The sequence below is a fragment of the Canis lupus genome, chromosome 12 (genome assembly GCF_003254725.2).
Source record: "Canis lupus dingo isolate Sandy chromosome 12, ASM325472v2, whole genome shotgun sequence".
Lineage (NCBI taxonomy): Eukaryota > Metazoa > Chordata > Mammalia > Carnivora > Canidae > Canis > Canis lupus.
In genome coordinates this window covers 67900592-69054024 of record NC_064254.1, presented here as the reverse complement: position 1 = coordinate 69054024, position 1153433 = coordinate 67900592, and the positions used below count along the sequence as shown (strand labels likewise).

The 1153433-nt window shown below is 43.6% G+C and overlaps 11 protein-coding genes, 5 long non-coding RNA genes and 1 pseudogene across 81 annotated transcripts; 6 read left to right on the top strand and 11 right to left on the bottom strand.

Moving 5' to 3' along the window:
• Positions 1 to 4146: 4146 nt before the first annotated feature.
• On the bottom strand, positions 4147 to 7708 carry RFPL4B (ret finger protein like 4B). Of its 2 annotated transcripts, none has more exons than XM_025444768.3 (3): positions 7572 to 7708; positions 5625 to 5761; positions 4147 to 5429 (listed from the first exon to the last, which is right to left on the bottom strand). In XM_025444768.3, exon 3 carries the CDS (start codon positions 5312 to 5314, stop codon positions 4502 to 4504), a length of 813 nt encoding a protein of 270 aa, XP_025300553.1. In that variant the 5' UTR covers positions 5315 to 5429; positions 5625 to 5761; positions 7572 to 7708; the 3' UTR covers positions 4147 to 4501. The 2 variants fall into 2 exon arrangements, with proteins under 2 accessions (XP_025300553.1, XP_048948434.1); XM_049092477.1 differs by lacking the exon at positions 7572 to 7708 and adding an exon at positions 7412 to 7552.
• Positions 7709 to 83243: 75535 nt separating this feature from the next.
• LAMA4 (laminin subunit alpha 4) lies at positions 83244 to 226142 on the top strand. Of its 3 annotated transcripts, none has more exons than XM_049092473.1 (38): positions 83244 to 83447; positions 121835 to 121936; positions 131184 to 131308; positions 137388 to 137468; positions 146374 to 146588; positions 148754 to 148822; positions 150720 to 150877; positions 153090 to 153200; positions 159523 to 159634; positions 162799 to 162966; positions 165491 to 165684; positions 169497 to 169613; positions 175512 to 175660; positions 179433 to 179574; positions 180290 to 180386; positions 185230 to 185346; positions 187240 to 187419; positions 190919 to 191058; positions 193232 to 193408; positions 194200 to 194345; positions 194800 to 194962; positions 195812 to 195945; positions 196838 to 197009; positions 200482 to 200613; positions 201727 to 201869; positions 203454 to 203592; positions 204108 to 204245; positions 206132 to 206265; positions 207213 to 207377; positions 208207 to 208360; positions 213176 to 213363; positions 214578 to 214767; positions 215536 to 215691; positions 217290 to 217449; positions 219154 to 219284; positions 220725 to 220818; positions 221310 to 221429; positions 225652 to 226142. In XM_049092473.1, exons 1-38 carry the CDS (start codon positions 83259 to 83261, stop codon positions 225795 to 225797), a joined length of 5448 nt encoding a protein of 1815 aa, XP_048948430.1. In that variant the 5' UTR covers positions 83244 to 83258; the 3' UTR covers positions 225798 to 226142. The 3 variants fall into 3 exon arrangements, with proteins under 3 accessions (XP_048948430.1, XP_025300626.3, XP_048948431.1); XM_025444841.3 differs by having other exon boundaries at positions 148754 to 148849; positions 150726 to 150877; XM_049092474.1 differs by lacking the exon at positions 83244 to 83447 and adding an exon at positions 112024 to 112101 and having other exon boundaries at positions 148754 to 148849; positions 150726 to 150877.
• Positions 225944 to 228646, bottom strand: LOC125752279 (uncharacterized). Its single transcript, XR_007401395.1, has 2 exons — positions 227968 to 228646; positions 225944 to 227253 (listed from the first exon to the last, which is right to left on the bottom strand). It is a non-coding gene; the product is annotated as an uncharacterized LOC125752279 (long non-coding RNA).
• Positions 228647 to 234605: 5959 nt separating this feature from the next.
• On the bottom strand, positions 234606 to 247426 carry FAM229B (family with sequence similarity 229 member B). Of its 12 annotated transcripts, XM_049092476.1 has the most exons (5): positions 247270 to 247385; positions 242075 to 242129; positions 238200 to 238359; positions 236249 to 236387; positions 234606 to 234829 (listed from the first exon to the last, which is right to left on the bottom strand). In XM_049092476.1, exons 4-5 carry the CDS (start codon positions 236371 to 236373, stop codon positions 234712 to 234714), a joined length of 243 nt encoding a protein of 80 aa, XP_048948433.1. In that variant the 5' UTR covers positions 236374 to 236387; positions 238200 to 238359; positions 242075 to 242129; positions 247270 to 247385; the 3' UTR covers positions 234606 to 234711. The 12 variants fall into 12 exon arrangements, with proteins under 12 accessions (XP_048948433.1, XP_025300163.1, XP_025300165.1 ...); XM_025444378.2 differs by lacking the exon at positions 242075 to 242129 and having other exon boundaries at positions 247270 to 247426; XM_025444380.3 differs by lacking the exon at positions 242075 to 242129 and having other exon boundaries at positions 238200 to 238356; positions 247270 to 247423.
• Positions 247427 to 247480: 54 nt separating this feature from the next.
• Positions 247481 to 262765, top strand: TUBE1 (tubulin epsilon 1). Of its 4 annotated transcripts, none has more exons than XM_049092475.1 (12): positions 247481 to 247584; positions 247696 to 247769; positions 248008 to 248060; positions 249534 to 249591; positions 252820 to 252935; positions 254163 to 254284; positions 256584 to 256665; positions 257011 to 257166; positions 257982 to 258122; positions 260719 to 260859; positions 261433 to 261607; positions 261922 to 262765. In XM_049092475.1, the coding sequence occupies exons 1-12, from the start codon at positions 247560 to 247562 to the stop codon at positions 262078 to 262080; spliced, it is 1302 nt and encodes a 433-aa protein (XP_048948432.1). In that variant the 5' UTR covers positions 247481 to 247559; the 3' UTR covers positions 262081 to 262765. The 4 variants fall into 4 exon arrangements, with proteins under 4 accessions (XP_048948432.1, XP_025300159.2, XP_025300158.2 ...); XM_025444374.3 differs by having other exon boundaries at positions 247482 to 247584; positions 248011 to 248060; positions 256584 to 256771; positions 256991 to 257166; XM_025444373.3 differs by having other exon boundaries at positions 247483 to 247584; positions 256584 to 256771; positions 256991 to 257166.
• CCN6 (cellular communication network factor 6) lies at positions 262207 to 275045 on the bottom strand. Its single transcript, XM_049092290.1, has 5 exons — positions 275032 to 275045; positions 272721 to 272959; positions 268995 to 269243; positions 265225 to 265418; positions 262207 to 264161 (listed from the first exon to the last, which is right to left on the bottom strand). The coding sequence occupies exons 1-5, from the start codon at positions 275043 to 275045 to the stop codon at positions 263880 to 263882; spliced, it is 978 nt and encodes a 325-aa protein (XP_048948247.1). The 3' UTR covers positions 262207 to 263879.
• A 6797-nt stretch (positions 275046 to 281842) lies between these two features.
• On the bottom strand, positions 281843 to 286834 carry LOC112658690 (uncharacterized). Its single transcript, XR_003135897.3, has 3 exons — positions 286625 to 286834; positions 282320 to 282561; positions 281843 to 282026 (listed from the first exon to the last, which is right to left on the bottom strand). It is a non-coding gene; the product is annotated as an uncharacterized LOC112658690 (long non-coding RNA).
• A 33056-nt stretch (positions 286835 to 319890) lies between these two features.
• On the bottom strand, positions 319891 to 330790 carry LOC112658581 (uncharacterized). Of its 2 annotated transcripts, XR_004804363.2 has the most exons (4): positions 330661 to 330790; positions 322895 to 323088; positions 321547 to 321781; positions 319891 to 321018 (listed from the first exon to the last, which is right to left on the bottom strand). It is a non-coding gene; the product is annotated as an uncharacterized LOC112658581 (long non-coding RNA). The 2 variants fall into 2 exon arrangements; XR_003135808.3 differs by lacking the exons at positions 319891 to 321018; positions 321547 to 321781 and adding an exon at positions 321801 to 322266.
• Positions 330791 to 339453: 8663 nt separating this feature from the next.
• On the bottom strand, positions 339454 to 351125 carry LOC112658655 (uncharacterized). 2 transcript variants are annotated; one of them, XR_003135867.3, is made up of 3 exons: positions 350795 to 351125; positions 341206 to 341409; positions 339454 to 340815 (listed from the first exon to the last, which is right to left on the bottom strand). It is a non-coding gene; the product is annotated as an uncharacterized LOC112658655 (long non-coding RNA). The 2 variants fall into 2 exon arrangements; XR_003135866.3 differs by having other exon boundaries at positions 341234 to 341409.
• Positions 351126 to 362719: 11594 nt separating this feature from the next.
• On the bottom strand, positions 362720 to 807499 carry LOC112658473 (uncharacterized). 20 transcript variants are annotated; one of them, XR_003135727.3, is made up of 5 exons: positions 806598 to 807001; positions 806212 to 806395; positions 741608 to 741773; positions 717848 to 718026; positions 715145 to 716863 (listed from the first exon to the last, which is right to left on the bottom strand). XR_003135727.3 is itself a non-coding variant. In XM_025444700.3 (5 exons), exons 1-5 carry the CDS (start codon positions 807404 to 807406, stop codon positions 716561 to 716563), a joined length of 627 nt encoding a protein of 208 aa, XP_025300485.1. In that variant the 5' UTR covers positions 807407 to 807416; the 3' UTR covers positions 715145 to 716560. The 20 variants fall into 20 exon arrangements, 2 of the variants coding, with proteins under 2 accessions (XP_025300485.1, XP_048948429.1); XM_025444700.3 differs by lacking the exons at positions 741608 to 741773; positions 806598 to 807001 and adding an exon at positions 807264 to 807416 and having other exon boundaries at positions 715145 to 716575; positions 716758 to 716863; XR_007401384.1 differs by lacking the exons at positions 715145 to 716863; positions 717848 to 718026 and adding an exon at positions 720606 to 724128 and having other exon boundaries at positions 806598 to 806991.
• FYN (FYN proto-oncogene, Src family tyrosine kinase) lies at positions 445117 to 656478 on the top strand. Of its 4 annotated transcripts, none has more exons than XM_025444839.3 (14): positions 445117 to 445252; positions 473078 to 473117; positions 538418 to 538487; positions 598521 to 598778; positions 602325 to 602421; positions 610757 to 610855; positions 613882 to 613985; positions 614980 to 615129; positions 618398 to 618553; positions 621153 to 621332; positions 623267 to 623343; positions 623442 to 623595; positions 644651 to 644782; positions 654838 to 656478. In XM_025444839.3, exons 4-14 carry the CDS (start codon positions 598532 to 598534, stop codon positions 655044 to 655046), a joined length of 1605 nt encoding a protein of 534 aa, XP_025300624.1. In that variant the 5' UTR covers positions 445117 to 445252; positions 473078 to 473117; positions 538418 to 538487; positions 598521 to 598531; the 3' UTR covers positions 655047 to 656478. The 4 variants fall into 4 exon arrangements, with proteins under 4 accessions (XP_025300624.1, XP_025300623.1, XP_048948428.1 ...); XM_025444838.3 differs by lacking the exon at positions 618398 to 618553 and adding an exon at positions 617827 to 617991 and having other exon boundaries at positions 445128 to 445252; XM_049092471.1 differs by lacking the exons at positions 473078 to 473117; positions 618398 to 618553 and adding an exon at positions 617827 to 617991 and having other exon boundaries at positions 445234 to 445252.
• TRAF3IP2 (TRAF3 interacting protein 2) lies at positions 690261 to 731474 on the top strand. 8 transcript variants are annotated; one of them, XM_049092469.1, is made up of 10 exons: positions 690265 to 690559; positions 702838 to 703638; positions 713519 to 713705; positions 717449 to 717627; positions 719656 to 719744; positions 723908 to 723976; positions 725287 to 725403; positions 728660 to 728734; positions 730702 to 730776; positions 730992 to 731131. In XM_049092469.1, exons 2-9 carry the CDS (start codon positions 702846 to 702848, stop codon positions 730729 to 730731), a joined length of 1539 nt encoding a protein of 512 aa, XP_048948426.1. In that variant the 5' UTR covers positions 690265 to 690559; positions 702838 to 702845; the 3' UTR covers positions 730732 to 730776; positions 730992 to 731131. The 8 variants fall into 8 exon arrangements, with proteins under 8 accessions (XP_025300478.3, XP_048948426.1, XP_025300476.3 ...); XM_025444691.3 differs by lacking the exon at positions 730702 to 730776 and having other exon boundaries at positions 690294 to 690559; positions 730992 to 731474; XM_025444692.3 differs by lacking the exons at positions 690265 to 690559; positions 730702 to 730776 and adding an exon at positions 701077 to 701227 and having other exon boundaries at positions 730992 to 731474.
• A 260-nt stretch (positions 807500 to 807759) lies between the features above and the next one.
• Positions 807760 to 985056, top strand: REV3L (REV3 like, DNA directed polymerase zeta catalytic subunit). Of its 5 annotated transcripts, none has more exons than XM_025444798.3 (32): positions 807977 to 808240; positions 860768 to 860957; positions 866842 to 866916; positions 871713 to 871873; positions 879683 to 879779; positions 883718 to 883812; positions 884380 to 884484; positions 885530 to 885614; positions 885700 to 885848; positions 894460 to 894579; positions 898182 to 898419; positions 902523 to 902665; positions 903739 to 907906; positions 911088 to 912013; positions 914043 to 914122; positions 915423 to 915548; positions 920246 to 920438; positions 922182 to 922293; positions 928892 to 929007; positions 931887 to 932005; positions 938760 to 938878; positions 947877 to 948018; positions 950061 to 950305; positions 951316 to 951424; positions 953241 to 953447; positions 963553 to 963662; positions 969005 to 969119; positions 972949 to 973086; positions 974621 to 974811; positions 975462 to 975708; positions 977421 to 977630; positions 983915 to 985056. In XM_025444798.3, exons 1-32 carry the CDS (start codon positions 808102 to 808104, stop codon positions 984053 to 984055), a joined length of 9411 nt encoding a protein of 3136 aa, XP_025300583.1. In that variant the 5' UTR covers positions 807977 to 808101; the 3' UTR covers positions 984056 to 985056. The 5 variants fall into 5 exon arrangements, 3 of the variants coding, with proteins under 3 accessions (XP_025300583.1, XP_025300582.1, XP_025300584.1); XM_025444797.3 differs by having other exon boundaries at positions 885697 to 885848; XM_025444799.3 differs by lacking the exon at positions 807977 to 808240 and adding an exon at positions 817471 to 817598 and having other exon boundaries at positions 885697 to 885848.
• LOC112658782 (U6 spliceosomal RNA) lies at positions 842410 to 842502 on the bottom strand (annotated as a pseudogene).
• An 18817-nt stretch (positions 985057 to 1003873) lies between the features above and the next one.
• Positions 1003874 to 1018243, bottom strand: MFSD4B (major facilitator superfamily domain containing 4B; the record flags this gene model as incomplete). The annotated part of the gene is given in 5 exon segments (XM_035697348.2): positions 1003874 to 1011717; positions 1011719 to 1012932; positions 1014214 to 1014330; positions 1015863 to 1016031; positions 1017983 to 1018243. Coding segments are annotated over 5 exon segments (1818 nt in total), but the record flags the coding sequence as incomplete, so codon positions are not given.
• Positions 1018244 to 1018619: 376 nt separating this feature from the next.
• LOC112658732 (uncharacterized) lies at positions 1018620 to 1044218 on the top strand. 13 transcript variants are annotated; one of them, XR_004804139.2, is made up of 6 exons: positions 1018637 to 1018770; positions 1019250 to 1019462; positions 1032905 to 1033003; positions 1033860 to 1033905; positions 1042315 to 1042444; positions 1043877 to 1044218. It is a non-coding gene; the product is annotated as an uncharacterized LOC112658732 (long non-coding RNA). The 13 variants fall into 13 exon arrangements; XR_003135926.3 differs by having other exon boundaries at positions 1042299 to 1042444; XR_007401371.1 differs by having other exon boundaries at positions 1018635 to 1018770; positions 1032909 to 1033905; positions 1042299 to 1042444.
• On the bottom strand, positions 1037567 to 1153164 carry SLC16A10 (solute carrier family 16 member 10). 2 transcript variants are annotated; one of them, XM_025444973.3, is made up of 6 exons: positions 1152801 to 1153164; positions 1088344 to 1088488; positions 1085488 to 1085950; positions 1057958 to 1058101; positions 1047795 to 1048023; positions 1037567 to 1044011 (listed from the first exon to the last, which is right to left on the bottom strand). In XM_025444973.3, exons 1-6 carry the CDS (start codon positions 1153135 to 1153137, stop codon positions 1043779 to 1043781), a joined length of 1551 nt encoding a protein of 516 aa, XP_025300758.1. In that variant the 5' UTR covers positions 1153138 to 1153164; the 3' UTR covers positions 1037567 to 1043778. The 2 variants fall into 2 exon arrangements, with proteins under 2 accessions (XP_025300758.1, XP_035553480.1); XM_035697587.2 differs by lacking the exon at positions 1152801 to 1153164 and adding an exon at positions 1150350 to 1150580.
• Between the last annotated feature and the right edge of the window lie 269 nt (positions 1153165 to 1153433).

The window sequence follows — 1153433 nt, the reverse complement described above, 5'->3', positions numbered from 1 at the left end:
ACAGATCCAAATTCTCGGGCACCACTCAGACCCTCTGAATTCATCCAAGGGATTCTGATGCACAATAAAGTTTTTAAAAATTATGTATTTATTTCAAAAAGAGAGCACACACGAGAATGGGGGAGGGGAAAGGGGCAGAGGGACAAGACACTCCCCCCTGGGTGGGGAGCCTGACTTGAGGGGCTTGATCTCACTACCCCTAGATCATGACCTAAGCCGAAATCAAGAGTCAGACGCTTAACCGACTGAGCCACCCAGGTGCCCCATGACACACAAGTTTTGGAACTGAAGCTCTAGTCCAGTGATTGTCCACTCTGGCTGCACATTGCAATCACCAAGAAAACTTGAAGAAGTACCACTGAACGGGTCCCATCCCCAGAGACTCTGGTTTGATTGGTTTGGGATGTGGTTGGGGGCATGGGGATTTTTGAAAGTTCCTCGAATGATGATAAGAAGACGAAGCTGAGAACTGTTGCTCTAGCCTGCTTGGGTCCTCTGGGCCTTTATAGCCAAACTGAGCCCCTCGAAGCAACTACGCTCTAGGCGCTGTGGGGGGCTGATCTCTCTCCCAGATAAAGCTTCCAAGAGGAGTGAGCTTTTCTCTGTCCTCTCATATGGTCCCTTTGACCCGGGTCAGGGGGTCAGAGTCCATATCCCATCTTCCTTCCATCCTTAGGTCTCATGGCTTTTCCAGTCCTCCCTCACCCAGCCTGGAGTTCAGTTATATCAAATGAGTCCGTTGAAACAGGTACTTAGGGGGTTCGGCCTGAGAATCTGGTGGTGGAGAGAAGTCCATGTACAGATATTGGGGGGGGCGAGTGTGAACAGGAGCAGGGGTTGGGAGGCCAGTAGTTTCTGTGGGGACGCACCTTACTAAGGAAGCCCGGATGCGGGCAGCATGGGATGAGGCCTGGGAAGCTGAAATTTGTGGAGGGCCGTAGGAGGGGAGACAGGAAGGGTGATAATAACTAGTAGTATCAGTATCCCTATTACGCTAATTAGGATTTAGAATTCTAATGTGTACCCATAGTGCTATTGCTTTTTGAGGCAGCCAGAGTTCTGTTCCTCAAATTGACTCCACCTCTACCACCAGGACCATTAAGACCTTCTTGCATACATCCATATCCACACTACAGTCTTCAAGACTGGACTGGGGGGTGGTTAGCTGGAGAGTGGGAAGGGGGAGGGGAGTAACTTTCACAGACGGGTGAGGAGGTGGGCACACCATGGTGCTTTTCCTACCAACCTAAGTAATAGCAAACAATCATTTTATTGCTAAGATTAGTCAAGATGCTGTACCTCTTCCTAAATATGCCTATACCTATTCATCAATAATTTTATTTTTTAAAGACTTATTTATTTGAGAGAGAGAGAGAGCACACATGCAGGAGGAGCAGAGGGAGAGGGAGAAGGAGAGGAACAGACTCCCCACCGAGTGGGAAGCCCAAAGCCCATCCTAAGACTTTGAGATCAAGACCCCAGCTGAAACCAAGAATCGGCTGCTTAACCGACTGAGCCACCTAAGCACCCCAATTCATGATGTATTTTAAAAGCAAGGATCACAAAGATGTTTCAGACATGATAGGGAGAGAGTTAAATATATAGCCAAACTCACACTTAACCGACAATAATAGGTGATGCCACAGATGGGCAATTAATAGCACATTCTATCAGCAAGGCCCGGAGCTAAGCAATCAGTATGAATGGTTGCCTGTGCTCTTTGCAACAATCCTAAAGGTTGGGCTTCTGTGTTTTTACCTTATTTTTTCATCGTAGTTGACGAACGACATTATAGGACATTGGGATTCCGCAGTTCTGCATATCACACAATGGGCACCATGATAAGTGGAGTTGCCACCTGTCACCCTAAGGCTGGACTTCTTAGCAGTCTCTACTGAATAGGAAACTGAGGCACAGAGAAGTTGGAGAATGTGTCCAAGATCACATAACTGAGAGAGGCCCGGGTCAGATGTGAAAGCTGGGAAGCCGGCTGACGGAAGGTGAGCCAGTGAGCCTGGAGAGGAGGGAAGGGGGAGGGCAGCTCAGAGAATTTATTCTAATTGACCCATTTAGCCTTGGCAGGGTTTATAACAGGAATGACCTGATTGGTCTGACTCACGGTTTAGGAGAACCATCCTGGTGCCTGTGTGGAAAGTGCACTCTGGGAAGGCAACAGTGGAGCAAGGGAGTGAGGAAGCTGTCACACTGGTCCCCATGGCACGGATGGGACGTGGGAGAGACTTGCATGAGGAATGCTAAAGAAGTTGGAAGCGTGCAATATTTCGCCAAGGGTCCATACCGATTGGCAACAGAATGAGCTTGTGACCCAGTCCCCACCAAGGCTTCCCCCAGGGCCACAGAATTCAATCAGACAAGAGAGAGGAACCAGGCCGATCGTTGGCCACTGGTGTTTCCCCTTAATGATTGATGAACCAAAAAAATCATTCAGGTCCTCCAGCTGGGATGAAGGGAAGCTTGGAACCTACATCTCCATGAGGAAGAGACAGGAAGTCTCATGAAGCAAATAGTCCTTGAGAGAACCTGAAACATGCAAATAGAACACCAGCTGTCACGTCCAGTCCTAGGGAGAGTGGGGCTGTCCTTTAGCATTCCGAGACGCAAGAAGGGTGGGTCTGGGAGCTTAGCGCCCACCCCAGATTCTCAAACTGCAGTTCTCAACCCGTTTGCAAATTGTAAATCAAATGTGTGTGAGCCCAGCACTTTTTCTTTTTTTAAATTTTTTTTAGCATTTTTTTCTAATAAAATATAATAAAAAAGAAATTACAGTCTATTGCTTACCACAAGTGCTGTTTCAGGAAACTATTGTTTCCACATTAGCAAGACCTGTAAAGGTGGATCGACGTGGATGCGGGCCCCAAGTTAGAGTAGAGGAAGGAGGCCCCTGAAATAAAATCAGAGGGATCAAAAGGAAATATGGGGGGAAAAACACCCAAATCGGGCTGTTCCTCCACCCCAGTGGAGTTGGCAAGAAGTAGATGACATTTCTGAGTTTCTTTGGAAATGAAGTCCAAAGCAGATTCCTGAACATGTCCCAACCCAACCCTTCCAGTGCAGATGTCACCTCAGAAGCGGCTGACTCAGTAAATTAGGAAAAAACACAACCCTAAAGGACCTGAATGGTTTGAAAAGGAGTCACAATGAGCATAGGAGACACGGTTATGGGGGACTGCAGTCTGAGACTGTCCACACGCGGTGGTGGGGAGGGGGGCACAGACTTCAGACCCAACGTGAGGGGAGGACCAGACAGAAAAAAAGCAGGAAAAGATCAAACAGTTCAGATTTAACTGCAAAAAATCTAAAACTTTAACATTAAGTCAGGGGCCCCTGGGGGGCTCAGCGGTTGAGCGTCTGCCTTTGGCTCAGGGCATGCCCCGGGGTCCTGGGATCGAGTCCCACATCGGGCTCCCCACAGGGGGCCTGCTTCTCTCTCTACCTGGGTCTCTGCCTCTCTCTCTGCATCTCTCATGAATAAATAAAGTCTTTAAAAACAAGAAATAAAAACATACACACATACAAATAAAAAATAAATTCAAAAGGCACCTGGAGAACAGTTTTTGGTGAGTATCTATTTACGAGTTAATGTGGTTGATAAGAATTCCTACAGATCAAAACTCAGCAGCAGTGGCCTGAGGCTGGGAGATGTTCTTTCCTGTCAGAAGGAGAAAAGTTTCATATATGCCACTGCGCCTGGTGGGCAGGAGGAAGGGGGTCCAGTCTTCTCAGCGGCCATTTCCCTTATTACGTAACTGACTCCAGAAGGCTCGGAATCACAGCAGCTTGACATTCCCTGAGCCTGGTGGCACCTCTGTGCCGGCCACACACACCACACTCCTTTGACGACCACACAGAAGGCCCATGAGCGAATGGGCAAGGGACAGTTCCCATCAGAACAAACGTGAATCACCACTGACTGGAGCTACCTCCAAGTTCTGTCTTTCCACTGTGTTTGGGAGGAAATAAAAATGAGAGACGTTGTTCTTTCCCAGTATTTTTCTCTCTTACTGAGACTTCCTGTCAAAATATCTCGCACTGACTGTTTCTTCCTTTTCTCCCAGATAGCTATCATTATCAGGAATTATAGGAAAGGCACACAATAATGAAAAAAGACATTGTTTCTACCCACAAGACATTTTATTTGACTTTACAATCTAAAGTTCCCCGTTCAGTACAAAATAAATGCACCACGTTGTCTCTGATCGTCATGACTATTTGGCCGAGAAATGTAATTAACCCCACCTGAAGACTAGGAAAGCGGAGGCCGAGAGCACTTCTCGACCTGCCGCAAAGCCCCCTCGTTGTTTAGCTACAAAAACTACCAAACATACCCCACAAGGTGGTTAGTCGCCGAGTCTACAGAATCTTTCAAAATCCACCAAATCTTTCTACTACAGCACATTTTCTCTCCCTGGGTCATTCTGATCTTTCTCGGGTCAAAGGTCTCATTCAGCTCTGAAGAAGCTTCGAGAAAGTGCTGAGTTTCTCATGAGCAGATTTTCAGGGAGGCCCCAAAGTCACCTTCTCCGGGCAGCTCAGGACAGAAGAACGGACGCAAAGGCTCCAAGCACGAGACGTGATCGTGTGTGTAGATGAGGGCGTTGTCACCAACGTCAAAGAACTTGAGTTCTTCCATGTCGACGTCTAAAAATATCCCTACGTGGCTAAGCCGAGGGCTTGCAGGAACTCTGGCTTCTGGGACGGAGCTGGTGCAGATTGCTCCCACCTTCAGGCTGATGGACCAGAAGCCATGCTTCGGCGAGAAGCCGCGCTTCCTCTGTCTGTTGACCGACTCCCTGCAGATGCCCAGAGTCCACTCCTTCGCCTCTCCCACCTGGACCTCCCAGTAATGGCAGCCAGAGGAGAAGCGGGGGGCGCCCAGGACACAGGCCAGGTAGGTGAACCTCTGGGGATCTTCCACTGGGTTGCGGCACATCCTCCCACACTGAACTTTCCTCAGGTCGTCCGAGAGGACAAGAAAGGGGTTGGCGCTGCTTGCCTCCAGGGTCACGTCCTCCCGGAACCTCAGGAGCTCCTTGCTCAAGTGCAGCGCTCTCTCCAGTAGACTGCTGTGCTGCCTGACCAGGAGGGCCAGTGCCCCAATCTGCCATTCTTCCAAAGCGGGGTTCTCAGTCATCCCCCGACACATGGGGCAGGCCGATTTCAGGTCCCTGTGTTCTAGCACCCACCTTTGCATGCAATGGAAGCAGAAAATGTGGTCACAGGACAGTAAAATGGGACAGTAGAAAATTTCCAGACAAATAGGACAGGTCACTTCCTCTTGCAGACTGTGGGCCATGGTCCCGGGAGGTCAGTCCTTGCCAATGAGCTGAGCTGAAGCGGCCCTTGGAGAGCTTCTGAAAGCGATTGGGAGCCTTCCGTACACAGTCTGTTCCTCAATGGTCAGGATGTTTCTAAGCCCAATACAAAAATCAAATATCAATCTTCCTGTGGTTCGTATGGGAAAGTGGCACGAAGCCACCGGAGAGTCATAGTAAGAGCACACTATCTGTGAGGAGAATCACCCAAAACCACACCACAACACGTAGGTGATCACAAACGAGAGAAACAGGACAGTGGACGTTGTCCTTTCAGGTGGAATAGTTTACCTTGTGTGGGGACACCCAGGTGAAGTCTTGTCTGCCCTGACCACAGCCTCTCTCTCTCGGAGCTGAGTCCCACACGGCCTTTCACAGGGCCTAGAAGTGCAGTCTCCGCCTCTAATCCGTACTCCTCTGTAGGTCACCTGCAGTTCAAGGAAAAGAATCTGCACCTCTAAATACAACCATAAAAATAAAGCCAATCCGACTCTAGCTGTCACAGAAGAGGGACTCTGAGAAGCCCTCTGTATTTTTAAAGAAAGCTACTGTGTGTGAGTCCAACTAGCAGAAACCACTGCAAAATGAATGAGAGGCCCGTTGTCGCATCACTTCTAAGGACAGAGTATCATTCAGATGAAATGCTTTCAAGCACTCTTAGAAAACTAAGAAGTCTTGAGTGAATGTGAATAAAAATATAATAAATAAAATAAATAAAATAAATAAAATAAAATAATGTCTGAACACAAGCCCAAAAGGTGTTTTTCTGACGAGTTAGATGTTACAGCTGCTATAGCAACCGCTCGCTCCTCCAGAAGCTTCCTCCTAGAGACTGCTTCTGGGCCTTCCTACCGAGGTTGCACACTTTGGGTGAGTTAACTCACCCCTGACATGCTGGGCCCGGCAGATGGGAACAAGCTGAGCCCCTAACCCCAAGACAGTCACTCAAGGCTGGTCAGTGCCCAGGAGATGGTGTGACCTGAGGCCTCTTCACGAGTAGGAGGGAATGGGCACTCCTGAGGCTAGCCCAGGACAACTAGGGTCCTACAACGTCCTGGGACACGGTCCCTCACCTCCATCCAGCAGATACTTACGTGGAGCTTCCCAGGCTCCCGCCCTCCACTAGACCCCCAGGACACAGATGTGTGTAACGACACGCAGGGGGTCCACCCAGAAGGGACAGGGGAGTCTTTGGAAGCCTTCCAGTTCCTGAGCGGCATTCCAGTCTGACGGACGGGGCCTGGCCCAGGGACAACAGATAACCTTCTTCTTTAAATCTTCTATCGCCTTTTCCAAACACCGGACTTCTTAAGGCATATTGAATATGAGGCTTACAATCTAAAAGGTCTTTCCCAACCCATCTTGAATATACGTTAAGAAAAAAAAAAAATGCTACATTTCCAAAAAGTCCTTTTCAGTGTTACCTATGACTCTAAACGGGAGGCACAACCTAATCATATGGAGATAATGAAATCATTCCATTAACTATAATACAGCTATTAAAAATAGAAAAATAGTATCACTTAAAGTCCACATATGAATGAGATGAAACGCTACTTGTCTTCTCTGATTGACTTACTTCACTTAACACAACACCCTAGCTCCCCCCTCCATCCTTGCAAATGGGGCAAAACCAGTGAAATTGGTGGGAGGTGGGGGCTGGGGCACGGAGGGGGAGGCCAATCAAGAAAGAGACTCTCAACTGATGGTTACCAGAGGGGGCGCGGATGGGAGGATGGATGAAATAGGTGACGGGGGCTAAGGAGGGCCCTTGTTATGACCAGAACTGGGTGCTGTATTTAAGGGCTGAATCACTAACATCTGCACCCAAAACTGATAGTACACTGTATGGTAACTAACTGAAATGCAAATAAAAATCTAGAAAAAGAAAAAAAAAAAAAAAAAAAAGAAGTGGTAAGGATACTTAAGTAAAAACCCAGAAACATCTTCAAGAGACCGTGCTAAAATAATGAGAAACCAGTTTAAAACACACACATGGTCATTGAAAACCCATTAAAAAATAAATGTATGCAAAAAAAATATTTTTTTTAAATAAAAAAAACACCCATAGTTAATACCTAAAACATTGAACTGGCAGCGATGTCCGAGGGGAAGGTGGGGAAAGCTCCACGACCCAGGAGAAGACTGGCTGTGTCCTGGGATCCAGGGATAAAGGCATTTAAGAGACAGGTCATAGCGGAAGAGAGGAATGGGGCAGGCGAAAGGGCCCCGACTTACACGGATTCGGAAGGTTCCAGCAGCCCTGGAGCTCCAGACCCAGTGCCTCGACCTCCTCTCCCGGCCTGAGCCTCGGCGTTAATGAGGCCCCGTGCGCTGCCAGGCCTCTGCAGCCTGCCACCTGGCCCCGCCCACAGGCTGGCCACGCCCCCAGGCTGGCCACGCCCACCAGGCGGTCATGCCCACAGGCCGGCTCCTACACACAGGCCGGCCCCGCCCACAGGCTGGCCACGCCCACAGGCTGGCCACGCCCCCGGCATGCCACGCCCACAGGCCAGCTCCTATACACAGACCGGCCCCGCCCACGTGTTGACCACGCCCACCAGGAGGCCACGCCCATAGGCCGGCCCGCCCACCGGCTGGCCACGCCCACGTGCCGGGCCCCGCCCACTGGGAAGGTCGGACTCTGCAGCCAGTGGCTGGATGCGCTCCGTCTGCCCCGGGGCAGGAAAGCGCTGCTGAGCCCCGCCCACGCCCGGGCTATGCAATCTTGGGAATTACGGCCCAGACCAGCTGCAGCGAGCACCAGCTGGAGCGAACAGGTTCCAGAACAGCCTTCCCATCCCGGGACCCGAATCCCACCGTCGCGGGCAGTTCTGAGCAGGTTGCAAGCGAGCCCCCAAGCCCGTCCCGCCCGCCGGGGCGGCCCCTGCTGTCAGCCGGCCTGGTCCAAACAGCGAGGCGGGCAGCGGGCAGCAGCCGGGCCCGGAGCAGCGGCGCCCTGAGCCCGCACCCCGGACCGGGCCGGAGGTCGATGAATTCCTGTTGTGCAGGGAGAGTAGGAAGGGACCCTGCGCGGACAGGCACAGGCACCCCCGCCGGTAACCCGGTTGCTGCGGCCTCCCGCTCCTGCTGCAAAGCCCGTGGCACAGTTTTCTCGCCGTGTTTACCCCTTTCCATGACAGAAGGGTCTCCTGCAGGGCGGCTCAGTCTTCTTAAAAAAAAGAAAGATTAATCTCAAGCCCCTTTCCACTCTTGCACATAACACAACAGGCTACAATCAATCAATCAATCAATCACCCAAAAGCATTCTTATGAGACTTAACCCTTCTCCATCTTTGCAGGATCCCACATTAAGACTGACCACGTTTCTAAAGGCGGGACACATTTAAGACCCCCAAACTAGTATAAGTTAACGTCAATAACATCGTTTTGCAATCAATGACTATTTTCCCCAACAGCAACAATGAAAAATGCAGTCAGTGAGCAGAGCGTCGTGATGCTGCGTGTGTGAAAACCCCAGGGGTTCCCAATTAACAAATACAGCTGTGTTCCCGTTAAGTTTTTCTGCTCGAACCCCGAAAGGCAAATCTGGCTTCCCGCAAATATTTTACTGGGAAGTCCATTGCTCTGCAACAAATTTCATAACTCTAGAGGCCCCTGGAGGGCTCAACGGTTGAGCATCAGCCTTCGGCCCAGGTCGTGACCCCGGGGTCCCGGGATCGAGTCCCACATCGGGCTCCCTGCATGGAGCCTGCTTCTCCCTCTGCCTGGGTCTCTGCCTCTCTCTCTCTCTGTCTCTCATGAATAAATAAACAACATCTTTTAGAAAAAGTTGTTTTGACACTAATTGGCAGCTCAAAATCTTAGTTTCTTGGCAACCAAAGCCCCCAACGATGAACCCGACCATGTATTTTGTGTGGCTCCAGCCGTCTCAGAACTAATTCATACGATGTGGCTAAATATGAAACCTTTTCTTCTTTCCTGCCCAATCACAATGGGGTTCTTTTCGTTTTCTCTATTTAAATTATTTAACTGCACTAATGACACCAAGTCAGGTTGTTTTCTATCACCGACACCTACCAGGCCCTGGGTAGACGTTTATCACAAAAAGCATCGTGGCTCATTGATTTGACATTTTTATCCACCAGCTCTGACCGTGGCTTGAACGTTCAGGGACTCCTTGCATCGCTGAGCCTTTCTTTATCTGCAGGGAGAAATAATTCTTCCCCAGAAATACTTTAATTCCCAGGGTCCTCATTACTACCCTAATGCCAAATTTAGTGAGAATTTAGTCATTTTTCTTTTGCAGGTGCTGAGGATACTTGGAACCGCTTATCTGTACTATCTTGGTATCCTCGTGACAACCTATCAGAAACGTGCATGAACTTTTTTTAAGTTCTAGAGTCATTTTTAATTATCATTAGTGCTCCTGCGAGTTAAGATTAAATCACAAAATAAGCTTCTTTCCATAATTCCCTGAGTAAAAAAGAAATCGACTTTTACACATGCTGGTTGGAGGAGATGCAGCTCCTGGCAGGGGGAGCTGGGCCCCGTGAACCCCATCAGGAATCTCCGATCCCTGCAAGGAGAAGATGTGTTTGCTCACAACACAGCACGGTTTGTGTTTCTGGAAAGGCAGCAGCTACAGCGGGGCGGCCTGTGAGCCCCGGGCCGCTGGTGTGGAGCTTGCACTGGTTTGCAACCCCTCTTGGTGCCAAACCTCACTCTCCCCTGCAAAAGGACACTATCTTGCAGACCCGGCCAACTCCACAAAGAGAATATTCTGGGCACTTTCGAATACAGGTTCCCCCCACTCTCTAAAAGCTGAACATTCCTACAAAACTTCCCTAAGTCAAAACGGGGTAAAGTGAAGAAGCAATCCCCATTAACTCGGATGAAAAAAAAAGTTCTTTTTTCTAGTGTCCCCAAACTCAAAAAATCAAATAAAATAAAATAACCTCTGAGGCATTTCTGATACCTTAGGACACATGGTGCCAACGGAGGCACAAAACAAATCAAGATAAAGCCGAGATGCTCACAGACACCTGTCAAAGCTCTGGTGGCTGGACACGGAGTGTGGGTCCCAGGAAAGGAGCTTGGGGTGCGGGCGGCCTCAAAGCAAATGCTGAATGCTAGTTTCACTTCTCACCCTTTTTTTTTTTTCTTAATAAAAGTGAAAATCCTCTTCACAGGTGTTTCCATTGGTGAAGACAGGTACTCATGTAGGTCTTCTTAAAGGGTCGTAACTCGAACCTTCACAAAGCAGGGGAATGCCTGGATGTGGCATGTTCCGCTTCTGCACTGATTTTAAAGAACAGACTCCAAAAAAATAAATTAAAAAAAACAACCCAAGAACAGTTAGACTCCCCAGTCACATATTTGATGTGTAATCCCTACTCTAATCCTATTGATGGACCTCTTACTTTTTGTTCCTTCGAATTGTTTTTATTTTTCTGTGAAAGACAGTACGAGAAAAGGAAATATTTATGTGTGTTATTCACGAGGTGGGCTCCTATCTGTGTAAGAACCGGCAACGGAGGCCTTTATCTACAGCAAATTGTCTGTAAAAATAACAAGCGCTACCCTGAGTCTCTGTGTGTCCGTGGCCTTGGGCCACCCACCCTCAAATAAAGCAGTCATGCTTAGTCACCCTCCAGGGGCCCACCCTTCGTTCAGCTTTTGGTCCCAGATGTGGAGCAAAGGCTAGAGGGAGACGATCTGAGCTTGAGCGAGTGGTGAGGGTGCAGGGGCAGGGGCGCACGTGTGACCCGGCCCCTCGAGCTGTTTATCTGTTGTGGTTGCCAGAGCCAAACATAAGTGTTTTCGGATTATCCATATATTTTCTCCTCCAGATTCGGACTGTCAAAATATTTTTGTGTAGGTGAAGAAGTCTGAGTCAAAATAAATTCCTTTTCCACCTAATTAGCTGACATTCAATGTATTAATCAAATGCAGCCTGCAAGTCTCTCAAAACGAGTAGTGCTCCCCGCCCCGCCCCGACTTTGGGAATGGAGGCAGATGAAGGCGAGAGTCCTACTTGAGGCTCGTCAGCCTCAGAGGTCAGAGACTCCCAGGCGGGCTCAGACCAAGCAGACACCCAAGCGTGGTCACCGCCCCCTCCACCAATTCCTTCCCCTTGGTGGCTGCCCATCACTCTTCAGATGCACAGCCACGTCCCTATCCTGTCCTCTGCCCCCCTCTCCAGCCTCACCCTGTAAAATCTAGACATAAAATCTTCTTTTTCTTTCTTTTTAGATTGAGAGAGAATACACACACACACACCCCCAGACACACACGAGCTGGCAGGGGAGGGGCACAGGAAGAGAGAATCTTCAGCAGGCTGCAGGCCCAGTGCAGAGCCCAACGTGAGGCTTGATCTCAGGACCCCGAGATCATGGCCGGAGTTGATACCAAGCGTTGGATGCTTAACCAACTGAGCCCCCCAAGCACCTCAAATCTCCTTTCATTCCTTCCCTGTGCTCCATCACTATTTGGTTCTCTCTGAGTAGAACCAGCCCCCAGTAGCCACCCCGCCAATACCTACTCACCCACCATTCAGACACACCCGGGATGCTGGTTTTTGGGTCTTCTAGAACTTGAGTCTAGACTGTTCTCTAGACTAGGTCAGAAATCCCTATTATACCCTCTCATCGTGCCCCGCACCCTGCCTTCACATGTCGGCAAAGCTAGTTACACATTTATCAATGGGGTCGCTTGACTCATTTGTGGTTCCCTCACATTTAATAAATCACACCTACCAAGCCCTTACTATCTGCCAGGCATTTTCCCAAGTAGTTCACCTATTTTCTAGCATTAAATTCTGTGGCTCTATATGAAGTAGGTGCTGCTGTCATCTTGAGCTCTCAGATGATGAGCTGTGTGCCCTCTGGTTGCCTACCTTTAGTCCTCTTTCACTTGAGACAGAAATCAACTTCTGCCCTGGTCAAATCAAATGCCCTGGTTTTGTGATTTTTATCTTTTATGCATATAATCCAATACAACTGAAGTCTAATGAAAACCGAAGCTAACTCTGGGGCATCTGAGTGGCTCAGTCGGTTAAGCATCTGCCTTTGGCTCAGGTTGTGATCTCATGATCTGGGTCCTGGGATGGAGAGCCTGCTTCTCCCTCTCCCTCTGCCGCTCCCCCTGCTTGTACTCGCGCTCTCTCTCTTTCTGTCTGATAAATAAATAAATAATCTTAAAAAAAAAAAAAAAACAGAAGCTAACTTAAGACGTTTAACTTCTGAAACTACGAATCCATGCTATCCTGATAGTCATAGTAACTTCGTCTTGGATTGAAAGCCTTCGTTCCCATCTATATTTTCTTTTTTTTTTTTTCATCTATATTTTCTGCCATATTTTGCATTGTATTGCTAGTTTATGACCCAACTGAAGAGAAGGATGTGACTCATTGTCTTTCTATATTTCCAAATGTCCTTGTTAGTACTTTAGTGCCTGGTCATTAGCTTTGTAGTTAGTGAGTGTGTTTCTGAGTCAGCATAGCATCATTGCGAAACAGGAAATGGTAGTGACTGGTTAGCAAAATCGGCGCAGGCCTGTGAACGAAGCATAGGGTCCATCCATCATGCAGTCAAATCTTCCATTGAGCTACCATCTGACCACAGCACAGCGTCTTAGCAGCATGCTGCCCAGTGTCATGAGGTAAATCCATATAAACTAAGCAAGATAAGTGTCCTGCTCCAGAAGAGCTGACGATACCTCAAGCCTTGCACACAGATATTGATTGAGCATCTACTATTTGAGATACTCTGCTAAATACTAAGGGGATCCAAAAAACAGGACTGACACAGCTGACAATCCACATGTTACAGCATAATCTGGGGGAGGGAAGACAAATATATGACAAAGTACATGATGCTGAGAAGTAGACAAGGCCCTGTGTGATGCAGAACGGACTGCTGGCCGTGCATAGATCTTTTTAACCACGTCTACATGTAGATAGCAAAGGACAACATATCTTGGTATATTTCTGAACATCCTCTTTTCCAAACCCTCATACCATTTAATGCTCATTTCTTAAAATAGCGTCAAAGACCTTTGAAAGCAATGTCAGCTCATCTATCCTCTGTGGATGAAATGGAGGTAATTCCTATAGCTTTATTCTCCTAACCAAGCCTTCCGCCCACCCTAAAATAACTCCAATTATTGATGACTATCCACAGAAAGTGACTAGCATGTATTGTGGATTGATAGTTTGCAGTGGATTTATTAATTAATGCACATATTCCTACCACAGAGAAAATGTACTAACTACTATACCCGTGCCGCCCACTATAGGTGCCAGCAAGACATCTAAGTGTCTCTATTAGACGTGAGCTCTTGAGAGTTCCCGAGCCCTAGGCTCCAGACACAGGAGCAGAAGGGGTTGGTACGTACGTGTAAATGCCAACTGGGGGGCAGCGACATGGCTGGGATTGCCCAGGAAGGAGGGCCTGGGACAGAACTCTGGGAAACACCAGCATTCAGAGGAAGGGGATAAGGAATCGCCAAAAGAAGTTGTGTTGAAGCCACTGAGGAAAGAGACCCTTGCAATTAACCTGATTCTGGAATCCGAAGGCCTCCAGAGCACTGGAGGCAACGCTGAGAAGTCCTAGCAGTGCGGCCTGCCTGGGCCCTGTGTGCCGGCAGCGAGTCGAGCCAAAGAAAGCCGAAGCTGGGAGTTCCAGGAGACTGTGGAGGTCTGACATCTAAATGGACAAAGAAATCTGGAAAAATAAATATGATGTAGCATATTTGTCCAGGTGGGAAAGGCCAGGCAGGCCACACACACTGCAAGACAGAGGTCGGAGCAAAGCCAGACAGAAGGGAAGGTTGGGAAGGTACAGGCATGGGTGTGTGTCTACTCAAATTAGGAAATCCCAGTGTCTTTAAGTGCTGCACAGGATTTACATATAACTTTTCTCTTTTGTTCTATGAGCTTCTATTCTAGGGAGATGCTCTTTTGAAAAATATCTGTTACTGGTGTCAACTAAGGTCTCCTTTGTTTGCTAATGTTGAATAACGAGCAGCATATTAAAAATGATTTTTTTTTGCTTATTAATGAAGTAATCACAGTTTTTAAATCTTCAACCAAACTAAATGTCTATCTCTTCTATAATAATAATAAAAAATCACCTTGCCTTCAGTACCTTTTAGGACGATTGAAAAATGAGCATCAAATTGTGTAGGGGGTGGGGGGGATATGCAAATATATATAAATGCTTTAAAATAACCAAAGAAAACACAGTCACCTAATTAAATGTGACCTTTGAGAGTAGACACTGACTGCCCAAATGAGTCTACTCAGGAGGCTGAAAAGTGAAACCACAAAGTTCTGGCGTCCTCAGCACGGACTTACAAAATGTCCAGAGGGCTTATCTGTAGTTTGCCCAGAGTGATCTTGTTTTCAGGATTAATGAAATATGAAGCATGGGAAGGTCAGCACATCATATAACTGAAAGATTACGCCACGCATTGAAGAAGAGTTTTGAAGTGCAGACTTTTTTGCAGACTTAAATTAAAGAAGCTTAACATTCTTGAGGGTCAAAGTCGTTCACACAACTGCAGTTTCCTGATTCAGCAAAACCAAGTGTATGCAGAGAAATCCTCTCCTAGGAGGACAAGCTCTTCCTCTTACTGGGCTGGAAAAAAAACAACATTCATGTCCAGAGACTCAACCTCTTCCCCGTCCGTCCGTCATCGCCCCCGTGACGGGCGGCGGACGCTCAGGAATCGGTGTCACACACTGCCATCTACTGTGTCGCCGCGGGAACTGGAGGCCCGGCCCTCCCCGGGCCTCATCCTGACCTCCTAGATGGCCAGCAAGAAACCGGCCACCGAGCATCACTTTCCTTTCGCTTGTGGGAAGCCTTGTGAATATTGGAAACATGTGCAAGTGAGCTACGCCCGCCTTGGGCAGCTAGATTCGTTGGGATTTGTAGGATGATGATGTTAGAAACAGCGGGTTGAAAATAGCTAAGGCCCATCGTCTCACGGAGGGGAAGCAGTTTATAAAGTTGGTGATCACTTTTGTTGGCATCACAGAGCACATACCTGCAGGCCTTCTGGTGTGTGCGTTGTTTTTGTTTTTGTTTTTTGTTTTTTCCATAAATCCCAAAGCATCAACTCTGGTTAAAGTAACCAAATGATGCACACATGGGAGAAAAGAAAATATTCACGCAGTTCTGTGTCACTTGCTCTTCAAGTATTATCAGGCGTCAATTGCTTGAAGATCAAAAAGCCTCGTCTTGGTCCATCCTCTCCTATTTTTCATCTTGGTTTCTAATTTCTGGTCATTTCTCTGCAAGAGCGAGGCCAAAGAAAAGGGAATAATGCATCCCACTGAGCTGTCACATGGGGGCTCGTAAGCGGGGCTCGTTAGCCATTCTGATAGGCCCATGGGGGGAGAGATGGTGAATCAGAGAGGACTTCGTTATGGGCCTAGTTAGCCCAATCACCAGTACCACTAACTAGTGAATAAGGGTGGCCTTCAATTTACTAGGATTCACCGAGGAACTATACTCTGTACCCAGTACATGACAGGCCCCCAACTAGCCTGATCCCGTGACCCCTGGGAGGCCCACTTTGCAAGGATGTGGCGACCTGCTGAGAGCACCGTGCGTGGGCAGGGGGCTTGAAATGCCCCAGTGGCTGGGCACTTTCCCCTAATGTAACAGGCGTGGGCCTGCCACAGTCACTCTGGGGAGAACTTCGGCCTAGGATGAGTCCGTGAGGAGGTGAGAATTCGGCCCCTGGGAAAGGAGCACTTGCAAAGAAACGGGGAGTCAGAGCAGCAGAAGGGAGAGCGGACTCCTGCTGTGATGTTGCTCAGAGTTGGTTCTTAACCTCTTCTTCCTCAGCCCAAAGGACTCAGAGGGTTCCATTATGATTTTTTTTTTTAAACTAATTATATCAAAGAAACCAGTTGCTGTGCTCAGTTTGGGTTTTTGGCAGCCAGTTTTCCTTAAAGAACCTTTGCAAGGAAGACCTGCTTTTGAGCCTTCACATCTCTACACACCTTCCAGAAATAGTCAGACCCCCCTCTTCAAGGAGAGCCAACGGCGGCAAAGGCGCGTGCTGTCCCTCTGCGCATCCACTGCTCCAGCCTTTGCTTCCCCTCTGGACTCCTCCAACACCTCAGAGCAAACCCGCTTCTGGATGCTTAGCGGAGGCTTCAGACCTCTAACCTGGACCACCCACTGCGCTCTCTCCTCGAGGGACTAACCAAGATCACTGATTTTTCTCTCCCCCAAAGAGAGATGGATTCGTAAAAAAGGGAAGGCTTTTCATCCTTTCTCATGCTCCAAATATTTATTTATCCTATTTTTCTGGACAGTTTCCAGCAAGGACAAGGCCAAGCAAAATGTCATGTGGGCCTTGGGTTCTAAACATCTGCCAGGACCAAGCTCATGCAAGTTTAGCCAGAAACCCTCCAACCCTCTGCTCTTGCCTCCGCTCTACAGATGCTCGCCCACCCTGCTCACCTATCAAAGACGCCCACCGCGTCTCCCCATCCCCTCAGCCACTATCCCAGGCTCAGCCACCACTTGCTCTGGCCTTAGTTGCCACAACAGCCTCCTAAATGGTTGCACTCCATCGACTCTGTCCCCCTGCTAGACTTTCTGTTGCTCAGACCCCCCATGACCTGCCCTTGCTTACAACCCTTCAGTGGATCCCCATTGTCCCTAAGCCCCAGCCCAAAATTCTGACCCAGGCCTACAAGGCTACGTACTGCCCAGTGTCTGGGCGCTTACCTGCCTCTGTGGTCTTAACTCCTACCACCCTTCCCTTTGTCCTCCATATGCAGGCTCCTTCATCCGGTTCTAGGATGGGCTAAGCACCTCGCCCTAGTGCCTGAGCCTGTACTGATGAAATATTCCACCTGAGGGACTCTTCCTTCCCTTCATCCCTAGTTTATTTCTCCCCACCTTTTTTATTAAAGATTTTATTTATGTATTCATGGAGACGCAGAGAGAGAGACAGGGACACAGGCAGAGGGAGAAGTAGGCTCCATGCAGGGAGCCCGATGTGGGACTCAATCCCGGGACCCCAGGATCACTCCCTGAGCCAAAGGCAGGCCCTTAATCACTGAACCACTCAGGCATCCATTCTCATCTTTCAAACATTCCTTCTGTAAATCTTCCCCAGAGCCTAGGCCTAAGTCCCATTGCTTTAGTAAAACATCTCAGAAAATCTTTTTTTTTTCCTTTGGAGTACTTGGTATATAATTTTTATTACTATTGTGTTTCTATTATTACCAAATAATCAAAGTATTTGTTGTAATTATGTTTCTAATCTGTCTCTCTTAGCAGACCGTGAGTTCCATGAGGTAAGAGCAATTTCCACTCACCTCTCTGTCTTGAGCACCTAGCCAGGGTCAGCTTTAGAGATGCCTAATCTATGCAGTTGCACGGAAGGTGTAGAAGAGCTTTGCACCTGACTTAATGCTCTGCTGTTGCATCTTACAATTCTCAATTTTTGAACAAAGGACTCTGCTTTTTTATTTTGAACTGGAACCTGCAAATTATGTCGCCTATCCTGCAGCGCCCATTGACGAATGGAAGGTACTCAGGAGATAGCTCTTCAGTGAATAATTATACTACGCAGAATAATTAATACACAGGTCACTCTGTAGCCAATCTTACAGAAGAGTCGGACTCTGGAATTTCGTGTGCCATCAGAAGAACCCCCAAAATCATCTATGTCCCTTACATCCTAGATTCTTGTCACATGGTTAAAACATTTTATTAACAGAGGAAAGCTAAAATGTACAGTGTCACTGAGAGTGGAGAAATAAAGAGAAAGAAAGAAGAGAGAAAGAAAGAAAGAAAGAAAGAAAGAAAGAAAGAAAGAAAGAAAGAAAGAAGAAAGAAAGAAGAAGAAAGAAGAAGAAAGAAAGAAAGAAAGAAAGAAAGAAAGAAAGAAAGAAAGAAAGAAAGAAAGAGAGAAAGAAAGAGAAAGAAAGAAAACAAGCAAACAAAACTTAAGTTCATTCAGGGACATAGATCTGATCTTGTGATTTTCATTAAGACAAGACTTCGTTGAGCAAAGATAGAGAGAATGCTGACCTAATCTTGTGCTGAAGACCATCCAGAGGCTGGAAATGCTGAGGTCAGACCTGGCTTACTGTGGAAGCTACACCACCATCTGTCAAGCTTGTTGTATCACTAAATGCCTTAATTAGGTCACTGTCAGAGATTCGTTTTATTAATTTCATAAATTCATGTAGAGATTTTACTCATGGGGTGAGATAGATCTGGGTTTGGTTTCCACATGTGTCTCCTTAGGGTAGGTATTGTCCCTCTCTGAGACTCAGCCCATCTCTAACGTGGGAAAATAGAGCCTAATGCATAGTTGAGTGAGGGTTATAGACAACGTACTGTAAAGGACTACCCTTTAGTTGCCACTCAAACCATCTAAATGTTTCCATCACAAAGGAGGAGAAGTAGCCAGTGGCATTTGTGTACTTACTGCCATTTTCTTAACATCTTTTCAAATAAGAAAAAATGTATTTTTCTTATTTTCTTTGCCATCCACTCATTGTTCGGAGTACCAGGGTTTAAAAGCCATTTAATAGCTCTGCCCTCTTGATACTTAATTAAAGCCGCCCCCGTACTGCACATTACTCTCTATAACAACATTACTTTTAACCCAAGTAATTTGAAAGTAAGTTAATCCTTCTCTCCTCTATCCAAGTAATCAGATGGACCTACAGCTCTTTATACTTGAAAAACATTTCAAGGTTTCCTTTATAGCACTGGAAACAGTGTGTGCATTGAATGTAGACTTTATTTCTACTCCCTAACGGAAGCTCCAATCTCCTTAGAAACCCATAGAGATTGGTGAGAACTCTAAAGTCCCAGAATTGAATTGTTGACCTAGGATAGGGTTTATCCTATGGGAATTGATAAGGAAACTATCAAACTGGGCCAGAAATTGAGCAGGAACAGAGGGGAGGTATAGAAGTTAATTTCTAAAATCCTGGTGGTAGAGAGGCACCTGGGTGGCTCAGCCGTAGAGTGTCTGCCTTCGGCTCAGGTCATGACCCCGGGGTCCTTGGATGGAGTCCTGCGTCAGGCTCCCTGCGGGATGCCTGCTTCTCCCCCTGCCTGTGTCTCTGCCTCTGTGTATGTGTGTGGGTGTGTGTCTTATGAATAAATAAATAAAATCTTTAAAAATAAATACTATCATGGTAGTAGAGCTGAAGACTTGTTCTAATATTCAGTTCGTTGCAAATAAAGAAAAGCAGTAATAAAAAAACATAGGTGAGACCATTGAATTCCTTTTCCATTGTCCTTACCCCAGTGATTTTATTTGCAAAGCAGTATCAGTAACATATTGAAACCAAAACCCTCCAAAACCTGAAGCTGGTTATCAATCTGGTCATGGGAGAATTTATAGACATCCAGGCTTTCTCAATGATCATCATTTATCCATACATCCTTTTCATTTTAGGCAACAATAATTTTCAAGGCTCTACCCTATACCACAAAGTTTGACAGGTGCTAGAGTATTCAATGAAATGTCGTGGAATTAGCTCAAGAAAGTCACACTCTAGGCTGGCAACCCAACTAACCACAGTATAACATGCAGTGTGCTACTCTCGGTGAAGAGTGGAAAGCATTTGAGTCATGAGGAAGGAGCCTGTGATTATGCCAGAACTATGCGAGAGGAAGCCAAGGAGCCAAGGACAACTCTTTGTTTATAATTCCCACAGGCAACGCATCACACTACAGCTACGGTAGGGGTACCGTGTACATGTGTCCCCAATTCCGGGGGCGGGGGGTGCGCATTTGCATCTCTCCCTTACACTGCACAGCATTGGGCCCAGCACAGCAAGACTAATTCCACTTGAAATGAACTGAATCACAGAATGGTTTTTGAGCCAAGACTATTGGTCCCCCAAGTGCACATGACAAAAGACTGAGGAATAAGGAGGGGAGTCTTTCCAAAGTATCAATGAATTGGGGCAGAACGTTGAAGTTATCCGTCTTGCCAAGCAGTTGCTGAAAATCGATCTTCACAGACCCGTGGGCTGGCAGGTGCTCAAAAACAATGACCTCCCCCCGCCGCCCCTGCCTCCGGCAAAAGAACAGAATGGTCAAATTTGTGACTGAGGATCCTTTATTTAAACAAAGGTGAATTTATATCAAACTACTTTTGATATTTTTTAAATAAGAAGCCCCAAAGGCTTGCTTTAAAAACCGTGTTCAAAAACTCCCATATGCGAACATGCCCAGTACCCTGAGTTATTTGACCTATTAAAACAAAGATTCTCCACTAGCTCACATAATCATGGAATTTTTCTTTCAAATTCATGAATCAGGCCCTTAGTGTGAATAGACAGCGAGACAGCGAGGGAATATCTTTATGAATAGCCTCCCTATTATCATGGTTCATGACTTTTTACAATGCAATTATTGTGGCATGTCATATCATAACATAATTGAGATTCTAGAAATGGAAAGGAGAGGTAATTGAAGGGACAAAGTTACTCCAGAAAATGCAAATGCCATTTTATTTGCAAATTAAATTAAAAATATAATGAGATGGGTGTAGAAACTGATTGGAAAATTAATTGAGAGAAACGAATTTGGAAAATTTCTATAAGGGACATCTGTAAGAAATTCTTCTGCTCTGACACACCTTTTCAGAGAGTAAAGCTCTTCCTGCTAGCGCCAATGGAACTTGAACGGAAGCTGGACCAAATGCAGATCTTTGGAACATGTGGGAAGAGCTGGGGGCTCAACAGCCAAATGGTGAACTGGCCTGGCCTTGGACAACATGCAATAGGGCATTTTTCCAGCGTGAGCTCCAAATCAGTATTTCAACGAGAGTTTGCTTCTTTAGCATTTGCCTTCTTTCTCTCACTGTCTCTGTCTCTCTCTCTCCTTCTCTCTTTACTAATTAAATAATAATAAGTGGGAGACATCAAGACATTCTGCCTCTAAATACTTTAGCATGTGATTCATAAAGAGTGAAAGAATCCTTCATAACTACAATATCATTGTCACAATAAAAAATCGAGGTGCAAGGGCTCTAAAGCTCTTTATATTTGAAAGATGCCTTTATAGCACTGGAAACGGTGTGCCCGTTGAACCTAGACTTTATTTCTACTTCCTAATGAGTACTGAGCTACTATCTCCTTACGAACCAGTAGAGATGAGTGAGGAAGGAATTCTGTGGTCCGAGAATTGAATTGTTCTGCTTGTCGTATCTCTTAAATCTCCTTTTTTGTTGTTGTTGTCGTTGGTTGTTTTATTTTGCTTGTCATGTCTCTTAAATCTCTTTTATTCCAGAACAGCCCACCACCACTTTTTTTTTTTTTTTTAAGTTTTTCAGGACATTGACATTTCGTTAAGTCCACGCCAGTGGAGTCAGACGATGACCCCCATCTGGATTTGTCCAGTTGTGTCCTCACGATTGGGTTCAGGTCACATGGGGCGGCCGTTTTTACCAGTGGACCACCATAGCGCTTACTGCTCACTCTATCTTAGAACGATAGATACTTCTTAGAAAGAAATAAAGACTATGAGTTGACCTTTTAAAATACTTAAAGTACCAAAGGGAAGAAGTAAAGAATGGTTTGCTTGTTTTTCAGCCGGATTCTTTAGCTTAGGTTGGGGCCGGGTATCCATGAGGTGTGTGTGAATCTTGAAATTTCTGAGCGTGTTTATAAAAGATTCCTCCAGCCTCTGGAGATTTACTCAAAACCTCCCTGTTTTCCTCCACTGGGAGATTTTTGAACTTGAGAATTTCGAAAGGGATTGTTCATTATCCAAACTCTTTGAAAAAAGAAAAAGGGGTGGGCGGTGCTGTAAAGGAAGGATCTCAGTTGCTGGGATAAGGGACAAAATTGATGACTTTCCCACTGATTCCTCGGCCAGTTCTGCTCCTCCCCAATCCCCACTTCTCCAGAGATTAAAACATACTTGAATTGGAGAAGTCGTTTCCTTCCTTCTGTTTGGTGCCAGTTCTCAGAGGAAAACAGCCATTTTGCTCTTTGATTCCTGTAGCTCAGAGACGGCAATGAAAGAACCTGCTGCTTCCTTGGGTATAAGGCTCTCATCTGGGGGGCTGCGAGGCAGGAAAGAGAGTTGTGGGGTGGGTGGGTGGGTGTGTGTGTGCATCAAGCGTGGGTGTGAGAATGATTTTCCCCAGCGCTGGTTAGTTGGCCTGGAGCCCAGAGTGAACCATTCATCTACCTTAAATTGCACCACGAAGCAGAGATGGCTGGGGGAAGTCACTGAATGGCCCTGCCACTTGCTGCCAGCTTCCACTGTGTCTCCTGGATGTGGGACGTCCCAGAAACCGATGCAGTTTTTGGTCTCCTCCTGGGGGGGAGTAAAAGATGCCCCTCTCAGTGGGTCAGGAAGCTGGAAATGAATCCAACTAAAATGTGGGTGATCTTCCCACAAAAAGTCAAGAGCTGGACCTACTCTCCTGTTCCTGTGGTCTCATATCACCAGATGCGAGGACGCCTGCAGTGTTTAATCATAAGTCCGGTTTCTAAGTGCTGAGTGGAGGGTACAGATCAAAGTGCTCTTGATATAGACATGGAATCTGTGCAGACATCTGATGCTCAAAAAGGTAGACCCAACTGGAACCACTTTGATCTGAGATTGTTTACCTTTAACATTCAGCTTCAGGTTGTAAGAACACGAAACATGAAGTGGGCACGTCAATAAACCTGGCTGCAATATGCAATCGATATCTTCAGTTTCTGGTTACGGACGCACGAGTTGAAAGAACAGGGTTTTTTGTTTGTTTTGGTTGGGCTTGGTTTAGTTTGGTTTGGTTTGATTGTTGGATTTTTCTGAAACCAGGAGACAATTTTGGTCAGGCCACATGGAGGATTTGGCTGAGCCCAGGGTAGCCCACTCTTCTGGTTTGTCTGGGATTAGAAATTGCTCGGGGGACGAGGGACCTTCAGTGCTGACCCCGGGACTGTCCTGGGCAAATCAAAATACTTGGTCACCCTCGTAAGGCCAAAATGTGCAAAGCACCTAAAACATTGCCTAGTCCAATTGGTCTGATGTTTCAAGATCAAAGAATCTACAGAACCAAAATATTCACTATGTAGTGAATAAAAAAAAAATCACTAAATGATATCTTAACATGCTAAAAGGCTAATGCACCTTCAGGACAGTCTGTAAACGGCTGATCAAAAATAGTTAAGTTGAGATTTAAGGAAAAAAAATGTACATCAGAAATCTGAAATATTATATGGTTTTCAAATTTTCTAAAACAGCCAAATAAGAAATAGAAGAACTGTCAAGTCAAAACTGTAAGATTTTTCCATTATTCATGTATCTCAATTTCTATGAGCATTTTAGGGGTGATTTGTTCTGATTTATGATGGGCTCCACATATAAGTTCGAAATCAATCATATTTGTATTTAAGAGCTGATACATCTCTGTTAACTATATTAACTTATCAGAAAGAAAGGTTGAACTTACCTATTTTTTTAAAAATGTAATTATGGCTTGCTTTAATTATAAACACAAGTTAAAAAAATCATATGAGTGATTCCAAAAATCCAAATGCTTTGGAGATTTTTTGTGGGTTTTTTTTTCTTAAGATTTTTTTTTTATTTAATCATGAGAGACACAGAGAGAGAGGCAGAGACACAGGCAGAGGGAGAAGCAGCCCCCCCACCCCTCCGGGGAGCCCGATGCGGTACTCGATCCCAGGACCCTGGGGTCACGACTTGAGCTGAAGGCAGATGCTCAACCATTGAGCCACCCAGGCATCCCATATTTTTTTGTGGTTTTGAAACTTCTTTTTAGTTGTGTGTAACAGCTTTATATATATATATATATAAAAAAAAAAAAAAAAAGGCTGTGTGTAGTCACCAAACTAGATATCTAGGTATTTTAAAACAGTCTTAGATGCTCTGAAATCCTGCCAAATGTTCCCCCTATAACTAAAAATCTGAATTGGTTCCATCATGGCAAATTCAGAAAAGCATTGAAAAACATTGAAAAGCATTTTTCAAATAGTACTTAGGACATTTACAGTTAAACCAACCTAAAGCATGATGGAATTTTGATGAGCTGCTATTGCAAATTGGAAAGCTTAATACTTTATTTTGGAATGCTTCTTTATACAGTTAAGTCAGCTCATAACAATTAAATTTTCTCTTTGAAATGATAATTTCACGGTAAATACTTTACATGCATTATCTGATTTAATCCTCATAACAATGTGAAACATTATTAATTTCATTGTAAAAGATGAAGAAACTGGGTCACAGAGGGGTTTAGAATCTATGGAAGCACAAATAGTAAGAGACAATCTGATTCAGAAACTCTCACTCTTAATTACCACCCAACGCTACCTCCAACGAACTTTTAAGTGATGATACTGGGAGGGAAGCCCCTATGGGAGAGAAGCACAGCCAGGTTGGAATGGAGAAGACCAGAAGGACGTAGTGTCGGAGAAACCAAGGAAATACAGAGAGTGTTTCTAAAAAGAGAGAGTGGTCAACTTCGCCAAGTGCAACACCCAGGCCCAGAAGCTAAGGAGCAGAAAAGGATCTTGCATCTTGGCCCCCAGGGGCTTTTGGTGACGATAGTGGAGAAAAGTTAAGGGACGGTGGGGACAAAAGCCAGATATCTGTAGGAGGTAAGGAAGCAAAGTTAGGGGTCGAGTCCACCCCCTCGAACATTTGAAATCTCAAAGAAGAGAGAGCCTTGATGGTGGCTAAAGAGAAACATGGCCAGTTTGCTTCCCTGGGAACCTTGGGGAGGGAAAGACTGGGGAGGCAGGAGAGTGGGGCCATGACTTAGGAATGAGATGCCACCAAGTTCTGAGTGGCCTGGGGGCAGTGACATGGGTCGGGGACCTACCGGACCTGGACTTGAGAAAGGAGCAAGCCAGTCCTTGAGACCAGAAGACAGATTGTTGGAACCAGCGTGGGTATGAACAGATGGAGGCATGTAGGTACCTGGCTGGTGGCTGATGGAGGGCTTACCTGGGACCTAAACGTCCTCAGTGTAGGGACGGCAAGGTCGCCTGCTGGGGCAGAAGAGGGCACTGAAGGGGGTCAGAAGGACTTTGGTGAGTGTGGGGAATCTTTGAGGGACCTGGCCCACTCTGAGCAGTACAAGCATTGGCAGGAACTTCTAAGGACCCTGCTGGGACGGGAGACCAGTTGTCTGCAGTGTCTCTGATTTGCAAGCGATGCGCCTTTTCATCCGGTGTCTACACTCCTGAGCGTGGGAGCGGAGGAGGCAGAGACACTCCGCATTCAGTTTTGTGCAGAGGCACTGAAAGGATGCAACAAGCAAGAAGTAAGATGACTGGCAGTAAGCCATTAGGGTTCTTCACCATGTTCTTCAGGCCAGATATAGAATGAGCTCCCTGCACCAGTAGCTGGAGGTCCTTTCTCGCTGTTTCCTATTTTCCAACGCCCCCATTCAAGACCTAGGCAGCCAGAAATTAAATCATATGCCCAGGAAATCTCAGGATATTCCTGAGAGAGTTCAAATATTAGAGTAGAGTGTGGGAGGTTGACCTACAAACACTGCTCCTGGTGTGTAAGGAAATGAACTTTTCAATCAGAACCTTCCAGCAAAACATCAGAAACCAAGAAATGTACACTAACGTCTACACATCCTGCAGAGAAAATGGATGGCTGTGACTCTAAATTCAAAACAATATTTGTAGTGTGGTCTCCAGAAGAATTTCTCTCCCCCTGACAGTCACATTTAAGAATGTGTCCAGGTTTGACAATCACTCTACCATAAAAAGCCCTCCCTTGGTTCACATCAGTGACAGAAATGTCACATTTCCTCACCTGAAAAAAAAAAAAAAAAAGGAATCTTAGAGTTAAGAGAGAGGTATAAGATCCTTTCATTCACTGCTTTTCATTTCCAGGGAAAGAAACAGCAGCCCAAGGGGGTGTTTTGTAGCAAGAATCAGAATGAGACTCTAACCCCACTCTTAATATCCCGCTATCCCTCGAGTTAGAATTTGACTTATTTGTCTGTTTGCTTGTTTTCTTTAAAATTGTTTGGGGTCTCATTCTTTAAAACTTTAAAAATAAGCATTTTAAAGCATTTCAGAAGACATCTAGAGACATTTTTCGGGCCCTGGTAGGTTAGATGATGATTATACGGTGCAGGCTTAATATAATAAACAGTAGGGCTTTCTAGAGACTGTGTATCATGGACCAAAAACCTGCCCCAAGACTTACTATCTGAGCGACGAAATTATTAAGCTAACCTCTCTATATCTCTATTTTCTTTTCTGTCAAGTAGGTAAACTAATACTAGTTTACAAGGTTTTTATGAAAATCATCCACCAGGTACCTGACAGACAATGGGAAACGCAGGGAGTGTTTAAAAGAAAAGCTATTGTCACTGCTCTGAAAAGGCTTTGCTCAAATTCTCTGAGATTGCAGAGAAAACAAGCCGTGTTGGCTCCCACAGCAGAAGCCGTCCTCGGGCTCCAGTTGGCGCCCCTGGGACCACGGGGACGCTGCCCCTCCCAGGGGGACAGCCAGTTCTTCCTGCTGGAGCCTCAAGGACAGCACATCTGCGAGATCTCCAAGTGCTAACGTTTCCATTAAAGGTGTTTTCTTTGCATCCTAACCTCCTGATGGTGGCGGGGCTCCTTCAGTTTGCCTCAGGCCCCTCTTTCAGTCCCCGGGGTCCAGAGCGGGGTGGGGGGTGCTCCCAGCCTGTCCCGAGCACCCCCGCCCCCCTTTGCATAGCACCTGCCTTTCTCCCTCAATACGTCCTGAACCCCTCAGGGCCAAGAAAAAATTCATCTTGCTCTTACTCATCTTTTTTAGACAGCTATTGCCAGGCCTTGGGCCGATAACAAATATCTGTTGAGTGATGCGTCAATGACACACCGTCCACTTTACGGTTAAAACTCTACTCCTAACCGTTTCCTTCCTATGAATCTGAGCAAGAGACCAGGTCCTGCGCCAGCCCTGCCTGGTGCTTCAGCTCTCTGGAGCACTCGGCTCCAATTCTTGATTAGCTAGTGGACATATCCGCTAATGGAACCGGGGTGTCCTCCCTGCCATCGGGGAAGGGAGCAGACAGCAGGCCACACCGCCGCCCACCCCCCCACCCCCCCACCCCCGCCTCTTTTCCATGCAACACGTCCTGAGCACCAGCTCATTCTGTGAGTGTCCCCATCCAGGGAGAAGCAGCTTTGGATAAGAAAGGAATCATCAAAGAGTCCGGCTGCCTAGACACAGAGCCCAGGAAGCCTTAGCTGTTTATTCCATCAGGAGTGAGACCAAGTTGGCATGGAATTGGCTCAAATTCCTCATGGTGCCAAGAGCCCAGGTCAGGAGGTACAGTCTGACTAGGTAAGTGAGCCAAGAACAACCCACCTTCCCCGCATCGATGAGTCCTGCACTTAGGGAAGCCTGCTCGGCAAATTGGGAAAGGGGACACAGGCCTTGTGTAGGAATGGCTAGCCCCGCAACACAGGATGAAGGCTGAAGCTTCACTCTTTCTTGAGGAGGGAAGCCAGAGAGAAAGGAATCCTCGCACGTCATCCTACTGTCGAGGTGTGAAAGTGAGGAGAGGCGGGGGTCTCCACCGACTGCCCCCCATGCTCGTTTACAAGCTACCCGCTGCCCTGAGAATGGCCCAAAAGGGCAAAAGCTGCCAGACACCTGTGCCTGTAGGATTTAACCCTTTTCTGCTCTTATTTGGACCAAGTTTCACACTGGCCAGGTGGTGGTGGCTTGGAGATGGCACAGCGGACGGGGGCTCCCAGGGTGGGGGAGGTGACACACCTGGCTGAGCCCAAGTGAATGCACTGAACCAAAGGGCAGGTGGCCCCAGCACACACCGCAAGCTGCTGAGCTTGAGGTGCCAGTCCCCTGCCTAAGAGCCATTGGTCTGGGCAGGTTCCTCTCAATCTACTTAGTTCCATCACAATCCCAATTTTATATTTACCCCTCATGAGTTCCTTTCTTAATGTCATTTTTGGTAGAGCAGATCAGGGACATTTCTCAAGGGCTGCTTCTGGAGGACTTCTAGGATCTCTGAATTCTGGAATACGATTACAACAAGGAATTATCCCCCCCTCCCAATCCTCTTCCCCTCCCCACTTCTTTGATGAGAGGCTAAGTAGAGGCTTGCACACCGTCAATGCCCCAGATGGGGGCAAGTGAGGCTCAGGCGCTAAGACGTAGCTCCCACCATCCTGCTTCTGTCAAAGCCTGTGAAATTTGAATCAACTACAAATTTCTGCTTTCCATGGCCTGACAAGGTAACTTGTGAGTGACAAAAACCTCCACGTTCAGCCTGCTAAGGCCCTTACATTTACCCAAATCCGCGTGGCTGTCTTTGTGGCCCATGTGTCAGATAAATGTCAGTATTTCTGCTCAGCTTGCTTTCTGCATCCATTTATTCATTAATTCATCATTCAAGAAACCACTGGTTGAGCCCTATGTATCAAACCCACAAAATACGAAATTAAATGAAACAAAACTTCTTATCCTCGCAGACCATGCAATATACTAAGGAAAGATAAATAAAAACGTATTACAAATTGCTGTGGGCCAGAATTGTTTTGTTTTGTTTTGAGGGCGGATATTTTTTTGTTTAAGTCAGAAGCCTACAAACAAAGTAGATTCTAAGAACAAAATCCTGGATGCAAAGCATATTTATTACCCAGGAATCATGGTAAATTATCTTAGGGAAATTGAGAATAGGGAAGTGTTCACCTTGATGCCATTTTGTACTGATTTGCACCAACTCCCTGTGATGATGGCAAATGTGGAGAATGTAAATAACCAAGGTGAGAAGCTGACCTGAAACAGTCCACAGCCAGATGCTTCCCTATAATCAAATCACAGACAGTAATGTTCACACGTTTCCCCAGGACTCATTGCAATAAAACTCATCTGGTGAGATTCCTTTGTGAACTACTTTCCTAAGAAAATTTTCGTTATAAGAGTTCACAAAAAATTTACAGTGGACGTTTGTCTCTAGCTTAGAGCCAAAAGCTGAGAATACTACTATCTTGTGGTTGTGATAAAGGACAAATACAAAGATAGAAGTAGGACAAATTGTTATAATGACATACTGTACAGTACTTTAATAATAACAGCTTTATTGAGATATATATATAATTCACATACAGAGTATACATTTCACCCATTTGAAACGTGTCGTCGTTGCTAGTTTATTCACACAATTGTACAGCGATCACACAAATCAATTTTTAGAACATTTGCATCACTCTTAAAGAAACCCCATGCCCGTCAGCTGTCACTTCTTATTTGCCTCTAACCTTCTCAGTCATAGGCAACCACCAACCTACCTCCTATCTCTACGGATTTGCCTACTCTGAGCATTTTATATAAATTGATTCATACAGCAAGTGATCCTTTGTGACTGGCCTCTTCCACTCAGCATGTTTCAAGGTACATCCATGTAATAGTGTGTATCAATACTTCATTTCTTTTGATTGCCAAGTAATATTCTATTTGATGAATACACATTTCATTTATCTATTCAGCAGCTGGTGGACATCAGAGCCGTTTCCATCTTTTAGCTATTATGAATAATGCCTATGAACATTCATGCATAAGTTTTTTTTGTGTGTCGACATGCATTTTTATTTCTTTGAGGTATTTAACCAGAAGTAAAATTGTTGAATCATATGGTAACTATGTTAAGTTTTAACGAAATGGTGAGGCTGTTTTACCAAGAATCTGCACCATGTTACATTCCCACCAGCAATCTGGACCCTGTGAGCGTCCTTATTTCTCCATATCCTCAACAACACTCATTCTCACTGATTTTTTTCATAGTAGCTATCCTCATCGGTGTAAAGTGCTAGCTCATTGTGGTTTGGATGACTAATGATGTTGAGCATCTTTCCATGTGGCTATTGGCCATTTGTATGTATTCTTTAAAGAAATCTCTATTCAGATCTTTGCCCATTTTTAAATTGGGTTGTTTATTTTTGTGTACAGTACTTTTAAAGTCCACAAAATACTTGCATGTTTATTATTTTCAATATCTTGTACAAACTAGTGTTTTGAGTCTTATTATTATTATTACATAAGGTAGGAGAATGGAAACTCAGAGGTGTCAACTGGCTTGTCAAGGTCACTCACCTCTCAAGTAGCAAAGCCGAAACTTGAACCCAGCAGCGGTATATCCCCTGCCATAACTGTAAGGTCTGAAAAAGGAAGAAAGACAATTTTCCTTGTATCCTACCTGATACTGACTAGGCCACTCATGATGTTCTAATGTCATTAAAGCAAATGTTACTAGAATTTCTCTACTAAATATTGCTCCCAAGGAGACACTCAAGCCAGAGCATTCAATATGGATTGCATGGATGACCACCTAGGAATATTTCTTGATGAGAGTTTTTTTCCCAAGGCTGCCATTAAACGCTCTGAGAGCTCAGAACATAAAAATACGTTTCAGAACAGTCGTCTTGCCGTGACCATCACTAGCCTAAAAATCACACTGCTCTATGAGGTCTTACAGAAGTCCTGTTTTTTATTCTTTAGCTCAGAAAGGGAATTCTTCAACGTTTTCATGATTGATAAGAACTTCTAGATGCTTCCAGATGCAGTAGGTAAGTCATTTTATAGGATCAGTGGAAACCGTCATAAAAGGTTCCGACAGTCTAGAGAGTTCCAAAGTACCTCAGAACACAAATCAAGGACCACTGAGTTCACATGATAAGCTTTGTGTCAATTTTAACATGCACATAGTACAAAAGTTACAGAGTTGAAAAAAAAAAAACATCAAAAAATGAGGTAAGGTAGAGAAATATGGACCCTGGAGTCAGGCAAAGGAGTTCAAAGGAGGGCATCTCAGTAGCTTGAACTTTAAATAAGCTATTTATTTTATATGAGACATGTTTCTGGTTCTCTTCTGTATAAATAAATAAATAAATAAATAAATAAATAAATAAATAAATTCCTCTTCCACATTGTCACAATATTAAATGAATTGTGTATATAAAGTGCTGGGAACATTATACTCAATAATGGTGCCTGATTTATGAGAGTAGAAAAGAACATTTATAAGATCTTTGCAATGTCAGTTCCATTTGAAATTAGTAGCTCTAAAAAAAGGAATACTTTTCCAGACCCATGTCCCAAAGGGCATATTTTAATATAGGAGGGGGGAAAAAATGTTCAAGGCAATAAGAAAGCTCTTGGCAACGTGGTGTAAGACTATGCTCGGCGGCTCATGTATCACTGGGAAGATCTATAACTTTGAACCAAGAATACAGACCGACAGTATAGATGCAAAGCAGTGTTTAGATGGAGACGAAATTTCTTTCTTTGTTCTTCACCTTCTTAAACAACCCATCACTCATTCTTTCAACAGGACCTGACATGATTTTACCTGTAATTCTCAGATTTTATTTTTCATTGGATGGGAGATGGCAGATATACTTTATTAAAGGCGTAACTTGATATAAACATGCCTTTGCAAGCTAATGATATTTTTAAGATTGGTGTTAGGATGCACATGCCCCCATCAGATTCTGGGAAAAAGGAAAACGTACGCCCAGAGGATACTCTCAAGCAAGTACAGTGCAGACGAGGCCCACCATTTTGGGCTCAACATGAAGGACTCCAAGCAAGCTGATCAGAATTTTTAATGGAGCCTGTTCAAAAGAAGTTTAACATACTTCTGCAACATTTCAACAGGAAAAAAATGAGACCTAAAACTAGCCACTGACTTTATTAGCGAAGAAGAACATTATACATGTAATATTTACATGTTCTCTTCGGTGATTTGTATGTTTTTGAACATATATGTTTCTGTGACTTGTAAGTTTTGTATGTTTGTAATATTTTCCCATTTTCCTATTATAGTGTGTATCTTTTTCAATGTTATTTAGAGGTTTTAAGATGAGGATATTAATAGGATTGTCAAATACAAAGCAAATATTTTCCAAGTTTCTGCTTGCCTTTCCATTTCGCTTTTTAAATTATTGATGTAGGGGCACCTGGGTGGCTCAGTTAAGCGCCCAACTTGACTGCAGCTCAGGCTGTGATCTCAGGGTCTTGAGACCGAGACTTCAGGCTTCACGCTCAGTGGGAGAGTGTCTCTCTTTTCTTCCCCTTCTCCCTCTCCCTCTCTCAAATGCACTCCCTCTCTCTCAAATAAATAAATTAATCTTTTAATAATAAATTATTGATGTAGACATACATATCCTTCGTTATAATGTAGTCAAATCTGTCTCCTCCTTTGTGATCTCTTGCATTGAAATATCTCCCTGTTTCTTCAAACCGTATTTTACAACCCTAATGGCATCTAATGTGACAGAGAGGCCTGGGAGATAAGGGTAGTGAGTAGCTATTCAATCAAATAATTAGGATGCTTTGGGTCACTTTTAGAAAGCAATTTCTGTATACTTGGGAGTTTTGACCCCAGATCGCTAGAGTATAAAAGGTAAGTCCAGACGGATATCTCAAGAGCCTTGGTATGAACGCAAATAGGCACTATCAACGTCGACGGCTAGGGAAAATGAAGAGCTGAGTTGAAGACAGCGACCTCAATCTTTTACTCTGGCAGCTGTGATGTGCCTTCAGACACACAGTGTCCTTTCCTCATGATGGCTGTGATGCTCTTTCGTGATTAACTCTATCCTCAGAAAGAAATTCTATGACCCTATATTAGGTGATATTTCAGGAGGGAGAGAGGGAGGTTACGCATCATCATGATAGTGGTCACACGTGAGCTTGAAAGCTGTGAAGTGTTTCCCTACGTTATTTCATTTTAGCTTCAAGTATCAGAAAGGGATAAGTAGAGAAGTATCATCATCTCCAACTTACAGAAGAAAATGAATTCCACAGAGTTTAAGCAACTGACGAAGCCCAACATGGTCCCCCAATGTGAAATACCAGACCATAGTCTGCTCCCCATAAACACAGATACAGTGAGTGAGACAAGATAGAAAAGGGACAATTAAGGGCGCCCAAGAGAATACACCCTAGCATCAAACGAAATACCATAAAGTACTATAATGTGCGGAACTAGTAATAAATACCCAACGGGTAGCTGAGACAGGATCATATCCCCATTGCCTGATTATTAGAGAATAGTTGATGGAAATAGGAGTATTTCAAATGGGAGTTGGATTTTGACACATAGACTGAAAGAGAGCAGTGCAGACAGGGATGAAGAGACAAAGCGTTAGTGTAGGGATGGAAGGCCTGGGGTAGGGAAGAGAGGAGCAGGGAGGAGGCAGGCCAGTTGGAATAACCTTGTTAGGAGCAGATACTCGGCTGGAGAGGTAAAGTCCACGTTTAAAGGACCTAGAATATCAGGGTGAAACATTCAAAACTGAACCCGTCAGCAACGGAGAAGCATGGCAGGTATCTTCAGGGGGGAGGGAAATGACTAAAGAGGTGTTTCTTAGGAAGACTCGCGTGTTCAGTACACGCAGAACAGAGAGAAGGAAACAGTTCTGAGAGGCTAGGAAAAAAAAAGTTAAAAAGGCTAGAACCACCCTCCAGATGTGAAGCGACGTCTTTCTGATGGCATGAGGAGAGAAAAGCACGGGGGCAAACTCAGGGTCACAGACACTCAAGAAACATCGTCCCAAGAGCTCAGTCCCAGGGGGCAGAGATTTTCCGATGCCCTCAAAGGAAGATGGGCAAAGAGATATATTTTTATAACTTTCTGATCTCTACTGTTTGGACCCCCCTCCCCCACCGTGCCCAGGTAGCAGGTGCCCAGAAAACCCCAGTTGCCGGCTCCTCGTCCAGGGCCCTGGAGATGACACAGCCCAGGGGGTCATTTGTTGAGACACCGTAACTAGACTTGTGAAAACGGATGAGCCCTCGGATGCAACACAGATGGATGTTTTTAAAAATTAAAGGCCCAAGGAGGAAGATGGGCAGAGGGGTCACAGTTACCGGCTGGGAAAAGCTAACAAAGGGGGTCCAGGGAGCAGGGCGGAGAGGCAGGCCGCTGCGACAAGTGCACAAGGGCCTCCTGTGCACTGCAAACCTGTGGAGGGCGAAGCTCATGCAGAAAGCAGAGTTATTCTGCCGAAGAGACCCATTTGAAAGGGAAATAGAGGTCAGAACCCCACTCTAACGTGGAAATGGGAAACCGCCAGATGTTCCCAGGCTGTGGTATAGTTCATAAAGGGCGGAACTGGCGGATGATGAGCCGAGCCAGCTGGCATCGTGGAATTTATGTTCCCTGTGTTATGCGAAATGTACGATCATAACAGAAACATTAAAAACCTGAGTAGGTTCAGGGAAGGGCACGGAGCCGTGTAAATCAAAGTTTACTGTAATAAATCTAGCTAACAGCAGAGGGCCCCCTTCAACGCCTGGCAAGCTCTCAAGGCAGACAAACTCCAAGGGGAGGAGCTTTCTGTTTTCTGGCAACTTCTACTAGCAGTGAATATTTTCACAGGTTGGTGGTGGTGGTGGGGGGGGGGGGGGACCCAACTAAACACATATATTAAACTAAAGTAAAATAAATAAATAAATTGCAAACATTGTTTTTGGAACTTCAGGTCCTAAGATTCCTTTCTCTGATTTTTTTTTTTTTTTAACTGTGTCTTTTGTCAATGAGAAACTATCTGAAGTTATTAATGCAAGAATTCAGGGTGGTCTGGTTATAAAATGCCTGGAGATAGTAGAGTGACAGCAAGTTACAATCCAGAACAATAAAATACTTAGTGATTATGATACTGAATCCGCCAGTAGGATTTCTTTTAAATAAATATAAAGATCTCTAGAATGGTAATATGTGCTCAACATGGGAAAGAAGCAAAAATAGAAAGAAAATCAGTAAGCTTACCCCCCAGATCTATTAATTAACATTTTCTTTTTTTCAGTCTCTTTTGTGTATAACTTTGCATCCATGTCAATATGCAGTCAGATTGATTATCATATCATATACATACAGAATGTAGAATTTTCACCTTGCTTAAATAATTAACATTTTAATAAAACATTTCATATCCTGCTACAAAATTTAACTCTTAATAATTACATAATATGCAGCCTTATATGTCCTAAAAGGTACTTAACCAAATATAGTTGGGTATCTAAGCACCTTCTAAATGTTCTTTTTACATAAATATAGTAATATCCTTTTGCTTAAAATCGTTTTTCTGTAATTGTGACAACTCCTCAGGCTAGTTTTCAAGATAAAAATCCTTAAGAAGGGAATAGGAAATAAGTAGCCTGTTTAAACAGAGCTTCTGTTGAAGTGGAGCTGGCCACTGGGTGGGGCAAGGAAATGACCATTTTCAACCTCTCTGCTGCCCCTGAAAGACAACCGATAATGACTCCTGGGAAATAACCCGCGAGCAGCACAGAAAGCACGGAAGGAGGCACAACTAGGGTTTGATAATGAACGTGAGAAGCACATTGTGGCCACACCTATATTTGTGTGTTTTTATATGGCATTCAAATTTTTTATATGTTTTTACACTGAGCTGGGAAAATGGACATAGTACATTCTGCTGTGGATGCATAACTATTCTCTTAATTCATCATATTGTTGTTTTAAGATTCTGAATTAATGGAAATACTAGCTAATATTAAAAAGAGAGATCTGATCGGGACGCCTGGGTGGCTCAGTGGTTGAGTGCCTCCCTTCGGCCCAGGGTGTGATCCTGGGGTCCCAGGATCCAGTCCCACATCAGGCTCCCTGCATGGGGCCTGTTTCTCCCTCTGCCTGTGTCTCTGCCTCTCTCTGTGTGTCTCTCCTGAATAAACAAAAAATCTTTGTTAAAAAAAAAAAAAATCTGACCATAGAAATACATAAAAATAAAAGAATGGATGGGTTGGGTCATTAAGAGAGAGGGAGAGAGCGAGAGGGAGAGGCAGAGCTCTATTGGAGGAGTCAGGCCCCTGGACCTGTGAAAATTCTGAGGCCTGGACTGAACAGACCTCAGTCTCAGCACCTTTTCACACAGGGTATCTGCAGAGCTGGGCTTTTCCTTTTGCAGCATATTCTGAAGTGTGAGTGGTGTGATGACTGAGCACAGAAATCTGCAGTCAGAGTCAGATGATGTGGGTTCAAGTTTCTCCCTGATTATTACCAGATGTGTGATTTGGGAGGCATATAGGAATCCTTAACATTCGCTTAGGGGTATTAAAAAAAAAAAAAAAAAAAAAGACAGTAGAGTGATTTCTATCACCCTTCTAATGTATTTCAGACCATCTACCTGATGACACAGACAGCATTTCCGTAAAATAGCCATTTTTGGCCTATAATCCCCATATCCAAACGCACAAGCTAGAAACACAAGAGGGCTGCACTCTGCAACCAGGGCCCTTTAGCAAATTGGGGTCTGGAGAGAATGGACACCTGGTTGGTTAAAAACCAAGCTGTTTCAAATCAAATTAAAATCCCCTTTAAGTTTTTTATATTTTAAAAGTTAAGTATTTTGAATCGTTTACAAAGCACATTACTCCATGTAGTGGACTATAGTTTATCCATATTTTCACCCGGCTATTTTTAATTTTTTATCAAAAATATGGATAGACTGTCTCTAAATGTTGTCATTTGATTTGCATATTGCCCTTAGAAAGGATAATGATTTTTCAAGGCAGGTTTTACTGCTAGTCAGGGATGGCCCTCATTTGAATACTGATATTTTTATTTAAATACTTATGTCTGACAGCTTCCTTGGATTCACCAAGGTACATCACTAACTACACCATGAACCAGCAAATTCCAACCCTTCAACTCACCGGCCCAATCCAGCCAGCAGCCTGTTTCTGTAGAGCCCACAAGCTAAGAATATTTTTTAAATTTTTTAACAGTTGGAAAAAAAATCAAAAGAAATATAATATTTCATGACACATACATATTCTGTGACATTCCAAGTTTAGCATCCATAAAGTTTTGAATCTCTTTAATAGAAAATTTGTGGAAATTTGTTTTCTCTCTTGTTACATAAGTACTTGCATAATATCCTCAGTTTTGCCTCTTGGCCTACAAAGCCTAAAATATTTTATTTGCTATCTGGCTCTATACAGAAAAAGTTTGCCAAACCCTGAGCTATGCCAAAACCCAAAACCATTATTCAGTGCTCTTTGGGCTCTTTATAAATAATTAAAGGCTTTGCCTCTTGAGCATTAGAAGCAAACAGTCAAGAGCAGAGGTTCCCAAAATTATCTGCACTCCGGAACGACCTGAGTAGCTGCAGAGAACACTGATGTTTGTGTCCAACCCCAGAGACTATGACTTGACTGTCTGAGGTATGCCCTCTGTTTTGAAAGTTTTAAAACACGTACAGGTGATCCTAATATGGAGTTTAGGAACCACTGATTTGGTACTTGGGCAAATTCTAGCCACCCAACTTCACCTGAGCCTTCCCTCCTGCCGATTGCCCAACATATGGCCCATTGCAGCTGCCCTAAACCCTTCAGCTCTCCTGGAGCCTCTCCTTCTCAGGGCCCCATGCTCCACTTCTAGTAGCGTGGGCACAACCCAACTGAGAAGTTCAAGGCCAATTCATTACCAAGTTTGCCAAAAAGAATTGAAGTTGATTCTGTTCTGTCCAACTCTACTAGATAGAATGCACTATGGTGATTTAAAATAGGTCTTGAGGGGCACCTGGGCGGTTTGGCCAGTTAAGCGTCTGCCCAAAGGCTCAGGTCATGATCTCAGGGTCCTGGGATCGAGCCCTAGGTCATCGGGCTCCCTGCTCAGCGGCAGCCTGTTTCTCCCTCTCCCTCTGCTGTTTCTCCCGCCTGTGCTCTCTCTCTGTCTCTGATAAATAAATGATTAAATAAATAAATAAATAAATAAAGTCTTGAATCCACCTGAATTTCAGTTCCCGTTTCTTTATTTGTAAGATATGCGAGCCCAAACAAATTGTTTAATCAGTTTGACTATCAATTTCCTCACTCATAAAGCAGGATTAAGAATAAAACCTACCTCCTGGGGACCTTTAAGAGCACTCAATGAGATTTGCTGGCTAAAGTGTGGTCCTCGGGCTAGCATCGTTAGCATCTCTTAAGCACTTATTAGAAATGCAGAGTCTCACCTTCCACCCAGAACTTCCAAATCATAGTCTGCATTTTAATGAGATCTGATAGTGATTTGTGTATACATTTAAAGTTTGAGGATCAAAGAATGCTAGCAAGATTTTATTTCACCAGGTGGCCAGGCTGTTTCTTCTACAACAATACCCAATAAATATGTTGGTGATGCCCTTGAGGATGGCTTTCATGTACAAAAAATTTTAAAAATTCCTTAAAGTAAAAAAATAAAATAAATTGATTTGTCAGCCATGTACAAAAATAATTTGAAATTAAGAGAAACTGGGGTAGGGGCAAGGGATGATTAAAAAGTACAGGGCCACCTTTATACAACTTAGAAAAAGATACTCCCTCTGAGCCTTCATGACCTCACAGGTGCACACCTGGTGAGCTGACGGTGTCCTTGTGCAACTCCGAATAACATACTCCTCTGAGCTGCTGTCATCCTGTTTCAGACCACACGGCTTGCCAAAAGCAGCCAAGGTCTCAGCCAGTTGTCCTGGGGCAGTATGTGGCAACACTTCAGAGGTGAGATTAGATGAAGCCCTGAAGTAGGGTGTGGTTTGTTGGAATGGAAAGAATGAAAAGCAAAGGGTGGATCCCAGAAAAAATGCCAAAATTGTGGAGGGCCATGGGAAAGAGGTAGGGTGACAAATGGGCCCAAGTTTGTTAAGAAAGGGTTCTGGGAAGAGGCAGGATTGGACACAAATCTCAAGGGTTTATATAATCGAGGTATGAGGGAGAGGTGGAGGAGTCACATATTTAATATGTTACAAGCATGGACAGCCCCAGTGGCCCAGTGGTTTAGCGTCGCCTTCAGCCCAGGGTGTGATCCTGGAGACCTGGGATGGAGTCCCACGTCGGCTCCCTGCGTGGAGCCTGCTTCTCCCTCTGCCTCTCTCTCTCTCTCTCTCTTTGTGTGTGTCTGTCATGAATAAATAAATAAATAAAATCTTTAAAATAATAATAATAATAATAATCTGTTCCAAGCAGTATTGGATGGTGAGAGAGACCATGCTTGGAGAATGGCAGGATGAACGGCAGACAAGAAGGCAAATGGGGGTATTGAAAAGTCTCAGCTCATTAGACAATAAATAGAAAGCCATGTTAGTTGCTTCCAATAACTGTCCCCAACTATGCTGACCAAGCCCCCCCACCACCACGCCACACACACACGCACAACATCTCAGCCCTAGTCCATGGGTTTCACCACTCCATTTGGTTAAGTCTTAATGTTACATCTCATTCATCATATTCTTCTCCCTTTCCCCAGCCAGAGGCATGGTTATCAGGTTCCCCCTCTCCCCTCTTTCCTCAACTATCGCCTCTAGAGTTAGAGTGGGGCAGAGTGAGGTTGCATAGCTCCCTGCTTCCTTGTGGTTCCAACATGATTCTCGCTCCCCAGCCAGCATGACCCTCCGATCGGCAGCTCTGAGCAGGGGACATTCCTTGTTCACTCGGTCCACGTCTTTGGCTGACCCCAGCTAGCATTACTGTGTCACATGCTTTTGTTCTTCCCTGCGAGATTCCTCTAGAGACAGTTGCCGCCAAACTCATCTAACTTTCTTGGCCAGTTCCCAGGCTTGCAACAAGTACATGTGTATCTTGAAAAGGGGCGCATGTCGGCTGGGGGAAGTGATGAGAAGTCTTAGTGACCTCTTCACCTGATGGTCCCCTCCCCGACGTGCAAGTGCACGCCCATCACATCTGTAAGCCCCCCCACATACACATCTAGCAGCTCAGAGGCAGTTCATCAGCTCTGCTATCGAAGCAGACATTCAACCCGGGAATGAAGTGCCAGGCTGCCCTTCCTTGGCCACCCCCAAGTTTGTGAATAATTCTCTTGGACCTCTTTCTCTTTCAGCAGAGGAAAGGGAGAGAGAAAATGAACACGTGGCTCCCCCAAAAGGCTCCTCTTCTCAGTTTTGTTTTTTGTTTGTCTTAATATCAGCAAGGGTAAGAGATAATGGAGTAATAGCAGCAGGTCTGCTGGAATAATCCTCAGTAAGCAAGGAGACAGCAGGTCCCAGCAGCTGTGGTTCTCAGGGCTTAGAATTTGAGGTACATTCTCAGCTTTGAGTCTTTGATGATTCTGGGACGACATGGAAAATCCCACTCAGCCCCTGATGTTGCACTGTTGTGGATAAAGAAATTAATTCTCAGAGAAGGGACGATGTTTGCCCAATATTAAACAAAAGATGAGATTTAGATACCAACATCATACTTCTTCCACTAGATCTTGATAAATGCAACTTACCGATCCATAACCCAAAAGCTTTTGAGCTAGATGACTCCCGGAAAATAGGAAGGAACAGGCCCATTCTGTAAGCAGAGTCATCAGTCTACCGTGGTGACTACCTTTATGTGCTTTTTACAAATTGAGGTGATTAATCATAGTGCTGGATGCTGAGCTTAACTCACTCATCAGTTACAAGCATCTCAGTGTGGGATGTTGGTTTAAGAAGAAAATTATCCACTACAGATATCACCCCACAGATCTTGACTCGCTGAAGACCGGGGTAAATACCAAAGGCTATTAACACAAACAGCTAGGAAATGAGGAAGAACTTGCCTTGGGAACACTGCTTCTCTACATCAAGATATTCCAATGTACAGCCAAGGACAGCTCTGCTGAAGCCAGGTTCCTGTGCCATCAGAAAGGTTAAGCTGGAGATCATTTTAACCAAACATTTACTTTTAAGTTAGGCCAGGTCTATATAAGCAAAGAGAAAGAATGTTCCACCATTAGCCAAAGCATTTGGTTCTTCTCGAAGGAGCAAACCAATATCATCCTCAGACATGTTTAGAAGTAGGACACTGAACATTTACTTAAATCTTCAAGTTGCTAAATATTTTTGTAATCTTTTATTTTACGGGGGATTTGAAGGCTTGCCCATATGGAGACACTACTCTGAGCAAGCTGATGAAGACTGCGCTCAAGAGGCCTGTAAATACTGCTCAGTCAGATGAAGGCAACTCAGAGGCGATTAAATCAAACATTATTTCAGCAAACAAGTATTTACTGAGCACCTGCTCTGTGCTGGGCACTGTTGCGGGGCTTATACTTCAATACTCAGTAGAAGTCCTCTGGGAGCCAGATATTTTCTTTCGTTTTTGTTTCTAAAGGTACAAATGTAGAGATATTCTGTACAGAGATACTCAATGTAGAGAAATTCTTGACTCCTCGTCCATCCCTGTTACTGCCCTGGTCCTTGCTGCCTGGGTCCAAGATCTTCGGTGCGTTCTGGTTAGGATGACTGCTTTTCCCACATTGATGTAAAGCCTCTTGATTTGGCAACAGCTGGGAAATCTTTACTTGCTTCGCTTAACTGAGCTGTCAGCTGAGATCCCAGTCCAGATTGTTTTAAAGGAAAGGGAATGGGGGAAAAGGGAAGGAAGGAACTAGGGAGAGAAGGAGGGAGGAAAGAAGAAGGAAGGAAGGAAGGAAGGAAGGAAGGAAGGAAGGAAGGAAGGAAGGAAGGAAGGAAGGAAGGAAGGAAGGAAGGAAACAACCGCTACCTTAGGGGTAGTTTTCACTCGCGGCTTCTTGGGTTGGAATCAACATGCTGTTCTCCAGATGCTTCATTTCGTGGGGAAGAAGTTCTAGAGAAATGTCCAAGAATTGCTGTTAAACTGTCAGTAAATATCTCACTGGAGTTAGATGATGCAGCTCCCCCATTTGTATGTGTATCTTCTTCCCCGTGACAAGAGGTGATCAGTAAATATTTAATGGTTAAATAAAGAAATAAAATAAGTGTCCAAGGGCAACCTAAGTGCCTCCCCACAGGAGCTAACAAGCCATGACACCTGGTAAAGGGCACAAGTCTCAGCAGAGGGGTAGAACTACCCGGACACAACGTGATTGGCCAAGGGAAAACCTGCAGGTCTATAACCTGTAAAACATGAAGCAGAAACAGTAGAAGTTTCTATACCTAGAAGCCCTTTCTTATGACCTGTAAGAATAGAAATTTAACCAGCTTTCTTTGTAGAAGCATCTCAGTCTTGTTTGATACAAAGGACCAAGCAATCAACTATCGTATTAGGAAAGATCAAAAAAAATAAATAATGCAGGAAATAGAAGAGAGAAGACAGCAAGGGAGGAGAGAGAGAGGTGAGAGGAAGGGAGCGTGGAGGAAGGAAATGTGGGGAAGAGAGAGAGAAGAATGTCTTCCTTCAGAGCTACCTGGGAGTGTACGGCCACGAAATGACGAGCGTGCCTCTACTTGAAAGGTAGCACTGTGCTCCAATCAATGGCACACTGAAAACCTCAGCGTTCTGCTAACGGCTCCGAGGAAAGATGAAGAGCTTCCGATGGGTTGGGGCAGCCTACTGAGGGCTAGCAGGCTGCCATCTGCCCAGGTGACTTCAGAAATTTAAAAAAAAAAAAAATTATGCAAAACAACAAAATGTAAGTTCCTCTTGGTCCCCTCAAGCTCCAGGGGAGGTTAAGGTAGCGCTGTTCCCTCTAGTGCTTTGTTTTCCAACGTGGCCTTTGTGGATCCAAGGAGAACTGACACTCAGCTCAGAAAAATGTAACCATACATAATCCAACTAATGGGCAAAAGTCTAAAGACAATGGGCTCCAAAGTCACAGGGGTTCACACATTGTCCCTCTCATGGAACATGGTCGAAATATCTGTAACTCCTGCCTGGGAAATCCTGAAGGAAAGAGAAAGCCAGCAGCCCGCTCTGGTGGCAAGCACAGGAGGAAAAGCTGTTTTCAGGTCTGGGGTTGAGAGGAAACTCTGACCCCCCTCTCCCCCCCTTGACACTGGGTCAAAAGTCTGTGGAACTCAGGGCCCACATGTGGAAGCCTACGTACGGTCGCCTGCCATGGCTCATGATCCTCTGCAGCCACCTCCCTCCCGTTGAATGTGGGGCAGCACCTGTGATCTGCTTCTTGTTAACAGGACACGGTAAAGGGGTTGGATGTCATTCCTTTGATGCTGTCCCTTGTGTGGAAAGCCCTGGAATGCCTCTCCCTAGATTAGGCCAAGATGCTGAGATAGTCGCTCCCGTCATTATGTCCTATCACATAAGACTCCCTTTGCGAACTGGATGGAGAGCTCCAGCTTGGGTTTTTTTGAAAGAGTAAGCTGCCATCCTGTCCAAGGGCCTGTGAGAGGAACAGATGACCAAACACAACTGCAAGGAGCATTTAGGAGCCGTAAGAAGCTCCGGGCTGACCCCAGGGGACCGGGAACCTCAGTCTGACAACCACTAAGGACTGAATGCTACCAACAAACACATGAGTTTGGAGGAGGGCCCCAAGCTCCAAAAAGGCACACGGTCCATCTGACACCTTACCTGCAGCCTCATGAGACCTGAGCAGAGGACCCGGACTCCTGACCTTTGGAAACGGAGATGATAAAAGTGTGTTGCTTTAAGGCACCAAGTTTCCGGTAATTTGTAATGCAGCAATAGAACACTAACATGGTAGCCCTAGGGGCCTGCCTGGAGCGCAAAGGGACTCCCAACAACAGGAGTCTGGGGGGTGAACACCTAAAACCAGAAGCTGATTGAGGGTTGGGGGTGGCCTGCCAAGGACAGCGTGCACCGCCCGTCCCATCAGAGGCCTCGATGATGGGAGTCCCCGAGGAGCTCACAGATGGTAGGAGGAGAGGGCAGCCGTCCCACATGGTGAATTCTCCATTCCCTAATGCAGTAGGGTGTTAGTAAGACAGCTACCGGCGGGGGGCGGGGGGCGGGGGGTGGGTCAAGGCCTGGTGTATACATCTGCCATTTCCTGTGGTGTAGACACTCCCCCCATGACTGATTCCAAGCTACCAACCATTTAACAGCTCGCTCATAATTTTCGTCATACATCACAGTTGGCTGTTGGGAGCCAGGCCTCTGACACACCGGGCTCCTCTACCCCATGGAGGGAGGATCAGCCAACCTAGGGGGGCGGGCGGAGAGCAGAAGCCCAGCCTTCAACAACAGGTCCCCAGTCCAGAGGGCTGAAGGGAAGTGTTGATTCACACCCACCAGGCCGCTTAGAGCATGGAGACCCCGTGTTGGTGACTCAAAATAACGTGGAATTGCCTATTATCCGAGGGTAAATAAAGGTCACGGGACCTGCCCAGATTTTCAAACACACACGCACATGGGCACACGCACACACACAAGGTATAACCAGATAAATTAATACTCTCCGTGGGTGAACTATCCAAGACAGAAATAAACATTGCAGAGCTACCATTGTCTTTCTTCTTTTTTCTAAAACGAAGTCTCAATATATTCTCCTCGTTTCTCAAAATGCCTTCCTAAGTGACGGGGCTCGTAAGCTCCAAAGTTCTAAACAGACGAATGAACCATCAGATGACTGACCCGATTTCCCCAATTTCCCCGCTGTTTAGAAGTGCTGTGGCCGGCTCAGGAAGGCCCTGCCTTCAGGGGGCTCCTCCCCCAGGGCACCCCACTGGGACACGGCAGGAGACAGGAGCCAGGGAGAAACCACCAGGTCTTCCAAGGCCGTGAGAACTGGGTGGCTTTGCACACCCAGAAGGACCCGACAGCTACATGGGAAGAGCCACGGGGCTAAACATGGATATTTGCTTCAGGAAACTCATAGGGTGCAGAAGAGGAAAAACACTCTAAACCTTGGATGGGGATGCCTGGGGGGCTCAGTGGTTGAGTGTCTGCCTTCAGCCCAGGGCATGATCCTGGAGACCCGGGATCGAGTCCCACGTCGGGCTCCCCGCATGGAGCCTGCTTCTCCCTCCGCCTGTGTCTGCCTCTCTCTCTGTGTCTCTCACGAATAAATGAATAAAATATTTTTAAAAATACAAAATAAACCTTGGATGGAACTAGGCCTCCGGGGCCAAGACGAATCAGCCCGTGTTACCTCCACAGGATTCTACTAGGAAGTTCTCAGGTGAGTCATCTGAGAGCAGTTTGAGCAGGTGCCATGGGTAACCCTCCTGTAGAACATGGTCCGAGGGATCGAAGCCCTGCAGTTCTCACCCACGTATTTCGAGTTCTGGAAGAATATTGCTCTGGGTTATACATCCAACCGCTAGACACGAGTTGTCCGGGGCGGCTCTCCTTTGCACCCATTAGTGTGGCCCTTGTCCAGCCCAACCCTCACCTCTGTTGATTCCGTTCAAGTGAGGCTCTGGCAAACAAACGCGGCTTCATAGAAGGAGCTCAAAAGTAACACATGTCTTTGACATATTTATATCTTCCCAAAATTGGGGGGTTATCCTTGCTCTCAGCTCCGGACCTTAATTCTCACTCCACTGAGAAAATAGAAGCAATTAGAAGGAAATTTCCACAGGCTTCTCCCAAAAGATCTACCCACATTCTCCGCATTCCCACCCGCTCCAGAGATGACAAGTCCATTCTAGGTGTCAGCTCCTCTCAGTGTGTACCAGGCCCCGTCCCTCTTGCCTAACCAAAGCGCCAGTCCACCAATTCTATGTCCACACCATTAATTTTTTACTGTTGATTGAATCATTTCTATCAGGATTCAAGCATGCTATTACTTGTTCCGTCTTAAAAAGGAAAAAAGTACTTGTTCTGACCCCACTTTCCGTACCAACTCCCTTCTCTTGCTCCCCCTGCAGCAAAGGGCTTGGCAGGGTCTAGTTTCCTTCCTCCATCGTGTCTGGAATGGGCTCAGTTGGGCTTTTGCCCTCACCCTTCCCCTTGACAAAGTCATCAGTAATTGCCGTGTTAGTAAATCCGAAAGGCAGTTCTCATTGATCTTCCTACTTGTCCTTCCGTCCTGCTCGGCGTGTGACCAGGTAGGTCATTTACTCCTCCTTAGCAAAGCTTCTTTATCCTGGTTTCCAGGACAGGTGCACTCCCAGAGCCCCTTCTTCCTCCCAGTCACCCCTTCCTAGTCTCCTTGGTTGGTTCTGCTACTTCTCCCTGAAGACTTAGTGTTGGAGAGTCCCACGCTCAGTCCTTGGCCTCTTCTCTCCCCCGTCCACCCTCCCTCCCTTAGAGACCTCACCAAGTCCTAGGACTACCTCAGCATTTAGGTGCTGATGGTTCTCGAACGTAGACGGCCAGTGCAGGCCTCCCTCCCACATTCCAGACACGTGTAGCCAACTGCCTCTTCCGTACCCTCACGAGGATGCCTAACCTCTCAAATTTAACAGATCTCAAACTGAACTCCTGGCCATCTCCCCAAACCTTCTCCACCTGCAGTCTTCTCCATCTCTTTGAGGGCAACTCCATCTTTCTATCTGCTCTGGAGTCATCCCTCCAGCTTCCTTCCCTGATGTCCCCCACGTAACCAGTAGGAAGATGGTGCTGGCTGTGCCCTCACAATATATCAAGACTCTGACCGCTTCTCTCTACCTGCATTGCTTCCAGAACGGCCCAGTCCGTTGTCTCTCACCTGAATTACTATAATGGCCTCCCCAGTAGTCTCCTGGCATCTGCTGTTGACACTGAGAGTCTTTCATCACACAACAGCCAGAGTGATTAATCTGAAACCTAAGCTCCTCTCCTCCCCTGTAGTCCTCAAGACAACCACCCCATGGGAGGCCACCGGGCAGGTTGCTCAGGGAGGGAGACCAGCTTCCTCAATTAGGGAGGAAAAGCTCCTTCTACTGGCAGAGAAAGCAGAACGTAGAGCTTCCATTTCTTTAGTTGCGTTAAATCCACCCGTGCGCTCCCAGCCCACTTTTGGGGTCCCCAGCCCACCTCCCAACCAACACCAGAACTTCAGTAGAAGAGATCGTGAGGGGAGTTGAGCTCAGTTTACTACTTCTGGGTAGCATATCGACTGTGTCACCTAGGTCTTGATACGCTGTGTTTTTCTTGTCATTAATTTTTCCCTAGTGTGTAATTAGGGTTAATATCCTTGTCAAACCAAGAGTTGTTTGAAAGAGCGCTTTTAAATTTCTAGATGTATATATATATATATATATATATATATATATATATACATATATTTTTAAATAATCTATTCTTGTTAACATCTGCCTTTTTTTTTTTTTTTTTTTTTGCCCTGTGGTGAGACAATGCATTAGGTACAGTTTCTTCTTTCTCGAGCGTGTTAAGATTTTACTTGAGGTCTAATGCATGGATGTTGTATGTAACTGCTTCCTCTGTGTTTGAAAAGAAATGCCTTTGGTACTTTCAGGGCTGGTTAATAAATTGATTTAGCTCAGCAAATGCCCTCGAGCCTCCCATCTCTTGTGTTGACTCCATCCGTCAACCTCTGATGAAGGTACGTGCATTAAGGTTTATACTTATAAATCTATAAAAACGAAACAAAAGAGGGAAAAATACCTGGAGTGGCTCCCATCTCCTACAGAGAGAAAACCCAGGCCCCTCCTGGGGCTGCACAGCCCTCCCCGCCTCCACCTCTTTCCCTGCTGCTCCTCTCCTCTCTGGCTGCTCACATCATCCTTGCCAGAAGCATCCTTGCACCTCCTCAAACATGTCCTTGGTTCTAACTGTCCCCTCTGCCCAAAAAGCTCTTCTCCAGGATCCACTCGGCTGATTCCCTCACGTCCTTCGGATCTTTGCTCCAGTCTCAACTCTTTGATGAGAGCTTCTCTCTCATTTCATTTAATGGACAACCGCTCCCCACCCTTGATTAGCAGTTTCAATCCCCCTCATCCTGCTCCATGTTTTCTTTTTCCATAACATTGGTCTCACTCCCTAACATACTGGGCAACCTGCTTACGCTGTTTATTCTTTGTTGTCTACGTCGAACTGTGCCTGGCATGTAGTAAAGCTTTGGAGACACTTGACGAATGAACGACCTATTCCTTAGACCAAGGCTTCCATTTGGGGGAATGTTCATCACATTCTAAGACTGCTCTCAACTCTCTGTTGGGGAAAATCGGTATCTACATTAGCAAGGGCTCTTGTTATGAGATTGGATCACAGTGCACCTTTTCTTTCTTTCTTTCTTTCTTTCTTTTTTTTTTTTTTGCTATTTGAGTTAAAGAGTCATCTAATTAATATAAAAGTAGGCTATTGCTTCTCAAAAGACACCCCCATGGTCAGTGTTTCTTCATTATTCTTAGCTCACTGTCCTCTTTGAGAATTCCCAGGAAAATGCACACACACACACACACACACACACACATATATTATTTTTTTGCTTCAATTTCAAAGAGTCCGAGGAACCCCAATACTTCCTCATGAATCTCTGGGTGAATATTCGTGGACTTCAGTAAAAAGCTTCCTGCACATATATACTCACAGACATATATTCACTTGAGATTGAATTTACAAGGCCTCTCTGATTTTAATCTTTTAATCTTTTTTTAACTGTTTTTTTTTTTTTTTTCAACTTTCCCCTACGTCTTACCAAGTTGGTTTGGGGTTTTGGTTTCATTGCTGTTATTATTTCTGTTTATTGAAATCACTTTAGAGTGTGTCAGTGTCACAAAAAAAGCTTGCAAGTGCAGGACGGCCATATGAAAATCCTGCTAGAAATATATCTTGTGTAAATTTTCACTTCAAAGTAAATGGAATGCAAAATGAAGATGTGGAAAAAAATTCCTGGGTCCATAAATATTTAATAAGCTCTGGGGCTTAGGATTGATAAGTGGCCCATTTACAGTATACTGTATTTTGAAATAAAATACACAGATTCCATGCAAGTTTTTGAGTGGAAAGGTGTTCCGTTTACCATATGCCTTACACACAGGATCATGTCTGTCTTACTAATTAGTCTATTCTTAACAGTAATCATAAAAAGCAGTTCTGGCTCTAGTCTCTGAGCACGTGTTTACTACAAATGCTCAAGTCTGTGTAGGGACCATGTCACCGGCCGGCTCCGTGTGTCCTGCAGACAAGTGGCTTTGCAACCCCCACAGGGGATGAGAGTCTCCTGTGCCACTTTACAGTGTTGAGCTTCTTGAACTCAATGACCATCCCACTGAATCGGAATCTTCCAGGTAGAGCCCAGGCATGTCATTTTGAAAAACTTCCAAGATGAGTTTTTTAAGACAGGAATGGCAAAGCAATGGAGAGCCATGTTTTTTCTTTTCCTTTTTGTTGTTTTGCTTTGGTTTTATTTTGGATTAATATTGGATTCACACAAACGTTACTAAGTTAGTATAGAGAGTTCCCATATAGCTTTCACGTAGCTTCCCCTAATCTTAACAGTTCACATACCCATGGAACAGTTGATCAAACTAGGAAATTAACCTTGATATATCATCATTAGTTAAGCTGCAGACTTCATTCCAACTTGACCTTTTTTTCCACTAATGTCCTTTTTCTGTCCCAAGAGCCAATCCAGGGTCCCAGACTATGTTTAATCATCGCCTTCCCTTGTCTCCTCTAATCTGTGAAGATCAGATCTAATCTGTGAAGATCAGATTAATCTGTGAAGAATCAGAATGCCTGGGTGGCTTAGTCAGTTAAGCATCTGCCTTCGGCTCAGGTCGTGATCCCGGGGTCCTTGGATGGAGCCCCCCATCGGGCTCTCTGCAGGGAGCCTGCTTCTCCCTCTGCCTCTCTCGGTGTGTCTCTTATGAATAAATAAATAAAATCTTTTTTTTTAAGTATTAATCTGTGAAGGTTTCTTAGTCTTTCTTGTTTTGTTTTTTTTTATGACATTGACACTTTTAAGAAGTACTAGCCAGATATTTTGTGGAACAGCCTTTAGTTTCAATTGGTCTGATGTTTTCTCATGATTTGGGGAAAATCTTCAGGGGTGACATGCCCCATTCATTACATAGCATGGGGAGGGGCCCGATGTCAAAATCACCTGTCACTGCTCCCACAATTAGGGTGCTGTCTGCCAGGATTCTCCCGGATGCAGGGACACTCTTCCCCCTCTTTGAATGAATTGTCATGTTCTTGAAATAACTTTAGAGTGTTCAGTTTCCCAAGAAGCTTGCAGGTCATGACAATTCATTAGAAGAAAGTTGCTAAGAGGCACCTGGGTGGCTCAGTCAATTAAGCGTCTGCCTTTGGCTTGGGTCATGATCTCAAGGTCCTGGGTTGGAGTCCTGAGGCTCACATAGGGCTCCCTTCCCAGTGTGGAGCCTGCTTCTCCCTCTCCCTGTACTGATCCCCCTGCTGGTGCTCTCTGGCTCTGGCTCTCAAGTAAATAAATAACATCTTAAAAGAAGAAGAAAAAGAAGAGGAAGAAGAGTTGCTAAGTCTAGGCTGCATGGAAGGAATTAAGCTCCATCCCACCCCCAGAAAGATTTGCCTCTTCTCCCTTATTTATTTATGATTCAATCAGTTATTTATACTAGAATGAAATAAGGTTTTGTTTGGTTTTGTTTTTCTGGAATTGTTTCACCTCTGGCCATTTCAAGCGCTTTCAAGTTGGATCCTATGTCCTTCTGACATGCGTCATCTTTCTTTAAGAAATGCATTTCCTTTCATTCTGGCACCACAATGCCCCAGGCTCACCTTGGATTTTCCCTGACCCAGGACTGAAATCAGACATCTCTCCAAGGAGACTCGGTTCCTTTTTGTTGGAAAATGACATCTGGAAACCAGGATCTAGGTGCTGGGTATGGTTGTTGCTACTGGAGTTTTACTGCTTCTATGCCCTCTCTAAGAGCAGAGCAGGGAAATGTGTACACGTATACTAACCTTATATACACACATATCTATAATTATTTCTGTATCTCTCTGTCCAAATAAGCTAAATTTCCAATTCTAATCTGGCACCACAGGGCTTCTTCTAGCTCCCTTATTTGTAACTTCAATCCCTGACAGTGGGGAACCTGGTTCCCATTATCTACAATGTATTTACACATGCATTTAGCCCTCCTGCGCTTGTAGAGTTACAGAACAGCAGACCCCTAATCCTGTGAGAAATGAATTCACCAGAAATGAACCGAGCCAGAGCTCAGTGTTTATGTGTCGTTCTTTTTGGTTTTAGTCTTATAGTTTCTAGTAAAAAACATTATTTTCTAAAGCTACTGAAGTCAGTTCCTTTTTTTACCCTATCAGTTTGTTTTTAAGTAATATTTTTGCCTTGTGACTTAAGTCACACATGCTCAGTACAGAAAATAAGAGCTAGCAAAAAAGAAGAAAATAGAACTCATCCCGATACCATGACTCAGCAAAAACAAGATAAGCCCTACTTTCATTTTGATGTAGTGTGTGTGTGTGTGTGTGTGTGTGTGTGTGTGTGTCTTTGGGTTGTTTTTACTAACATTGGGATTATTCCTTACATTCTGTTGTATGACTCTCCCCCCGCACCCTCCCCGGCCCCATCTAATGCTACAGATCCTTAAAGAACTACAGATAGGTTTGTAAACCGAGCCATCTCCTGATAAGATGCGGATTTGGAAAGCCCAACCTAGTGGCATAGAGAGAATACAGTGGGGTGAAGGGAAGGAGGGAGATACTGAAATCAGAAACACCAGCTACGTAAGTAGAATTATCCAGACTGAGAGATTATATGTGACATATTGAAAAGAATAACAATGGGAAGAGGGGAGAGTCAATGAATCTGAGAGGCATTTCAGGAGAGACCTGCCAAGATTTTGGTGGATGATTGGCTACTGGAGTAAGGTAGGGGAGAGAGTGAAGAATTCTGACATTTTAAGGAGAATGAATCATCAACAGTGATGACATTTACTCACATGCGTATAGAACACAAAGCAAATGATGGGTTTTCCAGAGAAGAAGATAGTTTTATTTTTGTTTATGTTGAGTTTAAGGTGCTTGAGTTCCTCCAGCTGGAGCAGTTCAAGGTCAGCTGGATGGTTGTGTCCAGGTGGCCAGGTAAGAGGATCAAGCAGGAGGCCTGAACTTGCAGAACTTCTAGAAAAAAAAGGCTAGACTTCATGCCAAGAGATTGGGTGGAATCATTCAGGGTGATTTGTAAAGCTGAAGAAAGGAACAACAAATACAACTTAGATACCATTTAGGATTTGGGCAGGGGAAGAAGAGGGATTGACTCCAAGGGACAAAGAGGGAGGAAAGTAGTCCAGGTGCTGAGGAGCTGGACGGAGTTGAAAGAACCCAAAGTAGGTAGTGGCTAGGAAGTAAAACAAAAGAAAAAAAAGGAAGAGTTCAGAAAATGCAGTGGCCAACCGTCTTAGCGCCGCAGTCCCGAGGAGGAGGCTTCCAAGGAACCCAAGAGGCAAGGACGTCGAGGAAACGCACGTCAACGCTCTTTGAAGAATGCGAAAGTGAGAAAAGCCAGACCCGCCGTGTGGTCTCTTGAGGAGAAGTCAGAGTGGATGAGGGAGGCAGCGTTTCCTCTCCTTCCCTCCTTCCGCAGGACTCGGGGGCTGACAGGCCCGGGGACTGGGGGGCCCATGACTGCGCGGGTGGAGTCTCTTGGCATTTGCCTTTGTAGCCCTCAGGCTTAGTGAGGAATTACTGCAAAACGTGAGGAGTGGAAATTCTCGGTGTGGTTTAGGGGAGGGCCGAGAAGGTGGTGAGCGTGAGCCCTCGCGCGTCAGGCACGGAGGGCGCAGGGGACACGGCGGGGAAGGTCAGCCACTTGGAGCGGTGTTTGAGGGGCCGTTGTCTACCCGGTTAGAGCAACCGTTAAAAACTCTGCGATTACACGAAGAAACCCCATAATAACACAACTGGGGGCTTTGTATCCACGGTACGGGTTTTCAACCCCGTCTGTAATGCTCAGTGGCTCAAGAACAACCATACAATGTGTTTCCTGAGGGTTTCAGGCGTGCAAGGCCCTTGAGCGTAGACGAGACTCCAGCTGACCGCTCGGTGCTGTGAGAAACCTCCAAACTTCAAAAGAAAAATCTACATGGAGCCCTCACGTGGGAGTAAGGGCTGCGGCGTCCTCTAAACAGACACTTCACCTCCTGTGTCTGCCAGGCTCCGGGAGGGATGCCGCGAAGACGGCCCCAGCCCTGGACTGAAACAGGAGATGTTTATTGACCCAACGGCCCCTTTTGGTGTGAGTCCCAGAAGGTGACGGCTCCCTTTTGTAGCAGGGCCTGGAATTTCTTGTGATGTGAAAAAGAGGTACGATGATTTCCATGTAAAGTAAAAAGTTTTGTTTTTTTTTTTTAATTTTTTAAAATGAAGCCCACTGACCTCAGTGGCTGTGGGGGCGGCCGGAAACTGCATGGCCTGCTCGTGCTAGGCCGCTGCCCCGCGGCTGTGGGCCCAGGACGGGCGTGGGCCGAGCAGCGGGCAGCAGAGCCTGGAGGCCAGAGGGCAGGGCGTTCGCGCCCCGGCTGAAGTGCATCCGCAGATCTCCTTGGCTCCCACGTCCTCTCCCCAACACGCGGGAACCCGCTCGCGTCTCCGGAGAGGACGGAGATAAGATCTGACCAGGAAACTGAGGCCAAAGAGACGCACGGCCCGGCCAAGACCCAGGACGCCCAAAGAAGCGGAGGCGGGACAGGAACTCCGCGCCCAGGCCCAAGTCCCATCTCGGCTCCCGGCCGCCTGCCCCGGGGCGCCCTCCTCGGGCTCCTCATCCTCAGAATGGGCCACAACAGCCCTGACGGCTCAGGCTCCGCCAGGAGGCCAGGAGTGAATGAGCTGCCCTCAAGCTGCGGGGTCTCGAGCTGCGGGCCTGGAGCTGCGGGTCTGGAGCTGCGGGGTCTCGAGCTGCGGAGTCTCGAGTTGCGGGCCTGGAGCTGCGGGTCTGGAGCTGCGGGCCTGGAGCTGCAGGCCTGGAGCTGTGGAGTCTCGAGTTGCGGGCCTCAAGCTGTGGGGTCTCAAGCTGCGGGCCTGGAGCTGCGGGTCTCGAGCTGCGGGCCTGGAGCTGCGGAGTCTCGAGCTGCGGGTCTCGAGCTGCGGGCCTGGAGCTGTGGGTCTGGAGCTTTGGGCCTGGAGCGCGGTGCCCGGCCCGGGGGCAGCCACAGGGAGCGGCGGCGTCGTCGGGCTGCGCTCCTCGCAGGCGGCGGGCAGGGGCTGCAGCGGGTCAGTCACGCACGTGTGCGCGGGACCCCTGATAAAAAGGCCCCGCCCGGGGGAGGGGTGCGGATGGGGGTGCTGAAGGGGCTGAGAACCGCGCCGTCGGAGATGCCTCCTTTGCCCCGGAGCCCGCGTTAGCAGGCGCGCAGCAGAACCCCGGGGGGCTCGCGCCCCAGCCCGCGCTTCCCTCCCCTTCCCTCCGCCCCCTTCCCTCCGCCCCCTCCCCCTCCCCCCGCCCGAGGCAGCAGGGCCCTGGCTGCTGGGCCGCCCGCTGCAGGGAGAACAGATGAGAGGGCTCCCCACTAAGCGCTGCCGCGATCCTGCTCCACCGAGGCTTCGGGGACCCCCAAGACCCCAGGCCGAGAGACCCCAGCGCCTTGGGGGATGCAAGGGACCAGCCCGGGTCCTCGGGGCGAGCGCTTCACACGGCGGGGGGGCCAGTTGTGCAACCGTTGGCGGAGGCCGGCAGGGGCGCGGGAGAGCGGGCCTGCGGGCTGGGCTGCCGGGAGCAGGGCCCGGGGCGGGGAGGGGGGCGCGTGGGGGTGGGGGTGTGCGTGCGTGTGCGCATCTGTGCGCGTGCATGTGTGTGCATGTGTCTGTGCGTGTTCGCGTGGGTGCGCGTGTATCTGCGTGCGTGCCTGTGCGTGTGTGCATGTGGGGGGATGGGTGTGCGCGTACATGTGTCTGTGCGTGGGTGCGCGTGTGCGTGCATGTCTGCATGTGTGCATGCATCTGTGCGCATGTGTGTATGTGTGTGCGTGTTTGTGTGGGTGTGCGTGTGCATGTGTGTGCCTGTGTACGTGGGTGTGCGTGTATCTGCGTGCGTGTGCACATGTGAGTGAGTGCATGCATGTGTGCGCGTGCGTGTACCTGTGCACGCGTGTGTGTATGGGTGTGTTTGCGTGTGTGCACGTGTGCGTGTGCATGGGAGGGCATGGCTCTCAGAATGTGCTCCCGGAGGGCCCAGGGCCCCGACCTTGGGGAAGGTAGCCGGCACCTATTCTGGGAAGCAGGGCTCAGGCAGGGAAAGGGGACCCCGAGAGTCCGGGCAATCCCCCCCGTGTGGGCTGGGGACGCAGGGGGAGCTCCCCCAGCCGGGCTCCCTTGGGCCTGGGCCCCACGTGGACGTGGCCGGGGAGCGGCCCATCAGAGGGCCCAGCAGAAGGGGGCAAACAGCCCGGGGACAGGGGTGGCTCTCTCTTAAGTTTCTCTTGCAAATCATCCCAAACCCCTGCAGTTGTCATTATTTATTCACACGAAGTGATCATGCATACCCTGATAGAATGTTCTTTCCTCTTGGGGGGGGGGCTGGGCAGGGAGGGGGGTGTGGATGAAGAAAGAGGAATGCTGGAATTCTCTTACAGCTCATCTCTAAAACCCGCTCTCGTGGGAAGGAAGCCGCGTGCCCAGAGGTCAACGAGGCCTGGCTCCATCACTTTCTGGCTGCATTAGGGGCAGCGGGTTAACCTTTCTTTTTTTTTTTTTTTTTAAAAAAAAAAGAAAAAAAGATTTTATTTAGGGGACATCTGGGTGGCTCAGGGGGTTGAGCGTCTGCCTTTGGCTCAGGTCCTGACACCTGGGTCCCAGGATCGAGTCCCACATGGGGCTCCCTGCAAGGAGCCTGCTTCTCCCTCTGCTTGGGTCTCTGCCTCTCTCTCTGTCTCTCAATAATAAATAAATTAAATTTTGTAAAAAGATTTTATTTATTTGACAGAGAGAGCACAAGCAGGGGGAGCTGGAGAGGGAGAAGCAGGCTCCCTGTTCCTGAGGGGGACTCAACCTCAGGACCCCGAGACCATGACCTGTGCTCAAACCAGAAGCGTCACCAACTTAAGACACCCAGGTGCCCCTGAAGTTTTCCTGAAAGTAACAATTACCAAATTGCTAAACCCTTTCTTTAAAAAAAAAAAAAAAAAAAAAAAAAAGATTTATTTATTTATTTTAGAGAAGGAGAGCGAGCACAAGCAGGAGTCGGGGAGGGGCAGTGAGGGGCAGAAGGAGAGAGAGGATCCCAAGAAGACTCCCCACTGAGTGTGGAGCCCAGAGTGGGGCTCAGTCGCACCACCTGAGGATCATGACTTGAGCCGAAACCAAGAGTCGAATGCGTAACAGGCTGAGCCACCCTGGTGCCCTGGAACCCTTTCTTTTGTTAATGTTTATTTATTTCTCAAATTATAGACTTGTCCTTTTGATTTTTTAAATGTCAAAAGTCCCCAACCCAAAGCCCCCAGATTGAACATTTCCGTAGAACACTGAGCATTACTGACGTTTCTTTAAGAAATCATGCCCTAGATAGAAACACAGTGTTTGGACACTTGCCGTTAATATCTCATTAAGCAGAACTATATGTTTTAGTTCCGGCCTTCCCGAAATCTATTCTTGGAAGGACACCCAGACCTGTTGCAAAAAGTAGAAAATGTGGTCTTCTGCGGCCCAGGAGAGTTTATGATTTAATAAGGAAGTTGGCTGTACACAGCATCACATAAATAAACGTAACAGAAGCACGTAAGCCAACATTTATGTGTAGTTGAGCACAGCTGCATAGGTTTACACAGGTGCTAAATAATATATCAGAGAAGGAAAAATCAAGGAGGTGGTGGTTATTACAGTGCTTGGCAGCTAGAATACCGGACAACGTGAGTTTTGAAATGGCGCAGAACTACACGTGCATGGTCTTCGTGTTTCTAAATGATATGTTGAGCTCAAGGAAGCTCAGAGATGAGTGAAAAAAAAAAAAAAAGAATTCTAAATTTACAGGAAGAGCAGGTCTAATGGATTGGAAGTGAGTGGTGTTAATTGTTCTTGTTGTTGGCGATTACTTCTGACAAGCGTTTGAGCGCTTCCATTGTGCCAGGAATAGCGCTTTACATGAATCGCCTCGTGTACTTCCCACGACAACCCGAAAATAGCGTGTCCTACTCACGTTTCACAGATGAGAAAACTGAAGCTCAGAGAAATTAAGGGACTTGACCCAAATGGGTATCTAGGTATCAACAGGTGCCTGTGCTGGAATTTGAGCCTGGACCTGATTCCCAGCCTGCCCTCTGAAGCTGCTACTCCCTTGCTGTCATTAACTGAAAAGCCGAGAGAGATACAAGGAATCATTAAAAAAAAAAAAAAAAATAGGCCGTGAGATGGAAGACTGTGTACAAAGCCCTGAGGGCCTCACGTGAAGAGCGTGACAGGACCCAGGAAAGGTCATAGCGGAGCTAGAAGAGCCTTGGAAGAGGAGAAGCCAGCCAGCAAGAGAGGGCACCGACGGCACACGTCCATCTGCCCTCCGAAGCATTCCTGGCAAACTCTTTCTTGATTCCTAAGCAAGTTGCTTTTCCCTGAAAACTTCGACTCCCCGACGACCACCGCAGTGGCGCGATACCACACACTAGAAAGCAGGCCACCCCCACGTGCGTGCAGGGAACCGGAGAGTATTGGCCAGCCACCCAGCCATCTGATGGCTTGGCCAATGGGTAACTGAGCTGAAAAGATATCTGCTTCCCCCCACGACCTCTCTACCAGACAGTTCCCTGCACGGCATTATCGGTTAACCACCCCACCCCACCCCACCCCACCCCTACCCTCTGTGAGGAAAAGAGCAAGTCTCTAGGGAAGGATGGACCCAGAATTAAGTCCAGGCTCAGATAACTCATGGTTTTGTGGCCCTCGATGAGCTTGGTATGTCCCCTAGGCATCATCCCTAACATACACATCATGACTCTATCCTCCGGTCATAGAGCACTGGCTGAGGCCACACATGTGACACACTTAGGACGCTACTTGGCCCATAACCAGTCACTCAAACATATTAGCTGTTGTTATTAAAGGTGTCGTGAGACAGATAACGCACTCCAGAAGCTCTTCAAAGCAGCCAGAGCCACCCTTTCTCTCTGCTACTTTAATCAACACGGTCACTCTCACCCTGGGACTAGAAAAATCTGCCATTTACCGCCTCTGTATGATCGAACACATTTTTGCTGTGGGAAGCACCACTCAACTCCTGCAGGACACAGATCTAGTTGAGCTCAGCGCTTCGGAGCTCCAGCTGTGGGCTCCGATAGCTGCGGTGGTCTGGGGGCCCCCGTTGCTGAACGGAGCGTGTCCTCTCAGGCTCCTGGCCTCCTTCTGGCTCCCCATGATGCTCACTCAGATACCACCGTAACCAGGGTTGGCGGGGCCGTTTGATCATGTTCCCATTGCAGGAGGCTTTGTTTGGGTGCAATTTGGTCAAAATGAGGTGGGGGCAGGGGGAGTGCAATCTGTTGCAGCTGTTCATCATTACCCAGATAAGCTCCAGAAGCCTCCCAATTAACCTTCACGTGTAATAAAGCCAATCAGCACATGAAAACAAGAATTTCTCATTTACTAAAATGATATTTGGCTTGTAATTGCTGTCTGGGAATGTTGAACCAAGTAGAAAACATTAAGAAAATTTGCACTCCTCCCCACAAATTTAAGTTTAGTGATTATTAAGGAGGAAAAAAAAAAAAGGCCAAGGATGTTGTTTAGTAGCGTAAGCTGTTTTATCCTGATTTCAAGGTAAGAATAGAAATGTATATTATGCCTTTTGATGTAAGATAATATACTAAAATATATTTGCAATTTAAAATATATGTATGGATCAAATAAATAGTTTCATCAGTCCTCAGGGCTTAGAAATCTAAATAGCAGAAATTAATTTGAAAAATGTACTTTCCTGCGTAATGTTTCATCTTTTCAGAGAAAGAAAACAAAGAAAAAGCAGTGTTTATATAAATAAGGGGTCTATCACACATCACTGTAAAAATTAAGAAGGCTAGCAAATGATACCACGTTTTGAGATCTCACTGTGCTAGGCTGGATGGACAATATAATATTAACAGCGAAAAGACTATAAAACTTGTTAATTTTGCAATCTAGTAAGCCCTCAGATGTTTGGAGAAATGGAGTTTAACTGCATTGAGCTATTACGTGGACTTGAATGAAGATGATTATGAGACACTGTCACTACACTTAAACCTCCAATCTATCCAAAGACTTAAAATATAAATGCATGACATTCTAAATAATACAACTAATGAGTAACAATACATAGCTACATTTTTTTTGAATTTTAAAAGCAGTAGTAGCCAACAGGAAGTTGCAAAAATAGAACATAGAGTCCCATGAACCCTTTACCCAACTTCCATGGTGCCATCTTACATGACTGTAGACAAATATCAAGAAGAAGGAATTGACATTGGTACCATACGGACGCCTGGACTACAGACTTGATTCAGTTTTCATCACTTTTTACCTGTTACTCAACTGTGTGCTGGTGTGTGGATGTAGTTCTGTGCAATTTAATCCTCCCGAGGGATTTGCACAACCACCACTACAATTAGAACACAACGATTTCATCATCACAAAGGGACCCCTAACGTTTACCCCTTTGTAATCGCACCCATTTCCATCCCCGTCCTCTGGCGTGAGTCTTGTGTTCCCTATTTCTATTATTTTGTCATTTTAAGAGTGTTATAGAAGTAGAATCATAGAGTATGTAACCTTTGGCTTCTTCATTAAGTGTAAAGCCCTTGAGATCCGTCCAAGTTGTTGCGTGGGCCAACAGTTTGTTCTTTTTTATCACTGAGTAGTAATCTACGGTACAGACACACCAGAATCTATACAACCTTCACCCGTCGAGGGACATTTGGGTCATTTCCAATGTGGGGCCAATTAAAGCTGCCATGAACATTTGTGCACAAGGTTTTTTGTCATCCTACATTTCCACTTCTCTGGGATAAGTGCCCAGAAGTACAAATACTGGTGTATGGTAGTTGCATCGTTGGCTTTGTAAGAAACTATACTTTCCTGCCGACTGTGTATGAGAGATCTAATTGCTCTGCATGCTCCCCAGTATTTCGTTTTCCTACTTTTTTTTTTTTTTTATTTTAGCCATTCTGGTAAATGTATATTGATTGATATCTCATTGTGATCTCCAATTTGCTTTTCCTCAATACACAAGTATAATTTAGGAGATGTCACAAGAGAGTTGATTGCCAAATTGTACAGACCAATTTTCTCCTCTATTTTGGTTGTTCTCGGTTGTGACTTTATACAGAACCACCTGGGAAGCTTTAAAACCACCCAAAGTCCAGGCCATACCAATCAAATTCAATTAAATTCAAATCTCTCAGGATAGACCCAAGCTTTATGGCCTTTTTGTTAAAATTACCCAGATAATTCTCATACACAGCCAAGGTTGAGAACCGGTGTCGAATCTAATTTCTACAGATGACAGGAATCCGATCCTACTTCGAGCCCTTTGCTGACTCCTCATAACCTGGACTGCAGATAAAACCCACGCTCACTGGCGCTTCCTCCAAAGCTTGCTCCCTGCCTGTTCTCCGGCCCCGTCGACCTCCGCTTCTGTCTCACATGTTATGCTCCAGCAGTAACAAGTCATTGGTAGCCTACCACACGTATCATTATGTTTCGTGCAAAAGCCCTGCAGTCAGAACCTGAGAATTCGCATTTTTATCAAGTCCTCCCACGGATCCTGACGCAAAATAACATTTAAGAGACACTTCCACTAAGTGCTAGGCGCTTTACTTCTCTGCTCATTCCTCTCATCTTCAGTTATTCATTCATCCAACAAACATTGAGCACGTAGTATGTGCCCGGCACTGGAGCGCTTTTGGTGCAGAGGTGGAAGGGCCTAGCCGACGAGCTAAAGTGTGACATGTGGGTGGGACACACAAAGGGGTCGGGGGGCTCACAGGAGTGTCCCCCACCCAGCCAGACAGATAATAGTAGATACAGCTCAGGGTTTGAAGAATGAGGGGGAATTAGCCAGGCGGAGAGGCAAAGGAAAGGATAGAGGTTTTTCTTTTCCTTTCTCTTCTTTTCTTTTTTAAAGATTTTATTTCTTTATTCATGAGAGACCCAGAGACACACACACACACACACACACACACACACACAGGCAGAGGGAGAAGCAGGCCCCTTGCAGGGAGCCTCATGCAGAACTGGATCCCAGGACCCCGGACCACGACCTGAGCCAAAGGCAGACGCTCACCACTGAGCCACCCAGCTGCCCCAGGAAAGAGTTTTTCTAAAAGAGAAAACAGAATGTTTGAAGACCAACCACAACACGACATGGCCTGTTGGGAAAACTTCAAAATCATTGGTATGGCTGGGGCAGGAAGAGAAAGGAATAAAGATAAATGCCAAATATTCGACTGTTTTAAATATTTTAATGTCACTCATGAAGTCGTATCAAAAAATAAGAATCAAGGGCTGTGAATGGGTAGAGTCATTTCTCTTAAGCAAACAGTAAATTCTAATCGCAGCCTGAAGGGCTTTTGCAGATTCCGTGGGAAATGGCCCTCACCCCATTAAGCCCTATTAACAACCTTTCTTTTAAGCTTCTGACCCTGCCCAGGAGTGGTTGACCTCAACTCCAGAGTCAAGAGATTTGCTTCTGACCCTTATTTCGGATGCTAACTTTCATGAGAACTAAGCACTCTCTCTTAATCCAAGTGTTCATCTCTGATGGAGGAAATGGCTCTGCTCCCTAAATGACACTAACACTTCACTTTTCAAAGCCGTGTCAGCTGTGCTGCTGAGTGTCCACAGCAGATGTCATCGTGCCTCTGAAGCTGCTCTCCCAGCAACGTGCCTGTGTGTGTGTGTGTGTGTGTGTGTGTGTGTGTGTCTGGCAGGGGGCGGCGGGAGCAAAACCTAGGACCCACCTGGAAGGACTTGCTGAGGGTGCCACAGCGCTCCCCCAGAACCAAAGGGGGATGGTTCTTCACCTGAGAAAAGTCATTGAGAAAAACTGGAGGGGGGAAAAAATTAAAGCAAAATTTCATTTTCAAAGATTCCCTTTAAAAAAAAAGAAAAAAATAAAAAAATAAAGGCAAGTCTCATCTCACTGGAGAGCTTTTCTGTTCCAGAATGATTTTAAGTTCACTTAGGGATATTTTAGTTTTATTCATATTTTGGCAGAATTTATGAGCTGCAGATCATTTCCTGAAAATAGGACAGTCATACAGTCGCTGCCAACGCTGGAGTAAATTTTACTTTATCGGGCAAGGCGGTTCAGGCTCACGGTTTTATTTTTATTTTATTAAAAAAATATTTTATTTATTTATTTGGTAGAAAAAGAGAGAGCACAAGCAGGGGCAGAGGGAGAAGCAGGCTCCCCGCTGAGCAGGGAGCCTAATGCAGGACTCGATCCCAGGACTCTGGGTCATGACATGAGCCGAAGGCAGCTGCTTAACTAACTGAGCCGTCCAGGCGTCCCTAGGCTCACAATTTAAATAAAAATTACCCAATGTTATGGAGGGATTCTCCTTCCTCTGGTTCTCTGAGAACAATAAAACCCAGGTGTCCTCTCTTTTGGGTGCAGCTCTGCCACAGGACACCCTGGCCTGGCTGTCCCCATTCAACAGCCTGAATTAAGACTTGCCACTGCCTTCATCACAGAGCTTTAACTACTTCTCTGAACACGAGGCCATGTAGACAGAGCAGCTACGGGGCAGGCTTTCTGATCTGTCTGAAGACATTTCAGGGGACCACAGAGCAGAACGTCTAAAATCAGGGTTCTCTTAGAAAATCTAGGCCATATGTGTTCACTGCCCCTACCCTCAACTGACTCACAACCCAAACCATGTTGACATGGATGAAGAAGAAGAGGCCAAAGGAATAATAATCCTTGAACAGGTAAGAAACGGGATTAAGAATTTATATTCTCAACCAATTATTATGATTATTTTTTTTACCATCAGCAACTTGCAAATCCTTCGAAGGCTCAGAAGTCTGTAACAGAAGGGAGCATCAAGGAAGGTCCCATTGGCTAGCTTCTCAAGCTCCTCATCTTCGCCACTTTATACAGCAAAACTAAAAATAAGACTCTCTTAACCAGAACTGAGGCTAGGGAGGGTGTGTGTATGGGTGTGTGTGTGCACGTGCACACACACACACAAACACTGAGAAAGGTGGGAGCTTAACTATGACACTAAGGGGATTATATCGTGCCCGTATTAAATATCTTAAGCCAATAATCGTTCCATTCATGCCTGCCCTCTTGGGAGGGTAACTCTGGGAGCAGCCAGCCCTAGAATGACAGCAATCCTGGCAAGTCCCTGAGGACCACCAGAGAGTAGCAGCGTCTTTCTTTCCTCCTACCCATCCGTCCATGCTCACCCAATTTTAGCCCTTTGGTCAAAGGAGCATTCGGTACAAAAATAAGTAAAAATACCGTCCAGATACGTGTCGGCATGGAGGCAACTGGATTCCCCAAACTCCGAGTCTATGTGCCTCTTCCCCACCCGTCTCAAAACTGAAAAAGGACAGAGGAGCCACAAATTTCAAGCCATCATGCTCTTCCCTTCCTCATCCCCCTCCCCCAGCCCTTGAGTCTCTGTCCTATGCCCTAAAAATGTCTCGTTTTTTTTTTCTCCCCATGTCATCTGGCAGCCAAGAATATTGAATGTGGCTTGAAGAAATAACATCATATTATGGAAACATCCTTTTATTGAGACAGCTGACAACATATGTCACTGCATGTACTCATTCCTTAGATTGCTATGCCATTTTTAGGGCAGAGAGGGTTTGGATACAGACTTCATGCTAGTTTTCAAATTTCATGTGCTGTGGAAAAAAAAGAGAAAGCTTGCCATATTCCGTGTTTGTACGTTTATGAGGCTCAGGGAGTATTTTCTCCATCCCATGATTTAATAGGACTTTGAAAACTGCCTGTTGACTCCCAACGAGATTCCGGTGTTGTAAAGCTCTAATAATCTCTAAAAAAAGGAAGAACAAAATATAGCTAATTAACAAGGAGTCCTTTCAGGGACTGACATGGCACATTTCTAGGGTCTGGCTCAGCAAAGATGGGAAAGGTGATCGATCCTCACCAACGTGGCAGGTTCAGGCATGTAAGCGCCCTTGTCTCTCTGCAAGCGTGAGCGCTCTTTCGAGCCCACCTCTGAAAGCCTGGCATGCTCATAAAGCGTCTCTTCTTCCTTGCCATTCCCTCCCTCTTTTATAACCCAAACCCTTCTCTTCCATAAGAACTAAGCTGCCGGGTGGTGAAAGGAAATGATTTCATCTGGGTGGAGAAGAGAAAAGATAGAACTTTAGTCCCAGATCCTGTAAATCAAACGTGCCATACGAGAGAAACAGCTGCCAAGCCACAGGCTGAGTCTCCTTAATTGGCAGGGCCTGCTCCAGCAGCCCCCCCAAGGGATGGAGCGGCACAGGACCGAGGCAAGGAAGGACATAACCAAAAGTCACATCTTAATAATTCTCTTTATCCCACAGTCCTTTCTTTTTATTTTAGCAGGAACATTTCTCCCCAGAGGCCTGGAGGGCTGCCCTGGCTATCATGACTTCAAAATATAACTCTCAAAAACTGTGGGAAGAGCTAAGAAGGCAACTAATTTCTCTACCTTGGATTGTGCAAGATGTCTATTCCTTAGATCCCTGCATGATGTGCTGACTTTTAAAACGTATCTAGAAATATATTCAGAAAGTAAAATGCCTTTTAAAAAACTTGGATTTCAGAGTCTCTTCCAAACCAGAAAAAGCACAGTTAATCCCCAGGGGGAAAAATCTTGCGAGGCGTGTGCTAATTAAACTTGCTCTAGCTTATCAGGTCACTATCTCTGACATGCTTCAAAGAGGAGGATATGCAGCATGCATTGAAATGGCCTGGGTTTTAGGGTCACAGTCACACCCAGAATGGATGTTGGTGGGTTCCCAATGCACAGCACAGAAAAGGGAGTCCCCTTCCGAGTTCATCAAGCCAGTCTTCTGAGGAGCACAGCTGTGGGAATGGTTGTGACCTTACTACTTTAAATACCAGGCTTGTTTGCGTGTGTCAGTTAATCCTTTTGGGATGGAACTCTGAATATATCCATATATCTATGCCTTCAGGAAAAGAGAACATTTGAATTATTTTAATTTTTGATGACCTGGGTCTTTATTAAAAAGTTCACCATCTAACCCACTCTTCTCTCCCCATGTTAGCTCATTTCCTTTCTAACTCTTTCTCAAGAATGGAGGCCCTTGTTGGGAAACCTGGTGGCTCAGTCAATTAGGTGTCTGCCTTGGGCTCAGGTCATGATCCCGGGGTCCTGGGATGGAGCTCTGCTCAGCAAGGATCCTGCTTCCTCCTCTCCACCCACCCCCTGCCCCGCTTCCCTACTGCTCCCCCTGTCTGTGCGCTCTCTCTCTCTCTCTCTCTCTCTCCCTCCCTCTCTCTGCCAAATAAATAAGTGAAATCTTGAAGAAGAAGAAGGAGGAAGCGGAGGAAGAGGGGAATGATGAAGGTCCTTGTTAAACTGGCCCATCCGGTCATAGATGTTGCCATTACTAGGAGGCAGAGTTGTTGTGTGCTAACAGGCCCCAACTCACTCGCACCTCCTATGGCCTTTCTAAGGCCAGAAACAAATTCATTTGCTCTTTGATATCTTTGTCCATGTGCCTATTAAGAGGGTGCATGTAAAATCTACCGGCTGGGCACTACATATTCTACTTTATTAGATTTTATCATGAAACCTTCAAGGTAAACCATGGGGTATAGACTATTACTATTTTCATTTTACAGACGGGGAAACTGAGTCTCAAGGAATGTCAGCAGCATGCACAAGGTAAGTAGAGAGCCCACAAGCAAAAAAAAAATCACTCTGTCTCTAGCCTTTGCTCTTGATTTCTGAATGACACGGCATTTCATCTCTGCCCTATCGGACACCCCGTAAGAGCACTGATAATCCTGCCAAGGGTCTCAGTCCCAGTGCGATCAAAGTGAAGAGTCCCTCTGTAGGCCACGCACAGCTGTATTCTGAACAGAGGCAGGAAGAAGGCCACTATCTCCCTCTTGGTTTTATGTCTTGTCGTGGCTACCAAAGCAGTCATGCTTGGGTACTTGGTTTTTAAATTTCCTCATGAAAATAATCCTTCAATTCTTTAATAACCATCCTGTCTAAGGTCAAAGTGCACATCTGTAAAGCCAAGGAAGGGACCAGTGTCTGAGAAAGGCTCCACGCCCTTCCCTCCCCGCTGTCTCCATCGAGGCACCCTTGTAAACCCACCTCCATGGGAGCAAGGAGCATGCAGGGATGGTAGCTAAAGAACAGATTTCTTACAGATCGACTCCTGGAGACCTCACTTGCTCATTTACCAGTTTCTCCTCTAACCCTCCATTGGCCCTCCAGTACAAGGAATTAGATTCATTGTAGTCCTGTTTCACGACATACTCTCATCATTGGTCAGTGCATGTTCTGATTTTATGTACTGAATTAGCTACTTAATTGAGTATTTGAAATACTTTAATAAGCACCTATGAAACTACTCCCTCAAAAAAGCTAGACCTTTGGAAATACCTACATGTATCCATATGGTTCCTCATCATCCCCTTAGCCATCCCCCTCAAAGTAGCATCACCTAGAATCCAATGTTGATCATTCCTTTGCTTTCCTTTTTAAATAGTTTTATTATGTCTATACTCATTTTAAAATGTGTGTTTTAATTTTACTTGTTATTAACCGTAAAAAGAATATCATATTATAGGTAATCTTTTGGGACTTCATGTCTTTAACTTAATATCATATTGCTGAAATCAATCCATTCATTTACACCATAATCTCCCTTTGTATAGACCACAGTTCACCCTCCCATTCTCCCATTGGCAGGCATCTGGACTGTCTTCTGTTTTCCTTGTTGTGCACAGCACCACTACGAACATTCTTAAGCACATGTCCTGTTGCACATGTGTGGGAATTTCTCCTTCAAAGACATATAGGAGAGAAATAGTTGGGAAAAATATTCTGTAACTATGCATGGTGATGGATGTTAACTGGACTTAATTGTAGTGATCATTTCACAATATATATAAATATCAAATCATTATGTGGTACACATGACACTAATATAGGGTATGTCAATTATACCTCAATAAAAAAATTAAAACTTGCTACTGACACACATACACACCAAAGAAAAGACTAAATATTTTCCATAATTCCACATATTTTGGTCTTATTAGATTCTGGAAATATTCTTTAATGTGAAAAAAATAAAACAATGCTACAAAAGCAGTGAATATAGGTTCCGGGGCATAATTTCAGAGCTATCCACAGGCTAGGGTAGATATAACCAAAGTCAGTTTTAGGACCTAAAGGAAAGTATATTTGTTCATCTGAATCAATTAGCATTTTATAAAGGCTGAATTTATCAGTTTATTTGAAAAGTCTTGGAGCATAGTTTTTCCACTTGGTGATACCTAGAAATAATAGCTTTCAGTGGAAATTAATAGATGCCACTTAGAAGCGATATCTTTAATTAATAGTTACCACTTAAAAGACAATGCTTGGTAAACCCAAGAGGGACCAAATGAGAGACAGAGTAAGATGTCTGATGATCACTTAAAAGAACTTTGAGCCACGGTGCCTGGGTGGCTTAGTCAGTTACGTGACTGATTCTTGATTTCGGCTCAGACCATGATCTCAGTGTCATGAGATCAAGCCCCACTTAAGGCTCCGCTCTCAGTGTGAGTCTGCTTAGGACTCTCTCCTTTCCCTTCTGCTCCTCCCCCCTGTTCCTTCCCTGTTTGCTCGCGTGCTCTCTCTCTCTCTAAAATAAATAAATAAATACATACATACATAAACTCTTTAAAAAAAAAGAATTTTGAGCCAAAGTAATACTAAGTATGGAATTGATTTTACCCATTTATTTTTAATGCCTGTGCATCTGTGATTACTTTCACAGTGATTATGGAACTTGCCAGCAATAAACCACACAAATGTTTGGTTTCAGAAATCAGGGACAATGTCAGACAAGAAGCCCACCACCCATTCGGCATGGATGTCACCAAACTTGGCCTTCTCATGTTGCTCGCTTCTGAATGAATTCAGTGAAATGACACATCAAAACACTTTTATTAGATAATGACATTTTTTCCATGCATGCATTTAGCAGAATATATTCCTTAACTTTTAGAGAGATGTCAAGAGCCTTCTCCTGGAAACAAGTGTTCTTTGGGCTCACAAGTGGAGAAATGCATAGGACCTGGGATTCATAATGTAAGACTCTGAGAAGTAGTATTTCATTTCTTTAACCTTTATTTCTTTTTTTAAAGATTTTATTTATTTATTCATGAGAGACACACACAGAGAAAGAGGCAGAGAGACACAGGCAGAGGGAGAAGCAGGCTCCATGCGGGGAGCCTGACATGGAACTCGATCCTGTGTCTCCAGGATCACGCCCTGAGCCGAAGTCTGCGCTAAAACACTGAGCCGCCGGGACTGCCCTCTTTATTTATTTATTATTTATTTAAACTTTATTTATTTCATTTAACCTTTAACCTTTATTTCATCCTGGTTTGTGAAATACTGCTTTAGTAGATAATAAGGACATGGCAATGGATGGGAAATGAGGTTCAAAAGAGAAAAAAAACAGTAGTAAAAAGTATGCTGCCATTTGAGCCTGAATAAGCAGTAGAATGTCAGTTCTTACAACAAGAAATTGTAAGCATGCAGAAATTTGGGGGTTGGGAGAGATGATGAGTTCCATTCTGAGCGTACGGAGTTTGATAAAGATTGCTTTTGAGGTATCACTGCCCATCAGTTGGAAGTTCAGGACTAGAGCTTACTAGAATGGTCCTGACCAGAAAGGAAGATTTCATAGGCACATACAGAAGCAGTAATTAAAGCCAGGGCAAGAGATTAGTTTGGGAAGGAACTGAGAGGAAAGAAGAAAGAATGGGAAAGGCAGGACATCTCCCTGTATTTAAGGAGCCATTAGAAAGTTGAGACGAGAACCAGAGATGGATGTTCCTATTGAATCCAAGAGAGCAGGGAGTCTCAACAAGGATGAAATGCTACCCAAATGTTATAAAGATGAAGACTTCAAATAAAGTCATCAAATGTAGTGATTTGAAGTGACAGGGGACCTTGCGGAGAACATTGTTGGCCTTGTAGTAGGGATTTAAGTCTTAGGAAAAGTGTTAAGAATTGAGGGCATGCAGAGAGTGATGGCAAGGAGCACTGACTAAGTATGTCAGAGATGGAGGAGATGAGAAAGCTAGGTTAGTAAACTTAAGAAGTAGCAGAATAGAGGAAATCCTCAAGTTTCTAGGATGTAGGATTGTCTAAGCTTTCTTGCAGGCAAAGGAAGTAAAAAAGGGATAGTTGATAAAGCAAATTTTCAAAGAGCTTGTTGGACTAGCCAGGATGTGGGTTGCTATCGGTAGAAAATAAATCAATACAGCCTTTTTAGGGAGCAATGTGACAATATATTAAAATTTTAAGTGTGTATACCCATTGGCCCAGCAATTTCATAATAAAATTCTGTCCCACAGAAAAGTCAATGCAAGGATACAAGGATATTCACTATAATACTAGTTGTAATAGCAAAAACTTGGAGCGCTTAAACGTTTTCCAATGAAAGAATGTTTAAATAAATCATGATAGACCTCTTCTACAGAAAACAATACCAGAATTAGAAATAATGAACAAAATATGTATATAGTGAAATGAAATGAAGCTCAAAATATCTTTCCAATATACTATAAAAGTTCTACCGGGGCAAGAACCATGTCTTTTTTCTCACCCTTTTATACCCATGCCCTTAGCACAGAGCTTGACCCGTAGTAGGAGCTCAATAAATACTTGTTTGTTTGCTTGTTTAAGTAATCTGCATGCCCAGCATGGGCCTTGAACTCACAAGATCAAGACCTGAGCTGAGATCAAAGGTCAGATGCTTAACCCACTGAGCCACCCAGGAGCCCTTAAGTTTTACAAACACATTACAGAATAACATCTAAATTGATTATGAAAAGATTCACATTTATTTTATATATACATATATGTGTTTACATTTGTATATGCATAGAAGAAAATTCTGGAAGAATATTCAGCAAATTAAAGTAGTTATCTTTGGAGAGTAGGATTGGATAGGAAGTGGAGGAAGAGAAGCCAGTACATTTGTATTTTAAATAATTCCATCTTCTTAAATTGTTACCATCATGAATTTGTTTTACAATTTCAATATGTCAACAAAAGGTATAAAATCACTGGAGAAAAGGGAAGGAGAGTGCAGTAGGGTGGGTTAGTCTTGGTAAGGATCAATCCCCATCTTCCTGGAAGATAGTGGTGGATGATGGTGAAGTTACAGAAAGGAGGAAGAGCTAGGGAACCTAGTCATGTGTCTCAGTAAAGTAGTCACCGGTGTCATCCAGTGGTCATGCCAGTGGTGACAGACTGGCACCTGAGGGAGGCTGAGAAGGTTCAAACATGAACTCAGTGTTAGAGCAGGGGAGACCATTCAATACAACCACCCACTTTACACAAGGCCTGCCACAGAAAGCACAGTTTGGTGCCAGTTCGATACAACGGCCTCTAAAAATATGCAAAAGAACTCAAAACATATCAATAAATGGGTTGCAAGATATTTGGGAGGACCCTGATAGGATGAAGAGAAAGGACTTGTGGTGTAAAGCCTGCACTATGCCATGGCATTCTGTGTCAATGACAGGCAGCCTGGGAGCTGGGGCAGAGGCGAGGAGGGGCAGGCTGTGGCAGTACGGGAGGTGGTGACGAATCCCAGGAGACTGACTATTGCATCGATGACAGACAGGCCTTTAGAACTGACTGATTGACTCAAATGAGTAGCAGTCACCTGGATTGTTCCACTTTCATCCAGGGAATCCTAGCTATGCCGGTGTTATGATTAGGTAAGTGGGTAAAGGTGTTGCCCCAGTTGTAAAGTCAGCAGCCACTGACTTAATAAAACATGAAGTCTCATCAGTGAATCAAAATGTCTGGCAGTTCCCAGAATCCGGGGAGTGAATCCTGACCTACCACTTTGTGCAGGTTTAGCTAGCAGCTCAGCTTTTCATTAAGGCAGTGGCTGATTAAAGCTAAGTATCTGGGCCTCTATCCCAGGATATTTGGGCAGCCTGCTGGACGCCCTATCAATATTTACCTTCTTCCTAGATCCAACCGACTCCTGCTGGATCGATGTCCCACCACGATGTTCAACCATAGTACAGTAATGGAATTGCCAGGACAGAGAGTAGACCACAGGGTATGGTATTGTCCTCCATCCCAAGGAGGGGTCAGAGGCAACCATGAAAGTTATTGAAAGTGGGAGGAGTAGGAGGAGAAAGCAAGGCACAATGTTCTTTGCATCTCCCTGTGACTGCTTTGTATTTTAATGCTCTTGGCTTTTTGTTACTTTGTTTGTTTTAAAATTTCTTTTCTTTGTATGATTTATCTTTATATCTATGTCACACATAGACCAGAAGGATAGAGTTTGTCTGTGTCCTACTTTGGCCATATGTGCTACTAAAAGCTACATAATGGTCTTAAAATCACTGCTGTTATATTGGGTTAAATATAAATGTTTTCCTTGGAAGACTGGGTTCTATTTAGTCTAAGTAGTAGATTGCATAAAATCTGTGAGTAAATAAGGCCTCTACACACCAAATTACATAATACCAATTCCCCATGTTCCTCATCATCCTGCAATCAAGCAGATGCTCCTTGTTCTCCTATACGGTTCAGCCAAGCTGGTGTCTACACTTGGCCTTGGGCATATGAATTTCATACGCATTTTGTCCATCGTTCATCTTTTGCTTTCTACCGATTGAGATTATATATTTAACATATTCACCAAGGGCAAGGATGAAATGATTCACAGCTAAGGAAAAACATGGGCTAAAGGAAAGGAATGGAATTCTACTTCATTGAACATTACAACTCGAAAAATGCTTTTTGAATGGCCCTGCAGGTGACCTAATAGCTGACAGCAATCCCCCTTTTCTGCCAGTAGAGTCACGATTTCCTGTATCCTGTGTACTTTGCCTGGTCTTTTTCCATCTCCAGCCCTACCGATTTGATGGCCTATTGTTCTAGGAAGTACACACCATCGGGCCAGTGAAGGGCTGTATACTAGAGGGGTGAACTGAGGACAGAAGACATATTTCTAAATTCTTTTCCTTTTGTGGTCTCCAGTGGCATTATTTCCTAGCCTGTAGTTCTGAATCTGGAAGAATTTAAAATAATAACTCACATTTCTCTTCCCTTTGTTGCATTTGATTTGTTACGTTAACTGTCCACAGGATTTCCTGAGGCACCTAAAATATGAGTCCAGTCACAAATTACCAGGCTCCGGGCTTAATTGTTCCAGCAAGGAAGGCCATGGGATCACCCTGTTAGTGTTACTTTCTAAGCCATCCGTCTGCTCCTGGCCATGACCAGAACAGTCGATGTCTGGGAATAGGTCCCTTCCTAGAACTTAGGAGCCTTGAAGCTGAGTGGGACCCCAGGTGCATTTTGTCTCACTTTTCATTTTATAGAGGGAAGGGGTGAAGGCCAGGGAGCTTAGAAGACTAGCTCAAGGCTGCGACCAGTGAGAGGCAGCCCTGGGATGGAAATACCAGGTCTCCAGCTCACAGTGTAGAGCCTTTTCTCCTCCCTGTGCTTTTTCCTAGGCCCACCAGGGAGCTGCTGGTCATCACTCATCATAACACCCGGAAAAAAAACACCACTCTAGACCGTTCCCAAAGGCTGTGCAGCTGAAATAAGGACAGAAATGTTACAGGCCCGTCTTCAGCAGCTAGCTGGAAGAAATAGCTATTCCAAGGTCACTCATACTTAATCATATGCACCCAGAAGAAGAATACAAGTGTGAACTATGGAAGACCCAATCTGTAAATTTTCTGTGCTCAGATAATGCATTTAATAAATAAAGAGAATAAGCCTTCACTTTTATTCAATGATTTAATGAGGAAATGTGTCTCCTTCCAAATATGGGCTCTTTCTCTCCTCTTACCTCATAACCACTTTTTTTGGTCATTGGTATTTTCATTTTTAAATAAATATTTATTTAAGAATGATAACCAGTGAATTGTTCCTCAAAATTTGATTGACATCAATCTTGGAAAACTTCTCTTTTTATGTGCTTGCTGCTCAGCCATGACCTCATTTGAGTTATACAAGTCAAAAATGTCAAAGACTGATGACTTTGGGAGCCAAAGGGGATGGGAAGGAATCACGCTAGGCTGAGTAGCTTGAAGATCAGCCTTTGGGTCATGGTCTGCTCTCACTGATGTTTCTATCTCTCCCAGGTTCAAGTTACATGACGGTGCATGCCCTACTGAGTTGCTGGGGGAATTGCTTTGGACGGTGTGACAGCATTTTGCATGCTCGCGACGATGGAAAATGAAAACCAGTGTAAAAATGCCATAATTCTAAAAACCTTTAGTAATTACAGAGTCTGAATTTGAATGCCTGAGAATACTAGACAAGAAATTGTCCCCTAAATTATGGTCTAGTTCCCTAGAAAAGCCTGTTCTCTTCTAGTCACTTATTCCCAGGGAGTTTAAGCACGTCTGAGTCTACAAATGAAAATTCAAATAGAGAACTGAGTCAATTAAAGACATGATTCATACTGAAATCACTTTGGACTCAAAGAGTAAAGTAATTAAGGATAGTGTAGTCAGAGCCATGAATTATCTGAATGGGGCTAAGGATTAAGATGGGACCTGTAATGAGGGGCTAGAGGTTGTCTTAGATGGATAATGAGACCAGAACCGTGGATTAGCCTGGGTAGCAGCCTCCATGAGCAAGGCCAGCAAATATTAAGTACTATGTTGTTAATAAAGCATCTGCAATGAAGTTATAGCTTCCCGATATTAAAATTACTGAGAGAAAAGTGCAAAATGGTTCTTGAGTTATGCCATAGATAACAAAGAATTCTATTAACTTTGTCATTATCAGCCTGTTTTTCTCATTTTCTCCAGAATGCGTTAGTCATATGACAACAGTGATACTATTAGTGTTATTAGTAATGATAATAGCAGCTAAGGTTTATTGGGCTCTCACTATGTGCCCAGCTGGGAAGTTTATGTGCATTATCTTATTTTACCTTCACAAAAACTCTGTGACAGGTACACTTTCCTCTTTATCTCTTAAAAGTGGCTTCCCTTGGGATTGCCAATGACTCCAAAGGGAACAAAGTCTCTCTTCCATATACAAGAGAAAAAAGCTGCCCACCTCTAGAAGCTCTCTCCAAAACATCCCAGGAAAACTTTTTTTCCAGGAGGCCCTAGCAAACCTCTCCTTACATCTGGTGGCCTGTTGGTCATATGACCACTTCTGACCCTACACTTAGGTGTTCCACTGTGGGATCAGATTCTAGTGATTCATTTACATCTGATCCAAATGCCCCACACCCAGAAAAATGAGACATTGGCACAGGTAATTACTGTGTGGAGAAAGTCTGAGTTCTCCATAGAAAATAGAAGTTGTTACCAAGAGCTCTTCCAATGTCCACTAGAGTTCCCATCATCTCTATGGTCCCAGCAATGTCAGGGTAAGAATTCGTTTAGAAATCCCAACAGAGAGATTTGGCTGTATTTAAAGGTGAGTACCTGGGGCACCTGGAGTGCTCAGCGGTTGAGCGTCTGCCTTCCACCCAGGTCGTGGTCAGACAAGGTGCATGATGGACAGGATCTCATAGGATTACCATCAGGTAACACCCTCCACTGGCAGAAGAGCCAATGTACCGTGGCCCGGTCAACCGGTGAGCACGTGCGGGCTCGGGAACACTGTCAATCCCTGCTTTCTTGCCCGGCCTACCAGGCCGTCTGACCTTAAAGTTCATTAGTTGCTGGCCCTGGGTCTACTTTGACTATGTTGATTACTCCCAAATAACCCACCATTAGTTTCTTCCTTCCTTTCTCCCTTGGGCTTGCTTTCTTGTCTGTTTCTTCTTCTTTGTTGTCCTCCCTCATTTACTTTCTCAAGAATCCTACATTGACTTTAATTACATTTATCTCAAGCTAAACGCATCACTTGTCTTCTTTATTTGATTAAAAAAAAAAAAAATCTTTCCAGGATGCCTGGCTGGTTCAGTGCAAACAGCATACACTTTCCCTCCAGCTGGAGGGGCTGATTCCATTCAAGCTGAAATTCAGCTCAGCTTCAAGGAAATATTGGTCTTACAAATTGAGATGTCTGTGTGGCATCTGGGTTGCCCCAGGAATGAGGAGTTGTGTTCGGGGGACACAGCGACAGTGCGTAAGATGTTTTCTGTTTGTCGCCTGAGGCCTACAATGTTATTGCAACAATCTCCAGCTGGTCCCGGGGACTCCAGTCTCTCCACTGCAGTGCACCTTCCTCAAGGTTATCTGATTCATCCTTTTTAACTCCCCTGTGATCCTCTCTCTCCTTTCTGGTAGTAAACTAGCAATCAGATCCATACCTATTGTTTCCGTATTATCTCGTGTTCTCCACCCAAACAAACTTTGCACAATGCTTTGGCTCACCTGCCCTTGATCTTACCTGAACGTGCATGTGATTTCCCGTTCCTATGCCTGTGCCTCTGCTGTTCCATTTGTCTGAAATTCCCTTCTCCGTGCCCTTCCTCCACTCACCTTCCCATGCCTAATTCCTCTGCCCATGGGGAGATCCAGCTCCAAGCTTCTTTCTCTTCTCATTTAGCTCAAAGTAGCCTTTCCTGCTCTAACTCCCAAGAGCAATGGAGTTGTGCCCATCTTGAACACCTACTGACGAGTTATAGGTGTTGCTGTTACCTAGATGCTATAAATCCCTTATTAGACAATGAGATAAGGTTATTGCGCAGTATTATACCCAGTGCCTTGCACTTAGCAGATCCTGGTTAAAAACATGTGTGCTTCATGTGTCATGTATGATGAATATATAATGTTTTCAAAACCAGTCTTCAAGAAAAGAATTAGAGTGTAAGAATCTAAGAGGCATCTCAAAAAAAAAAAAAAAAAATGATCCCACACTAAACTTTTCATCATCTCCATTCCTCTAAATGGCTCTTCCTTTCCATTTAGTAATGACAAATCAATCATTCAACTCTTCTCAGGCCAAAAAAGATGGAGGCCTTTCTTACTCTCAATCCCTGTATCCAGAGGGTCTTATTGGTTCTACATTCAACTTAGATTGAGTGGGGATCCCTGGGTGGCTCAGCGGTTTAGCACATGCCTTTGGTCCAGGGTGTGATCCTGGAGTCCCAGGATAGAGCCTGCTTCTCTCTCTGCCTGTGTCTCTGCCCCGCCCCCTCTCTATGTCTATCATGAATAAATAAATAAAATCTTTAAAAAACAACAACAACAAATTAGAGTTTGATGACCTCTCACTTCTGTTAACATTGTGGACCAAGCCCTCATTGTCTCTACCTGAACTATTACCATAGCCTCTAAATGGTCTCCCTGGATCTTCCCTCATCTCTCTCCCTCTACCCCTGCTCTCACATGGCAGATAAAATAAGCCTGCTCACGTTACTTTCATGCACAGAACCCCTCAAATACTTCCCATTTCACTCGAGGCCAAAGTTTTTATAATTATCTTACATAATCCATTCCACACAGCCCCTGACCTTTCAGACTATTTCCAGCTACTTTGCTTTCACCACTTTATTCTCTTCCTCAACAAGGCAAGCACCTTCCACCCTCTGCAACCTGCATGCTCCACCCCCCTTACCCTGCTTATTTTTTCCCCGTAGCATTTTTCATTTGACATACAATATCCCATGCAGATGTATTTCTCTTGCTTGACGGTTTATTCTCTAGGTCTTTCCTATGCTTGCCTCAGTTAGAATATAAACCTCATGAAGGCAGAAATTTTTGCCTGATTTCTACCTTGCCCTATTCTCAGGGCTGAGAAAAGTTGAGTTGCCAAGTAGACATTGTAAAATATTTTTTTTAAATATTTGTTGAATGAATGGATGATGAATAAATCTTATTTAGACGTTAAACATTCAGGAGCTATAGGCCACCTAACAGATGTGGCAGGCAATGACCTGAGAATCTTTCTCCTAGAGGTTTGAATTTGTACATCTGAACTTTTGGAATCAGATGAGTTTCTCACTTGTTAGACAAGCAATAACTGTACCTCAATTCCAGACCGTAGAGCACAGCGGAAATTGGAGACATGATTATGGTTATGATCTAGTTCTGAGATTCTTTTTCCAAAACCAATTGATTTCTCAAGGTGAGCACATCCAGCATGCATTTTCTAGAGGACAATACAAGGGATACAGAGCTAGATGACAGAGAGCTCTTGAGTTAGACTCTTACAAACCAATTTCTGCTACTGCTCGCACAAAGCAGGTTAGAACACGCTTTAACCCCCTGCCCTGCTCATATACCCACCATGGTGACAACAGTCCTTCTCTTAAGGAATCTTCTCTTCCCTTTGTGGTGCTTTGGTTGGGATGGGTCCAGGGACACAAAAACCCAGTGTCTTGGGTCTCTTCTTTTGAATGTTGCCCAATCCTCCTTAATTGTATCATTTCATGATTAAATCCCAGGAGCTATTTTATGTTAATCTCATCACTAAGCCAATGGATGTTGACACTTCTGTTCTCCGTTGATTACATTACCTCTGAGCAGCGATCACGTCCCTTTAACCTGATGAAGTAATTATCCTGGTGGACCTGAGTGATGGCCACAGCCAAGGAGGTCGACAATCCTTGTCAGGACCATTCTCTCTCATCTGTTGATTTCACCTGTTTCTCCATCAGGCTGAACCAACAGGATCAGGATGTCCTAATTGCTGTTATCATTCCCCAGCCCAATCTGAGCCCTCCTCTTCGCTGTAGGGTCCCTGCCACTGAGGCTTGCAGAGCCAATGCAAGAAGAAAGGGCTTCCCAGCCTCCCGTTGGTCTCTCAGAGAGGCCCTCTAGTCAAGGTCCCATTCATACCTGAGAATCCTCCCCAGATGCAAATCTGAACACCATGAGTTCCTCACAGAAACATATTGAGGTTACACTGACATGGAGGAAAAGCTTTAAAATAGCATGTACATTGTGATTCATTTTTGGTTTTGTTTTGTTTCTTTTTTAAAGGTTTATTTATTTATTTTAGAGAGAGAGAGAAAGAGAGTGTGCATGAGTAGGGGTGGGGCGGGGGGATCTCCAGCCGACTCCCTGCTGAGCATGGAGCCCAGTGCAGGGCCAGATCTGAGATCCTGACCTGAGCCAAAATCAAGAGTCAGACCCTCAACTGACTGAGCCACCCAGGTCCCCATTTTGATTTGTTTTTGCATGAAAAAATAGGATATGTAAAATATATTTTACGCACATACAAAATATATATCAAATAGAATACATAAAATATTTAAAAACATGGTACAGATGCAAAAAAAAAAAAACAAAAAAAAAAAAAAACATTGAAACAGACACAACAGAAGTCTGTAGGCATTTAGTCCCAAAGATGGCAGGAAGGAAAAGTGGAGAGTGGTGTCTCTTTTCTGCTGACACCCCGTCCTCTCGGGGGCTGTTTCCCTGTGGACCCCTCGGGAAGGGGAAGTCCAGCCGCGGGAGCAACAGCAGGAGAGCTAGGGGACGGTGGGGCCTCCGAAATACCCTTCCCCAGGAGACCCTGCACCCATATAACAATACTGTTATTGGACATTTCTAAACCAGTTGAGAGGGTTCCTCTCCTGTTCAGTTCTCACCACAATGAAATGTAAACATTCTGTTAACTTAAAAGAAGTCGCTCTTCCTGCCGTTGGTTTCCTCGGGCTTTTTGTTCAAGACATCCCTGGGACTGGGACGAGCTCCTCAATGTTGAGATCCGCACCGGGGAAGGCCCCCGCGTAGCCTAGGGCCTGGGTGGAGGAAAGACCGAGAGACCCGGAGGAGGCTGGGAAGCCCTTTCTTCTCAGGCTGTTCCAGGCCTTGAAGGCCATGAGCACACGCCCTGACCGGGCACCCAAGGAGCCTTCGGAATCCCATGGCTCTCTCACCCCTCCTGGGGCAGCAAGTGTCCGACGTGATTGCTCCTCCACACGTGCCGCCTTTCCCCCTCGTCAGGGAGGACTCAGCGGGGTCGCCCCCTTCCTCGGGCCCGCGCAGTCCGGGTCAAGGGCTGGTTCTACACGGTTGATGAGCAGCTCATCTGGACTTGGCCTCCGGATTCCCGTTAACCGCTTGGCGCTCCTGCCCGGGTCCACGCGCGGTCGGCCTCAGCGGACTCTCAGTGCCTTGGGAGCCACGGTGTGGTCTTACCATCTCACCTTCAGCAGCTTACCTGCCGTTCTGGAGTGTTCGATAGACTCAGAGCACATCAATGAATAAATGAAGTAAGGAAGAGCTGGATAAGGGACGGGTGCGTGGAAAGAATGCAGAAGGCGCGTGCTAGAAGCCACATGGGGCTGCGACCAGTGTCTTAGCCCAGAGAGGAAGCTGGTCACACAGGCTGGCCACATCCTGAGCTAAAGTCTGAGAAAACAAATGGGGGGAAGAATGGCTTTTAGGAGCCCCCGCCCCCTCGCCCCGCTCTCTTGCTGCTGTTGCTCCTTCTCCCCGGAGGCGTCCACAGAGGGCAAGTGGAGCCTGAGAGGACCCCTGAGAGGAGGGGGGGCCAGCAGAAAAGAGACCCCACTCCCCACTCTTCCTTCCCGCCCCTTGGCCGGCCGAGGCCTCACGGCAGGTGATAGCTGGCCCTGCTTCTCTGACCGAGCTCGCCACCGCAGCCGGCACTAGTGCACAGCCCCACAACGATCCTAATTATGTCCCAGATTAGCGCCTAAAAAAATCCAAAATAGCATCTGACGTGACTTTCTATTTACAGAAGGGCGTGTGGGATGCATCACAACACCCTTGCTGGGCCCTCCGATGTGTGGACGGGCCCAACGAGCAAGTGCTGAAGGGAGTGGGCAGCCCTGATATTTATCTGCGGATAACTGCACCCACCCGGGGACTCGGAAGGGAATTCCAGAACCTTCTTTTGATAAGGCCTCCAAGCCAGCAGATCTGCTGCCGCCAGAACTAAAAATAGTTGGATGTGGTTGGGAGTCGGAAGGTGTGGGGGCCTCGTCCGACTTAACTGGCCTGACGTCCTTGCCATTTAACCTGTTGGCCTCCCTACGGTGTGCGGTGTGCGGTGTGCGTGGGGATCGGGGCGCAGCCCTCCGTGGATCACGAGGCAGGTGGGAGGCCAGGGGGGAGACACGGAAGGTGCAAGTATGTGGCGAGTGCCCGGCCTCAGTGTCAGGAGAGGAGCGTGGGCCGTGCTAAGAGGGCGGGCCCACTCAAGACGCTCGGGCTGGGGCTGGCTGTCGTGGGCCACTGTCCCCGAGGGGAGTCCTCCACGCTCTGGGCCTCGATAGCCTGGGGGTGGCCTGTTGGTGAGGGGATGATCCCCTTCGTGCTCTTGCCTCCTCCCGTGCTGTCCTCTCCTTGCCCGGGCGCTCTGTCCTCCGGGAGGACGGGCTAGGCCCGGGTGGCAGCCACAGATGTCAACAGCTATTCTCGGCAAACGGGAGGTTACCCAGGCCACAGGATAAATAAACGTGGTTACTTCTCCTCTTTAAAAATAGTTGTTCTGTTCCTCTTATTGAGACTCTGAAAGACAGTGCAGTTGAACCGTCTATCCTGAGCCCGACTGTATGGCGGGCTGCGTTAACGCTTGGCGTCCACTGCTTCGTTTACTCTCCATCGTCTCAGTGACAGAGGTCCCACTGACCCATTTTCCATGACAGGCGAGGAATCTGACATCCACAGAGACTGTCTGTGTGCTAAGCTCCCAGAACCGTAAACGGACCTATGATCTTTTTTTAAAGATTTTATTTTGTTTATTCATGAGAGACACAGAGGGAGAGAGCCACAGGCAGAGGGAGAAGCAGGCTCCACGCAGGGAGCCCGATGCGGGACTCGATCCCGGGACCCCGGGGTCACCCCCTTAAGCCAAAGGCAGACGTTCAACCCCTGCACCATCCAGGTGCCCCCGACCCACGGTCTTGTGTATTAATTATACTGTTTGGCCTCAAAAATCATAGTATCTGCAAAAAAGAAGATGAGGAGGAGGAATGGGAAGTACATATTTAATCAATAATCAGAAGTTCGTGGGTCTTGGACAAATAGACTCCCACCACCACCATTCAGGCCTTTCTTGGAACCTGACCGTGGCCTTGTGGGCAGAGAGAAGCAGCCCGAGGTCCCATACAAAGTGTGTGATTGATTGACAGTTAGTGAGGAGCAGGACACAATCTTTCAGAAAACAAGAGGGCTGAGTCAGAATATGATGCTTATGTTATTGCTATTATTACTATTTGATTAACATCACTTAAAGTTTTTAAAAGCAAGAATGGGACAGGATAATCGAACATCATCTGTTCCTCTTGGACTCTAGCCATCTTGCCTCCCAGTATCAGTCTCTGTGAGAACCAACCAACCAGATTTGTAAGTACTTTTCACTTAATTTAGTGGGTTATCCAGTTTACGGGGCAGATGCTCATATTAGCTTACTGGTGCGTTGCAATGTTATTTTTATGCCTTAAAATGAAAACGTTACAAATCCTTGGGGATATACTAGAACCGTTGGCTTCTACCAGCTTTGGCACTTTTGTCTCACGTCGTCTCATTGTTCAACAGCAATGGCCTTAAACATCAGATAGGAGCACTTTTGCTACCTCCCCATTCCGAAAGGTATGTGATGATACTTGTCTCCTGGGGTGACAGCAGGGACAAGATTAAATGAGATAACTTATGCAAACTTTTTGGCACATAGAAAGTACTCCAAAAATAAATAAATAAATAAAAGAGGGACACTTGGGTGGCTCAGCCCTTTGGAGCCTGTCTCCAGCCCAGGGTAGGATCCCGGAGTCCTGGAATAGAGTTCCACATCGGGCTCCCTGCATGGAGCCTGCTTCTCCCTCTGCCTGTGTCTCTGCCCCTTTCTCTGTATCTCTCATGAATAAATAAATAAAATCTTAAAAAAAAAAAAAAAGGGGAATGCCATCTCCCCTACTCCGAATCTGTGTCCTTAATTTCAGGGGTTTAAGCGTGGTGTAGATGTGAAAGACAGTTTGCGGATCAGCGATGACCCCATGCAAACGTGCACTTAGCTTTCTACCAGCTGTGGGAGGTCGGGCAAATGCCTTCGTCTCTTGGAACCTCATTTTTTTTTTTTTTTTTTTTTTGTAAAATGAAAATAATAGCCCTATTTTACAGGAATGCTGTGAGGCTTACAAATAACATATGCAAAGTAGGTGACATGCAGTAGGTGCGAAATAAATGAGCGTTTGTTGTTTCCTTAGCTACAATAACTTCTGTCCTACAAAACAGGGCTAAAGATTAGGGTTGATGCAAGTGCTTTATTGCATGGATCATTTCAAACATCTAGAGACTCACTTGGGTGTCATTTCATGGTGGCTCCATCTAATCCTAAGCCGTGTTGGGGTCTTGTGGGAATGTTTAAAGCCCCATTATGAAGCCAAGGGGAGCAAAGGTACCTCTCAGCCCCGGTGACCACTGACCCATCCGCAGGGGCGCCCAGGAGAGGCTACAGGACTCCCGCCGAGCAGTGGGCAGGCGCCAGGGCTGCGGGCTGTAGGCTGCCGGGCCCTTACACTGCGGGCCTTGTTCCGGACCCCTTACAAAGCACCTCTTTAGGGTGGAAACAAGATGTTCTTTGTAAATAAAAGTTCATGCATTTGCGTAATGAAGTCATTTTCCAGCGCTGCAGTGGAGGACACTCTTCCCCCAGCCCCCCGGGTGGGGACTGTCAGGAAGGAGACGCGCCGCCGGCCGGTGCCCCAAGGGTGGCCCCGAGCGAGGCTCCCGCGTGGGCGCTGGGAAGCCTCGCCGGTGGGTGCCGCCGCCCTGAGCCGTCCCAGGGGCGCTGCCCACCCCGGCTCCCGCCCCAGGAATCCCCTTCTCGCTCCCGGGGCTGCAGACGAGCTGCAAACGAGGGGCCCCGGCCCGGGCCCGCGTGCACATCCCAGGCCAGGGCCCCCCGGGCACCCCGACCCCACAAGTGAGCGACGCGAGGGAGCAAAGGCAGACGCTGAGTGTTCCCTGGGGTCCCTTGGAGAGGCCCAGGCGCCGGGGGGGAGGGCTGGAAGGTGAGCGCGAGCGGGGCGCAGGGGCGCGGGGAGCGGGCGGGGCCGCGCGGCCTGGGATGCGCCCCCCTGCGTCCGTCGGTCCGTCCGGCCCGCGGCGGAGAGAGCGCGGGACCGCAGCGAGAGGCGACCGGAGGGGGAGGGGAAAGGAGGGAGGGGGGAGGGGAGGGGAGGGAGGGGAGGGAGAAGGGGCAGGCCCTCCCGCGGCCTCGCTCACTCGCGCTCTGCGACCAGGGGGCTCGTCGGGGCGCGGCGGGGCAGGAGGGGAGCGAGCCGCGGGCGCCGACGGGGACGAGCGGCGCCGGGGTCCGCGGGGAGAGTCCGCGGGGAGATGGCCCCGAGCTCCGCGCGCCGCGCCCGCCTCCCGCTCTGGCTCCTCTGGGCCGCCGCCTGCGCCGCCGCCGGGGACCGCGATGCCCGCCCCCCGGACGCCGCTCCGAGCCCAGCGCGCGGCCCGCACCGCCCGCCCGCCGCCAGCCAGCCCCAAGGGGCTCCCGGGACGCCGCCGCCCGCCGCCCAGGTAGGGCGCCCCCCCCCCCGCGCCCCTGCGCCCTCGCCCCTGCGCCCCCGCCCCTTCTCCTGCGCCGTGCGCCCCTGCCACCCCACCCCTTCCCCTGCCCCCTGCGCCCCTGCGCCCCTGCGCCCCTACCCCTTCCCCTGCGCCCCTGTGCCCCTGCCCCCTGCGCCCCCACCCCTTCCCCTGCGCCCCTGCGCCCCCCACCCCTTCCCAATCCCCTGCGCCCCTACTCCTTCCTCTGCCCCCCCACCCCTTCCCCTGCGCCCCTGCGCCCCCACCCCTTCCCCTGCGCCCCTGCCACCCCACCCCTTCCCCTGCCCCCTGCGCCCCTGCGCCCCTGCGCCCCTACCCCTTCCCCTGCGCCCCTGTGCCCCTGCCCCCTGCGCCCCCACCCCTTCCCCTGCGCCCCTGCGCCCCCACCCCTTCCCAATCCCCTGCGCCCCTACTCCTTCCTCTGCCCCCCCACCCCTTCCCCTGCGCCCCTGCGCCCCCACCCCTTCCCCTGCGCCCCTGCCACCCCACCCCTTCCCCTGCCCCCTGCGCCCCTGCGCCCCCACCCCTTCCCCTGCGCCCCTGTGCCCCTGCCCCCTGCGCCCCCACCCCTTCCCCTGCGACCCTGCGCCCCCACCCCTACCCCTGCGCCCCTGCGCCCCTGCTCCTTCCCCTGCCCCCTGCGCCCCCACCCCTTCCCCTGCGCCCCTGCTCCTTCCCCTGCCCCCCCACCCCTTCCCCTGCGCCCCTGCGCCCCCACCCCTTCCCCTGCGCCCCTGCTCCCCCGCGCTGCCGCCCCCTCCACCTGCGCCCCCCGCCCCCGGGTCAGCCCAGAAACTCCGCGGGAAGAGCTCGCGTAGCCGCCGCGGGGCTCGACGGCGCGGGCGCGGCTGAGGCTGGGAGCGCGGCCCGAGGGGTGGCGGAGGCGCAGTCCCGCCGCGCACCGTCCTGGGGCCGCAGCCGCACCTCCCGCCCCCCGCCCCCCCCGCGGCCGCCCTGAGCGCGCGCCCCGTGCCTCGTCCCTGCTCCCCTGGGCCGTGCGGCGGCGGCGCGACACCGGGGACCAGCGCTTTAGGGAGAATCAGAGAGGAGGTTCCGGGCAACGGGGCCGGGGAGCGAGCGGACGCGGGGGACGGGGAGGGGGGACCTGCCGCGGGGGACGGGGTGGTGGGGGACCTGCCGCGGGGGATGGGGTCCCGGGGGACCTGCCGCGGGGGATGGGGTCCCGGGGGACCTGCCGCGGGGACGAGGTGATGGGGGACCTGCCGCAGGGGACGGGGTCCTGGGGGACCTGCCGGGAGGTCGCAGAGCAGACACCTTAGTAGCCTAGAGCCACTATAGTGCAGAAGCAGAAAGTGGGGAATGGAGCACATCCCCAAAGTTCAGGGTGTGCCCTGCTGACACGTGTCGGCAGAGAGCTGCTGTGTGAACACCTGACAAGAGCTTTTATGTTGAAAGCAGCCCGAGTGTAGAAACCGGGTGAAGGAGGATGAATCCACACTAAGTGATTTCAGTCTCCTGAGTCAAGAGGGACAAGAGCATGTCCAGTGCGTGGGAGATGCTAAGTAGGAGAAAAATGAAGTCACCTAAGTTCGTGGGAAAGGAAGGAGCAATTGACCTGACAACACACACACGCACACGCACACACGCACACAGGCTGTAGCTATGGTTATGTCAACCACAGAACCAAAACAGTGATGCGGATTGACACCATTTCTAACAGAACCCAAGTCTGCATTATTGCTATTGATCCTACTAATCGTTAGTGTAACTGTAGTTCGTGATTATTACTGCCAAATAAGGTGCATGAAGATGGTCCTTCTCCAGGAGTGAGCCCCATGCACACCCCTCCCCCCCCAAAAAGAGGGAGTGTGGGTAGCCCCAGAGCATCCCAGCCTCCCGTTGCGGCCCAAAGAGTAACTCTGTGTGGAAGAGAGGGGCATGGCTTCTGCTCAGCCATGTACTGCCCAGATATGGGGACAGGCCAGGCCAGGAGAGACACGCATCGCTTCTCCACAGGCTTGGAATTAAGCCCCTGGGAAGCATTATTTCCACCTGTTGCTTTGAGCATGGGATGTCTCAGAATGAAACGCTTGAGGGTGGGCTTGCCAGGTAAAATACAAGACATCTCACTGAATTTGAATTTCAGATAGCAACAAGTAGATTTTTTCATGTCTCACATATTGCATGGGATGTATTTATAGTAGAAAATTATTTATTTATTTGAAATTCAGATTTCCCTAGGCATTCTGCACTTTTACCTGCTGTGGCTTTTTTTTTTTTTTTTAAGATTTTATTTATTTATTCATGAGAGACATAGAGAGAGAGAGGCAGAGACACAAGCAGAGGGAGACGCAGGCTCCATGCAGGGAGCCCAACATGAGACTCGATCCCGGGTCTCCAGGATCCCAGCCCGGGCCGAAGGCAGCGCTAAACCACTGAGCCACCCGGGCTGCCCCTTACCTGCTGTTTTAAAGAGATGGGCACCTGTAACTTTTTATAACTCATCCCACAAAAAGTAAGAAAATAATTCTCTGATTTCCCAGGAAGCTTAGAGTTATTGCTGAGACCCTGATTTCTTAGATGCTCATATGCTCAATGAAAGACTAGGAAGGCAGCACAGCAGAGTGTTTTGGATGCCAGGCTTTGCATTCTGATGGTCCCAAGCTCAAATTTCAACTTACCTGCTCCCTTACCTTAGGCAAATTACTGATGCCCGAATTACAGAGGAAGAAACTGAGGCTTAGAGTAAGTTTTGGTGCCTACTTCATGCTTCTTACAGTTACTGTCATGAAATTTTTAAAAATTTACAGAAATTAGATAAAATATACAGGAAAAAAATGCTTAATACAGTACCTGATATAGCATAAAATTCTTTTTACGTTCTAAGCCTTAAATATAAAGTCTTAAGTCTAAAATATGCAGATGATTGGATTAAAAGAAATCCTAATTTGGGAATACTTCTCAGAACGTTATTTATATGGTGCTATCTTACTTAATATTGCTATATCTCTGTTTGTCTCTATCTTTCCAACCAGAAAGAATGTTCTACAGTGAGTTAAATTTGTAATACTGTCAGAGTCTAATAGGTTCAGAATGTCAGTTGAGACTTTGGGTTTAGGGAAACAGAAAGAAGCTATTAGTCATTCCAGAAGGGTCAAAGTATATGATGTAGAAAGGGTGGGATTGGAGTAATTACGTTCCCACTGCATAGTTTCACATAATACCTCCAGCTAGCCTCGGTCCCACGGCGATCCCAGTGCCCCGCCTTTCAGATTTCCCATGCTCTTTACAGCCAGTAAGGAGACCATAAACCAAGTACATTCTGGAAATGTAATAACTTAGTAGAACCACTCTACTGAATTGGCTCGGGAGATTGTATTTACATCTAGAGACAGAGACAAAGAGTCCACGGACACGTAGGACTCCGTATTCATGGGAGGTTCGAGATGTGGATGGAGGGACGTTCTAAATATACATTCGTTTTCTTTGACTTGGATTTATGTGAATGGTTATTCCTCGATTTTCCTTCAATGTGAAGGAAGAAAAACACTAAGGCCAGCATGGAGCAGTGGGAGGTGCTTGGCCGATGGCCCTCCAAAGGCTCTCCCAAGCTCCTTGGCAGCAAGGTCTGTGCCCTCCCCACCCCTGGGTCCTTAGCCCTGCGCACGGACCCCGGTCTCCGGCACACGGTGGTGCTCAGTGTGAGTTAGGAGATCAAAGACACTGAATGCACACTGAATAAAAGGGTGAGGAGCACTGGCTGACCCAGAAAGAAGGCCCCTCCTTTCCTTCTCCAACAAGGCCAAACTTCTCCCGGGATGCAAAGAGTTTGAAAAGAGGAGCACCCACGGGTTCCTCTGTGCTAATTGGTAGGGTTTTCCCATCTTCTGCTTTTTTACAATCTCCTGAGTCCATTATTGCTGAGTTTATAGGGAGAGCAACGGTTCTTAGTAGGGGTGGCGGGCAAAGGGGAGACTCGGTACTTGCAAAAAAGCGTATTCACTGTTCTAGTATTTTACATTCAAGAAAAGAAAGCCTTGGGACACCTGGTGGCTCAGTGGTTGAGCGTCTGCCTTCGGCTCAGGGTGTCGTCCTGGGGTCCTAGGATCAAGTCCCACATCGGGCTCCCTGCTGGGAGCCTGCTTCTCCCTCTGCCTCTCTCTCTCTCTCTGTCTCTGTCTCTCTGTGTGTGTCTCTCTCATGAATAAATACATAAAATCTTAAAAAAAAAAAAGAAAAGAAAAGAAAAGAAAAGAAAGCAAGCTGATTTTATCATCCACACTCTAGCAGGTCAAAAGTCCTCTTAAGTAATGTGGATATTTGAAAGAACTGGAAGGGGGTACAGGGATGGAGACAAGAACAGTCCCCAAGGAGAGGGTATCAGAATGTCCTTGGCAGAAATGACAGTCTTATCTGTCAGAGAGCAGCAGGCACGAATAAGGTCAAGAATACAAGGCTAGAGGTTGACACCGTGTGGCTGGGAAGAAGCCCCCACACAGAGACTCGGGAGGGTCGGGGGGCTCTGCAGGAGGGGTAGGTGGGAGGTGGGCCGTGTCACTGCCTTTGGGAGGTGATGGAGAAATTAAGGGAAATAAATGACAATATTGAGCAAATTTTTCTCAGAGAGTAAAACAGGAATTTACCTCCTGATAACCTGACTGGGCTTCGCGGCTGCTGCTGCTGTTGTTGTTAGCTTCCCTCTAAGAACATCAATGTCCCATGACCCGCATGTGCAGAGGTACCCCACACGGAGCAAACTTGCTTGCTTGCTCTAAAAAAAAAAAAGAAAGAAAAAAGGCAAAGCATGATGAACCAGACTAATTCTCAGTGACTTTCCCTCTAGACGTTTTTTAATTGTTGCTGCGTGGTCCCGTGCTCCCAAATACCTGGTGCCCTGCCTCTAAAGGATCGCAGGATCTATCAACAGGCAGCTTAGATCTCTTTTGCTGTCTGGGTGCCTTTTCCCTCTCTCGGGCCCTTACTTTGCAAACAGCCCCGTGGAGTCACGTTGAGTCACTGGCCCCGTGGGCCTGGGCCTTCCTTCTGGACTGCTGTTCAGTGGCACGGTCAGGTAAGGAGCCCCTCAGCGTGCAGCCGCTCTTTCCTTCCCTTAGTATCATGCAACAGGCAGGTCAGGAGCCTCACCGTGGACGGAGCAATAAGTAGGCGCCAGGAAGGACAGAAAGAGGCAGAGTCACATCCCTGCCCTCAGGGAGTGAGCAATCTCAGGAAGGAAAATATGTGCACAGCCAGTCTAGACAGCAGAATGAATTAGTATTCGGTGAGTGTGGCTGCAAGCTAAGGGCCGGGGGGTAAAATGGAAAAGAAGAACTTTTGAGCCAGGTCAGTGGGACACAATCACCTACTCACCAAATACCAAACAAGATTCCTGAGAAACATTATTTTAGAAGGACTAAACCCAGTAGTGGCAGCAGTAATAATAATAGCAGCACGGCCGTGGCAGGTGCACATGCTAGTCTAAGCCTTCTCCGTGCATTAGTTTTTTATCCCTCCCGACACCCCAGGGGGACTTGTATAGTTACGATCTTATTTTGCAAACATGAGGCACAGAACACTTGCCCAGGTACGCTGTCCGGTAAGGGGCACAGCGCGGAAGTAATTCAACTCTGCGGGAGTATCTGGGGAGAGTGGTTGGGTACAGGAACTGTCTGTAAGCATAATCGCCGTCAAAGTTTGGGCGGTTTCTTAAAATAAGGCATATAAAATGCCATTCAAAGACTGTTTGTGCAGTGCTTGCTCGATGAGCAGCATAAGTTGCATAAAACTTTAGGATTACCGAAGAATTGAGCTCACTTCCCTTTCCTGACCGGTCTAATAGCTACTTTTTAAACTACTCACATCAGAAAGACAAAAATCACCACTTACCGATTTCTACTATGTCCCATGAAACTCCATGTATTATCTTTTTTAATACTCAGTAGTGAAATTCATACCCATTTCATAGATGATGAAATTAAGGTCTGGAGATGATAAGTACCTTGCCCGAGGTTTCCAAATTCCATTCTCTTGCCAGCATATCACTGGGTGTCCCTGATAGATTTTTTTTTTTTTGAACTCTAGTGTTTTCTTGCATCACATTTTCCTTTTAAAGGCATATCCTACTATGTTTCCTCTCCATGACGCTGTGGTCCACAGTAGGAGCTCTTGATTTAGATTAATAGGTAAAGAATTCAGAACAGCACCACCTAGAGGAATATGTGGCCCATCTTACAGAATTTAATATAAAATTGCTGGAATATAAAGAATTCCATGTGCTACATAGTTCCATAGTTCTCTGATTTAACCCCAGGTTTTTTGGTTGTGGTAAGATACTCGTGACATAAAATTTTCTATTTTAACCATTTTTACGTGGCATTAGGTACATTCACCCTGTTATGCAGCCGCCGCCACCCTCCGTCTCCAAAACTTTTTCATCTTCCCAAACTGAAACTCGGTACCCATTAAACAATAACCCCCCCCTTACCTTCCCCAGAAGGAGGTAATCATTCCACTGGCAAACACCACTCCACTTGCTGTTTCTATGACTATTACTACGTGGAACCTACAGTATTTGTTCTTTTGTGCCTGACTTACTTCGTTCACCATAATGTCTTCAAAGTTCATCCATGTTGGAACATAACGTCTGAATCTCATTACTTTTTACAGCTGAATAGTATTCATGTATTACGATGACAGCTTGTCTCCCCATTCATCTGTTGATGGACGTTTGGGTCGTTTCTACCTTTTAACTGCTATGACTGGTGTCGCTGTGTACGTTGGCGTAGACATACCTGTCTTGAGTTTCTGCTTTCCATTCTTTGGAGTCCATCCCCAGAAGTGGAAATGTCGATTGTGCGGTGCAGAAAAAAATTTTAGAATTGGGATTCTTGTAGAGGCCAAGCAAAAAATACCTGGGCAGTGAAAGGAATACATTCTGCGAGTGGGAAGGCCAAGGAATAGGGGAAGAGTTGTCTCTTCCAGAGAGGCAGGTCTTCTGGTTTTTTTAAAAGAAAACAGAATCTGAGTTCTTAAGTAAAATTGCTGACTTTTTTTTTTTTTTTTTTTTAATACCCTGTGGGAGATACATCTGAAGGCCCGATTCAGCCCAAGGGCTGTTTATGTACAGTCTCTGCTTAACCACATTCAAAATTCACCTTTCGACGGAGGTACAGTGTGGGCTTCCAGCCAGACAGATGTGCTGTGAATTCAGCTCCCCTACTTTCTAGCTGTTTGACTTTAAACAAATCAGTTCATCCTTCAGAGGTTCAGTTTGTTTGTAGAATGAATAATAATGTATTTGCCTTGCAAGATCGTTGGGAAATACTATATATAAACTGCCTGACACAGTCCCTCTCTCTTCTGTACCTCCCTCCTCTCCCCTTTTCTTCCACTATCTGTTTTTATTTATCTGCAGTTTAAGATTTATCAGTCTATTTTTATCTGCATTTTTACTTATTCTGGAAATTTGATTACTCCCAACTTTTCCTTACAAATGTGCCGATTATCCAACATCTGGAGAAGAAGGAGATTATAGTTTATTATAATCATTGTATCCCTAATGATTCTTTATTTTTTAAATTTAATTTTTTAATTAATTTTTTAAATTTTTAAAAATTTTATTTATGTATTTATTTGAGAGAGAGAGAGCGCTTGCGCCTGTGCACATGGAACGTAGGGGCAGAGGGAGACGTGGACTTCCCGCTGAGCAGGGAGCCCATGCAGGGCTCCATCCCGGACCCCGAGATCATGACTTGAGCCTGAGCTGAAGGCAGACACTTAACCGACTGAGCCATCCAGGTGGCCCCCTAATGATTCTTTAACCATGGACTTTTCCTCAGTGATGACAGGATGACCTGAGCAGTAAGGGGAAATGAAGGAATTTTCCTAAATACCCAAAAAAGCTTAACAAAAACCCCAATATCTTCAATACAACAAAGACTATATAACCTTTTTTTTCTTTTGCAATTAAATTCTCAAATCTTACTTGTCATAGTTTTTTTGGAATATGTAATGCCCAAAACATGCCTCTCATTTTGGGGTTTTCCTTGCTTCAAGTGACCATATAAATATAATGATGGCCAGACGTTGGATTGATTAGAAACCATTAGAATCAGACATTAGCAGGACATTATTGAGTTCCAGAAGTGGGCATTTCCAAACAATTCCTTATTTGTTTTCTGAAACCAGTAAATCTGCTTGTTCATTGAGATGTAGTGACCACAGAGAAGGATATTTAAATATCTACTCCAGCATTTGCCAAAGAGAAGCATTCTTTTTTCAACTGTTTTCTTTTTTGCTCCTAATGTGGTAAAGTCAAATTCTGGGAAATGGCTTACTAAAGGGAAGCTTAGCCACAGATGTTTGTAATTCCAACTTAAGTTTCCCATCAAAGTCTTAATGAAATTCAGCTGCCAGCAGTTCGGCTCTGCATCTGAGTCTTTTTATCATGAGAAACTAGGGGAAACAGCATTCCGAGGCCGAACGGTAGTGGGAAAATGTCCATAGTCAAGCCCAAATCCGCTGCATAAAGAAAAAAAAAAAACACATAAAGAAATGAATTCTGTTTTTTAAAAAAAGAGGAGAGAGAGAGGGGTTGGTCAGACGTACTTTGAGTAATATGCAATATGACCCTCTACACTTCCAGGACTTTCTAAGCTTGTGTGTTCTGTCTTGGAAGGAGCTGGGGGTCCAGTGTTTACCCCCCTGGAGTGGAATACCTACATTTATGGCTCCGTGAGCAGGACGAGATGCACAGGCCTCACACCAGCAGCAGCTGCACCAGCACGCGGCCCCGCAGACACACCAGTATCCGTGCCGTGTGTACTGCTGCTCCGAGGACCCTCGGGTGCAGTGCGGGCTGCGCGCGTTCCCATTTATTTAGAAATCGTGCCCTCCGCGAGGTGAAGTGCCAGGACTGCTTTAGAGGAAGTTAGGGAGTCTAGAGAGCAGAGCGGTCTTCACCAAACCCCCTCGGAGCTGCCTGTGACGCGCAGTGATGTTGTCCGTGTACAAAGCCAGTTGCAACGTGGCCTACGGTCTGTAAACCAGGTGTCGGCCCCAAGGGATGTATAATACAGTCATCAGCAGAGGGTGGGGGCAGCGCCCAGGGAGCTTCATGCTGCGGGGTACCAGGGCGGTGGAACCACCTAGAATGACAGCCAGAACCAGAGCTCAGATTCAGAATCTCGGGCTTAACGCTGCGGCCAGACTCTTCCTCCGCAGTGGAGGTGTTCACGATGCCTTTCAAGCTTCAAGGCCACACAGTGTGCCCCCCATCCCCCGAGGATCAGTGGTACAATCTGACAGGCCAGGGGTGCCCTAAGTGTAACCTCTCTTCCTGCTGATCTGCGTGGAGCAGCAGGGTGATTCCTGTCATCTGTGATGCGGCCAGTGCCCGGGTCACAGGTGAGGTGCTAAGTGTATGCGACCTGGGGACTGAACAGAGTCTGAATGCCTGGAGATGAGCCAGCACGTGCGGTGCAGGAATATCTGCCTCGGTCTATTGTCCCCTTGGGACTGTGCGTTGCGATCAACGCCAGGAGACACCCTGGAATTCCGTGTACGGGGGGCAAGCCCTGAAGGCCCTATTGCAGCACGGAATTCAGCATAAAGGAGGCCTGTGTCGATGCAGAGCCGGACGGCGCTTACTGTTGCACGTATGACCCTATTGCACCTTGCGGGGTGAACCGTAAGATCAAAGGGATCGTAGGACTTTAGATCTAGAGAGAGACTTTAGAGATTCAATCCTCCCATTTTGTAGGGAAGGACACTGAGTCTCGGGGTGGGAGGCGGTTGAGGACGCAAAGCTCATTCGTTCGCGCCAGTGCCAGGAGCTGTGTCTTCTGACTTCCGGCCTCATACTCTTTCAGGCTGTCCCAACGGACTCCTCATACACACCGTAAGATGCACACACATCTTTAGGACAAAAGCTGCTTGCTCCCAGTGTACTATTCTTCACTTTCCCCTCTACCGTTTCCATCTACCGTGGAGTTGGATGATCTGTAGGAGAATCCCGTGGAATCCAGCAGAGTGGGCCAAGCACCGGAGCGCGAGAGTCTGGAACCAACTCTCCTGGTTCTTGGCGGTGCCACTGACAACCAGACCACCTCGCCTTGACCAGTTATAGGAACCTGGGCAAGTCCCTTCACCTCCTGGGTCCTCGGTTTCTAACCGTTTAGGAAGAATAAAGCAAAATAAGCAAAAAATAAATAAATAGATAAAAAACAAGGTTACTGCTAGCAATGCAGTTCTAGAATTGTCTAACAAACACATCAAACGTGATGCTACTTGAAAGGAAGCTGGTTTAAGGAACAGAATCGGTGCGAGGCCCCACCGCGGTCCTAGTTAGAACCCCACATCCCAGGGGCCTGGAGCCTGAGGGAAGGCGGGGTCCTGATGTGGGCGTGGGCCGGGGAGGCTCTGGTGGCCGATGTCCCTGCTCCCTAGCAACTGCAGGGCTGAGTCGGAGGGTGGCGGCAGGACAGGGCCTGCGTGTCCCGGGGGGGGGGGGACACACCAAGGGGGCTTCTCAGCAGTAGCTGCAGACACGTATGTATGCGTGTGCCCTGAATGTCAGGTTACAGCCTGGTTCCCGCGCGCTGCCACCTGCGCTCCCCAGACCCCTCGGGGTGACCCTAAGCTGCAGCTCTGGAGTCACCAGGGGGACGACATTGAGGCACACGGAGAGCCCCGAAGGGGCGGCCTGTGTCCTTGCCCCTCATCAAGGTTAAAGGACACGTGCCGGGGGCCAGCGAGAGGAATATACTTTCTACTCGGTGCAAAAGGAAGGGGAAGCCAGTGTCGGGTTATTGATTCGTTATAAACACCAACTGAGGGCAGCTTGGGGGGCTTGGAGGTTGAGCGCGGCCTGCAGCCCAGGGCATGACCCCGGGGTCCCAGGATTGAGTCCCGCGTTGGGCTCCCTGCATGGAGCCTGCTTCTCCTTCTAGGCCTGGGTCTCTGCCTCTCTCTCTGGGTCTCTCATGAATAAATAAATAAATCATCTTTAAATAAATAAAAAAAACCTATCAACTGAAACCGCTGCATTCCTGTGATCACCCTCACCCGAGACCTCGTGGTAAGGTGAAGAGGAAGCCCAGCTTGATAACCCGCTCCAGATTGAGCAAAACACAACCTTTGGAAGCAAAAAATTTTTTTTAAGATTTTATTTATTTATTCATGAGAGCGGCCGGGAGGCAGCAGGGCCCGGAGGCGGGCTCTGGAGGTGCAGGCCCGCAGGCCCGCCCCCCCCCCCACGGTCTCTCCAACCAGCGGTGCTTGAATTTTAATGGACTAACAGGACATTGAGAATCCAGAAAAGGAAGCTTTGTTCTCGAAAGTCGGGGGAGGCCTAAGCTAGAGAGCCGAGCTCCTGCTCAGGTACTGGCCTCTGGCCTGCCCGCCGCCCCGCACAGTAAAACTCAAGTTCAAGGCCAAGGGCTGCTGCAAGGCTCGTGGGGGAGCTGAACCCCGCGGCCCGCACACCCGAGGGGCTCAGGAAGGGGTTTTTAGGACGTGAACCCATAGGGAAGGCGGCCTAGTCCCCACTGCTTCCCTGCACCCCGCCCGGAGACAGGACCCCTGCAGATCCTGTGACCTTGAGGGAAGGGGGGAGCGGGCAAGAGTTTGCTGGTGGCCCCAGCCTCAGAAGAGGGTGTTGCTCAGACTCTTCAGGAAATCGAGGAACCGTCCTGTTTCCCTCGCTGCCCAGGGAGCCTTTCTAATTCCCGAGCATGTGTCTGGTGGGGGGGTTGAGGGGGAAGCGGGGTCTTGCCTGAGTCCGGAGGCCCGAGCGGTGATGTTCAGAGATTCGGGGGAGCTCGTTCTGCAGAAGGAAAACTGCCGAGGTGACCCCCCAGCTGGTGCTTTACCACGGGGCCAGGCCTGCAGGGACGAGCCCCGGGCTGCGGTCGCGCCTGCCCCACGAGGCCGGGGCCTCTGCATCCCCCCCCACCCCCGATGCCCCATCTCCGGGCTGTGCCCCGGCCCTGACGGGGGGGCTGTTTTGTAGCAGCCTGGAGCCCCTTCTAGGCAGCCAGCAGGCTGATTGCAGACATCCTTTTAGCTTTAACCCCTGGGCATTTGATGCGCACCTCGGCGTCCCGGGCCTGGTTCTGGGCGCGGCGTGTGTGCTCCTGGTTCACGGGTTCCTCATAGTGGCGAGGAAGGCACCCCCGTTAGTACCATTTCACAGACAAGGAAACTGAGTCACAAAGAAGTCGAGTAACTCATCCAAGATCACAGCTTAGAATCTTAGCTTCAGGCTCATAGTCTTTGTCCTTTAACGACCCTCTCACATCCGTGTTTCTAAATCCCAAAGTGGCTGACAGGAGCTCCACTAACAGGGGTCCCCAGGGTCACCCAGAAATGCCAGAGAGGTCTTAGTTGACGAGTCTGTAAAGAATATATGAATTACTGGTATGTTTATATTTTGGCTTTTTTTTTTTTTGGTACTTTTTTTTTCAATTTTTTGTTGTTGTTGTTTTTTGTTTTTTGTTTTTTAGTCAGAGAGTAAACCATCTTTGTCAGCTCAGTAGAATGAGAGGTTCTTCTTTGGACACAAGAGGAATAAAAATTGACATAATTTCTGAACGTGCGTTTTCGTGTTTCTCCAGCTACGCTAAGCATTAACCATTGCAGTGGGATCCTGAGTTTACTTTGCCAACCTATGACTAAAAAGAACTCGGTAGAAGGATAAGGCAAGAAAACCAAAATGTGGTAAAGCGAGACCTTAGAAGGAATGATTAGACCCAGTGTGTCAATCTTGGGAAGACCAAGCGAAGGTTTAGAAACAGTTTATCTTCTAAAATTTTTCTTTGTGAACGGCAATAGAAAAAGGGAGTTCAGCGACGGAAAGGATTGAAGTCAGACCCGAAAGAAACGTAGGCTATTAACTCCTTTTCTAGAAAACAGTATGTCTGAAAAAAGAGAGTTATTTATTCAGCACAAAAGAACTAAGAGCCACGTGCGGAGAAGCAGCACCAAGGCTCTGATGGGTCAGCCTGGACCAGACCAGGTGGGCTCTGTCTTCCCGGACCCGGGGAAGAGCTGCAGTGATGGTCACGGGAAGGTCACTGCTACCCTGGGAGAGGGGAATGTATTACACTAGCGGCCCCCCAAATCTTCATGCTCAAGAAGCTCTACTACGTCTCCTATTCCTCTAGCCTCATGTTTTCGAAATACATTGCCTATTGTATTAGTTTGCTGGGGCTCCCACAACAAAATGCCATGGACTGGGAGGAGACAGGACACGAATTCATTTCCTCCCAGTTCTGGAGGCTAGAAGTGCAAGATCAAGGGGCCGTCAGGGTTGGCATGGTGAAGCCTCTCTTCCTAAGTCACAAATGACCATCTTCCCTCTGGGTCCTCATGTGTCCTTCATTCTGTGAGTGGGCGGAGACGGAGAGAGCGCTCTAGTGTCCCTTCCTCTTGTGTAACGACACCAGCTAACCTTTATTACCTCCTAATGGGCCCTGTCTCCCCATACGGTTCCATTGAGCATTCGAGCTTGAACATAGGACTTTGCGGGAGACCTAATTGAGTCCGTAACTCCTACCGGGAGAGGGGTGTTAGGCAATACCTTATTTTTAAGGAGACAAATCGATTAATAACTGCCAAAGAGAGCTTCTGATGAAATCAGGCAATCGGTGTTATCACTTTGCATTACCTTCAGCCAAAAGCAAAACAAACACAAAAATTTCACACTTCATTTTCATCGTACATTTCTTATGAATGCGTCGCAATTAATTTTAGGTAGACATTTTGAGATATGGAAGTAGGATGCAAGGCCCTCTACTGCCATCCTGTATCCCTTAGGTGTCCAGGGACATTTGATTGATGAGCATCAATATCTTTTACTCTCTTATTAAAAAAAAAAAAAAAAATCCTACTGCTTCAGTGAGTGCCAACATAGGCTGCAAAGCTCAATAAAACACAAAGAGATGAAACAAGTACAGCAGTAGTATAATACAACTGAACTGATACGTTATAAAAACTCTTAGAAGATTTAGAAGAAACGTTCACTCCTGGTGGGAAGCTCACAGGTAACTTCTTGGGAGAGGTGGCGTTTGAGGTAAATCATTAAGATTGAGAGACACTCAAGGTGAGGGGACAGGATGAGTAAAGACAAAAGACCTGGGTTTCTTCTAGAAAGAGATATAGTCCCAGGCGGTGAGACTAGACAACAGGGAACCATTGAAGATTTCAGAGTAGAAAAGACTCCGTGAGAGTTGTGCTTCCAGACCAGCCTTAATCTGGGAACGGGCTATTGGATGCATTGGGCAGGAGGCAGCAAGAGAGCCTGGAATCCGAGCGGCCTACGTCATGCACTGGTAGGGACTCGGGAGGGAGGAAGAAAGGCCTGGACTTGAAAGGCGGCTGCAGCCTGGAGAGAACAGATGCTGGGATCTTTGCAGAGATTCTATCAAGACGACTTGCTGTGTGTTTGGAGAGCAGAGGTGAGGGAGAAGTCAGAGGTGCTGCTGATGTTTGTAAGAAACATGGTACATCATGGGGAAAAAATCTCTTTGGAGGGTTCTTAACATAAGACCTACTAAGTCAGTGACTTTCGAGCTGAGGCTTTACAGAAATGCCTTGGGCATATTTTGGGGTGAGGGTGGCTGAGCAACAGAAGTTGGGGCTTCGCTTCCTTCAACCAGAGCATCCTCTTTTTTTATCTGTTTCGTAGATGAATCCCACATGCTATTTCACGGCAGGGGGCGGGAGGAGGACCTCCACTCTAATATGTTTGAGAATCATTATGCTGGGGGTTCCCATGTTGATGATACTCTAAATCGTGACAGTTGTCCGAAACGTTACCCCAAATTCTGTTCCAACTGGTTTCTCCTATGCTGTTTGCCAGTGGCGCACACACCTGCCCCAGGACCAGGCCAGGCGGCCGCTTGCACAGAGCCCCCGATGCTCTGAGCACCTCTGTAGCAGTGCCAAACATGAGCTCGAAATCTCTAAACAATTGGTACTCCTCTGAGAGTTATTTTTATGCTTCCTGTTCCTTGTCTGAAGATATTTTTGGCCCTTTCCTAGGAAATAAGGAAATTCCACTTTTGTCTCGGTTATTACCTGGGGGGTACAGAGGACAACTAACAAAGGAGTTTTGGACTAAAGGATAGGGTGGTAGTGAGTGGACCAGATAACTGATGTCTTTTGATCCGTGCAGGAATGGTCAGATGTTTGCTTGGTTTAAAATTTTTTTAATCCACTTATTCCATCACCATAAACATCATCTTATCCCAAAGCTTATGCTAAACTACAGTTTTTCACCTGCACCTGGAGCTGAAAAGTTGGCTCCTAGTCTTCCTTTTCCCTCCCTCAACACAGTCTTATACCCGTATGTGGTCCTTTATCTCCAAAGCCCAGAATACTTTCCATGTAAGTGTGATGTCTATGGCAAGGGAGAAGGTAAATGTTAAAAATTGTGCTTTCTCTTTACTTTTTCCCTTGAATAAAAATAGTGACACCTTGGGGCACCTGGGTGATTCAGTCACTTAAGCTTCTGCCTTCTGCTCGGGTCATGATCTCGGGGTCCTGGGATCCAGTCCTGCGTCAAGGTCCCCGCTCAGTGGGGAGTCTGTTTCTCCAGCTCCCTCTGCCCCTCCCCACCTTGTTAGCACTCTCTCTCTCTCAAATACAGACATACATATAGTCTTAAAAAATAGTGATACTTTATTCATTTCACAGCGTCATAAAGGCAACCTTCAGCTTGTTTTATTTTGCTTTTGACATATATGCAGAACACCGAGGAAGAGCTGATCTTCCAGTGAGTTAGGAAAGCTCTATCTGTCAACCCTTGGCTTGAAGAGTCCTGCTTTTAAAAAGCTATTGTTATTGGGGACACCTGACTGGCTCAGTTGGAGGAACGTGTGACTCCTGATTTCCAGGTCATGAGTTTGAGCTTCTTTTACTAAGAAAAATAAACCTAAAAAAAGAAAAAAAAGAAACTATCGATATTGGACAAATGTTATTCACAGTTGCCAAATATTGGAATTTCCGATGACTACTAACTCCGTGTGTTAATATTTACAAAGCTCCCATGGTTTACCAGGTGTGCTCCTGCATATTTCCACCTTTGTTTCTTGCAACCACATTATAAACCAGGCAGGCCAGGCATTATGAATCCTATTTGTGGAAACATGGAGATGTCAAATGACTTTTCCAAAGTCTGACAGCGTGTCACCTTGATGAGACCACAGGAAATTTTATACAATTATGGACTGTTGAGATGGGAAGAGCCTAGGAATCACTGTGTCACTAATGCCATTAAAAGAGAAGGGAACTGGAGCCAAGGGTTTAGTCACTTCCTCAAGTCCCACAGCAGGCTTCTAGAACGGGGGCCAGAACCAAGTTTCCTGGCCCTCAGAGGAATCCTCTTGGCCTACATCACAGCATAGATGCCATCACCAGAACAAATAAGAGGGATGAGGAACACCTGATGACCAGTGTGTTGGGACATGAAACAAGCTGGAAGAGACAAAAGTGTATCCATGTTTATTTTCCTGTTATGTCTTATGCCACCATCTATGTTTAGTCCCAAGAAATTCTCTTAGTCTCTTGATCACTATATTTGCTCCAATTTTTAATTTAACTTAGAGCCACATCATTCATACCTTTTCTTTCATTTCAGAGATTTTTGGCGCTGGCCTCATGTGGCTATTGACTCCTTAAATCATACTTTTAGCACCTATACTTAGAAAGAAAGCTTTCAAGTACAATCAGATCTCAGAATTTCTGCCTAGGATTTCCTGATGGTCATAAAAAATAAACAACGCATCCTGGATCTTAAAAGGAAGAAGGAAAAACAAAAAGAGAGATCTGTTTCAAAGACGAACAATGACCCTTTTGTTTCAAAACCATTGAAGAGCTAATTATAAAAATTCCCAGACCACATCACGTCTGCCGTTCCCCCTGCACGAGATCATCATTCAGGTTTCCACATGACTTTAAGAAATCCCCCTGTCATGCAGCAGAACAATTGTAACACGAGACACCGATGAGGAACACGAAATGGGGGAGAGCACCAGAGTGGCCTCCCCGGGCGGTCATTCCCCGCTGGGACCGTCCAGTCGGCTCTGTAACCGTTCAGGGTTTCAGCAGCTTCACTTTCGCTAATACCTGTTTCTGGAATAAAATCTGCCAATGCCCCGCAGAGCTATAGTGAAATCCGGGGACTGCCCCATGACTAGCACCTGCTCAGGGGTGCCCTGAGTCTAATAATGAGCATTTCAGGGGGTTGGGGCCGCCCCCTGCAGTCAATCTTATGGCTACCGAGAGGGCCAGAAAGCCAAGTGTTTCTACCGCCATTCTGTTGTTCATCTCACTTTGGGCAAATTTGACCAGATAGCAGAATGAAAAGGCTGAAATAAATATATCCTCTTACTACAGTTGAATGACATTCTCTCATGCATATGATACTTTATGGCCTGTGGGAGGCGGGCCCGCCCACTGCTGCCCACCCAGTGCTCCGTTTCCAAATGGCGGCCACCGCCATCCCTTGTCCTCTCCCGTGGTCTCTGATGTGAGGGGATCCTCGTACGGTGAGAGCGATACTGCGCTTAGGGTGATGCAAATACCTTCGCAAGCTTAAAGGAATAATCTTTATGAGGGAAGTATAATGTTCTTTGTAGAGTATTTAGATTCCTTGGTTTTATTGAAAGGGCTGGATACTTCCTACTCTCAAAGAGTATCTGTGATTATTTTGGCAGATGCAGCACATTTTTCCCGTGACCTGTGTTTTTGGACTCGCAATCTTTCAGAATGTTCAGTGGAAATAAGCATTTTGGTGGTGGTTTTGTTTTTGTTTTTGTTTGTGCCTGTAGAACATCTTTTCGTCTGCTCTTCCATTTTAATTATTCTGAAAGCTAACTAGTGTGGGACTCTTTTTTTTAGGTCTAAGACATTATATCTTCATCTCAGATGCTCTAAACTGTGTTTTGATTTTCCTTTGATTACAATCTCTCTCCCCTTTTTTTTAATCTGCTAGCATAAGCTCATATTCAACGAGAAAATTTGTTCTCCTCAAAGTCATGAGTCAGCATGGATTTCCTTCAAGCACAGTTCAAATCATCTAAGAAATTTGCAGACTTCAAAAAGAAAAAAAAAACTCTGAAACAGTAGTCGAGGCCTTAAATGAAGATAGTTTTCTGCTCTATTTCAGCTGCTCAGAGACTGGGCTATTGACAATAGAGTACTGAAAACCAAATGGACCAGATTCTTGCTTTAATTCTTGACAATTATCGTAGGATCTCACTCATATGTGGAATTTAAGAAACAAAACAGAGGATCATAGGAGAAGGGAAGGAAACATAAAACAAGACAAAATCAGAGAAGAAGACAAACCATAAGAGACTCGTAATCATGCGGAATAAGCCGAGGGTTGCCGGAGGGCAGGGGATGTGGGTGGGGGACAGGGTAACTGGGTGATGGACATTAAGGAGGGCACGCGATGTAATGAGCACGGGGTGTTATATAAGACTGATGAATCACTGACCCCTACCTCTGGAACTAATAATACAATATATGTTAATTGAATTTAAGTAAAATTTTTTAAAAATAAAAAAAAAATTATTGATGGGTTCTAAGTAAATTAAATCAATCTTATAGCTACTGAGAGGGCCAGAAAGCCAAGTGTTTCTACCGCCATTCTTTTGTTCATCTCACTTTGGGCAAATTTGACCAGATAGCAGAATGAAAAGGCTGAAATAAATATATATCCTCTTTCTATAGTTGAATGACATTCTCTCTATGCATAAAGTATAACTTGAAAACTGTTGTCAATTCCAAACTTCCTAGGTTCAAAGCCACATAAGTGAGCGTCACTTATAGAGTTTTGATGACCACAGAGAATTATTGAGGCTTCTAGGCTTACTGACCACTTACTTTGGGGTTTAGGGGAGGCCTCTAATATTATCTATGATGTTTGGAGAGAGAGAGCAGTACCTCTGTGTGACTACGGCGTAAGCTAGAAGGTGGCTGAGGATGGCGCTTGAGTTTAATCGTGATATTAAACTAATCTTTCCAAAGAAGGTCCCAGAAAGCAGGAAAATAACAGGTCCATCTGGTGCCCTTACCGAGGGAGATTACCAGGAGTGAAGGATGTCTGCATTGTGCAATAAAACGACAGAAAGAACAAAAGTTTGACCCTCTGTACCTTAGTGGGGGATGACTAAGTGCCCTGTGCTTTCCAGGCTTTCAGCTTCAGCTTCCCTTCTAAAAAAAAAAAAAAATCCTCTACACAGCAGTCACCTCCTCTGAAGAACCCTTCTCCATGTATGTCCCTCCTACCCCCACCCCACTCCCATGTGAAAAGTCCTTTCTCCTTCTTCACGCTCTCAGCATCTCTGTACGTCTCCCGTTACATTATGATTCTATGGTAAGTCACTTAAGCCCCCCCTTAAACCCCTGGAGGTCCGCAGTGTCTGTGATTTATCTTCTAATTCCCCAGATCGCCTGGCCAAGTGCCTTCAGCATGAAGTGCTCAAAAAAAAAAAAAAAAAGAAAAAAGAAAAAGAAAAAAAAAAAAAAGCTAATGCCTCCCTCACTCCTTAAACGCCTGCTTTGCGCCATACCCTCATCTGGGCCCCAGGTAGACAGGGGTCCGTGAAACAAAAAGACAGAATGAATAAGTGACCGCACCAGATGCTGACAACAGTGCTGAGTCTTTTGTCTGCAGCATCTGTACACTCTGACATAATTCGGTCTCCGATCCTCATGGCCAAATGGGCCTTCAGCTTAACATCAATAGTGAACCGTGGCGGCCCTGGCCTATTCATTCCAGGAGCTCAGAGCTGCGGGTGAGAATGCCTTTTAAGCTAAAAGCTTTGTCTTTCCCACTGTATATGGAAAAATTGACTACGCGGTTTCATAGAGAAGGTCTAGCGAAGAAATGTTTATATTGGAACAAGCCCCATCTCTAAATCTGGGCTTGTTGCTGAATGGTATTTTGTTTCCTTGGATCAGGGAAGGGGTCTGGAAACATCTGTAACTGAAGTATTGTTTTAAAATCAGCACAATTTTTCCCCCTCAAATGACAGATAACAGAATGACTTTAAATCAAGCACGCTCAGCCTTCCCCATCTATTTCCGCTCATAAACGTGTATTATTTTATTGTCACTAGCGTGGCCGCGCACAGAGCAGATTGTAGCTTTCGAGGCATCGCCCGCTCCTTTGCAGTCATTTTCTTTTCATGTTAGTTTGTATGCTCTACCTTCACGTTTATAACTGTGCTCCAACGGAGTAGCGTTCAGGATTACAGGAGCTACCTGGGGCCAAATTTTGAACGCTACAGATAGTATCAGGTTGTAAAGTGATGCTGGAACCATCTCCAAGATTTGTACTAAAAAGAAACATGTGGATTACTTGTGCCATTTACAAATGTAAACTGGAATGAAGTGAAGTTTTACATCAGGCAGAGTTTTTTCACTAAAATTACAAAATAACATCTTCAGAGGAGGGAAGTTGGGGGCAGGAAAACCATACGATACAGTCCCAAATAACTAACACGACAAGGGTGGCCATTCTCTACCAATTTTGAATATCATTCATGTTCTAAAAAATTGAAGTGGCTTATGGAGAGTTCATGATATTATAGTTAAAATTTGGTTAGTAGAGTTTCACCATGTGTTGGAAAAGTCCTTTGTTTTTTTTCATTAGCTCCCTACGTCATAGAGCTTAATCTTCAGGATCTTCTAAAAGTTCCCTCCCCACGCTTTCTACGAGCACTTGGTGTTTAATGTATTTGCTTATTTGTGGACCATTTGAAAATGGCCCTGTCATCAGAGTCCCTGAACAGATTTCGATCTTGCCCTGAAGATTCATTCTTCTGAGCCTTTTAGGTGGGTGACACACGGCAGAGACGTACAATGTTAGTTTGATGACTTCTACTGCTCGCATCTTACAAATGCACAAATAAGAACACCTGAGGGTAGAGTCCCATTGCCCTTTGTCTCAGAAAATTTGTCTCATAAAACCTAGCGATGGCAGTGTGTGGGTTCAACCAACAATCTAAATTTCACGCCCGTCCCGAGCCCTCCGCGGGATGTAGCCTCCTTCATGCCGAAGGACAAAGGTGTTGGTTTCGTGACTCAGTCAGAATTATAGCCGTGGTATTTTATTAGCACAATTTATGAGCCATTGTCTTCCTGTTAGGGCCAGATGTGTCGAGCTGCCATACATTCTTCCTAACCAGACATCTGCTCCTGATCCGTTAAGGGGAAACACCTGCACACATGCTGCTGTACGTTACACAGAGGGGCATCCTTTCCCAAGGCCATTGTCAGATCCCCCGATGGAACAAGAGAGGTGTCAAGGACACAGCTGGATGTCATTCGACCAGCTGCTAACAAGGCCTGACTTCTCTAATGAGCTATCTACTCGATTTGCTGTCCCTTTCTAGCTGTGCTAGGGTAGAAACTGGTAGAAACTGAAACACCAGCTACAGAGGATTATATCTAAATGAATAATAGCTGCCCTCCGCCAAATCAAGTAATTACAGAGGGCTGTTGGGCAAGGTTTCCTATCTGGACCGAGCGCCACACGCAAAGCAAACCCGAAAGAGGCTTAAAAGCATCCCCTCCCATCACCCGCCCGGCCCAGCCCTGCCCCTTCACCTGCCCCGCCTGGGGAGTGGCAGGAAGACCTTTTGATGATGTTGGCCTTCACCTGTGAAACAAGAACGTGGTGCCCGTGCAATAGCTTTAATGAGACTCTTGACGAATCTGGATACCCTGAGCAGAGTTGATTTTTACTCCAGATATACCTGTGAAAGGCAGAGGAGGACGGCGTGGGCCGTCTGCAGCCCCAGAAGATGCGAGCTTCCACGGCCCCCCTGGGGTTCTCACCATGATTCTCTTCATCATCATCAAGAAGTGTGGCTTCGCGGAAGGTGCACTGAGGTCGCCTTGACACACTCTAGGCAAACGACTTCTGATAAGTCCCTTGCTTCTCTGGGTCTCAGTTTCCCCACATGTAAATGGGCTCGACAAGGTAATCAGGTAATCCTTGCAGCTCCCAGACCCTGTGATTCTGTGACACCAGCTTGCATGTAGTAGGTATTTAGGAAGCACCTACTGTGCAAGGCCCGGAGGCCACAGTGACAAATCAGACAAATCCAGTTTCTGTTCTTGGGCAGCTAAGGGTTCTGGGGAGGAAAGACAGTGACCCGGTAGCCCCGGCTGTCATTGCTGAGCCGTGTGCCATAACCGAAGAGTTCCAGCTCCCTGCGGGGCCACCCCCCATCGTGACACAGGCACGTGTGAAGGGAAGGGAGGAAACTACGAGCCATTGAACCCCTCGCCTGCCCTTCTGTTGCACTGTAAATGCACAATATTAGTTAATCCTCGCAGCTACTCTAGGGGGTAATATTATCCATTTTTCAGAAAGGGAAACTGAGACCTCGTGTTAAATAGCCTGGGTGGTCGAACTGGAAGCCAGATCATCTCGTGCTTTCCGCTACTCCAGGGTGTCTCCGAAGGACGTGACTGTAGGGAGTTATGGCTGGTGCGAGGCACGGAGGGCAGTGTATCACATCGGTGCCCGTGGGAGATAAATCAGCGAGGTCTGGAAGCTGGGGGGATCCCAAATGCAAGCGTATTTGGAGGAGAAATTGATGCACCCGCTCAACAAATACTAACCGAACGGCTGCCAGCCAGATCTAGAGTCAACCGGTGGAAACTTGATCATCCATACACATGTGTGCATTTCTTAAAATGCATCTATGCCAGAGAGTAGATGTGCATCACATTCTGACAAGTGGGGGTGCGAAATCTAGAGAAAGGTTACCGGGAGGTACGTATCTGCATGTAGGGAGAGAAGGAGAATTTGGAGACCGTTGGAAGAATAAGAAAGAAAAGAGAACACGTTGGAGGGACTTCCTTCCCCCTCCCTATGAACTGCTCTTAATGTCCTCGTTTAACAGTTGCTTCTCTGCAGTCATGGATTGCAAACCTATCAACATGGATTATTGAAAGGGATCCTACCTTTGAATACAAACTCTCACTTGGATTTCCTGGAAAATGTGCTCCAGCAACTGAAGGGGCGGCAAATGTCACTCTTTCCAGATTCTTATAAATTAGGACGCAAGGGGTCCAAACGCGACAAGTGCAGTCTATCCGGAGAGAGAACAGTTTCAGTCCCCAGATGGATAGAATTCAATTTGTTAGCTCATTTCAGGCTGTTACTAGCTATTCCAAAAATATATCTTGTAAGAGGGCGTTTGTATCCGTGCTTCTTCCTGCCTCTGGCCCCTGGTGGGACTACTTAAAAATCTGTTGTCACTGCCACGTTAATGTTTAGAATAAATATAGCTGAAAAAGACCTTTCCCCTTCAACAAAGAATAGTTCCCTCCTAAGAGCTGATTAAATTTTTATGAAATGTAAAGTTGAGCTCAGGATGTTGGAGGAGTTAATGGGTGTTACCATCGTTTGCCTGTTCTCAGAGGCGGTGGCTGAGGAAGGTGAGGAAGGCTGAGGAAGGCGAGGAAGGCTGAGGAAGGATGAGGGAGGTGAGGAAGGCTGAGGGAGGTGAGGAAGGCTGAGGAAGGTGAGGAAGGTGAGGAAGCAGAAGGCTGAGGGAGGCGAGGAAGGCGTGGAAGGCTGAGGAAGACTGAAGAAGACTGAGGGAGGCTGAAGAAGGTGAGGAAGGTGAAGGCTGAGGAAGGCATGGAAGGCTGAGGAAGGCGAGGAAGGTGGAGGAAGGCTGAGGAAGGTGAAGGCTGAGGAAGGCGAGGAAGGTGGAGGAAGGCTGAGGAAGGTGAAGGCTGAGGAAGGCGAGGAAGGTGGAGGAAGGCTGAGGAAGGTGAGGAAGGCTGAGGAAGGTGAGGAAGGTGAGGAAGCAGAAGGCTGAGGGAGGCGAGGAAGGCGTGGAAGGCTGAGGAAGACTGAAGAAGACTAAGGGAGGCTGAGGAAGGTGAGGAAGGTGAAGGCTGAGGAAGGCGAGGAAGGTGAAGGCTGAGGAAGGTGAGGAAGGCTGAGGAAGGCGAAGGCTAAGGAAGGCGAAGGCTGAGGAAGGCGAGGAAGGTTGAGGAAGGTGAGGAAGGCTGAGGAAGGCGAGGAAGACTGAGGAAGGTGAGGAAGGCTGAGGAAGGCGAAGGCTGAGGAAGCTGAGGAAGGCTGAGGGAGGCGAGGAAGGCAAGGAAGGCTGAGGAAGTCTGAGGGAGACGAGGAAGGCTGAGGAAGGCAAGGAAGGCTGAGGAAGGCTGAGGAACAGGGCCACCTAGGAAGGAGGCACACTGCTCCCCACCAACAGAGACGGCAAGGAGGGGGCCGCGAGGCAGGTGTGATTAAAAGGCAACTGGATATCAATAATCCTAATGTTCTGGCCTGATTTTACCCCAATTCACACAGCCACAGGAATTTCTGCTCTCACATTTAATACTTTTCTAACAAAAGCTGAGTTTCCTCCTGTTTCAGGGTCTTAAAACCATGCTAATTGGTCAATTAACATTTCCTTAATGAGCCTTCAAAGACTCGGTAAAAACAACTCGGTTTTTTGGAGGGAGGCCTTGGCCTGGGACCCGCTGTCACTGTCGTTTCCCGCCCCTGCTGGACCATCAACTGGCCCCGCGAGAGCTGGCAGGTCGGGGGGGTGGGGGGGGTCTCCTGCTGCTGCCCAGGCTGGGGACACTCTGCCCCTGCGCCCCCGCCCCCCAGATCCTAGCTTGGCCCTGCCCGCCTCGCTCTGCCCCAGGGGCCCAGCCTTGCAGACTGGGGAGCCCATGCTCCCTTGCCAGACCCCAAAACAGGAGAAGGAGGGGTGGGGGCAGTTCTGCTCCGTCCCTCTCTGCCTTAGGCCTTGCCTCCTGGGCTGAAGTCTCAAGACATGGGCTTTCATGGTGCCTCATCCACAGCTCCAGCCTGACCTGGGTTAGTGGAACAATCTTTTTTTCTTTGTTTTTTACTCCCCACGCCCTAGAGGTGCTAGAATTTTGTTCCCATTGCTTCTGTTCCCATTCCTTGTGCCTTAACTTCCCCATGCTTCCTTGGAACCCCTGAGGTGGATTCTGTTTCCTGCTGGGCCCCTGACTGACTGACTGACTGACTGACTGACTGACTACATCAGCGGACAGGCTCTCTTTGGAGATTCATGGCTCTTTCTCTCCCCTTTCTGCTGGGGACAACACTTTCCAAAAGCATCTGCTGCAATGAGCTGTTTCAATTCACAAACTATTGGACTTTCATGTAGGGGAATAATGAAGAAGAGACTATATCAAAAAAATTTTAGCAGACTCTAAGAACATCGTCCTAAATTTCACGATTCAGCTTCCTTTGGTTTGAGTCATTGCTCCATCTTTCCCTATTCCCCTTTCCAATGCCAAGCCAGCTGGAGAGGCCAACGCTTGGCCCCAGCCAGTGGGTCACTCCACCATGTTCTGCCCATCTAACACCCCAGGTGGGTGGGACTCCCACTTACTAGCTGTGGTGGCCCCTGAGGAGACTAGGGTCCTCTGAATTTGGATCCCAGCTCCCCTTTTAGAACAGAAAAGCAGGCTGCAAGTTCTCCTACTTGAATTTTAAACTTTAGTTTCTTGGGCATTGGGAAATGAGAGTATTTTGCACTATCCCGAGACTCCTTTACCTCTGCCTTAAATGAGAACGTCCCAACTAGAATAAATAAGCCCTCGAAAAGTACTACAGGCTGCCCAGGTAGCATAGGACATGTAGCTTTGCTGCTGGAATAATTTAGTTAGTGGAAACCAAATTAAGAAGTCTTTTAAACATTTTAGAAAAACCTAAAAGCCGATGCCTGCTTCAACTGAGACAGACGTATAGACACGTGAAAGGCTTTCCCAGGGGATGATGTAGCTGCCAGCTGTAAGATGAAAAACAAAGGAAGAACAAATTAGGAAAGGAATGTTCTTATGCTTATTTTTTAAACTTTGTATAATGATCATGGTACATAGTGAATAACAAGGAAGTTAGGGAAATTATACACAAGCATCTGAATCTATTGTCAAGGCCAGATTAGTCACTTCCCAGAGATGATGTTTTAGAGACCTCACCAGGCCTAGACATGGAAAGCCAATATCCAGCCAGGCTAAGCGGGATCTTTTGTTCTTCCTTTCATTTTTTTTTTCTTCCTTTTATTTTTTCATGAGCATTTATGTGCCCTCCATAGAGCGTAAGCAGTAAAATATTGCATAAATCTATATCTATGTATATCTCCTTCCTCGATCCCATTCCCGTCTTTCCCCCTTAAATGACCGATTTCTTAGATTCCCGTTCATATCTCATACTCTCCTTTGTATGTGTGTGTCCCTACACAACGTAGAGTATAATGTTATTTTTCATGTTTCTAAATGCAGTATAAATGTAGTGTTTCTGTTCTGCAGCTGGCTTTTCTTGTTCCTCAATATTTTATTTAAAAGATTCATTCATGATTAAAGATCTTCATTTGTGAGATTTGCCAAAATGCTCTCTACAGTTCCCACACTATCTGCCCTCATTTGGTTCATTCTTTACAGATTCAAATCTACTTTTTTCAACTAACACACTTTCAAAAGCTGCTTGCTATTTGCTAATGACTCTGATAGGTGATGAGGATCCAAAGATGAACAAGACACGATTCCTGTTCTCCAAGAGCTCACGGTCATTTCAGAGAGGCAGGAGTGCAAATTAAAAACTCTAATAGCTCCATGTGCACTAATGAGATATGTGCCGAGTGCCAGGGGGACACAGAGGAAAAGCGACTGAGTCTGGGACTAAGAAAAGGATTCGTAAGTGATGGAGGGGAGAAAGCCTGCCTAAGCCTCTTATGCAAATTCAAGGTGGTCAAAAGAATGGTAAATTTGGGAGAGGAAGGAAATACGTAGTTTAAGTAGAGCAGAGGGAGCAGAGTTTAAATTGACCCCAAGGGACAGGTTGGGGTTGGATTATGAAAAAGGAGCCTTGTACATCACGCTCAAGAATTTTATTACTCATGTAGGCAATGAACGAAGAGCCACCGGGAGTTTTGAAGCAGAAAAGTAGTATTATAAGGCTTCTTAAAAATTAATTCTGGTAATAAAGAATCAGCTGGAAGGGAGAAAGTCTGATGACCAAGAGAGTAGGGTGTAGATCATTAAAATAATCCAGGAGAGAAAGGCCAAGATCCTGAACTAAATAGTGGTACTGGGAACAAGAGGGAAGAGTCGTCTTGGTAAATATCCCAGAGGCAGAGTATAAACTCTCTGAAGGACAGCGCACAAAGGGTGGCAGGACGTGGGAACGGTCTAAGCCAGGTGGAGGCAATGAGAGGCACATCGTGTAGAGAGAATTTTAAAACAAAAATAAAACTTGCCGAACCACAGTCTGCTTTTTATTATCCTCAAGTGCCAGCATTTCTAAACAATGTCAATGAGAAAATTCTCCTCCCTTAAAAAATCTTTTGTTGTCTAAGTTCTACGCAGTTGCTGTGGTTACTGTTGAGTTTAAATAATATAACAAATATGTAAGCTGCAAATTAGCACATTCCAATTACTTAACCTTTAGTAAACACTGCATTCTACACAGAAATTAACTCGGAGAACTTCCCATCCTCCAGTCCGCCTAGTGCAGATGGAGATATTAGTTTAGAAAGTAAGTTTATAGCCGTTGAGAATTGTGTAAGGCCCTTTCTGACTTGAGACTCTAAGCTCTGTGGCACTCCATCTGTCTCCATTTAAGCCATGGAGTGGAGATAAACAATGATAGCACAGCGGTTGTGAAAAAGAAGAGACAGACCTTGGGTACTTAAATGTTATTCTGCGTGCAAACCATTTTCTGATCTTTGAAGAGTGCATTCTTTTGGAAGCATTTCCAAAAATCACATTACTGCCAGATGTATTGATAAAATTTAAAAGTATCACTCCAGTACTTTTTCCTTTCATGTTCCATCATCTTCCTCTGAGATATAAGAAGGAAAATAGATTAGGGAGAGACAGTAATAAGGTTACTGTGGGACACATTCAACTCCATGTGCCTACAGACCTGGAGATGGGCTCGTCTAACAGGCACTTGGAAACAAGAGTGTGGCGTAAGAGAGCGAGACGAGGGATAGGCAGAGGGGCTCGGGGGCATCAGAATACAGAAGGGGGTGAAACTGTGGGAGAGGTTGACATCACAAAGTGTGTAGATAGAAAATAGAGGTAAGGAGTGATCCTGGAGAACGTCAACAGTGTGGAGGCAGTAGGGCAAGAAGAACAGCGCGTCCTTCCACCCTCTCTCCCACCCCTTGAACTACTGAGAAGGATAAGCAGGAGAAAAACTGGAAGAGTCATCCTGGAAACCAAGAGAAAGGAGAATTTCAAGGAGAGAACTTCAACCATGTTCAGTACTAGAACGAGAACAAGTAAGACTGGAAACGCAAAGACACAGAGACATCACCCGACAGCTCTATCAGCTCTGCCCTGGGTCCTCTGACAGCTCTTCGGTGGCACAAGGGAGACAGAAGCCAGGCGACGGGTGGAGGCATGGGTTGGCATGAAGAAAGCAGAGCCGGTGTGATTGAATTCTCTCAGTCGTGAAGTTTGGCTGAGCAAAAGAGGAGGAGAATGAAAGGGAAGGTGTTCTTGGACTCTGAGCCCCAGGGAAGAAGTCACTGCCCATCCAACACAGGACCCAGGACCTAATTGCGCTCTGCCTCTCCTCACTCCTGTGGGTGCATTTGACGGACGGTGTGTGAGAGAAGGAGGCCAGGTGGGTCTGGGGCACAGGGTCAGGGGCACTGGTCCCAGAGCACAGAGAGAGGGCTAATCTCTTCTAATAGGAGGAGTGCTCTCTCTTCTGAGATGAGCAGAGGAAATTAGAATGAGGCAAGAACAAGATGAATTTTGAGGAGAAGAAAAAGAGATTTTCCAGCCAATGACTTCTGTTTTCTCATCGAAAGAGGAGGCAAGATTGTCCACTGAGAATAAATGGGTACAGTAGAGGCTTGGGAGGTATTTATCCTTTCCTACTAATTCACAATAGTATTTCTTCCATGATGCATAAAACCCATGAGGAAGAGCAGAAGAGAAACAGGACTGCGAGTCCCTTTGTGCTTTGCATCTTGAGTGATCCAGGGGAAGGGGAGCACTGAAGGATTAGGAGTACTTCATGACAGAAGGGCCGCATTTATTAGCAAAAGAAACTGATGGAGCACCTCAGCTCGTCACCCTGCCTGCCCTGGGCGCTCTGAAGGGAAGCCACTGTAAGTTCATAGACCATTAAGCACCATGGTCTCCTGGTGAAAAGAAAAGACAATTTAGTCAGACATTTGCAAGACTGTGGGCCATTAAGTGGTGATGACCAAATTGGAATGTCTATAAAAAGCACTTAACTCAGTGCCTGGTGTCAGCCAATAAATATTAGCTGTTATTATTCATAAAAACCCAGTTGAAGATGACAGAAATGTCTGTCATGTCACAACGTCGATTTCCTGCCAAGTGGTTAAGGAGTCACGTAAAAATCCCCCAAATGCCTGTAACTGAAGTCATTTCTCTCTACTTGTTCTTATAGCCCTCGTACACCACAGCTCTTCCTTTCTTGGAAATGTGTCCATGGCATTTGCACCAGTAAATTAAACTGAGCCAGTTTTGAGATATTAAAGAAAAAAAAAAAAAAAAAAACCTGGCAAAGGTTATGTTGTGTAACCGTAGCTTGGAAGGCGGGGAGCGAAAAGAACAAGCCAGTTACATGCGATGAAGTGACGAGGACCCAGAGCAGAAAGCCAGATGTTAGCAGACTTTTTTTTTCAAGAAAATCAAAGGGAAAAAGGCACCACTAACACCCCATTACGTTACATAAGTGCAATCGCTGCTACAAATGAGCAACTCACAAAGTTATTTAAGGCAACTTCTCAAGGAGACAATTAAAGAAATTTTCATCAGTATTAATGAACATAATCATCCCCAAAGCCAACACTTCAAAAAGAAAATCATTCTGGCTTTAGGGCTCTAAACTTTCTTGTTTGATCCTTTTAGTCATACAGCTAAAGAGAGCCAAGGGTGATGAGTACTTCCTCACAGCCTGAGTCTTGGTGTCTAGGGTCCGAATGACATTTGAGCCAGGACACGGCTTGGGAATAGTTATTTGAGATCTTAAGGGGAGCACAGTGTGACGGCAATGCCACGATGAACACCTCTCCACTTTACAGAATTAAGGGACCTGGCTTAACTCTGGTCAAGATGGCTCTGGGCTTCTCAGGATGCCTCAGAACCCAACTCCTTGTCTCTGTTTCACTGGCGACCACCCTGAGAGCTGGAGCGCTTGGCAGGCTGGCCAGGTAGGCACACAGGTAGCTCCAAGCGCCGACAAGGAGAAACTAGTACCACCACCCTACCCTGACTTTATTAGGCCAGCAAGAAGAAGAAATGCCTTTGGACTGGATAAACCTCAGAAGAATGTTGAAACCACTTTCCTAATCAAGCTATGGTGAAATCACTGTCAAAAATCTAAAAATTAACTTCACCTATTGAAATGTGGGGAATTTCAATTACGCAAACTAGAACTTTAAAGAGACCCAAGGGAGGAGACATGGATAATTCTGTCCACATTCGTAAAATCAATCAAAGAGTCAACTTCTTGCTAACTGTAATGCGTTGCCTAACGCCTTTAACTTATCTTGGCACTTGGAGATGGTTTTATATGTGAACCAACAGGGCATGGCAAGCCCTCCGTGAAGATATATAGAGCCAAAAATTATCAATAGCTTAATTCAGGACTGCTTTCCGTCCCAGATACTTTATCTTTTATTTTTATGGACACCGAAAAAAGGGCCTGTGAGATGCCTGCCTGCCCATGTAATCAATTCATATGTTCTCAGAAGTCACTCTTCCCTAGCCAAGGCTAAATTGATCTTTCCGAATACATTCAATTGAATTATTGGTCCCTATTAAAAGGCCTCTGAGTACTGACTCTTAAGTCTGCCCAAGTTTTAAGCAGACGGAAGTCAGCATTGCGCAAGGACCAGAGACTCCGAGGAAGGGCACAAGCTGTAGCTCCTAAGTGAGCACAATATTCAATCTTAACGTGACTTTTATTATTCACTAAAAAAAAAAAAAAAAAAAAAAAGAATTCACTGAAACTAGAGCTAAAATCCTTGTTGCCTGGAAACAAGAAGAAAAGTGGACTCATTATATACATACTAAAGCCTAAGCAGAAAGAGGATTGGATGTGGGCTGTTAAATTTAAAGAATATTAATTAATTTGGAAGGGAGCAATGACTCTGGACACAAGTGAATGAATTCAGAGAATTTTGGTTTGGGGTGAGTTTTTCTTTTTGTTTGTTTGTTTGTTTGTTTTTAAATGCCTTCCACATCAAGACTCAGTAAATTAAAGCAAAAACTGGTGGATCAAAATTCTAGAAGTCTAATTCCGAAAGCAAGATGTGCCTCTCATGAATAAATAAATAAAATCTTTAAAACAAACAAAAAAAAGTCAGTAGCAGCCTAAACACTAAGTCACAATGCCCATGTCATTCACCGCACTGCATCTCATCACACAGGCATTTTTTTCATCTCACATCATCACAAAAGAAGACACGTGAATATAGTACAATAAAATATTTTGAGGGGATCCCTGGGTGGCTCGGCAGTTTGGCGCCTGCTTTTGGCCCGGGGCACGGTCCTGGAGACCCAGGAAATTTCGAGAGAGATCACATTCACATAACTTTTATTATAATATGTTGTTATCATTGTTCTAATTGATTATTAGTTTTTGTGGTTAATCTCTTACTGTGCTTAATTTATAAATTAAATTTATCATGGGTATGTATGTATAGGAAAAAGCATAGTGTGCATAGGCTTCAGTACTATCTTCAATTTCAGGCATCCACTGGGGGTCCTGGAAGGTATCACCACAGATAAGGGGGGACCACTGTATGACAGGTCAAATATTTTTTTTTTCTTTCAAAGATTTTATTTTTATTCATGAAAGACACACACAGAGAAAGGCAGAGACACAGGCAGAGGGAGAAGCAGGCTCCATGCAGGGAGCCCGATGGGGCACTTGATCCCGGGACCCCAGGATCACTCCCTGAGAGGAAGGGAGATGCTCAACCGCTGAGTCACCCAGGTGCCCTATAGGTCAAATCATATTAGAATAGGCACAGGTCTGTAGAATCTGCTTTTTGCAATGGACTTTTATTATAATTAATTTGTAGTCATTTGTTGGAGCTGGAGATTAGGGTCTGATTCTCTCAGAGAGATCTCAAGATAGGTCTTACAAGCCTCATGTGACAACTTCAGACTCCCTAAGTTTGATCAATTTTTGCCGTGGTTTGTTTTAATGAGTGGTTGGGGACCTCAGATTCCTAGAGAATGCTATTCGAGCATTTAAATTGTTTAGTCAATCAGGCATTTCAACAGAAATTCTGAAAGAAAGGTTCCAGAGATTCAATATCTATGCAGAAATCGTGACTTCGGGTCAATTAATTAGCTCCTCTGTGACAGTATTTGGAGAGCCCAGTGAGACTTTTGTGAACATTTTTAACCTAAAATGGTATTACTTAGCTTGCGTTTACTATGCCCAAGGGATGCAGACTGGACTGTACCTCAAAAAAAGCATGATTTCAGAATCTTAAGAAAATTCAAAATATGTTCTGTATGATGACAATATTGTTAGTTAAAGTCACTATTCTCAAGGGACTTTTTCATATGAGGGAAAAAACTATCAAAAACTGTATAAATGTTACCTTCTTTGTTAAGAAACAATCTCACTAGGTGGGTGGCTCAGCAGTTTAGCGCCGCCTTTGGCCAGGGCATGATCCTGGGGTGCAGGTTCCCTGCATGGAGCCTGCTTCTCCGTCTGCTGTGTCTCTGCCTCTCTCTCTCTCTCTCTCTCTGTGTGTGTGTCTCTTGTGAATAAATAAAATTTTTAAAAAGAAAGAAAGGAAAGAGAAAGAAAGAAAGAAAGAAAGAAAGAAAGAAAGAAAGAAAGAAAGAAAGAAAAGAAAAGAAAAGAAAAGAAAAGAAAAGAAAAGAAAAGAAAAGAAAAGAAAAGAAAAGAAAGAAAAAGGAAGGAAGGAAGGAAGGAAGGAAGGAAGGAAGGAAGGAAGGAAGGAAATCTCACTTTGCTATAATATTATCTTATGAAATAATTAATATTGTGATAATATGATGGACCTCTAGAATTCATGCCTTCTGCAATGATATCAACATATACTGTCACTACTGTTCCTCTAAATATAAGTGGCATGTGGGTATACCATAGCAATTTCCTCCTAAAGTTCCATCTAATTCTAATTTCTATAAATGTAAAATTAGTCAAGTACACCCATATTGATGTTTACTCAATAAAGACATCATACTAATGATAACAAAGTAAGTAAATAAGTAAATGGCAATCTCCACTTTTATTCTTTGAAGGCAGAAGTAAATGTTATTAATCCAATCAGTGTTTAAGCAAGAGGCAAGCTGTAATAATATAGTAGCTAATAATGGAGAGCTGTAAAAAGTCTACAAATGGTTTAAGGAAAATAGATAATTGGGCTGTAATAGATTTTTAAAGAGTAGATATTCCCATTCAATGGTTTTCATATATTAATAGCTATTTATTTTAAGCATGCATAAATTTTTTAATAATTTTTTTCTGGAGTTTAAAGGAATGATTTTACATCTTTATTCATTTCAGCCAGCTTTGGACTGTTTGTAGCAGGAAAATTTTGGAAATAACCTAAATGTCCAACAAAAGGGGTTGAATTAATACATATTAGTGGTACACCAAATGGTTAAGAGCTCACACCCAGAAGTCAAAGGATCTAAATCCTAGGTCCACCATTTCTCATCTGTGTTAATGGTTTGCATACCAAATCCTGTAAGCTACAAAGACTGATCTATAAATTGTAGGTGACAGCTCTTCCCTTATAGGGCTACTGTGGGGTAAAATGAGAGAAGGATACAACAAGACCAACGCAGTTACTTAAACGGGGTCAATATTTATGTTCAATTAACTAAAGTTTCAATTAAATCAATTTCTTTCTTTCTTTTTTCTTTCTTTCTTTCTTTCTTTCTTTCTTTCTTTCTTTCTTCTTCTTTCTTTCTTTCTTTCTTTCTTTCTTTCTTTCTTTCTTTCTTTCTTTCTTTCTTTCTTTCTTTCTTCCTGTCTCTTTTTTTATGAGAAACAGCATGCTATAATAGAGAAAGAAAAGATCTAGATGAATCTGAACTCTTTATAAAGTTGTGTGACACTAGATACACTTTTTTTTTTATCTCCTCTGACCCTTGGTTTGTTCATTTCCAAAATACAGATACTGATACCTAATGCACAGAGTTATTACCAAGAGCAAATCCCATAATGTGAATGAAGCACTCATCATGCTGCTTGGTACATAGGCCCTCAATAATAATAGCTATGTTATAATTCTCTTCATTATTACCATCATTATCCTTGTTATTATTATTAATTTTTGAAGCCTGGCCACCATCCCAGGCAGTTTAAGTCTTCTGAATGCTCTCTGTTCAGCCACTCACATGTTTATACAGTTGTATGCTATAGGTCAGGTCTTCTCATACGGGTAAAAGTGGTCAGTGTGGCATCTAAAAATTGATTGTGAGACTTCTCTCGCTGACAGAGACACATATAAACATAAACACCATCTTCTTTTAATAAATTCTAGAGAATATTTCAAAAGAAGTCAGGCAGACCTTTATTTTCTCTGTGGAAGACCACTCAGCTTTCAAATTCTCTAAATAATACAAGTCTTGGAATCACCAAGCCAAGAGATTACTAACCAGGAACAAAACTAAAAATGAGTCTGCTTTCATTCTTAAAATTATCTACCTTTCAATATTATAACAAAGGTCAATTTTGCCAGTTCCTACAGAATTTCAAGAAGAGACTTAGTAAAAATTAACAGAACTTTCTGGCGCCGTGATAGACATTTCCACATGAAAGGAACAGCATTATATGGCTCTTCCTTGAAGATACTCAAACTTCTCTTGAACCACTTAAGAATTTACCATTCCAAGAAATCCTCTAAGTCTCTACAACATAAATGGTCCAAGGTAGCCAGTACGTGTAGTGGTGGCAACAGGAACTCCCCAGGCCCAGGGTTTCCATTAGCCTATATGGTGCCTTTACACAAACTTAAAAATGGTGCCCCCTCTCTGGATAGATGAATTAGAGAATATAATCTTTCAGGTGTACAAAGCCTAGCAGGAAAGAAGTTGGCTGGGTTTCCGCCTCACCTAACCCTCTCGAAGGGGGCCAAGTGACTGCTCCACATGACCCTTCCCCTGCCTCCCTTTTTCTCCCCATCTCCCACAGTTTAAGAGACCGGAGCCAAGTCAATTTCACACAAGGTCAGAGCCTTCGCCTGGGGAGTGGATAAGTGGATAATAACAGGCTCTCTGGGTGAAGTCACTTCCTGAACTTGGCATAGCATAAAGATTTCATTTAGCACAGTCCACCCTAGGCAGTGGCTGCCTGGACTGTGTTGAGAAAGATTGCAGACCAAATCCAGCCCTAGTAGGGTGCAGTGGGTATATTAGCAGCATAAACCATTGGTTTCCAACAGCACATATGCTTCAGATTTCCTATCCTGGTCCAAACCGTTTAAATCACAAGCATTCTCTGAGCAATTAACATGTACAAGGCACTGTGAGAGATGCTTTAGAGCAATCCTTCCAAACCTGATCACACATTGGAATCTTCAGGGGACTTTTAAAAAGAAAAATAAAAAACAAAAATAGATCCTTGCAACCTTTCCATAAATCTAAAGCTATTCTAAAATACAGAATTTACCAAATGTTTTTATATTGTTATTTGGGTTTTTTTCTATGTTGTGCAATTTTTTTTTTAATGAATCTCTTGATTTAGCTAGGTCCTCAAGACATAAGGGATTAACTACTGTCATATTCAAAATGATGCATGTTATTTGCTTTGCATCTTCATTTTTTGTCTTCTTCAGAAGAAAGAGCTGCAGAAATACCTGAAAGACTTGAACTGATACCAGTTTAGACTACCATTACCGAAATTTGATACCTTGGGCCAGAGGAAGGTCCTCTGGTTGATGATACGTGTAGATCTTCCTATGTTCTGTTTCCAGGCATCACTTCTAGACTCCTTGCCACCACCAGCATGCTTTTATCCTCCTAATACACCTCCAGTCTCTGCCCCACTCAGTGGGTCTCACAGAAACAGACACCAGAATGGTGGTCACAGAGGCTGAGGAGTAGGGGAAATGGAGACAGGTTGGTCAAAGAGTACAAGCTTCCAATTATGAGATTAACAAGTTCTGGACATCTAATGTACAGTCCAATGATTATAGTCAATAATACTGTATTATTTACCTGAGAGCTGCTGAGAGAGTAAACGTTAAATGTCCTCATCACAAAAAACAAATGGTAATTATGTGACATGATGGAGATGTTAGCTAAAGCTATGCTGGTAATCATTTTGCAATATATACATGCATCAAAATCAACATGTTGTACACCTTAAACTTACCCAATGCTAAATATCAATTATTATTTCAATAAAGCCGGGGGTGGTGGTGGGGGATTGATTAATTTAAATAAATACTTTTTAAAATGCAATATTTATTTTATAAAAAATACAGATTTTTTTGGCCTCACTGTCAGAATTCCTGAATAAGAGACTCCCCCACATGTCCATGCATTGGCCAATTAGAAAGCTCAGAAATCGCTGTTTTGGAGGCTACTGAGATCATTAATACCAGGCCTCTCGCTATTTGTATCCATTCCTCTGATAATTAAAACCCTCTTCATGTCAAACTGCAGGATGGGTCATCAAACTTATGTCTTATAACAAGAATACGTTTTTAAATAAAATAGAGAAGTTTAAGCTATACGGCACATAGGTTAATTATTGCTTTGTGTATCTTTTTCTGATATACCTGTATATCTTTAAGTATTTACATATATATATATATTACATCTGTGTACTGCATCACCATTAAAACATGTACTTTTTTTTAAGATTTTATTTTTAAGTAGTCTCTATACCCAATGTGGGCCTCAAACTGACAATCCCGAGATCAAGAGTTGCCTGCTCAACTGACTGAGGCAGCCAGGTGCCCCAAATAGGTATTTTTTATAGTTTGAAACAAAACTCAAAAACACATGAACTTAGATGGTCTGAATTAAATACTTCCTGCTGTAGTTTTAGCACTTTCCCTCTCCATTGTTCCCTAGTGGAAATTGAGAAAAAGGCTTCCTATCAACCACAAACTCTCCATGATAAACATAATCCGGTTCCCTCTCAGCCTTACTTTTTTCTCACTTAGAAAGATGGAAGTTCTTCACCTTTTCTTCATGGACAAATGTCATGATTCTCTATTAAACTTCCTCCCAGTTGAATATATTAGATTTTAGTTTTCGGGCCCAAACTGGTGGTGTTTTTATACCGTGAATAGTGTCTAGTGGTTCTTTCTTTACGGAGAAAAAAGCAAGAGGAAATGGGGTTTGTTAGCAGTCAGAGGGACTTCAGCCAGATATAATGAAAAATTTCCTGGTGGCTAAGATAATACAAAGTACAATGAGTCGATGAAATGGTGGTGGTGGGGGCGGGGGGGTGATGTGAAATCTCCTACTCTGTAAGTTTGTGGAAACAACCCAGATTCTTATCTGTCTGGAATTCCTTAGAAGTGAATCTGTCTGGTGGGCAGGGAGTGGACTTCCAGGTCTCTAACGCCATTGCTGCCTTGCATCCTTAAGACATTCTGAAGAGACATAAAATACGTATTCACAACTCCAAGCACATAAATCAGGAACAATCTCGCAAAGTTTCTCAACTGAAGCATGAGTGACATTGGCGGGGGTGGAGGGCAATTCATCATTGTGCAGGTTGACTGGTGCGTCGCAAGATGGTTTGACATCACCACAACCACTTAGTACCTCTGGGTCTGATGATTTCACGGCTAGCATGAAGGAAAATAGTGTGCTCCTCACAGAGCTATGAGGATAAATGAAATATTTGGACAGCACCCACTCAGGACCTGACAAGTATGAGAGCTCATTAACGTCTCTACTCCTCCCTTTAAAATTTTAGGATCTGAAGAGAAAGAATCTTTTAAGAGCCCAAGCATGAAAGACACATCTCTAAGTTGTTATGTTACAGCCAGTAATTTCTGAAACCATAGGTCTTTATTTCGTGATGTGGTTTGGTTTGGTTTGGTTTGGTTAGAAAACAACACTTCTTTCTCCTTTACTGTTACCGAAAATCTGTTTATCCTTCCTTACAATATTAAGACAGTGTTAAAATGTTCCCATTCCCCTGAAAAGTCAAAAAAATTAAAAAAGGGGGGGGGATATAACTAAAAAAAATTAAATATACCTCACTGAACAGCAGTATAAAGAATTCATTTGAGTACATTTTGTAAGGAAATATGTACGTAGCTTAATAGCCATCTCTTCTTATGCTCCTCAGAAAATATTGACCAAAAGAAGGCTTTTCATTAAAGGAAATGTTTCTGTTGTGTCTGTTTCAGAAATGTGGTGCTGGATTCTTTCTCGCCCAGTCAGGAGAATGTATGCCCTGTGTCTGCAACGGGAACTCTGACGAGTGCTTGGATGGCTCTGGATTCTGTGTGGTAGGTCGGGGCACCTGTCACTTTGTCTTTACTTCACTGGGCTTCTTCATCTTCAGCGGGGATCAGATAGTCTTCCCGCACGTTTGAGCGCCCCAGGAAAGAGTTAGTCAAGCTCTCTTCTTGCCCTTCACCTTGTCCTTTGAAACGCGTCATAGAAACTACTGGTGATTGTAAGTGGCCGTCAAGGCATAGGTATGACCCCGTGGGCTCCTGGAGGTGACTGACCTACTGCCCTTGGCAGCTGGTTTCCTCCCACTGGCCCATGGTGGAGGGATTGGAAACAGTACACGAAGGAGGAAATCATCCACCCAAATGCCTCTGTGATACTATAGTTTGCCATATGTTTGGCTTCACGCCACATAAACCAGGAGAATAAAACAGTTGTTTCATAGCCTATTTTACAACCTAAGATAGTCAGGTCGAGAGATCAAAATTTTTAAAAACGGGGGTGGGGGTTTGAACAGAGTAGCTAATAAAAATGAAAGCTCTGGCCTTGTGGTCTTTGTAATTCTGTAATTCTGTGCTTCAGCCCCCAGAAGACATTGTTTCCCCCTTAAGTGGGACGAATTCCCCAACAAACTGTTCTTCTGTGACGTATCACAGGGACTTGGGGAGGTGACTGAGAGGCCTCCTAGCAAAAGGTGCTTGCTACGCCTTTCCCGTGTTCACTGAAGGGACAGCTTCTTGAAAATGGCTATTGAGATATTTACCAGAAATGGCTTTCGTAGAAGTCCTAGGAGGCGTTTTTAACAGACGTTTGCCCTAAGATGGCATTTTCCTTCATGAGCTAGACCACATGGCAGGAAAATTAGATTCTTCAAGGTCCCGAGAGGCAGAAGAGGCTTTCCAAAACTGCAAGAGTATTTTTGCATAAACTACAAGAATTCTTAATTAAATACACCCTATTTACCTCAAAATTAGTATAATTATCCCTATTAAGCCGATCATTTTGATTAGAAGTTGGTCTCCGAGGTGTGCACATGGAGGCTGTTTGGCCCGTTGTGAAGGCACTACACTGAGATGCCAATTAGAACATTTCATCTACTCTGAACCCAGGGAGGGTGAGTGTGGTGGCAAACACTGGACGCTGCCATCTCTCTGTAGTATTTGTTTAGTCCTGGGGGGTCCGTCTCCCCCTTCCCCCATCTTCTTAAATAACCGTCACATCCAGGATGTCCTCTAGCCGCGTAGGCACCCGCAGCTGCCAAAGCCTGCCCCTTTCTAAAGCTTCCATCTCCGGTTTCCTGTTATTTTAATCCCACTGACATTTGAAAAGAAGATCCCATGGATGCACTTGGACTAATAATGTACATCTCCGATAACTTGACCAACTAAAGACTCTTTGTCATCTGGTTTATTAAAGTAGAAGACAATAGGGACTGGCAGGCCCATCAGCGGCCGTCAGGAGGCCAGTAAGATGGAAGGCTGAAATACAGGGGCAAAAAGTCCCTCCTGCTAAGTCCCTCCTGCGAAGAGCTGTGACAAAGCCTACTTGTCAGAAGAGGAACTGTCATGGTTTTATCTCTGAGCTAGACATGAGCTCTGAGCCAGACAGTCATCACATTCCTTCACAGCTCCCGGGCATACAAAGGTCTAATAAAAGTTTGGAAATGGACTGGGGTGTAAACTCTTATATATCCGTTCAAGGAAGCTGCCAATCTTCCTGCAATTACTTTGTTCCAAGACAGAACTATTTTAAAAAGAAATAGCCATCCTACTCATCCTGATGGTGAGCCCCCCCCCCACCAATTCTACCCAAAGGGAAATGGCTTGTTTCTCTGAGTGAAGTAATAGGTGCCCAATGTAAAAAACAACCAAACAAAACAATACAGCTATATGCTGTACATGAAATTCAGAGTGAAATCACCCATAATTATATGCCCCCAGAGCTAAATATATATATATATGTATATTGTTATAAATTTAATTTAGAAAGACAAAAAAGGGATGCTCGTATTTAATTAAATGTTAGTAGTGAACAGAGAGGCTTGCCAATATAGGAAGAATATTTTGTCACTTAGGATGGTAAAATATAGGGGCACCTGGGTGGCTCAGCGGTTGAGCATCTGCCTCAGGCGTGATCCTGCTCAGGGCGTGATCCTGGAGACCCGGGATCGAGTTCCACGTCGAGCTCCCTGCATGTACCCCACTTTTCCTCCCTCTGCCTGTGTCTCCACCTCTCTCTGTGTGTCTCTTATGAATAAATAAATAAAATCTTTTAAAAAAAAGTAAAAAAATTAAAAGGTGGTAAATATATTGCCAATGGAGTCCCACTGGACTCAAACTCAGATTTTCCTGTTTCCTTTGGCATCCGTATTCTGGCCTCTTAGTGGAGCAGGGCCAGTTATCAGCTCCTGCCCTATAGCTCCACCATCCAGCTCACCCACTTCTCAGGGGTTCCAAAGAAGAAGCAGTGGCTCTGAGAAACACTTCCTTGTGGCCAATTCTGGACCTGAGGTTTTTTTTTTTTTTTTTGGACCTGAGTTTGAATCAGTTCTTACTGTTTGCTTGCCTCACTCATTTCTCCCATCTAATATACACAGCCCCAAATAAAAGGCTTTCTTTTATTTCATTTTCATTTTATTTTTATTTTTGAAGGCTTACAATGGCTCCCTCCATCTTGCCTTCCCCCAGTTGTTTTTAATTCTTCGATTCCAATGTCCAATTTCAATTTGACCTGATATTTTAGACTGATTTTTAAGGAACTAAGCCATTTGATAATAAAATGTAGAGTAGACAAGCTTATGCTACCATTGTAGACATAACAAGGAAGCTTAGAGATGTCTTCATAAGAGGGATGCTTACTCTTCAAGTGCAGAAAACTGGCTAAGTGAAAAGTGGCTTCGTGAATGAAATTCAACATGTCCTGGATGTTTCCAAAATGCTACCTTGCATCTTACCAGAATTAGAATGCTCTGGGAAGGGTTCTCAGCTGACTGAGTCAGCCAGACAGGGCCCCAACAGGCAACTCCAGCGGACATGGCTGACTTTCTAGGCAAGCTCCAGAAGGAGGCATGAGAAAGAAATTAGGGGAGCAAACAGGTAGAAGCAGATAGAGGGCTGGTGGTAGGAATGCCTGGTTCCGTGGGGAGCCTGATGCTGGACTGGATCCCAGGACTCCGGGATCATGACCTGAGGCAAAGGCAGATGCTCAACCACTGAGCCACCAGGGCGCTGCTGGAACCTATATTTATCCCAAGTCTATAGGTTAGATACAGAGAATTAAGAAGAGGCCTTGACTTAGGCCAGTTCCCATCTAAAGAATCTTCTCATCATTAGAAGAAAGCCAGGAGCCCGCTGACCAGAACTAGAGTGGAGATAATCTAACTTGAAATTTACTACAGAAACAGGGCTCCTCAGGTTCCTTTAGATTAAGGATTGGTTGGTCTATTGATTTCATCTAACCATTTAACAAATAAGCTCTTTTTTGTTGTTGTTTTTTTTAACTCCACTTATGTGCCAGCACTATTCTAGCCTCCAGGTTAAGTGGCTTCCATTGTATTGGGTTCCAGGGCTGTAGAAACTGAAGCACCTACTTGAAAGTGCTTCTGGACTTGACCGATGTAGTAAAGCTCAAGGTGTGAGGACCATGGAGCTTTAGAAGCACATGCAGAAACCCCTATCTGCTCAATGACAATCAAATGAAAAATTAAAATTTCAGGGTCAGGGCACCTGGGTGCCTCAGTCAGCTAAGGGTCTGCCTTGGGCTTAGGTCATGATGCCGGTGTCCTGGGATCAGCCCCATGGTGGGCTCTCTGCTCAGCGGAGAGTCAGCTTTACCCTCTCCCTTTGCCCCTGCCCATTTGCTCTCTCTCTCTCAAATAAATAAATAAAATCTTTAAAAAAAAAAAAAAAGATATTAGGGTCTGTGCCAGCATTGGAGGAAAATTTTTTCTAAATCTGAATGAGAATATTCAGATTTAAAACCACTAAAAGAACGGCAAAAATAAAAAAAAAAAGAAATTAAAAAAAAAAAGAACGGCAAAAATATTACTGAAATCTAAAGAGATGCCCATCAAGCTGTTATCTGGCTGCTGGAAACATGGATTTTTATTTTTTTTCTTCTCACTTTACAGTATGCCTCCCCAAATCCTCTACAACTGCCAGTAATAGTTTTATAATTAAAAAGATATTGATATTCAAATGGACTTCTACCCCGCCCTGAGCATAATGGAGTAATCCTGTATATTGAAAGCTAATGAATTTTTTATTATTCTCAAAGCCTAATTAAAACTTCATTCAGGAAAGCAAAGATATTACATCTCTAATTTCTGCAGACACTAGTCTTTTTCTCATGCTTTTAAAATTCTCCTTTATTATGTGTGTGAGACAGAAATCAACTAATGCAAGTTCCTGTAAAACTAAATATGTGTGATTAATAAACCAGCACATTGATTAGATGTCCCATAACAAGGAAAAAAACGAGTTATAGAGACTTCTTTTTCCTGTTTTACTTGCAACCATAAAGTTGGTATCGAGATCAAGTGCATAAATCTTACATCAAAATTTTGATAATTTTCCAGTATATTGCAAACTTGGAAAACCCCAAAATTTCGCAAATGGTGATGGATTGGGTTCCATGCTAACTGGAGTTTTGAAACAAAGTCAGAAAATTGTTATGTCCAGAGAATTTAGAGTCCTCTGTTGCTTTGTGCCCAGGCACAGAAGAAGATTATAGGAACCAAATGTAAATAAGTTCCCTATTGGTCATTTATGTTTCTTCTTCCAACCCTAACCGTGTTCCTCTTCTTTATTCCCCATCTCAATTAATGGCAGCATCATTCTGCCAAACCGCCATGCTAAGATGTCCCAGATGCTTCATCAGTTTCCGTTTCCTCTTCCCCAACATTCAACCCCCCTGGGGTGGGGGGTGGGCAGGTTTGGGGGAGACAGCCTCTTCTCTTCTCTGCCACCCCACTGCCTAGTTCACATCCACAGCATCTCTCCCAGACCACAGCCATGACTCTCCAATGACTCATGCCCTGCTCCAGACTTTCCCCTAATCTGTCTTCCTTATCAGCAAAGGAGGCATCTTTCAACCTAATCAAGGCGTTCGCCTTTCTAAAATCTTCCAGGACTTTCTAGGCCCACCCCACTGAGCTTCTCACTGACACCAAACCTAACTCTGTACACATTCTGCATCTGAATTACTGCTCCCCTGCCCTCTACCTGGGATTCCTTGCTTATCCTTCAAGGCCTAGGTCAAATGCCATCGCCTCCATTACATCTTCTGCAACTTTCTTGGAAAAAGCCAGATGTTTCCTTCCTCTTTGTCCCATAGTAGGTGCATACTTTATGCATACCTCAGCCAGAGCCCAGCACACTATTTTATTGTTTGTTTGCCTCTCTGTCTCCTTCACAAGCTTGTGATTACTCAAAGGCAAGAACCAGATCTTTTTCATAAAATGACACATAATGACAAAATGACACATAAATGAATCTGATCTTCTTTATTTTATTTTATTTTTTGATCTTCTTTATTTTAATAGCAGTCATGGCTCATCGTCTGTCATGATATCAGCTGAATCCCGGTTTGTTACATGAATGAATGAATTAGTATAACAAACTGACAAATGCAAAAACCTTTAATTTTATAATTTATGTGACTTTGGGTCACTCTTTGTTGCAGTAAAATATGTCTTTTTATGCAAGGTATTCAGGCTCAGGCTCAGCGCTGAGCAACTAGCAAACAGTGTTTCTATTTAGGCCCTGGCTTCACAAAGTATAGTCTAGACCAGTAGCACTGGGGATACCTGGGAGCTCGTAAGAAAGGCCGATACTCAGGCCCCACCCCAGACATCCTGAATCAGAACCTGCATTTTCACAAGATCCCCGGGGCATTGGTATGTCCAATGAAGTTTAAGAAGCACTCATCTAGACAGAGCAGAAGTGCTCAAACGTCTCTTCTCATGACCCCCTCGCCCTCATAAGAATTATTTTATTCAAGTTGCCAGAGAGTTTTGTTTGTGGAGATTATATCCATCCACATGTACCACATTTGAAATTTAAAACCGTAAATAAATCTTTTTTTAAAAAGGAGGTGGGGCACCTGGGTAGTCAGTGAGTTGAGTGACCTACTCTTGGTTTTGGCTCCGGTCATGATCTCAGGGTCCTGAGGTCGAGCTCCAAGTTGGTCTCCACGCTCAGCACAGAGTCTGCTTGAGGTTCCCTCCTGTTCTCCCTCTGCGCCTCTTCTCTCCTCCACTCTCTTTCTCTCTCACTCACTCTCACTCTCTCTAAAATAAATAAATAAATAAATAAATAAATAAATAAATAAATAAATAAATAAAAAATAAATAAATAAATCTTTAAAAAATTTTAAAACTGGAAGTTTTTCTGGTTTCTTCATGTTAATTTATTTGAAAATAATAATATTAAACCCATTACACATTAATGTAAGTAACATGCTTTTATAAAATACAAACATATTTTACAAATTAAAAATATGGTTCATGTTTGGCTTAAGAGAAGGCAGCTGGATCTCATATTCCATTTCTAACACTTACTCACTTTCCTGCCATCAACTGTCTGCATGTAACTTTCTTAACAACTGCCCAAAGATTCAGAATGCTTTTTTTCATTTTTAAGTGGGGTCAGTTTTATTAAAAAATAAAGTCTCCCCAATTCAGCCTCAACAACATACTTATTTATTGTTGTCATTTTTCTTTTTTGATCTGTAAATGGCAGAGCATTGCAGGTCTAGGCATACTTGCAATCTCAGAGTAAAAGTTTCAGAGCTACAAGAAACTTCACAGACCATCTCATCTGAATTCTCATTTCATGGTTAGAGAATAGAGACCCAAAAAGGTCAAGTGACTTGTTCAAGTCTAGAAAAGCTGGAAGCAGTAGGGAGGGACCTGGTCTAACTATCTCGGCCAGTCTTTCAGAATGTACATCACTGCCTTTTAGGGAATTCCCTAACAAACCCTTTTGAAGGAAGGCAGATGAGGAAAGTCAGTGTTCACACTCTGAGCATTGAGAGGTCGGACAGATTTGGTGGCCGTGTCCTTGAGGATAATTGGGCTCTGTGGCTGCTATGGCAAACTTAGAGCCCTAACAAGGAGTCCAAAGCACCCATCAAGCCATAAGGGCACAGAAAGGAATCAGCTCATTTTTGCAGCTTAATAGGCATTAGGAAGTATGACCTAATGTCTTCCAACAAGCCTGTTTTCTTCTGCACAGATGGGCTTCATCTGTCCAACAGGGACTCAGGGAAAGTTGATTCTAGCCTATGAGCAACTGCCCCGATTGCTTATGCCTTAGATTCCTGGTCGTTGGGCAAGGCTCGTTCGTTTTCCCTGAGATGGGAGATTGCTACCAATTTTGAGCTGATTTGGGTACATCTGATTTGGGTTAATATCCCTTATGTACTCCAGACACTAATTCATTAATTCACCCTTTCCTACTTTTTCTTTTATTTTCCCCCCCCCCACAAACCTTTATTGAAGAATGACTTAGTTCTAGACACAGTATTAAGAACTGGGGGGTGAATATATTAACAACCTGTTGTCTGTGCATCATACTTTATTTTTCGCTTTCCCATTGATGTGTCAGCACTCTGAACTGGCCTCTAAATTTTATTCTGTTAACATAATTCTAATCAAGGACCAAAGATTGTCCATACCTAATGGCGGACCAAATGCCCAAAAGGTGTTCAACCGTGATAGCCTGTTGCCCACATTAGAACTTTGCCCTTTTGATTTGAAGTCCAAACTGTACATAAAATGGTATGACACCTAACGTAGTCATTTTATGACTCTTTGGGGCAAAGAGCCTTTTGTCTATCACACTGGAGAAGTGGTGTAATATGAAAATTAACAGCCTGACCTCTGGAGCCAGATGGCCTGAGTCCGAATCCACTTTTGTCTCCTTCCACTATATTGGGCAATTTATTGAACCTCTCTGTGCCTCCGTCTCTTCATATGTAAAATGGGGTAAAAAAAATAGTAACTTACTTTAGAATTATTCTAAGAATTAAATGTGTTAATCCATGTAACATGTTTGGAGCAGAACCTCACTGTTATTCTATTTTGAACTTCAACATAGAACACAAAGACAGAAAGAGCTCCGAGTTCACCTTGCTGTATTGCTTCATCTTGCCTTTCTTTAGGTTCTTCCACAGAGCTCTGTTTGAAAACAGTGTCTGCTGAAGCTCTTGGGCATAGATGTTACTAAGGGAATGGATCAAGCAGGAGGCTGCCTCTTGGATGGCATTCTAATTCTAATGGCATCATTTTTCACTGAGAACCCTATTCAACTTTTATACACTCTGGTGAATGTAAAGATGAAAATAATCACAGTGCTAATGGCATTGCCTTGTGCAATCCAGTTCAGTCCTGTTGGAGGAAACTATCAGACTAGCATCACTGCCTCTTAAGTGGGAATTAATCCATGAACTTGTCACTGCGGAGTTGACTCCATCCTGCTGAGTACCTATTCCAGTTTAGGCAGCAGCAGCACAGTACTGAGAGGCACAAGGTGGCCACGGGGCTGCTGAGGCTGGGAGCAGATGATAGCAGAACCATGCGGATAGTGGAAGTGGGGGTGAGGAGGAGGCATCAGAAGGAATTCCTGGAGTTTTGAGGCCTCGTACAGATCCTGAAAGATGAACAGGGAACTATCAGCAGAAAACTCAGCCTATTTGGTGCTTTTCTTTCAGTTGTCTCCACCACAAATGGAAAAGCATACAGAAAAACTAGCGTATTATTTGTCATATGTCACTCTCCAGGTTACCAACCCATTAGCTTTCATATATATTAGATAGATTAGATGTTTTTATCTACCTTTTATTCCATTTATGCTTCAGTAAAAGTTCTTCCAAGCCCATAAATCCTTAAATTGTTCCCACTGTCATGGGTAAGTATCAGGGGGATTTTTTTTTTTCATTTCATATTCATTCCAAGTCAGTAAGCAGATGTTTCTAGAACATTCAGAGTTTGATCCTTCTGGTTATTATGTTGAATTGAAATGAGAAACTGATGAATTATCCCCTCTGCATGAAAACTCTGAATTCCTCAGGCTGCTGGTTCATACACGGAAGTTCAGGATGAAGTCATCCCTCCTTGTCCACACTTTCTATCGTTGACTGGGGCCAACCTGGCTCTTTTGTGCTGACCAGTTCTGACCACACAATCAATTCCATCAGCCTGACATCCCCTTTACTTCAAGTACTATCTGGTTCCCAGATATGTTGTGTATGTAACGTTTCTTTTGTGTCTTTGTCCATCTCCCCATCGTTTCCTCACAGCACTGCCAGCGGAACACAACAGGAGAGCACTGTGAGAAATGTCTAGATGGTTATATTGGAGATTCCATCAGGGGGCCACCCCGGTTCTGCCAGCCGTGTCCCTGTCCCCTACCCTACGTGGCCAAGTAAGTTCTGAGAGAAGATGTTCTCTTCTGCTGCTTACCCTCTTAATTATGTATTTTTCATTTTGCTCTATCCAGAGTTCTCAGGTTTTCCCACCTCAGTGAAAAGACTGAACACCTCATATGGAGATGAGACTGGAAAAGCTATCGGAAAGTTCTTTAGCCTAAATACACTTTTGGGGAAACTCAAGCACTTGCAGATGAGTGATGACTCTGTTCCCCAAATATTGGGTAGCATCATAAGGCCAATGGAGTCTCTCAGGTTTTAGAAGCGAGGCTAGTTTCTTGGGCAGCCCCTGACCTAGGGAGATCGCAACTGGTAATGCCAAGAGATTCATAATCCAGTATTTTCAGTAGTGATGTTTCCTCTGCCTCTCACAGAGTAGACGTTGTCCTACATGTGGTGGCCAATTGTTCAAGCAGCATCAGAACATAGATAAACAGGATGCATGCTTTAGGCCAGTCAGCTCATAAAAGATTTCCAAGAAAACTAATTTTCGCTTCTGAAAATTCAGAAGCCATTCACTTCTGGCTATGTTTTGACCTGAGTGAGAAGTCCAAGAGAATACATGTTAATGGAAATAGTGGAATTCTTTTCAGGCGCACAAGATGTATAAGTCCAATAGTCAAGTCATGACTGGCCACTTTATTGTCTTAACAATGACAGAGTGTAGAATTAAAATGGTGGAGTGGTGTCTGGTTTTCCAAATATCAACCATTTCTCTGATTTTCTGAAGCCAAGTGGGTGTCTTACAATCAGTTCACTTCTGACAATAACTACCTGGAGTTAGTCAGTTGATGGAGAAATCAGCCATAAACGGGGTCCTTAGGCTACTCACATGTCTGCTCAGCTAACTAAATTCAACGTACCCCCCTCAGGTTCAGTCATTCTCTACAATGGCTCACAGAACTCAGGAAAGTGCTGTACTTACAATTACAGTTTTATCCTAAAGGATATAACTCAAGCCAGACTGAAGAGAGGCAGGGCAGGGAGGGAGATGGGAGGGAGATGAAGAGGGAGATGAGGGAGGGAGGGAGAAGAGGGAGATGGGAGGGAGCAGAGCTTCTATGCATTTCTGGGTTGTTCACCAACCCGAAGCTCCACAAACCTCATTTGTTAAGAGCTTTATGGATGTTTCATTACATAGTCATGATTGATTAAATTATTGGTGATTGAAACTCAATCTCTGTCCCCTCTCCCCTCCTTGAGGTTGGGGGAAGGATAGGTTTGAAAGTTCTAACCAGTTAGTTTTTTCCTCTGGCAGACCAGCCCCCATCCTAAAGCTCCTTAGAGGGCCCTGGAGAGTCACCTCAGTAACATAAACTTAAGTTTATGCTGAAAGGGGTTCATTCTGAATAATAAAAGACAATCTTATCACTCAGGAAATTCCAAGAGCTTTAGGAGCTCTGTGCCAGAAACTGGGACAAAAAAACAAATATATATATATATTTTTTCTTAAACCACAGGTAGAAAGAGTATTGAAATCTAGGCTCTTATCACTGCTTTGGCACAAAATAACTGTATGACCTCAGGCAAGGTACTTTCTCCCCATGTCTCACTTTCCATGGGATTTGGAGTCAAGGAGACTAGATTCAGATCTTGGCTCCATTTGTTGATTTTTTTTATCTGCTCTGGATCTCAGGGGTATTTTTTTCCCTGAGTCGTATAAGGATCTGCCTCATAGGGTTGGACTAGGATAATATGTGTGGAGCATATGAATTGGGGCCTTCTGTAGCGGAAGGTGTTTGCTAGTTACTGCCTTTATTGAACACATACTTTGTATTTTTTTCTAACACCAGTATATTGCTTACTCTGTGTCAGACAACATTTTAAATGTTTGGATGTAATATTTAGTTGGTATCTAGTATAAAGATTAAATTAAATAGTGCTTATAAAATAACTTTTAAAAGGCCTGAATATCACACACACACAACTTTTTTTAAGATTTTATTTATTTATTTGAGACAGAGAGAGAGAGCTTGTACATGAGTTGGGGGAAGCAGATGGAGAGGGAGAGGCAGGCTCCTCGCTGAGCAGGGAGCCCAACATGGGGCTCCATCCCAGGACCCTGGGATCATGACCTGAGCCAAAGGCAGATGCTTAACTGACTGAGCCACCGAGTCACCCTCACTTTCTTGTAAGACAACCAAGATGACAGCCAAATCTCTCCCTAATTTTTTTCCTGAATTGAACACCAATATCAACTAGTATTTCACCTAAAATTTTGTGATTTGTTCAAATCCTCTGATGAGTCTCACAGTGAAGAAGTCAAAGGTTTTACAGCCCCATTTTTCTTTAGAAGCCACTAAACTGCTTCAGTCCTTACTTTGTGATTTTTTTCATGTCCTATGGTATCAACAATGTGTGCAAAATGGATGGTATTGAGAGGGAGAATAGAAACCTCAAGCATTGAATGTTCTGTTATTTTCACCCAAGTGTATCCTGATTTATGAGCTCCCTTTGTCTCATGTAGGTATATTCGTTAATTGTTCATTAATATTCTGCTCTCAAACATTATTCTTAACCATATCTGATGAGATGTTCAGCTTGCTGCTTTCTTGCCATGCTATCGTTATTTTGTTAAAAATAACCTCCAACTTTCCAGTAACAGGTTCCCCTCATTCTCCCAAATAAAGGATGCTATGTAGCATCATCTGATCAAAATAGGTTAAGGAGCCCTGAGCTGCAGAAAGGCAATCCTCTAAGTTGTATCCTCTGACTTTTGCCCTTTTTGCTTCATTCGTGCTGATGTAAGAAACAAAGGCAAAAGAAAAAATTAAATTTCCTTACTACTTACAGCCCATTGACAGGTCCTTAAAACAGCAGAGGGAACTTCCTCTGGGAGCTCAGCTGTCTTGATGTTGACAAATGGCAGTCTTAGCTTAACTTTATCCCAACCCCCCAGGATCCTGTGAGTCTGCTTTAAACATACAGAAATTCCTTTGGATACTTCCTTTATCTCTACCCCCCAGATATATGTTAGCAATCATGCTCCAAACATATGGTCCACTGACATACATCTGAAGGGTCTCGTGAGTGAGGGCTTCCCAAACAGTAATAAATGACCTTTTCCTCACAATAGCTAGTCCCCTCAGGGTCCTGAAAACCTTGTTTCCAAAATTCCTTGGAGGCTTGTACTGTCCCTAACCCCCTCCCAACCTGAAAGTATATAATCAGTCACCCATCACAACCCCAGTGCAGTTCTTTCTGCACCATGTGTCTTGTCCCCATGTTTTAATAAAACCACCTATTTGCACCAAAGGCATCTCAAGAATTCTTTCTTGACTGTTCACTCTGGACCCCAACATTTCCACATGAGTATGACAAGATGTTATCTAAATTATGACATTAATGTTTTCAGATAAGAGATTTTTGGAACCTCATTCCTATGTACTGAAAAGTTTTCTCTACATGCAATCGACAAATATATATTGAGCACTTATTAGGTGCCAGCCATCTGCTCACTAATCGCTGGTCACAGTAGTGAACAAAACAGTCAGAATGCTTTCATGAAATTATGTCAAAATGCAGCCGCATTTTAAAGCGCCTAAAGCAAATGAGCTGGGTTATCCAGTATTTGAGTTGATCAAGAAGCTCTTCTGAAGGCCCTTTCAAATAAATAAATAAATAAAGGGGAGACTTGCCAACTAGGATGATGAGCTTCCTGCCTTGAAGGAGGCAACAGTTCCTATTGGGTCACCATTCCCACTCATGTTCTTTGGGTGTGTGAGCAGATCCTGGTTCAAAGAGCAATTGGAGGTCTCAAGGAACGAGCTCTGCAGTTAGGTACCTAGTCATAGATATGAAAACTGAGGCCTCTGAAGCACACATTTGAAGTTGAAAAACCTGCTGAAAATGAACACAGAAGCAAAAATACCCCCCACATATAAGAACATTATGTGAGAGTGTGGAGGGATTGTGAGGCACCTGCTTTCTCTGAGGTGGCAACAGTCCTATTTCCCTATTCCCTTGGGGGAAGAAACTGGCTACAAATAGGGAGGTAAGGATGGGGAGCGGAGTATAATCTGTGGCCACAGAACAAGACAAATTTGCCTGGATCCTATAAGGTTCTAGCCTTTGACATGACCTTATTATTGATTTAGTTAACTAATCTCAAACATCTTATCAAAAATCAAATACCCATTTCCTGTTTCAGCTCCTTTAGAATTCATATTGCTGCTATCTATAAAAATTAAAGTACCAAGATTTGTATTTGAGCTCAGAAAGTCATGTAATATGGAATCCAAATCACACTTTAAGAGATCCTTTAATTGAGCCTCCAGACCAGGATTTGGATTTCTAGTTACAATCGCCACATCAGAAAGCAACGAAATTATGCTTGAGGGAGGTCCACAAGCAAACAGTGCTGAGTCTATTTTTCTTTAGGTACTATAATGGTTTCCAAGAACAAAAGGCTCCCTTCCACTTGGAGAGGGTGCCATGGTTGTTAATGTGGGCTGAGAAAGGCTCAAGGTTTTCATTTCCCAGGCCAAAAAAACAGACTTTACCCTAAGAAAAATATAAACAATTAATGCTGATAAAAAAAACAAAAAAGGAATCTCAATGGTTGGCACTGCCTCTGAGTCTCCCTCCACTGAGACCAATGGTCACGCAGCTATTCCCAGGAACCATTTGCACAGAGTTCATTTATTTATTTTAGAGTTGGCCAGACATCCTCCCAAACTACTAGTAGCTACGGTAATCGCTCCAATTAAGGAAAATGTCATCTCTTTGAAGCAGCAGGACATTAGCTAAAGGCAGAGGACTCCAGACATCCAGGCAGATGCTTCAGTCCTCCAAGCCCTGGACAGGCTGCTGGGAGACACATCTTCAAAGAAACATACACGAGGGTTTGTCTACGTTCTGGACTCTTAACTGACAGTGTTTTTTGAAGTGGGGTGAAAAACAAGAACAAGCAAAATGAAGAATAAAAGCCAAAGAAGTGTAATTTTGTTGAAATGTTTTTAGCCAAACTGATAGAAAAACTAAATTGTGGATATTGCCTTTCACTGCAAAGAATGTATTGTTTTCTGGATATTCTATAAGAATATATTGATTTTAGAAATGTCTTCAAACAAAGCAAACACATCCATTTGCATTGCTCCAAAGACCATTAGGGTAAAATTGCTAATACATGCAGGAATGTGAGAGCAGCAGGTCACACTCCACTGATGGCACAATCCCTAAGCCAATTAATTTGAAAGTCTTTAAAATTTTTCACACCCCTCTCATGTGGATGGATTTATGTGTCAATGTAGAATTTTCCAAACACATGGAAATATATTCCATTTCCTCCGTCTTAATAGTTGAACAATATTTTTATTGCTTTTCTGTCCTGTGTCCAAATTTTCATTTTCTAAAAAAACAAACAAACAAACAAACAAAACAAACCACAGTAATCCAGAGAAGGGTTCCTACAGACAGGAATCCTTTTCCTGTGGGTCCTATTTACCGCTTGTGTACTAGTTTTGTGATTTTGATCAAAAGAACCAGTCCCTGCACACTTTATTCCCCACTTTTCAGGTACACAACAAAGAAATTAAGGTTCAGTGGAGATCATATAGTTTAGAAGCAGTTCATGAAAAAAAATAAAATAAAATAAAAAAAGAAGCAGTTCATGACCTTGAAGAGTGGAAGAGATCTAGTGCAGAAAAAAGAGGGAGAAACTTTCAAACTTTCTGGGTATACACAGAAAATATTCATCAAAAATTACAGGTAGCACATTTAAAAAGCTGATTATTTTATTTCTGGCTCTGGGATATGTGTTTTGGACTTGTATCAAATAGATATATATTCTAGAAATCCCACTGCTTCCAGTAAAAATAATTAAGTGCCTCTGTGGCAAAATAAGTAAGTGGATCTGGGAAATGGTCTCACCAATGGATGGGCATTTTTGGCATTTTCTGTCTGGGTCTGCCAGTCTAAACTTTCCTGAAAGGAGGAAGATTTGATATAAATAAAGCAAATGATCACACCCATTAGAACTTGACTGGGACCAAGGCAGAGATGACCAAACCGAAAGTAGGACAATCTTTTCAATGATGTATGGAGTTGACTTCTAATATTCTCTTTTAATTCTAGTTTTGCAGAATCCTGCTATAGAAAAAATGGAGCTGTTCGGTGTATTTGTAAAGAAAACTATGCTGGACCTAACTGTGAAAGGTAGGCTAATAAAATTCACTCTTTTCTGAGTGTGTTGAAGGAACTTTATGTTTCTTGCACTCATCAGCTCTATCATGCTCCCATTGAGTGGGTCTTAAGAGGAGGGAATGGAGGATCATATTTCAGACCACCTTGGGGGAGCTCTCCCAAATCTCATGCCACAAATGGAGCTATGACAATATGCTCCCCCACAACTCCAGGTCAGGGCCATATCTCAGGAGAAATGGTCAGGCGAAGAGGAAAATGATACGTATACTTTGAAAAGATTCTCGAGATGGTTTTGGTAACACCCTTCTCTCTCTCCATCATTGGGAACCTGTAGTGTAATTAATAGAGAAGCTTCCTCAGTAGGGAAAAAGGGCGGGGGGGATCCTTTACTGACTAGTAAAGCCGTACACTGACCAAGGCACGAGCCTATTATTTAGTCCATTCTTTATAACATCTCCTTCCCTGAAAAGCCAACAAATGTCAGGAGAGTTTGGATTTCCTGAATCCCCGTTGGTATTTACACCTAACACTTTTTTTTATTGGAGTTCAATTTGCCCACATATAGCATAACACCCAGTGCTCATCCCATCAAGTGCCCCCCTCAGTACCCGTCACCCAGTCACCCCAACCCCCTGCCCAGCTCTCCTTCTACCACCCCTTGTTCGTTTCCCAGAGTTAGGAGTCTCTCATGTTCTGTCTCCCTTTCTGATATTTCCCACTCATTTTTTTCTCCTTTCCCCTTTATTCCCTTTCACTATTTTTTATATTCCCCAAATGAATGAGACCATATGATATTTGTCTTTCTCCGATTGACTTATTTCACTCAGCATAATACCCTCCAGTTCCATCCACATCGAAGCAAATGGTGGGTATTTGTCGTTTCTAATGGCTGAGGAATATTCCATTGTATACATAGACCACAGCTTCTTTATCCATTCATCTGTTGATGGACACCGAGGCTCCTCCCACAGTTTGGCTATTGTGGACATTGTTGCTATAAACATCGGGGTGCAGGTGTCCCGGCGTTTCATGGCATCTGTATCTTTGGGGTAAATACCTAGCAGTGCAATTGCTGGGTCGTAGGGCAGGTCTATTTTTACCTCTTTGAGGAACCTCCACACAGTTTTCCAGAGTAACTGCACCAGTTCACATTCCCACCAACAGTGCAGGACGGTTCCCCTTTCTCCACATCCTCTCCAACATGTGTGGTTTCCTGCCTTGTTAATTTTCCTCATTCTCACTTGGGTGATGTGGGATCTCCTTGTGGTTTTGATTTTTATTTCCCTGATGGCAAGTGACGCGGAGCATTTTCTCATGTGCATGTTGGCCACGTCTATGTCTTCCTCTGTGAGATTTCTGTTCATGTCTTTTGCCCATTTCATGATTGGATTGTTTGTTTCTTTGGTGTTGAGTTTAATAAGTTCTTTATAGATCTTGGGTACTAGCCCTTTATCTGATAGGTCATTTGCAAATCTCTTCTCCCATTCTGTAGGTTGTCTTTGAGTTTTGTTGACTGTTTCTTTTGCTGTGCAGAAGCTTCTTATCTTGATGAAGGGTTGGAACAAATTATCTTAAGATTTGTGTGGAATCAGAAAAGACCCCGAATAGCCAGGGCAGTATTAAAAAAGAAAACCGTAGCTGGGGGCATCACAATGCCAGATCTCAGGTTGTACTACAAAGCTGTGGTCATCAAGACAGTGTGGTACTGGCACAAAAACAGACACATAGATCCATGGAACAGGATAGAGAATCCAGAAGTGGCCCCTCAACTCTCTGGTCAACTAATATTCGACAAAGCAGGAAAGACTATCCACTGGAAAAAAGACAGTCTCTTCCATAAATGGTGCTGGGAAAATTGGACATCCACATGCAGAAGAATGAAACTAGACCACTCTCTTACACCAGACACAAAGATAAACTCAAAATGGATGAAACATCTAAATGTGGGACAAGAATCCATCAGAATCCTAGAGGAGAACACAGGCAACACCCTTTTTGAACTTGGCCACAGCAACTTCTTGCAAGATCCATCCACCACGAAGGCAAGAGAAACAAAAGCAAAAATGAACTATTGGGACTTCGTCAACCTAACACGTTTTTTTACAAAAGCTGCTCTGGGCTTTGCTCAAATAAGAAAGACGTTGGCGACCAGAGATGTAGGCTTCCACCGCCGGACCTCCCGGCCAACCATTTCCCGTCCCCCCACCTGTAGTTACTCAATTCTCTCAAATCAAATGGCTTTTGCTGGAAGAGCCTCACAGAGCGGTCTTCTTATTCTGAACAGAAACACCATTACCGTCGGCCTCGCCCTCGTGTTTGGGCGGCGAGGTGATGTGGGTGCCCCAGAGACAGGCCGGGGGAGCCGGGGGACCTGGTGGCCTCTGCCCCCCCCCCCCCCGCCGCCTGCAGCTCAGAGGGGAGCCCTCAGGTGACAAGCCCTGGCCTCCCAGGGAGCTCCTGGGCCCCTCACACGGCAGCTGGGGCCCTGCCCGCTGGGGACCTGCCCACTGGGGACCTGCCCGCTGGGGACTTGCCCGCTCGGTCCCCGCCAAGCCCCAGCGCCCGTGGGCCCGAGAAACCCTCCAGGCAGGACGCACCGCGCCGGTGATGATTATCGACACAAATCGTAGATGACTCTTTCACTGGAGACTTCTTAAAGGGACTTTCCTCCTTCTGGCTACGAGGGAAGAGGGGAAGGGACAGCTGGTGGCGCACAGGAATCTCGGGGCCAACTGAGGTCGGTTCTCGGCGTCTGTGCCACGCGCGTTCTGAGCTTCCCCGGGGCCGAGCCGGCGACACCCGCTTCCCGGCTGCGAGAGTCCAGAGGCCGGCGGTGAGCCAGGCCCAGGGCCTTGGCTCCAGCAGGGTGACAGCTGAGGGGCGGTGGGCGCCCCCGGCCGGCCCCGCCAGCCCCGCTGCCCCCCGCCAGGCCCAGCAGCAGGTGACCTCTGGCCCGGGGCTCCGGCCTGCGAGGCTGCGCGGGGAGAGGCCTGGGTTCAGTGGGCCAGCGCGGGGTCAGGACGGCGGCCAGACCGACGGACAGACGGAGGGTTGGAGGGGCTGAGCCTCTGGGGATGTGAGCCTCCAGGGACGTGAGCCTCCTGGACGATGAGCCTCCAGGGACATGAGCCTCGGGGAGATGAGCCTTCGAGGACATGAGCCTCCTAGACCATGAGCCTCCTGGATGATGAGCCTCCTCGGCAATGAGCCTCCAGGGACGTGAGCCTTGGGGAGATGAGCCTCCTTCCAGATGAGCCTCCCGGCGATGAGCCTCCGGGGAGGCTGCAGGAAGGCTCGGGCAGCCCTGTGGCTCCGCAGGGTCGGGGCGAGCTCCGAGGGCCGCCCCGGGCAGGGTTGCACCTCAGCTCCAGTCCTTGCCCCGCCCCCAGCCAGGTGTTCGGGTGCCAGGGCCAAGCGCCCCAACCCTGGAATGGAGGGAATGAAGACGCTGGCTCTGAGGCGGCCCGAGGGGCACCACGAGGTGCCCAGTGTGGCCCGTGGCACCAAAGGGACGCTGGGCCAGAAACGGTAGCTTTGACCTGGGGAGCACCCCTGGGTCCTCCCTGTCTCACCGTCCTCATCGCTCAAGCCCAGAACCAGCTGAGAGGAGGTGGTATTTTGTCACACGGCAGGTAAGGAAACTGAGGCGAAGGGAGGTGACCTGCTAAGTGGGGGGCCCAGGATGTACACGGCTTGGCTCAAAAACCTGGATTCTTTCTCTGTGCCCGGACCGTCTCCCCCAGAGGTCTTCCCAAAGGTCTTCTATTTCAGACTTTGACAATTAATGAAGTAGATGATGTCGGATGTTGAGGAGACACACAGTCGATCTGCTGCCAGCCTTGGCGGGGAGGCTCTGGGGGGCTGGAGGCTGAGGGGGGAGGCTGCTTCCCCAGCCGCGCTGAAGAGAGCGTCCTTCAGAGGCCTGGATCACCCCGAGCGACCTTGTCTGCTTGTCCCCTCTCCCTTGTCCACCCGTCCTCACGCCCTGCTATTTTAAGGAGGGTGTACTGGGGCCTTTTACACCGCAGATTGGCCTTGCTCCCGGGGGACTCCTCCTCCAGCTGGGAACCACCACACAGGCACGGGATACGTCAAAGACATGGTCCCTTGTCCTCGATGAAAGCCAAGGCTGGAGCAGCAACAAAGCCACACACCATCCATCACAGGGGGAAAGAGCAAAGCTTCCCCAGGGGAGCAGTGGAAGGAGGAGCTCTTCCCCGCCCAGCGGCCTGGGTCGGGGGCGGGGGGGGGGGGGGGGGGGGGGGGGGGGGGGCGGGGGGGGGGAAGGAGGGAGCCCCCACCGCTTCTGCCTTGTGTTTGGCCCTGAGACTGGTGGGGGTGTTTCGCTTTGAGTTTAATCACCAAGTTGTTGGATCGTCCCAGTTAAGCTTCAGTCTAATCTATATTTTCAATATATTGGTGACCTGGGACTTCTCCACAAGATGTTTTCAAGATATGCTGCTGACTCATGTGGATGCCTATTTCTTTCTTTCTTTTTTTTTTATTTTGTTTATTCATGAGAGAGAGAGAGAGAGGCAGAGACACAGGCAGAGGAAGAAGCAGGCTCCATGCAGGGAGCCCGACAGTGGGACTCGATCCCGGGACCCCAGGGTCACGCCCTGGGCCGAGGGCAGGAGCTTAACTGCTAAGCCACCCAGGCGTCCCCGGGTGCCTATTTCAAACAAAAATGAAATCGGTCCAAACCGAGAACACACTAGGTGTTTCTGTCCTGAGAGATCTTTTAGCCAAGGGACGGTTTTCGAATCTGACTGTAGGGGAGTATTTCCTGGAAACCTTGGATTCCTGAACCTTCCCCACCTCCCCTCTGGGCCCCACTGAGAAAGAACCTCCAGGAGGGAGGCCCCGGGGACCTGTTTTAGGGCTCTCTGCTGGGCTCTTGTACCAATCCTCACTGCCTGCGACCCGCTGCTCAGCCCCCGATAGCGCACCTGCTTGATGTGGAACACGGTTTCTCAGGCGGTTCCTTAAGACCCGCTGGTGTCCTCGGAAATACTCGTGGAGGTTCATGAGTTCTCAGGGAATGTTCAACTTCAGTGATAATCTCGAGGAAAAAGTCACTTGAAACATGTTCTGGACTTTCTGTAGAACCACTTTATGATAAAGGGAGATCTGCCTCAAAGCAGAGGAGAAAGTACCAGCCGGGGGGGGGGGGGGTGTCAGTGACACATGCCAGACAGTTGGAGGCCAAATGGCACGACGTCAAAGCAGACAGAGTCCTCACACAGCACATGGCGGGACGTGGGTGCGGAACTCGCACCATCCCCTCCCACGTCCTGTCGCAAGTGGCCATTCAGTTGCAACAAGACAACCTCACCCATTGTCTTGAATTGATGCTATCAGTTCGAATTCAGTGGTTTCACAGTTTTGTTTGTGTTTTATCTGCAGAATTTACTTTGGTTTTCAAAATGTATAAAAGCCATAGGTGTAAGGAGTTTCTACCCAGTTTTCTGTTCGATCTACTTAAAGATTTAAAGATCATTTCGGTGCACACCAGGAGAGGTGTCCTATGAAAATGTTTTCCCTTTCACAGGGATCCGTGACGCACACGAGTTTGAGAAACATAGCTCTGCAGCACAGAACATGACCCTCTTACCAAACCCTCTTCCCTTCCCTTCCCTCTTTCCGTGCAAAACACCTCAAACGCCCTCGTCTTTATAATGAGGTCCGTGTTTGTAGCCTCCCCCGGCCCCTGGCGGGCTGGTTCCCAAAGTCCTTTCCTCACCTCACACTTCAACTTCTCCACGTGGGAGCTGCTGCTCCTCAGATCCTCCAGCCCAGCTGCGGATGATGGCCTGACCAGGAGGGGAAAAATAGCAACCTTAGGGAGGCTTACCCTGTGCCTGTGCCGGCGCCTTGACAGCACTTTACATACAATGATACATTTAAACCTTAAAAAAAAAAATCCTATGAGATACCATTTTCATCCTTATTTATAGAGTAGGAAAGTGAGAGACAGAGAAATTAAGCCACATGCTCAAAATCACACATTTCAGAGTTTTGGGTTTTTGGTTTTTTTTTTTTTTTTTTTTTTTTTTTTCAGTCTCTACTATTAAAGTAGAAGCTCCTCAGCAAAAGTTGCATCTCATTCATTTCTCTGCCGCTCTCCCCTCATCACAGTATCTGGAACAAGAAAGGCACTCAGTCATTTTTGCTTAAGTAACAGCCTTTTTTGATTTAATGAAAAATCAATGACGGTACTGTTAATGTTCTTTTAAAAAGGCACCTGTAGTGACGAGCGTCAGTCATCGCCTGCTCTGTTTGCTTCCCACTCCTCTTCACGCCCAGAAAATGGAAGAGGGTGACACCGAACTGAGTGACTCAAGACACTGCCTTCTGGCTGAATAGAGGTTGCAAATGCAAGCTAGCACCTGATGCAAATGATTGTAAAGCGTACAGGCCTCATAGACAGGAGTTTTGCGATTCTCATTCTCACCCCAGTGTGACTTTTGCTCTAAATAGTACATTTTTTAACCTCATTTTTTGTTAGAGGCAGAGAGAAAGAGAGAGAAAATGCACTTGAGCACATGCATGAAGTTCACTGCCTCTGAACCTACCACCAAAAGATGTTCTCGAAACTCAAAGTAGCTTGCCACTGGGACTGAGGTTCTGACTTGCAGAATGGAGAATGTGGTTTTTCTCTTGCGGGAGACCACGAGACAACCTAAGGACACCAGATACAGTGGGATTCAACGGAGAGAAGGAAGGAAGTGGCGCCTGACCTCTGGAAGCTTGGGCAAGGTCCTTTGCACCCAGACCCCGGGATTCCCTACTCCGAGGTGGCAGGTCTGAGGCCCCTCTCAGTGGGACCAAGAGTCTAATACTCTCTGGCTGGTGAACTGCGGCGAGGGATAGGAATTCAGTTCAGCCATGTGTTCCACAGAGGAATGGTTTGTGCTGGCTTGGGAACCAGAGAAGCCATAAATCAGAGGTGCAAAGACAGGAGTATGAATAACAAAACTCACTGAACATTTCCTCCTGGGGGTGTCTCTGTGGGTTGTGTGGCACTTAACATTCATCCTTATCTTGTTCATAGACCTCAATTCCTAGAGTTTATGATATTATGTATAATTGTGCTTGATTTGTTTCCTGCTCTTTCAGGGCATGAGCTGTGTGTTTTTCCTCTTCCCGTCTCTCCACACCCTACATAAAATAGACCTGAATTGTCCCTTTGTTGGAAGAATTCATTCATTCCTTTATAGCAGCAGCACTTGGTCCAGGGTGGAGTGAAGGAAAGAACATCAGGGTCAGAAGGTGTGGGTCTTGTGCTGGGAGTTCCTTGCTACATGAGCCTGGAAAACCAAAGTAGCCTCTCAGCCTCAGAATGCCAGGCCCGTGTGGCCTACCTCCCGGGTGTCTGTGGGAACTGAATAAACTCACCTCGGCGACACTATGAGACACGATGCAAATAAAGGGCACACAGATTGAACATACGTCACCATTACAACTACACCAAAAAATTGAGACATGGGAATAAAGCCTGGAGGAACTCAGGCAAAATATCGGACAGTGATTTTGTTAGGACCTTAGGATTACAGGTGATCTTCATTTCTCTATTTTTCAAATGTTCTGAATCATGCAAGCATTTAAAAAAAAAAAAAGAAGAAGAAGAAGAAGAAAGTAATGTCTTGTTATTATTGGCCAGGTCTTCCTGATTTCCTTGGAAAGTCCTCCCTTGCTTTCCTCCCCAAGGCCAACGCCCCAGCCCAGGCCCTCCACACCCCAGCCTTGCCTCCCCATTCCAGCCCGCAGCCCACCTGCATCTGAAGCCAACACCGGCTCCCCCCACCTCTGCTTTCATCATGAAAACCTCCCTTGGCTCCCTTTCTTATTCTCTCTCACATCAGAACCCACTCCTGCGCCTGACCTTCAGCTCCACGGAGGGGTGACTGCACATTCTTTCCAGCCACTCCCAAAGCGTCTTAGGCTCCAGTTAGCCAGTCTCGACACTGCGTTGGGGTCACAGCAAAGAGGAGGCTATAGCCAGCCAGAAACATGTGTAGTTTGGCTCAGACAGTTTCTTACAAAGCTTGAGCCAGCCCTTAAAAATCGTGTTTTCACATCAAAATCCAAACTTCAGTTTTTTTCTTTAAAAATAGAGAGATCTGGCAACACAGATCCTCCATTCTCTCAAGGCTACAATCTGGAAACAGCGGACAGGAGCTGAGTAGCTGCTCCCTTGGATGGAGGCCTGTGGTCCCACCACTCACAGTGGGGCCTCTACTGTCCCACAAGGCCCCTTTGGGAAAAGTAGGGAAAGGCATTTCTTCCCCTAAGCAGAAGCAGCCTCGCCCTGAAGGCACAGCTTAACAAGTCCAGCAAAGGCTGGATGGATTTTGGTCTCTATTCTCCAACGGAGCTGGGGTCTCTCATTAAGGGCCCAGCTGGCATGAGCATAGACACCAGCTCAGCCCTCACAACAAGGCAGTTAGGCGCTCGGCCTCTGTAGGCTCACATATTAAAATGTCCACAGTAATGGCCATCTGGGCTCCAATTCCACGTATCTGTGGTACTCTCAGCCCTGCCCTCCGCTTTGTGTCCACACCGCCTTCCCTCCACCACACGATGGCTGCCAGAGCTGAGTGCTACCTGCCTCTTCATTTAGCATGTCTGACAGCTCTCGATCATATACCAGCCATGCACCCTAGTCATTGGGGTGACCCACAACACCCACACACTAGTTATATCTAGACATTCGTGCACCTGAAGTTCTGACCAAACTAAATGGACTCCATCCCAATAGGGAAGAGTGGTTCTGTAATAGGAAGATGGAAAAGTGGGAATGAATTCTGGAAGGGCAATCCACGTATATTCACTATCCTTTCTCTTGGTAGGAAAGAAGATGAAAGAGAAGAAAAACCATGGCTGCTAAATTTTTAACCTGCGATTTCTGCCTTAGATGTGCCCCTGGTTACTATGGAAACCCCTTGCTGATTGGAAGCACCTGTAAGAAATGTGACTGCAGTGGAAATTCAGATCCCAACCTGATCTTTGAAGATTGTGATGAGGTCACCGGCCAGTGTAGGAACTGCCTCCGCAACACCACGGGATTCAAGTGTGAACGCTGTGCCCCTGGCTACTATGGGGATGCCCGGATAGCCAAGAACTGTGCAGGTACGCTACTGTAGATCCCAGCCAGTGCGCACACTGAATTCAGGTGGATCAACGCTGGGGAAACTGCAAGTGCCCCCTTGTCACTTTTCCAGGGCCATGTGCATTCTTAGGAATGTGCATCCCAAACTCACCAAGGGTAGATTACTATCAAGGCTACTGGTATAAGTCAGATCATGGGTACAATAAACCATGAGACAGTCACACAAATGAACCTTCACCTTATCTTATATTCTTCTGATTTTTTTTTAAGATTTTATTTATTTATTCATGAGAGACACAGAGAGGGAGAGAGAGAGGGGCCGAGACACAGGCAGAGGGAGAAGCAGGCTCCATGCAGGGAGCCGGACGTGGGACTCGATCCCAGGTCTCCGGGGTCACGCCCTGGGCTGAAGGCGGCACAAAAATGCTGAGCCACCCAGGGATCCCCATATTCTTCTGATTTTGATCAAAGAAGTAAAACAGACTTCCACAGATTATCTATCATTGACCAGAATTCTGAAGGGAAATTTGCAAGATTTATCTCAGTTCTCTTATTCTGGAAGCCATGTTCTTTTATCAGTTATGTTTGGTAAATTTCTTAGTGAAATAGATGAGCAAGCCAAGGGTGCAGTGTAGTCATCCCCCAATTTCCTCAAATTGTCAAAGTAAAATATTGCAGGGATAGTGTAAGAAATCTTCCTGGTTAAACTTCAGCTAGACTGAAATGCACACGTGTTACTCGTGATCTCTCTAATCCACTTGCTGCATAGAGTGAAGCGCTTCGGAAACAAAGGTAAATTGCCTTCTTCTAGAAGCAAAGGAAGGTTAAGATGGAATATTTCTTACTCTTTTGTGACTTTGAGAGGAAGAGGCCTTGTGCTCTCGCGGCACGCTTCTACTGGAATCCCCCTCACTGAAGCAGATTCCCACCTGAAAAGATTTTAAGGAGCAAAGAGTTTAAAGTTGGGAAGAAGGCACATAGGATCTGCAGAAGTCACAGTAAAAGTAAACACGTCTACAAGAAAACGAAGTGCACTAAGGCATAGCTCCCGGGGCAGGAGAGGACTTCCGTGTCCAGTCCCGTCAGACTGAAGAGAGAAAACCAGCATCTGAAAGAGTGTGGGCAAAATCAAAGTTTTAGACCCTGAAGTTCCGATTCTCAAAACATTTACTAAACTTAGGTTAAACTACATCGATGCAGATCACTCTTAGGAAAGATGCTAACATTAGAAGCCATGAAGCAGGATCTCGCTGAATTGCCTAATGAATCTCCACCTTGTGGAACATTACACGGCTAAAATGTAATAAATGCACGTCCCTCTTGAAGCTAATTTTTTATGATTATTCTGTAAAGACAGTTAAGAAGTGGGGGAGAATTCACAATACCATTCCAGCTCATGGCTAGCATCGATAGCTTGGGATATCTTTTTAAAATATTACAGATTAAAAATAAATGAATAAACAAATAAATAAATAAATAAATAAATATAAAATATTATAGATTAATTGCTACTGAGAAATTTAGCGGAAAATGAACAGCCTGATGAGATTGGGGTGTTGTTTTTGGTTTTCGGTTTTTCCAAAAACCTTCTTGAAAATCATTAGTAGATTAAGAATGAGCTCTCAGGTCTTCTAAATTCACATAAATATCTTCCCGAATCTTCCCACGACATTAATCCTAGCCATCCCACTGATAGCTATCATTTGGAGGTTTGAAGTCAGCCTTGCCAAGGGTCAAGCACCGTGGGAGCCAAAAATCGCTCTTGAGCCTCCTCCCTCCCTCCCACTGGGCTGCTCCTCCCTCACACCTGGCAATGATCAACCCTAGAGTTGGATTCAACTGGAGAATCCGTCTGCAACCAAAGGAGGGCTCTCAGATTCCCGTTGAATGATGGGTCCCGGGATCGTTCTGTACTTTGTGAAACTTCCCAGGATCTTTCTGGACTGGAGCAATTGCACAGTATTGTCAGAATTCTGAAAAGTTGAGAGAGGAGTCCTAGAAAAGTTAGAGTGACTTCTGTCCCAGGACCACCTTTGACAAGGCCGCTGAGCTCACAGACTCTATAATCAATTCCCATTGGAAGAACTATCTACTGATAGCCAGTATTTCTAGAAACCCGGGAAACATTGCCATATTTGAAGCATTAAGCAACGAATCCCTAATGTCTTGTTTTTGTTTCCCACAGTGTGCAATTGCGGGGGAGGCCCGTGTGACAGCGTAACCGGAGAATGCTTGGAAGAAGGTTTTGAACCCCCTACAGGCACGGACTGCCCAACCATAAGTAAAAATAACAGTACATGATTGACTAACCCCACTCTCTCTAATGTGCTGCAGGTGTAGGATTAAGATGAGCTATGCAATCCCCTCTCTAGAAACTGCCTGAGTCCCACCCCTGGCTTTAACCCTGCCTGTGCCTCCACCAAGTGGACCCTAAGCCAAAGCGATTCGGCGCTCTACTTGATTCCAATTGGCAAACGGGTGATTGACATATTTAAGAGACTCTATTTTAGAAAACTTAAGTCATGAAGCCTTAAAGTTCAGCATCTTACCTTGTGGGTGGACCGAGTTCATTTTAGCTCCTTTTTGTATATTATTCTCAAGTCCTCAGATAACGCAGTATATATCGCACCCCCCACCATTGTCTTCAGACAATGCTTTGCAACACCAGGGAAACCAAAACACTAAGAGACTTAGGTGGCTTTTCCCAAATCACTCCTAAACTGAAGGGGCACCAGAAAGAAAATACGCAGGCCCTGTGGAGTGGAGCTGTCCTCTTACTTTCCTGGGTGTCTCTGCCTTTCTTGTCAGTCATATGATGGGCAGTCCTGACGGTGCAGGAGCCTGCTGAACCACTTCAAACAAATGCCCAGAGCTGGTCTTAATGATTTCTCAGGCATCCTTCAAGCTGTTCATCTAGAAAAGTCTATGACTGATTTTTAGAAGTATTTAAGGGAAGGTTTGCCTTAGAAAGCCCTTTTACTGAGAACATAACTAATATTTGCCTCAAAGTAGAGTGGTTTAAAGACTATTTTAACATTCAGATCCTCTCCCCCAAACAAAAGCATCTTGATCTGAGCCCAAGAGATCAATATTACCGATGATTCACACCTTAGAAGATGGTGCAGGACGTGAGGCTCAAGCAAGGCAAAGTTCACATGCTGATCAGCGAGGTCACTTTAAGGCCACCAAGATGCTTGCTCAGCCCCGCACATCTCCTCCACCAGCCCTGATGTGCTGGCTGGGGCGTCATTCCTTCAAGATAGTGTAAAAATGAGACCATGTTAAACTTCAAATAACAAATAAACATATTAACAACTATTAACGCTTCAGTCTTCCTTCATTGGTTCATTAGAAAAGAGTAGAGTCTGAGGAAGAGAGACTGGGAACAGGAAAGTTTCCAAGAGGGGTCAAGACGGGTTTCAAAGCTCGGTCTGCTGTCCTCCTGAGGGTGCCTCGAGGGGCCACTGGGCCCCCCACCCCGATGACAGCAGTAAGAGGAACTCAAATGTGAAATGCAAGGAGTTGGAAGAAACTACAGCCTACTTGACCACATGCCCAGATTGAGCAGATACACGCAAGCAGTGGCATTCTGCAGACCTCCTTATGGCTGCAGTGTTGGTCCAGATGGGCGGTCCGGCCATGCGGAGGCGCTGAGCCACCCCTGGGATAAGAGTAGGAAAGAGGAGGGTACCTGGGTGCCTACCAAACAGGCCTCTTCACCAGTGGGCACCAAGCAAAATCCCAGCAGGAAGAGAGCCATCCCAGGGGGCTGTCCTACCGCTAAAGAGAGGTGGAGAGAGTGCTTCTCCTCGCCCACCCATCTTGCCAATGGCTTGCGCTTCTATGCCTCCTTTCTTTCTCAGTTCAGTGACTGGTGTGTCCACGACAGCCTACTTTCTCTGTTGCATGCATTTTGCATGAACAAAATGCGTTCATTTTGTTATGTTTTAAGTGGGGAGAGGGCCTGACGCACAGGTTGAGTCATCTTAGGCCCTAATGTGCTTTGAACGCAAGGTCTGGTTCTGACCCCGACCAGCTCCTTGGGAAACAAACATAAAAATGATATGAACCGAGGAAGTCCGCGTAATGATCTGCTAGAGCACAAGCTTCCTGGGTGACTCCATTTTAAAAAAACGACATGTCCATTTTACCTCCAGGCTGTGATAAGTGCATCTGGGATCTGATTGATGACCTTCGGTTAGCGGCGCTGTCGATTGAAGAAAGCAAATCTGGTCTGTTGAGTGTATCGTCCGGTGCGGCTGCTCATAGGCACGTGAATGAACTCAACTCCACCATCTACCTCCTCAAAGTATGTGGCCATGTTGTACCTGCAGGCGTATCCCATGCTCGTTTGTGGAATTGCTCCTATGACTCAGTCCCTTCTATCATCCGAGGCCCATAGCTGTTACGGAGGGAGTGTTGGACTAGGAAATCAGAAAAAGTTGATTGTAATCATGAGCTTCAGCCAAAAGCAAGAGCTTCCGTCTATAAGAGAAGTTAATATGGAAAATGCAGTAACTTCAACAAACAGTATCTATGTACCAAACTACTGAGGGAAGGCAAACGCTCTTACTTCCTTGGTAAAAATGTACATTGGTGATTTGGGTCCTTACCACACACTTACCACTACCTTAACCTCAATTTATGGTGCTTTGAGGAGTTTCTCTAGTAGTTTCTCTCTCTCTCTCTCTCTCTCTCTCTCCCACCCTTCCCTTTCTTTCTTATTGATGTACAGTATCTCTCATTCCCCTCTACACACACACACACACACATGCATGCACACGCACACACACTGAAGCACGTACATGGTCAGGGTCTCCTCATGGGTCTTGTGGTTCATATCTAATAAACAAGACAACAGCCAAAAACAGTAGACTGTAACAGTACTCACATATCTAAACTTTAAGAGGTGTTTTTCCCCTCTAAATTATGGGCTTCTGTGACAAGCAACAGATTTTTTTTTTTAACAATAGTAATTAACTGGAAGGATAATGGAATTAATACTGGCACACGTTTTTTTACTTTGTCAATTTTGCATCATGGGTAAGAGCATAAACTTTGAAACCACACTGATTGCATTCAGACTATGTGACCTTGAGTACGTTACTTAATCTGTTCTTTCTTCAGTTTTCTGCACTGGCACTGAGGATAAATAATTGTACCTACCTCATGGGTTGTTGAGAGAATTCAGCAAGCGAGATAGTAGAGCAGTTACAATAGTACCTGTCCTAGAAAGTGCTCATTATTCTACTTTTTAGAAGTGCAAATAGTTGATAATCACAGCAATTGGCCAAATATGCAAAATGTAAAGCAAATCAAGAAGCACAAAATCACAGAGCTGGTTGGACTCCTAGTGAGCATCCTGTTCCAAACTTAGGAATCATTTTTATCCAAACTCATCTGTTTGGATACATGAAGGTACTACTCCTCAGAGGAGTCATCCAGACTCAGGCCTCTTGATACGGCTTGAACTCTCTTTCCTCAGCAGCACAACTTCAAGATACATATAATTATAGCCGACAGGAAATCAGAGCCAGGATTGAAAGGCTTACTCCAAAGTAATCCAGGCAAAAAGCTACATTAGCTCTCTAACTCCTCAAAAATGGAAAAGAAAGGACAAATGATCAGAAATAAAGAAAACTGCTCTGCTTCTCAAAAAATAAATAAATAAATTTCCAAACTCCATTTTACATTACATTTTACATTACATTAATCCTAGTGGGTTCATCATTTCCTCCAGGGCCTGCCAAAATTGGAATTGTAAAGGTCAGATACCCTGGGCCTCCACCAGTCTATATATGGTGCTTTGTGAAATTAGAAAAATGTGCCCTTTCTCCATGACCGGCACAACCCGGGTCAGGGTCTCTGGCCCAGTGAGCAGAGCTTGCAGAATGGTGGCCCTGTAGGCTGCTGGAACCCTTTTGCAGACCCCAATCTTCACACCAGCTTGCAGCAGCCTTCAGACCCCACAGTTTTGTTAACAGATGCTCACATTCTACTCCGAGTCCTCTTACATTGAAAGTGTTGTATGTATATATATATTTTTAAAGTTTTATTTATTTGAGGACACCTGGATGGCTCAGCGGTTTAGCGCCTGACTTCAGCCCAGGGCGTGATCTTGGGGTCCTGGGATCGAGTCCCACATCGGGCTCCCCTCATGGAGCCTGCTTCTCTCTCTGCCTGTGTCTCTGCCTCTCTCTCTCTCTCTCTCTTTGTGTGTCTCTGATGAATAAATAAATAAAATCTTAAAAAAAGAAAAAGGATTTATTTGAGAGAGAGAGAGCATGCAGGAGGAGGGGCAGAAGGAGAGAGAGTCTTAAGCAGACTCTGCACGGAGCACAGAGCCCAACATGGGGCTCACTCTCAGGACCGTGAGTGAGATCACGACCTGGGCCAAATCCAAGAGTCAGACACCTGACTCGGTGTGGGCGACCGCACCGCCCAGGTGCCCCTTTGTGTAGATGTTTTTAAAACCTGGTGTGCACATCTGCTGAGTATTTTCAAAACTTTTTTCCCCACAGACAAAATTGTCAGAAAGAGAAAACCAGTACGTCCTAAGAAAGATACAAATCAACAATGCTGAGAACACGATGAAAAGCTTTCTGTCTGACGTGGAGGAGTTAGCTGAAAGGGTATGTATTCAGTTTCTGGGGCTGCCTTCAGAGAAAGGCTTTAGCTGGGGCCGGCCTGGCTAGTCACCAACGATTGAGGCTTAACACAGCACAGGAAAAATGCAGTGACCCATGTGCCTTAAAATAAATCAAGGCAAGATCTGTGGAGAAAGCTAATATACTTGATCTCTACAGTCTCTTCCCATTTTGATTGCTTTCCTTGGAAAAACTATGTGTATGGGGGAACTTTCATTGTATTTGCTTCTGGTTCATGTGGTTGATATATGTTTCAATTAGGGTAGTCGGTCAGTTGTTTGCCATAATATTTTATGGCTAAGAGCTGTGGAGACTCCAGAAATAAACTTTATTGTATAGAATATATAACTTAAATGTTTGCTGAAGGATGCATTAAAGAATAAAGGAAAGAAGAATCATGCTGAGAAAACAATCTTGCAGGTGGACAGGAAAAAAAAAATCACTTTCAAATTTCACTTGATACCACATGCCAAAATAAATTCCACACAGATCAAGACTTGAGTTTAAACCTCAAATCCATAAGAAAGCAGAACTAAATATTTGTTAAACCTTGAAAAGAAATAACAGTATGCTTCAATACAGCGTGAAGAATCATGATAAAAAGAGGTAATAGATTTGACAAGATAAAATTTCAAATGCCCAGTAAAACAACTAAATCAATGAAAATTTAACTAGACTAAGAAAAATATTGAGGGAAATATGGCTTGTAAAACCTCTCACAAATTAACAAGAAAAACATTAAAACAGGAGCGGAGTCAACATTGAAAGACTATTAAATACATTCCTCAGGAGCCGAATGGAAAAATATCCATCTGTACTAATAAAGAAAAAATATAACTAAGCCACAAGGTGCCGTATTTTACATATTAAAATGTCTGACACGTTTCCCCCCCCTGATTATTCTCTACCAGTGCTAACCAGAGTGCTCTGGAATTTCTACGTTCAAACATTGGTCTTTGGCATTATCAATTGTCAAAATTCCTCTCAAAAACAGCTCTTATTTTCTACAAAAATAAAAGTCAAAATAACTCTAATCGTCTCTTTTGACCCTGGGCCTCTTAAACGTTTAAGAGATTATGCTTTTAAAAAACGTGAATTTTCTAATCTTAGCTTTGGAAGATTCAACTACTTTGAAATGTGTATGAAGAAAAAAAATGAAAATTGTGTCCTTCATTCCCATGCAATGGTGCATATTAATCCAGCCGCAAGCGTATGTAGAAAGCGATGCAATGTCTTAAATTTCAAAGGAGGAAATACCAGGAAAGAAACCTCTGTGAAAAAACTCATTGTTTTTTCATGTCGGTACCATGGTTGGAATTTGCCCAAAGTGTCTCAATTCTTGAGAAAATATTTTCCCCAAGATTAGTTCCTCTCACAGCTCAGACACAGTTACTGATCCTTTTGTTGTACAATTTTTCCACTTCCAGTAGAAGGTAAATGCAGGCTTTCATAGGGAGGAAATAGCATGAGCTTAAAAGTGACATCACAGTAGAAAAGGCTCCTGGGCACCAAGAACAGAGGTTGGTGATAAAGCTCCTGAAACTTCCAGCTACTTCCACTGACTCTTATTGAAAATAAGGTCCTTCTAACTTTGACAACCGTCCAGATGGCATAAGAACCCGCTAAAACATTTTAAAACAAATGCCCAGAGCTTAATGACCTCTCAAGCATCCTTCAATCCTTTAGTCTAGAAAAGTCCGTGATTGATTCTTGGAAGGATTTAAGAAAAGGATTGCCTTAGAAAGTCTCCTACACATAAGTAACTAATATTTGCCTTTAAATAGAATGAAGGAGTTCACTGTAGGTTCCCACGGTGATTTTTTTTTTTTAATCACAGTAATGTTGCCTCTTGAATTTGAAAATACCTGCCTGCAAATTGGCGTTATAAACCTCGTGAGACCCGAAGCTCACAATTCACATTAACCTAAAGTTACTGGTTTTGTCCCAACCTTCACAACCAAGTCCCCTTTTGGAAAATTCTACAGCCCTTTCCTGCCCTCTGACTTCTGGGAACCCCCCGAAAGGGTGCCCGGGTGTTGGTCTTCACAGATAGGCCTGCTCTAAAGGACCTCACTCTTCCAGCCCTGCTGATCATGTCTGCAAGGAAGTGCCAAAGGCTATGTCGCGATTGCACCTTCCCATGTTCCCGAGCCACCATGCTCAGAGTGGCACTAGGCTACAAGTGAAAGTAGAGGTGGGGGCCCTCTCCCAAGCTCAGCGCTCCCCCTTACCAACCGGAACTTGACTTTGCAATGCAGAGCCCAAGGCATGGAGCCCAGTCTCCAAGGGCTGGCTCAAGGGGTGCTACACCATCCCCTCCACTTCTCCACCTCCTCCCTCTCCACCCTCCTCCTTCAGCCACAACAAAGCTCCCTGCTTATCAGTGCATCAGAGAGATGTTTAGGACCACAAGGAAAGTAGGTCAACTGTAGACATCAAAAGCGCCTGAGCCTCCTTTCTGATCCTGATAAAAATGTAGGGCAAAAAATATGTTTGAATTCCAAAAGCGTCACTTAACACCTGGTGTATAAGGGATTGTGCTGGGTGCTAGATGCTGAAACGAACATGATGATAGAGCATAAACCCTGCTCTCAAGCAGCTCACAGTCTAGCAGGGAAAACAGGCGTGTAAAATAAGATAATAATATATAGTATTCGGTAAGAGGCATGCTACAGGGCGAAAGAGAGAACTCTAAGGAAGAAATACTGAATTTGTGATACTTGAGGAAATGCTTCTCAGAGAAGGTGAGTATTGACCTATGTGTTTCCTTTTTTTTTTTTTTCTTTTTTAAGATTTTATTTATTTATTTGATGGAGAGAGAGCACAAGCAAGGGGAGTAGCAGGCAGGGGATAGAAGGAGAAGCAGCAGGCTTCCCACGGAGCAGGGAGCCTGATGCGGAGCTCGATCCCAGGACCCTGGGGTCATGATCTGAGCCAAAGGCAGGCACTTAACCGACTGAGCCACCTGTGTATTGTTTACACATGGGTATGTATTTCAAAATGACTGGGAGTTTATCGAATACTTCCAAACAAGAGAAAATACTGCAAGAGCAGAGAGATGTTCATAGTGTGTCCTTAGAACTAGAAGACCCTTGGCCATGACCTAGTGCAGGATTAGCTGTAAGGCAAAGAGCAGGAGATACTGCTGAAGAAGTTCTCAGAAGCCAGATCACAAGGAACGTCGACCACCACGCTCAAGAACAGGCGCACTTCAGCCCGTGGACTCTGGAGAACACTGATGTATTTACACAGGACAATGAACTGCTCAGATTGGAAATTTCAAAAACATTCCTCTGCAGTAGGGATGATGGATTGGCGAGGGAAGACTCTGAAGATCCTGACTCCAGTAGTCTGGAAAATTGCCTCAGTAGTCTAGGTAAGCCAGGTTGAGTACTACCTTGCCTTCACTTGAAAGAACCTGCAGTGACTAGGAGTCAATGAGGACCGTGGTGGCACGGAACAGGAAGAGAGGCCGGAATGGCAAGCAGAATAAGAACAATGTGGTGACCAGTTGGACATGAGTAACAAGGAAGGACGCTCTGGCGTAGAGACATGACTTTTCTAGGATTACAGAATGGGGGTGCCCGGCTGGCTTGGTCAGTAGAGCATGTGATTCTTGACCTCAGGATCATGAGTCCAAGCCCCGCGTTGGGGGTAGAGATTACATTTAAAATAAATAAGTACGGGGACGCCTGGTTGTCTTAGGGGTTGAGCGTCTGCCTTTGGCTCAGGAAGTGATCCTGGAGTCCCGGAATCGCGTCCCGCATCAGGCTCCCTGCATGGAGCCTGCTTCTCCCTCTGCCTGTGTCTCTCCCTCTCTCTGTGTGTCTCTCATGGATAAATAAATAAAATCGTTTAAAAATAAAATAAGTAAGAAAATAAATAAAAAATATCAAAAAATCAAATTACAGAATGAATTACTCTGGACATTTTTCTATGGACACCCAGAGGGCAGTTAGAGAAAGAGTTGAGCCTGTAGCTCAGAGGAAAAGATTTCAGAAGCCATCCACATTCAGGAGGCAGGGACACCCACGGTAGGTATCCCTGTACACATCCTGAAATGGCACACTGGTATTCCCACTACTGTTTTGTCCAGTAACAACCTTATTTACGCTAATCTCCCAGGGTGACCACTGAAAGTTTTTCCTTTCCCTTTCAAAAGTGTCACAGTGCAAACAATAATGTATATGATCAACCTAGATATTGATTATCAACCCTCACTTAGTCTGGTTGATTTTTTTTTTTTCTAAATCAGTAATCTAGATACACCACCCTTGATGCACTGTATTACCAAAGAGTTCTTGCCACTTTTTATATCAAAAAGGTACAAGGAATGTTTGAGGTCGAAGTGAGTAAATGATTCATCTATTTGTAATGTAAACCATCAACTGGTTTACAGTTGTGAGTTATTTTTTTTAATTTTAGCTCTTAAAGCAGGATGCCGCAGTTTTACCATGCGGTTTTACCATTATTTTTCTTCCATAAGCAAAGTTAGAGAAAAAAAATAAAACTTTCAAGTAAGGCATCACTATCTATTAGAGCCAATAAATTTCCAATTTAAAGTGATGGCCGTTCTTTACCACGAATGGAGACTTTTATTAAATATATAGCGTATATCCAGGCGCCCTCTGGTGTTCGTCGGAAAGGAGTTTTTTCAGAAGTATTGCATTTTTCTCCGGCCTTTCATTGCTTCAACTTCAAAGTTTCCTTATCAAGAAATAAGTTAAATGAATACAGTAATTAGGACAGGCCTTTTTCTCTGAAGGATGAAGCCAAAGTAAAAAAAAAAATTTTTTTTTAAGTGTTGCGCTTTGCAAATATAACTCAAACTGAATCAAAAATAACTTGTTAAAAATTTCTAGATGTTTTAAATGTCTGCATCCATAATTTTTAAAAGCGGGGAGAACTGACATCAGAGTAAGATTCATCTTATTTTCTGCATCGTATAATATTAAAATGGCCCCAGATTTTGTGTGACTGGAAAGCATTAGAACAAGGCAGGAGGAAGACGGGCCTTGGAGGAAGGACGTGATGACTCAGATGCAGGGTCCATTCGGAGGGCCCGCTGTTTGGGGGAGCATCACAGCTGCACAGGGAGCTTTATATGGGAGACATTGGGGCTCACTTGACAGAAAGCCTCTGGGGCACATGCTTGCTCTGATGCCATTTCTGCATTCTCTGTGGGTTATGCCTGGAAAGCATAAAGCATTCCATGTAAAATCATGTCATAATCCCCCGGCTGGGACACTGAGGCCTCAGAGGAGAGGATTTTGAAAAGACCCCTCCCCTGTCCTGGTGCAGCAGCAGTGGGCAGACCAGCCTGCAGTCCACTCAGATACCGCAGCCTTTTGTTAAGAGACCTGAGCCCAGAAAAGCACCAGATGAGGCCGATGGGCATCTACCAAGTGTCAGACAGGAGAATTTCCCCTCTTACACATAAGCCATGAGTCGATCTTTCCAGTGCTCCGCATCCCCAATGCCCTGCACGCAGGCCAGGGTCCCGGCCTTGAACCATTTCTTAGATGAGCTTCTGTCCTTGCACACACAGAAACACGCACGTGCACATACATACCCACTCGTCCTTCCAGAAGCTGCATTCGAGTGGGGATCTCATCTCGACAAATACTGCATGGGAGCTCTGACACGGAAGCTCCCAAGCGGAGAGGATGGAGTCTGCTTCTCAGAGAAGAGTCTCAATTCACTCTGGGCCAGATCTGCCAGGGGAGCCCTTTGTACCCAAGTGCCATCAGTGTCCCTGGGAATTTGGACTGCGGCACGGAAAACCACACTGAGCCCAGGCAGCATGATCCCTCCCACCTCTGGGGTAATTGGGTGTCAGCACTGGCTGGACCACCCAGGAGCAACCCCTGGACGCGCAAGCATTTCAAGGTCTGCCTACTTTCTCAACAGTCTCCCCCACCCCACCCCCGCCACTGGGAAACTTGACGCTCTTCCGTCCGCACAATGTCAGATTGGTCAGCAGACATGGGTAATTTCCTAGTCTGGAATCCGGAGCTACAGTAAAAATTCAAAGAGTAAATTACATATGCAAGGCGGTTGGTTTGGACTGAACCGTGACCAGCGCAGAGGACTCTGGCTGAGTTCAGAGCATCCTGCAGTTCCAAAGTGGGCCATCACGTCTGCCTGCAACGCATGAGTTCTGGGACCATTTTAGGTGTTCCAGAGCTTTCCGTGCCCAGGAACTTTGTGTGTAATGGAATACGGTATGCCCACCCGCCGCTACATGCACGTACACAACATCCCCTTCTCGTAAAGTTAAGCTGGTGTTTATATGGATTATTTGTAGGAAAGTCAAGCCTTGAGAAGGGGCAAGCTGGCTCAGAAGGAAAGCATGGATACCATTAACCACGCAACTCAACTCATGGAGCAAGCTCATGACATGAGGGATAAAATTCAAGGTAAATATATTCTCCTCTCCTACAGCTCAATGTCAAGGAATCATTCGTGTTTGTTAAAACAACAGAAATATGGTCACTCTTCATGTTTACTCTGTGCCAGGAACTGTTAGATATAAGGTAATATATATGCATTTATGGTATTTCATATATATGAAATATATGTGATCTATACACTACTCATATACAATACATACATTTTATATATACATGAAATATCATAAGTGCATATATATAATATTATATATATATTGTATATAATATGAGTAGTGTATAGATCATATATAGGTCCTCTAGTTTATATATAATATGAGTAGTGTATCTGTTATATTTGGTCTCCTAGTTTGTCCGTCTAGGAGCCCCAAGTACTCATCTCTACTTTCTATGTGTTGGTTGTCAAGAATAAATGTATAGAATCATTCCCTTTCCAGGCATTTCAAGGAGATGGAAGGCCAGATTACCTTTCCAGCAGAAGAAATGGAATTGCTATGGTGTCTCTAAAATGCAAGAGCTGAGTAGGAGTCATGTTTTCTGGACACTTTACAGCAAAAACACTGCCTTTAGAGTGGCAGGAGGGATCCCTGGGTGGCGCAGCGGTTTGGCGCCTGCCTTTGGCCCAGGGCGCGATCCAGGAGACCCTGGATCGAATCCCACGTCGGGCTCCCGGTGCATGGAGCCTGTTTCTCCCTCTGCCTGTGTCTCTGCCTCTCTCTGTCTCTGTGTCTCTCATGAATAAATAAATAAAACCTTTAAAAAAAAAAAAAAAAAGATAGAGTGGCAGGAAACTGTCCACTAATCCAAACTGTCTTAAGGTGTCTCTACGATGCCATTTCCCAAAGACCAGGCAGGCAATGTGCTCCGGTCCCCAGTCCAGAAGAAAAGCCTGGAGGAGGGGTCCCGGGGGGCATGTGAGATTTCTTTACCCTAAAGCCTTGTGGCTTTACCTTCCCTCTTAGGGGAGGACTTCTTTGTGCTCTAACTTCTGATAAGTGCTGGCTATATTTTGAGGACTGTCTTAATAGCCTACTGAAAACCAGCCTTCAATTAGCCAACAGAAAATAGGCACTTTCACTCATTATAAAAAGAATTTCCGTGGGTTACAGTCTGCTAAGGTACAGTATTTGTGTGTGTCCACAGCTTTTATCCTATGTATTAAGAGTTGGGTGACAACAACAAGTGCATCTCAGGGCACAATGGCAGTGAAGGAGCCCACAGTGGGAAGGTCATATCTTTATATTGAAGTATAAGGAGCATATTCCAGGCAAAAGGATGAATGGAGCCGAGATTAGACACTTGCTATATTTTCTTTGCTGCCTGTACTACACAATAAAAATAAATGGCATGCATTTCAGACACCCCTCAATCCCGTCCTCACTGTCTTGTGCTTTTGCATCTACCAGTAAAACATTTTTTTCCTGTGACATTTTAGAGTTACTATTGATTTTTTTTTCAAAAAGTAAGATTGAACTTAGATGAGCCGACCTCATCTAATTAAGAAATAAATGCCCCTCTAGGCAGCAAATAAAGCAAACATCCTCGTAAGCCATTCAGAGAAAATAATTCACCTTGGCTGCGGTAAATCTTTTATTCTAACATGTTTCATTTGGAAGGCATCTAAGCCCTCTATTTGACCCTTTAAGCACTGGAGAAGATGAAAGAAATACAAAAGAAATATAAATGGGAAACAATAATTTCCATCAGTTTACCTTTTAAAAATAATGTATGAATAGTCTCCAAAGACTAAGGCAAAAAAATGTTATTGCCTACATTTCCTTTTTCTAATCTACGCCAGACATGGCTAAAATAAAACAGGCCCCAATTGAACATGTAGTATTTGGAGCAAAATGCCAAAGAAGTCAGCACTGCAAGTGCTAGATCTAAGGGGGGTAGGGTGGGGAGGGGGACTGATGTTTAGCTTATTTCTGAGTTAATATTATAGATTTCACTTGAAAAGTGAATGTTTAATCCCTTCATAAGTTTTGTTTGTAGCGTATCTCGGTTTCCCTATGACTTTCTCGGTAATATTCACAACGTTAAAAGCCTCTTACCCGTTTATCTCTCTTCCTTCAGAATTTAGGAATGCTACACGGTACCAATAGTGTGTCCTGCTTTTGCCCAACCATCTGTAAAATAACTATTGGTGACCTTCAAGCTATTATCCATATAAAATACAAGGCCTTATCTGGTTTGATTTATGTGACGCCACTGTTTGTTTACCCATCTTGTCTGGCCAACCGCATAGATCATAGTAAACCACAGACACACAATCTCATTTGTGCCAGGAAGATAAAATGCTTCCTCCCAGAGCTGTCAGAGGACAAGGTGGCAATTACATAACTCTCATCTGATCATATTTAGAAGGAAGAGAAAGTCAAAGAACAATTCAGCTCTGTTGACATGTAGACAACTGGTCTCATCCCTCGGAACATCAGCAGTGCCTTTGGTTCTAAAATTCTCCACCCTACTTACGGAAGCGGGCCGAAAATGAGCCAGCATTAAAATGGCCCAGTCTTGACAGTCATACTACAGAAGGCAATTGCAGAATGTGGTGTGTATACACACAAAATTTATAAATCTATATGAACAAATAAACACTCAAACCTCTATGTCATATCTGGCCTATGGAATACTCTGAAACACCTACTTGAACTACTATCAATATGCTCTCATTTTGGTTTAGAGCTTTGGGCAGATAAATTGTGGCTAAAATAGAATTAATGCCTCTAACACATCCTATGACAGGTGCTACCTCAGACGATTTTCTCTAGTTATGTATTTTATTTAAAAAAAAAAAAAAAGGTTGATCAAAGACCCTGGATTTGTGTGTGTTAAATATTAATGTTCAGACATTACTATGGAAACCAGACACTGTGAAGTCAGGACAGACTTTACATTAATCTCATTCCCATTCTGAAGACAGCAAATGGGAAGCAGAGTTGTTTCCTCAGGTTTTAATTCTCCTTGGAATATATGGTGAACTCCAACCCTGGCGACCAGTGCTCGCAGCGTGAGCATCGGTACGCTGTCTCTGAATGAAGCCCTCTTTCCATTTTAGGATCCACCCAGCCCTTTGCCCTCACTCCCCGTGTTTTCAGTGTTTTCAGTGACTGGGAAACGCCCAGACCCCCCACTGTGCTTTCTTTCCCTCACTGTGTCCTGCCTTTCAGAGATCAACAACAAGATGCTTTACTACGGGGAGGAGCACGAACTGACCTCTGAGGAAATCTCTGAGAAGCTTGTGTTGGCCCAGAAAATGCTGGAGGAGATCAGACGCCGTCAGCCATTCTTCACACAAAGGGAGCTAGTTGATGAAGAAGTAGATGAAGCCCATGAACGTAAGTATATCCACTTGCAGAGCACGTGTCTGCTTCCGTTGTGGGTCCAAGTGAGGACACTGAGCCACGGGGGAGCATTTCTGGTCGAATCAAGCAATCCTCAATATTTGCAGCTATTTTTAAAAAAGATTTTATTCATTTATTTGAGACAGAGAGACAGAGAGAGAGAGAGCATGAGTGGGGAGAGGGGCAGAGGGACAGGGAGAAGCAGACTCCCCGTGAAGCAGGGAGCCCAACACAGGGCTGCATCCTAGGACCCGGGGATCATGACCTGAGCCAAAGACAGACACTTCACCGACTAAGCCACCCAGGTGCCCCTATTCACTGCTATTTAGAACCTTGGACATGGTCTCAGGTAATCCAAGATTTTTACATCCAGGCCCAACCTTGAGCTTTTGAAAACAGCTGACATGCCACACAGAATCTATAGACCTGAAACTCCTGAGGACAAGAAACAGGGACTTCACAGTTGATGAAAACATGTAAAATAGGGGAAGAAAACCTAAGAGGAACCAATTTTCAGAATTACAATAAAAGAAATTTTATCGAGAAGGCGGTAAAGCCACAGGCCCAGCAACATTCATGTTCTGAGGTCTGAGAAGGACTTTTAATGACTCTTAACCTCCAGTGCAAATTTAACACTTGCTTTCATGATGACTGTAGACAAGAAACCACGGTAGGATCAGGGAACCTATGACTTGGTCGCTCGATCGGTTATCAACGACTCACCCAAACATATTCATTTAAAATGATCACCATTTATTTGCTCGTGATTTCATTGGCAATTTGGGCTCAACTCAACCTGGACAGCTGATTTCTGCTCCACGTAGCACGAGCTGGCCTCCCTCCTCTGCCTGGGGCCTTAGCGGGGATGGCTGGGCCTCTTCCCCTAGTCGGGTGTTACCCTCAAGGAGCCTTGCCCAGGTTCATTCACAGGCAGCAGCCTTCCAGGAAGGCAAGAATGGAACTCAACCATGTTGTATCTATCTTACTGGCCCAGACCAGCCCAGATTAAAGGTGTGAGGAAATAGGTTCTACTCTTGATGGCAAGAGTTGTGAAGAATCCATGTCCCTTTTAATCTCTACAATCAACAAGAGAAGCCATGGACTTGGATATCAGATTTTAGCTAAACTCTTATTTCACAAGTTCTTATCTCATTAGGTTCATCAGTAATTCAAAATTATGTGGTTATGAGGCCTTGCCTCTAACTCTGGTTATTTTATGCATTAATAAGAAGCTCATGTGTTGCCATATTACCAATTTGGGGTTTTTTTTTTTAATATATTGGTCTTCTTTTTAGGTCTATATATTTTATTTTACACATTTTAAAATACATTATCAGAAGGGGTCTGAAGGCTTCACTAGAAGGTAAAGGGTCCCGTGGCATAAGAAGGGTTAAGAACAAAAAAAGGGGGGGAGGGTTAAGAACACCTGAACACCTGCACTAATTTATGTCCCTGCAATAGTTCCCATCAACTTCTGCTAAAAATTATTGCCCATATTGCAGAAGAGGAACATTCTTCCCATAAAGGCATATTGTCATAGCAAATGTATGAAGTCTCAGAAACAGTAAGAACCCAAGAGGCCGGTCAGGCCCCACTTCTGATGAAGCCAGCGCTCAGGAAGGCTGGAGCTCTGACGTCACAGGCAGATGCTTCCACACTCCTTGCCTATTTGAGAATGTAATGAGGCTGCCCTGGGGAAATGAAACCAATCACATCTCCCACTTAGCCACCTTCCACGTAGTCCATGCATTTTTAACCACCTTCTTTACTCAGCCGTGAGCTTGTATCTTCTGCTCACAGTGATGAAAGGAAGTACAAAACCTCAAAAAGTCAGACTGATAGTCCCTGGAGGAAAAAGAGAATTAAGGGTCAGACTCAATGCGTATTGCTTTGATCAGAGAATGAAGACATATACGGAATTTAAGAATGTATCATCGCTTGGTCATTAATATTCTTGTAGCTGAAATACAATCTTTTTAATCTTCCTACCACCCAAAATAATGGCTTATGTTGGGCCTAAAGAAGCTACCCAAAAACAATCACCTGGAGAAAATACAGAAAAATGAGTGGTTGTGAACACCACTTGTCAGTACCAGACAAGATGATTCTGGTTACTTTTAAGAGTTTTTACTATTTTTTTAAGAGTCTTTACTATTTTTTAAGAGTTTTTACTATTATATCCAAGGGTGTATATCTAAACACCCTTGTCTGGTAAAATTATTAATATCCCGGGTAACAATAAACACAGTATAATGACATGGTTTCCACAAAAAAACATAATCTCGATGGAAAAACTAATCGAACTCTCTTTCTGGCTGTCATGCAGGGGCTCCCAAACCCTACAGCACAGTCTGTCTTTCTTGGAGTATAAAACACGGGGCTATTTTTATGAACAACGGCCCCAGTCCCTGTTGCTGAGGAAGGCCCGGCCTGACGAGTTGGCACCTCCGCTAAGGGCCGGGTGGAATGAGAGGAGCCGCGCGGCCCACACTGAGTGTCTGTGCCTATCTCTTCCCAGTGCTGAACCAGGCCGAGAGCTGGCAGCGGCTGTCCAATGACACCCGCTCTCTGTTTCCTGTCGTCCTGGAGCAGCTGGATGACTACAATGCTAAGTTGTCAGACCTCCAGGAATCACTTGACCAGGCTCTTGACCACGTCAGGGATGCCGAAGACATGAACAGAGCCACGGCAGCCAGGCAGCGGGACCACGAGGTACGGTGCACGCTCCACCCATGAATGCGTGCCAGCCATACGCCACACGACGCTGCGACAGGAAGGGACACTGGGGGCCCAATTTCTTAAAATATCGGTACATTCAAATATTCCTGTTTTTTAGGCATCTGTACATTTTTGCCACCATAGGTGGCTAATAGACCTCTGTGCACCTAAAGTCGAGTTGAAACCATCATCATTGTTTGGCTTTTGCATTGATAAGGACACAACTGGTGCTTGTGTCTGCGTGTACGGATATGTGGGTTCTTGCAAGTGAGTGAGCAATGTGCTGCTCCTATGCCTACCTTTATTTTTTAAGACTTTTTTTTTTAAGATTTTATTTGTTTATTCATGAGAGACACAGTGAGAGAGAGGCAGAGAGACATTGACAGAGGGAGAAGCAGGCTCCCTGCAGGGAACCTGATGTGGGACTCGATCCCAGGACCCGGGGGTTAAGCCCTGAGCTGGAGGCAGACGCTCAACCACTGAGCCCCCCAGGCGTCCCCTATGCCTACCTTAAAAATAAAAAGAGAGAGAGAGAGCGCACTAGAACCCCAAAGCAACCCAGAACCACGTTTCTAGAGGGTATAGGTAATTTTGGGGAAGGCCTGATAAGCAAATCCCACAGCCTGGCTGGTCAGCAGCTGCAGAGCTAGGGAGTCCAACTCAAGCCAAAGGTCATGCAAATACAAAGAAATCCGCAGACGTAACCATAGCTTGCAGAGGCAGCCACCCCAGTGGGGCCAGGATTTGTGCAGGCCCACTTGGGGGGCTTACATCTGGTCGGTGGTCACGGCTGTTGCGAGCAATGCAGACACCCACAACCACCCCCACCTAGGGGAGCCATACTCTGGGAGGAAGACGCGTGCGTCACTGGACATATTTATAAAGATCAGAGTGAAATAGCAATGCCAAAAAATAGGAAGCTGCCATGAGCAAATTCGTTAATTCAGCTGTTTGTTTTTGTTGTCTGCAAAACCAACTTCAGTGAGACTCTCCGCCCAGTATTCAGTCGTCACCATCTCCCAGTAGGTCACTGGAAATTTTCCTGAATGAAAGGGAATCACCTTTTAATTACCACCATTTTCCAAACAGGAGCAATCCCTTAGCCAGTAGATTTCTAGAACGATGACGGTCAAGGTAGTGACCAAAATAACCCCTCCCCGTCCGTCTCTTCCCCAGTCCGGGCCCCTTCCCACCAGGCCGCAGCACCCCGCCTGAGCCGCTGCCCCCCTCACCCTTCCCTCCGTTCCCACACCAGGCCCTGCTCGGCCGCTAACGCCCTTCGTCGTCTCCTGCTGCCTTTGACTCTGCAGCCTATGAGCCACTGGAAGGTTCTAACCAGCCATTAAAAGAAATAAAAAGTGAAGTGTAGTTGAATAACCAGCATTGACTAGAAAGAAAATGTAGAATAGAGACTATCAAAGCGCATTATCTACAGGAAGGTGCGGTTTCATCGCATCCCTGCCTTAGTCCTGCAACTGAGATTGCATTTTTTTTTGCTGGGGGTCATGGTTCAGGACACTTGAGGCACCGTCCTGTGGCCTCTGCCCCTGCGCAGGCCGCGAGGGACCTCTGTGACCCACCCTTGCCAGGCTCCCTGGCCTCTCCTACCGCTGTGTCCCCGCCTCGCAGCTTAGCTCAGGCGATATCGCAGCCCCAGTCACCCAGTCACCCCATCGGCCTGGAACGGACACTTCTACTCCCCACTCAGTAGCCCCAGGCATCACCCCCCCCCCGGGAAGCCTACCCCCCACCCCAGGTTAGTGGGTGCCTCCTCAGCAATCCCATAACCCGCCTTGTGACCGTCCTCCCCCCCCCACCAGGGACCTGTCTTCCCTCTGGGTGCACGTGTGGTAGCTCCACAGCTCACCCCTAGACCCACAGCACAGCTTAGAAAAGAGCAACAGCGTGTTTCCGGCCCTTTTACGAAACCAAAAATAACCACGCAGTTTAATCATCCTGATGTGTGCAAACAGCAGCCACACAACTAGTAATTACACCATTTGCTTCACCATCCTACACACCCCGAAGGGTAACAGAATGATACAAATCTTCGTCCGATGATGGTAAGATGCTATAGTTTAAAAAGCACTGTTCCGAGAGTCTCTTAAACCAGACCTCTGCCTTCCCAGGACCGTTTCTATCTTTTTTTTTTTTAAGGATCAGGAACCTTTTATTATCCTTTGCATACGTGAAACGGATACCGAACATGCCTCATCGTGCTAATTGTGTGTCGTTTTCATAATTATTGGTTTTCAAAACTCTCTTTTGTTCAAATTGACCTCCTTCCTGTGAGGAGCATCTTCGGTTTGAAGCTAATCCTGCTCATTTCTGTCTAACGCTGTGTATGATGAGTTCTGTACACGACAAGGGGGAAGCCCCTTAACCTGGCGCCCATCACCCCCAACTACTGCAAAGAACTTCGCACTCAGTGCTGTTACCTCAAGGCTTTGAAATTTGGCTCTGGCTTCAGAATGTTAGCTCTGTTCCCCCAAGGCGCCCACATACAAGAGCTTCCAACAGGGGTCATATCTCAGAGTCTGGAAAGGAAAACTGCTCTGAAGGAGCTAAATGATACCCACCTTTTTTCACCTCCTTTCCTTACAGAGTTCAATGCCCGTACTTTAAAATATTGCTTTTGTGTAGAGCTGTGTAACTACCTCTCCTCGTGGAGACAAGAATAATTAACCCAAGATAGTCACACTGTGGTAAGCTTGATGGATTTTGAGGGCAAATTGATTTTGTAATGTTCTTGCATTAAGAAGATGTTCAAATGGGATTCTATTCTGTCCTTGGACCTATATCTTCCCCCGTAGCGATGCGTTTGCAGAGGATGGCTTCCATCTTCCTTCCCACTAAATTAGAAAAGACTGCAGGGAGCACGAAAGACATTAAGATGAACTTAGGAAGTTTTAAAGTATGTCCTTCAGTATCTGGGCTTCCATAATTATTTCCCATGATATCTTCGATTGCAGCGCAAGTCATATATTTCAGCTCCCATTCAAATTACTCTTTCTAAAGTAACCTCAACTCATTTTTTTACTCCGATTGTAAAACGAGTCGTAATTTTCCCTCTTGAAGCATCATTCTGGTTGCTTTCAAACTCCAAACTCATTTGACGTTTTCTAATATTTCCTCAGAATCACAGCATGCCTGCTTCTAGAACCCAACTGTGAGGGTAGAAATGGAAGCATTCATCAAAAAAACACTGGGGCCATTTCCCTCAAAAAATCTGAGCCTCTAACAACATAAAGAGCTCAGAGTGGCAGGAAGGAAAGTCACAATTTTATGCTTTCATAGTAGGGCCATTTAAACTTTTTTTTTTAAGGACTTGACGATTGTTTTGCATATGCTTATTCCTATCCAAATGAGCTACTTGTGCCTGGCCTAAAGTCAGCACATGATAAATGGATTTGAGACTTAATTCATTTTCCACTTACTGCAAATATAGAGCCTCTGTGCAATCCTGCGTCCAGGGTCTCACTTTACGTTTATGGAGAAAAAGTCAACGGCCCTCTCTGAAGCGGTGACTCTCTTTGAGGTGATGGTGCTGCAAGTAAGAGTCATAACTAAGTGCTTCAAAGCTCCCAAAGGGCTCACTTTTGCTACCTCCATATTATACATGAGAAAACTGAGTATGTCACGCATAGAATTACCCAAAGTCCCGCAGCCATTAGGTGGTGGGGCTGGGATAAGAACCCAGATTCGTCTGGGCACAAAGATAGGAGGAGGTGACATCGACTACCCTCCTGGATGCTTTCTCTAAAGTGACCTTCTCTTCCACTCTTGCTTGCTCCTCGTTCCCATAGAAACAATACGAGAGAGTGAGGGAACAGGTGGAAGGGGTGAATGTTTCTCTGAAGACATCCTTGGATTCTCTGACAACACCTCGGCTGACCCTTTCAGAACTTGATGACACAGTAAAGGTAAGGACGCATGTGACTTGGAGGTTTGTGTTTATAGCAGATTGGAGCAGCTGCTCAGGTCACAGAACACTAATGGAATCCACTACCGATCTGTGGAGTTAACTGGCGTTATAGAAGCAAGATTAGATGACCGAATTTTTCAGTTTCTTTCATCGTATGGTGGTGCTACTCACATACGGCTATTTAAATGTAAATTTAAGTGGCTTAAAATGAAAGAGATTAAAATTGAATTCCTCGGTTGAATTAACCGTATTTCAAGTGCTCGATAGCGCCACCCGTGGCCAGCGGCTACTGAATTGGACAGCATGGATCTCCTTGCAGAAAGTAAGTGCTGCTTAGATCCATCCTACTCACTCTTTAGTCATAAGTTGTGTACTTCATAAAGCTAGCGTTCAAAATCAATAAGAGACACATTTTTAAAGTGGAAAATTTCCACTAAAATGCAGTAAACCCAACCAATCCCCAAATTACTCTTAGCTCATTTTTATTACCTTTGAAAGGATACCATTTTAAAATCATCGGATCACCATCTCATCCTATGGCTAGTTCAGCACCAAGCTCCCTGTCTTCCTCTCCATCCCTACTCCCATCACTATCTTTGGTGACATCAAAATCTAGACAGTTGAGCCCACCAGCTCTCAGACGTCTGGCTCCTGTAACTTCTCCTGGCCAATAAGCTTTTCCTCCAGCCTGCCCTGGTTATCCCTCCTAGGGCCATACCCATGTCTTGTCATCAATAACAGTACCTCCTCCCAAATCCCAGTATCCAGCAGCCCCTCCCTCTCTCATCTCACTTACTCTGGAATGCCCACTCCAACAATCCTCTGGCCACATGGAGACCTCATCCAGCTCATTATCCCACTCCTCTCATATCCTCTCTCCCTCCTTAAGCACCTAAAATTATCGTTTCAGTGGTCCCTCCTTCTCCATGGTTTTGCTTTCTACGGTTTCAGTTACCCACAGTCAACCTCCGTCTAGAAGCAGATGATCCTGCTTCTGACCTATCCTCTCTAGGTGACTTGTAGCCTAACACTATGTCACAACCTGCCTGCATCAGGCACCTCACTTCATCTCATCATGTAGGCACATAATCACCTCACATAATCACAAGAAGAGCGAGTACAATAACATGTTTTGAGAGGGATCGCGTAACTTTTATTACAATACGTTGCTATAAGCCTTCAATTTTATTATTCGTTATTGTGGTTAATCTCTTACTGAGCCTAATTTACAAATTAAATTTTATTATAGGTTGGTATGCATGGGAAAACCATAGTACATCTAGGATTCGGTACCCTCTAAAGGTCTTAGAACGTGTCCCCCAAAGATAAGACGAGACTACCGTATAATCATTATTTGCAAACACCTTTAACTTGTACACCCACCACTTCCCCTACTGATTCATCCTCATATCCCAGTAAACCCAAGTAGCCCCAGCATCATGGCCATACCAGAGAAGCCAACATAATGAAAAACCCACCTCCTCTTCTGTTAGTCTGGCTGGTGAATTTACTTTGTGCTTCACTGAAAAATAGGAACAAAGAGAAGACGACTTCCCTAATCTTTCCTGCCCGGGTCCACTAGCCCACCAACATCTGTATTCCTACTTCACTCTTCCTTCCTATTATAATTAATGAAGTGTCTCGTCTCCTGGCGAAGTCCCATCTCTCCACCTGTGCTCTGAATCCCATTGTTCCTCAGCTCAAAAATGGTCACAGAGTTTCACTCCCAAAAGTTTTCCCTCTTTCTTCTGTTCATCCAGTTCTCACTCTGTACTGGACCATTCCTACCAAAATGTAAACATGCTCTAAGCATTTCCTATCCTTTAAAAGAGGAAAGACCTTGCCTACATCCCTTCTAATCTCTGCCCCATTACTCTACTCTGCTCAGCTTCACAGGAAAACACCTAGAGAGTCATTTACCATTGTCATCTCCACCTCCCAGACCCCACTGTCTGCTGTATACAACCCACTCCAAATGGGACTTCACGCCCCTCCACCAAGACTGTTACCCAGGTCATCGGAGAACTCAACATAGCCAAAACTGTGGTTGTTTCTCCCTCCTCAGCATTCTTACCCTTCCTGCCAGTTAACCTTTCCTCCTTTTTTAAACACTCTGAGCTTTCATCCTGGCTCCTCCAGGACCCCATTCATCTGGTCCTCCTCCCACTTCATTGGCCATTTTTTCCCAGACTCTTCTGCTAGCTTCACCTCAACACATCCTCTATGTAGTAAATATCTTAGACTCTGCAGGCCACGTATAACCACAATCCCTTAATCTTTTTTGTTTTTTGTTTGTTTGTTTGTTTTTATTTTTTTACAACTCTTTAAAAATATAAATAATATTCTTGGCTAGGAGCTATATAAAAACAGGCCTTGAGCCATTTTTGGCACAGAGCTCTGTCCATCCCTGCTCTTGATAATGAATGGCTCAGTTCTCAGTCCTGGGCCCTCTTTGGTACTTTTAATTTCTCCCTAGTTGATCCTGTTGAATCCCATGGTTTTAAAGAACGATTATATGCATGGTCTCATAATTCATACCTCCAACCTTCATACTTCCACTGAGTTCCAAACTCATATATCCAAATGCTTACTTGAAGTTTTCAAGAACTTAATGTGATATATAGCAGAATCATAATTTTATCTATCACTTTGATGTGTAATAGACACATCAAACTTAACATATTCTGAATAAAACCTGGTCCTTCCCTAGTCTTCCCCACCTCAGTAAGTGGCACAACCCCGTTTGCTCAAATCAAAACTCTGGAGTCATTGATTTCTCCTTTCCCCTCCTTCCCATTTCAGTAAGACCTCTTGAGCTTCTCTCCAAAATGAGTCCTGATTTCTGACCACTCCGTTCTCTGTTGCTGCTCTGCAGTCCAAACCACCTCTTCTCCAGCAGGAACTGCCAAAGGAGCCTCCTACTGGTTCATTTGCCTCCAATCTTGCCCCTCAAGACTCATTCTCTATGCAGTAGCAAAACAATCCCTTAAATACATAATCAGATCACATTATTTCTCTTTCATAAAACTTCCAGTGACAGAGTAAGAAACAAGCTCATTTTACCATGGCTTGTGAGACCCTAAGTGCCCCAGCTCTGGCCCAACTCTCTACCGCATTCCATGTATCTCTCCCCAACTCATTGCCCTCCAGCCCATTCCCCTGTTACCCGCCAACTCTGCTGTGTTTTTCAAACACACCCGTACTTTTCCTTAACTCTGGACCTTTGCACTTGCTGTCTCCAGATCGTCAAATGGCTGTTGTCCTTGTGAACATTCAATTCAAATGGGGTTCTTACCCTCAATCACTGTCCAATCCATCTCGCCTATTGTATTTTATTCAAAATACTCTTTACTCCCTGAAATTAACTTGTTTAATTATTTGGTCAGTTGTTTATCATCTACACATTCCCACTAGACTGTAAATTCCTGGAGAGCAGAGACTTCATTCATAGCTATGCATGCTATCCCCTAAAAGAGTGCCTGGCACATAGTGGGCATATGATGAATATTTGTTGAATGAATCAATGAGTAAAGGTGGAATGTCCAGTAGTATTTTTCTTGTTTTTATAACTAAATATATTTTTTTTTCAAAGTATTGTTCCCCAGATGACCTACCAAACAGCTAAACACTTAATACTGTCTCCATAGAAATAAACCCTCTGTTCTAGGGATTGTGCTACATTCTGGAAATACAAAAATAAATTAGACACAAATCTTGACTTCTACAACTATGTAGTCTGGTGGGTGGAATATTCAGGTAAAATGATTATAGTAGTGTGGTACAGGGACAATAGAAATATATGGCAACACTGAACCCATCCTGGAGAAATTAGGGATGGTTTCATAAAGAAAGTGATATTTGAGCTGAAATTGGGAGGATGAGTAGTACTTTTCCACGTGAGTCAGAGAAAAAAGGAAACAAAGTATCATGGACAGAGAAAATATTATTTGAGAAAACACAGAGGTCAGAAAAAATCATGGAGCATTAAAACATCAGTTAGCAAAGTTTGCACATGGTAGGTAATGGGGTGGAGGGGGTGAGAAATGATGAGATTGGTGAGAGAGGAGGGATCAGTTGATGAAGCCACTAGAGTAATCCAATTTGTTCCTGTACAGCAATTGGCTGATTTTGAGAGAGAAAATAACACGATCAGATTTGCTTAACAGAAAGATCACCATTCCTGTAGGATGGTGTACAGTGGGTTGGAAGATTGACAGTCTGGGCTGGGAGACAGGGGTTAGAGTATTCAGAAAGGAAAGGGCTGAGTCAAGACCGAGCAGCACCAACTTTTAAAGTCTCCTTCCTAGACAGTGAAACAGGAGAACCAGGAGACAGCAGTGTCACAGAAGCTAGGAAAGAGAGTTTTAAGGTAAAGGCAGCGACCAACACTGTCACAGACCAGAGATAAATCCAGCAAATACAGACAGGAAAGTGTCAAATGGGTCTGGCAATATGGTGTCTGACACTGGGGACCTTGGCAAGAACCATTTCTGTGGAATGCACTGCATCAACAAAGAAAGTAAGCTGGAGGGGCAGTTAGAGTCAAGGAGTAGGTTTTGCTTGTTTGTTTTTAGTGGGAGAGGTTAACTGGGGCATGTTTACATCTGAGAGGAGCCAGTAGCTAAGGAGCCAGAAGAACAGAGAACAGGACAGTGTACCTTATATGGAAAAGGAACACTTTTCCTTTGAAAGTATGAAGAAAATGTACATAAAGATGCAGCTATAAATAAGTGTATAGGGGTTTCTGGGTGAGGGAGGGACCGGAGGATGGTGGCAAAGAGATGTTTGCAATTCTTCTTTGTTGGTGTTGGAGTCTGTGAGGACAAGAGTACCCCCTTTCGGCTCCCAAGTTCTAAACAAGTTGAAAAATAAATAAAACAGTAAATGTAAAGTCTAAGAACATCACCTTCGTTTCCAATGCAGTCGAGGGTGTGGCTTTAGGTCTCTTAGCCAAGTGGGGTTGCTAATACTCAGACCTAGAATTAGACAGAGCTGCCCACTCAGACAGGCAGTACTGCAGGCTCATGTGGGGCTTCTGCACAGAACAGCTTTCACTGGGGACAAACACAGGAGAGCTCAGGCTTTCTGCTGGAGCTTGCTACCAAGAGGCAGAGGTAGAATTGAACAGAGCCTACAGTTATCCCCCCAAAACTTACCAATCAAATAAACCAGTCCCCCTCTCAGGAGCAGAGTGAGGAGAGGGGTGGAGAGGTCTGAGGTTTAACTATTTGAGCTCGCCTCATAGAGAAGAAACATCAGGAGGACAGAAAAAATGATCCCTGCTGCAGGAAGTTGATGTCTTCTAAATAAAAAAGAAAAAGTGATCTGTTGAGAATCAGATGGCGATGGAGGAAGGAAATATGATTGGCTTAAGAATGGCGACAATGATCAGAGTCACTCTTTGGGTGACTGGGAGCAACGAATGACGCTCGTTAGATTTAGTAACTTAGATATCATTCACTTGAATTTCTGTTTTGTTGGAGTAGTGAAGTAAAAACTAGACTGGGGTGGGTTCAAGAGCAAATTAAAAAGTGAGGGAATAGAGACAGCTAACATAAACACTTTTTTGTCTACATATTGCTGCGGAGGGAATAGAAAAGTAAGGTAACAACATTGGGGAGAGGTATGGGTAATGGAGGTTTTCTGTTTAGCTTCATTTTGTTTTCTTTTCACATGGGAGAAGGCAGAGAGTGTCTGAAAGCTAGGGAAGCAATCAGTAGCAATCTTTGTTGAAGATGCAAGAGAAATAGATAAAAGTCTACTTAAAGTATTTCAGACTCAAGGTAGACCTGGCCTGAAATTTACTGAACCTCATAAAAAGGAAGAAAAGAGCTCCCTGGGGGAAAGATTTTAAGACCTTCTATATTCAATTCACTTTTTAAAATATTCTCTTTAGAATGCTTCGGGGATTTATGCGGAAATAGACGGAGCCAAAAATGAACTACAAGGCAAACTAGCCAATCTCAGCAACCTTCGTCATGATTTAGTCCAAGAAGCTGTTGACCATGCACAGAACCTTCAACAAGAGGCTGATGAATTGAGCAGGTAATATCCTGGTTTTAGAAATGCAAATATCGGTATAGGCTGAATAACTCATTTTTCTTCAATTCCACATGCCAGAGTTACAGGGATACTGGTTAATGGGTTAGGTTTTGGGGTATGTTTGTGTGCTCATTTGGAGGGCGCTTGGTTGGAACCAAGCCACTCTGAGAACTGAGAACCAGCCAATCATTGTTTATTGCAATTACTTTGGGAAGAGTTTCTTGGTCTAAAAAAAAAAATCTGTCAAATTAGAGACCTGTGTTCTGAGGGGTGGTTCTGCTCCATAGTTATTAATAAAGTGAGACCTAAGACATTTGGTTAAGGGCATAACTGCTGCACAAAATACTATCAAGTAAGGGGCGTCAGGGTGGCTCACTTGGTTAAGCGGCTGACTCTTGATTTTGGCTCAGGGTCATGAGATTAAGTCCGCGTGGGGCTCCATGTACAGCATAGAATCTGCTTGAGATTCTCTCTCCCCCTCTCCCGTGGCCCCTCCTCTCTCTTTCTCTGTCTCTCTGTCTCTCTCTGTCTCAAATAATAAATAAATAAGACTTTTAAAAAAAATTACCAAGTAAATCAGATCCCTCTACAAGTCTAATTCTACCCCCATCACATATTTATTTCACAGACACCATTAGGTTTCCACACCCAAGGGTCTTAGGTAAAGCCTTGGAAGTTGGCAATACAACTGACTTCTGGTAAATACTCTAGACGCTCTACAGTTGCCCAGCAGGAAATGTTTGATTTCAACACCTGATTAAGAGAAAATCAATTGGCAATTTTCCTCACAGCATCCAGAAGAGAGTCGCACACCCTTTGGGCACTCAATTAATGTTAATTGAAATGTACTGAAAGATTGGAATTGAATTCATGACCTTGAAATGATAGGTAAATAATGAGATAATTACAGAGAATGACTACAAATCTGGCAATTAGAAATGAGATCAGTAAAGGTCATGAATAAAATAAAAACCAATAACAACTCTCTTTCAAACTTAAACTACTTTTTTATTCCTGATTGTCAAAATTTTCAAATATCCCTCCAAATCTTCTGAGAATTGAAAGAAAGAGGGGAGAGATGTAGGCAGACAGACACAGAGAAACAGATGTTATGTAAAATCTTGGTGTCCAGGATGGCGTTATAGTGTCATGCTTCCAAGAAATGTGCTTCTGATCAAGCCAATAAAATGGAGCTTAGATAGTATACTATTTGCACAATATGCTATATTAATATAATATTGTTTCTGAGATGCCTCCTATGGTTCTCTTGATTGTTCTTTTGTCATTTTAGTGACTATGTCCTGTTGACTGGGATCCCAACACATACCTTCACTAAATGACACCCTGCAACAGTGTTTATAGCGTGATTCCAAGAAAGTTGCCCATGCTTCACCTGGAAAAATGATCAGAAATATCAATCACCCTGAGCGCCTTTTGCATTTAGGATATTTTAGCCTGGATATATTCAGGGAAACCTCCAAATTTAATAGATGTCTTGCCCTCAAGATGTAAATATTCTTCATCATTTGTTGACCCAACGATTTGCTTCGCGTGCATAAAACAGAGATAAACATAATTCATCAAGAAACTTCCATTTCAAAAGCACATTTTCATTTTGTGTATTGATGCAATACCTGTTTTGTGTCTAGTAATGAAAGCAGAGTATTACAGACTGTTTCAAGCTCTTCCTAGTATCTTAACACTAGCCAGCAAAATTTTAAAATATTAATGAATACTTGTAACATTTTACTCCTTATATCCCTTTCTTTTAAAACTTCCTTAAATTTTTTAAGATTTTTTATTTATTTATTCATGATAGTCACAGAGAGAGAGAGAGAGGCAGAGACACAGGCCGAGGCAGAAGCAGGCTCCATGCACCGGGAGCCCGACGTGGGATTCGATCCCGGGTCTCTAGGATCGCGCCCTGGGCCAAAGGCAGGCGCCAAACCGCTGCGCCACCCAGGGATCCCAAAACTTCCTTAAATTTTATTATCTGTGCCATTTCTAAGGACAAGGGATTGTGGGTAGGAAAAAATAGCAATTATTTGGATTAGAATTACCTCTGCAAGGCAGAGTTGCATTATGGCTTTCCTGGGCCCTAGGTACCTTTGCGTCTGTGGGCCCTTTCCTCCATTAAAAAAAAAAAAAAAATTAAATTATACGTCATGACAGCATTGTTATAAAGATTAATGTAATCATTATTAGTATCCTCATTGTTCTTCTGATTTAAAAAAAATGAAAAAAAAATCTTATGGGGCCCTATTATGCCTAATGGATAAACCAGCCCTCTCGCAAAGGAGCCCGATGATGATGAGCTTGGACAAAAGAGAAGGAAGTAGCCAAGGGGATTCAGAGAAGTCGTTCTGAGCCTGAGAGAGCACGCAGGGGCTGAAGCTGGGTGCAGGAAGCTGAGACTCAATTGAGCTCCATAGGTCAGGACAGTTGGAAGAGATGAGCCAGCGTGGGATCTGCAATGTCACATCCTGGGTCACAGAGAATCTTCTAGAAGTTCCTGATGAATCAGGTGATAGTAGTCATCAATGTTTGGAATGGTGGATTCAAAACTGAGTAAAATTAAGACAAAGGATTCAGGATGAGCTGCAGAAATGAAGAGATGTTTATACTAGGAAGAAGCATTTGTCGATAAAGTGAATTATTCTATGAATACACTTAGAATTTGAAATTACGGTTCAGGAAATAGTTTAGGCACAATAATAAACCCTGATGTTTATTGGATGACAGGCACGGTACCAAGCATTTCAGATATTTTATCCCTGTTGAACCTCACATCAATCCCCTGAGGCATGTGAGATCCACCATGTGAGAGGGCCCACCGCAGGATGGGTACCATTACTATTAGATGAACCTTACCGAGGCCGCAGAGGGGTAAAGGCAGAGAACACGGTGGATAGAGCAAAGGCGGAAATGGGCATGAGTAGGGCTTCACCCTTTAAGGAAGCAGCTGGGCCGCAGGAGAGAGACAAACCATCACAAGAGCCCTGGTTCCCTCTATGAAAAGGGAATAACAATGTCTACTTCACGGGTGTGGTAAAAACTAAAGACATATCATGCAGGACAAGGCTAGGCTGGTGTCTGCACCTAGATGTTCAGTATATAGCATTCTCCTTCTTTTTTTTTATTTTTTAAAAATTTTATTTATTCATGAGAGAGAAAGAGGCAGAGACACAGACAGAGGGAGAAGCAGCCTCCCTGCAGGGAGCCCGTTGTGGGACTCGATCCCAGGACCCCGGGATCACACCCTGAGCCGAAGGCAGGTGCTCAACCGCTGAGCCACCCAGGTGTCCCATATCATTCCCCTTCTTAAGGGAAAATATGATGTTTCATAAAGTGAACCAAAGGTTGAATGAATAGAATAAAACCAACTAATACCTGACACCATGTTGAGGCTGTGCACCTGCTCTGGGAGCCTCAGTTTCTTTTATGGAAAGGAAATAACAATGCCGATTTGGGTGCTTGAAGAGGTGCAGAGGGCTGTTTTGAAATCATCCTTCCCTTTTCCTGTGGCCTCAGCGGGGCTAACAGCTTCCATGGAGCCAGTATGGGGTAAAGTCCTGGGGGCACCAAGGCAAAGAAGAGCAAAAGATGTGCTCCTAGGAAAGGCAGCCCAGGAAGACTTGCTGAGACAGGTGATTTTGAATAACAGGAAGGAGGTCCCTGTGGTCCCAGAAGTATTCAGATCAAACCATATAAATGGCCTCATTTCCCCTAAAAAAAAGTAAGAAAGAGAAATAACGGCAAATTTGTTCTTTAACAGGAATCTGCACAGTTCAGATATGAATGGGCTGGTACAGAAGGCTTTGGATGCTTCAAACGTCTACGAAAACATCGCCAATTACGTCAATGAAGCCAATGAAACGGCAGCATGGGCTCTGAACATCACTGACCGAATTTATGATGTGAGCATTCCCTTACTTGTTTTTATGATATTTTTTAAATAAATCTCTGCACCCAGTGTGAGTCTCGAACTCACACCCCTGAGATCCAGAGTCATATGCTCCAGTGACTGAGCCAGCCAGCCGCGCTCCCCCGCCCTGAGTGTTCTCGTGTTTTAAAGTTCACTTTACATGTTGCCTTTTCCCAGCTTATGACTTTTCTGTTTTCTCGTGTAACCACTTGAGCTTCCAATGTAATACAAATGGCAGAAAGGGCAAGAGAACTAAGAAAAGACCATTTTATTTGTGTTACTATGTGCCATCCTCCTGTCAGCAAATGCCAGTTCCTTTGACAGCTTTTTTAAACCACAGTCTCTGAATAAGACATATTTAAGAATAGCCTGTGCTGGGACAGAAGACGCTTTATGCATACATTCATTTTTTTCAACTCAAAAACCTATTTATTGAGTGGCGTCTATTTGACAAGCACTTTGCTGGGGCCTTGGCCAGACACCGTTCTAGATGCACTGAATTTTCCTTGAAAAACATTTATCTTGAAAATGTCCTGGACTTTATTTTCTTGTGTTCCCACTTGACCTTGATTTTGAGCTACGGAAATGAAATTGTGTGAATTTTGCGTGATGTTTAGCAGATAAACGGTGCCATTTAAATTTTCAATCCATGAAAAGTGGATTTCTTCTGCTGTCGTTCTTACTCTTTCCACACAATTCCTTTGCAGGCTGTGAGTGGGATTGATACTCAAATCATTTACCATAAGGATGAGAGCGAGAACCTCCTCAATCAAGCCAGAGAGCTGCAAGCAAAGACAGATCCTAGTAACTATCTTCCCTTTCCTACCTTCCTTCTGATTTATAGTTGCTTCTCTCTTTTCATACACCACTTCTGCATATGGACAGAGATTTCAAAATTCTAGGATTAAAGAGCAGATGATCTTTTAACTGAATAATACATTAAGAGTTCCTGCTGAGATTCGAGGTATTGGAAAAGTGAAGATTGGATATGTTATTATGATTTTTTTAAGATTTGAAATTTCTAGTCAAGAGAGAGTGAAAGAGAGAGCAGGGGGGAGAGTAGAGAGAGGGGGGCAAGCAGACTCCACACCGAACTGCAGAGCCCGACACGGGGCTGATCTCACAATTCCAAGATCAGGACTGAGAGAAACCAAGAGTTGGACACTCAACCAGCTGAGCCACCCAGGTGCCCTGAAGATTGGATATTATAAAATAAATTGTGGTTTAGGAAAAAACAAAAAAACCTTCCATGTACATGAACATGTAGTAGTGGATGCTCTGGCTAATCAAATAGGCTGGTTAATAGAAATTTACCATAAATACCAAATTTCAAGGAGATAATGCCATAAAATACACTTAGCATTAAAACTATATTGTGCATAATTTTGTCTTTCTTGGACAATTCAGAAGGCCCTTTAAATTTTTACATGAAGTAATGAGTCAGCACAGGGAGTGTCAGAAGGACAAGATACCACCGAGCCATGTGGATCTTGGCACTGCCCTGTAGTTTGTGTTCTACAATTTTACTGCATTTACGCCAAGCCGAACGACCACCCGGGAAGAACCATTTCCAAGGGCTAATGTTCATCTGTGAGAGCAAGCACACCCAAGTGAGAAAAAATAAAAGCAAAATCATTTTAGTCAACTTTGACTCTTGTGAGCTACTTCTGAAAACAACTGCATTGAGTGAGAATTTCACTAAACATTACTCATCTCTAAGCTGATGAACTCGTGCCGGAGGATGGGTGTGCATTGACTAATGAGGTTGGAAATCTATTATATAGGTAACTTCTGACATCACCTAAAAACAAAGACCAAATTTGAAACAGAAAATGTCATGTAATTTTATGAAAGCAATTGATCTCAATTCTAGCCATGCATTTTCTTTTTTTTTGTTTTTACAAAGAGCGCTCTATATATAAAGAGGGGGAAAATGCATTGGTTTTTCATATGCAGGATATTTATAAAGTAACTATTATTTTCTGTTTGCTGAGTAAATAAAGGCAATAAAAATGTTCTGGTTAATTCATTATATAAATCTACTCTTGAACATACTCCTTACAAAAGAATTAGAATATTAGCAGCAACGATTTAGAATATTAAGAGTAAAATATATATTTTTATTAAAGTACGACTGACATACAGTTTTATATTAGTTTCAGGTGTTACAATATAATGATTCAATAATTCTGTTGCTCAGTGCTCATAAGTGTACCCTTTTTTTTTTAGATTTTATTTATTTATTCTTGAGAATAAATAAATGTTGAAAGACATTTATCTGAGCCAACCAGCCGTGCTTGGCTGAGAGAGAGGCAGAGAGATAGACAGAGGGAGAAGCAGACTCCCTGCAGGGAGCCCGATGCAGGACTCGATCCCGAGACTCCAGGATAATGCCCTGAGCCAAAGGCAGATGCTCAACCGCTAAGCCACCCAGGCGTCCCATAAGTGTACTCTTAAAAGTAAAATATTTTTAAGTAAATGTTGCCATATCCATGTATTGCTTTGTTTGTGATGTAAAGACCAGAATATGTGGGTCTTCATGACACAGTGACTGAAACATTTTATTCTCCTTGATAATTTGCAATACAACTTTGTCATTATTGAGCTATTGAATCTCATGAAAACAGTTTTTCTTTTCTGGTCATAATCTCTCTTCAAAGTTCTATATTTTAAGCACAGATAAAATCTCTCTACATTAATCTCTGAATATTTTACAGATCTGGGCATCTATTTCATGATCTTGTTTGGTTAAATTTTTTTCACGTATTTATTTGCCAAAGGGACGCCGATGGGAAGTTAGAACTGTGTGGATCAGAACTTGGCTCCCTTTAGATAATATATGTGTGTGATATAAATTCAGATTTTCAGATTAAACTATATTTATCTCCTGAGTTACATTATAATTTCAAATTACTGTTAATTCGTTTCCAGATGACTTTCAATGATCAGTAATCTTGATATCCCAGATTTCCTTTTCTTCATTATCTATATCAAATAGTTAGCAATCTATAATAAACTCAGGAAGCTTCTATTTAAAGGAATCTCCTACTGAATTCATCTGTAAAATGAAAATGTTCATGTAAAACAATACGTTTTTTAAATAGGACAGAAGACTTTTTATGACACACTTTTTTTCTTATAAACACCCAGCCCCAAAAAGAATTTTTTTCACCTATTTTTATCAAGGGCTCCAAATATATTTAAATATATTCTTTCTCAGTATCAGTCAGCATTTTTTGAAACTACAAAACCCAAAAGGAAGAGTTGAAAAAGTTGTTTGTATTATGATATTCAAAAATTGAAAGTACAAGAGGAAGACAGGGTGTAATAAAGAACAAAGTATGTTTAAGTCCCTCCTTGAATTCTGGGAAATGTTTGGCACTACCCAGAGGCGACAAGAAAGAAATGCTTGTACTTTGTTTACATTGTACTTGGTGACAGAGTCAACTCAGCACCCCTCATTTTATAGCCACTAAACACAAGTTGGGAAAGACAACTGAACAAGAAATCAAGTGCACGAAGACTGTATAATAGAAATGAGAAAATACGCCACGGGAGAGTATATATCTACAAGCCTTTTGGAGAGAAAGAGAAGAATACAATAGGAAGTGAAGAAATTATTTCTCTGTTGTAAAAATGCGTAAGTTTCCTGATGCTTTGGAAATAAACCAAGCATGAACCAAGAATTCTTGGAAAGTTCATCTTTCAGTTCAAAAAACAAGATATTACATCACGACTTGTCTGGATTTGCTCCACAATGACCCATTTTGAGACTAATGTTACAAGCGCACTTTCAAGAACATTTTTGTAAGAAAAAAACTATCAAGCCTGATATAAGAACAAATAGAAAATCTGGTAGGCCTACATGTACCTATATAATAAGTTTAATCAGTAGTTAAACCCTTCCCACAAAGAAATTTCAAGGTTCAGATGGCTTCTCCAGTGAATCCTTCCAAATATCTAAACAAATAACACCACACGTAAATAAATTTTTCCAGAAAATAGAAAAAAAAAAGGGAACCATTGTTTAATTTGTTCTGTGACGCCAACAAAACTAAGATAAAAAACCTGGCAAGGACATTATTGAAAAAGGAAAACTATAAGCTCAATTCTCTCACAAACAGAGATGCAAAAACCCTAATCAAGATATTAGCAACTAAACAAATATATATATATATATATATATATATATATATATATTTTAGCAAGTAAAATCTAACACACATAGAAATGATAATACATGACCAAGTTAAGTTTATTCCAGGACTTCAGGGATAGTGTAACATTTAAAACATCAATAGTAATTCACCACATTGAAAGAATATATCAGAAAATTCATATGATCATTTCACCACATGCAGGAGGATTGTTTAACAAAACTCAATACCCATTCATGTTTTTAAAAAACTCTTAGCAAACTAAGAATCGAAGGCAACTTCTATAATCTAACAAAGAATAATAAAATAATAGCAAGCATATTAACACTAAAATATTTAAAGTTTGCCCACTAAGATTGGAAACAAGGCAAAGATACTCCACATTACCAATTCGATGCGTAAAAATGCAGTAAAACATAATTAAAAATTGACTTTTAAAAAATACACCACTTACAATAGGATAGAATAGGAAAAAGCCGATGAAAGATAAGATCTCTACACATAAAGCTATAGCATGCTACTGAAAGAAATTAAAAATTATCTAAATAAACAGATGAAAATGAGAATTTAGATCTAAAGAAGAATAAAAAGAAACTGTATTATTAACTGGAAGACTCAAATTTGTGAAAATGAGAATTCTGCCAAATTTATCTGTAGATTCAATATAATACCAACTGAAGTACCAGAACTATATGTAAATAGAGAAGATGATTCTAGAATTTCTATGCAAATGAGGTGGGAGGAGCTAAGAAGCCAGTACTGTCCTTGAAGAACAAAAACAAAGCTGGAGGACTTAAACCACCAGATATCAAGATTTACCATTACAGAAATTGAAACACATATAAAATATTTTTTAAAATTCGATACTGTATCATTTCTTTTGAATAAAGTTGAAGGACAGACATAACTAACAGATGGAGATAGAATTCAGAAAAGTGGTCATCCTCGGTTTATCATAGGGGTCCCAGGAAACCAAGTAACAATAATGTTCCACTTTCTTGACTTGGCACTGCTTACATTCTGTTTGTGAATATAAGCTCTAAGTTTGTGAAAACTCATTCATAGCGTGCACCCTTTTCTAGAGGTATCTTGTGTATCAATTAGGATTTTTTTAAATTAAGAAAAAAAGAATTATTCTAATGTAAGAGTCCTCACCATGGATATAGACAGACGTTTTTCTTTTCAGCTCTTTATCAACCGTGCTGCCAGGAGTTGTTAGTCACAGCTGTGCTGTATTTTTCAAAGACATTAGCCATTATCTCCGCACCTTTTATGAGTCGCTTTATGGCATCCTGTGACTAGTATTCTGTGGTCCCGTACCTCATTAATTGGGGCGCCACTTTCCAGAACTGGTGTTCTATGTTCACATCATAGTCAGAATAGTACAGATGACTCGATGGGACACATCAGAATTTTCCTTGTTGAAATGGAGGGTTTTTTTTCCCCCTAGCATCTTGGCTCTACTGGTACTTTCTTTGTCTTCTCCACAGGCAATGATGAGGCGGTAGCCGACACCAACAGGCGTGTGGATGGAGCTCTAGCAAGGAAGAGTGCTCTCAGAAACAGATTGAATGATGCCATTAAGCGACTGCAAGCCACAGAGAGAGGTAAGGATCACAGACAAGAGCTTACGCCTCATCTGTTTGTTCACTGGGATTAAAATAACTCGTTTGAGGAAGAAGTACATGATTCCTTTCATAAATAAATATTGTTTTCTGATGACAAAAGAAACTATGTTCATCACACACACACACACACACACACACACACAGAGGAAAATAATTGTAAAAGCTATAATCATACCATCTAAGCATGACCATTAAATTTGAGAGCATTTTCCTCCAATTTTGTGTGTGTGTGTGTGTGTGTGTGTTTTAATAAGAGCATGCTGCTTATACTAGTTGGTAACCCACTTTCTTGTGAACATTCTTTCTTTGTTAATAAATATGCACTAATTTGGTTATTGGGTTTCCTCTGGCCCCAACTATAAATAGCTGCCCTGTGTTTCATGCCGCGTCATTCTCATAGTACAAGTAGGGAGACCAACAAGCCACCTAGAGACACGAGAGCCCTCATTTTGCCTAATCTGGAACTCCAGGACCGTAGCACACCAAAACCCCACCAGGAGGGTGTGGTCCATTGAGAATCCCTGTCCTCAGCACCATCAGAGCTAACACATGCCGGGCACTGGGCTCTGTTTTATAAACACTATGTGATGTGGGAAAGTATCACCCTTGCCTTTAGATAGCTGTGAGCCCTCAGGCTTGTCAAGGTTCAGGAACTTGCTCCAAAAGGCACAGCTCCAACAAGAGGCAGACCCGGGATTCAAAGATACACGCATCAGAGTTCAGACCGTGTGAGGTTGAATTAAATGTTTCTCCAAAAGAAGTAAAGCTACAACCTCACCTCAGTGACGCTTACAACAAAATCAATACATGATTATTACAGAAAGAGTAGAAAATACAGATAAGAAAAGAGATAACAAAAGAAGAAAAATCTTTAATGATCTCATTACCTGGGGGGGGGGGGGAAACATTTGTTGTAAACCTACATCATTTCTATTTTAAATACATAACTTTTTTTTTTAAAGATTTTATTTATTTATTAGAGACACAGAGAGAGAGAGAGACAGAGACAGAGACAGAGATCAAGAGAGAGACAGGCAGAGGGAGAAGCAGGCTCCATGCAGGGAGCCCGATGTGGGACTCGATCCTGGATCTCCAGGATCACGCCCTGGGCCAAAGGTGGCGCTAAACCGCTGAGCCACCGGGGCTGCCCAATTTTAAATACATAACTTTTTAGTAAAAATAGAATGTCACTATACTTTGCCATTTGGAAACTTGCTTTTACTATTTAAAAATAGTTTTCCTTACTAATTTACTTCTGTAGGAGAACATCATTTTTATGGCAAAAGCTGTTGCACATAGAAGAAAGTAACATTTACAATGCATTCCAGACATAAACATTTTATGAGTTAAAATCTCGTATGTGTTTTCTGTGGCTTCCTCACCAGGTTTCTACCTGAAGAAATACTAATTACTTTTTAAAAATTTACCTCTAATTTGAACGTGTTTTAAGTGGGACTGCATGATTTTTAATGAGACTCTAGAGTCTCTCACTAGAGAGAGACTGAGGAAGAGGGAGAAGCAGACTCCCTGCTGACCCCGCAGCCCGGGGCTCAAGGCTCCGTCCCAGGACCTGGAGATCCTGACCTGAGCCCAAGGCAGATGCTTAACCATCAGGGCCATGCGGGTGCGCTGATGAAGAATCTAGAGTCTTTCAAGCTCACTTTTTAATTTTATTTTGCACCTTAGACCCTAATTAACCTACATTTAAAGATCTATGTTCAGCTTAAAAACCCAAAACTTAAAAAAAAAAAAAAAAAAAAAAAAAAACCTTGAGGTCTCTTTTATCCCAGTAATTAAATGGAGGTTAGTGTTCTCCACAAGCGTCCTGCTTCTCTGCCCAGTGAGCGTGATCCCTGTGCTCTGTGTGTGAAGGTGACGCTCACCAGCGCCTGGGTCAGTCGAAGCTGATCACGGAGGAGGCGAGCAAGACCACAGTGGAAGTCCAGCAGGCAGCCGCCCCGATGGCTGACAATCTAACCAACTGGTCGCAAAATCTTCAGAGTTTTGACTCTTCCGCCTACAACACCGCAGTGGACTCTGCCCAAGATGCAGGTATCACGGTTTGCAAACATCCAGTTGAGTTGCCCATTAAGCTCAACACGTCTTTCGTTAAGAAGCGAACTAGGGGTGGTAGAAGGGGAGGAGGGCGGGGGGTGGGAGTGATTGGGTGACGGGCACTGGGGGTTATTCTGTATGTTGGTAAATTGAACACTAAATAAATAAATAAATAAATAAATAAATAAATAAATAAATAAAAAGAAGCAGGGTTTTTTCATTGGGCTGTTAGATTGGAATATTGTAGAAGTTGTGCTTGCTTCAGCAGCACATATACTAAAATTGGAATATTGGAGAAGTTGGCTTAGCAAAAAAGAATAATTTTGCTCGGGTCGTCTATTGATAGATGTATGTGTGTGTGCACAGGAAATAGGTATATTTCACGTAAATAACCACTAGGGAGATTGGTGAAGAATCATTTTTTTCTAGATGAAACCACGGCAGCACTGATTTTTTTTTGGTCAGTGTAAATCTGTTCTCTTGGGGGAGAACGTCAATCACAAAATAATGGTTTACTTTTAGGAAAAAAATATTTACTAAACTGCACTGCTTTTTCCTTACCCGAGTAAAGCAGGTTCCCACCAACAAATACCGCCTGTGGCCAAACACAACTGAAGGTTCTCGTGAAGAAGAACAGTTTGTTGGCCAGCTTGGAGACAGACTTGTAGTAATGAAGATGAAATATTCATTTCAGTATCTGCTTCATTTGTTTAGTTACACATAGATATAAAAATCACGTATTACTGGGGCACCTGCGTGACTCAGGCAGTTAAGCATCTGACTCTTGATTTCAGCGCAGGTCATGATCTCGAGGTCGTGAGACGGAGCTCCCCACTCAGTGTGGAGCCTGCTTAGGATTTTTTCACTTTCCCTCCCCGTACACACCCACGCACGAGTGCTTTCTCTCTCTCTCAAAAAATAAGAAAATAAAATAAAATTACATATTACTATGCTTATTCAATTTCTTCCGCCTCTTAAATATCAGTGTCTTTGTCATGACCAGAACTTTCTGTTCTCCAGCATGGTTTTGCTGAACATGCTACCTTCACTCCATCTGAGTTAAGAAACAATTTTATTAATCCATATATGATCTGTGTGTCACTACAAATTTTATCCCAGGTCACAAATATTCATTCCCGTAACTGGAAGACAGCTCTTTTCTGTTCATCTCTCTTTTTTTTTTTTTCTGTTCATCTCTTAAGTATGTATTTGTGAGCTCCTCCGTGTAACTTTATAAAGACTCTAATGAAAGGTGGCTCCCTTTCTCTCGGAGAATTGACGACAGGGATTTCCAAAATCAAAATCTAATGTAAGGCGTTAAATATACTTTATTATCCGTAATTTTTAAAGACTGTTATACTATAAAATGGCTATTGTGGTCAGTCATCCAAACAACAAATATTTACCTCTGTATTTGTCAATCCAATAAAGTAATAATTGCTATTATTTTACTTAATTCTGTTCCCTATGATAGAGAAAAGACATGTCCTAAATACAGAAAAAACATTCATCCTTGGTCCTCACTGACTTATCCTCCAGAACCTGAGTTTGGTTTGGCTCCAGGAAGAGGCTTACCCGTCCTCCAGCTGCTGCTGCTGCTCAATGAGCGTGGCCCTGCCCTTAGCCAGCAAAATACCCCAAAGATACTCATTTTCTAGTCCAGTGGTTCTGAAACCTTCACGTGCTTCAGAATCACCTGGGCCTCACTCCCAGAGTTTCTAAGTCAGCAGGTTTGGGTCAGAGGCACAGATTTCGCATTTTTAACAAGTTCCCGGACGAGGCCGATGCTGCTGGTCTGGGGACCACACGTTTGAGAACCACTTTGAGCCTCTTCAGCAGAGGAAGTCCCGAGCGCCTGTCTGGGCCTTCAAGGGAGAGCTCTGCGTGTCAAATCACCTAAAGTGCAGTACGAGTTGTATAAGGAGGAGCCCGTGTGGGTGAGCCCATGCTGTGGCACCTGGCAGTGTAAAGTGGTAACATCTGCCTTTATTACAGATGTAAACAAAATTATTTTGGAGGGCTTTCCATTTTTTTCCCTGAGCGTTTTTTTTTCTTGAAGTCTTGTTTTTGAGTGAAGAGAAAAATCTTAACATAAATCTTGGATGGAATTGCAGCTCGAAATAGACAGTTCAGAGTGCTATAGTTTTATTTCACGGAAGAATAAATACCTCCCAGTGGCATAAAAAATAAAAAACAATAAAAAAAAAAAAACTCTGGTCCAGTTCAGGAAAACTTAGAGAGAGTTATGGCATCTCTCTGCTGTGGGTTTCCCTCATCAATCTGTGTATATATATATTTTAAATATATATTATATTATATATGTTTTATAAATATTATATATTATATATAATTATTTATATAAATATTATAGATAATTATAGATAATTATATATAAATATTTGTATGTATAAATATTATATTATATAATTATTATAAAATATATATAATATATAAAATATATATAAAATTCATTCTCTTTTCTGTTTTTCTTTTAAGATTGATTGATTGATTTTTAGAAAGAGGGCATGTGAGCGGGGGGAGGAGCAGAGGGAGAGGGACAAGCAGACTCCGTAGCTGAGCACACATGGGACGTGGGGCTCTGCCTCACGTCTCTGAGATCATGACCTGAGCTGAAGTCAAGGGTGGGATGCTTAACCACCTACACTACCCAGGCACCCCACCCTCTTTTCCATGTGCATGTCACACCTTAAAAAAAGGAAAAACCTAGGGATCCCTGGGTGGCGCAGCGGTTTAGCGCCTGCCTTTGGCCCAGGGCGCAATCCTGGAGACCCAGGATCGAATCCCATGTCGGGCTCCTGGTGCATGGAGCCTGCTTCTCCCTCTGCCTATGTCTCTGCCTCTCTCTCTCTGTGTGTGACTATCATAAATAAATAAAAAAATTAAAAAAAAAAAAAAAAAAGGAAAAACCTAACCTACAAAGTCAGGATGATGTGTTTGCACCATCACCCTTCTCTGGGGGCATAGAGCACGGCTGCCCCGCCCCACGTTGGCACAACTGCCACTCTTCTGGGTGCCACCTGTTTCCTCCAGATAGCCTGCCTCTGGGTGGACCACGGCAGCAGCAGGGAGATGCGGGAAGAGGCGTTCTAGAAATCGATCTGTCCACCTCCTTTTGCCCAGGCCTCCCTTCTGACTTGTTATATCAGTTCCATTAGAAATGCAAGCAGGCCCTGAGCTATATGGTGAAAGGAGCACCTGTACCTTTGCCGTGGATCCCGCCCTTCAGAAAAGTACATTAAAAGCCAGCTCAGTCTGCACACAACTTGTAGCCCAGTGTATATGATAAATGCCACAGAATAGGAAGCACTTACGTCTCGGGCTTACCTATTAATTTTGCAGGATTGCAGATAACTTCTTGTAGTTCTATCCAGTAACCGTATGTTCGTTGTCTCTTCACCTGGCTCCTTAACGAAGGTCAGCGTTACTTAATGTGGTTGCGATACTTACTGACGTGGTTAATTTTTGTTGCCTGCAGTACGAAATCTGACAGAAGTTGTCCCTCAGCTGCTGGATCAGCTTCGTACCGTGGAACAGAAGCGGCCCGCAAGCAACGTCTCCGCCAGCATCCAGAGGATCCGGGAGCTCATCGCCCAGACCAGGAGCGTCGCCAGCAAGGTAAGCGAGAAAGGAGGCCCCCCCAGGACTCGGGCATCTGGACGACGTGGAACCGAACTGCCACTCTTCGGGCGGCTTCCAGAGCCTGGAACCTTTCTCCCCGAGTAGCTCTGAGCACCATCTGGATCTGTCCATTAGAATCGCATGAGAAGCTTTGAAAACCAAACCAGCTCCTGGTCCCAACCCCAAAGCAATTTATCAGGCCCTCCAGAGGAGGGGCTCAGGGGCTTTGAAAAGCTTCCCAGTGATTCTTGAGTACAGGCAAGATTAAGAGCCACAGAGTTAACCTGGTCAGCAAAGCTCATAGAGCAAAAGAAATTGAGGAAAGTGAACACCAGTAGGCTTGACTTAGTATTGTCATTATTATTAATTATTTTAACAGGTGTTTTAGTGCAATGACCACTGCAGTGACTTGCCCATCTACCTCTTCAGGGACTTCTCTGGGGTAACGATGATGATTGGAAGCCTTTACTGACTCCCTCACTGGGGAATCACAGACCACATGAACTGAATAATCTCAACAAAGACCCTGTTCTGAGATGCTTGCACAGAGGCCACGTGGCGACACCAAAACTTGTGCCGGTGGTAGTGGCGGGAACACATCCTGACACAACAATTAATGATTCAATCCGGCAAACAGGGCTTGTTCTTGGCCCTCTTTTTCATTTATTTTTCATTGAAGTGTAGACCAGCATAATTTTTACAGCCAAATGAATTGGTTTCATCTTCTCAATTGCGAATTGGCCTAAACAGACCATTGGCCCTAAGTACTGACAGAGGGAGTTGGAAAGCCACTGTTTTGTAATGGAGGAGATTATTATTGGTAAATATATCCGACTTTTAAATGATATGTGATCATTGGTCCCACGCCACAAATTAACATTTTTAGATACTTTGGGGAGCATTTCAAGAAAAGCTTATCGTGGCGAAACGGCGTTTCCAAAGCTAAGTTTCTTTGGGTGCTTTCTAGTAATTTTCTATAAATGGAGAAGAATTTAGGGGACCTTAATCACCTAAAACCGTTTTCTAAAGAGAGTCTTGACAAATGCCTTTGGGAGCCCACTTGGCTCCCCAAAGTGAGAGGCTTTCTGTGCAGATATATTTCCTTTCTCAGACTCAATTTTTACAAAAAGGCTTTCATCCTGCAAACTGTTTGTTTATTAAGATGATTGATTTTTACTCAACCAGCAACATAGGATGACGTACTCTAGACATTTGGGAATATGATCTTGAGCTTACTGACCATCAGTATTAACCAAATCAATATGAAATAATGGATGTTTAATACATCTGATTTTTCAGAAATATTGCGTGAGCAGCATGGGTATAAAAAGCCTCTCCACTTCTGAACACTCAGAAAATCATCCTGAACCAGACCAGTTCAGCTAATCGTCTCGGGCCTCTCAATAAAGGCATCTGCTGACCTGTGCTTTGTTGTGATACCTTTCTAAGAATCATTATAAGAAACATCTTAATGAACTCCTCACTAGAGTTATAATGATTATGGAGCCAGGAACTGGAAAGTACTTTATAGTTATTACCTTATTTCATTTGGCAAATTTTTTTGCCCTCCCCTTACAGGGGAAGAAACTGCAGGCTAAGGGACTTGCTCAGTAGTTACACATCTAGTAAGTGGCAAAGCCAGGTTCAAGACCCCGTCTAAGACTTCAGAGCTGGGACCAGACCCCTCCCAACTGTCTGGATGTGCTCAAGGATGTTACAGCCTTATTTCATGTTCCTCTTTTGAAGACACTGAGGAGGAAGTCCTCGCCTCATTAGTACCCAAGATTAGTTATACTTCTTCTGATCAATTAGTTGTTGTTAATCGTATGGGCGTCGTGAGCTGTGTAGACCAATCCTATCAAGCTGTTTGGTTCCCCCCAACCAGGAGTGTAGTTCATTGTGGAATTCGTGTGTATCCTCATCTTGGATCTGCTTTTTCACCCCTCTTTTTGGCTTCCTTTCACCCCATTTTAAATTTAAATGATTGTATTATAATCCGGCTTAGCTCCCTTCTCCCACAAGGTGAGGATATTAGGAAACAAGGGCAAGGAGAGGAGTAGGGCTTACAGAGCCCATAAGGACAGAGGGAAGCCTGTTGGGCCCCACCGGGGAGAGCTATCTATGCCCACTTCTGCAGGGTGCTTTTAACAGAGACATTTTGTAACTCCAGATCCAAGTATCCATGATGTTTGATGGCCAGTCAGCAGTCGAGGTGCACCCCAAAACCAGTTTGGATGACTTAAAGACCTTCACATCCCTGAGCCTGTACATGAAACCTCCTCCCGTGAAGCAGCCGGAGCCAGCTGGGGCTGCGGACCGCTTTGTCCTGTACCTCGGAAGCAAACACGTAAGAGCATTATGTGTTTTTTTTTTTCTTTCCTCCCCCTAGTAAATTTATTTATTTGTTTATTTTTAACTTTTTCTTTTTTTAATTTAAACTCAATTAGCCAACATATAGTCCATCATTAGTTTCAGATGTAGAGTTCAATAATTCATCAGTTGCATATAACACGCAGTAGAGCGTGATGTTTTAAAAGAGAGAATAATATTAAAAGGAAAGATCGGGGCTTTTCTCTTGCCTTAACACAAAACTACCTATGCAAACAAACAAAATTCCCATCCTGGTAACTCAAAAAGTAGAGTTCACTTTAACACCAAGACTCAAGGAGTGATTTAAAGACAAGTAATTCCTTCTTATCTGCGTGGGGTATTTCTGGGGCCGCTTCAGTATCAGCCTCACGCTGCTAACTGAATGCAGCATTTCCCAGACTTTCCACACACAGAGGCCTGTTAGGTTTGAAGCCTCCTGTTTGAAGATGCACAGCAATCGGCACTGGCAGGCTGCATCATGTCCCCGGGTTAACCAGACAGGATTAGCACACTCTTGGAAGCTGTCATATGTCCACAAGCCTGCAGTTCCCTGCTTCCCCAACCAGGATGCACTTGGACCAACACAGGGGGCAGCGGACCCAGGTAGCCACGGGGAGCCTGGAAAGGAAGCAGCACTTTTTGTAATAATTCAGGCCTCGTATACAGCCACGCACTTGGATGGATGGTTGTCCTTTAAAGAAATGAAAACAAAATACAATGTTCATTCATAGGGAGATTATTTATTTAAGTGACTTCTTGACATTTCAGGCCAAAAAAGAATACATGGGTCTTGCAATCAAAAATGATAACCTGGTGTACGTTTATAATCTGGGAACTAAGGATGTAGAGATTCCCCTGGACTCCAAGCCCGTCAGTTCCTGGCCTGCTTACTTCAGCATTGTCAAGATTGAAAGGTAAAGTAAGCCACAGCACAAGACTTCTGTGCACATTTCATAAGAAATCTACTGACCAGCATGCATGCACATGCACGTGCACCACCCCCAACACACACACACACACAGAGCAATTTTTCCCCTTTATTGTTGCTCCACTTCCATTATTCCTCTAGTCCTTCCCAAATACCTAAGTGGAAAACAAAAGATTAGAAAAAAATACTCATCATTTCTAAGTAGCAATCTGATTATTAGATCTTTTTATCTGACCAATCCATGAGTTGATCCCAAGATGGAATGTCTTTTTTGCCTCTTTCCATTGATTGTTGACATTCTGTTAAAGCTTATAAGCCTGTGATAAAATCAAATCACCAATTCTGCGAAGAGGGAACATTAGCATTTTGACATTGGAAAAAAAAAAAAACTCTATTTTCTACAAATTGTCTGGCTAACAAAGACTGAAAATTCTTAACAGGGTAGGAAAACACGGAAAGGTGTTTTTAACGGTCCCGAGTCTAAGTAGCACTGCAGAAGAAAAGTTTATTAAAAAAGGCGAATTTGCGGGAGATGACTCCTTGTTGGATCTGGACCCTGAGGACACTGTGTTTTATGTTGGTGGTGTGCCTTCAAACTTTAAGGTAAGCTAGCCAGCCAGACTTGGACTTACTGAAAATTTACACTGATTGTTTTTAAAAATCCATAAAACCTGCAGTAATTTGGGGATGAGATAGAAATCTTGATATTTCAAGAAAGAAGTTAACTCGGTGTGTGATAAAATTCTGATCTATAAATCTGGTCTCTGCCACCCATATTTTCATAGCATCACATGCTTTCAAGCTGTCGCTAACACTTGACTCAATTCATTTCGTTCCGATCCGTGCATATGTAATCGATATTACCCCCCCCCCCCCACTACTACAGGAGTGTGTATACCTCATGGGTCTGTACCTTGTCTTCTGGATCACAATGAAAGTTTCAAAAACTCATATTTCAACTACCACAGAAATAAAATAAAATACTTGGGATGAAAGAAGGGGTGGGTCTAGGTGGGTGTATGAGACTCAGGAAAGGGCAAACAAATGAAAGGCTCAGAAAGGGAGTTGATGTAGGATTTCAATTCCAGAGCTATTACTAGTTACTAGCACATTATTGAACCTCTCTGAGAATGACTTGCCTTCTGTTAATCTGAGAACAGGAATACCTGCCTCAGCAGGGCTGCTGTAAGAATTGATTTTGGTCCTGAATTCACTGTTGAGGGTGTGACTGATACATAGCACCTACTCCACAAGTCCCATCCTCTGTGCTGCATATGCACAACTGACAAATCATTGCTTATCTAAATCATTTGGCACAGAGGAGACACAGGTCTAACAAGATGTTTATACCCATAGATCGTTCCCCTTGACCTGCTGTCTAATTTCATTGTCTGTTCTGTATCATCTGGGTGAAATGCGATCACAGGATCATTGACTTTGTCTGTCGTACAGCTCCCTGCAAGCCTCAACCTGCCTGGCTTCGTGGGCTGCCTGGAACTGGCCACTTTGAATAATGATGTGATCAGCTTGTACAACTTTAAGCACATCTATAACATGGATCCCTCCAAGTCAGTACCCTGTGCCAGGTAAGAAAGTGTTAAGAGTACTAAAGACTTCGGTAGCCAGGTGAGAGCAGCAGGTGAGACAAACGTGGATCATCAATATTCAGGTTCTCAGTTTTTTCTTTGGGGAAACCAGTTTTGAAACTGCATGATAGTCATGCCTGCAAAAAGCATTTCAGTTCTCCTCTACCACTGATGAACGTGTGCGATTATGAAAAGTGTTAAACAACATACTTGCCGCTTTAATTTAGTATTCCAGAGATTGGGGTTTCACTGGAAACTTCTGCTGTCTTACCACAAAAGGTAAAGAGGAAATCCATGTAAAATAATTCATTTAGGATAAAGAAGATGTGGTTTACGTATACATACAATGGAATTCAATGAAATCTTGCCATTTGCAACGACGTGGCTGGAGCTAGAGAGCATAATGCTGAGCGAAATGTCAGAGAAAAACAAATACCATATGATTTCACTCATCTGTGGAATTTAAGAAACATAACTTAGATGAACATGGGGGGGGAAAGAAAGGCAAACCAGAAAACAGACTCAACTATAGAGAACAAACTGAAGGTTGCTGAGGGGAGATTGGCAGGGGGATGGGCTAGATGGGTGATGGGCATTAAGGAGGGCATTTGGTGTGATGAGCACTAGGTGTTGTATGTAAGCAATGAATCACTAGATTCTAAACCTGAAACTAAAAATAATTTAAAAAAAATAAAACCATTTAACTTACCTATGAATACTTTTTCTATGTCTGCCATGAAGACATTGGGACTTCTTTTTTTTTTTTTTTCAAGTTTTTATTTAAATTCCAGTTAGTTAACATACAGTGTAATGCTGGTTGCAGGTGTAAGGGTTAAAAGGGCCTCACGCGAAAAGCATGATGCAAACTGTCATGTTCATGTTTTTATTTCAGAGATAAACTGGCGTTCACTCAGAGTCGGGCTGCCAGCTATTTCTTCGATGGCTCTAGTTATGCCGTGGTAAGGGATATCACAAGGAGAGGGAAATTCGGTCAGGTGACTCGCTTTGACATAGAAGTTCGAACACCAGCTGACAATGGCCTCATACTCCTGATGGTCAATGGAGTGAGTACACATAAAGTCCCTTATCTTCTCCTCTAGCTCCTTTACTTTCTGCCATGCATTTTCCTAGGAACCTTCCCAGGTTGAGTGTGTCATGCCACCAAACTGAAGTTTTAGTTTAGAAAGCAAAATTATATTTCTCTTTCTTTAGGGAAGTGATGGCAGCAAGAAGTAAAAGCAGCCCTGAAATGCATTTTGGGATGCATATTAAACATAATCCCCTTTAATAGACTAGGGAATTTTGCAGAAAATCAGCACCAAGATCTAAGTGGGTAATGTGTCTGCAGAAATTTAGCACTTTTCACATCGTATCATATGCCTTTATCAGTAAAAAAAAAAAAATTAGTATGCTTACTATAAATATATGCATTTCTTTATTAATAATATATATAAAAATGTAAAGTAATGATGCATTTTATTAATGGTTATTAATAATTATCTTATTAAGGCATCCCTGGTGGCCCAGCGGTTTAGCGCCACCTTCGGCCCAGGGTGTGATCCTGAGACCCAGGATCGAGTCCCACGTCAGGCTCCCTGCATGGAGCCTGCTTCTCCCCCTGCCTGTGTCTCTGCCTCTCTCTCTCTCTCTCTCTCTCTCTTTCTGTGTGTGTCTGTCATGAATAAATAAATAAATCTTTAAAAAAATAATAATAATGTTATTAGAGATATAGTATTCAAAACTAGGAATAAAAGGCAATTTGTATAAAGATAAAATATTGAATAAAATAAATACAACTTTAAAATAAAGATGAAATAAAGCTCTTTTCAATTTGTTGATGGTACAAATATAAATAGCAGTGTTAGCAAGAACAATATAATTAAATATGCTTATGTATTTTTGAAAGTCTCATTAACTCCTTGGGATACAGTGATACAATAGTCTTGTCCTAAAACAAACAAACAAACAAAAAAGTCTTGTCCTAAGTCCAGTTGATTTCAATACTAAGTTTTATTGGCTGTCAAAACTGAATAAGGTACCTTAAAAATAAAAATGTAAAATGTGTATTATTGGCTATGCTTACTGAATCTTGATACCATTTTTCAATGTCCTTCATTAATTGGTAAAAGTTGTGTTTGAATTTGGCTGGTACATTTCCATGTTTCCTGATGTCAGTTCTAGCTAGCTAATCAGATACATATCATTTTGTAAACCTCAACAAAAAAGCCCAAGACCATCAAAATCTTCATTTGAAAGATTTTTAAACAGGTTAGAAATTTTTTTCCAAAATTATTCTAGTAGCGCAGATATGAGAGTCTTCATAGGTATACACATGATTTTCATCAACAAATTCATTTAGCAATAGAAAATTTTACAAATGTGTTTTCTAAAAACCATCTCTCCAGAGAACAGCTTTCTTCAAAAAGGTTACTTTCCCTTCAGAAATCTGTTGCATTCCTATGCACTAATAATGAAGCAGCAGAAAGAGATATCAAGGAAAAGATCTTACCTACAATTGCACCAAGAATAATAAAATATCTAGAAATAAACTTAACCCAAAGGCAAAAGGTCTGTACTTTGAGAACTATAAAATATTGATGAAAGAAATTGAAGACGACATCAAGAAATAGGAAGACATTCCATGCTCATAGAAAACCAAATATTGTTAAAACGGCTGCACTACTCAAAGCAGTTCACAGATTTAATGTGATAGCTATCAAAATGCCAGCAACATTTTTCACAGAACTAGAACAAACAATCCTAATATTTGTATGGAACCATAAAAGACCCCGAATAGCCAAAGCAATCTTGAAAAAGAAAACCAAAACTGGAGGGATCACAATTCCAGTGCAAGTTCTATTACAAAGCTGTAGTCATCCAAACAGTATGGTGCTGGCAGAAAAATAGACACAAAGATCAATGGAACAGAATAGAAAACCCAGAAATAAACTCACAACTGTATAGTCCATTCGTCTTCAACAAGGGAGAAATGAATATACAATGGGGAAAAGACAGTCTCTCCAACAAACGGTAGGAAAACTGGACAGCAACATGTAAGAGAATGAAACTGGACCACATTCTCACACCATACACAAAAATAAACTCAAAATGAGTTAAAGACCTAAATGTGAGACCCGAAACCATAAAAATGCTAGAAGAGAGCACAGGCAGTGATGTCTCTGACGTTGGCCATAGCAACATATTTCTAGATGTGTCTCCTGAGACAAGGAGAAAAAAGCTAAAATAGACTATTGGGACTACATCAAAATAAAAAGCTTCTGCACAGTGGAAACAAACATCAAAACTAAAGGCAGCCAATATATTTTTTTAAATAACCGGTAAACTTCACAGTACTGAAAGACATTTGTCATCACAAATGAAGGTCAACAAATTTACAATAACCCATTTAAGAAAGAAAATGTGTAACCAACCCTCTTTAAACCTGACAGCATTTTTAGTCATTTGCAAGAAGTAATCTGCAAACATCAGTGTCTCAAAAATATTTTCACATCATTGCATCTCAATAGAAAATCATTGTAAATATTCTATTAAGTCTTCTCACGTCTAAATCCAGGTAACCTGACGCATGTAACCTGCAATAAACTACAACAGGGCTTAAAACAAAGAAGTGGGTGAGGGGCCACCACCAGCCTCCAAGCGTGAAACTCTGCCCTCAAGGCCTCACATATCATGAGAAGCCCATGAAAATCTGTCCAAAGGATAAAATGAAGGCTCAGCTCACTCCATGTATTAAATACTAAAAGTTAATTTTTTTCCTCTATTTTAGAGTTTTAAAATTAGTATAAATGGAAGTTAAAATATTTTCTTTCTTCCCCTAAGGGATTGTTTTCCATATCTCACGAGTATACAGACCCCGCTCAAGAGATCACTTTCTGATAAGTAGGAACTTTACCACAATCCTTATTTTTCAAATCCATTCAATTCTGTCTGTAAACTGTCTTCCAAAACAAGCAAGCCTGGCCAGTAAATTACTTGAGTGCTACAGAATTATTTTGATTCTCAAACATCATATGGCTCAAGTGCATAATCAATTCATGTTTATCTATGTAAATCCATTGTCTGTAAATAATACAGAAACGTCCTTTTTTCTTATACCCATATTTGCTGATAATTTTTTAAGATTCTTCCCAAAAAACTATGGAATTATTTTTCAGGATTGCCAATCTTCCTCTTAAAATGCAATCATATCTGTTAGCCTGTTAGGATATTCAGAAGTTTTCAAGATTTTTAAAAGGTCAATCAGGTAAACTTAAAATTTCATTAATTCATAAATTAAGAAACAGAAGATAGTTGTGTTAAGTTGTGTATAAGTCTTAACACTTTGGTATCTTAATGTAAGACGTAACTGCTGATATGCATGGAGTTGTGATTTTAATTTTATAATAAGAATTTCACGAGGCTTTCTTAGTCTTCAGTTTCAAGAATAAAGAATACAGCTAAGATCAAATTCAGCTAAATCTGCACTTTCATGATAGCAGATGTTTGTATCTTATAGCTTCTTCTTTCTCTCCACAGAGTATGTTTTTCAGCTTGGAAATGCGCAACGGTTACCTACATGTGTTCTATGACTTTGGATTTAGCAATGGCCCTGTGCATCTTGAGGACACATCGAAGAGAGCTCAAATTAATGATGCAAAATACCATGAGGTACAAATCATTGCAATTTGTGTGCTTTGTTTGGTTTTGTTTTACTTGTACTTTGATCTATTGATCTAATCAGATGGTCAAGTGACATATGGGAAAGTAATTAGACTGAACACCTTCACCTCTGAAAAGCAACTGCAGGGTCCCATCTACTCAACTCCAGGATAACATTTGCTTTAAAAGAATGAATGTTTTTGTCATATTGATATTTTCTAATAAAAGAGTCACTGAAAGATTCATTTTAATTGCTTCATTGACCAGAAGACGCCTGCTTGATTACAATGGCACTCCGTAGAACTCTCTTGCACATTTGTTAAAAATGCCAGAGTGTGGATACACAGCCATTTTTAAATGTATCCTTTGAACACTACTAAATGTACAAAGAGTAGATAGTAAGAAAATAGAGAATTTCCTTGTAAACCATTTATCTGGGCCTTAGAAGATACTAACGCAGATTTCCTTATACAGAGAGTCTGCAAGGAATCCTCTTTGACTTTGAAACAGCTGTACACGATACTGACAATATACTTCATCTATTTTCATTAACAACTACTGTGAATCTACAATTAGTAAAATGTATAAAAGGCCTATCTTTTAAGTTGAACCAAAATGCAGAGAGTAGGAGGCTTTACTTCTCTTTGCAGTTCAAAGTCCCTCGCCTCCATGAGGATGGTTTACAATGGAAGAATATCTTAACTATATCTCTGACTAGCATTTTTGCAGATTCATTAAAACTTTTCAATGTGTCACTAAAACAGTGACACCAGGTAACTTACAGTCTGGATCTCCAAAGTCCCTGTTTATCGTTTTTTCCTGAATCCCCCCAAAGGAGCAAATGAAAACAACTCGTCTCATGATAAAAAATATATATATATTGTTTGGTCTAGCTCCCTCTCCACATGAAAATCCTTCTCCAGAAAATGTGAGCTTCTGGCTACTTTAAGTGCGAGTCTCCATGTCTGTAAAAAAGGAAAATCTATTCCCCATTTTGTGAACAAACAAGCCCAAGAACACAGGGGCTCAGCTGTTATAACCTGAGTAATTACAACATATCGTCATCTTCAAAAAGTTGATTATTACACAATATCAAGACTCACTATATATTATGTCTCCTAGATCTCAATCATTTACCACAATGATAAGAAAATGATTTTGGTGGTTGACAGACGACATGTCAAGAGCATGGACAATGAAAAGATGAAAATACCTTTTACCGACATTTACATTGGAGGGGCTCCCCCAGAAATTTTACAATCCAGGTACGCTTTTCTTGTTGTTAGGTGGCTGTCGTTCCTGATGATGTACGGGGCTGAGTATTCAACAGCCAGGAGAGGTCTAGTAAAAGTTTGAAGGCATGAGGGCACTCCCACTTGCTACGTGCACCCTCATGCACCCTCATGGCCTCCTTAAATTAGCATCTCCTAGATGAGCTCTACAGGTTTCTTTAATTGTCGTATTAATCTTAGAACATAGTCCAATACGGCATTTCTTACCTGCAAGAGGAAAGATGGAGCATGTGTACTGTGTGAAAATGAAGCATTGTGTCCCTTTACTTTTCAGTCTTAATTTAAACTTCTTTGAACTTTCAGATAGCACCTGAGGGCACAAAAATTTTTAAGCCTATCCAAGGGGTTGTGAATTAGGTGTCATTACAATTTTATTCTCCTGTATTTAAAATTGTAACTCTCTTATTACGATCAAGTCGTAGCATCAGACACCCTTGAAACTGAGAGGCGATTTTTAGGATGTTCCAGTCTGGTCATTCTCAACCCTGGTTCTCCTTAGAAAAACCTGGAGAACTTTTATAAACACCATTGCCCATAACCACTCTCCAGAAATTCTAGTTGGTCTGGGATAAGGCCCCAACCTCAAGCTTCTTTTCCATTAGATACCCTCTTAGCTCCTTCAACAGTGCCACATGGGACCTTTAACCATTATGGTTGTCATTATATAACCCCAGTCTGTTAGTTAGCATGGTCCCCTAGCTGTGATTTTGATGGAACAGAATATAGTGAGACTGTTACTCCTTAGTCTGGCCACTAAGACTAATGGCCATTGAAGCCATTGTAATTTTATCAAAATTAATTTCATAGTCATTCCATATTTAATAATATGCTCCTAGGCACCTCCTAGATACTAGGCATAATGACAGGTACTAGAATTACAATATTAATCAAAATTCCACCCCTAATCTCAAAGATAAAGGGTTCTTACTTTCCTATTAATCCAAAAGCTCAACATTCACCTGGACATTTCTCGGGCCTTAGTCAATTATAGTGTCTCCCAAAAAAGCCAAGAAGATGAGTTCGTGACTTCAATCCAACCCACTTGGGAATGGACTAATGGAAGACTGAACACCTGGGTTCAACTCCTAGCCTACAACTTGTGACATTAAAAAAACAAAAATAAAAAACAAACAAAACTTGATGCTTCTTAGTTTCATTTTATAGATTAAACCGTGTGAAGTTGCCAAAAGTTGACCATTTGTTAAAATGCATCAGTTCCCTGTGGTTCAACCTATTAATCAATCATCTGTAAAAGGGAAATAATAGCTTTTCCTTCCATCTCACGGAATTTTTATAAACCTAAAATGAGCTAATGTAAGTTAAAGCATCTTGAAAACTATAAAGAAGTAAACAAATTGGCTTGATGCGGCATAAAGCTGTTCTACAGGCAAAGATTAGACACTACATGTGCTTATGAAAGGAAGCATGAGAATATGAATAATTACAAAGCTACTAAAAATGACAGTATATAAAATCAAACTTCATATCCCACAGATGCAGGGCAACATCCTCCTCCTCATCATGACGATATTACTGAAGACTAATTTTCTTTTCCAGGACCCTCAGAGCACATCTTCCCCTAGATATCAACTTCAGAGGATGCATGAAGGGTTTCCAGTTCCAAAAAAAAGATTTCAATTTATTGGAGCAGACGGAAACTCTGGGAGTTGGTTATGGATGCCCAGAAGACTCTCTTGTAAGTACTAGTCAATCAAAAGCTTTTTAATAAATAGACACACACACACACACACACACACACAATAAATAGCCATGAAACTTCTCATTCTTAAAAACTGGAAAAGCTGTTTTCAGCTTCTCTGTGATCCCAGGTATACCTTGGGCTCCTTTTTCCGCCACCAGCAAAAAGGAGAATGGTTGAGCTGGAAAGGCGTGTGGGGCTTCCTCTGTGACTTGTCCATGTGCTTCCGGTTTCAAGGGCAGGGGACAGGGGACGTCCAAAGCCCAGAGAAGCCGTGTGAGCTTTTTCCTCACTCAGGGTGGAGGAAGTGAAGAAGCTAAAACCCCATCAGGTAGAGGCACCCAGAAGGAAAAGTTAACATGCCTGAATTCCAGTATAAACCAGAAGTCAAAACATAAACTCTTTATTATAGAAACCAGTAGACAGGGTTTTGATGTGTGAGAAATTGGTATTTGAAGCATATGATAATTATCACAAACACTAAACACACTTTTTTTTTCTTTGCCACGCAGATATCTCGCAGAGCATATTTCAATGGACAGAGTTTCATTGCTTCAGTTCAGAAAATGTCTTTCTTCGATGGCTTTGAAGGAGGTTTTAATTTCCGAACGTTACAGCCAAATGGGTTGCTATTCTATTATGCTTCAGGGGTAAGTATTTGTTTTTCCCTATGGGAAATTTTTTGTGATGATCATTTTTGTCTATTGAAACTACTCTTTAAGCGTCTGAAAAGTGATTTTTGCTTCAGATTAATTTTGACTCACATGAACACATAGCAGAAGGCCTCATTGCATACACTTTATAATTGCGTACATTGCAGATCAGAAGTTCTGAACCTAGGATTCATAGACCCACCCCTCAGGACTTCATGAAGAAAATTTGGTGTGTCCATGGACCTAGGTCAAAAAAATTAAGATTTTTCTTTAAAGATTTTATTTATTTATTTATGAGAGACACACAGAGAGGCAGAGACACAGGCAGAGGGAGAAGCAGGCTCCATGCAGAGAGCCCGATGCGGGACTCGATCCCAGGACCCCGGGTCACACCCTGAGCGAAAGGCAGACGCTCAACTGCTGAGCCACCCAGGGGCCCTAAGATTTTTTTTTAATTTTATTTTCTCAAACTAAAATTTAGCATTTTCTTCAATTACAAATGTTGGCAACAAATCAGAAATATTTGCAGAACCTGTTACTATATCATTAACCACAAATATATTTCATTTCACATAATAGTTGTCACGGATATCTCAAAATACCATTTTTGCTCATTGCTCCTTTTAAATGACAGTAGTTAGTAGATCTGCTGAGAGATTTTACAATTTAACACTTTAATAAAGAAGTACATATATTAAGATCACAGATATATTATTGTAATATTTTGAAACTGTATCTCAATATAATTGGTTTCCTTTGTATCCCTAGATATTTTGTTTGATGAATTTTAAAATGTTATCTTTGAAGGGGCCTGTGTATATCACCTAACTGCCAAAGGGGTCCATAGCACAAACAATATTAAGGACTTCTGTGTATATATAGAAACACACATGTGATTTAATTTGTAAAATAGTAAAAGGAACATACTTCTCTGTTCTCGGACTGGCTATGAAATACGTGAACTCAACCTTCCAAAGATATATTATTTCAAAAATAAAACAAGATATCCGGAGATTTGGTGACCCCAAGACCCAATCCCTGAAAAGGTTATCACCAATATATACACTGATAGAGCAGGTCATAATATAATTTATAAAAGCAGCTTTTCACTTTCCATACTTATTTCCTTGTATTTGTCACATTTATACTGAATTTAAATCAGTAGCAACAGTGAGAATTTACCCAAAGCACATTGTAGGACATCCACCAGCAAACCTGCCTCAGATTCCCATGGTTAGGTAACACCTGCGGTCCCCAAGAAGTGGTCATGTTGGGGGCCATGCCCTCAACTGTCGAGGTCAGCGCCCGTAGAAGGGATGAGAAGCAAGGCTGTCAATCTGCCAGTATTTTTTATTTATTTTTTTTTTTTTTTAGGGAATCTGCCAGTATTTTAAGCAATCAATTAGCAAATTCAGAAAAAGAAATGTTGACTTCTGCTCTTCTTCTATTTCTCTCCCACTTCTACAGATAAAGTAAAACTCTTAAAAAGCCAGACTGGCAAATTAACCCTTGCCTGGTACTCTAGCTACATCCCCGACTCGAGATTCAAATCTTGCCTTTCCAGGAGGGGCTGGACACAGACTAGCAGGGCCCGGGGCAGGGAAAGCACTAACCCTGCGACAGACAACTCTCCGCCTGACAAAGTCACCAGAAACCCTCAGTTCAGCAGAGAGGGGCCTCCTTTCTCCGTTGAAAGGTGCCTAATGGTGTAGACGACACGAACATAAGCAATGCACTGTCGTTGTTTTCATGGATGTTCTTTTACAAGCAAACTGCCCGCACGTGGGGTGGTCCTTTACGCAATGCCATTCGGAGAAAGTGGAAAACGTGTCCTCCTTTGGGTCCCTGGCCTCCCTACATTAATGCCTGTGCTTGCACTGCAGGCTGACGTGTTCTCCATTTCTCTGGATAACGGCACGGTGGTCCTGGACGTAAAGGGCATCAAGGTGCAGTCGGCAGACAAGCAGTACAATGATGGGCTGTCCCACCTGGTCATTACCTCTGTCTCACCCGCAAGGTACAGCTCCTCGCCTCACCTCACTTCCTCCCACCAGCTGGCTCTGTTTGGAAGGCATGACCCTGCTACACGACCACGACAAGTAGTAGGCCACGCTATTGCTTTTCCAATGTTTAAAAAAAAAAAAAAAAAAAAAGACAGAGGAAACACCTTACATTCTTTTAAAAAGAAGTTGCTATTAATTAAAATTAAAATTAATAGCAACTTCTTTTTAAGATCAAGACATGCCAAATGAATCACTGTATAATTGCTTAACAGGAATAGAAAGGGTTTTTTTCCAATAAAACCACAAACCTTCTTGAGGGAAGTGCCTCCATGTAGTACTTACTGAGTGGAGGGCAGTGTTTGGCACCTAGGAGACCCGCACACATCGGTTTCATTTAGATTTTAATGAAGCAATTGAGAGCTCTACATTTCTGGCCCTATTTTAACAGCTCTAACTCTAATTTTTTTTTTTAAATAGGTGATACTGAATTTCTTTTTTATTGAGAAGAAAGCTTTCTGGAATAAGAATTAAATCTCTGTTGCAGGCAGCGTCTGTGGAGCCCTCCTGTTACAAAACAAACACGTTAATAGGCCTTTCTAGACTCCATTTCCAATTACACTCAAAACCAGTCAATGTGCTTTACAACAAAAACAGGCTCCCCAAATGTGATAAATAATCACCATGAATTATGTTGTTTTTTACACACACACACACACACACACACAAATGCCGGTAACTAAACATCTGAGCTTCTTGCTTTTAGGGGTTTGGGGAGTCTTTTCCGCATATCAAAATATTCTCCTATTTTATCCTGGACTTCATGAAGAGTCTGGCAAATTACTATCTTTTCAACACCAAATTGTTACCGTTTCAGTTCCATGAGAAAAACCTGCAGCCTAGAATGGAACTGCAGGTAAAATGGTAGCAGTGTGGTGTGTAAAGAAGCTCTTTTCCTTTGCAGATATGAACTGATAGTAGATAAAAGCAGACTTGGGAGTAAGAACCCGACCAAAGGGAAAGGAGAACAGACCCAAGCAGGTGAAAAGAAGTTTTACTTTGGCGGCTCCCCCATCAGCCCCCAGTATGCTAACTTCACTGGCTGCATAAGTAATGCCTACTTCACCAGGTATGATATTTTTATTATTCATAAGTCTGCATGATCGGCTAAAAAAATCAAGTCCATAATGAAAATATTTATTTTCATATAAATATTGAGAACTACGAAACGTATGAGAAGCAATAGAGGGAGGTCGTTAAAAGTTTGCACGTGCTGGAGCAACTAGACATACTTGGGTTTGCCTGTAGGTTTCTTGCCTTTGAATTTGTCTGGCCCTAAAAATAAATGCGTAAATAAATAAATTTGTCTGCCCATGGCTAAGTCAGCCTTTGTTTCTTCTCTGCCAAAATGCAGAGGATAATAGTGCCTGCCCTCTCGTTACGACGATTGGATGAGAAAATGTGCGCAAGGCACCTGGCATACAGCGGCTATGGGTATCGGGGGCCATTATCTCTGTCCATATCATTCATGGTGGAGCAGAGCAACGTACCCAAACCCTTGTGAGAGGGTGAAGGGAGTCTTCTTAATTTGATGCATCACTTCAAACAAAGCCATTACTCCGGGTCCTTCACGAAGACAGGAAGGGCTCCCTGGGTACAAGAACAAAGCAGGGGAGAAACTTAATGCACGACACAGAGGTGGCACCAATCATCCAGAGCGTGGGGAGGGCGAAGATGTTCATCTGTCAGGATGTGCTGGTGCCGGGCAAAATTATCCACGGACTGTTCAACGGTCGTGCCAAGGGCTCAGATGCAGGTAGTGGTTGATAGATAAAGACCCATCACCCACACACACGCACTCACATCTCAGTTGCCAAATTCTTTCACTTCCATGGTTCCCATCATGTAGTTCTGAACAACATCCTAAGGGGTCTTTCCCCCCGTCTGTTGTTGCATAGGTTGGATAGAGATGTGGAGGTCGAAGATTTCCAGCGGTATTCGGAGAAGGTCCACACCTCTCTTTATGAGTGTCCCATCGAGTCTTCGCCGTTGTTCCTTCTCTACAAAAAAGGGAAAAATTCCTCAAAGCCTAAAGCAAGCCAGAATAAGAAGGTAAACGATGACGCCGTGCCAGATTCCCCGCCGCCCTAGTAGCCACGCTCTCCACGCTAGACACCCGTGCTTTAGGCGACCGACTTCAGTTTGCGACTGTGTGTGCACACGGAGGGGGGATCCTGGTAGCCTCTGACCTGCTGCTTTGTCAGCTTTGATCTATGGAGCTTTGCTCCCAGAGAAACCGTTTGAATCAGCTTTTACTCTGCACGGCCCACTGCTTATCATTGCAGTCGCTAAAACTGCTCCATCCCTAACCATTTGTGCCCATAACACGTGTTATCTGGTGCTGTATTGTCATTCTCAGTATCATTTGCTTTTGTGTAGGATCTCAGGCTTCCGTCACCCTCCTGGAAGCTACTAGAGTTTCTTTTTTTTTCTTTATAAATTTATTTTTTATTTGTGTTCAATTTGCCAACATATAGAATAACACCCAGTGCTCATCCTCAAGTGCCCCCCTCAGTGCCCGTCACCCAGTCACCCCCACCCCCCGCCCACCTCCCTTTCCACCACCCCTAGTTCGTTTCCCAGAGTTAGGAGTCTTTATGTTCTGTCTCCCTTTCTGATATTTCCCACTCATTTTTCTCTCCTTTCCCCTTTATTCCCTTTCACTATTTTTTATATTCCCCAAATGAATGAGACCATATAATGTTTGTCCTTCTCCGATTGACTTACTTCACTCAGCATCATACCCTCCAGGTCCATCCACGTCGAAGCAAATGGTGGGTATTTGTCGTTTCTAATGGCTGAGGAATATTCCATTGTCCACATACACCACAGCTTCTTTATCCATTCATCTGTCATGGACACCGAGGCTCCCCCACAGTGTGGCTACTGTGGACATTGCTGCTAGAAACATCGGGGTGCAGGTGTCCTGGCATTTCACTGCATCTGTATCTTTGGGGTAAATCCCCGTCAGTGCAATTGCTGGGTCGTAGGGCAGCTCTATTTCTAACTCTTTGAGGACCCTCCACACTGTTTTCCAGAGTGGCTGCCCCAGGTCACATTCCCAGCAACAGTGCAGGACGGTTCCCCTTGCTCCGCATCCTCTCCAACATTTGTGGTTCCCTGCCTTGTTAATTTTCCCCATTCTCACTGGGGTGAGGTGGGATCAGATAAAGGGCTAGTTTCCAAGATCTATAAAGAACTTATTAAACTCAACACCAAAGAAACAAACAATCCAATCATGAAATGGGCAAAAGACATGAACAGAAATCTCACCGAGGAAGACATAGAAGAGGCCAACACGCACATGAGAAAATGATGCTCCGCATCCCTGGCCATCAGGGAAATACAGATCAAAAGCTACTAGAGTTTCTGATCTCGCCCCCCCCCCCCCCCCGCCGTTTTCCCCTCCTTCGTTGACCTTCACTCCAGGGGCTCACAGGCAGGGTTGATCTGGGGCATGGACTAGGGCTGCGATATTGAGGCCGCGCTGACTTGCGCTCCTGCGAACAGACTCGCGTTTCATCGCGGTTTTAATTGCATCTCCTGGGCCGTGAGGGCGGCTGGGCATCTTCAGAGGAAGGCCCGATCTGCCTCCAAGGCGGCTTGTGAACCACCAGCAAGAGGGAGCGATCCCCCCAGCTTCTGGCCTCCCCGGCCCTCCTATCTGGAGCGCTTCCCTGTGTATTTCAGCTTAGAGGGACCACGTTTGAGGACCTCCTTGCAACCCCTCTGTTCGCACTTATCAGTGTTAGTGGAATTAATTTTATCTCCGTGTAATCTAAATCTAGGGTTTTTCAGGATCCTTTTCTGAATGTCGCGTGATTCAGGCAGAAAGATTATAGTGATTCAGGCGGCGAGATCACTGCATATGACTTTTATGAAGGCTTTTCCTAGAGGATGTTATAAAGGATTTTTTCGGAGGAGACTGAAATTCTGGTAAAATCTTACTGTCAGCTTCTCATATTGATGCTAAAAGGTTTAACCTGAAATTTTTCAGCTGAGACTTGAGCGCAGGTCAGTGGATCACTCGCAGCTGGTTAATGTCAGAGGCTGAGGAGGAAGATGCACCCACGGCACACACGTTACCCCTTCATTTTTTTTTCACTTTACCCCTTTAAATGAAGACAGTTTTCTATTTGAAGCTGTCTATCAAACGTAGTTTCCTAACAAATATTCATACTGTCAAGGTTGCAGTCAACAGCCCTTGGAACTATTAACACAAACTTTTCGATATTATAGGAAACCTCTTAGCCCTTCTTGTTAAAAAAAAAGTCTTAGAAATTCAACTTCATAATAACAGATAGAATCACTATGGATTTCACTTATATTTATTGGCAATTAGAATGTCAAATGTTTGCTAATCTTCTCTTGTATTCACCCTTGTATCAAAAGCTTCTTAAAGAGCTACCCAGGAAAACATGTGGCCTCTGTTTTCAATTTTTATTGAGGCCGATTCAAAGCAACTTGGGTTTATAATCATTTCCTTTCACAGTGGTTTCCTAATACTCCATTTTATGGGTAGATTATATTTTATTTAACTATTAAGAGACTTTCAGTGCTTTCCAGTTTCCTCCCTTCCTGGGTGAAGATCATTGTACGTTAATCTTTGATTGCATTGCTGAATAAATCTTTACAAAATATTCCTGGAGGTACTTACCGGGTTCAAGGCAAACTACTTGCCAAAAAAGGAACACTGACTTATAGTCCCCGATGAGTACATCAGAATACCTGTCTTACCACCTATGTTCCAACCTGAAATTTCTTCATAATTTTTACGTTTTTAAATTTAAATGAGAACATAATTTCTCATGTGATGTTTAGTGTGATCATGAAAATGTTACGTGTTATAATAGACATCATTCTGGAGTACCCAGCCAAGCACTCCCTTTTCTGAGAGTTGATTCCCTACACACAGGGTAAGCCTCATATTTTAGGCAGGTGACCTCATCCACCTGGTTATAGATATTTGGACCAGGGTAGATCATGTGAACTAAGCTGGGCTATGAGATTCCCTGCCTTAGAAACTGAGAACCCAAAGACACGAGTCTAGTCTGGTCATCGTCATCAGACGGAAAACATGTAAACCTAAGAGCTCTGCGTTAATCGTGCACAGAGAAAGCAAGCTGCTTTGTAAGAAAGAGGAAAAGGCAGAAAGCTCTCCTGCAGAGAAAGAAAAATGAAAGCAAACGGTCTGAGAAAAACAGAGCTGAGATACCAAAAACATTTGGAAAAGGAGTGCCTTGATTCTTCCTAGCTTTCCAATTCCTGATTCTTGCCCCTAGTAGCGCCCCGCTATATTATCCTAACATCCCCTGGACCGCGTAAGATACTCCCATATCCTTATAACACACGCCCTCTTGTGCTTAAGTAGCTCAACTAGTTTGGCTGTTATGTGAAACAGAAGAAACGTACTGAATTGAAACAGATGCTCAGAGAAAAAAATTACAGTGGGAAATTCAGAGTCTGGTGAGGTTCAGAAACCCACGCACGCACACAGCTACTCTAGCAGAGTAAACGGAGTCTCTGTGTTATATGGGACTCATTACATGATAACTCATTTTTTATTATCATTATTATTATTATTATTATTATTATTATTATTATTATTATTCAGGGCATATATCCACAGAGGGTTTAGAGTGTTTGGTCACCATATGGAAATATACCAATACCAGAATCTCTCCCCTCCTGCAGCAGACAGGAGATCCCAGCCTACGGATTCCCACATGGAAGCAGAGAAAGGCAGGGCTGCTCCAGCAGCCCTGAGCTTCGCTGACCCCCGTGGTCGGTTCGCGTTGCTCTCGTCCCCTGGCAAAGCGGACACGCTGACTGAGAGACAGTGAGATCCTCTCCATGGCAAGGGGAAGGAGGAGGAGCCCCCCTCGAGTTGGGGATGGTCCTCAACCCCTCAGCCAATCTCTCATCCCCACCCTCCTGCAAAACAAAACCTCATCCTCCTAGCAAGTCATCTAAGGTCATTTCTATCCGGCGACAGCCTGTCTCCCAATTTGCTATTTAACTGCCTGTTTTTCCAAATCAATTTTCATTTCCTTAAGAAAAAAAAAAAATACCACAACGGTTTCTCCCTCACCTTTCTGTCCCCCACCACACATGGCCCGTGGGAGGCACACAGAAATACTCATTTCCTTCCACATCATTTCTGCCTATTAGGTATTCAGTAAGCATTTGCTTGGATAAATGAATGATTAGATGATCAGACTTATTTGCATTTACTTTAATATTGCTTCCAAAATTAAGACTAGATAACCACTAAATGTTAGCCTGTAGTCTCACAGCTCTAAATTTTAAAATCAGCAGTGCAATTTTAGGAGCGCAAAGTAATTTTTAAGTGTTGTTCTATGTCCCGTCACATAGAAGCTTACTAGCTATCTTATCATCAAAAATATTCTTAAATATTTTGAAGACATTACTCAATATGTTAACTTTTGTGTGTTGAAGAAATATTGTTGTCTAAGATAGGAGGGTTTTATCGACGGATTTCCTCAAGGTTATTTTATTTGTCAATATTTCCATTTTTCACCATTGGATGTGCATTTAATTGAAATGATAGAGCGGTTATGTCTGCGGCTTCAGGTTAGCTCTGCTTTACTATCACAGACTAGAATTTTGGATTTGTTAACATACTGCGTTGTTGTCATGTATTGTTCTTAGTGCTACAAAGCTCCTGCTGTCGTTTGCCTAAGGAAAGAGAGGGCCCTAATATTCTGTGAATGGAAAATGCGCAAATAATGTACACTTTCACTATTTTTTATTTTTATTGATTACTGATAAAGAAATCACAAATGAACTTCCGCTACTAGTATGTCAGGTTCATCCCTTACTATGATTTATTTCCTGTTCTTACAGGGAGAGAAAAGTAAAGATGCACCTTCCGGGGACCCTGCAGGCCTCAAGTTCCCGGAGGGGAATGCTCCAAGAGATGCTTACTGCCACCTTTCCAACAGTCCTAGGGCCATAGAGCACGCCTATCAGTACGGAGGGACCGCCAACAGCCGCCAAGAGTTTGAACACCTAAAAAGAGATTTTGGTGAAAAGTAAAGTAACACGCTATCCTTTCAGAAACTTTATGCCGTGGCTGGACTTCATCCTTATCCTCTATCTGCCATCGTTTTCCTGTGATCTTTCCTTTCTGTACCACTTAATCCTATTATTTTATTACCAGAATAAGTGCTACATGGTACAGGATCCTTCCTTTCCGATACATTACGTCCTCTGTGACTTTCTTCCCCAAAGTAAGAGGGATAAAACCGCATTCTTCTAGGAGTTTTCTGCATTCATCAAAAAGGAAAGCCAATCAAAGAAAGGCACATGGGACACATTTCATATGACTCATCATCGAACCTTGGCATTACCTTCCTTCTCCCATATAAATTGCTTTCATATCAAAAATGGGGGTGCCTCTGAACTGCTGGAAGGTTAATAAGGAAAGACACTGAAGATCCCAAACCCACTTCCATGTCTGCTAGTGCTCCAGCTGTCCGTAAAGCCCAGCCCCTCTTCCCAGTATTCCACAAATCTCCAGGTTACTTGGCACTTTTGAGGATTTCTTTTTATAGTGTGAGCACCCAAATATTCTTATATAGGTCTCATATCTTTCAAACATTCATAGAGGCGGTGCGATTCAATAAGTAACCTCTAATGCCTTTGAATTTGCTATTTGCCTAATGGGCAGTATCAGTATTTTGTATTCATTAGGAAGAATTTAGAATTAAATCAAACTGGAAATCAGCCTAATAAATGTATCTTATCTATAGGGCCTGGAGCTAAATGTCTAGAAGGTTTTGTTTAATTCCTACACATTCTGGTAGCTCTTTTTAACCTGTGATATCTACGGATTAATTTTTCCTGGGAAAGACAGGAATACTGAATCTGTAGTTTAGATAGCACACAAATCATACTTTCTCTATGCAGATTTCTGTATGCACATTAATTACTGACTAGTATTTTATCCACATGAACAAACTAAATGCAACCCTATTTTCAAGGCAAGACGCGTTAAGTGAAACAATGCTTCCTTAAATGTGGAATGTAGCCCTGCTGTATAAAGAAGTAGGGAAAGATTTAGATTTTTGAGTTAGTCACCCTTTCCCAATATTCATTAATCATAGTAAGGTATAATTAGAAGTGATGCTGCTTGGGATTCATGGAATGGCTACTCAGCTTTCCTTACACTGTGTTGCTGTGGGAAACTAGAGACCATCTTGAGTCTCATTTTACAGATAGTAAGCTTTTTCTTTTCATTTACCAGATCTCAGTTCTCCATTCGTCTGAAAACTCGCTCCTCCCATGGGATGATTTTCTATGTCTCCGATCAAGAAGAGAATGACTTCATGACTCTATTCTTAGCCCACGGCCGCTTGGTTTTCATGTTTAATGTTGGCCACAAGAAACTAAAGATTAGAAGCCAAGAGAAATACAATGATGGAGTGTGGCATGATGTGAGTTGAAGGCAGAGGAATATTATTACCGGCAAATATTCATCGTTGTCAAATGAACTGACATTAATGCCCACTGTTGGTCTCTCTCGAAATACCCATTTTAAAACTCGGAACTCAATTTTGAAATATTTTTTAATTCCTTATAAAAAAATCTTGAAGCATATTATTTAAAAAGAGATACAGGCTGAGTGTAATTTTTTTTAGCGTACTTAATTTTCACCAAAGGACCAATGGCAAACCTAACCTGAAGTTTGATTTCCAACAATTTTCTGCTTGTTTTCCCACTGCCTGGAAGTCTCTAAATTTCAGCAGCAATTGCTGAGTGTCTTTTACAGGCTAAGCTGTGGAAGATACAAAGTGAAGAGTAAATCTGTTAGGAAGATAGGATACCGTAGGGAGAATATCTAAATATCGAAGCAAATCAGTGTTATGCAATGAAAACAGTAAGAAGTGTAAGATGCATTACGATCAATTACCATAAATGTAGGAGACGGAGAAACCAAGTGGGTGGGCCAGCTGGGAAGAGCTTCATTGACAACTCTACTAAATACATACAAGCTGTAGTCAGAAATTAAGCCTGTAGCTTTAAGTCAAGCTTTAAAGGAAAAAACAAATCTTGACTTTCAGAGAAAAGGCCAGTTTTTTTTAAAGAATTTCTGCAGATTTCCCACAGTCCTGCAGTAGCAAAGTTAGAAGAGGAGGCAACTGAGCCTTCCCCCAAATCTTGGGATGCACTTGACAGGTGCTGTTGTCCTTCTCTCCATCCAGGTGATATTTATTCGGGAGAAGAGCAGCGGCCGACTGATAATTGATGGCCTTCGAGTCCTAGAAGAGAGTCTTCCTCCTACTGGAGCTGCCTGGAACATCAAGGGTCCTATTTATTTGGGAGGTGTAGCTCCTGGAAGGGCTGTGAAAAATGTCCAGGTAGGCCTGGCATGACCAGGGAGAGCCATTGACCCCTAGAGCCGGAGGATTATTTAATCCAGGGCCTTGCTTTACTATCAGCAGATTGGCAAGAATAGAACCATAGTTTCCCTGGATATAGGCTATCAAAGTGCATATTGTCCCAGAAGAAGTCTATCTGCCCTCTGGTATTGCAAAGTCAGGAGTGATCTTCTGATTCTAAGGTAGAGGTGAGACGAAACAGTTTCAGAAGTCTAAGCTGTCGTGAGAAGTTATATCTCAAGCAGATGCTTATTTGTTCAGCAAGGACCCACGCTTTCAGTGCAAAAAATACAAAAAAGAAAGAAGAAAAAGAAAGAAAGAAAGAAAGAAAGAAAGAAAGAGAGAAAGAGAGAAAGAGAGAAAGAGAGAAAGAGAGAAAGAGAGAAAGAGAGAAAGAGAGAAAGAGAGAAAGAAGGAAAGAAGGAAAGAAGGAAAGAAGGAAAGAAGGAAGGAAGGAAGGAAGGAAGGAAGGAAAGAAAGAAAGAAAGAAAGAAAGAAAGAAAGAAAGAAAGAAAGAAAGAAAGAAAGAAAGAAAGAAAGAAAGAAGAAAGAAAGAGAGAGAAAGAGAGAGGAAGCAAAGAAGGAAGGAAAGAAGGAAAAGAGGAAGGAAGGAAGGAAGTCACTCCATTATATATTATTGAGTCACAAAAAACTTTGGGGCCATTCTGTAGCCTATGATTTCATTTTTATTTCCTACACACACAAACACACACACAATTTGTAAATGTGCAAGGAAGTGTGGTTACCCCTGCGGGGGAAGAGGCAGGAGGATACAATAAAAAATACATATTATTTTTGTGCTTTAAAAGTTAATAATATCAAAAAAAAGTTAATAATATCGCACCTTTACAAAAATATTTAGCAATAATGGAAATGTGTCAAAGGACTAAATCTTTCTTAACCTATAGATTTGACCTCAGCACGAAAAAAATCGATGCATTTCTAAGATTTGCTAATCTAAGGCAAAAAAGCAGGGGGGCCATGTCATACTTAGATTTTAGGCAAGTGGTCCCAATTTCATGACAACCCCTTTAAAAGAAAGATTTGCAAAGCAGTGTGATCTCAGTCGTCCAAAGTGGCCCAAGTGTCACGTCCTGGGGTATGATAAATGCTCAACCACAAGATGAGGTAATGAAGCCAGAAATGCAAGCTTTCTGCTGTCCATCTAACCACGGGAGGTTGAACGGTTAAGAACTCCGCTAGCCCTCGTCAGCTTTGGATGATTTGGGGCCAGCTGTCATTCTTGAAGGAAACAAACTAACGGTAGTTCTCCTATTTAATTTCAAAACTATAGCTGCGACTTATTTGTCATCGTGTGTGTAGAAACCTTCATAGCTAGTGACTGCAGCCTGACATTATCGAATAGAAAAATCCCAGCTTCAAAGGACTAGTTAAAGAACCAACTACCTGGAAAATGACAGACCCCCACCCCCCACCCCCCACCCCAACAGCTAGATAAATAAGACCGGGGACTGCTTCGTCCCTCCCAGGACTCCAATCCCTTCGTTTTGTTTCCCTTCGGTGCGCACCTGGGGGGGTTGAGAAACTGGATTCTAAGACGTGTCTTCTTCCCTCAGATAAACTCGGTCTACAGCTTCAGTGGCTGCCTCGGCAATCTTCAGCTCAACGGGGCCTCCATCACCTCCGCTTCTCAGACGTTTAGCGTGACGCCTTGCTTTGAGGGTCCGATGGAAACAGGGACATACTTTTCAACAGAAGGAGGCTACGTGGTTCTAGGTAACAGTGCGCAGACCGCGGAATGCTTCCTTCCCGGGGGAGGGTGGCTGGCAGGGGGATCCGGCTCGGGAGCAGAACGGCAGACCCACTCAGCCCTAGGAATAGGCCTCTTCCCACGGGGATCGCCTTTGTCCCCTGCCTTTGTCCCCAAGCAGCCGGGCGTGCCCATCCCTGCGTGCCTTCCCTGACCAGAGCTGCTCCACAGCTGCCAAGCCCTCTGCCGTGGACCCTCGTGGCTCTCCTAGGATGTCCTGTGCTGCTCTGTGGTCTGATGTGTGTCCGCTCTTGGCCACCTTGCTCTTTCTCTGCTCCCTCTTAGCATGACCCCCTGACCCTGCCAAAGGAAGGCCCACTTCTTCCCTCCGCTCTGCAACCCCAGCCTTCAGAGATTATATTTCTGGATTTTTATTCCCCTTAACTCTGACTCTCTCATTCATTCAACCGAGTGTTTCTTGTGTGCCTCTGGCAGGCCCCTCCCTATGCCAAGTGATGGAACATCATGGTTCCAAAAATAAATACTTGTAGTCCTAGTAGCAGACGGCACCCAATCCCCACCCAAGCCACTGCAACATACACTCTACAGAGCAAGCGTCAGGTATGAGGAAGGCACCCCAACACCCCCTGAACGAAGGCATGACCGCCCCCGCGTCCAACAGAACACCAGAGGTCGTGTTTCCTCTCTCTGTCTGGCTCATGACCTAACTTTCCTTTCTCCTCCTTCGCCCACAATGAGGCACCTGCACTCACATTTCTCAGCCTGTCCCTGGATTTCAGTGGTGAGAGCTCGCAGGCTCGGGCAGCCTGAAATGCAGAGCAACCCGCACCGTGCATGCTCTCCGTAAACGTTAACTAAGAGCGGGAAAAAATTAAAAAGTGACTTATAAGGACACATGTCCAGTGAGTATTATGAAGATGCCCGGGTTTGCAGGGCGTGTCCTGGAGTGAGCCCGGCTCTTCTTAGTGAGCTTTCACCCTCGTCCCGCGGCCCGGCCGTCGCAGCTCCGCTTCCCTTTCCTCCGGGACACTCTGCGGCTCTGGCAACAGTTGCCTTTATTAAGACTTATTTTAGGGGCGCCCGGGAGGCTCAGTCGGGTAAGCATCTGCCTGCAGCTCGGGTCCCCATCCCGGGGTCCTGGGACGGAGCCCTGATGGCCTCCCTGCTCCGCCAGGCCTCTGCTCCTCCCTCTGCCCTCCCTCCTGTGCTCTCTCTCTCTCTCTCTCTCTCAAATAAATAAATAAATACCCTCGCTCAGTGGCTACAGACTAAATCCCACCTTCCCTACGTGAGCACAGCACGGCCCCTTCCCCCGTGGCTCCCAGCGAGCGTCCCCGCAGGCCTGGCCCCACTGGCCTCCGCAGCCCCTCCCGGTGTCCCGGCCTCTGCACCCCTGTTCACGCTGCTCCCCGCGCCCACGTGGCCCTTTCCCCCTCCTCACTTGGGCCATGTTAGGTGGTCCTGCGGGTTGGGACCAGTTTCTCCTCCGCCGAGCTCCCGGCCCCGGGGTGGGTGCTCGTGGTCTCACCCCCCCCCCCCCCCACTGAGCTTGGCACGGTGGCTTTGACGTGGGAAATGGCACTTTTGCTGCTTACCTAGTGAGAGACCCATCGAGGTTTCAAAACCAGAGGTAGCAACGCGTCTACGCGGTCACACGGCGGCTACAAACTCCAGGCTGCTGCCCTGAAGACCTGACTTCCTCTCCGCAGATGAGTCCTTCAATATCGGACTGAAGTTTGAGATTGCCTTCGAAGTGCGGCCCCGGAGCAGTTCGGGAACCCTCGTTCACGGCCACAGCGTCAACGGGGAGTACCTGAATGTTCACATGAAGAAGGGCCAGGTAGGGCCCTAAACACTGGTTAACTGTCTTCTTCTCTGACCCCGAATTCTAGATGGAAGCAGGACCGTTTCACAGAGCCCTTCCCCCTTTCGTAGCTGGGGGGGAAATGGTGGGGAAGCCGTACAGGAAATCTAAATGCAGGCGGTCCTTGGATTCGGATTCATATGTTGGAAATTGATTTGATTAGAGCAAAGAGCCGTGGAAACATGGCAAAGATAAAAAACAAAATCGTCAATTATAACAATGGAATTAAAAGGCTCTAATAAAAGCATGGGAAGGAGGGATCCCTGGGTGGTGCAACGGTTTGGCGCCTGCCTTTGGCCCAGGGCGTGATCCTGGAGACCCGGGATCGAATCCCACGTTGGGCTCCCGGTGCATGGAGCCTGCTTCTCCCTCTGCCTGTGTCTCTGTGCCTCTCTCTCTCTGTGACTATCATAAATAAATTAAAAAATTAAAAAAATTTAAAAAATAAAAGCATGGGAAGGAAACCTCCTTACAAGTGAGAGCAGCAGACATACCCGGCTGCACCAAAACGAACGAGCAGCCAAGCCCCTGTCTATGTCCGTGGGCCAGACGTGTATGTATTGATGTGCACGCGGACGCATATTGGTGTATATTTACATACATATTGTTTTCGATTGTGAGAAATCAGAAAGTTATTATGGTTATACGCTACTTTCATCCTTAAAAGGCATGACTAAGGAACATCCATGAGGGTGTCCAACCAAATATTAAGGAAGCGGCAGCAGATTTGCGTTACCATCCCCAACCTCATAGAACTGATTTTTTTTAAGATTTTATTTATTTATTCATGAGAGACACAGAGAGAGAGAGAGAGGCAGAGACACAGGCAGAGGGAGACACAGGCTCCATGCAGGAGCCCGATGCGGGACTCGATCTCAGGTCTCCAGGGTCACACCTCAGGCTGAAGGCGGTGCTAAACCACTGGGCCCCCCCGCGCCCCTACCCGGCTGCCCCATAGAACTGATTTTTATGGGAGCTCTGGTCCTCTTGAGCCATGTGATGGCCAAGCGCTTGCGAGGGCACAGCTCCAAACCAGCAGTGAGGCCCTCGGTGGCTCGGTGGGGAGGGCTTCGCAGGTGCGTAGACGGGGGCCACGGGCTGGGCGCCCAGTCTGGCTGCACGTCCCCGCTCCCCAGCAACACCTGCACCTGCTCGGAGGGCAGCGGTAAGGATCACAGGAGCTCATGCCCGGCCCCCCCCGCCGGCCCTGTCGCTGCTCCCCCGGCTGCTCCGTCCTCTTGGGCCTCTCCCACCGTCTGCCCCCCACCACCTACCGAAGACTGACCCCGTGTTCACCCGGCAAGGCTAACCGGCCCGCAGGGGTGGACGCAGTGGCTCTCCGTGGTCCATTCAAGAAGTCTGCCTTTTGTCACTGTGAGGACGAGGGCAAGTGTGTAACATACGTGTCTTTGGCAGGTCGTAGTGAAGGTCAACAACGGCATCAGGGACTTTTCCACCTCCGTGATGCCCAAGCAGAGTCTCTGCGATGGCAGGTGGCACAGAATTACAGGTGAGAGGCACGGAGTGTCCCGGGTTCGCTCTATAGTGGGGGCCCACGTCCCCGCCGCGTGGGATGACCGTCCTGGAAGAGCTCGGACTGTAACTTGCATGATAAGATAGAGGGTGGGCAACGGCCCAAGGTGGCCAAGGAAGGAGAATCAGATGTTACTGTATGTATCATCAAACCCACATGTGGTCTGAAAATTTGAATACTCTCAAAATAATCTTTTTTTTTTCCTGCCGAAATAGTCCTAGGGAGGTTTGTTTTTGTTTTTTAATGCATAATTCATGAAGAAAAAAATAGAATATCCTAAATATTGTCCCTTGCAAAGGAAAATGTTACAGTGATCGCTTAGACGTTGACGTTTTCAATGATACAGAAGAAAGTGTGAGGTTTGTTCTGGAATACATAGAAGCCACTACGGTTACAAGTTAGTCTCTTTCGCAGGAAAAGCCATCGCTCCGGTGCCATTTGTGACCAGACTTTTCCTTCTGTTTCAGTTATTAGAGATTCAAATGTGGTTCAGTTGGATGTAGACTCTGAAGTGAACCATGTGGTTGGACCCCTGAATCCAAAACCAGTTGATCACAGGGAGCCGGTGTTTGTTGGGGGTGTTCCAGGTAAGGGTCACTTGAAAAGGGACACGTTTCCAAATCCAAGAAATGGGTACGTTCTCATAACCGTTCTTGGGGTACGAAGGGCTGAGCTGCGGGTTCTCGTGATTCACCTGACAACTCAAGGGGCTCTTATATACAGGGTCCTCTCCTAGGCGATTAAGTCTCCTTATCCAAGCGTCAAAACCCAAGTAACCCGAAGCACCACGCTTCAGCCCCCAGCCTGGTGGACATTACTCACCCTCCCCTTTAGGCATCCTCGCGTCCGCCTAGGGACACACACTGCATTTCCTCTCTGACACAGAGCACCCTCATGTACTGACACTGCTCTAGGATCTGAGAATCCAGAAGGCTGAAGGTTCGCTGGGAATCATTCCCCTTCCTCACCGGGGAGGGAATATATTCTTCTCCCCCGTCCAAGGTTGGCCCCAGTGGTGCACGAAGCTGCAGACCTCGGGTTGTTCTGTTCCTACGTAGGGCCAGGCCCCAAGGGAGCATCCCAGCTGCCACCCTGCAAACCTCACCAGTCACATCGCTGCTGTCCTCTGCCGAGAAAGGTGTATAATCCAGGGTGGTGACAGGAGGAAACGGATGGACCCCCACGCCCTACCCCACCCCACCAATCATTTTTTTTTTTAAAGATTTTCTTTATTTATTCATGAGACACACAGAGAGAGGCAGAGACACAGGCAGAGGGAGAAGCAGGCTCCATGCAGGGAGCCCGACACGGGACTCGATCCCGGGTCTCCAGGATCACGCCCTGGGCCGAAGCCAGGTGCTAAACTGCTGAGCACCCCCAGGGACCCCCCACCAACAGTTTTAAATCTCCAGAGCAGGAACCGTGACCTATGTTGAAAATGTTTGTTATGTGCACATTTCACTAACTTGGAAAAACAGAATGTTGAAGCAAGAGAAAGAGAAAGAGAGAGGGAGGGAGACAGAAGGAGAAAACCAAACTTTTACATCTGGAATTTGGTGGTGATTTTAAGGAAAAACTTAACATGATGTTTCCTTGTGTCCTACCTGGATTATTTTAGACTGACCCATGTAAAGGCAAGTAATAATTTAAGAGTGTGTGAAAAAAAAGAGAGAAGAGAGAGAGAGAGAAAGCACGGATCAAATTAAGCACGTGACCTTGGGTGCTCAGAAGATAGTGGCAACTAAGCTTTCCTCTGTATTTTTCAAATGCTCGTATGGACAGTAACTCCCTGGTGAAGTGTCTGAGACCTTCATCATCTTCACGTCCACTGTCCACACGCACCTCCGTTCCCCGTCCTGTCCTCCTGGCTCCCGGCCTCAGTGCTGAGAGGGTTTCTGGCAAAGGCCCCCGCCGAACCTCCTGCAGCTGGGGTGTGCACGACATGTCCATCACTTCCCATATTTCTGTACGCTGCTTTCTTCCTGGACACCACGGCGCCGTCTAAGATCTTTCACAGGTTCCCAAGAGCTTGCGAGGCAGGGTTCGGCAAGGCCCTTGACCCTCCGGCCCCTCCGCACCCCTGCCTCTGGACCCCCACACTCTCTGCAGTTCCCCACGTGCTTCCACGCTGCCCCCCTGGCGCCGCCGGCCTTTACGCAGCACACAGGGCCACAGTTTCTGTAAAATTTCCTTGCTCCCCTCCCTTGGTACTTCTGTGAGCAAGAACTTCTCCAACTCCTCTCCCGGGTTGACTCCTTCCTGACCCCTCAGACTCAGCCCAGCCCTCTCCTGACACATGCAATGCCCTGTCTCCCCACTTGCTGGGTCTGTGCCGCCCTCCCGTGACACCTGCCACAGGATGTTGTTGAGGTTGAAATAGTACACTCATTGCTGCCAGGCGACGCGACTCCCCTTGACACGAAGCCAGCAACTCCGGTCTGTTAGGCGCTGAGACAGGGATGGGATGGGAGTGGCCCTCCTCCCAGGCGCTCACCGGAGGTGGCTCTTCTTTGCATCAAACACACGTTTGTCGCTTCAATTTTCGTGTCTTTGCAGAGTCTGGTCCCAGCACGACGTGCTGCCGTCGTGTCTCCCACCACAAGAGTTGCTAAGCTGCGCACGCTGGGTGGGCGAGGGGTCCCTGAAGCCACATTCGGCCTGCCCGAGACCCGCTTTCGGGAACAGCAGGTCATAGCTAATGAGCAGCACATGGGCCCCGGGGGCTGGGGCAGCTCACCGCCAACCCACCGCCCCCTTATGGCTTCGGGTGCCATCCAGGAACCTGCCAGCAAGCCTGGGACAAAAGCAATTATGGCTTAAGCTGAGTGTCATTAATCACACCATTCCGGGCTGTTCGACATTAATCCCACTGAAATCACATCAGAAACTGAGACATGAAAAGAAGAGTAACGAAAGGCAATTAGGCATAAATAAACCTCCGAGGGACACCCAACTCCCTCGGAAGCCCGACCAGTTCTCCTGTGTCACGCAGAACCCTGATGATATTATTTCTGTCAACGGCACGTTAATTTAATGAGCTATGTTCCCTGAAAGCCAATCTGACTGTAGAATGTAAAAATCAAAATCGGAAATTAAAAGAGGGTTCCAGATAACGTGGGTCCACAAACACACCGATCAGACCGTTCCTCTACTGAAAAGCCTGCATTAGTCTGCGGTGAAGCCGGGCTTCCAACCTGAGGAAGGTTCGCTCTTAAAATCATGGGTTGACTTTTTTTTTTTTTAAGATTTTATTTATTTATTCATGAGAGACACAGAGAGAGAGAGGCAGAGACACAGGCAGAGGGAGAAGCAGGCTCCATGCAGGGAGCCCGATGCAGGACTCAATCCCGGGACTCCAGGATCACACCCTGGGCCGAAGGCAGGCGCCAAACCGCTGAACCACCCAGGGATCCCCATCATGGATTGACTTTTATTAATTGGTTACTTAGGGTTCTGGGGCATCTACCGTCACTACCTAGAATAAGTCGTGTGGTGCGTTGAGAAGACCGTAATAATTCTAGATGAACTACTTCCCTTCAACGACGTTCCCTGCGAACCACGGGATGGTGCGCTTGAACAGAAGCAAAAGCCATGCTCTAAAACTAGTTTCCAAAATGAGCAGAAGAAATAGATGCTCCTGCCCCTGCCCTCTTTCCCGTTCACTCATTTTTATTCTGATGGTGAAGTGCGCGGAGCGGCCTTGCCGAATATATACTGTCTTGCTAACGTAGAGACAGAGAGAAGTCCCCCGCAGCCCCTTCCAAATCTTAAAACATCATAATTATCATTCCGAAGATGAAATGCTATTTCCCTGATTTATTTTCAGTACACAGTCTCCATCTCCGCTGCTTAGAAAACTTATTACAGCTGCGTGATGGTATTTAATTCGCTGTCCTGTTTTATGTTCCTTCCCGAGTTAGGGATCTCGGAGGGTTTTCTGTCTTTTATCGGCTACTGCTCACATAGCTGTTTGTAATAATAAGCTTTGACTAAATGGATTTTATTTCCGTGATGTTTCCAAGCCCTCTAAGTTGCTTTAAATTATATTGCTTCTATCGTCCGACACATTTAATTGTATCTGGACAATTAACAAGCGTAAGGCTTCTTCTAGATCTACTACAGGGCACCTGTGCCCACACAGACCAGGCCAGTGATCATTAGCCTATTTATGGTTCTTAAACCCAGAGCTCGGAAGAAATTAGAAGTCAGGTTACGTGAATTCATTATTTCCTCATTATATGGGGTGAGCTTGGCAAAAATGTGGAGGCTTAAGGGTGAAGGGTAATGATACAGATTAAACAGAAAGAGAAGCATTAACTGAGTCTAAAAATAGTAGAGAAGCTAAAATTTCTTCCTCTTTCCTGCGTCCATCACACACAACAAGTGAGACCAGGACGAAATTAACCCTAAGACGCAGAAGCATAGGGGGATCCCGAGGATGCACTCCCCAGGCTCCCCGCGTGAGGGGCGGTTCAGCCCTGGAAGCCGCTGCGCTGCGTTCAGAAAAATGATCACGGGAAATGTGGCCAAGCGGGAAAATCACCACTTGTTCCCATTACTTCAAAAGCAGACAAAGGAAAATAAATAAATAAATAAATAAATAAATAAATAAATAAATAAATAAATGCAAAAGCAGATAAAGTTCCTGAAAAAAATGAGTAAATTACTACTCTATTCCATCTTTTGACACGTAAATCATCTCGATGGCCTGAGCCCTTGCTCGTGTGTACTTTTTGCCACAGTAATGTGGGGGCCCGGGAGGGGCGCCTCTGCAATCCCTGTTTCCATTTCTTTCTTCTTTTTTTCCAGAGTCTCTGCTGACCCCACGCCTGGCCCCCGGCCGGCCCTTCACTGGCTGCATCCGTCACTTTGTGATTGACGGGCGCCCGGTGAGCTTCAGCAAGGCGGCCCTGGTCAGCGGCGCCGTGAGCATCAACTCCTGCCCGGCAGCCTGAGCCCGCAGAGTTGCTTGTGCAAAGGTCCTGGGAGCGCTGTCCGTGCAAAGGTCCTGGGAGCACTGCCCGGGAGGCGAAGCCAGCCGGGATGGGCAGCTTTTCCTCGCTGCCAGAGCTGTCATCTGGTTGAGCAGGACTTAGGTGCATCATCAGAGACTGGCAGTTTATTATTTCTCATGTGGATTCTTACCTCGGATCCCAAATCTCTGCAGTGAACAACACCCAAAGGAGCGTTACGCTTACTTGCATTGTATTATTTCCTGCTGGTGAGATTACCATTCCTGTTTCTAATAAACTAGAAGGGATTCTAAATAAATGGCACACTGGCACACATTTCTAAGTACAGCTAGATTCTCGGATTCACCTTTCTTTCAGGGACCGTGCTTTGCATTGAATACACCAAAATATCCAAGGTATACTTTTCTGTATCCCGAAAACGTTTTACTAATCTACATACAATCTAAAGTTAGATGGCAGGTTTGCTCTTAGCACTTTTGTTTTGAGTGATCAGTATAACACAACTATTTTAGGCTTATAGCAGTTATAAGGTTTAATAAAGCAGATTTCTAATGAATTATTAGAAAAATGGAAGCATCCATTTTTTTCTAGAGAAGGAAAAAAGGAGTTAAACCACTTTTTCCCCCTTCTTACTTCAAAAGAAAAATAAAACAGCATAAGGGGACGCTCCTTTAAGATATTATTCCTGTGTGTTCTATAGAAATCATGGAGGACATTATAGCAAAGAAAGTAGGACATAATCATAAAATTTTATTTAAAAGTATAAAAGTCCCCAAAAAGTACAACACAGCCAGCATAATTTTATGATTTTGTTAGGTGACTATGTTCATGAAGTCTAGAAAAAATAGGCTTGAGTAGCTGCTGTGTCGTTAAAATACAGAAACTGAAATAGGAGATTGTACGTGAAAAGATAATCAACATTATAGACAGACTGAGAGAAAATAGGCCCTCACATCAGTAGGCATTAGGGATATGTAAAAGGAATGACGTTGAGGGCAAGGAAGGGGGCGTAAAATATTTTAAGGAATTACTAAGGGAATAAAATAATGTCTGACCTGGGGGGGGAGATATATGTAAATTATTATATAAGACACATAAACATATATCTACGTCCATTCCCCCGCTACCCTCCTGTCTCAGGTGCATTAATAATAAAGTTGAAGATATCAATGATAATAGCTGGTATCGATTCCTAGAGGAGCTACCGCACTCCGGCCTCCGTGATAAGCTAAAGTTGGTTTGATCATCTCCCAGGAGGTGGCATTCGCAGGTGAGAAACCTGAGACTCAGACAAGTTAGGTGTACATTGTCAGCTGTCATTCGGCTGGACCGAAGAGCCAGGCCTCTGGCAGCCCAGTGATCCCCTGGCTTCCTGCCCCCGGAGAACTGTCTCCCGCCGTCAGCTGTTCCCTAAAGCTGGAGTCACGTACCCAAAGGCCTGCAGAGTTGGAGAGTTATCATAAAGGAGTAAAGCGGGGGAGGGGGGGGTGTCTGACTGACAAAACCAAGAGGGCACCTGCCAGACTGTATCTGGAAAGCCAGCAGGTGGCTCAACTCACCTGACTCTCCCCATGAAAGAACACAAGTCTTCAAGGACCCAGAATTGCCAACAGAGGCTGAAATCTGGGGGGTTTGCAACAGCCTGATTTTTCGGTTGGTAACTAATGAAGGCGACAGCAGCCACCGGACCAGGTTGACCAAACAGAACCTTCTGAGAGCCATGTGTGACATCTAGACTAAAAACTCTACACCCAACGTCTAGAGCCTTGACAAGTCCAGATTGAACCAGTGAGCAAAACACCCCTCACACCCGCATCGCATTCCATCCATCAGACCCAAGCGGGAAGAAGTGGTTCTGATACAACCTACCATTTTCTTTTCCAAAAGATTTTCCAGGAGCATCTCAGGGGGCCACCTACCTCCTCATTCTCACAGTAGCAGTAAGTAGACAAAACCAGCCCAGCCGTAGACCCTGCCTGGACCCGCTTAGTAGCTCTGGCAGGCACACACTTGGACCCTTATATATAGACTAAAACCACAAAAACTCTTCTACCTTTTCCACAATATACAAAGCCGCTTTGCAGAGTTAGTGTTTTACGTTCTTATACTTGACTGTTGAGAATCTACTGAATCTACTGACCCAGATACCTACCAACCACCACACGGTGACCTGAAACTTTGAATTTGCCATTCTTAAGAGTCTGATCCAGCTTTTAGATGGTACTCCATCTTCTCTCAGCTTCTATCTAGGGAGAAAAAAAAAGTCATAATCTTTTTATTTTAGTGAAATATAATATATCAGGATTTCATAGAGAGAAACATGGGTTGGGCACTCATACTAACTTTGGCCAATTGTGGTTTTGGTCCCTGCCCATTCAGAGCCCTTTCAAAACGGAGAGGTCTCCCGTGGTCCCAGGTCTTCCCGAGGTCCTATCACCTCCCCTCTTGACTACAGCTGATTGGAAAAGAGTCTTGTACTATAGCTTCCCAGGGAAGCAACATCCCATTATCTGGTGGTGTGAAAAGATGAATTCAAACAATCAGATATAAAAAAAAAAACAAAAAAAACAAAAACACACTGTGGTATGAAGCGCATTGCATATCCATAGCACTGAAGTAACACCAAATAAAAAATTCGAAAAAAAAAAAAAACAATCAGATATTTTCTCTTAAAACTCTGAATGGGGAACATGAAGAGAATCAAGTGCTTTAGCAGAAGTCAAGGCCAGAATAAAACTATCTGAAAGTATGGTTTTAAGTGTTTACCACACACATTTGTAAACACACACTAAGAAAGGAAGGAAGAAAGAAAGAAAGGAGAAGAAAGTAGAAAGAAAGAAAGAAAGAAAGAAAGAAAGAAAGAAAGAAAGAAAGAAAGAAAGAAAGAAAGAAAAAGAAAGAAAGAAAGAAAGAAAGAAAGAAAGAAAGAAAGAAAGAAAGAAAGAAAGGACAGACAAAGAGCCTAGCATTCCCATTCTGTAAATGTAGGATAATACATCTACCTTCCCTTTGTCTGTATGCACCACCTCGATTCTCAGCCTGGAGTTTGGGGGGGGGGGGGGCGGAATGTATTTCAGAAGGTAGTAGGATCTATTTGTTCTCTGGGCCCCCGTATCCTTGCATGTAACCCGGTAGTATAGGGTGTAGAGTCCTGTTTCCCTAGGTTTGTGACCGCAGCCCAGAGCGAGGACCATAGGACAGTACATATATCACATTTGAAGCGCGAAGCCAATCCCTTCTCCCTTAGGACTGACTCAGAGAAGCCATTTCTGCATAACCAGCAATGTAACACCACACACACCCCCAATATGCCACACGCACACACACACACAAGCACGGTCTATATAAAGAGGCAAGAAGGGCAACCAAATGAGGCACCGTCTAGCATATGAGCTCCGTGAAACTCCCTGATGTGTCGTCAGAGCAACGGAAGAGCACCTGACACCTAGTTTATGCTCGATAAATATTGACGTGAATTTCAGGAAAGCTGAATTTCCATAAAAGCTGCCCCTCACCTTACCTCCCAATGCAATCACTTGTAAAGTACCCGGGACTTGCAGGGGGGAAATTTCTGGTATTGACTCTCCACTTGGGGTCCTCTGACCCCCGGGGATCTCTGGTTGCCTGAGAATGTAGGGAGCACATAAAGGGGGGGTACAGCCCACCAGAGACAAGAAGCTCCCCCGCCCAGGTCTAGGGTAACCTCTCAAGTCCTGAAAAGTCGGGGACAAGGTTGGACACCTGGATAAGGCCAGCTTGGTTTTTAAGCTTCTGGGCACCAGGGGACATCGTTCCCAGAAGACACTGCTGGGGGCAAAGTGGGCAGGCCGAGGGGCTAGGGGGAGGTGAGCCTGCAGAAGGAAGGCCTGCGCCCCACTGCCGGAGCCGGGTGGGCCGCATGCTCTGGCCAGCAGGCAGCAGCCACGGCCCCCGGGAGCTCCTGAGGTGCGCCGGGCCCTGGGTGCATCTCAGGAGCTGAATCGGCCCCGTCAACACAGTGTGTTTTAAAATGATCACGTCTAAAGGTGACGCTTAATGAGCAGGTGTCCGCCTGGAGGAGGGTTGTGCAAGCACGGCACCCCCCAACCTGTTTGTATCCCCTTTACAGAAGGCCCATATCTAGCCATGACAGCAATGTGGGAAGGCATTTTACAAGACTAAAGAATTCACACTGGTTAAAAAAAAATTTTTTTTAAACTTAACTGGTTTGTCTTTTTAATAATAAATTATGTCTTCATGACCTTGTTATGTCTCTATTCTCATTCTTGATATCAGTAGGTTGTGGGGGGGGGGGCGGGGGTGTTCCTGATAATTCTGTTTAGAGGTTTATCAGTTTTATTGACTTTTTAAAAGTACCAGCTTTTGGTTGCATTGATTCTTCTCTCTTATTTGTTTTTATTTTATTGATATCTGGTCTTTGTTATTTCTTCCTCGCTGCCTCTTTTGGGTTTAGTTTGCCCATCTTTTCAGTTTTCTTAGGGTGAAAGCTTAGATCGTTTGCTTGAGATGCTTCTTCTTTTCCAGTGAAAGAATTAATGTTTTCTAAGCACTAGTCATCTGAACCCCATCTATTTTGATATATCGTGTTTCCATTTTCATTCAGCTCAGAATACTCTAATTTCTCCTGTCATTTCTTCTTTATTCATGGGCTATTTGAAAACCTGTCATGTAGTATCCCAATATTTGGAAATTCTCCAGATATTTCTCTGACTTAATTCTAGTGGAATATGTTTGCATATCTTGCCCATTTTTCAATTTATTGAGACTTGTTCTGTTGCCTATAACATGGTGTTATTCCTGGTGAGTTTCCCAAGTGTGCTCGAAGAGAATACCCAGTTTCTGCCATAGTATCGTTCTTTTACCAGTTGTTGAAAGGGGTTGAAATCTCCAGCTATAATATGTGGGGTTGTTTCTTCTCAATTCCATCAGTTTTTGAATCGTATACTTTGAAGCTCTGCATGAGCACTTGAAATTGTTAGGACCATTTTAACACTATGAAATGCCTCTCTTTATCCCTGTTAGTATTCTTTGTTCTAAAATTACTTTGCCTGTTATTAATATAGGCTACTCCAACTTTATTTTGATTAATGTTTAAATGGTATATCTACTTTCACCTTTTATATTTTTAATTTATGTGTCTCTTAGTATTTAAAGTAGGTTCAAGTACATAGCATCTTCTTTTCTAGCCAATCTGAGAACCTCTGCCTGTTCATTGAAGTATTTAGACCTTTTGTAATTAGTGTAAATATCAATATAATTTGACTTCCACTCATTATCTTTGTTCCTTTTTCCCCCTTTTCCTGCCTTCTTTAGGATTGAGTAATATTTACTCCATTTTACCTCCACTGTTGGGTATTAGCTCTCTGTTACTGTCTTTGGAGATAACGGTGAAGTTTACAATTTACATATTTACCTTATCACAGTCTATCTTCAAATACTATTATGCCATTCCATAAATAGTCTAAAACACAAGAGTAAACTTCCATCTTCCTCCCCATGTCTTTTGGTTATTTTTATTATACATTATCCGTTTTATATAAATTATCACTGTCATTATTTTGCTTTAAACAGTCACCTGTTAAATGTTTAAAAATGAGAAAGAGGCTTTTATATTTATCCACATATTCTCCATTTCTGGTGCTCTTGATTTATTTTGCAGATCTAAATTCCTATCTAGTGTCACTTTCTTTCTGCCTAAAAAACTCCCTTTAACATACCTTTAGTACAGGTCTGCTGGTAATGAATTCACTCAGCAATTTATTTTATTTTATTTTATTTTATTTATTTTATTTATTTATTTATTGCTGAAAAGTCTTTTCTTCATGGCTTTTGAAAGATACTTTAAAAAATTATTCCAGTGCTTTCTTGCCTAAATGGTTTCTGATGAAAATTCTGCTCTCATTATTATTTTTATTCCCCTGAATGAATTTTCTGTCACATCGTAAAATTGTCTCTTGGGGTGCCTGGGAGGCTCCGTTAAGCATCTGACTTAGGTTTAGGTCATTATCTCATGGTCTTAGAATTGAGCCCCACATCAGACTCCACCCTCAGGGAGTCTGCTTGTCCCTCTTCTCTCCCTGCTTGTTCTTGCTCTCTAATAAATAAATAGAATCTAAATTAAATAAATAAATAAGTAAGTAAGTAAGTAAATAAATAATAAATAAAGTATCTCTTTATCCCTGGATTCTCAGATAATTTAATTATAGGGCTCTTTTTCAATTGTTTTTGTTTTTTTTTTTTTTCATGTTTCTTCTTATAGTTAAGCTACTTGGGTCTGTGAGTTTACAGTTTTCATCGAATATGGAAAAAATCTGGCCGTTATTTCTTCAAATATTCTTCTATCCACCTCCCTCCTCCTTCTGGGAAGTGACTTAAATATATGTTAGACTGCCTGATATGAAACACAAAATTTATGTTTCTAGTCCTTTTTAATTCATATGTCTTCAAGTTTACTTATCTTTTGCAATGTCTAATCTGTTCCTAATACCATTTTGTGCATATTTTTATTAAGATATTATATTTTTAATGTCTAGAATTTCAATTTGGACCCTTTTATACCTTCCACCTCTTTTTATGATTACACTTTTTAATCTACTACTTGAATATTTAAAGTAGCTTGTCTGCTAATGCTATCACCTGTCATTCTGATTCTGTTTCCGTTGATTAATGATTCTGACTATGGATTGTATATTCTTTTTTGCATAACTGGTAATTTTTTACTAAACACTGTTCACTGTTAATTTTACATTTTTGGTGCTGGATTTTACTGTAGTTCTTTAAATCTTTTTTTAAAATATATTTATTTATTTATTTATTTATTTATTTATTTATTTATTTATTTATTTTAGAGAGAGAGAAACAGAGAGCACATGAACGAGCAGGGGGGAGGGCAGCAGGAGAGGGAGAGAAGCAGACTCCCTGTTGAGTGTGGAGCCTGATGTGGGGCTCGATCTCATGACCCTGAGATAATGACCTGAGCCCAAATCAAGAGTCAGATGCTTAACCCACTGAGCCACCCAGGCACCCCGTAAGATTTTATTTTTAAGTAATCTCTATAGCCCATATGGGTGGGGCTCAAATTCACAATCTCAAGATGAAGAGTCTCATGCTCCACCAACTCAGCCAGCCAGGCACCCCTGTAGTTCTTTAAATCTTAAAGGTTTTGGGGTTTTTTTCCCCCTCCTTGAATGTGGTGCAGTTACTTGGAATCAGTTTTATCCTTTTAAGTCTTGCTCTTAAGTTTTGTCAGGAAAGGTCCAGAATAGCCTTTAGTCTAAAGCTATTTCTACCCTCTCCACCCCAAAGCCAACCCCACCAAGGTAATATCTTGCTGATGAATCTGTTCAATGCTCCATATATTAAAAGATCTCTTCATTTTGACTGAAACACAAGTTATTTCCAGCCTTGTATAGATTCTGAAGAATTTTTCATCACTTCTTTCTCCTTTCCTGCTATACTTTTCCCCAGCCTTGGACAATTTCCTTTCTGGATTTTGTTCTCTTGCTTTAAGAAGTATTACATTTTATTTTGGCAGGTAATTAAGTTACTTAGGAATCACTTTGACTCTCTCAAATCTTACATTTAAGCTTTGTTAAAGTTGGTGTACATTAGCTTTTAACCCATTGCTAATGTAGACCTCCTACTAAGGTGTGACCTTCTGAGGTTTCACATTTAACAAGGTCTTTCCACTCTGGCTGGTTGAACTTCAAATACCTCTGGGCACTTTGTGAATTATTCCACTTATATTATATATTATGTATTAATGTACTTTATTATACATTATATTATACAACTCTGTTTTTCCAGTTTTTTTCACTTCATGTGGTACACATGTACCTATGTCCATGTAATTATAAGCTAATAAACCTTTCATTTAAAAAGGCATATCTGTATATCTTCAGGTACGCAAGGGAGACAAGAAACTGGGGGAACTGTACCTGACCCTAAACTCAGTCTTTTGGAGAAGGCAATTTCGTGGGTTGGATGGTGGCAACCTTCAAGAGGAAACAAAAGCCAGCTGAGTTTGTTGAGACTATTGCAAAAAGAAAGGAAAAAAAAAAAAAAAAAAACCATAGAGAGCTGGCCTAGACCTCAAAATGTATCCTTAGGTCTAATCAAAAAAAAAAAAAAAAAAAAAATTCCACCCGAGGTCTCTCAGTATCAATTGTAGACAATTTCAAGATGAGTGGCTCTGGGACCTATGGTATAATGATGGGACATCATTCTTCATGGAAAAATAGGGGCTAGAAACACAGCCTTGACCTCATTATAATAAATTTAACAAAAAACCTGAGATCCCATATGCAAACAGTTGATGCTTTTTTTTCTTTTTTCTTTTCAGTTTAATGCTTTTCAGATTAACCACAGACTAAGAACTTTCTTTGGCATTGGGTATTCTTCCCCAAATGCACAATCTACTGGGCTCCTTTTCTTAACCAATATAATTACCGCAGAGCGTTATCAAAAGATATCAAGCCAGGAACTGGCTTAGGGTATTCAAGTGAGAGGATTCAGCTAAGTGGCAACCCAAATACAAACAAAGGACACCAGCCTAGGATACACTAAGTATTTAGAACAGGGCCTTCATGACTGATAATCAAGGTAGATTAACCTTCATCTTCAGTTATTGATATTAATGATCCACTGTGAGCAAGATGATCACTAGAGTGCATTCTAATTGTGAAATATCATTCCGTCTTATCTATCAAACATAACTGATGGCTTATCACTACACGTGTTCCAGATGACACTGTGTCTTCTCCTACTAAAAATAAAATATTTCAACTGCTGTCATCATCCAAAGGTGCCACCACTTTTATTTGTTTTACCAGATCATAAGATGATACTGGCCCATTACCCTTGACCTAGTCAAACCTCTACAAAAGACTTAATGATGCTATTTAGGATGCATTTCCTTGCTGCTTTGTGCAGGTGGCTTTCGCATTGTTGCATAGACAGTAATAGGAACATCAGTTATTGTCAGGCAATGACTTCCAGGGCATCTTCGGAGTTGCCTGAATAAAAGAGCAAATGACATGTGGTTAGATACTAAAAAAAGAGATTTTTTCAGGGCAGCAAAGTTTGAGTACATATCAAGTGTTTTAAATCATTTTGAAATCTCTGAATGTCACAATAGAATTATAACACAGTGGCACTGATGAGCCAGACATTTTAGACTCAGGTTACAAAAAGATTGTGGTTGTTGCCATACATTTAGTCACAGGAAGTTCATAAAGATAAAATAACCCTCTAGATGATAATCTGAAAGGTATGCAGTGATTGCTAAAGGGCAAAAAAAAAGCGGAGATGGGTGGTGGGGAGTGCATAGTTGTTTTTTTTTTTTTTAAAGATTTATTTATTTATTTATGATAGACACACTGAGAGAGACAGAGAGAGAGGCAGAGACACAGGCAGAGGGAGAAGCAGGCTCCATGCCAGGAGCCCGATGCGGGTCTCGATCCTGAGACTCCAGGATCGCGCCCTGGGCCAAAGGCAGGCGCCAAACCGCTGAGCCACCCAGGGATCCCCTGCATAGTTGTAAACAGTGATAATACTATGGCAATTTATGCACACATGTACCTTAAAATCACTTCAATTGAGTGATTTAAAAACTAGAGTATTTGTGGAAAAATACAAAACTGAAAATACTATTTAATATACTATTCAAATGTTGACTGAACCTCAGGTTAAAAGAATCCTTAAATGACATCTAGTCTAAAAATACATCCCGTGCTTGAATTTCTGTTCCAACATTCCCACCAGATAATCACCTTAGACATTTTTAAAGACAAGGGCTTAGTACTTCCCAAAATAGCCTACTGCATCCTTGAATAACTCTGGTTTTTAAAGTAACTACCTTATTAGGTTCAAATCTGTGTTGTGTTCTAAAAATTTCCAAGCCGTGAAAAAATCTAACAACGTAGTATTTGATGTTTTGCAATGGTAAACAGCAGAAAAGTGGAAGAAATCCTATTCATTATAGTTTTCTTCAATTTGCAGAAATGATTTTGTTTTATAAAACATTCACACTTTGTATCACCATCTTTAGGCTAAAAGCCAAATCAAAGCCAAAGTGATACTAAATCTGAGGTTGGGGTCTTCTCATTTGTAGATGTCTGCGTAACATATAATAGCACTAAAGATTTGCTTGTTTAAATTAATGTTATCTTCTTGTAACTATCAACAACAATCTAGCTAAAAATTTACCAAAAAAAGTCTATTATTGGTCTATTATTGGACTTACAGAGGTGCCAAAAACAGACTGTGCTAAGAAACCTTGGAATCTGTTAATACTGACTTCATAATAGCAATGTTTGTTAATATAAATTTAATGGTCCTGGACTTTTTTCTTGTTAATATTGGACATCAACTAAAGCTTATGTTGGTAACAGTCATGACGCATTTCCTTAGGCATCAGGATGAGAAGACCTTACCTGGTTGGTGACATCTCTTTCCCATTACAGGCAGCACTGGAGCTCAGCCCAGATTCTAGCCCAATTGAAGAATCTCCTCCTTCCACTGGAAACCTCCTTGGCTGGGTCCCAAACCGAAAAGGCATAATTCACCGAAAACCTAGATAGAAAGTTAAAATAATGGCATAGGGCTAAGCTGTCTTTAAAAAGTTCATTGGAGTCTTTAGTGTTATTGTTTTCTCATAGGTATATAGAAATGACATTTTAAAATATCTATACCAGTATGTAAATGCTATATTACACACAACTCCCCCTTACACACAATTTGAAGTCTAGCGACAAATATAAAACAGCCATTAGATGGCAGAAGTAAACTGTGCCCTATAGTTAACATTACTGAAATCTATTTCTGCTGTGTGGGGGGGGAAAAAAACCAGTTTATTTGAAATGGGTGTTAAAATCAATAAGCTTGGGATCCCTGGGTGGTGCAGCGGTTTGGCGCCTGCCTTTGGCCCAGGGCGCGATCCTGGAGACCCGGGATCGAATCCCACATCAGGCTCCCGGTGCATGGAGCCTGCTTCTCCCTCTGCCTGTGTCTCTGCCTCTCTCTCTCTCTGTGTGACTATCATAAATAAATAAAAATTTTAAAAAAATCAATAAGCTTGAGCCCCTACTTCCACTCCCCATTGCCTCTCTGCCAAGCCCTTCTCTTCCTTTGAAGCAGAGCCAAGCCTCACATCCTCCATGAATGATCATTCATTTCCCCACCTCTCTCTATTCACAGTTTATTAGTTAAGAAAGTGCCTTGGGAAAGTTGGACCGACCAAATAATCCTAAACAAGGTACTTAACCGAGAATGTTTCTCAAGGATAAATCAGGAATAAGAGTATCTCCTTCCAGGGTAATAGTGAGGATTAAATAAGGTGATACACATAAAATGCAGTGCCTAACACATAGTTATGCTCAATCGATGTTAACTATTATTACCTAGCAGATGTTACTGGGCATTAGTAAATATATGTACACAAACACGCACATAATGTACATGTGAGATAGCCGGTAAGTATGATGCACGTACACAAACACACAATTTTTAAAATAAGCTCTTTATGGCCTACTATTGCCTCTACTTGGAGCTCTTCCCCACCCCACTGCTCCCCACCACTTACTTGCTGGGACTAACTCATTAAGTCTGAATTTACATTTCACTTTCTCAGGGAAGCCTGCCATAACCGCTCTGTTACATAAGGTTTCATGGAACTCTCTGTTTCTGATTGTAACAGTTATTACTCTAATTCAGGATTTCTCAGCTGTGACACCATGCACATTTGGAGCCAGATAGTTTTTTGTTGGGGAGAGAAGAAGTTGGCCTGTGCTTTGTCAGATATTTTGCATCATCAAGGCCTCCACCTACTATATGCTAATAGCACTCCACCCCAAAGTCGTGACAATCAAAAATGTCTCCAGACATTGCCAAATGTTCCCTGGTGGAAAAGGGGGAGAAATCACCCCCTGTTGAGAACCACTGCTGTAATTTTACGTAAATGTTTCTGCTTAATCATTGCCCCCACTTCCCCCATTTCATGCCTGTCTTTGTCACCACTAACTGAATCCTTAATACCTAGAACAGTGGCTGGCACACAGTAATTAATAAGTATTTTGTATAAATTTACATGTGTCCAACAAAAGAAAGGAAAAATGAAATAGGTCTTATGTTTTTTTATGCCTAGAACAGTATTCTATGCCTAATAATTGTTTATTGCAGTAATAAAACTGAATTATTAAAGTTTAGGAATCTGAATATCATATATAATGGTTTTTATAGACTATGTGTTTCCTTTATCAAGGAAAAAAGTGGCATGCTCGATGACAAGTTAGTTAAAACTACCGTAAAATCTATGGTTTAGTATAACTATCTAATTTATATAAGTATTAAGTTTTGGCTAATTTGACCAAGGATATGTAAACTTACCAAAATAGGCTGAGTCTGATTCCTGTAGAGGTGAATAAATCAACTGCTTCTACTGACCTTCCATAGAAGGCTGGAGTTGCCAACGGAATGATCATCAAATGTTCCAGTGACACCCAGAAATTATTACATCAGAAGATTCTTTCACATAGTTTCCTACCTGCTAAAGAATAAAATGTCACAATTCATAGCTCCAGCAGCAAGCTGAACCTCAGCGAAAAATTGTCTCTAAAGGTTGACATTGTCACTGCCTTATTCTCCAATGATATGATATTAATTATTCTCCAATGATATGAAATATTTTAATCTATGAATGAATTTATATTCTAAAGCTACAGTCTAATCTGTACAAAATCACAAGATTCTTTCCACTTTATATCCCATTTTCCTCATTATCTTTATCTTCCAGTTTTTCCTTTAACTATTAATACAAACTAATCCAATCTAACTATGTCCTCATCCCACACCAAAGGCCTCAAACTGCACCTTTACAGATTTCTCTATGGCTCTTCCTATGTGAGATTCTTTACATCTGATGCCTGGACTACCACTTCTATTTCCTCAAGAAACTTGAAATCCCCAAATGACAGAAATAAGGACAATTGAGAAAATAAGAATACATCTTGGACTGTTTCTGTTCTGTTTCCTGGACCCTGAGGCTCTCCTCTGTTTGTACCATCTTTGCCAAAGGAATGATGATGATCAAGTGTCCCAGAGACACCCTGAAATTATGACATCAGAACTCTAGCACACAGATTCCTATCTGCTCAAGAATAAAGTGTCTCAATTCACAGCCCCAGCAACAAAATGAAACTTCTCTTCTGAACTGCCCTCTCCCAACTTCTGTAGCAAGAGCTTACCTTACTGAATGTAACACTAAAGTATAACCCTTAAGCCAGAACATTGCTCTTCAGCTAATCTTTTCTCAATTTTCTTTTTTTTTTCCCTTGCCATCGTCAATTTCAATTTTCATAGTTGATGACAAAATATTACGTGACATTAAGCATTTTTTCATTTAATGGAAACCTTTTTTACTACCCACATTTTCTGCTTAAGTTTCCACTATTTCGTTTTCATATGATTTACAGCATAGAAAATTGACATTCTACGTAATTAAGTTGATGTTAGACAAAATCTTACCTCTACTTTTTCTTACTAGGGAGCTATGTGTGAATAGTTGATCACAATTTTAGCCTAGAGAAACCATTTAACTGACTGTGTCATAGACAAACTGAAATACTTGCTAGCCATTGTTAGCTAATGTATCATTAGGACCTAAACATTTGAGCCTTAGGATGGCAAAAACTTTTAATAGTTTACATTTTCTAGTGGAGGTCGCAGTGGGAAAATAATAGGTTTTGACATGAGAATTAGGTTTGAATTTTAACACCATGTTAACTCTGAGGCTTTGAGCAAATCGCTAAAAGTTTGCCTGAAAAAAATGGTATGAATTTCTACACCATAGAGTTGTTTTGAGGAATCAAAAAATCTAACATGTAATAAAGCTGATGTCTGAGATACAAAAATTCCATCAGTACACATTCTTTGTGTATAATTCTTGAAATCAGTGTGTTGAAGCATTGATTTCACTTTTTAATCATTGATATATTTTTTTAAGATTTTATTTATTTATTCATGAGAGACACACAGAGAGAGAGAGAGAGAGAGAGAGAGAGAGAGAGGCAGAGAAACCGCAGAGGGAGAAGCAGGCTCCCTGCAGGGAGCCTAATGTGGGACTCGATCCCGGGATCCAGGATCATGGCCTGGGCCAAAGGCAGACGCTCAACCGCTGAGCCACCCAGGCATCCCTAATCATTGATATATTTTTAAACTACAAAATGAAGTATCTGCATGTGAAATATTCATAAATTCCTCAAGCGTGCTATTATTTTTAACTAGTTATTTGGCACCAATACTCTCTCTTAATCCTCATAAACCTCAGAGTAATGATAATCTTTCAATCCTCAGACTATTGGTTCATGAGATGCGGAAAAGGAATAATGCTTGAACTTGTCATATCTTAAGAAAAATGACCTATTACTAGGAATAATTCATTCACACAACAAATACTTGCTGAGAATCCACCACCAGCCAGGCATATGTTAAGTGCTGAAGATAAAATATTGAGCAAAACACACACAGTGTCTATTCTAGTAGAGTTTACAGGTTAGGGTAGTGTATGTGCTAGACTAGGGTATCAAACCTAAGACTAACGAATTAGATCCTAAGTCTAGACATTAACTAGGTGAAAATAGGTGGGAAGTAAAAACACGGAGACCATTGAGGATGGGGCAAACAGAGGAAACAGCAGGTGCAAACATCATTTGCCAGTAGAGAAGACAACAGAAAATATGAAAGGCCAGCATAACTATAGCAGAGAAAATAAAAAAGAAATAAGATCAGAGAAATAAGTAGAGGCTAACCCAAGCAGGAACATGAATGCAAGTTAAAGATTTTAACCTATGAGCAAAGGAGCTCACAAAAGAATTTTAATCTTTCAGGAAACATGTTAGGTTCCATTGATTTTTCTCTGTTATTTTGCTTTGTTTGATTTCTTCTCCAACCTTTAGTATCTCCTTTTTCTGTTTACTTTGCGTTTAATTTGCTTTTCTCTTCCTAATATCTTTAAACGGAGGCCTAGATCATTGATTTGAGACTTCCCTTCTTGATATAAATATTTAATTCTATAAATTTCCATCAAAGCACAACTTTAGATTCATCCCACAAACTTTGAAATGCTGTATTTTCACTACCTTCAGGTAAAAATTTCCCTCTTGGTTACTTCTTTGACCTATGAGTTATTCAGGACTGTTATTTAGGACTATTTTGTTTTCAAATATCTGGAAATGTTCTAGCCAGTTCTCTTTTACTGATTTCTTAAGATTGAATTTTTGGCACAGACCATTCTTTGTACGAGTATAATCCTTTCATATTTATTGAGACGTGTCTTGATAAGTGCTCCTTCTACTCTTGAAAAGAGTATGGATTCAGCTGTTATTGAGTGAAGTCTTCTATCATTGGAATTACTTGGCTGAGAGAGTCGTTCAAGTCTTCTGCATTCTTCGTGATTTTCTGTATTCTTCTTCATCGATTATTGAAATAAGGATGTTGAAACCTCCAAGTATAATTATGAACGTATCTATCTCTCCTTTCTGTTCTACCAGTTTTTGCTTCATATATTTTGAAGCTCTGATATTAGGTACATTTTAAATACCCAGGAGGCTTATGTCCTTCTGATGAATTAACAGCTTTATTCTTAAAAACTCTCCTTTTTTATCTCTAGTAATATCCTATGCTCTGAAATCTACTTTGTCTGAAATTTATATAGTTACCTTCTATTCATTAATGTTAGTATAATGTGGCTTTCTTTCCCCATCTTTTTACTTTTAACCTATTTGGTCTTTATATTTAAGGTGGTTTTCTTATAAAGAGTATATAGTTGAATCTTGCTTTTTCTCATCTACTCTGATGATCTCTGAATTTAATTAGCATGTTTTAATCGTCTACATTTCATGCGATAGATGTAACTGAATTTGTGTGTCCTCTTGCTATTTGTATTCTATTTGTGCTATCTGTTCTTTGTTCCCTTTTTTTTTGGTCTGTTCTTTGGAAACAATTGAGTATATTTTATGAATATAAAATCTATTATCTTAGGGTTTATAAGTACACATTTTTAACGTGTTTGCCTTAAATAACATTATGCCGCTTCGCCTACATTAAAAGAAACTCGCGCTAAAAGAATCGTTCCCCCTCCCACCCTGTAGTATTTTGTCATACGTTTAACTTCTACATATAAATCCCACAACACTTGATAAGTTTCTCTTCAAGCAACTGTTTTTAAAGAACTTTTTTTAAAAAGTTAAATCTTTTATACTTACCCACATATTTGTCACTTTCAGTGTTCTTGATCCCCTTCAGTAGGTCCAGATTTCCCTAGAATAGCATTTTCCTTTTATCTGAATGAAGATTTTCATTTAACAGCTCTGTCTACAAGCAATAAATTCATCCCATTTCAGTATGTTTTTACTCCACCTCCATTTTTGAACAGTATTTTTGCTAAGTACAAAATCCTAAATCAACAGCTTTGTTTTGTGGGGCTTAAAGATTTTTGCTCCACTTTTCTGACTTGCATTGTTTTCTAAGTCTGCTTTTATTCTTTGTTCCTCTACATACAGTGTGTCTTTTTTTTTCTTCTGGGTGATTTTAATTTTTTTCCTAGGCACTGGTATTGATTATAATGTGCTTGGTGCAATTTTACTCCTGTTTCTTGTGTCTAAAGTTTCACTGAGCATCTTGGGTCTGTGGGCTTATAGTTTTTATCACATGTGAAAACCTTTCAGATATTATCTCTCCAAGTATGTTTTTGTTTCCTCCTTCTGGAACTCCAGTTATTGTATATAAAGCTATTTGAAGTCGTCCCACAGCTCACCAATCCTTTTTTTATTCTGTTTTGGTTCTATTTTAGATAGTTTCTACTGTTAAATCTTTAAGTTCATTACTCTTTTAATTTGTAAGGTCTAATCTGCTCTTAATTCCATCCAGTGTATTTTTCATCTTAGACACTGCATTTTTTTAAATCTCCAATGTTTGATTTGGGTCTTTTATATTTGTCTCTTCTTAATCTTTTCATGCTTCCTTCTGCCTTCTTGAATATATGGAGTATGTTTATGTTATTTTAATGTCCTCATCTTCTAATTCTTTCATTTGTGTCATTCCTTGCTTTGCTTTTACTGATTCTTTTTAACCTCATGTGGAGTGTTTTCTACATCTTCGCCAATCTTGCAATTTTTCACTGGACTTGGGACATTGTGGATTTTATGTTGTTGAATGCTAGATTTTATTTTTAGTCTTCTAAACCCTTTCAAGTTTTGATCTGGGGCACAGTTATTTGGAAATAGCTTGGCCCTTTGAAGACTAGATGAGGAGAGCCTTTTATCTATGGCTAATTTCTCTCCACCACTGAGGCAATACCCTTATTGTACTCAACACCCCCCGATATTACAGGGCTCTTCCACTAAAGATACTGGGAATATTGTTATGCGTGCTTCTTCCCAGTGGTCATTCCTCAGTCTCGGGTAGTTTCCCCATATGCATATATTGTTACTCAGTAAGGCTCAGAGAAATTCCCTGAAGATCTCCAGAGCTTTCTCTATACTCACTCCTCTCTCTGGCACTCTGCTCTGAAGATCCTAGCTGCCTTGGTCCCCCAGAACTTTCAAGTCCGTCTCTCCAACTCAGGATGGCAGTCGGGCTGTGTGTGAGCTGTGTTCACCAGAAAGAAGTTACCAGGTCTCGTCCATACTCAAGGAGAGAGAATGCTGTATTCTGATACCATGTCTGAGAATGCTTATAATGTACTTATAAATGCTGTTTATCAAATATTTCTGGCTTTCTGCCTTCTAGAAATTGCAATTCCTGCCCCCCTAAGATTACTCAGAGCCCATGTGACTAGTTTTAGCCAGTGAGTTAACAAAAGCCATCAACTACAGTGCAAGATCCTCTTGAGTTGTCTTTCCCTCTGTCACAAAAGCCAAGAATGTACCAAATAGTGGTAGTTCAGCAACCTGGGTGCCAGAGTGAGGTAAACGTAAAGCACAACTGCTGATACCTCCCAAAAGACATGGATCGTATGCAAAAATATAAACTTTTACTGCTTTACATCACTGAAATTCAGGGGTTAGTTGTTACACAACTTAGTAAAATTTATCATGACTTCTACAGACTTGGGTATAGACTTGAGCACTGCCATAACAAAAATCTAAAATATAAGTCACTAGCATAGTGATGAGGCAGCAGGTAACAAGGAAACTGTTACCGGAAGCTGGAAGGATAATTATTTATGTGGTTAGTGGCAAATATACTGGGAAAACTCTTTGCAAAACTCTTGGGATAACCTAGAAGACAGATGATTCGCTAATGAACTTGAATTCTAGGGGAAGAGGTTAGAAGACAATTTTGGCAACACATTGGTTGCTATGGTTGTGTTTGTCAAGTTACATGAAAGAGAGATGGGCTCAGAAATGCAGTGTGCCAACAGGAACAAAAATGGATAGAGCCCCCACAATTTCTAATTATATTCAAGTGACAACTTGGGAAGTCAAAGGAGTATCATTTTCTTGGAACACATTTTATTCTCCCTCAGAACTCTGTAATATATTTTCAATGTCTTCCAGTACTGGCTGTGCTATGGATGAGTCCTAACAAACCCTAATTGTTTTTTCTCCGCCATTTCCCCAGCCCGCTGCTGCCACCTTTGTTTCTTGCCTGGGTACCCACAGAATTCTTTTATTCTGAAAACTGAGTGACTTAACCAGGATATATCCTAGTGTTGACTGTCCTACAGAAATCTTTCCAGGGAACATGGTAGATCCCTTTCTTTTTTTAATTGAAGTATCATTAACATACAATGTTGTTATTAGTTTCAGATGTACAATATGATCCAACATTCTCTGCATTACTCAGTATTCATCATGATAAGCATTCTCTTCTTAATACTCTTCCTATAATTCTTAATCTTGTATCCTTTTCATCTAGAGATTTTTTTCTTTCCTTGGTATTTTTTAATACCAGTAGGGACATTTCTTCTTCCATTTGCTCTGTTCTCTATTTCAGGGGCACTTATTAATCTCCTGTTGAACCATCTTTGTCTCTTTCATCTATATTCTAAGAGCTTTAATACCTCTAGTCGTTGCCTCGGTATTCTCTATGATTACCTCGAGCCTCTCATCCACATCAGTAACTTGATTTTCGGCTCTCTAGTCTGTCTCTTCGTGCTTCTAACTCTTCATTTCTAAAACCAATTCTTCTACTTACAGCTATAGCGCAAAAGGTAAGTTCTATCTTTGTTCACTGTGTTTGTATCAGAGGAGGTATATCACAACCCCACTAGAGCTTTGTATAACCCTCCGGGATGGCCTGGGTTCCTCCTAGTTTTCTGAGTTTTCGAAAGGTCTTAACTGAGGTCTCAGCGCATCTAATTAGGTGTTTATTCAGCTCCAGCATATGCTCAAATATAGGACTGCAATGTGGACTCCTGGAAAATATAAACTCTAAAGCTTTTTTTCTGCTTCTACTGGGGTCTTAGAAATGGCTAGTATATAAGGCTCTGCCTGGGTCATGAAGCACAATTGCCTCTTGGTCTGCTTCTCTCCAATCTGAAGCTATTAATGAGACTTGATAGGACTTTTTCAATTTAACCTGTCCCCGTGTACGACCTGTGCGGAATAATGCCTTGCATGCACCTAAGCACTGAATGGGAGAGAGAGCTCTGCAGAGGCCAGAACACCAGATGAGCCGACACCCTGACTCGCTGGCGCAGACCTACTAACACCACTGCCTATGCACTGGATCAAACATGGCAAGTTTTGGAAGCCCCAGGCTTTGGGACTTCAGCATCAAAACCTGAAGTGAAGTGTTGGGGGTTTCAGACTACACACTTCCACCACTGACCCCATGCTCACTAATACGCACTTAAGAGTAAAATCTCGCAGCTGCAAAGCATTGCTGATTAAAAGTTGCCCATTGATCACAAGAGACAGAAGCACTAAAGTTAAAAACATCCAAATGGAGGACCCCCTGGGGGCTCAGTGGTTGTGCACCTGCCTTCGGCCCAGGGCGTGACCCCAGGGTCCCGGGATCGAGTCCCGCGTCGGGCTCCCTGCGTGGAGCCTGCTTCTCCCTCGGCCTGTGTCTCTGCCTCTCTGTGTGGCTCATGAATAAACAAAATCTTAAAAAAAAGAAAAATCCAAATGGAAATGTGGGGAAGCCTATAAGCACCATAAATCACCCATTGCAACTGCAAACTTTACCACTGAGCGAAGAAGCGCAGTGACAACTACTACGGGCGGAGGAATATGGTGCTTCTGAGCAATCTGATCAATCCGATCAATCCGATATCATAGTTACCGTCACTGCACACTAATTGCACACGTACTTTGACTTTTCCTGGTTTTAATGCAGGTGGCTTCCCGGGATCTTTGTTGGGGCCTCAGAATTTTGTGGAGATCATTAATTTCAGCAAAGAAGGGCTGGGGTTCTTAACTGAAATCTGCTCTACGCTGATCGATTAAGCAGTTCAGAGAATTTTTCGACCGCTTGACCATTACAGGTTGCTTGGTAACTTTCAGGAGCGTCTGAAATATATATATATATTTATATTTATATATATGTTTACATGTTTATATATTTATATATGTAAATATATGTATTATTTATATATGTAAATATATGTGTGTATATTATGTATGTATGTGTTTATATATTTTATATATGCATATACTTATATGTTTATATTTATATATGTAAATATATGTATATATTTATATTTTTTATATATTTTTACATATTTTATATATTTGTTATTTATATTTATTTATATTTATATATTATATATTATATATATTTATATTTTTATATACTTCTATTATTTATATTTATTTATATAATATATATTTATATATATTTATATATTTATGTATATATTATATATTTTTATATATTTTTATTTATATATTATATATTTGTATATTTATGTATTATATATTTTTTATATTTTTATATTTATATTTATATATTTATGTATTTATATATTATATTTTTTATATATTTATATATTTATATTTATATTTCTATATTTATGTATTTATATGGTATATATTTTTATATTTATGTATTTATATATTTATGTATTTATATATTATATATTTTTATAGATTTATATTTCTATATTTATGTATTTATATAGTATATATTTTTATATTTTTATATATTTATATTTATATATTTATGTATTTATATATTATAGATTTTTGTTTTTATATATTTATACTTTTATATTATATATTTATATTTATATATTTATATACATATATATGGCCCAACGCCACCCTTTGCTGCTCCAAGGCGCGGCCTGTCGGATGCTCGCCCCAAGCACAGCGTCCCGAGGACTCTCCTTAAACGGCACCAGCCCCAGCGCTCAGGATGCTCGGACTCTGAACACGAACCAAGCCTCCGACAGCCCGTACGCGCTTTTAAAGACACACGGCTGAAAGACCCCACTCCACAGCCTGGTTACCCGCCAGTTGCCCCGGCCTCCGGAGCTTGCCGAAGCTCGAAGATGTTGGCCGAAGCAGCAGGTCCCACGGGGCGGAGGACGCGTCGCTATGGGAACGGCGGGACGCGACTGCCCATGCGCCGCCTTCTCCACGGCAGGCGTTAAGGGCCGACGCCGGGGAAGGGCGTAGCGACGGTAGTGACTTGCGGCAGCAGCGTGACTTACGGCTGCCGCGCTCCCGCGGGCGCGCCGCTCGTGGGCGGGGCCGGGCCGGGAGGACGGAAGTGACGCGGACGGCGCTGCGCCGCAGCATGACCCAGTCGGTGGTGGTGCAGGGTAAGCGGCGCGGGTGAGGGCGGGGGCGGGGATGGGGGGCGCCGGGTCGCCGCGCAGCCCCTTGCGTGCCGCTTCATGGCCGCTGTGTCTCCCCCGCCTCCCTGATCGCAGTCGGCCAGTGCGGGAACCAGATCGGGTGCTGCTTCTGGGACCTGGCGCTGAGGGAGCACGCCGCGGTCAACCAGGTACCGCCCCGCCCCGCCCCGCCCCGCCTCGCCCCGCCTCGCCCCGCCCCGCCTCGCCTCCTCTGCACCGTCCGCCGGGCCTCGGCCGTAGCTGGTTCGGCGTCGGTGTTGCTGCGCTCGCAGCCAGGGACCAGCCATCGGGGTGTTGGGAGGTGGTTAAACCGTCCGCGCCAGGGGCAAAGCCTTAGCAGTGTTGTGATGTCTTTTTTTTTTCTTTTTTTTTTTTTTTTTTTTTTAGCAGGGAGTTTATGATGAGGCAATAAGCAGCTTCTTTCGAAATGTGGATACCAGGTAAGATGGGGTGAAAGTCTCGTCACACAGCATTAGGATTCTTCCCCTGGGGCGCCCGGGGGGCTCACTGAGCACCTGCCTGCGGCCCAGGCCGTGACCCCGGGGTCCCGGATCGAGTCCCGCGTCGGGCTCCCCGCGTGGAGCCTGCTCCTCCCTCTGCCTGGGTCTCTGCCTCTCTCTCTGGGTCTCTCATGATTGAATAAATAAAAACCTTTAAAAATTAATAAGTTGACTCCGTAACCACATTCTCCTCTACTCCGTTTTATAATTTAACCTGAGAGCATTCTTATTTCCCCATTCCCAAGTTTCTCCAAAAAGGGAGATGAGTCCTGGCATTTGACTCTTGCTATGTACTAGCAACACCTACTGGCATCTGTTCCAGGAAAAAAAAAAAAAAAACTTTCAAAAACAAGATCCCCTGTTTCCACTTCTTGTATACACTCCTGTATCTATTTGAGGAAACGACCATACCTTTTTAATAGCATACTAGGATTTTACCTATGCTAGGGGTTAACAGACCTTTACTGCAAAGGACCAGAGGTAAATATTCCAGGTTTTTGTCACATCTCGTGGACTCTGCTGTTGTAACAGGAATGCAGGTCTAGCTTACTAGTACGTAAGCAAGTGGGCATGGCTGTGTTTGAATAAAACTTAATTTAGGAAAATAAGCAGTTGGTCAGAGTCGGCCCAAGGATCATAGTTTACCAACCCAGCCCATAGCATCATCTGTGCTCAGTTCAGCTTCCTTTCATATTGTCTGTTTTCTTGTAAACTATATTGACCGCAATTCTGTGTTTGGTCACAGATGTAGTTACTTCAGTTCAACATGAAATTCTAGGAATAGCCTTAGATACTCAACAGTAATATAACTGATATATCAGTTGATGTATGTTCATCTACAGTAGAAAACCTCATTAATGGTGACTTAAGCAATAGAAGTATCCAGTTATCTCATACAAAGAAACCTGGGAACGGGATGACCTAGGCTTGGAGAAGTGTCTTCAAAGACCAAGATACTGTCGTTTCATTATTGCTATTGTGTTGGTTTCTTGTCTGCATGTTTATTTTTTCCAAACTATAAAGTGGCAGCCTCCACTCCATGCATCACATTTTTATTCATATTCAAAGTGGGGAAAAGGAAGAGTTGGCACCAAGTGCATCCGAATCTCTTTATTATCAGAAAAGCCTCCCAGAATACCTCCCTTTTTATCTCATTAGTAAGAACTGGATCACATGGCCAGCCCTGACTACAAAGACAGCCAGGGGAAAAGTACCCCACTTTTCAGCCTAATGGGAGGGTGGGCAGGAGAAGAATAGGAATGGCACCTTCTATGTTGCCCTCACCCCTATGTTGTCTGCCTCACCAGGCCTGTAAGTAGCTTTATTATATAAATGGGAGTTTGCTTTATTACCTAACAGCAGTATTAGCCTCGGAAGATCTTACAACCTTTTCCCATTTTTTTTATCTTTCAGAGTGGTTGGTGATGGTGGCAGTATTTCCAAGGGGAAAATTTGTTCTCTGAAAGCACGAGTAAGATCTATATACTTGCATTCTTAACGCTGCGTGTGTTTTTAAAATAATTACACTCCTGTAACTATCATGAGAATAAAACTTTAACTTCTCAAATTAAAAAAGAAAAAAGTATTTACTAAGCCACACTTTAGTATAAATGTAATTAAACAGACATTTATATCTATCAGAAACTTCAGGGGGGAAATATTGTGTTTAAAGTAAAAACACACTGTGTATTTAGCATTTTTTGGTAACCGTTTCGGAGGAGATCCACATCTAGATAAATGATAACAAAGGAACTTTCTTAACTCTAAGCCTGAAACACATACTAATGCAGGTTAATTTTTCATTTGAAGATAATGGAGCGTTTCTTTGCATCAGAGTTATACTATCCGCAGTACAAACCACAGATCCAGCCGTGTTACAGTGAATACCATGGTCGTGTAAGGCCTCACGAACAAAAATGCTTCGAGTCAGTAGCCCGTATTTTGTCTTAATCTCATTCCAGTAAGACTCCTGCTGTTGTTTCTCTACAGCAAACTGCTTTTTTCCAGTTTGTTGATCAATAATTATTGTAACAAAAAAGAAAGGCGGTTTAGGTAGAAGGAATTGAGACAGTAAGGATCAGACCTGGGGTCGCGGCTGGAAGAGTGAAGAGCAGTCGTGTTGTACCCAAGCACTGTCTTCCTGTATCTGTAATCTCCAATGTCCTTGGAAAACAAAATTTAGTCGCAGAGGCCATATGCTTGTAGGCTGTTCAGACGATTAACACGTGGTGCCCTGCACACTGGAGAGCACTAACATCCCAATCCAGATCTCAGAGAAAAAGTAACTGGGTTTCCTAGAGGACTCCCAATTCGAGCTCTTTCCTGCTTCCCCATCAGTGAGCGAGGTAGGAGGTGGAGGGCACACTATAGGCAAAGGATAAATCAGTGTGTTTCTGTAACCTTTGACTTGTCCTAGAAGGTACTCTTCTATTTCCCCTCTGGAGTCTTAGTAGTATGTGGCTGTGATCACTGAAGAGTCCAGGCTTCACGAGAAGATTTAGTGGTTAGGTCCCTCCTCTGTGTCCAGTATTGTAGGTCAATGTGCAAACACTCAGAGTTTTGTAAATCCTATATTAGACCTAAGGAAGAGCTCAGAGGCCAGAGAGCTATCACCAGGCTGCTCTGGCGGAAAACGATAAACCTCAGATCCTGAAAGCTGTGACTCCAGACTGTGCAGTCTTAAGTCTGTTTTGGAACAAGGCCATTATAAGCTAATATTTGTTTCTTTTGTGATCTTACTCAACATGTAGTATACCACATGCTACTACTACCATGCAGTGATGGCTCTCTTACGGCCGATTAGGTGTTTCAGTCAACACGTAAGAGAAAAATTACCATAAAATATCCTAGAAAATCCCTCAAGTGCCAGCAAGTAACCCTCTATAGTCCAGTGTATGTAAAGTATACGTCTATTGCGTGCTGCCTGTAAAAGAGCACGTTTATAATACATAATTATATAGTCTTCTAACATCCTACTGTGATGTACTGTTGTACAGTTAGAAACGCAGTATTTCTGATCCACTGTGTGTAAGACTGTTTTAATTGCTTGCTTGCAGTAGCATAGCTAATTAACTACACAAACCATTTTTTTAAAGATTTTATTTTATTTGTTCATGAGAGACACAGAGAAAGGCAGAGATACAGGCAGAGGGAGAAGCAGGCTCCATGCAGGGAGCCCGACGTGGGACTCAATCCTGGGTCTCCAGGATCACACCCTGGGCCGAAGGCAGTGCTAAACCGCTGGGCCACCCGGGCTGCCCTATATAAACCATTTAATTCACAGAGTTTAAATGGGCATACGTTGCAACCCCTCGGTAGTTAGTACCCCCATAAATTTCGAACTTGACTGTGTCTTTTCAGTAGGTAGGAGAGCGTAGACTGAAGATTCTGCAGCCAAGCTAACCAGTGTGACTCTCAGCTCCACCACTTACAAGCTGGGTGATCACAGCCGAGTGATTTAGCTCTCCTAGGCCTCAGTTGTCTTGTGTAAAGCAGGACAGGTAAGTATAGTAAGCATATATAGGGTTGTAAGGACCAAAGGGGGTAATACGTGTAAAGCACGTAGGACAGGGCACCCCCGGTGGCGCAGCGGTTTAGCGCCGCCTGCAGCCCGGGGTCTGATCCTGATTCTGGAGACCCAGGATCGAGTCCCACATCAGGCTCCCTGCATGGAGCCCACTTCTCCCTATGCCTGTGTCTCTGCCTCTCAGTCTCTCTCTGAATAAATAAATTAAAAAAAAAAAAAAAAAAAAAAAAAGCACGTAGGACAGCCACAGGTAGCATTTAATGTTACAGGGTGGCAAGAACTAGAAAAGCCTGTAAACCAAGCACTTTCTTTGGGACCCTGAATCGAATAGCTAATAGCTTTGTGGTGTACTCTAAGGTTATTTCATTAGTTTTTTTGGCTTTTTTACTTAACTATTTCACTCTTTTACTCCTCTTCCTCAGTATAGAATACACAAGAAGTACGAAACAGTGGGGGCAGGGAGTATTTAATCCTACTGCCAAGCTATCCCTGCCTGCTTTTTGCTGTGTTTCCCTCCAATCTTTTCTATTTTTCTTTCCATAGTTAATTTTACGTTTTATATCATCATTTTCTTCTTAGTAATAAAGGTCATCTCCTATATCAATAATGTTTGTGGTAACGAATTAGATTATCTTGGGCGTGGGGACCCTGTTGTAATCTTTGACACCTGATCCAGGGCCTCACTTGGCATGTGATAGTAAGTTTACTGATTTGAATTGGACAGTTTTGGGCTGTGATTCCTGACGAGCAGCATGGTTGCTCCTGGTGAGCAAGTGCATTAAAATACTGCACACCTTTTGAGAATTTTTTCTGGTCAGGGCACTTTTTAAATTTCCAAGCCCTTGTTCTCAAAACATTGACAATCACGTAGGCACATGAATAAAAGAATTGTTAGAAAATCAGTTGGGATTGTTCAGCTCCCGTTTTCATCCCACGTGGTATTTTGGAGTAGGATAAGAGTTTAGAATCCGTCTTTTAATTGTATCCTACCTCTTGAGCACATTGAAATTACTTTTTCATTCTTAATAACAGATTCTACATAAAGACTTGATACACATTTGATCAAGCTTAAACTATAAAAAGAGCAATGCAAGTTGCAGTTCATAAATTAATTTACAGAGTGACTAGCTCTAAGGAAAAACATGCTAATTCAATGTTCTTTTTCTTTCTCAGGCTGTCTTGATTGACATGGAGGAAGGGGTAGTAAACGAAATTCTTCAGGGACCATTGAGAGATGTGTTTGATAGCAAGCAGCTCATCACTGATATTTCCGGCTCAGGAAATAATTGGTGAGAATATGCTATATGTAAAAATTGAATGTCATCTAAAAAAAAAAAAATGAACTTCCTTTATTCTAATTGGTCCTGCTGACCTGAAAGCAAGATCTAACCTGCCAAACCTGCCTCTCAGCTTTTCGGTCCATCATCTTTTTTCTGTATAAATGATGGTGCTTTTTTAATGCTTAAAAGCCACCTGTATCATAGTTCTTTATCACTTTTTTAAAGAAAACTCATGAAAAATGGATTTACTAAATTTCTTATAAATTAATTCTTCCATAATACTAGTGACAAGAAATTTTAACTTTTTTTTTTTTTTAATTTTAACTTTTTATAAACTGTTCTCTTACCTGTATTATTTGACTCTATCAAGTTCTCCAATGGGTCAGACTTGATAGGACTGGTAAGAAGTGCAAGCCAGACCAGTGCCCCAGCATTTAAGCTCAGCCTAAGGCTGTGTTTAGCTCTTAAGTATTTAGCTGTCTGTTCTCCTTAACGGGGTAAAAAGCTTCAACAGTGATCATTTGAAAATTTACATTGAGACTGTTTTTGCTGCTTTTTAAAAATTAAGTAGCTCCTTTCCTTAGGTATAAGACTTTAGTTACATGTGATTTTTGAGTTACACAGCCAGACTGCGTGTTGTGGGGAAGTCATTCATTCATTTTTTAATCATTTAATCATTCTTTAATGCATCAAAGTGCTATTTACAAATTCGATTAATCAAAAAGATTTGCAGAGCCTTATGAATATCAGTTTTCTATTGTGTATCATTTCAGCTAATGGTAACATGATGTGACCAGTGTTTTCTCATATATTAAACCAATATGTTCCAAATTTTTTATTTTTAAGGTCCTTCTAGTTGATTATTTTCTGCTTTTTAATATGTAAAATTTACTGCAATTTGTATTTATTTTAAATGGAGATGAGAAAAAACTATGTAACTAAAGTCTTATACCAAAGGGAAAAAAAGAGATAAATTTAGAAAATCATAGTTTAATATCCATCAGTAATGAGCTATTTTATCAGGATATTTGAGGATTATAGATCTATATATTTTTTATATTTTCTATCTAGTATGTTTGAAATATCGTAATACGGTTTATTTGATGTGAAACAAAATTAATACAGTAAAAATGCTTTTTCAGGTTTCTCTGTAATCTTTTCATTTAGTTCAGAAATAATAAAATCTTGAAATAATAAATGCCAGAGTGTTTTTATAATTTATTTTCTTTTTTTCAGGGCTGTGGGTCACAAAGTTTTTGGCAGTCTTTATCAAGAACAGATTTTAGAGAAACTCAGAAAGTCGGCAGAGCACTGTGATTGTCTGCAGTGTTTTTTTATAATACATTCCATGGGAGGAGGTAAAGTTATTCACACATTTCCCTAAAACAATGTGAAAGTGTAAGTGGGAGTTCATTTTGCTAACAGTAGTCTGTTTTCAGACCTATGCTTTATAATAAAGTTACAACTTTTAACACTGTATGTGTTTATGAGTATATTCATAACTCTTTTATTTTAAATTTTTGTCAAATTTTGTTTCTGTTACCATTGTTTTTAAACCGAAGCCCTTTTAAGAGTCAGTACTACTGAATCTGGAGTAGTTTTTTCTTCTACTTTTAGCTTCTTTTATAAAATTTCCAACTACATTTCAATATTTGTGAGCTTTTGGGGAATGCTTTCTCTTAAGAGTTTGCTTATATAGTCTCATGTCCCACCTAGAGGCTAAGCATTTCTGGCTTGTTCATAGATATCTTTTTTTTTTTTTTTATTTTTTTTTAATTTTATTTTATTTTTTTTATTTATGATAGTCACAGAGAGAGAGAGAGAGAGAGAGAGAGAGGCAGAGACACAAGCAGAGGGAGAAGCAGGCTCCATGCACCGGGAGCCTGACGTGGGATTCGATCCCGGGTCTCCAGGATCGTGCCCTGAGCCAAAGACAGGCGCCAAACCGCTGCGCCACCCAGGGATCCCTGTTCATAGATACCTGTGCTAAGAAATATCAGTATTCTTTAAACTGCCTTCCAGCCTTTCTTGTGTCCAATAAGAGACATAGGTAAAAGAAATCTTATTAATTCCTTTAAATCACTCCTTACATGGTAATTACCTTGACCTAGAATAAATTATCTGCATTGCTTTCTGTCCCCAGGGAAGCCTATACCTTGCAAATGAAGTATTTTGCTCCTTTGTTCTATGAACTAGAAACATATCCTATTTTGCTCACTTCAAATAGAATTAGTGAGTTAAAAAAAAAATTGCCATGCTGTTTTTCTCCACGCTCAGATTAAGATTTTATATTCAGCAGGTTATATGAATTGATTTTTATACATATTATTCAATATGATAACATTTTAAAATTAAAGTTACAATGCTGTGTAGGCATGTCTTTAGAGGATCATCATCATAATCATTAAATTAAACAAATTTTCTTTGTACTAGTATAATTAACCTCCAGGTTTGGATAGGTTTTCAGAAAAAAACAATTTGATTTATAGTTCATTATGGTGCCTTTTTAAATCCCTTTGTTACTCAAAAATCTCAGAAGACTATATTCATAGTTTACTGGCAAAAATAAATAATAGTAGAGGTTAAAAACGGTCCCCTTTCCCACATCTAAATCCTAGCCTCTCTCCTCTCGGGTAATCAAGCTTGCCAATTTCTATCCTTCCAGATACTTTCTATGCCTTTAAAAATGTGTGTGTGTGTGTGTTTTAACATAAACAAGATCATGTAGTGCATATCATTCTGACATTTTTTAACTTTGTCTTTCCTGAATGTCTTTCAGTGTCTTCTCTGTCTCATAGAATTCAATTGTGTTAATATATAATAATTTTTAAAGTCTGTTTCCCATTAGTGGATGTTGTTTTAAACATTTTTTTAGCTTCTTTTATAAAATTCTAAATGGTATTTTTAGAATTTTAGGTATTTTATAAAATACTAAATGGTATTTAGTTATATAAATAATCCCCATTTGAACATCTGGTACATACAGTTCTGCTCAGTTATGCCCCTGTAGCTGTAGGTAATATTCCCAAAAGGAAAGTAGGACCAAAGAATATGTACATTTTAAATTTTGATTGATATTTATAAACACCTTCCTACATTAATTCACCAATCCATATTATTAGCACAATTTATGCAAGTTTATTTCCCCACACTGTCACTGAGTTTATGACATAAATCTAATATGTTCAAAATTAGATTGTTTTAATTTAGATATCTTTGATTAGAAAAAGGATTGAACATCCTCACATCTATTCACCATTTGATTCATTATGATTTACGTACTTTTACTCATTTTTCTGTTGTATTCCTTTTTTTTTTTTGGTGGTTGACTGTGAGACCTCTTTATTAAAGAAATTTAGTCCATGATATGTGTTGGAGATTTTTTCTTAGTCTACCTTTTTCATTCTGTTTGTAGGTTTTATATATATATATATATATATATATATATATATATATATGTATATGTATATGTATATGTATTTTATGTGTTTTTTAAGTTTTTAATGGAATCAAAGCTGTCTTCTATGTAATGCTCTGGTTATTAATGTATGTTTCTACCAAAAAAAAAAAAAAAAACAGAAAATTCCAAGTTCCTCACAATCTTATTTTGAATCACTTATGCTGGTTTGTTTTTGTTTTTGTAATTTTAATCCTCAGGAACAGGATCTGGACTTGGCACATTTCTTTTAAAGGTACTTGAGGATGAATTCCCAGAAGTATACAGATTCGTGACTTCAGTGTATCCTTCTGCTGAGGATGATGTCATAACCTCGCCTTATAATAGCATCTTGGCAATGAAGGAACTTAATGAGCATGCAGACTGTGTGTTGCCCATTGACAACCAAGTAAGAAATGACATTATAATTTATAGATGTATCATATATACATTGAGTCTCCTGTTATGTTTCTATGTGCATATGAAACATTCTCTTCCCTTTTCAGCCTTCTAATTGAAGGTAAAATAAGTTTAAATTGTTTTTCTTTCTCTTCTTTCCTTCCTGGTAGAATGTCCTCTATGTCTGCTCTTCTTAATAGCTTCTCTCCCAATATTTTTTCTTTAAAAGTCTTTATTTGACATCATTAGCAAAATTGACCTCATGGTGAATTCTGGAAAGTTGGGCACAACTATAAAGGCAAAGAGTCTGGTTACTTCAAGTGCTGGGGCTATTAAAAAGCGGCACCAGAAGCCCTTTGATGCAATGAACAACATTGTGGCCAATTTGCTGCTGAACCTAACAAGGTAAATCCTATTGATGGCATATTTTAGGACAGTTTAAAAGCTTCCCTTGGCCTCTGAGGGTGATTGCAGTAACATTTTCATAGTTGCATTTTTTTTTTTTTTTTTAGATTTTCTAAGTCATAGGAACTTCTTTTTATTTGATTTTATTTTGTCTAGTGTTTTCAAATCTTGGAGTCATGGACCAGAATTTTCATTTCTTACTCCAAACCAGCATTCTCCCAGGGACATTCCAGAAAATAATAATAAGTGTTACAAGAAAAAAGCTGTCACAGATAAACACTTGAGAACTTGGTTAGATAACAGTAAGCATATTGTTTTGCTGTAGAACATCCTCATTTTTTAAAGCAGCTAATATTTACCTCCTTATTGTTGGTCCAAAATATCTCCTTGACTTTGCTCCAGGAAGATTGCTTTAGCATTATTTTATTCCAAACTATAGAGTACATTAAGCAGATGCTTGAGGAACGTAGTAAAGTTTATAGAATAATTAAATTATTGATCTGTATGTGTTTAACTCAAAGTCTGTTTTAAGTAAGACATTTTTGTATATGTAACGTGCAACATAATAGTGTGTTGATTGCACATCACATAATCCACAAATAAGAATTGCTGTAGATGTTGTGCATTATAATTACCTTTGTACATGATATTCATGTTACTAAATTTCACTAATACAGAAAAAAAGGAATATTCTCTACTGAAGAATAGTGTACAAAAGGATTTAAGAATGCCTGCTGAATAAGTAAAGCTGCATTCAAAAGTATAAAATCTTAACATTAAATTTTTTTCTCTTGCTTTAATGTTGATTTTTTTAGCTCTGCAAGGTTTGAAGGGTCCCTTAATATGGACCTTAATGAAATCAGCATGAATTTGGTTCCTTTTCCTCAACTGCATTATCTTGTGTCAAGTCTAACACCACTGTATACGCTGGCAGATGTTAACATTCCTACCCGAAGGTAAGATGTAGTCACTTTACTCCAATTACTTGATAATTTGAGTTGTTTTTAAGAAATAACATTTTTTAAAGTTTGTAATAATGCTAGGTATTTTTTCATGTCATTTTCTTTGTGAGAGGAACATAAAATGCAACTGATGACAACCACTTTTTCATTATTTGAATGCTTATTTATAAATCATTATTTAAAAAGTATTTGAGGGATCCCTGGGTGGCACAGCGGTTTAGTGCCTGCCTTGGCCTAGGGCACGATCCTGGAGACCCAGGATCGAATCCCACGTCAGGCTCCCGGTACATGGAGCCTGCTTCTCCCTCTGCCTGTGTCTCTGCCTCTCTCTCTCTCTGTGTGTGACTATCATAAATAAATAAAAATTAAAAAAAAATAAAAATAAAAAAATAAAAAGTATTTGAAAAACTTTGAAATGTAGATTTTTAAACTAATGAAATTAATAAAGATTGGTTTTTATTGAAACAGATTTCAGGGCTTTTGAAGTCTGACATACTTAAGTCTGAATGCTAATTCTGTCACTGGGCAGGCGACAGACTTTTCTTTTAGTTTTCTCATCTGTGGAAATGAGAATCAGTGCACCTACCTTGTAGGCTTGTTGAGTATATTAAGTAAGAGTATCTTTAAAGTTCTTATCTTGGTCCAGCACCACAGAAGGCTTTTCCAGTGTGGTTTTTCGTGGTAGCTGCTATATATCATTTCCAGAGCACCTTGTTTTGTAACTGTGTACCACTTATATGCATAAAACTTAATCAGTCTAGTTAACAAAAAAATGTAGTTGAAAAATATTCTGAGCACAGACAGTGAGGACAAGCTTGAAAAGGTCTCACTGACATCCACAGTTGACAGAGGAAAAAGGTCCTGTCAAACTCTGTAAGAGGAAAGTATATAAATGATAAAGTAGAAACTAAATTAAAGATCTTCTTTATAGTTTAAGTTTGGGCAAAATAACAGTTCTGCACTGTAAATGTCACCGTGCTATTGATGAACTTTGATTTCAGCTGCTAACAAGTAACCAGTTATGCCAACTAATAGATGAGACTCTTCCTGCATGGGATGCCTGATGACCTTGAGTTAAGCAGCTTGCTTTGTGTATGGAACATGGTACCCACTCACTAAATGTTCACTCTTATTATCAGCCCTGCATATTAAAAATTAGTGTATTTAAATAAAATACGCGTCTTTAATACAGACACACATGTAAATTGGTGCTAAACTATTTATTGTACAAGAGTGATAATCCAGACATTTTTACATTTAAAGTTAATTCTTAAAAAATAAAGACATGGAATTTCTAGTTAAGTTCTACATAAAGGAAACAATGTGACTTGGTCATTCAACCTGAATGTTTTAAAGCCAATTAAACTTCTTTTAATCCTGCTTTTGGATATTTTGATAAAAATTATACTGTTGCAACATTTTTTATTCATATAATCATGATTGTTACAAAGGTTTCTTTCTAATCAAAACATGTGAAAACGTATAAGGGACTTTAAAGATTTTAGCACTTAGGGAACTTGTCACAGTGTTCTATCTTTGTGTTCTTTTTTGCCCTTTTTCTGCTGTACTATAGATATTTCAGAGGCTGCCGTATCAGCACATGAACACATTTATCCTTGAGTAAGATAATAAATTGTTTTAAAATTGTTCTATTAGAAGTCGTAGTTTTAAAACACTTTAATTTCTTAGTAGTGAGAATGTCTTGGGGGTACCTTTATTAATAAATGTCAGTCCTGTACCTCGTCCCATTTTTATCACATGAAAATAATCACATATGAAGTGTGTATATTTGTTTCTTGAAATTCCATATTTCTCTATAAATAAAGATAAGTATGCCAAAATGACGAATAGCTCCTAGTTCTTACGTTTTGCGGCAGAGGATGAACCAAGAATGAGTTTGCCCACTTCTTGTACAGTAATTCTTAAGCTTTTCTGGGTTTCCTCATCTCTGTAAAAATCCCCAAAAGTGCATACACAACAAAATCTTGAACACCGTAGCAGAGGATTTATGAATCCCCACAGCTCACTTTCCCTAAAGGAGTCTTCTATTCTTGCTGTCACATAATCAAAATAGAAGGTAAGTTCCATTAGAGTAGAATTATTTTTCCATTTGAGTAGAAATTGTTCACTGCTTGGTCTCTTGCGCTTAGAATAGTGCCTGGCACACAGTAGGCATTTAGTAAATATCTGTTGAATGAGTAAGTAACACAGTGTGATTTCTGCAGCTCTTCCCAATCATTCTGCAGATCCAGCACACAGAATCTAGAGTGATTCTGGGAACCGAATCATATTTGTATTGAGTTAAGTGAGATTTAAGAACCAGGCTGGAGCTATTTTAAAGACTAGGATGCTGTGTATTGTTAGATACAAACTTGTTGGCACCTTTTTCTTCCCCTCTTTAAATAAAGGATAAATGATGTCCTCCTCTCTTGTCGTATTTCTCAAGATTGTGTTCTGAGAAAATGATAGCTGAAACGTAGAATGTGTTTGTGTGTGAAATTTATTGACCAGAAGGTGACTGTCTTCACATTTTGTAGTTCTACAGAGAAGAAATGATATTTTGTATAAACAGTGATTTTCATTGTTCTAGGTTGGACCAGATGTTCTCAGATGCCTTTAGTAAAGATCACCAGCTAATTCGGGCTGACCCCAAACACAGTCTCTACCTCGCCTGTGCCCTTATGGTGAGAGGAAATGTACAGGTTTCAGATCTTCGCAGAAATATTGAAAGGTTTGATTTTATATTTCCATGATGATTTGTGTGTACTACTTGTGACAGTGTAGCATAGTAGTTCAGATGGCCTCTCTTCAGATTCTAGCATTGCCATTTAACTAAGGTGTGACCTTGAACAAACTACTTAGCCTCATTTAAGCCTTGTTTTTCTCACACGTAAAATACTAATGCACAAAATTGTCATTTATGAATAGTGAATGATATAGGATATGTTTTATCCTCTGAAGGTGTTCAGAAAACTTATTGGTTTCATTACTACCACACTACACTGCCTCTAAGTTTATGTTTTACTATTTTTTGACAGTCTATTTTTAGGAAAACTCTACTGACTCACAAAACAAGGAAAAATGTAGTATTTTCATTCTCTTTTTCATCCCCAGATTTAACGTCCTCCCAAGTAAATGTCCCTTAGCTCACTGGCGGGCTCTACCATGTTACTGCTAATAGTAAAACATAGATAGCTTACATTAAATACTGAGCAAAGAGAATGGTGCCTTCAGTAATACCCGCTGCCATATACGGCAGAATTTTCAGTACCTTCATTCTCACCTTTGAGCTTTTGCATCTCAGATTGAAACCTTCTCTCCGGTTCATCTCCTGGAATCAAGAAGGCTGGAAAACCAGCCTGTGCTCAGTACCGCCTGTGGGCCATTCCCATTCGTTATTAGCTCTAGCCAATAACACATGCGTGAAGCCCACCTTCATGGAACTGAGAGACAGATTCACGAGGCTCTACAAGAAAAAGGTAATTGTCAGGACACCTTCATAACTGTGTGTGATTGTTTTGGCTATTTAAGATGTCTTCTTGTGAATTACACTATTACAAGTCAGGGGCAATCCCGACTGCTGTGTTCATCGTACTGATTATAGCTGAAGAGGAGAGGTGCACTCAGACTATCTAAACGAGAGATCTCGTGAGTTCACAGGATTTGAGTTCTCATTTCTCTTGTAAAGCTGAGTGAACTATCATTTTAATGAAGAATTACTTATGTTTTAGGAGATATATTTTTTTTTCAATTTTCTGAAAATGGTCAACAGTATCCAGTTTACTATTTATAGGCTCATCTTCATCACTATCTACAAATTGAAGGGATGGAAGAAAGCTGTTTCATGGAAGCGGTGTCATCTTTATCAAGGCTCATAGAGGAATACAACCAACTGGATGCCACAAAATGCATGCCTGTGGAAGATTTACCTAGACTAAGCATAGCTATGTAAAAAATACCCCAAAAATGCAATTTTTACTTTTCTTAATTTTACATTGGTTTTCATCACCTTTCCTTTCTGTTTTGGAATGTTTGTGATTCAGAAAACCCACTTTGCACTTTTTCCTATTAGAAAGTATTTTTGTCTAAAAAAAAAAAAAAAAGGAAAAAAGAGTGGTGGTTTTCATTTCATCACAATTTGTGGGTAATACCAGCCTGTGAAATTAGTGAAGTCCTATTACCTTAACTTCAAACATTTGTCTTCAGAAAATTCGCCTTTTCTAAAATTGGAAAAACAGAGTTCCTCAACATTTTTATTTATAATCTCATATTTAGGCATTTATAAAGTGATAATTCATGTCTTTTAAAAAAATCATATACAGGTATATTTTTATATTTATTTATAATTTATTTTTTTATATCGTTTAAATTCTCCTGATTCTTTAAAAGCAAGTATGAGGAATAGCAGAACACAATATAAATACTTCTATGTAATACCCACTAACTTTACAAGGATAGGTTTTATTATAGTATGAAGGAGATTTTGTTTCTCCTTGGGGTAACCACTTGTTCGTACTCAAAAGAATCCAAATTTACATTTATTTTAACATGAATATGTATTAAATTATCTTTAAATATAATGTTTTTATTAAACCAGTTGATTTCTTAATAATAAATGTCTATATTTTTAAACAGTATCGCTTGATAATTGGTTTTGTCTGTCACCATTTATATAAGCAGACAGAACATTACTTAGCTTGACATCTTCTTCCAGACTTCGCAGGAAAATGACTGTAATAGTCCAGTGACAGTGTTGCAGTTATTGTAGTCTCCGGTTACAATTTTAATGTTAACTTATCCTTAAATACAATTTATATTTTAAATCCATAGGTGGAGTTATCATTTAAGGAAGTAATTTTTAGGGACAGTTTATTTTCAAGCCAAATCATCTATCTGTGCTTCCTTCAGTGTTAAGTTTTTAAGTTTTTTTACTTTTCAAAGTAAGGATACTGCTCTTGATCTTTATCTTGGAAATATAATTTTTTACAGTATTTGGTATAAAAACTTTTAGATTACCGTGGTCACCTAATGGCCAAAGAAGTTCTATTTTCTCCTTCCAAAATAAATCTTAATAAACCTGATACTCAGACTAGGGCAATGGAAGTTAAAAAGTACATTGACAGTTTAATCGTTGTCCTATTTAAGAATTAAACCTAGAATCTTACACACCATGTAATGATTATCATCTGATGGAATCCTAGGCTACATTGTCAAAGTACAGATAAAGTTGCAAAGAAGTTCCGAAAAAGTTCTAAACTTTTTACACATTTTCAACAAAGTGTTCTAGATTATAGAGTAAAATGCTTTCTTGTAAATTGAATAACTTTTCCATTATGTATGGAATATGTATGTATGTAGATGAAAGCAACTGTGTATTTCATAATTACACATTTTAAAGTAAGTTTACTTTTAAGATTTTTAACATTATATATAAATTTATATATATATATACACATATAGTTTTAGCATATATATATAAATAAATTTGGGGGGGATGCAAAAAAAGGTGGTTTTATTAAAGCACCGGGACAGGACCCATAAGCAGAAAGAGCCGCACCAAGTTTTACATATATTTTTAAGAGAACCTTTTTAATAGCTTCTAATGCCTTAAAGATAGTCATCTGAGAATAGGTAGGCATTCTTACTGTTTTAAACCAATAAGGTAGATTTGCCACCCTTTTGAAACCATTCCAATTTTCTTAGGTAATGACATAATCACCTGAACCTAACTTTTCCCATATATACTAGGTTTTATAGGATCTCGAGCTCAGAAAATATATCTCCTGGATCTCTGCAGTTTCTCTGACATACACAAGATGTAATCCACAGCATCTTCCATGTAAATGAGCCTTCATTTGGGCAATCAAATTGAATGGTGATCATTTTCGACTTATTAGGAACACAGCATCTCTTATCTACACATACTCCACAAAAAGTGGGTTTATAACTCTGAGTGCTTGAGCATCCAGAAAAGACGAATTTCTCAGCTTTGAAGAGTTGGAAAGTAGGTTGGCACGTTTTTCCTTTCGGGATCTGAAAAGGCACATAACATTAAGTCATTCTTTAATTTGAATACAACAGTTTAGAAAAAGTAGTACTATATATGGAAACACAAATGCGGAAACACAAACGCGGGCAGTGACTTTCCGCACTCTCCTACCTTTGAAATCCCCTCGCCAGGGGTCTGTGCCCCCCTGTTCCTATCCCATCATAATGTAGGAGCTGCTCCCCAATTTTTTTTTGCTGTCCACCCTTCACTTAGTTCCACAATTTCTACAGTGAGAACTTTTCTGTCTTCTTTAATATCAAAGGCCAGGTCTTATTAAATGTTTATTTACCTAAGACAGCAAATTCCCTAACATAGGCGGTTTTGAGTGGATGAATAAATGAATACCTATCTTAATTCCTTTAAAATTGAGTTGTCAGCTTCTTACTATGATCGGGAATAACCTGGAGATGAGTTTTAGCATTCCTTAGACTTACTCTTGAGACCGTCATCTTGCCTTGCCCTAGAAGGAGGACCAGCTCTAATTATACCAAACAATTCTAGTGTGAATATGTTATCATAGTCCTTTGGCAAGTTTACTATCTAAGCACAGAGCATTTTGGAAATGGTGGGTTCCCCCTCCAACTTGGTGATCCAAGGATCAAGAACCAAGATCAGAACTTCTCTGATGTTCGTAAGGTCTGTTTCAATAATTACGATGCAACAACCAAAATCTGTTATCCATTGCCTTGACTCCACCACATAAAGTTAATATATTCTAAAAAATTGGAATCCGAAAAGGATCTGCTTTTAAAAGACCTACATGGTGGGTGTACCACAGCAAACCAGGCTGGTCAAGACCCACACTGCTAAGCTGTTAGAGCAGAATCAACAGGGTTAACATTACCCCTTCGCTGGGTGGGATTTTCCCCATGAAGTGCAATTAGATTAATCTTTGTTCTCCTCAGAGATCATTTGACTTTAAGAGTTACCCGGAGGCGATTTTATTTTTACAAGAGTCACACCCAATCTCTCCCCTGAAACACACTTACACTTTTTAGGACTCTTTAATATTGAATTATAATGAAGTTACATCAAATTAAGTTTCACCTTTACTCTCTTTAATATATTACTGTCACAAGGTTGAATATAACACAGTCTTCTCTCTCTTCTCATTTCACAGTTGCTATTTTCATTGGTGACCCGATCAGATATTCCCATCCCACACGTTCTGGAGCAAGGAGTCCACTTTGTTGCTTGCACAAGACATTTTCCTTTCCAAATAAGCGGGAGGTTCCTATAAGCTAAAATAAAGGGGGGGGGGGGGGGGGAGAGTAGATGTGTATCTAAATACATAGACAATTTTTAATATTTTTCAGCTAATAGTTAATAGATCAGAACCTTTTATGTAATGTAATTCAGAATAAGCTTCTGGTCTAACTCGTTCTCTCCTCTTCCCACTTTCCAAATTACCTTTCAAGCAAATATTATAGTCCAATTTCTTAGGAAGAAGAAAAATCTTTATCTTTGAAAATCTGAGTAGATGCACCCACTTGCTTCGGCTTAGCTCACCAAGTATTAAACTACTGCGTTTTCTCTCATTCTCGCATCTTGCTGGATATTATTTTCAACAATGAAATAGACAGTAGTAGGATTAAGGAATTCAAGATATTAATCAGAACAATGTCTTAAATTTCGTAATATGTTAAAACCTAAAATACAAAAGTTCTATTCGAGAATAACCTATTGAGCCCAGTTATTTTTCCTCCACTTGTTTTAACCTAGTCTTTTTTTTTTTTTTTAAGATTTTATTTATTTATTCATGAGAAACACAAAGAGGCAGAGACAGGCAGAGGGAGGAACAGGCTCCTTGTAAGGAGCCCTGATGCAGGACTCGATCCCAGGACCTCGGGGTCACGCCCTGAGCCGAAGGTAGACTCTCAACCACTGAGCCACCCAGGTGCCCCTTAATCTAGTCTTTTAGAAAATTCTCTGCATTACACTGAAGTAATCAGAATAGCCATAGACTAAGTCATGGCAAATGTGTAATCTATTTTATTCATTCAACTTAATTGCTACATTCCCTATGGTATCAGGCCCATGGTATTCCTTCCATGAACTAGCCATTTCAAATCAGCTCTAGAAAAAGACATGCCAAAAGAAAAGATGGATAGATTTATGGGGGGTGGGGGGTGGGTAAGCTGGTGGTTAGATGGAGCCCCCTCCACTGATTCCTGCTTAGCAGAAGGGAGGGCAAGGGGATGAATAACGAAAATACAATGTGGTGCCGTGCAAAATAACTCTTCCATCTTCTTAGAAATCCATTGGGAGCTTCTTCTGCTCATGAATGAATTTAGCCATTTTAAGTTCATTTTAAACAAACTACACATGGGTTCATTGTCTCAAAGCATTGCCCAAATGGATGCTTGGAATAAGTCTGAGTCTGCAGTTGGACATTGCAGCATTCTGGCTACGTTACTTCAAAATGCCAGTTTAAAACTCTGAAAATGGGGCACCTGGGTGGCTCAATGCTTGAGCGTCTGCCTTCGGCTCAGGTCGTGATCCCTGGGTCCATGGATCGAGTCCCACATCGGGCTCCCCAGAGGGAGCCTGCTTCTCCCTCTGCCTGTGTCTCTGCCCCTCTCTGTCTCTCATGAATAAATAAGTAAAATCTTTTAAATAAATAAATAAATAAATAAATAAAACTCTGAAAAGACACCCTCCTCCTGCCCCCTCCCACCCACCCAGGCCCCCGCCAACTGCCTTCCTGATGGGAAACATCATCTGCTTTGAAGCATCTGCCAGCATCTGCCGTCTCTGAATAAAATGATACTTTGCAGCTCTCAGTGTTATTGCAGTTGGATCTTGCGATTGCACAAGCAGCTGAGGGAGAGGAAGCAGAAACGTGAAGATACCTGGAGAGGTAGACAACAGTTTAGAGACCTCAGTGCAGGAAGCAGATTAAAAGCCCGGCACGCATCTGCAATAAATAAAGGCAGGTTAGATGATCACCTCACCAATAACCCCCTTAAAGTTAAGCTAAGAGCTGCAGTTCAGGAAGTTAACATCCATTAAAAAGCAAGAAAACTAGAAGAGCTTCTAAAGTTAAGAGGTTATTTAGCATTTGGTGAGCAGGGAGGAAAAGCACGGGGGCATCACATCACTGCGTGCTTCATACTGAGCCGACAGAGGCTGGATCCCAACCCCAACCACGGGCTGTCTGGCGCTAAGGAAGCGTGTAAGTTACTGTCACAAATATTTCTTAAAGTGCGTGTGTGTCATTGTGCTTGATTCGAAAAACCACACCTCTGCTTGGGCCCATGAACAGTTTCAGTTAAGCAGGAGAGAGACGTACATGTCCTCTGAAACACACCCAGGCCTGTGACCTCTACGACCACAGAGCACAGTGGCAAATTTTTTCTTTTTTTTTTTTTTTGTAGCAAAGCACTCGCCACAAAGAATGGCCACCTAACACCCCCTGCGAACCAGGTTCCAAATGAATCCTCTGGAACTGCCCTTCCGCCACAAAGGAGACCAACTGAACCTGATCCAAGGGGCTTTCACTTGTGCAAACTGCTAGCCTAAGGCATTTTCTCACCAGCGAGGTTCACGGCGTGGGTCCCAAGACCTCACCCTGAGCCCCTCAGATCCAATGCAGAAAATCAAGTGTTCCTGCACCTTTCGAACAAAGAAAGTTTGGCTTATCATCTCGGAGGTTTTGGAGCACTGAGTAGTGTCATGCTATTAGCTGAACAATGAAGTGTGCTGGATGCAAATTCACCACAACCTGTTCAACTGTTCCCAAATTAACTGGCGTATTGGAAGTCTCCGAGAATGTTCCTTTCCTAGAGTTCGTTTTCAAACACCTAAAACTGATTTCTCGGACCATAGTTGCTTTTATTAAATATCCACATAATAGAAGTGAACTTGAGGGTTTTCAGCGTAGATGAGTATCCCTTTTGCATCTCCACGGCGCCTTTCATTTACTAAGCTCTAAATATCTTTGCAAAAAAAAAAAAAAAAAAAAAAGGCCTTCTTGATTCCTGAGTGAAAACACAGAGACGTGAACAATAACCAGGCATGAATATGGAACCGTCTGCGTCTTTCCTCATCTGTGCTTCATTTGTTGGGGTTTTTGAAACTCCCATCCCCAAAATGCCCTGGCACTTAAATAAGCTGTTAGCTTCAAAAAAAAAAAGTTAAATTGTTGCAAAAAAAAAAAAAAAAGATGTTAGCTTCGAGCTGACCAGAACACAGCCTTTATGAATACGGTGACACTCGCGGGGTCTCCGCACGGGTGTCGGCCTCCCTCCCGCGTACCGGGGCGCCGCACCGGTGTCTCTGTAGAGCGAGGCTGGTGACTGCGGACAGAGCTCAGAGCTCTACTATCTATTCGCTCTATCTCCGAGCAAATGAAATGATGATGTCATGTCAGCAGTTTTCTGTTTTTAGAAACGACGTTCACACATTCTAAGCATATCCTCAAGTATCTTTAACCAGCAGCCTTCCAGCTCTGCCTTCATCCTGTAGCAAAGCTGCCCTGGAAAATTTTGGAGAGTGGATGGTTCTCCCTTCTGGCTCGTAACACATCGACACGAGTGCAAGTTCTCCTCAGGGTGCCCGGGAACCACGTTGGGTCCGTTTTCCTGAGAAGGGGTTGCGTGGGAAGGAGCAGAGGCCTAGAAGAGTTTCCTCTGACCGAGCAGCGCTTTGAAGCACTGGAATGTTCTACTGGAAAACTCTAAACATTATGAGACTGAGAGATGGCACAGCCAGACCAAATCACATCAGTACCTCCTGGGAACCTCTGGTTCATCAAAGGAACATGAGACAAGACCCCGAGAAGCCACACATGAACCAACAGACACGCGTCTACGCACCCGGCCTTGTTCTGTAGCTTGTTGAAAGCTGCTGTCGGGACGGCCCCCGGCCACAGTCGAGTCCTCCAGGCTTCTTTCTGTCTGGAGCCCCGGAGCAGCCGCTGTCGCTGTCGGCCGGCGTCGGAAGGAGCAGAGGTGTGCACCCAATGGCCCCGCTCACGCACAGGCAGCTAACCAGGGGGCTGGGCTGAAAGACCTGGCCATTATGATAGTGTACCCTGTTGAACTCGCACCCCACAGCCACAAGGTCTGAAAAGACAGAAGCGCAAGGTCACCGAGGAAGCCACCCCTGTTAGCCCAGGCCTCCCCGGGGGGAGCCACGGGGGACAGCTCTCTGCCTCGCGGAGCAGCGTCCTCAGTCACTTAGGCTCCCGGCCGGAGCCTCCTTCTCAGAACATGAGCCACAAGGTGAAAATGAGACATTTTCATTGTAGGCCCTCAGCCCCGGTTGGTCCCTCAGAAGTGACCGGGCACGGCCCCGTTCCGGATCACGGCGAGGATGGCGGGGGGCACGGTGACTGCAAGTCACACGGCTGGTCAGAGGTGTTCCCAGGAATCCAACAATAGCAGGGACGTAAGAAATGAGCGGCGTGAGGGCGGAAGAAGCCAGCATCGGTTAAGCTGCGGGGCTGCACGGTACCTAATGCCACCGCCGCCGGGACAACTGGAAGGGGCGCTCACTCCTCCGACAGGCATTTGTGACCTGGAGCAGCAGTTCTCAGAGACTGTGACCCTCGGACCTCTTGGCAATAGCGAGGCCCTTCCAGAGGATCTGCAAGGTCAGAGCCTTTGCTCAAAATACTAAGCTGTGCCCGGCTTTTTACCCCGCGTTGGTGTTTGTAATGGGGGCGGGAGCTGCAGCTGGAAGCTTAGCATCCACCAGACTGGACAGGGTGGTCTCCGTAGTCTGGCCTTGCCACTGCTGCTTGTCCAGAAATGTACTTTTTGGAAAAAAAAAAAAAAGCTAACTTTACTCAATACTGTTCTGATAGCACAGCAAAAATCACTGTGTTAAATCCTAATCATCAAAAAAAAAAAATTTAAAAATTTAAAAAATAAAAATAAATCCTAATCATCAAATATATGCCTTTTTTAATCTCCTGCGGGACACAAGGAGGTAGGCGCAGAGCAGTTTGGCAGACACGATAGCATCTTGAGGAGAAGCGCCTCTCCCATTGTTGGAGTTTGGGGCTGAACCAACCACTTCTTTAGTAGGAATTCCACCTACAGAAATGACTCACGGGTAAACCATGATCACTCGGGTTTCAGCAGACGTTTCCTTGAAAATCAACAGTGAGCCTGTGTCACTTCAAGGAAAAGAGAAGTGGCCCGTGACAGGACGGAGGCAGGCTTGCGAGCGAAAACCAGCATCCCGGGAAACCTGCATCCGCCGCGGCGGTCTCCGTAGCTGCCGACGTGCAGAGCTTCCCACGAGGTCAGCATCCACTCGCGGGATTTGTTAAAAATATTACATGATTAAGTGTATGGGTATTTGGAACAGCTACATAACCACTGTTCCAAACCAGCACTTTCCAAATAACCACTGCATGGTATCAGAAAATCACGTCTGAGGGACGCCCGGGTGGCTCAACGGTTGAGGGTCTGCCTTCAGCTCCGGTCGTGATCCCAGATTCCCAGGATCGAGTCCCACATGGGGCTCCCTGCAGGGAGCCTGCTTCTCCCTCTGCCTGTGTCTCTGCCTCTCTCTCTCTGTATCTCTCATGAATAAATAAATAAAATCTTAAAAAAAAAAAAAAAAAAGAAAGAAAATCACTTCTGAGTAAAAGACACACTCTAAGTGGGTCTTGGAGAGACCAGTGCATTCCATGGTCATGGAGCTCGGCACGTTCACGGACATGGTTTCTGACTCCACGATGCAGCTAATTTCCAGGACACTACCACTTCTCAGGCTCTAATATAATATGAAAAGGAATATTCACAATTATCTGAAAACTCTGTTAAAATATTCCTGCCTTTTCCAAGGACCCCATCTGTGTGAGGCTGCGTTCCCTTCATATATTGCAACCAAAAGAACACACAGGAATAGACGGAAAGCAGAAATCTATCGATCTCCCGTTTAAGCCGGACATTGGAGAAAGGGGCATAAATGTAAAACAGTTCCATTCTTCTCACTAAATTTTTCTGCCTTTTAGAAAATAAAGTATTTTTCATAAATATATGTATTCCCGTCAAGTTGCAATGGGTTTGCTCTTTTTAAATGAATTAGTTAAGTATTTTTAAATTTCTAATCCATTTAGGGCAGCCCAGGTGGCTCAGCGATTTAGTGCCGCCTTTGGCTCAGGGCCTGATCCTGGAGACCCGGTATCGAGTCCCACGTCGGGCTCCCTGCATGGAGCCTGCTTCTCCCTCTGCCTCTCTCTCCATGTGTGTCTCTCATGAACGAATAAATAAAATCTTAAAAATAAATAAAATAAATTTCTAATCCATTTAAATGCATTAAATTCCAATAGAGGGCAGCCCCGGTGGCCCACTGGTTTAGCACCGCCTTCAGCCCAGGGTGTGATTGCTCGTCTGAGCCCAGTGCCCACATTGGGAACTGCACAGCCTAGCACTGTGGGCTGCCTGCCTGCCCCTGGGCCTTTCCCGCACGGGCCCTAATGGCCACTGACCTGGGGCTTGCTCTTCCCAGGAATCTTAATCTGGGGGGCGCCTGGGTGGCTCAGTGGGGTAAGCATCCTCCTGCGGCTCAGGTCATGATCCTGGGGTCCCGGGATGGGGCCCACGAGGGCTCCTGGCCCAGGGAGGAGGCTGCGACCCCCTCTCCCTCTGCCCTTGCCCCTGCTCTCGCTCGCTTGCTCTCTCTCTCGCTCAAATAAAGAAAATCTTAATTATTATTATTTTTTTAAGATTTTATTTATTTATTCATGAGAGATACACAGAGAGAGAGGCAGAGACACACAGGCAGAGGGAGAAGCAGGCTCCATGCAGGGAGCCTGACGTGGGACTCGATCCTGGGACCGCAGGGTCACGTCCTGGGCTGAAGGCAGACGCTCAACTGCTAAGCCACCCAGGTGTCCCAAGAAAATCTTTAAAAAAAGAAAAAAAAAGAAAGAAAAGAAAAAAATTTTAATTCTAGGTAAATTGGGATCCTGAATTTCTGTCAAGGGATAGATTGAGGTGGTCTTAAGCAGGTTCCAGAGCTAGAGCCCCTAAAGCTGGGGGTCGGGGTGTGAGTGGGGATCCCCTTGGCCTTCCTCTTCACTGCATCTGCCTCAGCTAGAAACTAGATGGGGGGAAATTTTTTAAATAAATTTTTTTAAAAACCCTAGGTGGGGATCCCTGGGTGGCTCAGCGATTTAGTGCCGCCTTCGGCCCAGGGCCTGATCCTGGAGACCCAGGATCGAGCCCCACGTCGGGCTCCCTGCATGGAGCCTGCTTCTCCCTCTGCCTGTGTCTCTGCCTCTCTCTCTCTCTCTCTCTGTGAATTTCATGAATAAATAAATACATAATCTTTAAAAGACAAACAGACCACGACGGCCTGCGGGTTATTTGGAAAGGCTGAGGTTAAAGCGGTGCGCGCGGCGACCCACCCACCCACCCACCCTGACGGCCGAAGCACGATTAGTTTCTAGGGGCGGGAAGGCCGGCTTCGGGTTGCATCCGACGGTGGGACCGAGTCTGCAGAATCTGCCGCTTCCGCCCAGGCCCCGGGAGCCGAGACCCCGGCCCGGCCAGGCCTCCCGCCCGCGGGCCCCGCGCACTCACACGCGCACACGCCCGTCTCGAACCGCGGCCGGTCCGCCGAGTAGTCGCAGTACAGCCCCCGGTGCGGGTCGCACACGTCGGCCTCGTTGCACGCGTCGCCGTGTTGCCTGGCGCAGACCTCGCAGCACCCGCAGCCGTCGGTCAGCAGGCTCACCCCCGGGCCGCAGCGGGGCCGCGCGCCGCACTCGCAGGGCCAGCGGCACAGGGGCCGCCCCCGCCGCTCCGCCGGCTCCGCGGGCCTGCAGCACACCTCCCCGCCACCCACGCGGCGTCACGCGCGGCCACGGGGCCTCCGCACCTGCCGCCCGGCGCTCCCTCCGCTCCCTCCGCCGCCCGCCTCCCCCTGCGCCCCCTGCGCCCTCCCCGCGGCTCTCGGGTGCCTCTCCCCTCCTGCCCCTGCGCCCTCTCACCCCCCCCCCCCGCTATCTGGGTGCCTCTCCTCTCCTCACCCTGCGCCCTCTCCCCCCCCCCCCCCCCCGCTATCTGGGTGCCTCTCCCCTCCTGCCCCTGCGCCCTCTCTCTCCGTTATCTGGGTGCCTCTCCCATCCTCCCCCTGCGCCCTCCCCGGCGGCTCTCGGGGTGCTCCCCCCCTCCCCTGCGCCCTCTCCCCCCCCCCCCGCTATCTGGGTGCCTCTCCCCCTCCTCCCCCTGCGCCCTCTCTCTCCGTTATCTGGGTGCCTCTCCCATCCTCTCCCTGCACCCCCTGCGCTCTCCCCTGCGGCTCTCGGGGTGCCTCTCCTCTCTCCCCCTGAACGCCCCCTAAGCGCCCCCCCCCCCCGCTATCTGGGTGCCTCTCCCCTCCTGCCCCTGGGCCCTCTCTCTCCGTTATCTCGGTGCCTCTCCCATCCTCCCCCTGCGCCCTCCCCGTCCGCTCTCGGGGTGCCTCTCTCCCCTCCTCCCCTGCGCCCTCTCCCCACCCCCCACCCCCCCGCTATCTGGGTGCCTCTCCCCTCCTCCCCCTGCACCCTCCCCGGCGGATCTCGGGGTGCCTCTCCTCTCTCCCCCTGAACGCCCCCTGAGCCCTCTCCATCCGCTTTCAGGGTGCCTCTCCCCTCCTGCCCCTGCGCCCTCTCCCCCGGCTATCTGGGTGCCTCTCCCCTCTCCCCCTGCACCCTCCCCGGCGGATCTCGGGGTGCCTCTCCTCTCTCCCCCTGAACGCCCCCTGAGCGCCCCCCCCCCCCCCCCCCCCGCTATCTGGGTGCCTCTCCCCTCCTGCCCCTGGGCCCTCTCTCTCCGTTATCTCGGTGCCTCTCCCATCCTCCCCCTGCGCCCTCCCCGTCCGCTCTCGGGGTGCCTCTCTCCCCTCCTCCCCCTGCGCCCTCTCCCCCACCCCCCACCCCCCTGCTATCTGGGTGCCTCTCCCCTCCTCCCCTGCACCCTCCCCGGCGGATCTCGGGGTGCCTCTCCTCTCTCCCCCTGAACGCCCCCTGAGCCCTCTCCATCCGCTTTCAGGGTGCCTCTCCCCTCCTGCCCCTGCGCCCTCTCCCCCGGCTATCTGGGTGCCTCTCCCCTCTCCCCCTGCACCCTCCCCGGCGGATCTCGGGGTGCCTCTCCTCTCTCCCCCTGAACGCCCCCTGAGCGCCCCCCCCCCCCCCCCCGCTATCTGGGTGCCTCTCCCCTCCTGCCCCTGGGCCCTCTCTCTCCGTTATCTCGGTGCCTCTCCCATCCTCCCCCTGCACCCTCTCCCTCCGCCTTTGGGGTGCCTCTCCCCTCTTGCCCCTGCACCCTCTCCCCCCACTATCTGGGTGCCTCTCCCCTCTCCCTGTGCCCTCTCCCCGCCTGTGCCCTCCCCGTCCACTTTCAGGGTGCCTCTCCCTTCTCCCCCCTGCGCCCTCCCTTCCGCTTTCTGGGTGCCTCTCCCCTCCTCCCCCTGCACCCTCCCCCACCACCCGTTGGCTTCTGGGTGCCCCCCTCCCTACTCAGAGCCCTCTCTGTACCTTCCCTCTCCTCTCGTCACCCCTAGTCAGGGCCCCCTACAGCGGATACCCCTTGAGGCTCCCCTCCCCTCCAGCGACCCTCAGGCTGTTTCCTCTGGTAAGAAGTCCCTCATGGTTTGTCTCTCTCTGACTTCACCTAGTTGTGTTTCTCCCTCCCTCCCCTATGATCCTCTCCTTTGTTTCTTAAATTCCACATGAGTGAAGTCACACAATCCTCGCTGACTATTTCGCTCAGCATAATACCCTCCAGCTCCATCCATGTCGTTGCAGATGGCACGATTCCATTCTTTTTGATTGCTGAGTAGTAGTACACTCACGCGTGAGCACGCGCACACACACACACACACACACCCGCCACGTCTTTACCCATTCACCTGTCGCTGGACATCCGGGCCCTTTCCATAGTTTGGCTATGGTGGACATTGCTGCTGTGAACATTGGGGTGCAGGTGCCCCTTCGGATCACTACATCTGTATCTGTGGGGTAAATACGGAGCCGTGCGATTGCTAGGCTGTAGGGCAGCTCTATTTTCAACTTGAGGAACCTCCACACTGTCTCCCAGAGTGGCTGCACCAGCCTGCATTCCCACCCGCCGCGTGAGAGGGCTCCCCTTTCTCCTCATCCTCGCCAACATCTGTTGTTTCCGTGTTGTTAATTTTAGCCATTCTGACCTGTGTGAGCTGGTGTCTCATTTTGATTTGTAATTCCCTGATGCTGAGCATTTTGCAAGCATCTGACTCTTGATTTCCACTTGGGTCACTCTGCCCCACTTGCACACATTCTCTCATTCTCTCAAAAAAGGAGGGGGGAGGAGAGGCAGGAATGTCAGAAAAGCTGAGATGATAGAAGCAGAGGCAGAAGTGCCAGGAGTGCAGGTGCCTTTAAAAGCTGCAAAAGGCAAGCAAAGGACTCTCTCCTAGGCCCTCCCTAGGCCCTCCGAAAGAACAGAGGCCTGCTAACACTTGATTTTAGCCCTAGGAGACCCATTTGCAGACTACAGATGTCCAGAACTGAAAGATAATACACTTGTGTTGTTTTAGCCACTGAGTTTGTGGCAATTGGAAACCACACACCCCATTTTATAAATGAGTCCCCTGAAACTCAGATTATATACAAAGTAGATCATATTCAGTAAGTGGTAGGACAAGGATTTGAACAAGACCAGCAGACTTCAGAGCCTGAGCTCTCAACCCTTGCTGCCTTCCTTCCCTAGCCCAAGTCCTGGCACACACCAGCTTTGATCCTGGACAAACCACCTAATCTCTGCATCTGTCTCTCCTCTCCAGCCTGCATCTCTCTCCCTAAGCTTGCAACTCACGAATTCCCACTGGGTCTACCCACTTGATGCCCTGTGAGCATCTCATTTCCTCCCTCCCCACAACAGACTGCTCCTCAGCTAGTGGTTCCCATTTTAGTGAATGGGGAATGGGGGCACCAACCACTGAGTTCCTGTTCCCCAGGAAGCAGAAAGCCAACCTCACCTGCTCCTCCCCTTCATCCCTCACACCTGAAAGTCACTGACTTAAAGGAATAAGCCCAAACTCCAAAGCACAGCATTCAGGGGCCCTCTTCATTTCTTGCATTCCTTACATTCTAGCAAGTTCAAGTGTCTGCAGTTCCCTGCATATCCAATGCTGTTCCTTGTGCCTCGAACATACTTCCCCGACTCCCACTCCTTCACCTGGCTGGTCACATATCAACTTTTCCAGAAAACGTCTTACAACTCCCCTGCCTCCCTTTTTTATGACCTTGTACTGAAATTTCCTATGTAAGTGCCTGCCTTCTCCACGTGCTTACCACTATCCAGCCGTAGGGGCTCCTGGTTCATTTGTGGGTGTACTCTTGGCTCCTAGCACAGCACCTAGCAAGTAACTTGGATAATCAACCCTCAATTTTTATTTAATAGACTGAAGCACTTGCACTGATATAGAGATCTAAGCCTCTTTCCAACTCAAAAATCCTGCCTTTAAAAGCATTAGTTTGAAATTCCACCATTCCACCCCGGCCTTTTGTCTCATCACTGGCAAAATGTATCCCCCAGAGAAACACTTTCAGCTACAATTCAGGTTGAAGATACAATGTGAGGATGGAGTTGGAGGAAACAGTGCTGGGTTTCTGGAGAAGGAGGAGGGCGACAGAAGGAAATAGTGGAGAAGGGAGTAGAAATAGTGTCTACTTCTCAGTTTTTCCCAAGGCCTCCCTGCCAGGTTCAGTGGCGCTCAATCGGGCTCCTATTCATGGCGCCTCTATGTCATCCCCTTGTCCACATCTCTGGGGTATTTGACTCTTTCTTAATCTTCTCCTCTCCCTTGGCTTTCATGACACAAGACCTTCCCAATTCCACCCTTAACCTCTCAACATACTTTCTCAATCTCTTGTGCAGACTCCCGTTACCCCCTGAGTATGACTTACATTTAGACTAATCGATGTTTCATAACCTTAAAGGATTGCATTTCACACTCTGCACACGGTCTCTTAGCAATCTCGTCTACCCTTTGCCTTTGATTTCCACCCTGCACAAGCTTCAAAACTAAATTTCCATCCAGGATCTCTCCACCGAGCTCTAGAGCCGTATAGCTGACTACCGACTAGACATCGCCGCTAGAATGTCCCATGGAAAAAGCTCATTCCCTAAACTTATCATTCCTCACCCACCTCTGCCCTTTTGGACAGCTTCTTCAAAGTTTGGAGTTAGGAAGCCAGGAGTCACCCAGGTCATCTTCCTCTCCCTCACCTCCCATAGCCGTTCAGTGACTAATACTGTCCTCCTATTTCTAGAACTAGTCACCATCTCGCCGTTTGCACTGCTGCTGAGTTGGATTGCAATATGTTCCCAACTGGTTTTCCTTCCTCAAGAATGACTTCCCAAATGAATCTACCACATTGCTGATGGAGGGATCCCTTTAAAAAACATATCTGATTCTACTACTCCTCTCTTTAAAGCCCATGAATAGTCCCCTACTGGGTATACTGTGCAGATCAAAATTATAAGCATGTTGTCGAAAGCCTGTGCTGGTTTTATGCCTTCTTCTCCAGCCTTCACTCTCAATGCACTCTCTTCCTGTGTCTTACTGCTTACTAGGCCCACCAGCTCAGTTTCCTTCTCCATGCTTTCCTCATATCGCTGCCTCTTAAGGAAATGCCTATTCTCAAAACTGCCCACCTGCGGACACTTGTTTCTCTTTCCAATCTTGAAGCATTTCTATATAATCTCTGAGGCCACAAGGCAACTTGTTGAAAACCAAAGATAAAGAAAAAAAATCTTGAAAGCAGAGTGAGAAAAGAGAAGCATTATATACAAGAGAATAACAAAAATAATGAGACCTGACTTCCAAAGAGATTAAGATGTTCTTCAGTGGGGGCCTTGGACATAGCCAGGCCATGAAATATTATGCAGTGCTAAAAAGAAATGAGTGAAAGAAGCCAATCTGAAAAGTCTAAATACTGTATGATTCCAACTACATGACATTCTGGAAAAGGGCAAAGCTGTGGAGACAGTAACAAGATCAGTAGCTGCCAGGGGTTGAGGGAAGAGGTAAATGGCTGGAGCACAGAGGATTTTTAGGGCATCAAAAATCCTCTATGATACTATAATGGTGGATACATGTCATTATACATTTGTCCAAACTCACAGGATGTACCTCACCAGAAGTGAACCCCAAGGTAAACTCTGGACTCTAGGTAATAATGTATCAACGTAGGTCCATCATTTCTGGTGGAGGATGTTAATAATGGGGGAAGCTATGCATGTGTACCAGTAGGTAGCGCACAGGAAATCTCTGTACCTTCCTCTCAAATTTGCTGTGATCTCTTTTTTAAGATGTATGTATTTATTTGAGAGACAGAGAGAGCACAAGTGGGAGGGATAGAGGGAGAGGGGGCAAGAATCTCAAGCAGTTTCCATGCTGAGCACCGAGCCTGATGCAGGGCTCCATCTCATGACCCTGAGATCATGACCTAAGCAGAAACCATGAAGTGGATGCTTAATCAACTGCACCACCCAGGCACCCCCTCAAATTTGCTGTTATCTTAAAGCTACTCTAAAAAAAATTAAGTCTTGGGGCACCTGGGTGGCTCAGTGGTTGAGTGTCTGTCATTGGCTCAGGTCGTGATGCTGGAATCCCGGCATCAAGTCCACATCGGGCTTCTGGCAGGGAGCCTGCTTCTCCCTCTGCCTATGTCTCTGCCTCTCTCTCTGGGTCTCTTGTGATAAATAAAATTCAAAAAACAATGAAGTCTTTAAAAAAAAAAGGGGGGGGAGGAGGAAGAAAACAAGACCCAGTACTGAAAGGGGAAAAAAAACCTGTCAACCTAGAATTCTATCTCCAGTGAAACTATCTTTCAAAAGTGAAAGTGAAATTTAATTTCCAATTAAACAAAAACTGAGAAAAACTGTTGCTAGCACATCTGTGTCACAAGAAATATTAAAGGAAGATCTTCCATCTAAAGAAAAATTACAATAGATAGTAATCCAGAAATACAAAGTAATGAAGAGTCCCCAAAATGGCCAATAGTGGGAAAATATAAAGATAGATAGGTCGATAGATTTCTTTTTTCTTCAGACATTTTGATCGTTTTCAAAAATCAAAATCTCAGGGCAACAAAAGAGTTAGCAGATTCTTTTGGTACGACAGAAAAGAAATGAGACAGACCTCTGTACACCAAAAGAGGCTCTTTTGGTGTAAACAGAAAGTTGACACCAGAGCTGAGCTTTGGTGGATTTTTTTTAATGATTTTATTTATTTATTCTAGCTCTGAGATCTTAAATGACTTTCTATCATTTATTTAACCTTTGAGCCTCAATCTTCCTCTGCAAAATGGAATTATTAATATCCACCTTGTAAGGTTATTTTGAGGATTAAGATAATTACTGAAGTACCTAGCTCGGTACATAGCAGATGCTCAATGAATGGTAGGTATTATTCCTCAAAAATTCATTCTGGCAAAAGTAAGCAAAATAATACTTTCTTGTCGCTGTATTTTAATGCCTTTTTATGTTTTTTTCTTTTAATTTTGGACACATCTGTCTATACTGGAATATTTGCTGCTTAGGAATACATTGTAGGCTCTCCATTCACAATAATGGCAGGACTTTTCTCAAGATGGGCAGAGTGGGAGAGAGGCATCCCCATCTCACTTCTACTGGGGAAATGTGCCCCTCCAGCCCTCAGTGAAAGTAAACTGTACCACCCACATTCTTATTAGGATTATTTTGTCATCTCAGCTCTCACCCTATAAACTATAACAACTTTCCATCTCTTTTCTCCTAAAATACAATTTACTGCCCTAATCGACTGACTATTCACTCAAAGACACTTCCGTGTTTTCCCGATCACCAGAAGCTTTCAAAAGCTCCATCCTCCGGGCAGGCAGTAACCTCCACTGTGTAAATAAACCCATAAATAAGTCATCCTGTTTTCATCTTCTTATTTAAAAAAATACGAAGGCAATGAATTGCTCCAGTTAAATTAAACTTCCCTTTGGTCTGTGGCTTGAACTATTTATTTCAAAGTCTTCATGGACGGATTCCCTTTCAGGAAAAGTGAGAGACACCTAAGCTGGGAAAAGACACAGTAATAGAATGTTTTAAAAGCGTAAATGTTGGGGCGCCTGGGTGACTCAGCAGTTGAGCGTCTGCCTCCGACGCAGGGCCTGACCCCGGGGTCCTGGGATCGAGTCCCCCATGGGATTCCCTGCGTGGGGCCTGCTTCTCCCCCTGCCTTGTCTCTGCCTCCTCCGTGTCTCTCATGAATAAATAAATAAAATCTTTAAAAAAATAAATAGAAATGTTTATCCGAAGTGCTCCTCTCCAGCAAGGAGAGGCTTAAGTGGAGAAAATTGCCAGGATCGTTTTTTTCCGGGTCGCTCTTTGCACATTCGGCCCAGGGCCCGGGAAAGCGGGAGCCCAGGCTGGGGCCTAAGGCAGAGGCCCGGCTGACCCGGCCGCCGGGCGGGGGTGGGGGTGGGGGTGTGGGGATGGGAGTCGCCCCCCCAGGACGGGGTGCTCAAGTCCGCGAGCCGCGCCAACACACTGGGGGCAGGACGTAGCGCCTTGACCTGGAAGGGGGAGGTGGTTGCCGCCTCCTCCCCGAGGCTACTGCGCTACAAACCCGTTACCTGGAGAACAACGTGGCTCGGTTCGGCCGGCAGCGCTTCCACAGGAACGCGTGCTCCGAGCCCTCTGCCCGCCCCCGTCCCCCCTGGCCCCGCCGCCCCCCGCCTCCGACCGAGCCCGCGGGGCCCCCTGCGCGCAGGGGAGCTCACCTGTGCCAGCGCGGCGCCCAGCAGAGCGCAGAGGAGGCGCCCGCGCATGCTGCCCGCGCCCCGGCCCCCAGGGACCCGCCTTCCCCCTGCGCTCTCCCGCCGAGACGCCGCACGCCGCCTGGGCAGGGGCAGGGGCAGGGGCGGGGCAGGGGCGGGACCGGGGCAAGGGCAGGGGCGGGGGCGGGGGCAGGGCAGGAGCGGGGCCGGAGCCGGGGCCGGGGCAGGGGTAGAGGCAGGGCAGGGGCGGGGCAGGAGCAGGAGCGGGGCAGGGGCGGGACGGGGCAAGGGCAGGGGCGGGGGCAGGGGCTGGCGCCGGGGCAGGGGTAGAGGCAGGAGCAGGGGCGGGGCAGGGGCAAGGCAGGGGCGGGGCCGGGGCAGGGGTAGAGGCAGGGCAGGGGCGGGGCAGGGGCGGGGCCGGGGTAGAGGCAGGGCAGGGGCGGGGCCGGGGCAGGGGTAGAGGCAGGGCAGGGGCGGGGCAGGGGCGGGGCCGGGGTAGAGGCAGGAGCAGGGGCGGGGCAGGGCAGGGGTAGAGGCAGGAGCAGGGGCGGGGCCGGGGCAGGGCAGGGGTAGAGGCAGGGCAGGGTAGGGGGTGGGGCAGGGGTAGAGGCAGGGCAGGGGCGGGGCAGGGGCGGGGCCGGGGTAGAGGCAGGAGCAGGGGCGGGGCAGGGCAGGGGTAGAGGCAGGAGCAGGGGCGGGGCCGGGGCAGGGCAGGGGTAGAGGCAGGGCAGGGTAGGGGTGGGCAGGGGCAGGGGCGGGGCGGGCCCGGGGGGGGCGGGGGCGAGGCAGTGGCGGGGGCAGGGGCGAGGCAGGGCGGGGCAGGGGCGTGCCCGCGTCCCAGGAGAGCGGGCGGGCGGGGCGGGAAGGCCGAGGGCGCTCCCGCCCGCCGCCCCGATCCGCCCTCAGCCCCCGGGTGCCCTAACTGACCCCAGGTCGGCTCCCAGGGCAGGTGGCCCCTGACGGGAACGGACGGAGGTGGCCGGGGCGGGGGCCTGGGCCTGGGGCCTGAGAGCAGACGCTGCAGCCCCGCGACCCAGGAAGCCGCGTTAAGTCCAGTCTTTGGGGCGTGGAGAAGTCCTGCTCGTGGCAGCCGCCGAAGGAGTCGAGACTGGGGGAGACCATCGATGTGTTTCAGGGCGGTGCCGCCCCGCCCCCCTGCAGCGCCCCCCGCGTTCCCCGTGTGCGGGACCGCCCTGCCCGCCTTCTCAGCCTCGGCCTCGCTGACGTCTCCACCGGCACCTGCCGCGGGTCGGGGTTCCGCGGGCCCCGCCTCTGCTGCGCCCCTGCGCCCGCTGCGCCCCTGCGCCCCTGCGCCCCTGCGCCCCGGCCGCCTTCTCTTCCCTTCCAGCCTGCACCCTCCTATCCTTCCCTTACCTGGCGGCTCCCGGGCGCTCTGCTCACCTTTGCTCCTGGGAGCGCTCACAGCTCTATAAAGACGCAGGTGGTGAAGCCCGGTGCCCGGGGTCTGGGGAAAATCCGGGCTCTGCCAACGACAAGGAGCCCGGGGTCCTGCGAGGGCCAGGGGTTCCTCGAGGTGCCACCGCACAGAGTACTGAGTCGTCCACGAAGCCGTAATTGCGATCCCACCACATAGCAAGGAATACCCGGCGCGGCTGGGACCGTCGATTCCTTCTCCTTCCTTCCTAAGAAACAGGACAAAACCTCAGAACCACCCGGGGAGGGAAAAGTGTATGTTTGGATCCAATCCAGTCTATTTCTTTAATCGTCCTGGTTTAGCACTCTTCGATCTTTGGTGATCCCGGGCCCACTGGCCGCTGGAATGGAGTGTTTCTCACCTCCTGGCCGGTCCCGCCGAAGCAGAGGAACCCCAGCCAGGCTAGCTACGGTCCACTCCAGGCCTCCTGCTCCAGCGCCCCTGGTCCAAGTGTGATGCCCCAGGGATCTCCAAGGAGGCCCAGCCTCTTCCCATTGGCTCCCTGTGAAATGCTGGGAGCAGCCACCGTTTTTCTGGAAATGTCTTCCCTCCCTCTGTGATCTCTCTGCACAGGACAATGTCATACTCCCTGTCCTTGCCTCTCAGGAGGAAAGGAACATCTTGGTTGAGAACCAACCAGCGAGCCCCCTCCCCACCCAAGTGTACAGAACTGCGGGGCCTGGGTTACCCACTGTCACCCGTGTTTACACATCTCCAGCCATGGGCACGCTCCTAGTGAACTATGTCAAGCCTACCACAGATGGACTAAGGGAATAAGACACTTTTAGAAGTCGGGGCTGCCCTCTTCGACTTCCGGCCATGAGCGGCAACACGGGGTGCATCCTGTCCCAAGCACTTTCCTTTATTATCTCATTTAACAAAACGCTCATCTGCCTGGGAACCCCCTGCACAAGTGTTCGGCTTGTGATGTGCATCCAAACACACATGGCGCTGCGCATAGTTAATATGTGCATCGTGTCTTATGATTTACTAGGAAGTTTCACGTTATTATCTTTGGCAATTTCACAGCTCAGTGAGGTATGCAAAAGCAGTCTTAACTATCCTCATTTAACGTATTAAAAACTTGAAATTACGTGATTGTAGTTGGTCAATAAAACACGCTTCATTCCTGCCCTCTAGAGCCACCTATAACCTACTGGGAGAGAGGTCAGGAAACAAACACACCAAGTGTCCGTAACTAAAAACTGAAGAAAGGCTAATAATAAGGAGCAAGAAAATCTAAGAAAGAATGGCGGGGAGGAGGAGCTCACGGAGATGGGGAGGCAGAGAGGACGTCTCTGAGGACATGGCGCTTAATGAGTTGAAGGTGGAGCCCCCGGAGGGTTGGGGAAGGCTCCTGCTCCAGCGCCCTTTGCACGGGTGAAATGCACACCTCTGATGGTGACGAGCTCCATCTGCCAAGAGCACAGCCCCGGGCCCTTCCTGTGAGATTCCTGAAATCCTGCTATGGGGCACGTCATCACAGCTAGAATATTCCCCTTTCCTGGGAGGCTCAGCCACCTGGACAGGCAAAGGTTCAAGCCCACACCTTCTTCCTTTGTTCCTGACTCACTGGCTGTGGGAGGGAGACACTGTTGGTGTAGTAAAGCGGACTCTGCGGGAGGGTCCGCATCTGCATCGGTGAAGCTAGACACTAGCATGCAGCTCACTAATGTGTGCTCCGGGATCTCTCCATTGTGCCCAGTGCTGTCTAAGTATCGATCGGCCGGTCTGATTCAAGGCCACACAGCCGGGTGGGTGCATCTTCCTTTTATTTACCAGGCAACCGCGAGAGTATCCGCTATTCCATGCGGATAGCAGGAAACAGAGCAGACATTCCAAGCATTTACTCCCTGTGTCCTGCTACCTCTCCGCCTGGCCTCGCCATCCCATAATAATCGATAGCAGGACGATTCACGGAGATACTAATTTGCATGGAGTTCTCAACATTTTCCCGCTCCTCTCTCTAATCTCAAGAAGTTAGCGAGGCCTTTGATCCTTCTCTCTGATCCATCCTTCAAGCAGAAAATGGAAGCCACTGGAATGCTTGATCTCACTGAAGAGGGGAGGCTGAGAGAGGAGAGGGGAGGGGAGTAAATGGGAGGCAGCTGAGAAGAAGAGGAAGCAGGTGAAGCCCGTGGGCTGAGTGAGGGCTGGAGGCTCAGTCCATCTGGTGACAGCATCAAAGCCCAGAGAATCTTGGTGTCCCATGGTACTTTCTGGAGACTGACCCAGTGTCAGGGCTCCCCATCGGCAAGCTCCCTGCACACCTCCGTGCGCACGCAAAGCCTCTAGAGCCCGGGCAGCCCCGGAGGGTGCGGGCAGAAAGCTCAGAAAGCTCAGATCAAAAGCTTGGCCTCTTGTCTGGGCACCAGCTCGGCCTCCCACCGTGCCGGCATCGGGAGTGGGAGGAACCCACCAGCGAGAGCTTAGAACAGATGGAGACGGCGGAGGGGTTCTGGGCCAGCTTCAATCGTCATTTTAATTAAAGTTTAATCAATTAATTACATTTCATAAATGTTTAATTTGAAGAAAATGAAGAAATGGACTTCCTACACTCCGCTACATGATTTGAGGAGTCATTCGTACTTGCTACAAATACTCCAAGCGTCACAAAACCGCTATTCTCCTTGGATGTGTTCTCTTCCCTGACATCTTGCAGGCCCCGGAACCAAAACCAAAGCGGGGCACCTCTGGACCACACCTCTGGCTCTCTGCACCCCCAGCAGGGCCTGCGACCAGATCTCTAGTAATTCAGCGATTTTCTTCCAGCCAGGCTGGCAACGCGGGCATAACTGGCGCTGGGGGCACTTACATGGCAGGTGTGCGATAAGAACTTACCAGTTATTTACACGGACTCCTGGTAACCTCCTACTCTAACCACCGCAGCTAAGCAGGACTATCCCTTTGCACACATTTATCCACCGCATCTTTTTATGCTCGTTTTTTCTATCGCTAATTGTTTCCACTTCTTGCCTTGTCCCTACAGGTCTTCATCTTAAATGCAACCAAATCTTTTTACAGAACTCCCACCTCAAGACACCCACCCCCTCATGATTTTTGTGCTTCGACCTGAGAGAGCAGGTGTCTTCTCTCCGCAGCACCCACAACCGGTGTGTGCCCTGAGGGCGGCCCTGTGGTAAGGCGCTGCCAGCGGCCCCTCCCACCCAGCTGTCAGTGAACCGGATCCAAGAACCAGCGGCCCCCCACCCCCCGACAGCCACTGCACCCCGGCCCTGCCGGCTGTCTGCTTGGGCCTCGCGCCAGCATCTCTCCAAAAACAAGCAGGTGCCCTCACCTTGTTCCCAAGGCGTCAAAAGGTCAGGCGGTGGCCCCAGGGAAACAAGGCCAAATACCTTCCTGACCTTCCTGTTCACTTTGTCGCCTGGCCTGTTGGTCTGGTTTGCAGGAGGAGCCCCGGTTGGGAAAGAGAAGGCCCCAGTTTGCATCCAGGCTCTGCTGCTTAAGAGTTCGCTGAGCTCGGAAGGTCCTCTCCCAACCCCTCCTTGGGGCTTCTTCACCCCTCCCATCCCTCCTCCACACACCTTTGACCCTGTTACCCTCCCACCTAACACCTCTCTTTCGGGGTGCCTGGCTGGCTCAGGCAGTGCGGCTCGGGACTCTTGATCTCGGGGTTGTGGGTTTGGGCCCTGCAATGAGTGTGATTACTTAAAAACAAAATTAAAAAAAAAAAAAAACAACGACAACTACACCCCCTTTTCTCACTCCCTTTTGCACACAGGTTGCAGTCCAGCTGCTGGGTAACCAGATGCAGCAGGCTCCCATGAGGCCCCTTCCCTCCTCACCCCGTGCTCTAGCCGCACAGACCTGCTGTGTTGTGGGTCCCCCCAGCCTCGTGCCTTCCCTTCTGCTGTCCCACCGGGAGATCCCTGCCCACCCATCACTCACCGGTCTGGTGAATCATTTGCATAAGTGGCTCCCCCCTCCCAAGAAGCCTTCCCCACCAGCACCCCAAAGTCCCTCAAGCCCTTTGTGCACCAGCACCGGGCCACGTAAAATCCGTATTGCAATCATCCGTTGCCACGTAGGGGTCCCAGATGCAGCTAGCAGCATTGCTAGGATGCCCGCTTAAATTTTTTAAGTACACACAGGACGCATTTACACGAAAGCACTATTCGCGGTTGACCCGACGCTCCTTTAGCTGCCCATAGTTCGGAGGCACTTGGCCCTCCCAGGCTGAGGCCCTGAGGCTGGGGAGCCCTGCACAGCCCTGCTGCCCACCACGCGGCGGGCAGGGGCTTGACACTCACGGTTTACTTTTCTCGCCTTCAAATGATCCACCTGACAGGCAAGTGAAGAAGCACCACGCTTTTTCTTTCTTTCTTTCTTTTTTTTTTTTTTCCTTTTTTTCTTTGCCTCTGAAAATTAGAGCCTACAGGCTGCTGGGTCCGACGGTCCAGGGCCGGCCTGCAAGGAGCGCGCACGGCCTGCAGGGGGCGCCGCGGGATCGGGGAGCGGCCGCGGGGCGCGCGGGATGGGGGGGAGGGGGAGTCGGGGGGCCGAGCAGGGATGGGGAGGGCCGAGCATGGGTGGGAGGGGCCGAGCAGAGGGTGGCCGAGTAGGGGTGGGGGGACCGAGCAGGGGTGGGCGGGCGAGTAGGGGTGGGAGGGGCCGAGCAGGGGTTGGGGGGCCGAGCAGGGGGTGGTCGAGTAGGGGTGGGAGGGGCCGAGCAGGGGTGGGAGGGGCCGAGGAGGGGTGGGGGCCGAGCAGGGGTGGGAGGGGCCGAGCAGGGATGGGGGGGCCGCGCAGGGGTTGGGGGGCCGAGCAGGGGGTGGTCGAGTAGGGGTGGGAGGGGCCGAGCAGGGGTGGGGGGGCCGAGCAGGGGTGGGAGGGGCCGAGGAGGGGTGGGAGGAGCCGAGCAGGGATGGGGAGGGCCGAGCAGGGGTTGGGGGGCCGAGCAGGGGGTGGTCGAGTAGGGGTGGGAGGGGCCGAGCAGGGGTGGGAGGGGCCGAGGAGGGGTGGGGGGCCGAGCAGGGGTGGGAGGGGCCGAGCAGGGATGGGGGGGCCGAGCAGGGGGTGGTCGAGCAGGGGTGGGAGGGGCCGAGGAGGGGTGGGGGGCCGAGCAGGGGTGGGAGGGGCCGAGCAGGGATGGGGGGGCCGAGCAGGGGGTGGTCGAGCAGGGGTGGGAGGGGCCGAGCAGGGATGGGGAGGGCCGAGCAGGGGTTGGGGGGCCGAGCAGGGGGTGGTCGAGTAGGGGTGGGAGGGGCCGAGCAGGGGTGGGAGGGGCCGAGGAGGGGTGGGGGGCCGAGCAGGGGTGGGAGGGGCCGAGCAGGGATGGGGGGCCGAGCAGGGGGTGGTCGAGCAGGGGTGGGAGGGGCCGAGGAGGGGTGGGGGGCCGAGCAGGGGTGGGAGGGGCCGAGCAGGGGTGGGAGGGGCCGAGCAGGGATGGGGGGGCCGAGCAGGGGGTGGTCGAGCAGGGGTGGGAGGGGCCGCCGGCATCCCCGCAGCTCCTGCCGCAGCGCCGGGCCTTGGAGAAGCTCTTCCCAGGGGCGCCCGGGGCTCGGCGGTGGAGCCCTGCTTTGGGCTCCGGGCGTGACCCCGGGGTCGCAGGATCGAGCCCCGCATCGGACTCCCTGCAGGGAGCCTGCTTCTCCCTCCACCTGTGTGTGTGTCTCTCTCTGTGTGTCTTTCATGAATAAATAAATAAAATCTTAAAAAAAAAAAAAAAAAAAAACAGCAGCAGCAGCAGCAGCAGGAAGCGCTGCGCGGTGCGAGGCGGCGCTGCCCGGGGCGCGCGTCACGGTCTGGGTCCCCGGGAGGTCGCGCCCTCCCCCCGGACCCCGGCTTCCTCCTCGCGGCCTGCGAACGCGGCCCCAAGGCTGCAGCTGCGTGGGGAGGCCACCGCCTCGAACGCCATCGCGATCCTAGAATCTCACCGAGCCTAAGGAGAAGGCAGGAAACACCGCGTGGGGGCGGGGTGGGGTGGGGGCGGGGGCGGGGTGGGGGCGCTCATCCCGCAGGCCTGGGAGGCGCTCAGGTGCGCAGGTGAGAGCACTTCCGATGGGAAGCAATGTCCTCGCCCTCCAGGTCGCCGCCGCTGCACGTCCAGCCGGCATTTTTGCAGGAAACCCGCAGGTTCTCTCTGAAAATCGGCGCCGCGCGGCCTGGCGGGTGGGGCTCCCCGCGGCCCCGGGGCGGCACTGCCCGCTTCCGACCGCGAGGGGGCGCTGAGACATCCGAACAAAGCGGAGGGCGGCGGGGGGCGGCGGGGGGCGGCGCGGGAGGGCGGGGGATCCCACGCCCAGAGGATGCGCGTGTCCGTGCAGGCCGCGAGCCTGCCTGCTCTTTGAACGTGGATCTGCTGCCCCGAGCGCGGCCTGTCCCCCTCCCGGCCGACGTGCACACAGTGCATCAGCCCCCGGGTCCTAGCATTCGGGCCACCTTAGTGAAATGAGACTCCAGAGAGTGCAAGGCCTCGTGACTCCAGAATCCTTCTAGATGCTGTGCGCAGGGCCAGCAGCTATCACCCAGCAGCACCTGTGAGACACCGTCCCCTGGTGGAGTCTTTCCAGAGCGGGAAAGCTTCGTTTTCATCGGCAGCACATCCCTCTTTTCTGGGGTGCTCCTGCAGCCCCCGCTCCAAGGCCAGGTGCTTATTGGAGCACAATCAGATGGAAGGGGCAGGCTCCCAAAGAAGCAAGCCCACACCGGGGGGCCTACTGAACCAACAGCCTCCCCCTGCCAGGGCAGCCTCCAGCCCTGGGGGCTGTGGGCGCTGGTGTCACCGAAGGCTGGGTGGCTGACAAGCCACAGAAATTTATTTCTCACCATTGTGGAGGCTGGGTGCCCCCGGGTGAGGGTGGCAGCGTGGTTGTGCCCCTGTAGGACGCCTTCCTGCTCCATAGACTAAGGCCCCTTGCTCCCCCGGTGGCGGACACTGGGTCTCTTTTATAAAGGAAGTAATCGGATTCCCAAGGGCTCGTGACCTAACCTCTTCCCAAAGGCCCACTTCCTACATCCTCACGAAGGAGCTTAGGATTTCAGCGTATGGATTTTGAAGGGATACAAACATTGGTTCCATTCCCATCTGTCTGTTCTCAAAGGAAATGGAGGGGGGAGGCGGTTCACTAATGGGGCCAACCAGTTACGTGGAGGCCAGTTATGAGGGCTGCTCCTTGAACTCAGAGAAGTAATAATCATCTTGCCAAACACCGATCCATATACAGCCTAACCTGTCCCTCAGCCAAGTCCACACGGAAGGTCACTGGATCAATCGCTAAATCACATGTGGTCCTAACCTAAGGACAGGACAAAACTGAGCTCACTCTAGGCCAGGCAGGGCTGGCAGCAGGTGAGGCTCAGCCACCAAACTGTCCCAAGGATGGGTGAGTCGCATGTCAACCTCAGAACATGGGAGGCAACCCTTGAGTCCTGGCTGCGGGCTGCGGGCTGCTGGAACGCCATCCGGGCCCTCAGATTGTGTGTCCAAGAATTTCAGTTCTGAAACTCATGTGCCCGACAAATAGCACGCTGTTTTAGGATCCTGTAAGTCAGGTTAAATGTGACTCCAAGTCCCCCTTCCACACAGGTGATGGGCGGTGGAGTCAGAATCCTTATCAGGCACCTGCTCCATCCTGATTTTTGTCAAGGTGCCAGGGTTCCTGTAGCCCACAGGCCGCATCATTCCAGTCCCTGTGTCCATTTGGATCTGGAGTCTGCTGTTTCTGTCCCACTCCCGGGGTATGAGAATCCTCAGTGACCTGGAAGGTCCCGCCTCTGGGGTCCACCCCTCCCGGCTCGGGTCACCCCGCGGCCTGTCCGACCATCCCCACAGCGCACAGCCGAGGACTGGAGAGCAGCCCCCACTCTCACGAGTCGCCTGCCTAGTCTTGGGGGGTATCTCTCCCTCGCTGCCCAGCTGCCTCCAGAGACATGCCTCTTTCCCTTCCCACTCCGGGGTAGAATTTTCTGTAAACGGTAACAGCTGTAAAGCCTCTTAGATGGGATCTAAAGGAACCAACGGGAAGTAGAAACAGAGTTTGTGGACTGGCGCCTCATGGAAATGAATTTTGTTCTAATAGGGACAAAGTCATGTTAAAGATTCAGAATGGTTTCAATCAAGAATTTTTGTCTTTTTGGGACAGTCATAAAAACGGGAGGATGGAAACTGCCTCAGCATGCAGAACACGGGGACTCTGTTGTTGGGTTCTGGAAGCTTCTCCACATCGAAACATGTCATTTTGTTAACCAGCATTTCCAGCTCATACATTCCTTCTGTCCCAACTGTAATTAAGCAAGTGCATTAAATTTTCAGTATCGGCCACAAATGTGCCTCCGGCCCAGGAACTTTCTATTAGTTTGTACACCTTTTCTACTATAGGAAAGAAGTAACTCAAGTTTATATGATGCAAATATTGGCTTTGAGAAAATGAATATGGAAACAAATCAGGAATTGATCGACAGGAAGCATAGCATGGGAATGAGAACTGGAACCCGCAGCGCCCGGGAACTGGAGGGTCCCTCGAGGTTAGCAGGCCAAGTTCGTTAGGGAGCTCGTTATTTCGGAAGACAGGCCATGCGGTCCGTGGAACCCCCCTGCAGCGACAGCGTTCAGCAGAACGTTCTGCAAGGATGGAAATATTGCCTACTATCGAGCTATACTGTGCTTGCTGTTAGGCATTTAAAATATGGCTAGTGCAACAGAAACACGGAATTTTATTTAATTTTATTAAATTTATTAAAATTATTAAAATGTATTAAATAAATAAATTTCACTTAAATTTAAGTAGTCAGATGTGGGGGACGCCCAGGTGGCTCAGCGGTTGAGCGTCTGCCTTCGGCCCAGAGCGTGACCCCGGGGTCCTGGGATCCAGTCCCACATCGGGCTCCCACTAGGGAACCTGCTTCTCTCTCGGCCTACGTCTCTGCCTCTCTCTGTGTGCATCTCTCATGAATACATAAATAAAATCTTTTCATAAATAAATAAATAAATAAATAAATAAATAAATAGTCCGACGTGGCTGGAGGCTATCGTGTTGGACGGCACCCCTAGGTAGTCTTTCCCTCTCTCCGTGTGTGATTTGTTCCTCACCCGCTTCCATACAGGTTCTAAGACAACTTACCAAAACGATCAAAGCGCGGCATGAAATAAGACAATTGAGATTTTCCTAATGGAAACGACAAAAGAAGAAAGGCGTTCTGGAGAAGCGAGCGGAGGCAGAGCTGTTCCCGGGCACATGGCAGGAGTTAGTCATCGCCTTGGAAAATGAAGTGGATTCCCAAATTGCTGGAGACTAAGGCAAAATGAAAAGTCACGCAAGAGGCCACACTGGGATTTGTAGTTTGGTGGTTCGGCTGCCCGCCACCCTTATTTCCTGGAGGCGGTTGGCTTCCCCCTGAAGCCTCTGGCCGTCACGCATCCCACCTACTTGGTGGTGGTGGGGCCACTCAGGGTGACACTACCCCTGGCACCTAAGCCACGCTGGCCGATCGCGGTGGTTGTCTCGAGAGGCTGGGCGTGGAGCGTAGGCGGGTGTGACCTCTCCCCGGGCTGAGGGACGGCAGGTGTGAAACTTGGGGGTCTGCAGACGTGAGGGGCAGACGACCGTGGTCTGCACCGGGGCAGGAGGACGCAGCGTGGTGAGGGTCACAGACACGGGGTTCGGGTCCACACCGATTCTCATACTTACGACTATGCGACATTGGCCACGTGCCCTAACGTCTCCAGGCTTCCTTCTTGTAAATGCAAGTGATTTCCGTTCAGATCTCCTAGAGTTGTTATAAAAAAAAAAAAAAATAGCGCAAACCCGTGATACGTGCTTCCGAAACATTACTATTAATTCCAGTAATATTAGTGTCAGAATCCCGCCAGCGCTCAAGTTGCTAGGTTTGTGGCATTTGCCAAGATCTCTAACAGTCATCAGCCCCTGGGCTCCAGGAGATACACTCCTCCTCCATATGCTGAAAATCATGTTTCTCTTTGGCTTAAGCTAATTTGGGTTGGGTTTCTGGTAACTGCATCCAACGGAGATGTAACTCTGCCATTTGTTTGGCTTCCAACTTATTCTCTTCCCTCTGCAGAAAGCCGGGGGGACCTAACCTACAGCAGACTCTGACCAGGGGTGAGGGGCACCGAGTAGGGCAACTCAGGTGGACACAACCTCTAGTGGACATACGCTGTATTTTTGGTTGTCCAGTAGCCATAGCTTCTTCTTATTTGGGAATCAACCTTCCAGAACATGCATCTTGGAGGGACACAGGACACCACCTCTTACCACAGGAGCCAGAAGTTGACGAACAGTGCTCTTCTCCCTCCACTGGCAGCTCCCATGTGGATGTCTGACCTGGGCCGGGCTGATGGGATCTTCTCCCTCCACTGGCGGCCCCCAAGTGGTTGTGTGACCTGGGCCGGGCTGATGGGATCTTCTCCATCCACTGGCAGCTCCCATGTGGATGTGTGACCTGGGCCAGGCTGACGGGATGTTCTCCCTCCACTGGCAGCTCCCATGTGGATGTCTGACCTGGGCCGGGCTGATGGGATCTTCTCCATCCACTGGCAGCTCCCATGTGGATGTGTGACCTGGGCCAGGGTGATGGGATCTTCTCCATCCACTGGCGGCCCCCATGTGGCTGTGTGACCTGGGCCAGGCTGATGGGATGTTCTCCATCCACTGGCAGCTCCCATGTGGTTGTGTGACCTGGGCCAGGGTGATGGGATCTTCTCCATTCACTGGCAGCTCTCATGTGGTTGTGTGACCTGGGCCGGGCTGATTGAATGCTCCCGATTGGGACTCTGGAAAGAACATAGACATGACCTGTGGTTGCCGTGGGGATGGTGGTACTGACGTCCAGAGCCATGCTGTGGGGGCAGCACCAATGGTGATATGCTGACCAGATTGCTCCTGCGGTATGACCTTCACTGCCAGGCTCGCCCTGCACAGACCCCCATGGTCCATGCCTAGTTGTGCAGCTTTCCCGTGGATCCCATGAGCTACCCAATATGTTGCCAATGAATTCCTTCTCTGAACAGCCAGGAGGGGGGTCTTTGATTTGCAACTGGGAACCCATCCTTTCCCTTTTACCCTTTTGAGTAATGAAATGACCAAAAATGAACACAGCCGGCTCCTTGGGCCTTTGCTGCATCACCACTGACAGTCCCATTCCCATCCCTGAAGTGGTCACATTTCTATTGATTCTTGTGAAGTCCTCTGTGCTTGGGCGGCCACATGGCCACATTTGGCCTGATTATCATACCATGGCACAGACTGTGACAGAAGAGGCCAGAAGGACCGTGCAGGTACCAGACATGCCGTGCTGCTGTCATCAGTCTCCGATTTGGGGCTGGTGCGCTATTCTGGAGAGAAGAAAATAAGTTGTCTTCAGGATGACTGAATTTCTACAATTATCTACTCTTCATCTTCTGTTTAGAAGGGATGTGCTGGAACATCTCCAACAGCAATCTTATCCTTTATATTAATCAATTAGTATTCTCCATTGATGACATAATTAATATATTAAGTTTCACCTTCTAATATAACATTCTCCTCCCCCTGAAAAAAAATTGACAGTTTATCCATGATGTGTCCTTCTCCGACCTCTAGGTAGACAGGAGCACGTGTCCCCCCACCTAGCACTGTTTCTAGAGAAAAGCAGACAATAAATGTTTGTTGAACAAATGAATAAGGGAGCTAATGAGCCCACGCACAAGCAGCACAGCAGAGGAAAATGAGGAGTCGGCTCCTTGTGTTTGCCCTGGAAGGACGGACCTTCCATGAGCTTGGTGTTGGAGAAAGAACAGGGCTCACGGTCCAGAACATCTACTCGTTGCAAAGATAGGAGGCTGGTCTGGGTCCGTTTGTTTTTCATTGTGAGGGAAGTCCTAAGTCCTTCTGTCCAGGTTACAAGGACACGGGATGGGAGACACTGACTCGAGCTGCAGGGCACTCATCGGCGGGGCGGGCCGTGATGGCACACGACGGCGGAGGTAGACCTGCTAACACCCCACTGTACAGTGAAGAGCTCGTCTCTGGCGTTGGAGGGTTCTCTCTCACTCTCTCTTCATTCATCCAGCTGAGCCCTCCAGGAACACCTGGAGAGTGGGCTGTTCGGTCGCTGGCTCACATCCATTTGGATGATTCGGCCCATCTCTTAGGGCCTACACCTCCATCCCCACCCCCATTCTTTATTTCATCCAAAACAAAGCAGAAAAAAAAAAAAAGCAGGAAAAGAACTGTTTCTGATGCCATTTGTTATCTATATAAATAAAATTAGGTTTCTGGTTCCCTCTGCTTTGACCACCTCGGGGGAACACAGCTAGACAAGATTTTCACGAATTCCAGATTGTCTAACTTAAAATGTTGGCTAACTGGGGGCGCCTGGGTGGCTGCAGCAGGTTAAGCGTCAGCCTTCGGCTCGGGGCATGATCCCGGGGTCCTGGGATGGAGTCTGCATCAGGCTCCCTGACTCTCCTTCTGCACCTCCTCCCTGCTTGTGTGCTCTCTCTCTCTCGCTCTCTCTCTCAAATAGGTAGATAGAATCTTTAAAAAGAAATTGACCGGGCAGCCCGGGTGGCTCAGCGGTTTAACACAGCCTTCAGCCCAAGGTGTGACCCTCGGGTCTCGGGATCGAGTCCCACATCGGGCTCCCTGCATGGAGCCTGCTTCTCCCTCTGCCTGTGTCTCTGCCTCTCTCTGTGTGTGTCTCTCAGGATTAAATACATAAAATCTTAAAAAAAAAAAAAAAAAGACATTGACCAACTGGTCCTTGAAAGATTCATTCTGGGGGCCCAAGGCTTGCCTCCCAGAGCTAGCCGTCATCCAGCAGGGTAGCAAACCTGAGGTTTAGGAGGCCAGGCGCCTGCTGACCGGGAGAGATGTGCCTTGGCCTGAACCTAAGTCTAGACACAGCCACACAGGCTGACGGTCTGGGTCGCAGACTTGGTTCGCTTGTCGGTTTGTTGTTTGCTTTGGGTCACAGCTTTTGAGCTGAGTGGAGCTGCTTTTCGTGGGGCGACTCTGTGTAGCCGAGTGCTTCTCCAACAAATACAAGCAGTGGGGGGCTCATGACTCAGGATCCGGGTGGGGCCGGAAATGCTGCTTTTCTTAGCGGCTCCAGGGTGGTGTCCGCGCTGGGGGTCCTCAGACCCCACCGGGAGTGGCAGGCTCAGGCTCCAAGAGGAGCAACTCAGACAGTTGTTTACGGAGCCGTGGTTGACAGCTTCCAGGGCAATTTCTGGGACAGCAGACAACTCAGTAGAGGAAACCGGGAGCACAGAAGAAAGAATTATTTTGAATATTCTCATTCCCGTCTGCCTAAAGCCGTGGCGTGGAGAAATCTCAACTTTGGCTGCAATGAGAATCACGTGGGGAGCTTCTAAGTATCCTCGGACCTGCCTCAGACCAATGCCATCAGCACCTACAGGAGTGAGATCCAGGATCCAGGACTTTAAGGCCTCCCCAGGTGATTCCAACGTGCAGCCAGAGTTGAGACCGGCTGCCCAAGGCAAACCTTTACCCGTGAGCCCCTGGGGCTAAGGGCCTGCTCTCCCTCACCCTGCTTCTCTGCGGGCCTCCTGTGCTTGCAGGGATGCTCCACCCCACCTGCCTGGGGGGCCGTGTTCCCCACCTTGGATTTGAGACTAGCCGTCATCAGCTCGACTCCCAGGAGAGCCCGTCACTCGGGCATCAAGGCGTAACTGTGGTCTTCGTGGAGGATGCAGTACCTTCCTTTAAGACCTTAAAGAATGAGTAGGATTTGGATGTGCAAGAGAGCGGAAGGAAGAGCATTTGCAGCGGAGGGAGCAGCATGAGGAAGAGCCTCAGAGCATGACCGAGTTGGGGGGGGACGGGATACAGGAGGCAGGGCACAGATGTGAGGACAGGGAGTGGACTGGCCCCAATAGAGCAGTGACGGGAACACTGAGTACATGCCAATAAAAGAGCCTGCTCGTAAGTCATGAGATGATGCCCAATCTTCCCAATGAGATGATTTTTTTAAAAAAATTAATAGCCAAAAAAAAAATTAATAGCCAACCTGAATGTACAAACTTCAGTTGAGCTGATCAACGTGTTAGTGCAAGATGTATTAACGTCATTCCATCACTGTCGCAGGGTGAGTCGTCCGGAAGCAGATGCCAAGAGGGAGCTTGGGGTGCAAAATGTTTATCAGAGATTAAACCCCATGGAAGGAAGGAAGGAGGAGGAAAAGGAAGGAAGGAAGGAAGGAGAAGCAGGATTGAGAAGGAAGGCATTAATTTGTGCGATAGGCCTGACAAAGACGTCACCAACCTGCAGGGGACGGGGATGGGGGCTACTGCCTATAACGGTTACCCCAGGTAAAGCCAAGTGGCCGGGTCTTTGTCTTTCCACCTTGCTCTGTCCTGAGCTGGGAGCTGCCCGGAGAGTGAGCGCGGGGGCGGGGAGCCGTCTTCACAGAGAGGCCCGATGGCCCTGACAACTGGGAGGCAAGTGGCTCCCTAAAGGCACCTGGGCAACACATCTCTGGGTCTAATGTGTGTACCCTTCTGGAATCTTCTCTCACACAGCGTACACATGCTTGTCTCCATTCTCACTTTTTTGTAACCCAGGTTCTGAGACACCTCTTTATGTATCCCCATGTGCGTCGTTGCCATCACTTACAGTTTCGGGTCGTGCATCACAATTCACAGAGCACACCACCTTTACCGTCATCAAAGGCGCTGGACATACAGTTTGGCATAAACCTACGTGCAAAGTTGTTACTGAATGTCTTATCCAAGCTGTGATTTGCCAGTTCCATCTCTTTAGGTCTGTTTTCTTTTTTCTTTTTTTCCTTTAGGTCTGTTGTTGTTGCTGCTGTCAACCTCTCTATCGTTACACACTCGTGATCTCCACACAGTGACTTCTTACTGCATACTGTATTTTTTTTAAATGACCTTTAAAAAATAATCACTTGAAAAATCTTAAAAGTGAGGTCATACCCTCAGAAGTAATTACTAAGCCATACTAAATTTCTTTTTGCTTGCCTTTTTCTTTTTTTATGACTAACTAGAAACCTTAATAAGCATCCCAAACTAGCGCTCATGTTAGCCTAATATGTGTCCTCCAGCTAGCGATTTTAGTTGAGAAAACACCCACATTACAGGTTCTCTTTACAAACTTTGTAAAGACTTCAATATAAAGTAGCTTTTCTTTTTTCTGACCGAAGGGTACTGGGAAGGAAATTTTAATTCCTGTTTTGAGCATAAATGGTAAGTTTATCCAGGTGATATGAGGCCAAGTTGCAGAAGCTTTGAAGACCACGGAGGGTTTAGGTGGAACATCCGTGTGGTTATAGAGCCGGGAAGTGACCTGATAAACACCATTTGAGGACACTCTGTGCAGCTAAAGAAATTTTCACGATGTACTCGGGGAAATATTTTGGAAGCAAGACCGTCATCTTGTTATAAACAAAAGCTAGAGTAGCTTGGGCTACAGCGATGGCACAGAAAGGGGGAGGGTGTGATGGGGGAAGAAGCGGATGGAAAAACATGTCTAAAGAATTTTTGTTTTAATTTTTTAAAAATAAAGAAGAATTAGTAACCTGGACGGCAAGTGGGATATTGCAGGAAACGAAGAGTCAAACATGGCTTCAAGAGCTTGAAAGGAAGACTTCAAATGTGTCATTGGTATATCCTGAGAAATGACTTTATAACCATTTTATTTTTAATTTTTTTTTTAAAGAAAAGCAGGCTACCGCGGGCAGCACCCAACACTGGGATCGGTCTGGAGTCTCCTACAAATGGACCTTGTGAGCTTGTCTGAGGGCTCTAGCAGGGAGCACGGCTACTGGTTATACCCTTGACTGAAGAACTCTGTGAGGGCAGGCCATCCTCTTGAATCAAGAGAACATGAAGCTGTAGGAGCAGTGAGAGAGGAAAGAGACACCTAACCAGCCAGATGAGCTGAACCAACTCTGGCTACCAGTGGGGTGACATATATGGCAGCCACATCACCCCTACATCCAACCATTTTAGAACTACAAACTTCTAGTTGACAGATTCCTTGAAGGGGCTTTAAGCTGCCACAGGACACGGTGCCACCTTCATGCCTGCTCAGCCGCCCCGACAATGGCTTCTTTGTCAAACACCAAATCCAGATTTATTCTCTACTGCCAGCACTGACCACCCAGAATGAAGTCATCACGATAGTAACTGCAGTAGCCCAAGCTGTGTTCACAGAATTGTTGGATTCCTCCCACGCTACCAACTTTCCAGGGCTAAGTTATTGTCCTTAACCCTATGACCCTGATGAGGAAAATTTCCTTGGGAAACCCAAGGACAGCACTTTTTTATGACTCTGATTTCTGCATTGGTAATCGTGTACATAGGTCATCATGGTAAACATGGTGGGTGTTCCACAGAAATGTAGGTGCTGACTAGTTGGTGAGTTGGTTGGTGGGTTGGGTCTCAATAGGGAAATCTGGGCTGCCTTCTGAGTTGCTCTCAAGAGTCTATTGTGGTGCTTCTCTTTGGTTAATGTGCCCATGAATCATCCGGGGGGGTGGGGGGGGTCTCATTAAAATGCAGACTCTGATCCAGTGGGGCGTGGGAGGGGCCTGAGAGTGTGCATTGCTAGCAAGCCTCTGTGATGACCACGTTTGTGTAGAGAGCTTTTCCCTGTGAAGATAGCCACGACCCACTGGGGACTGACCTCGCCTGGGAGGGGGGGTGTGCACCTACCGTGCATCAGTGAGGTACACACAGTGAATTTGGAACACCCAGAAAGCTAAAGGCAACAGGACTTCAGAGCAGGCGAACGTGTCCTTAAAGCTCACCTGAGAAAGCCTAATAACCAGGGTGTGGATACAACACTGACAGGGAAAGTCTAGGCCTTGGAGAAACCTGAAGAGCAACCGTCAGTCACTTGCTTCTCAAAGGAGGCCATGGAGGAGGGGTATCAATTTTGGCAAGAATGAGGACTATTTTATTATGGAGAACTCCCTAATTATGCAGTTAGAGAGCCGTGTGTGGCACATTCCAGAGCCTACACTGCTCTCATAAGGATTCCACTGTTAATTTTAAGAAGAGAAATAGCAATGCAACTTTCTCAACTCCCACACCATTCACACATTGAGTTTGTGTGCCAACTCAAAGCATACCCACTGGAAATGAAAACAGAGTTAAAGCCAACCCTCAAACTGAAGCTTGTCAAGCTACAGAGACAAACAAGGGAAGGACTTTCTCTCTCCCATTTCAAAACAAAATTCCCTCTCTGCCATTTAAAAATTTACATCAGACATACCTTTGTTGAACCCCAAATGCCAGAGCCCAAGAACCCTAACACAGGGGACTTCACACAGTAGGTGCTTGCTCCACGTTCGTTTATTGCCCGAGTGGTCTTCTGCACACCTCACCATGGACCTAAGGAGACAGCCGGAGACAACCGGCCGGGGGAGCCCCTGTTGAGCCTCAGCACGCCGGTCCGATATGGTCCCTTTGGAAATAGGAACAGGTGATGAGGATGGAGCTATGAGGTTGCAGGGTCTACAGGGCAAGGAGACAACAAATCTGGCCGCTCCAGCCTAACTCTACAGGTCAAGGGCTTTCAAAGATTCTTGACTGTGACTCTCAGCAAAACCCAAACAAAAACAAAATTATTTTACATCACATCCCAACACACACGTGAAACTAGAGCTTTATGAAATCATAGTCTTCCCTGCTATATGTGCTGTGCCTTATTTTTGAATGATGGTCTCTCCTGGTTCATCATTCAGACAATTCCCCAAACCACAATTTCTTGCATGGATTTTTTTCACAGCGGCTCTTTTGCAATCTCACGATTGTTCAAGCACCATTTCAATAATTCTTTTTTCTTTCATTATTCCCACTCAGTGCATTGCTTCCATTGTTCTCCCTTATCAAGGAGTCTCATTCTCCTCCTTCCAAACATGGGGAAGCAATTAGCACAATGATGAGTGGCACCGTCTGGAGCCAGACTCACCTCCGCCGCTGCATGACCTTGGGCAGGTTAACGTCTCGGGGTCTCGGTTCCATCATCTGTTAAAGGGTGACAATGGCGAGGCTGCCTCAGAGAGTCGTTGTAAGAATTTAATGTGTTAACACAGGCAAAGTCAGAATATCGCGGAGCACGGGGTAAGTCACCTGCTAAAACAACTGTTATTGTTCAATCCTCTCCTCTGAGAAGAGGCGGCTGCTCGGAATAGCCTCTGCTTGAAGCCTCTGCCTCTCGGGACTTACGCACCGAACCCAGTGTCCCTCCTCATCCGCTGGCTCCGGCACATTACGCTGCATTTTTCCCACCACTGGAGTCAACATCTTAAATATGGAGATTTTTAATCTTTTTTTAAACATCTCCAGAATGTGTTATTTAAGTCAAATGATTGCAGAAGACACTACATCTACTGTAGATTTTACTTGATCGCAAATGGTCATCATTAAAAACATCAATGATAACACCGGGCTGTATCACAGTGATACCTCTGGGACCCATGATAAAGTCCCTTTAGCAAGAGGTTTCCACGTTCCATTTGCTCCAAAGTGTGCTGTGAGTTTAGGAGCCCAGAGAAACGTTTGTTAGAAGAATGGACAAAATCATAAAAATATGTAGATTATGATTCAAGGCCTCCTCGATTAATAAAGTGCGTGCGCTTTGGTGTATCTGTTTAAGGGCATTTATTCTAGCTGACCTGGAGACACTGGTTTTCAACTATGTTCCAGATCATTGCTGCCACCCCAAAAACAGGCGTCTCACTCGGTGAGGTGTCGTTACATACTGTTCTCATGGTACTTCATGCGTGTGTGCCACCTCTCCCCAACCTGATTCTAACCAGATGGCAGAGACTATGTTTTTTATTTTGCTCCTTCGTTCACTGATTCTTTCAACAACAACAAAATGACCAAGTACTCAAGGGGCCAGACATTATGTAGGGTGCTGGAAATAATGACAAACACGCACATGGGACTTCATAGTTGTCAAAGCTCTTCCAGGTAAATCACTTCATTTATTTCTCTAAATAGCTCTAGTAGACAAGTGATCCTATTGCTATTTAACAGACAAAAACAAAAACAAAAAAAAGGAAATAATGCACAAGAAAGAGCAAAGGGAAAAGAAAGTATTTATTAACTGACCAAAAGTCTTTTTTTTTTTTTTTTAAGATTTCATTTTTAAGTAATCTCTATACCCGTTGGGCTTGAACTCACAACCCTGAGAGCAAGAGTCACACACTCCACTGACTGAGCCAGCCAGGTGCCCCCTAACCAAACATCTTGAACATCCTTTCCACGTTGGTGTTTACAGAAGGGCAACACCCTGAGGAGCACAGGCCTTGCTCCCTGAACTCGGTGCTTTGCCCAGCCCAGCACTGCATGTGAAAAGTCATTTGATAAGCACTTAGGAAGAAGATTATTTTGATTCTGGTGAGCTCTCAGATCATCTCTGGGGAAGGGGGAAAGGGTGGTAATGAATTCCAGGAGCCAGAAAGAAGGAGAGGATTAACAAAGCTGGTCCAAACATTGGGGCCTGGGGTGGCGGGATAACAGGCAGGACCCGAAGGAAGGTAACGAGGTTGAGGTTCATTTCAGCCCAGGGGAGAGGACAGCCCAACATAAAGGATGCGGCCCCAATGAAGACATCACAGCCCAGAGAGCGGAGACTTGGGATCCAAGGGCCGTTTCCAGGATGTTCCAAACTGGCCTCAAGAAAAAGGAAACACTCTATTCTGTGCTTTCACCAACAACTTCCAGCCAGCAAAGTGGTTCCAGATTTCTGGCAGCCTTTTAAATTAACTTCAGGCTCAAATTCAAAGCAGAAACTGCCCCAGATTCCTGTTTCTCAACATTTCCCTTTTCTGTGACACCAGGCAGCTCCAGATACTCCTGTCCGATGAACTCGTGGGCGCTCACAGACTGACTGCTCTGTGGAGCCACGTTCTCACTGGCGATGCACTGCACGTTTGCCAAGGTGGGCTGCCGGGTAGCGAGGACCAGCATCATCGCGGGCAGCAGGCCCGGCCAACAGCAAGCACCGCACGCTGGTCTCCAGCAGCATGTTTGCAATATACTCTTGTATACCCGAGAGGGAAGTAGGATCGGATAAGCAGAGTGGGGCTACACAACAGAAGGCCTGACGAGGGGGGAGTTTAAGTTGGAAGATTTCGTTCAAGCCTGGTGGTACAGAAGGGGTCCACATCCGTGGGATGCATGCGTGCATACGTGATTTTAAACGAGCGTACTGTCCCGGACCCAGGACACAGTCATCTCCCCTGTCATCGGTGTCAGATTGTGTCAAAACACAAGTATGATAGTCACATCCTTGTAGAATTATTCTGAGAATAGGAAAGGGTAGAGGTCTGCTGTTTTCCTGAAGATAGTGGCTTTGGGTCCCCTGAACCAATTTGATGACTTGGAAACAGAGGAGGAGAAGCCAAAAGACAACGGTGCCTTGGTACGGAATGGGTGCACCCTACTAGCTGCAGGATGGCAGAGAAATGATGGGTGAGAGAGAAGGAAGACGCCGCCATGGCCTGATTCTCCTTCTGCCCACGCGGGGCCAGAGGGGGAGCAACTACAGAGAATGGAGAAACTGAGGAGGCAGGTTCACTCACATACACCTCATCCCTGAACAGACACTCTGCACGGACAGTCTGCGCTGACCTCTGAGTCCTAAATGCCAGGCTTCCTGTGCCTTCCTAACCCCCAAATCCTTTCTTGTGTATCTTGACAGTGTCAAAGACGTAGAGTGTGTAGAAATCCACACAGTGAGGAGTAAACTGGGTGGTTTCTAAATCTTAAGCAGGGAAGTCTTCCAGATGAAGAGTGTTCCAGTTCACAGAGGATGCTTCCAAGCAGCCTTCAGCAGAGATCCTGTCGGAGTGCTTCTGCGACGGCACAACTGTGGGTGTCACATGGTTCTCTCCTCTCCCTCCGCCTGCCCTCTCTCTGTACACAAACCATGGCCCTACGAGTAGCCGACCCTCAGGCCAGTCCTTGTGTATTGGCCCAACCTTTAATAATTTGAACATAATAACAAGAGAAAACCTACTAGGCCAAGGTCATCATCTTCATGAATAAGATGGCGGCTGCGAGTAGCAGCAGGGGGTCGTCCTTGAGGGATGTGGGGAGTCAGAGCAGTGGAACGGCAAGGCATTTCTTCCGTGGTCCCTTCTTGTCTCACACTGAGACTCAAGCCGGGCCTTTCCACGAAGGCTCTACGCTTCTGTGTTTTCTTCGTGCCACCTGACCGAACCATTGCTATCACTGGATAAGCCTGTGGCTTCACTGGATTGCACACTTTGCTGTATCGGTTGGGTTGCACTTTCTTTGGCCAATATAAAGTGGAGACTTTCAGATATATTTCCTGAGTTCAAAGTCCAAACCCATCACTCTGTCCAAGTTTCCTTGCCTTGAGGACCTAGGTAGGTATCCCGGGGCTCACTGACCTCCCAAGCCCATGCTTCCTTAAAGTGAGTTCTGAGGGCTGCGTGGAACGGAGGAGGGGAGGAGCGGCAAAGGCAGACTCAAGCCGGGCTCTTCTGGCTTTGCCTTTTGGAGGACAGCGATCACCCTACCCCCTGCCATTCACAACCCAGACTCACCATGACGCTAAAAGCCCCCCCCCCAGGAGGGTGGCAGTCCTCTGACCCTTTCAGGAAGAATTAAAATCCACACCTTGACCAATGGCTGTGTCCTTTAACTGCAGTTATTTACTCTCTAAATCAAATATCTTGCCTCTCAAGGTGAGAGAACCTGTTTATTTATTGTTAAGATTTTATTTATTTATTCACAAGAGACAGAGAGGGACAGAGAGGCAGAGACACAGGCACAGGGAGAAGCAGCGTCCACGTAGGGAGCCCAATACAGGGCTCGATCGCAGGGGCCCTGAGCCGAGGGCAGACACTCAAACCCTGAGTCCCCCAGGCGTCCCGAGAGAATCTACTTAAAGACAGGTTGGAGATTTTTCTATGAGAGGAGCATTTGGAATCACCCTCTCCCACATTGGGTAAGGACCACGTCAGTTCAGTCCTGATGAACCAACAGTAGTAGCCGTGCTCCCGCTCCTCCAGAGGCAATCACCCAACACCGTCGTGGGCAATCTTTTATAACTTGAGGCTTTGGTAGAGTCGACTGCTGTACAAGCACTCTAGTTGCAAGCACGTATGCACAGCAGGATGTGGTTAGCAGGTCGGAGGGGGATCCACAGGTCTTGGTGGTCCTATGAAAGCTGGACAGCATCCCAAAATGTGCAGGATTTACTGATGATGTCAGAACCCGTAGTTTAATTCAATGCATATCTCCTATATATTCATATTTATTGGATGCCTACCACGCACAATACTTGGCACTGTGGGAAGTACAAATCAAGCCAGTCCCTCCTGTGGAATAAGGGTGTAAGTTTTAAGAGACCCAGACTGAAACAAGCCTTGTCTGAGCTCCGTTCTGGAGGGCACGTGGCTTGCTGACATTTCCTGCTCTGGCCACTGCATAGATTTGAGCTAGTAAGTAGGATCCACTCCACCCAGACAACCCTCAGAAGTGATCCCTGAGAGGTTTCCGAAATCACGGGCTTTAGGAACGGACCAAACGCGTTTGCTGGGAAAAGACGGACCGACCGATCAGAATGGGAGCTAGATGGCCGTGGCCGGACAGCTCACTTAGCAATCTCTAAGCTCAGAACGTCAGGTGACCGTACGCCTTGGGGTCTGAGACCCAGGCCCACCTCTGTCATTCAAGAACTAGTGAAAACCACTTTGTTGGTTTGTGTTCTGACGTGTTCAGATATCTCTTCTCCTGTGTCGCCCTGTCTGGACTGTGTCTCCTCTGAAGCTTGGTGCCTGTTTTGGCCTCTTGCCAGGCCACTTGGCTGCTTCTTAGGTCCCACACACCTGCTCCAGGCTGGCTGCCAGCCGGGTCTTCCCCTGCCCCTTGAGGACTGGCTTCACACACACACACACACACACACACACACACACACACACTCTCTCTCTCTCTCTCTCTCTCTCTCTCTCTCTCTCTCTGCGTAGAGCTGTCCTGGGTGCACCTCTGGGCCCACCAGGGCTCTGGGCCACTGTGCCCTTTAGGATAATGGAGGAAGGGAAGAGTGTGTTGGAAAGAGCCATTTCCAGTATTTGGGACCAAGATAAAAATGGAGCCTTCCTTGAGCAGAAACGAGACTCCCAACACTACCTGTGCAACTGTTAACTGTCCAGTGACCAGTTTTCGGGCTCGATCTGGACCCCAGCTCTCATGCCGGTTGGGTGGGGGGAAGGGAACGAAAGGCATCACATTAAAAAATCACAATGAAGGGGCACAGAAAAGGAGCCTTTTGGCTTGTCCTCACTCTACCCCCTCTCGGTTCTCCTCGTCGCCGGGTAATAGGAAAGCAATCTAAATCCCGTACACGTGTATCCTCAGTCCTGTTTTTTGTTTTATGTATGAAAATATATTCAGACCTTTTCATACTTATACTTGGTGTTCCTCAGTGTAAAAGCTGCCTCTTCACCACTGCCTTCCTTGCATGGGTTTAGATCTCAGCCCTCCACGGCCTGCCCAGCCCCACTCCACAGCACCCATCGTAATTGCCCATGGGCGGGCCTCATGTCTGCCACGGTCACAGGTCATTCCCGTGCCCAGCACACGGCCCCAGCAGAATCGGAGAGCTCAGTAATTATTTGCTGATTAACTAGTGCAAAAATAAGTCATTAGGTTTCAGGCCAGTCCCAGGGTAGGGGGAACCATGCCTACCCACCACCATCCTTTACTCAGTGACGTCCCATTGTCACATTCTAAAATCTCTGAGGAGAACCAGCAAAACTGTCAAAACTACAACAGTCCATCGCACATAGAATCCACTAAAATTATGAAACATCTGGCCCAGTTCTATTTTTTCCCCCATGAAGGCAGTGAGACCAAGTACCCTGAGCATCGTATGATGGCAATAAATGCAAGTACCATAGTCAAGCATTTAGTGCCGCTCCCTGCACCACCACCTCCACGTTTCCTTTACTCCCTCCATGTAGAGGGCATAGCACATTGCACTGTCAACAGCACAGAACTGGGTTCAAGTCCTGGCTCTGCACTTACTCACCGACAGACGCTGACTATGTGCCCTTCTCAGATCCCCGTGTGGAAGTCCTAACTCCTTAGTACCTCAGGATGTGACCTTCTTTGGAAACAGGGCTGTTGGCAGATGCAATTAGTTAAGTTCAATTCAGGTCACACTAGAGTAGGGTGGGCTCATTATCCAGAATGATGGGTGTCCTTATAAAAAGGGGAAATTTGGACACAGACACACACACACGCACACACATAGGGAGACTCCCTTGTGAAGAATGGCGTTCCACTGCCACAAGCCAAGGCGCTACCAGACGCTGGAAGAGAGGCCTGGAACAGATCCTTCCCTAGTGTCTTGATAGCGAGCATGACCCTGATGCCACCTGATCTCAGACATCTGGCCTCCCGGACTGTGAGACAATAAATTTCTGTTACGTGAGCCACCCAGTTTGTAGTATATTCTGTTACAGCAGCCCTGGGAATCCTAACACAGTGGCCTTTGCAAATCAATCTTTATGTCTCGGTTCCATCTTAAAAAATGAGGTTAGTAATGGTCCCTAGCTCATGGAGTTGTTATGAAGATTAAATTAGTTGATATTTGTAGGGTGCTTAGAAATGGTACCTGGCACAGAAGGCCAATGAAGTCGTCTAATGCTCAAACGCTCCTCTTTTTCCATGCAGCGGTGATGGGAGTAGATGTCCTAAGTTCTGGCGTAGTAAGTCCCAATCTACAACTCATTGCTGGGCTGTGACATTTCATAATTTAGCTTCTGTGTAGAGCGTGGATACAAAAGAGGACTCAAGAGTTCATTGAGAGAATGATGGGTGCCGGGGTGCTTTTTGCAATTACTTTTATTCACTAGACGCTGGCTTGAGCACCTTCCCCATGCAGGGTGCAGAGCTAAGGGTCTCACATGGCCAGAGGTGACCTTGCAGGGAAGAATGTTTTAGTATTTTATTGTTTCTAATACTGAACCATTAAAAAGCAAAATGAGGGATCCCTGGGTGGCGCAGTGGTTTGGCGCCTGCCTTTGGCCCAGGGCGCAATCCTGGAGACCCAGGATCGAATCCCACATCAGGCTCCCGGTGCATGGAGTCTGCTTCTCCCTTGCCTATGTCTTTGCCTCTCTCTCTCTCTCTCTCTCTCTCTCTCTCTCTCTCTCTGACTATCAAAAAAAAACAAAACAAAAACAAAAAAACAAAATGATCGGGACGCGGTTGAGCGCCTGCCTTCAGCTTAGGTCGTAATCTTGGGGTCCTGGGATCGGGTCCCGGATCAGATCCTGCATGGAGCCTGCTTCTCCCTCTGCCTGTGTCTCTGCCTCTCTGTGTCTCTCATGAATAACTACATTAAAAAAAAAAAAAAAGCAAAATGATCTTGGATTTTTATCAGTTTCTGTTGAATATTTCTTGGCTTTCCTGTAATTTATGCAGCCCTGGAAACTCAGAAGAGCAGGAGAACTTTAAGAGAAATGAAATACGTGAGAATGAAGAATGGAAACAGCAAATGGGGGAGTGGCTGAGGCCAAAGAAAATTCAGGAATTATCATTCTCTTTTTGTGTTAAACAATGGATCCTTCACTTAATGAAAGTCCTCTGAGCTGTAGGTCGTTGAAGAACCCCAGGGAAAGCATGTGCGGGTGACACAGTCTCTTCAGGAAAGGATCGTGGGTCTCTCTCGATTCCTCTGCCCTAAGGACCACTAGGCGATTCCTTCAATCAGTCATTTGACAACTGTTTATTGAGCACGTACTAGGAGTTAGGTGCTGTTTTTGGCCTGGGGATAGGTCACGGTGTTTGGGGCGCTGGATAAAACGGAAAAAAAATAATAATAGATCTGTTTCCTCCTGGAATTTATGTTCTGGTGAGGGAAAAAGATGACAGACACAGTCAACAAGTAAAATGGATGGTCCGTGCGGTAGTTACAGCTGCTAGTGCGAATGAGAGCAGGGAGGTGCGGGTCGGGGGTCCCCGGGAGAGCCGCCTCACCCGGATGAGCGGGGGGCCTCCCTGGGACGGTGACCAGCTGGGGAGCCATGACCACGGCCCGGTCCCCCCGCAGGAGGCCATGAGGGGAGTCTGCAGTGGTCCCGACGGGGACGGTGACCCAGGACAGTAGGGCCGGTGACCGGGATCCCCAGTAGCTGGAGCAAGCAGGATGCACCAGGCGGGAGGCGAAACGTGAGGTCAAGAGAGGCCTTGCGGACGATTCCAGGGTTCGGGGCCCAGCACCGGGAAGTGCAGACTTGTCACTTTTCTGGGACAAGGAGAGCTGCGAGGAGAGCGGGTGTGCCCGGAATCCCAGGCGTGTGGTCCGGGCGGGTAGGTTTGCAGGCGCCCAGGGGATATGGTGTCAGTGTTTCCTGCGGCTGCCGTGACAACCTGCCACTAACTAGGTGGCTTCAAACAACCGAGACGTCCTTCCCGAGGTTCTAGAGGCCAGAAGCCCCAAATCGGTTTTCATGGGCCAAGATCAAGGTGTCAGAAGGGCCGTGTCCTTTCCGGGGGGCTTCGGGGAGAATCGGTCCCCTGCCTCTCCCGGCTCCCCGAGGCTGGGGCACCCCCTAGCCTGTGGCTGCCTCACCTTCAGCTCTGCCTCCACCGTCACGCTGTCTTCTCCGCTTCTGCGTGGCCGATCTCCCTGTGTGACCCTCCTGTGAAGCTGCAGGCCATTGCGTTTAGGGCCCGCCCAGGTAACCGGGGTCATCCCCCCGTCTCGACACACTCTCCCCATCCTGGACACAATCACAGCTTCCAAGTCCCCTTCCCCATTTAAGGTCACGTAACAGGTGGCAGGGACTAGGTGTGCTCTGGAGGGCCGTTCCCCAAACCGCTGGCGGAGGTGGTCCCCAGGCAATTCCTGATGCACTTGGGGGCCCCGGGAAGAGACAGGCACTGGATGTAGGAGTGTTCGGGTCCTCAGCACCGTCAGCAAATGGGTCGTATTTACTGTCGTGAGCCTGGACCACCCAGGGAGGGCGTGGACATAAGAAAGATGTCCAAACACCTGGGCCTGTGTTCAGAGGTCCGGATATTGGGAGAAATCAGCTAAGGGCACTGAGGAGCAGCTGGAGGAGCCAGAGGAAGACCGAGAGGCTTCTGAGAGGCAAGCAAAGAGCGTTTCTGAATGGTGGGCTGCGTCAAGTGCACCGATGGGTCCAGGAGAACAAGCTCTTCGAACGCTGGGCTTGGCCACCTGCAGGTCCCCGTCGCTCTCAGCAAGAGTGGTCGGATATAGAGGTGGGGACAGAAGGTGATGCGAGAGGTCCTGGAAAAGAATAGGAAGGAGGAAGTGGAGAGAGCCCACACTGACAACTTCTCAAGGTTTTGTCCGCCCGGAAGGCAGTGCCCACAAGAATCCCTTGGCCTGCCCTCACTTGGAGAACGGCGGAGAGGAATGGACCCTGGAACTGTCCTAGCTGGGATCCGAGGAGCCAAGGATGATGGATGCAAAGACTCAACCTGACTTTTGTCCAAAACAGTCCTTGTACTTGTTATCGCTAAGGCTGTCTACACTCTGAAACCCCCCCCACTGACGGCGGGTCCCCGAATTTGAAACCCTTGACGGATGGCTGCGGACAGAGGGACCACATGGGAGCCCGAGCCCCGGCACAAGCAGAGATACCCAAACCCTTAGAGACGCGCTGGGCAGTGCCCCGCACGCCCCTAAGCGCTGCAAGAGCTGCTCATACAAGGTTTCTAAGTTGGTGGGAGCAAGGCAGCCCCGTGCACACACCCTGCAGATGCAGAGCTAATTAACCTCGAACGAGGCAAGTCTCCAAGTCTCTCGGAGAAGCTTATCTACGCCTCCTGAAACTGGGGGCAATAGCTGGGGCCCGATTTTAACTCTAGGTTTGAGGAAGTGTGAGGCATTGCTGTAAGGCTAATGAAAAGAGGCCTGAGTACGAGCTGTTCAAGAAAATCATCGGGGGGTCCCGTGAGCTTCTAGAAGATGCTGTAAGGGACGTACCTTTCCTAACTGGGACACGTAAGAGGACACAAGGCCAGGGGGTGATGGCGGCTGAAGCTCCTCGGGGCCTCCGGCCAGCAGTGCACGGGGCCCTGCGTGTATCACTCCATCCCCGCGGAAGCCCCGAGCGGAGCTGCTTCTGTTAGACTCACTTTACAGTCGGGAAAAAGGGGGCTCAGCTCACACCGTTCTCACACGAATAGCGGACATATGCAGAAGTGGGGGGCGGGGAGAAGGGACAAGAAGTCGGGGGTCCAGAAGCGCACCTGCTCCGTTGCTGGGCATCTGAAAAATGCTTTGGCCACGGCCAATGTCCTCGGCGAGGGCCCGTTAGGAAAAGCAAAGGAAAGGCTGCCTTTGTGGACGGAGGAGGAGCCGCAGACGCGGAGAAGGTGTGGGGTGGGGATGGCTCCCTGTACGTGCACCGGTACTCACTTCTGGCCGGGGCGGCCCTCGGAGTTTATCCGAGGAGCCGGGGGTCGGCTAGCTGCCAGGATACGGTGCCAAGGAGGGAAAGAACAGGGCGGCCTCCACTTCCTTCCACACAGCTCATGTGCCCAGCAGGATTTTTTTTTTTTAATTAGCCCAGCCGTTCTTTTAACGGGTGACCTTTAACACAAGGATAGTACTGAACACCCCCAAAGACGGGATGGTGCGTGTGTAGCAGAGATTTGGTGCACGAGGACAGTAGCTGTCGGCTCCCAGAACCTTCCCGGGCTACCCAGGCCCAGGACTAAGCAAAGCTGAAAAACAACGGTTATCCTCAGCAGAGCTTCGGACCGCAGTCTTCGTCGCTGAGATGCTCCCGGGCAGCCTCAGGGGTCTGCTGCCCTCAAGTAACCCCAGCTGCCCGGCCTCTCCCCCTGGAGAGCCGCACGCTGCTCCCGCTCCTGCTGGCTCTCAGCAGAATTTGTATTCTGGGGGCGCCTGGGGGGGCTCAGTTGGTTAAGCTTCTGCCCTCGGCTCAGGTCATGACCCAGGGTCTTGGGATGGAGCCCTGGCGTTGGCATCATCGGGCTCCCTGCTTCTCCCTCTCCCTGTGTCCCTCCCCACTGCTTGTGCTCTCTCTCTCAAATAAATAAAATCCTTTTTTTTTTTTTTCTTTAAGCAATTTGTATTCTGGGATCAATTATTTTCAGTTTCCTCCAAGGTGACAGTCAAACTGATTTTATTAGCACGGACGGCTGGGGTTTTCAGGGAGGAGAAGCACCCGTTCAAGGCACCCATACCAACTCCTCTTCCTTCATGTGGCTTCGGATCCGTCTCTGCAATGGGCCAAGCTTTCACCGGGCTGTGTGGCATCTCCTGGGAATCCGAGAGGTGTGTGTGCACACCAAGACGTTCACGGGGAGGATCCCCTCAGATCTTTATTAGTTGAAGTGATCTGCATAGATCTAATAATTATGGAATGGGAATGCGGGTTTTTTGTTTGTTTGTTTGTTTGTTTTCAAATCCAAATGAGGTCTTACTACTAAGATAAAAATCACTCTCTGGAAAGGTTGCTTTTTCCCACCCAACCTTTCCCAGTATCAAAAAACCCCCAAAACCCCAAATGCTAGAACTCATACACCTACCTGGCCTAGTGATGAAGTGCATGTGCTCCAGCAGGGCAGAAGCAGGTTAGTACTTTGTCTCTGCTATTGGGTAACCGAGGGTCGCTGCGGAACAAGTTTCTTCATCTACAAAGTCCACAGTAGCCAGAGGACGCACCCACAGGGCTTTGCGTGGATTCGATGCCAGAGCCCTTATGAAACCCGCAGCGCAGTACTTGGCTCCCAGAGAACACGTCAAGGATCTTAGGCACGGTCTTAGCACCTGTAATAACAGCTGTGCTTAATGCGCAGTTTACCCAGGCCCAGCACCGCCCTGAGTGCTCTCCAGAAGTTAACCCTTAACCCCTCATTTTCACAACGACCCTATTGTCCCCACTCGAGAGAGGAGCAAATGGAGGCACAGAGAGAAGGGATTTGCCCAGGAAGACCGGGCGCCGCTGGCCAGGCCCCCGCCCCAAGGCCGACATCTGGCCCAGGGCCTGCACCCTTCCCTGCCAGCCCCGGCTCCGTGACACCTGCTGGGGGTCCAGGTGGCTCACCGCCTCGTATCCAAGAAAAGTGTGTCTGGGAGGCCAAGAGAAGGCCGTGAGCTGTGTCCCCAGAAGGAGAGATGATCACAAACAATTTAAATGCGGGGGGGGGGGGTCCCCTGAAGAAAATACTCAGCTGGCCCAGCAGGAAGTGAGTCATGGGGAAACCGGTGATGCTTCTAGGGTGGGAGATTTGCAGGGTGGACGCTCCCCATCAAGAAGGGACGCAAGTCACTGTGAAGTGAGGGGCCAGAGGGATGCTCCGTGAGGGGAGCGAGGGGAAGGCAGAGGGGTGCAGGGAGGGGAGGAAGGGACCCAGCGGCAGTAAGGGAAGGCCCGCCGCCCCCGCGTCAGGGCACAGCCCGGCCCTCCTGGGACTGCCCGCTGCGGGACGCGCTCTTGAGACTCACAAAGGGAATTGTCGGTGCCCAACGTCCTTCCAGGTTGTCCGGCCACAGAGGCCGGGATGACATGGCGCGTGTGCCCCAGGGTGGCTGGTGGCGGCCTTCATTCCATTCACCCGGTCACTAGTAGGGGACGTAGGGGAAGGGCGATGGGTGGGGGAGGTGGCAGGCAAGAAACTGAGACCCCTTTGTGGAGTTTTGCCCCAAATTTTCTCTTCGACGACGCTAAAGGAAAATTTCCAACTCACGATGCTTTCGGAAAGCATCTGGTCTTTTAATAAAAAGGTGCATCAGAGGAGGAGGGCTGCACGCAGGACCTCCCGGGAGAGGCCTGGGCCGTCCGCACCGAGCCTGCAGCCCAAGGGCCTGGGCCGCCCGCTGCTGCCCCAGGACGGCTCCGGCCAGGACTCAGCGGCACAAAGCCACGCCTCGCGGAGTGAGCACAGGTCCCCGCGGTGTTTGTCACTCGAGCCTGTCTCCACGGGGATAGAAGCCCTCGGATGGGGGCTGAACTATTATTTTCAGAAGCTGACCACTCTCCAGGAAGCTTTTTTTTTTTTTTTTTTGGTGCAAATAGTGCCTCTGGTTCCTACCAACAACTCTGAAAACTCCTAACCCCTGAAGCGTGGAAGGGAATTAGTGAGTGATATTTTTCAGCTCCTTTTCCTTGCAGTTCTCCCTTTTGGGGGAAATTTTCACCCGTAAAGCAAGAGAATGGGCGGTGAGTTCTCCTCGGTGGTAAGATGCAAGCTAACCGTACGCCCCGCATGCCTGCCGTCGGGTAATCCAGAAACTCCTCACTGGGCTGCACTGAGGCCGCGTGTGACCCCGGAGATGCCATCAGTGCTCCGGGACTCACACCTGCCTGGTGATCTTGGAGCTGGAGGGGGGCTCCCTGCCCCCCGGGGACCTGGCTATTCCATGCAGCTTCCTGCTCCCAGCCCAGCGCAAGGCCAAGCCGCTGCTGCCTTCGCCGCCTCTTCTGGGGGACGATGTCCCAAACGATTTCTTTGACCACACAGATAAATTCTCATTTAAATTCAGGCACAGACACCCACAGGCTGATCGACAAAGACACACCACGAATTGAATGATAAATAATACATTCAGACAAAGACAACATCAGCTCTTATTTGCAGATGAAAGAACACTAGAAATTATTTCTGATGGAAATATAAAAGATTAAATTCAAGCGGGGAGTGGGGGAGGGAGTTTTTTGTTTTTTTTTTTTAAAGCTCCATAAGAAACAACCTCATTGTTTCACTTTCAAAAAGGCACTTTCTGTCTCGAGTTGGGAATGCAGTGGGCACTTGGTAACCCAGGCCCCGGAGGGAGATGCTTGTCCACTACCGACAGAGCCCAAGGGAGCAGGAACGGAGGCGAAATCTGAGCGAGGACACCTGGTGATGGGCAGCCGGGCTTCCATCTCCCTTCTTCTGGTAATTTCCTATCAGAAAACTATCCCCTTTCCACTCCCATTCTGTAGAGCCAAGAGGTCTTGGAGCCGGGAGCAGGGTCAGGAAGATGAACCCAGTCATCCCCGTGAGACCCTATCGCTGGACTTGGCTCTCTTTTCACCCGTTTCCAGCCAGTGGGATGTAAGCTGGGGACTGCTGGGGCTTGTGAGGTCAGGAGAGCCTGCCTGAGAGGTACAGATCCCCGGTTATGTGGTTGAGTGCCCGAATGCAGCCCTTCCTGGAGCGAGGCTGCCCTGGATGCTTCGGCTACAGAAGCCAATGAATTCCTGTTAGTGCCTACATCAGTTTCAGGGGGGTTCCCCTCACTGTGTCAAGCACCCAGTAAGGTGGACTGGTGGGTCCTGCTCAAATACGTGCGGCATACACGACCTTACACATATGTATCTGCACACCTTCATATATATGTATATCTACGTGTCTGTCCAGCTAGCTAACTAGTTACGAACGTGAAGGCAATCCTCTTGTATTAGTATGAAGTTTACCCACCGACTGGCTAACCTTCCATAGGAAAATCCAGGTTTCTCGATTGATAAATTAGGGGGTAGAGGGGTGTGTGGGTGGCTTAGTCAGTTAAGAGTCAGACTTGGGCTCAGTTCCTAGTCTCAGGGTCCTGGGATCAAGCCTCTCCTTGGACTCCTCCTCCATCAGCTGGGAGTCTGCTTGTCCCTCTGCTCGTGCACACACACACACACTGTCTCTCTCTGTCAAATATAATCTTTAAAAAAAAAAAAATGAGTAGTTACTTTTTTGTTAAGGATTATGCAGGATGTCTATAAAGAATTACATGACACAGAAGACCCTCAGCCGAGATTGGGGGAAACGATTTTCAGAAGAAGGGGCCCATGGCCTGGAAAGATACCTCAAAAGATGTTTAATACAATATGGAAAATATAACTTATAAAGGGGAAATTAAAAATAAGAATCAAATCAAAAGCGTGACCATTATGAGACTATACAATGCCGGAGACAGGTGAAAGAGAAAGTCAAGAAGGAAGAACCATGACCAGCTTGAATCATTATAACCTTGCAATTCTCTACCTCAGGGTTTAGGAAAATTCCAATAGGATAGGGGGAAGGTTTGCAAAAGAAGATTTTCACCTTCTCCTCTGTGGAGAGGAGCTGGTATTGACGGATCTTATCCTCATGTGGATGGTCCAGAACTCATGCTCAGAAGATGCACCATCTCTCCCTTCCTGTCCCCAGAGAGAGCGTCTAATCGAGCTATCTTTGGCTCCTTATCCCATAGCCAACTCATTTCATCCTTTTCATTTTATCTTCAAAAATATATATAGATTCTAGTTTATTCTTACACTTTGGTCCCAGATACCATCAGCCCTCAGTCCTCGGAGTGTCTTCCAAGTGTCCTCCCTCCTTCCACCCTTGTCCTTCTATCATCTCCTCTAGAGACCACAAAGTGAGCTTTTGCAGATACAGCTCCAATCATATCACTCCTCAGTTCAAAACCTCTCCATCTCCCCCCTCAAAAAAAAAAGCCAAAATTTGAATTTGATCAGAATAAAGATGGAGTGATTATGACAGCGTTCAACTACAAATGAAGGCAGAGGGGCTACATTTTGCCTCTTTTCTAACTGAAGAGCCAGTGCAAAACCCAACAGAGAATATAAGTAGATCAATATTCAAAGCTCTATGAAGGTAAAAGTAATCAAACCTTCAAAAATAAAAGCAGGTAGACTTCAAGCATTCGGGGAAGAAGAAAGACTCAGGCTGTCTGGATTCACAACCTAGCTCTACCATATGACAAGCCGTGAGTTGCTGGGCAAATTGTTTCACTTTCCAGGGTCCCGATTTTCTCATCTGTGAAATGGAGATGCCAACAGTACCTACTTTATCTGGTTGTTATGAAAACAAAATAACTAATGTCCTTAGAACCTTGCCTAACATGTTGTAGGAATTGAATAAATATTAATTCTTAATATTTATTATTATTTGTGCTAAAGAAAAAATTTCAGATAAATTAGTTATGAGCAAGTATCAAAATAAGGCTTACATCATGTTTGGAAGGGAAAAAGCCTAAGGTAGGCCAAGTCAGAGATATTTTACAGGAAAAAAACATGGTGAAAATATCATTGTTAGATACAAAATAAGAAGAATGCCTGGGTTAAAGGTCCCTGAGCTCCTTTCTGACAATCAGCTGAGAGTCAGCGGGATGGGTAGATAACTGATTTCCTAGACCAGATCTTCATTCCATTAAAATTCAGCAGAAAACTGCATAAGCACTTTTTTCCAGAAGGAGGTTATAGATTTTTATCATGTAGAAAAGTTTTGCCCCAGGCCTGATTTGGGACACTTTTTCTATTATGGGAGAGAAGTGTACTAAAACACTGTGTACTCTCTCTGTTTCCTTGGAAGTGTTCTATAAGGGGAGAGTGATGATGAGTCATATTATCATTTCTATAATTATGAGAGTGAGGCCTCCCCCCGCCAAAGTAGACCAAGTTTACATGGTTAGGCCATATGACAGGACCACAGAAGAGTATACAAGGGAATCCCAGTCATGTTATCATGGAAAAGGTATAGTCTTTGAGCCAAGAAAACTTATACAATCAAATCCTGGTTTGGTCAAGTTACTCAACCTCTTTTAGTCTCCCTTTTCTCCTCTGAAAAGAAGGAGGATGATATCTATTGTGTGGTTGAGGTAAGACAGCATATATCAAGAACCCAATATGCTGATATGGAATGTAAACTTAAGATACTAATTTCCCCCTTTTCCTGCTCCCTGTTCCTCTTTGTCTTGCCCACTGTGGCTAGGAATCTTCAACTTTTATCTCAAATACAACCTGTTAAGTCCCTATTCCTCTTTGTCTTGCCCACTGTGGCTAGGAATCTTCAACTTTTATCTCAAATACAACCTGTTAAGTCCCTAAGCCAGTTGTCACACCCTCATTGCCTACATTTATTAGGGATTCTCAGGAGGGGAACAAAGAGAGCAATAATTAGCCTCTCCCATACACTCCAAATGGCCATACTTACCCTGAGAACCTAAAGCCCCATGTCACAGGCATTATGTCCTAATGGCTCCAATGTGTCCAGTCTTCAGAACTCCAGAACAGCATGAGATTCCTGATGTGGCTGAGAGAGTAGCCTTCCCCTCCACCACGCTGGGTCATGCGTTTGCAACCTGAGCTTCTGTCCACCATCTGAATGATTCCACCAGCTTCTGACATATGTCCCCCCACCCCAACCACAGCACTCACCAGCTCCCTGGGTCAGGTGGGGACAGATGTTACAGTGTCTCCTCCATCTATTTTATCTTCTTTTCTGCTCCCAATTACAAACTAGAGTTCCCATGCATTAGACTAGAGTCAAACATGGTGGTAATAAAAACAAACAAACAAATAAAAAAACATGGTGGTAACGTGTTTGGGGAAGAGGATGGAAGGAGGGTAGTTTATTGGAAGTAGTTACCCACTGCACTCAGTTATAGTATAAGCCTTTATCGAACACCATGAATTTGAATTATGTCTAAGGAGGGAAGAGAATATAGACTCAGTTCCTGTTATGATTCACGGCCAATTGGAAAGGGGAGCCTGTTCCTAAAGGCTGGGGTAGTCATGTCTCATCTCCCTTATGTCCTCCACATCCTTGCTCACAATGGAATCTCAATAACTACCAAAAGTATGAATAAATTAGTGAAAATTTCTCTTTAGCCAGCCGAATACATACTCCAAAGGCGTGATGAGGAGGATTTTAAAACACAAGCCAATATTTGTTTAATGAAGCAAATGCCTCCTTTCATAACATAGATACGGCGAGGGGATTATAACACAATTGGTACATTTATTTTGCAGTTTGGAACTCTATTATGCTGAATTTTCAAAAGATGTGATTCTTTTCAGGCCAAAACATTTATGATAAAGTATCGGGGCACTGAAAATAATGGCCCATTGTGTGAGGGAGGATAATAAAACATGTACATTGTCAAAATTAGAGATTGGGCTCAGATCAATAAAATGAGACTCAATTTCTAAAACAGCAAAGTGATTCCCAGAAGTAAAAATATGGAGCAAGTTGAGAATTGGGACTGTTGGTCTGGCTGAGCATGAGTAATAAATACTTCGGAGGTCCACAGAGGGCCCCACTACAATAGACCGTGGTGCGTCGGGCTGGGATCAGGGATTCACTCCAAGGTCAAATAGGCGCGTGTTTATTACTCTTGATTTGGCCTTCATAAGTACAAACCCGGTGGGAATACTAACTATATTCTTCCTCAAGTTGCAAATTTCAAAATCAACATAGACCCAAGGAGTTTCAAAGGAAAATGAGAACAAGAAATGGTTTTTTAAAAAGTAAGTCTTACAAGAAAACACAAATAAGAACAACTGTGTTTGCTTTATGAGGAAAGAGATTAAGGGGAGCCATGAATCTTTAAGTATATAAAGTTATGGTGCAGAGAGGACAAAAATGATTTATTCTCCCCATACACAGTGGATAGTTGAAATAATAAAGGCATGGTGCCAGCATTGCTTCATGAGCACTGATAAATCTAGAAAACAGGCGATGAGGACAATTATTGGCATGGTCTGTTCCACCTTGGGCAAAGGCTGGCCTTACTTCAACCTATTACTCAAAAACTCTGCTTTTCTTCCACTAGCATAAACAAAACTATCCTCACAGAAACCTCAGAAGGAGGGAAAATTCTCTACCTTCTCACACAGAAGGTATCAAAATAAGAATAGTATATTCCAGGACAAAAACAATACGATAGAGTGGTGGAGGGAGAGGATAGACACTATTACCACCAGACGCCAGTTCCCTGTTAATCCTGCGTGTGTGAACTGGTGAGGTCTTAGGGTGCTGGGGTAGGTGGGGACGTCTGTCCTCCGTGAACTTTCTACACTTTAATTTGGTTTGTGATTCCCAAATATAGGCCTACAACCTATGTGAGTCTTACCAAGAAGCAAAGAGGAGGGTCTTTGCTCCTCCTTCCTGAATGCAGGGCAATAGGACTGTCTTCTGACCCTTCAACAGCTCCCATCCATCCCAGGGACAAAGCCACAAGCACTCTACAGGTGACCTGATGGCTTTTTCCCCCACCCTCCTCCATCACCCGGAGCAGATCAGTCTGACCTATATCTCCATTCTGTGTCGTGTTGTCTCATACCTCGTTTCCCAAGACTCTTCCCAGCCTCTTCAGATGAATGTTCCATGTGTAGCCTCTGTGTGGCCCTCATTTCAGACATGGCCTCGGAACTTTCCTTTGGATCTCTCTTGATTCCATGCTCTGCTGTCTGAGAGCCACCTTCCCCTCCCTCCACACCTGCTCAAGCTCCTAAACCCCAGACCTGGGATCATCAGAAACACCAGTCCCAGAAGCATAAACTTGACCATGCTACCCAAGGCCGCTCTGAGTATAAATGAATCATAAGTATATAAAAGGGTTATTTGGGATGAAATGTATGAATACCTGGCCAAGATTCAGGATCTCTCAACCTGCCACTCTGTAAGATCGTGAGGGAAGTAGATGGAGGTCTCTTCCCCTTGATCAAGAAGAAACACCCCCCTCTGTTCCTGTGAGGCCTCCAGGGGTCAGAGAAGTGATGGGAATGGCTAAACTGGGACAGGCAGGGCAGTGGTGGGAAGCCCACTGGAGTGGCCCACTGGAGAACATCCCCATGTGTCTTAGGTTACTAGAGCTGCCATAACAAAGTACCACAGGCTGGGGACATGAAACAATGGAAACGTATTTTCTCCCAGTTAGGGTAGGCTGGACACTAGAAGTACAAGATCAAGGAGTTGACGTGGCCGGTTCCTTCTGATGCTTCCCTTTCCCATGTGAATGGCCACCTTTTCACCATCCTCACATCGTCTCTCCTCTGTGTCCGCCTGCATGCTCATCGCCTCTTTTTCTAAGGATCTCGGTCATGCTGGATCAGTGAGCACCCTATGACCTCGTTTAACGTGGTTACCTCTTGTAGACCCTATCTACACGATTAATTCCCGGGAAGACACTTTGAATCAATTTGACCTGGGCTCTGTCCCAAAGATAATCCCATAAACAGACACAGAAAAGAAAATGGTACATTTCAGAAAAGATCTGTGACTTCTCCGGGCTTCCTTCAAACCTCAGGCAGGGAAGCTGCTTCTAGGCACAGTTCAGGAACGGCGGTGGTAGAGGGACTGTAGGCCAAGAGTCCTCTTTGACCCTTAACAGGCACAACTGCGGCCGATCCTGTAGAGACCTGGAAGCCGATGTCCAACAGACACCAGAGCTGTGCGGCTGGGGCCAGGAGCTCCGAATGACGGGCAGGCTTCATCTGTCAAATGGGCAGGAGGTGGGTCAGGTGCAGAGAAGCACAGGGGAAATAGTAAAGAGAAGTCACACGGACGAAGGCCGCAATCTCATGCAGGGTTGGCAAGTAGGATGTCGCTCCTGCGCCAACTCTGATCGGTAGTGGCTGCGGGGAGTATTGGTTATGGGTTTGTACACGCTCTGCAACCTCATCGGGACACAGAAGGGAAGAGTGCGGTGATGGATTAATCCTGAGCACAGAGCGGGGAGTGGTGGTGACTGTGCCTTCCCTGCTCCAGGAGGGATGATGGGGCAATACCAATCAAACACCCAGGCTTATGGGATCTCTGGGTGGCTCAGCAGTTTGGCGCCTGCCTTCGGCCCAGGGCGTTCATCCTGAAATCCTGGGATCGAGTCCCACGTCGGGCTCCTTGCATGGAGCCTGCTTCTCCCTCTGCCTGTGTCTCTGCCTCTCTCTCTCTCTTTCTGTGTCTCTAACGAATAAATAAATAAAATCTTTTTTAAAATAAAATAAAATAAAATAAAATAAAAATTAAAAAAAAAAAACAAAAAACACCCAGGCTCGGAGATGGGAACCTGTCAAGGGTGCTTCAGCTCCCAGAGGCCAGAAGCTAGGTGAGGGTCTCAGCACAAGAAGCCAAAATAGAAACAAGGCATCTGCTTTGTACCTCCTGGAGAGCGAACCAAAAGCGTAAGCTCCGTGGAGGTCAGCGCAGAAGTGGGCAGACCTGAGGCGCTGAGTTTTAGGAGCTAACCAATAAGCTGAAAGCCCGAGAAGAGCTAAGAATGAGTAGTGCACAAAAGCCCAACGGAGCAAGAAGCCAGAGCACAGGTGCGGACGTGAGGTGGACGACGCCAGCGGTGATGGTGACCCAGGAGCACCTGGAGGACGACTGGCTCGCCAGAGGAGTCAGGCAGCAGGCAGTCCCCGGAGGATCCAGTTGTGCACACCCCGGGGGAGGACCCAGCTGCTGCTGCAGAATAAAAGGCTGGGCACTCACCGCACGGCCGGACCCAGCCTAGGGCAGGCGTTCATGCACCGGCAGCTCGCTCAGCCGCGAGAACAGCTGCCCAACAGCTGCACCGTGTCAGGAGTGAGAGGCCACAGAGCACACTTGCGTCCTTGAGGGGCTCGGGGGGAGGCCTGAACACCAGACAGGCCAAACCACAGCAGCACGTAAATGCAGCAGGCCGCAGACCCGCCGAGGCAGCCACGATTCACGGCCGCATCCGAGCCTGTTGAGCAAAGGAACCAGGACAACAAATACTTCGAGAAAGGCAACCTCATTATTATAAATGCTTCACACGTATTTACTCATGTCATCCTCCCGGGGAGGTATTTCGTTGTTACCATTCCACAGATAAAGAAACTGAGGCTCGGACATCAAGTAAGTTGCTCAAGGTCCACAGGGGGTAAGTGGCAGAGCCACAGGTCAGACCTTCATGGTCTATCCTATAGCCCATGACTGGCTGCCCCTCAAGGAAAGGGTAGACCTGGATGAAAAGGTCACTCTTGAAAGATATTTCAGGATGAAAATGGACCTTGGAGTCCATCTCGTCCAAGTGAGACATGGGATGGGGATATCTGGGCAACTGCCCTCAACCATCTTCACTTCCCAGACTGTTCTGAATCCTCTGAGACGACGGAGGCAGCCAGTGTGCTCTAGGGTTAGCATCCCTCGCACAAAATTAATGGGCGCCCAGCAAGGATGCTGCTCAATCTGAAATTAAAAGTAATCAAGGATGAATGATCAGGGTGCTGAGGGTGTCATCCCAGTATAAAGCTATGATCCCTTGCCCAGTTTATAGATCCCAGCAAGTTTTATGGACCTGCTGGAACCCAATAAAAGAGAGTCTGGGTCCAGGGAGGAAGGACCCTACAACATCATGGCAGGTGCATCCACTAACAATTCCTCTAGTCCTTCCCCAGAGAGGCTGTGTGGCCCTATGCCTCAGGCTCACAAGGACAGGGAGACCCTGCACATGGCGAGGTCTACCAAATACAAGAGCTGACTTGACGCGGACCTTTGGAGCCTCAAAGCATCAATCTGGCCCTCCTTTTCCAATGAGGACACAGGGTTCCAGGTAATAAACGAGTGTAGCCAGGCCCCAGATTCGCTTACACTGGGCCCACTGAATCCAAGGACCCATCGGTTATCATTTCCATGGTCCCCAGATGAAAAATTGGACGCACACACACCCACACTGGTCTGTGGGAAAGCCAAGTGGAAGCCACACTCCTCCCAAACCCAGTTCAAAATAGTAAATCACAAAACAAGATAGCTTTCTGCGGGGAATGGCAGGAAGAAAACCCATAAGGGGCCATAGGGTTGGTGAACCCCATCGTACCTCCATTCCGGTCACCAGCCTGGCTCCTGCAAAAATCAGACAGATCCTGAAGGATGACGGTTTAGGTGGCTGCCATTCAGTCGAGGCCAACGCAGCTGCTCTACCAGATGTGGCATTTTTGCTAGAGCAGATGCACAGGGCCTGGGGTATGTGGAACGCAGCCACGGGTCTGGCAAATGTATTCTTCTCCGTCTCTATCAAAAAAGAGGATCAGAAGCACATAACAGCATATTTATAGTCGGGTTTGAGGGCAATATGAACTCTCCCACCTTCTGTCCTAACAGAGTCCAAAATAAAAACCTAGACTGGTTACACATCCCACAGAATCTCACACTGGTCCTTTTATACACTAATGACATTATGCTCATGGGGTTGGATGAGCAAGAAGTGGCTAGAAAGTACGTTGCAAGCCTAACTAAGGCACGTGCCCTCAGGAGGCTAGGAAATAAGCCGTATGCAGGCTGAGGAACCCACCACATCCTTGAAAAAAGTAATAATAATAATAAAATAATAATAATAATAATAGCAACAACTTAGGTTCCCGGTGATCTAAGGAATGCCGGGGCATCCATTCCAAAATAAAGGATGAATTATTGCATGTCGCACATCTCTCCCTGAAGAAGGAGGGCCCACAATGCCAGGTTCCAGTGATGGGTCCTAGGGACGTATGACTACCTCTGACCAGGCAGGAGGGGCAGCGCAGGCAAGGCAAGAAGAGGCTTCCGGAAGCCCCTGCCCTCAGCCACGGCTAGCAAGAATTCAACTAGCAACCGACGTGACTGCTAACCACCGAGTCCCAAGGCATTCCTAACCCCCCCCCCCCCACGACCACCCCCTCGGCAGAATCCCAGAGGCCAGTCCAACAGCTCCCGACACAGGAGGAAGGTAGAGTGTGGATGTTTTCAGAAGTCCGTCCAGGTGAACATTGCTGGGGTGCCTCCAGAGCCCCGGACGGGGTCTCTATGTGGGAGGGGCCACCCCAGGCCCTTAGCTTCAACAATGGCCAGGAACCAAGATGCTGAGCGTCTAGAGAGGATGGAGGAGGGCGGGTCAGGCCAGGGTGGAGCTGGAGGAGAGCGCTGGAACGTCCTCCCTAGTCCTATGGATGTAAATACTTTGACCACTGCGACAACCACCAAGGCCTTTTGTTTCTCAGACTGGGTTCCGCCAGATACTCTCACAACTAGGGACAGTGGGTGAAGCCCAGGGGCTGGGAGGGGAGCCGACACCCCGTCCCCTCCGAGGACAGCGATGGAGACCAAGAGTTTGGCTCCTTAGCTGCTCCTCGGGGTGGGCGTCACAAGTATCCGGACATTCTTGCCACGGTCTAAAATCCCAGGGCTGGAGACGAGGCACAAGGGCCTGCCGCTGCCGTTGTCCCCATGTGCGAATCGATGACATTCACTAGTTGGTGACTGCCGGATGGCGGGTACTATCGAACTGCACAATCACAGCGTTATTGCTTTTCCTCTCTCCTCTCACGGAGCAAGGAGGAATTTATGATATCGTAATTGTTTCCATGGCAGCAAATCATATTGTCCCAAACAGGGGATTTTATGACTTCATGGCTGGATTAAGAAAGAGGAGAAATCAGATTGGGAGTGAGAAATCTGCTCAGGCATAAATATCTTCGATGATAGCAAGGGGAATAGAGCAAATTACAGAGGCGAAATTGCCTTCGGTTTAAACGTTTTTACAAGTTCATCCCGGTGCAGAAGCCCCTTCTCCAGGCGTATAATTTGTATAATGATGCCTCTTTGCTCGAATTCACAGAAGGCTAATGGGGAAGCTCGTCTATTTCGGGAATGCTCCAGCAATGCTATTACTAATTGTTTTTGCAGCAAATATCTGGATTTCTGCTATAAGCAGTTTTGTTTGGCTTTTGTATTTGTTTGGGTTGTTTGGGGGAGTTTTCTTTTTTTTTTTACTCCCTCAAGATTTTATCTCCCCAAATTCATCTGATATAAACCTTTCCAGATAAAAATTGGCTTTATGTCATCTGAAAATCTGTCAAGAACTCTCTCCTCACTAGAGGCATCTGCTTTGCCTTCCGTGGGTTCCTATCGACTTTGTTCTCGTATTCCCAGTCTCTCATCAGTTTCTGTCTAGTGCCTGAGGAAAAAGCAAAATCTCTGCCTAATTTTGAAGCCACTTCCGTTCACCTCGGTTTCACTTAGCCATATACAACGAAGACTTGGGATGTTAAAGTTCTGGGTCTCTCTCTCTCTCACTCGCTGGCTTTTTCCTTCTCTCTCTCTCCCTAATCTCTCTTCCTTTCACTCTCTTCTCCTACTCCCCCTCCCCATCTTGCCCCAACCCCACCCACCCCTTTTTCTGCATAGACATATTTCCAGTACCTTCTAAGAGTAATGCCCCCCTCTCTTCCTCTTAACCGCCAAGTACCCAGAATCTGCAGATTCCTGCTAATTCATAAACTTCTCCGCAACCAGCTCACCCAGGAACACCGTAGTGCTTCCACCCCCTGAACACCCTGGAGACACCCTGCTCCTTACTAATGTCTCTCATGGATCCTTCCACTCTAGTTCCGAAGATTCACCCTTGCTGAATCCTGTACAACGAATTACCCCCCAATATGATTCCACGAGCAAGTGTGCCGTGATGGTCGGTTTCATGTCAGTTTGGGCAGACTATACCACCCAGTCACTGAATCAAGCAGTAATCTGGATTTTTCTCTGAAGGCATTTGGTAGAGGTGGTTAACATCCACAATAGGTGACTTTAGGGAGATGACCCTCAAGGTTGTGGTGGGCCTCGTCCAATCAGTTGAAGGCCTTCAGCACAAAAACAGGTTGCTCAAAGAGATATCGCCTCAAGATGTAACATGAAATGCTGCCTGTGTTTCTAGGCTGCTGCCTGCCCTATGGATTTAGGACTTTCCAGGCCCCCACAGTCACATTCACCGATCCTTAAAATAAGTCTCTCCGTGGGTGTTTGTGTGTTACACTTCTCAGAGGGACGCTGACCGACGCATGTACATAAAGAACACACCAGGCGTTCGGTGACATATGCTGAGCAATATGCTGTAAGAAATACAAAGGACACAAAAGATGTGGTTCGTTTCCCCCCCAAAGAGCTTACAACTCACGGGAGAACCGAGACTAACGGTGCCCAAAACAATGGCAAGTTTTTTTAAAAAATAATTAAAAACAGGATTTAGATGTTCTGTGTAGATGCCCGGGAATTCAACAGAAAGACATACCAGTGAGAACTGGGGGGCCAGGGAACATTTCCTGGAAGGAAGCGGGGGCTGAGCTGGCCCGGGGAGGAGTTGAGGAGTGACACAGGCAGAGGGGAGGCACGAAAAGCCAAGAGGAAGAAGGCACAGAGGCGGGCATCCATGCAGGCTGGTGACAGAACCAGGAGGAGACCAGTGTGACCATGCGGAGCACATTGAGAACCTGGAGAGTGAGGCTGGAGAGGCAGACTGGAGGGTGTGGGGGAGACCCCAATAAACCCTGGGAGAGTTGTTTGGGTCTTGCTGTTATAGAAGGAGATCCCAGGGCTTAGAGAGCAAGGGAACTTAGAGGCCGACGGGTTCGAGGACCCTGCCCGAGCGCCCACGGCTAATTCGCTGGCAGAGCCAGGGGAGCGGGTTTCTCCACCCTTTGCCTAATTTTGTTCCCACGACACCTCTCTGGCTCCACGCAGAATAGAGAACTGGCATCAGAGAGGAATCGTGGAGTTGGTGGCCTGCGGGAGCAGGGAGAAGGGAGGCTCCCAGGTGTGGGAGGGGACGGTCGCCACAGGGGAGCATGGGGGGAGGCATAGGATGACGGAAGGACACAGGGTCACGTAAACCCCACCGCGCTTTCTCCGTCGTCACCCTGCCCGGGTCCTCCACCCTGCCTGATGTCTGCGACTCCTTCCTGAAACTGCCACCCTCGTCTTCCTGACACGTCCTCCCCTCCCTCCTCTCCTCACGCCCCTTCCCTGGAGTCCTCCTCCCCCAGCACATCAATATAGGGGTTTCACAAGGAACCGTCCTGGGCCACCTCGTCTTCTCTCAACCACACCTTGGCGACCGTCGTCGGCCTCTTGACCTCCACCCTTCCCTTGGGAGGGCCTCCAGGTTGCCATTTCTGGGTCTGGCCACCGTCATGAGTTTCAGGCTCACGGGCTGAATCACCTATTAGAAAGCCCCATGCTGGATGTCCCCCGGGCCACTCTCCTCCGCACACTTGATCCTCCGGTCTTCCCCGTTTCTGGCTTGAGGCTCGGACACTTTGGGGCCCAACATCTCAGCATCACTTTTTGTGCCACGGTTCCCTCTTGTTTGTGCTCCGTGTTCACAAACTTTGGATGCCAAGTTCTGCTCATTCCACCTCGCCAGTGGCCCCGGGATCCCCCGTGCCTGGCTTCCACGTCGGCCTCTACCTCTCCCACCCACATGCGGGCGGCTGCGACTTCCAGCCTGGATGCTTGCGCCCTGTCTTGCATTTCTCATCCCCAACCCATTTCCAAGGCTGAGTTAGAACTAGATTCACTCTCCGGAAACGCAGGTCCAGTGCACTGTTCACCTGCACAGCATTTTTGAAAATCTTTCCAAGGCCTTCGAACAGAAGTAAGTGCCCTGCCTGTCTTCTTCACCTTCCTGCACACCCTTAGAGGCTCCACTCTAGGCTCCCCCCAGCTCGGTGGTCATCTTCCCTCCTCGCTGACGGCTGTCTTGCCTCTGGAGGTCTGTCCATGCTATTCCCTCTGGCCGGACGGCCAACCCCAGGGTCGACATGTCCGAGCACGACCTAACTTTCACACCCATCTCAAATGTCCCTCTTTCTCAAAGCCTCCCTGAACTCACGTGGAAGTCATTTTCTCCCCTTCTGCATCCTCGTAACTCAAATCTGTAACTCATTATTTTCCTCCTTAAATTACTATTCCTGAACATGTTTTACCTCTAAGCTTTGGTTACAAACTCCCCGAGGGTAGAAAATGAATCTTGACAGCACCAACTCCAAAGCATCCACACGGTGTTTTGCATGCACTAGGCAGTAAATAAATATTTCCTTAAATGAATTCTGAAAGAAGAAACTATGGGACTTGGTGTGGATTGGGGGAAAAAATTGTTAAGATGGGAAAAAAAAGAAATGGAAAAGTTTTTACCTTTCTTTCTAAGAAAGAAAAGTAAGAGAAAAGTTACTCCTTTCTTTCTACCTTAAGAAGTGACACTGGCAGGGGACAGTGGCTCCAACAGTGGAAGAGGATTTGGGGGCTTTAGGGGACAAGAAGACTCCTAAATGGGAAATGGCCACCAGGCAGCTGGAAATATGGGCCTGGAATTCAGATGAGATGCCAAGACAGGGGCACAGCTGTGGGAGAGAAAGCTCTGAGGGCACTCCTGGTCCCCAGCGAATAAAGCGGAGCAAGAGAAGCGCACCGGGGAAGAACCCGAGCCTTGAAAAACAGGAAAAGAGAAAACAAAGAAATCGCAATCAAAAAGTAGGAGACAAGAACTGACATCATAAAGACGACAGCATCTCCAGGAGGAAAGACATGCCAGCAGTGTGACATCTAGAGACATCTGAAAGAGACCTGGTGAATGAACGTTTATTGAACATCTTCCATGTGTCGGGCGCTGTTGGATGTGCGGAAGGTTCAGTGTTCGATGTAACAGAGCGGCCCGAAGAGTTACAAGAAAGCACAGGTAAGTATCTAGCAGGTGGCCGTGAAGTGCCATAAAGAAAAGACAGTGGGGCAAGGGGACAGAGAAAGTCAGGGGTGTCCCCTTAGCTAGGAAAGGTCTCTCACCACGGAGGTGACGTCTGAGCAGAAAGCTGAATCAAGTGAAGGAACGAGCCATGTAAACATCTGGGAAAGTGGGGCACCCGGGTGGCTCAGGTCACGATCCTGGGGTCCTGGGGTCGAGTCCCGCCTCGGGCATAGAAGGGGGACAGCCAGAACTGGGACTCTGCTCCCAGGGCACAATCCTCGCCCGGCTCACCGTCCGTCTACCTCCAGGAAAGCTGGCCCTGCCTGAGTGCCCGGCTGGCCCAGCCACCACTGGGCGGGGTCCCTGACTGAGCTTCGGAGAAATCCTTGTGGCCTCGGAGTCCTAACCCTTCCTGACCAACCCCTAGTCCAGGTCGCCGGCAAATCCCGCGGTCTTTTCCTCTCTGGCTCTGGGCGTCCCTGTCCTGTTGGCCCGTCACAGCCCCAGAACAGACCCCATCCTTTCCCAGGAGGGAGTCTTCCCCCCGTAGGCCTCGTAGGCCTCATCCGGCTGAATCTGCCTCCCCTCGAGCCTCCCCTCCGAGCCTCCCCGCCCCAGCCACAGGCACCCTCTTCTCTTGGTGTCGCTTGTACACACCATCGTCCTTATGTTGCTTTTCTTCCTTCTCGGGCTGGGATTGGGACAGCTTCCCACCTCACCGGAGCCCCGGGCGCTGAACCCTTGCACCCAGAGCCCCGAGCTCTTAGCCTCCTCCCTGGGGCCCTCTCCCTTGGCCTGAACTTGTCCCCGCCCCTGTCCCAACCCTGTTCCCAAGCCGGGCCACAGGCTCCACAGGCCCAGCCATGCCCTCTGGTCAACCTGCTGGGCGACCCCACACCTGCCGCAGGCCTCCTGGCTCCTCACCGCTCCGAGTCGCTGGGCCGCGGCCCCCGTGCGCCCCAGTCACCCCCCACCCCGCGCACGATGCTGGGCTTCAGCAGGTCACCGCTGAGGATGACCCCGCTCCCAGCCGCGCTCCCAGCCCCATCCACCGCCTGGGCGGAGGGGCCTCAAGACCCGGGAGGGCCCCGCACCCCGGCACCCGGCACCCGGCACCCCGGCACCCCGGCACCCCTGCCGCGCGCAGCTCAAGAGCACAGCAAAACACGTGAATTAAAAAACAAATAAAACGCAGCATCTCTGCTCTGAAGAAGTGGGTGCAAGTGGGTGGGGGGCGGGGTGGGGGGCGAGCAGGGGGGCGGGGGAGCGGGGGCTTCCTGGGCCATGCCCTGCACCCAGGGCCCCTCTCCCCCGCATCCGGAGCCGCCTCCCTCCCCCGCACCCCTGCAGCCCCGGGGCCCGCCCCTCTCCCCGGCACCCCTGCACCCCCGGGCCCTCCCCTCTCCCCCCTGCACCCCCCGGGGCCCACCCCTCTCCCCCGCACACCCCACCCCCCGCCCGCCTCCCTCCCCCGCACCCCTGCACCCCTCCCCCCTCCCCACCCCGCACCCCGGGGCCCGCGGCGAGCTCTCCGGGTTAAGCCCCAAAGGCAACCGAGAAGCCTTTGGAAACCAGATTCCTCTTGGAGGAAACCGGCCGAGGGAAGGGCAAAACCGCGGAGCCCAGCAGCGGGCAGCGGCGGGGGGCGGGGCGGGGAGGGGGCGGGGGAGGGGGGAGGGCCCAGCCGCCCGCCCGGACCGCGGGACCCGGAGCGCGGCTCTCGCCTTTGTTCCCCGAATTCCCGAGGACTCCCCGCCGCGTGCAGTCCCCGGGCCGCGCGCTAGAGGTCGCTGCCGTCACGCTCCGGCCGCGGGGGGTCCTCAGGGCTCCGCGCGGGGCTGCAGCCGCGCCTGCAGGGCCCGCCCCGCCCCCGCCCCCGCCCCCGCCCCCGCCCCGGGTCAGGCGTGTCTCGACGCGTCCACCTGCAGCCCCTGTGCCCTCCGTCACCGGGGGTGGGGGGGGGGGGGCACCGAGGGTGCCTCCAATGAATTAGCATGTTTCAAAAGCGCTGCCTAGTGTGTGACGCTGCGAAGGCTTCCTCTTCCCGCGCCTCCCCTCCTGGGCTCCCCGCTGCATCACTTCTTCCCAGGGCGACCTACCTGCGAGCGACTCGGGGGAGGTGCAATGAGGGGGACTTGAGTGCAGGCCAGGGTTTGCACACGGGCCACACCTGCGGCCAGCCACGGCCCTGTCGCCCTGGGTCCGGGTCCCTCCCCGCTGGGTCTGTGCCCAGAGCTAAATGGGCGAGGAAATCCGACGGGGAGGAGACGGCAGAGCTGGTATCACAGGAGGTCCCTGAAGCTGCTCCTCCAAGAGCAGTGTCCGAGGGGCCACCTGCCTTCCGAAGCCCACCTCGGCCTGGCCGGCTCCTGCTAGTCCCCTCCTGCGGCCCCCAACCACGTTCAGCTGTCCCCCCTTCGGTCCCAAGGTGGGAGATTGCAAGTCCCTCAACACAGGCCCCGCAGAGGCGAGCGACAGGCCAGAGTGGACGGAAAAGTCAGCGGCAGGTTGGCTTCAAGGCAAGGCCCGAAGCCTGCGCTCGGCCTGGGCTGCATTTCCACCCCTGGCCTTTCCTGGGGGCCCCAGGAGAAGCTGGATGGTGGCCCAGAGTCACCGCACATGCAGACGCTGCTACAAGACAACATAATTCAGTGTTGGGATCATCAGCATCGTGGCGCAGACCCCCAAGTCTTAGGGAGATTCCTAACAGAGCCCGGGACACCGGTGTAGACCGGGGAAGACTTCTTGCTGAACAGCACGGCTTCACCCTCCTCCTGGGGGTGGTGAAAAGGGGCCCAGAGCAGCGGGGGAGCCTGGCCCAGGTGGAGGAGCTACGGCCCAGCTGGAGGGGATGGCAGGAGCCGGGGCCGCGGCGCCCGAGCCACAGGGAGGACTCTGCACCCCTCCGTTGTGGTGGTGAAATACGCATAGTGCAATAGTTACCATTTCAACCCTTGTTAAGTGTGTGGTTCAGCGGCCCAGAGTAGATCCACGTTGTGGTGCCCCCGTCACTACTCTAGAACCTCTTCCTCATCTCAAGCAGACGCTCTGCGCCCCTTCAACAGCGGCCCGTGCCCCTGTCTCCGTGACCTCTAGTCTCTGTATCTGTGAATTTGCCTATTCCGGACGGGCCCCGTGGAAGTGAAACCGTGCGGTGTTTGTGCTCTTGGGACCGGTTTAAGTAGCATAATGTCCCCAAGGATCATCCATGTCGCAGCCTGGGTCCGAACTTCATTCCCTTCTGAGGCTGAAGAATATTCCATTGTATGGATATATGACATTGCGCTTGTTCATTCATCTGTAGATGGATTTTGGGGTTGTTTCCACTTTTTGGCCACTGTGAATAAGGCTGCTGTGAACACCGGTGGACAAGGATCTATCTGGGTTCCTACTTCCGGTTCTCTAGGGTAAATATATCTAGGAGTGGGATTGCTGGATCAATGCAGTAATCCCATATTTAGGTTCTCGAAGAACACGCTGTTTCCCCACAGCAGCTACGCCATCTTACATTCCCACAAGCAAGCACAGGATACCAATTTTTCCACATCCTCACCCAACACTTGTAATTTTCTGGGTTGGTTTCTTTGTTGTTGTTGTTGCTGCTTTTTCTTTTCTTTTTTTTTTTTTTTTTAATAATAGCCATCCTAATAGGCAAAGCGGTATCTCATTATGGTTTTTTTTTTTAATTTTTATTTATTTATGATAGTCACACAGAGAGAGAGAGAGAGAGAGGCAGAGACATAGGCAGAGGGAGAAGCAGGCTCCATGCACCGGGAGCCTGATGTGGGATTCGATCCCGGGTCTCCAGGATCGCGCCCTGGGCCAAAGGCAGGCGCCAAACCGCTGCGCCACCCAGGGATCCCTCATTATGGTTTTGATTGCATTTCCCTAATGATTAGTTATTATTGGACATCTTTTCTGTGCTTACTGGCCGTTTGTGTTTTCTTCAGAGAAGTGTCAAGTCCTCTGCCCACTTTTGTATCTGTGCTGCCGAAGCAAGCACACATCTGCCCACTTTTGAACTGTCCATACACTTTTGGGGTAGTATATGGCGTTTCTGTCTTGGCTTGGGCGCTTCCTAGCTGTGTGACCCAAAGCTAGTCACATAATTTCTCTCAGTTCCTTCATCCATAAGACAAAAGTAATAGTATTTACCCATAAAGGGTTGTATGGTTGAGTGGGTTTGTATGTATAACGTGCTTTGAACGATGTCATTGCAGATACTCAGTGAGCATTAGAGTCCCCGCTACACGAGGTGGCTTGGAGAGGGGAGCTGCGGAGTGCGGGGTGGTGGGGGGCAGCGGGTGCTGGTGGGGACGGCCTCAGAGCGCCTCGAGGCTAGCCTCTATATACAACAGGAAAGGAAAGAGAAGAAAGTTAGGCCCAAGAGTCCAGGGGCAAGAGGGGCCCTGGGAGCCACTGCTCAGAGTCCCAGTCCAGTCCTCGGACCACACTTCCTACCGACTTCCATTCCGCCCTGCGGTGCTCTGTGAGTGTCCCCACGGGATAGGACTCCAAGGTCTTCAAACCACCTCGATATCCTCTCGTGGGCAGCCTGTTGACGGGCCTGCACACGTGGTCGCCTCTGAGGCTCGGGGTGGGAGGCGGTGGGAGCAGGAGGCAGTGTTACCTCCAGGATTGCCTTGAGGAGGAAAGGGAGCCCCCCGTTCTCTCGGTGCTCGGAGCTGGCCACCCTTCTGTCAGCATCGCGGCTCCCACCTTTCCCTCCTATTTCCTGTGGGGGGGGGGGTGACCAACGGGAGTAGAAGACTGGGGAGTAGGAGAGCCTCTCCCAGAGAGCAGCTCCTGGGGCCTCCCCCACTTCAGACAGAGGCTGTACTGAATGGAGCCCGGCTTGCCTGTGGGTGACCCCAATTATTCTGTGCCTGCTAGCAAGTGTGACACTGCCAACTGCCTCCTGGCCCCCGTGGTGGTGGCAGGTGACACAGACTTCGGTGGGCAAATGGGCACAAGATGAGCCGCGGCCACGCCGTCTGCCAGAGGCTCCCACGGTGCCTCAGAGACAGCAGGATCCGCTCACAGCAGCTTGCCAGGACCCAGGCGCTCTGTGTCTCTAACCCGGCCTGGGCCAGGAACCCGGGCGCTCTGCGTCTCTAACCCGGCCTGGGCCAGGAACCCGGGCGCTCTGTGTCTCTAACCCGGACTGGGCCAGGACCCAGGCGCTCTGTGTCTCTAACCCGGCCTGGGCCAGGACCCGGGCGCTCTGTGTCTCTAACCCGGCCTGGGCCAGGACCCGGGCACTCTGCGTCTCTAACCCGGCCTGGGCTGCCAGGCCCTCTCCCACTCGTCGCCCCTCAGCCCCGCTTCACCTCCGGCGAGCTGCACGGCCGCACTCACACAGTCGCCTTGCTGATGATTCACATCAAATTTCCTGTTTGGCTTCCTTTAGAGACGCATGGCTCCTGGTGCTTTTACCCATCTCCTCGTGGTGCATCCGGCCCGGCCCGAGAAGGCTTATCGCGCTTGTCAGCCGCACAGCCACGCTTCTCCACCAACGCTACCCCGGGCAGCAGGAGAAAGCTTCGCACTTTAAAAAAGCCTTGATTATTTCTCCTTCCTTCGACTCTTCCCCTGTTGCTTCTAGGATTAATCATTGCAGGCCTTACAACCCCGGGGTCCCAGCACACCTTCCGTCATCGCGTGCCCGATGAGCAAGAAGCCCCAGCGGCCCCAGCACCAGGGCCTCCCCCGGGAGGATGGGGGCCAGGGGGCCCAGAGCATGCAGGGTGGCCCCCGAGGCCTGCGCTGCCATGTGGAGGAAGACGCCAGAGCTTTGGGTCGCCCAGTACACCCAGGATGATGAATGCCACCAATGTGGCTTCCACACCAGTGGTTTTCAAATTGCTCCCCGGTGGTGCCAGGAGAGAAAGAAGGGGTGGAGGACGAGGGGCAGCCAGGCTCTGGGCCCCCTCCCTTGATTCAGGGAGAGTAGCACTGAGAAAATACAAGATTTTCTCTGGAAAAAGGGCTTCGGTGGCCCCTAACATGCGAACCCACCACCGTGCTTAAGAGGACACTGTCCTGGGTGGAAAGACCTCGGTCCCAACCTAGCTCCACAGTCTTTGGCAAAGAGTTCGAGGTCTCCCTGCCATCTCCGAAATTAAAAGACTCGGGCTAGGAGATGGCTAAGGCCCTTCCCGTTGCCCGATCTCATCTTAAATGGGCCTGATAACCCTTAGACGACCGCGCCACTCTCCAGTCACAAAGACGGAGAGCTCGGGTCCAGCGCTGCCACTCATAGCTCTGCCACCTGGGCAGGAGGAGGCTCATCCCCTGGAATCACTGATGGCATTGACGGCCTTGCTACGTTGCTATAGGGGTTAAAAATAATATAGAGAAGCCTCGGGGCACCTGGAGGGAGCTCAGCTGGTAAAGCGTCCAACTCTTAATTTCAGCTCAGGTCGTGATCTCAGGGTCATGAGTTTGAGTGGGAGTCAGGCTGGGCGTAGAGCCTGCTTACCAGTCTTTCCCTCGGCACCTGCCCCTCACCCTCTTCCCCTCCGTACCCCCTTACCCTCCCTCTCATGCATGTGTGCTTGCTTTCTCCCCTCCCCCCCAAAAAACCCAAAAACATATATAGAGAACTTTTCTCAGACCATAGTAGTTGCTCAGTGAAGGGTGGCTGTGACCTAACATGATTTTATGTGTATTCCTAGTGCTGGACATTTGACATACGGGCATCTGAGTGAATGTTCACCAAGATGTTCATACAAAGATCTTCATGGCAGCAAAATCTGTGATAAAAAAAAATTTTTTTTAAATAAAAATAAAAAAAGAGGAGGAGGAGAACAAACAGAATGTGTCCATCAATCAGGAGCTGAATAAATAAATCATGGATTTTGTGTCTCTGTATATTTGTGTTTTGTGACCATGGATAGGTTTGTTTATTGATCTGCTTTATCAAAAGCAAGATTAAAACCAATCGTTTTGTTTGTTTACCTCTTTAAACTTCTCCGTGTTAATGGTAAGCTCAATATATGTTATTTTTAATGCAACATTCTGTGTTCCATGTATATATTTGCTAGCTAAGTAAATATTACTATGATGAGGCTGATGATGCAGGTGATGATGGGTCACTTTCAGAGGTTGTAGGACTCTCAGGATGTCTTTGGGGTCAACTACCAACAAGGACCAGGCTCTTCAGATGGATGTCCTGTCCCAGTCTTTTTCTCTGACCCCATCTGTTCCACTTGACGAATTATTTGGGTCTTCCTGGGACCTTCTCCATGTGAAATAACTCTTTGGCCCTTGTTTTTATTTATTTATTTTTTTTCTGTTTTGCAGCCGGAAAACTAGGAGAAAGGACAGTTTACAATTCTTACGAGGCCTCAAAACATATAACAGAAAGCTCAGCTGAAGGCCACCAGGGTTCTCTAAGGACACAGACCCAGTTCTCAGATCCTCAGTGCTGGTTTCTCAGCACGTGGGTTTGAGTGAAGAGGCTCTCTCCATCCTCCAGCGGTTGATCTGCACCACTTGCAGAGAAATGGGCCACTGTCTTCACAAATAAAGCTCAGATCTTTGAGGTTTCTGTTTTAGTCTTAAAGTCTTTTCCACACTACCTTTAAAGTAAAATATTCGTTTTTTCAGGCACATCGGCCAGTGCTAACCAAGTATTTCCATCACACAGATAGAAACCTCCAGCCAGTGCTCGACTAAGGATGCAGAATTTCTGGCCTGGGAAAGAAATTCATAAGTGAGATTGTTTGGTGCCCTTTCCCCCCCTGTGAACATCCCACACACACGCACTGAATGTCATACTACTTCCTCTGGCTTCAGGGCCCCATTATACATCCTGTCATATCTGATTTCTTCTGAAGCGTGCCAAGCTCTTCATGACTTTCCCCTCGCCTGCCCCCAGGACCCCTACGCCCCTCCAGCTCCCCCTACCCTCCTACAAACTCAACTTTTCTCCCTCCTCCTGTAACTATCAGGAGGAAAGTGAGCTGATTCACTAATCTAATTTATGGTATGAATGACCAATGATGACCTGATAATTTTCTCCAGGGGAAAGTGAAGGTTTTATCAGAGGCATTTAATGCAAATATTTACCCTGCAGTGATGATAAATTTTTCTTCCCCCCCTCCCTCACCCAGCCCTGAATTAGATGCTGGTCCACAGTCCTATTGTCCTCGGGGCTGATAATATCTCAGTTCGTGGGGACCAAGGCAGCTATCTTCTCTTGTGGTAGATTGTCCTCCTGTGGTCCCGACTCTTTCCTACCATGGATATCACATGTTTTTCATTTCCTTTCCTCTTTTTCTTCCTCCAGACCCCAGAGCCCATGAGCCTTCTCTCTCTCTCTCTTCCATTTTTTGGGCAGCTCACAGGCATTCTTCGGCTCTTCCAGTATTTCCTCTTTCTAGCAGCTGCTCTGGTCTCTGGCAGCAGATCACAGAGGGACTCCACTTTTACGACGGGGGTCTCCCAAATGCCAATCTTTTTGCATAGCCATGCATCCCTGGCTTGGGGTGCACAGTGCCGGGAAAAGTAGCCCAGATCTGGGCGAAGGGGCTCACCTGGTGGAATCGACTGCTGCCAGTTCAGGGGCCCCTCGGGCGTCTTGAGCATGGTCTTGGGCAGCATTTATTTTCCCCGTCCTTCTGCCACAGTCCGCTCCCAGCATCTTCCTACAGGGACGCTGCATCCTGCCATCTCACAGGGACTCTGGCTACTGTTGTATTTCTCCCAGTCACAGTCTAGAGGTGGGTCCTCGTCTTACATGGTAAGCTGAAGTCCGAGACAGTTGGGCCCGCTCAGTGGCTTGGACCTGCCACGGGGACAATCTTTTCCCCTAAGTACAATGCTCATGCCCTCACGGTTTCCCTCCCCTTCGGAAGCTGGCACGAATCCCCTGGACCAGAAGACACCATGGAGCGCTGGCTGTGCAGAGCATCACCCAAACAATGCACTGATCGGGCAAAGCTGAGCCTGTTGCTACCGCGGTGAAGGAGAGCACTTGTCCGTGGAGTCTCATAGCCTCTCAGAGCGCGGGCGGCTAAGGAGGTCCTGAGATCTCAAAGTCTGACTTAAGACAGGGTTTTGGTGTGCGGTGTGCTCGGGGCCGAGGAAGGCTCATGATACCATCATCTAGTATGGATGTACAAAACAAAGCAAGGATTTTGGAAGCCAAAGGTTTAGGTTATAAGCTGTCATTGAATGCTTTTTAAAATTCAAATTAAATTAACAACTTGAGAGGCACCTGGGTGGCTCAGTCAGTTGAGCGTCAGACTCTTTGGCTCAGGTCAAAATCTCATGATCTCAGGGTCGTAGGACGGAGCCTGCAATGGGCTCCGTGCTCAGCAGGGAGTCTGCTTATCCCTTTCCCTTCCCTTCTGCTCACATGAGTATTCTCACTCTCTCTCTCTCTCTCCCCCTCTCTCTCAAATAAATAAGTTAAATCTTGTTAAAATTTTTTAAAAATAAAGAATTGATACGCCTATCGGGAAGTTCTCGCAATGGTCAATAAAATTGTCTGCAACTTCTGTCTCCCCGGATAAGCATTTTCTGTAATAATTAAGTTATGCATGTGATGAAGACACTAGAGTAGGAGAGTCATGTGTACACAGTAAGCTGTGTAGCAGGTTTGATTCTCTATAGCAGTAAATCCCAGAAGTACCAAGGGCGCCGTCTTTACCTACGTCCCTGTACAGCCAGCCCCATGCACCGTGCGCAGAATCCATAGGCCTAGGGGTTCCAGACCATTGTCTTTTCTTGTAGGGTTTCCTTCCTCATCCAGCTCGCTGCCTGCAAGGTAAAGGATTCCTGCTCTCATGCCCAGCTTGGTCTCATGCTCAGCCAGCCACACGCTGCCTCTCCTTGAAGCTCCTCCGGACCTCATGCAAACAGAATTCCTTTCAGCCTTCGGGACAGGTCCTGACAGGCCTGAATTCACACACACACACACACACACACACACACACACACACTAGGGATGCAGCGTTAGCCCTTTTGCTCCACGACTTTCACAGGCAGTTGAAGGTTTTGTATAAGGGGCGAAACGTAAATGTTGGGCCTGTTCTAAAGTGGCACCGCGGTGTAAAGGACCTCAGAAAATAAGGCCCATCCATTACTCTCATTACTAAAGGAAATGAGGCAGAGACGGCTAGATGTGCATCAGCCTCTCTGCTCCCTCTCCCATGGGACTGGGTCATCACTGATCTCAGGCGAGATACGGGCAGGGCAGAAGCAGCCTGCGTCTCAGGGTCATCAAGTGGAGGAAAGCCTGCCAGGCAGGAGATGACGATGGAGAAATATACCCCTATTACGTTAACCATGAAAAAAAAAATGTCTGGTCTATTTGTTACAGCAGCGAGTACAGGAAGCAAAGCGATAATACTCCGGCAGGGAGTCAGAAGAAAATGGTCTCTGTCGTTGTTTTGTTTTTTGTTTTTTGTTTTATTTTAAGATTTTATTTATTTATTCATGATAGACATAGAGAGAGAGAGAGGCAGAGACACAGGCAGAGGGAGAAGCAGGCTCCATGCAGGGAGCCCGTCGAAGGACTCGATCCCGGGACTCCAGGATTGCACCCGGGGCCGAAGGCAGGTGCCAAACCGCTGAGCCACCCAGGGATCCCCTTTGTCGTTGTTTTGAGCTCAAAACCACACCACAGTGAAGAACCCCGGGTTCAAGCCTCGGGTGACCCTGGTGGAGAACCAGGACACATTAACTTGGCTTTGGCTATTAACCAAGTGGCAGGTATTTGTAGAATGTGTTATTAGCTGCTCATCCTTTGGAAAACCAGTTTGCTTCTTGGGGAAGGTTTGGGCAGCCGCGCATATCTGATAGTTCTCATTGTTGCCCTGCTCAGAGAAATAAACTGAGATTCCTCTTTTTTTTTTTTTTAAGATTTATTTATTTACCTGAAAGAAAGAGAGAGAGAGAGAACACACAGGTGGGGGATGGAGGAGGGAGAAGGAGAGAAGCTGACTCCAAGCTGTGCACAGAGCCCGACGCGGGGCTGGATCCCACAACCCTGACATCATGACCTGAGCCCAAATCAAGAGTCAGATGCTTAACCAACGGAGCTACCCAGGTGCCCCCAAACTGAGATTATTCTAATTTCTGTATTTCAAATGGGAAGAAAAGTAGGGTCCAAGTCATATTCGAGCCAGAATCTTCTCAATAGTTAGGTCATTCTCCCTGGAGTTCAGTTTGCTCAGAATCCAGAGAAAACCTTCTCCCAGCACCCTTCCAGATAACCTCATGGACTGGAAGTACTCACACCCTCGTGACAAAGGAGTCCTCGCTTTCAGGGACTGTCCTGCAATTTTGCCTCCCTAAATGTAGGTGTTCAGGCTGAGTCACTCCCCCACCCAAAAAAATAAAATAAAATAAAATAAAATAAAATAAAACCCTACAAGGATAGGCAAGAGTCCTCTTTTCCCCATGTTTCTATCATGTTATAGAGAAAGACATAATGTTGACCAGGGTTCGAATCCACACTAGTTTGCCTGGGATGACAACTGTAAGAGGGCTTAGCCAAGTCGGGTTGAGGTGGGGCCCGGTTCAAAATCACTGTTGTGTGCACCAACCCCGAGCGGCAGTGCATTCTGACTCCGTCACTGCAAGCATATAATCCCAGAAAGGATTCACCCACCTTCTCCACCTACCCCACCATTTTCTGTAACATAAAATTGATAAAATCGGGCAATTTCATGCAAGAGAGGTAGTTAATAGGTAGTGGAGGATTACAGACTATCATAGGAAACACAGAACAAGATATGTAAACATTACGCACATGCTCATTAGCCTCAACACCGGGACAGTTCCTCCTACGTCAAGGTATAAAGAGTCCAGTGGATTCGAAAAAAAAAAAAAGATCTTTTTTTTTTTAATTTTCCTTTCTTAGTAAAACTTTTACAGTGGGAAACAAACATGGCACTTGGCTCATCCATTTGGAGTACAAAAGGATTCCGCGGGCTAGCAACGTTATTAGAAGCAGCCATCCAGCTCATACTTGTCCATTCACTCGTGAGAGCGTGAGAGCTGTTGAGCAAACTGGTTTTGTGACATTCTCGTGTAAGGAGGTCACACAGCCACCTTCAGCCCATTTCCACGTGTGAGTCCTGGCTTTGCTCGAGTTCTTTGTGGCCAAGGCTTATGTGAGAGCATTGGAAGGGTTAGCCCTCGGAGGTTTGGCGTGGAGTGAGAAGTTGACTTCAGGGCGAGGAGGCCTTGGAGACCTGGCCGACTCAGCAGTAGGCGCTGTTTTTGGTGGTTCTTCAACCCTGTGGACATGAAAAATGCCACGTAAAACAAGACCCTAAGGAACGGCACCCAATGGAACCAGTCAAAGCAACGGAAATCATCATTAAAAGCTCTTGTCTTCAATGGTCATCTTTAGTTGGTTGGTTCTACCTCTTAACTTCTCGGTAGCACCTGAGGAGCATAGGGAATGCTTTTGGATTTTATTATTTCTGATAACATGAGATTTAAAAATGAGCAATTGTATCAGTATTTGGTTTACATGTACTTTTTGTTTTAAAGTTTCTAAGTAAAAATATCACAGAAATTTAGACTGCCCGAGGGCTTATGAAGTCAGTGGGGCGAGTGTCACCTCGAACAGAATTTATGGTATTGGCTTCTCACCCTCCTGGGCTATGGTGTTGTCTCCTCACCTCCCGAGCTGTGATACTGTCTCCTCACCTCCTGGGCTGTGGTGGTGTTCTCTCACTTCCCGAGCTATGGTACGGACCTCTCATCTCCTGAGTGGTGGTGGTGTCCCCTCACCTCCTCAGCTGTGCGGTTGGCCTCTCACCTCCTAGGCTGGGGTGTGAGGAACAGCTCTTGCAGCATGGTTGCCTGCCCTCCAAGAGTGCCAGCTGTACAACGAGAAAAAGTAGCTGTCCCTGAGATTTGTTTCAGTTTGAGAAATAGAGACCCACTGAAGCCAAGTCAGATAAACAAGACCGAGTAGAGGAACACACAGGAATTGAAGAAGACATTCGACTTCCAAGGACATCCACGCACAGAAAGTATAGCTGAGCTAGGTCTTGAAAACACTACGGGGTGGTCCTGGCTTCGAGGACGCTCAGTCTAAACCCAGAGGTAGAAATTCAGAGATCTTCACTCCAAAAGCTCCAAGATCTGCCAAAACTTGTGTCTACTCATGTCACTGCTCTGCCCAAAATTCTCCATTGACTCCCCATCTCGCTCCTAGTAAAAGACTGGATTCTTACACGACCCAGAGATCCTATGTGATGTGCACCCCCACTCCCCCAGTCCCAGCAGTGTGGCTGTGCTGGCCATGCTCTCTACCCTGTGCTCCCTTAACACTGCAGGAGAAACACAGAGAAAAGGAGAAACACGGCCTGTCTCACGGGTATTGCACTTGCTGTTCCCTCTGCCTGGAGTGCTCATCCCCAGCGATCTGCTTATCACTCCTGTTAGGTCTTTGCTCAGATGCCTTCTCAGTGAAGCCATCCCTCTGTCTCAAACTGTAAGTCCCACCTCACCCCAACACTTCCAAGTCAACTTCCCTGGATTCTTTTTAAAATTTTAAAATCTTTTTAAAATTCTTTTTTTTTAAGATTTATTTATTCATGCTGTCATGACACAGAGAGAGAGAGAGGCAGTGATGCAGGCAGAGAGAGAAACAGGCTCCATGCAGGGAGCCCGATGTGGGACTCGACCCCAGAGCCCTCAGGATCACGACCCAAGCCAAAGATAGATGCTCAACCACTGAGCCACCCAGGTGGCCCTTAAAATTCTTTAAAGAATTTTTAACATACCCAAAATGGTACAATGAACCTCCTTCTAGTCATCATTGATCAGATGTCTACATTTCACTGATCTTGTGTCCTCTGCTCCCTTTCCTTTTTTTTTTTTTTCCTGCGTTATTGCTAAACCTCCCAGCGTTAATCACTATCTGATACACAATTCTTATTTTTCTTGGTGATTTCATGTCTCCCCACCAGGATGCCAGCTCCATGAGGGCTGGGATTTTTCCTGCTTTGTCCACCAGCACCCACAAGAGTGCCTGATGTAGGGTACGTACTCATTAACAATGGCCCAATGAAGCAATGAAGCACTTAACCACAATGCTGCCTGCTTTCTTCCCCGACGGCCTCCCCCACCATCTGACCTGCACAGCCCAGAAGGCCCCAAGCACCCCTACTCTGACTCCACCCAGTGACTGTCAGCCACGGCACCTACTTATTCCCATCCCAGACTCTTAACAAGTCCCTGGTTCACATTCACAAGAGGCAAAACCAGATTGGCCCAGGTTCTCTGTCGGCGTGCCACGTCACAGTATTGTGGCAAGTCCATGAATTAACTTCCCTGGTGTCCTCTTGCCACCATCTGGTACAGAAGTGGGTTCCCAACAGGAGCCATCGACGGGACACTGCCCTGGAAAGGGGTATGAGTAACTGACATCCTTCTTTCACCACACAAACAGTTTTCAGCAAATTTGAGGAGATTGGGCTACGTTCCTTTTTGGGTGGGTGGGTAACTCTCTCGGGCAGCCTCTACTCACTCTAGCCGTCTTGGGGTTATTGTGCATTCCACAGAGGAGATATTTTTTCCAGGCTCCACCTGTGAGGTAGAAAAAAATGCACAAGGAATGGCTCACCTCAATTCAATATCTCTCCTCTGCCACTGGTTGTCAACGAGAAAAGCCCTTTGGGCACCAGATGCTCTCCAATTAGGCCTTCAATAAAAGCCAGGAGGTGTTGCCAGCCATGATGACAAGCTAGGAACCTGAAGGACCAGTAATATGCTGGCACCCCAGCAACCACAACTAGGATCACTTGGCAGATGCTTCTTGCCAACAGTGTTTCCAGTCTACCTGCCAAGGGTGTGGCTTCCTCCTTGGCCAGCTCTGACTGTAAACCAAGCACTGACCAGGCAAGGGTAGATCCAGAAGCAACCATCACCACGTCAGAGCATGTCCCAGGGCTGTTGCATTCTTTTCAGTAAAAACTGTTCATTTTCACTGGGGCTGGGTGTCCGGGGCAGCTCTGCATCACCTGGCTGCCACTCATGACGATGTTCAAGGCCACCTTGTTTTCAGTCATCTTACAAGATTGTGGAGAGTCAGTCCCAACCGAGATTCAAATTTTTAAAATTAACTGTGTTTCCTCCTTTGGCTGTTGGATATTGACTGAGACCTCACCTGAGCATATCCTTTTTCTAGATTCTTTCAAGAGCAGGATTGATCCTCACCTGGCACAGTCTGATACAGTCATCCTGGGGCTGAAGTACTGGGATCCTTCCACACAACTTGGTGAATAGACAAAGCCCCAGACATCCCCACTCTGAAGTCTCCCACCATCTCCGCTGGCTCCTGCTCTGAGTCCTCTGGATCTTGGCCCAGAAAATAAAGGCTGGATGCCGGCCCAGCAGGGACCACGGTATCCACCGGGGTGGGTCTGCACCTGTGCTCTACTCGTTGTTCAATTGTTTGAATATCACCCCTGCTTCTACGTTAAAGGCAAGAACAACCACCACCCCTCATTTCAGACTTTTTCATTCTTGCTAATTTATAGAGAAGGCTGCAGTGGGGTTGGGATTGGATCAAGGTCCTAATCCTGCAGAGACAGGGCAGCCCGAAACAGGAATAATCATTCAAGCGGGGATGCCGTAAGCACGTCCCTCCACTGTGGGCCTCTCTCCGCCAGATCGATACCCATGTAGGATACAGATTTTTGATTTTTGTGTGGTTTGTGCTCCGCTGGATATCCCGGCACCCAGGACAGCGCTTGGCACACAGAAGGAGCTCAATAAATCGACGCAGCTCTTGAATGAAGACACGAACTCCCTGCTCTGATGGCCTCGTTGTGGCCTAACGTGATGAACTTAGGTGCATCTAAAGCTTCTCGGGATATCCCCGTCTTGACCTTTTTCCTTACTGATTTAGCCTCTTCCTACATGGAGGCCCACAGGGGACGCACCTATCTGTCGTGCGTGTCACCGTGCAATGTGACATCTGCGGCGTGTTCCTCTGTGGTCGTAAGCGGTTCTGGTTTGTCCAAGACCCTTGGATTTTCGCGTCGGGAACACGAGCCTCGCACACGACGCCGGCGGGGGCAGTTCAGCAGAAGGCGCTCAGGGCTCTGGGGCGGCCCAGGCGCGACAGGGGAGCAGGGGGCGCTGGCTGCGTGGCCCGGGGCCCCAGGGCAGTACAGGGCCGGAGGCAGGGGGGGTGGGCCGCAGGCCTGGGGGGGCGCCCGGGAAGCGGCCAGCAGCCTCCGAGGGGTGCGGGGGAAGCAGCAGTCTCTAGGGAAAACTTGAAAGAGGTGACAGTCGAGAATCAGCCCTCTTCCCTGTCCACCGCCGCCGGGGGAAGTGCCAGCCTCTGAACACACGTCCCACTTGCAAATCCACATTTCCCCCATGACTGTGGCTGGAGACCGACGTGGCTCCCCACACGCAGCACAGATGGCGAGTTTGCCCTGCAGGTGACACGAGTCATGCGTCACGATGACCCCGGGCTGACAAGCCCTTTCATCCCGGCATTGCCACGCGGTGCCCACACTTTAATTAACACCCCAGACAGAGAAGCGAGGATCGTTATCCCTGCGTCAAGGTGGGGGAAACCAAGGCACACCGGAGGCTGCGACCCGCAGGCCAAGGCTGAGTCCGTGGGAGAGCAAGAGATCAGTCCCCGGCTCCAGCTGCCCGGGCCCTGGCCTGGCCTCCCCGGCCGCGGCCTCGCTCCCCAGAGGCCTCCCCCTCATCCACGGCTGCCAGGGCTGTCGGCCCAGGAGGGCGGAGGACACGAAGGAATGGCCCGGCGCCCATCTGACGGCATCTAGGACCTGAGACACGGTCAAGAATCCGGGCCTGACCTGAAGTTTTCTCCCAGGAATGTTGGACCACAAGCTTTCCAGAAGCTTCTCTCTGTTCTCAGAGCACTCTCAGTCCACACCTCCCTTTTCACATTTAATTGTTCTTGGTGACCGTGTGAATGATTTTAACCTCCACCCTTTGTGCCCCGTCACTCTGCTTGCAACCAACCCCCTTTCTTTCCTCTCTTGCTTCCACAATACCTGCCTTGCCTCCTCTGCAAACCACCCCCGACCCACACCCCTTGGCCTAGAAGGCCTGGCCCTTGGCTCACCTTCTCTTAGGGAATCTTTCTGGCGTGTTCTAGAGAAGGAAGCCGGGAACCCATTCCACTAGAAACTAGGTTTCAGGGCAGAGGACGTTACACCGTGTAAAGGAGACACCTACATGTCTAGGCAAGTATCCAGATTGGGAGTAGGGTTCCCAGATACGGCACAAAGGACTGTTTGGGGTTTTTTTGTTTTGTTTTGTTTTAATATTTTACTTATTTATTCATGAGACACACACAGAGAGGCAGAGACACAGCAGAGGGAGAGGCAGGCTCCCTGCAAGGAGCCAGATGTGGGAATCGATCCCAGGACCCCGGGGTCACGCCCTGAGCCAGAGGCAGATGCTCAACTGCGGAGCCACCCAGGCGTCCTTGTTTTTGTATTTTTCCTGAAGGAGAAACACAAGGAAGTAGAGGACTGACAAGTTTTCAGTTAAGAGGTGGTGTGGTACAGTGGCTAAGAGGATGGGCTACACGGAGCCCAAAGGCAGCCAGCCCTGGCTGAAGCGCACATACCAGCCATGTGACGGAAGCACCTCTCTTCATTGCTTGGTGCTTCAGTTTTCGCTCTTGTGTAAATGGGTAAAGTTGTCCCTCTCCTCACGATTATTGTGAGAAGTCAGTGACTTGAGGCCTCGAAAGTTCCTAGAACAGTGTCTAGTCCTTAATAACTGTTAGAATCCAACAAACATTTCACTCAACAGTTACTCAACGCCAAACGCTGTGCTAAGTACAGGAGCAGGCCCTCCAGGGGCTCCAGTGGAGGAAGGAAATAGATGGATAGATACCCATAGTACCCTGTGGTCGATCATGCCAGGGATGGGGATACACACAGGGCACTCTGAGTCTGCCTTTGTGTGAATTAGGAAATAATTCCAGCTCTAAAGGCACATGCAAGGCAGTGAACTTGGGTTGGAAATCGGAACTTGTTTCCTCAGCCGGGCAACATTATGCCGTGAAAATCCGGCACTAGTGTAGAGGATGCTATTGCAGAACAGCATCCAACCCACCCTGGTAAAGAAGACGGATGGGTCAGAGATGGGTGAGGATTGGAGAGGTGATGGCTGAATTTATCTTGATTGGGGATTCTTTCATCAAAATGGATGGGGGGTCTGAAGTGGCGTTCTAGCAAAGACAACACCATGAGCAAAAGCAAAGAGGGTGTTAGGAGCACATTATATGTAGATAAATACAAATAATTTGGTGCTGCCTCGAGCAGGGGGCAGGGAATGGCAGTCAGTGTGCTGGGCAAGGGCCGGGCAATGGGCAGGTCCACCGTGTGAATAGCAGCCCACCATATCCGAGAGAAGATGGCCAGAGATCTAATTCTTTACACTGACTGTGAGTTCTGACTTGGGCATGGTCTCCTCTTTCCTCCTCTTTCCTGTTCCACTCTGGGATTTCAGTGGGCAGTGCTGAGAGCTGGCACCTGAGGATCAGTGATCTAACAACTTTGGGCTCCCATCCCTTCTGATCATCAAGATTAGACAGGGACCCCTGTGTCAAAAGGGAGTCTTTCTAATTTGTCAAGGAACACTAACTGGAAGGTTGAATTATTTGTACCCTCTCTCCTCTACAACTTCCTCTGAAACCCCACGGGAGCCTCCCTCAAAGCACTTAAACAAAAGAAGAAATGGACATACTCTGAATACAGAAATGAGAGAAACATGACCTGAGTTTTTAATCTATTAGAGACGACCAATGTTAAATGGATAAATCAAACTACCAGATGACCTGAAAAGTGCTAGAATAGAAAAATGGGCAAAGCGAATGGAAATCACAGGACCACCTTGGTGGGAAGAGTTGGGGGAGGCTTGACATAAGAGAAGGTTTTTAAGCAGACTCTCGGAGGCTGATTCAGAATTTCTTAGAGAACGAGAAGAACAATGCAGACAGAAGAAAGCACAGGGTTGTGAAAGAGTCTGGTGTTTCAGGAAACAACTCATTCCATCAGAGTGACTGTGGTGAAGGGTTGGAGGCACAGAATCACGGGAGCTGAGTACAGGAACTAGACGGTGATGCATCTTGGAGTTACACGATCAGCTTTGTTTTTTAGACAAATATTTTTGGTGGTATGATAAAGGACGAAGTGGAATGCAGGGTAAAGAGAAGCTGGAATTGCACAGATGAAACCATTGCAATCCCCAAGGTGAACGATGGTAATGCTCTGATCTAAGATAATGAAGTGGGGACCTTTATGAGATGAGATTCGCTGGCTTTGTGACTGACTGGCTATGGAAATACAAAAAAGAGAAAGATTTCAAGAATTACTGAAATTTCTGGAGCTTCTGGGTGGCTCGTTGAGTATCCAACCCTTGATCTCAGCTCAGATCTTGATCTCAGGGTTGTGAGTTCAAGGCCTGCACTGGGCTCCACGCTGGGTGTAGATCCTACTTAAAAAAAAAAAAAAAAGGATTAAGAATACTTAGGCAGAGAAAGGGTTCCATTGAGATGTATTCATTTTGAGGTGACTTAGGACAATCCAGTTGGAAGTGTCCAGGTGGTCATTGGAAATGTTTATCTAAGCTTAGGAGAAAGATCAGGGCTAGGAATGGGGATATGGAAATTGTTATGGGTTGAACCATATGAAATCGTTAACATTTGATCACATTTTACCTACAAGAATGGCAATTTTATGTGGGAGAACATTTCATATGGAAAATATGCTGAAAAAAAAAAAAGGAAAATATGCTGAGAGAGATGAGTACCAAGGGTAGGATCTTATCTGGAAACGCTGATTTCTAACCTTGGACAGAGAAGGAGAAATGGTGAAGATACTGCACAGAATCGGTGGAAGATAGAGACGCAGGGGAAATTCAAGAGGGAGTAATGGTACAGAAGCCGGAGGAGTGCTTATCAAAAACGAGTGGGTGTTTGAGAGCTTCCAGGGCTGCAGAGGACGCAAGTGGGAGGACAGAAACAGGACTCTGCACCTGGCAGGTGGGAGGTGACTGCAACCCCAGCAAGAATTTCAGCAGAGGTGGGACAAGAGCTCGACTGTAAGAGGCCGAAAAAAAGAGAAGGCTGACCACGAGGTTTCATTTGCTTGAGTGTTTTGTCTTGAAAGGTTTGGGGAGTTTTGCATCTATTTATGCATCAAAGGGAGAAGCCAAAGAACAGAAAGCAATTGAAGATATAAGACAGAAGGAGTGAATAATCACCAGAACCAAGTCCGGAAGGAGGCAAAGGGGTAGACTTGCATGCACAGGAGAAGAGGTGTGCCCCGGTGGGAGGGCCGAGGCTCACCCTGAAAGCAGGGTTAAGTCCCTAACCATCGTATGCACTTCCAGCCACGCACTCTGACAGATCACACTTATTAGGGCTATTCTGTTGTCCGGGGACAGAAATCCTTCTCCAAGAGAAAGATGGCAAACTTTCTAATTACCAGTGCTTCTTCCCAGAGATGGACCCGAATGCCTGTGAGGTGTTCTTGGGCACGCCCACCTCGCAGCCTGCGGCCTCCCAGCTAAGCCTGTGAGCCCGCCTTCCCAAGGGGAGCCCTCCCTCAGAAAGGCCTCCAGAACAGTCCAAACAGGTGTTTGGCGGGCACAGAAAGAGGGCGTCAGTATTTACTGACTGTCAGTCTCCAAGGAGATATTTCCAGAAGGAAGACATTTCTTCGGGCTCTGGAATTAATAGTCCTGAGGCCTATCACTGAGGAGAGTTGGGGCAAAGGCCTTCCCTTTGGTTCTAGTTTCTGACATAACCAAGAGGAGAAATTCATTGCCTCGGACAGCTAGTATTTGCTTAATGATGCGTCCCAAACATAGATGTTGCCTTAAAATTCCCAGCTGATCTTGTCCTAGATCTCGTCACTCAGAGGCCAAAGTGCTGGGATTACATGGGATTCGTCCCATCAGAATGGTAGGAAAAACAGGATCAAGAACACAAGTCTCCTCATCCAGAGAAGTTAATAAGTGAAAGACCCACAAGTCCACTCCTCTAACAATTAGGTGAGGAGCCTAAGCTGCCACCTGAGCTGCCGGTAGACCTGGGTGCGTGGGGAATGTGAGCTACTGGCCACAGAGGAGACCGGGTGAGAGACCAGGGAGGTTCCCACCCAACCTCTCATACCCACATTGCACTTACAGGTATCCAACGTGTAGCTCCGTGTCTGGTTCAAGGGCTCTGTCATAAGAGATGCTCAGTAAATACGTCTCTAACAAATGAGCGAGTGAACGAACGGTGCTGTCAAGTCACCACACTATTCATCCAAACACAAGAGAGCTTGGAGTGTCTTGGTGCTTCTGCGTGCCCAGAGAGAAAATGAGGCAGGTCCTTTGGAAAGATATCTTATTACTGGTCCCTAATCTAAAATGGTGAAATCAGTTTCTTGAGAAGAGACCACAGATCTTCCGTGTGTGCGCGTGCGCGTGTGCGCACATAGACATACATAGATACACAGGAGCACACACAATGGGGAATGTAGGCATCGGTAAGACCGTAGCCTGGAGTAAGATGACCTTGTCACCCTGGAAGATGACAAGAACATGGACACCATTTGCACGTAGTAGCATCAAGAGGATTTGTACTAGTCTTTTGAAATAAATAAAACAACAATAAAACCAGTATCCCAAGAAATTCTGAATTTAGCTCCTGCCTTTTGTTCCATTCGATTCCCTCTTTTTTGTCCCCCTATAATCTTCCACGTGTTTCTTATACTGTGAAGTGATTTTGTTACTATGGAAACCACAGGGCTTGCATAAAGCTCAGATATGATGTCAACTGATAAAATGATTTAAAAATTTGTCCCATGGCTTGATAAAAAGCATTTGGAGGAATCGCCACACCCCATGTAGTGATGCGCCTATCTAAAACACAACTCTGGGAATATGCCTTTTTTTAAAAACAGGGATGGGCAATGAGGTGGGCAAGATATGATGAATGAAGAAATATCCCAGGATGCTGCTCTGAATGAAAATAAAGAGCTTGGTTAGGAAATTCCAGGTTTATAAAATCATGGTAATTATGAGTTATAGCACACAGAGTTTATTCCTCACACGCGAAGCCTTGCCTTGTTTGTAAAGCACTTAAGCCCTAGCTTTTTAAAAGAGCTCTCCCAGAAATATTCGAGAACAGCACATCAACCATTTAAGGGGGATCTTTTTTAAGTGACTTCTTGCCTGGGGGCAAAAGATAAAGCAACTCACCTCCTGGGGTCCTCTTTAGGCCAGTGAAAGTCTAATTCTCCCACTGGAGATCTTGCTCTGTTTCTCAGGCCAAGTATTGCCTCCAGACGAACACATATGTTTCTGATGTCATCATCTGGCCTTGAATCTGTACATGATTCAGTGATCGTGGAATCTGCCCTAATACTCTGAAATCACTTATTACACTGATAACCAAATGGAGCCTGGGAACCCACACCAAAAATCCACCTAGCTGACTTGAGGAAAAGCCTACAGAGCCGTGAGAGCTGTTAGACAGGAAAGACGGAACAAGCCGAATGGAAGGCAAGCCGCTCGGCTCCCTGGCCTCCCACCCTCCTCCTCGGCTCTCCTTCTCTCTGCCAAGTACTTGCAAGTATATCATCACAACAACACTCCGGAGAACATTCTTGTTGGGTAATAAGAAAGCATAATTATATGCTTCAGAGCTGCTGAGGTTTTCTCCTATTTTCAAAACAATGAATATCCTGTGGAAAGATAGCGCCGCTCATGAATAAGCCCAGATTCCTTCCCTTGAACACACACACGCACACACACACACACACACACACACACGGTGGTTTGGAGGGGAGACCAGAGGGCAGCTCTAGGAACGTCTTCATTCCTTGGACAACCCCTCCATGCTGTTCTGCGGGGCTCCCAGGAGCAAAGCCTCTCTGTAAACATGATCCAAAGTGGGCCGCCCTCAAAACTGAAGTCACATAGTCTCCCTCTCTCCTACCTATTCTCTGTCCCCCTCTCCCCTCATACCCGCAGGCTGTCCAGTGCTGAGAGAGACGGAATGGTTCCTAAGGCCACACTGTACCAAGCTCAAGACTGACTTCCACAAAGCATCACACGTTCCTTCAGGTATGCGTGTCTCTCACCCCAAGTGTGATCAAGGAAGAGGTGGGAACAGTCCCCCTGAGTTACACAATTCTTTCTGGGTGTGGAGCCCGAGTTGAAGCTCCGTGAGTGTGCAGTGACATATGGTTTCCAGAGGCAGAGGTTCTTCCCTGCAATTATCACACCAACATTCTTCAAAGTCCAGCAGAAAGTGCTGGAGAGTAGTGGTGGCTGGGCGGAGGAAAACAACGTGAGCATTTAGGAAGCGCCAATCCTTCTGTCTACTGAGTAGTGACATCTGATTCCACAGGTAAGAAAACCTACACCCAAAGACAGTCATAGAAATGCATAGCTCGGAGTCCTTGCTCGCACTGGGCTTCCCAGAGCCTAGACTATTGTGTTGCTACTTAACCGGGCTGTCATTCAGAGAAGTCTGTGTTGCTTCTAAAATATCATGCGAGTGTGATTATTTGTAACACGGCCCACTCACTTCCATTAAAACATGCTTTCAAGGAGAAAACATCATGCTGTTGCTTTTACAAGGCTTGGGTCACATTCTTTTGACCATAACTCTGTCCCGTGGAAATGAGAATGGTCCTTAGCTGTCAAAAAATGTTGTCCCACAAGAGGAGGCAAAGCATTCTGGGGCTCACACCACCTCTCGTCACTGCCCCTAACTCCACCAGAGCCTCAGGGAGAGTCTGGGGCCAACACTGAGGATCAGATTCCTTTCACTTTGGTGGTGGTTTGGGAAATATGACTTTTCTCCTGAGAAATCCGTTATTTGGCAGTAAATACTAAATGGAGGGGGCTGAGTCACGTTTCCTCATCCAGCTTTGTATTTTGCTTCCTAGGCAAGTGGGAAATTTTGGAAAATCCAATTTATATATATGTAGAGAGAGAGAGAGCCAATTTCCAGCAGATAATTCATATTCGTAATCTGCGGCCTTGAAGAAGACTGTCATTTTATTGGCACGAATGACTTACTGTGCAGTTTGCTGGGCGAGTGTTTAAAAAAAAATTAGGAAAAAACAAAAAAAAAGCCCAGCCCTTAAAAAAAATTAAAAAAAAAAAAAAGCCCAGCCGTGTGCAGAAAATGCCTCGGCAGATGGAGCACATCTCTTCCAGACCCCAGGTCCTTCACTACTTAATGTCTTTCTTTTCTCGGTGTTGGACCCATTCACCGGTGGGGAAGCGAAAGCCAAGAATTTCCCAATAGCACCGTTGAGGATTTCTGAAATGAAAAGAATTCTGGACTCTTGCAGGAAACTCTTCAACCAAGACAACTAGCCTGTGTTGCCTAAAGGTTAAGGGGGGGAGGGGTCTTTAACTAAGGCTGAGTCCTATACAAAAATGACTCTGAGTCTCCTTTTAATCTGTGCTTGCTCCGAGCCTCCAGATTCGGACGTCAGAAAAGTTGTTTGTAATTAAATTTCTCATTTGATTAGCTTCACTTTCTCAATCTGAAGACAGACTACAAGAGCAGGACCACACTTAACACATAATGAATAGTCTCATTTTGTTCCAAGACCAGAACATGAGTTTTGGGGGGAAATTTTTTGATGGGGTATTTAGAAGGGGACACAATGACATACCTGCTGGTTCTCTTTCACATTCGAGTCTTAATTTCCACCAAAACTCAGTTAACACTACACATATAGGCAACTTCTGTGTTTTGAATCATGTAGACACTTTGGGGAGACAAAAGCTGATCCTGATAAGCTAGCAGAGATCAGAGTGGATACACAGGCGAATGGATCATTGAAAATGCAAAGGTAACCAGAGTGAGGTGTCATAACTCATCAGAGTATAAGCACGTAACATTTTCATTAATCATTCATTCATTCAACATGTATTAACTTGGCACCTGTTATGTGTCAGGCACCTGCTCAAGGTGCAGGGAATCAAGCAGAGAACGCAAGAGACAAAAATTCTTGTCTTCACAGAGCAAGTCAGATAGGAAAATGTAGGTTAGGTATAGACAGATAAATGGTGTCGGGTGGAAATAAGTGATAAGGAGCAACATGAAGAAGAACACAAGTATGTCTGTGGTGGAGGAAGGGTTTGCAATGGAAATAGGTGTGGTTGGAGAAGCCTCATTGAGAAGGTGACAGTGGAGCAAAACCCTAAAAGCAGTAAAGAGAGGAAGAGGGGGGCCTGGGTGGCTCCGGTGGTTAAGCATCTGCCTTTGGCTCAGGCCATGATCTCAGGGTCCTGGAATCAAGCCCCACCTCAAGGAGCAGGGAGTCTGCTTCTCCCTCTCCACTGTTTGTGCTCTCTCATTCTCTCTCTCTCTCTCTCTCATAAATAAATAAAATCTTAGGAAAAAAAGGAGGGAGGAAGAGCACTGTGGGCAGAGATAATAGCAAGTGTATGTGTCCTATGACAGGAGCGTCCCTGACATATGTGAATTGGAGCAAAGCAAACCACAGGGAACGTATAAAAGAAGGCATCCGAGAGGTCACGACGTGGGCCAGACTATGGAGGGTCATTTAGATGACATGCTAAGGATGTCTGGCCTTTATTCTGAAATGGGGCATCACTGTAGGGTTTGTTCTGTTTTGTTTTGTTTTGTTTGTGACTCACGAGCTAGGCAACCTTGGGCAAATCATATACCCACTCTGAGCCTCAGGTGTGTCACCTGTCCAATGGGGACAGTAACAGAATAATATTACTAATTCCAAGTGTGGTTGTAAAGATGAGTTTTTATTGCGGTAAAATACATACAACATAAAATTTATCATTTTAGCCATTGTTAAGTGTACAGTTCAATGGCATTAGGTACCTTCACGTTGTCATGCAACCATCCAGCTCTAGAACTTTTTTATTGTCACAAACGGAAATGCCGTGCTCGTTAACCAACTCCCCATTCCCTCTTACTGTTCATCTCCTCAACCCCTTGCAAGTATTATTCTACTTTCTGATTTCTTTATGATTTTGACTCTCTTAGGCACCTTATGTAAGTGGACTCATATCTGTCCTTTTGTGACCAGCTTATTTCATTTAGCATAATGTTCTGAAGGTTCACCTGTGTTGTGTCAAACTTTCCTTCCTTCCTAAGACTCAATAATATTCCATTGTATGGATACACGTTTTTTTTTTTTTTTTATCCATTCTACTATCAAGGGACACTTGAGCTGCTTTCACCTGTTGGCCATTGTGAATAAAGCTGCTATGAACGGAGCTGTGCAAATTTCTCTTTGAGTCTCTTTGTTTTCAATTTTTCTGGCTGTATACCCAGAAATGGAAATTTGGGATCATATGGTAATTTTATGTTTGATTTTTTTTTTTTGAGGGATCACCATACTGTTTTCCTGCATGCACCATTTTACATTTCCACCAAAAGTGCACAAGGGTTTCAATATCTCCACATCCTCACCAACACCTGTTATTTTCGGATTTTCTGATAACAGCTATCCTAATGGGTGTGAGGTGGTATCTTGTGGTTTTGATTTGCATTTCCCTAATGATTAGTGATGTTGAACATCTTCCCATATGCTTATTGGTCATTGTGTATCTTCATTACAGAAATGTCTATTCAAGTCCTTTGCCTATTTTTTTAAGATTTTATTTATTTATTCATGAGAGGCACAGAGAGAGAGAGAGGCAGAGACACAGGCAGAGGAAGAAACAGGCTCCATGCAGGGAGCCCGATGTGGGACTTGATCCCAGGACTCCAGGATCATGCCCTGGGCCAAAGGCAGGTGCTAAACCGCTGAGCCACCCAGGGATCCCCTCCTTTGCCTATTTTTAAATTGGGTTGTTAGGTTTTTTACTGTTGAGTTATAAAGTCCTTTATATATTCTAGATATTAATACCTTATCAAATATATGATTTTAAAATATTTTCTCTCATCCTGTAAGTTGCCTTTTTTTCACTGTCTTTCTAGTGTCCTTTGAAGCCTTGAATTTTGATGCTGTCCGGTTTTTCTATTTTTTTCTTCTGCTCCCTGTGCTTTTGGTGTTATATCCAAAATACCATTGCCAAACCAATGTTGTGAAGCTTTTCCCCTATGTTGTCTTCTAAAAGTCTTATTGTTTTAGCTCTTATGTTTAGGTCTTTGATCTATTGTAAATTAATTTTTGTATATGGTGTGAGGTAAGATCACTGGAGAGTTTTGAATAGAGGAGAAGCATGATCTGACTTTCATTTTTAAAAGACCACTCTGGTGGCAGTGTAGGGACCAAACTGCTACCAACTGTGCCCCATTTAATCCTATCACATGCCAAAAGGTAGATTCCAAAACCATATTTCAGTATGAGCTTTTAACTTTTCAGTCAGTTCTTTGTTCAACAATTGTCTAAATGATTTGACACTACTTTTGCGTTAGTGTAGGCACACCTTCTCCCAACCCCTACAAACATCCTAACATATGGGAGGAATAGAAAGACGCGTACTTGCCCCTACATGAATATTATGCCTTTATCATCTCTACCTTAATGCTACGCTTTCATTATTGTTTACTTCTGCAATATTCATTCAACAACTGTTTATTGGATGCCTACTATGAGCCAGGCATTTTCCTACGTCAAAGAGATACAGCAGTGAGAAAGGAAGATCCTATCCTCAGGGAACACACATTCTTGTTATGCATTAAAAAATTGACCTAACAAATAAATGGTCCTCATATCCAACGATTACAAAAGAATAATTAAGATCAACTATTGGAAAACCAAAATTATCACCCTTTCTATTCTCAATCTATTCTCAAAGAGTCTACTGAGATATCAAAACCAATCAATACAAAAAAAAAAACCCAATCAATACAATTTGTAAATAATTCATAGAAAACTATGTTTGTTAAGCAGGGATGATTTTTTTTCCTGTGGTACAGTCAGAAAACCATATCCATGGATTCATTCGGTCCCACTTTGTTTAAGTTCAGAATCTACTATGTGCCAGCCGCTGTTCTGGGGGCTGAATGAAGAAGACTGGAATAAGCTGAGATTGGAGAGAAAAGCAGGGCCCAGGTCACGGACGGTCCTCATAGGCCAGTGAAAAGAGTTTGCCTGCTTGGAACATTGTCCCAGGTTCAGTTATTCCAGTTGTGTTCTGTAGTGTAGACAGGTGACTCTCAACCCAGCTGCACAGTATAACTACCTAGGGAATTTTTTTAAATGACAATACTTGGGTACTATCCTCAGAGATCCTAATTTAATTGATCCGGGTTGGGTCCAAGGTATCAGTATCTTTTATAAGGTCCCCAAGGGATTCTAAAATGCAGTGAGTGCCGTGGAACTTTGCGACTGCATTTATCTAGTCATGTATGTATTGAAGAAGTCCAGGTAGCTCTTTTTTCTCTGTAAATAACTTTCACTGCCTTATTTCTTTTCCCTTATAACCAAAGTAACATCTGATGCTCAGAATAATACATAGAAAAAAGAAACATCACCCCAAATCCTACTTCTCAGAGATTTCTTTTGTCAACATTTTGGTGTATTTTCTTCTTTGTGCATATATTTTTGCTTTTTGGCCCCAAAATGGTACCTAGTGTTTCTCATCATTAATTATGTATCACCAAGAAGTATCCAGTGTCAGAATTGAGAACTATTTTGACCCGCCTTACATTATCCCTCAGCCCTCCACACACAGAAATGAGATAGGTCTGTTCAGGCAAGTATGTTTGCTTGGCTCTAACTTTTCATAGAAGAAGCGCCTTGGTCTTATTCTCTACCTGACTTGTTATCCAATCACACCTCTCTCTGTCCTTCATCAACAACAAAGGGTATCCATACTCAGGGACTTGCCTTGAACTCTACTTTCATATATTTTTCAAAAGCTTGGTTGCCAGAGATAATATCTGCGGAGGATTGCCTGAAGGACATGAGTCTATTTATTCTTCTATGTATTCTAAAATTTATCCTTGCAGCATGCCAAAGTTGGAGGCTTGCATACATAAAGCACACTATTTTAGTTCCTTATAAAAATGCTTTTACTGGATTGAACTTCAGCTCTATATCACCAGCCTCTATTGAAGGGCACCATAAGAAACAGGTCTCTGGAGTTTATTATCACATCTATTATGAAAGTAGACTCATAAAAAAACAAAAAAAAACAAAAAAAAAAAAAAAAGAAAGTAGACTCATGATTATGCTTGGCATCATTTACTTATATCACCTAACATTCCTTTTATGAGAATCCACAAAAGTGCTCAGGAAAAGAACCACAACTTTTGTATGTTCTCTTAATCTCGTAGACCTCACTACTCTTAATTATTTGTCTCCATCTTTCCTTTGGCTGCTAGGGAGCTCCGTAAAATGATGGCCCTAACCAGCAATTACACCTAACTATAGATTACATTCATGCCTTTCCTTGTAACTCCGGCGTTATGATATGTCTGTCCTCATTTTCCCTGCAACTATTTTCTCCTCAACTGTTTTGACTTCTTGCGTTGGATATATTTTTGAAGTCTTTGTGGGCAAGTGGAAGGGGGGAAAGAAAACAAGAAAGGTGACAAAGGGAAGATGAAGAATATGTAAAAGGATGAAGAGACCAGAAAGAGAATGGTGGGAAGGAAAGAAGAAAGCAGGCAGAAAGGCAATAAAGGGCAGCCTAGTGACCATCGTGAGAGCTGCTCTACGGAGGAAGAGATGAGCTTGTGTCTGATTGGGTGGTGCAGCGAAGTCCTGAGGAGTTTCATGGTAATGGCAAGCTAGCTCCCACAGGGAGCCTACCCTCTTCCAGGTCTGATAGATGTATCATCCCAGTTCATCTCCATAGCAACCTTTTGCGGAAGGCACTAGCATCACACCCCTTTCTCATATTTAAAAGAGTAAAACAGGGGCGCCTGGGTGGCTCAGTTGGTTAAGCAACCAACTCTTGGTTTTTGGCTCCGGTTGTGATATCGAGCCCTACATGGGGCTCCATACTGAGAATGGATCCTGCTAGAGATTCCCTCCCCCTCTCCTTCTGCACCACTCAAAAAAGGAAAACAAAACACCAGAGGTAAAAAGAGGTGCACAGTTCACACTGAGTGGTGAAACTGGTTTTCAATCCAGATCTGTATGCTAGCCACTCTACGCAGTAGTTTTAGGTTAATACGATCCCTTAAAAATGGACCCTTAAAATCTTTTAAAGAAATCAAAACTTTGGCTGAAAGACATTTCCTTCTATGAACAATCTCTTACTTTGCCACCTTGGAGTGTGTGTGTGTGTGTGTGTGTGTGAGAGAGAGAGAGAGAGAGAGAGAGAGAGGATAACTTTCCCCTTCATCCGTCTATTTCTATCTCCCAAAGAAGTGCAATTATATTGAAAATGAGATCAGGACTGGGGAGGGAGGGGGAACAGTACAGACGTGCTGGCAGGAAGAGCAAGCAGGAAAGCCAAAAGGACAAAGGGAAAGCTGACAAGACAGAAGGAAAAGAGTGAAGGATAGGAGAGCAGACGGGAAGGAGCTCTTGCAAAGAACCCAAACCCTGACTGAAGGCCAGGGAGAAAACAAAGACCATCTTGGCGGGAAGCCTGGCATGAGTAGTGGCGAACTAGAGCTAACATAACAATGAGGTGTTCAGGGAAAGGGTGAAGCCCTTAGGAGGGAAAGAGGGGCGGCCCTTCCGACCCCTCCTAGCGCAGGGGGTGGCCGAGCCCAGCAGAGCACACAAGGGCCTGCCTTACACCTTCATCACTCCAGTCAAGCCCTAACTGGGATGTTTTTAAAAATGGGAGATCCAACCATTTGTTTCTGTTTTTAGTAAAGAGAATTTTCCTTATCTCCAGCTATGCAGTTGCTCTATAGAATCTTCATTTCTCCCAAAAGCTCTTTAAAATTCAATATTCTTTAAAAATCTCTGAATCCCTGAGGGAGCTTTACGCTAATGCACAGATGAAGATGGATCTGTGCCCTCGGGTGCTGATGGACAGCTGCGCTGTGCCAGGCGTAGCCGCTGTTCACAAACGCACCAAGTTGCTTAGTGGTTCCATTAGCAGTAGAGTGGAAACTCATTGCTTTTCCCCATCGTTTTCCTTTCCTTTCCTATTTCAAATGGATCTTTTGAAAAAATAAAAATAAAAAAAAAAAAAAAAACTATCCCCATCACTTTACTCTACGTTGGTTGTAGAGTCGAAAGATTTCCAGCCAGGAAAGTACCCAGAAGCCCAGCATTCTGATATGCTGAATGGAAATGCTGAATGAAAATAACAACCATTCTTTTTTCTCCCCTCCCATGTTTTATCTGAAAAATGTCAAGCCTACAGGAAGGTCACAGGACAGGTACAATGAATATCCAAATACCATTCACTTGGACTGACCAGTTTTTAATATTTTGCCACATTTATGCCCTGTGTGTGTGTTTGTGATGCAAGTACATATGCACATGTACACACTCCTTTTTTGGCCAAGCCTTAGAACCTTTAGGGAGTTATTTACAGACATTATAACCCTTCACTCCGATTACTTCAACATGTACCTGCTATTAACAAAGATACCCTCTTTCATGACCACAGTACAATGATCACACTCATAAAATTTCACAATTGATATGACTATTATCTAATATACATTCGACATTCAAATGTCTCCATCTGTCCAAACATTATCTTGATAGCTGAGCTGTCAAGGATCTCAACAAGGAGCAATCATGGTATTTGGTTTCATGTGTCTTTAGCCTCCTTTAGTCTAGAAGAATATCTCAGCCTTTTTTTCTGGTTTTTTCTTTGATGATATGGACATTGTTTGAAAAGTCCAGATGAGTCATTTTGCAGAATACCCTCTGCTTAGATTTCTCTTGTTGTTTATTCCTCATTAACTTCATATTATACGACAGAAATACTGTTAGGTTGAGTCATGAAATGGTCATTTTATGTATCAAAATCAGTCAAATATCAGAAATTTCATACAATTTGTACAACTTATAATTTCAACTTAATTCATAAGGAATGTTTTGTCCCTCCTCTTATGTCACATCAAGGATACATGATGCCTGTTTATCCTGTTATTGGTGGTGTTAAGTTTGATCGTGGAGGTAAGGTGGTATCACTAGATCTGTCCATGGTAGAGGTGTTTTGTTCTTTTTATAATTAATATGAAATCTGGGAGGGGGGGTAGGTCCTCTGAGACTGTTTAAGTGTTCTGATCCCCAACAGTCTTTCACCAAATCTTTTTAACATACATTTATGATTCTTGCCTGAATCCATTAAATACTATGGTGGCCATGAAGTGGTGGTGCTTTTCTGCTCTTCTGTCGTTTCCACATTTCCTAGCTAGCATTCCTCTGGAAAGCTCTTTACTCCCCTGCCATTTATAAACTTTTCGGTCAGTAAGGACTCATGGATTCTTTTTATTTGTTAGAATGTATTCCTGTGAAAAGGGAACCCTCTTACACTGTTGGTGGGAATGTGAAATGGTGCAGCCACTCTGGAAAACTGTGTGGAGGTTCCTCAGAGTTAAAAATAGATCTGCCCTACGACCCAGCGATTGCACTGCTGGGGATTTACCCCAAAGATGCAGATGCAATGAAACGCCGGGACATGGGGATCCCTGGGTAGCTCAGCGGTTTGGCGCCTGCCTTTGGCCCAGGGCGTGATCCTGGAGTCCCGGATCGAGTCCCATGTCAGGCTCTCGGCATGGAGCCTGCTTCTCCCTCCTGTGTCTCTGTCTCTCTGTCTCTCTCTGTCTCTCTCTCTCTCTCTCTCTGTCTATCATAAATAAATAAATAAATCTTTAAAAAAAAAAAAAAGAAACTGCCGGGACACCTGCACCCCGATGTTTCTAGCAGCAATGTCCACAATAGCCAAACTGTGGAAGGAGCCTCGGTGTCCATTGACAGATGAATGGATAAAGAAGCTGTGGTCTATGTATACAATGGAATATTCCTCAGCCATTAGAAATGACAAATACCCACCATTTGCTTCAACGTGGATGGAACTGGAGGGTATTATGGGGAGTGAAATAAGTCAATCGGAGAAGGACACACATTATATGTTCTCATTCATTTGGGGAATATAAAAAATAGTGAAAGGGAATAGAAGGGAGGGGAGAAGAAATGGGTAGGAAATATCAGAAAGGGAGACAGACCATGAGAGACCCTTAACTCTGGGAAATGAACTAGGGGTGGTGGAAGGGGAGGAGGGCAGGGGGTGGGGTGAATGGGTGACAGGCACTGAGGGGGGCACTTGATGCGATGAGCACTGGGTGTTATTCTGTATGTTAGCAAATTGAACACCAATAAAAAATCAATTTATTATTAAAAAAAGAATGTATTCCTGTCATTATTCATTATAATTCTTTCCACATTAGAGGCTTCTTTTAACTTACCAAGTCAGTCTTGCCTTTTAATGCCAGCACGCTTACCTCCACAACGCATATTATCTGCTTTGTCAAATTTGAATCTACGTCTCCTGAGAGGTAGTGCCAGAATCAGTCAGAAAAGTGGGATTTTTAGTTTCTGTATTTGACTTGAACTTTATCTTTTTTAAATGTCTGAAGTCATTTCCCTGAATTGGATTAACACTAGCTAGGAAACTATTTTTTATTGTCATCATTTTGTAACTATCTATAGTTACATGGGATGGAAGTATGGGATGAAGGGGAAAAAAGCAGACTTGTTAGCCACACAGGTTTGGCCTGAACCCTGGCTTTGCCCCTAACGAGCTATACAAGCTTGGGCAAGTTATCTTATCTCTGTGAGCCTCAGTTTTCCCAATTTAAAAAGAAAAAGAGTGAGAGATTCTAATCCAATACATAGAGTGGTTGAGTCTTCAGGGACGAATATATGCGAAGTGACTAGCTCAGTACCTGGCATGTAGGATGTGCTCAACTAACTGGTGGTTGTTTGTGTTCTGTTTTTTTAAAAAATCATTTTTTGAGGTGGGGAGGGGCAGTGGGAGAGAAAGAATCTTAACCAGACATGAGGCTTGATGTCACTACCCTGAAGTCATGACCTGAGCTGAAATCAAGTCAGGTACTCAATCAACTGAGCCACCAGGCACCCCTAAAAGTTGTTTAAAAAAACTTTTTTAGGGATCCCTGGGTGGCGCAGCGGTTTGGCGCCTGTCTTTGGCCCAGGGCGCGATCCTGGAGACCCGGGATCGAGTCCCGCGTCAGGCTCCCGGTGCATGGAGCCTGCTTCTCCCTCTGCCTGTGTCTCTGCCTCTCTCTCTCTGTGACTATCATAAATAAATAAAAAATTAAAAAAAAAAAACTTTTTTAAAGTAATCTCCATACCCAGTGTGAGGCTCAAACTCATGACCTCAAGATCAAGAGTCAGATGCTCTACTTACTGAGCCAGCAATGTGCCTCTAAGTGGTAGTTCTTAATAGCATTATTAATGTTCTTTTTTTTCCAGGCTTACATCTCTTTGCAGGTTACTTATCATGAGATAACTTTGCATTTCTAAAGTATTTTCTACAGATGCAGAATTTTGTGCTTCTCTAAAGTGAAAAGTTATTTTATTCTTTCCACTCATCTTATAAATTTACATCCTTCTGCATCCAATTGACTCGCCTTCTCGGTGTTTGCACCCCCTCCCAAACTGCAGCATCTGTAAACTTCATTTAAACCATGTTTCTTCCACTCCTTTGTAAAACGTATAACCCTAAATCTATTTTATACTCTCTTTATCCTCTCACAGAAACATCCTCTTTAAAGAAATTCATCTACAGTCACTCTGTATTTAGTTAGGAAGCTCCCTTCCTCCCTCCGTCTCTCCCTCTCTTCTCTACTCTCTCTCTCTCTCTCTCTCTCTTTTTCTCTCTTTTCCTTTCTTTCAAGTGACAGATATGTTTTGGAGCACCTGCTAGATCAAATAGTGTACAAGCAGAGTCCCAGACTTCAATCTAGTAAGAAACAGACACATAACATATGCAGCTATAATTGAAAGTAGGCCAAATGTAAGAAAGTCATAAAGTGCTGGAAAACGTAGAGGAAGACTTGTAGAATGAGTAAAATCTGAATGTGTGGTGTCTTGGAAGACAATCAGTAAAAGTTCAAAACTGAACTGAATTCTAATTTAATCTCAGATAAACTTAAAATGGCCATCTAACCCTGCAAGCTCCCCAGAATTACACATATTCGGAGAGACTATACACAGAAGTACCACATCCCATTTGTAATGCCTATTGCTCTCATTCATTTCCCATATGAGACCTAGAACAGTGTGTCTGATGCTAGAAATACTAAAAAACATCATCCAGGGTCATTTTTTCCGACCTATCTTCTAATTTACTAATTCTCTCTTTATCTTCATCCATTATTTTTCACCCATGTGATGAACCTTAAGTTTCAAGTATGTTTTTTCTAAAAGTTCTACTTGGTTCTTCTCCAAAATTGTTTGGCTATTCTTCAAATTTCTTATTCTATGTGAACATGTTCAAGCTCGCCTTTTACTTCTCTAAACATAGTAAGTATGGCACTTTTATCTTTTTGAATATAATAATAATAATAATCCACTACTTGAAGCTTTTGTAGATCTATTTCTCCTGTCTGTTGTCCTATTAGTTTCTTTCAGGATGCCAATCTCCTTTTGTGCTTAGTTACTTTTTTGCTGTCAGCTGCTCATTTTCCATGGAAACTTATTTGTGGGACTTCTTTGTGGCCTATTATGAAGATGCTTTCATTCAGAGAGAATTTGCTGTTGCTTCTACCCAGTTGCCTGGGGCCACTGCCTATCCTAGACCACTTTCATCTAAATTTAGTCTTGAAGTTTTTTAACTACTCAAATGATACCAATTCATGCTAAAAAAAAAAAAGTGCAGGAGGGCAGATTTTTGTGGCTAAGATGTGTCAGGGCCAGTCCCACCCAGACTGACTGTAGTCGGAACCAAAGCTACTTTTCTTATAGTCGATCCACTGGGGGTGGGAATTGGAATGCTATGTTTATTTCTGGTACACCCTTCCCCTGAGGGTCTAGCATTTTGAGGTCCCAGTTTTCTGAGCACGGTCTCCCATTAAGACTCCTATTCTGTTCAGGCCCTGGCTTTGTTTTCTGTCTCCTCAGGCCCTTGGACCTTCAAAACAAATCCAAGTTTGCTGAGTTCAGCAGTTCAGCAAATCACTTTAGGGCAAAAATACTTTTCCTCTCAGATTTTTTTGCCTTCACTAAGATTGGCCTGACAATTTTTTTTTTACAAGATTTTAACCTTTCCATGCTTTAAAGACACTTTTGTATGCATATTATCGAGATTTTCTAATTGCTTTTAATAAGAATTATGCAAATACGTAGTAGCCCACTATAAGGACTAGAACTATGTTAGCTTCAGACAGCGTATGATCATTCTATTTCTTAAAAATGACAAAATATCACTTGCTTACAATTTCTCAATTCATAAGCATACCAACTTTTTTTTTACTAACAATGATGAAACTTCTCATTTAAAATATACTCAATGATCACAAAAATAAGTGTGTGTTCCGACAAATCCCAGAAAATAAGACCTTAGACATTGGTGGTTCGTATCATTTATTTTTTACCATAAAAATCAAAACTTCCTGGAGTAAGCAGAGGACAAAGTACACAGGATCTTACATGCATAAGAATTTATTAGTTAAATATGCAAAATGCTGTTTAATGATTCAGATTCTTGCAATATTTCTGTTACTAAAAACTATCAAAGATTTTTACAAATGTTTATTTACTTCAGGGTATCCTCTGGAAGTTGTTTAAAATAACTTATAAAAACATACATCTAATACAACAACACATCTAATGTTTATTTGCCATTTGTCTGTTTGTCATCCAAATCCAAAAGTGCGTGAGAGCAAATAGTGTTTGGTTAATTCAGAATAATAAATTAGGTGTGCTTCAGTTAATGTCAGCTTTTATTTCCAAACAATTCCTATTTTTTACACAGCATTGTGAAAATGGCCAGTATTATCCCTCTTCCACAGTCCAGCGAACAGAATGTTACTGATTGATTCAAGTAGTAAATGATCAGTTCAGTGTTTAGGTGGTTGCGCTGTGCTTTTATTTCCCCTGACACAGCTTTTGAGCAGAATTCAATCATTTTAAAAACCCTGAAAAAAGGGTGGAGTAGTAGTTCAACTGGCAAGAAAATCCAACATATAAACAGTGCAGTAGGACTTGGGAAATCTGAATCAGTGGATTCACTCAGTAATTACTTACTGTGTACCCACTTTGGAGATAGGCAGGCACCGGATGTCGTAGACACACAGTGAACAAGACAAAGTCTCTGCCTTCGAAGAACTTCATCTCCCAAGGCTGTCTAGGACCTTTGAGGTGGCCGATGAGGACAATAGCTCTCCTTCTCCACCGCTTTCCATCCTTTCTGTCTTCTGGTTGCTCTCTGCAATCGCCACTGCCCCACCCTAACCCAGGGTACAGTCTGGGGGGAATGTGATGGGAACTGAGAGGCCCTATCACCCCAGCATCTGCCTTGTCGACCCAGCCTGGTGCTATTTCCTCATCTCCTTCTCTACAAGTCCTTCCATGCCTTATCCCAGAACTGACTCATTGGCATCTGTGATGAAATGCCCAGCAGAGCCTAAGTCAGGCTTTGTTCTGAAATATGGATGCTTAGATGGATGGTCTTACGTAGCATCCAAGGCAACAGAGGTCCTCCCGACAGACACTGTTCCATCCACAAATGAGTTTGTAGGAATTGGTATCAGTGATAAGGCTAACGTAGAAAAATACGGGTGGTCTCGCTGCAAAGAGCATAGAAGACACATCCTGGCATTTCTAAAAATACCTGGAAGAAGCTTCAGCTGGGACTCTAGGTCCTTCTCATAGTCAGTGGGAGCAACAAACCAGCAAGAGGCAGGCTCTAAGGTTAATGCAATCTCATTGTTATCCAAAGGTAGGGAGAACTGCGGTTATTTGGGATACCAATGTGATCTTGCTGTGTCTAAAATGTAAATCTAAGGAGAAAAGGGGATTGGAGAGGCCTATGGGAAAGGCTCAGAGAGATTTTACTTTTTAATTCTCTTTTAAAAGCCACATGACTGCTTCACAGTTGGGTGCAGAGGGATGAAGTGACAAGATTGGGTAGGCCTAGTTAAGACCCCCCACGAAGGGTCTTAAACGAAAGGGCCTAGTTAGAAGGGATGGTGCTAGGAAATAGAAGCAAGCAGCCTGGACCTGGATGACAGCAGGGAAAAAAAGCAGGCATTGGCTAGGACCAAGAGCTCTGCCAGCAGGAAGCCTGGGCCCTCACCCCAGCTCCCACCCTCAACAGTAACTTGTCCTACCACCACCCCTAGAGGCCCATTCTCACCACTTACTCCACCCGCCACCACCATCCCCACCTCTATCTCCCACTTCATCTTAACCCAACAACCAACTTACAATTTTAGCATTGTGGCTCTCAACCTTGGCTGCATATTAGAATTAACTGGGGAGCTTTTAAAAACCCCAATGCCCAGGCCAATTAAATCAGAAGTGAAACCCAGGCATCAGAAGGTTTTAAAGCTCTCCTGGTGATTCCAGTGTGCAGCCAAAGTTGAGAACCTCTGCGTTAGGAACACAACTTATTAATAATAAATTGAATACTGCCTAGCTTTTCATCAAAAGCAGAGTGTCAAAAAGGAAAAGAAAACGGAACGGTGGGGATAGGGCAGGGGTGGAGGGCTGAAGGCAGAGTTTTGTATCAGTAATGACAGACAATGGAAGTGTGTGTGTGTGGTGTGTGTGTGTGTGCGCTCGCGCACGCGTGCGGGTTCTCTGAAGAGCTCATTCAGATTTAGAACAAAAACAGTGAGACCTCCAAAGGGAAATGCACAAAGGTCACGAACAATTCCCACAGAGGAATACAAAGAGTAAATGAACGTGGAAAAATCCTTCTCGCCGAGAAAACCAAAATTAAAAGCAAGCTTGAGATCGCATTTCCTGACCACTGGTGTAAAAGGAGAAAAGCTTAAACGACCCTTAATCTTGGTGAGGCTGCTGTGAAACCAATACACTCACAAATTCTGATGGCACTGTAAATTGGCTTTTAAAAAAGTCTCCTTCTGGATAGCAAATGGCAACGCAGGAGAAAAATTATAAAGGTGTCTGGACCCACGGACCACTAGAGGCTTCTCTTCAGGAGGTATTTAAATGGAGGCAAAAAAGACATACACGCTAGAAAACAATCTCTGCAACGACTTGCAAAAAAAAAAAAAAAAAAAACTGGAATCCAGCTGAATTTCCAACATAGGGTAATGGTTTAATAATTCATGGTATACCAGCACCGCAGAACATTATGCAGTCATTAAGCTGACAACTATGAAGACGGTGAGGAAATGTGGAAAAAATGCTCCCCGGAGGGGCCCTGCCCCCGGCTCCGCACAGGCCGCCTCTGCCCGCCAACTGCAGGCCGCCCGCGAGGAAGCAGGCCCTGGCCCTGAGCCCCGCCGCCCCGGGGCACCTCTGGGAGCAGCTCCCGCCAGGTCTCGCCCTGTGGGGCTTCGCCACCCGGGTCCTCAGCTCGGGAGCTCTGAACGGCCCCTGGCCTCCTGGGCCTCCTGCCTCCCGGAGCCTTCCAGAGCCCTCCAGAGCCTTCCCCGGCCCTCCAGAACCACGCCACCACCCCCCTAGGGTATCTCCAGCTTTCATCTCTGAGCCCCACCTTGTCACCCTACCTCGTCACCCAGCAGTCAGGAACATTCTGGAAACCTGGACTGTTGGTCGTGGCAGATCGGGCGCTGCCTTCGGCCGGGGAGCTAGGGTTCGCCGCCGAGAGCATGACCGTCCCTCACGATGAAGAATTGCTCCGGTGGGGCCAGCCATGCGATTTAGGAAAATTCCGTTTGTACCTACCAGAAGCTGGCACTGAGCGCCCTTCTCCACACAAACCCAAAGTATTTTTCTCACCATTTTTAATTTTTTAAAAGATGTATTTATTTATTTGTTTGTTTGTTTATTTATTTATTTATTCATGAGAGACACAGAGAGAGGCAGAGACCCAGGCAGGGGGAGAAGCAGGCTCCACGCAGGGAGCCCGAGGTAGGGCCCGATCCCGGGTCTCTAGGGTCAGGCCCTGGGCCGAAGGCAGGCGCTAAACTGCTGGGCCACCCGGGCTGCCCTCTCACCATTTAAAAAAACAAAACAAACCAAAAAAACCACTGAACTTTCCAGAAATAAAGCTCGCGTGTAAAGCGAGGGAAGCTTGCCCTTGCCCGGGCGCGGCCTGAGGGTGGCGCGGCCTGTCGAGACTCGCCTGGGCAGCCCCGCGCCCCGACCGCCGTGCCCCGGGCTCCCCACGGGGGCGGCCTCCTCGGGCCTCCTGGCCGCGTCCTGGCCGAGCATCTCCTGGGGTCCGGAGGGGATCCTCACCGCGAGGCGCTTCCCTCTGTGCGGGCCTTCCCTCCGTTAGGGCTCGGGAGGCGCCCGCGTCTGTCAGGGCGGGCCTCGGGCCTCGGGCCTCCCAGCCGGGCTCCTGCAGGCCGGGACCGACTGCCCCCTCGTCCCGTCACCCGGGGTCCCGGGGGTCCTGCGGGTTGCCTCCAGGGTTGCCTCCAGTGTTGCCTCCAGTGTTGCCTCCAGTGTTGCCTCCAGTGTTGCCTCCAGACCCCCCTCGGCTCTTCCCTCTGGTAAAACCGCAGTTCTTCCTGAAGGGCACGCCTGAGAGCGGCACCCAGGGCCCCGGCTGAGGTCGACTCCCAGGTCGGGCCCCTCGGTTGCGATGTCTAGCGCCTGCCCCAGTCATCCTCCCCCTAGCAAAACCTCTGTCGTCATTCCTGGAAACGGCAACCTTTCTGAGGCACCATCTACCAGCCCCTGGCTCTGTAGCTTCCTGAGCCCTCTGTCTCCACCCACCCCGGCCACCACTACGGCGGCTGTCCCCCCCCCCCCCAGCACCACCAGTAATGGCACCACCTCCAGTACCACAGCTGGAAGCCTCTGCTCTGACAGCTGCCTCAGGGCCGCCCGGCTCACGCGCTCGAGCACCCTCCCTCTAGAGACCCTTAGACCTCAGTGAGACTTCCAGTTCATCGGTCCCATCATTTGTCCTCTCCCTCTCTCTCCCCCTGCCTTCTGCCCCATTCCATGTCTTTGCCTTTGCCCTTACTCTTGACCAAGTTCTGATCCCGTGACACACAATTTTACACACACACACCCCTGACTCCTTTGCCCCTTGCTCCCTGCACTGTACTGTCCAACAGAGCTCCCATCCTAGTTGCACATCCCCCTTCCTCACGAACACACCACCTTGCAAACTGGTCGGCCATTAATATGACGGAACTTTCAAGTAGGCATTCAGCGGTCCAAACCGACCGTACAGTCCTAAAACACGCCCCTAGGAAATTGACGTTCTCCCTTTCGGAGTCAACCCCCTCGTGTCTTCTCCTTGCCTCCAACCGTGGACACCGCCCTCCCCAACTCACTGATGATGGTCTGAACTCATTTCTTTGACAAAACAGATGACGTCTGATTCATTGTCCTATTAAATCTAACGACACATATAAACCTATGTGCATCATATATGACATTTTTACAAATATAAAATGGATGAACCCGACTGTTCCACTGAAGAACAACCCGCACAACTCCTGAACTGAACCCATCGGCTCTTGCCCACTTAAAGCCTTTTCCCCAGAATTATTCCCCTCCCTCCCAAAACATTATTTTTCTTCTCCTGTCCAAGTCTCGAACTTGCTAGAATACATCCCCTGCTCTAGGCTACATCCTTGACAGCGGCACTCGATTTTTCCTTTGCTCCTGCTCGCAGCAAAACCCCTCCACATGTGTCCCTCGTGACGTCTCCACGTCTTCACCTCCTGTTTAGTCTCCAGCACATCTCCTTAGGATTTCATCCTCACCACACTGCCAAAGCGGCTCCTATTTAAGGTCACCAACCTCCAACTGGCTAAACCCAGTGGGTTTCTCCATCTTCTATCTTATTCCACCCCTCAGGAGCATTTGACCCCATCTGTAGCTTCCTTCTTTTTAAAAATTTTTATTTATTTATGATAGTCACACAGTGAGAGAGAGAGAGGCAGAGACACAGGCAGAGGGAAAAGCAGGCTCCATGCCGGGAGCCCGACGTGGGATTCGATCCCAGGTCTCCAGGATCGCGCCCTGGGCCAAAGGCAGGCGCTAAACCTCTGCACCACCCAGGGATCCCTAATGCTTCCTTCTTAAAGCACGTTTTCACTGCTTTCAGGATGCGACACTCTCCTATTTCTTGTCCTACCTTACTTGGCCACTCATTCTTAGTTCCCTTTACTAGGTGCTTCTCTTCTGCTCAACGTCTAAGTTAAAGTCTCCTACGTTTAGCCTAATCCCCCTCTTCTCTATCTAACCAGATCTACGGTTCTTTAAATATCACCTACAAGCTTATGACTCCTGGTTTTCTGTTTAGCACCAGCTCCTCTCCCGGGTTCAGATGCCTGTCTACCACTTGGGGGCTGCCTAATAGGCATCTTGAATTTAGCATGAGCAGCACGAAATGCTTGGTGTCCCCCCCCCACCCCATGGTCCACTCCTCCATGGCTCTTCCCGGTCACCTCTGTGGCACCATCATTTTGAGAGGTAGGGGCCCTCCCTATCAAAACTGCTATTTACAACGGAAAACACAAACATGTAGCACCTCTGTTGTCCAGAGAGTCTTGCAGATGCGTGCCACTGAGGCACAGGCCACAGGTGAATCCAGCCAGTCGGAACTCACGTGCAGGGACTCGTAAAGTTGTTGGTTACCTAGCTGCCTTAGTCATCTGATGCTGCATATAACAAACCACCCCAGAATTTGGTGACTTAAAGCACAATACTCATTTATTGGCTCACTGCTTGGCGGTTTGGGCAGCTCCTGGTACAAATGGCTCATCTGTGATCAATAGGCAACTCCTGGGGAGCCTGCCTGGGGCCGGAGGCCTCAGCCTCCGAGAAGGATTCACTCAAGGCTTAGCAAGTTGATGCAGGTTATTCAAAGGAGAATCATCGGTGGTGACTTCCATTCTTGTTGTGTTGGCTTCTCCCAGAAGCTTTTTGGACTTCCTCATAGCGGGGTGCATTCTAAGAAGGACATGGAAGCCGCTGGTCCTCTCAAAGGATAGGTGTGAGATTGGCAGCAGGTCCCTTCCATTGCATTCCATTGGTCAGATTGACACAGGCCCAACCAAAATTCTAGGGCAGTGGATAAGCAGTGACAAAGAACTGGGGGCCGTCGTAAGTCACTACACCAGCCCTTTGGAGTGTGTTACTGGCCTGCAGTTGGCTCAGCCCTTTAGAAACAGCTACATGTTGGGACGCCTGGGTGGCTCAATGGTTGAGCGTCTGCCTTTGGTTCGGGTTGTGATCCTGGGGTTCTGGGGTTGAGTCCCACATTGGGTTCCCCGCGGGGGGCATGCTTCTCCCTCTGCCTGTGTCTTTGCCTCTCTCTCTGTATCTCTCATGAATAAATAAAATCTTCAAAAAAAAAAAAAAAAAAAGAAAGAAAGAAAGAAAGAAACAGCTACGTGCTGATAGATGCTTTCACAACTGGCTGGACTGCCCTGGGAACGTGGGGCTGTGGTGCCACACTCTCGCTGGCTCCGCAGCACGTGTGCCACACAGTGCACCCCACTAGTGTAGCCTTCAGGCCCAGGAGGGAGGCAGGGAGGCGTGAGACCCCTGCCCCGTGAGGAGTGAATACAGACTCTCCCCTGCCCCGCCTCAGCCCCCCTCCTTCAGCAAGGAAGAGCAGAGATAACGGATCTCTGACTTTTCTACTGCCCCGTCTGTAAAGCAATCTCAAAACTAGTGGCCTTGAGAACTGAAAACGCTTTCTGAAATGCTATATGCCAAAATACAGGTTTGGGGGATCTCCCTTTTTAAAAAAAAAAAAAATCCTAAAAGCTCTCCTCTCCCTCTAAATATGCACTGTCATTGTTCTCAACTAAATGAACAGGAGCTGGAGCAGGAGAGAGGACGGCTGGCTCCCCGGCCCAGGCCTGGGGTGGATGAAAGCGTTGACTCAGGGGGTCAGAGGACCAGTCCCCCGAGACCCCCCCGCCAAGAGTGCACTGAGAAACCCGAGTTGAATCAGAAGGCAGAGGGCCCAGTGAGCGTTGTGAACGGGTGAGGGAAGGCTGTGATCGCAGGGTGGGCGGTGGGCGGTGGAGGCTGCTGGAGGGTCCAAGGCACCGCGGAGCAAGAGACAACCCAAGTCAGCCGTGAGTAATAGCTTGTCTTCTTCCTTGAGGGGGGGGAAGACCTGCTAGGGCTCAGGCCAGACAGAGCCCTTCTCGGCTCCATCCCATACTGTGGAGATGGGGCCGGGGAGGGGGTGTAGTGAAAAAACAACAAACCGGTCTATATGGTCCATAAACCTTCATCAAATCTCCTCTGGAGCTAGGAGGAGAATGGTGAGAATTAGGCTCTCCATTTTCCAGCCAAAAGAACTGATGTGAGATGAGGGAATTGTTGAAACATTATTAAGTAGATGAACAGAAGCAAAAAAACAAACAAAAAAACCCAACAAAACAAAAAACAAGTCCCTCCCCCCAAAAAACCCAAATATTTTATTCCCCTGGTCTCTCTGATGGAGAGACATCAGAGAGGATGTAGCCTGTATCTTACACGATGGTTATCTAGTTACTTTCCGTCTGGAAAAGATTTGAAAAATGAAAAAATGCCTCATCTCTAGGCTCTCCTGGGGAAAAAAAAAAAAAAAAGCAGGCGAGATAAGAGGTTTCCTATCAATGGATTACCAAGACTGACTTGCGCTAGGAACCCGGCCAATTTATCACTTCTTTCCCATTGTGAAGAAATACTATAAATGGACATGCTAAGCCCTAAAGAAACTGGTTAGAGGGGAAAGAAAAATCAAAACCCAAGTGTCGAAAGACAGGCAAGGGGGATCGGTTTGCTGGGTTTCCATCCAAATCCACCTAATTATGCGTGAGGCTTGCCTGGCAGCTTGACATCCGCTGGGCTGCGCCTGCACTCAGTAGCTAGCTGGGCACCAAATGAGCCTTCTAGAAGCAACTGGGTTTTCTGTCCTTGTGCCCAAAGGAGGCCTTTCCAAAACTCTAAATGTATTCTTCTCCTTAGAATCACTCTTTCAGAAGAATGCCCAAGACCCAGTTACTTTTTGTTCCTGCTTACGCACAGCCTAGGACGGTCCTCCCTCCCTGCCCTTGGCCCTGTCCTCTTCCTTTCCCCGCTGACCCCACCCAGAGAGGACTGTATTTCATTGTCCGTAGCTAACCCGTGCTTTCTGCACCAAGGATGGTTAAGGGGGAAGAAATGTTACCGTTCGGTGGCATGTACAGAAACATCCGAAAGAAATCCAGCGCACCTCCGTTTTGCGGTCCTCCCCCCGCAAGCACGAGCCAAGAGAAACTTTCTCCACTTTGGGTCACTTTGGAAGGCCCGCGGCCACCCTCTGCTGGTGCCCTCCCACTCTTCCCTCCCCTCCCCCTCCTCGCGCCCCTCCCTTGGGCAGCAGAGTGCAAAGGGAGCCCCCTGTCCACGCTCTCCTCCCCTCTGACCGACCTCCAGGAGGGAGGGCGGTGCTCCCCTGCAGACTGGGAGTCCACGCATGGGCAGATTCCCAGGCCCTGCCCCCCTCTTCCTCTGTGTCAGCCCCTTCTGCTTTGCCAAGCCAGCTGGCTGCACCTGGACATCTCGGTCACTCTGCTCGCTCACTCTGCCTGGCGGCGAGCCAGCTTGGCATGATCCCTGCTGGGGTCTGTGCTCCACTGTGGGCAGCCAGCTGGACCTGGGTGGGGGTGGGGAGGCCTCGCGTGGTGCCGCCGGCCACACCGGTGCCGGAAGCAGCAGGCTACAGTCTGCCTTCACCCAGCTTTTTTACCCAGTGTAAACCAATCTTCAGGCTTTCAGGAGAGCTTCAGAGCGTGCGCCCTCACCAAACAGCAGGCCTGCGGCAAGGTGTTTCTCTCAATGAACAGTGTGGTCAGGGTTATATCGGCGGCCGTTATCTATAGACCAAGGTGCATATTGTCATCTAAACAATGTCTTTGAAATGCCATTATGGGTGGCAGATTTTTTTCAATAGGCTTCAATCCATTTCAGGTTCTGAGATTTCCCAAAGTTCACGTCATCTCTCATTAAGTCTCCACAGAGCCACATTTCCAGGGACCAGATTGACACTGGGGTACCCATTGCAGCAGGACCCCCAAGTCCCCACCTCCTTATGTTGAGTCTTACCTGGTTATAAGCAACAGCAAACCAAATCTACTGACTTCAGCCGCAAGAGGGAATTTTCCTGCAAGAGACTTGCATAGCTCGAAGGGCCAAGTGAAGAATGTGAAGGAAGGAAAAAACGAGGTGGTGCTGAGGCCCTGGGTTGTAGGGGGTCGCCACCCCCTCCAAATGGGTTGCCCTGGTCCCGGGCATGCGTTTTCTATGGCTGCTGTAATAGGTTACCACAGACGTGGTGACTGAAAGCCACCTGAATTTCTTAGCTCACAGCTCTGTAGGTCGGATGTCTGGCTTGGCTCAACTGGGTGCTCTGCTCAGCATCTCCCAAGGCCAACACCAAGGCGTCGCCACGCTGGGCTCTTATCTGAAAGCTCTGGGGAGATTCTAAGCTCATTTAGGTTGTTGACTGAAACCACTTCATTAGCATTATAAGACCCGAGTTCCCCACTTCCTCACCTGCTGTCAGCTGGGGCCTCCTCAGCTCCTGGCGGCCACTGCAGTTTCTCCAGCCTCAAGCCATGAGTGAGGTGTCAAATCCCTCCTCGTGCTTCAGATTGCCCCAGCTTCTGCTGCTTTTAAGAGAAGAAATGGTTAGCTCGGGCTCACCCGGACCATCTCCCTATCTCCAAACCCTGCCACACAAAATAACAACCATGGGAGCCATGTCATGTCGTATCATCTCAGCGTATTACGGTTTGGGGGGAGGGCATGAGAAACTCAACCAACCAAACTTTGACTCAGCTCCACTGACTTTTAGTCCTTGTCCGTCTAGGTCATGTTTCAAGCTCTCTAGAGAGAAATGCAGATTGACCAATTGGGTCAGGCGTCCATACCCATCACCCATCGGCTATGACTAAGGTGCAGGCTCGTATAGAGGAAGGGTCAGCACCTGGGTAGCAACAGCTGCTCTGGAACCCGGGAAGATGGTTGGGGAGATGGGCAGGGATCACGAGAGGAATCCTTCTTGCAGAGGGAAGTAAGGGAGGTGACAATAGGGAAGAGAAGGGAACCCCACGTGGCCCAGCTGGAGGACGAGCTAGCCAAACCGGGTGGAGGGCCTAAGAGGAACGCGAGCGTGGTCTGAGGGCTCAGGTGTTGTCCTCGTGTTTTCCACCTGGGTTAAAGAAGCTGTGGTTTATGTATACAATGGAATATTCCTCATCCATTAGAAACGACAAATACCCACCATTTGCTTCGACATGGATGGAACCGGATGGTATGACGCTGAGTGAAATAAGTCAATAGGAGAAGGACAGACATTATATGGTCTCATTCATTTGGGGAATATAAAAAATAGTTAAAGGGAATGAAGGGGAAAGGAGAGAAAGTGAGTGGGAAATATCAAAGAGGGAGACAGAACATCAGAGACTCCTAACTCTGGGAAATGAACAGGGGGTGGTAGAAGGGGTGGGTGGGGTGTGGGGGTGACTGGGTGACTGACAGGCACTGAGGGGGGCACTTGATGCGACGAGCTCTGGGTGTTATGCTATATGTTGGCAAATTGAACTCCAATAAAAAATAAAGTAAAAAAAAAAATCTTGGCGTTGACACGGTTGCAAAATTGAACTGTGACTTGTTAGAGTTAACAGGTCCATTCCCACAGGTCCCGGAGCTCTGATTCCATATGAGGGAGAAGATTTAAAACAGCAACCCCCACAAAGGAGGTCAACAGACAGCAATCCAGAACCAAGGAGATAGCCTTTGGATTTTTTAGGTATCGTCGTATCTTTTTGTGCCGCTCCCAAGAAAACTTGGATTTGGGGGCATCCTCTTGATGTTAAAGACTTGAAAACAAGCCCCTCGCCAAAAGCAGTGGCTCTCTTTAAAAAGGTGATTCAAAATAAGAAATAAAAAATAAAAAGGTCACTCAGCAAGGCTCGTGGAGAAAAGACCTCAGGAATGAATATTTGATAGATACTCCTCCTTACAGCGATGGTGACAAACGACCGCCCCGCTGGTGGAAGGCAGCACTTGGTACTTTTCTAAGGGAGAAGACGTCGTTGCATTACATGCCTTGTTAGGCTCATTTGGGGAGAAAGCAAATGCGCGGTGGCTGCATCTGGCAGGTGCACTTCGGGCAGAGCTCACTGGGAGAATCGGAGAGAATCGGAGAATCAAAGAGGCTTTGGGAGACCGCGGAGGAAACGGCACCACAACAAATGAAGCCTGGAACTTTGTTCCTCTTAAAATGCAACCGAGCCCCTGCAGAAGAAGCGATGCAAAGCCTCTAATATTACGAAGCCACAGTGAGATTGATTTGCACTCACCTTCAGCGTGTACAGGGCATGTCACACTCTACTACAGAGGTGAGCGCGCCCGACCCGAGCTCCAAGACCTGTGGGCATGACTTCCTGCGCTTCGCTTACCTCTGACGACGAATCTGTTCCTTGCATGAGCCTTCCCTCCTGCCCAGGAAGTTTTCCCTCCTTCTTTTAAACTCTTTTCCTTCCTGTCTTCAAAATGCATCTGAAACGATTTGTTCTATCCCCACCATCCGCCTTCCGACTTGTTATTCTCCTTCCTTCCCCAGGTACTATCTTGGTTACCAGCCACAGCTCATGACTCACCTTCTTATCTTAGGTAAGACAGACACAAGCAGCTCCACCGGCCCGGGGCTTGGTCTCATCCTGAGAGGAGTGAGGGGGGTATAGAAAATGCCTTCCCTGACGCTGGGTGGGTATATCTGTTTTGTCTTGTTTCAGCCAGTGTGAGAGACCAAACTTAATCATCTTATGGACCCCTAGTCAGTCCCTAAGGATTTTACATGGTGCTCCAGGAATGCCGCCTGAATAACTCCCACTTAGGGCAATCTATTGAAGAGTGTGGCCTACCGTACGATCAAAATTATTAAGCACATCACGGATATTGGGAAAGTACGGGCATATCATTTTCCATACCAAGTTGTCCATATGGCTGGTTAACAGGCTTATTGATGATTTCATTCAAATCCTCTGAATTCTTTCTTTTAAACTAACTCGATCTGTCAAAGATCTTCTCTTTATTTTTTAAAAATTTTAATTGTGATAAAAGACACATACCATGAACTTTACCATCCTAACCATATTTAAACGCACCATTCAGTGGCATTGACTGCATTCACCTCGTTGGACAATCATCACCACCATCCATCCACAGAACTCTTCATCTTGAAAAACTGAAACTCCGTAACCATTAAACAGTAATTCCCCACTCTCCCCTCCTCTCAGCCCCTGGAGACCACCATTCCATTTCCTGAGTTGGACCACCGTAGGTACTTCACATAAGTGGAATCATACAATATTTGTCCTTTTGTGACTGGTTTATTTCATTTACTGTGACATCCTCAAAGGTCATTTAGGTTGTAACGTGTGTCAGAATTTCCTTCCTTGAAAGGCTGAATAATATTCCATTCTCCACATATACTACATTTTGTTTTTCCATTCAACCATCGATGGGCACGTGGGTTACTTCCACTTTTTGGCTCTTGGGAATAATGCTGTTATGAACATTGGTGTACAAGTACTATTTCGGTCCCCATTTTCAGTTCTTTTGGGATTAGAAGCAGAAACAGAATTGCTGGATCATATGGTTACCCTATGTTTGATTTTTTGCGGAACCACCATCCTGTGAGAAATGTTTACATCCCCAACAAGAGCGTGCAAGGGTTTCGATTTCTCCGCATCCTCACCAACACTTGTTATTTTGTTCTTCGGATAGTCGCCATCCTAACGAGAGTGAGGTGGTATCTTGTTACAGTCAGAACTCAAAGACCTTTTTAGAGATTTGTTAAATTTTTCCTCTACTAACTGTGGTTTCATTCACATACATTAGTTAAAAAATGTGTTTTCTGTATTTGATATATCAGACGGGTTTGTGAATAAAAGTCAATAACGGTTGGAGCACCTGGATGGCTCAGTCAGTTGAGTGTCTGACTCTTGCTTTCAGCTCAGGTCATGATCTCAGGGCCTGGATTGAGCCCACATGGGGTTCCACACTGGACCTGGAACCAGCTGAAGATTCTCCTCCTCCTTTTTTTTTTCTTTTAAGATTTTATTTATTTATTCATGAGAGATACACAGAGAGAGAGAGAGAGGCAGAGGGAGAAGCAGGCTCCATGTGGGGAGCACAGTATGGGACTCGATCCCAGGGCTCCGGGATCACGACCTGAGCCGAAGGCAGACCCTCAACCGCTGAGCCACCCAGGCGTCCCTCTCCCCCTCCTTCTATCTTTGTCCCTCCCGGCCTCACTTGTATGCATGCGTGTTCAATCTCTCTCTCTCAAAAGAAGTTAATAACTATTGCATATTGGTTGTTTTTTGCATTTTTTTGCCCAGAAAATAACCCTATTACTCAGAAAATTGCTTCTTAAATTCCAACAGAGACTGAAGACCAAGTTTCACCTTGCTGATCAACCCCTGAGGCTGTGGCCCATGCCGGTGTCTTGCATTCATTCTCTACCTGGTGGAAATAGCAGGACCCCTCCGATCTTGAAAGGCTGTTGCACCCGCCCTGAGCCCTGCGAGAGCAGACACATAGGCTGCCTGCAGTTGAACTGTTGCTGCCTCCCACTCCACACCAGCCTGCTACTGGGATTCTGAGAGGTAGAAACCAGAAGGAACCCGCATCCCCTCACTGGTCCTCATCTTCACTTGCTCGGTTGTCAAATAGTCAATAAACACATGAGCATAGCCAGACCTGTGCCAGGACTAGCAATGCAGCTATGGACAAGCTATTCACACAGCTCCTGTTTTCACGGATCATACAGCAGAGAAGGGAAACATTAAATAAATGGTTGCAAATAAGATACGTCCTATAAAGACAAGTACAGAGTGTTAAGCAGCATAGAAGAGCGAGCTCTAGCCTGGTTGAGGAACCAGGCAAGTCATCCCTGAGGAAGGGGCATCTCAACGGCCATATAAAGGAGCAGGCCTTCGGCAGCCACTGAAGAGCCACTGAAGATTTCTGCGGTGAGCAGCATGGCCCCTGAGCTGGGTTGCAGATCTTCAGACCCTGCCCTGGGGCTTTACCAGCCGGAGAGCTTTGGGGGAGTCATTTCACTTCTCTGCAGATAATAGTTGGCATAATTAGTTACTACGCATACCAGTTTCCGGCACATAGCAAGTACTCCACAGATGGCTATTGCTCCCTAAGCGATGTGTGTGCCTCACGTCCTGGGCGCTGTGGTGCTGCTGAGAGCATCATGGTAGGAAAACACACGTTGTCTTCACAGTCCCCGACTCGTGATGGTTCTACCTACAATTTTTTGGTTTTACGATAGTGCAAAACTAACACATATTCAGTAGAAACCATACTTGAAATTTTGAATTTTGATCTTTTCTCAGGCTAGCGGTACGTGGTGCCATCCCCGCTCGTGATGCTGGGCAGTCAGTGAGCTGCAGCTCCCAGACAACACGTGGGCAGGGGGTGAACAAGCAGTATTCTCACAACCGTCTGTACCCGTACTGCTATTCTGTATTTCACTTCCAGTATTCAAAAAATTACATGATAGTCAACACTCTTATGAAATAAGCTTTGTGTTTGATGGTTTTGCCCAACTGTAGGCCAATTAAAGTGTTATGAACACATTTTGTTGTTTTTTTTAAAAGATGTTATTTATTTATTCATGAGACACACAGAGAGAAAGGCAGAGACACAGGCAGAGGGAGAAGCAGGCACCCTGCGGGGAGCCCGATGTGGGACTCAATCCCAGGACCCCAGAGTCACGCCCTGAGCTAAAGGCAGACACTCAACCCCTGAGCCCCCTAGGTGTCCCTCTGAACACGTTTAAGGTAGGCTACACTAAGCTATGTTTGGTGGCTTACATGTATTAAATGCACTTTTGACTTATAATATTTTCCATTTACAATGGGTTCATTGGGATGTAACCCTGTCATAAGTCAAGAAAGATCTGAATTAGAGTCATCCGAATATACCTTGGCAGGCAACATACCTCCAGAAAGGTCTAATCAGACAGTATGTTTGTTTGTTTGTTTGTTTGTTTTAGAGAGAGAGGGACAGAGGGAAAATCTTAAATAGGCTCCACTCCCAGTACAGAGCCCAATGCGGGGCTCAAGCTCATGATCCTGAGATCATGACCCCAGCTGAAATCAAGAGTCAGATGCTTAACCGACTGAGCCACCCAGGTGCTCCTAATTAGACAGTTTTTATCTAAAGATTCTAAAATGCCCCTATCTTTTGGCTGAACAATTACACATCTGGGGATCTATCCTAAAGAAATAAACATGCATGTGTGCACAATTTTAGCTATTTCTTATACTGAAATGTTGAGAGCACCTTAGTGTCTCACAGGAAGTCAGTTAGTTACGATACAGCATATACGATGGGGTGTGATGTATTCATCAAGAAGCTGTAGAGAAATTCTATTTGCTGACATGAGATGCGATTCAGTATCATGCATGTGAATCCCTTTTGCTAATAAGATACCCTAATTTATTTATGTTTTTAAAAAAGATTTTATTTATTTATTCATGAGAGACACAGGGAGAGAGAGGCAGAGACACAGGCAGAGGGAGAAGCAGGCTCCACTCAGGGAGCCCAATTTGGGACTCGAACCCAGGACCCCGGGGTCATGCCCTGGGCGGAAGGCGGCACTAAACCGCTGAGCCACCCAGGCTGCCCGATACCCTAATTTATAGAAAGCAAGGGTGCAAGTGTTTAAACCAAGATATTAAGGTAATTGTCTTTAGGCAGATAGACCAGTTTGGAATCAAATAGAAATCAACTCTGGTAGACTTGGTGGAAGGGGAAGACTTTACTGGGAAGAGCTGCAGTAACTCAGGGAAAGGAAGGAAAAGCTGAACAACCAGGCTTTGGGTAGGACAGGCACCAGGTCATAGAAATGAGAGGACAGTCCCTGCTAAGCTATGCCATTGGTAAAAAGGCAACTTGATCCTTGTGTGTGTGTGTGTGTGTGTGTGTCCCTCTGTTTTCAACCCACTCAGATGGAGATCTCCAGAGAGTCTGCTTGATGTGGACTAGATCACGAGGCATCACACTTTGCAGTTTCAGTGATCCTGCACGCCCTGGGAAAGCCGCCGTGCCCCACAGGAAGAAGCAGGGGGAAAGGTAAAACCAACAGATGTTCCCTAGAAGGGGGGTTTAGGAATGTTACCTCTCTTTATTTTTCTATATTCATCTAGATATTTTAATTCTGCTATAATAGATACTGCTTTTATTTTTATTTTTTTAAATTTTTATTTATTTATGATAGACACACACACAGAGAGAGAGAGAGAGAGAGAGGCAAAGACACAGGCAGAGGGAGAAGCAGGCTCCATGCACTGGGAGCCCGACGTGGGACTCGATCCCGGGTCTCCAGGATCGCGCCCCGGGCCAAAGGCAAGCGCCAAACTGCTGCGCCACCCAGGGATCCCTAGATACTGCTTTTATAACAAGGATTTTCTTTGTAATTTCAAAAACCTCAGAAGACATACAAGTTGCCACGTTCCCTGAATGGCTACTTGACAACCTATTTTCCCCTTTTGTACCCACTACATCACCTACCATAAATCTCATTCTCATCACCCCACAGCCACCCACACACCTACTTATCCACATGAATTACTTTTATGGGATTATTATTAATATAACGATACTACGATGAGCATGTAACACTACAGATAGGTACAGTTCAATAATATAAAGACAAAGAATTGTTAATGCATTACTGATGTTAGGGTCGAATTTTACAAAACATTCACTAAAAATTACAGCAAGTGTTTATTAAGTGTTTGCTCTGTGCCACGGGACGAGTCCTTTACTTACATTATGTCACCTTAATATAAAATACACAATTTGACAAACATTTCCTTCTCCAACACAGCATTCTTAGTAGATACTATCTCTTCTGAAAAATAGATTCTTTCTCTTCCAAGAACCTCAAGGCATTCCATTCGCATCAAGTAATTCATTGAAATTCTCTCATCATCCCTAAGAGGAAAGCACAGGATTGGATATGACTTATCTTTCTGTAGAGCTGCAAAAGCCACAGAGATGTAATTTCCTCAAAGTCATTCAACTACTGGTGGCATCTGAATGCTGAAGGCATTCAGAGAACAATTCTTTCATTTAATAGACATATTTTGTGGTTCTACTCTGTGTCCAGCTTCCCTGCAAGGAGACAAACACTGATTCGCTCACGTCCATCCGTGCTGTGCGCCCAGGCTGTGTCAGCAACCAGGACCAAGACGGATGCAGTCCCAGCCTCCACGATGGAGAAGTCCTACCTGTTCTCAAGTTGACAGTCAGAGGATAAATTGGGGAGCGTTTGCAAGTGAGGCGTGAGGCCTACGAAATAGAAGTAGAAGTTATGTCGGAGGAACGGGAAATACGCGTGAAAATACCGAAGTGGCAACAAAAAATATGGTAGGTACGCACAACGCAAAAAAAAAAAAAAAAAAAAAAAAAAAAAAAAAAACCTCTGAGGAGATAGAGGAAAGCTACATGTGGAGGGTGAGGACATGCAGAAGCAGCGTCCAAGGACAGAGATAATAACCTGCGGAGAGTGCAGGCCACCTTGGGAGGAACTGCGTCTTCAGAGGAGGCATACAGTCTGTTGGAGGCAAACTTACAGGGCGAGGGGAAGGAAATAAAAATCTAACCTCATCCTGCATCCTCTCCTGATCTCCTGCCAGGTCTCCAGTGGCCAGGCCAAGGAGTGAGGGTGTCTGCTAATATAGTGTCACGGGTCTTCCTGGGCTGGGAGCAGGGTGGACGAGGGTGGATGATGCATCTGGAAGGGTGAACAGAAGATACCCAACACTTCCAGGTATGCTGCTAACTTTGTGTTCCTTGGCTGAGTCCTCTGCCCTCTTTGGACATCAGCTTCTTTGCTGTTCACAGCAAGGCCTCATTCTGGTCATCTCTAAGGTATCTCCCAGGGTTGGCACTATATGGAGAGAAAAAAAGTCTTTGGTCTGAATAGGCTTGCATTAAGGATTAGGGAAGGGGGAACCTGGGTGACTGAGTCAGTTAAGCGTCTGCCTTTGGATTAGCTCACGATCTCAAGGTCCTGGGATCGTGCCTGGCATCAGGCTCCCTGCTCAGCTTCTGAGAGAAGCTCAGAGGAAGTCTGCTTCTCCCTCTGCCCCTGCCCTCTGCTTGTGCTTTCTCTCTTTCTCTCTCTGATAAATAAGATCTTTTTTAAAAATTAGGGAAGATTTCCTTCTACCATCTACCAAGAGGCACTCTTTCCCACCACCTGGGCATACATGGTGTTAAATCAACTTAATAGGAACCCTCTTGACTGATAAATGGAAGAATCTACACTAAATGATGAAAGATCTGTGGACTGTAGCCCTGGAATCTTTGTGGCCATCTCAGAGGAGTCTGTCTCCCTCCTGCTACAGTAGTCAAGAAGCAGGTAAAGACACAGAAGGTCGTATCTCAGCTGGACATGTAAATACCATTTTTAAGACCAAATAATGGAGGAACAAAGAGATGGAAGGAGAAGAGAAGATTATCACCATCACTGTTGAAAGCGACATCAACCAGCTCCTGGAGGATGCTTCGTGGTAACATTGCTGAGAGGTGTAAGGTGCAGGCTGGTGGGCCAGCAGACAGGGGCTGAGTAAAGGGATTGTTGAGATCGGGGAGGCTGCATCCATGTGAAGCCAACTGCCTCTAATGGGCCTTCTGCTGTCTGGTGCAGAGCACGGTTCACTCGTTAATGTGAACTAGGGACTGACACACACATTAAATGAAGAGGACAAGAACTTACCAGTGTAAAAAGAGAGAAGGGTTTCTTCCCCCATCAAAACCAGTGAGATGTCAGGGCTCATTTCCCTATGAATTCCAATAAACTTGCAGAGTTGCCTGCTCTGACTTCTTGACCTGAACAGATGGGAGAGGTGACATGACGAGGAGATGAAGGCGTGGGGATTGGAGCCAGGCTTCCTAGGTTCTGTCCTTCTCATCAAGTGACCTTAGGAAGCTGCTTAACTTTTCTGCAGCTTAGTTCCTCATCAATAAAATGAGGAGTTGTGCCTTCTCACAGGACTGTTATGAGGATTAAAGTATTTCCTAAGAGCTAATAAAGAAAGGTAGAAGAGCACCTAATATGTAGACAGTACTGTAGGTGCTTAATAAAATAAATATTCCAATGGGAGGGCAAAGAATCAAACCCAGAAACCTTCAAACTTAAATCACAGGTGGATGACACAGTTGCCTTAAAAAAAAATAAAATGGAAGAGACAAAGATAATTCCTATTCGGTTCAAATAGGTTCCCGAGTGAATTTGAGGGGTGTTTGCTATTATGTGGTTTTTTTTTAATTTTTATAGCTGTTAATGAATATTTGGCCTATGGTTCTCATCTACTACAGTTGTCATGCATTAATAGCTATGTGTATATAAATAGACACACACATATATGCGCCAAAGTTCTCCAAGTCCATAACTTCCTCCCTAAGGAGTGTCATTTACTTGCAGTGGGAAGAGTAATATATATGAAAGCGGGCTATGGTTTTGATTCTCAGCCTCTTTTGGAAGACCCTAGATAAACCTAGCTTTTTCCTATCACCACCTAGATAGGAAACCATATCTCTGAGTTAATGCAAGCAAAGCACTTAGAACAGTGCTTGAGACATGATAAACACTCAAAAATATATATCCCAATGTCCCTGTCAATGACATCAGGGCACTTGTTTGCTCACAAAGGAAAGGACTGATGGACAAATCAGCCCAATGAGCAGTTCTTTCCAGGCTGAGAAAACAAAATTGCTGTAACCGTGAGAAATACACACACAAGAAAGGTTAATGAAGAGCTTGCTAACGTATCCTTGGATCCCACCTGGGATCATACCTGGGCTCTCACAGGGGTGCTACAGCTCAAGGCCGGGTTGGACACCCCTGCCTCTGCTAAATGCAGACTTCCTGAATGGTCTCCCCCGGGGTCAACATGATGACCTCTGTACTCTATGACGTTCAGCTCCACTCAAATCACATGCGGTGCTCAGGTTTGCAAATCTAAAAAAAGAATGAATCAAAACAGGAATAGACTCTGCCCTAGAGACAGCCACGTTATAAAAAGCCTGAGGTGTCAGAATCATTTACTTTATGATTTCTCATTTGTTGAGCCCCTTATCTAAAACAAGCCTTGTCATGTCATTCTTACTCATTTAAGAGAAATTCCATCACTGCGATGGCTGCTGGCAGCTTTCTTTTGAAAACAAAAAAATTTTTTAATCTTCCTGATTATCATTATTGGCCATATACAATTGCTGCATTGCGTCTACATGTGTGTGTAGACACGTGTATGCAAAACTTTATTTCATTTCAGTAAATGCCTTGTTATTATTGTAACCTGGCTGGTGTATTGTTCTTGTTTTTTGAATGTTTTGCAAGTTAATCTCTTTTTTTCTTTTTCTTTTCTTCTTCTTCTTTTTTTTTTTTTTTTTTTTTCTGTTAAATCAGTCAACCTGAGCATTAATTCCAATGGCCTGGAAGTCTTTGGAGAAATCAGAAACATGCTCATGCCTGATACAGGACACTGAGAGGGAAATCACTTCTGAGTAATTGAGCTCTGAGTAAAATGGAGGAAATAGTCCCTGCAAATCCATACTGCACTCTGATTTTCACCTCAAATTTTTAACCCCAGTTCGTACTACCAAGTTAGTCTGAAAATCCTTAGGCTGAAGCTGAAGCAAGAGGCTTTTAAAATAACCAAGCAGATTTTTGAACAAAAAAATAGAATTTCTAGGAGTGAAAAAGATAATAACTAAAATTATTAACTCGATGAAGAGGTGTAACAACAAAAAAGACACAGTTGAAGAGAAAATTAGAGAAGTGGAAACTGAAGAAATTATCTAGAATGAAGCACAAAGATACAGAGAGAAGGAAAATGAAGAAAAGAGGTTGAGTATGGAAAATATAGTGAGAATGCCTATATACATCTAATCAGAATGCTAATGCAAGAGAAAGAGAGAATGTTGGGACAAAGGCCATATTTGAGGAGTGCTAGCTGAGTTTCAGAATTAATAAAAGTGAAATCAGAAAAAGTAATCAATCCAAAAGAAGGCAAGAAAGGAGGGGTGGGGATGGGGGAACATGGAGAAAGTGAGATACCATAAAGTATAAAATAAGGTTAATACTAAGTCCAAATATATCAAAAATTATACTATTGGACTAAAATTTCCAATAAAAAGATAAAGGTAGGAAACCAATTTTTTAAATCCACTTACATACTTCTAACCAGAAATACCTCTAAATTATAAGAATATAAAAAAGCTCAAAGAAATGAAAAATGTGGAGCTCCTGGGTGTCTCAGTCAGTTACTGCCTTCGGCTCAGATCATGATCTCAGGGTCCTGGGATCAAGTCCCATATCTGGCTCCCTGCTCAGTGGGGAGTCTACTTCTCCCTCTGCCCATCCCCTCTCTCTTTCTCTCTCTCTCTTTCTCATAAATAAATAAAATCTTTTTAAAAAAGGAAATGAAAAATGTATATCAGGTAAATACTAATCAAAAGAAAGCTATGCTATGAATCTCACCAAAATACACTTTAAGGCAAAAAGATGTTTTCCTATATGCAGGAAGAAGGTTAAATTCACCCGGAAAATGTAATAATTCTAAATGTTTTTGTGCCTAATAGCATCTCAAAGTTTAGAAAGAAAAATGGATAAAATGACATAGGAAAATAGATACATTTTACAGTCATGATAAAAGAGTCAGTAATCGGGATCCCTGGGTGGCGCAGCGGTTTGGTGCCTGCCTTTGGCCCAGGGCGCGATCCTGGAGACCCGGGATCGAATCCCACGTCGTGCTCCCGGTGCATGGAGCCTGCTTCTCCCTCTGCCTGTGTCTCTGCCTCTCTCTCTCTCTCTGTGTGACTATCATAAATAAATAAATAAAAAATATTTAAAAAAAGAGTCAGTAATCATAGATCAAGCAAACAAACAAGCATCAGTAAAGCTGCAGAAGATTTGAACAAGCAACTGGGGGACTCATGTGTAGAACACTGGACCCAACAGCTGTCCTTCAAGCCCGCAGGAGGAGTTACCAAACAGATGACACAATGGGCCATTAAAGAAGTCTCAAGAACTTTCAAAAAGCACTGAAACCATAAGGACCATATTCTCACATCACAATTCCCTTCCTCTTCAGTCTGGGCCGGATTTGGTGACTCATTTCTAACAAAACAAGAAACAAAAGCAAAAGTGATGGTGTAAGCCGTTGGAGACTCGGTCACACAGGCACTGGAACTTCCTGTGTTCTCTCCCTCTGGATCAGTCTCCCTGGGGGAAGCCAGCTGGCATGGTGTGAGGACACTGAGGAGCCCTGTGGAGAGGTCCACATGGTAAGGAGCTGAGGTCCCCAGTCCCCAGCTGGGAGAGTGGCCAGCTTGGGAGCCCCCGTCGAGCCTTCCTAGATGACAGTTCTGGGCAACACCTTGACTGCCTGCAGCCTCGTGAGAGATCTGAACCAGAACCACCTGACCCAGAACCACTTAGCTACGGAGCTCCTGGATCCCTAACCCCCGACACCGTATGAGACAATGTTTGTTGTTTCAAGAGGCTGAGTTTGGGGGTAATTCGTTACCTAGCTTTACAGAACTGGTCCAATAGGGGTGGAGTCCCTGGTCTACTTACTCTGAGACCCAGAATAATGACAAGAAACACACATTAGAGAACAAGACCACACGCAATGAGGTGCTGAAGTACCTACAAGAGGAAACGAGACGAGACGGTGCACAGAGATGATCTGTCTAAAGTATGAGAAATAAGTTGGAGGAGGAAGATACCAATTCCCCCAAGAGAGAAAGTTGAGGCGGCATTCAGTACTTCATTCATCCATGCAACAAGTAAATTGAACCCAACTACATGCGATATGCTGAGCCAGGAAATTGAACTACAGAGACAGATGCCTCAGCAATGATTCCCACCCTCAAAAACTCACAAGTTTAGTGGAAAAACGATAAGCTAACAAAAAATTACATGGTGGGTGTCGAGGGCTCTTTGATAGCACCCTACAGTTTTTGGAGAGTAGGGAACACTTCCCAGATGAAGCAATATCCACAGGGAAACATGAGCGTTGGGGTTGCATTAGCCAAGCCAGGCGGAGGAGGCGAAGCACAATGTCCTAGGCCAAGGACACAGCACGTGCAAAGGCAGGAGGTCAGAAAGCAGAGCTCGCTGAGCGTCCAAATGAACGTTGAGGATGTGTGCAGGCCTGCACTGAGAGAGTCCAGGGTAGGGAGAGCGGAGGGGGTGCTGCAGTAGCTCCGGAGCACTTTCAAGAGTCTGTGCTACGCCAGGAGCAAGGGGGAGCCTCCAAAAAGTTTTAAACTCCAAAGTCTGGGCAAAGTAAAAAGGCGAGAGCAGCGCCCTTGCAAGGTGCCCGCGGTTTAGGGGCCTTCAAAGACTCCTCGGCCCCCATCCTAAGGACTCATCCGTAGGTAGGGATGGTTCACAGGTCTGTAAGGAAGACAGCGGGCTCAGAGTCAGGCAGCAGGTGTGAGGCGCCGAGCTGCAGCTTACAAGCGAACAGGCAAAGAGGGAGGAGGAAGGGGGGAAAGAAAGGGCCCACAGGTAGGCAACCAGATGGGCAGGACCGCACGAAGGACACTATTATATTTTAAAAGCCAACTTTATCTATTATCGTAACAGACTTTCTTTAAAAAGTCGCCTTGCGGGAGGGGTGCGACCGTGTGGGATGCACGGGGGACCCCTTGTAATTACAGAGGGCTAGAAACCACGCTGACAGGCTCCCACTGCTTTCTCTCTAAGGGCACGTGCCCAGCGACCTGTCTCGGCGTCCCCGATCTCACGACAATGCCCAAGTGACAGATGCCACTCAGATGCCATTTAGTAGGTGTGTGATGCCAAGGGCCGGGGGGGGGGGGGGGGCGGGGGGAGACCAGCAGGGTTCCCCGGTGCTCCCCCCACACCCCCCACCCCGCCTGCCTCCAGACTGCTGCACCCTGAGGAGCCCTCCTGCCTTGTGTGGAAAAGAAACAAAAGCAGAAGCGTGCCTGCTGAGCAAAAAGGCCTTTTTAAAAACCCTAACTGGAAAAGAAAAAAGAAAAAAAAAACCTTAGATGCATTCCTAAGAGTGCTATTTATCATTTTCTCCAGGCCTTTCATTTACATAATTTACCTAAGTATAAATTCTCAATTACTCTCCAGAATTTCCACCGAGAGGCTTACAAAACAGCAACGTGAAATTCATTTGTAACCAAAACTGTTGTAATGAGTAGCAGATTGTCCTTACACCAAATCAAATGTCTGGGTGCATGTTTGAGATTTTCCTTTCTTTCTTTCTTTCTTTCTTTCTTTCTTTCTTTCTTTCTTTCTTTCTTTCTTTTTTTAAAGTATCCTGCTTTTCATTTGTCTTTAATATTTTAGTGGTAGGAGAGGAAGAAAATTAATATCTACCATGGGAAATAGGAAAAGGCTGAGAAAGATGAAAGAGAGTAGGATTAAGGCAAGATACATTTTTCTACATTTGACGGATCTGTTAATATGCAGGCTAAAGGAAAATGCAAATAAAAAATGAGTTCGTTTGTAATGGAGAGATCTCCTTGATAATACCTGAACCCTGTAATCAATCTCAGTCTCAGAATCACCAAAAAACAATGGCCAATCAGACTTTATCCGCCTCAAAATGTCATGCAACAGAAAGTACGTGGCACCACTTGGAAGCTAAAAAATTGAATGTGGACCTAATGAAGGCTCCAGACCTGCTTACCCATTTACAGGAAATAGAGGACCGAGGTATGCATTAAATGACACCAAAGAGAAAAAAAAATGACACCACAGAGAAGCAATTAGCTAAATCCAAAATATGGGATGTTCTTCAGGACAAATGACTTGTTTTCTGTCACAAATCAATAGCACCAGAAAAAAAAAAAAAAAAAAGGACAGGGGCAAATGATAGAGACTTGAAGAAACAGAACAACCAGACACAACATGTGGACTTGGATTCATCCCGATTTAGATGAACCAATTATAAAGACACTGAGGTAGGAAAAGATGTTAGAGCTCGAAGCCAATGGCCAAGAAAGAATTCTTGGGACGTCTTTGGTGCAAAAGGTGATTAAATTAGAGCACGGGGCGGGGGGTGGGGGAGGGACAGGACCCGTGGGCAGAAAGACCTGCACCGGGTGTGGGGGGGGGCCGGTGAGAAGTGGCCCGTTATATACCTGGTTAGGGAGAGCGTAAGTCTCTAAGGAATTTTGGAAGAGAGGTTTCCAGGACCTCAAGGGGAGTAGCTATTGGGAAAAGGTCACTTATTACCGTCTAATAAAACCATAGTCATGAGGCCCTTCAGATGTGTATCAGTGGGACATGTGCTTGGGGGATGATTGTCCAACATGTATCTGGGGGGTTTAGAGATAAAGGAAGTTTCCAAAGGAATTTTTATATGTTAAAGGAGACTTACAGGGTCTTTGAGGTCGGGCTAAGGTTGCCTTTTGCCCTCAGCAAAGTATCAATATGGAGGCAGTTGCGTCCCAAAAGGATGTCACTCTGCCTGTTTCCAAGGACTTGTCAATGGGCTGTAGATAGTAAGGAAATTCAATAATTTCTCTTCTGCCTTTGTTTCCCCACATCAGACACCTTTGAGGAAATCAGTGCATTTGAATAGGGTAGGGGTAATACATGCTATTGAGAAGTGTTGGTGAATTTTGTTAGGTGTCATAAAGGCATGGTGCCGATGTCTTTGTGATTTTAATCTCTACCGGTTAGAGACACTAAAATGTGTACTGGTGAAATAACATACCTGGGATTTAGTTTTAAAATACTGCAGGTCATTTTTATTTTATTTATTTTTATTTTTGCAGATCATTTTTAAAAGAAGGTCTAGAGGAGGGCCGCCTGGGTGGCTCAGTGATTGAGTGGCTGCCTTCAGCTCAGGGTGTGATCCCAGGGACCTGGGATTGAGTCCCCCATGAGATTCCCTGCAGGGAGCCCGCTTCTCCCTCTGCCTGTCTCTGCCTCTGTGTGTCTGTCATGAATAAATAAATAAAGAAGAAGAAGGAGAAGGAGAAGGAGAAGGAGAAGGAGAAGGAGAAGGAGAAGGAGAAGGAGAAGGAGAAGGAGAAGAAGGAGGCTGGAGGAGACAAGATGGACAAAATGTTGGTCTGGTTGGGGCTGGTTTATGGCATATGAGGGTTCATTATATTATTCTCTCTATTTTGGTGTGTGTTTAAAATTTTTCATCATTAAAATTAAAGGGAAAAATGAACTCACTTAAAGATCGATTTCTGTGACAAGGCATGGCCATATGGTGGTTTAATCTCATTTAGGTCACTTATAAACTAAATGACCTTGGAAGTAAAGACTCTCGGAGCCCGACAAGACCTCAGGGGTTTTTTGTCCCTTGAATTGCAGATGAGAAAGTTGATGTCAAAGTTTTAAGTGAGCGATCTTGGACCTCCAGCCCGTCCTTAGCCAGCCCGTGGACGACCAGGAGTAAAATCCAGAGTCTCAGTCCAGTTTTCTTTCTTCTCGAATGAACATGTGGCGGACCAACTACTTATTCTTCCCGGAGCTCAGTGTCTTCCTCCCTAAAATGAAAGCGTCACTACTTACTTTACCTAATTCGTTCACAACTACCCCGGGGAGGTGAGAGGGCTTTGCAAAAACTCTTCACAGCTGTCAGACGTCCTTCTTGTATTTTCACATTTACTCAGGGTAGCATGGCAACACTCTGAGTGCACTGAGGAAGGGGCTGCGGAGGAGGGGCGGTGGTGGAGAGGAAGAAAGAACAACAGAACAACAGATTGGCTTCAATGATGCCAAGACAAATTCAGGGCCACCTCCCCATGAATGAACATGATTGGAAGACGAGCAAACAATGGCTCCAAACTAAACCTGCCACGGAAGACGGCTCATCTTGCATGTTTACCTGAGAGAAGCACTCAGAGGGGCCTCCACCTGATGGGAGTTGCCCTGGGGGGTACTCCCTTGTTCCTCTCCGGCAAACCCTTTGCGCCCCGAAAGCCATATGGCTCCCTGCTGGGGGCCCAGGCACAATAGTGAGCCTGCCAACCAGGAGGTGTGACTTCTCTAATTGGCAAAGTCTGTTCAAGTGTCTGGCCACCAGCTGACAGACGCCAATGTTGACAGTGGGGAGGGGGAATCCGAGGCTGTGCCAGGGGGAGGGGGAGCGTATGATGTCTGAGGCAGCACTCTCCCATTACATTGACTCATCTTTTTCCCTTCCCCCATCTTTGGAGTTGAGGGACACCAGCAACCTAATTGGCTGTTCGGGTGAAAGAGATGACAGTAAGAAAAGTCGGATGCCCTCTGAGGAACATCTGCTCTGCAGAGTGTCTACAAAAATAGCTCCAGGCCCATGAGAGACAGGCTGAGGTTGTTGAGTCCCAGAGGAAGGCAGGAGGAGGAAACACAAGTGGAGAATTTTGCTGCTTGACCAAATCTACTATTCCATGCTGGCAAGCGACGGGTGGTAGTGATGAACAGACGGAGCCATGTTTCCAAGGGCAGCAGAGGAAGCCTTTCTTTCTGTAAAACTTGTGCCATGATTCCAAACACTTGGAAAAGAGAAGGCCTGCATGGAGTGCAAAGAGCCCTAGTGTGGGAGTCTGACAGCTTAGCTGCTTTCATTCATTTTGTCACTCAACAAACATTTGTTAGGCACTTCCTCTGTGCCCGGTGCAGATTAGGTGCTGAGATCCAAAGCTAACGTGAGGGCTAGGGAATGAACAGAGTTTATGGCTCTTGGGAGACACAGAAAGGAACAGAGTCCTCACAGTAGAACTGAACCCTGGTTTCTGTGGAGGCATCTAAGTCAGACACGAGTGCTTGAATCTAGGCTCCTCGTTGACTCTCCGGGTGGCCTTGTTTCAGCCCCCTAATCTTCCTGAGCTTTGTGTCCTTAGCTGTAAAACAGCAGGAAACCTACTTTTCCCTGTAATAGGAGGCTCCAGGGAGATCCTATGCATGAGAGACTTGTAGGTGTAAGTTTGCTTTACTAGTTGTGCTGTGTCTTCTCTATGTAAGGAAGGCCACAGATTTCCAGAAAATTATGTTACCAGTTTGGTCTCTAGCTCCTGAGGTGCGTAAGACCTCCACAAAGAGAAAAGAATCACTTGACAATGATTCCCCACATAAAGAGAGATACCTGTGAAGAAACAGTTGGTTCACTTGATGTGTGTCCCTAACTACGGCAATGGCTGCCATATATTTAGCATTCACTTCATTTACCAGGCACTACGCTATGTGTCTTACACACATGCGCACGTCTCCTTTCACGTCTAAAACAGACCAGTGAGTCAGCTTCATTATCATTTTATGAGTGAGGCAACTGAGATCCAGAGGAATTAAGCAGCTTGCCCAAGATCACACAGCTAGTAAGCAGAGGCACCTGGGTTCCAACCCAAACCTACCCGCCTCTGGGGTCCTTGTGGTCAAGCCCCAGACTGCATCATCTCCACTGCTGGTGGTAAAAGACGAAACCATGACTCCAGCAAGCCAGCAGAGCAATACGTGGAGCCATGAAGAGATAGCACTGGAAGCAATCGTCAAGATCACGTGCTCTTTTTCTGCAACCCAACCCATTTTATATAAGAGGAAAACAGGTCACAAAAAGATGAAGTGTGCTCTTGGGGAAGGTCATCCATAATCCCATGATCTTCCCACCATATGGCGTGGCCCTGGATGCAGGTCACTGATCAGGAAGAGGGATTTACGAGGGGTGACTTCTTAAGGACCAGAGCAGTCAAGGATCAGAAGCTGGCCATTTCCAGGCCTCTCCTCCCTGATTTATCTCCTCTAATTCCCAGCCTCCCCTCTGGCTTTTTGGAAAGCACACTGTGGGCCAGTGGTTCTCAAACTATAGCAGGCCTCAGAATCACCTGGAAGGCTTGTTACAATCCAGATTGCTGGGCTCCACCCCAAGCTTCTGATTCGGGAACTTTGGGAAGGGGGACAGACGGTGGGAAGTCGAATTTTTATTAAGTTCCAGGTGATGCTGATACTGTTGGGCTGGAGACCAGGCTTTAGGAACCACTGGCACAGAGCACTGGTCTTGAGGATGCAGAGGCATTTGATGTGACATTTAGTCAAAAACCACTGGTTGCTCACTATTACCTAGTCTCCCCTACGTCGCAAGTAATAGGACCTGATGACTTAGCTGAGCACATAGCTGACCGAAATAGAGGCAACATTTTCTAGGTCCCTTGCAGCCGAGTGGACACTTGTAGACCATGTGATCCAGTAAGAGCTGCTGGTGTACGAGCCGTAGTGATGCGTGCCCGCGTCCAGATGCACTTAGCGGGGCGCAGCAGGCCCTTTGCCCATGCTGGCTGGAATGCAGGCATGGAGAAGAGTCACCCTTAGACTACCCAGGAGGAGGGGACACTGATGACTTAGCGGAACAGCATCATTAGCCATCTTGGGGAAATAAACTATCTTTATTTATCCCACTGTTACTTTGGATCTCTGTCGCTTGGAGCCCAGTCTATATTCTAACAGTCTATATTCTAGATATACTAATATTTCTAGACATTAGAATGCCAGAAAATGAGGTAGATGGGTAGATCGCTAGAGTAGCTAAACAGATCATTGAAGGAGATGATCGGTCCACAGTCAGAACCCCATATGCAACAAGACACACGATCTGGAGAGCGGGCTATGCAGATAGATCACCAATCCGCTTCACTTGGCGTAGCCAAGGTTTAACTCTGCCAGAAGTCATTTAGCTGTTTTTAAAGATTTCATTTCCATTTACAATTATAGACAGTGTTCCCCATTCATTTTATTGCCCTGCCCTACATTATGCCTATAATCTTCCTGACTTGGATTGTTATCGGATGCACAATTATGTTTCTAAAAGACTAGGATCTCTGCAGATGATTTAAAATAAAAGTCAAATGGATATAATTTGTGTTTATTTTTGTCTTATTGAAACCAAATACTATAGAAGTGTCAATTTCACAGGGATGATTTGAGCCAAGTAGATGTAGTTTCCCTTTAAATAGCATCTTTGAGGAAAGCATACGCGGATGAAACTATAATTGTCCAAGGAAGGAAGGAAAGGGAAAAGGTCAGGTTGCACCACGGCCAGGTTCTGTTCCCGCAGCTCCACTTGTGTCCGGATGTTACTTTCCAAAACTGTGGCCCCTGTACTGGTCTTTAAAAAAAAAAAATATATTTTATTTATTTATTCACGAGAGGCACAGAGAGGGAGAGAGGCAGAGACACAGGCAGAGGGAGAAGCAGGCTCCATGCAGGGAGCCGGACGTGGGACTCCATCCCGGGACTCCAGGATCACGCCCTGGGCTGAAGGCATCACTAAACCACTGAGCCCACCGGGGCTGCCCTTGTACTGGTCTTTGAAAAGAATCCAGAGTCAGAAGAAATAGCCAAAACCAAAGCACCTCAATGTTGATGAATAGCAACAGAAAACTTTATACGTTTCTCCAGTATCTCAGACTTCGCACAGCCTTGCACATCACATTATCACATCCCCAGACGCCAGATGCCAGAGGTTGTTTTTTCTTTCCTTTTTAAATCAATTGCCAATAGCGATCACCCACAATTACATGAAGTAGCTGGCTGATGGTGCCACGTCGAAGTTGTAGAGGAACAAACTTAATTCACCAGATTGGCCGCTAACTCCCCGCCTCAGTAACATATAGCTCATCTTGAGTTGTGCCCAATTGGATCAGTTGAGTGGATTTGGACTGAAAACTTTGGATAAGCTGTTTTCTGACCCTTCTGCCTACTTTTAGAACCTAGAATAGTGTCTGACATAGAGATATGAGGAAAAGAAAGGAAGAAAGAGGAAGAAAGAAGTGAAGGAAGGAAGGAAGGAAGGAAGGAAGGAAGGAAGGAAGGAAGGAAGGAAGGAAGGAAGGAAGGAAGGGAGGGAGGGAGAAGGCAGCACACAGAGAGGCAAGCCTAAATTGAGATGAACAGCGTGGAAATCTCAGCATCCCACAAAGCAATGTACCTTATGAGGGACCACGGAGGTGGTTAAGAAAAATCCCATCTTTTCCTTTGCAATTAAGTCTTCAGCAGAGCCCAAGGTGATTAAAGGTGACCACGTTCGTGGCTGGCATGCAGTTCCATGGAGTAATTATGAAGTGGATGAGCATTTACAAAAGCCATAGACGATACTTAGGGTCTGACCACGTATCCATGCTAATTATAATTCGTCAGCAGTACCTAGGAATATATATTTAAAAGAAGATACTAACCAAGCAGTTTTGAAATAATCTTCAAATTTCAGCCAGGATGTCTCTTGCAACACCCGCTGTGATTTCATCAGATTCTAACTGTAACTTTCAAATTAGACTGCTACCAGAGACCTCCCCAAAGTCTGATGTCATCAATGGCAGATAGTTTCACTGCTCTGTGTTTACCTAACCATCTAAAAATAAAGTCTTTTTTACAACCTTGAAAATTACAGTGACTACATACCCTCCCGGAATATTAATCATTCCAGTTGAATATCTAAATCTGATTTTATTAAGGTCTAGAGAAAATGAATTAATGGAAGAGACGTACTGGGCAATTAAGGGAAAGAAGGGTGGCTTAGGCTCACCCCCACTGGGAAGCTGACCCTCCCACGGTGCATTGCTAATTGTGACTGTCAGAGATGAACCGTGGAGGGCTCTAGAGGCATCTTTAGGTGTCGTTGTGATTATATCACCATTAAGAAACTTAGTTCCATAAGAAAACACTGCTGAAAGCTCAAGAAGGTAGCAATCCATCATGAAGATTTTTTAAATAAAGAAATGAAAGGGGGGGGGAATGCCTGGGTGGCTCAGCGGTTGGGCATCTGCCTTCGGCTCAGATTGTGACCCCAGGGTCCTGGGATCGAATCCTACGTCGGGCTCCCTGGGAGGACCCTGCTTCTCCCTCTGCCTGTGTCTCTGCCTCTCTCTTTCTCTCTCATGAATAAATATATAAAATCTTCAAAAAAATAAAAAACCAAAGAAATGAAAGGGTATTTGGCTACAAGATACCACTCTTCTCACATGTTCCTGGATACTTAAGCAACATGCACAGCAGAGCTCATCTTGTTCCAAGAAGATGGAAAACAAGAGGGCTAATTACAGGATGTTTTAAAAAAATAATACTCGAGCAATTTTTTTGTATTTGTCAACCTGATGGCAAGCCATAAGAAGTGATTAAAATCCTCATTGTGCTGTAATTTCTTTATAATTTCGTATTTTTAGAGTCATGTTTCCAAATGATAGCATCTCAGGGACTCTCAGAATTTAGATGCAAAATTTAAAAGCTCTTGTACAGCAAAACAAGTATTTACCAGTAGCTAGTTTTTACCAATGCAAGATAAAGCAGGCTTCGCGGCTCGTCAGGCCATAGGCAGTTCATCAGAAGAGGAAAGCTTTGGAGATGTAGCGCTTTGACCCAGGCCTGAATCGGTGACCAGCAGCCGCAGGAACCCAGCATCTGGCTGGGCTCACGAATATTTAGGAGCTGAGCCCAAAGATCCAATCCTGGAGGGACCTGGTGCTCTTAGGCGCTTGTCACTGGCCCAGGGGATGAAAGGACCTTAGAGGCTTCCCAGGTGGCTGGTGGTGGATGGTTCTAAACTTGTGACTTTGGGCAGCCCGGGTGGCCCAGCCCTTGAGAGCCACCTTCGGCCCAGGGCTTGATCCTGGAGACCCGGGATCGAGTCCCACATCGGGCTCCCTGCATGGAGCCTGCTTCTCCCTCTGCCTGTGTCTCTGCCTCTCTCTCTCTCTTTCTGTCTCTCATGAATAAATAAATAAAATCTTAAAATAAAATAAACTTATGACTTTAATGACTGAATTTTGCAGTGCCTTTTTCCAAAGCTGATCCTCAAACGCCCCCTAACCAGCTCCCCTTCCTTCGAGGATACCAAGCCCTCCCACTGCCTGGCACCTGTGAACCCAAGGTCTGTGCCACCGGACGGGCTCTCCTCCTTTTTCGCTTGGGGCAGGCAGTTGTTGTGACACAAAAGCCTAAGGGAGAAACTTACAGGCTTGTACATCCGAGCTGGTGAAGACGGTTCCTTGCAGGTTCAGCTCCCTGAGAAGACCTCAGAGAGGTCAGGACTTCTCTGCCTTTTCCCGGCATCTGACACTCCCCGGGGCCATCAGGCAGGGAGGACTCAGGGGGCAGGAGTCACTGTGGGCAAAAGGGCAGATGGATGTGGGTGGGGTTAGGGGTCAGGGATAAGACTCAGAACTTGGAAAGGAGGAGACGGCTCCCCCCGCAGTTTTTGAGACCACGCAGCATGTTCATAATAAGTTGGGATGTGTGGCCTAAACCAGAGGGAGTAGCCGTTTTATACAGGTGCAGATTCCCTGGGGGCCACCTGTTCCCTCCTTTCCATGATACAGGTTTAAGGGGGCTACGTTCAGGTGTCAAAAAATGTAAACACATATCACCCATTTTTTAGTCAATTTTGTTCTATTAATCAAAATTCAATGTTTTCTTTCTTTCTTTCTTTCTTTTTTTCTTTCTTTTTTTTTTTTAGATCTTATTTATTTACTCATGAGAGACACAGAGAGAGGCAGAGACATAGAGATAGAAGCAGGCTCCATGCAGGGAACCTGATGTGGAACTCGATCCCGGGACTCCAGGATCATGCCCTGGGCCGGAGGCAGGCGCTCCAATGCTGAGCCCCTCATGTGCTCCCCAAATTCAGTATTTTCCGAAATAAATGTTGGAGGTGCTACAGTGGGGAGACCCAAATGGATTGCCAGTAACGTTTACACCCGGAGAGAGCTCTACCGTTTACAAACGAATCCTGTGATTTAGTCCTACGACCAGGCTGTGGTGGGATCAGACACCTCCACCCTGCACCCCTCCCTTCCACGCACCACGTACCGCCGAGCAGATGGGGTCCGGAGGCTCAAGGACCGGCGAGATGGCCCAGCCAGCAGGCGTGAACCCCGACCCTGGCCAGGCGCCGGGCCGTACACACCCACCCACTTGTCGGCTCATGCGGCCGGTGCTTACGCGTTTGATAGTGGGCCCACAGATATCAAATTTGTACAGTTTTCCCACTTTTTCAGGAAGCAAAGTGCCAGAAAAATCACCTTGGACCCCTGAGCAGCGGCCCCTCGGGGAGTGGGGTCCAGGAGTCACCCAGTGAGGCCTGAAGGCGGCCTCCCCGAAAGTCAGGGGCAGAGCCAGTGGCTCCTTGTCCAGGGAAAGGCCTCGGTGTGTGTGTGGGGGGGGAGGGGGCAGCCCGTGGGCCCCGGACAGAAGCGAGGCTGGGAGCTCTGGGTGCTGGGATGGGGGCAGAACCTGACCGAGCGGCCGGGCCTGAGGAGCAGGGGGCATGTGACCCCAAGAGGAGACCCTGGAATGAAGGAGGTGGCCTCCCTCTACGGTGGAGGCCAGATGTCCCGGCACCTGGGCACCTGGGCACCTGGGCACCTGCGCCCTCCGCAGGGCGGCCGTGGGCCCCTTGGTGGTTGGCACCTGAGGAAGGCCTGGGCCAGCCCGGGGGCGCAGAGCCCAGCGGGGGGTGCGGCCCCGTGGGTGTCCCTTCCAGCTCCGCCCCGAGGGGCAGGCGGTAGGCCCCGGCTGAGCAAGGCCGCGCAGGAGCCACGGGCCGCCCGCACCATCGGCGCCTGCGGGATCGCCCTGCCTGTCCCCCAGGCCTGTCCCTCCAGCCGGTTCAGGGGAGACGCCGGCCCTGGGACAGCAGCCAGCAGAACGGGCTCGCCACCGCCTGCCGACGGCGAAGGTCCTCCGAGGCCCTTAGAGGTTTTAACAATCATGCTTTGCTTTCATTACAGTGAAAACGATCTCCCGTGTGCCAGGGACACTCCTAAACTCTCCCTTCTGTTCTTCCTTTGCCGCATTTTTAAAAATTTATTCATGAGACAGGCCGAGACACAGGCCGAGGGAGAAGCAGAGGGGGAGGCGGGCTCCCCGCAGGGAGGCCCATGCGGGCCTTGATCCCAGGCCCGGGGGCACAGCCTGGGCCGAGGGCAGGTGCCAGCCGCTGAGCCCCCGGGCGCCCCCCTTTCCCGCGGGGCCAGCACGGAGCTGGGTTCTGGGGCCTCCAGCCTTGCGTCCTGGGCTTCACAGAGAGCGGGGCGGCCTGGGCCAGGACTGCCTTCCCCGGAGCCCGCGCCCACGACAGACCCACACGAGGTGCCCGCAGCCTGCGCCCCTAGGTGTCCAGAGGCAGGCAGGGCCGCGATCACCCGGCCGGTGGCGAGGCTCGGGCCTGCTCTGGCCCAGCCCAGGTGGGCACACCCGCGGGGACGCGTGCAGCTGGCCTCCCTGCCAGCCTGGCGGCAGCAGCGGCAAGCCTCAGCGCGGGAATTTCATCTGATTAACAAAATTACACGTCTCTACACCTAAATTTGAAGTTGGCGATTCACCTGCATCATGCGCGCCACCCATGGAGACACCGGCCCCTCCAGCGGAGGTCACACGGTGACTCATTAGGAGGAACAGCCGCTGGACAGTCGCACGAGGCACAAGGGGTACCTGTGACTGGAGGAGCGCGCGGGATTGCTCGGATCCAGCAGGTGCTGCGCACCGATGACGGGAACCCTTATCCCCTACCTTCCTAGCCACGTCCCTGCCTCCATCAGCAACCTGTCAGGCTGACAGCTTCGAAAGTTGGCAATGGCTCAGCGTAGAAAGTCTGGATCAATGAACGTAATTATAGGTAGAGAAGGGAGATCACTTACCCTTGGCCTTTCCAACTAAATACACCCCTGACCTGGATTCCTTGGTGCTGGCTAAGCGCAGCAGGTGCCAGACCCTGGAGATGCCCAAGCCTGGGTTCAAAGCCTCGTTCTGCCACTGACGGGCTCTGTGACCTCTCACGAATGGCTTGATCTCTTACAGCCTCAGTTTCTTCATTGTAAAACATGAAGGATGCTGCTGAACACGCCGTGAGGTCCTCGTGAAGATCAGATATGCGTCCAAGCTCTTGGACCTACGCCTGGTACTTGGTAAGCCCCGCATACTTGTTAGCTTTTACGTGTTTTCATTGATGTAGAACCTTATGTAGTCTCATACTTAGCAGGTCAAGTTCCCAGGCAGCCATCAACGGCCTCATTCCTTTCTCTGAGGAACCTATTGAAATATATATATTTTTTTATTTTAATTTTAAGGAGACACCACCCAACGTGGGGCTTGAACTCACAATCCTAAGATCAAGAGTCCCATGCTGTGCTGACTGAACCAGCCAGGCACCCCCTAAATATATATTTTTATAGACAGATTCATTATGATTTGTGATGCATTGCCAACTTTTATTTTGAATAACATTTCTTTGGTTTTTATTGACTCATTTTTCCGGTAATGCTCTGTTTTGGCAAGTAATACGGGTTTTCGTTTGTGAAAGTTAATAAACTTTCATTTAAATAAAATTATTTTAGTTCAAAAAAAGATAAGTCCATATAAGGTTATTAGATAAATAACCGTACAAAGATTATACCACTAAGTCCAAAATCATGATGCCGCTAGGACAGGGTTCTGGAAACTCAACCAAATGCTTCCTAAGCCTACTTTCCTTTCTAACACCCTATTATTTCAGTCGACTTTTGTTCTTTCCTCCCCCCAGCTTTATTGAAGTACAACTGATAAATAAAAACTCTTTATTTAGGTTGTACAACATAATTTTTTGGTGTATAACATGATGCTTTAATTATGTATACATTTTGAAGCGATTACCACAATGGAGTTAATTAATTTACCCATCATCTCACATGGTTCTCATTTTTTTTGGTGTGTATAGTGAGAACAATGAAGATCAACTTTCTTAGCAAATTTCAAGGGTGCAATACACTATTTTTAACGATAACCACCGGGCGGGCTGTACATTAGGCTCCCAGAATGCATTCATCTCGTACCCTTGGACTAACATTTCCCCCCATTCCGTAGCCCCTGGCAACCACCGTGCTACACTCTGGTTTGTGAGATCCACTTTTTTAGATTCCACATTTAGTGAGATGATACAATATTTGTCTTTCTCCACCTGACTTATTTTACTCGGCATGATATCCTCAAGTTTCATCCATGTTGTCACAAACGGCAGGATTTCCTTCTTAGCTATAGCTGAATAAAATTTCTAGGTAGACAGGTAGGGAGAGATAGATTGCACTTTTTTTTTTTTTAGGATTTTATTTATTTCTTTGAGAGAGAGTGTGTGTGGGCCAGAGGAGGGGCAGAGGGAAAGGGAGAAGCAGGCTCGCTCCCCTGAGTGGGGAGCCTCACGTGGGGCTCGATCCCAGGACTCTGGGATCACAACCTGAGCAGAAGGCAGACACTTAACCAACTGAGCCACCCCCGTGTATCAATAGCCTATTTTCTTGATCCATACATCCGTTAATGGCACTGACATCATTTCTGTGTCTTGGCTACTGTGAATAATGCTGCAGTGACTATAAGGGTAGAGGTATCTCTTCAAGATCCTGATTTAATTTCCTTCGGATATGTACCCAGAAGTGGAATTGCTAGATCATATGATAGCTCTATTTTTAATTATTTGGAGACCCTCCACTGTTTTCCATAGTGGCTGCACCGGTTTTCCTTCCCACCAACAGTGCATGAGGGTTCCCTTTTCTTCACCTCCTCCCCAACACAAGTTATCTCTTGCCTTTTTTGATAATAGCCATCCTACCAGGTGTGAGGCAATATCTCATTATGGTTTTGAATTGCATTTCCCTGGTAATTAGTGTTGTTGAGCACCTTTTCATATACTTGTTGGTCATTTGTATGCCTTCTTTGGAAAAATGCCTAGTCAGGTCTTTTTCAGCCAGGCTACTTGTTCTTTTCACTATTATATGAGTTATATGAGTTCCTTATGTATTTTGGATATTTACCCCTCATCATATATATGGTTTGCAAATATCTTCTCCCATTCCATAGGTTGCCTTCTCCGTTTGTTAATGGTATCCTTTGCTGTACAGTAGCTTGCTCTTTTGGTATAGTCCCACTGGTTTATTTTTTTCTTTTGATGTGTGTGCTTCTGGTGTCATACCCAAAAATCATTGCCAGGACCAATGTCAAGGAAATTGTCCTATATGCTTTCTTCCAGGTATTTTAAGGCATTAGGTCTTACATTTAGATCTTTAATCCATTTCAGGTTAATTTTTATATTATAAGAGAGGGGTCCAAGTTTCATTCTTTTGCATATGAAAATATAATTTTCCTGACCATTTATTGAAAAGACCATTCTTTCCACATTGTGTATTCTTGGCACCCTTGTCCCAAGATTAGTTGACTTATTGCCCTTTAAATTTTTTTTCTAGCATTTTATAGTATCTAATGACTTGTGGTTGGAAAATGGAAGAAAAGCTTAAAAGGAAAAGATGCTATTTCATTAACCTCTAAAGCTGTACTTCCCAAACTTTAGCATGTATACAAAATTACCTGCAGATTTTAAAATGCATATTCTGATTCAATAGGTCTGGGGTGAAAGCCCGTGGATTTGAACTTATTTCTTTATTTTATTAAGCTTTTCATTTTAAATCCAGCATAAAGATTTGAATTTCTAACAAGGTCTCAGGTGATGCTAATGCTATTGATCTGAGGATCACACTTTGCGTAAAACAGGTGCTAGATGTACATAGAGAGAGAGGAGCTGTTTGATGTGCCAAGATAACTGTTAATATAATTTAAAGAGATGTGTCTTTGACTTTAAGATTAATCATGGTTCTTTTATATTAAAAGTTGAAAAGTTCATTTTCTCAGTAGGATATGGACAAAGAAATATATTTTCCAAATTTCATGAGAATATTTCTGTCTAGAAATTCTAGAACATTCAACTGAAAAATTCAAAATTAGCAAGAGAACTCAATCATACAGCCATTTGTAGAAAAAAATCAATAGATTCCCTCTAAGCCAGTAAGAAGCAGTTAGAAAATTTAACAGTATATGGGTATGGGACAAGGAAGAGGAATTTCATTCACAAAAGTAACCAAAATACAAAGTGCTTGGTACACCTGACTGGCTTAGAGTAAACCATGTTACTCTTGATCTCAGGGTTGTGAGTTCAAGTCCCAGTTGGATATAGAGATGATTTAAAAATAAAATCTTTTTAAAAAAATACAAAGTGCCTAAGGCTTAGATTAGCCAAAAATATGCAGAATCCATAAGAATAAAATAAAATTAGAATTTAACTGAGACATATCCACATGCAAAAGTAAAGTTAGACCCTTGCCTTACACCATATACAAAAATTAACTCAAAGTAGATCATCTTGGGGTGCCTGGCTGGCTTAGTTGGAAGAACATGCAACTCTTGATCTTGGGATTGTGAGTTTGAATCCCATGCTGGGTGTAGAGATTGCTTAAAAATAAAATATTTTTTAAAAAGATCAACTAAATTTAAGAGCTAAAACTTTAAAACTCCTTTTTTTTTTTTTTTTGAAGATTTATTTACTTGGGGAGGAGGGCAGAGAATCTCCAAGCAGACTCCTTGCTGAGCATGAAATCCAGTGGGGCTCTCGATCCCATGACAGATGAGATGACAACCTGAGCCAAAACCAAGAGTCAGATGCTCAACCGACTGAGCCATCTAGGCACCTCAGACTTTAAAACTCTTTAGAAAAATAAAGGGAAAGCTTTATGACCTTGAAGTTGGTGATGATGTCTTAAATATGACACCAAAAGTAAAAGCAACAAAAAAGACAAGACAATGTGACTTCATCAAAATTTTAAAACTTTTGTGCATCAAAGACACTATCAAGAGTGAATAGTCAACCCATGGAATGAGGAAATAGTTTCGAATCATAGGTTTGATAAGAGGCTAATATCTGAATGTGTAAAGAACTCCAATAACTCAACAACAAAAGAAACAAAACAACTTGATTTTAAAATGGGCAAAGGACTTGAACATAGATATCTCAAGAGAAGATATGCAAGTTACCTACAAGCACACACGCAAAAAAAGATTAGTGACGTTCATTAGGGAAATGCGAATCAAGATTACAATGAAATGTCATCTCACACTTATTATGATTGGAACTATAAAAATAAAACATTACAAGAGTTCACAAGGATTTAGAAAAATTAGGGCCCTTGGGGCACCTGGGCTCAGGTGCTCAGTCGCTTGAGTATCTGACTCTTGGTTTCAGCTCAGGTCACGATCTCATGGGTTGTAAGACCGAGCTCTACACGGAGCTCCCACATTCACCAGGGAATCTCTTGAAGAGTCTATCCCTCTGCCCCTCCCCCTGATGTCTCTGTCTCTCTCTCAAATAAATAAATCTATTTAGAAAACTAGAAAAATCGGAGCCCTTATGCACTGTAGGTGGGAATGTAAAATGGTGTGGCTGCTAATGAAAAACAGTAGGACAATTCCTCAAAATAAATAAATAAGTAAATAAAAAATAGACTTGCCATGTGATCCAGTGATTCTACTTCTGGGTATATATCCAAAAGAATTGAAAGCAGAGACTCAGAAAGCAAGACTCATTAGAAAAGACGCTGGAGATACACATGTGTTCACAGCATTATCTGCAATAGCCAAAATGTGGAATCAACCCAAGTTTCTATGAGGTGCTGAATGGATAAACAAAACAGAGTATTATTCAGGCTTAAAAAGAAAGGAAATTCTGACACATGCTACAATGTGGATTAGTTTTGAGGGCATTATTCCAAGTGCAATAAACTAATAACCTAGGAATAACCCTTCCACTCATGTGAGGTCCCTAGAGTGGTCAAATTCATAGAAACAGAAAATAGAATGGTGGGTGCCCAGGACTGGGCGGAGGGAGAATGGAAGGGAATGAGGGGGGTCATTGTTTAATGGGTAGAGTTTCAGTTGTGCAAGATGAAAAGAGTTCTGGGGGTGGATGATGGTGATGGTTGCCCCAAAATGCGAATGTACTAAATGCCACTGAACTGTACAAGTGATGAAAAGTGATTAAGATGACAAATTTTACGTTAAGTGTGTTTTACCACAATTAAAAAATATTTAAGGAACATGGACAAAGAATTGAATAACTGGACAGATATTCCAGCTTCTTGGATAAGAGGACTGATCATGAGAAGAGGCAAATTTTGCCTCAGATTGATCTATAAATTTAAACCAGTTGAAATATCAATAAGATTGTGTGTGTGTGTGTGTGTGTGTGTGTGTGTGTATGCATGTGCAGGCAGAAATAAACTTGACAAATAACGATTCTGAATAAAGAACAACTGAAAAAGAAGAACAACTAATAATATTTCAAAAAGGGAGACTAAGGAAGGATATGTTTAACTAGAAATAAAAATATGCTATAAAATAAAAGATTGGTAAGCTGGACTACAAAAGTTTTAGAACTTTAGTTGTTTTGTTTTTTTTTAAGATTTTATTTATTTACTCCTGAGAGACACAGAGAGAGGCAGAGACACAGGCAGAGGGAAAAGCAGGCTCCCTGAGGGGAGCCCCATGTGGAACTTGATCCTAGGACCCCGGGGTCACACCCTGAGCCAAAGGCAGACGCTCAACTGCTGAGCCACCCAGGTGTCCCTAGAACTTTAGTTGTTAAAATAAATAAATAAATAAATAAATAAATAAATAAATAAATGAATAAATACAGAGATAAGCAAATATAAACTGGGGGGAATGTTTATATAAGTATGGCGAAGAGCTAACAAGCTTAACATATAAAAACTCTTGTAAATCAACATGAGAGACTCAATCATACTCACAGAAAACGAACAAAGAGGGGAAAAAAGATCATTCATAAGAGGAAAAGTGCAATGGCCAAAAAGTCGTGAAAAAGTTCCTATTTCACTAGTAAAGTAATGCAAGTTAACACATCTATCCAATTGCACTGATTTTTTTTAAAAAATTATAATATTCATTGTAAAGTTACAGAGAATGTAGCACTTTTGTACATTAGTGAGGGAGAATTAGAAGAGAGAGAAACTGGTACAAATTTCTTGGGCCAGTATAGCAATACAATTTTTCCTACCCTTTAACCTAGAAAGTTTATTATTAGATATGTGTAGCATGCAAAGATTAAGCTAAAAATCATCCTTCACAGTGCTACTTTTGTAATAACAAAAAACATGAAAACTTCTTAAGTGTCCCAAACTCTGACTTCGGTTCAATATGGTACGTCGTCCATGAAATAGAATACAATGCGTTTTAGAAATGACATTTAGAAAAACATTAAATGAACTGGAAATGGGTGCGAATGCATCGAACGGGAAAAGCAGATTATAAAGAGTAGAAGCAGCATACACACATTGAAAAATTACTGGTGGTTTGTACCAAAATTTAACAGCGATCATGTAAGAAAGTGAACTATAAATTGTTTTTCCTCTCTTTTCTCTAGCTGTGTCTTCTATCTTTATTTTTTGTAAGATACTTGACTTATTTTCGTATCAAAAATAAGCAGCTTAAAAGATAATAAAACCACCCCTAGATAAATCTTGAAGACTCTAATGATTCACTGACACGTATCAGGAGATGTCCACTTTAGATTTTTTTATAGAGTTCAATAATTCATCAGTTGTATAAAACATCTGGTGATTTTTTCATTGCTTCTTAAAAAATCGTATTTATTCATGAGAGACACACAGAGAGAGGCAGAGACACAGGCAGATGGAGAAGCAGGTGCCTCACAGGGACCCTGATGGGGGACTCAATCCCGGGACCCCAGGATCACACCCTGAGCAGACACTCAACCGCTGAGCCCCCCAGATGTCCCCACATCCAGTGCTTTTTAAATGCTAACGCAGTAAGGAAAGAGTGGGTCTAACTCATCCTTTTGAAAATAAAGACACAAGTGTACAGACATCAAGTAAATTGATAGAAGCCTCTGTTACTTGAGATTCAGTTTGGTTGAGAATAAAAGAGCCCCAAATAACAGCACTTTGGGTACAAGATCTTATTCAGTCAAGTTAAATGCCTGGAGCTGAATAGCAACTAGGGCTAAAGTCATAGTCTGTGGAATTTCAGGGAACAGGTTTTGAGCCTGTAGCTCCACTAATCTCTGTGGTCAGCAGCCACCTAACAACAATGTCGCTGTCACAGCTCCGGCCATCATGTCTGCCTTCCAGAGAGCTGGAAATACAAAGAGAGGAAAACCTACCCTATCTTTTCAAGGACATGGTAATTGCACATAAATGCAATTTTTATTCACAGAATTTTTATGCACAGGGCTAGAATACACCGTCTTTACTGCACAGGCCTCTCTGCTCAGCTCAACATTTGGAGATCCGTTAGTAAGGAAGAAGAGGAAAGATAGGAGGGTTCAGCTCTCTGTCTCTGCCAGTGCCTCACTGCCTGCAGGAGTCAGGCGACAGATGGACTGGAGTGCTCGCTCTCTCTCCTGCATATTTCCCTGCAAAGAGGAGCGCACTGAAACACTCACTCTGAGCACGCAGAGTGGGAAAATCGCCACATTCCTGGATATGGAATTTATTTTCAAGTTCTAGTTGCTAGAATTTTAAATTCGAATATATTTAGCCAACATTACAGTAAAATATAAGCAAACATCAAGACAATTACATATATATATATAGATAGATACAAAAACGAAGGCATCCCTTCTCCACAAATACCTGGTTACCAGCTTCTATGACCTCTTCCGTGACCTGCTTTTACACGATTATATCCTCTACGATGTGTGTACGGGATGCTGATCACCATGTAACGCTGCATTATGTCTTTCACTTAATGGTATTTAACTTCTTCACGCGTCCATAGAGTCCACACGGCTACCCTGTTGATGCCAAGGTGTAGAATCAAGATCCTATTTAGACCTATAATACCAGTTAGAGGATGTTTCCATTATTTCCAGTTTGTCTTGTGTTATTTCTTTGTCACTACCACTAGACCAGCTATAAACATCTTAGTGCAGACAGACATTTCTTTCTCACGAGTATTTCTCTAGGATATGCTTTCACACACGGTATCAGGGCAAGGACTATGACCGATTTGATGGCTCCTCTACGAGCCATATTCTCCCCAGGAAGTTCTCTAATTTTCAAGATTTCTCTACCATTTAGTGAAACTATATTGTCGCGGTCCTGGCTCACCTAGAATCCCTACCACGCTTGATAGTTTCTAGTTTGCTGGAGACACAACAGTATCAATAAATCGTTTGGATTTCAATATCTTTAAATTTGTTTTTTAGCTGAACATTGTCCGTGTGTATTTACTTATGTTTTGAATCCCTTTGAGTCTTGTGCCCATTCGTGCTTTTTGCAATCAAACTATCATAAGAAACTGGTGTTGTCAGTTCTTCTTACCTTCCGAGTCCTAAATTTGTTCCTATCATTTTTATGATAGATGATTTTTTTCCCTTCCGTTCTTTTTTTTTTCCCCCTTAGGGCAGCTCACGTGATGGTGAAAGGGTTAAAAGCAATATTTATTAGAAGGCACGACAATGCACGTGTCTCGGCTCAACTGGGAATCTGCTCTGTGCTGGGCCCCAGGCAGGGAGGTACGTTCAGAAGTTGCCTCTGCTGCCTGCAGAAACGGCAGGACTTGGGATGCAGGAGAGTGGGAACCCAAAATGAAACACCAGTAAAGGAAGCAAGAGAGCCTTTCCAGATGTGCTACGCACATGATGGCAAGTACCTTCCAGGGAGCCTCTTGCAGTGCATGTGACATATTCCCGAAAAGCCTTGTCAATCTGGATGTCTGAAAATCACACGTGAGCGCCTGTCTTACGGATTGGGGGAAAGCTGGTTTATACCCAAGGAGGATAAAACCTAGTGAATCCCGGGATCCCTGGGTGGCGCAGCGGTTTGGCGCCTGCCTTTGGCCCAGGGCACGATCCTGGAGACCCAGGATCGAATCCCACGTCAGGCTCCCGGTGCATGGAGCCTGCTTCTCCCTCTGCCTGTGTCTCTGCCTCTCTCTCTCTGTGTCTATCATGAATAAATAAATAAAATCTTTAAAAAAAAAAAAAAAAAAACCTAGTGAATCCCAAAATGTTGATACCTGAGGCGCTGCCTCTCTCGGGCCTGGCCTACTCAGGGGACTGAAGAGAGAACACGGAGTCAAGTGTCTCCCCCTTGTTTGCACCCCTTTCCCTGATCCCTTGAGAGTCTCTAGCAAAGGGTCATGAAGCCCTCAGTCTTTAAACTTGACCCCTGAGACCCAATGGTGAACAGGGGTGGGGGTGGTACCTCTTTTCTAGCACAGAGATGGGCAAAGCACAGATAAACCTATAAAAACAAAAATCTTTAAAGCCAGCAAGTAAAGAGGCATGATGATTACCAACTGTGATCCGTGCGATAAGGGAGGTAGGAGGATGTAAGAAAGTGTAACTGGGGGTGGTGCTATTTGAGATAAGACAGTCCGAGAGGGGGCCCTGGGAGGGGGGCATTTGAGCTAAGGCGTGAGGATGCTAGACCACACGAAGAGCAGGAAAGAGCATGCGGGTGAGAGACGGCGAGGCCTGGGCTCCTGAGATGGGCAAGGGAGGGGAGGAGGTGGTCCAGGAACAGAAAGGCCAGAGTGCAGGAGGGAAGAGGAGGGAGCTCGAGGGAAGGGAGCAGGAGCCACATCTTGGATAGTTTTAGAGACAGCGGCAAAGACCTAAAATTTTATTCCATAAGAAACAGGAAGTCAAACGCTAAAGAAATATATGATTGGGCAAAGCAGGATTTCCAGTGCTACCTAAACAGGCTGTTTCCTCTTTGGATACACCATATACTCGACTGGATTCATTGCATCTAATTATACAGATAACTTAAACACGTATATATTATACGAGAATATGTAATTTTTTAAAATATCTATTTTTAAATACTTTTTTTTTTAGAAGAGATGTTTTAGGTTCACCACAGAATTGGCAGGGAGGTAGAGAGATTTCCCATGTGTCCCTGCCCCCCCTACACACACACAGCTTCCCCCACTATCAACATCCCCACCAGAGTGGTACATTGGTTATAGCTAATGGACCTACATTGACTCTCTTTTTTTTTTTTAAGATTTTATTTATTTATTTATTTATTTATTTATTTATTTATTTATTTATTTATAAAAGACATGGAGAGAGAGAGGCAGAGACACAGGCAAAGGGAGACGCAGGCTCCCTGGGGAGCCCAATGAGGGACTCCATCGCAGGACCCCGGGGTCACACCCTGAGCCCAAGGCAGATGCTCAACCACTGAGCCCCCCAGGCGTCCCCTTACATGGACTCTTGATAATCTCCCATAGTTTACGTCAGACGTCTCTCTCGGTGATGTACAGTCTATGGGTTTGGACCATTGTCTAACGCCATGTCCGCATCATTATAGGGGACTCTTTTACCACCTAAAATCCTCTGTATCCTCCCTATTCGTGCCTCCCCGAAGCTCCAAGGCCTGGCAACCCCTGATCTTTCTACTGTCCCCCTAGTTTTGTCTCTTCCAGAATGTCACATAGATGGAATCATACAGTTGTCAGATTGTTTTCTCTCAGGCATCTACATTTCCTCCGTATGCTCTCATGGCTCAATAGGTCGTTTCTTTTTCGTGCTGAGTAACGTTCTGCTGTCTGGATGTACCACAGTGTATCTATCATCCAGTTGCTGACTGAAGAGCATCTCAGTTGCTTTCACATTCGGCAATTATAAATTATTTATCCAAATAATGGCAACTATCCATTATTACGGATAAAGCTGCTATCCGCATCCAGGTTACGTGTATTTTTAGATCACTAAGTCTACTTCGTCACAAGTGATTTATCCATTTTCTTAATGGACAAAAGATTAAATTTTTCTTCGCCATTGTAGAAAGGGCATTCTCTTGTTTGCTTGTAGGGGTTTTACGAACATTTTATCGTTAGCCCATATTAAACCCATACACACTTTACTGGGACGCCAGCTTCTTTTCCCTCTGTGTGTGCGCAGCAGGGATCGTCTTGATCTGATCCCATATTCAGACTAAGACTTGATAACATTTGTGGTTATCCGGAATACTAAGTACTATTTTCTATCTTAGGCATTAGGTTGACAGTAAACCAGTGGCTCTCCAGAGGATTGCTCCTCCCATTACTTTATTTGTTGATTCACTTTTCCCCCAGCCATTAACTCAATCTCTTTTTCTTTAGTATCTATTATGAGCCGGGTACTATATTATCACTGGGGACATAAAGATGAGTAAGATCATTTCTGCCCTGAAGGAGCTCACATCCAGGTAGGAGAGACAAATACTACACCAATAATAATGGTGTAGTGCGATATTTCTATGATTCCAATAGCAAGTATGCGCAGAGTGCAAGGGTAACCCCAAGTGTGTGGGGGGGTTATGCTTGGGGAGCCTGGCACAAACTTTGGCATATGACCTCGTCTTAGAGACTCGAGAAAGATTCCATGGGCAGAGCTGAGAAGAAGGCTTCCCGTAAGGAGGAAACAGGACAAAGAGGAGAAGCAAATATGTATTTTTGAGACATTTTAATATTTTTATCAGAATAGTACACGCACATAGCTTTAAAGTGTCGTTTTTAAGAAGGGATGCTCATGGGAAGCCCCTCCCCCCACACCTTCATGCCTTCTCTGCCCCCAGGAACAAACTTCTCCTTTTTTTTTTCCTGATAACCTTTCTGTTTTGAACGGTTCAACATGTGAGATGATTGGACTCTGCAGGAGTCCCGTTCAAAAGACCAGTGTCCTCCTCCCTCCGACTTTTCCTGCACTTGCAAGTTTAAGCCTCTTTTATTCTTGCAAAGATTTTTAGCAGACTTTCTGAAGATTCACTGTCAACTTGCATGCTTATCTTTCACCTGAACAAGGCGGAAGCATCTGAATGGTTAAGAGCTCAATAGGCCTGCCTTTACATCCCACCCTCATCGCTGCCTCTAATTTACTCAACCTTTTGTGACCTTGACCTCCTCTGTGTAAAACGGGGCTCAGGCTACCCACCTCGTTGGGTTGCCGGAAGGAGCAAATGAAATCTTTACGTTTGGCACAGTGCCTGAGGTCAGTGACTCTAATAAATGTTAGTGCCTGCGTCCCATGGGTGAGAAAGGATTTTCGTATGGTGGAAAGAAGGTGGGGGTATGAGGCCCAAAAAGTCAGATTGGTTAAAAGGAGAGAAATTATCTCAGCTACAAATGACTCAGAGGAGAGAGGAGGTGAGGAAATCAGCCCAAAAACTATTGCGAGCCTGAGAGAGACCTGGCAAGGCCATGAACCACAAAAGTGGGCACTGTTGGTAAAAAAAAAAAAAAAAAAAAAAAAAAAAAAAAAAAAAGGATGACATTGATTACAGCTACGTTGAAGTGGTTCTCAACCCTGGGTGCACATCATCATCATCCCCGGGAAGGGGTTTTTTGTTGTTGTTGTTGTTGTTGTTGTTCTTTCTTTTTTGGTCTTAGTTTTAATATCGGTGCTCGGATCCTACAGCCAGACCACTGGATCAGAATGTCTGGAAGCGGATCGTGCACCCATGTTTGTAAAGTCTTCCAAGTGATCCGAATAGGCATCCAGGCTTGGCAAACGCTCGTGTAGGTGATGGAAGGCATAGGACGGCTCCAGTGATTGTCAGAGGGCGCTAAAGAAGTCCAGAACCACTGCCAGGTTTCTGGTTTGGCTCATTTGGGTGGAGCTGGGTCTTTGGAATATGTTTAGGGGGTAGTTCATCCTGCTGCAACTTTTTATCCAACCTCCGTTGCCTAGAGACAGAAGTTGGGATGTCTGATTAAGCTCAAAATAAGTACATTCCTAATTATCCCTCACCTGTTCCACCTTTAAGGAGAGTGAAATGTTGGCACACTTCTCCCCATTGCGATTGCAGCTGCCCAGGGCACGCAGCCAGAGCTGCAGGGGGCCCCCCACCCTGAGTCACTGTAAGCTCACGGGATGGGTGGTAGAGAACGGTTACAGATCACAGTTCTTGACAGGAGAATCCGGGCTTGGTTGCGGTAGTCTTATTCCCTTAGGATTTACAACCTGCTTACTTTCACGAGGATCTAAGGGGGCTTATCAGATTACGCTGAAGCTTATGATCAGGAAATCAAAACAGAGACCACCAAAGGACCTGGAAGAAATAGATGCTTCCATTCACTGACATCAGCTGGTCTCTGTAGGCCGTGATGTGGGCTACAGTGTCCTTCTCCAGAGGACACTGTGGGTTGTTGAGTTCTCAGGTTTTAGACTCTCAAAAATGCACACCCTCTTCCAGAAGATGGAGCTTTTTTTTCATGAGACACGACTTGAAGAGGGCTCCCTGCAAGTATCTATCCTTCCCTGAATACGAGTTTCTGGAAGGAGGAAGGGAAAGAGGGGGGTAAGTAGAGGGCCCAGGTACTTAGAGACTCAGCAGGTGTAAAACTCATAGCCCGTGACTGGGAGTCAGGTCAGGGCTCTCTATCAATAGGTCACTTGAGCTTCTTTATCTGCAAAAAGAACAATATTCAATAGATACATTTTCATCTCTGCCTCTTGAAATCATTCATTCGTGACTAAATCAGGAAGGCAGGCTAGCTCTAGACATTCACTACGTTTTATCGTCAATAAATCCTCAAAATTCTCTCTTTCAAATATTAAGCTCATCAGTTGAGTCCTGAATATGTGCTGGAAGAGTTCATTTACGGCCAAATCTCCAACAAGGATCTGTAGTGTAACATTTATCTTCTTGGTAAAGTAAGAACCAAATAATTTAGACGTCGGGTGTGAAAAGGACACACTGTATTATAGTCTCCGTCAAAATGCAAAGTCAGCCCACATCAACTTGAGAGTGGGCAGGAAGGACTCCGGCAGGCAGAGCCAGTGCTTTATTCAAGAAAGTGTTGACTCTCCATAAGAATCTGCAAAATGGGGGTGCCTGGGTGGCTCAATGGGGTAAGCATCTGACTCTTGATTTTGGCTCAGGTCGTGATCTGGGGGTAATGAGATTGTGCCCTATGTCAGGCTCCATGCTGAACCTGGAGCCTGCTTAAGATTCTCTCTCTTTAAAAAAAAAGAAAAAAACAATCTGGAAAATGGAAAAGAAATTAATGTTTACTGGATTCCAAGTCCTATTCTACAAGGTGATAGGTACACACGTATCTCCAGAGCCAGTGCCTGCCCCTCACCCCAGGGGCTCCTGTTGACTTGGCTGGTGCTATTATATACCCTATTTCACTTAAACTTCACAAATGTGAGGCAGGCATAGATCTCCCCATTTTACACTTGAGGAAACCGTTTCAGCAATCTGCCCAATGTTCTTTTTTTTAAGTTTTGTTTTTTTTTTTAAGATTTTATTTATTCACGACAGACACAGAGAAAGAGGCAGAGACACAGACAGAGGGAGAAGCAGGCTCCATGCAGGGAGCCCAATGCAGGACTCGATCCCAGGACCTGGGGTCACGACCTGAGCCAAAGGCAGATGCTCCACTGCTGAGCTACCCAGGTGCCCCCTTTTTTAAACTTTTATTTAACTAGTTCCAGTTAGTTAACATACACTGTTATATTAGTTTAAGGTGTACAATGTCGTGATTCCACAATTCTCCACATTACTCAGTGCTCACAACAGCAAGTGCACTCCTTAATCTCCTTCACCTAATTGACCCACCCCCTTCCTCCCCTCTGGCAACCATCAGCTTGTTCTCTATAATTAAGACTCTCTTTCTTGTTTTGTCTCTCTTTTTTACCCCCTTTATTTTGTTTCTCAAATTCCACATACCAGTGAGATCATATGGTGTTTGTCTTTCTGTGACTGACTTATTTCACTTAGCACTGTATTCTCTAGCTCCATCCATTGTTGTAAATGGCAAGATTTCATTCTTTTATACGGCCAAATAATATTCCATTGTATATATACACCTCTGCTTCTTTATCTATTCATCAATCTATGGACACATGGGCTGCTTCCATAATTTGACTATTGTAAATAATATTACAATGAACACAGGGGTGCATATATTCTTTTGAATTAGTGTTTTTATTTTTTTATTTTTTAAAAGATTTTATTTATTTATTCATGAGAGACACAGAGAGAGGCAGAGACACAGGCAGTGGGAGAAGCAGGCCCCCTGTGGGGAGCCCAATGTGGGACTCGATCCCAGGACCCTGGGATCACGCCCTGAGCCGAAGGCAGATGCTCAGCCCCTGAGCCCCCCAGGTGCCCTGAGTTAGTGGTTTTTTTTTTTTTTTAAGAGAATATCTTTTTTTTTTAATTTTTATTTATTTATGATAGTCACAGAGAGAGAGAGAGAGGCAGAGACACAGGCAGAGGGAGAAGCAGGCTCCATGCACCGGGAGCCTGACGTGGGATTCAATCCCGGGTCTCCAGGATCGCGCCCTGGGCCAAAGGCAGGCGCCAAACCGCTGTGCCACCCAGGGATCCCCTGAGTTAGTGTTTTTATATTCTTTGAGCAAATACCGAGTAGCGTGATTGATGGATCGTAGGTTAGTTCTATTTTTAACTTCTTGAGGAGCCTCCATACTGTTTTCCTAACCCAGTGCTCCTCAGACTGGACCCAAACTCAAGTCTGTTATTTCCAAGCCCCTGACATTTCCCATACCCTCTTGATTGTCAGTGTAACTCGGTTGAGTATCTAAAGTTCTGGCTCATACAGCAGGGAAACTGCTATTTTCTGCAGATTTCTTCATTAAAATTGTAAGAGCACGTTCAAAAGACTTGGACATGAACCTATACTACCTGCTACATTTGGATAATTCTCGTCAATGTTTTTAAAGGTCTTCAAATCTATGAGTTTTTTTTTTTTTTTTCCCAACAATTTCATGAGTTGGCTCAGGGCCGGTGGAATTAATCGTGCTTGACCTTATGGAAAAACCGAGGCCCTAGAAGTTAAGTGAGTAGCACAAGGGAGTCAGTTGATGAACAGGCCAAAAACTAACCTGCTCCATTACAAAACCAGCCATGCCTCCACCTCTGCAAAGCTCCCCATTCCTCGGTCCGGCCTTAACGATGCTGCTGTCTCTGATGAGGGACTGTATCGTGTGTCAGAAGTGGTTTTACCTATATCTATTTTACCAGGTGTCAGAATAATACAGTCATCTGGTAATAGGAAGCGTAAGAGGATGGGAACTGGCCCCACAAGGCCAAGAAAATGTGCAGGGCTAGCAGTACAGGAGGTGAGAGTTTCCAGAGCCAAACAACCAGGGCCATATCCAGCTAATTCTCCTGGTGAGGACCAACTCCTTTCTCCCTGTGGCTGAGGGGGCCAGAGCACGAGATGGAGAGAGTGATGATTCTCTACTCCACCAAAGTCCTTCACCCCTGATTTACAATCTCCTCAGCCCCTGGACTGGCAGGTTCCTGCAAACAAATAATAGAAACATTGCTTTTTGCACTCGATTCCTCTTTCCCACAAAGGAACTTGCATTTTTGGGTATTTCCTTCTATTGGGCAAGCATTTGTATTGAACACGGAAGTTAGCACCATGCTGGTGTTGGGGGGAATTGCTATTGCTATTATTATGTACATGGAATATTATGAAAGTGCAGTGCGTTTGTCTCAAATTAAATATCAGGGCAATACATGGTGTTTGCACGGCAGCACAGAGAAGACAAACCAGGGGCTTACACTGTAACCCAGCAAGAGAGGTTCAGAGGGCAGATTTGGGAGCCCAGGCGAGGACCCAGAAGAACTGTCCGGCACCTTCGCAACTTCTAGCGAAAATGAGCAACAGGACTTCGAGAATGCTTTACGAGGTCAACTGACTTGAAATCCTCCATATGTAGGGAAACTAAAATTATATCTCAAATGGCAAAGGGGATCAAGATAAATCTTTCTGAGAGAAAAAAAGGGGGGGGGTGTTTCGGAGCTTATACCGAGTTTCCAGCATGATAGCATCCTACTGAAAAATGTGAAACTAAGTAATTTTTTAGAGTACGAGCCTTATGAATAATCAATAATAAATAATTCAAGCAGAACTCTTACCCTTCGGGGTCTGGTTTGTTCCGAATACAGGTTCCTATGATGTACATCTGGTGTTCTCTCCGGGGCTGGAGGTCGCCGGGCACTAGGGAGAAGGTCGAATGCATGACCCCGTCGAACCACAGAGGAAGGGCCACGGCTCATCTTTGTACGGCTTGTTCGGTGCACACTGCACGTAGACACACATGTTGCACCCAGTGTTACCCCGCATTGTGCGTGTCAGAAGAAATGCAGCATGTAAGCTCCAGGGTCCGGGGCTTGGCCAGTTGCCACAGCCGGTGCCTGGGTCCCCTCGGCCAGCGTCTTTGTCCTCTGGGACCCGGGTTTCATCTGCCCAGTGGCGGGTGCCCGCAGCTCCGGCATTGCACATGGTCAATCACTAATAGCTCGGGGGCCTGCCGGGCCGCAGACCCCGTGCTGGGTACCAGAGACAGCCCAGAGGTGATGCTGTGCGAGCCACGTGGTCACAAAACCTTGGTTCCTGCCATGGCCTGTCACTAGGGGCTGTGGAGCTCTCCTGAGACAGTGCTGTCAGGGCGACCTACTATTTTTACCCCCAAAAATGCCATATTTTAAGAGGAAATCTTAACCTGTTTTCCCCAACCCAAAATAGCAAGGGGGACCATACTGTTAGGCCTATTATTATCCTCTGCATGTCACATGCAGCGATGCTGGAGCAGATGAACCAAAGGGAGAATCCGGCATGAGCTCCAAGCATTCTGCTCCCTGAAGGGCTCTCCTTGCTCAACATTTGGGGCAGCATTTTCCAAAATGTGTTCCGTAGTACCCTAGTTTTTCAGAATGTTAATGTGTGTTGTGAAAGAAGTCTCCAGCACTACAGGCATTGGAAGAAGACTAGGCAAAAAAAAATGTTAAACAGTTTTTCTTGGAGCAGGTTTTCCTGATGCCTGGTGTCATGTAATGTGACTAAAAGAGCAGAGAGAAGAGGCACTAACCACATTTATTTGACCGCAGTACTTGCCTGTTTTGCAGAGCATCCCATGGGGCTAGTCCTCTAGGGAACTTGGGATTTTTGTGAAAGTAGTTATTTCTACTGAAATAGATGATGTCTTGGGTGCCTCAGTGGCTCAGTCACTTAAGCATCTGCCTTCAGCTGAGGTCATGATCCCGGGGTCCTGGGACGGAGCCCTATGTTGGACTCTGTGCTCCGTGGGGAGTCTGCTTCTCCCTCTCCCTCTCCCTCTGCCCCTCCCCCTGCTCATGCTTTCTCTCTCTCAAATGAATAAATAAAAAATCTTAAAAAAATAAAGATAAAAATGCATGTCTTTCATGCAAAAACTTGTACATGAACTTTCATCACATTGTATTCATAATAGTCCACAAGCACATATAACCCAAACGTCCCTCACCTGATTAATGGATAAATAGGACGTGGTCTTGCCATGCAGTGGATTATTATTTAGCCACAAAAAGGAATGAAGTACTGAAATGATATGAATGAACTTCAAAAACACAACAAATGGAAAGATGCCAAACATGAAAGAGCGCATGGTCTATGATTCCGTTCATATGAAATACAAATCCATATAGACAGAAAGTAGAGGAGTGTTTGCTAGGGATCGGAGGTAGGAAAGACTATGAAGCAACAGCTAATGGGTATGGGGCTTCTTGGGTGATGGTAGGTAGGGGGAAGGGTTGCTGAAAATGTTTCTTTTTTTTTTTTTTTGCTGAAAATGTTTCAAAGCTATATTGTGGTGATGGTTATACAACTCTACATATACGGAAAAAAATTTTTTTATATTTGACATTTTTATTTTAGGCTGCAAAAACAAAAACAAGCAAACAAGCAATAACAACAAAAAACTCGAAATAGGCTTGTCAAGTGATGTAAATTCATCCTTTCCAGGGAAGCAGAAGGTAGACCGGTGCAGGTTATCCTCAAGGCCACATACATCCTGCTTCACTGCTGCTTGCACTCTGCTGGGTTTTGATCCTTCTTTGAGTCATAGTCTGGATCATTTTCCTCATCTCCTTCTTCTTCCCCTTCCTCATCCGCATCTTCACCTTCTTCATCATAATCATCATCATCATCTTCAATAGCTTCTCCAGTAAAGTATAACACTGATCTTGGGATTATACGCTCACGTACAAAGTGACCAATTTCAAAGTCTGCAGCAAGGATAGCTTCAGCAGCATCATCCAAATCTCCACTCTCAGGAACCTCAAGTAGGGCAAAAAAATTAAAGAAAGAGTCATTGGAAACTGTTTTGGTCACAGTATGAACGGTCCCACGTCCCTTGTGTTTCTGCTTCTTCTGAATGGTTTTCAAAGTGACATTCTTTCCTTTTTTCCAATCTATCTGGCACCCTGTTCAACCCATAATTTCTGGTCCATCAAGTGTATACTTTAAGTATAAAAGTGTTACAGCACGTGACTTATAGCTCAATAAAGCCATTAATAAGCACATGTCTTTGTAAAAAGAAAAGGAAGGAAGGGAAGAAGGAAGGAAGGAAGCAAGCAAGCAAGCCAAAAAAATTATCCAGAGGGGGTCGGGCCTATTTTTTTGAGCGCTCTCCATCTACAGTTACAATTCATTGTCTTAGAGGTTTGCAAGCTGAAGCAAAAGGAGCCAACCTGGCTTAAAACCCACTGTACCAATTGGTGATCAAGCAACTATGGAGAAATCCTAACCTCTCTAAGTCTTCCCTTATCTCTAGGAATAATAACAGGACCAGCGTGAAGATTGATGAAATCACGTTTGGAAGTTCTTGGAAAAGTGTAAACCTCTTAATGCATGCCAGCTATTCTTTTACCATAAATGATGAAAGGACCATTGGGTGAGAAGCCTGGGTGCTGTTTCTAGGGTTCGGTTTCCTTCTATGCAATAATCAAACACCTTCTTTGCTGGGTTGTCATGAGAATTCAATGAGTTAATACGTGTAACACTCTTCAAGTAGTGTCTAACATTTGGTAAGCATTCTGTATTTATAGTTTAACTTCTTATTTCTCTTTCCAGGCTTACTTACCAACATGGTTTTCACACACATTGTACTTTCTTATTTCATTCTTCTCTTGCCTCGATGGCTTTGACCACATCTAATATATTACTCCTCCTTTCCTTTTTAGTGGCTCTCAGTTATTTATAAATCACCGTATCCTTGTTTTCCTGCCATTCTTCTAGGGTGTGCATGCCAAATTATTTTCGTTGCTTCTTAAACATATGCCCTTTAACCCATATTGTAGTTTGTTTGGCAGGTCTCCAATGTGTCAGCAACCTCTTTGCTCATCGGTTTAGTTTTCTGCATGGTGATCTCGATGATAATTAGAAGAAAACGTCTATAAAGAAAAGGGAAAAAGTGAATGAAAATTCTATCTGAGAAATACGTATTATCTTCTCCCTTTTAAGGAAGAATAGTTTTGAAACGGCCAACAAAAAGTGGCATGCTAAGTACTGGCAAGACACATTGTGCATTCATAAGTCAGTACCAGTGAGCTGAGCCCAGAGGAGTAGTAAGCATACTACACCTCTCCTCTAACAGTCAATATGTCAACTTTTTTTAAAAAAAGTAATCTCTGTCCCAATGTGGGGATTGAACTCACAAACCCTGATATCGAGAGTCATCTACTCTACCGACTGAACCAGCCAGGTGCCCCCTTAATAATCAATATGTTAATGCCTTTGTATAATTTGGTCACTTTCTGGTGAGAACTTCATAACAATGACACCTCCCTTTAACCAGATGAGAAATATGGAAAAAAAAGTTTTCAGAAAGCACAAAAAGGGAAAAGAAATAGGACTCAAGAGAGCTGTATACAAGTTTTAATTTCTCCTCTATAGCCTGGACATTCAGTCAGATCCCAGTTAGCATTACAACTCTGTGATCCTAACATAAATTAGGAGATTAGATTCACCACTCATTAATAATTCATTCAATAAACACATATTTATAGAGGACTAGAATATACCAGAATAGAACATTTGTGATAAGTCCTACGTGAGAGGAAACCTCACAGGAAGGCACCTTAACCAGACCAAGGATAGAGCATCTTCCTGGTTGATGTGACATTGAACTAGGTCCTAAAGAAAACAGGTAAGGTAGATAGTTGAGGGGAAGAAGAGCATTCCAGGAAGAAGGGGAGTTTATGCAAACAACAAAAGCCTGAGAATAGCCAACACATTCCAGGAAGACACCGGTACTTATTTATAAATGCATAGTACAATGTGGCTGGTATGAAAGTTTGTAAAGATACTCTATTGTGTGCCTAGTGTGTTGCTTCGCATGTCAGAGTTTGGATTTTTTTTTCCAGCAGGCAACAGGGAACAGAGGTTTTTAAATGGGTAAGTGACAGGATTACATTTGCATTTTAGAAATACTTGAAAAACATATGACAAAGAAGTAAGAGACCAGGTGTAGAGGCTGGAAGACCAGCTAGGATGAAAGAAACGATAGTGGTAGGAAGTAAGGTGGACACACTGGGACTAGGAGGCATTGAGGACAGATCTGAGCCATGTTCAAGAAGATATAACTAACCTGGGTGACAAATTTGATGCACAGGCTAAAGGAGAAGGAGGAGCCAAGAAATTGTCCCAGGTTCCTCTTGGGTGATGGACTAGAGTTACTGATCTCCCATATGGAGGGTATTTGAGTAGGAATGGAGAGAAGAACAATTCTGTTTTAAACATGTTTGATTCGAAGCGACGACAAAAAAATATTCCAGTAGAAATGTCTGAGTCTAGAACCCGAAAGATCTGGGATGGACTTCTGGTTGCTGTGGTCATTAGCACATATGTAAAAGTCATTATCACTAGACTGCAAGCTCAGTGGGCAAGAACTCTGCCTTATTTACAGCAGGAACTCAAAAAATATTTGAATGAGTACAAATGCAATCCCAAAGGGAGCGGGAACACTGAAGTACAAGCGTGAGGTGGCTAACATTTGAAGTTGAAGATCGTAGAAGAGCACACAAGAGAGAATGAGAAGACACAAGAGGAGAAATAGGAGGACACCCAGGAGAGAACCAAGTCATGATGTCCAAGGAGGAAAATGTTTTAAGGAGAGCATTCCAGCAGGGTCAAAGAATACCGGAGGGTCTGATAAAAGGAATCCAAAGCATGTGTAGTGGATTTCATATCAAGGAGTTGGTGACTCAAGGGAAATAGTGCTGCTTCCATAAAGGAGGGACCATCCTTTTGAAGAATCTTAGTGGGGTACCTGGGTGGCACAGTTGGTTGAATGACCCACTCTTGGTTTCAGCTGGGGTTGTAATCTCAGGGTGGTGGGGTCAAGCTTCGGGCTCTGTGCTTAGCCCAGAGTCGGCTTGAGACTCCCTGGCCCACCCCCCTGTGCTCACAGAGGGGTGGGGAAGAGGGCGAGGGAAAGACAGAAGTCTCCAGCAGACTCCCTGCAGAGTTCAGACCCCAACATGGGGCTTGCGGCTCCATCTCACGACCCTGAGATTATAACCTGAGCCGAAATCAAGAGTCAGGTGCTTAACCAACTGAGCCAGGTGCCCCCCAAAAATAAATCTTAAAAAAAAAAGAATCTTAGTGGTGAAGGGGCGGGGGGAAGAGTAGGAGCTAGTGGAGACATTTTAGTGAGGAGGGTTCTTCCTTTGTTTTAAGATGAAACTGCACAATTAAGTCTATTTGATGAGAAGGAAAAACTAGCATAATAAAAAGGCTGAGTCCTTTCTAAAAGAGAATTAATAAAATGAGTTAAATGAAAATATTCCTAATTAGAGTCCTCTAAATGGGAGCCTCTTCACGGGCCTGTAAATTGTCGTATGATTTGCAAAAGGAATAGATTTACATCTCTTAGAGGAAGCACCTCAGTTGTAGACATCAAGAAATACTTGTGGGGCTGCTGTATCACCTATAAGAAATGCCCATGTATCTAAGTTTCATATTTTTAATTATACAGTGAGATTATGCCCATTAATTCTATCTCCTCTCCCTTCAGCCCTGTTTTCCTCTCTCCCTTCATGCCTAAACAATGATGTGTATGTATTCCGAGCTCCAAATGGAAGGAGATGCATCTATTCTCGGCCTCCATCCGTTCCAACCCAAGGGCTTTTAGGTTTTCAATTTACAGGCTGAATCTGAAACAGGAAAAAGAAATCCCACTGAAGCCATGCATACAATCCTGTGGCAAGAGTGTTCCAGGAGCTCAGATGAGACAATAGGATTCTTGAAAGCCAGGCCCAAAGCTCCTGTTGGTGGTAGGAAGACCATAGCCCCAATCAAAAGCAAATGAGGAAATCTCAGAACAGAAAAAGAAGAAATGCAACACGGTGCGTCCATGTTTGCAGCACTGAAGTCCAACTTCCCCTGGCACTACGTGGCCACCATCATCTTGTCCACCTTTCTCTCTGAATGGACAGGCCTGGTATTGCAGTCTTGGGGCTGGGGGAGGGACACTCTAGAGAAAAGGATTTCTTTAATTCCTTCTTTCTACCTCTCTTCATCTTTATGTGAAGTAGTAAAGTAGCTCATTTAAAGCATCGTATCTACTCAACAGCTTACAAGTTGAATCACTTATTTGTTTTTTTAAATAAAATTGCTATAAAAAGTTCCAATAGAACAGATGATATTAAGCAAACAATAAAAGCCCCTCCAGCCTGTCATGGTCCTAGGACTGCTCCTAAGAGGAAACCGTTATCAGTAGTTACTGGGTATCCTGCCAGGAATTCCCTAAGGAGTTGTGAGCCAAAAAAAAAAAAATTATATATATTTACATTTCATTTGAAATGATCATGGTGGTAATAATCATCTGGGCCCTACACTGTCACACTTCCAGGCTTTTGTTTCCAGATCTGCAAGTGAGCAGGCCTGTGTTTTTCTTTCCAACTGCATTAGCTGAAATGAGCCCACCAACCGTACATTGCTCCCTTGGTTCAGGAGTGATAAGTCCTAAGTAGGTTTTAGAAGTGCGGTGAGGGAACCTTAACCCTCTGATCCTCCTCTTTCTCTTCCAAAAGGGAAGAGTAGCTTTGAAAAGTTGAACCCCTGCTGAGGTCCATCTCTGACTCCCCCCCAGGGCTTCTCTCTGGAAGGTCCATCCTCTTCCTGGCTGGAGCCCCTCCTCCTCCAATGGGGAAAGCATCCTGCTGCTGCCTTGGCTTTACTGAGTATCCAATTAAACAGAAAGCCGGAACCCTCCTTTCTGAAGACAAGAGAGACCTGGGATTGAAAATACCATGAACTAGGAAGAAAATGAGGAAGACTCAGAATTTCAGTAAAAGTAGCAGCAGTAATAGTAATAATCAATGATAAAAAAATATTTTTTTATATTCTCAGAATGAGTTGTTTCCGCACATGTTATTTTTCATGGGTCTGCCTGAGAGCTCTCCTTTCTTCACACCGAATAGTTATAACACCGCTTTACAAGGTGCAAACCTGTGCATTTGCTTGCTTCTACTGACACAAGATAAGCTTCGTATCTTTTCTGGCCTCAGACTTTCCAGTCTTCAGTGAACTGAGCAAGTAGATGAGCAAAGGGGGAAAACAGGCTGGCTCATACTTTTTGGCATCGACCCAATTTTCCAATCTTCAAAATTCTCAGCCAGTTTCCCTCTCTTCATCATTGCATTGTGCTATTTGAAAGACACAGTGGAAATAGCTATGGGAACACAAAGAAAGAAAGAACACACACCATGGGGTTAGCAGAGAGGAAACCCTCTTAATAGATTTCAAAAGAATAAATCCTGGAGCAATCCTGGGTCTTAAAAGATTTACCAGAAATGTAGGCAGAACTCCAAGACCATGTTGCTGGAAAAAATTACAATATATTGTAAGATAGAAGATAAGGAGAAGAGAAATTCCAAATGACTTAATGATTAAATTCATGTATGGCTTCTTGTTCACAAGGTCCTACCAAGAACCGTAAGATCCAACCTTGTTACCCACTTAGCTGGAATAAATATGGTGTAGTACTTGCTAAAGCAATCTGTATCATCTTATTTCTAAAATAACCTTGGGACTCTGGGCCTTTAAGGTAGTCCAGTTCTGTGCAAAGTAAGTTTTCCAGTGATTTTTTTTTTTCAGAGAGAGAGAAGGGGCGGGAGGAGAGGGGGAAGGAGACAGAGAATCTTAAGCAGGCTCCACGCCTAGCACGGAGCCCGACACGAGGCTCCATCCCACAACCCCGAGATCATGACCTGAACCAAAATCCAGTCGGTTGCTTAACCGACTGAGTCACCCAGACATTCCTCCAGGGTTTTTTTTTTTTTTTTTTTTTGATCAGTGATTTCCCATCAATATATCATCTGGCCTGTCAAGTTCTCTCTTTTTTTTTTTTTTTTAATTTTTAAAGTAAACTCTACCCCCAGCATAGGGCTCGAACCACAACCCTGAGATCAAGAGTTACATGCTTTACTGACTGAGCCATCCGGATGCCCCTGTCTCGTTCTGACTATGCTTTCCCTGGAATATTGAAATCTATAACCTGAATGGACCACAGCTGTGTCCTCAGTAATTATTCTCTGTCTTATGAGCTCGTGAGGAATACATTCATAGCAAAGAAAGCACTAGAAACTGAACTATAATAAGAATCTACCTAAAGATGTCTCAAGAGAAATAAGCTGCATTCAGAAGTCTATGTTTCCTTTATTCCAGTGTGGGCTCTGGCAACATATAAGGGCTTTTAATATATAATCCGGATTTATTGGCTTTTTCTTTAAAGGTTGCAAAGATAGATGCATTTTATGAATGTATGTGACCAATATGCAAGTTTCAATAAACTTCAAGTTATATTACAAGTTTAATAGCTTGGCTGCAAACCAAAAATACTCATCAGTCATTCAGGGTTTATTGGCTTTTTGGTGTGTAAGACTCTGGGGGTGATAAAGCAGACAAAAGAGTAATATTTTTAACTAATTAGTGAATAGATTTACCTAAAATAGAGACTCAGCAATCCTGTGCTGGGAGATTCTGGGTAGAAAGCAAGAGGTGGACAAGGAGGTCTTTCCGCCTGGCTATTCGTAGGCCGGCCCAATCTGCCCACCCTCTGCCATTTCTGGTCTTTGAATAATGTGAAGCTTTCGGCCCTGGCAGCCATACAGCAACCAGGAAAGGATGAGTCCTCGGGAAAAGCCAACATGGTAAAAACAGAAGGAATAGAAAGAGTCTGGGGTTTTAATGGCCCCATTGAGAAGATGAACCAAGGCCAGCAGCTGGCGATCTCTAGACTTCCAGATATGAGAACGATAAATCCATTTGTTTTAACCACTGTTCCTCAATTTTTTTCTGTTATTTGCAGCTGAAAGCATTCCTAGTTACTAAGGAAATTATAATCTTGGTTCTAAAACCAAACCTTGGGATCCCTGGGTGGCGCAGCGGTTTGGCGCCTGCTTTTGGCCCAGGGCGCGATCCTGGAGACCCGGGATCGAATTCCACATCGGGCTCCCGGTGCATGGAGCCTGCTTCTCCCTCTGCCTGTGTCTCTGTGCCTCTCTTTCTCTGTGACTATCATAAATAAATAAAAATTTAAAAAAAATAAATAAATAAAATAAAACCAAACCTTGGCATGACATGGAGGAAAAAAAAAAAAGACCTTGTTTAAAAAAAATACAATGAATGACCTCTCAAATCCTGTTTCCTTATTTATAAAATGAGGAATTAAGAGCCCAAATAATCACTGTGATCTTTTCAAGATAAACAAAATAGTTTACATCTCGGAGATAATTAAGAACAGATATTTTGGGCTCCCACCTAACACATTTTGAAGTCTTCCCTGGCCCCATGTCAAGGGTTTAGTCCACATTATCTCATTTAATATTCCAACAATCCTTTAAAGTGAATGAGAAAACCTCGATGGAGAGGGGCTGAGTAATATGCCCAAGGCCACACAACTACTAAGTAGCAGAGCCAAGACGCATGGGAGGTCTCTTTCCTGCATCTGAAAGCACTAACCACCTAGAGCAATACAGTGAAAAGGTGTCCTAACCTTCATGCTTTGAGGGAGGCCTCACACCTTATGGACACTCAGGTGATATTTATTGTTTTACATGTCAAGAGATAGGACTTGACTATGGTATAAACCAAACTGTGTAATAGCTACCTCCTCCCACCTCTACAACCTTCATACAGACAAGGGCTGAGACTGCCCCAAGGGGTCAAGATTCTCCTAAGGAAATAATTTTGAATTTATTCTGATATATCCACAAACATGTCCTTGGGGCACTGAAGTTCTATGTCATCAAGTGTGTAACAATTTTTGTGTTTTTGTTTTTTTGGTTTTTTTGTTTTGTTTTGTTTTGTAACAATTTTGGTTTAGAGGAACTTAGAATGTGAGAATAATCAGGGCTTGGAGATCCCTGGGTGGCTCAGCGGTTTAGCACCTGCCTTTGGCACAGGGCGTGATCTTGGAGTCCCAGGATCGAGTCCCGCGTCGGGCTGCCTGCATGGAGCCTGCTTCTCCCTCTGCCTGTGTCTCCGCCTCTCTCTCTCTCTCTCTCTCTCTGTGTCTCTCATGAATAAATAAATAAAGTCTTAAAAAAAAAAGAATAATCAGGGCCTACCTGCATCATGCAGAGAACTCTCAGGAAAGCTCCCAAACATAGAATGTCTGTCATTAAGGGTCTTCCTGGTACCAGCTGAAATAAACTGCATAATCCATTCTACGTAGTAACTGCACTGAACGGACTGTCCGTTACAGGGGTAGCAACTACATCAGTGAGAATTGAGGGGACCCCTTCCATTTAACTTCCAGAAAAAGATGACTTTGTTTTTGAAATTATGATCAATTACCCACTTTTTAAAGGCAGAAATTAGGCCACAGGTCCATTTGTCTATTAAGGCATATGATAATTCATGATATTAAAACCTTGTCCTCTGCATATGAAAAAAACACATTTATTCTTTGAAGTTATTATATTACTAAAACAATACGTTTCTTTTGTAGCATATCTTTAAAATTATGGATAAGAAAGGGATGCCTGGGTGGCTCAGTGGTTGAGTGTCTGCCTTTGACTCAGGGCATGATCCCAAGGTCTGGGATCAAATCCCACGTCGGGCTCCCTGTATGGAGCCTGCTTCTCCCTCTGCCTGTGTCTCTGCCTCTTTCTCTCTCTGTTTCTCATGAATAAATAAATAAAATCTTTTAAAAAATATGGATAAGAAAACAAAACAGAAAGAAGATCACCTACAGCTCCACCACAAGATGTAACATTTTGAATTCATTCTGGGTTCATTCACTGAATGAATATATATACCATTGCTTGTTAGTAAAAATGAAATATCGGTAAGACGTGATGTTTTTGTCACGTATTAGCTGCAAAGCCCGGGGCAAGTTTCTCTAACCAATCTTGGCTTTGGTTTCCTTACCTATAAAATGGGAATTAATTAATTAATTCAGTTGTTTCCAACATGTCACTATGTTATACGCCTTACGCCGTGACAAAAATACTTAACAGCCAAAGTTTGGCGCACACCCCTGATGCTTTCCTGCAGGTGTACTCCTAGGAATAAGATTGCTGAGTCAGAATCACGAATACAAAGCTACGTTTCCAGACATGTTGCATGAATTTGCAATTCCTTTAGAATGTGTGCCACCCGCCCCCTCCTTACAAAATATTCAGTATTTTGTCAATTTGATAGTTTACAAGTGATTTGCCCTTTCTGTTTTAGTTTTTCATGGGTTACCCCTGAAGTGAAATGCTTGGACACGCTTGTGCTGTGTCCACGAGACTTGCCTGTTCTAGCACTGCCGCAGGGCCAATGGCTTAGAGAGGGGTGTGCACACAGGCCTCCACCTCCCCGTTGTTCATGGACCTCCCAGCCCACCCCCCACCCACCACCAATTACCTCCACGTCGCCTAAATCTGGGATCGTTGTCCTGATCTCGTTTCCCTACTTCTGGAAACATTGGACTCTCCTGTCTTGCCCTCTGAGATACCATTTCTTTCCGTCTCCCTGACCATTCCCCCCCACTCTCCTCTCTCTGACCCCTTGTGACCTAATCCTGGGCCCTGTCTAGGTCATCTCGCTCACCTTCCATTTAGTGACCACATCCGCTAATTATATCTCCAACCAAAAGCTTCCCTCCTGAGCTCCAGACTCATTCACTTGACTGTAACATCTCTACTTGCATGTACCACAGGAACTTCAAATTCAACATGTTCTAAAAAGAAACAGGGATTCCCTCTTCTCTTTCCTCGGTCTTCCTTGACTTACAAATGTCACTACTACTTTCAGAGCTACTCTGGTTAGAAACCAGGGTCTTTCCCGGTTGCTTTCCCCTTTCCCATTGGGCCCTCCCTCCTCATTTATAAGCCAGCTCTATCGTTTCTATTTCCAAAATAGATCTTAACCCTTCTCCTCCTCTCCCTCCTCCATAGACCTCAATCCCAGTCAACGCCAGCTAGCCTCGCCTCCACCACTACCATAACTTGTTTATTCTCTTGTATGCCTCCAACCTGTTGTCCGTAAAGTAGATTATGTTTTTTTCAAGTGGAAATGTGATCATGTTATTCCTGCTTAAAGCCCTTTGTTGGATTCCCGTCAATTTCCAAATAAATTCCAAGCTAGTTACTGCAATAGAGAAGGCTCTGCATGACTTGATGCTCGTCTTCCTCTTCCATTTCACTTCTTTTTTTTTAAGATTTTATTGTTTATTCATGAGAGACACAGAGAGAGAGAGAGAGAGAGACGGAGACACAGGCAGAGGGAGAAGCAGGCTTCATGCAGGGAGCCCTGATGTGGGACTTGATCCTGGGACTCCAGGATCACCCCCTAGGCCGAAAGGCAGGCGCCAAACTGCTGAGCCACCCAGGGGTCCCCCTTCCTTCCTTCCTTCCTTCCTTCCTTCCTTCCTTCCTTCCTTCCTTCCTTCCTTTATTTATTGGTGTTCAATTTGCCAACATATAGCATAACTCCCAGTGCTCATCCCACCAAGTGCCCCCCTCAGTGCCATCACCCAGTCACCCCAACCCCCTGACCACCTCCCCTTCCACTACCCCTTGTTCGTTTCCCAGAGTTAGGTGTCTCTCATGTTTTGTCACCCTCACTGACATTTTCTCTCCTTTCCCTTTACTCCCTTTCACTAATTTTTATATTCCCCAAATGAATGAGACCATTTGATGTCTGTCCTTCTCCAATTGACTTACCTCACTCAGCATAATACCCTCCAGGTCCATCCACGTCGAAGCAAATGGGGGATTTGTTGTTTCTAATGGCTGAGGAATATTCCATTGTCCACACAGACCACAGCTCCTTTATCTATCATCTTTCAATGGACACCGAGGCTCCTTCCACAGTGTGGCTACTGTGGACATTGCTGCTAGAAACATCAGGGTGCAGGGGTCTCGGCATTTCACTGCATCTGTATCTTTGGGGTAAATCCCCAGCAGTGCAGTTGCTGGGTCGTAGGGCAGGTCTATTTTTAACTCTTTGAGGACCCTCCACACAGTCTTCCAGAGCGGCTGCACCAGTGCACATTCCCACCCACAGTGCAGGAGGGTTCCCCTTGCTCCACATCCTCTCCAACATTTGTGGTTTCCTGCCTTGTTAATGTTCCCCATTCTCGCTGGGGTGACATGGGATCTCATTGTGGTTTTGATCTGTATTTCCCTGATGGCCAGTAACGCAGAGCATTTTCTCATGTGCTTGTTGGCCATGTCTGTGTCTTCCTCTGTGAGATTTCTGTTCATGTCTTTTGCCCATTTCATGATTGGATTGTTTATTTCTTTGCTGTTGAGTTTAATAAGTTCTTTATAGATCTTGGATCCCTTATCTGATAGGTCATTTGCAAATATCTTCTCCCATTCTGTAGGTTGTCTTGTAGTTTTGTTGACTGTTTCTTTTGCTGTGCAGAAGCTTCTTATCTTGATGAAGTCCCAATAATTCATTTTTGCTTTTGTTTCTCTTGCCTTCATGGATGTATCTTGCAAGAAGTTGCTGTGGCCAAGTTCAGAAAGGGTGTTGCCTGTGTTCTCCTCTAGGATTTTGATGGATTCTTGTCTCACATTTAGATCTTTCATCCATTTTGAGTTTATCTTTGTGTATGGTGCAAGAGAATGGTCTAGTTTCATTCTTCTGCACGTGGCCATATCAGTTGGCCATAAAGTTGAGGGTCCACTTCTGGACTCTCTATTCTGTTCCATTGATCTATGTGTCTGTTTTTGTGCCAGTACCACACTGTCTTGATGACCACAGCTTTGTAGTACAACCTGAAATCTGGCATTGTGATGCCTCCTGCTCTGGTTTTCTTTTTTAAAATTCCCCTGGCTATTCAGGGTCTTTTCTGATTCCACACAAATCTTAAGATGATTTGTTCCAACTCTCTGAAGAAAGTCCATGGTATTTTGATGGGGATTGCATTAAATGTGTAAATTGCCCTGGGTAGCATTGACATTTTCACAATATTAATTCTTCCAATCCATGAGAATGGAATATTTTTCCATCTCTTTGTGTCTTCCTCAATTTCTTTCAGAAGTGTTCTGTAATTTTTAGGGTATAGATCCTTTACCTCTTTGGTTAGGTTTATTCCTAGGTATCTTATGCTTTTGGGTGCAATTGTAAATTGGATTGACTCCTTAATTTCTCTTTCTTCAGTCTCATTGTTAGTGTATAGAAATGTCACTGATTTCTGGGCATTGATTTTGTATCCTGCCACACTGCTGAATTGCTGTATGAGTTCTAGCAATCTTGGGGTGGAGTCTTTTGGGTTTCCTATGTACAGTATCATGTCATCTGCGAAGAGGGAGAGTTTGACTCCTTCTTTGCCAATTTGAACGCCTTTTATTTCTTTTTGTTGCCTGATTGCTGAGGCTAGGCCTTCCAGTACTATGTTGAATAGCAGTGGTGAGAGTGGACATTCCTGTTGTGTTCCTGATCTTAGGGGAAAGGCTCCCAGTGTTTCCCCATTGAGAATGATATTTGCTGTGGGCTTTTCGTAGATGGCTTTTAAGATGCTGAGGAATGTTCCCTCTATCCCTATACTCTGAAGAGTTTTGATCAGGAATGGATGCTGTATTTTGTCAAATGCTTTCTCTGCATCTATTGAGAGGATCATATGGTTCTTGTGTTTTCTCTTGTTGATATGATCTATCACATTGATTGCTTTACAAATGTTGAACCAGCCTTAAATTCCACTTGGTCATGGTGAATAATCTTCTTAATGTATTGTTGGATCCTATTGGCTAGTATCTTGTTGAGAACTTTTGCATCCATGTTCATCAGGGATATTGGTCTATAATTCTCCTTTTTGGTGGGGTCTTTGTCTGGTTTTGGAATTAAGGTGATGCTGGCCTCACAGAACGAGTTTGGAAGTATTCCATCTCTTTCTATCTTTCTGAACAGCTTTAGTAGAATAGGTATGGTTTCTTCTTTAAACGTTTGATAGAATTCCCCTGGGAAGCCATCTGGCCCTGGACTTTTGTGTCTTGGGAGGTTTTTGATGACTGCTTCAATTTCCTCCATGGTTATCGGCCTGTTCAGGTTTTCTATTTCTTCCTGTTCCAGTTTTGGTAGTTTGTGGTTTTCCAGAAATGTGTCCATTTCTTCTAGATTGCCTAATTTATTGGCATATAGCTGCTCATAATAAGTATTTTAAATCGTTTGTATTTCCTTGGTATTGGTGGTAATCTCTCCTTTCTCATTCATGATTTTATTAATTTGAGAGGGATCCCCCTTCCATTTCATTTCTTACCACACTCTCCCTGCTCTCTCCCTCATACCTATCACATTGGCCTCCTTTCCATTCCTGCAGGGCCTTTGCACATGCCGTTGTGTGCCTACCAGAATGCTCCCTCCACTTCCTCTCCTCTCCACTCAGAAGTCTCCTTCTCATCCCAAAGCTCTTGGTTTGTGTACAGCTCCTCAGAGAAGCCTCACTTGATCAAAGTCCTTCCATTCCATTCTCCCTGTTCTCTTCGTAGCACACCTTCTCCCATAGAACAGGCTTTCAAGCAATACTTGTTGAACAATGGATGGACAGGTACTTTGCCCACTTTAATTTTTTTTTTTAGTGTTTTAATATCTTTGTATTGATTTTCTAGAACTTCAAGCACTTTTTATATATTAAGTATAGTAATGCTTTCTCTTTTATCTTCTGCTCTGTTCTGTCATGTTTTAGGTCAATAGATGTTTTTCACTTTTATGTACTCAATTCTATCATTTCTGTCCTCTAAGAGTCTATCTCAGGTGTCAAGCTCAGGCTGGACTTACCCATTCTATTCACCCTCATTTGTTCTATCTGGTACTTTACTACTTCACTTATTTATATTTTAATCTTAAATCCATGAGGAATTTGTTTTGCCGTAAGACACGATGTAAGGTTTAACTTATATCAATAACGTTTATCCAGTATTCCTTTCATTTATGGATGATTTGAAATGCTATGGGTAATGTATATTATATGCTAATAAATATTTGAGTGTGTGCCTGCAATCTTTACAATATTCCCTTTGTTTGCCTTTCTATCCCTGCACCAGTACCATTCTTTTATTATCTGGTAAAGCCAATACGTTCTACTTATTCAAAGGGTTTTCAAAGGTAATATTGACTACATGAAAGTTTTCAAACAATTTAAACAATTCTGACTCATTCTTTTCCTGCTGGATAAACTTAAAATAAAAGAAGACCCAGTAGAATTTTAATTGGAATTATATTTGATTCATAGTTTAATTTGGGGAAAACTAAAATCTTAACATCATTAAGTCTTTCCTCCCAGGAACACGGTCCATCTCTCCGTTTAAATTCGTAAATTTATAATTCTCAGTAAAAATGTATGGTTTTATTTATATAGGTGCCACTCTTTTCCAGGTTAACATGTGGTAGGCACTGCTGGTGCCCTGCCTACCAAATGACTCTGGCATTCCTGTCTACGTGCCAAGCAAGGGCTGCTTACGGGACATCCCTGGGATGAGAGACCTTTTGTACAAGAAGCCTTTTCTGGCCATAAGAGCACATTAGGACTGCCGGCAGGGCCAGCTGGAAATCTGGAGCTCATGTCCCTAGACATATGTTCATGCCGTCCCACCTCAGAGGGACTCAGTGGGGTGAGGCTCTATCTTCCCCCAGAAATATTAGCTGGATGATGCCCCTCTATTGACTTTCCTCTCCTGCCCATCTCTCTTTCTCATTCCCAGACTAGATTCCCCAGGATCAGTCTTCAGTAAACAACTCTAACACTCATCCTTGTCTCAGAGTCAGCTTCTAAAGAAACCCCAATCAACGCATAACCTCTAACCATTTTTAGTTGCTATCAGTAAATGGAACTTTTTAAAAAAATGATAATTCCAAACTAGCAACATAAGTCACTGATTTTTTTTCTGTCTATGGTAGAAATATATTCACTTGTAATAATATATTCAAACATTAGTTTTGCCATGAAAAAATGAGTCCCATTAAATTGCTTTACATATGTACTCTGCAAATACTGTATGTATTACACACCTACACAGATATAGTACACAGAGTTGCATATACAACCTCCATGTATAGAGTATCTCAGGGGCAATTTGGAGAATTTTAAAGGGTGATTTTGCCTATGCTCAACTTTTACCTTGCTCACTCTCATTAGAACCTCATGATCTCTGACTACTGGCTTCCTTACTGAATTCATGTATTAGTTTTAATAGCATTTCAATTGATTCTCTTAGTCTTTCCAGGTAGACAATCACATCAACAGGAAATAAAAAGAATTTTGTCTCCTTTTCATTATTTATACATGTGGTTTCCTCATCTCGTTTTATTGCAGTTGCTAGAATTTTCAGGACAATATTAAGTATTAGTGGTGAAAGGAATGTCCTTGTCTAATTTCAGATCTGAATAGAAATAGAATGTTTCACTTCCTATTGAGATGGTGTGTGTGTGGGAAAGTGTTTGGGGAATGCATACAGTTTATCCAAAGGCAATTAAATAAAATAAATGACAAATTAAACGGAATTAAAGTAAATGATACATTGGATGCAGGACAGACTTTCAGTTTTATACCGGCATGAAATATTTTCCTATTTTCCAGTAGACCATTTCTAATAAACTTGATTTTCTTCATTTAATATCAGTATAACTTCTGTAAGCTCCTTTAACTCTATCTGAGATTTTTCCTGGATGCTTTGTTTTCACTGAACTTTGGATTTCATGGATCATATGAAGAAGTTGCTTCTTCAGATTGGTCTGGGACTTCCAAAGTTCAGGGCAGCTGACCTTGATTTATAAGCTAGAAAAATCAAGCCTCTAAAATGTGACAGGGATCTGGGATTCCACACCCACACTTGCCAAATACACACTCCATGTAACTGTTTCTGCTCTTATGATTGGTTCTGAGAGACCCACGTGTTTTCACATAAACACAAATTACAAAAAAGTAAGATGACTTTAAGACTTGGAAGTAGTACCAGCTATCATCCCCCCAATTTCACTTTGGGTGTTTCTTTACTAACTGGGGCAGCATTTTGTTTTGTTTGTTTTAAACCTAGCACTCTTCATTAAAGCCAGACAGCAGGAGAGCAAGACATGGTTTTGCCAGGCATAGGTGAGATGGCACCAATTTTAAGTTAGCATCCCTATCTGTTCTTGGTATGTTCAGGGCAAAAGTTCTTCCTCCAGGAATCCGAGGTGCAATGTTCTATTCCTCAAAACTTTTCAAGTTCTATTTCTCATGCACGTATTTTCAAAATTCCACGGTTTACCTTACTCTTTTCCCAACCCCTTATTTTCCCCAGATTAGTGAAGGCAGGTTCTGGGTCAGCCATGCTAACTAAAGTGGAAGGTGAAGGGGAAATAAATACTTCCCACCAGGTCTAAAAAAATAATAATAATAATTTAGTCTGTTTTAAGGCACAAAGAATTTCAAGTACATTAATTTGTTTATTTCAGACCACTCTGAAAGTAAATTATTTATTATTTATCTGGGAATTTATCCTGTGGACATTTAAGATGTCCAAACTTTTGAGATTCAAACATGCTGAATTAACTGTCCTTATACATACACTGTTCTGCACACACATAAACATACCTGGCTAGCCGGACCATGAGGAGTTATGTATCAGACAATACTGAGATATTTTGGTGGATCTAAGAAGGAGTTGACTAATCAAATTAGGGGAAGAGAAGCCAAAATGCTAAAGGAACCTCAGCAGTAGGACTTTGTAGATCGTCTCCCCAGAGCACTGCTCAGTTTTACCATTTCACAGTGTGGCAGGCACACTGGCTGGATACTCACCAAAGCCATTTCTTCTTTTTCCTGCCAACGCCAACAAGACTACACTTCCCAGCTCATTTTGCCTATGGGAGTAGCTTTGTAACTATTTCTAGACAATGGAATGTGAGCCGAAATGCTGTATGTCACTCTTACGTGGAGTCCTAAAACCTGGAGTGCAATTTTCCTCTCTTTTCCCTTGTTTCCCAGTGGTATGAAGAGAATCCAGTGAAATCCGGGTTGAAGGGTCCCTGAATCACTTTGCAGAAAGTTGTCCAAGAAAAACCCAAGCAAATGTTTGCTATGTAAAGCCACAGAGGTTTGGGGATGGTTTGATATGGCCGTTGGCTTTTCCCGTGACTACATCCAAGTCAGTACATCTCTGCCCTAATTTTCAAATTCTTGGTAAACAATACTTGGCTCTTTATGGGATAAGTGCCTACCTCTGATGGCCACGGCTGGGCTGTGCTCTTGCGTGGTCACTTCATAAAGACATGGTCTCTAGAAGCCCACTTCTGGGTTTTGGGAGCTAATCCCCAAAAGTGGGAATGACTGTGATCTGGGAAGCCACTGTAAGAATGTCTCCTACATGAAGGATGAGAATAAACAGGAAGAGGCTAGAGCCAACAGAGCCTCTTATGAGCCGCTTATGCTGCCTCTCAGGGTAGGAGCCAGGATAAAAATTCTACCCATGTTCCCATTCCTCAGAGGCTTCACATCCCTATAAGATCTGTCAGAAATCCTTCACTCTCGGAGACAATAAACTCTCCCACGTGAATGTGGAATAAGTGAAAATTAAAGATCATTCATGTGAGACTCTATCTTCAAGAAGATATTGTGTACCTTGCTGGAGAAATATAAGTGTGGAACGTAGCCTGTCACACCTCTTGCCAGAAAACAGAATCATAACTGGAAAGGAAGAGATGTTTGTTAAATGAGCAGTGACACTTGATCATGAAAAGTTGAGGTTCATAGAGATGGGGGGAATAACTAGAGGGGGGCACAGCCATTTTTAAAATTTGGGTGCAATATCCTGCTTCCCCTCCTGTTTTGGGAAGAGTCCTATCATCTGAGTTGGTTGGGGGCAAGTTCTGATCATCTTCCATGGACGCTAAAGGAAGCTGGATACCTGTTCCCCTCCTCTGCCCCCTGCTTTCCAACCCCCATGACAGCTCTAGTACCACCAGCCTGCAGGATGCTACCCCCAAGAATTTGAGTCTTCAGCAAGTGAGATGCGAATAGAGACAGCATAGACTCCACCTCCAGCAGTAGCAGAAGTCCTTGGCGGTGGAAGGGCCCTGACGGAGCATCCTAACTAGCCCTCCGATGTGCTTCTGGGTGGTGATTCCTGACTCCTGCTTATTTGCTGAGTCTATATTTCGAGTCCTCTCCCTGATTCTATGAATTACCCAACATCCTTCTAATAAACTCCTTTTCTGCTTACACTAGACATGGTTTCTAACATTTGCAACCAAGACCCTTGACTGATAAAATAATTTACTTCTCTCTGTTCATTTTTTTCCCTTTGACAACCTGACACATAGAATATTTGAACTCTTGAAAGTAGCAAGATAAATGTTATAAAATCCACATTTCATACAGATGTAGATCACTAAAGTAATTAGAAAGCTTTTTTTTTCTTTAGGACTACAGCAGGCTACAACCAAAAAATATCTGAATCATCAAGGGCCCATTCTAGGGGCTCCACCAGATGAAACACACACACACACACACACACACACACACACACACACACACACAGAGCTTCTGTTGGGCCTCACTGTGTAGGTCTTGAATGTCTCCCCAGGGATGGTAAATCAGGTTCGGGTCACCCAGCAATGAGGCCTAGCCAACCTATGCCTGCAAACAGAGAAGTCTGAGGGCTTCTGATCCAGTTAGCTACACCAGTGGCTCAGTCATACTGGAGGAGCCTCAAGCACCATCACTGCATAGAATGGAATCAGAACATAAATAAAAGTGAGCAGTCAAGCCTGCTCAAGTCAGAGTGGGAGAGACAGCCAGTTAAGATGCAAGAGAAAGGGACAGGCTAGCTTATGACAAGAGAGCCTCTCTTGTTAGACTCCTGCAAGGGCTTCTGTAGGATATCTGTTGCAAAACAGATATGTTCCCATTGGGACCTTCCAAGTTGACTTAGTCCTATCCCCAGACACTTAAACCACACCAGACAATAATCCAGGCCTCTCTTGGCGAGTCAAGCAAAGAATCAAAGAAGACCATCCATATCCATCACCAACCACCCTTCCTTCCACTCCCTATGGTTTGGATGGGATATGGCCTCTCTTCCTTTATAAGCCAAATCGCTTCTTTCTAACAAGCCTTGTTTGCCCAGTAATAACCCTGACACATTAAGAGCATGCAACAGAGGTCATTGGACCCAGTCTCTAAAACTTCATTCATAACAACTCCTGTTGATTTAGCCCAGTTTCCATCTTTTTAAGAGGGAAGGGAGCTGAAAAGCCATACGCCAGGAAAGCTCTGACATAAACTGCCAGGAGGAGCAACTATCCAGTTTGGATAAAATGGAACATGAGAGAGCTGGAATAAAGTACTACCAGAAACCCAGCCTCCAGAGCTTGGCTGGGCCTCTTCCAAAGGCAGGTCTAACACCACCTACTCCTACCCCTTCCTGAGCTCAGGCTGGGCTGTAGTATGGAAGGTCTTTCCCATTCCACATGAGATTTTCCCAGGACCATCTCCTACTATTTGTTATATTCTGAACATGATGGATTTTAAAATATGTCGCTCTTTCGATAAGAATTTGATGATATGAGATGTCAGAAGCAAGAATTTCACAGTGAGCCAAGTGTGCCAGATACAGAGAGGTTAGCCCTGAGACCAGTTTCCCAGCACTCTCCCGCTCTCAGAGTAAGTTAAACTTTTTGAGAATCATTCTTACAAGTCCCAAGGAGGTCCATCAGAAGTTAGAAGGGTGGGCTGTGGGCAATGTGGGAGCAGGGAGCCTGTCCTGGATACCAGCCCTGTGGCAAGGCTCCTTCAAAAGGGAAAAATCAGCAAGGAAAATGAAGGAAGATAAAGGGGAAAATTAAAGTAGCAAAGACAGGAAAAAGTTTAAGTTTTATGGTTTCTTCTGTTAAATAATAGGTGGCTGATACAAAAAAGTTCAGAAAATTAAGAAGCAGATAAAATAGATAAAAAAATAATTTGATAACTTGGAGAAAAACACTTAAAATTTCTGCATATGTACTTGCATACTTTCTATGAAAATCTACATGGACAGATAAATTTTAGAACAATGGAATATGTCTGCATAAAAATATATAGAGAGACACATACACACATATTAATTTATTGTGAAAATCCTTCTTCATAAAAAAAATACATGACCTCATCATCATTTTCTTGGCTATGTAGTTTTCTATTATAGCATAGTTTACACACCCAATCTCTTACCAATGGACTTTTCTCCAATTGTTCACTATTATAAACAATGTTCTGATTACTCACGTCATTGGTATATCTTTGCAAACTTGTTGCATTCTTTCCCAGAACACAACTGCTGGGTCAGAGGCATACACTTTTCGAAATACTTTTCAGAAATGTTATTAAATTGTCTCCCAGAAGTGCTATGTCGATTAATATTAGGGTGTGGGTATCCAGTTCCCCTCATCCTTTTATGTCTTTGGCCAACTGTGCAGGAGAAAAAATTATCTTTGTATTGCTTTTGTGTTACAAGTGAAGCTGAATCTCTTTTCATGTTTACTGGCCATTTTGAGATGCCTTTCCTTTGCCCATGTTTTTCAATTGGAGTGTTCATCTTTATTCTCTTGTTGATTTGTAAGGACTCTATAGTCTGGATTCCCCTTGCCATATGTGTTGCTACTCTGTTAACATTTAAGAGAAAATTAAAACTAAAATGTGACAATAAGACAAGAAAATATTTTAACTGATAAAATAAAAAATACAGAAAATGTTACTTTAAACGGGAAAGGATAAGAAATTCAGGTGAGACAAAATAAAGTCCAGAGAGAAATAGGAAACTTTAAGGTAAAGAAATAGAAAAGTAAAAATAACCAGTACCAATGAAATCAAAGCAAAATTCTAGAACAATCCCTACATTCTAATTTGTGTAATATAAACTGTCCATAAGAAAATGCAAAAAAAAAAAAATTCAGGGGTGCAGAGGATGATATGACTTATCCCAAGTAGGGCAGGGACAGTGCCACAGACCTTTAATCGAGGTGTCTGCAGAGACCTGCACAGTGGATCAAAATGGGGAATAGTATCCAAATCCTTCAGAGTACTCTATATACTTGTTCAGGCCATTAGCAAATCCTCCTGAGGAGGCCAAATCCATTTAAAGTGACTTTTAAGAAGGGCAACAGATAAAAAGGTAGTCAAGGAAAGAATTACAAAAACAGGATGGAGTCGTGATGGAAGCAGGTTAATCTGTCATTTTAATTGCATTGTCTCTTCTTTTTTGTTCACTAATTAGATCAAGAAGCTATTAGAGTTACAGACGCTAAAAAGTGACTCTTCTTGAAGAAACCTTAAACAAGGAGATCACCCACTCCAGGTTTCACATAAGATAAATTAATCCAACATGGGATACCAAGGAGATCCATATCTTAAGAGTGGTATTTCTGAGAGTACATGACAGTTTATCTTTAAAAAGGCAGAAAGTATGCATAAACTGCTTCTTTCTATGCTTCTATGTCCATTTAGTCTTCACAGAGCAGTATGAGATCAGTTTTACTATTTCCCCATTTTATACATGAGAATGCAAAGATCCACAAAGGCTAAGTGATTTGCCTCATCGAGGTGCTAAAAGCGTGTGCTATGGAGCTGGAATCGGAAACTCTAGGCCATTGCTATTCGATAGAAATGTAATGTAAGCCATATATGCTATTTAAAATTCTGGAAAAAAAATAAATAAAATTCTCTGGTAGTGGGGCTCCTGGGTTGGTTTGGTCAGTTCAGTGTCCTCTTCTTGTTTCAGCTCAGGTCACGAGCTCAGGGTCCGGTGATCGAGCCCCACCTTGGGCTCGACTCCTCCTCAGGCCTAGGCCCCATGCTACGCAGGGAGTCTACTTGAGACTTTTTCTCCTTTTCCCTCTGCCCTCCCCCCTGTGCTCTTTCTCTCAAGTAAATAAATAAATCTTTAGAAAGAATTCTTTAGTAGCTACATTTAAAAGTAAAAACAAAAATGTGAAATAAAATTTAATAATATACTTTATTGAGCACAACGCTCAATAAATAAATAAATCAATAAGACTATTATCTTAACGTGTAATCAATATAAAAATTAATCAGATGTTTTACATTTCTATTTTCATGCTGGATATTTAAATCCAATATGTCTTTTACATTTACAGCATACCTTACTCTGCACCAGCCACATTTCGAATACACAAGTACATTTCAAGTACTTAACAGCCACCTAGGCTAGTGGTTGCCTCATTGGACAGCCCGGTTCTAGACCAGTGGTTCTCAAGATGTGGTATCCAGACCAGTTGCATCAGCATCACCAGGAAACTGTGAGAAGTACAGATCCTCAGGCCCCATTCCAAACCTACTGAATCAGACCCTCTGGGAGTGGGAAACACCAGTCTGTATTTTAACAAGTCCCTTCTGGTAATTCTGAAAGATGCTAAGGTTTGAGAATCATTGTTCTAGACAATTGCCTCTCCTGTCGCAATTCAAATCTAGGACAGAGGCTAGTACTAAGGAAGAGGAGCCCCTTCTCTCGAGATCAACAATTTTTGGCTAGATGACGTTGGCATTCTCTTGTAATGGAAACCTTTTATGCGTTGTTGTGGTTCCATTTCTTGGGACCGTGGAACGAATTCCCAGACACATAATTTGAATATGGCATCATTTATCACTTTAAGGAGGAAACAACACCCCGCAGTAATCACCCTATACTATCCCCTGGAGTTTAGTTACTAAGTTCTCTTGCCCTCAGTTTCTTCATCCATAAGATGGAGATCCATTAATAATGTTGGTAATTTTTTTTGAAAGTTTTCATTTATTTTTTTTAGTAATCTCTACACCCAACATTGCGCTCGGACTCAGGACCCCCAGATCAAGAGTCACATACTCTTCTGACTGAGCCACCCAGGCACGGGGGCAATGTTTTTCAAAGTACTGTGTACAAAAAAAAGTCAGCAAAAGTGACTGATATTTTTAAATTCTGGTTAAAAAAACTAGTGGGCAGGAAAGGTAATATAGATTTTGAGCATAGAATCAGAAGCTAATTCACTTCTATTTCTCAGAACATTAGATTTGCTGAGGGGGAAGGGTAGGGTTCTTGCCAAAAGCACTAAGGAGAATGACTCTGAGCATGCCTTAAAGGAGAATTTTCAGTAAACAGGAATTACCTATAAAGAAAATCAGGAAGCCAACGTGTTTCTTTTTATGAAGTTACATCCTGCCATAGAAAAGCTGGATAGGAAATAAAGACTGATGCACTCCGAACTGTATACTTAACCGGCTATTAGTTCATCAAGGAAAATCTGAGCAAAAGCTGTGATTTGGTGAAGGGGAGGGGGGGGAACCATGAGTAGCGAAATGTCACGAGAAACCAAAGACAACCAACAGCTACAATTATACATGGTTTTGGGGGGAAAAAACTATACAAACAAATCTCTACTCTGTGATTTCAGATTCCTAAGTCGCCACCTGCCCTCTCCACCCCTCCCCCTATTTCAATACTACTTCTTCCAGGCTTTTGCTTGAAAATAAATGTGTGCGTCCACGGAAATGCAAGAGTAATAGATTAATCTTAATCTCCTCCTTCTCTTTATTATTATTGATATTAACTGTGCGTTTCCAGGGTTCTCCGGGTCTTTCGGAGTTCCTGGGATTGGATCTTACCTTGCTCCACACTCCCCAGTGTGATGAGCGGCAACATCCTCACCACCTAACCCTTTCCCAGTTTACCCTCCCACCTTCAAATGAAAAGGCAGCAGAAGGGCAAGAGAGCCCTTTCTCCAGGCAGGTTCCCCTGGTTTTGGGTGCGGGGGGTGGGGGGGGTGGGATGGCAGATGCCTTTCTGCAGTGGCAGCTGCAACCTCCCGCAAAGCAGGAGCTGCAGCTCGCACTGTCCCCTCCTTCCCCCGCCCGAGCCCACGACCTCGCGAGTCCACGCGATCCCCCGGAGCACACACAACTCCTCCAGCCTCGCATCCCCTCTCGCAGCCCACTCGGCACGCGCGCCAGGACGCCTGCTGCCACAGTAACGCCCCGCCCACTCGGCGGCCCCGCCCCCGCCGCGGCCCCGCCCCCGCCGCGGCGGCCCCGCCCCCCGCGCCGCGGGCACCAATGGCCGCCGGCCGCAGCTCCGCACGCGTGCTGCGATAGGCCGGCGCGGCCTGCCAGTCTCCGCGCGCGTCCCGCCCCGTCCTCACTCCGGGGCTGGGGCTGGAGGGGCCGGAGCATCCGCGCGAGTAGCTGCGAGCAGCCGCGGCGGCGGCGGCGCGTCCCTGCAGTTGCGCCATCTGTCAGGAGCCGAGCGGCGGGGAGGGGGCTGCCGCGCGGGAGGAGGAGGGGGCGCCGTGAGCGGAGGCCGCCCGCGAAGGCAGAGGCGGGCTGCCCCGGGACGGAGGAGCACGCGCGGCGCTGCAGCCCCCGCGCCCCGGCAGCGCCCGCCGCGCACAAAGCCGGCGAGAGGGATCCGGCCGCCGGCCCGGGCACACGCGGCGCCGCCCCCTCGGCGCCCTCGGGAGGCCCCCGGCTCCCGGGCCCGCCGAGCCGCCTCGGCCGCGCCGGAGGAGGGCGGGGAGGACCATGTGCATGGGCTCCGGAGCCTGAGCGCCGCGCAGGTAAGCGGCCGCGGGGGGCGGGGGATGCTGCGGAGACGCCCGCCCCCGCCCGGCGCTGCAGTCTCCCCGCCGCCGCCGCCGCCGCCTCCGGGGCGCCCCGCGGGGCTGCCGGGCTCCGGGCCGGCGCGGAGCGGAGCGGAGCGGGGACGCCTCTGCGGGGCGCGGCCCGGGGGGCGCGGGGATGCGCGGGGGGCGAGGCCGGCCCGGGCTCCACCCTCGCCCTCCTTTCGGGGGCCCCCGCGGGGACCCGGCTGTGCGTGTGCGCGCGCGCGCGCGTGTGTGTGTGTGTGTGTGTTGTCCTAATGTCAGGGATGATGTAATCACTTAATAATTGATGCCCCGTGCTGCTCCCCTCCCCAGCGCACCCCACCCCTGCCCCACTCCCCCTCGGCCTCCTCCCGCGGCCGTCGCCGTCCTCAGCGCATCCTCCTGCCTATTTCTGGCACCTCCCTAGCACTTCCCCCATCCTCCCCTTCACTCTTCCTGTGCCACCACCCACCCAGCCTCCCCCGGCCCCCGTGCTGGAGCCCTCGGCCTCCTTCCTCTGCCTCCCCACCCCTTCTGCTCCCCCAGGCTCCCTTCTCCTCCCATCCCTGCCCGCTGGGCTTCCTCTCCACTTCCCCACATCGAGGACTGTTTTTTGTCTGGTCGCCTCCGCCGCTCTTATCTCTGCGGCCACAGGCGGAGGGGACCCGGCCAGAAAGAGGCCACCGAGGCTGGGCCCAGGCGGAGATTTGCTGGGACTCCGTGAGAAGAGGGATAATAAAAATCACCCTTCTTGCCCCTCCTCCCCTTAATAAATCACACAGACTCGCCGGGTGTGTGTGTGTGTGTGTGTGTGTGTGACACAAAGAGCCCTTTCAGTGCACAGAGAGGAGACGCACAAAGTACCCAAGGATGGGCACGATGATTCTTATTTCTCTTCACTAGGGCTTCCCTTTCTCTCAGATAAAGCAGTTGATTTTCTCTCCGAGAGTCTTTCCTGCCACATTGACCAGAATAAATAAATAAATAAAAGGCCCCAGATGCTGCAGGGTGGCAGGTGCTGTCATTTTGCCACATTCATGGACCCAGTGCTGTTGACTGGCAGCTGCAGTGTTCCTTAGATTTAAGGGGGAAATGATGCCAGCCGTCTCCAGAGTTGCTTCACTGTCAAGGTAGCCCTCCTCTGCCTTGTTTTAACCTCCTCTCTTCGGGGGATAGGTACTCAAGAGCTGGGGTGCAAAACATGGGTGTGGGGGCAGAAGAATTTTGCTTCTGCATCAGATAATTGGCGTTTAGTAAGAGCGAGGCAGCCAGACTTCTTCTCTGAAGTCTTAAGAAATGCTGAAGTCTTGAAATGAAATTTCGTCTGCCCAGTGGTGTTGTGTTGGCCTTATATTTAAACAAGTTTCTGGGGACATCAAAAAAACATGGCCTAAGTTGGTATTTGGAAGACCACTGGAGACCGTGCCTCTTCCCTGCTTCAGAGTAGCCTTCAGACACCCACATCCTTCCTCTCACCACCCAAGCGATGGCAATACTTTCCACCCTTTGTGCTCTTTCTCCTGAGTCCTGATCCCATGGGTACTGTGCTTGCAGATGTAGGGACTCAAAGGCTTTTGGAGGAAGTGGTTTGTTAACTATCTCATGTTTGGGCACACTTAAATGAGAGCAAAGGATGTAGAGAATCTTGTGAAGGAACTTTGAACCATCTGTTTGGTGTTCCTCTCAAAGAGGAAATGTTAATGTAAATCTAGAGGCTTAATGTTCCATTTTGTAAGCCGGTGACCATTACATGCTTAATCGATAATGTGAAAACTTAGTTTGAACCCCATTGATTCCTAAGAACATGGCTCCTTGACTATTGTAAGGAATCCGTTTCAAGTTTGTGCTTCAAGAATTTTATCAGAAAAGAGTTATGATTCACTAAACATTTACTTCTCCACTTTCTAAGGACATTCATCGTGGACCTTTTTATATTAAAAAAAAAAAGCAATAGGGTTAATGAGTGTACTGTAAAAACAAAGGGTTGTTTGTTTGATGCCAGACCCAGGAAGGAAAGTCAGTGCACAATAAGCTCACACTGTGTTGACCAAGCTAAAGAGACTTAATGATAAGGTTGAATGTGAACAAATGCACACTCTGCTTTCTGTATTTACTCTATGCTTTGTACTGGGTCTGGACTCTCCAATCCCATCTGATTTTCTTGGGTTCTATTTAACCTTTCGGGCTCAGCTCAAAAGTCTGATGCTTTTTCCATCCTCCCCTCCAAACAAATCACCACGCCTCCAATTTTGTTTTCAGACTTCAGCAGTAGGCATTACGTTTGGCATGTCTCTGTTCCCATCATTAGTCGGTCAGCACATTGAGAGAAGGAAGCTGGACTTACTTATCCTATATCAATAAATGTAAATTAGGTCTTTGGTATGTGCCAGGCACCTGGACTCATTAAGCTAATTTTAGCAGCTATAACAAATAGGCCTGCAAAAATGTAATGGCTCAAAAGCAATAGATGTTTATTATTCCTCATGTAGTAGTCTACTTTTTAAATGCCTTGGCCTGGAAATGACACCCATCACCTCCACTCACATCCTGTAACATGAGGGTGAGTTATTTGGCCACATTTAATTGCTGGGGAGCCGAGGAATCACAGGTTAGCCCCTTGACAAAGAAAAGAGATCAAGAAGAAGTGTATTTTGGGCCAGCAGCTTTGCCATGTGTTGGCACTCAACGAGGCACAGTCATTGCCCTCAAGGAGCTTGCAGGCTGATGAGAATTAAAATATATGGAAACCTGGAGCCTGTACCCATCAGTGTTTTATTCTTTTGATTTCCTGAGTTCAGACCTTTTTATTTTACACGTGTTTTAAAAAACTTTGCTTTTTGTCGGTTCAAGCAGCTAGTTCCCACTCAGTGACTACTTTTAATACAGGGATCTCATGCCTCTGCTGTTGACTTTGATATGGTTCTTTCACTCCAGGAGCACCTATTTTTGGCCCAGGGTTGTTGTTGTGTTTTTTTGTTTCTGTTTTCTTGCTGATTTTTAGACTCCCCACGTGGCTAGGAGGATCCTTAGAAATCACAGTTCCACCTTGGCAAGCAGACTGCAGAGGAGGAACTTCTTGCCTGGGGCCATGCTAGTGGGAAGGGAGCCCCAGCAGGCCCAGATCTCCCTCCACCTGGGCCCCCTTCGCCACACAGCTGCCCTGACTTGGTGACTGTGACTGCTGTGTATTCCCTGGAGACTGAGTGAGCTTCCAGACCTCCAGGAGCAGGGCAAACTGCTAGTGTTCTGGATAGTGTCTGTTCTCCACAGGCCTCCAAAGTGTTGGAGCAATGCAGTCCATACTATTCATCATACTTAATAATGCACATATTTTTGCTACAAGCAGTTCATTATATTCATCTGTTCTGCAAACATTAGCCAAGTGTGTTATTGTGTGCAAGGCACTGGGAGATAGGGTCATGAAAATGAATGCTTCTGCTGTCTTTGCTCTTCCAGGGCTCACAATCTGCTAGAGGAGATGAAAACAGATAAATAGTAGCTAACTTTTATTGAGCATTTACTATGTGCCAAGCAGTGTTGAAGTTCTAGACCTTTTTTTTTTTTTTTAAAGATATTATTTATTTATTCATGAGAGATATGAGGGGTGGGGGCCGAGACACGGGCAGAGGGAGAAGCAGGCTCCATGCAGGGAGCCCGACATGGGACTCCATCCTGGGACTCCAGGATCACGCCTTGGGCCGAAGGCAGGCGCTTAACCGCTGAGCCACCCAGGGATCCCCTGAAGTTCTAGTCTTAACAATAATGACATGATGTGGTTTCACTTGTCCCCATCTTACAGATGGGAAATTGAAGCAGGGCAGATTAAGTAACTCAAGATCACACAGTTATTGGGTGGTAGAGTCACGATTCGGGCCCAATTAGTTTGGTTTCAGAGCCCTTGCTTTTTAGCCACTAGGCAATATGCAAAATATTATATGTGGATATAATGATATTAAAATAAATTATAGGCCTTAAGGGGGGAGAGCTAAATGCTATGGAAATTGATACTTCTAGTTGCTGTGAAACGACTTTATATTTAAATTTTTTAAAAAGTAAAAAAAAAAAATGAGAAAGCAAAGAATGTTGATAGTGGTAATACTTTTACTCTGTGTGATTCCTATTTTAAGCTGGGTCCTTCTGTGGGACACAGAGAGGTCTGTGTGTGTGTGAATTGTCCTACGTATATGCTTTGCAGCATTCATTCGTTGTATTGACCATGCCAGACATTGAACTAGATGCCTCAGGGGCAGAGTACGTGTAATCCTGCTCCAAAGAACTTACCTGGTTGAAGGAAGTGATTCTAGGGGTTGTCTCAAGAGAACACATAGAAAGGGGCATCAACTCTGCAAAGAGGTGGGAAAGTGGGCCAGCCAGGCTGAAAAGGTTTGGAGGAGGATCTTTGAGATGAAGAGTAGGTGTCTGCTAGTAGAGTGTTGTAGGAAGGCCATTGCCCCAGAAGGCAAAGGCAAGGACCTTTTGGGAAACTGCAAGTAGTTCAGAGTAGGCGGGGGTTGTAGAGAGATGGACAGAGGAAGAAGATGGGGCTAGAGGAAAATTGAGAATGTTCCTGTAAGTACAGTTGACCTTTGAACAACGTGGGTTTGAACTGCGCTGTCCACTTAGGTGTAGATTTTTCTTTGATAGATACATTACAATATTGCAAATGTATTTTCCTCACAACTTTCTTAACATTTTTTTTCTCCAGCTTACTTTATTGTCAGAATATAGTATATAATACATGTATCATACAAAATATGTGTTAATCAGCTCTTTATGTTATCAGCACCTTCAACAGTAGGCTGTAAGTGGTTAAGTTTTGGGGGAGTCAAAAATTACACACAGATTTTTAGACTGCCTGGGGATTGGCTCCCCTAACTCCTATGTTGTTCAAAGGGCCAGAATGTCAGAATGCTGTTTAAGAGTTGTAAGTGGAGATGACACTTTGATCTAATTCGTATTTTATGAAAGATCATCTGGCCACCATGTGGGCTGTTGACCAGAGGCAATCAAGACCAATGTAGGGAAGGTAGTTATGGAAACTCACATGAGCCATAAGATGAAGCTCTAAATGGAAGGAATAGAAGGTGGAAATGGAACAAAAAGGAATAAGAGAGGGGTGAGACAGCATATGAGGGGTGTGCAGAAGAAGGGTCCTGGAAATTAGGTGGAAAGAGACACGTAGCAGGTAATAAAGAAAAAGAGAGGGCACATGTGTAAAATGATGAGTTTATCATGGCCACTTGGGGCTTTTGGGTCAGGGTGTGTCGTAGGCAGTTGAATATTTGGGTCTGGAGGGATGACTAGGACTTAAATATAAGTCTGTTAGCAGCAAATCAGAAACTCCTTGAAACAATGGATGTGGGCAATATCGTGGAGGGAGTTTGTAGGAGACTCGCCGAGGAATGGAGGAGGAAGAGGAGCCCAGGTCCCCAATGGGAGGGGAACAGCCAGAGAGTTGAAAAGGCCCAGGGGAGAAAATATAGACCATTCTCAAAATACAATGGTGGTACACAGTTAAGACCAGGGGAAGTGCAGCATGTTTCAACACCAGGGGAGAGAGCTGTCCCTGATCCCCAGGAGGGGAGGGTTATGCCCCACAGATTAAGCACAGTTAAGAATGAAAACTGTAGTTTGGTTTTTTTTAAGATTTTATATATTTATTTGACAGAGCAAGTGAGAGCACACAAGCATGGGGAGCTGCAGGCAGAGGGAGAAGGAGAAGCAGGGGGCCTGATGCAGGGCTCGATCCCAGGATCCTGAGCTGAGCCCAAGGCAGATGCCTAACTGACTGAGCCACCCAGGCGCCCCTGGAAAGTGTGGTTTGATTTAGCACCAGAGATCTCTGAATCCGGCCACAGCAGCACCAGGGGAATAAGGAACGGAAGTCGAGCACTCTGCTGCTCCCCAGACCAAGGCAAAGACATCAGAACCACAGAACGTGTAACCATAAGGGACTAGAGATCACAGAGTCCAGCATGTCTGTTTACTTACAAGGAAACATGAGGCCCAGAGAGGCCAAGTGACTTGTCTAAGGTGGAGAGTCACCACTTAAAAGCCGGACGTCAGGTGAGGGGCTTGGTCCTGGCTCCCCTCCAGCTGCGTGAACCGGGCCAAGTTACCTAAACTCTCCGTGCCTCCCTTTTTTCCACCCTTACATTGGAGATAATAGTTCCTTCCTCAGAGCTTTGCTGTGAGGAGTCAGTGAGATAATAAACGTAGAGCAGTCGGGATAGTGCCCCACACGTGGAGACGCTGGGAGTGTGCTGCTGCTGTTCCGTGTGTGTGTGTGTGTGTGTGTGTGTGTGTACACACATCCGTGTAGCATATTTACATACGTATCCCTTAGGGAAGGGAGGATGAAGAGGTACTGTCTGCACGAAAAGAAATTGTGAATATTTTAGAAAGAGATTTGGGCGACTGGTCAGGTCTTGGGTCAAGAATTATTGGAAAGGTAGGAAAGTTTATATAGTATGACTGAAAAACAGCATGTTGAGTAAGTTTTCCTGAGAAACGCAGAGCCTTTTTTATTCTTGAGAATAGAAAACATAAAAGCACTTTGAAGTTAGCCCTATCAAAGAGTGTCTTGGTTTTAGTCAGACAACCAGAATTTTAACCTAGTTATGATGCAAATCCTTTGAATTTGACTTAGGAATTTCATCAGACTTCCTGAAGGCAGAGACTACAGAGAAAACGTGAGTTATGGCTTTTAGGCACTTGGTTCTTACGAGAATAGGGTGATTTGGATTATTTCGAGAAATATCCTTTTTTTTCCCCTCAATGTAGCAAATCTAATTTTTAGCTGCCAAAACACCCGAGTAGCCCAAACACTATTACCCCAATGGACTTGGGTGACAGGCAGTATAGACAGCCTAGGAATAAGTGGCACTCTGGACTTGATTAGAACACAGTAATCCTAGAAGGATATAAATTGAACTGGATTTATGGTCTAATAAAAACGTGGGAAGAAAAGATAATGCTTACTGACTCATGAAACTTTAACAACGTTTGTGAGGCTCTGAGTTGTCGTAATGTTTGGATGAGAGCATTTTCCCATTCGTCTCAGCGCTTCCAGGATGACCTACAGGATGTAAAGCTGACTTGGGTCCATCCTGGGTATTTTTAGGAAGCAGAGATCACCACGTTATTTCTGCCCTTGTAGACCTGTGGCCTCAGGCAGCCCCTTGTTGGTTTGGACAAATATGTGTCGAACATCAATTAACTATAAATTTGGGGGAGAAAAATGTACAGTGTGGGAAAGTCTTAGCCCATTGCTTATTTCAATTCGTAAGGCTTCTTCTGACGGCTGCTTATTTCTGGCCTTCTGATAATGTCAAAAAAAAAAAAAAAAAAGGCATGTAGCACGCCACATGTGCTACTTACCCCTCCTTAAATATACCATAAAAATAATAATACCTACCACTTTTATTGCACCCTGGAGGCCTCGTTAAGTGCTTTACATACAGTAATTTACTTAATTATAACAACTCTGTAAGGCAGGTGTTATTATCCCCATTGATCAAATGGGAAGACCGAGGCTCAGAAAGGTTAAGGAACTTGAGTGTGGTCACCCAGCTAATTACTAGAGAAGCCAGTCTGTGTGGTTCCTAAGCTCATGCCTGCTTTTGCTCCGAAGCTGTGGTGGTTCCTCGCTCCCTGCCTGCTTTCTAATGTCCTTACCTTTGCTTTGCAGTTGCTTCTGGGTTAAGTGTTGGAGGATATAAAGACACCTTCCCCCCCTAGTGGAAACCTCACTCCTTCATTGCTCCACTCAAGGCCTACCTTCTGGGAAGTCCCCTCTTGGTCCTCTTTCTGGGCCCCCATAGCACTTGGTTAACACCTCGTCATCACCCTCATCATGGTCTGACTTTAAAAAAAAAAAGAGCAAAATGGAGTCAGCTGGGTGAGAGAATGGGCGGATACTGTTTTTTTTTTTTTATGGACCTGTGAGCTCTTTGGAAGTCAGGGACTATATATATCCATGGTCGATTGGCCGGCACGACACCCAGCATTATTCCATGATGTACTATCATTATTATTCCCATTTAATAGAGGGGGAAGCTGAGGTATAGGACGTTAAGTGGTTTAGTCAGACTCACACAGCTCGTAAGCAGCAGAGCTGGAATCTGAACCCAGGCAGTCAGTCTGACTCCAGAATCTCTGCTCCCAAGACTGAATTTGTTCTGTTTCTCAAGTGAGCTTGTAAACTGTAAGGACAGAGACTGTGCATATCACCTCCTAGCCCAGTGCATTCACAGTCCACACCCCGTAAACATCAGCCCTCGTCGTCTTCCATCCACACCGGCAGCACAACCAACAGAATATATTGACTAGGCCTTAGCTCATAAGAATAATAAGGAGAAAGCTTTAGGGCCATGGTTACATGAATATTCTCTGAGGATCTTAGAGAATGCATATTCCCAGGCCCTCTTCTGACTCCGTAGGTCTGGGGCGGGCAGGCCTGACACTGAAATCTCTTCTAGGTATGAGCATGGCAGCGGGGATGGACCCACCAGGGAGGCAGCTTCTGAAAGACAAGGAATGAGGCAAGCATAGTGACTCTGAGCCTCACTGATGAGAGCAGGCCGTGAAGTGGTGGAGAATCATCAATCAGCGGAGCCAGAGCCAGCAGCCACCCAGGGGAGGCTGGGGATCAGAAATCAATCACAGGAAGACCACTTACTTTGTATTTTTAAGATTTCTAAGTACCTGCTTCTTTTGAATGTGCTGGTGGGATTTTATCTGATGAATTTAAACACTTTTTTTTTTTTTCAGAGCTTCCATCTTTGAGGCTCCCAAAAATAGTAGGCTTTTCATGGAGTTGTGTAAGGATTCCATCTGCTTTATACCGAAAAGTAGGGCTTTAATGGAAAATTAAAAATGAGCCAGATCGCCTTTCCCACAACAAAGCCCAGGGCACTTTTCCCAATCCTTTCTTCTTTTAATCCCCAGAAAAAGTTACTGAATCTGTATTTCTTCTGTGAGATTTACCCCCCACCCCCCAATTTAAATTCTACTGAAAAGGCAAATAAACCCTAAACAAGTTTCTTCATTTCCACACATTGTCCTATCTATTTAAAAGCCAATAATGGTTTCAAATACTGTCATTTGTAAAATTTGATTTTCAATTTTCTTTTTATTCCAGAACTGTGTGATATGTTGCCTATAACTAGGCACAAGCATGCAAGGGTACTCGAAAAGTGCTGATTTCTGTTAAAGGTTTCTCTTATTTGCTCTCAGAGTTTGGATGCTTTCACCTTTCGTTGTGGAGTTTACTGTCCAACCTACAGATACAAACAGAGCGCGTCACTGTTTTCAGATGTAACAGCTGAGTTATCAGTGAACAGCAACATCCCGTCATTCCTTTATCATCTTCTCTTACTCGAAAATGCCAATCCTGCGGCTGTCCTTGATGTATACCTTTGCCCCATCTATAGTCTCTTAATAGGTTTCGTCCTTCGGGCTCTCCCGTGGTTTGCAAATCACGACTGCATTGCTTCATCCCTATACCTTCTAAATTGAGTGAGGAGGTGTTAATCCGTGTAAACTGGATGTGCTGACTGATGTGGATACTGGTTCTCTTGCCTTGTCCCTTTACGAACAACCCAATGAATAGGAGAAAGGCCACATTCCTTAGGCTGGCATTCAACACCTCCCAGCGTCTCCACATCCTTGGTCATACCTGGCTCACTTCATTCACCACTGCACTAACACTCGATGAGCCGGATGTCAGTCTATTAATGAGTCTATCTCATTAATAGGAAGTATGTGTTCCGGCCTTCGTTTTCCCTCCTGGAGTCCCCTAATGCTTCTTTTCCCTCAGAATTCTACTCGTTTTTCAAGGCCCCGCTGAAATCTCAACTCTGGGAAGATTCCCTTGATCTCTCCGTCCTCTTGCATTGAACCTTTGCAAGCAATCGTCTCCTCATGAATGATGCTTTATGTTGTTAAATTCTCATACGCAGAATCCAAGGTGCAGAGAAATTTTGTGACTTGCCCAAGGTCATACATCCAGTAATTTAGTTTAGACCAGAATCCAGGTCTCTGAGGAATCTATGTATACAGGCCCTGTTTTCTCAAGAGACTCTTGGCCTCCTGTGTGCCAAAATGTTGCTGGCCGCCCATCCTCCCTTTTTGTCCCCCCTGTACCGTGTAGCACAATGTCATTCATACTGCAGATATTCAGTGGATGTTCATTCAGACGGGAGCAGGGCACTGGAATATGTAGCTGGTTTCCCAGCCATCCGTGGGGCTAGGCTAGCATCTTCTTGGACGTTGAGCTTCTGTAGTTTCTAATGGCACCAGATTCACTTTGGACCAACCCATGTGGTTTAGGGTAATGATTGTCACAGACTGTTTCCAGGAACCACCATTGTATTTTGAGAATGGTCTATATTTGAAGATCTTTTCCTCATAACTTTGAGCTTTTTGTTAGAAATTTAGAGTGGTCAGAGAAGTGGGGGAGAGGGGGTCGCCTGGGTGACTCAGTTGGTTAAGCATCCAACTCTTGATTTTGGCTCAGGTCGTGATCTCAGGGTTGTGGGATCCAGCCCTGCATCGGGCTCTGTACTCAGCAGGGAGTCGGCTGGAGATTCTCTCTCCCTCTGCCCTTCCCTCTGCTTGCTCTCTCTGTTATACACACACACAAATATTTAAAAAAAAGAATTTAGAGAGGTCAAAGAAATAGTTACTTCTTTGTCCTCTGCCATTAGATTTTCACCAATAAGATTTTCACAGAAACCATAGAGTTACCAGTGATGCAATGACATCCAAGACCAGGGGAAGTGCAGCATGTTTCAACACCAGGAGTGCAGAGGGGCCATCAGTGTTGTGCCCGGAAGCCTGTGAGGACTAGTGAAGGTGGGTGCCCACCCATGTCTGCACCTCTCAGATCAGCATCTACCTGAGTCCCTCAGCTCTGGGATACCCAGCTGTGGCTGTGAGAGTGCCTCCCCCATCTGTGTTAATGTCGTTCACTTGGTGGTGTCATCATCTGAAGAGTCTCCCTAGTAGGGGAGGAAGTTTCCATGGACTTAAGGTCCTACAAAGTAATGACTAACACTGTATCCCAACCAGAGCTTCTATATATCCTTCAAAAGAATGGCTAAAAATAAACCTTATAAAATGGTTTCCACGGTTAGGATCATTACTCGAGTCATTTCTGTAACCAAACGCACAACAGTCAGTGTTTGCCAGCCGCTTATTAAGAGTCTTCTCAGCTACCTATGAAAAGTTGTCCATGATTCCTCATTAATGTGCCCCCAGCCTAGCCCTCACCTGGATGTCAAGTTTAAGGTATCTGAGGGATAGAGAATAACAACACTTTCTATGGATGTAGACCAACTGCTGCAGCCAAGAGGGGGAAGGCGAGGCACCTGGTGCCTCACTGTTTGAAAGGCCATTATGGTCCTTGGAAAGTGGTGGTGAACTTTTTTCCCCTTTCTTAACCAAACATATTCTATGGTTTGAGCACACCCCCTCCCCTACTACCACAACCACCTCCTTAAATGTGGGGGATCACGTACCGCTGTCAAAATATACTTTGTCCTTGGCTAGCATGTAATGCCACCACTTTGTGTATTTATCCAGTTTGTTCATGTTCAGTCACTTCTGTGCATGTCACCATCAATATTGTCCATTTTCAGGAGCATGCTTCCAGAAGGCTGAAAGCCCACCATATTTATTTCGCTTTGCGCTATGTGCTACTACACTGAACTGTGCGTGTATTAAATGCTTGTTGTTTATGGTTCTCAGCTTCCAAGTTGGGCGGCCTTACACATGTTTTCAGTACTTCTGGAATGAGATGCATCTCAAATAAATCTTCCTGTAAGTAGCACATTAGGTCTTTCTGCATCGGTAGATCCTCAGAGTCATGTTTAGAATCCAGATTTTGGTCGCACAGTGTTTTAGGTTCCACTTAGATTCTACTTCCTTGGGTGAAAACGCAGTGATGCCAACTTCTAATCCAGTCTGCAACTTAGGGCCAGAGCATAGTTAGATAATGGGTCAATACCACACCCTTCTTTTCATATAGGTGTAGTTGCCCATATAATTCCCACTGTATTATAGTCATTATTCCACAGATTCTTGATTTCAGACTGCGAAGAATCGGAGGTGATTCTGAAAATCACTTAGCCGAGAATTGCTCAGGGAAGTCCAGTGACGTGTGGCTGGGAAGGACCTATAAGGACTACAGTAGAATGAGCAGAGGCAGATGTTTCTGTGGGTGCCAGCAGTTCCAGGGAAGTTCGGGTTCGTTTATACCTAAGTGTGATACAAGGAGGATTTGCGCCTGGAAAACTGCAGCCCCAAACATTCTTTGATTGCACCTTGGCCCAAGTATGCCATATGAGGAAGAGTCCAGTGTGGGAAGGTAAGCATCCCTGACCAGGGTGCCTGAGGCAAACTCCACTGCCTTCCCTGATCTCCTGCCCCTCACTGTGACAAAGGTTTTGTTTGTAGAGGGTAAAGTACCCCAACCTCCACTTGCACCCTAATGCTCAATAATGCTCCCAGGCACTTGAGAGTCAGAACTGCCACTGGGAAGAGCCCTGCTCTGTGCTCCCTACCAGGACACTCAGCTGGGCTTTCAGAACCATGAGCTGGAGCACGCAGAAATGATCCATCAATGAGGGTGACGTTGGTGAGACTAGAGAAGAAGGGATACTGGTTAGGAGAGGATCAGCAACAGGTTTGCAGGGGCAAGATCTTGATGGACATAGAAGGAACACTTGTCTTAGTTTCCTGTGGCTGCAACAGATTAGCCCAAGCTAGGTGCCTTAAAAAAGCAGGAAAATTTATCTTACACTTCTGGAGTCCAAAAGTCTTGAAATCAAGGTGTCACTGCAGTTGGCTCTTCCTGGAGGCTCTGAGGGAGAGTCAGTTCCATGCTGCTTTCCTAGCTCCTGGGCTGCTGGCAGTCCTTGGTATCCTTTGGCTTTAGACCCATCACTACGATTTCTGCCTCCAACACGTGAGATTCTCCTCTGAGCATCTTTGCATGGCCTTCTCCTCATATAAGGACACTTGCCACTGGATTTAGGGGCCAGCCTAATCCAAGATGATCTCATCTCAAGATCCTTGATTATATCTTCAGAGACCTTTTCTCCCTCTGAGGCCACATTCACAGATTCCAGATTGGCATATTTTATTATGGGAAGGGGGCCACTTTTCAACGCACTGTAGCTTTTACAGGGATAAAAATTACCAGTCTCTTGGAGTAAGAAAGAACACACAGAAAAGTATTTGCAAGTTTGAATGCCTACCAAGGGGAAGGCCCAGTATTTTTCATATGTGGTTTCTAACTGTCACTGCAAGGCAGATGAAGATACTGACACATGGGGGTCCTGAAGCTTTTCAGTAACATTGGAGGCTGAGCCATCATCCAAGGTTGGAAGGTTTGGGTATAGGAGAGGGGCTTGGAGAATCTAGAAAAAGTCCAAACAGCCATGAAAATATAGGATAACATGTTAGCAGGTGGATAAAAAGTATTACAGAGAGGAGTGCCTGGCTGACTCTGTTGGTGGAACGTGTGACTTTTGGTGTTGGTGTTTGTGGGTTTGAGCCCCACACTGGGTTTAGAGCTTACTTAAAAATGAAGTCTTTAAAAAAAGTGTTACAGAGAAATAGTGAGGCCCCATTGGAATTTGTAGGTATTTTTTATGGTTCGCTTTAGGCCAGTTTTGTGATTTTTTGCCTGGTAGTACTTGTTACTTTGGAATGGAAAATCTGACCTTGTAGTGACCTAGAGTTGAGAATTGATTTGAACAGTCAAGTGAGGAGGATATTCTAAGAGACTAAAGAAAACATCAGTTGAATCAGCTGCAAGTAGGATTCAGGCTGGGTAGGGGAGCAAGCTGGAATTGGGGTGGTGGGTACAGTAAGGAAGGAACTGAAGTTTTAGGGATGTGATGAGTGAAAACAGCAGGTATGGATTAGGGGAAACAAAGTCAGGAAGGCCTTGGCAAGAGGAAATCCAGGGGAGTGGAGAGTTCTAAAATGATGCTGCACAAGGGTGGCTTCTTGTTGAATGGATCTCCACTCAAATGTCGAATAGCGATTAAGGACATTAGATATAAATACTTCAAGAAACCACAGGCCATAGTCCTCTTTTGCCCTTGGTTCAAATATGTATGCAGTTGACCTCTGAGCAACAGAGATTAGGGGTGCTGACCCCTTGGCAGTCAAAAATCTACGTATAACTTCTGACCTACCGAAAAGTTAACTATTAATAGCTGTTGACTAGAAGCCTACTGATCAACAGTGGGTTCATGTATTTCATATGTTTTATATACAGTGTACCGTACACTTGCAATAAACTAGAGAAAATATTAAGAAAATTAACCGTAAGAGAATACGTTTACAGTACCATACAGTATTTATTGAAAAAGATCCAGGTTATGAGTGGACCTATACAGTTCAAACCCATGTTGTCCAAGGGTTGACTGTCTTCTAGTAGAAGGATGACATGTCAACATGTTGCACTTTCAAAAAAAATCCTAGATGATGGGGCACCTGTTGGGCTCAGTCAGCAGAGCCTGCAAGTCTTGATCTTGGGGTCATGAGTTCTAGCCCCTTGTTGAGTGTAGAATTTACTTTAAAAAAATAAAAATAAATCCTGGAGGAGTGTTCCGGGATCTCTGAAACCTTGCATTATGATGAGCTGCTTTAGTGGTGATAATATCTTAAACTAGTATTCAATTTACTTTCCCTTCCTTCTAATTCTTGTTGCCCTGGGAGTCTCCCCCATTGAGGCTAAGGATTCCATTACTTCAGGGGGAGGACCGAATATGGTCTAGGACAAAGAAGACGTTGTTCAGCTTTTGACTTTCAAAACAGGCCCTCGAAGCATGTTTCAGAGACCAGAGTTAGCCCAGGCCTTCACTCAAAAGAGGCAGGCTTTGTTAGAGGACAAATGATCGTGGATTCCAAGGAGGCAGATCTCAGAAGGCCCGGGAAGGCCCGGCATATATTGTACAGTGAGCCAGGCAGGAAGGAGGCTGCGGGAAGGAAGAAATGCCTCCCTGGGATGGAGCATGGAGCCCGTAGAGATTAGAGGAGACTAGAGATAAATGAATGGGTGGCTGACATTCCCCCGCTCCAGGAGGGTGCAGGGGAATCTGCCTCCGTCTGGAACCCTGGGAGGAAGCCACCCGTGGTGTGTGCCCTGCAGTGGGGCACGTTTAGGCGGGAACAAGCCCTGACATGCTGTCTGCAGCAGTTCCCCAAAGCCTACATGTGGCACAGGAGGGATGCCAAGGGCCTGCAGGCCCCCGCGGGCACCTGTGGAGGTGCAGAGGGAGCTGGGTGGGAGAGGCTTGGAGGCAGAGCGAAGGCGGCACCGAGTGAAGCATGGACGCTAGTTGGGTTCCATCTACCAGTCACAGCAGCAGAACCAGACCAACACCCAAAGACAAAGGGAAGAAACATCCAACGGAGGCCAGGGAGGGCACGGAGGGCAGTGCCCGGACTAGGTCGGCCCCTATCCTGTGGTGGTCTGTCGTCTGACTCTGGAGCAGGGGTTGGGGGGGAGAAGGGCAAGGAAGGGAAAGGAGCACAGCCCGGAGACACAGGTTGAGGTAGATTTAATTTGACTAATTGCCTTGAAGCAACTAGAATTTTTAAATCTTTCTGAAAGTGGCAAGATTGTCTTTTCTGCCACAATCAGAAATGCAGTGGTCCTGATCAAATTGAATTTTAACTGTGAGGAAATGGAGTCACATTCTTTAAAAATTTATTTATGTACGTAAGTCAGCTCTATGTCCATGGGGTGGGACTCCGGACCCTGAGATCCAGAGTCCCACGCTCCACCGACCGAGCCCACCAGGTGCCCCAGAAATAACATTTTTTTTTGCCTGTAGCTGAGCAATAGGTGTAAATCCCAATCCTGCCGCACCACACGTTGATGCTGATGATGACGATGATGGCAGCACTTTTGCTTGCTTGTATTCCTACAACACACTTGTCCCTTTGAGTCCGCCATGCCTTAGTGTAACGGTATCAGGTTCCTTTCGGGCAAGAAGTGGGAAGATGTGCCCTCTCAAGGAGCAGAGTTGTGTACCAGATATCCCAAAGCAAAGCGGGGTTTTCGGCTTCCCCTTGTTGAGCTTGTGGCAGTTCTTCCGAGTGCCCTGCAAGGAAGGACTTCAGTTGCCATGGAGCCTCAGGTCAGTGGAAGGTACTAGAATTTCAGGCCTTTCTTTAATGAGTTTACTGTCATGCTGGAGACTAGACAAAGAATTTTTACTGGGTACGATCCTTCAGTTCCATAGTTTAAAGGTTACAGTCTGACTGTGAGGGGAGAAGCTCTTCATTTTTATTCAAGTCCTCATGTGCTAAATAAAGAATGAGTTTATGAAGGGATTCATTTTCAAGTATAATTCATAAGTAGTTACCAGAACACTAAATGAGAGAGGGGGAAACAAACCAGTTAGCTCTTTTTAATTATGTTTCATCTCTCTTTGACGTTCATACAAGGATGATGCTGCATTTAAGATGTTTTAAAACCTGCTGTTTCTTGAAATGCCTAGTAATTTGGGAAGGGAAATCTTTAGTCTTTTTTTTTTTTTTTTGGGTCTTGCTTTAAAAAGTGTGGGTTTGGCGGTATGGTAAGGATACTGCTTATGTATTTTTCTACTAGAGAATTACTGTGACACTTTGAGCAAATCTTCTCAAAACATAAACGCATCTCATATTTCCCTTCATCTGTCAGTGGGAGCCAAGAGAGCTAGAGATGTGAGATCATAACATTATGGAGAGGAGTCACTGAAGTAATGTTATAGAATTTTTAAAAAGTTGATTTATTAAGTGACATCATTTCAATAATATTTTGGACCTTGGAAACAGTTCTATTCAAAATCTCAAAAATAAAATGTCAAAAAAATTAAAAACATGTCCATATACATTAGAGCAAAAAAAAAATCTTAAAAAAAAAAAGATTTTATTTATTTGAGAGAAAATGAGAGAGTGAGTGTGAGAGCATGAATTTGTCCCAGCGGGAGGGACAGAGGGAGAAGCAGGGAGCCTGACCCGGGGCTCCATCCCAGGACCCTGAGATCATGACTTGAACTAAAGGCTGACACTTAACCCACCCAGGCACCCCCAGAAAACTTTTTTATACTGATTGATTAAGCATTTAAAAGAACATAAGACCATAATTATTTGAGGTATATATTCACTCTAATCCATTTTTAGCCATCTATCTCCAATACCCACGTCATATATATTTTTTTTTTTTATATTTTTTTTTTATGAAGAATGAACTGCTTTAGATTTTCTCGTAGACTTGCCTGCATTCTCCTTCAAAGTTGTGTTTTGTAGTCAATATTTGAAATTGTCACTATCTTCAGTTGGCATTTATGTATACATCACAATATTTTTCACTGAGAAAATAGCTCTTTCTACAGACGCACATAAGCTCAGAGCAAATTCTGCTAAACGGAGGCTTTTCAACGACTAATTTTTTTCACATTGAAATGTGTTAGTATTCTAGCATGGATATTTTCACCCCCATGGCACCCCCATTCAGGATTTTTATCACTAATAAATATCTTTACAGGGGTACCTGAGTGGCTCAGTCTGCAATCAGCAAGGAGTCTGCTTGAGATCCTTTCCCTCTCCCTCTGCACTCCCCCAACCCTGCTGCTTCACTCACACGCTCTCTCTCTCACACACACAAATCTTTTTTTCTTTTTTTTAAACATTTTTTTGCAAAGTTCCTGAAAATAAATTCCTCTGTGGTCCTTTTGAATGTCTTCTCACGTTTAGATGACACAAATCCTAGAGCTTCATGATTTCACCCCATTCTGATTCCTAATATCAGTGTATCCACTTAAAACGAGGGGCCCCATCAAAAGATCACCTCAAGTCGAGATCCATCAAAACACCATGATTTCAGTATTAAAGCTTGGACACTGTGTTTAGTCCCTCCTTTGCTTTGTTGGGATAAATTTCAACATCTTCCTTTTTGCAAGCCTTGTTTTCGAGAACTGCAATTGGCTAAAGGCTTTAAAAGCTGAAGTGTTGTGGCGCTCCATTCACTGCTTTGATGAAAGATTTCCAACTGTTTTGGAACAGAACGCACCCAAACTTTACAGGATTCATCTATCATACGGTTATGGAACAACTAGGTTGATTTAGAGAGTCGTTTCTCAAACATTTCTAGAACTTGGTTGCTGATGACAGGTGGCAAAATAGAAGGCACATACTATGGTGCTGAAGTGTTTATAGTATTTCTGTAGTTCAGTTTTCCTATTTGCCAATTCTAAAGTTTTGTTTGCATTTGGTAGGATATGGCCACTTACTTGAATTGGCAGTTATGAATTACACATATGCCATACGCAATTCCAAGTGACTTTCTCTGCTCCGTAGGTTTCTTGATTTAGTGAGGACGTTTGTTTCTAGCCTCATAAAATTTGTATTTCACTGCAAAAACAACTTCATCTCTCATGTTAAACTTTTGGCAATTTACAGTAGTATTCACAGTAACAGATGTTTCACCAGTGACAGAATGAACTTCCACAAGCTTTATTTGATCCCAGGAAATAGATGGGGAAAAAAAAAATCAAACCACTATTGGAATTAATTGATTTCTCTGCTTAAAATTCCTGTTAATTCTAACATAACACTGGAATCCTTTAACTGTTAAATGTTTTTCTTCTGCTAAAGAAGCCAACGCATTAAAAGCTATTTCTTTACTTTTCGTATGTGCACAAAAAAACTTGAACTCAGAAATAAGCAGAAGCAAGTTAGAAGAGCAGTTACTTGACCTAAAGGAAAAGTCCTGCTTCCTAGAGCTCTATGTTAGTGAACCTGCGTGTGTTACATTGTCATCCTCGGGCATAGCCTTGTCACAATTGAGGTAGTTGCTGATTTGTGCTTCTGCAGGTCTGTGGCTGTGGCTCATATCCCACTGTGGCTCCCATGGTAGTTAACAAATATCAGCAAACGTTTTGTGTGGGTTAACATTTCATCATCAGCTTTCTTCAAAAATGGTAATTTAGTGCTTATTTTTTCACTCAAAGTAAAATAGATAACCATCAATAAATGACAAAAACACTGTAATGAAAGCATTGAGAAGGGTCATTTCCCAAAAATATCTCATGTACCCTAACCTGTCATTTTCTGTTTCCCATCGGCCCTTCTGATGGGTGTCTTGTGCAACTCTGGCCACAGCATGGGTCCCAACACCACTGGTCGTCGCATCCAGGGTCTGGGAGGGGCACCACCCATTGAAAGTGGGAGGCGTTAACTGCCCTTAGCTGCTCATGCCTAAGTGCTCTTCACTTTATTGGTGAGCATCCTGCATGTTCCCCTTGAAAGGGAGGTGTTTACTTAGGCCAAGATCAGAAAAGGACAGGAAAAAGAGATGTCACTGGTCACCTTTCAGGCTTAATCACATTAGGGTACAATTCTCTTTACCATGGAGTCATCCATCGACAGGCAAGCCTATGGCAGAAGCTGGAAATGCAAAGCGGAGTTTACCAAATTCAATCTTGGTGCATTTTGTGACATAACAGTTAATAATACTTGGTTTAAAAATGAAACATCCGGACAGATGTTTAATCTGACGGGCTCCCAGGACACTAGGCGTAATCCAGCACTTTCACAGGGGAGCCAAGGTGTAAAGTCATCCTGGTGAGTGATGATATTTCTCCATCCGCTTTGTACTGTCCTCTCTTGTTGGGACAGTTCTGATAACATCACTGCTCTGCGCACCTCTGCTGTTGACTCCCAGTCCCACTTCCCACCACAGCTGAGTGAGCTTTTAAAAATTCCTGGGAGATCACCTTGCTGGGTAACACCACTCCATTGTCTTCCTGTTGCAGTTGGATTGAAAATCCAGCTCTTCACCCAAGCCCAGGAGGCCTTTCATGCTCCCACCCTCACCCAGATGGCCCCACCAGATTTTAAGCTTTCAGGAGACCCGTAGCTTGCCTCTTTTCTTTGCCAGCATGGCACATGAGAGCTACTTATTGTCTTACCTCAGAGGAATAAAGGTGATTTATTTATTTTTTTATTTTTATTTATTTATTTTTTTATAAAGGTGATTTACTTGGGGTTAATGAAAGGAAAAAAGTGGGAACATCTTGCTAATCGGTGGCAATAAGAAAAGCAAGTCTAAATCTCTGTGCCCTCAGTGTGACTTTTCTCTCTCATAACCAAGTTGGATGGCAGAAGGTGTCACAGGACTAAGTCCTTCCCATTAGCAGAGGTGTTGTGATGCCTACAGACCATTCTGCTCCTGTGGTCTCCCAGCCCCACCCCTCCCGGGCCAAGTACGTGTGCATTATAGGGAGTCTGTCATTTTCACCAACATCAGATCAGAGATCTTGTGTCAGGTACTCTTGGCGTACAAGAGGAGGAAAGATGCCTCTCCAGTTGACTTGGGGGGTGGGGTGGGTGGGAGAACTGGGACATATGGTGGTGGTGGTGTAGATAGAACACTTTGAAGTCACGATTTTGAGATCCTGTGGTGTTCTTACACAACTGCTCTCTATTGGATTTCTTTTTAAAACATGCCACTGTTCAGTTTTTATCATGAATGCCTTTCCAAGGACAGTAAATGGTTTTACACACTATGACATCGTTTCCATGGCAACTAATGTATTTTAGCAAAGAGACACTGCTCAAAGTAGGCTAAAAAGGACAAATACAGAAATGGCACAGTGCAGAATGTGGGGCAATGTGTGTTGTAGTAAAGATTGTTTTTTTTTTTTTTTTTTGACTTCTTGTTTAGGCAAACCTGTATAACTAGATCTTGGCTTCTTAACTCTTACTAATAAAATTTTTACTGCACCCAATACTGTCTAGTATTTTGCTGACATAATTCCTTTACTTGGTACTTGGGTGTTTGGTTGGTTGGTTTGTTTACAGTAGCATGATGCTCCTTCCATCACCACACAGACATTTGTGATTTCATCCATTTTTAAGATACACTGTGGGCAGCCCCCGTGGCTTAGCGGTTTAGCGCCGCCTTCAGCCCAGGGCGTGATCCTGGAGATCTAGGATTGAGTCCCACATCGGGCTCCCCGCATGGAGCCTACTTCTCCCTCTACCTGTGTCTCTGTCCCTCTTTCTCTCTGTGTCTCTAATAAATAAATAAAATGTTTTAAAAAAAAAAAAAGGATACACTGTGTTCACCTCCTGTTCTCATGTAGCAGCCACCTCACTGCTCTGCTGCCCTTTCTTGCAGTGCTTCTTGAGGGGGTTGTCTACACCACCTGTCTCTACACAGTGTGTGTTAAAAAAAAGTCCAAGCCTTTCCACTCAGGCTTCCACCCCACCACTGGATTCAGTTGGTCACACCTTCATCCTCTAAGGCTATTACAATTACCACTTTTGTTTATTTAGAGGCTAACGTGTAATTATACATTTCAAATAATTCCACAAAACATGAAGCCCCATGGTATTAACGTTTACGTAAACCCAAGGGATCACATTACCCCGCCTTGTGCATCTGAATATGCTTGGACTATTTTGTTACATGATAATAAAAACCCCTTCTATGCTCTTAAATAACCCCAAGGGGCAGATAGCAGCCAATTCCATGTTTAATATTAAAAGAATCCAAGGGCTAGATCTTATGACTTAAAAAGATAGCAAACCAGTCTACGGGCTGGGTTTTACCCTCGTTTATGATGTTTTGTTAGGCCACATGATGCATTTAAAAAATTAAACTAACACTTTAAAATCGGGCAGTTTTGTATAAACACTGAGATTTCCGTTTCTTTTGAAGAAAATTGGAAGGTCCAGCAAAACCAAGCCCGCATTCTCCCATGAGAGCAGCTTGCCTCAGCAGGGCTACAGCTGTCCTCTTGGGATGGGGCAGGGCTCTTCAGCTCACCCCAGCCTCCCCTCACTGGCTTCATTCATTTGATTTACCTGCCTGCGCCTGTGGGTTATTTGGTATGTGACCCCTCCCACGCCCCTTCCCTCACCCAGTCACAGGACAAATAAATAGATCTAGGGAGAGAACGTGCTCCAAGTGCTTCCTCCCTGGCTGTGGACCAAAATTCTCTGTTTTTGAGAGTAATTCATAGGTCATATGTGGTGAGAGGCATCATTAGGGGAGATGCAGCCTCTGTTTTGCACCTTACTCCTCACCTTGCAGAGACCCTGCAATTAATTGTACAAGGTACATTGTTCATTGGGGGTACCTCCCCCATATGCCTCTATCAGAAGTAACTGGTATGTGCCGTCAGCTGTGACATGCGAGGTGGAGGTGCTGTAGAAGAGGTGAACATTTACATAAGCGTAGAAAAACAGGCCAGAAGGGGAAAGTGCCAACATCCTAACAGGGGTTCCAGATTTTCAGTGAGCATCGATTGCCTTTCCAATGAGGTAAATAGATGTTTATATAGAAGAAATAAGAAGGAGGTAGTAGGACAAAAGTCCTAGGACTTTGGTGGAACTCCATCCTGGCTTCCCGGCACAGGATACCCAAAGGCCATCCCCAGCCACCTTTGCTGTCCTCTCTGAGACGAGACCCTTTCCTTCAGACTTCTTCAGGAGTCTCAACTTGTTAACCAACCTCGTCATGGCCTTGTGCCCTTTACCGTTGTGGACATGGGCCCATCACTGCACCTTTGCCCAGGGGGGTGGGGTGGGGTGGGGTGGGCTGGGGTTGGGGGACGGGTCAGATGAGAGAAAGAGTTGTGGTTGTGCCATCTTGAACCTTGTTAGAAGGTGGATGAAGGGAGGACACAGGAGAATGAGCTAGTCTGGAGCCAGAGTGAGTGGCTAGAGGAAAATGCATTTTTCCTGGGGAAACCACGCCATGAGGAATACCCCACACCAAAAGGGCCTTGTCTGAGCTGGCTCCTGTCTCCGGGGCCTGCCCCCGTAGTTGGGCACACAGGAGATTGTGGTGACCTTGAGTGTGGATGGCCCCAAACACTGCACTGCGTGTCTGTGTGCAGCTGTGGAGGCCTCAGGGAGCCCACTGAGAGAGTGGGCCTGTTCCGAGGCTTCAGGCAGGGAGCCAGGGGCTGCCCCTTCACCAGGGAACATTGAGGGGCTTCTGTGTATGCTCTGTATGTGTCTCAGCTTTCTTTGGAATTATGGCAGAGTCTGGCCCTGCCTGGTCTTTTTGTGCCTTGGATCCCAAGTTAATACCCGAAGGAACAGTGCCCCTGTTGACATACTTGATATGGAAGTTGCTGTCCAAGGGCCGTTTTATCCTCGTTGCCACTGACATCACACCACGTACAGTTCTGAGGTTCTCACTTTAGTTTTGATTGAATAGAGCTGTGATCGTTGGAGCAGAAAGAAGCCATTCAGATGTGAATAGACGTGTCTAGCAACATGCAGATGTTTTTTGGCAGGTTGATGAATATTTTAAGTCTTTTTCAAGAAGTAGAAAAGGGTCAAACTGGAAATAGAGAAGATTCTGTGGCAAGGGAAAAGTAGATTTCATTTCTCTCCCTATCTTCCTTTTCTTAAAATAATCAAACAAAAAGCAGAACCAGGATTTAAATCTTGGATTTGTCATATCCCTTAAGTCTCCCTCACATGGGAGTTGTGATTAGGACTCTCACATACTGAACCTCAGCTTCTTAGCCCCCAATTTTTTTTTTTTAAGTAAAAAGGAAACACTGGCTAATATTAAAAATAACAGCAGAATCTCCAGATTGGATCTCTGTCACTTATTTATAGGTCGTAACCCAGGACAGAGTGGAAAGCAGGGCCATGCCCTGGTTGTCCGTATGCTATGTGTGGTATGTGGGCACACCCTGGGCCTCCGTCGCCCACCCCTCCCCAACACACGCACACCCACCCCCGCCGAACTTGCAGCTTGAGTCAGCGTGCGGCTTCGCTTCCTTCACCCCCGTTGGGTGGGTTCTTCCCCGGCCACGGTCACCGGCCCTCCCCCCGCCCCCCTCGGTCAGCAGAGCTGGCCCAGGCCCCTGTGGCGCGCAGCACGGCCCTGACCCCGCACACGCCGGCCTGCGAGCAGGGGACACCGTGGAACAGGTACTGCGTAGCGTGCTGGAGCAACACGGACGCGAGGAAGTCTCGCTCTGCACAGAAGTGGGACCAAAGGGAAGCAGGAGCGGAAAGGCGATCTCTGCCCCGGGCCCCCGACAGCCCCAGCTGCCTGGGAGGAAGCTAGACTCACCGGGCAGGGTTGGTGAGTTTGGAGTGACAGCTGGTGCCAGGAGTCTGCTGGGGGCTGCGCCTAGTTTTCTGGCCCTTCCCAGGACAGAGGCGAGTAGAAAAGACGGGGTCACTGCAGGAGGGTGCTTCCCACTGGCTGGCTCCTTAGCCAGCCTCTGCCTCAATTTCCCACCTTCCACCAGCCTCTTAACCCCCAGTCTGCCCTGTGGCCCTGCTGAGCCTCTTGCCCCTTCTCTGAACGTGCGGCTGACGCCCCTTTGTGCCTGTGCGTTCCTCTGCCCTGTGGTAAGGTGCCCGTGGGGGGCGCCACGGGAGATGTCCCCTGGGAGGCTGGAAACAGGAGAGCGGCGGGGCCGCAGGGTGGGCTGCATCAAGGGAGAACTCCGAGCTGAAGGCCTCTCAGTTCTATTTTTAGAGTTTTCTCTAAAAACAAAGCTCTCTCTGCATCCTCCCAAAGATAGAGGATTTGATCGGATCTAAATAGTTGGGAGCAGCTCGTTTTTTTGGCCAGGGCCTTGTCCTCTGGCTTCCCTCCCTGCAGGCAGTCACACGTTTGCAACATCCATGGATCAGCCTTTTCCACTGGGGAATCTGGGTCACTTCAGTCATGTTTCTCAAACAAAACATTAGCACGACTTCAGCAGGAAGAATTAAAGCATGGAAAGTGCCCTGATGCCCACAAGCCCGCGGCGGAATGCAGAGTCAACTATTGAAAATGTCTGTAGACCTACATGCGCCTGTGTCCGCACAGACACGTACACACACGGGGAAGGAGAGGTCCGTCTTGCCTTAAAGCCTTGGAAACTCAAAACTTGAATATCTCAAAAGTTTAGTTTTAGAATAGAAATCAAGTAGAAAAATTGATCATTTTTTGAAGAATAATTTTTTTGAATGTAAGACAAAAGGTACTTCTGTCTTTTTTTTTTTTTTAAAGATTTACTTACCTATTTTAGAGAGTGCACTTGGCGGGGAGGGAAAGGGAGTCCGAGGATTGTGAGATCGCAACCTGAGCCAAAACCGAGAGTTGGACGCTCAACCAACTGTGCCACCCAGGCGCCCCAAATAAAAGGTGCTTCTAGTTCACTTCAACGTCTGATGACAAAATTTATTTATTCTCAACTTTTCAGAAACACACCCTTTATTTCCGACAGATATACCTGGTTTTAAAAACAAATGACACCCTTCATACCAGACAGTGTTTGCCCTGTGAATTTTACTTTCTGGCAATTTTATCTCACCAAAGCATATCCTCTTTGAAACAATGGAGCTAATGCCTAAAAATATCTCAGGCTGTGCTTGCTGGGAGTCTTTGAAGTTAAAGCTGTGACATCCTTCTAGGTTATGGCTGCAGGATGATGCATACATGTATTGTCTTTGTTAATTAACTCCATCTGTTTTATAAGCCTGAAAAAGAAATTGGATGAAGCTGCCTATATGGAGGGATAGATGATATTCCCTGTGCCATAGTGAGCCAGCAGCCCCGGACAGGTTTTCAGTTTTCCTTTTTGCCACCAGTTGCTCAAGTGCCATGGAGCCAAGGCTCATTCTTTGAGAGCCTGTTGTTGAACCGGGCATCCCGCGCAGTTGCACTTGTGCTGTCTGTAGGAGAGAGGTTAAGTTTCCTCACTACTTTGGAAAGGGCTAATGATTCTCCCAGGTGCTCTTTCTGTGGCAGATGAGGGCATCTCTCACCTTGCAAATAGAAAATTCCGTTCTGTGAATCAGAACGACAACCTTCCTAAACCTCTTTTGGGAAACGTTCAAGTGGAAGCCAGAGTTCCACTGTATGTATGTTCCCTTTGGTGAAAAGGTTTGTTTGATTGATTGATTGATTGTTTGATTGATTGATTACGGGGGAGGGGAGCAGGGGCAGAGGGAAAAGAAGAGAGACCTCCAATGCAGGGCTTGACCTCATGACCCTGAGATCCTAACCGTAGCCAAAAACCAAGAGTCAGCTGCTTAACCGACTGTGCCACGGGGGCACCCCTGGTGAAGAGCTTTCATGGTACCGAATTACTCTTTGCTGGTTATAGGGAGGCTAGTTAAAAATTTTGGACAATATGGATTCCCTTTTTTTTTTTTTTTTTTTTTTTACAACTCAGCAGGATCTGCATCCTCAGTGGGTTAGCCAGGAGAAAGGCATGTATTGCCAGGTGGCATTTCCCTGGTTAGGCCAGGACAGCAGGTCAGAAGCAAGCAGGAGATGGGGCCATGTGGGTTGCTAAGGTACGGCCGCAGTGGCATGCTCATTAGCACATTCTCTCCCTCCAGCCCCATGCTAGTTCTCCTTCATGTCTGCAGTGAGTTCATGATTTGAATACCCATCTGCAGAAGACAATATATGAGTTTCTAATTCTCTTCCCCATGGTCATTTTTTTTTTCTTCCCTTCATTCTGAGTCATCTTTGATTAAACAAAACAAAGATGTTACTGTTAATTATGCACCCTTTCAAACAGTTCAAAAATTCTTTTGTGCGTGTGTGGGGATGGATGGTTTTGATGGGGATAGTGATCTATGATGACAGTATTTTAAACTGTGGACCGGGATGCTAGGGATCCTAATGGAAAAAAATGTGTAAGTCTCTACTAAGATAGGAAAAATCGTCTCTGCTTTTTTATTCTCATTCCTCAAACCTTTTCCTTTCTGCCCTCACATGGTCAACATAATTCCATTCCAGCATCTTTATTCTCTTTAGACGTCTTATTAAAACTTAGTTCATGGGGATCCCTCGGTGGCTCAGCGGTTTAGCGCCTGCCTTCAGCCCAGGGCGTGATCCTGGAGTCCCAGGATCGAGTCCTGCATTGGGCTCCCTGCATGGAGCCTGCTTCTATCTCTATGTCTCTGCCTCTCTCTGTGTCTCTCATGAATAAATAAATAAAATCTTAAAAAAAATAAAACAGTTCAAACAGCTAAAATTGCAAATAATAAATGAGGTACCATCATACTGGCAGGTTGTAGGCAGAGTGCATGAGCAAACTGGAAATCCGCCGTCGTCCTCGTGGCACTTTAAAGATTAATGTGACATGGGCAGGGGTGCTACAAAATCAGTACCCAGCTCTGCCGGGCAGTGTTGGCACAGGTTCTAAGGTAATCCTGGGGCTGGAGTCCCGTGGACACGTTGGTGCAGGCTGGGGGGTTGGCACACCTCCCCTAGAGGGGAACTCCAGCTGATGGGAAAGAGGGACCATACCAAGAAGGTGGTTTTGACAGCGAGGCCCACCCACAGTCTAGGAAGTGGGGCACAGATGGGTTGAGGTCTAAGGGAAGATTTAAGCCAAGAGATGAGTTGAATAAGAACTTGGAAGGCTCTTTTTTTTTTTTTTTTTAATATATCCCAACTATGGATGACTTGTAGGAACCCAGAAGGGGTGTGTGTGTGTGTGTGTGTCTGTGTCTGTGTCAGGCCTCCATCTTTATTTTTCCTGACTCCAGAAACTCAAAATCTTGTGTTGGCCTCCTCTGTTGGTACAAGGCCAGGTCTTTGCAGTTGCAGGCAGGTGTTCATGGCAGCTGTGACTTAGCAACAATTGTGTGAATGAGGGAAAAAAAAAAAAAAAAGAGTTGTGGGCAAGTTGATTGTCTGCAGCAAATGGAAATTCTATGGTGGTACTTTGTGGGAGGTTTATAGGCAAAGAGTGTTCAGTTCTCTTTTGATGTCTGTTTTTTTTTTTTCTTCTTCTACAGTTTTTTGAAGAAGCAGGATGCTGATCTAGACGTGGAAAAAGTAAGTTGACAAGTTCTGCCCTGAGAGCACATGCCTTGTAAATCAGAAAGTGTGTCCCATTGGGACCCAGGACTCGGTCCACTTTTGAACTCTGAGCCTGTAGGTTTCTAAGAGAGACGTTGAGTTGGGAGATGGAGCTGGCACATGAATAGAAAGTCTCACCCCACTTAGGTGCATCTACGATTTCCCCCTCCTCTTAGTTGTAATGCTCGATTTTGGTAATTATGGGAACGTGTAGATGTTTAGCCGTAAGATGTGTCTCTTTACCCCAGAAATAGAAGGGAACAGCTGTCCTGGGGCTGATGCCTTCAGGGGCTGCTGAGGGGTGGGCAGCGCTCTGCCTTCAGACTGGTTAAGGAAGATCCCCTTCCGTCCATCCGTTTTTGTTTTTTTTTTTCTACTGGAGATAACTCCTGCTTACCTCTGCCCTAGTTGTGCCTTCGGTTTGTAGTCACCGTGTCGCGGGTCATCCTTTCATTCACTTAACATTTTTCTGATGCCCACTGGGTGTTAGGCACCATGCTGGAATCTGTGGAGACAAGAATGGATGTGACTGACAAGTACACAGGCGATTATTATACATCGCAATAGGAATGTGCAGAAGGGGCTCTGGAGGCTCAGCCTGAGGCTGCGCTGTCCGGAAAAGCTCCTGGACGGAGGGCCTGTGTGAAGGAGCCCCGTAGCCACTGCGTCGGCAAATGTTTGCTGAGTCTTCTCTGCTTGTACTTCTCATCTCCCAGCTGCCTTGGGTTCCCAGGAGCGATTCCCGTGAACGGCTGGACGGACAGGGTCTCCCTGGCCACCCACGGGATCCTGTTCTGCCCCAGTCTCAGCAGCTCAGAGTGACGGTCCTCCGTCCCCTGGCCACTCAGGGGCCCCACTTCATCATCAAAGAATGACTTGGGGTTATTTCTCCTTTAGACTTTGTGTGTAAGAGAAGTTCTTCTCCCAGAACTAGAGGCACACTCCGCATGCAGCCAGTGTCCTTCACGCTGCGGAAGTGTGCCATCCGGAATCGCATTCCGGAATGATTATGGGCAACCCCTGGCTTCTGCAGAATGGCCTGCCGTCTTTCGGTCACAGCCTTTCCTGCTCGTGCAAACCCAGGCGACTCAGGCTCTCACCAGGCCTGGGTTGGACGGGAGGCGTTGTGAAATCCTGGCTGCTAAAGTTTTGGCTGTGGAAGCCAGGGGCTAGCGAAGGCACTGCTGGGTACTGTGGCCCTCGTGGGCCCCACAGCCAGCGAGAGCCTTGGGGTGCCGGGAGCCACCTCAGGACGGGGTGGCGCAGAAGAGCGGGGCGGGACGGCTCCGGGAATCCTGGAGCTGTTCCAGGGTGCAGGGCTTGCCCTGCCTTGTGCCGCCCAGGCCGTGGCCCGAGGTGAATCCTCCCACCGTGAGAGGGGGAGGGAGGTCCAGTTTATGGGGGAGGCGGGTCTGTTCATTGTGTTCTCAGTACAACCCGATGCCAGGCAGACAAGAGGGCTCAGCAAACGGGGTGGGAAAGCCCTGAGCCGAATGAATTAGCGTCTTGCTTCAGCTCTGCTGTTCACTTGCCCTACGACCTTGGGCAGATCTTTTCTCTCATCCGTAACACAGTCCCATTCCCCGTTTCAAGTTAAAATCCTTCATTTTTTCACTTAAAAAATACAGAAGCCACACGTATTTCTTTGTTTTCTGACTTGGGCTTTATCCCAAGAAGGTTGTAAAGGGCTGTTGGCCACGAGTCTGAAGGATGCTTAATAAGGCCCAGCAGAGGTTGGGAGTTCCTTGAAGGTGCGGCCTTGTCCGTTGTTGGCGCGCCCGGGACCACACTGTCGGCAGCGAGTGCCTAGTGAAGGAAGGAGCTTGACCAACCCGTCCTGTGGGCTGGGGGTTTGTAAGTACTGAGGGAATTCAGAATAAGAGAAGCTGAAAGTGTGGTAGGAGGTGCTTCTTGGACTGCGTGAACCTGAGCTGCCTGCAAGGGACTCTTCCTGCTGCACCCTCTTGGGCACGTAATTAATGACCTGGAAGACGTTCAACCGCCCTAGAGGAGTTCAGCATTTTAAAAGTTCTAATTCAAAAGCCCCAATTCCAGAATTTTTTTCTGATGCTGATAGAAGGCTGTGGAGCACAGAGGTATAAACTGTCTTCGCCTATGTTTGTATATCTGCCGAGAAGAATCTAGAGTGTGCCTCCGTTGTGTAACTAAGGGATACCTGCTGGCCAACCCAAGTGAAGAAAAATCACAGAAGTCATGGTGTGTTTTTTCCTAAACGGATTTGTGAGCTTTCTCTGTCATTTGGACATTTTTGTAAAGATAGAACTATGAATGGAAAATTAGCCTTATCGTGACACGTCAAAGAATAAACTCTAATTATTAATTATTCCTTGTAGGTTATTGAGATTATGCTACATACTGAGTGCTTTCTGTGTGCCACACCAGACAACAATCTTGTGAAGGAACCATGGCCCTTACCATGAGTCGCTTGAGGCACCACAGCAAGAACAAAGATTCTAGTTATATCTGTCTGGGTCTAGAGCCTTCTCTTTCTCATAACCCTAGCTTACCTTGCAATTGATACAATATTCAAGACAATATATTTCTGTGACCTCTTTTTAAAAGGTTTTAGGAGTAATAAAAAAGCAATGTTACTTTCTAGAAGACGTCTGAATGGGGTTGCCCTGCCACCACACACTTCTTCAAAGCCGTCATTGTTGTATAGTTATTTGTGCAGTAACCATCTCGTATCGGTGTTCCCTATTGAACCGTAAGCTTTGTCAGATCTGAATCTTTACGTGTGCTAAGCCTAGTGCCTGGCTTCTAGATTGCCCTCTTAAAATGTTGACCACTGGCACATGACCAAATTAGAGTCCATGAGAGCCACTTTGGTAGGTGGCAAAGTAAAAAAATCTTACTGTGTACTCCAGAAATCATGTTTGTCTTCTCCATCTATAGGTTTTATCTGTGGAAACCATGCCAGTTAATAGCATTATATGGAGATAAGACAATCACTCCTTGGCGTCCTCTTCAAAAGTACCAAGTTTCAAGCAGACAGATGAATAGATACTTCTTGAGAATGAAGTAATCCGTGCAAAAGCAAAGTAACTCTAAGGATAGAAGAGGGAGGAGCAGTAAGAGCACAAGGGAGACATTAATACTGCTTTTTTTTTTTTTTTTGTCTCAAAAGAATCTTCTTGCATTATTAAGGGATACACTTCTGAGTATGGTTTATACAAATCACTGATTTAAATATATACAGTGTATCTTCCAAAAGTAAAACCCATACTCAACTGAATTTTAAAGAATATGTAATCAGGTTAGGTCAGAAGGACAAAAAAAATGTACTTTTTGAAAAATAAAACTGATTAAATTGATTTATCCTATTTGGTAATTTAAATCATGATTTAAATGGACTTGATTAAAATAATAACTACTTTGGTCATAATGACTTTCAGAGGGCTAAGGAGTGAGGTTTGATTTCCATGTATCCTACATGATTTTCATGTATCCTGCATGGCCTCTATTTAGCATGATTGCAAGTATTTGACAGTTGTCTTGAGAGAGACCCATCATTGTTGTAGTTTCAGTGAGAACAACAATCTCTGTATTGCTGTTCTGTTTGCAGGGTTTAGATAAGCTGTCTTCAAGCCACGAATATGGCCATAGATAGACATACTGTCTATTTGATAGACACAGAGGCCACCCCAAATAAAAATTGTCATTCAAAAGAAAAGTAAATAGAATTCTTTAGAATGTTTCCTTTATCCCAGCAAATTCCTTAAAATGTGTTCATCCATAAATGTAGAATATATATAGAAGTTGCTCCATTTTTCAATGTTTCTTTTGTTTTAATAAGTCCCAAGAGAAATGATAATAATATCCTAGTTTCTTATTGTGGGGTTAATAGTTCTTATTAAAAAAAGAAAATGAAAAAAATAATAATAAAAAAAATTTTTAAAAAAGAAAACGTGGTTCTATACAATTGGCTCACAATTTGAGACTGCATCTGGAATCAAGCTTTAAAGCCATATGTATGTGATTCCTACATAGCTGCTTGAGAGATGGAAAAATTAATTCATGTAAGATTTTTCTTTAGTAGAGGAATAGGATTTTCAGGGGTTACAAGGTCAGCAGTGCCTATATGGGGAGTCCAAAGGCATGAGGATGTGTCTCTAGTGAGACTGTGTGTGTGTACTGGGGGGGAGGCGATGTAGCGTTTCACTGTGTATGCTGGTTGCCATAAGGAGGTAGAAAGCATGAAGAAGAAGAGGGAAGAACACCCATAAGCAGAACTCCTTGCCCTCTGTAGAAGCCATTGCTTCTAAATGGAGTGCAAGTCTCACTAGGTGGTGTGGGGACCAGCCCTGGTCCGTCCCCAGATGGAACTAGCTACTCCTTAGGCCTTCTCTGATCCACACACTTAGAGCTGTCATCCCTGGGGCCTATGGGATGCCCAGTTGTGTCTCATTCTCCAGCCTCTTACTGAGTAAAGGCTGGGCTTCCCACAGCCTGCTTTCCTAGTCACTAGGGATCAGGAAAAAGGGATGATTTTGGTGGGTGGTGGTGGGGGACGGGGACAGGGGAGGGGGGTTGGTGTTTGGGAGGGAGGAACTTGCGTAGAGCTCTGTTTTAGGTTGAAGAGCAAACAGTTTTAGTCCTGTACCAAAAACAGTTGTTCTATATCACCCATAATGCCTGACCAACTTTCTTTTATATAATTCTCTGGATTATAAACCTGCTGCTGTGGAAGAGAAACAGCAGTGCTGCTGTGAAAGAGAAAACACGCCCTCTGCCAATTCGAATTTCTGAGATAATAAAAGACCCCTCTTCCTAGACATGATAAACTCTGGCAGATGTTGATGACCATTGGAAGAAATACAAATAACAAAATTTATGTTGTGATCAAGGAAAAAGTTGAAAAAAAAAATCAGGGTGAATTGTCTAGTCTTGGATGAAGAACATATAATTCATTTGTTCCTCAAACATTACCTAACACCTATGGGCTAACCACGGTCCCACGCCACATGTTATCTTACTCAGTTGCCCTATTTTATATGTGAGGGAAATGAAGCTGAACAGAAGTGAAATGATTTGCCCAAGGACTTACATGTAGGAAGTGGTAAGAACCAAAAGTAGCTCTTAAACTTGGGATACCCTTCTGTTTCCACTCAACAGTGGATATTCTCTTGTACTGAAGCTCAAAAGAGCAGAAGACAAATGAACAACCATCATCAGCTTCATGCAGTTTAACTGGTAGTTTTATACGCATCTTTCCTTTTTCTCTTCCCTGAATTTAAAGGGACTTTCACCGTTATTTGTTTAAAAATAGTAATTAATGATGTTTTTTATCAAAGAGAAATTAGAAACTTAGAAGAACCATCTCTTTGAATCTGACATGGTCCCACCAGGTGGTCCCATGGGGGTGACAGAGGCGGCAAGAGAGTGACTTCCCACGATGGCATTCTACAGGAATGGGAGTCCAGGGAGGCCTGTTCCTGGGCTCAGGATGATCTCATTGTCCTCATCTCTGTAGCATTTATCATCCTGCAAGGAGAGAGCTGGATGCTGCCAGGAGAGAACGGGGAGAAATGCAGCCCACTTGACAATGAAGAGTCAAGACAAGCTCCCACCTACTCGGTAGTCTTTCTTCTGTAGCCCAATTGCCGCATAATTTCTTCTATTGCAGCCAGGCCTGCTGGGGAGAGGTTGGAATCACTCGGTTGTCTGCCTTGCATAGATTTATTGTCTGCTGAAATCCCCTGTGAAGGAGAGATTATTAGTAAAATAAGTGTAAAGAATGGCTTCGAAGATACTTTTGACACTGCCCCGAAACACTTTCCAAAGCAGAGCTGCGCTGCTTCTGGGCTGGCGTGTGTGTATGGGGATGCGACCATCAAAATACTCCAAAATTCAGGCTTTTCCCCTAACACGGGTTACCACGGCCCACTTTGGGGCAACACCAAAAGTGTAAGCAGAAAACCTTCGTGTTTGTTTGCTGCAGCCGCCATAGGAAGTGACCACACACTTGAAGGCTGCAAACAACAGATTTCTTCTCTCACAGTTTTGGGGGTCAGAGTTCACAGCAAGAGGTCCGGAGTGTGTCCCCTCAAGAGGCTTTGGGGGAAACCTGTTGCTTACCTCTTTCAGCTCCTGGTGGCAACAGGCGTTACTTTGATTTATGACCGTGTCACTCCAGCCTCTGCCTTTCTCTTCAAGTTCTCTTCTCCTCTGTGTGTCTCCCCACCATCCCTCTCCTAAGGATGCCTGCGATGGCTTTCAGAACCCACCAGATAATCCAGGATGAGCTCCTCCTCCCAAGATCCTTAACTTCGTCATACCCTACCATTGCATTCCGTACGAGGTGGCAGCCACAGATTGCAAGGATTAGGAAGTGAACATCTTGGGGAGGGGGTGGACATTTTTCTGCCTCCCACACCTTCTCTTTTCAGAATTTCTACATTTCTCATTTCCTGAAACATACAGCTTATGACCACTGGTTTCACACATTACTTCAGCGAGCTTAATTTTTTCCTAGAAGGGGGCCCTTGGGAGTCTTAAGAACCAACCTGGTCTCCCAGGCCACAGAACAGGCAAGGCCAGGCCTATCATCTTCCTTAGATTGAAGTGATTGTAAGGATGAGGAATCATGGGCGCTGAGAGCAGGGAGGGGCCTTCGAAACCATAGCCTCCCAGACTTCGGGGGGAGACTCAGGCCAGAGATGCAGGGTCACTCGAGTCTAGAGTGGAGATGGGATCAGCACCTACTGCCTCAGCCCACCTCTTCTGCTGTGTCCCTTTGTGAGTCCAAGCTGTCCTCCATCGTATATGTCTCCTCCTCATCCTTCATGTGACAGTTCTTTAGTACCTGAGAACCCCAACCCTGCAAATCCCCCTTTCCTTGGCCAACAGCCCTGTTCTTACAAATATTCTTACATTACCCGATATCAGGCATTCTGCTGTTCTGGTTACATCCCCCTAGAGGTGTTCCCTTTATGTCATTGTCTCTTTAAGAACATAGCGCTGAGATATGAACAATACTTCTGAGATGGCGTGCCCAGCATAGGGCAAGGACTCTACTCCTAGAACTGTTAGGTCTTGTGAGATGCACATGTTTTCTGCATCATTACGTGCTACACTTAGAGGAACCAAGGTCACACTTCCATTTAGCCACCCTGTCACACTTTTCAGCTCGCATTGAACTCAGGTTCAGTAAACATCCTTAAGACTTTAAAATATGAATTGCTTTAGACCTCTCCCCTTTGCCCCTGCCAGGAAGAAGAGCTGGGTTTCTGTCTGTAGCAGTATGGGATCAGTTTGGGACCCAGAGTAGAGTCCAGATAGAGATCCAGAGAACAGATATATCCATGGGCTGGGGCATGCTCACATGGATGGTACCAGCAGCAGACAGCAAACAGAAGGCAGTTAGGACAATTTGGTGAGGCATAGAACTGGAGAAAGTCTTGTGTAGGTGGCAGTCTAGCTGGACAGATATTGGGAGCAGAATTGTCCCGCTGAAAGGGCAGATAGGAGGCACACTGGTATGGAGGGACGAGGCTCCAACCAGGGTGCTGATGAAAAGAGTTGAGTCCTGAAGAATGAGTTAGAGTCAACTCCCAAAGCAGGGGAGGGCCCAAGATGGGAGCTTGAGTCCAGAGACCCGAAGGAAGCCCCTAGTCTGAAGTCAGAGTCCCAACACGGATGTGCGTCTGTGAATCTGTGGCCTGGAGCCTCCCCTGCTCAGAGCCTGGGGTCAAGGTCACGTGACAGAACTTGTGAACAGGGCTCTGTTGTCCCAGTTGAGCAGATTGGAGGGTGCAGGGCAGGTGATGACACCCTCCTATCTATACGCAGTTGATTTCTTACTATGAAAAGTAGGGTTTTATTCCCGTGAATTCTTTGGATTCTTTTTTGCCGGTGGTTTGGTCAGTTGTGGCAGTCACTGCAGCCCGTTGAAATGTTTTAAGATCTCTGTTCTTTCCTCTAGTTGATTGACTGTCCCCTCAGTTGTGAATTATTTGTGATATCTCTAAGCACATCTTGCTGAAAACCTCACCAGGGATGACCTACAAAGTCCTGCTGTGCAAGGACCTCCCTCAGGTCAGTGTTGCTCCTCTGTGATGTTGGCACCCCTGGGTATGGTTGCTCAGTCACCTCTGAGGCCTTCAAACTGAATTGTCCCTTAGCCCAGGCTTTCCCACCTCAGGCAGCTACGCTTGGCGCACCTGTCAGATGCTCTGCTGACATCTAGGTGCTCAGTGTCTATAACTCTGATAGTCTTGCAGAAAGGGCATGAGATAAGGGCAGGGCCCCAGGAAGGGAGAGTGGGTAGCATGTTTGGTCACTCGCTGCTTTGCGGGCAGAGGTCCCCAGTTGTTCGCACTGACACCCATGGGTTTCAATCCTAAGTCCCACTTCCTGTAACATACTTGTGGGTGTTAGCCCGTGGGTGATTTTTAAAGCAGAACTAGAAGCCAGTATTCAGATGCAGAGTCCTAATCTCCATTTCTAGTGTTCACCTCTTCTAAAGACATCCTTCTTTGCAGATTACGTGTAGTGTATAAAAAGCAGACCCTACAGTTGGGTGCGTAAGGCCATTTCTTAGAAGATGTAGGAGTGTTCATTAAGTTGTGAAATGTGCCACTACTAAATGTAGTCAGCGTGTAAAGTGAAGGAAAGGAAGTGAGATGCTGTGTGGATCATTTATGTTAACAGAAGAAGGGGGGTAAAACAATTCACTCATTTGCATAGTCCTTCCAAATAAGCCTGCCAAGACCAAGTGAGATGGTTTCAGGGTCAGTCACGAGGCGGCATGATGTAGTGGAAAGAGTGTGTGGGCCTCAGGGGCTTAAGTAAGTCCTGCTGTGCCACCAAAAAGCTATATGATGTTGGCTGTGGGGGAACAGATAGTCAGATGACGAATTGTAACGGTGGTGAGTGTCTGAGGGAAGGTACAGGGAAAATGATGCAGGAGGATCCCAAATAGCAGTTCACAACTTCTGTTGGTTGTTCCCCCTGCTTTGGGCAATACTGGCCAAGGATTGGATAACTTCCAAGTGTGACAGGAAACAGATCCATACTTGGGCTGGAAGAATGGGAAGGGGAGAGAAGGTTCCTTTCCACGACATTATTTTTTCTGTTGCTCTTCATCAAGATTTAATGCCACAGTAATTTAAAACAAACAGAACCTGTGCTTGTGGGTGGGAGGCAGATTTTGCTCATCTTTGGAAGAATATTCTGAAACGTAGTCCTAAACTGGTAGTATTGGAAGCAGTAGTTATAAAAAGCAAAGTAACCACCACTTTGCCCGTCATACAGTTATCAAATAAGGGGAAAAACTTTTTTTTTTCCTTTACCAGAGAGCTTGACCTATGTGTCAAGGTGATACTTATTGCAAAAAAAAAAAAAAAGTAAATTTGATAATGGGGTTAAAAGTTTGAACAGCCCATAGGTATTAAAAATGAAATAATTTATAAAACTCACAAAGTTTGGAAGTCCTCACAGTGATCCACAGGGAAGTTTTAGGTGTGGGAGAGGCCTCGTTGGCAAAATGTCAGTGCTTTTTTTTATGTATTACCTATGACTGGAAGAACAAAAAAAATTTGACAGTTACTATAATATTTACTGTATTTTCTCATATTTGGTTATACTTATTAATACAAATACTGGCTACTAGCCAATCTTGTAACTTTTTTATTATTCTATTTATACAGTGGCTTAGAGGAAAATATAAGTAGGCTTCCATGTTTTCTAGGTAGTAAATACAACAACAAGATGTCATGTAATGTTTTTGAAGGCAAAAGTAGAAAGCTTCAGAAACAATTTCAGAGCCAACGGAGCAAGATGTATGAGGGCAGGAAAAAGCACTTGTTTGGTTTGGTGTTTTTTTAAAAGGTTTGTTTTTTTTTTAATAGACTTTATTTTTTAGAGCAGTTCATATCAAAATTGAGGGGAGAGTACAGAGATTTCCCATATACCCATGCCCCCACACATGCACAGTGTCCCTCATTATCAGCATTCCCATCAGAGTTGTACAGTTGTTACAACTGATGAGCCTATGTTGACACAGTGTCCTCACCCCAAATCCTTAGTTTACATTAGTGTTCACTCTTAGTGTTGTACGCGTTACATGTTTGGGTAAACATACAGCCATGCGTGTCCACCATTATGCTATTATATAGGGTATTTTCATTGCCCTAACGATCCTCTGTGCTCTGCGTGGCTCTGCACCCCTAACTTCTGGCAACCACTGAATTTTTTTTTTATTTATTTTTATTTTTTTTTACTGTCTCTATGGTTTGTTCTTTTACAAGATGTCATGTATTTGGAATCATACGCTAGGTGGCCTTTTCAGATTGGCTTCTTTCACTTAGCTATATGCATTTAAGTTTTCTTCATGTCTTTCCATGGCCTATTAGCCCATTTCTTTTTAGCGCTAAATAATATTCCGTTGTCTAGATGTACCACAGTTTATTTATCCACTCACCTCCTGGAGAATATTTTGGTTGCTTCCAAATTTTGGCAATTGTAAATAAAGCCACTATAAATATCTGTGTAGAGGGTTTTATGTAGACACAAGTTTTCAGATCCCTCAGGTAAATACCATAGAGCATGATGAAAAGCACTTGCTCTTTGTTGGAATTTAGAAATTGTTTTGTATTTCCTTAGGGGAAGAGCCCAAATCACTTCTTGCCATAGGCTTGTTTGCATGTAAATTTAGTCAGCCACCATTTCACCTGATGCTTTAACCCATAAACATCCATTGTTGTGTATCTGCTCAAATTTGAATGGTGAATGACAGAGTTTTGTGTTTTCTTTTGTATCACATATCTTCCAGCTCCATGATCATTGAGAGCTCTCTTCACCCAAACTGAAGGATGCTTTTCTCCAAAGGTCTTCCTTTTTTCTGTTTCTTTTCCCCACAGTTGGGTCTGAGTCAAGTTATTACCTCTCACTTTGGAATCACCTTTGCTGGCTTGGTAGTTCAGACCCGTCTTCAGTTCCTCTTTTTATTGCTGAATTCGGCATTCTCTGTTGAGTTGTGCACTTAGCTCAGCCCCTTGACTATAACAACATCGTGCCCCTCAGAGGCTGAGTGTAGGGTTTACTTTGCAGTATCTTACCACCTCTTTGCATAAACCTTTCCTTACTTTTTTTCATAATTTTTTTCATATTCATTCTTCACTTAGTGTGTCTTCTATGGTCAAATGACAATTGGCCCATTAAAGCAAAAATGGAGACGTGCTATTCTTTTATGTCACAATGAAGATGGTATGAAACATTTTTCAATATTTTTTATATTCCCCAAATGAATGAGACCAATAGTGAAAGGGAATAAAGGGGAAAGGAGAAAAATGAGTGGGAAATATCAGAAAGGGAGACAGAACATGAAAGATTCCTAAGTCTGGGAAACGCACTAGGGGTGGTGGTCACTGGGTGACGGGCACTGAGGTGGGCACTTGATGGGATGAACACTGGGTGTTATTCTCTATGTTGTCAAATTGAACACCAATAAAAAATAAATTTATAGGAAAAAAAATAGAACCTTCTGATAAGAGAAAAAAAAAGAAACATTTTTCAAGAAAATCAAATTCTCTAAACTCAGATCTTTAGGACGGTGGTATAGTTTATGCATTTTTTTTCTACAAGTAGTCTGCTAAATAGGAGGAAAAACCAGTGTAAAACAACTTTGCCAAATTCATTTGCTTTTGAAATAACCTATCAATTTTAATTTTTAAGTAGAAAATAGGAAAAGCTTTTAGAATAAACATTACTGAACTAGAACAAATTCAATAAGAATTCTTATTTTGTCTAAATTATGGCTTTGGTACCAAGATCAGGGACTTTTGAGGGTGTCTAAGGTTAGAGTAGAAAAATAATCTCAGAGCTTACCCTTAAAAGAAGTAGAAATGATGAAGCATCATATTAAGGTTGGAAGCCTGGGTGTCTGAGAGAGGGATGGAATTAAGATTATTTTGTAGGAAGAAAGGAAGAGTGGTTTGGGGCAGTCAGATGGGTAGGAGTAACGCAGTGGAGCAAGCTTGGCAAGCTTGTGTTGGGTGGTTGGGTCAGGTTGGGAGATGGAGGCCAGCACTGCTACTTGCAGCAATTTGGTATAATGTAGCAAACAGCCATTGCATTCTGGGTGGCATTTCAGGTCCCCTTGCAGTACAGTTACCTCTGAATGAGACATCACCACAGAGTTTACCTCCCCATCAATGGTGGCCTGAATGAATGCTCCACATGAGTCTGTGGAGAGAATAAAGGATGCCACGTTGGGTCTGCAGTGGTCGTTGTATTTGATTGGGGGAGGGAGTTGGACAGAGTAAGCACTCAAGTCTAAGGACAGAGTTCTGAGCTGTAGGGCTCCACAAGGGTCAGAATGCCTGGAAGGAGGCGCTAGGGAGTCAGATCCAGAGCTTGCAGTGACATGGAAAATCATGATAATAATGATGATGTCTACAAAGGAATACACACACACACACACACACACACACACACAAGGAAGTGTTTGTCTGGGTCAGTTATATACATACATGCATATGCAGAAAGGAGAGTGGAGGGAAAAGGGAGTAAGACCCTTGTACCCATCCTGCAACATAAGAACTGGAATACCAATATTACCTTGGGAGTGCTTATGTGTTCCTGGCCATACTCCTCTCTCCCGGCACCTCTACTGAATTTTGTCTTTGTCATTTCCTGGCTTGCCTGTGTGTTTCCCTATGGCTTTTCTGTGTAATCTATTAAGTTTGTTTGCCTTGGGCAGACAAAAATACTAATATCCATATAGTATTCTTGTATCATTTGCTTTTTTCCAGTCTTTTTTTTTAAGATTCATCCTTGTTGATGCATGAAATGACATATATGAAATTCACTTATCTCCACTGCTCTACGGTTTTGAATTGTGGGAACATACTACAGTTTATTTATCCAGTCTTTTCTCAACAGACATTTGGGTCATTTCCAATTTTGGGCTATTTTAAACAGTGCTGCGAACTTTCTTATATGTGCATCCCGCTGTAAACAATTTCTCTAGGACAGGTGCCTAAGAATGTTGGGGTCTTAGAGTATGTGCATCTTCAACTTTACTGGATAATACCAAATTGTTTTCCAAAGTGGTTATGTTTGGACATTCCATTTGATCTTCCCATGAGTAAACCTATTACCTTTTAAGAGAAAGGGAAGTCTGAAGTGCAGGATTGTCTAAACATTGAAGAAGAAAAAGGATATCATTAGAGTCTGATGAAGTATAACCCTGCCATCAAAGTGTAGGGTATAGAGAGCTGGGGATATGAAGAAAAACATAAGGGTTTTAAATAGGCACTACGGGTAGGGTGAAAGGTTATCTTGCAAGGACTGTGGTCAAGGTGTCATTAAGAGGCATATTCCATCTCAGTAGGACTGAATTTCCCAGTTCCCCCTTTTTTACTCTGCTCTTCCTGAGGAGGAGGAATCACTAGTGCTCCCTCTGGGGAGCAGAAAGATGCTTCCAGGCATAGAAGTGTGCTCCTCCCACATCACACTGATGGTGGCATGGATTCTACCAAAGTTTTCAAAACACACATGGAGGCCTACAAATATTTTGGATATTACTCTCCTCCCAATGTAGGAGATTTTTGTGACAGCCATGTTTTATACTTTATAAATTCAGTGAACTCACACAGGGTCGGACATTGCTGTCTCTTTTACATCATAGGGTTATTTGCTTAAAAACTCAGAGCTACTCCCTTGTTGCTCAGTCACTAGACCTGAGAAAAATGGTAAATTAATTATGAAATAGGACACGGTCCTGGGTGAGCATGTTGACCTCATTTGTAAGTTTCAACCACTCTGACACATAAAGCTGATAAGATTTTTTTTTTCCAAAGGATTTTCCATTCCTCCACATCTAGATTTTAGGAAGGATGACTTCTTTGGTTGGCATTCCTAGGAAACTGAAAGTAGAGCACTAACCCATTCACAGCACATGTTGTCTGGAGTCTCAGAAGTACAGCCTTTTTTAACTTGTTATTTTTGGGTCACCCTTCATTAATAGCATTCATCAGATTTATTTGACTCTAGGCCTAAGAGCTCAGGGATGGTGGCATTTTCAAAATACTTTAATCATAGTTTTTTTATATATATATATATATAAATCACCTGTCGATTGGTATTGTCTATTTGAAACTTCCGGCGGTGACTTTGGGAAGGCAGCATGGTATACTCAAAATAACACCATGCTTTGCCCCCAAAAGTGAAAAGAACATCAGCATTCCACAGTTTGAGGTCTCATTATGTAAACTATGACATGGCTACTCATGGAATATAATATATTAATTAAAATGATTAGAAAGGGACGCCTGGGTGGCTCAGTGGTTGAGCATCTGCCTTTGGCCCAGGGCATGATCCTGGAGTCCTGGAATCGAGTCCCACATCGGGCTCCCTGCAGGGAGCCTGCTTCTCCTCTCTCTGCCTGTGTCTCTGCCTTTCTCTCTGTGTTTCTCATGAATAAATAAATAAAATCTTAAAAAAAATAAAATGATTAGAAAAATTGTTAAACGAGTTAGACAAATATTTAGTTTTGCTAAGTGGAAAAAAGCAGGATACCAAATTGTGGACTATGAGCATAATTTTGCAAAGCATAATGCATGCATAGTGAAAGCCTACAAAAACTATACCAAATGCTAACAGTTGTATTTGGGTTATGAGATTATAGGGATTTTTGCCTCCATGTTTGTTAATGTGGTTATATTACTTTTATAATAGAATTAATTAAAAGGCTGGACTTAAGAGAGATCAATCTGGATTCAAATTGCCACTCTACCATCAACCAGCTGTTTGACGTTAGGTAAGCTACTTAACTGGCTTCCTCAGGAGCTGAAGATGTTATATCTACCCCCAGAGAGTTGTTGCTAGTCAAACGAAGTCATATTCCCAAGCATCCCGCCCCCAGTCCAAGTAGCTGGTATGGTGGTTCCTACCCTCTGCAGTTTCCCCTTCTCTTGTGAAACAAGCCTTGCCCGGTACACACCCAACAACCATGAGTGGTGCTCTCTTATTATCTGGTTTCTATTTTGTCCAGTTGGGGCCCACTCTGATGTTAGCAAACACTTTTGGCCTCTTGGGACTTCTGTTTTAGCAGTGACAACTGATGGTTATTTTAGAGAAGTGATTGGTGAGTAAGAATGTTTGGCATTATGTGGAAGGAGGGGAAATTTGAAGAACTAGACTTCCTAAATGTTGGAGAATTTCAGCTGTTCAAATATATATCTATATTGGATTGACACAAATATGCTTGCTTATTTGAGGACATCTTTATTAACATCCCTTGGCTAGTAAGGAGAGAATATGTTATATGCTTGCTAAACAGGCTGGTGATTTTATGGCCCTGCCAAGTTCTTCTAAGAGACAAATACAAATAATATATAAGAGAAGATTTAGCAGGATCCCCAGGGGCTGTGTGTGAGCCCTACAATGTTAAACAAGCTTTATGATGATAGAAGATGATCATGTTCAGCAGTTGGTGTAAGCAGGGTCAGAGATGCTCAATGAAATCCTGGTTTTTAACTTATTTCAGGATAAGTTTATTCAGGCAGGGAGAGGAAAACTCATTTCTTTTTACTTTTTTAAAGATTTTATTTTTAAGTAAAAATTTATTTAAGTAATCCCTATACCCCAGTGTGGGGTTTGAACTCAGGACCATGAGATCAAGAGTCACATGCTCTATCAACTGAGCCAACCAGACACCCTGAAAACTCATTTCTTAAGAGTAATAGCCAGCTACAGCTTGGCTAGGTACTGGAAAATGTTATCTTGCTCTAGTTTAGCAAAGGTCCAAAAAAAGATGCCCATGTTCACAGCGCCCAAGTCATCCCATCTACTTGGACCAGCACTCAGAGTATCTGAGATCTCCCCTAGACTCTTAGCCTTACAGTCTGAAGATAGGAGTACATTCCTGACCTACTCAAGTCTAGAATCCAGGTCTGTGCACTCCCCGGTCATGTCCTGTTTAGAATAGCAGACTCTCCCTTCTGCCTCCAGCTGCCTTTGTACAAGTCATTGGACATGCTGAGCCTCACTTTTGTTATAAGAGGCGAAGTTTAATAGCTAAGGACCCTTCTGGCTCAAAAGTCCAAAAATTCTGTAATTCCTTTGGGTCTTCCTTTCTTTCTTTCTTCTTTTAACATGTCAGCATCTTGAGAGGTACACATAATTAAACTACAGGAAATCAACTATAAATTCTTGTTCCTTCAAGTTTGAGGCTCTGAATCAGGCCCCCTGTCTTTTGTGGATAGCTTGAAGGGATCAGAATATTTCTCCAAAGACCACAGTTGCCCATGGCATAGTCTTCTTGGCCCTACAAAGGTCAAAAAAAAAAAAAAAAAAAAAAAAAACACCAGGCCAACTGGAATGCAGTGGTAGGAGGTTCCTTGCTGATGAAACAAGCTGTTGTAGCCCTTTAAGAAGGTGACTAGAACAAGAACAAGAAATGAAGGGCATACGAGCTGGATGGGAAGAAGTACAGTTCTCTTTACTTGCAGGTGACATGGCTGTTTATATAGACAAATCCTAAGGAATGTATAAAACTACTTCTAGAAAGAGCTAATAAATGAATTCAGTGAAGTCATAGGATACAAGGCCAATATACGGAAATCAATTGTATTTCTATATGTTAGCAGCTAATAGGTAGAAAATGAAGCTGAAGAAACAATTCTTTATATAATAGTAACAGAAGAACATAAAACACTTAGAAATAAATGTAACAAAACTATCAATTGGCACTATCTCTGAGGGCACTTAAGGGTAATGGGTGCTAACAGTCCCAGACAGTTCCCTGGGGAGTGGACTTTGTTTTTGTAGCTCTTATCATTTCTCAAGGGAAAAAGCTATATCAACCTGCATGGTTGTTGTTTAGCATCATCAAGATGTGGACTGTAATGTCAGATTGTACTCAAGAAGCCATGCAGCACTCCTGGGGCCATTTCATAATCTATCTGATACCAAGCATATCTCCATTGCACTTTGGGTATAGAGTGAAGTCCTGAGTGATTTACGGGGCCTGATTAAATCTCAGGCATAAGATACTCAGAAAGTTGATTTTTTCTTTATCCTTTGTTCTTACTTCTCTCTAGGGTGTGATGAGTCATTTAATCCATCAGACAGCAGGACGGACCTATGTAATGAATTTTTACATGCCCTGGTCATTTTAATGTAATCGTCCTTGTTCTAAAAGGCTTCGTTAAGTCTATTGTTAGGATGGTAAAACTACCTAAGAGAGACAGGAGGGCTTTTCCCATTTTCAGAATTCAACAGACAGTTTCTTAATTGCACTGCTTTGGGTGAATGGTAATTAAATGGGTTGGGAGAATGTGCAGTATTTATTTATAGTAACAGGCATGTCATGTATTTATAGTCACTACTGCGCAGTGTACTTGATAACATCCTTTTGGGGGAAAAAGGGTCATGACTATTAAAGTAGTTTCAACAACTGTTTTTGGCAGGCCTTTGAATCTAGCTGTGAATATTAACAGATCCAGGTACTTTTATATTAAAATACCATACATAGCAAACCTTTTGCAAGGAACCTGCACTTGCACAATTCTAAATATACTTTTAACATTTTTAATTTAAAATATTTCGGGACGCCTGGGCGGCTCAGTGGTTGAGAATCTGTCTTCAGTTCAGGGCGTGACCCCGGGGTCCTAGGATCCAGTCCCGCATCCCTGCAGGGAGCCTGCTTCTCCCGCTGCCTATCTCTGACTCTCTCTGTCTCTCTCTCTGTCTCTGATGAATAAATAAATAAAATATTTTTTAAAAATTAAAATCCTTAAATATGTTTGCCAGTGTCAGTAGTCTTTGGAGTTTTATAAAGTACCTTAATTGTGATAAGATGATAGGTGAGTGACTCTTCCTTGGTTCTTAAATTTGGTGATAAATGCAATTTTAACACCTTCCTCTTAATGTGCTCTGACATGGTAGATTCATCAAGCAGATAGAGAAATTTTCCATCCACTGTCAAGGATCTTAGTACCAAGGAAACCACTGTTGGGGGGCCTTTTATTTTATTATTATTTTATTATTGGAGTTGAATTTGCCAGCATATAGCAGAACACCCAGTGCTCATCCCGCCAAGTGCCCCCCTCAGTGCCTGTCACCCAGTCACCCCAACCCCCCCCTTCCACTACCCCTTGTTCGTTTCCCAGAGTTAGGTGTCTCTCATGGTCTGTCACTCTCACTGACACTTCACTCATTTTCTCTCCTTTTATTGGGGGCCTTTTAGAGGACCGGGTGAAAGCTAGGGAAATCCTCCATCAAGAAAAACGTGGGCACACATACACCGAAACGCAAATACACTTCTCTACCTCAGGCGGTCTGTGGACTCCCCGAGTGCCTCTCCCCGGACCCACGATGTGAGTCCCTGACCCAAGTGCAGCTTGTGCAAATAGCCCCTTCCGTTTTGCACATCCCTCGTGTCTGCTCTCTCCCCTGCCCACGCCTGCAAATTCACTTCCGTTTCTACCTCTTCTCCGTAGGCCATTTGTCCTCAGTGTCTCCAGTACCTGTTCAGTCTAAGTGTGGCAGAAACAGAGATCCTTTCCCACCACTACCGATTCCCAGCCCGTCTCCTCATTTCTTCAGTCCTTGTAGGTGGTCACCAGCGTCTCCCCCGAAGCCGGAGCCGCGTGCCGTCTTGCTCCGTCCAGCCCCGTCCAGCCCCGTCCAGCCAACACACTGATGACCTTTGGTCACGCGTCCTCCTCACGGCTTCCACCCCGTCTGCGGTTTACCACCGCGGCCCTGGGGCAGGCCTCAGACCTCTGTCCTTTAAGCCGCCCCGGCCTCCCCCCGCTCCCCCGGGACCCGCGCTCCCCAGGCACACCTGGCCCCTGCCGCACCCCCGGGACACCCTGGGGCCTCTCTGGCCTGGCGCGCGGAGGTTACAAAGCACCAGCTCCTCCCTGTGGGGCCGACTCCTGCCGCGTCCCCCCAGTCTGCTGCCGTCCCCCGGGGCCTTGCTCTCCCGTCTCCCCGGGCGGCCCGCATTCTGTCCTCCGCCCGGAGCTGGCACAGGCGGTCAGCGGGCCGGTCGGTAGGCGGCGGCCCGGCCTCTCGTTTTCTGGGAGTCACCGACCCCGGCGGGAGTCGGCACCTCCGGTCACTTGGCAGCTTGGTCCCCAGCATGTCGCTCAGTCGAGTGGGGACTGCAGCAAGGCAGCTTTGCAAACACCTTGTTTAGGAGAGCGTGGGGCAGGGGCCCAGGGAGCAAAGCCGCGGCAGCCCGCACGGGAGCCTGGGGCCTGCTCGTCTCCACGCGGAGCCGAGCACAGCGAGGCAGGGGCGGCCCGGGTCGGGGAGGAGGCCTGCGGGTGCGTGGCGCGGCCCGCTCCGCGTTTGACAGACCCAGAGCTGCAAGTGGCCTCACCCCTCACCTGGCAGGTGGGCAGGCAGAGACGGGGAGGTTAAGCGACCTGTCCCAGGTCAGGCAGCAATAAAACCAGCTCTTGAACTGATGTTTTTGGACTCTCCTCTCTTTGCTCACGGCCAGTGCTCCGCGCCCCAGTCTTCTTTCTCCCTCCTCCTTCCTCCCTGTGCTTATTCGTGCCTGGTTGGTGCCCACAGATATTCTGAGCTCTTCATGCTGCCTTCATTGTCCTCTGCACTTAAATAAGCATAAGTACTTAGTAATTATCTTACATTTTGAGCAGCACTTGGTACTTTTCAGGTTCTTTGACATCCGTTTTTCCATTAGATTTCACCACAGACCAGTTAGATAGGTTGAGCTAGTATTAGTCTCATATATCAGACGAGATAAAAGTGGTGACTCGTTTGAGACCAAGACCATGTGGCTAACAAGTGACACAGTTGAGGATACAGTCTGGTTCTCCTCATCCAGAGGAGGATAGCAAGTTAAAACTGTTTTGAAAATCTGGCTTTGGGCTCTGGAATCCTGCCTTCCTTGATGTAAATATTAAAAATATGTATATATATATTGGATTTCCTATTTTCTAACAGTTTCCAGTTTAGTGGCTCATTTCCTAAAGTATGTTGTGAAGCACACTGGTCCCACGAGATATGCAGTGAAAAGTGGGTTTCGTGGCCAGATAAGCTGGGCAAAGCTGCCTGCTATATGTCCCTCTTGGCAAGTCCCAATGCATATTAGCATTTAAAGGTTCTGACAAGGGCAGCCCGGGTGGCTCAGCGGTTGAGCATCTGCCTTCAGCCCAGGGCGTGATCCTGGAGACCCGGGATCGAATTCTGCGCCGGGCTCCCTGCATGGAGCCTGCTTCTCCCTCTGCCTGTGTCTCTGCCTCTCTCTCTCTCTCTCTCTCTGTGTCTCTCATGAATAAATAAATAAAATATTTTTAAAAATAAAGGTTCTGACAAGTCCTACTGTAAAGATGACCATTGAATGTACTTTTTTAAATTTCAGTAAAGTACACGTGATGTAAAAATTTACCATCTTAGCCATTTTTCATGGTACAGTTTGTTTTTTTATTTTATTTTTTTAAAGATTTTATTTATTTATTCATGAGACAGAGATAGGCAGAAACACAGGCAGAGGGAAAAGCAGGCTCCCTTCAAGGAGCCTGATGCAGGACTCAATCCCAGGACCCTGGGATCACAACCTGGGACGGAGGCAGACGCTCAACCTCTGAGCCACCCTTATTGTACAGTTTAGTATAGTCGCTTATTTTGTTCAGCTGTTCTCCAGAACTGTCTTCGTCTTTGAAAGCTGGAACTCAGCACCATTTAAATAACACTCCATCCTCCCCTCCCCTAGTCTCTGGCAACCACCATTCTACTTTCTATCACTATGAACTTGAATACGTCACATCAGTGGAATCATACAGTATTGCTTTTTATCACTGGCTTATTTCACTTAGCATCATGCTGTCAAGACTCATCCCTGTTGTAGCATGTGTCAGACCTTCCTTCTTCTTAAGGCTGAGTAATATTCCATTATATGGATATTCCACATCTGTTTATCCATCCAACACAACACTTGAGTCGCTGCCAGCTTCTGGCTATAGAGAATAATACTGTTACCAACATGGGTGTACAAATATCTCTTCAAGAATTTGCTTTCAAGGGCGCTGAGTGGCTCAGTTGGTTAAGCATTCAACTCTTGATTTTGGCTCAGGTCATGATCTGAGAGTCATGAGATTGAGCCCCACATGGGGCTCCGCACTAGGCATGGAGCCTGCCTAAGATTGTCTCTCTCCCTCTCCCTTTCCCTCCACCCCAACCCCCTCTCTCTCACAAAAAATTTACTTTCATTCCTTTTGGAGATATATATATATATATATATATATATCCAGAATTAGAATACTGGATCCTATGGTAATTCTGCTTTAAGACTTTTATGCAACACTATTGTTTAACATATTTTTCCACCCAAGTCTCACAGATTCCATTTGATCACAGAATTCTTTTTCCGCATTATACCTTCAAGCATCCCCCAGAGCATTGGGCCTCCCGGAAAACACTGGGAAGTCCTGAGCCTATGGGGTTCCTTCTGCTTGTTCTAAGGATTTCCACCTGTTCCAAGGAGCCAGCAAACCTCAGGAGGCTGGTGGGACGTTGTAGCCACAAAGCTCCCAGCCCACGGGCAAGGTCAGCAGCGTGGTCCCAGGAACTGCAAGAGCAGAGGAAGCTCACAGGATACACGACAGACTGTAGCAAGTGTTCCTCTGCCTGGAACTGACGCTGTAAACTTGGCACAGGTGAAGAGGCTGCTGTGGCACTGACGTCAGTTAGGCAGCTCCGGTTAGGTTGGGACCTTTGCTCAACAGGAGAATAAAGAAGAGCAAACCCCCTGCCTATGTGCAGTAAGGGGCCTGAGAGGCCTTTCTGGTGAAGAGTGTTGGGATCCACCGTTTCCCTCCTTCCTCAAGGAGCAAGGAATGACACCTGGTCAAAGCCATGGATCAAAGGGCTCCGCCACAGGGCTTGCTGTGTTGACTCACACTAATGGGCCCTTAATGTGGTTCCTAAATAACTGAGGGGCAGTTGTAAATACTATAACTGTGTGGGGTAGGTAAGAATGCCAACAGAGCGGATCTGCTTTCCGTAGACGGAAAAGGAAGGGGGTATGTGGGGCAAAGGCAGCAAAGCAATGAAAGAAGAAGAATCCCAACCCCAAAAGCTGCTGTGTACCTCAGATGGCCTTGCGGTCAGCCTGTCTCCACGACAAGCTCAGGAAGGCCCAGCCCTTGGCGACCTGAGGTGACACTACATGATCCAACACCCCACATGCCCAGTGTTGTCTCTCCATACATTGGTTTGAAAGTTGGCGTGTGCCTGAATGGTTTTGGGGTTAGGGGGAGGAGGGTGGCGCTTGAAAGAGAACAAACTGGGAGGTTATTATAGCTGCTGAAGCTTTGTCAGGCTATTTGTGATGCTGATAAGGATGAGGATGCAGAATCTAAAACCACAGAGCGGATATGTAGCCCCAGAGCGCCTGACCCAGCCTGCAGTGAGGCCGCAGAGCACCCAGAGCACCCAGCCTCAGTGCCCTTGCACCAGAGCACGTAATGATACCTGGCACCGTGGGTGGAGAATTTCATCAGATTCTTAGATGAAAGCAGCTACTGATGCACAAATTATTATCATTATAGGAGATTTTATGTTCTGCAAATAAATACTATAGCTTATTCTCTCAAACCCTTTTGCTTGAAATGAGTTCAGATTTGACCTCGCTCACTGGCCAGCTTCCAGCCAAACTGCTTCCTCCTTCCCCCCGCCAATCGCAGTTCCATGCGGAGGTGCCGAGGTGAAGTGAAAGGAGCACTGGTGAAACCGTATGACCTGAGGCAATCCACTTCCCCTCACGGGGCCTCTGTTTTCTCATCACTGACCGTCCTTTCCTGACATTCCTTCCAGCTCTGTAGCTTGATGATTTTGTGAAAGAGTAAGCAAAAAAAAAAAAATAGAATTCAGCTTCAAATTACAAATGTTTATCAAGTGCCTTTTATGAGCCAGGCACTGTGGTAGGTGCTTGGGATAAATCCCTGAACGAGACAGCTTATTCCAGTTGGGGGGAAAAGAAAGACAATCAGCAGTAAATGCTAATGCATAAATACATCCTATAGTTGTTAGAAGGTGGTATGTTCTGTCCAAGAACAAAATAGGGCGGTAAGAGCAATCGAGAAACGGAGGCAGGAGTGCAATTTAAAAAATGTAGCAAAGAGGAGCTTTTCCATTATGAGAGTTGTTAGAAAATCAAGTACATCATTAATCGGAAGCTGTAAACCTCTCCCTTGGAGATTTTAGGAAAAGAAAATTCTACTCATATGTTTAGATGCAGGGATATGCCTGTTCAGATGTAGCAGGATTAACCACACGATTCTTTTGAAGGCTTTCTTTTTCAGTGATTTGGTCGTTTGTGCAAGGACAGCTCCAGAATGCATGTGTGTGCACGCACGCGTAGGCACACATGTACAGATAGGTGTTTACACACGTGCACACATGCGCGCACGTACTTCTGTTTAAGGAGCACTACAAGCCAGAGTTGGGTAAACTCAGCTGCTGTGTACCCCCCAGCAAACTTTTAAAAGGTCAGCTGCTGGGCCATAATAACAGCCCTCCCATCCTGCCATTTTACAAGGGAAGAACCGAAACACAGAAATGCTAATGACTCACCAGAATCCGAATGAATCAGGGATGGGTAATAGGGCCTGGCTCCGGCCCCTGGACCATCCGTCACCCGCCTCCAGGTCCTCCCTACATTCCTTTTACAATGAGGCAGGCAGCGTGGTTGTTTTGACTTCCCCTTCCCTTTGGCTTATGAGCCACCTCCACTCCCAAGTCTGGATAATTAAATACTAACACTGGCATAATAACTCACTCTAACCCTTGTGCATCCGGAGCTGCACGATCCAGCCTCGGGATGATGATAGAATCAAACAAATACGGTCCAGTGGTGACAATTTCAAACGCAGACTCTTGTATCTGGCAGTGCCCTCGTGGGGATATGCAGTCCATAGCGATACTTCAAGTCCCTCACCCTCCGACCAGATTTCCTCACGCTCTGCGGCGCTTACCAAGGTACAGACTTTTCCCAACCAGGGCCCACTTGCTTTGCTACCTTCCCGCCTCATTCCGCATCATACAACAGCTCCCAGAGAGGCCAGGATCAAGATGTTCGCAGAGTGTAGGCCAGGGGAAGAACCAGGAAGGCAAAGTCAGCATCGCTGAGGGAAGAGAGCCTGAAAGCAGGCCCTCCTGATTTCCGTGCCCCTCACTCCGCTCACTGTCGTTCTTCTGTGGTCTCTCATATGATGTCGGCCTCACAGAAATCCTGTGTGGTAGGTATTGATATCCTCATTTTGCTGATGGGAAAAAAACTGAAGCCCGAGAAGTCAAGTAACTTGCCTCGTATGCCATGTGGAGAACGCTAGGATTTGAGCCCAGTTCTGTGTGGTCATAAAAACCATGTTCTTTGTCCTGTGTGGTGCTGCCCCTAAGGAATACAAATCCCAGAGGCTCCGTGTTGTTTCAGTTGCAGATTTGTTTGGGTGGGAAGCACAGTCACAAAACTAAGTCTTTGATGTTGGTTTGAGGCACTGGAAATCTGTGTTCAGCAATGATCTTGAAAGCATAGCAGGAGTGTTTATATATTTAAATGGAGAAGAGGATGTTCCCCCAAAGGGGAGTGGAATCTTTGTCTTGTTTGGAAACAGAGAGAACGGTCTGGGGCTCTTTGCCCACAGCCCAGAGGGATGCCAGTAAGCTCTGAGGACCACTGGCCCCACACATCCGAGGCCATGACTTCCTGACTCGGTCTTGTAGCGCATTTTGCAGCCCGCAAGCGCTGGGCCTGGCAGTCTAAGGAAATGTCTGCAGTGCACAGAGATGGGGATTGGAAGGAGCTTTCAAAAATACAGGAAACTTTAAGCAGTTCCTTTGTCACAAGCATAAAATACGTTTTCTGACAAACACGCTGCTTCAGCGTATGAAATTGGTCAACTTAATAAAGATAAGAACCTTAGGGGTAAGGATATACAAAGCATGCATTTTGTAGCCACCTCATTTGGGCGGGGAGGAGAAAGGATCCTAAACGGAAGGAGGGACAAGGGACCAGAGGGGCAAAATAGGTAGACCTCAACCAATGCAAATACAAAATAATGAACAGGAGCAAGTAAGCAAGTAAGGGAAACAGAGGAGACGGAGCGAACAGGGAAAGACAAGCTAGAGCAGAGCTACGTGTGAGCTGAAGACAAGGGACATGAGACAGAGATGTACTGAAAAAGCCACAGAGCCACAGGCAAGCAGGTCACACAGCTTTAAAGATGCTGAAGTAAGGGGTGGGGGTGGGGGTGGGGGTCAGATTTTCCCCTGAGTTTCAGTGGAAAGTTAAGCCTCGTATACAGAGGACTTTCACATGAGCTCCTCCACATGCCCGAGAATTACATGCCTGTATTTGTTGGGTCAGGAGAAGAATCATTTGAAAGGAGAGGCACTTATATTTATCATCATCCCAACTGCCCCTTAATAAACTAGGAGAACTAGAGCAAAGTGAAATGAGCTTAAAATAGATTCTATGGCAATGACCCAGCCAATGATGTTATCACACATGAGTCACGACCAAATAGACTCCTCACATCTTGCAATAGATGTTTTTCAGTTTTCAAAAGTTTGCAATGAAGATTTTTTTTTAAACGCTGTGCACTCACGTAAGAGTATCAGTTGTTGATACCCTTCTTTTGTGGGGATGCCGTGCTTTTCTGTTTTCCCAGTTAAAAATACTATTTGAATTCTGAATGTTCTGTATCCATAGTCGGTGACTTTATGTACTCGTTGCTTCCAGTTCCTGAGGCAAAGCGATATGATGAACTGATTAAAAATAACATTCTAATGAAATTGTTGGGTGTGTTGTTATAATATAAGTCAGCTGCAAATGGGAAGTTCTTTCCTGAGGAAATTTGATAAACTGAAAGTCCACTTGAGTGTTTATATATTTTCCGTGAGAATTTTGGGTCCTTCCTCATGTTTTCTTTTCAAAAAATGACCCGTTAATTTGTGCTTCCCACCCAAACACATATTTTAACACTTGTAATAGTTAGCTGAGGTCCGTTATGTCAGCATGATACAAGAGTGTGGACTAAACATTTGCCAGTAGAGTTTGTGAGTGTGTAGAGTTTTTTAAAGATTTTATTATTTTATTTGAGAGACAGAGCACAAGCAAGGGAAGGGGCAGAGGGAGAAGGAGAAGCAGATTCCCCATTGAGCTCAGAACCAGATGTGGGGCTCTGAGATCGTGACCTGAGCCAAAGGCAGACTGGGCCACCCAGGTGCCCCATGAGTGTGTAGACTCCTTTCTCTTTTTTAAGATTTTATATATTTATTCATGAGAGATACAGATAGAGGCAGAGACCCAGGCAGAGGGAGAAGCAGGCTCCATGCAGGGAGCCCGATGCAGGACTCCATCCCAGGACCCCGGGATCACGACCTGAGCTAAAAGGTGGACGCTCAACCACTGAGCCATCCAGGCACCTGTGTAGACTCTTAAAGGCAAGCAAAGTGAGCCTTTTTTTTTGTTCAAGTATTGAATATTTAAAAAAAATAAGAGAATGGTTTTTACCCATCAGGTCAGTAAAGAGTAAACTTAGCCTAGCAACATGTGAAAAACTCTCATTCTAGAAGGAAGAAAAAAAGGAAAAGAAGAGCAAAGAAAAAAAAGAAAAGAGTAAAAATTTTTACTTGACATTTTCTCTTCAATGCCAAACTTGAAAGGGTCAAAATGCTAGAGGTGGCCCACAGGCATATTTTGGCTAATCCAGTGTTTTGTTGTTGTTGTTTTTTAATTTGAGCCAGCATTTAAAAGTCAAGCTATTTCACACTTAAAAAAAAAAAAATCCAGATTTATGGCTTCTCTTTAAAAATAAGATGACCTGGCAACATTGGGCAAATGTCACCACTTGGTGGCCTTTAACTGGAGATGGAGCTGCATAGCAGCCACCCCATCAGTTGTTCCTAGGCAGTCTGTCAGGTTCTTGGTGGGTCCCCACTCCTGAAGTCTGTGGCTACAAGTGTTAGTTGCCATTCATGGTCACATTTGTGCTGTTGAGTCTCACAAAACAGACAAGTTTTTTTGGGGGGGAGGGGAGGGAGTACCCATTTGTCCACATGGAAGAAACGGAGGGGGCAGCTTGCTCCCAGTTCACTTCATTCATGCATGTTACCTGTCCTGTGGCATTTGCTCCCCTGTGGCTGCTCATCCCATCTTCACACCCCACCTTCACTCTGCTGCACCCTTACTTCCATGGCTGCATGTATCCCTAAGTAGAGAGTTCTCCTCCTTCAGAGCATGTCCTTTCTTGTCTCCTTGTTCCCCTCCACCTTGGTAGGCAGTCTGATGATTTGGTTGACCAGCACTCTCTCCCAACACTGACCTCCACTGGCTTCTATGACTCCACCCTCCTCTGGATTTCCTTTGACTTGGATCTCCTCTCAGTTGGCCTTGCTGGATCCTCCTGTGCTCTCTGCCTCAGTTGCTCATTTCCTCAGTAGTCAAGTGTTACATGAACATACAGCTTACTTTAAAAATTCAGACAATAACAGAAGTACATAAAGCAGAAAGAGAAAACCTTTTTTTAAAACCATGTTCGTTTCTACCCACCCTGCCCCCATCCCAGAGGCAAATGGGTCTCTCTTCCTGACCCATTCCATGTCATCTGGTTTGTCTGTTGTTGTTCCACATGAATAGGATCATTTTATACATACTGCTTTTTGATTTGGAGATGACCCTGGTCAGGGTAAATAGATCTCCATCATACCCATTTTATGATTCATCAGCTTCTTAAGTGTGGGTGTTTCCAAGCAAAGCCAACTGAGTAATTATAGTAGTTAACATAATGTTGTTTTTATGGTCGTGTATCTGTTTTCTCTAAGGCTCCAAGATGGTAGGGACAGCGTGTCTTCGTATTCCCCTATCAAAGCACCTGTCAATAAACGTTCAGTGAGTGAATGAACATTGGTATTTTTGCCCATTCGATTAGATCATTCTAATTTATATGTAATATTAAATTATAGCTTAAATTCAAATTCAAATGTCCTAAGCTCTATAGTCAGTATCTTAGTGCAGTTATCGTAAGATGCAGTTAATATATTTCTCGGGTCATTTTCTAACAGTAACATTAATTTTGCTTTCCTCATTAAGATCACCCTACTATGCAGAAGAGAATTCTGTACATCCCTTGTTTTGTTTGGAAGAAGTGTTGGTAGCTGGTTGTTTTTGTTTTGTGTATTTTAACTGTGTATGTTGGCATCTTTCCAAGGTAGATAGTATTTTGTGTGCAATTCATTCTTCATACAAGTATCGTTTATCTTTAAAGAGAACATAAATACATAATGGTTGTATAAACAGAAGTGACTTAATACAACATCTCTTCAGTAGGAAGATAGTTGAGGCTTATAAAGTGAGCCTTGTCAGATACAATTTGAGCTCTTTTGCTGAGGGTTTTCATTCAGTATCCTGCTGCTGTTAATAGCCCTGATTTAAGGAGAAACCAATGAAAACATCTATCATCTGATCGCCATGGGATGTCATCCAAGCTTGTGTCATGGTCGCATAATGTTCGTGGGTTTGTGGGGTGAAGAAAATAACACTTGGGTGTATGGAATTTATTCTTAAGCAGTTTTTGTCAGGGGTGGATGAATTTCTTGCTCCTGAGTTGAAATGGGGCTTTTAAATACTCTTAGTAACTCTTTCATCACTGGACCCTCTGGAGGAGACACCAGGGGTGAGTGTGTAGGAAGAATATTCTAATATTTTTGTGTTTCAAAAAGTGAAGGGGGGCGGTAGGACTAACCTGTCATCAGTAGTGAGCTGAAGTCTGTCGGTCACTAATAGTCCATGACATGATCCCTACGTATACTAATTTGGGAAATAAGTAAACACAAATTAGAAAATAAAGAAGCAGGAAAATGGAAACTACATAAAGACTTCTCCAATGCACATATGTGTTAAACTAATTAAAATTCTGCCCAAGGGTTTACTGGAGTGGCTAAAACTCCATTTAATCTGGGTCAAGGTCTTGGGGAAGGTGGTTCAAGTGCTGTGTTTTTAAAGAAAGGCTTTTAGAGGAAAGGACTATCATGAAACAACAGTCATGATCTAGTTGGAGATTACAGAAGGATTTAAATACTGGAAGAAGAGTTTGAATGACTTCAACAGGGAACAGAAATGAAGTAAAATGATTATGCCCATACTGACATGTTGTATTTGTATGTCATACTGTGGTTTATAGACTCCTTTTAGGAATGTTATTTTATTAAATCTGTATTAAATCTTGATGAATTGCAAGCATTTTTGAGGACTGAATCTCGAGGGTTGATGGAGGCAGGCTGCCCGGATGTAGGGGAATGAGATAAGGGAAAGAGACGACAGGACTGGGTTTCTCAGCCCAGGAAGGTATCTGCCTCTGACTAAAGCGAACGCGTAGAGAAGATGATCGAGCCTTGCCACACTGGCAGCAAAAGCCACAGACAGTGTTCAACTCTTAAGAACAAGGAAGGTTAACTTGCTGGTGAACTTTATAAGAACCTTTTCTGTAGCCTGGTGACCTTGAGAGCCAGGGTCCCGGGACGGGGTTGGGGAAGGGTAGAGGCCACAGAGGTTGCTGATAAACTAAAGGTAAAAGCAGGAAAGAAGTGACTGGAAGGGAAAAGTGAGTGTCAAATGATACTTGTAAATCAGGGAGCTGCCACAATGCCTCAATCTAGAGGAACAGCAGCATGACAGCACGAAATCATGTTTTGTATTGTTTATTTGCCATGTGTTGAGTTTTATATCCCTCAGGAAATAGCTGTGGCTCAGAAGCTGACAGGTCTAAGCAGACAAGGCACATGACAGCAGCATCAGAGAAAACTAGTCAGTGGCAACCACCAGGTGAAAGATCAAGCACCTGTCACCCTGATGGAGCCCCGCTCCCGAGGCGGGCCGTGGTCTGGGCTCCTTTCTCAGGAGGCCCCCAGGCTGTCCGAGCATCTTGTAAATGAGTGGTATCGCCATCCAACAGGTGTGATTACAAACTACCACCACCACTGAACGTGTACTCAGAGCTCATGCCGGTTGGCTTGTCTTCATATACAGTAGTACCTTTAAAAAAAAAAAAAAAGGATTTGCAACATTAAATCCATAACCTACTTGATCAGATCAAGCCAGTCACCCTCATGCCTGGTGTTTAGAATGCTTTTCATACTGGGTGTCTGCTGTCAGTGTCCCCAACACCCACCTGGACCGATGGATAGCACACCCAGGAACCGCAAGGAGGGAGCCGTAGATGTGCGCGGTCTTCCGGCATTCCGGCTCTCTTCTCTCAGCCCTCTATCGTACTCTTATGCTGGACGTGATCACTCGGGAGAAGGTACGACAAGACCAGACTATGTAGCCTATATCTTGACTTGATGAAACCATGCCTTGGCGTGGCATGTGTCATCAGCAAATTTCCGTACTTTCAGATAAGTGGCATCGAGAAGAGGCAGCTTATCAGTCATCAGCTCATGTGGTCTCTCTCACAGTTGGCTGATTCTTCAGGGCACATGTGCACACATGCGGTGTCCGTTGGCCGTGCCTCCTGCCTTCACAGGCTGCCCAGAATCGCAGCCGGGCACCGTTGTAAGCAGACAGTGCCCCCAACAGAGGAATCACGTTGCTCTTGTTGGACTCCAAAGAGAGACACTTTGTCATTTGTTTATCAGGAATGCTTGTATTTTCTCCTGGACTGAAAGAAAAATAAAATTACCAGAAGCCATTAGTTATTAATACAAACTGTCTGCTTTTAAACTCAATCCAGCGTTGAAGAAAAGCAGTGTTTCTCTGCCAAATAACTTGCAGGCCTTTGTGTACAGAGCTGACAGATGGAGTCTGTTGATGGTGCGTACACTTGAACGCACGCAGCGCCCAAGACAGCGCCCCCAGGCTACGGGGTCGGCCAGAGAGTTAACAAGGGTGAGTTCAGAAGGGTTGTGGACAGAGAGAGTCAAAATAGTGAAACATCGCGCATTGAGATGTTCTCTCCAGTGTAACAGTCACCAGGACGTCGACTCAGTGTTTTAAAAACAGATGTGCCTCGCGTTCATCCTGCTTCGGGCCTGCCACAGGAGCAAGTTGCAGGAAAGAGAACGTCTAGCACCGCAGTGTCGGAGAAATCAAGGGAAAAGGAGTTGTCTTGAATTAACGGCCTCTGAACGTCATCTGTTAGTAGCGGTATCCTTCTCCATAGTTTGGGTGGTTGGGATAAAAGTTCAAAGAATTGGATTCTCCTCAGCCAAGTAGAAAATATGTAGCTATTTATTTTAAAATAAATCCAAATAATAGAGAAAGGCATTAAAAAATGAACATTTCATAAATCCCATCTCTCCTGTCATTCTGCACATACGTATGTCATTCTGCATACACACACACACACACACACACACACACACAGGTGGACGTACGAATGACTCCCTCTGAATGGAATCATACAACGTAGGCTAGTCTGTAATCTGTTTCAATCACTTAACAAAATGCGGTGGACTCCATTCTGTGTTGAATAAAGCTCTACATCAGGGGTGTTAATGGCAGCATAAAATTCAGTCATCTAGCTGTGCCCTGTTAATTTATTCATCACAGATATTTATTTTTACCTCCACATGTAGATGCTGCTGAATTCTGGGGATGAGCAGCAAACTGCCCATCAAAGGAAATTTAGGTTATCACTGGTTTTCCCGTGTTTATAAGCAACATTGCACCGAACGGCAACTACTGCAACATTTACCTTTGCATACATAACCTAATGTTCCCCTTAGAATAAGTCCCTAGCAAGAGAATTGGCTGGTCGGTGGTTTACACATTTTGAAGCTTGATCCATGTTTATTGTCTAACCACTCTCCACTAAAAGCTTACAATGATGCCAGTTTTTCAATACTCTTATGATACTACTTTTCATTGGTTATCATCTTTGTCAATGTGACGGGGGAAAAATGATGCTCCACTGTTTTAACTTCTGTATCTTTGATTTCTGTTGTTCTTGGATGGGAGTTAGAGCCACCAGGAAATCGACCTCCATATATGGTCTATGGAGTACCATTTTCTGGGAGTCCTAACTTTACACCTCTTAAAAAGGAAAACTTTTTTTTTTTTACTTTATTCTTCAGAGTCAGAATCAGTGAGGAGGTTGTCTCCTTTAGATAATAAAATCTTCACTGAAATAATTGATCTAAGTCCAGTTCATTGGTTTCAGCATCATGTAATATTTTATTTCCTTTTATTTTCAAATAGATGCTATACCTTTGAAAATAGCAACACACACAAAAAAACCATAGTTGCTAAACTTAAGGAATATCTAATAAAAAAAACCTTAAACATAAATGCCTAGAAGTATATCGTCTCCATTCACTCTTCACCTGGCTGTGTAGCATTTAAATTTACTTTTGTTTATCTTCTGGCCACAAAAGAAGTTCTGTTGCAGCAGAATAGTAATGACACAGGCAGGCCTAGGTTCCAGTTCCCACCCCTCCAGTGTTACTGGCCTGGGTTTCTGCTTCCACATCTGCAGAGATAATAGTAATACCCGGCTCGTGCAGATGTAAGAGCTCTAGGAGATGCAGAAGCGACTTGGATACAGCCTGGCCTCTAATACATGCTCAGTGAATATTACATTTTTTACTGTAGGAAATTTTAGCAAAATCAGAAACACTCTGATTTTTACTGTAGGAAATTTTAGCAAAATCAGAAACACTCAGAAAAAGGATATAATCCCTTTACTGAAATTCCACCAGAGATGACCAGTCTTTCCGATTAGGGAGGTATTTTATTCCAGTCTTTTTTCCTTCTAGATACCTATTTTACCAAAGTGAGACCATACTAAAATTGTGCAAGATGTTGAATTTCAGCAAATGTGTATGCTTAATTTTTCAAGAAGGGGGGAGGGAGTGGTTACCCAGATTGATTTTTTCCCCCTATTGTTGTTTAATTGAGAATTTTGTTTGTGTTGCTATTTATTTGTAATACATGTTTTCTTAGAGTGAGAATTAAGTGTAATTGAAAGACATTTTGGACAATTAAAACTATAAACATTGCAGTTCCTCTGAATTCATCATTCAGAGCTTGTTATGCAATTAAATAATGTGGCCATTTTTTTCATTATTTCTGAAGATGTTTAAACAGTTTACAGACTCCAGGAGGCTGAAGCTGTAGCCTGTCTACACTGCTTCCTCTCTGGGAGAACAGCAAGGCGATCTTGCATTGACCAAACGTGGACTGAAGCTTTCTCAGCTCTCTATGTCTCATCCCATGTGGCTGAGCTGGATTTCATGAGATAATTATGTTACTGTTGTGTTGAAATTAAGGTTTTGTTACCACATTTCTTTTAAGATCTTTAAATTCATTTGAAGCCAATCTTCAAAGAAGCCTCCTTGTGAATCTTTTTTAAAGTGTGTGCACACAGTCACATACACACACACACACACACACACAACTGTGAACTCACCAGTTTATCTGCCTTGCATGTTGAGATTATCCAGGAATTACATTTCATAAATTTTCTGAAAGGCGGGAACTCAAATATTCTCTGTACTCATACTTCTGTGTTCTGCAGTCAAATCCTGGCTTATATTTCTGCCGTCCTAGGATTTCCATGTGAATTTATTTTAGTTGAAAAATCATCTTAATTTTACTGCCATTTTCCTTTTTATCTTTTTTTTTTTTTTTCCCTAGAACAAGTATGGCGTTGTTTAAAGGCTTAAACCAAATAAATGTTTTAAAAATATTTAGTTTAGGGATCCCTGGGTGGCTCAGCAGTTTAGCGCCTGCCTTGGGCCCAGGGCGTGATCCTGGAGTTCCGGGATCGAGTCCCGCATCGGGCTCCCTGCATGGAGCCTGCTTCTCCCTCTGCCTGGGTCTCTGCCTCTCTCTCTCTCTGTGTGTCTCTCATGAATAAATAAATAAATAAAATCTTTAAAAAATATATTTTGTTTAGGAATACTCCTTGAAAATATTATGTCACTATGAGAAATTCATAATTTAGGTATGTACCTCCTTAATTCTACACATAGTATACATTTTATGTACCATGTATATACAAATTTTTGCATAAACTTTCTCCATCTCAGGTTCTGAATTATTTCCAACCTTTTGGCAAAAGAGAAGATCAAAATTAACTCGCGTAAAATTTATAGCTCTGGACGTATCTTTCTCCTTCTAGGAAATTCCAAAATCTTGCAGAAAAAGATCTTTACATGCTTTAGGCTTTTATTTCATTCTGTTTTTGATGAGAATCTGGGACCTCGTCAGTAGGACGTGGCTTTCTCATCTCCTCCACACTTTTGTCTTTAGGATCAAAACTTAGTTTATAAAACCAAAGTCACTTCTGAAACTAACCCAGTGTTTAGGGTTTGTTTTCTCTCCACCATTTTGACCTATTTTTAAAGTACTTTAATAAGAACAGTGTTAAAATTCATCCAAAGTGTGGGATTTGCCCCTTTAGTTTTGAAACTCATCTGGAGCAAACACTGTGCTTTCCCTTTACAGAATCAACATAAATCAGATGGTATTGAGGCACTCCCACGTTGGGATGTGGTGAGAAATTAAGGTTCACTTGTGCTGCTTCCAAAGTGACCTGCACTCTCCCCTTCAGCTCACGTCTTGCTGGGACAGACTTAGAAGGATGATCCATCTCCCTCAAGTTCTTTGGCACCTCTGCTTTCTGCCTAGCAAGGGCAACAGAGCCCCAGTGGGAACACAGAAGTAGCAGGGTCTCCTCATTCTCAACCCACTTTCGAGCTTCAGTAACACCTCTTTGATGACCCTCTGACTTCCAGGCCATTTCCTTTTCCACACAATAAAGATACCTGTATTAGCTAATATTCATGGAGTCCTTACCCTTACCATATGCTAAGACCTTTACTGTTTCACTTGGAAATCCTCTGAGATAAATGGTATTATCATCTCTGTTTGGTAGATGACAAAACCAGGGCCCAGAAAGGTAAAGTCGCTGATCCAAGACCAAGGCTGACACAGCATGGTGGGGGACTTTGAGTCCAAAGTGCTAGCTCCAACTGCCTCTTCCTTCCTTCAAGCAAATTCTGATGGAGTCCAAGTTCAGCTCCATAGAAAGTATTTGAGCATCCTTGGAATTCGTTTTATCAGGATTTGACCTGTATCATCCCTGGGGGTTCCATTAAGAGAGAAAGTTTGTAAATCAGTCTAACACAGTATGATTATTCTTTCAGGGTTGCATTTCATAAACCAGGGTGTTTGTCTTTGCCGTATTATCGAGTTTTCCATAAAGTCATTGGATTGGGAGTGTGTATGTTATCTACCTAAAATTGCCACTGTATTAGTCCTGGGGGAAAAGCTCATCCAGGTTAGATGAGGGAGTTCTTTGAACTCTTTGAAATCACTAAACTTTAGATCATCACAAATACAGAAGTGGGAAAATACCCCACTGGTAAATTTTGTGAACTGTTTAATTTTTAAACACAAATCCAGCTGTGTATCTTGGAGATTACTTGCAACATACTAGGTCTATGATTTTAGAACATAATTGTAGGTGTCTTCTGATTTAAATTATTCCGTGGAAACAAAGGGTTGCAGAAGGGGAGGTGGGTGAGGGGATACGGTAACTGGGTGCTGGGCACTAAGGAGGGCACACGATGAGATGAGCACCGCGTGTTATACTGTGTGTTGGCAAATTGAATTTAAATAAATTATTCCATGGTCTGGAACATACCAAATGCTCAGTAAATAATTGTTTCACCAGTAGATTAGTTGCATTGTTTATATAATTTCGAGGAACTAAAAATAATGAACAATAAGCAATCTCCATGTGTATCTGAGGGCAATGATCACATATGATGTGTACTCAGTATTTTATAGAGGGCATGACTGTCTCCGTAAAAACATGTTGTGTGTTCATAATATCTTTTATCTCAAGAACTAATTAACTCTCAAAATACCACTCTGAGGAAGATGAGTGACACACTCTTCTTTTATAGACGAAGAGTTTGTGGTTAATATTGGTTAAGTATGACTAACTCAAGATTGATTAACTCTAGTTGTAGGATACTTGTCTCCAGCCCCATTCTGTGCCTGCGACCTACTATTTGACCTTTCAAAGCTGTGTGGCCTCCTACTGTCCAGCATTGCCCCCCCTTATTAAAAAAGGGGGGGCATTTTAAACTAATTACCCACATTAAAGGAAACGTAATAATTTAGCTGTGTAAGCATTTTTGGTTTCTAAGTATACAACTAAAGTATTTCTAGACATTTGGCCCCAAACACTTTTTTCTCTTCACACAGTTCCACAAAGTGCACAGTAAAGCAGATGGTGCAGACAAGCACATGGTTTATTTACAGCCAGTACAGTAGACGGAGGCATATGTGCTAAGGCCTCTTACACCCGCTCCATGGGAGCCATTAACACATCCATTTAGATGGAAGAGTCTTGGGGTTTTGCCCTGGGCATTTCTGAAGCATCACAATCTGCCGGGCCTCCTTTCCGAGGCCCCGGCACCCTCCCTTCTTGCCCAGCCAGTCCCTGGCCTCTTCTTCAGAACGCCCTTCGTTCACTTAGACAGTGCTGACAGCTGCCCCTCCGTTCTTCACTCAAACCGGTTTTGCTCAAAGCCTGTCCGACTTCCACCCAAGGCTGCTCTGGGGCCAGGCTCCGTCCCACAGTTTATGTAGACTCGTCTGAGCACCTTCCACAGGCCACCTTGGGGCCTGGGGTGCAGAGGGTCCTCTGACATGTTCCCTGGGAGCTGGCACATATGCTGCTGCTTTGTAGTCTAATTTCAAGGCTGCAGCTTTCCTTGTCGCCTGCGAGGCCTGGAGAGCCAGCAGCTGTTGGCCTGCAGGACTTCACGCATCCGATGAACCAAGCAGTAGCCCCTGCTTTCTGCACCTCTCATCAAGGAATTAGGTACAGGCTTTTCTTCCTCTTCAAATGTTCTCCCTAGGTGAATGATTATTAATTGTATTTAAAGAGCAGTGATTCGGAACAGTTCTCTACCCAAAATGTTTTTGGGGAAAACGAAGAATTTTGTGGATGAGATCATCTAGCCATTTCTATTTATTACCCCCTTCCCGAAATTAAAAGAAATGTTTAAAAAGCCTTTCAGCTGGAATGATCTGTCAACTTAGCAGCCCATAGCTAACCAGTAACAGCTTCTCCACTTTCTAGTTCCAAATTCCTGGCAGAGCAATCTGATTGGCTTAACTTATCTTTTTAAGCCAAGCCGTGCTGCTTGTAGGTTCCTAGCCAGCACTTGTGGGTGGGCCTCCTTCAGTTGAATGGCAAGAGCTGGATTTTGCCAGTTTCTTTTCATTGTTGCAAATTTATGTTATTGCTGAATGGAGTATTTATAAGCTGGCCTTGAGCGTGCATAGAGCATGAGTATCAGACTTTTTTTTTTTTACCTCCTAGAAATTTGAAATAAATGTGTTTGTGCTGTCTGATTAGACAGTCATTGGTGTCTTGCCACAGTGTTTGAAAATCACTGCAGAGGAGAGTCAAAGCAGCAGTTAGGACTTTGCGTAGAACTCACATGTGCCACATGTGTGTCTGGCATTTGGGTTACAACCTTTTTCTTCTTGTCCGAAAACTTCACGTGTAACCATTGGTGTGCACGATTAGGTGAGGACTTGGGATCTGCGGGGACATTTATGAGTCTTCCTTAAGACCAGCCTGTACAAGCACCATCAGAAAGATCTCTTCCTCCAAGAGCATCTAATCCTCAGTGGATGATTCTTAACTTCCATCCCTCTAGCATTTGCTCTGGGAGCTCCTCGTATTCTTTGATATTCAGTAATTTCATTTGTACACTTTGTCCAATCATACGTTGCTGGATTAGCTATGCTCACATGGTTTGCTGCTGAGCCATTAGCAGGACAGATTCCCAGAGAACAGGACAAGGTTGGGGCAGACACCCCAAAACATGTACAGGTATGATTTGGGGAGGCCTAAAACATAAAACTATAGTTACTCTTTGTCCTCAAACAAGTCTCTTTATGACACTGGGTTCTGTTAGAATAAGGAGCATAGCAGTATCTTGATCTGTATTGTATTGCCCAGTATTCACTATAAGTCTAAATGCTGTTATAGGAACCTCCTCCCCCCCCCCGCCAACAAAAAAGTAAGCCACTACCTATTATGACATGTTTTAAGCCATTTTGTTTGAATCTAAATTTTAGAATTTAAGAAAAATTAGAGTCGGCTTATTTCCTATAATTCTAGCAACCGAGTGATTTAAAGAATTCTGCAAACGAAATCATACAGCACAAAGTAGCATTCCTTTATCTTATGTGGCTACAACTGGGGTCCCAGAATTAAAGTTCTGACGGCTAGCACATCCAGCAAGGGCAGAAGGCCGAGGACTCCATGTCTGCAACATACATCAGCTGGTGCTGGGCAAGGTCTGGTCCCTGTGCCAAGTAACTCCAATTATTCTTTGGTAAACACACTTTTATTCATTGAGGAGCACTTGTTTGCCAATGTATCATACAATTATAGAGTGAATGGAGAACAATAGATGCATTGTAGAAATATTTTTAAAACAAGTAAACAGCAGACAGTGCATAGGGAAAGGGCCCCAGCCCCTGAGTGTCTGCTGACGTGTGATATTTAGCAAAGTGTGATTGTAAATAAGCACTCGGAAGGACACAGCACACTTTGTTGCAAACGCTTCTTTCTGGAATGAGCCTGGCAGCATTCGTTTCTGGCTCTACCCCCAAGGTGGGTTTGCAGGTGGGGACAAGTGTTCATGCAGGTGTATGCACAAGCAGGTGTGAGTGTACCCTCGCGCATGCATGGCTTTCTCATGCTCGTGATCATAAGAGGAAAAAAGGCACCTTGCATTGGGTGATTTCATGTTTCCTGAGATCTTGACTTGAACATAAATGTAAACTTTTCAGCAGGTTAGAATTTGGGGGTGAATTTGACAAGCTTGAAACAAAACAGGGCTTGGGTAAAATGCCCTAAGAGCGGCACAGTTCGCGTAGGAAGGGCCCGTTGACCACGTCTTCCCTGATCAGCACCACGGAATATTTTTGCAGTATCTTTACCAAACATCAAAAGGGTTGACTGACCATGACAGCTTGCTTTTGTAATTTACTCTGCCTGAGTGGCCCTGGAATACTGTCAGTGAGTCTTCCGTGAACGAGGGAAGGCTTTTCTCCTTACATTACAGAGAATGCCAAAGGCCCTCTTGTCAGACCCGATGAGAACAGCATTCACCTATCTTCCTCTCCCTTCATAATTTATTATGCCATATTTCCATCCTACGGTAGGATGCCGTATAAATGTTTAATAGTCCTCACAGGCATCTCCATTAAGAACAAGATAGAATTCGGGTTACAAAGCAATTTTACTAAATGTTTATTGTACTCTCTTTGAGCTGCAGCCCTCTGACCAGAACTACTACCCTTCAATGGAAGAATTGTTTGTTTACAAGACAATAAAATTACTCATTATTGCTACTTGACGGCAGTTGAACTAAACACCTAGGTCTCTCTCTGTGACTCATGAGGTCTGCTTGGCATTAGATCAGTGTTTCTCAGACTCTCGCCATTTGTATACCACCTGCATTGCCTTCTCCATTATCTATGTGCCAGCTGTGTGATTTATATGATAGCCCTTAATTTTTTATACTAAACCAAACTTATTTTAAAAGGGAACTTTGCAGGGCACCTGGGTGGCTCAGTCGGTCAAGCATCTGCCTTCTCTCAGGTCATGATCTCAGGGTTCTGGGATCAAGTCCCACATTGGGCTCCCTGCTCGGCAGAGTCTGCATCTCTTTCTCTCCCTCTCCCTGCCTCCCACTCCTGTGCGTGCTCTCTCTCTCTCAAATAAATAAAATCTTTTAAAATAAAAAATAAAAGGGAATTTTGTGACCTCTCAAGTAGAAACCCAGTATCATTTGATGCAAATAGATGATTATCATTAAAATAAATATGTGAATTAAGACAAGAACCCAAGGCCATCCCCCCCCCCCAAGGTAAGAGGGGCCTTGGCAGGTGTTATAGAGAGAGCTATCCTAGACACACAGCATCCAGCTGAGACTTGGGTGTTTGAGAAGACTCAAAGCACTGAAAAAGGAACAAGGTTTTTGTTTTGTAATTCTGTGAGGCGCCTCTGAAGTCACCTGGGGTGTCCCTGGTGGCAGACACTGCTGTACCCCATGGCCAACCCAGAGAACTCACGAGACTGGTTCCTTCACTGATGCCAGTGAACCAGGTGAATGTGGAGACTGTGAGACCCAACAGTCGTTTATTGAACACCCAGGGAAGATGACCTTAGTGGACGCGGTGATCAAACGTGATGCCTCGTGAGAACTTGTTACGTTTCGTGGAACCAAGGTTAGTTGGGTGGAAGCCGAAGGATGGAATAAATCAGCCCTCAGCCTGTTTGTTTTAGGCCACCTCACCTCACATTCTGTGTGTAAATCGTCTGCTTATACACAGGTAAACCCTAGCTGGAAAATCACATATATTAAAAGTGGGGGAAAGTCACTTTTTGCTATAGGCTGTGAGTACATGCAAAAGTTCAATTTATCCACTTTAAAAATCTGAGATATTTTCCTTTTCCATAGTATATTTATTTTGACTTTTTTTTTTAAAGAAAAAATAGCAACGGGCGCTTCACTCAACCCTACAAATACGTCTCTCAGCAGTAGCCCTATGGAGTCCAGCATGAAAGACACCAAGGCCTTTACTTCTAAAGTGTGAAATATCACATCTTTCATGGAATTGGTGCTCAGTAGATCCTTGAGAGGTACATCTGTGGACTCATTTTTTAAATACTTCCCAGGACAAAGTTGTGTCCTTCCTGTGGTTATCTATCCCACAAGGTACTCTCGAGAGTGGGCATGGCAGGGCATAGATGCTCAGCGTTTGCAGGCGGAATGTGGCCCTCTGTGGTGGTGGCAAGTGCTTCACACTCTGTTGTATGGTTTCTGTAAGATTTCTGTAGCGGGGTTGTCGTACCACACATCTTCCCTTTGCTCCTCTAGGTCCAGACACTGTCCTCCCTCCTCCGCTCAGTTCTGTGCCCCTCAAAAATTGACTTCTGTGCATGGCTTTGGTGGGCTCCATTGCCTCTCGTTCCTAGTTGGGTTCAGCAAGGGGAGCACTTGAGCCTGGAAGGCGGAAGTGAGGTCAGGTCAGGATCCTTATGTTCTGTGGGATTTCTCAGGCACTGGCTCTTAAAGGATGGTCATAGCTCCTGTCAGCACCGTCCACCAGCATTTCTATCCCAGGTTCAGGTATCTACCCTCTCATCTTGCCCCTTCAGCCTTGGGGTGTGAAAGAGCCCATCCTACCAAGTCCCCCCCGTTATTAGCCCAGGGGACTGCACTATGTCTTGTGGCTTTCCTGCACCCCATCCATTTCTTTGTAAATAGCCCCTTTATTAAATTGCCTGCAAATTATCAGAATTCAAGAATGTTGCCTGCTTCCAGCTGGAACCTTGACTTATAAGGTGGGCATATGCAGATTTCTTTGCAACACAGCCAAGCGGACTGGTTCCAAACGGACTGACCTCTGACCTCAGCTTTAAAGGCAATGTGTCATATACCAGAATGGTCCCTAAACTTAAGGGTGCTTCAGGATAACCTAGGGATGTTTGAAAATGCAGGTTCCTGGGCCTCAGCCTCCAACTCCAAGGCCCTTGTGATTTTTGACCTTTTGCTCACTAGACACAGAATGTGATCATTTATAGTACCCCAAACCAGGTGGCCTTCTGAAGAGATAACTGGTTCAAGGGCACTGGACCCCTACCTTTTGTGCCATGTTTTACTGTTCCCTGGCAGTAAGTGAGAGAAACATCTGATGGTGGTAAATACAGATTCTCCTGAAAAATACAGTTCAACAAGAAAGAAAATAGAACTAAATCTGAAAAAGGAGAATAACTTCTCTCTTAACTCCTTGTTAACAAGAGTAAACTGATGCATCAGCGGGAATGGCCAGACTTCATGCAAGATTTGGAAAGGACGAGACCACTGCCTGTTTCCCAGGAAGAAAGCCTCATGTCTCTTTTGTCATGGAGTTCCTCACCATCATCTGTTAAGGAAAGAAAATCTTGACTCCCAAAGTGTAACTCAAGATACAAAATATGATTCTCTAAATACTGGACACTTTCTGCAAAAAAAAAAAGTTATAAATCCTGTGTTAAAGTAAATTCCTCAGTAGAGCCCCTGTTATTTATAAGCCTATAAAATGCCTCGTCAGTCAGTGACCACACTCTGAAAAAGCATCAGCATTCACACTCCCGAGGGAAAGTGAGATCGGGGCTCAAGACCCTGAATAAAATGGCCTCGCGGGCAATAGGGAGTGTCCAGAAGCCACAAGTTCAAATCCTGCTTGGACCAAGTGTGAGATTCTCATTGTCATTCCCTGCCCCCCAACCCCCACCTGAACTGCTGTCCCCACCAGAACTCTGTTATCATCTTTAAAAAAAAAAAAAAAATTCACATCCCTAATCTCAGGGCAGTTACAAAGATGTAAAGATAATTGCAAAGTGTAATCAGCTGAGTCATTGGGGTGGACCCCAGGTGCCACCATCTGCCCTGCAATGGGGCTTGCAAAATCATAAGAGCCTTTCTCAGTCCCAAGTTAAGTAGTAATTCCTCTCACCTGAGTAGTGAGCCGGGCCACGTGGCAGTTCTGTCTTCCCCAAGGGTTGAGTGAGGGGTACTCCGCCGAGAGCTAATTGCCAGGGAAGAATAATAAATCATCCGTTATATAATATTGTGCCATTTTGTTCATTTTAAGCCTTTTCCTCTTAATGGTTTGGCAAAGTGCTTTTAGCTGACTGGTCGTCGAGATTAAGATGAAAGGTCGTCTTGAGTAGAACAGCCTAGGAGCAGAGAGATCCTTTCCAGGAGGGCAGAGCCGGGCCAGGAGGAGTTCAGTTGACCCGCTTGGAAGTGCTTGAGCAATTCTGACCGAAGTGTGTCCCACGGCCTCGAGCCACCCCTTGCCTCTCCAGGTTGGCTCTCAGAACCATCTAGACTACCGTGCCCTGGAAAGGCAGAGGTGGTTCTTAAGGCCCCCGGAATTACTTTGGCCAGCGCTCAGGAGCCAGGAGTTACAAGTGTGTACAAGTGTGTGCCGTGTTTCATCCCTCAACACACGGTGCTCAGAAAGGAGAAAGGCCGGTCAGGCTTTGTGCTTCCCACAGTCTGACTCAATGAGATACGCTAGGGAACCCCCCGAGGACCGGCTCTTGGTGACCGGGAGGGTGGCTGCAGGCAGGGGCAGTGTGGGGACCACTCTCCTGGTAGTCAGCACACCCACACCCCCATTTCCTACTCCACCCCGTGCCACTCCACCCTTCCCCTTATCCCTTCTCCACAGGGAGAAGCTACCACGAGAGCTGCTGTGCACCCAGAAGACAAAAGGAACAGGCTAGAAAAAGCAGGAACAGTTTAGAGAAACTGCAGTGAGACCCAGCAGGAGGGGGGCCCGCTAGCCCTCCCCCAACACGCACCCCCCCTCCCCGCCCACCATGCTATTTTCTTCCACACAGGCTATTGTTTTTTCACTTCAATTTTTGATGGCCTACAATTCGATCATTTTGACTTAAGGTCGTAAGTGACCTTTAAAAAGAAAAAAAAGTTTCTTCAGAAGAGGTTGATGACTCATGAAATGATCAGTTGACACGTGTCCATGAATTAATTTGATCAGATTTCCCAGCCAGGGGGAAGGGGAGTGTGATTGGAAAGTGGTCAGTAGACAATTTGGGTGCCTCGGGGACACCCAGGGAGGGTACGTGGTGTAGAAGGCCAACAGCAGGACTAGAAGGGGGTGGCTTGGGAGCGCTGAGAGGATTAGGGAGGAATAAAACCCTTAACCACATGGAGTCTTGTCCCTAAGACCCAGAAGTCAGGCCAGCAGTGGCTTTGGGTTGTGTAAGGCTGGTTTGGTGTCTAAGGCCGCCAACAGCACCGCCTATCACGTGTGGGGTTGCCAAATTTAGCAAATAAATAAAATCGTAAAATAAACGATGCCTAACTGAATTTGAATTTCAGATAAACAAAAGTCATTTTTTTAGAGCGTAGGTCTGTCCCAGATTGCCCAGAATCCAGATTCAACTGGGTGCCCTGAGATTTCTCCGGCAGCCTTGGGAGGGCTGAGTGCGGTTCTGAGACGTCGTGGGCCCCGCGGCCGGGAGGGACGGGGCCCGACGCCTCTGGGCTGGTGGGAGAACCTGCAGAAGCTGGCGCCCCGGCCCGGGGAGCACGCGGGAGCCCCCCGGCAGGTGCTCACGGCCCGTGGCAGGAGGGCCCTGGAGGAGGTGAGGGGCCCGGGCCGGAGGCCTGGAAGGGCTTCCTCCCGCGAGGGGGACCGACGGCTGCGTGACCGCCTGGCGCAGGGAGGGCGAAGCTGGGGGCAGCCGCGTTCTCCCCCGGGGCTCTCCCCGGCCCTCGGGCCACCTGGCGGGGGACTGCGCCCTGCTTAGGAGTCACTGCCCTGTCGTCTTCTCCTCGGGCGGAGAGCCTCCTGGGCGGCCCCTGGTCGCTGGCGGCAGGGTCATGTGTCCCATCGGTTAACAGCAGACCGGGGAGCACAAACATCCAGGTTTTGCCGTGCGTCGCATCAGGTGCTACTTGGGGCAGTTACGGATGTTTCCAGAATGAGGCTCGTCGGGAGCCAGGGAGGGAAACCTGAGGTCTTGCTTCTTTCTGGCTTCCGTGCTTGCCAGGGACTTGGCGGGAGCGTCCATTCCTGCCCGGGGCCGGAGTGGGGGGACTCGGCGGGCGGGGGGCCCTCCACGACGCCCAGCTGGGGACAGGCCTGCCCGGCGGGGAGCACGTCACCCGGCTCACAGCAAACCGTCCGGGTCCCTCCAGGGCCTGGGGGCTCCGCCCTGCTTCTTGAGGCGCAGCCTTAAGCCCGGCCTTCCCGTGTTTCGGGACCAGCGCCTTCTCCGGACTTCTACCCACGCGGGAACCAATGGCCTTTTTAAGCCCACTTTGTTTATGTCAGCAGCTCCTGACGTCAGCTGGATTTGAGGAGAATACCTCGGGGAACCGTCGCTGGGGCTCATCCTCTCGCTAAACTAGCACGTGGGAAACTATTTAGAGGGGAGAAGGTCATTTATGGGAAAGAAGCCGCTCTTCTGTTTGCCCCGTTCCCGACACGCTGGATGTCTGCGATGTTTCCTTGGAAAGCCGCGTGTCCCCCACGAGCGGAGCTGAAATCCCGCACGCTGCTCCCCCCCCCTCCTCCTCCCCAGGGAGGCTGTTTCTCCAGGTAGCCCCGCAGTTCGCGCCCTTTGCTGCAGGAACGAAATGAGCCTCCGCAGACTGTCCCCTCCTCAGCCCGGGCGCCGCGGCGTTCAACGTGAACCAGAGCCGTAGGCAGAGCCCCCGTCACGCAGGTTTCTCCCTTGCCCTTTACCTCCGTGGCCTCCACCACCCCCAGCCACGCCGGCCGAAGAGCGGGTCACTTCCTTCCCCCGGGTCGGAAGAACCGGGCTCGACCATTTGCAGCTTGGAGGAGGTGAACCCAAGAGGCCGAGGCCCCGCGATGCGCAACTGGCGCTCGGGGCAGCTCGGGAGTGAGCGAGCCTCCTGGACGCTCATTAATGCTGCCTGCTGCCTCCAGGGGTGCTCCGCGGGGTGAGGGAGCCCCACTTCCAGAGGCAAGCCGCGACAGCAGCTCGGGTTGGAAAGGAAATGGTGTGTTTGTTGTTTTTTTTTTAAATGAAGCCCAAATACTTAAACTTGATTGAACTCGTACTTTTAAAAGACCCAAATAAATATGTACCCCCTGAAAGGTACCTGACTTGGAAAATCCAAAAGACTACGCCCCAGCCCAGATCGGCGGGCGCTCAGAGGATGCAGCAGCAGCGCACGCCCTTGGGACGCCCAGGGACCTCCGAAGGTCAGTGGAAACTTGCTGTTTTGAGGCAGATGGTGGATCCGGGAAACAGTTCCCAAAGCGGATGGGGCCTTTTTTTCTGGAGAAAAGTGGGTAAACAGCGAGGCCACTTAGTTGTCACTTTTCTCACTTAGAGGAACTTCTGCTGGATTCTGGTCATCTTCTGGTCCAAAACGTTATAGGTTCCCAGCCAAGAAAAACACGTACGGTTGGGAAATCTAGGAGTCTTTACCCAGTTTCTTCAAAACCCACGTCTGCATCGATCTCGGCAAACGGTCCGTGGTTAAGTCTTGGCGTTGGTGGGTTAACCTGGCGGGCGGATACGGCTCAGATACCTTGAAGGCTAACACGGCTTCGGATACTTTACTCTCTTCACTCGCTATTTGTGTAATTAGTTCGTGTGTTTCTAGTGTGATCTGGACCACGGGAGGAGACCCCTCAGTTTTCTGGTAATTCATGGAATGACTTATTCCGTTCCCCGTTACGTCCAAGTGGCCAGTATAGAAGTTCTCTTGAATCGGTCCCCGTTTGCCCAGCCCGCAGCCTTCTCCGCCTGTAAAGATTTGTTCAGTTAAACTACGGATCATCGACAACTTCTGGATTCCTCCTTCGGGTATTCCGTGTCGGCAGCGATCACAGGAGGAGCTCCTTTGAGCGCTCTCTGACCCTGCATAAAATGCACACCGCGCACAGACCCCCGCCTTGGTTATCTTGGAAATGGCTTAAATGCAAGAATGTCTAAATGCAAGACCTTTAAAATTCCACAGAGCTCTGAAAGCTGCCGAGTGGGAGGTCACAGGTGAGCCACACCGTCAGGGCGCGACCCCGCCCCCGTTGCTGCCGGAGGCTGGAGGGTTGCTTGACCACAGCGGCATCACAGGTGACGCAGAGGGCGCTCCCGCATCCCTTCGACGTAATGCCAGGCTCTCCGGGGCTACGAGCAGATTCCCCTTACATCTGCCACTGGGTCTGGCCTTACTTGCTGGCAGCGGCCTCCTTGGGATCTGCGAAGCCTTTGGATGAAATCGCAAGGAGGTGTGAGGTGATGAAGTATGGAGCAGCAGACTCCGAGGAGATCCTGGGAATTGTAATCTGTCTTCTTCCCAAATGATAGAATTTCGACACTTGCGATTTACGCTTACTTGTCTCTGCTGCAGCCCCCATGGCATCCCACCCCATCCTCACAGGGTATCCAGCCCTGGCACCTCGTTTCCCGTGAGGACAGACCTGCAGGCCTGGGGCAAGAGAGGGTTAAATCTGAAGCTAAGTTTCCAGAAATTGAAGGCAGGGCTTTTTGTGTCACTGCGAACTAACCTATTCATTAGGAATCCTGCTGCATCATCCCTGGAACTTAAATCCCCATTTTCATCTTGGTGGGTATTTTTGGAAGTCAATGAACAGTATTAGCTTATGCTCTGGAAAAAAAAAAAAAAAGAAATGGAATGATCCCGTGACAGATTTAAGGAGCATGCTGCAGTCACTCCCGTTTTAGATTATAGTAAACTCCTCCTGCGTCAGGCTCGCCCCTTGTGAGTTCCGCTTCCTCCCTTCATCACGTTTGAGCCGGGAGGACCTCTCCCCTCCCGCAGGGCCTCGGGCAGGCCTCCGACCAGCTGAGCGCCCCCTCTGCCGCCGCCACACCCCCCGGCCCCCCACCCCGCGGGGAGACCTGGGCCTAAATTTCAGCTCTTCTGCGGTTCATGTGTCCTTACTTAGGGGAAAAAAATTAGCAAGTATTTTACGTTGCTTGTTATAAATCATTCATCGAAGCGCCACTAAACCCAAGGAATTTATTCTCTCATTGATGTGTGCGTAACTCCCATTAACATTCGTAAAATTGTTTAGAATCAAAGAACCTGCAGGAGCCGGTGACAGAGGATCCGCTTTGATCCTGCTTTTTACAAAGTGACTCATACCCACGGGGCATCGGCAAGCATTTTAAATATGATTTTTACAACTCCTTTTTAAAAAGTAGAGCAATTACTGGCTCTATCATCGCAGCGTGCCTACGTCCTTGGGGATAGCTGGTGGCTTCCAGTCGTACAGGCCTCCCCACCCGGGCTGCAGGCTGGCGACACGGGCGCTGTCCCCGCTGGAGATTGAACCCTGGCTGCCGCTCCTGCACGCGGCCCTCCACCGCGGGGCTGCTGAGCCTGTGCCACCCAGAGTCACAGCCCCGCACAAGGTGCCCGAGCAGTGAGAAGGGGGCCACTGTCACCCACAGGACAGCCAGGAGGAAATGGAGGCTCTGGCTTCACCTGAGCTATCTGTGCGGTTGCGACAGATAACATCGCCGAAATGAGCAGCCGAGGGTGGAAGGGGCTCAGTCCGGATTCGCGTAAAGCCGTTGAAACCCTCCGTTTGCCAGTCCTTCCTGGGGTGGAAGGTCCACGACGCGGCGGAAGGCATTACAGAAACAAAGCTGAGAATACTCAAGGCCGAGGCCTTGGCGCTGCGCTTCCTCGCTACGTGGGTCTGTGCGGCGCTTGCGTGGGCCCCTGATAACCCACAAAGGGACCCACAGAGGGTCTCCCCTGACGCGCCCCGTGTCTAGGCCTCCGCGTGTCTCCTTCTGTCTTCCCTGCTCCTTCCCCACCTCCGCTTCTGCCTGTCACAGGGCCTTGCTGCACAAGTCTTCCCAAAGCTTGGAAAGGGGGTTCCGTTTGGGTGAGACATGGTCACCTTTGGGTCCGACTTGGGCGACACACCCGGCCGGTATCCTTGCAGCGCCCCTCAGCCTGTCTTAGAGATGTTAAAATTTTATGACGCTTAGATTAACCCTGGTTCATTTCTAAATGTTGCTCCTCAGAAAATCATCCTACCAAACAGGCGGACATGGGAAACTGTAAGTTAATTTTATTAGATTTTGCAGCGCCGGTTATAATTGAATTATTTCCCTAAAGACTGGCAGCTCCTCACCTAGTTCTGTCCTTGGAATGTCGGCAGACCTTGCAAGAACTTCCAGTCTCCTCTGCCTTTGTCGGAGGTTGAGAAACAAGTTTTCATCTCTGTAATTGTTCATCTGGATATTCTGAGGAAGAAGAATACGGAATATCCCTTTAACCACTGAACCTCATTTCCAACCTTTTTTTTTTTTTGGTAAAGAATAAATACACAGTTTCCAAAGGAAGGAAGCAATGCTGGCTATTAACAGGTAGACTCCATCTGGCACTGAACAGATAGAAACAAGCCCAGAATGCTTTTTACTTATTCTTCACCACGGCGCTGGGAACTGGGTCAGGATCATTCTTGTTTTACAAATGAGGCTGCTGGCGCTGGGGAGGTGAAGCCAGCCTGTCTCAGGGCCACAGATCCCCGCCCAGAAGAGGTGGGAGGATTGAGGGCAGGCCTGCACGATTATACTGCCCACCCCTGCGTGCTGCTGGATCGTAGCTAGAGTCAGGATGCGCAGGCCCAGGGTCAGCCCGAGGGTCCCTTGTTCCCAGAGACCCGACTGGACCCTTTAGCACCTAACAGAGCACTTGGAGCATGACAGGCACTCAATAAATGCTTGTTGAATGAAAGTATTGTCAAAGCCAAGTAATTCATTATAATTCATCATCACATCCTCGTGACTGCCCCGGCCACGGCCAAATCTATTTTGAAACTTCTTTGCAGATATGTTTAAAAAATACATGTTTTTAAAAAAAAATTTTTTTAATAACATTACCAGAATGTGCCATATGGGTCAATGTGGCCAAAGGGCCCTGGCAGCCAGGACCATCAACAAGTCAAGAGAGGTGCAATGAGGATACCATATGCAAACTTTCTCTTTGATATAAGATTATTTCTAATAAGGGGGGCACCCGGGTGGCTCAGTTGGTCGGGCATCTGCCTTCGGCTTAGGTCGTGATCTCAGGGTCCTGGATTCGAGCCCCATGTCGGGCTCCCTGCTCGGTGGGGAGCCTGCTTCTCCCTCTGCCTCTACCCCTCCCCACTTGTATTCTCTTTCTCAGTCTCTTTCTCTCTCTCTCTCAAATAAATAATCTTTAAAAAAATTTATTTCTAATGGTTATTTTTTCCTGACTTTAAAAATACACTCATTGTAGAAAATTTAGTGAGATGTAAAGAAAATTAGGGATGCCTGGGTGGCTCAGCGGTTTAGCGCCTACCTTTGGCCCAGGTGTGATCCTGGGGTTCCGGGAAAGAGTCCCACATCGGGCTCCCTGCATGGAGCCTGCTTCTCCCTCTGCCTGTGTCTCTGCCTCTCTCTCTGTCTTTCATGAATAAACAAATAAAATCTTTAAAAAAAAAAAGGGGAAATTAAAACATCTCGTAATCACACTCCGTTGAGATAACAATGTTAAGCTCATACTTATTTCCCCTCCTTTGTGTTGGGGATGTGCTTCATAAATACACATATGAGGTTTGGATCCTGATTTAATTTAATATTAAATTGTGATCATTTTTTAATCTAATTAAATAATGACTATGGAGTTTTCTGTTGTACGAATAGACGTAATTAAACATTCACCATCCTATTACTGTGCGGTTACATTTTCTCATATTTGGTATTATAAATAACATATAGTAATCATTTTGGTATCTAAATATTTGCTTATCTCCTTATTTCTTAATGAAAGCATAGACTTGACTTAAAAATATGAAGTTTCTATACATGTAAGATCCTTTTTTAAAAAAAAAAAAGATTTTGTTTACTCATGAGAGACACAAAGAGGGAGAAGCAGGCTCCATGTAGGGAGCCCAATATGGGACTTGATCCCGGGACTCCAGGATCACGCCCTGGGCCGTAGGCAGGCACTAAACTGCTGAGCCACCAAGGCTGCCCTATACATGCAAAATCCTAAATAAAGACAAAGGAACCATAGGAAAAAATACTTGCCACAAATCTATTAAAATTCTTAACACTCCATGCACTGGTTTCCTTTCACTCAGAATAGTTTTTCTCACATTCTCATGACCAGGCATTCGTTATAATTTCCTCACCATTGTACTGGTATCTCATCTGATTTAGCTAAAATTCTTCCCACTAAGTGCTTAGTTCTTTGCTCACGTGCTTGGTACCATGCGACAGTATCTATCCTCTTGAGACTTCCCAAGGACTGTCTGAATCTTGTCATTACATCTGACTTGCAAGTCCCTGAGTAACCTCCATACGTCTCTCTTGAAAACAACTTAAAAATAAAAAAATAAATTCAAACTGCTGTGCCAAGCACTAAGGGTGATATTTAAAGTACGACACAGCCCCAGCCATGGAAGGATTTCCAGTCAGTTTGGGGACAACATGCCCACGTGATAAGTAAACCTGCATATCAGAGATATTAAGTAAAATTTCTATATAGTAAACCTTACCCACCTTGCTCCGTTGTCTACAATTTCTTCGGTTTCATTGAACACACCTGAATCTTACTCATGACACACACAAGGTGGTTTCGATCACCATGGTAATGGTAATATCCTTAAAGTCTTATCCAAATGGTCACCATAATGGCAAGAATTCTGTTTTGTTCATTATTGTATCCCTACTGCCCCACCACCACCACCACCGCCGGCCCCAGAGCAGGGCCTGGCATGTGGTATGTGTTCAGTTGATTATTTACTGTATATATGAACAAAAAGTGTGCATCTTTTTTTCTTCACATGGAAACTACCGGCAAACAGTTATATGCTTAGGTTGACAATAAGTATAGTCAGGTCAAAGGAGAGATTGTGGTAGGCAAGAGTTCTAGCTCAAATATCAGAGCATTTAGGGTTCAAATCCTGGGCCTGCAATTTACCAGCTTTGTAACCTGGGGCAACTTAATTAATTTTTTCCAGACTTCCTGAGAATCATGGAAAACAACCTCCTCAGTGGGTTGTTAATAAGGATGAAGTGAGGTCGTTTATGTAAAGCATAGCACAGTACCTGGCACATAGGAAGTGTTTAGTAAGTGCTAGTTGTTATGTGTATTTTCCCCTTTCTTTTGATCCCTTGGTATTGTCAAACTACAGCCTATTCTCAGGGACTTAGAAGTACGAACTGGTTCATGATGAGGGATAGTACACCATCGGCCTTGGAGTCAGGCCTGGCCCTGCTACCTGAGCCCCGCTCCGTGATTTTGTACCTGGCATGTGTGCCTCTCTCCGGTGTGGTGTTCGTAAACTTATTTTTGATCTAACACACAGAATTTAATGCATTTTTATATCACAACCATATCACATGCATATGTGACTGAAAAAGAAAATTTCATCAAATAATATTATGTATGATGCCTATATTAGTTTCCTAGGGGCGCCAAACAGAGTACCACAAACTGAGTGGTGGTAAACAACAGAAATGTATTTTCTCATAGTTCTGGAGCCTGGAGATCCAAGACCAAGGTGTCAGCAAGGTCGATTTCTTCTGAGGCCTCTCTCCTTGGCTTGCAGATGGCCATCTTTGGCCTTTGTCCCTCACGTGGCCTCTCTTCTGTGCATGTCTTAATCTCCCCTATTAAGTACACCAGTCATAGGACCCCTGGGTGGTTCAGCGGTTGAGCGTCTGCCTTCGGCTCAGGGTGTGATCCTGGGATCATGCGATCGAGTCCTGTATCGGGCTCCTTACAGGGAGCCTGCTTCTCCCTCTGCCTGTGTCTCTCAAATAAATAAGTAAAATCTTAAAAAAAAAAAAAAAAAAGACACCAGTCCTGTTGGATCAGAGCCCACCTTGAGACCTCATTTGGCCTTAATTGCCTCTTTAGGGCAGCCCCAGTGGCCCAGCAGTTTAGTGCCACCCTCGGCCCGGGGCGTGATCCTGGAGATCCAGGATCGAGTCCCATGTCAGTCTCCCTGCATGCAGCCTGTTTCTCCCTCTGCCTGTGTCTCTGCCTCTCTCTCTCTCTGTGAGTCTGTCGTGAATAAATAAATTTTAAAAATCTTTTTTTAAAAAATGCCTCTTTAAAGGCCCTACCTCCAAACACAGTTGAATTCTGAGGTGCTGGGAGTTAGGACTTCAACATATGAATTGGCAAAGGGGACATAATTCAATCCCTAACAGTGCCCTTGATATTTTTTTTCTCTTTTATTTTGTCAAAGAAAATGCTGAGTACAACCAACTCAGTAGATCTTTGCAGCCCACTGTATTGATTGCCAGACCACAGGTCGAAAGGTATTGCTCTGGTGGGTGGTATTGGTTAGTGTGATATTGGCACCGGCATTAGGAGGACTTGCCTTGGACGGATTGTAGAAATAGCTCAGAGGCTCAAAACGGGTAAAAGAGAGTAAGAAGATCAGAGGGGACAACCTTCTGCAAGTGCATAACAGCTAGCTAGGCTTAGGGGTAGCAAACTTCTGTGAATAGCCAGATAGTAAGTATTTTTGACTTTGTGGGCCATACGACCTTTGCCAGGGCAGCTCTGTTGTATCGTGTGACAGCAGCCAGAGACAACAGGTAAACTAACTAATGGGTATGGCTTGTTCCAATACAAATTCATTTATACGCCCTAAAATTTGAACTTCTAATATTTTTCACATGCCATAAAATATTCTTTTGACTTCCTCCCCCCAACAACTTAAAAATGTAAAAACCATTCTTAGTTCATGGGCTGTGCCCAAAGCAGGGAGGGGGCCATATCTGGCCCACAGGCTTTAGTGTGCACCCCTTCCCTGGCTGGTAGAGACCAATCACCTAGCTAAAAGGCTCTCAAGGAATTTGGCCTGGACAATTTTCCTCAGTCCATGTAAATGCTGAAAAATCTCCATGGTTACTCATGATTAAAATAATAATAATAATCTAAAAAGCAAGGTTTTTTGGGTTTTTTGTGTGTGGGTTTTTTTTTTTTTTCAATTTTTTTTTTTTTTTTACCAACGGGAACTCTAATGGGGATGTGGAAACATTCTTAAAGCGCCCAGAAAGTCATTATGTGTAAAGCAGTAAAGTTAGGAATAGAATTAGCATGGAAAGTCTGCACAAAAACCGACAGAGCTCGAATCTAAAAAGGAGTCCCTTCAGTAAGTTGATATTTAGGGAAATGTAGTGGCCAGAGAAAGACCCAGATTTTCTCAAGGTGGATGGAGGATGGCAGCTCAGCTCCAGAACCCCGGTCCCCATGCTTTTCTCTGAGGGGGAGGGGGAGTGAGGGCTCCCCCAGCCCCCCATCCTCCATGGTCCCCTCACCCTCTAGGCCATGGGGGGGGGTGGCCATCTCCCATTTCCTGTGGGGACCGCCTGCAGCCGCAGGATGCCCTGTAAGCTGCGGGCCAGGGGGTCTGAGAACAGACTGGCCACCTGGTTTCTACGCCCCGAGGGAGTGTTTCGGTGGCAGCTGGAGCAGCTGTACAGAGCACGCACTCAGGACGATGAACGCGCCCCCCACAGACGCCAGGAGGGGGAGAAGGCCTAGCGGGAGACGCTGAGCTGCCCCAGGACAAGGGGCCCGAGTGCTCCAGTCCAATGCTAACCCGCTGAGGGACATCGGTCGGGACTCCGCCTGGTGACCCTGGGCATTGCGTGGCGGGAATCCTAAGAGCCGTAGACCTCGTCAAAGTCTGGAGTGGTGTCCTGGGAGTTATATTCAGTATTTTAGACTGTCCGGTGGCAACATTTACCCACAACCAGGCTGCACAGGCAAGAATTGCTGTTGCTTCCTTTGGCAGGAAGGAGCTGATCTCACGTGGTGACTCTGGAAGGGCGACGTTGAGGGCCTGCGTGTGCCACAGAGAGAAAGCACCTTTATCCCCAGAGTTTCCCCTGCAGGGACTCTTCAGACTCTGAACCAAGGACCCAGAAAACTGCTCGTGTAATTGACATGAAAAAATTTTTAAATTGGGCTTAATATCTAAATGTTCACTTGAAGAAATCAGATAAAACTAAAATGTGTTATTTCATTTTGAAACTGTTTGTTTCATTCCATGTAATAATAACTATAATTCCATATAATAATAAATAATAACGTGTAATAATAAAGTAGCATTGGCATGAGAGTCCTCTTAAGTGAATAAAAAACACAATTTAATGAAATGGCACTTTTTAAGCTTTTAGCAAAGCAAATTTTTAAATTATCTTGCTTAAATTAAATTGCTGTGCTCTCTTCTCTCAGTACTTATAACAGCCCCGTTTTGTTTCTGGTTTCACGGCATTAACCATCAAGATTTTTTTTTTTAATTGAAGTATAACATTCATACAGAAAAGCAAAGAAATTAAGTGCACTGATACTGAATTTTCATGAAGTGAGCATTGCTGTGTCAACAGCAGCCAGATGGAGAAAGAATGTCACCCAAATACCCGAAGCCCGTTAGACCCCTTTTTAGTCCGTAACCACCCCCACTCCAACCAAAGGTAACTAATAGCATTATTTCTAGTGACATTGATTTTGTCTATTTTTGAACTTCATTTAAATAAAATTGTACTATGTAATCTTGTATCCCCCTTAACATTATATTTGGAAGATCCCTCCATGTTGTTATAAGTTGTACTTTGTTCATTCTCATTGCTGTGTAATGTTGTATAACCACACCACAATTTATTTAATGCTTCTAGTATCCTGCATGGACTTTTATGTTGTTTCCAGTTTGGGACTATCACAAAGAGAGCTGCTAGGAACATTCTCGTACATGTCGGTGGGTGAGCATATGTAACATGTCCGTAGGGTAGATCCCTTGATGACGAGACCTTGGGTCATAGGTATGGGCGTGGTCAGCTTTCAGATACTTCGAGTTTTCTAGCATCTTTATCAATTTACTCTCATCAGCGTGGATATGAGGGTTCCACTTACCCCATATCCTCAGCAACACTTTGTCGTTTTAGACAGTTTGGTTGGTGTGTAGTGGTAATGCATTGTGACTTTACTTTTCTTCAACTACTAAAGCATCTTTTAATCTGTTTTTAATGGACATTTGGATTTCCTTTTTTGTGAAATTTCTTCTGAAGTATTTGCCTGTTTCTTTATTGGGTGTCTACCTTTTCCTTATGGATTTGCAGGAGTTCTTTGCTGGATATAGTATTGTAATCATCTTCCCCTGTGTGCATGCCTTTTGATTCTGTTGATGTCATTTGACAGAGATACTTAATTTTAATATACTACAAACTACTGTATTTCCCCTTTATGATTAGAATTTACTTAGGTTCTGTTCCTTAAAAATCTTCACCTCTTGCAAAGTGTATTTTACCTTTCACATGTAGCTCTACCATCCATGCAGAATTAATCTTTACATGGTGTAGAGATTAAGAATAATTTTTTCATATGGATACTCAGTATGTTCATCAACTAGGACTTCCATAACAAAGCACCACAAACTGCATGGCTTAAAACCTCAGAAATTTATTCTTTCCTAGCTCTGGAGGCTAGAAGTCCAAAATCAAAGTGTGAGTGGGGCCAAGTTCCCTTTGAAGGCTCTAAGGAAGAATCCTTCTTAGCTTCTGGTGGTAGCCAGTAAATCCTCGGCACTTCTTGCCTTGCAGCTGCATTGATCCGATCTCTGTGTCTATAACCATAACCCGATTCCCCTTATGTCTCTCTCTGCCTAAATGGCCTTCTTCTTATAAGAACACCAGTCATATTGGACTAAGGCCCCATCCTAATCTACTGTGACCTCATTTTAATGAATTACGCCTCCTAGACCCTTTTTCCAAATAAGGTCACCTGCTCAGGTACAAGAGAGAAGAGGGGATTAGTACTTTAGTGTATCCTCCTGGGGCACACAGTTCAACCCACAACACCCGGTGAACCCAGCACCATTTATTGAACTTCAGTGTCATCTTTGTCATAATTTAGATGACTATCTGCATAGGTCTATTTGAGGCCTTCTTTTTTGTTCTATTGGCCTATTTATCCTTTAACAAATACCATGTTATCTTACTTACTATTATTTTATAATGAATTTTGAATCTGATAGAATAAGTCTTCCAGCTGTGTTGTTCTTCAGGATTATCTTGGCTCCTAGCACTTTGCATTCCCATATAAGTTTTTGACTTTGCTTGTCAGTTTCCACCAGAAAAACAACAATAAAACAAAGCAAAAATAACTTTTTTTAATTGAAATTGCATTGAAAAAAATTTTGAGATTTTTTTTTCAAGTTTTATTTTTATTTAATCTCTACACCCAAAATGGGGCTTGAATTCACAACCCCGAGATCAAGAGTTGTGCACTCCTCTGACTGAGCCAGTCACATGCCTGGGGAGAACCAACATCTTAAAAACAGTGAGATTTCCAGTCCATATACATGCATAACCCTCCATTATTTAGGTCTTTAATTTCTCTCAATGTTTTGTGTCGGACTTATCCTTTGTTGGACTTACTCTTAGGTATTTGATGGTTTTTTTTGTTTTTTTTTTTTTTGTTGTTGTTGTTGTTGTTGGAATTGGTTTGAAGAAATAGGAAGGTGAGGAAAAGAAAGAAGCTTCTACTGGGTTTCTACTTCTACTTTACATTATTAGGAAATGTTCCTAAGTTAATCAAGCACAGCAGGACTAAGGTTTAAATTGAGGTCTCACTGACTGATTCCAAATAAGACCTAGGCAAATAAATTAGTTATCACTTCAGGAATGGAAGCTTGATGAGAGGTAAAATCGTTCATAATGTGGAGTCCTTGGGGGTGGATAAAATAGGTCCTTGGTAGAGAAAAGGTGGAGGTGTTTGGTCACCCACCCTGCCACATGGCGAACCTGTGTTCAGGCTGGAAGAGATGAAGACAACATGCAGAACCTGGGTGGGGGTAGGGAACTAGATCTGAGATTTTCAGAGTTCTTAGAACATTAGGGCTCCCCCAGAAGAGCCAGATGGGCCAGCAGGATGGCCCAGGTGGTGGCGTTTTGAGTCCTTCTTCCCCTTGAGCCAGGACTGTTCTGTTCTACTTTCATCTAATACACTGTTGGCATTTAGTATAAACCTTGAAAATGTACACCACATGTGTATGGATTCACAAGGTTCTTGTACTAAAGAGATTGTATTAAATCTACCAGGCTGGATATTCTTTAACATTTCATTCATCCTTAGGATTCTGGGATTCTCATACTGTATGTAGCCAACCTCCACTCCAGGGGCTCTGTACACATCATTATGAACCTTGATCTTGGCAGCATTGTGATACCATGTGCATTTCGCAGGCCTTCCCAGGAGCCACTGCAGAATGTTTGCTTGGAGGGCCTTGGGAGGAGTATTCAAGTTGGAAGGGAGCTCAGGGACGTGTCCAGCAGCTGCACCTGCAAAGCCGTGTTTCCATTGAGGCTCTGGACGGCAGATCCCTAGAAATAGCTTCATCTACAAGGACATGTCAGAAATAATTCAAGTGTACTACAAAAACAGTTTCGATTTTCTTTTTACCTGATACGTAAATGATGTGATTCCCTGACAGAAACTCATTGTTCATCCTTTAACTCGTTTAGCAAAAGACATGATTATTATAAATATATACTTCATTCTCATGAGTCTTATAGAAGCAGAATCTTTATTTTTCCTTCTGAGAGCCAACTAATTAGACATTCCAGTGGCATTTATTTCTCCCCCGAATAAACTAGAGGTCTTTAGCCCAAAGATTTAAACTTAATAATTTATTACTATAATTATTAGAAATTATATCATTACTACTCCTACTTGGGGCAGATGGGGATGACAGGGAGCGAGGGGGAGCCCTAAAGCCCCACCCAACCCCTCCAGCCATCCCCTTTGCATGACTCAGTCCAACCATTTGTGCCAGTGAGCTCAAAATATATACCTCCCTAGTCTGACTTCAGAGCTGGCCTGTTGGGCAGCTGAGTATAAGCTCATTCGCTGGTTTGGTGGTGCCTCCAATTCTCTGAGCTGGCGTTTTGTAGTTCTTCCTTCCTACTCTCTTATTCTGTGGTCAGTGATTTCTTTCTGCTGGCCGAGTGCCTTCTCTGTTCATCTCTTTTTCTGTCCATCTCTCTTCCTCCTCATTTCTTCTGCCGTTTACTCCCCCTCCAGCAAATAATAAAACGGGCAACAACCAAGCCTCACTTGAGCCTCCCCAGCTTGTTGGAGTGAGGCCAGAAGAAATAGGGCCTTGCAGGCGAGGGAAGCAGATGGGTCAGCGGTGCCTTCTCAGAGCACCCGTCCTCCTCCCCCAAGAGGACCGAAGGCCACAGTCAGTCATGAAGCAGGCTCGGTTTTCTAGGCAACCCTGTGTTCTCTGGTTCCCATCCTCCCCTCTTGTGATTGGGCTCTGTGTGCTGGCTTGTTTAATGCATTATCCCACCATTTGGAACGCTTTAATTTTTCAGACAATTGACTTTAGACTTGCAGAGAATATGGTAGCATGGAAAGAGGATTGTATTTCAAATCTATTGTTACTTTTGTGCACAAGCTGCCCAGCTTGGACCTCACGCCATGCAGGACAGCAGTGGCCCCCTGGGGGGGGCGGGAATGTCATTCTCCCCACCCACACATTCCTTGATTTTGAAAATAAGACTCAGCAAAGACTCCCACAGCTGTTTCTTAGCAAGTGGGCTCCAGGAGTGTGTCCTGGCTTTATCATCAGCCTGTACTGTCTAGAGGAAGACTTGGAATCTCCAGATTTTATATACTTTATATACAGAATTTATATACCTTGGTTACAGAGGTGAACTAAAAAGGTTAATGCCCTTTGAATGCAACAAAATAAGTGGAAGTGCCTCTTCTGTGCAAGGCCCTGGGCCAGGCACAGTGCCAGTGACTCAAAGATTGATTTAGAGTAGGTTCCTGCCCTCAAGGAGCTGTTGGCTCTTTCCCTCGAAGCAGATGGCATGGGGAGTTCTATAGTAGAGGTACAAATAGAATGAGATTAATTCCAGTGGAGGAAACTGGACGAGAACTTCAGGAAGGGATTTATATTAGAGTCAGGCTAGAGGGATGGGTTGGTTCTCCATTCTTGCAGGTGGAGGGAAGAGCACCTAATGGGGAAGAAACAAGGCATATGAAGGCCTAGGAGAGGAGCAAGTGCAGGGAACAGTAAGTGCTTTGGTAAGACTGGGCATGAAGGAGGAAGAAGAAATGGAAGATAAGGTTGAGGTGGGTTTGGAATAATAGTGGAAATTGGAAAATTACTTTATGAAAGTCATTGGGTGTTTTGTTTTGTTTCGTTTTGCAATGCCACCAAACCCTGAAGTCCTAAGAGGTGGCTCAGAAGCACTGCAGGGGCAGAGGTCCAGATCAGCTCCTCTCTTTTGCATTTTATGTACTGGGGAATTGTCTGTCTTTAAAGAGTATTCCATTTTAAGAGAAATGGAAACCCAGTGGTATATGCAAAAGAGACCCATTCATTTATCCAGTCAGTTAACAAATATTAAGTGACTCCTACATACTTAGTCCTGTACTAGGTTTGGCTGAAAGACCATTGAAGATCTCAAACTAATCAGTGGCGTGGTAGCAAGAGCCCACTGGGTTAGCATCCTAACTTAGAATCCTGTCTCTGCTGCCCACTATTTATACAAACTTAGGCAAGTCTCTCGGTCTCACTGGGATCAGAGTCTCACCTGGAAAATACAGGGCTGGACTGATAAGTCATTTCCAGCTGAGGCATTCTAGGGCTGATGTGATCAGAGCTATGATCCAGAGCTTGTTGACAGAGTGGGAAAAGGAGAGACCAAAGTCAGAGAGGCCAGTTAGGAGGTGATGGCAGGAACTTCTGAGAGCCATCCTAAGACTCTGAGCGGGGGGCAGATTTCATTTACTCAGGCAACAAACGTGTAACACTCAGTGCCAGCCACTGTGTGCTAAGCTAAGCATTGATAATATAGCAGCGACCGAAACCAAGTCCCTGCCTTCCAAGTACTTTGTGTCTAGGAAGCAGCAGGAGGGACTGGGAACATGGGTGATAGATGTAAGGATGTGATTTGAAACTCATGACAAGGGATGCTGGTTGGAGCTATGGAAGTATAGGAGGCACCAGAGAAGAGAAAACAAAATTATTTGGAGAGAAAAAGAGACCTGCAGTGATAGAACCTAAGGAACATTCTGTGGAGAACCAACTGATTTCACTCCGTGATAGCGCATTCTTCATCAAGCCAACACAACAAACCTGTCCCTCAAAATATCCGGTTGTGGCTAAGAAGCTGTAGCACACAGAAGAGATAATGTCCGTTTAGACAGCAGCCCTCCTTGACTACGTACATCACTCCTGTATATGAAGTAAAATTACCCCAAAGTCGTATATGGTTTTATGCAAGAGCAGGTCTATTTGGTTTCCTCAGAATGGTCTTTAAGAAATACCAGTGTATGTAAAAATGCTATAGGTGACGGCCCAAGTTGCTGGCCTCTCCAGTCTTTTCCTAGACCAGCTGGCTTTTTTTTACTTTTCCCCAAGTTATTGGAGTGGATCCAGGAGCAGATTCTGAGATCCTCAAGCTTTTCCTTATTTACCCTGCCAGTAATTACATGTCACAGGTTGTCTTCACTACTGGAGTCTGAGAGCTGAGCAATTAGTCTCCCATTGTCTTTACAGGAAATGACATCCATGTGGCTTCTGGGGAAAACAACTGTTGACCGCTCTGGTTAAAATAATTTGGAAAGCGTTCAGCACTTCCTCTGGTTGATCATTTAAACCGGCTGATTTAGAAAGCCTTTGGAAATGAGCAAAGCTAACAAAGGTTGTTAGAACCAGAAATACTCCTGAATCAGTTCCCCCAAAGAAAACAAGTCTCTAAACTGTTGCTCTGGTCTCTCAATGCACCATCTTGTCCAGACTCTTCAGCATGCAGCTGAGCCCAATGCCTCGGTGTTCTGTTCCTTTTATAATGCTTTATTGGGCAGTGATTAATCAAGATGCTTTCCAGCTACAGATAATTGAAAACCCAACTCAAGGAGTCCTGAAAAATAAGAAATTTACTGGAGCTCCATTGATTCCACAGACTTCAGAGTTGGACCTAATGCAGTCACGCCAACTCTGCTTCCCTGGGACATTTTGTCTTTGCTTTCCTCTCTGGGCCCGGTTTATCATCAGACTAGAGCGACGTAGCTACAGAAGTCCTGGGCATCGTATCCCACACAACATGCAGAAGGGGGCAGTTTATCTCAAAATGAGGAGAAGCTCCCAGCAAAACATTCTTCACATCCTGACGGCCTGATTTGGGTCACATGCCCAATCTTGAACCAGTCCCTGACAAGAGGAATGTGTTCCCCTTACATCAGTGCATTTGAAACCCTGTGGACGCGCAGATCACCTGGGGACCTTGTAGAACAGATTCTGATTCAGTAGATTTGGGCCGGGGCCTCAGAGCTGACATGTCTCAGAAGCTCCCTGGTGATGCTGATGTTGCTGGGTGGCACACCGCAAGGCCTTAGGCCCTTCAGGTCCCCACCCTCCAGCTGGGAGACACTGTGGCTGAGGAATCTAGGGGATCTGTTAGGAAAAAGGGATAAGGAATGACCCATGCAGATGGGGACTGTTTCCAGGGGTAATGAGAATGTTAACCTTTAAACCAGGAGTTGCTTAGGGTCTATGGTATGTATTAGAAGCAAAAAGTACATGCAGGGCAACGTATTATATGGGAATGCCTATAATTATTTACTATTTATGAAGACGTATATGTCATAATTTTTTGAAGATTATTTATTAGAGAGAGTATTAGTGGGGGAGTTGGGAGAGAGGGAGAGAAGCAGACTCCTTGCTGAGTGCGGAGCCTGAGCGGGGCTCCATCTCAGGACCCCAAGATCATGACCTGAGCCGAAGGCAGATGCTTAATTGACTGAGCCACCCAGGCACCCCATATGTCATAATTCTTGAAACGAAAGCTTAAACACTCACTATCACACAGTTCTTTTTTTTTAATACCATATATCTAGTGTGTCTCAAAAAGTGCAAATTCAAATGAAATAGATGTAAATGTCCTTAAGTTTAAAAAGAGTGTGCCAGGCCCAGCCTTTGAGCTGCGTGAATATGTCATCTTAGTCCTCAGGGAGAGACTATACCTTCACTGTCCTAAGAGTCCCTTGATATGATGTTGAGCATGAAAAATACTGTCAGTGGTTGAATTCATGCGAAAGCAAATAATCACAATGCCTTTATGAGTGATTTTCAGTGGAGAAAATTATACTCTCATCATTTGAAAAGAAAAAACTGTTTTGGTATTTTTTTTAAGTTCACTTTTTTAAGAGATCTCTACACCAGAGTGGGGCTCAAACCCATGACCCTGAGATCAAGAGTCGCATCTATTATTTTTAAATTTTTCTTAACAAAGATACACAGGAATCCTGAGCTGCAGCTGTTTAGGGAGAAAGCTGATAAGACCAAAGGACTGGTGTCTATCCTGAAGCAGATCTATCATAGACCCAATGGGGCTCAGAGTGAACTACACAGCCAGGTGTTGAGTAGGCCCTCCTGAGACAGTCTCTTTTTGGTGGTGGTGTTATCTCTGACCTCATATGCAAGGACAAGCATCACTGGGGAAGGAAGATGACATTTTATCACTCCATCTCCCGGAACCCCCGGCTCACATATGTGAGACCTATGGGAGAAGCCGGAGCAACTCTTAACTGGCCTTGCCTGCATAGGTCACCAAGGTGCACATACTTAGGAAATCACCGGAGATTTCTCGTCTTTGCAAAAGCCCTGCAGGTTGAGAAATTCCCAGGTACTCTGCACTCGGTACTCTGTAAAGGCAGGACTGTGCTTGTGTGACGGGATAGTGGAACCGCTGGTCCCTTCCCAGATCTGTCAGCAGCACTGACTGAGCATCCACTCTCTAAAGAGAAGTAAAAGAAGAGAACATTTTGTTACCTAACTTCAGTAATTGATACTCTAAATATGAAGTGTTTAGGTGTAGGACCTCACAGCCTGCCAAAGAGACATGAAATAAAAGTCATAGTAGCTGTCCTGTATGGGGCAGGCGAGAAAGCCCTTGGACTTGCTGATTGATTCAAACAGTGCCGGCCGCATGCTTTCCCACCTGGATGTGCAGTGAAGCAAGCATTATTAGCCAAGGGAGGGGGAAAAAAAGTATGTTCCCTTATAGCTTAAAAGGTAGGATACAGTAAGTGTATTTCAAGTATCTGTATCGAATAAAACATAGTTTTTGAAAGGACAAAAAAAGGGGTAAGATCATAGCCATTGGGAAAATCAAGGTAGAAAGGGCTCAAGAAGAAGAAAGTTGAGCCAGGCCTAAAAGCGGGGGCTCATGACCTGGGGTCCGGGAACGGAATTCGGGGCTCTGTGAACTTAGATGGGGGGGAATTGTTTTCACTAACCCTTAACCAAAATCTAACATTTCCTTCTATTACAAAAGCAGCATTGCATTAGTTCTTTGTCACCAATAGAAATTACAGGTATTTTCATATTACATTATGGTTATAGAGACTTCCTAAAATATCATTTATGTCCAACAGGACTTCAAATTACAGTAATTATTAGACTTCTGCTGGAACTTATTTAAATATGGAAAGAAACATAGTTTTGTCATATATTTTGATAACTGTATATCAACATACTTCTTTGGAATCCTGTTCACGTATTAATTTCAAGCATTTAAAAACATTATTCTGAGAAACGTGTCTCTAGACAGCCTACGGCACAGAAAGGGTAAAAAAAAATGGCCCAGACGGTGGCTTGGCCTCCTACCAGCAGTTATGAGAGACTTTCGGGAGGACCTGGCAGGCCCATGGACGCGGGCCAGGATAGGTGACTGGATGCTACGGCTTCCGGTGGAAAGATGTGGAGATAGAGCAGAGGGGAGCTGGAGTCCCAGGCTAATGTAATTTCACAGATAAATTTGTAGGTCATGGGAAGCCATGGAAGGTGTTTCTGCAAGGCCTCTTAAGTTGTGTTTGGGAAGGATGCCTTGCAGAGCCACGAGAGTAGGATTGGAAGGGAAGAAACCGGGGGCCAGGGAACCGGTTCCTGCCAGGAGCAATGCCAGGCGGTGTAATGATAAGATAGAGAGAAGGCGATGAGTTCCAGCACGACCGCAGGACTAGAAGGGCAGGCTGGGACCTGGCTTTACCCAGGAGGTGAGGAAGGCCGTGTTTGTTTCCAGGCCCGGGTGATTAGGAGACAGATAATAGCTCCTTGCATGCCCTAAGTGTTTACTGCATGTCAGGTGCTGTTTTAAGCCTTGCTGTGACATTTATATGTCATTATATTTATCACATTTAATCTCCATAACCACCCTGGGAGGTCAGTTCAATAATCCCTATTTTACAGATAAGAAAACGAAGTCTAGAAATGAACGGTGAGTGTCTCACGGCCAGCAGTTGCAAAGAGAGTGTGTTATTGAAGGAAATAGGGAAGAGAATTGGCCTGGGGGGAAGACTTTCCATGAGTTCAATTTTAGATCTTCTTGCATTGTTTTGTCTTCCATTATTTTAAAGGGCTGAAAATTCAGGTATAGTGTGAGCAATAGTTTCTGGCTTATTTCATTGTCCAGATTTTTATTCGTTTGTTATTATGAGTGCCGAGTTAATTTGTAAATTGGTTTCACCTTCCTTTGAAAAACAAGATGCATCCAGCAGTAAGTGTTTGGTACGTTGACGAGTGCCCCCAAAGAAGGACAACTGTGTGCTTTCCAGAAGAGTAATTAATTCTGTGTAGAGATGCATTTTTCCTTTTGTTGTGGTTTGTCTTTCAGGACTGGTCCAGCAGCTGTATTAGAAGACATGTGGTGTGTATAAAGTTTGTGATACTTGGGGGAAATTTTGGTAAGTGTTGCTGCTTTTACTTCTGATACCTTTTGTGGTAAAATGGTGTCCCAAAGAGAAGCCATTGCCTCGTTTTGTGCATCTTTTAAATCTGCACTCAACTTGGACAGAATGGGACTTTATAATTAGATGTGACATTCAATCACTACTTGTTGACAGTATGACATTTTTTTTCCTGTTATTGCTGATGTTATTAAGAAATATGGAGTTTTCTAAGATTTAGTAAGAAGTCTAGATTTAGGGAAGCTTCTGGATGCGGGGTGAAGAATACCCTTGACAGTTTAGCTTATGGTCCAGGTAACCCATGGAATATAAGAGTAATAAAGTGCAGAACAGTAGAAAAACAACAATAAAAATTCTCCACAGCAGAGAAATCCTTATGGCTTCTCTGTTGAAATGAAAAATGGGCAGTTCGCTGTTTGGGGAATGGAAAATTGAAGGAAATCAAGAATCCCATCGTGTGGGAGCCAGTCCCAGCATGATGACAGTGGCCCAAGAGACCAAGCACATTAAGTTCAGTAACCACCCAGAATACTTTGCTAGCAGTAATAAAAGTCTTCAGGGTCAGGTGACCTGGCTTAAAATTTAGTTCTCCACTAACTGATTGTTACATACACTCTCTGAGCCTCAGTTTCCTCATCTGTAAAATGAGGCTTATAATGTTACCTACCTCATATGGTTGTTATGAGAATAAAATGAGCTAAGTGGTACTGGGGCATGGTAGGTGCTCAATAAAGCAGTTATTTTTGATAACAGGACAATCTTATTTGGAAATTGGACATTTACCACTGAAGTCAAACTACCAAAAGGTGTACATATCTCCCAGCAGGAGGGCCACCAAGGGTGGGTTGGTCACACCACATGTGCTGTCACAAGGGATGTCCCAGCTGGTCACCACAGCCCATCCTCCAGAATCCACTCTGCGGCAACCCCAAGACATTTGTCATCTTCTCCACTGCTGTCCACCCATTCTTAGACAAGCGTGGCTAATTTAAGTTCCCTTCCCTGCCACCTTTACAGCTAAGTGCAGTCATCTTTGTTAGAGTTTTGTCTGGTTTTGAAGTTAATGTTACTTTGAACCAAAATAATGAAAAGGGGAAAAAGAGTCGAGGAGTAGCTGGCACCCCTGGTTTGGGCTCAGTTGCCATATTTAGGCTTTCATTTCCAAACCTTTCTTTGGATTTTTAAAAAAATCTATGCTTATTATGTACCCTTCCCAGAGATCCAGTTATTGAACTGAAATTTTTAAGCTTTGACTAAAAGAATTTGACTTTGTGGTAGGGCTTATATCTGTGGTTGGAGGGAATCAACCGTGTCACTGCAGGTGGGCTGGTGTTTAAGATCGGTGGCCCCAGGTGGCCCCTTCCAGTTTCATGGACTCAAAGAGACGGACACAACCTCAGGGATTGTCTGGCCCCACTAGCCCCAACAAAGTCTCTTCTACAGAACCCATGACCGAGGGGAGTCCAAATTCTCTCAGAGGTGAGGAGCTTGCTACTGTGCAGAGCAGCTTGCTCCAATTAAATAATTAAGGGGCACAGGGAAAGTTTAGGGGGTGATGAAATTATTTGTGGCAGTGTTTATATGGGTGTATGTTTCATGCAAATTCATGGAACTCTACAATGAAAGGGTGAATTTTCCATAATTAAACCTTAGCTTTAAAATGGAACAAACAAACAAACCCCCAAGCAGACAAATACATAGACATGTAGCTCAAATTGTTAAAAAGAAGAGGGAAGGGAGGAGGGAAGGAGAGAGGGAAGGAAAGCAATCTAGTCCTTCCACTGAAGGGTAGGTGCTTCATGAGGCGTGAACTTGGTCTTCTTCCTTCCTCTGGTCTCAGTGACTGGGCGGTGCCTGGCATGCAGAAGGCCTCTGATAAATATCTCTTGAGCCATCTATGCTTGTAGTCACTTTATAAGCAAACAGAAACACATCTCCGCAGTCTCTCACACAGCAGCCCTTTGGGTATTTGAAGACCCTCTCCCTCATCGTTATTCGGCTTTTCTCCTCTGGGTGGAATTTAACCATGTTCCATCCATGTACTGTTTCCCTCCTGATGTTACATCCCTCGCCCTCCCCCAGCCTGCCTCTCCAGCATTAGAAACTCTGCCCCTGAGGTGATCCAGCCCTCGAGCAGTACCCGGGGCTGTTGCTTCTGTAGACCATGTCAATAGATTCCAACCCTAATCTTCTTCCTTTGCAATCAGTACCAAGTGCCTGGTAATGGATCGTGAAAGATTTCTAAAACAAAAACAAAACACACACACACACACACACACAGTAGTCGTCTATGAATGGGGCGGGAGGGAAAGGTAGGGAGGATAGCCACCCAAGAGATAGGGTGATGACAGATCCATCCTCTTAAGCGTCTTGACCGAAATGAGGCCAGGTCTCGCCCCCCTTTGTTTAAAACAGCAGTAGTGCTGTGTATAAATCTTTCAAGGTAGCACCGTATCACATCCTGACTCTTCATTATGAGTCATACGAAGTTTGAAATTCTTAAAAAAAACTTGAGTGCCTTGAAAAATCTAGTTTTGTTTTTTTTTTTTTACCCCCTAGCCATGCCATGGGGAGATGTATGAATACATAAATATAAAGAGAGTGGTGGTTCTCAACCTGAGTTAATTTTGTTTCTCCCAAAGGAGGAGGCATGGTATTTTGGTTGTCACACCTGGGTGGTGGGAGAATGTGTGCTCCTGGCCTAGTGGGTGGAGGCCTCGGATGCTGCTATAACTATCTTACGGTGCACAGGACAGCATCCGCCACACCCAGTGATCAGGCCCGAGGTGTTGAAAATGCTGAGACCGAGAAACCTGATATGGAAGTAATAAAAAAAAAATTAATGTTCAAAGTGCTATTACTTTGAAGGTTTAAAATTTTAAATACTTTGACATTTAAATATCTGTAAATATAGAACTAGAAAACATCAAGAAGTTTGGTCACAGACCTCGTAAGGGACTGTCTCTTACACTACCCGTAACTCCGAGCAAGAACCGACTTCCATGGATTCAGGCAGACAGATGGGCATCTGAAGGCTTAGGCTGATGACTGTTGACTTAGAAGCGAGACTCACACAACACGATCCCCGCATTCACACAAAGGAGGTTGTCTCCTGTTTTGATTTCAGCCCCAGTTTCTTCAGAAGAGGCTGCCTTTAGATGGTCTCTGAGATGAAATGGTATTTCAATCTGGGGCCAGTCCTTCCTTTTGAAGCAAGGGCAGCGATTCTGCTGTGATGAAAATGTGCTTAGGGAGGAGAGAGATCTCATTACCGACGACTGAGATTGGGTATTTTGGTCCACGGGGCTGTTTATCTGCATCAGTTTCCTAGTGACACCACAGTCTGGTTTAAATGTAAGTTGTTGAGAGCTTTTGTAGCCCAAGATGGCTACACTTGCTGAAGCTGGGAGAGTAAAGCAACATATGTCAAGTTGTGATATAGCACAAGCCACTTGAAAAAGACTTTAATTATAGGGCTTGTTTTAGGAGGGTAACTGTGCTTTTTTGTGAGGTATATTTTGGGATCCACTAACCCAGCTTCAGGGCTAGTAATATCTTCCCAGAAAGGGTGTGGCTTGTGCTCGTGAACATAAATATTCTCTTACCAAAGCCTTTGGTGTAATATTCCTTCGACTTTGCTACCCTCCATGTTTCTGGTTCTGATAATCTGTCCCTTCGCAAGGCTGCTGTGAAAATGTGTTCTGGAAAGTTGGAGAAGAAAAGGGTAAAAGATCTCATTTCAGATGGCCAAGTCCAGAGATTTAGAGACTTTACATTATCAGCCTGCTGTTTTTAAGATGAATAGAATGTGGAGGAGTGCACCAAAGCTGAATAGTAAGCAGCGTCGGGTGAGACAGCAAGAATGCTGAATATCCTGATGTAAGGAACTATAGGAAGCTACACATGTATAGCTCCTTCCCTGCCGGCACTGCCTCTCCAACGCCCGGGTAACTCTCGTGGGCCGCCTCAGTGCCCTTTTACCGCAGCGAAGGCCCTCGAGCATGGGTATCCACCTGCACGTAGCTCTTCAAGACTCTCGCCTCTGGCGGCCTCCTTCACTTCCCTCTTAGTACCTGAGGCCTTTGGGCTCCTTCAGAGGAAGGGTTGGAACTTTCTGTCCAGTCAGCGTTTCCTCGTCCTCCTTTGAAAGCGAAGGATAAAAGGAGAAATCAGATCAACACAATAAAACCAGCTTTTCATCTACGCAGTGTGTGTGGCAGGTGGGCAGGGAGGAGGAACAGAGGTAGAGTAAGAATGATTTTTTTTTTTAATCAAAAAGAACCAACCATACCTGAGGGCACAGAAGCACTTTTGCCTAAATTCTAAGTCTCGAAGGGAGTAAAATGAGAGCGAGAAGGCCCCAGGAGGGAGATTGAAGGCAAAGCCTGCTAACTGTAGAAGTCTCTGGAGAGGTGGCCCCTGTTCTCCCAGGGCTGTCTGCGGCCTGCATCTGAATCACCCAGAGAGATTGCTTAAGGGTGCAGGTCCCTGGGCCCAGTCGAGGTGGATGGAATCTGAACCCTTGTAGCAGGTGTGTTCTTCACGTCACGCTCCAGGTGGCTGCTGTGCACACTCACAGGCCGCCCTGCCCAGCCTCTAAGACTCCCTTCCCTGAGCAAGGCTGAAGAATGCAAAGAACAGATCTGCTATTTTGAAGGTCGAGGCTGCGCATGTTGCTCCTTGCTCCGCTGTGCGTGGGCCGATAGAGCACCATGTTCTGCTACCCTGTTCTCTTGATCCTTGAAGTTGCTCCTTGCTCACCAAGAGGAGTGTCCTTCTCATTCCAGATTAGACTGAGTGCCATCCTAAGCCAGATTCTTTGAAGCTGCTTTGAGACCGGCGTCCATCTCGTATGCTCCCGTGTCTCTGCCGTCAGCCCTCACGCAAAAATCTACACTGCAGCTTGGGTTTTGTCTGCAGTAGTGCTTATTTCCCATTTACGGAGGGGAAGCGTTTTCAGACTGAGTTGGCTGTTGCATACTCTAGTACGTGGCTGGACAGCTAACACCGGGTAATAGATCCCACCTGGGATTCCAGGTATTTGGACCAAGTCTATAGCCCTGCCTCTAACTGGAAAGGCTGCCCGTGCAAACGGGTATTATGATATCATTTGTATAGCTGATGCAAGGGTAGAAGGAGCTGCAGCATTTTTGCTCCTCCCAAATCGCCGCTTAGGTGGTGGAACAGGTATTAACCCCTGATAAAATCAGTGACTCCAGGAATGTAGCCTATGTCTTAGGCAGGAGGCCCTTGGGAGTTGTGGGGGTGTTCGTTGTCCTCTTCTCAAAGTCGGGAGGCAGTGTTGGCATGTGGGGGTGTGGAGAGTCGGGTAGGGTTGGTAAATGTCCTATGGTGTCTGAGACAGCCCTGCCCAGTGAAGAGTTGCACCCCAACTAAGAAACCCTGCTCTGCAGCTGTACAGCCGACGCGAGCAGTAGAGCCAGGTGTGTATCTATGCTCTCTGAATCCAGGCCCCCCCTTTTTTATTTATTCATAGAGACACACACACACACACACACACAGAGAAGCGGGTTCCATGCAGGGAGCCCGATGGGAGCCCGACGGTAGGTGGGACTCACTCGATCCCGGGTCTCCAGGATCACACCCTGGGCTGCAGGCAGCGCTAAACCGCTTTGCCACTGGGGCTGCCCTGAATCCAGGCCCTTTACGGCCCTGTCCGTGTTAAAGGCATCACAGAATTAATTCCTGCTTCACTGGGAGTTCTCACTGCATTAAAAATTGAATTCTGAGTGATTGTCCTTTGGGTTGAGCCTTTGCTACTCTGCACCAGAACGCGGGCACAGCATGCTCTATGTGCAAGCAGCCTTTCTGAAACCTCAGTAGCCCTGCTTGACCAGCACCCTGTACCTGTCTTTATTTTTTTTTTTTCTTTTAATGCCCGGCCCAGCCAGAAAGATTAAAGCCCAAGAGGATGCTCTCCACCTAGAGCCTTTGATCCAGTCTTATTGGCTTAAAAACCATCCAGATAGGGAATTAGGTGTCAATTTCAGGAGTTTTTTGATATGGTATCTCTGGCTTCCTACCTACCTGGTACACTTCTAGGGCCTACTATGGGAGCTTTATTTAAAGTTTGGTTTTGATGTCTGCCAACAAAGCAGCCAAAACAGTGGCTACATCAGCTTGAATGAGCACACATGAAATTTATTAAAGTGGTAAAAATATCACCATACTGAATGAAAAGGCACACAGTGAAGCTGACCTGAATATAAATATATCAGGATTATAAAAAGAGGAGAGAGTGATATTATGTGATTTTTTTCCCCTCTCATTTTTTTTTCTTTCTCTCTCCCAGTTTCCTTCTCAACTTTTTATTCTGAACAAAGCCACTAGTTTGAGAGGATGGCAAAACCAACACCTATGTGCCCTTTACCTGTAAGATTCGTCAATTGTTCTGAATTTGCCATATTTGCTTTCTTTATTCCTTTTTCCAATTATTTATACACATATATATCTATATGTATTATATATAACACATATGGCATACCTTACATAAATTTTTGCTATACCATTTGAAAGTTAAAAACATCTTGGCACTTGACCTCTACACATTTCATTGTGTATCTCCTATGGGTTCCTCTGCACAACCACGATATTATACCTAAGACCTTTACAGTAATTTCATGACATCATCTAACATGCATTCCACATTCAGACAGCTCCCTGTTGGCCAGGCTGCAGGTGGTACAGAGCATCCTGCACTCTGGCCGTGCCTGTTTCTGCATAGTGTCGTTCAGCTTGCTCCTTCTTCCTTGCTGAAAATTGTTAGCTCTCGAGGCTTGGTATTCGATGCAGGGTAAACATCTTCTGCGGCAAGAATACTCCACAGGTGATAATGCATGCTTGATGCTACATCACGGCAGGAGGCCATTGATGTCACATTGTCCCACCATCCACAGAGCCTAGTTTGACCTCTTAAGCAGGGTGTGCTAACCAGACCTCACCCTTGTCCAGATACACTTTGAGTCAGTAAAGGCATCTGTGGGCTGGTTCATGGATCCTTTATGGACATCCTGTCACCCACCTGCCTTGCGTCCTTGAGTATCAATGGATAATCCTCACCTGGATCCGCTACTATGTTGGGATGGTGTCTGACATTTTTTCCCCTTTGCTTTCTCTGCCTCGGTTCTTGATAGTGAATGACCTAGGCCTTCATATTTTTTACAGTGACAAATTAGACACTTCCCAGGTGGTCAGCTAGATTTTGCTGTGATAATAGATTATGCTAACCACATTTCTTTCTAGTCTCTAGGATAAGAAGGAATAACTCTAACAAAGTTATTCACTACCTGCCAGCGTACCACCTGGGCTCCTTAACTGTAGAGCTTCTTTCCCTTCTTTCCCCACAGCAGCTCAGACTAGCAAGGAAAGGGACTTGCTCAGGGTCACCCAGCTCCTCTGTTGGCGCCGAGATCAAGCCAGAGTGATCAGGCTCAGAGCCAGGGGTTTTCCACTTTGCTCTGTTCCCTCTGATCCCCTACCCTGTCCGTGTCTCACACCTGCAGTTCTTGCCTTAGACAAATGCCTTCCTGACTGGGTCGGTCTGTAAAACAAGGCATAAGCCGGGGAGGGTGTTGCTGTGCCGCTGCAGAAGCAAGCCACACACGCCTAAAAGATGCATGTGCTACTGGGCCCAGAACTCTCCGAAATCTCCATCCATATTGTAACCATCCCAAGTTTTTCATGCTGGTAGCTGATTTATATATTCTGACACTCGACAGCAGAATCGCTAGTTTTCAGCACCTGCACTGCAGCCGGCTGAGGCCCCTCAGGTCAGCCAAGGCTTTGTTTAGAAGTGGAATTCTGTGCCTGTTTTTAACATACTCTTTCAAACAGAAATTCATGGTCTTGAAATTTGATTTGAGGGGCGTTTGGTTTTTGAAGAGGGGGAACGTGGGGTTTTATAGACGTATTCTATAACTGAAGTATTCTTGTTTTTTTTTTTGTTTTTTTTGTTTGTTTGTTTGTTTTTTTGTTTTTTTTTTAAAGATTTTATTTATTTATTCATGATAGTCACAGAGAGAGAGAGAGGCAGAGACACAGGCAGAGGGAGAAGCAGGCTCCATGCACCGGGAGCCCGACGTGGGATTCGATCCCGGGTCTCCAGGATCGCGCCCTGGGCCAAAGGCAGGCGCCAAACCGCTGCGCCACCCAGGGATCCCCACTGAAGTATTCTTAGAAAACCTTGGATTTCTTACTTAGTAGGTTAATAGCACAGTAGCAGACTTTTCATCTGTGGCTTTGAATGAAAGCAAATACATTTCCCTCTGAATCTCATCTGCATGATTTTTCTGTTTGAAATTGTTCTCTGAGGTGCGGCTGGGCAGCTCAGTTAGTTAAACATCTGCCTTCGGCTCAGGTCATGATCTTGGGGAGCTGGGATCGAGTCTCACCTCGGGCTCCCTGCTCAGTGGGGAGTCTGCTTCTCCCTCTGCCTCTGCCCTTTCCTGCCTCAGTCTGCTTTTTCTCGCTCTCTCTCGCTCTTTCTCAGATAAATAAATAAAATCTTTTACAAGAAAACATTAAAATTGTTCTCTCAGTCCTTACCAGGGAGGCGAAGTGTGTATGTTTTACCAAACGCCTCGCACTCCTGTTCTTTGTGTGTCTTTAACTACAGTAACGAGTCACAGAAGAAACTGTGCACTTGTTCCCATGAGGGGAACGGAAGCAGAGCTGACACAGATGAATAGCTGTGCTCCTCAGCCTGGGCCTCAGTAGTCACAGTGTAAGGGCTGATTACATTAACGCTAATCTTCCTTTTTTTTTTTTTTAAGATTGTATTTCTTATTTGAGAGAGAGCACGAGCACATGAACAGGGGAGAGGGGCAAAGGTAGAGGGAAAAGCAGACTCTGTGCTGAGCAAGGGGCCCAGTGTAGAACTCGATCCCAGGACCTTGGGATCATGATGTGAGCCAAAGGCAGACGCTTAACCGACTGAGCCACCCAGGTGCCCCAACTCTAATCATTTGTAGCAGAAATCATCCTCAAGCTTGGAGTGATGGGGAACCAATTTTGGAGTGATGGGGAACTGATCGCAGGTAGAGGCCTCCTCTGGTTTCACTTCATGCCACAGGAATTTAGTCTTGCCCTCCCATTTTCCAGATTAACAACCTGAGGCAGAGGCAGATTGAGTCGGGCCCGGGTCAGACCTAATTAAGCTTGAGAGTCTCTTGTGCCCCCTCCTCACGTCTCCTGAAGCTAAAGTTTTCAGTCAGCGAGTACCAGCCACGATGCTTCACCCCCGGCATGACGCTCATCCCACAGAAACACAAGACGTTTCTTCCGTTGCTAACCCTCCACAGCCCAGCCTCCCTTCGCCAGAAACAGCTACCAAGTGAAGAAGCGAAGGTCTCAATCCCTGCTGTCCAATAGAGAGAGAAGGCAAAGAGCATGTATGCCTTAAAATTTTCTAGTAGCCAAAAAAAAAAAAAAAAAAATTTCTAGTAGCCATGTGAAATGAAAGTAAAAAGAAATAGGTGGAATCAATCTTAATAATATACTTTGACCTGAGATGTATCTAAACTATCCTATCATCATGCAACCAGTATTAAAAATCATGGAAATAGTTGTGTGCTAAGTCCTAGAAATCTCCGTGTGTGTTCGACTCGTAAGAGCACATCTCTGTTTGGACAAGCCACCTTTCAGGTGCTCCACGGGGCTCGCAGCTATTAGTGGGGGCCACTCCCAGGGAGATCCTTTCACTGAATCTCTTGAGAGAAACTTAATCAGCTGTCTTGTCCTCCCCCACCCCGTCTGAGGCCACATATTTCTATCCTCTGTGTGCCACTTTTTCCCCCAGCTAACTCTAATTACAGGGAGCCGCTTGGTTTGGCCATAACGGCTGGCTCAGCAGTTTCCCACCCGTCCTGGCAGCTGGCGAGACCAACGTACCCTGCCTTGTAAATGATAGTGGGAAGCATGCTTCCAAACGTGTCCACGGCAGTTTCCATGATTTCCTTTTCTCTGAGGGGGTAACTTGATGGCATTTTGCAAAACCAGGGTGATTTGTTGTCGTTGTCGTTAAATTCACCCTTTCTGAAAGACCCATTTTAATTAATGGACTATTAAAATACACGCAGGCTTGTAGTCTCCCAGGACCTCAGCAGAACAAGTAGGCGTTGTACATTTTTGTGCATTTTTTTGGCTGTTTTTACACCAAGTTTATATACCTCCGTTTTGATTCATGATGGTTTCTTCTTCTTCCTCTTCCTCTTCTTCTTTTTTTTTTTTTTTTTTTTTTGGCTAGTCAAACACTAGTCAATACATCAGCCCCATTTTGAGCATTATTCACAATGAAACCAAGATTATTCACAATGAAACATTAGTAAAGGTCAGATTCCATTTCCACTAAATGTCAAGTCTCCTGGCCATTGACCCTATCACTGGAAGTATTTGGATCATAATACAATCGTGGGGCGGGGGGCCGATGACAGAAGAAGGGTGATAGGCCTCTGGACTTGGGTATGATGGATTTCACCCAAACAGAAATGTTGATTTGTAAAAATAGAAATCTGAATAGGGTAAAGATTGCCCCATATTATTAATTAGAGGCCAGACTCCACATAGTCCAACAGTCTCAACTAAGTAAAGGATAGAGAAGATAATATCTTTTGTCCCCCTTATCCCATGTCTCTTCCAGTCATTGAAGGATGACACCATAAAACCAGAGAAATGAATTTCCCCTATTTTCCTTCAATAGTGTATTCCTTAGGTTTTGACCTTGTGTCGATCTCTCTTAATCACAGAGCCCCTGAATCTTTAGGTGTCACGTTGCATTTGGAATCAAACTAATGTGTTTTGTAAGAGCAATTTTCTTCTCTCACCCCACCCCTTCCCTACATTAATCCTCAGTCTCCATTTAAATCACAGCACCTCCCCCCCCCCTTTTTTTTAAGGATTTTTATTCATTTATTTGACACAGAGAGAGTGTGCACTAGTAGGTCGAGCAGCAGGCAGAGGCAGAGGGAGAAGCAGGCTCCCCAATGAGCAGTGAGCCTGATGCAGGGTGGATCCCTGGACCTGGGATCATGACCCAGGCCAAAGGCAGACGCTTAACCGACTGAGCCACCCAGGTACCCCAATCACAGCCCTTTTATTCACTCTGATTCAAAGCCATTTTCATGTCTTTGAGTGGCTATCTCATGTTCATTTCAAAAATATCATTTACTAGCTCTGTTTCTTCTAAACAACCAGAAATCATACTTGACTCCAGCCAAGTGTTTTATTTCTAGTGGGGTACCGAGTAGAAATGTTTTGGTTTCATCTTCAGTATTAATAGTTGACTGAGAGTGATGGATGGGGGACTGAGGAAAGGAGAGGAAATCCAGAATACAGTGGCAGAGGACCATCCACTCCAAGGATTCTTCTCTGAATCACCAGAGGAGTTATTAAAAACCCTGGCCTCACAGGCAGAGGCCCTGGAGGGACAGGACCCAAGCAAGTATTTAAGAACCACCTCCCCTCACTCAGTTGTGTCCATTTGTCAAAATTCAGGGACAGTTTCACTCTCTGTAAACTATACCTTAACAAACTTAATATCCTGAGGTATATTTATATATGCACACATTGTAAGTTTTGAAATTTTTGACACTTACTATGGGGAATATTTTAACTACCAAACTGGACTCTGAGATAAAGCTCGCAGTCCAAAGAAGCTCGCAGTCGTTCATTCAGTAAACATTTAGGAGCAGTGCTGGGCATTGTTCCTGCCTTGGGAAAACAGAGGTACATTGAGACACAGTACATGACAAGGGTTTTGTTTTATGGGTGAGACCAAACTCCACCAATTAGGACACAAAACGGAAAGTATAATATGAGTGTTTCTATGGAGCACAAAAGGAAAAGCAGATCCCCAGTACACACACGTGCACACACACACATTCCCACACACACATTCCCAGTTCTACCCCCACTGCCTTCTTGAAGATGGAATAGGGTAGGCAGTGTTAGGAAAATTTCACAGGGAAGCCACAGAACATGAGTCCTGGGGCGTGATTAAGCAAGGAAGTGGAAAATATTATGCCTGTTTTTCAAAGGAATGACTCTCAAAATTTGGTTTGAAAGTTAAAAAAAAAAAAAAGTTATTATGGCATCACTTTTTTTTTTTTAAGGATTTTATTTACTTATTTGACAGAGAGAGACAGAGATAGTAAGGGAAGGGAGGAGAGGGAGAAGCAAGCTCCCCCCTGAGCAGGGAGCCCGATGCAGGACTCAATCCCAGGACTCTGGGATCATGACGTGAGCCCAAGGCAGACGCTCAATCGACTGAGCCACCCAGGTGTTCTGCATCAATTGTTTTTTTTTTTTGTTTTTTTTTTTTAAATTTATTTATGATAGTCACACACACAGAGAGAGAGAGAGAGGCAGAGACACAGGCAGAGGGAGAAGCAGGCTCCATGCACCGGGAGCCTGACGTGGGATTCAATCCTGGGTCTCCAGGATCGCGCCCTGGGCCAAAGGCAGGCGCCAAACCGCTGCGCCACCCAGGGATCCCGCATCAATTGTTTTTAAAGTGATTTCAAGGGACGCCTGGGTGGCTCAGTGGTTCAGTGTCTGCCCTCACCCCAGGGCATGATCCTGGGGTCCCGGGATCGAGTCCCACATCGGGCTCCCTGCAGGGAACCTGCTTCTCCCTCTGCCTGTGTCTCTGCCTCTCATGAATAAATAAATAAAATCTTTAAACATAAATAAAGTGATTTCAGTAACCTTTCATACTGTTCAGTTTTTTTATCCTGATCTATCTGGTCACAGTGCCTGACACACAGTAGGTGTGCTGAATTGAATTGATGCTTTCAGTCTGCCTTTCCCTGACAAACTATCATACACAGTTGTCTCTTAGGATAATAAAGTCATGTATAATTTTCAAAACAGAACCCACATTACCCCTGTGAGCACTGCTTCCTAAATACTAAAAATGTTTGCCCTTGAAGGAAAGAGCATACAAGACCATTTAAGTGGTTCCTGACGGTACATGTCACAGTATGATTTGATTTTTATATTTAAGGAACATTAACTCTTCTTTCTAACCCAGTTTTTTTTTATTCTTTTTCATTTTTAAATATATCCAAGGTTTTGGATAAGCAGCTGAGCCAAAAGAAATGATCATGGCCTCTCCTACCCAGTTTGACCTTCCACCAGATCCAGGACATAGCACCGTGTTTTCCTGGGTCTCGGATGCTCTTTCAGGAGTTGGGGAGCAAAGAGTAGTTGAGAGCAGCTGTTGATACTGAATTGAAAAAAATACAGTCAGTGCAGGGCGTCCGCTCGCCCAGGACAAGTGCTCTCCCTACACATTTTTTTTTTTTAAAGCTCAATCTACTCTGACAATCGAGTTGTTTCCATAGATTTTTATTTTATTTATTTATTCCTGAGACACAGAGAGAGAAAGAGGCAGAGACACGGCAGAGGGAGAAGCAGGCTCCATGCAGGGAGCCCGATGCGGGACTCCATCCTGGGACCCCGGGGTCACGCCCTGGGCTGAAGGGGGCGCTACCCCGCTGAGCCCCCCAGGCGCCCCTCTGCCTACACATTTTGCAGCTGATCTGCGAGTTACCATTATGGGATACTCTGATACCGCCAAACATAGCAGGAACGGTCGTCACGCTGTGTGGTGACGAGGCGGGCCGGGGACCAGCTGGCGTATTGCTTCTTTTGGAAGGCCGAGTAGCATTTCTAGAGGTGCTCGGTGCGTTGGAAGCTCTCACGGCCGTTCTACCTACGTCCCGAGCCTAAACGAAACGTGCATTCCGGTCTCCGTTCCAATTACTAGCCCTTCTGGCTGCAGGGAAAGTAGATGAAGCCACAAGAAGCGGGTTTAGGGTTTTAAATGGCAGAATGGACAGGCCGCTCTCCGTGGCGCTGGGCGTGTGATAGGGATCCGAGCTCCCCTCTGCAAGCCAGCTGCGGGGTCTTGGTCCCTGACTCTCCCCTTCCTACTTTCCAGGGTGGGGTGGGGGGAGTCCGGAATCGCAGGAGCTGAGATGTGGTGCTCGGGTGATGCCCGGCACCATTATATGCTTATTCCGTGTCAGGCCTCGTGCCTTTGGCCTTGTGAGCACACAGATCGATTCTTGCCATCTTCTTGTTTAAAAGCTGTCCAGGGGTGACAAAACATGAGAGATACCTGACTCTGGGAAACGAACAAGGGGTAGTGGAAGGGGAAGTGGGCAGGGGGTTGGGGTGATGGGGTGATGGGCACCGAGGGGAGCACTTGGCGGGATGAGCAATGGGTGTTCTGCTGTATGTTGGCAAATTGAACTCCAATAAAAAAAATTTTTTTAATAAATAAATAAAAGCTGTCCAGGGTTCCCAGCAGCCTCTGAGAAAGGCCTGAACGTTGTCCCCCGACGTCCAAGGCCCTTCAGCATGCATCTGTCTGAACTGGCTTTCTGCTGACCTTAGGCTTCGTACCCGCCCGACCGCAAGAGCAGACCGCCCCTCGGGGGGCCTCGGGCCCTCGCTGTCCTCCTCCAGGATGCCTTCCTTCCATCTCTTACAGTCTGCTGCAAGGGTCGTCTCAAATGCCACTCCTTCCAGTCCTTCAGGCTGCAAAAGTCACCTCTTTGTCCGACGCTGTGTCCCTCTCTCGGGGGGCTCCAAGAGGCCTCTTCTGGTGGAGCCTCTGTTCTCTGCAAGGAGGCCTGCAGAAGGCCACCTCACTGTCCTCACGTGGTCTCTCTGTACAGATGCATCCCTTGTGAGCACAGCAGACCGATGGGACTAGAGCCCTATCCTATGGCTTCACTGAACCTTAATTATCTCTTTAAAAGGCCTGTCTTCCAACATAGTGACACTGGGGGTTAGGACTTCAGGATATGAATTTTGGGGAGACCCTGTCCTGTCAGTAATGCATGGATACAAAAATACTGCCAGCCCCTCTGAGGGAGCATGTGCACATTTGGGCTCCCGTGCATGCTCTGTGACCAGCTTTCTTCTTCCCTGCCCTCGTGCAGAAGGCCCACAGGGCCCCGGATGGCTTTGTGGCTCACCTGCAGCAGCCCTGCCGGGCTGGTTGGGTCCAGCTGCTTCCACCCCTCCAGGACCCTGCCTCTGCTGCCACTGCGAGGGCTCCCAGACACACGCACCATGTCACCGCACACAGAGGTCCTCCCGCAGACCCTCAAGGCCCCTGGCCGCCAGGGAAGGGGAACAAGAGAAAAGGAACCACGGCACAGAGGGGAAGGAATCAGGGTACAAGAACAGGAGGGTGACATTTTGGGGGTAAAAGAAAGAAACGAAGCCTTTTCCTTTTACTTCTCTGTTAAACATGTCCACGGGTGTTTTTTCTTCTCTCCAGGATTCTCCAGGTCCTCGATTCTGAAAGCGGCTAAGGAACCCCTTGCCCTTAGCTCTAGTAGTTTAGACCGTTGAGAAGGGATGTAGGAGAAGGCAGTCTAATCGGGGCCTTTGGTAACCCACCTCTGGCTTACAGAGAAAGGCTGTTCAGTTACAAATAATTTTTATTCTGCTAAATCAGAGGCTCCTCAAGCTGTCATCTGCCTGCAAATTGGCTGGAGGCACGACTTCTGCATTATGCAAAGTATTTATTCTCACAATTAAGATGCTGGAAAGTGTGGTTTCACACTTTTCTGCCAGTATAAAGGTTCTCACCCAGTAGTGAACCAAAGTCACCTGGGGGGGGGGGGGGATTTACAACATACCTAAGCCCTTTGCTTCTGCTTCCCTTCCCGCCTATGCGGGTGAGATGACCCAGGGCCTCTCTCAACCTGTACTATTAACCACCGTGTCATCATCTATCTTATTACTTCCTTAGAGGTTTCTGATTACATTTTTCAAATGTAGGATTCCTTTTTTTTTTTCCTTAACAAAATCCAGTGATGAATTCATTTTTTAATATTTTGTTCCATTATGGAAATTTTCAAATTTATAGAAAATACACAGTGTAGCCTCATGTACACTCCCCCCCCACGAATCCCTCACCCAGCTCCAACAGTTATCCACATCCTCCCATTCTTATTTCGTCTGTACCTAGATTACTATTGCTATTTATTTTATTTTATTTATTTGTTCATGAGAGACAGAGAGAGAGAGAGAGAGAGGGAGGCAGAGACACAGGCAGAGGGAGAAGTAGGCTCCATGCAGGGAGCCTGACGCGGACTCGATCCCAGGACCCTGGGGTCACACCCTGAGCCACCCAAGTGCCCCTGTTGTTACTATTTTTTGACTCTGCAGTTTTGTTTCATAGGAGAGAGAGCACGCCTTGCTTATGCCTTGTTTTTGAACTAAAAACTGGTTCCACGTCCTTACAGGCGCTTCCCCCATCATTTTGCATTTAATCCTCACGGCCCCCCAAGGCATTGTTACCCACATTCTATGACTGTGGAAACTGAAGCGCTAGGAAATCAGACGCACGTGCAGCCCCCCAGCTAGTAGGTGCTCAAGCAGGGATTCACTGCCGCAGGTGTCCTAAAGCCATGCTTTTACCCCCAAGCTACACCTTGGAAGAATAAAGACCATTAAAATAAATTTTTTTAAAAATGTGTAGATAAGCTTTACGGTTTGGCTAGATGGATCCACTATATGATAAAGCAAATATGGTATAATGTTAATGTGAGAACTAGGTAGTCAATGTAAAACTACTAAAGCTGCGTATTTGAAGTTTTTCACAGTAAAATATTGGTGGAGGGTAATTTCAACAGAAGCCGACTTTGCCTTACCCATCAAGCAGTGGACAAAACACATAAGCTATTTTGTTACCCATCCTCTTCAGGTCTGCTCCAAAGAGCCAAAGAGACGGATTTGAAACTTGGTTGAATTTTGATTTTAGAAACGTCAAGCCAGGGCAGCCCGGGTGGCTCAGTGGTTTAGCGCCACCTTCAGCCCAGGGCATGATCCTGGGGTCCCGGGATCGAGTCCCACGTCGGGCTCCCTGCATGGAGCCTGCTTCTCCCTCTGCCTGTGTCTCTGCCTCTCTCTCTCTCTCTCTCTCTGTGTGTGTGTGTTTCTCATGATTAAATAAATAATATCTTTAAAAAGAAAGAAAGAAACGTCAAGCCAGGGAGAGAAATCACTCGGAGGTGTACCGGGCGAGGTCCGAGAGAACTCAGAAAACTGATTCGGGCACAGGGTCACCCCAGCGGGGGCAGGGGGGGCGGATACATGTCAGCTGACAGCTCGGGAAGCCTCCTCGCTCTTGCTGCTCTTGCAAGGCTAGAGCTGGTTATAACGACGGACAGTTCTCCTTTCCCAGTTCTGGCCACTTCGGTGGGATCCCATCCTCTACCCAAAGGAACATTCCGCGTCCATACAAACAGCGGAATGAAAGGACGTAATCGATTGCTTTCACCAAACGACATCAAACAGGAGCTGCCCACACCGCTCTACTGTGTGACACGGGCCCCGCGTCGATGGTGACCTGGCCTGGCCGCCAACTGCTGAGCGCTCTCTACTCTCTCAGGGGTAAAGGGATCCCTGGGGGCGTTTCATTGCTGAAGGTACAGCCCACGGGCTCCCTCCCACTCCGCCGAGAGCCCCGTGAGTCCTGGCGGCCCCAGTGTGGCTGCCATTGGCATTACTCAACCTGCCTTTCCAGCTTTCCCCTGCTCTGGAGGAGGAAGCTGCTTAGAGATAGGACAGCCATCTCTCCAGGATCCCCCAGAGTCCCCACAAATTGTGAAACTGTGGTCCCATGAGGAAACCAAGAAGTTTCTAGTAACCCACCTTTCCCACTGACTGCCAAAGTTCTGATGGAGCCTTGGGGCCCATGTGACTCACTGACGTCCATAGCATCACGCTGCCCTCCTTTTGCCGTTACCCTAAACACATAAGCTATTTTGAATTTATGAGGGCTATAAGAATTTAAAGCCCTCAAAAAGTACCCGTCTCTTGAGTTAAGTAATCCATCAGCTTCCTTCATCTGGAAACGTTCAGGCAGTCCTGGTTAAAAGGAAGAACGGGCTTTGCGATCATGCTGGATGCGGACCCCCAACTTCCACCATTCCTGGATGGGAGACATGGGGAAAAGTGCCCTACCTCGTTGAGCCTAGCTCATGGGATTGTCGGAAGATGCAAGCTCAGATAGAAAGTATGTGAAGCCGCCTAACAGTGTCCCTAAGCTAATGTCACTAAGCAGTGGTTTCCCTTCCTCTCCTGTGTGATACGTTGCAAGGTATGAGAGGAGGGCTCGCATCCCTGCCACCAGCTGGTGGTATGAGCACACCTGGTCTCTCCGCATCTGTCCACCTAAGTCTCCTCATCTAAAAATGGACTGTCTGCTCCAAGATGCTGTGACTTTAAAAAAAATAAATAAATCACACTAATTGCTCCTTAGGAGGCTCCTTCCGACTGTGGGGGGCATGGGGGAAACTCCTACACATGTGGCAGCCCAGAGAGAGTGAAGACTCGGGACTGGTGAGCTCGAGGTAGGGATCGCAGGGGAGAGATGATCAAAATGACCCCAGAATCAAAAGCTAAGGTCGCCCACTTGGGTATCAAGGCCGAGTTACAGCGCACTGAGGGGTGTGGGTGTCTGCGCTTCTGGTCATTTGCCCAGAGGAAGGCGACTGCGGCCTCCCCCCCTCCGGGCCCCTGCCCGGGGGAGGCTCCTAGGCTGCTTCAGACGAGCCCACCGCTGCAGCACCCCTGCCCACGCGCGTGACCTCTGCCCTCCTCCCGACACTGATTTCCGTCACCATTTCGCGTGCTCTCAAACCACAACAGGTTGTCTGCTCAGTTTTGCGTACCAGGCGTCGAATCCGTAGTTCACGTGGCCCGGCAGCCTGGCCTGTGGACCTTCTGTCCTCGTGGCTGGCCCCGCACGTCCTTCCTCCCCGGCCTGCAGCCGCGCGGAGCCTGGAGCTGGGCTGAGCTGGGAGCGAGGGAAGGAACGGGGTGTGGGCTTGCTCCCTCCGTGGGCGCGTGGCTGTTCTTGCTCGTTTGTCTCTTATATCTGGGTTTTGTCGGGCTCTCGGCTTTCTTTTCGGGCTGTATTTTGCTGCTGGTCGCAGGAACTTGCAAAATGGGGTGACTTCGTTGCTTATCGTTTGGGATCAAACTTTCCCCAGCGAGATACAGAGAACGCGCGTGGGGAGGATGACGGTGCCTCGCAGGGGTGACGTGTTCTACCGTCTGAAGAGCGCTCTCCCATACACCACGGTCCCGTTTTGTCTGCGTTAAACTCGGAAAGAGACGAAGGCCCCACTCGCCCCGCTAGAGCGGGAGCTCTTCGTTGTCTTTACACCATCTCTGTAGTCAGACCACAAAGGGGAGAGTTACGGCAGCCTTCTGCTCCGTTCCTTTTCTCCTTCTAGCTTCAGCTTCATGTCCTCCAGACGTTTTCCCAGCGCACTGCTGGATTGTCTGGACACTTAAACAGTTGTTGACCGATGACATGTGCCATCAGGGAGCTTCCGATCCAGTGGGGGAAAGAGCCCTCCATCCGTGAGTGTAAGCAACAGAGCCCCCCACGCAGAAGGCACTCGGTAGCCAGATGCTGAACGAGCGGGGAAGAGATGAATGGCTAGCGTAACCCACCAGAGTCCTGAAAAGCAAGGAGAAGAGCCGGGGAGGAACTGGAAAAGACATGATCCTCCATGGGAACAGGCACAGGGGTGCAGCACCCCGGGGTGGGGGTGCCTGGGAGCAAGAAGGCAGGAGGACCAGGCACCCCCAGGGATTGTCTGCGCTAGTGATTCACCATCCGTTAGCGCGGCTAAATGCGAGTTGAAGATGTTGGAGGAAGCCACATGGGTAGGGGCTGAGAAGAACGAGCAGGAAAACTGTCGTCCTCTGCCCTGTTGGGTGGGACAAGCAGAAAGAGGGAAGCAGCAGGCAGACAGACTGGAGGGTCGAGCCCGCCGTGTCGGAGCCCGTGCTAGGAGCTGGGCGAAGGCCATGGGGACAATCAAAGCAGCAGCACAAGCCTCGGCCCCAGCCGTTCAGAGACCCTGCCATGCACAGGAAACAGTGAACCGGTGTGACTGTCCCACCCCCACATGATCAAGCGTGGGGGATAAGCCAAGGAACCGAGACACTATGAGATCAATGTGAGCCCGAGGAGCTAAAAGGAAGGCTTCCGGAGGGTAAGATCAGCTTGAGGCCGGGCACATGAGTGGCCGGCTGTGGGGAGATGTGTGCCCTCCTGGGTGGAGATGGTGCCGGGGCACTGGGAGATGGTGCACAGGCGTGGGGGCCCTCCCGTGGGAGGCCCGGAAGCCAGGCTGGAGAGCTGAGGAAGGGAGCGGGCCAGGAAAGCGAGGTTACGTGGAATCCTTGTCCCGAGGCCCCGGAGGCTGGGCTCTGCACCTCCCCTGGCCCACGGTGCGAGAGAGAGCCGGGGGAAGCAGGCTTCTCCTTGGCACAGGCACGGAGCCCTCTCGGTGGCTCCTGGGGGTCCTGACCTACTCCAGCCCAGCTGCTACCCCCCTGGCAGTAGAACAGGAAGAAGTTAAGGTCCTCTGCTGTGGCTGTCAGGAGGCACTGTTTCTGTCGGTCGTTTTTGCTGCCATGAAGCTCACTGCGTTCGAGTGTTTTTGGAGAGCCCCAGAGGCTTGTGCTGTGTGAGCTCTAGGCACTTTGATCATACTGAGGTTTATTTAATTGTCAGTCTGTCTGGCTGTTTATTAATTATCAAAGTGTAGCTGACATACAGTGTCGCATATTTTCAGGTGTGCAACGTAGTGATTCCGCTTCTCTGTGCACCACAAGTCTCTCTCACCACACGGTGCTATCACCATACCATTGACTATATTCCCTGTGCTGAACCTTTTATCCCCGTGACTTATTCTTTCCATACCTGGGAGCCTGTATCTCCCACTGCCCCTCACCCATTCTGCCCGTCCACCCCCCACCCCTCGTCTCTGGCAACCACCAGTTCTCTGTACTTATGGCTCGGTCTCTTTTTCTTTGTTGATTCATTCATTTTTGTTTTGTTTTGTTCTGTTTTTGGATTCCACGTACAAGTGAAATCACATGGTATTTGTCTTTCTGTATCTAGCATATTTCATTTAGCGTAATGTCCATCCGCGTTGTCACGAATGTCATTATGGTGAGTTTCTTACGATAACATCCGCATTGATACGCGCCCTCGGTGTACAGTACTTAGAAAATACAGAAAAGCACAAAGGACAAAAAGAGTCACTATTATTCCATCACTCAGAAATTATCACACATGTTGTTAGTATCTTTGTCCAGTGTCCAAACTTGGAAGTTTTTTTAAGTGATTTCAAATTGCACTTAATGTTTTACATCTTATTTTTATAACTTGGCACTGTACCATGAATATTATCATGTCAGTAGTGTCAATAAGTTTATTTTACAGTGTGATTCCAGGGCTATCTCCTATCCCACTCTAGGAATGTGCCGTAGTTTATTTAATCACATAGGAAACCAACCTCTATTTTTGCTTATTTTGGTTGTTTCGAAAGACTTGGGTTTTAACCATTTTTAAAAACAACGTCATACTATACCATTTTCAGATAACCTTGTTTTCATTGAGTGAATTGCCCAGTCAGGTTCAAGCAAACAAAAAAAGTTCTTCATAAAGTTTTATCTCATTTTTTGTTGTCATTTTATCAAAATGATAATCAACCCCTGAGTGGAAAAGAATTGTATGTGCCATAGCTTGCCGCTCTAAGAAAACGCAAGCAGACCAAGCCCCGTGCTGATGGATACACCCAAGTATAGAATAAGTTTAGGGATCTCAGGTGTAGCAGGTAGTTCTTAGAAGTTAAATATCATCCTGTGCTTGATATAGTGAAATTTCAATTAAAAAAATTTTTTTTGAGTAACCCTCAGTATTCACGTAGATGAAGAGCTTTCTTAACCCTCTCTACCTACCTACCTCTCACTCAGCGCCTCTCTCTTCAAGACATCTGTCTCCTTCCCGATGTGGGATGCCATTTGAAAGGCTGGCTCCTGCTCACTTTATTGTAAGCTGTGGGGAAGAGAAGGTGTCAAGCCTATTTTCCCTTTGAGGCAGAGTTTGATTTGCAGAGGCCTGGAGCTTCCTGTTTGTGTTTCTTTTCCAGTAATACGTGTGATTCACCACAGTTCAAGGTAACCCCCATCTACAACGCCTCATTTTTTTTTTCAAATGGAATTTTTCTGTGGGAACCATAGAATAGAGAGGAATCCTGAAAGTCTTCCATGAAATTGTGCTCGCGGCATCTCATAATTTTGCAACGTAATTAGTTACCTGTTTTTCTTTATTATTTTTTAATCAGTCTATGCTCATACAAACAAGGTATGCATCATAGAGCAGGAAATGAAGGTCAAGAAAAATAAGTATTGTATTTTTTTGAAAAAAATTACTTTGTTGCTGGTACATGGGAGCAGAATTTTTCATATTGAACTAATAGCAGTTTGCTAAGGCCTTTTGTCAATTCTAATAATTTATCTGTAATTTTTCTTAGGTCTGTGTAACCAGTGTCATCCATAAATAACCATCAGATTTAGTTCTCCCTTTGCAACATTTATTTATTTGTTTATCTTTCTTATTTTAACCCCTCTGCCTAGGACCCACAGTACAGTGTTAAGCAAAATAGAGAGAGCACACCTCCTTGACTTGTTCTTAATTTTAAAGGGAAGGCTGAAAAAAAAAGGGGGGAGCGGGGGGAGGCTGCTAGCATTTTGCCATTGAACATGATGCTTACTGTTGGGATTTGGTTAATACTCTTTTTTTAAGTTAAGAGAGTTACCTTCTGATCCTAGTTTGCTAATAAGAGTTTCTGTTTTTTTTTAAATCACAAATAAGTGTTGAATTTTACTCAGTGCTGTTTCTGCATCCATTGATAAGATCGAGGGTTTTTCTCTGTTAATCTGATAATGGGGAAATTGCTGTCAGCAACTTTCTTAAGTTCAGTCGTCCTAGCATTATTGGTACAAATCCAAGTTAGCCATGATATGTTTAATGCACTGTTGGGTTCATTTGCTAACGTATTTTTAGGATTTTTATTTGTATTTATATCTGAAATTGGTCTATAGTTTTCCTTTCCCCTACTACCCTTGTCTGGTTTTGATAGTAAGATTCTCTATCTCTGAAAGCGTGCATCTTTTTTTCTCTAAAACTATCTGAACCTACTGCTTATTAGTTTTGTTTTCTTTGATGGAGAGATGAGTAGATTTTTAACCGATACATCAATTCATTTAACGGTTATAAGACTGTGTTTTTCTGAAATTCTTCATTTCAGTGAAATTTTCAAACTTAATGATACACAGCTGTTCCATAGTACATTCTTATTTTTTGTTCTCTGCTGGATCTGTAGTTATATTCTCTCTTTTACCCCTAATTTTTTTTAATATTCCCTGTGTTTTTCTTGATCAGTTTTGCTGACTTACCTATCAGCCTTTTCAAATAAACAGATTTTGCTTTGTTAATCTTCTGTAGTATGTCTTGGTTTACTGATTTTCTTAGTTTCTACCCTTTATTATTCCTTTCTTCCACTTACTTTGGATTTATTCTCATTCACTTTCTTACATCCTGAATTGGATACTCATTAGTTTTCCATCTCTTTTCCTTTCTAGGATAAAAATTTAAGTATTTTCCTTAAGTATACCATTAGTGGAATCTGCCCAGTTTTATTTTGGAATGTTATCATTACCATAATTGTTTCATCTTTGATTTCATGAGGTACTAGCAGTGTCATTTTAAATTCCCAAACGAGTGAGAGTTCTTTAGTAACCATTGTGTTTAGGAGTCTAACTTTTTAAAAATCTGTTATTAGAGAATGTTGTTTTTATGAAACCAGTTCCACAAAATTTATTGAGACTTGGTTCATGGCCTGGTGTGTGATCGATTTCTTAAAAACATTCCGTGAATATTTTTTTTAATGGATATTCTCTGATGGGTGCTGGGGAGATAGAGCTTCACACATTAGATGAAACCTCTTAACCATGTTGTTCAAATCTTTTATGTACTTTTTAACTCATCAGTCATTAAGAGAGGTATTGTTAAAATCTCTCACTGTGTTTGTCATTCTATCCTTACCGTTCTGACAATTTGCTTTAATCCTGGAGGAGTATCAAAGAGCCTTTTGCTGACACCATCCTCTTTCTCTCAGAACATGGATTCCCTTCTTTGGCTTCTAAGTAACTATGAATCTAGTTTCCCAGAAGCCCTGAGTTCAAGGCAGTCACCTTCAGATTACCTTGTTAGATTTAACACTGTGGGCTATTTCAGAGGAAAAGAAAAGAACTGCTATGCTCGAAAGAGCCTTAAAGTTCATCTAGCTCCACCAGTATCTGTTTATCTAAACTCTGCTAGAACAGCTCCATTGTCACACAGTCTCTACCCTCTTTGGGAAGCTCTCATTATTAAAACAAGTCATAAGAAAATAATTCTTCTATGTAACAACCCATCAGTTTTTTTAGATTGCTTAAATGTCTTCTTTTACTTAAAGCAAAATAATCTTAACATAATTCCAGGTCTTTTTGATATCTATTATTTTCTGAACAAGTTCTAGATTCTTTCCTTTTTTAAAAAAAGAATTTAGGGATCCCTGGGTGGCGCAGCGGTTTGGCGCCTGCCTTTGGCTGGGGCGTGATCCTGGAGACCCGGGATCGAATCCCACGTCGGGCTCCCAGTGCATGGAGCCTGCTTCTCCCTCTGCCTGTGTCTCTGCCTCTCTCTCTCTCTCTCTCTCTGTGTGACTATCATAAATAAATTAATTAATTAAACATTTTTAAAAAGTCAAAAAAATAAAAAAAGAATTTCTTTATTCATGAGCAATACACAGAAAGAGGCAGAGACATAGGCAGAGAGAGAAGTAGGCTCCCTGAGGGGAGCCCAATAAGGGACTCAATCCCAGGACCCCGGGATCATGCCCTGCGCCAAAGGAAGACACTCAATCACTGAGCCACCCAGGCTCCCTCGAGTTCTAGATTCTATATAGTCATGGCTTGAGAGACTAAAATATCTCATTGGATAACTACCAAGGAACCCCTCCAAAAAATTACATTATATGGAGGCTAAAACTCACTGACTCCGTCATATAAGAACTCTCTCTTAAGAGAAACAGTTGAGATGAGACTGTGCCTCTAGTCTGTTATTCTTATGGTATACACCAAGATCCACGCAGTCCTTGTCCTGAAGATCAGCAGCAGCTACCGGAGGAAGGAAAACAATACACGGCAACAAATTTCCTGTTATTAAAAAAAAAATCCAACTTTCTTTAGAAATTTTGCTGGCTTGCTTTCTATGTTTCTAATAGATAATAGGGAAAATCTTGCCTTTCATTTGCTGACATAAAGGTAAATGTTATGTTTGGAAGTTGCAGAATTCACAATTTATACACTGAGGGAATGGTAAGAGGTGTCAGAAGGTCTCATCCTCCCATGGGAATAGTACCCTATTGTGTTTGCAGGGAGTCAGCTGTAAATCACGGGCACTCCACCCCCTTTCCCTCAGGATCCTCTCCTACCATCAAGAAGGGAAACCTCAGCTTAAGGCCCAGAACTATTCAGACAGTTAAGGAGTCCCATCTTCAAGCAGATAAAATGCAAGTAATATCTTAATTACTTAGGAAAATGCTTAGGATTTACTTAATGCGGAACAGAGAGACAACATTGCCCTTTTAAATTGTCTCTATCTAAAAAAAAAAATTAAAAAATTAAAAAATAAATTGTCTCTATCTCTTGGTGCCTCAAATTTCATTATCGTTGCAATTTAAAGACTCAAAATTCAGATTTGCTAAGAATAGGTAAATAGAACCTCTAGTGTGACTACTCCTTCATTGTGATTAACCTCCTTCGCTCAGCCTAACTAAAGGGAAGACCTCCATGATAATCAGCAAAACCTCTTCTCTTGGTTAAGACCAGCTAGGTTTGGTAAGTAATTTTTACCCAACATATTTATGTCAAAAGGTCCCAGGTTTCTAAGTGTTTCTGAGACTTACCTAAAGTGAGGCCAGACCTAATGCTATTTTCAGCAAACTGCGTTAGATCACACCGGCTTTCCTGCAGCCATGTCAAACAATTGACTCAAATTGAAATTACTCAACTAACACCCACCCCCCCAATCTTTTTCACACGTGCTGCTGCTCAAACCCACACATCCACCTTCCTGTACTTACATAACATTTTTTTTTCAGGCAGGCCCTCAAATTTTCCTCACTAATTTTACCATCTCCATTCTGGCCTTAGTACCCTAGGCTAGCAAGATATTTTTGTGTCCTGAGGTTGTCACTTGTTACATTTCTGATTCCTCCAAAAGTTTGTCTCATCTGAATATTTTACCAAGCAAATTTTCCATGTCTTCATGTAAGATGTTGGCAAAGTTGTTGGCGAGCTCAGAGCCCTGTTTTATGCCCACTAGAGGCCACCTTCTAAGTGAACATGAACTCACTGATCAGCCCCATTTAGATATTATCATTCATTGCATTGCCCTGGTATCCAGGCCATAGTTTCCTGTCTCCCAAGGGAATATGAGAAGCCTTTTTGGATGATGCATTGCTGAAGCGCACGTAGAACCACATTTCTCTGATCTCTTTCAAAACTGAAAGTCGGTTAACCATCCCTATCCTATATGAAACCAAATGCTGAAACACTTTAACGGGATTACCCAAATTAGGCTTTTCTCTCTAGCACTCCTTGATACTTTTTCCATAAGACCAATCTATTTTAATAAGACCAATTAATGTTGAGATTTCAGATATGGAAATGGGACTGAATTTTATCCAAAGCTATTTTCACCCCTGTTTTTGTGGGCATTTGGTTTAACAATTTTCTTCATGTGTGCTGAACTATTAAGTACTAGAACGTGTCAGCTAGAACGTTAGAGATAAACTAAGACCCCCCCAGCGCCATTCTGCCCGTTGCAACCCTGTATGCCCCTCTACCCCACCCTCCCCACCACCTTCCTAAATCAATATTAATTAATCAATCCTGGCTTGGTTCACCAAAACTGCTTCTTAGCTGTGTACCCTTCTTCTGGGTTCTCCCTTTGCTGAGCCATTCTGCCTAGAGCTAGCAGACCAAGTCACTCGCTCAGAGCCCTTCAGGGTCCTCCTTCCACACTCCAAAATAGGTCCTGTCCTGCTCCCTTGGCTGGCAGTCTGCTCAGAGCCACCTCCTGATTCCTCAGACTTAACACCACCTAGTGGAGTCATGACTCTTCCTTGAATGTCTCCTCTGCCTCCCTGATTCCCTGATGCCATGCTTGCTGCCCGTGTTCTGAGGTGGGGAATGTTCCAATCCATTTCTAAATTTAGAAATCTTGCTCCTCTCTCAAGCAATAACCTAAATGCTTCTCCTTAATGAAGTCTTGACTGATCCCTCCATTGAAAGTGATTTGTTCCTCTACTGAGCTCCTGGTAGCACTTGTAACTTCCAAGTGAGAGTCATATAGGACTGTCTGTATACTTGTTTTATCAAAAGCCGCTCCAGTGCTGGGACGATAGCTTATTCATCTTTTTAGTTCACAAAGGGCCAGGTGCCTAGTAGATGGGACAGGTTGGTTGGCTGGTTGGTTGAATGCGTGGATGGATGGTGTTGAAATTCAAGAGATAACTTGTCAAGATCACAAGGTTTTGAGTAATAGATTTGATAATAGAATCGGTTTCCAAATTCAGTGATAAGATGTTTGCCCAACACTGTACCACATTCTATCCCCTGGTTTTGCTTTGATCTTTTTGTGGAAGTATTAGTCATTAAACATCCAGTTTTAAGAATTAGACAGAAGTCCCATATTTAATTGTAATACCTCTTGATTTTGCACATTTAGAAATAAATACTTGGGGAAAAGGCACGGTGGGCTTTTCTTACCACATTCTTTGAACTTCCTAAATAATTTATGCCACTTTGGAATCTTTGTGCCACACAGCTTAAAACATCTGCAAAAACATTGGAAACATTGGTCTTACCAACTCTAAAAAATCAGAATTCTCTTAACAGAAGAATGCACTTGGATCATACTGTGTCAGCAGTTTTTTGTTTGTTTTTTGGTTTTATTTTGAGTGAGGAGTGGGCTAGGAATCTGATGTTAAAAATAAGAATTTAAGCCCAGGGATGAAATGGTTACCCACGAGAGAGGTGGCTGAGAGAGGTGGTGGTTCTGGCTTTCTCAGGCTGCAGTGTAACAAAGGCATGATGTTGTCAACCTGAGGTAGGGCTGATTAGCCTCATTTGAATCTGAAAGGGAGCCCACATCCTTCCTGTTGCCACGCAAAGATGCTGAAAAGAACTCACAGAGAAAACAGATGGACTAATATGTGTTATGTTTCCCAGACGTCCTGTCCCCAGTGCCCCCCAAAACAGTGCAATAATTGGGAATGAGGTTGAACGAGAAAAGAACAAAGGAATGAAAGTATAAAATGCCGAGGAAAAGCCAGCCAGAAGCTATTCTTTTTAATCTGCTTCTCTTAGTGCTTTTTCAAATGTGGTTCTGTAGATAGTGGCAAAGGAAAAGAAATGCAGGGTCATTTTTTCCGTTTTCACGTCAAATTGTTATCTTGCACAATAGACCCACCGGGACTTGCTCTCATTCATGGGTTGACCAACTCCCACTCCACCAGTTTCAAAAGTGAAGGTGGCCAAGCTGTCCTTTTGTTGTTCTGTGATGTTGGAGCCTCTTTCTTGCTTTTTAAAATAAGCCCCCCCCCCCCGCAAGTCCAGAATGGCTGAAGCCTAGGCCATTTATTTTAACAATTCAGTCAAAATTTCCAATTTTCCTTCAATGTTAATTTAAAAGAAAAAAAAAAGGCATGACTTATAGCAACATGGTTATGGATAGACAAAAAAAGAAAGGAGGGGAAGAGCCTGCATGTCTAACATTCTTTTTCTTACCAAGTATTTATTGGGTTACCTCTAGTACAGGCAAGATTCATCAGTATTAGTGACATTAGGGTCATGTTAGAGAAAGTCATAATGGAAGGAATCTAGAGTCCTCTAAATAAAGGCAAGAACTGCTTCAAAATGGGCAAGTATCGCTTGTCACTACATGTTCAGAAGTTAAAGGTCTCAGATTTAAATTAGATATAACAGGGAATCATACAGAAAAGGGGATGTAAATTCTAGGATTCTTTCCAGGGAAAATCATGCAGTATTTCTGGAGGTCTTCACAATAAGCAAGATTTCCATCCCAACGCACAGACATTTATTCCTACAGTCTCTTAATTCCAAATTTGTTTCCACACATAGATTTTTGAACATTTGCTTAAAATATTCACAGGGTCACGAATGTTGTCTTGCATTGTGCTGAAACTTTACCTTGTTATAATTGAGTTATTTAAACTGAATTTTTTTTTACCTTTTAAGGAAAAACTCTAGAAACATCTAAAAAAGTGTATAATTTTCCTGAGAGATACAGAATAGCTTCCGACAGATGATTAGATGCTTTGAAAATAAAAAGAAACAGGGCAGAACCTGAACTAAAAGGAATAACTGGTTCTCTTTGCCCTCTCCTGGGATATTTTATAACATTTTGGGTTTGCCTTTTGGTGTCTGTTGAGTTAAGGAGCTCTTAAATTCTTCCATATTAGGAATATAGTCTTGTCATATAAAACCCACTTATTTGGGTACACAGGCAAATGGCATCATCCTTCCTTTCGGGTAGCCCAGTCTGTCTGTTATAAACATGATTATTATCACCATTACATTTTAGCTGTTGCTCCAGAAAAAGACAAAGATGTGTCACATGTGAAAGATCAGCAGTCAACATTAGAGCTGCAAATATTTGGGGTTTTTTTATTATTACTATTATTTACCTTCACCCATGAGTTAACAACCCTTAGGAATTTGCCACAGATATAAAATATGAGCACTAGAAGAAATATTCAAGATTATCTGGATCAGGGGCACTGAATGGCTCAGTAGGTTAAGCATCCGACTCTTGATTTCCACTCAGGTCACAACCTCGGGATCGTGAGATCGAACCCTGCATCGGGCTCCGCACCAGGCTCTACACTGGGCATGGAGCCTGCTCAAGATTCTCTCTCCCTCTCCCTCTAACTCTGGAACCCCCACCTTAAAAAAAAAAAAAAAAAAAAAAAGCTTATCTAGATCAACCATTGTAGAGGCGAGGCCCAGGGAGAATGAGTGGCTTATCTGAGGTCACCAGTGGGTCAGCAGAACAGCAGTGCACATGTTTGCTTTTTAAATTATCCTACTCACCTATTAGGGAACATATTTCAATGCAGATGGTTTACCACTTTTAATCAAATGCGTCATATTTTTAACTTGGGTTAATCCTTTCAATTACTGAATACATTAACCAGTGCTGTCAATAGGTCTATAATGCAAATCGCAAAAGCAGGTAACACAGGTAATTTTAAAGTTTCTAGTAGCCATGATGAAAAAGCAAAAAGAAACACAATAAAATTGTAATAATACATTTTATTTAGGATGACATAGCCAAAATATTATCATTTCATTATGCAGTCAATAATTTAAAATTTATTAATGACATACTTTACATCCTTGTCTTCATACTGAGTCTTGGAAATCTGGCTATGTACTTTGTACTTACATCACATCTCAGTATGGACCAATCACATGCAGTTAGAGATCACGTACCACGTTGGGCAGCTCAGGTCCCTACAGCTGACCAGACCTAAGCTTTGCACCAAACCCCAGGCTCCTAGCCTTTGAAATTCTAAATATCCCTGAGTCGATTTCACATTTCTTTTGAATTTTTGCTCTTAACATGCCAAGCTTGTCTCCTGAAAACCCAAGAGAAGTAAGCAAGCACAAACTGCTGTAAAATGAGTGTATCTACTGAAAACATAGTCCGGCTCTTGCTAAGATAGTGTTACTGTGTGATATATGATTCCTGCCTTCCTCTAATTCCATGAAGTTCTGCATTTCCTTAATGTCAGAAGTTCCCTTACCAGCTGCAGCTGTTTCCTGTGGATAATGCTCTAAGTGGCTTTTATTTATGAGATGTCTTGTGCTGTAACTGCCATCAGAATGAATATGTATTCCGAAGCCTGTACCCCGAGTCAGCCTAATTAACGATCTTCTAAGAAATAATTGTTAAACTTTAGCTGTAGCTCTCCACAGTGATATCTCTCACTTTGACCTAATTACAAAATTTAATGTTAAAATATGTAAGGGGGGTTGGTTGGAGATCAAAGAAGAGGATCATTTTGCTTTCTGTTTGTTCAGCATCATCTTTCACATCTCCCAACCCCCACTGCCAAGCAGACAGGCAAAGGCAACACATGGAATAGTAATGAATGACTGTAGAAGCTGTGGCTATGTCTTATTTCCCTCACCATCCAAGCAGGAGGAAGAAGAGCTCCTACCTACCTCAAGGGCTCGTGAGAATGAAGTACAAAGCACAGTATCTGGCGCATAGTGCTCAGCAAAAATGATAACTGTTATTATTTACTTTGCAGTTGCTTCAAAAAAAATGGTTAGGCAAAATAGAAAGCAAGTAGGTGTGTCTAGTCTGAAAAATGGAAAGGGAGCCTGCCAGCTCTTTGTAGCACATTATGCACATGATTCTTGGAACCAAACCAGGCTCCACCCAGAGCTGAGAGCTTTGTGTTTCCAGTGTGTCTTCAGCATGACTGTGAACCAGCATCCCTTTCAGTGAGGATGGGAATGTTGGAGCCAAAATGACTAGTTCATTTCAAAGGACAGGCATTGTATAGCGACGGCGGGGAGGAGCCGACCCAAATGGTGTGTTTGGAGTCATCAGAACAGTATTCATATCTGATTTTCATAGGGACTTGTGACAGATGTACAGAGGAGGACTGAATAAGTGTTTTGGATGCCATTTGGATTCTTTTGTGATGCTTCTTTACACAGTTCCACAGAGTAAGGACGTTTGCCTGTGCTGCCCAATAAACCCCTTAGCTGGAGCTCGTTGACGCTCCTTGAAGCCTCCGGATATCGTCTCCCAGTTGAACACAACCGCAGTCTCGCTGCTTAGTTGCTTGGCACACATGGGTGTGTGCCAACTCCTGTTGGAAACGGGGAGCCCTAAGAGGATTTCTGAATCACTCCCTCTCTCCGCTGACCTCCCTCAGACCCTTACTGAAGTGCCCCTTGTGGCGGGAACAACATAGACTCCTAGGCTATGTCCAAGACTCCATGGACATACTGTTCTGAAGGAATGCTTTGGTTACCTAAATCATTCGTCTAACCATTCATCCCGAGTACCTGAATTCTCAGCAAGTTGGCTTCTCCCTTTTGGGGACCATTTCTCATCTGTTTCTATGACCCAGACATCCAGCAGTAAGAGAATACAAAGGGTGGTCTCTCTCTTGGTTTTCTTGATTTTCTTGAAGTCTTAGCCCATAGTTCAAGGTCCCAAAGACCAAACTGGCTCAGGAGGTCAGCGCCACTTCACCTGACCTTACACACTGTGCCTTTCTTTTTTGCTTTGCCTTGGTTAAGCACTTGCACACCCCAGCAAAAGGGAGGGCTGTTCAGAACATGCCAAGTAATGTTATATTCACACCATGGAGTATGGCTCAGTAATGAAAACTACTGTAGCGAATTAAGCAATAAAAACTACTGTACTGCTCAGCAATGATAAACTAGTGAAAGGCATTTTATTGTGGATAAATGGCAAAAATAAGTAAATAGAGAAAGTACTCACTGTAGGACTGCATTTATATGGAGTTCCACGCCAGACAAAACTCATCTATGTGGTAGAAATCACAATGGAGATTGTTTTTGCATGGGTCTGATGGCAAGGGGCACTGATGGATCTTTCTAGGGTGATGAAAATGTTCTCTACGTTGAGAGGGGTTTAGGTTACACAGGCACATTTGTCAGAATTCATTGAACTGTGCACTTGAAATCCATACATTGCGCCATGTGTGAGTTATACCTAGACTAGAAAGAAACTGGGGTGCCTGTGGGGCACAGCCTGTGAAGCCTCGGATTCTTGGTTTTGGCTCAGGTTGTCATCTCAGGGTCACGGGATCAAGCCCTGCACTGGGCTCAGCATGGAGCATGGCATCTGCTTGGGAATCTCTTTTCTCTCTCCCTCTGCTCCTCCCCTTCCATTCCCCCCACCCAACCATGCACACACGTTCTCTCTCTCTTAAAAAAAAAAAAAAGGAAAGAAAGGTAACTAAAAAGTCCATAATCCTTGCTAGCCCTCCCCCAATTATGAGAAATTCTCTTTTCATTTCTGAGATCTATATTTTCTCCAAAGCGAGCTCCCAGGTAGCTGTTCATCACCCTCTTTATATCCCAGGTACATAGTAGGGCAGCAGTTTCCTATTTCTTTTGGACCCTTCCTGGTGCCACAGTTTACAAATGGTCAGCCACATTTCAGAAGCATAGAATGACTCCCTTTTCACAATGATTGTTCCAGATTATATGCGAAATCAGTGTTTTCTAAGTTGTGCAAGGGAAATTTATTACTTGAAGAATAGTTTCTGGAAGGCGTTGACTATTCATTTCCCAAATTTGAGATTGGCTCTATTAATTTAGAATTTGGAGGATTGCTCTTACACCAATAAAGTGTCCAGTGTTGTGAAACGCAGATGTTTACATTAGATTTTAAATCTGTTTCCTACCCCCCACCCTGTCCCTCCAGTCTGTCCTCCCTGCTGTTAAGTAATCTTTCTGAAATACCGATCTGTTGTGTAATCCTTGCTCAGAAGCTTTGATGGCCTGCTCCTGCTTTCACATTTAGGCCCCTGCCCAGCTTTCTAGTTGCCCATCTCCACTCTTTGGCTTTCATCACACCAAACAAGGCTGCTCTCTGAGATGTTCCTTCTAGACTCTGCGTTTGTAAGAGCTGGAGAACATCTAGTTCAGCCCGTCCCTCACCGGTCCTTCCTGCGGGCCCAGCTCACATGCCTGTGCTCTGAGAACCTGTCCCAGCCTCCTCAAGGTAGGGATGACCCACATGCTCAAGCTCCCAGAGCACATGTGTATTTCTCTGGAGAACACACTTAACCACGTTAGAGCGGACAAATACTTTGCACGTCTGCCTTAGCTTGGCTGGTCTCTCCTCAGCAAGGGGACTAGCGTTTTGCATCTTTCTATTCTGTGCATGTTGCTAGATACACGCTATTGGCCAATAAAAGGAGGGTGGTTGGGTGTTTGGATTCATTCCTTCCTTCATTCAGCCCTGCAGCAGTAGCCTTCTTAGTATGGACCCCTGACGAGGAGGCCAGTAGGACGAGAACGTTGCGTGTCCCTAGCAAAAGCAGACTTTCTGGGGCATTGGCACAGTGTTCTGGTCCTGCATTTTTTACTTTCCTTTTCTAAGTATTAACAAGACTCTGATGGTGATCTCTGCCTGAGTTGTACTTACTACCCCGTCCTCTACGTGAAGGAATTCCTACCTAGTTTGGAGGAAGAAAACCAGAACGTACCAATGTCATGTAAACCAGGGTAGGAAAAAAATGCGAAGCCCAATACAAATACCACCTAACGATAAATTAGCTTTTTTATATTTTCCAAATACCTTCACATACACCACCTTGTTTTATCTTCACAAAAACCCCATGAATTAAGCAAAGAAGGGACCGTTATGCCAGCAGGCAAATGAGAAAAACTGAGGTGAAGTAAAGGCCAGATGATTTACCCAAAGTCACACGTCTGGTTAGTGATAATGCTGAGACCAGAATAGAAGTCCATGTGCTCCCACCAGGCTGGGAGATTTTCAAAAGTACGAGTTCCCAGGAAAGATCAAATAATTGCTGGAAAAGCACTTCCGATCTCCAACGAAAACAGATCTTTCCAGCTGAGTGCCCTCCCTAAGGCCTGAAGAGTATTATCTGCCAAGTAGCTATTCTTTTGTCTTCTGCATGAACTACCCCAGGCTGAAGGCCACTGTGAAATCTGTGAGAATCAACAGCGGCCACACACTGCCAAAATATATTTGCAGCTTATGGAATAAATGTCCATTTGGGTAGAAATTAGGGAATGCCTTTTCTTAAATCCCTGCTGGGACACAGGTATGGTGCTAATGCTAAATGCAGACACGGAGCTTTGTCACTTGCTGCATGTGTGTGAGTGTGTGTGTGTCTGTGACAGAGAGAGAGCAAGAGGGAGACAGGGAGAGAGAGAGGGAGACACGAGACCTCTCTTTCTGCTAGGCCAGTAATATTTAAAAGCAAATATTTAACCGCGGGATAATGGCTGCAGAAACTGCACTTGCAGCTGCAGCAGCATCATTCCTCTGGGGAAGGCAAGATGGCCATTTTCCAAACTGCTCATAAAGGGCGAGAGTCGGGAATGAAAAGACAGCTTGCTCACACTTAATACTGCACAGTCCGGCCTTGTGTCTTGCATTAGAGACCTAGCTCGGAAGCTGACTGCAGAGACAGCTCATTGGCTCTGAGACCCAGGGTTCATTCTACAAGATCTTTCAGACCTCCTTTTTTCTATTATAAACAAACTTCCACGCATTTTATCGAGAGTGAAAGAGCCATATCTTTACAGACATTAAGCAATGAGGGGCTGTGAATTTGGTCCACGTAACCGATTGGTGCACAGTCACCCCAAACCTTCAACATGTTCATAACTGTTTAGAGCCAAGTTGCCTCTGATAGCAAATTTTAACCACTCTCGGGGCCCATCTTTGGGATCCTCTTGTCCTTTCTTCACATCCACTGTCCCATTCCCTCTTTCCCACTTAACCTTTCTTTCAAGGTCTCCACTGGCCGGCTTTGCTAGCCAAAATGTACAGACGTTTCACTCACCACAGGTAGAAAATGAGCTCCTGAAGGAAGAGGCGCCAAAGGATCCTTGGGAACAGCACAGGAAGGAACTCATCTTGGGCACCATCTTGGTCAAAGCCCTTATTCTTCTGATTCTATAGCCAGAATTACACAAGTATTTCCTTTTATTTTCATACCTATTTCAAACCTATTTACACAGCTGTTTCAAGGATCTGGAATAAAACATAAGGGGGAAAATCATGAAGTGAAATAAGAAATACAGAGAGAAAGATGAAGAAAACCACCTTTTTTGTTGCTGCTGCTGCTGCTCCTGAAATAACTCACTAATATTTAACCTTGTACTTCACTTGGAATTTGGGCCAAAACTATAAGTTAAAGAATGTCATCAAGGCCCTTTACCATTATAATATTAACAGAGCTTTATTTTTTTTTTAAGATTTATTTATTCATGAGAGACAGAGAGAGAGAGAGAAAGAGAGAGGCACAGACACAGGCAGAGGGAGAAGCAGGCTCCATGCAGCAAGGAGCCCAATGTGGGACTCGATCCCAGGTCTCCCAGACCACACCCTGGGCTGAAGGCAGCTCTAAACTGCTGAGCCACCCAGGCTGCCCAACAGAGCTTTCTCAAACGTGGATTGAGTGTGACCACAATAATAGGACAAATTGTGACTCATTGACTATGTGGGTGTTTGTAGGTACATGTGACCTTGTCACGTAGATTTTGTTCTCATTAATTTCCTCATCAATAAATAAAAAGGGAGCGATAATTAATGTCTACGTTACTTTTTACCTAAAATGGTAAATGACACATTCTCATACTTGGCTTTTGGCCTTCGGATTGAAATTGAGTTCTTCAACTAGTGGGACAGTTCGGTTCAGCTGCAAAGCCTGTTTGGTTCTATTCCCACAGAGCATGTGTGAATTCTTCCTTTTGTCAGAAGCTGAGATTGATGAGTTCTCCCTTCCCAGTTATTTCACAGATGATTTGCAGTGAGCTAGGCATGGACTCAAATCATCTCGACTGTGAGGGTCTGAGTTGGAAGTTGCTGAATATCATGTAAATGAATAAACCTTGGCTTCAAGCCCAGAGAAAAGGTTGGATGTTAATATTGTTGTACACACCTTCAGTATCTTTGGGAGCATGACATTATATTAATACTTCTTGGGGGTGTTTGTTTCTGCATTGGGAGACATTGATTTGCCACATTGAATGCCACCAGTGACAGCTTTTCCTTCTTTTCTGAAGGTTGGGGAAGGAGCATGGACTTTATATAGTCAGATAGACATGAATTTGAAATCTGTCTCCATCATTCCCTAGCTGTTTGCTCTCAGACAAGTTTCTTCATCCCTCTGAGTAGCTTAGGTTTCTGGCGGGAAAACAGATTAAACAAACAAAATGGAGATCCATCTAGGACAATGCCTGGTATAGAGTAGGCTCTCAGAATTGTTAATCCTTGTCTCCATTCCTTCTTTGCATTAGGAACTCTGGGGAGTGAGCCTAAAAGATGGGGTTTTAAAAATTAATTTTTTGATTGAAGGTATTGTTTTAATCACTACTATTCCTACAAAAAGAGTAAGACCTTTCTGAGGGAGTCATGAAGGCAACATGGCATAGCCTAGTGGTTCTCAAAGTATGGACCCAGACCAGCAGCTTTGAAATCATTCAGGATCTTGTCAGAAATGCAGGTTCTCAGGCCCTTCCCCAGACCCCGCAGTCTGTATTTGCAAGCCTTTCCAGATAATTCTCATGTGTGTTAAGTTTGAGAACCACTGGTGCAGTGAGAAGAACACCAGACTAATTGTTACGTGTTCTACACTATGAGCCATTTCCTGGCTCGGCCTCGACCTCCTCACCTCTGAAATGAGAGGTGAGAGGGACCAAATGGTCTCTACATTCTTTTCCAGTTCTGGCCTTGTGGTTCTAATTTCCGGCTAGCTGTACCCAGGCAACATTCTCACAGTGATCGTACTCTAAAACAGAGGGAAAAGTTTGTTTTCATTATTTCAAAAGTAGTATATTAGTGTTGTAGAAAATAAAAATGAGCAAAATGAAGAAACTTAAAACCATCCAGAAACTCAGTATCCCCATCCAAGGCACAGGGATTTCGTCCTGGGCTCTTCTAGTCCTTCCTTTTTTTTTTTTTTGTTTTTTTTTTGTTTTTGTTTTTTTAATGTGAATGCACCTCTGCACATTAACCTATCTGTATGTATAGAAGCATCTACCTATAGTCATTCAGTATCCATGGTTGTACAGTCAAGAACAGGCTTTGCTCCTGTGGAACTTTCATTCTCATGGAGGGAGGTAGACAGTAAACAAATAAGTAACTAAATAAATAAGACCATTTCTTAGAGTATTAGGTATATGAAGGAAATAAAACAGAGTGCTACGAGGGGCATCTGGGTGGCCTGGTCAGTTGAGCATCTGACTCTTGACTTCAGCTCAGGTCATGATCTCAGGGTCATGAGATTGAACCCCATGTTGGGCTCTGTGCTCAGTGTGCAGTCTGCTTGTCCCTCTCCTTCTGCTTGTTCCTCTGTTCATTCTCTCTCTTTCTCTCTCTCTCTCTCTCAAATAAATAAATAAATAAATAAATAAATAAATAAATAAATAAAATCTAAAAAATAAAAAACAAGACTGATATGATACAGTGACCGGGCTGTAGTCAGTTAAGAGCAGGTGACATTTGAGCTGTGACTTGAATCTTAGGAACAACCCAGCTATGTGGGTATTGGAGGGGGGAAGCCTTTCAAGCAAAGGGAGAAGCTTGTGTGGAGGCCCATCTGGCTAAGGGGAAAGAGATGTGGAAGGGAGAGCCGTAGAAGAGGAGGCCAGAGAGATAGGCAGGAGCCAGAACAGGGACAGCTGTAGAGTTTAAATTTATTCTGCATATAATAGTAAACTACACTAAGACTAGGAGAAACTTGGAGGGAAAAAAGATCACAAAAGATTGCTACATAGAGGATGGATTGTAGAAGGCAACAATGGAAGCAGGAGAAGCAGATTCGTATTTCCACCTAGTGTTTTTGCAACTTGCATGTTTCCCTTGACTTTAACATGAACATCTTTTAGGATTATTAAGTTCTGCTGCACTATTATTTTTAATGGCTATAATTTGAAGACTTTTTTGAGTCTGTTAGTTGGTTTCCTGTAATTATATAACTGGCATCCCCTGGTCATTTAACATCTTTAGTTGATATATTTTTACTTGGCTGGGGGGCCAGAGGGAAGCAAGTGAGGCATTCTCCTGGGGTGCATCATTTAAAGGCACCCAAAAAATCCTCAGTAATCAAAAGAAATAATATATTAATGCTATTTTTTTAATCCCAATTACCAAGCCTTCTGGCATCTCTTTATTTTGCTCCCAGGGCAGGTACCTTGCTCACTTTATCCTAGGCCTGGCCCTTGCACTTTTATACAAGAAAAACATAAGAAAGTAATTATTTGTCTCTAGGCTTGATTCTTCTTTTACTTACCCTCTTACAGAATTATATCATTAACTTAATTGTTAGCTACATGTTAACCGTGCATCTTCCCATCACCATCTTCATTCTTAAGCAATTAGAAAACACAAATACACAACAGGTTATGGGTTTAGACCCATATTCTTCATTTTCCCCTGACTCATGAATGGCTATATGATCAAGTATCTGCTCCCCTGTCCTGCTCAGTTGCCCTGGAGGTTATACTGAGGAGGTCTACGTGGCTCCTGTGTGGAAGTCATCTAGGAACCCACAGGGTGTCTAACTAGCCTCACCGTATAGTTCCAGTAGTGGCCAGTCGTTCCCTCCTTTCTGCTCAGACTTTTTAATTCTCTCCACCTCAGGAAAACTGGAGAGCAAAAAAAAAAAAGTTAAAGTTGGAGGCTTTTTCTATTTAAACAGAAAAGAGAAATTCGCCAGAATCCAAAAGAAAAAGCCCTTCGAGTAACCAAATAAGTCTTCCATTTACATGTTGGTGTCTTTCTCTGCATCACCCCAACACTTGGTCTTCATGTGGTAGTTGGGCTCTTTTCAGCAAATAATTAAAGGCAAAGGTGGGATCTTTGTATCTATAGAAGCAGTCACCCTCCCACTCCCCAACCACAGGGCCTGTGTGCTTGTGGCACTGTCGACCTTGGATACTCAGACCTCTATCCCACGGCTGGTGTCAGCCACACACGTTCCAGGCAGCCCATCACACCACGGAGCGAGGGCCCCCATTGACACTCTGGAGCTTCTCCAGGCTCCACCAAGCAAACTGTCTTTCTCTGCTGTCATTTACTCCTTTTCGTTACTGAATCCAGTGAGACTATTTTCAGCAAACAAATAAGTGTTGGGTATATGGGTCAGTGGGTAGATGGTTAGCAGGAATGATTATCATCAGAAAAGCCAAAGGTCCAAAAACTGTTAACCCAAAATGTTGCAAAGTCGTATCCCTCTAGACTCTAGACCACCCAGTTCAAAGGCTCAGTGTCTGATGTGTCTAATGTGGTTGGAAGAGTCCCCTGCTCTTACCCCAGCACAGGTAAAGGAGAAGACCCAGGTGACCTTGCTCTAATGCCTTTGAGATGGGGGGGGCCATTCCCAGCATCTGGTGCCTGATTGAATCCAGCCCCCCCACGGGCCTGTGGAAGTCCCAGAGCACGAGGGAAGGTCCTGTGTTCCGGTGACAGGAGCCCTATGGGCATGGACAGCGTAATGGGAAGTGCTGATGACACTTCACGGAGCCACCGAAGCCATCTGTGAGGAATCAGAATGTGGCTGCCCCAAGCCCACCTGTTCCTTAGTCCCTTTGAGCTTTCCGATCATATCAGGCCAACGGGACTATGCCAGAAGGGCCAGGGCTTTCTGAACTGTCTCCTTGTGGCTTTGAGGAAGTAGTGGAGCTAAATATAACTCCTTCTGCCTGAGACCCATTTGCTTTTCTCTGGGTCATCAGTCATCAGAGTACAGCTTCTGAGAAATCTGTGCTTTGAACATTAGTATTTATGTGAAAATTAGCTTAGTAGATGCAAAAATGCTGTCTGACAGGAGTGCTGGCGTTTTAGTGACCCCTGAAATGAGCCCTTTGGTGGTGTGATTCATACTGAGATTTTTAGCCCCAGAGTTACACTAGAAGCTCCTTTTCTTTCTCTCTAAAACCAAACAACCCTCCATCCCCACCTTCCAACTGACACATGAGCAATGTGGCTGTCGTGCAAATGTCGTGGTTCCTTTTGAAAACTCTAAGGCAGTGGATTCTTTCCTGAGTTGAAACCAAATGAAGACTTAGACGGAAATGCAGCTCTCCCCCTTCTTTATTTTCTTTTCTTATTGTCTTTTAATTTTTATCAGGATAATTCATTTTGTTTGTCTCCTCAGCTAAACTCACAAAATGCTTTGATCCATAGCGATGAGTTTGGCAGTGTAGCCGGACACCAGTAATGGCAGATGGGCGCTGCTCCTGGGCAGCTGGGACGTCACTGGATGTCATTTGTGCCTGGGGTAGAAAGGCCAGCCATAACCCCAGGAGCACCCCCAGCTCCAGCAGTGCCTGCGCCCTTTACACACCTTACGTGCCCGTGCCTATTAAACCTGCAGTGTACTGAGCACCTGCTCTGTGGCCAGTTAATGGTCTAGACGTTACCTACTAATTTGATCCATATGAAGCTGATGTTTCCTTTTTTTCAGGTCAAAGATGCTCCGGGAACAAACTTCCTATTAGTAATTAATAGTAGAATGTCTATTCTTCTAAACACCGGCATAATACCCATTTTAGGGGGGGAAAAGCCAGAGTACTTTTAGCCATCTACTCAAGGTATAAATTCTAACCCTCCATCATGGCTTTAGAATTCTACCCTCTGACACCCGAAGGCAATGAGAAAGGAAGGAAGGAGGAAAAAAAAAAAAAAAGAGGGGAGAATTAGAAGGCAACTCATTTTAGAACTAAAGGAGTGCATTTGAAGCCATTAAAAGAAAAATCACTCCTTTCTCTCTCCTACATGCCCAAATAATGAGCTGCCTGGCAGGGGCCTCTCTTGAGACGTTTGGCTGGGCAGGCACAGGCTGCTGCAGCGGGGACCACAGCAGCCTCGAGTGAGAGACGAACCCTGGCAGGGCCGTGGGAACAAGGCCGAGTCGCACAGAGATGGGCTCTGCGTGGCCTCCCTGAAATCCAACCCAGACTCCATTTGTGTTTACATCACATCAGCATCTTGATTTCCTCCCAACATAACATCATCATCTCCCACACATATTGCATCTCGCCGGAACACCCACATTATTAGGAGTTAATAATGATTTAAAACTAAACAAATTGCCGGGGCGCCTGGGAGGCTCAGCGGTTGAGCGCCTGCCATCGGCCCAGGGCGTGACCCCGGGGTCCCGGGATCGAGTCCCGCGTCGGGCTCCCTGGGTGAAACCTGCTTCTCCCTCTGCCTGTGTCTCTGCCTCTGTCTCTGTGTGTGTGTGTCTCATGAAAAAATAAAATCTTAAAGATAAAATAATAAAACATCTTTAAAAAAATAAAGAAATTGCCTCCACCCTCGGTACGCCCCTGAGGCTGAATAACAACAGGGCAGGTTTCAGGTGCCTCGTGGAATCTGTAAAACGTTCGACGACACCTTGCAGATATTTTTAAGCCTAAAAGAGCGATAGCCACGTGGCCATCAGTGCTTTGCCCCAGGGATCTATCAGTCTCAACGTAGGAAGCTTACGGGCTTGGACAAACGGAGGGAGGTCATCTGGCCAAGCCACGCACTTTCCCCATTTGTTTGCCAGAGATGGGGGGGGGGGGGGGCAGTGGAAGCCACGCTGGGCATCAGGAGGAGAAATGAGCATAAGGGAGGGTGACAGGGACCACCGTGCACCGCCTCCCCGAGTGAGACCAGACAGGGCAGTGGGAAGGTGGAGGGCGGCCGCACACCGGAAGGCATGAGGCTGCTTTCACTTCTTTAGAAGAGGTTCCTGATCTCCCTTTCTAGTCACTGTCACTTGGAAGTACGTACTCAAAGCCAGGTTGCACCGGCGCTGTGCGTAGGTCGGCCTCAGTAGGCCAAGAATCGCAAACATGGGCCCCCAGCCCCCCAAGAGGCTTGCACCGGGAAGAAGACCCACGGCTCTTCCCCAGGGCTCAGCCTTCAGCCTTGTGTCCTGCAGCCTCACCTAGAGGTTTCTTCTCACCCCTGGCACGGAACGGCACCTGCAGAGCAGCACCCTGTCTGGGGAGGGGGTTGCATTGAAGACGAGGATGCCGGCCCTCCTGACTCCAAGCTCCTCCCCAGACGAGGTGGAGTTTGCATCGGGGCACACAAGCCCAACCTCGCCTGGGCAGCCGGGGCTGAGAGAGGAAGGGGAAATGACGGCGAACCTTGCCAGCTCCTCGGGCCGGCTGTCTCTGACCAGGGAGCAGCACCCCCGGCATAGTTACCTCGCAGGCTGGTGCCTTTCCCATCACTCTTCTCCAGTGAGCTTCCCTGTGGCCGAAACCACAGGCCTTGGAGGGGACCCAGCTCCAAAGATAGATCTGAGCTGGTGGTGTAAGCCCTCACCCCGGGCCCTTGCCGGGAAGTAAGGCCCACATTGCCTCTGGAACTGGGAAAAATACGGACTCCCGGCTCTCCCTCAGACCGCGGGGACACGCGTCCTCTGGCCCACAGAGGCATGTGTCTTCAGGATTTCCGCCTAGGAGTGGAACTGTGACTCAGAGGCCAGATGCATCTTCATCTTCACTAAATAATATAACATTGTTTTTGCAAAGTAATCCTAGCAGTTTACATCCCACCGGCAGTGTTTTAGGGAGTCCATTATTCCACATTTTTACCAGTACTTTGTATCATCAGACTGAAAAATCCGTCGATGGCATCACTTCTCTGTGCTAGAATTACAATGGAGAAACGAAGGGGCACGGTTTGGGGTAGGTTTGGTTTGGTTTGGTTTGGTTTAAAAGTAAGTGATATTTTGTTACCTGACCTAAATGAGAATACAGAAATGCTCTGATCCCCAAAAAAAGTGATGAATTTTGTTTGTTGTTTGGCCACGGGAAACAGAGCCAAAAGTGAAAAAGAGAAATTTAGTTGAGGCATTATTTTAGGCTGAAGGAGAGTCCGATGTTTGAGGCACAAAAGAAATAATGGGGGAAAAATGGAAAGGGAGATTAACCAGCCAGCGTATTAGGACAGACACAGATTTAAAACAGTTGAGATATGGTTAAGAAAAAAACAAACTTAGGGGGACCTGGGTGGCTCAGTGGGTTAAGCATCTGCCGTTGGCTCAGGTCATGATCTCAGGGTCCTGGGATTGAGCCCTGTGTCAGGTTCCCAGCTCAGCGAGGAGCCTGCTTCTCCCTCTCCCTCTGCATGCTGCTCCCCTTGCTCATGCATGCTCTCTCTTGCTCTCTCGCTCGCTCGCTCTCTCAAACACATAAATTCAAAAAAAAAAAAAAACAATTTAGTAAACAGCTTAGTGGGTTTGGGAAGGGAGGAATTGGTACCAATGATCAATTTTCTATAAGAGATACGGAGATCCAGTAACTTTTAGCAACATTTTTAAATCTTAGCGATGAAACCTGTGTAGAAAGTGCAAATCTTGAGAAGCAAGTTGCGTAGGGAATTAAGAGGGGTCTTGGTGGAGCGGGCATTCGGAGAATGTGTGTCCAGATTAAAGATGAACCCTCTCTCTGCATGGAGCCTGCTTCTCCCTCTGCCTGTGTCTCTCTCTCTCTGTGTCTCTATGAATAAATAAATAAAATCTTTAAAAAAATAAAAAAAATAATTAGTATTAAAAAAAAAAAAAGATGAACCCTGGCAGAAACCAAGAGTGTGCAGGCTGGTTTAACCGCGGGACCTTTTGTCCTCCCTCCCCGCTGCCTGGGCTGATGATTAGCATGTCAGGTCGGCCTTTGTCAAAAGAGAATTATGGCAGAGCTGGTGCCCAGGCTCAGTGCAAGTACGTACCATTTTCATTCGCCCAGTCAGCTGGGGTCGCATGGAACCAGGACTGGGGCACAGCAGGAGGCCATACTTGGGTCACTGTCACCTGGAGTCTGTAGGGCTATTGCACAGGAGCGCGGCCTGGGCGCTGGGGACAGGCTAGCTCTGCCTGGTGCTGCTGCTCAGAGCTGCTGACTGGTGACCCTTGCTGGTGGATGGGCAGTCTCCGTCCCCTGACTGTGGTGAGCTTGTAGATGTGAGCAGAGCTGTCATAGCCAAAATATAAGCCATCGTCTTCTGACATCAGCCTAAAAATAAAAAAAAAAAGTGTCCATATTACATATTCCATGCAAAACTGAGACGTAACCGCCGCTTCTGCCAAAAGCCGTTGCTATTTGGCTTGGTGCAACAAACCGTCTGTGGTTGGAGGGGGACCTCACACGGACCTGCACCTCTACCCCTAGCCCCTTCCGCAGGCTCCCCTTGCGGACATCGGAGGTCATCAGTCCGTTGTTGCGCAGTAGCTGTTACGTGCCCTTCTGAGTGGACAGGTGTCATCTTTTTCCAGATGCCGTGCATCGCAGGTGTCCATCTGTCTCTATTGTTGTCTGTCCTTGTCACACTTAGGCAACCGTCTACCCAGCTGCACATTTCCCCCTCCTGCCAGCCCTAAAAGATCTCGGGCTTCTCTTAGCGACAGGCGCCTCTGAACATGTCACTTAACGTGGTCCCATAGTAAACCGGCTCGGCTGCAGGACAGTTTTAGATCTGCATTCTCGCTTGCAGCAAAAGCTACAGTGTCGCCGTGGTCGCGGGTGATTCATGAGGTAGGAAGCAGGCAGAGATGGGAGCTAGAAATGGGTCGTTTGCCCAGCTGAAAAAGTCACATCTTACTCAGATGCACCGTCCACCCGCGTGCAGGCTTCTCCCACTCTCGGCTTCCGTGTCTGGCTCCCCCGTGCTTCTCCTCTCCCGGCCCCATTCCAGTACGTGTCTGTCACGACCCAGTCCCTCTCCCGCTTAATCCTGAGCATCAGCTAGTTAGTGTGTAAGTCCTTCAGCCCTATTAGCACACGTTTAAGATTATGTCTTAGGCTCAACTGTGGGTTGCAATCCAGTGCGGCCTAGCTGGGGGGCTTTAGGCACGTAACTTGCGCCCCTACCCTTGTCCCCTCATCTGTAAGAAGCTGCCAGTGAGAATAATGCCCAGTTCACAAGGCTGTTGATGGATCAGAGGAGATCGTTTGCTTATCACGCACAGCACAGCTTCGGGGACTCTAGTGAGCGCTCAGTAAAGTGGACGCGTCGTTGTTTGTGATCTGGCCTCATTTCCAGCCACCTTCCCAGCTGCTTCTAGCCATTGCGTTGAACTACCAGCTCCTTCTTGAGCGGGAGCCTGGTGCCTTCATTCGTAGAGCCTTGCAAGAGGCCGGGCACACGTTTCAGTGCTCTGGAAACGCAGAAACAAATCCCGTAAGCCACATGGAACTGTGTCCTACCCCACGTCTGTGCTCTCGTGCACTGTGCCGCCCTCTCCTCACCTGGACCAGGTACCTCACGGTTGCCGGCCTGGATCAATTCAGGTCCCTCGGTGCTCCCTCCCCAACCCAAGTCCAGATTTGACGGTCTCCCTCCTAAGGAGCTATAAGCACCTCGCGGGCAGGGTCTTGTTTACTTGAGTCCGTGCCCACAGCCCTCTGTGCAGTGCCTGTCACACACGATCAATATTGTTTGCTGCATAAAGGCTGGCGGTAGGGCTGGATGTAAATAAGAAGAGAGATGAAAATGCACGGAAAGTGAAACCATCAAAAACTAGTGATTTGTCACTATGGTGATTCCTGAGTAACTCTTGTTTTGGGGGAGGGTGGGGGAAGTTTCTTTGTTCCGTGTAACCCCCTCACCTCCAGCAACTCAGGAGAACAGCTATACCTGGCAATCCCAGGAAGGACTCAGAGAGAATCGGGGCCTCCCTGTGAGGAGGGGGCCGTAGGTCAGGACCAGAGCCTATCTCGAATACCTGAGCTGGTGGTGCCGTGTCGTGAGCCGTCCTTCACTTGAGCAGCAGAGGGAAGTGGAGGGGATGGTTGGGTCTTCTGAAAACCACATGAGAAAGAGCATTTTAAACCATCGTGCAAAAAAAAAAATAAAAGCTGTAGGGCATAGCCATGCCTGGTTCTTATCATGTCGTAAAAACTCTCACGATATGCCACGGTCCAGGCCCTGGCCATGGCCGAGGGACAGCTGAGCATTCACAGCCACACCTGACCACTTAGGTCACTCCCTAGGTCCTCAGGATCAATAACGTTCATCTAGGGCTGCGGAGAGTGGAGACCCCTGGGCCTGTTCACAGACTCAGTTCTGCTCAAATGTGTACAGGAGGGCTGGGCTCCTTCAGGAATGTTGGGCCTGGTATAAGAGCTCCTTCTTGAGGCCTGTTGCTGGACCGACAAGGAAACAGGCCTCCACGGTGTCAGGGGATATGCTCCGGACCACGGGGCACCTCACAGCCTTGCCCCAGGCTCTGCCACTGCTCCCACGCCTTCTCTAATCCGGGACCCGGTTCTCCAGGACTGAGGTGTCCTGGGGACTTCGGAGCCAGCCCTAAGCTGGACCGCTGTAAAGAGAAGAACACTGAAAGAGCACGTTCAGCCCTAGTGCAAAACATAAAATATCGGTGGGACACAGCAATGCCCAGCGCCTGTCACACCATTAAATTTCTCATCCTGGGTTCCTTTCAAAAAGAATGATGAAAATGGCGAGGAGCGAAGCATGCTCCTCAAAAGGAAACACGGGGCCGTAGGAAGAGGATGTGATCGCATTAGACATGGATCCGGGTCCCACTGACTGGGTAACCCCAGGCAAGTCAACTTGAACCCTGTGAGCCCGAGATTCCTTAACTGTGAAATACCCTTCCGAGGTGGTTCGGAAAATTGACTGAGATACCGTACGTGAAGTGCCAAGCACAAGATAAGTTTTCAATAAATGGTAGCCATTGTCACGGCTTGTTGTCACTATCCGACTAACCTGCTTTCACGTGAGTTTAACTGTTGGTATCGAAGGAGGTTAGAAGCTATGGCGGAGAAAGAAACCAAGTAAGTGAGCAGTAGAGCCACCTTCGACCTCTATGCTAGATTTCCTTCCTTCTTGTGTTAGGGCACAGGCTGCCTGTTAGAACAAAAAGACCCGGCCCACTCCTCCCTGCAAACATCCAGTGGCTCCCACGAGATGGGCACTCATGCCTCTCGTGCTGGGTCCGAGACCACAGCTCTGAGGCCGATGAGCAGCCGTGCTCCACAAGACCATCTGGGGCTCAGGTTCCCCTGTGCTGCCGTTCAGCCATCCGCTGTTGAGTTGCCATCCTCTGCCTGCCTGAGGCCAACTCACCAGCAGCACGTCCACTTTCCAGCCCACAGGCAGTGGGAAGGAGGATGGAGAGCACCCCACTCCCTTTTAGAAGACCCAGGGGTTGAACATACCAGCTCCATTCCCAACCCGTTGACCAGAATTTGCCTTGGCCGAGCCCAGCTGCAGGGGAGTGCGAAGTGGAGTTTGCAGGTGCCTGGCCATGGGGTCGCTGCCGAGGGAGGGGGTGGGGCTGTGGCACAGCGAGCCCTGGGCCGCACCCTTCTCACCACCCCCCACCTAGGCCCCTTCTCAGTGTGCGGAGTTGGGCCTCAAGGCTGCGTGTCCCTTGCCCCTCGGGCCACGGGCAGCCGTATCCGGTACCAGAAGCTGCCAGGGGACCATGTGGGCCGTCTTCTCTAAGGACATAAACCCCAGGCTCACCTACTGCTCAAGACAAGGCTCTGGAAAGCACGCTCTGCCGCTTTCACGCGCCCAGTGGGGCCGCCGTTGGATGGCTTTATGGTAAACGTAAGCCATGGTGTCTACGCAACTATGCTGGTATGGAAACCGCAGCTTTCCTTTTCAGATTTGTTAACAGCAACCTGGCAGGATTTCTCTCTGGTGCCAAGTAGGTCATCAGCCGGTGGTCTCGGCACACGTGTTCCTCCCACAGAGCGGCCACAGCCCGGGGCCGGGGCAAGCATCGCTGCCTGCCCTCGGCGGTGCACGTTCCCTTCCTCTCACTTGTTACCTCCCGCTGCTAATCTCCTCATGCCTCTGTGGGCACCCGGCCTGCAGGCTCGCTTTCATGGGCGCAGACCTCCTGTGAAAGCCTCTCTGACGCAACCACCGCATCGTCAGGTGAGAAGAGTCATCTGAGGGGAAGGCAGAGACAGTCGCGCTCCCTTTAGGCGCGGGGGCCGTAGGAGGAGGCTGGCTAGAGCCCCGCCGGCCTCTGGTTCCTTTGTTCCCATCCTCACTGTCCCTGTTGTTCCTCGTCCCAGGAAAGGCCTAGAGTTAGGGGCACTTCTGCAGGCCGACTTTATCAGCATTCACACCAAAGCAGCTGCCAAGGAGCTTTGAAATTCTAGACCCCTGCAAGGGATGCAAAAGTTACGGCTTGGAGTGTTGCACATTCCTTGCAACTTTAGAAAGCGCCAACATAAAGATCCAGGGGAGGGGGGACAGGGCTTCATGTCGGTCTTCAAAGAAAAGACATCTGCCTCAGTGCCAAAAACACAACGCAAGTGGCTTCACAACCAAATTCTCAGGACGGTGGATTTTGATGCGCTCCGACTCCATAACCAGACAAGTCATCAGTGGAAAGGGGGTCTCCCGGGGACATGAACACAAACATGAGCTCGAGGGCAAAAAAAAAAAAAAAAAGAAAAAAAGAAAAGGAAAAGGAAAAGGAAAATTTCCTTATTCAAAGTCCATTCTGTTTCTTCAAAGGAGTAGAGCTTCTTGACTGGAACTGATGAATTAAAGGGAAAAAGAATTCACTGTTTTCTGAAAGGATGAGGCCACTTTTGCAGAATCATCTGGCGAGAAACCTCCACAGAGACTAGAAAGATTGGCAGAGAGGGTCTTTGTTTGGCCTTGGAGAGTGAACCTCCTTCGCGTTCACTCTCCACATTGGCGGGCAGGGGGCATTGATGACGCCTGTTCACACAGCTGCATTGTGCTAATGTGCTTTCTTGTGGCTCCGCCAGGTGACACCCTGACCCTTGGGCCCTTGGCCAGTTCAGCCCAGAAAGCCAGGCTCTGCCACTGTGGCCCAGATGTGACACTGACTCTCCTGTTTCCTTTGGCCGGTTCGTGAAAGGAAGCCTACATTTTTATTTTTGTTTTCCTCTGGTTGTTTTTATAAAACGGGACCAAGGAGAGTAGAAAGATACTTGACCAAGTACCAACATTAATTAGGAAGAAGCATCTTTGTTGAATCCTAGATGTTTTTGAAAAACTTTAGGCCACATGAACCAGCGTTGGTTACTATTCTGTGCCCTGCTTGGAAAACACCAAATTCTAAGGACTGGAGAATTCTAGTCAAAGTCCAAAGCCAAACCATCAAAATGCCAGGCTGAATGTCCCAACAGGAAAGAGTGAGGGTAACAAGAGGAAAATGCAGAATTTTTCTGCCTGCCTCCCTGAGCAAGTCGTCTTGTGTCCACCAACAGCAAGCATCCAGAGAAAAATGTGTTTCGCTTCATTCTCCCCACCTAGAGCCATGCCCGCGTGTGGTCTTCAGGCCCTCACTCACAGAGAGGTCTTGCAGGCACCTTAATAACCAGAACTCCTTGGTGGTATTCCAACGTTGACTTGTTCAGAGCACGATCATACTGACTTCATTGGGTTTCCCCAGGTACCTAGGAGCTTGGGACCTGAAGGCTCTCAAGAACCCACTAATCTAGCCACCCCACTTCTGGTTCTGGTATCCCAGATTCTACTCCTTGCCACCTGCGTGGTCCTCTGAGTAGATTGTACGCTGTGGCTTTGCTTACTCTGTGCCCTTAATTAGATGTTCATGGCCGCGCATCTGTGTACATTCACCACCCCACCCCCAGCACTGCTCCCTCACTGCCCCCTTCCCAGCGCAGATGTTATGAAGACTCACTCAGAAACTTCTCTGCCCTAGGGGCGCCTGGGTGGCTCAGTTGGCTAAGCAGACGACTGTTGACTTAGGTTCAGGTCATGACCTCAGGGTCCTGGGATCGGGCCCTGCATCGGGCTCTACACTCAACGGGGAGTCTGCTTGAGGATTCTGTACCCGCACCCCCCCCATAAATAAATTAATTTAAAAGTAAAATAGAAGAGGAAATCTGTTCTTCGGTACCTTTCACCTTTCAAACCTTCCAGGAGGAGAGGTTGCTTCTTTTTTTTTTTTTTTTTTTTTTTTTTTGAGAGGTTGCTTCTTAATAGACGTTAGAATCAGTCCATCTCACTCTCAACCTCTCGTTAATGTTTCAGTTCACAAAGCATACTTCATCCATGTGTGGTTATATACTTCTATACAAATTATATCAGCAACTGATGAAATTAAAGAGATCTTTCCTGTTTAAAAAAATGCTTTATTATAAAAATTGTGCTTTCTTAGTATAGAAAAGCTGAGGGGAAAAAAAAAAAAAACAGAAGAAAGAATAGTCACACGTGGTGTTATCCTGCCACACACCACCAACAAGCATCTTGGTATCTTTCCCTCCAAACAGTTTTTAAGGCATTGGTCATATAGTCACAATCATGTGATCCTTCTTACTATGATATGAGCATTTTTCCATATTACTAATAATTTTCCATAAGCATACGTGTTCATTTCTGTCTTACTTTTCTTGATGGGCACACCTCACCATTTACTTAGCCATCATCTTCTTGTTAAATAAGCAAGTTTTCTAACTTTCAAATTATAAGAAATGTATCATAGGATGTCTTCATGTGTCATTTTTCAGAAAGCATTTTTTCAGCACAGATTCACAAAGAGCAGGCCCATTTTTAAGGGTTTTTTTTATGATATTGTCAGATTGGTTCTTGAAAAGGTTATACACTAATTCCTTGTCTTCTGTCAGCGATATATGAGAATAGGCATTTCAGGTCACTATTGTCAGACTTCCTTTTGAAATTTGGTTAATCTGAGAGGTGAAAGTCTCTCATTAGTCTACATTGTGCTTCTTTGATTACTACTGAAGGTAACATTTTCCCAGAAGCTTCACAAGTCCTGTTTTCCTTTCTTTGAATTACCAACTAACATGCCTTCCCATTTACCTAATCATAGTGGGGTTTTTTAATCTATATACATTCCTTACATATTAAAATATTAACCCAAGAAAATTGAAAGCATATGTTCACATAAAAGCTTATGCATGAATGTTCATAGCAGCATTATTTCATACAGCCAAGAAGTGGCAACAATCCAAAAGTCGATCAACTGATGATCGGTAAAAAACTAGAGGTATATCCATACAACGGAATGTTTTCAGCCATGAAAAGGAATGAAGTACTGATTCATGCTACAGTATGAATGAACCTTGAAAACTGTGTGCCGGCTGAAAGAAGCCGGTCACCGAAGGCCCCACATTATATGATTGCATTCGTATGAAATGTGTCCAAAAAGGCAAATCTGTGAAGACATAAAACCATTGATTGTCAGGGGTGAAGCTGCGAGGGGAATGAGAAGTAACTGCTTAATGAGTTCAGGTTCCTTTTGGGGGTAATGAAAATGTCCTAGAGATTAGATATGGCAGTGGTTTCCTTTGTATATTAAGCATACAGGTTAATACATCATGCATATGTAATATGTAGATATATTAAAATATATTTAAAAACCACCGAACTGTATACTTTAAGAGGGTGGATTTTATGGTATGTGAATTAAATATCAATAAAAATAAGATAAAAATTCAAACTAGTAACCACAAAAGCACTTTTTTTCTTCCCAAACGGGTGGGAGAAGACCTGAAAAACTTCACAATCTGTGCTCTCCTTCTGAACCCTTTGACATAGAGACGCTTAAAACATTTCTTTCTTTCTTTCTTTTTTTTAATTAACATTTTGCTCTTGTCTTAACTCTGGGATCTGAAGCGAAGTGAATGTAAGAAGAAAATGTTCTTCCCTCCTTTTGGAGCCTTTCCACGGTTTGATGTTAAAACCTCATTTGGCCATTTGTGTTTGGGACTTGTTCCAGCTTCTCGTTGACTGCAGTGTTAAACCTCACCATTGGGGTCTAATGCTTCCATTTCTTTTTTTTATTAAGTGCTTTTGAATCTCCGGGCATTGGGGAATGGAAGGTTTTACAGAAGGGAAAGGAGAATACGCTACAGGGTGTGAGCCACTGCTTCTTGGCCTGGCCGTCATTTGAACAAGATAAGCCAGGGAGGTAGCCAAAAAATATTCTAGGTGCCAGGAATATGGGTTTTTTTTTCCTTAAAGTAATGTGACATTTGTGAGCATGATTTATAGTAGTTCAGCTCCTTTGCTGTGCAGTACGGAACAAGATCCATCCTTCTCACCCTCCAGAGGACCTTGCAGCGTCATGCACAAATGATCATCCAACAGCACCTCTTATTATTTCCAAAGCAAAGCTTTCATTTGATTTTTAAATAGGATCCGTTCTCCTACTATTGCATGTGGCCAGCATCTGCACTGTATATGTACCTGCGTTGGCATCACCTCAAAGATGTGACGTGGTATTGCTTGTGGGGTGGGAGGGGGGCTCTCCCTTATGGGACTCCACCAAGAGTAGAGATCTGTTATTTTGTGCCTGGAGGAGGCATTGCTTGTGCTCTGTTTATACAGTAAATATGTTCCAGCAAGTTTTGCCTGTACAGCAAATCATGTCAGTGCTCACTCCTTTGTGGTGTGTATAAACACTCACTGCATTAGGACCTGTCAGGAGCTTCGGTGCCATCGGTTCAAATGCTCATGGAGACCCTACACCACATGAAGGAAGCCCGTGACTCACCACACGCGGCATGGTCCCCGAACCCTTACAGAGCCCACGGTCTTGAGGCAGGATGTAATGCAGGGGAGTGAGGCCCAGTGCCTAATGTCAGGGTCCCCAGTAGTCATGCCCATGAAGCTGAGCTCTGTAGAACCAGGAGGCCATCCCCACAGGCCTCTCCCTCCCCTCCTTTCACCACACACCCACACCCCTACGTGGACTAGCCAGGAGTCCACAGGGCAAAAGGCAACTCTGATCTACAGGCTCCGTGCACCAGCCATGGAATCAGTCTGTCTGCCTTCAGATCTCATCTCCACCCCTGACTGAGCTGTGGGCAAAGTCTCAAACCTCTCTGTTCCTCTGTTGTAAAACAAGGGGACATCATGATATCTCTGTCTTAGCATTGTCCTGAGAACCTAGTGAGACAGTATGTTCCAGTACATAGGATAGTGCCTGGCTTGCAGTGAGCCCTCATTGGACATTGGTCATCACCACCAAGATTGGAGCCTTTATCTCACTGCTGCCCATTCCACCAAAATAGGGATTAGTTTTCTCTTGCTGTGTCACAAATTACTACAGACGTAGCAGCTTAAACAGCCCCCATCTATTAGCTCACAGTTCTGAGCATCTGGGCATGGTGTGGCTGACCTCTCTGCTCCCAAGGCTGTGTTGGCCAACAGCATTCTCATCTCAAGCCTCAAGGGAAGAATCCACCTCCAGGTTCCTGGCCCAGTTCAAGTCCTTACAGTTGTAGGGCTGAGGTCCCCGTTTCTTGGCTTCTTGCAGCCGGGAACTGTTCTCAGGCCCCAAAGGCCACCCGCATTTCTGGCCACATGGTCCCCTCTATCTGCAAAGCCAGCAGCGGAGAACATCCCTCCCCTTGAATGCCTCTTACATTTTATCTACTTCTCCAGAGAGAGCCCAGTCCCTTTCAAAGGCTCACTTGATGAGGTCAGGTCCACCTGGGATAATTTCTCTCTGTTGAAGTCAACCATGCCAAATAAAATAGCCTAATCGAGGGAGTGATTATCCCATCAGTCATGAGTCCTAGGACTCATACAGGGTTTGTAGCACCAAGGGCAGGAATCTGGGGCACACCTTGGAGTTCTGCTGACCACACCACGTTTTTAGCAAGGCACATGTTTTCACCCCTTCCTTCCATTTGGCAGCAAAGAAGCAGAGTCCTGTGTTTTTTATAGCCAGTCTGGGATTACTGGCTGGACCCCATACCAATGCTGTCTGTGCTTCAGGCCTCGGGTATTTACATGCCCAACATACCATCCCATCTGTGACCTTTTCCCTGTCTTGGGACCGTGGGGAGTGTCTGTGCTCCCTCTAATAATGTTCTGCTTTTTCTCCAGCCTCCCCGGTCGGCACTGGCCCTTCTGCCCTGGGTGTCCTCAAAAGACAACACCACCTGTACTCTCTTGTGGGGTGTTAGGACCCAATGTCCTCCAAAGAGGAAAAGTCCCATCGTAAAGAATTGAAAGTACTGGGAAATTTGGTTGACAGGTTCTGTGTCCCAGTGGCCATTGCCATCAACATGGCCCTCTCTGTCTCTAAATGTCCTGCTTCCAGCAGTTATGTGGTGAAAACCAAAGCAAGCCTTCCCTAGACTTTCAAGGGATTCATTTTCTCGATGGAGAACATAGCAAGATACCGCAGGTTGATTCTTGTGGATGTTTCCAATTTGACAAGGATTAAGAACCCCCTGCCATGGCTCTTCTACCCAGAAGTCAAGGCCTTTGTGATGTGTTTCTGAGACCTCTCACCCTTTTGCCTCATGTAATTACTATTGACCAGAAAAGGGTGGTGGTTGCTCATTAAACTACCAGTTTTTTGCTGTGTTTCCCAAGAAGTGTATGAGACTGTGCAGTTGATCTACAATTCAGCTTTCAATTCTTTTTTCAACTGCCCCTATCTCAGTTGCTTTGTTTGGTTTCTAGGTTCTCTTGTTCTTTCACTTGTACTATGATTTGCACCCAGGTAAAGTGGAGACCAGCTAAAGGGAAGGTGAATGATACCACCAAGAAACATGTCACATCAGGGTACAGTAAGAGTGTGGCTTTCTACCTGTCACTCTTCAAAGTCTGCACTGTCAGCAGCAAGGATGGCAACCTATGCCTCAGGGCTCTCACTTCCCCACACCCACCTAGGTTGGTTTCCAAGACAAAAGTGCTCTCGCTGCTGAAATTAAAATTATTTGTTGTCACTTTCACCTTTCTTCCTCCTGCCATCCCTCCTCTGCCTGCAAGTTTATATGTCTCAAGAGAAGGTAATTTGCTTTTGCAGAAGACTGCCAGTGGCCTTTTCCCCCTCTTTGGTATTTAGTTCTCTGAAATCTTTTCGGAAGTCCTGTGGCGTTAGGACCTGAGTATATACAGGTGTTGCTTTAATGATTGGCATATGGGGAAATGGGAGCTTACCTTTTGTTTTATCTGTGTTTAATGTGCACCTAGGAGACTGGACTGTGGTCTGTGGCATGGGTGGAGGGAGTGTATGTTCAACCAGACTCATTCTGCATCAAAGCAGCCCATGCCCAGAGTCGTGGATAGATTCCATCTTTGATGGCAGCTTCAGTCAATCACTCGAGGGCTTATGTGAAGAAGAACTCTGAGGCCACACGTGGCATAGCACCAGAAAGTGCTGTGATGGGTTGATTGCCATGCTCACAGGAACAGGGTGTGGCAATTCTCGGATTCTCTCTGACAACTCTTCCCTGAGTTGCTTAATGCTGTTGGCACATATAAGATCCACAGGACTAAGGAAATTTCACGTGTCAGGTTTTCCTTGCGTAACAGAAAGAACCCTTCAGTCTTGCCAAAGGATTGAAGACAGGGAAGGCTTTGTGGCTGTAATCCAGACACCTCAACCACGGTTACAGGATCTTATTGGTCAAAGTGCTTGTCCACCAGCTTCTCTAGGCATAGCAGCATGCAGAGAAGGATGGTCATGAGTTCATGGTGTGTGATTTACTAGTCAGAGTAATTCCAAAGTCCCACTTCCGGAATAGCATTATGCAGTGTTTCCCGGTGCCCCACGGATCTTGTGCCAGTATATTAGTACATTATACATTCATAATGGACCTACGGCATTGGCCATAAATGCCACACCACAGAACTATATGTAATAAAGGATTTTTTTTTTTAATTTTAACTCAAATGCTCAGAAGTTTGTCTCATGGCATGGCAAGGAATCTGAAGTCATGTTGAGTACAGCTCATAGAGTGTCTTCCGACTTTTCCATCAGGAAATGGTTAGTCTAACTGCCCCAAGTGGGAGGAAGAAGACCACAAGTTCTTACACAAATATTTTCATTGTGATCAACTTTTAATGTCTTGAGCCTGCATTTACTGATTTATTTCAGTGTCTTCATATTTGCAAACAAGGGGAAGAGAGGAAGCAAGACCTGTGCAGAAACCTCTTACTCGAAACTGCCAATGTGTAAGGTAGTAACAGAGCTATCCCTTCTACAAAAGAGGATTGTTTCCTCCAAAATTGTTTTGACCAACTTTTGTTTTTTTGCATTTTAATCATTTAATAAATACGTATTGAGCTCTACAATATAGCATGCAACAATATTCTAGATAATAAAACAAAACCAAAAAATAATCCCTGCCATCAGGGAGCTTACCATTTGTTTCCTTTCATTTTTTCATAGTTATATATGTGGTGTTAGTTGTTTATTTCCAGTGGTGATACTTTTTCTTAGTGGATTGTGAAAGATTAGTTTTTTTTCTTAGAGTGGTTTAGATATAAGGCCCTATTTTCAGTGGGGTTCTGATGTGTCATTTTTGTTTTGTTTTGTTTTGTTTTGTTTTGTTTTGTTGGACTTGAAAGAGTAGTTTGTATTGGGAGTTCTCTTTGGTTCAGATTCTTTTCTCTGTGGAAAGGAACAAGCTTCTAGGGAAGAATCAGCATTTCTTATCAATTTTTAAATTGATACCTAGCCTACCTAGCCTGCCTGTTCTCCTAGGAAAGGCATCGTGAATTGCACATTGATCACACATATAAGGGAAACCGCTGTTACATACAATTTCAGAAATCTAGATATAAATTCTTTCTCCTCCATAAATCAGGATTTCACAACCTTGATGCTATTAACATTTGGAGCCGATTAGTTCTTTGTCATTGGAGGCTGTCCTGTTCATTGCAGAATGTTTAGCAGCATCCCTGGTCTCTACTAAATACAGTAGTACCTCTTATCCCTAAGTTTCAGCAACCAAAAGTGTCTCCAGACATTGCCTGTTATGTCCCTTTGTGGGGATGAGAAGAGTAAAGTTGACCCCCGCTGAGAATCGCCGATGTAAATGGTGTGATTCCGTGATTCGGGTCTCACACCTTCTAATTAGAGTAAGCCAGTGAAATCCCTGAAAAAAGTGCCTGGGACAAGAACTATCTCTGTCTGGCCTTTGTGGAAGCTCAAAGCAACTCTCTTCCATGAAAACGTTAATATAAAGTGAGCAAGTTATTTATCAGTCTTGTGAAGCAATACCAACCACAAATGATGAAATTCCTTCAATAAATCATGCCTTGGAGATAGTTTGCATTTCCTATTGGAAATTTGTTAAAATGGCATTCATCTACCATAAGTTAGAGAGCATGTTGGACCCAGTGTACTGTAAGTTAGTCTCAAGTGATTTATGCGTAAATGTGTTCCAGATTGGGTGATCTCAGCTCAAGCAGTAGGCGGCTCAATTTCCAGACATTTCCATTCTCAGGAACTGCCATTGAATTCAATAAGTATTTATTGAAATGTGTAATGTAAGAGGACTTTAGAGCACTCTTATGCTGCTTTCATGTCCTTTTTCCCCAGAAAAGCAGAGCTCAGAACAGTGCCTGCCGCCAAGAAGAGTCTCTCTATCTGATGTGGCACTCCACACTTTGGATCACAAAATACTCAGAAAAACTAAGATACTCAGAAAAACTGGCTCCCTCGTTCTTCTCCACTACTGCAAGCCCCTTCTCTTCCTGTACCAGCTTTGCCCTCCCCAGTGAACACATGTAATTACACATGATGTCATGCATTTCTTATTTGATCCTTGGGTTTCATATAGGCCACTTTTCAGAGTTTTGGAAGCCCTTTCCCATCCATTGCATGTTCAGCCTACCTCCATCAACCCGACAGGGTATTACAGTCCAAAGTACGATCATTTAACCAACTTAACCTTGTATTTCTGAATTCTCCTTATTTGTCACAAATAGCAATAGATTAAAAAAATTCAGGATCAGCCACTACTGTAAGTCACTGAGAGCAGAGTTGGTCTTGATGCAGAAAGAAAGAGTAAAAGACAAACATACTAGGCTAGAGAATCTTCACTCATTTGACTGCTGTTTGTTGAGCACTTGTGCATGCCAAGCACTAGCATTAGAACTATGATAAAAGTGGACAGGGCACTGCTTTCCCGGAACCCACAGTCCACTGGGCAATGAGAGAAGTGGACAGACCATGTTTTAATATGGCACAATAGGTGGAAAATCAAGATGCCATGGGAGCACTTAGAAAGAGCATCACCCCAGCCTTGGAAGGAGGGTATGGGACCAGAGAAGGCTTCGTGGAGGAAGCAGTGTCTTACCTGGAACATGAAGGATATGTTGCACATCAGGAAAGAATGTTCGAGTCCAGGGAACATTGAACCTTTAAGGAACTGAGAAGTTTGCATGTTTGTATAGTAGAGTGTGAGACAGGGAAAGTGAGAAGTAAAAAGGAAACAGCTAAGGTTGCTTCTCAGAATTGTGGCTCGAGCAAGTCAGTCATTGATGGTGGTGGCATTTCAAAGATGAGCATAGAAGTAGGTTTGGAGGAGGGTGGTGTGACAATGACCTGAGTTTTTAATCTACCACTCACTCTAGAACGTGGGATTGATTTTTTTAAATATTTTTGAAAGATGTCAAAAGCTAATGGAAATTTGGAAAGTTAATTAGCAGCTTTAAATTATTTTGTTACTGTAGGCTATCATGACATCTGGCAAATATGGTCGGACCTCTTAGTTTCTTCTGCCTATTTTATTTTATTTTATTTTATTTATATTTTTTTTTTAGAGGAGGGAAGAGGCAAAGGGAGAGGGAAAGAGAGAGAATCTTGAACAGAGTCCACGCCCAGCCCAGAACCCTATGTGGAACTGGATCTCACGACCCTGAGATCATGACCTGAGCCAAAGTCAAGAGTCAGACACTTAACCGACTGAGTCACCCAGGCCCTCCTAATTTTATTTTTTCATCCAGCAGCTGTTTCTTAATATTGATACTTATCACCATCTTACTGCTTAAAATCTACCAGGAATGTGCCTGAAGAATGGGTAGCCATGAAAAAAAAGAAGTATGGCGAGCTGTTTAGAGGCTGTATTCCGGCTTTTCCAACATTCTTCCACCTTCTTCCTTAGATTTTTTGTTGTTGCCATAATGGAGATTTTTATTCTAATATTGCATAGACTTTCTAGAGCATACATTATTCTTTTAGATGACTAAATAAAAGCATAATATGTAGTATTGGACTCTCTTTAAGCAGGGTGTGATGTTAGAGGATTTTAAGGGGTGCAGGCCTCATCCGAGGCAATTGCTGCCTGGTAACCATACCCTGTGTGGTTCCCGACACCTAGAGCAGATGGGGAACAAATGTGATTGTCAAGTTAAAGGCCATGAGATTGCTTCTAACCATCAACCTAAGCCACTGCTTTCCCTCATGTCCCTTTCAGGCCTGAATAGCCAGGCGTGAGCCTGACAAATGATTCCTCTTTAATCCAGCAACCCAGCAACTGAGGAGCATCCAAGTTCACATGCTTCCTTTTTGTGTTCAACAGGAATTTAGATAATGGGCTGTGTGCAATGTAAGGATAAAGAAGCAACAAAACTGACAGAGGAGAGGGATGGCAGCCTGAACCAGAGCTCCGGGTACCGCTATGGCACAGACCCCACTCCTCAGCACTACCCCAGCTTCGGCGTGACCTCCATCCCAAACTACAACAACTTCCACGCGGCCGGAGGCCAAGGACTCACTGTCTTTGGGGGTGTGAACTCTTCATCTCATACCGGGACCTTGCGTACCAGGGGAGGAACGGGTAAGCATTAAGCCATTCTTAATTCTTTTGTCAATTGAACATTTGTGTTCCAGGCAGCTCCCTTTGACAAAGGATTTAACATTCGGTTTTTCATCAGTCCCCATCTATCCAAGGCAGATGAAGGGCTATTAAAAAAAAAAAAAAAAAACAAAAAACAAAACCAGAGCTTGATGGACAAATGAAAATGCTATCTATAGTGGTACAGGGGGACCTCAGGTTGCTGCTCTGTGAGGATGCTGCATGGGTTGAGAGGTACAGCTTCTGCTAAGGTAGTCTAGGCCAGTCAGTGGTCTCAACCGTGACTGGCAGACTCAACCGTGGCTGGCTGAGTAACAGCTTTTTTGGAATACTGATTCCCATCCCAGATCTTTTGCATCAGAAGCTTTCAGGACTGGATCTGAGAATGTATGTTTTGAGTTCTCCAGATATCAGTGCACTTCCTCCCACCCCTCAGTTAAGAGCCACTTTGTGGGCGGGGGGGGTGGGGGCAGCACCTCCTCCCTCATCTTCCACCTGGCACCTCTCTCATCTTCCACTGGCACCTCCCAGCCAGTGCAGACATTGGGTAGCATTAGTTTTTGGCCATTCATCTTCGTTAATTCTGTTTCTGATCTTCCCATCATCTTCCATATGACTGAGTTTATCAGCCCTCAAGTATATCATGTATTCTTGTATTTTAAAATCGAATCTCATGTATCCTTAAGGGATCCTTCTCAGCTTTGGTTTTGTTTTGCTTTTTAAGTTTCCTTCTCTTTCCCACCACAAGGCTCTGTTTTACTGCCATGTACATTTGCTGACTTAGCTAATACTTCATAAAATATCTGGCATACATTCTCAGACATATGTTTTGCAAAATATTTGTAAGTTATCTCATGCATCCTTAGCCTTCCAAATCTTCTTCCCAGCATGTGAATCATGGTAACTAGATATTTGACATTATTTGTTCCATACTGTTTTGTTTATTAGAAAAGTTTAAAGAAATGTACATCAGCCAATTATGCTCTTGGCTCATCATGTCTTATATAAGAACCCACTGTGCCTTTTTACCTGGGGAGTTGGCCCTATTGAGGCATTAACAGGTTTGGTTGATTGTTGCCCTTACCCCCACCTCTGCCTACGATAAAGCAGCATAGTTATATCCAAGGCGCCTGATCCAGAGTTTTGGGCATTTTATCATTATATTGTAGTGGTTCCAACTTTCTCTTTAAAGTCAGCCTCACATGAGCAAGTGGATGTTAGTACACTCACCTATCCTTCCTACCTTCCTGGAATGGAGGGAGGAAGGGAGGAGGCATTTTATGGAAGTCTGTCTCTGAGGATACAAGAGGGGGATAAAAAAGAGCCAAAAATGCACCAGCACACACTTCTGTGCCTGCTGAGTTCTTTGCCAACCAGACTGAATTCTGCTGACGCAGACATCGACCTTGTTTGTTCATTCATTCATGAATGCTGGATATGAATCCCTGTGTCTGCAGGTGTCATTCATAAGGTCACTAGAAAGGGCTACTCACCTTGAACATGGGAGTCTATACTGTAGTTAGGGACAATCTTAGTATGAGGCTGCCTGGTCCCTTTTAAGATTTGGAAGTTAAAACATAGTACTCCCAAATGTTGGCACACTCTTCGGCCTTGTATTATTTGGCTTTGCTGTGTGTGCATGTGTGTCTCTCCGCCACTGCTTTTAGTGCTTTAAGGCCAAGAACAGTGCCTGTGTGCCCCTGTGACCTCCTTTGACTCTCCCCTCCATCCTTAGAAGATTAAAAACCCCAGTAAGAACTTGCCAGCTGATGCAGGGGAGATAGTGGGAGATTGGAAGTATCCGCCCTCATGTGCCTTGTCTTCCTCACGGTGGAGCTAGGGCTTGTTTTTAAATTATGTAACAAAAGGAATCTGTTAATAGAGTGTTCAGTGAGAACAGACATGATCTTATAGGCTTCCACTTCTTTGTTTTAAGCCAGTCTCTTTTTCAGGCTTTCAAAGAAATTTAAAGTTGCCAAATGAGCCCTGCTGCTTTGCATGGTCAGACCTTCTGGGTGCCAGGTCTCCTATAGGAAGCCCCATTTGGGATGGGGTAGAAAAACAAGCCCCAGCTCCTTCTCTGGTTTTTGAATAGTCCCAAAGGCACATGTGCTCCCTCGGAACTACCAACATGGCAAAATGGCAGCCTGGTAAAGAGTGAAATCCATGTTGTGCGTTCTTTAGGCCACATCAGGCACTGTGAAATGTGTGGAGATCCAAATGAGGAGCCAGAGAGCCGAGAAATGGAATGTACTCATTAACAATTGCTGCATAACATACCGCAAACTCAGCAGCTTTAAAACAATACATATTTATGATCTCACAGTTCTTGTGGGTCAGAAATCCAGGAATAACTTAACTAGATCCCCCTTTTCAGAACTTCTCACCGGCTGCAATCAAGGTGTATTGGCTGGGCCATAGTCACCTCACAGTCCAACTGAGAAAGATCTGTTGCCAAGCTCATGTGGTGCTGGCAGGACTCAGTTCCTCGTTGGCTCTCAGCCAGAGGCCACCCTCAGCTCTTTGTCATGTGTGCCTTTCCAACATGGCAGTTTACTTAATCAAAGTGTTTAAGCCAAAAGTGGCAATACAGAGAGTCTGCTGGGAAGATAGAAATCACAATCTTTTGGAGCCTAATCACTCATGGGACGTCCCATCACCTTTGCCATGTCCTATTGGTTAGAAGCAAGTCACTAGGTTTGCCCACACTCCAGGGAAGGGAATAACACAAGAGCATGAATACCAGGAGGTTGGAGTCCTTGAGGACTATCTTAGAAGTCTGCCTACTGTATGAAGGAGGTCCTAGGCCACATGGGATGCTGGAGATTTGTCATTGTTGACACCAGACCTGCGCAAAGCAGGAGGGGCCTCTGTGGGGAGCCCCTCAGATAAGAACACATAGAGTGGGTATGAGGAGGAATAAGTGCAAATCAATGCAAGGATAGGCAAATTTATGATAGGAGAGAGGGAGTCCCAGAGCAACTGCAGATGCCAAGAGCAAGACATCATCTAATTGGGGTGAACTTAATGGAGTAGGTCTTCTCAGTCCCAGGCTGCAGAAGGAGTTTCCTGTTACATTCTACATTACTGTCAGGTCATGGGAAGAAGTGCTCTGTTTTACCCTGGACTAACGTGGGCTCCTGAGAGGAGGAGAATTTGTGTCAGATAAAAGATGTCTTTAATTGCTGCAGACCTCCGCAGATCTGAGCGGTAACACTGCTGCTGCCCCCTTGGCTGTGGACATGATGTTAATGCCCATCTCTTCCCGAGGACTCATTCAGAGGTGCACAGAGAAGTGCACCTCCAGCTCTAGGTTTTGGTCGGGTCAAATAATGCTTCCCCTACAAAGACCGAGGCAGAAATTCCGCCCTGCAACTCTGCTATCACACATTAATCACATCACCGCACTGTGTTATCAGTGCTGATTAGATGTAGTTTTTGAGAATGAGATTTGAGTGAAAATTTAATTTCTTGGAATGAATTTCCCCTTGAGTAATAATCTCTCCCCTTTTGATTTTGTTTTCTCAGGAGTGACCCTGTTTGTAGCCCTTTATGATTATGAAGCACGGACAGAAGATGACCTGAGTTTTCACAAAGGAGAGAAATTCCAAATACTGAACAGCTCGTAAGTTTGGAGAGGGAAATGGGGGGGGGGGGGGGGGAGTATGTTCAGATTGGGAAAGAATACTTGTGTTACCAGTCTGTGTCTTTTTAGTATCTGAAATGCTAAAGGAACACCTGCTAACCTCATTAATGAGTAGATACTGAACTTATGAAGAATTGATGAATCAGTGCAGTATTATGGTGTCCAAGGAGCTTTTTGGAGGACACCATAAAGTAGCAGAGTTGATAGTTTTGATTCAAAGGTTGGAAAAATTCCCATACCGCCCCCTGCAGATCTGCATTTTCAGATAATTGGCACAAAGCTTGGCTACCCACATTACCCTCTCTCTCTCTGCCTAGAGATTTTTTTTGTTTTTGTTTTTGTTTTTTGCCTTTCACAAGTTGCACTAGCTGAGCCCTCACTTAGAGCTGGTAACAAGTACCTTCTGTTTTCAAAACTGTTAAATATTCCAATTGGTGAAGCCTGTGGAGGCGTTTCCCCATAGTGAAAATTTGCGAGTGACTGAAATCTTTGTGAGATGGAAGGAGAAGTGACTTCGCCCACTTGTGTATGACTACAATGTGTGCATTTTAGACGTGACCAGTAGGAACAACAGTTACACAGGCATTGGGGAAATTTCAAGGGTAAGAATCACTCAGTTTTCACTCACTACATTTAATATCTCCATTAAGATGAGTATATATAGGGATCCCTGGGTAGCTCAGTGGTTTAGCACCTGCCTTCAGCCCACGGCGTGATCCTGGAGACCCAGGATCGAGTCCCACATTGGGCTCCCTGCATGGAGCCTGCTTCTCCCTCTGCCTATGTCTCTCTCTCTCTCTCTCTCTCTCTCTGTCTCTCATGAAAAAATAAATAAATTTTTTTTTAAGAAGAGTAAATATAGGTATATATGGCATCACATATAGGGAAACAGATTTCCCTTAGTTTTTAAATATTGCCCCTATTAGGTTAAGGCAGTGTGGCTGCCTGAAAACTTCAGGCTTCAAAGAAAATAGTGGTGGGGGCACCTGGCTGGCTCAGTCAGTAGAGCATGCAACTCTTGATCTTGAAGTCGTGAGTCCAAGCCCAACATTGAGGATAGGGTTTACTTAAAACACACACGCACACGCACACACGCCCACACGCACGCACACAAAGGGCTCCTGGTGGTTCAGTCATTTACGCTTTGGACTCTTGATTTCAGCTCAGGTCACGATCTCATGGTTGTGAGATCGAGCCCCAACATGGAGCCCTTAAGAGTCTCTCTCTACTTCTCCCTCTACCCTCCCCCCAGTAGAAAAAAAAAAAGGAAAATGATGATGTCCATCAGCAACTCAGGCCTCCTCCCCATTCCTCAAGTTTTCCTTGTGAGCACTTCCCAGTGACCTGGGAGGAATGCCACTCCAAGGCTGAAGGCCCGCCAGGAAGTGTTTCTGTGCCGCCAGATCCAATTGCTCCCTACTCCATTCCCTGAGCAAACTGTAATGGCAGAAGGACCAGTCAAAGCCCGGCTCTTCAGCTTTGCTGAGAGCTCCAGGGAGAAGAGAGGGGAGCAAGAGGAGGGAGAGGCGCCCCAGGGCATCCCTGTCCTAGGAAAGAGACATAGGGAACTCCTTTGTCATAGGGAGCTCCATCAGGCCTGAAAACTGCCTCCTTGGGAAGCCCCATCCTTCCTTCCCTGGGATGCCCCCAACACTCAGAATACACTGCCTTTCAAGGACAAGAGCTAGATTCCCCCCAGAAGAGACTAGTGACTCCACTGGACCTCAGAAAGCAGTGTCTACATAGGAGCCACCAGGTTGTTGGGACTATTTTTAATTAGTATTATTGTCATCATTAATGGGTGTGGTTGGGTTTTTTTTTAACTAATTAAATACAGAAAACGACATTTCAGAAGTGTGCGTGGTGGTCATGCAACAATGTGAATGTGCTTAGTGCTATCCAACTTCACACTTAAGAATGGTTGAGATGGTAAATTTTGCTGTGCATATTTTACCACAATGTTTTAAAAGTGTGCACTTTGCTGTATTTGCACAAACTGAACATGCCTGTGCAACCAGCACTGAGAGCCAGAAGAACATTACCTGCTCCCTACAAGCCCCCTTATAGCCACAGAGATTTAAAAAAAAAAAAAAAATAGCAAACAGCTGCCATTAATTGAAGGCTCCTATCACCAGCCATGTACAAGTTGCAAATGTTCCCATTTATTCTTCATGGCAGTTGTCTGAGATGCGCCTCGGTGTCATCGTTTGACATATGAGGGGCCAGAGGCTCAAGTTAAGGGGCTTCCCAGGTGCACAGAGGAGCCGAGGGTGAGGTGTGGGGATGGCATCCTAAGGACCATGTCAGGTTTAGTCTTAGAAGGGCCCAGAGGACCACCCCCCACCCCAGAAGGGACTGAACCTTTCAAGATACATGAAAGTTTGGAAGGTTGGCGGGGAAGAGGGGAATTTGGCTTTGATCTCTTCTGATCTGTGATTCCTTATTGTTAGTTTGATTCTCAGATGAATGCTTCTCCTTAGAGTCTACTTACTTTGAAATTCCAAAATACCCTCCACTTCCCCTCCCCATCCTGTGTAATATTCTCTCAGTCCCGAAGTTGGTTGGAACTTTTAACCAACTTCCGAAAGGTAAGAACTGAGAAGCGGTAGGAAGTACCACACAGCTGTTGTTCTGCGGGTTTTGTCCACACTGCCAGGGTATCTACACATTGGATCACAGGCTACTTGGAAAGCCAGTCCTCGCCAAGGTCAAACTGGTGACTTCTTCCTTCGTTCATCTGGATAGGATATACGGTGGCATTCAATTGAAATTTTGGAGAAACAGTCCAGGAGGATCCAGTCTATCTCAGACTGTATTTGAGGATTTGCATGCATGGCCTTCAGTGTTTACAGACTTCCAGCCTCGGGCCCGCTTCTCTTAGAAGAAAATATTGCAAAGGTTTTGTTTTTTTTCACCCTTAATGTTCTTCCTTCTTGCCAGTGGAATTCCTCATCCTACATGCCATTTAAATGCCCTTTTTCAAGGTTGTCGGGGGAAAAAAATAAGATTTTTACAACAAATACAGTATCTTGAAGTAAAGGGTAATGACGGGGAAGAGGAAATTGTGAAGGACAAACCAAGCAGTAATTGGGAACCAGATGGCAGAAGGAGCCCCCTCCCCCAGCCTCTCCCAGCCCCCGGCTCCCCGCTGGCGGGGAGGGGGATGGTGCTCTGTTCTCTCCTCCAAGGGAGTGTGCCCTCCCACCCCATACCCTGCCAGGAGGCAGAAATGGGAGGTGGCAGGGCTGGCCTTTGTGTTCTCAAGGGCAGCAGGAAGCATGTGGTACCCCTGTGTGCCATGGGCCCAGAGCCAGTGACACCACCGCCCCACATGGGGTAAGGGTTCTTCCCCGACCTACTACAAGTGCTCAGTGCAGTATATTTGGACATTAGTAAACTTGAACCCATTTAGCAAACTATTTAAATTCATCTTATTTTATTCCCTATTTTCACATTTCATGACTAGTGATTTACCACCTAAAACTAGTGACTCTTTAAAATATAATACAGGGACGCCTGGTTGGGTCAGAGGTTGAGCATCTGCCTTCGGCTCAGGGCATGATCCTGGAGTTCTGGGATCGAGTCCCCATTGGGTTCCCTGCAGGGAGCCTGCTTCTCCCTCTGCCTGTGTCTCTGCCTCTCTCTCTGGGTCTCTGGGTCTCTCATGAATGAATGAGTGAATGAATGAATGAATGAATGAATAAATAAATAAATAAATAAATAAATAAATAAATAAATAAATATAAAAAATCAATAAAATACAATATACATGTTGCACAGAGTGGAATAGTGCCTAGGGTACTGACTCCTTGCAAAGTTCTTTTCATCTTGATAAGGAGAAATTCTGGTTTACAGTCCCCTCCAAGCACACAATAGAATTGTTACGGATACTCTGACAGTAAGATGACAGTAACCAAATTTGAAAATAATATAGCATTTATAATAAAAATGCTCCACAGCTCAACAGACCAGACCAACTTCTTTTTGCAAACACCACTTCCGGCTGCATCAGGGCCCTAGGCTCCTGGGGCCAACAAACTTTATGAGCAAATTGGGGGACTGAAAACAGGCTCTCTTAATAAGTCTTTAAATCAGAGGACGAAAAATAAATAAATAAATCAGAGGACGAGGGGAAGCTGCTATAAAAACTTAAAAGTCATTCTAAACCAGAGCCTTAAATCACATATTTTAATCAAAACAAGATAACAGTTAAAGAAAAACCTCACCAACTCTAAATTCATGAAATAATCTGAACTGTAAGAACAGGTGGTTTTTTTTTTAAGTGCAGTTTTGAAAACGTTCATTACAATAATTCAAGAAGTAGAAAGTACCATAGTCCAGATTCTGTTTTCCTGAATCAAGGTGAATGATTTATAAAAAGTATCATTTATCTGTGGGTGAATTGGCCTCTAATGTATTAAAAAGAGGATTTATTCATTTGCTCAAAGGTTTTGGGGGTTTTTTTGTTTTGTTTTGCTTTTGTTTATTTATTTTATTTATTTATTTATTTATTTATTTATTTATTTATTTATTTTTAATATTTCGAGTCTACCAGCCTTTCTGGGCACAACCTGTGAGGCTTACTATATAATACATTGTTGCCTTGTCACCTTATATCTCCTTTGATGGAAAAAGTGACCCTAGATGGCCTCAAAAAATAAAAAGAATTTTATCTTTCTCATGAGTAACTGAAAACCCTTGTGAGATTAATGGAGTCACTTAAAAGAAAAATCATGAATTCCTGATACATGACTTTAAGATGAGCTGATAGTTGGATTCTAATCTGTGCTAAACTATCTAGGTGCCAACACCAAAATGAGACATCAATGCTGGGTTTGAAATGGGAAATTATAGTTGACCCTCGAACAATGGGGGAGGGCTAGGGACACCAGCTCCCGCCACTCACCACATGCTGTCAAAAAACTGCATCTAACCTTGACGCCCCCAAAAACTTAACTTCTAATCTTCTAGTACTGACTGGAAGCCTTACCAATAACAGGTAAGGACTAGTAACAGTCCGTTAACATACATTTTCTATGTTATCTGTATTATATGCAATGTTCTTAAGAATAAAATGAGAGTAAAGGAAATGTTATTAAGAAAATCCTAAGAAGAGAGTACGTTTACTGGTTTTATTGGAAAAGATCTGCATGCAGGAGGACCTGTGTAGTTCAACCTATGTGGTTCAAGGGTCGACCTTACTTTTTTCTTTTTTTTTAAGATTTATTTATTTATTCATGAGAGACACAGAGAGAGAGGCAGAGACACAGGCAGAGGGAGAAGCAGGCTCTCTGCGGGGAGCCCGACGTGGGACTCGATCCCGGATCCTGGGATCATGACCTGAGCCAATGGCAGGCACCCAACTGCTGAGCCACCCAGGCGTCCCAAGAGTCGACCTTACTTGATTAATCCCAGATCATCTGAATCAGACTTGGGCTTGTCCCTGCCCCAAAAAATGTATTGGCTTCCTGCCTCAGATGACATTTCCATGTTCCCCAACCCTGATATTAGACTTTCTTCCTCTTCATTTAAGTCGATTAGAACTCACTTGATGAAGGTTGCACTAAAAGATAAGCTTCTGCTGAAAGCTCTTGATTTTTTGCTATTCTGGAGCATTTCCTGGGTGTGGGGTTTGGGAAGTAGAGTAAGGGAGAGAGAAAGAAGAGGGTGGAGAGGTGGTGGGTATTGTTATTCTTTTTAATAATGAAATGTCTCCATCTAGTGGAATTTCGGAGCAGTAAACATGTCACCATTTTAAAGCCTCCAAAACCATTTCTTAGCATGTGTCCCAAAGGAAAAAAAAAAAAAAAAACAACTTCCACATGTGTTCCTAGGTGATGTACTGAACAAGGGCGCGTATTTCTTTTGGAGGACGCAGAGATAAACCAATACAAACTGTTCAAACATGAACCAGTTTGAAGTTCGTGATGTGAGCCCCAAAAGGCAGAGGAATGCAATAGGGGAACAGCATGGAGTAGATTTCATATGATCAGTAAAGACGCAGCTCTTCGGTCGGGTGTGGGTCCACAGGTGTTCATATGCACACATATCCTTTGGTACATACCAGTCATTTCATAAGACAGATCTGGACGTAAACTAAATTTAAGATTGATTAACAAAGGGCTTCCTAGGTGTGAGAAGTTATCTCCCCGTTTTGGTGGATGTATCTGTTTAAATTTGTTAAACAGGCTCAAAAAGGGAAAGACCGAAAAGTGAATTAAAACGTAAGCTTTTAGGGGCACCTGGGTAGCACAGTAGGTTAAGCGTCTGACTCTTGGTTTCAGCTCAGGTCATGTGACCTCAGGGTCGTGGGATGGAGCCTTGTATCTCAGAGCCTGCTTCAGATTTGCTCTCTCCTTCCCCCTCTGCCTCTCCCCTCTTAAAATAAATAAGTTAATTAAAAAACTAACAACCAGGGGATCCCTGGGTGGCTCAGCGGTTTGGCGCCTGCCTTTGGCCCAGGGCGCAATCCTGGAGTCCCGGGATCGAGTCCCGCGTCGGGCTCCCAGCATGGAGCCTGCTTCTCCCTCTGCCTGTGTCTCTGCCTCTCTCTCCCTATGTCCGTCATGAATAAATAAATAAAATCTTAAAAAACATACAAACAACCAGACATGAGAGTCTTTAAAAGCCTTTGCCAGCACCCCATTTTCTCATGAGCTGTTCTGTGCCACCAGTGCCACCAAGCACTGCCCCCAAAACCACACCCAGAATACGTGTGGGCTTGTCATCATTGTCTGTTGCTTTATTAAATTCTATCTAGAGTTACTGCTCATCAGTCACCTCATGCAGAATCAGTCTGCAGAACGGGGCTCTGGAGTAAGGCTTCTGGTCATACAGAGGCTGGTCATTCTCTGCCTAATGCTGTCGGTCTGAGGGAGATCTTGACCAGGGCCAGAAGCCAACACACAACATCATTTTATGGCTGAGGGTTTTGACACAGAGTCCAGCCATAAAATGATTTAAAAAAAAAAAAAAAAAGGCTAGGGATTTCTCTTGCTGCCTCCATGGACCAAAAAAGGAAGGCGAGACGGCGCCGGGCCCCTGCTGGAGAGCAATCGGGCAGGCCCGGGGTGCTGAAGGGTGCTGGCCCGGGCAGGTGCAGGTTCTGGGGGTGTCGCACTGGCGGGGCCGCAGCCCCGCGCCGCTGTGTGGAGGGGGCACACGCTCCGTCCGCGCTCTCCGCCACACATCCGTGGCCCTGAGCCTAAACACATGACCTCTCACCGCCAACCTGAGCCGTCTTGTCCTAAGCTGACGGGGCGCTACAGGCCTGCAGCACGGCCCTCTGCCCCCCACCCGCAGGCTGAGACAGGCCAGGCCGCCTCCTGGAACGCTGGGTGTCCCGCGGCGCTGAGACTCAACCTCAGGCCCGGCCACTGTCTGTTCCCCCCGTGCACCCGCACGCACGCGGCTCCCCACGCTTCCCTCCGGCCCAGCAGACTCAGGTCAGCGCTGTGGGCGGCCGAGGAACGAACCGCAGGCTGCACACTCTGAGCAAGCTCAGCCTGTCCTGTGCTGTAAGGATTCGACCCATTGTCTTGACGGCAAGCACGGCAGGCCCGGGGTGAGCTTTCATCCGGGCCTGGGCCTCCTGACAGGCTTCCCCTCTCAGACCGTCGGCAGCTGCCCTGTTCTGTTCTTTTCTGATACATCCGTTCCGTGGCGAGCAAAACAACACTAGAGCCGGCGACCGGTGTGCATCTCCCCAGCAGTACCAGAGGATGCCGGTTGCCTCGGGATGTGCGACCGCGGCGGGACTGTGAGCTAAATTAGCAGAGGCCGTGCATGCTCTGCCTTTCCTCGAGCTCTGCTGAGATGTCACTGACACACCACACTGTGTACCTTGCGATGGGTCGTGTACGGTGTGACGGGTGTGCGGTGTGGACAGTGTGGCCGGTTGACCCGTGCACGTGTCGTGAACGTCTACCACGATCACACGTCCCGCACCTCCCATAACTACCAGTTGGTTCCTCGTTACAGGGTTTTTCTAACGTAGCCTGAGGCCGAGTACCCTTCCCCTCTGTCCAAGCTGGGGACCCTTACCAAGCACAATGCCCGTCCACCCCCCAGGAGAACCCCCTCGTGGCCAGGGTCCTACATTCCTAATTTGCAAGTTAAATAAGAGATGAGAGACAAGCCCTGGATTCGAGTCACAGCTGACGTCGATGGTAGCCGCATGACCCTCGCAGAGGCCTATGTTGGAATTTGCAGAAATCAGCCAATGAGATGACTGGGAGATAGTCTTTGATACCCTAACGGCGTTGGCATTAAAATGGTCTGCGCACTCACTTCCTTTTCTCCTTGTTCTCTGCAGGGAAGGAGATTGGTGGGAAGCCCGCTCCTTGACAACCGGAGAGACTGGTTACATTCCCAGCAATTACGTGGCTCCAGTCGACTCAATCCAGGCAGAAGAGTATGTTTTGTTTCTGTTGTTTTCACTCAACTATTTGCTTTTAAAAGTTAGCTGTCACAGTGAAATGCCATTAACTTTGTGCAGGTTGCGGGGAGAAGAAGTTCTCTAGAGCGACTTCAGGGTTGAGAGAGTATGGTGATGCCATGTTCTCCCAGGCGTTGTGCTGCGGCCTGTGCCCTGTCTGTGGGATACTTGTACTATTATTGACGTAATAATATGTCAATACAGTTTGAAAGGGAGCATTACATCCCAAGTCTATTGAAAACCCAATAGTATTTGCCACAGATACAAAGTAATCGGGAAAATGTGATGCAATTCTGGCCAGAGCATATATTATTACTGTGAACCCAAGGCTCTAAGCCTATAATATAGTCCACTGGAAAAAAAAAAAAAAAGAGAGAGGAAGGGAGAAAGAATGGGAGTGGGGAGGGAAAAAGAAAGGCAAGGGGGACAGGGAGGGGGGTGATCAAGGAGGCAAACAATTATCAAAGATCAGATTGAGTTCTTTCTCAGAGTAATGGGAAATATTAAGGGGGTACTGAAGACATACCTTCCATGCCCAGGTAGAAATATCTCACCTATGGCATGTTCCACAGCTCAGGGAATCCTCTGATGATGCATTTCTTTTATTTTTTTTTAAGATTTATTTATTTATTTATTTATTTATTTATTTATTTATTTATTTATTTATGATAGAGAGAGAGAGAGAGAGAGAGAGGCAGAGACAAAGGAGGAGGGAGAAGCAGGCTCCATGCCAGGAGCCTGACGTGGGACTCGATCCTGGGATTCCAGGATCACGCCCTGGGCCAAAGGCAGGCGCCAAACCGCTGAGCCCCCCAGGGATCCCCTGATGATGCATTTCAAATGCTCCTCTCCTTTGAGTTGCCATCTTGGTTGGTTTCTGTGATGGTAAATCGTGACTCGCAGTTAACTGTCAGACCAAGGACTTCACTGGTACCGGTCTGGGAAGATGGTTGGCAGGCTGAGGGCATTCTAGAGGGGACAACCATCGTTCCTTCTCCTGGCCTGCGCAGAGTCATGGTCGCTTCCAAAAGGGAGAACTAATGAGAGTGGCCCGTGTGGCAACCCTCATTTCTGAACTGAGGGAAAGAAAACTGGCCCATGACTCCCAGATCCGGGGAACCTGTCCTCCTCCCTGACACCCTGGGCATCTGCCTCTTCTGGTGGCCTTGCCTGACCAGTAAGGGGGGCAAGGAGAGTCAGCCACGAAGCCCGCCATCCTTTGGCTCTGATATGGCATTTTGCCCTGGATTTGTTTAAGCACGACGGGGAGGATTAGACGGTGCACCCCAACCAAATTCCCAACAGGATCACTGTCTTGCCTTTAATTCCTTTATATTTGCTCTAAGGAGACCGGTTTTGTTTCCCACTCTCAAATACTCAGTGGTTCTGCACTCATTTTTTTCTCCTAGGGAGTGTGTTTTATCATCAGAGAATAAAGGAATTTGTATTGAATTTTTATTTTGGGGGGCAGATTTGCCAACATCTGTGCGTTCTTTCAGAATAAAAGGTACCACTAAAAGGTGGCAATACTTTGATTTAACTGAGAACCTACCGACTATATATTTAAGCTATATTTGTAATGGTCAGTTTTTAAAATACGTCGTTCTTAAAGAATAAATTAGCATCTTAAGAAGATAACGCCTATGGCTTTACATAGGCAATTAATTACCATTATCTTAAAATGCTATTGTCTTGGTTCAGCCCATTGTTCCAACTGTTCTCTTTTCACCACCATTTGCATTTATACTGCGTTTTCATCCGGCAACCGATGCAAACCCAGAAAGTCATTTCTCGTAAATAATTGTTGTGATTCTCTTTATACCGTCTAGCGCTAAGTTAGGATTGTTGCACAGTCTGGTGCCTTTAAAAGTCACCGAGGAGCTCGCTTGGAGTGTGTCTTTTCTTATCTTCAGCGAGGCTCCTTCATTCACAAAAGAATTTGACAGTGAACACATAATAGCTATGTTCAAGTATAGTGAATTAAAATTTCATTTTAGAAACTGGATCCTCTCACAGTTGAATATTCTAAAATTGTGTCTGTGCACAGATTCCGACGGGGTTCTCCTGAATTCTGTCGTGGATTCCCACGGCACCTGCTGCTGCTCCCTCAGCAGCTAGTTGCAGAAACGTTAGCTAATTGCCAAGCCATGGTTAGGGCTAGAGAGCGGAAGGGAAGATAAAAGATGAACAGCAGAGATTGTGAGGTGACTTGACGCGACGCCTTCTCACACGGCACCAGGGTGTTGTCACGGGGAGGATAGGAAACAGCTGCAACAGCCAGTCGTTTGTGAGGCCGTGCTCGTTGACTGTGTAGTGACCTGTCCCTGCAGCTGTGCCAGAGCACACATGCGCAGATCCCCACCCATCTGCTGGGCAGATCTTCCATTTACACAAGTCCTCACACCTGCTGGCCAGGAAGAGCATGAAAGCAAGCATCCAAAGGCAGCAGTCATCTCAAATTAGGGGTAGTCTTGACAGCTTTTTTTTTTTTTTTTTTCCAAAATCACTGTAGGTACGAAGTTACTGAAAATATCACGTTTCTGTTCTTTATCCATCCTGACTTTTTTTTTTCAATGCTTGATTAATGATCTTTACTTAGACTAAGGCTGCATTTCGTTATTTCCCAGGTGTTGTAATTATGCTCAGAAATCCAGGGTCTTATAGACATGCACGGAAAGGGTCTCCTGCACTTGCCATTTCAAAACAAGGTCTTAGATTTCTCTTCTTGTGAATGCAGGTGGCAGTGTTAACACAAACCAGTTCTTGTCACCTCTGGAAGAGAAGGAAAATCGCCCACGATTCCAATCTGATTTATTTTCTTCAAAGACTGAAAAAGATGGATTAGGGATGGAATCGGGAGCAGACTGAAAGGGAACTAGATGAGGCTAGGAAAACGTGGAAGGGGAAAGGCTAGGGATGCGATCGGAGGTGAGGAGGATCACTACTGCAGTTTTGTAAATGATCCCTTACAAAATGTTTCCTTCCCTTGATCTCATTTAAAGGTGGTACTTTGGAAAACTTGGCCGAAAAGATGCTGAGCGACAGCTTTTGTCCTTTGGAAACCCGAGAGGTACCTTTCTTATCCGTGAAAGTGAAACCACCAAAGGTAAGATAAGGAGTTGAAGAACTTGGTTGTCATTCAAATCTGTGGATTAGTCAGAGCAGATGAAAAGGCTTCTCTCTAACGTACAAGGATTTTTAAATGGCACATATCCTCCCCACCTTGTGAGCAGAGTCCTATTTTCAGTTTCCCCCCCAGGCTCTAGAACCACAGACAGCTCCAAAAGAACTGTAGAGGCTCAGAATCAAGCCCTTTCTCCCAAAACAGGGGCCAGGCAGCTTCACTCCTGCAGACATGCAAGATGATAGAATTCACGGCAGTTCTTTAGAGTTACTGATTTCTACAGCTTGTGGTTCCTCAGGCACCAATCCTACAGGTTATTTTTGCATTCCTTTTGTTTTTTCAAATCTGAGGACTGCTCTTCCTCCAACCACTGGCCTTCCATTATTTAACCACCCACACATCAGAGCCCACAAAAGGGAGCTGGGCCAAGGGAAAGGAGGAGCAGTGGCCTTCTAGCTTGATCTACTAGCCATGGTTATGTGCTCCTGAGACAGTGAAGTGGAATCTGAAGGCTCCCTTCTAGAGAAACGGTCCTTACCCTTCTTCAACACACGTGGCCACTGACTCTGCAGCACTCCAGGGGTAAGGAAGATGAGGACAGAGACCCCAGCCTGCCTGTGTGTCTGTGTTTCTCTTCATCCGCCCCCAGGGGAGTTGGGTCTAATACCATATTAGGCAACACTAGGGTACTGAAGAGGGTCAGGACGCTTTCATTCTCAAGGATAAAATGACTTAATTGCTAATAACTTCTGGCATTTGCAAGAAAGATGTGTTTTCTTCTTCTGTTACTGAGTAGAAGAGTGTGTGTGCATGCACATTTGCATGTGTGCAGATGCGCATGTGCAAACGTGCATGCACACATGCGTGTGTGTGTTCTCTTCATATTGATTAATCAGAATAGTCAGGTAAGTGAGACCCAAAAAACAAATGAGCTTTCAAAATTATTGGAGCTGCTAATGCTTTGCATATTTACCAGGTGCCTATTCACTGTCGATCCGAGATTGGGATGATATGAAAGGAGACCATGTCAAACATTATAAAATTCGCAAACTTGACAATGGTGGATACTATATTACCACCCGGGCCCAGTTTGAAACACTTCAGCAGCTTGTACAACATTACTCAGGTAACCCTGACTCTAGCTACTCACCACCGGGACACTGGAGGGAACGGGAGGCTCCTAGGGAGGTCGGGCGGGGAGGAGGTACAAGCATGAGCAAGGTCAGCAGTGGCATAGTTTTCTTTGCAGCCAGGCAAGGTGGGGCTTAGCTGAATAGGTTCTGTTGATGTCTTTTTACCATGGTTGTTATTAGTTCCACGCATTTGTCAAAAGATTCTAAAACATTCTAGTTCTCAAGTACGAAGCAATAGGTTAAATTGTAAATGTTGTCATCTTTTCCTGTTCCCCTGGGTCTGTAATCAGAAACCGTGACAGGAGAGGGAGCAGTGTCTGGGAGGGAACTCACGGTTGGGGGCGGGGGGGCTCCTGTCGAGGGTCCCCAGTTCACACTCAGCACTCACGGGACTGGCTGCACATGCTTTTCATTCCCATGACCAGATGCATTTTGCAGTCCATTTATCACGTTCCACTCCTCCACCACTTCGGCTATTTCCTAACTAGATGTAGACTGTGTGGCCCACAGCTCCTAGATCTGTTATAGCTATTGTATTAAATCCAGCTTACAAACAGTAACTAGATCAGCCGCTGTCCTAACACCCAGAGGTCACTGTTAGTGTGTTGTTCCTAGAAATATATGCTTATGAGGTATTTAGGTGTACAGTCCGCACATTTTAGTAAAGAATATGGTCTTATATACAAGTGTCAAAACGATTACTTTCTAAGATTAGCAAGGCTATCGCACCACATAACATATACACACAGGTGGATTTTTACATAGATGCACATGCATATACAGATCTATGTCCCATTGATCCCTGTAGTTTTTTCTGTGATCTGTATATGTGTGTGTGTGTATTATGTGTACACACATAATATATGCATACATATATATATATATATATATATATACACATTATATACTGTTCTTCAGGACAGTAACAAAACCCCAAAATAGTACATGGCTTGACCTCAACTATTGCTCTGTGCACACTCATTTTTTTTTTTTAAATTGTGTATAATTTTTTAGCACCGAGAAAAAGCAATCTTTTGAAAGTGGCAATAAGAAATACCTATCGATTCATCCTGGGCACTAATGAAAAAGTGAAAAATTAACAGGACTTGGAGTACTCGTTGATTAGGGCATTGGATAGGTTTAGTTTATATGGATTCTAATGAAATATTTGGGAGAAATGAAGCAGAATATCTCCCTGAGCTTAAGCGACATACTCAAAGTGCCTGCACATGTAAGGATTTTTCAAATGCCGAAATATATTTCATTACAGCCAAACATCAGCAGGATCCCCAGGGTTTGGATCATTTGAAAATATTGTGTTGGAAAGGGCACGTTAATAACATCGTAAAGCTGGAGGAGAGAAAGGATATGAAGAGCAATAGACGTTTTTTAATCTCAAAAAAAAAAAATTCCATCTCAAGTTAGATTTGTTTTTATATTGGCTTTGCCTCTTCCCTCTTTCTCTCTCTCATGCAATAAAGTGCCTCTGAAATATTGACACATAAATAATTTCCTGCCTAAACATCTCAGAACCTGGTTCTACCATAAAGGAATAAAAAATAACTTAAGGCTGGTTCCTGGAGAAAAGACAACCACCCTCCACAGGATTTCCCTGGATCCAAGGGGCCTCCGGTGGGACGTGGCGGGTGGGGCGCTGTCCATTGCACACGCCAGGCGCTCTACAGCTTTTGTCACTGCTCCGATCCCTTATTCTTTGTTACTTTTTCTTACCTGGCAGACACTTAACCTGACATTTAGGCAATTTCCCCTCACCACTGTTATATTCTAAAAGGTATATTCCTTAAAAAAAAAAAAAAAAAAAAGGAAAGAAAGAAAGGAAAAGAAAAAAAACGAAGAGAAAAAGAAAGAAAAGAGAGAAGGGGAAAAATTCCAAATAGCCCATAAGTGATAACTTGTTTCCTTTGTCTTTTTTTCATAGGAAATAGGATTCTTTCTCAGCCTTGAGTTTCTGCAGATTTCAGTTTCCTTTCTTTCTGCTTTGAAACCAGATTTCTAAATTATGCATTGGAGACGGTTATAAAGATTTTTTTTTAATGGGAAATATCAAAGAAGCAAGAGTATCTGACGGCTAGAATAGAGTCAGTTAAAATGCCAAAGAAATCCCTAGAGAAATGTGACCTCTTTTTTCCCCGGCCAGGTATAATCTTCAGTCTTCCTGGCTTGTAACAGTCTAACATTCTATGGAAAAATCCTGAATTAAAGTCACAATTTTAAATATGTTCAAACCAAAGAAAGTCCCTGAACCCTTGATATTAGAAAGGGAGAGGATAGTCATGCTGATGTTCTGTCTTCCAAAGGTAACTTCTGAAGTCACTGGAGAGATCTCCAGGGCTCCAGAGACATGTCATTAGCATCTCGGACAGAAAACATTTTTCTTCGTTAGCGAGTATAGAAACCAAAACAGCCGTACCTGTACCTGTGTATGTGTGTAGCCTATATACTACCTGGAGGCATGGAGCAGTCCATGTTTAAAATGTCTTTCCTGTTCTACCTCCAATGAACATGTTTCAACGTGTGGTGTCTAATCTTCCAAGATACGTGCAGTTCTCTGCCGACGTAGCCCTGTTTTGAGCAATGCTGTGCGCTCGCTGGGTTTGTGCAACTGTTAAGTGTCGTTTCACATGTTCTGCTTTTCTCTCCCTCTCCTGCTGCTGTCTCCACTCCATCAGAGAGAGCCGCAGGTCTCTGCTGCCGCCTAGTTGTTCCCTGTCATAAAGGGATGCCAAGGCTTACCGATCTGTCTGTCAAAACCAAAGATGTCTGGGAAATCCCTCGAGAATCCCTGCAGTTGATCAAGAGACTGGGAAATGGGCAGTTTGGGGAAGTATGGATGGGTATGCTGAGACTCAATTATTCTATTAGTAGCTCTCTCGTTTGGGAAGTCCCAAACATCAAAGATGGAAGGTGAAAATAAAGACTTGTGACCCGGAAGGAAGAAGGTTTAAATTACTGATAGTGGGGAATTATACATTTGATTTTGATTTCAGAATTCCAGAATTTCCAAAAGAGAAGTAGTGGTCATGATTGGCAGATGGCTCAAATTATGCTATCATATGAGTCTCAATTCATAAGCCAGAAGATAGTACGAGGAACATTCCAGCACTTCATTTTCAAGTGCAAACATTTGCCCAGTGAACTCAGTGTCGCCCTAAGGGGCAAGTCACCTTCCATCTTCCCTAGTGCATGCATGATTATGGATTATAAGGACTGTGTTTTCTTTATTAATTCCCTTTCCTGTAGACAAAGCTGATGGTTTGTGCTTTAACTTAACTGTGATTGCATCAAGTTGTACCCCACAAACTTCTGGATTGGCTAAAGATGCTTGGGAAGTTGCACGTGATTCGTTGTTTCTGGAGAAGAAGCTGGGTCAGGGGTGTTTCGCTGAAGTGTGGCTTGGTAAGGCAGAGGGCGCATTGCATTTTGGCTGCACCTCAGAGCCAATTAAAAAGACAGTTTGGGACAAACACACACACACACACACAGTTTTTGGGACCAAGACATTTAACCTGGGTAGCCGGTCAGGCACAGGACATCCAGATTTTGAGAGTACAGCAATACTTCGCTGTACTCCTCTATCCTCCATCACGTGGTTAACGAAGGCAGGCGTGCACAGAACGAGAAACCAATACAGTAAGAATCCATTGTTTCCTCTTCCTAAGACCTGAGAAGGTAAGATACAATGGACGGGTGACTATAGGGAAAGACCATGGGCTTTTTTTTTCCTTTTTTTTTTTTTTTTTTTTTCTCAGTGGGCCTGCATTTGAACCTTTCCTAGCTGATTAACCATGGGCAAGGGGCTAAGTTAATGTCTTTGAGCCTTAGTTCCCTCATCTGTAAAATTGGAATGATATCTACTTCACAGGATTGAGGATGACATGGACAATATACCCAGAACCCCTGCACGTAGTGGATGCTCAGTAGACCACTCAGACCTCTCTTAATTTGGTTGTCGTGTCATTGATAAGGCTGAATGCCCTGGGCCCGTCCCACTTCTTTTATAACAGCCTTTGGTCCATGGCAGCTTGGCTTAGAGAAAATCCTTGAATTTGGCCCCACCCAAACACATCTCTCCGTCAGTGAGACAGATGTTGGTGCTTATGGAATCCGCCTTCTTCCTTTCTTAGATTCAATTAAAAACAATAAAGATAGGTACCTGTTGCTATGTGTAGCTCTAAGTGTTTAGGGGTGGTCAACATTAAAAGATTTAGCACAGGGAAAGCACTTGGAACAGAACCTGGCAAGGAATAAGTATTACGTAGCTGTAGATAGAGCAGTAAGGTTAGAGACAGACACGCAGACATGCACATATATGTGTGTATAAGCTACTATATAATAAGTATATATGAATATCTGTATATGGCCTTCCTCTCCTTCATCCGCTCAATTTATAACTGAAGTTGCGGGTGCCAAGATTTTAATTCATTTATGCAGTCAGGAAGAATTGGACATTCCACGAAGATTTATTTTCAAAATGCATAATTATCAACTTGAAGTCATTATGCCGTACTATTAAGAATTTGTTTCCTACTGAACATAAAACACCATGTTATGGTGGAATGCCAGTGAGACTAACTGGGTTGTTACCAGAGAAGAAAATCTCTATTTAAAATTTTGGGATGCTGACAGCGCTCAAATAGCAAAGACCACTTACAGATTGTCACCTTCTCCACTTATATGTAGCAGTCAGATATTTTATAATTTGAATGAACTCTTCTATAAGCCACTGCTCTTTCCTAACTCAGATTTTTCTAGGCTGCATGTCGTCATTATATGAACCATGCCTTGAACAGAGTACCCAAGGGTTACAGAATTTTTTAATTCTAAAATCAGTTATATTAAATATAAAAATTAATCTTCATTTAAACCAGTTTTCTTTACAAATAGTAAAGGCATAATCTAACTCAGCAGATTTTTTTAAAGATTTTATTTATTTATTCATGAGACACAGAGAGAAAGGCACAGGGAGAAACAGGCTCCCTGTGGGGAGCCTGATCTGAGACTCGATCCCAGGACTGGAGCCAAAGGCAGATGCTTAACCACTGAACCACCCAGGTGCCCCTCCCTTAGAGTTTTAATTCATAGTTATAAGACTAATAATGGAATACACATTGAACCTAGATTTTTTTTTTTAATTCTGGAGCTGAAAGAGATTCAAAAGATAATCCAGTTCCGTTCCTATATTTTATAGATGAGGCAACCTGTGATCATAAACCAGGCCTGTCTCTGTATCTACTTGATTTTAACATGTTATGCCTAAATACTTCTGTTCCCTCTTTGCTGCTGTTTAATTTTTTCACTCTAACTGATAGAAGCTATTGTTCTTGTGGCTGACCATCAGTTAACATGAGGAACTTTCCTTACCTGGTTGAAGTATGGGACAAGTAGGCTGTGAGCTTCTTGCCAAAGCTCAATAGTATACTTGTAATCTTACCTATGTATCAGCTGTTCAAGGACTCGGTCAAGTAGCCCATCCACTGCAGACAGTTGAAAGTCTAGAGGAAATTTCCAGACATCCTCAGTGTGTTGCCATGTGTTTTTTTTTAATGGCACTCTTCATAAAATGGCTTCTTCCATGCTCACTCTACTGCCGAAGGGATAGCTATGGGATGGCCAGGCCTGTTCTAATGACCTTTGGGCTTTCATCCTTGTAAAGAAGTGTCCAGAGCTTTTGGTAACAATTTGTAATCACATGAGTGAGCCCCAGAAAAGGAAAGTCGCATAATATCGAAATCAGAAAAAAGTAATACGGCCATAGGTAAACGCATTTTTCTTGTTGAAAATATTTGACAGAGTCCTTACATTTGATTGTCCTCATTCAACAAAAAAAAAAAAAAAGAGAGATTAAGTTTTTAAGTTATAAAAAAAAAAGGAAAAAAAAAGTTTTTAAGTTAAACTCTAACTTTATGTAAGGAGCTATTGATTGAAAAGCTTTTTTGTTGTTGTTTCCTTCAAAAGAGGAGCTTTGATTTGACTCAGTATTGTGGGATGTGTGCAGGTACCTGGAATGGAAACACAAAAGTAGCCATAAAGACTCTTAAACCAGGCACAATGTCCCCTGAGTCCTTCCTGGAGGAGGCACAGATCATGAAGAAGTTGAAACACGACAAGTTGGTCCAGCTCTACGCGGTGGTGTCCGAGGAGCCAATCTACATTGTCACCGAGTACATGAATAAAGGTTGGGATCCCTCTCACAGTTGTTGTTGTTTTGGGGAGGGAAATGGTGGTGCCTGCTTGCTTTTTCCCTGCTTTCTGCATGAGTCAAGCATTCCCGTCAGGAAGCACAAATTGCTCATTAATAAAAACAGTTTTAAAACAGACCATGACCTTGAGTGTGCTCCCACCCCTAGGTCCTTATGAAACACAGCACCTTTTACACGCTGCACATGTCAGGAGTCTCAGCTCCTCTCCGTAACGAAAGCATTCATTTTTAATGTCAAGGGTGGTGGCGAGGGCTGTGATCATTTGCTGTCATTTCGGATGGCATGCCTTGTGCTAAATTTCCTTTTTCAGGGCTGAACGGTTCATATCAGACACAGGTCTCTGGGTTCATTTTGTCTCCATCTTCTCAGCACCTTTGTTTTTCCAACTCTCTTAAATATCAGATGAAGAAAGACATGCTTTTAAAGAGCACATTTTTTTAAGATTTATTTATTTATCTATTAGAGAGAAAGAGAATACAACCGGGAGGGGCAGAAGGAGAAGGAGAGAGAGTCTCAAGCAGACTCCCTGCTGAGTGCAGAGCCTGATGCAGGGCTCGATCTCACGACCCGGAGATCATGACCTGAGCCGAAACCAAGAGCCGGGCGTTCAATCAACTGCAGCACCCAAGCGGCCTAGAGAGCTCATTTTATTCTCATTCTCTCTCTTTCTAATCAAAAGCAGTATTGCCAGGGATAAGGCCAAAGATCACTTTGTTTCGGAAAAATAGACGAACCAAACAAGAAACAACCTTAAAAGGCAATGAATGCATCGTACAACAGAGGACCCCAGTGTAATTTTTTCCTTTCCATGTACTTTGTTTTTAAATATATTCGGAAAAAATGTTTTTTCCTGGCAGATTGCTTGTCTTTTGTCTCCAGGGTTATTTGGTCAATAACTTTGTGATTAAAGCATGCAAGCAATCACCAGTGACCATCACAAGCCTCCGGCCTCTGCGCAGGATTGTTCGAGCCCTGGTGTTGGTCCTAAGCAACTTAGGCCGTGCTGTCACGGTGGCTCTGAGGCGTCAAATATCCGGAAGGCCTGGCTGGCCATGATCCAACGAGGGGAGCTACCTGCCCCACTCTATATTCCTCAGATATTCTTTCCTTGATTTAAAAATCTGTAAATAAGCTAGGCCAGTGCTTCTCAAACTTTGCTATGTATCAAGATCACCCAGCAGGCTTCTCACACTGCACGTTTCCAGGCCCCGCCTCCTGAGTTTCTGATTCTGATTCTGGCACACAACCTGAGAGTTTCTAACAGATTCCCCGAGGGATGCAATCCCTGCTGGTCCCAGAACCACACTTTGGGAACCACTTGGCGGGCAGCGTCTTCCCCATGTCGGTGGGGGCTGCTGGGGATGAAGCAAAGTAGTGCAGCTCCCCACGTATCCCCACATGTCCCCATGTGCCCTTCTTTGTGACATAAAGGGAATCATATCCCACGCATTATGCTTTTTTCAAACTTTTGTTCTTTTTTTTTTTAAGATTTTATTTATTTATTCACGAGAGACACAGAGAGAGAGGCAGAGACACAGGCAGAGGGAGAAGCAGGCTCCCTGCAGGGACCTGATGTGTGACTCGATCCCAGGATCCCGGGATCACACACTGAGCCAAAGGCAGATGCTCCACCACTGAACAACCCAGGCATCCCCAAACTTTTGTTCTTAGAAATGAAGTCACCATTGTCTGTGCTGAAATCTGAAATCTGAAAGATAAAACCGCTGCCTCTCAAACAAGAGTTTTTTCTACCCTCCTTTTTTTTTTTGTATGAATCTCTTTTTTCTTCATCAGCGGCATCATCTATTCAATCACCTCATTATTTCTAATAAGAAAACCAAATGCAGCCCTTTGTCAGGCATTTTTATCTTCCAGAGTAAATTGAAATGGTTTTATGTTTTGTCCACAGGAAGTTTACTCGATTTCTTAAAAGACGGGGAAGGAAGAGCTCTGAAATTACCAAACCTCGTGGATATGGCAGCACAGGTAGGCTGCGTGGTCCTCTGACGCCCGCCTCAGGCGTAAGGCCGTGTGAGCCCGTGGAGTCGTGGTGTGACGTGCGTCCTGTTCCTCCGTTCCTACAGGTTGCCGCGGGAATGGCTTACATCGAGCGCATGAATTACATCCACAGGGACCTGCGGTCAGCAAACATCCTAGTGGGGAACGGACTAATATGCAAGATTGCTGACTTTGGATTGGCGAGGTTGATCGAAGACAATGAGTACACAGCAAGACAAGGTGGGCATTTATATGGGATGGCTCGTGATCACATCCGAGACAACAGTCGCTTGCGGCACCATCCTTCCTCTCTCCTTCCCTTCCCCACCTCCAGAAAAATATTTGGAATGGCGTCCTCCAGCTGAGGTGTTTCTTCTTGCTCTGGCAGGGATCCGATAGCTCTACAGGTGGGAGACTATAGTGGGTTCAATGGATGGACAGCATGTTGCCTTCTGGTGACTGAGCGTCCACTGATGTGGTCTTCCTGGCTCAGGCTGGCCCCCGCACAGCGTCCAAGCCTCGGACGCTTTGCCTTTGGGGAAAGAGGGCTGTGGAAAGCCAAGAGATACATCAAATCATAGCTTGTCGTTCCATCCAAGTCTCAGCAGAGGACAGAAACATGCTCATTGGAGAATTTAATAAAGGAGTTCTTTATAAAGGCATGGGCAGGGTTAGGGAAACCAACAAGGCATGCTGTGATGTCCCGGAGCTCAAGGGTGACGGCCGTCACCGACTGAGGCCAGAAGGGCAGTGGGCACGGAGCAGGCACCAGGGCTAAGAACGAGAGGCCACGTTGCAGAGAAAGGCCAGGCTTGGATCGGGCGATTTCGTACCTGAGCCTGCCCTTGGGGCTCCTCCAGATTTGCCGCCAAACCCGGGGGGGAATCCAGGGGTCAGAGGAGCCCACTGAGGAGCCCAGCTGGGTTGAGAACCAGGAGACAAGCAGAAGAGGGATCTAGAGGAAGGATGGGAAATAACCGTGTCAGCTGAGCACCCCACCCCTCTAAATCATCTCCCTCCGCTCTCCCTCCCCCAAAGATTTGTAGAAATCAGACTCTAGATTAAACACACCCCAGGCCCGCAGCCACTCCGGTGGGGAGCTTTTCGGCTACTTTTAGAGCACCCGATGCCAGGGAGGGAATTCCCAGGGCTGTTTTCCTCCTTCCCGGATGTGCACACCGCGGTGAGCAAGGTACGTGTGTGGAATTAGGAGTGCCGTTAGCAGCGGAGCGTAGGCCTGTCGCGTAGAAGGTAACGCTGGCATCTGAAGGGAGCGGGGAGGCTGCGTGGCTGTTGTTTTTCACCAAGCCTAGGCCTTCGGAGCAAGGCGAAGCGGGACTGGAATGTATGGCAGGGCAGTGCTTCCTACTGGATTTCAGAACGGCCACCCTGGGACTCCCGTCCTTTCTTTCTTTTTAAATTCTTTCATTCCGTGTCAGTTCTCCCCTCCTCATTCTCGGCAGCCTCAAGCGAGGAGGAAAGCGCTTAAACGAAGACCCTGGTTGGTGCAGATACCGTCCAAATGCTCACTCTCACGTCGGTCAGACAGCTTGGCTGTTTGAATTTCCCCAACACGTGGCAGCTCTTGTGCTGGAGCCAAATGCCCACACCGCGAGCGTGCCCATGCGCGTGCGCACGCACATACACATGCACACACACGCTACTGCGCGGCCAGATGGCAGGCCCTGTCCCTAATCAAAAGCACACGAGCAGCTGTGATTGGCACTGGTCATCCGGACAGAAATGTGGCCGTGATTTTGAGTCAAGGGTCTGCAGCGTCCCTGGGTCTGAGACCTGGCCCTAAATGAGACAGTTTGCCCTGCAGCAAACCCATCAGGTCCCAACTCACAGACCCAGAAGCTGGGGGGCCGCGTGGGGAGCAGGTGAAGGTTTGGAGACATGAATATTTAATTCAGGAAGGGGCGAGATGGGAGTCGGTCTCGGCAGTCGGTCGTGTAAGTGTGCTCGCGGGAGTGAGTAGAGTCCGGGTGCCGGGTGGGGCGGTCCAGGGTGTGCCTCTCCCCTCTCCCACACTTTGGACTCCACAGAGTGTGTGGCTACAAATTCTTGCCTTGAACCACCCATAAGTTAGAAGTTGCAGGGCAGAAACCAAGGACGTTGGGAAGGGTGCCATGGACAGGGCTTCGAAGGTTAGTCCACGGAGTGGGGTCGTCGGGCTGTGGCCCTGGGTGACTGGCGCCCGAGGGACAGTGTGCACGCGGCCACCCTCGGCCCTGGCCATGCAATCCCACCCTCCTCCACGGTCGGCTGTCCTGATCACCCTTCTGCTGGCTTCCGCACCCCCACCATCACGTTCCCGGATGCTGCCCCCGACGCCTTCTGAAGAATCCACTCATACCCTTCGTACCGTATTTCCTTTGCTTAACTTCCAAATAGAGCGTCCCGCCCACTCCCTCTCTCTTCCCTTTCACAAATGTCCTCCCGTCCATGCCAAACACCGGAAAGAGACAAATAAGGAGAAGGAAATGAGGTGGAGAACTGCACTCGGGGATAAGCAAAGGCTGTGGGGCTCCAGGATCTGCGAGGAGAATAGAAGCAATGGTCGCCTGCAGCAGAGGGAGAGGAAGGAGCCGGGGCATCTACAGGGGACCCTATGGAGGGCCGGGCCCGGGAGCCTAAATGTGAAGAGTCGGGAGGGAAGCGAGAGAAAGAGACTCGGGTTGAGCACCTTGCACAAAGGCAGGCAGCTAGTCAAAGGGCAGAGGCAAGATCGGAGTCTCCAGGTGTGGCGGCAGCATTGCTTCCCCTCTCTTCAGCTGTGCCCACTGCCGCTCAGCCAGACAGTGATTTAAAAAACAAAAACAAAAACTAACAGTCATAAGTCCCTTTTCCCCTTTATTGTGTGGGAAAGTGTTTTTAAGGGGGAGCCTCTCATGTGCAAGTGTGAGGGAGCTTGAAAGAGCTGCATCTTGGAGCTCTGGGCCTGCTCCCCCAGGGCCTGGCCCGCCCCGGCCTCTGCAGGAGGAAGGGGCCGGCGTGTAGCTGTCAGGGTGCTCTGCAGATGGCACGCGCTGCACGCTGAGGTTTCTGCTGGGGACTCATCGGCTCCTCCAGACAGCTGGCCCGCGAGCCTGGTAGTATTTACAAGCCGGGTTTTATGTTACCCCCAGGCCACGGCCAGGGGAGATCCTGATTATGGAAGTGAGGGCAGAGTTCAGAAGCAAGCGCTGAACACAGGTATTTGGGGACTCTGAGCGGCAGTGGTTTCTCCGCACGGTTGAGGGTTTCCCAGCTAGGGGCGCACCGAAGCGTCTGTCACCATCCCCCGGCCCTGGGTAGATGCAGTGACATTCCCCAGGGCACAGAATTGGATTTGGACACGCGTCCAGCAGCCCTCCCTGCGTTGCTCTCCCCCTACCGCCCCCCGCCCCCCTGGACTGTGAGCAGAAGCCCCCGTCAGGGAGGAGGTCAGCGCCAGGGTCAGAGCCGGTGAGGGTGGTCCTCTACCAACAGCCTTCTAGAGGCGACCAGAGATCACTTGGCGCTGCTCTGTTACCCGCACGGCTCCCTCCATCACAGCAGGTCGTCTTTGGTCATAAACTCGTTGCTAAATTCTGTGCAATCAGAGTCTCTAAGTAACGCCACCATTAACTCCGTGAATGCCTCGTCTGGGAGAGGGATTTTGCTGGGAGCTACTGCTCTAAGGAAGCAGGACGCACCCCGGGGGCAGGGGTGGGGGTGGGGGTGCATCCTGCAGGAGAGCAGAGGGACACACAGGTCCGGCGCTGAAGCCACATAAAACCATCGCCTCGGCCAAGTTATTTCACTTCTCTGCATCTCAGTTTGCTTCCCTGTAAAGTGGAAATATATTTTACCTGCTTCGTGCTTTAATTTTTGCCAAGACAGCTAAAAGCAATGTAAAGTCTCAGCACAGGGCCCGGAACATGGCAGGCGGTGAATACATACCCTTGTCATTGTGCCTCGTACGTGGTGACAGCCCTTGGGGAGCCCACCCGGGCAAGAGTGGGCTGTAGACGCCCTGGAGAGGCTCCAACGCTGTGGAGGACAGGGAGAGGCGAGGGCAGTTCCCGCGTAGCCAGATGCAGGTTATAGGAGACTGGAATCGCCAGCGACAGAAATAAGGGAGTCGGAGTCGGAGAGAGGGGCTCATTTTTCAGAGAAAGAGGAGGAGTTTGGTTCTGGGTTTGCGGAGCTGGAGGTGGTTGTGGTGGTGGATCCCCAGGCAGTGTCCAATCCCTCACTGCTGCCCCATCCCCCTGCCCTGGGTCCTCACCTCCCAGCGCCTCTCCCCCCACCCCCCATCCCCCCCAGACTCCCGCTGGCCTCTCTCCCCACTCCCCACCCCCCATGCCCCCAGGCTCCCACTGGCCTCTCCCCCTCCTCCATCCCCTCCCCCAGGCTCCCACTGGCCTCTCTCCCCACCCCCATCCCCCCAGGCTCCCACTGGCCTCTCCCCCTCCTCCATCCCCTCCCCCAGGCTCCCACTGGCCTCTCTCCCCACCCCCCATCCCCCCAGGCTCCCACTGGCCTCTCCCCCTCCTCCATCCCCTCCCCCAAGCTCCCACTGGCCTCTCCCCCACCCCCCATCCCCCCCAGGCTCCCACTGGCCTCTTCCCCCACCTCCATCCCCTCCCCCAGGCTCCTGCTGGCCTCTCCCCCCACCTCCATCCCCCCCCAGGCTCCCGCTGGCCTCTCCCCCTACCCCCTATGCCCCCAGGCTCCCACTGGCCTCTCCCCGTTCTCCATCCCCTCCCCCAGGCTCCCGCTGGCCTCTACCCCCCACCCCCCATCCCCCCAGGCTCCCACTGGCCTCTACCCCCTCCTCCATCCCCTCCCCCAGGCTCCCGCTGGCCTCTCCCCCTACCTGCAGGGTCACCTGAGGTCCAATCTCAGCCGTGTCCCTACTGCAGCATCACCTCCTCCCATAACCACCAGCGTGGGCGGCTGTCACCGAGCCTTGCTTTCTAACCGGTGCAGTTCCCCTCCACCCAGCAGCTCCTTCAGAGCTCACGCAGACAGGCAGGAAGAGTTCTTGATCGACCCCATTCTCTTCTTGAGCTTTCAGGAAGCTCAGTGCTGACTAGGCCCGATCTAAACCTAACACGTTCGGGTCGACTTGGATTGTGTAGAAGAACGGCCTGCTTTTGTCGACACTTATTTATTTTTATTGAGCCATAACATACAGACGACAAAATGAGTAACGGCAAAGTGTACAACCCAGTAAGTTGTTACACACGTGTCCGCCCCTGAAACCACCCATGGATGAAGACACAGGCCACACCGCCAGCACCCCAGGACCCCGCTCGGCCCCCTTCCAACCACAGCCGCCTGCCTGGGTAGCCACTGTTCCTACCTGCGCCCAGAGATTCCTTCTGCTGGTGGTGGCACCTTGTCTAAATGAGCCATGTAGCATTGCTCCCCTGTGTCCAGCTTCTTTCCCACCTTCTTACGTCTGCAGGGCTCATCCCTGCTGCTGCGTGCATCAGCTCTTTCCCTTCTCTTGCTGAGCCGTATTCCACCCTACAAATTGTATCAGTTTATCTGTTCTACTGGTATTTCTGATTTGGGGTCATTATGGACTAGGCTGCCGTGGCGGAGGACAAAGGTCCCTCTGTCTCGTGGTTAGGTCCCAGGAATAGAACTGTCGGGGCGCCTGGGTAACACAGTCGGTTTGGCATCCACTTCTTGATTTTGGCTCAGGTCATGGTCTCCGGGTCATGACATCGAGCCCCACATCAGGCTCTGTGCTCAGCACGGAGTCTACTTGAGATTCTTTCTCTCTCCCTCCGCCCCTTCTGCTCATGCACTCTCTCTATATATATATCTCAAATAAATAAATAAATCTTCAGGGGGATCCCTGGGTGGCTCAGCGGTTTAGCGCTTGCCTTTGGCCCAGGGCGCGATCCTGGAGTCCCGGGATCAAGTCCCACATCGGGCTCCCTGCAGGGAGCCTGCTTCTCCCTCCTCCTGTGTCTCTGCCTCTCTCTCTCTGTGTCTATCTCTATAATAAATAGATAAATAAATCCTTAAAAATCAATCAATCAATCTTTAAAACATAAAAAGAGGGATCCCTGGGTGGCGCAGCGGTTTGGCGCCTGCCTTTGGCCCAGGGCGTGATCCTGGAGACCCGGGATCGAATCCCACATCAGGCTCCTGGTGCATGGAGCCTGCTTCTCCCTCTGCCTGTGTCTCTGCCTCTCTCTCTCTCTCTGTGACTATCATGAATAAATAAATAAAATCTTAAAAAAAAAAAAAGATTAAAAAAAATAATAATAAAAAAAATAAAACATAAAAAGAACCATTAGTCCTCGGGCAAGCCTAGTTTGCATTTATAGATACTGCCCTGCAGACTTTGTGGACATGCCTTTAGAGGTGTAATACAAGGTCGCTGTGTTACCTGCTGGTGGGACACTTCGAAGAAGCCAGGACTAGAGGTTACAAGGCCTGGGTTTGAACAAACTCACTTACAAATCACTTGACCTTTGTGAAATGGAAAAGTGAAAATAGCTACCTCATGTAATTAGCGCAGGACTCCTTGGGCTGTCTATGAAAGCTCTTCAGGGGCAGTGGAATGTAAAAACCATCCTTATGACCCAAACTTCTTGTGTCTGATGTACATTATCCTTGAAAAGTCTCTTTCTTTCTTACCTTAAAAAAGAAGTTAAGAAAAAGACTACTAGTAATCAGGAAAGAAGAATCAATCTTTTAAGACAAAAAAAAAAAAATTAGTTCTTTAATTTTACAGCCAGCTGTGCCTGGGCCGTCACCACGTATTACCTACATGCCCCGAGGTCCCCCCCATCCCCCGCCAGCCCGAGCATAACTGCAAACCAGAGGCTCCAGCAGCGGCTCTGATGGTTGTGCCTGCGTGTGCGTGAGCACACACATAAATGCACGAGCGCTGTCGGAGCAATCCTCCCACGTGTCTGCGGGCCCAGTCTCACCGCTCCTCCATAGAGGTAATTCGGCCTGAAGATCAGCACTGAGCATACAGTAGGTACTTAATAGATACCTGCTTACAGCAGCAAAAATAGCCAAACTCACTGTCCCCTCTGTCCTCCCAGACCTGCTCCCCTGCCCTCTGGGCAGCGGGCACAGCTCTCCCTGTGGGCATCGGACACCCTGGTGACCGCAAGACCCTCCAGAGAGGACGGTGTGCTAGGCCAGCGCTCCCTGCACGCAACAGCAAGGTTGTCTTGGGGTAATGGGAAGTGCAGGAGCCTTGGAGTTGGGTGGTCTGGGTGCAGATCCCGACTCTGCATTTCCTGCTCGTTTGTTCGTGGAGCTTCAGCTTTTTTCTCCTCCCTGGAGAACCAGGGCCGGTGTTGGCCACCTTGCAGGCAGTTGTGAGGATCAGGGAAGAAGCTCTCGGGGTTTTCACTCCTTCCTGTGCTCCTGGCAGCTCCTTGCTTTATGTCTTTCTGGATAGCCTGACCCTGCTTTCCTTCTCACACACACACACGCACACGCACACGCACACGCACACACACATGCTCCCAAAGATGGGAGGGACTGAATGGGTTTAGAGCACGACATATGAAATCAAATGATCTTAGTGTAAATCCTAGCATCATTTCGAAGTAGCTGTAAATTTTGGACAAGTTACCCAACCTCCCTGGGTCTCCATCCCCACCTGGTCTCCATCACAGGACTGGGAATATCCGTAAAGCGCTCAGCACAGAGCAGACGCTGAGCTGATAGTTGTACAGTTGTTAGTAGTAATAGTGACGTCACTACTACTGATCCAGTGGGGTGATAGTAGCTGTTTGTGTGTATCTCACTCCGGCCCTCCCCTCCATCCCCCCCCCCACACACACACACACAGGCACACCCTACACACGCCTGCCTTCCTGCAGAGCACACACCCTCTCGTCTTTCCAGCCGGGTCACCTGCCTACTTAACTCTCTCCACTGCTGATTTGAATCATCACAAAGACAGGAACATAGAATTGCTCTGTGTGTTGGTTTTTTTTGTTTTGTTTTTTGTTTTTTGTTTTTTTTTTTAAGGATCACTGTGGGGAGGCGAATATCAAAGCAATTTAATCTCTGGATCTTTGGAATGTAGATAGAAACCGGGGCTCCTGTGACTTTGTATAAGACCTGCTGGGGGGGGGGCGGGGAGACCTGCCCTGAGTTTAGGTTTGTGTGTTAAATAGAGGAAGAAAAATGCGTCTGTTCAAATGCTCCCAGTATCGCAGATTTAAGTTGAATAGATTATTATCTGGAGGAAAATTCACATATAAATTAGACTGCGAAGAATTCATAATCGTTGCAGTTTTCATGTTAATTATTTCATGTTAAAAAATTGTTACTGCATAAATTAACACATTCTTTCATGGTGAACATATTTTAGAAAGATTTGTTACTTTAATAACTCTTTGTGTATTAGAAATCCCAGATGCCTGTACTAATTAAATATAATCAGATTTTGGATTCAAAAAGCACAGTAGCCATTTAACACAAACAAGGAGGCAGCTAGGTTGACAAACACAGCCAGGAAGAAGCGGATCCCGGTTTTCTTTCGAATTTTGAATCTCACGATTCAGAACTGTGAATTCAATTTCTGTCCTCCCTTTGTGTTACAATGACTGGGGATTATCAGCCTCCGAACACCAGCCTCCCAGCTCAAGGGCTCCTGCAGAATTATTAATCAGCCTCGTCCGAGGCCTCTGTAATCCGGTGGCACATCAAGGCTGATCTCGCCAGGAGATGCCCGCCCCCCCCCGCCCCCGCCCCCGTGGGCGGCACATGGGTTCTTGTTCTCTGTCAACAGCAGCACTGCCATTGCCATTCCCACACAGCGCGCCGTGACCCGAACGGCAAATGTCAGCCACGGGGAGGCGGCCGGGGACCCGTTTTTTCATCATTGGATTTAATCTAATTCTCCCCCTACTGGAGAAGCAAACCACCCTTTGACGAAAAGCAAACCCTTCCCAAAGCACCCATTGTTTTAAGGACTGAGCAGGAAGCGTGTTTGTTTGCACTGACCCCCTCCCAGAGCCCCAGGGGGTGCCGTGGCTGAGAGCCACGGGAGCTGCTCCCCTGCTGAGAGCCCGGGAGCCTCCTGCCTGCTGCTGAGCCACCCGGAGCCGCGGGGGCCACCCCGATTGTGCCCCCGGGAAGGAGCACGAATTGTGCACACCATCCATCCCGCTCCCAGAGAGGACGCGCGGAAAGCCAAAGATCACAATGAAAAGAAAGGGACTTTAACCCACCCTCGGCCACCCCAGACTCTCTTTTAAGATGAAACCCGCAGGCGGGCGACGGCCTGGGTCCTTCCACCGCCCGCCGGCCCCGGGGAGACAGATGGGACCGCGGCGAGCCCCGGTCGCTGACAGCCCGCTCCGCTCCTCTGAATCTCTTTCCTCTTTATCTGCACCGGCCAGTCACGTGTTACACGCCGGGTGGGTGTCTTTCTCCTTTGTGCTGTCTCGGGCAGAGCAATTTGGCGGTGGTTTCTGAATGGTCAAGAGCATGTCCTTGGTCTGTGCATCCCGCGTTTCTTAGCAATCAGCAAGGAGGAAGCAGATGGTCACCCTCTGTGATTTTAAAGTGTGTAAATAGGAACTGCAGACTGCCATCAAACATCAAAAATGTCACTTGGCTTCCTCGTCTTGCCTTGCTGGCAGGAGGAACTCCTTCATTTGCATCATCTGGATAATCAGGGACAGGCAGTGCAGATGAAAACTGCCCCACGCTTCGAGGCCTCCATGTCTTCCAGCTGGAGGGAGGCGCACAGCCGCATGGTGCTGGGCTCCCCAGAGGCCCCGGCGCTGTGTGGGGGCAGTCCGGAAAAGCAACCCCAAAGTGCCTATTGTCTTCCGCACATCCTCTCTTGCTTTGATTTCTTCCTCACTGCAGCCAAACCCTCAATATGACCACCAGCTGTTCCCCAAGCCCCGGCGCTTGTCCCCGCTGCCTCGCATGCTTCGTGGCCTGATGTCAGACTGCCCCTCCTGGGGGTGGCCGGATTCCTGGAATAATTTCTGTGTTGAGCTGCCTCCCAGACACGCGTTTATTACTGAGGTCTGAGTTCTCACCACCCTGAGCAGCAGCGTGCCCGTGGCTGCAAAACCCTACACCAGCGTTCTTGTCTTTTACTCTGGACAAAAGCCCACGGAGGTAGGTGTCCCTCCGACCCGGGACCGTGAATCAGGATCGTTATTCTGATTTCACTTCTCTGTCTGGCTCTTGGAAAGCTGGGAGGATCGCTGCAATTGTTCAGAGCTTTGGTGTTCTGGAATAGCCTGCAGGGTTCCTCCCTCCTTTCCTCACCTCTGCCTGAGAGAATCACTTCAATCCACCCCACCCCACCCCCGTCCTAATGCAGTCTGTGCTTCAAGCAGAGTCCTCTCGAGGAGGAGTCTTAGATTTCCTTCCGAAAAGTACGGGGACCAAATACCCATGGTTTCAGGAGCTGCCAATGCATCCCGTTCTTTTGAGCTGCCAGGGACCGTTATCGCGCGTTGCCACTGGTCACCACCGGGAAGAGAGTGGTGGGGAAACGGGCAGCCAGAGCACCCTCCCCTCACCTGCTGGCGATCCCCCAGGTCGCAGAAGAAATGTCCCTGCCTGCCCCTCCTCAACTCCAGGGTGCCAGGAGCAGAGCCCTGGCTGCAGCCGCATCCCCCTCTCCCCGCGGGCTGGGTCTCCCTCCTTCAGTTGTCCTGTGTAGGTTTTTGATACCCACTGATGGACCTGGACCTTGCACCCCCCCTTCCCTGTCTGGGCCTCCATTCTGGGCTTCCCTTGAGACTCTCCTCACCCTCTCAGCCTGAACATCCCTTCCGTGCATTTAGCCGCACCAGACCTCGGATCCGTGGCCCAGCTAATCAGCCCTTGTCTGTAGGACGTGTCCTGGCCCTGCCTCTGGCCCCTGGCTCTTGTCTTCTCTGGCTGGGCTTGGTCTTCCTCCACCCACATCCCTGATGGGACCGCGCTCCTCCCTCCTCTACTGCTTACCTCCTTCCTTCCTTCCTTCTCAGATTCCCTGCTCACCATTGTGCATTTCAGATGGGACATCATGTGAATTCACTGTACCGTTCACCTCTCCCCTACTTTTACTTTTAAAACACGGTGCTGAAATCTTATGAACCTCAAGTAGAAATTTCAACACAATGCGTCACCAGAGATAACTGGAAAACACACAGTTGTATTGCTCCAGACACATTCGGGGAACTTGAAAGTCATTCCTTTGGCCTCGTGTGAAAAATCGGAATTTTGCTCTGCCTGTTTTTATTGGGTTTGAAATCATTGTTTTGTTTGAACAACCGCAGAGCTCCAGGTCAGGTCAGCTTTGATTTCACCTCTCCTGCAGGATATCCCGTCCTCGTCCTGACGTGTCACCCCTCCCCGCCAACATAATCAGCTTCCTGTTGCTGGCACAGTTTGTGATTTCTTCTCCTTTATTCCGCAGGGTGACTTTAAAGTTGACGTCCTACACATTATTTAATTCTGGATGTAATAATTTGCAGAGTCTGTGGCTTCCTAATTAAAGGGGACCCTGGATGGATCTTTGGTTCAGAAAAACAGTGTCTGTTGTTGACGCTAATGCCTTTCCCCCTTGAAAATGCTCTTGGGGCACCACTGGAGTCTCTGTCGGAAGGACTTGGCTGCTTTTATTCCATACTGGCTTTGCCTTCTCCACCTTGGCCCAGTTTCTGTAGCCGGAGGGGATGTTTTCTGAGACAGGGCTGTGGAATTGGCCTGGTCACCAGCAGAGGAAGTAAGGTTTGACAGCCCAACTGGCCACCAAGAGCCAATAATGTGAATGGCCCCCCCACCCTCGGCCTGTCCTGGCTCCCGAGCTGAGCCTCTCCCAGGGAGAACCACGGGTCACATTGCAGCATTTCAGTGCGGCCACCTCTATCCAGAGCCCCCGTTCCCTGTGCATTTCCTCTTTCCCTCTCTCCTGAGCCCTCTTTTTTCCTAAAACCAGTGTCCCAACCTATTCAGCTGTCTGTTGGGTCTGCCTGTGAACTCTGTCTCCCCAGCTGCCTACAACGGCACATGGCAGGAGGCAAGACCATGTTTGGTCTTCTCAGGAGGCCCTCCGCCTGTGCCGGGCTCTCCCTGGATGCTCAGTAAGTTCTCAGTGATTGATGAGTGCATTGGGTTTTCTTTATCCTCTTTCCCTCTCTTAAAGTTTGAAGAGCTTCAGCTAACCAGATGCAACTCAGTGCCTTTGCATTACCGTCCAAATAGAATAATAGGGACGCCTGGGTGGCTCAGTGGTTGAGCATCTGCCTTTGGCTCAGGGCATGATCCCACAGTCCCGGGATCAAGTCCCCCATCAGGCTCCATTCATGGAGTCTGCATCTCCCTCTGCCTATGTCTCTCCGTACCCCTCTCTCTGTGTCTCTCATGAATAAACATATAAAATCTTAAAAAAAACAAAAAACAAATAGAATAATAATTGGCATTTATTCAGCTGTTACAGTGCGCCAGAGGCTGTGCTGAGCCCCTTACATTATTTATAATTCTCACCACAACCTCATCAGGTTATCATCATCCCGATTTACAGACACAGAGACTGAGACTGGGGGCAGTTTTAAGTGGTCACCCAGCAAATGGGACGTGCAAGCCCAGATCTACTGACTCCAAAGCTCCCTTCATAAATAGCCATCCTGGGCCTTCCACAAATGGCCCCTCGATCCCAGCACAGCCCATGGGGTGCACCCCTTTGCACTCTCACTTAAGAGCACTTTCTCCCTGATTCCTGGCCAACTTACATGCACTAAGTGCAGGAGGTAGACTTGGGAGTGGAAGTCTCTGCCATTTTCATTTGAATATTCCAGGGCCACTGCCATCATCTTAATGCATGAAGATGCATGAAATATAGGAAGTAACCAAATCAAGTAAGAACCGCTTCTGTTTGAGGCGAAGAAAACAGCTTGCCTGGCCACTAGGGATAGAGAACCTTCATTAACCGGACTGGATCCTGGGGGTTGGGATGAGCCATCCTGACTTAATGAATTTAACTGGCCTTCCTGCTTTCACTTAAAAATCAAGAGCATTTGGTCAGACCATCCTACAGTAGGGTAAGGATGCCTTTATTCCTGTAACACTAGGGGTGAAAACAATCACTAGTTGTTACACTGCCGTGTATTTGCTCTTTTCTTTTTTTTGGTTTGATTAAACATGCATGAAAGAAGGGAATTTCTTTGGATAAATTGCTGGAATAAATTGCCTTTAGTCCGTTAAAGATTAGTTGAGCAGTTGCTCTTTTAGCAGCTGTAGGCGAGGTACTGTCAAGGAATGGAAGTATTAAACATGGTCTCCAACCTCAAAGGATTTGCATTCTACTTAAGGAGACAAAAAAATAACACATGCAGAACTAGCAGAAGGACATGTTGGGGACATGGGCATTGCAGCATGGGGTATCGTGTTCAAGGACTTGGACTCTGGAACCAGACTCCCTTGGTTCAAATCCAGCTCCGCCGTTTCCACACGGTCTTTGGCATATCACTTTACCTCCCCGTGTTCAGTTTTCTCATCTGGAGAACAGGACTATTACTGGCATCTACCTCCTGCGTGTAAAGCACTTAGCCTGATGCCTGACACTTAGCAAGCACTCAGTGCATGTTTAGCTGTTGTTGTGGCTACTACTGTCAAGCATTCGACGGTTATTTATAACGTTGGCTCCAAGTGCGTTGGAGAGATCGATGAAAGCTGGAGTAATCACAGATGACTTCATGAGGAAGGTGGGAAGGGAGAGGAGTATGTTTCAGCTTAGCAAGTGGAAGAGAAGAAGACATTTAGAACAAGCTAACAAGCAGCAGGCACGATTATGCCAAGTGCAGGGTACAGATTCTGGGAAAGCAAACCAGAAGAGAAGTTGTGTTTGGGGTTGCAAGAGCTCAAGTTGGATAGGTACGTGGGTGTGAAAACCAGGTGGGGGATTTTGCCTTAATGCCGTGGGGGACCCGCTCTGTGGTGGGTAAGGGGAGTATCATGAGGCTGAGGTTTAAGTGACTCATTGGAAGGACAATGAGCCAAAGGCAGGGCACGATCCATGAACTGTGACGGGAAGGCTGACCAGAGGGACAAGGCCCCAAGACAAGTTTCAGCAAAGAGCTTAAACCAGAAATGGCAAATGTGGGGTGCCTGGGTGGCTCAGTGGTCGAGCATCTGCCTTTGGCTCGAGTCGTGAATCTGTGGTCGCAGAATTGAGTCCTGCATTGGGCTCCCTGCATGGAGCCTGCTTCTCCCTCTGCCTGTGTCTCTGCCTCTCTCTCTCTCTCTCATGAATAAATAAATAAATAAATAAATAAATAAATAAATAAATAAATAAATAAATAAATAAAAATCTTAAAAAAAAAAGAAAGGGCAGATGTGGGAGGCCTGTTACAGAGGGAAAGAGGGAGCCTTGGTGATACTGGGGGCCTGGCTGGCTCAGTCAGTAAAGCATATGACTCTTGATCTCAAGGTCATGAGCTCGAACCCCACTTTGGGCATAGAGATTATTTAAAAAAAAAAAAAGGAAAAGAAAGAAACCTTGGTGATAGATCAGCTCTGAGGTTGCAAGAAAAGGAGAAGTTCCAGCTGGCTTTCAGGCTTTTCACTTTGAACCCCGGCAGAATGATGATCTGACCCCCGGGAAAGGGATAGCATAAAAAAATTTTTTTTTTAATTAAAAAGGCACTCCACTCGCATCCTAAAATATTAAAATGAGAAGAAACTTAAGTCAGATCAGTCGTTTAGTAAAATTTTCTGCCTTATACAGGAATCTCTTTTATGATAAAATGTCGTCTTCATAGTAAGATGATTTGGTAAAATAATGCATTTAGACGCCTAGTTGCCACAATCGAGAGACAGGTGGGGATCCCCAGAGGCTGTGTCCCTTTGACGTTTGCAAATCAAGAACTGGGACATCTGATGACAAACAGGGTCTGTGTGGTGTTTCCAGCCCAGAGGTGGTGGGCCGGGGTGGGGGGGGGGGGGCGGGGGGAGCCAGAGACAGGGTGTGGCCCCCCCACCCCAGGGAATGAACGGAGAGGGAGGAGCCTCACTCAGAGACACGAGGAGGCTTGGACTCAGAGATGATTAATTCATTCCTCCCGAAGATGTCTGAGCTTTGCAAAGCGCCTGAGTACGCTAAGTTTCACTCTTTTGTGGCTGAGATCATTAGTATCATTCAACCATGAGAAGTGTGCTAAAATAGTGCAGATGTGTCTAGAGCCACTCTTTAAACGAACATGACGTCGGAAGTGACGATAGAAGGCCGGCCCACCCGACGCTAATGCTCCTTCACCCATGGGCCTTGAAGGTGTCGTGATGCTTCCCGAGAGTGTTGAAAAGTCAAAATGCTTTGCACTCTTTCTCATCCCAAACTGTTCTCAAGGTAGTGACATATTATCCTCCACTTTTGAAAGACAAGGAGAAGGAATGAGGTGGGATGTCATCATATTCTGCTCCCAAGCCCCAGTGGCTTCCCATCACAGGACGGGAGCCAAAGGCTTTAGCGGGGCTGGCGAAAGCCCCATAAAACCTGTCCTTGTGGCCCATTTTATTATTCTTCATGGCATTTGTCACCGTCTGACCCGTATCACGGCCACTCAGTTAGTATATCTCCTTCCCAGACTAAGCGGCACGCCCCGTGGGAGCCAGGGATTGAGTTCACTGCTGTGCTCCTAGCACCAGGTACAGTGCCAGGCACGCGGGGAAAGCTCAGAAAGACTTATGGCGGGAAACGAGAGTGAGCAAAAGCAGCCAGCAGCAGTGGGGGTTGATGTCGTTCTGTGACCAAACTGATGCCTGCATAAACCCACAGCCCTCTCCTTTCTCTTACCGAAAGCCTGGGTGACTGTTCACCTCATTCCACCTGAGAAGGACCAGGGCCCGTGAGTGTGCATGATTGGCATCCAGTTACCTGCTTGGTCTCATTCTATTTCCACTTTCTTTTGCTGTGAACCCCCCCACCAAGGCCTCTGGCCCACCCACCCCTGTCCCCAGCTGCAACTCCAGCGATCTAGGCGTCCCGCTCCTCACAGAGCAAAGTGGGGGGGGGGGGTGTGCTCCTTCCACCTCGGACAGATTCACTGCACACTTTGGCCCGAAAAGCACAGGAGTTTCCAGGGGTTTCTAAGTGTCATTAGTGTGTGACAGATGCTTTTCCACTGCAGTCGGTGGTTGTTAGATCCTGATAAGGGCTTCCAGATGGTGACGGACGATGACACCGGTCACCGAGGACAAAGAGGGGCCCTGCCGAAGAGCAGGGAACTAATAATAAGCCTCATAAGGAGCCATGGTGATTCGGCCCAGAAAGGAAGCTTGGAGGGCTAATCAGCTGCCCAGTCACTCAGTCATTCAACACACCTTTATCTCATTTCTTCCGTACCAGGCACTGGTCTCAGCACCGGAGACACAGTGGCCGTCCAGAACGAGGCTCTCTAAGGGGAGGGGGCACGGTGCTCGGGCACCCCCCCTCCCCTGCCTCTGTGTGTCAAGCAAAGGCTCCCTGTGCAAATAACACTTGGGCTGAGAACGGAGGAGCAGGAGTTAGCCGTGGGTGGGCGCCTCAGCAAAGGGAGCAGCCTGCCCGGTGGCCCTGCCGCAGGTAGCAACCTTCAGAGGAGGGCAGTGGAGAGGCTGGGGGGGGGGGGGCAGGCCCAGGACGACGAGAAGAGGCAGGACCAGCCTGTGCGCGTGGGCCCAGCCCCAGGGCCCTTGCCAGGAGCGCAGGCAGACTACAGAGAGTGAGGAAGGGCTAGCGCGAGGGTGGCGAGGACGCCCGGACACCCAGACACCTTCCCAGGAGTGAGGTGGCCGCAGCGCCGAGAGTGACAAAGCAGCAGGACCTGCAGAGGACACGGGGCGGATGTCCTGAGCTCCTTCCCCACGCAGGCCCTGCGCTGCCCTGGGAGGCCGGGTGATGGGCAGGTAGACGCAGCTCCAGGGAAGGAGGGAAGGAGGGCTCTTGGCATTCTGGTCTCATCAGCCGGGCGGTTTGCTAGGCAGCAAACCGTGAAAGAGAAGCAGAATTCTGGAGAAGGTAAATTTTGGCTGTTATATTTGAGAGGCCCTCTGAGGCCTCCCCGTGGAGACACGGAGGAGAGAATCCATTTTACAGGTCAGGGATCCAGGAGGGAGGGCCCATCGGATGATCCGGGGCAGGTGCCGCGGGAGTCAGGAGAGGGGTCGAAGCCAAGAGACGGAGCACAATCCCCGTCAGTGCACAGCGTTTATGATCACTCAGTTCATACCCCCACAGGATCTGGAGAAACAGGATTGAGGTGTCGGTGACAGACTATTATTTAAAACACTGGCGTGTTTACGCACCACGGAAAGTGGCTTGGCCTAAGGCTCACTGGCCCTCGCTATGATTACAGGAAGGTCAACGGCAGAAGCCTGGATGCTGTGGCTCCATGACGCGGGCCTCGGTGACAGCACCAAGTCAGGCTTTCAGCAAGGGCTTCACCCTGGGAGGCACAACGCCCTAGGCCCCGCCTGGAAAACACTCCGTGGAAAAGACGTTTCAAGTCCACGCGTTAAATACATACATATTATGGACAGCCTTTGTCTAGCGGCCTCGAAGAATCGTAAATGTGTTAAAGTAATTCAGTCAGAAATAAAAGCTATAGGGTGACGATAACTCCTTTACCTTTCGGGTTCATCTAAACAGTGAACAAGTTGGCTGAGCGTCACCGTGTCCTCCAGGGCCCGTGACACCCGTGACACAGATTATCCTACCTGCGGAGTCTGCTACCTTTCCTGCGACAAAATGCAAAGGGGAGGACATTGCGTGGGCATCTGAATCCTCCTCCCAAAGGGGAGAATTTCAAGGAGAGCGAGTCAGCTGGTGACATACCAGAGCCCAAGTCCATTGTAGCGCAGGCCTCTGGACACCGCCTCCTTTTTTCTACAAAACCATCCTGCTTAGAAGACAGCTTTGATCCTGACTTGACTGCCTGTCATGATGTCTTCAAAAATATATCTATTTTTATATATATACGGAGGGACAGAACTTTATTTTCAAGGGAAAGAGAGTATTTACACCCAGGAGATCCTCCTTCCAGGTTTCTGAGCTTTCTTGACTCCACCTGAGGCGAGAGCCCACCACGGCCCCCAGCAGGGCCACCCACGGATTGTGTAGGTAGTTCTCCAGCCAGCGCTGGGGACCCTGTTCTCAGAGCCTGGGGTTTGCAGTGTGCAACCTGCCTGGCCCTGGACAGACAGACAGACACACATACACACACCCACCACCTGCCACAAACCGTCTGGAGCTGCATCTGTGCAGCTGTCCACCCCCCACCCCCACCCCGCCGCCCCGGGAGGTGGGAAACCAAGGCAAGGGGAAGTAGAGGTAATGAGATGAGTAAAAGAGCGGACACCCATCAGTTCTCTTGTTGAAACTATAGTTAACGATCAACAGACTATCGCTGCCCTCGTTTATTAACCTTCTCCTGCCTTCAGGAGGAAAATATGAGGTATCTTTAGGGAAGCTGCTTCTGTCAACAGTGGCTGCTATTTTAAGACTGAGAAGAAGTAGGAGAAATTGGGCAAAGACAGTCTTTATTTTCTTTTTTCTTCCAAAATGTGTACTGGGTGTAAATATATTGCTTATCTTAGAAAGAAAACTAACACAAAATAAATTTATCTACGGGAGCTCCCGCTAATAAGTCTCAGAGCACATATCCACCAACGGTTTCCTATCAGAGATCCCTTGCAGCCTTTGTTTGAATTGATCTGTTGAAGGTTTACATATTCTTCTAATTCTTGTTGTAGATGACGTAATGAAAAAAAAAAAAAAAAACAGTAAAGCCCGACTAACACAACGGGTTGATATATTGATGTTTGTTTCAGCTTTTATTAACCCTCACATTGTGAGATCTCCTCTCAGAAAATCCAAAATGACTTTATCCAAATCTTGAACGGTTTACTTTCAGCAACACACTGCACGCACACACACCTTCACAAACGTTGAATGATTCTGAGGAGGGAAGAAAAGCTCCTTTTGCTTGTCATTTTACTTACAGGCTTTGTGTCGGCACGGGGGAGGGAAAAAAAAAAAAGTTCTTTTTGCTTTCGAGATGGACATGGATTTCCAAGCCATTTGGCTCAAGAGATAGTTTAAATAGGAATGAATTTAATATACCTTTAATTCTCTGAAATAAGAGAACTCCAGCTGAGGTCTGGTCCAGGGCAGAGTCTGTTCTCGACACTGAAGAAAATCTATCACATTAATCCCCGCGGCTCAGAGTCCAAAGCTGCGTGAACAGAATGCTCGAGGGTAGGTTCTCACACAGCAGAACGCTTTGAAAGAAAACTTTAAAAACAAAACGACTGTTCGGAGAATACCAGGCCTTGTGTGGAATCATGCAGCACGTAAGAAAAGATAGAAATAATTATGCTTGAGAAACACAGCTAATTAAAAATAACTCAGTGCATAAAAGGAAAACTATAGAATAACTTCTCCGCTCCAGCGTAAATGTGAGATGCCACATAATGAAATAGTAGGATTTTTTAAATTTCATTTCACACTGGCATAAAAGAGATGGAGAGGAAAATTACATCGCCACAAAATGCCAGGGTAGATTTGCTAAAGACGTTATCATGTACTGTGTTTAAAACAAAAATCTAATTGCTGTAATTTATCATAGCTCTTGTTATTAAAACCATGCTAATTTAAGGATTTTAATTATTTGCCACTTTTGCGTATTGTGACTTTTCGTAGAAGATACCATGAAAATTTCTGATTCTATCAGCCTTTGTATGATTTTTTTCCTTTTTTTTTAAGGAGCTCCTAAGGAAAATTAACATGCTTTCAACATACAATCGTGTTTCCATCGGTAATAAAAACTCCCTGTGTTTTTCTTCTGGTTTGTTCAGTGAAATATCTGGAACTGCTTTATAATTGCTGAGCTTGATATGTGAGAGCACAGGCTGCCGAATCAATTTTATTTTATTTATTTTATTTTTTTCCGAATCAATTTTAATTCCCCGTACACACATCTAGCCTTAGAGCAGGGTGGACGCCGCCCTTCCTTTTGGATTGGAGAGAGGATTCTCCAAATGATCCGAGAAATTTCTTTTTTTTTTTTTTTTTTTTTTTTTTTTTTTTTTTGATCCGAGAAATTTTCAAAGAAAAGGTTCTACTGACTGGGGCATGAATTTGTCGCTTGGTCTTGAGAAATCAGACTCGTAAGACAGTCATTGAGGCAAGATTGCTCTTTAAGAACAAACATTAAACAGCACCCTCCCGGCCGGCCAGTAGGAGAAAGGTAGGGAGGGAAGCGAGGAATCCTAGAGTATAAAAGAAAAAAACTACCCCGGGAGTAAAGAGGGCCACTATCAGCGATGGGGGGAGAGGTGGAGGGAAGGAGCCAGAGGCAAAATCATTTCTCTGCCGTGCGTATGGAAGGCCTTGTGGAAATAGAGCCCATTGCAACAAAATACATGGGCTGCAGCAAATTGTCTTTGCCTTGGGAGAAGCATGGTGGTCTGATTTGGTTTTTATGCACCTCGTAAGAGCACACCATGGTCTCCTGTGCCAAGGAATCCGTGAGAGTAGTGTTATGATTTGATACTTTATGCATTAATTAAAATACAACATCATGGGACACCTGGGTGGCTCAGCGGTGGAGCGCCTGCCTTCGGCCCAGGTTGTGATCCCAGGATTGAGTCTCACGTCGGGCTCCCTGTGGAGAATCTGCTTCTCTCTCCTCCTATGTCTCTGCCTCTCTCTCTGTGTCTCTCTTGAATAAATAAATAAAACCTTTTTTTTTTAAGATTTTATTTATTTACTCATAGAGACACAGAGAGAGAATGTGAGGCCAAGACACAGGCAGAGGGAGAAGCGGGCTTCATGCGGGGAGCCCAACGTGGAACTCGATCCAGGGTCTCCAGGATCACACCCTGGGCTGCAGGTGGCCCTAAACCGCTGCGCCACCGGGGATGCCCGATACATAAAATCTTTAAAAAAAAATAAAATGCGACATCGTTTCAAAGCAAAGGAAAAAACGTGTATAAAATTAGTTTCCTAAGTCACAAGTCAGCCCTACATCCAGACCAAACCCATGACATTCGGTGTGGTCAGAGATTCAAGTTCTAGAAGCCAGAGCTTTTTAAGGAGCTTTTCAGTCCAATCTTTTAATGGGAAAATTAAAATTAGACTAGCTTGCTGGAGGTCCCAGAGCCAGGACCAGCTGCTCTGTTGTAGGTCGCTCTTGCTCACTGCCTTCCCATCCCCCTCTACGGGCTTGCTCCTGTGGAAGTGGCTTCCTAGCACTTCCCACCATCACCCCCAACCCCATACCGGGCGCCGTCCTCCCCGCCAGTCGCCAGTCGAGTAACCCATGTGTTCTTTCTGCAGGTGCAAAGTTCCCCATTAAGTGGACGGCCCCCGAGGCAGCCCTGTACGGGAGGTTCACGATCAAGTCTGACGTGTGGTCTTTCGGAATCTTACTCACAGAGCTGGTCACCAAAGGAAGAGTGCCATACCCAGGTAAGAGTGGGACCTGGCAGAGATGGGCCCCTGCCTGGATGCTCTCTTAACGCTTTTGCCTTTTGAAGCCCCATCCTCGACTTTCTGCCAAGCGTGAGTTTGAGGAACACGGGCAGGTATTTAGCCAGGGAGGAGCAGAACCGGGAGCCACCGTGGGCATCGTGGAGACAAGCAGCTACCGTGCACTGTGTGCACTGTGTGCAGGCTCCACGTAAACGGCAGCTCGGATGAGCGCTTCCGTCCACCCCAGTTCACGGAGCCTGCTCTCTCAGTGTCAGCATGCAGCCTCGGCTCCTGGAATAGATATGGTCCTGGCACAGCCTCACCCCAAATAGGGTTTACAGACACTTCCAGGAAGAGGAGGAGAAGAGCCCCCATTGCCTTTCTGATTACACTGTAGCACTGACCCATGGCGTGAGCCTGGCAAGAAAATGCCAGGACCTGCTCTCTCCGCAGACCCCGCTCCAGATGGCCAGAGGTACATGGGAAACGCAGCTTAGAAGCTACCCATTGCCCGTTTCCAAACAGTCAAAATGTGCTCCACAATAGCAAGTGTAATGTCAAGAAACTGGAGATTCTTCTTAGGCCCTGGAAATTTCCTAGACTATCAGACTCCTGCCTTTCAAAGAAACCTCAGGTTTAGGTTATCCACGCTTAAATTCATTAATTTCAACAGATGGTGACGTAAAGGACACTCGTGCCATTTCACCTCCACGCTTTAGTGGTTATACTATAGCACATGGACGATCTGCTTTCTGAAATGTTAAGGACATATTTTTCAGTTACTGTTGAGGGAAGAAAGAACATAGCTCCCCCTCGTTCCCTGCCTAAGAAAGGAGCTTAAAAAAAAAAAAAAAAGCCACGATAGAAACGATAGTGGAGATTAATGAGGAATCGAGGTCTCTTGCAAATCCTGGGTTTTGTAATTCTATCTTCACAGTCAGAGGAGACAGCGAGGGCAGATTAATTTGTAATCCCTTTGTTCGTTTTTTTATGATTATTTCTGGTCATCTTCGGAGAATGCAGAGAAGCAAAGAGGATCTCTTTTCAGGTCGGCGTGGCCTTGAGACTCCTAGGGGAGCCGGGTTGGCACAGAGACAAAATGGACAAAATTCCGTGTCTCTCAAGTGCCAGCCCTGGGCGTTTGGAGATGCGGGTGGAAGTCGGCTGCTCCCAGCACCCCCAGCCGCCCGGAGCGCCCGGAGAGCGGCCAACCAGCAGGGACGAAGGGGCGTCCGGCGCGGCCTGCAGCGCAGCCTGGGCATTTTTGAGTTGCTTCTTGGGGGAGGCAATGCGCAGGTCCTTGGGATTTTGAAGATATGAAAGCACCTTTTTTTTTTTTTTTTTTGGCCTGAATTTCAAACTAATTTCTCCCTGAGTCCCCCAGGGTCACAGTCAGCCAGTGTGTTGAACGCAACGGAGGGGAAAAGGTTAATGTTGTTTAGCCTTTCTCAGAAGGCTTTCCCCTCAGTGACACAAAGCCAGTTTTTGTTCCTGCGGGTGCAGGCGGATCCAAGACAAAGGGGCGGGGGGGGGGGGGGGGGGGGGTGCCCGGACGAGGCCGGCAGGTGTGCGCTTCTGACCCAGAGTCTTTTACCAAGTTTGGTCCTACGTACCCAAGGAGAATGGCCTCGTTTTATAACTGAGGCTAAGATCGGGTCATTGAGCAGAGCCTCCCGTGAGGACGCCTTGCTGTACCTAGGAAGGAAGCACAAAGAAGACATTCACGCTCTGCGGAGCTGGTCAGAAGCTTCCTAGGAGCTAGGCCTGTGTCGCCGGCTGGGGCTAGAGCAACGGCAAGATACACGGATTCGGTCCCGGCGCTCACGGACCTTACGGTCAGGTAGATGGGATAGGCATCGAATTTAGGAAGAAATCAGTCTTTTCTGTTCCTTACTTATTATTTGAGGAAATCGTCCTCATGGGATGAATTAACTGGAATCTACCCACGGTGGGCCTCGAATTTTGATCGGATAATGGGGGCGGGGGCGCGTGATTCGGGTCTACAGAGCGGGCCCTCCCTCAGAATCCCGTGAGGGCGGCGGGGGGGAAACGAGACCTACGTCCACCTGCTTCTGCATCGCTCTGTCCTACGAGCGGCCGCTGACAGGCCCGGGGGGACGCCAGGGCCCAGGAGGACGGAGCTCACTCGAGGAGTTGGAGGGCCCAAGTCTGGAAGCGCACCTGGAACGGCCGCCGGAGCCGTGGCCTCCCGAGCTCGGTGTCGCCCAGCTTCCCGCGGACGTCACGGTGACGGGAAGGACCTTCCTGTCCACGTAGTCACGGCCGGTGTGGCCACGTCAGCCAGCGTGGGCCCGGGCCCTGCCTCCCTGCTGCGCTGCGGCCTGCTCGTGGTGTACGTGGGCGCCCCCCGGCCCCCGCCAGCGTGGACGTCTCCACCCACGCGGACATTTCTCAGGGGGCTCCGGCGTACTTTTAAGTGATTCCTTTTTCGAGAACAGCAGGTGACGGTATCTTTCCGGATTCTTTCATACCTGAGCGTGACCCGCCGTCACCCTGACCCAGAGGAAAGGCAACTGGTAGACGAGGATGGAGGTCGAGGGAGGGGAGGGGCCTCCTCCCCGGGTTCATCGAGCCTTCACGAGAGAAGTTCCAGAAGTAGGAATCAGAGAAGGGGCCCAGGGTGGAGGGAGGCGGGACCACATGAGGAGCAGAGGGTCAAGGAGACTGCGAGACGCAGGGGTCGGCAGGTCAGTCCCTGAAAGGAGCGGACCCAACGGAAGGCAGGAAGGACGACCTCACTGGGAGTGACAGCTTTGGAGCCAGGGGAAAAAAAAGAAAAAAAAATACACTGGGATGTGACACGGAGACGGGCGTGGGGGAGCAGAGGGGAGTCGCACGCGCCCCTCCCGGGCAGAGGCCGCTGCCCGTGCGCGTCCCGGAGGCGCCGCGGGTCCAAAGGGCAGCTGTGCCCCCCACAGTCCCCGGCTGCTGCGGGCGCCAAGGCCAGAGCCCCTGTCTGCAGCAGCGGCGGCACGTGTACCCGAGGGGACCGACGGCGCTCGCGGGCAGGGGCTCTCCCTCTCCGGGGCTGCTGCAGAGGACGGGAGTCCGGCTCCCTGCCCGTCACTGGCCTCCAGCGCCTCCCGCCACGTCCTTCCTTCGCTCTTTGCCTCCGCTGCCCCGTGTCAGGCCGCCACCCGCTGTGCCGTGACCCCTTCGTGGGACTTCCTGCTTCGGTTTCTCCTCCCCGCTCACCCCTTCTGTCACTGTCACCGCCGGGTTGTTATCCTAGAAAACAGAGACACGGTTATCTCACTCTCCTAGTTAGAAGCATCTGGAAGGTGTGGTTTCCCTTCCCCTTCCAGAGAAACTCCAGAAGCCTTAGCTTCGCGTCCTCCTTAGTAACCCTTTCTTTGAGGGGAGTGTGGTCGGGGAGTGGAGGGGGGTGGAGGAGACTCCTTGAGTCGCTCCACAAATATTTATTGAGCACCTACTGTATGCCAGGCCTGGTTCAAGCACTGACCCGTGCCCTCATGAGCATTTATTCTTCTTGGACAAGACAGACAATAAACAAAGATAGGCAAACTCTGTTGTGTGGGGGCGGGTGGGGTGGGGGGGTGAGAGGAAAACAAAACGAGGAAGGGGATGGAGAGAGGCAAGGGAAGGGCCCACAGGGAGGGCGGCACCTGAGGAAGGACCTGCAGGACGCAGGCTCCAGGGAGCTGTGTGGCAGGGCGTCCTCCCTCCCGGCAGCAGCGTGGCTGGAGCAGAGGGAACGGGAGGCCCAAGGGGCCCGGGGAGACCACAGAGGGCCTCCCAGGTCACTGTGAGGACTGGGGCTGTTGTCCTTAGTGAGGTGGGGGGTCACTGACGGGCCTGAGTGGGAGAGTGACATGACCTGGCGGCGAGTTCCTTCTTGCCACCCCCGGCCCTCACCCTGGGCCATCCCGCTGACCCAAGTCGCTCCTCTCGGCTCCACTGTCGGCCTCACCGTCCTTCAGAGCCCAGCCCAGACATCGCCTTCTCCACGTCCACCCCAAATGACCCGCCCCGTCTGCTTGCCTCCGTGCCACCCGGGGCCCAGCGGCGTCTGCCCATGCAGACTCTCAGTGAGCGTAAGCCCACACAGGGTGGGTGGGTGGGTGGGATAGCAAAAAGAGACGGGCGGAGGGCAGGGGAGATTATTCCGATGAGTTTTTTGAGACAAGCTCTCCTTCAGGTTGGCTGATGGCCTGCAAAGCCTTTTAACTCTGTTGCCCCACCTGCACCATAAAGAAACGCAGCGCGTGTTGGCCCATCGCGAGCTGGCCTCTGCCCTCAGAGTTGCCCCGGGAAGCCCGCGTCCCAGCTCCGGTCCAGGCAGGCAGTCCCGCCGTCCTGTGCCCCGGCTCTAGCCTGCACAGCTGCTCCGTGAATTCGGCAGGATCCGGAGAGGCAGGAGCGGGCCCTGAAGCCCGGCACATTGACCCCTGCACTTGAAGCACTTTTGAATCTTTCCCTGAGTGGCAGCTCCTGGCTTTCGCGAATGTATGAATGTATCCAGCCGCCCGACGGGGACTTAAAGCGACAGGGGAAACTAGGGAAACCAGCAGGTCTCCTCCTTAGAGAATTGCAAGCCCCACCCGTCCCCCGCCGCCCACCCCACCGCCCCACTGGGACACCCGCGGCCCTGGACCCCACGCACATTGCTCTGTGCTCAGCAGCCACCTTCACCACCTGCCTTCTCACCTCCTGCTAGGCTCAGCGTGCCCACCGAGCAGATTTTTCTGGGGGTAGGAAAAGAGGAGACTCTCGGGCCAGGAACCTGGGAAGCAGGAGGGAAGCGCGACTCTCAGCCAAGGGTGCTCTGCCCTCCGCCCCCATCCACCTCCCGGGCTCCTCTGCTCAGCTCCCGAGTGCCCCCCAGAGAGGGAAGCCAGCCTGGAGTTGCCGCCCTTCCCTACGGGGTTTCTCGGGGCCAGCTGGCTGCGGAGAGGGGGGAGTGGGGAGGAGAAGGCACCCGGAGAGGGCAGCCAGAGAGAAGCTTTCTGCTCCTGAGCCCCAGTCCCGCTGCCCTTCGTGGTCAGCTCAGTGTTTCCAGGGCCTTCCCCGTGGACACCCTGGCGCTCTTCCTCCCGTCTCCTCCTCTGGGACAGTTCTTCATGGTGCTGCGTGATCCACGTCAAACAGCCCTGCTGTACCATGGCACCTGAGTAGCTGTCCTTTCCACATCCGTTAGTACGGTGGGCTTAATAAAACCGGCTGCCCTGAGGTTATCAGGGAAGATGAGGCAAGAGAAACAAAACTAGTCGTTCTTGTGCCTTCCCAAAGTCACTCCTTCATTTTCGCCTCTGCTCTTTGATGAGCATCTGTCTGCCCTAAAGTGGCACTTTGATCCTTCACCAGACCTAACAGGACACCTCCCGACTGCTGCCCAGAGCCCGGGACGGTCTGGGGTACCACAGGCTCCTCGCCGTTAACTTTGCCCTCGGTCCCCTGGCAGACACAGGCGAGTAAACAGAAGGAGCTTCCCACAGGGTTTATGCAGAGAAGCCAGGGGGAGCCTCCGGAGAAAGCCTTCTGCACAAGAGAGCATAAGTTCTCTGAATGCAAAGCTCAGCTTGCAAAAAGCAACCCCAACGTCTGATAACCTCACATCGTTCCCGTTGCGAGAGGCTCCCTTTCCCCGTGGCACAAAATCCAGGTTCTTGAGACCCGTCGTCTAATCCAGATGTGGCCTTGATCCGCCAACGGATCGTGCAGAGCTGGCCCCTCAGAGATCCGCATTAGGAAGCTGCACAAATGGGAAGCCATAAAACCCAACACTCCCCTTTCATAGGAGACCCGTTTTTTGGGTTTTTTGGGGTTTGTTTTGTTTTGTTTTGTTTCAAACAGCTGCAAGCACAGTGAATGTTGACAAACGAAGAAACTGAGGCCAGGGGTGGTCAGGTCATCAGTTAGAGGTGCAGAGTTGGAAGTAGTGAAGTGGCTCCGCTGGGGGAAATGAGGTTTCTTCCCCTTCTCTAAAGAATCTGAAAGAAAAGGGGGATGAGGCTCTGTGGAGTTAGTGGGTAGCTCGAAGGAGAGGAACGGGAAAAATCTAAAAGAAGAAGAGGTGGAAAGACAAGGGGAGAAGGGAAGGGAACGCACGCACGTGTAAGCGGGAGGGTCGGACGCGTGGCCCCGGTTGGGAAGCCGGAGCAAGGCAGCCCAATGACTCAGGAAGGGTTCTGTGGTGGTGACGGCAGGAAGGGAGTAGGCGCGGGGGGCGCAGAGGCTCGGCCGCCCGCTGGAAATGGGGCTCTCTCCGTGACCGCCCCCGAAGGCCCGAAATCCATGGTGACGGGAGGCCCCGGGGAGGATCTAGGGAAGACGGATTGGAAGGCAAACCCCGGCACGGTCCACGTCCGTGGAGCTGTGACCCGTGGGAATGGCCCATTCTGCAGACGCAGCGAGAGGGCAGAGGCCGCCCGCAGAGGCCAGGTGGGGCCAAGCTGGCCGCCCAGCCCCGCGTCCTTCCTGACTGTGACACCTCCCAGGCCGGCCACCGCCCACCACAGGGACCACCCTCGGCTGAGAAACGGTCTCCCAGCAGCTCCCACTGGAAACCTGGAGGCCCGAGCGGTCCAAGGCAGTGTCACCCGGAAACGCGCCCACAGGCCGTGTTTTAAAGCCTCTGGCTCTTCTGTTTCTCTGCCAGCATCTCCCCCATGAAAAGGGAGGGAAAAGAAAAAAAACACTCCAGCACCCTCCTGCCTCCCTGCCTCCTCCACAGGAGGTATGGTGACCACTTCCCCTGGCCTGGTGTCCCCGCCGCCCTCCAGGCCCCGCCGCCGGCCTGCGTGGCCCCTGCCGGGCCCTTCCCGCACCGCCCAGGTGCTAGGTGCAGCCAGTGTCTTGGGAAAAGTGGCTCAAGGAGGGCAGCTCCCAAGTCCTTTTGGTAACAAAAATATGAAACCGTCGAAAAAGAAAAAAGGAAAATAGTCTCATTTCTATCGTAGTGTGGAGAGTAAAACCCACTTTTGCTAAAAAAAGAAATTCTTGAAACAATTGATCAAAATTCTTAGAGCTGGGAATACTTTTTTTTTTTTTTTTTTTAATATGAACACAATCCGCTTCATCTGGCTGTCGTTTGTAGAGTCAAAACTAGCCCAGGGTGCCTGGGGGGCTCAGTCAGTTAAGCCTGAGACCCGGGGGTGTCACAGATCGAGCCCCATGTCAGGCCCCCTGCTCAGCAGGGAGCCTGCTCCTCCCTCTCCTGCTCCCCCGGCTTGTGCTCACTCTCCCTCCCTCTCTCTGTCAAATAAATAAGTAAAATCTAAAAAAAAAAAACAAAACTCTCCCCAGCCTTGCCCAGCGGCATCTCCAGATCGCGGGGTGCTGTGGAGGAGCATCTGCGGCTCCGCCCAGCCAGCCACGGCTCATGCGCGGCGGGAAGAGCTGATCCCGCTCGCGCCGTCCATTGTCCCCCGAATGTGCATTGTCTGTCTTCCCCACTTTTCTGGCCACACCGTCATTGGTATGTCTCGGCTTGGCCCAGGGAGCAGACTTGGTTACATATGGTCCCCATGCTTTGAGGAAGGCACGAGAAGAGACGAAGAGGAGGCGCGGGAGGAAGGGACCTGGAGCGAGGAAAGCGGCGGGCGTGTGACCGTGGGCCCGCGTGGGGGACCCTGGCCACCGCCGCCCAGGAAGCGGCCGTCTCGGGGATGCTGCGGGCACAGGGTCAAGGGGCTCTATCTGCCGTGGCTGGGACTTGGGCAGCGCCCTGGAAAAATAGGCCTGACCCAAGTGGCCAATTAAACTTTCCATTGGCAGAGATTGCACTAGGAGTCTTAAAAAAAAAAAAAAGAAAAATACGTGAAATCTTTCCATTTGAGTAGTTTGTTTTTTAACGAAAGGAAACATTTCCTGACATAAGCTCCACAGAGCAACAGGAGAATGATTAATTAAACTGCGCGGTGCCACTTCGGACAGTCTCCGCGCCAGAATAAAGCATTAGAAGGGGCTGGGGTGGGGGGTGAAACGCCTTCCAGGAGGGCCTGGCGGGCCTCCTGAGGTGCAGGCCTTGTGCCTCGTCTTTCCTCTTTGTCCCTACAGGCTCCTGGGGTGGGGGGGGGTGCAGGACCGGGGAGGTTCCCGCCTCTGAGATGGGAGCCAAGGACTGTGTAGGGCCCAAAGCAAAGGCTCTAGGGAACGCGGGTCCTCATGCACCTCCCGGTCCCTCCGGGCTGGTGGCCACGGGCCACGCTCAGGCCACAGCCCAAACTCGGGCCGGATGTGCTTCAGGACCAGGCTTCTGTAGACAGCACCGTAGGGCGCATGGACCGGTTAGCACGACGTCCTAGGAGGGCCCGAGGCCACGCTCCATACTCCGATACCTTCTCACTGCCCTAGCAGTTTGTACGAACAAATAAAAACAGTAAACAGCCTCAGGTTTTATGGCCAAGTGACGCCCGTTCGGGTCAGTTGTGCGGCCAGGTGAGTCACCAGAACTTCCCAGAGCTTGTTGGATTTAGGGATCGTGGATAAGGATGCGCTGGGCCCTGTCCCTCACCCGGTGTGTCCAGGGCACCGCAGGACGTTCTGCTGGCAGCACCACTCTCTGCCCCTTGCTTCCAGCTCCCCGCCCCATCCTGGGTTTTCGAAATGAGTTTTCAGCGGTTGGTGGAGGATTTAAGGTAACCAGCCACAGAGCTGACCCAGCACCCGACTGAGGAGGGTCCCTCCCAAATGTGAGCAAAGCTGATGTTAGAATAATTCCATCGAAGGCCTCCTTCAGCAGCAGGGATGATACATGGATTTTATCCCAAGAAGTTTCACTGGCTGAGAACAAGCAAGCATCCTGAAAGCGCTCGAGCAAGCATGTGACCGACGGGGCCGTGGCCGGTCCGGACAGGAGCCAGGACAAGCCCGGTTCCAAAAGCAACAACAGAGAGAAGGGCCACAGACCCCAGAAGTCAGGTCAGGGTTGCGCCGCGGGCCTCACGGGAGCTGCTGCGTGCATACGCTGGGTCCCCTGCTTTTATCTCTGAGACCCAGGGGAGGAAATCTAGGTTTCTGTGTGGCTTGAAATCAGGCCCTTGATTTTGTAAATGAAGCAGGTCAGCAGTTGGGGAGGATTCCAGATTACAAGCCTGGGGCCAAGCAGCAGCCAAAACACACAAGGGCTTGGCGGCAGTGGCAGGATGTGACACAGTGGGGAAAGGGAGGGGGAGGAGGACAGGAGCATGTCCGGCAGTGACCGGAGGAGGGGCCAGGCTTGGCCTCAGCCCACCTAGCTGGTCCCTGCGCTTCCTGCTCCGTCCGTCTCCCCCAGCGTCTCCTGTTGGGGCTGCGCAGCCTGGGGTTTCACCAGCAGGTCTCAGACGACAGATGGCCTGTCCAAGGCGGGCGGTGAGCACAGCCGCGGAGGCGCCCCGGCTCCCGTCAGAGTCCCCAAACCGCAGGGCACCGCGGGGTCACTGGGCCAGACGGTCCCGCCGTGATGACACGATGGCAGGTCTCGGCCGGTGGGACACCCAAAGCTGGCCCAGGCGTAAGCAGAACCATTTTACGAAGTCCATAGATGGAGGCTATAGACTCTATAAACAAGGGACAGTATCGCTTTCATTCCACCGATTTCTTTTCTTTCTTTCTGTCCGCCTCATTCACCGTTTTTGATCAGTTTAATTAAATCAAAATTTACAGGGGCCCCTGGGTGGCTCAGCGGTTAAGTGTCTGCCTTGGGCTCAGGGCGTGACCCCAGAGTCCCAGGATCGAGTCCCGCGTCGGGCTTCCTGCAGGAGCCTGCTTCTCCCTCTGCTGTGTCTCTGCCTCTCTCTCTGGGTCTCATGAATAAATAAATAAGATCTTTAAGAATACATAATGTACACGGCAGAGATCCTGTGCAGCCCCTCGCAGGCGCCCCCGCCGCTCACCCTGGCGGCCAGTCCTCCGCTCCCCACCCCCGTCGCTTGGCCCTTCCCAGAACTCGACACAAGCGCGTCACCCGCGTGGCCCATCGGCCTGGCCCCCTGCTTAGAGCGGCCCCGCCGTCCTGGGCGCCCCCGAGGGGCAGGCCGAGGCAGGGGAGCACGCCCGGCTCACGCACGCCCTGCCGTGTCTTGCAGGCATGAACAACCGCGAGGTGCTGGAGCAGGTGGAGCGCGGCTACAGGATGCCCTGCCCGCAGGACTGCCCCATCTCCCTCCACGAGCTCATGATCCACTGCTGGAAGAAGGACCCCGAGGAACGGCCCACCTTCGAGTACTTGCAGGGCTTCCTGGAAGACTACTTCACGGCCACGGAGCCCCAGTACCAGCCCGGCGAGAACCTGTGAGCCCGGGTCTGCAGGCTTCCCCCCCCCCATTAGCTTTCAGTTCCGTAGCCGCAGCTGCTCGAGCAGTGAGAGCCGTCCTGGACCAGATTGCATGTGACTCCGAAGCTGACGAACTTCCGCGGCCCTCACTCATGACACTTGTCCCCAAATCCGAACCTCCTCTGTGAAGCATACGAGACAGAACCTTGTTATTTCTCAGACTTTGGAAAATTGCATTGTATCGATGTTTATGTAAAAGGCCAAACCTCTGTTCAGTGTAAATAGTTAACTCCAGTGCCAACGATCCTAGTGCTTTCCTTTTTTTAAAATGCGAATCCTATGTGATTTTAACTGTCTTCACCTGATTCAACTAAAAAAAAAAAAAAAAAAGGTATTATTTTCCAAAAGTGGCCTCTTTGTCTAAAACAATAAAATTTTTTTTCATGTTTTAACAAAAACCAATCAGGACAGGTGTTTGGGTTTTTTTTTTCTTTTTTACAAAAAAATATATATATACTATCTATGTCCCTGTACATACACCATGTGGGTGCTAACGTGGAGACCATGGCCAACCTGGGCCATAAAGCCTCGGGGACCCAGAGTGAGGATTTTACTGCCAAATCAGCATAAAAGCACTGGTGTTATTCTGCAAACCAGTGGCCTCCTTTTTGGCTTTTGCAAAGCATGATCCCTTTTTTTTTTCCTCTCTTCTTAATTTGGATTGCACTTTTTTGGTTCATGACTGTACCTATAGATGGCTGTTACTTTGACTCTTTTCCGCAGCCGCAGAGCTGAATTCACAAGTTCTGTTTCCAGTATTTGCTTTGACTTCCTGCGATTCGTTCTTGAAACCTAAAAGTATACTTAAGCAAGCAAATGGCCAATACTACCAGGGGAACTGGAAGATGGATACCACACATGCTTCTTGTATAAAGATATGAATGCTGAAATGTTTCAACCTTTTTTTTATTTAATAAACCTTGTAACCACATTTAAATGGTCTAAAACCCATAGCATTAGAGTCATGGCAACCTGCTAAACTTTCTCATGCAACTAAAACTTTATGAGGGTGGGGGTTGTACATTTCCCATTGTAAAATAAGTGTTTTAAACGTCCTGTACTGCTAATGAAATGACTTTCTATATGTCCAAGAAGTCTCCAGTGGAATAACTATGCACTACTTTACATTTCATGGGGATGCACCAAAAAAGGAAAAAAAAAAAAAAAGAAAAAAAAAAGTATTACATTTTTAGTTGCTGTTTGTACCAACCTTGAATTACATGTTTAACAACAACAAATCAAAAAAAAGCCTATTTCTATTAAGTTTTTAATACTGGGTAGCAACTCTGAAATCTTAATTCCTTTTTTGTTATGATTTATTTGTGAGTTTACATTTTTAAATTGTTTAACTTTCTTAATTTAGTAATTAAAAAGAGAGCATTTTACATTTGAATTTTTTTTGTTCATTTGTTTAAATCATGGAAGTTACTCCAGTAGTGACATATCTGTCCCACACCAGGTGATAAGGAATCCTCTGGTGAATTTAACCATCGTGCAGTGATTTCCAAATGACAGAAACACTCAGAACACCAGGACTGGGGTTCCCTCCCCACCGCCCCCGCCCCTAGAAAGGCCAGGCTGTTGTTGAGCTATTTCAGAGGATCATTAAAGCAAGATTAAGCATCCTTTAACATTTTAATTTATCAGACATTGTCTCTAACTGGAACATCCTGTATCCTACCTATAGAAGGGCAATTACAAAAAGACTTTGTTGCCCTAGAATCAGTATATGTACTTCCCGTGGTCCTCTACCTCTGTAACCAGGGAAACAACCTGGTGGTAGTAGGGGCCGGGGGTGGACTGCTCCAGCTGTCCGGGCCTGGCTGCACACTCATGCAGCTGCGGGACCTTGGAGCCATCTGGCGCCTCTGTTTTAGGTACTGTCTATGGAAATGAGGGGGTTGGATGAGATTTGCTGTAGGTTCCCACAGATCTAAGATCCTGTGATTCGGAGATCGCTGCCGTCAGGTGGAGTTCCACAGCAGGAGAGTTTTCTTGCTGAAACAACCTTTATACTTAGAAAGGGTTCCCAACATTAAAAAAAAAAAAAAATCATGAAACAAAGGGATTTTCTGGTTAGCCAAGTCTTTCTGGTATGGTTTTTGGTATTAATGAGATTGCTAAATTGATTTAAAAAAATTTCAAAGATCTTCTACAATTACTAGGCAATTTATTAATGTGTTTGAGATATTTTTAAAGATAACTTTTTCATCTTCACATCCCACTCGGATAATTTGCAAACATTCTCTGGAGGGTTGTTGTTTGTGTTTTTGACTGGGTCATTCAAAAAAATCTGAAAACGTTATAACTTGCTTTAGACAGAGACTCCTTAAGAGAAAACTTTGGTTTCTTCAAGCCAAAGCGTAGCCTTTGATTCATCAGCTGCGTTTGTTGTGGAGTCTGTCCTGTGAAGCAGAGCTAAGGGCTTGGGGAACCCGAGGGCGCCCGGAAAAGGCGGCGCGGGCACCGCTCTGAGAGCCGGCGGGGAGGCGCGGGGAAGGCAGAGCCCGTGCTGCCCGGAGATGGTCCCGAGGTCGGCCAGGCCAGGCCAACGAAGACCGCTCCCGGGGTTCCCAACACCGCCCAAGAAGCTCTCTCCCTCCCAAGCTGCAGGAGTTTGGAGCCAGGAAACTGAATTCACCAGAAAGATGTCTTGTTAGGAACGAGGAACACGGGCACCCCCAGGGACAGAGCAGGTCCCAGCGCAGACCACCCCGGCAGAGCAACTGTCTCAACAGAGCAAGTTCATGAATGTTTCGGTTTCCCGGTACACATGAAGCCTCTGCTTACACTGTCCCGTAGTTTCGCAAGTGTGCAAGAGCGTGTCCGAAAAGTACATACACTTACCTTAAAAATCTTACTTAAAAAGTGCTAATTCTCATCTGAACTTCCAGGGAGCTGCAAGAACCGATCCCAGCTCATCATAACCAATAGGATAATGAAACGTTGCGAGAATTCGCAATGTGACAGGGACACGCGAAGTGAGCGACGCGTGTTGGAGAGGGGGCGCCGACAGACTCCGCTCTGCGCGGGGTGCCGCAGCCCTCAGTGTGCAAAAACGACGTGCAGCGAAGCACGCCAGGAGGCGGCACGCCTGGGTCTTGCAAGGTGCCTTAGCAGCAGGTGTCGCTGAATGGCTTGGGGTCTCCAGGCGCCAGGGAGTGAGTGAGTACACCCCCTGCTGCCCCGGGGGAGCGGGCGCCTTGCCGGGGCGCTGGGGGCTACACGATTCTTTCTATTATTAACTATTAATCTTGATCAACTGTTAATTGAATCACGGAGCTACCGGACGACCATCTGACGAAGCTGACACTTGGCCAATGTGCCGACGTGATTCCCATGCAACGGTGCTCACCCCCTCCGGGGCCCTGGTTCTGGGCCCTGGGGGGCCGGAAGGACCAGCGAGTTGGGTGGGGGGAGCCTTGTGTGGGGGCGTCAGGGTGTAGATGAAAGCTAATGATGCATTTGGCTCTGACTTGGTTCGTGGCAAAGAAGGGGCTGTGGGGAAGCCAGACGTTCCCCCCGGAAAGCTCAGGGTGCTCCTAGGCCCTCAAGTACAGCCACGCGACCGCCGGTTTTCTGACAAGCGCCAGAGGGTGTTTACCTGCCCTGAGAAGGACAGGAGTCCTCCGTGGCTAAATCTTGGCCCCAGAGGGTCTCTAGCTGCGAAACTTCAGCCGAGGTCTCCTGTGGGACCTGCACTGACTGGTTCTTCCACGGCCTGGACAGGAGGTGAGGTTCTCAGCAGCACGCAGAGGGGCGCCGCCTGTGCCGGCTCCAAGGGACAAGGGACCTCCCTTGACAGAACTGGCGTTGCCCAACCAGTTACACTTGCATAAAATGGTCTTTGGGCAGTTTGTTCCTGAAATGTATTTTAATCGGTTTAGGTGGCTTTGGTTGGCTTCTCTACCACTAGGTGCTGTACCATGGGGCTTCGGTTAGGCTGCCCCAAATATCTACTGGGAGGAAGTGGAGGGGGGGAGGAAAGAAGACAATAACCTGGGGGTACAGGGAAAGGAGCTCAAAAATGTCTTATTCTACAAATGACACTGTGGGGCACAGATTTACCAAGCAAGGCCCAGTAACATACGTTTATTCATTTCTCCAAAATGATGACAACTACAGAGCAGAAAATAAGGAAACATTAGCATCTTTGATACCTTTGAAATACCAAACAGACCTTTCCAATTTGTAACATACCTCCATTCCCAGAAACTTTTCAGAGTACATTCCTAAATCATGCCTCATTTTTTTTTTCAAACACGCAGAATATCCATGATCCCCTGGGGGGCAGGGGGAGCCAGGCCTCTATTTTTAAAATTCTAGGGACTGAAATTAAGTGTTTTCCCAGCTTGGCAGGGACTATTCTAAGGAGAAGGTGATCCCACCAGGGGCAGAGTACCCTGCTCCTCTCTGGAATACTTGCTACTCTTCTAATACCGGGTTTGCCAATATGACTCTTTTTTGACTGCATCTCCCCTGCCGGACCGCGAGCGCCTCGGGAACGTAAGTGCCTAACTGGCTCGCCATCGTTCTCCCAGCACCGAGAGCAATGGTGAGCTGCTGCACGAGGTTGGACGGAACAATGGTGGCTCCATGGGTGATGGCTTCAGGTGTAGCAAACAGTTGACCTGCAAATGACACAGTGACCTAGGCCCCAGGCCGAGCGTCCTGGGAGGCATAACCCTGCCCCCTTGCAAATGTGTGGTCACCAGTCAGCAATATATGACTCAAAGGCCCAGTAACCCCATGAGTGCTTCCCAAAATTTTGCCCAGAGCTCACCCCAACATTAATGGGAATAAGCTTGTACGCCCTGGGACCTGGGGCCTTCAAGGTCACATTCTAACTTTGTCCTTTTATGAAAATTTGATATTGTCCCTACAATATCCATTCCTTATCTTCACATAAAATTATCTTTCCAGGCCTTCAGGTGGTGTGTTGTTCAGCAGGCTATGACTTATAGGATTCCTGGCACCCTTCTGCATGACCCAGGGGTACCTGGGCCCTGCTTGAGAATCACAGCATGAAGATGTGGTCCATAAAATATTACCATTAACATAAAAATAATGTATTTGGGAGAGGTGACATTAACCCCCATTAATGTGGATTCTCTTAACTGATTCCCTTTTTTCACCCAGCGAAGAACAGCCCCCTGACGGAGAATGGGACAGAAGACAGGAGGGTTTGATAGTGGGAAGAAGAAAACCAGCCAAAGCCACCAGAAGTGAACGTCTGGTCTGGCCAACCTGCTGGTCCAAGATGGCAGCAAATGGGAATAAACAGGATGGAGACACTGGACGAGGCAGAAGAAACCAGAGCTGGGTAGAGAGGAGTCCTTTGCCAAGGCTGTTCAAGGTGGTGGGATAATGGTAGAAATGACTATGGATATATACATATATAAGGACTCAGCATCCATTCCTTCTCCAAACACTTGCTGAGTGCTTATTATTGTTATTATTAATAGATTATATTATTAAAAGTCAGAGAGACGATGAATATTCCCAGTTCAGTGAGGATGGTGACCCATAAAAGATCATTGCAATAAGCTCTCTGTGGGGCGCCTCTGTGGCTCAGTCCACAGAGCATGTGACTCTTTTTTTTTAAGATTTTTTTTTTTTTTAAGTAATCTCAATGCCCAATGTGGGGCTCGAACTTACAACCCTGAGGTCCAGAGTCACACACTCTACCAACTGAGGCAGCCAGGCACTCCTAGAGCATTGGACTATTGATCTCAGGGTTGTGAGTTTAAGCCCCACACTGGGGATAGAGTTTACTTTAAAAAAAAAAAAAATGTAAAAAAAAAAAAAAAAGGTAGTAGCAAAGGAGTGCTGTCCAGCCAGGAATGGAGAGTGTAGGGAAGGCTTCCTGGAGGAGGTGAGGTGATGCCTGAACTGAATCTTAAAGGACAAGTAGAAATGGATTATGTACTGCTTAATGGGAGAACCAGTGTTCTTTGCCTTTGGATGTGTTTCCTTCTGATTCCCAACCCCCATTAGGGGCTAGTGCATGTTTTAAATCTAGAAGGTGCTCAGCAAATGCATCTAAATGAAGAAAAACAAAACAAATCTAAGTCAATCTCTCTCTCTCACACACACACACACAAAAAAAAAAAAAAAAGAAAAGAAAAGAAAACCTACAGGTGCATCAGTTATTCTGATTACTGAGCTGCTAAGACGATGGTGGACAACAGCATGGAAGGACAGAGAGCCTCGGGCAGGGCATCGGCTCCAGCGTCCCAGCTGGACTGGTCCAGGCGCCGGAAATATATTCACAGAGTATGAGAATCAAGAAGTGGCAGGGGAAGGGGCTCATGATAGCTCCCCTTTAACAGCAGTGGGGGGGCGGCCTTCGTCCCTGTGTGAACCCACCGGCTTCCTTGCTGTCCTTCCGGTGACGTGGCTGTCGTGCCTGAACCCCCGCGCAACACGTCAACTCCTGAAAGAAGATATATAGGGCCGGTCGCGGGATGTTCTCTGGTGGTTTTGTTTTGGAATTTTTTTCCCCTTTGGTTCATTATCAAGCGTTTGGAACGTAGTCATCAATGAGTGGCTAATTAGAAGCAGGAGAGAATGAAATGGTTATTAGTCAGATAGTGTTTTTAACGAAAACCGCACATGGAATTCCGTGGGGAAATACTACCAAATAGCAAGAGGCTGCTGCTTCTCCCTTTTCTTCTCTTTCTCCTTCTTCTCCTTCTTTCTTCTTCTTCTTCTTCTTCTTCTTCTTCTTCTTCTTCTTCTTCTTCTTTCTTTTCTTCTTCTTCTCCTTCTCCTCCTCCTCCTTCTTTCTTCTTCTTCTTTCTTTGTCTTCGTCGTCGTCTTTGTCTTCATCTTTACAAAAGGATTCACTTAAAGCCACTCATAAACTAAACCCGGGTATGTGAATCCTTTCATTTTTAGACTCTTCCCGAGGGGCGAGTGCTGGAAGACCCCAGGGAGGCAGGGCCTCTGGAGAAGGCTCTGGAACCCAACCCACCCAAACGGAGCCGGAAGGTCGGTCAGGTCCCGGAGAGCAGTGGCCTCGAGAATTAGGGAATGGATAACACTGCTTTCTGGTAAATTAACCGTATTATGCTGTGCACAGTAAAGTGATGGAAAAACCCTGTTAAAAATTGAATAATAATTTGCCCACATCACTTATGGAAAATGCATAATTTTTCTCCTTCAGTGGACTTTAGTTTGATTTAAAATATGAGCAGCTCCCGCACTGCTCACCGGAGCAGAGTTTGTGCGGTAACTGGGAAGGGCGAGGAGTCCCCCCCCCTCCTCACGGATCATTCCCAACACGCTTCTCCTTCTAAGGCTCCGTTTAAGTCCTACTTGCCTTAGCTCTGGCTGGACAGCCTGGGCCACCGCATCAGGCTCCGCACCCACCAGCTGGGGGGACACCGCAGCTGGTGGCCAGGGAGGACACTGCGGCTGGTGGCCAGGGGGACACCTCACCTGCTGACCTGGGGGGGACACTGCACCTGCCGGCCGGAGGGGGGTGACACCGCAGCTGGTGGCCGGGTACCCAGGGCACGGCCAGGCCATCCTCCTCTCGGCCCAGCAGCCGGGCGGCTGAGCGTGGCCCCGGAGAGCACATCCTGGCCCGACGAGGCCGAGGGACCTGGGCTCAGTCCCCAAGCGCAGGGGAGCCAGATCCAGAGTCGATGGGCGCAGCTCCGCCGCAAGCCCATGACCAACGTACAGGACACACAGGCCTGTCCTTCATGCGAAAGCCCTGGGTTTCTAAATGAAACCGGTAAAAAACAAAAAACAAAAACCAGAACGCATTGAAAACTCCTGTCAGGGGATCCCTGGGTGGCTCAGTGGTTTAGCGCCTGCCTTTGGCCCAGGCATGATCCTGGAGACCTGGGATCGAGTCCCGGGTTGGGCTCCCTGCATGGAGCCTGCTTCTCCCTCTGCCTGTGTCTCTGCCTCTTTCTCTCTCTCTCTCTCTCTCTCTCTCTCTCTCTGTGTCTCTCATGAATAAATAAATAAAATCTTTAAAAAAAAAATTCATGTCCCCGACCACGTCCTCTGCACGAGAAGGAGGTCGCCGTATGGAGTGGCCTGGGCCCGCCCTGTGGAGGGATGCCCTGCCTCACTCCTTATGCCCACTTTTTTCTTTTTTTTTTTTTTAAGATTTTTTATTTATTCATGAGAGAGACACAGGCAGAGGGAGAAGAGGCAGAGGAGGCTCTCCTGCAGGGAGCCCAACACAGGACTCGAACCCAGGACCCCAGGGTCACCAACTGAGCCCAAGGCTGATGCTCAACCGCTGAGCCCCCCGGGCTCCTCTGATACCCACTTTTGATACTGTAACTATCTCAAGGGCCCCCCCACCCTCCAGAGATTCAGAGGTGCCCCCCACCCCACCCGCGGCAGATGGAAGCGGGTGGGAGAAGCGCAGGAAGCCCAGGGGACTTTCTCCAGAAGCCCAATGACGCCAGGGCTTCTGCGCCCATCGGGCTCCCTGAAGACTGAATAGCCCTTGGGCAAAGTCGTCAGCTCCCTCCCACGCCTTCCCCACCCCCTCCCACGCCCTCCCACGCCCTCCCACACCTGGGGCAATCCTGTAGCTTGTCTGGGGCCCTGGCTCCTAAGGCCACCCGGCTGGCTGCGTCCTTGCGCTCCCCACTGACTCAGGCAGCCGAGGGAACAGGGTCTGAAATTTTAGTCAAATGCAGACTGCTGTGGCCTCCTGACCCTGGGGCAAGACCCAGAAATCAACATTTTTCAATATATACAATTTTTTCTTTCTAAGGCATAAATCCGTGCCGTTGTTGAGCCCTAACCCCCAATACCTCAGTGTGACGATCGCATGTCAGACGTAAGATGTGTTAGAACCCGTCTAAACCCGTAACAGTAGACGGACAGAATGACTTTTAAAAATTTCCAACTGCTTTACTGAGACAGAATTCATATACCATACAATTCACTCACTTCAAGTGTGCAATTTAATGGCCTTTTGTGTATTCACACAGTTTTAGGACCATTATCACAATCAATTCTAGAACATTTTCATTACCCAAAAAGAAACCACACTCCCTAGCCAGCACTCCCCCAATCCCTTCTCGTTCCCGTACTCCTAGGCAGCCACTGATCTTTTTCTTCATTGTTTTTATTTTATTTTACTTTATTTTTTTTTTTTTTATCTGACAGAGAGAGAGAAAGAGCACACAAGCAGGGGGAGCAGGAGAGGGAGGAGCAGCTTCCCCCCTGAGCAGGGAGCCCGACTCGGGCTCCATCCCAGGACCCTGGGACCATGACCTGAGCCAAAGGCAGACGCCTAACCAACTCAGCCACCCAAGTGCCCCTAGGTAGCCACTAATCTGTTTTCTGTCTCTATAGATTAGCCTATTCTGGACATTGTATTTAAGTGGAATCATACAATATATGGTCGTTTGTGACCGACTTCTTTCACTTGGCGTAATGTTTTCTAGGTTCATCCATGTTGTAGCATTCACTAGTACTTTTTAAACAAGTTCATTTAGTTAAAATAAAAATAAAAGTTTATCTCCATGCCCAACTTAGGGCTCAAACTCATGACCCTGAAATCAAGAGTCACATGCTCTTTTAACTGAGCCACTAACGGTACTTATTTTTTAAATTGCCAAATAATATCCCATTGTATGAATAGACCACATTTCCCTATCCATTCATCAGCTGATAGACATTTGAATTGTTTCTACTTTTTGCCTATTGTGACTAATACTGCTTTGAACATTCAGGTACAAATTTCTCTGTACCCATTTTTTTAAGATTTTATTTACTTATTTATTTGAGAGAGAGACAGAAAGGGCATGAGTGGGAGTAGAGGCAACCAGGGAGGGACAAGCAGACTCCCAGCTGAGCACAGAGCTGACTTGGGGCTCCAGGCAGGACTCAAGTTGGGGCTTGACCCCAAGACCCCTAGATCATGACCCAAGCCACAGTCAGATGCCTAACCAACTGAGCCACCCAGGTGCCCCGACACATATGTTTTCAGTTCTCTTGGGTATATATCTAGGAGTGGAATTACTAGGTCATATTGGTACTTTATCCTTAGCCACTTGGAAACACTGTTTTACTCAAATTATTCTTACTCAAACTAAATCATTGAGAAGAGATATTCTATCTTCATAGATTAAAAATTTTAATAATATTATCAGTTTTCTCTACATTGATCCATCAAGTCAAGGCCACTCAATCAAAATCTCAGCAAAACAACTATGGAAATTGACAAAATTTGAGAATTTATAAGAAATGCAAAGGACTTAGAACGACTGTAACCATTCTGACAAGCATAACAAAGTTGGAGAACTTACACTACCAATGTGAAGACTTACTATAAAACTAACTATAAGACAGAGTATTGGTATTGGTATTGGGCCACGGATAAAAAAATAGACCAATGGAACAGAATAGAGACTCCAGAAATAAACCCCTACATGTATACTGGCATTTGATTTGCAACAAAGGCACCAGTGCAATCTAATAGGAAAGGAATGGTCTTTCCAGAATAATGGTGCCAAATCATTTGCATATCTGTATGGGAAAAAATGAACAATTCACACTTACACCATACATAAAAATTAACTTGAAGCTGGATCATATGGAAGATATGATACATATGAAAGGTAAAATAATAGTCCTTTATTCTTACGATTTTATTTATTTATTCATGAGAGACACAGAGATGGAGGCAGAGACACAGGCAGAAGGAGAAGCAGGCTCCCTGTGGGGAGCCTGATGTGGGAACTCGATCTTGGGACCCCAGGGGTCACGCCCTGAGCCGAAGGCAGACGCTCACCTGCTGAGCCACCCAGGCATCCCAAAATTGTAGTCCTTTAGAGGAAAACAGAATAGAATATCTTCATGACCCTGGAGTAAGGAGAGACTTCCTTAAAACATTTCAACTATTAAATAATAATAATAATTAATAAAAGATTTCAATTATTAAAATAATAATAATTAAAGATGTCAACTATTAAAGTAAAACATGATAAACGTGGATCTTATTAAACATAAGAACTTATGTTCATCAGAAACAACATTAAGTAAATGAATATGCTTGGAGTCCAGTCCAAGTCCCAGGCTTGGAGCAGATATTTACCACATCTATTTTTTAAAGATTTATTTATTTTATTTTAGAAAGAGAGCACTGCTCGCATAGGCATGGCTCCCGTAGGGGAGGGGGATGGGTAGAGGGAGAGACTCTCAGACTCTTCAGTGAGCCGGGAGCCCTGACTCGACTCAAGGCTCGATCTCACCGCCCCGAGATCACGACCTGAGCCACTCAGGGGTCCCCAACATCTATTTTTTACAAAGTACTCATACCCAGAATATATTAAGAACTACCAATCTATAAGAAAAGACCATTCATTTTAAAATGGGTCACGAAACTTGAACAGGCCCTTCATAAAAGAGGACATCTAGATGGCCAATAAGCATAGGAAAAGGTATTCAACAGCATTACTCATCAAGGAAATGCAGATTAAAATCACAGTGGAAGGGGATCCCTGGGTGGCTCAGTGATTTAGTGCCTCCCTTTGGCCCAGGGCGTGATCATGAAGACCTGGGATCGAGTCCCACATCGGGCTCCCCGCATGGAGCCTGCTTCTCCCTCTGCCTGTGTCTCTGCCTCTTGCTCTCTGTCTCTCATGAATAAATAAATAAGATCTTTTTAAAATATATATAAATAAATAATAAAATCACAGTGGAATAGCACCGAAGAGCCAACAACAGAAGGACTGACAGTACCAATGCTGGGTGAGGAACAACTAGAAGGTCATTCACTGCCCATAAGGGTCTAAATTGGTTCCCCCACTTTGGAAAACCAGCAGTAAGGTTAAACATGTGCCCACTACCCTACATCCAAGCAATCTCACTCTTGGGTATCTATCCAAGAGACCTCAGTACATCCACATACAAAAAGACCTGTACATGAATATTCAAGCAACTTTACTCATCATAGCCCCAAACTGGAAACAATCCAAAGGGTCATCAACACAAGGAGGGATCAGTGAGTTGTGGATAAATTTATACAGCAGAATTCAGGAGGGCACATGATGAGATGAGCACTGGGTGTTATACCATATGTTGTCAAATTGAAGTTAAATAAAAAAATTTTTAAATTCATACAGTGGAACATACTACACAGCAATGAAAAAGACAGTATTGAGATAAGCTGTAATGTGGATAAGATCTCAAAATTATAATATTGAGTGAAAGAAGCCAGACATAAAGAGTATGTTGCCTAGGATTCCATTTATACGAGGTTCAAAAATACACAGAACTCATCCACGGTAATAGAAGTCCGCCATGTGGTTTTCTTGGGGTGGAGGGATATTAACTGGGAGAGGGCATGGGAACCTTCTGGAATGAAGGAAATGCTCTGAATCAGGTTCAGGTTGGTGCTCATATTAGTCTATACGTAAGTCAAAGTCCACTGAGCTGTGCGCTTTATACTAGTGCTCGTTACTGAATGGAAATTGTTCCTCAATGGAAAATAAAATAATTGAGAGAGACTGCTCGTATTAAAAGAGATGTTAGAAGGACCTAATTTTAAGTCTTCTCTCTCTTTGGAGGGGGCAGGTTGACCTTCTAAGCGTCAGCTTGTCATCTATAACAGAGATAACACCTACTCCATATATATCAATTTGAGGAGGTAATGTACACAAAATACATCATCTACCCATTCTGCCTTAGTTTCCCCATCTGCATACTAGCTGTAAAAGTAGTAACCGCTTCCTATCAGAAGGTAGTTCTGAGCCATTTCACATAAAACTCTAAGAACGGTGACACAGGGGGCACCTGGCTGGCTCAGTCAGTAGAGCATGTGACTCTTGATCTCAGGGTTGTGAGTTCGAGTCCCACATTGGCTGCACAGATTACTTATAAGGAAATCTTAAAAAAAAAAAAAAAGAACAGGGATATAGGAAGCTTTCAATATTGAGGGTAACAGTTGTTACCACTATTGTCGATATTATAAATATGGACCAGATTAACCTCAAGGCCCCAGTCAGCTGCTGGAGGCATCTAGAGATAAATGAGAGGCAGGAAGCTTTGGTATATATATATGGCCCATGCCTCTTGCAACAGGGCTGAGATGGAAAACAGGTCCCTTGACTCCCCACCAGGGTCTTTCCAGCACCTGCCTGGGAAAAAAAGAGAGAGACAGAGAGAGAGAGAGAGAAAGAGAGAGAGGACAATCAAAGAAGTATTAATTCTGCATTGATTTGCATGTGTCTGCCAAAAAAAAAGTTTGTGTGTTCATGAAGTACAATGTGGCCTCAAGCAGGCAGGTGGGGCGGGCCGGCATTTCCCTTTCTCTCCCTGCACCCGCTCAGACTGACTCCTCCGACTCCAAATTAACCCCTGAGATACCAGGTTCCCTTTTAATTACGTGTAATAAGGCTACCATCCCGATGTCATCGTTGAGAGAACTGGAACCGGGGTGGCTGAGTGACTCGGCCAAGGTCAGGCGGCTGCTAAGAGGGGGAAGCCTGAATGGAGGGCTCCCTGCCTGCTGCTGGACTCCCCTGCCGTCGTCTCTGCGTGGCTGCCTCCTCTCTGGGTCCCAGGGTGCTGCCTTCGGTGTCACAGATCTCCTGTGCCCCCAGACCTCCTCCCCTTGGAGGCTGCTGTAGCGGGATGGCGATGGATGCTGCGAGAGCGGCTGCCTGCGGCCTGCACACGTGGGTTTGTGTTCCGTTGGCTCCTGAGGCCTCCCGCGGACACAACCTGCGATCTGCTAATGGGGTGAGCGCTGCTGAAGGGCCCGGCCTTGCTGCCTGTCGCCACAGGAACCCCGCTCTCCCCAGGCCCATATTTCCGTCCATCGGGCGTGCACCTTACACGGCAGTACCTTGCTGCTGCTGACACTGATTTGCTCCCGAGGTGCGGGACCGCGGGAGGCGGCCCTTCAGGAGATCTGTGCTAACAGAACCTCACAGAAAGACGCCCCCGCCCAGTCTAAGCGACTCCCTCTGAGTGAGGCACAGAGGTCTGGGGGGAGCCTCTCCGAGACCCAAGTGGCAGAGGGGTCTCCCGTTTGGCTGTAAAGCCTGACAGCTGGAAAACAGGGGAGGCCTCAGAAGTAGATCCCGCTTGTTTTTGTGGATGGCAGAGAACCCACGTGCGAGATCTTTCCTTTCGGACCGACACACACCCCAAAAGAGGCTAGACATACTGAAAGGGGAAAAAATGAAGAGGAAAAATGTATACTCACATACCATCTACGTAATCATACACGTATATTTAACTACGGAAGACAATACATTTTCTCAGCATTTGTGGGAGCACCAATCTGCCTCTGCCCTTCGGTGAATAACAGGGACAATGGAGCTCAGACCCCGGGCCTCTTCCGGGGCCGCACGGCGTGGACAGGAGTGCCGTTCCCTGATGCAGCGGAGGCTGAGCCGTGGCAGGAGAGTGGTCCCCTCTTGCACCAGGACAAGTTCTCCGTTCACCGAGGCCAGCCGTGGGCCTCCTTGTCACACCTGTTTGTATCCACAGCTGACTCCCAGAAGTGGGAAGAGAATGTGCCCTGCTGTCCATCCTCAGCGAGTCTTTGTCCTGTTCGTTAGGGAAATCTACTTGCCACGCTTGCCTTCGAGAGTGGGTCATGGAAAAGTGTCTGGGGAGAAATGGAACCAAAGAGAATATCGATCCTGTATTCTCTAGCTTCTTCACTGTGACAAGCTCAAAAAAAAAAAAAAAAAAAAAAAGGAATAATGGGTATTATGTCTCTGCTATTTCAGTTTAAGACAGGCTGTCCTGGGGGTAGGGGTCTTAATTTACCTGGTGGTCCAGCCAGGGAAATTAATACGACCTGCACTGACAAAAATCCCCAAAGTCTCAGAGACTTAACGCGATATAGTCACATTCTAGTTTAATGTGAGTTGAACCGCTCTCCTGAGGATCTCACCTGGGAGCCATGACCAGGCTCTCTCTCTGTTAGGAGACCACCATACATACCTTCGAGCTTCTCTGGAGCCTGCTACTTAATCTCCTGCCTTCAGCTGGTCACCAGTGAAGGGACAGTGAACGGATATTCTAATGGGACATTTTAGGGGCCGGATCTAGAAGTAGCATTTATTACTTCTTCTCACATTCTATTTATTCATCAGGACTCGTTGCAGGCTTCACCTAGAAGCCGGGAGTCTGAGGAATGTTGTCTCTGCATGTGCTTGCCAGAAGAAGTGAAATTAGTGGGAATGTAGCCAGTTCCAGCAACATCTAAGAACGGAGGCAAACTAAGAGCTTGAGCTTGAGCCAGCATCCCCTGTCCACCCAGAAGCAACGTTTAATGATCCCCCTTAATGTGGATTCTGTCAACTACCCAGAGTAATTTCCGGACTGTCAGAAGGCTCTCCTACTCCAACATACCTTCCCTGGCCTACCTTATGTAACACTAGAGAAGCCCAATGGGCTCAACTGACCCTGATCTTTTCTTTCTCTTCTAAAATGTGTGCCAGTTATCATTTATTGCTTCTGAACTCCAAATTCATCCTTCATCGTCTGCTATTCAAAAACAGACGTGCACCCTTTAAGTATTTTTCCTTTGCAGGTGGCACCTGCAGGTTAGGCTTTGTCAGCAAGGATACTGGAGAGATACTGCAGGAGGAAGGGGTTCTCTGTCCTAGTTTCCTTGGGCTTGCTTGGCAGACTCCTGCACTTGACCAGGCCCCAGGACCCCTGGTAGCGTCTCCAGTGCTTGGCTTCTCTAAGGCCCAGTGGCCCTCTCAGCCCCCAGTAGCCAGCAGCTTCCCTGACACTTCCCCACCCTCATGTGGTTTTGCAGCAGAGCACCTCCAGTGAGAGAGCTCCCTATGATCATCTTTCCTAACACCCTAGAAAGCAGACTTCCAGCAAGTTCTACCAGTACAGCCTCCCAGAGTCTCCTCTGCCATCCTGTGAGCCACAGCCGTGACCTCATCAATAAGGTGTGAATCTTGACTCAAGAGGCCTCTTGCTGGAGCACTCCATCTCAGCCCTGAGGGCAGTTGTTTCTCATCCTCCATTCTTACGTTTTTTTAAAGAGTTCTCTTTACTTCTTACTCTTTGTTACTTTAACCCCCTGTTACAGTTAGTAATTCTTTGTATTACACTTTCCCTGTCCCAATTACTGCGTAGATTCTCTCTCCTTATTGGATCCGGATTGATGTAAAATGCAAATGTCCTCAGGGTAGGATTCACAAAAGGTCAATGACACTTTAGTGTAAAATAGTTTGCTTGGGTTTCCTGGCACCTAGAGAGCAGTGGTGCCCTGGAGCTAAGAGAGGGGACAGAAGAAAGACCCAGCAAAGGGATGATGGAAAAATCTTAATGACAAACTTTGCCTATTTGACAGTTTTGCCGTGGGCTGACACTAGAGCTGTTAAGTGTTCATCTTAGTTTCAGTGCAAAACATCTTTGGTTTCCCAAGGTCAGCCTAACAGCACCAGAAATAGAATGAAAACTAGTTTTTCTGGTGAAGCAGCACCTATTGTAGTTTGATAAGCTTAGTACGTTCTTCCCTTTGTTGTTTTGTTGCTTAATCACATACAAAAATGTGTTGCTGGGGATCCCTGGGTGGCGCAGCGGTTTGGCTCCTGCCTTTGGCCCAGGGCGCGATCCTGGAGACCCAGGATCGAGTCCCACGTCGGGCTCCCGGTGCATGGAGCCTGCTTCTCCCTCTGCCTGTGTCTCTGCCTCTCTCTCTCTCTCTCTCTGTGTGACTATCATAAATAAATAAAGAAAGAAAAAAAAATATGTTGCTATATAAAACATAAAGAGAACAGCTCTGGATATTTAACTTCATTGAACAGAGCCCGTCTACTCCCTGAGTGTACATCAGCTCTTTCAGACAGGACATTAGCACCTTCAGGCTGCAAGGAAAATATGAATCAAAACCATGAAGATTGTCAGACAATGAAGTGGCTCCATTAAGGAGAGGTTAGTGTTGCCTTTCTCTAAGGATTATTTAAAATAGGGTGGCACCTTGTGTCTCTCAGATGGTGTAAGTGTGGTCTTGATTAAAATCTGAAGGAACAGAGAACTACAAAACAACCAGAAAACAATTAGCAAAATGGCAATCAGTACCTATCTATCAATAATTATTTTGAATGTAAATGGATTAAATGCCCCATTCAAAAGACACAGGGTGGCTGAATGGATTAAAAACAAACAAACAAACAGTAAGACCCCTTCTCTGTGTGGACGCCTGGGTGGCTCAGCCATTGAGGACCTGCCTTTGGCCCACAGTGTGATCCCCTCAGGGAGACTGCTTTTCTTTCTGCCTGTGTCTCTGCCTCTGTCTGTGTCTCTCATGAATAAATAAATAAAATCTTAAAAAAAAAAAAAAAAAAGACCCATCTGTATGATGCCTACAAGAGACTCACTTCAAATCTGAAGACACACGGGGCACCTAGATGGCTCAGTTAAGTGTTGGCCTTCGGCTCAGTTCATGATCCCAGGGATCCTGGGATGGATGGAGCTGCATGTCCTGCTTCCTAGTCAGCAGGGAGCCTGCTTCTCCCTCTCCCTCTACCCCTCCTCCTGCTTATGCACGTGCTCTCCTTCTCTCTCTCTCTCTCTCTCTTTCTCAAATAAATAAATAAAATCTCAAAAAAAAAAAATCTGAAGACACACATAAACTAAAAGTGAAGGGCTGGAAAAAGATGTTCCATCCAAATGGAAATGAAAAGAAGGGCAGGGTTAGACAAACAGACTTTAAAACAAAGATTGTAACAAAAGACTTCATAACTAAAGAAACTTAAAAAAAAGAAGAACAAACAAAGCCCAAAGTTAGAAGGAAGGAAACAATAAAGATCAAAACAGAAATAAATAAACAGAGCTTTAAAAAAAGACAAAAGATGACTAAAACTAAATGCTGGTTCTTTGAAAAGATAAACAAAATTGAATTGATAAACCTCTAGCTAAACTCATCAATAACAAAAGTGCCCAAATAAATAAAATCAGAAATGAAGAAGTTACAGCTGATACCACAGAACTACAAAGGATCATAAGCGACTGCTATGAATAGCTACATACCAATAAATTTAAAAATCTAGAAAAAAAGGATAAATCCCTAGAAAGACACAACTTTCCAAGACTGATTAAAAAAGCAACAGAAAATCAGAATTGACCAATTAGAAGTGATGAAATTGAATCAGTAATTTAAAAATTCCCCCAAAAAATCAAAATTCCAAAACTAGACATCTTCATAGATTAAGTCTACCAAACATTTAAAGAAGAGTTAGAATCTGTCCTTCTCAAATTATTCCCAAAATATTAAAGAGAAAAAATGCTTCCAAACTCATTTTACACGGGCAGCATTACCTTGTTATCAAAATCGGAAAAGACATCACACAAAAAAGAAAATTATAGGCCATTGTCCCTGATGAACATAAATGCAAAATTTCTCCATAATATATTAGCAAACCAAATTCAACAATACATTAATTAAAAGGATCATGCACCACAATCAAGTGGGATTTATTCTAGGGATACAAGAATGATTCAACATTAACAAATCAATCAACGTGGGGCGCCTGGATGGCTCAGCGGTTTGGTGCCTACCTTTGGCCCAGAGCATGATCCTGGAGTCCCAGGATCAAGTCCCACATCAAGCTCCCTGCATGGAGCCTGCTTCTCCCTCTGCCTATGTCTCTGCCTCTCTCTCTGTGTTTTTCATGAATAAATAAATAAAGTCTTTAAAAAAAAAACAACAATCAATGTGATACACCACACAAAATGAAAGATAAAAAGTCATATAACTATCTCAATAGATGCAGAAACAGCATTTGACAAAATTCAATATCTGCATTTGACAAAATTTAATATCTATTTATGATAAAAGCTCTCAACAAAGTGGGTATAGAAGGAAACTACCTCAACATAATAAAGGCCATATGTGACAAATCCACCGCTAATATCCAACTCAGTACTGAAAAGCTAAAAGCTTTTTCTCTAAGATCAAGAACAAGACAAGGATGCCCATGCTGGCTATTTTTATTCAACATAATTTTGCAAGTCCTAGCCACAGCAATTAGGCAAGAAAAAGAAATAAAAGGCATCCAAATTGGAAAGGAAGAAGAAAACTGTCACTATTTGCAGATGACATGATACTAAATATAGAAAAGCCTAAAAATTCCACCAAAAAACTACTAGTACTACTACTAAATGAATTCAGTAAAGTCACAGGACACAACATTAACACACAGAAATTGGTTGCATTTCTATATACTAATAACAAGCTATCAGAAATTTTTTAAAATCCCATTTACAATTGCATCAAAAAAGAATAAAATACCTATTTTATTTAACCAAGGAGAATCTATTTAACCAAGGAGATGAAAGACCTGTACAATGAAAACTATAAGATTAATGAAAGAAATTGAAGACAACATGAATAAATGGAAAGAAATGCTGTCTCACAGATTGGAAAAACTAACATTCTATGCCCTATATTGGGCATAGAGCTTATTTAAAATTAATTAATTAATCAAAATAAGATACATTCTTTTAAAAAAAAATACTAACGGCATTTACCACAAAACTAGAACAAAAAAAATCCTAAAGTTTGTATGGAACCACAAAAAACCCCAAATAGCCAAGGAAATCTTAAGAATAATGAAGCTAAGGTATTACACTCCCCGATTTCAAACTATACTACAAATCTGTAGTAATCAAAACATATCAAACTGGCATGAAAACAGACACATAAATCAACAGAAGAAAATAGAAAGTCCAGAAAATAATCCATGCATATACCATCAATTAATCTATGACAAAGGGGACAAGAATACATAATGGGGAAAGACAGTCTTCAATAAAGAGTGTTGGGAAATCTGGACAAGGACATGCAATAGAATAAAACTGGAGCACCCTCTTATACCATATACAAAAATAAATGCAAAATGGATTAAAGACTTGAACGTAAGACTTGAAACCATACAACACCTAGAAGAAACCCAGGCAGAAAGCCCTTTAACACCATTTTTAGCAATATATTTTGTTTTTTGGACCAATATCCTCAGGAAAGGGCAACGAAAGCTAAAATAAACAAATGAAATTACATCAAACAGAAAAGCTTTTGCACAGCAAAGGAAACCACCAACAAAATGAAAAGGCAACCTACAGAATGGAAGAATAGATCTGCAAACCATACAGACAACAAGGGGTTAATATCCAAACTATATAAAGAACTTACACAATTTAATATCAATAAAACAAACAACCCAATTTAAAAATAGAGGACTTAAATAAAAAGACATACAGGTGGCCAGCAGGAACGTGAAAAAGATGCTCCACACCACTACTCATCAGGGAAATGCAAATCCATCAGAAGGAGATGCCACCTCACAGCTTTCAGACTGGCTGTTATCAAAAAGGCAAAAAGTAACAAGTGTTGGTGAGGATGGAGAAATTGGAGCCCTTGCACATGGTGGTGGGAACATAAACTGGTGCAGGCACTATGGAAAACAGGATGGAGGGTTCTCAAAGACTTAAAAAATATAACTACCATGTGATCCAGCGATTGCACTTCTGGGTATTTACCTGAAGAAAACAAGAACACACCTTGAAAAGATCCATGCACCCATGTTCATTGCATTATTTACAACAGCCAAGACATGGAAGTGACATAAGTGTCCACTGACAGATGACTGGATAAAGAAGATTTGGTATGTATGTATACGTGTGTATACCCACACGCACGATGGAATATTACTTGGTCATAAAAAAGAATTAAAATTTTGCCATTTGTAACAACCTAAATGGAACTAGCAGGTATTAGGGTCAGTGAGATAAGGTCAGAAAGAGAAAGACAAAAGCCACACGATTTCACTTCTATGTAAAATCTAAAACAAACAAACAAACAAAATATAAACAGACTCATAGATACAAGAAATGAATTATTGGTTACCAGAAGGGGACGGGTTGGGGAGGACAAAATAGGTGAAGGGGATTACGAGGCACAAACTTCCAGTCATAAAACAAATAAGTCATGGGGGTGTAATGTACAGCTTAGGGAAGCTAGTCGATAATATTGTAATGACTTTGTGTGCTGGCAGAGGGTGACTAGACTTACCATGGGGATCGTTTCATGTATAAAAATATCAAATCACTAAGATCTATACCTGAAACTAACAAGATATTGTATATCAATTATACTTCAATTAAAAAAAAAACCGGGTAGGAACAAGACAACAAAGATCCCTTCTAACCATATATATTTTTTTTATTTTATTTTATTTTTTTTTACCAGAGTAATAGATCTACACAATTTAAAATAATAGACAGGACTTCTTGGGATCCCTGGGTGGCGCAGCGGTTTGGCGCCTGCCTTTGGCCCAGGGCGTGATCCTGGAGACCCGGGATCGAATCCCACATCAGGCTCCTGGTGCATGGAGCCTGCTTCTCCTTCTGCCTGTGTCTCTGCCTCTCTCTCTCTCTCTCTGTGACTATCATAAATAAATAAAAAAAATTTAAAATAAAATAAAATAAAATAAAATAAAATAATAGACAGGACTTCTTTAGCAAACCAACTGTCCTTTCTTCTTACCTTCTTTCTCCCACTGTCCACAGATTCCTGCTTCTCAGTTTTCCTTCTTTTTTTCTTTTTTCAGTTCTCTTCATGTTGTGGGGTTACTTACACCTTTTTCACATTCCTTCATTATCATTTTAATGGGCCCTTGAAAGGGAGCATATTAGAAAACCCACGTGCGCATCTTGAAAAATAAGCCTTTCTCTCAACATTGACTATTTTTTTTCCTTAGGCAAGACTATAAAAAGCAGGATCCATTGTTTTGAAAATTCTCTGCTTACGAAGTCAAAATGCATACACATGTGTGCCATTTAAGCCTGCGAGGCAGACATACTCCCTCCCTCTAGTCTAGTCCTTATGACCTTCTGGATATTTCTCTATCCTGTTGCCCACATGGGTTCAGAACCCAGGCCTTTTGTCCTCATCCGTCTGGCGCTCTTTGGACCAACATTAGCCTGAAGATCTACATTTTAATGAAAGCTTTTGGTACAGACCCACCGTTACACTCACGGGCTGTACTACTACCCGAAGAAAAACAGCAACGTCACGGACAATGTATTGGCTACAGGTCCAGAGTGCTGGGCCCCGGGGAGGGCGACACGGTGGCAAAGCAGCTGGAGCCAGGGTGGCTGAAGCACGGGGTCCTCACTCCCCCGGGGATGCTAACCCGTGGGCGCGCCCCTCTGCCGGCTCCACCTGCGGTACCTGCCGTGTCTGCCCCTCCCGACGGACAACTGGAGACCTGGGCAGAGCATAGAGGAGAAAAATTAAACTAAACTGATCTCTCTCCTCCGTCACTGCCAGTTAACCCGTCTCTACTTTGCTTCGTCCCAACCTCACCCCGCCCTGGCTGCTGCACACCCGGGGAGGCCCTGCCTCTAAGGACCAAATAAACCGAAGCCCGTCTCCGCTGGGCAGCAACTGCGCACCTAGGCTCCTGCAGGCTCGCGGCCGCGGCTCTAGCATCTTTGTTTATCAACAAACTGCTTTGCAGAGAGCGGAGTAGATGACACTCAGGGGATGCACCTTCAGGGGATGCACCTTTACCTGGGTGAGCCTTGGTGAATGTGGGAAAAGCTAAGACATCTTCTTGGCAAAAAAAAAAAAAAAAAAAGAAAAAAAAAAAGCATCGAAGCTCCTTAGCACATAATGCATTTCAGCAATCAGAGCCAGAACCCAAACGCATACTAAAGAAAAGCGAGTGAAAATGCCTGTAATCGTCATTTTTGAAAGGCCTTACTTCCTGCCAATCTTATATTCGTTCCCAGAGACGCAAAAGTTGCCCACTCCGCCAGCGCCTTTGTCAGCCGCCAGCTGTTACTTCCCCGGAAAGGGGGTCAGAAGGCTGCTGGCAGCTAATCGCCAGCCAGGCGCCGGGAGCAACGACCGTCCCTCGTGGGCTCGAGCTGCTGGCTGATTGTCAGCCGAGAGCTACAAGTTCTGGTTTGATAAAAGCCAGCTATAGATTCCAAACGCTTTTTTTTTCCCCCTTTTTCCATTTGTGCTCTGAAATTGTCGTGCACTCCAAATGGAACTCTGCGAGCGCGAGCACGCGGGCCTTTGTTCTGCCTTGTTAGGCACCAGCAGTTAGAGTCCTCCGCAGTCCCTTTGCGGGGAAGGCCAGCGGCTGAGGCAAAGCGGGGGAGGCGGGCGGAGAGGGCCGCGGGATGCCCAAGGCACAGGTGCAGCCCTGAGTGGGGACGGGCCCCGCAGGGAGGGTTCCCGCTCTGAGACACAAGCTCGGACTCCGGCTGGGGGTGCGCTGGGATGTGCTTGTAAGTCAGACTCACAATTTATTGACTGAAGCCCCCCGAAACGAAGCGAGTCACCCGCTCGATGCAGCAGGCACGAACTCCAAACCTTCAACGGCCCCAAGGCTCCCAACTCCCCCCTAGGCCGGCGGTGAGAATTAGCTTCTCTGGGACCCGGCGTGGAAGTCAGAGCTCTGTAGGTTTCCGGGGGTCGGGCAAGAAGAAGGGGGGCGGCAGGGATGCCGTACAGTGGTGTGCCTTAAAAACAGATGCTTAGGGGCTGTCATGTGCCCTGCCTCACTGGTGAAAAATAAACACCCAGCAGAAGCTGCCTTTGAGTTAAGGCGAGTGCACAATAAATTTCAACTGGTTACATTAATCGCTCGCTGCTTGTTGTGAATATTAATCCCAGGGAGGGAGCTGGCTTCAGCCCAATCAAAAGACAGGTGAAAGCTGAAAACAGCACAACATTTGGGATCTTGAGAGGGAAGGCCTACCTGTGCGCCAGGCGTGGATGCGGAGTCCCGGTGAGAAGCAGAGCCGGACGCGCCGCCCCCTCCGGCTTCACGGGCTGCGCGTGGAAGCCACGATCCCGCCCCGGCCGCGGACCTCACCTGTCCCCTCCAGGGCTCTCCAGGGATGTGTATGGAGAAGAGTCTTGCCTGAGGGTGTGGAAGATCAAAGAGCAGAGACTCCTAATTTGATTTTTTTTGTTACTGTGGCAAAATATACATAAACATAAAATGTACCATTTCAACCACGTCCAAGCCTGCAAACGGCATTGGGCAGCCACCGCCGCTGTCGACTTCCAGAATCTGCTCATCATCCCAAACAGAAACTCTGCACCCCGGTGAACAACAGCTCCTCTTTCTTCCCTTTTGTGGTAACTTTTCTTCTAGCTTCTGTCTCTAGGAATATGACTACTTTTCAGGTAGCTCATATAAATGAAATCAAATGATATCTGTTCTCGTATGTCTGCCTCGTTTCACGTTTCACGTAGGTTAATGTCTTCAAGGTTCATCCATGTTGTAACATGTATCAGTACCTCATTCCTTTTTAGGGCTGAACAACATTCCATGTTATGGATACACTACATTTTGTTCATCCATTTGTCTGTTTTGCTTTTTGGGTTTTTTTTGTTTTGTTTTGTTTTTTTGCTTTTTTTTTTTTTTTTTAAGTAGGCCCCATGTCCAATGTGGAGCCCGATGTGGGGCTTGAATTCACAACCCTGAGATCAAGAGCTAAGCTGAGATCAAGAGTCCGATGCTTCACCAACTGAGCCACCCAGGCGCCCCTATCGTTCATCTCTTGATGGACGATTGGATTGTTTCCACTCTTTGACTACTATGAGTGGTGTTGCTGTGGACATGTGTATACAGGCAACTGTTCAAGTCCCTGATTTCAATTCTTTCAGGTAGCATGTTTCTTTCTGAGGAATCACCAAACTGTTTCCTAAGTTGTGTATAATATTCCTGGAATTTCTGAAATAACAGAAAGAAAAAAAACCCATCATTACAAAGAAGATAAAATGATGGTTACTTTCAGCATTTAGGGGATAGTATCGATCCCAGTGGGAGATGGCTGTTTATGGAATGACCCTAATGGGATGTGTTTGGCTCAAAAGGGGAGACCCTTTACAATGGTCCAGAAGGAGAAAGTCACTGCCAAGAAAAAGAGGCAGATGGTACAGCCTTGATAAAGTCGCAAAACTGTTGTCTTCCCCGGGTGGTGCTGAGACAAGCGTGTAGGGCCGGGAAAGGAGGGAGAGAAGAGGTCTCTGGAGAGAGGGAGCCACGCCAAGACCGGGGATCCTGAGGTGAAAGATGGCCAATGAAGCTAGCACGCCTCAGAGTCGGTTTTAGATTGCTGACTTGGTGCGCCCCGGGCTGTCATCCCCCTGCATGGTCCCCCAACCTTCAGCTAAAGTCTGGGATAGTGGCCCTTTGAGCAAATAAGGAGAATGGGAGGGACGGGGGAGTGAGCCGGGGGCTCCAGATTGGGGACGTCGAACTGTCCCCCCACTCAGTGCGAGCAGGAAATCAGAGTGCCAGGTGGCTGCGGGGCTCCAGAAACCCCACCGGGGATGAGGCGGGGGTGTAACGACCCGGAGTGGATATTGAAGGGATAGGCAGTTGCAGACCGTGGAAGACTTGGGGCTTTCCAGGCTAAACTGAGGCTGTGCCTCTGAGCAGGAAAACCAGAGCCACCCTAGGTAAAGCCCCGGTGTCAGAGCAAGAGAAGTCCTGCTCAGGGAATGTTCCATGCAGGCCGGAAACCGAGGCTCACCCTCTCTGTGGCAAGTTTAATCAAAATGCGCAGCCCGTTAAACAGAACTCTGTGGGTTTCAGGGAGCCGGGGAGCCTGGGCAGCCTAGATGAGGTCTCACTTCCCATCTCTACGAGGAACAGCCCCAAACAAGTGGGTGCCGGTGTCGGGACTGGCCTTGAAATGCGAGCTCGCTCAGATAGAGCCCTCCCTGCCCCGTGACAGGACGGCGTAAAGGACCGTCGGCGTGGGTATCAGAACGTTGGCTCGGAGGCACATAGGGCCCCCCTGTCCAGAGAGCCAGCGCAGGGGAGGTTTCTTGAATAAAAACTTGAGGCAACAAAAGATTTGTTGGCAGTGATTGAACCCACACTCTGTAGGAAGAATCAGGTGTGGTTTTATTAATCTTGAGTTAAATTTTTTTTAAGATTTTATTTATTTATTTGACAGAGAGAGCGCCCAAGCAGGGAGAGCGGCAGGCAGAGGGGGAGGGAGAAGCAGGGAGCCCGATGCGGGACTCGATCCCAGGACCCTGGGATCATGACCTGAGCCGAAGGCAGCCGCTTAACCGGCTGAGCACCCCCAGGCGCCGCTTGGGTTCAACTTTCACAGAACAAACTATGAGAGACTTTCACTATTGTTTCAGTTCTGAGACAAGTCCTGCATCGCCAAGGGCCCGGGGCTAACAGCCTGTGTGCCCCAGGGATTAACCTCTGGGCTTCCTCGCCTGGCCCCCCTGCACGTCCTCACCCCGCATCCTCCGCTCAGTGTGGGTCACGCACACCCACATCAGGACCTGCGCTGGGTCTCGGTCTTTGCCCACGTAACGGAAAAGGAAGACAACTGAGACAGACAATACATCACTGCGTGTGTGTCTAAATATCTAGAGGCATGGGGGGGGGGGGGCAGGGGGAGCAGAAAGAAAGTGGCTTGGTTCATTCAGGAAAACTCTTGTTGGTTCTAAAAGGTGAGCCACCCTCCCCCCCCCCCCCCCACCCCAAGCAGAGTCTGGAAGGAGAGCTGAAGTGACCCACATAAGGAAATGGCAGGAATTTGGGGATTTCCCCCAGGCACCAAGGGAGACTGTGACCCCATTACCCACAATATGTTGAAAGGGGTCAGAATAGGCTCCAAAAAATGGCTAAGGTCACGGCTTATGGAGAAAGGTCACTGCAGAGAGAAGTTCTCCATGGCAGGCCAAGCCGGTGTCCTCAGCATCGCAGTCCCGCCCTGGGACCCGGTGCTTCCGATCCTGCTGCTCAAACTGTGGTCCACACGGGAGCAGCATCAGTAGCTCCCGGGAGCTTGTCAGGAGTCAGGGGCCCCGGCCTCAGCGCGGACTGAACCAGATTCTGTCGCTTAAAACAGCGCCAGGCAACTTACACGCCCACTCGATTTTGACCAGAGGTGCCTTGGAGTCCCGGTCTGCAACTTCGGCCGTAACGTAGCAATTACCTAGGAAACTGGCTTTTTTAATGCATTTTTTTCTTTTTTAAAATTTTATTTATTTATTCATGAGAGACACAGAGAGAGAAGCAGAGACACAGGCAGAGGGAGAGCAGGCTCCATGTAGGGAGCCCGATGTGGGGCCCGATCCCAGGACCCCAGGATCACACCCTGAGCCGAAGGCAGGTGCTGAGCCCCCCAGGGATCCCCCTAGGAAACTTTTTAAAGTTTTGGCAGCCCAGTACCAGAGCTCTCTGGTGATTCTCATTTGTAGCAAAACCTGAGAACCACTGCTGTAGAGGCTTCGGCGCCGGCTGCGTCCCCTGTGCTGGGGTGACGTGTCCAAAGGCCAGTGGTGTACTGATACACAGGCTTTCCAGAGAAAAACAAAAAACAAAAAAACAAAAAACAAAACAAAAACCACAAACAAAACCTGACTTACAAAGTTTGAAAGTTGGAGGTGCCAGTCCTTGTGCGTGTGCTCCCACCACGCCGCGGCTGATGTCAGGCTGTGAGGACGAGCGCGCAGGGCGCAGTCCGGGAGGCACGACTTGGCTCTCGGGCACCTGCGCAGCCAGCACGGGCTTGGGGCCACCGGGGTGGGGCCGCCCCCAGCCTCTCCCCTCCTCCGAGGCCGTAGACTCGCCTGATCCCGGGCAGGCCTCTTCTCCAAGGGGGTGGTACGGAGTTTAAACCCGGCCAGGGTGTCCACTCGTGAGGCCCCCCGGGAGCAGCTGGCGTTAGGAGGAGCATGGGAAGGGGTGAGAGCGGGATGGGCCTGCAGCCGTCGGGCCCCGTTGGACTCTGCAGCTGTTTGCCGAGCTCCGCGACGGTGTGGCAACCCTCCGCCCGCCACCAGACCTCCCCGGTCCCTAGGCGCAGCTTTCACCCACTAGTTTGGGGCTTAGGTGCTGTCTTAAAAAAAAAGGGGGGGGTGGATTGAAGACAAACATCACCTCCTTCCCAGGTGTTATTCTCACCAGCCTTCCGCCCACTCACCCAAATGTCAGGTAATAGTTCTTTTACTTATTTTTTTTTAAAGATTTTCTTTTCTTTTCTTTTTTAAAGATTTTATTTATTTATTCCGAGAGAGAGAGAGAGGCAGAGGCACAGGCAGAGAGAGAAGCAGGCTCCATGCAGGGAGCCTGATGTGGGACTCGATCCCAGGACCCCGGGGTCACGCCCTGGGCCAAACGCAGGCGCTAAACGGCTGAGCCACCCAGGGATCCTCTTGAGACTATTAATCATGGAAATGCCCACAACACTCAAGAAAAGTCGTTCTCCTACCTGAGGCTGTTGGAGGGGATGAGGGGTTGAGAAAAGGCAAATCAAAGTCAGATATGAGTCCTACACTATTTCATACCTGGAATATAAGGTTCTGGCGCCACCAGGGACCCAGACTACTTCCATCTTGCTGCTCTACCATTCGTGGGATGTTACTGTCAACCACATGGTCCCCCAAAGCTTACACCCACAGCTAAATCCATGGCCTAGCCAATGATAAGGAGAAAAAAGAGGAAAGCATGCCTCTTCCCTTGAAGGGCATGACGCCTTCATACCTTACGGGTCAGAACTTAGTCCCCACGGCCACACGGATCTGCCAGGAAGGCTGGGCAGCATAGTCTTCATGCTGAGCAGCCATTTGCCCAAATGAAGGTTCTCTTACTGCGGCAGAAGAAGAGATTGAGGTTCACTCTCCGGCGCTGCTGCAAACATCAACAGCCCAAATTGGGTTGAGCTGAAATCAGGTCTATTTCCTTGAGAAATCGTCCTCCAGAAGGGGAGGAACAGGTCAGCCTACCCTTCCAGGAAAGCCAAAGGGAGCATTCAGGGGGGACTTGCTTGTCATGCATCTTCATCATCTTCAGATGAAAGCAAGGGGCTCAGCGAGACAGACTATTTGCACAGAGAACAGGAAAGCCCAACGGGGGGCCTGAGGCCCTGCTCCACTACCAGGAAGACACGCGGGCTCTCCTCGACCTCCAGACCCTATCTTGAAGGGAAAGAGGAAGAAATGCCAAGAGACTGAATAATTGCCAAGAAGAGAGTGAACTGAGTCTGAATTACTCGGACTGGAAGCATGAGGCTTTCCCGACTCTGGAGTGGGACGGGAGCTCGTGAGGACCGACTAGATCATAGGAATAAAGGGCTTGCAGGGTTTTGGTTTCTTTTGTGTTTTGGCTTAATCTACTAATGAAATCTGTCTCTCTGTCACACACACACACACACACACACACACACACAATTTCCTGACCTTATGGTTCTTAAGATGTAAATCTAAGAACATCTTTCTTGTGGATAGCATCACTGCCGCTGTTCACTCTTACTTCTCTAATGCGTCCTGCCAAGTAGGCAAGGCTGAAAGGGATGAGCTTTTAAATGAAAAGAATCCATATTCTCTCTCTCTCTCTCTCTCTCTCTCTCTCTCTCTCTGCCAGGAAGGTGTGTCACCAAGGCAGCAAGCTCTAAGCTCTCTCAGAGACAAGACAACTCGGCTTTCAGGGGCCTAGAGGTCAAGTGGTTAGTCTGTGCCCGGAACAGGGTGCAGAGCAGGGCAGACAAAAGCCCTCACCAGGTACGCGGTGAGACCTTCGGTTTTTCTCCACCTCGGTCCTCACGTGTGGTTGGAGGCTGTGATCCGTAGTACGTTCTCTGACACTCATGCTCCCTTGTTTAATGGTTACTGTCAAGGTAGTCGGCCTGCTGCACGTGACTTTTGTTTTCTCTCCTATGTTGTAGTCTTGCCCCTTAGGGGGTTGACCCGTAACTGACTGAGTCACGCGTTTATTCGGTGGTTCACGTTTATGATGATGACAGCAGCGACTATCTCCTGAGCGCGATGCCAGACACCGCCGCACAGATGATTCCACCTCGTCCTCGTGAGAACCCCCCGGGCTGCAGGGTCCGCTTGTGTCATGTGTGCCCAGCTGGGCAGGCACGTCGGGCTAGAAATCCACCCTTGGTCCGCCCTTACCGAGGCGCCTTCCACGCCCTGGAGCAAAAACAACCCCAGTGTGTTCTTCATGCAAAGACAGCAGCCAGAACTTCTCTATTTGGAGCCCTGATTCCTGCGAAAGAGATGCCCCACTAGTCCCATCCCAGAGATGAAGAAACCAAGGTACAAAGAAGTTAAGAAACTTCCCGAAGGTCGCACAACTGGCCGGCAGCGGAGCAGGGACCCGAATCCGAGGAGGCCGGACTCGGAGCCGAGGCTCCTAACCCGTTTGCTGGAGGTGGACACTGGGAATTCCCAGGGTCGGGGTGTGAGCGCCCGGAAGACAGTCTCTTGCATCCACAGGATTTGCCGTCGAGTCTACAGGACGTGCGCGAGTGCATTCCTGACCCCAAAGGAATGATGGCTCAGACCCCGGGCCGGGCCCTCCAGGTGCTGCGGCGGCTGCTTTAGACTGCGGGCGGCGGCGAGGAGCGGCCAGGCCTGGAGAGCTGTCCCGGAGATGCTGCCCTGAGCAGGGCCTGGCCGCCGAGTCGCTGGAAGGCGGGGACTGTCACCAAGCAGCGTCCGCACCCTTGGGGGCCTGGGAGATCCGTGTGGCCCTGAAGCAGGACTGCCCGCCCCCCCGGGTGCCTAACGTTTGCACCCCGTATTGCGTTCCTCTGGGTCAGGGTGGCCCGGCCGCCGCCGCCCCGCACGTCCTCCCCGCTCGCCCCCAGGCCCCCGAGACACCCCCCTTTAACACGGAGCAAAGGCTTTCATTGGGAGAGGGGGACGAGGCTTAGAATGCGAGCCCCCGTCGGCGAGGCGGACGCTGGTCTGAATTCCCACCCGCGACTCAGGTGTGAAGGCGGCTCGGGGGCTTTCTTCCTGCGGGCACCTTTTGATGTGGGGAAGGCAGCGGAGAGAATAAGATACTAGGAGAAGCAGCGTTGGAAGAAGGGTGGTCTAGAGAAAGCAAAGGGCAGGAGAGCAGCTGAGCCCCTGGGCTCCAGCACATTCCGCGGCCTGGGCCTGCGGGTCACGGGCGGCTCATGGGGCAGCAGCGCGGCCTCCTTCAAGGGGCCCTGGGCCGTGGCAGCCGCTTACCTGCTCTGCACCTTCATTTCCGGGCCCGTTAAACGAGGTTAATAAAACCCGTTGTGTGCACAACTGCTTTGGGGACTTTTATTTATTTCATTTTGTATTTTACTGAGGTGAAATACACGGAAGACACCACTTCCCATCTTAACCATTCTCCAGGGAGCAGTCGGGTGGCATTCAGTGCACCCAGGCCTCTGTGCGACCGTCCCCACCATCCATCTCTAAGACTCTTTCCATCTTGCAACACCGCGAGTCTGTGCGTGAAACGGTGACTCCCCGCTCCCCGCCTGCTCAGCCCCTGGCGACCACCATCCTAATTCCCGTCCCCTTGGTAGCTTGTGCAAATGGAATTACAGAGCATTTGTCCTCTTAGGACTGGTGTACGTCACTCACCATACAATCTTCCAGGGTTAGCCATGTCGCAGCACGTGTCAGAGTTTCCTTCCTTTTTTAAGGCTGAATAGTATTCCATTATATGGATTTATCACACTTTGCTTATCGACTCATCCACTGATGGACGGTTATGTTGTTTCTACCTCCTGGTCATTGTGAATGATCCTGCTAGGGACATGGATATACAAACATCTCTTTGAGATCCTGTTTTCAATTCTTTTGGGGTGTACACCCAGAAGTGGACTGGCTAGATCATGTGGCGACTGTGTTTTTACTTTTCTGAGGAGCCATCATATTGTTTTCCACCGTGGCTGCCCCACTTAACATTCCCACAGACCGTGCACGAGGGTTCCCTCTTCTCCACATCCTTGCCAACACTCAATCTCTCTCCTTCTCCTCCTCCTCCTCCTCCTCCTTGCGGTAACCATCCTAATTATTAAATGCAACTTACACAGTTTTTGCTTCTGAAAGGCACACAGGAACATGTTGAGGGGACCCCTGGGTGGTTCAGTGGTTGAGCATCTACCTTCAGCTCAGGGTGTGATCCTGGGGTCCCAGGATCGAGTCCCACGTCGGGCTCCCCGCATAGAGCCTGCTTCTCCCTCTGCCTGTGTCTCTGCCTCTCTTTCTCTCTCTCTCTGTGTCTCTCATGAATAAATAAATAAAATCTTAAAAAAAAATAGAAGAACAAGTTGAGAATCTTTCAGTTTGCACGCCCTAGTGTATGTCTGGAATAAGGCAAGCTGCCGCTAAAGGTTTGGGCACTGGAATACCCAGAGTAGCAGGACTAGGCCCTGGGAGCCTGGGTGTTTCCCATCATCCTGCCATCGTCCAAAGAGCCATGCTGCACAGTTGTTAGCCAGCAGCGCGTGAGCACCAGACACCCTCTGAACAAGGGCCATCCTCCGGGAGCGTCCTCGCAGTGTGCCACACTTTCACTCTACCCTTTCAGCATTTGAAATGGTACCATCTAAAAATGGAAAATCAAGGCTCGTCCAAGGAATGAGTCTTTTCCGTTTTCCTTTCTTTTCAGGGATTAATACAGAGAGTTTCTGAACACCAGGTCCAAATGGCTGTATTTTGTCTTGTTTATGGAGGTGGGGAGAGCTGACTTGCATCTAATTATGCCTTTTGCAAGAATCCTGAGCAACTCTAGAAGCTGGCAAACACAAATCCTCCCCTCCTAGACATTTAACTGGGGGAAGAGGACCGCCCCACACCTTGGCCACCCTACCTACTAAGTACCCAGCAGCCAGCACCGTGTACACACACACACACACACACACACACGCGGTGCCATCAACTGGCAGTCTCAGCGCCACCCTCTTATCTACACCTTTTTCCTTTTTTTTTTTTTTTTTTTTTTTTTACATTTTTCCCTTCTTGAGCGTTGTCAAGAGTTGTGCAAAGGAAGCAAGTCACCTGTGCTCACCCGAGCCTGTAGGAAGGATGCTCACAACACGGGCAAGAAGGGACAAGAAGGAACATCCACCCTGAAGTAAGACGGTTCTGGAATCCTCTTCCATAGACTAGCAGTGGAAACACGGAGAAGTTACTCCACGTCTCTGAGCCTTGGAGTCCTCAAAGGCAAAGTGGGAATGACAGTAAATGCCTTTCTCAGGACCGCCGGAGGATTAAATGTGCTGACAGGGAGTGCAGGTAGGTCCTCAGTGAAGCGTCCCTCTCCTGTGACGGCAGCTAAAGGGTGTGGGTGTTAGTCTGAAAACACCAGTGGGGACTCCTGGGGGACACAGGTGCCCCTTTCCCAGACTCCCTGACACTTCTCCGGCACCCACATTTCACTATAACTGGCTCCGGCACATGCAGGCAGGACTTTCTTTTTCCTTTTCATTTTTTAAGATTTTATTCATCTATTCATGAGTCAGAGGGAGAAGCAGAGACACAGGCAGAGGGAGAAGCAGAATCCCTGGGGGTGGGGGCGGGCAAGCCCCATGTAGGACTCGAATCCAGAACCCTGGGATCATCCCCTGAACCAAAGCCAGACGCTCCACCACGGAGCCACCCAGATGCCCCCAGATGGGACTTTCTCCTGTTCAAACACTCTCTCTGAACAGTTTACAGCGTTAGGCTGCTTTTCAGTGAGGGCCGCAGCAGAGGCCCGAGGGAGGAAGCATTAACCCATTCTTCCAAGTGCAGGCCTTTCTGTTCAGGATAAACGAGGAAGGCCCGGAAGGCCCAGCTAACAGCAATTAAGAGCACCCAGGTCAGCTCTTGGTTATCTTCCCACAGGGCCCCTCAGGCCTCTCATCTGGGGAAACGGTAGGAGAAATAGGGAAAAAAAAAATTCTCCCTATCCTTCCTGACGGGTCGTATTCCAAAGGTTAACACTTGACAAAAGCATCTTCCGGGCTTTTCCCAGTGCATTGAAGGGATCTAAGAGAAACGAAAATGATTTTCACCCCGCCTCTTTCCTTGGCTCTCCTTGTTTCCTCCCCTTGACATTCTTTTCTTCTCTGTTCTCCAAGTATCCTGGTGCCAGCTGCTGCAACAGAGTATACTATTTTTCCCTAAGCTAAAAAAGATTATCATCATAATAATTTTGAGGCATGAAGTTCAAGGCCAAAGTAATAAATATTATTTTTTAAGAAATATGCTTGCAGAAAAAAAGAATCAAATAGCCCATAGGTGTAAATAGTATAAAAGTCCTCCATTCTCACGCATTCCCCTCAATCTCAGTCCCTAGAGGTGACAACCGCTTAACAGTTTGCATGCATATTTCCAGACATTTATGATTTATTCATTCGACAGATACAGAATGATTGCCTACTATCTTCTGGGCACTGTGTCAGGTCCTCAGCAGCAGAAAACAAACACCAATCTACGTATGTAAGTACATGGACATGTGTATGTGGCATATATATTGGCAAAAATGAGATCACGTTTCTCAATAAATAATATCCCAGAGCCACTTTTCCGAGTTAGAATGTAGAAACACATGCATACGTACTTATGATTTTTCACAGCTGCATAATATGCCGTTGTAAGAATATATATGTATATATGTAACATTAATATTTATATATATATATACACACACACAGCCTGTTATGTTATTTTAAAAACCAGCCGTGTTTCCTCTGCTCACAGAATGAAGAGCAGCCCATTGCACGGGACCTACCCGAGCAGAAGCCGGCAGTCTGGAAGGGGGTGCTGTAGGGTCTGTCCCCTGCAGGAGGGTGGAGAGCCGGCCAGCTGCCCGGGCTGACCCTTGGGCCTCTCCCACGGGCAGGCAGGGCCAGCCCCAGAAGCACGCAGTCCCTGCCCAGGCACCTGGCTGGAGGGCCCGGCCACATCCTTGTGACTCCGGAGCCCTGGCGGCCACAGCTCCCATCACACTTGGCTGCCCCGGTCATCCCGTCTCCAGCATCCCCTTTGACCTTCACTTCTGCAAGTTGAACAAGGAGCAGGAAAGAGAAGAAATAAAGGTGAGTGAGGTCGTGAACAACACAGCCAGAGGAGGACAGTGCGCATATACGTGCAGGTGTGTTTTCTTAAAAGGTGTCACCTTTTCAGGCCTGTCGACGGCAGGGCGCGTGTGCCCGCGTGTGTGCAGGCTGGGAGAGGGGGGGCGAGCCCAGCCAGAGGTCGGTGGTGAGCAGCCCTGGCCTCGCAGGGCACCGGGTTACCTGCCCCCAGCCTCCACCTCCGTAACCTCCAAGTTCACCCCACCCCATCCTCCCAGGCCCCCTCCTGGCTGGGGCGAGGGCCCCGACGTGCGGGCCGTGTAGACATTCCTCCACGGTTACTTAGCTGGGTGGTGGGAGCACAAATGCACCCTAATTGGCCAGTCCGGGGCCTTTTCTAGGGAATGAAGGAGGTTTCTGTTTCAAGAAATAAGTGACTTCTCGGCTGTTGATTCACTGCCCGCAGGGAGATTTTTCAGCGGAGGCTTCCGAGCCTCTCTAGAAATTTGCATACAACTTCCCCTTCCTGCCGCGGAGCCTGCTCGGCCGCGTACCTGGCCGGGAGGGAGCGGGAGGCGGGAGCCGCCCAGGTGGAGCCCGGGAAGGAGGGAGCCGACCACCGCGGCCCTCGTCGTCCGTCTGTCCCCGGGGGCGCCAAGGTAAGCCGTCAGAGCTGTCGCCGGCCTCGCCTTGCTTCCTGGCCGCTGACCCTCTCCCCACACCCTGTGTCCTCCTTTGCTCCCCCCACCTGCCCCTCCCCACCTTGAACTTGCCCGCCCTGGGCCGACGGTCCAGGCCGGAGGAGACCGTGCTGGTGGCTGAGGTTTCGGGCCGGCAGGGGCCGAGAGGGACTCTCGGAGGAGGGGTCGGTGCCCCCCGCTGTGCTGGCTGGGAGCCACCTGGGAGCTACCTGGGAGCCACCCGGGAGCCGGCCGGGGCAGGCCTCAGTGTCCCCGCGAGCCCCGGGGAGGATCCAGCCCCACGTCCCCAGGAGGGAGCCCGGCCCGGCAAAACTTAAGTCGTTGGCCTCCAGCCCCGGGACACGTCAGTGGCAAAGATGGAAGGAAAACGCACAGTTTTCTGGAACCTCGTTTCCTGCAGGGAAGAGTTGGACCCCGCTTCCCGGGCGGGGAGGCTCAGGCCAGCTCCCTGCCGGCTGCCCGCCCCCACCCCCCCCAAGCAGCCCCGACGTTTACTGGCAAGGAAAACCCGGGGGAGAAATGCTTGTTCTTGATCTCAGCAGCTAATCAAGCTTTGGGTGACTTCCAAGTCCAAAACGATCTCTTAGAATAGGGGGATTTTTAAAAAAGATTTTATTTATTTATTCATCAGAGACACAGAGACGCAGAGACACAGGCAGAGGGAGAAGCAGGCTCCCTGTGGGGACCCCAAGGGGGGGGACTTGATCCGGAGCCCCCCAAGGCAGACGCTCAACCACTGAGCCACCCAGGCATCCCTAGAATAGGGGAAATCTTTTTAAGGGATGAGGGGAAAAATACTAATTTTCCTATTAAACAAATATCTCAAAAAGAGGACAGGGAACTTGGTTTCAAGTCCTCACTCCACTCCTTGCTGGCTCTGTGACTTAGTTCACTTTGGTTTCCCTAGGCCTGGATTTCGTCAACAATAAAATGTGTGTGAGGGTGGACCAACATGATTTTGTCTGAATTCCCTCTAACAAAAATAAAGCAGGAGTCGTGGGAGTCACAGAGGGGGAGCCGTAATGGGTGGTCTTGGAAGACTTGTTTTGTTTACTGACTATTCAAATATATTAATTTTACCGCCTGCTACTACTACATGGTTAGTTCCTTGAGGAACAGGATTGTTGCTTCTTAATCCTCTTCCACCCTCCTCCACCCAGTATAGGATCAAACGCTTCATAGGTGCCCAAGCTCTTTTCTCGCAGCAACGTAAGCTGCTTTGATTTCTATTTCACTCACCTGCTCCCAAGGCACAAGGTAAAAAGCACGGTCAGGGCCAAAGACCGGGGGTGGCTGGGCGGCCACGTGGCTCTGCGTGACGGCTGCCCGGAATCCAGGCGTGTTTATTGGCTCTTGCTACAATAAAACAGGGGGTTTCTTGGATTAGTTCATGTCCCAATTGAGTTCCCCAGGAAAAACCATCCTGTGCTCTTGCCCACAGAGTCCAGGCAGGCGGGAGGACTGGCAGGCCGGCCTGTCTCCAGGAGGCTGCAATCCTCACTTAGCTGGAGCTGAAAACCACTTGTGGGCGTGGGCGAGACCAATCACTGGGGGAGGCTGGGGGAACTTTAATGGGAGGTGAAAGGAAGCCGCAAAGCCCACCCTGATACCATGTAAGGGTGATGACCGTGATCCGACACGTCAGATGACAGACACAGGCGCCTCAACCTTTTCCAAACCACTACTTTATTATTATTTCTTTGGGGCAGTTCTGTATTTGTCTATACAGACAGGCTCTGGCGACTGGGACGGGCTGACTCAGGGCATTAAGCATTGCTTAACCGGTTTGTTGGAAAGGCCCTGGTACAGTCACTGTCATGTTCTCACTGGCTTTCTCTCCCTCCCTCGCCCCCGCCCCCGGAATGAGAGGACAGAAATGTCAAGATGCTTCAACTGCGACGAGTTGCCGATTGTATTTTCAAATAAGTATTTTCAAATAACGCAGCCCCATTATCGGAACCGAGGCTCGCTGCTGCGGGGCCAGCCTCGCTTTCACCCAGAAAGACCACCCACCGTCATTCCTAATCTGGTGTTGCAGCTCCAAGGGGTGCCGGGACTGCTCCCTGCTCCTCCGGTGCGGGGTGGGCTGTGGGGTGGGCCGCGGGGTGGGCTGACTAGGAGTGAAGTCAGGGCAAGGAACCCACGTGTAGGGGGGAGGGTTGGGAAGAAGATCCCTAACTGGAGGATACTCACGCTTGGAGGCTTTGAGCCTGCTTCTCCCAGGATTAAGGAGCCAGTGACTTTCAAATGCTCTGAAAACAGGAGGAGAAGGCAGTCCTCTTTGCAGCTGCTCTCTAACAGGCATTCAGAAAAGATGGATTATGTGGGTAATTTGTCTAAATGAAATCTGTTTTACACGGCGCAGAATCGAAAGCTCAGAAACACCCTGAATTCAACCATTTTTCTAGGGCAGGCAATTTCAGATTAGCCCGTAAAAAACGTGTAAGGATCGCAGGCGGTTGCTGGGTGGGGGAGGGGGTGGTGATGGGGGGGATGCAGATGAGCCAGATGAGGCACATTAAACTTTAAATTCCTTTCAGATCCAATGAAATGACCCCTCGTGTTTGATCACATTTCCTTATCAAAACAACCCTGCCATCCGCCCCTCCGTCCCTCGTCCCTCCGTGAGAAAGCATCTGAGGCCTGGAATCCAGCAGCTCTCCCCCTGGGCCTCTCCGGTTTCTTCTCAGTGCTGTCACCGAGATATTTTTAGTTCATGAAACCCCAGCTGTCCCTTCTCACCACCCCCCCCGCCCCAAAATCTTCACGTCTTGTCACGAGCAGGCCTCTACGGGCCTCAGGGATGGAGGCCTTCTTGGGGGGCTGTGAGCTGTAAGCTGGATGACGTGGGGGGGCCTTTCGTCGCCCGAGTGACCCCCCTAGAGTTGTGCCAGTTTGGCTGGGCTCCCCTGATGAGGCAGGGGAGCCGTTCGGGGGTGAGGGAACGGCAGGGTGCCCCCAGCCTGCGTGCCCCCCATCCTTCCCCCCCGAGGATCGAGGCTGGCCGGGGTCTTGCCAGCACCCCCTTCTGCCCCCCCCAAGATGGGGGAAACTTGGCTCTTCTCTGCCTCATTGTTTCCCTGCCCTCTGGGGTTCCAGCGTTTTTCCATCTTCCCCTCCGAGGGTCGCCGGGCCTCCCTGCCCTGCCTCATGTGTCTCCCTCCCCTGGGCGGCTGTCTAGACCCTTCGAGGCCCACCGGCTGACCTCCAACCTCTTGCCGCTCACCTGTGCTCATTCTTTCCCGCCCCCTGCAGCTGCCCCTTCTCACAGCCAATGATCCTTCACAATCACAACGGAAATAAATCTCCCTCCTGCACCAACACAGGGCCCAGTTTTTACAGTGGCCTTCAAGGCGTCCCCACTTTCTCGTGTCTCTCCTTTTCCATGCTCCTGTCTTGCCTACTGTCCCTTCTTCTTGCCCTTTCTGCCCCCTTGTCCTTCACGCTGGGGCTTGGACTGACGTTCGGGATCACAGATACGCGCTTAGAGAAACCTTATCTGAAACCAAAGGAACAAAACCCTGGGCTGGTTTGAGGTGGTTCTCCAAACGTTTACCACCAGCCAGCAGCAGAGCGGAATCCGTCCGTTCCCATCAGTCCGCGGTCTCCTGGTTGGGCAGCTCAGAGGAGCTCCAGGGCGACCTGGAAGCAGGTCAGGTCACGCCGTGCTGCCTGGAGCCTGGTGGGAGCCGTACCGTGCGGGGGGCGAACAAGGGCCAGTAAATGCCCCCTTGTCTCCTGGGCTCACCGCTGCTTCCAGTCCTCTGGCAAACCACATGGAAGAGCTTCTCTGGGAAATTCTGCAAGTAAACTTGGAAGTATTTACTCACTGGAATTTGAACGGGAGCCAAACAGTTCACTCCAAACCAGCTTCCACTGAGCAAACTGACATTGTGAAAGTTTGCATGCATTTGGCAGTAAACAAAGGACATTAATGAGTTTAAAGATTTTTTTTTTAATACATGACTTTCAGACTTTTTTTTTTTTAATACTCCCCGAGGAATGAAGTAAGACCTTGAGAATTGGTAACTGAAAGTATCTGATCCAAATTGGATCTGAGGATCTCTCTAGCTGTAAATTTATATATTTATTTATTGTGTCCACCTGAAATATTCATGTTGTGTGACTCTTTAACCCTATTGTTGACCCAAAGAATCCTTTAAAAAAAAAAAAAATCAAGCAGTTGGTGAACAGCAAGCCTTGATTGTTTAGGAGCTGGTAATGTGGTTTATTAATTACTCAGGCTGCTCACTCCTGCCCTTCCTCTGTTTCTTGCTATGCTATTTGTCTTCTTCCAGGGACATAACACCTTCATTAAATCCCATCCGTCCTTGCCTCAGAGGCGTCCCCTGGAAGATATCCCCTCTCTAGATGCATCACCATTTATCATCACCCTTTGTTTGTGCTCTGTCAACCAGTTTTCAATTTATTTTGAATTCGGTTTATGATTAAAATTTAATGAGATCCAATCAACTGCTTTTCTCAAATCAAGATGCCTCTGCAGTCTCACCCGTGTCCTCTATTGTAACGGCATGAAGGAAAGCCACCGCAGGTTTCCCGCCTGGTAATCCTTTATAAAACACGGGTGGCCTGTCTCCATGCCTCCTTAGCTTCAAGGTGAATGGTTCCGAAACATATTCATTCTGGAAGCTTCCAGGGGTTACTCAGCTCCCCTAATCCCCATCCTTCCTCTTCCCTTCATATAGCTGCATCAGTCAGGATTCCCAACCAACCAACGAATTGTTAAGTGCACAGGTTCTGGTGCTCTGCTTGGATCTGAATCCTGTCTATGCTACTTACTGACCATGTGATCTTGGGAAAGTTGCTTAACCTCCGTGGGTCTCAGTTTCCCCGTCTGTAAAAGGAGATTGCCAACAGTACCTACCAAATAAGGTAGCTGCGAGGATGAAATCATACGTGAAAAGTACTTGGAGCAATATTTGACACATTATAAACACTCAGTAAATATTAACAATTACTACTAATGAAGGGGAAGGTTTCTTTTTGAGAGAGAAAACGTGCAAGTGGGCGGCAGGCGGGCGAGGGAGAGAACCGTGAGCAGGCTCCACGCCCAGTGCTGAGCCCCATGCAGGGCTCGATCCTGTGACCCTGCGATCATGACCTAAGCCAAGGGTCAGACACTTAACTGACTGAGCCACTGGGACACCCTCGGGGGAAGTTTCTTTTCTTTTCTTTTCTTTCTTTCTTTTATTTTTTTGAAGGTTTCTTTCTATTTTGATCAGTGTAGTCTATATCAGCAGTTTGTAAATTATAACCCTTGGGCCATATGTGGCCGGTGGATTTTTTTTTTTTTTTTTTTTTTTTACTACAGCATATCGCTAAGAATGGTTTTTATATTTTTAAAATGTTTGAAAACAAATTTTAAAAAGCAGAGTATGAGACAGAGACCATATGTGGTCCATAAAGCATGAACTATTTACTATCTGGACCTTTACAGAAAATGTTTGCCAAGCCTCTGATCTCTGTGGTTTAATGGAAAGAGCTAGGATTCCGCTGTGACTTTGGAAAGCTACGAAATGTATCTAAACCTCTGTGAAATAGGGATGGGAGAGTGATAGCACACACCCAGCTTGTTTAAAGACGAGAGACAAGAGGCCATGTGCATCGAATGTGCCAGAAACACACGTTAGTTAAAAAGATTTAATCTCCACTCACTAGGTTCATATGATAGCATTAACATTCTATCATAGTCTAGAACATAGTGTAGAAGAAAGTTCTAAAGCCGAGTCACTTGTAAAAATAATAATAAAGCAATGGGCCGCCCGGGTGGCTCAGTCAGTTAAGCATCTTCTTTTGACTCAGGTCATGATCCCGGGGTCCTGGGGTCGAGCCCTGTGTTGGGCTCAGTGCTCAGTGGGGAGTCTGCTTCTCCCTCTCCCTCTATCCCTCCCCTCTGCTCATGTTCTCTCTCTCAAACAAATAAATAAGATCTTCAGGAAAATAATAATAACAAGATGGGTTTGGGTTTTTGAGAGCCTGATGTGGTCAGTATTTTTTAAAAGATTTATCTATTCATTTTTGAGAGATAGCGAGAGCAAGCATGGGTGGGAGGAGGGGATGAGGGAGAGACTCTCAAGCAGGCTCCCCTCTAAGTGCGGAGCCCGTGTGGGGCTTGATCTCATGACCCTGAGATGACTGGAGCGTCCCGAGACCAAGAGTGGGACGCTCAAGTGACTGAGCCCTCCAGGCGCCCGTGCACTCAGCATTTTATGTACATCTTCTTTTATCCCCACGAGATGCCTGTAAAGCAAATGTTATTTCTCCCATTTCACGCGTTAGCAAAAGGAGGCCCAGAGAAGTAATTTTCTCAGGGTCCCACATCTAGTCACGGAGCCGGCAGAGAAAGAACTAAAACGTAGGGAGTTTGAATCCAGAGCCTGTGCATTTGAACACTGCACGTTGTCCTACATCCTCGACCTCCGTGCGGCTCCAGGGTAAGGCCGCCTGGGAAGCCGAGGCCGCCGGTCACCTTGGATCTCTCTGCGTGTGCCCGACAGACGGGCCAGGGCGGGGTGTCACGGACGTGCAGAAAGGGAGGCGGGGAGGATGGAAGGAGAAGAAGCTTTCTGGCAGGCCTGTGAGATCAGAAAGTTAGTGCGTGAAGACTTCACAGGCTCTGTTTTGAGAAACGAAGAATTTAAGGCGGGATGCGCTGGGGGAGAAAAAGATTGCTGGGAACAGAAACGAGCACTCAGGGGGATTGAGTGGAAGCTGCGAGCTGGAAAGGGGGGAGGAGAGGGGAAGTTCTGTGAAGGGGACCCCAGGGAGCACGGTCACATCGGAAGTGGGAGCTGCTGCCATCTGGATGAGGTCCTATCTGCAAGATCAGGCCACTGCTGGTAGAGTGGGTTTGCTAAGAGGAGGGTTTCAGGCTGGGGGAGACAGAAAGGAAGCCCCCAAACCGGAGGCGTGGACAGACAAAACCCGGCAGATTCGGGGACGAGTGTGGTCAGAATCCAAGGGCTGGAACCACAGCTCCCGGCCGAGGGGCAACGAGGTTCAAGAGGAGGCAAGTCGTGTGTCTTGGGTCAACTCCGAGCGAGTGAGAAGCAGGCTCCCGTGCACAAGGGCCCCAGCCCAGCCGTGCGCCCCGGACCAGCCCTCCGCCCTCGACCTGTGCCAACCCCCCACCCCCACCCCGGGCACGCGCTGGTCTTTTGTGTTTTAGGGGACACGTTCTTTCCCTTGAGCGGTTTCAGGAATGCCTACTTCCTTCTCTTTGGTTCTTCATCTTCGTGAACCTCAGACGTACTCTGGAGCTATGATTATTTCTTCTTCTTTCTCTTCCTCTTCTTCTTCTGGAGCTATTCCTTTTCTTTTCTCTTCTTTCTCTTCTTCTTTTTCTTCTTCTTTTTCTTCTTCTATTTCTTCCTCTTTTTCTTCTTCTTTTTCTTCTTCTTTTCTTCTTCTTCTTCTCCTTCTCCTTCTTCTCCTCCTCCTTCTCCCTTTTCATTGTTCAAGTAGGTCTACAAGGTGTAAAATGCCCCCAGAAAGCAAGCCTCCCCCCATCCCCATTCTCAGCCATGTGGTTCCCTTTGCAGAGCGACACTATTCCAGGTCTCAGACGAGGCGCCATGTAGCGCACACGACCTCAGGCCATACAAGGGGCAGCAAACGCTGCACGTTGTCTGCTCTTTATTTTTCCTACCTCCACGGATAAATCCTGGAGATGCATCCACATTGGCTCACGCAGCATTCCCTCAGTCCTTTTTTTTTTTTTTAAGCTTTTATATATTTATTCATGAGATACACAAAGAGAGAGAGAGGCAGAGACAGACAGAGGAAGAAGCGGGCTCCATGCAGGGAGCCTGATGTGGGACTCGATCCAGGGACCCCAGGATCACACCCTGGGCCAAAGGCAGATGCTCAACCACTGAGCCACCCAGACGTCCCTTTTTTTTTTTTTTTTTTTTTTTTTTAAGACACAGAGAAGTCATCGTTTGGCTGGACCACCGTCTTACAAAAGCAGAACCTTTCTGGGCGGGTGGGTTGTTTCTGGCCTTTGCCATTGCACACGAGGCTGCATCGCCCCTCTTCTGAGCCTCTCCATCTTGCACAGAGTGAAGTAGCCCCTGGAGGAGATCCTTGGGCGTGAACGGAGCAGGTCAGAGGGCGTCAGCTTGAGCGAGCCTGACCGTTCCTGCCGCAGGGCACAGGCTACACTCCCCTTGGTAAGAGCTGACACCCTGTGCTCACCTGCAGGGTTAAGATCCACAGGAGCCCTGAGCTCACCTCAGAATCTCCGGGCGGGGGGCCTGAGCACCTGTCCTGTGAGCCCCAGAAGAGCTTCTGAGCCAGGACTCCCTTGAGCTGAGTCTCCTCGGCCTCCAGCCTCTGCCTTCCCCAGGCTTCCTGAGCCGGGCTGGACGCTGCTGAGCCCCCTGCAGCCCCCGGGCCCCCGTGGCACAGCCTTCTCCTCTCGGGCCCTGGGAGGAAACCGCGATTTCCGCTTCCTCCAAGTGTCGCCCCCCGTTAGGGGCCAGAGCGCAGCCCAGGCCAGCGCTGTAACGTGTGCTCACCATGTGGGAAAGCCCTGGGGTAAAACAGGGGGAGATGGAAACACCAGGAGTGATGAGATATGGAGTGATTTTCTTTTTTAATGTATTTCTCACAATATTGACATTAAAGACCAAAAACAAAGCTGCCGTTTCCAACACCACCCGTTAACCTGCCCCTGGCCCTCTGATGTGGCATCTGTGTGTAGTTGTCCTCTGTGACACCGTCGCGGCGGGGCAGGGAGGGGGGGGGGGCAGCGGGCTTTGTCGCGCCAGTTCTGGTAGGGCGGCTGGGGCCGGGAGGAGCCCATGGGGTGGCTCTAGGCCTGCCCACCCTCTGTTGTTGTGGGCGAAGCCCTCAGGATGCAGAACAGACCAGCTCCCCGTCTGGAACAAAATAGCAAATGTTCCTATTACACTGGGTGGTAGAATCAGCTTTATTCTGCAAAATGAGGGTCATGGTCAGCTCTGCCCGCGGGTGGGACCTTTTCAGCATGGCCCAGACTCACCTTGGAGCCTGACAAGTAGTGAACACAAGTGAAGCAAGGAAGGGGGAAGGGTTCCCATGTAGTATATACATATTTTTAAAGATTTTTTTAAGATTTATTTGAGAGAAAGAGAAAGAGCACAAGCAGGGGGAGGGGCAGAGGGAGAGGGAGAAGCAGGCTCCCCGCTGAGCAGGGAGCCCGACTCGGGGCTCGATCCTGGGGTCATGACCTGAGTGGAAGGCAGACACCAAACCAACTGAGCCAGCCAGGTACCCCTATTTTTTTTTGAGAGAGAGAAAGAGAAGTGGGTGAGGGAGGAGGAGCAGAAGGAAAGGGAGAGAGAGAGAGAGAGAATCCTAAGCATGGAGCTCGAGCTCATGACCTGAGCAGAAATCAAGAGCTGGACACTCAATGACTGAACCACCCAGGGCTCCTCCATGTGTTGCGACTTCAAGAACTCTGAGCACGTGGCCGACCAAATGTTCCTTGCTACCTGCCAAGGAATGTGTTAGATATCTGTATTTATGATGTGCATTTTGTAATATGTGGAATGGTGGTGATTGCTGGAGAGGATGGTGAAGCAGGGAGGACGGGGAGTGAGAAGGGCATGTAAACATTTTAGGGAGGGTGGCCAGGGCGACCTCAGTCAGAGAAGATCACAGCTGAGTAAAGAAAGGTCTGAAGGAGAAAGGCAGCAGGCCATGCAGATGTGTTGGGGGGAGGAGTGTTCAGGGAAGAAGGAACAGCAAGTGCAAAGGCCCTGAGGTAGGGTCTCTGATTTCCTGTATTAGTTTTTGCTCTTGATCTGGATCACAAGCAACATGGAGGTAGGAATAATGCTTTTTAAGTCTTTAGAAATACTTTGGATTACCATTCACCGTATACCCTTTTGTACTCTTGAATTTCACGTCACTTGTAGGTGTCACCTATTGTTTAAAAAAGGTTTCATTCGGCTCACGCCTCAGGAGGAGGATGCACAGGCCAGAGCTGGACAGACAGTAGGGTTCAGTAATCATGTGCCGTTTGAATATTTGATAGTGACACGTATGCACCACGAGGGTCAGATTTATCTTTATGGACTGCCAATCCCGGAGCTTTCCTGAGGGGCCGTTCATTGCCGCGTGGCCCTTCCCACCTTCGGAGGGGCCGTTTGTTCCCCCTCAGCCCGGTTTTAACTGTAGAATTCCCACCGTAAGGTAGACCTTAGCCGTTCAGCTCTGTGAGATGACCCCACCTGTCACCTTTTCCATTAGCTCCCTCTGAGCCCCTGCAGGCTCCCTGGCCAGAAGAGACTTTGCAACTTTTGCCACTTTTTAGGGAAATACTCGTAAGGCCTTTAAAAGCCCAGGGACAACGCAAACAGTGACACCCGAAGTGTGGGGCCGAGGGGAGTGGATCACAGGACAAGAGAGGGCGGACGCGCTGCAGCCGTTTTGCTGGCTGACTGGCGCCGTTCAGCCCCTGCCTCCCCCGCAGCGGGGCCGCCCGGGTGCTCGCAGGAGCTCACACCACCCCCGGCCAGGCCTTCAGCAAAGACTCGCCGTCCCTGGCCAGCTGAAGAGCGTGTTGGGTGGCGTACCCACTGCCATAGCTACAGAAGAGGAAAGAGAGGAAAACCAACAGTAAGCGTTCAAAAATATTCATGGATGGTTTCAACTATTTGCTGAAAACACTTGTGTTTGCGGTAGATTCCTGTTCAATTTTGCAAGGTCTAATCCACGGAGGTGATGAAATCTTTCCTCTCTCTCTCTCTCTTTTTTTTTTTTTGCAGAGGCCACGGGCTAACAGCTGCCTAGAAGGGAGGTTGGTGGCAGGGGGGAGGCAGGTAGCCTGAGGCAGGGAGGGAGGGCCAGCCAGGAATGAGAAGCTAAAGGGGTTTCCTCTTGTGCCAGAGTGCAGCACGAAGGTGGCTGGCAGCAGGTGGGTAGGTTTGGTGCCGGGCGAGGGTCAGAGAAGGGCTAGCGTTCGCTCCTGGGCCGGGAGCCGAGGGGCAGTGGGGGGTGCCGGTCTCTGGGCACTGAGGATGATTTGGCAGCGCGCTCGGGATGCCATGGGGTTGGGTGCGGGGCTCCAGGGAAGGGGAGTTCTTAGAGCCGTAAGGGCAGGATGAGAGGCCCAGCAGGCCCTCGGCGAGCGTGTGGTTGGAGCTCCACGTGCAGCGGTTGTGCATTTACACCCCTGCATGCAGCACCCCCCGTGTGTGCTCTGGGTTTCGAGGCAAACCCCCAGCAAGGCCCACGTGGAATGAGCCCATGTGTCCTGGGGCATCGTCCAGCCGATGGGGAGGCCAATGCTCTCTCTCGGTTTGTCGTGTTGATTAAAAGTTCTATTTTTATAGGTAAGATCAGTATCCCCGGCCTGCGGGCTAGGGGCTGGGCTGGAGCCCCGCAGACCAGCTGGTCCCGGCTACCCTGACTGCGGGCGCGGCGCCGCAGGGAACGACGTCGCGCAAACCATCTACAGTTGTTAAGTGGAAAATGTCACTATGACCTTTTCTCAATGCTTTTTAACTCACGCTTTCTTTTTTCTATTTTTTTTTAGATCGTGTGTGTGTGTGTGTGTGTGTGTGTGATGAGGCAATAGCCATACAGCAAAACTGTTGATGTTTAAAAGGTGAAAACTCTCTCCCTCCTTCACTCCATCCTCAAGGGCAACCCACATGCCGATGTCTTGTGTATCCTCCTCCACACGCGACTTCTCCATCTACACCCACCCACGAGGCAGCCCACGTGATAATGTCTCTTTCCTCCATACTTGGTTGTTTTTTAAAGATTTTATTTATTTATTCACAAGAGACACAGAGAGAGAGGCAGAGACCCAGGTAGAGGGAGAAGCAGGCTCCCTACGGGGAGCCTGATGGGGGACTCAATCCCAGGACCCTGGGGTCCCGCCCTGGGTGGAGGGCAGCCACTCAGCCGTGCGCCCCCAGATGCCCCCTGCATACTAACGGTTGATTCCGTCTGTCCTCCCGCCGTGCCGTCTACCACGTGACCGTCGCTCACATCCTTTGAGTCTCCTTCCGTAGAAAAATATCTTAATAAGCATTTGAGCCTTTGCCTGGAGAGTGAGTGAACAACCCTGTGTGACCTTGACCGGGGCTTTGAAGCACGTTGGTGTCACAGTGCCATTAAATTGAAACCACATCTTGAATGAGGTCCCTTAAGGTCATAAAGTAGAGACTCCAAGAAATGATCTGTCTTCTAAGGCTGTGGCATGTTTGCTCTTGTTCCAGAAACTAGAATGAACCGAAGCGTCCCCGTGGAGGTCGATGAATCCGAACCATACCCCAGCCAGTCACTGAAGCCGATCCCCGGCGATTCCCTGGAGGAGGAGTCGGAGCCACCTGCTCCAGACCGAGGGGACATGGCCCCCCACGGCTCGTCTGCGCCCCCGGCCCCTCACTGCTCTGCAGGAGACTTTTCTCAGGCCCACCCACCCCTGAAACTTTCGAAGCACCTCCGGCCTGTGTCCCAGCAGGTCACCTGCCTGCGCACTAAAATCCTGGAGGAGACGGAAGACAGCTTCTGGAGGAGACACCCGGCCCCGGGCAAAGACCAGCCCTTTGGGGTCGGAGCGTCCCCTCCCGGGCAGCAGTTTTCATTTATGGAAGAACGGAATCGATGGCCAGGATCTCAGCTTTCAGCGGCCTCCCCTGACACTGGCCATGACTCCGACCACTCAGACCACAGTTGCCCCAGCGCCTCGGCCGGCGCCTGGCCCAGCAGCCACGACACGGTGCAGCGGCCCCGGCCCCGCAGGAGCCCAGCGGCCCGGGACCCGCCCACGGTAGACACGGGCTACGACTCCCAGCCCCAGGACGTGCTGGGCATCCGGCAGCTGGAGAGGCCCCTGCCCCTCACCTCCGTGTGTTACCCCCAGGACCTCCCCGGGCCGCTCAGGTCCCGGGAGTTCCCTCAGTTCGAACCTCAGAGGTACCCGGCGTGTGCGCAGCTGCTGCCTCCCAACCCTCCCCCGCATGCTCCGTGGAACTGTCACCACCACTGTCCCGGAGGTCCCTATCACCAGGTGCCATGTAAGTGAACGCCACCCTTCTGGACATTCCGGGCTGGGTCACTAAGGAAACCGGGGCTTCGTGTCGGTGCCAGGGCCCCAGACGGCCCAGACCGGTCGGGGCAGCGAGGCCGGCTCTGCTTCCCGGGGGCGACTGTCCCCGAGCGCCTGGACCTGCCGGGAGCCTTAGGAGGATGCTTCATCCTAGCCCAGCGCCTGCCCCACTGGGAACCTACTCTCCATGAAACTTCCAGGGGAAACAGACCCCTCTGTCTCGGTTAGTTTAGCTGACACCTGCCTACAGGCGGGGAGACGGCCCAAGAGGCTTCTAGGGTATATTTTTGTCATCTTAATGCTTGGGCATCCGGGTTCTTCCTTCACTGCGTGCTTCTAACCTATCTGAGATTTGGCAAAGAGGCCTTCAGTCAAAATTCCCAGAATGTTCTTGATGCTCTGGATTCATGCCTTTACCTGGAGATTGAGTTGCTCCTGAGATGCTATTGCTTAAATACCTCTGGATGCTCCAGCCACCAGCCTTTACCTGACACCCTGGCCACCCCCACCCCCGAGGACCACAGTCCCCAGACCCCGGCTACCTGCTTCACACCTGCAAGTGCTCGCCCTTGCTCTTCCTTATCCAGGATGTTCTTCCCCTCCTTGCACATTTAACCCAGCTCTACGCCCCCCTTTTTTTAACAGCTTTATTGCGATCTAATTTACAAACTGTGAAGTTCGCCTTTGACCCAGTTAGGTGTACAATTCAGTGTATGCTTGCAGACCTAATCCAACCATCATCATATACACCTTGTAAGACTTCGTTCAAGGGTCCCTCTGGAAAGCTCCTCAGATCAATCCCTCCTTCAGGCTCTCAGTTTCCTGGCGCTCTACCTGCTTGGAACACCTAGTATCAGTATGGCATCTAGTCATGGACTTGTCCACCTCTCCATCCAGCACATCAAGCATATCAGCAAAGGTATATTATTATTATTATTATTATTATTATTATTATTATTATTATTTTAGAGAGAGAGAGTGAGCACACGTGCACACGAAGTGAGGAAGGGGAGGGTGCAGAAGCAGAGGCAGAGGGAGAGAGAATCCTAAGCCAGATCCACACCCAGTCTGGAACCCAGAGCAGGTCTCAGTCTCATGACCAAGAACCAGGAGCTTAACCATTGAGCCACCCAGGTGCCCCAGCAAAGGTATATTTTTAATCCATAATTCTCCAGCATTTAGCACAGTGACCAGCATATACTAGACTCTTAGTAAATTATTTCTGGGTAAATACATTGTGTCATTGCAGTAAGCATTTCTGAAAGTGATCAAGTCTCAGATTGAGACAAAAGGTCCATTACAATTCCTTTTTTTTTTTTTAAAGGTTTTATTTATTTGACAGAGAGTGAGAGAGAGAGCGAGCACAAGCAGGCGGAGCGGCAGGCAGAGGGAGAGAGAAGCAGGTGTCCCGCTGAGCAGGGGGCCCGATGCAGGGTTTGATCCCAGGACCCTGGGACCATGACCTGAGCTGATGGAGAACACTTACCGGACTGAGCCACCCAGGTGCTCTGGTCCGTTTTTGATTTTTTTTTTTTTTTTAATTTATGATAGACAGAGAGAGAGAGAGAGAGGCAGAGACACAGGCAGAGGGAGAAGCAGACCCCATGCAGGGAGCCCAACGTGGGACTCGATCCCGGGACTCTAGGATCGCGCCCTGGGCCAAAGGCAGGCACCAAACCGCTGAGCCACCCAGGGATCCCCATATTTTATGTTAAGTCTCCGCCGAGGCCACTGGGAAATAACAGGGCTATGAGATATGATAGTTTTCTTAACAAATAAATGTTGTACAAAAAGCAGTTCAAATGGTCAGACCAGAATCTGACCAAAGGCCTGATGCCTGGCTTTAAAATAAATTATAGAAATAACCCAAAATGCTGTAACCATCACAATTATTTACATATTGGTCCATGTACAATGCATATAGAGCTTCCTAAAGTGAATGGACCAGCAGCGTAATTCATAATTTTTTTTTAAAAAAGAGGGAGAGATTTTTGTCTTGATGTACGAAAGCTTCCGTTCTGGAGGGAGAGGTAGGCCTGGGCGGTCTGTGAGCAGATGCCATACTGACGTCAGGCGTTGTGACAGGCAGCGCACGAGGAAATGGAGCCTGAAGGAGGCATGGGTCTGGGAGCTTTCCAGAGGGACCCTGGAGCTGAGTCGTAAAGGAACTTAGAAGATAAGGTTGCAAGAAAAAAGGAGGAATGAATGTGAGGTTAAGGGTGAGGCCAGGAGCTGTGGAAGCAGCAGGGCTCAGGGAGAAGGAGCCTCTGAGGCCTAAAACCGGGACCCTGAGTCTTGGAGGTTGGGAAGTCACCAGTTGGGGGTTGTGGACACCACTGCTTGCTCTAAGTGCCCAGTAATAGGACGGGTGTGGTTGCAGAGTTCCTTAGGGATGAATCACTGAGGAGTGAACCTTGGTAGCGTCAGGGCGGATTTATTTCTCCATGATTTCCAGGTTCAAAGGGGATAATTCTGTGAGGATAATGCCATAAACTACTTTCTAACATTCTACAATCTGCATTTAAAGATCATTTTCCTGATCCGCAACAATATATGTTTGCTGGCAAAATTGAAATGTGCCTAAACGTCCCATCCCTATTTCCATCTCCTAACTATAATTCCTTATTGGGATTTGACTTAAAAAAAAAAATATATATATATATATATATATATATATAAATAGATTATATGTATTTGATGTAAAGTTAAAATAATTCCCAGTGACTTTCCGTCACTTCTTCCAGCATCATTTAAAAATTCTGCGCCGTATTTTATCGGATGGATTCCATCAACTTGTTTTTGAAGCTACTCTCTGTTACTGGACAATGTAAATAGTTTCCAGTTTCTGATCCAGTAAGCAAAGCTAGGACGAACATCAGGTACATACTTTTTTATCTGCATTTCCGATTAATTCCTTAGATTAACGTGTAGAAGTCTGAATACTTAGGGCTTTGTGCTATTAAGTCCCAGGCAGTTCCCTTTATCCGCTAACAGGAGAAAGCCTCATTGTGACAGACAAAGAAAGCATTAACTCAGTATGATTTGAGGATCCCAGATAGATCTTCCCACTTGCAAATATTTTGTGTGTGTGTTGATGCCTGAAATGACACCATGAGCAGTCCAGTCTTGGGAGGTGAGCACAAATTGCCCCCTCTGGGCAGACTCTTTGAAAATGCAAACATCCCTGACTGGAGACTCTTTCAGGCTCTAATATCTGCTATGAGATTTCTCTCTTGTCAGCTGTGTTGTCCTCCCCGGGTACCCTATTCCCTTCCACTGAAGTGGGGAGGAGAGGGCTGCTGGGGGCCCTGGGAGGGAGGAGAGTTGATGAAAGGCAGAGGAGAGAATTCGGGCAGGAGAAGGGAATAATGCACAGAAGACATACGAACATTAAGCATGTGAAACCAAGCTAAATTTAATTTAATTACTAAATTTAAGAAAAATGTACGGATGCAAAATTTTTTTAAGATATCCTTTTCCTAATGAGGTGTGCAAAACAGAGAGAAAAAAAAAAAAAAGAACCCTCGGATGACCTCCACAGTTACTGGGGTTATGGGGAAACGAACACCCCCACCTATTCTTCGTAGGAGGGTTGATTGGTACAATCTTCTGGAAGGCAGTCTCACTGTTTATCAGAATTCTAACTCTGCTTCCCTGGCCTAGCAGTCGCACTTCTGGGATCTCTCCCTCAGAAACCCTAAATGGGCCTATAAAAACCCATGGGCAGCCCCAGTGGCTCAGCGGTTTAGCGCCGCCTGCAGCCCAGGGCGTGATCCTGGAGACCCTGGATCGGGTCCCACGTCAGATTCTTTGTATGATGCCTGCTTCTCCCTCTGCCCGTGTCTCTGCTTCTCTCTCTCTGTGTCTATCATGAATAAATAAATAAAATCTTAAAAAAAAAAAAAAAAAACCATGAACAAGGAGGTTTGGTAAAGCATCGGTGTAGTAGAGTGAAAAGGGAAACAACTCAGATGCCACTCAGTCGGGGACAGACGAGTAGGTTGTGGTTTATTGATACAGCGGACTGCTAGGCCGGTGTTACTTAGAATAAAATACGTAATTCTGACATAAAAAAGATGAAGTGGGAAAGCAAGATGCAGTGCTGATTCCATATGTGTTATTTTTAAAAGCTATAGAGGCTTAAACACCGTGAAAAGTCTGGAAGGATGGCCTCAACTGCTGCCAGTGATCCTGGCGTGGGGTGAGGGGCAGGGGATTCAGGCTTTTCCTTCTAACTTTATATACTTTTCTTAAATTGGTTACAGCAAAAAGGTATTATTTTTTTATAATTAAAAATAAGTAGACGTTGAAGAAAGAAAAATATGGGGAAATGAGAGTGTGCAGCAGCCTCATTCCCCTGAGCCTGTCTTTGGCCTGGCCTGGCTGCCAGAAGCATCTAATCCCAGGGGAGGGGGGTCAGGGTTGGGCCAGCTTTGTCCGGGAAGCCCCGGGCTTCAGTTTTTCCTCAGGGCACTGCAAGCCAGGAAGCTTTATGAGGCCTCGGGCACCAATGGCCCCCGGGAAGGTCACTCTGAAGATTAAATGAGATAATATGCTGGCAGGCTCCGGATGGGAAGGGTCGGGTCATCGGTCCTCTTATTACTGTTATCACTTACGTGGATCCTGCAGCCCCCTCCCAGGTCCCTCCCGCCGACACAGATTTTAAGCATTCGAGGCAGGTGTACAAATGCTTAGTTTCCTGTCAGGACTATAACTGCACTTAATTGCCAACAAAACCACTTCAAAAGAGCTGTTCACCTAAGGGATGCTCGTGCCCTTGGAAACCATGGCTACGTGGTTCTACTTGGCTTTACAAGAGCATTACTTCCTCATCCGTTAATGAAAATATAAATAAATAATGATCGCCATGCAAATGGCATACTTTCGTCTTTGCAAGCTAAAGCAGAGATGGTTCCTGGTCACCCCTTTTATGTAAAAAAAAAAAAAAAAAAGTTCAAAGCCGGTGAAAATGAGCAGAGAATAAGCAGAAATAGAATGAGCTCGTGTTTTCCCTCCTGCCCCCCGACCGCCCCCCGAGAAGGGTCTCAGAATCCTGGGATTGTCTCGGAATCCTTCCACTGAAGGTCACCAGAATGGAGATCATGGCTCTGCAATCAAATGAAACCCATGATGCAAATAATTGGGGGCGGGGGGCGGGGGAGGATGTATTAAATCTAAAGAGCCCTTATTTTACTATAAAAATGTTTGCTTTCTCTACCAAGAAGACTGGATAAAATAAAACTGTGGGCATACGCCCACTATTGCTCATAGGAACCCGAAAAAGTGATTATTTGTCTGCCAGAGTGCATGTACAATTACAAGTAAGGGGAAAAAAATTTACCCAGATGGAAGAAATGATAAAGAAAGGAGCTGCCTTTCAGGAACCACAGCTGTAACCAGCTGTGGCTGTTCCGGTCACAGTGTGTGTTGGTCATTTTGTTTCCTGGCCAAACTGATTGCGTCCTATCATCGTGCTTTTTGACAACTTGAACATCGGCTTTTATTTCCCCTCTCGCACTCCCCTAATACCATTCTTAATAAGGAAGAAAAATGTGGGATGTTTTGACTGGTAAGTGGAAAACCTCGTTTGGGATTTGGTTTACAAATTCCAAGTGGTGAGGAGGCTAGTAGCGTGAGGACCGGGTGTGCCCAGGCCAGGAGGATCACGGGATTGGTGAACGACACACAGTTCTGGGCACCCATGTACGAGTGTGCAAGATTTGGGTTTTTGTCCTGTGATTAACCCTGCCCGGGTGGAGGAGCCCCCGCGCTCGCCAATCACTGTCCCACCGTCCGTCCCACCTTCTATCCTCCAGCTCCTGCAGGATAAAGTCTCTGGATGGGATCGTAGGGACCGAGGACAGAGTCAGTGGGGGAGATATTTCGGGGCCGTGTTTCTTCAGTCTACCAAGTAGGCGGCTGCCGACTTGCACGCCTCCCCTTCTCACATACTAACAAGTGTGGGTTTGTGTTTCAAAACAGACACCCACAGACACACAGATTTTCTCTTTCTCCCTATTTTAGCTACTCAGAGAAACTGTATCCTGTTTATCTATGTTCACTGCATGGCTAGCAAGAGAAGTTCAACAAATATTTGTTGAATGAACACAAAGAAGCCTGTCCCCTGCCTCCCGGGGAGAGGAGTCCTCCCTAATGGGGAGCACGGCCCTCGTGATGTCAAGGCCCGGAAAGGCCGTCTTTAATGATCTCAGGGAGGAGGAGAGAGGTGAATGGACTTGGCCACAGCACCCGTCCATTCATTTATCAATTTATTCAACAAATATTTATGTCCTCAGGCCGCCGCTAGGCCCCGGGGGTGCGGCAATTAAGGCACAGGTGGCCCTTCCCAGAGGCCGCAGTCGCCTGGGGAGCCAGGAAGCAGGGAGCAACGAAGAAAACCGGTTGGAAGCACTGGGAAGGAAAAAACCGGCTGTTGGGCACGAATAGGACAGTGAGAGGAGACCCCTTTGGGAGGACGCATGTGAGCTGAAATCGGAAGGGTAGGAAGGGGCGGGAAACCGGGAGGCTGGCCTGGTGCAGGCCCGAGGAGCAGGCCGCGGCCCGGAGCAAGGCGAGCTGCGCAGCGGTGAAGGACCGAGCAGCGCTCGGGCACGGGCTGGGGTCTAAGTCAGGCTTCCGGAAAACAGAAAAGTGAACTCCATCATCCCAAACGAGGAACTTAGCCCAGTACCCGGCATGTGGCGAGTGTTCAGGAAGTGCCAGCCACGATGGCCTATTGGCGGTTTTGACCAAACGGGCGAGGTTTGGTCAAAATCGTGGAACAGAATGACTAAAACACGAGCAACGAAAAGATACTCCTTCATCTGATAAACGTTTCCCTTGAGCCAATTCCCCACGCAACCAGATTTCACTTACAAAAGGGAAGGCTGGTTTTTGATGGACCCTCTGGGGTTCAATATTTCTTTGTTTTAAACAATCAAAGCCACGGCATCGGGGGCCCTACTGTCAATTTTTTTAAAGACTGGTAAGGTGCAGCATTTCATCTGCTCGCCTAAGTAAGCCGGTGCAGTCGCTACCGCAGGTGGCCATTTCAGAAATGAAAGTCACAGCTAATCAAACCTTAGCCCACATGCCTTAGTGATTTTAATGACACGATTTGTTGCTATGAGACAAAAACATGTTGTGCGGGAAATAATCTGTTAGAAATCATATGACCTTGATTCAAAGGCTTTTGATTAAGAGCATGAACATCCGCTCTCTAGAAAAGAAACAAACCCTATGATTAGAGCCTGGTAGTCCTTTTTAAAGCAAATAAAACATTATTAGCCACTTATTAATGGATACGGGGATTTTAAAAAATGGCTGCAAACATTAAAAACTTCCAAGGCCACTGGCAGAGTTTCTCCTCTTTTACCTTGTCTTTCTCCTTCCTACATCGGAGGGAGAAAAATACCAAAAAAAACCAAAAAAAAAAAAAAAAGTGGGGACTGCAGATAAGTAGCCAATCTCGTGTCTTCTCTGTGTGTGGGGAGTTGGCTTTGAAACCATTCAGTGTCCGTTGGTTTGTTGGTGGAGCATCCCTGTGGGCCAGCGCGGTGCTCGGAGACGTGCAGCCAGCGGACACAGCCTGTGCTTCCACGGAGCTTACAGGCTAGTAGGGAAGGCGGACAAAAAGGTGACAAGAGTCCTGCTTATTCAAACATATGAGAAATGCTATAAAGGAAATAAAGTGGGGATGGTGGGGTGGGTAGGATAAGGCAACTGGGTGAGGGGGTGAGCCTCTCTGCACAGGTGGTATCTGAGCTGAGCCCAGAACCACAAGAAGCTGGTCTGTAAAGATAGAGTGCAAACTCATTCCAGGCGGAGAGGATGGCCATCTCCTGGTGCCAGAGGTAGGGACAGGCTTGGGGTGCTCAAGAAGAAGGATGACCAGGGAGGATAGCTGGGGCTTGGTAAGCATATGAGGGGCTAAGGGCAAGGGCAGGGGCAGGGATCCAATCGTGCAGGGAGGATTTTAAATGCACGAGGAGATCTCCTTGTAGCTGCAGCTGGTTTTGTAAGTGGTCCACTCGTCCAAGATTCATCTAAAAGCAGGGCTGGGCCTCCACCAGGTGACCTGATGGCAGGGGCACTCTTCCCCTTTTCTAGCAACCTGTCCTGCTGCCCTGAAATCCCACCTGACCATCCGGACCTCTTGGAATGTATGTGACCTGCCCCCCCCCACTCCCCCACCCCCCGGGAAGGCCAGGAAACAAATTCTTGTGGGCTATCTCATCTTGTGGTCCTGTGTTCCCCACTCTTGGAGGTGCTCTCCACGTCCTCTATAAGCCAGGGAGCTGGCACGGATCCCAGAGCATCCCTTCATCCTCCTGCCCTTCCTTCAGCCCCTACCATTGAGGCCAGGCCTAAGCAATTGCAGGGCAGGCATCGGGGGCAGCACCAGGACACAGCCCAGGTTGGAGAGACGGACAGGAAGGACCTGGCTGGTGTCCCGTGTCAAAGCAGACAATAGATTGAACCCAGGGAACGTGACCACGTTTGGGAGACTGGCTTGGACACATTTCCAGGCCCACCCAGCCCAGTTCCCTGAGTCAGATGGTGGAGACCCGGAGGCAGTGACTTGAGGTTATGTCCCCAGGCACGTCAATGGCTGCTGGCTGCCACTCGAAGAATAGAATCCTCAGCCACATTCCCACCCCCACTACCTTCTGGTTCCCACCTACCTTGTCTGTGATTTGCTTGGTTGCTAGTTTTATTTCGATTTACCTTCCTGCATGTGTCCTACCCTCACAGCAAGAAAACTATATTATCATCATCATCATCATCATCATCATTATCAGAAAAAGGATACAGGCCAGTAAATGTTGTCTTGAAATGCAAGGTTCCTTCTTGTTGTAACTTGCTAAGCCTCCTGGGTCATCCAACTTCTTGGGCAAAGGTGGCAGTGCTTGGATCACTAGGAGGTACTCAGGGTTTACACTGCAGGACTATCCATTCACTTGCTTCTCTCCAACCCTTGTGTAGGCTAGACCCACCCCTAAGGCGCATCTCCATGCGTAGCCTTCCCACTCCTGAGCCCCTGGGGACCTGGGCAGTTCCCTCAAGGGAAGCCCTCTCACCCTTCCTGGTTGTCTTGCATTCCTCCTCTGGCCTTCGGTTCTCTTCTTTCATGAGCTCAGGCAGGCGCCCTTCTTCCCTTGGGACCCTGCTGCTCCAGGGCCTGGCCGGGACCCATTTTCTCTTAGGTTACATGTTCCCGTAAGTCCCCACCAGCCCTGGCTGTGCCCCAAGGCCTGCCCTGTTCCCTCTGCTATGGCCTGGAGTGCGTGTCAATTTTAACAAGAGAAGACCAAGTAAGTTGGGAGGTGTTGCCAACTGGTTAGTGACTTCCCAGAGGTACGAGCCAAGTTTTCATCACTCATTTACTTTTTCCTAAGGCAATGGTTTACGTGTGTGTGTGAGATGTCCCGTTGGGGGGAAGGAAAGAAGAAGAGTAGCTGAAGCATCTACTCTGGAGATAATTTCTCCTAGTCTCAGATTCCAGAAACTTGGAAAATTATGGTAGGGATGGTGGTGTGAGAGAGGATTTCCATGGTTGGATTATCTTAAGTATCTTATTAAAATAGAGGCCTGCGTGGAGCTCTGTGCTTTCCAATTAGAACAGCAAACTCGTGATTTCGCAGATGTTTTTATTTAGGGAAAAAATGACTCAACTTAACAAAAACTATCAAGTAAATAATAGTACAGAAATATGGCAAACATTACAGAGGTGGTAAGTGATATCTGGAACCCGCCGTACGGAGACAAACACTGGCAGTGAGCTTAGTCCTTCCCACGAAGGAGCTGGAGTTATTCCGCCCTGATCACTTTGCTGTCTTCGCCTACAGGTGGCCCCGACCACCCTCGAGCGGCCTACCAGCAAGTGGTCCAGCCGGCTGTGCGTGGGCAGCCCCTCCCCGGAGCCAGCGTCAGGGGCCCGCACCCCGTGCAGAAGGTCCTCCTCAACTACCCCAGCCCCTGGGACCAGGACCAGAGGCCCACGCAGAGAGACCACTCCTCCCCGGGGCTCCCGAGGTACTGCTATGACAGGGCCAACGTTCAGAACTTTTTTCCTTTTTTTAAAAGATTTTATTTATTTATCCATGAGAAACACAGAGAAGCAGAGACACAGGCAGAGAGAGAAGCAGGCTCCCTGCAGGGAGCCTAACGTGGGACTCGATCCCAAGACCCCGGGGTCACGCCCTGAGCCAAAGGCAGACGCTCAACCACTGAGCCACCCAGGGGCCCCTCAGACTTTTTTTAATGGGAAAAAGAATGACGCCAATGGGATCAAGATGTGTCAAAACTCTCCGTTGGTTTGCCACCCAGGGTAGAGATCAAGCCCCACAGGGGCATAGACTCTTTGAGTCAGGTCGAAATGGAAGCTGATGGATGAGAATCTGTTCACCAGACACACAAAACCACTGGTTACTTGGCAAAATTCTCTCCAAGAAAAGGCCCCTAAGATGCCACGTGACACCCCCTCCTTTTGCTGCCAGGTCACCTGGCCTCTGAGCCCAGAAAGAGATTTTTATTTTTACTGTGATTAACTTCCACCAGTAGGAAATTCTTGCTTCTATCCCTCGTTGCTACACTCATTTAAACCCAGGTTTTACTTTGGAATTGTACCCTCTGTTAGCTCTCAGTAGCATTTTTTAAAAGCCCATTGTTATCTCTTATAATCTAAGCATCCACTTGCATGGGATGCCATTGTCAGGTCTTCCCTATACCTTCTTCCAGAAAACCATTTCTGGTTTTGCTTGACCAGACCAGTTGTCTAATCTGACCTTCAGGCATCTCTCCCCTCCTTGTTCTCCTTTGATCCCTTCTTCACATTTTCCCTTTCTCTTGATTTACAGATCTAAAATACAGAGGAGGGACTCCTAGAAATGGAACTTCTTAATTTAAGACAAAATCGAAGAGTAGATGAAATGTTTGCTCTTGCTGAAGCACAATTTTTATATACGCTCAGTGCAAAATTATATTCTGTTTTAAGAACAGAATGAGATACAAAGGTCCTATTTAAGCAGATTTTTCAGAAATGCAAAAGTTGGTAATTAGCTCAGACAGTCCATTAAAAGAAAAAAGCTCATTCTATTTACAATGGCTGATAAGGCACACGCCCTCTTCCCCTGTTCCTCAAAAGCCCACACATTCCAGATTTTCTTTCCAGAAAGGTCCTTTATTTTTTGAGAACAGAATCGCATGGAATTGGGGAGCCTGGCTGGCTCAAGCACAGAATCATGTAACTGTTGATCTCAGGGTTGTGAATTCAAGCCCTACATTGGGTGTAGAGATTTAAATAAACTTCGAAAAAATCACATGGAGTTTAAATAATGAAATTAAGAAAATGTGATTTTTACGACCAGGTAAGGCAAGAACTCTTGCATAAGAAATATCTAAATGTCCAAGAAAACAAAATTTAAGCATCTTTATGAAACACGCCCACTGGCACTGAACAGGGGAAGCAATAGTAATTTCTTTTAGGACATTTATTTTGAAATATTTTTAGGTTTACAGAAGAATTGCAAAGTTAGTACAGAGTAATTGTTCTTGTAAGATCAATTTAAGCCTGCTATGGTCTCCTTGGGTTTATTTTATCATTTTAGGAATAATGAAAAATAAGTTCAGGTAATGAAGCCAATCCTCCTCTTACTGATAAATTTGAAAGGGAACCTGGACACGGAAACTTTACTGTCATTAACATCCATGATATTGTTTTTACACAGAAGATTTTTAAATTAATGAAGCTTTAACATTTTTTTATCAAATGAGTAATTGTCCTTTATAACAACCAAGCAACTCTCAGTACAATGGAATTTAATGCAAAAAGGATATGGAACTGGATCCCCATTAGATGAAGGCATATTTTATAGGGCTTTTTTCCCCTATATATTAATAAAAATCTAAAATAAAAATAATGTCCTCAAACAGTCACACTTTCGAAATATAGCACACTTGGGATTATGTGCAATTTTATTTTAAGTCCTGTTGCATAAGACTTTCAAAAATTGTATTTATTGCTCTTTTGGGTAAAAATATAAGCATATGCAACAATCTATAAAAACTGGGTCATATGCACATCGATTTTGTAATCAAAACAGTTTTTAAAATTTAGAACATAAAACAACCTTGGGGCACCTGGGTGGCTCAGTCGGTTAGGCGTCCACCTTCATCGGCTCAGGTCATGATCCTGGGGTCCTGGGATCGAGCCCCATGTCAGGCTCCCGGCTAAGTGGGGAGCCTGCTTCTCCCTCTGCCCCTCACCCCACTTGCTCATGCTCTCTTGCTCTCTCTGAAATAAATAAATAAAGTCTTTTTTAAAAATTATAAAATAGGGACACCTGGGTGGCTCAGTGGTTGAGCGTCTGCCTTCTGCTCAGGGTGTGACCCCGGGGTCCTGGGATCAAGTCCCACATCGGGCTCCCCACAGGGAGCCTGCTTCTCCCTCTATCTCTGCCTCTCTCTATCTGTGTCTCTCATGAATAAATAAATAATATCTTAAAAAAAAACATTATAACACAATCTCAAACATACAACAAATAACAAACATCCATGTTCCTGCTCCCTGGAGTTTTAAACGTTAACATTTTGCCACATGTCCTTCAGAGTTTTTTTTTTAAGGAAATAAAACATTATAAATTGAGTGGTGGTCCCCCTATCAGTCAGGGTTCAGTTACAGAAAACAACCAACTCGAGTTATTTTCAGCAGAAGGGATTTCACACAGGGAAGAGGGCACTTACAGGATTGCTGGAGGTCGGAGGAGCAAGCTTTAGGCCAGGCTTCCAGGAATGACCCCAGAGCAGCACCACACGACAGGACACCCAAGAAGCTGCTTCCTCCGTCACCGTGAGAGACGCACAAGATCAGAAGGCCCCTAGAGAGCTCTTCATGTGAGGCCATGCTGCCAGGGAACAGTCTAGAATCAGGAAGCCACCGCCGCTGGAGGTGTTGGATCCATCCTATGCCTGCTAGCTCTGCACTGGCCAAGGATGGATGCCTGTGTCCTCCCCTTGACATGGGAAGCTGGTTAATAGGACACTGGGATGCTTCCTGAGGAGCTCAGCACCTTACGGCAGCACTTACCAACAGAAGCCCCGGAGGTGGCAGGAGCGAGGCTTCCACTTCTCCTGGTTTTCCAAATCTCACACGAGGGCTTCTGGTCATTCTCAGCACAGTGTTCATGGGAACACTGGCAACCAAAAAAATAATAAAGATGCCACTTAACAAGTTGGTAGAAACTTCTCTAAAGGGTCTTCCAAATCAGATTTTGATCCATATATTAGCAACAACATAAAGACCTGAAACCCGCAAGTCCTTTTCTACCTTTTGATACATAATTAAATGTTATCTATCATGAGCTAAAAGTCCTGTCTTTCCATCTGAATGCCTAGAACATCAACCTGTATGTCACCCATTATACTACTTGGTTTTATTGGTGACCATGTCTGCCTTTGTACACACCACTTATCTTCCCAATTAGACAGTCCTTGAATGGAGAAATCGAATCCCGCTCCCTCTTTCGACCCCTAGCACGGGTCCTTACATATGGCAGCCAGCCCGGATTACTTATTGACTAAAATTCAATGAAGCAACACTCATCCCTCTGGCTCAGAAAAGAAGCGGAGGCAGAGGAGAGATAGCTGGCTCACCGGTATCTTAAAGGCTTTCTTTCCCTCTGGGTCTGCCTTTGTAAAACAAAAAATAATTAATTCAGTAATTAATTAATTTTTTAAAAACCCTACGAAAATTCTACTATAAGTGTATTCTTTTCCAGGGACCAACTGTATAACCAGCCACCAAATCGAGCCGGAGTTCCTGAGGAGTCCTTGGAGTGTCCTGCCGAGTTGAGACCACAAGGTCCCCAGGCTCCACCCCCAGCTGCTGTCCCTAGACCCCCTAGTAACCTTCCAGCCAGAGGAACTCTGAAAACCAGCAACTTGCCAGAAGAATTACGTAAGTTGTTTGCAATGTTGTTTTTCCTTCTTTTTGTCAGGTCTTATACTTTGAGAGTACTTGATGTTTATTCATCTATGATCTCGGGGATTTCTCATACACACAGTGGAATAAACTTTACTTTTTTACTTTTTGCTAAAAAAAAAAACAAAGTAATTGGCATTTTGTGTGGATGTTTTTAGGATCCTGACAGTACCAGCCATACTCACAAAATGCTTACCACGAGATTTTCTTAAACATAAACTCCAACGACAAGTAACCCCAGTGCTTCTCTCTTCTAAATGATGCTCTTGAGTGGACCTGTCCCTGGGTAAATTGATTGGATGTCCATGTGGTATTGGCCAGGGACCTAGCGTTTCGCCATAAATTAGCAGCAGCCATCAAGAACGAGGTCATTTCCTGTAGGAATGAGCAATCTTGTTTGGAAAAAGTGGTCTCACATTCTCCATACTGCTTTACAACCAAATGCAAAGTAAGGCTTTTATTTAAAGAAACATTCGACTAAGTGTCAGGTGATGATTCTTTTTCCATATTTTGCAGCCAGAACCAGAAATGTTGAAATATCACCAAGATGTTCTCATATTAAGGTCAGGCAGGACAGTAAGTTCCAGAAATCTTATGAAAAGAGCCACTGCTTGTGAAATTGTAATATTCTGTTGTGCTTGCTAGAGAAGTTCAGGTGATTCCAAGAAGCCCTTTGCACACCCGGGTGCCTCTTTGAACTAGACGTGAAAATTAAGCCTTTTGCATTTGCTGACGCCTATCCAGGGAGTCTGTGCTCGCTAGTCATTTAGGATTCTGGAAGATTTGTATGGCAAGGATCATTCAAAATATATATATATTTTTTAATCTTCTTGAAATCTTACACATTTTAATCTTGAGCATTTCTGGAGAATGGATGTTGCCTGGCATGGACTCTAAGCCGGATGTCCGTCTGTAGATCATATTGATCTTACTATAATCTGTAAAGGAGTCCCCAAATTCTTACATGGGGACTGGATGAGTGTTAGGTGTTAAGAATACAGTGAGTGCTGTCAGTGTGCCTGGCTGCTTTAATGAGTCAATGTGACCGGGTGCTCACGGCTATTTGAGATATTTGCTTCAAAAAAAACCCAGAGCCCAAGCATAGATGAATGCATACGCACTTGTATTTTCTCTCTAGCCTTCCTTTCTCCCCCAGCCTCTGCCCCAGGGACTTCCTGAGGTTGAGCCTGTCCAAACCGACAAAAAGCCAACAACACCGAGATTACCCATCTATCACATTAACACGCTAGCCAGATAACGTCCCAGAAGATTTCAGCCCGAGAAAACACGGGTTTGCATCCTGCCCGGGTCACACTGTGGGCACCACGCCATCTGTTTGCTCCAGGCTGACCCAGGGAGGAGGCAGGGAGCCGGTGCCGCTGGGTGCCCAGAGGTGGCATCTGTTTTTCAAGCCCCCGGGGTTCTGGGCTGTGCTTTAGTGCGCCCCAGCTTCCTGGCCTCTCTCCCACCAGCAAGTGGATAAGGGGAGGGAGGGGGCAAGGAGCCACTTTCTCCCTCTCCCCTAATTGGCCTTGTCGAGCAAGGGTTCGGGGCAGCAGAGAGCATCGAGCAGAAGAGGACACTGCTGGGTGGCCCCTTAGCAAGGTTCAGCTTCTTGGCCCGCTGTGAGTCCTCCTTAGGCCCTGTGCCAAGTGTGTCTAAGCCATCAGGAGGTGGCCTGATCCTAAGGACCGGTGGGTTCTGGGTGACGGATTTTGTTCACGCATCATGTGGTTTCTCAGCAGACCTCCTTGGCTTGTCTCGGGCTGCCAGCATTCTTCTTTCCCTGCGTTCCCTTCCAGGGACCCCGGCCCGCCGGGACCTGAACATCTCTGTCCTGAGAACAGCAATTCCCACAGCTGCAGGCATAAGCCCTGGGACCACCCCCATCCCAGAGTTTCACTCTATTATTCTAGAGAGACAAAAGCCACTGCATGTGATTTACAAGTGTTTGGAATAGAATCATTTGACGAGTCTCTATTAAATGTGAAAAATCTCTCTTAGGGAAAGTCTTTATCACTTATTCTATGGACACAGCCATGGAGGTGGTGAAGTTTGTGAACTTTTTGCTGGTCAATGGCTTCCAAACTGCAGTAAGTATCTTACCCAGGGAGAAGACGGAACAATGAAAGTGAGTATAGTGAGAAGAAAAACAGAGGGAGGGGAAAAAAAAAAATATATATATATATATATATGTATGTAACTGTTGAGGTTTTAAACGGTATTGCCCGAATTCTGTGATGATGGACTAAAAGCCTAAGGATGTGGGTAACTGCGTCTAGACCTCTAACCCTCCGGAGTCTCCGGCGCTCCTTCTTGCACACTTCTTGGGCTGCCCACCCGGGTACCCGCGAACAGGCCAGCACGGGGTTACTCCCTGCTGACCAGCAGCGCAGCTCGGCCCCCGCCGGAGGAGGACGCCGGGCTCTCCTTCGCCCTTTCCCGCCGAGCCGACAGTGCTCTGGCCCGGACTCCTGTGACACGGAGGCCGCAGGCTCCTCGGCCACCTGCTGCTGCACCAGGCCCGTCTGTGGGGCGGTGGCCTGGGAGGCCTGGGGTTCGAGGCCCCGGGCCTGGCCTCCTTCCAGGCCTTGGGGTGGCTGCGGCGCTTCGGGGCCAGGAACACAGGGGCCAGGTTCTCAGCTGGTGGCGTCCAGCCCCGGGGAGTTGGGCGACCCCGCCCTGCATCCACCGTGACCCCGGCCCCAGAGATCTCAGCCAGCACGCGCCCAAGTCGCCTGCAGCGCCTTCCAGCAGCACAGCTTAGTCATGTGCGTTCTTCTGTAGGATAAATAAAATACCTTGGGAGGCCGCTCAGGGGGCTGGCTTTCCTAAAACACTGAGATCACTTCTTTCCCTTCCCAGAGACCCGCTCTGGGTATTCGGTGACAGTGAATTCTAGAAGGTGATGAAAAACTAAGGAAAATATCCAGGAATCGGAATGTTGAAGGATTAAAAAAAAAAAAAAAAAAAAAAAGGAATACTTAGTAGCTACGTGTCCATTTTAATGATTGCGTAGCATCATTTAACAGTTTTCATTGAATTCTTTTCTTTATTCTGTGATTTTTTTTTTAAACAGGAGTGTCTGCGAGTTTAAAATGCTTACGCTGTATACATTCCAACTTATATGACTGTGTAGAAACCAACATTTCAGTTTCTCATTTCTAGATTAAGAAAGCACCGTGGCAACCATGACATAAAATCAAATTACAGGTTATAAGACCCACATTTCAGAAATATCTTACTTATTGGTCATTTCCAAATAAGCATACTGATTGGAGGAGAGGACAGGTTTTTATGACCTTAACAATCAGGTGGCTACTTAGAATTTAAATCTGTCCCTGATCCTGATGACTGTGAAGCCTTGGAGTAGAATCGCAGAGCCCGCCCTGGACAGCTACATTACTATGTTGATACATTGAGAGCCCCTTAGTTGGGGGAGGTGTGGGGAAGATAGAAAGCACTTAATGGATAATTTAAGGAAAGTTCAATGAAAGGACTATTTTTCAAAGCTCTGGGTAAATTTCAAGAAATCCACAGGGAACAGAGCAATATCCTGGGACCGGCAACCGCAGGGATCGCTACCACCCCAGGTCTAAAGAGGCAAGAAGAGTGGTTACGGTGACAATAGAAATTTATTTCCTCATAGTTCTGGAGGCTGGACATCTAAGACTGAGGTGTCGGCAACACTGGTTTCTTTCTGGGCCTCCTCTTTGGCTTGTGTATGTGAGCACAGCTTCCTCGGCTCGGAGACGGCCGTCTTCTTCCCGTGTCTTCACCTGGTCTTTGCTCTGTGTGTGTCCTAATCTCCTCTTCTAAGGACACCAAGTCGTATCAGATCAGGGCCCACCCAGATGACCCCATTTTATCTCACCTCTTTAAAGTCTCTGTCTCCAAATACAGTCACGCTGAGGCACTGGGGGTTAAGACTTCAAGTAACGAGTTTGGGGTTGGGGGTGGGGGTGGGGGGGACACAGCTTGGCCTGTAACAGTCGCTGTGTGGAGAAGTTGGCCTTATAGAAGCTGTAGACTTTGGCGGAGATCTGGAGAGACCAATGAGAGATGTCCAGCACATGTGCCTCCCAGGAAGTCCATCCACCTCAGTAACGAGGAATGGTTTAGGTGCTAGGGTAACAATAAATATAACCATGTATTGAGTACTTTCTTCAAACGTGGCTTTATGGTACACCTTTTCCATGTCCAATTGTTTTAATCCTCACAACCATCCTGGGAAGTAGGTTTAGTAACCACATATTACAAATAAGGGTAATAAGACTTAGAGAGTTTCGGTGATGTTTTTAAAGTTATGCAAGTGGCAAGTGCAGAAGCCAACAGTAGAACCAAGGGTAGAGCCAAGCTGTCTGTGTCTTCTCAACCCTGACCCCGTACTGCTTCTGTCTCATGTAATAGAAGTGGATTACGGACCCAGTCGCAGAAATCCGCACGAGCTTTCGCAAGATTACCTCATGTGGTCTTTGGCCATAGATGTTTTATTTTTTGTTTTTTTAACATTTTCTTTATTTATTCATGAGAGACACAGAGAGATAGAGAGAGAGGCAGAGACACAGGCAGAGGGAGAAGCAGGCTCCATGCAGGGGGAGCCCGATGTGGGGCTTAATCCTGGGTCTCCAGGATCACGACCTGAGCCAAAGGCAGAAGCTCAACAACTGAGCCACCCAGGCACCCGCCATAGATGTTTTAAAGCAGGGATCCTCCAAACCAAAAGGATCATCCAGGAATCCCTGGGTGGCGCAGCGGTTTAGCGCCTGCCTTTGGCCCAGGGTGTGATCCTGGAGACCCGGGATCGAATCCCAAGTAGGGCTCCCAGTGCATGGAGCCTGCTTCTCCCTCTCCCTGTGTCTCTGCCTCTCTCTCTCTCTCTCTCTCTCTCTCTCTCTCTCTGTGTGACTATCACAAATAAATAAAAATTAAAAAAAAAAAGATCATCCAAACCAAAAGGAGAGCCATTTGTTTCATTTGCGATGTGCCATCAGTAAAGAGACATCTTCTGACCTAGCGATGTGTTGCGTACCGTAGGTACTGGACAGTTTGGTGCACTCGAGGCACTTTCTCCTTCTGCAGGAAGAGTGGAGCCAGGCTGAAGAGTTAAGGCAGACATAAATGAGATATCCAGCAAATGAAAGGATGTTGTAATAATGTGTGGACTGTCCAGTACCACTGGCCACAATGGGGCGGAGGCGGGTGAGGTGAGGACGAGGGGGTCAGCGTGTGAGGAGGATTCACAGGGGGCAGGGAGGCGCGTGCTGTGCTTTCAGGGTGCCAGGGAGTCAAGTAGACAGGGCACGTGAGGGAAAGGGGGAAGGAAGCCTGGGCCATGGACGGCGTGCCGAGCTTGCCCAATGGCTAGGACTCGATCCGTCTCAAATGGTGGAGTGACGTTTAGGACAATTGATCTCAGAGCAGTGTGGCTGCGTCAAATAAGCCGTCCTCAAGGTCGCTCTCCCCGAGTTACCCATTCTAGTATATGGTCCACCTTGTAAACCAGAACACCTCGTACGCAGGTACATTCCCCTCTGGCTGCAGGACAGGCCTGAGCCCCAGCAAGGCCTTCCGATTTGGCCTTCTGAAAAATAGGAAAGAGCTGGTTTTTCTCCCCTTCGGATATTCCTCCGAAGACTTGACATTTAATATGTCTTCTCGAGGCCTGAGAGTTCTGCTTCTTGACTTTCATCATAAACCCGTTCCCACCAACTCCGTAGTTGTTTCCATGACAGTTTCCTTGGATTTGCCCCAAGTTTCATACAATGCTTTTTAAACGTATAGACCGAAACGGGACATGATACCATAATAATGACCTGGCTAAGGCAAGGAAAGCACCAGAATTGTATCTCAGTACTTGCACACCACACACTCATTAAAATGTTCCAGCATCATATCGTGTTTGCCTTTCAAATTACAGATACATGTATATTTCCGGCTTCTATCCAACGCGGTTCACTATGTGTCTCAGATTTTTTTTTTAGACGTAATTATTGCGTAAGCATAGGTACATTTTGGTGGGTACCACTGTATCCTAATTATGGATATGAAATGTTTAAATGCCTACTAATGTTGAAACAGGGAACACTTTAAGAAAAATTGCATTTTTGTTTTTCAGACTTGTATGTTCCTCCCTGCAGAAAGAATTCGTGATTTCTCCAATCTTAAATACATAGAGTCTCTTGTGTTTTCTCTTGCTCTGCAACTAGAGAAAGCTTCTCGTTAAGAGCCACCTCCCACCTCTTTTTTCTCGTAGATTGACATATTTGAGGATAGAATCCGAGGCATTGATATCATTAAGTGGATGGAACGCTACCTTAGAGATGTAAGTACATTCCCAAATTCTGAGCTTGTTTTCTGGTGAAAAAGACCATCAGCTTGCAGAGTTATTTTATGAGAGAAGCACTGGCAGGCGCACCAAGTCCAAAGCTGAGAAAGTCCCAACAAAGCCTCCCTTGTTGGCAGCCGTGCAAAGACCTGGAAAGGAAGGATGGGGTCACCCTCGTGGACATGCACCGGCAGGAAATAACGGTCAAACCAGACACAGGTGGTTGATAACAATCAGAGCAAACAATTTTTTTGAGCAGAAAAGGAAAAGAGGAAATGAAGGCAGGGAGTAGGGAGGCAGAGACAGAATTCAATTTAATCTGAAGCCACCCCAAGCGTTTTGCGGGATTGGGCTCAAGAGCTGTCCCGGGAGGCTGCCCGGGTAGTGCACCCCCCACCCCGGCCGCCACCCCGGCCCCCGCCCGGGCGCCCTCTCGCAGCCCTGTGATTTGTTTTCCACTGACAGAATCTATACTGACCACTGGGACACTTTGTGCTTTAACAAGATAGAAATTGATTGCTGCCAGTGTGTCCGTGTCGGCAGCTTCAGCCGCTTCTTTTGGAGGGAGAGGTGGGGGACAGTCTCGGCAGCCTGGGGGTTTGTGGCTTTTCCTTGTGTCTGCAGCCTGGTGTTTGCTTTGTGCTAAAGAGGCTGCCGCTCCTGGCTGTGCAGACACGTCCACACGTCCACGGCCAGGGGGGCGGCCGGGAGCACAGTCACTGAGGTCTCCCGCAGCCGCCCCAGGGAGGGGGCTTGCAGACCAGCAGGGCAGTGGGGAGCACAGTCACCGAGGCCTCCTGCAGCCGCCCCAGGGAGGGGGCTTGCAGGCCAGCAGGGCAGTGGGGAGCACAGTCCCTGAGGCCTCCCCCAGCCGCCCCAGGGAGGGGGCTTGCAGACCAGCAGGGCAGCGGGGAGCACAGTCTCTGAGGCCTCCTTCCAGCACCCCAGGGAGGGGGCCTGAGCGGTGCTGTTGCACAGCCTTTTTGCCACGATGCAGAAGCGCTTCGTGATTCAGGCTTATGAGACGTTTGTCAGGGATGCTTGTGGGGAAAGAGGGGCCAAAGTGCCTCCATGTAGCAGAGCCGTTTGCTCTGTGTTTGAAGGGAGCGGGAGGGAGACAGGGGGCAGCGGGAGAGACGGGAGTCCGCCGACGGGGGCCCCCGGTGCCCGAGACTGTCCGTGCGTCTGTCCGCAGCCAGCCCGGGGGTCTGTCAGCGCGCCCGGCCCCGCTGGCCCCTTGCCAGCCCGCCTGCACCAAATGGACCGCACTTTACACTCCCATAAACATGCTTCTCTCTCATTAACAGAAGACAGTGATGATAATTGTAGCAATCAGCCCCAAATACAAACAGGATGTGGAAGGTGCCGAGTCGCAGCTGGACGAGGACGAGCACGGCCTACATACTAAGTACATCCATCGGCTGGTGAGCGGGCAGAGCGCGGGAGGCCGCGCGGGCGGGGCTGGCGGGTGGGCAGGTGACCAAGCCCCGGGCCTCGCCTCCTGCCTGTGGCCGGGCGGGGGTTCACGTGAGATCTCTCACTCCCGGGCCCCGGAAAACGGGGCTCTGCTGGCTCTGCGGTCCACCCGCGGGCTGGGAGGCCGCCCCGGGCGCCGCACGCTGTTGTGTCACGTGGACGCGGCTCAAGTCCTGCTTCCTCGCGCGTCGTGGTGGGACCGGGCCAACCGCCCGAAGCTCGCCGTGCCTCTGTGTCCCTGATCACACGACGGGTCGCTGACACTTACGGGCTGTTGCGAAGAGTCCGTGAAATGGTGCCTGTGAAGCACAGGGTACATCTCGGTGCTCAGGTCCCGGGAAGGGATCCTCCCTCGTCCGTGCAGCCCGGCCGCGGCCACAGCTGACCTCGGGGCTCGGCCAAGCCAAAGCCCGTGGGACAAATGTATCAGGGAGCCAGGCTTGCTCGGAGCCTGATAGAACATTCGGACCGGAAAGATCACCCAGCTTTGGAACTGGCTCCTCTGCGGGTCTGCGATCCCCACGCCTGTCGGGATGACAGAGACGCTGCGGGGAGACGCTACTTGCTTGGCTGGAACGCCGGACAAGACGTGTGACTTGCAAAATGTCCCGCGGAGCCCCCAGCGGGTGCTCACAGGTGCTGGGGCCAGGGCGGCTCGGGGCCTCCCAGCCCATCTCAGCCAGAGCTGGCTCGCCCTTTTGGGCTTGTGTGCTTCCCAAGGATTCTGAGGTTTGTTTTTTTTTTTTAAGATTTTATTTATTTATTCGTGAGACACACAGAGAGAGAGGCAGACACACAGGCGGAGGGAGAAGCAGGCTCCCTGCGGGGAGCCCAATGCGGGACTCGATCCCAGGACCCTGTGGTCACACCCTGGGTCAAGGGTAGGTGTCCAACCACTGAGCCCCCCGGGGGCCCAGATTCTGAGATTTAAGAAGGCTTGACATCCATGGGACCAGAACTTGCAGGCTCCGTTTCAACAGCAACGGTCCACAGGCATCGGCAATGGGCAGAAAGCATCAGGGACTAAGACAGGAGAGTGGGGCAGGACGCCTAAGAGGGCCGGACGGACCCCGTAAGCGGCACAGGGCAGGACGCCAGCCAGTGCGGGACAGGCCGCTTCACCTCGGGGGGGCCAGCCTAGGTCCGGGTCCATCCGGCGGACCAGGAGCTCGGGAAAAGGGGCCTGATGGGTGGGTGGACGGGGTTCCCCACCCGCCGACCACTGATCTGAGCTTAGAACCAACCCAAAGTCAAAGCCGAGGCCAGGGGGTGCAGGCGGAGCGTCGGGCCAGGAGGCAGCCCGCTCCGTCCTCTCCCGGGGCCCAGGGGAGGGTCCGGCTTCTGCTCGCCTCTGCAAGGCCCCAAAGCCCTCGGTGTCCCCCGGGGTGTCTCTAGGAAGCTGCCAGGCCTGGGAGGCGACCTGGTGTGTGGGAAGGGCTCCGGGTCCCGCCAGCCCCCGAGGAAAGCCGTCGAGCGCTGTCGGCGTGCGTGGCCGTGGAGCAGCTCGGCCTCGGCGCTCACCCGACGCCACCCAGCCGCGAACCAGACTGTCTCCGAACTCCTGGGGACAACGGTGCTTGGGCCCTTCCTTATCCCTGGAGGGGCGACGAGGCCAGCTAAGACCACGTCCGGGCGCCCTCCAGGCAGCAGAGGCCTCGAGGCCCGAGGCGGCGAGGAGGTAGCCGCGAGTAACCGCACCCGAGGGCCACCGACTTGGCCAGAAGCCCGTGTCGGACCAGGAGAGGAAGTGACAACACACGGCCGCCGTGGGGCCTGCCGGCAGGTCGGGCGCCCTGCTGCACGAGCAAGACTTTACGGATTCAGGGTCCTGGACGCCAGAGGCGACGTCCACTTCTTCACTTACAACTTGCAAACCCCGGGCCCTTCCTCCCACGTGTTTGTCCTGGTGATTGGTGCTTCCCCGGTGCACGGGGCACGGATCCTTCTGAAAATACGCGTTTGGGCCTCTGAATTTTAAAAGACAGTGGTTCTGAGAAAAAGAAAAAACAAACCTCGTGAAGCGTTTGTGTGTGAGTGTGCGTGTGTGTGTGTGTGTTTATGAGGGGGTTTCTATGGTGACTTCAATAACCAGCTGTCACCGCTGTCACTTTCTTCTCTGTCCTGTTTTTATTCCCCTGCACGGCGAAGACTTCTCAGTCATAAAAATCAATTGGAAGATGAGGTACTTGGGAACACATGATTCCTCGTCTCCTTGTCATCCGATGACTGAAAGCCTGGTGCTGGTCACAGCATTGGGAAGACTCCAGCCCCCCTCACCTTGGAGATTCTGGGGGTGATAGAGTGCTCGGCGGCTGAGGCCTGAGCGACGTGTCAGAGCGAGCTGGAACTGTGTGGGGAACCTACAGGGTGGCGCGCAGAGCTCCTCGCAGTTGACCCCCAGCCTCATCTCCCGCTGCCTCCCTAGCCCAGCTGCTCCACCTGCAAGCGATGCTTGCTGGTCCCAACCCCGGCCAACATTCGCGGGCACCTCCAGACATTGCTTGTGCTGTTGGCTCTGCTGAGAATGCCCTTCGCCTCACCCCTACTTCCTCGGCCTGACCAGATCCTTCTTGTCGTTCAGTATCTAAGTGACCCCTCCCTCGTAACCGTCCTTCAGATCACCGATGAGGATGGATGGCCCTCATTTTGGGCTTCCGCGGCAATTTGTTCTTACTTCTCACACTGCCCTGTGGTGGGCGGTCTATCCTTCTCCCTGCTTACCAGTCTGCTGGCTTCGAGAGGATAGTGATGGTGTCGGTAGTGTTCTGGTGAGCTGGTTCTCAAAAATACTGATTTGTAGGATTTTCCCATTTCCATGGTATAGATGCTCTCCTTACAGCCAATTCCAAGCTACCAGTGTAAAGTCACTGAACGCAGAACTGGGAAGGGATGCACACAACTGGCTCTCGTGAGCCGATGTGAGCCAGCCCAGCTCACCCCGAAAGGTTGTCCGAATCCTTGAAACCCGAGGTCCCGCACAGAGCGTGACTTTTCATAGCCTTCAATAAACAACGAGTGAGTGAGTGGCGTGCGTGTGTAACGGGGAGCGCTTAAAAACACGGGTGTGTGTGGCCCTCAAAGGAGATCGGATTAAAAAAAAAACAAAGGAGATCGGAATAAAAACGCCGGGTGGGCCTGCGTGGTGGGGGGTGCCATGAACTCCTCCTCGTTCCCCAAGTCAAACCTTCCGACTCTGTGTTCCAGATGCAGATTGAGTTCATAAAACAAGGAAGCATGAACTTCAGATTCATCCCTGTGCTCTTCCCGAATGCGAAGAAGGTAAACCAACAAACAAAACCACCTTACGATTCAAGCTTTGGTTGGCTTGCTATCTGGGATGTTAAGTGCAGAGCTGGTGAACCCTTTCTCAGTCCTTAGAGATAACCGTGTTACCGGAAAGATCCACAGGTTGCAGCGCTCAACTCAGCAGCATGCATCAGGAAGGTTTTAAGGTGTTATCTGATGGACCATCGCTGTCCTAATTGTGCAAACAGCCATTACACACAAAGCAGTCGTTTGTGTTTTAACTCATGAGAGAGAAAAAAAAAAAAAGACTGTTCATCTGATACTTCTTATCTCTCATACATAAAAGTCAAGACGTGTAGGGTTTTTTTGCTGACTGTCCGCAGAAGTATTTTGCTGCAGAGTTCAGCTCCCAAATCTGTAGATGACAGCAATTAGATCTACAGAGTTGCCAAAGTGAGGGTTTGCTGTGGTTCATATGAAGGTTTTTTTACACCAGAAGAACATTCTGGCAGGGGAGGGAGGGGGACAAAGAATCACCCCGAGGCCATGCTCCAGGCTCGGCAGAGGGAAGACAGAGGTGTGATAAAGGTCTTGAGCGTCCCACAGCACCCTGCCTCGTCCCACCGCACCCTGCCTCGGGCCCAGCTGCACCCGGGGCGGGGGTCCCCGGGGCGTCAGGGCTGCAGGTCTTCTGCGAGGAAGGGGGCAGAGGCCCACTGACATGAGAGGGATGCGGGTATCCCGAGGGTCGCACCCTGTGCGACAGCATGCATTTCTGGGCTCTTGCTGCTCCCGCTGCAGGGCCCCCTTACTGGTCTCCCTGTGTCCTTTGACCCTGCACTAGCCGTCCTCTCCCTGCCCTCAAAGAGGAACGTCTGAACCAGAGACCTGGTCTGTCTCTCTCCAGCTGAGAGGCCTTGGGGTGGGAAAGATCGAGCACGCCTCTCCCCGCCTCACAGACGGGGCCCCGGCTGTGCAGCGGGCTGTGCCCACGGCTCGGCCTCCCGGCCTCCCCGCCCCGGGCAGGCGCGGCGCCTCTGTGCTCTGGTCCTCCTGGACTGGGCCCGCGCCCTCGCCCTCGCCCTCGCCCGCGCCCCCGCCGCGTTCTTTCTCGTTCCCGTGCCTTCGCACTGTCTGTTCCCCGTTCGTGATGCCCTTCCCTGTCTGTGTGCCCCCACCCCCGCTCAGCCTTCTACCGCCCCATCCGCCTAGACTCCCTTGACCTCCCGTCCCCTTTGCCAATAGACCGGATTGAGCGCTTTGGCTACAGGGCCTTGGCTCCCCCAGGACGTGCTTCAGGGTGGAGACTGGCGGGAACGTGGTGATGGAAAAGGAGACCGGCTCCTGGTTGGCTTTTATTCATGTTTTTAAGACTTTTTCCGACAATCCCCTTGTCGCCTGTGCTCGGGGCCGACTGATCCCACCTCCCGCCCCTTCGGCCCACTGCTGCCTAGCACACGGTTTCTTTACATTTTCGTTTACACCCCATCTTAGATGCTGGACTCCTCCAGGCAGGAACTGTGTCTTTTCATTTGGGTGTCGTCGACACCCAGTGTGACGTGATGCCTGGCGTGTAGCAGAGGCTGCTTCTGAGCTTCTTCTGCAATCCCCAAAGGGATCCGATCCGCTCAGAGAAAAAACCTGCAAGGCCCCATCTGGCACGGGCCCCTCTGCTTCCAGGCCTGCTCGCCTGCGCTGTCTCACGGCCTCCTCTCTGGCCACACAGGCCGGCCGCTCCTCGAACAGGCCCGGCACGGCCCCGCCACAGGGCCTTTGCACTGCCCGGACCCAGACATCCACAGAGCTGGCCCCCTCTGCTCCCGTAGGTGTCGGCTCATTTGCTCAGCGAGGCCTTTCCTAAACACGCGAGTGAGAGCCGCCGACCTTTCAGCCCCGCCCGGCGCCGCCTCCCTTTCCCCTTTCTCCGTCTTATTTTTCTCCCTGGCGTGTACGGGCATCAGACACCCCTGTACGTCGCTTATTTGTTATGTGTCCCCCAGCAGAACGTCCACTCCGGGAGGGCGGTGTGAGGCGCGCCCTCGGGGTCCCCGGCTCACGGCTTCGGCTTTCCCCGGGTAAGGGGCATAGGATAAAGGATGCGGAGTTCGGGTCAGCATGCTGCTCCTCAAGCCGCGAGGACCCCCAGGCCTCCCTGAGGGGAGGCACGGCTCGCACCCGAGCGCCTCGGCCTAAGCCCTTCCAGGAGCCCAGCGGGCTGGGGACCGAGCCTGGGGTCCGGGGTCCAGGCTCCTGCCTAAAGGCCGCCCCTCGGGCCCCCTCTCGCCCCCAGGAGCACGTGCCCACCTGGCTGCAGAACACTCACGTCTACAGCTGGCCCAAGAACAAGAAGAACATCCTGCTGCGGCTGCTCCGAGAGGAGGAGTACATAGCCCCTCCCCGGGGGCCCCTGCCCACCCTCCAGGTGGTGCCCCTGTGACGCCCGCGGCCCTCACCCCAGGCCCGGGGCCATGCCGCTCCCACGAGACCCTTCAGGCCCAGGCTGTGCGGCCCCAGGGGACTGTCCTCCTCTGCGATTTCTGACCCCCCTACCCGCCCCCCCCCCCCCAGTCCGTTGCTCCTGACCGGCTGCGGCGTCCGCTCTGGGCCGCGCCCTGCTTGGCTCGTAGGCGACATGACTGACGCCGCAGTAGATGGAAGGAGCACAAACACCCTCCGTTGCTTAGAGCTACTTCTGTGACTCAGCCAGATGCCCGGGTGCCCTCAGACCAAGCCTGATTCCTGTGCCAATAATAAAATATTGAGTCTTTTGTAAGGTGGCTTTTTACTTCTCTCAAAGGAGATAGATGGGCGCTAATTCCTCATGGCGCGGGCAGTTGCTTCAGGTAAGCTGCTTAGATGTAGCGTCAGATGCATGTAACCGACTGGTCTCTATGAAGATTAGAGCCAGAGTTACGCAGCCCCTTTGAGCGTGATCTTCAAAGCTTTACTCTCTTCCACAGAAACCGCTCTGTACAACGCACAACCGTGATTCTACATAAGAGGGCCTGGCTCTGCAGGTCCGTGCCTGCGATGGGAGCAGAGGAGGCGGCAGGTGGGGGGGCTGCGGTGGTGGTGGTGCTCTGCGCTCTGGTCCTGCTCCTACCGCCAGCTAGCCGTGTGACCTTAAGCAGGTCCTTTCACTTGCCTGAAAGCCTGAGGACTCGCTTCTGAAACGACATGGACAAAAATATCTCTAGGGTCCTAAATGGCTTAAGGTCTGGGACCGAAGTCCTAGACACTTTTTATAAAAATTCATATTTTATTTATTTATTCATGAGAGACACAGAGAGAGAGGCAGAGACACAGGCAGAGGCAGAAGCAGGCTCCCTGCAGGGAACCCCATGTGGGACTGGATCCCAGGACCCCAGGATCACACCCTGGGCTGATGGCAGGTGCTAAACCACTGAGCCACCCAGGTGCCCCTAGATACTCTTTAGAAGGATGACTGACTTTTCATAATTCTATCTCCCAGAGGATAAAATTACATTTCCTTAACAGAGACATTTTCTTCTTTTTTAAGTCTCTTCAACAGCACCCTCACATTTGTAATTTTAGAAACATAGATACCTTGTTCATCTGATCTTGAGAAAGCATAAACATATCTGTATATGAAATATATATACATATGTGTGTGTGTGTGTATAAAATCTACATAAGCTATAGCACAAAGTGGGCTGACGTTAGTTATGGCCTAAGTAGTAAGCTAATATGAAGATTTGGAGGGGGGGTGGTTACTGCTTCCTGCTACCCATCCACCTAATCTCTGAAACTAGGCTCAGTTGTGCTGTGAGCTAGTTCAGGCCTCGGATGTGACTGTAGGGAAAGGACAAACACCAACTATAAACAGGAAAGTTTGCTGATGAATTGCAAAGAACACAACTTCATTTACATTGCTACCTAGAGAGTCTACTGGGTGGTAAAGGTGAATGTCTTCATTTAAAAAAAAACAGCACAAAATAAATAAATAAAAAATAAAATAAAAAAAAACAACAACAACATGGATCCCTGGGTGGCTCAGCGGTTTAGCGCCTGCCTTCGGCCCAGGTCATGATCCTGGGGTCCAGGGATCGAGTCCCGTGTTGGGTCTCTTGCATGGAGCCTGCTTCTCCCTCTGCTTGTGTCTCTGCCTCTCTCTCTCTCTCTCTCCCCCTCTCTTTCTCTCTCTCTCTCTGTGTCTCTCATGAATAAATAAATAAAAATCCTTTAAAAATTTAATTAAAAAAATAAACAACAACAACAGGAAAGGGGGGAAAGCTAGCATACCTGAAGTCATCATTACCCAGAGTAAGACTATCACAAGCATCTTTCGCACTGTAGCATTTGGGACCTGGTGGGACTATCTTGTGTGATTAACTCAAAATGCCTAAGAAATGCCCCAAACACAAACTTCTTTCTCTCTCTTTATTATCCTTTTTGGAGGTGACACCATCTTTTTTTATTATTATCTTTTTTTGGAGGTGACACCGAATTAAGGATTCACCCGATTGTAAGTAAAATGACATCAGCGATTACTTCTCTGAAATGTTTCTAGTTTGCAAGGGTTTAATAATGTGATGGTGTTACCCCTCCTCCCTTCAGAGACCTGTCCTGAGGTCTCAGCCACCGTTCTCACCCCCCAGGCATGCCAAAGGAAGGTCCCTGGTGTTCCGCAAGTAGTCATTAAAGTGTTACAGCTGGTGGCACTTGTAGCAAAAAAAAAAAAAAAAAAAAGGAAAACAAGAAGTACACACACACACACTCAACACCTGGCCAGATGATGAAAAGTCTGACCCTTGAAGTTTCTATGAAATCTGATGACCATGGACATCAAAGGAATTTTAACAACTATTTGAGAGCACTGACACCAAGATTAACACTTGGTTAATTTAGATGTTATCCCTGCCCTGGTGCATTCATCTGCAGATATTTTGGGGGTGGAAGTTGGGTAGGGCTGACTCAGTAAAAATAACCTCTTAGCCTCAAGGCTTTATTTAGACCGAAACTGATCTCCAGGGAGAGGTGTGCAGAATGCAAGGTTAGATTCTTGTCTACTATTTGGTGACGGACTTAACATTTGAGATGTAATTTTTAATGAATATACCTACATATGCCTGGTTAGTTTGACTTAACCTCTATATCACCCAAAGCCATCTTGGCACCTGGCTACGATCTAAGTAGGTATTAGACTGACTATTTCTCAGTTGGGTGCTCAGAAAAAATTATTGTTGTTGATACTCTTTCCTTTTTTTTCCCCAATGAAATGAATTACCTATTTAAAGATATGGAGTTTTTCTCAGTCATCTCAGCAAGGGAGGCCAGCCCTCCGCTTTGGGCATTCCAGACCTTGTTTCGAGATGTTTTGCCAAGAGCATTTTTTTCTTAACCTCAGCCACTTCATTATCCACCTCCACCACTTTGCCAAACACCCCATTGTCACCATCACCTTTGCCAAAGGGATTGCAAAGTCCTGTGATCATTGGGAAATGATCCAGAAAGAGTTTCTCAAAACACAGGATCTTTCTGTTTCTTCCTAATGAACCAAAAAGAATCAGTGAGCCCCACCTCCTCGTGGCGAGTGAAAAGAGAAGGAAGGTTAGTTAGACTGTGGGAAAATACGACAAGGAAGAGATGCCTCTCATCCTGAAGAATGATGCGTTACTCTTCGAGATAAATAGCTCTATGTGAGCCCACCCGCCAAGTAAAAACAAAAACCAGGAAGGAAGAGAGAAGGCACTAAAATAAATTTAATTCTTAAATCATTTGTTTCTGGGACCATTTGGAATTTCCAACCTGAAAAGGCCCCTAGAAATCATGCACCTCTGCAGCATCGTTCCTCCCGTGGGAATGCTGAGGCCCACAGAAACCAGGGCTTGTTTAAATTCACCCCAGGACTAGAACCCAGATATCCTGGCTTCTGGTCTGCAGACATGTATTTGGCAAACTTAGAAAACGTTCTGGCTTTTGACGGTACATTTGCTCAACAAATGACCTAGGATCTCCCAGAGGGTAAAATGAGCCTTAGGAACCTAGGAGGCCTGAGGGAAGATGCCCCTCTGTCCTCTGGCAGCGGGAGGATTAAATGATCATGTTGCAACTTGTTCTAGGGGAAATTCTTTGGGGAATTAATTATTGCTGTGATTAGACGGAGTGTGACTTTTCTTGAGGTAGTCTGGCCTATTTATTTTATACTAGTATTATAGAAAACCAAAGCACAACCTAAAGGACTTTGGCACCTCCCCGAAGCTTACAGATAAAATCTGCTCTTTGGTCAATTTTGTTTCAGTTTTATCTGGCTAATCTCCAGATCAAAAACAATGGAAAATGCTTTTATTTTTAAATACTGTAATATTCATCTTTCCCCCCGTGCTTCTGATTCTTACAAGAGTAGCATTCGTTGGAATAATACAAAGGTGTTTGGGAAATCGGCAGTACCTTTCAGATGAAGAAATGAGAAAGGTACGGGTCATGATAACTCTCCTTTGAGTTGGGGGGGGGATCTGCGGGAAAGGTCCCCTTTACCAGGAGGTACATCAATAATGCCAAGAGCCTCGCCCAGTTCATAGAGCTGGTATTTGGGGAGGCCTTGCACCCAGGCAGGAGAGCATCTTCCTAACTTTGTTCTGATTTGTTCCATTTTCTATTGGAAAAAGCTTTCAGATAGAGTCACAGGATACTTGGTGGGAGCAGGGAAGCTTCGGGGGGCCCTGGGCACTCACGAGCTGCCCACTCACCCCCCTGTCAGGCACCACAACCCCTCCCTCTGTGCCTGTGCATTTGCTCCCAAGTCCTTGTCCTTAGCCTCAAGCCAAACAGGTGGGACCCATGAGAGGGACACTCAGTGTCGCTGAGATCCCTATCTCACTTCTCAAGGAGCATAGGAGCGTGGGTCCCGTCCTGTTCACCAGGGTGTTTAAGGAAGTGATATTCGAGCCTCTGCTAAACAAGGAGAGAGTCGTGGACCACGGTGGACCTGGGCCAAGGTGACCGTGCGCTGGGCCGGCCTGCTCTTTTCCAGAAACACTCGAATGGAAGGAAGAATCGCAGCCCCCCCAGATCTCCCAGCACTTGTAACTGAAACCACGAGGGCACCCATGTCTTGTCCCTGGCCTGACCTCCCTCTGCCCCCTTCGCCAGGAAGGCGCTGATGGAGGGGGGGACGAGCGAGAGAACTCAGGCCTGATGGATCCCATTAGGCTTAGTGTGCAAAGCAAGTTGAGATGAAGTAGCTGCTCTGGTATGCGTCCAAACTGCTGTTCTATTTTTAGCCTCCCCCGCGTGCTTCTTAGCCTCGCACTGAGCGCCTGGGCACCTGGATCGGCAGCAAAACGTGGAACTGAGCCACTCATTTGTAAAACTGGAAGGAAGGAGGCCATTGATGCAGGGCTTGTTTATCGCTGACAGCGAACGGGGACCTGGAATGTTAATGAGGACGGCTCTCTGAAGCGTGCCTCGTGGTTAGCCAGGAGTTCAAAGGAGAAGGGAGCCTCAGTCGTCCGCCCAACAAATGTAAACCGTTGATAGAGGGAAGGAGAAATCAATTATGCTGTCGCAGGCTTCCATGTCATTGTGTCGGAGTTGTTAGGAAAGGTAGGACAAGGACCAGATCTCAAAAGGAAACAAAGCCACATGGCCTTGAAGTATAACGAGTTTGCCATGGCAACTGATGGAAATGAGCCTCCCGGGCACTGAGCAGGTGTGTTATCTTACAGAATAAACATACTTCTCTCACTCCCCGGTTTTTATAATAAAACCTGTGTTTGGATTACTTTCCCCTCCTCTTTGTTACCCGGAGAAGTTGGCGGTCGCTCAATCAGCCCAAGGCCCTGGTGGGGGAAACGTAATCAGTGTTATCAAAAGGGCTGCTCTGGAAACGCTGGCGTGGGGCCTGGCCGGGGCGTGGGCCGCTCGGCAGCAGCTGGGCCGCAGGTACCCGCCCGGCCTTTGCCACCTGGCAGGCGATGCCCCCCAGAAGGTTCGCGCACCCATCGGGCCGGGCGGGGAGGCCGGGGCGGCTGGGCTCTCGTGCTGGCGGGGGCCAAAGGAGGAGGAAAGGAGAAAAGCGTTGAGGTGGGGCTGCGGCCTGACCCATTTGCAGCATCCTGGGGCCGCCGGGACGCGGGCCAAGGCCTTGAGTTCGGGGATTAACTGATTCTATCTTCCAATCTGTTGTTCTCTACGGGGCTCAGTTGCTCAGAAACTCGCAGATTGGCCGCCTCCCTGGGCTTTGGACCCCCCTGGGATGGGCTGGGCCGTGGAAGGTGCTCAAGCCCAACACGGGCCCCAAACGTGGAGGGTCTCTAAAATCCTCCCCGGCTCCAACGAGCGGCTGACCCTCTGTTACTGTTACAACGCCCGCAAGGAGCGGCAGGAGCACAGGCCCACTTTCATTGTTCCCACCTTGTCACCACGAGAAAACCTCTCCTGTTCTAGCTTCGTCGGCGTCCCAGCCAGGCCGCTCATCCACCGCAGACTCCGGGAACACGGGACTTTCTAAACCACGCGTGCAAAATGACCCAGCTGGGGAGAACTCGGGCAAAGCCCCCGAGCTGACAATTGAGCGGCTTGTGACCCCCTCCCTGCCCCTGCCCGTGCTCCCGCTCGTCCTCCCCCAGGGTGCTCCCGCCCCATTCGTCAGGCCCCAGGCCCCCAGACGATGCCCTGGTGGCCCCTTCACACGTCACCTTCCCTTTGACCCTAATAAATAAATAAAATAAATTTTAAAAATGAATGTCTGGAGAAATAATTTAAGCTCTGGTGTCAGTGGTGGGGAAAGTCTCATGCACTACCCCCCTCCCCCCCCCCCCCCCCAGCAAAAGAGCCTCACAAAGTTCAGGCGCTAACCCGTGCTGGGCGGTGACTGAAGGCGGGGGGGTCCCAAACCGGGTGGACAGGGGCCTTTCCACATCCACCTTTTTTAAAATTCAAGATTCTAAACTAGGTCTTTGGCTACCAGCATGCAGTTATTCATTGAAGAGGCACACGAAGCAGAAGGCGGCCCAGGGTGAGCATGAAGGTTCTGGTTCCACACCTACCATTTCTGATGAGATGGTTATTCGAAAGCTGGTCCCAGACAGTTTACACGCAGTGGGAGCTAAGCAGCAGCCAGAGCTCAGCAACCGGTCTACAATTAGTTATTAAATGCCTACTGTGTGCAAGGTACTATGCTTGGCACAAAGATGGGTGATATACGCTCTTGCCCTCAAATTTTTTAATATCTCGGATGTGGTGGGGGGGCGTCTGCCTGGGTAGCTCCGTCGGTGGAGCATCCGACTCTTGGGGGGTGAGATGAGATGGAGGCCTTCATGGGGCTCTGTGCTCAGCAGGGAGTCTGCTTCCCTCCCTCTCCCTCTGCTTCTCCCACTGCTTGAGCGGGAGCCTATAGGAGCGCGCACTCTTCTCTTTAATGAATAAATAGATCTTTACAAACTAAATGAAGAAATCAAAGTAAAATCTGGGATATAGACAAAATTATTGAAAACCCAGGATAGGATGTGACACGTGAAAAGACCAAATCAAGACAGCACACGGTAAATGCTTAGCGAGGGGGCAGCTGCCCCCATTCCCTGACCCTCACTATGACCCAGGACTGAGCCCACATTCATGCAGTTTCAAGGTCAGATCCTCCAACAAGCCGATGACTGGATGTTTTTCCGAATAAGCAGAAGACTTGCTCATTCCTCCTCCCCCCACCGATTATAATTTTCAAAAGTCCCCCTAAAATCCATCACATGGATGAGATCGAAGATGAGGGGACACGATGTAAGAAACAGGAAAGTGGAGAAGCAGTGCGGGACGAATGTCTCCAGCGGCGAGGATGCAGTCTGCAGGGCCACCCGCGCTCTAGAGCAGCCCGAGCCGGGAGGGGAAAGGCAAGGACACGCTCCTCACCCTGCACCCTCCCCTGGCCTGGGAGGGCGGCCCCCGTAGGCGCTGGGACCCACTGGGAGGCAGGAACTGGGCTTCCACCCTCCGCCGGTGGGAGTGGGAACGAGTGAGGCCGAGGCTGGAGGCTAACTCTACAGACAACCAAGTGGGAAAGCAGAAAATGGTAAATCGCTGAAATGGGCAAGGACGCCCTCTCCATGAATGAACATTGGCGCTGTCCAATTTCCCGAGCGAAGGATGTGGCGGGAGCGCTGAGCGCGCTGGATCTGTCTTAACAAGCTTATTAGCAAGCGTCTTAACGAGGGTGTCCCTTGCACCGAGTAGCTCTGCCGTCCAACCTGAGCGTGGGCCCCGGTCACTTGAGGACAATCGTGTGACCTTAGGCATGTTACTTAATCTCAGCTCTAAAGTCAAGACGACAGAAAGGGTTCCCAGGAAGACTGTCAGGATAAGGTAAGACGGATGATAGAAATCTAGAACAGCGCCTGGCAGGTGGTAAGGACTCAGTGAATGTTCCTTCCTTGCCCTTTCCTTCTTGCTTTCTCCCTCACAACCGGTGATTACTTATGGGGACTTGGAATATTTTCCTATTTCTGAAAAGTAAAAGAGCAAATCCTAACCCCCCCCCCAAAATAGAGAGAGAGAAAGAAAGGAAGAAAGAAAGAAAAGAAAGAAAGAAAGAAAGAAAGAAAGAAAGAAAGAAAGAAAGAAAGAAAGAAAGAAAGAAAATTTAGTCTCTCGTTTTAAAAATGAAGTCTTAGGAGAGTCAATAGATGAGCTTTTAAGCTAAAAAACCCTTCCATCTAGTTTTTCAGAGGAGATAATTAGTTTGTTTTCTTACTAAGGCCTGGACCACAGCAGACTCCCAGACCAATCACGGCTTCTGGAAACGGCCTTCCTCCCTCTGTCAGGTTGCTAAGGAGCAAGACTCTCGGCAGCACTGGCTGGGATGATGAAAGGTGTAACATCTCAGATTTGGCAGTGATGTTTGACTTTAAAGGAAACTGACTTTAGAGATTCACAATGGGCCCTCAAAAATAGGATAATGGATTTGAAAAACTTTTGAAAAGTAATTTGAAAGGCAGTATTGTGTTCATATTACACCTATTATTAAGAAGGAGATTTTGAATTCAGGTCGGGAAAACTGCTACCCTCTCCCTTGGCTCTCCTTTCTCAAGAAATGAGGTATCACTGTCACCTCCAAAACAGCCCACTCCTCGCTATCTAGCCTGGAAGGAAAAGTGGGGAGAGTTGGGTAATCAAACATTTAAATTGAAACATAGTTGCCGTATTGATTAGTGTTTCTCAAACCTTTTCTTTTTCCCCCACAAAGGAATAAGTTCTCTTTGAAACTTCTCCCATGTTGGCTTAAGCAATTTTCATTATATGGTTCCTTAAATATGTACCAATATGCAATCAGGTATAAATGTTTTTTGTACTCGTAGCTCACTAAAAGCTATGAGAATACAGAATGAAAAAGTTCTAGAGATCTGCACGACAATGTGAATATACTTAACGCTACCAAACGGTACACTTAAAATTGGTTAAGATGGTGAATTTTACGTTATGTGTTTTTTACGACTTAAAAAAAACTATAAGAGCAAGTCAAACTTACAAATTAGATAAAATTGACATCACGGGATAAATTCAAATAACAGTAATGTAGTGTAAAAGTGGTAACATTCTGCTGAAACCAATTAGCCAAAATTGGGTTTAATTTATACATGTCATCATAAAACCATATGAAGATGCTTTTTTCCGCATTTTACCTTTCTTTTTTTTTTTTTTCGCATTTTACCTTTCAATTGTTCACTTAAATATTTGATGGCGAGAGTGACGGACAGTCTGACTCACAATCATTCTCGTTATTATAATTTTTCCTCCCATTGGGTTACTCGTTTGAAAACTATCAGTTGATTATTTTCGTTGGTCCAACCGATTTAAAAATGGTTTGCTCCAAAATATAATCCTGATAAATCATTTTTTAAAAAAGCTCCTAACAAAAAGTCCTTCAAGGAGAACATTTGCAAGCTGGTGGTATGTCATACAAACACGGAATCAAACCAACACATCTGCTTATAATCTGAATTAAGTGACTGCTTTTCCTGACTTCTTTTGAATTCAGCCTATGTTACCATGAGACCTGTAATGACTCAATTTTCTCTCCATTTTTCTCTCTTTGAACTACTGTAAAACTTCATTTATGCTGGTGCCACGATTCCTTTGGCCTTCACTTTGCATGAACGCATCATTTGTGGGTTAAGCCAGCCCAGCTCCTTTCTCATTAGCCTGTGACAATTAAAGTAGCATGGCTATGTTTGTGATGGAAAATCAAAATTAATTTATTAAATACATTAAGAGACTCAACTTAATTGCATCTTACCATTGAAAAAGAGCAACTTTGCCTTCCTAATTAGTCAGATAATTCACTATGATTTTCATCAAACAGAAAGCAAGATTTTTTTTTTTTATTTTGATGTCAGGAATGCCAATCTAAAGATCACCAACTCATCAGAAGTTGAATACGGCCACATAAGCAATCACGTGGTGCCAATCCAATTTTAAACACAAAGCACCGACGCTAAGAGTGTGTGGCTATAAAATAAACATCTCAGTTGAACCAAATAAGCTTATATTTTATTATCTAAGTGTTTCTAGATTGTTGCTGAAATGAAAACAGTATTTGATGGACCGTCAAAAATATATACAGAGACTTCTATAGTTTGAGGAAAAACTGATATGTAGAGAGATAATACAAATCTTTTCAGAATTAGAACACCAGAAATTTGGGGTGAGGAGGGCATCTTCATGAGAGGGAGGCCTGGTGCTGGGTGTTGGGCCCAAGCCACTCAGGCAGGGGGAGGAAGGGGTGCATTCCTGCAGAAGGTTGGCTTGGCTCAGTGTCAGAACTAAAGCAGGCTGAGTGGATGGCCCAGTGCAGGTTGCTGGATCCCAGGTGGGTTGAGGATTGGGAATTGGGGGTTGGGGGGCAGCTCAGCATGGGGCTTCAGAGCCTGCACAGGGTAAGGGGATTGTTCTTACCAAGGGAAGCCTCATGTAATGGGGTGTTTGAGTCCAGGCAGGGTGAAGAGGACATCCCTGCAGAGAGATAACTCAGCATAGAATTTCAGAGCCCAGGACGGGTGAGAAGAGTCATCTGTAGGAAGGTGGTCCAGCATGGCTTGTTACAGCAACACAGGTGTGCTAGCTAATAACACACAACAAGAAGGATACAGCATCACTTCCATGGTGTTCTTGACAAAGACATAGAACTTAATCATGAGAAAACATCAAAAACAAATGGAAGGACATTCTACAAAATGACTGGTCTGTAGTCTTTAAAAGTGTCAAGAATAGGGCACCTGGGTGGCTCAGTGGTTGAGCATCTGCCTTTGGCTCGGGTCGTGATCCAGGGGTCCTGGGATGGAGTCCTACATTGGGCTCCCCCCAGGAAGCCTGCTTCTCCTTATGCCTGTATCTCTGCTTCTCTCTGTGTGTCTCTCAGGAATAAATAAATAAAATCTTTTTTAAAAAAGTGTCAAGAATATAGAAGTCAAAGAAAGAAGGAGGAAATATTCTAAACTGAAGGAGACTAAAGAGTTATGAGGAATAATTGCATCATGTGGTTCTGAACTAGAATTCCTTTGCTGTAAAGAACATTATTGGGCCATGGAGAAACTTGACTAGAGTCTGTCTGTTAGACCCCAATGTGTCAGTGTTAATTTTCCAATTTTGCTGTTTGGACTGGAGTTCTAGAAGGAAATGTTTCTGTTTGAGGAAATGTGTGCTATGATATTCAGCAGTGATGGGGGGAATCAGATTGGCAAGGTCCTTTCAAAGAGGGTTTGGGGAAGAAGGGTCTTTGTACCTTACAACCTTTCCGAAAATCTGACATCGTCTCAAAATTTAAAATTTAATGATACGATGTTAAGTTAAAAGGATAAAAATCTACTATGAAGTATGACCAGCTATGGAGAAATATCTTGCAAAATAGTAAGAATTCTCATATGGAGCATTTATTATGTGTCAGATACTGGGCGAAGTAGTTTGTATGTTTTATCTCCTTTAAATTTCACACCAATCTTACAAAGTGGGTGTTACTAGTTTGTTTTATAGATGAGGAATCTGAGGCTTGGAGAGGTTAAGTAACTTGCCCAGGTTCTTAACTAAACTATTGTACTGCTCAGAGAAAAGATTGGGAAAAAATTTCTAAAAAGGTTATATAGGGAATGAGATCCCTGAATGGCTCAGCAGGTTAGAGCCAGCCTTTGGCCCAGGGCATGATCCTGGAATCCAGGGATTGAGTCCCACATCGGGCTCCCTGCATGGAGCCTGCTTCTGCTCTCTCTCTCTCTCTCTCTCTCTCTCTCATGAATAAATAAAGTCTTTAAAATAAAATAAAATTCTTTTAAAAAAATAAATAAAAAATAAATTAAAAGATTATATAATCTAAGGCATGGTCTTAAGCATGGTCTAAGGACTAAGGCATGGTCCTCCTCATATGGGTCACTTGGGCATGAAGATTATTCTCAGTTGAAGGCAGTCAAGGCCCTATAGGCTCAAGAGAAGCCTTTGTCCCTTCCCTAACTACATAGAAGAATCTAAACTGGGGGTCCTTCCCAGAGTAAGGGTTATTAGCAGAGATAAATTTTACCTGGGTGACCCATCTGTACGACAGGGCCAACATCTAATTACCAATCGTCTGCTCTTCTTATCACCCTGTGAAGTACACTCCTTTCCTCTGAAGTCCCAGACCTCTACCCACTTCTTAGATCAGAATGACAAAAATGGAGACCTCATTTTGCCCGCCTTTGGAATTTCCATGTCTGTGTGGATTCCTTGTACGTATGCTATTAAATTTGATTTTCTCCTGTTTATTTGTCTTGTGTTAGTTTGATTCTTAGTTTGGCTAGAAGGATCATGGAAGGTGACAGGAATTCTTGCTTCCTGACAATTGGAAAAGTTCGAAACAGAACTGCTACTGGGCAGTGGGACTATGAGTGACTTTTAGTGTTTCCTTTGGTCATTTTCAGGATTTTCCAAAATATCTACAATGGCATGTTGCTTTTGCAATTAAAAAAAAGAGAGAGAGAGAAAGTTTTCATTTTAAAAGTAAATTTTAAAAAATAAAATAAAAAAATCCTTTGTTATGGAGCAATGTTGTAAAAATGCTGATTATTCACTACCATATTGAATAACCCAAACTATAAATGTTGATATTATCTTTTAGTAGTGGTATTATCGGTGACTTTCAGTTTTAATTTTTCGCTTCTCTGTAATTTATTGTTTCCATAATTAATTCATTCTGCAAATACAGAACATTTGCTATGATTTATTTTTATAAGAAAAAAAATTTTTAATGTATTATAGAAGTCCAAAGTCATAAATTTTATTCAAAAAAGCAGAAAGGAAGGATATGTATGCTTAGAGAAAGACTGGGCACCAAAATATTAATGGCAGTTATGTTTTAGTGGAAATTCTATCTTTTAAAAATACTTTTCTATGCTTTCCCAGTTTTCAAAGATATGAATTACTTATATATTCTATTCATGGCTGTGTCTTCAGTGCCTAGAACCTTAGAAGCACTGGCATACGCATGGGAGTTCAAGAAGATTTGTTGAATGAATGAATGCTTTTGAGTGCAAATACTCCAACTATACGGTTTTTAAAAATATCATTGACCTTTACTTATTCCTTCCCTTATGGTATTTGAAAACTTTGCATTCAACCTGTGGTCTCTTCTGCTGGGAGTTCTAGGGCCATTCACTGGGTGGTAGCGATGGAGAGAGCCATGTTACAGGAAGACAGTGTGAGCAGAAAGAGGGGTCACACCATTCAGAAGAACGTCACAATGTTGTTTTGTTAAGATTTCTACTCAAATGATTTCTCAGAGGATTGGGGGTGACATATCACCATACTAGTGTCCACTGAGGATAGACCTCATGTTGCAATAAGTGGGTTTCTTGGAGTGATATCTAAGGTTCACAGCAGAATGAGGGGGTGGGATGAGGTGAGGATGACTCAATCATAAGCTCCTTTTCTGCTTGTAATTATGAAGTTCGTTTCTCTGGTTTTACAAATGAGCTTGGATCACAAACCTCAAGGGACAGCACGTATCTGGCCTCTGTGGGGAAATAAGTCCCTTAGCTGATGCCTAACTCAAGCTGACTGCCCAGGATTCACATCTCCACTTGGCTGTCCAACTCTCAATTCATTTATGGAGGAGATTACACACTATGGTGATATTGCCAAACGTGAAGGTTCTAAAAAAACCACACAAGGTAATCCTCATGTATATCCAGGGATTTCTAGAGGAGACAAAGCTTTGAAGTCATTCCAGAATCTTCTCTTTTAGCAATACGCTGGCAAATTCTGTTGGTTCTACCTTCAAACTCTACCCAGAATCTGACCATCACCCAACCATCCCTTACCTCACTTGGATTATTGAAAAAAGCCTCTTAACTGCTCCCTGCTTGGACCCACATAGCAACCATAAGTATCATTTTAAAACCCAGTTCAGGCCATGTCTTTACACAAAAAATTGCAATGGCCACAGCCCATGTCATAGGGCGCTACCTGGTGTCCTACGACCCTGTGACCTCTCTGACCTAATTTCCTACAGCTTTCCCCTTGCTCACTTCATACTAGCCACCTCAATTTGCAATCCCTCACACATGCCAGGCGCACTTAGCCTGTGCTGCATCTTCTGCAGGAAGCAGTCTCCACCCCCACCCAAATGGCTCTCTCTTTCTCTCTCTTTTTTTTTTTTAATTTTTATTTATTTATGATAGTCACAGAGAGAGAGAGAGAGGCAGAGACACAGGCAGAGGGAGAAGCAGGCTCCATGCACCGGGAGCCTGATGTGGGATTTGATCCCGGGTCTCCAGGATCACGCCCTGGGCCAAAGGCAGGCGCCAAACCGCTGTGCCACCCAGGGATCCCTCTCTTTCTCTCTCTTAAACTCATATGTCACCTTATCAGACAGACCTTTCCTGACCCTCTGGCCAAGCAGAAACCACCTATCCATACACCATCTCCTCCACTTTGCTTTTTAGCTTCGCAGCAATTGTTACCACCTGGGCCAGTTCTGTGCACAGAGCGTGTCTGAGTTTCCCAGACATTTGGCATGACTGCACTTCCTGGCCCTTTGAGGCTGGATGCGGCCGCGTGACTTGCGTTGCCCGGTGACATGTGAGGAGAAGTGCCATGTGTCACCTTCAGGCATAAGCGTGAAGGCCCAGTGTGTTACTCACTGCTCCGGGAGTGGTTCTCGGGCGACCCAGGCTCGGGGCCAGGGCGCACACAGCCCCAGCCCACCTGCAATGAACACGCAGTGCCTGTGAGAAAGAAACTATGCTTTTGAGCCACTGAGATGGGTTGATTATTGCCACAAATAACCAGCCTATCCTGACCGACACACTCTGACATCTCACGTATTGGCTTACTGCCTCCCCCCTCCCCTTCTAGAATGTACTTTTTTTTTTTTAAGTGATGCCAGGACTGTCTGTCCACTGTTTCACCTCCAGTGCCTGGATCAGGGCCTGGCACAAGGGAGGGGCTCTGGGAATATTTGTCGTCTGACCGAATGAGTGATGACCGGGTTGCACCGCCTGGAATAGGAAGCTTTAGCGAAGACAGGCGAGTTAATCCTGGCCTCACCTAAAGAGCCTGCATGGTGCCTGCCCTGAACGTGAACCAAGCTGCCCGGCCTCGAGAGCAGAAGTGCAGCTGCTGCTCTCACCGGGAGCAGTTTGCACGCACAAACCGCAACACAGCGAGGCACAAGAGCCCGGAGAGCAGCTAAAGTCACAAGGCCAATGGAGCTCTGGCCCATGGCCGAGGGGACTCGGCGACAACCATAAGTAACAAGCATCAGCAGAGTCAGTGTCGGTGCTGAATCCCAGTGCTGCTCCCTTGCCCGCGTGGACACTAGCGCTTGCGATGCACCGGGCTTTGGAGCACCGGGGTTTGATCTGCCATCATCACAAACCGGCATGTGAGCCCCTCTCAGGACTTTTGCAAAAAGCTGTGTGTGCTTTTGTGAGCTGCTTTCTTTTTCCGTGCTTCCTCCTGGTATGTCTGAATTTGGACGGGGATAATGCGTTTCCTGTATCATGCAGCACCGCACAAGGAAACTCATTGTGTCCCTGCAGAGGAAGAGTACATCTGTAAGTAGTTTTTAAGAGTCTACTGAAGGATCTTGTTAGGGTGACTTATTCTCCCAGTTGCATTTGGTTGATGGAGTGGGTCACGTGACTGCCGTGCATAATGAACCGCTTCAGCTGCTGCCAGTGGGAAGCGCAGCCTATAAAACACGAAATCTCCTGGCCTCATTGAGGGCATGGCAAGCTGATCACATGAGAGAAGCCTGCCTCATTCTGAGCTGTCATTTCTTGCTGCCGCACACAATGCAGCAGTGTTGCTAGGCTTTTGCTTTTACGCTCCCCCAAAGTAACTGCCTCTCCAGCTTACTCCCAATTCACCCCAGAAAGGTGCTTCTTTCCGCACGCAATACCCTAAAAAGCCGACATTATTAGGATGTGCAAGTCATCATCTATTAAACCACACATGCAAAGGAGTCTTTATGTTGTGTCGTTAAAAAGGGAAATGTATTTACATCAGAGAGTAGGATTGGTGGGTTGTTTTTTCTTTTTTCTTTTTTTTTTTTTGTCTGTCTCTTCCCCATCTCTTTTCCTCTCATCCTTTTCTATATTTGTTTTCTTTCTCTGTTCCATTACTTATTTCTTCCTCTTTATTCTCATTGGTAATTCCCTAATGACTGCAATCATAAGGGATGTAATTTGTCTCCCATTCTCCATGGTTGGTAGAGAATGGTGATGTCCAAGCCAAAAAACACAAATGATGAGCCTATTCCAGGAGTGATCCAGCTTGCAGCTCACTCTGGATGCTTGTGAGTCACTGAGGGACATATAGTGAATGGAGAAATAAAACCCCAGCTTTCGATAGGATAATAGAAGAAATCATGAAAAAGGCTGTGTCAGTTCCACTGGCTTCTACCATAAAGTGTTCACACGCATTCACCACTATGCGAGGCACTGTGCAGGGAGCTGAAGAGAACATGTGACCCTTGACTTGGAAAAAAGTTAGTGACTCAATGATGGTGTACATGATATATCCAAATGCCGTGGCAGCTGCACACTTGAGAGGGCTTTGGGTGGTCCCAGAAGGAAGACCTCAGTGAGGACTTAGGTTGTCAGGCAGGGCTTTGGGCTGGAAGCAGGAACTGAGCTAGACCTTGAAGGACAGGTAAGGTTTAGGATGCCATCAAAAGAGCAATATACTGGGATCCCTGGGTGGCGCAGCGGTTTAGCGCCTGCCTTTGGCCCAGGGCGCGATCCTGGAGACCCGGGATCGAATCCCACATCAGGCTCCCGGTGCATGGAGCCTGCCTCTCCCTCTCCCTCTGCCTGTGTCTCTGCCTCTCTCTCTCTCTCTGACTATAATAAATAAATTAATTTAAAAAAAAAAGAGCAATATACTGTATGATAAAGAAGTCAAGAGTGCATGACATCTTGATCGAATTCAGCTGTCTGGGGCACCTCACTTCATATCCCTGGTTCCCCCAGTAACCATACATGGCAGCTGTGCAGGTTATCTCACGAATGTTAGCAACAAATAGTCATCAGGTGTTAGCGTAGGCAATTAATCACAACATAAAGTACCAAGATGTCACAGCTGTAAGCTTTAAATTGATGATGAAGACAGCAAAATTGTTTTATATACCAATGAGTGTCATGGATTAAAAGCGCTGCTGAACTTAAAGAAAATAGAAAACATAATCTGGGAAATGAAAGCTTACTCTTCTTCTAGTAGAAAAACAGCTTACAAAACTTCTTTTGGAGACCTTTAAATATGTCAGATTTGGCTTCAGCAAGTTGAGTGAATTTTCCTTTGTTGGCAGAAAGCTGGCACTGGGGCACTACAGAAACCCCCCTGGCACCTCAGCTACTTCCTTCTGACTTTGATGCTGGCTGGCAGCCCCGGGTGAAAATCCCTGGCGCTCTTCCGCAGAGGAGTGGCAAGACTTGGCAGCAACTGTTGTGTTCACAGAGAGTCGGGAGTGATGTGTTCTCAGGGTCAGCGAGGGTGGGGGTGAGAGGCGGCTCAAGGCCAACAGTTTGACTTCCTGACCCTTCCAGAAAAGTATAGCACTCTTTAATTTATTCCTAATTGGAATATTTTGCTGTGGTTTTCCTGGCCACAAAACATGCCCCTTTAACCATTTCTTCTCAATAGACCTTTGTTAGATTTGATGTCATTGTTTCCGTATCAAAATAACTTCCATGTAAAAGTCAGTACCAAAAATGCCCCGTATTCCTGTTCCCCATAACTCAGTAATATGGTTTCTGAGGTTCTTGAGGCCAGGATGTTTAGGTCTTTTGGTTCTGAGGGTTTGGAAGGAAAAATTAAGTAGACTTTATGAAAAATAGAAAACCCTTTGGGACCATCTCCCTCGTTCTGAATGTGCGTGTACATGCACATGGTTGGCGTATGCTTGTCTGCATGCATACACACACATCCTCACACATCCCCTATTTTATTGAAAAATACTATGACAGAAAACTTTAGTCTTTAGGTCCTGGTTGCAGCCCTTCACTGATGGGCACCTGAGAAGCATATGTTTGCAGGCAGCTGGGGGTAAGGCTAAATGGTCTGGCTACAACAGAAAGTGAGGTTGAGTTGATGATTCTACTGGGAGAGATTTTTTTCCCTGTGTTTTCATTCCCAAACTTTGTCACCCCCGCTGCCTAAGGGACTGAAGTCATGGTAGACAGTACTCAAAAGTAATGACTCCCCAGAGTCTCTCCCTGGAAAATCAGCATGCAAAAGGCAGTTGGCCCCAGAAGCCAAGGACTCCTGGCTACAGGAGTAGAATGTTAAAGCCACACAGCAGTAAAAGAAATCTGGGTTTCCTATATTTAAAATGGTCTATTGTTTCAGTCTTAGCTTTAGTGAAATCCACAGAATAAATCCAAACTCTTGGTTTCAGAGTCTTTTTAACAGTAAGATGTTTTTGTTGTTATTCCTTACAAGATGATGAAAACGAGGTGCTGAAATTTAGATGCCTTCTGAAAATGACTTGGAATAATTATGTTTGTTAAACTGGGCAGCCCTGATATTGTCTGCTATATAAATCAACTTTCATTATTCTTTAATGACTCTTTGCAATTCTTTTTTCTCAAACTTTGCAAGCTTGACTTGTGTTCACCTTGCTGTGGAATGCTTTAAAGGGCATTTCATCTAATAGCACAGGGAAATGATAAATTATAGATGCCAAATCATATAGTAGTGATTTAAGTAGCACTGGGGTAAGGTTGTAAGCAATAAAACAAAAATTTTCCCAATCAACCTCTATATTAGGAGCAAGAAAGAAATAGCTATCTGCATAATTAAAGAGCAACATGTCAACATGCTTGTTAATATGCTAATCTTGACGGCTTTTTTAAAAAAAATTGAAATCACAAAGCAGAATACTGGGAATATTTATCAGTTTAAGTGAAGAAGTTCTGTATTTATGAATGAGTATGAGGTAATTTTGTTGTACGCGTGCTCTGGAAATGCAGATACCAAGGAAGGAAGAAAAAGGAACTCGGTCTCAATCTCTTAAGCATTTGTGGAGTCAGGACCATGAGGTGGTTAAAAGTGACCTGGGTCTAAATTTTGGCCAAGTCCCTACTAGCTGTGTGATCTCCGGCAAGGTACTTAACCTCTTTGGGCCTGTAAAATGGGGAAGATAGCGTTCCGTCCCAGGACCTCTGCAGATACTGCTCCCCTGCCTTGAAAGTTGTCCCTTGGACATTCTCATTGCTGGCGAGGCACTTCCATCCAGTCTTTACTTCAAAAACACCTTCTATGAAATTTTCTTCAGACTGCTATCTAGGATTTCAACAGCTTGACCCCACTGATATTTTATGGTCCTCTTTCCTGCCTTGTTTTTCCCCATAGCACTACTTCCTAATAATACTAGATAACTAATTTATATTGTTTGTTTTCTACATCTCCCACCAGAACCTAAACTCCAAGAATGCAGGGATTTCTGTTTTAGTCACTGCTGCATCGGTAGTGCCTAGAACTGTTCTTGTCACAGTAGCAACTCTCAATAAATATTTGAAGGCTGAATGATGTCCCTTAGTTTCCAAAAGGTAACAATTTGGGCAGCCCCAGTGGCTCAGCAGTTTAGCACCGCCTTTGGCCCAGGGCGTGATCCTGGAGACCCAGGATTGAGTCCCGCGTCGGCCTCCCTGCATGGAGCCTGCTTCTCCCTCTGCCTTTCTCTCTCTCTCTCTCTCTCTCTCTCTCTGTGTGTGTCTCTAATAAATAAATAAAATCTTAAAAAAATAAAAATGAAAAGTAATAATTCTACGGGCACCTGGCTGGCTCAGTTGGAAGGATGTGCAACTCTTGGTCTCAGGATTATGAGTTTGGGCCCCACATTGGAAGCAGAAATTACTAAAAAACTAAACTTAAAAAAATAATAATTCTATCCCACACATATATTTCCTCATTCCGAAGTTTAATGAAGTGTAATTTTTTTGCCACATAATTTTTTCTTGGTTGTGATGATGACTTTTAACCCTGAGTACAGTGACAACCACCCCTTAGAGGCCTGATAACTACATATGGAAAGTGAAAGGTGCCAGGTTAGACCACCCTGGCCATGGCGCAGCTGTTTTTCTAAGTCTCCAGCAGTTCACCTGGAGGAAGCGATGATGCTGCTTGCTGGACCTCCCTATTTCCTAGTCCTTTATCCACAGATAAACCAGGGACAAGGTCTGATTTACCCTTTCTACCTTGTCCTTTTACTAGCTAAGTGAGGATGCTTATGTAAATATGGCACATTATTTCCAAAATCTGAAGGTGTGCAAGGGCAGAGTATATAAAATACTATGAGTTCTCTCTCTCCCCCCCCCTCATCCTCCTTCCCTCCCTCCCTTGATCTTCCCCTCACCCCACAAGGGTTTTGTTTTTTTTTTTAAAGTATTGCTAAACATTGGCCTGCTAAGGGAATCAGGCAGGGAGATGGAGTGTAAGATTTCCTGAATGCCTCCTGTGCTCCAGACATTACACCAGGGGCTTCACATACTACATCTAACGCATTCCCTCCACATGGTCCTACAAGGGAGATACTATTAGCCCCAATCTCTAGACAAGGAACTAAGGTGAGACCAAGGTACAGAGTGGGTGAGGGACCTGCTCGGGGCCACCTGACTAATAAGTGGCAGAGCAAGACGGAGCGTTTATCAGAAACATGACAACCACTTACATTTTCTCTTTGCCCCTGTAAGCCGTTTCCTAAGCATTAGACCAATTTGTGGGTCTTGAGCCAACAACTTCTGAATTAGAAAGTTAGTGTTCATGATGGACTTTCACAGCAGCTGAAAGCTATTGGGATCTCAGCAGCTTCTCCTCTCATCAGAGAGGCAAGGACCTACCCTGCACGCCAGGGACAGGCTGACGTCAGAGGAAGAGCGGCTGTGCCTCCCATTAGTAACCAGATGTGATCTCTCCCTCCCTCCTCATTTTACTTCTTTGATGGCACTTATGCTGCTCTGCTTTGTTTGATAAAAATGTATGTATTCATCTTATTTTAAACCCCTGGTGGGCACAAGTGCTCCCCTCTACCTGATGCCAGGTAAGATTCCACTGCCGGAAGGGGGAATAGCCCCTGCATCCAACACCAGACAATGTTAGAGTGGGAAGAGATCACCCCTTCTAATTACCTGATGCTACTAATGGCAAGAGTGAAGCCTAGCAAGGATATGTAACTTGGTCAAAGTCACAGAGTGGAGACCAGAGCCCTGGTTTTCTTAGTTCCTTAGTTTTCCATTATACTGCACTATCTCCCTTGTCTTTAAGCAGAAATACAATATGAATGGAATGTGCTTCAAGAAAAAAGCTTTAGGGGTGCCTCAGTGGCTCAGTTGGTTAAGCGTCTGACTCTTGATTTTGGCTCAGGTCATGATCTCAGGGTTGTGAGATCAAGCTCCATGTTGGGCTCCACTCTGGGCACAGAGCCTGCTTGGGATTCTCTCTTTCCTCTGCCCCTCCCACCCCCTGTAGTGTGTGTGTGTGTGTGTGTGTGTGTGTGTGTGTGTGTGTGTGTCAAAAAAAAAAGCTATGTGGTAAAAGCTGTGTAGGCAGCACAGGGTTCTGCAAAGACAGCAGTGGGGACAGAATAGCAATAGTTCAGGAAATAAAATAGCAATCACTTAACTAGGTTGGTGGCTGCAGAAATGGAAAAAGAAATGCAAATGCAAGAAACATCATGATATGGATCTGCTAGGACTCATAACTGATTTGGGCGATAATAAGTTCATGGGGTGATGAAAGGAAAGTCAAAGTTGAAGCAAGAGCAAGTATGGTGTAGTGGTTAAGCCGGATCTGTTTTCAAATACCAGATCCTATGTGTTTGTTTTATGACCCTCTGTTCATTCGGTAAATACTGAACACCAGTATGGGCCAGACATTGTTCTAGTCATTTGGGCTACATCAGAGAATAAAATTGGCAAAGATCCTGGAGCTTATATTCTAGCTATGTCTTAACCTTGCTAATAACCCTTTGTTTCCTCAGACATAAAGTAGAAGGACTAGTAGCCATTCATATGGTTGTTGTGAGGATTAAGTACTCAACAAATATTAGAGATCTGTATGCCCAAGTTTTGAGTCTGGGTAACTATGGTAAAAGTAATATTAAACAAATCATGAAACTGGAAGCATAAGATGGTCTTGAAGCAAGATTCAGTATGGGCATATCAAGTTACAGTCCTTTATCATCTCAAGTTTCTGATAACATATGTGACCCAGGATGGCTACAGAGTTTGGTCTGTATGATTAGTACCTTGGGGATTGGAATTTGCCTCTATGCCCCGATTCTTCTTTAAATAAAAGAAGTTGATATTATTCCCCAAATCCCGGATTCTCGAGTCTGGCCTGTGCTAGGTAGGAATAAGAAGCCTCAATGGAAGAACACTCACTGGGTGCTGCTGGGCCTGGGCTCTGTCTTGATATGCAAGAGCCCCGGGGGCGCTGGGAACCAGGTGGTGTGTGGCTGGCCCACGGGCAAAGATGAACACCCAACCGCTCCCTGAGAAGAACGATGGAGCTCTGCTATCAGTACTTGAGACTGCGCAACAAGCCATCTTCAAGAGGGCAGAGGAAACTGAAGACTCGAGGCTGAAAAAGGACTCCTGGGCAGCAAACCAACACTGATGGCAGTCGTGTGTCGTCAGGAGAGAGAGATTTTGGGGGGTGTCTACCAATTCTGCCTGGGTTCAGATGGGAAAGGAACCAAAACAGCCAACACGGTCCAAGAACACCCAGATTACCAAGCGCTACACATCTTAGCCACCAGCGATTCTAGGAGTGTGGTCCCCAGACCAGGACTATCGGTGTCACCCGGGAACTTGTTAGAAATTCAGATTCTTAGGTCCTGTCCCAGGACCTTGCTCCCAGAATCTCTGGGGATGCAGCCCAGCAATCTTTGTTTTCACAAGCATCCAGATGATTCTCTGATAGTAAAGTCTGACAGCTACTGAGACATACTGTTTAACTCTGAGTTCCCTTCCTAGCTGGTGTCTCCAGCCGCCATTGCCTGCCTCCCAAAATGTATCTTCCTTGATCGCCTCTGTGTTTCCGTATTTTCAGGGTGTTTTGTTTTTTTTTTCTATACAAGATTCTGTGAGGAGGAGAAATGATAAATAGTAGGTCCCACTGGGGCTCGAGTCAGTGAAGACCCTGAACTTTATCCTCTCACTCAAAATCTGACAAGACGGTTGCATGCAGATATTTATCCCTGTTGAATTTTCCACTTATTTTCATGCTCATTAGTAAGCTACTTCTGATTTTTTAGTCTTCTCTGTAGGACTATGAACAGAATCAAATTGGGCCTTAAACCCAAGGTGAATTAAAGGAATCATGGATAATAAAAATAAAAATAGCAGCTATAATTGAACACTCATTCCATCATAGGCACTGTGCTGTATTTTACATGACTTACTCAATCCTCTAACCACCCTATATTAAACTTTTTTTAATTAGTTTTTATTTATTTTATTTTATTTTTATTTATTTATTTATTTTTTTAGCAATCTTTACATCCAACATGGGGCTTGAACTCACTAAGAGTCTCATGCTCTTCCCACTAAGCCAGTCAGGTGCCCCTACATTAAACTCTTATTAACATATCTTACAGTTGAGATCATTGAGGCTCAAACAGCTTAAATATATTGTCTAAGGTCAAATGCCATGATGTGCATATCTGTAGGGTGAGCCCAGGCAATTTGACTCCAGAACCAAAGTTTTAGTCACTATATCATTGGTCTATTACATTAGAATCATCAGGGAGCATTCCAAAAATATTCATGCTGGGTCCCACCAGACAGTCTAATAATTTAATTGGTCTGGGTTGGGGCCCAGACAGGATACCTTTCAAAAGCATCTAGGTGACTCTACCACAGGCAGGTTGAAAACCTCAACATAACATAGTCTCCATGTCTCCATGCTTACACTAGGGTACACCACCCAAGACCAGCTGCTAGTAAGTAGTGGAGCTGGGTTCTGAATTCAAATCTGTATGGACTCAGAGTTTAGTTCAATCATCATCATCACCTTGACCAGTACTTCTACCATTTCCACTCCAACACCACTTTATATTTGAAGATTTACAATTTACACAGCATAATCAAAGACAGAAAAATATTTCTCCAGTCAGCATATCTAATAAAAGATGTTGCTTTCAAATATTTTTATGACTTCTTAAATAATCTGAAGTTGTCATCATCATCATCTTTTTCTTCTTCTTTTAAAGGTTTGGCTTGTAGAAAGTATTCCAACTATAATGGCAAAGCACTCAGTTTTCCTATGAGCTTATAAATTGAAGTGGTTCTCTGGGATAAACAAAAAATCTTTTCATCTAAAAATTTAATTGAGACCAATTCAGTGCCCTGGGAGTTAGTTCCAATGTTTGGCAAAGGTTTCTGGCACTGAGCACTGGGCCTTGGCCTCAAGCCTGCACTGGGTCACCTTACAGCTGCACCTCAGGGCTATTTGCCAAGAAGCTGGTCTCATGGCAGCACTACCCTATGGCTTACCAGAACACTGAGCCTCGATACCCAATCCGGCTGAAAGCAATTCACATGACTACAACTCTGTTTAGCAAACAACCTACAGGAGTCATCTCGTGGAACATTGTAGCTCCCTCTGACATTTCTGGAAGAAAAGAGGACTAGTTTTCAGTAGTTTGTCTAGGATCAGGGAAGGGCGATCTCAAAGTTTAATATATAACCAGAAAGTTACAGATTGATGTCACCATCGCATAAAAGGGAAAACATCTGTCACTTCCATTTGTAGCCAGGTTTCTAGCAGCTTTTTCAAAAAGGAAGAAGATGAGGAACCAGTTATCCTGGTTCAGAGGCAAGAGAGATCGGGATTTGAAATCTGGTCTTCCCACTAACCAAGTGAATTTAGGCAGAGAGCATAATCTCATTAGGCCTCAGTTTCTTCATCTATATATTAAGGTTTGGGCTCATTAAATAAATTCTAAGTATCAGTCCTAAAATTATATTTTATGTATGAATATATACTTATAGTTTTTCTAATTTGCTACAACCACTTGAAACATCCCCTTACTAGAGAAAATGTGAATTTCTAAAAACCTGAGGTTGACATTAAGGATGGAACTTAAGAACCAGAAATTGTATCTTTTTAGCTGTACGAGGCTATTTAGATAATGTACTCCAACTTGCTCATTTTATCTTCTCCCTCTCTGTCTTCTCTTTCCTTTTTTCTTTTTAAAATTCAAGAAATCTTTTTTCTCTTTTTTAAAGATTTTATTTATTTGTTCATGAGAGACACACAGAGAAAGGCAGAGACATAGGCAGAGGGAGAAGCAAGATATCTGCAGAGAGCCCAATGTGGGACTCAATCCCAGGACCGGGGATCATGACCTGAGCCAAAGGCAGATGCTCAACCACTGAGCCACCCAGGCATCCCCTCAAGAAATCTTTTCTAAGTTCTGCTGTGTACCAGGCACTGAACCAAGTGCTGGAAACCAAGACTGAGTCCTTGGTCTTAAAGAATTTCCAGTACAGTAGGCACAAGTAAGCATGTTATTAACACACAATGAAGAAAGTGCTACAGCAGAGGTGAGGAGAGGGTACAATGACAGAGGCTTAGTCTCAGGGTGGGGAAGGGGTGGGAGTCAGGCCAGGGTTCCTGGAGAAGTGACATCTAAGCTAAGACCAGGAGAAGGGCCACTTTTCTAGGCAGAAAAGCAGCATAGGTATTTAAATATTACAGGGGGAACTCTGAAATAGTGGGGAGGATTGCCCAAGGGCATGCATCTGGCCAGTGGCAGTGCTGGAGCTCAAGGCCCCAATCTCCAAATTATAGCCTTGGTTGATTGTCAATGACATGAATTAATAGCTTTTGTGGGGTTTTTTGGCTAGGTGAAACATTAGAGTGCATGCCTTTGCTGCCACCAACTGAGTTAAGATTCAGGGCTCTTTCTGGGCTCTCTAGGCTTAGGATCTCCCCTGTCTGGCTCCAGTGTCTTCATCAGTAACTCATCAACACAACCACATCACAGGCCCATCAACTGAGAAACACCACCACCAATCTGCTCTAGGGATGAGGCTCCTCCAGCTGCGGAATAGTGTAGATGGATACAGCTCCTGCTGTGACTGGTTCAGGAGACAAGTCTTGGTTAGTAACAGCTCAGTCCTATGAGGACTGTCTTCCAATATTTAAAGGGTTGTAGGAGGGATTAGATCTATGCCATGTGGGGTGAAAGGGAAGAATAAGAATCAAATGAATGTATAGGTACAGGTAAGTATATTTCCCTAAATGAAAAGAACTTGAGGCTGGATGCACTTTTAAGTAATGGATGTCCCTCCACCTAAAGTATTTAAAACAAGGCAGAATGACCATTTCACTGGGATGTTACAAAGGGGACATAGGATTTGATCTATAGAGGTCTAGTCAAATCCTTCCAGCTCGGGGCTTCTGCATTTTCACAGTTGGCGCAGGCCAACTGAGGTCTAATTGTTCTAGTTTCTTATCTATTCCTCACAAAGTATTTACTCTTAGTTCTAGTTAATTAACATTTGCGAGCACATTATTTTTTACATTTCCGAGCAAAGAAAAACTTATCGTGTAGTATGATATTTAAGAAGGCAGTTTAGTGGGGTTCCCCTCCCCCTCATAAAGCATTAATATATATATACTGCTAGGTAGTGAAACTGCTATATTTATGTGAGGAAATGGGCAGTTTGGCCCGCGTGTGTACCACACGCACCTATCCAGTCTGGTGCACGGGTACTGTTTTATTTTAGGTGTACTCTATCGCTGTCCATACATGCTGTTCACGCTATGGTCCATCGTGTGTTCCATACCCAAAGGAAACTTTATCAAGTCTTCCTTTCCTTTCTCCCACCTTTGTTTTTCTTTGTGGAAACTGTGCCACTGCTTCATTAGTCTAAAGATATGGAGAGAGAAGGGAGAGTGTAGTCAGTGAAAACTGAAGATATTACTGGCAGTTCTGACAGGTGCAATTTAGATTTTGTTAACCCCGAATTACTTTCAGAGAGCAGTGGTAAAAGATGATTTATATTGTTTTGTGAGGCAGACTCCTCTGTTAGTAACATAGTAAAATAAAACATATAATTTGTTTTTACCTGCTTTCTATGCTTGGTGCATGTAATGTGTTATAAATCAACTATATTAAAAATATTTTGTTTTAAATTAGTATTTGGATAATATATTACCTGAGGTCTAAAATATGTATGTTCTAAAACAACATAATAGCTTTTTCAAAAAAAAGAGAAAAAGAATTGCAAGCCCATTTTCTGAGCGTTCAAAATCAGACAACATTAAAAGGACCAGCCAAAATGAGCTGGCTCTTCCCTATGAGCCATGGAACATAAATTACTTTAACATGTTATGCAAAGGAACTTGTCCTGCCCTAGCTCCTATAGTCTACCTTAGAGAGAAGCTTAGGCTCAACTACACATTGAAAAAATAGAAGTTCCATAGCTGCTGCAGGTGATCCTGCACCTGGAGCAATGCGGGCCATGCCTCAGACGGTCCCTAAGCTGCTACAGGTGATCATGCACCTGGAGCAATGCGGGCCATGCCTCAGACGGTCCCTAAGCACTCTGTAGAGTTACAGGGACTGGCCTCTGCTATAGCTGTTTACTGTGCATGGGATGAATAAATCATTTTCCTCAAGGTAATCCTGCGGAGGGCTTCCCCTCAAAGAGTCACAATCATCCGGGCTCTGCATGCAACATAAAATTATGGCTTTATAGTACACTGCTATGGTAGCGTGTTGAGAAGAGCTCCACCAGGTACGCCTGGGGGGCTCAGGGGTTGGGCGTCTGCCTTTGGCCCAGGGTGTGATCCCAGAGACCTGGGATCGAGTCCCACATTGGGCTCCCTGCAGGGAGCCTGCTTCTCCCTCTGCCTGTGTCTCCGCCTCTCTCTCTCTCTCTGTGTCTCTCATGAATAAATAAATACAATCTTAAAAAAAAAAAAAAAAAAAAAAAACTCCACCAAAAATGACAAGCCGAACTTGAAGGGCAGCAGCAAGCAGCTGATAGACTTTGCTTTTTTTCCTTCCAGTTGTTCTTCATATGGCAAAAATGTTTTTATTGGTGATTTCTTTTACCGTATAGGATGGTAAAAGCAAGGGGACACCAGGCAAAGTCCCTTGCAATCAGTGCAAGGACAGAGCCTGAACTCAGGTGGGGGCACTGGTCAGAAGAGGGCAGTGGGCCATTTTGGGAGGAAGAAAAGACAACTGGGAGCAGACGAGGGGACTGTCTGCTAAGCAAGGGAGCAGATGACACAGAAGATTCTACAGCTGCTTGCTGCAGCTGTTCTAATAGCCTCTTCGGCTTCAGAATAGAGGCAAATGTGTTTAGAAATGAAAGCAAGAGGGGATAGGAAAAATGTACCTTCCATTTCTAACCAACTGGAGTATATTCTTCACAAAGCTCACTCTGTTCTCATGAGGAGGCTATTTTTAGGATTCAAATATAGGCAAAACACTAACCAGCACACTCTATGTGCTTCTTAGCTGCAAACACAATTGGGTACGCCCAAATTACGCTGCAATTTCTAAGGGCAAACTTGTAGTTGGAGCCCTGAACATTAGAAATGGTAGCAATTTAGTAATATGATAGTTTATGGCCCTGCCCGGCTATTTCTGAACTCATAAAATGCTCTGTCACATGTAGCCTTAATTTTTAGATGCTTTAGGGCACACGCTGGCTTTAAGCCATTATTTCTTGTTTTAAAACGCGAATAAAGGTAGTTGATCCCCCTACTCTGAGATGATTTCCAAGAACTCCGGGCCCTCCGGACTATCTGAAGGACTGGCTGTGGCTGACTTGAAATCCTATCCTCAGGAAATAAATACACGGTTGGGGACAAAGGAGGTCAGGGCCCGGCCAACTCCATCTACCCGCATGTTTTCTTCAGGATCCACAGGCGTCCTAAACGACAGGGTGTGCACCTTCTTGATAACAGAGAGCATTTACAATCAGAAAAAGATGTTCCTCAAAAATGTCAGGGACCGAGAGAAGTCACAAAAGAGGAGAGAGTTAATAGTAACTGCTTGATTCCTGGGCTGTTTTATGGATTAAAAAAAATAAAAGTCTCGTAAAGTTTAGTAATTAAAGTCACATGTGAGGGTCAGAAGTCAATAAAGATCTGTGAACACCAAACTTCTACGATTGCAAGAAGGCCTGAGGGGTGGCAGGGGTAGTGAAGGTGGCTATGGGGGTTGGGGGGGAGGATCTCAAAATTCTGCAGAGCTCTTCCCTCATAGGGTTTATGAGAGAGAGAGAGAGAGAGAGAGCATGTCACCGATTCCAAAGGGTGCAGCTATTTCTCAGGCTCTCCGCCTTGGTGGGCAGGGGGCTCTCCCTGAGTCCATGGAGGCCGAGGGCCAACAGCTGCCTGATTTCCCAGCTCAACTAGGCATGACCCGTCCCCAGAAGGGAGAGCAGCCCTCCGAGGATGTTGTGGTCTGAGCAGCCTCAAGGAAAACAACCATGCTACTAAATGCAAAGCACTTAGTTCTGTGGAGATGTGTCCTGTAAACATGGTTAGGGAAAGGGAAATGAGACGACTTCGACGAGCAGTTCAGCTAACAGACCAGTAACGCTGGCCTCCAGCACGGAGCCAGAGTCCTAATCTGAGCCCCTGTCTGATCCCCAAGTCTGTCCCGTGACTCCCCCACCGCTGTCTGTGCCAGAGAGGATGTCTCTTCATTGTTCCCACATGCTTCCCTCATTCCTGCCTTCATGCCCCAGCTGCTGAGGAGTCCTCAGGCCAAAATGCCTTCCCCACGCCCCACCCAGCCGATCCTGCCGTCTCTCAAGGCCCGTGTCACACCCACCTCTCCTCCACTGAGTCTGCCTTGGTGGCTCCAGTCCGCAGCGGCCTCCCAACGCCGAGCAGTTATCACAGGATCTCCACTCCCATGTTCATATCTGATTATGTCCAACTTCGAATGTGGCCGTGAGGGGCTCTCTAAACTTTCATTAACTCATCTTTGGAAATCCTGCCAGTTGCCAAACTGTAAGCATCTGTTGACCTACTAAAATGACTGGCAAAGCAAGCACCAGGGCAGCGTTTCCTAACCTCAAATCTATTCTTTGAGTTTAAACCAGATGTGAGCTGAGGAATGCTGTCCTTTGAGACTCAACTAAATTGGCTCAAATCCTGTTCCTTTGTGTGGTGGGAGCCCCAAATTCCTTCCTTTTGGGGATTCTGGAAGGGGGTGGGGGTAGTTTACAATTTCTTTGCGTGGTCACCTCTGGCTCTGAGTTCTTGCCTTCTGTGGACTTAGTTCAGTGGCTGGAACGAGTGTTTTGCTCTCTCTGAATCCAATATCTCCAGAGAGGGAACTCAGCTCCTTTTTTTGCTTCAGTAAAATGGGCTAAAGCAGGAGTGATGTCCCCTTGGGAGAAAAACCCGAAGTGAGGCACATGTGTCCTAGGTCTCTAAATATTGATACTTCACATTATACATACTATTTGCTTTTGAAGATTTAGAAGAAAAAAACTTTGTATTGATTAACTCTTCATTGCATAGCGTAGAATGCTAGAATTTTCTTTGCCATTTTCTAAGTGACTGATTTATTTCTTGTGCCATGGCAAAAAAATAAATGAAAGCTGCTTCATTATTTTTCATATAGGACATCCTAGTAATTGCTAATTAAACATATACAGACTTTTGAAGTTAATTATAATTTTTCCTCAAGTAGATATGTGTGTTTCCGTTTCTGTGTTCCAAATGGGATGCTTCTTGTTGAGAGGAGCTCTGACATCAGACTGTGTGGATTCATATCCTGTCCTACCACTTAGTACATATGTGAATCTGGACCAACTGCTTAACTCTCAGTAACAAATATGGGTAAGAATAGTACCTAGCTCATATGGATTAAATGAACATGTGTAAAGGGTTTTACAAAGTGTTTGACCCATACTAAACACTACACAGGGGTTCTTTTCTTTTTTATTTGGTATCGCAGGGTTTATGCTACAAGTGCACCGTTATGGGCTGACTTGTGTCTCCTCAAATTCATGTGTTGAAACCCAAGCCCTTAGGATCTCAAAATGTGACTGTATTTGGAGATAGGGCCTTTAAAGAGGTAATTAAGTTCAAATGGGCTCATTAATCCAAAATGACTAGAGTCCTCAATAAGAAGTGGAGATTATGACACAAACAACAGAGAGAGAGGGATGACGAAGTGAGGACACAGAAAGAGGACAGCTATCTGCGAGCCAGGGAGGGAGGCCTCAGAAGAAACCAAACCTGCCGCTACCTAGATCTCGGACTTCCAGTCTCCGAAGCTGTGAGAAAATAATCTTCTGTTGTTTAAACCACTCAATCTGTGGTATTTTGTTATAGGAGCCCTAACAAACTCACATTTGCATCAAAAGTAAATTTACTAAAAAAAAATTTTTTAATCAAATATGATGAGAAACTAATGGACTGTCATTATAATTGAAGTTGGTAGGATATCTCTAAAAGGTTTTGATTTTTGTGAGGCTGAAACCTAGTGATTAAGAGCACTGGGCTTGGGACACCTGGGTGGCTCAGCAGTTGAGCGTCTGCCTTCAGCCCAGGGCGTGATCCTGGAGTCCCGGGATCGAGTCCCATGTCGGGCTCCCTGCAGGGAGCCTGCTTCTCCCTCTGCCTGTGTCTCTGCCTCTCTCTGTGTCTCTCATGAATAAATAAATAAAATCTTAAAAAAAAAAAAAAAAAAAAAAAACAAGAGCACTGGGCTCTAGTCCTGGTTCTGCCACTTTCTGGCCATATACCTGTAGGCACACAACCTAGACACATATGTAAGGACTGTATGAGCTCCAGGACTTCGTGGGTGTGTAAGAGTAAATGAGAGAATATATAGCACAATGCCTGGCACATAAGAAATGCTAAATTAATAAAATTCTGTCTATCTAACTATCTATTTAAATTCTCTTAATAGCAGTGGTAGTAGAACAGGGAAAACATTTTCTCAGGACTGACATTTTCTTTCTTTTTTAGATTTTATTTTTTTATTTGAGACAGAGAAAGTGGATGAGTGGGGGTGGGGGCAGAGGCAGAAGGAGAGGGAGAAGCAGACTCCCCACTGTGCAGGGAGCCCAACGTGAGGCTCAATCCTACGACCCCGGGATCAAGCCCTCAACCGAAGGCAAACATTCAACTGACTGAACCACCAGATGCCCCAGGACCTGACATTTTCTGCTTTGGGTGTGTGTGTGTGCGTGCGTGTGTGTGTGTGTGTGTGTGTGTGTGTGTTTAAATCCAGATAGAAATTAGAAATTAAGTAATTTCTCCAAGGTTATAAAGAGTATGACGGAGATAGGATTTGTAGGAAGGGGTACCTGACTCCAAGACCCATTCTCTTTCCATGCTATAGATTACCTTTCCCATTAATTTTTCTACAACTTGTAGGTTCTAGTATGCTGTCCACGGTATTCACCTAATTTGTGCTTTCCAGTGTGTGTGTGTGTGTGTGTGTGTTTTATTTGTTAGGAATCATGGGCCCAGAGCAATAGAAAATTAAATATTCTCAAAGGGTCTTCCCATATATAAAAGAAAAACAAAAAAGAAAAAAATAAGGGGATCCCTGGGTGGCGCAGCGGTTTGGCGCCTACCTTTGGCCCAGGGCACGATCCTGGAGATCCGGGGTCGAGTCCCACGTCAGGCTCCCGGTGCATGGAGCCTGCTTCTCCCTCTGCCTGTGTCTCTGCCTCTCTCTCTCTGTGACTATCATAAATAAATAAAAAATTAAAAAAAAAATAAGTAGAACCCAACCTTCAGATAGAAGCAATCCTAGTTTTGGTAACTCTCCTGTGCTGTAATAGATACAGCCAGGGTATAATGGCCTCATAAGAACATGGCATAAGTGATTATATTCTCACATTGCAGTGTCCTGATTTGAACCAACAGACTATGATTTCTAAAGGATTATAACTTGTGCTGCTATTGGACGAACCCCAATGTCTAATTTTAGCACTGAACTTGTTCCAGTGGTACTTAGTCCTAGTTAAATAAGCAAACTGTGTTCTTAGTTGCTAGATGATAGCTCTTCGTTTCATTTTGTAACTTGTCCATACCACCAGTTAGGAATCATACACCAGCTACCTATGGAAATATTTTTAAATACCCAAACAATGTGTTTTTCCAACTAGGTTCTTTAACAAAGAAACAAATAAAACAATAAGGTAATAATTTCTTGAATCATTTAGTTTTCACTAAATTATCTCCCAGAAAATATTCCATTCCATCACGTAGGCAGTTATTTACTGAATTAATGTGTGAGCACGTATTTACTTTATTTTTGTCAAAAATAGACTGCTTCTCAAAGAAGATGATACCATATAATCCTAGTTTTTAAATGTCACAATGAGAATGGCCACATAAACATCACTCCCTCTTTAATTAAAAACAGAAGACCAGGGGCACCTGGATGGCTCAATTAGAAGAATAAGAGACTCTTGATCTCAGAGTTATGAGTTTGAGCCCCACGCTAGGTGTAGAGACTACTAAAAATAAACAAATAAATGTAAGAAAATAATAAAAATAAAAACAAAAGACCAAAGCTGAATTTTTCTATATAGAGCTAAAATGGTTAGTGTGAGCTACTTCTCTCTAGGTAATATTTTTGCTACTTCATTAGTTTTATACTATGGCAGAGGCTCGTTTTGCATAACATTTTTTTAAGTTTATTTATTTAAGTAGTCTCTACATCCAATGTCGGGCATGAATTCACAACTCTGAGATCAAGAGTGCCATGCCCTTCAGACTGACCCAGCCAAGAACCCCAGTTTGCATAAAAATTTAGATACTTGGGTTTAAAATGCAAAAATCCTTATTTTCAAAAACTTATTAACCCAGTAAAAATATTTTAAATATTCACTATAAATCACAATACAAATCTGCAAGACAATTAATTGAATTACTATTTTTAACAGAATGGAAGAACAAAAAACTGAAAATTGTTTTTAAAAAATCTTCATATCTAAAAGAATACAGATAAAGCATAGTTTGAGGCAAACAAGTTTATTTTCCAAAAACATTGTATAGCTTGTAGTTTTCTCTCTATATAAAACTTCGAATTCTATAAAGAAAAAAACTAGTTTAAATAACCAAAATGCTTTTCTCTTCTGGCTGTTTACCATTTTTTAAAATTAATTAATTAATTTTAGAGCAAATGTGTGTGTATGTGAGGGAGGGAAGGGGCAGAGGAGAGGGAGAGGGAGAGAGAGAATCTCAAACAGACCCCCTGCTGAGCACAGCCCAATATGGGGCTTGATCTCCTGACCCTGAGATCACGACCTGAGCCCAAATCAAGAGTCAGACACTTAACTGACTGAGCCACTCAGGTGCCCTGTGGCTCTTTACTATTTTAATGTCAATGTAAAAGCCATTTTGTATCAATTGAAATATTTATACTGAAAAAAATTGTTCCTTTTGCCTAATTTCAGGGGTAGTAACTCTTTGGGAGGGCTCCAAATTTATTACAGAGAATCTGAAAATCCTGATGTTCTCCAAAACCAGACTGAGGTTTTCATTAAAAAGAACCTAACATATCACCTTACACCTGTCAGAGTAGCTAAGAATCAAGAAGAAAAGAAATAACAAGTGTTGTCAAGGACATGGAGAAAATGAAACTCTTGTGCACTGTTGGTAGGAATGTAAATTGGTGCAGCCATTGTGGAAAACAGTATGGAGGTTGCTCACAAAACTAAAAATAGAACTACCTTATGATCCAGTAATTCCACTGGTTATTTACCCAAAGAAAACGAAAATACTAACTGGAAAAGCTACATGCACCCCTATGTTTACTGCAGCATTATTTACAATAACCAAGATATGGAAGCAACCCAAGTTGAAAGGATAGATATATATAGATAGATGAAAGGACAGATATATATATAGATAGATGAAAGGTTAATATATATATTATATATATAATGGAATATTACTCAGAGATAAAAAGGATGGGATCTTGCCATTTGCAACAACATGAATGGACCTAGAGGGTATTATGCTAAGTGAAATAAGTCAGACAGAAAAACAAATACTGTATGATTTCACTTATATGTGGAATCTAAAAAACAAAAATAAGCAAACAAAAAGCAGAACCAGACCCATAAATACAGAGAACAAAACTGATGGTTGCCAGAGGGGAAGGGAGGTAAGGGAATGGGTAAAATGGGTGAAGGGGAGTGGGAGATACAGGCTTCCAGTTATGGAAAAGGATGAGTATTAGGGATAAAAGGTACAGCACAGGGAATATAGTCAATGGTACTGCAAGTGTTGTACAGTGACTGGTGGTAAATGACTTGTGGTGAGCATTGCTTACCGTATAAACTTATTCAATCACAATCTTGTACACCAGAAACTAATGTAGCATTGTGTGTCAACTGTACTTCAATTAAAAAAAAAGAGAGAGAGAACTTATTAGACCGGGAAGGAAAAGACCTCTCGTTTTCAAAGAGGTTGGCAATCATTGCTCCTTCACCTCCCTTTGACTTTCCTCGTCTGCTCTTCAGGAGTGGAGGAATAAGCAAAAGAAAGTATCTAGAAGCAGAGGTAAAGGTGATGGTAAGGCACGGACTTATACTATTTCATTAAGCAGATGATGTAGGTTAGAGCACTTAGAATATGATCTCTTTTTTTGTTCTATTCTAACTCAAATGCTGAGTTACAATGCCTTCAGAAAAAGAATTGAACCACTGTATGGACAATGACTGCATTTCGCTTGAATTTCCATGATTTGGGAATCCCTCAAAATGACTGAAAGGGCTATGAGAGCTTCTAAATAAAGCAGGCTGTTATATTACATTATTTTGTAAACTAAATATCAAATTGAAAAAGAATCAGCAGAATTTCCAGTCAAGGTGGCATGGTAAATTCATGCTTCAATTCATCCTGTATGCTCTACACACACAGTAATGACAGATACAATAGAAAAAGAGAAAACAAAAAGGTCATTTTTGGGCTCAAAAAATGAGATAAACATCTTTGTGGACCAGAAATGCAACAGAAATGCAAAGCAGTGAGCTGGGCTCATGCTGAGACTATCAGGCTCTGAGTGTTAAAGCAGCTGGTGGCAAGTGGAATACTAGGGTGGAATATTGGGGTTAAAACGCTCTGCTTAAGATGGAGACCCAAACCAGCAAGGTTACTGAAAGCCAGGAACTGGGGCACACCAAGCATCCTGGTTTTCCCAAGACTCTCCCTGTTTTAGCCCTAAAAATCCCAAATCCCAGGAAACCCCTTAGCTCTGGGCAAACAGCAATGATTGGTCACCCGACTTTCTCTAGCCCCATGAAAGGAACCTAAATAAAACAACTGCCAATATACTGCCTGGAACGGTGGATTTATGTGGAGCAGTGGACCCAGGAAAGCGAAAGGATGAAAGACTAACAACACAACAGCAAATGAATTGAGATACCAGCTGGCTTAGATACTAGATTAGCCATATTCCTAAAATGGTTAAGAAGCATTAGTGGCCTCTAAAGCCATTCTAAGATCTTGTTCTAGACTGGGGCATGGAATGGAGATAAGGGCAGGTGGAAATATTCATGAAATTGGAGATGGGATAAGAAAGGATGACAGAAATATCCCCCACTCAAAGTGATTATGCAAATCAAAATTCCAAAAAATACAAGGTTAATGCTAAAAAAGACAGTTGGGCAATGATGGAATAAGTGGCTCCAGACCAGTGTTTCTGCTATAAAAAGTTATAAAAATATATAATATATGTAAACAACCATTTTCAGAAATTGAACAACAAGCAGTAAGAGACTGTGATTCCTGGGAGAAACAAAAACAAATGAGTTCCCCAAATGCCCTAGTTTTCTGCCTGGAGGCTCTCTGTGGATTGACATACAGAAAGCCAGAACTCAGGGGCACCTAGGTGGCTCAGCTGGTTGAGCACCTGCCTTTAGTTTGGGTCATGGTCCCAGGGTCCTAAGATTGAGCCCCACATCAGTCTCCCTGCTTGGCAGGGAGCCTGCTTCTCCCTCTGCCTGCTGTTCTCCCTGCCTTTGCTGTCTCTCCTGCTCTGTCAAATGAATAAATAAAATCTTTAAAAGAAAGAAAGGGGCAGCCTGGTTGGCTCAGTGGTTTGGTGCCTGCCTTTGGCCCAGGGCATGATCCTGAAGACTTGGCATCGAGTCCCACGTCGGGCTCCCAGCATGGAGCCTGATTCTTCCTCTGCCTGTGTCTCTGACTCTCTCTCTCTCTCTCTCAAGAATAAATAAATAAAATCTAGAAAGAAAGAAAGAAAGAAAGAAAAAGAAAGAAAGAAAGAAGGAAGGAAGGAAGGAAGAAAAAGAAAGAAAGAAAGAAAGAAAGAAAGAAAGAAAGAAAGAAAGAAAGAAAGAAAGAAAGAAAGAGAACTCAAGCACAGCACAGTGGTTTAAAAGCTAGTGGCTCAGGTCATGATCCCCTGGGAGTCATGGGGTTTTAAGCCTTGCATCAGGCTCCCTGCTCTGTGGGGAGTCTGCTTGGAATTCTCTCTCTCTCTCCCTCCGCCCCTTCCCTCCCCTGTGCACTCTCTCTTCTCTCTCAAATAAATAAATAAATTTTTTTTTTTAAAGAAAAAAAGAGCCAGTGGAACTCAGGAAGGTGACCACAATTTGAGTAACAATGTATCAGAGAGGAGAAAGATGTGCAGAAACAGAGTTCCAGAAATCTGTATAAGGATCATCTTGAGTATTTGTTTGAATATTAAAATGCATAAGCATAAGGGAAGACCCCATAAACCCAGGCAAAAAAACTCCTGGAAGATGAAAAACTCTTGGGGAAAGAATTTCTGGGGATCTGAGACTTGTGCAACACTTTCACAGGTTGGGAAGCATTTGAGTTCCAACCAGGGACGAGTCTTCTTAAACACAGGGTGGGGGTTGTGTGCTAAGAGGCAATCTTCCTGGGATCCCTGGGGGGCTCGGCAGTTTAGTGCCTGCCTTCGGCCCAGGGCATAATCCTGGGGTCCCAGGATTGAGTCCCACATCAGCCTCCCTGCATGAAGCCTGTTTCTCCCTCTGCCTGTGTCTCTGCCCCTCTCTCTCTCTCTTTCTCTGTCTCTCATGAGTAAATAAAATCTTTTAAAAAAAGAGAGAGACAATCTTCTGTGACATGTCGTCATGTCTTGTGACAACTTTTGCCCCAACTCTCTTTCCAAGGATATTTGTATGGTCAATAACCTTTGGAAGGTATAGGATAGTGTTGCCTTCCAGGAGAAAGGGCAAATTTGTTTCCTGACCAGGATAATAGAAAATGCCTCCTTCCAGGGCAAAGTCTGGGCAGATTTGCTAGCAGCTATCTTATAAAATGAGAGGTTTTCTAAGTTCAAGATTCCTCAGCTATGATTCAGACCCTCTGTGAGTGTAACGTCCACTTGGATCCACCCTGCATTTGCCTCCATGAGGTCTGGGGGACAAGGGAAACCAATGAGAATGGAGCCCATGCTGCCTGCTATGCTTTGAGTAATAAAGTCCTTTGTCTCTGACCCAGGAGTCTCATGTCTTCTGCCAGCATCTAGGCAACACTACAGGCTTGCAAGTAGGGTAAAATCTCGGACACTGAATATAACCCCTGACCTGACAGCAGGCATTTAATAGACACCCTCAAAAAGGCCATCTACCTCACAAACTAAATCCAATCCATAGCTTGGTTTTGTCTATAGCTTTTGAGCAAAGAAAAAAATTTTTTTTTACATTTTTAAAGGGATGTAAAAAAAAAAAAAACCCAAGAATTTGCAGGAGACTGTATATAGCCTGTAATGCCTAAAATACTTACTACTTGGCCCTTTAAAGAAAATGTTGTCTACTTCTACTTTAGAACCATCTTAACAAAGCTTTAAAACATGACTTGAAAGGATCAAACTGATGTGCAAGTAAATTAACTGCCGGCTGAAAAAACGTATTTTTGAAAAGACCAAAAAAAAAAAAAAATCTAGAAATTCAGCAGCATGCTAAACAGTGTCCAGCACAAATAAAAAAATTATTAGACATGTAAAGAAACAGGAAATGTGACTCATAATCAGGGTAAAATCAGTCAATAGAAACAGACTCAGAATCGATAGAAACAGTAAAATTAATAGAAAAGGACTGTAAAGCAGTTCTTATAAATGTGTTTAAGGATGTAATGGAAAGCATGAAATAATTTGGAAACAAATAAGGTTATCTCAACAGAGACAGGAAAGGAATTTTTAAAAAGTACTATTTATAACTTTTGGAGCTGAAAATACATGATCTAAAATAAAAATTTTAAATTTCACTGGATGGGCTTAAAAGCAGCAGATTATACACTACAGCAGGGCAGTTAACCTGAAAAATGAGCAATGGGAATTTTACAACCTGGAGCGCAGAGGAGAAATGTAAAAAAGAACAGAGCCTCGGTGAGGGACAATACCAAGGAGTATGATTCAGAAGAAGAGAGAAAGAGCAGAAAAAAATATCTGAAGAAATAAAGGTTGAAATGTTCCCAAATTAGGTGAGAACTTTAAACTCACAGATCCAAGAAATTTCATTTCTATGGAAACAAGAAAAAAAGAAAAGTTAATGATTGGAACAGATTATAATCCCAGTTTCTGAGTTCTGAAGGTAGCTAGTTGAGATTTCGAGACGTCAGGCTCGAAGTATCTTCAAATGGAGTGAGGGCAGGCAGCGGCAATCTGATAGATTCCCTGGTTTGCAGTTTGCATGCCTCTGGCGACCTGTCTGAGTGGCCTACACAGCAACAGGCACGAGGACTGTCCATACATCAGCTGTTGTGATTTCTCCTAAATTTATATAAAGCCCCACTTTAATTTTCATGGCTTCAGGGAAAGGGCAGTTTTAGTTTTCAATGCTCCCAAGCCAGAAGGGTGGGCGAGAAAATGAAAATGTTAGTTTGAAGAGTTGTAGCCCAGTATTGGAGGAAATAAGAAGAATTTGGGGTCTAATATAAAACGAAACCTCAGACACAATGAACAGAACTGGAATAGAATCTAATATCCATGAGTATGTATTATTCTACTGAAACATAATTTTTCTCTCTACAACCACTCCCATTTCTGTCAAATATAATCATAATTAGACCAATTTGTTTCCGATTAAGTCTGGTTTCAATAAACTTGGCCTGATTATTTACATTAAGTACAACAAAAATAGTGATTGACCATAGAGGTCTTAAGTCGGCTTCTTTAGAACTTTTCACAAGGAATCTCAAATTGAATTTTCAAAGGCCTCTCAAGACTAGGAAGCCAAGCCGAGGACTCATCATCAGATTTTGTCTGCAATACCTATTGATTTGGGTGAATTCTTCCCTTTTTGAGGTCCCCCCAAATATCTTGAGGTTCCTGTGCCTACCAGGAAGTAGCCTTCCTTACCTTGCAAGGCTGCTGGGAGCAGTAGAAGCAAGGTGGCAGGCCAATGCTTCCAAGGGGCTTTGGTGGCTCCATAAAATCAACATTAGTTCCTGAAAGTGGTCTGGTCACATCTAAGTCTATACATATCTCTCTCAAATATGACAATTCATTCAAAGCCTTGGTGATATAAGAATGTTTCTAAGTATGTCCTGTTACAAGGAGAATTATTGAGCTTATGCAAATAACTATATTGCCATGAAAATAAGAATACTCGCTGAGGGTTTCTGAATCCCAGAGGGATCAGGCAGGGGGAAAAAAAGTAATTGTTTCATCTGTGTTCACAAAGATACTTTACCAAATTGCTGTAAGTAATAGCTAGCTAGCTAGCTCACTAAAAGAAATGAAAAAGTTTCCTTAAATCTAGGAAGCAAAAGATTAAAGAACCAGCGATGTTTCAAACAAGAATCCTATAAAATTAGAACCATTCTCATTCAGTCTTATGTAATTAATTCTTGATCTTGATCTTTTGTAAGCAGTTTTATAAATCCAGTGTTTCCTTAGTGTTCTGTAAATTCTTACCCTGTTTGGTGTATGATCTGAAAATTATCGGAAACCTATACTTGTCAGAGTCCTTTCCATGAATCACCTTGAAGATGAACCACTTTTGCAAAAGCATCAGAGTAGAACAATAGAAGTCTGTAAATGACAAAAGACTTAAAAATGCCCGTTTAAGATCTGATGAGAGTTCATTATGTTACTGACAGAGAAATTTGGTTATTTCTATGACATACATTTTAAGATAGTAACTAGAATTACGAATGTTTTGAGAGAGAGCATGAGAGAACAAATCTTTTGAGATGTTCCAGGGACTCTCTAAAACTCCCAAGTTAGGGGGCCCCTGGGTGGCTCAGCGGTGTGGCTCCTGCCTTTGGCCCAGGGCGCGATCCTGGAGACCTGGGATTGAGTCCCACGTCGGGCTCCCTGCATGGAGCCTACTTCTCCCTCTGCCTGTGTCTCTGCCTCTCTCTCTCTCTGTGTCTGTCATGAATAAATAAATAAATAAAATCTTAAAAAAAAAAAACTCCCAAGTTAGTATGAAATTAAAAATACTCCATTAGAATTTGAATTTTGTGAGATTTGTCAAAATATCAAAAAGGATGTTTTTTGATATTTTGTATTGGATGCAATACTTAAATATCCATTTCAGGAGACAAAAACTATTTCAAAAGCAAATATAGGAGGTTACATAGTTCTGGGCAAAACTTAGGTCTTTTATTTATTTATTTATTTAAAAGATTTTATTTATTTATTTGAGAGACTGAGTGAGAGAGAGAGAGCACATATGAGCAGGGGCAGAGGGAGAGGGAGAAGTAGACTCCCTTGCTGAGCAGGGAGCCCAATGTGCGGCACAATCCTAGGACCCTGGGATCATGACCTAGGCTGAAGGCAGACGCTTAACTGACTGAGCCACCCAGGCGCCCCCAAACTTAGCTCTTTTAATAGAGGCGACATGGCTTAGGTAATCAAAGATCTGACTGAGACAGAGTGAAGACACAAAATCTTTGCTTTCCACACTGATTACTTATAAGGTAAAGAAAAGCTTTTGTTTAAATTTCTTGTTAAGAGCAGACCAATAATCTAAGAAAACTGTCTTTTTTGGCAGATGAAATAAAAATTCGTTTTACATAAGAACATGATTGGTATTAAAGCTGAATTTTAAAATCCTTATAATAAGAATTCAATTTTTAGCCAACTTGACCACACAAGATTCCTTCTCTCTGTCCCCACCACCCCCTTCCCTTCCTCCCTTCTTTGTATGTCTATCGTTTGTCCTTCATTTTCTTCTTTCTCATTCTGAAATAACCAGCTTTATTTTAGAACAAACACTTTCATTTCCCTCAACAAAACTGCATCTCCATATCTCATACCTTTTCTAACCAAAAAAAGGGGGAAAAAACCAACATAAAACCCCACACATCTTACTTTTATTTTTTAAGATTAATTTATTTATCCATGAGAGACATACAGAGAGAAGCAGAGACATAGACAGAGGGAGAAGCAGGCTCCTCGTAGGGAGCCTGATGTGGGATCTGATCCTGGATTCCAGGATCATGCCCTGAGCCAAACGCAGGCACTCAGACACTTGAGCCACCCAGCAGTCCCCCTATTTTTCTTACATACAGAGTTGTTTCCTGTATAATTTCTAGTAGTTTTAATTACATATATTAGAATTCTTAACCTTTAGAAAACTTAATTTCTAGTGAAAACCAAGTAGAAATTGTGAACTTGTTACACCAGCATTGTTTAGATTGGCAAATTTATTAATACATTTCATGATTTCTAGAAGCACACATTTCCTCATAGTATTTTTTTAATGTGGCACAACACATGTTTAGTAACAGACCCAAATATCTTTATTTCCTCTGCAATAAGAGGTCAAATGTAGGTAAACTTAGACTTGTTTAGCAATTAGTGTTTTGGTATTTTATCTTATTTGGAAATGATGAAGACATTCAATGAATTCCCATCATTTAATTTAACTTAGCAAAATTTTAAGGATAGACGTTACCAAAGGTTTGCGAAACTCTTTGGGGTGGGGGTGGGGGACTAGTTTTAAGTAGACATAACAATTATGTTAAGACCACCCATGAAAACTTCATCAGACTCTAGACAAAGTCAGTCATCATACCAAGCTACTTTTCTTGCTGACAAATTTTGTAATAGAGCTAACATGAATTTATTTGACTAGTAAACCCAGGCAGGATAAAAGCTGTTATCTCCATAATATTTAATGCTGACATCCTTGGAGACAAACCTATTTCAATTAAACCAAAATTAAACTAGCTTTTATTTACCAAGGAATATGCCAGATTGCATGAATTTGAACAACATTTGGGTTAGCTTCCATATTTCTGAGTTTTAGAAATACCTAATACATAAGTGCTTATTTTTAAGCCAATTAAATAGGGTTCCTTTACTAATTCATTTTAGCAATTCCATCCAGAGTAAGAAAGAAAAAGAAAGTCACGTACATAACTTACATCCACAGACATACATAAACACACAGATATAAACAGAAACCCTATAAAGCTTCCATTTCAAAATTTTAGCCATGAGTCAGGTACAATATTCAGTAGTTTATAAACTACTTCTATCAGAGGAACAAGCTAAGGTGACTTACCCCTCAAATGGCTGAAGTTTTGTTTTTTTTTTTTACTATTTATGGAGGAGACTTTTAAGAATCTTGCTGATCTTAGGGAGGCTGCAGACTAGAGTTTGGACAAGAGAGCTTTCACAGCAATTTTTATTTTCTTATTTTTTAAAGATTTTACTTATTTATTCATGAGAGACACACAGAGAGAGGCAGAGATACAGGCAGAGGGAGAGGCAGGCTCCATGCAGAGAGCCCAATGCGGAACTCGATCCCAAGACCCAGGATCACACCCTTGGCTGAAGGGGGCGCTAACCTGCTGAGCCACCCGGGCTGCCCCAGCGATTTTTATTTTAAAAGGCCTTTTATGGGATCCCTGGGTGGCGCAGCGGTTTGGCGCCTGCCTTTGGCCCAGGGCGCGATCCTGGAGACCCGGGATCGAATCCCACGTTGGGCTCCCGGTGCATGGAGCCTGCTTCTCCCTCTGCCTGTGTCTCTGCCTCTCTCTCTCTCTCTCTGTGTGACTATCATAAATAAAAAAATTAAAAAAAAAAAAAAAGAAAATTATTAAAAGGCCTTTTACCTCTGCCCCTCTTTTTTCCTTTGGTCTCTGGCAAAGTTTTAGCTACTTCCTGGGGTGTTTATCTTACAAAGACACAGTGAGATTTACATCTTCAAGGGACAGAGAAAGAATGTAAGTTTTCTCCAAGGAGTTCCAGTGCTTTTTGGATGGTTTTGGCAATATCCACAAAATGTAGTAATCACTCCGTAATTAGGGGGAGCACCCTGTAAAAACAATTCTTGGGGTGACATGGGGCCTCTTCAGGTTAGAAATGAAGAAGGGGTCACGGTGGTCATGGAAATGATGAACCAATTGGACCACAACAATTTTGTGCAGCTGGAGATGGGCTTCCTCTGTGAGCCTTAGCAAAGATCACTGTGCTGGAAGGATGGGTACAGTGCCAGGCAGCATATGTCCAAGTGAGGAGAGGGAGGGCTCGGGTGGGAGTTTCAGTGGCTCTGGGGGCCTTTGTCTTCCCTTTTTCTCCCTCTTCCTCCTCCTCCTCCTCCTCCTCCTCCTCCTCCTCCTCCTCCTCAGGAAAGGCCTCCATAACCTGTCAGCTCTTTCCTTGGTGGCAAGGGCACCTCATGAGGCGTGCTGGTAGAGGAAAACTCTTCTGTGGAAAGCAAGGGTGCTCAGAATCTGTGGTATCTCAAAAAGAATGAGCATGTAGCTTGGATGGATCTCTGAGAAAGTTATGGATTTTCATGTCTTTAGATACTGGCCAGTTAATGCATTTTGGCCACTGCGAGGGACTTAGAGCTGGTTCCAAACAAGAAAACGATAGCCAATTAGCTATAATTAGCCATAAAATCTTTAAGAAATGTTTGAATTTCATTAAGGTATAGTTTGGTTTTTTTGTTTTTTGTTTTTTGTTTTTTTTAATCTGTTTCTACTTGTTTTTCTCCTGTTTCCTTAATCTTATGTGCAGTTACCAGAAAATTTGGGATGACATTACTGTAAGTCCTCTTTATAGGTGGCTGCTTTCTTTTCCAGGGTGTCCCAAGAGACCTCTCTAGGATCAGAGTCTGCCTTCAGTAGTGTGATGTGCACAAGGTCTTTGGGACAAGTCCCTAGGCCTCTGGAGCATAAGCCAGAGTCTTGGCAGGTTGGCATGCATGACACTGAATCATACCTAGTTAGAACCCTTGGGGTTTTGCATTTATCAAAGAGCTGGTGTGCCTCCCCAAGGTTCTTAGGAGGTGCTGGCACCAGATGTTCAGGACCTTTATATGTGTCCATTAATCTTTTAGCAACATCACACCAAGGAATTAAACCCCCAATATCTCATTGGGTCAGGGGACAAAGGGCAATAATAGTGAGTGAAGCAGTGGCACAGAGACGGTAGGCCTCTGTTATATGCTCCCTTGTTGTGGCATTGGCTTCCAATTGAAAGGCTATTTCACTTTTCTGGGTTAGGACATGGAGTCCAGGCACAACCCACTGACTCAGTGGTTGCAGGCAGAGGTCTCCCATCCTCCTCACCTCACCTGTAGGAATCTTTTCGTTGTGCCTTTAGCCCAGAGCCCTCCTTGGGCAGTGACAACAGCCTTCCAATCTAATCCATCCTCCTTAACTCTCCTTAGTGTGGAGGACCCTTCTGCACATTAATAGTCAATTAAGGTCTTTAGAACTAGTGGTCTAATCATCTTGTTAGACCATATGGCCTTGATCACACTGCTCTGGGAGGATTATTGGATTGTTATGGCAGTCCTGACCTTTTGCACCGGATACTGTAGGCAACACACGACAGAGGCAGTATGTGAAAACATATAGCAGCATGACTGACCCCCGCTAGCTGTGCTTCTTCCTCAGATGCTGTCACCCACCTGAGTTTGGCGGTTAGTAAGTAAGTTGCAGGTAAGGGCATTTCCCTCAGTTAACTGCAAGGGCAGCCATGCAATCCTGCCAACTAGGCCAATTGTGTGTTGTTCTCAGCCTGTCAGCCAGTGTTGTGCCTAGAGTGGTTGTTGTGGTTCTGACCATCGCAAGATGCCCTTCAGCAATAATTATCAGGAAACTTTGAAAAAAAAAAAAAAGGTTTATTATTTAGAGGACTTAGAAATTACACAGCACACTTGGGGGCCACACAGGGAGGTCTTGGCTAGAAAAAGAGAGCACAGTGAGTGCAGGGACCTGGGGTTCTGCTTTTATTGAGGGTGAAGGTGGGAGTCTAAGGTTTCACCTCACTCTTTATTGGTGATTTTAAAATGTAAAAGCAGGAATTTAAAGCCTGGGAAGAGAAAAGAAAACAAGTGGCCCAAATGGTCAGTTATCAAGATCAACCAAGATCTCTAAAACAAAGGAGCCTCACTCAATGTGAGGGAGGCGGCCATCTAGATGTGTGGCTGGCCCTGTGTTTGCTGCAAATAGCCATCTTTGAAATGGATGCAATCAAAGCTTAAATCAGGTATTTGCATTATAAAAACAAACCCCAAACAACCAAAAAAGAAAAACAAAAAACAGCTATCAGAGCTTATACTACACCCACATTATTTTCCAGTTACACTTTCATAAAGACAGGTTCATTTTTAAACAGATATTTATTGAGCATTTACTATGTATAGGGAATATATCTATAACATGGTAAGTAGGTAAAAAGGGGAAAAATCCCACCCACTCATGGATCTTACCTGGGGTGGCAGTTAGGGGCAAACAGACTGTATAAACAACAATTCAGTGAAAACATACAGTATATCACCACCTGAAGATAAGTGAAAAATAGAGCAGAGGAGGTGGGGGGAGGTATAATTTTCAAGAGTGGGCAGGAAAGACCTTATTGAGAAGGTGATGTTAGAGGAAAGATCAGGAAAGGAAGGGCACAATCTCTGTGAGGAGCTGGTGCGCGTGGTATGTAGCATCAGCGCGGCTGGTGCTGGAAGAGCCAGGAGGAGAAGCAGGAGGTGAAGTGCAAGTGATCAAGGGAGGGAGTGGGCAGGGAGGACCAAGCAGGGCCACACACACCTCCGCGGGGACTCCAGCTTTCATGCTCAGTGAGAGGTGAAGCCTCCGGAGGGTTTTGAGCAAAGGAGTGACAAGATCTTAGATTTCCACAGAAGCATGCCGGCTGTTGAGATAAATACAGGCTAAAGGGGCGCAGAAGGTGAAAGAGGGTGGCCAGTTAGGAGGCGCCTAGAGGATCCAGGAGAGAGTGATGATTGGTTCCCCCAACGGGGTAGTCGTTTACACCAAAGGGAACAACCAGGTAGAGAAGGTGGAAATGATGTCGCAGGGGAGAGGAAAGAGCTGCTGATTCACATCTTTGAGCAGGGGAAGGGATGGGACAGGCTGCAGAGAAGTGGAGCTAGGAAAGATCTCGTTCACAGTAACGGGCAGGTGGCTGATATGGGCACAGATGCCGGTAGGTGACGGTGACACCAGTGGTGGGGTCTGTGAAAGTTCTTTCGGGTTATTCCTATTTCTCAGGGAAATAGGAAATCAGGGCTAATAAGGAAGGGTGGGTGGTGTTGGTGACTTGACAAAGAGAAGGTATAAAACAGTGGATTAGGAGAGTAAGAAAATGAAGTTTGGATTTGCCACAGTTGGTCTTTTTAACCCAACGTACATGGGAAACAGCTCTCTCAACGTCTTGCTCCTAAATCTACGGACATAAAGAAAGCATCATTTTGAGGCCAAGTAATCAGCAATGTCTATCCACCCTTATGAGGCCTAGTCTCCGGAGAGAGAGGGGGACAATTCTGTCCTCTAGGAAGGGTAGACGTGCCTCAGAAATGTATGGCTCAGTGTGAACAGAACGCTGGCAGATTTGTAGCTTTCTTGTGCTTTCGCAGAAACTAGATTGCATTTGTTTTGAATTCCTTCTTTAATACAAGACTCCTTTCAAAAGAGAATTAGCATTATAAACATAAATGTACTTATCAGTGTATTTCCCTATTCCCCTAAAATTACAACTGAAGTAAACACTTTAAGGAGAAGTCAATGTCATAGAGGGGAAAATGCTTATTTAAAGGGCTGGATTATTAGAAGTTTTTTCAAAAAGGCCATGAGACTTTCTTTTTTCCCTTTTAGATTTTTATTTATTTATTCACAAGAGACACAGGGAGAGATGCAGAGACACAGGCAGAGGGAGAAGCAGGTTCCTTGAGGGGAGGTGGATGTGGGACTGCATCCCAGGACCAGGGATCACGCCCTGAGCCGAAGGCAGATAGATGCTCAGCCACTGAGCCACCCAGGTGTCCCAGGCCATGAAACTGTCTAATGACCACCTGATATCAAAAGCTTAGAAAAAAAAATGAGTGGCCATTTTTTGACAGTCTGCAGATAGCATCTAATAGTTCATCTCAAATAAATAAGGGTGCAAGTTGTGTCATAAATATGCTTTACATCGGGACGCCTGGGTGGCTCAGTGGTTGAGCACCTCCCTTCGGCCCAGGGTGTGATCCTGGAGACTCAGGATCGAGTCCCACGTTGGGCTCCCTGCATGGAACCTGCTCCTCCCTCTGCCTGTGTCTTTGCCTCTCTCTCTCTCTGTGTCTCTCATGAATAGATAAATAAAATCTTTAAAAAATATATGCTTTACATCAAAATTATTAATCTAGAAAACCTAATGATGAGGTGACAAGAAGACTAATTATCATTTTGTATTTTTTCTATTGATGCACCTCAGGAAAAGAGAAAAGCAATCTTAGTGTTTTAGGAGACATGAGCAGTGTGTTGATTCTCCTAAAACGTCTTTTTCCCCTAAAACTCTGTATTTGAAGGGGGACAAAAATCATACTTAAATTACATTACTGGACTACATTTACATGTACATATTTTTCCTGAATCTAAACCTTTTGTAACTGTCTCATCATCCCCAATCCCTCCATTAGGGGATCTTTATAATTGGTATTCCAAGATAGGAATTGCCTGCATTCTGCAACATGGGGATCTGAAGGACATGTATCTTTACAACAGCTATATATATTTTTTAAAGATTTATTTACTTGAGAAAAAGAGAGTGTACGCTAACACACACAAGAGGAGGAGCAGAGGGAGAGACAAGCAGACTCCATGCTGAGCACAGAGCCTAACAGGGGGCTCCATCCCAGGACCCTGCGATCACAACCCAAGCCAAAATCAAGAGTTGGTCGCTTAACCCAACTGAGCCATGCAGGAGCCCCATCACAGACATATTTTTAACAGGGAAATAACAAATTTTCCTTTTGTGTAGGGGGGATGGCAAATTATTATTTTAAAAAATTAGGCCACTTCCTATAAATAATTACTGTTCATGTTTGGGAATGAGATCTTTTAAAAAAGTCATTGGGAATAGTGGCACCTGGGTGGCTCAGTCAGTTAAGGGTCTGACTCTTGGTTTTGGCACAGGTCATGCTCTCAGGGTCCGAGTCCTGAGATTGAGTCCTGAGTAGAGTCCCCTGTTGAGCCCTATGTCAATCCCCCGGGGGAGCCCATGATGAGCCCCATGTTCAGCCAGAAGTCTGCTTGAGATTCTCTCCCTCTGCCCCTCCTCCCACACCACGACCTCAAATAAATAAATCCTAAAAAAAAAAAAAATCATTAGGAATATTCAAAGCCAACCGGAAGACTCAATATGTTCTACTTTTTGGTATGAATGAAGCAAAATCAGTGAAATAAACTCACTGCTTGCTAGCAAACATTTAAGGTTCTAGAAATGCTGTTCCACTCACTTTTTTTTTGTTGTTGTTGTTCCACTCACTCTTAAAGACAGAGGAAAGCAGTTATAATTTTTAGGCAGAACTATTTCTTTTGCTTAGTTCAAGTTTTAGTTTTGAATGGCTAAAAGCAGTTTTTACTCCTGGGCAGGCCCATTCAGCCATTCTCAGGTAGCTTTGACTTTCTCCAGATGGGCAATTTAAAAAATACTGGCTGAAAATGAACAGTACAAATGTTCAGATTAGATCCAACCCATGATCACATGGGCCACTGGGTCTGTGCATGTAGTGAGGGACAGGTTAAGAATGCACACCAAAGCAACCTAGATTCCTTTAATACTATATTGTAAGTGGTTGAAACATTACAGCAGGAGAGCAGGGGGAGACCCAGATTTTAACTAAAAAAAAAAAAAATTGTAATGGATTGTTTATATTTTCAGCCTATACTGCCTCTTGAAGTCAAAGAATTTTCATAATTCCCTGAAAAGCTTTATTATTTATTCCAAATTTGTCTTTTCATTCCCTCACAGAAGGAAATGTAATGCCGATAAGAACAAATTTTAGTCGTGATGCCTCTGGTGTAAGATATTCTTGATAAATAAGTTTAAAAAATAATCACCAAAATGAGCTTTTTGTTTTATTCATAGCTTTTAATCACCTCAGCACCTCTTGCCCCTCATTTGCACACATAATTGAAGGTTGATGGTGCTGCTGCCACACTCTGAATTTCATTCTGCTGCCATCAACCATGTTCAAAGTTCCAAAGTTTCTCAGCTCTAGACGTCTTTGCTTTCTGATAATAGTGTCTTTTGTGTGAGAGAGGATAACATTCCTTACATTGGTTATTTAAATAAATTAATCCTAAAGCTTTATTTGTATCATTAGAATGCCAAACAGGAGCTATAAGACCTGGGGAAACTCAGAGCCAGCCCAACAACCCTTCAGGTGAGGAGCTCCTCTGATTCTTCCTCAGGAAAATGGAGCCTCTGTTGGCCTCTGCGTTAGTGAATCTTCTGTCAACAGGACTCCGGGGGTTCTGTTGCTGACCCGCTGCTGTGATCCTCAGCCTCTTCAGGGGATGTGCCCCATTGCAGTCACTTACCTATCACGGAAGCACCTATTCAACATTTACAGAGCTGAAGTGCTGAATCCATCTTTGTCAAATTGATGAATAATTCCGTAAGACAAGGAGTTTTGACTTGATGATCTCAGTTTCCTATCTAAAAGTTTATGATTTTCATTTGCCTCAACCTCTACCTAGATTTTCAGGACTCCTATGAATGTTGATGTGAATACACAAAAGTTGCCAGTTTGGTCATTAAGGGAGTGTTAATCCTTTTCCTGTATTATGTTGGTGATTTAAGACCCAGAGTGAAGTAAAATCCTGTTCATAGTTCTTCTAGATCAGTGCTATCCAATAAAAATGTAATACAAGCCAAAAATGCAAACCACAAATGTAATTCAAATTTTTCTAGTAGCCACATTAAAATGGGAAATGAAACGTGTGAAATTAATTTTAATGATATATTTTAACACCATATGTCCAAAAGACTATATTTCAACATATACTTAATATAAAATAATTGTTAAGATGTTTTACATTCTTTGTGTGTGTGTGTGTTAAGTCTTCAAAAGCCAGTGTGTATTTTATCTTTGTACATCTCAATTCTGACTAGCCACATTTCAACTACTTAAGACCACATGTGACTAATTAGTGGCTGCTTTCTTGACAGTAGTACTTTTAGAGTCCTGATACTCAAAGTCCTCCGTGGACCAGGAGCGCTGGGATCATGTGGGAGCTTGTTAGAAATGCAAATTTTTGTAATGAGAATCTGCATCTCAACAAGCACTCCAGGTGATTTGTATGGACTTTAAGAAGCACTATTCTGGAGGGTATATTCAAATTCTTTTCTCAGTGAATCTTAGTTTTGAATATTCTTATAAGGTACACATTTCTAATTTGTATACATTTTTAATACATTTTTTAATGAGTCGATATGCTTCCAGGTCTCTGTCACCCCTTTTTAAAAAGTAACTCGTTTTTTCTAGTTATAAAGCATGACTTGTTTATACTGAAAAACTAGAAACTACAAAAATAAGAAAAAAGCCACTTGTCATCCCGTCAACTAGAGATAATTACTATTAACATTTGTGGGTGTTTATCCTTTTGGTATCTAAAATATTGTTCATTTCTTAATAATACATAAATTTTTACAAAAAAAATCATATAGTACCATATAAAATAAGGTCTCTTAAACTACTTCCCGAAATGCAGTCTCTGCCTGAGCCACTCATCAGGTGAAGAACATTTGGGTTGTTTCCAGTTTTGGCATTTATGAATACAGTTGCTATAAACTGGCCTCTAGGTTTTGGAGTAAATACACAGGAGTGGGATCGCTATTAAAAAACATCTTTTTTTTTTTAATACTGCATTGTACCTCAGGACTTGAATATACATGAAGATATATTTATTCATTCAATCAGCAAATACTAGATATTTACACTGTATTAGGCCATAAGAATATAGTGAACCTAGTGTTGGTCAGTATTGGACCCAGTCCTCATAGAGTTTGTTTTTAATCGAATCCCTATTAATAGACATTGAAGTTATTTCTGATTTATCATAAACGTGTTTTAAAATTTCAGTTCGGTCATGACGGATCATCTGCTATTTGCCCAAAATTTTCCTAGGAGTTTTCAAAGAAAATAATGAGTAATGAGGCAGTAGTCTTGGTTGGACGAGTCACTGAACTCTGACTACTGAGCTCTAGTCCCAGGCAGGTGTTGCAGGTTAACTCTAGGTTAATGTGGAGAACCTGAGATTATCCTTCATCCTCCTAGGCCAGTGGTCTTCAAACTTCAGCTTACATCAGGACCATGTGAATGGTTTGTTAAACCACAGATTTCTGGGTCCCACTTTCGATTTAGTAGGTCTGGGATGGGGCCCAATAATTTGCATCTTTAACAAGTTCCCAGGTGAGGCTAATGCTGCTGGTCCCAGGAACATAGCTTGCGAACAGCCCCCTGCTATTTCTGGGAGTTTCTGACTCTGATATAGTTTGGACTCTCCTTCATCAGCAGTTAGAATTCAGAGATCTAGAAGTAGCTATCTTTACAGTTACTAGAGAAGTTACTGATGCAGAAAAAACTTTCATGCACCTAGAAGCTCCTGGTAGGATCCCCTGATGATTCCAGTTCCTCGCATTTTATTTCTATTCCTCTTGAGTTACTACCTTCATGCAGGCTCTTCACTGGGTTGCACTGGTTGGTGGGAGAACTTATCCTTTGGCACTCTCAACACCACTGGTCAGCAGGGAGGGGCTTCACACTTGAAGAGTTCTTCTGAAACAGTGTGTCTTGATATCAAGCTCCAGAGTTTACTCATCCGGGTTAGAGAAGATTGGGTTTCTAGCTGCAGGAGCCTTCTGAGAGAAGCAGGCCATCCTCATGAGATTTCAGAAGAGCTGGGAAGGGACAGGCTTACCCTGGATTTGGGCGGGGCCGGGGGGGCTGGCGGGCGGTGGTGTTGGAGGAGATCTTGAGAAAATGAGCTACCTCTGGGAGTTTCAAGGGTCCAGGTCCCACGGGCAGAGGAGCCAGAGTTCTTAGGGTTGCTGGTGAGTATAAAGCTAACTGCAGAGAAGCCCTCTTGGTTTTTTTCTCCTTAGTTTTGTGGACAGGTTTAAATAAGGGATCTGTATGTAGTCCAACTCTCTCATAGCAGAGTTGAACGTAGTTTTACCGTTCACTAGCTCCATCACTAAGGTTCTTAGGAAATTTTCTCATCTGTAAAATGTAGACAATACCTCTGTCCTCAGGGTTACTGTGGGGATTCCTACAGTAACATGTAAAGGACCTCATTACTGTGCTACTTAACCCACAGTAGGCCCCTCCTTATCTGATGGGAGCATGGATCAGTAGTGAGGCTATGGTTACCATGCTGCAGGACCTTTGGACACATCACAAAGTATGCCTGGTTCTTTCTGTACTTAGGAAAGAACAATGCCTGGCATTGCTCCCTCTGGAAAATGAAGCTAGCTAACTTTGGGGGCCTGCTATCAAGCACTCACAAGCATAACATGGAACCTAACAGCTGAGAGGGTAACAGTCCTACTGCACTTTTAGAGACTTCGCAGGATCTAGGGTGACTATTCACAGATGGGACTTTTAGAACTAGAACTAGGGCTAATTCATTTCACTACCTTAGTAGGTTAAGTGGCTGTCTCTGGCTCACAGACAATTGTAATGTTTGGAGTTCCTAACTCTGAGCTGGCCTTGTTTTCAGCTATTCCACACTTTCTGGATCTTGACCCTGTTGCTCTACCCATAAAGCACTTGCTTTATTTCCCTTTTTCAATCAGTTTGCAAACAAAATGGAAAGAAGTTGATGAACACAGTTTTGTGGCTCCAAGTTCTTGCTTAGAGAAGGGTTTTGGAAGAGTAAGAATTTAAGGTCAATTTGAAACAGTGTGAGTATAGGATGGCATGACTAAAGCATCAGAGCACATCTTTCTTCATCATTCCCAGATACTCTAAAAGGTTAATAATATTTATAGGTTCACTACAAACATTATTGCAACAGTCTGATTTATAGGCAAGTTAATACTTCTGTTTATATTCTAATTTTCTGTTTTAGTAGTCAGGAATCTTTTCTTATTGTCTTAGGTATATCTCAGCAGTGAAAATAATTTTCTCCTATGTCAGAAACTTAAAGAAGAAAATCAGAAGCCTACTTTTAAAAGTCTGTAACATGTACACTTTAGATACAACATGGAGTATTGTATCCATACAAATAAAGGAAGATAAACCTTCCTTATAAAGGAAGGTTTCTTTCTTTTTTTTTTTAAGCAAGCATTTTTAATTTTTGTAGCAAGAGTGTGCTCCAGGAGGGGAAGCAAGAAGGAGAATATTTTTAAAAAGATTTTATTTGTTTTGAGAGAGAGTGCCAGTGGGGGGAGGGGCAGGAGGCGAGGGAGAGAGAGAATCCCAAGCAGACTCCCAACTGAGCACAGAGCCCAACACAGGGCTTGTTCTCATGACCGTGAGGTCATGACCTGAGCCGAAATCAAGAGTTGTATGCTTAACTAACTGAGCTTTTAATTTTTCTTTAAAAGCAAAAACGCCTTTAAAAAACACAAAAACATGGGGCTCCTGAGTGGCTCAGTTGGTTAAGTGTCTGCCTTCAGTGCAGGTCATGATCCCAGGGACCTAGGACCACAGGGAGCCTCTGCTTCTTCCTCTGCCTACTACTCCCTCTGCTTGTGCTTGCTCTGTCAAATAAATAAAATCTTTTTTAAAAAGGCACACCAAAAACTCAACTAGCTGAAGAAAAGGTAAATAATTTCAGAATGGTATGTACAGAATGCACTCCTATCCCTACACCCTTTTACTGTCAGAGTTCCCATGGTTTTGCTGGGAGAATCAAAACACATTATGGATGTGAATCTCCATCACAGGACCTTGACTCTCCACTTTTCTGTCCCCCATACTTAGTAAAAGGGAAGATGGGTAGCAGTTGTTCTGTAGTATTCCAATTGCAAGACAGGCATTATCTCATTGAAACAATGTTAAAAGAGGTGCATGGGCTTCACTTAACGCGAATTAGATAAATTACTGAGTGTTGGCCTGAATAGCAAAGTCATTTTAAGATTATTTCTATGAGGATCATATTTGTAGGTCCAAAAATTGGTTGACCATCAACAAACATTTGAAATAACAATCTGTCATAGGTTGGGAAATGGTTGGATACTTTTAAAAATTTGATTTATATGAATTCTTTCAAGTGCGCATTAAGCTACAACTATTCGGAGTTCTTGAACATCTGTTGTATTAATAAGTGAAACACCTATATTAATATATCACTTAAAGCTCAAACATAACTTGGGGGTTCATTATACTGTTTGTTCTACTTAAGTATGTTTGAAATTTTTTATACTAAAAAGACTAAAAAAAAAAAAACAAAAAACCACCAAACCCTTCAGATGTAAATTTCAAAATTCCCAAAGGATTAACCAAGGGGAAAATTGGGAGGCAATATAAAAACTCCTAAGAAGAAGTATATACTTGGGACACCTGGTGGCTCAGTGGTTGAGTGTCTGCCTTCGGCTGAGAGTGTGATCCTGGGGTCCTGGGATCCAGTCCCACATTGGGCTCCTTGTGGGGAGCCTATGTCTCTGCATCTCTCTCTCTCTCTCTCTCTCTCTCTGTCTCTCATGAATAAATACAGAAAATCTTTATTTTTTTAAAATAAAAGTATTTAAATAAAAAAGTAAATACTTGAATTTTTTAATTTCTAAAATTTTATTTTTTAAAAAACTTAAATTTTTAATTGCAACCATTGTGTAGACAGCAAACCAGCTATCAAAACACTGAAAACATTTCAAATAATGGACCTATTTTAAAGCCTCCAAATCTCACGTTACTGTTGTTTATAATTAAGAATATCTTTCAATATCTTTTCATTGTAAAAAATCATTGCAATTAATATAAAAAGAGGAAAATTAGATTCAGAGTTTAAGCATCTGTTTTAACCACATTTATCTCTTTAAAACGTAGCTTAATACAAGTTGATTAGACTTCCTAAGATATAATATTAAATTCAGAGTTAAAACATTTACTCTTTAGCTATCTCTAGTCACCTAATTTTCTGTAATATCCTTTCATATCTTTTATAAACAAAATATTTTAAAGACCTACAATGGCATGATATAAAAGAGTAATAATTACAGTAGACAAAATAATAAATGAAATATGATATGCCGTCTGCTATATACCTATGAGTTTTACAGAATAATCATTACAACAGATGTCCTTAGAGAACAAAAGAGAATGAGAAAATATACAGGTAGAGGAAGGCATGGAAGATATTTTCTGTTATCTTCTACTGTGTGGTCTCTAGCTGCACCGTTCTTTAAACAAAAAAAGGTCTCCGCAAGGGCAGGTCCTGTTTCAAATGTCCCCTTACCCTTCTGACTAGAGAATAATGTGTTTGTGTAGGATATGATTACACCAGACAAGGCTGTGAACACATGTGACTTACTCAATGATCCTATTCTGCTTCCTTTTAAAGATAAAGAATGCATTTAAGTCGATTGTGTATGAGACTCTAGTAATTCCTTAGAAGGCTCCATTCGAAAAGAGAATATTACCTTATTTTCAAACGTTAAGAGCATAACCATTTCCTGCATTTTCATTTTCTTTCCAGAAGATACGAATTAATACTTCCATTTATTTTGAAAGAGAAAAATATGACACATGTAATTACTTCAAAATAGTTTTAATTTTTCTTTGTATAAGCAAAATAGTGGCATAGAACATTTACTTTTCAAAAATATTTATATACAAATAACTGTGTAAGATAGAAAAAAACGACTAAAGACAACATGACCACCAACACAACAGCTCTTAACAGTAGGCCAGGTCAGGGTGCAGATCTCATGAAAACAAGCTGCTCACATTCCCAGAACCACAGTCCCCTGGGAAGAATCTTGTCCTGTGTAACTCACTGGGTGGTGGAGCCCAGAGGAATTAACTCAAACTATGAAAATCCCAATGCATGGTCACCTATGGGGAAATGAGACAGATAGGACTTGAGCATGGTAATTATTTTCTTGTAACAGTAAAGAAAACAGCCTTAAATGGTAAAGATTTTGTGGGCTTCATATTTAACAGGTAGCTAGCTGATTGTCTATATATTTACCAAAGATAGCATTTGTTAGCTATGGTGGAAAACATACTATGTATGCTTGCCATTTGTCTTTAATATTCTCCAGAGCACTCACATTTACTGATTAAATAAATACTACTTTCCACGCATCTATAAAGATTTTATTTATTTGAGAGAGAGCGGGAGGGAGAAAGAGCGTGTGTGCACAAACAGGGGTTGGGGAGAGAGGTAGAAGCTGACTCCCCACTGAGCAGGGAGCCAGCACCACATGGGACTCGATCCCAGGACCTTACTCCACTGAGCCACCCGGGCACTGGGAAGGTGGTATTTAAAATACTAAAACATAGCCAACATTTGACGGTTTACTGTGTATTAGACATACTGTTCTAGGTACTTCAGCTGGTTTGTCTCACCTAATTTCCACAATAACCCTATGAAGTAAGAACTATTATTATTTCTATTTTACAAAGAGCTAAGGCACAGGGAAATTAAAGATCACACAAATAGATTCAAGACCAGGTGCCTTGTTTGCAGAGCTCTTGCTTTTAATTTAGCTCCAGTGCTGTAATGTGAAATTGGATTTTTAAACCTCCATTATCACACAAAACTATTCTTCCAAGATTGTAAATTCCATTTCTTTGTGAACTTCCACCTCTTAATACCTCTCTGACTCACTGTTCACCTTCTGTCTCCCAATTCACCTTCTGGTTTCACCTGCTTCCCTATACAATCTGGATCCCCCATCATTTCAATTATACCCCAAACTCCTGCCCCAATCTCTTCTACTGAAGTCAGACCAAGGTGGTCGCCTGCACCAGCAATCTCTGTTACTACTACTGCTTCCTAGCAGTGAAACATTACAGTTGATTTAATCCAAGAAAAAGTGATGCTTCCTGTTGCTAAGTGGGCCTTCAATGCTGCTCAGCAATCCTTTGACATCTCGCAGTATCCATAGCAGCTGTTCCCAACTTCTTCCATGATTAAATCCCCAAATGCACCCATCTATCCCTTTGTAGATTATCTTACTATATATTTACTTAAAATTTAACCAAAGGAGGGTTGCCAGATAAGATACAGGATGCCCAGTTAAACTTGAGTTTCATATAAACAAGGAATCATATTTTAGTATAAGTATGTCTCAAATATTGCATTACAGAAATATCTAAGTAGCATTTAAAATAATAAACTCCAGCAAACTATGTACTGAGAGTCTACCAAATACTGTACAGAACATACTTAACGCTAAAAATGTATTGTTTACCTGAAGTTCAAATTTTACTAGACATCTTGCATTTTAATTTGCTAAATCTAATCCAATCAAATTCCCTTTTTTCCATTCCCAGAAGTATCCTTCCTTTTTTCAAAGGTTAATTCTCTGAGCTATGGTACAGATCTTTCTTCTTGGCTCACTTTCTTCTTTGTTCTACATGTTTCTTCCCTTCTACTTTCAAGCATGCTCAGGTCATCCCTACTATGGTATGCATGATCCCAATTCTATACCCCTCCATGAGCCCACCCACACCCTTTGCCATGTCACTTTGCCATTTCTCTGCAAAGGTAAATTCTATTTCCCCACCCCTTAAAACTGCCACATAACCTGATCTGGCCAACAGAATGAGGCAGAAGTGTCAGTTTGTCAGTTTGGAGTCAAGGATTCAAGGGACCTTGTATGTTTTTGCTTGTTCTCTTAAAATTCTTCTTTCATCTCCATGGGAAGGGATGCCTAGCTAAGCCAGACAGGAGGAGGATGACCTGTGGAATAGAGTCCAGTGTGGAACAAAGCTCTCCAGTGGCCTTATAGATGCACAGGCAAGCCCTGCTGAGATCAGCCAACCCTCAGACACAAGCCGTAATAATAACTACAGTCTTAAACCTCTGAGTTTTCAACTGTTTGCTATGCAGCAAAAGCTAACTGAAATATCTACCCTGAGAAAGCTCTTCTTGACCTTATTATCCTTTCTTTCTTGCACTCCCAAACTGCTGCAAAAAGTATCTTTTATTTTGCCTGTGTTCTCTCATCACTTATTCTTGTTATCTGTATCACTCCTCTTGACACCAAAAACCTAACAGGGACTCCTATAGCTGTAACTCTACGCTTATCCATCCTGATCTGTATAGCACTTGAAACTGTAGATCACCTGCAACCTGTTACATTTCCCCCTCCCTGATTGTACAGCACTAGTCTCAATTTCTTTGATTGTTTGTTTCATCTATTTCAGGGCCTTATTCTCTCTTCTATTCTTGAAGTTTATTCATTCCTTCAATAGCAATTGAAGGAATTTAATTATATTGACTCACACATCTTTATCTCCACCCCAAATCTCCCTTCTAGTTAAGTTGGTTCTCAAACTTCACTGGCATTAGAATCACCTGGAGGGCATACTAATGTTCAGATTGTTAGGGTCCCACTGCTGGAGTTTCATATTCAGTAAATCTGGAGTGAAGCCTAAGAATTTACATTATTAGTTCTCAGGTGATGCTGATGCATGACTTTGAGAACCACTCTTCTAGTTTCATATTTCCTACTGCCTAACAATTGCCTCCTGATTATCCACAGGTGACTCAGACATTGCATACAGTGTCAATTAGGGTGGGTTTTTGTTGTAGTGTTGTTTGTTTTTAATTGTAAGCCCTAGGAACCAATTTGGGCTAGCTAAATAAAGCAAAACCAAAAATTTATCAGGGAGCTCAGGGAATCCATGTGAAGGCTGGTGAACCATGTTCCAAATAAGGAAACTAGAAAACAGACTACTTGACAATAGGAGCATTACCTCTAATCTGAAAAAGTGAACAGAGTTTCTTGTGTTTTTGAGTGCCTCCATTCAAGATTCAATTCCAGGAACACATGGTAGCTCTGTCATTTGAGCGTCCCACTCTTGATTTTGGCCGGAGTCGTGATCTCAGGGTCCTGGGATCAAGCCCAGTGTCCTCTTGGGCACTCAGCTGGGAGTCTGCTTGAGGAGTCTCTCTCCCTCTGCTCCCACCACCACCCTCAAATCACTCTCTCAAAAAAAAAAAAAAAAAAAAAAAATCAGTTCTAAATGAGAGTCCCTTACCCATCCCTTAGTTGAACCAGGGCAGGGATAGAAAGGGTTATAGTGGAAGTAGCCACCAATGATTGCTCTTGTTTCATACTCTCTTTGTTCAGGCCCTCACAATGAAGCACGTGGATAACTACAACAACCTCTTAACTGGTTTTCTTGCTCCTAACCTAACCTCCAATTCATTTTCCACATCATCTTCAGTTATCTCTTTAAAACACATGTCATTTTCTTCTTTGCCTTGTCTGGTAGTGTTCCTGTCTTATCTTGTTTTAAGTAATAAATTGCTTTTCTTTATGTGCAAGTGGATGGGATACTTTCGCCTTAGCAGACTCATGAAATGGGAAAGTAGTTTTAGAAGGTAGGTAATATATCTCATTGTTAAATGAGGACCTATCCCTTGGTAACCAGGCAAGGGTCAGAAGTGGTCCCAAAATAGAGACTCCTCTAGGAGCCTTTAACAGATCAATGTCTCACTAGATTGAACACCCCTGCATGACGAGGAGTTCATCTTTATTGCATCACCAGCACCTCACTCACAGCAGGCAGTTAATGAAATGAATATAGTCGTCATCTCCAGGCCCTCCCTACTTTAGATTACTGTATTAGTCTCCTAACTGATTGCCTGGTCTGCAGTCTCTGCCTATCTCCTCACTACCAACATTTTCTTGTATATCACTGTTTAAATCAAGCCAATTATTATTTCTTGCTCAAAACTTTCTGATTTCCCAGTATGTTTGCCAACTCTAAATTCTCTATACTCAAAGCCTTCCATAATCTGGTTCCAACCAGTTTTTTTAGGCTTTCTTCCATTTTTACTTATACCGTCAAGCAATCTAGATAAATAAGATTCTTAAAACATAACTTACTTTTTCTGTTCCTGTTCTACTTTTCGGAATGCCTTTCTCCCATGGTGTTTATCCCACCCTACCTTCAAGTCTATTAACTTAACCTATCAGTATTCTCAATCTTTTTAAATCCATGACCCACTACCCTAGGTTCTTTTGGTCATGTCCCTTTATACTCTATATCCCTAACTCCCTGGTTAGAAATCTTTCTATTTGGAGCTTTTTTTTTTTTTTTTTTAAGATTTTATTTATTCATTCATGACAGACACACACAGACACAGAGAGGCAGAGACACAGGCAGAGGGAGAAGCAGGCTCCATGCAGGGAGCCCGACGCAGGACTCGATCCCGGGTCTCCAGGATCAGGCTCCGGGCCGAAGGCATTGCCAAACCATTGAGCCACTGGGGCTGCCCTATTTGTAGCTTTTGGACGCCTGGGTGGCTCAGTCAGTTAACGGTCCAACTCTTGCTCTTAGCTCAGGCCTTGAGCTCAAGGTTGTGAGTTCAAGCCCTACATTGGGTTCCACGCTAGGCATGGAGCCTACAGAAAGGCTTGCTGAAGGAAATCTTTCTATTTGAAGCTTTTGTTAATTGATGTCTTGCATGTATACATACTTCATAAGAGTTGAACACATACTATCTTAAATTATCACAATATACTTTTTATTTGTTCAACCAGATTTTTAGGGGGGTTTCTATCACTAATTAATCTTCTCTATTCCTCCAGAAACTACTCTGGTGGTTTACACATAGTACTGATGAATGAAATCTGTTAAATAGATGAATAATCAGATGTTTATAATATGAGACTAGTATTTGGGACTGGTCTCCTTGAGCCAGCAGCCAATGGCTGTGCTAGCAATTCCAGAACTGCTAGAATCAAGTGGTATAAATCTTGGTAGCTTGGAAGTAGGAGAGTCTAAACCAAAGATGATCAGATTGAGCAGAGTCAAGTGCCAAGAAACCAAAAATAAGCATTAAGTAAAAAGATCCAAAGGCCAAACCTGAGATGAAGTGTAGAACAAAGGGTTTAGAATCAGGCAAAGACACAGTATAAGCAAAAGTAGTTTACTGAGAGGTTGATGGGGATCTGGAATGGTAGACTTCCTTTAGGGCCTTGTGCACAGCATTTATAGAATCAAAATGAGTGGTTTATTGGTAATATGGAGTTGCCTAAGACTCAGAAGTTGGGTGGGCAGCCATTTATCATTTTTTTTTCCATTTATCATTTCTAGCAAAGAAATAAATGTCTAATAGCAAACATAGTGAAATATAAATAGGCCTACTTTGAGAGGTAGATTTCATTTGAGCTCCATTTTCTTTCTCTGCTCTGTCATCTTAATGTTTCACATTTGTATAAGTTCACAGCCAAGTTCTAATGCATTTTTTTAATTCCTCTATATTATGGATAAAGAAAAACATTTTAGGAGATATAATATCATAGTACCTAATACTGAAGACAAAAACTCAGAATTTGTTTTTGCTATATTTTTTAGACTTTCAATTTACCAATCAATAAAGCTATACAATAAGAACACTATACCTAATAACCACTGAACTTTTTTTTTTTTACATTAACTGTTTATAGACTGGAAAATTCAAAGAACCATTTACAAAGGTTTTTTGTTTTGTTTTTAAAAAACTTAAAAGAGGGCACCTGGGTGGCTTAGTTGGTTAAGCGTCCAACCCTTGATTTCGGCTCAGGTCATTATCTCAGGGTAATGAGGTTGGCCCCAGGTCAGGCCCCGTTACCAGCTCCCTGCTCAAGAGTAGAGTCTGTTTGTCCCTTTCCCTCTGCTCCTCCCCGGGTTCACACAAGCACATGTGCATGCTCTCTTACTTGCTCATGCTCTCTCTCAAATAAATAAAATCTTTTTTAAAAATTTAAAAACTTAAGATGTAAAACAAAAAATCCTACTTATATAAAATGCATATTTTATTATTGAGAGCTGTACGAAGTTTAATTCCCACAGCTACCTTTCCCAATAAAGCATTTGTTTGTTTTCAATCTGTGAGGTTGGGTTAAGCAGCTCTCTGCCACACACACAGTGTTTTCCTTGTACTAATTGGCAGCAAGTATTGTGCCAAAGTGCAAGTATTGTGGACAAAGACTAATGTCCACATGACAAGCACAGCAAAATTCACTTTAAATCTTATTGTAAATGTGCAATAGTCCTTTGCATGAATTGTACAATAGATTTTGCTATTTTGAATTAAAAAATGAGTAAAGTACACTTTTCAAGTCTATATTATTCTTCCTGATAGTACTGAGAGGAGGATAAACTCCCATATTCCACGAAAAGTTAATATATTTGGCAGGTCACATAGAAGAATAGGAAGATCACTTACCAAGCAGCTAGGTGACCTTGATCCTACCTATTCTGTGGGGTCTTAGTCAAGTCATTCATTTATTCTAAGTCTCACTCTCCTTATCATAAAATATAAAGACTTGAATTATTTCAGTGTTTCTTGCAAGGAAGACTGCATTGGGATTGCCTGTGGACATTTTATTTTGACTTGGTAGATGTAAGAAGGGAGAGCCTGGGTAACTTGCAGCTTTACAACACTTCGTAAGTGACTCTGATGCATAGTACTGGTTAAAAACCAATGGTCTAAATAATTTCTTGAGTCTTTTGCAATTCTAAAAGTCTACTTTTTATATCCAATCAATGGAATTTTAATAGCTTCTAGCTTTCATCATTAGTCTCTTCTTGTAACGAATAAATGTATTTTAGGAAATAGAGAAGCTGCCTCTAAATTATGAATAATAGCTTAACAGTTTCTGAGTGCTTACCAGTTCTAAAGTATTAACTCATTTAATATATGTAATTCAATCCTCCAACACTGAGTGGTGGGTACTAGTATTATCATCTATATAACACAGACGGGAAAAATGAGGCACAGAGAGTAATTTGCCCAAAGTTACAGAGCAGGGAAGTAGGGAAACTGGGTGTAGAGCCTACACCCTTAACCAGTATGCTACTGCCATTTAATTTTTTTTTTTTTAATTTATTTATGATAGTCACAGAGAGAGAGAGAGAGAGAGGCAGAGACACAGGCAGAGGGAGAAGCAGGCCCCATGCACCGGGAGCCCGACGTGGGATTCGATCCAGGGTCTCCAGGATCGCGCCCTGGGCCAAAGGCAGGCGCCAAACCGCTGCGCCACCCAGGGATCCCGCTACTGCCATTTAATACATGTGACTTACACCTGCAAACAGCACTCTGCACTGCTTCACACTTGAGGGGCACTGCTTTCTCTGTTACTTTAGGAAAAAAGCAGCATCTGTAGCTGAAATGAGGGAAGCGGGAAGCTGGACATGCAAGAATGAAATGACCCAAGGGAGCTGAGCCTAAGGCCCAGGCCCTGAGTTACAACAACTGAAGACTACTTAGATTCACAAAAGCCCCCTATAAAAAGGGTAATCATCCCTAGGAGTGATTTTCCTTTGGTTGTCACTACATTCAGTAATGTTTGAGACATGTTCTTTTTGACTGATCAAATAGTAATTTAAAAAACTTTAGAAATTTACCTTGTTGGGTGAACTAGGCCCAAACTATAAAGTTAAAACAGGAAAGTAAAGTACAAAAGCTTATGTTAGAGACTCAGAGGGTAACGACATTTGAAATTATCCAGCCTATTACTAATTTTGGGTATACAAAGGAGAATTTGTAACAACTATACCTTGGCATATGGAGTAGAGTCTAGTGCATTATAAGGATAACCTTCCCTTCTCTTCCCAATAATACGAACAGAGTGACCTAACTGGTCTGTGTTCCTGAATGTACAATGTTAAATGCCCACCTACATAGCAGTGCTATTTTTTCTAACTGGGTGCACTTAGCAATCTGGGTTTGGGCACCCAGTTAGAGCTGGTGTTTTGCCAGATTACTGACGGCAGGGCAAGCAGGGCAAAGGTGATGTGGTTTCTGGCAAGAGAGTGGTAATTTAAAATAGAATGCAGCAAAAAAAAAAAAAAAAAAATCAAAGGAAGTGAAGGCAGGAGAAGGCTGATAAGGAGAAAAAAAGAGAAGTATGGATTGGAAGTCCCACATCAGAGAAATCTGAGAGGGACGAAAGACTGACATCAAGAAAGGAAGAGCACTGGAGACATCAGGGAAGTGAGAATGATGTATTGGGAGGTACTGAGTGGAGAGCCAGGATGCATGTTGTGGCTGGAGAAGGTGAAGTCTGCATTTATGGAGTTAGAGGTGAAACAGATTGGGTATATGACAAGATCTAGGGTGTGGCAAGAGAAATGAGTGGCTAAGATCTCTGGAGATGAGATGGTCAAGGAACTCTGGTGGATGGTATTGTGTCTACTTTGGTAATGAATTCACTCAGAATGAGGGTAGCAGTTAAGGAAAACAGGAAGACTGTAAGCCATGTGTCAGTCTTTAATAATTTGAGTCTTTGGATATGCTTAGTATAGGGAGCTGGGTATTCTAGAAAGGGGATCCTTCCCTCATCTATGAGTTTTCAGTCTAAAAACAGTTCATACTAATGCAGAAGCAAGCAGGCTTAAGAAAAATGAGTAATGTTTCCCTTCATTCTTAAGACTAATCTTTGCTCCACTTTTCTGACTTGGTAAGAACCTGTATTTCACATTTTCATCTTAGGGCTAGCTTAGTATTTTTGCTAAAGTTGAATAGAGAATGAAATTATTGCTAATGTAGGCAAGAAAAATCTCAGCTCCCTGCTCTCATAAATTTGTAAAAGTAAATGTTTAAAAAATAAATTACAACTCAGTTGCCCCAGTCCTGAGACCCTGGGTACAGCTTCCTATTACTTTTTTTTTGTTAAGTGTAAAAAATACATGTACAAAGGTTTCTTATAATCTTGAAAGAACAGGCTGGCATGCTATTTACTGACAGGCTGACCTTTACACAAAGAACCTCCACCTTCAACAAGCTGAAATTACTGTTACTGATGCCTTCAGAATATGATTGTCTCAGAAAGCGGCATGTTTTGTCCAAGTCATACAGAAGTAGTTAGACAGACACCATTTGGTCACCAAATGGTGCAATGCAGAGGGCAGGGGAAAATTATTTCTATAGTACCAACCATATGTCTGATACTGTGCAAGGAAAAAAAGGAAATGTCAAGTATGATTCCTAATTTCAAGAAGCTTACAATTTATTGGTCAATTACATAATACTTGAGCCCAGAGCTGTGTCTTACATTATTTAAAGTTGCTCACACCATCTAAGATAGGACTTTAGAGATACCAACAAGTTAATAACAAAACAATACAAAAAGTTTAGAATTAAGTAATAAAATGCGCTTAACATAGGTGAGAGAAAACAGTTGAGCCAGTGTCAATGTAATCTATGAAAAAATCTTGTTCCTATTGTATTTTGAGCAGGTCCTGACATTAGAAGGTCCCTATTCCTACTCACTGAAACCTCTAGGAAGAAAAAAAAAAATAGGTCAGCTTTTCCTACAAGTAGAAATTGGAAGGTCAGGCTTATTCTGTGCCAGGGCATCAAGAGTGGATGAGTCCTTACCTGTATCTTTTCCCAGATGGCCAAGGAAACTAATGCTGAGCAATAGCTCTTTTAAGTATGCAAAACTATTGACCAACCTGTTATTGAAACTCTCTCCCTCTTGGATTCTTTGATTTTATATTGTTATCCTTTCTTTCACCAAAAAAATTATTGAGCACCTACTACATAGCAGCAATTGTTTCTATCTCTTTTACTTCTTTACTACGTCTGCATTCTCTACCCTATCATTCCCAACAATTCTTACTCAGCCCTCAGCTCTAGTCTTCTTTCCCTCTCTCTCCCTCTCTCTCTACATGTTTTATCCTTCAAAAAGTACATCATTTCACTGAGGTTCATGTAGCCCTTAGGCTAAGATCTCCCAACCAACATATCCTACACATACTGATGGAAGAGGTTAGAGTGTCTGCAAGGTCTTAAACTTCCTGCTACTCCTATGCCTCCTTGATTGTCCCTTCTCAGTCTTTCCTACTGTCACCTCTTCCTCCCGGGAGTACTAGGTTTCACAAATTTGTCTTTTCTAAATCTGTCTTTTCACTCTATATTCTTACAATTTCCTCCCTGTCAATCTCCAAGCTTAAGAATGAATCTCTATTCTTGTTCTTTCTATACTTTAAGTCTTCACAGTTTGTTGCCCCTCCTTTATCTGGATAATTCTTCTTCTTCCTTAAATTTTAAAGTCCTATTCCTTAAGAAGTCTTTGTTCCTTTCCCTAAACTAGGTTAGACAGCTCTGCCATGTGACTTTATTGCATCCTGTCCTTTTCTTTTGAAGGACATCTCATATGATCTGTTTAATGGCTGTCTTGTCCCACATTCAGCCCCACTGCATGTTTTATTGGAATCTAGACACACTCTATGATTGACGAATGCTTTTGCATTTCAATGGCAAAGTTGAGTAGTTGTAAGAAGCTACACAGCCTGAAAACCCCAAATATTTATTATCTGTCCTGTTACAGGAATAGTTTGCCAACTGTTGCATTAGACTATAAGCACCATGAAGACTGAAATCATGCCTGTTCTCATTTCTAAATTCCTAGCACTTCAAGTAATGCCTGACACGTAAGTATTTCTGGACTAATTGTATTTCAATCTCAAGCTATAACCCATCTTGTCAGTAATACAAATGAGATCACATTAATTGGCTTGTGTTTATAACATTTTAATCACTGCTTATCCAGATAATGATTGTAGTATTCTACTTCAGGCTGGGGGGGGGGGGGCAGAAATTAACCAAATAAAATACAAATGAATAGTTTATTACAACTAGAGCTAAGGGCTAAGGAAAAAAGGAACACTGTACAATTAGAATATGTCATAGAAAACCATAATCAAATATAAAGTTTGGGAAGACTTCCTAGAGAAAGTGACCTTTGACCTGAAATCTAAAGAATGAACTAAGTGGGCAAACAGGTGGAGAGAAGGAACATGGCACATTCTAGGGGTTAATGTTCTTGTCAAGTAATAATGAACTATAAAGTAAGTTCCTTGAAAAGTTAAGGGTAGGATCCAAAATGGAACAATTGCTTAGTGGGATATTTCTTACAATGTAAAATTTGAAACACCGTGTTATTGGCCTACTGTGGGAAAGTGGTAAACTATCATATGTCCATAGCGCAGTATATTCTGTACCCATTAAAAATAATGGATATGAAGAATTTTATTTTATTTTATTTTTAAGAATTTTAATTTGTATGGAAAATGCTTCTCCTATAACGTATAGTAAAAAAAAAAGTGGGACATTGTTTCCACTAATATATTTATAGAAAAATTTTCTAAAAGAAAAATAGACTAAAATGTTAATTATAACTGCCTCTGGGTGGGATTGCAATCCTGTATTTTATGGTTTTCTGTATTTCCTATGCTGTATTTCTTAAAAACTTTTAAGATTGGAAAAATACATTTTATTGAGAAAATAAAAATAAGTGTTAATCTCTATCTACACATTTGAGAATACTCTTTCCTAAACCCTGGAATGAGGAGCAAAGCCCAGGGGAGTTCACTATTAATACACAGATTATTAGTGGAAGCTTTCCTGGAATGTGATTTAAACTGTAGATATAAAAGTACAGTGAGGACATTGGGGCCAAGGAAAACTACCGTGAGATATGCTGTTCTATATAGACACCTTGCTTCTGAGATTCTGCATCTTATGTTACTTAAATTGGGAACTTAATCTAACCTTACTCCACATGTGTTTGGTGTCTTCCTGCCTAGCCATAATTCATCAGAAATGCTCTGGTTTCAATTCTGGATACATAATTTAAATGAGGGTCCTGGAGAGCTCATGCATCAGCTCTAATATTACTCTATTCTGAAAGCTTCTTTTATTTTTTGTTCCTCAAACATCATCTTTAATTTACAGGCTCATTGGTCTCTCCCTTAAAACTATTACTGATAATTTATGGAAGTGGGTGACTTGAGAGTTGTTTTTAGGAAGTTTTGCTTCTTCCTGTAACTGAAATAAAAAGATAAGAACAGAAATTCTCACCATGATGATTAATTGGACTTCCCTTTAGCTTTGAAAAAAAAAAAGAAAAAAAAGAAAAGAAACAAAGCCCCATTCTTTAAGTTAAAATATATTTTATTAATCACTCAAGCAATACATATTTGTGTGCCTATCTTACACCCAGGCAGGCCCTATGAATCCATTGGGGAAACCTGCATGAAGTCTTTTGAGAGTGTGTAGTTGATAGCAATTGCCTCTAGAGTTTACCAAACAGGGGTTCCAAATCCCTTCTTGGGGGGCAATGAGTTTCTTTTCTATCCTGGTACCATAGAGACAACACAGTGGATGAAAGGCTGAGTAAAAATTTCCCTTAGACTAGATTAGGGCTTTTCAACTCTGGCACTACTGACATTTTGGGTCAGATAATTCTCTCTGCTATGGGAGCTACCCTATTCATTGTAAGATATTTAGCTGCATCCCAGGACTCCTACCTATTTGATACAGGTAGCAGTCCTTCAGCTGTGATCATCAAAAATGTCTCCAGACATTTTACCAAATGTCCTCCAGGGGTGGGGAGGAACAAATAATTTACCTTGACTTTCACTGAATTACCTAGAAAACCAACAAAAGCAACCAAATAATTGAGTAAGAAAGAACATACAAATTTTCCTGGATCACTATGCCCTTCTGCTTATTCTCTAGATTTTAAGTGAATAGAAAGACACTGATAAGACCGTTTCCTACAACAGAAATGACTAGCATATAGACACTACTCAGAAGATTCTCTATAGTAAAGGAGTGAAAGTAATAGATGTGGAGTTAGAAGGCTTGGGATCTCACTAAATAGCTTCATTTCTTTGGGCCTCAGTGTCCTGACCTGTAAATTGGAGGTGTCATGGGAAAGCATAGAGAAGAGTTGTAAATAAATCTTTAAAATTTTTAATTCAATAAATGTTGAAGACATAGGCTATGTCTTCATATACTAGCCATTATACATGGAACTAATATATAAAAACTAAAAAGGCAAGGTCCCTACCTTCAAGGAGATTATAGTCTATCAGAATGATAACCTAATAAACAACTGCAGTAATCTAAGAGTTATAACAGAAGCATATACCAAAAAAAAAGTGGAAGCCTAGAAAGAACACCTACATTTTTTTGAGGACATCAGGGAGATCTTTAGAAGGGAAGCAGCATTTTAACTAAAACTTGAAAGATGAACAAAAATTTTGGCAGGAGACAAGAAAAGGGAAGATATTCCAGTTAGAAAGGCAAGGCAAAGAAATTTGATGCTTTCTCAAAAAAAAAAAAAAAAGTATATTTGCAGAACTAAAAGTACTCCAATGGTGCTGAAAGGATATGTGAAAAAGATGAAACAGTCATCTACAATATATAACTATTATATTGTAGATGATAATTTAAAATTTATGTGATAGACCACTCTTGCCATAGTGTAGGAATTAAGTTTGGAGGGAATGAGGCAAAAGGCCAATCAAGTGACTATTGTAATAATAGTCCAACTAAAGGTAGTGAAAGGCTACCGAAGGCCAGTTATGTGGACAGCAATGGGAACTATTTAAATATTCAGAGAGGGAATGGGTAAAACTTGAGGTCAGAATGTTGGAGGGATTATAGCTAAGACTGATTGAGGACTTTTTGAAAGTATCCAACAGCTCATTTAATCCTTATTATAAGCCTAACAGGGATGGGAAAACAGTTCAATTTGCTAAAAGTTAATTTGCCAAAGAATCAAGTAGTTAAATTTACCAAATACTTATTTTACAGAAAATTCACCTTGAATTTAACAAACATATTCTTTGGTAAAACTACTTTTTAGTGAATTGGCTTTTGGTAAAATGACTTCCAACCTAAGATAATATACTATTATCCTCATTGTATTGAGGAGAAAACTGAGATTCAGCATTAGCAAAGGCAAGGCCAGGTCTATATAGCTAGAGCTTTTAATCTATAGGGATAAAGGAAATAAATGATCTAGAATATCTTATTTCAACTCTAGTATGTTATGATGTTAATATATATATATTTTTAAGATTTTATTTATTTATTTATTCATGAGAGATTGGGGGGGGGGGCAGAGACACAGGCAGAGGTAAAAGCAGGCTCCGTGCAGGGAGCCCGATGTGGGACTAGATCCCGAGTCTCCAGGATCAGGCCCTGGGCTGAAGGTGGTGCTAAACTGCTGAGCCACCCGGGCTGCTCCCCACTGATCACTTTTAAACTTTCATCCCAAATACCTGTTTCATCACCAATGCAGACAGTATTATTTTTCTGACCATGGGAAAAAGGTCACCATAATTCTCTCAGGTATGAGACTTCTGAAATCTTTTAAACTCAACTCTGTATTTTTTCCTGCCTGAGAATCACTAGCAGAAACTGTACATGACCTTTTTTGGATCTGTAATGACCATGGTTCCCAGCTACAGACAGTGGAGTGCACTCCAGGAGTTCAGTAACTCCTCTTGGAGGGCATTTTTGTCAGAGTAGCATGTAGTGCCCAGGGGCCAGGGATGTTAAATATCCTGCACAATGTAGAACTGCTTCACCTAACACATCAGGAGAAGCCCCTTGAGAAACAATGAGCTCGGGGTCAACTTCATGGGCATGCAAACTGTGCAGTTCTAAGGGGCACCGTGCTTGGTTTAGTGTTCTGCAATCGCCATTTTGAAAATCTTCATACTTTTATGTTTGAAAGTTTAATAAATGAAGTCCAGTGGCACAATGGATCATACAAGCAAGCACAGGAAGCACTGTGTGCATCTTTTCTTCCTTGCCACCCTACTTGCATATAGTCTTTGTGGTGTGTCATAAACACAGCATTGATAGACCTATGAGGTGTAGGAACTCAGGGAGTCACAGTGACGACAGGCAAGCATATTACAAAAAGAAGGCAGTGGCATCCTAAAAAATACAAGCGACAGATGAACCCTATCATATTCTCATATTAGCATTTACTTCCCCATATTAGCATTTACGCTGAGAATGATGACATAGAAGGAAGGGGAAAGGTAGGGCAACTCATGGTTTCCTTTCTTTTCACTCCTTCCCTACTCAAATTGTGAGGATGTGTGCCTATCAAGAAGGGAAACAAAAACAGCTGAGTTGGTTCTGTGCAGCGTTTACACTGTTCTGATAAGCACAAAATGCATATGCATGTATAAACTAGGAAATATGAATTGTGTAATTTTGGTGAGTCTATGTAGGAGTTAAATGCTTTTATATTTGCATTTATAAATGGCATTGCACAAAATAAAGATGAATGGTAAAATTCATTCTAATTTAAAATTCTAATTTTCCTTAGAATGACATTAAAAACCAAATAAAAAACATCATTACAAGTCAAGAGAGAGATGACAGAAGAAAGAAAAAGCTTTATATTTTAGTAAGTATAATGGCACCTTTTTCCTGCTTTTTGAACAAGGGGGCCCCACATTTTTCCTTTTGCTCTGGGCTCAGCAAATTATGTAGCTGGCCGTGACTGAGCTAGTTTAAGCAGAAAGGGATTAAAGGACAGATCTCTGAGCGAACCAGGCTTGGATAATAACACTGCTAGAAACAACATCTAGGAAAAAACAAACCAGAAAGTACCTCATCCCACATCACAGGGCAATTCTAGTGGAAACCCCTTCCAATACCACCTGCCAGTCAGCGCCCATGACTCTAAAAATGGATGTGAGAACTCTTCCCCCAGCTACCCAGAACCAAGTATCTCCACCATATAGTGTTTGCCAGAAAAATCCCATCTCCCTGAGTGCAGCTGAGGCATCATGTTGCTTACTTTCATACCTATGTCTTGAATGGGTGCATCTGATTGCTGGAAACTAGGTCATATGCACTGGTATGCTGAAGGAAGCCAGCTACTGATTGTTAGCATCTTTTCCAAGTAACTCCACATTCAGTGAAGTCATTTTTGGTAGCCTGGGAATATTCATACCATGAAGACTGGCTACAACAAATCAGTTGTTCCTCTCCCCCAGCCATTAGTTTTTGTTTTTTTTTTTTTTAATATTTATTTATTTATTATGATAGTCACAGAGAGAGAGAGAGGCAGAGACACAGGCAGAAGGAGAAGCAGGCCCCATGCATCGGGAGCCTGATGTGGGATTCGATCCCGGGTCTCCAGGATCACGCCCTGGGCCAAAGGCAGGCACCAAACCGCTGCGCCACCCAGGGATCCCTCTCCCCCAGCCATTAGTAAACATTTACCAGCACACCATCATTTAGCTGCAAGAGAGTCTAGAAACTGTAGTTTTTAATTTTCTAGCTTCTAAAGTGCAGAAAAGCAAGCTAGGAGGGGATTGGATGAGTGCTGGGTAAGCCATTTTACAATACCTGGTGAAAGATAATGGTGGCCATTGCCTTCTGTTCTATTATAAATTGCTAATAGGCAAATACTGATAGACACTCAACAGTATTGATACAGAAGGTTTGGTGGGCTTTTACCAAAAGCATGACATGATGAGTGTAGGTCAGTGGACTAGAAGAGATGAAATGTCAATTGATGCTTATGATGGTAGACTAGAAACTATCAAGTCTGTCTGAAAGTATAAAGTCACCTGTTTTGTCTATCTCTCAAACCACCAGGCAAACAGAAGCCACTGGACAGTAACAACAAAAAAAGAGATACTTAAGGATACAGAGTTCAATTTTGACATTTCTCTCCTACTGCGTAGAAAAGACAATTTCAAATGATTTACTCCTTTTGAATGAGTTAAACTTCTGGATGTCAACTGTATATGATGATACTTTCACATGCCTTACCGCATATGAGCCTGTACCATCCCTGAGATATTAAAGAAGGAATTACTGTCCATTCCATTGATGAGGAAACCGACTCCAGAAAATGAAATGATCTATCCGAAATCATTTAGCTAATAAATGATGGCTTAAAATTTTCATTTTCTGACTCAAAGTTCCAGAACTCTTTCTTACTTACACATTTGATAGTGATTAATTAGGGAAGTATTGTCAGGTGTTCAATTTCAGCAACAAGTTAAACTCAATTACATGCAATGGACAAAATATCCTAATTTCATGCTGCAGATGCTTTTCCCAAGACTGAACATTCTTTCCTTGGTGGGTTGGAAAGATGTGAGTTGTGGTTGCAACTGCCTTTTCTTAGTCAATGATGCTGTTTCAAGAAGTAGGGGGAAGGAAACCCTTTTCTAGAGACAAGTAATCCATGAATTTGATGCTTTTACCTTTTCCTAGTTAGGACTAGTATAATTTAAGTATTATGGGTGTACTTGGATTATAATATAGTACAGGGACTCTCAATTTTATAGGACTTTAGAATCATGAGTGGTGAGGGAGGTTGCTAAGACAGATTTCGAGGCCTCATCCCTACAGAGGTGACTTAGTAAGGGCCAAAATATTAAATCAACAACAACAACAACAACAACTCTAGTGCCATGGAATATTATGAGAATCACTGGCGTTGTGCATCTGGCATTCAGCTTGCCCAAAAACATCTGTTTTATGAGAAAATGCATTTTAACACAGTAATGCTATTTTTAAATCCCTTCCATCGCCTTCTAAAACTTAAATCAATTTGAGATTTGCCTCTTAAAAATATTAGGTAATTTCCTTTATATTAGAAATCTTGCTACCTATGTTTATTATAATCATGCTCTGAGGTTGAAAACTGCAAGCTAATTTACTGTGGTAATCAGCCTCAAATCCCTTGGAGCATAAATTCTTATTAGCAGTATATGTTATGGAATTCATAGACGCTGCCTACCAGGGACCTGTCCCCCCACCCCACCTTGGAGCCTCCTGATTTTCCTATTTGAGGAACCACAACGGTTCCAGAGGAGGACCCCTCACACCACTTAAAATACACGGCAACCTACTAAGCCATTAAAACACACCTGTATCCTACGTGAGCGTGACCGATCTCTAATTAGGCTGAAAATGTCCAAAGTCTCCATTCGGTGCCGTACTTCGAACTGGAAACCACGGTTTACGCCTCCCACTGCGTCAATCTTTTTGTTGGGAAGAAACCTTCGGGTTTTGTTCTGTGCCACTCTCGTTCCACGGAGGCGGAAACGGGTCCTGAGAAACCAAATTATTTGTCCAAGGTCACACCCAGTATTTAGTGACCGAGTCAGACAAAAACCCGTCGGTTCCAACAGGAGGGCCAACCCAGCGGCTCGTTACTACCTTTTTTTTTTTCCCCGATTTCACAACTGCACCCCTCCCCACCTTTTTTTTTGGGGGGGGGGGGAAGTTGTTTTGTTGAACACTTCTTCCCTACCTCCTTTTGCCTTTAGGTAATGGGTAACGGGTGTCCGCGTCTGACGCGGTGACTTTCACGGGGGCTCTACACCTCCGGCCGAACGCTTCTCTGAAAGGCTCTTAATCCTGAATTCCGCGGGGGGAGGTCGGTCACCCAGCGCGGACAAGTGCTTCCTCGGACGCGCACGCGCACAGACGCGCACACGGACGCGCACACGGACGCGCACACAACTGCGCACGCGCGCGCCCGGGCCGCAGCCTGAGGCGCTGAGGAGGAACCCGAGGAAGGATCTGTTCGCGCGGGAGGACGACGCCGCGGTGGGAAACCCCGGATCTGCCCGGCCCTGCCCGGCCCTGCCCGGCCCAGCTAAGCGGAGCCGAGCGGGAACACGTCCCTCCGGGGGGCCGCGCGCAGACACCGCAGCGCCGCGGGAAGGAGGGGGCGCCGGGGCCGCCCTCCTATAGGCCGAGGCCCGCGCCCGCGCGCCCCCGCCCCTCGCGCCGCCCCCGGGCCACGCGCGGAGCCGCCGCGATACCTGAGAAGGGCCGGCTGCGTCCGCCTCCGCCTCCGCCTCCGCGCCCGGCCCCGCCCGCCCTCCCGCGAGGCCGCGGCGGCACGAGATCTGCGCCCCGCCGCCCGCCGCCCGCCTCCCGCCTCCCGCCTCCCGCGGGCGGGCTTTCTTACCTCGTAAAACGCCGTCTCGGCGGCCGCCCCCGCCTCCTCCGCAGGATGTGAAATGGCGGTCGCCTAGGCGAGCGCGAGCGATCCCCGGCCAATCCCGCCGAGCCGCCCGAGCGGCCCCGACCCCCCTCCCGCATCCATGACATCGGCGCTCCGCCCCCCACCCACGCAGGTGGCCGTGCCCACCGGCCGAGTCATCGATCCCCGCGCCCGGCGCGGGCCCAGCCTCCCCGCCCCCCCCCCCCCCCGCGGCCTCCTCCCTCGCTGCGAGCCCGGGGGGGCGGGGGAGAAAACACCTCCTCGGCCCCCGCCGGGGTGTCCCGCTCGGGTGCCCGCCCCGCTCCCTCCCTTTCCCGCCGCGTCCCCTCCCCCCGCCCCCCCACGCGCACACACACACACGCACGCACGCGCGCGCGCACTCGCGCACCCCCCCCGCCCCCCCGCCTCCCCTCCCCCAGTGGTTGCGTCCGTGACATCATCATCATGGCAACAAGAGCTGCAGCCTGGGACCGAGGAGCCCGTGTGATTCCCGGCGGCGGCGGCAGCGGCGGCAGCAGCAGCACGGACGGAAGCGCCAGGGCGTCTCTGCTGTCGCCCGTCGCCGGGTGCTCGTGAGGAGGCGGCGGCAGCAGTGCCAGCAGCGAGCGCCCCGCCCGCCGCCCGCCGCCCGCTCGCCGCGTCTGTGTGTGAGGGGAGGGGGCCGAGCCGAAGCGGGGAGGGGGCGCCGCCGCCGTGGGGCCGTCGCTGCGGAGGAAGCCGCCGCCGCCGCCGCCGCTGCTGCCGCCGCCAGATCGCCCGTGAGGAGGAGGAGGAGGAGGAGGCGGTGGCGGCGGCGGCGAACATGTTTTCAGTGAGGATAGTGACCGCCGACTACTACATGGCCAGCCCGCTGCGGGGCCTGGACACCTGCCTGTGCCCCCTCACCCAGGCCCCTGTCAAGAAGGTGCCGGTGGTGCGAGTCTTCGGAGCGACCCCGGCAGGTAAGCGGGCGCGGGGCGCGGGCGGGAGCCGGCGGGGCGCCCGGGCTGCCCTCCCCTCGCCGCCGCGCACTCGCGCGCTCGCCGCCGCCTCCCCTCCCTCCCTCCCTCCCTCCGCGCCTCTCCCCGGGTGCGTGACAAGAGGCGCCGCGACGTGGGTCCGCGCGGCCGCCGCGCCCCCTCCTCCCGGGCGCCGGGTGTTGGCAGCGCGCGCGGCGGCCGGGAGCCGGAGCCGCAGCGCGGGCCGCGGGGGCGGGCGGGGGGGCAGGTGGCCGCGCCGTGTCCTCCGGGACGCGCTGAGGTCGCCCGCCGGGGGGACTGCGGTGGCCGCCCCGCTGCCGCCCCGCCGCCTCCCCCGTCTGGAGGGGGCCCTGAGGGGCCGAGGAAGGGTCAGCGCTCCCCGCGCGGCCTCACGCCGCCGCCCGCCGCCGCCCGCCTCTGCCCCTTCCGGAGCGCGGCGCCTGAGGAATCCCGCCCCCTGAGGGGACCGTGGGGCTCCGCGGCGAGCGCGGGTCGGGGACGACTCCTCGGAGACCCGAGCCTCCGGGGCCCCGGGCGGCGGCCGCTCGAGGGAAGGGGCGCGTCGTCGCTCGCCCGGCGGCCGCACCTCGCGCCCGGTGGCGCGAACGCCTGAGGAGCCGCGGCCCCCGTCGGAGACGTGCCCCCCACGCCGAGCCGCGGGGCCGCGTGTAAAGACACGTCATCCTGACCGCAAGAACCGCTCGGATGCCCGAGTGGGGTCGGGCCGGCGGGGGGGGGCAGTGACGGGAGCTCTTGGGGACGTGGGGTCACGCCGCTAAGGGCGGGGGCCAGATGGGCAGGGCCTCGCGTGGCCGTGGAGGGGTGCGCGCTGTGAGCCGCCTGCAGCTCCCGGAGGCCGCGCTCCCCTCCGCTGCGGGCTGCGGGCTGCGGGCTGCCCTGCGCCTGCGGGGTCTGGGGCAGCGTTTCCCACTTGATGCTCCGCGCCCCGGTCGCGCTGGGTCTTCCTCCTCCCGTTTCTGCGGGGCCACGCGAGATAACGGCTCTACCCAACACAGGCGCTCGTTGTTGTTGTTTTTTTTTTCCCAAGCAGTTCCCTTTTTAACGTCAATTCTCTTTGTTGCAAATTTCAGTGTTGTGAGATTTTGATGCAGTATCCCCCCTCCCAGAGTGATGAAATGATGGTTTTGGTGATAGGGACCTGGGAAGATGAGAAATGTGAGTGCTGTTGATTTGGGGAAAGGAGAAACACCTGAAACTTTGGAGGCTGGAAAATAGAGGCAATAAAGTTCTGAGAGATTTTTCCCCCTCCCCTTTCCAGATATATTGGTGACTCTTTGTTTCCAGTTGCAATTTCAGTGTCGCACACCGTTTGTTCTCACTTCCAGTACAGAGAAAGAATTAGAAGGTTGATAGAGCTCTGTTCAGCCAGATTTCGGAATTCTAAAGTGACGTGCTAATAGGATATACTGTGGCATCTCTGTGTATTAACGTTTGTATGGTTTGGATTACTTTTCTACGCACAGATGTGTTCCCCCCTCCCCCCCCCCCACGCAAGTCATTAAATATGTATCCCTGAATGATTTTCAGGCTTATAGAAAAGTTTTGTTTGTGGAATAGGTGAATTTCACTGTGAGCTAGCAGTAAGCCTATAACGTAAGAAAACATTCTTTAAAAAAGATGATGGAGGTACTTTTGTGTTTTTCAGTATAAAAGAACACACGGGTATTCTATGATAAATCTATTCTTCCCTCCTGGATATGTTACAGTAGATCACCAGCTTCCCCCTTCTGCCTTAAAAAACAAAAACAAAAAACAAAAGCTTAAAGGATATATTTTGAAACGTATAATGTAAATGAATGTGGAAGTAAGACATTTTTGTACATTAAAGGATATACAACGATACAAAGAAACTGAAACTTGAAGTTGTTAAGAAGTATCAAGTTGAGTTTACCGTAAATAGAGTTCACAGTTTCACATATAAAGACTTTTGTGTTTTTTCAACAGGTGAAAAAATTTGAAGTCACTGGCATACATTTGGGAGTATATAGCTTTCAGAAAGCCAGCATTTTAACATGTTAGAAACTCCCAGGAAAGTTAGCATTAATTAAATGTAAACAAAATTGTACAATTATCTGCTTCTGAATTCTCTCCCCAAAGAAAACTAGTCCAGCTCACCCATTAAAATACATTTGAAAATAATTAATATAAAATATAGGCCAATCTGACTTAGTAAAAATCTGAGTGATAGAATTTTTAATGAACAGTTTTATTGTTTGAAAGCACAGCTATGTTTATATATTTACCAATTAGTAAAGTAAATTAGTGAAAAATAGTAACATGATAAATCTATGTTACATAAAGTACCATAACTTTAAGCCTTTCATATATAATAATTTTGGAAGTCCTTAATTCTTAATCTTGGTTTAAAGAAAAGGTATTTTTAAACTGAGTTTGCTTTGTAAATGAGTCCTGAAAAATAGCAGCAGAAGAAATTGTTTCTCAAAGAGGGTGTTTCATATTGGTATTATAAATTCTGAACTGATTAGGTTTCTTACATTTTTACTAGTTCAGTTTTTCTATTCATAAAAGGTATTTTTCTGCTTTAGAAAACAGTCCAGTTGACTTCTGATTGTCCTGTGTTTTGAGGGCATATCTTGAATAACATATAAGAAATTGTCTTAGATTTAAAAGCTCTCATATCTTGAGTTGGTGAAATTTGAAAAGGTATTTTAAAAAGTGGCATATTCAGATTTGAACGGTAAATCCTGACTGATTTAATCCCTTGCTGATTGAGGATAATGTTATTCCTGAGAGAATCACTTAAATTTTCTTCATGTGAGTAATGGAATTACTTTTTAAAAAACCTCTTTTGCGTTTTCTTCACTCATTTAAAAATGTCTTGAATGCTGTTTTGCTATAACAACGTATTGAGTGGTGTAACAACGTTTCAGTAACCTGTTTTAATGGAGAGAAACAAGGTTATAGATGACTAAAGCACAGGGCGGTGTTTTTTCACTTAGATTTGAATACAGGTGTTAACTGCTCTGGGAATTCACTTCAAATAAAATCCTAAGGCTTCATCGTGAAGATCCGACTCAGGTGGATCTGGGAAGCTGTCGGGTTTCCACATCCCAACCCTTGCTTATTGGTTGCTTGATGTAACTCACTTCACGTGGAGTTTAGAAAGCTCTCAGTTTTCTCAGCACCAGGTTAAACAGAATTATCCTCTCAGAAAGCCTCCCTGCTGAGATGCAGAGTGGGAGTAAATAGAAGAGTGTGAGTGAGATGTTCACACAGCAAGTAATTAAAGTAGGCCAAACAGACTATAGAGGGAGCTGCTTGTCTTTAAGATTACTGTAAGGAACTCTTGCCACTACCCCCTCTAGTCTTCCTCCAGGTAGTGAAAATTTTAGTAGATTGTTCTAGATGCTAATTGTTAAACATAAAATTGAATTTTTCAACATAAGAAATTGGTCATTCTCCAGTGCTGTATAAATTTATGTAGTTGGTTAATAACTTCATTTTTTTGTAAATTGGATTAAGTTTGAAATGAATACAGTTTTGAAAACTATAGCATTTACCAGCAACTCAGATTACAAGTAATTTCTTGTTTGTTCATAGCCTTTTTTTTTTTTTTTTTTGCTAAGCCATTTAAAAATATTTTAAGATCTCATAAAACCTATTTGATACAATTACCAGAAAGGTTTTTCAGGAGCACTACAGAAATTTAGTGATTTACCACAAACAAAATTAGTCACTTTTTTTAGTAGGCATTTGAAGCCCCGAGTAGCAAATTCTGTTAGCTCTCTGTATTATATTTGGTTTAAAATTACAATTAGTAAATCAGAGCATGAAGCAGGACCCTCTTAAATCTGTCCATAGTAGAATTCAGTGAACACTTAATGAGAACCTACTATGTATGTTGAGCTATTTTTGGTGTCATTATGAACAACTTTTGCCCTCCAGACTCTTAACAGTATAGTAGAGGTGACACAGACGTAAGTCAAGCATAGTTTGATGGGAGTATGACAGAAATGTGTATAAGAAAACAAGGGCTCAAAGGAGGACATGTCAGTGACCAACTAGCAGGCAAAAAGGGGAGTCAGGGAAGGCTTCATGAAGGAAGTATGGATTAAGTCATTTTAAAGGAATTTCAAAAGAATTTCAAAATTCTGATGGAGGAACAGATACAAGGTAATTCACAAACGAAAACTGCTCTTGGCAGGGCAGCTTGGCAATGCATATTATAATTCTCAAAATGTTTTTTGACCCAGTACTAGTTTTAGAGATTTTAATCTATGAATGTAAATCTTTTGGCAAAATCTGATTATCTTTTGAATCCATCTACTTCTTTTCATTATCCATCACCACCCTAGTCTAAACTACTAGCATTTTTGGATGCACTTACAATAGCCTCCTAATCTTGGCCTACCCCAGTCCACTCTCTTCCCTTCTAATCTGTTTTCTACACTGTAATCAGAGGGATCTTTTCAAAATGCAAACCTGATTATATCACCCTACTACTTGATATGCTTCAGTAGCTTTCCATTGCATTTAGGATAAGGACAAAACTACATGTCTTATGTGGTGGCGTCTACATGTCTTACAAGGTCTTGCATAGTCTGGCCCCTACCTTTCTATCTAGTCATGGCTTGAGCCATGTTCTTCTTGCCTTGCTCTTTGTGTTCCAGCCATATTGGCCTTATTTCAGTCCCTTTTCTTGCCATGCTCCCTTCCACAATGAGGCCTTTGTACATGCTGTTCCCTCTGCCTAGAATGTTTTTCCTTTTCCTTCACCTAAACTCTGATTTATCTTTCCTCAGGGAAGCCTTCCCTATCATAGACTCTCAAAACTCCATAAAACTCTCCTTCATAACACTTGGCTGTAATTGTAATTTTATATATGTTGGAGATTAACGTCTGTTTTTCCCAATAACCTCCATAAATGCTGGTAATGTGTTCATTTTTGCTCACCATTATACAATCGATACTACCACAGTGCTTGAAACTCAAGCATTTTTGTAGGAATCAATAGATAATAGTCATCAGCAGGGCGCAACCTCAAATATTCAACAGCTGGGAAATGGTTACATCAATTGGGCATATTCATACAGTAGAATTTATTAAAATAAAATTTTATAAGAATATAAAAATATGGGACAATGCTCAGTATATTATGTGAAAAAAATCAGTTTGTGAAATAGTCATGTATTAAAATGCATAAAAATATACAAAAATATAAAGGTTGGTTATCTCTAAGATGTGTGTTTTGAAATTTTTAGATTTTCTTATGGAGAGAATGTATTGATTTTATAATTTGGGAAAAAGCTATGTACAAAATTAAGGGAAAACTGGCTTTCTAGGTACGGTTCAGAAATACAGCAAAAGAGACTTGAAGTTCATACTGGGCCCCGAAATAAGTATCCACCCGAATGCATGATTGTGTGATGATAGTATTGAACTTGATTATATAAATTCAATTTAGGAACTACAGAATGATTCTTAAATTAAAGCAAGCCAGTAATTTCTGGCTTTTTAAAAAAATGATACTCATTTATATGTAAACTGATTTTAATTTTAAAATGTTTTGAAAAGTAGTGTGGTTTTGGCTCATAGCAACAATGAAACAGAGTGGAGGCTAGAAACTGACTTAAACTAGATAAGAATTTACTATATGAAAATGGATGCTACCTGTACCTCTTAGTATGGAAAGAAAAATAAACAGTGTTGAGATAACCTGTTAATTATCTGGAAAAATAAAAAGTTGACTTCCAGGTGAATCAGAAGGTTTAAATTTGAGAACAAAACAACATAGGATAAATATTTTTAGTATAATCTGGGAATGGCAAAGAGCTTTCAAGGTATACAGTAACTGGAGCCAGGTTAGAGATCCTCACAATATAAAAAATTCAGTATAGAGAAAGAAAATTATAAAGTGAAAAGACACAGACTAGTAAAACTTGTATACTTTTCATGAAGGACTAATGTCCTCTTAATATACAAAGAGCTCCTAGAAAATAATCTAATAGAAAAAAACGAGCAAAATTCATATGAAAAGGGGTATAATTTTATTCATAAAGGAGATATAAATTCAATCTACAACATACTATTTACCACTTATCAAATTAGGAAAAATTGATTACATAGTAAGAGTTGGAGAGAAGGAAAGGAAGGGGAAATCGGCATTCTCATATTGCTGGTGGGAATATAAAATGTTCTTTTTCTATGGAAAAGCAATTTGGAAATCATTTTCAAAATTAAAGATACACATATATTTTGATCTGGCAATTTCATTCAAGGATTTTATCTTTAAATATTTTATGTACGTGTTAACCTGTAATTTGTGGCAGCATTGTTTGTCATTGCAAAAAACTGGAAATAACCTAAACATAAATCCGTTAAGGGAGTGGTTAAGTAAATAATGGTATATCTATTCAATGGAATACTAGGCAACTCTTAAAGTAACGAAGCAACACTATGTGCACTCCTGTTGTGCCATGTATAAGATATATTAAAGAGGGGGAAAAATGTGTAAGAGGTATAGTATGCTGCCATTCATGTGTTTTATATATATATATATATATATAAAATATATATGTACGTGTGTGTGTGTATAAATATCAAAGGATGTATGACAGTTTGGTGACAGTGGTTGCCTTCAGTGAGGGGAACTGGTGGCCTAAAGGACAAAGGTGGGAGACTGAATCTTTTTTTTTGTTTTTTTTTTTAGTATATCGTTTGGTAATTTTGGGATATTTTTTTACTATGTGCATGTAATACCTATTCAAAGTTTTAAGTTGTGTTTGAAGGAATTGGTAAAGAAGAACAAAAACACACGCAAAAAAACTAATAGTTGTGAACAATTATCAAATGATTACTCCAGTACTGTTTAATTTTAGATTTTGCTAGAGGTCGGATTCAGAGCTTCCCGTTGATGTTATGTGGCTCACTGGAGGGTGGCCCTGGAGTGGAGGCTAAAGGAAGGCTGTGGGTTCCTTTAAGCAGATAACATCATGAGCAATAACTTACAGTTACTGCTCCTTTTGATATCTTCAGTCCATTAAAGGAGGTGCTTTATTACTTGGAATCTACTTCAGTTAGCCACAGAGTATGCAGCTGCCTCTTGTGGAGAATGGACCATGGAGCTACTACTGGAGTTTATATTCCGAGTGCCTGAGGAATATGTCACCCAGTGCAGAGTGTAGCCCACTGATATTGAGAGCACAGGGTGGCAGGGATGTTGGTTGCCCTGGGGAGCACAGTTCTAGGCCTGAATTTCTGTATTTGCTGTATTGGATCTCCTAGGCATGTGCATCTGATGTGTCATTTAGCTTGCTGCAAGGTGGTTGCCTAATGGTGCATGTATATTCCACAAAAATAAACATCATTATTATTTTGAAATATTATTCCTTATGTGAAAAAGGTTGGATTTGAAATTCATACTATTAAAAATCTCACTTAAGTTTTAATTTTCTTCTGTAGTTATATAAGGAAAATGATAATTTAAAAAAAATTTTTTTTTACCAAGTACCATGTTGATGCTTCTAAATGTCCTTTTGTTGGTCTGTGTGCTGAACAAATATTATTTACAATATGGAAAAAGTTGGGAAACACTGTTCTGGTCAAATCCTCTCATTTTATGTAAAGAGAACTGAAATCTAGATAAGAAAGTGCAAGGATTTGTCCTGTGTCCTATAGTTGGTTGTGTGGGCTAGGTATGAAAACTAAGGATCTATGACTCTTAGCTCTCTCTGCTTCACACTGGCCCCCCAAACCTGAGGAAGAATTGGAAGAAGACATTGATGATAATTTAAAGGTGAATGTACTGAATCTTAGAGGAATGATTAGAAGACCTGCACGTACACAGTTTAGAAATCTTTAAGGTCATACTCTGTCCAGTAGTGCTTAGAATCTTCTTGTAGGATAGGCTGTAGCAGGATTTGTTTTGTGTTGACCGTAGTTCTTTCCTTAAACAAAACAAAGGCTAGAGTGTATAGCAAGTGGAATTTAGGGCAGATATAAACAAAAATTGATACTAGGATTGAACGTATATAGTTTTCCAAAGAGAAAGGGAATGTGCCAGGAGATCTTTCAAGTTCCTCTAGTGCTATAATTTTCTCTTGTCTTGTTTTTGATTGGATGAGAATTTGTTCAATAAAAAAAGTGAAAATCGATTCAGGTTTAAGGAGGTTGGGGTTAAACAGATTTCAAAGGATATTGTCATTAGCCCTAGACATTTCAAAGAAATACTTAGCAACTTATTAAGATGTGGGATATAGTATGTTGTATATTACTTTGGTACCTGGCTGTCATTTTAACACCAATAATAATAAGAAATAATAAGAATAAATAAGAAAGGAAATATTGGGAGGTAAGGTAAACTTTGGGTAAATTGTGTTAACTTATAGGTTCCAGGTAAGATACAGATAAAGCAGGATAGGTGTCTTAGGCAATTAAACTCCACTGTTTAAATATAAAGGAGATACATTTTTGAGAATAAAACAAATCATAAGTAAAAATAAAACCCTCTTAATAAGTCTGTTTAATCTTTTGGTGTGTGGGTGGTTTTTTTGTTTGTTTTTTTTTGTTTGTTTTTTTGTCATTTCTTTTTAAGTTTTTCAGATGACCTTCTGTGTTCCAGTTCTCTGTAGCTTTTTAAATATTTTTTTTCAATGAAAATTATTTTGTTGCTTAATGAGTATTGGCAAACTGGACTGTTTTCTGCAGCAGAAATTGAATGTATGCCTAGCAAAGAAATTCTGTGAAAAAAAGAGTGGTAATTGTTGTTGTAAATGTTAGGGTTTTTTTGGTCCAATTATGTTTTCTTTTAGTACCATAGTTGTGGGAAATACTAAGAACTTGAGGTCCATTTCCTTGGGGGTAGTTTTTTAATTTTCTTTGGGCTGAGAGAGCATTTACTATATAAACGACTCCAACAATAAAAGAGAGCGTGTTACCTCAAAAATGCTTGTGTAATAAGTAACAATATACCGAGAGTTTTCTATTTTTCTTCCATTTATTACAATTACCAAGGAAATATAACAATAATTAAAAGAAATATCTTATTTTGCATATATATTTACACTTCAAAGTAATTTATATATTAAATTAGGTTTTGTTTGAGATGGTGAAACGAAAGGTTTTGTAAGTAAGAATACATGTTGATATGTGAAAAAATGTGAAGTTAAAACATGTTGGCATACTCTTAGTTTCTCAGAACAAGAAAATGACTAATCTAAATTTCATTTCAGAATAAAAACCAAGACAAGCCACATAAAAGCAACCTAAAAATTAAACAGTCATCATATTATTTGTTTTAAAACTATGGAATAATATATCTGAGGAAGATTTCTCTCAAAATTGTTTTTCTCAATTTCAAGTAAGTAATTTATTTTGGTTAATATATTGGGGATGAGGGGGGTTGGGGGTAAGCCTTGGCATTGAAGTTGATAAATCCTACTCATCCTTAAAGTAACAACTCAGATATTAACCTCTTTAAAGCCTTTTGTGACTCCTCTGCCCATTCCCAAAAGGTTATCTCTTTGGCTTCTCATAGTCTTAGCCCCCTTTCACATTGCTGATGAAGGACTTAACTACACTTAGTGTTGTGTTTGCCTGTAGGGATAGTCACATGGCACTGCCCTGTGTGCTTCCCTGCCCCTGCTCCATACCCTCCTACACTGTCTTTTGCTGAGAGACTCTGGTCAAGTTACTTTACTTCTTTGAGCCTTAATTTCCTCCTCTGTAAAATGAGTTTTGTTTTGTTTTTTAAAAGATTTTATTTATTTGAGAGAGAGAGAGCATGAGCAGGGGACGAGGCAGACTCCCACTTAGAAGGGCAGGGCTCCATCCCAGGCCCCAGGATCAAGACCTGAGCAGAAGGCAGACGCTTAACTGGCTGAGCCACCCAGATGTTCCTAAAATGAGTTTTTTTTTTAAAGATTATATTTATTTATTAATGAGAGACACACAGAGAGAGAGGCAGAAACACAGGCAGAGGGAGAAGCAGGCTCCATGCAGGGAATCCGACATGGTAATAAGTTTTACCTCATTGGATTATTATGATTAAACAATAATCAGCAAATGTGTGGCATGATATCAATATGTGTTACTTTCTTTACCCTTCTAACTCCAGAATCTGCCACATTATTTCACATATACTAAGCACTCTTTAAAATAATTGAATTGAAATGAAAAATGGAATTTTTTTAGCATTTATTAATTATTCACAATAGAGCAAACGAAAATACCTGCACATTGTGGTATAAAGCTTTTTGTTGTTGGTCACTAACTCATATGTCTTCAGGCTAGGTAATTAACCTGTTTAAGAGGCAATGTTAAGCCATTGATCCAAGGAATAACTAAAATTTTCCAATACTGCAGATTAGGTTATGTTTATTTCTTCAGAAAGAGCCTTGTTTTCCAAAGCCTTCAGCAGTGCCGCCTTTATTAAAGATGGTGGTAGAAAGAATTGAAAGTATGTGTGCCAGAGGTCACAAAAGTGACAATAGGATTTATTGCTCTCTTGTTTTTGCCTCTTGTGAATTCATAAAACACAAAAATTGAAGCTTTTGGTTTTTAAACCTATTTAGGATTGTGGAATGTGGGCCAGGTGAATTCATTATTGCCTGGAGTTTCAATTTCTTCATATTTTCCCTATATGTATGTTTTGTTTTGGTTTTTAACAACATTGTCTTTTAACTTTTTTCATGAAGTCATTAGAAAGATTTTTAAATTAATTTTGATGAATCACACCTTTGTTGATGATGCTTAATGATTTTAAAATAGAAACCAGGTCAGTCAAAAGACATTACTTTTAAATCATTCTATTAACAGATTATAGGCCATTTATTGACCCTTTACTATGTGCCCAGTTCTACGTATTTTAATTTTTACAGCTCTATAAAATGGGTACTATTATCCCCATTTTACAGTTGAGGAAATGAGGCTTGGAGAGGTTAATTAACTTTTGCCTAAAGTTATTCAGCATATATTTACCTCATAGCATGTGAGGTTTAAAATGAGGGAATGTGTATTAGCCTAAACAGAAGAAGTAGGAAAGCAAAATCTCAGATGTATGTGACCTAACACTTTGGAATTTGATAATGGCTGTTACTGAGACATGACCGTGACCATGAATACATACTTACTCACTTTTTTGTGTGTGTATTATAGTATACCCTGCTACTCTGTACTGACCCTTTTATTTCCTGAGCAATATTAATGTCTCCTCTCAAATTCATGTTCCCATTTGGACTGGATTGTTTTGTTTTATGTATATGTGTTCCTAAGGTGATAGTGGGACTTGACTCTAATATCAGTCGGATATAAAATATCTCTATAAGTTTAGTTTGGTTAAACAAGTAGCATATATTCTCATTGTGAAATTTAACAAACAGGTAAAACATAAATTTTCCTTTATCACCACCAATCCTATTCCCCTATCCACTCGTATCGGTTTTTGCATGACAAACCTTCCCAAAACATAGTGGTATAAAATAAACTATTTGTTAGCGTATGATTCTGGGATGGGCTCAAGTAAGCAGTTTTGCCCCTGCTGCTGGCTGGGCTGCTTACGTGGTGCTTATGTGGAAGCTGGTTGGTCTAGGATGGCTTCATTCATATGTATGGGTATTGGTGCGAGCTTTGGCCATGTGTCTCCCGCAGGCTAGCCTTCAGCTGGAGGCAGCAGTAGGGTTTACGGAAGCAGCAAGTGAAGGCAAGCCCCATATATTTTATCTTGTCCCATGGGCCAAAGCATATCACATGGCCAAGCCCAGAGCAGTGTGGAAGAGGTTTCCTAAGAGTATGTGACTCATTATTGTAATAATCTATACCACTGTTGCCAGCTGACTCATGTTCAGGAAACATTTGTCACTGTGTCAGTGCCTTACCCTTGAAAAAGATAGTGTTTAAAAATTTATTCAATAATTCAGATAAATTTAGCTAATCCCTTGTTCTTGTTTTATTCCATTCTCATCGTTGCTCAGCATTATTCCTGGTCCCATTTAATCAACAAATATATACTGAGCACTCACTAAGTGCACAATAAGGTATCAGGTGGGCAGCAGATGGAACAAGATTACTATGTTCATCATCCAAGTTTCTTAAACTTCCCTACCTATCTGCTCTGTTATATGAATAGAATTCTATAAAAGCAGGCAATTAGAGCAGTTTTCTGAAAATGACCAACAGCCCACACAAGACAAAATATATCTTGCGTACTATATTTTGAAATGTCTTACAAGAATATCTTCAAGAGAAGGAAAAGTGTAACACAGAGGTTGTTTTGATCTGTACTCCCACCAGCAATATGAGACTTTTTCCATCTCTTCACCAAGATTATGTTCTCAAATGTTTTGATCTTTGCCAATCTAATAGATAAAAACATGGATCGCTGTGTAGTTAATTTGCATTTATTTATTACAAGTGAAATATAGTGTCTTTCCATATGCTCGAGAGCCATTTGTACTTCCCTTTCAGTGTACTACATGTTTATCTTTTATTCACTTTTTTGGGTCTTTTGTTTATTGATTCCAAGGAGCTCTTCATGTAATAAGAAAATTGGTCTCTATGCATTGACTTTGAATATTTTTCCCAGTTTGTTTATTGTTATGGTAAATACATTTTATTTAAATATTTTTTCATTTTATAAAGAACTTTTATATCTCAAATGAGACTTTAGATCACATTTAGTTGAGTTTTAAATATTGGGTATGAGAGTGGAAGAAAAAGATACTATCACTTATTTAGAGAACTTTTAAAGTGCTGTGACTTAAAATGAATAGTTTCAGAAGGATCTTATCTTTTGTTTACTTTTTTCTTCTCAAGTTGTGTTCTATCCTGAGACCACCACCCCTCTTGGGGTTATTTTAAGATGAATAGACCGTGTAGCATAGGTGGAAAAAAACTTTGTATTATTAGGATAACTGGTGAATCCTGTTGCTCTGAGTCTTGTCTAGTTTAGTTTGTGTGTGTGTGCGCGTGCGCACGTGTGCGCAATATATACAACACATACATATATGGTAGTAGTGGTTCAAGCAGTGCTCTAACTCATATATAACTCTTCACCTATTCAGCCAAGAGGTCAGCTGGAAGCTGGTTGGTCTAGGATGGCTTCATTTACCTAATCAACCAGATAGCTGTATTAGGGTGCCTAGGTTAGGCTAGCCTTTACCCAGTGGGCCAAACAGAGGAAAAACAACGGACTCTGACCTTTTTTGAGAAGGCAGTAATTCTGCCCACAATCCAAACAATGTCCTACATTTTTGGTAAGGTGGTAGGGAGCTAGGAAGAAGGTAGCAAAAGCATCTGTGACCTCCTGTGCGGCATCTAACATTGTGAAATACTTTGATTTCCCACCCCACCCCTTCTGTATAAAAGGGGATTAGAAAACCACAAGGCTGTAGAGATGAGTGTGTTTTGAGTCTTTTAATGTAGTTTTCATAAGTTTTTAAAGTTGGCAAGCCCTTACTTCATACATAATTCTGCCCAGCAGCATCCAAAAACAAACAGAAATCCTTAAGTGATCTCTAGTGGGGAATGGTAGAATACCAGTTTTTGCCATGCTTTAGTTTTAATTTTTCAAAGTTGTTGAAGTGTTCTTTAGGGTCTGTTATCTCATCAATATCTTTATAAATGTTTCATTGATAATTAAAAAGTTTTCCAGATGGTAACAATAATTAAATGATAGCATTTCATAATGTATATAATTGTTCAATCACTGTTGTGTACCTGAAACTAGTATAATATTGTATGTCAACTATACAGTAAAAAAAAAAAAAGTTTTTCATTTATTTGATAAATTGTGGACATACTATTTCCTTGACTAAAAGAAATTTTAACATTTCTGAGGTTGTAATACATCTTACAATGTATACATTTAATACAGTAATTTTCCCTTCTGAAAAGCTGATGTTAAACTTATGGGGTGTCTTGTAATATATCACTTCCTAAAGAAAATTTGACATTTCATAATTTGTTTTTATCCTCTGTGCACTTATTTTTTTTATGTAATATGTCATGGAATGAAATTGCTTCCCACTTTATTTTGTTCTTCATTTTTACCTTGCATCTTTCATTGTTTTAACTTTGTATATTTTGATGTTGAGTTATTTGGCACATAAAACTTCATAACAGATCTCTTATGGCTGTGCTTTTCAAACTATTTGTGGTAAAGAATCTAGCTTTTTCCTGATACTTTTAATAAAATACATTAGAAGTGAATTACTAGAAAAATAAAACAAAGAAAAACCAATAAGCGAAATACAAGCTTTTATTATTATTATTATTATTATTATTATTGTATTAAACAGATATACAATTCCTCTGCCAAATTGCTGTAAGAGTATTCTAAATGCTTGCTTCCAAGTTTTATACTTACCTTGTTCTAGACCTGTAACAGCTAGCTAGGTCTTGGACTATATTTGAGTAACTCTATAAACATCTTTATTTCAATTTAAAGAGACCCTTTAATTCTTTTTTCTCTTGAATCTTACTTCTTGTCCCACATAAAAGTAGTTATTCCTGTTTCCTCTTAGTATTATTATTTCCATGATACTATCATTGCCTGTCACTATTTTTAACCTTTCTTTATGTCATTTCATTTTTTTAACCCCATCTGAGGCTCTTTCCAATAGAAAGGTTTTAGACAATAAAAATTTGTTATAATTGATATGCTTGATTTTTATTCCTATAATGTTATATTTTCTAATAATTTTGTTTTACTCTGCTGTTTGCAGTATAGATTTTAAAAAAACAGATCAGAAATCATCTTAAAAGCATATATATAGAAATGTAGTTGTAATTTAAAAATTTAAGAACAAATAAAAATATTCTTTTATGAAATACAAGGAATTTAGCTTTTTTTTTTTTACACTCTCAGCTTCCCAAGTTAATCTTTAAGACTAACTTATAAATTTTGATTATTTTAAATTGTGTATCTCCTCTTTCAAAAAAAAATTAAGCTTCTGTATTAAATTTCAGTAGAACAATTTGGACTCCGCTCTACATATTAATTTGATATGGAGTACTACCACAAATCTGTTTATACCATACCTCTTATACCCATTCTTGAGTTCCAATTTAAATTTCCTTCTTTTGCCACAAATATGTTTTCAGGTACTATTTTTTGGGAGATATTCATGTGGATTACTTTTTTCTGAGTCCTTGAATATCTGAAAATGGCTTTTTGTTGCCTGCATGTGTTAATGACAGCATGGCTCAATATGAAAGTCCCAGACTTTCCCTTTACAATTCTCTGACCATTATTCTGGTCTCTTTTACTTTGAGACAAGAAGGTTCTTTTGATGTAGAGATGCTGGTGCTTTTTATTTTGGGATATTTCTTCTATTATACCTTTGAATATTGCTTTCATTTGTTAAGGCTTTTTTTTTTTTTAATTACTTGTTATTGGTGGATTGGTTCACATTTCTTTTTTATACCTGTTTTCCTTCTTATTTTTAACTTTGTCTTTTTGCATTCTTGGTGAACATTTTTATTTTCATCTTCTACATTACTGATAGGTTTTTGCAATATTGAGTCTTTTCTTTTTTATCACTAGTGGAATTTATTTTTGTTGTTTATTCCTTTCTTTTTTCTTACCTCTTAGAGTTCCATAGGTTTATATCTTACTCTGCATATGTCTATTATGTTTTTATTTGTTCCTGGTCTTTTTAATTAGTATCTTTCCTTATAAAAGATGCTTTATAGGAAATTAATTTTCTTGTCTCTTCCTGAGACACACAGCAGATACTTTCTACATTTCTTCTTTTTCTTTTTTTATTTCTTCTTTTTCTTAATGTAAATTATCACAGATTCTTTTCATTGACAATTTAAGATGTTTTATCCATTCTGCTGAATGTATAGGTCCCATGCTTATCCATCTATGAACAAGAGGCTATTTATCCGTTCTTGGTATTTGCCAGGAGGCAGAGTATGGAAAGTCTACTTAGTTGTCTTTGTTTTCCACTGCTAAGCTGATAGAATCACCCTTCCAGATACTTAGAATTAATAATTGTGCACAGCCCACTTAGATAAAAGCATTCATCATGTATGCCTCTCCTGGGTTGAGGTTTAAGTTTTTCCCCTGTTCTTACTGCACATCCTTTCTGTCATGTGGAAGAAAACTTATTCCTGCATAATATGAGATGATGTTTCTGTTTTCATTTATTTTCTATTCTGTAATTTTTAAAAGATTTTATTTATTTGACAGCACATGCACTGAGCCATCCAGGTGTCCCCATTTTTTGTTTTGTTTTTGACCAGAGCATTCATTATTTGAAAGTCTCCAGATTGTAAAGGCCCTTAGGACTTCGGTGATTTTATCAATGATGGAAACTAATTTAACATCCAGAATGGAGAGAACTATGCTCCATGGGTTTAAGTTTTTAGGTGTAAAACATTCCCTGGGTGTGATAACTCTTAACCAAGTCTGTTTTGTGGCTTAGGAAACTGTCCATCGGACTGGAGATAGTTGTTGCTATTTGGTATTCCTAAGCTAGGATAGTTATGGCACCAGTCCTCATGATCTCATCCTCTTGTACTTACCTGTTACCTGAGGAAGGCCAAAGGGAATATCCCCTGAATTGCTGTGAAGACTCCTGATGAAAAGAAACTACCTCACACTGCTTTGCTTGCACATTGTTTCATGTTTTATATCCACTTGGTTATAAAACCAAGTGGCTTTTATAAGTTATGTGAGTCTGAATGTTTAGTTGGGCCTAATGTGTTATATTTGTATTTCATGATTTTTTTTGGCTTGTTCTTAATATTTTGCTGAGTGAATCTGTGTTTATTGCTTATTCTTTGTAAGCATTTCAAATTATAAATATGTCATATAGATACTCTCTATGTATAATATAGATTAATATATGTAAAGAATATAACAATAGAATATATCAGTTTTAATACTTAGGGTAAGACATAGACTATTACAGATATCTTTGAAGTATTTGATTGCTTCCTCCTCTCCTATCTAATAATTTTGGTTAATCATTTCTTTGCTTTTCCTTACAGTTTTACCTCATGTGTATATATATATCCCTAAACATTATATTGTTTAGTTTTATCTTTTTGGAACTTATGCTTGTTCTGTGATTTTTTTTTTTTTCCTCCCAACATTGTTTTTTGGACATCATCCATGTGGAATTATATAGCTGTAGTTCATTCATTTTCACTGTTATATAGTATTCCATTGTATGAAATACCATAATTTTATTTTTTCATTCGCCTGTCTTTGGACATTTGAGTTGTTTCCTGTTCTTTATCCCCAGTTACAAACAATGCTGTTATGAAAACTGTTGTGCATGTCTGTAAAAATTTATAAGTTTATACTAGGGGTAGAATTGCTGAGGGTAGAGTGTGCATACCTCTCCTTTACTAAGTAATGCCAAATTATTTTCTAAAGAGGTTCTACCAAACTGTATTCCCACCAGCAGAGTGTGAGAGTTCTGATGCTCTACATTGTCACCAACATTTAGAATTGTCAGACTTCTTAAGTTCTAAATTACTTCTTACAGGTATAAATGATATCTCATTATGAGTTTGTATGTTTTCTCTCATAGTAAAGTTGAATTTTCCCATATCTTTATCATCTTCTTGTTTCAGCAAAGATTGAGAGAGATGTGTTGAATTCTCCACCTTGTGGATTTGTCTGTCTCTGTTTTAGTTCTGTCTGTTTTTGCTTCATGTATTTTGAAGTTTTGTTAGGGCCTTATATATTTAGAATTATTATGTCTTCTTGGTGGTGAGGTGGCCTCTTTATCCCTGTAATATTCCTTATTCTGAAATCTTCCTTGTCTGTTGTTAGTATAGCCATTCCAGCTTTTTTTTTATATTAATGTTAACAGGATATATCAAGATTTTATTTTTAAGATTTTATTTATTTATTCATGAGAGAGACAGAGAGGCAGAGACACAGGCAGAGGGAGAAGCAGGCTCCCTGCAGGGAGCCCGATGTAGAACTCAATCCCAGGATCACAACCTGAGCCAAAGGCAGATGCTCAACCACTGAGCCACCTAGGTGCCCCAGAATACATCAAGAATTTGAAGGGCCTGAAATTTTACCTTCTTGCAAGCTAACGAGTTAATTTGTCAGAAATTTCATAGATCCTGGCAGTAGACATGAGATTCCTGGATCTCCATATTATTCACTATTAATAAGGAAGAACTGCAGATGGGAGATGGTTTCAGGTTAAAGTACTTAGAAGGAGGTTCAAAAACTGCTACCACAACAGAGACCCATGGAGAATTGCCTCCCAAAATATCTTTTTTTGTTCTTTTCCTTTCAACTCATTTATGTTTTTATATGGATTTCCTTTGTAGAAAGCGTATCGTTGGAGTTACTCATTTAGTCTAATAATCTTTATCTTTCATTTGTGTTAAGATTGTTTACATTTAATGCAATTGGTAATATGATTGGACTAAAAATTTATCACTGAGCTAGCTGTTTTCTATTGTCTCTGTTCTTTGATTTGTTTTTCCTCTTTTGGACTATTTGGATATTATATATTTCCTTTTTCTCCAATATTTGCTTATTTATTTATACCTTTTGAAATTAATTTAATGGCAGCCCTAGGGTTTGAAATATACATTTGTAAATGCTAACCAAAGACTTCTATCACATAGAATTGTACATTGTTTCTTATGTACTTAGAAGACTCCCAATTCTTTCTGATTATCTTTTGTACTTTTGTTATTATACATTTTACTTTTATATATGCTATCAACATACAATATGTTGGTACTATTTTTACTTTAGTTATCTTTTAAGGGCAATTACAAATAAATGAAGTTTTGTATTTACTTTTTTTGTTTTTTTGTTTTTGTTTTTGTATTTACTTTCATTTATGTCACACTTAGTGGTATTGATTTCTTTGTGTGGATCCAAGTTTCTGTCTGGTATCATACTCCATCTGTGTGAAGAACTTCCTTTAACATTTATTTTATTGTAGGGCAAAACTGGTGCCCTGTCTCAGTTTTTGTTTTTCTGAAAAATTTTATCTTTCCTTTTTATGAAATATTTTTTTTGCTGAGTATAGAATTGTAGATTGCCTTTTTTTTTTTTCTTTTGAAAGATACCACTCTGTTGTCTGGCTCGTTGTAGTTTTGCTGTAATTCTTACCTTTGATTCTCTGTGTATAAAGTATCTTTTTATTTCCCCCCCTCTTTTTTCTTTGTCTTTGGATATGGTTTGCCTTTACCTTTTTTTTTTTTTTTAAGATTTTATTATTTATTAGAGAATGAGATGGCAGAGGGAGAAGGAAAAACAGGCTCCCCACTGAGCAGGGAGCCTGATTGTGGGGCTTGATCTTAGGACTCTGGGATCATGATCTGAGCTGGAGGCAGAGGCACCCAGGCACCCCAGTTTGCCTTTGCTTTTGAACATGATGTCTTTTTGCCTTTTTTTTTTTCTTTTTTTTTTTTTTTGGTCTTTTTGCTTTTTTTTTGGTGTTCTCTGAACTGTTTGGTTCTTTGGTTTGGTATCTTTTATTTAATGAGGAAAACTCTCAGCCATTATCTCTTCATGTTATTTCTTTTGAATTGTCCTCTCTTCTCTATGTAATTTTAGTTAAATGGATGTTAGACTGTAAGATGCTGTCTCATAGCTTTTATACGATTCGTTATAAGTTTTTTCTTATTTCCCCCTCAATCTTTTTATCTTTTTTTTCTGATATGAGATTATCTTTTAGGGAGATTTCCTTGATCATAATCATTGTTGCTATTCCTGAAGTATTGCTATTTATTTTTTAAGATCTTATTTATTTATTCATGAGAGACACACAGAGAGAGAGGCAGAGACACAGGCAGAGGGAGAAGCAGGCTTCATGTAGGGAGCCTTATGTGGGATTCGATCCCAGGTCTCCAGGATCTTGACCTAGACTGAAGGCGGCGTTAAACCGCTGAGCCACCCGGGCTGCTCGAAGTATTGCTATTTTAGAAGGCGAAGCTATCCTATAAAGGCATGTACTTTTTTGGGCATGTCCTGAGATCTTTGATTATTAGTAAAATATGTTGATATATTTTGTACCAACTAAAAAGCAGTCTGATTAGATTTAAGGATAATGAGATATGGCCCAAGATTATGGCTACTGTTGTGAAGATAGAATATAATGTAATAATTTCAGTGACTTGGCAGCTAAAGTACATTTTAATTTTATGTCTTATTTTTCTGTGTTAATCACTTGAAATTTACTGGTTTTCATTCTGAATTATACCTTAAGTTATTGTAGTAGAATATATTTAATTTGGAATTAAAAATTAATACTATGTATTATCCAGTAGCTAGACCCAGATACATTTAATCTCCTAGGACTATGTAGAATTAACTAGACATGAAGTAAAGTACAAGTAAGTAATCAATTTTAGTATTTTGGGTTTTTGTGGTCTATTAATTGAGAAGGTGTTTTGGAAGTATAGATGAGATGCCTTTTTTTTTTTTTTAAGGAGGTTTTTTTTTTTAATGCATGTAAGCTTTGAGATCACTAAAAACTAATAAACCAACCAATATAAATGAAACTTAGAAATTTCATAGCGTGGGAAAGTTTTTTGAATATATACATATGTTTCAAATGATCAGAAGTGATAAATAAGATCTCTCTGGTTTTGAAAAAATATGATATATGAATAAAGGAATGTTATCTCAAAAGGAAAGTAAGATATGCTTCTAATTTTTTTCATTTACACTAATTGAGGATTGTCAGATTTACTAAAGAATCTTAGTGATATGTGTGATTCAAGAACCTAATATTTAATTATAAAAAAAGCCCTTCTTTTTGAAATCTGAAGCTTAATGGTATTAGTATAAAAAAAAGATAGTAGGGGGAACTGGTTCATTGTAAGCATTTTTTATGTGAGCTCCGCTTTACCTAGTAAGATTCCTTGTCATGATACATTATACTTTTTCATAGAAAGGAAAAATGTTTTGTTTGACCCATGTTTCAGTAGCTGGCAGATTTTGAAATGGGGACATCTCCAAGTTGATATTGGACACTAGCCACATAAAAGGACAAGGAGCCAAATGCATGAAACATTTGCTTTTTTTGGCAGAAAGCCCCAGTATATGCTTCAATTTTCTTTTAAAAAATTGAAGTAAACCTGATCATGGGCAGTTTCTTGTTTAGTGTGTTAAATTCCCACCACAGCCCCAGCATGTAACTTGAGAACAGAGGGTCAAGCTTTTGTTGACGACTATGACACTTTCTGGCTCTGCTTCTGCAGTTGTAGAATCAGAACAGGGAATTGTTTTTCCTCTGATAAAAAGGAAGACTGAATTCCTTAAATGCAATTGGAACCCTGATCCTACACGTACATGTACACACAGAGAAGTACATATGCATAGTGTTCTTTTTATCCTGATATGTTTTATCTCCGTAATTACTCTTTGATACATTGCAGTGCTTTGGTAAATATTTATTGAAGAAAAGGAATTATTTTTTTGTATATAGTCTTACACAGATGACAAATCTTTACATGTAGATTGTAGACTTTCAAATCCATTCTCTGTCCATTTCCATTGTTAATACTTTAATTGAGGTCTCATTATATTAGCTTGGCCCATCATAATAGTCTTTCAGCTTGTCTCTGAATTCACTTCTTTTCAAATTCAGCCCGTATAAAGTCACTGGAGTGATCTTTCTAAAACCCAGATTTTGTCCAAATGAGGACATATTGACAGTGGTACAGGAGAAAGTAGGTGAAAAACTGCAAATAACCTAAGTGTTAAAAAATGAAGAGTAGTTCCATCTATATGTTACATATGGTCTGCCATATAGTCCTCAAAAATCTAAGAAAGAATATAGAGGGGAAATGTTCCCTTGTGTGGCTAAGTGAAGAAAATAGGCTTCAAAATAGTCTGTATAATATGATCCTTCTGTTTAAAAGTGCATATAATATAAACAGAAATAATGAAACAGTATGAATATGGTAGATTTGAGTAATGTTTTTCTTTTCTGTGCTTTTTCATATATTATAAAAGCATATATTACTTTATAAATAAGGGGGAAATTAATAAACCAAAACATACGACCTATTCATATTATTCTTTTTTAAAAAATTTATTTATGATAGAGAGAGAGAGAGAGGGCAGAGACATAGGCAGAGGGAGAAGCAGGCTCCATGCACCGGGAGCCCGATGTGGGATTCGATCCCAGGTCTCCAGGATCGCGCCCTGGGCCAAAGGCAGGCGCCAAACCGCTGCACCACCCAGGGATCCCATATTATTCTCTTTTGAAGCCATCATTAGCTTTCTGTATTTTACAGAGGTATTCCCAAAAAGTAGTCCATGGATATGACTGTATTAGAATCACCTGGAGGTATTCAGATTCCTGAGGTCTATCCCAGACATGAAACGAAAACCTCTGCGGTTGTCTAGGAATATGTACTTCTGGCAGATGCCACCATTAAGTTCTGAAACTGGCCTACAGTATAGAATAAAACACTAGATGACTTTTCTATGATCTGCTACCTGAATGCCTTCCCAGCCTCATTTCTTCCCCAGGCACTTTGCTTGTTAGTCTGAACTGCTTGCTCTTCCTCAGAGGTATATCTCATGGTTCTGTATTTACTTATAGCTTAAGGAAAGCCAAGACACCCTGGCTGTGGTAGGTATGGAGCACTGGTGATAGTGTTGCTCCTCATTAAAGGTTTGATGAATGAATGAATGTCATTCCTCTGGATTAAATGACAATGTCCATTCAGTGAATTCTTCCTATTTTAAAATGCCCTGAGACATCACCTCCGTTGTGAAACGCTCCTGACTTTCCTCAAAGTTAATTAATCCTTTGTGCCACCATTGTACTTTGTGCCTCTCTTAGAGCTGTTATCACACTGACATGCAAGTAGTTGTTTTTGACTTATCTGACTTCCCTATTGGAGTGTAAGTTTTGTGAGGACAGGTGAGTATGTTTGCCAGTCTTTGTGTCCTCAGTGCTTGGTTGGTGCCTAGATATGCAGTAAAAATTAGTAGGAAAAAACTTATGACAGAAGGACAAATCTTGTATGACTCCACTTGTATGAGGTATCTGGAATAGTTAAATTCATAGAGAAAGTAAATTAGTGATTACTAGGGGCTGGGGAAAGGGGAGATGGGGATTTATTGTTAAGTGGGTGCAGAGTTTCAGTTTGGGATTGATGAAAATATTCTAGAAATGGATAATGATAATAGTTATACAATAGTGTGAATGCGCTTATAATGGTTATACAACAATGTGAATGTGCTTATTAATATGACTGAATTATACACTCAGAAAGTTAAAATGGTAAGTTTTATGTATATTGTCTCACACAGATACACAAACCACCTCTTGAAGGTAAAGACCTTGGCTGTTCACTCAGCTTTGTTCTCTATAGTTCTTAATGTTGTTTTGCTTCACTGTGTCTTATTTTGACTTGATTTTAAAGATGTTTGAAATTAAGTCAAATGTACAGAGAAAGCACATAGGAAATCTTTTAACAAGTCAACAGAATTTATAAAGAGGAAAACCTAGCATACTGCTTTCTAAAAATCACATATTTAAAGAAAATATCATGATATTACAAATAGTAATTAAAATTGAAGTGGCTATCACCTACTAACAGGTAGATAGTGGTGAAACAGAAGCAATATAGAATCATGGAACTTCAAACTTGATATGGTTAAAGGATCTTTTTTTTTCTTTACTTAGAATTGTCTCCCTACTCAAGTCCAGGATGATTGGCAAGCAATACATTGAGTACCTTGGCAGTATCCTAAGTGGTTTTTGCAGATGATCTCATTTGAGCTGCTTACATCTCCATGAAGTAATGATGATTCTGTGTTTTCATAAGGAAATCACATATGCTATTTAATACTATTCACTTGGAGCAGTTGCAAACCTTGTGTGTGTGTATACACACAAGCACGTGCGTATGTGTATATTCCTTCTAGTACAGTGATTCTCTGTGATTCAGTTTGCAAAATAATTTTTTTTAAGAGGGGAAGCAGACAGGGAGAGAGAGAATCCTAAGCAGACTCCAGGCCCAGCACAGAGTCCCATGCAGGGTTCGGTCTCACAACCCTGAGATTAGTATCTGAGCTGAAATTTTAAGAGTCAGTCACTTAACCAAATATGCCACCTAGGTGCCCCCTAAAGATTTTTAAGTAATCTCTACACCCAACGTGGGGCTCGAACTCACAATCCTGAGTCAAGTCATATGTTCTACTGACTGAGCCATGCACTCCACAAAATAATTTCTTTGGGAGCAATTTAAAAGGGAGATTTGGGGACTTTGCACCTAGAGTTTCTGACAGAAAAGGTCTGGAATGCTTCTCTTCTAGATAGTCTTAGAACATAAAGAAATACTATTACAATGGAACATATTTTGGACTGATAAAGATCTATTTTAGAAGCAAATCTCATTTTTGGAATGATTGAAATCTAATAAAAATGGCATATTCTTATGACTGCATCATTCCTATCAACTCCCTGTTCTTGTCAATGATTTCCATATCTGTACTTCCTACCTACTGCCATTTTCTGTGACGCATTGAGAAATCCTGGTGAGTGACTGATAAGATGAAGATTTGTTCATTCTTTGGTTCTTTTTCCTTAATTTTATTGAGGTATGACTTACATGAAACAAAATTGACCAATCTTAAGTATATAAATAGATGAGTTTTGGCAAATGTAGCAATCCTGTAACTACCATCACCACAATCATGATATATAGAACATTTCTATTACCCTAAAAAGTTTCCTTGTGTCCCTTTCAATCAAACCTCCCTCCCTCCTACCTCCAGCAACCACATCCGCCTTGTCGCTATAATTACTACATCTAATTACAATATACATTATAATTACTATAGTTTTGCCTTTTCCAGAATTTCATGTAAATGGAATCAGAATATGTAGTCATTTGTACCCTCCTCCATATTCTTGCATGTATGAGTAGTATGTTCCTTTATATTGCTAAGGATATAGCAATCCCATTATGTGGATATACTATTCACAAGGATCTGGACATTTAGATGGTTTCTGGTTTGGACTGTTACAAATAAAGCTGCTGTGAGCAGTCATGTTACAAGTCTTTGTGTGAATGTATTTTTTCATTTCTCTTACAGATACTTAGGGATGAGATGGCGGGTCATATAGTTTACTTCATGAGAAACCACCAAACTCTTTTCCAAAGTAGCATTTCATTCTGCATTACCTCCAACAGTGTATGAGAGGTCCAATTTCTCCATATTCTTAACATTTGGTTCTGGTTTAGTCTTTTTTAAATTGTATCCTTTCTAGTGGGAATGAAATCCTACCTTACTGTTTTAATTTTCATTTCTAAGGACTAAGGATACTGCACATCTTTTCATGTGCTTATTTGCCACTCACATATCTTCTCTGATAAAGTATCTGTTTAAATCTTTTGCCATAAAAAAAGAGTTGTTTTCCTTCTGCTGAGCACCAGCACCCCCTTAGACTCCCCACCTGCCCCAGATTCCATTACTTGGCCTTACTCTCTTTCCCTTTGTGTTCTTTGGACATCTGGCGGCTTAGACTTAGAACTTTCCCAACTCTCAGCTTAGGCCCAGGCATTTCCTTACTATTCATGTAGAACTATGAATCTCTATTATCTTACGTGAGAATTCTTTATGGTTCCATCCTTTCTACAGTGCTCCTTAAAACCCATGTGGGATAAATTTAATAGTTTCTTGGGCGCTTACTCTTGTGAGCTGACTAGAATAGTTTTTAGGTAATCTCTTACTTTGCTCTTGAGTACTCTCAAGAGTTACAGAACCAATACTATGCTGTCTCCTTTTTTAAACTTAGTCATTTTACCCAGGAGATGCTATCTTAGCTTTTTTGGGTGTATTAACTTCTACATAACACAGATTGGTTGGTTGTCTTTCCCAGCCAAAACAACATGAGCAACAGATTGAGCAGAGGCAGATACGAGAACCCAGCTTTCTCTTAGTAAGCCAGACATTAGAGAGATTTACAAAAATGTAAAACAGTTTCTATCTTCCGACCAATTTTTTTCTTCTGAAAAATAAAATGAAATGCTATTCATGTTAACATGTAATAGGTTTATTGTTTTTAATGAATGAAAATGTTAATATTTTATATATTTCTCAGGTTTAAAGAAATTAAATATGGTAATTATTAACAGATATTACCCAGGTAAAATTCTTCAGGGTCCACCATAACTTTTAAGAGTGAAAAGCAGTCCTGAGACCAAAAGATTTGAGAACTGCTGTAGCCAGTATTTATTAAGCACTTAATACGTGCCAAAGTACTTTACATGTTTTAACTCCTTTAATTATCAAAACAGCCCTGTTACTTAGGTACTGCTATTATCTTCAGTTTACTAGTGAGGAAATGAAGGCAGAGAGAGATTAAATAACCTATCCAAGTTCAAATAGTAAATAGAGAAGCTGAGATTCAAACTTAGTCTTATCCTTTTCAAAACTTCAACCTCTAACATTCTCCTTTCCAGTATATAGTTAATCATGAATTCCTATTATTTCTTTAAAATATTCTCACTTCTCTCTTCTTTTCTTACCATTACATACTAATCCTGGTCCTTTCTTAGAGTCAGCAGCTTCTACCTAGGTTACTTGTCTGCCATTGTCAGATTTATAGCCAGATGTACGGCTTTTATCATTTCTTTCCTCTTCTCCATAATCTGTTACAGCTTGCTCTTATGCACTACTTTAAGCCCATACTTTCCTCTTTTTTTTTTTTTTTTGTAATTTTATATAGCACTTATCCTCCCATCTTGAGGACTCCTATTACACATATGTGTCTGTTTCAAGTTGTTGCATAGGTTACTAATGTTTTGATCTTTTTTTTTTTTTTTCAGGCTTATTTTGTGCCTCATTTGGGGTAATTTCTATTGCTTTTAAGTTTTTAATCTTTAATTCTGGCATTTCTAATGTGCTATTAATTCCATCCATTGTACTTTTCATCTCAGACATTTTTCATCTCTGGTAAGATGTAAATTTTGATTCACATTCTTTTTATATTGTCTGCATCTCTGCTTAATGTGTCCAAGCATTCCTCCACTTCCTTCAGCGTATGGATTTATAGTCAAGAGAGTTATCTTGGTATCTTTGCTGATCCCAGTACTTACCAGTTCTTGGCTTGTTTCTATTGCTGCTTTTTCTTCTCATTATGGGCCATATTATTCTATTTCCATGCCTGATAATTTTTTATTAGATGTCAGACATTATGAATTTAACCTTATGTTTGGGTTATTTTGTATTTCTAGAAATATTCTTGAGTTTTATTCCAGGACGCTGTTACTTGGAAATCGTTTGACACTTTCAGTGCTATTTTTATGCTTGTTCAGGTGAAACCAGAGTAGACTTTATATAGGGCTAATTTTGCTCCATTACTGATGGAGTGACCTTGTGATTATCCTGCCTGATGTCCTGTGAAGGATGAGACTTTTTCCTTTCTGGATGAAACACATTATTCCTGCCACTGACCCCCTGAAATTGTTCCTTCTGCTCCTTTTAGTTCTTTTGCTGCTTTGAGTAGGTTCCTCACAAGCATGTGCTGATACTACTCAGTAAGTCTTCAGGGAGCCCTCCCCAGGTCTACTCTACTCTCTCTCTGCAACTGTCTCCTCTCTGGTACTTGACCACACATGTTCCAGCAAACTTGGACTCATGCTTCCTCAGGTTGCTGGTCTCCACTCGGCTTCCTTCTACCTCTGCTCCCTGGAGGCTCCCTCTAAGCAGGTAGCTATTAGAAGAGGGCTCACTTTGTTTCCCCTCTGTCAGGGATTACTCTTCTTACCAGCCATTGTCTAATGTCTGAAAACTTGGGGTTTGTTGTTGTTTTTGTTTCAGGCAGGAGGGTAAATCTGTTCCTTATTACTCCATGTAGACTGGAATCTCCATGTCTGTTCATTTTTTTAAAAAATTCAGCTCAAATACTAACTCCTCTCCAAAATGTTTCATAATCCATTTTCTAGTCAGGAATTGTTTAACTGCAAAGAACAGAAGCCCTTTCAAAGAAGCTCTAATAAAAAGGAGATTTATTATTATAATAGAGAAATCTCTTAGATCTTCACTGCATGGTACAAACAGGTCTGTCTTCTCTTCCATTCTCTTCTCTGCACACCAGTCTTCTCTGCAGGGTTCTTTCCACCTGCTTTTGACTCTCACTTGCCATGGTATTAACTCTGGCTTTAACTCAACATGACCTTTCAGCTCTAGTCCTTATACTGTGTAATCAGATTACCTATTTATGTAAATGGCCCCAAGGAGCCAGAAAATTAGTATTAATCTTTGGTAAGCAAAGTTCAGTAGTGACATGACCATGATTAATATTACAATTAATGTGTTTTAAATGAAAAAAAAGTTTTAGAAATAAGTATTTCTCACGCAAAATAACTAGGAAGTTAGTCTCAAATAATATTGAGTAAACACAATGTACCAAGATAGCTCAGACATTTCGCTTATGTTTTTTGATTAAATAATATGGTTCATCTGTGAACATTTTCAGAGCACATATTATGTACCAGACACTGCCAAAAACAAGAATAATACAAAGGAGCTTATACTCTCATACAGCCCATAGAACCAAATCCAGCCCCACCACCTGTTTTTGTAAGTAAAGTTTTATTGGATCACAGCCCCTTCCATTTATTTCCATACTACCTGTAGCTGTTTTTGTGCTTTAGAAGGTATAGATATTTGCAGCAGAGACTCTATGGTCCATAAAGCCTAAAAATGTACTATTTGTCCTGTTAGAGAAAAAGTTGGCCAACCTGTGGTATTAGGTGGTTACAAGTATTTTTTAATATCAAAAGTTTGATTTCTTTTTGCAGTGTCAAGACCTTCTTTATCAGGTCTTAGACTTTGACCAGAATGAATATTTAGAAGTTAAAGGAATGCCTGGGTGGCTCAGCGGTTGAGCATCTGTCTGCCTTCGGCTCAGGATGTGATCCCAGAGTTCTGGGATGGAGTCCCACATTGGGCTCCCTCTGGGGAGCCTGCTTCTCCCTATGCCTGTGTCTCTGTGTCTCTCATGAATAAATAAATAAGATCTTAAAAAAAAAAAAAAGTTAAATTATTTTCCTACAGTCCTGACATTAGCCATTTAAAGCTCTTTCCTCCTCTCCCCCATTTTTAAGAAGGTCTTGGCTTCATTCATGAAAACCATAGGATTGTTTTGTCTCTTAATTAATTTCTGGTTGGATTTGGAGTACCTCACATGAGGGCATCTGGGTTTACTGGTGATTCAGAACACATGCGGTATGGTATTTGGCAAGAGGTCAAAGGCCAAGTGTTGCAGCCACCCACATAACAATCTTTTGCAAACGATCAAGTGTTTTCTGTAATTGTAGCAAAACAGATTTTTCTTCTCTCGTACTATATTAAAACAAAAGCAATATGCTTTGAAATGGTTGAAAATTAACTAGTTTTCAAATTAAACACAGAAACTCAGGGAATACCATCTAAGGTCTACATGTGCTTGTGAGGTTAGTAACCAATATGTATAGTTCCTCTTGTGTTCATGGTTATCATTAGTTAAGGTAAAGAAGTCTGACACAGATTTGCATGAAGTCATTCACCCTTCAAGTCTCTGCTACTATAAAAATAGTTGTTATTCATTTTTAATATGTGTCTCTTTAAAATGCCATAGTTACGAATCTCAATATCAAATGCTAGATTCTCCTCCTGCTCCACAGTAGGAGTTTGCCACTGAAAAGAATATAAGAAAGGAGTCCGTTTGATTTTGGGAGTTTTTATAACTAGTTTAACCATTCATCCCAGTTTGCTTGGAATGTTCCTAATTTATACTAGCATAATTATTAATAGTGCCTCTGTTTATTCAGAAAAATCCCAGTTTAGATGACAAATGGTCACCCTATTTATCTATAATCATGTTGACCATTGAGCAGCTGGATCTGCTTTAAAATTTAGCATTTACTGGGGATCCCTGGGTGGCGCAGTGGTTTGGCGCCTGCCTTTGGCCCAGGGCGCGATCCTGGAGACCCGGGATCGAGTCCCACGTCGGGCTCCCGGTGCATGGAGCCTGCTTCTCCCCTCTGCCTGTGTCTCTGCCTCTCTTTCTCTCTCTCTCTGTGACTATCATAAATAAAAAAATAAAAAAATAAAAAAAATTTAGCATTTACCCAGCTTTTACATTTATTCTGATTCTAAATTTCAAAGGACCATTGGTAATTGATGACTGCAAGACAGCACAGTTGTTAAAGTGAAATTTAACTTGTGTGCAGGCTTATCTGATAGTTAAGAACCTAGATTGTGTTTCTAAGGCTCAAAATAATTTGAATCTTTACTGCTAAAAATGAACTTATGGTGTAGTGTTTAGGGACTCCTCAGTCTCTTTTCCAATCTGCTTCTCTAGGCTTTTCTCATTTTTCTCTTTATCACGAACTCTAGATTTCCATCTCACTTAGACACTTGGATTTTCCTGAATATATCCTACACTTTTTTCTAACATACCTTTCTTATAGTATTCCTTCTATTTTTTTTTTTTGCACTACCTTTTCCTGTCTATGCCTATTAAATTCTTGCCCATTCTTTAAAGTCCAGTACAAATATCACTTCTAAGAAACCTTTTTTGCCATACCCGTGTTCTAATTAATTTTTCTTTTCTCTAGGTTCCCTAAGCATTTTGTTTCCATCTGTTATATATTTGACTTGGTGCCCCAACCCTATTCCCGGCTAGAGTTGAGACAAGAGACTATATTAAATTCATTTTAAAATCACATTATTGGGGCACCTAGGTGGCTCAGTCCATTAAGCCTCTGCTTTCGGCTCAGGTCATGACCTCAGGGTCCTGGGATCTAGCCACATTGGGCTTCCTGCTCAGCAGGGAGTCTGGTTCTCCCTCTGCCCCTGCCCTACCTCCCTGCTTGTGTGCATATTTGCTCTTTCTCAAATAAATAAAGTCTTCTAAAAATATAAATAAAATCACAGTACCTATACAACATCATTTATGTACTAGGTGTTCAGTAAAAATATATGGTTGATTGTTGGCTTATTCTCCTAATTTCTTTAGGACAACTAGGCCAGAAAATATTTTCAAAAGATACTTTCTTCGTAAGCTTTGTAAGGGTAACTCTAGTACTCCAATTTCTAAGTTTATTTACTACTTTTACTTGTCTTTATTTTATCTAGATTTTTGTTAACACTTTTTTTCCTTCCGAGAGTATATTCTCATTGACACTTTAACTAGAACCAAAAGTTTCTGTTTTTCCTTCCCTTCCAAGGCGGTTTGCCAGGTTCCACGTCCTTCTTACATTCTTTCCCCATTGCCATCTTATTATCTTCTGCTAATTCTTGAAGATGATGAGATGACCAGTTGTCTGACTACTTACATTAGTTCTCTGGATTAATCATTGCCTTCCACAAATTTCCTTTATTTTGGCCACTATATTTTTAAGGAAGAAGAAGGATGAAAAGTATTAAGGAGTTCAGGAAAGTATACCTTACACATTAACCTACTTTGTAAAATTTTTCTAATGGCACAAAGGAAAAATGAGCAGGTGACATTACAGCCCTGGCATTTCTTTTTCTTTCAAGTCTAATATCATTAGACTTGGAGTGTAGCTCTTTAGGCATGTTATCTTGGCTATATCAAAATTTTTTATTTTGTTTGGATGAAAGAAGAAGTTCACAGGAATTTTCAGAACCTAAACCAAAAGGTGAAGCCAAGTGCTAAACAGCTGTCTTTGCCATAGCTGTTAATCAAACCATCATTTGTCCTTGATGTAGTGACTGGCAGTTGGGAAGTTTTGTTATAGAATTGTATTCAGTGCTCTGAACACATGTGAAACCTTTCATTTTCTTCACTCCAAATAATAATTAGCATTTTAGTTTACATAAATTATGAGCTAAAGATTGTGACTTGTAAATGAAATATAGGATAAGTCAATTGGTCTCATCTACCTTGTTTGTGTTACAGACTAAGTTCTTGGGTCATCGTATATATGATAGATTGATGAAGTCTAAATTTAATCTGTTCTCTCACATAAGGAAAATTAAATAATAACCCCTAACTTGTGGGAGCATCAAGGTATACTTTATATTTCACCATGTTCTTGTGAGATGGATGTTATTTTGGAATACATGAGATATCTAAAAAACCTATTAGAAGGGAACCTTACAATGGAGGTTACATAAAATATTACAGATCCATAGATTCGTTCATAGCTTTTGACAAAGAGCTCTCAAATTCTCTGTTACTCTCTCTATTACTTCATCTTCGGGAAGTTCAGCTAGATTGGGCCAACATGCAGGGTGTTTGGGGCAGTAGGAGAGGTAGTGGGACAACATTGCCTAATGGCAGTCTCACTCTTTGTGTTCTGCTTTTGGCCCTTCAGTTCATAGCAGTGAGTTAAGGTCACCTTGAATGGTACTACCATACACTTTTATCATGAGGGGTAAGTAGTCAGCATTTCACAGTACAGAAAAATTACTGTCCTTAGATCAGAATTAGTAAGTTAATTGTGGTTTGAGAAGGAGCTTAAAGATTATGGGTTGAAGAAAAACTGTCTTTTTTGTTATGTTTTAAAGAGAGAGAGATTGATAGGTTTTCTAAATAGGGAATTAGATGATTTGACAGACTTGAGAGACTCAAAAGGCTAAAAATTGCCTAGAAATGCTAAAATTAGGCGAGTACTCCTCTTGGTAGTTTATAGGTTTAAACTGAAGAAATTAATGAATGTATAAATTACTTTCACTGAAAACTGATTATAAGGTAAATGTTTAAGAGATCTTTAAGAAATGTCAAGTAAATTTGAAATCAGCATTGGTAGAAGGATTAGGAAGGAGTATGGATTATAGAAGAAATGCCAGTGTTAACTGTTATTCTTAAAGGTCTGATACTAAAAATATTTGCATTTGATTCAATAACCTTTTAATTTGGGATATTTAAAAAAAATAATAATTTTGGATATTTTTCATTTCCTGTTAAGAACTCATTGGAGGGGTGCCTGGGTGGCTCAGTCAGTTAGGTGTCTGCCTTCAGCTCAGGTCATGATCCTAGGGTCCTGGGATCGAGCCCCACATAGTACTCTGTTCAAGTAAGGAAACTGCTTCTCCCCCTCCCTCTGCCTGCAACTCCTGCTGCTTGTGCATGCACGCATACTCTCTCTCTGTCAAATAAAATCTTTAAAAAAAAAAAAAAAACTCATTGGAAAGTATCACAGTGATAATTTTGAAAAATATCACATCTGTGATGTGATTACATATAGGTAGTTCCTTATCACTAAATATGATAAAAATATATCCCTGGAGTTTTTGTTATTTTTTAAAGATTTATTTTATTTTATTTTAAAAGATTTTATTTATTTATTCATGAGAGACACAGAGAGAGAGGCAGAGATGCAGGCAGAGGAAGGAGCAGGCTCCATGCAGGGAGCCCAATGTGGGTCTTGATCCCGGGTCTCCAGGATTACCCCCTGGACTGAAGGTGGCACTAAACCGCTGAGCCACCGGGGCTGCCCTTTAGAGATTTATTTTAGACAGTGTGCTTGTGAGTGGGTTGGGGGGGGGGGGGTGGCCAGAGGAAAAGGGAAAAGGAAAGACTCTCAAGCAGACTCCCTGCTGAGCATGGAGCCCAATGTGGGACTTGATCTCATGACCCTGAGATCATGATCTGAGCCGAAATCAAGAGTTAGATGCTTAACTAACTGAGCCACCCAGGTGCCTTAGTTATTTTTAAAATTTGTTTGAGTGGTACTTTGCTAAAGTGAAAAGAACACCAAACCAAGAATCAAGAGTTTAGAATACTTCTGGTTCTGAGGTCCTTGGAATTCTTATCCAGTTAACTGTGTGACTTGAGGTACTCCTGAATCTTTTATCTCATATATAAGATGGGTAAACAAACTGATATCTTCATACAAGGAGTTACTATGGAACAACAAAAACGAATGAACTACTCATAATGTGGTATCCTGGATGAACATTAAAATAGTGCTGGGTGAAAGAAATCAGACATAAAAGAATATGCCATTTTTATGAAGTGCTAGACAAAACTATTGTGAAAAATCAGAACAGTGATTGCTTCAGAGGAGGTGGGGATTGACTAAAAAGCAGCACAAGGGAATTTTGGAGGTGATGAAAGTGGGAATTGTTCCATAACTCATCAAATTACATACATTTGTCAAAATTAATAAGATGCAGTTAGTATTTGTGCATTTTATTATCTGGAAATTTTACCACTCCTCCTCTCTTTGCCCACCCCCCTCCCCTGAAAAGAACAAAAAACAAGTATTCCATGTCATCCTTGTGCAAGGACCATGCTAATCTATCATTCCAATTTTATTAGATGTACTTTTCTCAGTGGTAGTGGATAGGAGTTCTGAAACTACTTTTTATGTTTTTAAGGATTGTGCAAACAATACAGTAAGGAAAATGGGAACCAGGTTTCTTACTGTTGAACAAAAGAGAAACATGGACATAGGGACAACTAGAATGTTTCTAGGATATTGGGTTGGAATTGGAGGTATCAAATGAAAAAAGGAATTGGAGGTATGAGTATAGTTTTTATCATATACAGAGAAGGATGGATGGATAGATAGAGAAATAAATATAGGGTATGTGTATGTATATAAATATATAAATTTCCTAGTATGTGCTCATGGATTCTAGAAGTAATGATACCCGCTTAGCATTGAGGATACTTTGTGTCCAGATCTTGATTTCTAAATAATATTCTCCACTAAAAGTAACCAAGACTCCCTTGGGAAAAGTGCAAGATGAACCTGAACACCTTCTTGTTTCAGAAAATAAAAAAGTGTTCAAGGAATGATGAGAATCTAAAGGACATTGAATTCAGGTTTCCACTCAGACATGAAAGAAATTAGAAGTTGTCACTCTTGTCCTTATAGTAGGAACAAAGTTAAACTAAAAAGCAACAGTTCTTCTTAGATCCATCAGAGAACTGAGATCACAGAGTAAACTAATGCCCCCAAAACTGGAGAGACAGGCAAATACAAAGAATCACAGCTTGCTGGGAGCATAAGCTAATGAAGCCAGGAACTAGTAGGAAAACTTAACTGTAACTGATGACCTGCCAGAAGCTGAGTGTGGATTAGCTTGATAGTTAAACACTCCTGGGGGTCCAGTTTTAGGATGGCTCCCACGCTCTTGTGAGTTTTTCCTCCACAGGCTCCACCAGGTTCTCACTGTTAAGATCGGAAGGCAGGTGGATTTCCTCATGCTTCCCGCAGGAGAGGAATAGTAACCATTTTGAAATAAGCCCACAGCATTCTGTTTTTTCCCTGCTTAAAAGGGAAACCACCAGAGCCCAACCAGCTTGGGGAAACCAACTTTTTCTCTAGCCTTGCTGTCTCTCTAAGAGAGGAAAAACTGCTGAGAGGCACTTTCAAAAGCCACAGCCAGGAATACAGACCCACTAAAAGACTCAGACCTCATCCTTGGATTATGGAATAGTTCCCCTCTCCCCACACTTTACCTCTACATCAACAGGGCTCCTGTATAATAATAGAGGATTACAGACGAAAGAACTGCAGGGTTTGTACTTTATTTAGGGAGTTTCTAGGGAAACCCAAAGACAAGGACGTTAGAGGAAATTTTAGTTTTGATACCCATAGCTACAGTAAATACAGCCTAACTCCTAGTCAGATACGACAGAGATTTTGGAATTGTCAGACTGGAAATTTAAAATAACTATGATCAATATGCTAAGGGCTCTAATGGAAAAAGTGAACAACATGTAAGAACAGATGGGTAATGTAAGCAGAGAGATTGAAATTCTAAGAAAAAAGTCAAAAGAAAATACTAGCAATCAAAAGCACTGTAACAAGTAAGGAATGCCTTTGATAGAGAAGAGAGAAAGGAGCAAAACAAATATTTGAAATGCTAATAGCTAAGAGTTGAAAACTCCAAACTACCAATCCAGGAAGCTCAGAGGACACCAAATATGACAAATACCGAATCTACACCTGGTAGTGTAGAAGTGTTGAAAGAAAAAAAATCACCAACCTAGAATTCCATATATATTGAAATGGTCTTTCAAAGTGAAAGAAAAATGAAAACTTTCTCAGGCATAAAAATTGAGGGAACTGTCACCAATAAGAGCTGTTACTTGCCTTGCAAGAAATGTTAAAAGAAGCTTTTCAGAGAAAAGGAGAGTTAGTGAAGGAATAAATGAAGGTGTAAAATAAAACCTTTTGTTTTCTATCCTAAGTGGATATAATAGATAATACACACAATGTATTGGGTGATTATAGCTTATAGTTAAGTGAAATTTGAAGCAATGTTACAAGGGGTAGGAGAGAGAATTTGGAATACTGTTTTAAGGTACTACCTGTGAAATGCAATATAATGCTATTTGACAGTGGTTGTAGATTAAATGTAAACAGCAACCTCTAAAGCAACCACTAAAAAAGTTCAGTTTTAATACTTTTTTTTTCAGTTTTAATACTTTAAAGATGACGCTCCACTGACTTCTGGTTTGCATTGTTTTTGATATGTTTGGCAATATGTTTTTGTCCAACATTTCATAATTTTCATGACTTATAACTGCCTTATTCAGGCTCCCCTATAACCAGTTTTATGCTTAGTAGAGCTAACTGGCCATATCGGTCTGATACTGTTAAGTAACTGAATGTAGTTCTAAGAAAACTTCCATTGAATTCTTGTACAATATTTTTGGATGGGGTGGTTTGAGGGGTGCGAGGAGGCTATGCTGCTTCTACCTTTCGACAGAGCAACTATTAAGTGTGTATGGTAGGTCAGTTTTATTAAGTTTATTGTCTGAAAGTTTTATTATCTAAAAACTTTCTTACATTGACAGTTTTTAATCTTTAATTGCTTTATCTGTTTTTGGTAATGATCACTTTAAGTAGAACATTGCTAATTGACAACATATCTTAATGTGATTGAATGTTTAAAATAGTATACTTAGTGCATCATCAAGTGGAAATAGAGACATATAAGTGGTTTTAGAAGCTAATGTTTGTATTTCTCTTAATTTAGTCATAATTTATTTCTGTGATGCAAATCTAATAATTCATTTTAATGAATGCATTGATTTTTTAAAAATTTTTATTTATTTATGATAGTCACAGAGAGAGAGGGGGGGGGGCAGAGACATAGGCAGAGGGAGAAGCAGGCTCCATGCACCAGGAGCCTGACGTGGGATTCGATCCCAGATCTCCAGGATCGCGCCCTGGGCCAAAGGCGGGCGCCAAACCGCTGCGCCACCCAGGGATCCCGAATGCATTGATTTTAATGGTATATTCAAAATTAGGTCTTTTCATTAGAGACCTCCAGAAAAAAGAAAATCCAGTGAGCATGAATGGGCTAAAAAAATTATTTAAGAGCTTTATTCAGATACAGTTTACAGTTTGCCTGTTCATCCATGTTGTATCAGTACTTCATTCCTTTTAATGGCTGAATAAATATCCCATTGTATGGATAGTCCATGTTATATTTATCCATCAGTTAATGGACATTTGGGTTATTACTACCTTTTGGCTGTTAGGAAAAAATGTTACTATGAACATTCATGTACAAGTTTTTGTGGGTATATATTTTCATTTATCTTGGGCATATAACTAGGAATAGAATTGCTGATCATATGATAACTTCGTGTTTAATCTTTTGAGGAACTACCAGCCTATTTTCCAAAGCAGCTATACATTTAACATTCTTAACAGCGATATATGAGGTTTCCAGTTTTTCAACAACACTTGTTATTGCCTCACTTTTTTTTTTTATTATAGCTGTCTAGTGGATATGAAGTGTATTTCATTGTAGTTTTGATTTGCATTTATCCCATTGATGGCTATTGATAATGAGCCATCTTTTCATGTACTTGCCATTTTTATATCTTCTTGGAGAAATGCCTATTTATTTTACCCATTTTAAAATTAGGTTGTCTTTTTAATATTGAGGTGAAAGAGTTATTCTAGATACAAGTCCTTTATCAAACAGGATTCCTAAATAGTTTCTCTTATTCCATGTGTTGTCTTTTTACTTTCTTGTATAGGTAAAATTTTAAAGTCCTTCAGTGTTCAACTACCATTAAGTATGATTGAACAGTTTACTAGATTTGCATTAATTTAATTACCTGTAACATTTTATTGATGTGTCTTTAAAAGAAAATTCAGGCATTTACATACAAATTTGACTGGATAGTAACTTTATCTTGATTAGCTATTAATACTGTTTTATATCACTGGAGGTGAATTTTCAGATAGTAATCGGATTATTAATTTTACTTCAACCTTGGATTACTTACCTCTGAATTGAAATACCACAAAGATTAACATGTGTGACTATTCTGGCTGTAAAACATCTGAAACTAAAACAATATTTGTTTTTTTGTTTTTTAAGTAGGCTTCACACCCAGTGTGGGGCTTGAACTCATGAACCTGAGACTGAGCCAGCCAGGCGCCCCAAAGCAGTATTTGTTTTACAAGCCAGAATTTTATTTTTAGCAAAGGTTATAAACACTAGTTATTTTTATGACATTTATGAAAGGTAAACATTTTCTTGGAGATTCTGGCTTGAAAACAGTTTAGTTTTTTTTTGTTTGTTTTGTTTTTTTGTTTTTTTAAGGCTAGACTTTTTAGAAAAATGTGATGGTATACCATATTGTGTAAGCCAGTAGTAGTACCTGAACTGACATTTGCAATCACTGTGAAACTCAAAGTAATTACTGGTTTCCTTTCCTTGTTTATTTGTTTTTTTTTTTTTTTTTTTTAAGATTTTATTTATTCATGAGAGACACAGAGAGAGGCAGAGGGAGAAGCAGCTCCCCACAGGGAGGGGACCCCGATGCAGGGCTCAATCCCAGAACCCCGGGATCACACCCTGAGCTGAAGGCAGATGCGCAGCCACTGAGCCACCCAGGCGTCCCTTACTGGTTTCCCTTCTATAGTAATAATTGCAAACTAAATTACACATGAATTTTGGACATGCCATTTCATCACATTCTTAATTTTAGAAACATTTGTATTTTTTGCTGTTAGTTTACTGTTTAATATGGAAAGTTGATCCTTAATTCATCCCTTCTCATCCCCTTTCAAATAGGAAAAGATAGGAAGATATTATAAATATCTTTGTTAGCTTTTGAAAAGAAATTATAAAGAGAGAAAAGTAAAGGCAGTCAAAGACTAAGACTAGTCAAAGACTAAGATGAAAGCCCTCTTCAAAAGGTAGTATCATTATGTTGGTTTTCCAGCAATAAATTCTCAATTCTCTGACATCAGCTGTGGGTGTTCTGTAACTCATTTCAGTTATGGCACTACCTGAAATTAGTGCAGATCCCCATAGGGTAAGGGATCAGTTCTATAAGATTGCTCCTGCTTCAGATGCCAGCCACAAATGGATACCCAGGCTACTTGCACTTTTGCCTGGCCAATTACAAATTTGGGGATTCTTTCAATCCTCCCCCTACCCTCAGGTTCAATAATTTACTAGAACAATCTACAGAACTCAGGAAAACACTGTATTTATACAGTATATTATAAAGAAGACAAATGAATAGCCAGGTCAAGACCTACATAGGGTAAGGTTTAGAAAGGTCCTGAGCCTCAGATGTGTCTGAAAAGTGTGTATGCACAACCAGTTAGCTTTCCCAAACCTCATTGTTCCAGAGTTTCTATTGAAGTTTCATCACAAATGCATGATTAAATCATTGGCCATTGGTGAACTAAATTTTAAGTCCTTCTCCACTCTCTGGAGGTGAGGTGGCAGGTAGGCCATGGGATTGAAAACTCCAACCCTGTAATGATATGATTGATTCCTCTGGCAACCAACTTCTGTTCTGAAGCTGTCTTAAGACCCGATCAAGAGTCACCTCATTAATGTAAATTCAGTTATGATAGAAGGGGTTTGTATGAGTAACAAAATACTCCTATTGCTCAGGAAATACCAAGGGTTTTAGGAGCTCTGTGCCGGGAATAAGACACAAAGACCAAATATATATATTATGCCACATATGCTTATCTAGCGTGGATCAAACACCCTCTGTATTTAGACTCTCTGCCAAGCATTGAGAATAGGAAGAAGAAGACATGATGCATGTATTCATGGAACTCACACTGTAGGTATGGAGACAGAGACAGTGAAGTTGCATCTTACGTGGGAAGTAGATTTGAAGCAAAAGTATGAGATTAAAACCTTTTTTAGAATTAGGCAGTATTTCCCTTGATAGTCTCTTGAATTGCATGAATTCTACCTCAGTATCTTTCACCAAGCCCAGCAGCTTAATTTTCCTGACTTACAGACCCAGACACTAGTCACTTTTCTTCAGCTGAGCTCTAGTTGAAATAGTTGGCCCATGATCAGGGCCATGGTTTATGAAAACTATGAACTTCATCTTTTAAACAGAAGCACACTCAGTTGCCTCTTCTCAATACAAGATACTTCCACTTTAGATATACCAAGGAATTCAGAGACACTAAGGAATAACCGATTTATATACCCTATCTCATGATGCTAGATAAGTTTATTGACTGGGCACACTAGCACCATTTAATTGTGTTCCCACATTCATTCTCTCTCCACCTGAGTCCCTTGATTCCTTCCTATACAGTGAATAAAATGCTCATATGATGTGATTCCACTGTATATAAACATATGTATAACAAGTTCATAATATATTTTTATAAGTGCTCTGAAGACATAAATGAGGAAACAAGTTGTGCACTTACTTTTATAGGTAAAGGAAGGTGTATAAAGTTGAAATAGCAAGGGAGCTAGCTGGTCCCTAAAGAATGAGAAGCAGTTATAGTATTTTCCATCTAAATACTAATCATATAAATATTTTTTGAAGATAATAAAAAATCAGCCCGTTTCCTATTTTTCCTCAGTGAAGAATTCTTCTGGTTACAGAGTATGTTAATTAATTCAAGGAAATATATTGAGCATGTTTAAGACATGACTGAGGCAAAGGATTCCAGTCCTGTGTCTTCTTTGGCTTATATGATGCTTGTATAAGTTCTCTTCATTTTGCGTAGCACCCCAAATTGTACTGGTGAATGTAAAATGGGAAAATTGATCTTTCCCATTGAGTTGAGAGAGATATGGCAAAATAATGTGTCCTTTGACTACCTGCCAGTTCTGGGTAGTTGTACATCTGCCATTTGTTATTTGTTTTTTTCTGTGTCTTATGCTCTTTTGTTTTATTCTTCCATTATAGTCTTCTTATATGCTAAGTAGATATTTTCTAGTATACTACTTTAATTCCATTTTTCTTCCTTCTTCCCTTTCCTCCCTCCCTCCCTCCTCCTCCTCTCTCTTTTCTGTTTTTTAGTTACTTTTTTCATGGTTACTCTGGGTATTACACTTAACATCTTAATTTAAGACATCTTAGTTTGGATTAATCCCAATTTAATTTTCATCCAGGCATATCTCATTGTCCTTCACTTTGCTGTGTTTTGCAGATACTTTTTTTTTTTTTCTTTTCAACAAATTAAAGGTTTGTGGCAGCCCTGCATTAAGCAAGTCTGTCAGCACCATTTTTCCAACAGCACTTGATCATTTGGTATCTGCATCACGTTTTGGTAACTTGCATTTTGAACTTTCATTATTGTATTTGCTATGGTGATCCGTGATCAGTGATTATGACTTGCTGAAAGCCCAGATGATGGCTAGTATTTTTTAGCAAGGAAATATTTTTTTTTTTGCAAGGAAATATTTTTTAAGGTGCATATATCATTTTTAAAAATATAATGCTATTGCGCATTTAATAGACTATATTATAGTGTGGAACATAACTTTTGTATGTACCAGGAAACCAAAAAATGCATTTGAATCACTTTATTGCAGTATTTGCTTTATTGCAGTGGTCTGAAACAGAACCCACAATATTGCTATGCCTGTATATATAAAACCATTGTTCCATTATAACATCATTTGTGCAAATAACATCATTACACGTTATAAGCCCATCAATACAATCTTATAATTATAACTTTTGCATCTGTCTTAAATGAGATAGAAGGAAAGAATTACAAAAATACATGTTTATTATCTTTTGTGTTTACCTAAATAGTCATCTTTATGGGTATTCTTTACTGCTTAGTGTGGATTTAAGATGTTGTCTGTCTATTATCCTTTTGTTTTAGCCTGGAATGAAATCCCCTTTACTATTTCTTATAGGTCAGGCCTGCTAGTGAAAGATTCTCTCAATTGTCATTTAGCTGGGAATATCTTAATTTCTTCTTTCTTCCTATCTCACCCATATCTCCTTTGTTTTTAAAGAGTAGTTTTGCTAGATATCAAATTCTTGCTTAACAGTCTTTTTCTTTCAGGGCACCTGGGTGGCTCAGTAGGTTGTCTGCCTTGGCTCAGGTCATGATCCCAGGGTCCTGGGTTCGAGCTCCCTGCTTAGTGGGGAGCCTGCTTCTCCCTCTCCCACTCCCCCTGCTTGTGCATGTGCTCTCTCTTTCTTTTTCTCAAATAAATAAGATCTTAAAAAAAAAAAAACATCTTCTTTCATTACTTGGACTATGTCATCCTACTGGCTTCCATGTTTTCTAATGAGATGTCAGCTCTTAACCTTATTGAGGAAATTTTGTGCATGATGAATTGCTTTTGTCACTTTCAAGATTTTGTCTTTGGCAGTTTGGTTATGATGCATCTTGGCATGGATCTATTTGAGTTTCTCCTACTTGCAATTTTTTGAGCTTAGATACACAGATTGTTTCCATCGAATTTGGGAATTTTTTGCCATTCTGTTTTCAGATATTCATTCCATCTTTCTCTGTCTCCTCTTCTGCTGAAGCTCATGTTATGTATATGTTGACAGAATCCCATAAATCTCTGACACCCTGTTACTTTTTCTTCATTCTTTTTTTTTTTTTTTTGTTCCTCAGATTGGAGAATGTCAACTGACCTGTCTTCAAGTTTACTGATTCTTCTACCAGTTCAGATGTGCTCTTTACTTTCTTTAGTAAATTTTTCATTTCATGTTGCCCTTCTAACACCAAAATTTCTTTTTTTAACACCAACATTTCTATTTCATTCTTTTATTGTTTTTTTTTTTTTTTTTTTTTTTTTTTTTTTTTATTTGTTTATTGACAGAGCACAAGCAGGGGGAGTGGCAGGCAGAGAGAGAGGGAGAAGCAGGCTCCCTAATGAGCAAGGAGCCGGTTCCGGGCCTCAATCCCAGGACCCTGGGCTCATGATCTGAGTCGAGGGCAGACACTTTACCAACCGAGCCACACAGGCGCCCCTAATTCTTTTTTTATAATTTTTGTCTATTCATTTATATCTTCTGTTAGGTAAGACATGATTGTCAAACGTTCCTTTAATTCTTAGACATAATCTTTTCTTTAAAATTTCTTTTTTAAGATTTTATTTGAGAGAGTTTAGGCATGGGGAGAGGAACAAAGGGAGAGGGAGAGAGAGAGACTCTCAAGTAGAGTCCTCACTGAGTACAGAGCCTGATGCAGGACTCAATCTTACAACCCTGAGATCCCGACCTGAACTGGAACCAAGAGTCAGCTGCTTAACTGACTGAGCCACCAGGTGCCCTTGTTCTTTGAAATGTTTTTAATAGCTGGTTTAAAGTCTTTGTCTAGGGCAGCCCCGGTGGCACAGCAGTTTAGTGCTGCCTGCAGCCCAGGGTGTGATCCTTGGGACCTGGGATTGAGTCCCATGTCAGGCTCCCTGAATGGAGCCTGCTTCTCCCTCTGTCTGTGTCTCTGCCTCTCTCTCTCTGTGTCTCTATGAATAAATAAATAAAATCTTTAAAAAAAAAGAAAAAGAAAGTCTTTGTCTAGTAAGATGAATTTTTGAGCTTTCTCAGAGGCAGTTTTATTGACTTCTTTTTTCCCTGTGTATGGGTCATGCTTCTCTCTTTTTTTTATATGTCTTATCATTTTTTTGTTGTTAGAAACTAGACATTTTAAATATTTTGATAGTTAAGGAAATCATATTCTTCCCTATCCCCAGGTTTGTTCTTGCTCTGTTGTTGGTGATGTTATTTATTTAGTGCCTTTCTTAGATTAATCCTGTACAGTGTCTATTCTTTGAAGACCCTACTCATCCAACCTATTGGTTAGTTAATGGTTGGCCAGAGATTCTTTTAAATACCTTGAGCCAATAGGCATCCTTCCACCTTTTGTTGAGGAGCTCTGTATATGTGTGTGTGTGAGTGCAAAGCCTCAAGTTCAGCCATCTTGAAAGATTAGGGCCTTTTCAGCTTTTTTGAGCATGCAGACAGCTCCAACATGTGCATAGCCTTCTAAATTTCCAGGGCTATGTCAAAACCTTGTAAGTTCTCATGGACATGTTAGTCCTCAGTTTTTCCTTTTAAGTTTGTGTTCAGCCTCTTACTAGCTGCAACTGATAAAAACTGCCTTAGGTAACTGTGATGTTAAACAGTTGCTGCTAATTGTTTTCCATAAAGATACTGCAGATAGGACTATACCCAGGGAGTAAGCTCTGAGTCTGATCAAATAAAGTCCTGAGAATGGAGCTTTTCAATGAGCTGCCAGGCAGGTCACATGGTGACAGTTTTCTGTGATTGGGCTTTTGGGGAACTGCAAATCTATTTTGGTCTCTCCATTGCCTGCTTGCCTGGCTGTTTTCACAGCTGTTCTGGAGCTCATGGCAGGGTAGGGATAGGTAGATGAGATTGGATTACCAGGGCAAGTTAGAACACCATAAAACTTGTTGTTCTTGCTAAGATTCACCTGCTTTTCTTGAATAAACACTCTGGATTATCACAAGCCTTTTAGTTTATTTCCAAAATGCTGAAAAAAGTTGATTTCAACAGAATATGCCAGTGTTCTTGTTGCCTTTATGGAGAAGCAGGTTTTTTAAGGTTGTTCTTCTGCCATTCTGAAGTGTTTCTATATAGTTTATCTGTGTCCTTCCAGTTTCTTATCCAGCCTCTCATAGCTTGCATTTCTCTTGTGCGTTTCTCCTGGCCCTTGGAACTCTCTGGTTCCATGGCTAACAAACTTATATTTTCAGGTATTCACTGTTACTTCTCTTTCTTGACTGGCAGCCCTCCCAGGGGCTCATTCTCTCATATCCTACATAAATCAAAATCCTTTTATTCCTTCCTTAAATATTAGTATTCCTCAAGTTTCTGACCTATGCCCCTTCTTTTGTCTGTGTATTCTCTTGAGCATTTTTTTATCCATCTGTTATTCAGACTCCCCAATCTGTTGTCTTCTCTACCCAGATCTCTTTCTTAAGCTCTACATTTGTGTACCTAATTGTGTTTAATGTAAATCTCCATTTGGAAATTCTTTAAACATGTAAAATTCCACAAGTTCAAAATAGAAATCAGCCTACTCTCCTTTCTCAGTTTTCTTTGAATGACATTCATAATCTATCCAGTTGCCTAAACCAGAAGTTTGCATCATCCTTGATTCTTTCTCTTTTACTCTACTCCCAAATTCCAATCAGTTATCTCTAAATTCTGTGCCCTAAGTCCTTCTTGGTGTTTTCTCCATCAATACTGACATTTCTCTCCTGAATTACTCCAGTAACCTCCTAAACATATTTTCCTATTAAAATGCTGTCCCTAGTTTCTCCACAGTGTGTCCACCAGGGAACTTTATAAAATGCAAACTCACATAGGTCACAGAATCTACACACACACACACACACACACACACACACACACACACTCACACTCACATTTACACATGCATACTTGTCCTTTCTCTCCCTTGCACTCTTTGCTCCTTCCTAACTACATTTTTCCTGTTCCCATACCATGTATATTCTCATTTGCTTTCAGATTTTGTATGTACTGCAACATTCTTTCTCACTTTGCTCTTCTGAGTTGCTTCCTCTGGGAAGCCTTTCTATGTTCTTACAAATCTGAGATACTTTTGAACATAGACTTGTCATACTGTAATTGCCTGTTTACTCATCTCTATCTCTGAGTAGAATGTAAAAAGTTCATGAGTTCAAGGACTATGATTATGAGCAGCCCAGGTCTAACACCTAATATTGGACTTTAATAAAGAGTTTGAAGAATGGAGAATTTATGCCTGTGTTTATGAATAATAAAACCAATTGTGTTTAGCACTGGAAAAACAAAGATGTGTTAGACAAATGTATAAATAAAATAGACCTTTGAAACATCTGGTGCTTGAGAGATATAGTTCTGTTAGTAATGTGGGATTGGTAACTTAAAGCCAATGATTCTTTTTTTCTAAGATTTTATTTTCTTGAGAGAGGAATGAAAGAGTGGGGGGAGGATCAGAGGGAGAGGGACAAGCAGACTCCATCCTGAGCATGGAGCCCAATGTGGGACTTGATCCCACAACATTGAGATCATGACCTGAGCCAGAATCAAGAGTTAGATGCTCAAGCATGCAGGCACCCCAAAGCCAATGATCCTGAATAAAGCCATGTACGCTTTAGTTGGAGAAATAAATGGCATGAATAAATATGAAACCCCAAAGCATTATTTACAAATGAAAAGAGAAAATGAAGAGAAACTGAGAACAGAAAGTTATATACATATGCCCTTTGTAAAGTTAATTATTATACTTAGGTTTTTGTTGGTGGATGGGTTTTTTGTTTTTTGTTTTTTTTTAATTTCTAGGTCATTTAGAAGTAGGTGACTTCTTCCTGCCTTTCTCTTTCAGAAATTATATAATATGTAGAAAAAATACATATACAAAAAGAAAATTTTAAATTATCTCCCTTAATGTGTTATACATATTTTTATAATTGAAATAAGCCTGAATATCACCTGAAATAAATATATCATAAATATCTCTTCATGCCAAGAAATATACTGCAACACCATCTGTTGCTGAGGTTGGCAAACTTTCTGTAAAGGGCATATAGTATATATTTTAGGCTTTGGAAGCTAGAAGGTCTCTGTTGGAACTACTCAACTCTGCCAGTAGCAAAGCAGCAAGAGACCATTCCAAATGGATGTGGTATAATAAATTTGTATTTACAAAAACAGGCAGTAAGCAAATTGGTATGAGAGTCATAGACGTGATGTAGATAGATCATAATTTCCTATTTTTGAAAATTTACAATTTTTTTTACTATTGGTAATATTGTCTAAGCATCTTAATATTTAAATCTCTGTGTACATTCTTAATTTTTTTCTTAGATGATGGGTGATATAACACTGCTTTCTTAAGTGACTTTGAGTTTTGCTTGGTTCATTTTGCAGTTTTATGGGAATGGGGAAAGAAAGAGTGAAACTTTAGAAAGAAGCAAAGACAGACTTTGCTTGGAGGGATACAGACTGAGGTAATGACAGTGATATAAAACTTAAAAAGATATTCTAGGAAGAAAATATGAAAAACTCGATAAATAAACCTTTCCTGTTCACACACCAAGTTTTTCTATTTGATAGCTCTGGAGAGTTTTGTTTAAAATCTTGTGTATATTGAGTTTGAGATTTGGGAGATGGGATTGCAAGTTACAGAATAAGCATTTCTTACTCCGTTTTCTAGGATACTCTTGAGCCAGTGTGATTTTGATTATGGTGACCAGTCATCTTATTTTAAAAAGAAAAGAAAAAAGAAGATGTTAAGCTTTTCTGTTCTGGGTGAAGGCTAATCAGTTAGAGCAGGGATTGGCATAACTACTCTCCATGGACCAAATCTCTCCCACTGCCTGTTTTCATAAATGAAATCTTATTGGAACAACATGGTTATGCCCATTCACTTACATATATACTGTCTGTGGCTGCTTTTGGGCTACAGTGGCAGAGTTAAGGAGTTGTTTCACAACAGTATGGCCCATAAGGTCTAAAATATGTTACTTTACAGAAAACTTTGCAGACCTAGAACTAGAGGAATGGTACATGTTAGTCTGTTTATCAAAAATGTATCTGCAAAAAATACAGGTAATTTTCCTATGGATAAACTAGTAAGATTTTAGATGCACCATTTAATGAAGAGACCAAACCTAGGCATTTAAAATGCAGAAGAAAATGTGGGAAAATGGCATAAGAAATGTTGAATACAGAGGACTTAATGTTTAGTGTACACCTAAATTCTATAAAAGATTAGATTCATGGGCAGCTGGGTGGCTCAGAGGTTTAGCGCCGCCTTCAGCCCAGGGTGTGATCCTGGGGTCCTGTGATCGAGTCCCATGTCGGGCTCCCTGCATGGAGCCTGCTTCTCCCTCTGCCTGGGTCTCTGCCTCTCTCTCTGTCTCAGTCTCTCATGAATTAATAAATAAAATCTTAAAAAAAAAAAAAAGATTAGATTCATAGTATGTACCTAAGTCCTGGCTGTTATAGAGACACCTACCTTAGTTAGAGAAGCCCTGCTTACATAGAGTTGGTAAGTAGCCAGCTCCACACAGTTTTGCCATGGCGTCTTTAAAAGCCAGCAGTTATGCTGTGACAAGTCTGTGTGGAGCTTTCCTGAAACAGCTTTATTGCAATTTCTGAATTAGTCAACAGCAGTCAAACTGGAAAGCCCAAACTCTTCAAAACTTTTGAAACCTGTGTGTGTAGGCTTAGTCTCCCAACCACAGTCTCCATTCCTACTGAGTGTGCTGCCTTAATTCAGTTTGACCTGACAGTAAGAGAGGACATTCAGAAATTAGAGACATGAAGAATGCCAGTTGCTTGCTTGCTTTGGATCCACATGTTACTTAGACATAGCTTAATATTCTTTTTTTTTTTAAGGTTTTATTTATTTATTCATGAGAGAGGCAAAAGGAGAAGCAGGCTCCCTGTGGGGAGCCTGATGGACTCAATCCCAGGACCCCAGATCATGACCTGAGCCAAAGGCAGATGCTCAACCACTGAGCCACCCAGGCGCCCCAGAGCTTAATGTTCTAAACTGTTTAAGAAAGAATCCCAAATCACTTAGCAAGGTTTCAAAATAGCAAAGCTTTTGCTAATTTTATTCTTTTTTTTTTTTTTTTTAAGATTTTATTTATTTATTCATGAGAGACAGAGGCAGAGGGAGAGGCGGGATCCCTGCAGGGAGCCCGATGTGGGACTCGATCCCGGAACTCTGGGATCATGCCCTGGGCCAAAGGCAGATGCTCAACCACTGAGCCACCCAGACGTCCCACTTTCACTAATTTTATAAAAACATTCTTAATCCTGTGTGTGGAGCTCTTTGGAGTATAGTGAGAGAGCCTCTGGATTGAAGTCACAAGTCACTAACTAGATGTTGCAGAAACCTGAGTACACAGCACCAGCGACCTGCCTCTGAACTTATTTTATGAGAGAAACCATTAATTGAATGTTTAAGCCACTGATTTGAGGGTGTTTTCTCTATAGCTGAATCTACTTCTAACTGATGAGGGGTAGGATAGCTTATCTCGAAGGGACTTTACTATGTGTGGCCCCACACATTTGTGTTGGGGTAGAGCTGATGGAGGGAAATTTATAGAAGTGGTCTGTATCTTGTCAAAAATAAAGCAGTGCTATTATGGAACTACAAATTTTACAATAATAAGAGACCACTGTTGCCAAAGAGAAATTGACTCTCACATTCATTTTTATGTATTTTATTCCTTGTTAACTTTTTGAATTTATTTTATCTTGTTTCTCATCATTTTCTTTTCTGTGATACTCATTCTGTATTAGAGCCATTAAGTACAATGCCAACAATTCGTGCTGTGTTCTTCAGGAGGTTGTTCTTAGGGAAAGGTGGTAAGGCACTGAGCCATCCCTAGCTGCTGGAGAACCAGAGGGAGGTACATCTGTGTTGATGTAGTGATTGCAGCTTTGCCTGGGACTGTGGGTTATTCAGGGTAATAAGGTGCTATAAGCTAGGGACTCTTCCCAACACCCATGTCCCCCTATAATTGTGTTATCCTTAGTTGTATCAAAGTCCCTCTATTTTCACAGATTCATTTTTTCAGATACTCAAGACTTTTACATGCTTGTTTCTCCTTAAGGAGTTACTCTATTTTGCTAAGTGTTTGTTCATCCATTTAATAAATATTAATCACATGTTAGGTGCTTTGTGCTGGGTCCTGGGGATATTATAATCATTCAAACAGGGTACCAACTCCAAAGAATTTTCAAATGGGAGAGTCAAATAAAACAGGCATTTATATTACAAAATAAGAACTGAGGAGTTAAAGATTAAGGAAACCAACATTTACTTTTTTAAAAATTGAAGCAAAAAATAAATAATTGAAGCAGCATGGTTAGATTTTATTGATCTGCTTCTAAATTTTGATTCAGTTATCTAGTAGATATGTGATTTTAGGAAAGTTAACCTTTATGATACTTGAAAGGTTGTTAAATGTTTTAGAAATAAATGTATGTAAAGCACTTAGTTCACTGTCTACTGAGTAAATCATTTCTGCTTTTTTCCCCTAAATCATACACCACAAATTATTGTAATTTTAAAGCCTCCATAGAAAGATACTATCTTTGGCCACTGCTTCATAGGAGACCTGAAAAGTGGCGATTAAAAAAAAAAAAAATTCTGTGAACTTTGAACATCCGCCCTGTGAAGAAACTTAGAAGAAATCAGATTTTATAATTATTTCTTGTAAAATTTCTCCAAATTTCCATTATTGAGATATATGGACTGTAAAATTATTATCTTAGGAACTTAGAAAATTGCTTATAAAATAAACTATAACATTAACTCTTGTTTTGTTTTTTAAAGATTTATTTATTCAAGAGAGAGAATGCACGGAGTGAGGGGTGGAGAGAGTCTTAAGCAGACTCCACACTGAATGCAGAACCCAATGCCAGGCTGGATCTCACAACCCTGAGATCAGGACCTTAGGCCAAAACCAAGAGTTGGACACTCAACCGACTATACCACCTAGGCACCCCACTATTACACTAATTCCGTAATCACTGGTCTCAGATTTGTTTGTCAACTTAAAAGAGAATACTTCTCTGTCTCCCCACCTTCCTTACTCCATGTTTAGCATGCCACTTGCTCTTAACTAAATTGTGGCTTGGTTTAGTGTCCTCAGTGATCATGGGTATAACATTTTTTCATGAAATGTTTAAAAAGCATTCAAGTAGATCATCAGTAAATTAATATATTTTTAAAGACTCATTCATTGTTACAATTTTATTTTTTTCTATTTTAAAAATTAAGAAACTAAAAAAAAAAAAGAATTAAGAAACTACAGTATTTGGGAGATGGTACCATGTTTGAAATGAAACAAAATAATCAAAGAATTTGCTTTTAACTGAAAGTCTTTTTCTCCCCATTCCTTTGAAATTAAGCAACATAACTGCTGCTAAAAATAGAAACTGGTCTAACAGCAGCACAATTTGTAATTCTTCAGAGGTGTGAAAGTTGGTAGTTGAAATCGGATTACCACACTTTAGAGGGTATAGATCTTATTCCATTGTATGATTGGTCTTTCCAATTTTGCTATGCCGTATCTAATAACTGCTCCAGATTTGTTAATTCTGTTACAGCTGTACCTTAAAAGTAAGATACACTGATGTTCATTGTAGAAAGTATGAAATATAACAGTAGAACTTAGAATTAGTCTCTGTGTATTTTATCTAAATCATTCTAAGTTATAAATAGGAAAAAGTACGCAAACAAATAGTTTCCTACCAAAAAAGAGAAAAAGCCCAGTGAAACAGTGGGATAAGGGTTGGGGAAGGAGTGTAAGGATTGTGCTAGCAGGCAGTATAGTGATAGCACATGAGAAAATGGTATCTTCTTCCATCACTGCCATTCTCTCTGTTTGAAGTCGACAAATGGCATGTACCCCCGAGGAACTAGGGACAGAGCTCTGAGGACAGGAGCCACTTCTATACAGCCCTGCCAGATTCAGGAGAGTAATGGTGCATCTGTTTTCTGTTGCTGCTGGTGTTACTTAACCTTGTCATGGATGTGTTACTGTTTCTGTGGCACTCCTTTTGTGGGTTCTTACCCATATTACTTTCTTTATCATGGCTGTACCTGATTGTCTGTTTGCAGGTCAGCACCATTTACCCCTTTTGCACCCTTGCCTGATATAACAGCTTCCTGGGAAGTGTGCATGCTTGTTTTTTCACCTCTCATTGTGTCTCCTCCTCTGCCACTCCACCAAATGTGCAATTTAGATATCTAGAAATCTATTACAGACAAATGATCTGTAGGGGTTTTCTTTTTATTTTTGTCTTGGGTTTTTTTTTTTTTTTCCCTAATAGCAAAATGTCATGTTTACCCTTTCCAAAATCCTTCTTCCCACCCTTCTAGCAAAAATTCCACATACTAGAACTGCTGTTACCCTCTCCTTTCTCCCAGAGCAGTCTCTGTCTCAGGGAAGTCTCTTGTTTGAAAACCTGTATGCCAAGACAGACATGCATTGATTTATTTAATAAACTTTCAGTGACTTTTTGTCAGCTTCATAACACTGTGCTAAGTGGTATTATTATAGGGTAAATCAGTGAAGTATATTAATATAAAGCCGGTTAGATTGTAAGGTAAAATATTCAAACATATTTTCACCAAACTACTATTTCAGTCATACTGTAATGCTTATGTTTACAAAATGCTTCTAAATGTTCTGTTGTGAAATGTAGTTAATATAGGTGGCTTTAATTATGGGTTAATTTTCTTCAACTCTTATCCTAAGTAAAGCTGTGTTATCATTAGAACATTAAAATGATTTGCATTCTGATCTTCATAATGTTAAAATTTTAAAATGCATTTCAAGACTAAACTTTATAATGTGTTACATTTTAGGTCAGAAGACATGTCTTCATCTGCATGGCATCTTTCCTTACCTCTATGTGCCATACGATGGTTATGGACAGCAGCCAGAAAGCTATCTTTCTCAGATGGCATTCAGTATCGACAGAGCACTTAATGTGGCTTTAGGCAATCCATCTTCCACTGCTCAGCACGTGTTCAAAGTGTCATTAGTATCAGGAATGTAAGTATATGTTAACATCTTTTTAAATTTCTGTATTTAAAAATCTGTATTTTTAGTACTATTTCAAGTAAAGGAAACCTATTTGATTCAAAGATACTCTCTCTTCTAATCTGATGGAAATGGGGCAAATTTTATGCTGTAATTTTTTAAAGTAAATTTTTATGATAGTAAAAGATAGATGGTTTAACCTTTTCCATTTCTCCACTTCTTAGAACTGTAGAAGTTCGTGTAATTTGTTTATCACATAATTTACTGAGCACCTTCCATGTGCTAGGCACTTTTCTAGGTGCTTGGGATATATTGGTGAACAAAAAGATTCCTGCCCCCATGAAGGTATAATGGGAAACAGAAAATAACCAACAGATATGAAATAGATTCATTTATTTATTACATGGTTGTATTATGGAACAAAGATGGAGAAGCAGTATATGAAGGATCAGGAGTGAAGGGTAGGGAAGTGGACTGGTAGCAGTTTTATATAGGGTAATCAGGGAGGGTGTCATTGACAAAGTAAATGACATTTGAGCAAAGACTTGAAGGTAAGGAAGTAGGAATAACATGGAGATGACTTGAAGGGAGGGAAAATAGAGTAGGACAAAATGTGGTTAGAGAGGGATGAATGGATGGATATTATATGTTGACCAATAGTTCTTTTTTGTTGTTGTTGTTGTTTGTGTTTTAAAGATTTTATTTCTTTATTCATGAGGGAGAGAGAGACAGAGACATAGGCAGAGGGAGAAGCTGGCTCCATGCAGGGAACCTGATGGGGGACTCGATCCCTGGTCTCCAGTATCAGGCCCTGGGCTGAAGGCGGCACTAAACTGCTGAGCCACTGGGCTGCTCTGGCCAGTGGTTCTTAAAGTATGGTTTCCAGGATCACCAACATAAGCTTTACCTGATTTGACAACTATGAGAATGTACCTGTCAGTTCTCTAAATACAGGGAAAGTAATTGAACAATGGCCCCACTACCACCCTGAAATCTTTCTATTATTCCATTTGAACTGAAGCTGCTTTTCATAGATGACTCCTAGCCAGTGACTAAGCCTAATAAGGATACTAAGGCAGGCCTGTTTCTGGGAGACCCTTGAAGACTCTGAAGGCCTTTCTGCGCTTTGATTAAAATCACACTGCAATAGAAGACATTTCTACTGATCTTCGCTCTGTCCCTCTCTCATTCACTTGAGATCAGATGTGTAAGTTTGGTGGCTATCCTAGCTTCTCCTGGGTCCCTCCTCATTTTCTTTCACAAGTGTTTCCCCTAATAAATTTCTTGTACATATTGGCATCTACTTCTCAGAGGATTCAGAATAACATACTTGGGAACTTATTTAGAATATATTCTTGGGTCCCACTCTAGACCTAATGAATCAGGAACTCTGGTGATAGAGCCCAGCAATTTGTTTTAATAATAAGCCTTTGTAATGATTCTGATGCAGTTTGAGAACCACTGCGATAGGCTGTTGTGAGGACTTAACTTTTACTCTGAGCTACTGTAGGAATTTGAATATCCACTCTAACTTAAACTTGAAAGGATTACTTTAGCAGTTCTGTGAAGAGTAGATCATTGGGGGATAAAGATAAAAGCAAGAGAGAGCATTAGGACTCTGTTTGATTAATATGGGTGAAATGAGAAAATATGGTAGCTTGCACTTGAGTAGTAATGGAAATAATGAGATGTGGTCAGCTTCTGGGTCTGTTCTTGGGGGTTAATAAGCTTTGCTATCTGATTGGATGAAGGTTGTGCCAGGGGTCAAAGATGACTATAAAATTTTGAGTCCATGCTGCTAAAAGGATGGAAGGCAGGCAGAGCATGCTGGCAGGAAAGATTTGGAGCTCATACTAGAACACTCTGAATTGATATGTTCATATGAAATCTATCTTAAATCTGTCTACTTCCACCTTAATTTAGGCTTTCCTCTGGACCACCACAGTATCCTTTTAATTGAATTTTCTTCTATTTTTGTCTTGCTCTAGAGCCATAAAAATACTCCTCGTATAACATACATTGAATCCTTTAAAAATCATTTAAAATATTTAAATGGGTTCATATTGCTCATAGAATAAATTTAAGCTTCTAACCACAGCCTATATGATCTGACCCTTTCCTGCCTCTGTAATTTAGTTTATTATGTTCCATCTAGAAACATAGGTCTTCTTTCAGTTCCTCTAATGGACTGAGCTCTTTCCCAGCTTTGTACATGCAATTTGTTTTCCTTAGGTGCTCTACCCGTCTCTAATCCTTCAAATCCTTCACCTCTCCAGAGAAGTTTTCTCTGACTTCCCTACTTAAAATAGGTGTCATTATTATTATTCTGATGTCTGCCCATTTTTTGTTTCCTTCAGCACTAATATAGTTGGAGTTGTTCTGTTTGTTCACTTAATTATGTATTTCTCCCACCAGCATGTAAACTCCACAAGAAAAAGGACCGTGTTTGTCTTGTCCACCGTTACATCCTTAGTACTTGTATGGTGTTGGGCATTTAGTAGGTATGGCTCAGTAACTATTTTGGTTGCATAAATGAATGAGGTAGAAGTTCACATTTGTCCTATGAGAGTCACAATTAGATTAAAGATAATTATCAACTTTATATTCCAATTTTTTTGTGTTTAATAGTTTCTAGGAACTTTGATATGCATATTCTCATTTCAAAGTTGAATTTCCAAGCAACCTAGTAAAATAAATAGTTACCAGTCCTTTCTTTTCTTTTTTTTCCCCAAAGTAAGCTCTTCCCCCAATGTGGGTCTTAAACTCAAGACTTTGAGATCAAGAGTTGTATGCTCTACCAACTGAGCCAGCCAGACAACCCAGTCACCAGTCTTTCTGTATTTTTGATGATTATTTTCTTAAAGACGTCATCATATTTTTAAGAATCTGAATCCCGAGGCAAAAGATGAGCTGTTCTATATAGCTGCCATTCTCTTTTTCCTTTTATTCTAATTTTTTCCTAAACTGGATCTCTTTTTGCTTACCATACATTCTAGCTTCTATTATTATTCTAGTCCTTCAATTTTTCCTACTTTAAGGTAGACAGTGTTGCATCTAGCTACCAAATTAAACTACAGGTTTAATTCTAGTCTTTTTAGATAATGCATTATCCTGAGGCTAGGTCAAGAGATAGGATATGACCTTAGGCTCTTTCTGGAATTCCTTACCACTCAGCTACCATGATTCTCAAAATCTCCTATAAAGAGATTTTTAATCTATCTAAGTTTATTGGGATCTTTTGCTATCCATTTTCATTTTCTTTCTCACTGTTATATTAAAAAACAATTATCAGATATAATTTTAAGCATAAAATATCTATACAAACTCTGTTCCATTCTACTTTCTTCTGTCCAAAGGGTCTCCCTCTTGAGGAATACTTTTGGCAAAATCAGCTGAAGCCAACAGCAGGAAGTAAGGGTTGCAGGTTAAGTTATATAGAAGCATAAAATGGAATTTATAGAATTTCCAGGCTATATTTTGGAGAAGTAGATGTGAAAACAGAATCCTAGGGTGCCTGGGTGTCTCAAGTTGGTTAAGTATTTGCTTTCGGCTCAGGTTATGATCTCAGAGTCCGGGGATCAAGTCCTTCATCGGGCTCCTCTGCCTGCCCCTCTCTCTCTCTCTCTCTCTCTCTCTCTCTCTCTGTCTCTCATGAATAAATAAATAAAATATTTAAAAATATTTAAATTTAACATTTAAAAATATTAAAATATTTAAAATATTTAAATTTAACATTTAAAAATATTAAAATATTTAATAAAAATATTAATCTAAAATGCACCAGAATCCTAAATTTATAAAGACTTAACTTATATTCAGTTTTTGAAATTTATGAAATTTTAATTGGAAAACCCTAAAGATTGTTAGTAAAACCAAAGCAAAGATAGCATGTACTACACTACATACTTTTTTTTCCTATTTATCTGGCTAAAAATAACTCATGTCTCCAGTTAGCTATATTTACATGAAAAATACCATAGCACGAGGACTAAATAGTTGAATTTTGCCAGTGAGAGAGAATGAAATCATTCATGTAATGTGTCTTTGTTTCATGGCAACAGAAATGAGATAAAGAGCAGCAAAGTAGACGGGAAGTGGTTGTGTTTTTTTTGTTGTTTTTTTTTTTAAAGGGTGGACCCTTTTGGGGGGAGAAAAAGAAGGGCAAGGAATTAGGAATTATGGTCAGAGGTGACTTTTCTGAGGAGGTGAGTCTGAGTAGAAATCTGAATGAAGATCAAAAGCAAACCATACCAGGGTTAAGGGCAAGCTTTCCAGGCAGAGAGGATGGCAAGTTACTTGAGAGTGGATCAAGTTAGAGGAACTAAAATGTTTAGAATTTCTAAAGGAAGAGTTATAGGACCTAAGATTGGAGTGAGTAGCAAGAACAAGATAACTTTTTAGGCCTTGGTAAATAGTTGGACTTTTTTTGGATAGAAATTGCTTTACAGGGTGCCTGGGTGGCTCAGTCCGTTAAGCATCTGCTTTTGGCTTCGGTCATGGTCCCGGGGTACTGGTATCCAGCCACCCCATTAGGCTCTCTGCTCAGTAGAGAGCCTGCTTCTCCCTCTCCCTCTGCCCCTCCCCCAACTCGTGTTCTCTTTTTCTTGAATAAAGTCTTTAAAGAAAGAAGAAGAAATGGCTTTACAACAATCGTATAGCTGGCTCTTACCTAAAAGCTTAAAATAGCTAGGGTGAAAAAAAAAAGTTTATACTCCAAATAATGACTTTACTGCCAAATTACTTCTGTATTTGATGTCTACTACTCTGTCAGACATGACAGAAATGATGTCCTTATGAGGGTAAGTTCTATCTAGTGTCCATTATAAAGGGACAATATTTTTTACATGAAAGTTGAATGGGTTTATCTACCTAAAGGCTTAACCAGCCACTTATTTACAGATAAACTCCGGGGAGATACAAAACTTTTTATTTTTTGTGCATATTCATACTTGTTTATATTTATACTTTAATTCTATTGTCTTTGAGAGGGATAGTCTAGGGCTGGCTCAGTTGGTGGAGCGTGTGATTCTTGATCTCAGGGTTGTAAGTTCAAGCCCCACTTTGGGCATGGAGCATACTTAAAAAAAAAAGAATAAGAAAATAGTAGTCTGTATATCAGAAGTACTAGTATGGTTTCATATCCTCCTGCAGTGATGTAACATGATATTCCAACTTATTTTATCTTGCACTGAAGACTGGTACCTTACCATGTAGATTTTTCCTTCTTCCTTTTTCCATTCCAGCTAATGCTCTTGAGAAAATTCCAGCCTCAACATAATTAGGGTCCTTAAGTAAGGCTATGGTCTTTTCAATCTCTTAAGTTCCTGTCTACACAGTTTTCATAGCCTTTGTTGGATTTGGATATGTGTTATGTACACACACTCACATGTGTACATATATGATAGGTAAATTATCTCTGGCTAGTGAACTTGCAAAATTAATAATAAACAGAAACAAATAAGCAAAGTAACATGAATGCTGTTAATTTAAGGACTTTATTAATGAAGAATTTATCGCTTTTGACAGAAAGAAATGGGAAATAGGTGAACGTGCTTAAAAGATCTGTTTTTCTCATACATGGTTAGAGTAAAGAGAAAAGATCTATTTTTTAATAGTCCTTATGATTGAAATTAAGGTATAAATAGTTTGCCACCCTTTTTGTCTCTAGTTTTTTGAGAGTAGTATTTCTAAACTTTAATTTCCGTATTATACATATGGTTTATGTAGGTTTAATTGAAAGGTTTTGGAATGGTTTTGTTTGTTTGGTTTTTGGGGTTTTGGATAATATGTATAAATAAGTGAATTAGGTCAGCTGAATCTAATTAGGGCAGTAAGTTGCATTACTTCATCTCTTAATGCTGAAAATAATTTGAAATATCTTTTTCCTTTATTTCAGGCCTTTTTATGGTTATCATGAGAAGGAAAAACACTTTATGAAGATCTATCTTTACAATCCTGCAATGGTGAAAAGGTACAAAGAGAAAAATGTGGATAGCTGTCACTTAAGTATTTTAATAATGAAAAGAAAAATCTAGATGACAGGATTATATCATTTGTAGCATTATTAAAGAAAGAGCTCATAATATGTGTATATTTATGTGCGTGCAAAGAGAGAGCTATGGCTTGGCCTCTAGGAAGGATATTTTAAGAGTGAAAGGGACCTTGCTTTATAGCCCCTTACTGCTGCTTTTTTGTCTTATGTTTAGAAAGCTTGTACAAGTAGATAAAAAATGATGGCTGCCTTGTAGGATGCCCTGCCAGCCAGAGCAAATGTTCAGTACCAGGAGAAACTTGCTATTTAGTTTCAAAGCAAAAAGAAATGTGTGAGAGTGAGGCCAGAGTGTAAGGGCTTCAGATAACTCAAAATCCTGTTGACTCTTTATTAATATTAATGAAATTTTATATCCCAGGCTTTTTGTTTATGTTTCTGGTTTTGTTTTGTTTTTTCCTTCTCCCAGTAAGTCTCTGTATCTTATTTTGTTAATGGTCCTGGAGCCTAAGTTATTGATGTCAGGAAGGGCAATATATAAAGAAGACTTCAGTCATCCTCTGGGGCTCAAAACAAGGGTTTCCACTCTGTGTGGTGATGAGCTAGGGTAAAAGCATCCTTGGAGAAGTGCTATTTTTTTTTTTTTTTTTTTTGGAAGATCTCTTTGCTAGTAAGTACTAGGTTTCAGAAGGTAACCTTTTTCTGTGAGACACAAAGTGAATGTTTCCCAGAGTGAATTTAGGCACTAAGAGAGGCACGACAACCAAGGATGTGAGGTTTATTCTGAATTAGGCCAACTGAATGCTTCACTGAAGCACTGCCCTAATCCCAGTGGTTAAGCCCTTCTTCAAGTAAGTAACCAGTGAAAACTAGTTTTCTCTATAATCTGCTCCTACCCTTATCCCAAACAGCTTCTATTATGTAGGGTACCAAAACAGTTTTTTCAGAATAGGCACTTAACAAGCAATGATGTGTCTTGTACCACTTCCCCTTGGTCACACTTTCACATATCCATGGAGTCCAAAAGATCAATCCCTGTGAATTTTTACCCTCTCTTGCACACACAGTGGTAAGAGAGTAAACATTAATCATTTTTAATCTTTCTCATTCCCAAGTATGCTAGAGGGGTGCCATGAATAAAATTTGCTTACATCTTTAAAAATAATTCTATGTGAAGTATAAATCTAATCTGTTTTTCTTCCTTATGCCTATAGCAATCAAGTACTTATTAAACTATTTCCAGTAAGTTTGCTTTAAATAACATAGTTTATCACTGTGCCAATCTGAAATTCCCTGATTTATTGAGAGATTTATTTATTCATTCATTTCAAAATAAATATTTGTAAAATGCCTACATTATTTAATGCACTATGGAGTTTGCTGGGTAAACAGTGAACAAAGTTTGCATGGTTCCTGCCCTTAGGGATCTTATAGCATATAAGAAGATAGAAACAGTAAACAAATAACCCAAATATATAACAGGAAGTTGTGATACATGCCATGAAGGAAAAGGATTCTATGACAGAAAATATTTTCCTCCCTTTTGATTATTTTTTAATACCTTTATACACGAATCATTTATGTTATACTATTTAACTAGTATGGAATGCAGTGGTTAGTGTAGATTCTGAAACCAGATTACCTGTATTCAAAATCTGGCTCTGCTATTTACCTGCTAGGAGACCTTAGGCAAGTTATTTAATCTCTCTGTGACATATTTTCTCATCTGTAAGTAGGATTGATGTTAATGCATGTTGTTCTGATAATCAAATGGTCTTAATATCTGTAAATCGCTCAGAACAGTACCTGGCATATTATAAGTGCTGTGTTGGCTATACTATATATGCAACACATTACAGTACAACTTACCTTTACCCTTGGTCTTAACTTTTTTCCTAGAGGCAGATAAATTTTTAAGAATGTGGTATGCCCTTCTTTTCATACATAATATATGTACATATGTGCACATATTTAATCTTTAAAAAGATTCAAAAAAAAAAATTCCACATACAGGAGCGCCTGGGTGGCTCAGTCAGTTGAGCATCTGCCTTTGGCTCAGGTCATGATCCCAGGGGCCTGGGATCAAGCCCCTGAGTCAGGCTCCCTGCTCAGCAGAGAGTCTGCTTCTCCTTCTGCCCTTCCCTCTGGCTCCTTCTCTCTTTCTCTCTCTCTTTCTCAAATTAATAAAAATCTTTTAAAAAAATTTCGACATATAATTAGTGTCCTGCTAGAATGTAAGTCTACAAAGATTTTTTTCTGCTATATTTGCTGCTTAATCGTCAATGTTTAGAATGTATGTCTAGTATATAGTAGTCAATAACTTTTTGTAGAATGAATATTGTTTAGAGACTGGCCTCTTGCTTTCTCTACTTGCTCATCTCCTGTGAGCTTTACTTCCATTCTTCTTAAACTACCTACTCACTACACCCTGGAATTTGTTCTACCTCTGAGATTTTAAATGCAAACATCTTGCATTCTCTCTAGGATAGAGAAATCACTACAGATTGTTGCCACTATGAATTCATGGTCTTCAACTTCACCTGGGCCCTGCCCTGCCTTATTTCTGTTTTTCTCTAATCCTTTTCATCTTTCTCCACCCTCTTACTCAAATGTTAAGCCCCTTCTATGGCTTTGCCTCCCTACTTCATAGTGAAAGTGGAACCCATCAGTCTAGAAAAGTGATTGTCAAAGTGTGTGCATCAGGGATTCCTTTGACCCTTTCAGAGGATCTGTGTGGTCAAAATCAGACTCCTATGTTGCTAAATCCAGTTAACACCTTTTTGTCCTTAATTTTGACCTTATGTCTGTGCTAATAGTTTAAAATAACCCCAGGTGTTAAATTTCTTTGCTGTAAGCCTCTTTTGATTTTCCTTTTACCTGTCTGAGCATTCATATTCCATTTTGTTCCTCATTTAACATCTGCAGCTGTGCTTGGGGTTATATGTCTTATGCTTTTATCTTTTCTCCCTATCCTCTCTTCTCACTGTCCAGCCTTATCTACTCTTATGGCTTAGTTTTTTCTTTTTGTTAATCTTTATGCATTCGATATCCAGATATATATATCAATAGCCTAAATTTTCCTTCAGGGCTCTGGATCAATGTATCAGACCATCTGCTGGGTAAATAAAATAGGTCTACACTTAAAAGTAAAGGCTCAAAAAAAAAAAAAAAAAGTAAAGGCTCACAAAGCAGAGAATATTTTAATTTTAGCTCTTCCATTTTTAATTTATATGATTTTGGACAACTTTTTAATCTAAGACTCAGTTTCTCTATAAAGTGGGAATAATAATATAGGGTGTAGTGAGGATTACTTGAAATTAAACATTTAAAACACCTAACATAATGTCCAGTACATACTCCTTAAATATATGTTAGCTACCTCTGCTGTGTAAATAAAGTTATTCTTACCCTCATTTTTCACTGTCCTTCATGGTCAGTATTTTCATGGAAATCTACCTGGATACCCCACAATACCTAAACCCCAGTATTCTTATTCCCCCTCTAAAAATATCTGCAAAGAAGCCTGTTTTCTTCCAGTCCTTTCTATTTCAGTAAACGTGGCACCACCAAGAAATCTAAGCATCTCCTCAACCCCTTTTCTACCACATCCTCTACATCTAGTCAGTCATCGAGGCCTGACTGTCTCATTCCGTGTATGTCCCCTGAATCAACATATTGCTATGATCAAGCCACCATCATCTTAGTTTTTTCACAGTAGCCTTCTGATTTCCTGTCTCTAGTCCTGTGTATTTTCTAGCTAACTTGGTCATTTTTCTTTCATGCTGTGTACTTCAAAGGCAAATTCTGCTATCTCTTCAAATGTCTTAGTAGGCTTTACATGACCTGACTTTGCATTCGCTCTCTAGCCCACACTCCGAGACATACCACAACCTCTGTCACTAAGCCCACTCAGTGATTTCAGTTCCCAAGTAAGCCGTATTTTCTTATGACCCTTTACATGTCTAATTTTGTTTGTGTGAAAAATAGTACTCTTCCCTTTCTTCAGAAAAGTATCTTTAATTCGTCATTTAGTCTCCTCTTGGAGATTTCTCTTCAAGAAGACTTCGCAGAAACAACCTCTATACCTTCATCTTATTAATATCCCTTCTAGATGTTTCCTATACTTCCCTTGTATAGCATTTACACTTTTTATAATTGCCTATTGTTTGTATTCCCCATCATGAAGGAAAAATAACTCAAGAGAAGAAAAATGGTAATATTTCTGAGTGGTGGATTTGGGTCATAAATCCTTTTTTGGAACTTTTTATAATCTTTTAAAATGTTTTTCTCAATTTTAAAAGGGAAAAGCTCTTTTTGTTGTTGTTGTTTTTTGTTGTTGTTTTTTAAGATTTTATTTTTAAGTAATCTCTATACCCAACGTGGAACTCAAACTTAGAACCCTGCGATCAAGAGTCACATGTTCCACTGACTGAGCCAGGCAGCTGCCCCAGGAAAAGCTCATATTTTAAAAACTTCTGACATTTTGGTTCTTTAATATTTAGTATATTAATATATATAGTAACTAATATATACAAGTTAGTTTTAGAAGTCAAAATACTCATCCACGAAGTTTTTTGAAATTTTCTTTGAGTGTGCAGCTTACTTTAAAACTTAACCTAAACTAGTAATTTCTAACAAGGTACACATTTCCAGTGAAATTGAAATAAAAAATTTGTAAGCTAATACAATGGATTTCATTCTCTATAGTAGTGTAATGTTTCACTTAACATTTTAGGAACCATAATTTTGTGATACAACCTTTTTTTTTTCTAATTTAGGATATGTGAACTTTTGCAAAGTGGAGCCATAATGAATAAATTTTACCAGCCTCATGAAGCGCATATTCCCTACCTCCTACAGCTGTTCATTGACTACAATCTCTATGGAATGAATTTAATAAATCTGGCTGCTGTCAAGTTCCGAAAAGCGAGAAGGAAAAGTAAGGTTAATTTCCCAAGTTCAAATTAAAGCTTTGAAACAAGGATTATGTAATTGATGATTTATAAAATCAACATATATTTAGGAAATAACTGCTGGACAAAGAATAAAAAGAAATACACAAAATGGTATAAGGATTTATTCGAAAAAGAATCTCAAAAGAAATTTTTTGGGTAATAACTATTGAAATATAATTCACATACCATACAACTCATTTAAAATGGACAATTCATTGGCTTTTAGAATTTTCACAGAGTTGTACAACCATCATCACAGTCAAATTTAGAACATTTTCAACACCTCTTAAAGAAACCCTGTAGTCTTTAGCAGTCACCTCTATTCCTCCCATGCCTCCCACCCCTAAATTAACAACTAATCTATTTTCTGTCTCTATATGTTTGCCAGCCTGCACATTTTCCATAAATGGAATCATATGGGGTGTTTTTCTCACTTAGCCTGACGTTTTCAAGGTTCATCCATGTTGTAACATATATTAGTGTTTTATTCCTTTTTATGGCCAAATAATGCTCTATTTTATGAACATACTACATTTTGTTCATTCATCAACTGATGGAAATTTTGGGTTTCCACTTTTTGGCTATGATGAACAATGCTGTTCTGAACATTCGTGTACAAATATTTGTGTAGACATGTATTTTCACTTCTCTTGGACACATACCTACGAATATAATTTCTGGGATCAGATGGTCTACCATCTTTTGTTTTTGTTCTCATTGAATTCATTTTCTTCTGCTTGAAACAAAATGAACCCAACACTTTTTTTCTGCCAACTCTATTGTCCTTTTTAACTGTTAGGATTTTTTTTTTTCCTTTTCCTTTCACTGCCAAACTTCTTAGACCAGAGGTTAACTTTTTTTATTTTTTAATCTCATAGTTTACTAGTTATTCTTTTTTGATTTAACTTCTTATATTTCTTCCATAATACCCAAACTGAGCTCTGAAAAGTAACCAGGGAGGATTTTCTTCCCCCATGAATAGTGGATTAGTTATCGTAATCAGCTTTCCTATTAAAAATAATTTAAGGGTTAGGAAGATTAAAAAAATATCTTAAATGGATCAAAGAGATTACAAAACAATAAAATACTGGCCAAAAGAGGAAATAGAGTGCTGAAAATCAACCCTTGCCCTGAAGGGTTTGCTAATCCTGGAAAATTTGGAGTCTCCATTAAGACAACCATATCAAATGGAGAGGCAGAAACAAAACCCAAGGTCTCCTAGATAGGTTGGAACCCTCCACAGAGTAATATAGGGGTCTTACTGTCTTACGATCTGATAGAGTTTGTAAGATGCCCTTCCTTACAAAATAGGAAGTGGAATAACCTTTGAAGACATTTCAACCCAGTTTGAATTCCTTGGAACTAAAAGAGATTGCCAGATCTTTAAACTTTGAAATCTCTCCCTTGATCTGAGGGTCATATGCTCAGATGTAGTAGAGGCAAATTCTTCTAGTAGAGGAATTTTCTTTCTTTACTTAGTAGAGGTTTTTAATTATTCCTAAAAATAATATTTCAAATATAATATAGTCCCACAATTTAGAATATATCAGTCATACAAGAAAACTGTTTCTATGGGCAAAACCTAGCGAACACCAATGTGTACACACATGCACAGGCACCCCCAGACCTACAAAGAATTCAAATATTGGAATTACAGATATAGTTTAAAAAACTATAATTCAGAATCCTTATCAAATACAGTGCTATTTATAATGCTGTAATATAATGTTATATTCACTTATAAGTGAATAAGTTTCACAGAGTGTCTCTCCATGATGCTAATAATACCCTTATGTGAATTGATGCAATAATGCTTCTTCTGAAAAGAGAATATTTTGTATTGACAACTTATATTAAATATTACATTTTTTTAAATGCACAAAGATTGAAGCATTGAGACTAAACATGTCTCCCCTTTTGAGAGGCCAAAATAATTCATTTGTTCATAACTAATTGTATTAGATAGTAATCTCAATTTTATTTTTTTTATTTTTTAAAAGATTTTATTTATTTATTCATGGGAGACACAGAGAGAGAGAGAGAGGCAGAGACACAGGCAGAGGGAGAAGCAGGCTCCATGCAGGGAGCCCGATGTGGGACTCCATCGCGGGACTCCAGGATCAGGCCCTGGATTGAAGGTGGCGCTAAACTGCTGAGCCACCCGGGCTGCCCAGTAATCTCAATTTTAGATGACAACTTAGAGTTTAACTAAATGCCACTTTCTCTCATGTCAAAATCATAGAATTTTATAAAGTTCTAAATAAACCAAGCTGTGTAAATGATCCTTTGGATCCCCAAGAGAGAAGCCCTCTAATAAAAGATGAAGTAAGCTATCTGCCTAATATCTTTCTTTTTTTCTCCAGAGAAAAAGACTAGAAAATAAAGGCAGAGAAAGGGAGATACAAGAAAGATAGGAGAGAGATAACTCCACTGCTTAACTTTCTTGCCTACAGGAATTGTTTCCTCAAATTTTCATGAGGACTGTGTTATTTCTTATCTGGGAGATCCTTTTTTTTTTTTTTTTTAAGCAATGTAGAGATTTTCAAGAGTAAAGGAATCACATTACACAATTTCAAGACTTATTATAAAGCTACAATAATCAAGACGGCATGGTATTGGCAAAAGGATGGACATATGTATAGACTGATGGAACAGAAGAGAACCCAGAAATAGACCCACACAAATAACATCAACTTATCTTTGGCAAAGGTACAATGGTAATTCAGTGAAGAAAAGATTGTTTTTTCAGCAAATGGTACTGGAATCATTGGATGCCAGAAAATAAAAATAAAAGAACACAGACACATACTTCATATTTTATATAAAAATTAATTCAAAATGTATAATAGACTTAAATGTGAAATATAAAACTATCAGACTTAGAAGAAAACAAAGGGAAAATCTGCCTGACCTTGGATTTGGGAGTGAGGTTGTAGGTAGAATACAAAAAATATCCATGAAAAGAAAAATTGCTAAGTTGATTTTGTCAAAATTGAAAACTTTTGTTGTGTGGAAAATACGATTAATGACAAGCCACAGACTGGGAGAAACCATTTTCAGATTACATATCAGATAAGGTACTTGCATCTAGAATATATAAATAACTCTTAAGAGAGCAAACAACCCAATTAAAAATGGTCAAAAGAGGGGTGCCTAGGTTGCTCAGTCAGTTGAACATCTGACACTTGTTTTTGGCTCATGTCATGATCTCATGGGTCATGGGATTGAGCCCTACCACAGACTCTGAGCTCAGCAGGGAATCTGCTTGAAGATTCTCCCCTCTGACCCTCTCTCAATGCATGTTCTCTCAAATAAGTAATTTTTTTAAAAAAGGTCAAAAGACCTGGACAGATTCTAGCAAAGAAGAAGATGTAAGAATGGCAAACACATGAAAAGATGATTGTTGACTATATATTATACATATATAATATGTATCATTTGATTATATATATATATGATATATATAATATATTATATATATATATATATATATAAAAAAACATATCATTAGGGAAATGCAAAATACACCCACAGAGAGCTACCACTTCATACCTATTAGAATGGCTAAAATCCAAAAACTAGCAATACATGCTGGTAAGGATGTGGAACAACAGTAACTCTCATTCATTCCTGATGGGAATGCAAAATAGTGCATCCACTTTGGAATACGATTTTAGCAGTTTCTCATAATGTTACACATAGGTTTACCACATGACTCATTGATTGCGCTCCTCTGCATTTACCCAAGTGATTTAAAAGTTATGTCTCCCCAAGAACCTGTATGCAAATGTTTATAGCAGCTTTATTCATAATTGCTAAAAGGCTAAAGGAACCAAGATGTCTACTCATCGGAGTAATGGATAAACTGTGATATAACAATACAGCGGAATACTATTTATCAATAAAAAGCATCAAGCTATTGATTCATATATTGATGAATCTTTTATATTTATTTATTTATTTTTTAAAGGTTTTATTTATTTATTCATGAGACACAGAGAGAAAGAGAGAGAGAGAGAGAGAGAGAGAGAGGCGGGCAGAGACACAGGCAGAAGGAGAAGCAGGCTCCATGCAGGAAGCCCGACATGGGACTCGATCCTAGGTCTCCAGGATCAGGCCCTGGGCTGAAGGTGGCGCTAAACCACTGAGCCACCCGGGCTGCCTGAATCTTTTTTATTTAAATTCAGTTTGTCAACATATAGCACATCATTTGTTTCAGATGTAGTTTTCAGTAATTCATCAGTTGCATATAATACTCAGTGCTCATCACATCACATGCCCTCCTTAATGCCTGTCACCCAGTTATCCCATCCCCCCACACACTTCCCTTTCAGCAGCCCTCAGTTTGTTTACCAGAGTTAAGAGTCTCTCATGGTTTGTCTTCTATGACTTTTCCCCATTAAGTTTCTTCTCCTTCCCTTATGGTCTCTTGCACTATTTCTTATATTCCGTATATGAGTGAAACCATATGATAATTGTCTTCTCCATTTGACTTACTTCACTTAGTGTAATAACCACCAGTTCCATCCACGTCGATGTAAATGGTAGGTATTCATCCTTACTGATGGCTGAGTAATCTTTAATGCATTTTACTGAGTGAGAGAAGCCAAACCCAAAAGCCTACTAATTGGATGATTTCATATAACATTGTGGAAAAGGCAGAAATGGAAAACATATTAGTGGTTGCCAGGGATTGGAGGAGAGGGGAGTATTGACTACAAAGCAAATGTACAGGGGAACTTTTAGGGTGAAGGAATTATTCTGTATGGTATTGGCATGGGTTTGTGTATTTATCAAGCCCATAGAACTATACCTACCCAAATGCTGAAAGTTTATTTCCTCAGTGGTGTCATGTAGATATTGTGTACCCCCTCACGTGATGTGATAAGGAGGACATTTCATTTCTGTGGTATTTCAAAAACCTGTTACCACAGTCTAGTGATGAAAAAAAAACATCAGACAAACCCAGACATGGGGGGGGGATGTTCCACAGGTTACCTGGCCAATACTCCTGACTCTCAAGGCCATGCAAAACAAGGAAAGACTGAGAAACAGACCAGACGAGACTTAGGGAGATGGGAGAACTAAATGCAGTATGGTGTCTTTGATTGGATCCTGAAATAGAAAGCAGACAACAGTGGGAAAACTGGTGAAATTGAAATAGAAATGTATAATTTAGTTAATGTGTGTCAGTTTCTTTGACAAATGTACTCTTGTAATGTAAAATGTTAACAGTAGGGGAGACCTGGTAAGGAATACACAGAAACTCTGTACTACCCTTGCAACATCTCTGTAAATGTAAAATTATTCCAAAACAAAAGGATTTTTTGGGGAAAAATAGAATATTACAGGTTGGTTATCAGTATCAAATATAGAAGAGTGTTCAATTAGGATTGAGAAATGGAAAAGATTCTAGACTATGAACAGGAGGTATTTATAGGAAAAGAAGGTAATTTTCACAAAAGTTTATTTCCAGTAGGTAAAAAGCATGAGAAAAGTTTGAGTTCCCAAATACAGGTAAACCATTTATTTTAGTTATAGAAGTTAGATGAGTATTAGAATGTTAATTAAAAAGGAATTTTTTTCAAGATATGGAAAATTTTTACAATTTGAAGGCAGGAATATGTGGAATTTAGTTGGGACAAATTAAAAGCAAGGAAATCACTGTAAGTATGATGAAATAAAATTTATATCTTAATTCATTATACTAAATGGCCCTCAGGTTTTGGTTTGTTGTGTTTTGCTTGTTTTGTATAAAAAAGGTTGTAGTGAAATCATGGAAAAATAAGTGAATTACTTTTTTCTTTTTTTTTTTTTTTTTTTTAATTTATTTGACAGAGCACAAGCAGGGAGCGTGGCAGGCAGAGGGAGAGGGGAGAAGCAGGTTCTCCACTAAGCAGGGAGCTCCATGCAGAGCTAGATCCCAGGACTCTGGGATCATGACCTAAGTCAAAGGCAGACACTTAACTGACTGAGCCACTCAGACGCCCCATGAATTACTTTAATATTTTATTTTGTCCGTTTCTCAGAGATACTAGGTAAATTGATGGTTAACTTTTTATGGTAAATTAATATATATTATATATATACACACATAATTTAAGATTTTTATTTTATAAGACAAGTTAATATACATAATGTCTTACTTCTGAAAATGGAGTACATTCAAAAGTGAAAAAGATTTAGAAATTTTAATATCCTGTATCCATATTACAGTTTTTTTTTCTGTGTTTCAGTTATATGATCAGGTATCAGATGAAAAGTGCTAATTACTATAGCTGTTAAGGTGAAGTATATAAAGTAAATAAAGTAAATATTTTGAGGACCACAGAGGTATTTTATATTACATTTTTTACCATCTGTAATTGAAAAATTATATACATATACATATACACGCATACATATTTTAATTAGGGAGTTTTCATGTTCTTTAAGGAAATATACTAAAATGCATAAAAAGGTAAAATGTGAATTTTTATAATATCAATAATTTTCAGTAAATTTGTGTAGATTTTTTCATGTGAATTTATTAGAAAATAAATTTGTAGTAATTTACAAGTTACAAAGTAATGTCCTATTAATGCTCTAGACACCTAACAGCAAAGTCTAAAAACTTATAAAGGTATGTAAAATTAGTTACATTACTACATGTTTTGGCATGTGTTTTGTTGAAATAACAAAGATTTTAATACCGGATCTCAGTCTTAATTACACTATTTTGTGATCAAGCTAACCAAATAAGAAAATAAAAGTACTAGGGCACCTGGGTGGTTCATTTGGTTGAGCATCCGACTCTTAATCTCAGCTCAGGTTTTAATCTCAGGGTCGTGAGTTCAGGCCCCATGATGGGCTCCACACTGGGCATGGTGCCTACTTAAAACAACAACAAAAAAGCTTTAGATGGCACCTGGGTAGCTTGGTTGACCATCTGCCTTTGGTTAGGTGATGAACCTGGGGTCCTGGGATTGAGTCCCGCATCAGACTCTCTGTGGGGAGCCTGCTTCTCCCTCTGCCTAGGTCTGCCTCTCTCTCTGTGTCTCTCATGAATAAATAAATTTTGAAAATCTTTTTTAAAAACGTATTAAATTTAGCTGGAGAAGGTTACAAATTTAATATCTTTCTTAATGTTAGGATTCTTTCAATGCTACTCATTTAAGCTTTCTCTTAGAATTTAAATTCCCACAAGAGATCCCAGAAAAGTTGTTAATATAGAGACTAAAGTATGACCCCAGGACTCAGTTCCTGAAACCCAGACAACTAAGCCAACATGCATAGTCCATTCAGCTACTGCTAGTCAAATTATATTTGCATTTGCCCCAGGTTTCCACTCACTGTTAATTGCCATCACTTCTGGAATGTGTTGCATTTTTTTTTCAGGGATTAATGTTAAAGTATATTTTGAATCTTACCTGGAGTTGGATTTCCACTAGAATTTTAGATGAGACTCCTACAGGATACTCTAGGAATTTAAAGTCCATAAAAATTCTTAATTTTTCATTATTTTCAAACTGAGATTTTAATCATACCTACCACAATAGCACAACTTAAATGTGTTATACTTTTATTCTAATATGTAAGTATTGTAGCTGTTTGTCACATCCATATTACAGATACTTTTCTCCTCTCTTAGTTTGGGACCATTATTCTCAGCTGTGCATAATATTCCTTGTGTGTATGAATTTTAAGGGCACAGCTTTAGGAACTAGTTACATGGGTTATATATTATTTTAGTTAAAGGGTAATTATATGCAAGTTAAAATAGAACTTATCTTCTTTTACCTTTCTATTCTTAGGTAATCAGTTGCATACAACTGGATCTTGCAAGGATCGGCTACCAGGAAATTCTCTTACTGGTACCTTATTTCGGTGGGAAGAAGATGAAATACCAAGGTTAGTTAATGTTGTAAAAGAAAAAAAACCCTATTTTACATATATACTACTGTATTCAGAAATTAATGGTTACTGTAATTTAATTTTAACATTAAATTTGTTCTTTTAATCTATGTCAGAAAAGCAAATCTCAACATCAGTATGCCACATGGAATCACAAATTTTAAAAACAGACCTTGAAAATAGGGTGAAAATAGAACTAGTTATTACATAATTAATAAAAGTAATTTGGGTATAAATTTTTATACTTCTCTCCAACATTTGTCTTCATGATGCATTATTGATATCCTAGAACTCATCAAAATCACATAGTAAAAATAGTAATTTAAATGTAAATAGCAAATATTTTTAATAAAAATAACCCCAAAATTTCTAAATATTTTTATGGGAAAAAGTATGTTGACATACTCTGTATAAATAATGTAGTTTGTGATTTCTTTTGACCAAGTGTATTACTATTAAACTTTCTGGGGGAGGTAACATATTCCAAATGTTTAGATTTCCCTAACATAAACAGATATATAATTACTATGTATCTATATTAATAATAACAGTTTTATACATAGAATTCAGAAAGGTTTATCTTTTACACCACAAAGTTTTGCCCAAGCTTTCTTGATCATTCTATTTATCTGTTGGGTATTGGCAGGGTCATTGTAGCTTTCCTCTTTTCACATAATACATGTGTACCTCTTGGTTCCTTCTCAGATACAGCAGAATTGTTTATAATCATGTTGAAGTGGTATTGAGTTTAGACAGTATTATTTACCACATCAAATTCAAATTCTAATCAATCCAGAGCAAAGTGACCAAGAAGCTACTTGCTGCCTTCATTTTTTATGTCTGTGATAAGTTCCTCTATCTCTCTGAAATTTGAGATCAACTTGATCCAAGGATTTTACCTATTCACTAGAGCCCTTAGTTTTCAAAGGTCTATATTTAATAACTTATGTTTTGCTTGATCAGATTAAGACTAGAGTTTATTAATATTTGAAATCCTTTTATAAGCAAACACCTTTCTAGTTAGGTCATAGTAAAGCTTCACTTGTTAGAAGTAAGAAGTTTGCATTTTAGAATGTTTTAGGGGAGCTTATTTTAGTATTCTTAACTGACAAATTATGAGCAAAGATATGAGTAGGCAAACTAGTGAAATTAGACAAGGTACTTGAAGTTAGAAGTTATAAATAGCAGATAGTGGAACACCTGGGTGGCTCAGCGGTTGAACATCTGCCTTTGGCTCAGGGCGTGATCCCATGGTCCCGGGATCCAGTCCCACATCAGGCTCCTTGCATGGAGCCTGCTTCTCCCTCTGCCTGTGTCTCTGCCTCTCTCTATGTTTCTCATGGATAAATAAAATCTATGAATGAATGATAGCTATATATTTTTGTCTCAGATTATGCCACATTTTTGTATTTTGGGGATACTTATATTGTAATAAACATGAGAATCTATTGTTTCACCAAGTGCAAATACCATAATGTAAAAAAATTTTGCCATGAATTAGTACTCTTAGATTTTGTTAGTTTCATTTCTGTCCGCAGTGCTGCAAGCACTTTCTTGCTGGGTACCTTTTTTTTTTTTTTTTTTAAGAAAGAAATGTTTTATATTCCTTCACAAACATTGAAAGGACCATGTAACAAAGTCATAGGAGATGAGAGTGCTGAGTTAGCAGTTTCTACTAATCCAACTTGTTAACTCATTGTAAATTACCACATACTGTGGACCTTCAAGATCCTTCGCCAGAGTGTTGAATCCATAAAAGTCAAGTGTACTGGAGTAATCTCAACCCTGGGTGCCCATCATTTGATCTGAAGAGACTTTTTAAATTATAGGTGTCCGAGCTCCACCCTCGGATCTATTAGAATCACCTATTTAGTGATTCTAAATAGTGTGTCTGTTTTGTTAAGCTAAAAACAGAAAGGTTCAGAGAGGCACAATTGTCTAGTTACTGTCATATTGCTTATCTACTTTTCATGACTATAATGAATAGTTTACATGTTTTGCTGACTCAAAATTTTTACTTACAATTTTTCTATCTACTGGAAACAAATTTTTAATTGTAAAAACTACTTCCTTTCCCTAGGAACATTTCCTTTTCTGAATGTCTAAAGTAGTTTTGTAATAAGGATAAAAAATAGTTGTAAATTATTATTATGAGATTGCATTTTTTTAATGCTATTGTTTCCCTCCTTTATCACAAATATACTAATCTTGGGGACGCCTGGGTGGCTCAGCAGTTGAGCATCTGCCTTGGGTTCAGGGCGTGGTCCCACATCAGGTCCCTGTGAGGAACCTGCTTCTCCCTCTGCCTGTGTCTGCCTCTCTCTGTGTCTCTCATAAATAAATACATAAAATCTTAAAAAAAAAAAAAAGGCAAAAAATATACTAATCCTGGAAAACTCACCCTTCAAATTTGCACTATAATTCTTGCAAAAATTGTGAAACTTTTCAGTATAAGGAGAAAACTATTGACCAAAAGACTCTTTATCTACTATTTCAGTTCGTGGCAAAACTGCTTTTATTATTTATTATGAATAAAACAGACAAACCACATTGATAATTATTTTTTCTGAAAGTAAAAGGGATATATTGTGATACGTTGGCTACTATGTCCCTTCCATATCACTGGTAAAAAGATATATGTGTCTATTTTTTATCTACATGTATATGTACATACATACAGTGATTTTTCCTTAGGGAGAGACAGTGGAAAATTAGATTTTGCTAATATGTTTCTCTTAAAACAAAAGAAAAATCTTTCAACTAAAAATGTTAATGAAATCCATTATCACCCACTTTCTGGTAAAAGTTCTCCAATTCATTTGGGATCTGTGTTTGTAGGAGATCTAAATTTTGGAATGAGCAAACTGGTATCCATATTGGATATTGTACGTTCATTCTCTAAAATGGATGGTTTCCTAATCTTTTTTGCAGCTCTGATGAAAAAAAAAAAAAAAAGCTATTGAGAAAAGAGCATTGGTGGGGAACAACCCTCTGTAGTTGTCATAAGAATTAATGGCCTAATGGTATCACTTTTCTTAGCTATGATCCCACTGTTGAACTCCTGTTGTTTCTTAGCTCTATAGTTAGAGACTTTTAAAGCGTTCCTCAGCTCAGCAGTAATTGAGGGCGGGGATAACAGTATCATTTGCCCACTTTTTATTTTTTTTATTTTTTTAAGACTTATTTATTTATTCATGAGAGACAGAGAGGCAGAGACACAGGCAGAGGGAGAAGCAGGCTCCATGCAGGGAGCCCAACGCGGGACTCGATCCTGGGTCTCCAGGATCACACCCTGGGTGGAAGGCAGACGCTCAACCACTGAGCCATCCAGGCGTCCCTGCCCACTTTTTAGTATGCTCACTTTCCCTTACCTCTTGTTGCATATTCCATCCTCATTTTTTACATCTATGATTGCTGAGAAAGATGTCTCTGGGCAAGTGATTACAAAGGTATATGGTTTCTATATCCCTCTGTTGTCTCTCTGTTATCTGATCCCACTCAACCCTAGATATGACCCACATGCTAAAACATTATACATTCCTTGTGTATAAAATATAATGAACCAAAATATATAAAATAAACTGGAAAAGGATCTCAATAGAATTGTCAGTACAACAGGTTTTGTATTTTTCTCTTCCTGTTTTTTATTTTTTTATATGTATATGCACAGTATCAATTGTGTCATGAATAATTGTGACTTACTATGATATTACTGAACATGAAAAAATAAGAAAAATCTTCAAAAAATTTGCTTTTACATGATTAAGATACATACACATATAAATATTGTGACTCTATTATTTATTTGTATTTTAAGTAATCACTATCCAATGTGGAGTTTGAATTCACGGCCTGAAGATTAAGAGTTGCATGCTTTACCGACTAAGCTACCCAGGTGCCCTGATTTTATATTTTTTGATATCTTCTTAATACAGCTCTTTAATACTGGAAGGTGTTGAACCTCAGAGTACATGTGAATTAGAAGTGGATGCCGTAGCTGCTGATATCTTAAATCGGCTGGATATTGAAGGTATATACATAGTTATTAATATGTGTTTTTATTTTTAAAATTTAACGACCGAAGTAGAGTGGAGAAAGGGAAGAAAACATTAGTAGAGAAGTAACATGTTCTATATAGCAGGAAGATGCAAAATGTTACAAAGATTTCTTCTGTACCTCTGATGAGATGGTCATTTTTTCATTAATATTTTTATTCATGTCAATATGTTAGCATAGACATGAGCCTAAAGTAAATGTGACACTGAATACATTAGCCATCATAAGAGAATTTAATATACTCTGCCTTTTAATTTTTTAATTTTCAGGTTATATACTAGGGAGGGGACTCTAAAGTATGTTGGCTGTCATCAGATGTTTGAATCTTATTTGCTGGGTTTTGGGGAGCCAGTAGGAAGAAAACTAAAAAAGGAATAATGTAATAATGTAGGTTGGGAGTGTTTGGTCATTTTATTACACAAAGCAGGTAATTCTTTGGTTTTTTTAAGGCAGTATTTATTTTCTTTTAAGTTTGAAATTTTTTTTTTTTTTTGAGAAAGTATTTTTCACTTTGACTCTTGACATATTGTTTTGATTATAGCTCAAATTGGTGGGAACCCTGGACTGCAGGCCATATGGGAAGATGAAAAGCAACGGCGAAGAAACCGAAATGAAACCTCTCAAATTAACCAACCTGAATCACAAGGTATCAACCTAATAGTACTCTGGTGATTTTTTTTTTTTTTTTTTTTTTTTTTTTTTTTTTTTTTTTACACACTAGATACTCTAATGGAAAAGTTTTAAGCCATTGAGTTTTTATCTTGACATTAAATTTTACTTTTCAAATTGCCTTTAAGTGTTCTAGTTTATTTCCTATTGTCATTGCTCTGAACTGTAATTCTTTACCTCCAAAGTGTCACTGATTGTTCTCTCCCTTCACCCACATGCCCCATCCCCATAGAAATTAGCATCTTCGTTATCCTTCATTTTCACCTTGCCTTGTCTCTTGCTCACTTCTTTGCTCCTTTTTTTTTCCTAGTATGTTCTAGCCTTTTGTATTTCCAAATGAGCTAAAATACAGAAGATATGAGTCCCAACTTAGAAAAACTATATTTTGTTCATTAAGCTTTGAAAACGTAACCCATGAAATACTGCCCTTAAACTATTTTCTGAGCATGTCATATAAACTCTAATTTTGATCATCTTGTACAGCTCTGAAGAAAATACTCATTTTATGTATTATTAAATTCTGCTACATTCAAAAAAAATTTGAGGGCTTAAATGCTGTGAATACAATAAAAATTTTTAAATAAAAGTAAAAGAATCAAAGACATAATTCAGAAGGTAAATATATTTGAAAGTCCAATTAAAATTTTTATTATGTGTTAGACATTAAAAATGCTGTGATAAATTTTGAATGCCTTCTAAAATAGACATGTCTTATAAGGGGAGAATTTCTGGGTTCAGAGTGTATGAGTGTATGATACATTTATAGGTAGAGAACAGTGTTTTTGTTTTAGGAATAGGTTATAATTATAGAACTTAATCTTGAGCTGACTTTAAGTACTTAATTTCATAGCTTCAATAACACCATTTCTCCTTAATTTTATAATAGGCTACTTTTAGGTAGTATTATATGTGTCAAGAGAAAGATAGGAAATTGTTACCATTTTAAAAGCTACTCTAAGAGAAAGGAAAATACTTCGTTCATTTGTCATCTGCATTTTTTAATGCACTTTCAAAATTCAAAGATCGCAGGTTTGTGCCAGCAACAGAAAGTGAAAAAAATTTTCAGAAGAGACTTCAGGAAATTCTCAAACAGAATGATTTCTCTGTGTAAGTGGTTATTTATTATATCTCAGAACTAATTTTATTGCTTTGTAATGTAGTTTGTTATAAAGGATATGTTTTAATTAAGCAGAACATTATCAGGATCAGTGGACTACAGCGATGGATCTCAGGAGTTCTCTGCTGAGTTAACACTGCACTCTGAAGTTCTGTCTCCTGATACTCTTCAGTGTACACCGGCTAATATGGTAGAAGTCCACAAAGATACAGAGTTGGGCAAAGGTGAGGTTATCAAGTATACAGAGAAAAATAGACATCTGTATACCTAGCACCGAGATATTAGTATTTGGTCGAGTTAGTTAGGTTTCTTCCATTCTTTTACCTTTTCTTCATTTCTAGAGGTAAACACTATTCTGAAGTTGGCGTAAATTGTTATGATACATGATTCTATATTTTCTTATGTATGTGTGTCATTATATATACTGATATTTTAGGTTTTTTAAGATTTTATTTATTTATTCATGAGAGACACAGAGAGAGGCAGAGACCTAGGCAGAGGGAGAAGTAGGCTTGCTACGGGTAGATGGATATGGGACTCATCCCAGGACCCTAGGGAGCACGCCCTGGCCAAAGGCAGATGCTCAACTGCTGAGCCGCCCACATGTCCCTATTCTAGGTTTTAAATTTCACATAAATGGTAAAGTTTATCCTTAAATGGTAAGTTAAGCAACTTGCTTTTTTCATTCAGCCTTTTAAAAATAATTGAATCGAGGAGGCACCTGGGTGTCTTGGTCAGTTAAGCATTCAACTCTTGATCTCAGTTCAGGTCTTGATCTCTGGGTATGAGTTCAAGCTCCATGTTGGAGCCTATTTAACAAAAATAATAATAAAATTTAATTAATTGAGGTATAATTTGTATAACATAAGTGCACTCATTTTAAGTGTACAATTCAGTGATTTCGTAAGTTTAGAGTTATGCAGACATCCCCATAATTCAATTTTAGAACATTTCCTTCACCTCAGAAGATTCCTGTGTCTATTTGCAATCACATCAGTTCCCACCTCCAACCCTGAGTAAACAGTTATCCACTTTCTTGTCTTCCAAGATTTGCTTTTTCTAAAGAGAGATCATCACCAATACCAAGGAAATACAAACAATTTAAAAAACTTACTATGATCAGCTATATGCCAATAAATTAGGCAATATAGAAGAAATGGACGCATTTCTGGAAAACCACAAACTACCAAAACTGGAACAGGAAGAAATAGAAAACCTGAACAGGCCGATAACCAGGGAGGAAATTGAAGCAGTCATCAAAACCTTCCCAAGACACAAAAGTCCAGGGCCAAATGGCTTCCCAGGGGAATTCTATCAAACGTTTAAAGAAGAAACAATACCTATTCTACTAAAGCTGTTCCAAAAGATAGAAAGAGATGGAATACTTCCAAACTCGTTCTATGAGGCCAGCATCACCTTAATTCCAAAACCAAAGACCCCACCAAAAAGGAGAATTATAGACCAATATCCCTGACGAACACAGATGCAAAAATCTTCAGCAAGATACTGGCCAATAGGTCCAACAGTACATTAAGAAGATTATTCACCATGACCAAGTGGTATTTATCCCCGGGATGCAAGGCTGGTTCAACATTCGTAAAGCAATCAATGTGATAGATCACATCAACAAGAGAAAAAACAAGAATCATATGATCCTCTCAATAGATGCAGAGAAAGCATTTGACAAAATACAGCATTCATTCCTGATCAAAACTGTTGAGAGTGTAGGGATAGAGGAAACATTCCTCAGCATCTTAAAAGCCATCTATGAAAGGCCCACAGCAAATATCATTCTCAATGGGGAAACACTGGGAACCTTTCCCCGAAGATCAGGAACACAACAGGAATGTCTACTCTCACCACTGCTATTCAGCATAGTACTAGAAGTCCTAGCCTCAGCAATCAGGCAACAAAAAGAAATAAAGGAATTCAAATTGGCAAAGAAGGAGTCAAACTCTCCCTCTTTGCAGATGACATGATACTGTACATAGAAAACCCAAAGACTCCACCCCAAGATTGCTAGAACTCATACGGCAGTTCGGCAATGTGGCAGGATACAAAATCAGTGCCCAGAAATCTGGCATTTCTATACGCTAACAATGAGAGTGAAGAAAGAAATTAAGAAGTCAATCCCATTTACAATTGCACCCAAAAGCATAAGATACCTAGGAATAAACCTAACCAAAAAGGTAAAGGATCTATACCCTAAAAACTACAGAACACTTTTAAAAGAAATTGAGGAAGACACAGAGATGGAAAAATATTCCATGCTCATAGATTGGAAGAATTAATATTGTGAACGTGTCAATGCTACCCAGGGCAATTTACACATTTAATGCAATCCCTATCAAAATACCATGGACTTTCTTCAGAGAGTTGGAGGAATATTCCATCTTAAGATTTGTGTGGAATCAGAAAAGACCCCAAATAGCCAGGGGAATATTAAAAAAGAAAACCAGAGCTGGGGGCATCACAATGCCAGATTTCAGGTTGTACTACAAAGCTGTGGTCATCAAGACAGTGTGGTACTGGCACAAAAACACACATAGATCAATGGAACAGAATGGAGAATCCAGAAGTGGACCCTCAACTTTATGGTCAACTAATATTCAACAAAGCAGGAAAGACTGTCCACTGGAAAAAAGACAGTCTCTTCAATAAATGGTGCTGGGAAAATTGAACACCACACACAGAAGAATGAAACTAGACCATTCTCTTACACCAGAAACAAAAATAAACTCAAAATGGATGAAAGATCTTAATGTGAGACAAGAATCCATCAGAATCCTAGAGGAGAACACAGGCAACACCCTTTTTGAACTTGGCCACAGCAACTTCTTGCAAGATACATCCATAAAGGCAAGGGAAACAAAAGCAAAAATGAATTATTGAGACTTCATCAAGATAAAAAGCTTCTGCACAGCAAAAGAAACAGTCAACAAAACTCAAAGTACAACCTACAGAATGGGAGAAGATATATGCAAATGACCTATCAGATAAAAGACTAGTATCCAAGATCTATAAAGAACTTATTAGACTCAACAGCAAAGAAACAAACGATCCTATCATGAAATGGGCAAAAGACATGAACAGAAATTTCACAGAGGAAGACATAGACATGGCCAACAAGCACATGAGAAAATGCTCCGTGTCACTGGCTGTCAGGGAAATACAAATCAAAACCACAATGAGATCCCATGTCACCCCAGTGAGAATGGGGAAAATTAACAAGGGAGAAAACAACAAATGTTGGAGAGAATGTGGGGAAAGGGGAACCCTCTTGCATTGTTGCTGGGAATGTGAACTGGTGCAGCCACTCCTCTGGAAAACTGTGTGGAGGTTCCTCAAAGAGTTAGATATAGACCTGCCCTACGACCCAGCAATTGCACTGCTGGGGATTTACCCCAAAGATACAGATGCAGTGAAACGCCAGGACACCTGCACCCCGATATTTATAGCAGCAATGTCCACAATAGCCACACTGTGGAAGGAGCCTCAGTGTCCTTTGAAGGATGAATGGATAAAGAAGTTGTGGTTTATGTATACAATGGAATATTCCTCGGCCATTAGAAACGACAAATACCCACCGTTTGCTTTGACGTGGATGGAACTGGAGGGTATTATGCTGAGTGAAATGTCAGTCAGAGAAGGACAGACATTATATGGTCTCGTTCATTTGGGGAATATAAAAATTAGTGAAGGGGAATAAAGGGGAAAAGAGAGAAAATGAGTGAAAATATCAGTGAGGGTGACAAAAAGTCAGAGACACCTCTAACTCTAGGAAATGAAAAAGGGGTAGTGGAACGGGAGGTGGGCGGGGGTTGGGGTGACTGGGTGTGATGGGCACTGAGGGGAGCACTTGGTGGGATGAGCTCTAGGTGTTATGCTATATGTTGGCAAATTGAACTCCAATAAAAAAAATAATTATAAAAAAGGAAAAAAGATTTGCTTTTTCTAGATAAACATATAAATGAAATTACACAATATATGATCTTTTATGTCTTCTTTCATTTAGTGTTATATTTCAGGTTTATCCATATTGTAGTATCTATCAATATTTCATTTGCTTTTATTTTATTACCAGACAGTATTGCCTTGTGTGGATATTACCATATTTTGTTAATTTGTTCATCAGTTAATGGATATTTAAGCTGTTTCACTTTTTTGGCTCTTAAACATAATGCTGCTGTGAACACTTATATGTAAGTCTTTGTGTGGATGTATATTTTCATTTTTCTTTGAGAGACATCAAGAGTGGAAATGCGGGTCATTTGGTAAACTTGTACTTAACTTCTGTTTTCCAAGGTTACCACCAGCAGTGTGTGAAGGTTTCAGTGACCCTGCATCCTCACTAACACTTGTTATTTGTTTTTTTTATATAGCCATCCTCGTGCATGTGAAATGCCATCTCCTTATGGTTTTAATTATCATTTCCCTCATTACTAATGGTGTTGAATATCTTTTATGTTAACATAACTTTGAAATCTGTCCTTGTTCATACATGTTTCTAGTTCCCTCATTTTAGCTGCTGATTAGTGTTCTTTTGTAGGACTAAACATGTTTAGCTGCTTTCTACAACTATTAGATAGCTTCCACTTTTGCACTGTTATTAATAATGTTATTTCTATCATCTTGTGGCCAGTTTCTCTATAGAAAATGTATAGAAGTGTAACTTGCGAGATATTAACGGTGTAGGTACTCTCCCTAGATAGCATCTGTTCTCACAGGATCTCTGTAATGTAGTTAGCTTCTACGCTATTGGTAAATAAAAGAATGATGAAAGTTTTACTCCAAAGTCACATAGTTTCATATGCAATTTTTCTAGGCAAGTGGAACCAGAATAGCAGGAGTAGAATTACAGCTTTCAGCAGGAATGAAAAAGCCTCCTTTACCATATAGCTTTAGCAGCAGAGGCTCTTCTGACTATATTAAACTACAATTCAAAATGAGCATCTACATCCAGGGCTTCCTCTCTCCCTAGGAGTTGCATCCCAGCATTGTGCCATCTCTGACTCATGGCAGATTGCACCTGAGGTTTCTAGGTGCATTGCTCACCTCACTGGCAACCTACTGGCTCCGAGTTCTACTTGCATTTGCTTTGTCTTAGCATCTGCCAGCCCCATTCTAATCAAAATGTATCCAGCATTTCCATGTTATTATTTCCTGTGCATTTTAATATCCACTATGACAGTCTCTAGCCACACTGGCCTCTTGCCTGACTGATCAGTTATCTCCTCAGGTACCAATTACTGATTTTATTAGTGTTCTGGTTACAAAGTTGCATAAGTTTTGCTTTAACCTTTTTTCCTATATAAATCCTGTTATTTTTAGAGCTCCATTTTTCAGGTTTTGAAGTATGTTAATAATAAAAATAACACTTTATAGTAGTAATACCATATTATAAAATTGCTTTGTAAAATGATCATATCTAAGTTTATATTCCCATAGTGTACTAGATTATATTTCCCCTATATCCTCAACAGCATTTGATAATATCAAATGTAAAAGTCTTTTGCTATTCTGATTCTTTGAAATGGTACCTCCTTAGTTTAATTTGTATTTCCTGATTACTAATAAGTTTGAGCATTTGTATTTTGTTATCTGAGAATTGCTTATTCATGTTCTTGGCTCATTTTCTGGTGGGTCCTTCCCTATAGTGATATAGTGCAAGTTTTTATCCCTATAGCTTATGTGTGCTTACAGTTTGGTTTTTCACATTTAGGTCGTAATGCTTATATGAAATTTTACTTGTATATGAAATAAGGATCTAATTATATCTAATTTTTTAAGAAGGGGAGTGGGGAGGGACAGTGGGAGGAAAGAGAAAATCTTAAGCAGACTTCCTGCCCAGCATGGAGCCCAACTTGGGCTTGATGTCATGGCTTGAGCTGAAATCAAGAGTCAGACACTTAACCAACAGAGCCACCCGGGCACTGCATATTTTACTAACTAGCTAGTAGTGCAGCATATTTACTACAAAAAATTTTTTTCCACTGCATTCTTCTACCTCAGTCATGTTCCCCTATATGTCAATATCATATTTTTGTAATTACTATTGATTTATAAGTATTGATATATATCAGGGACAGATCTTACCTTGTTCAACTACAAAATTGTCTTGTCTACCTTTGATCTTTTAAAGAAGCTCTTGCCATATTAATTTTAGGACCAGATTGCTCATTTCTGGGAAGAATCCTGTTCAGGTTTTATTGGGAATTTCCTGAATTTATAGATTGATTTAAGAACATTTTTTTAATCTTTAATAAAGCCAGATCATCTCATCTATGAACATGATGTGTTTCTCATTTTACTTGGTCTTCTTTCATATCTTTCAGTAGAGTTTTGCCATTTTCTTTGTAAAATGTGATCTTAGATATACTCCAGGTGCCTTGTAATTGTTGCAATTACAAGTTTATCTTTCAAAAATTACATCTAATTGATGGTATTTAGGAACTTCACTGACCTTTGCATATCAGTCTTATATACAGCAACTCTTATTAGCACTAATAGTTTGTCTTTTCTGTTGGATTTTTTTTGGTATAGAGTCATCATCTGTAAATAATTGTATTTCTTCTCTTCCCATCTTCATACTCTAAAAAAAAAAAAAAAAAAAAAACTTAAGGCACTGCTTAAGAACTCAGATAATGGTCTTTTTCCTGGCTGAAGGAAGTGCTTCTATATTTCACCATTACATATGAAATTTACTACAGGGTGTTGATAGACAACTTTAATTAGGTTAATATATTTCCTATTTCTTGCTTACTATGAAATTTAGTTTTTTAAAAGGCATAAAGGGATATTAAGTTAAATTTTACTAGATATTCTTTTCTGGATTTATTGAAATGATTGCATCTTTTTCCTTTTACTCTGATAATGTAGTTACAGTAAAATTATTTTTTTATTTCCTAATGTTAAACTGTGCACTCCTGAAATAAACCTTTCTTTGTCACAATGTGATATTTTTAAATCATTGCTATATCTACTTTGTTTGGAATTTATTCTCAGCCATACTTTGCCCCATTAAATGAGTTATGGAGTTTTCTATTTGAATCCTTCAAGAATTTTAATAATGTATAGAATCGTCAAATCACCACATTGTACACATGAAACTAATATACTGTATGTCAACTGTACTTCCCCCCCCCAAAAAAAAAAAAACCCTAGAATTTATAGATTTGTATAATCTATTTCTTGGAGATTTGATGTATCTCATCTATAAAAACATCCAGACTATAAATAGTTTCTTTTAGGTGAATTTTGTGTTAGGGAACGGAAAATAGGGAGGATTTTAAAATACTAATTGGATTTCCATTACTGTTGCAGGTCTACTCAAGATTTCTATTTTCTTTCAATCTTCATTGATTCATTCATTCATTTGAGAGAGAGCGTGTGCCTGAGCAAGGGCATGGGTGAAGGAAGAGGTAGAGGAAGGGGGAAAGAATCTCAAGCAAACTCCGCTCGCTGATTGTGAAGCCCAAGCAGGGTCCAGTCTCACAACCCTGAGATGACCACCCAAGCCAAAACCAAGAGTTGGTCACCTAGCCTACTGAGCCATTCAGGCACCCCTCAAGATTTCTGTTTGTTTGAATTAGGTTTTATATCTATTTTCCTTAAGAAATTACCCATTTTATCTGATTTTTCCATGTTTTTGATGTCAAGTTGTTCATAGTTTAACATCTTTCTTTTATTTTTGGTACTTCCCCTTTTATTTCTAGCATTATTTATGCCTTCTATTTTGTTTTGACCATTCCTGACAAGCTTGTCTATTTTATTATTAGTTTCTCAGAACCAGCTCTTGTTTTTACGGATTCTTTCCGTTGTCTTTTGTTTGAGGATGAGCTGTTTTTCTCAGGTTTTGTTTGTTTATTCTTTTGTTTTGATTAAATGCTCTTTATTAGCCCAATATGTCCTAAAATGTGTTAAGAATACTTCTTCCTGGAGCTTTTCATTCTTTTAAAAACCATTGAAAGCACCTAGTTCTTTAAAAGTCTGGAATATCAGAAGCAGAAAAAATAGAACTGTTTTCCAGTTAGCTCTAACTTCCATTTCCTGCTATAGAGTTTTATTTCCTGTTTGCCTTTTGTCTCTCCTTTCACTAGATTGAGACTCATTTTATCTATTCTTAAAATTATTTAATCCAGCTATTCAAATTAGACTTATAAAAATCACATGTTGAAAGACAAATTTTTAGATCATGAGTTGAAAGCCGAGAAATTTAAAATTAATTTGTCATTTTTAAACCATAGAGAATAAAGAATTGTACTACTCTTTTCCTTTTATATATTTTAATGTGTGATAATTTTAATCAGAGTAATTTAACTATACAAACTAGGTAGGACCAAAGAGGCTAAAAAGATTATAAAATATGTAGTGATTTGCAGATTGGGAGGCTTGGAGGATTTTTAAAGTTTTTTTAAAGATGTATTTATTTGAGAGCGAGTACACGCACGTGAATGTGAGCGAGAGGAGGGGGGGGAGGGATAGAAAGTCTTAAGTAGACTCCTCACTGAGCACAGAGCAATGCAGGTCTCCTTACAACCCTGAGATCATAACCTGAGCTGAAACCAAGAGTCAGAAACTTAACAGACTGTATCACCCCGGTGCTGTTGGTTGGTTGGTTGGTTGGTTGGTTTTTTAAATTACTCCAAGTGACTGGTTAGATATTCCTGTGGCTTTTACTAAGTTTTATTAAGTTCTTATTTAATATATATCACTAACACTTGAAGATTTTAAATAGGTTTGTATTGTCATGCTTCCTAATTTATACAAATCTAAATAATAAATTTTAAATTTAAGTGATTGCTTTAATGTTTCTGTATTCTTTGTCGTTTTAAGGTCATGCTGTGTACAAAGTGGAGGAAGCTCTCATTAATGAAGAAGCAATTTTGAACCTCATGGAAAATAGTCAGACTTTTCAGCCTTTGACCCAAAGACTGAGTGAGTCACCTGTTTTCCGTAAGTAACAATTCTACCATAAATTTTCAGTATATTTTAATCAATGAAAGTATGTTATGTGAGGCAGTATTTTTCCTTTGGTTTGAAGAGGCTAGTGTTACATGTTCAATAAATCCTTACTGTAAGTATAAAATAAAGCCTTGAATTAAATGAAGTAGCTTTGTTTTTTGTTTTCTACACAGCTTTTTCTAAAAAACATTTGTGAAAGAAAATAATCCCTTCCCCCCTCCCCTTTTTTTTAACTTTGGATGAAAATCCTATTGCTTTAGGGGGGGAAATGCATTTGTTTTGACTTAAAATTCTCCAAAGTTGAGTATATTAATAAAATACCATATTTCTTTCTTGGTGAGTATCAGAAATTTCCCTGGACAATCTTTTTATGCCATTAATTTTTGGCTAATGTAGACCATGACAGTTATTTCTGCATGTCTTTACATTTCCCTAAATGCATTTTCATTAGTATCGTAAAGCATTTACTAGATTTCATTTCATTAATATAATCTAAATTATTGACATCTTTTTCAGAAATTTATTTAAAATTTCATTGCAAAAAGTGAGATGTCATTGAATTTCATGTCTCTTGTTTTGCTTGTTTTAATGATTTTGTTTCTTTTTTTTGTAAACTATTTCTTCATTTTTATTGTATCAAATGAGAGATAGTATCAAATGTTGTTCTTAGCTCTCTACAATGTCGTCTCTGTTATCTTCATTTTCATTTGAATGGAAAACAGATTGACTGACTAGGAACAATACCAAAATTATTGTATACAGTCCTATATTAAGAACATTTGAGGAATCCCTGGGTGGCTCAGTGGTTTAGCACCTGCCTTCCGCCCAGGGCATGATCCTGGAGTCCCGGGATAGAGTCCTGCATCAAGCTCCCTGCTTGGAGCCTGCTTCTCCCTCTGCCTGTGTCTCTGTCCCTCTCTGTCCCTCTCTCTCTCTCTCTCTCTCTCTCTCTGTCTCTCATGAATAAATAAATAACATCTTTAAAAAAAAAAAATTGAGACAGGAGTAGAAAACTTTTTTCCTTTATAAATGAATGGCAAGTGCAGAAAGCAATGATCCAAAGAAAAAATAAGCAACTGAAAGAAAATGAAGGACATTTGACAAATGACAGAGAAAGCAAATGAATTGAAAAAAAGGCTGAGAGAAACATATCCTTATTTCATTACATTAGGCAAATAGAATGTTTCATCAGTAGATAAATTCCACATTGCCTAAGGTTGCAAAAGTGCAATCTCAGTGTCAAAGACCTGAGAGTCAAATATCTATAATTCATTTGTTAATATTAATCTTAAGATTTTATTTATTCATAAGAGACACAGAGAGAGAGAGGCCAGAGACACAGGCAGAGGGAGAAGCAGGCTCCCTGCAGGGAGAAGCAGGCTCCCTGCAGGGAGCCCGACGTGGGACTCAATCCCAGGACCCCAGAATCATGCCCTGGTCCAAAGGCAGGCCCTAAACCGCTGAGCCACCCAGGCGTCCCTGCTAATATTAATCTTATTTTAAGAATAAAATAGGAAGGCAGCCCCAGTGGCTCAGCGGTTTGGTGCCACCTTCAGCCCAGGGCGTGATCCTGGAGACCCAGGATCGAATCCCACACCGGGCTCCCTGCATGGGGCCTGCTTCTCCCTCTGCCTGTGTCTCTGCTTCTCTCTCTCTCTCTCTCTCTCTCTCTCTCATAAATAAATATTAAAAAAAGAATAAAATAGGAAAAATGAACTGCAGTTTTAGGTTTAAGAAGAGCTCTTTGCCAAAATGGCTCTTTAAGCAAATATCTTTATTTTTGCCTTATATTTGGTAGCATAATGTAAGCAGTTTCTTTAATGTCAATGAGGAAAACCTGAAAATGTTGTGTATTAACTTAAAAAAAAAAAAACCTCTATCTTCATGGTCTTTTTTTTTTTTTTTAAGGTTTATTATTTTAGAGAGAGTGTGTGCACAGGGGGAAAGGAGCAAAGGGAGAGGAAGATAGAGAATCTCAAGCAGACTCCTTGCAGAGTGTGAAGCCCAGTGTGGGGCTTGATCTCCCTACTCCTAGATCATGACTTGAGCTGAAAATAAGAGTAGGATGTTTAACTGACTGAGATCCCCAGGCATAACCCCCCACCTTTTTTTAATAATACCTTTTATTGAGATATTTCACATACCAGAAAATTTACCTTCTAATGTGTACAGTTTAGTGACTTTTTAAAAAAGGTATTTATTTATATGTTTATTTATTTATTTGAGAGAGAGAGAAAGAATGAGTACAAGCAGAGGAAGAACAGAGAGGCAGAGGGAGAATGTTAAGCAGACTCCCTGCTGAGCAGGGAACCTGATGCAGAGCTCAATCCAGGACCCTGAAATCATGACCTGAGCCAAAGGCAGAGACTTAACTGACTGAGCCACCCAGGCACTCCCAGTACATTGATTTTTATCATGTTGACAGATGTTTTGCAACCATTACCACTGTCTAATTCCAGGACATTTTTGTTACCCTAAAAAGCAATCCCATAGCCATTAGCAGTCGCTCCTCATTCTCTCCTCTCAGCTCTTGGCAACCACTGATCTCTTCTCTTTTTTACTGGATTTACCTATTTGGGTCATTTCATATAATTGGAATAATATAACCTCTTGTTTGTGGCTTCTTTCACTTAGCATAATGTTTTCAAGGTTCATCCAAGTGTAGCATGTATCAGTACTTCATTGCTTTTCACCACTGAATAATATTCCATCATATGGATATACCATAGTTCATTTATCCATTCTTCAGATGATGGATATGTGAGTTGTTTACACTTTTTTGGCAATTACAAATGATGTTGCTGTAATTATTCATGTATAGATTTTTATGTGGACATGTTTTTAGCTATTTTGGCTATATACCAAGAGTAGAATTGCTATATCATACGGTAACTATGTTTAACATTTTAACAAACCATCAAACTTTTTTCCAAAGCTGCTGTACCATTTTATAGTCTGACCAGCAATGTAGGAAGGTTCCAGTGTCTTCCATTTTGTTGCCAATACTTAATACTTGTCTTTGATTTGGCAAGTGTAGTGCATATGAAGTAGCATCTCATTGTAGTCTTCAAGGTTTTTTAAGTAAAGCCCTCTTGTGTTTTCAACCATAGGTTTCATTTAGCCATCCTGTGAGCTAAATAAAACTTAAGTGACCATAAAGTGTTCATATGTATTGTTTTTAAGGCACTTCTTCCTTAGCATTAATTCATATATTTATCATGTATTTTAATTTTGTTTTGAACACTGTTGACCCTATTTAGTTTAGTGCCTCCTCAAGCTTAATTGTGCAGTAAGAACTTGGACAGCTTGTTAAAATGCATGTTCCTGGGTCCTAATTTGGAAATTCTGATTCAAGAGATAGAGGATGGGTTCTGGGAATCTTCTTTTAACAAGGACACAAAACCCTCTTAATGCAGAGTCCAAGGATAATCACACTTTGATAAAAGAGCTACATCAACACAAAAGTCTTTACAATAGCTGTATTCTTTCATTATGTGCCAGGATCTGTTAATTTTTTTTTGTTTTGTAATTGATCTGAATTGTTGTATTATTTAGAAAAGTTATGTGTTAGTGATGCTTCACTTGTTTTATAGTGGACAGTAGTCCTGATGAGGCTCTGGTACGTCTTCTTGCTGGTTTGGAAAATGATGGATATCAGGGGGGAAGAAATAGGATGCCATCACCATGTCATTTCTTTGGAAACACTAAAAATCCCCAAAATAGTGATGATGAAGAAAATGAACCACAGATTGAAAAAGAAGAAATGGAGCTTAGTTTGGTGATGTCTCAGAGATGGGACAGCAATATTGAAGAACCTTGTGCCAAAAAGAGGTAACTTTTTAGCTATTTCAGTTACTTTAATCATTTCCTGCTGTAATTATCACTGCTCTTTAATTAGAAATTATTTTTACTATTATTCATAATATAAATACCTTGTAAACTAAATTGTCTTCTTTTAAATCCCTTTAAAGTAGTGCTTTGTTTTTCATATGGCATTAAACTTCATATTCTAAGCAAAATAAGATTTTGCTACACTTAAAAATATTAAATCTAGGTGTTTTTTCCAAGTTTTATTAAAAGATTAAAGTGGTTTTTTTTTTCAAGTTTTATTGAGATGCAATTGACCTACATCACTTTGAGTTTCAGTTGTACAGCATAAAAATTTGACTTCACATACATTATGAAATCATGACCACAAAGAAGTTAACATTCATCATTTCATATAGATAAAATAAAAGAAATGGAGAGAAAAAGGGGAAGAAAATTCTGCTTGTAATGAGAACTCTAAGGATTCCCTCTAACAACTTTCCTTTTTAATCCTACAAGAATGGTAACTATAGTCCTCATCTTGTACATTATATCCATAGTATTTATCTAATAATTGTAAGTTTGTACCTTTTGACCACTTCCTCCAGTTCCCTCTCCCCCTATAAATCTAACTTTTAGAAATTACAGATGTAGTATTAATATATGTGGATAATAAATGGGGCAAAGTAGAAGTGCCTCCTTATACCTGAACCTGAGGAAAAGAATGCCCTTTGAGAGTTAAACTGTTACAGGTTACAGCAACAGTTACAGAGTCAGCTTGAAGACAAGGAATAGCTTTTAGGTCTGATTAGACTGAAGAAATTAAATATTAAAAATAAGAGTCTCAGAAACAGACCCCAGTGTTCTGGTTCATTTCTCAAGCTAAATGAATAAGATGGCTCTGTGTGTAGAAAAAGATTAGGTGTCTGAACCCAAAATAATGAATATACCTCTCCTTTAAACTTATACAGACAGTACTGAAACTTCTGAACTCTTTGTTTGAAATTTTCACCCCCAAAGTCATTTTTAAAGGGTGAAAGAGGTTAATCCATAAATGTGAAATATACATGTGGTATTTGCTCTAGTTTCTCAATACTGCTTAATATAAAAAATAAAGTTTCTTATCCCTTCTTTGTTATCAGGGCATAGATCAGAACCCTTCTATATTTTCATAGTATGCTCCTACAAAGAATTCCAATTTTCATTCTATGAGTGGAGAATTCCAAACCTGCAAAATACTATTTCATACTTATCCTAGGTTCATGTACTCCGTTTCCTTTGCTGTAACAGTGAGAATCATTCAAAGGCTCAGCCCTTGACCTTTGAAGAACTAATGCTACCAGACAGAATCAATGTTTGATTTCCTGATAGATTTGACTCTCAACAATGTCATAAAATGTCTTTAGTCCATATTTCCTATCTGTTAAAAAAAATTAGGTGAAAGACAAAATTTTCGTAGCTTTTCTGTAAGTTTTTTCAATTTTGTAGTGTAAACTTAGTAAGTCTTTCCATGAAATGTACTACTGGAAAATGACTCAACTACATCTACCTATAAAATGGTTTTGTTCTTGTTTCTCTGTTTTAAATTCCCTCCCCTCCCCTCCCCTCCCCCCAACTTCTGGAAGTTTGCAACTTCAGTGTTGTATTTTACTTGCCCCCCTGTGTTCTGTCCTTCCACCCCACGTCCTTCCCAAGGTAATATCCTAGTTTGGGACTTCATTAATCATTTATCTGGAATACTGTGATTCATTTTTTAACTGGTCTCCTTGCCTCCAGTCCTCCTTTATAATAGGGGTAATAATTATGATTATTAAATAAACATTTTATGGGCACTTAGAAAAAGGAAGCAGAGAATATCAGGAACCTTCATTAGTCTCTATATCCTTTTTAAATATTAAGGGAATATTATATTGAGTCTTAATTTCAACCACACATTTAGTAAAGTCTTACATAAGTAACATCCTTGTAGATAAGAATATATACGACAGTTGTGACCAATTAGATGAGTTCACAAGAACTTAAATGACTTTGCATTGCATTTAAAAACAACTTCAGTGCTTGAATGCTATGTATCATGCTAGGTTGGATTGAGATTGTCACAAATATTAGAGATTGGTAATTCATTGGATGACAGAATATAGATTCAAAAATACCTATAAACTAAGTAGGTGATGCCCAATAAAGTATAGAGTCATGTTTAGATTCAGGCAGTCAGCTTTATAAATACAGACTACATAGACCTTCATTCTTGGCTTCACGATTTCTATGGGAACCATGGTTTTAGTTTATTAAGGGCATAATAAGTCTTTAGTGTTGTATGGTTGCCAAAATAGTGAATTTAATTATTGGCTACCAGCTGTACCTAGGATAACACTTATTCTAAAGATTTTGGATTTTATTAATGAAATAATTACAGTATTACTTGCTATATTTAAGTTGCTGTAATAAATTGGATCGCTTGTTTCATATTTAGCAAAGTATTGACTATTTGATATTTCTTTTTGATCTTGTGGCATTTCACTTCTTATTTCCATTAGTTTTTCTCTTTCTTGATTATTTTATTTTGGTATTGTTTCTTTGATTTTACCTTCAATGTATCATTAGCATTTTTTTCTACAGTTTAGATATCTTGTTTAAGCTGTTTATACTTTTATACCTGTATTAAGTAGATATGCATTCAAATATATAAAATTCTTAGAAAGTCACTATCTACTTGTTATCAGTAGTGTCATTTTGTTTAAAATAATAGGCATGGTTTGTCCCATGATTAATTAATGTTTATATGTTTATTGATTAGACCAATTCTGTGAAAACCATGCCCAAGTCAGCCTTGAGAAAACCGAAACATTTCATAAATGCATATTAGAGATTAAAAAATAGAACTATAGGGTCTAAAAAGAGGAGTCTATTAATTGTATTTGGATGTTATATTCTGACCTGAGTACCGTATTTTAAGAATCCTAAGAAAGGACAGGAAAGGGAAAGGAGAGGAAGAAAAGGATCTATGAACACCGTCACTTTTAAAGAACAGGAGGAGGAATAGATGATGTTTAGTCTAATTAGAGAGGAATTATGGAACAAATGATAAATGCCTTCAAATATCTTAGAGTTGTGTGGAAAATAGCATAGACAGGCTACATATAGCAACAAAGGACAAATAATGTGTGGAAGTTGGAAAGTTTTGTGTAATAAAGGAAGAAAATCACTAATAATTAACAGTGGAGGAGATTAACCTATGAGACAGCAAGCCTTTTGCACTGAGAATGTAAAAGTAGAGATTTTGTTATTTGTTAAAAATAAGATTTTTGCATTGAGTAGAAAGGTGGACTAGATGACCTCTAATAATTCTTTTGGGACAAATTGTGATTTTGTAAAGGCTAAATGGAGAAACTGTTGTATGTATAATTAAGGGACATTTTCAAGTTTTTGAGATGAAAGAGAGAAAAACCTAGGTATGGATAGAAAGTTAAGTGCGCCCATCCAGATAGAAAGGAAAGTATCAGGCTAGGACCTAGTGAAAAAATTTAAATTGATAAGAGATGAAACCTGAAGAGAGTATCTATCTGGACTTCACAGTGCATCTGAATTCCTTAGGAACCCGCTCATAGCCACTGCTGGGGTTGACTCAACACTTGTACCACTTCCTAGCCCCTCTCTGATCCCCGTATTCTCTTTCAGCCTGACCTAAGTACCCACTTGCTTACCTCTTTGTTTTTTTCCAGTCACAGTGTAGAGATAGTATATTTGTGGACACCTCTTAAAAATATACGGGGATGCCACCTTTTTAGAAGTTATTGGGATCTCACCCAAGCTATTATATGTCTATATCTAATGATAGGATGAAGGGGAGACTATAAGGAAGAACATGATTAGGTACAATAATCCAGGATATTGTGTAGTTTTGGATACAGGAATGATGGTATCTTCTAGGTCACATGAAAAGAATTCTAAGTCTGTCTGCAATAACTTTTTATAGGACATGATACTAAAGCAAAATAAATCTGCTTTTCTTTTGAAAATTATAATTTTCAGATCTTTTCAATTTTACTATTATAACCTCAAATTAGGCAAAATTTTTAATCTTTTTTCTATGATCATAATCACTAGTGAATCTTAATATTCTCTAGATCACTGTGTAGAAATACCCGTAGAAGCTCAACTGAAGAAGATGATTCATCCTCAGAAGAAGAAATGGAATGGAGTAATAACAGTTTGCTTCTGGCCAATCTTTCTATACCTCAGTTAGATGGAACTGCAGATGAAAATAGTGGTAAGTAAACTAATATACTGAGGGCATTTCTTGATTTAGTGATTAAAAATGTATTTGATTTTAAAACTGTAATCACATTTATAAAATTGGCTAAGTGTGAGGCTCTGATAATACTATTACATTTTATCTTTCTCCAAGATTTTATTTTTTTAAAGAATGTGGATATATGATTATTTCTCATTTCTAAGAGGATAACATTTGTAAATCACTGATTTAAAACTTCATAAACTTTAAATAGTTTATCATGTTAATGTTTAAGTAGCATAAGAAACTAAGAAATAGGCTCAAATGTTAACTAACTGGAATTTAAATAAAAAGTTGAAAAAATGCTCAGCTTATTTGAAGTGATAATACAAAGAAGCATATTTTATGAAAATTTTTCAAGCTGATAGTATTTTTCCCTGTTCCTCACAAAGACACTGAATATTAATACAATTTCTTTTTTTTAATTTTTATTTATTTATGATAGTCACAGAAAGAGAGAGGCAGAGACACAGGCAAAGGGAGAAGCAGGCTCCATGCACCGGGAGCCTGATGTGGGATTCGATCCAGGGTCTCCAGGATCGCGCCCTGGGCCAAAGGCAGGCGCCAAACCACTGCGCCACCCAGGGATCCCCACAATTTATTTCTTTTTTAAAAATATTTTTTGTTTTGAGAGAGAGAGCATGAGCAGGAGGAGAGGGGCAAGAGGAGGAGAGAAAGAGAATCTCAAGCAGGCTCCACACTCCATGCAGAGCTTGATGCAGGGCTCCATCCCAGGACCCTAAGATTATGACCTGAGCTGAAATCAAGAGTCAGATGCTCAACCAACTGAGCCACCCAGGCACCCCTAATATAATTTATTTCTGATCAAAGGAATATGTAATTAAAATAATGAGTAATAATCAAGTGTAACTGACTCTTGACTATTTTAGATTGAGTTACTATGTTAATGATAGGAGTGACCTTTTTGTTGAGATAACCATTTTAAATATAGAAACTTAATTTCATACAGTTTCATTCATGTGATAGTTGGGAAAATATTTTAAAAATTAAAAGTACATAAGTGAAATAAATTCTTTTCCCCATTTCAGACAATCCATTGAACAACGAAAATTCTAGGACCCACTCTTCTGTGATTGCAACGAGCAAGCTATCAGTAAAACCTTCCATCTTTCACAAAGATGCTGCTACATTAGAACCCCCATCTTCTGCTAAGATTACCTTTCAGTGTAAACACACAAGTGCCCTTTCTTCCCATGTTTTGAACAAGGAAGATTTAATTGAAGACCTTCCACAGCCAAACAACATAGAAAAATGTATAGATCATTCAGTTGCTTCTTTTACGAATGAAAGCACTTACTCTATGAAATACCCTGGATCTTTGAGCAGTTCTGTCCATTCAGAAAACTCTCATAAAGAAAGTAGTAAGAAAGATATCCTCCCAGTATCTTCCTGTGAAAGTAGTATTTTTGATTACGAAGAAGATATTCCATCTGTTCCAAGACAAGTACCAAGTAGAAAGTATACGAATATTAGAAAAATTGATAAGGATACCCCTTTTATACACATGAACCGTCATAGTAGTGAAAATACATTGGGCAAAAATTCTTTCAACTTTTCTGACCTAAGTCATCCAAAAAATAAATTACCCTCTGAAGGAAATGAAAAAGGAAACAGCACAGCTCTGAATAGTTTATTCCCTTCATCATTAACTGAAAATTGTGAATTGCTATCATGCTCAGGAGAGAATAGAACTATGGTACATTCTCTTGATAGCATTGCTGATGAAAGTGGGCTAAATAAACTTAAAATTAGATATGAAGAGTTTCAGGAACATAAAACAGAAAAGCCAAGCCTCAGCCAGCAAGCAGCACATTATATGTTTTTTCCCAGTGTTGTTCTATCTAACTGTCTGAGTAGACCACAGAAACTCTCTCCTGTCACATACAAACTACAACCCAGCAGTAAACAGTCCCGGTTAAAAATTAATAAAAAGAAGCTTATAGGTCATCAAGAGACTTCTACCAAAACTAGTGAGACTGTATCCACAAAAGATAATTGTATACAAAATAATCCTTGTAATAGTAATCCTGAGAAGGATAATGTATTGGCCAGTGATTTAATTAAAGTCACCCGCGGAGCTTTTGAAAATAAAACACCCATAGACAGTTTTATAGACTGTCACTTTGGAGATGGAACCTTAGAAACTGAGCAGTCCTTTGGATTGTATGGAAATAAATATACACTTAGAGCCAAACGCAAGGTAAATTATGAGACTGAAGATAGTGAATCAAGTTTTGTAACACACAACTCAAAAATTAGCCTACCTCATTCCATGGAAATTGGTGAAAGTTTAGATGGAACTCTCAAATCTCGAAAACGAAGAAAAATGTCTAAAAAGCTACCCCCTGTCATCATAAAGTATATTATTATTAACAGATTTAGAGGGAGAAAAAATATGCTTGTGAAGCTAGGAAAAATAGACTCTAAAGAAAAACAAGTTATATTGACAGAGGAAAAAATGGAACTGTATAAGAAGCTTGCACCTTTGAAGGATTTTTGGCCAAAAGTTCCTGACTCTCCTGCAACCAAATATCCCATTTATCCACTAACACCAAAGAAAAGTCACAGAAGAAAATCAAAACATAAGTCTGCTAAGAAAAAAACTGGTAAGCAACAAAGGACAAATAGTGAAAATATTAAAAGAACTTTGTCTTTTAGGCGAAAACGATCACATGCTATCCTGTCTCCTCCCTCACCATCTTACAACGCTGAAACCGAAGACTGTGACTTGAATTATAGTGATGTTATGTCTAAACTAGGTTTTCTTTCTGAAAGAAGCACAAGTCCCATAAATTCTTCTCCCCCTCGCTGCTGGTCTCCCACAGATCCAAGAGCTGAAGAAATGATGGCTGCTGTAGATAAAGAAACAATGCTTTTTAAGGGTCCTAATGCATGTATTAACAAGACTGCTAATTCTCGTGTGGAAAAAAATAGTCGAGCAAGAGCGCAGGTTAAGAAATCGAAAACTAAACTTGTTAATCCCTCTGTAGTTACTAAGAAAAGGAACAAACGAAATCAGACAAATAAAGTAGGAGATGATGGAAAAAAGAAACCGAGAGCAAAACAGAAACAAAAAACAAATGAGAAAGGTATGTCAAGAAAGCATATAACAATTAAAGATGAAAAAATAAAATCTCAGCCTGGTGCTGAAGTTAAGTTTGTGCTGAAACATCAGAATGTGTCTGAGACCTCAAATAGTTCTGGAGGCTCTCAACTACTTTTCAAACAGAAAGATGTGTCACTAATGGGCTCTACTATAGATCATCCCCTTTCTGCTCCCCTGCCCACTGGAATTCATGCACAACAGAATTTGTCTGGCTGCTTTTCTTCTTTTTTAGAAAGCAAGAAGCCTGTAGATTTGCAAACATTCCCCAGCTCACGGGATGATTTGCATTCATCAGTTGTTTGTAGTTCTTTGGGACCTGGAATCTCAAAAATTAATGTTCAGAGGTCTCATAATCAAAGTGCTATGTTTACTCTAAAGGAATCAACCTTGATTCAAAAAAATATATTTGATCTTTCCAACCACTTGTCTCAGGTAGCACAGAATACACAGATATCTTCGGGTATAACATCTCCAAAGACAGAAGAGAATGCAAATACACAAAAAAACTATTTGTCATCTATCGGAAAGTTAAATGAATATCGTAATTCTTTAGAATCAAAGCCAGACCAGGCATATGCCCCTAATTTTTTGCATTGCAAAGACAGTCAGCAGCAGATTGTGTGCGGGTCAGAACAGTCAAAGCACAACGAAACTTGTTCTCCAGGAAATGCAGCTGCAGAGGAAAGCCAAATGCCTAATAATTGCTTTGTAACTTCCTTAAGAAGTCCAATCAAACAAATAGCATGGGAGCAAAAACAAAGGGGCTTTATTTTAGATATGTCAAATTTTAAACCTGAAAGGGTAAAACAGAGGTCGTTGTCAGAAGCAATTTCACAAACCAAAGCACTTTCTCAGTGTAAAAGTCGAAATGTGTCAACACCTTCAGCATTTGGTGAAGGCCAGTCTGGACTGGCAGTTCTAAAAGAATTGTTACAGAAAAGACAGCAGAAAGCACAAAATGCAAATATTATGCAAGACCCATTATCTAATAAACATCAACCAAACAAAAATATTTCTGGTTCCCTCGAGCAAAACAAAACAGTTAAAAGAACACGATCAGTAACATCTTCAAGAAAACCTCGAACTCCAAGAAGTACGAAACCTAAAGAAAAAATTCCCAAACTTATTAAAGTAGACTCTCTAAATTTACAAAACTCTGTCCAGTTGGATAATTCTCTATCAGATGATAGTCCCATCTTTTTTTCAGATCCAGGTTTTGAGAGTTGTTATTCACTTGAAGATAGCTTGTCTCCTGAACATAATTATAATTTTGATATTAATACAATAGGTCAAACTGGATTTTGTAGTTTTTATTCTGGAAGTCAGTTTGTCCCAGCTGATCAGAATTTGCCTCAGAAGTTCCTAAGTGATGCAGTTCAGGATCTTTTCCCAGGACAAGCTATAGAAAAAAATGAGTTTTTAAGTCATGATAACCAGAAGTGTGATGAAGACAAACATCATGCCTCCGACTCAACCTCGTGGATTAGATCTAGTACTTTAAGTCCTGAACTATTTGAGAAATCATCCATAGATAACAATGAGAATCATCGCCATAACCAGTGGAAAAGTAGCTTTCATCCTCTAACAACTCGCTCTAATTCAATAATGGATTCTTTCTGTGTCCAGCAGGCAGAGGATTGTCTAAATGAAAAGTCCAGATTGAATAGGAGTTCAGTAAGCAAAGAAGTGTTTCTTAGCCTCTCACAGCCAGGTACTTCAGACTGGATTCAAGGTCATACCAGAAAAGAGATGCAACAGTCTCTTGACTCAGTCAATACCTCTTTTACTACAATACTATCGTCCCCTGATGGTGAACTTGTGGATGCAGCCTCTGAAGATTTAGAATTGTATGTGTCCAGAAACAATGATATGTTAACACCAACTCCTGATAGCTCCCCAAGGTCTACCAGCTCTCCCTCACAATCTAAAAACGGCAGTTTCACCCCTCGAACTGCTCACATTCTGAAACCACTTATGTCCCCACCAAGTAGGGAAGAAATTATGGCAACTTTGTTGGATCATGACCTCTCAGAAACTATTTACCAGGAACCATTTTGCAGTAATCCTTCAGATGTACCAGAAAAGCCCAGGTAATCAGAATTATTTTTTCCTTTGAGTCACTCTGAATAACTATAATGAATGTAACACTGGTACCCAACTGCTAGTTTTCTGGCTGTAATAGACTGTATTTATAGGTAAATTGTTGTAAAAGCTGTTCATAATTACGGACTTTTGGGAAAATTCACAAACTAGCTGGATGGTGAGAACTTTAAGTTGATGAGTGTTGGTCTTAGTCTACTCTTAACACTGTGTCAGCATTAAGGATGAGAGATGCAGGTGCTCACTGTGACATGATGCCAGATTAAGAAGGATGTCCTAATACTTGAAAAGTACATTTATTGTTTTTAAAATGATATTTGTTTCTAAAATTGTAAACTTTTACGGTTTTCAAAAGAACTTGATTTTTTAAACATGTTTGAAAATGAGCATACATGTTTTAAGTACTTCTATGCTATATCTCTAAATGAAGATTATTTTAAATTTGTATTAGAATACATCACTTTCTATTCATGTTGCCACATCTTCAATCATATTGTTACTATTATTTTGTAGAATTATTAGGGATGCAAGATGGACTTCACTTCCCCTTATCTCTCCTTTTTTTTTTTTTAAAGAATCTTTTCAGAGAGGCAACAGACAGATGCATACACACACACACGCACACACACGCACACACAGCCAATAGCAAAATGCAAAGGCATCAGTTCTGGTTTATTTATAAACCAGTAGTTAAGTAGGTGTTCTGTACCTCTTGCATCACCAAGGTAAAACGTAACTGATAGGAACTAAGTTAGGGAACATGACTTAATCCAGGTCGTTTAAGTGATGATTTTTGTTCCTGCCCCCCTGTGTCTGTGATCTCATTTACCTAACCAGTTGCAAGGATAGGGCAATTCATTTCAGCCATCCAGTCAGAAGCAGAGGAGGCCGACTTAACTTAGTCTAAATGATGGAAGAGATATGAAGAGACAGCTAAAGCAAGAAACCATACGATGTGTGTACACTACCCTTCAGCAGCACCATGTTCCTGATCCTAGTAAAAAAGACACAGTGAATGCCAGGTTTTTACCCAGCAGATCAGCAGTAATTCTTGTAGGAGTCTGCTTAAGAAGGGGTTGAGAAAAAGTGATCAGGAAATATAGGGTAGAAGTTTCCTCCTCTAAAAACTTGAAGACAATTTCCTCCCTGCCCTTCCTAATACACAGTTTTACAGTTTTGTTTTATTTTGTTTAGTACCTATATGTGATCTTTTAACACAAATTGGACTCTTTCTCTTTATTTAACTCCAGGTTGTATGAATGTCTATTCCTTAGACATTAATTTCCATTATTTGGGGGGTTTTGGCTTTATCAGTAGTGCTTATGGTATATTTTTTAATTGAACTATTTTTTCTGCCTTGGCCTTACACATCTAATTTTTAATTCTCTGTTAACTTGCCATGTGTTAGTCATTAACTGTGTTGCTGTTAGTTATTGTCCAACTTTGAGACTGTTCCTGCAGCTGAAATAAAAGGATGATAGTCATTATTTTTGAAAAACAGTTTTTCATACAAGACTATTTAATCAGTACAGTAAATTTAGGAGCTATAAAAGAATAAAAATCATGCCATTTCTCTACTTAACAACAACTGCTCTTAATATTTTAATGTGTTTTTTAATTTTTTTAAGTGTATAGTTTTTATTTTGTGATCTTACTACAGTAATAGTATTTTATGTAGATTTTTTCACTTATTATGTATGAGTTTAATGAATGAGTTTAATGAATGAATAACTAAATGTATGAGTTTCTTGAAACATTTTAATGACTACATAACAATCATATGTATATATTATTGGACAAAGTTTGTTCCCTATTCTGCCACAATAGATAATTATGTGATTATTGTTTTCTTTATGAAACATTTCTTGTATTTTGGCAGTTTTTCCATATAGCCTTAGGAGTAGGATTACTAAAAAATTTAAGGCACTTGATATATATTATGATATGAGTTATAGCAATTACCACGCTGCTGACAAAATTTGAGAGAGCTAAATTTACCACACCTCACCAATCTTTGTTATTTTTTACTTCATTATGATCTCTGTATAATTGATATTAGAGTTGGCTGTGTCCCATAACATGTACTCATTTTCTTTAGTAACGATAATTCTGCTTCTAATTTTTCATATAGGTGGAAGGTAGGTGCAGGAAAGGTGCTAGATTTTACTTACGGAGTTAGCTAATAAAGACCAAAGTCTTGCCACGTAAAGGGGAAAAGGAACTGTGGCAACCCTTCATTCAGCTCCAAATCAGAAAACGTGAATCTAGTTCATTGAGTTTTATGTACAGAATGACGAGGATGTTTGGAAAAAACATGCCCTAGGAGAAGTAATTGAAAAAAACTAAGAACTCATCTTTATATCCATGAAAGAGGTACCATAAGGAAAAAGAAGTAGACTTCTCTTGCTACAGGAGACAGAAATCGTGCCAGTGGATATATGTTAGAGAAAGAGGTTTAGTTTGATACTTAATAACTATTGAAAACTAAACCAGGCTACCTTTTAATAGTGGTTCCCCAGGTACACATACATTATCAACATTTATGCTATGTATTTCATGGGCTCTCCCAACTTAAAGTTCTTATGTTAGTGTTAAACCTTACCACGTAAAGGGGAGAAAGAATTAAGGTAATTTATCTTAATTGTGTGTGATTTTTTTTTTTTAATGTTTGAGGGGAGAAGGGGGAGTACAAAGATATTTTTGAACTGACTGATTTTTATTAGACTCCTGTAGCTATAGAGAATGTTTAGAGAGGCTATAGATAAAATAAATGCAGGGATGTAATTTCTAATGATAAATTTTTCCATTGTTTTTATTCATATGTGGTGACGGTGGAAAGTTGAGTAGAGGAAAAGAATGTGATCAGTTTGTGCCATCTTGAAGAAGAGAAGGCCTCATGGGGAATTTAAAACAAAAAATACCTTTTCCCTGGTATTGATGATTCCCTCTAAAGGAAATTAATCAGTAGCATATAGCTGTGACAAAAAACATATTAAGACTAAAGAGAGTTTACCTGCATAAAACACATAGGGAAAGGGAATAGAGAGGGAAGAAATGGGCATTTTTAAGAATCCAAAAGCGACTTTAAGAAAATCTCTGGGATAGGGAGCTAAATATTTTGGTAATTGTTCTTTGAGACAAAACAGTTGTTCTAAAATATGTTGTTTATAGGGAGATCGGTGGACGGCTTCTCATGGTAGAGACTCGACTTCCAAATGATCTGGCTGAGTTTGAGGGAGACTTTTCCTTGGAAGGACTTCGTCTGTGGAAAACAGCATTCTCAGCAATGACTCAGAATCCAAGACCAGGGTCACCCCTTCGCAATGGCCAGGCAGTGGTCAATAAAGGGTCAAGTAATAGCTCTAAAATGGCTGAAGATAAAAAAATTGTGATTATGCCTTGCAAATGTGCCCCAAGTCGACAACTGGTTCAAGCATGGCTTCAAGCCAAAGAAGAATACGAACGTTCCAAGAAACTGTCTAAAAATGAGCCAACTGGAGTTGTAAAATCTGCTGAGAACTTCAGCTCTTCAGTTAACCCAGATGACAAACCTGTAGTGCCTCCAAAAATGAGTACAACTCCACATATACTCCCCACTACAGCACATACCAAGGAAGATGTTGATAACTCTCAGTTTGCTTTACAAGCCGTAACCACAGGATGTAGTCAAACTGTAAGTGAAAGTCAGACACTGCCACCAGTTGCTTCTGCAGATGATCCTGAAAAAGGTGAAGATGATGATGATGATGATAATGACGACTATTATGTTAGTTATAGCTCCCCTGATTCTCCAGTAATTCCACCTTGGCAACAAGCAACATCCCCAGATTCCAAAATATTAAATGGAGATGAGAGACCCATATCACCAGTAAAGGAACTGCATTCCCTGAATATTGAGAACTTCTTAAAACCAGTAAAAGATGGTATACAGAAAAGTCCAAGCAGTGAGCCACTAGAGCCTCTAGTGATATCTCCAATTAATGTTAGGGCAAGAACTGGAATATGTGAATCACTTTGCCTTCATAGTACACCAATTGTCCAGAGGAAATTTCTGGAAAGGCTTCCTGAAGCAAGTAGCCTGAGCCCTTTATCAACAGGTGAGTTTACAAATAATAGGAAAGCTTCAAAATTCTTTTTCAAAGATTAGAAATGAAAACATTAGACCATGTAATGAAAATCAGAGTTTTTTTTAAATGAAATTTTAACTCCACTAATGAGAAGTTGTTATTATTTGGTCATATCTTGTAAAGTCATCAGTTATCACATGGAAACTTTTTAAATCTTTCTGCTTTGAAATCTATTTATCTATGCTTCCCTCCTATCTTCTTGCCTTCTGGGTAAAAAAAAAAAAAACTCTCAGAAACCTTACTTTTTCTCAACTTGAATTTTCCAACTTGCTTTAATACATACCCAAGTCTCTCCCACCCTTTAAGATATAAAGAAAACCAAAACCTGCTTTGACCTTATATCTGCAGCTTCTGCTCTTTATCTTCCTCTTCAAAGCCAGATACCTTAAAGATTTCTGTAATTTGACAACTCCATTTCTTTACCTCCTACTTATTTCTCAGCCCACTCAGCACTGGATTCTGCCACGATCATTCCACTAGTATGGCTCTTGTAAAAATTTTCAGTAAGTTTCATGTAACTAAAGCCAGTGTATATTTGTTGGTGTTCCCATCACATGCCCTCTTTAAACAGCCATTTCTGTCAACCATACCTTTCTTCTTGGAGCTTCTCCCCTTGGCTTTTCTCTTACTCCTGGATTTCTGCTTGCTTGCTTTCCTTTGAAGCCTTATTCTCTCCATAAATGAATGAATTCCTGTCCACAGGATTACTACAGATAACTCACAAATTTAAATTTCTAGCTCAGAAGAACCTCTAATCTAGCTGTCTATTTGGCATTTCTACTTGAATGCTCAAAGGCACCACAAGGTCAATATTTTCTTCTTTCTTTTTTTCCCCCCCCTTGGGTGGGCAGGGGAGGAAAAGAGAGAATCCGGAATCTGAAACAGGCTCCACACCCAGTAAGGAGCCCAGTGGCAGGGCTCAATCCTAAGACCCTGAGATCATAACCTGAGCCGAAATCAAATCGGATGTCAACTGACTGAGCCATTCAATCCCATAAATGTGGATTATGAGGATACAAATACATTAACTGATTACTGGCAAAATCAGAACAATCCAATGACGGCAGAGCTTAATATTTTTAAAACTCCATTCACAATCTCACAGCTGTACACCTGCCACCAGTCACCCACTGTACTCATATACACACAAACATACATGCCCACACATAGAAACCCATGTGTTCTCTTTTGGTTTTCCTTACTTCAGTGAATAGTACCACCATCTCTCTGTTGCTGAGTTACACAAGTCAGAAATTTGGGATTAATTTGTAACACCCACCTGATTCCCTCACCACCCACCCATCCTGTGGTTCCCAGTCCATTACCAACCAAGTCCTGTCACTTTTGTTTCCTAAATTACCCAAATCTACTATTTTCTCTACCTCTGCCACCACAACCTTAGGCCAAGCTATCATCATTTCTCACCTGGACTTCTATCCTAGCCTTCTGACTAGGAAGCAGTTTTCACTTTTGCTTGGTCATCACAGAAAATCTTTACTCTGTTCCTAGTAAATTACTACTCTTTCTTCTGATTTTTAGCACAAAAAAGCCTTCCTAATCTCCCTGACTAGTAAAAACTCCTAATTATATTCCCCTTTGTTGTACTTATCTCAGTTATAATTTTATTTTTCCTGTATGCATTTGATGAATATCTGATTCTCACTCTAGACCCTATAAGGGAAAAGACTGTATTTTTCCCTCATCATAAATACTTGATAAATAAGTAAATAAATGAGTTAAACGATTGCCTAGGATATAACTGAGGCATAAAACTCAATAATTAAAATAGAAATGTTTTATTTAAAAATGTTAAAGTTATTTTGGTGGGGATCAGAGATTTGAATTAGTTTTATTTTTAAATTATGAAGTTTTTTGGGGGGAACTAATAGGATAGTACTCACAAATGGTACTCAAGAGTTTGGAATGATAAAAATTAAAAAGCAAATTAAAAAGCAGACAATTTTGATGAATGTGTTAAATATGACCTTTCTTTCTACAGAACCAAAAACCCAGAAATTGAGTCATAAGAAAGGAAGTAATACTGACACTTTTAGAAGAATACTCTTAACACAAGCAAAGGTAACTAAGCTAAACATATTTAATGTTCAATGGAAGATCCATTCTTATCTTAGATTTCAGTTAGATAATTGATAACATTGTATCTCAGTTTTTAAAAATTTTATTATATTTTTGCATCATTTTATTTACATATCTTTGAGACAACAAGAAATTGCCTAATTTTTTTTAGTTTTTTTTGTTGTTGGGATCTAAAAGATTCTTATATGTAAATACAAATATTACAGAGAAAGTGAATATGATAGCCAAAATGTGGATTATGAGGATACAAATACATTAACTGATTACTGGCAAAATCAGAACAATCCAATGACAGCAGAGCTCAAGTAAGTGATTTTTGATCCCACCAAAAATATATCCTTTTTCTTGGTTTATTACTTTTTTTCTCAGATATAACATTGATTTTTTTCAGTTCATTTTACTAAGTAGCAAAGGAAAACAACACTATTTACTACTGAAACTGAAAAATCATATATATCTTTATTCAAATACTAAAAATATGGTAATACTTAGAAATATATGATTATGTAAAAAGAAGTATACGTTAGACATGTATCCTTAAAAATAGATGACAGAAATCACTTCCATATTGGCTATGTCTCATTAATTTTAACCACATAAAATATGTTTCAATATTTCTATTTTAACACTAAATAATTTTTTAAAACTTTCATTTTAAAATCAGTGTTGTTGAATTACAAGCTATTTATATTAAAAAATAAGTACAAGTGTGTTGTGAACATAAATCAACACTTGGGGGAAATGGTTAATGGATTTGGAAATAAGAAAAAATATATTCTATTTTTTCTAAGCCCTTCAAGATTAATGTTTTCTTTCAGACACATGTTGAGTTAAGGTAAAATACAAACCCGCAATTTCAAATCTTTTATAAACTTTAACAAACTGGTTCCAAATATATTGTCTGCTTTTTTGCCATGCTTCCAAGAAAGGTCAGGATAAATGTTCATGTGGTGTGAATGTCAACTCTCTAACAAGACTTATTTTCATTATTTGGGGTTTATAAACTGGAAGATCAATATACGGTTTGCTTACAGGTTATATCAGATATTTTTACATATACCCAGTTCTGATATCTTGAATTACTGGCATGAAAAGAACGTTCTTAAAATATTTAGTTTCTTCTTGGACCCGAAAAGATGGTATTAGTTTATCATGTATTACTTAAACACAAAAAGCAGATTATCTAAGTAGGAATAAGTGATCAAAAGAAAGAAAATGATTGCTCATTTATCTTTTTCTGGCTATGTGTTGTTGTTTTTTTTTTGTTTTTTTTTTTTAATAGAATCAATTTGCAGCAGTAAATACCCCAAAGAAAGAAACTTCTCAGATTGATGGACCATCTTTAAACAATACTTATGGTTTCAAAGTCAGCGTACAAAACTTACAGGAGGCAAAAGCTTTACATGAGGTAAAACTGCAACAGTAAGGACACATAACCCTACTTAACTCTCATGTCTTATTCTATGGAACAGGTATGAAAATTTACTGAGGGAGGAATACATTGAATTCTGTACCTGTCAATCTTCATTTTGTTAATATTTTATTTATCTCTATAAAATAAAGAAACTTTAAAGCAGCCATCAGTTATTAAGACTGCTTTGTGATTTCACAATTTTCACAAATCTTGTAGCTGAAATTTGGTTTATAGAAGCTAAAATTAGAAAAGTTTTTATAACTACTCTGTGTTATTCTGAGATTATTATATTCAGATGTTATATAATATCCTAAATGAGATATTTACTTGTATTTTCTCTTTGGTTGGTTCACTGCATCAGTGTTTGCTAATTCATTTGCTATGATTCATTGTTCACATAATCTCCATATAACCCAGTTACCTTCACAGCACAGACCATATGCCAAAGAGTAGGAAGTAGTCGTCTTGTAAAAATGCACATCAGTCATAGGGTAGACTAGAGAATATGTGTGAAAGGGTCACTGAAAATTTATCTGTATTAAAGAAAACACACCTCAGAGCATATATTTGACAGGCAGTAAGGTAGAAATTGAGTATATTTTCATTGTTTATATCTATGCAGTCAATATGTTCATTGTTTATACCCCTGCTGACTACCACTAATGATGTTGCTACTGAGATTTTTTTTTTTTTTTGGCTATTGAGAATTTAAAATTTGCCTTATCCATCTTAGAAGTGGATTCTAAATTTTACTTAATTTTGAATAATTTAGATTTAAAAATTGACACTTCTTTATTAGAAAATTTTTCAGTACGTTTGGAACAACTTACATATTTAAAACTACTTTTTCAATTATAAAGTTTGTATCTAAATAGAGACCAGGTATTTTCATATAAAAATTTAGCATTGACCCAGAAATGTACTATAAATGTAAAAAATGCACACTGATTTTGAAGACTTAATAGGAACAAAGAATGTAAAATATTCTATTAGTAATTTTTTACATTGATTACATGTTGAAAGGGTAACATTTTAGATGTATTAAATGAAACTCTTTTTAAATTAACCTATTTAATTTTTTTTTAATGTAACGACTAGAAAATTTAAAATCACAGTGACTTTCATGTTATTTCTGTTGAACATTTGGGTTAGAGCTTTGCCCTTAGAACACAAAAGTTGATTTTTTAATTTTTGTGTTTTTGTTCTCAAGTCATTTCTATCTTAAACTGTTCCAAGGATTGGATGAGCATAGACTAAGAGAAAAATTGAAATATTGTCCTAATTTTTACCCTAAGTTTGAACTAAGATTTGTACTTTATTAGAAGTAGATTGGAACATAATCTAATTCCCTAATTATTCGAACATTTTTTCATTCAACAGCATTTAGTTCCTGCTTTATACCTACATTGCCCTGTACTATCCCCTGAAGCCTAGATAAATTAAGTAATAAACTCAAGAATACATATCTTACGAAGTACACATCCAAAATTAGAAGAAAAAAATCCTGTGATAAATATATTAAAGCAAACTTGGTAGACCTTAGCAAAGACTTATTAAATTTAATTATCCTTTAATTATTTGAAGAACATAATCTTCTCCTTATGCTCTTACTTTATTTCTACATAACCCCTTTGAGGATCATGGGCCCACCTGAAGTTAAAATCACTTGGGAGGACTGGTGGGTTGCTCAGAGATTCTTCCCTATGCAGACCTTCATCTCAAGGCATACTCCAGTCACCTGGTGGTCACATAGGGAATGAGCCAAAAATGTCTGCACTATGTATGCTGTTCCTTTTTCTAGGAAATTGTGTTCATAGCATTTTTTCTTCTGTGTCCTGTTATGTTGCGCTAATTTCCCTCTCTTCTGCGTATAAATGCTCAGAGCAGAAGAGAAGGGTTATAATCTTCATCCCCCTTTGTCACCTACCTCTTTCTTAGTCACTCTCAGTGAATCTCTTCCCCATCTCTTCATTTCATGTTTGCTTTAAAAAAAAAAAAAATGCCCCTAAGATCAGTAATGCATTTTATATCAAGGAATAGAAAGGTAAAATTTGAATGCTCAGTTTGACCTACTAAATAAATAAATCAACCTCCACAAATCTTTTGACCTGAAATTGTCTTCAGTCTTCTTCATAGTCTTTTCACATATTCATCCTTTTCTAACTAAACTGTTTTTGGATTTTGTTTTGTGTTTAGGAAGAGGTTTTCCTTTTTTTTTATTTACCAAATCAACATGTGATTATTGTTTAAAAAAAAAAAATTAAACCTGCGGCCCCTGAGTGGCTCAGTCAGTTAAGTGGCTGCCTTTGGCTCAGGTCATGATCCCAGAGTCCTGGGATTGAGCCCACATCAGGCTCCCTGCTCATTTTGCAGCCTGCTTCTCCCTCTCCACAACTTGTGCTTTCTCGTGCTCTCAAATAAAAATCTTAAAAAAAAACAAAAACATGAAGAGCATACATTTAAAAGTAGAAGTTCTTGGGCACCCCGGGTGGCTCAGCGGTTTAGTGCCACCTTCAGCCCAGGGCATGATCCTGGAGACCTGGGATCGAGTCCCACGTCAGGCTCCCTGCATGGAACCTGCTTCTCTCTCTGCCTGTGTCTCTGCCCCTCCCCTCCCTCTCTCTGCCTCTCATGAATAAATAAATCTTGAAAAAAAAAAGTTCTTCCCATCAGCTCCCCATTTTATTTGGTTTGATTTTTTTTTTAAGATTTTATTTATTTATTCATGAGAGACACAGCAAGAGAGAGGCAGAGACACAGGCAGAGGGAGAAGCAGGCTCCACGCAGGGAGTTCTATATGGGACTCCACGATCAGGCCCTGGGCTGAAGGCGGCACTAAACCGCTGAGCCACTGGGCTGCCCCTGATTTCTTTTTTTAATACGTAGAAATAGCAGTATATATTTAAGGAAAGTGGTAAATTTGTGGATATTTGTTTTATTCCTATTATTTATATATGAATAATTAATGTTCTTTACATTTTAAAAAGTACTTAATTATAAATTTACTAATGAATGCATGCATTATTACACATATATGGAAAAGAATTCAGGACAAAAAGATTTACAGTAAAAATTAAGCTTCCCTGCCACCTCGGACTAAGCAGTCTCCTTCCCCAAAGGCAGTATAGCAGTTCTTTGTTTTTATGTCTCTTTGCAGAAATTTTCTATGCATGTGCTTTAACACTTTTTGTATATATAAACACATACCACTCGTTCCATTTTTCAGTGTATGATGGTGATCTTTCCATATTATGACATTTAGATCTTGTTCATTCTTTTGAAAATTTTGAAGGTTATAAAGAGTATTCCATTGAATGTAGCCTTTATGAGATGTCATATAATTTATGTAACCAGTCCCCAACAGATAGACATTTATGTTTTTAGTCTTTTATGAATTAAAAAGACTAGAAATATAATTTTTAATGAACATCTTCATACTAAATATTGGCTACATGTGAATAAATCTGCAGGATATATTCTCAGGAGTAGAATTGCTAGATCAAAGGATATGTCCATTTTTAATTTTGATAGATATTTTTAAATTGTCCTCCAAAGAGGTTTTCTAAATTCTACTTCCATCACTAGTGAGAGCCTTGTATTTACATTTCTTCATGCAAAATAAATACAGAATACAGTCCTTCATTAAATTTATATGATTTCAGTAATTACCAGTACTGTAACAGTAGTCTCCTGTTTTCCATTGCCAGGTATATGTACATTACCAGTACAGTCAGTGATGGCTGTAATGTAATCATGAATCCAATCTATGTCTTATTTTTTTTACCCAGAGTTTCTGCTTTTTTCTTGATTTTTTTTAAAAAAAACTAAGGATTACATCTCAGTTTTATTAGCATAGGAAAATAAGTATAAAAAGCAACGTATTTTATTGCATATATGTTAAAAGAGAAAATATACATGGGCAAAAATCTACCTATTGGTAGTTGACGCCATATAATTCTTAAGATATATTTTCAGGAAAAACTATAATTAAAAACTTGCCTAGTGGAACACCTGGGTGGCTCTGCGGTTAAGCGTCTGCCTTCAGCTCAGGGGTGTGATCCTGGAATCCCAGGATCGAGTCCCACATCGGGCTCCCTGCATGGAGCCTGCTTCTCCCTCTGCCTGTGTCTCTGCCTCTCTCTTTCTCTCTCTCTCTCTCTCTCTCTCTCTGTCTCTTTGTGTCTCCCATGAATAAATAAATAAATTATAAAAAAAAACTTGCCTAGTACATACAGAAGTAAATTTGTAATAGAGAATTAATAAGAGCTTCAAAAGAAAATACATCTCTCTTTTTAAACTGTAAGTGAAACCATGGTTAACCAGGTAGAAAGTAAAAGGTAACAGACTCTGACTTGAATGTCCAACCACCTGGACTAGTCATTCTTTTTCTCAAATGGTTGAGAAAATTGAGAGGTGGCACTGCATGTATTTTAGAGAAACAATTTTAGGTCTATGTTGTCACTGAGAAATTATAGCACAAGCAGTGTTTCTAAAATAAAAACATGAATTGATTTAATCTGATATTGAAAGTAAAAATCTTTAGTTTTTTCTGTGGAGTATTAAATTATGACTCCTTTATGGCCATTTTTTTTCTGTAATTTTACACATAGTTCTTTGGAGTCTTAGGAAACATTTCTTTCAACATGTCTCAAAAAGTTATCTAAAATCATAATTTTTATTTCCTTTTACAGATACAAAATCTTACCCTAATCAGTGTGGAGTTACATGCTCGAACGAGACGAGACTTAGAACCAGATCCTGAATTTGACCCCATCTGTGCTCTGTTTTACTGCATCTCCTCTGACACCCCACTACCAGATACAGACAAAACAGAACTCACGGGTGTAATAGTAATTGATAAAGACAAGACTGTCTCCAGCCAAGGTATTGTTCATTTTTGTTAATTTTATACCTACCCACTCTAGGATGAACCTTTTAATGGGGCAGTTTCTGTGCTGGTGATGTAAACCAAGCAAGTATCAGGAACTCCTTTTTAAAATGTAATAGTAGGAAGTATTGTGTATTGCTTTGTCCTGGATTCATTATTCTCACTTGAATTATTGTTGAAAGTCAGAAGCAATTAATAGATATTAATAAAATTTCCAGTTAACATATCTAATTTGTTCTAAATATTATTTTATAAAATATTGCTAATACTGAATTAAGATGACTATCTCTAGGTTGGGTGGATTATCTTATGTATGCATTGCTGGTATTTTGCTCCTAATATAGAGTTTTACTTTGCTTTTAAGAAGTTACTACTATAAGTTAGTGGAGAATAAGAGACTTTTCAGATATATTTCAATTTTGTTTATATCTCTTCCTAAACATATACATTTTTTTAAATAATAAATTTATTTTTTATTGGTGTTCAATTTGCCAACATACAGAATAACACCCAGTGTTCATCCCGTCAAGTGCCCCCCCTCAGTGCCTGTCACCCATTCACCCCCACCCCTCACCCTCCTCCCCTTCCACCACCCCTAGTTCGTTTCCCAGAGTTAGGAGTCTTTATGTTCTGTCTCCTTTTCTGATATTTCCTACCCATTTCTTCTCCCTTCCCTTCTATTCCCTTTCACTATTATTTATATTCCCCAAATGAATGAGAATATATAATGTTTGTCCTTCTCCGATTGACTCATTTCACTCAGCATAATACCCTCCAGTTCCATCCACATTGAAGCAAATGGTGGGTATTTGTCATTTCTAATGGCTGAGTAATATTCCATTGTATACATAAACCACATCTTCTTTATCGATTCATAAACCGAGGCTCCTTCCTCAGTTTCGATGGACACCGAGGCTCCTTCCACATATACCACATAAAGGCGTTTTATAAACTATGAAGTGTCCTGCAGTTTTGAATAGTAATACATGAATTCAATCAACTGAGGAGGAAGTCTTAGCATGGAACAAAATCATTGAGGAATTTGCAGTTTAATCAGTGGTGTACTTCAGCAGACTTGTACCAGCTTACAAGCCAGTTGTTAAATTTTTTTTTCAGTTGTTAAATTTTTATGAAATTTTTGAACTAGCTCATGTCACATTGGTAGTTTGAAATCTGCCATGGTGGGGAGTCTTTACATAATGGAAATAGGCAAGCACTACAAAGCAGGGTTGTTTTGGGTTTTTTTTAACTTGAGAGGTAGTTGTAAACTTTTTTTTTTAATAAAATGCTTTCTAAGTTCTAAACCAATGTTTCCAAAAAGCTTTGGTGTGCAGTCTGTTTATAAATAATAGGACTATATGGTACATAATCTTTTGTAATACATAATTCCTTAAATCTCAGCCTACCACTGATTAAAATATTCTCTTTTAAGCAAAACTCTTTCCATAGGAAGAGTAAAGACAGAAGCAAGGTAATAAAATTTCTTTTTGGGTGATATGTTATTATTTGAGGAATTTGAGAAATGTAGACTTTTCAGGAAAATAACTGAAAAAATGAAATTTGAATTTTCAGTTGCATATTAAACTAGAAAACCTTTAAGAAAGCTTTCAAGAAATTGAGTTAATTGTGTATTTATTTTGGGGAATACTCTCTTAATTTGAAGTATTTCAGTAACGTAATTTCACCCAAAAGTAAGAGATTTATAATTATATGTAATAAACATTTTGCTTGTTTCTTAGATATCAGGTATCAGACCCCATTGCTGATTAGATCTGGAATTACAGGACTAGAAGTTACCTATGCACCCGATGAGAAGGCACTTTTTCAAGAAATTGCAGATATAATAAAGAGGTATTGTTCTGTATTTTCTGATTTTTCCAGTTTTTGTTCAGAGTCTTTTCTTGCTATTGATTAACATGGGCAAAGGTAGGAAAAAGGAAGAGAATTTCTTCCTATGGCCCTTAAGTAGGGTTATCCTTGGAAAGATTTTGCCCATACATCCCACCACCATTGCATTTCCAGCAGATTAGAGGTGGCAAAAGAATATTCTATTCTCAAGATTGAAGGGTTGATGAAAGAAATACTGGCTTAACCTCTAGCTTTTCCAGTTGGATTTTAGCATGACTTTTCTATGGTGGTGAAATAATTGGGAACTATACTAAATTTAAATTGTATTATTCATTAAGTAGGTATCTACCTTGGGAATGAGCCATCCTTTCACTATCTTTTGTTTTTTCTTAAATGTTTTCTGAGTTATAAACCAAGTTTCCAAAAAGCTTTGGCACGCAATCTGTTCATAAATATAGGACTATGTGATACATAACTCATTTGTAATACATGGATCTTTAAAAATCTCTGTTGATCATTTGATAGTTGGCCTGGATGTTTGATAGTAAAATCTTGTCAAAATTTATGAAAAGGATTTTTTAAAACAAAAGTATTTTAATTTAAAAAATATAGTGAGTAAATCTTTTGCATTTCCTCAAGATTATAACTTTTGGTAGCTATGGACCCTCTTATTAAATGCTTCACTTTTCTAGAAACTTAAGATTTCTTCCCATTGCTAGGCTTAGGTTTTTAAATACTTAAAGCAGGCTAGAAAATACTCTTTGGGTCTTAATGTATGAATAAAATCCGTCCTTGAGCATGTTGTTACACTCAACCCTTTCTGTTCTGCCTTTTTTTTTTTTTTTAAGATTTTATTTATTCATGAGAGGCAGGCAGAGACCTAGGCAAAGGGAGAAGCAGGCTTCATGCAGGGAGCCCGATGGTGGGACTCGATCCCAGGACTCCGGAATCACAGCCTAAGCCGCAGACGCTCAACCACTGAGCCACCCAGGCATCCCTGTTCTGCTTTCTATAGTTGAACTCTTTCTGTTAAAATTGAAACAATATTCTGCATGAAAGATAAAGATGATATTCTACAGACCGAATATCTGAATCCTACTAGATGGGTTAAAATAAACCATTTTGAAATTTAGAATGCCAGAAAATGTTTTAAACAAAATAAGATTAAATGTCAGGGCATCAAAAATAATATACTGCTACCCACTGCTCCAGGGAGGTAAAAAGAGGGAAAGTGTTTTTACTACTTATAGCACTGATGACTAGATGGATTCCTATCCATTTGAGTGTTACCATTGTCATTCCTACCTTTTATCTTCTCACAGAGGTTATCATCAACATATCAGATGCTTCCTAGTGCCCACACTTTTATTTTCGCAATCAACTTAGCAAAAAGAACATGAAGAGTTTCAGTCAATACCATTTTGTGTACCAGCACACCTCCAGTAATGTCTCTGGGCTTTGTTATGCTTGTGTTCTCCTTGTTAAATATATTCCCAACAGGCTTATCTGCCAACATTGAGAATTTTGTCAATCATTTGCAAGTATAGTAAATTTCTTCATGTCCATAACGTGAATTATATTAGTCGTTAGGAAAAATATGGTAAACAAAATAAAAGCAATTTCTGGTTCTTATTCTAAAAGGTCATATTATTATAAAGAGAAGAGTGCTTAAATATCGGCATTTCGATTCTGTATCATCTTTTATATATTATCCTAAATAACCCCTAAAAGATTATTTCATTCTTTCAGCTCATTTGTTGAATACCTACTCAATATAGACTTTTTTTTTTTTAAGATTTTATTTATTCCTGAGAGAGAGAGAGGGAGGCAGAGATACAGGCAGAAGAAGAAGCAGGCTCCCTGCAGGAGTCTGATTGGGGACTCAATCCCAGGCCCCCCGGATCACACCCTGAGCCAAAGGCAGATGCTTAACCACCAAGCCCCCCAGGTGCCCCACAATACAGGCTTTGTTAAGAGCATAGACTTGGGGATCCCTGGGTGGCTCAGCGGTTTAGTGCCTGCCTTTGGCCCAGGGCGCGATCCTGGAGACCCGGGATCGAATCCCACGTTGGGCTCCCAGCATGGAGCCTGCTTCTCCCTCCTCCTGTGTCTCTGCCTCTCTCTCTCTCTCTCTCTCTCTCTCTCTCTCTATGTCTATCGTAAATAAATAAATAAATCTTTAAAAAAAAAAAAAAGAGCATAGACTAGAGTCACCCAGCTCTGTAATTTTTTTTAAAGAACATGGCTTTTATTATATGTTTCTACATCTATATTTTAAACATGTATGTCTTTTTTTTTTTTAAGATTTTATTTATTTGAGAGAAAGAGAGAGCATACAAGCAGGGAGAGGGGCAGAGGGAGAAGCAGACTCTCCACCAAGCGGGGAGCCTGACTTGGGGCTCAGTCCCAGGACCCTGGGATCACAACCTGAGCCGAAGGCAGATGCTTAAACAACTGAGCCACCCAGGTGCCAGAAAATTTGTATATCTTTATGAATGGAAGATGTTACTTGAAGGACAGGGTGGGTTTTTTTTTTTTCAAGATTTTTTAATTCCAGTTAGTTAACAGTGTTATATTAAGTGTTATATTAAGTTTCAGGTGTGCAATATAGTAATTCAACACTTCCATATAACATCCAGTGCTCGTCACAGCAGCTACACTCTTTAATCACCTTCATCTATTTTCACCTGTCCTCTCACCCACATCCCTTCTGGTAACCATCAGTTTGTTTCCTATACCTAAGAGCCTGTTTCTTGGTTTGTCTGTCTCTTTTTTTTCCCCTTTGCTCATTGGTTTCTTAAAGTCTGCATATGAGTGAAATCATACGGTATTTGTCTCTGACTTATTTTGCTTAGCATAATACACTCTAGCTCTGCCCATGTCATTCCATCTATATTTTTATCTTGAGCAAGTAACTTATCTCTCTAAGCTTTAGTTTCCTCATTTGTAAAATGCATAATAGATATAAAAGTTAAATGAAGGGTGTGTGGGTGGCTCATTTGGTTAAGTGGCCAACTCTTGATTTCAGCTCAGGTCATATCTCAGGTTTGTGAGATCAAGCCCCTCACTGGGCTCTGCCCTGAGTGTGGAGCCTACTTAAGATCTCTCTCTCCCTCTCCATCTGTCCCTTGCCACACCCCCCAAAAAAAAGAAGAAGAAAAAGAAAGTTAAATGAGATAATGCACGTAAAACTCTTAGCCAGGTCAATACATAAATGTTAACTCTGAGTGTAAGGTATAGTTTTAGGTACTAAATATAAATGCATATTAGAAGCATATCTTCAGAGTTTTATTGTCTTTGTTTTTACACTCTTAATATTTACCTCCTCAGATGGCAAACATAAAAAGTCTTATGAAGTGATATAAAAAAATAAAACCAAATCCATTGTTTTCTGGTCACAATCATTGTTCTGTTTTTCCTTGAACTATTAATAATTTTACATTTTCCCCAGTCTCCCTAACTTAAATATAAGCTTTGATTTCTCCTTTTTTTCTTCCCTCATCCATACATTTTATCCATTTAACCTCAGAATTATGTTTCAAGATCATCACATCATCCCTTTCCCCCGTTGCCCACCCATTGCCACTACCCTAGTTAGAACCCCTTTATCTCTCTTGTGTACAGAAATAAAAGGTTATTTAAAATCTGTTGTGAAGCAGCTTTTATCTACCTGTGCAAATAAATCATTTTCATATTTCTGCTACTTGCTTTTTCTCCAGTTTTTTCCTTCACCACTAATCCCATCTACCCAACCTTATTCTTTCCATAACTTTTAGAAACTAGATAAAGTAGATTAAATTCACCAGAATTGAAGAACAAGTCACAAAGATTTTGTTACTGTAAGCACACGTTTTCATAGAAGAAATGAAATCCTTGAGATTTTGAACTTGAGACATGATTTATCAGCGTTGGAGTCTCTTAAGACAAAATGGCCTCTAATTCAAAAAACAAATATACAGGGATCCCTGGGTGGCTCAGCGGTTTAGCGCCTGCCTTTGGCCCAGGGCACGATCCTGGAGTCCCGGGATCGAGTCCCGCATCGAGCTCCTCACATGGAGCCTGCTTATTCCTCTGCCTGTGTCTCTGCCTCTCTCTCTTTAGGTCTATAATTAATTAATTAATTAATTAATCTTTTTAAAAAAACAAATATACATAACAGGATCTGGAAAATATTGAAACAACTACCCAGTTCTTCTAAGGGGATAAAATCTGGGACGTCTGGATGGCTCAGTGGTTGAACGTCTGCCTTTGGCTTAGGTTGTGATCCTGGAGTCCTGGGATCAAGTTCCACATCAGGCTCCCCATAGGGAGCCTGCTTCTCCCTCTCCCTGTATCTTTGCCTCTCTGTGTCTCTCATTAATAAATAAATTTTTAAAATAAGATTTATCAAAGAAGGGCTCTGTAACCGTCTTGCAGCCTCTTCATGTACCTGTGCTTAGAAGAAGTAGGAACTCCAACAATCTTCCAGATTCTTCTCTGAAGATCAAGGCCAACCATGGCCACATTGCAATGCCTAGTCTGAGTTACTCTTGGTACTAAAGCAGTCAGCTGCCTCTGTTCTTTCGTATGTGTATGGGAATCCTTCAAATCTTTTATCCCTGATGATCCATAGAGTCACTTGGTATGATATTTCTGCCTCACTTTCTCAAATTTAGACAGTATATAGTTTTCAGGGAGATGCACTTGTCATTCAGATAACTGCCCTGTAAAGACTTTAACCTTATTGGAAGAATTGATGAAGTTGCTATCCACAAAGTTATGTTAACATATTAGATACTATGTTAGAAGACTAAGCAGGAAGAGTGTGGGAAACCTCTTCTTTTCTTGAGTGCCCTAGGATTTTTCTGAACTAAGTATTAGTGTCCTGTTTAGCCTCTGATCTCTGAGACTATTTACCTCATTGTTGCATATTGCCTTGTTTTCTTTTGCTTCCCCATGATCATGCATTACCCCTACTCTTTGTTCCAGAATTACCAGCCATGTGGCACTTTATGCTAAGAAAGTACTTTTTATAGGTTGGTGAAAAGGTCCATTTGGCTGTTCTATTAAATTAGTCCATCGGTGATCATTAAATTAAGTGGTTTTCCCAGAAATTTCAACCCTATTTGTATAGAGAAAAATATATGGACATTATCTTTTTCTCCTGATAAGTTTGAGGGCCACTCTCTAAGCATGTAGTATAATAGTGGATCACAAGCAGATTACTAGATGTTGAAATTTATATTCTAGAATGTATTTTGATAGGGCCTCTAAGGAATAAAGATAATAAAAAGAATGCTATTGCAGACATTTGAACCGGGTTCTTTTGACATCACCATTTAAACCTTCAGGATTAAAAGTAAGGACACATTTTTGTGGCATTCTGATTTTTGTTAACTAAGTGAAAACTAAAGCCATTCAGCCCCATCATTTTAAGAAAGCAGCTATGAAAGTATGATAAAATATTAGCAAGCTGGTTTTAAAAATAGATCTTCTGCTTATGATCCATTGTTCTACCACAGACTTGCAGAGTAGCCATATATACCTTCCATCAGTAAATTAGTATAATCCTACCCTACAGACTTTGGATGATACTTCAAGTGTTAAATGACACACTTTGGACAGGCTGCATATCCCACAGTTCAGAGTGACTACAACCAGCGATGTAAAACCTAACTTTATAAGTTTTTGTAATCTTTCAGTCTGCTTTTTGGCTTTTATAAATAAGACAACAGAATAATTTGGAGCATTATTGTTGTTTTGCTTTCCAGGTTTTGTTCTCAAATTGTGAATATAATCATTTTCTCTCTTCCTCATACAATTTTTCCATTGATGCAGATCTTCAAGTATATTTTCCCTTGTACTATAACCAAACATATTTCTATGGTGGTCACCATGAAAGTACTAAGAGGAGCCACAAGAAGGCTATTTCTGGGTTGGATGCACATTGTCAGTTCAGTTTTACCAGTGCAACTGTGTGACTGCAATGAGCACATTTTTCATTTTTCTTCTAGTTTCTAATGCTTAACTTCCCCACATTAATCTCACCTCTATTAATATTTCATGATTCCATTAAACTGAGTCACCTCTTAAGTTTAAAGGACAAACTTGTCATTACTGAGGCCTTACTTCATGTGAGGACCAAGTCATTAAAATTGAGAAAAGGAAGACATTTTCATTTTCTCTCTCAGCATTAAAACTGTGTAAGATAGTATAGGTTACAGAGGTAGAGAAGTGACAACAAAACCTGGGGGGAGGGGGAATCTTTTTCAAAACAGTATCCACACATGCCCTCACACCTCACTCTGCCCCTGCGCACAATATAATCTCAATCATATGCTCACTCTTATACTTGAGTGGTAATGCCTCTCTCCCACCCCAATTTCAATCAGCTTCTTCCCTAAGTCATATCAAATATAGCCTCAGTAAAAACTATAATTGCCTTACAAAAGTAGCTTAAAATCCGGCACTCTAATTGCCCTGTTCCTTCCTGTATCCATTATATCACCCCTTCTCCAACCGAGAAGCCTAATAGATTTTTTATTTTTTGTATTTTTCATCATGAAGAAATAATTAAAGATTCAAGTGTTTGGTCTTCGTTTAACTTTTTCATTCCTTTTAGGTATGATCCTGATATTTTGCTAGGATATGAAATTCAGATGCATTCCTGGGGTTACCTCTTACAAAGGGCTGCTGCCTTAAGTGTTGACTTAGGTCAGATGATCTCTCGGGTGCCAGGTACGAAGCATTGTGAATATTTTATCACTCAATACCAGAGCAAATTACAAAGTAAATAAAGACGATGTTTAAAAAGTACTGTTCTAATTTTTAATATAAATTGTGTAAGTTCTAGATATATCATAACTCCATTATGGACAAATTCAAAAATCAAAAGTAAAAGAAAAAATACCCCCATTTCACTACTATATATGCTGTTAATATATATGTAGGGTTTTTTTTCTTTCAGTCATTTTTCATGTGTGTATATATATATAGGCCTCTTATTATATAACTTTAATAACACATATATCCCATTTTTGTTATGCTTCCTTCATCCTGCATCTTATTAAGTATTTTTCTACATTATGAGGTAGACTTTATAATCATTATGAAACACAAAACGTATAATTTTATTTTGTCTGGTTCTATGTTTTATCCTTCCGGTTATTATAAAGAAGGAGAAGATAGTAGAGGAACACTCTTGATTTTTATTTAGGTATCAGGCTGAAAAGTTGCATGAATTTTGAAGGCTGTTTCCCATAAGTCTGATTCTGTTTGAAGGACAGGAGCAAAAATAACATCATAATTATAAAGCACTTTTCAGAATTATGTTTTTCTTTATAACTACAGAATTTTTAATAACTTTGTTTTAAAGTCACTGATCAAACTATGACCAACAGTGGAATAAAGTAAAATAAAATGCTTCATTTACTGAAATACAGGAGAGAACTTTAATAACCATAAAAAGAAATATATTTGTCACACTTGTACCTAAAATAAAAAATAAATAAAGTCACTGATCTAACTAGGACAAAAGCATTTACTTTGATTATATTGGTGAAAATAGAGAACTCCTGGGAGAGGTTATGACTTCAATACAGTATCTTAAGTGGTAGTAACTTTAAAGGGAAAGGCTGAAGCTGAAGCTAGAAGATTCAAGGACAAGAAGTATTTTGAGCTTTGCAAAAAGCTTGGAACAAAAAGGCGGAAATAATTTTAGTTTTTCATTGCACAAATTTTTCATAGCTTCTGTGTCCCTTGAGTGCTAGGAATAGTGGCATATCTCCATTTTTTCAACACTTTTTTTTTTTTTAAGATTTTATTTATTTGAAAGAGAGCAGAGCTAGAGAGAGCATGAGTTAGGAGGAGCGGTAGAGGTAGGGAGCCTGACTCCAGGCAAGGCTAGATCCCAGGACTGCAGGAACATGACCTGAGCCGAAGGCAGGCACTTCCTTAAGACTGAGCCACCAGGCACGCCTCGGTTTTTTCAACATTTCTTTTGGGGTAGGTTTCTGAATACTCAGGATCATCAGTGTGAGTGTTCAGGTCTACTTATTAATCAGTTTAATTAGCTATAACAGGTAAGGTATATGACTTCAGATCAGAAACGTGAATGACACTTGGGTAGCTCAGTTGGTGGCGTGGCCAACTCTTGATTTTGGCTCAGGTTATGATCTCAGGGTCCCCTTGCTTAGCAGGGTTTCTGTTTGAGGATTCTCCCTCCTTCTCTTCCCCTCCCCACCTCATGTGCACATGTGCTCTCTCTCTATGCTCTAAAATAAATAAATTAGAAAAGAAAAGTGAATGAAAGCTCTTGTCCATTTATTTATTTATCTGTCTGTCTTTAAGTAGGCTCCACTCCCAAGGTGGGGCTTGAACTCCTGACCCTGGAATCAAGAATCACATGCTCTACCAACTGAGCCAATCAGGCACTCCCAACTTCTAGCCTTATAGAACACTACTGAAACCATTTTTATGAGGCAGCATGGTATAATAAAAAGGGAATGGTTAGGCAGTAAAGAGCACAGGTGCTGGAGAAAGATTGCCAGGGTTCAATTCCTGACTGTCCTGCTCACTAGTTATGTGATGTCAAACAAGTTACTTAACCTAGTCACACTTCAGTTTGTTCATCTGTAAAATGAGGATGAAATAGAACTTATCTCATAGAGCAATTGTAAAGTACTTAGAACAGTGCCTAAGAACATAGTAAACATTATATAAATGTTAAATGAAATCAACTTTTAAACATCATCTCTTTAAAGAAAGAGGGATGAGTATATGTAAATGTTCTCCGGAATCAAGTAACCCTGGTTTACAATATTGGTTCTGTTACTGTATGACCTGGGCCAAGATAATAAGATTTCTGAGTAGAATTTACTACAATGCAAAATGAAGATTACACTAACATTATAAAGTGGCTAGGTTAAAATAAAAGAAATAATAAAGTTTTTAGAAGATAGTAGACATTCAATATATGCTAAATATATATATATGTGTGTATGTGTATATATATGTATATAGACATATATATTATTATAGATCCTCTAACTTTTGTATATACCCAGTGTTATATAAGAGAAACACATTTTAATTTATATTTTAGGTAAAGTCATCTAAGAAACTAGACTCAGAACTCTACTCTTCATCTAGTTATCCATACAAAGGAGAAATTCATTCCAAATATGAACATCATCAACTGATGTCAATAAATTTTTAGAGAGTTGTTTAGGTTAAAAACTCTACTATGTTTTCCAAGAAATGACCAGTATAACAATAAACATATTCATCCTAACACCAAAGAAATGCTGTAGTGTTAGGTGTTCATAAAAATAGCACCAGAAATTACCAAATTTAAAGTGCAAAAGATTTATTATTTAAAAAATGTGTTTATACACATTTTTATTATTTAAAAAGTATATAATTTTCAGAGACATTTCACAAAATTCATAACTTAGAGGGAAAAATTGTTTTAATCAAAATAACGATTATTCTCTAATACAAAATAGATGATTATATTTCATCTTTAATCTTTTAAAATTTTATTCTCATTTTATTTGGCATAATTTGCTTGGAAATTTGGTTTCTTTGAGTAATGCAATCTGTATTCATTTCTGTAGATGACAAAATTGAGAATAGATTTGCACCTGAAAGAGATGACTATGGATCAGAAACAATGAGTGAAATAAATATTGTTGGCCGAATTACACTAAATCTTTGGAGAATCATGAGAAATGAGGTAACGTGCTTCATCTAAAATTTTATTGGAAATAAGAGATTAGGATGGTATAAGTATTTTAGTTATTGTAGAGTTTTAAGTATAGCCTACTATATAATTTATGCTTCATTGTGAATTATTTTTGTTATACTTACAAAAATAAACACTACATTCTAAAATTCAAAGCCACAGGAGTACTTAATGTTATTGATGTATGTTAATTTTTTTCATTTGTGTCTAATTAGCAGTAGCTAGAAAAGTCTACAACTATCAAAGTTTTATGTTGTATGTGTCAAATGTATAATTTCAGTATTTTTTGTACTTAATGCCAGATGAATTCAGCTTGGTCTTTCTGATTTATTAAATAAGAAAAATTTAGTCTACACATAGAAGGGAACTAAGGACATTTAAAAACTGATTCAGACTAAGAAGGTAAATTGGAAAGACAGTACTTGGAAATAGTTAATAGCAGCTTCTAGTTGAGGCTTTGGGGGTCCAGATAAGGATTTTTGGTAGTATAATTCTCAATAAATTATCTTATTTGCAATCACTCAGAGAAATAATTATTTTACCAAAGATATAAGATCATAGGATCTTACATCATATTTCCATTCTTGAAGTTGCCTAATTTCTTTCATTAAAATGTATAAAAACACCCACTGTAAATTGGTCCATTCTCAGATTTTGGACTTGGGATAATTAGATAAAATGTTTATATTTAAAAGAAAACAGTATTCTTCTCCTATTTGATACAGTATGATCTTTCTTGATCTTTTAGATTTATGTAAAACATTGGACTTTCCAAGCATTCCTCTGCAATTCTTTTGGGCAACAGCACATAGTAATTCTTTCACATAAGGAAATATGTTCTTTATATAAAATTCAGAAGTCCTTATTTTTATTCCTCTTTACACCATGAGTCTAAAGTTATAATACCATTTCATCTAATTTGAAAATGTATCATATATACTGCTTGGTGATAATTTTATTGTTTTCTCCTTAAAATATTATCAGAGCACAGGAATCCCTAGTGACTTCAAAATAGTTCCTAATGACATAGCATAGGAAATGGAAGGTATAGAGACTATGGTGTATTTGGTTTTTACATTCTATTATATATTTCAAACTGCAGTTTCTGAACTGTCTGTGATGAACACATTAATTGATTATGTAAACACAGAATTAAATTATCGAATCTAAATTTCATCCCTGAAGATCCAAAGCCAGCTGTACACTTATCCACTGTTAAAGTCACAAATTGGGGAGTAAATTTTTCAAAGTTTAGAGCTTTCTTTAATCCTTACTGAGAATTCAGGGTCAAAGCCTTTCTCTAATTCTAGGTTTAATATACAGAATATCTGATCTTTATTTGTAAATATGGAAACAACTGTGAGAAAGTCATGAGTTGGATAACTTACCACACCTCCCCCCTACCTAGATGGGCCAAATTGAATAGTCACTTTTTTTTTTCCCTAACCCAAAGTATTCCTGGAAATTTCTGGGAAATCCTGAATGAAGTTGTGGGAAGTACTGTCTTATATCTCAAGTTGTTTTGTAACTTTAAGGTTTATGACTTTGGAAAGAAACTGGCTCTGAGAATTTCGTATTAGAGATCCTCAAACTCTCTGGTAGCAGCATGAAAGAGGACAAGACTGGTAAGGAAACCAGTGAGTGAGATTATTGGGGTAGCTCAAATGAAAGTTGGCAGTTGTATAAGGATTCAAAAAACAATTTAGAAGATAAATCCACAAGAATTATATGTACAAAAAGATGAAGAGGAGAAAGTGTCAAGAATAACTTTTAGGGTTCTGGCATAGATACAAGATCACAGGTGGAAAAATCTAGAGCATGAAATATCAATCATATAACCAGGTATAAATAGGAAAGTCCCAAATATGAGGTAAAGGTCTAAATCAGAGATAGAGCCTTGGAAGTCACATGAAAGTGGATGAATTCGTCAATGAGCTAATGGAGAGAGTAATCAGGATTTTGCCAAAAGTCATTTTTGTGGACAAAAATGTTTCAAGGAGCAGACAGAGGAATCAGATCCTAAGAATCAGTCATAAGATGAAGAACCAGAAGAGAACACTCCCAACAGAGCCTCTAGGAAAGTCAGATGTTTCCACACAAGCATGTAAACCTCCCATTATCTCAGTTTGGCTACATCAGAATCTGTTTCTAATGTTCCCTATTACAATTTTAGTCTGTCAATAAGCATGTCAGGTGTTTTTAAATTTATTTAAATTTAACAAATAATAAACACTCTCTCCACAGTGTTGTAGGCAATGAAGCTTATGTAGAAGTAGAATAATGTACTCATGCCCATTCATATATTGTTTTATCATCTATAAGGCACTTTTACAGACTTGTCACTTTTTTAAGATTTATTTATTCATGAGAGAGACAGACAGGCAGAGACATAGGCAGAGGGAGAAGCAGGCTCCCTGTGGGGAGCCCCATGTGAGACTCTATCCCAGAACCAAAGGGGTCACACCCTGAACCAAAGGCAGATGCTCAAACACTGAGCCACCCCCGTGCCCCCAGACTTGTCATTTAAGTTTTGATACAAACTTGCAGCGTATAAATAAAACCACAAAGTAGTGAGGTACTATTCCAAATAGAGAAAACTGAAGGGGGACGCCTTCTCAGAGATTTAGTGACTTTTATTAAAAGCCTCATTAGCTAGTAAGGGATCAAGACTCAGACTCATTGTAGGCATGCTGTCTGTCTTCAGAGAGCTTAGTGTATATTTTATTATAAGTATATATAAAATAAATATATAAATACATGATATATTCTTGACAGTCTTCCAGTGTCCTAGAAATTTCTTATCTTCATATGGGTGGTGGTTATATGGTTGTACATATACATAAAAATTCATAAGTTCACCTTAAATTTTTGTACATTTTTTTAAAAATATTTTATTTATTCATGATAGTCACAGAGAGAGAAAGAGAGAGGCAGAGACACAGGCAGAGGGAGAAGCAGGCTCCATGCAGGGAGCCCGACGTGGGATTCGGTCCCGGGTCTCCAGGATCGTGCCCTGGGCCAAAAGGCAGGCGCTAAACCACTGCACCGCCCAGGGATCCCCATTTTTTTATGTAAAGTATGTGTCAATCAAAAATTTTTAATTGAAGACTCAGGTAATGAGGACAACTGAGGGAATAAAGTGGTGAAGGATATAGGGCACAGATAGTTAAAATCTCCTTCCATTTTTTAAAATTTCATCTTTATTTTCTCTGTTCTGCTGCACTAATTCTGACCACCTCTCCCAGTTCTGAGTATAAATTTATTACTGAAGTGATTAACTGTTGTGTTTTGCACATTGACTACAGCTGTGAATGGAAAGTGTAACCATACCTCTGTCAGACCATTCCTTTATCAATAAATAAATGTACAAGCATTGTAACACTTTATATCAATTCTGGCTCTGATCTACATAGTACATTTATCTATTGTTTAACTTAAATTTGGGGGGGCACTTGACGGGATGAGCACACTGGGTGTTATTCTGTATGTTGGTAAATTGAACACCAATAAAAAATAAATTTATTTTTTTAAAAAATTGTAACTATGAAAAAAAAACACGTTTTAACAGCCAAAAAAATAATAATAATAAAGAAGCACAGTTACCAAAGTATTAAAATTTTATAATACAAAAAAAAAAATTCCCTTGAAAACAAGCAACAAACTCCTACTTCATATTTCTGGATTCATATTTCAATTTCTAAAGTAAATCACTCCCTAAAAATTGAAACGTTCTAAAGGTAGATCATGTTAATTTTAGAGTTCATGTTTCCTTCCTTTAGTTTTACTCACAGCTGAAATTATATTTATGCTCCTGTGACACCAAGAGGACTTAGAGTGGATATCATAAGGTTATACTATGTTTAGTCTTAGTCCAATTTGTGAAATTGTTCTGTTTGAAATAAAATCAACCCAGACTATAGATCTGCCATCTGTCTCAGATATTGGGGACCAGTTTCTTAAGATTTTATTGTTTGATTTGAGTCACAAAAATCCCCTAGTTAATCTTTATGGGTGAACTTACGTGGCAAGCTTCACAATTTTCCCTAATGAGAGAGCTACAGACAATAAGGTGACCTTTTCTGTAGAGATTTTTTTTTTTGATTGCTTGTGTTTTTTTGTTGTTGTTATTTTTTGTTTTTGATTGCTTGTGTTAATGAGGATGTATACTCCAGCAAAAGTTTAGCTTTGATCTAAAGTGCTGTACTCTGTGTTAGGTAGTCATGTAACTACCAGAGATCAGGTATTTGGCTCCATTTTCTATAACACTAAACGGAAATTAAAAACAAAACAAAAAACCAACCAAATAAAAATATTCATTAGCAGGTAGAAGAGTCACTCAAATATAAGGAATGGATAATAAAACAAGTTATTCACTTATGTTTGAGGAAGTACTCCAGACCAGTAGTGATTGTTGGGAAAAAATGATGATTTACTTCTGAGAAAATGGGTTAGTACCTGCTTTATACTGGTGACTCTAGAATAGGTTTGTTCCAAAGTTTAAAACTCTGAGTGTATGCATGTCGTGTGCTTGCTAGTATACTAATTGCAGTGCTGTCGTTTTGGAGATTGATAGAAATTGTAGATAAAGTAAGACCAGTTTGGGTCACTGCATTGAAATGAGCCTTTAAAATTCAATCCTTGTTTTATACCTGCTGGATTGTAGAAATGGAAAAGAAAAGATCTTAAAATTACAATGTACAAATGTGAACTGCTTTTAAATTATTCCTCAGAATCCTAAGCTGACCTAAAAATGAGGACTGCAGATTCCTCAGTTTCCATTTTGCATAGACACGCCTGCCATTGTCTAGATTGCTTATGTCTTGTAGTTATTTCTGAGACAGCATCTAGGTAGAGGTATATTTTATGAATTTAGACCCATTTTTAGTATTCTTTTTCCATTAAATACTTTTTCCTACATATATTTTTTTTAAGATTTGTTTATTTGAGAGACAGCATGCACATGTACACTCTATAACAAGTGGGGGGGGGGGGGCGCGGAGCGGGGGAGAGAGAGAGGATCTTCAAGCAGACTCCCTGCTGAGTATGGAGCCCAAGGCAGTGCTCCTTCTCACAACCCGTGAAGTCACTACCTTATCTGAAACTGCACCAGCCAGGTGCCCCTTTTTCCTACATATTTTGAGGAAGGAGAAAACATTTCTGCTATTTACTTTTAGTCTTTTGCCTCTGGAATGAAATTAATGTCATAATATTAATGTCCATAATAATGTCCATAATATTAATGTCCATAATGTCAACGTATTGGGTCCTAGTACCAGTGTAATTCTTGAAAGCAGGGTGAGTGCCTGCCCTTAACTAGATAACTCATTTTTGAATCTGTGGAATTCTGTTAATCATTATGCCATTACCAACCAAAAAGTAAGTATGGAAAGAACAGAAAATTAACTTACTTAAAAGTGTTTTGTTTTTTTCCCATGGCAATCCACATTTATTTAACTACTGATATACTAAGTTATACAAAATTGCACCATTTTTTAAAAAAAAAGATTTTATTTATTCATGAGAGACAGAGAGAGGCAGAGACATAGGCAGAGGGAGAAGCAGGCTCCTCGCAGGGAGCCTGATGTGGAACTCGATCCCAGACCTGGGATCATGCCCTGAGTGGAAGGCAGATGTTTAACCACTGAGCCACCCAGGCGTCCTGAAATTGCACCACTTTAAGGCTTTTACTTTACATTTGGCCACCTCAAAGTAGTTGTAACATTAGGTTGGTCTGTTTAAATACTGTGGCTCCCTGTTGGATTGACACACAATCTTACACCCAAACGGTTAATGTATACAAAACAACTAGGCATTGTTGAATAAAACAGCGATAGTTAATGCAATTTAGGCCTGTGACCAATTATATATGATTAAAATTACTTCCTACATTCACATCCATTATACTTTTCCACCATTTAACATTTCAGCCAAAATGGTTGTACATGTGAAACAGTAATAGGCAAAAATACTAAACCTGAATATTTGATATTGCAAATACATTTATGCATGAGCAAGCAAGGGGTTCACAGTGAGACTACAGCTGCAGAACCCTGAAAATGACTTACAAAAATTGTTAAATCATTAAAAAGTTGTTTGAAAATATATACTTATTGTAGGACCCCCACTATAACACAACTATAAACATTGTTCAAAAAATTGTTCAAAAACAAAAAAGGGAACCTATAATAAAAAATTTGAAAAGTCTGGGCTTTCCTTCCCAACAGATATTAAAGGAGGTGTCTTTAAGACATACTAAAAGGATTGTAATACTCTAAAAATGCTTCTATCGGGGGTGCCTGGCTGGCTCAGTCAGAAGAATATGTGACTTTTGATCTCAGGGTCATGAGTTCAAGCCCCACGTTGGATATAGAGATTACTATAAAGAAAAAAAAAAAACTTATAAAAAGTTTTTTTAAATGCTTCTGTCAGTGTTTGTATTGGCATAGAGTATAAAAAGAAATGATAAAAACCGATCTCTCGAGCATGTCATGACAAAGGTGAACTCATCAGGTCTGATTGTTTTCTAATTAAATATTATAAGTATTTCTGTCTAGAAGGTTGTATATACATAGTTTTAAATTATTTCTGATTCAGTTGTAACATCATTTTTATGGATAGCTTTCATGTCTGCTGTGAAAAGTTTGAAGTAATATTTTGGATCTTTTAGAACCATATTTGCACATAAATGCAAGCATTATTAAAGTCTTGGTTTTGTTTGTTTTGTTTTTGTTTTTGTTTTTTTTAGGTGGCTTTAACTAACTACACCTTTGAAAATGTGAGCTTTCATGTTCTTCATCAGCGTTTTCCCCTCTTTACCTTTCGAGTCTTATCAGATTGGTTTGATAACAAGACAGATCTGTACAGGTAATGTTTTAACCCTGAAGAGGATAATAGCTCTTTGTTAAAATCAATATTATTATTAGAGTATAATTTACATAGAAAGAAGTGGACACATTTAAATTGTATTGTCATGACTTTAAAAAATGTATACATTTTGTAACCACTACCCCAATCTAAGATAGTGATCATTTCAAACACCCATTGTAAGCTTTGCAGTCAACCTACCTATCCCTTAACCACCCAGGTAAGTACTAATTGAATTTCTATTACTATAGATCAGTTTTGCCCACTCTAGAATTATTTACAATCTACACCTTTTTGTCTGGCTTCTTTCAAGAAGGCATAATATTTTTTTGAGATTCAGCCATGTTGTTGCATAGACCAGTAAATTGTTCGTTTTTATTACTCAGTAACAGTTGTATGAATATACCACAATATATTTATCCAGTCACCTACTGATGGACAGTTGGGTTGTTCCTCATTTGAAGTTGTTATGAATAAAACCAAATGCAAGTCTTTTTGTGAACATACATTTTCATTTCTCTGGAAGTGGAATTGCAGGGTCACATGGATAGTATGTTTAATATTTTAAGAAACTGCTAAATTGTTTTCTTTGGCAATTCTTCTGTAAGTCTGCTGACAACAAATTTTCTCAGCCTTTAATCATCTTAAAATGTCGTTATCACACCCTTATATTTGAAAGATATATATTTTAAAGATATTTCAGTGTCTAATTCTGGGGTTGAGATTTTTTTTCTTCTTCTTCTACTACCATTTTAAAGATTTCACTTCCTTTTCTTCTGGCTTTCGTTTCTGATGAGAAATCAACCGTCATTCTCATTTTTCCAATATATTCAGTGCATTTTTTCAAAGTCCAGCTTCATGAACAGTTGACTGCTTTTCCTCTTTGTAAGGCTTATAATGAGGCAGGGGGATTACTCAGCTCTCCTGGTCCATAGTCTTTAGAGGTTTATGTCCTCCTCAGGCTCAGGGATGAGGCTTTCTCAACAGTCCTGTACTTCCCACAGTGCATTAGACCTCTGCTCTGTACTATTGGCAGGTCTTGGTCCCAAGCAGGTTTCCTGACTACCCCAAGGGAAGATGGTTCTTTGCTTCTATTCCTGCCTTAGCAGTGCTGTTTCTTTGCCTGGAATCTATGATAGAAAGATTTCCTGCCTCTTTTTCAGTAGTAGACAGCTGTTGCTTGTACTTAGTACAAAGCCCACAGTTGGAACGGGAGGTTGCCTGTCCCTCCTTCAGGTGCAGCTTTAGCTTCTACTCCTTTCCCAGAAGCACACATCTTTTGCATTGTTGTTTCCCCAGAGATAGTGGATTTCTGCTTAAATCCTGAGTATTAGAGTTTCCTTCCAGTTCCACAGCAGCTCAAGCCTTTGCTTCATATGAGAGAAAAAGTCAGAGGAAGATCCAGGATTTCATTCTTTTGTGCCCTGCCCTCCCACCCAGTCTTGGGGGTGGGGAGGGCATGGGAAAAAACACTCCCAGTATCTGGATTTCCCAGCAATTATAAACTGCCATGCTGGGCTATTCATGACCTTTAAGAATTTATTAACATTTTTTAAAAAAGAAAAAAAGAATTTATTAACATTTTAATTGTTTCACTCCTAAGTGCTTTTATGGCAGCTACCTCTGCTGCCAGTACTCTGCCAAAGAAGAAATAAATTATATCTCCTATCTATCTTTAGATGTATTTGTCACCCTGTAAAATTAAGTTTACCTGATTCTCTTGTAACCTCAACTTTCTGATGGCCTCAAGGAAACGATTTTAGGGATGCCTGGGTGGCTCAGCGGTTGAGCATCTGCCTTTGGATCAGGTCATGATCCCGGGATCCTGGGATCAAGTCCCACATCGGGCTCCCCACAGGGAGCTTGCTTCTCCCTCTGCCTATGTCTCTGCCTCTCTCTGTGTGTCTCTCATGAATAAATAAGTAAAATCTTTAAAAAGGAAAACATGATTCTGTAGATTATGCAGCTATTTGTTAAACTGGAGTGTTGTCATTTTGCAGCTTTTTTTAATCTGAAACAGAATTCTGTGATCCCCCCCCCCCCCCCGGCTGGTTTCAAGGTTTTTCCCTTTGCCTTGGTTTTCAGTAATTTTACTATGATATTCCTAGATGTGGATTTTTAAGAATTTGTTTAGCTTTCTTGGTGTTTGCTGTGCCTCTTAGATCTTTAAATTGATATTTTTCATCAAATTTAGGAAATTTTTGGCTATTTCTTTAAATTTTTTTTTTTGCCCCCCACTTTTTTCTTTCGAAGACTCCAAATTACATGTGTACTAAACTATATTACAGTGTCATACAAATCTCTGAGGCTCTGTACATTTTTCCTCAGTCTTTTACTGGACTTCCTTCTGTCATCACTAGTCTCCTGTTAAGGTCAACTGATACATATTGTATTTCAGTTATTGCATTTTTACCTCCTAAATTCTCATTTGATTCTTTTTATAGTTTCTATATTTTGTTGTTCTGTCTATTCACTCATTAAGACTATATTTTTCTTTTAATATTTTGAATATTTTTTCTTTAGATTCCTGAACATATCTATAATAGTTAATCCAACATCTGGCTATCTCTGTGTTAATTGTTGTTTAACTGCTTTTTTTTCTTAACTAGGTCATATGTTTTGTTTGTTTCTTTGCATGATTATGTAATGGATATTGTTGATGTTCTTTTGTGCAAATTCTGGATTTTATCTTCCTGTGAAGCATGTTTATTTTTGCTCAAATTGGCAATTTAGTTATTGGCTGATCACCTTGAACTTACACAAACTTGGTTTTTATACCTTTTTTAAGATGATTATCTGGAAAGCCAAGGTGTTTTCTAAGTCCCTCAAACTTGGCAGGACTCAATCTCCAAACTATTGCATATTGCTATATATAGCATATAAATATGTATAGCATATAAATAAATATAGCATATTATAAATAGAATATTGCATATTGCTAGTGCTTGGTTTTAGGTTTGTCTATAGTAGGCCTGACTCTACAGCAAAGGCCTCCTAAGCTGGATGCCCAACTTGTTAACAAAGAGGTAATGAGGTCTGTCCTCTCTGGCATTACTAGGCCTTCAACCCCAGCACCGTCTAAATAGTTCTATTCCAAATCCAAGTTCATAGCAGCTGCTCTTTAGAAGCCTCATCTTCCTCATTTTCAGCACAGCCCTGGGCCAGTCACTCACAAGAAATCCCCACCAGTGTTCCTAACTGCTAACCTCTGCTGCTTGCACCAATAACTCTGCCCCACAGATTCTAGCTACGAACTGCCTGCACTCTGATCTTTGCCTCCTCAGCTTAGCAAGATGGCCATGCTCTACTTAGATTCTAGCATGCTGCAGTATATTTAGGAAATTGCCTCTGCATGGGCTGGGCTTCACTTCACAGGTTTTTTTTTCCCTCAAGGAGCACGGCCTTACATTGCCTATTGTTTGTTGCCCAGAAACAATTACCTACTGTTTTATCAAAGTAGGAAAGCTAGTCCAGTACCATTTATTACATCATAGAAGTGAAAGTTCTCACCTCTACTTTTATTTAAGTTGAAGGTAAAATGATAGTAATAAGCTTAGATAATAGCTATATAAAGAATAAAACCTTGAAATTAATGTGTCTGATGTTTGAAATGAATGAAACTCTGCTTACTGAATAATAAGGTCACATGACAGTGAGGATGGAAATAGAGCCTTAAAAACAACTTGATATATTTAGGGGCACTGCTTTCTGAGCCTGTCTTTTGAGGAATCTCAAGGAAGTAAAGTGAAGTCACAGAAAGCACTAAGCTTAAGATCAAAGCCTTATAGAATAGAAGTTTAGGAGAAGTAATCTATCAATAAATAAAATGAAACTTTTATTTTATTGAGAGAGCATGCATTAGTGGGAGAAGGAGTAAAGAGAGAGGAGAGAATCTCCAGCAGATTCACCACTGAGCATGGAGCCCATTGCAGTGCTCGATCTCACAACGCTGAGATCATATGACCTGAGCCGAAACCAGGAGTCAGATGCTCAACTGATTGAGCCATCCAGGCACCCCAAAATGAATATTTTAATATTAATACTAAACTGAACATTGAAAACTACATTTGGTGGTTCATTTATAAGCCCTGGGATGTTTAAATGTATATTTTGCTACCCTAATTAGGCATTATCTGGGGTAAATAATTGCTTTTGCCAAGTGAACTAGAGAACTGACCTAACATAATACATAAAGGACTTGCACTAGACATTGGACCATTTATGTTAGTTAGCTAGTGTTACATGGAGAGACCATACATTCTTTCTTTGGAGATACTTTGGAAGATCACACAATTTTATTTTTAAATTTAAGTGAATTTTTACAAAGTAAGTCATACTTTGTAATTGGCATTTGCTTTGTACAGTGTTTTAAGTAAGAAGACACATTTTTTAATAAATTGCCTCAGGAATTAAAGTAACTTGCCAATCAAGAATTTCTTATATTTAATGTGTTTGTAAGGCATGAAGTAGCCTCGTTATCATCATTTTGTTTTTGGAAGTTCAGATTTGGTCTCCTGAAAGCCCTTAATTCTTATAAATGAGTTATGTTCTCAAAGTTGTGTTGTTAGAATGTATTTTTTCATAAAATGTTAGGTTTCTTGTTTAGATTCTTCAATCAGCTTTAAAAAAACTTCCTAGTCCCTAATATTAATGATCAAGGGAACTCATAGTAGCATTCTGATTTCATCTGCTTTCCAAGCAATAGTTTTTTAATACTATTCCAGTTTCTGAGATAAGAACTATGTGTTGATAGTAGAAGGTGATGTAGCTTCTACTAAAAAAGAAAAAAAAATTTTTTTTCTTCATTTCCTGGATGTAGCACCAATCCAAGGAATAAACTTCAAAATAAATGAGTTTTTACTTGGAATTCTTAAGTCTCCTTTTTTGTAACCTTCTTTTTAGATGTGCTATCAGGAGTAGCTTATGCTTTGTATTTCTCTTTCTCTTCCCCAAATAAAAACTTGTATTTGCTTATTATACTTGAGTTTCATAAAGTGTTAGGAGGATGGCATAATTCTTTAACAACAAAATTATCTAACTGAATTTTACTTTGTCACATTTTTTTTCCATTCTCTTTTTATACCATGTGGTGAGCCAAATAGGACCAGAAAGTAGGAACAAAGGTGATCTGATTTTTATTTATTTTTTAAAGATTTATTTATTTATTTATTTTAGAGAGAGCAAGCAAACAGGAAGGAGAGATAGAAAGAGAGTTCCAAGCAGACTCCAAGCTAAGCACAGAACCTGACACGGGGCTTGATCTCATGACCCTGAGATCGTGACCTGAGCTGAAACCAAGAGTAGGTCGCTTAACCAACTGAGCCACCCAGGCACCCCATGAAGGTGATCTTATTTTAAAAGATTTTTTTTTTTAATGTAAAAAGTCCGCTTTTTAAATACTTTAAAAATGTTAAGAAAGATATGGAGTAACATCAGCAAGATGGTACAGTAGGAAGCCCTAGATCCTCCTTTTTTTTATAAACAATGATTCAGCAACAATTCGCAGATTCCCTTTGTGAGAAACCCAGAAACTAATTGAAAGATCCTGCACCCTGGATGATAAATACAGAACCAGACTCACCAAAGCTGGTAGGAAGATTTAGGACACCCTCTTGCCAGAGTCCCTGCCTCTGGCCCAGAGCCATATGATCAGGAAAAGGCCCCTAGCTCTCTGTTTTTCCCAGAGGAGGAGAGGGGGTGATTTGCATGTCTGGCACCCCAACTTTTCCAAAGGAGTTCTCACAAGTCTAGCCCAGTCTAGCTGGCAGAGCCAAATGGAGACAGTGGCATGGGCTGGTAGATGCCATACATCCTCCTCAGCACAAAATGAGTGAATGAAAAATCCCACCTCTCAGCTTACCTCTGGAAAGAGAAATCCATGCATCCAGTACCCCAACTCCACAGCTATACAAAAACTGCCATCTGTCTTTCTAGTCTTGGAGCTCTGACAGGTTCAACACAGTCTAAGTGCCTAGAGGAGAACAAAGACTGTGGTTTGGACTGGCAGACACCATAACTCTGCCTTCTGCTCAACACAGAGTGGGTGAACAGAAACCACAGCTGCCTGCTTCTTCCTCGGAAAGGAAAGAGTTGGTAAAGGCTCCCAGAATCTCTAACTAAAATGATTGGTGGAAGTCTTCTGTATAAGGCTAGTCCATGAAGACTGGGAGACATGCCTACTTCGTCTAATGTAGGGCACCAACATAGAAAAGTCAAAGAAAATGAAGAACCAGGCAAAGATTCTCCAAACAAAAGAAAAAGTTAAATCTCTAGAAACTGACCATAATGAAACAGTTATATGATTTACCTGACCAAGAATTCAAAATAACAGTCATAAAGATGCTCATTAAGGTCAAGAGAGCAGTACATGAGCAAAATAAGAATTTTATCAGAGATAGAAAATATTAAAAAGTACTAAACAAATCATGGAGCTGAAGAACACAATAACTGAACTGAAAAATTTATTAGAGTAGTTCAGCAGTAGGCCAGATTAAGCAGAAGAAGGAATTAGGGAACTCCCAAAACAGGTCATTGACCATCCATGTGGTCTATAGAAAGGATGTCATTAGATCCATTTTGTTTTATTTTAAAGGGACTGACTAAATCGACACATAACATTACCTCAGATTCACATTGACAAATCTATATTATTGAAGAATTACCTTAATAATCTAAAACAAAAATACATTAAAATGTGATATAATTCTTTTGCCTATCAAACTAGTAATAACTTAATAACTTAAAAATTATTGAGTTGACAAAGATGAAAAGCAAACAAGCACTTTATCATGACTAGCTTGAATGTCAATTTTTTCTTATTTAAATTCAGTTAGCCAACATAAAGTACATATTTAGTTTCAGATGTAGTGTTCAATGGTAACATGTTCTGGAAAGCAGTGTGTTACTACATCTTAAAAACTAAATCAAGGCAGCCCAGGTGGCTCCTGCCTTCAGCCCAGGGCCTGATCCTGGAGACCCGGGATCGAGTCCCACGTCGGGCTCCCTGCAAGGAGCCTGCTTCTCCCTTTGCCTGTGTCTCTGCCTCTCTCTCTCTCTCTCTTTCTGTCTCTCTTTCTGTCTCTGTCTCTCCTGAATAAATAAATAAAATCTTAAAAAAAAAAAAAAAAACTAAATCATAGCAAGCCTTTTGAACATATCTAGGAATTTATCCTAAGGAAATATTTCAGCATCAGTACATAGCCATAAGGATGTTCATCACAGCATTGCATATAGTAATAGAAGATACTCAGTAACAGAGCCATTAAATATGTATAATTATATAATAGTATACTCAGCTATAAAAATATGTAAGTATAGAGAAATAGTCACAATATATTGTTAGAAACATGTTTTATAGGACAGTATTTCTGTTTATTTTATTTAAAAATTGAATATAAAGTTTTTAGGATAGCTTTTTTTAAATTCTTTTTAACAGTTTTGTTCTGATACAATTCACATACCATATAATTCATCCATTTAAAGTGTACAATTCATTGATTTTCATATATTCAGTTGTGTAGCATTACCATAGTAAATCTTAGTATTTGCATTGTCCTAAAAAAGGAACCTGCATCAACTAGCCATCACCCTCCAGGCTTCCCTTTTCTACCCCCACCCCTATGAATCTGCTTTCTGTCTCCATAGATTTACCTGTTTGGGACATTCCTTATAAATAGAACCATATAATATGTTGCCTTTTGTGACTGACTTCTTTTAGTATATGTTGACCATATACATTCATACTGTAGCACGTGTCAGTACTTCATTTCCTTTTATTGCCAAATAATATTCCATTATGTGGATATATACCACATTTTGTTCAATCATCAGTTGATGGACACAGGTTATTTCCACTTTTTTGGCTGTTTCAAATAGTGCTGTTAAGAGCATTTGGGTATAGGTTTTTGTGTAGATGTATGTTTCCATGTTTGGATATATACTGAGCAGTGGAATCAGTGAATTATATGGTAACTCTTTGTTTAACAATTTGAGGAATTGCCAGACTGTTTGCCAATGCAACTATACTGTTTTACTTTCCCATCAGCATTGTATGAGGGTTATAATTTTTCCACACTCTTGCTAATACTGGTTATTATCAGACCCTTTTATTATAGGGTGAGTTCATTTTCTATAGTTTTTCTCTGTGAATTAATCAGGTATCATGGCTTTTAAAACTTTTTTATCGAAAATTTTGTGACTGTATTCTAAAAGCCATATAATTAAAGGTTGTGATGTATTTGAACCTTAATATTCTTTAAATGAATAAATATTATTCTTTATGATATACCTTTGGATTGTTTTTACATTTTAGTATTCAATCAGAACTTTTGTTCATGGCTTTGGTGGAAGGTTTTTTGTTGTTGTTTGCTTATTTTCTTAACAAAAAAGGCAGGGTAAAGAGGTTAATTTGTGTAAAGATTTAAATCAAAGAACAGAATGTATTTACACAGAAAATACTGATTTGACACACACTTAGCACAGGTATAACCTCATTAAAGTTATTTTCCTAAATAGTTACCAAATTACTAAAAAAAAATAGTTACCAGATTACTGATTTTTTTTCCCCATGAACAGATAATGCATACTTTTAGACTGGTATTTACAGTGATAACCCAAAATCTCCATGTTCTTTAAAAACTCATAGATATGATAAATTAGAATTGTATAATTATTGCATCAGAAGCAGCATCTAAGAGGGTGTTAATTTTTTATAATAAAAATAGAGTAACATCAAACGAAATGCTGAAAATAATTATTAGACTTACTACCTTATCACAAGTACTGTTTTAAACTTTGTATATTTTCACTAAGTTTTATGCCCTTGAAATATATGAGATTTTCTAATGTTTAACTTCTGTACATATTTTGCTGAAGGCTCACATCATGATTACCTTCTTAAATCCTCATTTTTAATATGTAGGTTTTGGCAGAATTAATACTAGTTTCCAACGTCCACATTTTTCCATAATGTTCATGGCACGTATTCTCTTTTTAACAGATGGAAAATGGTTGATCACTACATTAGCCGTGTCCGTGGAAATCTCCAAATGTTAGAACAGTTGGACCTGATTGGGAAAACCAGTGAAATGGCTAGACTCTTTGGCATCCAGTTTTTACATGTACTGACAAGGGGTTCACAGGTAGGAAATCAGTTTCTTACATACTTGAAAGTTCTGTTAGTGACATACTTACTTTTGAGATGTTTGAAGTGATTTAATATTTTGAACTTTCTATGTGGTACCATTATATAGCTGGTTAATAAAATCTTGTTATTTTCTAGAAAAGCTTTAATTTCACTTAACAGCTTTACTTTTTATTTTCTCTCCATACCAACTTTCTGGCCACTACTAAATTTTTATGCTATTAAAAAAAAAAACAAATGGCTATGTCCCTGGGGTGATATTTTGCTCCTGAATACTGTCCGTGTGATTAGAGATACCTTCAAAGGCCCCTTAAACTAGGGAAGAGGCCCCAAAGAAAGCCTTCCTCTCTTGCTTTATATTCTTAATTTCAGCATACTCTATCTAACTCCCAACAAATAAGTTTCATGTAAAAAGGAAGAAGAAAATTTAGTAACCAATATAAGTGGCTGTATCACTTTTTTAAGAAGTTAAAGAAAAATAGGACCTTAGAAATAATTTAATTCATAACTTTTTAATTAATTTCCCAAGAATATGAGAGATTTGTCAAATGCATCACCCAAAAAGATTTCATGCATTCATTCAACAAATATTTATTAGTGTGTTGAACACTGTGCTAGGCATCTGAGATACTACATTAATTCACTCAGGTTCTTTAACCTCATAAAATTTTTAATTACTTTAATTACTGTAAGTTTATAACAATCCCCCAATCTACTATTTCAGTAAATATGGCAAAAATTGCATTCTAATTATTTTGGCATATTTATTTAATTATATTGCTTATAAGCTATTTATACCCCATCAAGTTTTAAAAGCGATTTGAGCTGGCTTTATAATCAAAGGTAAAGATACCTTAAAACAACATGAGAATATATAAACCTATGCTGGTTCTTGTGCTTTCCTTTTCTAATACTCCAAACTGTCTGCTTAATAATGGTTATTATAAACAATCAGTAATAGCTTGATTCAATTTTGTGAGAGATTGGTATTAATCTGACTACCTTTCAATTCTGGAATCTTTGTTTCCATCTTGGAAAATTGGAATACAATTTATCCATCTCAAGTCTCCTGACTTTCATTCTCTAATTTTCTCAAAAAATTTCTCAAAGGGAGGGGATCCCTGGGTGGCTCAGCAGTTTAGCATCTGCCTTTGGCCCAGGGCGCGATCCTGGAGTCCCGGGATCGAGTCCCACGTCAGGCTCCCAGCATGGGCCTGCTTCTCCCTCCTCCTGTGCCTCTCTCTCTCTCTCTCTCTATGTCTATCATAAATAAATAAACCTTTAAAAAAAATTCTCAAAGGTCATTGGCCAACTTTTCAAATGAAACTGTTAAACTGTACAGTCTTTCCTACAGCTGTTTATTATTATTACAGATGTTTTTAAATACAAGAAGAAATCTAATTTTGTCTTTCCAAAATTGCATATTGTATAAGTTATTTGATATATTTTGCAGTTTTTATAAAAGTTATAAGAATACAGAAAAGGGATTTATGAACGTCTTCTACAGACACCTGAAAGCTGACTAAATAACAAGTAGTATATAACTATATTGTAAGAATGCATCCTTGGGGCGCCTTGGTGGCTCAGTCAGTTAAGCATCTGACTCTTGATCTCAGCTCAGGTCTTGATCTCAGGATCGTAAGTTCAAGCCCCATGTTGGGGTCCTCCACTCTGGGTATGGAGCCTACTTAAAAAACCTATAAGGGGGTTCCCTGGGTGGCTCAGCGGTTTGGTGCCTGCCTTTGGCCCAAGGCGCAATCCTGGAGTCCCTGGATCAAGTCCCACGTCGGGCTCCCAGCATGGAGCCTGCTTCTCCCTCTGCTTGTGTCTCTGCCTCTCTCTCCCTCTATGTCTATCATGAATAAATAAATAAATAAAATATTTTATTTTTTTTTAAATAAAATATTTAAAAAAAAACCTATAAGAATGCAGCTTTATTCAGAAGAATGTCCCCTAATGATTATCATATTCAAAGACCAATGTATTTAACAATTTAAACTGTTTCTTCTTTTCTTCTTACTTCCACCTCTCTGCCTGCAGTACCGTGTGGAATCAATGATGTTGCGTATTGCTAAACCAATGAACTATATTCCTGTGACACCTAGTGTACAGCAAAGATCCCAAATGAGAGCCCCACAGTGTGTTCCCCTAATTATGGAGCCTGAATCTCGCTTCTATAGCAACTCTGTTCTCGTTTTGGATTTCCAGTCACTATATCCTTCGATTGTGATTGCGTACAACTACTGTTTTTCCACCTGCCTTGGCCATGTGGAGAACCTGGGAAAGTAAGGGTTGTTTTGTTTTGTTTTTTCATAATTATGTTGTTGTGCTTTGTACTTGTTACTAAAATTAGATTTTGAGTGTCTCTTTGCACTTGATACTGTCCTTTTGAGCAAGATGAATGGGCTGTAGCACAGCTAATTCATTCTTTGTAGTTACCTTACTAATTGATGTGGATGTGGAAAACTGTAGGACTAATTCAGCATCATGAATGGATGACTCAAATGAAGAAGATCATGAATAAATCAGTCTTGCAACTTATTTCATTCTCCACATCTTGTAATCTCTTTAAATGAGAGTTATATTTAATTTGTTGATAAAAACCACTTTTCATTGGAATAGTTTGAGGATTATGATCTATCTCCCTCCAGCTGTAACCTCCTCTTGACTTCTCTTAGAGATATTTTAAGTTAAATTGTTAAATCTTAATCTTAGGTTTTAGCTGTTCATGTCAACCGAATTTTATAAAATGCATGAGAATAATATCTTTAATGTTCAAAGGAGTATATATTTTTCTCATAAGAAATACAGAGTCTTCCTTTATAATGATTTTTGTGTATTTAAAACCAAGTTATAGTGCTAGCTTAGAGTATACTTCCTTCCTTCATAGTATTCATGGAAATTATATTGGTAATCCTGTCTTTTTATTAAGAACAGAAATTTGGAAAAGTTATTTACAATATTTTTATTTAAAGCTTAAATTTTTCTCTAAGGAACTTCCTGTAAAGTGGTCATATGTTGAATTGAAATCTGGTATTTAAGTATAGATTTTCCATAAGTTTTAGGATAATCCCAAATAAAAAATGTTTCTTTTAATAAATTGTGACTATTTGAAGAACTGCTGTTTGGAAATTAGACATATATATTACTAAGTAAATGAATTCATGTTTAAATATTTAAAAATGAATTTCTACTGGAGTTCTTTAGTTCTTTCTACTAAAGATTCCTAAAATTGTCTAGTATCACTATTGTATGACTTGAGAAAGTATATGCTTAATGTTTTCTTTCTTAATAGGTATGATGAGTTCAAATTTGGCTGTACCTCTCTAAGAGTACCTCCAGATTTACTTTACCAAATTAGGCATGATATCACAGTGTCCCCCAATGGAATAGCTTTTGTCAAGGTAATACTCTCTTGTAAGTGAAAGGTATCGACTGTGGCTTAACCTTTGAAGAGTTGATTTAGATGCTGTTGGCATGTAATATAAAGAAAAAAAAAGTCTTCTTGAATATCTTATCTTTAAAAATAAAGATATGGGAATCTAAGAAATTACTTTTTAAAAACCATTTATCTTGTTTTGCATGAATTTAAAGTTTTTTAATTGTTAGATTTTAGTTTTTAATGAAATACTGAAAGAAATGTGCATATATACCTTCTGACCTCTGTTAGCATCTTGAGACTTAAATAGCTATTTGACAATCACAACGATGGTAACAGAAAGATTTAAATTGCTTTAATGTGTAAACTCTTAGTTGTTCTTCTACATTATTTTAAATTAAGACCATCTTAGAAGTGATATTCTCATGCATTTATTGATTGCATTTTTAAGATATCCAGATTAATAATAGAATCTCTTTTCTTTCTTCCTTATCTCCCCTTAAGAGAGACTAAGGAGAGCCTTATAAATGAATAAAGACAAATAGAGAGATCTAGGAGAAGATTATATTGCCTCTCTTATGCCAACTTCATTCCTTTTTTTTTTTTTTTTCCTCTATTTCCTTAGCAGTGAGTCTGACTAGATCATGGTACAGTAGGGTGGTTGATGGTAGCATGGACCCCACAAGCCCTCAGATTCATTCTGGTGTACTTAGCAAAAATAGCATCATTTTCTACCAATAAGAAGATGCTGTGTTCAAAGACTACCCTAAAATTAGCTATTTAGATAGGAGGAAAATTCTCACCAGAGACTTCATGACCTATTCCTTTTGGAAAATACTACCTCTTTAACCTAATAACATATATTACATCTTAACATTATGACTGCTTCATAAGGTACACAGAATGAATTAGAGGTTAGAATATGTTTTTGTTGTCACATATGTAGTGGCTTGTTATATTATCTCCCTTTAACAACATTTTTAAAACTTGCATCTACATTTTGACCCAATATGTAAAGCTTAATAAAACTAAGATTTTTTAATATTCAGAAGTGTGATTATCCTATATTTGAGGTTTTAATTGTTCAGTCCGACATGCATTACCTTGCACGTGTCTGTGAATCATCTTCAAAGTTAATACTGTTTTGTGGTTTTCATTCCTACTGGAGTTCTCATAAATTCTCCCTAGTCTTGATTAATACAAATGATTTTTTTTTTGGCATCAACAAATTTTATCACCTCACTATTCATCCCCTCTTCCAGATTGCTAATAAATATAGGCCGGAGGGGATGGCTTAGTGGTCTAAGCATCACATTTGAAATACCTAGAGTCCCTGGAACTGCAGGTTTGAATGTCAGCAGAGTCAACCCAGCTCATCATTCTTCCAAGGTAGATAAATGGAGTTCCATGCAGATTACTGTGTGGGGTCATTAGGACGAGATCTTTAAAAACCGAGGTTTGTTATGAGTGATACAAATCCCGTGTGTCTTTCTGAAAGAGTGGGGGTTTGATCAAAGTTTTGCACAAAATTTCCCTCTGAACTTGTTGTATGGTCTCTTATGCACTAGTCGACATCCTCCTTCCTGGAGGTCTCTGAACTCACATAGTAGTGCTACATTAGAGTTATAAACATTATAGGAACCTTTTAGGAGAAAAGTCCTCTTCAAAAGAAAGAAAATGTGATGACTTTGTATTGATGGCCACTGGCCCTGTGGCCACTCAGTTGCTAGTATGTTTCAATTCATGACAGTTGGCCATTGTTAAACTTTGTGCTTCCTTCTTAATTATCTAAATATATAACTTTTAAGGGATTTTAAATATTCTTTTTTTCTTTATGATAGCCTTCAGTAAGAAAGGGTGTGCTACCAAGAATGCTTGAAGAAATTTTGAAGACTAGACTCATGGTGAAACAGTCAATGAAGGCTTACAAGCAAGACAGAGCCCTTTCACGAATGCTCGATGCACGTCAACTAGGACTTAAGCTTATAGCAAATGTCACATTTGGCTATACAGCTGCGAATTTTTCTGGGAGAATGCCATGCATTGAGGTAAGTGATACAAAGCTGTAGTTTTTTCCAAGAGACTTAGCAGCATTAAATGAATATCTATTCATTGAAGTATTTTGTTTTGTTTAGACTAGAGTTTCATTTTCATGACATAAGATCAGTTTTTCTCATGCATACATACAGGATATTGGGGGTTTGGGGGTTTTCTCTGAGAACTCCTTATCATATACATATTTCTACATACCTAGATGAGCATACTGTAGCAAATTATTAGCATGAGATTTTAGTGCCACATTAATAGCAGTGCTTACATCCTTTGTACTAATTAATTCCATTTTAACGTATTGACAGATCTGATGTTAGGTTGGCCTCTACAAATGTCAGAATGACCAAACATTCCATGTTTACTAATGTACAATAGATATAAAGCGAAACCTTTGCAGAGGTAGTTGTAATTGAAAGACATTTTTCACAGAATAAGACTAATTTTTGCTATTTACTAAATTAGGGCGTTAATTTAACATGAATACAATATAGTGTGACAAAGAAATACAGTAACTTACCTAGTGATTGAGAATAGAGTAGACTTGTTTTATTGGTGATCTTTTTATGCCAAATGAAAGCCAGAACATGTTATACCATTTTATTCGTAGTAGTTCAAAAGGGGAAAGCAATGGAAGGATAAAGTCCCCACGCAGCACATAATGGGCAGAATAAACTATAAATACCTGTATAGCATGTAAGAAGCTCAAAGTTTCCACTTTTTTTCCGCAAGTAAAAAGCTGAACATACTGAAAAATCCAACAACTCTTCTTTAGAAATGAGGTCACAGGGCAAACCACTACCCCCAAAATTGAAGAGTCCAACAGGTAAATACAAGCAATCACAATTCACAAGAACAGAAACCCAAGAGCACAAACCTCTGCAGGAACCATGTTGTTCAGGAAATCTGAACTATAACTGATGAATTGCTGGAAATTCACTTTGGATAAGTCTGAGAGATTAAGACTCCAGGGCATCCAGTCATCAGGACCTCCACAGTTTTGTGAATTTTACCTCTAGGAGCTCAACCAGGTTCTTACAGGTTTTCTCCCACAGGAGAGAAATTCCCTTGTGCTTCTGGCACAGGGAGGGGAAAGGAGCCACTTTGAAATACACCAGAGCATTCTTTTCTTAACAAGATCTGCCTTCAGGCACAACTATTTAACTGGAGCCTAACTAACCTGAGAGGAAGAAAATACCCAGCTCCAAGTACTCTTGTCTTCTGTGTGAAGGAAGGGGAATATGCCAGCCCACTCTAACATCCTGTCCCACCAAAAATGGGGGAAAACCAGAAGCACATGCAAAGTCCCCAGTCCACAGAGATACAGTTTGACTGAAAGAACAAGACCTACTCATTGAGCTATAGAATACTTCCCCTCCCTCCACAGATTACCACCATTTAAAGACCTATATATAGTAGTCCTTTTTATCTGATACATCATATTCAGCTATCCAAAAAAAAACAAAAATTATAAGACATACCGAAAACCAAAAAACAGAATTTGAAGAGACAGAACAAGCATCAGAACCAAACTTAGATGTGACAGGGATGTTGGAATTCTCAAACCGCAAATTTAAAACAACTATTAGAATGCTAAGAACTCTAAAACAAAAACAAAAGGATGCTAAGAGCTCTAAATGGATCAAGTACACACACCCATGCAAGAACTGATGGGCAATGCAAACAGAGACACGCAGACACTAAGAAAGAACCAAAAAGAAATATGCTAGATATCAAAAACACTTCAACAGAAATGAAGAATGTCTTTGATAGGCTTATTATTGGTAGATTAGGTATGGCTGAGAAAAGAATCTCTGAATTTGAAGAAATCTCAATCAAAACTGATAAAACTGAAAAGCAAAGAGAAAAAAAGACTGAAAAAAGGACAGAATGTCCTAACCCTGGAGCAACTACAGAAATTGCTATTACATATAGCAGTTAGGGATTCCAGAAGGAGAAGTAAGAAAGGAACAAAAAATATTTGACACAGTAGTGACTGAGAATTTCCCCAAATTAATGTCAGACACCATAGATCCAGGAATTCAAAGAACACCAAACAGGATAAATGCTCATTTTCATAATACAGAAAATCAATAGTAAAATAAAAATCCTAAAAGAAGACAGGGGATAAAACATCTTGCCTGTACAGAAGCATAGATTAAGATTTACAACCAGGGCAGCCCCGGTGGCCCACCGGTTTAGCGCCACCTTCAGCCCAGGGTGTAATCCTGGAGACCCCGGATCGAGTCCCACATCAGGCTCCCTGCTTGGAGCCTGCTTCTCCCTCTGTCTCTCTCTCTGTCTCTCTCTCTGCTCTCTCTCTCTCTCTCTGTCATGAATAAATAAAATCTTTATAAAAAAAATTATAACCAACTTTTCCTCTGAAACATGCAAGAAGAGAATGTAGTAAATATTTAAAGTGTTGAGAGAAAAACACTCCAGCTTAGAAATCCATACCCTAAAAAATTATTGTCCAAAAGTGAAGGAGAAATGAAGACTTTCTCAGACAAAAATTGAGGGAATTTGTTGGTGATAGACCTGCCTTGCAAGAAATGTTATAAGAAATTCTTTAGAGGGAAGGAAAATGATAGGTGAGAAACTCAGATCTATATTAAAAAAACACAATAGTGAAGTCAAAATAAACACTTATTTTTCTTATTCTTAACTAATCTAACAGATAACAATATCTTTGAAAATAATAACAACAATGTATTTGATTATATGTATGCTTATGTATGAGTAAAATGAATGATAGAAATGACAAAAGGGTTGGGAGGAATTTGGATTATTTCATTATTATAAAGTACTTGCACTACTGTGGACTAGTGTAGTATTTGAAAGTGGTATATTCCAAGGCCAAAACAAAGCAAAGAAAAAACTACTCATCAGAACCCAGCACAATTTACTCAGAATTATAAGTGAAATAAATTACTGTTTTAAACCAAAAAAAAAAAAAAAAGAGTCAACTCAACATTTAACTCACTAGGTATTTGTTTGCTGACAGCTTCTCCTAAAATACAATTTGGTTTCATGTTTATTTAATAATTTAATAGTTTAACATAGCTATTTTAATGAGGTTATTTTAACCATTTCAAACAAAGCCCAGAGAAAAATCCAAAGGTCCTTGGCAATAAAACACAATCTTGATTCTCAAAAAAAAAAGTGATATATTGAAAGTAAATGTATATTGCAAAATCTAAGGCAACCACTTTTGTAAAAAGAGAAATAAAAATAATTGATGTGTAAGAAAGAGAAAATGGAATCCTATCAAAAAATGAAAACCACAAAAGGCAGAAAAAGAGTGGAAAACAAAAATAACAAAAAGGACAACATGTAGGAAAAAAAACTAATAAGAATGAAGTTTAACTCAACAGCATAACCAACTGAATATAGTGGGCACTTATAGACTGCTTCATACAACACCCAAATATGCATTCTTCTCAAGCTCACATGGAATATGCACCAAGACAGACCACATTCTGGGTCATAAGACACACCTTAACAAATTTAAAAGAACATAAATCATATAATGTCTACTCTTAAATCACAGTACAATTAAACTAGGTATCAGTAACAGAAAGAGCTGGAAAATCCCCACATGTTTAGAGATTAAACACCACATCTCTAAATAACACATGGGTCAAAGAAAAAAATTTTTTTAATATTTTTAACTAAAGGAAAACACAACTTATCACAGTTTGTGGGAATCAGCAAAAGTAGCCCTTGAGGGAAATTTATAATATTGAATCCGTTATTAGAAAAAAAAATCTAAAACTAATTATCTAAGCTTCCACCTTAGAAAACTAGAAAAACAATAAATTAAATCCAAAGTGAACTGAAGAAAAGTAATAATAAAAATTATATCAGAAATCAGGATGCCTGGGTGGTTCACTAGTTGGGCACCTGCCCTTGGCTCAGGTCGTGATCCTGGGATCTGCGATCGAGTCCCGCATCAGATTCCCTGCAAGGAGCCTGCTTCTCCCTCTGCCTGTCTCTCTCAGTCTGTGTCTCTCATGAATAAATAAATAAATCTTTTTTAAAAATGTATCAGAAATCAATGAAATTGCAAACAAATCAAGTGAGAAAATCAAAGAACCCCAAAGCTAGTTCTTTGAAAAGACTTAATAAAATCAATAAGCCTTCAGCCAGCCTAAGAAAAAGAAGAAAGAGGACACAAATTGCTAATATCAGAAATGAAAGAAGAGACATCACTTTAGGTCCCATGAACATTAGAAAGACAATCCAAGGATACTACAAACACAAATTTGATATCCTAGATGAAATGACCAATTATTTAAAAGTTGTAATCTGTCAAAACTTACACAGAAAGAGTCTGAATAGGCTTATATCTCTTAAAGAAATTAAATTAATAACCTTCCAAAATAGAAGGTACCAGACCCAGATGGGTTTACTGGTAAATTCTACCAAACATTTAATGGAAAAAATTTTACCAATTCTCTACAATCTCTTTCAGAAAATAGAAGCAGAAGGAATACTTTTTTTTTTTAACTAATTTATTTATTTATTTATGATAGTCACAGAGAGAGAGAGAGAGAGAGAGAGAGGCAGAGACACAGGCAGAGGGAGAAGCAGGCTCCATGCACCGGGAGCCCGATGTGGGACTCGATCCTGGGTCTCCAGGATCGTGCCCTGGGCCAAAGGCAGGCACCAAACCACTGCGCCACCCAGGGATCCAGAAGGAATACTTTTTAACACATTTTGTGAGGCCAGCATAATCCTAATACCAAAACCAAAGACATTACAAGAAAACCAGACACCAGTATCTCTCATGAACATAGCTGTAAAAATTTTTAACGAATGTTAGCAACTCAAATCCAGCAATGTATAAAAACAATTATATACCACAACCAAGTGGGGTTTATCCCAGGCATGCAAGGCTGATAAAACATTCAAAAATCAACTAGTGAGTTCCAACACATCATACACAGGCTAAGTAATAAAAGCTACATGAGGGACACCTGGGTGGCTCAGCGATTGAGCATCTGCCTTTGGCTCAGGATGTGATCCCAGAGTCCCAGGATCGAGTTCCATATCAGGCAGGCTCCTTGCATGGAGCCTGCATCTCCTATCTCTCTCTCTCTCTCTCTCTCTCTCTCTAATGAATAAGTAAATAAAATCTTGAAAGGAAAAGCTACATGATCATAACAACAGATACGGAGAAAGCATTTGACAAAATCCAATCATAAAAACCTTCAGTAAACTAGGAAGAGAGGAACTTTCTCAGCTTTATAAAGAATATACAAAAAAACAAAAAACAAAACAAAACCCCACAAGCTTACAGCTAATATCATACTTAGCTATGAAAACCTTGAAGCTTTCCCACTGAGGTTGGGAACAAGGCAGGAATGACCCCTCTCACCACCACTGATTTTCAGCATCATAGAAGAACTGGAAGCTAGGGGATCCCTGGGTGGCGCAGCGGTTTAGCACCTGCCTTTGGCCCAGGGCGCGATCCTGGAGACCCAGGATCGAATCCCACGTTGGGCTCCCGGTGCATGGAGCCTGCTTCTCCCTCTGCCTGTGTCTCTGCCCCTCTCTCTCTCTCACTGTGTGCCTATCATAAATAAATAAAATAAAAAAAAAAAAGAACTGGAAGCTAATGCAGTAAGACAAATAAAGGACTTAAAAGGTATACAGATTGGGAAGGAAGAAATAAAACTATCTTTGTTATATATGGCATAATTTTCTATGTAGAAAATCCAAAAGAATTAACAAAAAATCCTAAACCTAATAAGCAGTTATAGCAGGGTTGCAGAATACAGGGTTAGTACAACAGAAGTCAGTCACTTTCCTGTATACCAGCAATGAACAAATGAAACTTGAAATTAAAAATGTAACACCATTTATATTAAGTACCCCCCAAAATGAAATACTTCAGTATAAATCTAACAAAGTATGTATGAGATCTCTGAGGAAAATGACACAACTAGTGAAAGAAATGCAAGAAGAGCTAAATAAAAGGAAAAATATTCCATGTTGATAGATAAGAAGACTCTGTATTGTCAAGATGTCAGTTCATATCAATTTGATGTATAAATTGAATGCAATCCTAGTCAAAATACCAGCAAGTTATTTTATGGATATTGACTAACTGATTTTAAAGTTTACATGAAGAGGTAAAAGGTCTAGAATAGACAAGATAATTTTGAAGAATAAACTCATAGGACTAACAGTACCTGACTTTAAGACTTATTATAAAGCTACACGAATCAAGGTAGTGTGTAGTATTGGCCAAAGAGCAGATAAATAGATTAGTGGATCTATTTATAGATAAATAGAGTAGAGATTACAGAAGTAGACCCACATAAATACAGTCATCTGATCTTTAACAGAGGAGCAAAAGCAATATGATGTAGTGAAGATAGAAAAAGGTTTTTTCAATAAATGGTGCTAGGATATCCACAAACAAGAAAGAGAATCTAGACACAGACCTTATACCCGTCACAAATATTAACTCAAATTGGATCACAGAACTAAATATAAAACACAAAACTATAAATATAAAACTTCTAGAAAAAACAGGAAAAAATCTAGATGATCTTGAATTTGGTAATGGCTTTTTAGGTGCAATGCCAAAGGTACAGTGTATAAAAGAAAAGATTGATAAGCTGAACTTCATTAAAATAATTTTCTGCTCGGGATCCCTGGGTGGCGCAGCGGTTTGGCGCCTGCCTTTGGCCCAGGCGCGATCCTGGAGACCCGGGATCGAATCCCACGTCGGGCTCCCGGTGCATGGAGTCTGCTTCTCCCTCTGCCTGTGTCTCTGCCTCTCTCTCTCTCTCTCTGTGACTATCATAAAAAAAATAAAAAATAAAAAAATAATTTTCTGCTCTGCAAAGGACACTCAGGTGTGAAAAGATAAAAACATGAACTTGGAGAATGCAGGGGTTGGTGGCACTGACCCCCTATGGAGTCAAAAAATCCATGAATAACTGTTGATTCTCCAAAATTTAACTACAAATAGTCCAGTAGTCTTAATGATAACATAAACAACACATATTTTGTATGTCATGTGTATTATGTGTGGTATTCTTAAAATTAAGTTAGAAAAATGAAAATGTTACTAAAATAAAAATATATTTTCAATACCATACAGTATTTATTGGAAAAACCCACATATAAGGGGACCCATACAGCTCAAGCCTGTGTTCAAGAGTCAGCTGTATATACACCACATTTTCTTTATCCATTCATCTGTCAGTACACACTTAGGTTGCTTCCACGTCTTGGCTATTGTAAATAATGCTGCAGTGAACCTAGGGGTGCAGATATCATTTACAGGTATTGTTTTCATTTCCATCAGATATATACCCAGTAGTGGAATTGCTGGATCACTTGGTATTTCTGTTTTTAATTTTTTGAGGAACCTCCACATTGTTCTCTGTAGTGGCTACACCAGTTTGCAGTCCCACCATTGGTAACAAGGGTTCCCTTTTTTCCACATCCTTGCCAACACTCCTCTTCAGGGAATTTTCACCTTAAATATTTTTCTCATTATAACTTTTCAGGATCCCAACTAAACTGTAAAGCCCAGTTATTTTCCTTTTTTTTTTTTTTAAATCCTCTTAGCCCTGTAACGTTTGTAATGTTCAAACTGGAACCATCTGGCACAAAGTAGCAGAATCACTTTTAATTACCACTCCTTCCTTCCTTCCCTCTTCCCCCTCCTGCTGCTGACTCCTTGGCCCTGCAAGGTCTTGCGGGCAGCTGCAAGAATTCAGACTCTTCAGTGTAATTAAAATAGGCCAGAGTAGGCAGTGGGAGGCAGACATTTAGGATCAGCATGTGTATGTCTCAAAGCATATTTGACTCTGACACTAGATGGCTCACCCTTCCAGCTATTTGTCAGCATATATTTTAAAGTTTATCTTGTTTTGAAAGTGGCAACAGGGATCCCTGCGTGGCGCAGCGGTTTAGCGCCTGCCTTTGGCCCAGGGCGCGATCCTGGAGACCCGGGATCGAATCCCATGTCGGGCTCCCGGTGCATGGAGCCTGCTTCTCCCTCTGCCTGTGTCTCTGCCCCTCTCTCTCTCTCTCTCTCTGTGACTATCATAAATAAATAAATAAAATAAATAAATAAATAAATAAATAAATAAATGCAACAGATGACATTGAATCTTTCATTCAAACTTGAATTTCAACTAGATAACATGATTTTTAAAAAATCTCAGGATATAGTTCATATTCTCAAGGTTATCTTTTTTTTTTTTTAAGATTTTATTTATTTATTCATGAGAGACACACAGAGGTAGAAACATGAGCAGAGGCAGAAGCAGGCTCCCTGTGGGGAACCCAATGCAGGACTCATTCCCATGATCCTGGGATCACAACTTGAGCCAAGGCAGACGCTCAACCACTGAGCCACCCAGGCGCCCCTCAGGATTTTCTTAATACCCAAATTACATTTCTGCTACCATTTAGTCTTTTGTTCATTTAATATTTCCTTTTAAAAGCAGCTATAAATAGCCTTTAAAACACATATTCAATCCTACATTTAATTCAGGTGATTCAAATTTCATAGTAAAAGGAGGATAATTGTTACTATTGTTTGCTTCTTAACACAAAAATGCATGATTCTTATTTTAAAATTTTTAAAGGAAAGCTCCATTTATGCCAAAGGGCAATTTTCCCAAACCCTTAGCTTTTATGAGTTTAATAAATGAAGCAGCAGTCCTATGCTGGTATCTTTACTTAACTATAAAATATAATTAGTTTGTCATATTTGTCAAGATCTACTATCTTTTTTGTTAGCTTATGACATGATCTTTGTTTCACTAATCACTAATGAAAGTACCCTTGTTAGGGGCACCTAGCTGGCTCAGTTGGTGAAGCATGCAACTCGAGCTTGAGTTCAGGCCCCATGTTGGGTGGAGAGATCACTTAAAAAAAAAAAAAAAGGTATCCTTGTTAGACATATATCTGCTACTTAATTTAAATTGAACACTTGAGGGATCCCTGGATGGCTCGGCGGTTTAGCGCTTGCCTTCGGCCCTGGGCCTGATCCTGGAGACCCAGGATCGTGTCCCTCATCGGGCTCCCTGCATGGGGCCTACTTCTCCCTCTGCCTGTGTCTCTGCCTCTCTCTCGCTCTCTCTGTGTCTCTCATAAATCAATAAATAAAATCTTTTTAATAAATAAATAAATTGAACACTTGATTTTCCATCATATAATGATACATTTTTCCTTGTATTCTGTATTACCTAAAAATTATATATAACCAATCATTGAGATTGAAGTTCAGACATTGACTTTTATGATAACTGAAGAAATGTATAACACTACAAAAAATTTTTTTAAGATATGCATACACACACTCAAGCACATACATGGAACAATTTCCTGGCTAATTGATTATAAAGGCATATAAGGAAGTCCTTGAATAAACAAGGCTTATTCTTCCAGGAATCAAATGAAGCTTTGTACCTTGTTTTGCTTTTGGTGGGTTTTTATTTTAGATTTTATTTATTTATTCATGAGAGACAGAGAGAGGGAAGCAGAGATAGAGGGGAGAAGTAGGCTCCCCACAGAGTGTGGAGTCTGAAGTGGGGCTTAGTCCCAGGACCTTAGGGTCATGACCTGAGCTGAAGGCAGACACTTAACCAACTGAGCCACCCAGGTGCCCCAAAGCTGCGTACCTTGTGTAAAGTGCAATCTGTTTTACTTACTAATACACTGACAGACGAGTCTGTGTATTGATAGGTTCCTTTCTTTAAATTCTTTACCTTAAGATGCCTGGGTGGCTCAGTCAGTTATGCATCTGGGGTTCTGGGATCAAGTCTCATGTTGGGCTCCCTGCTCCATGGGGAGCCTGCTTCTCCCTCTGCCTCTGCTGCTCCCCTTGCTTGTACTCACTCTCTCTGTCAAATAAGTAAAATTTTTTTTTAATTCTATACCTTATTTTCTTCTTGAGTCCTTATAGAAAGAATGACACAGAAGATTGTTTTGTTTTCTTTTTTACATCCTTTTCTCTTTGTTTCATTTTTAGGAATATTTAGTAATGAAAATTAAGTATTCTATGTTAAAACCTATTGATTTATACTAAGCTATGTTAAGAAATTACTTCCGATGTGTTTGTACCAACAGGTTGGTGATAGTATTGTTCACAAAGCCAGAGAGACCTTGGAGCGAGCTATTAAACTGGTGAATGATACCAAGAAATGGGGCGCTAGGGTTGTATATGGAGATACTGACAGGTAATGAACTTTCTGCTTTGGGAATCTCTTCAGATGCTCATTCCAGTGTTTCAAATGGCTTAAGGGTAATCTTTCCTAAAAACAGAATTCTCCTTAAGTCCTTCCCAGTCCTTACGATTTTGTGATCAGAATTAGCACAAGTCCTGAATTAACAGAAAATTTAAGTGTCCTGAGCCACAGACTTGTAGAGATTCCTGTGGCATCCCTGTAGGTAGCCAGGTAGATAACAATCTGCAAAAATACTGTATACACAAGAGTCTAGTCTTTAAAGAAACCGCTTTTAAGTTAAGTTGGCATGATTCTGATTGTAGTTAGTTTGTTTAGCTGTTTAGCCTTTAAGATCTTGAAAAATTCAGGGACACCTGGGTGGCTCAGTCAATTACTGACTTCGGCTCAGCTCATGATCTCAGGGTCATGAGATCATGCCCCGTATAAGACTCCACCCTCATCATGGAGTCTGCTGTCCCGCTGTCTGCTCCTCTCCTGCCACTTTGGCACTCACCCTCTCTCTCAGATAAATAAATAGAATCTTAAAAAAAACAAAAACAAAAACAGATCTTTAAGAATTCAAACCAAAAAACACAAACTCACAGAATGTCAGAACTGAAGAGAACTCTGGTGCTATTCAGGTCAGCAGTTTTCACATTGTTGGGAAAGACCATCAGAGACACATTCTCAGGTGTTGCCTAAAAGCAGATTCCCCAGACAAGAAACTTGTCTAAAATCATCCAACTAGTCAGCAGTGATGCCATAAATCAATACTTAGTGCTTTTTTTATTCCTAGCTAGTACTTTCTCATTGTCAGAATCCATAGGTATTTTGATTCTAATCAAAGAAATGTGTTCACAGTATTCGAGCTTTTGCTGTCCATTCACTATCTGATTCATTCAACAAATGTTTATTGAAATATACTGTATGATGGCAAGTCACTCTAGAACTTGCATTATCAATAGGAACAGTATCACTAATAGGGTACAAATTGGTTCCTAGGAAGCAAAACTTAAATAGTACAATGTGTTTGGGCCCCACAGAGTTCAACCCCATCCAACAATATTTTTTAATCCTTAGTAATTATTTTCTCTTATTAAATTACTTTTAACTTTTCCTTTGAGAAGACAATAAAAGTTTGAGAAACACTGCTTCAGGAATAATAATGCTTAGTAAAGTGAAAAGTTCTTAACTGAGAGGCGATCTGAATTCTCTTTTCTAGCTGTACTCCTGATTGTATGGTCATTAACAAATCACTTAGCCTCTCTGATCAGAATGAAGGAAATCCGATAGATGATGGTGAATGACCATTGCCTCCCTCCAATTTCATGACTGCTAATTTTATGAATCTTGAGGTCTAGCTAAGGGAAATCAGTTACGAAAACGTCAAAATTAGTGTTTGAAGAGTGTTGCTCTTTCTAAAGCAGTTATGCATTATTGTCCATTTAGAAAGTATAATAAACACACTGAATTCTTTTTTTCAATTAAATATTTTTTATTAAAATATAATTGACATACAGTATTAGCTTCTGGTGTACAATGCAGTGATCTGACAATTATATCCATTGTAAAATGTTCACCATGATAAGTGTAGCTACCAGTTGTCACCTAAAAAGTTATTACAGTATTATTAATTAGTGGTTCAAACAATTATTTTATACAATAGTGCTTCGCAATTATATTTATTGCTCCCTAATGGAATATGATTTCCCATCATCTAGAGTTCTCTAGAATCTCTTGGGTCAACTGTACTCAAATTTTTAAAATTATTTTTTGAAAAAGAATCTCTTGGGAAATTCATCTGAGTATAATTGAGAAAGGCCTCCTAAGTTATTCTAATAGCCCCATTCACCCCCTACCATGTGACAGTCACTGTTCTATATGTATACTTGAATCTCCCAACACAAAGATAAATGTTATTTAACTAGATTAAAAGCACCAGTGACAAACTCACTTTAAAACATTTTTCTCTTTTTGTAGGCTAATCACCTCCATTCTGTTAAGTGACCTTCCCTTAGTCTTGGCCACCTGTCTTGAAGCTTAGCTAAAATAAAACTGGCCAAAACAACATAGATGGACTGAAACCCACTAACTACTGGGTAAAATCTCATATATATACCCTATAATAATAATTTTTAAGCTCTCAACTCCATCGAAGTATAATTTTGAACAAAAAAATGCACTATTTTTAAAAAGAAAATGCACAGTGTATACATAGTTCAGTATACACATGTATAGATCTATTTGACCAGTCACCACCTCAGTTAGGGTGCAGAACATTTTTATCAATGTAGAAAGTTCCATCTACCCTTTCACAGTCCCTCACTTTAATTGCCTACCACCAGGCAACCACTTACCTGATTTCTATTACCACAGCTTAGTTTCTCCTGTCCTAGAAATAAAAATGTGTACATAGGAACTTTAATTTCAAAGTGTCTTCATCATCACTGTGCCTGACCATTTTAAGCATAGTGATCTTTTAAAAAAACAAAAGTTTGGTAGTTATATCTCAAATCAAACATACCCTTAGCATATGACTTAACAATTCTACTCCTGGATAGTTACCTAAATGAAATTTAAATTTAGGTCCACACAAAGACTTGATACAAATGTTTATTGCAGCTTTATTTATAATAGTCCAAAACCACAAACAATACAAATTTCCACCAAAGGGTGAATGAATAAACAAACATGGCATATCTATACAATGGAATACTACTCAGCAATAAAAAAGGAATCAGTTACTGTTACTTCAGCAACATAGATGAATCTCAAAAATATGCTGAAAGAAGCCAGACATAAGAGAGTACACACTGTATGGTTCCATTAATATGAAATTCTTAGAGGGGGGAAAAAAACACCTAATCTATAGTAACGAAAAGCAGGTCTTCTGTTGCCTATGGCCAGGAGTGGAGAACTATTACAAAAGAGTACAGGGGAATTTTGGGGGGGTGATGAAAATTTCCTTAGTTTTTTAAGGCTATCATAGATTTAGTGGCTTAAACAACAGAAATTTACTTTCTCATAGTTCTAGAGGCTTGAAGTTCAAGATCAAGTGTTGGGAAATACGGTTTCTCTTGAAGCCTCTCTGTTTAGCTTGCAGGTGGTCACCTTCTTTCTGTGTCCTCACATGACCTTTCCTTTGTTCATGAGCATGCCTGGTGTTCTTTTGTATATTCAGATATTCCCTATTTATAACACCAGTAACAGTAGGCTCATCCTAACCACCTAACTTAGAGCCTCCTTTTAACTTAATCACCTCTTTGAAGGTCCTATCTCCAAGTATACTTGGATTCTGAGGTACTGGGGTTAGGGCTTCAGCATATGAATTTTAGGGGGACCCAGTGCAGCCCGTAACAAGTCTGTGCATTTGTCAGCATGAAACTGTACACTTAAGATGTATTCATTTTATTATATGCAAATTATATCTCAGCAAAGTTGATTTTTGAAAATCTTTCAAAAGGAGATTTTAAATCTATTTTAAAAATAAAGCTTTATTGATAAAATCAGATGGGCCTAACAAAAAAATATTATAGAAAGCTTCAAGTGTTTCAGAGTATATTAAAATTTAGATTAAGACCAGTTTTATTTTAAAGATCTTAATACTGAATAAATATTCATTTTTCTTACGCTTTTCATATCAGACTCTAAATACTATCTTCAGTATTGACAAAGCAAGAGCTTTTCCAAAGAAACCATCCAAATGAGATTTAAAGTCCAATATAAAAACATTTAAGAAATATGAGATTGGTTTATGTGGCCCCAAGACTAGGAACAAGAATCTTAAGGTCATGTTTCAAAATATTTTTCATTTCTACTATTTAATATCTTTCCATTAAAATTATAAGTGAAGGGGCACTTGGGTGGCTCAGTCAGTTAAACATCTGACTCTTGATTTCAGCTCAGTGTGGAGTCTGCCTGAGATTTTTCTTTCCCTCTCTGCCCTTCCTCCCTCCCTCCCTCCCTCCCTCTCTCTCTCTCTCTCTCTCTCCAAATAAATAAAATTTACAAAAAAATTATATGTGAAGATCAACTTTATAATCTCCCTTTTTAAAATATATTTATTGACCATTATCTCTGTTAGTCACAGATTGTGCTATTATAAAGTTAACTAGATTATGTTAGAGAAAAATGCCCAGTGCTTTAGTTTTTTGGTTTTGTGGTGTATTTTTTTTTTGTTGCTTTTTTTGGGGGGGGTAAGATTGATTGATTGATTGATGAGACACAGAGAGAGAGAGAGTCAGAGACATAGAGGGAGAAAAGCAGGTTCCCTGCAGGGAGCCTGATGTGGGACTCAATCCAAGGACCCCGGGATCACGTCCTGAGCCAAAGGCAGACATTCAACCACTGAGCTAACCAGGTGTCCTGGTATTTTGTTTTTATTAGGGTTTTTATTGTTTTTTGTTTTATTTTTTGTATTGCAGGTTTTTATTTATATTAGAAATCCTTCATTGTTGACCTGCATATACTGCCGTTGGAATTGTACATTAGAAATAATGTTTCTGAAAACCAGATTGACCATATCTTTCAAAAAATATTTTTAGTGTATACCATTTACCCAGAAATTTCACTGATAGAAATTTGTTCTAAGCATACAATGTAAGTTCTTTCTATATAAAAGATATTATGCTAGGAGAGGTATGCCAAATTATCATATATGAAATATTTAGCAAAAGAATTTAACCAAATTTCAATGATGGAAGTTTAGTTAAATTATAATCTACCCATACATTGAAATATAGTACTACTGTTAAAATAATGTAAAAGAACTAAGTGACATGGGAATGTGTTAAGATGTACAATTAAATGAAAGGAGAAAGTTATCCAACAATAATGATCTGTGATCCCAAATGAGAAGAGATTTACAGGTATACCCAGAAAGGTTTGTAGTACCTTTTTTCTGAATGATAAGATTAGGTGGTTATTGCTCTTTATGTTTTCTAGCATTTCTTCAGTGAACATATATTACAAAATATATGTGTGTCTTTTTTAAGCTGGGTGGTTCTAGAAGGAAATTTCCTCCCATATCACAAGTAATCTTTATAATCACATTCTCTCTTATTTTATGACTGATGTAATTTTATGTTCTATGAAGCCATTATTGTCTAGGAATCACTCCAAGACCTTTTTGGCAGCTCTGATAGCTGAGCTGATCTGTGGTAGCCAAACTAGAAATGTTAGATGTGTTAAAGATCTGTAATAAGATATACAAGGAAAGTGTAGTAAAACTAGAAAGCAACTTAATAAGGAAGAGTAAGGGGGGTAAAGTTCTTTGGTATTAGACTATTAGCCAGAAAAGTTACTCTTGATGAAATTTTTTGTTACAATGACTTCCTTGTTTTTAATCCTCTTAGTATGTTTGTGCTACTGAAAGGAGCCACTAAGGAGCAGTCTTTTAAGATTGGTCAGGAAATTGCTGAAGCTGTAACTGCTACCAATCCTAAACCAGTGAAATTGAAGTTTGAAAAGGTAAGAGAAATGTAATAAATGCTAGTAAGCACATAAAATTCACATACCTTCTAGAGATTTTGTACTTGCACAATACATTTTTAGAATCAATAACAGTATATGGGTCTACAAGGTGTTAAATTATTTTCCCTTAGTCTTGTGCAATTTTCTCAAAAATTTTTTAGTAATGTCTGTAAAGAAAAAGGTTGTTCCAGTTGACTGTAACTGTGTAACAGACCACACCCAAACTTAATGGTGTAAAACAGTTACCCTTTTTATTATGCTTAAAGATTTTATGGGTCAGGAATTCAGAAAGGGTGCTGCATAGCTGGCGTTGCTCCACAATGCCTAGGTCCTTAGCTAGGAAAACTTAAAGGTTGAATGAAGGTGATCCAACCAACAGCTAATGGCTGAAATCACCCAAAGCTTTGCTCACTCTAATGTCTAGGGGTTGATGCTGGCTCCTCTTTGGCACATCATCTAAGGCTGTCAGCTGGGACGCCTACACTGACTGGTCTTTCCCTGGGACGTGTTCTTCCTCATAGCATTATGGGACTGAGTTCCAGGAATGAGCATCCCAAAGAAAAACAGACAAAAGCTGTTTTGCTTTTTATGACCTTGTCCCAAAGTCACATAGCCTGTCTAGATTTAAGAGAGAACATAGACTCCCATCTCTTAATGGGAAGAATGTCAGAGTCACACTTGTTAAGACCATGTAAGATGGCAGATATTATTTCTTTGGACAATACGGTCTGCCATAAGGACCTTAGATTTTTCACTTTACTTTAGATATCAAATATGTATTTAGTTCTTTCTATATAAAAGATATTATGCTAGGAGAGGTGCACCATGCAAAGAAGCATAAGACCCAGTCCCACTCTCTAAGAGCCAGTAGCCTAAAAGGAAAGATTAGACTCTTTTATTTTTAACTTACAGAAGTCTTATGAGAGCAGTCTCCCTAAACACTGTAAGAGCACAAATAAAAGTCCTCCTGGGCTGGATGGGGAAACTATATAGGAGGTAATATTGCACTGTGCCTCAGAAAATAGAATTTCAGTAGGCAGCAATGGGGCTGCAGTCATTCTGCATAGAAGAAAATGGTATGTAGGAGAATATGGAGTTGGAAAAGTATAATATGGGAACATAGAGTACAGGGAGTGTGTCTTGAATACCAAGCTAAAGTATTTAAACTTGATTAAGAAAAGTTTATCAAACAAGAGCATGACATGATCAAAGCTGTGTGGGGAGGACTGGCCCCACAGTGGTATACAAGATGGATTAGGAAGAGGAGAATCTCAAGATAGGATGCAACCTGTATAGCCTCAACTAGGGAAAATAAAGGACAACTCAAGGGATTGAGAAAGAAGGATGAGTAGGAGTTTAAAGTGGTTAATTTAAGAGAACAGGTGTGAAAAGGGTAAAAATACCTACTTTGAAGCAAGAATTGTGTTTGGAGGACTGGATATGGTATCTGCCTTGAAGAGTGAGCATTCTAATTGGTGCAGAGACGGGGAGAACAGCTAGAAAACAGAATGAGTGCTGTCCTAGAAGTATAGGCAACGTGCCTTGGACACTCAACCCATCTAGCAAAGTGAAGAGCATGACATGCTTAGAAAATAACACCAGACATGAAAATGTACCTGAAATACAGATCATAGACCTTAACATAAAAGCAAAACTGCAAAACTTCTTAAAGAAAATAAACATTTATTTAAAAAATAAACAGTTAAGGATTAAGCTTTATATGTTCATGATGAATATTGGTCTGTAGTTTTTTTCTTGCTGGCTTTGGGACCAAAAAAAAAAAAAAAAAAAAACTAGTTTCATAAAATGAGTTGGAAATGCTTCCATGTATGTAAGGTTAATACAATTATTTCTTTCTTAAATGGTTGATGGAATTTACCAATGAAGCTCTCTGGTCCTGACATTTTATTGGGAGTGGAGGGCATAAATTTTTAATGACAAATTAAACATCTTTAATATATATTGAAATATTCGGATTTTCTTAGGCCAGTTTTGATAACTTGCAGTTGTTCAAAGGAATTTGTCCATTTCTCCTAGGTTATCAGATTTAGTGGCATGAATTATTTATATATGCTTACTGTGATTTTGAGATATATAAGATCTTTAGTGACATCCCTCCTTTCAGTTTTAATATTGATAATTTGTTTTTTCTTTTTTCCTTGATCATCTAGATAGAGGTTTATCCATTTACTGAACTTTTTTGAAGAACCATTTCATTAATTTCCATTCCTTACTATTTCTTTCCTTTTACTTACTTTGGGTTTAGTGCTTTTCTTTTCCTGTCTTCTTAATTTAGAAGTTTGAATTATTGATATTAAATATTTTTAATGTAAGTATTTTAAGATACACATTTCCTTCTAAATACTACTTTAGCTTCGAATTTTGGTATCTTGTATTTTCATTATTCATTTGTTTCAATGATAAAGACTTACATGTCATTTAGAATTGTGTTAAGTTCCAAACATTTAAGGATATTCTAGAAATCTTTTTGTTACTATTTCTAATTTAATTCCATTGTGGTCAAAAAACACACTCTATGATTTTAATGCTTTTAAGTTTATTGAAATTTGTCCTTTGGTCCAGCCTATGGCCTTAGTGAATATTCCCCGGTGACCTTAAAAGCTATCTATATTCTGCTTATTGAAATGTCCTATAACTGTCACTTAGGTTAGTAGTGGTGGTATTGAAGCCTTCTTAATGATTTTCTGTCAATTTCTAAGAGGTGCTAAAGTCTCTAAGTGTATAATCATGGATTTCCATGTTTCTTCCTTGTTATCCTGCCAATTTTTATTTCATACATTTTGAAGTTTTCTTATTAAGTATATACACATTCAGGATTATCTTCTTGATAAATTGATACTTGTATCTTTGATATTTTTCTTGAAATCTGCTTTTTTTGGTATTAATATAACCACTCTAGCTTTGCTTTGATTAGTATTAGCATGTGTATCTTCTTCCATTTTTATTTCTAACCTTTCTATGTCCTTACATTTAAAGTGTACTTTTAGTAGTTTATTGCTGTGTCTCACCTTTTGATCAGATCCAATCTGATCACTTCTGCTTTTTAATTGGGATGTTTAGACTCTTTACATTTAGTGCAATTATTGATAAAGCTTGGGGACAGAGGAAAGGACCGATTTGGTAGCATTAAGAGGATGGAGGGCACACAACGATTAATCTAGAAACTTATCCAGTAGATTAATCCATGCAGTGTTGTTCACTGGAACACTATTTATAATGCCAAAAGATTGGAAACATCCTAAATGACCCACAGTTCTAGTAACTAGTTAAATAAATTTCAGTACCCTCCCATAATTGACTACTGTGTATCTACAAAATAAACTTAGCTTTCTGTACTAGGATGGGATGCTCACCAACATACATTATTATTAAGTTAAATAAGCAAAGTACAGAATGATATATAATGTAAGCTGCCATTATGTGTATAAGTATCTCTGGAAGGGTACACAGGAAATCAAGAATAGAGGATGCCTCCAGGACAGGAAAGTAGAGGTAGGAGGACCAGGGCTTTTCATTGTATATTCTCTTATAACTTTAATTTTGTACTTAAAACTTTTAAATATGTAGGTGTTGAAGTAATTCAATTGTTTAAATAGATACGATTGATGGCTTTTGAGAGAACAGTGCCAGCTACAGCAGGGGCAAAATTTGGTAGTGCATACAAAGGAGTGGAGTGGTTAGAAAGTAAAGACAACTCATTTTGTGTGTAATTAATATTTGGTTAAAGAGAGAAAAAGACATAAAAATAAGATATCCATGGTAGGGGAAAATGGTTATTGAGAGGCATTTTGTTAATCCATTGCAGGTATATTTGCCCTGTGTCTTACAAACAAAAAAGAGGTATGTGGGTTACATGTATGAAACACTGGATCAAAAGGACCCGGTATTTGATGCAAAAGGAATAGAAACAGTCAGAAGAGATTCCTGCCCTGCTGTTTCTAAGGTAAGTTTTATTTATCTTGTTTTCATCTTTAAGAAATAAGTAGCTAAGGAATCTGGTGAAAATCCTTAAGCACACATCACGGTGCGCCCCCCCCCCCCCCCCCCCCCGCAGCCTCAGTGACTATGTATAACTATCGGAGGAACTATATGGATGATTTGTGAAAATTTCCTTACTAATGAAAACAACTTACTTGATTTTAGTCCTTAGTTTCTGACTTCTTCCCACGCCTTACTTTTTATCACGATTACTAAAAAATAACACATGAACTTGATAAGAATTTCTGATCTATCACCTGGAGATGATAATATGTTATCATATAACAACACTCAAAACCTAGGGAGCAGGATAAAGAATCTAGGGACAGAATAATTTTATAAGTAATCCATTCTAGATAAACTGAAATTTTATTTACTTGAATGATTAAATACTAGTTAGAAGGATTTCTGAACAGTAGTACCATAAATTACCTAAATTTCTCAACCACAGTGATTTTAACCATATTTTATACTTTTTCTCTATTCAGGCCCAGATTCCTTCTATAATAAACCAAAAATAAGTAGTATAAATGAAACAGTACTCTACACACTGAGTTTTATAAGGGTATAAAAAGCACAATAGATTGTTGTCAGTGTCAGTATATTATGCTATTTATATATATATGTGTGTGTATATATATATATAATGTTATGTGAATTTGAAATATTATTTAATACTAGTTTCTGGAAGAGATATCATCCAATGCATTCTTTCTCCGAGGGTGGAATCATACTTAAGCCAAATTAGCAAAACTAAATGAGTAAATATGTATTGGTATTCATAAGATATAGAACTTTCACTTAGAACTAATTTAATTCAATCCACTACATATATCCACTGTATGTCGGTCATTTACTAGTAGAAACATTTCTAGCATAGAAAATTCCATCACAGGGCAGCCCTGGTGGCTCAGCCGTTTAGCGCTGCCTTCAATTCAGGGTGTGATCCTGGAAACCTGGGATCGAGTCCCACATCAGGTTCCCTGCATGGAGCCTGCTTCTCCCTCTGCCTGTGTCTGTGTCTTTCATGAATAAATAAATAAAATCTTCTTAAAAAAAAGAAAATTCCATTGTAACTAATACATACTTATTGACACTATGAAAAAGCAAAAGGCTGATTTTGATTGCTTGGTGATATGACACTTAAACTTTTGTCTGTCCACCTGAGTCTATAACAGGCCAAAAAAAAAAAAAAACACTACATGTAATTATGTCTGGCTTCTTGTGCTTAAGTGTTTCATGTTACACTTTACCTAGCAAATGTTTTATTTGCATGTTATTTTGATATGATGTTCCTCAAACTACATGATATTCTATTTTTAGAAATAGCAAACTATATAAGATCTCCAAAATACTTTAATTTTTATTATCCAGTTACTATAAATAGCCAATTGTTTAGGTAGATGGGCAAATTACCCAGTAGTTACATAATTGAAAATATAATAATGATGAAATGTACTAGGCGATATTTTTATGAGCGTATCCTTTTTTTTTTTAAGATACTTGAGCGTTCTCTAAAGCTGCTATTTGAAACAAGAGATATAAGTTTAATTAAACAGTATGTTCAGCGACAATGTATGAAACTTCTGGAAGGAAAAGCCAGCATCCAAGATTTTATCTTTGCCAAGGAATACAGAGGAAGTTCCTCTTATAAACCTGGAGCTTGTGTGCCAGCCCTTGAACTTACAAGGTAATGATGCACACAACAGCACCACTCTCAGTACCTACCTAGGATTCTGAATGGTTTGGAATAGATGTAAAGACAGCTAGTTCATAGTTTCTTCACCTGTCCAGAAGAAGCCTCACTAAAGATAAATTAAAGCTCTCCCATACTTTTTAAACTCCAAAGAAGAAAAAGGAACTCCTCTTCTGGGCTTCCCTTGAGAAACTATATTCGGTGAAATCATAATCTGGAACAGAGCTTGAATTGTTTATCCACATCAAAATCACCAGTTAGTCTTTAATGTGGGTCTACCAAAGCACTTAGATGATATCATTCTAAAATCAGATCATTTAACCAGCTAAAATTTATGATAGTTAAAGTTCTTAAAATTTAAGAACTATTTATGATAGTTCTTCCTCTTAGGAGATAGAAAACATTTTAAGCTAGTTGATATCTGGCACCTCTTACTGTTTTTCAAGTAGCAATGACTTACAGAGTAAATTTGAAGCTCTTGTGTCTGCTTGGTGCTAAGTCAAGTGCATAGAGGCCTCAGAAAAGTTGTAACTCTAACTTCAAGGTACTCCTTGTACTCTCATGGTTTCATAATTGTTTCTTAATTTTCTGGTAAGATGCCTTTATAATAGTTTTTGAGTGAATATTTATGTGAATTTAAATAGGAAAATGCTTACTTACGATCGGCGCTCTGAGCCTCGAGTTGGAGAGCGAGTGCCATACGTCATCATTTATGGGACCCCCGGAGTACCACTTATCCAGCTAGTGAGGCGCCCAGTGGAAGTGCTGCAGGACCCGACTCTGAGACTGAATGCCACTTACTACATCACCAAGCAAATCCTGCCACCCCTGGCAAGAATCTTCTCACTTATTGGTATTGATGTCTTCAACTGGTATCATGAATTACCAAGGGTAAGCTTACTAAATAGTATACCTGTGCTGTGACTGTAAAGAGAAGTCATTTGCAATTTCCAGTAGAACTAAAGATTTCATTTATGTGCTATGAGAAGTAACACAGATGCTCTGTTATCCTAAACTGGCAAAAGTGCCACACTCTTCTGATTTCCTAAAAGAAACAATTTTAAGTTTTCTACAAACACCTTCCCAGTTTCTGTCACATTGGCCAAATTACAGGATATTAAAATAAATTCTGCAACTATTTCAGTGGTAAAAAGTTAAGTAAAAAATAACTCATAATAAACTCATAATAATTCATAATAAAAAGTAAATGAAGGAAAGCAAAAAATTCCTTCAAAATGGGTAGTTAAGAAATGTATATAGTATGTAGTATCTAGACATAGTGCTAAAGAAATCAGACTAAAGAAATAATGTTAAAAGAGCATTTTGCTAAAGTAAAACCTGGAACTTAGAATCTGGGCCAAGGGAGTTTGGCGTAACTTGCAGCTCACTGGAAGCCTGAAGGAGCAATCTGTGGCTGGCTCATAATCTGGGATACATTAGTCTCAGAGAAGAGCAGTTTATATCTGCTGTTTGGAATTGGACCTGCTCAGTCATTTGCTGTTATCTCAGACTATAAAAGACTGATAGCATTTCAGGCAAACTTGTAAAAGTTGATCCTCAAATTACTTTACCTTCTCAACAAGCACATGTGGCCTCAAAGGATAGAATAAGATAGAAACTGAGGTTGAAGCTGTGCTTCCGAGAAGCTGTGCTGGCTGAAGTCTGTCATGTCGTGTCCTGGCTCTGCACCAGAAAGCTAGGACTACTTCTCATCAGCAGAAAGAATGTTAAACCAATGGCAATCGCAAGAAGCTGACCTAGTAACTTTTATGCAAAGTGATTAGAAGATACCAAGAGAAGACCAAGGGTATAATCACGACATGATAATGTTATTTCAGTGTCAAAAGAAGACAGATCTCTGAGGCCAGGATTAACTTCAAATGAAGAATGCTTAGGTGACACATATCTAATTACATTTGGAATGCTCCACATTTACATTTGCTTGAATTTTGCACCCTACTGCCTAACAAGTTATTTTTAGCCTTCTACTTGCCTTGTTTCCATGGCCCAGTTTTGTAGCCTTAAACAGAATCCACTCTCAACCTGAATTTCTACTATTGTCTTCTCTAATCTCCAGTGTCCTGTATGATCTCCTGTATCTGTATATCTCAACCAAAAAACTGGGTAGCAGACCATTTTTTTCCCAAAAGAAATATATATATAGATATACATATAGATATATGTATATAGATAGATAGATATCTGATGATATTAACACTTATGTTCTGTGAAAGGAAGCATTTTGTTCATTTCTATAGCCCCATTATCTAGAACAGTACCTGACGTATAGTAGCTACTCAGTATTTGTTAGATGAATGAAATAATGCCTTACAAAGGTTTTGTAAACCTGTAATTAGCATGACAGCAACTCAGCTGTGAAGCTGGATCAGACATTTTTTAAGGTTTTCATTTTAATTCCAATATGGTTGACATTACAGCATTCTTTTAGTTTCAGGTATACAATATATATATATATAGTGATTCAACAATTCTATCCATTACTCAGTGCTCATTATAATAAGTGTCTTTAATCCTAATCATCCATTTCACCCATCCCTCAACCCATCTCCCTGAGACTTACTTCTGAATTGCTGTTTTTATAGATCCAGAAAGCCACCAGCTCCTCTCGAAGTGAACCTGAAGGGCGAAAAGGCACTATTTCACAATATTTCACTACTTTACACTGTCCCGTGTGTGATGACCTAACCCAGCATGGCATCTGTAGTAAATGTCGGAGCCAACCTCAGCATGTTGCAGTCATCCTTAACCAAGAAATTCGAGAGTTGGAACGTAAACAGGAACAACTTGTAAAGGTATGACCTTATTTGATAGAATCCCAAGCAATCTGATTCTTTAGGGAAATGTCAGTGCTTGAGATACAGTTTGAGATATGAAACTGGTGTGAAAAGTGGAATAAAGGTTCTAAGTTAATAAATTTTAAAATATTAAAAATATCATAATTGAACTAAATTATTTAAAGATGGCTTGATTTTGGATACTAACCCTTTATCAGATATGTCATAGGTTGCCTTTTAGTTTTGTTTCATAATTTAATTTTGTTTTTATGGAATAGTGTATTGTGTTTATTAAAACTTAGAACTACAATGTTCTATCCAATTTCTCTATCATATCTACTTAATATTCTCCCAAAAATCTGGTTGTCCTAGAGAATTCCTCATAAACTTGGAATGTTCACAGGTCTGAGAGTCCAGATAGAAAATAGTTGACATGATTGAGTCTTAATCTACGTCAGAGAACTCTTACAAATGAGCAAACTGACACAGAGGGGTTAAGTAATTTGCCCTATGTGACACTGCTAATGAGCAGCCAGGCTGCAATACAGACATAAAAGGCAGGGATGATTTTTCAAATGTGGGAAAGCTAGCAGCAACAGAAGTCTCTTGGAATAAGTTGGAAAATCTGAAGAAAAATTATCTAGCACATATTTTAAGAACAAAGTAGTATATTTCTTAAAGGAATGATTATTGTATCTCATACCATCATATTTCATGTGACATTTTTAGCTTTAAGACTAGAGAAAATTCTGGAGTGGAGTTTGTTTTGTTCTGTCTTGTTTTAGAAGAGCAATATATAAAGTTATTGAAATGTTTGAAAACCAGCCAAAATAATCGAGAGGCAGTGTGATTTAGTGGAAATGAATCAGGCTTATAATAAAGACATCAGGATTCTAGTTTGGACTTCATAATATTGTCCTTGTCCTTTGGCCTGTTTTATCAGAATGCTCTTCGAGAGGCCCCGTCTAGCTGCAGCATCGTAAATTCTTTTATACAATCATTCCTCGGCAGTCCTAATGTGATCCAGACCCGTGTGTGAAGGCCAGGCTCGTGTGAAGGCCAGGCTCCGCACCTTGTCCTCAGGGTAAAGAAGCCTTTGAACCAAGATAGAGTATCAGTCCACAATTTCTTAGTCAAACTTAGCTGCCATGAAGGTGAACGAGGGGAAAGAAACAGTGTCTTAGGAGACTAGGCTCTTAAGAATTTGAATATCACATAGATGATTAAGGGTTGATAAAGCACAGACTATTTCTCCTCCACCGTTCTAACTGCTACAGTTTGTACCGGCAGAAAATTCTTATGTTTTAGAGAGGACAGCCAGTCATCCAGAGTCCATTAAATAGACTCATTAAGGAAGGTAGAATCATAAATGTATGATTATTTTGATGCAACCACAGAAGCCTAGCTTGTTGAAATAAGTTGATTTTTCCCTCTCCCTTGCACCTCCTAAGTAGTTCTTAAATACCCTCACTTTCCTTCTTCCCTTGTTATCATCCTAGTCCAAACTGCCATTCTCACTCCTAAACTACAACAGCCTCCTACTCACACCCTCTGCCATGCTCTCCATTCTTTAAAAAAAAAAAAAAAAATTGGGGCAGCCTGGGTGGCTTAGCGGTTTAGTGCCTCCTTCAGCCCAGGGCATGATCCTGGAGACCCGGGATCGAGTCCCACGTCGGGCTCCCCGCATGAAGCCTGCTTCTCCCTCTGCCTGTGTGTGTGTGTCTCATCAGTAGATAAGTAAAATATTTTTTTTTTAATGTATTTCTTTGAGAGAGGAGAGTGTGCATGTGCAAACAGGAGGGGCAGAGGGGAGAGAGAGAAGCAGACTCTCTGCTGAACACAGAGCCTGACCCTGGGCTCAGTCTCACGACCCTGAGACCATGACCTGAGCTGAAATCGAGTTAGAGGCTTAACCCACTGAGCTACCCAGGCGTCCGGTCTTCATTCTTGACACTAGCTAGAGTGATATTTTAAAAGTACAAGTCTGGTGCTTTTTCTCTCTCTGATAAAATTCAGACTCCTTAGTATGCTTTATACATCCGTCTCCGTTCTGGTGCCTGCCTGCCACCTCTCCATCAGATTGCTCACCCGTCCCCCTGTTAACACTACGCTCCATGCATACCATACTGACGTCCTTTAGGTCCTTGTACACACTTTAATTTCTCCCCTCTTCTGGCCTTTAAAAATCCTATTCCTTCTGTCCAGACTGCTTTCCTCTACCACCATTAATCATCATCTGTGAGGATCAGCTTAAACCCCTAGACCAGGGATCCCTGGGTGGCGCAGCGATTTAGCGCCTGCCTTTGGCTCAGGGCGCGATCCTGGAGACCCGGGATCGAATCCCATGTCGGGCTCCCGGTGCATGGAGCCTGCTTCTCCCTCTGCCTGTGTCTCTGACTCTCTCTCTGTGTGTGACTATCGTAAATAAATAAAAATTAAAAAAAAGGGATCCCTGGGTGGCGCAGCGGTTTGGCGCCTGCCTTTGGCCCAGGGCGCGATCCTGGAGACCCGGGATCGAATCCCACATCGGGCTCCCGGTGCATGGAGCCTGCTTCTCCCTCTGTCTATGTCTCTGCCTCTCTCTCTGTGTGTGACGATCATAAATAAATAAAAATTTAAAAAAAAAAAAAAAAAAAAAAAAACAAAAAAAAAAAAAAAAAAAAAAATTAAAAAAAAAAAAAAAAAAACCCTAGACCAGGTGAAGCCCCCCCTGCAGTGAGCCCCTGCTGTAACCCCTTCTGCTTTGCTGTGGGGATGTGTATGCCCCTCTTCCCCCACTAAACAGTAGATGAGCCCAGTGAGGGTAGAGGCCCTGCCATTCTGCTGCTGCTGAGACGGCTATGCCTGAGCAGAGGCCAGCCGTGATGGCAGTCTGTAAAAATCTATTGAATGAACGACCAACTTCCTGCTGAATGCATAGTTGAAGCCGCAGTATGTCACTGGAGTGATTTACCAACCAGTTTTCAGCCACTTTAATAGTTTCATGGTTCCAGTCAGTGCAACCACTGAAGTCACTGGGTGTTCCCAGCTTCTGTTTTATAGGTTGCTGCCCTGGTAATAGCAACCAACCCTCATAGAAAGTTCTCTTGTTGGCTTCTATTACAAGGCGCAAATGTGAGCAGGACCTCCAGAGCACCACTGAAGTCAAAGGCTGTGATTGGTCTCTTCCCCCGACCTTCTATCTTCTGCCGTCAGTAACATAAACTGCACTAGTTGGCACCATCAATTTAACTAGAACCTCTGTTAATATTAGGTCTTATTTTATATTAAAATACAGTTGTTGGGGCAGCCCGAGTGGCTCAGCGGTTTAGCACCATCTTCAGCCCAGGGCCTGATTCTGGAGTCCCAGGATCGAGTCCCACATCAGCCTCCCTGCATGGAGCCTGCTTTTCCCTCTGCCTGTGTGTCTCTACCTCTCTCTCTGTCTCTCATTAATAAATAAAATCTTAAAATAAATTAAATTAAATTAAATACAGTTTTTGGGGCACCTGGGTGGCTCAGCAGTCGAGCATCTGCCTTCGGCTCAGGGTGTGATCCCAGGGTCTTGGGATCGAGTCCCACATCGGGCTCCCTGCATGGAGCCTGCTTCTCTCTCTGCCTGTGTCTCTGCCTCTCTGTGTCTCTCAGGATTAAAAATAAAATAAAATAAAACACAGTTGTTCTTTTCATCAGGATGACTTTATATATATTATTTGTTGTTTGGGAGGGAGTGAGAAAACAAAGAGGGAGTGGGGGGCACAGCAGAGGGAGAGGGAGAAACAGGCAACCTGCTGAGCAGGGAGCCAGACACGGGGCTCAATCCCAGGACCTTGGGAGCATGACCTTAACCGAAGGCAGATGCTTAACCAACTGAGCCATTCAGGTGCCCCAAAAATACAGTTTAAAAGAAGGGATGCTGTTTATAAATAAGTATGGTTCATCATCTTTCAAAAGATATTTTAAACTTTGAAGTTTTTTAAAAGAATTAAAATGTGTATGTCCTGTGTACTAAATAATCTGTAGAAATATTCATAAAGCAGAAATTATAGGAGACATAAGAAATAGGAATATGAGTAATAGATTTCATATGCCTCTCACTCAGCCCAAGAACAATCAGGTGATCAAAAAAGTACAGTTATAGAAGATATAAACAACGTAAGGTAAACCTTATAATTATCAAACTCTGAAATCCAGTATTATAGAACACAACTTTTTTTCCCAAGCATTACAGAATATTAAAAAACTGACCCTATCTTGTCTGTAAAGAAAGCTTTAATAGATTTCAAAAAGTTAGAAATATTACATTTTATCAGTACAGTGCTATAAAGCTAGTAATTCATCATAGACAGCCATAGCAGATCTCACAGAAAAATTCATCACCTTAAACACTTTTAATAATAAACATGAATGAATGAAAATGAATGAAATAAGCATCTGAGGACACCTGGGTGGCTCCGAGGTTGAGCATCTGCCTTTGGCTCAGGGCGTGACCCCGGGGTCCCGAGATCGAGTGCCGCATCAGGCTTCCCACAGGGAGCCTGCTTCTCCCTCTGCCTGTGTCTCTGCCTCTCTCTGTGTGTCTCTCAGGAAAAAGTAAATAAAATCTTAAAAAAAAAAAAAAAAGCAGCATCTGATTGGCTTACTTTCATATTTTTTCAAAACTTCTCAAAGGATAGCAAAAAGAAAGACTAAAGCAGACTTTTTTTTTTAATGTCCACCTCCTTATGAGCTAAAAAGTTAAGTATCCAGGTTGTGGTGTTTCAAGTTTTAAACAAAAGCTGAATTGAGCTAGGGTGCTCAGGGTTTAAATCACCAGTAATGGATCTTGACACTAAACATTGAGTTAAATTTAAAGAGGCAAGTAATTCCATCCTAGCTTATTTATCAGATAAGCACGGAGTGCATAAATATTGATCCATTTGGCCTGGCACCTGACTACGGCTACAGCACATGGAGCTGCAATACAGAAGTTCTATATTTGGGAATAGATTGGAATCTCCTGGCATAGACTCCTTAGTGAAAGGCTTTCTAGCAAAACAGCCTCCTTAGTCTTCAGAGAGCTCCCTGCGTAAGTACAGTTTCTCAGCACTTGTCTTGGGCAGTATCTTCATCTCGATACAGTGACCAGTGTGCTCAGGAAGACGTGCCCTTTAATTGACTGGAAGATACTGGGGCAGAGAACAAAAATGCTGAGACCTCTCTAAAACAGAAGCTCTTTGATACAGATCAGAGAACTACCTAGAGCGTGTTTGATTTCCCTCCTAGAAGATCATCTTGAGGCGAGGCAGAGCTATTTGGTATCCATTTTGTAAATCACTTGGATAAACTATTCAAATAAAAAGTCCAGCCTGTATTTGCTTGACCCTTGGGTCCACACTAATATCCTTTTTAATTTTTTAGTATTTTTCATGTTTTACAATCTTTTTAATATATATGTGACTTGAGACTTTAAAATCCGATCATTGTGTTAGGACATTATAATGCTTCTCTGTAAAAATTGCCTTATTACCTTTAGATCAAATATTAAACATCAGAATCACTTACAGGCCCTAAAAAGTACAGATCCTTAGGCTCTTTCACCGGGGAGTTTCATTGGTGGGATGGGGCTCGGGTGTTAATATATTCTTAAGCTCATATACACAGCACGGTATGAGAACTGCTGGTCTAGGCTACTACTCTCTGATTCCTATCTTTTGGTTTTTTTCCAAACTGACATTTTTTTTCTTTTCTGAAATAAGAAAAATGGATAACTTTTTTATTATTGACGTCTGAAAAAATCTGAGTAATGTGGAAAAAATAGTGTTTATATTTCATTTTAATGGTAATTGGGTAGCTTATTATGATCTTAATATCCCATTGACCCTTGAACAACATACGGGTTGGGGTAATTACCCCCTCCCAGTCAAAAATCCACATAGGAATTTTCATGTCCCAAAAACTTAATAGCCTCCTGTTGACTGGAAGCCTTACTGAGAACATAAATAGTTAACTCACATTTTGTATGTTACATGGATTATATACTGTGTTGTTAGAGAAAAACTTTTTTCTCTAGTTCATTTTAGTGTAAGAATTTTGTGACATTTGTAAGAGTATTGTAACAATTATAGTAGTGTACTGTGAAAGAAAAAAACAATCCGCATATAATGGACCTGTGCAGTTCAAACCCATGTTGTTGAAGGGGTCCTGTAATATCTGTCAGGGTAGGCTAAGCTTCAGAGATGAAAATTAATGAACCTTTCTGTAATGATTGTCATTTGTCTGCCAGTAAACACGTATACGTAGGAACTTTCCTCTTGTTTTATGTATTCCTCTTATACTTTCAGATATGCAAGAACTGTACAGGGTGCTTTGACCGACATATCCCGTGTGTTTCTCTCAACTGCCCAGTACTTTTCAAACTCTCCCGAGTAAATAGAGAATTATCCAAGGCACCATATCTCCGGCAATTACTAGACCAGTTTTAAATTGTCAATATCACAAAATTCCAGGTGCTATTTTTTTCAGTGTTTACCACTAAACTGTTGTGCATGGTGCTTTCTCAATTTTCATCGAGTCAAGTATGTTCACTGTCTATTATCTGAAGACTATGAAGGCTTTCATGCTAACTGAATTAAAAATTGTCCTTGTTGATCTCTGAATAGCTCACTTCTTACAATGTACAAATTCTTCATCCTTTTATAATGTATGTGTTGAATTTGCTCCAGTAAGTGTAACATCTTGTAAATCCATTTGAGTAGATCATATTTACTTCCCTGTGGAAGGAGCACTGAAAACCTCTTTAAAAAAAACAAAAAAAAAAAAACAAAAACAAAAAAACATTCGTGTGTTTTCCTTGAACTGTCTGTATCAAGACGTGTTACTTAGAGATACCCATTCACTTTATAATTTTGACTGCGAAATATTTTGTAAATACACTTTTTTACTTTTCAAACAACTGAGTAAAATAATGTGCAATGAATTTTATACAGATGATTTTCAAGTTGTTAGGTATATTTCCTCTAGGTTTTGCTTGACTCAAAGTAGAGTTGTTATTTTGATCAAACTGTGCAAACAATAGTACCATGTGTAGCATTTTGAAACGTTATTTTCTAAAACAGCTGTCTTGCTTTAGCTATTCCTGGGGCATTGTGAGGAACTGTGCAAAGACATTTTTGTTACAAACCTGTGGGCCTGTTGCAATACTTTAAAAATAAAAAATTTTATTCCATTTTTGCTTGTTTTGTATAGACATTTCTATTGCTTCTAAATAATGCTTAAAATATTTTCTTTCCTTATGTACTGTACAGTTAATCTTATTTGCCATCATCTTGAACACAAAATGTGTATTTAGAATATTTGTATAACTGTATAAAATAAAGGAATTATGTGGTCAGTGCATTGTTTTCTAAACTGGAAATCATTTTGTTTTAAAAGTTAATAATGGAAACCATATTAAAGTTGAATAAAATATGAAATATGGCTATGATTTTATCTTGCTATAAATGATATTCTCCATCTGTTTTATAAGCCTCTGTTGGTTACATCTCAACCCTACTCTTTTTTGAATTTTGATGCTGCAAATTCCCTGACCCAAGGATTGAGGATTTTTAAAAAAGTAGCAGAAGTAGTCTAGAAAAAATTGAGCTCTCATCCTTTTTTTGTTTGTGTGCACTTTCATTAATATACAATTAATTGTGAAGCCAGGACTTTTCGGAGGGAAAGCAATAACTACACTATTCCTTTTTAAAAATTAAATGCCCGGGGATCCCTGGGTGGCGCAGCGGTTTGGCGCCTGCCTTTGGCCCAGGGCGTGATCCTGGAGACCTGGGATTGAATCCCACGTTGGGCTCCCTGTGCATGGAGTCTGCTTCTCCCTCTACCTGTGTCTCTGCCTCTCTCTCTCTGTGTGACTATCATAAATAAATAAAAAAATTAAAAAATAAAAATTAAATGCCCATTTTTTTTTAATAGAAAACAGTTCTTATTTTAACATAGAAAGCTTATCTGGTTATATACCAGAAAGAGATCTTCCGTTGCCAAGTCAGGACTGCCAAATACTGGGGGAATTCGCTTCTAGAAATTAGAATCAGAGAGATAGATGCTTGCTTCTACCTTGCTTCTGCACATATTTCCCCGAAGTTCTGCAGAGACAAACCCCACTTTGAAGGATTTTGTGCGGGAGCCTGGGACTGGCCCTCAGAATTGGGATTTTCTTACCCTTGCATGGCGGTCGCTGGTGCCAGGAGTCCCACTTGCCACGGCCTTCTCAACAGAATAACCTCTCTCGAGCTCCTCATTACTGAGCACAGCCAGACTGGTCGGTGGTTATCAGACCGCGCGCCCCAGCTCTAGTTCTCCCCCTTCCCGTGGGAAGTCCGCCCCGCGGACACTGTCCTCACGATCTGTGGCCTGCCTTTTAATGAGATTAATTCGCTGTTTCAGTAACTGTCATGAGTGTTGAAACTTGGCCTTATTTGACCAAAAAAAATATTTTGCAAGAAGCTTGCACACTCATAATCCTTTCCCTGCCTTTTCAATCAGCTGTTAACAGCTCTCTCACCCAGGCCACAGAAAGAAAACTTCATCTCTGAGTAACGCTGGAGCGACAATGTCCTTAAATATCCCCGTAGGTTTTTTAAGACCTCATCTTCTCACCAGTGCCTTTCCCTAGACATGAAGTATTAACAAAAGCGACTTACTGCCCCTGCAGACCCGGTTGGCAGTGGAAGGCAGACAGGTGCTGAACCTGGAATGTTCCATTCTGTTAAGTGTTGGAGGAAGGCTGGTCCAATGGGGAAAACCTAAAGATGTGAATGCAGGGCAGTTCGAGAACATTTAGGGGCGGAGTCCCATGAGGGCGGAGTCCCATGAGGGCCGGGGCCACCTCTCCCTCAGCCTCAGCAGGTACACGGGCCCCACCACCAGGCACGCTGCTCTGATGACCTAAAATTCTCTTCCAGGGCTAGATTTTATGCAGGAAATTCTTAGAGCTATGTCATCTCGATCTTCCCATCTACTCCGCTTTCATTTCCGTAATAACCGACCTACAGGAATATTCCTTTAGGGCTTGTCGAATACGCTTTTAAGTTCATTTCTCAATTTCAGAGGAGTATTTCTTAAGATGTTTACATATTTGATTTTATGAAGGAACGTGGCTGCAAATGGCATTAGGCTGTGCCAGGAACAGAGGAGCACGAAGGCAGTGGTGCACAGGAGCTAGTTTTAGGCTACATATATCCCAGGCTCAGCAAGACTTGGAGGCCAGTGCCTGGTGTGCGCTCCGGAGACATGCCATAGGCCCCTTGTCAATTTCCCCTGATAGGAAGAGATGCGTTGCCTTTAGCCATTTGGGGTTTCATAAAAGTGAATGAAATCTAATATCATTAGTGCCCCAGAGTTCTGCTTAATAAATAGCTTTTTACAGGAACAGTCATGAATGGTTTCTAGCATTTAAGGTCTGAGGAAGAAATCATAAGCACTGAACCCACTGTGTCTGGGTCTTGTAGCCCTGTCCATACCCGCAGCTGTTATGTCACTTTGGCCAAGTTCCAAGAGTGGCTTATAGAACAGAAATAGGGGAATGGCTCGGATTTATAAAATCAGGTTCTGTGTATACCTGGGGAGGAGAGAATGTGACCAGGAAGATTGAGGAGGTGTTTTTAAGTCAAAATGCCTTCTTCTTGCCTGAATCTTCACCTGAACCTGCTACTGATGCCGTCGCAGGTGCCTTCATTGGAGGAAAGGACTGGGAGGTTCCAAGGGAATAGCAGGCCAGAACTAAGGAGACCCATGCCCTTCTTTCTCATTATTCCTACTGGGAATGCAACCTCTTGGAAAAGGCACTAATTTGGACATAGAGATTAGGAAGTTTAAAAACAATCATTCTTTGAAAACAGGATAATCCCACTTGCCCTGATTACTTGATGGAGGCTTTATGAATGGGAATATGGGTGGAAAGTTACACAAATGTTAAAGTATTAGTTATTCAATATTTACTGAGAACCTAAGAGGTACCGTGAATTTTGCTCATCTAGAAATACCAAGATAATCCGCTATACTCAAGTATGTCACAGTCTATTGGGAGAGACAGAGAAGTAATGACATTGGTTTCAAGAGGATAAAATAAAAGATGCCTTTGCCTCTCTCTTCTATTGAATGAACCCCAACAAAAAAGAAAGCCAGTATTAGCAAACTCCAGAAAAGCTTAGCAACAGAAGACCCCAATTACTAAAAGGGACCGGGTAGACCTCATGGACCACCTTGACTCCTCATATCCAGGTGACCGCCCCCGCCCCCCCACATACACACACACACAGGTGAGTCCTACTCTATAGCAAATGAGAACCAGAGAGGCACTAAACTTGGAGACACTGGGCACTGATGGGGGCAGACCTAGATACACCCCAGACGGAGATTAACTGGAAGTCCGCACCCTCAGCAGTGAAATGAGACCCTCTGCCCCACACCCTGCCAACGTGCAAAACACCAAAAGCCAAGTCTACGTTCCTGTATCACTGTGTGCTGCTTTGGCTCATATTACAGTTGATAATGTGTGCCGCCGACATTTGATGTCTGTCCATTAAATTCTATATATCACGAAGTCAGAGATCATGTCATTACCCACCACTAGCATAATACTCTCGGATGACTGATAACTGTAGTTGAAAGGTTTAAACTGCCCACCTGGTGAAAAACTGACACTGATTCCCCTATGGCCAGGAACACGACAGGGATGTTTACTCTCACTACTATTATTTAACAAAGTACTAGAAGTCCTAGCCTCAGCAATCAGACGAGGAAGGAAAAAAAGACATCCAAATTGGTAAGGAAGAAGTAGAACTTTCACCATTTGCAGGTGACACGGTACTATATATATAAAACCCTAAAAACTCAACCAAAAAACTACTAGAACTGATAAATGAACTCAGTAGGGTTGCAGGATAAAAAATCAATATACAGCAATCCATTGTATATCTACACACTAATAATAAAGGAGCAGAAAGAGAAGTTAAGAAAACAATCCCACTTTCAATTGAACCAAAAACAATTAAAACCTAGGAAAAAAACTTAACCGAGGAGGTAAAAAACCTGTACTCTGAATACTATAAAACACTAATGAGAGAAATTGAAGATGATGCAAATAAAAAGATATCCCATGCTCATGGATTAGAAGAACAAATATTGTTAAAATACCTGTACTACCCAAAATAATCTACAGATTTAATAAAATCTCTTTCAAAATACCAATAGCATTTTTTCACAGAACTAGAATAAGTAATCCTAAAATTTGTATGGAACCAAAAAAGACCTCAAATAGCCAAAGCAACATTCAAAAAGAACAAAACTGGGGGTATCACAATCCCAGACTATAAGACATACTATGAAGCTGTAGTAATCAAAACAGTATGGTACTGGCACAAAAAATAGACACATAAATCAAGAGAACAGAATAGAGAGCCTAGAAATAAATCCTTGGTTATATGGTTAATCTTCTACAAAGGAGGCAAGAATATGCAATGGGAAAAATACAGTCTCTTCAACAAATGCTGTTGGGGAAAACTGGAAGCAACATGCAAAAGAATGAAACTGGACCACTTTCTTATGCCATACATAAACACAAAATGGAGTAAAATGCAAAATATGAAACCTGGAACCATAAAAATCCTAGGAAACAACACAGGCAGTAATTTCTCCAACACTAGTCATAGCAAACTCTTTCTAGATAGGTCTCTCGAGGCAAGAGAAACAAAATCAAAAATAAACTATTGGGACTACATCAAAATAAAAAGCTACACAGCAAAGGAAACAATCAACAAAACTAAAAGACAACCTACTGAATAGGAGAAGACATTTACAAATGATATATCCCATCAAGGGCTAGTATTCAAGTATATAAAGAATTTATACAACTCAAAAAACAAATAATCCAATTTTTAAAATGGGCAAAAGACATGAACAGACATTTCTCCAAGGAAGACAGCCAGATGACCAACAGACACATGAAAAGATGCTCAACATCATTATCCTGAGGGAAATGCAAATCAAAACCATAATGACATATCACCGGACTCCTGTCAGAATGGCTAAAATCAAAAATACAAAAAACAAGTGTTGGCAGAGATGTGGGGAAAAAGGAATCCTCAAACACTATTAGTGGGAACACAAATTGGTGCAGCCACTGTGGAAGTATGGAAGTTCCTCAGAAAGTTAAAAAAAGAATTACTATATGATCCAGTAATTCCACTACTGGGTATGTACCCAAAGAAGATGAAACACAAATTCAAAAAGATATATGCAGCTTTATGTTTATTGCAGCATTATTTACAATAGCCAAATTGCAGAAGCAGCCCAAGTGTCCAATGAAATGTTATTCAGTCACTAAAATAGAATAAAATCTTGCCATTTGCAATGACATGGATGGATCTAGAGGGTATAATGTTAAATGAATAGGTCAAAGACAAATACCTATGATTTCACTCATATGTGGAATTTAAGAAAAAAAAGAGAAGTCAAAAAAACAGACTCTTAAATATATAGAACAAAATGCTGGTTACCAGAGGGGAACAAACTGGTAGAGGGATGGGTGAAATAGGTAAAGGAGATTAAAATTATGCTTATGATGAGCACTGACCAATGTACAGAATTGCTGAATCACTATATTGTACACCTGAAACAAATATAACACCATGGGTTATCTGAGAGACAACCAAGAGCTAGGAAGGATTAAATGAACGATAAAGTTCATTTCCTGTAGAAAATGACTCCTTTAAGATAAGAGGTGGTTGTTTTATCTAGAAACCAACACAGAGAGCCAAAGAAAATGAATTATCAGAGGAATATGTTACTAACAAAAGAACAAGATAAAACCCCAGAAAAAGGTCTTAATGAAACAGAGATAAATGATTTACCTGATAAATAGTTAAAATAAGTCATAAAGGGATCCCTGGGTGGTGCAGCAGTTTAGCGCCTGCCTTTGGCCCAGGGCACAATCCTGGAGACCCGGGATCGAATCCCACATTGGGCTTCCGGTGCATGGAGCCTGCTTCTCCCTCTGCCTATGTCTCTGCCCTCTCTCTCTCTCTCTCTCTCTCTCTCTGTGCGTGACTATCATAAATAAATAAAAATTAAAAAAAAAACTTAAAAAAAAAAAAGTCATGAAGATGCTCTCACCAAGGTCAAAAGAGCAATGCATAAACAAAGAGAAAATTTCAACAAAAAGATACAAAATATAAGAAAGTACCAAACAGAAGTCACAAAGCTGAAGAGCACAATAACTGAACTGAAAAAATACTCTTAGCGGGGTTCAATAACAGACTAGGTGAAGCCGAATAAAGGACCAGTGAGTTCAAAGACATGGCAGTGCAATTCAACCAATCAGAGTAACAAAAAGAAAAAAGAATTAGGAAAAAAAAGAATTTAAAACAATGAAGATAGTTTATGAGACTTAGGAAACATCAGGAGGACCAATATTTGCAGTATAGGAGCCTCAGAAAGAGAAGAGAGAGAGAAAGGAGTAGAAAACTCGAAGAAACAATGGCTGAAAACTTTCTTAACCTGGGGAAGGGGACAGATAACCAAATCCAGGAATCCCAGAGAGCTCCAAGTAAGATGAATATAAACAAATCCCACACCAAGACAGATTATAATCAAATTGTCAAAAGTTAAAGAAAAGGAGAGGATCTGAAAAGCAGCAAGAGAAAAACTTGTGTATAAGAACACACCATTAATACTATCAGCAGTTTTCATCAGGCCAAAAGGGAGTGGCATGATACACTCAAAGTGCTGAAAGAACAAACTGCCATACAGGAATACTCTACCCAGCAAAGCTGACCTTCAGAACTGAATGAGAGATAAGTGTCCTCCAGACAAGCAAAAGCTGAATGAGTCAACACCACTAGACCAACCTTCCAAGAAATGTTAAAAAAATAATCAGAACTATAATGATTTGTTACCGGATACACAAGATAAAAAGATTTAAATTGTGACATCAAAAACAAAATGTAGGGTGGGGAAGAGTAAAAATAGGGAGCTCTAAAATGCATTCAAATGACACTCCCGTGGAAGATGGTGGCAGAGTAGGAGGACACTGGCTCACCTCATCCTGCAGATACAACTAGATAACTAACAAGTCATCCTAAATACTCCCAGAAACCGATCTGAAGATTGGGAGGACAAATGCCACAACTAAAGGTGAAGAAGAGGCCACACTAAAGAAAAGGAGGAAATGTGGGGACACAGCTTGGGAGAGAAATGGATCATAGCCACTGCAGCGGGGAGGAGCCATGGCTGTAGAAAAGGGCAAGAGACAGTTTAGCACATGGGGGAGTGCATGGGAAAAACATCCCCATAGGAACGGTCTTAGAACACAAGAGAACCTGAATTTCATGAATTCTTGAAACCAGTGGGTCTTAAAGCCTGGAGTTTTAAAGGACATCATGCGGAACACCTGGGTGGCTCAGTGGTTGAGCATCTGCCTTGGGCTCAGGCCATAATCCTAGAGTCATGGGATTGAGTCTCACTTTGGGCTCCCTGCATGGAGCCTGCTTCTCCTCTCTCTGCCTATGTCTCTGCCTCTCTCTAGTAAGTAAGTAAGTAAGTAAGTAAGTAAGTAAGTAAGTAAATAAATAAATAAATAAATAAATAAATAATAATAAAATCATGCTTGGCCCTGGAAGAGCTTGGAGGACATTGGAGCTGCCCTTGGAGAAAGCACTAAGCAAACAGCCCGCAGACGTGCAGTGTGGAAACAGCAATCTAAAGAGCACCTATGGGACACAGGGGGAAGGTTAGTTGCTCATTTCAGAGCATGTCCCAGAGAAGGAGCATTTACGGTGAGATGCCTCTGAGAATAACGGAACTGCCAGGTGCTATTTCCTCCCCTTGCCCCTCAGCATAAACAGAGACACCTGAGGGAACCAGTGCAGGGAGGACCAACGCTCACTATCTAACTTGCTTATGCCAACCTCTGCCCCACTGCACTCCAGAAGAACCACCTTAAGACTCTCAGTTATGCTTGCCTCAGTCCCAGCATGGTGGGCCCTCTCCCCATGAAGACCAGCCCAAACCCCTCCCAACACCACCTCTCCCAACCTGGGGGTTTTGAGAGGCTTCAGTTCTAGTGGCAGTGGCGATGGGTCTCATTTCACAAGCAGACCAGAGCACATCTAATTAAAATTTGCCGCATTCGGGCCAAGAACCAAACACTGCCCACAGCAGGCAAAGAGCGAAAGAGCACCCCTGCAGATAACGGGCCTGAAGGATAAAGCAGCCAGGACACAATAGCAGAAAGTACACAGCACACATTACAGACACTCCCATAAGTGGCAGGGCCTGGAGAATGGGGGACACCACACTGCAGGGCACTACAGCACCTCTTCTTCACAAAGCCATTACCATCAAGAACAGGAGATGTAGTGGACTTTCCCAACACATAAAAATGGGCACAGAGACTTAGACATAATGAGAAGACACAGGAGTTTGTCCCAAATGAAAGAACAGGGAAGGCCACAGCCAGAGATCTAAGTGAAACAGATATAAGTAACACACCTGATGAAGAATTTGAAGCAATGATAATAAGGGAACTCACCGGACTTGAGAAAAGAAGAGTGAGACCAGCAACACCAAGATAAGGAATAATATAGCAGAGATAAAGGGCTTAATAAGTGAAAAAAGAAACGTTCTTGAGGAATGAACAACAGCCTGGAAGATGCAGAAGAACTGATTATTGACTTAGAAGCCAGAGTAATGGAAAATAATCAAGCTGCACAAAAGAGAGAAAAAAGAATTATACAAGATGAGATTAGACTTAAGGAATTCAGTGACTCCATCAAAGATAATAACATTTGTATTATAGGAATCCCAGAAGAAGACAGAGAAAAGTCATACCATGCACCTTTTTTGGTCACAATACTATGAAACTAGAGTCAACCACAAGAAAAAATCTGGAAAGACCACAAATACATGGAGGTTAAATAATATGCTACTAAACAATAAATGGATCATCCAGGAAATAAAAGAAGAAATTTTAAAGTACATGAAAACAAAGGAAAATGAAAACAACAGTTGAAAGCCTTTAAGAGCAACAGCAGCTCTGAGAGGGAGGTTTGTAGCAATACAGACTTACATCAAGAAGCAAGAAAAATCTCATATAAGCAACCCAACCTTACACCTAAAGGATCTAGGAAAAAATAAACAAAACCTAATACCAGCAGAAGGAAGGAGATAATAAATATTACAACAGAAATAAATTATATATCACTAAAAAAAGAAAACAAAAGAACAGATCAATGAAAGCAGAAGCTGATCCTTTGAAAAAAAATCAATAAAACTGATAAGCCTCTAGACAGACTTATCAAAAAAAAAAAAAAAAAAGAGAAAGGACCCAAATAAATAATACCACAAATGAGAGGGGAAATAACCAACACCACGGAAATACAATTATAAGAGAGTATTAGGAAGAACTATATGTCAAGAAATTGGACAACCCAGAAGGGGATAAATTCCTAGAAACACATACCCTACCAAAACTGAAACAGGAAGAAATAGAAAATAGAAAATTTGAACAGACCAATTACCAGCAAAGAAATCGAATCAGTAATCAAAAAACTCCTAACAAAAGTCCAGGACAGATGGCTTCATAGCCAAATTCTACAAACATTTAAAGAGCTAATACTTACTCTTCTCAAACTATTCCAGAAAATAGAAGATGAAGCTCCAAATGCATTCTATGAGGCCAGCATTACCCTGATACCAAAACCAGATAAAGACATTACCAAAAAAAGACAACTTTAGAACAGTATCTCTGGTGAACATAGACTCAAAAATCCTCCACAAAGTATTAGCAAACCAAATCCAACAGTACATTTTTTTAAAAATCATTCACCCCTGTCATGTGGGATTTATTCTTGGGTTATAAGAGAAGCTCAATATTTGCAAGTCAATCAATAATATATCACAATAAGAACCATTTGATCATTTCCATAGATGCAAAAAAAAAAAAAAAAGCATTTGACAAAGTACAACACTCATTCATTATAAAACAAAACAAAAACAAAAAACCCTCAACAAAAGTAGGTTTCGAGGGAACATACCTCAACATAATAAAGGCCATCTAGGAAAAAGCCACAGCCAACATAATCCTTAATGGAGGGAAAACTAAGAGCCTTTCCCCTAAGGTCAGGAACAAGGCAAGGATGTCCATTCTCATCACTTTTATTCAACAGAGTACTGGAAGTCCTATCACAGCAATCAGACAACAAAAAGAAATAAAAGGCATTCAAGTTAATAATGAAGTAAAACTTTCACTGTTTGCAGATGACATGACACTATGTATAGAAAACCCAAAAGACTCCATCAAAAAACTGCTAGGACTGATAAAGAATTCAGTAGTCACAGGATACAAAATCAATATTCAGAAATCCATTGCATACTTCCAACCCATACACTAAAAATGAAGGACCAGAAAGAGAAATTAAGAAAACGATCATATGTACAATTGGACCAAAAATAGTAAGATACCTAGGAATAAATCTACCCAAAAGGTGAAAGACCTATACTCTAAAAACTAAGGTGACACAAAGATATGGAAAGACATTCCTTGCTCATGACTTGGAAGAATGTTGTTAAAAGGTCTATACTACCCAAAGCAATCTACACAATTAATGCAATCCCTTATCAAATACCAAGAGCATTTCTCATAGAACTAGAAGAAATAATCCTAAAATTTGTATAGAACCACAAAAGATCCAGAATAACCAAAGGTATCTTGAAAAATGAAAGCAGAAAAAAAAAAAAAGAAAGAAAGAAAAATGAAAGCAGGGTGCTGGATATTAAAGAGGGTACTTGTGGGATCCCTGGGTGGCGCAGCGGTTTGGCGCCTGCCTTTGGCCCAGGGCGCGATCCTGGAGACCCAGGATCGAATCCCACATCGGGCTCCCGGTGCATGGAGCCTGCTTCTCCCTCTGCCTGTGTCTCTGCCTCTCTCTCTCTCTCTCTCTCTCTCTGTGTGTGTGTGTGTGTGTGACTATCATAAATAAATATAAAAAAAAAAACTAAAAAGAGGGTACTTGTTGTGATGATCACTGGGTGTTATATGTAAGTGATAAATCACTAAATTCTACTCCTTAACTGAATATTACACTACATATTAACTAACTAGAATTTAAATAGAAACTCAAAACATTAAAAAAAAAAAAGAAAATGAAGAGCAAAGATGGAGGTATCACATTCTAGACTTCAAGTTATATTATAAAGCTATAGTCATCAAGACAGTATGGTACTGGCACAAAAATAGACACAGAGATCAATGGAGCAGAACAGAAAACCCAGAAATAAACTCAAAATTATATGGTGCAATTGACAAAGCAGGAAAGAATATCCAATGGGGGAAAAGACAGTATCCTCAACAATGGGAAAACTGGACAACAACTGCAAAAGAATAAAACTGAACCACTTTTTTATACCATACACATTAAAGACCTAAATGTGAAACCTGAAACCATAGAAATCCCAGAGAGAGCACAGGCAGTAATTTCTCTGACATCAGCTGTAGCAATTTTATTCTAGATCAGTCCCACGAAGCAAGAGAAACAAAAGCAAAAATAAACTACTGGGACTACATCAAAATAAAAAGCTTCTGCACAGCAAAGGAAACAATCAACAAAACTAAGAGGCTAACTACACAATGAAAGAAAATATTTGCAAATGACATATCCCATCAATGGTTAGTATCCAAATGTATAAAGAACGCAAGACCCAAAAAACAAATAATCCAATTAAAAATTGAGCAGAAGACATGAACAGACATTCCTCCAAAGAAGACATCCAGATGGCCAACAGACACATGAAAAGATGCTCAATGTCACTCATCATCAGGGAAATGCAAATCAAAAGAACAATGAGGGGCAACCCGCTCAGTCCCCTCCCTCTTTAGCCCTCTTTAGGAGCTTTGTATTATCACTCAATAAACCTTGATATTGCTCAATAAACTTTACTTCGCTGCCTGCCAAAAAACAAAAACAAAACACCACAATGAAATATTACCTCACACTTGTCAGAATGGCTAAAATCAACAACACAAGAAACAGGTGTTGGTGAGGATATGGAGGAAAAGGAACCCTCGTGCACTGTTGGTGGGAATACAAACTGGTGCAGCCACTGTGGAAAACAATATGGAGGTTCCTCAAAAAGTTAAAAACAGAACTACCCTACGATCCCCCAGTCACACTAGTGGATATTTACCCAAAGAATAGAAAAACATTAATTCAAAGGGATATATGCACTTCTATGTTTATAGCAGCATTATTTATAATAGCCTAGATATGGAAGCAACTCAAGTGTCCATCAACTGATGGACGGATAAAGAAGATGTGGTAATATACACGATGGAATATTACTCAGCCATCAAAAAGAATGAAATCTTGCCATTTGGAACAACTTGGGTGGAGCTAGAGTACAATGCTAAATAAAGTCAGTCAGAGAAAGACAAATACCATATGATTTCACTCATATGTGGAGCTTAAGAAACAAAACAACTGAGCAAAGGGGAAAAAGAGAGAGAAACAAACCAGAAACAGACTCTATAGAGACTAACATGTTCGTTACCAGAGGGGAGGTGGATGAAATAGGTGATGGGTATTAAAGAGTGCACTTGTGATGAGCACTGGATGATTAAAATAAAACCATTAAAAAATATGCATTTGGGGACATCTGGGTGGCTCAGCGGTTGAGTGTCTGCCTCCAGCTCAGGGCGTGACCCTGATCCAGGGATTGAGTCCCACATCCAGCTCCCTGCGAGGAGCCTGCTCCTCCCTCTGCCTGTGTCTCTGCCTCTCTCTGTGTCTCTCATGAATAAATAAAATCTTTAAAAAAATATGCATTCAAACTGAAGTTATCAATTTTAAATAGACTTACAAATATAAGGTGTTTTATGTAGGCTTCATGGTAATCATAAGCAAAAACCTATTTTATGCAAAAGGAATCTAGGGTGCCTGCTGGCTCAGTGAGGTAGGCATCCAACTCTTGGTTTCGGCTAATGTCATGATCTCAGGGTTGTGACATCAAGCCCCCCATGGGGCTCTGCGCTCAGTGAAGAGTCTGCTTGAGATTCTCTGCCTCTCCCTCTCCCTTTATCCTCCCCTTCCTCTGTCTCTCTCAAATAAATAAATACAACCTTTTAAAAAAGGAATCTAGGGACGACGCCTGGGTGGCTCAATGGTTGAGCGCCTGCCTTCAGTCAGGGTGTGACCCCGGGGTCCTGGGACCGAGTCCCACGTCGGGCTCCCTGCATGGAGCCTGCTTCTCCCTCTGCCTGTGTCTCTGCCTCTCTCTCTGTGTCTCACGAATAAATAAATAAAATATTTTTTTAAATAAAAAAATAAAAATGGAATCTAAGGATACCGCTACAGAAATTTATCAAATCACAAAGAAACAAATAAATTACAAAACAGAGAACGATTAACAAGATCGCAATAAGTACATACCTACCAATAACTACTTATTGTAGTTAATGAGCTACAATTTAATGTAAATGAACTAAATGTAAACATTTCTACACACTAATAATGAACTTCCAGAAAAAGAAATTAAGAAAGTAATCCCATTTACAACTGCACCAAAAGAATAAAATACCTAGGAATAAATTTAATCAAGGAGGCGGTGCCTGAGCAGTTCAGTTGGTCAAGCACCTGACTCTCACTTTGGGCTAAGGTCATGATATCGGGTCCTGGGATGGAGCCCGAGTTGGGTTTCGTGCTCAGCTCAGGTGAGTCTGTTTCAATAGTCTCTCCCTCTGTCCCTCCCCCTGCTTGTGTGCACAGTCTTTCTCAAATAAAAAAAATATATATTTTTTAATTTGACAGAGAGAGCACAAACGGGGGAGAGGCAGGTAGAGGGAGAGGGAGGAGCAGGCTCCCCACTATGCTGGGAGCCCAATGCAGGGCTTGATCCCAGAACCCTGGGATCATGACCCCAGATGAAGGCAGACATTTAACCAACTGAGCTACTCAGCTGCCCCAAATAAATCTTTATTTATTTCTAAAGATTTTATATATTTATTCATGAGAGACACAGAGAGAGAGGCAGAGACACAGGCAGAGGGAAAAGCAGCCTCTGTGCGGGGAGCCCGATGTGGGACTCGATCCCAGGACCCCAGGATCACAACCCAAGCTGAAGGCAGTCAACCACTGAGCCACCCAGGCATCCCAAAATAAATATTTAAAAAACAAATTTTTTAACCAAGGAGGTGAAAGACCTGTACTCTGAAAGCTATATGACGTTGATGAAACAAAATGAAAAAGACAAAATAAATGGAAATATATTTCATGCTTATGGATCAGAATTAATATTGTTAAAATGTTCATAATTCGGAAAGTAATCTAGAATTCAATGCCATCTCTATCAGAATTCCAGATATAGCATTTCTCACAGGACTAGAACAAAAGAATCCTAAAATTTTTATGGAACCACAAGTAGCCAAAGCAATTTTGGAAAGAAAAACGAAGCCAGAGGCATCAGATTCCCTGATTTCAAACTATTTTACAAAGCTAGATTAATCAAAACACTATGATATTGGCACAAAATCAGACATATAGATCAATGGAATAGAATAAAGAGCCTAGGAAAAAAAAAACCCACACATATATTATCAAGTATTCACAACAAAGGAACCAAGAAGATACAGTGGAGGAAGAACAGGCCCTTGAATAGATGGTGTTGACAAAACTGGACAGTGACATGCAAAAGAAGGAAACCGGACCACCGCCTTACACCATACACAAAATCAACTCAAAATTCTCCCTCTGCCTGTGTCTCGGCCTCTCTCTGTGTGTCTCTCATGAACAAATAAATACAATCTTTAAAAAAAAAAAATCTTAAAAAAACTTTAACCGTATGGTTTCAAAGACCCGAAACCATAAAATGCCTAGAAAAAAAAAAAAAAAGGTGATAAGCTCCTAGACATCAGTGTTGGTGATGATTTCCTACATTTGACACCAAAACCAAAAATAAACAAGAGGGACTATATCAAACACAAGGGAAATCTTAAGCAAACTAGAAAGATCATCTATTAAGTGAGAGTATTTGCAAACCATATATCTGATAAGGGGTTAATACCCAAAATATATAAAGAACTCAAACAACCCAATAAAAAAGCAAAAAAGAAAAAGATCCAATTTAAAAAACAGGCAGAGGATCTGGATATTTTTTCCAAAGAACACAATAAGATGGCCAACGAGCACAGGAAACGATGCCATGTGATACGCTGACGAACTTGAGGGCACCATGGTAAGTGAAATAAGTCAGACAGGAAAAGACATATGCTGTATGACAAATCACTTATATGTGGAATTTGTCAAAAAAACTTTTTTAAAGATTCTATTTATTTATTCATGAGAGACACACAGAGAGAGGCAGAGACACAGGCAGAGGGAGAAGCAGGCTCCATGCAGGGAGCCCGACGTGGGACTCGATCCCGGGACTCCAGGATCACGACCTGAGCCAAAGGCAGATGCTCAACCGCTGAGCCACCCAGGCGTCCCTCAAAAATTTTTTAATTAAAAAAAAATTAAAACAACAAACCTGAACTTCTAGATAGAACAGATTGACGGTTATTAGGGGTGAGGGGTAGGGGGTAGACAGAGTGAGTGAAGGGGGTCAAAGAGCACAAACTTTTAGTTAAAAAAAATGTCCCAAGGATAGATAGTATTGTTAACTATAGTTAACTATACTGTATTGTATATTTGAAAGTTGCTAAGAGAGTAAATTTTTTTTTTTTAGATTTTATTTATTTATTCATGAGAGACACAGAGAGAGAGACACAGACACAGGCAGAGGGAGAAGCAGGCTCCATGCAGGGGGCCTGATGTGGGACTCAATCCCAGGACCCTGGGATCACGCCCTGAGCCAAAGGCAGACGCTCAGCCACTGAGCCACCCAGGCGTCCCAGCTAAGACAATCTTAAAAGTTCTCATTGCATGAAAAAAATATTTCTAACCAAATATGGTGACAGATGATCTTAACCTAGAGGTGATCATTTTACGATGCATACATACATCGTTATGTTGTACACCTACAACAAATACAATGTTACAGATCAATTACTTCTTAATATAGAATTATAGAATATATTAATTTATATTCATTGTATATATGTACATATAAGCACCTTTTTGTATGTACACAGATATCTCTAGAAGACGCACAGAAATGACAGTAAGGATGGCTGGTTAGGGGCGCCTGGGTGGCTCAGTCGGTTGAGTGTACGACTCTTGGCTTCAGCTCAGGTCATGGTCTCAGGGTCGTGGAGTTGAGCCCCATGTCGGGCTCCCTGTTCAGTGCAGATTCTGAGGAAGATTCTCTCTTTCTCTCTCTCTCTCTTCCTCTGCTCTCACTCTGTCTCTCAAATAAAATAAATTAAAAAAAAAAAAAAAGAATGGTTGCTTTAAGAGCAAATATGATCTACTTTTTAATTTACCTTTGTAGTATCTAATTACTGCGTACGTACACTATCCATTAAAAAGTTATGTGCTGGGATCCCTGGGTGGCGCAGCGGTTTGGCGCCTGCCTTTGGCCCAGGGCGCGATCCTGGAGACCCAGGATCGAATCCCACGTCGGGCTCCCGGTGCATGGAGCCTGCTTCTCCCTCTGCCTGTGTCTCTGTCTCTCTCTCTCTCTCTCTCTGTGACTATCATAAATAAAGAAAAAAAATAAAAAAATAAAAAGTTATGTGCTTTTGCTATTTCTCACCCTTTTATTGCTCGTGGGCTCCATTTATCTTAACTATTTGGTTGGGTCCAAGGAAGGCCATCCTTTGTGTGGTACCTGAGCAGAGACTCCCCAGGCCAGGTGTGTGAACTCTCAGCCCACATGTCTTCTTCCTGTTTTGTTTTTATTTTTTAAGATTTACTTATTTTAGAGAGACACACACAGAAGAGAGAGAATGCAAGCAGGAGGTGGGGCAGAGGGCGGGGGAGAGAAAATCTCAAGGAGACTCCCTGCAGAGAGGAGCCTGATGAAGGGCTTGATCCCACAACCTCAAGATCGTAACCAAAGCCGCAATCAAGAGGCGGCCACTTAACCAACTGAGCCACCCAGGCACCCCTTGGCCACAGGTCTTCTTACTGACGTGTCACGACAGCTAAATATTCTTGGGACCCATAACCTTATTAGCTTAGTTAGGGTGTCCAGCCAGGCCTTCACACCCACAGGTGTTATTAAAAAACTCTTACTATTTCCCTTTTGTGGTTAGTCTCTTTTACTAAATTAGTGAATATTACTTTATGAATAAAGTTTCTCATATGTGGCCACTTCATTTTGTCCTTTGGCTGAGTAGTTTGGAAACAATAATAAGAATAGTAACTAGTAACTAAGCCCTCATTCCTCTGTGTCTTCGTTTGCTGTGGCTGCTGTAACGAAGTACCACAGACGGAGCGGCTCAAACAAGAGAAATCCTCCCCAGGATTCTGGAAGCTGGACGGCTGAGATCAAGGCACTGGAGAGCTGGCCGCCTCTGCAGCCTCTCTCCCGGGCTCGTAGATGGTCATCTTTCTCCCTGTGCCTTCACGTGGTCCTCCCTCCGTGCCAGTCTGTGTCCTAATTCCTTCCTCTTTAAGGATACCGATCATGTGGGGGGATTAGGGCCCCCCGCTAATGACTCATGTTAGCTTGACTGCCTCTTTAAAGACCCTATCTCCAAATACTCAATCTGGGCCACTAGAGGTTAGGACTTCAACATAGGGGGTGGGGTGGGGTGGGGTGTAGCAACACAATTCAGCCCGTAAATGTGTGGATGATGCAATATGCCAGGTGCTTTACAAACATTATTTCAAGGACGCCTGGGTGGCTCAGAGGCTGAGTGTCTGCCTTCGGCGCAGGGCGTGACCCCAGGGTCCCGGGATCGAGTTCCGCATCGGGCTCCCTGCGTGGAGCCTGCTTCTCCCTCTGCCTATGTCTCTGTGTCTCTCAGGAATAAATAAATAAAGTCTTTAAAAAACAAAATAAAACATATTTCATCGACGTCTCACTGCCTCTACTCCATGAAAGAAAATAGAGGCCAAGAGATTACAGCAATGTGACCAAGGTGGTAGGTGGCAGAGAATTCACATCCAGGCCGACAGGCTCCACACCCCACATTTAACCATTACAGCACACGTGAGCTCTTCTCTCTATAGGGTCCATTGAAGTTTCCCAAAGGAGAGAGAATGAAATGGTCGCTAGAGTGAGCAAATAGAAAAATCCCATTCTCCCTTCCAGTGGGCAGTAGCAGGAGCCCCAGCCAATTCTCAGGTCTGGGTCCTTGTAAACCACAGGGTCCTACCCCCAGCCTTCCCGCCCAGGGAGCCCCCTCTCAAGCTCAACCAAATCCCTGGGAGATGAAGCAGGAGTGTAACCATAAACCAAGGCCCCGCTTCCTCGGGGAAGGCACTGGGGACCCTGGATATCACAGTTGCTTATACTTGAAATCCTATCGTATCTGGCCCAATGCCAAAGCTGCTCGGGTTCTGTAGTGAGAAGGAGCCAGAAAAGCCAAGCTCTGCCCAGAGTCCTGGCAAGGTGCAAAGGTACAAGAAGATCCCTGCCCCGGGCAAGGTGCGCAGCTGTGGCCTTAGATGACGGAAGGCAGGGATGGCAGCAGTCAAATAAGGACACCCCTGGCGTCATTACTGCTAGGACGAGAGAGGGTGCCATTTCACTTCTCTCAGCTCAAACGTTCCCACTTTAAAAATAACTTCTCCCAAGGCTCCGGCAAAGTGTGAAGGGGGTGGAGACGTTGCTGTACACATGAATCACGCTCCAGGCTAGAAGCATTTAACCAGATTATCCCTACAGTTGTTCTAAGCGAGACAGAAAGGGCTGCGGTCACTAATAGCACTTTCAGCTGCGGGTTCTTTATAGAAGGGAAGCAACGAGAAGCTCCCCAGTTCCTGCTTGATGTGCAATTCTGAAAACTTCCTTTCCGTCCCGAAACAAGGACATAACTGTAATCCTCTTAATTAGGAGATTATTATTCAGGTAAAACATGAACTAAGATACCCAGCTGGCAACAGCTGCTTCGGTGGACTTGTGAATTTAGAAACTAGATCATAAACTTAAGAGAAACGGAGGAGCCAGAAATGTTAGAGGTCATCAAAGATGTTAGATGTCATTTCTAAAATATCCATGTGAACTTAAAAATAACACACTATTCACACTTTAGGAACCCAAGACAACTACCACATACATTTTTGGAGCACTCACAACCTAAAATCTGGAAATATTCTTGACAAATTTCTGGTGAGATGCCAAAGCACCCATGAAATGAAACACAATTTTATCTTAAATCAACAGTGGTATTTATTTATATCAACATGTTATTCAAACAAGCTTTTTCATTGTACAAAGCCATGTAAGTGTGAGCAGTCTTAAATACAGATGTAATCAATCTACAAGGCCATCCCTACCCCGTTAAGCCCCTCAAATCAAAACTGACTGGTGAAAACCGGTCTAGAAAAACAACCTCCCACAGGTCCAGGTTTGGTTTCATTACAGGTAAGATTTCAAAGTGAGCTCGCAAACACTTGCTCAATGACTGAATAAAAACTGAAAGCAAATATAACAAAACTTTGAGGTAGATGTCGGACATAACCTTTCACTACTCTGCGTGTGGGTGACACTAAGCTGATTGATTATAATGGGCTAAAAGTCTGCCTAGAGTTTGAAGCAATATGACTAAATGCATGGGTTTCTCTATCTTCTTCCTCTAGCCAGTTTCTTCTGGAAAAACGGATTTAGGACAATATCTAAGTCAAATAATGAAAGCACCCAAAAACATTAAAAACAGAACTAACACATGAGCCAGCAGTCAGACTTGTGGGGACACCCAAAAGCATTGAAAGCAGAAATTCAAACAGGTATGTGTACATTCAATTTTCACAGCAGCATTATTCCCAATCGCCAAAAGGTGGAAGCAACTCAAACGTCCCTAACAGATACATGCGTAAGCAAAGTATACATTCAGGAGACTATTACTCCACCTTACAGAGGAAATCCTGACAGGCTACAACCTGGATGAAACTTGAAGATAATACGCGGAGTGAAATAAGCCGGTCACAATAGGACAAATACCGTCTAATGCCATTTATATGAAGTACTTAGAGTAATGAAAATTGTAGAGATAGGAAGTAGACTGCTCTTTTGTCAGGGCTCATACGAGGGTGTAATGGAGAGATACGGTGTTTAATGGGTTACAGAGTTTCAGTGTTTTGGGGTTTTTTTTGTATATTTTTTTATTAGAGTTCGATTTGCCAACATATAGCATAATACCCAGTGCTCATCAGAGTTTCAGTTTTGTGAATGAGGCAGTTATGGTTGCACAATAATGTGAGCGTAGGAATGCCACCGAATTTATACACTTAAAAATGGCTAAGACGGTACATGTTATGTCTATTTTATCACACTTGAAAATAAATGATTTTAAAAAACACCTTGCAATCTCAACAAGTTGTTCAGAGGCTAAAAAGCTCACCACCTTAAGTCACTCATGTCATCGAACAACTTCAACTCTTCTCCAGGCCACCCATTAACTAACATAATCGAACACATCGAAGGCAAGTTGCCATAAAGTCAGAGACCGGACACGAAAGGCATTTTTGCAAGTAAAAATATAAGCCAAAAGAAAAACAATACATTAAGAATTAACAACTACACTGCAAGAACCTAAGGGATCTTCTCTGCAAGAACTGAAAGAAAGAAACAAGGCAGAAAATAGAGGACATGACAACACATGATGAAGACAATCACCAAAAAATGTTGGAAGATGCAGGGGAAAAAATGCACAAAACTTCTCTTTGCAAAAATTCAGTGTTATAAAATTTTAACTCATTAAGTATGAAACTATTTATAGCTAAATAAAAATCCAAGTCAAGTTCAACCTAGCTCAAATGCCAACTAGCCAAAGTGCATAAAGGGAAGGGGTTTAAATCCTCCTGACAACCAAGGTGCCCGGCCTTGGTTTGCTTCCACAACACACAAGGAAAGGCAAAGCTTCTCCTTTGGATCACTAAACACCACTGTCTACCATTAGGACCCAGTAAAACCAGCCTTTCCTTAGGTCCCGTGATAATTTATATCATGCCATTTGAGAAGGCATCTAACACAACCTTTCTGACCCCAGATACTTGTAAATTTCTAATATAACAAAATAAAGACTTCCTGGAAACACCTTGTGTGATTACTTGTTTGATATCTTGTTTCCTCCACTAGACCTGTGTTATCCAGGGACGCCTGGGTGGCTCAGTGGTTGCACATCTGCCTCTGGCTCAGGGCGTGACCCCGGAGTCCCGGGATAGAGCCCCACATCGGACCCCTTGCGTGGAGCCTGCTTCTCCCTCTTGAGTGTCCCTACCACTCTCTCATGAATAAATAAATAAAATCTTAAAAAAAAAAAAAGACCATGTTATCCAATATAGCAGCCATCAGCTAAGGTAGATATTTAAATTAAAAAATTCATTTTCTGGGCAGCCCCGGTGGGCGCAGCGGTTTAGTGCCGCCTGCAGCCCAGGGCGTGATCCTGGAGACCCTGGATCGAGTCCCACGTCAGGTTCTCTGCATGGTGACTGCTCTCTCTCTCTCTCTCTGTCTCTATGAATAAATAAGTAAATAATCTTTTTAAAAAATTCCATTTTCTGTGTCTTACTAGCCATATTTCAAGGAGTCAATTCACCACGTGTGGCCAGTGGCTACTTGGCAGTGCAGATATAAAATATTCCCATCACTGTGGGAAATTCTACTGGACGGTATTTCTATAGAGGGTATGTTCCATGGAGGCAGGAACCTTCTGACCTTTCCACCAATGTACACATAGCACCTCTCACAGAGACTGCCAAATAGGAGGCATTCAACAGACATAAGAAATAAATATTCAACAGTCAGTGCAGTAAATGGAGAGGATTGAAGAGAATTCAGAATAGAGTCCTAGAGTTTGTGTGCAAGAGAGAGAAGGGGGTGCATGGGAACTACAGACTCCTACAGATTTAAGGTCAGATTAAGAAAAGCAAAAACAAAACAAACTGAATTCCCAAAAGTAGCAAAGAATTTGACCCTCTCAAAAAGTGAATCCTGCTACCCGAAATGTGGTCAGTCCACAGGGCAACAGCTCCCCATCCATAAGAGCTCGTTAGACATACGGAATCCCAGCGCCTACCCCAGGTGCTATTCAATTAGAATCTGTATTTTAGGGGATCCCTGGGTGGCGCAGCGGTTTGGCACCTGCCTTTGGCCCAGGGCGCGATCCTAGAGACCCGGGATCGAATCCCACATTGGGCTCCCTGCATGGAGCCTGCTTCTCCCTCTGCCTGTGTCTCTGCCCCTCTCTCTCTCTCTCTCTCTCTCTCTCTGTGTGACTATCATGAATAAATAAATAAAATATTTAAAAAAAAAAAGAATCTGTATTTTAATAAGCAATTCAAATGCACATTAAACTATGAGAAGCATTAGTCTAGTTCTCTACCCTCCAGATTGAGCAAGTAGCCCTGCTCAGCAAATTTGTAAAAAAAAAAAGAAAAGAAAACAAAAGAAACCCTACGCACAATTGCATGTAAATCTATAATAATCGCTATAACAATTTCAATGAAAAAAGAGCCATTTCTAACAAACTTGGAATCATAAACTTTTTTGTATCTCTTCTCGACTACCTTTACCCCCACTGCGCCCCCCCAATGTAGGAGAACATGAAACACATGTAATATCTGTGAGTTCACATATGCAAACACATTCACAGCACTATGAACAAAACAAGCGGCACGTAACAAACACAGATACAGGGTATCCCAGAGGGACATGGCTACTGCCATCAAGCACTTTAAGCTCGGGACCCCTGGGTGGCTCAGTGGTAGAGCATCTGCCTATGGCTCGGGTCGTGACCCCAGGGTCCTGGGATCAAGTCCCGCATCAGGCTCCTTGCATGGAGCCTGTTTCTCTTTCTGCCAATGTCTCTGCCTCTCTCTGTATCTCTCATGAATAAATAAAATCTTAAAAACAAACAAACAAACAACAAAGAACTTTTAAGTGGCAGGAGTGATACACTGCTATGGTAAACCAAAAGTTCTGGTTATGAGACAGCTATCCTCATTATTTAATGGTTCTACCTGAAACGAACTCACTTTACATGTAATCCCGGGCTCACACAGTCTTCAGGAGTGTGTTGCTACAGTGATCAATTAGGCTTGTTGTGTGTGTGTTTTTTAAATAAATTACAATTCTTCAAACTAATAACCAGTCCATTGGCTACAGTGTTAATGCAATCTGGACACAAAAATTCAAGTTGTTTCTGAAACTTTATCTGGTAGGGGGGAGGTTTTTTTTTTTTATCCCTTTACCCTGGAAATTATGTTGATGAGAAATGTTAAGAAATTTTCTAGGTGTTTAGAATTATAAATTACTTACACAAGGGCACCTGGCTGATTCAGTTGTTAGAGCAGACAACTACTGATCTTGGGTCGTGAGTCCAAGCCCTACACTGGGCATAGAGCTTACTTTAAAAAAATAAATAAAAACTCGATATAAATTTTTATACCTGTCCCTTTCATTTTTATGTACTTCCCTAATCTTCCAGCATGACTTTTTTTTAACATCTTCACTATTTTTATGATAAAAACTGATTTTTTAAAAAGCATTTCTCTTTAAAAAATAAGAGTAACCAAAAGATGCTCTCAAAAGTGTTCTTGGACTTTACTATGAAAATACAACTCAAGTGAAATGTACCTATTTCCCTCACAGAAAGCTGCATCTGAACAAGTTAAAAGTGGGAAAGACCATAAAATGTCAAGTGGGAAAGAGTGCCTAACTCTGAGTGAACCCATCTATTGCCCCACAGAGTCTCCTCTACCAGGTTCGTGGGCCTGCCATACGGGGAGCCTTCCGCGCCCACACTAGCTCACTCAGTTTGGTATCTGTAATCACTCGTGATGACTGCTGAGGGCTTCTTGTCCCCAGCTCAAACTTTTTAGTTCTCTTGAACCTCAGTTTTTCAGGTACCAGATTGTAGCAAACTCACTCTAGGGGGGCCCAGATGAGTCACATCTCTGTACTAGCCTCTCCCCTTGAGTTTGGGTAGAACCGTGACTTGCTTCTAGCCAAGATTATATGGCAAAGGTGATGGGACGCCACTCCTGGGATTATATCATGTTATAGAAGGCTTTAGCTTAGCAGACCCAGGTGAGAGATTCCCCTGCTGGCTTTGAAGAAATAGGATGCCATGTTGTGAGAGGTCTGCAGAGGGCTGCATGGCCCTAGGTGGTTGGTTCTAGGAATGGTGAACTGTCAACCAACTGGTGACAGTTCACAGCCAGACAAAAAACAGGGGCCTCAGCCTAACCACAGCAAGGAACTGAATACTGTCAACAACCACATAACAGGGTACTTGAAGAGAACCCAAATCTCCAAAAAAGAGCACAGCTCTATCCAACAGCTTGACTGCAGTCCTATGAGACACTGAGCAGAAGACCTAGGGAAGTCATGCCCAAATTCCTGACCCAAGAAACTGTGAGATAAAAAATGTCTGTTGTTGGGGTGCCCGGGTGGTTTGGTCAGTTAGGCAACCAACTCTCGATCTCAGCTCAGGTCTCGATCTCATGGCTGTGAGTTCAAGCCCCATGCTGGGCTCCGCACTGGGCATGGAGCCTACTTAAAAATGTCTGTTGTTGTAAACTGATAAATCTGTTATTCAGCAATAGAATACTTCAGTATTGGCTACTTGTGCATCAGCAGACACCTACCTAAGAACTGATTATTAGAATGAATGCTAATTCTTGGAATTGTACTAAGTCTTATCCTTCCAATATGGAAATACATCATCAAACTTTAACAATGCCTGTAATCTCATATGGCCATTCACATTTTGGTTTGTGGAACTCCAGTGGATTTTCCAGTGAGGATTTCCAAATTTCCGGCCATGTTCTTATAATCGTCCCTCTCTCCCTGAGCCACATCTTCTACCCCTTAAATGTAGATGCTGCAGATTGAATCCCTGTTCTAGCAAGCCTCCCAGCTGCCGAATAGCATCTACTGCCTAACTTCCAACAACCTGAGAAAAAGCATATATGGAACACAGGTGGTCTCCAAGGTCTAGCTAAGAGAAAAGCAAAGTACAAAAAAGAGCAAGAATAGAATTTTTACTGTTAATTTCTCCAACGGCCCTCTCTAAAATTGCTAGATTATATACAAACTCATATTGTGGTATAGAAGGTGGATGGGCAGTGGTCAAAACAGATACTGTATTTCACTCCAGAAAAAACAAACGCAAACTTGTAGAAATTAGATAAATAAGAGAAGGCAAAGAATGCAAACAGGTAGAAATTAAATGTTCTTCACCATAAAACGTGGTAAAGAGAAGTAAACAAAAGCTGCCATCAGTGCTTTATCAAAAGAGAGCTCACGGGGTGCCCGGGTGGCTCTGTTAGTTAAGCCTCTGCCTTTGATTCAGGTCATGATCTCAGGGTCCTGGGATCAAGCCCTACATCAGGCTCCCTGCTCAGCGGCGAGTCTGCTTCTGCCTCTTCCTCTCCCTTTGTGATCGCTCTTGTTCTCACTCCTTCTCTAATAAATAAATACAATCTTTAAAAAAAAAACAAAAAACAAAAGAGAGCTCACACCAGCTTTGCCACACTCATGCGAAGTACCCTTTGCGACCCCTGACTCCTAGCCACCAAGCCCCTTTCTAATCATTATTTGGTCTCCCGGGTATTTCAAACTCCAGAAGAACCCTACGTGGGTGATACAAATAATCCAAACACTGCAAAAGACTGTTCCTCTTTGTAAATTAAACTGCAGCCTAGTTCACAGCGCTTACAATGTGATTACCAGCCGGACGCAATGAGGAGCAAGTCCTGGAAGAGCAAGGCTCAGACTCAGACTCCATTACCAATTACTCACCCTATTACTAACCTAGTAACTCTGAAACAGCCTGTAAAGTCGGAACATTGCATCTCCAAACCCCATTTGAACATCAAGAAAATCAGCATATAAAAATAACTTTTCTTTTTAAAATATCTGTAAAAATAGTAAAATCTCCTAATTGAATGAATTACTGTAAGACACTGATTGTAACATGCAACATTGCTTTGGATATGTATACGGATAAACTGTCGATTAAATTTCATCACGATGTTAAGTGACTACTGACTTTAAGACATATTCTGATTTCAGAGATGTTAAAATTGTGGAAAAAAGGTAGAAAAGGGTGCATCTTAGAACTGATGAAACACAATACTGAAAAATGTGTTTTGCAGATAGTCATTAAACACGGAGTCTCTGAAACGGGCATAGATTCATAATCAGTAGTATTCTTAAAACTATCAATTTTGTTTCACTTCTCATTTGAAATGAAGAATGGATGGCACATGTGAATTTCTGACATCTTGCACAAACTTTTTTTTTTCTTGCACAAACTTTAAAACGTAAGGATTCCTAGTTTGAAAATCATCTCACTTTCACTGATAAAATCACAGATCAGGAGACAGATAAGCAAGGCCCTACTCAAGTAAAGTGACCGAGTGCAGGGCCGGAAAACTAGTAAGCAGCAGTCAAGGTTTGCAGCCAGGTCTCTGGGGTCCTGCTCTGTGTTCTCTTCACAGAAATCAGAAATCAAATGAGGCATGAGCATTCTCTGGTGCAACACTACAGCGAGGGCAAAGCAATGAATAAAACTCTGTCCGTTTTCAAAGTTGTTCTTTTTAAGAAACAACACTCCTCAACTTCCCTGATAGAATGCTGATGACTGATCATTTGTTCAGCTACTCGGCTCAACTACTAGAGGGTTTCAAGCTATGAGAACGGCACCCAGCTTCTCAACAACACCTTCTCTGCGTGCTCGGAGGGGTGGAGATCGTAACACATTACCTCATCAGCCACATGCCAAACACTAGCCTCACAAGACCCTGCTGTACGAGACCAAGGCCATTCATTCTTTATGGAAAACTCTGGGAATTACAGAACCTTGCAAAACTTTGTAGCATCTGCTATACTCTGACCTAGGAATTTTGATCCCCAGAGCATGTTGAAAATCTGTTAATGCTCTGCTTTAACTGGCTTCTTTAGAACCAGAGGTTATTCAAGGAGGTCAGTAAATAATCCATCTTCTCTCGGCATTAGTCCCTTTTACACTGGTTTCTTGCAAGGTGACTTACAGGGGACTTGCCACTGTTAGCTGGAGAGGACTCGAACACCATTGCACTGGAGTGGGATTGACTGGAGATTTCAGCTACGGGCTTTGTCAGGACATTTCTAGATGTCTCTATTACAGAATTTCTCATTGTATCATTCATTTCAATCACTTCAAAATCCATTTCATTCCATTTCTCTGCATCTTCTTCTTCATTCTCTTCCTCGTAGTCATTTAGCTCAGAACTAGACAGCAAAGCTTTCTGGTCCTCGCTTTTTCTGTGTTCTTTTCGCTGTTGATTGAGAGGGGAGGTGGCTAACTTATAGAGCACGGGAAATAAAACAGCAGTGGCTACCGAGGCCCCCAAAATGGTGTACAGAACTACAGGCAAATCAGGGTACTGCCCTTGAAGAATTCCAATCACCGCAGGAATAGCCATTTCTCCCAAGGCAGCACCAACGACAAAAAATGCGGCAGATTTCCCATGGATGGTCGTGTACTGCTCAATCCAAGAAACACCACTAGGAAACGTGGTTGCCATCGAGGCCCCGTACACCGAAGTCGCTATCCAGAGGCAAACTGGGCTCTTGTCGAAAAGCACCAGCAGTAAGGATGATGCCAGGCTGCCGACGTTGCTTAACACAATCATGGTTCCAGGTTGTAAACATGTAGCAAAAAAGATTGCTAGGCCCCTGCAGGCTGCAAAGGTGCCCCAGAAGACGGAGTTCAACAGCGCCGCTTCACTTTCTTTCATGCCAGCATGGGTGGTCGCAAACGAGAAAACGTAAGAACCGTACGTTACCTCGGCTCCAACGTAGAAAAAGAAGAACAGAAAAAGGAGGCAAAGAAGGGCATTGTGGTATTTAGCTCTTCGAGACCTCTGAGCAGATGCTTTGGCTTTCTCCTGCCTTGAGCTTTTCTTAAAAAGCAGAGCGAAAAAAAAGAGAGAAACTACAAAAATGTAAGTACCGATAATAGCGTAGGCCCACAGTAAATTCATATTGTCAGGTACTCTGAAGAGAGATTCGGAGTCCGCTTCAGATGACTGGTTGAGAGCAGAGTGGTTAGAGTCGGCCTCTGTGTGGTTTGCAGCAGACACTGTCGTCGTGCCCAGGGCCAATTTAGCCAGCAGTGGAGCCAAAAAGGCACCCAAGGCAAAACTGAAGTGTAAGGCCTGCATGTGTGGGGCTCCTTTGTCCCCCCAAATAGCCAAGATTAGGACGTTACCACCTACCAACAAAAGATGAGGAAAATGATTTAATCATAGTAACTTAACAAAAAACAGTTCATTACTATCAGAAAGAGGATTAGTATATTTTTTGTGGCACAAGGACTAAGATATTCTCCGTCATCAAATGTTATAACTCAGTCAATTTTATGATCAAGGAATTCCACCGGAGAATTCTAAGCATCGTAACATCACATCGTCACAAATGGATTCTGCAAGCTAGTAAACCACTACCTCCTAGAGCCAGGCACAGTAGCCCAAGGCTTTTTTTTTATAAGACAGTTTTAATATGTGGCTGGCGGGGGTGGGAGTGGGGGTGGGGTGCGAGGGGGGCGGGGAGTGGGAAAGAGGTGGATATTTATTTGTTTGTAAACATCTTCAATATATATTATCATCAGATAATGGCCAAATTACCAGTTGAGGAAAATTATCTATCTCGTAGATGCAAAACATAGGTTCAAAAACCTGAACACTGTAGAATTCTGCTGGGCCCATTACAGGAAACAAAAGTAAAAGGCAAGAAGCATCAAATGTTGTGTTTTCTCTTTCTCTTTTTTTAAAAAAAAAAAAAAAAAACATATTTGCAGATAAACATACAATTGTACCCCATAATTTCACAACCAAACTAAGCCTAAAGTATAAAATATCCCCAACCTATCAGGTAACAGTAGAGCAGGGGAAGAAGAGACCTGGGTTTCGGGGGTAGACAAATGCCAAGTATGTTATTTAGTAGGTTTTATAAGATACCAATACTCATGGAGGGGATTTCCTGCAGGAAGGCAGGAGCTTTTGAGAGGGGAAAAAAAAAGAGAAGGAAAATAATACACTGCACAGGTTTCTCTTAGTTCAAAAGGCAGAGTGCTTTTCAAATTGGATAGCTGCTTCTAGGATTCCTCAGCCAAATCCGGTTCCAAAGCTGGTTTAACCTATTAAGCCATCAATTCCTCCCATACTACACTGATAAAGTTCTATCCCAAAATGGAAGCCCACTCACCTATACCGTAATTACCCACATGGGGGACCCTTTCCTGTTTGGATACTGTAAATCAATAATCTCTCACTGAACAAAATTCTTTAAATTCACTCCATGGTTGGCTGCTCAAAAGCAGGCAACCTACTTGGCAAGAAGAAGAGTTGCCAGAGGGTGGTTCTGACTGGGTGACCCCATGAGCAATTCGGTAGGTCGGTGTCATTTCACACTGCAAATGACAAGTTGATGTCACCTGCTCTTTTTCTAGTAGAAAGTCTCTATTCCCAGAGATGACACTGAAGGGCTCACTGACCTGTATCCAGAATGCCAATTGAAACACCAAAGACGGACATCATGATGATCAATAACACCGCTGTCTTACAAAATGGAACAAGATAAAGACCAACTGTGGTAGCCAACATTGACATTCCTGAGAAGAAAGGTAAAAGTCAGCTATAAAAAACAGTATTCACACAAAGAGTCGTGAATCAAGTCAACATCATAAACCCTCCCATAAATGCAGAGCAGGTCAAATTACAATTGAGTAACAGTAAGTGAATGAGAGGTTCAGCATCTACAAACAGTTATTTCCTTTGCAAGCTTTCCTAATCTTTATGGACCATAAAATATAAGTTATCCTAAAATGAGTACATTTCCAGCATTGCTGATAATCAAACCACATCCTACAGGGCAAAGTTTTATAGCAAAGCAGATAATGCAAAAATTATTTATTTAAATATTTCATATTTTTAAAAGAGATGTTAAGGGACGCCTGGGTGGCTCAGCGGTTGAGCGCCTGCCTTTGGCTCAGGTCATGATCCCTGGGATCTGGGATCGAGTCCCGCATCAGGCTCCCTGCATGGAGCCTGCTTCTCCCTCTGCTTGTGTCTCTGCCTCTATCTCTCAGTCTGTGTCTCTCATGAATAAGTAAATAAATCTTTTTAAAAATATTTTTTAAATAAATAAAAAGAGACGTTTAGATATGAGATTAAAAAATTAGGAGAAAAAATAAATAAATAAATAATAAATTAAAAATTAGGAGAAAAATAAAATGCTGTCACAATAGTTTGTAGGAGAAATGTATTAAGCAATTTAGCTTGAGAGTAGGGAAGGAAATACAAGAGATCTGTATGTTCTCAACCCACCTGGGAAATCTGAGTGATTATTCATTTATTCATCAACAAGAGTAAATTATTCTCCTTACTTCCAAAGCAGTTTTATCTCATTAATCCAGATTTTCTTTCAACGTGTCTATTTATTCAAAAAAGAGCAAGTTAGGGATGCCTGGGTGGCTTAGCGGTTTAGTGCCTGCCTTCGACCCAGGGGTCCCGGGATCGGGTCCCACATCGGGCTCCCTGCATGGAGCCTGCTTCTCCCTCTGCCTGTGTCTCTGCCTTTCTCTGTGTCTCTCATGAATAAATAAACAAAATCTTAAAAAAAAAAAAAAAAAAAGAGCAAGTTAAAAGCTTTGCCATCTAATTCAAGGGTGAGGTAGAGAGGTCTGGAAGCATCATTAATATGCGCATCCGAGACAAAAATTTAGCCTATGTCATTTTGCCCCCAGTACTTCCCACCTTCATTCTCAGTCCAGGGTCTAGCCGGGGCAAGTTCAAGGAATTCACTTCTGACCTATGGTGGCTCCAGCAGATCAGCCCTAAACCCTGACAGGCAGAGTTCTTTGGACTAGTATGTGATCCTAGGGGTGGCGCCTAAACTACACTGAGAGCCAGGAAGGCTAAGGATAGTGACACATTCTAGGGCTAATCTAAATTTCCAGAGTGGCCCAGCACAGATTCCCTATAACTGCTGAGATGAAAACAGGCACCAAGGAGACCTGATTTCCACTGAGAATGCCTGGCAAACACTACCCATTTGAGTTGTCAAACACAACATATTTCATATTTAAAAACAAATTGTAAATTCCTTGAAAGTCATAAAAAGCTAAAATTGGTCTTTACTCACCCAAAAGTAGAAAATGATTCATATTGTCGAGAAGAATTCCACCAATCACAGAGCCACTCAAAAATCCAAAAGCACGGCCCACAAAAATCAGAGAAAGACTGCTAATGTTGCGGTTCACGTTTGTTGCCAAATCTTGAAAAGTCGGTCCCAGTATAGCAACACTCATTCCCTAGAATTTAAAAAGACAAAATCTTTTATTTACAATCAGTAAAATAACATCTGCCTATGTGGCAGCTTAAAATATTATTCCTGGTTTTTGATGTTGTCAAAACGGCAGTATTTCTGGGTTGCACAGTATCCTTCCTCTGATACACACAAAATACACAGGAGACAGACAATTTAAACATTTCTAAACCTAGATTTTTCTTCAAAGCAAATCCCAAGCTATGAGAGAATATTTGTTGGAAACTTAAAAAAAAAAAAAAACTTTTAGGACACCTGGGTGGGATCAGTTGCTGAGCGGCTGCCTTCAGCACAGGGCGTGATCCCGGGGTCCTAGGATCGAGTCCTGCATCAAGCTCCTTGCATGGAGCCTGCTTCTCTCTTTGCCTGTGTCTCTGCCTCTCTGTGTCTCTCATGAATAAATAAATAATTTTTTTAATGTTTCTAATGGGTCTATGCTTCAAGAATAATTTATCCTACTGGCATATGGGTGGCTCAGCTGGTTGAGTCAGTCTTGGGCTCAGGTGGTGATCCCGCGGTCCTGGGATCCAGCCCAGTGTCAGGCTCTCTACTCCTCTGCCACTCTGCCTGTGCATGCACACTCACTCACTTACTGTCAAATAAATAAAATCTTAAAAAAAAAAGAAAAAAAGAATTCCTTCTAATTGGACTGCTAGGGATCCCTGGGTGGCGCAGCGGTTTGGCGCCTGCCTTTGGCCCAGGGCGCGATCCTGGAGACCTGGGATCGGGTCCCACGTCGGGCTCCCGGTGCATGGAGCCTGCTTCTCCCTCTGCCTGTGTCTCTGCCTCTCTCTCTCTCTCTGTGACTATCATAAAAAAAAATAATAATAAAATAAAAAAATAAAAAAATATATATATTAATTGGACTGCTCTGCTTGAAACACTTGGGTGTGCGTCCTGCCCAAGCCGGAGCAGTCCCAAACTGAGAGCTGAGCAAGCACTTGGTATGGGGAGGGGAGGCTGAGCTGCATCTGCAATCCAATCACTTCCTGCCTGCAAAGCACCCAAAACAGGACCTGGCACCAGTGCCCTGCAATGATTTTTCTTTTTTCAGATCATCAAAATCCTCCAAGAATCCGTTGTGGTTCAAGAGAAAGACGCTGAGTGACCAGGGATGACTGTCCTCAGAGGACTCACCCTAGTGAATCCCCAAGATCCCCATTCATCAGGCCGGGGATGACAGGGAGACCTCCACAAATAAGGGAGTCGTGGGGCAGCCACGGGGGTGTCAGAAGGCGGTTCTAGGGATCCCTGCGGGGCTCAGCGGTTGAGCGCCCGCCTTTGGCCCAGGGCGTGACCCTGGAGACCCGGGATCGAGTCCCACGTCGGGCTCCCTGCGTGGGGCCTGCTTCGGCCTCTGTCTCTGCCTCCGTGTGTGTGTCTCATGAATAAATAAATACAATCTAAAAAAAAAAAAAAGAAGAAGAAGAAGAAGAAGAAGAAGGCGCTTCTAGCCCTGCAGTTTGCTCTAAGGAAGACGCGGGGGACCTAAAGGTCTGTCTGTGCACGGCTGCGGGCAGAACGAGAGCTTATTCCTGGCTCCCGCACGGAAAGCCGGCTGCGTGGTGCAGAAAAGTCCTTTTCCCTCTCGGGGCCTGTTTCCTCCACCTGCAAACATAAGGAGTCGGCTGAATCTGGCCAGACAAGGAAGAGGAAATCCCAGGGAAGCAGCTTTGGGGGATAACTTGGCATCTGCGTGGGCTGGAGGGGCAGGGGCTCCACACCCGACCCACCCCCCCCCGGGGAGCTGCCCAGATCTCAGGGGAAAACCAACTTCGCACTGAACAGCGCTCGGGCGGCGGGGCTGTGCCCGTTCTGCAGATTCGGCCCCGAAGGCCGGCGCCGACGACCGCGCCCAAGGTCACCAGCCGGCGGGCGGCGGAGGCGAGCCGCGGACCTCCCGCCCCTGCCCCGCAGCCTCGGGCCCCCGCGCTCACCAGCCCCAGGAAGGCGGCGCACAGCACCGCGGTGATGAGCCAGCGCAGCCTGCGCCCGGCCCCGCGGCCCCGCCGGGAGCCCGCCGCCGCCGCCGCCGCCGCCTCATTCTCCGCTGCGGCCGCGGCCTGGAGGAGCCGCTGCCCGGCAGCCGGCGCCCCGGCCCCGCGCACGTCCAGCTCCAGGTCCAGCTCCAGCTCGGCGGCTGCGGAGAAGCGCTCAGGCGGCCGCCCCGCCGCGCCTCGGGGACCCGCCGCCGAGCCCCGCCCCCAGGCCCGGAGGCCCCGCCCCCAGACCCTGAGGCCCCGCCCCCAGGCCCGGAGGCCCCGCCCCCAGGCCCGGAGGCCCCGCCCCTCCAGGCCTGGCGGCGCCTCGAGAACCGGCCGCCGAGCCCTGGCCCCGCCCCCCACAGGCCCGGAGGCCCCGCCCCACACACGACGGCCCCGCCCCCTGCCCCGCCTCCCCGCGCGGCGGCCCATCCGCGCCTCAGGGACCGGCCGCCGAGCCCCAGCCCCGCCCCTCCAGGCCCCGCCCCCCGGACTTCCGAACTCGCGACGCCCGCCCCTCAGCACGCCCGGGGGCCGCGCGGGGTCACGTGGCGGAAGTGCGGCCTCCCGCCCGCCGCGGCCGCTCGCTCCCAAACCGGAAGTTTATGTGGTTGCCTGGGAGACCGGACGGGGCGCCCCGGGCGGCCCCGTGACACGCGCGGCGGAGCCCACGGAGGCCGGGCGAGCGGGCGCCCCGCGGCGGAGGGAGCGGCAGCTGCAGCCCGGGGCGCGGGGACGGTGAGGTAAGACGCGGCCGCGCCCCGGTACCGAGGGGAAGGCTGAGCCCCGGGACAGCGTCCAGGCGTGCCGTCCTCCTCCGCGCCCCTTGGAGATGCTCGCCCGCTGTCGGCCGCGTGCGGAAGCGTCTCCGGGAACCCCGAGGCAGCCCTGCAGGTGCGCTGCTCCGCGTGCGGCCGGACGGTTAAGTCGGGCTGAGCAGCGGCTTGCCCGGGGCAGGCAGACGGGGCGGGGGGCGGCCGGAGCTCAGCCCAGGGCGGTTGCAGGCTCCGGCCCCGGCCGCAAACCACGCCGCCGTCGTCGCCCAGCGCAGCGGGACACGGATTTCCAGGGGCCCGGGCCGCAGGTGCGCCAGCGGGGACGGCAGGCCTGGTCCTCCTGATCCGATTCCAGCTCTCCGTTGCCTTTCTGCTCTTTGACCAAATGTTTGTTTTATTACCCGTTGGAAATGTTCTTCTGCACCCGACTGCCTCTCCCCACTTAGGCTCCCGGACTACAGACCCTTCCAGCCCAGCCAGCTCTCCAGCCCCCTGCACTGGGTCATGAAGCCCTTCCCAGTTTACCTCCAAGCACAGATGCTGTGCCGTAGGAGAACCTGCTTTAGACGTCAGGGTCACGGAAGGCCGCTTTGAGAGGAGACTGATGTGGCTGAAACTGCAGGCGTCTGTATTAAAGAGCAGAGCAGGTTATGTGAAAGGTGGGTTAGGCCCGAATTACAAAGGATTTCGGGTGCCTCCTCCATGGAGGAGTTCTGTCTTCAGACTGGCTCACTGAGATTTCATACAAGCAAAAATATTCTGCAGGAACTCATGCTTCACAGTGTTTCATGTTTATCACCTAAAACCAAACTCTCCCCCCCCCCCCAAATAAATTTGCCCCTGCTCTGCGTTCTGGGCAAATACTCCACGCTGACATCACCACCCACCTGTCATCTTTGTAAGGAATGGGAGATCCTGCCTTGATGCTTCTTTCTTTATCTCTCCTCACCAAGTCCTGACCATTTTACCTCTGTAGGTATTTCTAAAACCCAGCCTCTAGGCTATTATCACAGCCTACTTTAAAGATTTTATTTATTTGAGAGAGAGAGAACGCACACCAGCAGGGGGAGCTGCAGGCAGAGGGAGCAGCAGGCTCCCCGCCAAGCAGGGAGCCCGACGTGGGACTCGACCCTAGGACCCTGGAATCATGACCTGAGCTGATGGCAGATGATTAACTGACTGAGCCACCCAGGTGCCCTTATCACAGCCTACATTTGAAACTTTTTTGGGACAAGCAGATGGGCGTCTTCCTTCGGCTCGGGGCCTGGTCCCAGGAGACAGGATCGAGTCCCACGTCGGGCTCCCTGCAAGGATCCTGCTTCTCCCTCTTCCTTATGTCTCTGCCTCTCTCTCTATGTCTCTCATGAATAAATAAATAAATCTTTAAAAAATAAAACTTTTTCACCTCTCACCAAAACTATTCCCCTAGCTCCTAATTGGTTTCCCCCCCGCCTAGTCTTCTGTTCTCCCACCTTTCACCCCTGAGTAGCTCCCTGAAATAAAAATCTGCTGCATAAAACCTTTGGAGAATATAATCCGACTTCATTTGCTCCCACCCACCACTCTAGCTCTGTCTCTTTGTTCACATTCCAATATCAGTATTGCTATTAGTCCCTTACGTGTGGTTTCTCGCTTCCTGTGATCGCATCATCCCCTGGATCCAGAATGCCTCCTTTGTCTTTCACCTCCTGTGGGAGAGGCTGCTAGCTATCCATCAAAATCCATTTGCCCTTTCTTCCTAAGCGCTTAAGTTCTAACCCAGAGCATGACTACCCCAGCTCTGCTACATTTCCCAGCCGAATTTGCAGTTACGGATGCCAATAGAATGTGAGCAGAAAGCCCAGAGAGAATTCTTCCCTCAGACTGTTAAAAAACCTGTTGGTTTTTTTCAACCTGGATGGAGCTAGAGGGTATTAATGCTAAGCGGAAATAAGGCAATCAGAGAAAGGCAATCATCATATGATCTCACCCATATGTGGAATTTAAGAAACAAAACAGAAGGTCATAGGGGAAGAGGAAAAAATAAAACCAATAATACATTATATGTTAATTAAATTTAAATTTAAAAATTGAAAATAAGACCTCTTTTTTAAAAAGTTTTATTTATTTATTTTTAGAGAGTTGGGGAGGGGGAGAGAGAGAGTGAGAGTCCTCAAGCAGACTGCCTGATGAGTATGGAGCCAATGTGGGGCTCGATCTCACAACTGAGACCATGACCTGAGCCAAAATCTAGAGTCGTGTGTTTAACCTACTGAGCCACCCAGGTGCCCCCAAACCTTGTTGCTTAAATCACTGAATCTTTGTGACAGTAGCTTAGTCTCCCCTAAGAGCACCTGCCTTATTCCTGCCTATCTTCTCAATAATCATACATATTTTAAAGAATTTAAGAGAAAAAATAAGGATTTTTATATTAACCCAGATAGTTAAATTCTCTGTTGCTCTTCCTTCACTCCTAAACATCCAGGTCTTCCTCTGGTGTCCTTTCCCTTCATTCCCAGCACTTTTTTTTTTTTTTTTTACACTGGTTCTGTTGACAATAGCTTTCTGAGTTTTCCTTCATCTCAGAATGTCTTTATTTCACCTTCATTACCGAGAATATTTTCACTGGCTATAGGCTTCTGATTCATGGTCCCTTAGTTTCCACAGTCAGATGTGTTATTCCAGTGTCGTCTGGCTACCCTGGATTCTGCATTCAATCTTTGCTCTTTATATAGTTTGGTTTAGAGACATCTAGGCATGGTTTTCTTTGAATTTAAGTGCCAGAGTTCACCAAGATCCTGGAATCCGTAAATATATGTCTTTCACCAAATCTGGGAAGTTTTTAGCCATTACTTTTTCACATAATTTTCCTCAACCTCTTTCACCTTTCTGGGACTCCAGTGACTTGTATGTTAGACCTTTTGATAATTGTTGCACAAGTCCCTGATGCTCCTGAGTCCTGTTTTTTTCCAGGCTTTTTATCCCATTCTGCTCTTTAGCTTACATCATTTCTGTTGACTAATCTATCTTCAAGTTCACTGCCGCTTTCTTTCATCATCTCCGTTGTGCTATTACACCTATCCAGTGAACTTGTTTCTTTCAGACACTGTACTTTTCAGTTCAAAATTTCCACTTGGTTCTTTTTCATACTTTGTTCCTCTGCTGAAAGTGTCTTTCTTTACATTTATTTCATGTGTGTTTGTCTCTCCCCCGCCCCCCCATACATCATAGCTGCTTTAGCATCTTAGTCTGAACATTCCAACAGCTCACCTGTGTTATCTCAGGGTTGTTACAGTGATTGCCTTTTCCCTCAGGATTTGGCCACATTTTCCTGGTTCTTTGTATGACAGGTGTTAACCTTGAGGCTCCGTGGTTGAGCGTCTGCCTTCAGCTCAGGGTGTGACCCCAAAGTCCCAAGATCATAGGGCTCACTGCAGGGGGCCTATTTCTCCTCCCTCTGCCTATGTCTCTGTGTCTCTCATGAATAAATAAAATCTTTAAAAAATAAGTAGGGATCCCTGGGTGGCGCAGTGGTTTAGCGCCTGCCTTTGGCCCAGGGCACGATCCTGGAGACCCAGGATCGAATCCCATGTCGGGCTCCCAGTGCATGGAGTCTGCTTCTCCCTCTGCCTGTGTCTCTGCCTCTCTCTCTCTCTCTCTCTCTCTCTCTGTGACTATCATAAATAAATAAAAATTTTTAAAAATTTTAAAAAAAATAAGTGAGTGAGATTTTACCAGCAAAAAATGAATTTATTTGGGAATAGCAGAGAATTGCAGTCTGGGACAAGAAGCTGTGGGAAAACCATTAGCAAGTCTGGAGAACAAAGGAGAAGACTCGTCTTTTATAGAGGAAAAGGGGAAGTTGAGAGAACTGTTATAAACCAGTGTTTGCTGGAGGAAACTGGGAATTCAGAGTACAGTAGCTTTTCAGTGGCTGAGTTGTAACAGTCTCACTGGCTGGGCTGTTGCCAGAGGAGGAGGAAAACCTCTCCGCCTTCCTGCTGGGATATAGTAAGGTTGTAATCAGAAGTAGTAACCAGCTTGCCCCCAACAAGGTATGTTTTCTGATGTTGGTCTGCAACTGACCGCGAGTGGCAGGGCCTGAGAGCCCCCCTGCTGGCCTCCAGACTTCATTTTATACAGGGTTCCTGGGGATCCCTGGGTGGCTCAGCGGTTTAGCGCCTGCCTTTGGCCCAGGGCGTGATCCTGGAGTCCTGGGATCAAGTCCCACGTCAGGCTCCCAGCATGGAGCCTGCTTCTCCCTGCTTCTCCCTCTCCCTCTGCCTGTGTCTCTGCCTCTCTCTCTCTGTCTACGTCTATCATGAATAAATAAATATAATCTTAAAAATATATATATATCAAATAAATAAATAAACAGGGTTTCTTCTATCGCAAGCCATTTTCTTTTGCATCCCAGACCGTGTAACCATTAATGTTGTGCTGACTCTGGATCCTGTTAAAATCCTCCTCTGGAGAATGTATGTTTGTTTAAGCAGGCAATCAACCTGGCTGAGTTCACAGTACACGTATCACCTTCCGTGGGTGATGGTTTCTATCTCAGTTCAGCTTTCCCAGCCTCTGGGTCTGTCCGGAACAGGTGCCACTCGGGCAAGTCTGAGCTTTGGCCTACGGTGTTCGACAGCTAGCTGTCAGGGCCTCTGCTGTGCTGCGTTGGGTGTCTTGCAGACAAGGGCGACTCAGTAGAGAATCGAAGATTTACGGTGGTTCCCACACAAAATTAGGCCTTCTGTACCCTGTCCTCTCCCTCGTCCCTACTCACTTCCCAACTCACAGAGGACCCTTTCCTCAGTTCCCTGGATGGAGGGACAGGGTTTCTATCACAGTGTTAGCTACCCGTGCAGCTACCCAGCCGTCCTCATATTAGACCTCTCAGGACAAAACTGCAAGAAAAAAAGAGGAAAATAGGCCAGGAAGCCCATCCTCTTCCAGGTTTCTTTTCCAAGGCCTCCCCTTCACAGTGTTTTACTTTTCAGAGTCCTCGGGCAGTTGTTACCTGAATTTTGTCATGAGTTTTTAGTTGTTAGTGGGAGAGATGGACGAGAGTAGGCTTATGATGCCAAAGCTGGACCAGAACTCTTCTATCTTTAAGAATCCACTTAGGCGGGATCCCTGGGTGGCGCCGCGGTTTGGCGCCTGCCTTTGACCCAGGGCGCGATCCTGGAGACCCGGGATCGAATCCCACGTCGGGCTCCCTGTGCATGGAGCCTGTTTCTCCCTCTGCCTATGTCTCTGCCTCTCTCTCTCTCTCTGTATGACTATCATAAATAAATAAAAATTAAAAAAATAAAAAAAAAAAAAAAAAAGAATCCACTTAGGCAAGGGGCACCTGGGTGGCTCGGTCGGTTTTGGCTCAGGTTGTGACCTCAGGATCTTGGGATTGAGCCCCACGTGGAGACCAGAGGTGGAGATGTTCCCCCTCATCTCCCCTTCTGTCCCTCCCCGGGCTTGTGCTCTGTCTCTAAATAAATAAATGAAACCTTAAAAAAAAAAAAAAAAAAGAATCCACTTAGGTGTTACTTCCTCTAACAAGCCTTTCCTGACCCTCCTCTCCTCTCTGTCTCGAGGCTGTTTTAGTTCCGCTCCTTAGTGTGTAATTCTAAGAGTCCACCTACTTCATACAGAATGTTCCTATTTATGTGTCATCTTCCCTACGTACTCGGTGTCTGAAGGGAAGGCACTGTATCTAATTTGTCCTTTAGCATAGTGCCTGGCACACATGGGTCTTCAGTAAATGTTTGTTGAATGTATAGACTTTCTCCAATCATCCTAGCCAAAAATCTGAATTCCTGGATAGTTATGCCACTCAATTTTCTTACACATTCTAGCTTGTATTATAAATATCTTAGCGCTTAGCTTTAGTTTCCTAGTAGATTGTAAGCTCAAAGTTGTGTGTCTCTATCTCCCCTGCAGGCATTGAAGTATATACTTAATAAATATTACTTAAGTGAATTAAAATCAGTAAACTAATTTTAAAGTTAAATGTTTTATTTCACCCTGATTAAACTTGCAAAAAAACAAAAACCCTGGAGGGTATTATGCTGAGTGAAGTAAGTCAGTCGGAGAAGGACAAACATTATATGTTCTCATTCATTTGGGGAATATAAATAATAGTGAAAGGGAATATAAGGGAAGGGAGAAGAAATGTGTGGGAAATATCAGAAAGGGAGACAGAACGTAAAGACTGCTAACTCTGGGAATCGAACTAGGGGTGGTAGAAGGGGAGGAGGGCGGGGGGTGGGAGTGAATGGGTGACGGGCACTGGGGGTTATTCTGTATGTTAGTAAATTGAACACCAATAAAAAAATTAAAAAACAAAACAAAACAAAAAAACAAAAACCGCTAAATGGAAGGATCTACTACTTTCTAATTCTCCCCCCTTCTTCAGTTCTGAAAGTGGCAGGTACTTTTTCCAATTGCCTCCAGAGGTCACTCACCACCTTTTAAGAGAAAAAGGATGATTAAAATAGCATACTGCTTTGTGCAGGTTTCTCTTTAGGCTAATAGTGAGGATAAATTTTTTGTGAGACAATTTAGGAAAAATAAAGATGTTGATGGGCCATTTTTTCAGTTGAAAATAGATAAGGCTTTTTTTTTTAATGTTTTCCTTATTTATTTAATTTTTATTTATTTGTGATAGTCACACAGAGAGAGAGAGAGAGAGAGAGGCAGAGACATAGGCAGAGGGAGAAGCAGGCTCCATGCACCGGGAGCCCGACGTGGGATTCGATCCCAGGTCTCCAGGATCGCGCCCTGGGCCAAAGGCAGGCGCCAAACCACTGCGCCACCCAGGGATCCCTAGATAAGGCTTTTGTTTTAAAAAGAGATCTATTTGAGAAAGAAAGAGTACATGTGAGCAGGGAGAGGGACAAAGAGGGAGAGAATCTCAAGCAGACTCCCCACCAAGTATGGATCCCCAACGTGGAGCTTGACCCCACACCCAGAGATCATGGCCTGAGCTGAAACCAAGAATCCCAGCTCAACTGCTGAGCCACCCAAGCACCCCTCAGTAAGGTAACTTTTGTTTACACTATGTACTTTGAAAAGTTCAAAGTAATACTGAAAGAATCTCACATGGGTGTCTGATGAACTTTTTAAAAATCTCATTAAAAATAAAAACTTAGGGATGCCTGGGTGGCTTAGATCATGATCTTAGGGTCCTGAGATTGAGCCCAATGTTGGGCTCTCTGCTCAGCAGGGAGTCAGCTTCTCCCTCTGTCCCTCTCCCCTGCTCATGCTCTCTCAAATAAATAAATAAAATCTATTTATTTTTTTTAAAGACTTTATTTATTTATTCACGAGAGACACACAGAGAGAGGCAGAGACATAGAGGAAGAAGCAGGCTCCATGCAGGGAGCCCGATGTGGGACTCGATCCCAGGACTCCAGGATCACGCCATGAGCCGAAGGCAGGCACTCACCCGCTGAGCCCCCCAGGCGTCCCAAATAAAATCTTTTTAAAAAAATAAAGTTTAAAAATACTGATTTTTAAATTTCCTTTTTTAAAAAGACATAAATTTAGGATTTCCTTTACCTGGATTGTATTGTAACATTCAAGACTACAGGACTCTGACCTGCCATCATAATAGTCTCTTATGCTGTTTTGATCAGATAAAAATCTTTGGCCTACCGTACTGTTATTGGTCAAAATCAAGTTAATCAAGAGAATAAAAACAAAGCAACCCAAGGTGAGAGATTGGCTACTTTAGGCTCCAATAGAAATGAACTAACATTTCTTCAGGTATTAAGTGCTTCAGGAGCAATTAGAGTCATCTGCATGAAAAAGGAAACTACTTTAGAGCTTTAAGTGCCCTTCGAGATAGGATCTTCCCTGTGGGTAAGTGGAGGAGGCCACTTCTCCAGGGCTGGGTACCACTCTGCCCTGGAGCAAAGCCATTCTGGTCTAATCCCTGCCATCTAATACCACGCTTGCTACGTCTACTTGGGAGAAGTCCAACCCCTTTGCAGACATCCCCACAATGACAAGGACTGTTGTGTTGCCAAACTAGGAACAAACACCAGTAGCAGGATTTTTTTTTTTTAATTTCTACGCAAACTACAGAAAAGCCCACCTGTTCATTGATTTAGTCATTAAATAATTACTAAATACCTAGTCTGTGCCAGGCACGGATCTAACGGTGACAAAAAGCAGACGAAAGTTCTTGCCCTCGTGGACAAGGTAGAAAATTGACAAACGCGTGTGTAATACGTCGATAGTGGTAAGCACCCTAAGGAAAAATAAAGGAGAATGAAGGGGATAGCTAGTGATGGAAAGGGGTTATTTTAATTTAAGGTAGTGTTGGGGCAGGCGCCCCTGAGTGACATTTGCACAGAACCCCTACTGCAGCGAGGGACCCAGCCCCGCAGGGAGGAGAGCAGGCCGGAGCGAAGAGTAGGAGTAGGAGTAGGAGTAGGGCAAGTTGGTAGAAACCCCCCCCCCCCCCCCCCCCCGGGAGAGCCAGCGGGGTTCCTGGGTGTGTGGGCCTTCTGTTAAGGACTTTCCGGGTGTGTTGGAAGATACACGAGAGAGAGGAGCAGGAGGGAGGGCCGAGAGAGCTGTTTTAATAATTCTTTAACAAAATTTCTATAACCCAAACTGGGATCTAAAAAGAGTCACTGGAAAGTTCCATTGTGGACATTTGGAAGGATTGAGAGTGAACCCTAGATCAGGGAAGGAAGGAGGTAATAAAATCCAAGGTAAACAAATTATTCAAAATATGTCAAAGTAAAGAGTTACGGCAGAAGCAGCTTGGGAATTTGCACAGAGACGTCCTGGTGGAGTAGCTGGAGGGCAGAGAGAAAGGCAAGCATTGTGTACACCAGACCCCAGGTTGGGGGTCAGAAGACACGTGAGACCTGAGTCGGGGTTGGGTGGGAAAGGGCTTTAAGAGAGGCCCAAAGGTGAGGAACCACCCAAAGTGGGTTGAAAAATAATGAGTTGATCCCTTTTACCCAGTGGAAAGTTCTTTCAGAGTAATAGGTAAGTCTGGAAAGGTATCGGGGGGCCAGACTGTGAAGGACTTTGAAGACCAAACTGAAGACATAACCTTTTGACTTTAGGAAGCCATAATAGGCTTCTGAGGAGTGAGAATACCATGATGAAAGCAGAGGACTAAGAACTCAGGGTCAGTACTGCCAGTTGGACCGCCGTAGGAAGAAACTAGAGAAAGGAGAATAACTTTAATGGTTTTATGACACAGATTAGCGAAGTGATCGCTATATTTGCCCCACACTGGCTTGGTAAGAATGGAAGGGTGGGAACGGAGGCACCAGATCCCATGACCTTGTGTGTGTGTGTGTGTGTGTGTGTGTGTGTGTGTGTGTGTGTGTTCTCTGCGTACACGCCCAACGGTGGCTCCTGAAGTTCTCTAGAAGGCGTAAGATAGCAATCCGGTTGGAAGGTGGGGAGAGTTAGGGGATTTGTATTCAAGATAAACCATTTTTGGGATCCCTGGGTGGCGCAGCAGGTTTGGCGCCTGCCTTTGGCCCAGGGCGCGATCCTGGAGACCCGGGATCGAATCCCACGTCGGGCTCCCGGTGCATGGAGCCTGCTTCTCCCTCTGCTTGTGTCTCTGCCTCTGTCTCTCTCTGTGTGACTATCATAAATAAATTTAAAAAATTAAAAAAAAAAAAAGATAAACCATTTTTACTTCAACCTTAGGTTTATTTAGAGTGGCTGAGGGTAAGGGGCTAAAGGAGATTTTAAGTGGGCTAAACCGTTCCCTCTCCCACCCCACGCCACCCATTGGTACTAATCTTGATACAGTCAAGGTGAAAAGTGGTGTGAAAAATATGGCCCGAGGGACTTGACTCTAACTCTGAGGTCTCTTGAGAGAAAATTATGTACAGTGGAAAATGTTCCCCTAACCCAGGTCTTGAGGAGGAGGCTGGGGCAGGGTCAGCTCAGTCACCCGTCACCTTAGGACAGAAACTCTTACTTATTATTTCAGTGGGTGGACCTGCTGGGAGCCCAGCAAAGGGAGCTGAAGTAGTCAGAATCCATGCAAATAAGTCAAACTGAGTCATCAAGCAAAAGGGCCTAGTGAAGAACAGGAGCTGAGCTGATCAGCCAGAGCAAGGGGCTCGGGAAGCCACAAGACTGAGGCATGAAGACCAGGACGCGGACCCAGCTCCCAAATAGCACATGCATAATGCCCAACTTCCATCTGGGTTATATAATGTCAGTTACCATGAATAATTTATCATATAACGGCGTCCCTTGACAATTAGGGAACATTAATTATACCCTGGAAAGCATTGCTCGGTAACAGTGCACTGGAGCTCCCTGGTTAGGTTTTCAACTCCTTCCTGGTTTCTTTGATGACAATTTCATACAGAAACAAAAATAATCTGCTCTGGACTGAATTGTATCCCTGCCCTGCAGGGTTATGTTGATGCCTCTCCCTCCACGTGCTAGTATTTGAAGGTGGGCCATCTGGGAGGTAATTAGGTTTAGATGAGGTCATGAGGGTGGGGCCCCACAGTGGGATTAGCGCCCTTATGAGAAGAGGAAGAAAGACCAGAGCCAATGAGCTCTCTTGTGAGGATGCGGGAGGCAACCTTCCCAAAGCCAGGAGGAAGGCCTTCCCTAGGAACCGAGTTAGCCAGCACCTTGATCTTGGCCTTCCAGTCCGAGATGTGAGAGAGAAATTCCTGTTGTTTAAGCCTCCCAGTCTGGCGTGCTTAGTTTTGGCAGCCCAAGCTGGCTAGAGTAAAATTTTTCATAAGGTTTTGTGTTTTTAATGCAGGTGACAACTCTTCACCTGGACTGTTATAACTGAGTATTTTCTCTTATACTCCAATATTTTACATGTCGACCGATTATTAAACCTAGAAAAAAGCAGCCCTGTTTGGTTAGTAGAATGTACTTAAACCCTATTAATAATAAAGATGGGGGGGGAATCTCTGGGTGGCTCAGTGGTTTAGCTCCTGCCTTTGGCCCAGGGGGTGATCCTGGAGTCCCGGGATATTGTTCTGCGTCAGGCTCCCTGCATGGAGCCTACTTCTTCCTCTGCCTGTGCCTCTGCCTCTTTCTCTCTCTCTGTGTCTATCATGAATGAATGAATGAATGAATGAATGAATGAATTAGCATAAGGGGCTGTCATTTAGAGACTATGAAAGGAGGAAGAGAGATTGAGAGAGTGATAAATGAATGAGACAGATGAGCCACTCAAGCTAGACCAAGGTCAAGTCTCTTCGGGAATCAACTTTCCAAAGTTAGGGACTCAACTGTTCATCCGGAACTGATCAGTTCCCAGAAAACTGACCGATATGACCAGACCCCAAGATGCTGATCTGTGGTATGCCCTGTATCTAGGATTCTCAAGATTCCCAAGACACCCCTTCCCACTTAGTTGGTTAGCTGCACCAATCTGGACATCAAATAATAGGTTAGCTAGAGGTCAGCAAGCTAAAGCCCACAGGCCATATCTGGCCACATCCTGTTTTTGTAAATCAAGTTTTCCTGGAGCACAGCCACACATGTTTATTTAGTATTATCTGTGGTCTGGTTTTGCACCATATGTGATTGAATTGAGTAGTTGTGACAGAGACCTAATAGCCTGAAAAGCTGAAAATATTCACCAGCTGGCCCTTCACAGAAAAAGTTTGCTGACCACTACTTCAAGTTTCTCTATTACAGCAAAAAAATTGGGAAGGGATTTTGCTATGTCCTTAGAATCCAGGGGCGCCTGGGTGGCTCAGTGGTTGAGCGTCTGCCTTCGGCCCAGGGCATGACCCCAGGGTCCCAGGATCGAGTCCCACGTCGGGTTCCCTGCACGGAGCCTGCTTCTCCCTCTGCCTGTGTCTCTGCCTCTCTGTGTCTCTCATAAATAAATTAAAAAAAAAAAAAAAAAACCTTAGAACCAGATAAATTGTCCTTTTCCATTGTCAGGCGAATTTTTTTGGCTGTATTAGCAAAATCAGAATCCCAGAAGTGTTAGGGATGTAGTGACAAATTCCTGTCCTCTAAAATGCTCTTTTTAAAAGTATCCTTGACTTCTGAATTCTGAGTCTTCCCATCCATTTAGCCCTGGTTGTTAGGATTTAAAATTTCTGTCTGTCCTTTCAGGGAGATGACTTAGACCTGTCTGAGATTTAGATTGTGCCCTGGTCTTAGCAGCAATATCTTTAGAAGTCATTACTATAGTATGTTATTTTCGCAGGTTTCCACAGATAGCCACTCCTATCCATATCAGCTGGATTCTTAGTAGTTTCAAAATGTGAATCTTACCCCTCCCATTTTAGGGGTAAGATTTTCTGACTTTGTCCACAGATTCTTTTTTTTTTTTTTTAATTTTTATTTATTTATGATAGTCACAGAGAGAGAGAGAGAGAGGCAGAGACATAAGCAGGCTCCATGCACTGGGAGCCCGACGCGGGACTCGATCCTGGGTCTCCAGGATCACGCCCTGGGCCAAAGGCAGGTGCCAAACCGCTGCGCCACCCAGGGATCCCTGTCCACAGATTCTTAGAATGTGTTCCATCGGTACCCCACAGCATGTACGGACTATCTGAGTTTCTCAATACTTAATCCTAAAAAGAAGTAAATTCTCCCACAGGTCAGTAGGGTCACAGGAGCACTCGGTTAAACCTCTCAGTAGGGAGCACTGGAGAGACATGGTAGGAAGGGGGCCTCTGGTGGCCCCGGGTCGCATTTTGCTTTCTCTTGCCCTTGCTGCATGATCTAACACCCATCAGGGTGAGGTGGGGGTATCCCCACAGCTGTGGCAGGGTCCCGGACCTTGTGGGCCCAGTAACCACCTTTCCCCAGTCTTTCCAGAAGCTGACCCCAGTCACCAGGCTAGCAGTAGCTCCCTAACTCTGTTTGCACATCTGCTCACCAGCCTCAGCTCACTCGTGCCCCAGAGGGTTTTTTCCGCTGCCCTCCCAACCCAGACCTCACCCCCCGACCAGGCCACCCCACCCTGCCAGCAAGCCCACTCCTGATGCCTTCCATATACACCTATATATACCACATTCTCCAGTCCCCGTGCATCACCAGAGCATCTGGTCTAGCTTCCCTTCTCCAGCAGGGGAAGCCTCAACATACTCACCTGTTCAAGCCCCATCTGTGGAATTAGTCTCCTGACTATGTGGGCCCTTTCCTTGGCCTTGGGGCAGCCATGCCAGCCAAGCTCTCCCCAGTCTTGATCCTACTGTGGCCAACTCACTCCAACTACACTGGCTGAGTTCTCTGGGGAAATGTTCCCAAGGTAGAGAAAGTCAATATGTTCATGTTGATATGTTGGGAAACCATTTATTCAACAAATAATTACTGCGCACCTTCTCTGTGCCAGGAATTTATCTAAGGGTTGGAGATAAAACAAAAACTCTACCCGTGGGGCACCTGGGCAGCTTAGTCGGCTGAGCTACTGACTCTTGACCTCAGCTCAGCTCATGATCTTAGGGCAATGAGACAGACCCCACATCAGGCCCGGACCCCACATCAGGCCCTGTGCTGGATGGAGCCTGCTTAAGATTCGCTCTCCCTTTCCTCTACCTCCCCCCGCCCCCGCGTCACTCTTTCTCCCTCTCTCTATATATACATATATTTAAAAATTTAGATAATAGAATTATGGTTAATGCCCACAACCCCCCCCCCAAAAAACCTACCCTAGTGGAACTTAACAGTTTAGTGGAAAAGCCAAACAATAAAGAAGATAGATGAAACATAAATTGCTAGTGATAACTGCTAGCTAAGAGAGAAAAAAATTAACTTGGGGGTGGGGTAGAGAAGAGTGAGGGAGGGGGGATTAAGTCTTACTTGGTTAGGGAAGGACTCCCAGAGAAGATTCTTCAGCAAAGCCCCAAAGGACATGGCAGGGCAGCCCACGCAAGGGGCGGCAATGCCAGGAAGGAAGTGGAAGGCCGCAGGTGGCTCAGGAATAGAGGGTGCGGTGGGGGGGGGGGGGGCGCTTAGAGACCCAACAGGTATAACAGGTGCCAGAGCAGGGGCCAGAATGTGCCAGCCGGCTGGTCACGGCAAGGACTTCGGCTTTTGCCTTTTCTTTTTTTTTTTTTTTTTGGCAAAGTCATTGTTTTTATTTTTATATATGTATTTTTGACTTAATCTTTTCTTTCTTTTCTTTTCTCTATCACTCAAGTCAGTTAACATATAGCGTGGAACCGGCTTCTGGGCTTTTTCTGAGAGAAATCGGTAGCGGCGGGAAGATCCTGAGCAGAGGACTGACTGCACCTGACAGGTTCTGACTGGGTCGTGCTGGCTGTTCTGTGGAGAATCGCCGGAGGGGAAGCAAGGGAAGGGAACAAAGGACAAAGGAGATCAGGGCGGTGCAGCTCAGCGTGGTAGCAGGTGGCAACAGTGAGGAGCACAGCCCCTGGACGGATGTTGGAGGTAGAGCCAGGAGGACCTGCTGGCGGACCAGAAGTGGCTGGGAGAGTAGGAGAGAGGGCGTGAGGATACCTCCAAGCTTTGCACTCCACACCACCAGAAAAATAAAGTTGCCATTCACTGGAACGAGGAGAGCTGCCAAAGAAGCAAATTTTGGAGGGAATATCAGGAGCCCAGTTTGGGATATGCTAAATTGGGAGATTCTTTTTAGTCATGCGCTTAGAGGTGTTAGGTGAGCAGTTGGATCTAAGGGTCTGGAGAGGTACGTGCTCCATTGCTGATGTAGGTGGCAACTCAAGTCATGAGCCTGGCGGGGTAGAGTAGAGAAGGGGTTCCAAAACTAAGCTGTGCTGTATTCCCAGTGTCCAGAGCTAGGAGAGAAATCAAAGGAGAATATGAGCTAAAAATTGAAGAGAGTGAGTAGAATTTTTTTTTCAAAGTTTGATTTTTTTGGTCTTTTCTAAATGGATGGGAAGTAATGAGACAGCTGCAGGAGGCACATGGGTTTAAGAGGTCTTTTCTCCTCCCAAAATGGGAGAACTAATAGCATTTGCATATGCTAATGAAGATGATCCAGTAGAGAGGGAAAAACTGATAGGAGAGAAAAGACAGTTGAGGAAGTGAGAAGTGTTTAATTTGAGGGGTAGGAGATGTAGGGGCAACTAGTGAGCTGAATTTTCAGAGAGCTGTTTGGATTCTTTTTTTAGATCCCAGGAGCAAGGGTGGGGGACAGATCAAAGAGGAACAGATCTGGTAGGTTGAGAGTGAGGGGGGATCGGGAGGAGGGAGTAACAGGAAGGAGAGCTCAGAGTTGAAGAGCAGGCCAAACGGAAGTGAGAAACAGGGATGATATTGAAAATTTCAAAGATGAAGCCATTTCCAGAAACGACAAAGTTCCAAGTGTTGTTATTGAGTGTGAGTGGAAATAAAGTTGCTCCCCATGAGTATTGAACGTTGGACCACAAGCCATTTGCTGAGCAACTGACAAGTACAAGAGTGACCAGGGAGGTCCACAGATGCCTGCGACAAGGACAGGTGGTTAAGCTGAATGGGGCGAGTGTGGGAAGCAAAGGGTCCAACTATGGAGGAGACCACTATTTGGGGTAGGGATAGGGAGCTTCCTGTCCCTGGAAGAGTTCAAGAAGACACTTGTGACTCAAGGATTTTAAAAAAGAATTTGTTTAGATTCATTAGTAGGAGATTTGAGAACTTGCTGTCTTAAGCCAGATAACTGTAATTATTTGATTTGAGCAATAGCTCTAGAAAAATGTTTCCTGTATATATTAGAATTTTTTTTTCTATAAAAATTATTTTTCCAGGAGAGTGAATTTTGTCCTGCTTTGGATCAGTAGTTTGTCATATCCATTCTCTCCTGGTTCTCTTTTTTATTTTTTTTTATTTATTTATTTTTTTTATTTATGACAGTCACACAGAGAGAGAGAGGCAGAGACACAGGCAGAGGGAGAAGCAGGCTCCATGCACCGGGAGCCCGACGTGGGATTCGATCCCAGGTCTCCAGGATAGCGCCCTGGGCCAAAGGCAGGCGCTAAACCTCTGCGCCACCCAGGGATCCCTCCTGGTTCTCTTAAAAGCCCTCCAGTGGCCTGCACGTTCTGGCACCTATGTGCAGGCATGTAAATAACTATCAGAGTTGGGGCGCCTGGGTGGCTCAGCTGGCTAAGCATCTGCCTCCAGCTCAGGTCATGATCCCAGGGTCCTGGGATGGAGCCGTGTCTGGCAACCTTGTTCAGCAGGAGTCTGCTTCTCTCTGTGCCCACCCCTGATCCCCCCCTCCCCATTCATGCTTGCTCTAACAAATAGAATATTTTGAAAAAATAAGATCATAATTATTGGAGTAAATGATATATCACAATCCCACATTCTTGAGTTTAATGTAGAAAATCTCTTTAGCACCATCAAATGTAAATAATGATTTGCTTTGTAGTTAGGGCACATCCAATCATCATCTTCTGACTGCAGAGTCAGTTTTTCTCACTGCGTATCCACCAAAATTCCAACCTGGTTCTTGATCATCCCCTGAAACTGTCAGTGAGTCAGAGGTTCCAAGTAACGGCTGAATGTAATAAGTTGAATCAGCCTAAGTAACATAGGAATGTAAGTCAGCCTACAAAAAAAGAGTGTCAGAAATCCTTTTTGGACTCTCCAGTGCTTTGGGATCATTTCTATCCCCATCACTTGCCCAGGAGAGAGAATGGTAATGACACCCAAACACACTTGGAATAAATACATGCATGCAGCTTAAAAAGCACACAGCTTATTTTTCTTTTATTCCACTGCAGATGGTTTCCTTCAGTAACTTTTCCTTCCCTCATCTCCCCAGGGAATTCCATAAATATAATCACAAAGCCTCACAGAAATTTGCTAAAAATTTTTTATTGTATTTACTGAGGATATCACATTGTTCTACAGTAAAATGATTTTATTCTCTAAATGATTACAAAGCTCTTCCCATTAAAAAGGTTTTGGTTACCTATATGAAATTGCACATTATAAAAAAATCAATCATAAATTATACTCTTTAAAAAGAAAAAATCATTTTTTAAAGGCAAGTACTAAAATACTGCATACTGATCAAATCCAGCATAATCATTTCACACAGTGATCTATATTTAAACAACTATTGTGCCAAAAATGGCATTCTGTGTAGGCAGAGAAGCAGAGCCTCACTGCAGTCTACAGCGTGCACTTGGAATAACTTGGTTTTGATGTCTACGATATAGCATGTTTTTCTAACTTGGAAAATATGCAAATAATTTAGAATTTACTTTTCAGATAAACATGAAAATAAGTTGACGTGAAAAATGTCATATTATATGAGGAGATACTTAAAAAATCCAAGCTCTCTCTTAATACTGCAGGGTTCTGTGCTGTAGCTATAATTTTCAGGCTAAAATAAACTGATAGGAGAACAAATCAAGAAAATAAAAAGTTACCAAGCACTGAACAGTGCCTTTGCAATCTTCCAGCTCTCAAACCACCTAAATTAAGTCACATCAGAAGTTAGTAAAGGGATATTTAATCTCACTGTACAGTAACTTCTGATTAACAAGCCCCCATTCTCCTTTCCACATAGAAGTCATGTGAGCAGAAGGAGTTATTATTTCAGAGAATCCAGTATACTCTAGTAGATTCTAAACGTATGGTTTTCCTCATTTCCTACAGCGTATCATTTTCCTGATTTATATTTGTAAAATCCTCATAGAGTAAGACAGTCTATAAAAGTCAGCAGGATTAAATAAAAACCTGTTGTCCTCACTTCACCAGAATCCTACTTATAAGACATGAAGACTCAGAGGTCCATGTGGAATTTTAGTTGGGTGTCATAGTCGGCTACAACCATGATGCTGAGAACCCTTTAATAAATCTTAGGTCTGAGATCGTGGACGTTAACCTAGATGTAGCCCTTACTGACTTAAGTCTTTATGCTAAATCTGAAAGATGAACAATGATACTTCCAGTGAGAAGTTTTGTTTAAATGTAGCTCATTATCCAAGTTTAAAGACTGATGACTCCCCTCTACTTTTAGCCTGAAAAAATAGCTTAAAATACCTAAAGTTCATTAGAAAGCTATTTTGTACATATGTAAATATATATACAATAAAATATACATAAAACTTTTTCTATACACCCTCAGAGTTACAGAATACTTTAAATAGCTAACTTTGTGCTAGAAACATTGACAAGGGACTTTTTATTTTTTGAGATACAACATTGTATGGGACTTTTTCCTTAAAGTTACTACCTTAGGGGGTATATTCATTACTAAGTTTTCATTTAGTGATCATTTTCTTATCAGTTTTATACTTTAAAGCCTTATGTGTTAACAAAAATTATATACCTCTAAGCAGATTTGGGAATTCCATTGCTTTTTATAGGTGAGGTTTTTGTCCTTAAATGTATATACAGAATACAACATGCATAATACTGCTGGATCTATACATTTCCTGTTGTGATATACATATATTAAAAAAGAAAAAAATCATTTTAAAAGGAACGTGAAATTTAGCACCAATTTTGATCTAATTTTTCTTTGGTACGAAAAAAAGGCACCAACTATAAAGTCTGCTCATTGCAATGGGGTCAAAAAATAGCACTCAAGAAACCCTCAGTCCCTGAAATACTATTCCAATATAGACTAAATTATGAGACTACGGTTAGGGAAGATCATAAGAGAAAAATATTTAAAATATTTAACAAATTGGCTCTTCTAATAATGGACAGATACTAAAAAGTATTATTTGTTAAAGAATAAAAGTCATACGTCAGAGGCTCCAGAATAGTATGACAGATTTAATCATATTTCCAATAGTTATTTTATACTGATAGTTCCCACCACACACACATGGTTAGTGACATTCAACTCCAAAATACTGTACAGCACTCACTGAAAGGCTAGAAACATCTTTAATAGATTGGGAACTTGTGGGTTAACTCCTACACCATTGCCACACTCAATGACAACATTTTTTAAAACTCCAGTGAGAGGAAAGATCATTGCCACGGGCCCTGTTCCACTAGGAAAGGGGTGCGTCCTGCAGGAGTTTAACATGTAAGCGGTAAGGTTAAGGCACAAGTGCATAGTCTGTTGTCAGTGATTATCCATTTTCCTGCCAAAGAAAACAAATGAAAACAAAACTTCATCATCAAGCTGCCAGTATAGTATGAAAAGCCACCAGTGAAGCATTTTCCTAAGTGTTCATTACTATATATTATAAATTTCTTGAGTTTTCCTATTTCAGATTATCCACAGGCCACATTAGAAGATACTTTTTTGTTCCTCTTATGTCCACTTATTAGAACAAAGCCCTTAAGAAATTTTACTGATACTGTGGCCCCTTTACCACTTGCACTCCCTTGCCTTTTAATCTCAGTCACCACTAGCTCCCTTCTGATTAAGCAAGAATTGATTAAGCTGGGCTTTTAGTCGGACACTGAAAGCTGAGGTAGGTGGACTGTCATGATCAAGTTATTTAGAGAGGTTTTACTTCATTCCCAATGTCTTTCTAACACACTGAAAAGAAATTGAAATCTTCTGTTTCATAAATGAGGTAGCCTCCTATGTATGTCAAGAAAACAGTACCATGGGAAATTTCCTTGAATGTATAGAGGTCAAGATGATTAATGTTTATTATTTAAAATAATTTAAAAGGACCATTTTAAAAAGGACAAGCTGGGATCCCTGGGTGGCGCAGCGGTTTAGCGCCTGCCTTTGGCCCAGGGCGCGATCCTGGAGACCTGGGATCGAATCCCACGTCAGGCTCCCGGTGCATGGAGCCTGCTTCTCCCTCTGCCTGTGTCTCTGCACCTCTCTCTCTCTGTGTGTGTGTGTAACTATCATAAATAAATAAAAATTAAAAAAAAAAAAAAAAAAAAAAGGACAAGCTAAGAAAACTAGATCTTAAGTTTCAAGGTTTCTTTGAGTGATTCAAAGACGTGGTAATGAATCCTTTTGTGGGTCTTTACTGTCTCAGAAGGAGTCATCTGATTAAATCCACATTTATGTAAGTTCAGTAATTGTGGTTAAGTTGTATGCAGGTTTCCCGTTTGCTATGGGCATTTGGCCCTTTATTTTTGGGGTTGTAACCTATCACTCCATAGGGTGTTTATAAAACAAAGCATTAGTGTCTGCCCACAAATAAACTGATACAAAGGGCTATGACTGTGAAATTATAATGAGCCCATGAGCTGTCTCCTGTTGCTCCCCACCTGGTTATTCTTTGCCCCACAAACCATTCTCAAACTCAGCTCGAAATGGTCTTTTTGTCTCCTTTATACCTAAGTATCACCAAAAATCAGTGAGTGTAATATGAGCAGAATTAATGATTGTCAAGCCTTCCCTCTCTCCTGTGTTCTTACTCCACATTTCCACATCACCATTACAAATGGCAAACCTGAAAAAAACAAACAACAACAACAAAAAAAAAAAACGGCAAACCTGTTCTCTTTTAGTAACAAGGCAAAAACTTTGTGTTTTTAAGAGTTAAACTATGATGATGATACATTTTTCTACCAGCCAAGACAACACTTGTCTTTCAAATTAAAGAATGTAAATGTAAAACAAGAACATTTCACTTCCTTCTCCTTTTCACACATTTGAAAAAAAGCAACAATTTTCAGTCTAATGCAAAAATTGCTCCTCCGTGTTTATGCCGGCGACAATGAAGTTTTCAGTGTTAGAAGTTTCCTAAGGAGTTTGAAACTTAAATTGTTTACATAATTTGAAACTGGGGCTAATGAACGTGTCCTTTCCACTTGTATCTCTAGACTCTGGGAATTCACTCTTAACACCATTTACCATAAAGCGTAACACGGCCTAAGGCAGATTCATTAGGAACCGCAGCTGAGGGGCCCACTATTTTCCAAAGCATCCTCCACAATGTGCTCTCAGGACCAACATTTAGCAAAACTTGAATGGAATATGAAAATCAAAGTAAAAAATTATGCCCTCTTAAAATACGCATATTAAGAACTTGACAGCTTCTCTTCTCTGAAAGTGCGACCTTAAATGTTTAAATAAACTCTTATATGTTAGCACAAAAGATGCCAATTGTATAAGAAGCATATTACTTCCTCCCCAGATTTTTATCACGTAACTAATTTTTTCAACGTGGACCAACAGAACTCTATGCTGAAGGCTGAGAGCAAGCCATTCACCAGGTTATGTGAACTGGATGGGATTCCATCCTCTGAAGCCACAGGGACCAGTTATTAGGGCAGCCAGGCAGCCAGCGGAACTAGGCAAGGTTAATGGACTCCTCAGGTTTTTGAAGGATAGGAGGAAGTAAAGAGAAAAAGAAAAAGAAAAAAAAGAGAGAGAAAAAGAATGATAAGGAGAAAGAGACCAGGAAGAGCAAGCAGATAAGCCTAAGAAAGGGTGGGAAGGAGGACCCCTCGGTGCACCCACGCCCCTGATCACTGCCAATGCAAGCCCTCTGCGGTTTATAAATAACAAAGGTACAAATTAAAATATTCTTCAGTGCAGCTAAAAGGATTAGAATTACCAGAAGTTAAAAACAAACCTCTGCGGTTTATAAATAACAAAGGTACAAATTAAAATATTCTTCAGTGCAGCTAAAAGGATTAGAATTACCAGAAGTTAAAAACAAACCTGAGTTTACAGCTAAATGTACGTTTACTTTAAACGTGGAGAAAGCTGAAGCTGACAGAGCTAAGGTTTTCTCCATACGTGGGCAGAGCCCACAGGAGCTTCTGCACACAGGTGGAAACAGATTCTGGGGCTCGGGACGTATAGATGAAGTCCTGTGTCTGATTATGAAGAGCCTTTGAAGCTTCATGCAGCACTATGCAATCTTAAGTGGACATTACAATCTCTTAGTAGGACTGGAGACTAAGGATTGCACCTGTGATCAAAAAAAACATAAATTTTGAATAAAGTATCAATCTGGGTGGTTTATTATTACTGAAATGGATGGATTCCCAACAGTATCTACTGCAATAAAATTTAAAATGTTTCTGGAATATCCATGGGTGTCTGTTACAATGGTATCTAATTCAGTCTCCATAAAGAGGAATAATTGCTCCCTTTCTTACCTTGTTGGCCTCAAATGCTAGAAGCTTTTGAATTTGAGAATTTGCTGAGTGTTACCAGAATTAGGATGATGAGATAGAAAGCAGGGTTCTGACTCTGCTCTTTTCCTCTCAATGAAATGTCTAGATTGAACAAAAAAATTTAGGCCCACCAGGTCACTTTATTGCAATAACACTATGTTCAGAAATTAGAAAGGATTTACTTTGAAAGATTAAGGTAATGTTTCTTGGTCGAAAACACAACTCCTTATGAATATTTGTATTTTTCATTTTCTAAGTTTGTAGAACTTTAAAAACTTGACTTCTAGGACTTTCTGTACCAAACATGTTATGAAATATACATTTTATAGAAATTAGCATCTTTTTTATGCTTTTTAAATTTTTATTTTGACAGATCAGAACTCACGCTCCATAACAGGCTATGATAGTGGAGCTTTTTCAGTGTCATAGAACCTGCTTAATTCGTTGCATCAGACTGGAAACTGCTTGCATGTAATATTGTACACAAACACAATATTCTGAAATCTTTTACTATAGATACTTCAGCTACTTTGCCTTTAAAAAAAAAAAAAGTAGGCTCCACGCCCAGCATAGAGCCCAACATGGGGCTCAATCTCAGGACCCTGAGATCAACACCTGAGCTGAGATTAAGAGTCTGGGCTTAACCAACTGAGCCACCCAGGTGCCCCACTTTGCTCTTTTATTATGGAACCTAATCAAGTAAGATCAAGTCTTTGAGTTTCAGATTATTACTTTTTTTTCCTCTCTAAAATCAGCCAAAATTTGAAAGGGAAAACATTTTGGAGGTCTTTACAGAGTAAATATTCTTGTTTAGAATTCTTTCTGTAAAATTGGCAGGGGTGAGGACAAGTCTTAGGAGTCTGCGATGAAACTATAATAAAAAAAAAACAATTTACAATGGCAGGGTTGATGATTGGTCTTAGTTGTAAGTTTTTGCTTACATAACTGGGTATGAATAAATGAAGAACACAATATCATTTCTAAGTTGTGGGGGTTTTTGCTTTCTTTTCTTTTCTTTCTTTCTTTTTTTTTTAGAAAGCATGTGCCTATGGGGTTGGGATGGAGAAGGTCGGACAGAGGGAGAGGGAGAGAAACTCAAGCAGGCTCCATGCCCAGCGCGGAGCCTGATGTGAGGCTTGAACTCATGACCCTGAGATCATGACCTGAGCTGAAATCGACAGTTGGTCACTTAACTGGGCCACCCGGGTACTCCTCTAAGTCACTTTCTCAAAGTTTAAAGTAAGAATATGAATATGAAAGGGCAGTATTGTCAAAATATAGCTGTTTTTTTAGGCAATAGAACCTTCCAAGAAAACAAATTACCCAAGTTTCCTAAATATGAAAATATAGAAGTACTGAAAGGTGCAACCATGTGTATGTCATAGTAAACTGCTGAATGTCTTCACAATCAAAAGTCGTTTTAAATCCAATTAAAAATAAATTCCATATTTAAGCATTCCTACTTTGAAGTTTTGGGTTTTCTGTTTAATTAAATTAACTGCCTCAGTTCCCTCCATGTGTCCCCATCAACAACTGCAAATCCATATGCTCTTCAGGTTTCTATATCCTCAGCTAAAGATGAAGAAAGAACAGAAGCTGAAAGGAAAAGAAGGGAGATAAGAGATAAGTTTCTGTCCTTCCAGAGAAGTTTGAAACAGATGGATCCTGGAGGTGTTTTAGAAAGAGACCGCATTCTTCCCAGGTGAACAAGCTACATTTGAGGAGGCTCCAATACACATTTATGCTTAAGATTTAAATATACTTCGCATATTACTAACTTTCAAAGACAAATAAGAAACATGTACTAAAGTATAATTTCAGGATGAGGAAAGTGTTCCTATTTTTTATAGATGAGTTTAGGTCATGGTATGACTTTGGTTTTAATTTTAGGTCTTTGAAACTTGAATAGCTTACATACAAGTGTCTTCATATAAATGGAAAAAATACTGGGAATATTCACGGAGAGCATGCTTGGATAAATACCAATGAGTGCAAATTTTTGCCAGAAAGCTTTGGAAATACAGAAGTTGTTTCTTTTTATAAGTGCTTTTAACCTTTCAAGACCTATTAAACCAATTTGAGCAGTTGTTTCTGTCAGAAATATTTTCTGCACGAATAGAAAGATACCCCCCCCCACCACCACTTGTACCTGAAACCGCAACTTGATACCATGCTCCCTAAGCCTCTGTTGAAATGTCAAGTCCTACTGCTAACAAATCCCAAAGTCAGAAAAATTCTACGTTAAAATTGCCAGAATCTTTCATTCATTCTATTTATTGTTACACTTTAAACAAGTTCAGAAATTTGGGAGGTTTCTGGCTACTTGAGTAAAACACACTGCAAACCGAAAGAGAACAAACGTTAAGTGGAAGAAACAGCCTGACTTCTGAGTTGCTCTGCCCTCCTGCACAGTAGCCTTTCCACATCACTGAATCTGAACACAGCGTTACCATCTGCTCCAAGCAGTTCCCCTGACACTGGAGCAAGTCAGAATAAGTTAATCTCATGTCTTATTTAACAGCAGGCAAGCAACTTTAACAGAGACTTGAGGCTTAGGCAGATCTCACATGGTCTAGAATCCAGGCTTAGATTTTGTAAAAAGTTTTCAAACAGAAGAAATTAGAGACACCAGGATTTAAAACCTCATAGGAGACAACAAACAGTATTTCCAGTCCTAACCAAATTGCAACCCTTTCATTATAGCTTGAGGTATTTGAAAATATTTGTACAAGCTTATTAGCATTCACAGTTTCCAAAGTTGCTTTTTACTGAGATCGCTTCAATTCTCACAATATTTGACTTTCTGACGTAAGTTTTCATACACCAGCAGTCTCTGCCCCCACACTCACGGAAATATCAGACAGCCAGCTATTCAGTGGCAGAAAATGGTTCTTGTAGTAATAAGGGTTCTAGTTCCCAATTATTGTGCTATTCTTAGGATGTAATTAAAAAAATAAGAAATTTGTAATTCATATAAAAGGAAAACTTGCTTAAATTTCCAAAAGCAAGTCCAGTCTGGTGGAGGTATATAAGACATTAAATAACAGAGTCAGATTCCTTCTTAAAGATTCCAGATGAGCTTGACAGCAGAGAGTTCTGGTTCTCCAACATTTTCTCCATCTTTTCTCCTCCAGTGGTTTTATCAAGCTCTCTCTGCTTCTTCCCGTGGATCCAGGGGATAAGACAAAGGACAGCGCCCCCAATCAGGGGAGGGACTCCAGCGAGGTAAAATGCCACATCATAGGAGCCCAGCTTGTCACGAAGTAACCCTGGGAAGGGAAAAAACTGTCACCGAGAGAACGAGTGTGGCTCTGTGGTCCCAGATCAGTCACACATTCCTTACAAAACAGGTCTGAAGTATAAGCCTTTCCTGATACGAGAAAGGAAGAAAACGTAGCTCTTTAGCCTTGTCACAGACTATAGGCCTGTGGGTTTGTGTACCGAGATATTACATGGAAAAAAATATTTGCAACCAAGCTTTGGCTCTTTCTTTCCTTCCTTTTTTCTTTCTTTTTTTTTTTTTTTAAGATTTTATTTATTGATTCATGAGAGACACAGAGAGAGAGAGAGAGAGAGAGAGGCAGAGACACAGGCAGAGGGAGAAGCAGGCTCCCTGCAGGGAGTTTGACGATCCCGGGTCTCCAGGATCTGGCCCTGGGCTGAAGGCGGCGCCAAACTGCTGGGCCATCAGGGCTGCCCAGCTTTGGCTCTTTCAAAACCATTCAGAGGCCTCTGGGGTGTTCAGACTCATGGTATAATGTCCCCTATTTCAGGGGAAGGTGGTTAAACCACCGACCTGAAACTTCTCTCATACACACATACCCCACAATGTCTACATTTCAAACCTTTCTTGGGCCTATTTGTTTATGAAATAACATGAAACTACTTCAAATTGTAATTCACAATCACGAAAAAAAACTATAGATCTGAGAGGTAAGATGAAAAAGTTAGATTGTTAAATATATTTGTCAGTACATGGGAGTAAGATGTTGGCATTCTGATAGATCCTTGAGCTCTGCCTCTAAAAACTGTTATTAAGAATATTCCTTATTTCTAATTTCTCTAACAAAATTCAGATTTTTTATTTATTTTATTTTATTTTTATTTTTATTTTTTAATTTTAGTTATTTATTCATGAGAGAGAGAGAGAAAGAGGCAGAGACACAGGCAGAGGGAGAAGCAGGCTCCATGCAGGGAGCCCGACATGGGACTCAATCCTGGGTCTCCAGGGTCACGCCCAGGGCTGAAGGCAGTGCTAAACCGCTGAGCCACCCGGGCTGCCCAAAATTCAGATTTTTTAATTAAAGATTTATTTATTTATTCATGAGAGACACAGAGAGAGGCAGAGAGACACAGGCAGAGTCAGAAGCAGGCTCCATGCAGGGAGCCCGATGTGGGACTTGATCCCGGGACTCCAGGATCACACCCTGGGCCAAAGGTAAGCACTAAATCACTGAGCTACCCAGGTGTCCCTAAAATTCAGATTTTTCAAAAGTTTTATTTCTTTTTTATTTTCTCTTCTTTTTTTTTTTTTTTTTTTTAAGTTTTATTTCTTAAGTAATCTCTACACCCACCGTGGGCCTCAAACTCCCAACCCTGAGATCAAAAGTCACATGCTCTACCAACTGAGCCGACCAGGCACCCCATAAAAACCTAGATTTAAGAGTTATCTTAGTGTTTTTAAACTTTTCTAACTTTTGCTATAAAAGTTCAAGTTATCTGAAATGTCCAAGGAACATATTGAGTATTTAACTTTTCAAAATAAACAGCTGAGAATTTGTCCAGTTAAGTACCGACACATTAAAGACATGTATGTTTATTCTAGAGAGAAGCCTAAAACATATAATATATCCAAACATCCAATCTTCCTGTCTTCTGAATCAGAATATTCTGTATATGAGTAAACCTTTCCTCCTTACGAACACTGGTTATCATATTTGGCTGTAATACTATGACCCCTCAGCCTCCCGGTGAGTCCAGAGCTCTCTGCTCCCAGTTGCTGTGTAGTGTTCTGCCTACTTTGGAAGTTTCCGATTATCGCCTTTGTTATTGATCTGTTATCAGTTATTTCTCATCGGAAACACCATTCCTACCAAAGTGCTGCTTATAATCTGTTGTAGACTTGGAAACCCTAAAAATCTAGTCTTCCAAGGTATAAAAATAGTGTAAATAGTGTTTTACTTGGGGGACAGGGTTCTCCTATAGGGAGATGGGGGGGCAGGGGGAGGTCTGGAGGGAGATTGGGGAGCAGGGGGAGGGCTGGAGGGAGATGGGGAGCAGGAGGAGGGCTGGAGGGAGATGGGGGGCAGGGGAGGGCTGGAGGGAGATGGGGAGCAGGAGGAGGGCTGGAGGGAGATGGGGGCAGGGGGAGGGCTGGAGGGAGGAGGGGAGCAGGGGGAGGGCTGGAGGGAAGGTTCTCCTGTAGGGAGACTGTGACCTTTAGTGACTGCCCACTTGATTCATGACTAGGTCCCCAGTTGGCAAAGGTGCTGATTGGTATGTGTGGTCCTAGACGTGAGAGTGAACTGTCACTGAGCCTCTCACATGCCAGACACAGATGACAATACATACATTTGAATTTTATCCTAATTTTATCGAATCGTAACCTAATAATTCACATTGGCACCCAAGTCTTATTGAACACGAGGCATCTTTATACTACTCAGAAGATTCTAAAGGTGAAATTCCTATAACATAAAATTAACCATTTCCGTGGTGTTTACCACATTCACAGTGTTGTCCAACCACCACCTCTATTTAGTCCCAAAATGTTTTTATCTCGCCAGAAGGAAGCACCCTACCCATGAAGCAGTTACTCCCTAATTCATTACTCTTTCCTCCCCCTGGAAGCCCCCAATCTGCACTCTGCCTCTGTGGATTTACCTATTCTGGATATTTCATATAAATAAAACCACACAGTATGTGGCCTTTTGTATCCAACTTCTTTTACTTAGCATAATGTTCTCAAGACTCACCTATGGGGTGGCATGTATTGGTACAGTACTTCATTCCTTTTTATGGCTGCGTAATATCCCCTTGTATAGCTACACCACATTCTGTTTATCCATTCATCGACTCATGGACATTTGATTTTTTTCCACTTAGTGTTATTTTCCATTAGTTATTTCTAGGGAGGATATGATTTCTGACACAAAGCATATTTAGAAATCGTTCAGGGACCCCTGGGAGGCTTAGCGGTCGAGCATCTGCCTTTGGCTCAGGGCATGATCCTGGAGTCCCAGGATTGAGTCCCATGTTGGTCTCCCTGCATGGAGCCTGCTTCTCCCTCTGCCTGTGTCTCTGTCTCTCTCTGTGTCTCTCATGAATAAATAAATAAAGTCTTTAAGAAAAAAAATAGAAATCTTTCAGAATCTTCATCTTTTTTTTTTAATTTTTATTTATTTATGATAGTCACAGAGAGAGAGAGAAAGGCAGAGACACAGGCAGAGGGAGAAGCAGGCTCCATGCACTGGGAGCCCGACGTGGGATTCGATCCCAGGTCTCCAGGATCGCGCCCTGGGCCAAAGGCAGGCACCAAACCGCTGCGCCACCCAGAGATCCCTTCATCTCTTTTTTAAAAGCAACCATGATTCTATTTCTTCAAAACATGTACTAAATGAGATATAGGAATTGTGAAAGCTTAAAGCCCAGAAGATTACAATTATACATTTTATAGAGTGTGTCATGTATCAGTAAGGATAAGAGGGATTTCTCATCAAACTTTTTCAACGTGTCATCCAAGGCTGGTCTCATCAAAAATGTTACCAGGGATCCCTGGGTGGTGCAGCGGTTTGGCGCCTGCCTTTGGCCCAGGGCGCGATCCTGGAGACCCGGGATCGAGTCCCCCGTCCGGCTCCCTGCATGGAGCCTGCTTCTCCCTCTGCCTGTGTCTCTGCCTCTCTCTCTGTGTGACTATCATGAATAAATAAATAAAATTTTAAAAAATATTTTAAAAAAATGTTACCAATAAGGCACACGCAAAAGCAAAAGACCAGTAACCAATAAATCATAATATATTTTACACATAATTACTGGAGAATCATTACATTTACCTGCAATAGGTGGTCCCACCGTCATGGGTATAGACATGAATCCAAGTAGAAATCCAATTGCTTGAGAAACATCCTGGGCACCAACTAATTCAAAGGCAATGGGGGCCATAATGGAAATGAAGCATCCATCGAAGAGACCCATGATGAGACAGACAGCAATGAGGGCCCCAAAGACCCTACACAGGGGAATCATCATGGACATCAGACCAATGAAGAGAAAGGAGAGTACCTAGGACAAGACACCACAATGTCAACTCTGCTCTCAGGAAAGGTGAATGTTATAATTACTGAGCAACCTGCTTGGGACTTGTAGCTGACCACCGGTTAGTTGCCTCCCTGTCCCAATTCACCTTGATTTTATATATATGAACTCCCATAATCATCTCCCCTAAGTTCTAGCACTTTCTCAAAATTTCCACAACAGGAGAGAATAAAATAAATATTTTTATATATTACTTTCCCTTCTAGCCTGTAAGTTCTTTGAGGTCAGAATCTGTACAAAAAATCATCTTTGGTCTAGATATTCTAAGGTTTAAGAATCTTGTACCTGGTCAGTACTCAATAAATATTTGTTCTTTGAAAATCTGCTCAAATTCATTCATCAAACATCCGACTTTGAAATTGCATATACCCTACTGGTGTTAGTCCTTCATAAAAGGAAAATACGCCAGCAAGATTCATACTTCAGGGCACCTGGGCGTCTCAGTCCGTTAAGCATCTGCCTTGGGCTCAGGTCCTGATCCCAGAGGCCTAGGACTGGGTCCTGCACTGGGCTCCCTGCTCAGAGGGGGGCCCGCCCGGTTCTCCCCCTCCCTCTGCCCCTACCCAACTCAGGTTCACTCTCCCTCTTTCTCTCTCAAAATAAATAAAATCTTAAAAAAAAAAAAAAAAAAGATCAGTACTTCACATCACAGAGCTTCCAGTTTGATAATGACAGAAGGTTTAGATATTTAAATAATTAAGAATATATTGCCTGCCAATATTCCAGACATACTCTGGATATTCAGACCAAGTGAGAGATTAAAATAACTATGATTTGATATGCATTACATAAGTATGTACTGAGTTTTGATTATTCAAATTCCAATTAAGTTTTGACTATCATAGGAAATATGTATAATATGCAAATGAAAACATAAACATATCCTACTAAGAACATCCTAAGAACTAATTATGTAATCCAATTTTACTTGATAGTGTAAATCAATATGATTATCAAGTGATACTTTCAGACACTGTCTTCTGGTGACATAGCACAATCAGACCCTATTTAAGCCCCCTAGAGTTAAGGCTGAGGCATATTTTGAGCCACAGGACACTTTCATGTAGCCTCAGTTAGTAGGACCCAACACTTGATTTTGCCGTCTGGCAGCTCCTGTGCTCTGTGCTGTGGTATGTGCAGAAGACCTGGGTCCTACCCGTGGGTTGTGGGGAGATGAACATGTAAAACGAGTACCCATCAAGTGTTCTAGATGGTGCCATAATTGTATATTCAGAGTATGGTGGGTACAAAAAAAGGAGCAGACAATTCAATAATTCTCTTAGGCAAAGAACTAAATAAAACTGGACAGGTCACTAGTCAGCAGAAGAAATGTTTTTAAAAAGCATCAGGGGCAGCCCGGGTGGCTCAGCGGTTTAGCACTGCCTCTAGCCCAGGGTGTGATCCTGGAGACCCCGGATCGAGTCCGGCGTCGGGCTCCCCGCATGGAGCCTGCTTCTTCCTCTGCCTGTGTCTCTGCCTCTCTCTCTCTCTCTCTCTCTGTGTCTCTCATGAATAAATAAATAAAATCTTTTTTAAAAATTTAAAAATAAATAAAAATAAAAAAATAAAAAAGCATCAGTCTTTCTAAAAATATGTGTATAATAGCAGCTATCCTTTCTTTAGTGTTTACTAAATGCCAGGCACTGTTCTAAGCACTTTAGCTAATGATCTCCCAACAACTCTGTGAGGTGGGCACTAAGGTTATGCCCATGTTACAGATGCAGAGAGTGATGCCAGGAGACGTTTAGTAATGTGCCTAAATGTGCCCCCCGCCCCGAGAACCATGGTCTGCACAAGCAGTAGCAGATGGCACGGTCCCAGAGGGTATCCCCCAAGGACAAGGGGCCTGGGGAAGGGAGAGACCATGTAAGCAGCAGCCAGCTGCATCACCATCTTCGGTTCTGTCTTTCCTAGGACCCAAAAGGCACACCTTTGGCACACCAAACTTGGTGGCTCGCCTCAGGACAGCCCCTCACAACCTCGTCTGCAGCAGGATCACCTGAGGAGCACCTGACGCCACAGACTGTGTAGGGACACAGGACACACAGTTTTGCCAAGTTCTCCAGCTGCCTTTAACACAAGTGGCCCGGTGACCCCACAAAAAAGTTTCAGGGGACCCTGGGTGGCTCAGTCAGTTAGCGTCTGCCTTCAGCTCAGGTCATGATCCCAGGGTCCTGGGATCGAGTCCCACATCGGGCTCCGTGCTCAGTGAGGAGTCTGCTTCTCCCTCTCCCCCACCCCTGCTCATGCTCTCTCGCTCGCTCTCTCTCTCTCAAATAAATAGAATCTTAAAAAAAAGTTTCAAACTCCAGGTCAGATCTCTTTTGACACCATCATACCATACAGTCGAGTAAGTTTTTCTCCTTCATTATTGAAATATGACTTTATGGTATGATTATTAGTTTAAAACGCTTGAGTTAGTTATTTGATAAGTCTGGCACCTCATATTTTCTAAAGAACACAATCTCCCATTCTCCTGATGTTTTTCTTTTTTAAACATTTTATTTATTCATTTGAGAGACAGAACGAGAGAGAGAGCAGGGGGTTGTGCTGGGGGTGGGGTGCAGAGGGAGAAGCAGGCTCCCCGCTGAGCAGGGACCCAGAAGCCCGGTCACGACTTGAGTGGAAGCCAGACGCTTAACCTAACCAACTGAGCCAGGTGCCCCTTTTTATTTTCTACTTAAACGTTTTCTCCAACTCAACTTCACTGAAAACACATGCATAATCTCTTCGTGTGGGTAATTAGTGGACTGCAGCCTGGCAGGCTGGAGAACTAAGGTTCAGAGGAACAAGACCAGGTTCCTTCCAGTTCTCTGTGACCTTGAGCAAGTGAAAAGGCTTCCTGGTGTTTCCCATCTACACAGAAAGACCTAAAATAAATCGCAATGTAGAAAGTGGTTTGAAATTCATAAGCAGGGAAAGATTTCAAGAGTGTTGTCACTGATAAACTAACCACACTTGAATAGTCTTAATTATACAGACATTTTTAACTCTACCTACAAACATAAAGAGAGATAAACCTGGAAAATCATTTGACTCTTAGAAACTTACCTATTATCACAAACCCCAGAGAATCTAGAATAAAACTTCAGGACACCGTGTGGGGCCACATTCAACGGATTTAATTGGTAAAGCCACAGACCAAACATTCCCAACCATGCCACTGTGACTGCACAAGGTTAACTTTCAAGAATATTTTGTTCTTTGAATAGGTTTCCTATTCTTTTACTGTTTTGTTCAGTAAGAGTCTCTTCCAAGATATGAGAACCAGAGTGATTTATTGAAAGCCTAGCATGCTATTTGGACAAAGTCAACTGTGCTCAATAAACGAATGTTTTTCTCAAATTTATGTAACATGAGACCCAGGTGCTTTACTCTTGGTAGTTATCCTGATTTTTCTATACATTTTTGGCCCCTTCCAATTTTTGTCCTTTGGTTCATTTTGTAAAAACAAAACAAAACAAAACTTCACTTAAGTGTTTCAAATTTAGGGGTGTCTAGGTGGCTCAGTCGGTTAAGCATCGGATTCTTGATTTCAGCTCAAGTCATGACCTCAGGGTCATGAGATCGAGCCCCATGTCGCCTCTGCACTGGGCATGGAGCCTGCTTAAGATTCTCTTTCCCTCTGCCTCTCCCCACCTCTCTAAAATAAAAAAAAGTCTCAAATTTATTATTATATATTTGAGCATATAACTTTATTATTATTTTCCATTACTATTCATTTTAAATATCCTAAAAGATGTGCCTTCCCCTCACATGTGCAAACTGTCTTTCTCAGTCCTAGTTCTACTCTCTAGGGCTGAAAAGACTATTGTTTTGCCTGTGCCTTGCTTTCTCATTTGTTTTTCTTTTTTCCCTTGCAAAACTTTTTTTTTTTTTTTTTTTAGAATCTGGAAAGACAAAAAAAAAAAAAAAAGAATCTGGAATGACATTTATATAGGTGAATAACCTATTTCTACTTATTTGAACCTAGAATCTAACTCTGATTTACACAAAGACAAAATATTTTTGTAGAATTTTAAAACATCAGAATATGCCAGGAATGCAACTACTGTGTACATCAAGGGGAAATTACACTTTGCTTTATCCAAAAGAAAAAAAGAACCGTGCACCCTTGTGGAAAACTCGCCTGAGTGACAGCAACAGGGCTCATGTTATCGAAGTCCGCTCAAACGACCCCTCTGCACCTGCCTTCATAGCTGTTACAGTCACAGTACTTAATCTGTCAGCAATTTCTGGTAACAAGCCAGTCATTCTCCCCCATGAGCATATAATTCCTTAATACTTTACCTGACTACGAGTTCTCCTCAGTTCAAACGATAGCAACTATATTCTTTTTTCAATTCGTTGACAATAATCATTAGTTGTTACTCAAAATTGGTAAGTTTTAATAGCTTAAATAGAAATTGTTATTTAAAAAGGAATAAAGGGGAAAGGAAAAAAAAATGAGTGGGAAATATCAGAAAGGGAGACAGAACATGAGAGACTCCTAACTCTGGGAAACGAACTAGGGGTGGTAGAAAGGGAGGTGGGCGGGGGGTGGGGGTGACTGGGTGACGGGCACTGAGGGGGGCACTTGATGGGATGAGCACTGGGTGTTATTCTATATGTTGGCAAGTTGAACACCAATAAAAAATAAATTTATAAAAAATTTATTTAAAAGTAAAATTTCTTGGTTTTTCTTTAAGAATTAAGTTCATAGGCGTTTACGCACTTATCCTTTAGCATCTCTCAGAAAACAGCTAGCGAATTGTTCATATGGGATTTTCCGTACTTTATCAGGTCCCCAAATAAGTATTGCTCCATCCATCAATTACTGATTTGTAAATACTGCGCTCCAGTTTGACAAATAAATTTAGTATTACTACGAGCATTTTTCCCCTCCTCAAACACAGCAGCTCTGGTTAGGTTTACATGAGGTATTTAAAGGTCCATAATTCTCTTCTAGTCTCCGGCACTGAGATTTAATAAGGCATTGACAGTATTTCTTGCTTTTGGTTTCTTAAAACCATCCAAGGAAAATCTTCTGTCACAATATTATAGGTTCTATTACAGAAGGTCCTTGCTTGAGTTAGTTTATATAAGGACAAAAAAAAATTGTTTGCTTTTTTTGCTATTATCCTTCCCCATTTCTATCACAAGGAGAATATTCTTGGAGAAACGTCAGTTTAAATGTTGCTCAGGAATCTAAGTATAGCTCAAGAAGAAAAATGAACTGCACCTGAATAAGCAGAAGGCATTTTCAGAGGCAGACACACAGTTAGAGTCAGTGTTGCTCCTACTAATTTATTCAATATAAAGTTTCCAGGCTTTCAGAGACTTCGGCCAGGAACCCAGAGCAGAAACCTTTAACCATTATTATTCCATAAAATGCAGTTTAGTCATCTCTTTGCTCAGAATTTAAAATGGTCAGGCTGGGGATCCCTGGGTGGCTCGGCGGTTCAGCGCCTGCCTTCGGCCCAGGGTGTCATCCTGAAGACCCAGGATCAAGTCCCACGTTGGGCTCCCTGCAGGGAGTCTGCTTCTCCCTCTGCCTGTGTGTGTCTCTGCCTCTCTCTCTCTCTCTCTGTATCATGAATAAATAAAATCTTATAAAATAAATAATAAAATAAAATAGACTGAAAATACCTGGAAACCAGGACCTTGATAGAGTTTAAATTCAGAAGCAAAAGTGTGAGACTCTTTCTTTTAAAGATTTTATTTATTTATTCACGAGAGACACACAGAGAGAGGCAGAGACACAGGCAGAGGGAGAAGCAGGCTCCATGCAGGGATGTGGGACTTGATCCCTGAACTCCAGGATCACGGCCTGAGCCAAAGGCAGGTGCTAAACCACTGAGCCCCCCAGGCGTCCGAAGTGTGAGACTCCTCAACAGGGCTGAAGAATCTATCCATAAGCAAAGGTCTCTGGGGCACCTGGCTGGCTCACTCAGTGGAACACCAACTCTTGACCTCAGGGCTGTGAGTCTGAGCCTCCCGTTGGGTGTCCAGATTACTTAAAAAAAAAAAAAAATTAAAAGCAAAGATTTCTAGTTCAGGATAACTAAGGTCTCCTTTCATGAGACCTGTTCCGAATCAGGATCTGCTTCAGTATTTGACAATATTAAAACATAATAAAAGGAAGGGTTTATTAATCGTCCACCGTGGGCCGACGCTTTATGTAAGTCGTCGTCATGAATCCTTCCCACAGCCCTCTGCCGGTTCTGGAGACAGCTGGTGATGAGATCTGGGGTGAACTCCTCTCTCACTCCAGAGCCTGTGCTCTTCTGCTCCGCAGCCTCCCAAACCCAAGATCACTGTGGCCAGAAATTAGACCACGTGGGAGGTTGTGAAGTGTATTCTGTGCCCGGCTGCTGGGAGGCGGGAAGGGGAGAGAACTGTCACAGCCCCCCGGGGTCGGGCTTTCGCAGACCAGAGTGGGGAGCGGGTACGTCTGCACCAGCGGTGACAGGAAGGTAAGGAAGGTAGGCAGTGGGGGCATTCCACCTCTAGAGGTGAGGCCAGAAGGCAGACGGCCAGCGAGGGAAAGAGGAACAAGCAAACAGACAGAGCTGGAGTTGGCTGCAGCAGAGAACAGCCAAGAATCAAAAACCACACGGGATGGCTGGGAGTTGGGCAGGGAAGCCAGGAAAAAGGAGAGACAGAGGAGGGGAGTGACAGAAAGGGGCGAGTCCAGTAGCCACATGGGTTAGGCCTGTGTTGGCTCCTGTGCCACTGCGTTCCCAGGAGGGGCCCACTGGTGGCCCCGCAGCCGCAGGACACACCGAAGGCCGCCTTTCTCCTCCACGGGCCTCTCTGAGATGCAGTCCTCTCACCTGGGACTCAGCATATGCTACTGTGGAGAACGGATGACTGCTCCCGTCCCAGCAATCTCTCCTCCACATACAACCACAGTGACCTTAAAATATGAAATCGAGGGCGCCGGGGTGGCTCAGTCGGTTAAGCATCTGACTCTGGATCTCGGCTCAGGTCACGATCTCAGGGTTGTGAGATCAAGCCCTGTGTCGGGCTCTGCACTCACTAAGGGGTCTGCTTGAGATTCCCTCCCTCTGCCCTCCCTCAAATAAATACATAAATAAATATTTTTTAAAAATGATTTTTATTTATTTATTCATGAGAGACACAGAGAGAGAAAGGCAGAGACACAGGCAAAGGAAGAAGCAGGCTCCATGCAGGGAGCCCGATGTGGGACTCGAACCTGAGAATCCGGGATCACACCCTGAGCAAAAGGCAGGTGCTCTGACTGCTGAGCCACTCAGGCATCCCTCTTTTTTTTTTTTTTTTCAACATGAAATCAGACCACGTCATTCTCCAACAAAGACCTACTACACTTAAAGTAACATCTCTTCCTCTTGGCTCTGAAGGCCGTGTATAATCTGGCCCTGCCTAGCTTTCCAACCTCTCCCCTCGTCCTCTCCCTCCCCTCTTGAGCTCTTCATCCTCCCTGCCCCCAGATGGCCCCCAGATGGCTCCAGGAACTCCAGGAACTCAGACTCAGTGTCTTGTTGGCCTCACCCCGCCAGGGTCTAGGTGGAGCACAGAGGACACAATCTTTGGAAAGCAGGAAAGGAAGCTGAAGGTCTGTAATGCAACAAGCGTCCATTAGAGGGTTCTCTCGGCCCTCGAGAACAAGACCAAAGCTTCCACAAGAATGTCCACAGTTCGGTCTTAGCAAGAGGGGATGATCGTACAGCAAATGCTTTCAGATGTAGCTACTCTCCCAGCTATCTACACTGCCTTCCACTCCTTCGTCCAGCTGTCTGCCGGGACCTCACGCAGACGCCCGCCGTGGGGCACCTCCCTACGGTGTGGAGGGAACCCCGAGAGGCCCCGAGGGCTGGGCGGAGCAATAACACTGCACGTGGGCACGAGGCTCACTGTTGGCACATGGGGCCCTGTCAGTAAGTGGTGGCTGTTGTTATTTCACATCAATTAATGGAAGTTGCTTTATCTGTAATAAATGTCTCCTCATCATTTTCCTGTGCCCAAATCCCACCTCTCCTCCGACGCCCAGTTCAAATACTGCCTCCCATCCGTATAGTGAGCAGACACGATTCCCCAATCCCAAACGCCCCCTCCCCGAGCTCCCCTTCACCTTCCTTCCACAGCTAAGCTTTTGGCCTAACTCGTCTACACCGCCGCTTACCCAGGGATTGAGATCAATCTTCAGCACCTGCCACTTCACTGAAACTGTGGCTAAATCCAATGAAAACCTTTAAGTCTGTAACGTGCTTGCCCTCTCGCAGCTGCTCACACGGCTGACCACTCCTGTCCCTGGACGCACCCTGTGCCCTGCTTCCTTCCCACCCGCCTGGCCGCCCCGTTCATCCTCTGCTACTCCTGCCACATGAAGGCCGAAGTCCCACAGGTCTCGCAGACTCTCTCAGGGGCTCCAGACTCGGCTCTCCCACAAGCACCACAAATTTAAAATGGCAAAGATGAACCCAGCGTCTCACTCCCATTTACGAACTACCGATCTTTATGAAACAGCACAACCGTCCACTGTTGACGGAGCCACAAATCTGAGACGCAGCCTAGGTGGCTCCATCAGACTCTCATTCCCAGTGTCCCTATTTTACTGTTTGATCCCAGTGTTCCCACCTGAACCCCTCCTGTCTGGACTACTTCACTAGGCTCCAGCAAGTACCTTGGCCTCCACTTAAAAAAAAAAAAAAAAAACCTTTACGGAGATATAAATTCACCTACCATAAAATTCACCCATTTTAAAGTACATAATTAGTGGGCTTTGGTTAACAAAGTCATACAACCGTCACTCCTGCCTAATTGTAACATTTACATCATCCCCAAAAACTATCCCCCCGCCCCCAGTGACACCCCCTTGCCCCCCAAGACCCAGGCAACCACCGACCTGACATCTGCCTCTGTGGCGCAGCCTGTTCTGGAGATGGGGCTGTACGGGATGTAGCCTCTGTGCCCGTCCTCCACCTCATCCCACCCTTCGCAGTCACTGGATTGAGCTTAATAAAATCCAACTCCTGTCCCCCGTTGCTTGGTTCGGACCCTCCGAGGGCTCCTGGTAGATTTCGGGATAGTGTTCATCCTCTTACTGACCTGGCCCCTGCTTCTCCCTCCAGACGGTCGATTTTCTGCTCTCCCTTTATGCCCCTTCATCTCCTTTTACTCAGTTTCCCAGACACAACATACTGTGTCACACCTCCACCTCTCTGCCCATGTGGTTTCCTCGGCTTGGAACACACTTCTCTGCCTTCCTTATCTACCTGTCTACCACTCACCTCTTAGCCCCCCAGCAGCCCTGGAGGCCTGCTCCGACCCTCACTAGTGATCCAGATGTTTCTATGGCACCCATCTATTATTATAGTCATTATTCCGCCGCGCTGCAGCACCATGAGACCATTAGCAACTAACTGAGGGCACAGACCATGGCTCACGCTTCATCCGCAGCATTTAGCACGGTGTGTGGCACGAAGGAGTCATTTAGGTACTTGTCGAATGAGTGTCGGTACAATCTGGAATTACCGTTAGTGTAGCGCGCACCCCTCAATCCCAGGAGGCAATCGGCAATAAAGAAGCTCAAGAGAAACACACACCCCTGAATTTCACAAGATATTGCAAAAGGCACATGACTGTGAGAGCTGTGCCAAAAATAAAACATTCTTCTTAGAAAAAGCAATGGGCGAAAAACATTCTGATTTGGTGGAGTTCCATGACAAAACAAATAAGGTTGCTGTTTGAGCGCCAATCTCCCAAGTTGAAAACCCAAAACTCAACCAATGTTGCCCTTGAAAGACTGCTGGTAGAAGTTAGGGTCTAGAAAATATTTGTCATTTTTACAGAAGAATTTAAGCAAGTAAATACCTATAACAAGACATGAGGTGATAAAGAGAATTTTGCTGGGAGGATAAGTGGCCTAAGAAAGTACCTGAAGGTAGACCTTCTTCACACCAGGCACATAATCTGCAATCCGGCCAAAGAGCAGCCGTCCGACTCCTGAAGTGATGCCAATGCACATGAGAATCACTTCTTTATTTTTTCCATCTTGAAATCTTTCATTCACGTGTTTCATCTGTGGACCGAAGAGAAAGAAGCAACACTAAATACGGCGGGGAAAACTGACAAGTTTTGACACAAAATGCTTTTGTGTCTCCACCATGTGATGGACTCTCACCTCCTTCCAAATCCAAATATTTATAAAGTTTCTTCTGTGATAATTTTTCATCAGAACGTATGAAGCCAAGGCTAACCTGATTTAGCTCGCATAAAAGAAAACAAGGATCCTCATGGGAGGTCTTATTTCAAAAAAGGGTGACCGATGACACATTTCCTAAGGTAACATGGAGCCATTCGCCGGAGGAGGAGAACCCTCCTATAACCCCGCTCTCTCAAGGTTATCTAAGGGCCCCATTCTCTGCTCTCCCTAAAGGCAGTTTTGCATCTTCTAGAACCTGAACCCAACTGACACCCCTGAAATAAGTCGCCCCGGGGCTTCCAGGGTAAGAGCATCAGGTTCCCTCCCTGTGAATTTGGCTGTCGTGTGGCATCAAGACAGACAGACGCTGAGGCGGTTAACACGGCAGGTAAGAGAGAAGCCTCTCCGAGAGACTGCTTGGGTTCAAGTCTAGGTTCTATCCCTTATCAGCCTGGTGACCTTGAGTAAGTTCTTAACCTCTAGGTCCTCAGTTTCCTTGTCTGTAGACTGGAGATAGTAACAGTACCTCAAGGGGTGGCTGTGAAGATTAAGGGATCTGCGTGAAGAACCTAGAACAGTGCCTGACACAGTTAATAATGATCAGATATTAATGTTAGCCTATTTTTTTAAAGGACCTTTCCTCTTAATTTACAGTGTCCCTAGAATAGTGACTGTAAAACGGCCACCTGACAACGTTTTGAAAGGCAGCGTGACCAGGCAGGTGTTATACTGGGCGACAAAACACGCAGCTCAGCACCCACTGCCATAAGCTTTGCTCCACGGCCCCTAAGGGTCACCCCTGTGCTAGCACTTCCATTCTCTCAATGATCATCTGTGCTCACAAGGAGGAGAGAAAGCATGTCTGTACTCCCACTGTTTGCTCTGAAATCACAGAGACGTTTGAACAAATCCAAACAGCTGTTTGAGACAATCACTTACTGTTCCCTACGCCAAACTTTGGCCGGAATTCCAGAAGCCTGCAAAGCAAATTACCCTACAAGTTCAATGGCCCAATGGTTCCCAGGTGGTCCTAGTAGCCTTGGGGATGAATGACATCCCCTTAAGAGACTTCCATTTCGCATTTTTATGCCCACTTGGATGTGCCAACACCACCACATCTGTCTTTTCCTTTTCAAAACTGCTAACCCTTCTCCCTAACTTCTGTATTTTCATGCTGGTCCAGAACAATCCTTCTAAATAGGAGTTTAATCTCATCAATCCCTTAGTCATCAGCTGCCTACCGCCTACATTTATATTCTCTAGTTTGGTATCAGAAGCCCTTCATAATCTGTCACCAGTCTATCCTTGTGCCTTTATTACCTACTGATCCTCGACTCAAAAGCAGAAAATGCAAATACCTACAGGACTCCGGCAAGTAACATTAAGGAGGGAAACAGTCTCGTTGGAGAGAGGGAGCACGTATTTAAGTTGATTTTCACCATGTAGGACCACCACGTTGCCAAGTCTGTCTCCCAGCCCCCTTTCATTTTAAAGGAAAGTCAGAAATTTTTTGTGTGGAAATGTTGGCACCTACCTAATATTTAGAACGCTGCATGATCCAACCCCACGCAAGCCAAACAAAACATGTCTGCAAACTGCATTAGACCCGCTTTGATCTCAGCCCTAATCCCATCTGGCCCAGCAGGACAGGTTTATTCGGTGTCGCTTAAACACGTCTCATAGACTCATACTTTCTTCCCTCTCTACAATTCTGTTGCCTCTTCTGTTATCTTTGACTTTCTGAATCCTACCCATTCTTTAATTGAACTCTGCTCAGATCCCACCTTTTCTATAAAGCTGTCCTTGATTACCTCAGTCTTACGTCCCCTTCTTGTTACTGCCTAACGTTTTCCTTGGCACTTTAAGTACCGAATGTTCCTACCCAGTCTTTCTAGCTTCTAAGGCTACAGTCTCTTGTGTGAACTCTTACACGTCAAACGAGACCTATCCACCTGCCAGAGACGCCTCAAAGGCAGCATGGGCCATGCTGAACCCCTCTCCCCTGCGCCAACCTGCCCTCCCTCCATTCAGGTAACACTTCGACTGCTGGCCCAACGACGCAAAGGAGAAGCCTGACAACCGTCCCAGATTACTCCGTCTCCTAAGACCCAGGAGCCACCCCCAAATTCTGATGATTTTACCCCCTACCCCCCTCAGACACACTTCCTTTGGTCTGTGTTTCTTATGTTTTAGTTCAGGTTCCTATCACTCCTCACTTAGACAAACAGCAGCCTCCTAGCATGCTTCTTGCTTGAGGCCCCAACTCCTGAATCTCTAATTTATATTCTCGGAGACTGCCAAGAATTAAAATTAAAAACACTTCTCTGCCTAACATCCTTTGATGGCTCCCATAGTGTTTGGGGGTGAAGCTCTAACTCCTGGTTTGACAGGTAAAAGCCTCACCTCCAGCTATCTCCTTACACACACCATGTTAACACTGTGCCGTCCCACATGGTGGCTACTAGCCACCTGGGGACTACTGACCACTCACAATGTAGCTAACTCAAACTGAGATGGGCTAGGTAGAAAACACACAGCAAATTTAGAAGACTTGGTGAAAAGAAAGCATGCAAAATATCTCAATGATTTTAACTGATTCCATGTTGAAATATTTTGCTTATGTTAAATAAAACGTACTGTGAAACTAATTTCGTGTTTTTAAAAATATTTTTTTTAAATATAGAAACTAGAAAACTATAAATTACATATGTGGTTGCCTTATATTTCTACTGAACGGTGCTCGTCCACGAAATCCACTTGTGGCTGCAAAGATAAGACAGCTGTTGATAAGGGTAACCTCAACCTGGCTTATTCCTCCCAGACCCTGATCACTCCCCAGTAAGTGAAATTTAGACAAAGTGGAAAGATGGATTCCAGCTCAATTCTGAAGAAAATGAATAACATGATTTAAGGCAGGTGGGACATAATTATGTGTAGTCATCAGCTTTATTCTGGAATTTGAATCCAGTTTTAATGTACTAATCTACTTCAGTAAGTACCCAAAGGATCTAATATAACTTTTTAAAAGACATTCTTTAGTATTAAAAAAAACAAAACTAAATTTACCAGTCATTCTTTTGATGAAACTAAGAACAGCTGCCTGCCAAACTGCTATTATCCTTTATTAGCGGTTTATTTTTTCCCCTTGCTCTACTTTATAATCCTTAAAAGGAATAAGGTGAAATGTTTTGGGTCTTTTGAAACTGGTGAAGTTTGGTAAATTCAAATTATGCTTAAATGGAAATAGTTCTCCAACTATTAGGGGGTTATTTCATTAAAATTTGTTGCTGTTAAAATAAAACAAGAACTTCAGCTTCTAATACCTCCTCCTCACCCTCACCAAAATCTACAAGCTAAAAAGGTTTCTCTGGTCAGTAAGTAAGGAGATTGGGGGGTCAGAGAACAGAATCTAGGGAGGCTGGATCTCTGGGTCCTTCTTCCTCATTGAGGTACCAGACCTAGAAGATCTGGGGCGTTCCACTTGCAGCCCAGGGCTCCCAGGATTGCTGCAGACTATTTTATTATTATCTGCCCATGTCTCATCCTCTGGAGACTGGCATGCACTTTAGCAGAAAGCATAACTATTAGGCAAAGTTGATATTTCTAATAGAGTTATTGGATAAAGACATGAGAATGATGGACAGATGTTTCCATATTTAATCTAAAACTCTTTAATTTTTTTTGAGAGAGAGGGTGAGCAGGGGCAGGGGCAGGGGGAGAGATAGAGAGAAGCCCAAGCAGGCTCCACACCCAGCACAGAGCCCGATATGGGGCTCCATCCCACCACCCTCAGATCATGACCTGAGCCAAAATCAAGAGCTGGACGCTCAACCGATAAGCTGCCTCTTAATCTTTTATGAGTGGTTTTTTTTTTTTTAAGATTTGTTTATCTTAGAGTGTGTGCCCACATACTAGCTCACACAGGGGGTTAAGGGCAAAAGGAGAATCTCAAGCAGACTCCTCGATGAGCAGAACCCAAGATGGGGCTTGATCCCATGACCCTGAGGTCATGAGGTGGACCCTCAACTGACCGAGCCACCCAGGCTCCCTTAATCTACCTTTTTAAACCAATACAGAGCTTATAACAAGAGGCCACTATCTGCGTAAGAAACAACATCACTCTGTAGAGCAGTTGTTTCAGGTGGACTTTGGATGTAGAAGAACCTTCCGGGCAGGAGTCTATTATTTATGTTCTGAAACACGTGCTTATTCCAGGGCTGCACACCTCTCCGAGATTACCAGAACCTTGCTGACAGTTTGATTGCCGTCTGCTCCGGAAACATTTTTCATTATCCAAGCAACCTTTGTTAACCATAGAAGCCACTTTTGGATTGTGTGAAATCCTATTTATTGTTTTGTTATCCAAAGTAACCAAGAATTCATACCCCTAAATATCTGCTCATTCTACATCACGGGTGAAAGAAAAAAGAAGAAGAAGAAAGGGCAAAGTAGTTCACAGTTTGCCCTTCCTCCCAACCATCTCCCACTTCAAGTAAATGGTGATTCAACGCGGATCTGCGGATGATCTGTTTCCGACCAGCCGACTCCAAGGGAGAGCTTCCTCTTCCCTCACTCGAGCCCAGAAGCAGGTTCCTTTTGGAGAGGCTGGGATGGGAGCCTAAGAACGTCAGCTGCCGAGCTGGCTTCTCTCCCCTATGCACCTCTGCCCTGCGGAGGAGCCACAGAGCCAACAGGGAGACCTCAGACGTGCTGTTCCTCCACGGAGGCCCCAGGCTGAGTCCTTGGGCTTTAGTCAGCTAAAGTGAGGGCCCAGATACAAAACCAGCTCCCATAAAGCTGATGCAAGTGCAGCAGAATTTCCAGCTTCTCCTTAACAAACAGCTGCACAGTAGAGGAGTACCCAAGAGAAGGGACCCTGAATCACTTCATTTGCAGAAACCCTGGAAACCCGGTGGTGGCACAAGACAGCAAAGCAAGGAGGTCATTGGTCAAAAAGGTCGATAACTACCTGCAGTATTTTCTACAAGCGTGTGACGTGGCCAATGCCGTGAAGGTCCTCAACCTCAGCTGCCCCTGCCTCCAACTTTTTAAGGGGTGGGTGGTTTTTGCTCAGTGACTTCTATGTACCATTCACATAACTTATTACATAAAGATGATGATCAAACTTTTGTTTTTTGTTTTTGTTTTTTTTTTTTGATCAAACCTTTGTACATAGAGGTTAAACTACGTATCTTTGGGGGATAAAGAAGAACGAGGGATCCCTGGGTGGCGCAGCGGTTTGGCGCCTGCCTTTGGCCCAGGGCGCGATCCTGGAGACCCGGGATCGAGTCCCACATCAGGCTCCCGGTGCATGGAGCCTGCTTCTCCCTCTGCCTATGTCTCTGTGCCTCTCTCTCTCTCTGTGACTATCATAAATAAATAAAAAAAAAATTTAAAAAAAAAAAAAAAAAAAGAAGAACGACTACGGGACACTTCAAGATAATGATTTCTGATGCGGATCTGCAGGAACAGCTGCTGACTCAAGTTCTGAGTGCTAAAAAACAAACAAACAAACAAACAAAAACAAAAGCAAAACCCAAAAGGCAGTAATGTAGGGAGGCCGGGAAAGCAAGACGGAAAGAGCTCCAACGGCGCGCTGCCGGCCGCGGCACAGAGAAGTCCAGCTACCCGGGCACACTGACGGGGGACATGGACAGTACCTGTCCCCCACGGCTGTCGCAGTTACTGTGCCCTGTGACAGAGAAATTCCAGGAACGCAGCCATGGTCTGTCCCGGCCTGGGAGGATTCCGATTCCCCGATCTGCTGCCTTCCCTCTTCAGACCCACATCCTCAAACTGAACAACAGGCCCTCATTTTGCCCCTCCGGAGTATAGACTCTTGTGGCCAGGTCAGGGGCCTGGATCTTTTATGTTACACGCGACATCCCAAAACAGGGTGATAAAGGCCGCACAGCATTTTCAGTGATTCTGTAATAAAGAACTCTTTATGATAAAGACTGCTTTATTACAGAATGCAATGTAAACATTCCTTATGACAAAAGCAGCTCCCTACTTGCCAAGAGGGACGCAGAGTCCAGAGCACTGGTACTTGCTCTTCACCCCAGGGAGCAGCAGCTCCAGCCGCTGCCTCACCTGCACGCAGCTAAGACTAGTCTCTAACACATCCCTTCAACATTTGAAAAGTTATCCCATCGCTCTGGAAGACGGCTGTGCTGAAAATATACTTCTTTAAAGATAAACTCCGAGAAAAGAGCCTGGTCCCTTTAAAACTTACAAAGGGAGTAGGAAGCCTGCTAGAGTAGTTAATGGATAATCTTAGAATTTGCTGCAAATCAAAAATTTGCACTACCCTTGGACTTCAAAGTAAGATGAATAGACATCTGAATGGAATGAGCGTTTGCTCTTTTTTTTTTCCTTGTCTTTTTTAAACAACTATGTTTTCTCTGTTTTTGCTAAGGAGGTAAATTAAAACAAGTGGGGCATTCACTTAGAAAGCCTCACCAGCAACCCCACTGAGGTGATCAGAGGGGGAAAACTAAACTCGCAGATTTGCAAACATAAGATTAAGCCCTTTACGTCGTACAATATTGAAACAGGACCTTACGGCTGTTCAAAGCCATTCCTTAATTATCAGGTCAGCCTCAGATGTCGTTTCAGCTCGGCAGGTTGGTCACCTGTGCCTGAGCCTACAACAGCACTAAGATTTGCTTGAAATGAAAACATAAAATCCTTTGCCTCCCACCGTTTTTGAGAACCACCGTCCGCAGGTGGCCTCGTGTCTATTTACTAACAAGATGTTTGAGTCGTGATGGGGCAGGGGGGGGGGGGGGGAGCGGCAGGTACCACTGCCCCCTCAGCGGCTGACCAGGGAGCGAGCAGACCTTTGGCCTCACAGGACTTCAGGAGGCACCGGGAGCTGGCTCTGCTGGTTTTCTTAAACGGCCAGTCTTTCCATTTCACGAAGATGGGCTTCCACGGTGTTAGCAATCACACGTTGCACTGTTAATCCACGTAAAGGTCAGGACTGAGAAAACAGACGCAAGAGTTTCCAGAGTGAAGATTACTTCACAGCCACCAAGAAGCAGAAACACTAGAGTTTCCAGAAGGAAGAAAGATAGCTGATGGCTTAAAAAAAAAAAAAAAATCTTGATCTAACTTTGAAAACATTTTCTAACTCTAAAATTTCTTTAAAGTATTTACTTTTCCTTTAAACATTTTTTTTCCTTAAAGAAAAAAGCAAAACAAAAAACATTAAAAAAAATCCACCCCTGACATAGCATTAACTACATCAGATCTAGATTTGGCTAAATATTCTGAAGGAATTATCAATCAAAAGCAATTTGGATTTGGATGCCAGTTCAAATAATCCTGCATTTTATTTATTTATTTTTTAAAGATTTTATTTATTTATTCATGAGAGATACAGAGAGAGGCAGAGACACAGGCAGTGGGTGAAGCAGGCTCCATTCAGGGAGCCTGATGTGGGACTCGATCCTGGGACCCCAGGATCACACCCTGGGCTGAAGGCAGCGCTAAACCGCTGAGCCACCTGGGATGCCCTAATCCTGAATTTTAGAAGATGGACTTCAATGCAAGATAGAACATAAATCACTAGGGTTTGGGGTAACGTGAAATTTAGCGACGCTGACAATTTCTATGCCAGATGTTTCACAAATTAACAAGAACTGTTCTAGTCCTTCCTGAACAATGAAAGATGTTTAATCTGTTGATTTATATTTTATTTATTCCACCTAAATCCAAATTTGATTCTAAGCAGTTTTCTTCTGGGGGTCTGTTGGCCCAGATTCAGCCCTCTCAGACCCTTGGTCCCCAATTTGGATGAACACAATGCACTGTGAATTAAGACCGTGTCTGTCTGGGGCCACCTGGGTGGCTCAGTCGGTTAGGCATCTGCTCAGTTTAGCTCAGGTCATGATCTCTGAGTTGTGAGATCAAGCCCTGCACCGGGGTCAGGCTCTATGCTGGGTGTGCAGCCTGCTTGGGATTCTCTCTCTCCCTGCTCACCTCCCCCAATTAAAAAAAAAAAAAAAAAGAAAAGAAAACCAGTGTCTGGTCTGCAAAGGAGCTAGACGGTCTTCCCTCTGGTAAAATGCCTTAGACGGCTCAGCCGCAGTCCAGTGCCTGCCCGAGCGACTAACACTTCGAAGAGCACTTCGTGGCACAGCAGCTCTGCAGGTGCAGATTCCTGTTTGTGATGAATGCTCTTTTGAGGTACTGTGTGTTTCCAGGTTTGCATCTGTTTTAAATGATGTGAACAGGCTCATTAAGCAACCAACCCTGAAACAACCAGAGGCCCGAACTGGCCAATGACAATCAGGCACAGGTCCTAAGATGACCATACAAGGGACAATTTCCTAAGTCCCCAAACTCCATCACTCTGCCTTCTAACTGTGGCCCCTCACCACCACCACCTCATCCAAGACAGTCCCTCCCTTGCTGTCCTGCCCGCGGCTCCCTTGCAGCATATTCAGTCAACTCCTATCCTTCCTGTTCTGCCTTGGGTGAATTCTTTCACACCTGCACCACTGGGATGCCCCACATTTGGTGGCCCATATGGGGACCCTCTGTTGGCTCTGGAAATTTCTTAGGACTTTCCCTCAGGGAACCAACTCCAGTGGTGTTGGAGATCCGATGACCTCTGGCCAAAGTTACTCCTTGGTGAGGATCTGAAGCCCACAGGGAACCACCAGGCCACCCCTCGCCCAAAAGGGTGAGGGATCCTTCCCTCCCTCTTTTTCTTTCCAGCTCTTGGCAGTCTAACCCTAGTACTCCTCAGACAACCAAAGGTCCCTGAACAGGACAGCTCCCTGGTGTGGTCCAAAGGTCTGAGGGCAAAGAGGCTGCACTGGCCATGCCCATGAGGGCTAAGGACCCCTTTCCTCTCCTCTCCCACTTCATCTACAGCTCCTCCAGAGCGAATCTGCGTACATTATGGACTCAGGACCCTTTCCTGACACTCAGCTACCTTGCTCCCCCTTTTCCTTTGTTTTGGTAGGTCCAGCCACCATCTTGATCTATAGGCAAAACACATTCCCACACTCTGCGTGGTGAGTCCTCTCCCCTCTTTTTCCACCCCGGTTTGGCAGTCAGGTGTCAGGCTTTTGCTGCTGCAGGGGACACCCCCATTTGCTGTGACCTTCTTCTGGGTGGGATGCCCCAGTAGACTCAGTCTCTCTGCATAAGGTCCCATCTTTTTTCAGGTCAGAGGGACGCCCTGACTGAAATTACAACCAGGAGTCAGAGTTTCGTTCCTTTTGGTGGGATACCTCTTGGAAATCAGCAGCCAGTCCTTCCCACTCAGGGACAAACCCCCTCTTTGAGTTCCTTTGGACTCCCTCTTGGGCTGTATTCTTAAAAACTGGAACAAATTTGACCCCCAAAGCCTGAGGAAAAACGCCTCATCTTTTTATGTAGGGTTTCCTGGCCTCAGTACAAATTCCCAGACCAAAAGGTAAGACCCCTCCACAGAACTCTTTCTTATAATACTGTTTTCCAGCTTGCCCTTTTTTGCTGGAATTCTTCCAAATGGCCAGAGGTCTCAAATGTACAAGCCTTCATGGCACTGTCCCCAAAATCCTGACTTCCACAAAAACTGTAGAATGTGTCTTGCTCAGTCTCATGGCCCATCTGACCCTGTGTATAACTTTCAAAGTCTTTGGGAACTTGAAATCTTACAGTTTGGCTTGGATGATGAATTGAATTGAATTCACTGGACAGCAAAGTTGTTTCCAAAAAAGATAAAATACTAAAGAATTGATTACTAAATACTAAATATAGGCTTATGCTTTTGGCTTCTTACTGCAGAAAAACTAAAGATAACTTGAATCTGTTGGAAAACATGCTTTGTGCCTTATTGAAAGAATGTCCTATGGAAAAGTTATGTTTTTTAAAATTATGAAATGTATTCATAAATATCAGATCTAAAGAATTCTGGTGTAGCAATTCACAAGTTACCAAGTTAGTTACTACTTAGTTTTCACTGCAGACAAGTTTCTAAGTTAAAATCTTGCTAAATGTAATTAGGATTGATGGAAATAAGGAAAACAACTCTGTACGTAGAAAATTAGGAGATATGTGAGGAAGATATAAGGAATGAGAACACATTTTTGTTGAAGGAAAAAAAAAAAATTTGTCCTATAATGAGACTGGCTGTTTGGAGAGAAAAAGTCTGGAACAAAAATCTGAATGCAAAAGTTGTAGAACGTCTGAGAAGGCAAAGCTTCAGTAAAGAATTTTGGGGGCACCTAGGTGCCTCAGTCAGTTAAGCATCCGACTTTTGAATTCAACTCAGGTCATGGTCTCAGGGTTGTAAGATTAAGCCCCATGTCCGGTTCCTCACTTAGTGGGGAGTCTGCTTGAGATTCTCTCTCTCCCCTTCTCCCTCTGCCCTTCTCTCCCCACCATCCCTGCGTGCACACACTTTTTCTTTTTTTTTAAATAATTTTAGGGGCACCCGGGTGGCTCAGTTGGTTAAGTGTCTGCCTTTAGCTCAGGTCATGATCCTGGAGTTTTGGGAGCAAGCACAGCATCAGGTTCCCTGCTCAGCAGGGAGTGTGCTTCTCCCTCTCCCTCTCCCCTCTTCCTCTTTCTCTCTCTCAAATAAAATCTTTAAGAATAGTAAAAATTAAAAAAATTTTATGTGTGGTCAGGACAGACTGAGATTGAAATGAATAGATTTTTAAAAGTACACTGGTGTGAGATTAAAATTCTGCTTTACTCTGTTAAAATGACAAAGTTTTCTTGGATTGTTAGTCTGCTCTTGATACGAAAATGGAACAGAGGGCTTTTTTTTTTCTTCTCTTTATCTGCCCAGAAAACCAAAGTTTCTATTTGTCTTTATCAGGTCTTTCATTACTTCAGAGAACTAAAACTTCTCACTATTAAAGGAGCTAAGTTTTGCTAATAACTATAAAACCTTATTTGCCTTTGGAATCTTATTGCCACCTTGGTTAAATAAATAATTAAGTTTTGGGATCCCTGGGTGGCTCAGCGGTTGAGCGTCGGCCTTCAGCCCAGGGCGTGATACTGGAGTCCCAGGATCAAGTCCCACATCAGGCTCCCGGCATGGACCCTGCTTTTCTCTCTGGCTTTCTCTCTGTGTCTCTCATGAATAAATAAAATCATAAATAAATAAATAAATAAATAAATAAATAAATAAATAAATAAATAAATAAAAATTTAAGTTTTGTGATGATCTGTAATCCTACTTAGGCATGTGCTTTATAACTTCTTGAGGTTTTGTTTTTTTTTTTTTTAAACAAAATTCCCAAGATTCAAATTCTAAATGAAATCTTTTTGAGTAATTGAGCTTGTTTATTTGGTACATTAAGTTGCTCCAGAAGAACTGTTAAATAATGACTTAGCCTTAGGTTACGTTGTTTGGGCAAATGCTAGAACTATTTTAGCAATTATATCAAATTCCTAAAGCTTTAATATGTTTTGGCATAAGGTCATTGCTTGACATTCTAATTATTAAAATTCTAGGTGTCACAGAAATAGCCAGATTTCCTTATCTGCTGCATTATAATGAACTCTTCTATGAAATCTTTAATCATGTCCATTTCTGAGGGGTTTTTTTGTCATTTATAGTTGTTCTGATGCTCTCGCAAAATGAGTTTTGTCTTCAAGGAGATTCAAAAGGACTTTTTGACAAATACAGGTTTTTGAGGTCTTTAAAATTACAAAACTAAAATGGGTAAGAATGTCCAGACCTAAAAACCACTGCATTTGAATTGAACAAGAATAACATGGGACTAAGTGAACTGAGGAAGATGATTATAGTTTTTGTGACTCCTGTTTAAAACACTGCTGGTTCTCTAATGTTTGCTCTTCCAGATTAAGGAAATTTCCTCTTAAAATATCTATCCTTTGCGAATAAGTTGAAACATTTAACTTTTCTCCCTACCTGAATCCTATGAAATTCAAAACCTCTGAGTATTCTTTCTTTCATGGCATTTATAGTTATTTGCCTAAGTTCAAGAAGAATCTGTTCCCCTTGTAACAGGACACCAATGGAAACATCGGTTATTTTACCAAGGCTTTGACGGGAATGTCACATTTGAGAGAGACATGCATAGACTCCAATATGCCCAAACAGCTTTAAGAAATAAAGCTGACTTTACAGAGCCAATAAAGCCCCTTGGAAATGTCCTGATATTTTGCTTACAAGTTCCCAGCAGCCTTACCAGATGAGTCAAGAATGTCACTTCCTGGCAGGTGTGGGAAACTTAGGATGTTTTAGGGATATCAAGAAGAGGAATTCACCCAAATCTATAGGTATTGAAGATATATCTGAATGAATGAATTTGGTTTGGCCATTAAAAGTTCAATCTAGAGATTCCCTATAAAAAGTTCCAGCAAAGCAGATTTTAAAGAATCTATATGATCAATCACTATTCTTGCTGAGTTTATGTAAATAATTAGGCTAAATGTGTTAAAACTGGACTTGTTTTACAAACACATTAGTGTTGAGGTGCCCGGCTGGCTCAGTTGTGGAGCAGAAGACTCTTGATCTTGAAGTCCTGAGTTCAAACCCCAGATTGGTGTAGAGATTATTTATATAAAACTTCAAACAAATACATGAATTAGTCTTGACTTGGCTATCTGGAAATAATGGTGAATTCAGAGAAAAATTATGTTTCAAGAACACATTCTTATGGATGTTAGATTCTAATTTTGATTAACTTTTTTAATGGGGGGGGGGGGAGAGGAGGAGGAGAGAGAATTTTAAGCAGGCTCCACACCCAGCATGGAGCCCAACATGGGGCTGGATCACAACCCTGAGGTCATGACCTGCGCGGAGTCAGAGACTTAACTGACTGAGCCACCCAGGCGCCCCTGACTAACAGTCTTTAATTGTTTGTTGTTTGCCTAAGCTGGACAACTTGAGGTAAAATTCAGAGAAACTGCCACAACAGCTCATGTATAGACAGTCTTCCTGCTTGTCATTCTGTAGGGATATTAGCAGGACCCCATGGGCATATGATTACTTGAATAGTTGAAAAATGGAATGGATTTTCCAACAATAGTTTCCGTCACTGCCAACTTCAGGCTGGCAGATGATCCTCTCTACTCATCTGCAGGGAGAGTCACACCTGCAATTTACCTTGGACTCAGCTGCCTCCGCCCTTCATAATTCCTATACATAAGTTCCCAACTAACCAATACTGACCCACAGCTACGGACATCTCCATGTCCCTCATTCAGCAAAAAGAAGCTACTGATGATGAGACCCCTGCCCAAATGCCAAAGATTTGCCACTGTTGATCTGTTAGAGGGGAACGCAGAGGTCACTTTGAGGCAACAGGTTTGAGCACTGGAAACTTGAGCAAGACAAAACGGTCCGCAGGGTTAGGAGCTGAAGCAAACAGCCTCGTTAAGTGAGCAACCTTGAAACAGCCAGAGGCCCGAACTGACCAATGACAACCAGGCACAGGTCCTAAGATGACGAAAAAAGGAGAAATTCCCAAGTCCCCATACTCTATCACTCTGCCAGTTTGGCCCCTCACCACCATCTCACCACAGTGTCTCCTTTGCTGTCCTGCCTGCTGCTTCCTTGCAGTGTTTCCAATAAAATTCTATCTCCTTTGTTCTACCTTGGGTGAACTCTTTCACACCTGCACCAGTGGCCCCCACCCAGTTGAGACCCCCACATTTGGTGGCCCCCTATCCAATTGGAGCACTCCACATCAACTTTCAAAATATACATGATTTTATTAAAAATTGTTATTAAAATTTTTATTAAAAATTACTTTTCATTTCTTATGTTAAAGATGGGCATTATTTTCTTTAAGTTATGGGTAGCTTTTATGATCTAGGCATTTTATTTCAGCAGTTAAAAGGAAGTCCTGGGTCTGATACATTGCTCTAGACACGTGATAGGGTTGCCCTAAAGGGCAACGTGACACAGAGCTTAGAGAGCACCTCATAAGAAAAAGTGGGACAGAAACACTAGGACTGAGTAATCCTGACCCCAAGCTAAAGAGCAAGAGCAAAGAGACATGTGGCAAGAAACTGTAAAAAAGTCCCTGGGGCAGTTCCTGAGGAGTTAGAAACATATAAACCATGTGTTCGGTAAATAGAGATACAATTAAATAGGCACAGGCACACCTGATTTATGTTGAGGCTATTAAAATGTTTCGTAAATCCAATAATCAATATATGGTGATATTTTAAACTCCACAAATGTGTGCAAGGGTCAAGAGAGGCATGAACATCTGTTAGCCTACTTGTGGGGCTGTCATCCCAATCTTCTGGAAGCAGCTAGGAGAAGGTACAAGGCACAGCAGGTGCCATCTCAGCTCAACACTCATGCTTCAACACTATGTACCTCTTACCACTGGATTTCCATGTATAACTCCACATTGAAACCAGACAAGGGTACTTTCATTTCTATTATTTAAACTACACCCTCACACTGAAGGTGTGAGACGAGAGAAAGTCTCTAAACCAACTAATGTCCTTCCCTATAGAGGAAAATTTAAAAAAAAACAAAAGAAACTCCTCACCTTCAGGGTTTATTATACTGAAGATCAAAAGAAAGAAAGAACTTAAAGAACATAAAGCGCTGTTAGAGTGAGAACAGTCACAAGAGAAATTAGTAGAACACATACTTCAGCAAGTCAACCAATCTACAAGCTCAGGGTAAAACTGGTCAAAAAGTATTTTGAGTGCTATGCATGCATAGGCTAGGTGCTGGGGGAGAAGCAAAGAAGAGGGGGTTCAGTCTCCGCCCTTGTGATGTCTCCAGTCTACTTTACCCATCTATTATTTACCATTTCCTGAGGTGTCAGGACAACTCCCACCCAAAACTCAATGTATTTTGTAGAAAATTCCAGTTTTCAACAGCCTTTCCCATACTTACATTGAATATATTATATACTATTAGGGCCTGACAAAAATATGCTATTGCTGGTTTCAACTGAAGTTAAAAAGGTGTCTGTGGATTTCTTTCTCCCCTATAAATTCAAAATCTCTCAGCAGTTTGGGGCCTATATTCTAGGGATAATTTTCATGACTGAAAAAACTGTGTACCGCTTCTAAAAACTACTGAATTATCTACAAATACTTACTTTTGTCTAACTAAATATAATTTGGAATTCATGACAACTTACTCTGCCTTACTAAAAGCAGCAGCTCTGTTTTAGTTTACTCATTTGTAAATGATCAGTTTTCTAGGTTTCTTACGTATTAATTATTGCCCTGTTCTATCAAGTTCCTATATTAGTATATTATACTTTGAAAGAGGAAAAAAAAAAACCTAGAAAAACTAAAAACCTCAACTAGTTTGTTTTGATGACTGTTCTGTAGATATTTAACTTCCACCATTAATGAATTATAAGTGGCCAGAAGTAAAGCTCCTTATTCATCTTAAGTAGGAGAATACTGGTGAATACTGCCTTAGGCACAAAACTGATAAATGGGCAAATTTTCACTAACCTGAGTAGTCAAATTGCAGCAGATGTTGAGATCTGCAGGAAAATAAATGCAAGGTCAGAAAAGCAAGAAAAGCACAGATGCCACTGGAAAAAAATCGGAAAAAAGTGGGGATAAGATGAAGGAGAGAAGAGGTCTAATCATTAACACAATAACCACATGAGAACTGAGAAAAAGCAGTGTATTCTTAGAAGATATAAGTAGTGAGTAAATTATCTGGAAAAAAAATAGCAATGCTTGGGCCCTATGCAAGAATTTTAAATTTTCAACATGCAGATTCCAATACACCAGATAAAAATAAGTTGGATAAAAAAAATTCATCAACTCTTGGCTGGCCTTAAAGATAGGAACTAGAGAAATTCTCTATATAGGCTTCCCAAAGGCAATAGGAAGTGCTCTTATTTTTGTATCTTCCACATATCTAATCCTTCCACAAATCTAATCCACCAGTAGAATGCACTGTCACCGCCTCAAAGGGGCTGTACCAGACTTCCCAAATTGAAGTGACCCCCCACCATCACCTTCCATTGCATTTTCTTAAGATTTTATTTATTTATTCATGAGACACACACAGAGAGAGAAGCAGAGACACAGGCAGAGGGAGAAGCAGGCTCCATGCAGGGAGCCCGACGTGGGACTCGATCCCTGGACTCCAGGATCACACCCTGAGCCGAGGGCAGACGCTCAACCACTGAGCCTCATTTTATTTTCTTCAAAGAAAATATCACTATTTGAAAACGACCTTGTTTACTTATTTATCAAGCTCTGTGGGAACACAGATCATATCTGTTCTCACCACTGCATCCCCATACCTCCGATGTTAATGGCACCCAAGTGCTCAGTGGATATGTGTCAAATGAACGAATGCCTGAATCTGTTCAACTGAGTTCTAATTAGAGGACGTCACACGTATGCAGGGAAAAAAAAGGTCAGAAAAATGGAATAGCCCATTCTAATTCTAGCAAGACCCCTGGCACTAACTGTGCAACCTTGAGCAAAATAAAATCTCTCCAATTGTCAACGTTCTTAATCCATTCAGTATCAGTGCTGCTTTCCTCATAAAAGGTTGCTGTGAGAATTGAATTAAAAAAATGTATGAAACAAACTAAGGGTTGCTGGAGGGGAAGTGGAGGGGGGAATGGGGTCATGGGGTGATGAGCATTAAGGAGATGTAATGAGCATTGTTATACGTAACTCATGAATCACTGAATTCTAACCCTGACACTGATAATTTTAAAAAACATATGTGTGGAGAGTGTCTGGGCTGGCTCAGTTGGTAAAGTATGTGACTCCTGATCTTGGGGTTGTGAGTTCAAGCCCCACACAGAGATTTAAAAAAAAATTATTGTGAAACGAGTTATTTTCATATCATTTTTGGAAGTTCTCTGGGAAAATAAAATGAATGAAATGAATGAGACATTTCCAGACCACCTCACAACAAAAAACCCTGCAAGAAATGTTAAGTGTTATACACATACACAGTGTGTACACAGTAAATCTCAATGGATAAATTCTGATGTTTAAATTAATCCACTATATAAAGAAATATCCTTGCATCAATGAAATTTATAAGCCTATTTTTAAATGAGAAATAGAAGAATTAAAAATTACACTTGACCCTTGAACAACATGGGTTTTAAACTGTGTAGGTCCACTTAATACCCAGAATTTTAAAAATAAATACAGTATAGTAATGTAAATGTATTTTCTTAAACTTCCATTTATTGGGGATCCCTGGGTGGCTCAGCGGTTTAGCACCTGCCTTTGGCCCAGGGCGCGATCCTGGAGTCCCGGGATCGAGTCCTGCGTCAGGCTCCTGGCATGGAGCCTGGTTCTCCCTCCTCCTGTGTCTCTGCCTCTCTCTCTGTGTCTATCATAAATAAATAAATAAATCTTTAAAAAAATTAAATAAACTTCCATTTATTAAGCAATCTCTACATCCAACATGGGGCTCAAACTTATAACCCCAAGATCAATAGTCACATGCTCTATCAACTAAGCCAGCCAGGCCCCACTCTTATAATCTTAACATTTTACTTTCTCTAGCTTATTTTATTGTAAGATTACAGTAGATGAAACAGATAACGTACACAATATTTTTTAACTATTATCAGTAAGGCTTCCTGTTAACAGTACGCTCTTAGTAAAAAAGTATCTGCAGATTTCTGAGTATGAGGGGGTCCAGGGTCCCGTAACCCCTGCACTGTTCAAGGGTCAGCTGCACTTAAATTAGAAAGTTTGGTGAAAAAACCATGTAATTACTCCTTATTCTGCAAAGTACCAACACAGTCGGCATTAGCTAACAAATGCCAAAGGAACAATCAACATAATTAGAATAAACCAAAACCAAGAAGAAAAAGAAGGGAGAAAATATAACTGTTAGGCCCTGGTATTTAGTCTCCAGGGTTAGCCTCTAGATTAAAAACAAAATTTAAATGTTAACTCCATATTAGGCTTAATCTGATTTTAGAGCAAGTAAGACTGATGAGGAAAGTCTTCACACTAGACAATTCTATCATAAATGAATTTTAAAATATTTCCAAAGCACAGCAACCGTGCTCCCCACGGCTGGGGATGTGAATGGGCCCCACAGCTTTCATCCCGTTAGGCCCTTACCGTGATCCGTGATATGTGCAGCAGGAGAGGTCAGCTCAGCAGCCCGCAGCCCGGGTCTGGCAAGGCACGCAGTAACCTCTGGTTTACAAGGAGACTAACTGCAAGGCCTGTGTTCTCAGGGACATCCTTGACCCCGAGTTCCAAATATGTCCACAAAAGATAGACAACGCCAGTATAACTGCTACTGGCAACTCTGAGGAACTGCAGTGTGTCACAATGGAAAGGCAACCTCTGACTAGGAAGTGAGTCCTGAGTTGGCTAGGCTTATGTTACATAGGAAAACTATTTCGTCTCTCTAAAAATTCTGTTTCTATTATGTACATACTTACATTTTAGGCTATGATAAGCTTCCATTTATTTTCCATGGAAATTCTTGGATGTTGTGCTGTTTTTTTTACCATGTGATGTTTGGCAAGCAACTTACACTTTCTGTGCCTTACTTCCTTTACTAGTCTAATAAAAAAAAAAAAAAGTGCAATTAAATCACCCATACAGGGCAGCCCGGGTGGTTCAGCGGTTTAGTGCCGCCTTCAGCCCCAGGGCGTGACCCTGAGGTCCTGGGATCAAGTCCCACATCAGGCTCCCTGCATGGAGCCTGCTTCTCTCTCTCCCTGAGTCTCTGCCTCTCTCTCTCTCTCTCTCTGTCTCTCTCATGAATAAATAAAATCTTTTTTTTAAATAAATAAAATCTTAAAAAAAAATCACCCGTACAATCCCTTTCAACTCCTAAATTACTGTTACATATCTTTGCAGGTATGTAAATAACTTATTTAAAAGCCACAGTCTTGGGGCACCCTGGGTGGCTCAGTCGGTTAAGCATCTGCCTTCAGCTAGGGTCACGATCCCAGGGTCCTGGGATCAAGCCCCACATAAGGCTCCCTGCTCAGCAGGGAGTCTGCTTCTCCCTCTCCTTGTCATACTCTCTGCTTGTGCTGTCAAATAATTAAACCCTTAAAGAAAAAAAAAGCCACACTCTTAAGAGGAGCTGGGCTCAAGCCCAGGCTACACCAGGTAGAAGCCCAGCCTCATGCCTATCCCGCAGTGTGGCCCTGAGGCTCCAGGGAAAAATCACGTTTGTGGAGCTTCCTGTAAACTGATAGTAAAGATGTGGGAAGTCGATAAAGGTTACATCTGTTTAAAAGAAACTTGCAGTTGAAAGCCAAGCCCTGAGTGGCCATAAGGACCGGACATGCAGAGTCTTAAACCATGCTCCGGAGCTCTGGCTGCTGCAGTTGCTCCTGCCGTGCCCCTCCAAGAATGAATCTGCTCAATTGGACACGGCTGCACACACAGCTGGATTGCACATCTGCACACCGGCTGTCCATGTTCGCGGCTTCGCCGCCAAATGGTCGGTACCACCTCCCATTAAACAAGCTTTTCTCCAATTTGTTACAAGGGAGTATACACGTCCTGATTACAACGGGTGATGGGTAGGGGAAGGTCAAAAGCTCAGTAGAGACAATGGGGACAGAAAGGAAAAGCAGAGGGGAAAACGGACAGCGGCACGGCAGTCTGGGGGCCGATACACAAGACATGTGCAGCCCTCCAACTTTCCGGGCGCTAAAGACTCTTCCCTGCAGGACAATTATGTAACCTAAGGCCTGTTTCCTCTTATGCTCTGTGATCCTTGGAGTTAGTGTCTGCCAGGGTTTCTCCAAAGAGATGCTCTGGAACTCAGAAGGTAAGGTTAAACGAGCAGAAACGTACTCTCAATGGATCAGATCACTCTCCACCCATCACAACCCCCTGATAAATATGGGGTAAAGCCAATGTCCAAATATAGCCTCACGGGGCAGCCCTGGTGGCTCAGCGTGTTTAGCGCCGCCTCCAGCCCAAGGTGTGATCCCGGAGACCTGGGATGGAGTCCCACATCGGGCTCCCTGCATGGAGCCTGCTTCTCTCTCTGCCTGTGTCTCTGCCTCTCTCTCTCTCTCTCTTTCTGTGTGTGTCTCTCTAAATAAATAAATAAATAAAATGTTTCCAAAAAAAAAGCTTTAAATGGCATTCTTTAGGGAAAAAAAAACAAAAAACAAATATAGCCTCACAAAGGGAAGATTCTTCAAATTCAGATTTCTGTTTGTATTCATCTTCTATCATACTGACTTTTTTTTCTGATTGACCTAAAAATCACAATAGGACCCTTACCTAAATTAGGTTCTTCAAACTTCAACAAACTTTGATACTAATCCAAGCATTTGAGGGATAAGCAAACATCCACATAACAGTTAAATTTTGAAATTATTCAAAAAGTGTGTTTTAGCCAATAAAACCTGAGATTCTTAAAAACAAAACGAAAAAAACCTGGTGAAATTGACACATTCACAAGACGGAAGGTACAGCTTTCCAGCACAAGGACTCTTTAGGGCCTTCTCAGGACACTAATGATCTATCGGTGACCTCAGAGTTTATATGTAACTCTAAAATATAAGCTATTTTTTCCTGTCTTCCTATAATAGTGCTTATGTTAACCAAATATATGACAGATCTTGCTATAAATTTTTATATATGTCCATTTTTTTTCTTCTGCTATGCTTGATGTTTATTGTAGAAATCAAAACCTAAGACCGTGTATGCCATGTTCTGCTTGTCACAGAGTATGTTTGTGATAAGCAACTCAGTTTTCTCACATTCGCAATGTGCTAGAGATCAGAAGAGGAGATGAAGGGGCTGGAAATGTGGTTACGTGACACCCTCTGATTCACACATTACATTAGGGCAGAAGCCCATTTCCTCCACCGTCCTCTCCACGGGCTCCGAGTGCTGGGGTGGATCCAGCACTGCCTCTCTTCTTCATGCTGAGAATGGAAGGGAAACTTGCAAAGAAGACTTTGCCTGATAACAAGCAGCACTTCAACTGTGAGGTGACTTGATGAAGGAACAGCAGACTCTTTCATAGAAAGAACATGAGTCCAACATCTGTGTTCAAATCCCAGCTCTGAGCGTAACTCAGTGAGTGGTCTTGAACAAGTATAATTTAGCAGCTGAGTCATTTCCTTAGCCTGAAGTTTCTAGTTATTTATTATACTTGACACACTCATTCTTGTGATGGCTACATGAGATTTTGTGAAGATGCTCAACAGGCTGTAGATTCCGGACAAATGTTACCTGAATCTCCCTCCTAGGAAGCCACAAATGGAATGAAAGCATGTATACTGTTCCTGTTTGCATGGCTCAGCACCCTGAGCTCTGGCTTGGAGCAGATTCCTGCTTTCACAATATGATCACAGGGGCTCTGACCAGTGAGGTCTAATGGTGACATTCCTGTATTGACTCACAACAGCATATGGCATTAATCAAAGCTATAAAATGCCTCACGTGTTGGCATGTTTGTCTCAAAATTTCATATCTAGTTTAAAAATACAACTTGTTCGTTTCCAATTGAAACTGGACTTGGTGTCTACTTAATTGCCCTGTCAGCAGGCAAATGGTTGGGTCTTTAATCACAGCATTAGATAAATGGGTCCTTCTAACAGATCAAAGTTTCTTTTGAGAACAATCACTTCCCGACACAAAACTGACACATCCCTAGCTTATCACCAAATTTTCGAAATAGGCTAATAAACAATATATATTACAGATTACAACATACATCAGTCATCTTCTCTTTGATAGAAAACTATGTGGGTCTAAAGCTTAAAAACTAAAATTTGACCCAACTACCTTATGTTCTAGAGTCAAAGAACACAGGTACTCAATAGCTGCTTTTCAAGGTGAGTAGGAACGGAAGAGATGTGGAAGTAATAAAAACTAAAGCACCTTTGTACTGAGGACGGAGCACTTCACGTCACTGAGAAAAGTTACATTATCATTGTCATTCCTAGGGATTTATTAGTCATCTGACTGATGTGTCCCTGTGCCTAGCAAACCAGATTTTGGTCAGGCCATGGCCTGTGAATCCAACCCTACTCTTACACACACCACCTAGGGCTTTTTGAGATTTTTCGGTTGCTACCCAGTAGGGCAGACACCAACTGTCTAGCTTTCCTCATTAATAGGGATGGCCACCAAGTATTCCTATTTCCTCCTTCCGTATACTTAAAATAGTGACAGAGATGTAGAAATCTCTTCTATTTATCAATTGACAATTTCAACATAAACATATAAAGGTGTGGGTCAAAGCAAAACACATCAATTCTTTTCTCCATTAACAGATGGCATTAGTGTTAATTACTCTGGAGGTTTGCCAAGTTTGAGTTATTAACTTTAATGAGTAGGAACACCATTATATCCTATAAAATGTGAAAATGTAAAAAATCATTATGGCATCAGAGACAACTTTAAAGACTGAAATGGAAAGAAAATGAATATTGTTTACATAGTGTAGCTTTAGACTTACCCATAATATGTTTAGTCATTAGACAAATACTTGAGGACCCACCGTGCACTAGGCATTGTGGGATCGCTCACTGAACAAAACATAAAGATCCTTAGCCTCATGAGGTTTATACTCTAGCAGAGATATACATATAGACAGCAAATAATAATAATAATAAATTATGTAATATGTTAGAAGGTATTAGGTGCAATGGAAAAAGAAAAAGAGCAGCATGAGGGGTTTTGGGAATGCTGTGGAGAGGGGAGGGGAGCAAAGGGAGTTTGAACCAGGTGGTCAAGCTATTCCTCATTAAAAGGTGAATAGAGGGGTACCCGGCTGGCTCAATCAGAGGAGTGTGAAACTCTTGATCTTGGGGTTGTGGGTACAAGCCCCACATTGGGTGTAGAGATTACTTCAAAATAAAATCTTTTAAAAACAAAAAGAACAGTGTGGCAGGAGCAGAGTGAGCAAGGGAGGCAAAGTCATAAGGTGAGATCAGAGAGAAAAGAGGGGCCAGATCAAGGGAGTACCTTGTAGTCCACTATAAGGACAGGAGTTCTTACTCTCAAAGAAATGGAGAGCCAGCCAGTAAAGGATTTTGAGCAGAGTTTGACTCATGTGTTGAAAGGACACTGGTGGCTTCTGTGTAGAGAACAGGTTGCAGTGGGCAGGGAACTTAGCAGGGAGCCCAGTTACATGACAAGGGCAGGGATTCAGGCTAGGGACAATGGTGGCCTGGTCAATGGAACGGTAGTGAGGATGATGAAAGGTGGTCAGATCCTAGAAGAACCACCAGAATTTCCAGACTGGATCAGGAGTGTGGCATAGAAGAAAGAAGAGCCAAGGATGATTCCAAGGTTTTGGGCCTGATCAATTACAGGGATGAAATTGTCATCTTCTAAGATGGGAAGGGCTGGGGGCAAAGCAGGGTTGTGAAGGGGTAAGACCAGGACTTCAGGATTGGATGTATTAAATCAGAAACACCTAGCAGTCCTGCAAGTGGAGATATTAAGTAGGCAGTTAGTTCTAAATGTCTGGTAGAGGGGAGCACCTGAGTGGCTCAGTGGTTGAGCGTATGCCTTTGGTTCAGGGCATGATCCTGGGGTCCTGGGATTGAGTTCCACATCAGGCTCTTCCCAGGGAGCCTTCTTCTCCCTCTGCCTGTGTCTCTGCCTCTGTGTGTCTCTCATGAATAAATAAATAAAATCTTTTAAAAAAATAAAATAAAAGTCTGGTAGAGAATTTAGGAAAGTGATCTGAGTAAGAAATACAAATTTAGAGTGACTGGCCTATATATAATGTTTGAACTCACGAGACTGGATGAAACTACCAGTGGAATGAGTAGATAAAAACATCAGGGACAAGCCCTAGGACACATTGATATTAAGGGTCAGGGTGAAAAAAGAACCGGCAAAGATATTAAGGGGTGAGGGAGAGGTTAAGAAGAAAACTAAGAGAGTGTTATGCTTCTGGAAGCAAATGAAGAAAAACTAAATAAGGAGAAACCAAAAATATGTAGCCCAGAAAACAAAGCAAAACAACTCCCAGGCAAAAGGGGCAAATAACTAAAAACTAAAGCAGCTGCCACTAACAATGGTTATTTAGAAAGTTAGGCCTTGGGGCCTTGAGTGGCTCAGTCGGTTAAGAGTCTGCCTTTGGCTCAGGTTATGATCCCAGGGGCCTGGGCTTGAGTCTTGAGTCGAGCTTCCTGCTCAGTGGGGAGCTTGTCCCTCTCCCTCTGCCCGCCCCTCCACTGCTCATGTTCGCACGGGCACACACACTCACTCCCTCAAATTTTTAAAATCTTAAAGTTAGGCCTCATCTAAATTGATCTATAAGATTTGTAGCCTCACAATGGAGATTATAAGTGGGTAGGCCTAAAAGTGAGATCACCTGACAGCTTTGGGGAAGCAATAGGATTCATCTTAAAAGTCAACTACTGAAAGATAAAACCTTCAACCCACTGCAAAAGCAAGACTGACACAAACCATATATATTCTCTCTCAAATCATGTATATTCTAAATTCTAAAATCTCAGAATTTTTAACTTAACTAATTTATTGTACTTCTGAATCTTCAAGGAAGACCTAGATAAGTGAGTTGATTAAGAATCTGAATTTAACACCAAGTCTCATGCTCAAGGCCCAACTCCAATCCTGCAAAGCTTTTACTAACCACTTTTCCAAATGGATATCATCTTTCTCCTTTGACTCTTCTATAGCCCTCACTTAAAAACTACTCAATCGGCAATCACATGGTCTTTAAATTAAAATAACTCTCATTGTTTACACCAGAACTGGATAGATGCTTTACATACATTTCCTCTAACCCTTAAAACAACTCTACAGAATTGGGTTTATCCCTATTTGATAGATGAAGAAACTGATTCTCACGGACGACGTTACTCAAGGTCACGCAGCTAGTCGGGGACAAAACCCAGATCTGTCTTACCACAGATCTTTTACCTTCACCCAATATATAAATAACACTGTCTCTGGAAGAAAAGTGCCACACCAATAATTACCAGTCACTATTTCTGTGACCCGGGGCAAGTTTTTAAATTTCTCAGTTGCTCAGTCTTTTCATCAGTGAAATGAAGATACTATATCACAGGTACTCCATTGCTGTGAAGATTAAATAAGATAATGTATGTAAAAGTTATAAACTATAACAGCTTTTATTCTTACATTTACTAGATTTTATGCTCCTTTGACAGGTTCTTAAACGTCACACGTGTATCCTTCCGACACCCAGTAAAGGGTTTAACATGAGTTGGATATCATCTATTTACGTTTGGAAAGATGTGAGGCATCTTTTCCTCCTCTAAGGGGAAGACTGGGTTAAGCAAGTATCTACAATCCAAACCTTAATTTACAACACAGTGACAAACTCAGTGCACACATCTAACATGAGACCTAAATAGCCCACAAGGCATTTAACTGTGTGGTGTTTCCTCTCCAATATGGCTTTTAGTGCTGTAACAGTTTAACAAAGGAAAAAAAAAAAAATCACAAACGAGAAATATCAATACGTTTTGTAAGAAAACATGCCTAGAAGGAGGGAAAGCAGAAAAAAAGACGTGGTTTGTTATCAGAATTAACAGACTTTAATGTTCTGTGTGCTATCTGATTTACAGCTTCCTGATGACATTAATATTTATAATCCTGTCTAACTCATCATTCATCATGAAATTTGATTTAAGAAGATCAGTAACATAGTTATTAAATTTCCTTAAGGCATACTCATTTCACTTAACATCCCTGCTAATGATGGATCTGTTTTCCAGCCTCTACAATGTGGGCTAATATTGTTTATTATGCCTACTTCACAGGTTTTGTGTGTGTGTGTGTGTGTGTGTGTGTGTGATGAAATAATATATGTCAAATTATTTTACAAATTATATTACCAGAAATAACTAGAAAGTCACCCACCACTTATCCTTCGGGAAATGTCTAGTATTAACAAAACAGATACTGATTTCTCTGCGTGTGCTCACTTAGTAGCACCAATGAAAACATTTTTTAAAAGTCTACTCATCTTTGAGAAGGACATCACAAATGTTTTAACCATAGAAGCAATGGAAGGGGTAGTTGGTAAAGTAGATCCTTCCACAATGCATCTATATTCCAACAAAAAACAGCTTCAGATGGTTTCGACACGCCTTCCTAAAAGTGTAAAAATGGACTATCAGGTCAAGACGTAGCCATATACTACATATCTGACAGGGGTCACATACTAGGTTATTTTACCTAGTAGCTCGGTCTCTGCAAAATACCAAGTTGACTCAAGAGTACTAAAAACTAGTCCTTCTCCCTGTCTCCCATTGGTCATCTCAGTTGCTTCATTAACACTTGTAGCAAAACGAGAATAAGAGGAATTGAGAAATCAAAATTATTCTTAGGTCCAGGACTGCTTACCATTTCTTTCTGTTTCCTTGACTTAATTCCTTTCCAAATCAAGCATTGGAACCCACAAAAAGTTGATCACATAGTTTACTAGCTGATTCTTTGAGCCCCAAATTCCTTGAGTTCTTACCAACTTCCACCAAAACTTTAAAGAAAAATTGTATGAATGTCCAAAAGTAGACTAAAAGCTAGAAAAGATCCAAGGTCATACACATAGAATACATACAAAAGTATGTCCTAGCATCATTTTTGTTTATGATCTACCAAGTATGTTGAACTGTAAATACATTTTTAGCCCCAACAGTAAGAAAAAAGGAAGAACTTTTGAAGAAATCCTGCCAGGGGCAAATATTCAGATACTGCTAATTTTTGTTTCAGTATCAAGAGGCTTAAATTTGCCTTTGAAATAGAAGTAAACAATATAAATTGCTTGAGCACTTGAATTCTTAATTTCCTGTGAAATTCCTATTCTCCCCTCATTTAGAACTTGCTAACATTTCTTAAATAATCCTCTGAAAAGGATTCCCATTTTCCCAGAAGTATCCCACAAATATATGTAGTGCTTCTTTGTGTCAAGGTCACTGGCTTTTTACAATTTACCGAATTTCTGTACCCTTTTGTCAAAAAAGAGTTTATTGATGTTGACAAAAATCACTGCACTGTCTCTGTCCCTGATTATGATTTGTAAGCTATTTGAAAGATACGTGAGCTATTAAGTTTTTGTATTGATGATATTTGTTCTAGTATTCTAGCCTTTTTTTTTTTAAGTGTTTATTTAGGTTTGGCAATTTTTAAAATACCAAAGCACACCATGAAACATACCCTCTTATTTAATGATCTGATGGTTGTGTTGCCCTTGTTTAAGGGAACTTGAATTTCAAGAGTCCCTGAATTACAACCAGGATGATGTCTAAGGCCAACTTCAACGTGATCTATCTTGCTCTTCTAAGAACTTTTCTTATATGAAATAACAATATCTGTTACTAGCAAAGCCAAAGGAGCATACTCACCAAGTGAACATAAGGCACAAAATATCCAAAAAGTGCAAGTGGTATTCCAACTGCCCAAACTGCATAAGCTGTCACCTTGAAGATGGCAAAATTGAAAACTTTTTTTGGAGGACTAAACTTCCTCCTGGAAAAGAGGGAGAATCTGTTGCTTCCTTTTGTTCCACTCTCTTTATCTTTGGCATTTGGAGCAAGAGGTCGGTAAGTAAAGCTAGCCAGAAACAGAACAAACATGAAGATGCAGAGGACCCTCAGTGTGTAGAAGAAGCTCACATTGTCAGTCAGGAACCTTAAAAGGAAAGGCAGCAAAATTGTGAAGATGCTGCTGCCGGCGGTGACAATGCCATTCACCAGTCCAAGGCGCTTCTTGAAATAATGTCCCAAAATGACCAGCGAAGGCTGGTATGCAAAGGAGCAGCCACAGGCAAATATGATGCCATAGGTCAGGTACAGAGGCTCGATGGAGCTGTGGAAAGATGAAAAAGATGGAAAGTAGCTTTCATTATTTTTATCAAGTGCTTAGCAGAATAGCAACCTCATAGTAAAAGTGGATTTTAGTTCACTGACGCCGTCTATGCAAATACTCACCAAAAAGAGGTGACAGACTTAATAAATCAAGAATACAACACTAAAAATATTTTAATTCAATCGGAATGGATAATAAGACGCCTTGAGTATGTGAAAAATGACCACTAAGGCCAACTATGATCTTGTTCCTCTTCCTCTTTCTACGCATTTCAGGTGAACCAAGCAGCACTTGGGAAGAACTGCTGTGCTCTCCACAACTCAGAAAGCACAGTGCCAGGAAGGGCCTCAGTAAAATTGACAGTGATTACACTAACAACCGAAAAGCCTGGTCTCAATAAGAGTTTTGAAAAATTATCATTTTACTATGAAAACTCATTTTATTGAGATTTCCCAGGCACTTACTAAGCAATCTATTCAAAGGAAAAGCTGCATTTGATGTTTTCTCCCCAAGGTTATATCAGAAACATTTGCACAGAAGAGCAGTTGTATCTCATTTTTGCTGGCCTAAGGGCTGTAGACCAACCTTCGCCCTGTATTGCGTGGCTCTCAGTGTTGCACAAGATAACAAGAAATCATATTCTGATTGCAGAAAGACTAAGTGAAGTGTGTTATTTGTGATCCCACCTTGTAAGTTTTAAGGCCATGTATACCCCTAAAGAATAATAAAGGATTAATAATTTTATAGTTTAACCCAAAATAATATCATTACACATCTTTTATGAATATAAAGGATATTATTACGTTCTTTGAAACAAGGTAAGGAATAAAACTGGTTTTTTTCTTTTGAAAAATCCATTCAAAAGGCTATAGATCAGTAGGTAAAGGCAAATTATTTATTAGAAACTAACACAGATAAAGTTGGTTAATAATTAAATTTTGAACAATAATACTAGTTTAGCAATATGCTAAAGTAATCATAAGGAACTCTAGAATCTGATAAAATCAAGGCATGCTGGCAATTCTCTAACATGTCCTTCCCCCTCTAGTAATCCACAGTTCGCACAATCTCCAAATGAGGCTCAAGAGTCACTTCTAGGCTTTCCCAAATTAATTTTACCTCACTCTGATCACCCTTAACTGAATCTCCACTCTATTCCATAACATATATTGAGCAGCTATGTTCCAGGTACTTGATGGGAAAAAATATTAAAACTGTGAAAATGCCCTGCTCATAATCTGCTTAGTGAAACAAGACATCTACCTCAAATAATATAGAACAAAATATAAATAATACTTTATTCATTCAGCCTCAGTTGTTGTACATAAGTAGTTTTCCAGATAACTGCAACTTACTTCTTAAGGTGTTAATTTATTTTTATTTAACAATTTTAAAGGGAAAAAATCTAGATCTATTATATATTTCTCTGCCATTTTCAAAGCATACATTAAAAATAGTACTGGGCAGCCCGGGTGGCTCAGCGGTTTAGCGCAGCCTTCAGCCCAGGGTCTGATCTTGGAGTCCCAGGACTGAGTCCCATGTTGGGCTCCCTGCATGGAGCCTGCTTCTCCCTGTGCCTGTGTCTCTGCCTCTCTCTCTCTGTCTCTTATGAATAAATAAATAAAATATTTTTTAAAAATTTAAAAATATTTTTAAAATATTTTTAAAATAAATAAATATGCTTTCTCCCTCTGCCTATGTCTTTGCCTCTCTCTGTGTGTGCATGTGTGTGTGTGTGTGTGTGTGTATTTCATGAATAAATAAATAAAATCTTAAAAAAAGAGTGAGAGATTCCAGACCATTGTCTGAATGAATGAATGAATGCCAGGTGATGTTAGCTTCATATTTCTCCTACAGAGTAAAGCACATAAGCACAAACAATGGCATTTCACTGCTACTGAGCTTCTTTTACTTCTAAATTCTCACCGCAGTAACAGCTGGTTCAAATCGTTGAAGTTTGACAACTGAAGAAGTGCAGTGCAAATCAGTAAATACCAATCATGTGTATAAAGAGAATTCCAAGAAGGAATACTGATGTGACCTGGAGTTGCCAGAGAAGGCTTTCCTAAGAAATCAGGACTGGGATCACAGGAAGGTGGGTTCAACACCTGAACTTACACTACATTTCTCCCCACTCCTCTGAAAGCTTGGTAGCTCTTGATCAGTGGGTCAAAAAATGAAATTTAATTAAAAAATATGAGAGAGCTACAAGTAAAAGCATTCAAATTATGAAGCTTGGACTACGGCTAACACTGTGGTAAGTAAGTCACACTGCTTAAAAGCTTTTGCAATGGAAAGGAAGATTTTTCCTTGTAAACAGTAAAGTTTCTGAAAGCACAACTTTATAGTAACTAACAGTTCTTGAAAAGCAGCAGGAACAATCAAGTCCTTACCTTACAAAAGAACTGGACATGAGTCCAATGAATCCAACAGCAGCACCCACAACAGCTGTCTTCCGACATCCAAACATGTCTGTGAAGACACTGGCTATTGGGCAGCAAAAGAAAATCATCCCCATGGACAGAGAACTTACCCATGCTGTAAAAGAGGCACAAAAGGAACATTATGACATGGCAAACTGCATTTGTACTTATCCCATAGGACATAATACATATTTAGAACAATAGCAGTGCAAAAAAAGCTATTACTTTTTGGGATGGGAGGAAGTTGGAATAAAATAGAAACATACCTGAATCACAGCTCAAAGGACTGGCCGATATTAATTATAATTAGCACAGCAATTATTTGTGTGTGTGTGTGTGTGTGTGTGTGTCTGTGTTTTAAAGATTTTATTTATTCATGAGAGAGACAGAGAGAGAGAGGCAGAGACTTAGGCAGAGGGAGAAGCAGGCTCCCTGCGGGGAGCCCAATGGGGGACTTGATCCCAGCACCCTGGGATCATGCCTGGAGCCAAAGGCAGATGCTCAACCCCTGAGCCACCCCGGCATCCCCAATTATTTGTGTTTAACTGAATTCTTGAAAAGCTTGTATTATTAATCAAATCATTCTCTTATGACCCAAACACTATTAATGCTAAGCTGTTACCTATGGTTTTAAGCAACTTCTAGTCTACAGAAAGGAAGTCATTTAAAAAATGAGATAATTTAGGAATGCATGTGTTTATGTTGTATTTGTATAGGTGTGTGTATATGTGTGTGTGTGTGTACAAACACACCTACCCACACACACATTCTCTATCCATTCACCTACAGATAAACATTTGGGTTGTTTCCATTATCTCAAACAATGCAATCTTGACTAAGGTGTTGGTGGTGGGGGATTAAGAAGTGGAGAGTACAAAGAGGAGATTGGCCAGATTAGTAATACAACTCCAGTCCCAGATGTGCAGAGCTGTTCAGGATGGGTCTACTTAAGGAGAAGCAGGGAAAAGTAAAATTTTAGTCTATTATCTTATATAAAAAACATCATGAATTTATAATAATTTATTTTCATTTAAAAAGTTTAGTCACCTGTCATATTTCTTTATGAAATAAATAATCTAGGCAAAATAGATTTTTATTTATTTTTTATTTATTTATTCATGATAGACAGAGAGAGAGAGAGAGGCAGAGACACAGGCAGAGGGAGAAGCAGGCCCCATGCCAGGAGCCCGACGTGGGACTCAATCCCGGGACTCCAGGATCCCGCCCTGGGCCAAAGGCAGGTGCCAAACCGCTGAGCCACCCAGGGATCCCCCAAAATAGAAGAATAATATCTATTTTTTGATAAAGGCACTTTATAACAAAGTGAAACACCAACATGAAATAGAATATCACGTTAAGAAATCCAAGAGCGTACATTTATATATAGTGCATGTAATGTTCGCATAAGTCAAAGTACTTTTAAGAATAAAACAAGATTTTATGCCTTAAAAAAACAAGTCTTTATGTATTACTGTTTAAATTTTGATCTGCTCTACCAAATATGAAAAAGTTTAAATTTTTATGCCCATTGAACAAGCACTAACTGCAGGATATAATCAAATACAACTATATTTTTGTCTCAACTATCCTCGTAAAATTCATGCAGGGGAAAAATGTTCCCTTGCAGCTGGGTGACCACTTCAGCAGGCCCATATAATTCTTCCAGCCAACACTAAAAGCAGGAAGGCCTATGGTCACTTTTAGTAACAGACCAATCTTCACATGGTCATCAAATCTTTTTTTCCCAACCCCGGCTTTGTTTCTTTTTTACGACCTCTTCCCCCGCTCCCCAGCTGCCATACTCTCTAAAATAGGCATGGGAAAGAGCGAAGCTGGGACAAGGCAGGCTAAGAGATTCCAACTTAAGTGGTCCCGCCAAAAGATGTCTGATCGTGTCTGAAGCAGACTTTTTTTCTCAGATGCACTTTTGTGGATTCTTCAGTCTCACCTCAGAGATCTTGTGACTGTAGCTCCACTGTCAACGATAATTCATTTTCCTCCTGACGGTCTTGCTGTCACTTAAAAGACCAACTGTTGGAGCTTCATTGTCCTTAATCAAAACAGCTCCAGACTGCCCCCCTCTCCTCCACTAGGCCTGCCTCTGACGTATAGGAAACATTCAGATTGCTTTGTCCTGACAAATGTGGGAGTGTAGACAAATTCCAACACAACCAACTCTTGGATAGCTTTGCCTACGGGAGTGGTTAGCCAGCTATACTCCTCTCCTTGTTGGATTTCTCAGGGGATTCAGACCCCACTCCTCTCTGCCCCCTAACCGAAAAGAACTCTTTAAATCTCTGAATGGTCCCTCTAAAGTTCATCTCACTAGATATCAAGTGTGAGAGTATGCACTCCTACTTCTCCCATGTCGTAAGAAGAGGCCATAGCATAATTCTGAAAGAATCCTCACAAAATGTTCTTCCTTGACCCATAAGTGTCCTTCTTATGGGTTTTAGAGCCTTTAACTGGTTCTTGAACATGAAATACATCACTTTTGAATTTCACACCTTAGTGCCTTGGCTAAAATCCCAACAGCCCATTCTGTTACAATAATAATCAGCAACAGATGAAGTTAGGTTGATCTTTTGATCAAATTCAAGGAGAGGGACGCCTGGGTGGCTCAGTGGTTCAGGGCATGATCCTGGGGTCCAGGATCCAGTCCCACATCAGCCTCCCTGCAAGGAGCCTGCTTCTCCCTCCACCTGTGTCTCTGACTCTCTCTCTCTGTGGGTCTCTCATGAATAAATAAATAAAATCATAAAAAAAAATTTCAAGGAGAAATTAATTCTTGAATGAATAATTAGTTGCCATTGTTAACTCATAAAATTTCTAGCTTTTATAAAGTTTTAACATGGCAACCCAGAGAATGCAAAGTCTTATGGGTTATGACACACAACATAAAAATAAAAGACTGCTACTGCCCTTCACCCCTGCCAAGTCTGATTGTATTATTACTAAAAATCAGTAAAAAAAAAAAAAAAGAAAAAAACTCAGTAATATTTTGAGATCATTTATATACTCAGAGATGATTATATTATTTAATCCCCAAAACTCTGTAGGTAGGTACTCTTTTTTTTTTTTTTTAAGATTTTATTTATTTATTCATGAGAGACAGAGACAGACAGAAAGAGAGGGGTGGGGTGGGGCAGAGACATAGGCAGAGGGAGAAGCAGGCTCCATGCAGGGAGCCCGATGCAGGACTCTATCCCGGGACTCCAGGATCACACCGAGCTAGAAGGCAGACGCTCAATCGCTGAGCCACCAAGATGTCCCAATAGGTACTCTTATTAAGTTCATTTAACAATTGAGAAACTGAAATACATAGTTACTATACCCAGTATGGTAAAATTTTTATTTAAAACATGCAAACTAGCCCTAGTCCCTTGATGTAATTAAACCAAACACCCACACAGGGTTTCCTAATATTGTTGAGAAAACAAATCTTTTTCAATAGAAGAAGTGCTATTTAAATCATGGATTAGCAGGATCCCTGGGTGACTCAGCAGTTTAGCACCTGCCTTTGGCCCAGGGCATGATCCTGAAGTCCCGGGATCAAGTCTCGCATTGGGCTCCCTGCATGGAGCCTGCTTCTCCCTCTGCCTGAGTCTCTGCCTCTGTGTGTGTGTGTGTGTGTGTGTGTGTGTGTGTGTGTCTCATGAATAAATAAATTTTAAAAATCTAAAAAAAATAATAAATAAATTATGGAATAGCAATATTCTCTCCCTTCCTATTAAAAGTGCCTATTACAAATTCTAGGCACTATCCCAGGCTGTTGAGAATATAAAACAACTAAGAGACTTCTCTACCTTCCAATAACTTCAGCCTAGCAACACATATGCAAAAAAAAAAAAAAAGATCCAATAAGAACACTACATAGAATGTGATAAATGCCTTAAGAGATATAGATGTCTGGGAGATCCCTGGGTGGCTCAGCAGTTTAGCACCTGCCTTTGGCCCAGGGCGCGGTCCTGGAGTCCCGGGATCGAGTCCCGTGTGGGGCTCCCTGCATGGAGCCTGCTTCTCCCTCTGCCTGTGTCTCTGCCTCTCTCTCTCTCTCTCTCTCATGAATAAATAAATAAAATCCTTAAAAAAAAGAGAGAGAGATGTCAAAAAATGTATAAAAATGTCTTTAGAAAGTGTTTGCATACTCTTAATTTTATGTGTGTGTGATATTATAGGGACATCAGAGAAAGGCCATGTGGGGAATCTTTTTAAAAAATACCAGGAAGAGGGATCCCTGGGTGGCGCAGCGGTTTGGCGCCTGCCTTTGGCCTAGGGCGCGATCCTGGAGACCCAGGATCGATTCCCACGTCGGGCTCCCGGTGCATGGAGCCTGCTTCTCCCTCTGCCTGTGTCTCTGCCTCTCTTTCTCTCTCTGTGACTATCATAAATAAACAAAAATTTAAAAATATATTAAAAAAAAAAAAAAAACCAGGAAGCAGGTAGCCCCAGTGGCCCAGCAATTTAGCGCCACCTTCAGCTGGAGGTGTGATCCTGGAGACCTGGGATCGAGTCCCACATCAGGCTCCCAGCATGGAGCCTGCTTCTCCCTTTGCCTGTGTCTCTGTCTCTCTCTGTCTCTCTCTCTGTGTCTATCATGAATAAATAAAATCTTGAAAAAAAAAAAATACCAGGAAGCTTTCCAATTTTCCCATTCAGATCCTTTGTTTCTTACCCCTTACCGAGAATGAATCTTAGCTCTTGGTATATGGCTAAAGGAGAATGCAAATTACTCAAAGGAAGTGGTTAGGTTTAATACATAAGATTTTCCTGCAGGGGTACCTGGGTGGCTCGATTCGCTAAGCATCTGTCCTTAGCTCAGATCATGATCTCATGGTCCTGGGATCAAACCCCCTTGCTTCACCTCTCCCTCTGCCCCTCCTCTCTCTCATGCTCATGCCCTCTCAAATAAATAAAATCTTTAAAAATAAAAAAAGAAGAATTTCTTGCACATTAAGTTAAATAAAGGTGTTATAATTATGTAGATGTAAATGATTGCAAGGGCAAAGTGTTTACAATTGAAAATATTTAAAGAGAAGAACTACTGTGGTTAAAGGTTGATATCATTTCGCCCTTTTTCGGTAGCTCCAACCCCCATTTCCACTTATCTTGGCTTCTTTCAAGATAGCTTTGTTCTGTAATATCTCAACATTGGTCTAATACTTTCAAATAAAATGAAACCATACTATACGGGGACGCCTCAGTGGCTCAGTCTGCCTTTGACTGAGGTCAGGATCCCAGGGTCATGGGATTGAGTCCCACATCGGGCTCCCCACAGGGAAACTGCTTCTCCCTCTACCTATGTCTCTGCCTCTCTGTGTCTCTCTCATGAATACATAAATCTTTAAAAAAAAAATAAGAAACCATACAAAACTGAGATTAAAATGTAAAATATTGGGATGCCTGGGTAGTTAAGCAGTTGAGCATCGGCCTTCGGCTCAGGGCATGATCCTGGGATCCTGGGATCGAGTACCATGTCAGGCTCCTTGCAGGGAGCCTGCTTCTCCCTCTGCCTATGTCTCTGCCTCTCTCTCTCTCTTTCCTCTCTCATGAATAAATAAATAAATCTTTTTTAAAAATAAAATAAAATGTAAAATACTATTTAACAAAGTTCCAACAACTCTTGGAGCCTTGAGCTGTCTGGCAACTACATAAAAATTTAATAATAAGTAGACTATACTTGCCCATTTCATTGCCACCCTAAATTTTATTTGGTAGTTATAGTTCCACTAAGGAGTGGCTTTTAAATTATTTGCATTTGGGGCACTTAGGTGGCTCAGTCGGTTGAGCATCTGACTATTGATTTTGGCTCAGGTCATGATCTTAGGGTTGTAAGATCAAACCCTCTGTCATACTCTGTGCTCAGTGAGGAGTCGGCTCCAAACTCTCTCTCTGCCTCTGACCCCACGCACAGGTGGGTGGTTTCTAAAATAAATAGATCCTTAGAGATCCCTGGGTGGATCAGTTGTTAAGTGTATCTGCCTTTGGCTCAGGGAGTGGTCCTGGAGTCCCAAGATCGAGTCCTGCATCAGGCTTCTTGCATGGAGCCTGCTTCTCCCTCTGCCTCTCTGTGTCTCTCATGAATAAATAAATAAATAATTTTTAAAAAAATAGGCCCTTAAAAATTTATGTACTATCCACTTCTGTTAATAGTATCAGAGTACAGTGGTCAAGCAAAACACCCTAAAGAGAATAATTATAACATGTGTTGAAAAAAAGTATTTATCACACTGGAAAATGTCTAACACTGAAGGTGAAGGAGAGTTCACCCTTGAAAAGCTGAAACTGAAAGAAAAATTGTAAGTCTGTGGGCTTTTTTGAGAATCATCAAACTATACAGGTACTGGATAGACCAGTTAGAGGCCAGACTAAAGAAAGTAGCAGCTGAAAGCTGTAAGAAATGAGCAAAAATTACCAGCTGCTGCATAGCACAAAGTGACAGAGTTTACAGTTTGAATCCAGGCAAGCTGACTGCCTACCAGGAACAAAAACTCAGTAATTCTTGGAAGAACACAATAGAATCAGAATTGCTTCAAAATATTATCTACAATATCCATGTTTCAACCTAAGGTTATTAGACAAAGAAATAAGTAATATTAATTGACCTTGAATGGGCTAGATGTTGCATTTAGCAAAGATTCCAGAATTTTTATTATAAATATGTTAGAAGTATTAAAGGATAGCATTTTCAAATAATTGAATACCTATTGTCTTATTTAGCATGCAGATAGGAAATCTCAACAGTAAAATGGAAACTACAAAAAAAAAAAAAAAAAAAAAGGAAGCTCCAGAGTTGAAGAGTTGAAAGGCACCATAACTAAAGAATGCATTATAGGCTCACTAGCATACTAACAACAAAAAATAAAAAACATATAAATCTGAAGACAGGAAATACCCAATATCAAGAAGAGAGAGAAAAATAATAATAAAAATGAACAAAATCTTAGAGATCTGTGAGACAAAAATCAAAAGGCCCAACACATGTACAACTGAAGTCCTAGAAGGGAAAAAGAAAAAGGAGGGACAATATATATGAATAATTAAGGGACCTCCCAAATCACAAATTTTGTGAAAAACATTAACTTACAGATCTAAGAAGCTCAAAGAACCTCTTAAGCAAATCAATCCTAATCATAAACTTCACAATGCCAAAGATAAAAAGAAAATTTCGAAAGCAGCAAAAGAAAAAAATGAACTATTATATCCAAGGGGAAACGATACCATTATCAGTTGGCCACTCCTAAAAAATAACGGAGGACAGAAGACACTGGAACTGTCATATTCAATGTGCTGAAGACAAAAAACTGTCAACCATGGATTTTATATACAGCTAAACTATCCTTCAAAAATGAAGGCAAAATAACATTTTTTGATAATAAAAACAAAATTTGTCATTGGGGGGCCTTACACTACAAGAAATATTAAAGAAAGTGTTTAGGCTGAAGGGAAATGATACCAGCTGGCAAACTTGGGTGCAAAGGAAAGTGACATACCCATACATATGCTTTTTCCACATAATTTCATTATAGAAACTTATGTGATTATTAAGGCAAATTATAACACTGTATATATGATTATAGCACTAAAAATGGAGATAAATGTTATATATTGTTGTGAGCTTCCTATATTTCACTGGAAGCAATTCTGTATTAATTTAAAATGCATTTGGGTAACTTAAAGATGCATATTACCCAGAGAAAGCATTAAAAAATAATGCAAAGAGATATAGCCAAACAGCCAACAGAGAAGTTAAAATTGATTACTAAAATTATTTGATTAATGCAAAGAAGGCAAAAGAGAAGGAATAGAATAACAAAAAACAGAAACAAGTAAAAAACAAACAGCAAAATGTCAGACCTAAATATGACCATATCAGTAATTACATTAAATAAAAGTAGATTTAAAAAACTCTAGTCAAATGGCAAAAATTATCTGACTAGATTTAAAAACAAGAATTATAGGGACGCCTGGGCGGCCCAGCGGTTTAGCGCCTGCCTTCAGCCCAGGGAGTGGTCCTGGAGTCCTGGGATCGAGTCCCACGTTGGGCTCCCTGCATGGAGCCTGCTTCTCTCTCTCTGCCTGTGTCTCTGCCTCTCCATGTGTGTGTGTGTCTCTCATGAATAGATAAATAAAAATCTTTAAAAAAAAAAAAAACAGGAATTATATCCTCTTTAAAGAGATGCTTTTAAATACAAATACACAAATAAATAGAAAATAAAAACAGGAAAAAATATGCCATGTAAATAACCCTATGAACCCTAGACAAAACAGACTAAGAAGTATTATAAGGGCAGCCAAGGTGGCCCAGCAGTTTAGCGCCGCCTTCAGCCCAGGGCGTGATCCTAGAGACCTGGAATTGAGTCCCATGTCAGGCTTCCTGTATGGAGCCTGCTTCTCCCTCTGCCTGTGTCTCTGCCTCTCTCTCTCTCTGTCTCTCATGAATAAATAAATAAAATATTTTTTAAAAAAGTATTATTAGAAACAAAGAGGAATATTTTATAATGATAAAAGTGTCAATGCATCAGGAAGATATAACAATGATAAATTTACACTCAATAACAAAGCTTCAGAAATACAGGAAGCAATAAAATTTGATCTTTATTTCACACCATATGTAAAAATTACCTCAAAATAGGTAAAATTTAAATGTGAAACTGAAAACTATCAAAGTTATAGAAGAAAACATTGGAAGAAATCTTTGTGACCTTGGGTTAGGCAAAGATTTCTTAAATACAATATTTAAAACAATCCATAAAATAAACCTCATTAAAACTAAGAACTTTTCTTTGAAAGACACTGTTAAGAGGATGAAAAGGGAAATGTAAATTTAAAAAACAATGAAAAACCACACATACCTATTAGAATGGCTAAAATGAAAAGGACTAATCATACAAGTGCTGAGGAGGACATAAAGCAACTGAAACCAACTACTGAAACCGTCACATGCTGCTACTGGGAATATTAAATTGTTCAACCACTTTGGAAATCAGTTTAGGATTATTTATTTATTTATTTATTTATTTGAGAGAACTAATGGGGGGAGGGGCAGAGGGAGAAGCAACAGGCTCTCCACTGAGCAGGGAGCCCGACACTGGGCTCAATCTCAGGACCCTGGGATCATGACCTGAGCCAAAGGCAGATGCTTTAACCGACTAAGGCACCCAGGTGCCCCAGTAATTTTGAAGTTAAACTATCCCCTACCATATGACCCAGCCATTCTGCTCCTAGGTATATACCTAAGAGAACCAAGTATATATCCATACAAAAACTTGTATACAGCATTTATAGCTCATTTCTAATAGTCAAAAACTAGAAGAAATCTAATGTCCACAAAGAAGTGTCTATATAAACAAATTAAGGTGTATTCATATAATGGAATACGACCCAGCAATGTAAACAGGAGTGAACTCCTGATAAAGACAACATGGATGAACACCAAAATAATCACACTTAGAGAAAGAAGATCCAAAGAGTACATAAAGTATGCTTCCATTTATACAAAATTCTAAAAAATACAAATTAATATATAGTGAGAGGAAGCATATCAGTGTTTACCTGGAGGAGGGAAGGAGCTGGAAGAGGGATTATACCAAGAGCCACAAAAAAAACCTTTCAGGGTGATGGTTATGTTCATTAGCTTGACTTTAGTAGTGGTTTCACTGGTGCATACACATGACAAAATACATCAAATTACATCCTTTAAACATGCAGTTTATTACATATCAATTATACCTCAATAATGCTGATTAAGAAATGAACCTATATGGAAGATTTCAACAACAACAAAAAGATGTCATAAAAAACAAACACATAAAACAAAACTAACAGAACTAGACAATCCACAATCACAGTTGTAATTTAGCACATCTGTCTCAGTAACAGAAATAAGGCCAAAAAAAATCATTGAACTATAAAAGTCTGAGGATGCTATAAACCATTTTAGCCTGACATTTATAGCATACTATATCCAACAACAAATGCAGAGAATTGTTTGCTCTGCCAGGAAAAGTGTTAATCACCAATGGGAGGGGTGAGGACAGATGGAAAAGAGAACATTTCTGGAATGTCTGCTAATCCATGGAAAGGACCTACAAGAATTGTCATTAGCTCCTCAGGCAATCCTGTGAGGTATTATCTTCATTTTAAAGACGGGTAAAATGAGATTAGGGATCCTAGGCAACTTGCCAAGTATACAACTTTGGTGGGATTCAAACATCCAGGTTGGAAACACGAGTAAGAAGACATGCCCTAGAGCCCTTCATAAAAAAACACCCACCAGGCACCCACAGCCAGGCACCATGTTTGAAGTTGTTGATAAAAAGTTATCCTTTCCTGGAGAAGCTCACAATCTAGTTAAAGTAAGACAAAATCCAGACCTCAGTCAAGATGGCACAGTGAATTCATAGTTCCATGCATCATCCTCTGTTCCAAACACAAAGTAATGATACAATTAGAAAACACACACACATACACACATTTAATGATACAAAAAAGACCTAGTTATGGGCTACAGACTACCTGCAAAAAGGAATGGACTAAGTTGGGTCTGCCTTCTGGAATCCAGGTCTGGAAGCAGGCATTGGCCATTGTTAAAAGGACTAAAAGTACTCCCTTTAACACAGAAATAAGCCAAGCTCACTAAGGCCAGAGCTGGAATGCCCCACACCTTGCGAAAAGGAGACTGGAGGCAAGTGTGAGCTGGATGGGAATTTAGTGATTTCTGTTCAGATTAAAGATTTAGAATCCTACAAACCTCTAGGGGAAGGAGGATACAGCCTCAGCCTCATGACTAGGCCTGAAACAAGGTCACCACTGACTCTCTGGCTGGTCTGTGAGATTTTTAGTGTTACTGTGGAACAAGAAGTTTAAAAGACGTTGTCTAAACTGGGAGTTCAGGGAGCGAGATAGAAGACCCATGACGGAGGGAGGGTGAGGAAAGAGGGAATCAAACAAAACATTATACCTCCTACTCAGAATGATTCTGTAAACTCAAATTCCAAAAAATTGAAGCCAAGTCCCATGCTAACAAAGACAGCCCACAAACCACCAATTAGCAATATAGTCACTCCAGATGAAATTAATTCTGTAGACCATGTGACTACCACTCCAAAATGAATGTTTAGAACTTTCAAAGAAATAAAAGATATTTTCACTTTAAAAAACCATGAAACAAGCAAAAATAAAACACAGGGAAGTGCATTTTAAAAAAAAGAGTATTAATTAGAACTCCTGGATATGAAAAAATAGTCCCTGAAATAAAAAATTCAATACATGGAGAAAACTTTTTATTTCAGATTACAATCTAAATATGAAAATTACAAACCTTAAAAAAAAAGAAAAGAAAAAAAGAGTATCTTTTTTATAATATTTTATTTACTTATTTGAGAGAGTGAGCAAGAGAGAGCATGAGAGAATAAGTGGGGGGAAGGGCAGAGCAGGAAGTCCAACCCCGAAGACTCCAGGATCATGACCTGAGCCTAAGGCAGGCTCCCAATGAACTGAGCTGCCCAGGCGTCCTCCTCACCCCAAAGATTATCTTGAACTCATGGTAGAAAAGTATTTCCAGACATAAGCACAAAGAAAAATACAGATAAAATTTACAATTCCTATGCAAAAAGAGGCACTAGAACTAAAGCAAAAGGAGACAAGTCATAGGGGTGACTGCAGAATGGGGGTCACTGCAGGCCATATACATATGTAGTAAATTATTATCATCTTGCATTTACAAAGACGGGCTACAAATCAGTAGGGAAAAAGACAACTCAATAGAAAAATAGGCAAAAGAGTTCACAGGAAATATACAGAAAAGAAAACCCAACAGCCAGTTGACATTTACAAAAATGCTCATTAATCAGAAAAATGCAAATTAAAAGAAAAATAACAGAATATAATTTGGCAACAAATAATAAGAATGACTATACCAAGTTTTAATGAGGCTATGGGAAAGTGGGAATTCCTATGCACTCCGACATTAATTGAAATAGCCACGGTGAATAGCAATTTAGCAGCATCTAGGAAAGCCAAGGATATGCATATTCCACATTCTAGCAATTCCACTCCCAGTCATGTACTCCAGAGAAATTTTATACATGTGCACCAGAAGACATGAATAAGAATGTCCACTGAAAAGTTGTTTGTAATAGTAAAAACAACCTAAATATCCATTAGCATTAGAATAAAGAAATGCTGGTATTAATATCCACTGGGATACAGATTCACACGCATGTAGTAATAGTACAAAACATGATGAGAATAAACAGTGTAAAACATCACAGCACAGTGATTACTTCTGGGAAAGCACAGATGAGGATCATAAATGAAGGGATAAAGAGGTGACTACAATCGAGTAGTAGTTATATAGAACATGTATTTCTTGTATTACCCTCTACTTTTTTTTTTGAAATATTGAATAAAAAAATACATAAAGTTAGTTTTCAGATCCTCAAAAGGTTCCTCACAAGTACTCCTCTAGAATACTGGAGGAGATAGAATAACTTTATAAAAAGGGGCTAACAAACGGGGTTGCCTGGGTGGTGCAGCTGGTTGAGCATCCAACTCTTGGTTTCGGCTCAGGTCATGATATCGAGGCCGGTGACAGGCTGACTCAATGTGGAGTCTGCTGAAGGTTCTCTCTCCCTCTCCATCTGCCCCTCCCACTCATGTGCGCACCCGAACTCCCCTTCTCAAATAAGTGTTTTTTTTTTTAAAGGGGCTAACATGAGGAAAACAACTTCAAACTCTTTCGTTTATAAAGCTCATTGTAAAAATAACCGACTACTCTGGTAAAATTGAAATCTTCAATCCCATATATTCCACTGCTCTGGAATTAAAGCTTCTTTTCACATTGTATTAATAGTTCTTTTAAAACATCAAATATATATTTAAAATAAATATTTAAAACACTGAATTGAAAAACACCAAATAACAATAAAAGAGCTATTATCCAGAAGTGATGGAGGCATCATTTCTGTATAGCCATTTCATGGTGCTTACAAATGAGACTTTTTTTCCCCTCTGTAAGTTCACAGGTGCTGGCAGTTAGGAGCATAGTTCTAACACTTGCTGTGGCTTAGATCTGCCCTAAAATTACAGGTTGTAGTTTGAGGTTATACTCTATGGTTTCACTGATACTGACTTCTTAGCTAACTTGTATCTACAACTCTTGGACACTCTATTCTCAAATTAAAAATACCCAAGTCTTATCTCAACAGTAAGATAAAAACTTGAGATTTCTCTACTTTTTATTTTTTAAAGATTATTTTATATAGAGACAGCAAGTGAGCAAGCATGAGTGGGGGGGGAAGGGCAGAGGGAGAGGAAGAAGGAAGGAAGCAGAACCCTGAGATCATGACCAAGAGTCAGATGCTCAAGCGACTGAGCTAAGCAGGCGCCCTTGACTTCTTTACTTTTTTATTTATTTTTTATAAATTTATTTTTTATTGGTGTTCAATTTGCCAACATATAGAATAACACCCAGTGCTCATCCCATCCAGTGCCCTCCTCAGTGCCTGCCACCCAGTCACCCCCATCCCCCACCCACCTCCCCTTCCACCACCCCTAGTTCGTTTCCCAGAGTTAGGAGTCTCTCATGTTCTGTCTCCCTTTCTGATATTTCCCACTCATTTTTCTCCTTTCCCCTTTATTCCCTTTCACTATTTTTTAGAATAGTGTTAGATTTATTTTAAAAATTGTGAAAACAATACAGAGAAGGCCCATATATACTCCACATCCAGTCTCCCCTACTGTTATCTTTTATTAGTATGGTAGATTTGTCACAATTAATGAGCCAATACTGATACGTTATTCAGTCTATACAAAGCCCATACTTTATTTATATTTCATTAGTTTTCACCTAATGTCCTTTTTCTGTTCTGGGTTGCCACATTATATTTAGGCATCATGTCTCCTCAGACTCCTCCTAGCTGTGAGTTTGCCTGACTTTTGTTTTTGAAGTCCTTGACAGTATCAAGGAGTACTGATCAAGTATTTTGTAGACTGTCTCTCAATTGGGATTTGTCTGATATTTTTCTCATGGTTAGATTGCAGTTAATGAGCGTTTGGGAAGAAGATCACAGAAGTGGTCTTTCATTTCATCACATCATATCAGGAATACATAGTATCACAACATGACTTATTACTTTTGATATTAACCTTGATCACCTGGATGATAGTGTTTGTCAGGTCTCTCCACTGTGAAGTTTACCTTTCGCCTTTTTCATACTGCTTTCTTGGAAGTCACGAAGTACAACCTACACTTAAGGAGTAGAGAATTACACTGTACCTCTCTGAAGGCAAAGTATCCACCTACATAAATTATTTGAGATTCTTCTGCAAGGAGATTTGTCTATTCTCTCACATTTACTTATATGTTCAATGATTTATTTATATCGGTACAGACTAATGGGTATCTATTTTATACTCTTATAATCCAATAATACCTTATTTATTTTGTTGGCCATTGGGAACTCTTTCAGTTGGCTCCTGTGATCCTTTGACATACCCCAAATACTGTGGAGTATATTTTCTGCACCAGTCCTAGAATCAACCACTTCTGTAAAGAGCCCTGGTTCCTTTTATCAGAGAATGATATTAGAAACCAAGACCTGGCTGCTTAGTGTGCTTGTTGCTATACAAGCATCATTGCTTCTAGGCCCTCTCAGTTCAGAGAGCTAGGTAATGCATCAATACATGTACATACACATTTCTAGAAACACCTCCTATACATAACCATCCAGATCTACATTAAACTAAACAAATTCACATAGATTTCTACAACCCTAATCCATTATCATATAAATCATTCTAGCCTTCTCCATTGCTTGTCCATAACCTTCCACTCTCACAGTGAAAAATCTCAGAATCTCCTATTTTTCACCACAGAAAGTTATACAAGTCAAAGGAGAAATGAACTTATGCTTTAAGAGGAAATTACTTCTCCAAATAACCATATTTCTTCTGTTTGGTAATATCAAGATTCTGTAAATAAAGGACTTTAAAGAAACACTAAGTTCATCTGAATGTTTATCCCAATATTTCCAGGTTTTGGCATATATAGAAAATAATAACACCTGTACAGACCATTGAGGTATAATGGACAAGGCTGCTCATGGCTGCAGACAATGGCTCAAAGCTTGGGACTCAAGAGTGGGGAGGATATCAACACTGACGCTAACCTGCAACCATTCACCTCGCTTGGGAGGAGGGGGAGTGAACTAACATGGCTCTAACAACTACAGAGATAGATTTCTGGAATCGTGTATTACATACTACTTCAAAAATATGAAAAGTAACAAAGTCCAAGGTTAAAATATTCACAACACATCATATTCATATCAACTGCTGGGTCTCCAGGGTTATCTTTAATTCACAGCTCTCAGAAATTCAAAGTAGTATACAGATGGTTCTGAGTTTGTGGAAATTTTTTTTTTCACTCCTTAGATTCACAATTCCAGCCTCAAATCCAAAGCTCCTCACTCCAATTTACTGAAACTCACACTAAGAGCAACGAACATTTTCTAACCTTGCCATTGTTCAGAGCAGAAGACAATATCCTCCAGCCCACATCCAAAAGGCAGTGTGCTGGTCATACAGCTAACTGTGAGTCGGCTGAGGCTTCTCATGAGAGGATGCCAACCTGGCAGTCTGCTGGTTTGGTCTCTAAAGGAGATTAATCCAGTGTAATTTAAAATACCCACAGCACAAGTGCTGAACTCCTGGGCAGCGCTTATCACAAGCCCTGTTGAAAGCAATGACATTTAAAGATGGGGAAACTGTGCAGTGGACTCTCCACATTACCCTAAGATTACGCCAGACCTGGAACCTGTGAACTCAGATCTCACGGGCCACTGAGAGCACTGCTTTCAGAGTTGTCTCTTGATGTCATAGCCTCAGGTGTCATCAAGACACCTAGAAAATCCACCTGATGAAATCTATTATTACATCTACCACAAGGGTAATGCCAACCTTTCATTCATTCCTCAGTGCTTCCTACAAGAGGCTAAGGGTTAGGAAAACACTTCACTTGCTTGAGTAATAAGTAAATTTTCTCCTCTTTAACCACCTCCATCATGTCTCCCTTCTCATTCTGGTTGCCGGGAAGCCTAAAGTCATTTTTGTTATTATATTATAACAATACAGGCCCTTAATGGTTTACGAATTATTTAGGTACTATTTTCCCTGGTCTTTTTTTTTTTTAAATAAATTTATTTTTTATTGGTGTTCAATTTACCAACATACAGAATAACAACCAGTGCTCATCCCATCAAGTGCCCCCCTCAGTGCCCGTCACCCATTCACCCCCACCCCCCGCCCTCCTCCCCTTCCACCACCCCTAATTCGTTTCCCTGGTCTTAACCACATACCATATATTTTTAATGGCTCCTGAGTTCTTATTTTCTGCTCCTATCTTACCATTTTTATTTGTGTAGTATTCCATGCCTCTGAAAACCACCTCAAATCCTTTGTGGAATGAGGTAGCAAAAATTAATACACATATAATCCTATTATTACTATAGTATTGTAAACTTTGCAGTAATGACAGGATTAATGGCCTACAGTGGACAGCTTGACTAAGAGGTAAATTTTTTACTACATTCTTGTAGAAGAGATTGAAAAATATTCTCCAAAACAAAAAGAAAACAAACAACTGTTCTTTCCCTGAACATCATTTTCTTATAAGACACAATGACGTAATTTAAATTCTAGGCCTTCAAGAAAAATGCTTTTCTATTTAGATCCCCTTCAAACACCCATTTTTCTCTATACTCACTTCCGTGTACCTCTTCTCCACCATGGTGAACTTTTATCTCTTTTCTTAATTGCAAGAATTACACAGATGGTGGCCATACCAAGAATTAAAATCATATCTAATAACTGTCAGTGGGAACACTAAAAATATACTCAGGACAAGCATCTTGTCTTTGTAGGGAGAAAGGAAAACTAACATTTAGTGAGCACCTACCACGTAGCAGACAATACGTGGGGCACTTTATATACACTACTTGATTCCATTTTTGAAGCAACCCCCAAATATAGACAATATCCCAATATTACAGTGCCTGAAATAGCCAAACCTCAGAGATAAAGTGATGTGCCTAAGGGTGCTCAGCTATTTGAGTGGAAGTCTCTAGATTCACACTCCATACTGTCTGGTCTAAAGCTCTGCTCCACCCATTCCTTCACCCCTTGGAAACAAACATACTGCTCTTGTAAGCTCTTGTCATTGTACCTAAGCTAGGGAACATTTTAAAGCTAGAACAAGTTAGTAACCCTTCAACAGGGTGATTAAGACCTATAAAAATGCTTTTATGAAGCATAGGTTAGAACCAAGCTTATCCAACTGGCCTTCAGTGTTCTCTCTCATGTTTTATGTGTTTGTTTTTTATGACATCTTTTTGTTGTTGTTGAAATCTTCCATATAGGTTCATTTCTTAATCAGCATTATTGAGGTATAATTGATATATAATAAAATTAAATGGACAGATATGAATGGAGAGGGGATATACAGCTTTATTCATGCAATAAATACTCATGTATTGAGTCACAGACTTCTCTGGGCACTGGGGATCTCAAGTCCCTAATCTCAAGAAGCTCATAATCAGGAGAGACAGACAGAAAAGGACAGAGCATGATAGCTGACCAAGGTATGAACCACGTATTGGGACCACTTAGAAGGGGTACCCACCCCAGGAGGGAAGGAGCTGTCAGACACACTTTCCTCAGGGTAACACCCAAACTATCTTAAAGGATGAACAGGCCTTAGTCAGGCAAGGATGGAGGAAAAGAGGCAGGAATATTCCATGTAGAGAGAACAGCACGTAGAAAATTAACATCTATATTAATAGATGTAATACCGTGGTTGCCTAAACGTACACCTAGAATCACAGTATGGCTGTATCTGTTGTTCTAAGAAATACAGACTTCATATGTTAGACGTTAAGAACTCATCATTAAGCTTTAACCTGGAGGGCGCGTGGGTGGCTCAGTTAAGCATCTACCTTCGGTTCGGGTCCAGATCTTAGGGTCCTGGGATCAAGCCCCTCGTCGGGTTCTCTGCTCAGCAGGGAGTCTGCTTCTCTCTCTTTCTCTCAAATAAATACATAAAATCTTTTTTAAAAAAGTTTTAACCTGGGAATTACACAATCAGATGTAGAAACTTCACTCTGTGAATGCTTTAGAGAGCGGATACTCATGGGGGAGACTGGGAGAGGCAGCTGCAGGCTGCCACAAGTGGCAGATGACAATGGTGCTAACTCAGAAGTAGCAGAGAATTCAAAGGGACAGGCTGGAGATTGGAGATGTGACTGGTGGAATCAACAGAACTTAGACTGATTAGTTATAAAAAATAAAATTTTAAATTTAAAAAAAAAAATGAAGGGAGTAGCAATCAGGTTGATTCTTAAGAGACCTGGCCAGGAGACAAAGTGAAGGGGAGGCAGAGGCAGAGTCTAAGAACGGGGGAAATGAATGGGTTTGGGGAGTAGGGAAAGGGGAAATGCCACCAACTACTCAATGTGCCTGAATGTAAGGCAAGTTTCTTCTTCCACAATTTTTCCTCAGGAATAACTGAAATAATTGCTTTATATTAAAGCAGTAGTTGCTTCATACTAAATTTCTCTTTCAAAATTTTCCACACGTGGGATACTTTTCTCAATATCTAGATTGGTTTTTTAAAGATTTTATTTATTTATTTGAGAGAAAGGGAGATGGGGGGAAGAGAGAGAGAAGGAAAAGCAGACTCCCCACCATCGGACTCCATTCCAGGATGCTGGGATCATGACCTGAGCTGAAGGCAGATGCTCAACCAAGTGAGCCACCCAGGTGCCCTCAACTTGAGATTTTGAACAAATTATCGTTAGGGGGGGTTACATGTAAGCCTCAAACTACTACCCATTGTTGTTGGTTTTTAGATAGTCACCCAGAGGTCATCTCATGGACAAAATTGGTAAAAAGGAACAAAAAAGTTTAACATGTTCATATATTTTCCTGAGAGCGTACTTCAAACTTGCATGTTTGGATGTTGCGAATTTCAAAAAGCAATACAGTGAGTAAGCACTTATGTTGTGGAAATCACAAATACGCACCCACAGGACAAAACATCTGTTCTAATAATACACCAGTAGAGACTTGCCACAAGGAACCTTCCTCGTTCCCTTGCCTTTTGTTTCCATTCAGGGACTTCCCAGCAGAGGCAAGGCCTGTCTCCACCCTCTCGGCATCTATTCCTAGGGAAGAGGACTATCTGCTTGGTGCCTTCGGTGGGAGGAATGGAACGTGCCCAGTCAGTCCCTTCTGGGCCGCAATGTTTAGTGGCGGTCTGTCCTCAAGAGGACCAAATTCTCTGATCATCCATGATATAGGCTCCCAAGGCAGAGCCCCCAAGAGAGATTTACAGCTGACCTGGAACTGCCACACCAGCCCTGTCCTTTAAATGCAGAGGGATATATTAGGTGGCCACAGATCATAATGATACTGATGATGATGGCAGCCGGAATTTACTTAAAACTCACCAGGTGCTGGACACTCTACATGCTTCACATATATTAAGTCATTAAAATCCACAGCAATTCCATGAGGAAGGTTCCTCCTGAGAAAATTGAGACATTGAGGTATAAAAACTTGCTAAAAATCACACAAATCTAGTGGGTGGAAAGGTTGCAATTCAAGCCCAAAGTCCTCATTCTTAGCACTAGTCTATACTGACTTTGAAATGATTTAACCAAAAATCGTAATATTAAAAGGATGAGAAAAGGGGTAGTATAAAAGAGTCATATCTTCATCCTCCATAGAAGTGTGTAAATCAGGTGGAAAATTCAAAATTTAGCCATATTTTGTAGAAATTTTTTTCTAGAAATATGAAAATAACCATAAGAAACTGTTAAACAAGTTGAAAGCAGTGCCTTTGGAACAGGGTAACCAGGATGAGGGGCAGTGGGATAAGGCAATGCTACTTTTTATTAGAAGACTTATAGGAGTCTTTTATACTAAATACATATACAACTGGTAATCCTAAAAATTAATTTTAGAAAATTGATACCAAACTTTGTTAGAATTAATCAGAGTATATGTCTAATCTGCTTTTAAAAATCATATAACCCCATTATGATGGAACAACTTAATAAAACTACCCAGCAGACAGCCCCAGCTGAGAAGATACCACTGGGAAAAAGGGGCTCATAGTGGTGATATAGCCTGGCTCAAGATCTGACAAATCTGATCCAAATTCCTAGGAAGAGATGAAACCTATGGTTTAGATATCAAAGAAAAAGGTAGGTTCCCTAACCCCAGTCAAAACACAGCTTGTCCTGATTGGGGGCTGCAGGGGTAAAAAGAAACAGTCTTATGCTAGCTCAATCAGGTAAGTGTCTCCCTTTGGCTCAGGTCATGATCCCTGCATGTCCTGGCTGGGATGGAGCCCCACATCCATCCTGCTCCTTGCTCAATGGGGAGCCTGCTTCTCCCTCCGCCCCTCCCTCTGCTCCCCACCCCTGACTTGGGAGAATTTGAAATCATAAAGCTTTACGCCTTGCTATTTAATACTTAATAGTATTAAGCAACATGTGTTGTTTTAAAAGGTAAAAAAGGAATATTAGACCTCAAAGAACTGAGTAACAAAGGTCATTCCAGACCGCTACAATACCCTTGGTTCCCTTCAAGTGGGAAGACAGACCTGTTTACTCCTTTTGGGTGGGTGGGGGTTATCTGAGTACAAGTAATGTAGGTAGGTCTACGACAAACTCCAAGGTAAAATTTCCAGTTAATCTCAAACCATCACCCCTTCGGTAGCACAGAACTTTGTATACATTTCCTACAGAGTTTTGTGCTAAAGTAGCATTTATTTATGCTTACAATGTGCCAGGACCTGTGTACCTGTTTATATGCAAAACCTGTTTAATCCTTACAACAATCCTGATGAAAATACTCTTGCTATCCTTGTATAAAGGAGGAAACTGAGACAAAGAATAAACTACTTGCCCCAGACAAGCTACAGAGCGGAAGGAGGGAACCCAGATAGTCCGGAGGCCATGTTCTTAGCCTCTACACACTACCCACCAAGAACCCAGCTTTTGTAAAGGGCTACAGCAAACCTTTTGGAGACACACGGAAGCACTTCCTCCTAAAACTGTCATGTACAAACAAGTCTTGATATTCTAAGAAAGCATCAACCCACACAAGTAAGTTTGTACCTAACAGATGGATTTCTGTCTCAGTAAATCAAATGCCTCCTTGCCCTGCCCTAAGTACCAACTAAACAAAGATGCTCTGATAAGAACATTCCTAGCCACAAGTAATTCTCTCAGGGAGTTATTTACTATTGAATGGCAGGAAATTATGAGAGAAGTTAAACTGCCAAGATTAACCACAAACTGCATATATGCCCGGGTTGCAAGCCACGGCTCTCACTCACATTCCTCCCTGACTGGATTTTGGACCCAGATCATCTTTTATATGAAGAATTTATAAAGACAGGTTGAATTGATGAATGAGAAAAAAAAAGATACTTCAAAGGATACCAAAACGACTCATCCTTTGCTCTGTTCTACTACATTTAGAAATCTTGATCTTGCCATAGCAGAAGAGGAAAGATTAGTCTTAGCCAAGTCAAAACTCTCTCTGCCATTCTGTTTAATCTTAAAATCAATTTACATAAGCATCTACTTAAAGTATTAACAGTGAAAAAGTAGACTCAGGATCAAGTAAGGCCTAAAAAAGGGTAGGCTATGATCAGAAGCAGTCCCTTAGGGCCCCACAGAGGGACCCCAGCCCTAGACCCCTGCAGATCACAGATGCACACGCTCACACAAATCTCATTAAAGAACACACGGACGCTCAGTACTGACACAGTGAGACTTGTAACTCTGAACACATGCTCTTGTTCAGGCCTCAGAGAAGAACATCTCCATATCTGTTGTCCTATGTCCACAAAACAAAAGGGGATCTCATCTAAACACCATGCAGTTGCAGCTGTGCCACTGCAAAAGTACACTGGGTAAGAAAAAAAGCAAATTAACTTATAAAATCCTTCTTCCAAGAGAACATGATTGCCATAACTTCTTGCACAATGAAGTTTCACTTCCCAGTAGAGTGAGGTGTTCATTTTCTTGCTTTTCTTCCTGCTCCAATTCATGGTTCGGACAGTACTAATTAGCATGAAATTCACAATCATTAAACATGGAGAAAAACATCTTTGCAGCATTAAACACTTCATTATCACTCTTAGATACATACGTATGTTATTGGATCTATAATGAGTGGAATCTGACAGATTGTGTATATTGGGAATTAATACACCCTAAATGTTAGAACAATTTTGATTTTATAAAACTCTTTAATAAGACTTACTAAATTTCAAAAATAGATCAAGGGATCCCTGGGTGGCGCAGCGGTTTAGCGCCTGCCTTTGGCCCAGGGCACGATCCTGGAGACCCGGGATCGAGTCCCACATCGGGGTCCCGGTGCATGGAGCCTGCTTCTCCCTCTGCCTATGTCTCTGCCTCTCTCTCTCTCTCTCACTGTGTGACTATCATAAATAAAAATAAAAATAAAAAAATAGATCAAGTCCAGAGCGCCTGGATGGCTCAGCAGGTTAAGCATCTGACTTGGGCTCAGGTCATGATCTCAAGGTCCTGGGATGGCCCCGTGTCAGACTCCCGGCTCAGTGGAGTCTGCGAGACCCTCTCCCTCTGCCTGTGTCCCTCCCTGCACTGTGCTCTCTCAAATAGATAACTTGGCATAAAGTATGGGTGAAGTGGAGTCATTTTGCTCACTTTGTTCATATATGAATTCAGCTTTTGGAGGATCTGAGTCAAGCCCTGAAACTCTCCAGGATCCTCACTCCCTCAGGCCACTAGGGATCTTCTGCATACATTACCTCCAATACGGTCAGAGGAACTGGGAACGAATGAAGAGAAAAGAAACATCCAAGTGGCACTCTGGTAGGCCAGACATAGGGCCAAGGGCTTTCCATTCATATGTGTTATTTAACCCTTGTAGTAATTCTGTCGGAGTGGGAGTACTGACTCCATTTCACTGGTAGGAAAACTGAGGCTTGCAAAGATTAAGTAATTCTCCAAAAGGCCACAGAGCTAGTTAGTAAAACAATAGCTCAAAGCCAGCTTGCTGAAGATTCATTCATCAAATATACCAAATATATTAATTTATCAAAGCCGGAAGAAAGATCTAGAAATTGGAGAAACAAGCAAACCATCATGATGAGTAAGACAAAACAGTCTAGAGGGAGTTCAAAGATCAGATTCTACTCTCAGCTCCTTGACATCACACACCTCCCCGCCTGAAATACACCCCTGCCATCCCAACGAGCCCATTTATTTATTCATTCCAACTCTTACTAAGGAATACAAAATTCTCCAAGTTTTCTATGTTAGTGTATTTCTTTTATAATTAGGGGGAAAAGTCTTTACTATGTATTTATATAATGTTTACCATATGCTAGACACAGTCCTAAGTGTTTTATAAATATTAACTAATTTAATCTTTGTAACAACCCTATGAGGAGAGCATTCCAAGTACACCCTTTTTACCTAAGGAAACCAAGGCACACAGAGATCAAGTAACTTACCTGAGATTACACAGGCGGTAAGTAACCCGGCCAGGATTTAAACACAGTTTGGATCGTGCTCTTAAATACTGCACATGACAGCCTATTAAAAACCAGATTCTTCTAGGAAAAGGTACTCTAGTATCCTAGTGGATTCCGTTAGAGCAGAGATGGGCAGGTGAGAGCGTGGATGATGGCTACACTGGGGCCCAGGGAGGAGAGTGGGGAGTGTGTGCAGAAGCAGAGGTGTCTGATAAACAGCAACAGCAAAACGTGAGTGGCCTTTCTGCCTGCTGAGGCTGCAGCCTTCCTGAGGGCAGATGTAATGTCTACCAAGCCACAAGGCATCTCTCTCGCACACAACAGGATGTCTGGTGCTCAAAGTACAACAGTGATCATTCAACTAGAGCATCCAAAAAAAAAAAAAAAAGGTAGAGGCGACCAAGACAAGAACAGTTCATGAAAAGATGCTTTTTTTTCTAGTCACTGTTTAAATGTAAACACAAGGGAAACGGCCAGATGCCAGTGAACAGGTTCCCTGAAGACTATCACATAAGTAAGTTTCCGTAGTAGAGAAGGAAGCCTTTATGTGAATTTAACAGGAAGACCTGCTCCCCCAGAAATCAAACTGTGCTGACTCCACTGTTGTGGCATCCTCCCTGACCTATATACATGCTCCAAGGTCAACACCTGCCTCAAATTTTTGTTACGACAAAAGTAGGGGGGACAGCTTAGACAATACACAAAGAAATGTTCCAAAGCAAACTATATATTCTGATATAACATGTCCTGTAAGTAAATATTCCAGTTTATAACTCAACTATTGGTATCCTTAAATTGTAATGGCCTGAATTTAACAATAAAACCTGACTTTGAAAAAAAAAATAAAATAAAAATAAAAACAAAAAACAAAACAAAACAAAAAAACCTGACTTTGGAATCTTCTCATTTTGGAAATGTCCCAGGGATATGCTGTGTAAGAGGACTTCAATAAGATCAAACCAAGTGTGCAAAAGCCTAAAAAATCATAATAGTAATTACTTTGAATTTTACTTACTTTATAAAGGAGAAAAAGGAAACAAGTATCTCTATCAATTGTCCTAGGCCTTCTCCAAACAGGTTTAACAGGATTTCTACTTTGTCCTGTTGCCTTTCACTCAAGTCACCTCTTGTCCCATCCAGAGGCATAAGAGCAAAGGCCAATTTGGTAGGAGAGCTATCAGGAAAGATCCTAAATATGGGATTCCATCCTTTATGGTGCTTAGAATTTGACCATGGATGCCTCTGAATGCATGTGGCTGGTCTACAGTCATATGAATTTGAAAGTTAAAAACCACTTTGAATTAAACTGAATTTAAATATAGAATAACAGCTTTATCGCTAAAATAGTATTTGTCAAGTACTCTGTGCTTCCACTCTCATAAAACTAAATTTGTAACCAATAAGTAACTATTAAAGCCACTGAAAAGAGCAAAATACTGGTGATTTTGACAAACTATAATGCATTCCCTAGCCACTAAAGCTTTGCCATCATTTCAAGTCCCATGTCAGGGAAGGCCTGTCTTCCCTCTCTCCCAACGCGGAGCTGAACCAGCTTGTTAGTTTCACACGGGCTCCAAATCACTGTGTTTTTCCATTTCTCCCCTGGCTTTCTTGGAAGCCTGACAGACTGGATGGAAAGATGAAGACTTTCCAAGGTCCAAACACACAGCTGCTCCTTCCAAGGCCAGCTCCAAAACTGACGTGGCTGTTTGGTAGGCATTGCCCCCAACTGATCATGAATGCCTTGGAGCCTTTCATATTCCAGTCTTTTCGTTTTCACTGGAAAGACTTATTGCCTAACTTAAAAACCCATTATAACATAATGTTAAGTGAAAAATTAATGCTCTACAACTATGTACAAGTTATATATAAATAAATAAGAACTTCAAGTGCCCGTGAAGAGATAAAAGCAGTTTGCTGTGGTAAACATTTTTCTTTTTTTATCAATTATTTTTTATTATATTGTTTGTACAATTAAAAACCACTAAAGTTGGGGCACCTGGGTGGCTCAGTCAGTCAAGCATCCAACTCTTGATTTCAGAGTTGTGATCTCAGAGTTGTGAGATCAAGCCCTTGCTTAAGATGCTCTCCCTCTCCCACTGCCCCTCCAACCACCCAACCCACCCCCCCCACTTGAGAGTGTGTGCTCTCTCTCTCTCTCTCTCAAAAAGGATAAACCACTAAAGAGATAATAATCACAATATATCACTGGTAAGACCTCTTCTATAAGGGGACAACACATCCTCTTTTGAGGTATCAGTTCTCTCCTCAATATACAGCCTTCCTAAATGCACGTCACTTCATGTGGTTTGCAGGTGAATTCTTCAAAATAGGAAGGTGTAACAGTATGGTTCAATGGAATTAACTTCCATATTTCTTAAAACCAACTGGTATCATCTTCATCAAGCAGGCTAGATTCTCCAATAGAAGAGGGTCACCCCTTCTTATCAGACTACTAAATAGTCAATAAATAACTTAAATATGAAAGAATGTGAAGAAGCAACTAAGAATATCATGTTTACTCTACAATTAAGCATAGGGTTGAGCCCTGAGCTTCAGTGACCTGCTCTGGGACCACACACAGATTACTCAACGTCTCTGTGCCTCATTTTCCTTATCAGTAAAAGTGCAAGGTTAGCAGCACCTACCTCAGAAGGTTTAAGGATTAATAGAATAATGTTGGTAAAAGAGCTTGAAACTAACTCCTAGTAAGGACTCAATAAATGTTAGCCACCATTATAATTATATAGGATTATGTTAATGAATCAATTATCATGGTGACACTATGGAGTGAGTCAAAGAAATAAATGCCCAAGGGACAAGAACTTTGTCCTAAAAAGAAAACACAATGGTATTGCTGCCCCTTTTGGCCTCAAAGAAGATGGAAAAACTGCCAACATCTCAGGATGCAGAACCAAGGCAGCTGTATCTGGGCTGCACTGCCTGGATTCATGATGAGCCCGGGAGAAACATGGCCCAGCCTGCACAGATGCACCCACGCCACCTCAAGAAGCCACAGTTTAAACAGCATCCTTCATCTCCCTGCACAACAGGCTCTTGCTTTATCCTTCACCGCGCTACCTCCTAATCTCTACTTCAGATCCAGTGTTCAGAAATTGCCTTTTTACCATTTCCCCCCCACTCTATCTCCACCCTCAATGCCCTTCAGACTGTTAGAGAAGCAGATTCATTGATAGATAACAAAAATCATAATGTCAACTGAGAGATGACTGCTGTGAGAATACATGATAAATAGCATCCATGATCAGATTAGGAGTACAGCAGCAGCAACACTGCGCGGTGCTCTGACTGCTATCTGCTCAGTGCTAGTTTTAGGACACAGAAGACTCTAAACTACAGGAAGACAGAAAGGGTTCATCTATACCTTTCTTTCCCAATACCTCCCTAGTGCTTGCCCAAAACTGAACATATCCTCCCCCCTTCCTCCTGCTCAAAAACCCAACACCGAGAAACCCATGCTCTTTTCCGTGGCTTACAAACCCTATACAGTCCTCCCCGCACCTCTCCACACTGGACAGACAATGTCTTTCTGCTCTGTGCCGCCCTTACCCTGCCCCTCAACCTTTGCACTTCTGTTTTCCTCCTCCTGGAAGGCTGTCTCCCCAGAGCTTCACATTACCATGGCCACTTGAGTCTCAGATCAAGTGCCACTGTCTCCAACAGGACTTCCCAACTAAGAATGCCCCTTTTAAGCATTGTCCCATTTTACCTTCCTCAAAGTTCTTGTCACTCCATGAAATTCTTATTGACTCATTAATCCTTTCTACCACTAAAATGTAATAAATGCTATTAGAGTAAGGACCTATGCGTCTAGTTCCCCATCATGTACCTGATGCCTAGCCCAGTGACTGGCACAGAAAAGGGGCTCTCAGTTTTTGTTGAGATAAATAAATGAGTAATCACCTCTTAAGAGGATAATGGTACCTAATATTTATTATGAACCGTGTCTACCCATAATCTCATTTAAACTCCTCAGTAAGCTTATAAGATCCCCTATTTTACAGATTAGAATACCCAGGCTTAGAGAGAGGAACTTGCTGCAAGGTTACTCAAGTAGGAATTGGCAGAGCCAGGCTTCTGGTCTGATTCATAAAAGAATACATAAAAAAATAAAAGCTTGTATTTTTTAAAGATTTTTATTTATTTATTCATGAGAGAGAGAGAGAAAGAGGCAGAGACACAAGCAGAGGGAGAAGCAGACTCCATGCTGGGAGCCTGAGACGTGGGACTCGATCCCAGGTCTCCAGGATCAGGCCCTGGACTGAAGGCGGCACTAAACCGCTGAGCCACCTGGGCTGCCCCAAAAGCTTGTATTCTTAACCATGGTGCTATACTTTCTTTAAGTCATATTTCTTTATTTGTAATACAACAATAATCATGTCGTCTCACTTAACAGGTTTATTGTGAAGAGTAAATGTATAAAAAAAAAAACATTAAAAAGTATAAAGTGCTATGCAATGTAGTACAGTATCCTAAAATAGTCACAGACTTCCTAACATGAATCTAACTAGGTCAAAAAAAAAATAAGTAAGCAATAAAATTCTTTAATCTCACACTTCATCTCTGGCACAGCCAGCAGTAGTAGCGTAAATCTGACACTCCTAGATATATATTTCAATATAAGTCAATACGTGTTATGTCCACCTATCCTTTAGCTGCAACTGCATAAATATAAAGTATGGGAAGAAGCTGACCAAAATATTGGCATCAAAAAGAAAACATATAAATACCAAGAAAATACTCTTGGCGAAGTCAGTCTTATCTTTATAACCAAACACCAGCACATTGGCTCCACATGGAAAAAAAAAAAAAAAAAAAGAGATAAAACCCAATTTGGAACACTGCTTTGAACAGTCTTCGAAATCTTAACATCTCTTATTCTAGGACCTTAACATAATTCTCACTAAAATAGTAAGTGGTTCTCAACTATAAATCCAAAAATAAGGCACTATTGGGGTGCCTGGGTGGCTTACTCAGGCATCTGACTCCTGATTTCAGCTCAGGTCATGGTCTCAGGGTTGTGAGATCAAGCCCTGGAGGGGCTCTGGGTTCAGCGGGGAGTCGGCTGGAGATTCTCTCCTTTCGTCTCCATCTCCCTCTCCCTCTCCTCACCTCGGCACACACACTCTCTCTAAAATATATAAATCTCTTTGGGACGCCTGGGTGGCTCAGCAGTTGGGCGTCTACCTTCGGCTTAGGGCGTGATCCTGGGGTCCAGGGATCGAGTCCTACATCGGGCTCCCTGTATGGAGCCTGCTTCTCCCTCTGCCTGTGTCTCTGCCCCTCTCTCTGTGTCTCTCATGAATAAATAAAATCTTTAAAAATAATAAAATAAAATAAAATAAAATAAATCCTTTTTTTAATTTATTTTTTATTGGTGTTCAATTTACCAACATACAGAACAACCCCCAGTGCCCATCACCCATTCACTCCCACCCCCCGCCCTCCTCCCCTTCCCAACACCCCCAGTTCGTTTCCCAGAGTTAGCAGTCTTTACGTTCTGTCTCCCTTTCTGATATTTCCCACACATCTCTTCTCCCTTCCCTTATATTCCCTTTCACTATTATTTTAGAAATAATGAAACTAAGGCACTACTGATTATAATTCTGACATTTATGACATATACTGCACACATAGAAACATCTACCATAAAATACACACATGCCTGAGTCTGAACAAAGCCACTACTGATTCAAGCTACTAATTACCGTGTCTGTCTTCACTAAGATTTCATAGTGTAAATCACTACAACACTATTCAGTACAGAGCAGTAGAAGGAAAATGGCGTTTGGAGTCCAAAGATCTAGGTTTCAGGTACCTGTTTGATCTAGGCAATCTGAGCCTTAGTTCCTCATCTATACAGTGAGAATGATGATAATAATACCACCATCCTACATGTTGGTCAAGTCAGGATTTAGGGTGTTATTTATGTGAAAATACATCAGAAAGTGTGAACAGATTTTATATTTGTTATATAGCAATTGACTGCAATTCTAACAGCAAATATACAGTATACATATAAAGTTTTACTTATATTCAGAATAAAGAGAGTTGTAGGAAATACGTAACCATAGAAACATCTAAGAAATTACATTTCCTTATTCAGACTGTCCAGGAAAACTTAACAGAGGCAAAGGGATTTCAAGGACAGTTTGATGAGACACAGAGAGAGTAGTTTTTGGAGAACTCATCAAGTCAGGTGGTTTTTCAAGAAGTCTTAATCATAACATCTTACTGTAAATGTGTCCCTGTTTTCCAGAAGTTTCATGTGAGGTAAGTGATAACGACTCCATGCCCAGATATATGTATCAATGCACAATACCATTTCTACAAAGATTCACCCCAAACTACTCCCACTAGCCCCCAGAAATAATCTAATAAATTATCTATCACTTAAGAACACTGCTTTTAATGCTGGTGTGATCTTTAGAGTGGTTAATTATAGAAGCAAAAAGGTCTTTCAGCTAAAATAAGTCTGCAGATTTCATGACCTATTTAGGTCTAGCTGAGGAATTTAGAAACAAAAATGAAAGTCATGGTTAAAATTAGTTTTATTAATAAAATTAAAAATACTTTAACAAAATATTTTTCAGACTGTATTTCTTCCTCTTCCTAGTATAAAAGTACTAAGGCTAAAGTATGACTATCTTTAATGAATGTGCCACTTAGCCATCAGTACTTATGATTCAAAGTCTTACTAATTAACAGTGAGGAAAATTTCGAGATACTGTGCAATGAACTGAACTTGAACTCTGACAGTCATTAATGGATAAAATTGCAGAGATAGGAAAAACAAATAGTTGATAAGCAGAGTTTATAAACATTTATTTTTCCTATAGAAAGTCTAATAAAGAACATTTTCTACTTCAAGTTTTCAGAGATTTATTTTTACATCAAACTAAAGATCACACTAAAAATCATTATACTCTCAGGACACCTGTGTGGATCAGCGGTTGAGCCTCTGCCTTCAGCTCAGGACATGATCCTGGAGTCCTGGGATCAAGTCCCACATCGGGCTCCCTGCATGGAACCTGCTTCTCCCTCTGCCTGTATCTCTGCCTCTCTCTGTGTGTGTCTTTCATGAATAAATAAAATCTTTAAAAATAATAATAATAAATTTAAAAAATAAAAAATAAATAAAAATTATTATACTCTCTCATTTCTACTCAATAACCTGAACCAGAATAAAATTTTAGGGAGTCAGTGGAGGAAAAGCACCTTTTTGGGGAAAATTAAAAACTTAATATTTTTTTCAAACTAAGTACACAAGTCCATCTCTTAGCCAATGGCCAAACCCAAATAATTAGGTTCAGAATAAACAGATAAAAGGCCCTAACTGAAGAAGAGTAGAAAGCATAGGGTCCTTTGTATTTCTTTTTTTTTTTTTTTTTTTTTTGTCCTTTGTATTTCTAAGGTCAATCCCATCGCTCAAGGTTTACTTACTTTGTGGCAACTAAAAAGCCCACTGCTCATCAAGAACCTCTCCATCTTATATCTTAGAATGAAATTATCTTGGATTTCGGGCAATTTTCTCTGAGGATCTCAGAGTGTTTTGTTTGTTCTTCATGCAGCCTCTCAACATGCCCTGGAGTAGAGAGGTACTGGAGCCCGTGGCCCTTTCCCACCTCTGGCTGTCCTACTTTCCTGTTTCTTCTGATCCAGTCCTGACCCCTAACTCTGGGACTTCCTTCCTGGAGATTTGAAAGGGGAAAAAAAAGAGAAAGGGTGGGATTTAAGCCAGTGTCTCCCTAATGATAACGTAATGCAAACTGTTTTGTTTTTTTTTTTACTGACGAACATCAGTGCCTCCATCAGGAGGGCTTCTAGGTGAGAAATGACCCCTTGAGCTAAGGGTCACAGAAGTTAGTATGAGGGAGGACAAAGACTCAGATCTAGTACCCTTGAGAAACTATCTCTGATGAGGGGCTCCAATTCAGACTACCATTTGCCCCTTAGACCTACCCTGGAATATTCAGGAACTTGTATTAGTTATTAGTCTATCAAAACACAATAGAATCAGACAAAGATTACCTCCTGGTTCTAGGACTCAAATAGTAAACCAGGTAACTGTGGGAGCAGCGCATCTTAGCCAACAGGTCTCCCTGATTTCAGTCACTAAATTAGGCCCCGAGGAAGGAGGCTGATATCAGACACAGATCCTTCTCCACCGTCTCAGAGCTACACTAACACATACCTGAGTGTGGACATGAATTACACAAGTAAATAAATAATTGATCCAGTAAGCAATGAGAGGCTGAAAGGGAAAGGATTCTCTTACGCTCTAGTAATCTGAAGAGACTTCCTTGTAAGCATCAAAACATCCTGGGCTGTGGCCCTCACACCAGGCTTGCCAGGTTGCTTGTGACAGAATTATATTTGATAGGGAAGGCAAGAGAAGGTAGGATGAAGAAATAAAACTCCAGGGACGACTGGGTGGCTCAGCGGTTGAGCACCTGCCTTCAGCCCAGGGCATGACCCCAGGGTCCTGGGATCGAGTCCCACATCAGGCTCCCTACATGGAGCCTGCTTCTCCCTCTGCCTGTGTCTCTGCCCCTCTCTCTCTGTCTCTCATGAATAAATAAAATCTGAAAGAAAGGAAGAAAGAAAGAAAACTCCAAAAGCAAAGTTACTATGGAACCAAGCAGAGAGCAGCCTGACAAGATGATGACAAATGGGAGGTATGGGCTAGAGTCCAAAGAAGCACCTGATGATAAAAACATGCATGGAGAGTAATAAGATCCAAATCACACCAGGCTCCAAGATCATGCTGATCTTCTCAGAAGGAAAGTTAATATGCAACATGTGAGTGAAAAGCAAGTGCAAAAATATTATGCCATGAACAGGTGAGGCAATGTTTATTTTCCAAATCAGTAATGATGAACTGGCAGTAAATAAAATACCAGCAGCAGGATCTAGTGATTACACTCGGCACCCCTCTCCCAGGAGATGGGTGACAGCCGGCAACCGAGGGTGAACTCCAGCCATGCAGAACGACCTAAAACAGAACCCACCAGCTCTCTCTGGGGAAGCAGGAAGCAGGAGCTGTGCTGAGTGTGATAAGAACTTGATAAAAACTGGGTAACAAGAGCCCTTACCTAAACCAGGTAGTAAGTCTGCACAGAAAACCTGCACCTCCAGGATCCCAGTGGTGCCCTGGACGTTTTAAAGAGCGCAGTGAGAGAGAAGGCCAGTGCTCCTCCCCAGCAGCCCATGGTGGAGAAGGGAGTCCTCGCTGGTGGGCAGTCCAAGAATTAAAGGTTCTCCTGCCTGGCAAATCAGTGACCCAGTCCTGCCAGAATCTGAGCTCCTTTCTGAGAGCATACTGGGTTCCATGTTTAAAATCCCAAAGCATCTCCTTGTCCACGGAGCCAGGCTGAGTTTCTAGGGAACGCTGAGAAGCAGACTAAAGCCTAAGGACAGGGTCGGGTCCACGTTCAGAACACACAAGAGCAAGGCACAGGAGGCTGTCAACGAGGGGAATGAACGAATGGAGGGCCACATCTTCAAGGCCAGGCGACTCACAGGCAAAAATAAATGCAAGCCATAATCAGAAGAACCCATGAGCATCCAAAGTCAGAAACCAGGAAGCTGACAAGCACAGGGAAAGGAAAGAATCTCAGTTTGAAGAGGAAATCATCCTGGCATTACATGTACACATAAAAACCACATGATTATAGTAAAGATGTGTTCTATCAGAATATACTGGATATAGTACAAATATAGTAAACTGAGTAAGACTGACTCTTCTGACCAAAAAGCCTCACTGGTCCAGTTTATCACACATCAGATTTCAAGTATGTTTGTATAACTCAACTTGAAGATAGCTTATCTTTTTCTCTCTGAAACATACTAGAAGAGGCCACTGATACTGTCCAGAGTCACAGTGAAGAAAAATTAAAATGTGTAATTATTAGCATGAGTTTTGCCATTATCTTTATGGTATGCAATGCTACCCTTAAATGCAAATATAAGAGCATTAAACTAGGGCAGCCCGGGTGGCTGGGTGGTTTAGCGTCGCCTTCAGCCCAGGGCGTGATCCTGGAGACCTGGGATCGAGTCCCGCATCGGGCTCCCTGCATGGAGCCTGCTTCTCCCTCTGCCAGTGTCTCTGCCTCTCTCTTTTTCTCTGTCTCTCATGAATAAATAAAATATTTTTTTAAAAGAGCACTAAATTCATATGCAGAATCACTGACATTATACAATTTATATTTCATAGCTCGTTCCCAGAGGGTACCCTCAAGCCAGCCAGAAGAGACAAATTCAAGCTAGACTCAAGAAGGTTCGAAGGAGGAGAAGAGGGTGCCCCAAGCACGTAGCTGACTCAATGGAGTACTGCTTTGGGCACAAGAATATTCATGGGAAAAGTTCACACCTTTAAGGGACTGAGGATGGCGGCTGAAAGTAGATGCTCAGGCCTGATGGCTGCTGGGCTTTCCCTTCAGACTACCTACCAGACTGAGGGCAAATAAAGCCAGCCACTGTCCCCGCCCATTGGCCAGCCACCAGAATCTATGACAAGAGAAGTCACAGATTTTTAAACCTCCACACCTGGACATACTAGATCCCTAGATCGGGGGTAAGCTAGAGACTAGCCCACCAAGTGTGCCACTGTGCTGCCAGCCTGGGGCAGGTTGGCTATCACCACTCCCCACAACACTGTAACTGACCCCACCCCTCTCTAAGCCTGTGCCCAGGCCCCAGCAGAAGCTGCAGGGTAACAGAACATGGGCCTCCTCCTCCCTAACATGACCCAGTTACCACATCAGGTGAAGGGTGCAGGCAGACGGGGCAGTGGCTGAGAAGGCGAAGCAGAACAGGGCCTGGAGAGGTAGAAAGGCAGACCTGTACATGAGCCGAGGCTCCCAGCACAGGCTCCACTGTCCCATCAGACTCCATTTACAAAAAAAGATCAAACATAAAATTAAGAATCTCAAGATGCTGATAGTAAAGCATTAAACCAAACAGGCATAGAGTCCTGCATGACTGCATAGGCTGTATGCCCAGGAAGCTTGGCTCGCCTGGTTCTCTACTGTAACATGAAAATCAAAGGTAAAGGAGGTGAGTTTGTAGCTTTCTACAAAGCTTCTTGAAATTACACTTGAAATGGAAGTAGAAGAGTAACACAGAATTTTCTAAAAACTCTGTCTTCCAAACATAGTGGTGTGCTGGTGCCAAAAAACTAAGCTAATCTAGGCCCATGGGGTAACCATGCTGCCTCGAATCCTTCAACACGGGAGGGAAGCATGTGTGGTATATTTTACATGTCATGTTTTGACCTATGGCTCATTTAAACCAGGGTTTTAAGGAGCTGGTTGTATTGTATATTCCAAAATCACTTGGCAATAAACATTCCAAATATACTTTGAATGTATGAATGAAAAAAATAGATGAACAAAAATATGTGACAGAACACTTTATATTCTTTCATAAGGGAAATAAAATTCCTACTTGCCTTATATCCACATACATTTTAAAAAGTATTTCCCCACAAAATAAGCTTTATTTCAGAGTAGTTTGGTTTACACCAAAGTGCTAAAAGAGTAAAAATAACTGATACCTTAAGATACTGTCAAACAAGGGATGCCTGGGTGGCTCAGCAGTTGAGTGTCTTGTCTGCCTTTGGCTCAGGGCATGATCCTGGGGTCCCAGGATTGAGTCCCACATCGGGCTCCCTGCATGGAGCCTGCTTATCCCTCTGCCTGTGTTTCTGACTCTCTCTCTCTCTCTCTCTGTGTGTCTCTCATGAATAAAAAAAATTTTTTTAATCTTTTTAAAAACAAAGATACAGTCAAATAATTCTTAAAAAAAAACAAACCCACATTACTCCGTAGTGACTGGGACAACTCTAATCTCTTGTTCAAATGCTAAAAATCAGTACTATAACATGATGTCACCCTCTCTGTCAAAAGGCTGTCAAATAATCTGTACTACCTGTTGGTGCACAGTCACAGTCATTAAATCCAATGCTTAAAGTGATCCATGGATGGGTGCCAGTCTATAAACTAATAACCAGTTCACAATACCATGCACACAATAACAGATTCCAATTGGCATTTTACTTTACTTCCATTTAAAAATGTGAAATTTATATTGTGTAGAAACTATAGAAGAGCTTTTTGAAAAAGCAAAGGCTACCAAGAGTTATCTGGCCCTACGCTAGTTCATAAACTTAGTTAAGTCTCTTAAACAGAAAAAAAAAAAAAAAAAGTCTCTTAAACAGTGACATGCAGGAAAACATTAGTCAACTTCAACCTCTGATTTAGGGGCCCATATTTGGGTGTTTGTGCTTATTTTTAAACGCTACTGATGAGCACTTTTCATACTGAGTATAGGCCTGTGATCTATAAGCAGACTTAGAGGAAAATGCCTTGATTATTTATCTAAGAATCTGAAAAGTGTTACACACAGAAAAAGGGGAAATGGAAAAAATGCTTCATGACCCAAGTTAGGGATGTTGGAAGAACAATGTCAGTATGTTTGTCTGAATACCAATGTGATTCTGCAATATGAAGACATGTGCAAATCAGCTTTTCTGGAAATAGATGCAGGCGTTATAGTTATGACCACATTTTTCATATTTCTAAATATTTTAAATTAATATCTATGATGGATGTCCCCATTAATACTACTTAATGGTTTAAGTCCATTTCACATTTAAAAATTATACCTAACCAGCTTTAAAAAATTCCTTTATCATAAAAATTATGCATTAGAGACATAAAATATTTGAAAGAAACATCCAAATTGATAAAAGTAAGGACCAAAAATCCTGCCAGTACCATAGTCTCCAAACCAGTAAGGTTATAATGCCCCTCTGCAATGTTATTTAGTTTCCAAAATTCCAAGTGGTAGGTAGGGCCTGGATATCATCAAGTTCTAGACAAAATTAAATACAGTCATCATAACTGGTTTTTGTGGAGTTTTTGTGGGGTTTTGAGAGCCATACTTTAACAGCCATGGCACCAAGAGGTAGCAGCAATTATTTAAGTCCAAAATCAATGTGTCCTATTTTATTTGGTTTATTTACCCCTTATACTAAGAGGTGAAACCCTGCTTCTTCCCTTCTTAACTGCTCTTCTGATATCCTAAGCCACACTTGTGGATTTAATTTTAAACTCTAAATACAAAATATTCACAGTTCATCCACCAGTACATCATGTCTTCAAGATGCCCCAAATAGAAGCAAACAGCAACAAATGCCATAAGCAAAAGCAAAAAACAAATGACAAACTGCCAAAAGTACTTGCAACTCATATCACTGACAAATGGCTGAGACTGTCAATAAATTAGGAATTTCTACTAACCTATAAAGAAAGCCAATATCCCAGTAGAAAAATGGAGGATATAACAGTTCACAAAAATGAAATACAAATAAGTAATACTTTATACACAAGAGAAGATCTTCAACCATAAGAAAAATGCAAGGTATAAGAAAATATCATTCTTTCCCTAAACAGGCTGTCAAAAAGTGCTAATGGGATGAGCACTGGCTGTTATACTATATGTTGGCAAATTGAACTTAGATTAAAAAAGATTATTTTAAAGGCTAACGTAATTGTGTTGAAGTTCAGAGTACATCACATTCTCATGCACTACTTTAGGAAACGTAAAGTGGCAATATAAAGACAGCATGGTAATTTTTTATTAAAGTCAGAAGTATAGACCAAAAAAGGACATAATTGGGTCAAATGGCAAAATTGGAATATGGATTATATATTAAAGAAATGTATCTGTGTTCAATTTACATAACTATAAGTTATCAATTTCATTAAGAGAATATATTTTTTAAAGATTTTATTACACAGAGAGAGAGAAAGAGAGAGAGAGAGAGAGAGAGGGAGAGAGCAGAGACACACAGGCAGAGGGAGAAGCAGGCTCCATGCAGGGAGCCCAAGGTGGGACTCGATCCTAGGTCTCCAGGATCACACCCTGGGCTGAAGGCGGTGCTAAACCGCTGGGCCACCAGGGCTGCCCCTGTAAGAGAATATTTTGAGGAAATACACACTTAAGCATTTAGAAGGAAAAGGCCACAATATATTCAACTATCTTTTTCAACTTAAATGGTTTGGAAAAAAATTTTCCCACATTTATATAGGGGTCTGTATATACATATACACATCAGAAAGAGAATATACAAGTATGCACAAATGGTAATGCAAATGGAATAAGATGTTAGGGGATGATAAAGGGTTTAGATATTTTTATACTATTCTTATTTTCGCAACTTTAATAAAAACTTTTTAAGTGAAAAAATACACATAACACTTTGACCCAGAACTTTTTTTTAAATATTTTTTTTAATTTTTATTTATTTATGATAGTCACAGAGAGAGAGAGAGAGAGAGAGGCAGAGACACAGGCAGAGGGAGAAGCAGGTTCCATGCACCGGGAGCCCGATGTGGGATTCGATCCCGGGTCTCCAGGTTCGCACCCCGGGCCAAAGGCAGGCGCCAAACCGCTGCGCCACCCAGGGATCTCCTGACCCAGAACTTTCACTTCCAAAATGTATCTACAAATGTATATATGCTAATATGTTAATAAATTACATGGATAAAATAAAAATGTTTGTTATAACATTGTAAAAGCAGAAGAATTGGAAACCACCAAAGTCCATCAATGGGAACCAGTTTATTACGGGACATCTATACAATGGAACATTGCAGAGCTGCACAATAGAAGTAGCTATTGCGGACTTTCCACCTAATATTCAATTCAGTTCCCAGAAAACTTTTAAGTATGCTTGGAACAAATTATGTGTGTGAATTCATCTTTCCCAACTGAACATTTTAAGAAATCTAAATACAAGATCAGTATCAAGCATCCAAATTGGAATGTGCTGTAAATGTAAAACACACAAAGAATTTGAAAGATTTAATATGAAAAAAAGAATGTAAAATATCTCACCAATAATCTTTTACACTGATTACATCTTAAAATAATAGCACTGAGATATATTAAAATACAGTATTAATTTTACCTGTTTGTCTACTCTTTAAAGTATGGATACTAGAAGATATTTACATATATGGCTTGTGTTATATTTCTATTGGCAGCGCTGCTATCGAGCAGCAATAAACAAACCATTGCCTGCAGACCAAATCTGGCCTGCTGTCTGTTTTTATACAGTCCAAAAGCTAAAAATGGTTTTAACATATTCAAATGGTTGGGGGCAAAAAAAATCAAAAGAAGAATATGTCATAACAAATTATTACATAAAATTCAAATGTCAGTGTCCAATAAAGTTTTATTGAAACACAGTCATACCCATCCATTTACATGTTGTGTATGGCTGCTTTTCTGCTACAACAGCATAGCTGAGTAGTTGTGAAAGAGACTGACCTACACTGACATATTTACCATGTGGCCCTTTACAAAGAACATTTGCCCATTCTTGATACAGAAGAGAATGAGGCATTCCTATATGGTCTGACTGGGCGCACCTCTAAAATATATAATTTTGTTAAAAAATAACACTGAATATTTATTATTTTTACCCTGCTTACTTCCAAGTGGATTTGAGGGGAGCTATTTTTGTGTCAGTAATATTAAAATATTAAGTTCAATCCTCTTATCAGAACTCCTGCGCTGGTTTAGGCCAGATGATAAGGTCTGTTCAGAGATGTGGCACACAGTTACCAAGGACAGAATAACCCACTCGGTCCCCTTACTTGGCTTCACAGAACCATACTTGGCTTCAGAGTTACAACACAGTCCAACCCGTCATCAGCATAACACCCACCAATAACTATACTTTGGTCCCTTTCCTATTCTGATGATTCTCTTTCCTTGGCTCTGTCTTCCTGGGGCCCTGCAGTAATCTGCTGAATGGGGAGGAGGGCATTCCTTTAGTCAGATCTGAACCAGTTTCTCTATTCGTGTAGAGTGCAGGAGGAAAGGACAATCAGGTGCCAATACCTAGTGTCAACTGCTCTGAGCCCTTCACAGCTTCCTTCCCAGTGGTGCACTGTCTACAAACACCTGAGACAGGGCACCTGGTTGGCTCTGTGGTTGAGCATCTGCCTTCGGCTAGGGTTGTGATCCCGGGGTCCCAGGTTCGGGTCCCACATTAGGCTCCCTGCAGGGAGCCTGCTTCTCCCTCTGCCTGTGTCTCTGTCTCTCTGTGTCTCTCATGAATAAATAAATAAAATCTTTAAAAAGAAAAAAAAAAAAACACCTGAGATAATGCATCTATGGATGCCAGATAGGATTGAATGAATGAGTAAATAAGAGGTTTCAAGCTACCATGAGTTTCATGAAATTTCTTGACCAGGCTGCCTTCATCTTTTACCATTTACATTGCAGTTTTCCATTATAATTACATTTCCTAAAATTAGAGTAGATTGCTAACAAAAAGCCCTGTAAAGCCAATTTTTTTTTTTGCCAATGGTCTTAATAATGAAGTATGTAAATTTTTTACCTTGAGATAGCAATATGTATTTATTATCTACACTTCAATTGTATTGCATATTTTTTCATGTTTATTACATTTCTTTTTTGGTGAATTGTCTGTTCATGTCTTTTACCTATTTTTGTTTGGGGGTGCCAGTTTTTGTAAAAACGTTTAGACAATAATGACATCAAGTCCAATGTTCTGTCCTTTTGAAAAAGTGGCCTCTAAAATGTCAATAATTTGGCTCTGCTCTCCCTTTCCCTCCTCCTCTCCTTGCAGTACAACAGAAGGGGCATTAGATTTGAAATCCTAAGACAGGTTCATTGCTGCCTCTCTGGTATTTATTTACTTACCTGTGAAGTTGAAGAAGCGGGATTAATTGGTTAGCAAGGCCCTGGAGGTCTAAAAGTTTTTCAGTCTATTACTCTCTTTCTATTCCCTCTTCAGCCATCACCAGCCCCAGTCTACCTTTGATGGCAAGATGATTTTACTGTGAGTTAACTACGGGGCTTTTTTTGGTAGCTATAAATCCATGGCTATATAAAAATCAAGAACAAGTACAGGGGAAAAAAATGGTTGTCATGCAAAAGGTTCGGTTTCTATATAAATGATTCTACCCCTCAGAGTCTGACTGTGGCTCTCCTGAGGATGTTAATGGCATTATTGCAAACAAATAGCTTCAAAGCAAATAACCAAATATTGACTAAAGCAGACACAGTCCCAAAATCTGGTTTATTTGGTCGTGCAAAAGAATAAGCCAGTCACACTGGCTTTGATCCTCCCACTTCTTTTTACCAATCCTCTTCAATATTTTGATTTCCACACAATTGCACTAAGCCAACTTACTTTGAAAAGGCAAAATTAAATAATCAACATGCCCAGTGCAAAAGCAAACCTGGTTTCAAATGTTTTAGTTTCATCTTCAAAAGGGCCATTACACTTTTAGTTTTCTGGTATCCTCCAACATACCATCTGCCGTTTTCTTAAAGAGAAATTCAAATTTTTCCTTAAAGGATCTGGCTCTCCCCCCCCCAAAAAATAAGCACATTTTTTTTAACAAAAGGTGAGGGGAGAGATATACTCAAAATTATACCATTTTAATACAACTATTTTTTGGTTTTGTTTTTCCATATTCCCTTCATCTTTGTTCATGCTCACATGCATTTCTGGAGTCATAGCATGGTACATCTGCTCTTTTCACCAAACATTTCCTATGTTGCTACATAGCAATCATGATCATTTATAGCTGCAATATGATCCATAAAACAGATTGTCATCATTTAATGAGCTATTTCTATATGTAGGGACATTTAAATTGAATCCAAAGCTTCACTTTTTTATAGTAATAGTATAGTGGAGATCTTCATGCATATAGCTTTTTCTTTCTCACGAGTCATTAGAAGATCTTAGGGAAGGAGATTTTGGGTCAAAGAGTATGACTATAGTTGGCACTTTTTTATAGATCTTGCCAAATTTTATTTTAATCAAATGGTAAGGACTATTAAACATCTAAGCAGGATACTAGGATAATATTATGGGATATGAAAAATATTGTTTTAATGCATATAGGAGGTTAAGGACCCCTAAAATAGCATGGAAAAACAACATCCCTTTCAGCCCCTAGATTCCTCACTGCTTGGGGCATAATAAGCAAACATCCTCCTGCAGTCCTTTCATCTGGTGGTAGCAGGGTAAAACTGAAACACTTTTTAGGTTTTAGTAAAAGGATAAGAAAAAAAAAAGTTCGTAAGCTTCATGAGTCTATTTTAAAAGTCTCTTTATCAGATTTCTAGGCACGATAGTACTTTTTCTTTTTCTTTTTTTTTTTAAGTAAGCTCTACGCCCAACATGGGGGCTGGAACACACAACTTCGAGATCAAGAGTCTATGCTCCACCAACTGACAGTACTGACTTTTGTTCATCTTGTACCATTCTTATTCTGACTTCTCTAGACACCTTATGACTAAGAAAGAAAGATAAGGGAACAACCAGAAAGATGGCTTCAAAGAAACAAAAAAATGGAAACATTTTCTTACTACTTATTAACATCAAGAAATGCCAACCAATCCTATTCATTCTGTTGACATGTTTATCATTAAAAACCTTGCCCTTTATATCATTACTAGGACAATACATGATGCGTCTCTTAATTCACACACAAAAATGGAAATGTAGAAAGCCCCCCCAGCCTTCCCACAACAGCAGGAGCAACAACAAAACCTGCTGTGGTAGGACAGACCTAGGAAAAAAGCTGAAAGAACACAAAATCAAATACTACTAGAAGATAAAATAGGATCTACTATATATAGACTTTTGCAACTTGCTTTTTATGTAGCTTTTAAGTATATAATTTTCATTATGAAACAGCATACAGAGAATTATAGGAATTCACCAACCAGCTTTGTCTAGTCTTAACTTTTGCAATATTTGTTTTAGATTTTGAAAAATAAATTATAGGGTTGAAGCCCGTGTGGCCCTGCTCTCTACCTTTCCTCCCTCCCTTCCAGAGATAAACTACATCCTGAATTGGCTATATATCATTTGTATGCATGTTTTTATATTTTTATTACATAAAGTACATCTCAAAAAAATATATCTACCTTATTTCTTCAATTCTAAGATCCATTTTTTTCTTTCTTTTTAAAAAGATTCCATCTATTTATTCATGAGAGACACAGAGAGAGAGGCAGAGACACAGGCAGAGGGAGAAGCAGGCTCCACGCAGGGAGCCTGACGTGGGACTCGATCCCGGGACTCCAGGATCAGGCCCTGAGCTGGAAGGCAGACGCTTAACTGCTGAGCCACCCAGGCGTCCCTAAGATCCATTTTTTTCATATTAAAACATCTATAATTTTAGGGTGCATCTTATAATCAATAAATTCAGTGTATGTAAAATAGTGGTGCATCTTAGCATCAATAGTGTTTTAGATTCTATGAAATATGGTACTATTTTACATGTTTTTAAATGTAAATGGTATCATATTAAACATTCTACAACTCCATATCTTTTTAAAATTTTTATTTATTTATTCATGGGAGACACAGAGAGAGGCAGGAACATAGGCAGAGGGAGAAGCAGGCTGAAGGCAGACGCTCAACGGCTGAGCCACCCAGGTGCCCCTGTAACTCCGTATTTTCACTCAGTACTATGTTCTTGAGATTTACCAAGGTTATCCATGAACGGGACACCTTTCAGTGTCTCAATTCACCATTACACACCACAGGATTAGAAGTCAATGAGGTAAGGAGGGAGTCCTATGCTTGCTAGTGGAAATGGTAACCTCTGTATTTAAACGTGCCTGCTTGACTAAAGCAAAGGAGTAAAAGACAAGATAGAAATAGGGGGGAAAAAAAAGAAAAGAAAAGGAAGGAAAGACCAACAGAAGAAGCTGCTTGCTTGATTTCTGAGTAACTGGCAAGTAACTGGCAACACCAGACATCTAGATCTGAGTAACTAAACATGATGACTCAGGAATAAAAACGATGACAAGGAAATTTGTTTCCTGGCAATCTGTGTTACTGTTACCCCAGAGCCGCCGCAGACCTCGCGGTGGAGGGACAGAGCAGGGACAGAGCAGGGACAGAGCAGGGACAGAGCTGCATTCACACGGCCAAGCCGGAGCCTGGGCTCTGTCCCCTGGGATCCCGCTCCTCCCTGCCCACGCACCCCCCTTGCTGTTACCTTAGTGGAGGAGGTCCGTCCCTAACCTATGTCTTCTGTCTGTCTGCGCTCGCGCTCGCTCTCTCTCTCTCTCTCTCTCTCTCTCACTGAAAAGCCTTAGTAATCACTCAGGATTGAATTTTGCTGATGGTACATAAGAAAATTTCCATTACTGCTCTTAAAACCAAACTCCAGCTTCAGCTTATTGAGAGTGAAAAAGGGTAAGAAAATGATAGAACAAGAGGTCCTAATAGCTTTTCTTTATTCCTTCCACATGATCCAAAAAATACCTTACTGAAGGCAGATTCTTTTTTTTAAAGGCCTCGATGGGTTTTTCTACACACACAGAAATCAGAATCAGAGGACATAGTGTGATTATTCCTAGAGGGGTGTTATTATATTGCTAACTAATTGTTATATGTGTATTTTACCCCTCTGTATCCATTTAAACATAAGCTAGTTGTGGAAAAAATGATACTTAACTAATACCAGTTAACAGAAATGCCCATATTTGTGCACATTTCTTAATAAAAATATTAGTGAATCTATTAATAAATATAATTCTAAAAGAAAAATACAATTCCTAAGTTATTAATATATTAACTCTGTATCTTTAATAAAGGTACTATTTTAAGCTCTAGTGTTTTTTATTTCTTACAGGGTAATAGTACCAAACAGCCCCAAACAATTTAATAGGTTTTCTTTCTCCAAAACATTACATAAGCCATAAAATCCACTGGCATTCTGCTGTTTTGGAGTAACCTGCAACTACAGTTCCTGTTACCTGCTGATATATTTGAAGTGTGTGTGAACATAAATTATTGGAACATTCCTTCAACTCTCAAATTTGATTAACTCGCTTTCCATCAAGTTATCCTAATTAACCTACCGCCTTCAAGCTTTGGGATTATTGCTGCCAATTCTGTACAACCATTTGTTTAATGCACAATCTTCTCTAATACCTTCCAAGGTGAAATTGCAAATATAAGCCCTTTTTGATTTCTACTAATTAACTAGACACTGGAATGTGGCATGCCCTATAATCTGTATTAATGTGTGAATACAAGTTTTGCCTACTTTATATGAAGGATTCAGAAAGAACTTATTAAACTAAAATAAATTATTTCAGTGAAGGACTTTCATGTGTTCAAAAACTCCACTGAACGCCTACTACGTGTCAAGCACTATGCCAGGCAGGATATATAAACGAGACACAGAGAGCATCTACGTTCAGGGACCTTACAGGCCTAGTAAGGAAGACAGATGGTAACAAATAACTACAACTAAATATTGAGAAAACTAATGCCATGATTTGTGCCTCCCACAGAGCCTGCCAAAAGTTAAGCTCTGTACCTACTGTCATCAAAATCTCAGTCTCAAAAATGCAAATACTGTATCCAGTAAAGGACTATGTTGAATTTATAGATCAGGAGTAGTACAATGGAAGGGAACGAGAGAATTCATGCCTCAATTTAAAATTGTAGTGATGGGTACACAACATTGTGAATATACTTAATGCGACTCAATTGTACACTTAATAGTGGTTAAAACTGGGATCCTGGGATCCCTGGGTGGCGCAGCGGTTTGGCGCCTGTCTTGGGCCCAGGGCGTAATCCTGGAGACCCGGGATCGAATCCCACATCGGGCTCCAGGTGCATGGAGCCTGCTTCTCCCTCTGCCTGTGTTTCTGCCTCTCTCTCTCTCTCTGCGACTATCATAAATAAAAAAAAAATAAAAAATAAATAAAAAATAAAAAAATAAAACTGGGATCCTTGGGTGGCTCAGTGGTTGAGTGTCTGCCTTTGGCTCAAGGTGTGATCCAAGGATCCAGGATGGAGTCCCGCATCGGGCTCCCTACAGGGAGCCTGCTTCTCCTCTGCCTGTGTCTCTGCCTCTCTCTCTGTCTCTTTCATGAATAAATAAATAAAATCTTAAAAAAAAAATAGTGGTTAAAATGGTAAATTTTGTTACATATATTTTAAAAATGTAAAAAACTACATTTGGGTGTTACCTGTTTAATCAACTTTACCAAAAACCTGAGGAGTATAAAAGGTAGAGAGAAGAGGAAGCCACACAGCATATGGCTGAAAACAGACAAAAATGTAAAGTTACTTTGCTTTGATTCTTTTCCAACTTTACATCAATTGTTCTGTTCACTTTCCCTGGTCACTTATCAGGCTTCAGAGCACGGTTGGGGGGCGGGGGGGAAGCCACAATCTTAGAAACTGGTTTCACCACAAAAATCATGTTTTCCAATCTTGGTTGAGTTCTCAAAGCTGTTATCACTCCTCTTCCTTCTCACTACTCAGCTCCCAAACCTCTGTCACTCTCTTCAGATCTGCTCCTCTACCCCAATACATGACACTTAACAAGTAACTTCTCAGAGAAAACAAAAGCCCCCTTGGCTTCCTTCCTCAACAATCCTGCCTCCACTTGCTCCTAGTTTTTACTTTCTTCTTTCTTTTACTTTCTTCTTTCCAGATCTAGAAGAGGTGGCCCCTCTGGCAACCCGCCCCACCACCATCACCACCAGCAGCGCTTGGATTCCATAGCTCACTTGCTCATGAACATTATTCTTTTAATTAGCTGCTTGGTCACTTCATCTTCTTCTCTACTCTCTCTCCTCAAGCTACTCCTACCTTTTATAAAGTAAATGATCATTCCCCCCTGAGGCGAATCCTCCCCTAGCTACCACCCTATTTCTCCTCTTGTCAACTTTCTCACTTCTTGGGGTGCACTCCTATCTCTACTCCTCATACTAATCAACCTCCACTCACCTCCACCCACACCAATGAGTGTGAGCTAGGGGATTTCCCTCAGACTCCTTTCAATGGATCATCTTCAGTCTTTTTTTTAAAAGTAGGACATTTCAGGGGCACCTGGGTAGCTCAGTCAGTTAAACATCCAACTCTTGATTTTGGCTCAGGTCATGATCTCAGGATCATAGGATGAAGTCCTAGTGGGGCTCCGCACTCAGTGAGGAGACTGCATCTCTCGCTCCCTCTGCCCCTCAAAAGGAAATTTCAGCCACTTGATTGGGAATACCACCATTCACCCAATTACCCAAGTGAAAAAAATCTGTCTTTCTAGAGCCCTCCACCCACTGTTTCACTTAGACAACAATTTCTTTTAATTAAAAAAAAAAAACATAATATCATCCTCTTGTGAAATTTAAAAATACAGATAAGCATACAGAATAAAATTTAAATGAAAATAAGGTACACAGGAGACATGAGACATGAGAACATAGGTACCTACACACAAAGCAGCACTAATCATAACAGGCAAAAACTCGAAACAACCCAAACGTCCATCAAGATGTGAACGGATAAACTGCAGGATAAGCATACAACAGAATACTACTCAGCAATAAAAAGAAATGAACTACTAATATATGCAACAACATGGGTGAATCTTCAAAACCATCATACTGACTGAGCACCAGAGACAAAGAAAAATACTGTATGATTCTATTTATACAAAATTTTAGAGCAAGCAAAACCACAGCGACAGAAAACAGATCAGTGGTTGCCAGGGACCAGGGTAAAGGGGAAGACTGACTACAAGGAGACACAAGAGGATACATTGGGGGTGATGGAAAGGCTCTATCATGATTGTCATGGTGTTTGCAAGACTGTTAGGCATTTGTCAGAACTTATCAAATCGTAGCCTTAAAATTAGTGAATTTTATATGAAATTATCCCTCAATAAAGTTGGATTTTCAAAATTAATTGAGCCAGGGAGCCGGGGTTGCTCAGTCAGTTAAGCGACTCTTGATTTCGGCTCTGGTTCTGATCTCAGGGTCGTGAGACTGAGCCTCATCTGGGGCTCAGAGCTTGGCTCCATGCTCAGCAGGGAGAGAATGTGTGTGTGTGTCTCTCTCTCCCTCTGCCCCTCCCCTCTGCTCTCATGCTCTAAAATAAATAAATCTTTAAAAAAATTGAGGGGCACCTGGGTGGCTCAGTTGACTAAGCATCTGCCTTCAGCTCCAGTCATGATCCCAGAGTCCTTGGATCAAACCACATAGGGCTCCCTGCATGGTAAGCCTGCTTCTCCCTCTCCCTCTGTTCTCTCTCTCTCAAATAAATGGATAAACATCTTTTAAAAATCTTTAGAAAATTAAAAAAAATTTAAAATTGAGACTTCTAAAATGTATACTAGTTAAGATTTCTACACCTTCAATTGTTTTCTAAAGTCCTAATTTATATTTTGGTTCTAAAGTCAGTCAGTCCCATATACAGTCTTATGTTTCCCATAATGACACAAATCCTTCCCTAGTGATTGGAAACAATACTTAGCAGAATTCTGTTTTGTTTCCAGAAGCTTTATAAAAGCAACAATTTGTAGCATATGCAGGTGAATTTTATTATTAAAATGTCATTACTTTCATTAAAAAAATAAAATTAAAAAATTAAATGACATTACTTTGATTGTGAGAAATAAGTAATACGTTTCTGACTGCACCCACATAACAACTTCATCTACTCTTAAATATAAAGATTCTTTGGGAACCCCATGAATGAGGACCTCAAACTCCAAAAAGTGAGTATTAGTGTGCATTTGAGACACTGTACCCATGCTGAAAACACAAGGCTAGGACTTTCTCTTTATTTTTTTTTAATTCCTTTGGGAGTGAAATGAATAACTTTCTTTATTCCCATCCCCGTCACCAGCATCTGATACAGTACTTACACAACTTAACTTCTTCAAAATATTTATTCAGTGCACAAGTAAATGGAATTGCCATCCCCAAAAGACCCATTTCCAAACAACCTATATTCAAGCCAATGTTGTAATGTAATTAACTTGCCTAATTCTAGTAACCAAAACCACATACATGGGTCATAAGCCTTTATCTGTTAATGGCAACTATGTTAATCCTCAACTAACAGGCTTTGAATGTCCACTTGAAAACCACAAGGTAGTTTATTAATATATTTTCCTGTTGTCCCATTTACAGTGTCCAGAGTTTTAGAATGATCATGCTACAATACAGGACAGAAAGGGCTGCAGGCAACTAGTTTCCATTCACTTATTATTAGACTTAGAAAAGCTGATCAATTTTGACAGTTCTACTAACTCACTGACTTGCTTTCCAAAAAACTAAGGATATTTCCAGCTAAATAGAGTAATTATCCAAAGATTAGTGACCAATGATTAATTTATCCTCTTAAGTGACCATAAATAATGGGGATTACATTGCCTTGACATTTTTCCATAACCCATTCTCAGTTGCCACCAGACACCTGAAGTTATCATAATGAATTAGAGGAAGAAGACAGATTAATTGGATTAAGCATCACTTTTACTAGATTTTTTCCCAAAAAAACGATAATAGTCTACCTTTTGATTTAAGTGACTCATTACGTTTCCTAATCAAAGTCACAAAAAAAAAAAAAAAACTACCACATATACAAACCTAAAACAGCATGCATATAGCAAATGAATGCTTAGTTACAGAAAAGTGTGTTCTGAAGTCAATACGGAAAACCTACATTGCTCTTTTGTGATTCCTGACCTTTGCTACTGGCAAGTCTTTTTTCTGCCTGGTATGTTGCCATGGAATTTAAAAGACCACATGGCTTCTGTTTATCACACTCGGAGGAAAGAATGCTTTAGTTGAACTTCCCTTTTCCTCCTCTCTCCATAACCATTAGATATCAAATGTGCTGGTCAGCAAACCAGTATGTGCAGTTCATCCCAGCGAGCGCAACAGGAGCTAAGCCTGGTCAAAATACCGCCTGAACCCCTGACATCTGTTTTAATACAGACCTTGCGGATGAAGTCAAGTGGTATCAAAAACAAACCAGTTACTGGAAAGAAAAGTGTGTCTTCCCAAACAAGACAGATTCCCTCTCCTTACACAACTCAACTCCCTTTCATCCGCCCCCTGCGTTGACAGGTTCCTCCACCAAGGTCACTGTCCTTCCGAAACCTTCGAAACCTTCGGCGGGGCTCCAATCACAAGGGCGCAATCAGGCCCTGAGTTCCGACTGATTACAGCACAGCACGTGAGTCAACACACGCCCACACACAGACACTGGGCCCAGCTGCTCAATAACAGCACTGTTGGGCATAACCGCGTGCACCCAAAAGCACGTTGACATCCTGTTACCTTGCGGCTACGCTCGGGACACACAACTAAGGCAAAATGCACCTGGGGGTAGCCAGACAGCCGGTTAGGGTCTGAGTTAGGACCAGCGCCACCAGGGCCAGCAGGACACGAGGACGCCTCCTCCCCCTGCCAAGCCTCAGCCATCTAGTGCGAGGGACTTGGCAAAGTCAGTCCTGTTTCTTTTTTTTTTTTTTTTAATTTTTATTTATTTATGATAGTCACACAGAGAGAGGGAGAGAGAGGCAGAGACACAGGCAGAGGGAGAAGCAGGCTCCACGCAGGGAGCCCGACGTGGGATTCGATCCTGAGTCTCCAGGATCGTGCCCTGGGCCAAAGGCAGACGCCAAACCACTGCGCCACCCAGGGATCCCGTCAGTCCTGTTTCTTAACTGTGCGATAGTCCACCCGACTCCTGGTCAGAGAACTTGAATTCATTTATACCAGTTTCCTAGTTTTCCTAGACAATTTCTTAAAAAGGGAGCCTACAGTGAAAAGAGTTAGCTGTTTTCATCATGAACTGTAAATGAGGAAGCTGACTCAGTTACTGAACTCTGCGAAGACAGATCTACAGGATAACATCTGCCTGTTGGACGGGTTTTCCACCATGTCAATACTTTACATTTAAATCTGAAATACATAAATTGATTAAAATTATTCTAAGCTATTCTCATAGGCTCTCGGTCTAGAGCATCTTGAAAATAAGACTTACAGACTGAATTACATCATGAATGAGAGAGAGTAAATGCCAATAGCCTCAGAGACTGTGCTAAATTACAGGAAAAAAAAATAACGAAGTCTTAGGACTACACTTTGGAAATACTTCGATAATGATAATACAATTCTGACCTTTGGGAAGTTGCAGATCTAAAAGAGAGAACTCTAAATGCTAGAAAGACTTTTAAAGGAATTAAGTTTTGTTACTTATAAATGAGTTCAATGGGGGATCCCTGGGTGGCGCAGCGGTTTGGCTCCTGCCTTTGGCCCAGGGCGCGGTCCTGGAGACCTGGGATCGAATCCCACGTCGGGCTCCTGGTGCATGGAGCCTGCTTCTCCCTCTGCCAGTGTCTCTGCCTCTCTCTCTCTCTGTGACTATCATAAATAAATAAAAATTAAAAAAATAATAATAAATAAATAAATAAATAAATGAGTTCAATGGACACTAACTAAACTACCTAGGAGCAGCCCCCAGGGTCTGCTTGAGACAGATTTTCTGGGTTTCTCTTATTACATCATGTTCCTCTCAGAGACATCCGCTGTTTCCAAAGCTCTACCTCTGGCTTCAGCTTCCCTCCGAGGCTCCAGGTCTACATTTCCAGTTATCTGCTTCCCATCATCCCCTGATGTCCTGCTGGCATTTGCACTCAAATGTCTGACATATGAGTCAGTCTTTCCCTGTCAATTCCTCTTCCTCGTGCCCCTGGTCCTGACAGTGGCACCATCCAGAACTGTCTACACAATCTGTAGCGCCAGTACAGAATGAAAATGTGGGACTCCCAGTTAAAAAAGTTTTAAGATGCAGACTCCAGATGCAGGCATCTTCTCTGCTTCCATGTCACCATCATGTCACCATCTACACCCACCGTTTGCTAAAATTCCTTTGATCTGTCCTTTAAAATGTCTCACATCTGTCCCTTCCCATTTGACTGTGACTCAAATCTCACCCAGCTCTCTACTCTGTAATTGGAGTTCCTCTTATTTCTTTCCCTCTGCAACCCAGTCACATTTTTTAAGGCACTATTTCCGGCACCTTCGATATCTCCCCAGTGCCTATTAAATCACATCCAAACTTCTTAACTCAGCATTCAAAACTTCCATTCCCCAGCTCCACCATTCTTTTCCAGTCTTATCTGCTATGACTTTCCTTACACACATATCCTTGGCTCTAGGCAAGCCAAACACCTTGCATTCACCTAGTAAGTCCAGTGTGTACTCAGGTATATCAAGAGCCTGGTTCTTGATCCAAGAGAGCTGAGTTCAAATCCAGCTCCCCACTAGCTCACTAGCCACAGCTGCCTATTTAAAACATGACAATCATGGGGCAGCCCAGGTGGCTCAGCAGTTTAGCGCCGCCTTCAGCCCAGGGTGTGATCCTGGAGACCTGGGATCGAGTCCCATGTCGGGCTCCCTGCATGGAGTCTGCTTCTCCCTCTGCCTGTGTCTCTGCCTCTCTCTCTCTCTCGTGAATAAATAAATAAAATCTTTAAAAAAAAAATGACAATCATAATAGCAGTTATATAATTACTGGATAGATGAAACAAGATAAAATATAGAGAAAAAGCACAGTAAAACATCCATTATTAGGCTGCTTCGTAGCCCTTACCTAGGCCTCATACTGAAATACCGGAAATACCTTCTCTGCTAAATCTGCTGAAGAGTCTACCAATATGTTAAAGCTGAACTCGAAAGCTATCTCCATGAAGCCTTGCCTGATTGGCTCAGAAGTCATTTTGTCTTCCTCTAAAATCCTTCATCTTATTTATACTGCATTTAACATGTATAGCATATTGCCTTAGAATTATTTACGTAGCATTTTTGCCTCCTCTCATAACCTCTCATGTGTATGTAAATAAGTCAAATGTATTCATTTCTTGCATGACCCCTACCACATAGTTTGTGCTCAATAAATGATTTCTATATCTTTTTTTGAAATAAGGAAAAGCAAAAAATTTTTAAGTACACATATACCCAAATAAATTATTAAAGCTATTTTCAGTTAAATTGGCTAGGTCGGGAGGAGGCAGGGGCAAGACAACAGCACATAGAATGAGAAGGGCTGCTCTGGCAGACTGATCCTCTGAAGGACGAGGTGTCATCCTGAAGAGTTAGGAAGTCCTTCCAGCTAAGTCTCCAGATGGTTAATTTCCATCTCTACTTTTAACCCCAAAAGAAGGTCTTGATCAACACCTGTGCTGAGAGCAGAGGCAGGGGAACAAGGGTGTGCCCCACCTGCCAGTTGTGTCAGGTGAGAATCTAAAAACAAGAATAATCTCAGACCTTGTATTCCCATCTATGGTAACAAATTTACTTTAACATATTTACTGGTATGTGTCCCCTTGTATTTCCAGGTATCATATATGATTGACAGACCATCTTGCATTTCTAAAGGGCTCTAAAACTGGGAAAACACACAGCCCTGAAAGCAATGTAATATAACTGAAAATTAATTTTTAAAAATAGCATTGGCAATTATCAAATTAGCAAATATTAATAAAAATAAAACTTAACATTTATAGGGTTTTCAGGAAACCAATATATATATTGCTGGCAGTAAATTGGCTGATGTGCTCCAAAGACAATCTGGCAAAGTGTAACAAGTGTTATAAAATTGTTCATACATACTCTTTGAACTAGTAATCTCACTTTTGGACATATACCCCAAGGAAGCAATCCAAGGGAGAAAAAAAAAAAAAAAAAGGAAACAACAATTTGTTCATAGATGTATATAGATAGGATTCTTGTATTGCATAATACTGACTGCAATTGAAACATATCCAGCAAAGGAGGCCTGGTTAGTAACCTAGGATAGACCACTACAGCAGAAAACCACACTTACTGAAAACCTTAAGTAGGTGTAATAGGTGATACAGAAAAATGTACCTTAAAAAGAATGTTCATTGAGAAATTGAAAACAAAAGTAAATATTTACATATAAATCTACAACTACATATCAGCAATTCTGAAATCCCAACCCTAAGTTTTCTGTAAGATGGTATTAGCACTTACTTGAAAGCAAAATATAATCTGAACTGAGATGAAAATATTTATGGTCTTAATTTGTCTACTTGCTCTGAATACCCATAGACTTCGCTGCAGAAATATCAGTGTATTTACAGGGTGCTGTTTCAGACTCCCCTGTGAGGTATTAAAAAATAGAGATGTAGGTCATTTACTTTTTAAAATCCAAAAAATCTGAACCTCAAACATATGTGACCCCAAGAGTGTCAGATAAGAGATTGTGGCTCTGTACTAAATGACATCTATACATAGGCAAGAACATTTTATTATGTATCTGTTATAAATTTAAAGTAAAAGAGTTAAAGTTTGGTATTCCCTGGCTCTCCATTTCTAGTCTATTCCATAATTAACGTTTTTCTCTGAGTTGCAGGAGACAAAACCTAACACGTACAACTAAAACCCCACCTATCTATCATTGATTCCTATAAAACAACTTATTCTTAGGGCAAGTTTACTATTATAGTCATGAAAGTTAATATTTCTAATGCTAGTGATGAATTACGTTTAATATTAATATGTTTATTATTATAAAGGTAACATTTGTTGAACAGGAAAAACTTAGAAGCCACAGATAAACCAACAGAAAGTAAGAAATCCAAAAACCTGGCACTCAAGGATAACTAGGGAGTTGGGGTTGAGTGTTACATTAGTATAGAATTTGCTGCCAAAATTTGAATGTTACATTAGTATAGAATAACAATAGCAACACTCTGCTCCCATTTGCACTAAAACATCAATTAACTTTGTGGAATGTTGTTGTTTAAACAACTATTGACAAATGTGAATCCTTTGAGAGGCTGCCATTTGAAAACTGGAACATGAAGTCAAAACTAATAAAAAGGATAATTAAGCAAGATGAAAAGGTTTTTACTATTACAAAGTCACCAGACTAACCCACTCGAGTTGGCATGAATACCAGTCTACTCAGAAGAGTCAAGAAATCTCTCTCCATTTAATGAGTAGTGGTTTTCTGCTTTTAAAAAAGCACATCTCAGAATTGGTTTCAGATTCAGTCTAAAAAAAAAAAAATCTATTTAGCAAAAAAAAATAAATTAACAGCTGAACAACAGACAAATGCATAAGCTCTAGTCACCGACTCTCTTCCTTATGGGGGAGCAATGTTTCTGACCGACTTTGTTCTCTCTTGATAAATACAGAGGTCTCATAATCCTTGCAAACTCTGATGCACACCTCCAAGGGTAGTTTACCTTTCAAGTGAGAAACTCTAACATCCAGAAGTTAAAGCCATGCTTCTGTATTTATCCACCAGCTAAGATTTTGTCATTTTATTTTTAGTTGCATTATGGAAATAATTAGGACTCTTTTGTTTTTTAAATACAAAATAACAACCTTTGACTCTGCTTTTTTAAACCAAATATGCCTTGGGGCACTTGGCGTTGGTTAAGCATCTGCCTCTAGGTCAGGTCATGATCCCAGGATCCTAAGATCCACATGGGGCTCCGTGCTCTCGTGAGCCTGAGTCTCCTTCTCCCTCTGCCCCTCTCCCCTGCTCAAGCTTCCTCACTCTCTCGCTCTCTCTCTCAAATAAATAAATAAACTCTTAAAAAAAAAAAAATCTAACTAAATATGCCTCTCTGGAACTTCTGATCTGCTCCTCCCAGTGGAGGAAAACTGGGCTGCCTTCTCAGACCTATACACCTTTCTGGACTTAATTTAAGCAGAAACACTGCTTTGGTCCATGTGTATTATTTCACATCTGTATTTCATATGTATCCCCATAACTAAAAATTAGTGAAACAAAAAAAAGACTTTCAACTTGGAAATAAGGCATGTCATTTCCTCAATTCTTCTAGCTCTAGTTCCTGTAAGCAAGTTAGGGAGTTGTTACTGACGATACCTTAGCAAAGAAAGTATGATCATGCACATTTGGTACATGTACATCTGAAAGCACTGCTTTCCTCCATCATCCAAGTCTCAGAGGGACTGGCTCTTGTGTGGGGGTTTGCATAACTCCCCAAGAGTGCTGGAGCCGCTCATTCTGAATCACTGCCAATAAAAACATCACAGTTCATTGGTGGCACCAGGCTATGCTGGTGCTCAGAGCTGTGGTAAGCCAACTGTTCACATACTGTTTGGGAGTTTGTTTTTGTTAAGGTTTGTTTGTTTAATTTGAATATGAGATCAGATCTCTAACTGGATTGTAATAACTCTAAATTGAATTCTATTCCATGGGGATCCCTGGGTGGCTCAGTGGTCTAGCACCTGCCTTTGGTCAGGTCACGCCCAGGGCGTGATCCTGGAGTCCCGGGGTCGAGTCCCACATCAGGCTCCCTGCATGGAGCCTGCTTCTCCCTCTGCCTGTGTCTCTGCCTCTCTCTCTCTCTGTGTCTCTCATAAATAAATAAATGAAATCTTTTAAAAAAATAAAAAAGAAATAAAAAAGAATTCTATTCCAAAAGCAACTTCCCAGGATTTCTGCTAACTTAGGAAGAAGATACTATTAAGGTTCTAGAAAATATACAGGTAAATAGAAAACAGTTCCAAGGGAAAAAAAAGACAGGGCCCCACATTTCAGGACTACTTTAACATAAGAACAAATTTTTACTGAGCTGAAAAGATGTTCTTAAATTCAACATAATAGATGTAAATACTGGCATCATGTTCCCCAACCCTAAACTATAGTTATAGCACATTGCAAGGCTACTCTAAAAAAAACAATGTATGAATATGTACGAATGTATGCGAAAGCTCTTAATTATGATAAAGGACTATATAAATTATCACTTAGACAAAGATAGGTTATCTTTAAGATGCCATTCACAGAATGGTAGATTAGAATAGGATGTAATTAGATTCTCTGTCTTCCACTTTCAAGGTTTTTTTGGTTTGGTTTGGTTTTTAAGTAATCTCTAACCCCAACATGGGGCTCAAACTCACCACTGGGAGATCGAGTCACATGCTCTACAGACAGAGCCAGCCAGGCACTCCCTCCTTCTTCCACTTTAAACTTAATAACTTATTTGAATTCATGCTACCCCCCAAACATTCCAAGTGCATCAAAAATGTAACAACGGTTGTATAGAATCGTTGTTTTGTTCCTGATTAGGACAAAAGGAATAAAACAGCCATTTCATCAGAATCTTACAAGGATTAACAACCATACTAGAGAGGAGTGGCACACATAAAGGCACAGAGGCAAAAGATAACAGAAGTTTGGAAAAGTTCAAGGCTTCAGCGTGGCCAGAACACAAAGAGCAAGAAGGGAGAGAGGTGAGAGGCAAGGCCAATGGGTCAGGCAAGGGCCAAAACTTGAAGGCCTTTGCTATATGGAGTCTGACGTTTTAATGAGTATCACTGATGTCTTTTAAACAGAAAAATGATAAGGTCCTCTGTTTTAGAGAAATCACTCAAGTGTATAACTGAAGACAGGGAGATCGGTTAAAGCATTACGACAATAATTGAGGCCAAAATTAATGAAGGCATGAATCAAGGCAGCACTAAAGGAAAGGATTTATGAGGCATTAAGGAGGTAAATGTAAAAGGATTTGGTCTAGTTTAACAAGATGGGAAAAGGGAGAAATAAGAAATTAAGATGAATTCCAGGTTTCTGACTCAAGCAACCGGAGGTGTCAGGCACTGAGAGAATTCAGAAGGAAGGATGTGTTTATTCGCAAGTGAGCTGTTGTTTCTGGTGGTAGAAGATTGGAGTGGCTAAAAAATGCATTCATTTTGGATATGACACACCTGTGTATCCAAATGGAATTGTCCAGATATAATAAATGTGATTCATGAACATAGAGAAGCAACTTGGAAATAACAACCCCAAATGCTAATATAGTGGCTAAAGCCACGGGGCGTGTGAGACACTCAAGGAAGGTAGGAAAAGTGAAGCCAAGTACATGGCCTGGGATGAAGCCTCGAGGATTTGCAATACGGATAAACAAAAATCCATACCAAAAAAAAAAAAAAAAAAAAACACAAATCACAAGAGTACAGGGTACAATTTATTCTAAAAGATACATCAAAACCCCTCCTTGAAGGGACACCTGGGTGGTTCAGCGGCTGGGTGCCTGCCTTCGGCTCATCCTGGGATCTGGGATCGAGTCCCCCATCGGGCTCCCTGCAAGGAGCCTGTTTCTTTCTCTGCCTGTGTCTCTGCCTCTCTCTGTGTGTCTCTCATGAATAAATAAATCTTTAAAAAAAAACCCTCCTGAAGTAATTCTGATATGCTTTTATTTTTTATTGATTTCATTCTTTGAGCAGCTAATTTTATTGGTAAAAATTCAATGACAAAACACCACAGGAATACTCATTATTGTATTTGACCAGAATTTATTATATACTATTCACACTGTTCCATATTGCTCTAAATTCAGAAACGTTCTGGAAATGGAGTAAAAAATGCTCACATCACACTCATTTTTTTTTTAAGATTTTATTTATTTCTTTGATAGAGAGAGAGAGCACAAGCAGGGGAAGTGGCAGAGGGAGAGGGAGAAGCAGGCTCCCCGCTGAGCAGACACGGGGCTCGGATCCTAGGAGCCTGGGATCCTGATCTGAGCCGAAGACAGACATTAACCAACTGAGCCACCCCGGTGCCCCCATACTTATTTATTATTCCAAAATCCTGGAACCATTTTTGCGATCTAATTATTTTAACAGGCAGTCCTGATGAATTTACATGGAATATAAGGTGGAATGTTTTAAGATGGAGGAGGCATGAAGGAGATTCGAGCATAACAGCCATACAGTGAGTTCTTAGTTTTCCAACCTCTCTTCCAGTGTAAATAACAGGTATTTTTCTTACAGTAAAAGATGTACTGGACCATGAACCAGATCATCCCTTCACCGTAATCAGCTCAACAAAGCACAATCACTATAAACCTTCCCAGGATGATATAGACATTATTAGTTGTCCCGGCAGCTTTCTGCACCAAAAACAAACAAACCCTCTGAGCATTAAGGGCAGGCACAGCAGTTCCATTCTGAACTATAATCAACCTCCTATAAGTTTAGGTGTAGTAAAAAACTGCAGTGTGTAGATACTAGCATAACTGTAAATGTGAGAACTTTTTTTAAAAAAAACCTTCAAGAACATGAACTGACTTGAAATTTCAGAGGTGCCAGTAGCACTATACTGAGAGATGTTACAAGATGCATGGTTCCCTGAATGCTATTGAAAATTCTACTTTGTGATTATAACTAAAGAGCAATCTAGCAATCTACCTCATACAGGGAAGCAGAGCTGCATTAACGATTGTAGCCAGAGAGCCACTCTTTTGGGACCTTTCTGATAATCTACTTTTCTTGAAAACTACTAAATTTTTAATACTTTGATTTGTACTTTAAATATCCACGAAAGGAGGATAATGTGCAGTGTTTCCCAAACTTATTTAACCACAGACCTCCACTTTAAAGAAAGGCTATTAAAGAACACATTTTGGGAATTACTGAAAGAAGCAAGGGTGTACTTGACCAAGCCCCTAGACCACAAAGACATAGTATCTCCAAAAGGATATCATTACCCTAAATATTGATTCTGAAAATATACTTGTTTTAAATATAGTTTAGAAGTCAAATACCATTAAAATATTTCTTTCTCCAGGAAGAAAACAAGTAAGTAACTAGACCAATACCCTAGTAAGATCCCGGAATGTGCTATGGACACGCAGTCCATAGCACCCTATCTGAGGATACAAGAACGCTTGATTCTTTATCAGTTCCATGAAAGAACTAAAAATGGGCTTTCCAGGGGCACCTGGGTGACTCAGTGGTTGAGCATCTGCCTTTGGCTAGGGCATGATCTTGGGGTCCAGGGATCAAGTCCCATATCAGGCTCCTCGCAGGGAGCCCACTTCTCCCACTGCCTATGTCTCTGCCTCTCACTGTGTGTCTCTTATGGATAAATAAAATCTTTCAAAATAAAGAAAATAAAAATGGGTTTTTCCAATACCCAACACAGCTGTGATTTCTAAGGGAAAGTAAGGTTTCAGTTCATTGTAGTAACTGTTTTAGGTTTCCTAAAAGCATCTAGTTTACCTGTACACATGTTAACAGGTAAAAGTTTAACAGAAAACCTCAAGTGCAGCTTGCTCACGTTCATGCAGCAGTATATGTGAGGTACATCTCTGAGTATTATGTCAGTTGGCAGCTAGGATAACATAGTAGGGCTCTGATGCACTCAACATTTTTCATTCATTCTATTGCCTAACATAGTTCAGCTTGCTTCCCCTTTCCAAAGTCTTGAATGCACAAAGTAAAATTTATTATCATAAAGAAAGAGGCCATCAAACTGCCTTTCCCAGCCCCTACCACTCACAGGAATTCCCTTAGAATTTCAGCTTTTAAAAATAAGATTTGAGTCCTGATATATTGCAAATGTCTCAGGAAAATATTCTGTTTACTCATTTGTATCCCACAGAATTTCAAAAAATCCTTGGGAACTGCTGACCTTGTTTCTTCTCTCAATTACCATCTCCAGTGTCCAGCACAGAGAGTGTCAGAAAACCTTGGTAAACATTTGTAGAATGAATAAGAAGTAAAATTAAGATGTATAAAGTAGGGGCACCTTGGTGACTCAGTGGTTGAGCATCTGCCTTTGGCTCAAGTAGAGATCCCAGGGTCCTGGGATCAAAACCGTCATCAGGTTCCCGGTGGGGGAGGAGCCAGGAACCTGGCTTCTCTCTCTCTGCCTATGTCCCTGCCCCTCTCTCTGTGCCTCTCTCATGAATAAATAAAATCTTTTTTAAAAAAATGTATCAACTAACCTATATCTTAGTGTGAATGAATTTCTTTAGAGCCTTTCCTGAGAAATTTTGGGTAGATCATCAATTGCATAGGAAGAGTTAAGATAGCCCTGAAGAGAAGAAAGCCTGAGAAAGGCTCCTTTTCAGTTCTATCTGAAAACATCATCCTACCATGGATCAGTCTGAAGGAACATGGTTCTTCAAAAGAAACCCCAGACTTCTGCTGAATGCCATATGAAATTATCTTGTTTGTTTCTCCATGGCAGTCCCTCTACAAAAATCTATTTCAATGAGACATTAACAATTGGCAATTGTTTATTGACAGCAAAGTAAGATCAAGAAACAGAGACCCTAATCTTTCAGACTTAGAAAAAAATTTTCTAACCCTAGAATTCCTGGTATAGTACTCAATCAATTGCTATGCTTGAATTAAGCAACAACATAAAGAACGCCAGATTAGCGGAATGTTATCCAGCCAATGCAAATGATCAATCATTAAACCCAGTTTCTGGAGTCAGATAAACCTGGTGATTGAGTCCTGGCTCCACTGCTTACTCTATAAGACTGAGTTTCCACATATGAAAAGAAAGATATTAAATTAAGCCCATATCATGGGGCTGCAGTAAGGATTAAATAGTGCAGTGCTTTGCACTGGGCCTGGTACATAGTTCTGGAGAAAAGTGAGCCATCAGTTAGAAACCTAGATTCACATTCCACCACTATTTGCCTACGTATCTTGGGCTCATCACTAGAAAGCCGCCAATGAAAGCATGAAAACAAAATTAAGTGCTCCTTAGTGCTGGGATTATCAGTCATACATAAGGTAATAGAAAATGGACCAAAACTTTGAAAGATAAAAGCTATAAACAATTCAGATATTTTTTGGCATTGTACTTGAAGCTTGCATATGTTTAATCACAGATGACTCAGCAACCGAATATCAAAAGGAAAAAGCCTGAACAAGAAACCTTCAGGTATTCTCAAATACTTCAGTGCCTGTTGTGGAGGAAGGACTTTATGAAACACCCGCGTGTGTGTGTGTGTGTGCGCACGCGCGTGTGTGTGCTGGGGGTGGGGGGGTGAGTCTCAGTATTAACTGGCTTAAAGACAATCCTGTTACTTTTTTTTTCCCCCACAGATGAGGTTACATCTTTTTTTTTCTTTCTTAGATCTTAAAATTTATCAGCTATCAGCTCTGCAGAGCATAGCATCCAAGTAAAAGTCACTGTTCCATCTAGCTGCTGTTATTCCCGCGTAAGCAGGCACCCAGAGCACAGGCGGGTTTCCAGTCACCACTTACCCTGAGGTGGGCACCTTTGTGCAAGGCCACAACCTTAACACAGCAGTCATGCAGACAAGCACAAAGATCTTCAGTATTTAACTGGCCGACCCATATAACTATTTATACAACATACACCCGCGCATATGCAAACACGACTGAAAGTTGTGGAAGGATTTAACGGAGAAAATGGAGAAGGATATTCACCAAAAGTGAAAATACAGAGCTTCAAAAAAGTTCAAGAGGGCAGGTCTCTGTCCCCTCCTTCACCCTCAGCTGGCTGGGACATTGCAGCCAACAGGAACTCTGGGGATGGAAGGGAGGTAGGCAGAGGCTTCAACACTGTAAAACTCCCATCCCTGGCAAAACTGTCTTTCCCCAGCAGATGCTCATTCACACACACACACTCTCTCTCTCTCTCATAAAATGAAAGAAAAAAAAACCCACAGATAACAAACGACCTACTCACCGGAGTTTGCAAAAACAGGGGTAAACAAAAGACAGTTGTCTTGTTGTTTTAACTGCATTAAAAATTTGTAATCCCAGGCAAGAATAGGCTAAATGCTGAAGGAACCAGTCTTGACATGCTGTCAGTTCTGCCTCTTTGAGCTTTTTACTACCAGATACCTGATGCTAAGATTAAAAAAACGATTTTTGAACAATATCATATATGCATATCAATCCTGCTTTACGATCCAAAGTTTACAACAGTTGTCTTCCATTACAAATAAATACAGGACGCTACACGTTCAACACTGTGACCTGTGTAACAGTGGTTCAAGAGCTATTTAAGGAACAGAAATTCCAGGTTAAATATGGTATATTATCACATGTGCAAAGAGACAATGTACAAGAACATTCACTGCAGCATTGTTTATATATTAAGTCTGGAAGTAATCTAAATGGTTATTAAAGGGAGAATGCATTAGTAAAGCGTAATACATTCATACAGTGGAAAACCTGAGTAAAAATGTAAAGAATTTAGGCTACCAAGCTCAAAATGAGGTATTATGTGGATAAACTGCAAACAACATGGGGTAGAAGAAAAGCAAGCTGCAGAAGGATCATGTAATACTATTTATATAAGGCTTTAAAACTCCCAACCCGACCTCTGCCTTAGAGGCAGAAGAATTAGAATTTGTTAGAACAGTCTTGCATATCCCTTGTATGCACACTAAAGACCTAAGGAATAGTCCTTCTAAAAATAGAAAATTAAGGTTAAAAAAAAAAGACTATTAATCATATAAAGTTTCCCAAATGGCAGGGAGGAGCCTTATTTAGTAATGGAAATCACTTAGCCCCTTAAGTCGGAAGATGTGCGTTCTATGTCCATTTTGCTACTCACCAAGACACTATTTTACCAAGATTCAGTTTGCTCACCCAAATGGGGTTGGTAACACCTGCCTCGCAGGTGGAAGTGAAATAGGTTATGTAGAAGAGTTACACCAAAGGTCTTGGGCTTGTTTTTTGCCTACCAGTCAAGAGATCAATCACATAAGAACTCTCTACAGGAAAAAAAAAAAAAAGAAGGTTGAATCTGCACTTTTTCATCTAGGCTAGTATATCGTCAAATATGACAAAGAACACAACAGGAAAGGGTAACCCCTCACCTTCCTCCTCCCCGTCCCCCACCTGGCTGCCTCCTGGGTTTCTATCCTTAGCACACAGTGCTGCCCCCCAAACAACAAACCAACAAACACGAAACCGTGGCTCTTCAGGGTTCCCTCGGGAGCTCCCGCGACCTTGCAGTGAATGTGCCCTGTGGCCAGCCCCACTCCCCTCCGCGCCCGCGCCCCTCGCCTGCCCCAACCGCCGCGGCCACCTCGGAGCCCGCAAAAGGCACAGCCCGAGGCCGCAGGGTCCGCAAGGTCGCGTTCGTCCGCAAAAGTTAGGAGGACAGTGTAGACGGCGGACCCTCAGCCCTCCTCGAAGTCTGGGCGGCTCGGGGCCGCGGCTTGCGCCCGCACTCGCCCAGCTCTCGCCCGCCCGGCCCACGGCGGGCTCCGCGGGCACCGGGCACAGCGGGGGGGGGCGGGGGGGGGACCCGGCACAGCGGGGCCCCGGGCGGCAGGCTCCTCTGCACCAGGACCCCGCGGGACCCTCCGAGGGGCACAACCTGCCCCCGCCCCTCGCGATCCTCCGAGGGCACAGCCCGCCCCCTGCACGCGGGGACCCTCCGAGGGCACAGCCCGCGCCCCCCGACCCCCCGGGACCCTCCGAGGGGCACAACCCGCCCCCCGCCCCCTGCACGCGGGGACCCTCCGAGGGCACAGCCCGCGCCCCCCAACCCCCTGGGACCCTACGAGGGGCACAACCCGCCCCCCGCCCCCTGCACGCGGGGACCCTCCGAGGGGCACAGCACCCCCTCCGCCCCCCGGGACCCTCCGAGGGGCACAGCACCCCCTCCGCTCCCCGCCCCCCGGGACCCTCCGAGGGGCACTGCACCCCCTCCCCCCCGCACCCGGGGACCCTCCAAGGGGCACAGCACCCCCTCCCCCCCGCACCCGGGGACCCTCCGAGGGGCACTGCACCCCCTCCCCCCCGCACCCGGGGACCCTCCAAGGGGCACAGCACCCCCTCCCCCCCCGCACCCGGGGACCCTCCGAGGGGCACAGCACCCCCTCCGCCCCCGCCCCCCGGGACCCTCCGAGGGGCACAGCACCCCCTCCGCCCCCCGGGACCCTCCGAGGGGCACAGCACCCCCTCCGCCCCCCGGGACCCTCCGAGGGGCACAGCACCCCCTCCCCCCCGCACCCGGGGACCCTCCGAGGGGCACAGCACCCCCTCCGCCCCCGCCCCCCGGGACCCTCCGAGGGGCACAGCCCCGCCCCGCCCCGCCCCGCCCCGCCCCCGGGATGCGCGCCGAGGCCCCGCGCCCGCCCTCCCCGACTCCCGGCGGGCGCGGCGGGCTCCCGCTCACCTGTCTTGAAGACCATCTTGTCGTCGTCCTTGGTCACGAAGGTCTTGAGCATGGCCACGAAGAGCACCCCGCAGGCGTTCTGGATGCCGAACACCGACCCGTTGCACCACATGGCGGCCAGCATCACCAGCCAGCCCCAGCCGCCCTCGGGAGGCTGCGGGGGCTCCGCGCCCGCCGGCCCCGCCAGCTCCACCTCCACCCTCTCCCCCGCCGCCTCGGGGCGGTCCGCGGGTCCCGGGCAGGGCAGCGGAGCGGCGCCCCCCGGGGTGGCGGGGCCCGGCGGCTGCGCCTCGCTCGTGCCCCGCGCGGCGGCGGGCTCCTCGGGGAAGGGCACCATGGCCCCGGGCGGGCCCCCGGGCGCCAGGGAGCGCGGCGGCGGCGAGTCCCCGGGGAGGCCGGGGCGGCCGGGGCGCGGGCGGCGGCGGCGGCGGCGGCGGCGGCGGGCACCTCGGAGCTCGCGACCCAGGCCTCGGTCCGCAGCCCCGCACCCGCCACTGCGGCTCGGCCCGCCGGCCGCCTCTTAAGGACGCCCCCAGCCCGGGCCCGGGGGCGTGGCCGGAGCGGGACGCGCCCCAGACTCTCCCCTGATTGGGCTTCGGGGCGGCGGGGGCGGGGCCAGCCGCGGGGAGCAGC

What these genes read in the sequence shown, in the direction of transcription:
- RFPL4B (XM_025444768.3), bottom strand. Translation starts at nt 5,314, where the DNA reads ATGGCCCACAGTCTGCAAGAGGAAGTGACCTGTCCTATTTGTCTGGAA.
- LAMA4 (XM_025444841.3), top strand. Translation starts at nt 83,259, where the DNA reads ATGGCCCCGAGCTCCGCGCGCCGCGCCCGCCTCCCGCTCTGGCTCCTC. An exon ending in AGCATTGTCAAGATTGAAAG is followed by an intron (nt 194,346 to 194,799) that starts GTAAAGTAAGCC and finishes AATTCTTAACAG; the next exon opens with GGTAGGAAAACACGGAAAGG. An exon ending in TACTCCTGATGGTCAATGGA is followed by an intron (nt 197,010 to 200,481) that starts GTGAGTACACAT and finishes TTCTCTCCACAG; the next exon opens with AGTATGTTTTTCAGCTTGGA.
- FAM229B (XM_025444378.2), bottom strand. Translation starts at nt 236,373, where the DNA reads ATGCCTTTTCGGTTTGGGACCCAGCCAAGGAGGTTTCCAGTGGAAGGA. An exon ending in AAAGAGATGTCACCAACCAG is followed by an intron (nt 234,830 to 236,248) that starts GTAAGGTCTTCT and finishes TCTTTTATTCAG; the next exon opens with GCAACTCCGAAGATGCCCTG.
- TUBE1 (XM_025444373.3), top strand. Translation starts at nt 247,560, where the DNA reads ATGACCCAGTCGGTGGTGGTGCAGG. An exon ending in AGCACGCCGCGGTCAACCAG is followed by an intron (nt 247,770 to 248,007) that starts GTACCGCCCCGC and finishes TTTTTTTTTTAG; the next exon opens with CAGGGAGTTTATGATGAGGC. An exon ending in TTTCGAAATGTGGATACCAG is followed by an intron (nt 248,061 to 249,533) that starts GTAAGATGGGGT and finishes TTTATCTTTCAG; the next exon opens with AGTGGTTGGTGATGGTGGCA.
- CCN6 (XM_049092290.1), bottom strand. An exon ending in AAGCTACAGAACAAGGCCGG is followed by an intron (nt 265,419 to 268,994) that starts GTGCGTAGACGC and finishes CCTTTATTTTAG; the next exon opens with CTTATAGGAACCTCCCGCTT. An exon ending in ATATATTAAAGAGAGTAAAG is followed by an intron (nt 264,162 to 265,224) that starts GTGAAACTTAAT and finishes GTGCCTTTTCAG; the next exon opens with ATCCCGAAAGGAAAAACGTG.
- FYN (XM_025444838.3), top strand. Translation starts at nt 598,532, where the DNA reads ATGGGCTGTGTGCAATGTAAGGATAAAGAAGCAACAAAACTGACAGAG. An exon ending in GACTCAATCCAGGCAGAAGA is followed by an intron (nt 610,856 to 613,881) that starts GTATGTTTTGTT and finishes TCTCATTTAAAG; the next exon opens with GTGGTACTTTGGAAAACTTG. An exon ending in TCGTGGATATGGCAGCACAG is followed by an intron (nt 623,344 to 623,441) that starts GTAGGCTGCGTG and finishes CCGTTCCTACAG; the next exon opens with GTTGCCGCGGGAATGGCTTA.
- TRAF3IP2 (XM_025444691.3), top strand. Translation starts at nt 702,846, where the DNA reads ATGAACCGAAGCGTCCCCGTGGAGGTCGATGAATCCGAACCATACCCC. An exon ending in TCCCTATCACCAGGTGCCAT is followed by an intron (nt 703,639 to 713,518) that starts GTAAGTGAACGC and finishes CTTCGCCTACAG; the next exon opens with GTGGCCCCGACCACCCTCGA. An exon ending in TCCTCCCCGGGGCTCCCGAG is followed by an intron (nt 713,706 to 717,448) that starts GTACTGCTATGA and finishes ATTCTTTTCCAG; the next exon opens with GGACCAACTGTATAACCAGC.
- LOC112658473 (XM_025444700.3), bottom strand. Translation starts at nt 807,406, where the DNA reads ATGTCATGGATGCGGGAGGGGGGTCGGGGCCGCTCGGGCGGCTCGGCG. An exon ending in CCGAGACGGCGTTTTACGAG is followed by an intron (nt 806,396 to 807,263) that starts GTAAGAAAGCCC and finishes TTGGTTTCTCAG; the next exon opens with GACCCGTTTCCGCCTCCGTG. An exon ending in ATGTTTAAGAAAATCTCGTG is followed by an intron (nt 716,864 to 717,847) that starts GTAAGCATTTTG and finishes TTTGGTTGCCAG; the next exon opens with TGTTCCCATGAACACTGTGC.
- REV3L (XM_025444797.3), top strand. Translation starts at nt 808,102, where the DNA reads ATGTTTTCAGTGAGGATAGTGACCGCCGACTACTACATGGCCAGCCCG. An exon ending in TACTGACAAGGGGTTCACAG is followed by an intron (nt 948,019 to 950,060) that starts GTAGGAAATCAG and finishes CTCTGCCTGCAG; the next exon opens with TACCGTGTGGAATCAATGAT. An exon ending in GTATATGGAGATACTGACAG is followed by an intron (nt 963,663 to 969,004) that starts GTAATGAACTTT and finishes TAATCCTCTTAG; the next exon opens with TATGTTTGTGCTACTGAAAG.
- SLC16A10 (XM_025444973.3), bottom strand. Translation starts at nt 1,153,137, where the DNA reads ATGGTGCCCTTCCCCGAGGAGCCCGCCGCCGCGCGGGGCACGAGCGAG. An exon ending in TGAAGAAGGTCTACCTTCAG is followed by an intron (nt 1,048,024 to 1,057,957) that starts GTACTTTCTTAG and finishes GTCTTGTCCTAG; the next exon opens with GTACTCTCCTTTCTCTTCAT. An exon ending in GGTGGGACCACCTATTGCAG is followed by an intron (nt 1,044,012 to 1,047,794) that starts GTAAATGTAATG and finishes TTCCCTTCCCAG; the next exon opens with GGTTACTTCGTGACAAGCTG.